General features: G+C 33.1%; 58 protein-coding genes, 1 long non-coding RNA gene and 6 other non-coding genes across 116 annotated transcripts; 28 read left to right on the top strand and 37 right to left on the bottom strand.

Moving 5' to 3' along the window:
- Nucleotides 1–7,122: 7,122 nt before the first annotated feature.
- Nucleotides 7,123–41,812, bottom strand: LOC110995589 (protein white). Its single transcript, XM_022262815.2, has 13 exons — nt 41,567–41,812; nt 30,865–31,096; nt 27,494–27,732; nt 26,418–26,489; nt 20,555–20,734; nt 18,790–18,947; nt 17,982–18,162; nt 17,428–17,604; nt 17,019–17,150; nt 15,780–16,008; nt 11,033–11,138; nt 9,598–9,769; nt 7,123–7,908 (listed from the first exon to the last, which is right to left on the bottom strand). The coding sequence occupies exons 1-13, from the start codon at nt 41,648–41,650 to the stop codon at nt 7,807–7,809; spliced, it is 2,064 nt and encodes a 687-aa protein (XP_022118507.1). The 5' UTR covers nt 41,651–41,812; the 3' UTR covers nt 7,123–7,806.
- A 4,151-nt stretch (nt 41,813–45,963) lies between these two features.
- Nucleotides 45,964–66,319, bottom strand: LOC110995586 (phosphatidylinositol 4,5-bisphosphate 3-kinase catalytic subunit delta isoform). Its single transcript, XM_022262810.2, has 19 exons — nt 66,170–66,319; nt 65,741–65,993; nt 65,058–65,289; nt 64,674–64,903; nt 60,430–60,676; nt 59,568–59,740; nt 58,998–59,213; nt 58,257–58,459; nt 57,028–57,213; nt 56,224–56,430; nt 55,178–55,321; nt 54,624–54,748; nt 53,653–53,797; nt 52,763–52,951; nt 51,800–51,942; nt 50,597–50,748; nt 49,714–49,890; nt 48,954–49,073; nt 45,964–46,172 (listed from the first exon to the last, which is right to left on the bottom strand). The coding sequence occupies exons 2-19, from the start codon at nt 65,885–65,887 to the stop codon at nt 46,050–46,052; spliced, it is 3,159 nt and encodes a 1,052-aa protein (XP_022118502.1). The 5' UTR covers nt 65,888–65,993; nt 66,170–66,319; the 3' UTR covers nt 45,964–46,049.
- A 2,852-nt stretch (nt 66,320–69,171) lies between these two features.
- LOC110995587 (28S rRNA (cytosine-C(5))-methyltransferase) lies at nt 69,172–74,028 on the top strand. The gene is made up of 6 exons (XM_022262811.2): nt 69,172–69,507; nt 69,607–69,859; nt 70,853–71,112; nt 71,673–71,786; nt 72,317–72,491; nt 72,981–74,028. Exons 1-6 carry the CDS (start codon nt 69,385–69,387, stop codon nt 73,982–73,984), a joined length of 1,929 nt encoding a protein of 642 aa, XP_022118503.2. The 5' UTR covers nt 69,172–69,384; the 3' UTR covers nt 73,985–74,028.
- An 8,106-nt stretch (nt 74,029–82,134) lies between these two features.
- Nucleotides 82,135–109,896, top strand: LOC110995588 (echinoderm microtubule-associated protein-like CG42247). 4 transcript variants are annotated; one of them, XM_022262813.2, is made up of 20 exons: nt 82,135–82,256; nt 82,855–83,295; nt 92,403–92,588; nt 97,551–97,667; nt 98,065–98,192; nt 98,398–98,522; nt 98,727–98,865; nt 99,017–99,166; nt 99,335–99,506; nt 99,848–99,943; nt 102,181–102,318; nt 102,549–102,680; nt 103,677–103,805; nt 104,064–104,192; nt 104,828–104,956; nt 105,764–105,926; nt 106,367–106,549; nt 107,524–107,619; nt 108,504–108,618; nt 108,990–109,896. In XM_022262813.2, the coding sequence occupies exons 1-20, from the start codon at nt 82,227–82,229 to the stop codon at nt 109,141–109,143; spliced, it is 2,952 nt and encodes a 983-aa protein (XP_022118505.2). In that variant the 5' UTR covers nt 82,135–82,226; the 3' UTR covers nt 109,144–109,896. The 4 variants fall into 4 exon arrangements, with proteins under 4 accessions (XP_022118505.2, XP_045485185.1, XP_022118506.2 ...); XM_045629229.1 differs by lacking the exon at nt 82,135–82,256 and having other exon boundaries at nt 82,801–83,295; XM_022262814.2 differs by lacking the exons at nt 82,135–82,256; nt 82,855–83,295 and adding an exon at nt 89,131–89,290.
- Nucleotides 109,897–111,728: 1,832 nt separating this feature from the next.
- On the bottom strand, nt 111,729–122,659 carry LOC110995585 (cubilin-like). Its single transcript, XM_045629287.1, has 2 exons — nt 121,592–122,659; nt 111,729–121,539 (listed from the first exon to the last, which is right to left on the bottom strand). Exons 1-2 carry the CDS (start codon nt 122,657–122,659, stop codon nt 111,970–111,972), a joined length of 10,638 nt encoding a protein of 3,545 aa, XP_045485243.1. The 3' UTR covers nt 111,729–111,969.
- A 6,953-nt stretch (nt 122,660–129,612) lies between these two features.
- LOC123689387 (cubilin-like) lies at nt 129,613–141,138 on the bottom strand. Its single transcript, XM_045629161.1, has one exon. The coding sequence runs from the start codon at nt 141,115–141,117 to the stop codon at nt 129,832–129,834; it is 11,286 nt and encodes a 3,761-aa protein (XP_045485117.1). The 5' UTR covers nt 141,118–141,138; the 3' UTR covers nt 129,613–129,831.
- Nucleotides 141,139–147,770: 6,632 nt separating this feature from the next.
- On the top strand, nt 147,771–149,359 carry LOC110998883 (alpha-ketoglutarate-dependent dioxygenase alkB homolog 4). The gene is made up of 2 exons (XM_022267687.2): nt 147,771–148,825; nt 149,123–149,359. The coding sequence occupies exons 1-2, from the start codon at nt 148,074–148,076 to the stop codon at nt 149,334–149,336; spliced, it is 966 nt and encodes a 321-aa protein (XP_022123379.2). The 5' UTR covers nt 147,771–148,073; the 3' UTR covers nt 149,337–149,359.
- A 56-nt stretch (nt 149,360–149,415) lies between these two features.
- LOC110998884 (CD63 antigen) lies at nt 149,416–154,902 on the bottom strand. Its single transcript, XM_022267689.2, has 5 exons — nt 154,638–154,902; nt 152,303–152,503; nt 150,837–150,998; nt 150,312–150,557; nt 149,416–149,676 (listed from the first exon to the last, which is right to left on the bottom strand). Exons 1-5 carry the CDS (start codon nt 154,740–154,742, stop codon nt 149,509–149,511), a joined length of 882 nt encoding a protein of 293 aa, XP_022123381.1. The 5' UTR covers nt 154,743–154,902; the 3' UTR covers nt 149,416–149,508.
- Nucleotides 154,903–156,913: 2,011 nt separating this feature from the next.
- Nucleotides 156,914–167,625, bottom strand: LOC110998882 (CD63 antigen). The gene is made up of 5 exons (XM_022267686.2): nt 167,459–167,625; nt 161,422–161,610; nt 159,725–159,895; nt 158,656–158,913; nt 156,914–157,793 (listed from the first exon to the last, which is right to left on the bottom strand). The coding sequence occupies exons 1-5, from the start codon at nt 167,531–167,533 to the stop codon at nt 157,614–157,616; spliced, it is 873 nt and encodes a 290-aa protein (XP_022123378.1). The 5' UTR covers nt 167,534–167,625; the 3' UTR covers nt 156,914–157,613.
- Nucleotides 167,626–173,668: 6,043 nt separating this feature from the next.
- On the bottom strand, nt 173,669–184,270 carry LOC110996639 (CD63 antigen). Its single transcript, XM_022264414.2, has 5 exons — nt 184,125–184,270; nt 183,871–184,059; nt 178,836–179,006; nt 176,970–177,200; nt 173,669–174,005 (listed from the first exon to the last, which is right to left on the bottom strand). The coding sequence occupies exons 1-5, from the start codon at nt 184,185–184,187 to the stop codon at nt 173,940–173,942; spliced, it is 720 nt and encodes a 239-aa protein (XP_022120106.2). The 5' UTR covers nt 184,188–184,270; the 3' UTR covers nt 173,669–173,939.
- Nucleotides 184,271–186,245: 1,975 nt separating this feature from the next.
- On the bottom strand, nt 186,246–189,344 carry LOC110996629 (leukocyte surface antigen CD53). Its single transcript, XM_022264389.2, has 5 exons — nt 189,191–189,344; nt 188,769–188,957; nt 188,428–188,598; nt 187,603–187,809; nt 186,246–186,751 (listed from the first exon to the last, which is right to left on the bottom strand). Exons 1-5 carry the CDS (start codon nt 189,278–189,280, stop codon nt 186,680–186,682), a joined length of 729 nt encoding a protein of 242 aa, XP_022120081.2. The 5' UTR covers nt 189,281–189,344; the 3' UTR covers nt 186,246–186,679.
- A 230-nt stretch (nt 189,345–189,574) lies between these two features.
- LOC110996630 (CD63 antigen) lies at nt 189,575–199,578 on the top strand. Its single transcript, XM_022264390.2, has 6 exons — nt 189,575–189,703; nt 189,941–190,035; nt 191,067–191,258; nt 196,593–196,763; nt 198,120–198,344; nt 198,819–199,578. The coding sequence occupies exons 2-6, from the start codon at nt 189,970–189,972 to the stop codon at nt 198,882–198,884; spliced, it is 720 nt and encodes a 239-aa protein (XP_022120082.1). The 5' UTR covers nt 189,575–189,703; nt 189,941–189,969; the 3' UTR covers nt 198,885–199,578.
- Nucleotides 199,579–199,790: 212 nt separating this feature from the next.
- LOC110996631 (ubiquitin-conjugating enzyme E2-24 kDa) lies at nt 199,791–204,262 on the bottom strand. Of its 7 annotated transcripts, none has more exons than XM_022264393.2 (6): nt 204,110–204,262; nt 203,916–204,029; nt 203,649–203,828; nt 202,864–203,184; nt 201,818–201,965; nt 199,791–201,523 (listed from the first exon to the last, which is right to left on the bottom strand). In XM_022264393.2, exons 4-6 carry the CDS (start codon nt 203,179–203,181, stop codon nt 201,426–201,428), a joined length of 564 nt encoding a protein of 187 aa, XP_022120085.1. In that variant the 5' UTR covers nt 203,182–203,184; nt 203,649–203,828; nt 203,916–204,029; nt 204,110–204,262; the 3' UTR covers nt 199,791–201,425. The 7 variants fall into 7 exon arrangements, with proteins under 7 accessions (XP_022120085.1, XP_022120087.1, XP_022120089.1 ...); XM_022264395.2 differs by having other exon boundaries at nt 202,864–203,156; XM_022264397.2 differs by having other exon boundaries at nt 202,864–203,144.
- A 693-nt stretch (nt 204,263–204,955) lies between these two features.
- LOC110996642 (RING-type E3 ubiquitin-protein ligase PPIL2) lies at nt 204,956–208,630 on the top strand. Its single transcript, XM_022264420.2, has 9 exons — nt 204,956–205,170; nt 205,234–205,453; nt 205,738–206,047; nt 206,364–206,488; nt 206,633–206,777; nt 206,897–207,045; nt 207,443–207,594; nt 207,947–208,136; nt 208,300–208,630. The coding sequence occupies exons 1-9, from the start codon at nt 205,139–205,141 to the stop codon at nt 208,531–208,533; spliced, it is 1,557 nt and encodes a 518-aa protein (XP_022120112.2). The 5' UTR covers nt 204,956–205,138; the 3' UTR covers nt 208,534–208,630.
- Nucleotides 208,631–208,973: 343 nt separating this feature from the next.
- Nucleotides 208,974–210,056, bottom strand: LOC110996643 (protein lin-7 homolog C). The gene has a single exon (XM_022264421.2). It carries the CDS (start codon nt 209,931–209,933, stop codon nt 209,337–209,339), a length of 597 nt encoding a protein of 198 aa, XP_022120113.1. The 5' UTR covers nt 209,934–210,056; the 3' UTR covers nt 208,974–209,336.
- A 171-nt stretch (nt 210,057–210,227) lies between these two features.
- LOC110996640 (paxillin) lies at nt 210,228–253,326 on the top strand. Of its 5 annotated transcripts, none has more exons than XM_022264418.2 (9): nt 210,228–210,388; nt 235,587–235,831; nt 240,569–240,770; nt 244,260–244,356; nt 246,096–246,309; nt 248,014–248,226; nt 248,291–248,464; nt 248,535–248,765; nt 250,621–253,326. In XM_022264418.2, exons 1-9 carry the CDS (start codon nt 210,376–210,378, stop codon nt 250,885–250,887), a joined length of 1,656 nt encoding a protein of 551 aa, XP_022120110.2. In that variant the 5' UTR covers nt 210,228–210,375; the 3' UTR covers nt 250,888–253,326. The 5 variants fall into 5 exon arrangements, with proteins under 5 accessions (XP_022120110.2, XP_022120109.2, XP_022120107.2 ...); XM_022264417.2 differs by lacking the exon at nt 210,228–210,388 and adding an exon at nt 215,842–216,173; XM_022264415.2 differs by lacking the exon at nt 210,228–210,388 and adding an exon at nt 230,182–230,418.
- A 3,372-nt stretch (nt 253,327–256,698) lies between these two features.
- Nucleotides 256,699–261,077, bottom strand: LOC110996634 (X-box-binding protein 1). The gene is made up of 4 exons (XM_022264407.2): nt 260,700–261,077; nt 260,090–260,207; nt 259,453–259,736; nt 256,699–257,328 (listed from the first exon to the last, which is right to left on the bottom strand). Exons 1-4 carry the CDS (start codon nt 260,840–260,842, stop codon nt 257,235–257,237), a joined length of 639 nt encoding a protein of 212 aa, XP_022120099.1. The 5' UTR covers nt 260,843–261,077; the 3' UTR covers nt 256,699–257,234.
- A 211-nt stretch (nt 261,078–261,288) lies between these two features.
- LOC110996638 (COP9 signalosome complex subunit 5) lies at nt 261,289–263,145 on the top strand. Its single transcript, XM_022264413.2, has 6 exons — nt 261,289–261,542; nt 261,611–261,714; nt 261,810–261,940; nt 262,045–262,239; nt 262,387–262,654; nt 262,787–263,145. The coding sequence occupies exons 1-6, from the start codon at nt 261,388–261,390 to the stop codon at nt 262,981–262,983; spliced, it is 1,050 nt and encodes a 349-aa protein (XP_022120105.1). The 5' UTR covers nt 261,289–261,387; the 3' UTR covers nt 262,984–263,145.
- A 104-nt stretch (nt 263,146–263,249) lies between these two features.
- Nucleotides 263,250–290,410, bottom strand: LOC110996632 (AP-1 complex subunit gamma-1). 7 transcript variants are annotated; one of them, XM_045629151.1, is made up of 19 exons: nt 290,221–290,410; nt 288,256–288,317; nt 287,222–287,378; nt 286,721–286,912; nt 281,034–281,272; nt 277,867–277,943; nt 275,180–275,275; nt 274,426–274,752; nt 273,401–273,619; nt 272,754–272,912; nt 271,872–271,959; nt 270,906–271,053; nt 270,156–270,242; nt 269,609–269,741; nt 269,299–269,391; nt 268,497–268,668; nt 267,680–267,828; nt 266,020–266,112; nt 263,250–265,907 (listed from the first exon to the last, which is right to left on the bottom strand). In XM_045629151.1, the coding sequence occupies exons 1-19, from the start codon at nt 290,277–290,279 to the stop codon at nt 265,806–265,808; spliced, it is 2,652 nt and encodes an 883-aa protein (XP_045485107.1). In that variant the 5' UTR covers nt 290,280–290,410; the 3' UTR covers nt 263,250–265,805. The 7 variants fall into 7 exon arrangements, with proteins under 7 accessions (XP_045485107.1, XP_045485108.1, XP_045485109.1 ...); XM_045629152.1 differs by having other exon boundaries at nt 286,721–286,909; XM_045629153.1 differs by having other exon boundaries at nt 287,222–287,363.
- A 59-nt stretch (nt 290,411–290,469) lies between these two features.
- LOC110996633 (ADP-ribosylation factor-related protein 1) lies at nt 290,470–294,317 on the bottom strand. Its single transcript, XM_022264406.2, has 5 exons — nt 294,113–294,317; nt 293,867–294,037; nt 293,589–293,670; nt 293,149–293,320; nt 290,470–290,682 (listed from the first exon to the last, which is right to left on the bottom strand). Exons 1-5 carry the CDS (start codon nt 294,203–294,205, stop codon nt 290,589–290,591), a joined length of 612 nt encoding a protein of 203 aa, XP_022120098.1. The 5' UTR covers nt 294,206–294,317; the 3' UTR covers nt 290,470–290,588.
- A 343-nt stretch (nt 294,318–294,660) lies between these two features.
- On the top strand, nt 294,661–297,417 carry LOC110996636. The gene has a single exon (XM_022264411.2). The coding sequence runs from the start codon at nt 294,661–294,663 to the stop codon at nt 297,415–297,417; it is 2,757 nt and encodes a 918-aa protein (XP_022120103.2).
- Nucleotides 297,418–299,882: 2,465 nt separating this feature from the next.
- On the top strand, nt 299,883–329,437 carry LOC110996637 (23 kDa integral membrane protein). The gene is made up of 5 exons (XM_022264412.2): nt 299,883–300,171; nt 300,557–300,745; nt 301,044–301,220; nt 310,646–310,864; nt 328,983–329,437. Exons 1-5 carry the CDS (start codon nt 300,112–300,114, stop codon nt 329,145–329,147), a joined length of 810 nt encoding a protein of 269 aa, XP_022120104.1. The 5' UTR covers nt 299,883–300,111; the 3' UTR covers nt 329,148–329,437.
- Nucleotides 329,438–333,201: 3,764 nt separating this feature from the next.
- LOC110996635 (CD63 antigen) lies at nt 333,202–358,623 on the top strand. Of its 2 annotated transcripts, none has more exons than XM_022264408.2 (6): nt 333,202–333,390; nt 352,546–352,734; nt 354,053–354,223; nt 354,626–354,838; nt 355,515–355,606; nt 357,523–358,623. In XM_022264408.2, exons 1-5 carry the CDS (start codon nt 333,331–333,333, stop codon nt 355,584–355,586), a joined length of 705 nt encoding a protein of 234 aa, XP_022120100.1. In that variant the 5' UTR covers nt 333,202–333,330; the 3' UTR covers nt 355,587–355,606; nt 357,523–358,623. The 2 variants fall into 2 exon arrangements, with proteins under 2 accessions (XP_022120100.1, XP_022120101.1); XM_022264409.2 differs by having other exon boundaries at nt 333,203–333,390; nt 355,515–355,573.
- Nucleotides 358,624–360,610: 1,987 nt separating this feature from the next.
- LOC110996644 (ero1-like protein) lies at nt 360,611–370,595 on the top strand. Of its 2 annotated transcripts, none has more exons than XM_022264424.2 (2): nt 360,611–362,424; nt 370,125–370,595. In XM_022264424.2, the coding sequence occupies exons 1-2, from the start codon at nt 361,001–361,003 to the stop codon at nt 370,168–370,170; spliced, it is 1,470 nt and encodes a 489-aa protein (XP_022120116.2). In that variant the 5' UTR covers nt 360,611–361,000; the 3' UTR covers nt 370,171–370,595. The 2 variants fall into 2 exon arrangements, with proteins under 2 accessions (XP_022120116.2, XP_022120115.2); XM_022264423.2 differs by lacking the exon at nt 370,125–370,595 and adding an exon at nt 365,972–368,628 and having other exon boundaries at nt 360,612–362,424.
- A 1,442-nt stretch (nt 370,596–372,037) lies between these two features.
- Nucleotides 372,038–670,107, bottom strand: LOC110996645. 5 transcript variants are annotated; one of them, XM_045629336.1, is made up of 13 exons: nt 669,861–670,107; nt 583,658–584,075; nt 563,346–563,456; nt 490,071–490,207; nt 391,172–391,262; nt 381,505–381,669; nt 378,225–378,381; nt 377,974–378,122; nt 377,717–377,846; nt 375,389–377,597; nt 375,171–375,315; nt 374,880–375,015; nt 372,038–373,746 (listed from the first exon to the last, which is right to left on the bottom strand). In XM_045629336.1, the coding sequence occupies exons 1-13, from the start codon at nt 669,896–669,898 to the stop codon at nt 373,559–373,561; spliced, it is 4,074 nt and encodes a 1,357-aa protein (XP_045485292.1). In that variant the 5' UTR covers nt 669,899–670,107; the 3' UTR covers nt 372,038–373,558. The 5 variants fall into 5 exon arrangements, with proteins under 5 accessions (XP_045485292.1, XP_045485291.1, XP_045485294.1 ...); XM_045629335.1 differs by lacking the exon at nt 669,861–670,107 and adding an exon at nt 646,824–647,043; XM_045629337.1 differs by lacking the exon at nt 669,861–670,107 and adding an exon at nt 646,824–647,043 and having other exon boundaries at nt 373,607–373,790.
- Nucleotides 534,555–536,572, bottom strand: LOC110998836 (sodium-independent sulfate anion transporter-like). The gene has a single exon (XM_045629340.1). The coding sequence runs from the start codon at nt 536,507–536,509 to the stop codon at nt 534,740–534,742; it is 1,770 nt and encodes a 589-aa protein (XP_045485296.1). The 5' UTR covers nt 536,510–536,572; the 3' UTR covers nt 534,555–534,739.
- Trnag-gcc lies at nt 655,385–655,455 on the top strand. Its single transcript has one exon. It is a non-coding gene; the product is annotated as a tRNA-Gly (tRNA).
- Trnae-cuc lies at nt 655,915–655,986 on the bottom strand. Its single transcript has one exon. It is a non-coding gene; the product is annotated as a tRNA-Glu (tRNA).
- A 506-nt stretch (nt 670,108–670,613) lies between the features above and the next one.
- Nucleotides 670,614–670,684, top strand: Trnag-gcc. Its single transcript has one exon. It is a non-coding gene; the product is annotated as a tRNA-Gly (tRNA).
- Nucleotides 670,685–673,999: 3,315 nt separating this feature from the next.
- On the bottom strand, nt 674,000–674,070 carry Trnag-gcc. Its single transcript has one exon. It is a non-coding gene; the product is annotated as a tRNA-Gly (tRNA).
- Nucleotides 674,071–674,475: 405 nt separating this feature from the next.
- On the bottom strand, nt 674,476–678,912 carry LOC110998835. The gene is made up of 6 exons (XM_045629286.1): nt 678,792–678,912; nt 678,068–678,222; nt 677,063–677,248; nt 675,683–675,856; nt 675,235–675,492; nt 674,476–675,015 (listed from the first exon to the last, which is right to left on the bottom strand). Exons 1-6 carry the CDS (start codon nt 678,910–678,912, stop codon nt 674,869–674,871), a joined length of 1,041 nt encoding a protein of 346 aa, XP_045485242.1. The 3' UTR covers nt 674,476–674,868.
- Nucleotides 678,913–685,082: 6,170 nt separating this feature from the next.
- LOC110998838 (23 kDa integral membrane protein) lies at nt 685,083–697,081 on the top strand. The gene is made up of 5 exons (XM_022267631.2): nt 685,083–685,207; nt 691,699–691,884; nt 693,654–693,836; nt 694,347–694,583; nt 695,034–697,081. The coding sequence occupies exons 1-5, from the start codon at nt 685,145–685,147 to the stop codon at nt 695,106–695,108; spliced, it is 744 nt and encodes a 247-aa protein (XP_022123323.1). The 5' UTR covers nt 685,083–685,144; the 3' UTR covers nt 695,109–697,081.
- Nucleotides 697,082–698,086: 1,005 nt separating this feature from the next.
- Nucleotides 698,087–703,161, bottom strand: LOC110998837 (23 kDa integral membrane protein). The gene is made up of 5 exons (XM_022267630.2): nt 703,054–703,161; nt 700,980–701,168; nt 700,377–700,553; nt 699,427–699,666; nt 698,087–698,651 (listed from the first exon to the last, which is right to left on the bottom strand). Exons 1-5 carry the CDS (start codon nt 703,114–703,116, stop codon nt 698,556–698,558), a joined length of 765 nt encoding a protein of 254 aa, XP_022123322.2. The 5' UTR covers nt 703,117–703,161; the 3' UTR covers nt 698,087–698,555.
- A 1,771-nt stretch (nt 703,162–704,932) lies between these two features.
- LOC110998839 lies at nt 704,933–708,474 on the bottom strand. Its single transcript, XM_045629131.1, has 5 exons — nt 708,294–708,474; nt 707,331–707,501; nt 706,704–706,837; nt 705,421–705,526; nt 704,933–705,029 (listed from the first exon to the last, which is right to left on the bottom strand). Exons 2-5 carry the CDS (start codon nt 707,484–707,486, stop codon nt 704,946–704,948), a joined length of 480 nt encoding a protein of 159 aa, XP_045485087.1. The 5' UTR covers nt 707,487–707,501; nt 708,294–708,474; the 3' UTR covers nt 704,933–704,945.
- Nucleotides 708,475–710,880: 2,406 nt separating this feature from the next.
- Nucleotides 710,881–717,127, bottom strand: LOC111001573 (superoxide dismutase [Cu-Zn] 5-like). The gene is made up of 5 exons (XM_045629132.1): nt 717,027–717,127; nt 715,950–716,012; nt 715,123–715,335; nt 713,600–713,850; nt 710,881–711,082 (listed from the first exon to the last, which is right to left on the bottom strand). Exons 2-5 carry the CDS (start codon nt 716,004–716,006, stop codon nt 710,995–710,997), a joined length of 609 nt encoding a protein of 202 aa, XP_045485088.1. The 5' UTR covers nt 716,007–716,012; nt 717,027–717,127; the 3' UTR covers nt 710,881–710,994.
- Nucleotides 717,128–722,257: 5,130 nt separating this feature from the next.
- LOC111001572 lies at nt 722,258–723,879 on the bottom strand. The gene is made up of 2 exons (XM_022271504.2): nt 723,699–723,879; nt 722,258–722,449 (listed from the first exon to the last, which is right to left on the bottom strand). The coding sequence occupies exons 1-2, from the start codon at nt 723,877–723,879 to the stop codon at nt 722,274–722,276; spliced, it is 357 nt and encodes a 118-aa protein (XP_022127196.2). The 3' UTR covers nt 722,258–722,273.
- Nucleotides 723,880–726,388: 2,509 nt separating this feature from the next.
- LOC111002158 (superoxide dismutase [Cu-Zn]) lies at nt 726,389–733,881 on the top strand. Of its 2 annotated transcripts, XM_045629129.1 has the most exons (4): nt 726,390–726,657; nt 729,352–729,411; nt 732,085–732,309; nt 732,923–733,881. In XM_045629129.1, exons 1-4 carry the CDS (start codon nt 726,481–726,483, stop codon nt 733,175–733,177), a joined length of 717 nt encoding a protein of 238 aa, XP_045485085.1. In that variant the 5' UTR covers nt 726,390–726,480; the 3' UTR covers nt 733,178–733,881. The 2 variants fall into 2 exon arrangements, with proteins under 2 accessions (XP_045485086.1, XP_045485085.1); XM_045629130.1 differs by lacking the exon at nt 729,352–729,411 and having other exon boundaries at nt 726,389–726,657.
- Nucleotides 733,882–734,544: 663 nt separating this feature from the next.
- On the bottom strand, nt 734,545–739,463 carry LOC111002156 (acyl-CoA-binding protein homolog). The gene is made up of 4 exons (XM_022272273.2): nt 739,303–739,463; nt 739,125–739,167; nt 738,297–738,414; nt 734,545–734,996 (listed from the first exon to the last, which is right to left on the bottom strand). The coding sequence occupies exons 2-4, from the start codon at nt 739,137–739,139 to the stop codon at nt 734,857–734,859; spliced, it is 273 nt and encodes a 90-aa protein (XP_022127965.1). The 5' UTR covers nt 739,140–739,167; nt 739,303–739,463; the 3' UTR covers nt 734,545–734,856.
- A 1,305-nt stretch (nt 739,464–740,768) lies between these two features.
- Nucleotides 740,769–743,051, bottom strand: LOC111002157 (acyl-CoA-binding protein-like). Its single transcript, XM_022272274.2, has 4 exons — nt 742,949–743,051; nt 742,052–742,087; nt 741,492–741,606; nt 740,769–740,993 (listed from the first exon to the last, which is right to left on the bottom strand). The coding sequence occupies exons 2-4, from the start codon at nt 742,061–742,063 to the stop codon at nt 740,860–740,862; spliced, it is 261 nt and encodes an 86-aa protein (XP_022127966.1). The 5' UTR covers nt 742,064–742,087; nt 742,949–743,051; the 3' UTR covers nt 740,769–740,859.
- A 6,103-nt stretch (nt 743,052–749,154) lies between these two features.
- LOC111002159 (Bardet-Biedl syndrome 1 protein) lies at nt 749,155–757,193 on the bottom strand. The gene is made up of 11 exons (XM_022272277.2): nt 756,915–757,193; nt 756,504–756,722; nt 755,828–756,118; nt 755,324–755,412; nt 754,324–754,477; nt 753,878–754,037; nt 753,438–753,506; nt 752,627–752,788; nt 752,166–752,299; nt 751,359–751,493; nt 749,155–749,416 (listed from the first exon to the last, which is right to left on the bottom strand). Exons 1-11 carry the CDS (start codon nt 757,077–757,079, stop codon nt 749,171–749,173), a joined length of 1,824 nt encoding a protein of 607 aa, XP_022127969.2. The 5' UTR covers nt 757,080–757,193; the 3' UTR covers nt 749,155–749,170.
- On the top strand, nt 756,080–760,627 carry LOC123689420. Of its 2 annotated transcripts, none has more exons than XR_006750391.1 (3): nt 756,080–756,220; nt 756,592–756,682; nt 760,454–760,627. It is a non-coding gene; the product is annotated as an uncharacterized LOC123689420 (long non-coding RNA). The 2 variants fall into 2 exon arrangements; XR_006750392.1 differs by lacking the exon at nt 756,080–756,220 and adding an exon at nt 756,252–756,349.
- A 9,476-nt stretch (nt 760,628–770,103) lies between these two features.
- Nucleotides 770,104–840,775, top strand: LOC111002141 (ephexin-1). 9 transcript variants are annotated; one of them, XM_045629086.1, is made up of 19 exons: nt 770,104–770,247; nt 783,324–783,339; nt 805,390–808,067; nt 808,502–808,593; nt 822,808–822,965; nt 823,459–823,606; nt 823,913–824,393; nt 824,771–824,820; nt 827,673–827,790; nt 831,014–831,158; nt 833,997–834,153; nt 835,152–835,334; nt 835,821–836,025; nt 836,698–836,866; nt 837,175–837,314; nt 837,941–838,090; nt 838,871–839,006; nt 839,333–839,534; nt 839,868–840,775. In XM_045629086.1, the coding sequence occupies exons 3-19, from the start codon at nt 805,426–805,428 to the stop codon at nt 840,032–840,034; spliced, it is 5,343 nt and encodes a 1,780-aa protein (XP_045485042.1). In that variant the 5' UTR covers nt 770,104–770,247; nt 783,324–783,339; nt 805,390–805,425; the 3' UTR covers nt 840,035–840,775. The 9 variants fall into 9 exon arrangements, with proteins under 9 accessions (XP_045485042.1, XP_045485040.1, XP_045485041.1 ...); XM_045629084.1 differs by having other exon boundaries at nt 824,771–824,931; XM_045629085.1 differs by having other exon boundaries at nt 824,768–824,820.
- On the bottom strand, nt 823,646–823,717 carry Trnae-cuc. The gene has a single exon. It is a non-coding gene; the product is annotated as a tRNA-Glu (tRNA).
- A 429-nt stretch (nt 840,776–841,204) lies between the features above and the next one.
- On the bottom strand, nt 841,205–842,925 carry LOC111002143 (transmembrane emp24 domain-containing protein 5). Its single transcript, XM_022272257.2, has 4 exons — nt 842,683–842,925; nt 842,325–842,588; nt 842,116–842,234; nt 841,205–841,774 (listed from the first exon to the last, which is right to left on the bottom strand). The coding sequence occupies exons 1-4, from the start codon at nt 842,893–842,895 to the stop codon at nt 841,666–841,668; spliced, it is 705 nt and encodes a 234-aa protein (XP_022127949.1). The 5' UTR covers nt 842,896–842,925; the 3' UTR covers nt 841,205–841,665.
- Nucleotides 842,926–844,344: 1,419 nt separating this feature from the next.
- Nucleotides 844,345–846,402, top strand: LOC111002150 (tRNA pseudouridine synthase-like 1). 4 transcript variants are annotated; one of them, XM_022272267.2, is made up of 6 exons: nt 844,345–844,434; nt 844,586–844,731; nt 844,883–845,095; nt 845,188–845,277; nt 845,533–845,773; nt 845,880–846,402. In XM_022272267.2, the coding sequence occupies exons 2-6, from the start codon at nt 844,622–844,624 to the stop codon at nt 846,093–846,095; spliced, it is 870 nt and encodes a 289-aa protein (XP_022127959.2). In that variant the 5' UTR covers nt 844,345–844,434; nt 844,586–844,621; the 3' UTR covers nt 846,096–846,402. The 4 variants fall into 4 exon arrangements, with proteins under 4 accessions (XP_022127959.2, XP_045485216.1, XP_022127960.2 ...); XM_045629260.1 differs by having other exon boundaries at nt 844,345–844,515; nt 844,603–844,731; XM_022272268.2 differs by having other exon boundaries at nt 844,345–844,515.
- On the top strand, nt 846,370–847,054 carry LOC111002151 (dual specificity protein phosphatase 19). The gene has a single exon (XM_022272270.2). It carries the CDS (start codon nt 846,370–846,372, stop codon nt 846,943–846,945), a length of 576 nt encoding a protein of 191 aa, XP_022127962.2. The 3' UTR covers nt 846,946–847,054.
- A 1,827-nt stretch (nt 847,055–848,881) lies between these two features.
- LOC111002149 (protein melted) lies at nt 848,882–857,985 on the bottom strand. 2 transcript variants are annotated; one of them, XM_022272263.2, is made up of 14 exons: nt 857,847–857,983; nt 857,570–857,753; nt 856,944–857,198; nt 856,355–856,559; nt 855,770–856,029; nt 854,733–854,879; nt 854,406–854,563; nt 853,883–854,163; nt 853,144–853,233; nt 852,609–852,661; nt 852,087–852,501; nt 851,530–851,798; nt 850,517–850,765; nt 848,882–849,791 (listed from the first exon to the last, which is right to left on the bottom strand). In XM_022272263.2, exons 2-14 carry the CDS (start codon nt 857,672–857,674, stop codon nt 849,543–849,545), a joined length of 2,736 nt encoding a protein of 911 aa, XP_022127955.1. In that variant the 5' UTR covers nt 857,675–857,753; nt 857,847–857,983; the 3' UTR covers nt 848,882–849,542. The 2 variants fall into 2 exon arrangements, with proteins under 2 accessions (XP_022127955.1, XP_045485006.1); XM_045629050.1 differs by lacking the exon at nt 853,144–853,233 and having other exon boundaries at nt 857,570–857,985.
- A 323-nt stretch (nt 857,986–858,308) lies between these two features.
- Nucleotides 858,309–863,074, top strand: LOC111002146 (cytoplasmic tRNA 2-thiolation protein 1). Its single transcript, XM_022272260.2, has 5 exons — nt 858,309–858,380; nt 860,572–860,986; nt 861,070–861,609; nt 861,900–862,104; nt 862,488–863,074. The coding sequence occupies exons 2-5, from the start codon at nt 860,936–860,938 to the stop codon at nt 863,000–863,002; spliced, it is 1,311 nt and encodes a 436-aa protein (XP_022127952.2). The 5' UTR covers nt 858,309–858,380; nt 860,572–860,935; the 3' UTR covers nt 863,003–863,074.
- On the bottom strand, nt 859,263–860,480 carry LOC111002144. Its single transcript, XM_022272258.2, has one exon. It carries the CDS (start codon nt 860,304–860,306, stop codon nt 859,554–859,556), a length of 753 nt encoding a protein of 250 aa, XP_022127950.2. The 5' UTR covers nt 860,307–860,480; the 3' UTR covers nt 859,263–859,553.
- A 137-nt stretch (nt 863,075–863,211) lies between the features above and the next one.
- On the bottom strand, nt 863,212–865,561 carry LOC111002147 (mitochondrial E3 ubiquitin protein ligase 1). Its single transcript, XM_022272261.2, has 6 exons — nt 865,313–865,561; nt 865,018–865,175; nt 864,695–864,852; nt 864,332–864,602; nt 863,917–864,124; nt 863,212–863,719 (listed from the first exon to the last, which is right to left on the bottom strand). Exons 1-6 carry the CDS (start codon nt 865,427–865,429, stop codon nt 863,600–863,602), a joined length of 1,032 nt encoding a protein of 343 aa, XP_022127953.2. The 5' UTR covers nt 865,430–865,561; the 3' UTR covers nt 863,212–863,599.
- A 664-nt stretch (nt 865,562–866,225) lies between these two features.
- LOC111002142 (ATP-dependent RNA helicase DHX8) lies at nt 866,226–877,331 on the bottom strand. The gene is made up of 14 exons (XM_022272256.2): nt 877,131–877,331; nt 876,081–877,045; nt 875,697–875,858; nt 875,384–875,488; nt 874,067–874,213; nt 873,712–873,977; nt 873,020–873,266; nt 871,710–871,957; nt 870,425–871,091; nt 869,972–870,112; nt 868,218–868,370; nt 867,233–867,558; nt 866,878–867,057; nt 866,226–866,480 (listed from the first exon to the last, which is right to left on the bottom strand). Exons 1-14 carry the CDS (start codon nt 877,222–877,224, stop codon nt 866,258–866,260), a joined length of 3,924 nt encoding a protein of 1,307 aa, XP_022127948.2. The 5' UTR covers nt 877,225–877,331; the 3' UTR covers nt 866,226–866,257.
- A 5,728-nt stretch (nt 877,332–883,059) lies between these two features.
- LOC111002145 lies at nt 883,060–883,760 on the top strand. The gene is made up of 3 exons (XR_006750365.1): nt 883,060–883,169; nt 883,508–883,613; nt 883,724–883,760. It is a non-coding gene; the product is annotated as an uncharacterized LOC111002145 (transcript).
- Nucleotides 883,761–884,164: 404 nt separating this feature from the next.
- Nucleotides 884,165–894,759, bottom strand: LOC111000204 (GTP-binding protein 1). Of its 2 annotated transcripts, none has more exons than XM_045629091.1 (14): nt 894,586–894,759; nt 894,244–894,414; nt 893,442–893,553; nt 892,401–892,572; nt 891,976–892,154; nt 891,490–891,653; nt 891,247–891,369; nt 891,020–891,135; nt 887,983–888,127; nt 887,484–887,666; nt 886,865–887,000; nt 886,184–886,317; nt 885,730–885,837; nt 884,165–885,528 (listed from the first exon to the last, which is right to left on the bottom strand). In XM_045629091.1, exons 2-14 carry the CDS (start codon nt 894,340–894,342, stop codon nt 885,397–885,399), a joined length of 1,803 nt encoding a protein of 600 aa, XP_045485047.1. In that variant the 5' UTR covers nt 894,343–894,414; nt 894,586–894,759; the 3' UTR covers nt 884,165–885,396. The 2 variants fall into 2 exon arrangements, with proteins under 2 accessions (XP_045485047.1, XP_045485048.1); XM_045629092.1 differs by having other exon boundaries at nt 894,244–894,410.
- Nucleotides 894,760–894,896: 137 nt separating this feature from the next.
- Nucleotides 894,897–900,637, top strand: LOC111000228 (fidgetin-like protein 1). The gene is made up of 10 exons (XM_022269605.2): nt 894,897–895,181; nt 895,260–895,412; nt 895,505–895,936; nt 896,106–896,221; nt 896,629–896,784; nt 897,420–897,553; nt 898,207–898,321; nt 898,976–899,088; nt 900,151–900,342; nt 900,480–900,637. The coding sequence occupies exons 1-10, from the start codon at nt 895,087–895,089 to the stop codon at nt 900,597–900,599; spliced, it is 1,626 nt and encodes a 541-aa protein (XP_022125297.2). The 5' UTR covers nt 894,897–895,086; the 3' UTR covers nt 900,600–900,637.
- Nucleotides 900,638–900,906: 269 nt separating this feature from the next.
- Nucleotides 900,907–904,568, top strand: LOC111000226 (DNApol-eta). Of its 2 annotated transcripts, none has more exons than XM_022269601.2 (8): nt 900,907–901,115; nt 901,200–901,334; nt 901,506–901,608; nt 901,864–902,080; nt 902,387–902,504; nt 902,716–902,856; nt 902,972–903,339; nt 903,416–904,568. In XM_022269601.2, exons 1-8 carry the CDS (start codon nt 900,982–900,984, stop codon nt 904,495–904,497), a joined length of 2,298 nt encoding a protein of 765 aa, XP_022125293.2. In that variant the 5' UTR covers nt 900,907–900,981; the 3' UTR covers nt 904,498–904,568. The 2 variants fall into 2 exon arrangements, with proteins under 2 accessions (XP_022125293.2, XP_022125294.2); XM_022269602.2 differs by having other exon boundaries at nt 901,045–901,115; nt 901,223–901,334.
- A 48-nt stretch (nt 904,569–904,616) lies between these two features.
- On the bottom strand, nt 904,617–906,632 carry LOC111000218 (60S ribosomal protein L10). The gene is made up of 5 exons (XM_022269593.2): nt 906,513–906,632; nt 906,363–906,391; nt 905,961–906,266; nt 905,026–905,188; nt 904,617–904,810 (listed from the first exon to the last, which is right to left on the bottom strand). Exons 2-5 carry the CDS (start codon nt 906,383–906,385, stop codon nt 904,643–904,645), a joined length of 660 nt encoding a protein of 219 aa, XP_022125285.1. The 5' UTR covers nt 906,386–906,391; nt 906,513–906,632; the 3' UTR covers nt 904,617–904,642.
- A 197-nt stretch (nt 906,633–906,829) lies between these two features.
- Nucleotides 906,830–920,727, top strand: LOC111000214 (E3 ubiquitin-protein ligase MGRN1). Of its 6 annotated transcripts, none has more exons than XM_022269589.2 (14): nt 906,830–907,033; nt 907,262–907,380; nt 907,522–907,793; nt 908,006–908,193; nt 908,691–908,845; nt 908,936–909,190; nt 909,561–909,698; nt 910,504–910,626; nt 915,145–915,261; nt 915,994–916,233; nt 917,151–917,250; nt 918,228–918,337; nt 919,231–919,300; nt 919,675–920,727. In XM_022269589.2, exons 1-14 carry the CDS (start codon nt 906,946–906,948, stop codon nt 919,785–919,787), a joined length of 2,088 nt encoding a protein of 695 aa, XP_022125281.2. In that variant the 5' UTR covers nt 906,830–906,945; the 3' UTR covers nt 919,788–920,727. The 6 variants fall into 6 exon arrangements, 4 of the variants coding, with proteins under 4 accessions (XP_022125281.2, XP_045485148.1, XP_022125280.2 ...); XM_045629192.1 differs by having other exon boundaries at nt 918,189–918,337; XM_022269588.2 differs by having other exon boundaries at nt 917,148–917,250.
- A 141-nt stretch (nt 920,728–920,868) lies between these two features.
- Nucleotides 920,869–921,946, bottom strand: LOC111000200. The gene has a single exon (XM_022269567.2). The coding sequence runs from the start codon at nt 921,784–921,786 to the stop codon at nt 921,133–921,135; it is 654 nt and encodes a 217-aa protein (XP_022125259.1). The 5' UTR covers nt 921,787–921,946; the 3' UTR covers nt 920,869–921,132.
- Nucleotides 921,947–922,390: 444 nt separating this feature from the next.
- Nucleotides 922,391–925,607, top strand: LOC111000224 (josephin-1). The gene is made up of 4 exons (XM_022269600.2): nt 922,391–922,730; nt 923,202–923,374; nt 923,540–923,720; nt 923,919–925,607. The coding sequence occupies exons 1-4, from the start codon at nt 922,635–922,637 to the stop codon at nt 924,183–924,185; spliced, it is 717 nt and encodes a 238-aa protein (XP_022125292.2). The 5' UTR covers nt 922,391–922,634; the 3' UTR covers nt 924,186–925,607.
- Nucleotides 925,608–925,755: 148 nt separating this feature from the next.
- On the bottom strand, nt 925,756–930,088 carry LOC111000219 (apolipoprotein D-like). The gene is made up of 4 exons (XM_022269594.2): nt 929,884–930,088; nt 926,829–926,959; nt 926,231–926,433; nt 925,756–925,950 (listed from the first exon to the last, which is right to left on the bottom strand). Exons 1-4 carry the CDS (start codon nt 930,016–930,018, stop codon nt 925,790–925,792), a joined length of 630 nt encoding a protein of 209 aa, XP_022125286.1. The 5' UTR covers nt 930,019–930,088; the 3' UTR covers nt 925,756–925,789.
- Nucleotides 930,089–931,648: 1,560 nt separating this feature from the next.
- Nucleotides 931,649–937,740, bottom strand: LOC111000216 (probable cytosolic Fe-S cluster assembly factor GL21135). The gene is made up of 8 exons (XM_022269590.2): nt 937,537–937,740; nt 937,179–937,393; nt 936,873–937,018; nt 936,603–936,761; nt 935,893–936,141; nt 935,293–935,503; nt 933,562–933,719; nt 931,649–932,927 (listed from the first exon to the last, which is right to left on the bottom strand). Exons 1-8 carry the CDS (start codon nt 937,600–937,602, stop codon nt 932,689–932,691), a joined length of 1,443 nt encoding a protein of 480 aa, XP_022125282.2. The 5' UTR covers nt 937,603–937,740; the 3' UTR covers nt 931,649–932,688.
- Nucleotides 937,741–938,778: 1,038 nt separating this feature from the next.
- On the top strand, nt 938,779–942,180 carry LOC111000217 (dynein axonemal light chain 4). The gene is made up of 2 exons (XM_022269591.2): nt 938,779–939,030; nt 941,079–942,180. Exons 1-2 carry the CDS (start codon nt 938,959–938,961, stop codon nt 941,325–941,327), a joined length of 321 nt encoding a protein of 106 aa, XP_022125283.1. The 5' UTR covers nt 938,779–938,958; the 3' UTR covers nt 941,328–942,180.
- A 1,314-nt stretch (nt 942,181–943,494) lies between these two features.
- LOC111000213 (ARF GTPase-activating protein Git) lies at nt 943,495–956,812 on the bottom strand. Of its 3 annotated transcripts, none has more exons than XM_022269585.2 (13): nt 956,588–956,812; nt 956,365–956,498; nt 956,183–956,295; nt 955,789–955,969; nt 954,376–954,506; nt 953,690–953,879; nt 951,986–952,058; nt 950,752–950,946; nt 949,801–949,937; nt 948,869–949,240; nt 947,417–947,524; nt 946,730–946,870; nt 943,495–946,227 (listed from the first exon to the last, which is right to left on the bottom strand). In XM_022269585.2, exons 1-13 carry the CDS (start codon nt 956,649–956,651, stop codon nt 946,060–946,062), a joined length of 2,007 nt encoding a protein of 668 aa, XP_022125277.2. In that variant the 5' UTR covers nt 956,652–956,812; the 3' UTR covers nt 943,495–946,059. The 3 variants fall into 3 exon arrangements, with proteins under 3 accessions (XP_022125277.2, XP_022125278.2, XP_022125279.2); XM_022269586.2 differs by having other exon boundaries at nt 948,884–949,240; XM_022269587.2 differs by having other exon boundaries at nt 948,929–949,240.
- Nucleotides 956,813–956,967: 155 nt separating this feature from the next.
- Nucleotides 956,968–959,610, top strand: LOC111000201 (dolichyl-diphosphooligosaccharide--protein glycosyltransferase 48 kDa subunit). Its single transcript, XM_022269569.2, has 7 exons — nt 956,968–957,155; nt 957,278–957,516; nt 957,704–957,946; nt 958,331–958,474; nt 958,657–958,818; nt 958,935–959,165; nt 959,391–959,610. Exons 1-7 carry the CDS (start codon nt 957,026–957,028, stop codon nt 959,547–959,549), a joined length of 1,308 nt encoding a protein of 435 aa, XP_022125261.2. The 5' UTR covers nt 956,968–957,025; the 3' UTR covers nt 959,550–959,610.
- Nucleotides 959,611–960,000: 390 nt separating this feature from the next.
- Nucleotides 960,001–995,226, top strand: LOC111000203 (leucine-rich repeat flightless-interacting protein 2). Of its 4 annotated transcripts, none has more exons than XM_045629136.1 (9): nt 960,001–960,330; nt 961,663–961,760; nt 987,675–987,801; nt 989,651–989,766; nt 990,151–990,297; nt 990,776–991,019; nt 992,150–992,290; nt 992,642–992,829; nt 993,835–995,226. In XM_045629136.1, exons 2-9 carry the CDS (start codon nt 961,683–961,685, stop codon nt 993,943–993,945), a joined length of 1,152 nt encoding a protein of 383 aa, XP_045485092.1. In that variant the 5' UTR covers nt 960,001–960,330; nt 961,663–961,682; the 3' UTR covers nt 993,946–995,226. The 4 variants fall into 4 exon arrangements, with proteins under 4 accessions (XP_045485092.1, XP_045485093.1, XP_045485091.1 ...); XM_045629137.1 differs by lacking the exon at nt 960,001–960,330 and adding an exon at nt 960,384–960,599; XM_045629135.1 differs by lacking the exons at nt 960,001–960,330; nt 961,663–961,760 and adding an exon at nt 970,560–971,115.
- Nucleotides 995,227–995,639: the final 413 nt, after the last annotated feature.

Below are 995,639 nucleotides of genomic sequence, written 5' to 3'. Positions count from 1 at the left end.
ATACCAGAGTGACTTTTCTAGTTGTGAGACAAGGATAGGTAATACGGGAAATAGAGGGAGGATCGGAACCCTCTGGTAACCAGTCTGAACATTAAAAACGCCGTACGCAACGGCGGAACGTGTGAGAAAGAGATAAAAAGTACCAACGAATTGTGCAACAAGGATAGAACACCAACTTCCTACCATTCCTACTTGAAAAGTTCGCGAAAATCGTACCCATCGTACCCATGTAAGCATCTCAGAACGCGGCCAATGAATTTCATATTCAAGTGCGATTCCAACATGAGGTTAACAATTAACATCAAAGAGATAAAAGTGCAAATAGAGAAGAAGTGATAGGGTTCTGTGTGCATTGTGCGTAATTAAAGTAATTAGTGACAGTATTTTGTACATTTATTAAATGTCTTTGGTGTCTTTTAGTGTAATTAAATTAATCGCTGATTATTGTTAAATAAACCATTAAAGATAGTTACGGTGTATTCTATTGTTTATATATTAAAAGATTATGTTAATTTCATAACAATAAGCATTACCAACCAATATTAGATAATTATTGGTTGACAACCCTAAATTGTATTGAAGAGTGGGACGGAAACTCTTGACAAAGATGGTATAGTACCATCAATGAATTGATAACATTGTGAACACGTTGATAAATGTTCCTTTGAGTTTTTATTTGTAATAGATGTATATTCTTCTCAGATATACTGCATTTTGCGAGTTTGTTTAGTTGTTAGGTGGTCATATAAGAACGGTGTTTTATTTGTGTCACACTTACACTTTCAATAAGAGCTGGTTAGCACACGGTCGGTTCGGTGTTAAATTTACAGCTAATCAGAATTGTATTGAATTAAACTGTCCCCTAAAACTTCGCACCAAAAATATGTCGGCTATTTGATTAAAAAAAATAGTTCAGTGGCGGTGGTGGTATTTCAAATAAAAATATTGTTTGAAGCTGGTAACAACTAAGTTTAATTATTTAAAACATGAGCTTATAACTAAGATAAGGAGGTAGATTAACCAAAAACGAAACAGACTTATTATAGTTCTTAAATCTAACTGATATTTATGTTAGAATACAATTCTTGGATAATTTAAAATTTTCGAGAATGTTAAATTACAATTATTGATTGGTCTGTGGGTAACGCTGAAATGTTTAGAACTGGCCAGTTAGAAACATTGCAAATGAAAACTTTTTTGAATTTAAATTTTAGAACTTTATGGTAACATAATGCAGTTAATTATTTTTGTGAATTGGCGGCAAATCTAAAACTCTTGTTACACGTGAAAATTAAATTAACGCGAGAAAGTTTTCGGTCAATGATTGATTATGACTTTCGTTGCGGGATTACTCAACAACATAGCTATGATTGACTGCGATTAGCATTTCTTAATGAAGCCCCATCTCATGCCACTATTCACAATTAGTTTAACGAGTTGATGATCCGCATGAGGGACGTGCTTTAACAGCGACTACTGAAAATAACATCAGTGCTGTGCAACGTATGATAGAGGAAGATAAGAGAGTGACCTATCAGCAGATGCGGGCATTGGTATAAGTCAAATTCAAAAAATATTTCTCAGTGGTTCCATCGAATGCGACGATGTGTAGAGGAACGGAGATTACGTCGAAAAACAATAAAAGTATTGGCAACTTTCTTTATTAAGCCGTTTTCATTTTCAAAACATTTTCAGTGTTACCTAGGTATACCTAAACGGCGTGTATTGGCTTCAATTGTGCGATGATTGTTTACATTTGGTTTACGCTTCTAATTATTTACTAAAATATATATGTATTTAACTAAAGCTAGGTCACATAACTCGCGTATAAAATTAAATAAATGGTTTATTAATACGCGCGACTGTATGTGGATTAATTTAATCGAATCGTAAAAATAAAGGTAATATATAAAATAGCATAAAGCTATACCGTTACGACGGGTTTTCGAATGTTTTTTTTTTTAATTCTTTCAACAAATCAATTTTGTATGTTTACTCCTTGAAAGCTTTCTATGTCGAGTAGAATCCCAAGCAAATGACACGTAGTTGCATAGTGTATGATTAGGTATTAAATTTCGGCCGCGTTTGTATTTGGTTTCAGCGATCAATAGTTTTAGGGAAAAGTTACAAAGTGTAAGAGCTAGTTGATCTAGTTTTGTAGTTTTGGCTAGTAGCTATTACTTTGTATCCATTGAGAGAATTTAACGTGTTAAATGTATGTTTTACCTAACATTTGTAACATCTTTGAGCCCACCTACTCTCTGAGATACAGGCTGTCTGGGGTTACCTACAATTTTTAATTTTATATTATTTCTTAATTTGAACAGAAACTGTATATAACTTCTAAGTTGTAAAGAAGAAATGGAAATACACGTGTAGTTTTATCTTATCGCATCAGTGTTGTCTAAATTTACATAACTGTCACTTTACTACATTGTAACCTAGGTGATTAATAGTGAAATCTACATAGTTACTTTAATTAAACAAAACATACTTTATTCCAAAACATTAGGCATATTTTAGTTGCATTTGTATTAGAGTCTTAAACCAGCCATCAACTTAAGCGGTCTTCTTTTTTTTTTAAATGGTTCAAAATCAAAATACGTTAATTCAGTTTAGATGCGTCTTAGGGCATGCTTATGAATGTCAAAAACGTTTACAAAATTCGCGAAAGAGCAAAACTACTAGGAGGCCTTGTTCTGAGAAGAACGGGCAAGAAACTCAACAAGTTTTACATTACAATTTTTCAAAGTAACATCTACATAAACAACTTCATTAAAATTACATAATTAATAAAATAAATAAAAATCTGTTCTGTCATTTACCACATTCACCATCACACACATATTCACAATACTTCAAAGATAACAAAACAAATTAAAACAATATAACTAGAACTATTTCCATGTGTTGTTGTCTTCTGTGTAGTCATTCATTGTGTTGTTTTTTTTAATATGTGTGTTTGAATCTGTTTAAAGTATTAAGAAAAGATTTCCCTTTTTCTTGTATTTTAATTGTGAATGTCTTTTCTTTAAAAGAGAACTAATATGATACGTACGATACAGATGTACAAATTTCTAAGTGAATGGCCTGGTTTCAAGCAATAAAATGACTGAAATAAATTGATTAATTTGAATTTGAGATATTTTTTTCTTATTATGATCGTGATACTGCACTCTGTATTTCGTATACTATACTAGATTCATGTCAAAAGGTTAAAAAGTGCTTTTTAGGCGTCTTTTTCTCATCGTAACGAGAATTTATTTATATTACGCCTTTTTCCCGAAGACTGTAGCACTGATCTCTTGCTACAGTCTTCACATACCTCTCCCGCTTCATCGACTTTCATACCATCCATGGGCCTCGGTTACGTGTCCTTTAAACTTGTCATTTCTATATATATGTCCTGTTTTGGTCCAAGTATTAACAAGGCCTACCTAACCCGATATCACCAAGATCTCACTCGCATCAAGAAGTTGGCATACGCGAAAATTCTTGTATATAAGTGTGTTTTCCTACAAGTACCACCAACTTGTAATGAGTATAAATGACAACGGTCTTGTTAAACTAAATTAACAAATTAGAAACGAATCCGTATATAATAAATAAACTATGAATTAACTTATCATCCTGACAGCTATTTAGTTTGTTTAAATTTTAAAGCGTTTGTTCAGACTGTATCTTAAAAGCCCTGTTAATTTCTTAACATCGAAAAGTGAGGCTTTATTGAGTCACGAACAAAGGACAATGACCTTAGCGTAGTATTACGTATTACTGTAGTTATAAATACATACCATATGTATTTTTAACTTCAACTCATTCTCACTCTCATTGCTAAAGGGCTCGCCAGTGTGTTGCCAGTCATTTAAGAAGCGGTACTCTCTTTTCTTGAAGGACCCTAGGTCTAATACGTTCGGACATAGTTCAGTGGGAAGCTTACACATAGTGATAGTTGTGGTACGACAGATGTCGAGGTGATACGGGTAGAATTGCGTATTTTGCCTACGTCCAATGACGAAACTCAGCGGCATGTATCTCTTTTTTAGAGATAAAATCATCAGCCTTCGGTGTCTTAGCCAGTGTGAACTGTGCTGTAGAATCCATTGGAGCACAGCCGTGTTTTGTACACTTGCTCAGGGTTGAGTGTTACAAGATTCCACTATGCCAGCACTTTCGATTTCTTAAGAAAATAGCACTATATATAATATATACCATCTGAAACAATACTGTCCACTAATCTTAACGTTATGTTGCGCTACAACCTTGTAGGGTCTCAGATTCTTTTATCAATTCCGAGATCATTTCTAATCAGATCAACCTTTTGTCTTTTACACACACTGTCGAGTTTTTGCGCCAAAGGGATACCGGTTTCATGTTGTCAATGTAACGCACATAGACAAAAAGTCAATTTAATCTGACGGGGATCGAACCTACCCCAGGGAGAAGTTACAAGTTGAAACCATTAGCTCTTACAGACAAGACAGATTTTAGAAAATTTTTAAACACTTTGACTTCAGCATTAAATTAAGAGGCATCTTTTTAGGATTTGCTGTAAAGGTCATACAAAAAGTATTTATTTATTTATTTCCAGTAAATAATAGTTGTAAGTAGTTAAAAGAAATAGGTAGTAGTGTTTTAACATCCGAGTTACCTACCATTTATGTAAGCTATTTAATACCTCCGACTATAAGATAGACTAATATCTAGAAAATATTAATAAAAAAAACTTTATGACCTCCCGACTCCCAGAACACCATTCTCAGATTCATCAGAACTCACCTCTTTACAGAATGTGTTTTACGTTGGATTATAGTCATGCACTCCTCTACTGTTTCATTTAAAAATAAGTTAAAGCAACTATTGACGTCCTGAGCCTTGTATCTTTTTTCTTTTTATTGCTATTATTTGGCGTTGTCCTGATTTATAAGTTTTATGTTGTCTACTTAGCTTAACGTTCTGCTGTCATGTTTTGCTTTATATCTTATTTTTATCAGTGAAATTTTTTGTGGATATATCCAATGTGTTAGTTTAATGTTTTATTTTTTTATTTTATTGAGATTATCTTTATATATATATATTTTATTTCCTAAAGAAATGAGTTAGGCATTAGATAACGTGTACAATCAAATTTAATGTTACATCTGAAACTATGTTACGATACACCGAATATTCTAGATTCATATTTGTATTATTTATTTTTATGCTTCGTAGTGTATTTGTTTCGTAATAAATGTATTTTAAGAAGAACTGAAGTTATTCGGGAGCTTCCTCATCCCTGACAAATCACTTGCATAAGCAAAAATCTAACACAATCGTAATGTGTGTAAGATCGATACAATACATTACAGCTTATTTAATGTACATAGAATAAATTTGTTCAATCTAGTTACTTCCGTAATTCTGGGACAAATAAATTAACCGTGGGAAACTAAAATAGTTATTGAGTTTGTAAACTTTTTATAAACTATTTCGTTAATTGCTAATTAAATCTGTTGTTGTATTAGATTTCAATAAATCGATTGATTTTTAATAATTTGTATGTTTGTCTAAGTTTTAACAAGACAAAAAAGCAAAAATGTTCTTAAACACCAAATAAGTTTAATATAGACACTTGTAGATTTAAAGCAGGAAACCTGAGGAATTAAGAATTGTTGAACATGAAATCTCTTTCTCGCGTGAGTAATTACATGTCAGACACATGGACGGGTGTCGAGTACGTAAGACATAATTACAAAAACATTTTTTAATTGACAACTTTGTACGTATAATAAAGTGCAAGAAACAGTTTATGAGTTGTTATAATAAATTTCGATCAGTCCTTGCTAGATGCAATCGCATCGACATATCGATCGAGTAGAGGACCTGCTAACTGGAGAAACCAAAAACCCGGTAAAATACACATGGTAAGTAACTATGGAAGATTATTATCGTTATTTATTTTGGATCGGTGCCTGTCTTCATCCCAGCCGACAGCGAATTGTATCGGCCATACATGTTGGAATACACATTGGAAATACTGATCGTGGCTGGTAAATCAACCAGATGCACCGAACAAGTCAAAAATTTATCGTCCTCAAAACTATACATTGTCATAAGAGATGTACTGAACAGGTGAGAACAGATAGTTCGCTGAAGCATCCTTCTCGACCACGACGCGCATACATGAGCTGCCGATTAAAGAGAGAGAGAGCCTGTGTGTGTAATTTTTGTTATGTTTTACTGTAGTATTGCCAATTTAAACCAATTAACCTTCAACAAAATTAATTCATTTAAATTCCATTCATTAGTGTCTTTAAAACTGTTTTATAAACCTAGCACTAAAGTTTTTTGTTAATTTTTTTAACTATTTAAAAATCTTTCGTCGATGCAAACCAATTTACCGTTACAAAAAAGTAATGTAAAAAATAATATTACTCGGCAAACTTTAGTTTCGAAACGGCAAAGTTGCTTTCATAATCTTTAATCTCAATTCACCTACAAAATATACCTTTAACAATCAATTATAATGTGATTTATCATAATTAACGTTCATTTTTATTGATTTCGCAGACCAAACATGGCAGAATTAAAAAAAATTGCATTGAATTAAAATTGTATATAATAAACTTACGTCAACAATGAGTAGGTATATAATATATTTTCGTTCAAGAAATTCCGGCCACGCGCCACATAAGACGACTATTTTTGTAAAACAAATGAACATAAAGGTTATGTAAATAAAAGATCGGTATTATTAAAATATTTTAATAAAATAGTAACAAATGAATACAGATTAATGTATCGTATTTTGTTTAATACAACGGCAAATTAAATTCTGTAAATACAAGACACAAGATACATGTACAAAACTGCAAAATTGTATTAATAATAGTCTTAATTAAACATTTATAATTATTGAACTTTTTTATCTTTATTTTCCTGGTAAATAATTTTATACATACGATACAAGTACGTTAATGATAAATTATTGATATGATTTAATAAGTTCCTGTTGCTTCGTCATACTAATGTCGGGTTTTATTACAATATGTTTCATAACATATGAAGACACAATCCTCACCCATATAATGCTAATAGGCTGTTACGAAATACCTTAAATAATCAATTGATCGAGAAGTTTTGTTCGCGATAATTTAATTCCAATAGAAAAGTTCCAGCTGTCAGAACACTCATAAATATTTTAAAATTGATTTAGTTTTTGTACGCACAAAATAGACGTAAATCAAAAACTTCAAAAGTCACAAGGCTTATTATATTCGCTTAATGCCCAATATACCCGTTTTGACTAAGTCCATGTAAAATAGTTTTAAGTAGACGAGAATAAAAAAGATATGATATATATAATGTACTTTTATTAATTATTTCTTACACATTCGTTATTTGCGGTATTAAAAAAACATTAATCATCTTACACTACTATTAAAACAAACACACTGTCCACATAAGAATCTGCTAATATGATGTTTACACACCATATACATATTCTAAACTAAATAATTAGAACATCATTTTAAAAACAATTTTTGTCTATTGAATTTATATTGATCAATTAGCTATTTTTTGTTCTCTTGAGCGTGAAGTGAATCGAAATACCAGAATCAATCCTCACCTATGCTGAAGAACTACACAATATTTCTAACTGGAGAATTAATTCTGAAGCATTTTCTCAATTGCAGGGCTACTCTGTAAAACCGACACATTTATTTCAAGCAACAAACTTGTAATTAGAGAAATGCAATGAAGTCGCGTAATGTTACGGAGTAAGCCTGCTGGTTTATGTATTGCTTAACGGCTAGATGTCGGTAGTTATTTCCCTCTGCGCGTCCGCCACAAAAGCGCTAAGTACGCAAGGAATCGGAACCCTATGAAGAGCAGCACCATATTCACTACATCCATGTTGAAGTCATCCTGAAAAAATAATGATGTTACATGTATATTTTTAATTTTTCTTGCTTCATGTATGCGTATACAATAAACCTTTATACATGATGTGTATAATAATAAACCTTTATACATCAAAATTAAAATATAACAGAGTGTCCTTTGCCTGTAAGTAGGGTCATTGGACACTTTCCTACGGTAAAAATCCTTTTTAGAAATAAAGTTAGACTTAAATTTCTCATTAGTCTTAAGTTAGGCTAGATCGTAATGTTCCAGGAAGGTTATTTACTTGTTACTAAACTAAGTAGTTTCTAGTTAGTTATACACATACGTTAAAAAGTTTAAACCCAAATTAAAATAACTTTATTATCTAACTTTTAAATTATCCTATTAAACAACTACACTATGAACGACAATAGAAAAAAGTCAAGGACATAAGTCAAACATAGAACTGGCAAGAAACCCTCCGCCACTCTTTTTAATCGCTAAGTTTAGAGTCATAGTAATTATTTGAACTTGAGCAAATCAATCCCAAATACCCCTAAAATATCAAATTAAACCATAGATATAGTCTCGAACAAAAACTATTAATGTCACAGATAATAATCGGATCAATAAAATGTCTACTATAATGTTTATGTTATTTAAAAAAAAACGCTAAAACTTTCCGTTAATAAATTTCCTAAAATCGGTAAATTCCTTGTTAATTTATCTAAGCTAGAACATTAAGTCAGGATATGAATTATTAAATTGATCTGCGTCAATCGATGAAATGTCAACGGAAACTAATTTATACCCCATACTATCAAAACCGCATGGATTTCCATATATTGTTAATTATAAAAAATTCACACAATTAGCCATATAAATAATATAGGCATGCAAATGTCATATTAAATTTCATAATGAATAATAAGTGAGTTAATTATAAGTGTTATCAAAATTATCGTCTAAATACATACGCTATAAAGGCCTTTAAAAATTGAATCACCGTTTCCTTGAAAGAAGGTGATTCAATAGTTTGATAGAAATGGGGTAATATTTTTCTAATACATCGTGGTGCAACATGCAGGCACCCACGCGTAAGATCCCTCGATATATACAGGAAAGTTTATTTGAATGTTTTGAACAATTTTTTATGTCAATTTTTACAGTCTGCTTCAAGGATATATAAACTTGGGACTTTCAAAATACCTAAATAAGTTCGTAAAAAAAATATCTACAGGTAACAAGAGGTTCAATGTTCATAATAGCCTATATAATATATATAATACTGAGTAATAAAACTATGCAAATCTACCGAATTTACCCATAAAAGTATATTATGACACAGAACTGAAGCAACATCACCGTAATGAGCAATAATTTCTGCGTGTTTTGCAGCCACTGTGTGAGTTTCGTCTCAAAGCAAACAAACATTTATTAATGCGCATGCAATGTGCATATCGATAAAACTTATTGCTACCTAAACCAAATGTTTATGTCGTCTTAGAAACGTCTAATTTACTCACGATGTAATTGACCACTAGTATGTACTCTTTCGTCTCTTTTTGTTAAATGTTGTTTACGTTGTGATTAAAGGAGACATATATAACTTGACTGTTTATTTTTAATGAACGTCCATAGATAGACTATTACAATATTGCATGGTTAATTTTATGCTTTTATTACTTTTTCGGGTAAGACTAGGATTTATCGCTAAATGTCGATACTCACCTCAGAGAAACTCAGAGTGTCCAGAACAACTTTTCCTGATGCCGGGCAGGTGAAGTTCTCCCGAGTGCAAGCGATGCTCTCGACACCAGACCATTGGTTGACAAGTAGCGCCTCGTTGCCGTACCGGAACCAAGATAGATAAGATATCCATCCGAGGTATGGTGGTACAGATCTAAGAATATATATATTTAATTTAATTATTTAATTTACTTAACATAAACATAGAACAGTTTTAACCTTAAAAATAATTAACAGTCACAGCAGATAAAGGAACTTATTTATTTCTGTTGCCCATGGGCCATAGACAGCTTCCAGAAAAGTACATAGACACTACTACGCCACACAGACACAATATAATCGAAATATTTAAATTACAAATAAAAAAATATTGTGGTTTCTGACATCGACAAGGTATTTGCTATAATTTTGTACAGACAAAAATTTATTTATTGCTTTTTGAAAGATAAAGTTATTAAATGCTTAACTCCTGAAACCGGTCAGGACAGGTACCCTAACGGTAGGTCTCCCATATGGGCTAAATAAGGCCAACGAACGCACCAAAATAGCCATCCAAAAATAACCTGAGGTATTTTTGGTTCGATGTTCCGAATATTTTTGTTATCATATCATAAAGCCCGCTTACGAAAGTACCGCTTAGCGGTTCGACGATTTGTTACTTTATAAATATGCTCCATACTGCTTGAACATAAATTCTTGACCTGAGCCAACACGAGTTTATTAAATAATGTACAAAAGTCGACCCTTGGAGTACTCACAAAATCGTGGTGTTCATTTTCTTATTCGTAGCGATTTACAAAGACAAAAATTAAGTTTGGTATGCAATTTTTACATAAAATAAGAGGGTTTACGATAACACGTCCCCGTGAACATTTAATATACACTTTACCCCATATCTTTAAAATCATACATACCATGGGCATAGATTTTCAGTTTCATGAAAATTCGCCTTAGTGTGTGACCTAAACCTATCAAATTGCGTTTATGCTGTGACGGTAACAATGATTCCCTAATTACCACAATTTTTAAATTTTTCCTTATTGTAATTTAAATGTTTTAATGTAAACAGCTAAGCTTGCCACACTGATATATTGCAACAAAATTAAAAGTTTTAAAGTGACAAACACCTTTTTTTTAAATATTTTCTTGATAATTAATTAAGTACGTAGTCAACGTAGTCGTCGGAGGAATTAAATAGCTTAAGACCTGTAAGCAAACAAAAATACGAAGAGAAAAAAACATCGATTCGTAAATTATAAAAGTAAGAGAAACATTATTTCTAACCGTGAGGGGGGCAACTATGGTTGAACCAAGCTTGTAATCAAACTCAATCTAAAACTCTTCTGAAATGGACAAATGAGAAGCCTTTGGTCTCTGGAGGAGAATAGTTGAATCTATACCTTTCTTATAAACTTACCCTGAGTTGAGGAAGAAACCTCCAAACAGCATGAATGGTATAATGATGGGAGGACCCACAGATGCGGCCATGCTTACACTACTGCTGGCACATGATATCAGATAACCTGCAAAAAAATCAAACATTAAAAACCTTGTAACCTTCCTTATTATAACGGAAAATGTATTTTAAAAAAAATAGTGCGTACGTATAAAGTATATAATGTCAAAAGTGAAACTTCTTTGTAAATTAATATTACTGAGGTAAAAGTCCCAATCGATGATCATGTACCAGTATCTGATCACTAAATGTGTTTGTATATCTATATTTATACTGTATACGAGTTAATGATAATATAAATAAATATAAAATTTGCGTTTATTACAGAAGACATGCGACAGAATTGCCATCTATAGTTCTAAAATGTATCTACTAAACGAATACATGAACCAATAGCGTATATTTTTACTTGATCACAGTCGGTCTCAATCGCTCTCTGCCTTTTCTTCGACAAAAACGCTGCACATATTCGTGACGCCTGACTCATGCGCCTAAAGAAGTTTCACTTCAAAAACATTTATCTTAATAAAAATATTGTGGTTGTATTTATTTTTAATGGAATAAACTGATATCAAACGGCAAATGGAAACTTTAATATAATTTAATTATTGTATTGTTTGATTTCATGTATTTTTTCTAGTCACTTTATAGCGTAATTTAAAGATGAGATTTCCGTTGTTGAAGAATTTCTCTTGCTTATTTAACAATTACACCCGACTTCTCTCTCTTTAATCGGCAGCTGGGGGTCGTGTGGTCGACGAAACATTTGGAGTGCACTATCTGTTTCTACCGGATTCTGACCAGCACCTCTTTTATAACATTGTATAGTTAATAGGACGATGAGTCATTCACTTGATCCGACGATCTGGTTAATGAAAAGCCACGCGATCTGCCTTCTGTTTTACCAACCACGATCAGTTTCTCCAAGTTCTCATCGCCTCTGCGCATTGTATGGCCGAAATGGTAGACAGGCGAGTTTGTATACCATGTTTCATCAGGATCGATTGGTGCGCTCAGAAGGTATCATATAATCTTTTTAATGAGATATCTGTTAAAGTTACTTATTATATACAGTATTAACAATAATCTAAACCTACATATTAATATTAGAACATTAAACAAATTTAAAGAGTTTGGTCTTTGGCAGTACTTAACGCTGGAATTATTAAATATACATAAAATTTTCGATTTACGATTATTTAAATAATTATAATAATTATTTAAATTTACGATTACGCAATTGTCGGGTTGTTTCCATAGTAGTGAGTTGTTTGTTCTCACGGGATAATAGCAAAAACAAGTTCCTATTTGAGTGATTGTCAAAGGTGGCGTCAATCGTTACTTAATTGTATAATTCAATTTTAATCACCGGATATTATATTAAAATAGGATTTGTATTGACGTCAGCCAGACCTAGTTTTTTTTTAACTCCACAGTGTTCCAATATTTCACAATGATTAGTATAATGATTTATTATAAATGGGTTATTTCCAATATACAATATTTGAAACCTACATAGTAGTAATAAAAAATGATAAATTGATAATTAAACTAATTTAAGAAATTCGTTCCTTGTGGCAAGCATTTCCTCGATGTATTGCGATTCTTATTCGTTGAGCGAGGAAAGCACTGTTACTATCTTAAATCGTAATAAGCGCATGCGCACTCGTAAAATTTGTTTTTGAATTAAAAAAATGTGTAAATAATAACACAAAAAGTCATTGTGATACATACCGAGAAACGTCTCAGAAGAAGTATATCTACTTAAAACTGTTTTATCTAATCGTGGTGGAATATCACGAGATCTGAAAAACACTTCGACAAAGAATGCCGGGGTATTGTTTTTAAAAAGTATGTTTTACGTAATTTCTGTTAATATAAAATGTGTAACGTTCTGGTTTTGATAAGATTTATATTGCATCTTTAGACTAGGTATTCGGTAGGTCAATTCAAGCATTTTTGTTTACTTTTTGTTTTAGTTAAATTATACGTATATGTGATATGGTAGACATAAGTCAGTTATTATTTGTTTCTTTTAAATTATAAGTAAGTTAAAAAGTGAAAATAGAAGGAATTAAATATGTTAACAACACCTATGTTTTGAATAAAAATGTGCTATGTCACTAAAAAAGCTATGTCAACTAAAAAAGAATAAAGAAGAATACTGCTGCGTTTATCTCCAAGTCTCAAAAACATGGATACCTTTATACCTACTTATGAAATATTAATTTTAAATAAAATATTTTTTTAAACGATCAAGCCGTCTACTCATTGCGATGTTTTGACTACATAGTTAACTCAGATGCAACTTGATTGCGTCTATAAAGTGTACTTGATTTTATCGTCAGACAGCTGAAATGTCTAAGTATCTCTCTATCTATCTATCTCTTGTATGGAGTAGTGGTATTAGAAGGGGCAGATGTGATGTGCTTCACGACGTTTCTCCGTTGCCTATTAGATGTCATCCTGATTGAGTGAACTTCCAACGGCAGACTTGATCTAGTCAAGTTCCAACTTCCCTTTTCACGAAAAGACGTTCTATGGCCTGATCACCATACGTAGAAACGTCTCAGAAGAAGTTTTGTATGTTGAGGCGGGTAATTAAGTAACACTTTAATTATATGGTAATGTAATCCATACTATAGGCAAAATCATATAATTGTATGACGTCAATGATTATTTCTCATAGAACTTGATTTTTGATGTTTTCATTAGACTATAAGTACCTACAGTGTTTTAATAGATAATTGCATAACGGGTTGCACTCGCAATTTTTGCGTAGGTTTATAAAAAGTTGGCTGTGGTATGTTATATGTCTTATGTGTATGATGAATTAGCATTCAATTAGACCTATTTAGTTTAATCCATTCATGATTTAAAAAATATTCTATGATATATATGCTCTGCTATTTAATTATATCTATAAGGAATAAATGCTCCGCTCGTAAGAATGTGCAAATATTATAATGCTGTGTGTGCTGAGGTTGATATTTTTCACAATAATATTTGTAAATTTAAAAAGATAGTTCATACTAAATACTTGCAACCTTAATTACTAATTTAATTGATTAATGTATATGTATATAAACATGTGTGTGTGTGTATGTATAGAAATATTTTTTTTTTCTTTTATTTTTTTGTCATTCGGTTTGATATGTGTATGTTGTTTAGTTGATATTTAGTGTAAATGCTGTGTACAGATATAACTGGAAGTCAGATTTTTAAATGTTGTTTAGTGTGTAATAATTTTATGTATGTAATTAATCTGTTTTCTGTTTTTGTACCTAAATGTGAAAAATAAAAATAAAAATAAAATAAATTATATTAAAAGGTTATGTTAGTAAAAAATGGTTTCTGGTAATAATTGTTAACATAAATTTACGTAAATCGTATTTACTTGCTAAAATAAAATGTCGTTAAGTCAATGATTAGAAAATGTATTATTCAAACATGTTCTTTTGAATGATAAATTCGAATTCGTATTTTTACCTGGTTATATACGGCGTCAATTTTTATACGCGACAAATGTTGTAAAAAGAGTCTTTACGTGATATATCTATTATGTACCTATCGGATTTTCATATAAATGCTACCTGTCATCTACTTTTGCCTGTCTAAACCTAGACTAAAAATAGTGATTATATATAAACTTTCCTCTTGAATCACTCTATCTATTAAAAAAAACCGCATCAAAATCCGTTGCGTAGTTTCAAAGATTTAAGCATACAAATGGACATAGGGACAGAGAAAGCGATTTTGTTTTATACTATGTAGTGATACTTTGCATGTGCGTTGACATATCAATTTGCACCTATGGCGTCTTGGGCAAACACTAGTCATTTTCCGTCAGTCCTTTTGTCATTTATTGGATAAGTGGTTATTCTTTGATCCCAATAAAGTACTTATAATATACCGTCCTGCATACATAATACGTACCTATAATGTACCGGCAAGCATACATACATAAAGATATCGGGATTCATAAGTTACTAACTAATTATTAGTTTAATTAAATTGGATATTGGATTTAATATGTAATACATAATTTATTAACTCTAATATCGGAGTTAGCCAAATAGTTCTCCCTCCTGCTGATAGAGCATCTTAGACAATCTGAGACAATTTTTTTTTAAATTTAAATTATTATTATATGTTACTTAAGATGTCATGTGGAACATGGTGTAATGGTAGCAGCTAATGACAAACGTTGTGTGAAACAAAAAAAACTTGACGATTTAAAAGAGTGGCGGGAGTTTATTGCCAGTTCTTCTCTTCCGTTCTACGCCCTTGATTTGAGATCTGGCAGTAAATATAAAATTAGAAGCTTTTAATGTATGTTTTTTTGACGTTCATAAGTGTACATTAAGTTACCTACATGAATAAATGATTTTGAATTGAATTGAATTGAACAATTATGTCCATCCGGACCTTGTTACAAATTAAATAATTTCACCTCAAAACGATTCCTACACGCCACACATGATAGCTTATGTGCCCTGAAGACATATTTTATATTTATTGCACATTTAATTTTCATCACAGGAAACCAAACTAAATGTTATAACAAAAAGACTAGCCAATACAAATTACACGTAACTAAGATCCCCTAAAAACTAGTTTACCGCCTTACGAATATTTTTATCAGGATTTGTACCGGGGTCATCTCTTTCCTTCAGGACTTAACATAGAACATAATATTATGACTTACCAAATGACGTTGCAACATTGGTGATGAGGGCAGCAAGACCAGATGCAATGAAGAATCTCGCCGGGGATGGGTTTAGTCCGATCATGTAATAAGCCACGGTGGTGAACACCAAAGGTATCGTGGCGAAGACCGGCGCCTCCGCGAGCGTCTTCGAGAGGAAGTACACGTCAGCTCTGTACATCCCTGAATGATGCTCGCGGATGAATATCGGCAGTTCGGAACAAAATACCTGCATACAATAATTTATATGTATTTGAATGTCATGTATTGTAAATCACTATACATACACCAGTATCTCAATCACAGATGGTTAATCACCTAAATGCCTATCAAGAAACTAAGGTTTTGCAGAAATCTGAGGCTGACTGAAGGTACATTTCATTTACTTTTCCAGAATAAAGAAGAGGGAAGGGCTTAGTTAACACTATTTTTATGAAAAAAAAATTGACGTAAAGTCAAAGAGGAGAATGATTGACTATCAAGTTACCGATGAGAAGAGATGAAGTGGAAAAAGATAACGAGGCATATTAATAGGAAGTCCCGACTGCCTCTAACATTAATACCGACTCAGGGTATAACCATATGTCAAATCCAATACGACTTTTGACATACCATATAGTACTTAGCACTAAGACTTGAATTTCAATCTGTATTTTATTCAAATAGAATGCTGGAATGAGAAATGGGAGGCTGAAAACAAAAGTCAACTAGTCATTTTGAAACTGGCATAAAGTTATATGGCTATTACCATTTATAAAAAAAAACATTTTTTTATTTTAGTGAGGCTTAAGACAGTGGAACTTATAACGTTTTCAGAGCTGGGCCTCAGATTTCTGCATCTGTTCCGAGATTATCATTTGCTCTGAGATTATCATTTGCTCTGAGATTATCATTTGCTCTGAGATTATCATTTGCTCTGAGATTATCATTTGCTCTGAGATTATCATTTGCTCTGAGATTATCATTTGCTCTGAGATTATCATTTGCTCTGAGATTATCATTTGCTCTGAGATTATCATTTGCTCTGAGATTATCATTTGCTCTGAGATTATCATTTCCTCTGAGATTATCATTTGCTCTTTCTAATAGGTATGTAAGCAATCCCGGTTCCAGCAATGCCCGATTCTAGATCTTTCCTTTACCGTTTCCCTCTATGTGCGAATGTTAAATGCATATATAGAAAGAAATGATTGACTTCAGCAAAATCACACGCTGAAGCGAAGTATTAAGTCTACTTACGTTAATAACAGCAAAAATGTTCTGGAAGGTCATGTTGGTAAGGAAGAGGAAGATGGCGCCATTGATGTTCATGACTCCATCTTGATCCAAATTCTGTCCGAAGTATATCAATCCGATAAGAATTGATACCATCTAAAACAATAACGATAAGTTTCGCTTAAACATGTAAAGTAAAGTAAAGTGTTTATTATGAGATTAATGTATACCTTTTTGGTGAGGTCTAACAGTTAAAAATATTTATGTAACTGTTGGATTACTCCAGTGTTTCGGAGCTATCGATAAATTAAGACTCTATGCCCCACTTGGGGGACATTGGACTTTGATTAAATCATTGTTTATATTCTATTAATTTGGAAAATGAGTCTTTTCTAAAATTTCAAGTTTTCAAAAATTTACTATAAACACTTACGACGGTCTGCAAGAAGCGCACTTTGATGAGCATAGGTTCCTTGGTGACTGAGAGCCAAGACCGCCATAGAACAGCCCTGAACTGGGCGCACCAGGACGCCTTGTATGGCGACCGACGAGCTCTGAAGGCAGCTGCGTTTGACCATGCAGAATCCGCCCAACCTTTTGTGATTTTGCGCTGTTGGTTAAACAATTTGATGATCAGATTGTAAATAGAGTTTAACGGCATTTTTATAAAAATACGTTTAATACAGTATTTAAACACATTTATTAATTGCAATTGGTATTCCGATATGGGAATAGTTGACATTTATATGGGAATAAAATTTTCAAAATTAATGTCGCAAACAGAAAATTTAAGTAGTTTATAGGTATTTTATCCGATATAACTATTTTTATTGATATTTTTTTTTTACATTCTCGTTGATGATATTTGCAGCACGCATGCTGTCAATGTTATGTCAAAAGCCATAAAGTTTTACAAAAATTTTCTTAATTTTAAAATAATAATTTCCTCACAAAAACAAAGTAAATTTAAATAAATAAATATCATACCTCATTAAACATAGCATTTTCAGCCTCGGCAGCGATCTTGCATCCGATCTCTGACTTGGCGAATGCTGTACACACTGTGTCGATGGTGTGGCGAGTGGTCTCCTCACGGCCTGGTACTCCAGCCAGGAGTTGGATGTAGTGGTCTGCTGGGTTGTAGTTAGTGGGACAGGCTGCGCCTAAGCTGTGGACCAGGAATGATATCATTATTTTTGAAGTAAAACTTCTTTAGGCGCGACTAGGGAGTAACTTAGATTTTTTTAATCTTTGGTCTACGTCAATATAGCCAGCTATCCCACCCAGTAAATATCGATCTTTAATAACCTGTCTAGAGATTCAATTAATTCTCTGATTTAACTACTTTACTGCGACATAGCCACTATATTAGCTAATTAATAACAGAAGACAAAAGGTCTCTTAGGTAGGGATTGTATAAGTTTTTAACGGTGGAAAAATTGTGTTGCTTACATAACTTCTGTTTTTGAAGAGAAAAATATACCGAATTAATTTACAGTGTTTGTTTTTTAAATATTTTTTTAATACTGATTAGGTAACATTCTAAAACGTCTTGGTAACGATCTAGGCGAATAACTCGGAAAAAATAAAAAGCCCACTGAAGTATTTTCGAACCAATTCAACTTTTAATTCTATTAGGGTCCTTCAAGAAAAGAGCGTACCAATTCTTAAAAGGCCGGCAACGCACTTGCATGCCTTCTGGCAATGTGAGTGTCGATGGGCGGCGGTATCACTTAACATCAGGTGAGCCTCCCGCCCATTTGCCTCCTATTACATAAAATAAAAGGATACGAACTCTTTAAAAAACTCAGTAGCTTGATCAGGAGAACCGAGGAAGGCGACTCTGCCATCTGCCATGATGAGGAGCTTATCAAACATCGCGTACAACTCAGATGACGGTTGATGTATCGTACAGATCACAGTTTTGCCCTTCTTTGCAAGGCCGCTCAACACCTGAAATAATGTACAAATTAATTAAAATTTCACGCCAATAATCAATGAAAAATCAGTGGCGCCACAACCTTTTTAGGAACAACGTACGTCGAGGTGATACGATGATGATGATGATGTTGCAACCTTGGAACGGCGGTATATCTCAACATTGAAGTAGGGATATTTCTTATATATGTATAAAATTCTCGTGTCGCGGTGTTTGTGGTTAAACTCCTCCGAAACGGCTTGACCGATTCTCATGAAATTTTGTGTGCATATTGGGTATGCCTGAGAATCGGACTCTATCTAACCGGGATCTATTTTTCATCCCCCTAAATGTTAAGGGTAGTCCACCCCTAAATATATTTTTTAATTTTTAGATAGTACACACCAACATGGAACATTTTGCTACCCTTAACTATCAAATAAAAAAAATAGGGGTTAATTGTAGAGAGGTGAAGATTAAGGGTTTTATGTATTTTTATATGTTGTATCATAAAAAAAAAACAAAAATTCATCAAAAAAATAAAAAAAATTCTTGAGGTGGACGCACCATATCGCTTAGGGGTATGCAAAATAGATAGTAGCCGATTCTCAGACCTACTGAATATGCATATAAAATTTGATAAAATCGATTAAGCCGTTTCGGACGAGTTTCGATTTTATATATAAGATTAATTTACTCAGTATCACTTACGCGTGTCTTGCGCACCATTAATATTATTGCTTGTAGGATATATTTAGTTGCACACTGGCTGAATTCACAGGAATTGCATTATTTATAATTAGTTATAAAGCAGTTAAGGTTTTAAGTTTTTACTTATTTTGTTTCTATTCTGTTTCGTTAATTTTTTAAATTATTTGTCTTCTAGTGTTTTAGTATTAAGTTACAGTAAAAATAGGAAATAAGGAAAATAAATAAATAATGTAACATTTAGGAACATTTGTAGTCTTCGTCTTCAACATGTGTGTTCTCTCTTTTACCAGAGAGGCCCAGAATATTCCACTTTTTTTTCGGCAGACCTTGATCAATTCCTTAGGTTACCTTCCGTTACGTTACCTTCGAGCGACCGTACGTACCTTACTTTTTGACGTTCGCAATTGTACAATTGTATGTTGTGTTACGTATATGAAAAAATATTTTTTGTCTTGACTTTTGACTAACATTCAAGTCTATTTAATACTATCTTCGAAACTACTGATATTTTTGTACTTTCTTAGAGCGATTTTGCAAAAACGATTAATATTCTAAATAATTCAGTTACACAACTATTGCACTCGCTATAGCTGTTTATTTTATGTTTATATATATTATTTTATTTTTTTACTGGTATAGAAATTTAAATCGGTGTGGGTACACCGAATAACCTACATAAAAATATAAAGAAATATATATTAATCTTATAACTAACAAATAAAAGCAAGCAACTCTTATAAACTCCGCCAGTGTACAAACAAATAGTTCTACCTTAATAGAAATTTTCTTAAGTATTTGATTACCCGACCCGTAAGTATCTTAAATAAATACACTGACACACACTCTCTTCTGAGGCGTAGCTGGTCCAGAACAAGCAAACAAAAAAAAATAAAAAAAAATATCCTCTTTAAGTACGTTCTAATAAAAATACCTGTATAACATTCTGTGCCATGAACGAGTCCAGGCCTGATGTAGGTTCATCGCAGAACATGAGAGGTGGATCCGTCAGCACCTCACTGGCGAATGACAGCCGCTTCATCTCCCCTCCGGAGATGCCCTTCAAACGACCGCTGATACCGATCACTGTGTTCTGGCATTTTGATAACGCCAACTGTAAAAGGTAAAACGCTTATGTGTTTTTCGAAGTTTTTCGAAAGTTTGGATTTCAAAAACTCTTTTGCCAGCAAAAACAATTCTATAACGAAAATAAAGACAAAACAACTCATGCATTTTTTAAAAGAGTACTTTATTAATAATGTTAAGTATAATTTTAAAATTTCCTTTATACTGATACATTAAAGTTAAAACATATAACTCTTAAATTAAAACAATACAATATACAATTCTAAATTATCTCAAAACGTATTATTTATCTTCCAAATAACACAAAAATGCTGAGGCACTGAGATTTCTAGTTTAATATTAGCAGCATTTCAATTAAAAGAATTATTATAAGTTTCGTTTACTACTTATAAGATGAAAATCTGTTTAAACAAATAAAAACTAATATCAGTACAAAATATTTAGTTTTATTATAAATCGTCGACCTCAGATACCAATACGCGGATACAGGAAACTCAACATCAACAATGTTTTCGTTTAAATAACAAAGCGATTAATCCTTAAATTTGTGTCTATAACACTTGTTACGAAATACGTTCTTTGCAATATTTCAACTCCTTGTCACATATAATTATTTTAAGAGGCTATTATATAAATAAAGCGGTTGCTTAAATATGAATAGATAATTTATATCCTATTAATTTAATAAGCACTCTAAGGCGCCTTGAAACTAATATGTCAGCCGAATGATATTTATTACTATAAATATACAAAGGAGAAAGAAAAGCTGTGATCGTGAAATAAATTCTGAGTAGAAAATCATTGTGTAATTTCATTTATGACATAACTTTATGAATCATCATCGATAAAAAGTCAATATAATCGCACCGGTTTTACTTAAGTTTTCTTTCTCTTTTAAACACAATTTGACAGAAAGAGACGAAGGAACACTTTAGTTTAGAGTGACATTACTTAATCATTTATATAAATCAAGGGGTTTATGTTTTTTTTTCATAGAGCCAAGAAAGCTCATCTAATGGTAAGTTATACAGCCGCCTATGTATACTCTCTCGGCTGGCGAGTGCGCTATCAGCCTTTTTAAGAATTGGTAAGCTCTTTCTTCCCTTTATTAATTAATACTCGCGTTTGAAGCGCGATAAGAAATACATTATTGACGTACGAAGGTTAGAATTAGCGTATCTGAATTCTCTTGTAATAAAAATACATTTCTTGTTCGATATTTTTCAGTCTTATAGGAAAGTAGTTAATCAGCAAATTGTGCCTGACACAGGCCGTCAACTTTTATACAATCGTATAATTTAAGTTAAAATAGACTTAACTCAGTAGTTCATAGTGAAGCGGATAAGGCTCTGCTGTTACCGGATCTCGCTGAAGGCGATTGTTGGTGGCGCCTTGGGGTTTTAGTGGGTATGCACAATAGCGAGTCCCACAAAACCCTAAAACACCCCAAGCACTCGCGCCGCGGAAGGGTATGCGCAATGCATTTCCCCAAGTAAAAAAAAAGAAAAAAAAGAAAGTAGTTCATAGTAAAGCAAAGTTTATAAGTTAAATCAGCTATAATACTCTAACTAGCAGACTCGGCCAAGCGTTGCTAAGGTTTTTGTTATATTACATAGTAGTATTCTACTACTATGACATAGACTGTTCAAGGGTAGGAGAACTTATGTGAAAGGTAGATAGCTTATGTAAAACGTTGGTACATTTAACACAGTGCCATCTGTTAGAATTGTATCAAATAATAAACGAATAATTTGCAATAAAATAAAATTGCGACTATAATTAAAGATCTAAGCTATCCTATCTATTAAGTTGGACCAGACTGCTCACGGTGTGCTAATTTAATTTAAAATCGGTTTAGTAATTTAGGAGTCCATCGCGGACAGATAAACTTTATCTATAAGTGTTCTAACTGCTTATAGGCTTTACGCAAAAATATTTAAATCAGAGATATCTAAACATTTTTATCACAATTAAGCGTGTTTTGAATACAATTTCAATAAGAAACTGGTCAAACCAGTAAGACCATTGCATCGCTTGTCCCCGTCCAAAGACATTGTAGATATCTAATGGAAAATAATTATAGCCTTAAGAATACCGGTGTATGAAGGTGGTACATATATTTTTATTTCCTTCGTTAATAGATAAGTATTTTTACTGCGTAAAGATTTATTAATGAAGCCATGAGATTACCTTTTTAGTTTATTCTATTTTTTTTGTTTTATATATACAGTTTTTATACATACAGTTATTTTGTACCTGACCACACAAAATAACAATCATTCAGAAAAAAATGAGATATCAAAAACAAAAAAATAATAATAAAATTTGTTTTCTCATTCGGCTCGTTTCAAATATGTAATGCGTGTGTGCTATGTCTGTGATTGGCCCTGGTTCAGCATTATGGTGAGGAACAGACATTTTTGATTACATTTCTAAGCGTCATTGAACTGTAAAATTTGGAATTACCTTTTTGAACGATGTACCTACCTGTATAATCACACTCCTAATAAGTTCTCAATGCATACAAAAATACTATATCTCCATCCTCTTAAATAGTACTTTAGACAGTGTAATTAGATTGAAAAAAAAACATGTTTGCTTAGGGTTTTTAACTCAAAGTCACTAATATTGGGCGAATATACTTAAATGGCTGGGGCAAATCTGAAGAATCCGGCCGGACAAGGAGCAATTGGCGAACCGTTGGACGACCTGCCATTAGATGGATAGATGACCTGAAGACGATAGATGTCTAGTAATCGTCAACAGGCCGAAACAAAGGAACAAACGAATCGAATAGGTACCTTTTCGATTTTGCATGTAAGTTTAACGGAATGCCTTATAAGTGCATGTCAGTCATGTCATGTCACCCAAATTTCCCAGATTATTTATTATAGTATTCAGTACATTGACCAGTCTAATGAATATTAATAATATCAACTCTCACTTCCTGATCAAAGACATTTCTTATTTGATTTCCTTAAATCATTCTTAATATATTTTGTTTATACCGTTTCAAAAGTTGAACGTATAAGCCAGTGGCGTACTAAACTAAGATTATTGTATCTAATTTGTGATGTACTGCAGAGTTACCCAAAACAAAAATGACTTCACAAAAACAGACCCAGATATATAATAATATATACGATTACAAACATTATACTACAAGTTATGGAGGGAACTTCTTCTTCTTCTTCTCATTCGTTTCGCTCTTGGCAGAGCGGTCGTGATCGCTATGTAGAAGTAGAAGGCGCAGATGTGATGCGCTTCACGACGCTCCGCCACCGCTGCCTATTGGAGGTCATCCTGCTGCACTGATTCAGTGTTTCTCCTACGGCAGACTTAATCTGATCAGTCCAGCGTGTAGGTGACCTGCCACCGGTCTAGCGCCTTCCACCTTCCCCTGGACGACAAGGCGTTCTAAGGACTGATCACCACGCCGAGATACGTGACCGAAGAATGTAAGGATGCGAGATTGTACTGTTGAAAATAGACGCTGCTTAACACCGACTTCTTGAAGTATCGAGACGTTTGTACCAAACTCGGTCCACGATACCCCAAGCATTCTTCTCCAGCACCACATTTCGAGAGCGTCTATTTTCATATGGAGGGAACATGCAATCTTAAACCTACAAATATTTTCAGGATTACGTCAGGGTGCCGTGGGTTTCTTCACCGCTGACACCCGATAGCACTGGGTTAACGACCTCAGCTAACAGGTAATGATATTGCTATGGGTGTAATGTTATCCACCACTAGACGCAGGTACGGCCTTGGCACAATTTGGGGCTATGCGGTTAATCGTTGAGACCTGTGGTTAGCCCCGTGGATCGAGTGTGCGAAAAAATTCAAATACACAAGTGTGTATTACACTGTGTGGTTAGATTTTTTATTGAGTATCAACCTAATCAACGCGGAAGTTAATCAATTAAAAAGGTTTCGTATTTTAGGTTTACTGTTTCGTGTTCAATTGCATTCAACAAAGAAAATCTTACTGCTGAATTTGCTCTTAGTGTTCCTGTAAAAATGCCCACAAATGTATTGATAAATAAGTCAATATTTACATTTGTATGAAAAGTATTGCGTCGTCAGCAAAAAAATGTCTTCAAAAATTAAGAACCTAAGATTTCAATAACTGATACTTACACAAGTTTGGAGAGACCTTATGAAACCTTTTACTTTGATCTGGTTGCTGACATTGGCATTATTTGGAACATAATAAAATCTTTAATATATGACCAAAGCCAGTGTTACTTAAGAGTTTTTATATATATATGCTGTTAATATTTTTACTTAAACTTCTTTAGGCGCATGAGGATACATTTTTTACGGATAAAACGTAATAAGAATAAAGTAAGCGTCACGAAGATGTGCAGCGTTTTTGTCGGAAAAAAGGGAGAGAGCTATTAAGATCGATTTAGAGAGAGTGAGAAAGGGCGAATATTGCAAAATACACGTATGATTGATGTATTCGTTTAGTTATTTAGTTTAGTATTTTTATTTATTCTGTCATCTGTACTTTGGACGCACGCGCGTTTTTGTGTCAGTTTTTTCTATCATGCAGCCAAATATTTATAAACCACAAAAATGTGGTTGTAAATATATATGTGTGAAGAACCTTTCACGTTGACCAAGTATCGAAATGGTTCAATGCTTTCTTCAATCAACGCTTTCGACAATAATCATGTTACAATCTTGTCAGGTCAGAAATTAATGCGTAAAAAAATCAATAATATTTGATGAATGTTGATGCCTTAGGCCGTATTTAAGGCAACATTAACGATACTACCTTTTGGTGACCACCACTTGACTAAAATAGGAGAATATTATAAAGTTAATATTCTAAATCTTATACGATACTTCAGAAGCTTAAATTAAATTAATGAATTAACAACAATAATTTTATTAACAGGGCTCCTGATGGACAACATCCGGCCCTGTGGAGGCCCCAGTACTGTTTCTGCGCAGGAACTAGCATCATTACAGTTAATAGGAAGCCTTACAACACGGCTAGATTATCATATAATACCTATATTTTCTATTCAAATGTCGGTACAATGTAACTTGTCTACGTCGGTCAAGCAGTTTCTCACGATCACTTATATGTAATACGGATTTTTTAATTTAACTTATTAATTATTAATTATTTTAAACCAGTTTGTTAATCCATTATTCTCTATGAATCTAATGAATTCACTAAGCGTGAAGGTTTGGGCTGAGATTATAAGCGAATGAAATTGTATTTGGTCCCAAAAACCCACTTTAAATTGAGGTTTTCATTGAATTTTCGATTATGATTTCAAATAGACTGAGAGAGAGAGAGAGGACTGTAGGATATGATTATTTTTATAAATATCAATAACAGTGGCAAATGGAATTTATAGTGCTCTGTGGAATTTACAACAATTCCATTTCTGTATTGTATTTCGATATTTCTTTAACCAGCACTGATATAACAACCTTGGGATCGTGCGATACAGAAACTTAAATATGGGTACAGCACATGCCTACTGGATTTTACAGAATACCCGTGCAGGCTGACACCCTGCAAGTAGAGTTTATTTTTTAAGTTGTTTATAAGTTTTTAAAATAAATTTGTATGTACTCTTTCTATGAAGGCTCATAATCTTCTTGTGAATGATTAAATTAAATACATATGTATAATAATAAATAATACGTATGAAATACTGCGAAACGGTTACTCGTAAACATACCTCTGTTATAACTTCCTGAACACGACGCATGCGTTGTGCGTACGGGATATGTCTGTCCATTCGTACCAAAGCCTGCAAAAATATAATTAATTTTAATCTTTATTAATTTTTTTTGCCTACTTGTCTGAAATTAAAAAAAAAGTTAAATACTAAACGATTATCGAACACACACAAAAAACACCGTCCAACACTTAAGTTTGCAAACATTCGCACAGACGATTTATATACATGTAAAGAAATAATTATTATTCTTAAATGAGATTTTATTATCTCTTTTGTTTTTAAAAATGAAATTTAGTTTTGTTTCTTAGTCTGTAGAAGACACTAGTTTTGTTTGTCTATCTGCCCAATCTCTAAATGTTGTTTCTGAAAATAAATATTTTTGAAACACATTTGAGTTTAACTCCCTTATTTATTTTACAAAAGCAATCATATTATTCTCTTCAGTAAACTTATAACTTATGCGGTTCCAGGGTCATCTGAAAGGGAAATAACTAAAGGATTTTAGTTTTACACTATATCAACAATGGAATACAAGCGAAATAATGAAATGTTATTGATATGTTACGATGGAATGCAATATCACATATGTGCCTATACTCTCGGGGCGCTAAAACTAAAAAACTCCAAGTGAACAAAATGTACGGCCGTGACTCGTACAGAACTAAATTAGTTTTTTATAACTTTTTTAAATTAGTGGACCGGACTTTCAACGTCTATTCCCGTTAGTTGTTAACGACAAATCTTTAAATGATTCCGTTACACATTTGTCACATTGACTTCTTAATAGATAATTTAACACAGCGAGATTTTTACTGCCATCTTCCGCCTCTACATGTAGTCTCATACAATCTTTTACTGACAACTGTGTTTTAGTTGTATATATTAAAATATAAAATCTTAGGATAACATTAACGACACTGAGCGCTAAGTACGATTGTCGTATGTCAAATAGGGGTTTTGACATATAATTTGGAAATTTAGTAATAGAAAATTGTATTCAGTGATTACGTCGCTTATGTAGGTATATGAAATTATTTAATTCATTGAGAGCATCACCTCCTTAGTACACATACCTGAAATATCAAATGTTCCTTAACAGTCAACGTGCCGATGAACAAGTCCTGTTGCTGCACATAAGCTGACAACGCTGTAAGTGCCTCAGGAGTAGCTGGCTGTCCATTCAATGCCCTGGTACCACTCGCAACAACTCCACTTGGTGTTCTGAAGGTTAACGTGTTGAGGAGTGTGGTCTTTCCGGCTCCCGAAGAACCCATAATCGCGAGAAGTTCGCCGGGGTACGCAGCACCATTAACTGTAAATTTAGGGTTAATCAGTCCTAGAAGATAAAGTAGATACTAATAGCTTATTCAAGTATTTTTTAATTAGGCGTTAATCTGTCGGATTTATAGGAGGCCTTTGGCCTTTTTAAAATGGCACACAGACACTGGAAGATCATTGAAATGGAAACAAGATATGTATACTCGTATCTGAATTAAAATCTATGATTATTATGAAACTATCGACTATTGTACAGTTTATATGATTGTTATTTGAGATTTTAAATTTTGAGAAATAATTGTCGACCTCAGAATCGATGTCAACAAATTGTGTAACTTTGTTTTTCTTACGTAATTCAAAGTGTTACGAAAAAACCTAATGATATCTTAATACATATAAATTACGCGTTACGTTGTTGTCCGCTTTGGATGTCTAAACTACTTAACCGATCTTATTTAAATTTGAACTCCGTGGATCAAACTTAAAAGTTAAGGTAACTTACGTAGCTATATATATATATGTATATATATATTAATTTTCTACTGTACGTGTGTATGTCACTGAACCTTTAAACGGCTGGACCATTTGAATGTCTTTTTTGTATGCGTTTGGGCGGAGCCCCGGATGGATGAATTCACAAATCAGGCCGGCAGATGGCGCTGCAGTTGGTACTTTCATACTTTGTTTAACATCCTAATCGCTTGAAAAATGATGCAACCTCAGTTCAATCCTAGCAGACAAGGAGTCCCGACCGTATCTGCTGGAGTTTATTGTATGATGGTGCAAAACGAAATTCTGGCAAATGAAACAATATTTCGCTCAATAAATTATTTAAAAACTGGAACAAAATTGGGTTAGTTGGTCTTAAAATATGACTTACGACTTATACTATGGTTTATAGACCTTCTCTCTCTCTCTCTCTCTCTGGTAAGTGATGTCTGAATATCGTGGTCAGCAATAGTAAGGCCTGGCGCGAATAACTTACCTCCACAAATTTCGGCTTTGAGCACATATTATTTATTATATCTAATGTCATAATAACAACAGTTAAGTTCATTAAAATTGTTGTCAAAACTTATTTACTGGGAAATCAAAAACGCAATTAACTAGAATGAACAACGAAGCAACGATGTATTTGCGACACAGTTATGAAGCTAACCTCATACATAGTATAGTGCATCGTAATCTTGAACGCATTCTTGAGACAATTCATGTTAAAGGAAAATACTAATTACAAAGCCTACTAGAACTAACGTTAGATTCTGAGATTCTTGCACTCAGTGTCTTGTAATAAAAACCCAGCTACGTTTTATCAAATATCTACGAATTTTTAAGAATTAAGTAACTGCAAAATAATAACGACAAATGAAGAAAAACACTTTTTTAACGGATTGAAATTATTGTATTTAAAGTTATAATTATTGGACTTCAATTTGAACTTAAGCTTTTCTAGCCGCCCTCCACGTAATATTCAAAATTTGGCTTTCTCGGTTCATTTTCTTTTCTAACCCGATTTTTCCGACATAATGACTGGACTAATAGCAGTGTTGCTGTTTCTATTTAACACAGTGTAAATACCATTTGACAGAAGGAGACGAAAGAGTGCTATTTTAGTTCTATAAAGGCTCAGTGTTCGAAATTCGAATGTTTTCGTTAATTTTTTTTCACTTGGTATATTACAAAACATTAAAGCATTCGCTAAAGTAAATGTTGTTGTTTCTTTTTAACACAGTGTAAATACCATTTGACAGAAGGAGACGAAAGAGTGCTATTTTAGTTCTATAAGGGCTTAGTGTTCAAAATTCGAATGTTTTCGTTAATTTTTGTTCACTTGGTATACTACATAACATTAAAGAATTCGCTAAAGTAAATAATCGTAAACAGCACCTGCATTTAGATTAAAAGATAAGAATTATTTCTAATTCGTTAACATTTAAAACAAAATTAAGATTACGATCAAGAAAATGACTACGTTAATCGTAAAAAAATCAAACTGCATGCGTCTAAAAACGTTTAATATAGGAAAGTGTTTGCTTTCACTGTGAAACATCAGTCAAACGCGCGCACGCAATATCGTTATTCTATTAATTACCATTTAGCGAACATATTTGCTGAGTTACCCCGATAATATTCTTTAATAGAGGACTTGCAAATAAAGTTGACTACTTCTAGTAGACTGTTACAACCCATCACAAAACCCATGAAACAATTCTACTTATTGTAATTCGTACCAAAAAGAAAGGCCGGCTATGTACTAGCGAACCCTCTAGCAATGTTAGTATGGGCGGTATCACTTAATATTAGCCTCCTGCTCGTTTGTTACATAACAAATTGTTATTTGTTTAATAATAAAGACCATTTTACTGTATTGAACTGTATCTATTTCTATTTTTAAATGTTATATGAGCATCTACTTTTGTAACCAATCGACGGATTGTAATAGCCATCTGTCAAACTATCCATGGTAGGTCGGATCGGTGTATGTGGATAGACCTTTGTATGAAAATGATAGTTCAACTGTGCCAATATCCTAGCTTAAGATTTTAACTTACACCAGTTTTAAAATAATTAAAAAGCTATTTGATATGTTTTAAACATAGACATGTATATTTTAATATTATTTGTACGGTTTTATTTACTTTTTTCTGGTTTATATTGATTATCAAATGTGAGTGTAAAGAGCGAAGAGATTGCATTCTATCCGTCGCCAAAAATGGATTGTCTTGGTATGGTTTCGTTATTGGGATGCAGATAGGAGATCGATCGAGTGTCACAGTCTGATTGAAAACAATCGCAGCTTGTGGAGTAGTTATTGGGTTCGGGCGATAAGAAACGTTATTTAACAGCTCAGACTGGTGTATGCTTCAGTAAAATTTGTCATTTTTATTAATTAAAAAGTAGAAAGTTTTTCTTTATATAATTTTAAATATACGACATTACAGTCTCTTAGTAATACTTAGGGGTCTGTAGAAAGAGTCTGAAGAAAAGAAAGACTTATTGCTACGGTCCTATCAAATCTCTGCAATTATCACATTATCCAACTATAATTATAGCAACTTTCATGACATGCAATATACATGCTCATAGGCTATGGGTATTTTGACTCATCTCTTCTCTAGTACGTCCTCAATTCAGGTTTGACAGAGCCTAGAGTTAATAAACTTACTATTTCTTAACAGCTGCTTCCGCTGTTGAAACATTCTGTCGGAGGAGGTCTTCCAACAGTTCCAGAACCTCTTATTTCTGGACCTTGTCTCCGTGGCGAAGGCGTTGACATCGGCCCAGGTGTAGGTGACCTTCTCCACGCCTCCGATTGCCCCATAGCTTCTGTTGTGTGGTATCGCAAGAGTAACTTCACCACCACTGGTACGAGGACTACCGCTTGGTGTGTTACCTCCCTGTAAACGGAATTTAACATAAAGTGTGAACATGTTGTGCTGAAAATATATATTTTCATAAATTTTTATTAATGTTAAAAGAAAGTTTCTTTAAAGCGACTACTAAAATCCGTAACAAAAATGTCATCGTATCATAGTAATTATTAGTTAATTACTACTTAAGTTTATATTTATTTTAAGAATAGTAGACAGAGGAATAATGTTTGCAACAATCAAGACTTAGTGTAAAACAAAGTCGCTTTCTCTGTCCCTAAGTATGCTTAAATCTTTAAAACTACTCAACTAATTTTGATGAGGTTTTATTAATAGATAGAGTGAAGAGGAAGATTTATATGTAAAATAACATCCAATAAATAGTAGTGAAGTACTGTCATTTTGGAAGTTTCTAATGTGATATCGTAAATAATTAATTTTTGTCCGCTTACATTGCAAACGCAGGCTGAACCCTACAAGATTTATGAAAAAAAATTGGACTTATTTTCCGCACTGCGGACTGTTGTGCGTGAAGTCCAGGGTAACTAAGCCAGCCAAGCTCTTTCCAGAAGCACAGATGTCTCCTGAACTCTCTACGTTTCCAGCATAGTTAAAGATTGTCTAATTTTGCGAGACCAACATTCAAATTCGTATAATTGACACACATGAGCTATTTAAAATCAAACAGTTCAAGATACAACTAATAAAAACAAGACGATATTTTATCGATTTATTGACATATTATACATTAATGTGTTATATGTTTATGGGGGAAAATAAATTTTCTGTCCACAGTATCGCCTTTAAAAGTCAACAGCTTCAGTGACTTTCATTTTATTTGATGGGGTTAATGGCATTTTAATTACAACATAAGAGTTCTCATCAAATATTTGGGCTCGTTAAGAAATAATAGTGATATACATGCGTTATCTTATCTTTTATTCATAAAAGACCTGCCTTTTGACGTTTCTTTATAATACCTTTTTGTTCTCATAAGAATTGACGATGTACGTTATGTACAGTTACTATTTATGACAAAAAATAAAGAAAACTGTACGGAGTAAAATTTAAAAAGCACCTTTTGTTTTTTTATAGAACAGGAGAAACGTGGTTAGGTTAGGAGGCTCGCTGATGCTAACCTCCATGGACACTCTCAATGCCAGAACTTGCGAGTGCGTTGCCGGCCTTTTAAGAATTGTTACTTTTTTTAAGGACCTTAAGTCGAATTGGTTTGGATATTATATGTTCATGTTATTCAGTAGGTAGCTGGTTCCACATAGTGTTGGTTAAAAAGCTCAGTTGTGGAGCGACGGACGTCGAGTTGATACGAGTGATATTTTGTATTCTGCCTCGACGTACGATGTTAAAATTGAGTAATTTGCTTAACGTTTGGTAATGCTGCCTTAAAATAAATTGGAAAATCTAATACACGATATACAGATTAGATATTTTGATCAAACTATGCAAAAAACTCAATTTGAATCGCCCAGGCATACAATGACTATTTTAGCCTTGACTTGGTTAAGCTATCGGGAAATATGCTTAAAAGGAGTATTCAAAATATTCATAGCGCTAATTCACCTGCATCATGAGCACACCCCAGATACATACCCTCACTTTCACATTATATAGTCGAATTAGATATAACTTAGTTAAATTCAATAATTCTCGTTTCACAAATGTTGACTTTTTCAATATATTATGTACACAATCTCTGGCTATATATAGTAGCTATAGGTTTACCAAATAAATAAATAAATTAGCTTTGAACAATGCGATATATCTTTCTGATTTTGTTGAGTATCTTCAATTACGATAATGTCAGCTATCAACAGCTCCTTTTCTTCGATTTTAAATATTGTTCCTGATAAGTTTTATTAATTAAAATTTGGTTTCTAAAAAGTTGTTTATTGGTGAGGGCACGAGAGACATTACAAGTGAAACAACTTTCTTTTTTAAAGGTCTAAATTAAGCTGTAATTTAAATATTACGACACTCGTATCAGATATTTTAGTTATACAAATATTGTAATTTTTAATCGTCAAGAAACTCGTTAGTCTTCACTCCGCATTTTTATTTTTTACATACGTAACTAATGAACACTTAAATAGAATGAAAGCTTCCATAAATTATTTATTTTAATAAAAAGCTACCGAATCTTAAGCCGGCAACGCACTCGACGAGCCTTCTCGCATTGTGATTAATTGTATCAACTAACATCAGGAATCCTGGCGTCAAAAAATGCCGTCTCTGCTTTGTAGGTTTGACTTACAATACATAAGACTCTTATCCTCACTGTGGCATGGCATAAGCCATTGATAATCGGGTAATATCGATTCCACACGGAAGATATCCAATTACCGACATCAACACCGAGTAAACTGACCTTAGGAGGCAATTACCGTGACGGTTGACTTACGTTTTGGACAAATTATATTAGGAAATTAGGATAGGATAAGTCGTTGACCGAAGGCTTATAAGGTGTTCGATTGTATCTATACGATATAACCTAATTTAACAATCTCCAAATCGAGTATGTAACACAAACTGCGCTGGCTTTGTCATGAACGTAGTCATCTGTGAGTATAAGTATTCTGTAAAGTTTCTTTGTACAGTGGACTCTCGATAATTTGACCATCGTTAATTTGAATTATTTTACCGGAATTACCTACTTACTATAGTTTAACGTGTTTATCAAGCACATACCTGTCGTGTTCATTGCAGGGCTGTAAATTTATACATAGGTACATGGGATATGGGTAAGATCGCATTCCAGTCTTATATCGAGCGTTGCGTTAAGTTGTTGTATGTTTCATGATATTATGACCATGATAGACTGAAGTCTATTACATAATAATAATATAGAAATATTAAATCTGTGGTTATTTGTGAATTTCAATTAATGTATGTGCTAAATAATTATTGCATGTGGTTCTAGTTGATCTAAAGCTTATAAAGAAAGTACAAACAATAAGACGTAATGCGATGTGCACATTTTTTTGTCATTACAGGCGATATTGATATACACTTAAACCCGTCAACAAATTTTGATAAATTCAAATCGCAGCTGCATTTTAAAATAGCTCCAATTTTTTTTAACGGTTTTTACGACTTGTATGTACCCCCAGTAATATTAATGAGGCCCATAGCTTTGGACCCCTTAAAATAATCCAAAAACTCTTAATATTACATGCATGATGTAAATGATATTGATCAGTTGGACCCAATGAAAAAACAAATGGGACCCAGTGAATTACATTAGAGCAGTTGAGGTTTTTTATTGAGGTTAGTTTTTTTTGTTTGTTTTGAGCGTCGTTTGGTTAGGTTAGGTTAAATATAAATAATGTTACCATCTTTCATTAATTTCACTAATCATTATGGTTGCATTAAATTCTATTGAGTTACAGAGCATGCGTCATCATATCATTGCATGGTACCACAGTATTGCCGACTGAGGATGTGTAGAAATAATTTTGGAGCCTTTTTAAGGTGGAGCTGTGATTTAACAAATTTACCGAAATTTTATAATATATTAAATTTATAAGTATAATAAAGACTTCAAAATTTAGATAAATAATATTCAATTTTATGCGTCAGATATATAAATACTAATAATATAAATGCAAACGAGTTAATTTGCATACAAGTACACGTGATGAAAACATGACTGCTGCAGACGTCTGAGAACTAATGACTAAAATTTTTTTATAGAAATATTAATAATAACTTTTGTAGCAAGCATGGCTATAATATCGTGAAACCCGGAAATTGAACACGTTCTATTCCTGGTATTGCTTCACACTGATTAGAAAGAAGATATAGCATAACATTCTCATTAAACTCTTTGATGTAATGTCACCTTATGTCAAAACCAACACATTTTTGACGTATGGAAGTCAGGATTAGAGCTGTCTCGTTTCTCGAATCTTGGAAATAATAATAACGAATCGTATATACACCCCACACAATTATACATGCATAGTTATATTCATTATCATAATAATAAAAACAGTTATTTAGAAATGTTGTCTAAATACTCTTCCACGCTCTAAAGGCACCTTGTCTACTGAGTCAAAACTTAGTTGATTCGGACATATTGCCCATGATTTAACATACGGCAATACTTAACTCTAAGTCCATTGAATATAACACATATAGTGTCCAATAGCTAATTACTATGAATACGTAGTAGACGTCGCGATTTAATCATTATGTCTATCGCCTATATCATCAGAATTTAATTGCATTCTTACTATTGATTATTCACATTCTAATCTATAATATTGAGTTTCAATGTTAAATTAAATTACCTTTAGTTGCCCGTATATTCCTTACTTGCATGCCCGCGCGGTCAATGACCAGCGTCAGTTCGAAAAGAATCCTTTTATAGAGCTTTTATTCGATATAAATATTTTAAAACAAAAGAGGAAAATAAATTTGTATTAAATTTATTATATTATAAGGTATATGTAATAAATTAATTAAAAACAGTGGAGCGACTAATACACTTGCGTTTATTTTTATTAAGAATTAGGTGCCGCTATTATTACTATTATTGAATAAGGTGCCGCATTCTTTATAATCAAATTCGAAATTATTATTGTTTCTTCAAGAAGCGAACAAGGATGAAAATAATACGGACTACTTTATTAACTAAGCTAAGAGGGTAGACTTATTCATACACATCATTTATAATATTTTATATGAATAAACCACGAAGCAGATTGAAAGCGGTGATCTCACGTAGAAAATTACGCACGAAATTGATACTTAAACTAGATCTAAGTACGGTTTCAGTTCAAGCCGTTAATCCAAAGATAATGTCATTAATTAATTAAAATAACAAAACCCTATATCATGGTAAACTAAAACCTAAATCTTAAACTAAACTAAACCCTATATCTTAATTTAGATATAATACATTTTTAACATTTACTTCGACAAGGAGGACGAGATATGTATGCACACTATGCACATTTATGCATGTATTTAGATGTAGGAGACCTCTCAGCAGCGCAAGGATTGTGAAAGAACATGGCGACGTCTTGGACAACAAAGCGGGAGCTAGCCGATAGACTTTAACTTCCGATAGAGACTTTTGCAATTCAGTTTTCATATAGTTCAGTATCGCTTGCAGACTGCGCGGTAAGAAAGATTGGAGTCAATGTATTGGGAGTTACTGAGTCACATGAATGCTTAGCAACTGTAGATCAAGCCCATGGATAATTGTAGACTAATTCTGCAGTGTTGGCCTCATCTTTGATTGTAGGGTCGATTCCTGGCTATGCAAAAAATGACATTTTTTTTAATAGGGGGCAAGCCTGCGGGACGCCCAAAAAGGGCAGCCATCGCAGCCCATAGACACCCAATTTTAGTGGCTGTGTTGCCGGCATTTAAGGGAGGAGTACGCTCAAATTTATATGAATAGTTGGAGGTCGTATCTCTCAGGGAAGACGCCCGCCGATAGTCGATTTCACAGTTCGCTAGTTCGCAAAAGAAAATGCCTTGTGAAACGGACTGTAGAATATATCCAGCCACCAAGGTTATGTGCTAAAATTTTTCTTTCTCCATAGAAAGAATATATATACGTTAACTAACGAACAAGTGACTACTAATGTCATTTTGCATATCCAGGGCATATCAGCTCAGAAACAATGTATTGGTAAACCTTTACCTACCAATACATTGTTTCTGATATGCCCTGGATATGCAAAATGATATTAGTAGTCACGCCACATATCTACCTACCTACCCCAAGGTAGAGAAAATTACTTAGTAGTAAAATTACTTACCTTTATATATATGTTATGTTGCTAGGTAGTTTAAAAAATATAAGAGAGCTATTGTGATGCGTACCATCATATAATCATTTAATAGATAAATGTAATAAAAATAAATGTAAGGAATGTTCTTTATTTTGTCTATAATAGAGGGCTCATATATAGGAGAACTTCGATTTTGTTCTCCTTAGACTAGAGGCTCTTGGGCCACGGGTTTCAAGTGCATAGGTACTAATTAAATATTTAAGCTTGCACCTGGCAGATTGTATCGGTGACCGCAGAGAGTTGAGAGGTTTGAGTTTTCACACTCAACGAATTAGTATCGCAATACAACTCAAAATATCTTTAGTCATATTGTAGATTTACTCTGCCATAGGGACCTAACTTTTTAAATTTCTTTTGATTATTTTTATTATTACTATAGTTAAGAAAATTGTAAATACCGTAAATTTGATTATGTTTCGGTGCGAAAAACGATATATAGAATAATAATACACATATAATATTATATTTTTTGTAAAATAGTGAAGTGATGTGTCTTTATATAGTTCACCTGATGTTCTGGGTTCGCTTACCGACTAGTATCTACATTCGTTTGAGGAGAAATAATGAAACACGTAGAAATGTGCTTGTCTCAGATCTTAAAGGGGTAAAAGAACCGAGACTATGTCACAGAGTAGCCGAAAATCTTACTAGCAAACAAATTATCGAGTTCGAAGAACAGGATATAAACGATTGTACTGAATTGGACACAATTAATTGAATCGTTCTTATCGATTCGTGTTTGGGAACTACTAGACGTAAGAAAAATATTGCAGATTGAAAATTTTTACTTCATAGTGAGATTTTAATTGTAGTTATTTATACCCGTAGCGGTAAAGTAAAATAATAGTGCAAACGATCCGGAATTCTTTTTTTTCTATTGCGGTAGTACCCCGAAAGTAAGGAGAAGCACAGTAAACCGATGCTTAGGAAGATGTGCAAATTTCAAAAATAATTAACGATATAATAGTTTAAAAATTACCAATTGTTATAAAGAAAAACATCAAATTAAATATACTATGACTAATAAAATTCTTTGTTCTTATTAAATAATACAATATATTATTAAATAATACGACAGTTATTTCGTATTATTCTTTTTAAGAGACATAATTTGGGAGAACCTCTCGCTATTCTGTTTTAAGAATGTATCCAACGTGGGACAACGTACCAAAACTAGTTTCCAAGTTTTTATAGCCCGACTGATGAAATTAGTTGACCTTGCTACAACTTATTACATAATTCGTCTTAAGGAATTGCCGTAAAAATAACCTCTAATAAACGAAATGTTAAAAATAATATAAGTTTAATAACATCGTAATCGTCAATCAAATTATAAAACTTTAAATATTTTGCGCCTTTCTCGTGTCTAATCACGTTTTATACTGGATGGCCTCTAGTCTGGGGGAAATAGGACTTTAAATGAGACCTCTGTTATTAATCAGAAATATGCTTCTTCACCTAAATATTTATTAAGATTATAAGCATAGCCAATAGAACAATATTATCATAACGAAAATTACAGTTAAGGGCTATGAATAAATCGTTCATAAAGTGAAATTTAATGGTTTAAGTTGAAAAATACGATTCATTCTAAATAATAACCACATCTTGCAAGTGCTCCGGTGCCTAATGTGTGGTAAACGTTATGCCACGTAGATTCTATGGAACTAAACGTTTTTCTTCCAACAAATACTATCAACTAAGCTAAAATAATTATGGTATGGCAAAAGAATATTAACTCACGTGTAAAACTATATTTTTTATAGTAAGTCAGTTTCATAAAGTAATTAGATAAACTTGATTTTGATTGCCTTTATCTTTACCAATTCAATATTTTTTATTTACTTATTAATAACTTGAACTATTACAAATTCAAATGCTACTTTATCGCGACATATACATATATGTATTAGCTATAGTTTTAAAGAATTAAGTTTGTTTTTGGAAGAGCTAGGAGCTGTCACAGGTTTTACTTAAACGGGTTTCCAAATCTTACACCAGGAATGAAAATGTACCTACTTAAAATGAATAAACACTTTATTATTATTATTAGTGCTAGTTAGTTTTAAGTATATAACTGCCCTGACGTGTTATAGATAATCAAACGCGTTTTATGATAAGTGAATTCCTCTAATATAATTTGACCCTCTTTTTTTTTATAAGTTCAACAATTTTGTTTACTTAGTACCACTTTATTGCATAAATATAATTAAATGAAAAGGATGGCAAATGGCGGCCTTTTCGCTTTTGAGGGAAAGATGTGCAAAAATACATTTGACATTATTTAGACAAAACTAATGCAAACTAGCAAAACAGAGCAATTGAAACATGTGATCAGGACAATATTATAAAAAGGACACATGAAAGAGAAAAAGTGCATATGAAAAACGATAATTTTAGATCAAAATTAACCTTTAAATCAATAATTTTTATTATATGACTGCGACCCGTGTGAGAATAGGTGTTCTCCAAACACATTCAATAATAAATAAATTTTTAATAATATGGGCCAAGACGTTGAATTCAAAACTATAAATTGCACACCTGAACAACGGCATATTTTCCATCAACTCAAACCCATTAATTACATAAAAGTTAATTCTTATGACACAACAAACTCCTCGTTGGGTTTATTTGATAAGTTCTGAATCTTCATCCAATAAGAAAATTCTATATGCAGTAATTTGGATCGAACAGTTTTAATGATCTGATTGTCCATAACCGGTTTATAACCAACGCTTTTTAGTAAAATTCCACTCTATAAAACAGAATGTCATATGGCGATTTCACTTCCTCGACTCGTATTATTATTTGATATAGCGTGTCTAAAAGTAAATTTTATTAAATTTTAATATACCAATGATTCGGCAGTATAACAATGCCTAAATAGTGTGCTTGTGAGTATATTAGGTGACATCGGCAGGGCTTCTTTCCTTCTCAAAAGCACAGATTATACAATATTGAAAGAGCTACATAGATTAATGGACATTCATTGTCCGTTTAGTAAACTGTCAAAAATTCCACTATTTGTGCCTAGATGCACTGTTATTAAGTTTTTTATACAGGTTCATTAGTCTAATACACTTCAGCTTGTTATTCGTAATTAGATTTTAATGTAAGTTTAAGATATTTTTTACATTTATATCCTTGATAATTTCGGTCTAAATAAAAGACAATATTATAATTTTGTAATTAATAAATACAGCGAGTTCAGCAAACGCAAGCTGCGTTTTGACAATTCGAGCGACCAGAGATAATACATCGAACAATAAATAGTGCTAGAGAATAATAATAAATATGCTTCAAGAATCTTACTAATCTTACAGAAAAATTACAAGACTCAACGAGATGTTATATATATCACCATTTGCCACTGGACACGGTGATAATGTGACCTGTTCTACCTGAATAGCCAAAAAAAGCCAATTACAGTAAACAGCAAAAGAAATATGCTTGTTAGTTCCCAAACAACCTCGTTGTTATTTGTGCTTAGTAAGACAATCATCGCACACGGGAGTTATAACGCACTATCTCATGGTGAAGGATCTATTAGATACTTAGTACTTTTAATGGTCTAATTGGGAATTCATAAATGAGAACAACCAAGAAATGGTAAACAAAAAGTTTTTGTTAAAGGGCAGATCTGTCATTTACCGTTACGATTTTAAAAACTTTGCCGCGAAGTCTCAAAATTCCGCAGCACCTTAAATTCTACTATGTACTAAAACTACTTTGCGACATACCTAGTTAGATATAACATCTTCAATATGAAATTAAAGAAAATTAATTTCATTCTATAATTTTGTCTAATCGACAGCTATACCTGTTCCGTTTGAAGCTTAATTTAATGCGAAGAACTCAAGGTTTATTCAGATATATAATATGTCATAATAATATGGCGGCTAACTACCTACATTGTTTTTTTTTAATAAGAAATCGGTTATTAAAGCACATACAGTGTAAAATGATTAAACTGTTGAATCAAACGAACGTTATTAATCCATTTAATTAAAAACCAGTAAAAAGGAAGTCTCATGAGTTCATTAACATAAAATGTTCTATGTAACTATTATATTTATATAAAAACATTAAAGGTCTGTTTCACAATGTCCACACAAGTTCCAAATAAGCTATTTATGACTTATTGGTAGGATAAACAGTATTTTTGCGTTTCACGACTGTCAGATCGCGCTATTCGTCATGAAACGCGAAGTATCTTATTTGGAACTTTTATATTTCGAATGATTTATGCGTTGCTATTTGGCACTTTATCCATACATTGTGAAACAGGCCCTACATATATTTTTGTGTCTGTTCTGGTTAGAACGTCACAGATTAAAAAAAAAATACATAGAAACTTATTACTAGTTAACTTTTTGCTGTGTTGATTTACACACAATAAAACATAATTAAGGCTTTATAAAGTTCACGTGGTCACGCGTTCCGTTCACATCTTTATATTTTAATGGTCCCTACATATCTAGTTTATATAAGTTTACGATGTTTATGTAAATTATTATTGAAGATATGAATATAATAACAATTAATAATTCTAAGAATCTTCATTAAAATTCAATTACTCAGTGTTACGAAATATTAAAATAATCTTGAAAGTTATTTTTATTACTACAGTAAATCTTTTATCACATAATCTAATAAACTAAGTATTTACCTGGGGAGAATTATTATATGTCACCCTCTGCTGATCCACTGAAGATGTAATTAGGGGCTCGTGTTCTTCCGATCCGGCAGTCATTTTGAATTTTTTAACTGTTTAAAAAAATAAAAAAAATCACACAGACATCACACACATCCAGTAAACAGGTTACACTTTTATTGATATTTTAATTGGCGGGAATTTGACAGCGCGCGCTAGTGATGCGGTTCGGTTGACGGTGGTCGCGTTACTGTGCGCCGCGAGCACGTAAATCATTCTTTAGATCATCATTCTTTGTCTTCTACTATAGACAATATACTATTTTCTCGGATAATATTGAGATAGTGATAAGCTGATGTGTCTATATATGTCGAGATTTGCGTTAATTTGTTTTACGTGTTTTTATACGGTCGGTGATATAATTTTATATTAAAAATATAAAACCCAAAATATTTTTGGTCTGATATTTGTGTTTTTTTTTTCAGAAAATTTATATTGCGACGATTTTTGCCAAGGCTTTTTTCATATTTATTCTGAATAACACATTTAATTTACAAACACAAGTACATAAAATGTAAATGTAAAAACAAAATTTAAAGAAACAAGTTGATTATAATATTTAATTGTTTATTCAAAAATCATATTTGAGATAGCAATAAAATTACAATTATTATATTTATACAATAAACGAATATGCTATACATTTGTGTAACTTGTAAGTATATGATAAATGACACAACAAAGGAACTATTGTATGCAGACTTGAGATGTATCGTGAAATCTAAATATATGGCTAAAGTATACTATAAACTAATTCACACGTGCTCTCATGCATATTTGGTGAATTCTATACAGATTCAACAGTACGAAACAATCAATATTTTGGCACTACTGTACGTTATAAATTATAGAACTAACTGTTCTGCTATTTCATTTAAAATTGAACGAACGTAAACAAACATTCCTGATTCTCGTTCGATAAGGCATATCTTTGGATTTTCGCCATAAAACAGTAGTACCATCACACATATTCAACTAAGCTCCCATGCTTATATAACATAAATAATATTTACATTGCACAAACGCAGTTCGTGTACTTAAACTTATTTGTATAAAATCGTATAAATTTATCAGTTATTTAGCACGATAGGGAAGCATACTAGTTTGTATTCGACGTCAATAAATAATAGAAACGTCATATTTAAGCGGTAAATTGTCACCGAAAAAGAATGTATACTCTTATGTTTTTTGTGACGTCTATGCTATTAAATATGACCGGATTCTATTGCTATGGCAGATAATTATTATATGAAACAATTTGTTCCTGAATTTCTATACGTATAATTTTATTACAAGTTAACAATTTGGCTATTAACAGTAATCGATGTAAAAAAATCTTAATTTCGTATTATTAAAAAATATGGTGAAATTATAATTTTACCGAAACAATTTAATAATAATTGATAATTAATTTATGATGTAATTATTTTCGTATTAACATTCAAACACTTTAATATAAAATCAATTAATGTTTTTTTTAGCTTAGATTGCATAAGAATACATTTTATACGGTTCATATGAATGGAGAACGTTTGTATGAAAATTAGAAACTTAGAAATCTCAAGCAAATTATGACAATGCTTAACTTAAACTTAAATTGGCAGTTGTTAATCTTAAATTGTTACTGTTGTATAATTCCCGGCACGTAAGTTATCATTTTACAACGTATACCAATTTTCGTGAAAACTAAGACTGTCATCTGTCAAAAGGATTTTGACAGAACAGCTAGTCAGCGCAACATGACTCCCGTATGTCAAATCCCAAACGCTTCTGACAAACGACACACTTACGAGACTTAGCACGAATTACGACTCCCGTCAAAATCAAATATGGAAGTATTGGTGATAAACCCATCTCTGAATCTCGGAAATCTCTTTTGCAAGCTTTCCCCCACGTGCCGAGATCTATATTATAATATGTAAATAACAAACTGATGTTATACACAAATCCCACAAGCTGACTCATACAGCTCACGCGCTTCATTTGATCGCTTGTGTTGGCTACAAATAAACCTAAGTTCAGTACACGACACCATGAGGTAGTCAGACGTTATACAAAAAACCCTAAATTATAATACTGCTACACTAACACTATGTTGCCGACTAATTTCTGCATTGAGGCCTGTGCCTGAAACTATGCCAGTTTCCTCACATTTCCCTTCCTCTTACATATAGTTTTCTTATAGAAGAGGGAGCTCAGCTGATGCTAAGTGATACCGCGGCCATATATTGGCGGCCTTTTACCTACCTAAAAGTTGGTACGATCCTTTCTTGACCCTAAGTCGAAATTGTTGGCTAAAGGAAACCTCTACTAACAGCTAACTAAAACTAGATATTAGAAAAGCTACTGAACAACTCATGCATTAAACAGAGTGTGATGGTGGCAGAAACACCTCCATTAAAAATTTAAATATATTGAGTATCCAAGCACCTAAAGCTACCAAGCGTTCGCTCAATTACATCTAAATACCTAAAAATATCGAAACACCGTCTTCAAACCGAGAATTATTTAAAACAGACGTGCATATCACAGCCAAAATGTCTGCCACGCACCACCTCCGCTCCAATACCAACCAACATATTTGTCTAACACTATATAAATACCAAGCGACGGCTCGTAGCAGTTACGAATGGTAAAACCTTAATAAACGAGTTAGTGTCGGCCAAAATAGTGTTCCGATTATATTAAATTCTTCAATTGAATTATCCTTTTTACGGTGTTCTGTCTGCCTGATTCCTCTTGTTGATAAATTATATTACAGAACTAAGTAAATCCCTACATATAAAAACCACAATAGAATGATTAATCTAACTTGTATAGTTTTGAGAGGAAAATTCCGTTCTACCCGATATCGGGTCGCTAGTATATCAAGTTTATCATTTCCAATCGATATGCTAGAACGACCAGACGATTCGAGCGTTAAAACTACTTTCTCTCTTCAGCTGTTCATCATTAAAATACACCTGTCATACACGTGTCCATGCGTTTCACGTTTAACGTGCATGGTCAAGTCTAAGTTATTTTTGTATAATGCTCATACCATTTTCTCTTCATATAAATTCTAACAAACCCTACGCGATTTCCTACTTTATCGATATTTTTAGTACATTTTCTTTTTTGTCTTGTAATTTGTACGATTTTATTATTGAAATTTCGCTTACACGGAACACTATTTTGTACTACTTAAATAACTTCCAATATCATTAATTCATCATCAATGTTTATTTTTAAATAAAACATTTTTAACGGAGAATTTTATAAGTTATTTACAATCGTTACGTTTTTATTATATTTATCGATGTTTTAAATTTACGTATCCGTCAAAAAAGTTTTATTTGGCACGCGTAAGCTAAGATATTAAACTGTAGGCAATATTAGTTTCCTACATTAATTTATTATCCAGTTTTAATTTCTTCTATATTAATTTCTGCAACCAGTTTTTGGTTTTCGTATCTACAAGTATTTTAAATGTCAACATGTGGTAAGGAACGAGATTAATTATACGAGATTATATGAAGATTATAAAATCTTTTCCCGTAATACAGTTGGAATATATAAAATACTTCATGGATATTATATAATACTAATTGTGGTCATTAATAGTATCGCGTGATGTTTATAAGCCTATTTTTATATATTAACAATTTGTTTTATATTTATATACGAATATTCTTGGGGTGAGTGAATATTAATTTGTTCGGAGACAAACGTAATTTAGTTTATATTATTTATTTCCGAATTTACTAAAACAATATATCAAGTGTGTAAAGCAGTGTTTCCGAATGATGAATGAAAAAATGTAAATTATTATTAGTCATTTCTTCCTTAAAACTATAATTTAAGTTTCTGAAGTGAGCAATTCAATTTTAGTTATTAAAAATGATGTATGATACGAATAGTCATACTAATTTTGGATGGCACAAAAAATAGGCAAATGGCAAAATTAAGATAGAAAAAATCACAAAGTATGAAATAAAAAAAAACGGACATTCCAAAAACTAAAAATTGGTTGCAGAAAACTAAACTCGATTAAATAATGCAAATATACGAGTAATATACCATTTACAAGACAATATTTTGGTTTACGTAATGAGACTAATAATCCATAGACAATTTTCTATGAAAAATTAAATTGTCTTTACTCAATTATTATGTAACATTCAAGCTATGTATGTCGGATTAAAACGCGTTTATCTATGCAAAATCAAATATATAATCGTTTACAACTAATTAATATTTACTTACTAATTAATTTAAATGCACGAAAAAAACATTTTCGCGTCCGGCTGAATTGAAATGTATGTTAAAAATACGCGTTTTAATACGACAAACTATGTCATTAAAGTATTTAATTTTTCAAGTTTCGATCACTGCACTCTTACAAAGTCTGCGGCGTATACTTGGACGGCTGCTTCTTCAGCCGTCGCACGGATCACTGTCAGTTGTTCTTGTCGAAGTTGTGGAATGCCCAGTTGAAGGATGTGGTCCAAGAGTTCTTCTGCGCCTCCACGAACTTCATACGAAAGTGCTCTATCGCCTTTTCTTCGGATAGATCCATCACCTGTTATTAACATAAACAACTAAATAAAAAAAATAATTAAAAAAAATCTGTCGCCAAGGGTCATATTTTTTGACGAGACAACGTCTTATAATTAGATGGAGCCGGCTGCACGCACGAAAAAACATGACGCATGCGGCGTTACCTCGCTCTGAGGCGTTCCATTGAAGGATTTAAGTGATAGGGCCATCTGATGTAAAGTGATACCGCCAGAGACATACAATGCCAGAGCGCTTGCACTCTTTTCATGAAGGAGCCAATGTGGAATTGGTTCGGAAATACTTCAGTAGGCAGATGGTTTTATATAGCAGTGGTACGCGGCAAAACCTGCTTTAAAAAAAAACTCAGTTGTGGGACGACCTATGTCGATGTGATACGTATGGAATTTCGTATTCTGCATCTACGTCCGATGGTGAAACTCAGCTGCAAGTATTAATGCGAACAACTTCTCTCAGCACGCTCCATGGTTAATGCGATGAAAGAAACAGAGTGACACTATATCTCTTCGCATACTGTCAAGTGGAATTTATCGATGATACAAATTTTTGAACTTAGCCACTGAGGCCTTCGAGGCAATCAGTGATAAGACTGGTCGAAAAAAATACAAAACTTGCTGATAGGATTTCGAAGTTCTCTTTATAGATAACAAACAAGTATTTGATCATTAATTAGCATACTTATCTATACCTAGTCTTGCCATAAATACTGAAACAAAGAAAAATATTTTTTTTTCTGTTGCAAATAACATTTATTACTTTTACAGTGTGTTAGTTTAATACATAAATAAACAACAATTTATAATATGAAAAGCTTATTCGAAGTGGTTTCCATTGGGTGCGATACAGTCTTTAAAACGTTGAGGCCAGTTATCGATAGAAGCACGCACTCTTTCCATGGAAAAAATCTTCACTGCCAATCGTACGGATTGTCTTAGGGCCTCTAAATTATTATGCCGTTTAGAGCAAGCCATACTCTCTAAAACTGACCATAAATCATAATCTAGCGGATTAAGATCGGGACTAGACGACGGCAAGTCTTCAGCGCTGATGAAGTCCGAAACGTTCATTTTCAACCAAGACTGCGTAGACCGAGCTTTATGACCCGTTGCCGAGTCTTGTTGGAAGGACCATTCTTTGTTATTGAAAATGGTGTTATTAAATGGCTTCACTACCTTCTCAAGGATGGTATCTTGATACACTTGTGTCGAAGTTTTGATACCTTTTTCACAAAAGTATGACTCAGTCACTCCTTCATAGCTAATACCCCACTAAACCATCACTGAAGTCGGATAGTTCCCACGTTGCACACTGGCGACTTATTGGGAAGCTTCCTTAGAGCTTTGAGCACAAATACAGTCATTTTGTTTGTTAAAATGTTGCTCGATTGTAAAATAATTCTCATCCGTAAACAAAATTTTTCTGTGACCACTCTTTGCGTACCGCTTCAGTAATTTTTTCGATTTATCACCCTATTCTTTTTTAAATTATCATTTAAGAAATGACCAGAACGTCTCTTATAGGCTACAAGTCCTAAGTCATCTTTTAAAAAACGCAACATGGTTCTAGGTGCTCTTCTTTGTCTTCCGAGATAAAATCTTTTGCTTTTGGACAGGATTTCTTCGAATTCTTTCCCTTACTGCTTTGACCACCTTTTTCTTAAGAAGACTACGTGGAAGGCCAGATATTTTTCTGTCACAAATAGAGGAGGTCTCATTGTACCTATTAATAGCTCAGTACTCAAATATTTTACAAATACCAAGCGTATGGAGAGTTTTAAAATGTGCATTTAGCTTTATACCTACTTTGGTAATGAAATCACAGCGATTCGGTTCTCTTCATCACCCCACTGCATTTTAATATAGCAAAATATTATACAAAGTATTGGCGCCAAAATGAGAAAACTTAATGGACAATCATATAAAAATAACAGATTCCAAATTAAAATGTAATATTTTGTTTATTTTTAATTGTATCAGTATTTATGGCCAGACTAAGTATATGCAAATCAATGGCTGAATACTATTCGAATTACAAATTTAAGAATACATTTAAATATAAGCAACTATGTATTAAAAATCGTAACAAAGTTAAATTAAGTTCGTTGTCGTAAATAAATATAAAATCTTCGCTTTAATTTTCTACCAATCAAAGTAAAAAAAAATTAAAGAAAAAACAAAATAATATTAAATTAAACTGGAGATAGCCGTTAGTGATTTGAATTGTAACGCAACTAAATACTACGAATGACCTTCGTTCATTTTAATTTGTAAAGCCTGTGCCGAATAAATATTAATTCAAATCCATTATATGAAGTAAATCGTAGATCATTTTTCGAAAAATAAGGTTATAAAGAAGTTTCACTGCGTACACTAGTACACATATTTTTTTCTATCCTACTGCCGAGCCTAGATTATATTATTTTATAATGTATATTTATTATATGGTTTTCGCCTCACGCGCACCAGACTTATAAGAAACGGACACAAAAATATATCTGCTTTATACGTCAGAGCGTATACTTAAGATAAGATTCAGACACAAGACTAGCGATAAGTCTTACTCCCGTACGTCAAAATGAATTGGACATATGGGAACATAGTTCGTGCAAACCTGTCTTAGTCAAAGGCTTTAATATCTATGATAATTTATAAGACGTTTCTTCTTATTGTTACAATAAATAATAAATAAACAATTCTCAACATCATGGCTTTGAATATAAGCTGTGCATTTTTTTGGATATATGAAAAATAGCTATTTTGGAATAAAGAAATTTGATAATTCTTACCAAAGTCTCTCTTAAATACTGAAGATCCTTTTCGGAGCTGAGTTCGGGAAGACCAGTGGATATCATCATTGAGAACAGAGACAGTATCAGATGACCGTGTTTCCTGAGTATTTTGAAGGCCTGCAACACATTCGTTTATTTTATAAACTATATATACACCAAGGTAGAAGAAGAAGCAGCAGGCAAGAAGCCTTTGAAAAGCCTCATAAAAAGTGAATAAAAATAGTAGGATAAAAACCATTGGGAAAGGAGGAGAATATTATAAAAATTTAAGGAATAATAATTTACGGGCGATCTGAGGTCGGGAAGGGGTTGGGTTTTTAAGGGTAGAACCGTTGATCTCGATTTTCGACAAAAAATAAAAGTCCTGTGGAAAGAGTCAAATGGCAGATTATAGATAATAAAATGATCTATAACTTTTGTTTTTACACTTTTTTCGAAATTGAAGGAAATTGAGATAAACCGTTTTCTACCCTTAAAACCTCACCCCCTTACCTTACCCTTCACCACCTCAGATCGCCGTAAAATATTTATTATTTCCTTTTTATAATCTTATCCTCCTTTTCCAATGGTTTTCATCCTACTACTTTTATTTTTGTTTTCAAAAAATTTCCAATTTTATATTTTACTACTAATAAAGATTAGTTAGTTAGTTAGCTTTTAGAGTATTAACTATACTAATATACGACTATTTTTTTATATATTTAAATTATCTACATAAGTAGACTTTTATAAATATTACAATTTATAAAATACTTACAGTTTCACAAAGCTCTTTAAATATCTTGAAATCCAATTGTTCTCCGACCCCGCCCCTCTGCCCTTTATTAATCACGTGAATGAAGTCGTGCGTTAATACGAACGGCACTCGTTCGCGTTTGAACCCATATTTTTGTTTAAAATGTCCTAGGAAGTGGCCGAAATCTATATGGAATAGCTGAAAGGATTTTTTTTGTGTTTATTGCTTGCAGCACACAAAAGTTACTTATAGGCCATACTTAGCAGAATATTGAAAACTTCAAACTTAAAAAAAGAGGTATGAAATATCGATTGCAAGTACTAAATTTAGTTTAAAAATGTACTATTCTATTAATCTCTATATATATAAAATTCTCGTGTCACAATGTTCGTTCCCATACTTCTCCAAAACGGATCTAACGATTCTTATGAAATAATTTATGCATATTCAGTAAGTCTGAGAATCGGCTACTATCTAACTTTAAAAGTGATAAGTTGTGATAACAAATACAAACCCTTAATATTCATCTACCCCCTAGAATCAACCCCTTATTTTTTAATAGTTGGTTAAGAACTGTAAGTTCTTAACCAACTAACAACTACAACTTACAGTTCTCGCGCACACCGTCACAAATAACCGACACCCTGAAGTTATTATAGTCAACGTTTTAAAATAAAATAAAGTCAATTTCTTTAGTTATAAATATTTTTTTTGTGATATAAAATAAACTTTATTTAACTAGATAATACGTTGTAATAAAACTTTCAATGTATTAAATTCCTTTTTTCTATTTTTAGTGTCGTTTTTTCTAGAAACGTGAAATTAAAGATTTAAATCTTGTAACGCCAAAGAAGTATAACTTCTAACGCGTGTACATAAGTACACACATGTTTCTTATACATACCTGTCCAGTCTTTTTAACCATAATGTTGTCTGGATGTCTGTCCGCAATACCCAGAACATAGGTTGCGACACAGTATCCCGCACAACTCATAGTAAATTCTTCAACCGCTTTATTCAACGCACTCTCACTTTGGTTTTGTTTCCGGAGCCATTCTGTAAAAAGAAAATTGTATATAAAGAATTCAATTTGGAATTAACCATTATGACGATGACCTAAGTTTACAATAATAAATTACATCTTCAAACTCCACTTTATAAATTCTGTATTAGACTAATATCAATCAAATTGTTTTCTTTTTTATTTTTTTTTTTAAATTTGGATATTCCAATTGAAGTGAAATCTGTCCATTTTTAAGTACATACACATCATATTACGCGTAATCAGTCCCCCGTATGACACGTGTTTTCCCTTATATAATGCGGTTATTTCACATATACTGTACTGAAATTAATAATTATTTCTACACATATATTTCAGGCATATACATTTTTTCATATTATCAAATCCCCTCCAGAAAATTTAAACGAATGATTACGCGTATACTCCTACAACACGTTTCCAATAACGCGGCGTCAATTGCCGTGTTATAGGAGGGATAACTGTATCCTTAACATACTGTAATGACATTATATTCACTCATACAATAATATTGTACATAATGTGTAGTAGTTGTACTTGTTTGTTTGTTTGTACGGTTTTCATGTTCGCTAGTCTAGATCCAACCAGTGTACTTATCGCTCGTAATAATAAAATATATTTATTCACTGAATGTTTGAAGTTATACTTCTTTAGGCGCATTATGAAATATTTATGAGAGTAATTTTACGATGCGCGCGCACCGTGACACAAAATTAACAGAATGAAGTTAGGTCTAGGTGGCATGGAAATGGATAACTATGTTCAAGTTGTATATTCTAGTAATTTTATATTTAGAACACGTGTTTCATAACAGTACAAATAAACAGTGTGAATAAATTAATATTATTTTGGTGTTTTTAAATCAATTTATAATAAAATGTTTTTGATTGATTTTATTTATCCTTAATCACTACTGTATTTTAGTTATTTTTTTACCATACGCCAAAGAAGTATAACTTCTAATGTAAGACAAAGGACATCACTAATACTGACTTCATACGTCCTACAAAGTTCTTACAACACAAAAAGGTTTTATATGAATAAGTACAGATAACACAAACTCACGAAACAGATTAGCCTTGGATATGGTGGAGGCTGCGTTGAATAGCGCACTCTGCTTCTGAATGTTGGCAACGGTTTCCGCTTCCTCAACGACTTCTATCATACCAACTGCGTACTCCATTGATATACAATTGTACGGGTTCAATCTGTTAGGAAAACATTAGAAGCAACTTTTAAAACTGCAAGCTTTATGCACGTGTCATTCTAATGGATGGAGTGATTTTTTTATATCAGTCATCTGTGACACGTCGAATCATACCTTCATTATAATTACCTTCGCGTTTTAATAATAATAATAATCTTTATTAGTCTAGCGAACTTCTTTTAATGCCTAACTTGCCTCTTTATTAAATACCAGAAACATTTTGCTATGCTACTCCATCGACTGTTCGATTTGCCGGAATGAAAACTTTTTAGGTTTTTCTGTGATTTTTCTCTATATGAACCTCAGATGGCAAGTTTTAAGTTCTTAAGTAACAAATGAAAAGTGTCCATGGGCAAATATTGTTATCGTTTGCCTCCTATTACATAAACATGAACCACCCATATGAACAATGTCAGATGGACAAATAGTGTTAGAAGGTGGAAAAGGCCACCAGGGAAAAGAAAGAGGTAGCCCTCTTCCACGGTAGGCTGATGAGATAAGTTGGTAGAAAGATTGGGAGAGTAATGCGTCAGATAGAGAGAGATGGAGCCAGTTGGCAAATACTCTATAGGAGGTCCTTGGAATAAAAAAATATTAATATTATAATTATTTCTATATAAAAAAATATAAATTTTAATTATATTTTAAGTGATCTTTTGTAAGATGGATGAATGTTTCAAGGAATAAATTAAGCTTAATAAAATATTGAACACCAATCAAATGTTTAGAATTTTTTAATATTAACAGTGACTATAAATTATTATTATTCTTATCCACTAAGGTAAAACTGAACTAAGCAAATAAACAACAGTTTTTCTTACCTAAAATCATAACCCGCGTTCTTCCAAATCCTATCCATAATCCTGAGCATTTGCAGAGTAAACATATCCTGGCGTAGGTCGTCCCCAATTTTTAGAATAATCCTAATATCTGTTCCCGTCGGATCCACGTTTTCAAACTCTAGTAACAGAGGTCGCATTTTACTGTCCTTTACTGTACATCTGTCGGGTCTGAAATACATAGTATACATAGGTTTTAATTATAATATCTATTTATTTTTCCAGTAAACTAAGTTGAACTAATACTAAACATTTACAATTTTATTGGACATTTTTATTAAATTTTTTCAGCCTCCAAAATCCCAGTTGTTTCATTTCGTAGAACAAATTATTATAGACTAGGGGCCAGTCTCGGCTTCGCATGGGTGGATTTTTTTTAAATTCATATAGATATTTATATGTTCTTTAATACTGTGGAACATTTTTTGTTCATCAATAGTTTTCGCAGAGCATACGATAAAATATATTTTATAGACATTTTTTTACACCTTGGGTAACATAATTGTAGTTTTAGTAGGGTACCTTATTTTTTGCAACTAAATTATAAATAGCTTATATTATAAATAGAATTATAGATAAATCAGTGATATTGTAGCATTCAAATGGTGAATTAATTTCAAATCGGTCCAGTACTTTTTGAGCCAATTCAAACAAACATACTTACATACAAATCTTTCCTCTTTATAATAGTATAGCAATATAGTAATAGTATAAGATTAAATATAATTATATAGCATAGACAACGTAATTTAACGCAAAACAGTTCATAATGCAGAAATTTAAGTGCAATAAACAAAATGTCAATATAGAAATTTAGTGAATATAAGATATTTTTTAAGCGAACAAGATTTTTATTAATATCAGAAACTTACTTGATCCGTTTACAAACAAGACTAGGAGTTAAAGGCGACGCAAAATCACACAACTGCTCCATACAATGTTCTTCTTGCAAATGTATGTGAAGAGCCGCACGCGCTTTTGATATTTCTTTCTTTTTGCGAATCGCTTGGCTAACCCCTGTTTAAAAAGATAATTCAAAAGTTGCAAAAAAAAAACATTTTCTATGACCAGATAATCAATACAATTTAATTGGTCTAACAAGCGTGACGTTTCGTCGGGTCGCGTGTCGGATTAATGTGTTTCCGCCTTAACAGTGTCAACATTATGAATTTGTCAAAAAGTGTTATTAAGACAAATAATTCAATATAAGTATTGGACTTCATTAAATAAATTTTTAAACAGTTTTAGAATGATGGAGTTTGTCAATTATTTATTTCTACGTTCGTTCTACGCCATTGATTTAAGAACTAGCTGTATGTATGTCGCAGTAAGGTACTTAAATCAAAAAGTTAATTGAATCTCTAGACAGTTAATTAAAGACCGATATTCAGTCAAGTCGCTAAAGTTCTGTCAGAGAAGTGATTGTGCTAAACGTTCCTAGGCAACAAGCCTAACCTAACCATTTACGATAAAATAAGATACGATCACACCGAATCATGGCGGAGTCGACAATATGTTTACAATTTCACCAACGACCACAATTTGTAACAAAAACTCAAATCAGCGGTTGTCGTGACCGCCATCGTGTTTTACAGTATTAATCAACACGCTGACACTTTTCGGTCAGACAGATAGTTAAACGTTTTCAACACTGCTTTATTTCAAACAGAATGCTAGCGACTTGATTGCATATCGATCTTTATTAAATATGATTAAAAAATGTCTAGAGACAAGTACATTTAGAACCATTAAATGTTTTAATTAATAATTTCTTTAAGCTAATATCTGCTAAGCTATAAGCTGCATATTATATCACACACGAAGAAATGGATTGTATACTTACATTTGAGCTTATCTAGGCATGTGATCTGTCTCGTCAAGGTGCTGATGTGATCTTGGCAGCCGCGACAGTACGCCTCCAATACGAGCCCAAAACGAACGCATACGGACGGAACGTGCATTTCTGATCTGTTATTATACGTAAATGTATTTTAGAGGTGTTTCAAAACGGCAGATCTAGTTTACCGGTCCAATTGTCACTAGGTTGTCTAGGTCATCACTGCTTAAAAATATACAAAATGTAATTTCAAAGTGAAATTATTTTTTTTAAAGAAGTGTTTTTTATAGACTTTTCACATCTTTTTTATCGATTAAATACCTTACCTTAAATGCCAAAAGAGATAGTGTCTGAAGGAGAAGTTTTATGTAAAATTATTATAAAATTTTAAAAAGAAGTATTTTTATAGATTTTCCACAACTTTTTATCGATTAATACCTTACCTTAAATGCCAAAAAGAGATAGTGTCCGCAGGAGAAGTTTTATGTCAAATTATTATAAAATTTTAAAAAGAAGTATTTTTATAGATTTTCCACATCTTTTTATCGATTAATACCTACCTTAGATGCCAAAAGAGATAGTGTCCAATAGTCCTATTCTTGAAGGCGCGTTCCAATAAAAATCTCGCGAGATCACACATCAGATACGATTCATGTTTCAATGCTTGCACTAGTTGTAATAAATATAATAATAAGTCTTCATCGCTGCAATGATAACGTAATTTCGTTAAGTAATGTTGATATGAATAATACGAATAATAAATCGTTTATTTTCAAATGCATGCAAATGTCATATTTATAATAAGTTATTTATAATAATTTGTCAAACTTATATATAAAGCGTTTAAAATGCTAATCAGTGGCGGAAATTTAAATAGAGTTGATATCGTCACACTGTTTTAGTCATGAGTACGTCCCTTTTGATATACAATCGTCCCAATTTGATAGACAGAGACAAAAGAGTTTATTGTTATTGTTATGAATATTTATTTAATATTAATATTAAATATTACTTATTATTATTATATTATTATATTAAATCTGTTTACTAATACGTAACGTACGTAAATGCAGTTCTTTTCCAAATGTAAGTGTCTCTTTGCCGAATTTCTATTAGTAATAGGATAATTAAGTAATTTGTTCTAGAAGTTTCTAAAACTGGATTATTTTAAAGATTATTGAAGCAAGGTTTTCAAAAGAATCAAATTAATATGCTTTTATAATTTGGAACTTAATATAAAAATTAATATTAATAAAGCCGTTAAACAGTTACTGTTATGACATTGAACATAGAAATAGTATTACAAAAGAAATATCAAAATGATACCAATTACTCAAAGTTTTACCTTTTAAACCTGTGACTTATTATAAACATTTGACGTTAAGACGCATGTAACTAAAATAGGTAGATTAAAAAAAATCTTTTTTTTATAATTTTGTTTTTGGCTTCTGCCCGTACTATAACAAAAAATCAATTGATTTTAAGTTAACACATAATCACTCACACTGCCACAAGATTCGCAAGTGCGTTGACGGTCTTTTAAGAAATTTGTTCGAAAATACTTCTAGGGGTTGGTTCCACATAGTGTATAGTGCATATTATTTACCTAATTTTTGCCAAACATTCGACTGCAAAACTCCTTACAGCCGCATCCGCGTAGGCATAGTCCAATAACTCCAAAGAAGACTCGACTCGCAACATTGGCCAACTGGAGAGCATTCTCGCGACACGAGCAGTCTCTGCCCGTTCAGTCCATTCGACGCACGAGAGCAGCTTGGGCAGTAATTCTGGGGCCGTCGTTTGGAAGTACTCTCTGGTCAAATAAGATGAAATAAAAATATTTATGAGAAAAATTGTTTGATTTTTTTCTTAACCTAAAAATATTCTTAATAGTGATTTGTTTTTAAATTTCCTATCAAGTAATACTTTTTTTCGTTAAATTATCACCATGAGAAGTAGAAATTACTGTTGGCAGAAAAGGTATTGCATAAAATCCTGGGGTCAACAATGGAGGATGAGATAGTCCGAAAGAATGCCGAAATAGACGAATTGGTAGCCCAACCCAACATTATAGGCAATGCAAAGCCTGCACGAAGGAATCATATCGGTACTGCTGGATCGACAGAGTGGAGGACGCGATGCTGAAAGCCAGCAATTGAAGGAAGTGACAGGACAGCAAACGGTGGAAGTTCCTGTTTCGGAGAACATGACACATTTGGGTAGCAGACCCAGCGAACTGAATATTAAATTATCAGGCTGCATTCAACTCTTGTTTAAAGTAACTAAATAATAGTTAGAAAACATTTTTTTCATTTCCTTATCGAAAAACGTAACGTAACGTACGTAAACGTATTACCACGTAAACGTCGTAATAACGTATTACCACGTTTACCATTTAAACATAACTCACCTAGCTGCCCAAATATCCTTCTTTTCTTGCTCGTGCATTTCATACATGGGATCCTTTTCGGCGGTGACTCGTAATTTCTCAAAGTCTTCATTAAGCCGCGCCATTTCCGCTCCGTTCTCAAGTTGGTCTGCATACGATTTTATGGCTTCTTGCTTCGGAAATAAAATTGGGTGTTGGCAGTCATAGCTGAAATAATATTTAGGTTCATTTAAATTGTTATGCTAAAAGAAATCCTGTTTATTTAAAATCAAATGATTACAAATAAAATTTATATTTTTGTTTAATTCCTTGTTGTGTTCCTCCTTCCTTGTAAAGGCTATCGTTCTGTGTATTATGCTATTCCTCTGTTATATATTTTTTGGTTTAGTGTTATGTAAAGATGTAAATGTAATAGAGAGTATGTGATTTTTACCGGTATTCTTTTAAACAGTTGATTAGTTGAGAGATATTTAAATAGCCATATGCACATTTTATTAGTGAGAGTTTTAGGTTTAGAGTTGATAAGTTGAGATTCTGAATAGTTAATACGTTAGTTACGCTTTTAGTTGAGAGGTTTTTGGATAAAAATAGTGGCGGAGAGTTTATTGCCAGTACTTCTCTTCCGTTCTACGCCCTTGATTTGAGAACTGGCACTAAATGTAAAACTAGAAGCATTTAATGTATATTTATAGCATCGAGAGTGTCCATGTTTGGCGGTATTACTTAACATCAGGAGGCTTACCTCCTGCCCGTATGCCTGTTCTATAAAAAAAAATCTTTTTTTGACGTTCACAAGTGCACATTATGTTACTTACATGAATAAATGATTTTTGAATTTGAATTTAAATAGCTAGTTAGGCTTTTCGTCCTTGAGACTTTTATATTGAGAGTTGATTAGTTGAGAGTTTTTTTAACAGTTACGCTTTTTATCCGTGAGTTTTAGTATTTACAAATAACGAAAAAACAATATAATGATGGTGTTTCTTTAACGTTGTTTGTCATTAGGGTTACCTGGAAGAAATCGCTTGTAAGCGATAAGGCCGCCCTTTGCCTTATATCTTTTGTAACTGTTTTTTTATTTTTGTTATGTGTGTTTTTGTATAAGGCAATAAAGAATAAATAAATAAATATAATAATAATAATTAACGAGATGCTAAGAACAGAACTTCATACTCCAAAGAAGAATGACAATTATTGTATATGTTTTTGTGAGAAATAAAATTAAATATATTAAGATTATTATTACTTACTTTGAGAATCTGACTTGTAGGGCAGCGCACGAATCAGTATTAGGATTAGAGAGTACAGTTCCGAGCGGATGTAAGAGTACGTCATCGCCCTGCGTCTCGTCCGCGACGTGCGTCCACATGAACAACGTAACGGCCTCCGTACGTAATTGCTCTTTGTAGTCGAATACCATTGTGTTTACCCACGCTAGTCTGTTTATTGCGTCCTGGAAAGGTTTTAATTTTATTTAATATGAATTAAGTTTAAATTAATAATTATAATACATTTTACATTATATAAAATATATCATGTAAAATGTATCTGAATAAAGGCTATTATTATTATTATTAAGTTTAAATTAATTAAATTTTTATCGAACTGAAAATACCATTTTCCTTGTGAATTACTAAAAAATAAAACAGGTGAAAAAAAAACGTTTAAAAATGTAAACGGGTTTAATTCTGAAGACGCAGTTTTTCAGACAAAAACATAGAAAATTCTTTATAAAAAAAGTTTAATCTGAAATTTTTAATGAAGGTACAATAAAAATACTACTCAACTTTTCATGAATTCAGAGTCACGTGAAAAAAATTTCAGTTCTATAAATACATAACTATAAAACTATATTATCCATGCATGAGTAATACTATAATAAAGTAATGTTACTTTTTCGGACAGTGTACAGTTATTAAACCATTAACCAATTTTCTGTCTGTATATGTATAAAATGTATACTACATAATTTTTTTTAAATTTCCACATACCTTTGTATCTTTTCCTTTCCGTTTATTTTTAGCCTTTGATATTTCGTATATAACGAAGCAAAGCCTAGCCATTCGTGGGACACTACACACTTTTATGGGGAACTGCAATTCTTCGTCCCACTGCGCCTCGCCTTCTTTTGAAACGACCGCCACTTTCGTCTTTTGGGGTTCACAGAGTGACTTGCCACCGTGATATATACCGGCTTGGCATACGACCTTAAAGAATTGAAAATAGTTAGAATTGTATGAAATAATAAACAAATAATTTGCAATAAAATAAAATTGCGACTATAATTAAAGATCTAAGCTATCCTATCTTTTAAGTTGGACCAGACTTCTCACGTTGTGCCAATTTAATTTAAAATCGGTTAAGTAGTTTAGGAGTCCATCGCGGACAATCACCGTGACAGGAGATATAAATATATAAAGATATATACAATAATTTATTTTTTGTGACAAAACAAAAAGATTTTACTTTTATTAGTGTTCCCGGGGACAAGCAGTGTACACAATTTAATTGGAAGAAGTTTTAGAAGCTGGCGTAAAAGTTCTGATTATTAAAATAACTACCTCAACAAGTCTCCCTGGATCCACGTTCAGACCACCAACAGTCTGTATCAAACAGGAGTAGTTCCGTTCAATCTTCCACGAGGACTCATGATTCTTTTTCTTTCGTATTGTGTTTGATTGCTCCGATGTGAGTCTTCTTCTCTCCGGCAGCGCGTAGTATTGCATATCACAATCTAAAAACGTCAATCTTTTAAGTTTTCTGTACAGTAAGTAAGGCCGGTTCATGGTCGATGCTCTAGCGATCCAATTAGGATTAAGGCAAGTGAGAGTCAAAAATAATTTACTCATATAAGTAACACAATGTACACTGAAATGTGCAGTGAAATGTATTTTGTTTGTTGAAAAAAAAATTGTGAGATAGATAAAGTCCCTGGACACGATGGCAGTAGAGTAAAATATTTATAAAAAAAACACAATGTACACTTATGAAGAAAAATAAATAAATATTCATTAAATGCTTCTAATTTTACATTTAATGCCAATTCTCAAATCAAGGCCGTATAATGGAAGAAAAAAACTGGCAATAAACTCTCCGCCACTGTTTTTAATCGCCATTTTTTAGACGACGTTTGTAAGGAGCTGCAACCATTACACCATGTTCCACATGATATCTGACATCTTAAATAATAATTCCACTCCAAAAATATAGGTATTTTTAAAAATTAAAATTAGTCCCTCCTTTGTTAATTTTATTGCTATATTTATTTTTATCTCTTGTGCGTATACTTGTAATTAAACAGCTGGACCGATTTTGATAAAACTTTTTATTTCAAGTGGATTCAAGAATTACTTTTTTGTATTGAAGACGTGTTTTCAGTCGTGTCAAAAATCCGCTAGTTTTCTATACATCAACAATACTTACAGGTTATTTTATCCATACTGACAGTCATGACCTGAGGTACGCCGTCCTTAGCGAGCATGTCTTGTATGTAAAGGAATTGTATGAGCGGGTAATCTCCTAAGAGATATTCCTCTCTCCCACACACTTTTAACACATAATTTCGCGGCTGTTCTCCTCGCATATTTAGCGAGTTCGCTTTCTTACGAAATATTGTATCCACGTGTTGTTGTGGTGTGAGGTTAACGGATACGTTAGATGTAAATGAGATCTAAAAACAAATGAACTACTTTATATTTATTTATATAATATTTATATACTAGGCATGTGAAACTATAATATTGCCTGCACTGCCGCGAGTGTACTCAGAAATTCACAACTTACGCGTTCGTACTATTGCGGACACGTATAAATGTTGCGATAGAGACAATACATATACAGTATAACCCTGATTATATTCATAATAATGGCATAGTCTATAACCTGTCATGGACAGGTTTAGGTTAAAAAGAGTTTGAAATAAATAATTTCTCCGTGCTCATTTTAAGATTCTCGTTTCAAAGCTCAAATAAAAGGGCCGTTCAAGTATTAAAGTAATATCTCCCCCCCACTTTCCAGCAGCAAAAATAAGCAAAGCTCTCAAAAATAATAGTACATTAATATTTTGTAGGAATCCTCAAAAATTTATTTCGTTTTCAAGCATAGACAATGTGTGGGTAATAATAAGTATAATAGTCGGAAAAAAATAAATAATTACTGTTGACGTAATCACCAAATAAGAAAATCAAAGACCCTCCTACTCCTAAAGTGCTGACGTAATACTTAAACTGCCCCGAAGTCTGAATTGTGACTTGTGACAGGGAAAAAGTAAACCGCCATTTTTGCGTTGATTTCACTACTATTTTTCTCGATTCTGTGTTTATTGAACGGACTTCTTCTTCTCTATTTACTACTACAATTAAAATTATAGTTTCCAAATATTTAATTTATTTGTACATATTTTGTTTATAGCATATCTAATACTGGCAGCTATCGAATATATTAGATCCCTACAGAAATTAAAAGAAATCTAAAAAAAGATTTCACAGATATTCAAAATTAACGCAAAAATCTCTGACTTGCTATTTCAAACTGACTATGTCTATCACCAATTTGATTACAAAGGAAACTTTTTCAACAAATTCATCCGAAACGAAACAGTTTTTGTCAACTTGACATAATTGTCATCTGAGGCAAACATGTTGAAATCGCATTTTAATTTGCAAAAAGACGAAGTTGAAGAGATTGAGGAGGAGCCAATATCGCCGGTATATCATGAAGAACAAGTAGGGGAAATAAGCAATGACGAGGAACTGGTACCGGTTTTCAAGTTCCCCGAAAGACGGCTGAATAAAGGCGAGATAAGCTCACGATTGGGTGTCTTAGGAAAGATAGCATCAGGTGATGGGTGAGTTTAATTTCAAGGTCTCTATTTCAGATATAAATTGAACTAAATCAAACAGCCGCATGTTCCCATTATCCGCTTCGATTTTTAATTAATAAGTAGGTGATAAGGTTTAATAATCCACGCTATTTTATAAACCACGCAATAGGTTAAGATAGAATAGCAATGAGGTTGAACCAAGCCAAGTGTACTGATACTCATAAAGCGAGATTAAAGTAACAAACTTGGTAGGTTTGCTTGGGTAAGAAATACAGTAGAGGTTTTACACAAGAACTAGTTAATCCTACAAGCTAACATAAAATATACATACCAAAAGTTAATTATACTATATAGCCAAAGATGGAATATTTAATATATACAAATAGGTTCAAATATTAACTACAGGAAAAAATCAATAAGAATTAATAAGTACATTTAATTAGGTATTGCCTAAATCGGCTGTGTTGGTGTGATGGTGTGAAAGTGAGTGAGCGGAATACAGCTTTAAGCATATTCCGCGATAGCTTAGTCTTAAATAGTGGTCGTTGTCATCATCAGTTTTGTCCAGGTCTAAGCTTGTTAATCGTGGTGTAAACCGGCATTAAGCATTATTATTTATCTTTTCATTCTGTTATACAATGGCTTCAAAACAAAATGCGGGATATGAGCGGTGCGCGGTGGTTGACACGTAATACTGAACTCAGGATATTTTAATATTACCACTAAGACATTAAAAGATCATCGTAAGTATCGGATGAGAAGGGCGAAACAGGTCATATTTTGATAGTTTAGTTACGGAGGGAAAACAAATCATTATATTTGCAATATCATCTAATCAAAGTCATAACATCTGAGCCAAGAGGCCGATTGCAGATGGGTGAAAAAAAAAACTGTTTTGTATAAACATTTTCAGATACACCTACTTAAAGGCATCGTGTACTGGAATGAATTTAACAGACTTATCAGCGTTCAAAACCTTCAAACATCTTCAATACATAGACATATCGAACAACAACATAAATTCAGAGAGTTTGCAGGTCTTGTCCGAATTACCATTCCTCTTATTAATACACGCAGACAAAAACCAACTAACGTCAGGCTATCTAAAACGTATGAAATACTTGCAAGTGATAATTTTTAATAACAATTTGATATCGTCAGTATATGACATATATCAACCAGAGATGAGTACAGTTGAAGTTGGATACAATAAAATTAAAACGATACAATTCGAAAATCGTATGCCAAACATAAAATGCCTCGATTTCAGATATAATTTTATTGAAGACATATCAGACATTGACTTTCCTAATTTAGATAGCTTGTATTTGGCTGGTAATAAAATAACGAGTTTAGTTGGAATAGAGAGGTTGAAGAATTTAAGAATTTTGCACGTGCGAAATAACCCCATAAAATTGCTTAATGGATTTGATTCGGAACACAAGAAACTGCAGTACGTCAATCTGCGTAATTGTAAAGTGTCTACGTTGAAGCAAGTTAAGAAATTACGGGTTAGTAATTTATATTATACATATTAAATATGTATAGTATTAAATGAAACATTACTATAATGTCAGAAATAAGGCTGACGAATTTTTTTAATGTTACAAGTAAGTTACCGTTAAGAACATAGGAATATAATCTGGGTTGAGCATAGAGAGCGGTTGCCTAATTTTAATTAAGAAAAAAATATTAGTAGAAAGTTCCTTTGAAAAAGGGCCTTTTGGATTTCGGTGTAACACATCTTGGCCAGGATTTGGTGTTTACATATGAACTGATAGCAAGACATTTAGGGACTTGTGTTTCTAATGACCCGGGATTCCCAGATTCACCTCTAATGCCAACCATACAACAGGAACAATAGTTTAAGTAACATAATTATTTTATATTGCCATACACATAATTTCGATATAATAGTTAATTTATTTAAATTTGTTATAAGATTTTAAAGAAAAATATAATTTTCTATTCAAACTTTTAGGTGCTAACGGCCCTTGAAATACTTATTCTAAAGGGATGCCCGTATATGGGTGGGACTGGTGAAGAAGATGCTGAAATTCCGGAAGAAGAAGACAATGCTGAACTGAGAGTTGAAGTCTTAGCAGCACTTCCTCGAGTAAAAAGACTAAATAAGGGTGCCATAACTCCAGAGGAACGGTACGGGTTTTTTTTTTTGGTATTCAAAATTAACAATGCCGAAATTATATTGGTTAATCATTAGGATACCTTTCATCTCACATTTATATAATTGGAGAAAGTATTATTTACCATAAATTAAATAATATTATTTAATTTCACTATACTTGGCACTTGCATATAGAAACTTTTTCCTTTAGAAAATTTATTAGGTTGATACAAACTTTATTTAACTTATAAATAAACTCCATCGGGTTCAGCAAGTATTGCCAGAGATTTCATTAGCTAAAAGTAATTTTAATACTGTGAATTTAATGATTTGTAGCTTTTTGCTATATATCACCAACATCAGTGAGACATTATATTAAGCCAGTTAGTGGTAACCAGGCAATGAGACAAACATGTAATTATGTTTCTCATTATAATAATATTTATTTTTAAGACAATTTAAGATGTATGTAAAATCGTCATAATTTAGAAATCTGTATCTTTTGTTTAGAACTGAAGCTAATGATTTAATGAAGCAGTGGATAGAAGAAGGAGAAAATGATGAGGAAGAATTGGAGGAAGAAAATCATGAACAAGAATCTATAGAGGAACCATAGAGAATTTATAATTACTAGGATATGTTATTAAACTATACAATATATATATGTATATTAAATGTTAACCAGTTCCTTTTAAAAACATATAAAAACTCAAAACTCACCTCTGTATTGGCAACTTTAGTGACAAGTATAAAACAATTATTATTTAAATGGCTATTAAGTGTAATAGGTACAGACGGGCTGTCAGCCAGTCTCGGTGGGCAGTGGTATTTTAATCTGTCTAAGGGTGTGCTCTGTGCACGCTTCATTAAACTCTCTTCAGCTAAACATCTCATTCGCATTCGAAAGTCATTTACTTCTGAACTTCTTAAACTATCAAATTCATTTAAACCTAGAAAACAAAATAAAGTTTTGTATAATAAAATTAATATGTGAATTAAAAGTTAATGTCTCATATTCATAATAAAGATTTTATGATAATTTAATTAATTATTAAATAACCCACCAAAATTCAGACAAAAGTAGTGCTTATAATTACAACATACCTTTTCCAATTAATCTGCTAATTTGAGTGTTAAGCAAGGTCTCTCCGGGCTTATCTATGGATCTCTCAATTATCATGAGTACTCCAAATACTGGTCGTATGTCCCGAACACGCTTATTCTCATCATCAACTTCTTCAGGAACAGCCAATGAGTTGATGAATTGAAATACATAACCAGACATTTCTCGAAGCATACCAAAGAGTGGCATCTTCCCCGCCAAGTCCCATATTTCCTAAGAAATTGTAACCAGTAATGGTATGTTGAATGGTGTTTAAGTAAAAGTGATATAAGTATTTTTAATATAAAAACAAAAGTCATGTGTATTAATTGACAATAATGTAAATTACAGTTCTACAAAATTTAAAAATAATGGCAAATATTAACTTTGTGTAATTTGCAAACAAACATTTTTTTTAAATAAATTATTTAAAATATATACAATATTTGCCATTATGAAATCATTCACATATTTTGTGTAGTCTCTTCAAATTAAAAAACTCACACTACTTCAGAAAAATATGTAAACAAGTTGTGTCATAATCACTCATGCTGCATGTGAGCAGTAAGTGATGTAAACAATGCTCCACTTTCTAAAAATCAAAGTCACTTATCATTGCTCACATTACACAATAGTTTGACCCACATCTAGTACCAAATGATTCATGTTTCAAATAGATACTAACCTCCTTAACATCTTGAAGAGTTGCATCCCAGCTAACTGATACTGGTAAATAAATTGAATTTGGCATCAAACACGTTAAGTCTACGTAATCCGAAGGCGTCGACGTCCAATAATCCCAACTTAAGGGACAACTCGGCGCAGGAACCATTGTTTTGATGATTTCTCAACTTATTACACAAACAACAACGCCCGACACATTTTAACACCTTTCACTGAAAAACATTCTCCAAGGCGACCGTAATCTACGGATGCATCTGTAAGCACACGAGCCACATGTTAATAGTTGTTATTAAAAATGCGATATTGAATCATAACATTTCCTGGTATTTTGATTAAGGGACAAATCGCCATTCGAAAACCTGTCATTGATGTTACACAAACAATATTTTTTCTGTAAAATCAAAACAATAGAATCAATATTTTTATTTACCTCCCAATCAACAATTGACATAGTTTTTTAATAAAACCAATCACTTAAATATTTCACTGTAATGATTTTTTTTACGAAGTAAACAGAAATAAAAACAGATTTTGTTACGTGCAAGAAGTAGGAGTTTCTTCACTGGCACAGATTAGTAATTGTTATAATATTGAATATTTACTAATTTCCAAAAAAACCATAGGAAACGAAAGATGACAGATTAAAGTCTATAGAGCCAAGTTTTATAGATTAACTTTGATTATTTACACAGTGGCAGTTGACAAGATAACAGACGTGACACCGATGACAGTAATAGGTATCGATTGATAAACATTAAACAAATTAATTTATCATTAGACTGCCTGAAGCAGAGACCGTGCAGGCCAGTGCTCCCAACTCTACCAACTTTTAAGATTTTTTTTTAAATCTACTACCTTATCTAACAATTTTTTGTTTATAAAAATTTTTAATTTTATTTTTATATTGTTTAATTTTCTTTTATGCACACAAATAGTTAAAAACAGCGCGCTTTTGCGTTCTTGACAATTGAAATATATCGATATATATCAGCCAATAAGAAACCTCGGCTTATTTATTGCGAGTTGCGACTAATGACTAACTTCAAGACTCTCATGATCATGAACTTACTATGTATTTCATCACTACATAGTATAAAAAGTCACTTTCTATGTCCTTAAGTCCCTTTGTATGCACAAATCTTTAAAACTACGATTTTGATGCGGTTTCTTTTAAATAGATAGAGTGATTCAAGAGGAAGGTTTATATACATATATATATATATATATATATAATAACATCCATTAAATAGTGGAGAATTACATTTTTTCCGCTTGCATTGCAAACGCAGGCTGAGTCCTACGAGTTTTATCAAAATAATGTCCTAAGTATTGTACACATTGAAAAGGTCTACAGAAAAGTCCGTGATGGTATATGTCTATCTCTTATGGATAACTCACATTTTTATATACAACGTAGGAGATTTTCTGTAGTGTATTTAGTATGAGCATTGCACCCGTGCGAAGCCGGGGCGGGTCGCTAGTTGATATATAAAGCGCAGCGTTAAATGTTATTAAAAAGTATTTTAGTACTATTACTCTATCTAAACATTAAAAAATAAAATGATTAGTAATGAAAGTGAAAATGATGAAAATTCTCCTCCACGAAAATTGAGAAAAATTCAATATGATCAAAAATATTCAAAATTCTGGGAAAAAGAACCAGAATATGCAGGTTGGATTAAACCTAAAGTACCTAAAGTAAAGGAAACAAATTCTTTCAATGCACAGCACGTAATTGTGATTTAAAGTGTGGTGGAGGAAAATATATTATTAATAAACATGCAAGAAGTGCAAAACATATAAATATGATCATTATAGATTATTTAATAAAAATATGTATTCTTTTAAATAATAGGGTATTATAAAACGTATAATTTATGTTTAAACATAAGATGAAAAAAAAATATTTCACTGTTATGTATAACAAAAATTAACCTACTTTTTTTTAATAAAAATTTTTTTTTATAGAATTTTAAGAACATTATGTTATATAGATCTCTTCAATCTATAATATGCTTTGATTTTTTTATGAATATTGTCCATTTTTTAATTAATATTCATTTTTTTTTCTAATATAGATAAAGTGATTACTTTTTTACGAAAAAAAATTAATTAAAAGTATCACGTCTTAGGGTAGGATTTTATATAAAACTGGAAATTATAGTTGGTAGATCTACCTACTTTTCGAATTGAAGATGGTTGGAAACTACCAACTTTTGAAATTGTATCTACCTACTCGATTAAATTCGAGTTGGTAACACTGGTGCAGGCCAAGAAAGGGAAAAAATCATTACACTTTGTTAATTAAAAACGATTAAGTAGATGATTTCATATAAAATTATATGACTCGAATCTGAATGGCGTCGAATGTGATTTGTGAACACACTTAATACTTTTTACAATTCACTACTATAATTTCTTTCGTGTATTTTTTTACAATACATTATATAAATAATATATAATACAGAAAAATGTGGATAAAAAATTGGAAATTAAGTTAATTTAAAATTATACCTTTAAAATGGCTTTGTTATATTAAATCTAGTAAGTATATGCACTTTTATTACTATGCATTAATAATTATATTTATATATTTAATAATTAATAGTAATTCATATCTTACTGTCTTACTTCCTAGTAATTCAGTTCTGGGGGCTTAGTTAAGACTCGAGATGCCTTAACACTTAACAGTAGTGTATTTAGAAAATTTGTATGGATATTTCTCGTCAAGAACTGTCGTTTACATACAAATTTAGTTTTCGACATTCTCATTATACTACTGATAAGGCATTTTGACTAAACTCCCTGGACTAGACTGCCCGGGATGGCACAGAATGGCCAAATTTACAGGCCTGGCGGATTTCAAAAGACAAACCGACCATAAAACTAGTAGCTGATCGGTTTTTATATGTTTTTCCAATTATTTATGAATAATTTTCTAAGTAACGATCAGTGAATAAAGCCTTCATTCATTTATTATATTTATACTATCTTTACTTAGTATATCCCAGGGAGGTACATATAGTACATGGAGAAAAAATGTGCCGAACCTAAATGGCGGATCCTCAACCTGTCTAACCACTAGCGGACTCAACCTGTAGACTAGCAGGCCAATTCAAACGACCGCAGAAGCTAAAGTATATAAAATTTAATGTAACCTAAGCAGCATAAGTATATAACTGGGGTATCAAGATTTAGAGTATGACGTCATCTAGTAATTGTATCGCTTCCGCCTTCAAGTATTTATCGTCATTCGATAAAAATAGTTTTTGTTATTTTTAAGCAAATTAGTAACGTAACACACACAGTAAATAAAAATACAAATAGATAGTTTCCGAAACATAACTTGCATCGTACAAAACGTAGCTGTTTCTAGACATAAAAAGTAGATAGCCGTCATTATCCAAATAGTTAGGCATTCTGTGGATGTCAATAAACTTTATTGATTGTAAAATTATAACCTGTCGTCTGTCGAGTATCGGGTCATGAATAGTTGGAAACTTTTAGGTTATTTTCAATGTTGACATTCGTCTCGTGATTACTATAGAAAATTACAAATCAAGAGTTTGGAAATAGTATTAACTACCAGAACTTTCAAATTTATTTTGAAATAGACAATAGAAATTTGTTTCTTAATAATGAACAATGTTTGAGCACTCGATAAAAGTACCAAGACATTTCAAAATATCTGCAAATATTGTAAAGAAAGTGGCCACTGAAGGTGGTAGCGTGAAAAACCTTCTATACGACAGTAAACTTCGATTTTTCGTAAGTATATTGCTGATTTTATTTATTTATATTGATTACACTTACGAATTACTGATGAAACACCTCAAACTTAAACAAAACAAATAAAAACTATTACAGAGAACTAATGTCATATATGCTCTCATAACGGAAACAATTAAACATTCTGGCGATGTAGATAAACTATTCGAAGCGACTGGTATTTTAACTAAAGAGCCACGCTTAGATCCATGGCTGGCTAAAGTAATTGCTACAGAATTAATTTTTGGCAAAAAGGAACTACCAGGCCGTAGTAAACCTGAGGAAACAATCCTTAGCTATAAAGAGCTATTTGAAAAAGTACCCCTACCAACTGTTGAAGTTAAACCTGAAGGTAATTTCCTATTTATTTATTTCAGATATAAAAACCTGCTTCCCGCTGCAACAATGGCAGAAAGCACTGAAAAGGGACCCCTTATACCAAGACATACTCAACAAGCTGCATATGCATTAGCTATATTATTTTTATACAGTATTGCAATGTTTACACTGCCTTTTGTCGCATTTTTTGGTGTTAGACATATTTTGTCAGAGTATTATCCTGTTGATACATTTATGAGGACTGTCTGGTCAGTTGTGTCTGCTGTTGTTGTAGTTAATGGTATTATATTTTTATATGCATATAAGGCATATCATGAAAAAGAATATGATGAGCATGGTAATGAAATTGATCAGCATTCTTACCCACCAGCCCAAAAAGAAGCTGAAAAAAGTTCTTTAAATTTTAAACAAGATTAACATTCCAAATTACTGTAGTATTTACAACATTAAAATAGTGCTTGAAGCTTAATAAAAAATTAAAAATATATTTGTTTCATTATCTACCAAGTTTATAACAAAATAATTTATAAGAGTATTTATTTAATAATTGAAATAAATTAGAATATTAAGTTCTTGTGTTTTTATTACATGCCATTGTTTGCGTATTGTTGTCAGGAATACTGTCCTAACTTATTATACTTATTTTCAACTGAATTTTTATTCCTTTTAATAAATTTGGTGTATTAAAATATTGACAGATCATTAAATACAAAACATATTACATGATACATTGATTACAAAAATTTCATGCACTTTTGTAGAAAAATCCTTGAAAACAACTATATCTTATGGCTGTTTTAGTTTGCTTTCTGTTTGGTCTATCAAATAAATAGAAATAATATTTTAACATTAAACTGTGTATCTTATCTTCTTCTATTATTTTTTATTAATATTTAGCATCCAATGAGTCTTTACATTTTAAGCTGTTGATGTTCGAAAATCACAATATAATATAGAATATTAATAATTTTATTTAAAAAATTTAAGTTTATGTTTCTATTTCTAGTTCGTCGGCCTAGGTATGTGAGAATCAACACTAACCTGCTCACAACATCCGATGCTATTGGGGCCTTTCAAGATGAGGGTTATAAATTCATACGATGTACATCTGGGTCTTATGATGACTACTTAAAACAAATACAGGGTTTAACAGAATATGACTTTACTCAGGACTATCATGTTAAAACAATGTTTGTATTTCATCCAAATACTAAGTTTCATGATTATGACTTGTATTTGGAAAACAAACTTATACTTCAGGATAAGGTATAGTACTATAAATATATACATACATTGTATTAATATTATAACTCCCAATTATAATTATTTGGGTCTGTTCAGTACAATCTATTTTTATTTCCAGTCAAAGAATTTGTTTTTCAATGCCAATCAATTGTTCCTTACCTTCCAATTTTGTCAAAATACCATTACTTTGAATGATTTTTAAGGAATTCAATATATTTATGTTTGTCTATTTAAATTAAAACAATTGAACTAATGTTGGTGGGTTTTAAACTCTAGGAGAAAAACAGGTGTTGCTATAGTTGCGATAGCTTATAAACAGGTCTTAATGAAGACTGAAAATTGCATAAATACTTATTAACATATTATAATTGTAGTCTAAGATTACCCTTTAAGCTGACTGTTATCAAATAACATGTTCTGGTTGTATCTGCTAGCAGTTAAAAGTTGTCAAAAGATGCTCGAAGGCTCCAAGAAAATGCTAGCCAATATCTTGGGTTATTTCAAAAACCGCTGTCTAACTCTAAATCATAAAAAAATAAACATAAATTGCTTGTCAATTGTAATTATCATTTATTTAATAGGCAACAGCACTCCCCGTACATTTACTAGCACCACCTCAAGGAAGTGTAATTCTTGACATGTGTGCTGCTCCAGGAATGAAGACAACTCAACTCGCTGCTTATATAAGGAATCAGGTAAATTTACAAAAAAATCAAATTTACAGATAAAATGAGGTATTCAAAATTTTGATATTTGTACTCGTAGATACAAATTTTTTGCTAGACTTCTATAGACATAGACACAATTATGGACTTGTTAAATTAACTTATGCGCTGTTTGGTAGCTTGATGAACATAGATATTTTCAAGAAGCTGGCATGTGCAGGTTGCACGTAGTGTTGCGCAACCAGCATAGGTATACATTGCCGTCATATAGAGACGTACTTCTAACGCGTGTACATAAGTACACAAACTCTTTTTTTTTGAGAGAGAATATCACAAATTGCAACTATTTCTCATACTAATTGTAGAACATCCCACGAGGTTATTAATACAAATTCCGGTTCATCAATGGCGTTCAGCTGCAAGTACTATCCGAACATCCTTAGAACACTGGGATATATACGATAAAACATTTACTAAAAGAAACGTAGTCTCTTTTATTTTCTTTTGGCTGTGGGTTTTAGTTTTATTTTCTTCAGGCTGTTATTTTCATATTTTTGTAGGGGAAGATATACGCAGTTGAGAGAAATGAGCAGAGATACGAAACACTCTGCGACTTTGTGAAAAAAACTGAGTCGAAATGTGTAACCACTATGCACAGGGATTCGTTGGATATTAAGAAAGGGGAATGTGATGACGTTGAGTATATTATATTGGACCCGAGCTGTTCTGGTTCTGGTGAGAACTAAAATCATTCTATAATAATTAAATTCCCATTTTAAGCCGTCAAAACCTGCTTTTGTATACCTGTTAAATTGTACCGTCAGCTATTCAACATTATATCTTTATACATTTTTATATGTGTAATTAGTATTATCAAAATGTTTGTAATTTTACTAATCTGAAAAAAGCAGTTTATCTAGGATATAATAAGGTTATATCTAGTTAAGTCTATACTGCATTCAATCTTAATTCGCTCACGTCTTTAGCAATGTTTGTGTATTTACCCACTAAAGATATCGGCTTTAGTTTTGTTACTTTTTTAAAATTTTATATCAATTTAATTTTTAGTGTATATTTATTTTAAATCTTACTACATAGTTAATGGTTCAAAATATATATTGCCGCAAAATAATCACTTTAGAAATTTACATATATTTTTTACCAGTCTTTAATAAGATAAAACAGTTTTGACAGATTTTTATAAGTTATATAAATTAATTTCAGGAATGCAACTTTCAATCCACAACTACGTCGAAGATGTAAGACTCGCGCGTCTAACCTCTTTACAGGAGAAATTCTTAAAGCACGCCATGAACTCGTTTCCTAATGCTAAAAAAATTGTCTACAGTACTTGTTCACTCTTCCCTCAAGAAAATGAAAGAGTAATTTCTAATGTTGTTAAATCATCCCGAGCGAAATGGAAGGTTTTAAATGTTAAAGAACTTCTTAAAGGAAATTGGAATAATTTTGGATCAGGAATGTACGGTGAGATGGGTACCAGATGCCTATATTCAAAACCAGATTCGGATCTAACTACTGGATTCTTTTTGGCAGTCTTAGAAAGAGATCCAAAACAGGAGAAACCTGATGATGGAACAGATAAAGAGCCTAGCAATGTGAAAAAGAAGAAAACGAAGCGTCTAGTTGAAGAGGACTCAGTGGCGGTTGAAGCTGCTTCTCCTGAATTAAATGATGGTGAATTTTCGAAAGATCGCAAAAAGAAGAAAAAGTCCAAAGAGGAATGTGAAGTACAAGGTTTACCAAGTGATAACTCAATAAAAAAGAAGAAGCACAAGGAAGCTGACTCTGAAAATAATTATAATGTAGAAGAAAATAAGCTTGACAATGAAGATAGTAAAAAGTCAAAGAAAAAAAATAAAAAGGATCGTGAAAATGACCTAGCAGAAGAAAGTAGTTTCGTTCCAGATAATAATGTAGAAGATTCCGTAGTAGAACAAAAGAAAAAGAAAAAACGTAAAAATAAAGAAAACGCAGTAGAAGAAAAAAATGAAAGCACAGATGTGAATACAAATCGAGAAAATGACTCAGCAGAAGAAATTTGTTTCGTTCCAGATAATAATGTAGAAGATTCAATAGAAGTACAAAAGAAAAAGAAAAAACGTAAAAATAAAGAAAACGCAATAGAAGAAAGAAATGTAAGCATAGACAATACAAATGGTGACAGTTGCGAACCGGTGAAAAAGAAAAAGAAGCGCAATAAAGAATGAAGTCTCTTTTATATGTTTTTAAAAATAAAATCGAATATTAAATATATTTTGTATTATTTAACAAATAAACCTTGAAGAGCTTGCGCTTTTCAAGGTAGTATATTTAGTTTCCCTCGAATAATTTAGGGAAAGCCAAGCTTTGTAAAGACGTAGTGTGTGATGTTGTGGGGGGCAATCTCTAGATCTACTGAATTGTTTTTCTATTTAAACTTTCTATTATGATAAAATTCGAGAAAAAGACCAATAGAAAGAGTTATTTAGTTTATATTAATTCGAAAACACTTTCTCGTGGTAGTCGTATTTATTTATAATTTCTAAAAAGACTGTATAAATGTATGCATACATGTTGATATGAAAAGTAATTTGGAGAAGAACAACGTTATTTACGAATGCTGCCATAACGATGAGAGATACGTTCTAGATAAATGTTGTAGTTTTTATATTATATTAAAACAACCTTAGGTTTAGGAAATTATATTTTGAATGAAGTAGGTAGGTTTTGCGTGATTCGCTTAGGTAATAGTAAATTAATTGCACTTGTTACAGAAAATACATGTAAAATGCATAATCAATCATATGGTTGATATAAACCATATTAGTTTTTAAAAACGTCTTTATTAACGCAATAATAAAACAAATAAATAAAATCGACTTCCTCTGGTAAATTAAAGGTATCGAGAACTTGGTCGTTTTCCGTTTTTGTGTTATCCTCCACCCGATGGGTCAGTTTCTACTAAAGTTGGTATAATTTGATTTGATTTCCCTTCTATAATTTACCGTGCAACTGTAATATTTTTTAGCAGGCAGATGCGATCTTACCCTTGACGAGGCCCTTTGTCCTTCGTGAAAAGTATAGGATGCGAAATTAGGTCAAATTTGTTTGGTCTAGTATTTTGTCTTATATGAGGAGAAATGCTAAAGTTAAAAATAAATCAAATTTCAGTTTTAAAATAGTTTAAATTGAAAGATTAACAGAATTAGTACAAAGATGGTACATTTTAAAATTAATGTTTGCGGTCAGCTAAGGCTAAAATATTTAATTGAAGCACAATAATCTAATGAATGGCCTTATCCTGGATTGAAAGAAAGGCAAGGGCTGAAAGCCGATCTGACTCATCGATTTCCTCAGATAGGTTTTAGTAACATTTGCAAGCCTGCAAGTGCGAGATCCCAGTCGATTGCCCTGTACGCTACCCAAAGGCTCTTAGTAGGTAATAAAAAACAAGATCCAAATATAATATGGTAGCAAATGCTTTGGTTTAATAATTGTTAGGTAATATTGCAAAACCTATAAAGTAAGTACGTTTGTAGAGTCGTTACCTTCAATTTCTTAGTCTTATTTACTTATTGGAAAGTTAACGGTAGCACGAACATGCATCGTTCGAATAAAATTCACAAATTTTAAGTAAAATCAATAAGCTGAAGTCATCAAAAACATTATTCACGAAATTTTTGTAATTTTGACCCCTCTGGTCTGAGCCCTTATGTAACGTCCTTAGTTCTACTATTAGTCCTACTATTGTTTTGCTACATGCATGTTCTATGTGGGTCTCTTGTTGCGACATCAGCGCTACGGATATTGAGGCATCGCTAGTGGGAGATTTACAAATTTTCATAGGCTGTGAGGTTGTGATTTCTACAATCCAACCAATCCATGCATCTAAAATAATTTTTGGGTTTTGATTTGAGCTCAAAATTATACACAATCTATTCATTTCACAGCCTCCTATCAGGTTTTACATGTACCTATAGGGGGAGAGGAATATATACTTTCTGCAATGTCGCTCGTTTTACTCATACAAAGTGTGAGCTGAGAGCGCAGAGGTCGATTACTGGGAAGCAAACTAGCTGTTTTACTCTAGAATATGGATCTTTGCTACACCGAATATACAATATATTCGGTGTAGCCAAGTGACAGGGGAATGCCATCGCCAAAATTTGTTGCTGACTTTTATCTGTAAAACATAAGGAATCGTCATGCCGAAACCTTTTTGAATTCTCATAGCCATGAGGTAGCAAAAATTATCGGTTCCCAAATTTGTCGCCCTAGGTTCCAGCCACATAGCTTGCTGGTAAATCCGCTACTGGGCACCGCGTCATAAAAATACTCATTATGGCTATTGTAAGTTATATACTCTGTCCCGTCAGTGACAATATTTATCAAATAAGCCTTTCGTTTCATTGGCCCATAATATATCGCAAGTTTAGGTTACGTTACACGCTATATAAACCAACACGAACAATGTCGTGTGTTCTTATTTTTAACACCCACTTCTGATATGAGCAATGTGCTTGTGTTTATAATTTTAAAATATCTTTCCCTATAAACTTTCTTAAGAAAAAAAAATGTTTTATGTTTAAAAAAAAACAACTATAATTTTTTAAAGGAATTTTTGATAAATTATGTTTTCAGTTAAATATTGTTACGAAGACGAGTTGACTGAAATGTTTCTCGATTTATTCACAGAGGCGGTTTCAGTAAGCTGAAATGTGATTTATGGCCATTTCAGGAGATTCTCTACCGCATATCAGCAAATTGTTATTGACATTAAGTTACTCTCGTTTTCAAAAATCTGATACATTTTTCAGGTAGTTTCAGGACTGGTTATACCCCTTCGATGAAGAAATATTGTAGAGTGTGAAATAAGGACGGAATGATTCACTACAGAAAAGGAAGTCTGAAAGCTTCTTGAAGCCAGACTGAACATTCTAGAACGCTGTACGACAATGTTCGAAAGTATATCGAGTACCTACGTACGTTTATTTGATTTGAATTATTTGAAAATTAACCTTTGAAAAGATCTACCTACTGCGTTTCCTATCCAATCCCCTAGCTCGTAATAATATAAACAGGCATTTATTTGCACATTACATTACCTAGCTTTCCTGTCGTTAATAATTTCACAATCAACTTTCCAGTGCCTACGACTTAACGCTTAGTAATTTGGGTCAACAAAATTATGTTTTAAACGCTTATAAATTAGAAATTCTTACATTAAACGCCATAGTCTGTAATCAGGTGTTATACATCAATACAATTTGCGCCCTTGAGCTAAATGAACGTTACTTAAGTATATTGTGAAAACTATTTTTTTTTTATAGAAAAGGGGGCAAACGGCCAGGAGGCTCACCTGATATTAAGTGATACCGCCGCCCATGGACACTCAATGCCAGAGGGCTCGCGAGTGCGTTGGCGGCCCTTTAAGAATTGGTACGCTCTTTTCTTGAAGGCCCCTTAGTCGAATTGGTTCGGAAATACTTCAGTGGGCAGCTGGTTCCACAAAGTAGTGGTGCGCGGCAAAAACTGCCTAGAAAAACGCGCAGTTATGGAACGGTGGACGCCGAGGTGATACGGGTGGAATTTCATATTCTGCCTCGATGTTCGATGATGAAACTCAGCTGCTAATTACCTGTACCTGAGTCCGAACAACTCCTCTGAACACTCTCCATGGTAAATGTGGTAGAAGATTTTACAATTTTTACAATGTTATGTTTGGGACGCGAAAATCTTGAGGACGATAACATAATTAAAGTTGTACATATTTTTTTAGAAATACATACGATGTTTTGACATGTATTAAGTATATATTTGTGTTAAATCCATATTTTCATCCGCAAATAATAATTTAAATCTGTTGCCTAGCAACGCTTCTCTTAAAACTGTGGGCGTATCCTACGGCATATCATTTAAAGTTTGAAGGGCGTGTATCTATGAGCTTTATCGTCAGCCAATCACAAACGGATGCGCAATTATTGTGACAGTTCTGTCACTTAATACCTCATATCGTTAAAAGAAGGTCAGAGAAAAATAAACGTTATTTTTATGGAGTAAGATATAGTATTGCTTAAATTTTTAAATAAGCTTCCATTATTGAACCGTCGGAGAATTAGAATTACATATTTATACACGTATAATGTAATTCCATTTCCATTTCCATGGAAATACATACCTACATATGGAAAAGCCTAGATAGACTAAGACCAGGATGAGATTGGTATACATTAAGAAAAACAATACCTATAATGTATATATTTTGTATTCTGATATAAGACTCTTAATCTATTTAAACATTTAGCTGTCGTAATTGCTAAAGAATCGTAATGTTTCTATAGAAAATTGATCTTTATTGCATAGAAAAAAGTAAAGTAATTCTAGCGTCATTCATATTACAAATTCAATTCAATACATGTATTCTATTATGTTTATAGATTTTTACTATAATATATTGTAGTATTATTTTAATATTTTACATTGTACATCTAGTGGGCCATGGTGCAGTCACATTTCTATGGTTTCATGAAGATGAATTCGTAATTAAGTACTGAACATTATCAAAATAAGCTATTACTAAAAGGTTTATGTTACCAGGTCATAAAATTAAAAAAAAAGAATTCGTAATTAGAGGTCTGCGTCATATTGCGTTCTATGTCCCCGAAACAATAAATGCAATCCAAGACTCGGAAGTAAAGTATGTAAAAGTAAGTGGGTAAATAGAATGGCCAATTATGTTTCGAAGGTTATATACTATATAGGTATTTGAGTTTTATAATTTATGGTAATTCGTTAAGTAATTTACGTTACACTGGCAAAAAGGTTACACGTCGACTATGAAATATTTTCCAAACTATTTAATGACTGAAAATAACGTAATTGTTGTTTTGTGTGCTTGTGGTAGTTAAATGTGTATTTGGAATTTCAAATTAGGTATTTCCTGTGTTTATGTTACAACAAAAGAATGAATTAGCAACGTTTCTATCGTTGGAAAGTTAGGAGTCTTTCTTTGGAACGAAACTGTTACCCATGGTTTTTAACAACAATAACTTTATTGTTGTAAACACACATACATATTATACTAGACATTAAAATAAAACTCCTTAAAATAGTTTTACTTAATCACGCATCTCCATTTGCTACGTATCTGACATATTTTCTTGGCTACACATAAAGGAATGCAACATTATTCTAAGAATATATACGCAAATAAATGGCATTATTTATATACCTACCTAGACCATGAAAATTACGAGTACCTATAATAATTTCATTTCAAATCCGAAAATCGTTTTTTTAATTTTTTTGTTTATTTTGTCATCGTAATTATATCTTAACAACTACTACTAATGCGATAGAATACCTGCACCGATTATCCTAAATAAAAAACCATAAAACATTTTTTGACATATGTCAGACTGATCACTTACTTGTCTATGAAATCAAAATTATCAAAGAGACGGATGCAATCTGAGCCCAAGACCAATTGAGGGTTGTAGCGCCACTATTTAATCATTATTAAGATACTGTTATTAAACGGATTAAAATATGGTCGCCATATCGTTCTTCGAAGAGCGACAGGGACCACTGTAGTTCTTAGATACTTAAAAGCGAGTTTTACTTATTTGGGTAAATTCAAAATGATGGTTATGTATCATTAGGTGTCTACGAAAATAGCGCGAGCGTGTGAACTTGTTAATTACACTTTGATATCTGCGTGTATCTAGGTAGTACTTTAAAGTTTAAAGTGGGTGATTCCTCTGCGTTGAAACAGCTTCTGCACTGGCTGTCGCGCGGATATTTATAAGGGAGACAGTGTATCCGATTTTGACATTAATTCTTCCAACAGATGTATACAAAAAAGAGGAAATTCGGTAAACTATATACATATAATATAATATAATATAATATAATATAATATAATATAATATAATATAATATAATATAATATAATATAATATAATATAATATAATATAATATAATATAATATAATATAATATAATATAATATAATATAATATAATATAATATAATATAATATAATATAATATAATATAATATAATATAATATAATAGCCTTTTTATCGGACATGACAGCGTATTCTTTTTTTTTATTTTTTTTTGAGGGTTTCGGTCTAATTCCCCACGGGGGCCATATTATGTATACGTTATCAAAACTCTTTAGAAATGTAACCCTTTTTTACTTTTTAAATTTGCATTGCGTCAATTCTACTAAGAAACAGCCAAGTCTTGCTAGTCACTCGCGTGCCTCCTATCACATTTATACAAGCCTATTGCGACACTGATTCCACAAATGTTCGTGGTTCATATTTAATCAATCATTTTAAGCACTAAAAGTCCCCAAATTATGTAGCTACCCCATTAGTATGCCCCATTAGTGAAAATTATTGTTTTGTTGACCCACGATAACGAGACCCACATACGGCACCGGTACTCTGCAACTTCCAACAGTGAAGTCAAAGTCGCCACATCAGCGCTACAGATATTGAGAGAAGTGCATACAAAAACACGCAATTGGCATAGCTAGTTAGTGACAGATTACCAACGCATGCTTATAACTAATTGTAATAAAATACGTGTTGACTTGAAATAGATTTGATCAAATAATTAGTTAATGTTGAATCGAATCGTTTATCTAAATAAATAAATTGTACCTAGCCCTTAGTTTAAAAGCACCATCTCAGGCTTGTGATGAAACTGTAACACCTATATCTATCTATATCTCGACGTATTTATATGTTTATATGGTATTTGATATTATTTAATTAAGTCAATATTTTGAGGGAGTTTTAGGTACCTAGGTTAGCGAGAGACTAATATAATTTTTAACATTCTCGTATTCATATTTTTACTGGCGTCGCAACCCCACCGTAATTTCATGTTAGTTATAAGCCTATATTTTAAACCATAAAAGTCAATAGTTACCCAGTTTCAAACAAAGTTTTTTATTTAAACATATCCATACAATAAACCGCCATCAAACTTAATTCCCGTATCTTAATAACTAATATAGTGTCCTTTAGTAAATTTCATTGAATACATGAAAATTACATTGTAGTCGTTTTTAAAATAATCACTATAAAAAGTACATGCAATAAACTTAAAAGTAAAAGTAACTAAAGAAATACGAATTAAAAGTAATTATAAGAAATCAAATTAAAAGTAATTGTGTCTCACATATCCTCTTAACTTCGATTTGAATGAATTGAAATAAGTAATATTCTTTATATTTGTGGGTAGTTTATTATACAGTTGTGCGCTTTTGTAGGTAAACATTTTTTTAGTAGGTAGTTTGAACGTATTTAAGGTAATGCAAGATAACTTATTCGACCCGTATTTCTATTTTTTTGTTATTTCAGTGACCTTTCTATATTTCTTTATTCCTTATTATTCCTATGAAATTCCATTAGGCAGAGTTTTAGGTATTGCCATAACCTAATTAGAATATTGATTATCGTGTCCTGTAGCCTACCGTTGAAGACCTTCTGAACTGGACACGAAAATAAATATCTCGGAAAATTCATTGGAAAAACTGAGTACATTGAACTTTCCTTGCATAAATTTACAACGTCTTTATTTATAGATACAGGTTTATTTATTTATGTATAAAAATATAGATCTGTCCCGGTGTTTAACATTATATTAAACTTAAAATGTTAAACACCAAAAATATTACAAATATCGAATGATAACTAAATTGTTTTTACCACTCGAATTCTGGTCATGTTAAAGAATAAATAATCTTTTATAGAATAAAATTTATTATGATTAAATGTCTAAATAATATATTGTATAACTTTTGAATAACTATTATCATTAATAATGACAGTTTTCTTATAGTCCAACAAATCCCCTTAAGATTAAAAAATAATTTGCAGGCCGTCTTGCGGGACCAACACCTTATTAAAAAAAAGAAACAGACACAGGAATGTACCATATAGTCTAGGTCCCTCACGCAAGCATCACGAGAAATAGTACCTAAATTACCTATTACTTGCAACGGCAGACATAGTTTAGTGAAATGTAGTGTTAGTATATTATTATATTATAACAAATAACTAAACAAACCTATGTTTCACATAAAGTTTAAATTATGACGTCGCAAGTAAAATCTCTACCTTTAATTAAATTTTACTTTGACTTAATGAGAAAATTGAAAACTTGAGGCGTTATATTTGAGTGAGGTAATTATATGAAAACGGTTACTAGAAACAATACACTAAAGGCATTTTATATCTTAAAATGTATGGAATTTCAATAGCTATAGGATTTCGTGTCAAATGTAGGTCCTGCCATAATCACGCACTCCTCCACCCCCCGTCCACAATGCCAGCGGTCACTCGATCCCCTTCACAAAACAAAGCCGGTCGACTCCTTCCATAAACACATTAAATTATTATTTATGGTGTGATTTTTAATCTGTAAAGTGTGACGTGAAGACAATTTACAATGGCCTCTGAAGAGCCTCCAGGTGGTGTGGTAAGTGTTGGAATCTGTTTAGTTTTGCTTTTAGATTTGTTCTTATTTTTGGTTATTGATTTAATATGTACTATTCAGTTTTTATTTTTGCTTATTAATTATTAAATAATCTCAACATATTTATAATGAAATCTGATATTAACATATAATTTAATTGTTTATATTATTGTATATATGAGCTATTAATAATATAAATAGATGCATAGAAAATTAGGTTACACGTGTATATTTAGTGAATCATTCCATTGCGGTATTTCTTAACTCATTTTACTTGTCATGTTTAAAGTTACTTAGTCACTCGGCAAGCTAGTTAAATTTATCAAAAGGATCTATCGATTATTACGTTGGGTTTACTCGAAAAATTGCAATAGTGACCTAATATTTACATCCAAGAAGCCGGTTTATGTTCAACGTTCAAACGGTTCTAATTTTCTACAGTGATTTACTTAAAAGCTCTATATCGTAGTATCATGAATGTCCATTTAATGCGTAGACAGGAACAGCCGCAAAGGCTGACCAGTCGACCGCGGGATATTCGCGCGTAATGTCGCGTCGTATGCAGAACAAGCCGCGTCCCAAACCACGCATTCGTTCCCAGGTCGCTGAACCAGCCCCACCCGAGCCAGCCCCTGCTGCAGAAGACCACCCACCCTCAGATGATGAAAAGAGTTCCGAATGGCATGCATCTCGCCCGCCATCCCCTCCACAGAGGGCAGATGACATCTCGGAAGGCTCAGAGGCGACGGTGCGTCCTCTCAGGCCAGAACCGGCCAGTCGATATGCCAACCTCAACTATTGGAAGGCGAGACGCGTGACGTTCTATCGAAATGGGGATCCTTTTCACCCCGGTGTTGAGTTCCGCTTCAAGCCCGGTAGAGATCTGGTTTCAATAGACGTATTGCTAGATAGATTATCTGAAAGATTGGAACTGCCTAGGGGGGCACGATTCATTTTCGGCATGGATGGTGATAGGAAGTACAGGCTTGAAGAACTCGAGGATGGTGCGTCCTACGTCGTCTCGTCTTACAAGACTTTCAAAGTAAGTAATAAGCAATTATAGTATGACCTCATTTCTTGAGTAATTAATAGTTGAAACAATTAGTCATAAGCACACGTGGTGTGCGTGACCCGAACGAAATACGCTAAGTTAACGTCCTGCGATACAATCGTACATTTTCTTTACTTTTTCCAGACATAAAATACAACTTCCCTTCTTTCACATAAATTTTAAATTAATTAGAATAATACTACGAACTTTTAAAACGAACTTCTAGTTCTACATATTACTTAAATATTAATTATTATACTTAGATGATGTATGCGGACGGTAAAGTTTGTTGGCTACATTAATGGCGCTATTAGTATTACTTTCAAAATAGTCGTGTTTAAATTTGACAACTGTCCTACTATTATTCTGATGAAGGAACTTTTGTTTGTTTAACACATTAAGTGCTCTTTTCTCGGATCGTAGCACTCGGATCCGTGCTTATTTTTTTAAATCATTGCAACCTCTAACTTTTGGCTCCGAGTAATCGGCACCCGACGTCCTGTATGGCGACCACTCGGATCCGATTAATGTTTTTTTTTAAATTAAAATACTAAAACATTCATACATATTTTCAAACATTTATATTCATTTAATCAAAATTCGCCATAAAAAATTTTGGTTTCCGGCTATTACTTTGTATCGATTATTTATGCAGTTTAAAATACTATTTTACGCAATTCATGAATCAGGTATATTCATATCAACCAGCACTATTAACAGTTAGTTACAGTCATATGTTCCAATTCTATGATTGAAAGTAAAGATATATATATATGTATTGTAATATACCGATTGTCATTACCCGTTTTAAGAGTAATTACGTCATAATAAAACAAAACAGGCTAAATTACTAATAATAATAATAATAATAATAGCCTTTATTCAGATACATTTTACATTATATATTTTATATACATTAAATTATTAAATTACTAATATAAGTATTTAAATTAATAGTACCGAGGCCACGTCCTTGCCCAGATGTGGGTCGCAGGATAACCAGCACGCACCGTCTACAGTCCTCTTATTTGCATTTTGATTACACAAACAATTTTACCTTAAATACTAGAAAGTAATTGCAAAGAAATACCAAATGTTATTTCGTAACGGAAATTTGTCATTACGCAGAAGTTAATGTTTGCTTTAGTCGGAAGGTTTTTGATTACTTTGATTGTCGTGCGTTTTACTTTTCCAAGGATTGTTTATAACGTTTAATTTATAAGTTAGTCATAACGACGTTGTACATATACTTATAATCTAAAGGCTTTGTATTTTATATGAACTCGGACACTAGAAAGAATAATAAGAATATTACCGAATAATTTACATTACTATTCGCGATAAAGAGTTCTCATTAGAGACTTAATCTTTACCAATAAAAAGTACGCACTAAAGACGAATGAAATTTACACTTTATACGTAATATCTCGTGTATTGGCAATGCTTGGATACATTGTCCAATAGAATCTTATATATTTTAATATCGGTTAAAAACTAAAGTTACTAAAACATTGCTGCAAATTGAATAGCAACACAACAAAGTAAGTTGGCAACGGGTGAGGGCAATGATCCACCTTGCACTTAGTATGCATCAAGACCGCACCATAACATTTAATCTTTTAACGCGTGCTGTAATAATGTAATGTATGAAAATGTTTTATACGTGTTTTTTATTATGAGAACGTTAATGAAATAAAATGCTAAAAGTACGGATTAACTTAGAATGAAAGGTCAGAATAAAGATTCGATATCGAATAAGATTTGTTTTATATGAAGAATATATTATAACCAGCATCAACTATACCTCTTTCTCGTTTTATTTTATCTGATAAGCAAATGCTGTTGCTTAAAAAACTTTTACTGCCACATATAAATATAGTCGTATATCTTTTCAACATTACATTATCACCATAGTACATAATATATACTACCATACTTATCATCGTATGCTTCTAAAATAAAAACAACACAGAAATAAAGAAAGATTAGATCAATTATTGTTTACTTGACAGGTCTAAAGATTTTTTGTGTTTACATTTGTAAGTCACAATTACTTAACGCTGTAGCATGTTCGTAGCACAGCGTAGCATAACCGAATAACGGCGTTACGTGGCGTAGCACATTGATAAGTATGATACAGAATTATTATAGTAAAGAAACTGAAATGTAGCATTTCTGCACTATTGTTTGCATTTTAGTTCCCTTTTAATAAAAGATAAATGACAGTAAAAGATTTGAATTCTTAGTTTTATACTACACTTTACCGTGTCAGTATTAAATTTTAATAATTAATAATAAGTATTCAATTAATAGTAACGATAAACAAACCATCTCTGTACCAAAAATCATCTTTATCGGTGTATTAACTTTTTAAGCGGAACGAACATATATAAATGTAGTAGTAAATTGTTTAGAGGAACACGGTTAATATTTCTTCTACAACACTCAAATCATATTACAGGGTCTTAACGATCAGGGCGAGGCTTTGTGAAGTCATGGTGCAGATAGCCTTAGTACGATAGCATATGAAATAATAAATTTCTTACACAACATTTCGATGCAAATACTATTTTCGAAGCCTTATATCAATTTAATTGTGACTGATAAACGATTCAACAAATATAATTACTCTCAAAATAATTACAATTTTTATTAAACAACAGAATTATAAAGCGAAAGAAGATACGACACGACAATGATTTCGGTATACAATTGTTATGTTTCTAAATTTCTATATTGATTTCCAATATCCAGTTTACACCTGTTTTTTTTAATATAATAAAGGAAATTAAACTTTCCGAAGAAAAACTTCATCGGCCCACAGATTAGATCGTCTCTAACGTTACACTGTGCACCCTGTATATCAATACATTGCATGGCGATGAAAATGCATAAGCTGCATTTTCCGGACGTCGAGGGCGATCAGACGGCATTGTATTGGCGGCGCGGGCCCTGTCCAAATTAGGGATTTAGGTCAAACGTCCAAACGGTCAGTAAATCGTCGATAAAGATATGGTCATAATGAAATATTGGATATTACAAATATTGTTAATTCTATTTTAAAAGAGTAAGTGTGCAATTTCTTGTCCATTCTTCTACACACAAAACTACCTTTGGAAGGGGCAACTAGAATCATCTTAATAATTTATTTAACGTTCAAAAGTGCAATTTTGGGTGGTCTAATTGGAATAAATGATTTGATTTTGATATAAAAATTAATCATATTTTATACTTATCTTGGGATAGTTATACATTTTTATATGTTAAGTTTCCCCTTAAATAAACATACAAGTGTTATTAAAAGATAATAGTAAGATTTTCCTAGACAACGGTTACACGTTATTAATTTAAATTTGGCCCCAATAACATAGTGTGATTATGAAAAATTTCTTACATTAAGTTAAATATAAAAAATACAGTCAGTTTGTGTCTGAGGTGCAAAGTAACTGATGTGATCTCTGGCAGAACGACCAGCGCTGTGAAACACATCTCCTTCACAGCATAATGCTGAACCAGGGCTAGTTACAACCACAACGCACAAACATTACACACTTAAAATGTGTATTACTCCTTTTTTTATTTCCATAATTAATTGTTATTTTTATTTTTTGATTATAATCATTATTATTTTGCGTATGTCTAAAATAAAATAAAATAATTTATTATGTGTAGTAATATTTAGGTTTGCCAGGAAGGTCCAAGAGTCTGTACACGCGATGTCATTATTCGTACCTCATAATAATTAACAAGTCGGGTGTTACCCAAATATTTAAATACAGTTTGAATATAGTTCAAGGTTTTACCTTCGCCTAATATTCTTAATTTTACGCGTAATCTTTGATATCGTGCCATTACCTTCGTGACATAATAAGCTGGGTGTACACGTGAGACCTCGATAAAGGGGTTCTAATTGTAACCGATGTGTATCAGCCCTTACTTATAACGGGCAGTATAACTTGCGTGAAATGTAGAGAGCGACCTTGGGCAAATTCAGCCCCTCCCGACTATGTATTCAAATCCAAATAGTCGCTCGCTACCCACCGTCTCATTCGCATTCCAAGCAATTATGATTTGAGACTTTATTCCGTAAACATAAAGTTTATATCTGCGCGTGATGCTCGGGCATTGAAGTCTTTCTGTGATCGAACATGTAGGCTTTGTTTTGTTAGTGCGGTTCTATCAGCTGTTGTGAGCCTAGTAGCTTATGTGGTCGCTTATTACTACGACGTTTCTTTTATAGTTAAAAAGCTTAGTGAAAGTGTATGTGGCCAGTGTCTTCGAACGTTAAATCGGGATATTAAGACAACATAATTCACAGCCTAAATAAACCTTCAATAAACGGTCTATATTATCCAATAAATAAACTTCACTAACAGTCACTGAAAATTAAATCCATTTACATATACATGAATTTAAAAAATATCCAAGCACTCATCAGTTAAAATTAAGAGCCGCTGTACGAAGGCAAATTATTTATGTAACTAATGATTTTAAGTAGCTTAATCTTAAGTTATATTTGAGTGGATTTTTGAGTATTCGGACAAGATATCCAATATCGCATGTTTCACGTAGCAGCTTATGTGCACGTGTCATGTTGGTCCTATGCAAATTTGTTATTTGCATTGGACCAGCGTCATCTCCGTTTTATGTAATAGTTATCACTTATACAACCTAAAGCTACTTAACGAGTAGCTTCATATAAATAAGTACTAAACTACATTCTCATTACACCGTAGCACACACATTGCAAATCTAAAGCTTAATAAATAGATAAAATAAAATTCAATTAAGACAAATATAAATTCAAAATTAATTAGGTTAGATTATAGTATACAGTTAATTTTTTAAAGCAATGTTAACCTGACCAAAAGTATATTAATTTCATTATACATATAAAGAGTTTAAGTACGAAAGAATAAATAGCATTTATAATTGTAGATAAACATAATTTAAGATAGTAGTATTGATATAAATACACTTTACCCAGAACTATGCTATTTAAATATTTAAAATATCTGGCATTGAACTATGATAATCGTAGCGTAACGATCACGTATATGAAATAAAAATATTTTGGAAATGCATCAATTCTATAAGGCATTTTAATGAATGTGTATCTATCAAAATTAATTTATTTTGTGAATGCTTACCCTTATTTTTTAATTATCATCTAATATAATCTAGAAGTTAGCAAGGGATGGTCCCTTAGATAGAAGATAACAAATTTCACGATTAAAGAACTTTAAGACTACAAATTATAATTCAATGCATCATTTTTATATACAATACATTCGTGAGAAATATAATGATACTGTCGAAATGTGCAACATTTCGAAGGAAAATTATTAAGGAATTACATTTGTTAATTCAAAGGAACATAGTCCTTATAATTGTTATTTATGATAATGATTTCAAATTATGCGTTTTATACTGCTAAAAATATGTGTTTAAATAATACTTGCCAGTTAAATAGGATTATTTAAATGTGAACACTATGAATTGTTAACATTTAAACATAACAATGATTACTCCACTTAGCATTTCACAGTTGCAAACAAAAACTAACTCATATTCATAACCATAGCTTATTGTATTTCATAATAGTAGTAAACACCACACAAGATACAGAATAAATAAATAAACTTTAATTTAAATAAAACAGAATCAAACTGCCGTAAAATTGTAACGTATCTTTTAACGAATCTTTCTTTTAATAAAACCGCTTAGACGACGGCTAAAAATTTGGTTTAAATCAATATTGTCAACGTTTCGTCCTTATTGCTTCGCAACAAAGATAATCCCATTGATAGGCAATTTCAAATACAAACATACAATAGTGAAAGGGCTATTTAACCTTACGTAAATCCCCGTTACGAAAGTGTGGCGTCCAAGCAGATACCGGTGGTTAGCTATATCGATGCCTGACAGCGAAGACGACTCTGCCTTCACCGTCATATCACTGCCGGTCTACACTCCTGAACCACCCGTAAGTTTCATACATTTATATCCTTATATAGATTCAGCCCTTTCATAATAACTCTTGACTGTAGAATTAGGATTACATGTAATCGTAAATCACGTAATTAAATAGCTGATTAGTTGACGATTGATTAAAATAAATATGGCAGTGAAGAGCTTTTTAGCTTCTATCGTGAAAATATGAATTATTTTACTAAAGGGTTGGTTTCAATCATGTAACGTAACGTAACGTAACGTTAATGAACTCTGAGTATCCTTGTAAGTCTCATTGGGTTAAATTAAGACTAATAGACTTTTGGCCTATTTTCTTTTATAACATATCCAGTCCATGCTGTAATAGTAATTCGAGTCTAAGAACTTAAAAATACTGTACTGATACGAAATATTTCAATTAATACAAAGAATTTGAAAAATATATTGTTGCCTATAACTGTATGGACCCTACGGGTAAAACTCAACTCTACTAACACTGCAGCGACATGAGAATTAATAAAACCATTACATCAAATAAATACCTTACACATTCTTTCAAGTACTTACCACTCGACACTTTTTAACTCAATTCCAATGTTACATACAATAAAAATACATAGTCAAAGCTGAAATATTAAGCAATCGTAGAAAACGCCGCAGTCTACGTCTATGCAGCAATTTCTGACGTGACCTCGAGCGCGACATCATCGCTTTACTACCATTTCTATGAACGAAATAAAAACCACATCGAAAGACCTCTGAAATCCATCCAAACTATATCATAATACGTGTTAGGGTCTGAAGCCACGGTTCATTCGTGCTGGTTGTACGCGTAACGATAAGAAGTGTCCTTGAGCTGCGGTCAGTACCATCGGCCAAGGACTCTTGTTTAACAAGAGTCCGTTTTGTTTACCAGCCAGTGGTCGCTCGCCCCTCGTACATTACACTAGTGCAAAATATCACGAATAAGGATTCGATATTACGCGAAAAGTGCAGAGAATTTGAAAATAACTGACAATCTTACGGTGAGTTTTTCGCCTCTTTTTTACTTTTTAATAACACTTTTATTGTATATACACAATATTTTGTACTTATATGTACTTTCAATCGACAACATCCTTTCAAAGATCTAAAGGTTTGTGTATGTTGAATATCCAAAACAGAAACAGTCTCTAACACTGTATCTAGATTTTTTTATCACGTATCTATCTGTTATTCAAACAAATTTTGCTTTTTTTATATTAAAATCACATAATCTAATTTGATAATTATTGAAACACCTCTAATATTGACCACTAAGAGAATTATCGGAAAAATCGCGTATTTCTAGAAAAAACAGCGCAAGCTATACATCCCACAATTTCTTACGAATCGTAATGTAACGAATACGAAGAAATCGTGAAACACGTTTAAGGTAAGAAAAATTCTTTGCGTATTAACTGTTACGGAATTGGGTCAACGATAAAAACTGGGCTATTCAAAAACATCCAAGCAAAATTCTTTTCAAGGTAATAAAATTTTACATAACGACTACAATCGCCTTTCTCGTATATCGAACTAATTAGCATAAAGTAACTAGTAAATGACTAATCACGAATACGTCATACTTCCACATTGCTAACGATTTAAACACTAATTAATTTAATACCTAAAATAAATGTTCTGCCCTAGATTTCTGCATCTATACACTAAGTGCTTTATAGACGTACAGTAATAAACCTGCTGGATTTGCTACAGAGGCTGTCAGTAGGGCTGTCACATATTCTTGTATTTCTTATAAGCATACAATCCACAGTTTAAACCGCACGCTAAACCAATCGAATACATGTGCGATTGTGTATAGAACAGTTACTTAGAATTTAAACTTATCTTTTATATTTAAAGAAACGAGCGTATCAATTCTTAAAAAGCCAGCAACACAATCGCGATCACTCTGGTATTTAGAGTGTCCATTGCTGTATCACACAGCATCAGAAGAGCATCCTGCCCGTTTGCTTCCCATTCTAAAAAAATACTTTTCAATTTTTATCCCATATAGATATGCTTATTAGGATCGTGGTATGCATATATAATTATTATCAAATTAATCTACCAAAAAATTGTAAAAACTACTTTAAAAGTGTATGGAGTTTCTATTTTTCTCAATATACAACTATGTTTGGTAACTAGTCATTTCTTTAAATATTTTTAACGTGATTTTGGCTAACAAAAGTGCCTTTTTAATTGGCCAAATTTAAATAAATGATTTGATTTTGATTACTTTATTGATTCATACAATATACATGCTGGTGGTCGCACATTAACCATAATCAACGAAGGTCTACGCTTGACGTAGACATGCGTAAGAAATAAGATTTCTACTGGTGAATATAAAAGAATGAATTTAGTAGTTTTAGACAATGGCCTCTATAAAGGCCCCTAATCTCTTTATAATACTAACGCGAATACCATTTTCTTATGTTAAACTATGGCATAGCTTAAACCTATAACAAAATATTTATAAATATATTTCATAACAAAGATCATAAGTATTAGATTGTTATCTTAGTTCTTTAATATCTAGAATTTTATAACAAATCTGTGTCTATACATATAAAAGCACCAAGCGACCGTGCAATATAAGTAGGTATAAGTCAAACTAGTTTTGTTTGGTTTTAAATTTTTATTTTAATTTTGAAGACAGTAAAACTAATATTTTTTTTATATTATACTTTCACTTTCCACTGACCAGATCAGTGGAGTTTTTAGAAATATCTATAGTAAATATAAAATAATTTGTTTTAAATAATTAGGTTCAAAGATAATCTTGCATGCATTTTTAAAAGCAAATATGGACATTTGTGTATTAAAAAAACTCTTCAATACATCCTTACACTTAGCCTAGGAGTATCCTACAATTTTTAGTTTCTACTGTACCTTGTTAATTCCCAGGGGACAGCGTGTCATGGTAGCCAGATCATTCCTACGTTTAAAATAAATTCATAGTATTTTTAATTAATAGCAAATAAATAATGTTCCGTTGCCAAGTAATAGTTGTAAAAACCACTAGTCTAAGGATGTTACTAAATCGAAGATTCACAATTCTTCGCGCAAGTTTTGTATATCCATTTAAATATGGAAAAATAAAAATTCTGTATATTTAATAGGCAGCAAGTTACGGAAAGAAGAACGGAATGTGGTATGGTGGTACGAGCACGGCCAACAGCGGTTGGTCTCGTGCTGGCACTCGCAAACAATCCGTAGCAGAGTCTGATGCCCCACCGCCAGGGGGCGGCAAGCCTTCCAGTGGCCGGGTCATCCGGATCATTAATAATATGGACCACTCTATACAGGTATATTTTATCGTCTTTTAAAACTCTTCTATATAAATATTTCCTAACCTTATCCTATCCTGATCAATCGTGACCTGTGTAATTCTTGTATCTCCTGTTTGTTTTGTAAATTCTCTATTTTCTTGAATTTGTAAGATTAGCTTTTTAGTTTTAGTTAGTTATTATAATATATATAGTTACTAATAGAATAAGGTTCTATATTTTAATATAAATTTATTTTGTTTTTTATATAACTTCTGCACTTCTTGCACCCATCATTTTTTTTTATTTATTTCTATTCTTACTAGGGTTGCCTGGAAGAGATCGCTTGTTAGCGATAAGGCCGCCCGTTGCATCCCTTGTAATTTATATATACTGTGTTATTTGTATTTCTTTAGCAACGAAGTGTAAATAAATAAATAAATAAAATATATTTTCACTTAAATTACATTGTAAAACGTCCCTCGATTTAACGACGAACTCCGTAAAGCGTCTTATCAATTGGCTTTGGGTTAGCTTGTCTTTCGTACCATGATACATAGCATTACACCCAATCCTAATAACGACAATAATTGAATAATAAAGTGCTTTTTGAGTAGCCAAAACTTTTAAAAACTCCGCAGGTGTGTACGTTGTTTTGTCGCTTTGCTATCGTAGCCTACAATAAACTTGACTGTTGGCATCATACACACTTACTTAACTTACCAAAAAATTTATTCTTTTCCTTACAAATTGGCACTGCTTGCTTGTGTAGACTGCTATTATACATAACTGACTAATAGGCAGGAATCATGGATTATCTATACGTTTTTGTCTCTCTTTAGTGATACATTTCTATAACGCCATAAAATACGCACAGTTTCGTTATATACAGAATAAGGAAAAGCATTATCAAATGTCGAACTCTTGGTCATATTTGAGATATTTAGAAAAAACAATAAACAATAGCTTAACCAACGTCACCCATTTGTGGATTGTGTAAACATTTTTATACAATTTTCTAAGACTGTTTTACATATAAATACCCTGATATTTGAATCAGTTCAAACTAATAATTAAAAGTAATAAACTGGCACGAGAACGATTTAAATTTTGATTAAACGTATACTTTCTTTAGCCTTATCGTTGTTAAATTGAAGGGTTGTACAAAACGCGATTTGTTACTATGAACTTTTTACTGTAGTGGGTACATAATAATCTTAATAGTCGAGGACAAATAAAGGTTTTAAGGACATATGCACTCTGTCTGTCTCTGTCAAAACAAAAAACTTGGTGATTAAAAATAGTGGTGGAGAGTTTATTGCTAGTTCTTCTCGTCCGTTCTACACCATGGATTTGAGAACTGGCAGTAAAATGTAAAATTAAAAGTATTTCATACTTCTTCTTCTTCAAGTGCCACTCCATTACTGGAGGTTGGCCGTCAGTTCTCTGAACCGCGTCTTATCCTGCGCCAGATGCAGCAACCCCTCCGCACTCGCAATTCCTGTCCACTCCCTGACGTTGCGAAGCCATGACTTCTTCCTTCGGCCAACACGCCGTTTTCCCTGGATTTTACCCATTATTATTAGCTGAAGGAGGTGGTAGCGGTCATGGCGCAACACGTGGCCCAGGTACGCAACTTTTCGCTGCTTAATGTTTCGCATGAGTTTTTTCCCCATTCCAACTCGTCTCAGAACCTCCTCGTTAGTGACCTTCTGGATCCAGCTGATACGAAGCATGCGACGATAGCACCACATCTCAAATGCTTCTAAGCGCCGGCGGGTATCTTCTTTAATTGTCCAAGCTTCACAGCCGTATAGAACAATTGGCCATATGTAACAAAGGAGAACTCTGACTCGGAGTTTAATGGTCAAGTGACGGCAGCACAAAACTTTCTTCATTTTCTTGAAAGATCCTCGGGCAATCTCAATTCGAGACCTTATTTCCTGATTAGAATTCCACTCGTTTGTAACCCAAGTTCCCAAATACTTGTATTGCCGCACCCGTTCCAACGTTCTTCCAGCAACAGATAAATTAGGACCCAAAGTGTCGTTTCGGGAAATCACCATCACCTTCGTCTTCACTGCATTAATAGTCAGACCGTCTCTTTCGCTAGTTTCCTGAACTTTATTAACGAGCATTTGTAAATCCTCCATCGACGAGGCTATTAAGACAGTGTCGTCTGCATAGCGAATATTATTGATGATCTTTCCGTTAACTTTCACACCAACCTCTAACCCCTCAATGGCCTCTGATATAGTTGCTTCGGAATATACATTAAATAGCAACGGAGACAATATACAACCCTGACGAACACCACGGTAAATACTAATCTCATCCGTTTCTTCGTGATGCACTTTCACGGTTGCTTTTTGGTCTTTGTACAGGTTCCTGATTACTCTTAGATCCTTTTCATCGAGACCGGTGTCAATTAAGCGATTTATGAGAACGTCATGCTTAACCTTGTCGAAAGCTTTCTCATAATCTATAAAGCATAGGAAGACGTCATTCTGCATATCTTGACACTTCTGTACGAGGACATTCAAAGCAAAAAGTGCCTCCCGTGTACCTACACCAGAACGAAAACCAAACTGGTTATCTCCCAACTGTTCGTCACACTTATTTTTAATTCTGTTATGTATGATGGTTAAAAATAACTTTAACACGTGACTCATAAGACTGATTGTACGATATTCCTCACATTTTCGAGCGTTTTTCTTTTTCGGGAGGGTAATAAACGTAGATCTCAGCCACTCAGTTGGGAGGTCACCTGTGTCATAAATGTGATTGAATAATCGTTTAAGCAAGTTTATATTATCCCCTTCCAAGAGTTTAACTACCTCTACTGGGATCTTATCTGGACCTGGGGTTCTACCCAATTTAGCCGATTCTAACGCATGTAAGATTTCTGCTTTTATTATGGGTGGGCCAGTATCATTACCAGTTAACGGCATGGCAAGCTGTCTTGTTGGGTCGTCAAACATTTTTGATATGTATTCTAACCACCTGTCCTTCTTGGCCTCAATACTGAAAAGTAGCTGCCCGTTTGTATCGGCTAAGCTGGTTAAGTTGTTGCACTTAAGTCCCAACATTTCTTTAATATTTTTGTGCACATTGAAGCTATCATGTTTGTTGTGTAGTTCTTCCATGACTTCACATTTATTTTTAAAATGCGTCTCCCGAGCTTTCTTAATTTCCTTTCGGATAAGATTATCGAGCTCCTTATAGCGCAGAGGATCTACATTCTTGCACAATCTTCGGTCTTCCATTAGCTGTATGATGAAATCAGTCATCCATTCCTGCTTCTTTACTGTTGCTGATGGTTGAAGGAACTTAGTGCAAGTACTATTTATAGCTTGCTTGAGGCACGTCCATATTTCCGGATTTGAGGCTGAAACTGATAATTTGCTTAATTTTTCATTCAAATCGTTCGACACTTCGAGTTTGGTGTTCGGATCTTTAAGCTTTCTTAGATCGAATTTCGATTGCTGACTCTTTGCTTTAACTTTTTTGGGTTTACAATGAATGCGAATAACCACTGGGTTGTGGTCAGACCCAATATCTGCCCCCGGATAGGTTTTTGCGCCCTTGATACAATTTCTAAATCTTTTGTTTACCATTACATAATCAATTTGATTTCGCACAATATGTTGAGATGTGTGCATTGGAGAAGTCCAAGTATACAGACGGCGTGGTGGCAACTGAAAAAATGTATTGGCGATGATCATGTCTTTTTCTTGACAGAATTGTATCAAGGTGTCCCCCCTGCCATTTCGGTTCCCCAAACCATAGGCACCAGTTACATCAGGAACTATCGTTGAGCCAACTTTGGCATTCATATCTCCCATAACGATGTTTATATCATGTTTATTTGTGTGGTTAATAAGCGTTTCTATGTCTGCATACAGATCTTCTATCTCACTCTCTGGTTTTTGCTCAGTTGGTGCATAAATTTGAATTATATTAATGTTAAATGGCCAGGCATTCATCTTTATCATCATAGCTCGATTAGATAATGGTATAAAATCTGTCACTGTCTTCGAAACTTCCTTTGTCACAAGAATTCCAACGCCATATCGTTCCGTTAGTTCTTCGTTTCCCGAATAATAGAGAACCATGTCGTCAAAAGTTGTACATTTGTTCTTACCAGGCCATTTTGTGTCACTGATTCCCAACAGGTCTATTCGTAAACGCTTTACTTCTTTTATTAAATTTGGTAGTTTACCGTTTTGCTTCAGACTTCTTACATTCCATGTTCCTATGCTTAGAGTTCTATTACACCTGGAGATTCTTCGCACCCCTGTCCCATCAAAGGGACGCCAGGGACTCGGGGCCGTGGTTTTATTAGACTTTTTCATGATTACTGACTACTAGGGAAAAGATGTTGAGCAGTGGTTTCCCGTTGCCTTCTGCTCCAGACTTTTGAGGGATTATTTCCTCCCAAGGCCGCTGTAGCCTCTTCTAATCCGTTGCCGGATTAGGTGTGTGGTTATACCGCCACTGTTCGGTCGCCAGAGCCTCGTCCGTTATCTAGCAGGGAGCACCACGATACAAGGTATCGCCGCGGTGTCGCGCGTGCAGGTGAGGTTGACAGTTGGGCCGGGCATGATGTTAATTCCGTTCTCCCCTTACTCCCCATTGTGTATTTCATACACATTTATTTTTTGACGTTCATAAGTGTACATTGCGTTACCTATATGAATAAAAAATTGAAATTTTAAATTTAGTCATGTGTTAATGATAACATAAGCCGCATATTATTAGTTGATATCTTTTCCTAATTGTAATGGCAAGAAGGTGGCTAAATGAGATGAATTTTCTGTGCGTCATTCATATCATCAAATTTTCCATCTAAGATTTGGAGTTCAATCAAATTCTTACTAGAGCCAAACCATCCATTTCTTTGTCATAAAATTCAAGTCTAGTGCCTAATAACACTAAAATAATGTCACCAGGAATTGAATTGATTTTTGTAACTTATTATAATTTAGTTAATAATTACAGTGTCGAGTACTTTTGAATCTGAGGACGACCCAACCCTTTGAAGAGGTCCTCGAAGATTTGGGGCAAGTGTTAAAAATGAGTGGGGCTAAAAGAATGTACACGGTGAATGGACAAGAGGTACATTATGATTTACTACTTTTAATATTAATGGAGATTGCGTTTCACTTTGCTATACGTAGCTAATGTTTTATTATGTATTTCTTCTTCCTCGTATGCTTAATTAGCGGCTAATAATTAAAATTTTTGAATGTACATTTCACACAGTCAAACGTAAGTCCTAATCAAAACAAACAAAATAAATTTAAACACAGACTAATACGACAGACGTGTGATTATTTGACATGAAAGCGGTACATTATATCCAATGGATAAGTAAAAACTGAGTCAGATTTGAACGTCAATTAATTTATGAATACAACTTACATTGTAATTTATATCAATTAATAATTGAAAATCCGAGAAAATTATATAAGTAATAATAGTCGAGTGTAATGTGAAAATTTCTATAAAACAGGTACGAAGTTTCTCGCAATTACGAAATGAATTTGCCGAAGTCGAGACGTTTTACTTAGGCACTGTTATTGTGCCGCCATCTTTGAGTCCAGGTGTTGCAGCTCTACCTATAGAATCACCCATCAGGAGGTTAGTAAGAATTTTATTCTTGACTAACAAATAGCTTTTAACAAATATTTCTACCTAACTAGTGTCCTAGTTAGATAGAAATATTTGTTGGCCATGTATATAGGGGCTTTGTTTCATTAATATGTCGAGAAACTATTATGGAAAACAAACTTTTTTATATTGAGTCCAAAGCAACAGGATAACTATAGCCATGTTATATTTATAGGTCACGTTCAAGAGCCAACGTAGCAGCACTGCCAATTACAGAAGATACTCGTGGAAGACGAGCTCGCAGTAAGAGTAGACCAAGAATACTATATGCCCCTGAAGGAGAAATTATACGCAATACCGGTAATAATAATATCTTGTCAGTAGTCTATTGTTTAGTTAAATAAAAAACTTTTAAGACGAACACTCGAAATTTATATATTTTATTTTCTGATGGGTGATACCTTAACGAATTAAATAACACTAAATTAAGAAAAACACCCGAAACTACCTATTTCTGTTTACGGCATTATGTCTTTTATTTAATATAAATAATATTTGTTGTAGATTACACTCTTTTGGAAGTTTTAAAGGAGGAGCCAATTCGGGTAACAATTCGTGGGCTTCGACGAACATTCTACCCGCCCATTCACCACCCACCGATTGACAACTCACCCCCGGACAAGAAATTACAACTCGATTGGGTGTACGTATTGAAAAGTCGCACGCTAAAGCCACTAGACCAACACTACTCTAAGTTTATTATATGAAATTCCAAAAATCATACTTATAAATGTTTTATTTCCGAAGAAATATGATAGTGCAATTAGAGATAATTTTCTTAAACATGAATACAGATACGGCTACCGAGGAGCCGATTCCAGAAAAAACCTTTGGGTTCTGCCCACTGGAGAACTGTTATACTATGTCGCAGCTATTGCAGTAATGTATGACAGGGACGAAGAATCTCAAAGGCATTATATGGGACACACAGAAGATATACAATGGTAAGTCCCGAAGCACAAGATTTCAAGAAGAAAATTAAATTGTAATCTCTCTGAGGCTATTTGCTGTAATTTAAAGCAATTATACAGAGATAATAATAATAATTTTGTTAATATTTTTTTTAATCTATCAATTTAACATTGATAAATAAATACTTATTTTAAAACCAGTATGGAATTACACCCGTCTCGAGAGCTCGTAGCTAGCGGCCAACGAGCAGGGCGTGGTCGTCGTGCACAAGCTCATGTGCGAATATGGAGTACTGACACTTTGCAAACTTTGCACGTCTTTGGGATGGCGGAGTTTGAAGCTGGCGTGTCTGCGGTGGCCTTTTCTCAGCTGGTATGACCTTTGTTTTTATTTAAAAAAAAAAGATGTTACCATCACCGTCATCTTTATATGAACAAACACAAAACTCAAATCAACTAAAAAATCTTTATAATAATAGCGTCGCAGCGTTTGAGCCAAGTGATAAATTTTCAAGTGTGGGCCTACATATATATATATATATATATATATATATATATATATATATATATATATATATAGCATACGAATGCATTTACTAAAAACCTAAATAATAATTCTATCGAATTTATTACAAGCCAGATATTGACTGGCATAAAACATACAAACGGTATACAACCTACGTGTCTTTAATTGTAAACCATTTTTTTTTCAAGAATGGAGGAAGCTACGTCATGGCTGTAGACAGTGGTCGCGAGAGTATTCTTTCCGTGTGGCAGTGGCAATGGGGACATCTTCTTGGGAAAGTTGCTGTAAGTACCTTGTTCCATTTTAATTATTAGTGAATAATACACAACCGTAATACACAATCGTAATGTTCATACATCAATAAGTGTTTTTGTATTATAGAACATATTTTTTTATTGATGGGCATAGATTTTTCATCTCTATGAGTAAATTACACGTTGATTTTATATCGATTTTGTGGCACTACATCCCTATTAGCCACAATTTTTTTCATTGTTTTAAAAAAGAAATTTCCCTATGAGTAGTAATTCAAGAGTGTGATTCGAACTCATGAGGTTTTCTTCATTCTGTGTATAAATGTTTTCACCGGTCGGATACTGATCATATAACCGAATGACCTTGGTAGTCTCAAGGACGGTTGTATAGATGGAATGTTCGATTGTCGCCACGAAATGCAATTCGTTCACGAATTTATTTCTTACGAAATTCACAAAAGTTCATTGTTCAAGGTGTTTATAATAAACTTAATAATACCTATTTTTATTCATGTTTCCACGACATGGAATCCTATATTTCTTTAAACACACTAAGTTTGTAGCTTGGTGTTAATTATTATTAATTGTTAGGGTCGTAAGGTGCTGTTAATTTTTATTGTATATTAATAAAATTAAAACAAATTACTATAAATGTAACTATACACTTTCATTTAAAAAAAATGTTAATACATAAACAAAAAATTATTTATCCGTTGGATTTGTTATTTTATTAAATAAAACCTTATAATTTATTTAAGTCTATGGTCCCAACACATATTATACTTACAGTATACTTAGAGTCTGTAGTTGCTACGGCTGGATTTTCTTTTGAAATATTATAATAATATGGAAATAATGCAAAGAATTAAAGAAAACATTACAGTAGTGTATATATTGTATTCATCATGCGATAATAAAAATATTTTTTCTTCAAGTATAGATAACAATACTCATTTGGAGGTCGTAGGTTCGAGCCCCAGTTGTGCACCATTGGACTTGAAGCAGATTCATACATCTGGGGCAACCAGCCAACAAATGGTTTTAAAGCCACCGATAACATTATCTATACTAAAATTATTGTAAAGGCCTGTTTCACAATGTATGGATAAAGTATCAAATAGCTATGCAACACATAATTTATTCGAAAGATAAAAGTTCCGAATAAGATACTTCGCATTTTATGACAAATAGCGCTATCTAACAGTTGTGAAACGCGACAATAATCTTTTTCCTACCAATAAGTAATAAATAGCTTATTTGGAACTTATCCGGACATTGTGAAAAATACCCTAAATCTATATTTATGTAATAATTTATTAACGTTTTATTATTCAACACGTTTATCAAGTTGCTAAGATGTATTATTACGTCATTGTTTAATTCAAATCATACATTTGATAATAATGTACGAATACTTTTTCTTGGCTCACTGATTTGTCACGCGATGTACACGGCTTGTGACCTGATTTTGTAACAACTATATTTGAATTATATGAAATGGAAATTGAACATCAGAATAATATTCATAACACGTATGTTTTACTAATTATTTATTTGCATGTCTTAATCAATTTTGTGATTTTATGATACATATTATTATTACTTAGTGGATTTAATTGAAGGATAATTAAAAATAAATTGTATTAGGGCCTCTTTCACAATGTCCGGATAAGTTCCAAATAAGCTATTTGTTACTTATTGGTATGATAAATAGTATTTTTGCGTTTCACGACTGTCAGATAGCGCTATACGTCATGAAATTCGAAGTATCTTATTTGGAACTTTTATCTTTCGAATAATGTATGTGTTGCATAGCTATTTGGCACTTTATCCATACATTGTGAAACAGGCCCTTTAAGTCGTAAAATTACATTTATTAAATAAACAAGACTCATTGTGATACGTAAATCCGAGGAATTTTAATAAAGCACTGCGTTACGTCTGTTGCGACGAGATGACTTATTTTTACTGATCGATTATTATTTATTGTCGGATCGGATATAGTGGAGAAGCGCAATCCGGCCTTCTGATATTTTTCTCATGATTCATTCCGGCTTCCGACGCCGGACCGGAGTAGTGGAGAAAGGGCCTGGGAGAATTTAAAACTTTATTATTTTAGCATTAGATTTTATCATATTTTATTATAAGGGAACATAATTGAAAAGGTTTTATTAATAAATTATGTTTATTATAACTGCCACTTGTATTATCAACATTCGGACCATTCTACAAAATTGATAGATATTTAAAAAAAATAACTTCCCTAGACGCTGCAAGAGGAACTCATGGGGGCAGCTTTTCATCCACTGGATGACAATTTGCTTATCACACACGGTAAAGGACATCTTGCATTTTGGAATCGACGTAAAGACGGATTCTTCGAACGGACAGACATTATTAAACCTGTAAGTAATTCAATCATACACTTTTTCATACAATACGTTGACCTCCTGATCACGAACGATAAAAAGCACTCAAAACGACGATTTATGTTAATAATTCGTGTTAAAATGAAGCAAGCATTTTTTACTTGAAGCTGGCGTAAAGTTAAAACTATTACCATACATAAAAGCAGACATTTGAACTAACTTGCCACTAAACTACACTAACTAAAAAATATTAAATTAATTATCAGCCCTCAAGAACTCATGTGACAGCTCTTCAATTCGAACAAGATGGCGACGTTGTGACTGCAGATAGCGATGGTTTTATTACAATTTATAGTGTCGATAGTGATGGCGCTTACTTCGTTCGAATGGAGTTTGAGGTAAATTGATATTTTTATTTGCAAATTCAAAGTTGTTAAAATTTTTTTAACCTACATAAAAAAAATTGAAAATAAAAACCAATTTAAAAACCAGTTTACTTTAGAGTTTAGTTACTTTTAACGCTGGCAGCATTTCCTCCTGTATTGTGATGCATATTCGTTAAGCGAGAAAAAGTACGAACTCTGGAGTTATCAGTATACTACCAGGCGTAAACTTTAGTCTTAAATTAGCTTCTTTGCCCTTGAACCCCACGGCAAAAGAGTCTCAACTTCAAAGTGAAAAAATTGTAGAAAAGATATGTGAGCCGTTTATCATTGATTGATATTATGTGAGAATAATTTACTCATTTATGGATACATAATATTTTACCTCCGCAAGAAGGGATCCCTCTATTTAAGTATAAGATGTATTAACAATAAACACACTCGAAACAAACACACAAAACATTAAGATACAACAATATTAAACACAACCAAACTTAAAAATAATGCAACAAACGATCTTATAATAAAAAAATAAATATAAGAATTTTAAGAAATAATTAAATTATCACAGACTTACAAATAATAGTTTGTTAGTTCACATAACGGACATAATAAAGTCCGATAATATATGAAGGTTATTATATTATTTATATGTATTATTTATTTATTAGTAATCTTACAAACTAAAATACACTAAATGTAATGTAAGCAATGAAAACACCTTTCTTTTTCTTTCCTTTTCTTAAAGATAAAGATTCTGCCTTAATAGAAATATTTGAATATGAATCTATTTGAACGACTTTGTACGCATTAAAATTTACGTTTTTACTTAAAAGAACCACCAAACTAAACTACACTACCTTAGACTAATAACGCTAATTGTACGGTATTAACTATGTACTTCTTCTGACAACTAAGTCTGTGATGAAAACAGAAATAAAAGTACTAGTAAAACAGAGTGTTAATTTATAAAAGTGATTAAACTGACGCCTATCTCACCAACCTTTCCAGGCTCATATAAAAGGCATCAGCTCGTTAGTAATGCTCTCTGAAGGTACTCTCATTTCGGGAGGTGAAAGAGATAGAAAGATAGCGGCCTGGGACTCCCTGCAGAATTACAAGAGGATAACAGAAACAAAGGTATCCGAATACATATGATATGACTTAAATAACGTTTAGTAGTTAATACTTCCAGAAGAATGTATGTTGAGAACTGGAATATAAACGTAAGAAGACTTTAGTACGCTACACGCACGAGGGTCACGCTACAGTCTTTTTAACCGTTCTTTCTTTTTGTCATACCATTAACTAATAAGTCAGTAAGAAAATCTTGATATAAATTATAATCCTGTACTGGGTATACATGGATACAAAATTAAAACTAAATTTTTGTCCTAGCTTCCTGAGACAGCAGGTGGGGTTCGAAGTATCTACCCACAGCGACCAGGCAGAAATGATGGCAACCTGTATGTAGGGACAACTAGAAACAATATTATGGAAGGGTCTTTACAACGGAGGTTTAATCAAGTTCGTATATTGTATATGCATTCTCTTGTATTATTTATATCTCATAGCAATGTCCGCGCTAGTACATACTGCTGGTTCAAGAATTACGTAAGCTGAAATTTATCCCCCCACCCCTCTCCTTTTGTCAGCAAAAGTAAGCGAACTTCTTCAGCATAGACGATGTGATGCGATGGTAACGTAATCACCACTTTAGTGTATGAGTGATGTACGCAATACTACAACGGCGTCAAATTAAACTTATCAGATCTTGAACTTCTGCAAACACACTCTCTTCAGGTAATTGCTACCTGCCACTTTTTGGGTCAATTCTTGCACGTAGGCATCCTCCCTCCTCCTACAGTCATAGTTTCTCAAAAGGTTTAGCATTGTGCTAGAGATACTAAGAGAAATTCATTCATTCAAAACATTCAAAATAGGAATTATAGCTGTTCTTTGATTTTGCAATACACAGCTATTTAAACAAATTACTATATATATATACAAAATACTATATAAACTATCTATAAGCAATACTATGGACAAACTTCGATTACTATTATTCAAACTATTATGTTAATATAGTTAGTAAAATGACCGAGCTTAGTTGTTGTTTTAAATATTTTCCCCAGTACTTAAAACAGCGTGAATAATTTCAGATAGTCTTTGGGCATCACAAGCAGTTAATGGGTCTAGCAGTTCACCCCGACGACGAAATGTTCGCTACAGCGGGGAATGACAAGAGCATAGCACTGTGGAAGGGGCACAAACTTGTATTTGCTACTCAGGTATTCGTACATTTGTTAAATAACCCAACTGCGATAAGACGGAAAATTATTATGATTCATTAGGCGGGTCCACACAGAGCGAGCGGCCTCGCGAGGCATTTGCCGCACAAAGAAGCTCGGTTAGCGTGGACGTGCCTCGGCCGAGGCAAGCGCGCGAGCGACCGAGCGCCCCAAGCACCGAGTGTAGGCTTTTTGATAATATGTTCTAAGGCGCTTTGTGCGGCAAATGCCTCGCGAGGCCGCTCGCTCTGTGTGGACCCGCCTATTGGGTGATCTGTGTTTTAAAGACTGATATTTCCGTATACTGATTTATAGTACTGATAACAATTGAAACGGTCAGTTATTTTGCAGAATAATGTAATAAAATCTTACATTGGAAACCCGCTGGTTTGTGTAAATATAACGATACTTTTTTATGTTGGTTATCTAATTAACAGCAGGTTGATCACCTAATTGCATACCAAGATTTTTTTACTGTAACATGAAAAATTCTCAAGATCCACTGGTTATAGTGCCAGTGTTTTTATAAGATTACCTATAGTGCTGCGGCGAGGAGAGAGTAGACCTTAAAAAAGCCCCTGGTCCTCTGTGGCAAAGACTTGTCAGGGATAGGAAGCACTGGAAACAGCTGGAGGAAGCCTTTGTGCCACAAAAGCAAGGTGTACTAGCGGACAGCTGGGTAACAAAACCTTCATAAAGAGCTTTTTTGTAAACTTTTTCTCGTGAATTTAGATTAATGAACATTGACCTATAGTTGAATATGAACCTATAGTGCTGGTAGCTAATAGTGAATTTATGATATTTCAGGTGGGTTACGAATGCGTATCCTTAACCTGGCACTCGGGAGGTGGAGCTCTAGCAGCTGGAAGCACCGAGGGTCACCTAATTGTATTGAATGCGGATGCAGGTGCACCAGTGTGTACTGTCAGAGTTTGTGGCTCCCCACTCAACTGTTTGCAGTATAATACAGGTAATTTGTTTTAACAGGTGATTATTGTGAAGATATTTATGTTAATTATAAAGACCTCAGTTATATTACCAGCCTCAGTAGAACAAATCCAGCTGCCCGCTAAAGTATTTCCGAAGCAGTTCTTGAAAGGCCGGCAACGCACTTTCGAGCCTTCTGGCAATGTTAATGTCGGTACCACATCAAGTGAGCCTCCTGCCCGTTTACCTTCCATTACTTAAAAGACGCATTACGGTGGTGTAAGACAATCAAGACTTTAAGTAAAGAGCCTACCATTTCTTAAAAGACGGCAACGCACTTGTGAGCCTGCTGGTAATGTGAGTGTACATTTGCGGCAGTCGTCAACGTCAGATCAGCCTCCTACACGTTTGCCTTATGATATATAGATAAAAGCAATGTCATATTATTACTAATTACTATTATTTCTGAACTTAATTTTCTAGCGGGCGACGTTTTAGCAATAGGATCTCAAAATGGCAGTATCTACTTGTTCCGCGTGTCCCGAGATGGCTTTTCTTATAAGAAGTGGAATAAAATTCGCGGAGCGCAACCTTTAGTTCATCTTGACTGGAGTCTTGATGGGAACTACTTACAAACTGTGACAGCTGATTACGATTTAGCTTTTTGTAAGTTATAATAAATAATTATTGAATCAAAGTCAAAAATCGTTTATTCATATAGGTAACGCAATGTACACGTATGAAGGTCATAAAAAGAAATATAAATTAAACACTTCTAATTTTACTTTTACTGCCACTTCCCAAATCAAGGGCGTAGATTGGAAGAGAAAAACTGGCAATAAACTCTCCGCCAATCTTTTTAATCGCCAAGTTTTTGTTTTACACAGCGTTTGTAAGGAGCTGCAACCATTACAACATGTTTCACATGACATCTTAAGTTATAAATAATAATATCAGGTGGAGACATGGTGAAATAGGAGCACGCACTTACATTCTCGTGTAAATACATAGTCGAAATAACTAACATCACCGCACACACGAATTCATGTCCGACCACTCACCACAAGTAGCATCTATTCACGAGTATGACGTTATAATTCTTTTAAAAATATCAAATACATAGGGTTAAGCATAATTTACAACTTTGCCATATTACATTTACGAGAAAGTTACACGCAGAGCCGCAGAAATAAATCCTGACTTCTCAGCATTGTCATGATTCGTTAGAAAATTAAGAACATATCTGTATGTTTGCTATTTCAGTGTGGTATTATTCTAACGTATTTCCTGTTGTATGCCTACTTGTATGAAACAAGCTTTTATGGCAATGATTATTTTTTCATAATTTCCCTTATTTATTTTCGTTTAAAACTGTTATTCGGACAGTTATCATACAAATATTTTCCATGTCTCAATTGAATCTAGATTCCTCTAGCCATAACAATTTCCTTATTCAACAAACGAATACGTAATAAACAATGTTTTGACAATTTTTTGTTATACTTTATACTTTTATTCATTTAAGTTGGTACATCTTTCTTTTCATAGTGTAAGATTAGTTGTTAGTAATGTATTTTATCCAATATTGGATTCCCGGATTTGAATTTCCCGGAATTGATTTTTATTAATTAACTTTTCAGGGGACATAAAAGCCTTATCACCGGAAAAGAGTCCCATGGCTATGAAAGACGTTAAGTGGTCGACTTATAACTCAACTGTTGGCTTCCTAGTATCAGGTTACCTAAATTATTTATTATCACCATAACATATAGGTATAGTATTGTATATAAAATAAATCAGACGCTACACCTCTTTAGTCTGACCTGACCTCAGATTTCTGAATCTGTTTCATGATTATTTAAATCTAATAGGCAAGAAGGTGATCAGCCTCCATTGCCTGTCACACGTCGTCGACTTTTTGGATCATGTCGGTTTGCTCACGATGTTTTCCTTCGCCGTTCGAGCATAGTTTTATATATACCGATTCAATATTTGATAAACTCGGCCCATATCCCAATCTGGTATACATAATTAGAAAAAGGATAGTCAGGGGATCAAAGGGATAGATAGATATGATATGTATGATTTTGCATTCCCGAAAAACTTTTAGACAAACATCCTACGTACATTTGTGCTTCGAAGTCTTATTAGGTGAACATACGGAAATAAAATATAAATATTACCGATTCCCAACAATATCATTCAGCATAAATTTCATAGTCGGGGGGAGGGGTAATATGCGTTAGTTTTTTTAGAAATCAACAATTGTATCACTGTTGACCCCGTTTCACTAATTAATAAGAATAAATTTATCTTCAAATGCTTCAGTTCCAATTAAAATGTTTGTTACTATTAAGCTAAATGTTAGTAGTAATATGTCAGTCACCTATGGATATGGACTCTTCTTGGGGCTCCTACAATCCTTTCCAGATGTATCTATACCAGTTTATTCCTACTGATAACTTGATAGATATCAGTTATCAACCCACATTCTTCGATTGTGTTGTCTCACTAATAATCATAAAAATTATAATTATAATAATATTTTTATTTCTCTTTTTTAGTCAAATGAATTTCTAGTTGCAATATATCTATTATATCATTCACCTTATATTTTTAGGAATGTGGAACAATCGTTTCTATCCGATGACGTCATTAATAACTGCCTCGAGCAGATCCTCTGCTCACGATCTTCTTATTAGCGGGGACTCTGATGGATATCTACGTTTGTTCAGGTATAATCTATTTATTTATTTAATGTAAAGAAATAAAAAAGTAACATACATTATTTTATTTATTTATACTTTGTTACCATAATATAAAAACATAACATAAAAACGCAAAAAGTAAGTAGGTTACATAAGTTATCAATCAACGGGAAAAATAACATAACTAACATTTCGCGATTTAATCGATGCATTATGAAGAAAAGAATGCAAAATACGGAAAAGAAAAATAAATACCTACTAACAAATATAAAATTACAATTTAAATATTTAAATTGTAATTTTATTTTTAATACTTTCGGGTTGATAAAATTAAACGCTTAATTATCAAATACAAATTACCTACATATCTACATTTCTTCTTCTCCTTCTGTTTTCAGATATCCGTGTGCTAGTGCAAAGGCGGAGTACAATGAAGTGAAAGTGTATTCAGGGCCTGTCCTATCCTCTCGCTTTATGTTCAACGACCGCTGTTTAGTATCCTCTGGTGGTACCGAGGCTGCTTTGATGTTGTGGGAGCTGGTGGAAGACTAGCGCCGACCCAGGGCACCTCCAGCCCTTATAGTGGATCCGCCCACACCCACGCCACAAGCATTTCACGTTCTAAACTTTGACGAACTTGACTGAGAGTTTTTGAATTTCGATTTGGAATATTGGAAAATCTTTCTTCCGTCTGGATCGTTGTGTGTGTATAAAGGCGACTTTGACACACATGTTACGATCATGGACGAAAAAATAGGCCTTTCAGGTCATATTGATGGCTAAAAGTCGTACTGCGTCTAAGGATCGAATGTCAAAACTTGAAGTTGAAAGAAAAGTACTCAAGTTAGGCGAATGTATTTCGGATTGACTTAATTTTACGAAGTTGATGCATTATGTAATGTGAGTTAGCAAGAGACTTCGAATCGATATTATAGAATATGGAGGTGTCTTGGATATTTAGAATTGAATTACAGTTAGTTCTGGATAGTTAAGGAATTTTATTTGAAATGTATTAATACTTGTATTCAGGATTTTTGTAAGTTTCTACGTAGCTTCTATGCAGTCAACTCCACACATAATAAAAGTAATTATTGTTCGCATAATTTTTATATTTTTAAAGAAGCAAAATGTGAAAGAAATATTTCAGAATATACATTTATATTTTTATTTACATAGAAAGAAACGGTATCACTTTATGTTTAGCTTAGCACGGCTTTGAGTTATTAGGATATAAGAGTTATATATTTAGATATAGGCACAGTATTCACTGCCATTCTTGTATAAATTAATCACTAACGTAGACTCAACACTTGGGATTTGCACTATATTTAATCATGTTTATTAATTACTAAGAGGCTCAAGACAAAAATTGATTAGTCTAATGGACCTAATATCTCTCAATGCGTAAACAGATTAGACGGTTAGTAATATAATAATGTTATATATGAATAATTGAATAAAAATATAACAATATAATATTACTAGTCGAAAGTCATATAATATAACTTATAAAGATCAATTGTTTTACATTCTCACTGCTTAGCCGTGTAAGTGGCCCATTTTCAAATTATTTCGAGTATTTTGCTAGAAGAGCGAGAAGTATCTAAAGTACGCAAAATATATATTAAGCTGGACTTTCATTATTCAAACAGCAACATTGAGTTGTTCGTAATATAAAGCTTCTTTCTTCATTTTGTAATCCTCAAATGTTAATCATAAGTGTGTTTGAATGCGGCAATCTTGGGAACTACTGGTTATAAATGATAATTTAATATTTATGCACAGTTTAAGGGCCTGTTTCACAATGTCCGGATAAGTTCCAAATAAGCTATTTGTTACTTATTGGTATGATAAATAGTATTTTTGCGTTTCACGACTGTCAGATAGCGCTATACGTCATGAAATTAGAATTATCTTATTCAGAACTTTTATCTTTCAAATAATATATGTGTTGCATAGCTATTTGGCACTTTATCCATACATTGTGAAACAGGCCCTAAATGTTGTAGACTATTTATCTGTAATATAGCAATGTGGATGTATGTATTATGTGGCAGGCCCACAAATTGTTACTTGTTATGTTTAAAAACAATTGTAAGTTTCACAAAAGTGTTAAATATCTTCAAGTAAATTTCAAAACGGTAATTGATTTAGATTTTCTTTATCAAGTTTTACAGATTGTGTAAGAAATATTCGTACAGTATAATATATTATTGTATTCACAAAAATTTAAATTTTAAAAATAAATCTTTACCACTTATAACGACCTTTTCCTTGCTGTTTTTAATTCAAGAATTAAAGAAAGAAGAAACACATTTGAATAAAACTGAACAAATACAAAACGAAAAATTATTTAAAAAACCCGACGTATTTATTGTAACCTATGTATTAATATATACATAATTGTATGTTCATGAAAAACTAATTGAAAAAAGGGTTAGTAAACAAAAACATAGTCAATTTAGGAAGAAATTTGTTCTACGAATATATTAACTCATTATAAAAAAATTTGGCTTGCAATGGCATTCAAAATGATTCCTCTACCAGCCCGAATTTGATGATAACGGATGCCATAGCACATGACAATCTCGCACGCAAAGGCTGTATTTTGATCCGGCAATTCAAGTTGTTATCAATAAAGTGGCGCCAGAAAAAGAAGGCTGTATTTTGATCAATCATCGGTAATAAATGAAATAAATCAAATCAAATCAAAATATCTTTATTCATATAGGTAAACATGTACACTTATGAACGTAAATTTTTTGTAAATTTACCTTTACAACCAGTTCGCAAGTCAAGGCCGTAGAGCGGGTAAGAAGAACTGGCAAGAAACTTTCCGCCACTCTTTTCAATCGCCAAGTTTTTAATACAAATTGTTTGAACTGGAGCAAATCAATCCCAAGGATTAGGATCATTAAAGTATTCGTCACATTTATAAAAGGCTATTAAATAATTTACTTTTAACAAGGGCTTTGAATTTATTTAGTGATAGTTCTCTAATTTTGCTTGGGAGTTTGTTCTAAAAACGAATACAATTTCCATATAAGGAGTGGTTTATCTTCTGGAGCCTGGTTGGTCGCACACTCAAATTAGTTCTATTACGCGTATTATACTGGTGAATGTCACCATTTGTTTTAAAATCTTTTAAGTTTTTTTGTACATACAACAAGGCCTCAAGAATATATTGATTGGATAATGTCATAATATTTAGTTCCTTAAATCTATTCCGTACCGTATCGGAGTACACACTTTAATTAATTATTTCTTGAAGTCTAATGCTAAATAATACATTTAACAGAGTAATAATTATACACAAAACAAAACAAATGTTTAAGTCTATTATTTATTTATACGCACATTTTTAAAAATATTATAATATTACAAATTATGAATACCTACAAAATCTGCTATCCAGCCAGTCCCACCATTGCTCATTGTAGTGGTATAAACAACTTTAACATAATTGTCTTCGCTAGTATAGTCAGCCGGCGTTTCAGAACAAAATGAAGAAACCAAGTTGCCATTCCTATCAACCAAACTAACGTAATTCTGATCGCATAGTACACCTAAATCAAATTCACTAAAGTGCAGTCGGAGCCGAGTGCCAATCGGCGTCTCAAGCTCCCATTCACAAGTCGACCTCTTCCTATAAACCTCTGGATACATAGGACTTGTTATTCTACCCAATTCATTTACGAGTTTCCCGCCACATCCCCGTCCTTTGTCTGTGATAACATAATTTATATTGTACATTATTTGCTCAGTACCTTTCATGACATTGTGCATCAGCAAGTATCTTCCTGTAGAAATAACTGATTGCATTATATAAGATGATTGAACTTTATACAAACATGGAGATGACAACTTATCACCGTCCAATATTTCCAAATATGCCTCACCACGGTAGTAACTAGGGTACATTTCAATTATATATATTGATATTGTGTAGTTTTCAGGAGCAGTTATTAAATTAGAACAACTTCGTATATTTTCATTGTAATCTTCGATATAGCTATTTTGTAGTAGCCCATAAGGCTCTGTATAATTTCTTCCACATTGGCCAAGGTAAGATACCTCCAACTCTACACCTATGTGAGTTGATGACGACTCAGCTGAAGTTATCAGATTTATATTAATATTGCCGTTTAAATAAAAATCTAGTGTCTTATTTGAGCCACACACAACAAACATTTCAGGTTTTAAGTTTATGATTGAATTGAAAAAGGGAGAAAGTGAAAAGAAATTGTCAGTATTGTGATTTAGAATAAAATCTTTTCCAATAGTCGTATTTGTTTGAGGAAAATTTGTTATAATCATCTTATCATTTAAACAGTGATTCGCTGTACCTGGTTCTAGGTCAAGAAAGTTAACTCGTAAATGTATTGGAATAAGAGACCTAGTATCCTTCAAAATATATTTACAATGTAAACCCCGCGGAATATCACTGCGTCCAAACCCAGGCGAATGTATTTTTTGAACGTTAAAATCGACCGTTATTTCAGTTCGAAAACATCTGGAACGCTGTAAACTCAAACTTATTTCAAAGCCAGAACTTACTATTTCACCATCAGTTGACAATCTGATACTTAGAACATTAGTTGATGATACTATCGCGGGTGGCAAAGTGTGCCCACAAAACTTGTCAATCAAAAGACTATCTGGATTGAGCCCATCCCGTATTTCAACGAAGTCACAGCTGCATTTTCTAATACCTATCGCAGTTTGATTCACATCAGCGCATGGTGATACATGAAAAGCTCTAAATTCAACTTTAATAACATGATCTTCTGGGGCTTTTACAAACCAATGACAATCTAAGTAGCTTTCGTACACAAATGAATTACCTATCCGTGGGGATTTTAAAGAGTATTGAGTTTGAGTTAATAAACTGATAACACCTCCACATCCAACGGCTTCGCTATAGCTAAAAGTAATTTGTGCCTGAAAGCCTTTTGCGTTAAAAAAGGAATCTGATACAAATTGTACAACTGCCCTACTACTATTACTCTTTATTACAGTAGAAGAATTAATTTTTCCGCATAACAAAGCTAATCGATGATCATTTTCGATTTGAGATCCATCAAATACAGCTATATAGTCATTGGAACAGGAATAATGTGGTTCTATGTCAATATATGCAAAGTTAACTATGACAACTTTATCTGAAGGGGCCTCAATTGTCCAAGTACAATTAAGCCCGTTAAAGTATTCTTTAGCAGATCCTGTACTAATTTGTGAAGTTTCAGTAATTTTTCCACCACACTTATACAACGAATAGGACAGTAGAAAGCCTTTATCTTGATCAATTCTATCCGTTTTGAAATTTATCATGAGTTTCTCATAGTTCTCTAAAATTGGTGGGATATGCTTACCACAAAATATATTTATTAGAAATCCGTTTTCACTCTCTCCAGTTATTGTAAGATTACCATTTTTGCATTCTGGGTAGATGCCTTCTAGGGAGAAGTCTTGAAACTTCACGATTAACTTATTATTTGTTGGAGCAAGAATTTCATATGAACAATCTAGTAACGGACCATAACCACTTCCATATCCAGGACTGTAAATAAATTGATCTGTATTCGTAGCTGTGAATATACCGCCACAAATTTCAGTCCACTCTGCTATAAAACCATCAAGATTAATATTAGAATCAGTACGAAATACGACTTTCATCCGAGTTGAAGTTGAATTATATATAGGTGGAATTTCTCTCCCGCACAGTTTAGCTAATTCCTGGTATGATCCATTTACCCAGTCATATATAATAACCGCATCTTTTGTGCAATTCACGGTATCTTCTACAACAAATCGTTGGAAAAATGAAAGTGAAACTCTATAACCTGTAGATGCTTCTATTACCCAAGTACATTCTGTATTTTCATCATAATGATTTGGGTAGTGAGGTGAGGAAAATATTCTATCATACTCATCTAAATAGCCGCCACATTGGCTGCTAGCAACTTTCATAACCAGTTTTAAATTAGTAGATTGTTGAGCTTTAGAATGATACTGAATGTATGTGTGCATAAAAGAGGTAACAATTGATTTTTCGGGTACTTTATTTTTACAATACTCTAAAATAGAGAGAGATTGTGTTAAACCATGATGAACGGATAAAAATTCATCTGAACAATCGCGGTTAAAGATTCCTTCAATACTTGTTTCTATTCTAACTCCAGGAGGAGCGATTACTATCCATCCACAATCTAAAGTATCATTGAATGATTTTGGTATATTCAAAATATTTCTGGGTTCTTGTGAGAGATGAACAACTCCTCCACATGGCTGAAGTTTCCATTCAACATTAAACAAAAAAGGTTGAAGATTAAGTTGAATAGCCCTTAGTGTCAATGATGTAAACGGGATTCTATAGGAAATATTGGTTTGATTTCCACATACAGTTCGAATGAAGTTTTGGCCTGTATTTTCAATTGGAACATCAATCACAAGCCTCGAATGGGAATAATAACATTTCGAGTCTCGGGAAAAAGTGTTAGTAATTCTTATAAAAATAGTATTGTAATCAAAGTAATTGTTAAGTTTGTAGGTATCCGCGAAATTATACGTCCACTTGCAGACGTAAGGGCGCTGTGAATCAGGAGCAGTAATTTTACCACTTGTACCCTGAAGACTAACACCGCATAAAGAAGGTTCATCCGAAGTAAACCTAGCTTTAAATCTTTGTGGGTACCTTTGGGAGGAATACATTTCCATACGTAGATACACTGAAATAGTATTACCTGAAGATTCATAAATCAAAGGTTTTCCGCTTATATTCTTTCCGCTATATATATCTATAACAGATTCGAATGTAGCGTCATTGTAAATACCTATTCTTTCATTCTCGTTATAATCAATTAATTCTAGTTTGACTCGTCTTGTCGCATCCGGTACCACTATAAACCACTGGCAATAACGCAATGAAGTACTGCGAGGATAACCGGGTGTTGTCAAATAGCCTTCAGACTGCGTTAATTTCCCACCACATGACGGTCTCGATGAATTAAATGTCATTTTGAAACCTTTATAATCAGATATTTGAGTATAGGAACTAGGATCTCCCATAAAAAATGTTATAGACGCTTCATTAGTACTCGTTTCTACCACAGTGTTTGATACTGGAGGAGTATCACTACAAAACTCCATTACAGTTAAAGCGGTTCTGTTCATCGGCAACGATTCCGTGACTGTTACATTTATTTGACAATCGTGCCCTGATTCTGGTATATTAAAATCTACCATGTAAAACTTAATTACATTTTTTAAAGGAGATATAATACGCCATTTACATAAAGATCCCGTAGGCATGACAAGCATATGAGGATATCCCGGCGATGTAATTTCTCCGGATTCAGCTATCATAGTACCACCGCACACATCAGTAGAAATATTCGCTTTGAAACCATTTCTTGGCTCAGACAACAACGTGGAATATTTTATGTAGAGGGCATTACTGCTTGTTCTGACTGTACCTGGCTTAGTTCCACAGTATACCCCGATAGTAGGAGCCAACGCTGAGGCGCCATCGTGTACTTCGATTGACTCATCTTTACAATCGTCTCTACCATCAATGTCAAATCTATCAATAAAGTCTATTCTCAATTTTTCTCCAGGTGGTCCTGTTAACACCCATACACATTCTGAATAGGGCATTGGTACTGATGGGTAATTAGGAGAAGATATCACTTCCCATTTATGGTCACTATCGATAGACGAAGTAGACCCGCATTCTATGTTTTCCTCTTCAAAACGCAACTTGAAAGTTTCGAATGTCGTTATTTCAGAACTGATGTGGTGATGATTGTTAACATAACTTACATAAATGGCATTGCCAGACGATAAAAGGCTTTCTCTAACCTCATGTGAATATCCACAAAATTTACCCGACCCTAATATAGGTGACTCGAAGCTTTCACCATTTCGAATCATTACATACTGATTACACTCGTTATCATTTGTTATATTGAAATGCTCAAAATTTATTTTAACTGTGCGGCCAGGTCGAACTTTTATCGTCCAATTGCAGCGGATGTTATTTCTAAAATCACGTTCGTCCCATGAGAATTCAATCGTACCAGACTCCTTAGAAATAACTCCACCGCATTTTGATTTTACACTAGCGGAAAATCCCTTTTCAGCAATTGAAGCATCTGTTTGAAATGTTACTTTAAGTAACTGTGACAGTTCAAATCCTTGCTTTACATTTTCCAATAAACAAAGATTTTCTTTTACTAATTTCCAATCTTCCTTCAAGTTTCGCGAATATATTGATACATGGTCAGCATAGCAAGCAGAAGTTTCTTCTAATTTAAAATCATTAAAGTTTAATTGCAAATGGCGACCTACAGTTGCTTCAAACACCCATTCACAGAGTAAATCTTCCCCATATTCTTCCGGATAGTTGGGTGAATGGAAATTAACCACTGCCCCTGCGGCTATAACTTTGCTTTCATTATAACCACATCTTCTCAACGTTCCACTTTCTGTTAAATATGATTGAGTTTGCGACCACTTTAAATTGAAAACGCTATAAATTTCTGGTTCAGTTACAATAAATCGAATATATACGAGGGAACTTCTAGTATTCAATATTTTCTCCTCATTTCTTATTATGCCACAAACCGTATCCAGTATTGGTGCTTCTTCGTCATAACCATCGTAAATAATTAGTTTACTATCACAAATTTCCCCTCGCTTTGGAATTACTAATTCATCTATATTTAAAGTAATACTACTGGTCAGTTTACCAATGATTCGCCATGAAAATTCTCCTTCTCTGTTGTAGGTGTGAGGATAAAGCGGAGACGATATTTCTCCTTGGGTTTTCTCAGTTATCTCATTTTGGTGCAGAATTCCAAAATGAGCTAAGAATCCTGTACCGGAATTTTGATAACCACTATGAAATTTTATGTAAATTACTGACCCAGTCGTGGTATTCACCGGTACAGTTTCACCACAATAAGCTCCCAACAACCGACCGCCACCATTATTTTCTCGTATTTCTAAGTAATCTTCATTGCAGCGATCAGAGTAAACAATATTGAAAGCTTCAAACGTTATATACATACTGTTTCCGGGAGATGCTCGTAATGTCCATTCACAATCGGTTCCGAGAGGATAAGAGAGCGGATAATTTGGCGAAGCGAATGAACCTTCTTCAGATGATATTGTGCCTCCACAGGCGCTTGATAATGTCGAATAGTGCGCTGTAAAAGAACCGCTCAAAGTGTCACCATATGTTCCATGCATAATTGTTAGTGCGCTGCCGTGACTGACAATTGTACTGGGTGCCTTATAACCACAATATTCCCCAATGACTGGAGAATTAATGTCGTTACCGTCAAAAATTTTAAAAAATGACGAAGGGCATTCTCTGTTAGAAACTAATTCAATACTACGCGGTATTGACATGTGTTCAACGGTAAGTTTTATTTTTTCTCCTAAATCGTGTGATAAGATGACCCAAGTACAATTATGGAGGTTTTGGCTAACAAATGGATCATTGGTTATAACTCCGTCGTATTTTGCTTCTATAACAGCGCCACAGGTGGCAGAAAAGTTCGCTTTAAAACCTTTCGCCGAGCCAAATGTGTCCGTAGTAAATTGTAGTACCATATAAGATGTGTTGGAAATTATTTGAGACACGTTTGATTTGGGGCATATAAGGTGAGTATAATTTGTATTAGCAATATACGAATTTTCATATATCTTAATGGAGTCACCACAACTTTCATCGTCGTCGTCGATCGAGTAAAGATCAAGATCCAGAAAATTCAATTCTATTCTATGATTATCCGGTACGGTTATGTACCATAAGCAATCCATATTATCATTGTAGTTTCTCGGATAGTTTTCGGACGTTATAACACCGGTGCGAGACGTTATGCGGCCTCCGCACCCAGACGTATCTGAATCATAATAAGCTGAAAAGTAGACGTCTCGTAACGAAGACTTTTTCACAAACTTTACAAACATATAGTTACTGCTTGATTGGATCGTGTGAGACCCCCGGTGACATATTTTACTTATCAAATGGGATGAACTGCTTTGTCCATTATAAAATTCGATGGAATCGACTGTACAGTTCTTAGTCTCCTCGACAAATACATTGTTTAATATAACAGTCACCCGGCTACCTGGTTGCGTTTCTATCACCCATTCACATTCGAGACCGTTGTTAGAATATTTTATATTCTTAGGTAGTTCAATATCACCACGCTGTTTTTTCAGATATGCGCCACATCCAACTTTTACCCATTCCAGCCTAAATCCATCAGCAGCGTTGAAATAGCCACTGACAAAACTAATTTGCATAGAATTACTTTTCGTTGAAATTGGAACTGGCAGAGAGGTACCGCAGTGCTTGACCGAAAAATTTGCTTCGGTTAACTCCTTAAATTGTAAATATGATTCGCATTGTGGACCTCCTTGGGGAAAGAAGGGAGAAAAATTAAAAGAACGATTACGTACGCCCCAAGGCGTCTGATATCTGGACCAAGGATGAATTCCTCTTGGTTGGGGTCTATATTGAAAAGAAAATATGTTAAAATGGGTGAAGGTTATATTTATTCTATTGCCTAATCCAACTGTGATGTTCCAAAGACAATTCAAATTAAGAGGATAATTGTTAGGATATCCAGGACTTTCTATAACGCCGTAGCTTCCGCTTATATTTGTATTACAAATTGTTTCATAATTAAGCAAAAATCCTTTACCATTCAAAAATATATCTGATCTGAACTTTATGAATGCATAGTTACTTTTAGTTTCAATATTGGTCTGATTATTATTATTATCACAAAACCTCCCTAAACTAGGGGCATAGACATCGCGTCCGTCATATATTTCTAGATAGTCGTCTCTACAGTTCAATGTATGTTCTAAGTCCAAGTCTGCAAATATAATTCGTATACGCGACCCGCTACTAGTAACAATTTTATAGAAACATTCCGCATCGTCGTTATAATTTTGCGGATAATTAGGCGAGGATATCGATCCGGCGACGCTTGTTAATGTACCGCCACAGCCCCTTAGTGCTCCATCCCATTCTATACTAAATCCTTTGCCCGATAAATAGAAATCGGAATGGAAGTGAATGTAAAGATTGTGAGCTGTAGAGACGATGCGTTTCGTTTTAAAAGACCCACATAATTTGGCAAGCAAAGGTGCGCTATCAGATAAGCCGTCTCTAATCAACAAATAATCACCTAAATCACATTTTTCTCTAATAGGCATTTCTAAATCGAAATCTTTAATCTTCAACGCAATTTGTTGGCCTTCAGGCACAGAAATTGTCCAAGTACAATCTTTGTTGGGTTCATATGTGTCCGGCCACCCCGGTGAATATATATAACCGCTCGTCTTAATATAAACGCCGCCACAGTGTGATTTTTCATCTAAAAAGGTATATGAAAGAGAAAATCCGAGACCATTAACGCTATTATCCGATTGAAACTTTATCATCAGTTTGTTTGATGTGGTAGTTAAAGCTGGTGGGAGTGATTTACCGCAATATTTACCTAAACTTGTCCCATTGATATAATCATCATCAATTTCAATCAGTTCTAGAAAGTCATTTTCACAAGTGAACTGTGCCTCAGTATCGAATCTATTCCATGTCAATTTAATGTGCATTGCTTCGGGCGCAATCAAAAGCCACGTACACGACTGATCTTGGTTATAATACACCTTATCGGAACCCGGATAGTTTATAAGTCCCGTTGTTTTGCTATAAATACCTCCGCACTCTATATCTAAAGTCGTGTAATTCGCAAAAAATCCTGTCCCCGATATACTCATGTCCGAATGGAACCCGATATACAAATAATTAAAAGAAGACGTTTGTATGGGTGGGACGTGATCTGAACCACCACAATATTTACCAAGCAGTGATGAATTAGATGATGGCCCATCACGGACCTCTACATAGTCATATTGACAATTATAATATCGATTATCTTCAATATCGAAATCTTGAAATGACAGCTGTATAACTTTTCCTGGAGATGTACCTATGACATATTCACAGACTGTATTTTTGGGATATTTAAAAGGATAGCCCGGTGATTTTATAACTCCACTATCACCCATTATTGTTTTATGGCAAATAGATTCGTATGCAACTGTAAACCCACCTGAAGATATGCTTTGGTCTGATTTAAATCTGATAAATAAATTATTGGAAGACGACGTGTACGTCTTCGGAATCGAATCGCCACAAAACTTGCCTACCTGTTTAGAATCCTCATTGGGTCCGTCATAAATTACGATATAATCAAATCTACATCTAAACGACCTCTCTAAATTGAAAGACCGAAATGTGAGCCGTACTTTTGTTTCGGGGCTAGTTTGTATTTTGTAATCGCATATAAGATTATTAAGATATTTATTATTGTAACTTGGGGAAGTTACTTCACCTTTGTCAGCAGTATAAAAGCCACCGCAACCAGGCACACCTTCCACTGGGGCATACGTGATTTGAAAGCCTTTTCCGGACCCATAGGCATCAGAATGGAAATGAATAAGAATTTCGGGACTCGACGATTGCACTGGTGCCGGTTGAGAGGAATTACAGTATCTATTCAGCAATGGATCGCTTTCGTGTAATCCATCGTATATGGCTAGATAATCAAAACTACAATTTGGGTGTGTTTCCAAATCCAACTGGAAGAAATGTAATTGTATTCTCTTACCTAAATTTGTACTTAAGCGCCAATAGCAATCACGATTAGGGGGATATGGACCAGGTGAACCTGGTGAATTAACCCGGCCATGCTGAGTAGCATCGATAACACCTCCACAAATGGGACTTATACTGTTCCAATGTAAAGAAAAACCCTCTCCCGATATTGTTTGATCGGAACGAAACCAAAAGTATAAATTATTGTGACTAGATATAATGTTTCCTCCTTTTGGCAAATCAGTACCACAGAACCTACCTACTAGCTGGCTGGCAGAACTTCTTCCGTCATGAATTTGAACAAAATCATAACATAACTCCGTCACCTTCAAATCCTGGTGGACAGGGCCCACAGAGTCGAGAACCTATCGTGTTGTGACAAGATACTCTCGGACTCAAACTGCATCCACCATTCGGCAAAGTGAGACATTCATCGACATCATGACAAACGTAACCATCTCCTTCATAGCCGACAGGACAAGAGCCACAAACAAATGAACCAGGTAGGTTAATACAATCGACGGGTGGGTTTACGGAACACCGAGGACCTTGAGATGATAAACATTCATTGACGTCAGTGAGACATGCGATACTTGTGTCATTTGTTGTCCATCCCTGATTACAGAGGCACTTAATTCCAACACCGGTGGTAACTTGTAAACAGGTGCCATGCCCGCAAATTTCAAAGTCATTGCCAGTACAATTTCTCTCTTTTCTGGTACAGTGTAGGCCAAACCATCCGGGCTTACAGATACACTCGTAGGAACCAGGCCTGTTAATACATGTAGCACCATTTTGGCATCCTAAATCTGTGCCAGCATAATTTCTACATTCATTGACATCTTCATCACAATTAACTCCTTTCCAATTGGGCGGGCATAAGCAATAATATCCATTGACAAGGTTTAAACACGTCCCGCCATTCTCACAGGGATGTGACTGACATTCATCCTTTCCTTTCCTATTAATTAAACTCTGAATATTGCGTATCCTGCTTCTTAATGTATTAATTTGTCGTGTGAGGTATGTGACATTTAAAGAAATAGTTAAAGGTAATGTTGTACTAAAGCTTTCCAAGCGTTCAATTCTTCCAATAATATCATTGAGATCTCCAATTTTATTAGCTCGGTCACTATCGCTGTTATCGAGGGATGGCTTCCAAATTTCTTCTTTCTTGGTAATATTAATGTCCATTAAATTAATGTTTCCGACAAAAATACTTGATTTTGGTCCATTTGGTTTTAAATATATATTTTTATTGTAGGAAGATTCAATTATTAAATCACCATCGGATGTTTTAATTTTAGGTCGATTTTTATAAATGTCACTCTTTGAACGCACAATACAAAGAATTAATAATAGTAACTTTAATAAAAAGTAAGTCATTTTCCATGAACACGGGCAACGGATACTGATTTTTTATTATAATTAGTTAAAATCTGAAATAAGGGGCGTTGCGATACGCCCATGAATGTATAATGTGACAAGGCCATATGGTTTTAATATTCTTAAATATCATAATAGTGATATCAGGCTTAAATTACATCGATTTCGAGGAAATAAGACGTAGAAGTACGAAACTGAGCTCCTAATTATGTTATGCCAGCCTTGCCATTCTTTAACTCTCGATAACTTTATAAAATATTAATAAATACGCCCTTTTAAAAATATATATAAGGACCGTTTCAAATTTAATCCTCAATTGAAGAATAAACGATGTTAACATTTAGGGCCAGTTTTTTGATCCGTAGTTAACTCAACTATTGGTTAAGTATCGTTACTAATAGTTAAAATTCAGCAAAATGCGTTTTTTGATCCGTGGTTAGAGTTACTAATGGTCAAATATCTAACCATTAGTCAAAAAAATTAACTACTCAGTATAGGAGGGTTAAACAAGATGGCCGCTGGTTATTCATAGAGTAACGGCTGATTGTCACAGAAATAAATAAATACATTTATTATAAGAAAAAGCAAAAAATTAAATAAAATGTGGTGGAAAGAGCATTTAGAGTGTGGAAAAGAAGGTTTCCCTGCATAGGGTCACAATTAAAAACCTTAAATGTACAGGCTATCATTGTTGTATATTGCATAATATATTTATATAAAAGAGGGAATATCTGCCGAAAGACGATGGAAATTCCACACTTTACCTTCCATAGCAGCGATTTAGCAGAGCATTAGAATCATTACTAGCTACAGAACCGCGGTGGTAAATAATGAAGTATATTAATAAATAATATTAAATTCATCATGTATTTAAAAGCCTATAATATTAACTCATATGTACCTACTACCTACATACTTGCAATGAACTACAGCTATACATTAGTTAGCGACCTAGGATATTCTTTAGGACTTTCTATGAGTTAGCATCAATCTACTTTATTACAAGACATTTTAAATGAAACATGTGACTAGATTAATAAAATATATAATTATAACATAAATACAAACAATATTTATTAAAAAAAACAATACCGTTATCAGTCATGCAGTTTGAAAAGGTAAACTGTTTATGGTTAAAAGTTGAAATAACTAGAATTTTAGCACAGCATTAGAATCGTATAGCGGAAGACTCACTATCTCGACATCTGCCATAACCAAATATTCAACAGTCCGTTTTGCGGAGTGCACGGAAGCATTGTTGTGGTGAAGGAAGATCCTGCTTCGAGGGCGCTGTCTCATTCTTAGTCAACACCGAATGAAGAAAGAGGCAATCATCTTTTTTCCTTGACTTCTTCCTTTCTTCTGGCTGATTGTCTTTTTATTTCGCGTCCGTAGCAATATATCCAGCTTTCATCACCTGTGACGATGTTAAATACAGCATTTCACCGCCGCTGAACTAATCTAGCGAAGGTGTTTCTAGTCATTGGTTAAAGCATACTTTAACCGATGAACCGATGGATATATATAGGAAATCCATCTGCTACAAAGCTTCCTGACGGCTAAATGTTTGTGTAATATTTTTTTCAACTTGACTCATACAAATGCCTAGGCTTGCCCTTATCTGCTGATAGGTCACTCTGTTATCTTCCTCTATCATGCGTCGTATAGCACTGATGTTATCTTCAGTAGTCGCTGTTAAAGGACGTCGCTCACGCGGATCATCATTTATATTGACTACGTCCACGCAGTGGCGTAGCAAAGGCGGAGCAACGGGGGCGGGCCGCCTCGGGTGTCACCTTCTTTGTGGTGACACCCACACGGTCTCTCAACTTTAAGAACAATGTAAAAAAAATCGAAATAGAAAAAAGTGTTTTTAGGGATTCTTCCAGTAGCACTAGCTCAGCTCTATGTAGAATTTGGGGATTCACACAAAAGAGCCTGACGCTGTCGTGGGGGATTCCCCGTCCCATACTCGCGGTCTTTGACGTTTCAGTTGCAACATCTCTCATTTGTTTCGTGAAGTGTGTAATGTTTGGGTGACGTGAATTGCTAAACGTGTTTTATTCTATAGTTATAGATAATACAAAGAAAAAATAGTAGTTTACGCAACTGTCATATAATAGAGGGTATTAAACATGAGTACAGTTTTTTAAAACGAGCCGCAGGCGCAGCTGTATTTGGTACCAACTGTCGACACTAGCTGTCATTTTCATACAAATTTAGTTTTCGACTTTCTACATACACTACTGTTAATCTGTCTTGACTAGACCCCCAGGTTATACTCGTGAAGTTAGTTTTGTCAAAGGCGCCTTCGATGTCAATGAATGCACAAAGGGTTGACTGCTTTAACTTTAGAGAGTTGCCAATGCGAGACACGACGTTGTGGAGCGATGAATCCGATGATTTGCCTGAGCTGTAGGCATGTCGATTCGGATGTAGGAATTTGGATAGCGATACCTCGCTACGTATCTCCAGGTCTCCCAGCCTCTCCATCGTTTTTAAGAAGAATGAAGTGAGACTTTTTTACGGATTATAGTTATGTATTATTGTATTTAAACTTATAATTATTTGGACAAATTTTAAATTTTTTTTTATTTGAAATTATGTCCAAATAATTATAAGTTTAAATACAATAATACATAACTATAATCCGTAAAAAAGTGTTTTATTAAATGTGTAAAAGTTATGTTAATAAAAGACAATACTAGAATGAAGTGAGGCTTATTGGCCTGAAAGATTTTGCTTGGGTATAGTCCTCCTTACTTTTGGGATGAATATGATTTTTACTTCCCTCCATTTCAATGGTATCGGTGTGCAATACAGGCTCGGAAGATAGAGACGATAGTTTACTATAAGGTTCCCACTCCATCTAAGTAGGTCTCGTAAAATTGCCTGGTTGTTGCTTTCAGTACTGGTGCAGTGTTTCTCTTGGTTTCTAGTACGTTAAAGTTTTTTAAGTCGCCTTCTTGCGACAGTGTACTTGTCCCAGTCGGTGGGTAACCGTGTGTTCCATGCTCTATTGAACAACTTCCTGACCTTCCTACGGTGTCTCTCCAGTTCGCGGCACCACCAGTTATATCTTCCCCCACCTTGGTGTGTGAAGGGGACACGACTGTTCATAGCTAGTCAGGAGTAGAGACGTTAATTTATTTACATCTTTGTCTATATCTAGTATGTCTATGGTGGCTGGTATCGTTAGTTTTTCTACCTCGAATCGGTTCCACGAGGTATACTTCTTGGTTGTGGTTCAGGTATATTCTGAAACGTAAATCACAAGATATTTTCAGCTGAACACTTAAATACATTTTTAAATGAAGCGCCCGATAAATTATGTCTTTCAACTAAGGTAAGAGGTATTGACTTATTAGATAAGTAAATAAATAGAATATATTAGTTACTAAACTTGTGATTTACGTTTCAGAAATGATACAAGATTTGAATGTTTGGTTAAATTAATTTTGTTCTAAATACTCGGTACTTTTAATCATGGAATATTTAGACCATAAGGTCGAACAGTTAAAGTTATCCGATATCTCCTGAAAGTAACAAAACGGTTCCGGAAAATGAGTTAACTATGGAGTTTTCATAAAGACAGGTATAAAATTGTATCCAGATACAAATCATTATACTTATAACATTTTAATTGAGTAGTGAAGTGTCTTTAATTGGGTTAAAATTTAACTATTTATTTATAAACGATCTTAAGGTCAGTACTCACATATGGTATTACTCGATAGTTTTATTCGAAGTCGAGTAAAAATCAACGTGTGGACCGCAAAAGTCGAAGGCTCGCACCGTGCCGGCTCGATGGAATTAAATGAAAGTAACTTCCTTCGAACCTTCTCGAAGCGAGCCGTCGATCTTCACTCGAACGTGTGTACGTCCGTCAGTAGGTACAAGCGTCAGTCTGATATTGTTTATAGTGATTTTTCTTTAAATATTTTCTAGACAATTCCCCGACTATGTAGTCGTCGGAGGCATTAAGTATCTTACATAAGTCATATTGGTAACTCCGATGTTAATACACTACTGCTTATTTCTTTTAACCACCCTTTGTATAACGACTATAGCAAATCCCAAAAATATGCCCCTCAATTTGACGTTGAACATTATTTCTCTTAAATTTGTCTCTGTTACTTTTAAGCCCATAGCTGGCTCAGTGTTAAACCTATCGTATCCATACATTGGACACTTGGACATGTAACACCGTCTCCGCATCGCCACAAAGACAGGCAGCACTTTGTTTAATTTTTTTTACTTTGTTTAATAATCTGTAACGGTACGACAGGAATCCACCGTTACCTGTCAACATCTGGGTAATCAATCCCGTTGGTTTCATTTGTTTAACTATCGAAAAAGCCGAAACAACATTTGGAAAGAATAACTTTGTTATTGCCGCTGTTTCACCGTTCCGATATCTGTGATTCCATTTTTCTATCGTATTTCCGCGTAAACAGTCTTTCAAATGCGATATGGGGAATCTATTGTACACGGTCGCCTCTTCTAGGTGCGCAGCTTCTTTTGCCAGTTGGTCTGCTCTTTCATTCCCCTCCACGCCCGCATGCGCTTTGACCCAAAAAGGATTAATTTTTTTGTTGTTGAAACGCGCTTTATTTATGTTCTCACGGATTTCAACTACAAGGGGATTGAAAGAGCGACCACCCGCAACACATTCGAGTGCATATCGGGAGTCACTATAAACGCCGTAGGTTGCTTCTGGGTGACAAAGGATCCTTTGAGTTGCTTTAAGAATAGCCCCGTTCAATTGGTACAGTTCAGTTGGTACACGGAACAGCATGTAGATAGTTTCAATTTGAAAGTCTCAAATTCGGCACCATTTTTCCATAAGGAAACACTAGCACCGACCAACTCGTCTGCTTTACTTCCATCCGTATATATATTTACTGCTGGTGCATCTATTCCAGGACCATCTTGTTCTCCATAGGCCATAAATGTGATATCATGTTCTTTGGAGGGATGAGGATTACGCATCCACGGTACTCTTTGCTCCAGGTTGTTTATCGTGATTGAAATACGTGTTTTTAAGAGAAATGGGTTTGCGAGTTTATTTCAAAAGTGCTATAGAAGATTATAAACGCCACAACAACTATATAGTTTTTATAATCTTCAGGGCATACTCTCAGCTCTGCAATCAAGTTCACGTGGTTGTATACAGAACGGCGATCTAACCAATGTTTGACCCAGTACCTCCTTTTACGTTTTTTCTTTTCATTTTCTTATAAAGCGCTGTGAGACTTGCTAAATACGGCCACCGTCTCCATTGTTGCACAGACATCCTTCGGCTCGAACGGTTCGGTGAATACTGAACGGTGCGCCTCACTCGATAGATCAATACATTTTCATGATCTTGACTGTATGAAAGTGCTATACTATACATACGTAAGAAGTATTATCGAATATGGCTGCTCGGTTTGGTCACCAAAAAAAAACTTTATTAAATTTATCTCCTATAAGACTTTTAATAACTTCAATACCTTTAAAGACGGGTGTGATTATTTTAAAATAATTACTTTAGAATCTCGACGAAAATAATATGATTTATTGCTATTACATGACATTCATACAAGTCCCTTTTAGAAAAGTTGCCTTTCCATGTTCCTCACGTCAATACTAATTATGCAAAAAACTCAGTTTTGTATCGCGCTGCCCGGACATAAAATGACCACTATTGAAGCCTTGACTTGTTTAGGTTATCGCGGAATGTGGTTAAAAAGTGTATTAAGAATATCCATAGCGCAAAATTACCTACATCATGAGCACACCCCACATACACACCATCACGTACATACCCACACTTTTACACCATCACACTGCACAACTAAATTAGGCTTAGTTAAATAAATGCAAATATTTTTGTAGAAAAATGTATTATGTATTCCATCTTTGACTATATTTTCAGTGTATTTGTTTGTACTTATATATAATTTATGTTAGCTGTAGGATTACGAAATAAATAATACTCAATCTGTGGACGAAAGCCCACGTCAATGTCATGGGGTTCACTCGACAGTTTAGCTCGATCGAGTAATACCGAATATATATATATATATATTCGGTATGTGTTCTACATTTAAAGAATAATCTATACTAATATTATAAATAGGATTTATTTGTGTTTTTGTATGTATGTTTGTAATGCTTTCACACAAAAACTACTGGACCGATTTCGCAATTCGCATTAATGCTGCATCTTCACTTACTGACATACGCTATAAGAGTATTAAATTAAATTTTTTCATCTTGGGTTGTATTAAAAATGCAACCCAAGATGAAAAAATTATCCATAAAAAATTGATATCGCGTGTGCTGTGAAACTTCTGATGATAGAACAAAAATATGATGTACAGTTTTAGAACGTACCAATATTAAAATAAAGTTTTATCCGTGGGTCACTTGGCCTGTTCTTTTGCTGCTATTTGTAGAACTACATCAAATGTTGTGTATAGAGTTCCGAGTCACTGAAGTTCTACAAATAAATAATTAAATATTTCTCGAATATGTATTATTAGAACTGTATAATTTTAAAATTCAATACGCCGGTAATTATGTTACGAAGTTAAAAATGTATACGTATATAGATATATTCGTTGTATTGTAAAATCTGTATATTAATTAGATTATGAATGAAAGTTTGAATCTAATAATTAATTATAAAAGGAAGTAATTATTAAAAACTAAGAAAACAAAGTAATATAAAACACTTATGTTAACAAAGTTATAACTAAAGTAATTAGTGGACTTTGCAAGAATAATAAACTTCAAATATCTTATAATTCATAAAAATTATCTCTCTCAATTTTTGACATGTCTCTTTGTACGTATAAACTGTCGATTTGTTGTTGTTGACCCATATTTTCCCAAGTGATAAATGAAACACTTCGACAAATAAAAAAGCAATTGATATATTTCATTCATAATTTTAGTTACATGTGATTACAATATATATATTATTTATTTTATGTTATACTATTTGTTGTTACAATACAATATTTAACCTTTGTATATATATTTCTGTAGGAAATTCCATAAACTTAATCGTTACAAATATTTACAACTACTGGTAACATGATCCAAATTACATTTTCGATATTTACTTATTAAACATTATATTTTAAGTACACATACATGGAGTGTACGCTCTACTCGTATACTCATTGTTGCAAATCAAGAATACCTACAAAATCTGCTATCCAGCCAGTCCCACCATTGCTCATTGTAGTGGTATAAACAACTTTAACGTAATTGTCGTCGCTAGTATAGTCAGCCGGCGTTTGATAACAAAATGAAGAAACGAAGTTGCCATTTCTATCAACCAAACTAACGTAATTCTGATCACATAGTACACCTAAATCAAATTCACTAAAGTGCAGTCGGAGCCGAGTGCCAATCGGCGTCTCAAGCTCCCATTCACAAGTCGACCTCTTCCTATAAACCTCTGGATACATAGGACTTGTTATTCTACCCAATTCATTTACGAGTTTCCCGCCACATCCCCGTCCTTTGTCTGTTGTAACATAATTGATATTATAATTTATTTGCTCGGTGCCTTTCATCATAGTATGCAACAGCAAATATCTTCCTGTCGAACTTATTGATTGCATATTAAACGTTGATTCGACCCTACATAAACTTGGTGATGACAATTTATCACCGTCAAGAATTTCAAAATAAGCTGTATCATGGAAATAGCTAGGATATAGTTCATTTATATATATCGATATTGTGTAATTTTCCGGAGCAGTTATTAATGAAGAGCAACTAACTAGATTGTCATTGTGATCTTCATAAAAACTGTTAACTATCTGTCCATAAGGCTCTGTATAATTTACTTTTCCTCCACAGTGTCCAACGTATGCCACCTCCAATTCTACACCTTTGTGAGTTAAAGAAGTCTCAGCAGAAGTTATCAGATTGATATTAATATTGCCGCGTAAATAAAAATCGAATGACTTATTTGATCCACACAAAACAAAGTGTTCGGGAAACATTAAAAGGGAATCATAAAATGATGAATATAAAAAGAAATTGTCGCTATTTTTATTCAATACAAAATTTTTTCCTATGGTGAGATTATGTGTTTGAGGAACACTTGCTATAACAAGCTTGTCGTTTATACAATGATTTCTTGTACCTGGTTCTAAGTCAAGATAATTTACTCGTAAATGTATTGTTTCAAAAAGCCTAGATTCCTTCAAAAAGTATTTACAATGTAATCCCCGCGGCACAGAACCACTTGCAAATCCAGGCGATTGAATTTTTTTAACATTAAAATCTATCGTTATTTCAGTTGGAAAACATCTGGAACGCTGTAAACTCAAACTTATTTCAAAGCCAGAACTTACTATTTCACCATCAGTTGACAATCTGATACTTAGAACATTAGTTGATGATACTATCGCGGGTGGCAAAGTGTGCCCACAAAACTTGTCAATCAAAAGACTATCTGGATTGAGCCCATCCCGTATTTCAACGAAGTCACAGCTGCATTTTCTAATACCTATCGCAGTTTGATTCACATCACCGCATGGTGATACATGAAAAGCTATAAATTCAACTTTAATAACATGATCTTCTGGGGCTTTTACAAACCAATGACAATCTAAGTAGTTTTCGTACACAAATGAATTACCTATCCGTGGGGATTTTAAAGAGTATTGAGTTTGAGTAAATAAACTGATAACACCTCCACATCCAACGGCTTCACCGAAGCTGAAACTAATTTGGGCCTGAAAACCTTTGTAGTTCAAAAAATCATCAGATACAAATTGTAGAACTGCCCTACTACTATTACTCTTTATTACAGTAGAAGAATTAATTTTTCCGCATAACAAAGCTAATCGATGATCATTTTCGATTTGAGATCCATCAAATACAGCTATATAGTCATTGGAACAGGAATAATGTGGTTCTATGTCAATATATGCAAAGTTAACTATGACAACTTTATCTGAAGGGGCCTCAATTGTCCAAGTACAATTAAGTCCGTTAAAGTATTCTTCAGCAGATCCAGTACTAATTTGTGAAGGTTCAGTGATTTTTCCACCACACTTATACAACGAATAGGACAGTTTAAAGCCTTTATCTTGACCAATTCTATCTGTTTTGAAATTTATCATGATTTTCTCATAGTTCTCTAAAATTGGTGGGATATGCTTACCACAAAATATATTTATTAGTAATTCGTATTCACGCTTTCCATTTATGGTAAGATTGTCAAATTTGCATTCTGGGTAGATGCCTTCTAGGGAGAAGTCTTGAAACTTCACGATTAACTTATTATTTGTTGGAGCAAGAATTTCATATGAACAATCTAGTAACGGACCATAACCACTTCCATATCCAGGACTGTAAATAAATTGATCTGTATTCGTAGCTGTGAATATACCGCCACAAATTTCAGTCCACTCTGCTATAAAACCATCAAGATTAATATTAGAATCAGTACGAAATACGACTTTCATCCGAGTTGAAGTTGAATTATATATAGGTGGAATTTCTCTCCCGCACAGTTTAGCTAATTCCTGGTATGATCCATTTACCCAGTCATATATAATAACCGCATCTTTTGTGCAATTCACGGTATCTTCTACAACAAATCGTTGGAAAAATGAAAGTGAAACTCTATAACCTGTAGATGCTTGTATTACCCAAGTACATTCGATATTTTCATCATAATGATTTGGGTAGTGAGGTGAGGAAAATATTCTTTCATACCCATCTAAATAGCCGCCACATTGGCTGCTAGCAACTTTCATAACCAGTCTTAAATTAGTAGATTGTTGAGCTTTAGAATGATACTGAATGTATGTGTGCATAAAAGAGGTAACAATAGATTTTTCGGGTACTTTATTTTTACAATACTCTAAAACAGAGAGAGATTGTGTTAAACCATGATGAACGGATAAAAATTCATCTGAACAATCGCGGTTAAAGATTCCTTCAATACTTGTTTCTATTCTAACTCCAGGAGGAGCGATTACTATCCATCCGCAATCTAAAGTATCCTTGAATGATTTTGGTATATTCAAAATATTTCTGGGTTCTTGTGAGAGATGAACAACTCCTCCACATGGCTGAAGTTTCCATTCAACATTAAACAAAATAGGTTGAAGATTAAGTTGAATAGCCCTTAGTGTCAATGATGTAAACGGGATTCTATAGGAAATATCGGTTTGATTTCCACATACAGTTCGAATGAAGTTCTGGCCTGTATTTTCAATTGGAACATCAATCACAAGCCTCGAATGGGAATAATAACATTTCGAGTCTCGGGAAAAAGTGTTAGTAATTCTTATAAACATAGTATTGTAATCAGAGTAATTGTTAAGTTTGTAGGTATCCGCGAAATTATACGTCCACTTGCAGACGTAAGAGCGCTGTAAATCAGGAGCAGTAATTTTACCACTTGTACCCTGAAGACTAACACCGCATAAAGAAGGTTCATCCGAAGTAAACCTAGCTTTAAATCTTTGTGGATACCTTTGGGAGGAAGACATTTTCATAAGTAGATATACTGCAATAGTATTACCTGAAGATTCATAAATCAAAGGTTTTCCGCTTATATTCTTTCCGCTATATATATCTATAACAGATTCGAATGTAGCGTCATTGTAAATACCTATTCTTTCATTCTCGTTATAATCAATTAATTCTAGTTTGACTCGTCTTGTCGCGTCCGGTACCACTATAAACCACTGGCAATAACGCAATGAAGTACTGCGAGGATAACCGGGTGTTGTCAAATAGCCTTCAGACTGCGTTAATTTCCCACCACATGACGGTCTCGATGAATTAAATGTCATTTTGAAACCTTTATAATCAGATATTTGAGTATATGAACTAGGATCTGCCAGAAAAAATGTTATAGACGCTTCATTAGTACTCGTTTCTGTCACAGTGTTTGATACTGGAGGAGTATCACTACAAAACTCCATTAGAGTTGAAGCGGTTCTGTTCATCGGTAGCGATTCCGTGACTGTTACATTTATTTGACAATCGTGCCTTGTTTCTGGTATATCAAAATCTACCATGTAAAACTTAATTACATTTTTTAAAGGAGATATAATACGCCATTTACATAAAGATCCTGTAGGCATGACAAGCATATGAGGATATCCCGGCGATGTAATTTCTCCGGATTCAGCTATAATAGTACCACCGCACACATCAGCAGAAATATTCGCTTTGAAACCATTTCTTGGCTCAGACAACATCGTGGAATATTTTATGTAGAGGGCATTACTGCTTGTTCTGACTGTACCTGGCTTAGTTCCACAGTATACCCCGATAGTAGGAGCCAACGCTGAGGCGCCATCGTGTACTTCGATTGACTCATCTTTACAATCGTCTCTACCATCAATGTCAAATCTATCAATAAAGTCTATTCTCAATTTTTCTCCAGGTGGTCCTGTAAACACCCATACACATTCTGAATAGGGCATTGGTACTGATGGATAATTAGGAGAAGATATCACTTCCCATTTATGGTCACTATCGATAGACGAAGTAGACCCGCATTCTATGTTTTTCTCTTCAAAACGCAACTTGAAAGTTTCGAATGTCGTTACATCAGAAGAGATGTGGTGATGATTGTTAACATAACTTACGTAAATGGCATTGCCTGACGATATAAGGCTCTCTCTAACTTCATGTGAATATCCACAAAATTTACCCGTCCCTAATATAGGTGACTCGAAGCCCTCACCATTTCGAATCATAACATACTGATTACACTCGTTATCATTTGTTATATTGAAATGCTCAAAATTTATTTTAACTGTGCGGCCAGGTCGAACTTTTATCGTCCAATTGCAACGGATGTTATTTCTAAAATCACGTTCGTCCCATGAGAATTCAATCGTACCAGACTCCTTAGAAATAACTCCACCGCATTTTGATTTTACACTAGCGGAAAATCCCTTCTCAGCATAGGAAGTATCTGTTTGTAATGTTACTTTAAGTAACTGTGATATTTCAAATCCTTGCTTTACATTTTCCAATAAACAAAGATTTTCTTTTACTAATTTCCAATCTTCCTTCAAGTTTCGCGAATATATTGATACATGGTCAGCATAGCAAGCAGAAGTTTCTTCTAATTTAAAATCATTAAAGTTTAATTGCAAATGGCGACCTACAGTTGCTTCAAACACCCATTCACAGAGTAAATTTTCACCGTATTCTTCCGGATAGTTGGGTGAATGGAAACTAACCACTGCCCCTGCGGCTATGACTTTGCTTTCATTATAACCACATCTTCTCAACGTTCCACTTTCTGTTAAATATGATTGAGTTTGCGACCACTTTAAATTAAATACGCTATCAATTCCTGGTTCAGTTACAACAAATCGAATATATACGAGGGAACTTCTAGCATTCAATATTTTCTCCTCATTTCTTATTATGCCACAAACCGTATCCAGTATTGGTGCTTCTTCGTCATAACCATCGTAAATAATTAGTTTACTATCACAAATTTCCCCTCGCTTTGGAATTACTAATTCATCTATATTTAAAGTAATACTACTGGTCAGTTTACCAATGATGCGCCATGAAAATTCTCCTTCTCTGTTGTAGGTGTGAGGATAAAGCGGAGACGATATTTCTCCTTGGGTTTTCTCAGTTATCTCATTTTGGTGCAGAATTCCAAAATGAGCTAAGAATCCTGTACCGGAATTTTGATAACCACTATGAAATTTTATGTAAATTACTGACCCAGTCGTCGTATTCACCGGTACAGTTTCACCACAATAAGCTCCCAACAACCGACCGCCACCATTATTTTCTCGTATTTCTAAGTAATCTTCATTGCAGCGATCAGAGTAAACAATATTGAAAGCTTCAAACGTTATATACATACTGTTTCCGGGAGATGCTCGTAATGTCCATTCACAATCGGTTCCGAGAGGATAAGAGAGCGGATAATTTGGCGAAGCGAATGAACCTTCTTCAGATGATATTGTGCCTCCACAGGCGCTTGATAATGTCGAATAGTGCGCTGTAAAAGAACCGCTCAAAGTGTCACCATATGTTCCATGCATAATTGTTAGTGCGCTGCCGTGACTGACAATTGTACTGGGTGCCTTATAACCACAATATTCCCCAATGACTGGAGAATTAATGTCGTTACCGTCAAAAATTTTAAAAAATGACGAAGGGCATTCTCTGTTAGAAACTAATTCAATACTACGCGGTATTGACATGTGTTCAACGGTAAGTTTTATTTTTTCTCCTAAATCGTGTGATAAGATGACCCAAGTACAATTATGGAGGTTTTGGCTAACAAATGGATCATTGGTTATAACTCCGTCGTATTTTGCTTCTATAACAGCGCCACAGGTGGCAGAAAAGTTCGCTTTAAAACCTTTCGCCGAGCCAAATGTGTCCGTAGTAAATTGTAGTACCATATAAGATGTGTTGGAAATTATTTGAGACACGTTTGATTTGGGGCATATAAGGTGAGTATAATTTGTATTAGCAATATACGAATTTTCATATATCTTAATGGAGTCACCACAACTTTCATCGTCGTCGTCGATCGAGTAAAGATCAAGATCCAGAAAATTCAATTCTATTCTATGATTATCCGGTACGGTTATGTACCATAAGCAATCCATATTATCATTGTAGTTTCTCGGATAGTTTTCGGACGTTATAACACCGGTGCGAGACGTTATGCGGCCTCCGCACCCAGACGTATCTGAATCATAATAAGCTGAAAAGTAGACGTCTCGTAACGAAGACTTTTTCACAAACTTTACAAACATATAGTTACTGCTTGATTGGATCGTGTGAGACCCCCGGTGACATATTTTACTTATCAAATGGGATGAACTGCTTTGTCCATTATAAAATTCGATGGAATCGACTGTACAGTTCTTAGTCTCCTCGACAAATACATTGTTTAATATAACAGTCACCCGGCTACCTGGTTGCGTTTCTATCACCCATTCACATTCGAGACCGTTGTTAGAATATTTTATATTCTTAGGTAGTTCAATATCACCACGCTGTTTTTTCAGATATGCGCCACATCCAACTTTTACCCATTCCAGCCTAAATCCATCAGCAGCGTTGAAATAGCCACTGACAAAACTAATTTGCATAGAATTACTTTTCGTTGAAATTGGAACTGGCAGAGAGGTACCGCAGTGCTTGACCGAAAAATTTGCTTCGGTTAACTCCTTAAATTGTAAATATGATTCGCATTGTGGACCTCCTTGGGGAAAGAAGGGAGAAAAATTAAAAGAACGATTACGTACGCCCCAAGGCGTCTGATATCTGGACCAAGGATGAATTCCTCTTGGTTGGGGTCTATATTGAAAAGAAAATATGTTAAAATGGGTGAAGGTTATATTTATTCTATTGCCTAATCCAACTGTGATGTTCCAAAGACAATTCAAATTAAGAGGATAATTGTTAGGATATCCAGGACTTTCTATAACGCCGTAGCTTCCGCTTATATTTGTATTACAAATTGTTTCATAATTAAGCAAAAATCCTTTACCATTCAAAAATATATCTGATCTGAACTTTATGAATGCATAGTTACTTTTAGTTTCAATATTGGTCTGATTATTATTATTATCACAAAACCTCCCTAAACTAGGGGCATAGACATCGCGTCCGTCATATATTTCTAGATAGTCGTCTCTACAGTTCAATGTATGTTCTAAGTCCAAGTCTGCAAATATAATTCGTATACGCGACCCGCTACTAGTAACAATTTTATAGAAACATTCCGCATCGTCGTTATAATTTTGCGGATAATTAGGCGAGGATATCGATCCGGCGACGCTTGTTAATGTACCGCCACAGCCCCTTAGTGCTCCATCCCATTCTATACTAAATCCTTTGCCCGATAAATAGAAATCGGAATGGAAGTGAATGTAAAGATTGTGAGCTGTGGAGACGATGCGTTTCGTTTTAAAAGACCCACATAATTTGGCAAGCAAAGGTGCGCTATCAGATGAGCCGTCTCTAATCAACAAATAATCACCTAAATCACATTTTTCTCTAATAGGCATTTCTAAATCGAAATCTTTAATCTTCAACGCAATTTGTTGGCCTTCAGGCACAGAAATTGTCCAAGTACAATCTTTGTTGGGTTCATATGTGTCCGGCCACCCCGGTGAATATATATAACCGCTCGTCTTAATATAAACGCCGCCACAGTGTGATTTTTCATCTAAAAAGGTATATGAAAGAGAAAATCCGAGACCATTGACGCTGTTATCCGATTGAAACTTTATCATCAGTTTGTTTGATGTGGTAGTTAAAGCTGGTGGGAGAGATTTACCGCAATATTTACCTAAACTTGTCCCATTGATATAATCATCATCAATTTCAATCAGTTCTAGAAAGTCATTTTCACAAGTGAACTGTGCCTCAGTATCGAATCTATTCCATGTCAATTTAATGTGCATTGCTTCGGGCGCAATCAAAAGCCACGTACACGACTGATCTTGGTTATAATACACCTTATCGGAACCCGGATAGTTTATAAGTCCCGTTGTTTCGCTATAAATACCTCCGCACTCTATATCTAAAGTCGTGTAATTCGCAAAAAATCCTGTCCCCGATATACTCATGTCAGAATGGAACCCGATAAACAAATAATTAAAAGAAGACGTTTGTATGGGTGGGACGTGATCTGAACCACCACAATATTTACCAAGTAGTGATGAATTAGATGATGGCCCATCACGGACCTCTACATAGTCATATTGACAATTATAATATCGATTATCTTCAATATCGAAATCTTGAAATGACAGCTGTATAACTTTTCCTGGAGATGTACCTATGACATATTCACAGACTGTATTTTTGGGATATTTGAAAGGATAGCCCGGTGATTTTATAATTCCACTATCACCCATTATTGTTTTATGGCAAATAGATTCGTATGCAACTGTAAACCCACCTGAAGATATGCTTTGGTCTGATTTAAATCTGATAAATAAATTATTGGAAGACGACGTGTACGTCTTTGGAATCGAATTGCCACAAAACTTGCCTACCTGTTTAGAATCCTCATTGGGTCCGTCATAAATTACGATATAATCAAATCTACATCTAAACGACCTCTCTAAATTGAAAGACCGAAATGTGAGCCGTACTTTTGTTTCGGGGCTAGTTTGTATTTTGTAATCGCATATAAGATTATTAAGATATTTATTATTGTAACTTGGGGAAGTTATTTCACCTTTGTCAGCAGTATAAAAGCCACCGCAACCAGGCACACCTTCCACTGGGGCATACGTGATTTGAAAGCCTTTTCCGGACCCATAGGCATCAGAATGAAAATGAATAAGAATTTCGGGACTCGACGATTGCACTGGTGCCGGTTGAGAGGAATTACAGTATCTATTCAGCAATGGATCGCTTTCGTGTAATCCATCGTATATTGCTAGATAATCAAAACTACAATTTGGGTGTGTTTCCAAATCCAACTGGAAGAAATGTAATTGTATTCTCTTACCTAAATTTGTACTTAAGCGCCAATAGCAATCACGATTAGGGGGATATGGACCAGGTGAACCTGGTGAATTAACCCGGCCATGCTGAGTAGCATCGATAACACCTCCACAAATGGGACTTATACTGTTCCAATGTAAAGAAAAACCCTCTCCCGATATTGTTTGATCGGAACGAAACCAAAAGTATAAATTATTGTGACTAGATATAATGTTTCCTCCTTTTGGCAAATCAGTACCACAAAACCTACCTACTAGCTGGCTGGCAGAACTTCTTCCGTCATGAATTTGAACAAAATCATAATAACATTCGGCATGATGTTCTAAATGGAATTTACTAAAGGTCACATTAATAACTTTATCTGGGGATGTGTGTATTACCCATGCGCACCGTACATTGGGTCTATATGTTGTGTTAGTTGGAGGATAAATTATACTACCTTCTTCCGCGTCGAGCACACCACCACATGTTTCTACTCGAAGTTGACACAATTCGCCCGTAAACATAGCTGTACATTCACATCGAAATCGCTGTGCTGATCGTCCATCGCTTCTACACGTTCCGCCATTTAAACAGGGGTTGTTTGAACATATACTAGCTTGAATTTCACAGTGAACACCGCCATATCCTTCATCACATATACAGGTGTATCCGAAACGGTGTTGATGACACACGCCGTATGCCCCACAAGGGTAGTTTTCGCATCCTGTACCGTTACTTAGTTTATTTGAAGCTACAAAGCATCCGTTACTACCAATTCCATCTCCTGACATGCCCCGTGGGCAAACACATTGCACTATTTGTCCTCCATAGCCAGGGGTTTCAATACATTGAGCGGAAGGATGGCAGCCACCACTGTTAATGCTACACGAACCTCTCCATGTGCAGGTAACTCCGTCACCTTCAAATCCTGGTGGACAGGGCCCACAGAGTCGAGAACCTATCGTGTTGTGACAAGATACTCTCGGACTCAAACTGCATCCACCATTCGGCAAAGTGAGACATTCATCGACATCATGACAAACGTAACCATCTCCTTCATAGCCGACAGGACAAGAGCCACAAACAAATGAACCAGGTAGGTTAATACAATCGACGGGTGGGTTTACGGAACACCGAGGACCTTGAGATGATAAACATTCATTGACGTCAGTGAGACATGCGATACTTGTGTCATTTGTTGTCCATCCCTGATTACAGAGGCACTTAATTCCAACACCGGTGGTAACTTGTAAACAGGTGCCATGCCCGCAAATTTCAAAGTCATTGCCAGTACAATTTCTCTCTTTTCTGGTACAGTGTAGGCCAAACCATCCGGGCTTACAGATACACTCGTAGGAACCAGGCCTGTTAATACATGTAGCACCATTTTGGCATCCTAAATCTGTGCCAGCATAATTTCTACATTCATTGACATCTTCATCACAATTAACTCCTTTCCAATTGGGCGGGCATAAGCAATAATATCCATTGACAAGGTTTAAACACGTCCCGCCATTCTCACAGGGATGTGACTGACATTCATCCTTTCCTTTCCTATTAATTAAACTCTGAATATTGCGTATCCTGCTTCTTAATGTATTAATTTGTCGTGTGAGGTATGTGACATTTAAAGAAATAGTTAAAGGCAATGTTGTACTAAAGCTTTCCAAGCGTTCAATTCTTCCAATAATGTCATTGAGATCTCCAATTTTATTACCTCGGTCACTATCGCTGTCATCGAGGGTTGGCTTCCAAATTTCTTCTTTCTTGGTAATATTAATGTCCATTAAATTAATGTTTCCGACAAAAATACTAGATTTTGGTCCATTTGGTTTTATATATATATTTTTATTGTAGGAAGATTCAATTATTAAATCACCATCGGATGTTTTAATTTTAGGTCGATTTTTATAAATGTCACTCTTTGAACGCACAATACAAATAATTAATAATAGTAACTTTAATAAAAAGTATGTCATTGTCCATGAATGCGGGCAATCCTTATGAACAATAAAAGAACACTGTTATTTGATTACTAGTTAAAATTATAATTTGAAAAGGGGGCGTTGTGATACGCCCACGCATGGAAAATCTAACAAGGGCCATATGGTTTAAACATTTTAGATTGCATTTAAAAACAACAACTGTGACTAACTTTGATAGAACTGATAATATTTTATATGTAGATAAGTTACTATTGAGTACAAATTTACAGCAGTTGAAGAAATTAACAGGCTTTACTTACCATGTATAAAATATTAGGTCCTTACATATGAAATTTGCGTTTTGTATGGGAGGAACAAGAAGTCGATTTTTTATATATAATATATTTAATTAATCAAAGTATAAACCATTGTTTTCTATGCTCTTTTGCCATCTCATAGGTAGTTCATTGATCCCTTTACTAAAAAAAACAGTCGAACGGGAATCAATAAAATCTGTAAAGGCGATTTGGACTGCCCCATCAGAGTTAAATTTTTTCCCTTGCAAGAAGTTGTCCAAATTCGAAAAAAATGGTATCTGTTGAAGCAAGGTCCGGAGAGTACGGAGGATGTCTTAGACATTCCAATTGAAGCTCTTCTAATTTGGTAGCCGTCTGTTGTGCAGTGTGTGGTCTAGCGTTGTCGTGAAGTAGCAGTGGCGTGGAGCGATTGACCAACGTAGGTTTTTTAGCCGCTAGCTTGTCCATCATGGTTTGCAATTGCTGACAATAGACAACAGCTGTAATAGTCTGGCCAGATTTGTTTAAACTGCAATAAACAATACCGGCACTAGTCCAACAAACGCTTACAAGTAACTTTTTTGGGGTTAATTTTCGCTTGGGGCAGGATTTGGCTGGCTGGCCAGGATCCAACCATTGCACTGAGCGCTTCCGATTATCGTAAAGAGTCCATTTTTCATCAGAGCTAATGATTCGGTTTAAAATACCTTCATTATTGTGCCAGTTCAGTATTGTAACGCAGCAGTCGACGCGGGTTTTGCCGGTTTGCTTCAGTCAATTTGTGAGGTAGGTACCCATCTTTCAAGAGAGAGAATTAAAACAGTTTTATCACCAGTTTTAACACCGCAGCCTGCAGCTAACTCGGACGTGGTTTGCGATGGATCCGCTTCCACAACAGCCTTCAATACTTCATTATCAACTTGGGTCTCAGGCCGTCCACGGGGCTTGTTCTGCAGGTTGGAAAACGTTGGAACCAAAAACGAACGGTGTTTTCTTTTGCAACATGACCGCCATACACATCATTCACCCTTCGAGTCATTTCCGCAGCACTAGTGCCACGGCGCAACTCGTACTTGTAAATAATGCGATACTTCAAGTTTTCCATTTTGTAAAATCAGTGACGCAAACAGAAAAAAATAGAAGAAATAAACAAATGAATGACGGTCATCGAAGCACAAATACATGAGTAAATAGCTGTACAAATTTGAATTTGGAATTCCTTACCAAAGAGGAGAACATCGTGATTAAAGTGGCCAGTACGAAATACGCCAATTTCATATGTAAGGATCTAATATAATATATAAGTTATTATTGTCATTTGACGACTTTAATAAAAACATGATATTATTTATTAAGAGTATATACAGTAAGAAATTAACAAATAAAATTACTACTTGACTTTTTTACAGCTTATTCGGCCTCTCCTGACGACGGTGCATCCTCGCCCGTGGGATGATAGGCAGGTTGGCATGTTGAAACTTGACCTGCTGATGACTCTTGAATCGCGTGCGGTGGTTGTGGTGAAGGACTATCGTCATCATCAGCGCCACCTAAAAATTACATCATTTTTGTTTTTATAACGTTAAATTAACATAACTTCATCGAAAGTAAGAGCGCATCCATTACTTTTCGACACAACATTAGTAAAATAACTAATTGTGTAGCACACAATATCAATTGAAATAAGAGAGCATCCATTAAATCATTTTTTTTTTACATAGTAAGAGCGACTCCATTACTGTACATCACACTAAGCAAGAGCGACTCCATTGCTTTAACAGTAAGAGCGACTCCATTACTGTACATCACACTAAGCAAGAGCGACTCCATTGCTTTAACAGTAAGAGCGACTCCATTACTGTACATCACACTAAGCAAGAGCGAATCCATTGCTATTGATAGTAAGAGCGACTCCATTACTATCACACAAGACTCCCGCAGGTCTTCACCAAAATAGGTACTACCTATATGATAAGCAGTTCTAATAAAATGACAGTTTTCACAAACATTTATGAACATACATAAGTTTTGAAAAGGCAAGTAAAAATTACTTACTCTCAAAGAATGCGGCACACACATCAAGGGTCCATTCCCCGCGCCAGGGCAACATGTATTCCGCGGCAGCTTTACCATAAGAACCAGCGACTAATTTTAGTTCATATCTGTCCTGCGACAACGTCGCTAAAACCACATATGGTCCGCGCATACAGGAGTCTAGCTTACCAACAGCTTGGCACAAATGCAAAATCGCCGCCATTGAAATGCACACCCTTGCGAGTCAACCTCGCAATGCACGATGTCTTCATATCTTGACCATTGCTAATGACTCGGCATAGATACTCGATCTCCGTAGTCTGAAAGTTACATTTTTTTTTTAAATTAATGGAAAAGCCTGTCTGGGTCCCTTACCCTTACCCCCATCTCTGACACATCATGTAATGTACCTAAACCCTCTTTTATTGTTTTACTAGGTAATAATACGTCATATACACAATTACAACACACAAGGGCTCTGCCTGAATCTTTGTAAAATCGTAACGTATTTGATATAATTCGTTGATATACAACCTGTGCATTGCCTAATTCTTATGGCATCTTTATGTACTCATAGTGACCCTCAGGTGTTACGAACCTCGGGAGTGGTGTCGATTTTTTTTATTTAATTTTATCTGGTGAAAGCCAGTAGCCATATCAAGGTAAATATAATAGGTAGCTTTACCTAGCCAAACAATATGGTCCTCAATTAACGGAAGCGGGTATTTTAACTGTCTTTGAGTTTTAGGGCTCTAGGGTCGACACAAAGCCTATCTGAATCGCCTTTTTTCTTTACAAATCTCTATCTCTAATTATTTATTGATTCAACACATCTTTTATGATATCTCTTACGCGTAATTTTTCATCATACGACATTTTATAAGGGCGGTAAACTACAGGAGTACTATCATGAAGTTTAATATTCATTGAACCGGTCTTAACCGTAGTATTAGCCGTCCCAACTACTAAGAAATTTGTGATTTTTTTTACTATGTTCATCAAACGTTCCCTATCAAACCCTAACAGCGGAGTGTTTATTTCTACGACGTCGGTAGATTCCATTTTCATGACTCTCTCAACGGAGTTCATAAAGCCTTTGGACACCGCGAGTTCGTGTATAGATAACGCCATCCGGATTTAATACGTCGGTCCCCACGATCACCGGGATATTCATACTTTTGTCGCTCACAACATAAAAATCTATTTCAAGCGATATTTCAGAAAATTCTACCGTCAACGTAGTACAAAATGATACTTCGATGTCTTGGCTTCCCAAATCGCGTAATACACGGAAAGGGCTTGGTATATAATGAGAGGAATTTAACTAAGCCTTCCGATGATAAATTAGCACAAGTCGCGGCGGCGCGAACTTGTGGGTCCTTAATACCCCGAATAACTACTGCGACAATTAACTTTTCACTCATTCCTCGTACAACACGCAATACATGAGATAACTATCAGAGTCTGTTGTCTCTCAACTATGATCATTACTAAGCCACTCATTTAGCCACACTTTAGCATCCCCTTTCAAACAATATCCAATCAGAGATAAGCACTCACGGTCATCCCAATAATTAGACAACCGCGCAGAGTCTTCCTCCTCACACCATATATCGAAATATTTGAAAGACGGATCAAAATTAGAAATATAAATGGAGTTAGATCTTACCAGAATTGTGCTCAACGCACTTACTAGTTTGTCGGTCACCTGATTAAGTGCCAGATCAGTGCTTGACTCGCATGCGCTGCTTGAACTTGGCACCGGAGCGTTCTCAGTACCATTGTGCGAACCGTCAGTACCAGGTGGTAACGAGTGTCGCTTAAGGAAGAAAGCAGCAAATCCGATGGTGTTGCGCATGTAGGTGCAAAGGGCCGATCCCCTCGCGGTGGTGTTGCTGAGCACTGTTGTGGTGACACCACTGGTGGACATAGCTCAGTCGCTTGCGTCGGTTGACGGTTTAATATCGACTGTAACGTTTCTTCAAGCCCAGAGACGGGCACACCGTCTTTTTTTACGTGTTCACCGCCTACCCTGCATTATTTGTGCGCCCGACCATACAGCGCGCCGTGCTTATATAGCCTGAAAACCAGTTTAGTCCAGTATTCCCCGCTGCTACACTCCACTTGACTTTTTTACAGCTTATTATACAATATTTATTTATTTATTTATTTATTAATTACAGACATGGCTAAACTCACAATAAAATAGACTATAATATATACAATACAAAATTAATTAAAATAACATAAAACACAGTTAATTCTAACCCCTAATACTCTCCACGTATACCCTTAAATCAGAGTACACTGCCGCCATACGCTCACCAAATAGGTCACTCTCCGGTGAAGAGTCGAGAAACCCATTTAGCATCGAGAGTAGTCGAGGAATGGGAGCTTGTTGACGCTGGACAGTGCGAGCCGAACGCACAGCAAAGAGGTTATGCCTCCGGCAGCGGTAATAATTGTCCGGAACGTACAGTCTGATGATTTCCCCCATCAAGTATGCGCTTTCCGTTTCGTTTTTAATAACGTTTAGACCAAACCTTACCACAGCCAAATCCCTACGAAGCTCTAACGAATTGTACCCCAATACCCCCATCAGGAACTTAGTAGGGTAGAGGTAAGGAAAAAAATTGTACCTTCGTTTGTACAGGTTTCTAAGGAACTTCTTTTGCACCCTTTCAACCATATCCCCATAATACTTTTCATAAGGGGACCATATGACGCAACTGGTTTCAAGAATTGGCCTTACCAAAGATGAATATAGTACCCTAGTGGCAGTGTCCGATAGACCAACTGAATTTCTCAGGACAAACCCCAACCTTCTAAATGCAGCATCCGTTATCATCCGAATATGCTCCGCAAATGAAAGGTCAGGAACAAACAAAACACCCAAATCGCGGACTCTGTCTACGCGCCTAATAACTTCAGATCCTATGCTATAGTCGCAGAGTATTTTATTCAGAGAGGCACTAAAGGTTATCACTTCACATTTGTCATAGTTGAGATGGAGGTTATTTAATTCACTCCAATGTAGCAGTTCATCCAAATCACGTTGCATACATAGACAGTCATTGTCAGTCTTAATCTTTTTAAAAATCTTAACGTCGTCGGCAAATAATATGTCGCAGTAAAGTAGTTAAATCAGAGAGTTAATTGAATCTCTAGACAGTTAATTAAAGATCGATATTTAATCAAGTCGCTAGCAGTTTGTTTTAAATACTGCGTTGCGTTGCGTTGAAAACGTTAACAATATCTCTGACCGAAAGTCAGCGTGTTGATAAATAATGTAAAACAAGATGGCGTTCATGACGATAACTGATTACTTTTAGTCTTATTTTATCGACTATTCATTAATCATCTTAAATAATGAAAAATATGTTATCTCTCCCCTTCAAAAGGAAAATTGTTACCAAGTATGCCACGCACAACGACGCCTAAGATGGACGTGACGTTATATCCATCTGATAAAGGCCAGTTCAGTAAGGTGTTTTTCAATTTCGGTTGGGTTATGCGAACATGCCTTGGAAATGTGGCATTTGTCAGATCGACTAACATTCACACCACCACAAGACAAGCAATATCTTTTAACTATAAGTACATTTTTTTCCAATAAAATTTCTTGGTCACCCTACCAAAGTTGAAATGCGTCTTGTTGCCCAGAAACGTTTAGGAAACTCGTTAAATGTTTCGTTCACTCACTTTTCTGACGGAACTTAAGCGACTTGATAGAATATCGATATTTAATTAACTGTGAAGCGATTCAATTAACTGTCTGATTTAACTACGTTAACGCGATATATTATACTATACTGTAAAACTAGGTACATATTACTAATTAAAGACGGGCATTGGCCTCTTAAGAGACTCATCACGCATTTAGTTACGGTGCAATAAATGTATATTTCCACGATTTGTAATTTTTTTATATAAAATGTTGTTTATTATATAAATTCATTAATCATGACTGATACAAGGATATTTTTACAAACTAATTTAATAAAAACTTTAATAAACTAAAACACAGTAAATGATATTTAAATCATTGTGACAATACAATTGTTGCAAAAAAATAATTTGTATAAAACATAAATTTTTTTTTATAGTATATAATTACATTTTTTGCGTGATGCTGGAATTGAAACAAATTAGGGATTCTATTGTAAATCGATACCTTTTCCTTATAAAAACTAATTAGTTTCTTAAACTTAAGTAAGTTTTCGTTAACTGAAATAGATTCACACGTTTGAAGTCCGTATCGATTCATTAGCTAAAACTGTCAGATGTCAAACGGAATGTTTTAACTTCTAGATTGTCCGTACTGAATAGAATTGTCTATGGTATTGACAAATAACTTATTGTAATTTGTACATGTGAATTAGTAAATAGTGACCGAAAATATGACTTGGCTTAAAGGTCTCGTTACCAGGCCATAAAATTATTTAAAAAAAAACTTATTGTAATAAAACCTTCAAAATTAAATAAAATTGTTAATTGTTTTACATAGGAATATTGCTTCACTTTGTGCTAAGTGCTTTTAAAACACCAAAAAGTGACATAATATTATAACATTCTTAAAATTGTTTGGTTGCGTTTTAGGATTTGTTCTATCAGTCATCCATATTTCGTTTTTAATCTAGAATAAAATTCTGTGTGATATACCAACTAATCTGTATAATAATGAAACCTCGGCCTTGTGGTTGTAAGGGTGCTAGAACGTGTTTAATTTGTGAAACACAGTATGGTGCCAATGACTTCAAGCCTTTGATAGAGCTGGATAAGAGTAAAGGCTATGTTTACTGCCCTTTTTGCAACCTAGCCTGGCCTGGTTGGGATGGAGAATTATATAAAGAACATCCGAACCACACAGGCCAGCCAATTAAATATGCAGGTATTTACATTAAACTAGATTTTATATCAGAAGATGAAGAAAATGAACTGATGAAAAATATTGATGAAATGCCTTGGGATATATCTCAGAGTGGACGTCGCAAGCAAAACTTTGGGCCAAAAACTAATTTTAAAAAAAGGAAAATAGTTGCTGGTAAATTTAATGGTTTTCCCCAGTTTTCTAAATATCTTCAGAAAAGATTTGATTCAATTGATTTATTAAAAGGTTATCATGTTATTGAGCAGTGTTCTTTAGAGTATGATCCTGTCAAAGGGGCATCTATTGATCCACATATTGATGATTGCTGGGTGTGGGGGGAGCGAATACTTACATTGAATTGCTTAACAGATACTGTCCTTACAATGATACCTTTTAAGGGAGATACAAAAAGGTACAATTTATCTTGTGCTGAAGAATATCCTCCAATAATCAAAGAAGATGGAAGTCTTAATTTACAATTGCAGAAATGTAGTCAAAGTATGTTGGAAGTTTGTAGACCTAAGAGCCAACTGGATGTCATAGTACGGATACCAATGATCAGGTATATAATCTATTACAATGCTTATAATATGCAGTGAGTAATCACTAATCGCTGAATTATTATATTGCAATCACCCAAAGCCATTAAACCAATTTATATTCACTTTTCTAACATCTTACTATCTTATCTTTATTTATATACATATACTATACCAATTACAAATTTCATCAATATTAGTTTATAGTAAAAAGTAACAGGCAAAACTAATATATTTTTATTTACTTAGATTCCCATAGTTGTGTATACAATTAAAGTGGTATTGATGATAAAATATAAATTAATATTTTACTATTTCAGACGCTCCTTAGCACTTATGTATGGAGAGCCACGGTACCATTGGGAGCACTGTATTCTCAGAGAAGACATTCTTGCTCGACGTGTATGTATAGCTTACCGTGAATTCACACCATTATACTTATCAAATGGTCAACACCAATGTATTGGAGATAAAATCCTATCAAAGGCAGAACAGTTTTGGGACCATAGGTGTATTAGTGAACAAGAATTATAGACAATAAAACAATATTTATTTATTTATCCAATAATGCAATTATTTTAAATCTAATTAATGGCATTTAATCTGTGGTGAAAATAATATTAGCAATTGTTAAATAATACACAAATTACATGTTTTTTTTACCAGACTTAAATTAAAATTTCATAAAAAATATATTCTATACATCTTAGGCATGGCTTGACTCTGTATGACCAATATAGACAGTTTTATCTGTGGATTCTGATTTTTGAGCCAGAATCATTTGTTCCCTTATTTTCCATTGCATTAGTGCCTTTTCACTTTTCATCTTACGAATGCACTTTGCCAGCAACAAGGCAAATATTATGCCAAGAATCTGAAACAAATACATTAGTTATATATCCTACCACTTTTGTTATTGGGTAAACAATCAATTCCCAGTTGTTTTAGGATAAATATGATGTTGCAAGAAGTTAGTAGCTTATCTTGATCTGAGCGAGTAAGTGAGTGTATAAACAACTTTATTTAATAATTTCTAAAATCAGAATTATATCCTTCTAAGTTTAAATTTACTGTCAGTTCCATAATCAATAGCGTAGAATTGACCAAAAATCTTCGTTAGCTTTCTATTTTTGAAAGTTTGAATTGCCAAGATCTTTGTTTTACAAAGTGTTTGTAAGGAGCACCTAAAGCATTTATAGAAGCAAATTATATAATTTGTCTTTTACTAACATAACTTTTACATATTTAAAGAAAACACTTTTTTAACGGATTGAAGTTATGTATTATTGTAAACTTATAATTATTTAAACGTAATTTTAAATTTGTCCGACGTTTTGCGTGCTTTACAGCCTGCGAGGTCACGGTGACTGAAGACAAAAGGACAAATTTAAAATTATGTTTAAATAATTATAAATTTACAATAATACATAACTTCAATCCGTTAAAAAAGTGTTTTCTTTAAATTAAATAATTACATACTTTTATTTTATCCCAATAAAATGTATATACCTGAATAAACGTGACGGAAACTCCGAGAATGCCGATCACACTGGAGTTTTGCACGAGCATATTGACCAACGCGTTTTGGCAACCAGTACTTCTTATTCTGGTGCAGTATACGTCACCTCTCTTTGCGCAACATGATGTTGGGACTACTACTGTATCCGTCTCGGTACTGATAACAACTGTGTCGTGGTAACTGGTGAAGTTCATCCCAGCATAATCTTTGTAAGACGTACTGCCACAACAGTTGAGCTGAAACAATATTGTAGCAGCTAATTATCGCCAGGAAACTTTTTAAAAGGAATAAAGATATTGAATTTGAAAATATTTTATGCAAACGCATTTTTAATATAAATGCATTTTTACATTTATATTAATAGAATACTTATAATACTTAAAATATCATTAAAACAAAGTCGAAAATATAAATGTTAAAGTTTTTGCACAAGTTATTTTGTTTAAAGGTAGTTGCATACCCAATATTAACTGTGAATAAGAATCTGACAATACAAATATTATCTTAGTACTTACCGATTTTTGTAAAGCGTCTAATTCGACACTTATTTCGGAGTCTTCCACGTATTGTTCTACGGGCACCCTGACGTAACCAAGCAGTTGATTTGTGCTGATGGTGAATGACAAAATGACAACCACGATCTTCAGTATCACCATAATTATGAGGAAAAATGCGTACTGAAAAATGGTAAAGTTTTAAAACTTAATACTTTCAGCGAATGCTGATAGAACGCGATCTTTGGGTTACGCGTTAAAATTTGATGTTGACATTGTTTTAAGATGATGGAGAATATAGTAAAACTCGCATGCCTGAGATCAGAACAACAGGCAATCAGACAGACAGATTTTTGCTGTTTCATTATTCTACAAATTCAATTAGATGAGCCAACTCAAAAGATTTATTGTATCATTGTATAATCTATATACATACTTATATCTAGTGGCGTATTTACGGGCTGAAGCCTAGGGCGGCAGACTTTTACCTTATAAAAAAAATTGACACGTGGTTCAGTCCTACTATAGTAAGGTACAATAAAAATAGGGGGAAGAGGGCATACTGTCTATATAACATCAGAAAACCGTAATATAGGAATCTTTTTGATTTTAATAAGGTAAAAATCTGCCGCCCGGCTTCAGCCTGTAAATACGCCACTGGTAGGTATATAAAAAATATTTCACGTGTAACGAAATTATTAGATTCTAAAACTATCATATAACAATTGTTAAAGGCAAGGGCGGCACCTGAATAATAAACCGCCACTGATTATATGTACCCAACTAACATACGGAATAACTATATATAATATTATACTACAGTTTAAGTTTATATGACGATTATTCGCTACAACAATAAATTATACTTTGAAATGTTCTCGCAGAAATCGTACTGAATAAATCAAAAAAGTCGTGTTCAAAAAATTTTGCACATTACAGCGGCTTCATTGAGTTAAATTGCCTCGTGGGTTCTGGATTATAATTCCCCAAAACAAATTTTAGTAGGGAGTCCTAGACAAACCTTTAATACGTAATTAAATCTCGCAAGTTGAGAGTAATTCTCTAATGTTTGTTCATTTACAAACAATGGAATGTAAATAACAGAACTTATGTTCATATCTTATACCTAAAATGTACTACACGTGTTAGAATGTTCTCTGTGTCTAATAAAGTTCTTTCTTTCTTTCTTTCTTTCTGTTGCCAAACATACTTAATCCTTAAAATATCACAATTTAGTATTTTACTTTATACTTTTCTTCAGAAATGCGACCATAACTTAACAATCTATGTGTAGAACATTGTGTGTGTAATGAATATTATTTAACAAAAAGAATCAGTTCAGTTTGAATTACGGATTACCATTCCATTTTGTCCGGGAGCGTAGTTTTTGGCTATAAATAGATACTTCATTTGGCTACAGAAATATATAGACCTTTATTCGTCCTACATGCTAGTCAATTAATTGAAGGCTATAATAACATACATACCATGTTTACCAAACACGTGCTCTGTTTAAGACTACCGAAGAATCCAAATAGCGTCACTATGAAAAGTCCCATGCCAAATAGGACGCACAGTAGGGAGGGAGTTATGAACCGGCCACTTTTTGCTGCCTCGTAAAAGAAGGAGAAGTTGTGGTAGTGCGTATATACAGATATTCCCAGCACAACCATAAGACCAGCAATAATCTGTAATATGAAATATTAATATGAACTTCTGTCATATATTTTATGTAATTCTATTAGACTACTGAATTTTATTGTTGTAACAAAATAAATCAATACAAATACATAAGGAAAAAATAAAACGCAAAGTATGAAACTGATATATTTTTTTATGTAATAGGAGGCAAACGGACAGAAGGCTCATCTCATGTTAAGTGATACAGCCGTCCATGGACTTTCACATTGCCAGATGGCTCGCAAGTGCGTTGCCGGTCTTACAAGAATTGATACGGTTTTTTCTTAAAGGACCCTAATTCGAATTGGTTCGGAATACTTCTCACTTTTGACATATTAATGACAATAATTTCTACATAACAATTTTTTTTTATTTTTACAATTTTTTTTAATTAAACCATTGTTGCATAAGTAAGTAAAAATTGTCAGTGAATGTGTAAAGTTATGAATCGTTCGTGATTTTTTAAGTAAATTAATGTTTATGCAGGTAAGTTAGTGTAACCCTGTACGTAATTAGTTTCAGTTGTTATCTTACTCATATATTCTAGCGATGTGTGTACTGTGTAATGAAAAGGTATGTTTGTTTCATGCAATTCATAACTTTTGTATAAGAAATTGGCTAAAGAACCCTTATTATTATTAATCTTTATTACTCAAGATGTCATACACAGGGAGTAAAGGTTGCAGGTGGAAAAATGGCGATTAAAAAGATTGGCGAAGAGTTTATTGCCGGTTCTTCTCTTCCGTTCTACGCCCTTGATTTGAGAACTGGCAGTAAATGTAAAATTGGAAGCATTTAATGTATATTTCTTTTCTTTACGTTCATAAGTGTACATTAGGGTACTCAATTGAATAAAATTTTATTTTATTTTTTGTGATTCTCGGCGTCTCGTCGTAAACCTTACAACGAAAACAAGTCTAAAAGTATGTCTTATAATATGTCGAAAGACCGCGATCGTTCTAAAAATTTAGTAAATTTTTCGGAGGTTTCAGTTGTGTCATAATCTTTGCTATCATTGTTACGTTAACTATATTCTAGTCATCGTTATAATTTCATGCAATGAGATAGACTTGAATATTATTAATAGTCGTTACAAGATTTTGAAAAAATAACACCATATCAGACTGCACTGTCAATTTCATAACGATGTTACACTTTAATGTACGAATCAGGTGCACAGATAGAGTTCCAACACACGGGCTTACGCCAAATCCCAATAACCTATCTCAATCCAATTTGACCATCTGAGATAGATATCCTAAATATTGATAAAAATGTGCCAATAGCCAATCGACAGATTGTAATAGCCATCTGTCGATACAAGCTAGCCATATTAGGTCGAAACAACATAGGTATACGGTTTTTTTTTATTTCATTTCATTCAAACCTTTGTATGAAAATGACAGTTCAACTGTGCCTATATATTATCTTACGATTTTAACTACCACCGATTTTTAAAATAATTAAAAAGCTATTTGTTTTAAACATAGACATATATATTTTAATAAAAATTTTAAGGTTTTATTTACTTTATTAGGTTTATATTGATTATCAAATATGAGTGTAAAGAGCGAAAAGATTGCATTCTATCCGTCGCCAACAATGGATTGTCTTCGTCGTGTTTGACGTGACTGTCACGGTCTGATATCAGATTGAAAACAATCCAAAATTCTGGATTAATTATTGAGTTCGGGCGTCAGGGATCAGACTATTACTAACGGCTTACTGCGGAAAACCTTTACTGAGTGGATTTTGTTATTTGCTTAATCACGTAATATCACTATTAAATCATATCTCAATAAAAGTTTCTTAAGAACAACGTTACATTTAATTCGTAATATAATTATTAATTTTAATAGTTTCGAAGTTTATGATGTCCGAACATTCCGTCCCTTGGATCAGCTCAGCTGTGTCAGCTCTCGTGGGGTCAGGTAAGACAACTGTCTCATCGGAGTATAAATTCATGGTCACAAAAATCACTTCTTTGTCTCTTAGACATTATAACGGTGCAGCAATAAATAAATATGCACTAGTGTTGTAAGTTGTGTTAGTCTCTTAGGCTATTTTCGATAAAGATAAACATCGAATTTGCTGATACGATATTACCAAACAAAGGTATTATATATAATAAATAATACTTACAATAAACATAGTTGTTATAGTTAAAAGCAGGAACCTTATAGACTTCATCGTGTATTCCGACTCAGTTTTGAAGTGAATCTTCTGCGAGTGTGTATTAAGCGTCATTTTCACGGTTTTTCTTCTAAGCACGTTCGACTTATATCCTCACTGAATCACGAATGATTTTATATCAAAGATAACATGATTGATAGATATGTTTCGGTGTAAATGCTAATTTTGTTTTTAGTAACGTAACACGTCGTCGTACGATTGAGCATAAAATACTAAGACGTAAATTAGTTGTGTACTCATTAACATAAATGACACAGGAAGCCATCTTGATTAAGTCAGTTTCCAATGACCAGTTGCGATTAGCCTTAGAACGTGAAAATGTGACGTCACACTGTCAATTAGTGACGTGAAGGCTATTGATAGTTTAAAGCCTTTTGAGTTGGTTGCGCAACAAATAAAATAAGATTTCATTTTGTATTTTATTTTCCAGAATACACACACTTACATACAGTGAGCTGATAGTCTACATTGACTTTCAATCCATTTTCATTTCAATATTCGAACCGTGGACCTGTTACCACTGCACACTGTAAAAATCCTCAATATCTGACGGGACCCACTAAACCGAAGTGGAATCATATTATAAAATCGAAATATAATTTAGGTAAAACATGTTATATGGGAGTCGTATAAAAAAATTATTTAGCTTTACTGCCAATTAATTTAAAAAACACTCTGTTACTATATTAAACCATCAAAGAAAACTACTAAAAAACTTGACGATTGAAAAGAGTGGCGGAAAGTTTCTTGCCAGTTCTTCTTACCCGCTCTACGCCCTTGACTTGCGAACTGGTTGTAAATGAAAATTTACAATTAATTTAATTTCTTTTTTTTTGACCTTCATAACAGTACATGTTTACCTATATGAATAAAGATATTTTTGAGTTTTGACCTCCATGAACATATGTATGGCGAAATAATAAAGACGTTAAATTCCATATAATTGCAAAGAATTGCTCCAAACATTAACTCTTAAATACTTATAATTAGTTTTATATTGAGACAATTTATTCAATAATTTTAAATTACTGTCAGTCTTTTGTATTTCTGTGACCCTAATTTTTTTAATATAGTTAATACAACACAAAATATTTTGTCTAGTGTGTCCTGGTATACGCAGGCCTCTTCAAATTCTCTCGATTTATTTGTATACCGTTAGAGTATGTGGTTTCCAGATCCACACTCCATCGCCTGACCTATCTCTTTATCCTTTCTCATCATCGGTCTCTTTCGGCATTTTGTCCATATCTCATGACTTTCTGTTTGAAGGCATGGCGAGAAATGTACTCTTTTTGTTGGTGAACATTTTTTTAACCTCAAATATAATCCAGAATAGTTGTTTTGGATTGGTTGAGTATTAATATTGGAAAATGAGTCACTTATATGTATTGTATACTTATATGCTATTAATTGATAATACTTATAATTTATATCCGAAAACAATTTTGTATCACGTACCAAAATTCTTTGATAATGCGACATGCCTTATCTCTGATACCTGCTTATCAGCTTTATCTAGAATTATGTTTAAATGGAGCGACATGCAAATAAGTCATGTTCGACTTGACACCAATTATTATGGATCCCTTTCATATTTTCTCCAAAAAAACTATTACTTATTGGTATGTCCGGATAGGTTCCAAATAAGCTTATTGGTAGGATAAACACTATTGTTTATCCATACATTGTGAAACAGACCCTAAGACTTGTAGATCAGAGAGATGTTGTTCTGTAGACACGTTTAACATACAAAATAAAATATCTAATAATGTAAATAATTCTCGAATCCACTTGAACACAAAAAATATTTCATTAAAATCTGTCCCGCTGTTTTGCAGTTTAATGACGAACTCATGCACGTAAGGTTATATGTACCATAATATATGTGTACCATCTGTATATGTATTACATATATATTGCTGTATCGATAAATAACCTAGCTACTAACTGTAGCCCCAGATGCCGGGCAGATTTGTGAATCTAATCGACCCATGGCGCCACCCAAACACATTCAAAAAAAATCATTCAAATCGGTCCAGCCGTTTCACAGGAGATCAGTCACGTACACACATACAGTAGAATTTAATATATAACGAGATATTACGCAAATAGGAAATGGGCTTAAAATGAAATGCGTGGATTACTTGGTATGTTCAATAAGAATTTTAACATTAAAACAATTGGAATATTTGAACGGTTGGTAAGACTTCAATAAAACTATTTTCTATAAAAGTTTATCGTCTTTAATAAAATATAATTCACATGTAGGTACGATTCGATTTATTATATACAATAGTTTAGGGATGTCACGAAATTTTACAAGCGAGTCGTGTTTACAATCGATTATGTATACAAAAATTCCTGTTCTGTTTTGATCTCTCCCTTTTAATATGGTAAAAAGAACCTTTAACTTAAAGAGATTGAATAATAGAAAAAGGTAAATTCATAAGGAAGGTCTATTGTTACTTTAATATTAACATATTTCGGACCATGCCATCTCTGAACACGATATAAAACTCACAAAACCATAACATCCCAATTAAAAACTATAGCTAATATGAAAATAATGTTACTCCGATCTTTGGGATTTCCTTTAACTATTATTTATCTTTGTGATATTGTCTATATACCTACCAAATCTATAGATTGTAATTCTATGTATTTCTTATAAAACTTTTGGCATTTAAATAATGTTATTTCTATGTATTTTTAGAAACACATAAAAATAACATTATCTATATGCCAAAAGTTGCGAATTTATAGACAATGATTGACCTTGGTAATATTAAGTTACTGTAATTATACATTGGTCTGGCCACACATTAAAGGTGAAAATGATACTTAAAACCACAATAGATTATAGAGGCATGTCATTATTTCCACACGTTTTTCATAGATAATGGTAGGTATGCATAAATCATAGAACTAAGCAACAGTTTGTCCATGGAATGGGACATAGACGACTGGCTTCTTTTCTGTGTCAGGACTCAGAGAAGTGTAAGCGTTAATCATACGTTCTTGAATCTCCCAGCGTCTGCGTTCACGTTCTGATTTTGCCTTACGAATGGAAGTGGCCAGGGAGAAGGAAAATACGATGCCAATAATCTGTAAAAAAACAATGCTTTTAATATATCTATGTTTATACAATGTACAAAAAAGTAGTGGCCTACAGTGACACGTTTCATAGATATTTGCAAAATAATTTTATTGTTCTTAGTCAGCTTCCTGACGTTTCCTTCTTCGAATGAGCATAGGAAAAAATCCATAAGTTTTCCACTACGTAACGTAAATTTAACGTAATATCATTAATTGTTTTCACGTTAACGTCACTGATACTTGATTTTTATAGAACAAGGAGCAAACGGGCAACACAGCTGATGTTAAGCTATGGCCACTCAATGCCAAAGGGCTTGTGCGTTGTCGGCCTTTTAAGAATTGATACTTGAAGGACACTGAGTTGAATTAGTTCGGAAATACTTCAGTGGGCAGAACTCGCCTGAAATAAATAGATAACGCTTTGTTGTTCCAAGGATTTATAGAACTTCTCGCTATAATTCTGCCGTTTCATAAATAGTAGCTATGACAGACACACCTACGGCAAAATTTTTTTAGGAAGAAACGCTTAGCAAGGTTGCGATTATTAAGGAAAAGTCATGGAAAAGCATGGTTTGACCTTGCACCGAGATAATGACCTAACCAATATCTTTATTTTTATTAGTAGTTTCCTTCACGAAAACGATACGACAGCTCTAAAAACGTATTAAATTTAATCGATAAAATTAATTTCACTTTTGTTTTTACTTTTGAATAATTAATTAGTTTGATAAATGAGCTACCGAGTGAGTGATATGGAACATTATTGACATCGTAATTTGGCACTGCTTATTCGCCTTTTACCAACAATGTGCGAACAACAAAAATTGGCATACGTCCTGACAGTTGCCAAGTTACATGCCGGAAACTGTACCTGTATGAACGCAATAGTCATGGCTCCGGCTCCTAGCAACCCAGCGCTCTGGTAGACCAAGTATGTTATTCTGGGGAGGCATCCGTTGGCGTACAATTTTTCGCATTCTTCAACTTGCATTTCATTGACGTACTGGGTACGCGTTTCGGCACAGCAACTGAATGGTACAGTGATGTTTGCTACGGCTATCCCTTCGTGGGATTGATCGCTTATTACATCGCCCCAGTCAAGGTATGAGTCGACACCGCAGCAGTTGAGCTGAAACATTCACAAGCACTATATAGAATCGAGTCGGTTTCTTTTGCTCGCAAACATCACACAAAATAAGGAGGATAATCTATTAGGTGTGCAATTATTTAATCAATTATCATCTGAAATTCGCAATATTGGAGTGTTTGACAAATTCAAAAAGGCAGTAAAGATGCATGTTACAGTGAACACTGTTGATTAAAAATAAGACGGCTAATGGCGACGTGTATCTCGCTCGTATATACATATGAATATTAAGTTTCTTATGTAAATAAAACATTTTTTTGTAATGAGAAATAAAGTCCTTTAAACATTAAACATTATACCGTTGGCATCCCTACTCATCGGCAAAGAAGATCGAGGGTGAAGGAAGAAAGAAAAAGCCGGCGTAAAAACCTCTCGGTACTCTTTTAAAAAAGCAAATCGTCAAGCTTATTTTAAAACAAATATAGCAAATTAATTAGAAGTAGCTCAGCACTACCACTAGTCCCATTACAACACAACTGGAGAACTGAACTTTCTCACAACAGATAGATTCCTGTTCATCCAAAAGATTGATTGATTTAAAAGTAGGGTCATATGTATGACACAAAATCCAATGACAAAAATACGTTTTCCTGGCGATCATACTAATGACACAGGAAATATCTAGTAAGTAAATAGCTAATAACAACTGGCTTATTGAAGTGTTGGTTGACTAACTGTAACAGATCTATCAATGGCTAGAATTTACTTATAGAACGGGATGTATTTAGAACAGTACTATTTAAAACATAGATCATAAATTACTGTGACAATTGACATTGTATGTCAAACTCACTCTGTTCTGAATAAAGTCGTAACTTTTGGTGACATCTGGATAAGTGTAGTAGTATGGCAGACTTTCTCTGAGGTTCTCATCCAGCATTCGCGCCACCTGACCACGAAGGGTGTAGGCGGCAATGGCCGCTGCGACCTCAAGCACCAGCACCAAACTTAATATCACTGCGAACTGAAAGTTTCATTTGAGTTAATTTGTTCAGACCTGATCTATACTTATATTATAAAGAGGAAAGAATTGTAAGTATGGTTAAAGAATTGGCTCAAAAAGCACTGGACCGATTCTAAAACTACAATGTTACCCAAGGTATACAAAAATGCCTATAAAATATCTTTCATAGTATGCGCTGCGAAAACTATTGATAATAGAACAAAATAATGTTGCACAATATGTATTAAAGAACATTTCAATATCTATAAAAATTATAAAATGTCAGCCCGTACAAAGCCGGGACGGGCCGCTAGTGTTTAATAATATGCTCTTGCTATTGGGTAAGGGCAGTGGAAGTAAGTTAAATTTTATAATCAATTTAACATCTTTTGTCTTGACGTTCATAAGTGTACTTGGCTACCTATATGAATAAATTTATTGTGACTTTAATGTCATAATTTGATTAATTTCACTTAGGATGGTGTTACTGTTGTGTTAACCTCAGAACGAGCCAAGCTTTAACCCTCCGAAGTGAGCCTCCACATGTTTTGGAATATAGTATGAAGTCTAATGATAAACAATTGTTTATTAATTGTATTTACTTAAATGTGCCTACAAGTAATTACCTCATACTCAAAACACTCAAAAGTTACTCCTTTATAAGGTTATTTCAAAACCTGGACGAGAAGATATGCACTTATGTTGGTGCGTAGACTGTAACTTTTTAAATAATAATTTTATGTACCGCTCAGATTAAGATTATCTATGTTATTTAAATTATTGTTATCATATAAATAAATTTTAAACACAATAATATGACGTACATCGAAAAGCAATTTTATAACAAAAGAATGTAAACACTGTATCTATAAATCAAACGTTACCTATGGCTTATCATTAACCGCTTATCAACTGTTTCGTAAAAGTCTGATACATTATTGATAACACGCTCGTTTTATGCATAAAATGGATGCAATACCTCAGTATTTTCACCATTTATCTTTAAAACGATTTTGATATAAAAATAAATAAGAAAGTTTTGCTGTTGTTATCATCAATGTATACAATGATTTGATTCAGCCATATCTTTAAAGTATTTAAATGAGCTATTTCCTCACCATATTTGCAAAGGCATTTGCTTTGGCTCACCTGATGTTGAGTGATACCGTCCAAAGTCACAAAGCCAGATGCCTCGCAAGTGCGTTACCGGCTTTTTAAGAATTGGTCCGAGAATTTCTCGAAGGAACCTAAATCGAATTGGTTCAGAAATACTTGCTTGTTCTACATAGTAGTAGTGCGCGGCAAAACTGCCTATAACAACGCGCAATTGTGAAACGACTCAGAATACGAATTTCCATACGTATCACCTCGACGTCCAATGATCATAGTCTAAGTAGCTAGTAAACTCTATCACTCGATTATACTTTAGAATAACGTCATCAATATTCGTTAATGCGTTTAAAAAGAAACATTGTATGGGATACGTCACGTTCATGATTATGACAATATCTTTTGGATTTGATCTATTAATTACAACAAATACTTACAATATTGACTAAGCAAGTGCTCTCTTTCATAGCACCTATGCATCCGAAGAGTGACACGAACAGCATGATGATTCCAATAACAACGATGAAGGTCGCTGGTGAAAACATCTGGTCGTAGAGGAAGAACGCGACATCGTAGTAAATTGCATAGATGGTCGTGCCCACTGAGATTATCAGCGCTGATGTCAGCTGAAAATAAAAACAGTTTCGATTAACTTCCGGTAGCCATATTTTGAACTTATTCATGTATTTTATAGAACGTGGCAAAAGGGGTTCAAGAATTACGTAAGCATTATAGGGTATACACATATTTTCAAACATTCTTATTTACTTCATCAAAATTCGCCATAAAACGTTTTGGTGTCCGGCTACTCCTTTGTATCCATCGTTTAACGCTTGGTTAATGAAGGACGATGAAATCCACCTGCGGCTATTAATTCAAATAACTCCCCGGAAATTCTCCGTGGTGAATTCGGTAGAAGCATCCAAGCAAGCATGCAGTGTTCAAGCCTCTCATAAAGGAATTGCTAAATAAAATGCAATTTCTATATAGTTAATATGTAGTGTTATATTGTTTGTGATTCCGCACTTTTTATGATTGGCATCAGAGTTACGTTTAAGTAAATTTTAAATCCGTGAAAACTGATTTCCTGTGCTTTAAGAAAACAGCAATTCTTAAAATGCACTTGCAAGTGTCCATGGGCGGCGGTATCAGGTGAGCCTCCTACAACTTAAAAGCAAAGGAGGTGTCTAGTAATTCTCAAGTTCTAGTCTTGTTACTTGGCAAAACGTAGACAGTTTGAAAATTACTTTCAATAAACGATAAACGTGTCATTGTGGAATTTGCAATTGTTTTACAAATCACAATGCGTGTCTTATTAGACTTATATTATGATTTCTACAACCTTCCATGTTACATAAACAAAGGTTATGTTAAACTAGCTCTAACTGTCATATGACTGAAATATTATAAAAGGATTTTATATCTATAAATACGTGGCGCTACCCGCTTGGCCCCAAATATCAGTTTTGTGCAGTAGATGACTTATAAAACACTTTTAACTCTACATTGTTTTACAATGGGACCAGTTAAAGCATATATAAATCACCGCAGTTCACTAATAGAATTTTCGTTCTATATGCGCAAATAGCACTTGATTCTACAGTAAAACATCGAGAGGAAACCAGCATGTTTTAATACCAAAAATTGAAGACATATGTCAGACACCAACTTGACCTATTTCGTGTTTTAAAACGAATCCTAGAATCTTATGCTGAATCAATGGTTAGATGAGTGTTGGGTAGAAATACTAGCCGGATTATAAAAGAATTAAAAGAACAGAAATAAATTAGCATATATATTGAAAGAAAAATTATATCATAAAAGATTGATATTACCTATAAATTAGTTATATTTTCTTTTAAAGCATTTGACGCGAACATAGTATAGTAGTAGTTAATCTAGACTATTATTAAAGCATATCGTGACAGGTGACATTTGACCTTGCAGTCAGTCGCAAGGACAGTGGTTACTGCGGTATTTATATATTGATTTTACACCACACAAGTAGAATTTTACTTTGTTCAGTCTCATACGAGGGGCGATCAACAAGTTCGCGGAATGACAGGGAAGGGTAATGAAATGGAACATTAAACTATTTTTTCCCTTTCAATGTATTCTCCCATAACCCTAATACATTTATCAGATCTGTCAGATAAACTATTAATACCTTCGAAAATTGTCTTGGTCGTCAAAATAGGCCGAAATTGCCGACTTCACTTCATCATAGTCCAAAAACTTTTTTCCACGCAGTTCTTTCTTAATTTTTGGAAAGTATTAATAGTCGATAGTGGCCAGGCCTAGTCTCTAGGGTGGGTGACTCAGTTGATCTAAACCGCATCAGTGAATAGCAGCCGTCACAATATGTCTTGTATGCAGGGGCGTATTTTCGTGCAAGACGAGCAACCCTTTTGTAAACTTTCCTCGCCATTTTTCTTTAACAACTTCTTTTACTTGATCTGGTAAAGATGCGTAGTTTTCGCCCATCAGAGAGACACGTCAACACACGTTCCTTATAATCGATCAAAAGGACCCCGAAATCCCAAACGATCCTCGCCATAATATTTCCGGGCTTCCGGCCGATTGAGACACCTTGTTCTTTTTGCGGGGTATGCCTTTTTTATGCCACTGCAACGACTCTTGCTTTGAACTCAGGTTCATAATGATAAACCAAATTTCATCACCAGTAACGATTCGGGCCATAAATTACAGCGATCCCTTTGCAGCGATCCTCCTCGGAGTTATGGGAACAAAGTACATACAGACATTTCAAGATATTCAAGTTTTTGTTGTTGTATAAGAAAATTTATTAATTCAACAATATTATTTCTTATATATCTTCTATTTATTCACTGGGTTCGTTCCGGTAAAACGGCTTTGATTCTAGGAGTAGTATAAATGGAAGACACTTTTGTGTGTTATGAGAATCATACAAGTATATGTGAATTGAAATATAGCTGGATTTTTCAATTTAAACTTAATGACGCTGAAATTAATTACGTATTAAGCTATAATTTTATTTTACAAAAAGAAATACATAATTATAACTAATTGGAAAAACCCACAATAGATTTACCCGGTTCACAAAATGATTTACCTTATTATTTTAATGATCATTTCTGTATAAACCTAATTAATAAATATTATAATTTCCGTATTTATATTTATTATTTTGACTAATTAAACGCTCTTATCACTTCACTTTTATTTGTTGAATTTAAAGTTACTAAGGGAGTAAATTTATATCCCTGTTAGTTACATTTTGATGTTATATTTCTATTTTTTCATGTTAAAAATAGGGTTGACCTATCGTGTGAGAGGGTGCATATTTTATTATTTAAGCCAATATTGATTGTTCAGTATATGGAATATTAAGGTTGGCACCTATTCGGTCCAAATCGTAGATCATCCGTCGCCATGTTACTTATGTCAAACATGATTACTTAAGTACGTATCTTATGTCAAATCATGACTTCAATCAAGAAGGGAACGACAAAACGATATTGATACCTGGTTCTTTGTCAAACAAGTGCATTAAACAAGGAAATTCTACGAAATTGAACTATCAGTTTTTCGTTTCTTTATACGCAATACAGTTTTATTTACATATCTTACTAATCTTTATGTATCGTACACAAAATCATTTTGAGCTTGACTATAGATCGCCAAATATCTATAGTCAAGCTCAAAAGGTAGGATAGGATGGGATGGCCCAGTCTGTAGAAAAATGAGAGGACGCCTACCTGATACCTGTGCCCAGATAAAATAAAGAGATAGCGGGAAAAGATTGGAGATAGCGAAGATGAGAGACAATCCCGAGTGGCCTTGAATCTGTCGGAGGATAATTATCTTAGAAATAATACGCTGTTTTTTTACTTTATAGATATTGTCAGCAGTAAACAAATTCAAAAAATCTCAATTTTTTATCGGAAACTATGTAGTAAATTAAAATTGTAATATATCTGCTCATTAAATAAACAATATCTATAACAAAAACAGAACAGAGGTCGAGCATTTTATACTTGATTTATCCTTATACTACGGGTTATAATTTATTCTACTTAATTAGGTTTTGTGGATGTTCAGTAGAAGGCATTTACCCAGCAAGTCTTTACAGCCGAAAATTAATGGAAAAAATACTTAACGTGGACCAAGTGTATAATAACAAAACTAACACGGATTTAATTTGTATTTTTATAGAATGGGTTTGAAGAGGCTTTAGTCGAGGCCTGAGTCGAATTGGTTCGAAAATACTTCAGTGGGCGCGGTAAATACTTCCAGAAGAAGAAACGAAAACTTAATATGTGGTTGATAATATAGTCGTATTATAAAGGTGTGAACTGTGTTCTAAGAAACCTAATAACTATGCCAAACTGGGTATGATATGTGATAAAAAAATCTGACGTCATTTCCTTATTTAATGTTTTTGAGTTATTTCTGCGATTCAGAACATATTGAAGAAAACGGCTTGCCTAAAATCCAAAATTCGACGGCGTTTTTACTACACAATTGCTTCCCTATTAAATCGAATCAAATCAAATCAAAAATCATTTATTCAAATAGGTAACATAATGTACACTTATGAACGTCAAAAAAGAAATATACATTGAATGCTTCTAATTTTACATTTACTGCCAGTTCTCAAATCAAGGGCGTAGAACGGAAGAGAAGAACTGGTAATAAACTCTCCGCCACTCTTTTTAATCGGCAAGTTTTTTTATACAATGTTTGTAAGGAGCTGCAACCATTTCAGCATATTCCATATGATATGTTGAGTAATAAATAATTATAAATTAAATTAAAAACAAAGATTTGTGAAATAGGAGCACGCACTTAAATACTATTTGATAAATGAGACAAATACTGAAAACTGAGGCCACACAATCTTTTTACTGCAGCGCCACCATTTTTATTAAAATTTGCTGAAAAGTTCTACTAACATATTATGACTTAAAATCTTTGAAATAATAAAAAACTAATTAGTTGTATAATGTTCATAAAGTATCGAGCCCTTGTGCGTATCATATCTAAGCCTAGCATTTGTAATAATGAACGCTAAGTATACCTGTAAGTACCTGGAAGTGTCAAATCCATTTCTTCTAGTTTTTACATTAGGGAGTAGTTTTAAATAGATTATTAAATAGATTTTCATATATGTAAAGAAATTACATTTCTTAGATTAGATTTTTCTTAGAATAAGAAATTATTCGATAAATATATAAGCAATATGAATTTATGCTTGTAGACTTAGTATATGAAGAAAATTAGCTGAATATTAATAAACTAGACGAACTAAGGATTGGACAATTAAAAATAATTATGAAGATTTCTGACTCCTATTTACAAGACTGATACTAGGCACAAGAAAAATGAATCAAACTTATTCCATATTACAAAACTGATCTCAGCACCTACAGTAAAGGATGAAGATAATAATTATAATTAGCATTATTGTGTAATGGTATTTTAAATTAATTTTGTGGTGATGTAAATTAATAATTATATTTTTAGACTGGATATAAGAAGATCAAATATAAATCATAATATAAAGAACATTATGTCTTATATTTTATTGTCTTATGTCTTATGTTACTCTGGGGAAATGACGTTAGTTTTAACTTGTCATTTAGATTTTATTTCGAAGAAATTAAATTTAAGAAGTCCAACATTTTAGATTATACAAGAAATAGTATAAAAGTACTGTTTTCAAGTAAAATTGCAAACTCTAAATGTTGTTTCTTAAAAAAGATAAGTACCTATATAAATATATTTTAGCAACATCTTTGAGTTTTCATGCTAAATATATAAATATCAATTGCTGTGTCGGTATTTTGATTGAATTCTTCGTATAATTTTGCTTGGTATGAAATTTATATAACAGATAACACTAAGAATCAATGAACGGGTATAAAACTATTAAGACTCGGTAAACATGATATATCGTCAAAATACATTAAAAATCAAATGTTATATTTATCTACCTTTTAATCAGTGACCCAAATGTTTAATTAGATTTATCATCAAAATAACATTAAACAAATTACGATTTGACGGTACGTGCAAATAAAACAGTCACTGATAAAACCAGTTCGCAAAATACCTACATTGTAGATATCATAAGTTTTAAACCATTAACATTAGTTATATGTATATTCAATAAATATTTATGATTAACTGTAATACGGGAATAAGGACATAATTTCCAAACACACTGAAGACGGAAAATTCGAAAGAAACCATATTGAATTATACTCCAAAATAATTTTTGTTCACGTAAAAGATTAATAACGACCAAAAGGTATCTAACTAATAGAAAAACTGTATTACAAAAAGAATATTTCTAAGTGATAATTAGCTTACGCATCAGTATCTAAATGTAACGAGAATTCTCATTTATTGTCTCACTTTTCACAAATTACTTCAAGGTTACTAAAGATAAAACTAAAACGCATATACTTTTATGTAATTAAACCTTACCACAAATATAGCTGTAACACACAGCAACATATATTTAATACACTTCATTCCAACTTCTAGATTATTCTGCGCCATTTTAAAACACTGAAATAAACAGATTTCAGACTCTAAACTGATAAGGTACGCGTTCGCACACTAACACGATCGTATACTCAATGCCGTGAAAACTGTGGCTTTTTGTTCAGTGTATCGTTAGGGTTGTCAGGTATAGTTTTTATTTACAATTTCTTTCATACTTTGAAGCTAAAGTCAATATAGGTTATAGTTGTGATTTGGAACAAATAATTTTATTAATATTATTAACGTACAGAAAGTAATCCTACAGGTTAGATAAATTAAGAGAAAACAAAAGCAATAACTAACTAAAAATTATTAGTAAAATAGAACATTAAAAGAGTCCCTTTAGGCAAGGTTCTGAAGATACTGGCAACGTTCACGTTACACTAATTCTTTGTCCGAGGTAGCCAGCTCTTCGGTCTCCTGTGATGTCGACTAACCTTTTTGCTATTGTTGATATAAAAGAGGTTGTTGTTAATTATATCTTACTTGTAATTTAATATATTAAGTGCCTGTTTCACAATGTATGGATAAAGTGCCAAATAGCTATGCAACACATAAATTATTCGAAAGATAAAAATTCCAAATAAGATACTTCGAATTTCATGACGTATAGCGCTATCTGACAGTCGTGAAACGCAAAAATACTATTTATCATACCAATAAGTAACAAATAGCTTATTTGGAACTTATCCGGACATTGTGAAACAGGCCCCTAATCATACTGGTGTATACACTTAAAGACCTCAGTAAAAAAAAAGAATCTAAATGTACATTCTTCTAACTTACAGTATTTATAACTGAAGTTCGTGCCTGTTTTGAAAAGCCGTCAACCGAAATGTAGACTTGCTGCCTCCATATCTTCAGCTTGTCTCGGTGCTGTAACTATGTTGAGACCTGTAGTTGTTTTAATTTGGTCAGTTCGCGGATAGGTACATTATCAGTTTCCAAATCAAATGAACGGCGGAAAAACGGGCAAGAAACTTTCTTCCAGTTATACTAGAGGGATATTTTTGCGGCTCTAATAGGGACATCGTGTTGGACCAACAAGATGTCTTTATCTTAGGCATATAAATAAAAAATATCTATTATTGTATTCAATATGTGGTTTCTGTTTTAATTCAGGTTTTAGGCACTGGTTCTTTCGAAGCATTGATAATAATAATAGATACATTTAAATAAATTTCTATTTTTATCATCACATTAATTCCTAGATTTTTTGGCCAAGGGATCCGCCAAATCCCGCCATTTCTGTCTGTGCACGGTGCCACTTTCTGTCATTGTAATTATCTTCCTCTCTTGCGTTTGTTGTACCAGTTTAATAGTTTTCTGTTCGTGTTGCCATGTGCCCCGCCTATTTCCACTTAAGTTTATTTACTGTAATTGTTTCATCTGCTACCTTAGCTATTCTTCTTTATGATGTATTCTTTTAATCGTTCCATCTTTCTTTGACACACAGTTTTGTATGTTGTGCTTTAGTGAGCTCCCATGTTTTAGATTCATAAGTACCATTGATCTTTTGCAAATAAATAAGTCTATGAGACAGTTTATGATTTTAATTATTTGATACATTTTTATTAACACACTCTTTTGTTTACGCGTACAAAATTATTAAAACATACATTTATTACATAACTGGCATCCCTAAATCAAGATTGCGTCATGCAAATTACAGAATATTATTGGTTTTATGTTTTTACTTCTCTAAATTGTCAAGTTTTAATTGGCTGACAGTGTGACCGACAGTTTTCCTCTGTTACAAATACTAATGAATCTTCGGTTATATTAACTTAATAATAATATCATTAAGTAAGTGTAATCAACAAATTTCGATTTACAAGCCATTTTTCATTTTATAAATATTTGTAGTTTCATATTAAGAGTATATAGAAAATATATTTCTCGGAATTTATTACCGCTTGGCGGTAAATAATATACATAATACAAAGCATTTGTATGTAGGTTTCCATCGACAAACAGAATGATTGAAGAAAAGTTTTGGATACTCTCAACGGCACACTCCTATTACTTAATATAAAGGAAACTTACTCCTTGCTGTATATGTAGGTATATGTAAACGGACAAGCATGGATTGTAAGAAACAATATTTCAAGTTATATGTTAATGTTTGGATAGAACCCACAAGTCACCCAGTAACTGCTATTGACGTGTACAGATGTTAAAAAAAAAATTTACCCTACCCTCCGAAGTTAGTAAGTATGTTAAGGTCAAGGTAAGTTGGGTCTTCGTGGCAAGATATTTCACATATCAGAGCTCGCATCATTTTAATAGTCTGTAAATCGCGTTCACGACTATCAATAAAAAATGAGTAACGATTTTAAATAAAGTACAAAATTTAAAAAAAAAACAAAAAAAAATTGATCATGAAACAGATTCAGAAGCCAGCCAAGACCTAAAAAGTAGTGTACTGCCATGTGGCACGTGTAGTGCCAATGATTTATTTTTATTTTTTATGATGCAGATAATTTACTAAAAGCTTATAAATAGGTAGGTCCTGCATACCAATCATAACAACACATTAATATAGGACATCGACGAGTTGAGGAAAAATGTATTTCATTCAAAATCATTTATTCATATAGGTAACATGTACACTTATAAACGTCTAAAAATAAATATAAATTAAACGCAAAAAGAACGGAAAGAAGTGGCTCGCCGCTCTTTTTTTTTATACAACAGGGGGCAAACGGCCAGAAGGCCCCTAAGTCGAATTGGTTCGGAAATACTTCAGTGGGCAGCTGGTTCCATAAAGTGGTGGTGCGCGGCAAAAACTGCCTAGAAAAACGCGCAGTTTTGGTGGAATTTCGTATTCTGCCTCGACGTCCGATGATGAAACTCAGCTGTTTTACACAAACTTTGTAAGAAGCTACAATTACACTATGTTCCATATGACATCTTAAGTATTTAATAATAATAAAATAAAGGAGGCATTGTCAAATAGGAGCACGCACTTACAATCTCGTGGGAACACGCAATTATTGTATTAGACAGCTAAGTATTTAACATATTTTAATTATACATAGATAGAGCTAAATTTATATAAAAAGACAATGTAGTACGTACAAATCTTTTGTAGTGATATCACTGTTAGCAATGGTTTTATCAGAGATATGATAACCTGATTAGAAACTAGCGCTCACGTATTAATAACTATATCACCTTTATAAAGTTTTCAACCGTATTTTATGATTTATTCACCAAATTCAAACGTTAAAGTTAATTGTTACTGCTTAAAACGTATTTTGATATAGGGGCAAAGACTATTTTTTACCATATTAGACAATCATGATATGGTAACAATAGAAGTCTTGTCAGAGACAAATGCATATAAATAATTCTTCAACTAATTTATTTCCCACTCACAACTATTTAGTTACTTGTTTATTCCACTACATTATAAAAATAAATAAGTATACTATTTATAATATTCTTCAACATAGTAATAATAATAATTAAAAACAATTGAAAAAGTTTGGTCCCTGTACCTTTGGCAGTGTACCTTTAACGCTGGCAGCATTTCTATTCTTCTTTTTATACTTACTCGTTGGGCAAGAATAGCACCAGCTCTGTGATCACCGGTATATACCCGGCACCAACTGAAATCTTTAATTAGCTTCTTCAAAATTAAGAAATACTTAAATTTGAGCCGTTTACTATTTTCCGTTATTACCTACTTACTTTGGTCACATTGCCGATCGCGAACAAGATAACCAGTCCAGTCGTCGCCCAGATGAAATGTCTAAGATCGCGGAGCAGATCACCAAGTCGCTGGTGTAACCTTCTCACTAGTCTCCCCATAACAACTGCGCTAAGGGTAGCTGACCGAAAAAAGTGAAGAGATATCACTAGTAGGGCAGCAGGTACCTAAAAATCTTGTAGAAACACTGATTTTTTTTTTAAGTTAAGGTAGTTAAAACTTCCGTCTCTCGCCAAAGACGTTGTTGGCTCTCCAACTTGCTCGGCTCTGTACGTCATGCTCACCTCGTTTTTTATAACACATTTCTGTTTTGTTTATTTTTTATGCAAAATTATTGTAAAATGTGTCCCTGAGACTGTCATGTCGATGTCATCTGTTTTAAATTGCAAAATTTGACCGATCTACGTCCCATACTGCAGTTGCTGTCAAAACAATATGTTGAAGCTTAGTACATATATAATAGTATATACAGGGCGTCCCAAAATTATGGGACATGAAGGAAAAGTACCTTTATTGTCGTAGAGAGAGAATGTATACTGCTACTTTCATTTCGTCACATAACTTTGGGACGCCGTGTATTGTATATTAAGAAAATACACTAGTTAGATTGCAATTTGACGATGTTGCGTCCGCTATATGCAGAGTATCAGCTTTGTTAATTATTCCTTGTAAACATATCTATAACTAATAATGTGATACAACCAAAACATCTTGTAATTCAATCTTAAATTTTTTACACCTGATGCCTGCGGTCTTAGGTTTGAACCTCGGCTGTGGACTAATAACTTTTCTCTCTGTCGTCACATTAACACTTGCTCGTACAGTAAACGAAAACATCGCAAGGAAACCCGCATGTCTTCCACCCAAAAAGTTGACGGGGTGTGTCACAGAAGACTGATCATCTACTTGCCTCTTGATCTCTATTACAAAAAACAAATGAACACGTAAATAAATAATTTTGGAAGTTTTAATATTCTGTGTTATTTCGGAAGTTTCAAATAATACATATATTTTTAGTTAACCTAATATTCTAGCTCGTTATGTTTTAACTATAGGAGGATAATTCATCAGTTATTGTTTATTATAAAAAAAACGTTGCAATAAAAACAACGTACACAATATTTATTTACAATGTAACTTGAAATGTGTGACATTCCATACAAAGAAGCTATTAACCAAGTATAACTTATTATTTAAAGAAAACACTTTTTTACCGGATTGAAGGTATGTATTATTGTAAACTTAGAATTACCCTAGTCACCATAACCACGCACGCTGTAAAGCACGCGAAACGTCGGGTAAATTTAAAATAATGTTAAATTAATAAGTTTACAATAAAGCATAGCTTCAATCCGGTAAAAAAGTATTTTCTTAATGTGCAAAAGCTATGTTAATAAAAGAAAATACTAAAACTTATGATTCTAAAGTTCCTTATGATTATAATAGATGTCTCAAAAGAATGTTTACATTAAGTTTCAGAGCGTTATGTTAGCCTTCTTGGTTGGTGAATTTCAAACCTCTCCTGGCTATAACCAAAGAACATGGTTCAGCAGGAACGTCACACACGGCCAGACACAAGTTCGTGACATTTTCTCAGGCAAATTGATCTTCATGAGAGGTGACATATATTGGCCTCCACGCAGATTAAACCCCTATGGATTTTTTCTTTTGGTTACCTTCAATCTAAAGTCTACGTCAATAACCCGACGTCTCTGGCGCAATTGAAAGAAAATATCCGTCACAAAATGGCAGCCATCACTGAGTCCACCTTCCGAGACTTCATAAGTAATAACCTCGATGTGTGCCATTACTTTTAAGAATTAAATTGCAAAAATGTGTACTTCAACACACGACTTACTTTTTTTTAATGTACCACCTTCGTTTGAGACACCATGTATATGTAAGTTATCGGATACTGCGCACTCCAGTTTTCCTATTTCCATTTTTTAAAAAACATGTATAATGTTTACTTCGCTCCACGAAAGTTTTACATTGACATAATATATTTAAAAACTTGCGATGCAGGATATGTCTGCCAAAATGAATAAATCGGGCGTTTGAAGGTCATCAGTTCTCATTCTGTCAGTAAATGGGTATTTACCTATTAAGCCAGAATTATTATTATTATTATTCTGGCTTAATACTCTAAGGACGAAAGGCGACTTCGGCGCCCAGGGGGGGGCGCTAGGGGTCATGACCCCCCCCCCCTGAGTTGGTTCCAGGACTTTGGTTGACCACAATTGAACATAATAATTTTATTTCAATATTTTGTCACCATCCAGATTTTATGTAACTACATATCTTCAACATTTAATTAATTTAATATAATATAATAAATTTGTATAATAACAAACGTATAAGTTCTTGACTTGACTATGTGGCGCCAAAACTGGATCCGTCCTTGAATTCGTGATGGGTTTAATAAAAAACAGTTATAATTTTAACTATGTATAATTAAAACAGTTGATTCTCCTACAGAATTTACAGTTTTGGTATGTCGCAGACTAAATAGTTCTGCTATTTTCATTTTACAACTAGCTTCTGGATTTTGAGTTAGGCATTACGGGTTGGAAAATTTCATCTCGTTTTAAATATTAGCACCAATACAATTCTTAAATATGGAAAGTAAAGATCTCTATAGATTTCTTGGTTTCTTTAATTTAAACATCTCTTGTACTATACATGTAATTAACTAATTAACACAACTCAAGGAAACTGCCTTTCTTGCCTCGTGATGTTCGCCAACCATAATGCTCCGACCACAGCTAAGGCCTGAAACAATCCAACGATCTTTAATTTTTACGTGGATTTAGGTTTAAAGACATCTATTCTCACCATAGACATTTGTCACTTACATGAGAACACTTATATGATAACGTTACAATTTGAAAAAAAAAGAAACTTTAAAAAAATTTTAGGATTTTCCTAAAAGAAATTCGATAAAATTTTACGTTTGAGGAGACTTTAAACATATACCTATATGAAATTTAAAATGGTTGTGCGTAAAAATATATATTTTTTTAATAATACTTTTAGTTGAATATGTCTATATAGGCATACTTGTGAATTATTTTGCCGCAATTCAGCCTTGCCTTCAATAACTGTCCGGTATCGTATCGCCTGTCGCTATTAACCCTAGAAAGATAGTCTGCGTAAAAATTACGCATGCGTTTTCGAAAAATTGCTCTCACTTTCTAATTATCGCGAATCCATAGCTGTGCGTTTAGGACATTTCATTCGTCGTTGGGAGCTGCCACGTGCCGTAAGTGTCAATGAGGTAAGTGCCACCGATTTTGAAATATAACGACCGCGTGAGTCAAAATTACGCATGATTATCTTTATCGTGACTTTTATGATTTTGGCTTATATGACAGTTTTATTGTGTTTCGTAACTTTTAATACTTTATATCATAACTAATATTGTTATTTCATTTTTAAAGATATTGAGGCAAATATATAACACAATGGGGAGTACCAATTTAAACGAACACGAAATCCTGGCCGCTCTTATGCAAAGTGATGATGCTTTCGTGTGAGGACACCGACAGTAAAGTAGCGGACCACGACAGTGAGTCAGATGTGTCAGTGATCAGAGTGAGATGAAGTGCAGAGTAACACAGAAGAAGGGTTTGTAGACGAGATACAAGAAGAACAGCCGACGCCAAGCGGAAGTAATATCTTAGAAGAGCAAAGCAGTACTGTGCAACCAGTCTCCACATCGGCCTTTCGTAGGATCGTAGCCTTTCAACAGAGGACAATTGGTTTACCTCAATCCCTTTGGCAACAAGATTGCTCCAAAAACCTTATAAAATAACCATTGTGGGAACCATACGATCAAACAAACGTGAGATACCGGAAGAGCTAAAAAACAGTCGCTCCATGCTAGTGGGGACATCTATGTTTTGTTTTGACGGAACCCTTACTCTCGTCTCCTACAAACCGAAACCGGCAAAAATGGTTTATTTGTGAGGAGAATGCTACTAAACGAAGCTACTGGCAAACCAGAAATGATAATATATTATAATCAAACAAAAGGTGGCGTTGACACGCTAGACCAAATGTGTTCTCTGATGTCCTGTAGTAGAAGACAAATAGATGGCCTATGGCTTTATTCTATGGAATTTGCCTGCCTTAACATTGCCTGCATTAATGCATAATATGTAATTTACAGCCATAATGTTAATCGTAAAGGAGAAAAGTCTCTGAGTCGCAAAAGATTTATGAAAAATCTTAGCTTGGGACTGTCTTCTTTGTTTATGCGTAGACGTTTAGAAGTACCTATTTTGAAGAGATATTTGTGAGATAAAATCTCTGATATGTTGCCAATTAAAGTGCCTGATACATCCGAAGACTAGTAGTAGCAAAAAAAAGGATTTATTGTTCTTTTTGCCTTTCTAAAAAAAAGGAGAAAGGCAAATGCGTCCTGCAAAAAATGTAAAAAAGTTATATGTCGTGAGCATAATACTGATATGTGCCAAAGCTTTTTGTAACTTACTTTTATGTAAATATATGTTTCTAAATTATAAGAAAAGCTTACTGTTGATTTTCTAGTTAAAATGAGTCTGATTATTAGAATAAAAAATAAGTTTTCATTAGGAAGAGTAAGTGTTATACTATTTTATTGATTTATAGAAGACGTTTAAAGTTTTGTTTATTTTTTAAATACAAATAGAGAAGTTTAACAAATTATCTGCATTATTAATTAATTTAATATATGAGTATATATAATAACATAGAATTTATTAAAATAAACTATTAAACCTAAACCTACAACTAATTCAAATTCATGCGTAAATTTTACGCATGATTATCTTTTCCGTATTACAAAATATGATTATCTTTCTAGGGTTAATATACAAAATATTGTCGACGCGACTCAACTATCACATATACTATGTTTCTCATCTTCATTAGATTTTTTTATAGAAGGGCGCAAGCGGACAAGAGGCTCACCCGATGTTAAGTGATACTGCCGCCGTAGTTACATTGCAAAGGAACAGTCTGCACCGTTATTCACACAAAAAGATCTTTATTCCTTGGCTTCATTAGGCTTAATTCCTTGAAACGTTCAACCTTTATAAAAGATACATACAAATTAAATTTTATACAAATCTGATATTAAGGACATCCTTTAGAGTATAGGTTTCCTCCAACTGGCTTCAAACTTTTTTTTAACTTAAAGGAGGCAAACGGGCAGGAGGCTCACCTGATGCTAAGTAACACCGCCGCCCATGGACACTCGCACTGCCAGAAGGCTCGCAAGCGCGCTGCCTGCCTTTTAAGGATCGGTACGCTCTTTTCTTGAAAGACCCTAAGTTGAATTTGTTCAGAAACACTTCATTGGGCACCTGGTTCCACATAGTTTTGGCAAAAATTGCCTTAAGAATCGCTTAGTTATGGAACAACGTCATGGTGATACGGATGGTATTTTGTATAGTAGCTCTAATTTACTAATCAAATCAATCAAATCAAAATTTATTTATTCAGTTTAGATGCGACTTAAGGCATGCTTATGAATGTCAAAAACGTTTACAAAATTCGCGAAAAAGCAAAACTACGCCATCCGTTTGCAAGACTACCAGGAGGTCTTGTTCTGAGAAGAACGGGCAAGAAACTCAGCAAGTTTTATCCTCCCTTTACATACAATAATTCAAAAGAAAATGTCATAAACCACAACGTAATTTAAGTTACTAACTTAACTAACTTAAGCATAATGATTGATAAAATACTATATACCTGCATAATTACAAGAACAATCCCTGCCACTCCAATAGAGGCAGCATGAGACTTGACCCAGTTCCCAAACGCATCAGAACACCCGGTGGTATAGGCCAAAGTGGTGTTGCAGTTGAATGTTTGAATGGTGCCGTAGACATGGTCGCAGCAACTGATGGGCAGACCGAAGGATTCTTCTGTATGAAGATGAGGTAACCAGTCGCTGGAGTTGAGGACGCCGCAACATGTGAACTAAAAAAGCAACATGTGTGTAGGAACTTATGTACACGCGTTAGACGTTATACTTCTTTGGCGTAATAAGATAAAAATGTTTTTATACATTTTTAGTTATTTTACAATAATTGTAGAAAAAACGACACTAACAATAGAAAAAAAGATATTTAATACATTGAAAGTTTTATTACCTAGTTAAATAAACTTTATCACAAAAAATATTTAAATTAAAGAAAAATACATTTTATTATTTTAAAATGTTGACTATGCTTACTTCAGGGTGTCGGTTTTTTGTGACGGTATGCGCGCGCATCGCAAATATTTACCAAAAACCTTAATCAAAGTGCCACTAAATACGTAAGCGTGGCTAACTCGCTAATGGTGTTTCACTAATATGACGCCCTTGCGCAATGCATCCTCCATATTTCCGCAGGGGCCATAAATTTAACGACGATGGACCCAGTACCCGCCGCAATTTTAGGTGATCACGAAGGTTTTTTTTATCTTTGCTTTAGAAATAACATTTCATGAAAGGTAATTGCGTCAGACCCTCAGTGTAACATCGTAATACGACCAAATTATGCGGGTGCATATATGTATGAAATAAAAACATAGCTATGCGCCATGCATTAATTTTATAGACTATACATAATACATAGTCTTGTCATGCTTGGATAAGAGGCAGCTGTAAAATATCTCTGATAACACTGATAAAGCAAGTTTTAAGTACCCCCTTTGTTGTGGTATTATACGTTATTATATTCTGCAAAGTATGTATGTAGTAATTTTATCCTAGTAACTACGTTTTCCATAAAATGTGTTAAAGTATCATGTTCAATTGTTTAGTAAGAACAGTGTTGGCCTAGTGGCTTCAGCGTGCGACTCTCATACCTGAGGTCGATCCCCGGCTGTGCACCAATGAACTTTCTTTCTATGTACACATTTAACAATTGCTCGAACCGACATGCCTTAGACCCAAAAAGTCGACGACGTGTGTCAGGCACAGGAGGCTGATCACCTACTTGCCTATTAGAATTAAAAATGATCATGAAACAGATTCAGAAATCTGACTTCAAGACCTAAAGAGGTTGTAGCGCCACTGATTTATTTATTTATTTAATTGTTTAGTAACTTACAGATTAGTAAAAAAAAATATTCAAAATTATTAATGTACTTAAGAAATCTGAGGCCAAGCAATATAGCGAATTTTATTGAACTATTTTATTTTTAAAAGGAGGCAAATAGGCAGGAAGATCACCTAATTTAAAGTAATGTTGCACACTTTTAATGCCATATAGATTTGGAAATATTTCAGTGGGCAACTGGTTCCACATATGGAACGTCGAGGATACAATTTCATATTCTGCCTCGACGTCCGATGATGAAACTCAACTGTGTATATTATTCCGAACACTCTCGTGGTAAATACGGTTTATGATACACACCGCATATCGCTATGCCTAACTATAATCAAAACCGAAGTTGTATAAAAATACTAATAAATATTGACACCAAATTCTGTGCCAATAATACCTCTGACGGAATATTCAATGTATTTTGCGATCGAGACAGTTTAAACTTATTATATATAACTTATATTTAAAATTTGTTTTTATTCTTGCTCTCTATAAAAAAAAAAAAGTTTAAACTTACGTCATTTTGCACTTCATCCCATAACTTGGTGACCTCCAGGTTTGAACCATACACATCCATGGTGTTCAACAGCTGTTGCTGCACGAGCGCCACTGTGCTGCCTTTCAGCACGTATCCAGCGATGCAGGCTGATAGTTGGAATATAAACATCAGCACCATAGCTCCGGCAAACTGAAATGGATCATCACATTCTATTACTTTTTACGTTAAAACACTTTTTACGCAGATTTGGTAAGAACTTCAGTTCTTTTCTCACAGTTGTTGCCTGGTAAAGGTCGCTCGAAATCGATGAGGCCGCCAGTTGCCTTCCTTTTCATTTAATAACTCGTATGTTCAATTTTTATAATGTTATAGAACGAAGTGTTACTTAATATAAATAAATAAAGAAATAAGTTTATTAATGCGTTTCGAGTGTCATGTGGCAGTCGTGGTTTGCAAAAGATCAGACGATATTGAAATATTTTATATCATTTTTAATATGTTCATAAATTGTATCATTACATGACAGATTTCATGGGATGGCATTTTTTTACTTTACGTCTGTGCCTGTTCCAAGGCAGAAGCCAATTTTTGGATCACCCATCCGATATTAGAATTCAATGTAGGCTTTTTGCTATATACTGTAATTTTTGTTATATTTATCATTGTAAACCTAAAATGCATTATGTTTGTGCACGCCGTGCCTATTAATCGAGGCCACAAATTGGTTGTAATTTGCATAACTTGTTTCTTTTCTCTTTCTTCTGTGTGGCCTTGTTGATGCGGCTATAAAAAAATACATCACTATTCTTTACAGGCAAGTAGTTTTATTCCAATTACATGCAGAGAAGAAAATACAGTCGACTAACGATAATTTGAAACTCAAGGTAGGTACCACAGATAATGAAAGAATCAGATATTTAAATTACAAAGAGTTTAAAATTTTAAATAACGTTTAAATTGCCACGAGGTGACTTACGTAAATAAGAGTTATTTCTATATTATTATTATGTATTAACATTAATATCTCCTATTATGTGATCTCCTATTATGTGAGCGACTTCCGTCTATCATTAACTAATTTAGAATATTTCAGATAAAAAATTTAAATAATCTTACTTATGGGAAAAATTTAAATTTATTCAATTTATGGAGTTTTTTTTACAATGAGTGTAAAATTATCGAAAGCCGACTGTACATGGATACACAATCTATATTTTAGCTACCTACACCACGTTGAAAATCTACACCTGATTATTATTTTTTTGGATGTAATATAAAAATGTTTATAGTCGTAAAGAAAACTCGCCGTTATATTAAAGTTAAAAATTGATAGGGGATTGTCTTAAGCCGAATTAAAGAACTTGACCGGTCTCGCCTAATCTGTCTGAATTGGAGGATTAAATTACTGTTTATATATTACATAAATGTGGCTTCAATTATAATACCTAGTCATTAGTGTTATGCAAATCAGCGTTAGACGTATGCGTGTAGGGAATATCCCTTTATTACTAAATTTGGTAAAAAAAAATCCAATATAAAACAAAAAAAAAATCGCTAAAACACCCGACTTTTTTTTTCAATAAATAGGATTAACGATATTTCAAGGGAAAGTTTCGTATTAATAAATATCTAACACGCATGTGGGAATGAGTAGGTATATATATTTTTACAGCACGTCTACGCCAAATTTCAATATAGACTTGTATGTATAATTTTACATTTAATTTACATTTTTCTTACAAAGAATTTAAACTGGGCCAAGGGGTTCTAGAAAACAGGTGCAGATTAAATATTGAAGTTGGTATTAGTACCGGTGACCTGGTACTTTCCTGGCTCAACGAATAAGTATCGCAATGCACCGAGGAAATGCAGATAGCGTTAAACGTACACTACTATAGGAACCTAACTTTTAATTTTTGAATTTATACTTCTTTAGGCGCGATGGAGAAAAATGATGAGAGTGAATTTTTACGATGCACGCGCACACCAACACCTAAATTCGACATCATTAAGTTAGGTCTAGGTGGCATGGAAATCGATAACTATGTTCAAGTTGTATATTCTATTATTTTTATATTTGGAACACATTTTTGATCATGATGATCATAAATATTATTCTGGTGTTTTGAAATCAATTTCATATACGACAGTGATAGTATTTAATAATAATTTATTAATTAAATAAAATCTTTTTGATGAATTCTAATATTTATCGTCAATCACTATTGCATTTTAGTTTTTTTTCCATACACAAAAGAAGAATAACTTCAAACGCGTGTACATAAGTACAAACACTCTTTTTTTTATATTTCTTAAATTTTAATTATTATTATTAGTTAGTACATAGGTTGAGAATATGATAAATACTAGTTGATGAGGACTACTCACATAGTACGACATATTCGGTCGTAAAAACCGGTAGTCGTAACAGCCGATAACGTTGTTATTAAGAACCTAATACAATAGAATTCAACCGGGACTTTCGACTTGTCAATATTACCGGTAAGTTGTTCTTAATTTAAACGATTTTGACTGAAATAAGCAAATCTATTTTTAACTTTCAAAACACAAAAAAATTTTTTGAAGCTTATCTTTCGCTATGGTAATTATTGTTTATTATTTTATCAAAAATAAGTGGCACTGTCTGTTAAATCGTTATCAACCTGATAACTGTACTTTATTTGAATAGTCTAAAAAACGTATAATGCCGAAAATTACACTGTTTCCATTCATTTCGTTAACTGTTTAAATTAACAAATTATAGCTGTCATCATTATTATAAAATAAAATAAAAATGTGTTTATTCATTTTAGGTACATATGCATTACAATGTGTAATTTTTGGAGACCCTTTTAAGTAAAAAATACCTGTGTCAGGTTTCACAACCCAAAACAAACTTAATTATAAATTACTTAAAATATATTTACATAATATAATTTAATTACATCTTTTATTTTAGTCAGCCAGTCCTTTAGTCGTATTATTAGATTGTAGATGGTGAGCGATTAAGCAGCCTATTTAATTAAATCAAATCAAGAAGTCTTGCATAAGATTTTGTTAATAATAGACCAATAAAAAAGGGCCGAAACGGTACAACCCTTGGCGATCGATTTTTATGTTTTTTTTATATGAACAGGAGCCAAACAGGCAGGAGGATCACCTGATGTTAAGTGATACCGCCGCCCATGGAAACTCTCAATGCCAATGCGTTGCCGGCCTTTTAAGAATTGGTACGCTCTTTTCTTGATTATTTCTTTTCATAGTTATAGACTATAGATAGAGCCTTCTGTGTCTGACACACGCTGTCGATTCTTTGGGTCTAAGACATGCCGGTTCCCTCACGATGTTTTTCTTCTACGTATGAGCGTTAAATGCATACGTGAGAGATCGATGGCGCACAGCCGTGATTCGAATACACTTGGCCAAGAATCGTAGACCTAATAAAATTAGGTATCTAATATGTAAGAAACGTAACCGAAACAAATAAATAATTTAAATTAATTATTTTTGTTTAAATGAATGAAGTGTTCAATTTATGTATTCATTATTGTATTGTATTTATGTATACGAGTATTCGTACGTACAAGTACATACTTATCTTTGAAATCCAGTAGATAGTGCCTTGGTAGGTATTCTATTCAAAAACACGTCATTGTGTTTGTAATATGTATTTATAAATGGTTTTAGTCATGGGCAGTGAGAAACAAAAAGTCATGCAATGTAACAGAAGAGAAAAGAAGTTAGACTTATACACTTGACTCTCACACAACACAGTATTAGCGGATTAAAAAGGATTTAACTATTGTTATAATTTAACCCTGGCGCGATACATGTGTTTAAACCACTATAAAATTGTATCGTTTCGTAATTACACAACACACAATTACACACCCCACATACACATTACACACCCTTACTTTCAAACCATCAACACTGCCGATTCAGGAATTAAGTTAGTAAGATATTAAAATGATTAGAAACTACTTAGATTTTTATACTTTTGTAAATGTTAGATTTTTTTGTAGGTATATATTATGAATTCCATCTTTAACTTTATCTTTAGTATTGGCTTATGTTATAATATATAATTTATGTTAACTGTAGTATTATAAAGAAAGAAAAGCAATTATTGCATTTCCAAAGCATATGTATGCATATATTGAGCATTTTTTAAATGAACTAGGAATATTTTTAGTGTTCCTGTAGGAACAGGCCATAAGTAGTTTGTTTCTGAACTAATATACTATATCTTTTCTGTATATAAATGGAAGTCTTTTTGATTAAATAATTAATTAATATATTGGAGCCTCAGCCAATTATTAGGTGTTGTATTCTCACCCTCCCTAATTCATACAAATAAATCAGTTTTATCGAACAGTTTTAACAATAATACTAACAGCATAAACATAATTTAAGAAAACGGTCGAAAAAACACTTTTGTGTGACTGATTTATTTTTTTATTTTATTTTTTATCTATTCCTAAATATAGATACGTATTTAAAAAAATAACTAAGCTGATGCAACTATACCAAGTATTCTAATATTTTCTTCGTTACAATTAAACGTCAGTGATACCATACAAATTCTCTAAATAGCTTGACATTTGGGATTTAGGACACGCTCCGCGTATGTAATAATCGTATTAATCTCTGTTCAGACTACCTATTGTGTTTTCTTTGACGTTCCAGTCAGAAGTAGTACAGTTCTACACCTGTTTTATAGATTTTAAAGCAAGTAAACTTTTTCTTGCTACCGAAACAATTATTATTACGTCGAAAATCGAAGACAGGAACTACTTATACGTTACTGTCGTGTACCAATTAACGATTTAAGATAAGGGTTTATAATAGCGTTTATGAGTTATCAAAGTAATTAAGAATACGCTGAAAAACGCTTAATGATAAAACAAATTGTTTCTGAAATTCAGTATTATTTATATACAAGTTATTGTTACGAGTTCATCTTTATTATTTTATTATAACCTATTTGTTAACGTCAAGAATTGTCATTAATCATAGAGCATAGAATGAAACATAGTCTGTAGCAACTTACCGCCATAATCATGTAATAGTTCTCCATGAAGGCGCCATAAAATCCAGCGAATGCAACGAGGAATATTATCACTCCAGTTGCAACACAAAATGCAGGGAGAGAGAAAAACCTTTCCGATAAGAATTGATGGTATCCATTGTATGCTGATTGCACCGAACTACCGACTGCCAATACAATAATACCCGTTATCTGAAAAACACTTTATTTTCACTTTCCATACACTAAATTTACACCAATTCACGAATCGCACTTACCAGGAATAAGAAATTCACTGATACTAAAGTGTATTTTACGGTGGTAAAGATTTTGCTCAACATTTTAATTTTACGTACGCCCTAGGCGTCCGCGTGATATGCAATAGACTAGAGTTGTGTTTCTCGGATATTTTTATCGCTAATATAATCTTTGATAAGGAAAACGAGCTGATTTATCTTACCAGACCCATTTATAATGGAGCATAATTTTAGCAATTTTCCGTTGTAGACTTATGAAGTGCGATTGTAGTATATACTACATATATAAAGCATACTTAAATTTACTTAAAAACAAATGAATATGACTCAATTGTTTTGTTTTACTTTATTGGTTAATAAATCCTTTTAGTAATGAATGTTTATTTTCCTGTTCATAAAATATTCTTACCAAGTCAGTAAGAGATAATAAAAATTATTGTTATTGGAAGGATATTGAAGTCCATTTAGTTTACCCTGATTACTACACATTAATCGTAGGAAATAGAAATCGTAATATTTGAACATCGATGCATTAATTAAAAATTGACGGTGAGACACACCGGTTATGTAGTTAATTTTGTGAAAATGAAACAGGAAAACAAAAGACTAATGCTATTTTAAAATTGTTGTCTCATAATGATTATGAGACAAGAATTGATGCGTAGTTTCTGTTCTCTTTCTGTTTGACAATTCACTTATAATCTTATTAATAAATCCAAACATTTTTAAATAGATAAAAATATTTTATTTTATTTCTCCACTAATGAAATTTACAACTATAAATTATTGAATGAATGTACGTTTTGTTTGTCAACATAAAAGAAAATCTTTGAGATGTACATTTTTAATTAAATTTAAAAATTACAGTTATATTAAATAAATTACGTGAAATTACCCTTCAAATCGTTTAAGAAATTAAGGCCTGTGATAAAATACTACAATGCCTAGCCTAGCTATTCTATGACTTTTTCTTCAGGCGCACAAAAACTTACTGATATTAAGGTGAACTACATAACAAAGTACTCTTATGACAATTAGATTAGAACACATTTTTACACAAAAATATCTCGCAATATATCTTCGGTAGTTGAATATACCTAAGAAATTTATATATATATATATATATATATATATCGTATCAAAGATACACACTACAAATGTACATAGTACTATATGGTGTATTTTCTATAAAATTTTTAATGTATGTGGCAACATAAATACACTAAGAATAAAAAGAAAACAGACGTCACTCAGAACAGACTTTTAAGACGAGTGAATATACATATTTTTTACTTGGGCGTTTCTATAAGAATATAAATTAATTACTGTTGCTTGTGAAGAATAAACTAATTAACAAAGATAAAAATGTCTTGTGATTTATAACAAGATAGAACATCCTATAATCTTCTTAAATTATGAGTTTGTTATTAGCGACAACAAGATCTAGTAGTACTATTACAGTAGTAGGATTGAGTTTCAGTTTCCGCACTTATAAGCACATTTGGTCCGTGATGATAAGTCGTTTCAGATTGATTCTACCACTCGCGGGTTTTTGCTACTTTGGACAGCTGAAATTTGCTTTTTTGTCTTCAGTGATTTTGGAGTTCTGTGGATCTTTGGCAAGGTTTACTTGCGAGAAAGGCAACCAAGGTAAGCAAGTAAGGGAAAGGGAAGGAGAAAGGAAAATTCTGTTTGTTCCAGAGCACTTTACTGTCTAGAATCACATCTAAATATTTTATATCATTCATGAGTTTTGTGTTGAAGGGTTTCAGAATAAGGGCCAAGCACTCATTGAATAGTGAACAAGATCAATTTAGTTTGTGGGATTAATAGACAGACCTATTCACAGCGGCACAATCCGTGCCATGACATCTTACATCGTGCTAACGAGTTGTTTTCGAACGATGAATGTATATTCAAGATCTCGATATCGGCTATTGTCTCTGGTTGTCGCCAGTAGGTTGCAGCCAGTCAGCGGTTAAAATGGTCGATAGTCTTCTCTTTAGAGTGGAGGATACTTTATATTCCTTTCTATTGTGTAGAAAGGAATATAAAGTATCCTACTACCGAAATATCACCCGGGTTGCGATGAAATAGGATTGACTTAAAATAAAAATGGGTGAAAAATTAAAATTATAATCATATTTTTGTAAAATCTTTATTAACTTTACTATACAGGTATTATAGACTGACGTATTTTAGATGTGACTAAACCTGACTATTATCTAAGATATACAATGACGTAAACATAGAGTAAGGTTACTCAGATAACATCTATGTATTTGATCTGTGATACTACAATCATAAAAGCACTCTTCAGTTTTCGTTTCATGTAATTCCAAGTTTGTGACATCAGTAATCGTTAACTAATTATTGCTAACATTAAACTCTTATGATGAATGTAATCTACATATTTGTGACAGGATTGGAGTGACGTCCGTTACGCGATTCAATTGCGAAAAACATAATTTAGTCTATGGTGTCTGGCATATGTAATTAAAGGTCTGTGGTCATTATTACAGTTTGAATTCGTCACCTATCTAAAGATTGTTGTCTTATATTGTATGGATTTAAATTTACGACTCCAACTCGACTTCTTCGTATTTGGATCTCCACGCTAGCCAGCCGGACATTGCTGTTAGCAAAGCCTGTAACACAAAAAAGTTCCTAACACAATTGCTATTATTTGCTAATGGCATTGATGTTCCATATGTATGGTTAGTATAAAGTAAATAAATACCCATTATGGGTGTAAGATTTCAGCTGCAGGTAACAAAATCTTATAACCTAAAACGCCTGAAAAGATCTTCATAAGTTATAGCTAACGGCCTTCTTGTTCACGTCAGCTTTCTAACGAAGAAGCGGTTATTTGTCATCGTATTAGGTCCCTTTAGGAGCTACGACGAACTTTGGGTTAAAGTTATTCTGTAGACTTAACTAATAGAATTATTTTTAAAACCGCCTTCGTGGCTGTGATATGGCGAAAGATTCGATTCTGAATAAAAATATGTGTCTTTTTTATACACTAATGTTAACCTTCAAGAGATAGTAAACCATTTCTGTCATAAACAACAAATTTATCTAGAAGAGTCATAAAATTAACGTTCATAGACAAAAAACAAAACAGGAAATGTTTCAAAAAAATTGACATACTTCAATGTCAAATTTCTGTGTACACAGAAATAGGGATTTCAGTGTCATACTACATAATATATACATTACATTTTTCATGCTTAACTATACACAAGTCTTAAGGGAAGAATGTCAGAACTTACTTGATTAATAGACTTTACTGTTGAAGACCTAGCACTAAGCTTCTGCTTATTCACGCCTTACGAACATTTATATAAGTCGTAAGCTATACATTATGAAAGTATAACTAAACGATTTCATCTTACATATATATATGTGTGCTGTACGAGTATATGGTTTTAAATATGTTCGATCTTATATTTTTATGCATGTTGGCTATAAGAGTAAGCTGTAAATAAATAAGCACCTGTATAGAAGTAAATACAGCAGCAAATGTGCCTATGACGTGCGCGTTTGTGCTGAACCAACCACCGAGGGCAGACGCGCAGCCCGTTGGGTAAGAGTTACTAAGAGTGCACTGAAACGGTGAGATGGTTCCGTAGTCGATGTGACAACAGCTGATTGGTATACGGTTGGACCAGTCGTGTCGACCAGACACACCGCAGCACTCAAACTGAAATTATTCAATGATAAAACCTTTAACCATATCCTTACCGAATAAAAAGCATGTATGCCAACAAGGTCAAAAGTCAAACTTAATTCATATATGCATAAATAATATGTAAAAGATTGTAATGACAAAGGTTGGACACCATAGACAAAAAGGTTACAAAATTGTGGTTTACATAAGTATATCGACGGATCGATCGAAATGGCGCCATTTTGTCGATGACAACCAGTTAAAAGTTTTTTCATAATACTCCGATTGTCACTATATATCTGTTACTTGGTTATAATAATAATAGCAAAGATTGTATTTTAAATAATGAAATTAATAGTAATGAAGGCCATATTTTATATTCAAAGATAGGTTCAAGTCATTTGGTATTTATATATCTAGCTTGTGGTTTCTTATTCATTCGAATTTGAACACTACGCATAATCTTATGTCGAATGACATTAACAATGGTTTAATACATAGACTTAGTATATACTAAGTCTATGGTTTAATACGTCGATGGTTTTTTACTTTTTCCGTCGCTTCTGAATTATTATGAGTACTAATAATTGCTATTGTACTACGTTACCCTAAGTCTTGCCAGATATACATTTGTAATTTATCAATACATACGCTCATTTGCAAATCGTCCCATAGCCTGGCAATATCCCTTCTAGCTTCATATAAATTCATACTTTCCACCATTGGTGTTCTTATTGCTGTCGCTGAACTATTGCGAAGGTCAAATGCGATTATTGTTATCGTCATCTCAAAAACAAATATTACTACCATGAGAGCTGCGTACTGAAAATGATAAAAAGCATAAATAAAGCAAAACACATTTTGATAAAAGGCGCTAATTTTGTCTCCGTAAAAACGGATGAAGTTCGTCATACTATCAATGACTTAATTTCTCAAAATACTTATTTTATATTATACTATTTATAAAATATTTTATAATAATAATGACTTACACCAGCAACGACGTAAAATTTTTCGGAAAAAGCTCCATAGTAGCCCAAAACGGCAATGGCTAAAATCAGAACTCCTGTTGCTATTGTAAAGGCAGGTAAGTTAATAAATTTATTTGTAATTAGTTGATCGTAAACATTATGTTTTACCAAAAACGTTACTCCAAGTATAGGCAGTATAATACCCTTTATCTGAAAATAAATATATAGATATATATAAGCAATAGATATTATTTTATTCTTGGCCAATATTGTTGAATATTAGCCAAGAATAAAATTATAAAATAACGAATTCAAAAATTATAGTTTATCTGCCATAACATTTTTATCATTATAACTTTACGAGATATTAAAATGATATCTTAAGTAAGTCCAATTTTTGTTTTTTATATCCATAAAGTAAGAAGTAATAGGAAAACCCTTACCAAAAATATAGAATTAACGGCGGCCAGAGAATATCTCACTGATTTAAACAATTTTGGTGTACTACCAATATTAATGTTCATAACTCTCATCTTAAGGGTTCAACGCCACAGTTTATCGTACTAGATACTAAAAAACTGAGATGAAACTTTATTATCAATCATAAAAAGAACCAATATCTTTCTTATCTTGACATGTTCATCTAATCTTGGTCAATATATTTTAAGACCAAAATAAACTGATTGAAAAGGTATTATTTTAGATGTATTTTTAAATTTCTTTTTTATAATAAAAACAAAAAATAAAATAGGAATGTTAGAAACTTAACGTTACTTTCATACAAGCGCGTAATTCATAATTAAAATATAAACAGTAGATGGCAACATTGGTCAAAAACCTACGATAAATCTTGCAAATTGTAAGGAGGAATCTTTTTTCAGTAACTGGCAACTCAGTTAATCGTTGTGTTTGTTTGACGCTGGACTGTTGTTGCTCTGCAAAACAATAATAATTTGGTAAGCCATTAAAACATTAATATATATTAAGAATTATACGTATTTCTCGTTACCCAAGAAAATAATTACCTAATTCAATAATCAAATTCAACAATAAATTATTTAAACCTGTTTATTAAAAGTTGTGAAATGTCCGCCTACCGTGAGTCAACAACGCAAATCGATGTTATTGTGGTAAAATGTGCTTTGAATGTGTAATCTACCATCAGGTGTTATAAATAATTTTCTTTGTTCCAGATTCAGATTATATTTATAACAAGTGCAAAATGGCTATCGGAGCTGGGATGTCGTGTGTAAAATACCTACTATTTTCTTTCAACCTGTTATTTGCGGTAAGTAAAACGCAATTTCTTCCTCGAAGACTTACATAGATTCCGAAATCCTGCAATGAATATAAATTAAAATTACCATAATGCGTATTAAAATAGTGAAATTTACTTATTTGTTAACCTGAGTCTGAAATATACCCTACCCTCTATGCTTGATAATTATTTATTGCACAACTTTTTGTGCCTCATTTTTATAGTTTCTACTATTTTTGATATTAAGAACCAATCAACATTGGTTCAAAATCATATGGTTTTTGGGTAGTGATTTTGCAAGTATATATGTAGTAATTTGCTCACAACATTAGGTACATATATATCCTTTCACTAGAGTAAGCTACTTTTTTATGAGTTTCTTAAAGGTCAAGGCAAAATTTAAATTATAAACTGGTTCTTATGACAGTACTTAACAAAAATATATGTCACTTTTTTACCATTTTGACTTGATATTAATTTTAATTCATTTTAGTACATGATAAAGATAAATTTTAAATAGAGCTTAGTTTCCATATATAAAAAAACTGTTAATTAAATTTAGATATCAGGATGCAGTATTTTACAGAAAATGCATTTCCAATCTTGATTAAATTAATTAGACTATCAGGTGACACACATTATAATAGTTCATAGTATGTGACCTGACCTCCTTTATAAAGCTGTGGTGGATTGTGAACATGATATAGTAATCCTGCTTGCATGTCCATTTTATTAAGTGCTAACTATGACACTTAAGATTCCAACTAATCGCATAATAAGGAATTTATGAAGTATTTTAAAAGTACTTAATAGAAATATTTTAAAGGCATGCTTCATTTTAAATGAAAATTATGTATTATGCAATTCTAGGAAAATAACATTTTACATAGATCAAAAAACATTAATATATATTAATAGCCATACAATCTCAATTTTGTTCATATTTATGTTACTTCTGTGTTTAAATTAAAAATTATTGTATTCCAAAATAAATAAATTAAGACAACCTTTACTGGACATTACAGAATAATTTTGCATCATCTGAATACATGTCTTTACAGATAACAGGTATGATAATCCTAATAGTTGGTGCCAAGGCAGAGATCAATGCTTATCCATATGTCAACCTGACAGATGAGACTTTCTATACTTCAGCTCCGGTTATGCTCATAATTGTTGGGCTCATTGTCTTCGTTGTTGCCTTCTTTGGTTGCTGCGGAGCTGTCAAGGAGAACCATTGTATGATTGTCACGGTAAGTTCATTTATGCATAATATTTAATGTGAATTGTTTATTAGTCATATAGATAATGTGTTAAAAGGTTTAAAAATAATATTTTTGCATACAAAATGGAAATTTTGTCTTTAATATTTTTAGTTTCCTTCAAATTAAATCACAAAATGATTCAGTAGTGTAATTGGTTTATTTTCCATGATATTTATACTAAGCTTGTATCATAGTAACTCTTTACTATTTTTTATTTCAAACATTTAAGTGAATGACCTTAACCCTCTAATTAATTATGATAACTATATTATGCTAATTTATTTAATTATAGCAAGTTTAAGCAGACGTTAAAAGTTATGAATCATTTTTATTTATCATCTTATATTATGTTATCTGTTGTTATTGAACCATCAATTGACATTGGAAGATGTTTTCATAATAATAAGTCATAAATATCTGTTGGGCAGGTCATGCAATTATTTATTTTATTCTGTGGAAATGGTTTAAATATTTGCACTGACTAATACAATAAATAGCGTATGACTATATAAACTGATGTTCCGCTTTATAAATTTTAATTAACTTCATTATTGTTTTTACCCATCCTAACCTTGTGACAATTGTTGCTTTATCTAAACGAAGGCATTTCGTATTCAATGAAAATGCTTTGTGTTAAAAATAGTTTTTTAACAAAATTTAGACCAAGGCATGATATAACGAACACATAGACGTTCATATAAAAATATAAAAACGGTACCGTCACTTTAATGGCAAGCGAAATTAAATTGCTTTTAACGCTTCTACGACCCCAGGTGGCGTATATATACACATAGTATATGCTCGAGCAAGCTGCAGTTGTCAAAAGTCAATAGTCATGCCGCGTGTATAATAATTTTAATACATTTTTTTCTCTTGGTAATAAAACAATACAAATAAGACTTTGTTATTTAATAGTTTAAATGTATTCGGAGACTTCAAAGTTAGAATTGAAACTGTTTAATTAAAATTGTTTCGAAAGCTTTTCAACTCAACGTATCGTTCTACGCCCTTTAGTCCGGGAATAACTTGGTATTGTAGTGATAATGTGTCAGTACCAACCTGGACGCGAGCACTCCATTTCACTGTTTTTATTATAACAAAGAATTAATTTACGTATATACAGATCAAAATCAAAATTCGTTTATTCAGTTTAGATGCGTCTTAGGGTATGCTTATGAATGTCAAAAACGTTTACAAAATTCGCGAAAGACCAAAACTACGCCATCCGTTCGCAAAACCACCAGGAGGCCTTGTTCTGTGAAGAACGGGCAAGAAACTCAGCAAGTTTTACCCTCTCTCTAAGATGAAAGGTTTCTATAGGGATAGACCTATGTTTTGTGTTAAAATTAACAAAAAATGTACCATTACGCGACTGTAATAATTTAAAAATGGCTACGTACCAATTCGCCAGTATATCTACAGCAGTTGGTAATTTGGGTTATTGTGGAAATCCGTAAAATTATAAACTTACGTTGTCAAAAAAAAACAAAAATAATAATAATAAATAATGTAAATAATGGTACGTGGTTTAATTAGTAAACTTGTAAAATGGTTCCTTTATTGTTGCAATTTAAACAAGTAAAATAAGCTGGATGAAATCCTTATGGATTTACACAGCAGTAAATAAACCGTTAAACTTGTTTTAATTTAATAAAATAAGTGAAAAGCGCAGTGTCGATAACCTTTGACATATAACCTACGCATATAACAAAATTCTCTGTGTTCGTGACATATAAGAAACTGACGTCAACATCTGCTATAGCGTCACGATTTTCATCAATACTGTTTATTGAACGAGACAGGTTTCAGTGGGTGGTTAATTGGATTGTCTACTCCATTGCTTTTTAGAAAATATAGTCTCTTAGTTAGCGTCTTAGCCATTATCACCATTACTTAATGGATAGAAGGAAAAAAGCTTATTTTACGTTTTAAGACCTTTTATCTGCAACAACAGAGATAAAATTTTACAAGTTTGGTATTAAATCGTTTTTTTTAAATTCTTGATTTCCAGGGAGGAAATTTGGGAACATATGCTAATAGCAGCAATTTTTTTTTACTAAATTACGGGTACGAAGAAATCAAAATTTGTCACTTTATTTATGAACACACACTTTTTCAAATTATTGCAGTTGCGTAGTGATTTTTTTTAATTTCAAGACCATAAAGCCTACTATATACCGTCTCGAAGGACCAAATGATCGGTCTCTTATGGTTCAATTGACACAAGAAAGAAATATCGCGATAAAATTGTTTCAACAATACAAATTTCGTCTCTGACTTCGTGTAACACCTAAAAATGTATGTGTACAACACGTAAGAAGTGAAACTTCTTTATGACGTTTTTTCGAATTATTACTATTTTTCGAAAAATTATCTACTATGTATGCCACTTTACACAAAGTGGCTAAATTAAATTAAATTAGATAAAGTTTAACAAAAGGCTTTTATTATCATAGACATGAATATTGAATACAAATAATGCAATTATTTTACTTAACCTTATTAATACTAAGATTATTATAGAATTTCATTAATTGCAATAGAATTATTACAATCATTGTTATCGTTGTTACATATTTTTGTTATTAATGGCTTCGAAACGGAAAAATGTGACGGTAAATTTTTTCCAACGCCGATAAAGGAGTTTCACTTCAAAAACTATATTTAAGTCTTCACACAAACCACAGATTCTGTTCATTGTTTCTTAAATTCTTATAACGTTAAGCAATGTCGTCAGTTTTGACTCGTACAAATCTAGTTATGAAGTAGTCAATTGCCTCACAAGCCACTCTGAACTCTGACACGGGTCTCCTTAACTAGTACTTCCTCTATTAATCGCTCTTAATGTCCGACGTTTGATCCTAATTAAATTGTCCTCAAAAAGTTTTTACATTTTTCGAATGTTTCATAAACCTATGAGCGATGTTTCATCCCGCTATTGTGTTTCCCTTGCCCAAGTCTGCGTTCTTGCTATTGTTAAGTCTATTTCATTTCGCGACACATGCGTAACAGTTTTGTTATGACTCAATTTGTTAGTCTGCACTTTTTTTCAGTATAGGATTTGTTTTATCTATGACATACTTTATTATTTTTTTCTCGTGTGTTCTTGGAGAATAACTTTTCGTGCAGTATTATTGAATTTTTGAATTTAATTTAGCAAAAAGGAACTATGGAAGTGTCCTTAAATTGTTTAACAGATATATCTTGTTTTAAAATTACAGTATGAGTAACACAACTGTAATAAAAAGAAACAATAATAGGCACGAAAATGTAAACAGCAATTAAGAAACAAAAGGGCTAGGCTTCAAAGCAGTTGAAAAACGAAAACATACCAATTTGTGAAAACCTAGAACAGTGTTACAAAAATTACGCATTCTAGGTATGGCGGCTCGATTTTAGTATGTGTAGTATAGTACATAGTGTATTGCATTGCACACTACCTCAGGTGTCCCAACCCCCAATACAACACAATTATTTTACCCATGTGTGCTATAGGTACGGATAAGAGTACAAATATGCCCAAAGTGACTAAGCATCATATTGCGTTGTATGTGCGAGTGCGAGAATCACGTGTTGAGTGCAAGATATTGTATTGTACTACAGTAAACACTTGTCTTGATAGAATTCTAATGCACCCCAAAGTTTCCCCAACAGTGGAAATACATTTCGCTCAATAAAATAAAGAAAAGTGTTCCAATACGATCTCTTGTCCTATCCCCTTCACAGTCGCTTCAGAGCACTTTCATGTCGCGATAGATGACCAATAATTCCAAACTACATTCACGATAAAGAGAATTTAAAAAAAGAGTCATTGTGTAACATTCAAGATTGTCGATAACCAGGCCAGTCGTATGTTATATCAGTTACATTGGCATGAAGCCTTTTCGCAGTACTCGCGTTACCCTCTAGTGTTTCTGCGCATTTTATTTGTAATGCTGATGACATATTTACATATAAGGAAAACATTCTGTAAGCCCCACTGCTGTCCAAGTATTGTTCTTTCGCTTTTTTGAATTTTTTATATAATTAAAATTATATAAGCTCATCTGCTGTTAAGTAACGCCCATTGATAGACGGCTCGCAAGTGTGTTGCCGGCCATCTAGGAATTTGTACGCTCTTGAAGGGCCCTACGTCAAATTTGTTTGTTCGCTTTATATATCCTATGACTAGTATATCTATTTTTGTAAAAGGTATGTCACTTAGATTTTTATATATAATGTATATAACACTAGCATATTAATAAGCTAATACGCGCGTATTTGGGGATTTGGAGAAATTATCCAACGTATTTTTAAAAAAGGGTGCACTAATTACACTTTCCGGCCTATTCCCGTCGGCCACTACTCGGTGAAAGTTCTTTAGGCAATTTTGTGTTATTTTGATTGGTCTTCAGTTTTAAAGAATAACCCTTCATGTGTTATTCTTAAAATCAAATCACTTAAAATAAAGAGTTTCTCAATTTCTGGAACATTATAGTGGCCAGTGATTTCCAAGGCGTTAATATGTAGATGAAAAAAGGCTTATTATTATTTATTGTGTAGATAGCGAACAGAATTATCTTTCAAAGTGTTTTAAATGATTCACGTGTGACGAAGCTGTCTATGCATGAAAACCCGCGGTTACTTACCTCGTTACTTAATTTCCTGTTTAAATTGCGTCATATACTTGTTCTTTATTTGCGTAATGTTCTAGGTTTAAGAAATTTAGGAATTCAATTCTCTTATATGCCTTTCTTTAAAAAAATTAAGTCTTGATTAGGCCGTTGAAACTTCTGCTATAGCTTCCTAATGTCTTATTGACAAAGTAACATATAAAATAGATAATGTGGTACCCTGGCTTAGAGGTTGACGCACATGGCATATTAGCGTGTTCAAAAGTCTTCTTGGTATTAATACCTGCCAGTTTCATCATCGGATGTCGCTAAGTTAGCCAGGACTACAACAGGTCGCTAACCTAACCTAACCTACAATGGACGGATGGATAATCAAGAAAAGAGCGTACCAATTCTTAAAAGTCCGGCAACGCACTCGCGAGCCCTCTGGCATTGAGAGTGTCCATGGGCTGATGTATCACTTAACATCAGGTGAGCCTCCTGCCCGTTTGCCTCCTGTTCTAAAAAAAAAACAATGGGCCTATTGAGCGTCTAAGTGCGGAAACAGAGTCCACAAACATACATACATACCCCCCCTCCCAGTGATACCTAAAAATCGCTTCTGCGCAGGCAGAGATAATTGTTCAATATGTTTGCCGGTTTCTGTAACTGCCTCGTTCTGTTTTGGGAATTACAAATACAATTACCCATTATTTAATTTTTTTTTCAGTTTTCCGTCTTCCTCTTAATGATCTTCATAGCTGAGTTGGCTGTTGGTACCGCTGCATACCTGAAGCATCAGGACTTGGAGACGTCGATCGTGAAGTCGCTGAATGAGTCTCTGAAGCAGTACCCGACCAACCCAGATATAAAAAAGAACTTTGACATCATACAGACAGACGTGAGTATATTTTTAAAATTAAACGGATATCAAATACCTGACACCATTATTTAACTATGATATTATATGTATGTCCAGAAATGTATGGATACATAACCACGGAACTGATTTTAATGATTCTTTATATCTTAAGAATCTTGATCAAACTCTTACCAGTAGTTTCGGAGGACTTGTATGATTGTCAACATATAATATATCATAACAATACTACAAACTTAAAGAAATTGTCAAACATATGTGCAGTTTCAACGTCCTAATTATTTTCACCAAAACATGTATATAAAGGAAGTTAGAACAAAATGATGTTTACTGATTGTTTGATAATACCGATGAGTGTTATCATAACAGCCTTTTCCATTTCCTTATTAAATCACAGGAAAGATTTCCGCGACAAATATGAACATATAAAAATATATATTTTAAAATGGAAGACCGAATTTGACAAATAGTTCGCAAATTAAAATCGGGCGAGATCTGGCACTAATCTGTCCGCCACACTTTTTATTAGAAATATTTTTATATGCAAATGTAACTGAACGATTTGTCAGAATAAAAAAGGAACCATAACCCATAATTGTTTTTTCTAAGTTCAAATAGATTATAAAGTGCTACACGCAGAAGTTAACTAGACACCTCGCTTTAATGACGTCATAGTGATGTACTAACTGCATAAAAAGTTCAAGTAATCTTTAAGCGTATACCTATTTAGCTATGATGATGAGATTATAGTTGGTATCTATTGATTATTTATAATATCAACCTTTGTCAATAAGGGGGTTTAATGTAAGGTATATTTTTTGGTAACAGTTCTGTATCCATATGTCAATAAAACAAATATATTTTTTGTTTATTTCTTAATAAAATGATAAAGTACTATTTAATTTACTGATCGTTTTGTCGCGCGAAGCACATTCCACGTAGGTGCCAAGTTGATATGTTCGTGAAATAAAATGAAAAATGTACTAACGGAAAACTATTGAAACAATTTCTTTAAATGGCAACAATTTAAATGTTATTATTAATAATTGTCCGTCAAAGTGTGGTGTCGATTCGAATGTGCGCGGTGTAATTCTTGTATATTGTGAGTTCTAGGTGCGTTAAAATGCCGAAAATTATTACAAGTTGAAAATAGTTATCTACAATATAACGAAGTAGTAATCAGAATCAATATACTGAAAGAAAGTCTTAAAAAAAACACTTTATGATTATACTCAGTGTTGCTATAATGACAGTTATTTTAGCTCCCACAGATTAAGTCATATTTCTATTGCGTGCATACTTGGAAGGGAAGTATGTAGGTATTCATGTTCTTCATTGTAATGTTTGTTAATGTACTGAATGAATAAATTATTTCAGCTAAACTGCTGCGGAATCAACAGCCCTGACGATTGGGCGCTTAACGGTCTGCCAATCCCGGCGACTTGTTGCGCTGCACAGGAGTTGCTCGACGACAAACCAGTCGCCTGTACCAAAGACAGTCCCAATTTCCATACCCAGGGCTGTCTCAACAACATTCTTGTGCACTTGAAGGATATCGCTTTGGTACTTGGAGGTGTTGGTCTGGGTATCGCTTTCGTACAGGTAATTTTGTATATCTTTTTATTTTATGTATATAACAAAATTAGGATAGACACATTGAGACAACAATATAGCGGACCCGACAGAATTATTATTTTTCGTCCAAAAGCATACAAAAAAATATCATTCAAATTTGTCCAGCGGTTTAAGAGGAGTTAGATGACATACACACGAACAGTAAAATTTTACATATAAAGATGTGTGGACACGACATACGAAACAATGATACAACAATGAGTTCATAAAAAAAATATGAAAATATTATTTTTTATATATTATGGATATTTTATCATATATTTTAACAACACTTGAACGACTTAACGCCTGATATAATCTGAAAGGTGTGGCTGAGTTGATCAAACTTAGGGGAATATGATTTACCATGTTATAAGATTTAAAAAAATATTGTAATTAATGTCCTTATATAAAATAAAATGTGTGAAGCTTTTAATTGAATCTTTGTTGTTTTTTTTTCAGCTCCTTGGAGTAATATTCGCGTGCAGCCTCGCTCGTTCCATCCGCAACCAATACGAGACCGTTTAAATCCATACAAAATATGTTCTAGATGTTCCCCATAATTGTAGTGTAAGCATAACATTTTGTGATAAGTAATTCATTCCGTAGATATTGTTTATTTTTTTATAATTTATTTCAATTTGAAAATCTTTTTTTCTGAAAAAGATCTGTTATTGTCGAATACAATTTTATTTTTATTTTTGGCGTTAAATGCACAATACTGATTAAATTGTGCTCAGTCAAGACTGATTTTTCGAATAGATGACGAATGCCAAATTTTGTCTCTTGTCTATGGATTTATGCCGATTTAAATGACTATAAAAAACTGTGGATCAGTTTTCTACGTATTTGATATTCAAGCTTAATTTTCCACTAAGACATACAAAATGGCGGCGTTACTTTAGCTGCGTAAAAAACCAGCTCTTTACACTATTACACTTAGTAAATATATAATAAATTATAAAAATCGACATAAATCTCGACTTTAATGTTTATAATCTCATAATATATAGAATTTTTAAAACTTTTCTAATTGTTGCTATGTTTAACATGACATTATCATGACTAGACAAAATGGCAGCCTTTTCTTAGATTGGTGCACTATTTTAGAGTTTTATGACGATGCAAGTGTATTTGAATGTTTAAAACCGAGATTAGCATCGCGTAAAATGTATTGGTGTTTAATATTTCCTATATTTAATAAACTTCATATTATAAATTATGATACGGGTTTTATTACATTCTTCTATATTATAAATTCCTAAAAAAATCGACATCGTTTACTATATAGTTTTTGATGGTATGAGTTACCATTAATAATGTTTCTCTGATATTTGAACCAAGAACCCCTGATCGAACAAAAGTATATTGTTTTCAAAATAATTTGCATATAAATATAGTAATATAACTACAGGACCATTAATAAAACATCACTTAAGTGTTCTAGTTACACACATTTTATTTTCCTATTTTATACCATGATATAAATTTTAACAAAAGATGATTATAAGTTTATGAACATCGAGTTTCAAGGAACATCAGTCGCGTCGATAGCTGTTTTGCAAGCAACACATTACGTCACAGTAAAAATAAAATCACATTGACAACAGTCCAGTCAAACACGGTAAAGCGCCATTTGCTCATCCGACCGGGTGAGGCCAGACGCGCGGCGTTTGTCACCTCGTATGTCGCCATTTTGATACTCACAGCACCAGTTTCTACCTTCGATGACCAAACACAGTATCACGTTCGCGACACACTAACACTAGGTTACTATTTAAACTAGGGTTAAGACATTATACATTACCTAAACAATAAAATAACTTACGTCTACAACTGTTTACATTCTAAACGGAATATTCAAAGTGATCAAGCGTGCGCGAATTTGGCACAAACAGACAATCCTGATATGTTTATTTTGACAACAATTTGTTTTATACAAAAATAAAAATTAACTCAAAGGTTAATATAAATAAATGTGATTCAAGAATGTTTGATGCAAAAATAATTGAACTATTTTCAGATTTGAAAAAATGTTTTCTACAAAAAATCTTATGTTTATATCATTACCTAATGAGTGATCCAGGTATAGACTAGACTTTGAGCCAAATTTAAAAAGACTGGACAGAATTACTCTAGGAAAGGTAAGAACAAATAGTGCTTTCACTTGGCAATACAGTAGATTTATTGTACTTTAAGTCTACCCAAAAGATAAAGGCCTTAATAAATCAAATGAAGCTACATTAAATGCATTATTGCATTGAAATGTAAAATTTATCAAAAAATTTCTAATGTAAGTCAGCTGTCTTTATTATTTTTACATTCTTTGAAAGCACTGAAAATATTCATTTTATGGCTCATCCCCATTAAATTAAAATTGTGCATTCAAAGCATAAAAACTATATTTCGGAAGCTGAATTCTTGGACATTGACTTTTAAAACTACCATTTATAATCACATACATATAATACTAATCACAAGAAATTAAACCCTTAATGTTATATAGGATAAAATACAATTAGTCACAATTATGAGCTTCAGTATGATTTTACAGTAAATTTTTTTTGCTACTTATGTACCTACCTTGAATAGTATGATAGCGTTACTCCCAAAACTTTTAGTAGAAGAAACAGAAATGTCTTTTGACCCAAATTTGTACGAGACTAATAATTGTTCCACTAACAATTGTCAAAATTTGAAACACTTACACCATACCTTCTTTTGTAATCAGTTTCATGGAAATAGCTTCAACATCAGGATTGTCGAACCAAGAGGTTGAGATCATCACTATTGCGGCAAAAATTAATTTAAACACAAACAGTTAATCACTTATGTTATACAAATGGACATTTCCCAAGCATTTTTACATCAATTGCAACTAAATAAGCCAAATTATTGTCTCGACACATGTGTTCAACATAAAACATGTAAAAAAATTAAATTATGACACAATTGATAATAATGAGAACAAATCTATCGAGACACTAATGTTTGCATTGGGGATGGACTGAAAATATTGAGTATGACATTGTTCAGTTGAATTAGCTTTTTGTAGAGGGGGCAGAGGAATCATGTTGCATAACGTTTGGTCCAGAGGCGGGCAATGCGATCATGTTCCTCTCTATTCTGCAGATATTGTGTAGCGATGCTGCCTACCAGTGGGTCCGCTAAAAATATATGTCATTAAAAAATCTTATACATTGTAAAGTATAAGTCGCGATAGTGAAGAGATGCACATTGTCTGGTGTGATTTAAAATAGAATCCTTTTACTTATTCAAGGAAACAATGTTTAATAAATATTAGTCAATTTATCAGTTGACCCCTGAGAATATAATATAGAACCTTACAATAAATAGCTGTATTCTGGCACATGTAACTAAATATTGTTTTTTACATTCTGTATACAAATTTGTTTAAATTAAGTAGTTTTACAGTAAATAATAAATTGAAAAAAACTAACCTGGATTACAATCAGTGAGTAATGAACAAATGGAGAGCAGTACTTTAGATATGGTGAGGGCTGGAGACCAATTGTCTTTCAGGATATCCAGACATATCACACCCTGGCTGTTTATATTACAGTGGTATATCCTTGTTCGGAATGTCACCTATAAGCAGATACATTTTTTATAAGACTGGAGGCAAACAAATGTGCAGGTCACTTTGATTGACCACCACCCATGGACACCTGCAACACCAGAAGGCTAGCAAGTGTGTTTTGTTAAAAAATTCAGTCAAACATTTAATTTAAATACATAAGAAAATATTTACTAACAGGATACACACACACACACACACACGGTCACATGAAGTAATATACTCATTACCAATCTTTTAAATTAATAAAGCTGAATATAAAAAAAAATAAATCAATAATAAATACTGTTTGAAAAATATCAAATTTTAATGACACAAGTTAAAAGAAGGTGCCAAAAACATGTAATTATCTTAAGATGTGTACTAATTAAAACTTAAAATAAATACATAGCAAGTAATTTTTTTTAATTACTTGCTTTATTAATACTATTATCATACAATTTAAAACCTGGTGTAGAACACAAACAGGTTAAATGCACAGGGTGTTAAAGGACAGAATAAATCAGCTAACTTCAAATAAACAGCTGCCATAGGCCATTAACCTCTGTTCTATTGATTTTGCCATGTGACTTCAGTTCAGACTGCAAAATCTTTAGAAAGGATATTATAATAATCTATATGATAGATCTATATAATATAATATATTATTATTTTAATCTTTATATTCTTTTACCAATGAAAAAGAAAATTTTGATTATTTAAAAATTGTTATTAATTTTATTAAATGTCTGAACTTTTTATGATGAAAAATTATAATTTTACTATCACAGATGAAATATTAAATAACCATCATCAAGTGGCATATATATGCACAATGCATTAGCAATAAAGATACAGCTTTATGGCTGTATTTTAAGTGCTAGGTATGAACAACAACATATTACTAAGATTGAGATATAAAAATTGTACCTTAGGTGGTTTGAAGGGATATTCCGGTGAGAAATGAATATCCAGGAAGAACACTCCACCCTCATATACTGATCCAGGTGGTCCCAGGATAGTAGATACCCATTCATATAAGTTGTCACCTTTTGGCCCCGCACTGCAATTTGGCGGAGGATCTAATGTAATTTCAGCCAGTTCCTTTTGAATCCTTTTTGCTGATGTACCTAGTGCCTTGGACATCTTTGGGTTGGGTTTATTTTCCTTTGATTCTGGTTTCTCTGACACTGCACTTCCTCTGCCACGACCTGTACCACTTCCTGATGAACCAGATGCACCAGACATTATCTAAAAGCAACACTATTCTAAACCACACAGCTACATGTTAATAAGCTAAGCATATGAAAGGAAACAATGAAGATAATGATTGTTATGTAACAATTACAAATGTTGGTGATATTTGTGATGATTATTTTAAGATGACAATGATAATCAAACTATTGAGTGAAAGTAACTGCAATTAATACCAGTTTAGTTTCAATGATCACAGACATTTTACAATTAAAAGATTATCACGATTTATATTTAATGGAAGATATGATAAAAAGGAATGTCATAAACAAAATACAATTTTGTAAATCATAAAATCTAAAGAACAAAGACATGTATTATTTGCTAGTTGAGGCATGAAGATCTTAAATACTTGCAAATAATAGAAAAAAGGCTTTAAATCAAATTTTACATGGAAATCACTACTGCAAATATATGATAACAAAATACTAGTATGTAATGGAAAAAGTTGATTTAGATACCTTACGAATAACAGTCGGCCATCTTGTGGGCTGGCGTTATCCGATATTTTACTATATTTTTTTCGCACCAATGACCCAATTCAAATAAATGTATCCCAAAACAGGTTAAAGAGGATTAAATCCCGAATTATAAGTTCCCTTTCAATGTTAATGTATAAACTCCGTGTTAGTTGTTCCACACTGCAAAGCGTAAAGCAGCCTTTTACTTTCCCAGAGACTTAACAATTAGACAACCTCGTTTGAATAACAAAGTAAAGAGTGTTATACCTTTAACTGCTTCAAAGTTGCTTTAATTCCTTTTTTATGAAATATAATCGAAGCTTCAAAAGTTCACACTATTACCACATTTCGTCCATTTGTATTTTAATACACTCACAAACACTGGAACAGACATTAATTATTTTAATGAAAGAAAAACAGTTATCAAATTGTACATTAATTGAAATATTTTGTATACTCACAAATATTGCTAGCTATAAAATAAAAGCGTAGATTTATGTTTAAATCAAATCTACAAAGCTAAAATGTTTTCACAAATTCACGCACAACCACTATCCGACATGTTTATAAAAAACCGGTGGGTGAATCAATGTTACCATAATTTGTGAAATCGCTCCTTAGTCTTTGGTTATGACCATACCTTAGACCGTAAAAGAAAGTAGACAAGGGACTAGGGAGTTGCGTCAGTTTATTGTCTATTCTATCGTGGTTATTTGTATTTTATAGTGACTATTTTCTTGACAACCCTGCGTCAATCATCATAGCTTTCCTATGCATTAAGAATTTATGAGACGGTGGTTTAGCGCTTTCTTGATGGAATCAGTCTACTATTAAGTGACCTACAGTGAAGTCTGAGAAAGCAATATTTAGACATTGGTTCGTAGTTCTACTCTACTGTGTTTGTGATCACAAGCTGAGAAACTTTAAGGTAAGGGGATTTTTAAAATCTCAAATTAATTTTGAGTTGTAAGTTGTGACAGAGCGTTTAAGACGTAAAAACAAAAGCAACCTACCAACAATTAAAATTTTAATGATTTTTTTCTACATTCTATTAATTTTTATGAATCTACTAATATAGTAAGAATATATATAATATATTCTTACTATATTAGTTGTTTTAAATAAAATTAAAAGCATACATTTGTTTTATTGGTCTACGGTCACACGTTAATATAGAGTATTATTTAGACTAAAGAGTATACGTTGTGAGCTGCAATGTGTCTAGCATTATGTCAAGTATAATAAATGTTGTTACTTGTTAGGCTGTGCAATTCTGCACTCTGCAGTGTCCACTTCACTTCGCTAGAAGTAGTAGTGTTCTGTGACTGTGCGTGTGCCGTACTGCGTAACTAATTACTATTAAGTATTAACTGTAGCTAAGATTGTGGCTTGTCCGACTAAATTATTTAATTATTTGCCGAAAAACACTTATAAATCAAGTTAACAAAAATAAGTTATATTACATTAAATATTATTTATTAATCATCAAAATGGGTAAACGTCAGCATCAGAAGGATAAAATGTGAGAAAAACGTTTGTTTATTTATTGTTTTTTGGTGGATAACAATACATGTACCCCTTTCAGGTATCTTACTTATACCGAATGGACAACACTGTACGGAGGAAAACGATCGGGCACTGCAGTTGAGGAAGATACCTCATTTAAGAGATTACCATATGATCACTGTTGCCTATGTTTACAACCATTTGACCAGCCATACTGTGATGCTGATGGGAATATTTTTGAGCTGCAAGCAATACTTGAGTTTGTCAAAAAGTTTAAAATAAATCCTGTTACTGGAAAGGTACATATTAAATAATTTTACTTACCTTCAATAGTATACAACTGTCTGTTGTTTTTTTTATAACAAGCATTTTAAAGAAACCAGAATAAGGCCTAGAAATTGAAACATTACGACTGTCTTTATATTCTGATATTCCAATTACATTTATGCAACATTAATATTGCATGACTGTGTAAAATAGTTTTTTGGTTACTTGATACAAAAGAAAAAATCATTTTCAACTCACATTTTCTTTAAGTGGAAAATTTTTTGTAAAGCATCATAATTATATGTACTATTTTCAGAAAGTTGATGTCAAGGGATTATTAAAACTAAACTTTTTCAAAAATGCGAAGGGTGAATATCATTGCCCTGTTCTATTCAAGCCATTTACGAAAAATTCCTACATTGTTGCAATTAGAACTAGTGGTAATGTGTATTGCTATGAAGCTGTGGAACAACTCAACATCAAAGGCAAAAACTGGAAGGACCTTATTAATGATACACCATTTGTTAGAAGCGACATTATTACAATTCAAGAACCAAATAATCTAGAGAAATTTAATATATCAAAGTTTCATCATATTAAAAATAACTTAAAAGTTGAAACTGAAGGTAAGATTAACTTTGAATTGTCATTGAGTAAACTAGCAAAAAGCATACTATTCTTTGTGAAGTTATTATTAGCTTTTATAGAATATATATTTAAATATTTTAAGGTTGTGGTTGTAATGTTGATTCCCATTCAATTGTAATAAATTGAAAGTACATTAAAAGATGGATCAAAAGAAAGTTGTAAATAAATGTACTGCGGAGTTAAAATGTGTGCAATGTGATGATTGGCCTTTTAATGAAATTCATATGACAACTGTGTGTGAATTTCAATAAAATAAATGAGGTGGATACATACTAAATAAACATATACTTTCAGAGGAAATTGCAATGAGGAAAGATCCGCATGCAAGATTAAAAACTGTGTCTGCTGAAACAAAAGATATCTTACAGGAGTTGGAGAAAGAATATAAGGCTCCAGAAGTGAAAGAGACCAAGAAAGAGGTATGTATTATTTTCATAAATACTAGCTTTAGCTTCTTGAAAATACAAAAGCCTTAATAACTCTGTAAATATTTTTTTGGTTTTGAACACTCACAATACATCAGAGCCCAGATAAAATATTAAATGAATATGAATAACTTTTAGACTGCAGATAAATTCAATGCTGCCCATTATTCAACTGGCATGGTGGCAGCCAGCTTTACATCCACTGCTATGGTGCCTGAAACCATACATGAAGCAGCTATTATTTGTGAGGATGATGTTAAATATGATAGGGTTAAAAAGAAAGGTAAACAAGAACACAAATTTTGAGTAAATTTTTTCTGCCTCACACTTGAGTAGTTTTTATTTTAATCCTTCTAATTATATGTACTTTACATTAATATTTATCTTTTTCACAATTTTCAGGTTATGTAAGGCTAGTGACAAATCTGGGCCAACTTAATTTAGAACTATACTGTGATGTGGTTCCTAAAGCATGTGATAATTTCATAAAACACTGTCACAATGGTTACTACAATGGTACAAAATTTCATAGATCTATAAGAAATTTTATGGTAAGTCTTTGTTAGTTTATCTTGTTATATGCATTGAATATGTATGCAAATTCTAACAATATTCAAAAACATTCCAAGTATAATATAAAGCAATAAGTGGAAGAATGCACCATTAGTGTGATTCAAATATTTTTTACAATGCACTGTATTATAGGGTATGCATTTGTTTAATAACAAACATTTAACTATCTGTACCATTTAAGCATAATTTCTACAAGACCCTTGTCGAACAACACAGTTTAGCTCAAGCTTAATATCTATGATAACTGTGTTACGATTCAACAAATTATTTATTTATGGGAAAACATACTAAAATAATTGAAAGTATAAGCAAGTTGAAAGTATATATAAGCTCCATTGACTGCTACTAATCTTATATATTCTTATCTGTAATAAGATTCAAGGTGGAGATCCAACTGGCACAGGATTAGGTGGTGAGTCAATATGGAAAAAACCATTTGAAGATGAAATAAAACCTAATCTACACCACTCAGGTCGAGGTGTTTTATCTATGGCAAACTCTGGGCCTAATACAAATGGATCTCAGTTGTAAGTGTGGAATATTATTTAATTCTAGTGCTACTCTTTTCAGATTTAGTTGTATCAGTGCACCAAATGGGTTTTCCTCATAATAGAATTCCGTAATATACATGCAGTAAAAACCTCAATTTAGAATTGAAGTGGTTTGAGGGTCAGGACATATCATACTTTAAGTGACTGGACACCCAAGTTTAATGATTTTTGAGATAAAATAAATATCAAAGATACATTAAAAATGTACAGTATTGATCAAAGGACTTATTTTTTAATAATACCTTTTTCGCCCAAGATTGAAAATAGAAATATTTGTGTAATTCTTCATAGAGTTTATAAGATTTTCTTCAAAGACATTATTTTTCAGCTTTATTACATTTCGTTCATGCAAACAACTAGATGGAAAGCACACAATATTTGGCAAACTAGTTGGTGGTATTGACACATTGAGTGCCATGGAACAAATAGAAGTTGACAATAAAGACAGACCCATACAAGATATTGTTATAGAAGTGGCCCAGGTGTTTGTTGATCCATTTACCGAAGCTGAAGAGCAGGTATACACTTAATGTATCCAATAACTACAATGAATTTTATTTATCCACCAATTTTTAACCTCAGTGTTCTCAGATATTAAATTGTAATAAGTATTAGGAAAAATAAAATATATAATATACAATAGATACAAGATACACACTTACTTCCACAATGTTTTTATAGCTTGCTGTTGAAAGAGAGGAGGATCTCAAGAGACAAGCTGAAGCAGAAAGCCAGGGAATCAAACCAAAAAAAGCTACCAAACAACCCTTAAAAGTTTTTCGTGAGGGTGTAGGCAAATACCTAAATCTACAAGAGGTGTCTCAAATTAATAAAAATCCTAAAACACAAGAAGTGCCAGCAAAGAAGACCAAGAAAGAGACTAAAGGTGGTTTTGGTAGCTTTGATTCTTGGTAGAAGAGACTGTAGTATGAACAATAAAATAGTCTTTTCTTTATTAACTGATATTGTATAATTAAATAAATATTCATATTATTTATAACAAGTTTTAACATGATAAAATTGTGTTTCTGGTCATTTAAACCCTAACCAGAAAATTTAATTAATTTTGATGGTTTATAGACAACTTGGAGAAAACATTTCCAGATACTTGAAATCTGTTTTTTTCATAGGATGAAATGCGAACAAAAAATGCAAATCTGCAGTCTATTATGAGTTAAGTCTTTTTTATTTAGAAAAAGTTAATATTCAAAGAGCAGGCTTAAGGTCTGCAGAAAGGGAACTGTAGTGAGATATGAGGTTACAGCATTTCTTCATTACATTTAGGGTTACCTTAACAACACCACTATGTTTCTGCATAAATAAGGGATAATATATTCCATTATAAAAATACATACTATATTTTTTATAGTTTATTTATTTTAATATAGATTTATTCTAAAACATGTACCTGTCATAATTATTCAATATATTACTGCAGGTCATAGAAACCTAAATATAGATAGATATTTACCTATAATATGAAGAAGTTTGGTGGAAACTACATCCTAATTTAAAATAATTTTGTTATCACTAGTTTTAACAATATATGTATATATTAACACAAGGTTCATTCCATCATATCTTTTTCATCTTACATAATCAATTAAATATCTGTGTCACTTAACAACCTACACAATAATTGTAAAATTATAATACTCAATATAAATTTTAGCATTTAAAAAATATTATGATAACTTGTTGAATGCAACTATAATAGTCTAGTTAAAATTTGTGCGCCGTCTAGCTGTTCTCTGTTTATCAAATCTCATCTCCATCTCTTCCAATACTTTTGGTGTATAGCGCACTACTAGTTTTACAGACCCCACAGCTTGTTTCAGTAATTCCACAGCTTTTTCATGGTTTTCACCTTCCACTGATACGCCATTGACAGAGAGCAATTGATCCCCTCTCTTCAGTCCGCCATGGCGATCGGCAACACCGCCTGGAATGATTCTAGAAATATAAATGGGTGAATTTTGCTCTTTTCCACCCATAACGTTAAACCCTAGACCTTCTTCGGTTTTAGGTAGTTCTACAACTCTTGGATGGGCATGGCCTTCAGCTGCGGCAAACGCAGCCACTGTTGCCTTTGCTGTTGCTGAAGCACGGATATCAGCTGAACCTTGAATATCCACTGTTTCATAAACATGCTCATACACTTCCCTCACAGCATTCAGAAAATCACTTTGAAGCACTTTTTGTAATGCAGCTAGTTTAGTTGCAGGCACCTCTCCACTTTGTTGTAGCTTTTCTAGCAATTCTATAGCTCTTTTAATGTCCCGAGCTAGCGTTAACTGTTCCCCTGCCGTCGACATTTTATGTGTAGCGATTAAGTTATTGTTAAATTAATATATGAATATGAAATCCACCCAAAAAATATTGACTTTTATCGAAACTGCGGCAGCAGCTGACAGTAAATCGTAGTCAATAATATACAATCTTTATGACTTTGACAGCTAAGTAACTAAGTTAGACAATTCACAAAGGAAGTAAATATTTATCATACATGAGTGTCAATAATTGTAGGTTGTTAGTGTCACTGGCGAATGTTTACTGATTTGTGGCGGCTTGTCAAGTAGTAAGTACTTTTAATAAAAAAAAGTTTAAAATTCTAGAGCCTGAAATTTAATTTTGGTGAAGATTACTTGAGTTTTCAAAATAAATTGTGATGGAAAGTGATATGGACTAGATAACGTGTAAACGTGGTTGTGAAGTGCGTCAATAAAGTTATATTATATTGTGATAACAGCAGTAGTCATGGATGACCTAGGTATGTAAATGTTTGTTATCACCATAACCTGCTGCAGAAATTCCTGTTATGAAGTACATATCTTACATTGCGTAAAAATTGGTTTCAAAATACTATTAAGCTAGCCTTAGGGCGCCAGCTTCTATAATTAATTATCTAAAGAATGAAGAATAAAATATTCCACTGATATTCAATATTTTACTGACATTAGAACATTTTTCTCAATACCAAACTTTAGTCCAATATGACAGTCTTTAAAAACTTTTTCCCAACATTTAATATTTAGTGTTTTATTAGTGAAGATATATTATTTTTTTGTGAAATAACTGAAGATATCCCACTTTCCCCAACACATTTTACTCAAGATAATATATAAATATATTCTCACATACCCCATATACTTAATTGTTATACAAGAACAGGAAAGCAAAATTTTCCCTAATTTATAAAATATAATCTTGTGTATTAGCTCTAACTTAAGAACTATTTGAACTCTTTCTGGCAAATTTTATTTATACTATATGTAATTAATTTTATGAATAGGGATCTTTTAAACTTAGATTAACAAACTAACACATACCTAGATCAAATTAAAAATATGTCAAGATTTTATATTGGCACGTAATATATTGTTTCCTTGTGCAACCTTAAAGAACTCTATACTAAATTGATGACAGTCTGATACTTAGTTAATGTTGTGTAGCAAATAGAGGACTTGACAGGTATTATAAAGATTAATGTGCCACTTTGCCACACCTAATAACTGTTATATTAGGATATTAAAGTTTGTGCAATGATTGTTTGTTGTCTGCTCAATACTTGAGAAAGCAATATTAAAATAGAATATAAGATTACTCATTTTAAATATTGGCATGGTGCTTTATGAGTTTGTAACAAAAATACATTTCTTTCCATATGAATATCTTTGATTTAATATTTTTTGGCATTTTAAAATTTAAGCAATTTTTTTATACTTGACAATGTTGTTCCATTATTTCTACACCTAACAGTATAATATTCAACCATCCACAATATACAGAATATCTTTATCACTATTAAGTCATACATATATCCAAAATGTTCTATATTTACCTTTGGAATTGTTTCCAAAAAAAAATTATTTCCATATCATTTAATTATATAGCATTTGACCATACAGTAATAAATAAACATAATTATCTTTAAACCATATAATGTTTGTAAATAATTTAAATTGTGTCACCATATGGCCAGTAAATAGCTGCATTCCTCTTTCATTCCACTCCTTATTAACCTCATTATTAATTGCTTAGCTTCATTGAACATATGGGACACACCTTTACATTTTAATAGATGATCCAATCTTAATTATCTTTGTTAAAAATTGTTCTTTACTAAATCCAATTAGACTGTGTTTTTATTGAAAAATTTGAAAAAAGAACAGTAATTCTTCCATATGAGATACTTATTATGTATAAAACTTTTAGTTTCAAAAGTTCAACTAAAAGTACTTGATGTATCTAGTTATAGAAGTATTGTAATAAATTTGCATTCATATTTAATGAGTTTGAGTAAACAACAATTTAAATTGCAGATCACATAATCATATTATACAAAATAATACAAGGGGAAATTCTTTAAAAATACTGATCAATTACCAAAAAGAATATACTACGAAACTTAAAACCTAAGTGTATATATATCTAATGCTTGTAGCATTAATTTGTAAAGTCTTCACCCTCGGCGATTACATCATAGTCGCTGTTAAGCTAATGTGGGGACGTCATGGTACGTCAAGGGTAATTTTCATGGCCTGGCCCCCGTCAGTTTAACGCGTGCAACCATCGCTAATGTACTATTCGGTATTTTTAACAAAATTATTTTTGTAGTTTTTTTTACGGCGTCATTAAATATTTGTAATGTGTGTATTTGTAAAGTAGATCGGGTTCAATTAATTGTATTTATTTTAGTCTAACTGTATATTTACAGAACAAATTTGTGATTAATATTCAACATAATATTTTTACATGAGTTCCGAAACGGTTCCAACATCCGTGCATAACAATAATATAATTAGCATACGTGTTTTGTTGGCGCAAATTCAATGTTTACTATCATAAAACGTAAAATCTATGACACGATTTGTGATGAGATCATCCACAAATGTTTTGAATAATAGGGGTAGCTCTAAGTAGTAATTATATATATAGGGGCCGACTTTCTTATTTGTTGATTACTTACTTTTTTTATATATACATATTTCATTTGTACCACACATTGTCTATGCTTGCATTTTCGAGGATTCCTACGAAACATGAATACGTTTATGTACCATTAATTTTGAGAGATTTACTTACTTTTGCTGACAAGGGGAGGTAGGAAGGAAATAAATTGCATTTAACATGCTTACGGCCCCAAACTATCGATTTAACATTATAGAAAGTGTGTTTAAATTAAATAACAAATCTTTAAATATATACGTATATCGTTCTACTGTAAGTGCGTGTCACTGAACTCCTCTTAAACGGCTGGACCGAATTGAATGAATTATTTTGTATGCGTTTTAGTGGAGCTCTGGGTGGTTTAGATTCACAAATCAGCCCGGCAGATGGCGCTGCAGTCGGTACATTCATACGGGTCCGCTACGATTATAAATTTCAATTAGTTGTATTTGTTTGACAATTTATGGTTTTTATATCTCAATGTCGTTAGCACGCTGCGTCCATTCACGTTGATAGAATTTAGAATTTCCATAGATTTTATCCCACGTGTTTATGTGTAAAAGATATTTAATTAATGGCGCTGTAAGGAAAATTCAGGTCAAGTGGACAGCCTTGTAAGATTGCTAGATTGTAATAAAGTGTCTTAAACGGCATATAAATTGCCATTGCAAGTTTAATCTAGGTTTGTAAAGGGATTTTCATTTTATCATCTCTCATTAATTGACAGTAACAGAATATAACTAGTAATGAACTTATTCGTAGAATATACCGAACACTTTAATTTCGGTTTTAATTAAACGAAGTTTTCACAGAACATAATTGGCAATTGCAGTAGTGTAGATTTTGATTTCGACTACCCTACTCTTAATTTGTATTTTTTTTATATAACCTATAAACGGGGAAACGGGATCTCTGATTCCCATATGTCTAAATCCGTTATACTTTTGATGTTTGGTAGTCAGGCTTAGTGCTGTCTTCTTTCTATGCAAAAACTACCAGAGATTTATTATTGTCGCTATTAGCGTGTCATTATCATACATTGAGGTCTCGTATCATCATTTCCAGATGATGAAAGCATAAAATTAATTTTCGGATGTCTACTACTCACGGTAGTACGCTGATGATGTGTATACATTCATTATTTTGTTTAAATTTAAAATTGTTAATATAATATTACATATTGTAATTTGAAATTTGGTCATACAATAAATATATAAAGATTAGATCATTTAAATTTAAAGTGTTCTAATAATAAAATACTTTGTTCGATACAAATTCGTAAGATATTTTTCTTGTTGTATTAATTTAATGTCTATTTCACGAGTAGACAAGTTGTATTATGTAAGTGGGATCTAGCGCCGAGACGGACGCCGGCGCAAATATTGACTTCCTTATTAGAACTCACGTCAACAGGAACAATGGTTTTGATGCGTAAAACGGATAGTTATCTTAAGTGTTAATTAACTTTATTTAGCACTTTAAAGTTGCCGGAAAGGTAATTAACGGAAAATACCTTTTCTCTGATTTATCCATAGTGTTGGTTAATAGATTTCGTTAGGGTAAAATATAGACTAATACTAGCTGCCCCACGAATTTCGTTCGTGCCTAGCCTACCTTTTTACCTACCAACATAGAATTTTATATATAAGATTATAAAGAAGAAATATTTGTATGTAGGTGTGTTTGTAACGAATTGGCTCAACAAATAATGGATCGAATTTAAAAATTCTTTCACCATTCGAATACTAATTATCATTGATTAATATAGGCTAATATGAAAGAAGATATCAATTATTTAAAATTAAATGTGCACCCGTCAAGCCGGGACGGGCCGCTAGTATTTAATATAGGGAAATATTTATTTATTTTATTATTATTAGAACTTCGAACTAAAAGAATCCAGGTAAAATAGACTTCCGCGTCACTCAAATATACAGTAGGTAATGCGTGGGCGTTCCAATATGGCACTTCCTATGGGACTTTGAGGATATTGTATGCACGCACTTGCCTATAACATTATATGTTGATTAACTTCCTTTTGAACGATATTTTGCGGGCATTTTTTGCAATCTTTCTCGTCAAGGTAATACTGATTAGAATAGTGAAATTGTTTGGAAGTTACCGGTGTTCTTGCGTGCGGAATTAATTCTTGCAGAATTTAAAAAAATCCAGCTGGTTACGTCACTTACATATCGTTTAGCAGGCCGTTATATAATACAGATATCCTTATCTGCATCATATCATTCCTATGCGAGATATTTAAAAATGGAATTGTTCATAGTAACATCAAAGCGTTTAAAAGCCCTTTATAAATTCATCTGAGATCGAAGATGGTTCGGCTATAAGGTTATTTATTTACGTTTCTTAGTAGGATATTTTAATCTGCCTCTTGTCACATCTAAGTCTTACCAGATTTAGGACACGTTAGGGCATGCATTTGTGTTTAATTAAGATTGAGTAGTGACGATAAACAGAGTTTTATTTTCTGTATGGTTTATTGATGCCAAAGAGATTTAAGTAGAAAAACAAAATTTATTTTACAAAAGTTTTTATCCCATACTACTTACATACTTAATAGTTTAAGTTTCTAGTAAATCTTTTTTTCGCAGTGCAGAATCATGGGTGCACTCCGAATTAAGGGTGGGGTCAGCAAGTGATTTTTTTTTTTTTTGCTAAAATTGACAAAAATTTATAGTACTAAAATGAGAATTGTTTTTTTTTTGTTTATATATTTTTGTGACATGTATGTATGCTATTATTGTCAAGTATTTGAGAAAACATAGCTTGTAACATATACCGTAGACATAGCGTTTATATTGCCCTATTCCCTATATATGTAAATCAATACGGTTAAATTAGCTATGTGAAAACTCAAGTCACGTAGTGAAATTGTTTACTGCCATAGAACGCGATTTACGGCCAGTTTCGTTTTTCACCGAATCTTATTACATCCGGCCTGATCGATGAGATATCCGCCTGTCACTCTCACATTTCTCCGCTCTGCGACGCTCATTAGTTAGAAATTAACTCTTTGATGTCAACCAACTGTTAAAGTAAAATTGAAAACAATTAAATATATACAAATAGACGTTTAAAATTTATGAATGAATGTTAGCTTCAAGTTTCTGCTCACTGGAGTTTAGACAAGTGGTTAGTGTAACTTATATCAGATCCAGCCGGCTAAAGTGGTGTGCGCTCGCGCCGGTAGCCTCGCTCAACGATATGTTGATGATGTTTTAGTTGTGACTGCGACGCGTTGACGAATACTCTGCTCGCCAGTGTTGAACGGCCTCGTCCTTTTGACATTGTGTTATCTTATCAACTGTTATCAGATATCAGCGATAACTACGATTCGGTGGTGACCATTCGGTATTGACACTGCATCAGCTGATTTGTATGTACGTTTGTGTGGTAGCTGAATTTAATTTACATGTGTAGGCTGTGATTATGGAGCGTTAGTGTAGTGTAGTACTAGTGGGTGTTAGAATTTTCGAAAAGCGTTCTCGATTGGCCCAACATGGATAGGACAATGTATGGCAAGGTGCTGCCAGGCACTTATTACCCGTTCCGCTGCGCGATGAAGGAGAACGGAATATCGCCGGGCTGTGAGTATTATTTAATTAATTAATTCGATATGTATCATTCGTATGTTTGTTTACTAACGTGATAGTACGTGTTTTTGTTAACAATGAAGGAACGGTATTTAAATGTACCGGATACAATTATTTTTATAAGGTGTACCAACGGATTCTATGTTGAATGATGGTGGCTACTATGTCGGAATAGTCTGTAATTTGTTACGTTTCCTATGGTTACCGTTGCCAACTATTAATTTTAGATGTTTTTATTCTTCTACGCTTGGGTCGTGAGTTTTTATTAATGAAACGGTTGTTATTTGCTTTTATTAGTGATGAATTCAATTCATATATAATATTATATCTACATTATACTTTACAAGCTTTGTTTTTTTTAAATACAAGACACTTATGGTAATAAGATTACTATTTAAAGAGTAATATTTTGCAAATTTTTAGGAAAATAGTTAAATCACGAGGTAATGGTTAAGCTAGCAAGTGGTTTTAATATAATAAATTGATAATAAAATCTTTAAATGTAATATGTCAATATTATATGGGGGAAACATTTGGATGCTTGTACGAATAAACATATTAAACTATTCAAACGATTTAAAAAATTCTTTCACTGTTAGGATTGCTTTATGTAAAAAATGCTATATGTATGTATTTATTTCCGAAATATTAAAAAGTGTTCAATGGCCGGTAGTTAGTAATAATTTGTTTAAATAAATACGTGGTGATATTAAAACTGAAATACTTAATCCAAATCAAGTTTTCTAAATCATTGTATCATATTCTTGCAAATAAATATTATTATTATTATTAAATATATTATGTTGAATATGCTGAAGCTTGCGAACATCGTTTCGCCCTAATATGATTTTTTACTTTTAGTAGGTAGGTGCCAATAAAGGGAACATAAAACATTCCTCAGAGTTCAAGGAATAAATAAAAAAAAGTTTTTCGCTTAGCAACATACTTGTTCGATTAATTTTAATTTATTAGCGATAATTACCAATGATAATGATACCAAAAGCATCATTGTCTGAAAGTGTTAAATCGTTTTAGGTCACGTTAATTTGGCTTCATAAACGCTAAATTTCTTTTTTATGACGACTATTCTGGTACTGTGAGACTTTACGAGTTTTATTTTTGTGGTGATTTAACGATTAAACATCGCGATCGTTTGTGACTGCGAAGAAGCTTATCAGTATTTTTTTTAATTGAATTGCGGTCGTATTACGATAAAAGTTTTTTTTTAATAAATTGTCATAATTCAATACTTACTAATTTAACTTGTTCACAAACTTTGTTTTCCTACCTGTAATAGGTCTGTAGAACTCTTATGGTACCAGTCTTCTCGTGCATAGAAAGTATTTAGCGTCATAGAGAAGATGTAACATTGTTAATTGTTACTATGGTTACAACGGTAACTATGGTAACTATAGGTATTTTTATCAACATATGCAATTATAATCATTTATTTATGCAATATTTTTTTCTTTGATAGTAATTCAATCGACCACTACCACCCCACCAGACTCAGACTAACACGTCTATATTATAGTCTGTCAAACTCTAACTGGTACCAGCGGCACCTTACGCTACGTCACGGGTCACGTCAGAGAGATGTGAATAAGCAGTATGCGTTCTGTCCCACTCTAACGCGTATTGGGCACACCAAACCTAATCGTGTGTAAGGTTTTTATTTTCGTTACGGAATTTTTGGATTCGGTCGCCACGCTCAAAGCTCGCTATTAAATCTATGCAATAGCTTCCACAAGGGCAGTGGCATATTTAATCGATGGCAGGTGGCAGATTCAGAAGGCTTATTAAGCCAAACCTAAAAGTTTGTTGCGCCACTGATGCTTTTAGAACTTTTTGATAATCTGTAAAGTAAAATTAGTCTTTTAATACAAAAGTTTACGCTGGATGTCCATGCAATTCATGGCATAGTAAGTTATTATAAAACATTAAAGTATCAAAAACTTAATTACCGTCTGAAGTTACATCTGTCGCTCACGAGGTTACAAATGTGACTCAATGTGTAATTCAAGGATTGTCACCATATGTTCCTTTTGTGCGGTTTTGTACTTCTACGAATACGTAATAATTTTGTTGTATTAAAGATTCATTAAGAATTTTTAGAGTATTGGGTATATTTAATTAATAAAGTTCACCACATCATATATAATGCTGTCGTAAAAAAATTATTATACGTTAAATAATAATAACGTTAAAAGCTATCAAAAATACTAGAAACACGTAGATTAGGTATCAGATAGGCACTACATGTTTTTTTATTTGATCTACTATCGAATATGTCAAGTTCATATTACGATATGTCGTATCCCAGCGTCATTTGTCGTACTCGGTTGAACTTTGACCTATCACAATAATCTGCCAAAAGGTTAATTGTCATAATATTTCCATTAAAATGCCTTAACTTTGCAAAATTCATAAAAAGTGTAGTATACTATTAGATTAAATATGTAGCATATTGGTCTTGTGTTCGCGTCATGTTAAATGGCTTTTTTCTTTTCTCTGAAAAGGGCATATATGATTCGTTGTATTACTTTAGTTAATACGTGTACTGAACTTTTTCGTCCGTTTTTAGTGAACTGACAAAAGTTCTATTACTTATGTATTTGTTAGTTCCTATAGTAGTTTTTTTTATTGTCATTTTGTTTTTCCTTACCTTTCCAAATTTTTGGAGTTTGTTTTTTTTTGTGTGAATTTCTTTTATTGTTTAGGGTCACCTGTAAGGACAGGTTTTGTCCTAAAAACATAAAAAATATCAATGACAAAATCGTACGTCCACGACGTTTACTATGATGATATATTAATTTAAGTTATTATCACCAGTTCAGATACGCGAACGCCAGAGGCCAAACCAATAAAGTTGACGTTATTTTTTTAAAGGAAACCAGTTTTCATTGAGCTGTGTCGAGAATAAACTTGACTCAATTTCATTAGCTGACCTTTGCGAGGTCACAGATGACATAATGTACATAATTGTGTGTATTGTAAACGTTTACATACAACATTATGCATGAGAGGGATTGCGACCCTCGGAGCTTGGACAGGGTCCTGCTTTAATGAATTTGAGGGCTTTTCACAATTTTTATTTTATTTTTTTGTAATTACAGTTAAACAGTTCATAATATTGTAGCATATTATATTCAAAATTATTATTATTATAAGATATAGGTACTAAGCTTAATGTAATTTTATTGTATAATCTTGTGTGACGGAGTCTTTTATGTGTTGGTAAACATAGAAACTAGATGATAAGAGCTAGAGCAGGTGTGACAGAAATTCTAAGACCAAATCAAATGGATCGACGGCTCTTATGCTATAGATCTCCCATGAAATATTAAGCAAAATATTGACGGAATTATACGCTAGAGACGGAAAACGAAGAGGCCAACAACGCAAAAGGTGTGAAGACGAATACAAATTAACAGCCAGGCCCTGCAGGAGAATCGCAAAGGATGGAGAACAGTGGAAAGGGTTAAAACAGGCCTCTGCCATGTGGCACACCAAACTCCGAGAAATACTGTAGTGAAAATATATAAAGGATCATAGATTGCAGAGTTTCTAAATATAATGGCAATATTATTATTATCTATTATAAACAGAGAAACTAATTTTGTGGCCATTTACTAAGAGTCACTTTTTAAGTCCTCATATCAGTTTCAAACGTGAATATCTTTGAAATATTTCCTAAATATTTTATTGTCCTTATTTAATATGTGTTATGTTTGAGAGCATACTTGTATAAAGTATAGTTGTATACACATACGTGTAAATTGACATTAATTTTATGCTATTTATTCGATATTGTACATGAGCTGACATCATTTTAAATTACTGTGTCGTGGGTAGGAATTAATTAAAATTGAATAATGATGCATTTTCTATGGTGCATTTGCGTCTGTCTCTGCGGGGCATATTAACATTTTGTATTCACACAATATACACTCAGATATAGGCTTGCCATAAGCGTACTTTTAATTGGGTAAGAAACGAGATTTACTATATTCTGGTATGTCAAAAATGTTTTGAATTTTGACATACAGTATGTACAGAGTATATATGTGAATAAAAAAATAAAGGTTACTAGCGCTAATTAGAGACGGTTGGACCAAGTCGATTTAAAAAAAAAATATTGACACCGAGTTTTCTGGATTTTTTTTTGTTTTATTTAGTGATAAGGTTTAATTACGGAAAAGCGAACAGTCTGTATGGGGTTAGGACTTATGGGTAGCATAACAAAATGTTCTATTTATTGATATGAACTAAATGGTAATGTACAAAAATCATAAAGGCGAAACGAAGTTCGCGACAGCTAGTGATTAAATAAATGTAGGTTAATTAAAAATTGTTTCTTTAGGACTTATAGTAACTACCTTCACTACAAGGGTAACTCGTTAAAATTTCGTTCATACATTTTAAGAAAGGTCGTAATTTGACATTCGCATACCCATTTCGTTTATTTGAAGGGACCGACCGTCAGGAAATGCAATATTTAAATGTCATACACCGTCCTTTTGCAAAGTTATGTCTTCGTTTATTATTTATTAAAGACGTTTGATCCTACTTGATTGGTTGGACGTGTACGCTTTAAAAAAGCAAAATTAAATAAATGACTTATAGAATTTCTAGGCTTCTGCTCTCCATGAAACAAAAAATATATTTAATCTGTTGAAAAAAAAATCGCATCTTTTAAACGGTTTAGCAGTCTGTTAAAAATTAACAAGAAAATAAATAGTTCTTCCAATAGTCTGTGTGATTTCATCATAAAATATGTATAGCTATTTTCTTTGGAAAACAAAGCTTACATACAATTACACATTATGTATATTTATATTAAGAATGACAGTCAGAGCACGCATCTTGGGATTTAAGTACAATTGACTGAGTCATTATTAGCGATCGAATTCAATTGTCCTTTTGAGGCCATAGACAAGATCAATATAACGAGAATAATTTAATAGATTACATCTACTATTTTTTAAGTCAATCAATATTTTATTAGCCTTCAAGTATATCATATGTATTTAATATATTTTCATATATCTATCTCAAAACTTCAAATCCAAGATACCCGCAAACTATAGAAGAAACTTGCCAGTATGTTATCTCCTTCCCTTTGAATCCTTGGTTGTGTTTGGTAACCTGAAGTACCATAGATTGAAAATAATATACCCATTAGAATTTTTTTTAGTGGCAACACTGAAATAACCTGTCAATGAAGAGCCAAGTTGTTGTGTTTGTGTCGTATTGAATTGTGTCACAAGACACCGAATATCACGCTTAGATGGTTTTAAGTAATTGAAACCTATGAAATATATATCGAATTTTATATGTGTAAAATAAAACCCATGAACTAAACGTACTATATTACAAGAGAAGTATTAGGTTTTACGGCTTACTATTGGATTTATAATGCGGAATAATCGTGAAAAAACATGTCTTAGATCTACATATAAACAAAAATAATTTATAAAGAAGAAGATTCCTGCAGCTGAGTTTGCCTCCTGTAACATAAAAAATGTAGAAAACTGCACTATACTTTATATTAGCACTACTGGATTATTATTATTACTAAAATAATTTAATATTTACCAGTGATAGAACAACGAATTGAGATGATAATACTTGGTAGGGTAACGCTAAGACCTACATTTTATTTTTGTGTAATTATTTTAATTACAGGAAGTGTCAACCCTAATAGAAGATTTAACTATAAATCTTGATTTTATTTTGCATACACATTACTCACGTACAGGTAGTCTTTGATCTTGCCTATTGTCGCTTGAAGTGGATATAAATTTACTGAATATAATGGCCTTTGACTCAGAAAGCCTGTGATAGGGCTGCCATTTTTTTTAAATTTATTAATCAATGATTTTATTATTACTATTATCTATATAACTATACTTAGAAATTTCCTTTCATATTAACGTTAATTAAACAACAATTAATGTTAATTTATTTACTACGATAAACAATAATTTAATAACTTTTATAAGATAAATTTTAATTACCGTGGCATATGCGTGAAGCATACTTCCATGCATATGCTTATACTTACCCGTAGTTCGGGTGGTTAGCACCGTGCTGATTGCGTATCCTATTCATAATAGTCTGTAGTCTATTCTATTAATGCCCTTGATGGGGGCCACTGTAACGCGCGAGAAGATAATGGCTCCATTCTATGCGTGCACCCGAAATTAGCTAAGATAAAAGCTAATCTTAAACACTATATTTCTATGACATCGTTTTGTTGTAAAGTTTTACATATGCACAACGACAACTGTTGATTAATAAGAATTGAAATGAAAGTGAAATGAAAAATTTAGACACCCCCTAAATATAGTGTATTAATATATTAAATTTTATTTATTTATTCCACATCATTTTTCTTTCTTTACAGTTATTACCAATACGATAGATCGACACATTTTTACCTACATAAAATCATAAAGAAAAATATATTATAAAACTAAAATTATATAACTAACTATATAGCAAACAACTCTTGTTAACTCAGTCAGCGTTTATATCGAGAACAGTGAATACACAGTATAGTGTATATTCATTGTTTAGATTTTTTTTCAGACATCTCTATAATTGCAAATAAAAACTTATTCGTTCTATAATTCTTAACGTGATTACATTATCAGTATATGAGTCTTATAAATCTAATTATTTCGCGCCAATTTGTTCACAGAAAACAATAAATCGTAGAAATCTCTACATATTTGTCAACAGTCAGTTGACTCCCGACACTAAATGTGTGAAAAGTTCTGAAAATACTCTATTTCTACTAGAAATCGGTAAATGACCTCATTAAGCCACTGTGCTTTGCCAACCACTGCCTCATCCCTTTATTTTTGTCTGTGGTATTATTAGTTTTAAAGTGCCCAATTTATCATATTTCATCACAGCGATTTTATTTTGTGTATTCTGTGCTATAAAACAGCGGATAGTTTTTTTATATATTTACTGTGTCGCGGAAATATTTTAGTTGTTTGAAGTGTATTTAGTAATATTTTTATAAAAGCCTAAGATTTTAACATTTAACACCAAATATTATAATATATTAATATAGAAAATAATTTCTTTTAGAAAAATAAAATTTTTCAGGCTTCCATGCGCTTAAATTCTCATCAATATAACATAAATTTCTGACAAAAAAACCCACCAACTCACTATTTCAATCTGTTCAGAAAAATAATATACGCATAAAAAATATTGCGCCATCTTTAAGATTTCGTATGAAACTGTTTAACGTCGCGCCTTTTTTTGATCTTGATATAGTTCAAGTGTACTTCTGCAGATGGCGTTAATATAACATGGAAGTAAATTATAATTTAAAGTGAAAAACGCTATTTATTTATTACAAATGATTATTAATGCACATATGAAATACTAAAGTTGTCTCTAGATTAGTTTTGTACTTTTTTTAATAGTAAAAATTAAGTTTTTAATTTAACAATTCCTTTTAAGCGTCAATTTATAAATATGTATATGTATGTATTTTACTGTAGAGTTCCTATATTTACACAGTACCAGTTCCATGTGTCGTTAATTAAAAAAACGTTAATTAATCTAGGAAATTACAGTAGTCGACAACAAGTCTGTAAACCCACCTCCTTAATTAGATCGATATGAAACGCATCCTGTGACGTCACGAGTGCATTGGCCAGTAAATTTCCTTGGAAACATCGGAAAACGCGGCAGACCTCTTGTTTACCTTGCGTCAAACGTATTGAACAGTGAAAAATAAACGTATAGTGTGCGAATTTAATTATATGAAGAACATGTCAGGTATCGATTTCCGTTTTCTATTATATATTATGTCAAAAATACTTTTTTTTTAAATATTTTATCAATACTTATGAAAAAATATTTTGATTTCGTTTTAATAAGGACAGGAGTCTTATCGGATGTTATGTGATGACGCCACTAGACACTCATATTGCCAGAGGGCTCGCAAGTGCGTTGTCAGCCTTTTAGTGTGTAAATTAAAAAACATTTTGTATCTAAGAAAAAATTAAAGTTTAACTAAGCGGAATTTTGCCTAAGCTGCTCGCGTATATTTAAATAAATAATTATAATAATACAAGTGTATTTCTTTTGGGGATATATGTCTATGAAAATAAATAATCAATTCATGGCGCTAAAACCATTTTATATCATTTCATGTCAATATAATAGGCAAGTAGGTAATCAGCCTCCTGTTTCTGACACACTGTTCTAAAATGGCCAGTGACGCACTCACGAGCGCTTTGGCATTGAGAGTCTATGGGCGGCTATAACATCAGATCAGCCTCCTGCACCCTAGCCCCCTGTTCTTTAAAAAAACAAACATTATTAGGAATAAAAACACAAGGGGTGTTTTTACTCGGAAATCAAAGCCAGATTTTGTATGCTATGTGCAGTAACTATGCGGTATTACTTCTAGCTAATAAGCTAATTGGTACTAATTTGCCTTGGTTATGATTAAATTCCAATTGGCGTATTACTCATCCGCAAAATCCATCTAAAAATAGACCACATCAATCTTTATACACAAAGTTAATCGTCGGTTCGACGTCGATATCGTAATTTTTTAATAGTCGTAAAATATGATTAATGTATAATATATATGTGGCAGCCAACTAGCTTCATTTTTGAGCCTTATAGCTAAACGGCGCTATCGGCCTGAAAGATATTCAACCGTAGCGTTTGTTACGACATTTAATCAACTGGCTTGTTAGGCCATCCGTACGATAGAGTCATTATTTGGCTATAAAAGATGAAACATATTCAATCAAATTAAATTGCTTGAGTCAAATTTACTTTATTATTGACAATGCATATTCAATCGTACTTGTTGTTTTTCATGTAAATATGGAAAACACCTTCAAAATTGTGGTTTGCCGACGCCATTTTGACAGTTTAAAGAGTTTCGTTTCGAGTTTGAGAGTGGCAGAAAGTGGAATTAAATTAAACAATCAACAAGCCAGGCAAGCAATGAAACGTCACCGATCCAAGTGATTTGCCTAGCTGTTTGATTAACTGGCTAAATATCTTTCAGGCTACTAGTTAAACGACGCTGTTTAATGAAATGGCTAGGTTGTTAATTGAATGGCTAATAAAGCTTGTTTGCTGCGACAGATATATATACAGCAGTGGAATAGTAGGTTTAACGTGCGACTCTCATCCCTGAAGTCGCAGATAGTATCCACGGCTGTGCAACTATGGACTTTCTTTCTATGTGCACATAACATTCAATGGAACGCTGTAGGAAAACATCGTGATGATACCGGCTTGCCTTAGACACAAAAATGACATATTGTGACAGAATCAGAAGGTTACCAACTTGCCTATTAGATTGACTAATGATCATGAAACAGATAAGGTACAGAAATCTGAGAAATCTAAAAAAATACACTTCCTTGTTTTAATGTTATTTATTGCGATCACGTGTTTATTGAGACTTATTCTCTAGAGATAAGTGTAAATGAAACAGTACTGACACATACTTTATAATGTTATTCTAGAAAAATAATTTTATATTAAGCCGACCAAAAAGTAATGCTAGTCCTTATGTAAACTTTCTGTGTCTTATTGTCGTCTCTTCATAATGTTTCAATAAATGTTTACTTTAAATAAATCCAAGAGTTGGTTTGGACTGCAAGGTTCCTATGTATCCAAAATAGCATTCGTCATTTTTATAGACAGCTGTCAAATGATTTATTTATTTTATTTATTTGTTTATTTATTTCACTACATTTTTGACTACACTACATGATAAATACCTATGACTGATATAACAGAATTTAGCAGAAACTTCGCTTATGTTTCATAGCCGATTGTGAGATTTAAATACCTATAATTGTTTTTAGCAGTAGGTTTATGCTTCGTTGGTCAGGGAGCGGCAATGACCATGATTCGTTACGCTTGTCATTGTCATTAGTGTCATTGTTTTATGTTTTGGTTGTTCTAAATTTAAATTCAAGTTACTTTAACATGGTTTTTAAACATGACGCAATATTTTTATAGAACGTTCGAATTTTAAAACTGATGATTGTTAAGAAATGCTTTTAATATTATTATTTTTTGCCGTAGACTAGTATGAAATAGATGCAAAAATACATAATATGTCAATTGCTATTAATGGTCAGTTGAGGATAATGTTTTTCATAATTTTACCATATGCTATTTTTTATTATTACATTGCATGTTTCCTTTAAACAACAATAACATATTAAATATGTATTTATATTATTTTACACGGTTAATATTTTTTCATTTATCTATTATGTTTCGTATTTATTACCTATTATATTTTTAAAAATAATAATGATTTTATATAGCGTGCTTTAAAGGTAAAGCAAGCAGTGTGCATCCATACAAGCAGTATTTAATTTTTTTATTCAAAATAACCTATATTCTTGTCCTACAAATCGCGAGTAGACGCGTTCCATAGAAATAGGAAGCGAAACGGTATCACCAGCCGCGTCCCGTATCACCATTCCAGGCTTTCCTAGAACCAAGTTCCGCTAGCTAACCTTCCCTGAAGGCACCGATTGCCCACATGCCCATTAAACATTGCGACCCACAGATTAAAGAAGTCAAAGTCAGTTGCTGCTGCGACATCCGATCGGTATGTCTCTTTGCGCGTTATGAGTCTACGAGTTTTAAGTGCGTCGTACATTTGAAAATTCAGAATTTAAAAACGGAATTGGCGACGACTATAATAATAGACTAGACCGCTTTTCGCTACGCGTAATATTATTTGTTACCTACACTTTCGCGCCAATATTTAGTGATTGTCTATGAATAAATTGATAAATTATTCAGTTCTCGGACCACAATGTGATTTTGAGTATGAAATTTATTTCTACTTAGACTTTGTTAAGTTGAAATTTAATTTTTCCTTATTTGTCACACTGAATAGATAGTTTGAAATGTTGCGGTCAAGTCAATTGGTAACGCCATACATGTGAAACTAATTGGACAATTTGTGTTCGTTAGCGTGAAAAATGTGAGTCCGATGATAGTGCCGTCCTATATTTTCACTTAGTGTAAGAGAACCTCCATTATCTTAAAGGGTGAACCATTTTATTTTATACTCGGATTCAGTTTATAAATAGTACTTAAAAATACATAATAAATATAGTTCTGCGTAGATAGTTAAATCTGTAATTAAACTTCGACATCTAATAAAAAGGGTATTGGTGTTTCGGCGCCACGAGATTGCGTATAAACAAATTTAGGGCGGCGTGAATAAACAAGGCAAGAGTAGGGCGGGTTGCGTATATTTCAAAGACAGTAGAGTGACTAGGTGTTATGTATGCCTTTGAATACTAATATTTAATTGGGGATTATAATTTCAATTGGAGCAGTGTAGATACGGGTTCATACCAGAGGTGGCAGGTTCGAACCCCGGCTGTGCACTAATGTGTATTCTGTATATGTGGGCATATATAGGTAACTCTCGCTCTTACGGTGAAATGAAGCAGCCGAAAAAGTAGACGTGTGCCCGGCACATAAGGCTGTAGATCATGAAACATATATATAAATGACTGACACCAAGGGTTGTAGCGCCGCTGTGTGTTTGAAATATCTAATAATAAAACATTTATTGAATCAAATTTAAACTACTTATATAGAATTTGTTACATGTAAAAATTTATACATATATATTTACTAAGTAACTTACTTAAAAAGAAACGATTTCAAATAGGAATTTAACTCTTTGCACGTTTTTTTTTATATTCAGCTGCTAAAATTTCGCGCGGTTTCGGCGGAGGCATGCATCGTTTCGCAATTGTTTAATTTTATTTAATGGAAATAGATTATAATATGGTTTTCCCGCTGTTTATTTATTTCCCTAACGTTCCGACTACTATGGTTCGAAAAATATGGATACATAAGACAGGTCGATGTTTTATTCATAATAAACTTAGTACCTTTACATGCCCTAATCAGCCGATTCAGTTGAATAAATTTCATACATTGCATCATGATAGATCAAAATGAATGTGTAACGACTACAAATTATACTTCAGATAATCTTGTATCACAACTATGTGTGTAAATAATTAGGAAGTATTGCTTGTATGGGTCAATTTAGCGTATAAATCTGGGCATCGGGTATACTAGGCATCTTGTACCCGTCTCCTTTCGAAGGTTATCGTGATGGATACTTTGATGTTCGATAACGCGCTTCTGAACAATGATTTGGAGCTTTGATTAACCATAGAAAATTATGAATAATTCAAATATACAATACAGACATAAGACAGAGAGTTAGTCTCGTAATAATCCGTCATAATTTCGTGTTTAAGCTTCTTGATACTTGCCATAGTTCATTCCTTCCACGTCTAATAAGACGACGTCTAAGAAGAGGGTGCCATGAAACGGTGGATAGATGACATAGTAAGTACATGGACTATTTTAGTTGGAAAAGCTTTATAAGGCCTTTACTTGTGAAGGGGTTCTGATCGACGGTTCTAAATGTAGCTATTCTTCGTATAAAAAGAAAATTTTAAATATTTTTTTTTTTTAATTATTGGAAAACTTGGCGATTAAAAAGAGTGGCGGAAAGTAATTTAATTTTTTTGACGTTCATAAGTGTTGTTTACCTATATGAATAAATATATTTTCATTGATTGATTGATTGAAATGAATGAAGGGAAGATTCTGGTATCGTAAATATCTTTTCATATGAAAGTTGTTACAAGATATATGTGATTAACGGTTCTACAATATTCTCACGCTGAACAAAGATATCATTAAGGCTATCCTAGATAAGAGTCATCGATGTGAAAGTGTAATTAGAAAATTGTTACATGGCCCACTTGCGAACTATGCGACTCTTAGGGGTATTATATACCCCTCGAAGTGTTTGACATAAATCAATTTAACGATATACTAAGACAAGTTAGGAAGATCAAAAGTCATAAATTACTTAAAAATAATGAAGTTGAAAATCATAGGTAAAGTAGACCTGCTTTATTTTGATATTATAAAATGGTATAATATATGTTATCTGTTATATAACTCTCATATGTATCGTGGTCAATTCGAACTACCACAGGTTATCTAACAGCATGTTATAGTCACGTATATTAGCCATGGTGGCCTTCATATCCGCCCACTTGGGCGGCGCCCACGCCCTTGCATGCCATAAAACAGATTTTAATATCGCCATTTAAAAATAGGTTGTTATTATATTTATTGACAAATACAAGAAATCGTTTAGCTAAATTAGATGCTACTAAACATTGGAAGTGGGGTAGAAATCGGCTCGAATCGGCAGTAGCATGCGCAAATTAGGGTACGATTTACACAATCGTGTGTAATTGCATCGGCAATCTAGGGAGCTATCTTGCTCCCCACAACATACCGAATATTGCCTCTGATTTAAGGGCCTCATTGATTTAGTGTGAAGTGAGTGTGTGAGTCATGTTGGTAGTACCAAAATAATATTGACATAATAATACCATTTATAAATTTAATACCCAATTTAAATATGTTGAATATATATCAATTAATACTCGAGTAACCATATATGGAAAGCAATCCATATAAAAGCCGATAAGCTATTCCAAGTTTTCTTAACATTTCCTATCTTAAAAACATGTATTGCTTATTTTCAATTCAAATTCAGGTAATTTAAGTCATCAGAACGTTTCTGTCATATATTTTATGGAGAAATAGATACATAATGTTATGTAATAATTACGAACAAGTACTTGACGGGTGGCATATATAAAACGTATTGAGAATGAAACAATGTTCCCGGCGTAGTTAAAATGAAGTGAGAATTATCTTTGGTTAATGAGTTACAAATCGTCTTATTTAGGTGACCCTATTCCCATTGATGAAACGTAGACAGGTTAATGGGACAGTTATGAAATAGAGTGACCCGTCCACCTGCCGGGAATAGATCGAACTGTCGTCAGCTCAGCAGTGTGACCGCACTATCATCCGGCATCACTCGCGCCTCTGATAACCCATAGACTCGACAAAAATAACCAGTCAATATTCAGTCGCAGTCGCAACACGACTGTCTGCGTTATAATTCCGCACGGTCTTTTATACCTGTGAAGCATGGCATCCGTGCGCACGCGCTCCGCGTCACCCAAAACTGTCTCCTTCTCCCCCGTTCTTGAGCGGAAGTACAGCGCCGACAGGCCTTCCTACCCCCCGGAACTGAACCCGTCTGATTGGAGGAAGTACTTCACAGATTTCAGTTCATACCTTGGTGAGTATTGACGCATGATTCTTTTATTGTACGGCCTTGTTCTATTTGCGTTTTAGGAGTTGTAAACACACTGGGCAAGTATATCGGCGTTCCAGTAATGATTCTTGCATCATTAGTGGTTATTCGATGAAAAATAGAGTTAATAATAATCTAATATTAGAACAGCTATGTAATAATTATATATAACTGAAGGCAGAGTCAATTTGCAGATAACCTTGCGGTTCCGTATCTGCGTAAGAGTTGTGAACTATCACAATGCATTTAAGAATACTTGCAATTAAATTGCAACAATAGATGCTGTTTTGTTTAGGAGTGAAATTTTAAAATACAAGATGTAGAGTATTAACTTAATCCAGTAGACACTGGAATTCGTTTTTATATAATTCTTATGCCTCCCTATGTAAAATACATCATCTTTAATTTAAAAAAAATTGTATTCTAAACCCGTATTGAAGAAAAAAGTTGTTAAATAAAAAAAAACACTTTCAAATTCTAAATACATAATTTTAATAACTTCGAATAGCCCCCTTAACAATAAAATTGCCCCCTTGTGGACGTGGCTCCACATGGGGAAAGTCTGACTTAAATAAACTGTAAATGAACATTTATTGCAAAATATGTTGCTAAGCTCAAAACTTAAAGAGGATTGGACCAATTGGAGTATTTTTTTTTTCCTTGAACTCTGAGAGAACATTTGGAAAATATAAAAGAAATCGTTTTATATAGTACGTCATATATTATTTCGAAAAAGTGTACAGTTTCTATCTTTCTTTTACTAATATCTATATAAAATCTTAATAACATCAGGTATATTTATTTCCAAAATATATTTGAAAATGTCTAGTACAGCTAAGACAGGCTGCTAAAATACTTCATTTAACATAAAAGTAATATTATCAATAAGAAAAAAGGGATATATATATTATATGTATTTTGTTGAATTTTCTCTTTGTCCAGTTTCTGTTTTCACCACACTGTAATGAGCTTTTTATTTATCTGTATACAATAAATAAATAAATATGATATGCGTAATTAATAATATTCACTATTCAACATTCCTTAAGCATATAAGAATAAATTTTGATGTAAAGAATCTTTGCGTGTAAATATTGCACAGGCGTTTCCTCTAACACTATGGTTATATGAAAAAGTTTATGGGTTCAGAAAAAATAATTTTCATACTAATTAAAGAATATATGAATTTCAAAATTTAGATATGATATTGATTTCCTTCTCTCAGTTTTATATTTTAACACTACTCATGTATTGACTTAATTTTCTTTCATGACACAATGATATCTCAGGACATGTATGTACATATATATAAGAATTGTTATCAAAGCAGAAATATTTCGCGTGCTCCATGCTATAGGTACAGTAATTGTACTCGTTTTACAAACGAATATAAAAGCTCTTGGTCAAGACAAATTCCGCACTGCACTCGTCATCATATGACGCCTCCGTGGACGCTTCATTATCCAAGCGGCGTCAGCGACCATTCAGATATTCGTACCTTTAATCGCTTTTAGCGCTTCTTCTATTATTAAAATCATTTAAGACATTTTGTCAGACTGAAAGATTATTTTTTACCGCGTACTTTTGATTGGTCTGTATGATAATAGATAAGATCATTATATATATAACTTTCGAATACGTTAACAAATCCAATCTAATAATAGGCTTTTAGTGCTGTTAAATACTTATCCTATTACATAAAAATGTAATGTATTGCAGAAACCAATAACTAATTGGTAAGCCGGTTACTATCTATTTTACAGCTTATCCTTGGACATAGTCCTCTCAGAGCTTCCACTCCTCTCGGTTTCTAGCTTAACGTAGCCACATAAAGTCAACTGCTCTACTTATATCATCTTCCCATCTTTTTATTTGTCTTTCTGATTTTCTTTTGTCATCCCGGTGCTTTTTTCGTCCATTTATATACCTTTGTCTTGTTTCATGTGTCCTATCCATTTCCATTGTCCTTTACTAGAAGTAACAGCATTTCTAAACTTTGTAATGTTTTTTTATTTCTTCTGGTTTTACTCTACTTTAAAAACAAACAAATATAATCTCTTAATTAAGTAGTATTCTTCACTAATTACCTAACCGGTTTAAAAATGATATCAAACTTCCGATTATAGCGCTCGGAATCGTAGCGTTAAATCGATGTTTATGTGAACAATGTCTATACGGATTTTTTGCGGTGTGCGCTGGAGGTGAATCAGTACCGCATTTGTCCATAAGAACGGCGCGCGCGCATTTTGCTAAGACTAAAATTTGTTTACGGCGTGTTAATAATGTCGAAAGCGCATTATTCGGTGAATGACGATGTGTACGGAAAAATATTGAAAACACAAACGGAAAGGGAACCGCAAACTGATTATGCTGAGGTTTTTGAGGCGTGCGAAGGATTAGGTAAATTTATATCTTATATGTAGATATATATAAATGTATATGTTGTTATATGTTTCAAGTAATATCTATACAACTTGCGTCTTATGTGTTTTAGCTTCTTTACGCATTTAGAAAGATGTCTACGCTAAACAGCATACAATTGTTGTACCCCATTAATTAAATAGTCATTTGTTTTTTAAGAATGTTTTTATAAGTAATTCGTCTGTGTGAAGTGTGGCTGTTACAAATGATGATACAAGCAAAGTACTGTTTATCTTCATGTCACAATTTAAGTGCCTCTTAAACGCAACAATGAAGGTATTGAAGGCTCTGACCGATAAGGTTTTATTAGACAAATTAAATTTAAAATAACACCGGAGGACGTTGAACTCCCGAAAACTAGTTTTTTAATGACGTCAAGGCTGGGAACTTTTGGCAAATTTGGACCCGTCAGACAGGAATATGTAAATTCGAGATATCGTTTGGTTTGTTCTTTTAAGCAAAGTTTTTTTAATTAAAACTAACAAATACTAAGTTTAATTAGCTGGTGCTACACCCTCCCTCGCGAGGGGGGTGTTTAGGCCCGTTCGGGGCATATGGCCCCTTCGGGTGTTGTCTATGTTCACGCCTTGCTAAAACAGAACGGTACGGGGGCGTTCTGTATATACCTTGATGGGATCTACAGCGCGCGAGGAGACGCCGTCTCTACTCGCAGCCGATGGGTTTAATTAGCAATATTTTAGTGTTGTATATACAATATATCTTTTTTGTAAGACGTCCGTGATTCTACCAATAAGCGCACTAACCCTATGTGGAACCAACCGTCCAAGAAGTGTTTTAGAGATTCCAAGAAGTCTTTCAAGAAATGAGGGAATTACAAATTATTTAAAGGCCGGTAACGCATTTGCGAGGGCATTGTATTGGGCAATGTATACTACATTGGCGGTGGTATTACTGAGCATTAGGTTACCTACAATTTCCCCCCTGTTATATTAAAAAAAAATGTGATAATTTCTATGTACCCATAATCAGGAATATATGTTTGTTTATACATGTGCGTTACTCAACATATGTATGCATAAATAATAAAGGTTAAACGTGTTATCTAACTGTTAAAGCGTTCTTATAATAATGAGATTTGTATGAGTCATAAGAAATGATTTGCGGTCAAAAAGAACAGTTAAATAGATTACTGTTGTTAACCAATCAAAACTACCCAAAGACAATTTACCAAGGTAATTTCCAAGGTAGTCCCCGGTGTTGCTTCTGCCCGTTTGCCCCCTGTTCTATAAAAAAAACCAGGGCTCACCTGAAGCCCACCGCCGCCCATGGACACTCTCGATGCCAGAGGGCTCGCGACGGCCCGCTCGTGCGTTGCCGGCCATTTAAGAATTTGTACGCTCTTTTCTTGAAGGACCCTAAGTCGATTTGGTTCGGAAATACTTCAGTGGGCAGCTTCGTTACTTTAATGATGTAGGTTACTTTAAAAAAGGATTATGTTACAAATTATGTGTTGATATGTAGCTACTAGCTTATACAGACATTTGAATGAAAACGTTGGCGTCGCGTGTTCATTTTCAATTATGGACCTCGTGATGACATCATGTTCCATATAAAATCTTAATCAATGTCTTTTTGTTTGAAACACTGTTAATATCCATTAGGAGTATTTGATTGTCACTATCTGAAGTGGTGACTTGCAGTGCCGGATTGTGCCAGCGTGGGGCCTGTAAAAAATCTATCAAGGGGCCCATCTCAAGTTTAGGGTATTAAATAAAACAAATAAATATTTTTGGATTTAATATCGGCACGTAAAGAAATAGTAACACTTTCAATTAGACTTATTTAAACAAATCATGATCTATATGTGGAGTAAGTGTAATTATCAAGACATTTTCATAAAAAAATTAAAATCTGTCCGCTTGAAAGGTGGATGCTAGTCTAAGGGCCTGTTTCACAATGTATGGATAAAGTGCCAAATAGCTATGCAACACATAAATTATTCGAAAGATAAAAATTCCGAATATGATACTTCGAATTTAATGACAAATAGCGCTATCTGACAGTCGTGAAACGCAAAAATACTGTTTATCCTACCAATAAGTAATAAATAGCTTTCGGGAACTTATCCGGACATTGTGAAACTGACCCTAAATATATCGATTATAATTAAACTTTAGAACAGTACGGTAAAAAGTTAAAGAAATACCTACTTATTTTAAGGATTTAACGTGACTGTTGGAGCGCGGGGCCCGTAGCATTCGGTACTCTTGCTCGTGGCTAATCCGGCACTGGTGACTTGCATTTGCTTGCAGTTTGTGTTGACGGGGTCTTTTTAGGAACGGAATATGATATGTATCTGATGTTATTAAGGTGTGGTATGTGAAGCGATTAAAAAGAAACATTTTACACACTGATGCGAAACATGAATCGTCTAGACATCTGATTAAAATTAAGTTTGAATATTTTTGTCTAGTTTGCGACTTTACATGAGCCTATACAATAATTATGGCTAATAAGTAAAATCATTTTCTTAATTTTCTACGATTCTAGTGAAAAGTTTAATACATAAACCATAACCATACCATACCATTTAAACCATAATTAAAAATTGAGTACTAGTAAAATAATAGCATATACTCTTTCATTACCATCATCGAATCTAGCAAAATTATTTATTTTTAAACCTCTAGTTTAAATCAAATTTCTCATATTAAGATTGTTTTTAAGGCATCTATTTTGACACCGTCTTATTAATCTCTTCTCAATTCCAGATGCCCTGTTGGCTGACCTACAAAACTCGATAAACCCTGGCCGGGTCAGTAGTCCCAGCGGGCGGACTACATCACCTAGTGCCAGGACCAGTTCTCCCGGTAGAACAGCGTCACCAATTGGAAGAGGGAGCTCCCCTGGTCGATTGAGCTCCCAGGGGGGTAGTTTGAGCTCCCCTACATCTACTGGATATGGCTCAATTAATGGCTCGAGGAATATAGGATCTGATTATGCTAAACCAGCGTCTGTGAGTACTTATAATACTTATATTGATTTTGTTCTTAGAAGTCACATGTGATCTCATTTCAAAGCAGAAACATTTTTTACTTTCATTAATTTTGTAAATATGTAACATTTGTAATTTATAAAATATCACCGTTTGTTATTAGAATCATGTCTGTTTGTCAATTGTTTGTTGTATTATGAAATAATTTTAAATATCTATCACTTAATTATCCAAATCTGTCTTATAGATTTGATTCTAATTTCTAACTAACTAATCGATTATATTGATAATAATTTTGTATTCCATACAAACAAAACAATTTTTCTTATTTATATATTAGATTACATTTTAATAATGCGAATGAGTGATTTAGGCTTTACAAAAATGTGCCCACACTAGCGAAGGCCTAATGTTAAATATTTGTAATATAATATATAATGTAATATAAGTTATCTTGGTGCATACTTGTTGATGTAGCAACATACAATGATAAAGGCTCTACACGTGACGATAGCGTTTTGGTTACCGTGTCATTGTAATACGTGATAGGATGTCAATTGTCAAACATGACGTCAGTCTTAGTCATTCGGGTTAGGGGCAAGTAAGGAAAGTATATGTATGTCGGATAAGTTGGATCGAAAATTATTCATGATTATTCAAATTTGTTTTGTGTTTAAGTTTCTGGAATTTTCTTGTTATGAGTGCAAATGAATTTACTCTTAAAGTTTGGTCAATGTAATTTTTCTATTGCTACATGAAATTTGTAAAAATGGGAAGATTCAATGTGAGTGTCCATGCGTGGAGGTATCACTTAACATCAGATGAGCCTCGTGCATGTTTGCGTCCATTAAAAAATATAGGTGAAAAAATATAAATACATTAAGTAACTATATATACTTTAACTTATTTATTCATTAAAATTAACCACATCATATATAATGCTATATTTACAGTATATGTTACAGCTGTCTTATCAAAAATACACGACAATGATGGTAAACATAAATGTTACGTACGTACAAAATTTAATAAGTAAAAATATAACACTTCCAATTTTACTAGTAATTTTTTGTTTGTTAATGAAAAAATGTTAATAAAAATATTATTCGATTAATAACCAATTAGATGCATGATGAATATATCAAACTCTATATAAGTAGTGCTTATTCGGTAATATTAACGTTCTAATAAATATTCGTAAGAATTTAAATTCTTCTAAATATCACAAATTCTTTATATTAACAACCTATTTTAAGGTATCCAATCGCCAAAATCCAAAAAATACATTCTTTCTTTACATTTTTTGGCATCGTTTATTAAAGTAGGGTAAATGAAAAGATATATGGAGAGTTGAGTGGTTTCTGTATTCATTTTGATAGATCGATACACGATTTAAATAACACTCGATAGAAAAAAATTCAAACATAGCCAATTTACGACACGAATATTATGACGAAAATGTATATAGAACATGATTTTGAAGTTTACACGATATATTTTATCGCAAGCCAATTAATCCATATCAGAAAAAAATTGGCCAAATTAAATAAATTTAATGTTTTACATAACTAATTGTTATTATACGGGCCGGCGCGCCCCTGTGCTTCAGCTCTCCATTGCCCACCGCAGTCAAACCCGAGAGACTGACTCAGCAATTCGTGCTGGAATAGGGCCTTAATGGCGATTAAAGTAGTTGTTCTTAAGTCTTAACGACAATGGCTTTAATAGGTTCAAGACAGTATCAGCTCCATTCAGAATTTCCTTGTGTTTTGCATTTAGAAGATAAACGGGCAGAAAGCTGAACCGGACGTGATAGGCAATAACAATGCGAGGTCTCGCGAGTGCGTTGCCGGTATTTCAAAAATTAGTACGCTTTTTTAAGTAGAAGAATATTTTAAGCTGTATTTTAATACGAACCCGTACATTTCACTGAATGGCCCTTTCATTGTATATTTCGAGTCGGCTATGACACAGTTTCTGGGAACGACTTTTCAACATTTGGAAAGTGAGTCAAGTTGCATTCGTATAGATTTGCACTTTCTTTAGCCAAACGTTGACCTTATTCCCTGTTGGTATAAATATTTACTTTGAATATATTCAGCAGTGTTGGCCTAGTGGCTTCAGCGTGCGACTCTCATACCTGTGGTCGTAGGTTCGATCCCCAGCTGTGGACCAATGGACTTTCTTTCTATGATCATGAAACAGATTCAGAAATCTGGGGTCAAGACCTAAAAAGGTTGTAGTGCCACTGATTTATTTATTTTATAAATATTGACTATTAAAAGTTAGGCTAGAAAGAGGTCATGGATTCAGTAGTGCTTATATACCCCGTATTTATAACACTTTATAGGTAACTCGATAGTTGTTAATTAGATAGAATTATTTCCAAAAACATTAACGAATGACTCATACAAAAAAAACCCTATTTATGTTTGGACCTGGGATTTTCGTATGGGTCATATTTTGTTCGGGCTAACCTGCAGCTGAGTTTCATTATCGGATGTCAAGGCAGAATATAATACCATCCGTCTCACCTTGACGTTCGTCGTTCTACAACTGAGCGTTTTCTTAATAAATTTCTGTCGCGCACCAACACTATGTGGAAAGATAAACGTGAGTTTTGAGTTGGCAACAATTTTGAAACGCCATCTAGTGGCATAATGAATGAACGTGTAGAATTTAAAGTCTATTTTCTAGTAGTTAACGACTTGGATGTGATCCAATAGGATTTCTCAATGAAAGCTAGATGTCGTTAAATATGTATTAAATACATCCTCTAAGAATATATACGGCCTCATTCATAAGCTAGATGCACGCGTAGTCAATTGTCAAAATCATGTCGTTTAATACTAAATTTAAGTGTTATGACATGTGCCAAGTATAGAGAGATCTGAGAACAAGGTGGGAGGATGTAGCTCGTAGATATTAGCATAAAGTTAGCAAAAAAAAAATCTATAAAAAAACAGTTTACGTAAGTAATTAGACAACGGCGGCCTTATCGCTAACAAGCGATGTCTTTCAGGCAACAACAACTTAATGGAATAGTAATAAAAAAACACCTGAAGAGGGCAAAATACAAAAGTGCATAATAACATATGACACTACTTATAACTGAAATAAAGTAAAATCTAAAGAAAATACAATAAATAAATAACCAATAATATGTATAAACAAAAACGTAAAAACTAATTCCATGAGTTAACTGAGTCACAATTAATATACTCTAAATAGCTAATAACGAGGCAGAAGAAAAATGATCTGCTCATGCTCGTCTGATATAAAATGGTAAGGACTTCCATAGCAGGTCTTTGCACAGTAAATAAATTTAATGCCAATTTTAAGCCAAAATTAAAGGTAAATTAATTAATACAGCCTTTTATAAATGTGACGTATACTTAAATGATCCTAATCCTTGGGATTGATTTGCTCCAGTTGAAACAATTTGTATTAAAAACTTGGCGATTGAAAAGAGTGACGGAAAGTTTCTTGCCAGTTCTTCTTACCTGCTCTACGCCCTTGACTTGCGAACTGGTTGTAAATGTAAATTGACAATTAATTTAATTTGTTTTATTTGACGTTCATAAGTGCACATGTTTACCTATATGAATAAAGATATTTTTGAGATTTGAGTTGGAGTAAAGGAGTGATAGAATTCAGTTATTTGAGTAGCAGTTTCAAGAATTAGTTGGTCTAGGAAACGCAAATCAACGCTTATTTAAATGTTATTGTTAACAAGAAGGATAAAAAGTTTATATATTTAAATTTAAACTTCTTCTTTCAACTTGACTTCAATTTAAACAATTATATGCTTAAAACAATATTTATAAATTTTATTTAAAGAAAATCTAAATTCTTTTCCAACAATTTTTTATTCAAATTTGAATTTGGAACTGAAAACAATATAATAAGTCTGGAAGTATTAAAAGTACTCAGAGAGAAATTAAGCTCTAAACTAAATAGTTATGCGGTACAGACGAATGGAGTTGAATGGGTAACATATTTCTCAAGGTTCCTAATCTATTTACATCATAATATATATAGAGTTATAAATGTCTGGGCACAATATCAACGTTGTATAAATACTGAATACATTTTTTATGATACTGGATGTCAACGTATAGTTGCCACTTTTATTATTGGGGGAGACAATTTAGCAACCAAATGGTAAACCAAACCAATAGCTGGTGGCACAGTGTAGACAGGAATGGCGGAATTTGGAAAAACCCTTTGCCGAAAAAGGGAACACACAAGAATGAGATAGATATATAAATATGTTTAAGTGTAAAAGTTTATGCATAGTTGAAGTAAACATAAGTGTCACAAAAAAATACAATTAAAACATATATTTAACATATAACCACACAATGGAATAAAATAACACAAACTCTGGAATTATAATCATATCTAAGAGAATTTATTTTTATTAGAGGCTGTAAGTAATATTGGACACTTTCTTATGTTTAATATCCATATTATTAAACAAAATGTCGACGGCGTGTGTCAGGCACGTGTGAGCCCGATTGACTTGCCTATTTGATTGACAAAAAATAATGATCATGAAACATACAGAAATCTGAGGCTTAATCGTTGTAGCGTCACTCATTTTTTAAAATTAATTTTAACATATTACATGTAGCAATTTTTTTTTTGCTATGAATTTTTTTATAAGATAAAAAAAAATAATGTCTCTAAAAGAACTGACAGTTCTAAAACAAACGAGAACTGACTGAAATTGAATAATTTCTCTTTTGCCCACAGCCAACCTACCAGAACACAAGCGTGGTACATGAAAAGGCAGCACCGAAGTACAATAACCAGAGCTTCACACCCAGTTATGGCGCAAACCCTGGGTATGGGAGAACGGGCAGAGGGAACCTGTCGGAACTGGACACATTATTGGATGACCTGAGTAACGCAAGATACGGAAACTATGCAGAGAAGAATTATACCGACAGATCGGGTAAGTCATCATTTGAAATTATTTCCGGACGGAAATATTAGAGATTTTCCGTCGTTTTAGGCATAATTCTGCTAAGTGCAGGCTTTTCTTTTGTGAACTAAAATCGTCAGTGTTAAGAGTTTTTTTTTTCTTCCGACGGTATTAATATAAATCATTCATAATCTTACAGCTAAAACAAGTTAAAAACCTTAAAAAATATATGCAATTGAAATAAGCCTGGATTTGTTAAAGCTAAATTACGTGTTTCATAATTTTTATTGATTATTTTCTTTTGTAAATGCTTGATGCATGCTACCTTTTTGTGTATATGTGTCAGGTAACAAAATCCGCAAGTTTATAAAATTCCTAGGAAATGTATAAACTGAGATGGTAGGTATACATATTATGTATTCCATCTTTGTCTATATTATGTTTAGTATAATGGTTAAATACACCTGCTCAAAGTTTCCGGCGAAGATAAATTAAATTGGAACATAGAGTAATGATAACTATATTTCGTAAGATAATAACATCGATCTATTTCAGTTCGGGAGGCTGCCAAAGAAAACATTTGCTTTCAAAAGATTTAAAATCTATATTTAACATACAGTGCTGATTATTACTACGAAAACATTTATAATTTGAACAAAATGAATCTTCGCCTGCTTCTTTTGTTTTTCAAATCTAAAAAAACTAGCTCAAATCAATTTTGCATTCAAATTATCACAAGAAACTTTTTGTTTCAAAAGATTTAAAATCCTTCCATTCTCTGTCAACGAAGTTCATGAGATCGTATTCTTTGCTGATGACACATCACTCCTATTTAAATAGCAAAAAGACTTGATAGGTGTCAAAAGACACCCGGATGGAACGAAAATCCTTCCGATTATTTAGTGAAGATATTGTAATGAAATTGTATTTTTTTTAAGGTTATAATAATTTTTTTTAAAGTTATAATAATTTTTTTTATTAACGAGTAAAATGTAATATAAACTTAATCAGTAGGCTCAATTTTGGTTATTAGAGTGCCTACAATTATTATTTTGTATTAATTTATTGCGTTTCATTTTGACAATAAATCTGAAGAGAGAGACATCTATTGACACCTATGTGCATTTTTTTTTACGAAAAAGTTCCGTTCCATCATAGAGATGTCGCTAGCTTCGTCGTCACAACTTTTCGTCTTAATTTTTTCTGTCTAGCCCCCTTTCGCAACGCGCGATAAGGAAATTCGTTCCAAAAACTATTGATTGTATTACTGTATGATATGAGTGTATTACTGTATTATACTTATTGTATTACATACATGAATTCGATGTAAACTATTATATCTTTCGTATAGTTTAAACTAGTTTAGGATAACTTAGTGCTTGATGAGAATAAAACAAAATGTATTAGATTTACAACTACTAGCGAAAAGAAAGATATTGGTAACCTGAAAGTTAAGGACAGTGACTTTGTTGACAAAACTGTATTCCTAGGCATAACAATAGATAGATAGAGAATTATCACTGAATAAATTTAAACGTAAATTTACCAATACAGGTTCTTATAAATTTGTCGAATATTTAATGGTCCTATTCCTTTGGATTGATTTTTTCAAGTTGAAACAATTTTTATGGCTCAAAATTTAGTCACTAAAAGGCTGGTGGAGAGTTTCTTGCCAGTTCTTCTTGTCCGCCCTTGACCTGCAAGTAAATGTAGATTTAGTCAATTTAACATCTTTTCTGTTGACGTTCATAAATGTTCTTGTTTACTATATGAATGACGTTATTTTGAGTTTGAAAGCCAGAAAGAATAACACTGATTCACATATATATTTATATATTATGTATAAAATAAAACACTTGAATAAATCATTCCCTACACATATTTAATTAAAGTTGGCTTTACAAAAGAAGTTGCAGAGTACCAGTGCTGATTTACAAAATCATATTGTCAATTTCAACACTTTTCTTAAAACAATCTAATTAGGTTATCATCATTTGATAACGTTTCATATATCTGTGTACATTAGTGATTTACTAGTCTTTTGTTATGTCAATAGGGTGGTAACATTTTCAAAATGTATTATTAAAAGTAATCTTTAAATCATATTTAACTCCAAAAAGCGCTATGAGAAATGATTAATAATAATTATTTTTTTTTAGGTGATAATGATTAAAAGTAGTAGAGTGCTTGTAATTAATATCTTCGTCTATCAAATAAGAATTCTATTTAAGAGTTGAAATTCGTTTCCATAAAGTATATCGGAGCATTTAAGGGAAAAAATCCGGCAACGCACTCGCGAGGCCTCTGGCATTTTGTCTATGGGCATTCATCATATCATATCATTAAGTGTTTTTTTGTTTTCATAAACTCACATTATATACGTTAATACTGCACCACAGTGCGTGATTTCTTTCGCATTTGTTAAGATTTCCGTTTTATAGTAACGAATATTTAGGGTTTTTTTTATTAAATGTTTTCTTTTCAGTTTTAACGAAGGTTTTCTTACGAAACCAACTTGTTTTTTCAAAAATAACGAAAATGCTTATGTATAAGCGAAATACGTAGTTATGGACCAGTTTTGCTGGGGAACATTACTTACATATATATATATTTATATATTTATAATACAATTTATAATAAGTTACCATCGGTTATAAAAGGAGAACAAAGTTATGCCCGGTTCAAAAAGCTGCTAAAAGCACACACAGTAAATACATACAAATAAGTGATTAAATATATGTATATATAAATAAAGAAATACACCCCATTTGGATTAGATTTACACCGCTAAAGTTTAAATATTAATTATTCATTACTTCTATTAGACAAAAACAAATAAAACCCAATAGGTACATAAAATATTTTATGAACCCATATAAATCATATAAATGTATTTACCTAAAATATCTAAATAGAACAATAAACTAAAAATAAAATAGTCTTATTAAATATATATATAATATAATATAGTATAGCATAATGTAATACATATAATATAATGTATAAATATGACATATAAATATATATAATATAATATAATAAATAATGTATAAATATAAAAAGTAATTAATATAAACCTGTTATATCAGGCTATGCCATCAATGCCACATCCAGTAATAAGTCCAATCCTAAACCTATGTATTTGCTTGGTTGACCGTTTCGAGTCTGTTGTGTCTACCTGCATTTTTGTTACTGTATTTGTTTTGTTAATTTTTGTATAGGTACCTTCTGTGCGTTCTAGTAATAATTATTTAGTCTTGTAATGTTTTTTTCTCAGTAAGCGAATTTTTTTTTAATTCATATGAGAAATAAAGTTATTCTAACCGTATATATACATATATATATTATGACAGGTGCTCATATGTGCGTGAAGCCGCCGCCCATAGACAATCACTTTGCCAGAGAGCTCGCGAGGCAATGCCTTTTATGAATTTGTACGCTCTTTTCTTGAAGGACCCTAAGTCGAAATGGTTTGTGAATGTGTTAGTTTCTGTGTTCAAAGATATATTTGCTTTGCAGACACCTACACCAGAACCAACGGCGCTGCCAGTCCTGCCTCAACAAGGCCGACAGTGGATTCACTTTTGGATCAACTTAGCACCGATGTTCATAATGGGTATGTTTATTTATTTTATTTTTTACATTTGGTACAGAATCAGAAAACAGATTGATTTGATGATCAGTTATTACACACTAAATATCAACCACACAATATACGCATATTAAACTTAATGACAAAAAAAAATTAATTAAAATAAGTAATTTAGGTTGCGAGTCTTCATGAATAATCGTTTTAAATTCACAAATACTATTGTAAATATCAACTTCAGAACACGGCGCCGTTTAGTTAAAAGCCTAGCCAGTTAATGAAACGCCTAAGCTAGTTGGCTGCGACATATATACATAATAACTATCGGCAAACGGTTATTTATGTATTTACAGCTTGTCTTTTCTCTAGCGGGTCGTATGCAAATATCAGACCCGCTACCTTTTTTATCCCCCAAATTGCTTGCCTTTTTTGAGAATCTGTTTCAGTTTTTCTTCTTTTCTCTCATCATATGACCCATATGATTTTATTTATAGCGGATTCTTTTTTAAATAAATCATGAACATTTAGGTTATATGTACAGGCTGGCAACATTGTCGCTTTTTGTTTACTGACATGACGTTTAACTCGAAACATTACAAAGACTCTTGATTCGTTTAAGCTGAAGAACTCTTAAACTCTTATAAATTAAAGAGAATACACTACGTTGAAAGAAGTTTCTCGTTACTATTGTATAGAGGATTTTCTTTAAAAAAATAAAACGTTTGATGTGTTGATTGCTTGTATTGTAAATTGGCGCCAAGCTCAGACGCGGGTCGTGTGGAAATGGAGTGACGTATTGACACACGTCATCTGTCACCATTTGTATTTGCAGAAGTTCATGGACAAACAGTACATTTGTTATACAAATTGACATCGGAACGACCATTTTGTTTTCGATTTTCATGTTCTCAAATCCATAATTCAATTAGGAGTATGTTTTTTATTAAAGCCAACGATTTAATAGAACAAATCAAATATAAACCACTCCTTATCCAACTTCCATAAGTTTTAATCATTTTTGCAAAAAACTCACACTTGTTTACCTATATGAATAAAGGATTTTTTCTTAAGTTTGAGTTGGTGTTCAAATTATATATTTTTTCGTAATATCGACCCGGTAAAACGGGCTAAATATAGAACGGGCTGTGATATGACTTCACATTCTTCTTTCCTTCTCCTTCCGGACCACTTTATTAGTAAAGACTGTTAACAACTTAAATTGCCGGGGATTTTGCTCTAGTCTGAACAGTTTCTCGGCGGATCTAAGCTGGTCTACTCAATTCAAGGCCCGTCTCTCACCTTGAATTTGCCCATAGTTTTAAGCCGCAAGGGCAAAATCCAGAAGTTGATCAAATTATTTGTTACCTCGATACTATCTTGGCAAGATGATATTTGGCATTTACACACATGAATTGTCCGTAGACAATCTGTCATAAATCTATGTCCAAGTTCCCTTTATTAATATGCTCCAGAAGATTTAGTCACAGGTGTACTAAATGCGTATTACCAGAGTTGCCAAGAACAATTAGTACTATTACTGTTCCCATAATTTTACTTTGTAATATTAATGAGTACAGGATATATTAATATTATATACGCTGTTAGATCGCGCACGCTTCAGTATTGAAAGCGAAGAAAATAAAACAAACGCAATGCGAAAAAGACAGCGTGCTTATAATCATCATGACAATTATGATATAGTATGATTTTGATATCGTATAAAGAAGATTCAAGAAAATCTTCAATCTATTTGCTAAAATCAACAGACGCGGTTCCACATCACCAGTTCCGCCATCGGGCAGTCTTCCAAGACCCGGAACGAAACAGGTGACGGTGACGGTCCAAGAAACAGTCGTGGAACCAGCTCAGCAGCAGATACCTGTTCAGCATGAGCCACCAGTACAGTCCCATCGGCACCAGCACGCCTCCAGCGCAACTAAAGAGCTGGACGATCTTATGGCTTCACTTTCGGACTTTAAGGTCAGTGATTAATCAGTATTCCTGACGTAGGATAGGCCTGGTGGACTCTCATCCCTGAGGTCGTTGGTTCGAACCCAACTGAGCGCCAATGGACGGTGCGGGATTGGATCGTGAGGAAACCGACATGCCTTAGACCCAAGAAGTCGACGGCGTGTTAGGCGCAGAAAGATTTTTTAAAATATAAGGCAAGGCAAACGAGACTGTGGGATGCCCAAAAAGGACAGTCATCGCAACCCATAGACACTCGTTTTTGGTGGGTGCGTTGCCGGCCTTTAAGGTAGGAGTTGGAGGTCGTATCTTTCAGGGAAGACCCCCACCGGTAGTCTATTCCACAGTAGGGATGTACTTGCCTATTATAAACACAAATGCATTTGATACAGATATTTAAGACATCGAAGTGACTTAAAAACGACAATTATAGTATTGTCTTTTATTAACATAACTTTTACACATTTAAAGAAAACACTTTTTTTTAGACATGATTTTAAATTTAAACCGACGTTAAACCGCGACGTTACCGCACAATTATGTCTAAATACATAACTATAATCCGTAAAAAATTGTTTTCTTTAAACGACAATTATGTTTAATTTGCATTCTATTGAGTGCTCTCAAAACAAGGGCGAAAGGGACTGATGCAGACGAGAACCTTGGTTTTCCTCCTACATTTAGTTGTCGAACCACTAGCGATGATGATTTTTTTTCTTTCTTCATCAAATATAAAGTTCAAGGCTCCGAATATAAAGATAGATTTGCAAGTTTCATCGTAGACTCATTGAACCTTAGAACTGAATATTTTAAAAATACTGATTAAGTTATTCCAACTGTTAAAATAATATCTATACTTTAAGCAACATTGTTATTATTTTTAAGCAGACTTAGTCGTTCAAAAATAAGTGGTTTGTATGGACTGAACATTTTTTTTCTCTTTGTCTCAATCAAGTTAATACTAATATTTTTGCCAATAAATTTTATTTGTTCTTGAACTTGAACCATTTTATAGTGTCACGCGGTGTTTGTTAACGCCCGTTCTGCTCTAGTAACCATGTAATGACGGTAATTAAGCAATTAGAGGCTGATCTCGCTTGGCACATCTCATAAAGGTTTAATTTACTGTAAATTGTTTCATAGAAATTTTATTATTTTCAAACCTAATTTTTTATATACACCTGTAGGAAGGATTTTTTTAGGATGTTATAAACACAAACTTTTGCATCGGTCTTCTAATCCATAAATTTTTTCTCGAGGAAGCGTTGTCTCTACAACTCATCGACTGTGCCAGATGCGTAAACTAGCTACGGACGTATAATATCGTTTATTTATGTATAATCAACTGTCATGGCCACCTCGGCACACTGCACTACACATTTTCCGTTTAATATAATATTTACTAGCCGCCTTTCTTGGCCCATATCTATTTCCAGCTTTAAGTCGCTCCAGCGATGCTGTCATCTCAGTCACTCCTTCCCAAAAGCTCACATCTAAAGATAGTACTGTTACATCACAGGCGTAGTGGGGCCGGATTATATTAGAGTACATAGTCAAACATTTCTCTCGGACCGCATTCGCTTCTGTCGCTCACGACTGATCGGATTCCCGTACGTTCTATACTTATCTTGATCTAAAACCGACGACTGTTTGGCAAAACAGTTTGAAGTTTTGACTACTCCGTTTAGGATTGTTGATAGTTTATCGGGATTTCAGGTTAGCGCAGGTGCTCCCCCAGTAGACGGCGGTGCTCACGTGTACAGAGAGAAGCGGGCCTGGCAGGAACAATACCGCACCAACCCGCGGCAACCTGAGTCAGCATCTCTGGAGCATATGCTCGGATCCCTTAGAGCGGACATGAGCCGTCAAGGAGTACAAACCCCCCAAAAGGGATGTTGCAACGCCTGTGAGAAACCCATCGTTGGACAGGTGACCTATCTACCTATGAGGATTGTCAGTGACGGGACTTGTATTAAATTTGGATTTTTCTCAGGTCATCACAGCGCTGGGCCGCACATGGCATCCGGAGCACTTCACCTGCGCACACTGCAACCAAGAGTTGGGTACGAGGAACTTCTTTGAACGCGATGGAAGGCCCTACTGCGAACCGGATTATCACAATCTTTTCTCGCCCAGATGCGCTTACTGCAATGGACCTATCTTGGATGTTAGTTGCACCTCAATTCGCCGTTCTAGATTTTATTTTGGATTGATATTGATGCGATTTTATCTTACAGAAATGCGTGACCGCTCTAGAAAAGACCTGGCACACGGAGCATTTCTTCTGCGCTCAGTGTGGCCAACAATTCGGTGAGGAAGGTTTCCATGAGAGGGACGGAAAGCCATACTGTCGCGCGGATTACTTTGACATGTTTGCCCCAAAGTGTGGGGGTTGCAACAAACCAATCATGGAGAACTACATCTCTGCTCTTAACACTCAATGGCATCCAGATTGCTTCGTATGCAAGGTTTGTATTAGCTGGGTCGGTAGAGCGTCTGCGCCAGGTTGAGTATACATTTTCTTCAGCGTCTAAATGTTGATTCTTATACAGGATTGCCAAACGGCAGTGAAGGGTAAGACGTTTTATGCAATGGAAGGAAAGCCGGTATGCCCCCAGTGCGTCGGAGTCGATGAAGAAGAATAATGTATGATCCCCAAAATGAATGATCCCCCCTTTTTTTCCAGCTAAAGCCTAAAGGCAAAACACAAACACACTGACACTATAGATAATATACTTAACGGAATTGTAATATATTTTTGTATTATTATTGTAAGGTTTATACAATAAAGAGAATTTAAAAAAAAAACAAACAAAAAAACACAAAATATTATTATGAAACAATTGACGTACGATGCGTACGCGTCAAGGTCGCGTGCGTATACGCATGTTGACGTTAATGAACGTAATCGTATCGGTTATATACTGTCCTAATATCGGTGAAATTTTGAATGGGGTCAAGTGCTAGGCGTATAGGGTTTCCCATTACGTGGGGTTAAAATTAGCCGTGACGTCACAGCAGCCAAACCGGCTGATGAAGACGTTTATAGGCCATTACGTTCTATTTTCGAATTGCAAGCGGTTGCCATGCGCGTAGTAAAAATGTGTCAAGATCAAACATAGAACTTAATTTATGGCGTATTAAAACCTCTTTTGTTGTCATTTAGGATGCATAGTGCAAACTTTTATTTACAATTGTTTGGATAATGTCCAATTTTAAGATATTCAAACTTTTTTGCATTATCGAATTGTGTACACAATAAACACATTAACACATTCTTTGCATTTTCAAACTACATTAGCCTACTCGCATTCCCATAGCCACACTTAAATCTTGTTGTTTATAACGTAAATTCATTGACAGTGATTTGTCTTTTTTATGACCTGGTATCAAAGACCTTTAAGTCATAACTTATTTGGAAAATGTTCAGTACTTTGGAGTCACAACTCACAACACTTCACTTCTCTAAATTTCGTCATTTAAATTTGTCATTTTTATAGACATAAGTCCATAGATAAAGAACTCAATATACTTTTTATTTTTTTAAGTCACGTGATCCTAACGGATACCAGTCAAACTTTGCCCCCTCAGGAAAACTTGACACAGTTCGTATACACCAAATCTTCATTGAAAACTAATACTAGTCCCTACAAGTACATGATGAGCGTTCTTTGCCTTTCGACAAATTAAAGGCATGCCGGTTTCCTTCCAAAGCTTCTCCTTCGTGTGTTGCCAATCTTAATAAGTTAACAGTTCAGTGGCGGATTTACTAGTAGGCAGAGTAGGATGGAGCCTAAGGCGGCAGATTTTTGGGGCGGAATATTTGGGAATGGTTGTTTTGCTATTTCATAGACAAAAAAAATATGCGTGACCATTTTCTGATGTTTTACAGATGAAAAAAAAATTGCCGATGACCTTGTCACTTTGTAAGAATAGCGAAATTGCAAAAAAATTATTTCCCTCTTTCCTCTTTCCCCTATCAACGCATACATGTCAGTACTACTGTCTACTTATGTTTGGAGACTGAGAACTGGCTGGTTTGTGTATAAACTCTAAAAATATTTTTTGTGCAATTTCAATGAAATTGTTGGATTGTAAAAATAATCTATGATAAAAGACTATTGTGGAGGCAAGAGCGGCAAAAACTTCAGCAAAATTGCAGCAACCTTGAATTTTTTTCAATCCGCCACTGGGACAAGTTATTGAAACGTTACAAACTAACACCATATGACAACAATTGAAATCTGAATTTAAGTAGCCACTGGGTGCCAGGTAAAATATATTATCGTATATATAGTTCTCATAAATTAACTTAAATTTCAGGAATGCCGCGAACCATTCCACGGAGGCTCCTTCTTCGAGCACGAAGGGCACCCGTATTGTGAAACGCATTACCATGGGAAGCGCGGTTCTCTATGCGCCGGGTGTCACAAACCCATAGCCGGGCGTTGTATCACGGCGATGTTCCGGAAATTCCACCCGGAGCATTTTGTTTGTGCGTTCTGCCTTCGACAATTGAACAAGGGCACATTTAAGGAACAAAACGATAAACCATATTGTCATACGTGCTTTGACAAGCTGTTTGGTTAGGAATTAGGATGGCGTTAGCTGGCCTCTGTGCTCTATGGATTTGACAGATGACATTATCAAATTAAAAAAAAATATGAGAGATTTTTATTAAAGCATTTACGTGATTGCTAAATTTTTTTATGATATGTTTAATTAATTTGACTTAATTTAAAATTACAAAAATGACACAAGTATTATGATAAATGGTTCTGGTGACAGAAAGAGATACTTAGTTCTATTGCGCACAATAATCAACTTTCAATCCTTAGAAATAGGGTCTAATTTTTGTTATTCAAAATCATATCTATAAGAAGCGTTTGTAGTAATAGAGATTTTGCTCAGTAATGTCAAAACGTACAACGAATACAATTATTGTCTCTTTCTAAAATTCAATGATAAGGAATATTCTATTCCGCTCTCTCCTTTGTTGTAACAGTTATAAAAAAACTGGCAAAAAATGCAAGGTTAATAGAAATTATTCCATCTCTTTTCCTCCTATAAGAGTCAAAAGAGGGAAGGAGAAGGAAATATATAGAGGTCAGTGTTCTTTAAAACCCACAAATGATTATGTCTTGTAAAGATAAACTGCCATATGTAAAATTAAGGAATCGTTCTAGATGAGACTAGAAATAATTTATATTAAAATATACACACACAAACAGTAATGAATTATTCACTCAGAAGCGATTATTAAAATGTAATTTGACACATTTTTACCTTTTGTCTATTTACCATAATCTACATCAAGATGAGTGAAAGGTATCTAAAAAAATAATAATAAATATTTACTGGCACAAACCATATAAATTGAATTTAGTCTCGTCTTGAATCTATAGAATTGTCTGTGGTATCGTTTATTGTTGTTCTAATATTAGTTATAACTTAAGATAAAGTGTATTTACCTAATTCTGTAGTCTAGAAAAAAAATAATGTGATGAATTAGCGTTCTTACTAAATTCTAAAATTAGATAGATTGTTCGAGAATAAAATAAAGAATTCTGACGTATTTGTAGATTTAACGACAGGTGGCAATGAAAATTGTTAAAGGGCGGGAAAAATATTACGGTCAGTTGTCATTTTGATCAAAACAATATAATATGACTTCTTGATTCTTTATAAATTAAAATAAAATTGTTTTTCTTATATATGAATAAATTAAAAAACCCTTATCTAATTATTATCTGTATTTTTTCAAATATGTATATTATATATGTCTGTTATGTTTCGTTACTGAATGATTAAAAAACGGACTGCAAAAAATTTTTTTTTATTATTTGACTGCTACAAATGACAAATATTTTAAACCGCCTGACAATTTTCGTTTTCACAGATAATCTGGAACCCCATAATGAAGCTCATTGTCAAAGTATGAATTGTAAACGTAAAATGATTGTGCCCCTGGTTACTGATGCTGACGTTACGTTAATATTTTAAACTTTGACAAAATTAGTTATGTACTGTCAGCAAAAACAACAAATTTACAATTTGTTTGTGTAAAATACAATATTTAAGGGTCTGTTTCACAATGTATGGATAAAGTACCAAATAGCTATGCAACACATAAACTATTCGGAAGATAAGTTCCGAATAAGATACTTCACTTTTCATGAAGAATAGCGCTATATGACAGTCGTGAAACGCAATATTACCGTTTATCCTACCAATAAGTAATAAATTGCTTATTTGGAACTTATCCGGACATTGTGAAACAGACCCTAAGTATTTGTTTAACCTAAAGGTACGGATTCAGATTCAATTGAGCGTTGAGTATGACTGCTAGATGTCTAATCGTTTTTGACATATGACAGTCATAAATACGGCTACGCATATTCAAAGCTTACGGTAAGTATGACTCCTGTATATCAAAAACCTTTTTGACGTAAGGAAGGCATTAGACACATTTGGGGTCCTATGTTTTAGGAGGAATATTACCGAATAATATCGTTGCATTTGCTGATAGTATTTGTAAATTTTTGGAAATATTTTTCAGAGAGTAGATTAAGGCTTTCATTTTTGACAACTTTATTGCATTAGTAACGCTTAAACTTCGCTATATCTATAATTTGATGTCATTGTATTGCTGTCAAGATTTCTCTTACATAAGGGGTAAGTTTAATAGAAGATGATGGACTCGCCAGGTTGATCTTCCAGAAGCTGCGTTCTATTCAACTTACGAATTGCGGATGGAATAGTTTTCTGACTGTTACAGAATTATAACGCGTTTAATATTTATTAAAACGTACCATTTTGGGACAGGCCTATTCAAAAGTGCTTTCTAGAATTTTGTGCTAAACAGGTGTTAGTAACTTACAACTTTAGTAGTTTTAAGGTATACTCTAAAATGGTTTAGAAATTTTTATACGTTATTCGTAAGTTGAATATTGGAACCGGCTTATGCAAATCGGTTGTATTATTGATGTAAGCATCAAAAGTGCCAAATACATTTGTTTTTACACTCACGGTGAAAGTTAATATCTTTTAAAACGCTGATTTTTTTTAATGATAAATGCGCCTCATACATACTCTGTGTTTATTTTAATTAATTTATAACAGTTTTACGTAAATGCAAAAAAAGTTAAAGATCGATTGAACACCAAAAACATTCATTCACTCATTCCTCTGTCTTCTCTATGAGATATAAAGCATGATACGATTTTCTAATTAGTAACCAATTATGGATCATTTAAAAATATGAGCCATATAAAAATATATTTAATTGTATGATTATAATTATTTATCACTTTATCGTGTGAGGCACGAATAAATGATAATCTATGATTGAGTGTCTAACTAACTATCCAACGAAATTTGTACTACTATTGTAAATTACTTTAATTGTATAATTTAACATTCGTATACAATTCTTTTTCTATACTAATATTATAAAGAGGAAAGGTTTGATTTTTTGTTTGTTTGTTTGTATGAATTGAATAGGCTCCGAAACTACTTGGCAGATTTGAAAAATTCTTTCACTGTTGGAAAGCTACATCATTCCTGAGTGACATAGGCTATATTTCATTTTCAAAAAAATAGGCATCCTTACTAAAATTACGATAACATTAACATTTGTTTATTATTTGATACAATTCTAACAGATGGCGCTGAGTTAAAGGTAGTAGTTTGGCAAGACGACGTTTGCCAGGTCAGCTAGTACTAAATAAAATGCTTCACAAATGTATGTATAAGTACCTAATCAATATGACACATTGACATTATTATCTATTATGTAGCGCGATTTCAAAATGTTATGATGTTATCATATCTTTTCCGGCTGATGTGAAAAAATGGTATCAAAAACTACAATAATTATCATAATTTTTCACTATTTGTGTTTCGTGTCATGGATATTTACGTATATTTAAACGAACTGTAAAACAATACGCTATCACAAACAATAGACTATCACAAAAAAAAAATGTTCTCAAATTAAAACAAAAATGGCAAAAAAATGGCCAGTGTGATGCGCATTCATGCAGATAATAATACTGAACACCCATTTCACGCTCGTAATTTAATTATTCATAACTATTTTTATGTACTAAGCCATACGCCCAAGCAAGGCTTTATATATTCTTCTAGAAAAACAAACTAAAAATTGGGCTTTCTGTGGGAAAATTACTCGTGTATATCTATTTAAATAACAATGTAACCTTCCGTTCAAGGCTGGTAAATAATACTTATATGTCCTTTAAATAATTCTAATTAATTTTTTCACCGTGAGTGGGCACCGATTTTTATTTCCATTTATGGAGTCGTAATAGCAATCTAATATTTTTATGATTTATGTAAATTGACATGATTTTATTGAATCTGTAATATTTTAACAAATATATTTAATGTTTTCTTAAACTGTCTTTTATTAATCATATTAAATCTACTGTCTATGTTATTTTCATTATTCGTCTTATGTCATAAAAATAATATATTTCTAAAGCAATGGATTACATATTATCTATTTATCTTACTAGAATAGAAATGGTATTTTAATACACATTCCCCAGTCTATAAACTACAATTAAAATAAATAATTCAGTGGCGCTACAACCTCTTTAGGTCTTGGCCTCTTAATCTAATAGGCATGAAGGTGATCAGCCTCCAGTGCCTGATACACATCGTCGACTTTTTTGGGTCTAAGACATGTCGGTTTCCTCACGATGTTTTCCTTCACCGTTCGAGCAAATGTTAAATGCGCACATAGAATATATATCACATATAATGTATCAACTACAATATTGAGTTATAAACATTTTTGACTCGACTACTAGAATGAGGCATTAAACAATGTAATTGTTAAAAAATACTTTGTCTTTTTTATTTTCTTTTTTAGGTACCTTGGCGACTTTTAATTACTTTTTTTTTAAGTTTCTAATTACTTTTAACTGATATCGCTTATTATTATTCGGTTGAATAATATAGTGTCTTAACGTAACAACGGAATAAATTATATTACATTTTCTGAATAACAAGTAAGGTTATCAGCCTTCTCTGGCTGACACCAAGGGCGGATCCAGCTATGTGTTCAAGTCAAGAACTTATACGTTTGCCATCATATAAATATTATACTAAATTAAGTAAATATTGAATATATTATATTAAATATTATGTATTTACATAAAATCTGGATGGTGTCAAAATATTGAAATAAAACCATTATGTTCAATTAGTAGTCCACCTAGTCTCCTAAGGAACCAGCTCAACAATGGATCCAGGATCCAGGGGAATCATGGGGTCATGACCCCCCCTGGATCCGCCTTTGGCTGACACACTTCGAATTTTGAGTCTAAGGCATGCTGGTTTCCTCCCCACGTTATGACTGACTATTAAATGCGCACATGGACAGAAAGTCCATTGTCACTTGCTGAAACCATTAGCCCAACTACCTATTGACAAAAACTTAAATAAAATTATTCAATGCATTAACCTTGTATTGATAAAACGGTCTCTCGGTGGGATTTTCTTTTTGATAATAATGTTATGCGTAAAACGCTCGTTTCGATAAGTTCTAGAGATAAAACACATAACGTGTAAAAGACGATAGATATATTTTCCTCATTCGTTCCTCGGTAAGGAAATCTAATATACCTATATATATTTCGACATTATTATTGAGGTTATGGTTACAATTATGAGGTACAAACAAACAATATAATAGGTAATTGTATTGATTATAAACCTAGGACACAGAATGATTACAAAATTAACGTCTTTATATCCCTTAGGATATATTAAATAGTATTGAACAGTCAACAAGTAATCTCCCAATTACGCGTTTCCCGCTTGCCTTTATCTCTTGTACGAACCGCCAACTCGGGAAGATTTTGGCCCGAATTCTGTAACGAACAAACAAAACCCAATATAAACACTTTGTGACTATAACCAATACCCCAATATCAAAATAATATGTCAATAGTTAGTACAAAAGCTCCAAAAATTATGTTTGAAAAGAAAATAAGCCGGGCACCGCATTAGCGCCGCTCGTACAGTTGGTATGACGATTATTTGGCCTTGGTCGTAGAAAGCCTCGCTAGAACATTCCGGCTCGATCGATAAAAGCCATCAATTATTCCTTATCGCTCGTTAATGCGTGTATTCAATTAACAGCCATAACTGATTTTGATTTGTTTGGTTTATTTCAAAACCTAGTTACAGCGTCATAATGACTAAAACCCAATTAAACGTTATCAGTCAAACTATGTAGAATGTATATTTGTTTAAACTATGTGACTGGAATTTATTTAAAGAATTCTGAGTATCGAACGGTTCTAGCCAACCCACTTATATCGTTTCCATCGGAAACTAAATCGAAAAAAATAGAAAAATAAAACGCATTTATACGACAGAAAATTATATTTACAGCACTTACAGTACATCCCTACGTATAAAATAACTTAATAAATATATTAAACTTAACCGTTAACTATTTAGTCAGTCTTTGGTGTTCAGAATTGGGGCCTACGCCAACGCAGGGAACAATTCTGAGAACGATTCGCACCAAAAGTCTGACAAGTCTGGTAAATCTAGGTCTGTCTCACTTAGGGGTGAGGCTAGGGACTCATACCCTAAGTCCGAGCTGAGAATAGTGTGCGAGGGAGATAGGCCTAGGTTTTCTTCAATGGGTTTAGGAGATGGACACATTGGTGAAAGTAATTTCATGTCACACTCCAGGGTTACGTCCGGACAGTTGGACAATTTCAAGTCCATTTCCTTTTCTTCCGCCTCATCTGACACTTCGACGGTCACACAGTCATTGGCTTCATAACTGGCGTAGAACAGGTCTCCTTTGTCACCATTCTCGTCATCAGTGTAGGGATGTGCATATGAGTGCTCTGATATTCTGTCGACATCATGCTTAATGTTGATCTCTGACTTTAGGATGACACCTTCACTGGATTCCATGTGCTTTGTTGTGGTCCCCACCACTTGAGCTCCTTCAGAACATGTTCTACTTTCTCCGTTCGATTCCTGGCAACAAAAGTTACGAGATAAGTCAAACGCGAATGATATATATTATATTAGTAAATAGATAAATTCAAATTCAAATTCAAATTCAAAATTTATTTATTCATGTAGGTAACAATGTACACTTATGAACGTCAAAAAAAGAAATATTATATGAATTTAATTTTACATTTACTGCCAGTTCTCAAATCAAGGGCGTAGAACGGAAGAGAAGAACTGGCAATAAACTCTCCGCCACTCTTTTTAATCGCCAAGTTTTTTTTTTACACAATGCTTGTAAGGAGCTGCAACCACTACACCATGTTCCATATGACATATTGAGTAATAAAGAATAAAAAATTAAAAAAAATTAAAAACAAAGATTTGACCTCTATCAGCAGGAGGCATGGTGAAATAGGAGCACGCACTTACGTACTCGTGAGAACAACACGCAAAGACGTAGTATAAACAACTAATATCACCGCAAACACGAATTCAAGTACGACCAGTCACCACAAGTAGCACCCGTTCACGAGTATGACGCATGGCCAGCCATTGGCCCCCTCGCCATATTTTAGGGAGAGAGACAACCCGACGCATGGACGCCGCCACAAGCAATGACATTTGAGTGAGCATGACGATCCTTGAAATGTGCACTTGGCTACACAAGAAAATAGTAATAATACTAATTATACTGAAATAATTTGATACCACATGAATCACGGTTTGTTCCCACTTTACATTTAAAAAAAGTCGTAGATGTCGACGATCGCCCCATAGTCTGAAAATGCAGCCGAGAGATTCTGTCGCGTTACCTATTTATACTGAAGCAATTTATATCCAAGCACTATGATCGTTTAAGTATTCATTTATATTATAATAGGCCTTAGCAAGCAGTTTTACTTTAGTGTACGATTTAAATTTATTTATTGACAATATTTGTATCTCACTAGGGATTTTGTTGAAAAAACGTATGCAATTGCCTTGGAAAGAATTACTCGTTTTATGCAGCCTTGTGGTTGGTGCACTAATTTTGTCTTTATTACGAGTACTATAATTATGGAAGCTACTATTCTTTTTAAAGATATCTATATTTTTCCGCACATACAAAATATTCTCATAAATGTATTGACTTGCCAAAGTTAAAATATTTAATTCCTTAAACTTATTTCGGACTGACTCCCGTGGGGACAACCCACAGATCGCTCTTATAGCCCGTTTTTGCACTACAAATATCGAACTAATGTCGGCGGCATTACCCCACAAAATAACACCATATGACATGATACTATGAAAATAGCTGAAATAAACGAGCTTTGCTGTGTTCTCATCCGTAAGATCGCGTATCTTTTTCACTGCGAACGCTGCAGAACTTAGCCTATTCGAAAGACCTTCTATGTGTTGGCCCCATTATATTTGAAATCTTAATTCGATACTTATATTTAGTTTTTGTTTTGACGGAAATCGAACCTTTGGTCATCATGTGATTTGCCTGTCAGTTACGGAGGCGGTAAAAAAATATACGGTAATTTAACCGATTCGTCCGTTCAGTAAATAAAGGTTTAATGATGCAATACTGTCGGATATTGCATCACCATTGCAAGGTCCTAATTCCAAAGTTATCACTTAAATATCTAATTTCAGAGTTAATTGACTCGTCTGTTTTCACAATAGAATACAAACGTTACATGAAAATCAGATTTGTTTTAATTTTTCGAGGTTTTCTTTACGAGTCCGTTTCGTTTAAAGCTACAGATTTAAAATAACAAATTAAATATGTAATATTTTTTACACTTACTAGAACTATAAATCATGATTGGCATGACATGCAATATACAAAAAGATATATTTAGTTTTATATACTACGACACCAAGTTTGGTATTAATTGAGGACAAAACATAACCTAGTAGATTGTCAATTTTCTGTTGACACCGCCATTATATAATACATGCGGTCACAAACATAAAACTGTTGACTTGCAACAATAGAAACCGGTTGTCAAAGCATGATGCAAGTATGATGATAGACTTGAAATCCCCACAGTTAAATATACAGTATAAAACAAAGTTGCTTTCCGCCATCCATCTATCTAATTTAAATAACTTTTAATAAACATAGATATTCTGTTACTATGTTGTATAACTTACATCTTGACTCGCTCTTGCAGCGCCTGCATCAATTTCTTTGAGAAGGGAGTCAGCGAGTTGATGCAAGGTGTCGAGGTATTCGTCTGACTCGAGGTGTGCGAGGATGTCTGCGAGATGAGACACATCGTCAGAAGCAGACGTGCCGCGCGGATCGCCGGCGAAGGCCCCTCCTTCTGCTGAGGTGACGCTGCTGGTCCTGGGGCCTTCGCGACGGTCCGCGCCGCCGTCTTCAGTGATGTGTTCTCGTTTAGCAGACGCTCGTTCATCGCCTTCAAATCTTCCACCTGGGTTTATAGTACTTTGTTAGCTGAATGTATGATTGCTTTGAATAAATGTTTTAAATGTGTTTTCTATAGATTTCTATATCTATAAATAAATATATTATGCAGAAGTTCTGGGGAAGACCTTTTAATTTTAGATCAATAAAGTTTTACTTTTGCAAGATTAAAAATAAGGAAAGTTGAACTTTGAATGATTATGACTCACAATCACCTCTCTCGAGACACTAATACCTAGAAAATCAATGATTCCTTTGTGATAAATTGTGAGTGAAATCTTGAATGGTTTAGAAATATGTAGGTGGTGTTAGTTATTGGTAAGACAGTGTAGAATCATTTAGATTTAAATAGTAACTTACCTCTTTCACGAGTCTCTCATTGATAGCCATGAAGTGATTGATTTTACTCTCCATCTCATCCATCTTTGCCTTTTTACGATCTCGAGATGTTTGTGCCGCGACGCGGTTTTTCAGTTTCCTGTTAACAAAAAAATACTCCTATTTGCATTTGAATTTAGGGAAACCATAACTTTATTGTATGATGTAATGTATAGACTAGGAGTTATAATAATAATAGCTAGCTGTAAGTAATCTATAGATTTATTCGTGCGATTTAATTGTATATACACCATATCGTAATATAGATAGAGTACAGAGATCCTGTATAGATACTGTGATACATATAATTTCCCAAGAGAGACAGGAAAATAGAATTTCATAAATGAATGTGCATTTCGTTAGGTAATGTGTTCAAGGTGTAGCCAATAATAATGGCTTTTCTGATAATAAATTTATTTCTAGAAACATGAAGAAAATTGTAAGACATAATACATAACGTAATAATATGCCGTTAGGGTCAACAACACCTAGACGACACTTAGCAGTAGTGTGTTACTAGCCAATTTAACAAGATCCCCGGTAAAACAAAATAAAAAATAAACAAACGCACAAAATTTTAAAAATATCTTACTTTCTTTGCATCTTCTCCTCCCATGTGAGATGGTCTAGTCTTCGTTTTCTGGACGGCGTGGCTGGAGCCACGTCCACAACATCAGAATCTTCGTCCTCCATCGTCACGTAGTTGGGCACAGTGATAATTATCGGTGCGCTCATGATTTTACGCAAACACCAAACTTCACTAACTTTAAAAACTATCACCACATTCAAAATCCTCGTTATTGCATGCTATTGCGAATTGCGAACTTATAGAATCGCTAGAAGATTTTAGATTTGCGATATTTCATCACCCTTTTACAATTATAGTCGGCGTCGTACATACTTGAGTTTACGTCAATAACTACAATACAGACTTCTATAAAACGGGTACGTGCATGCTTCTGATTGGTGGAAACTATACGTAGGCGGAACCTATCAGCTAGATGACAAAACCGCATCTATATAATCTTCATTCAATATTCATTCGATAGGTCATTGTTCGTACCTCACCAATCATTACTCAATCCTCTATACCATAGATTCATTGAGAATGTTATCTATCGTAAAAATTATAGATGAAAATGTCAGTCAAACTTTAAAGTTAATGAATGAATGAATTGTCATCATTGTCAACCGCTGAAGTCAAAATAGCCGTCAGCGAAATTGTTTATAATCTTTATATTCTTATAACATATTATTTCTTGTAAAACGTGCGCAAAACTATGGCATCAACTAGTGCCGATTCCCAATCTACAATAGCTCAGAAAACATGGGCATTGGCCAATAACATTGAAACTGTATCGAGCGTTGATGAAATATATCGTTATGATAAAAAACAACAACAAGATATTTTGGCAGCTAAACCATGGGAAAAAGAGTATGTTCTTTGTTCACAGTACTTATTGTTTTATTTTATACCAGGTTAATAAAGGTAATTGTTTACAGCCCACATTTCTTCAAAGACATAAAAATATCGGCTTTGGCATTGTTGAAGATGGTTATGCATGCTCGGTCTGGTGGTACATTAGAAGTCATGGGTTTATTACTTGGTAAGTTTAATCAGTGCATAGCTTTAGCTTCATTTACTGTAAGTTATTTCTTCACTCTCTCTCTTGTTTGCCTACAACTTACGTTTGTATTTTAGGTAAAGTAGATGCTAATACAATGTTAGTAATGGACTCCTTTGCACTGCCAGTAGAAGGTACTGAAACTAGAGTAAATGCTCAAGCTCAAGCCTATGAATATATGACTGCCTATATTGAAGCTGCAAAACAGGTATCAGAAATCTTGTGAAATAATAAACTAAAAAAAATGATATAATAATTTCACATAGCAAACATAATTATGGCATAGTTAAATAATTTAATATCTGCCTCTAGGTTGGAAGACATGAGAATGCTATTGGCTGGTATCATAGTCATCCTGGCTATGGCTGTTGGCTGTCTGGTATTGATGTTTCAACTCAAATGTTAAACCAGAACTTTCAAGAACCATTTGTTGCTATTGTGATTGACCCAGTTAGAACTATTTCAGCAGGAAAAGTATGTCTTGGTGCTTTTAGGACCTATCCTAAGGTTAGTGTTATAATGTATATGGTTATAACTGTGACATTATGTTGTTGTTTGTTAGTAAGCATATATTATTCCATTTATTTACTTTATAAGATTAATTGTAATAGAAATTAAGACTGCAGTTATAGTTAGTCTTTTGTTACCATATAGGGTTACAAACCAGCCAATGAAGAGCCATCAGAGTATCAAACTATTCCTTTGAACAAAATAGAAGATTTTGGTGTTCATTGCAAACAGTATTACTCTCTTGAAGTATCATACTTCAAGTCTTCATTAGACAGAAGACTCTTGGACTCTCTATGGAATAAGTACTGGGTGAATACTTTAAGTAGCTCGAGCTTAATCACAAATTCAGAATACACTACTGGTCAGATATTTGATTTGTCTGATAAGTTGGAACAGAGTGAAGTTAGTTTAGGTAAGTGCTAAATTTTGTTTACTTTTGTACTCCATTCAAAATTTATTGTTTATACTCGATGTGGGTACAATAAAATGTTAAGAAACTGTAACAATTATTGAAGACATCAGCTATGTTTTGCAATATTTACAGGTCGTGGTGGTTTTATAGTAGCAGGAGCAGATCCTCACGAGAAAAGAACTGAAGATAAACTAGGCAAAGCGACAAAGGATGCTTGTAAAACAACCATTGAAGTAATCCATGGCCTGATGGCACAGATGATCAAAGATAGGCTATTTAATAGTGTCAGTGGAAAGCCTTCGTCTTCTGCCACTCCTATGATAGAATAAGAATATCTGAGTTTTAAAATGATGATTTCAGCCGTCTCTCACTTATATCCCATGTTTGACATTATTGGTCCAATTCAGATCAAAAATGTAATTGCTGCCATCAATAAATCTGTAACGTAAACTAAAGTTATATCTTGTCTTTATTAAAGAAATCAAAACATTTGTTTTAATTTTTATTTCAGCTACTTTCATAATATAACTGAGCTCTATTTGGATGTAATCTGGATATATGTAAGGGCCCTAGATAATAAAAAAAACAACACAAATGATTATATAAACATTCTCACATATTTATTAACCAATTTACATAAAATCATTATGTACATCTTTCACATAGCTTTAAATCGTCTCACATGGAGGGCCTTCTAGACTTACATAAAATAAAGCACCAAATTGCGTACTGCGAAGCTCGTGCGAAAAAATAAACTGTAAAACACGTGCATTTAAAATTGATGGGATTTAATAAAACGTTTTAGTATTAACAAATACAGGACCTTGGGAATCAACTAGGACTTAACAGACTGAGTAGTGGAGATAGGTATTAAAAATTATTGAGAAATACACTGAAACATGCAGACATTAAGTTTGGATATCAAAATGGTACTGGGGCAAAAAAAATGAAATTGACTTGGTATGTTAGTTAAGCTAGAATAAAATAGGAAAAAGCCCACACAAACGGCACTCAAACATAGCAACTACTTTATTCAAAGTATAGATTCTACTAATAATGCTGATCAGCTTCTAAGTTTGAGGCTTATGTATTTGGGTCATAATATATATATGTCCCAAAAGGGTTGGGTTGGGTTAATAATGTCGGCACATTGTTCTTGTAATTTGATTGGATAGAATTTTAAATTAATATTGGAAGTGATTTTATAGAATAACCTGAATTTTATGAAATTTCATTTTATTATACTTTTCAAGGATTTGTAAGATATAGAATCTGCAATAGCTACAAAAGTAAATCTGTATAATTATTTACATTGCAACACAAACTTAGTAAGGAACAATATAATTGACGGCATAAACTAATTCACCTCCACGCTTTGCATTATACCGCTGATCTAGGGAGGCAGTATAATTTACTACAATCTAAAAGGTTAGTAGAAACTTAAATAACATGGTGTATGTTCTACAGTCAATTCTGTTAAAACTTAACATTACCAAAACAACGCTAGCAAAGTACTAATGGTAATATTTATAAATTGTAAATTTTTCTAGAAAAGACTGGAAAGCAAAAACATTTTCTATAGAAAATTTTACAATTTGCAATTACAGCTAGTATTTTGATTGTGAGAATTGTTTATTTTTCTTTCTTCATTTACAAAACAGGGAGGTTGGTAAATTAAGTTGAAATTGGTCAAGCGATAAAAGTAATTAAAAACATAAAATTGCAGAATAATCTTAATTAATAAATAAATCGTGATATTGACTACATTAGTGGGTATAGACGCTAAAGTAATAAAAATATGATATTAAGTACATTTCATCATTCTTACTATACATCTTATTATACAGATATATGCCACTATATACATTATATAGATGATTCAGCCCGATTCCTATAATCTAACTGAGAGTAACAGTCATCTCTATACGCGGCAGCAAATACCAAATAACAGCAAAAGTAAAGCCAATATCTAAATACTTAAAAACTATTCATTGAACCCAATATATGAATAAGATTTTATAACTTGAGAAATATTTTAGAGATTGTATATAATACTGAAAATAAAATATAATACAAAAACATTATTATTTTATAATGTAACAAAAACCCTGTACAATGCAATATAGTATAATATTTTACATTTTATTTAAAAAGTACAACTTCGGGTCATTCACCTTTAAAAGTTGACCTATCAGCTGTTCATATAAAATTACAATAAACAATATTTCATAGACAGTGAGTGTTTATGGCCCTAAATGATTGTCAAGATTTTTGGAAATGTAAATTTAGGATTTCTACATATATGTATAAATAATACTTGACAATAATGATAATTGGACAAGTTAAGTTAGTATATAGTAGAATTGTGATGATATAATATATGGATATTAGTTTCTAAGACTGCTACTACAAAGATATTTTAGATATGTTAGTCAAATACAGGGTTTTTGTTACAGTAAAATTTTTAAAATATTTTGAATATTGGAGTTCATGAGTAGTTTTTGAAATCAGTTATCAAAGACTCCCCCACATTGTTACGTTGGGACCTAGACACTAGTCACACGAAGGAATAAGTCTTTTAGTTGTTCTCTCATAAATATATGTACAAAAGGAATATTGAGTGGAAAATAATTTTGAAGTATAAGAAATATGTGCAATTTACATAACATTTATCCTTATGTACACATACTTATAAGCAATATAATCTAAAGTGGAATGTTAAAGAATCTCTAAAGTGAGGGATCTACCGATATCCATTCAAGCTGCTCAGACCATTTTCTAGAAGCCAATATGGCCAACTGAGACACTGTACCGCGAAATATTGATGATATTGCGGGTAGTTGGACTTTTATTTAACATTTATATTGTACCTTCAAATATTAATTGCGCATTTAGGAAAAAAAACTGTTTAGTATAAACTGTATAGTATTGAAAAGCTCAATCTCAATCAGAATCTGAGAATCAAGAGAAAGTCGCATATACTGGCTCCAAAAAAGTAAAATATTTTTCATAATTAAGCTGCCTTTGATTACAGTATGTAAATTGATTTATTGAGTCAATACTTTCTAGTTTTTACCATAGATCATCCAATACAATATCATCTAACATCCAGCGAGTAGTTCCAATGTCCACACTAGAAATAGACAGGTCGTCAGTTGAACAAATCCGTGGGAAAACTGTTGACTTCCGCCTGTTCCAATACTGGGTTGCCATCGATTGTGTATGATATCCTTATTCTGAGACGGAGCAGTGTCTAAAATATATGAATAAAGTTAAAATTGGTGAGAGAAATGAAAAGTTCCTTTATACCAATATATAATATATATATATTTAGGAAGTTCTTATGAAAGCTTTATAATACTGACCTTGGAAGGATTAGTAACTTTTAGAAGTTGGGTGATCTCTCCTTGTGGAGTGAGTACGCTCCCCGATGGAGACATCATGTCCAGGCGGAATGTCTAAAACAATTTTATTTTTTAATAATTGAACTGAAATGAATAATGCAGGAACAGATATCATGACATTATAAATTAAGAATAGTTCAAATTCAAATTCAAAATTTATTATTATAACAATGTACACTTATGAACGTCAAAAAAAGAAATATTAAATGAATTTAATTTTACATTTACTGCCAGTTCTCAAATCAAGGGCGTAGAACGGAAGAGAAGAACTGGCAATAAACTCTCCGCCACTCTTTTTAATCGCCAAGTTTTTTTTTTACACAATGCTTGTAAGGAGCTGCAACCACTACACCATGTTCCATATGACATATTGAGTAATAAAGAATAAAAAAATAAAAAAAGATTAAAAACAAAGATGTGTCCTCTATCAGCAGGAGGCATGGTGAAATAGGAGCACGCACTTACGTACTCGTGAGAACAACACGCAAAGACGTAGTATAAACAACTAATATCACCGCAAACACGAATTCAAGTACGACCAGTCACCACAAGTAGCACCCGTTCACGAGTATGACGCATGGCCAGCCATTGGCCCCCTCGCCATATTTTAGGGAGAGAGACAACCCGACGCATGGACGCCGCCACAAGCAATGACATTTGAGTGAGCATGACGATCCTTGAAATGTGCACTTGGCTACACAAGAAAATAGTAATAATACTAATTATACTGAAATAATTTGATACCACATGAATCACGGTTTGTTCCCACTTTACATTTAAAAAAAGTCGTAGATGTCGACGATCGCCCCATAGTCTGAAAATGCAGCCGAGAGATTCTGTCGCGTTACCTATTTATACTGAAGCAATTCATATCCAAGCACTATGATCGTTTAAGTATTCATTTGTAGTAAACCCCCTTATAACACGGTACTGTTACAACGCTTTTTTATACGTAAAACACGGGTATATTACGCGAGGACTTCGAAAATTATATTAACTGTTACATTTATATTTATTTGTACGCACATAATTCGTTCGTAGTATAGTTTTCTTTTAAATATTGAATTTCAATTCCCTTAAACGAGTAAATTTAAATGCGAATAATTTGTACATAACGCGTTATAGGGGGTCATACTAGGGCGTATTCCGAGAGTATGTACAAATACGCGCAATTCGGATTATTGGTCCCTCTATATTAACCAAGCGTTGCGAACAACAATAAATAATTAAATACTAATTGATGTAACGAATGAATACAATGTAGGGAGAGAGAGAGATAGAGAAAAGAAAGGGAGAGCGATAGATAAATGAAAGAGTGAGAGATATAAGAAAGTGAGGGCGAGATATAGAAGAGAGAGTGAGATAGAGATAAGAGAGAGTGCCTATGTCTGGATATATTCTTGGGGCATAACTCTGTCGGATTTAGAAATTCGCCAGGCTTATAAAACTAAGAAAGCCTGATTGAGCAAAATGTACAGTTTTGGTTCGCACTATATATATATATAATTATTATTATTATTCTTGGTGGAGTGATTATGTTTTCACCGAAGTATATACAAAGTTTAAAATTTATACCTCGGGATTAGAACCCGCGGCCGGCAAACATACAAGAGATACATACTCTGGGCACGGCTGCTTGAAAGAGGAACTCGCTCATAGCGGTGTCAGCAGTGGAATGCGCCTTCATAGTGATCGTAGCCGTCTCACCTCCGCGTTGAACGTGCAGTTCCACTTTGAGCCCATTACGCTCTAGCGCTGTTACTATGGTATCTGAAAAAAAAAAAATTATAAGCCGCCATAGAATATATAATCAATAATAAAGAAATAGCTGTGGAACACTATATGCTTGAGACGAACCAATGGGGAAAAGGAAAAAATAATATACCTCTCTTTATATCTTTTATTTAATTTTTTCTCTTTGATTACTGCTGTGTTGTGTATTTATGTGTGTGTGTTTTGTTTGTAATAAATAATATGTCTATGTCTAATCTGTATTTAAAGAGAAACGGTGCAACTGTAATACCTGAATAATTAAAAACTGATAAGGGAGCGTTCAAGATTTATGTAACGTTACGATTTTGCGGGGTGTGTGTGTTGATTGAAGTATGCGTTATTTTTTTCCCATACACCACATAAATGGCAAGTTTTAGGTTTGTGATTTTAAGTGCTTACAATTCAGATGTCATGAGTTCGACTCCTGGCCAAATGATATTTCAAAATAAATAGACTCATTTGCCTAATAAATGTACATATGTACATAATAAATATGTCCAACCCCGTATTGGGTTTATAAAAATTCAAATATTTCTTCTTGACTTGAATATTACGATTATGGCACATTTAACGATGGAACATAGACTATAAAAATATCAAGAAAATATGTAAGCATAGACATTTATAATTTTTTTTTATATAAAAAGAATTAAAAAAAAACATACCCGGCGCTTGCATTTGTGTAATTGGGGCTGGCGATGTGAATAGGCCGTCAAGTAGGGGCGATACATTGTTGTTTGCTACGCTCATGGGCGTGGTGATCGGCGCGCCCATTACGCCCATTGGCGCCTGAGCAGGTGCTGTCAGGTCCAGACCGCTTAGGAGATCGAGAATATCCTGAAAATTTACAAAATGTATTTGATAGATTTCTTTAGAACATGCGGAAATTATTCTAAAATACATTCTATGATGGTTTTGGCAAAAAAAAAAAATTATGCTGAATATTTGCGATGCCTTAATCACATTCCGTGGTTTTTACTGATTACAAAAAAGGAAAGATATACAAATCTTACTTTAAAATAAATAGCTTATAATATTTCATACTTTATTTTATAATATGAAATAATTATAAAATGTGCAATAATTATATTTATTAAATAAATAATTATCTATTATGTAATAAATGTTCGTTTTAATACCATTTAATTTCACTTTATACATAGTTGGTATTTTTAAAATTGTAATCTTGGCAGCCATTTCCCATAGACTTATACATACATACATAGACAATCTCCAAAACTTAGCCAAAAAATAAGCTTAACCAACTTGAAATACCTGTCAACATTAAATATTTTTTATAGACCAGGACAAAAACTCATCTGATGTTAAGCGATATCGCCGCCCGTAGACACTAAATGTCAGAGGACTGGTGAGTGCGTTGCCGGCCTTTTAAGAATTGGCACGCTCTTAAAGGACACTAAGTCGAATACTATTTGATTAATGTCGGTTAAAAGAAGAAATTCTTACATTGGTAGTATTGTTGTTAGCGGCAGGTGGTGCGTGTTCCACATCTCCATTGGACAATGGCTCCGAACCAATTATTAAATCCAATAGCGCGTCCTGAAAAAGGAAATATTTATATATAGACACCTACTTTACTAATAATAAACTATTCGTTAAGTTATTAAGTAAGCACTAGGGGGGGGGGATATTTAGTGGGTCCAACACATAATGAGGCAATTTGAGGGGGGATGAAACGTAAAATGGTGGGGAAATAAGATAACAAGCAACATGAGCGTTTAGGTGTAAAAATATAATTAATGAAAATAATGAATACCTGATCGGGTTGCGTTGTATGCGCAGGCGCAGCTGGTTCAATTTCTGTGTCGCTGTCGTCTCTCTCTCCCGTGCTGACCACTTCCATGGCCGGCATTCTCTCTAGGAGCGCTGGTCGAAGGTTAGCGTATTGTCTAAAACACACACATATATAAACAATCTACTTAATAACTACCATTGACTATATATTCGGTCAATCAATACTAGCTAGTAGAATTTTTATCCGATTTCAAAAAAGGTTTATATGTATTATATAGTTGGGAATGGGTAATAGTAAATTATCAATAGTAAAACATATTATTTATGGAAATCACAGATTAGCCGAATCGACAATGACGTAACATGCTTGTAAATAATTTCTTTGTCTGTCTAATCGTAATACTATTTTGACCATCGTGAAACCGGCTTGCCCAAAAATTTACGGCGTGTGTCGGGCAAAGGAGACTGACCTTGCCTCTTAAATTAACAAATGATCATGAAACAGATACAGAAATACTGAGGCCAAGACCTAAAAAGACTGTAGCACTGATTTAATAAAATATTCTTACCTAAACAGCTGCGACAGTTCAACACCACGTTGTTGCAGCTCTATGTGAATATGGGAGCCAAATGTATCAATGATGACGCGTATTTTACTGAAAAAAAAAATATTTTCGATATTGGGTTTCGTGTTGTGTTGGCTTTTTTATGTAATGGGGGACAAACGGGAGGCTCATCCGATTTTAGACGCTCGCAAGTGCGTTGCCGGCTTTTTAAGAATGGGTACGATCTTTGGTAGGTTAGAAATTTAAATAAACTGCAATGTTGTTAATAATAATGGAATATAGGAATTGTAGATAAAAAGATGGACGTTAAAGACAAAACTGCAAGGAAAGGATCAAGAGGATGAAGGGGCCACAAAAAAGGTGGATAGAAGAAATATAAACTTTAGCAGGAAGCGAATGGAGAAAGAAAGTTATGGATATTTGGTGGTCCTTAGTCGCAATGGGGAAGGAAGCTGGGATATTAGCATAACCAAAATTTTTCTTCAATTCTATAACAAATCACATGTTTAGATCATACTTTTTTATTAACTGGAAATTAAACCGGCTTTTATTATTATTAATAACGGAGTTGAAGGATAGATTTTATTATTATTATTTTCATTTCAAACCACATATGAAATCTTTAGGTCTGGTTTCTATATCTCCAACAAAATATGCAATAAAAAAATTAAACCATTAAAAATACAATATTCTCCCAGTATATTATATAAAACCGTTTTTATAAAGTGAAAACCATAGACAATTACAACTTACTCTTGGCTGGGTTGTGTGGTGAATCGAGTTGACAGCTTGGCCAGAGATAACAGAAGAAACTCCTTCGTGGTGATTGACAGTTGGGTGGACCACAACAGCTTCTGGTATATATCGATCACGTATTCTTCCGACGGACGGACAAATTCATCTAGAAATTTTTATAAAACATTAAATTAAAGAAAATAGACAATATTTATAGTGTGTTATTATTTTATTTTCTACAATACTTGTATACCTTAACTATGGATCGCACATGGGCGACTACTAAAGTGCATCATACAAAGCTACAGGTGTGTCAAGATCGATGGAACGATGAATGGAAGAAGAGAAGAGACGAAATAGAGAATACAGCGTTAAAAATAACTATGGCAACAGATGTTACAAGAATAATAAGTAAAGTAGAAATAGGCGGGGCACATGGCAAAAGAAACACAAAAGTGGAGCACCATAAGTATTAAACTGGTGGTAAACTCAAGGTAAAGCAAAGGATAAAGAAGAAACATAACTTAGGATAATGGATAGATCACATTAAAGAAACAGCAGGTGGTACATGGCAGAGAGTGGTTTACAGAGAGGAATGGATTTGGAGGAAGCCTTAACCAGAAAATATCACACAGATACATTAGAAGAAGATTAAATGATCTGCTAGTTACGTAAATCAATTTTTTACTGTTAAATAAATTCTTAAGAATTTCATGTAAATTGTAATTTAAATGTTAGTCTCAGAAATCAGGCGTTTCTTGAATAAAAATAAATAAATGTATGACCCAAAGCTATACATCTTTCTCACTCCGGTTTTCTTAGATTTAAGCGTGTCGATTTGATAAATCGTCGGAGTTACGCCGAGAGAGCCTGGCGTACTCTATCTCTTCTCTCTCTTCTTTGTATTCATTTGTTACATGGCAACTAGTATAGTAGTATAGTTTATAAAGTAATATAGATGGCTTTATCTGGGTAAATACATACCAATTCCATCATCATCGACCATGGATATGGCATTGCTGGCTTCAGACACCAACATGTCTCCGTACTCTCCTATCGTCCAAGCAGCCACCTGTTATTGGATAAATTAAGAATGATTTACTTTAGATATTTAGACAGACGTCGGTCGGATCAAATAGTATTATATTTATTTATTTAATTATAAGTAATCTAACAGCTACTTAATACATATTATTATACAAAATACAAATACAATACACAAAGCCAAAACAGATTACACAGATTAAACAAAAAACAGAAAACAAGCATTAAAGACAAAGTTACATTTAAAAGATAAACAAAAGAATAAAATTAAAAACTGCAAAATTAAAAAAAAATAATACTAAGAATTTATTAATATCTACTACTTAAAAAAAATCTTAATATATATATTTCTTGTGTGCGTGTGTATGTGACTGAACTCCTCCTAAACGACTGGACCGAATTAGACGAAATTTTTTGTGTGTGTTCAAGGGGATCTGGGAATGGTTTAGATTCACAATTTTGTCCGCTGGACAATGTTTTTTTAATTAATTTTCAATTTATTAGTTGTTGTTGATTTTGGAATGTTTTACATTGGATCCGACAGACGGCGCTACCATCGCAGTGGCAAATTTTAAATAATATTCGAATTTTAATTTTAGTCTGTCCCGAAATTTAAAAAAAGTTTTGTTATCATTGTGTTATATCGTGTGTGACCATTTGCTGGATCGTTAGATATTGTCATAACATTTGAATAATAATTTTCATCAAAATGGCTTATTAAAAATTGAAATTAAAGACGTGTAGACAGGACAACGTCTGTCGGATCCGCTAGTACTTATATAAAAATCATGAACATATATATGATCCCATCTCTCTATGTACCTGAATAATTGGCTGTTTCTCAGTGGAATCGCCACAAACAGCTGATCTTTCCAAAGAGATCCACAATCTCTGAGACGCGTACGCCTGCCTCTCGCCGGGCGCAGACGAAATTATCTGTATCGTGTTCGATACTGTATCATCGCGAAGGTAATTCCCGGCCTATAATGCAAATACTAAAGTTAATATAAACGAAAACATGAATCAATTTCATATAGTATTACATGTTTTGATAGGAATAAACTCAGCATATTTTTTTTCAATAGAACTCATAACGACCGTAATGTTTTCACTTTGAAATGGTAACCATGGCAACCAACCTGTCTTAGACTACACTTTGTCCATAATTGAATTATGAAGGAAAGTTTTCTAGTGCACTGAATTTTACCTATCCTTGTATTGTTTATAATAAAGTTTTTCTTTTATAAACCAATATCCTTTGATAAGCTGTGATTCGAACCCACAACTTCAGTGTTGGGACACACATCCTCAACCCACTCGGTCAACACTTATTGCAAAAAATAGCAGTTCATACAGATATTTTCTTATACAAAAAGATGATCATTATCATATTTACATTACCACTAATAAAATAATCGTATTAGGTATTAAAATAGCTAAATATTCACGAAGAATCTATTCTTTCTTACCTTCAATAGGACTTGGAACAACGTATCCAAATGCCACTTGGACGACGGGGCGTATCTCTCAGCGGCCAGAACCATGGCACTGGAGCAATGCGCTTTGAACTCCGCATCAGACCTCTCCAGAAAGAGAAGTAGCTCCTTCATCATTGCACGGATGTTCTGACTGTTGATTAGGGCGAAGGAGAGCTCCATCGCGCGACGACGTATGGACACGTCTGGGTCCTAATTTTGAACATTTTTGATAGAATCAGATTTTTGGATTTTCGTGATCATTTGTTTTAACTAATAGGCAAGTAGGTGATCAGCCTTCAGTACCTTAGCTATTTCAGAAAAATACAGGAATATCAAATAAAAAAAAATTACTTTTGAAGTTAAAATTAAACTAACGCTGTAAGTAGGTATATGTCTGTATTTTAATATTTTCAATTTAACATTAACAGATGAAAATAATAGGGATAACAATAAAAAAATCCACATCGAATTGATAATGATTCGATTTTTTTGTAGTCAGTTAAAGTGGGTTCGTAGTTTATTAAATAATTGTTTTGTTTCATATTTGATATGATCTCTTCGTGTATGTCATGTTTACATAAGTGCTTGTCACATAAAATTTTTATTTTGTGATTATTTTACCGATGTAACAGTGTGCCAAGCGTTGGCAACCTTTAATCAATAAAAAAAAATCATTCCTTTCAATTTCATCAAAATCTGTTTAGCAGTTTCATTGGAATATCTTACAAATACATCATCAATATTGAGGTTATTCACTACTAAACGAACCATTTCGTCTTAAGGTTCCGAGCGTACCAATTCCTAAAAGGCTGGCAACGCACTTCTGACAGCTTGTGTCTATGACTCACTTAACATCAGATAAGCCTCCTGCCGGTTTATTTATTTATTCACACTTCGTTGCAAAGAAACACAAATACAATACATAAAAATTACAAGGGATGCAACGGGCGGCCTTATCGCTAACAAGCGATCTCTTCCAGGCAACCCTAAACCCCCTACTCTAAAAAAAAACTTACCTTCAAACACTCCAATATAGTTGTTCTGTGCCGCTGAACCGCTGACGTATCGACATGGACAGTTCTCAGCAGCGTATTGAGCGCCACATATCGGATGTTCTTGTCATTATTAAGGAGGAAACGCCCCAAAATATTGATGGCCAGAACACGCAAGCTGCTTTCAGACTTGATGTCCATGATAGAGAGTACAGTTTCGTATAATATTGTGTTGCCAACGTTCTTGCTCGTTTCAGTATTTGTGGCGACTTGGGCAAGGATGTCGTTCATCGCTTCGGAAGCTTCCGCATCGTTTTTGCCTAGAATTCGGAGCAGGCGGAGAATTTTCACCTGGAAAATTCATAATTTCCTCAAGTTTGAAGTCAAAAGCAACATTTTCGCAATACTTATAAGAGCTATCCTTTATTTATCCACATCTTTTCGACGTACATTTAACAAAACTATATTTAAACTCTATTTTTTTTCCTTCAAGTTTTCCAAAATCAAATTGCGCCATCGTCATCAATTTTTTTCAGTACAGTACTTCTAAACAAAGCTATGTTTAATAATGTAAAAATGTTAATAATTTGATTCATAATACAGAATATAATTCAAATAAAGATAACTTCTAAAAAAATTATTTATTGAAATTATATATTTGATTCAAATTCATATCAAGGTCTGTGGCACGATAATGACAATGACGCTATCAAAATACGATACGTTTTCCGCACTCTAGTATCCTTCCTAAACCATAAACTCTAGAAGAAAGCCTTACCTGAAGGAATGGGTCGGAAACACCGCTAACATCATGCTCCGGTGAATAACCAGCAAGGATGAGGTTCTTCAATATTCGCACCAGGTTCGGCACAATCTAGAAATTTCTCTTATTAATATCTTATAAAACTCAAAATGTTGCTCACAAATACAGAAAGCCATTTACATCGACAAGCATACTAAATACTGTTTAATATAAGGATTTCAAAATACCATGTCTAAGTGAGTTCCAAGGGCTAAACAATAAAATAAAAACCCCGTTTTAATAAACTATGATTATAGCAACACTAATCATAGTCACAAAGTCAATTTCCACAGACTACCTTACCTACAAATATTTTGATATATTGTAAACTGACTTTTACATTTCTCGACGTTTTAATCCACTTACAACCGACAAGATTCATACATATCCAAGGATTACACCATGCACAATCGAATCGGCATTAAACTTTGACAGATGATAATGACAATTAATAATAAATATTGTTGCCATTGAAAAAAATTAGTTCCAATAGTTTTTCGCAACGGCAATGCATTTTATTTTATTTGCTTTTTATTTTATTGGCTAGGCTTTACTTATTTTTTATGATAGACGTATATGCTGCGTCAAGTTTATTTTATAACATAATAATTCCTATTGCCACTCGGTTTCTCACTAGTATAAATACTTAAAAATATATTTAAAAAAAAAAACATTTACCCCCACCACTTATTAGACACAATTGAGTGCTTCTCTCAAACGTGTATTTGTATGTTTTTTCAATTACATACGCTTTGTGTATGTGAATGTTAATATGTCAAATTTCAGTCTCCATATAGTATGTCGACTTACATATTATATTATTCTTCAATAATTTATATATTATATAAATTAATATAAATACTATGAGTTTATACCCAATAGACGCTTCACAATCCAAAGATTCACAATCATTACAAAAGCAGGACAACCCCAAACTAATGCACTATGGATTCAACATGACTATATAAAAGGTTAGAACAAATTTTCTTTGAAAGCATTTGTCCTTTGAAGAATGAAGCTCACATATAAAATACCCATACAATATATTTAAGAAACATCTTGTAAACATTATTAATTTCGTAGAGTATTTATTAAAAAAAAACCAAATACGTTAAACACCAGGGGTCATTCACCTTAAACTTTTAACCTCATCTGACAGCTGTTCGCTATAGAATGACGGTGATGCCACGAATTATTTCGGGGAAAATAAATCCATTTTATGATTATATATGAATCTATGTATACAATTAAATAGTTTACAAGTTGTTTGTTAATAATATACCAACATTAACATGCTTAATTACGTCACGAATAATTTATTGATCTTTGTCCTTACGTTGTTAACATAATCTCATGTAAATTGAATATTGTTGAAATTAGTGTATTAATCGTTTTCTGTATATAATCTTTAGAAATAAAACCTATTTACTTAGTCCGTCATCAGGTCTTAAATATATTATAATTGCCTGATGACTCTTCAACGATCATTGAAGACTTATTTGTATAGGAAATGTTCTATTTTTGAAATTCAATACTGTGCCCTAGATTTATCTAAATAAGATCAACAAATCATTCCCTTGTGCAAGGTACATCGTAAGGATTACCTCGCGCTGTCCGCTTTCCTAAGGACAACACAAACATACATTAGTATTGGAGATCAGGCATAAATCTAAATAAAGAAACTTTATATTCTTGTGAAACTTTCTTACTGCGTATACAACCTTGTTTTATAGACATTATTTGTATCAATGTGTATCGAGAGTGTTTATAATTTCAACCACAAATTAAAAACGAAAGTGTGCAATACACCAAAGTACGTTCGTATGTTTTTGACAGCTATATATACGCAAACTTCATATAATATATAGCCGGAAGCTTCAAGTTATTTTAAACAATTAAATATGTATAATGTAAGCATGTATTATCTTGACGCAAAATTGAATCTTAATAAATTGATTGTAAACAAATATAAAAAATACGTTTACTATATACAAAAAAAAAATATTTGCTAATATTTTAAGTATATACACTGTTTTAGAATTGTTAAATATGTATATCTATAGTCAAACAAATGGGTTCAGACCGCATGGTTTTACCAATGAATATTCCTTATATATCTGAAATTATAATCCACTACTCAGTTTCCTGCTGCATGATTTATATTTATTAACATGAATATTATTGTGTTGTACCAATATTAACTTTTACGAGAACATGTGACATAACCGTCTCATGAAAACACTTGGTTTTGGTCAAGGAAAAACAACGAGATATCTATATCTAGGTGGGGATCCTGCTATTGAAGGTAATCCCAAATAATTGCTCTATGCACCTAATACAGCAATTATAATAATAATGATAATTGTAATAAGTAATAATACGAATTTATAGTCTAAAATCCCTAATAACTTATAAGATGCGACCATTGAAATTAGCTGGGATGAAAAATTAAACTATTACAACATTTTCTTCCGTTCTTGCGATGTTCATACATAATTTCTAGGATATTCAATCATAATATAAGGCGGTATCATTGGAAACCGATAAACCTCTTTTAAAAAAACAATTTTAAAATTCGAACCAAAGCACAGTCCGTAAGTAACTTTAAACTAAGTTATGATTATTGGTTTATATTTTATTATATAAATATCTGTAACACATACCTTTTTGAAGTGATTCAGAGTGTCCGGACTATTTTCACACATTTCCGTGATAAGGGTCACGCCCGTGATAAGAACACCTGTTAACAATGAGTCTTAATCAGTTATTTATAAAAACCATCGGCGAATTAATAATAAAAGTACAGTATTAAAATAATTGTCGCAACAAATCTAAGTGTACAACCAACCAGGTTCTAGATGACTCTTTATGGAAACTGTAATCGTTTTTACAACTCCCAACTGGAATTAGAGAATTATCACTGTATAAATTCATAAACGTTAAACGTAAATTAATCAATAAACCTCTGTATAAATTTGGCGATTATTTGAATGATTCTAATCAAATCAATCAGTTCAAATATGGCTGCTGCTTTAAAAACAATATGTAAGACTAAAAACTTGGCGAAGAGCGGCGGAGAGTTTCTTGTCAGTTCTTCATAACTGCTCTTCACCCTTAACTTGAATCAATTTAACATCTTTTCTATTGACGTTCATAAGTGTTAGCTTTGTTGATGGTTATACAGCGTAGCATGTTCTAGAATATCGAGAGATCGAAACGGATCCATTTGGCAATTGTTATATAAATATAATTAATATTGTTATATAAATATAATTATTTTTTAATACAGTTGGTCAAAAAGTGGCATATCGCAGGGAGGTATAGCGTTCGGAAAGTGGGCTATTACACACTCGTGCTTTTTCTTTACCATTCCCGCACTCGTGCGTTTTCTTTGCCAACTGTCAAAACAATGTGTATTAAAAAGAAAAAACCAACCACGAAGGTTTTATTAAAAAGATTCATAGAAGTTTTTATGATATATGATTTCTAAATATTATAATAATTGGATTCAATAAGGTCGGTTAGGTTTCTTTTCATTTCATATCAATTAAAAAATATTAAAAAGAATCTTATAATATATGCAAATACGTATTTTTAAAAAGTTTACTAATAATTGGATTCAATAAGTTAGGTTAGGTTTATTTTATTTCATATCAATAAAAAAATATTAAAACGAAAAAACTAACCATGAAGTTTTTACTAAAAAAAATCACAGAAGTTTTTATGATTCATGCAAATATTTTAAAAAGAAGCTACTATTTGTTTCAATATCAGATTTAATGATTGGACTCAATGAGTTAGATTTGGTTTTCTTTCAATAAAAATAGTTTACTGAAGAATTGGCTGTATGGGCCAAGTTCCCTTTGCCTACCCAGAATGGGTGAAGAAAAGAAAAATCAAGCTTTGCTCATATTCTTTGCGGTTGGCGCCATTTTCCAAAAATGTTCTTTCGAGTTGAGTTATTTGTTGCACAAAATGAGTAATTTCGATGATATTTTATTTGAATGAATACCACCCGAACTCAGTATAATTGCACAAAATGCTTCGGAGAACAATTTACCGGAAATATATAACATATCTACGTGCAATGGATTTATGCCGTAGAGAGAAGAGAAAAAAAGTAAATTGTTTAATTTTTTCGCAACTGTATTAAAAATAGTCGTTCAGTACACGTGCGGAATAGTCATTGCAACTTGTTCCGGCTGTCAAAACGGCTTAGACATTCGTCGGAACTCGATGCAATGACAGGCTTTCCGCACTTGTAATGAAATATACTATTCCGATATTCTCTCTTATATATAATTTTATTTATTGTACATCGCTTTAATTCTCTTTAGTTATGCTTTACAGTTCAATATTACATTCATTTAAAGCAAGTTCCTAAATGATTATCTGTACAGATGTCGATTTTAGAATCCGGTTTCCTTCACCGTGAAAGTGTTAATTGCGCACATTAGCGCACAGCCACGATTCATACACAAGACCTTAGGCTCCAGAATTTCTTGCTCAGTAGCATTGTTATTAAAATAGAACAACAATATAGCTTTTAATAGACGATAAAATAAAAATTTTTTGAATAGTAAATTTTGTTCGAACTAAAAAAGTTGGGAAAACGAAACTATATGTGAACTACTGCGTAATGACAGAACTTTCAAATTGAAACACTGTTTCGATATTGATATATTCTTCACAATCAAATAATTATTTAACAGGTAATAATTTGATTGTGAAGGATATATCAATTGTTTCAAGTTCCTAATTGTGTTAATGAAAACTGATGTTAGAGTTTGGTACTTCGCGAAAAAGCATTAATAAATTGATTTAAAATTAATTTTATCGTCTTTTATTAACATAACTTTTCATAATTAAAGAAAACCCTTCATCTTTTAGTCGATATCAACTCCGGGGAATTAAATACAGACAATATAACTCTTTCTACAGCTGTGATACTTTTTGACATTTTGTCTTCAGTCACCGTGACCACGCACGCTGTAAAGCACGCGAAACTTCGGAAAAAATGTGTAAAATAATTATAAATTTATAATAATACACAGCTTCAATCCGTTAAAAGTGTTCTTTAAAAATAATTGTAGGAAACCAGTACTACTGTGTTACTCCTATTTTTATTATAACATAATCTTGCTTATTGAGCGAAATTCAACTGTTCCTACGATCACAAAAGGGTTCATATATGGGTATAATTCAATCACAGTGTCATGTTAATAGGCAATTGAGTTGATGATTATCAAATACGAGTAACTGTTGATTGAAATTGAACCAAACGGTCAAGTCATACGGTTTGAATTTCTTTGTAATCTCAATCAGTTTGTCGACAGGTATCGCCAATAGTACGTACGTTTTGCATGGCTTTGCGCATATCAAACTTCGGATACAAAAGATTGCTAAACCACAAGCGATTCTATTGTTTTAGCTTTTTATTAAATCTCAGTCAATAACGATACATGTAAGCTTTTAATATTTAACAGTTGAGCGTCCTGGTTGTTTTCATTTTTTGGTGATTACGTCAACAGTAATTATTTACTTTTTTTTTCAAAATATTTATACATATTACCCACTCCTTATCTATTCTTGAAAACGAAATGCATTTTCGCGGATTCCAACAAAAAACCTTAATAAACTATTATTCTTGAGACTGCCTACCTTCGCTGACAAGAGGAGGAGAAGGGATAAATCGCAGTAAATCTGCTTACGTAATACTTGAAATTCTTATCATAAATTTGGAGGTTGTTTAAATTTTGAATACGGTTTAATGGTTAATACATTAACGTTTTATGTCGGAGAGATGCATATGAGTAAAGGGGCTACTTACCATGATTTTTCTCAGTAAGCAGACTTCTCGTAGCCGGCAAGAACATCTCCATCAAATCTGGTACTCTTCTTATAATCCTGAAGGCACATAAGGCTGCCTTTTTTTTGATGTAGGCGTTCGGGGACTTTATCAGACGTTCCACCTCTGATGCGAGGTCTCTCGCCATTTCTGGTGACGCGATAGCCCCGAGTGTACAGAGCGCTAGCCCCACAACAAACTGTGTGTTGCTGTTCAGGTCACTGTGGATAAAATATAATACTTATTTATGATTTACTAAGACGAGCCCTACAACCCTAATCCTAACATCACTAGTGAAAAGAAACGTCCTCATGTCGTCATGATGAGCAATGTCTAGGGGAAAGGAGAAAGAGGAAGTCGTGGCTCCGCAATATCAGAGAATGGACAGGAGTGGCCAGCGTAGAACAACTGATGCGCTTGGAGAAATATAAGAAGACCAGTTGACCGCCAGTCTCCAACAGTGGAGAGGCACTACAAGAAGGCTTGAGACAAGATAATTTAGCATTAATGATTAATGTAATTCAGCATAACGTAAGATGTTCTAAAACAGAAGTGCTATGGGCAATATGCATCGATAAATGGTGGAAAAGATATAGAATACAAATGGTTGGAACTGGAGCAAAATAATCCAAAAGATTAGGATCATTAAAATATTCGTCTTATTTATAAAAAAAGCTTTATTGAGAGTTTTGAATTTAATCAGTGATCATTCTCCAATTTCGTTTAAATACAATTTCCATAAAAGGATTTATCTTCTGGAGCCTGGTTAGTCAGTCGTACGTAGATTAGGTCTCTTTCTTATTATACTGGTGCAAGTCACAATTTGTTTTATAATCGCTTATATTTTTTGTACATACAAGGCTTCAACAATATATTAGCTTAGCAGAAACCGTTAGTATGATTTAGGATATTAAACCATCGTACTGTGTATAAACGTAGCTTATGAACGTCGCTCCACATTTTATTTCGTAAGTATGCATTGCTAAGCGCCTACCCTGTCCCCAATCAGCATATTTGAGCAAAAAAATACTATTAAATACTAAAATTGCTAAAATAAAAAATTGTAAAAATTGTATTATTAATAAGTTTTGGTAAAATGTATGTTCACCATATTTGTCATGTATTTTTTAATTAGAATAGATAGCATGTAACATACTGTAGAAAATGCATTATACATGCTATACTTCAATAAATAGATAACATAAGATGGAAGTGCATACATTTAACATACATATTTATTATAACAAATAATTATAAGGACATAATTTGTATTACGAATTCATTATACATAGGCCGAATCCTAGACTGACATAAGTAATCGTTGCGCCAAAGAGGCTTTGCCGTCTTGCGTGCCAGTGATTAGGTCAATGCGGTATAGGGTTCATTGACCGCAATCAATATTATTTAATTTGATAATATCATAATTAAATTATATAGATATTGATAAGTTTCACCAAAGCGGATGTAAGAAAATATTTTAAGCAAGAAGGCTGACTTTATTTACCTTTATGTATTAACAATTTAGTTTTTTCTTTATGTTAATGTTTAAGTTTCTTTTTCAATTTATATATTTTGTTTATCATTATTATAATTTGGATGTTTTTATAAATAAATAAATTTAATTAAAGATTATAGCTGTATACTATAGGTAACATGTAGACATTATTTTGTTTGACAATACATATCTTATGTTCCGATATGATATGGATCTATTGTATTTTGTTTGCGCGATAATAATAAATATTAAGAAATTCTATATAAACCCGATTACATTATATACACAACTGAGTGCTTAGCAGTCGTGATTTGACAGATAGCAATTCGATGAACTGCAACTCTAGTCCAATGACGAACACGCGAAACGAACTGTCGACCAATCACAGTCAAGCGATAGGCGCTGTAGTTTCTTTTTTTTATCATTTTATACAACAAAACCTAGTAGCGCTACCACTTCTTAAGGTTTTTATAGGCGTTTATTGATATTTTAGAATGAGTGATCAACTATCTATGCCTATGTCTGCACGCATTTAATAACCCATTAAAGTTTTCAAGTACAATCAACAATATATTATGTGTGTAATAAGAGCTGGGGTCGAGTGCCGATTGTACTTAGAAGCCTTCTCATATTACCTTCTAAGCCACAAAGGTATTGCAATCATGCAAAGTTAAAGTTTAGATTATTTAACTTAAAATAAATTGAACAATTAATAGTTTAATAAAAAAAAATATCTGTTCATATCCTAATTAAATATCTTTATATACACATATTTCGTTTGTGTCAAGTGGATTCGTGAATGATGCATTCTTTAACGATTAGACGATTTTGCTTTTTTTTTTAAAAAAAACAAAAAAAATTTAGTTATTAAGTTCCTGGTCTTAAATATACATTTTAGTACATCCCTTTTAAGTTCTATAACCTGTGTTAGGGATGCACATGCTTTTAGTTTGTTAATTTTCATTTTAAGTCGGGTACAGGCTATCGGCTCGTGGTTAACTATATATTTTTACATAGACAACTATTCGTTCGACCTATGGACTCTATTTATAATATATGTTATCTAAAAGAAACAATAGTATGTTACTTACTACTCTTTTACACATATACGTATATGTATTGCTGAAATGTAATCAAAGAAAAATAAGTCCCACAAATAGTCATATTTTCATCGTTATAAAGTGAGTATGTGTAACAAAACTTCTATCTATCTAAATATGTTCATCAGTTTACGTATACGCATCCCACTTTAAGCAGATTAACATATTTTAATATGTGCATTTAACAATACAGCAATTAGTATGTAAAACAAACATAAAAAGGTTTCCCTGGAGAAACGGCATTCAAGGAGTCAATGAGTAACAATGCAAAGGTCAGAAAGCGATGCCAAAGTGGAAGCATTCCCTAGAGCCTTCAACGTGGCGTTTAATACTTGAGAGATTTAAAGTGAAAGAACAATACTTGGAATTAATTTAATTATTAAGTTTTGAAGTTAATATTATTTCACTTCACTAGTGAACTTTAAATCATCATTCAATTATGATATTTTTAATTTCTCTAACATCAAGTAATTTGCAATTAGATTTAGGCATTATAACCAAAATTTTAAATTGAGAACTGTAAAATAAAATATACGAAACTCGGGTCAGTTAGTTCATAAAACGACCCCGTTGTTTCCGGTATATTCCGGTAAAGCGTCATAAGTCTTAACACTAATAGACAAAAAACGAAAGACACCAGAAGGTATCTATCATTTTTTATGATCTGTGACTATAACATAAATTATAGAAATAGACGCAGAAATTTCTGTCTTATGGGGCATTTGACGTAAAGCGGATAGTGAAGTGAGTGAACAAATACTATAATTATTTCGGATTAATCATGCCTCTAGCAGCGTTTTGTGTGATGTTTATATTTCAAGTTATTTAAAATATAGTACTAATTGAAATCCCGATATTTTATGGAGTAGATTTTCTAATAGTATTTTTTTTATATCACGTTATGCTTCCTATAGATCTTACTTTTAAATTTTTTATTAGACAATAATAATAAATTTAAAAGAATTTATATACTAAAAATTATATATACCTATTTTAAAAACTTTATTGCAAAAAAATGGCAACTGTATTTCAAGTATACCAGAAGTTTCATAGTGGTATGGTATCGAGACAAAACTCTTAAGTCTCATTTCTGAAATTTACTCTAAGCGTCGACTCTGAGTTTCTGAACTCTAATCCCTTGGTATTGCGTAGAGATGAGGAGTCTCTCTGCATCTTCCTACTTTACCAAGGTTAGTGTTCAGCTGAGTTTCGCGGCAGAATACGAAATATCACTCGTATCACTTCATTTCCACTACTGAGCGTTATTTTGCCGCGCACCACCACTATGTGAACTCGCCCTTTTAAGTATTTCCTAGCCAATTCGAGGGTTCTTCAAGAAAAGAGCCAATTCTTAAGAGAGCAATGTGACTGTCTATGGGCGGCAGAACATTACATCAGTTGAGCCCGTTTGCCTCGTCATATTAGAAAAAAGTACCCCGTCTTCGTAAAATATATATTTTCAAGCATCTTACCTAATAATCAATATACAATTTACGTCGTAACTTCAATCCTACTTGAAAGCGAGGAAATATGAATATAAATTGATCTTCCGCGAATATTTTCCCAATTGAATTTCAAATAACCTGAGAGAGATTTAATAAAAACCTTTGGGACTCCAAAAGTATTACATCTTAAAGGGAAGGAAAACGTATAAACTCAAAAATTTAATTTCTTAGAATACTTCTCTTCAAGTACGAAGTTTTGTTACCTCCCAATAAGGAATGGCACATTGAAGCGTTTCATTTATTTATTTATTGGCATTTTAGACTCTACCATGTCTTCATTTAATTTATTAACATGAGCGAACAAATTATTTTAAGTTCTAATATAATTGATGTGTAAAATATGTGATGTCATATTTTCTTACAAATCTTATGCGTTCACGTTGTTTTAGAACTTATGAATAAAATAATAAAAAAGGTGGTGATAAATCGAGCAGGGCGGGATATTATTAATAAGCGATCTCTCCAGTCTTCTACTACCGGTTGGCTATAGTGCTAAGTAACAAGAAACGAATGAGTTATTCGTGTACTACAGACAGGGATTTTATTCTTATACCATATGAACGTAAAATAGCTATGTGTTTAACTTGGTTTGAGCCGCAAACTAAACTCATCAGATACCTGATAACTATTTTATACATGAGCGTAATATTTAAGCGTAAAGACGTAATAAAATCGTTGGAAACTGCAAAATTTTAATTTGAGCCTCAATTCACAATCGTTATTTCGTAGAAGTCGACACATATTAAAAAATGTAGTTTTATTAACGTCGTAAAACAAACTAAAATAATCAGCTACGTAATGTTTATCTACCTACTGATTAACCGCGCGATAAAATCATAGGAGACGGGGTCAGTAGTCAAGATTTTTTTCAATGTGAAATTCTCCGTAAAAATTATCTATATATATATAGATAGTATTCGCGATAGAAACGTGCGAGATTTAATGCTTTCACAGTTCCGATATTATTAATATCAGTAACCTTGGCGATTATTATATACATTTAAATACATAGAACGGTTTTTCGATGTAATGCATCGAAAAATGTGACATCGTTTTATCTTTATTGTAGAAAACAAAGTCATATGCCGCCAACTTCTAAGGTACATGTGTTTCATATAGGGTACTTTATATAATTTTTCTTAAAAAACGCAGGATTCCCTAATTTTATATTAAGCCTAAAACCCAACCAACAAATTAAACCAGATATAAACACCAAGCGTGGCTATAATTAAAATATCGAAAAGTAAAAAAATATACAATACTCCAACATAGAAATTGTATAATATGTACTTGAATGTATTTTTGATGATTATCTGAAATTACATCTCAAACCTGTGTACGACAAAAACTTGAGAGGTGTTTGAAGTTGGTTTTAGGGGGTTTAGCAGTGATGACACTTGTAGGAGTTGTCATCATTGCTTGTCGCTATCAAAATCCAATACATTTTTGAGATACGTCATACGCTTTCGTCTCCCATTTCCCACGCGATTAAAAGCGAAAAATAACTAATAATATGAATATAGAATAAACAATGCTAGTTAAATATTTATCTAATATTTTAATACTCACTTTTTCAAGCAATTAGTGATGAGCAAGTGTACATCTTGCCGTTCATCCAATAACAGCATCGCACCCAAATATCCAACCCTCTTGTCCGTGAAGCGAGGGCTGGCTATCAGTTTCAGGCACTCCAGTTGACCAAAATGCGCTGGATAACCCAGCATATGGATGTAAAGGAGCTTCGCTATGTTGCGACATCTGCTGGATATACAGGTCTCTATAGGGCTTTGGAACTCTCAGATTTTCTAGAATATTCTTTAATGAATTCATCTATCCTAACCAAGAAACTTTTGTGCCAACACCACGAAGGAACTTAAAAAATCATTTTAACAAAATTATATCTCCAATTCTTTCCTTCATTTTCGGAAAGAGAGAAAAAAGATTATGCCATACCTGTATTTATTTTTCAATTATTATTATGCAAAATATATCATATACATTAAGAATCCAGCTTGTTTCATCAATTTGTTTGTTCACCTAAAGGCAAAAATGTACACAAGTCTACAATACCTCCAGACACTGTCTTCTTCTCTAAACGTTGATCGTATATATGCACACTCCTTATTCACAACACTCCGTTCTTCCGCAGCCGTTCTGGCGGCACGAATTTGACGGATCAGATCCCTAAGACGGGTGGGAGTCTGCATCCGTACTGAAACCGGCGCGACTGTTAAACGACACACACACAAAAAGCAATCATCAGTGCAGTTGTTAAAGGATTATAAGTGTCGAAACTTAAAAGGCTTGTGCAATGTGCAAGACTGTGGTAACAAAGAAAAAGTTTAACTCATTCCATGATAGAAGTTGTATGTAGTCCAAAGGATATTATACATTAAAATTGTAAGTTGTTTTTTAAGTTAAGTTCTTTTTGTATAATACCAGTGAGATACCTGATTTAACATCATAAGGCATAAAAAAATTACTAAGCTTAAAATCAGTCCTAAATACCAAATCCTTTAAAGTATAAAGTCAAAAATACAGGTGTAATATAGTAAATAAATTAAAACTGTCAAAATAAATTAAATACAAAGCAATGCCTTTAAATTTCGACTTAGCATTAATATTAAAAGCTTTAGTGTCAGCTAAAGATTACCCCATTAGTTAGACAATAAAAAAGCATAGGATAGCTGTTACTAAAGTTAAGCATAAAACCTACAGCCAATTTCAGTAGAACTAAAGTGAAAGAAGTTCCAGAGATGTTGGTCTTGACCAGTTCATTTTAGCAGGATAATTGCAAGTTCAAACCACAGGGCGGTAAACAGTGGACTTTATACCGTATATATTGGAGAAGATTTATTGTATGGTTAGATTGCTTCGTCTCAGTCGGAGATAACGGGACTTGCTATGGTCAATTTGTTTGTAGTAATATAATATTAAATTACAAATTTTTGGTTATTGAATTTGGCTGTAAATATAGAAAATATAAAATAGCATAACTTAAATATGATACTAAATTTAATCTTCACCAAGAGTAGTTAAAAATTTATGAAAATTACCTTGTGATATTCAATACTAATTTATGGTAATTAATAAAGAATACTTACCTCTCTCTATTGCTTCATTTACAACTTGTTTAATTGTGGCTATGTTAAATGCCGGGTTGAACCTGAATAAAAGATAACTGCATTTGAAACAACATACATAAAACAATTGATACAATTTTATTATGGAAAAAATGTAAAAACTCTTTTTTTTACTTCAAATTCAACTTAACAATGTTTTATAAGTAGTTTATTTATTCACACAATAACTTTATCAACTTATTAAAAACTTTTCTTTATACAATTGAGTTTTAGGAACCCACAACAGCATATGGTATTTTGTTATGAAATATGAGGTTTATTGGTTTTGAGAAAATATGATATAAGAATACACTGCCGTCCCGAATATATTCAGTTTCAAGGTTAGTTCTTGTATTACTGTAAGCCTTGTACAGATTTCACCACAACATATCATTGAAAATAATATCTGATTTCATAAAATGACTAAGGAATATCCAGTGTAATATTAACTATAGTTTGGCAACTACATATTTTAAAGACAATTCAAAACAAAATGAGGAAGGATAATAATATGAGATTAACAGGTTTCCTAGACAAATAATATGTAATAAAATGATCTACATATATATATGTAACTGGTAGTAATTTGTCAACACAGTTTGGCTAAACTTGATAAGAACTTCCAAATAACAATAGATTATTCACTATGCAATGCTCACTATAGTTGGGTTAAAACCTTGGCCAAAGTTAAAACAAATACATCAGTTATAAAATTGTAGTTACCCGGATTCCGATCCGTTCATGATCGCTGTTTTGTTGAGTTTTTAGCTATATAATAACTAATCCTTTAAATGGTCTGATGGTACAAATGAACTTAAAATCCCCAGGTGACAGGTGCAATCAAGATATGGGGTCAACAATATAACACACTTGCGTTTATTATTTACACTTGATAACACTTAAACAATAACAACATGAAAATAAAGAATAATTAAGACAGTTCAGTCAGAGTTTTTATCATTTTATCTCGTCACAAACCATAAAAATGCAAGTGAAATCGCAGGCCACTTTTGAGAATATTTCATATTTTCACTTTATGTTAATTTTTCATTGTGGCCTTTTATATTGCTGATTTAAATAATATATCACAGAAAACTCTTCGAGTAAATCTTTTATCACAGATTTTACAATGAATAATTACGGCAACCGCCAGCTGACATTTCCTGCGTTGCAAGAAATTCAACATGGCCGATATGTCATGACATGACTCGTTTTTTCATTTATTCAGACAATAGATGACGTTAGTAGTATTATGAAAATACTTTAAAAAATATTCAATACGAGAGGAAATATACTAAATTTTAATCAAAGTATATTATTTTCAAAATTTCATTACAAGTGAAAGAAAGAAATTGTATATTTTCTATTTGCAAGAGATTTTTTGTAATGGTAATGTACATTCTACGTGTAACAAAATAAATTCACGTGTATTATTTAGGAACAGTGGCAACTCACTCCATTGCGTTACTCGTCTATACTAATATTATAAAGAGGAAAGGTTTGATTTTTTGTTTGTTTGTTTGTATGAATTGAATAGGCTCCGAAACTACTTGGCAGATTTGAAAAATTCTTTCACTGTTGGAAAGCTACATCATTCCTGAGTGACATAGGCTATATTTCATTTTCAAAAAAATAGGCATCCTTACTAAAATTACGATAACATTAACATTTGTTTATTATTTGATACAATTCTAACAGATGGCGCTGAGTTAAAGGTAGTAGTTTGGCAAGACGACGTTTGCCAGGTCAGCTAGTATTAAATATTTGAATGAAGCGCCTAACTTACGTGGACAAACAGTAAAAACGTTAAAAATCGCATTTTAAGGAATTAACACATAATAGTTTGAACATTATTTTTAAATAATGTTGCAATATTGAAAAAGGCTAAAATACAAAACCAACAGACAATTCCAAAAACGGCAAGAAAACAAACAGAATACTATGTACCTTCTATTTTGATCTGGTGGTAGCACACTCCAATCCACTTCGTACATGGGATAAGCCATATTGTCTTATTATCGCACAAATACACAATCACAAAAACATTTCACAAGAATGTTCACATTTACACGACAGTGCAAACTGTACTGTTATCAGAGGTGTTTTATCAGGTGCAGGTACTCCTCAAATATCCAGTAATTACGTATCTCTTATCAAAAACATTTATCACTGAAAAGGGATAGCAATAGACACTAACATGTTTAATGTTTTATTTTCGAATATCAATACTGTACAAAACAATGGGCGCGTCACATCATTATCTTAATAGGAAAGCTAATTATTATTCATTGCGATAGTATAATGTAACCGAATCACTATAGGTTGTCTTCGTGGTTTCGCGGCGGTCGATCTACGTTGTTCCTCTTTATACAATCGACGAGCCATCTAATGCCCTCGTCCACACCGTCACTAGAAATAATAAGTGCACATGTATGCGTAATGTTTACAATATGAATACTGACTTTTATATATGTTAAAGCAAGGTTGAACAATACTATAATAAATTAAATACATTTTAATGATACCGTGGTTAAGACTTCATGCAAATGAATATGAAGGTTGTTTAAACACCAAACTAGATAAGTGACGACTTAGCGATTAGCGTAGCTAATCAGTTTATTTTAGTCTTTATAAAATCACAAATTTAAAAAAAAAATTGCCATCGTTGCAGTTTTTTAGATGCACGGGGAAATCGGTGATTAGTCTGGTACCTATCCGAATCAATTCTATCGCTTTTATATAAGTATAAACCAATAAATTTTATATGATAGAGGATATGAACAATTTATTAAAAGATCGCGAGTATGGGACGGGGAATCCCCGACGACAGCGTCAGGAATTCTATATAGAGCTGAGCTAGTGCTAGTGGAGGAACTCCTGAAAACGAGATGTTTATGCTAACGATTAAGTTGTTATTTGTTTGTACATTGTTCTCAAAGTTGAGAGACCGGATGGGTGTCACCCCAAAAAAAGATGCAACTCTTTTTTATGTCATATAAACAAACAAACAGGGGGTAAAAAGAAGGGTCACCTGATGTTAAGTGATCGCCGCCGATGGATACTAACATTGCCCGAAGTGAAATGCCGGCCTTTTAAGAATCGGGACGCTGTTATCTTGATACATACATACTACGAGGGTACATTTAGTAAGCATAGTCAAATCTTTATATGTATATATTTAGAAGTTCTGAATTGGATAAATTTGGTTTATATATGCGGTATATTAAGTGGGTTTCGAAAATAGCAGTTTAGTTTAACTATTTATAATTATCATGCGTAGAAAATGTAGCGGTCTCAGGATATTAACACGGAGTTGAATTCAAAAAAAGAATACTAATACCTGTAGAGATTTTTTATACCCTTTATCAAAAAAGTATTATTGTTTTTGCATTGTATTAGAGTAAACGTATTTGAAACGTTCTAATGTTCAATAATACAAAAGCAATTCTCCCCGCTTTCGTCAATGAGCAACATTTTAGAACAAAAGTTATCCGTATTTTAACTGAATTTTTATTATCTGTCCATTTTAAATAATATTATTAGTTATGTTTATAAAATTATTGAATTGGCTGATAATTTATTTTTCGTTTGTTAAAACGGCCGAAGTCAAGGGCACTAATTTATACGTGAAAATAATTAGCAAATACATCGTTAAAAATTGAGTGCAATTATCTAACATAGTAACATTTTTTTATGAATTGCTACATTTAATATGGTTTAATCTTTTTAAATTATTTATTACTAAACGCCAAGGTCATTAACACAAATCAACAACAATGCAGTGCTTAGTCATTAATTAGTACATAACAAAATATATGTATGTGCAACATTATAAATAATTCATAGCCAGTAATCCTCGGAGACTTAATATAAATGAGCACGACAAGTCTCCACATACTCAAAAATAAAATAAGTATACATATGCAATTTATTCCAAAAGATAATTAATGTTTAAATAAAATACAACTATAAATATATTTCAAACAAATTTTTTAAACAAGAATGGAAGCGAGGGAATCCCTAGTGGCATGAGGCGTGCTGGGTAATAAAAAAATATATTCTAAAGAGTTTAAATATGTTGTATAAAGAGATACAAGCAGCGATACTTGTAGTAGAAAATTCAGAACAATAATTACTAGTCATTGATCTAGTCTTGACTTTTTAGTTTTAGCGCCATCTAGCGTTAGATATAACAATCAACACAAAATTATCGCGGTTGCAACTTTGTTTAAGTCATTAATATTAATTATCAAATAAAATATTAAGTATTTGAACCTTGATTAAAAATTTGCCTGTATCATAATTTAGGTAAAATTTATTTTAATTATCTTCTAGAATAAACACTAGAATATAATATACCATCTATTGATATGATGACAAAATGGATCGACGAAAGACTAGGCGGTATGGTCAAAAGCCTGCGCCATGGGCGAAAACAAAAGAAAAAAAGACTAATAAACAACTTTATATGTCATTTGACAGCGGTAAAAAACTTAAGGGATGGCTGAAACTATTAAACTCATTTTACAATTTATGTATTGTCATTAGCTATATAGCATATGGGCGAAGACAAGTCTTGTTTGATACATAATGCTAGATTGATCGATGCTTGAAGTTGATCAGTTCAAAATAGATCTAGCATTTTGTATTGGCATTCAAGACTGTGTTTTTTCATAATTGAAAATTTTGATAGTAAAAGAATATTTAATAAAAGGATATAACGAGATTACTTATGACTGTAACATGCACATGCTGTACTCAAGATTGAAGTAGTCAGTATACTAACCAAAATATATTAAAATTAAAAATAACAAGAAGGAATGAACAAACATTTACTGGTACCTTGATAATATGCAATTAAATAAAACTAATTACCCAGTCAATGCTGATGTAGCCATAAGCATAATGTCTCTTGCTCCAATGAGGTGAGCATTTTGATTAAATATAGGTTTCACTGTGTGAACACCCATACAGTCTGGAATATCTTGTTTATTAGCTAGCACCAACAGTGGCACACCCGTTAAATGTTCTGATGCTATCATTCTGTCTGTAAATATTTAAAAACAATTACACAAGAAATACATTGTAGCCTATGTGTTTCTTTTATAAAAGGATATTATAAAATATTGCTTTGCATACATTTGCCCATTGTTTTTACTAATATTATATGTTTGTAGTTTTTTTTAATTGAACACACTTTAGTTATGTTCACTGGGTATATACCAGTATAATTTTTTGTGTAACAAAATAAAGAATTTTTAAAGAAATTGAAAATTGAATACAAGTAAAATGGTGTGTTGCAGCTAGTCACTTACCAAAAGTTTCTTTTGACTCAGATACTCTCTCTCTATCAGACGAATCAACAATATATATGACAGCGTGACATTCAGCATAATACTGCAAAATATGAATATTTTAAATGTGTGTATGGTAAAAATGTTGCTATAATAGCAATTAGCATTGCAAAGGAAAGAAACACACTTGCTCTGCATGCATTAACTGAGATTTAATAACCCAGTAGTTGAAAACAATATGCAAAGAAGAATTACTTGAATAAAATTTTTCTCAAAAAAAATTTAAATATGTCACATACTTTGTCCCACAAGGATTGTAGTTCCTGTTGACCACCCAGATCCCAAAAGTTAAGTCTTATTCCATCCACATCTATCTTTCCTATGTTAAGGCCAACAGTTGTAGTAATTCTATTAGGGTTCATACCTATATATTTTTTAGTAAATTTCGTTTTAGCGGCCTCCAAATATGTCTGTAATAGAAATTGAAAATAACAGTGAAGAAAGTGGTAAAAAGTTCTGGACATAATAAAATGTGTTTAATTTACCGTTTTCCCTGCATTATCGAGACCTAATATTAACACACAATACTCGTCTTTTTGAACAACATATTTATAAAACCCATGTAGTAGTGTGTACATTTTGATTCATATTATTATTATATACACTATAAAAGAAAAATAAAAGTAGCTGAAATAAAATCAAAACAATTTGAATTTAGTATTTACTATTTACAACAGCTGACAGCAGTTCTCAGTTGTCAGACGTGTTGTACGTGTTAAATAAGGTAAATGAAACCAATAATCTGTGATCATCCAACACCATGCACCACTTTGTCTGTGCTTCAATAACGGACCGTTGCAATAATTAATAATGATTATATCTTAAATCAGGTATTCATATAAGAATAAACATATTCATAATGAAATAAGTGATCTTAAAGAATCGTTTTATAGTAAATAACAAAGTAGCCATTCAAAGAAATCCTTGTCAGTTATAAATTAAAATATTGGTCTAATTTGTCAAATTTTGATGTCAATAAAGTCAACATAACAAAATCCTTCTTATCAAATATAGGTACATATTGTAAATAATAATGCCGACTAAAAGTTTAAAATCTTCGACTGATAAATCTAGCGTTTTGGGTGAATATGAAAGTATTTATCTTACTCCAAGGGAAGCCAGTGTCTCATTAACACTACAGGGTGAGAAACCTGGTCCTGGAGACTGGATATTTCTCGTTTTATTTGACGGCCAGATTTTATTTGAAACGAAGTGGATCAATGAAGAAGTTCAATTTATGCAATCACTCCCCTTAGATTTGAAGAAGAATTCTGACCAAAGTATATTAATCGATAGGCCGCTTACGTTCCTATTGCGTCTTGCTGGTGGGAAGCCTACGAAAGATCCGGATCCTTTCCTTCACGTTGATAATCGTGTAGGCGGAAATGTTGATCTTTATCCATTATTGCTAGGAGAGGAGAAAATTGTTGTTAACGCACCGCTATATGTTTTAAACACCGGGGAAGTTACTACCAGTTCAGTCATTGTACATGCAGAGACCAATGGTGTTGTTGAAAACAGCAGAGTTCCAATTATAATTACTATGCTTTCTGCCCACTGTCTTCCGATTGCCAAAGAAGGAACGGTTTATATGAGCGCTGTTGGATTAAATGAAATACATAACCCTATGCCCATTAATTTTGGTATGTCCACGAGTACTGCATCAGCAACGAAAGTAGTTTGGTCATCAATAAGTAATGCTGCATATGGTGCCAACACGCTTTATAATATTCCAGAAGAAGATAAGTTTATATCTGATTGTGAACCAAAGGATACCGATTTATGCATTTCTGTTTATTGGAATGCAATGAAACGCGTTCTTGTAGATCCTATTGCTTTTCGAGAGCGATTAGAAGATGGTCCATTTTTGGTAGAACTGGCAGGTGTTCCAAAACAAGGCAAGATTGATGTCAGAGGACGTTACATGTCTTTTATTGATTTAGGAGTACTGTTGCAGCCGGGCCAATATGGAGTAACAACTTGTGCAAAGTTATTATATTTTAATGAATCAGAATTACCTGAACGAATGAGGCCATTGTTAGAGTTACCGCCTACTAGTGCTAAAATTAGTGTTCGAGAATCTGACGTCGTTACAGATGAACTTAACCACGTCGCTTATATAGCTATAAGGTTTGATTTATTTGAACCCCTTGTTCCTAAATCCAAAATAGCCGCTCTCTATGAAAAATTAGGCTATTCTTGTCCGGAGAGCCCAGCTGGCCCAGTAGACGAGATACGTGTCGAACCAACTCCAGAAGACCCATTTATAGATGTTCGGAAAATTAGAAAAGAAGGAGGCGCTTTAGCAGTGCATAAAGAACTATGCGGCTTGTCTTGTAAGGGAAATATGCCTATGAATCAAAGCATAAAACGCACGGCAGCTAACCGTCTCTTGTATCGCGTACGATCGATGCTTAAGCAATTTCCGCCTGGAGAATGTTCTCAAACTTATTTGCAAGATACTATTACTGCGCAACATGTGGCTTGCCGACGTGCCGTTACTGCGTCATTTGCTCCACAACCCCCTCTGCCTCGGCCAACTTCTCGTGTTGCAGCTGCTAGGAGCCGAATAGGTGGTGACGGAAGGATTATGAATCACCATATCGAACAAAATTTAAGGGCTCTTCCCAAACACCCGAGGCCTTTGCTGTGTAAAGCTCTGCGATATTTAGAAAATCAAAACGAAAGTGATGCTCGTGATTGTATCTTGAAAGCGTTGAGCTTTCAGCCAAGAAATAGATTCCTACTTTGGGCGTTGGGTGCAATTAATTACGACAAAACAGGTGATTCTTACGACAAAGCACACGCAGCGCTGCGTATCGCACTAAAAGGTGATATAACGGATGGTGTGACTAATGCTATCGCATGGGCAGCATTGCATTCATTCTATCATTTCCACGAAAATGCTTACGCAGCTTTTATTGCCGCAAAAAAAATGCGCAAAGCGTATGAGTTACCCCGTGAATGGAAACGATTCTTGCAGAGGTGGGTCGAGACTAGCGGCGAAGAAGAGTCATTTTGGATTCCTTCTCTGATTGATATAAGCAATCCTTTGCTAATAGCGTCAACTTTCTTTCTCTGTCTGAGATGTTTTCGCTTTAGTGAACTGTTGATGCAATGTAGTCTAAAAGGTTGTGCTACCAGAGGGTCACGTTTGAATCTTAAAACTGTAATCACCGAGGATTATTTTTATGTACAAGCGGCCTATTTACTCTTGCTAAGACAAGTTGATAAAGCTGTACAAGTAACAGAGACGGCGATAAAAAAATTTGGTCCATCTTGCATTTTATCGCAAATGCGGCTTACATGTTTGGTGTTTGCTCGTGGTTGGGATGGAGAGTGCGAGAAAGGTTTATCTGAAGCAGATAGAGCTGGCGCAAAACTACCTCCTTCTGTTCTGTTGCGGGCTGCATTAGGTGGTATTAAATCTAACCCACAAGGCGCACTGCAGCGAGCAGCGCGTGCGCATAAGATAGCTCCATCGGCATATTCTGCTTTAGTTTTAAGTCGCGTTTATATGAAAATTGGCATGGAAAGTCTGGCTGAACGTTGGGCCGCTGCAGCTGTCAAAACAGAGCCAATGCTAGCTGATGGATGGGCTGTTTTAGCATTATTGGCTATGGGGGAAAGAAACTTAGATAAGGCTAGAAATATGATACGCACTGCAAAGCAAGCTGGCCCAGTTAGTGCTGATGTTAAGGAAGATGTAAGGAAAGCCATGAAAGTCGTACATTTGGAGGGGTTACCAGAACTATTGGTGAAAGAGATATGCTTTTGTGACTATTATTAATTTCAATTGAATTAATCTCGCATAATATATTTTATATGTGTATATTGTAGGTTTACAATGGTGCATGGAATGTTATCGTTCTGTTTATGCTTTATTTATTTTAGGTAGAACAGTAATAAATTTCAGGCCAGCTTTTTAAAATTTAACTTACCTAACAATTACTTGATGTAAGATGTATGTTTTTGGACACTTAAACTTTTATTTTTAGAATTCCAATTAGAAAGAAAGAAAATTATTTTCATCAAACAAAACGATATTTAGTTTTGTTTATTGTAACATTTATGTCATGAAAAATATTATACGTATTATTGAGGACGTTATAAGAATACCGCATTTTTAATTAATCAATATTTATCACATATACGCCTGAGTTATTACGAACAAAACATACAACACCCATAATCATATTGGCGTTTTTACTTACATAAGTAGGTAATCCGCCTTCTGTATGACTTGTCGCTAATTTTTAGATTTGATATGACGATGATTCCCTTCACCTCTTCGGTGGGGATTGCGATATAGAAAGTCGATTAGTGCACAGCATTGAACCTACGACCTGAAGGATGAGAGTAGATAAAGCCACTAGGTCAGCTATACTTAAATTGTAGGAATAAACCTTAAATAAATATTCATAATGAATTAGGTTGCAAAGATTCCTAAGTACTAAAGTATCGTTTGGATTACATCAACATCATTTCCCGTGTTAAACGAGGCTAACCAGTGAATAGAAAATCTAGAACATTTTTTATCATAATTATAGTCTAGGTCTTGAAGGAACAACATTTTTTTAAGTCACATAGACAAGTGCTATGTAATACGTGTATAACTAACCTAACCCTGAGTTCAGTTTTCGGTGAAACAAAAGTTTTGGGTTTGTAAGACTGACATACGTAACATACAGCCATAACTGCAGAGGCTGTTAGTCCAGAAATCCTCGTGGCAGTCAGGTCGTTCCGTGAAGCCTACGCAGTGCCTGGCTAAGTTAGCCAGGATTCGAACAATGGACTTATTGAGAGTCCAGAAACCATTAATCAAGCCAGTACATTGAAACATTTTTCTAAGAAGCTGCTTCGATGTCACATTGCTCGAGCAAGTATTAATTGCGCAGACAATTAATTCATTAATTTAACCCAAGAATTGATAGTTGTATATAAATAAATAAAAATACATATGTAAATAAGCATACAGCGTCATCGATAAAATTTAGAAAACACAAAACAGGCAAATTTAAATTTCAAGTTTAAATTGTCGGATTCCTCGAATATTTCCTGAATGCAATACATGATTGGTACTAATTAAAAATGTATCTTATTATAGACTTCCTAACAGTCTGTATCATTACTCTTTCCTGTTGTATTGCTAAAAACGTACGATTTGAAACGGTGAACATAGCATCGAGGGACGCTCTCTTCAGTGTTTTCAGTTTGAAATTCTTACTGTTAATTTATTTATTTAATGTATACTTCTGTTTCATTTTGTAGCAATATGTTTTTATAAATTATCTCTGCATAAAGACATAGTTTAACAATACAATCAATTTTTATTATATACGAAAAAGGATATTTAGAATAGGAAATTGTCCAATTACAGTCTCTATTAAATGTCTTCGCACTCTATTCTTGTGTACTATTCTAATGGTTCTAATGGTTTTGTCCTATTCAATCTCCTCACTAGGCTCGTGGTGTCAATCAGTTGAATAGCCTCGACATTTACGTGTTGGTGGAGCCTTTGTCCGTGGGCAGCGATCCTTTTGATTATTATGGTGACATCCTCTTCATTAAGGTCCCGATGGAGGTCGACATAGCAATAACATATAAACTGTACTGTAACGTAATGTATAGTTATGAAAATCAAAAACATTTCGATAATAGAATGAACTCAAAGTATTAACCAAAAATATGTTAATTTTTTTTCATATTATTTCATTCCCTTTAATGTAGTTATTACTTATTGTCCAAGAAATACCGGGCATATTTTTCGTGCTACGAAAATCCATTGTCAAAAGTCAGTACTTGGCCCTCCACAATTAATCATTAGGACATATAGACTAATTCAGTGTCGTTCATTAAAATATATGTACATTAATTAATATAATTAGGTATGTATCAAAGTAATGGTACAAATGTACGAGTTAGTTAACGACTGGTCTTGTTGTACGACTTGATAGTTAATATTAAATAAATAAATACGAAATATCTAAAGTAATTGAGCTACTTATGAATTTTTAATTATGAATCTATAGTCCATCTATTTTTATCTGATCTACAAAGAGAATTAAACTCTACACTCAAAAATATGATCTCACTTTGACTATTTTTTAAAAGTACCACTGAATCATTGCAATAACTCCGGGATAAAAGCGTTAAAAATAGAAAATGTCTCTCGCTATTAATACTTCGACAGCGTACGAGAAAAGCCATAGCATTTAAAAGTAGGTTAGATTACGAAAACATTTATCTATGCGATAAGCTGATAAACAGCATCAAGCACATTCCGCTTTCCAAGAACATTTTCATTCACTTCAATATTTAATAGACTATAATTGTTTTATTTTATTGTGCGCGATGCACACTCAGTTGTAACTTGAGTTACGGGCGAAGCGACATACAAACAGTACTCCTTGAGGTGGAACGACCGTGCTTTTGTTTCGAGATTAAACACGTTATTAGATCTCGGACATGTGAACGATTCACAATGGCTCTATCCTCAAATTGTTGGAAATATCTTGTGCTAACATTCAACGTTTTATTCGCGGTGAGTATTTTGCTATAGAATTTTATTCCGGCCTTTTTGTTGAATCGTTCCCGTTATGCTGAATCAGCTTTGTTGTCATAACAACGCGGACAACTCGCTGCAACAAAAACATGTTTCAAATGTATTGTTGTAAAATAAAGGGCGATTTTTATTCAATATATAGGTTTAATGTTTAAAAACAGTCACCGATTCTTTTGTAATCAACTTTTTCCCACACAATATAGTTCACGATAATACGGCTGAATTCGATTGACCTCATTTTCTCAGATTTTCCTCTTGCGAAGCGCTAGTTTCTATGTATACTCTGTAGTTTTCAATGTATTTAGGATCACGCTCACTTGGGCGTATAATAACGAGTTTATGTATTTTTTTATGTTCCCAACAGATGTCAGCGATAGTACTTTTCGGCGCTAGTGGGTTTCTGTTATACCGTTTATTTGTATACCGGCATTTCATTGGTGTAAATGTGGAGTATCCAGCAATACTTCTGCTAATGATGGCTATCATTACATGCTCGATTGCATGGATTGGGTGGAGGACAGCAAAATCTATGCACCAAATACACGTAATAATGGTAAAGAATGTCAATTTTAGTAACTTTATTAAGTCAATCAATACTAATTTTAGTAACTTTATTAAGTCTCAAATCGAATTTTATTGTAACTTATAATTAGTTATTTAGTATGATTAAAGTGTAAGAAGATACAAGATATATTTTTGTAAGAATATAATATATATATACAAGAACTAATAAGGCAAACGTTTCTTGAAAATATATATTTTCGTAATAGCTAATTAGACTTGTTAACCTATGTTTTGCAAAATAGCGCCATCTAGTGTCAAAATGTTAACAATATTTTTTCTCATTTCAGGCTGGCATATTAATTTTGCTAGTGGTGGTTATAGAATTTGTTTGTTTTGTATGGGCAATGGTGGTATGGGACAACATTGAAATTGACATTAAAACTACGATGACTGCATATTTCCTAGAAACTAGTACAAAAGAAACAAATCCGGACTCAATACGATGGGATAGACTTCACGTAAAGGTAGTTTGATTTTCAATATTTTCAAAATTAAACTCAGAATTTGCATACTTAGTTCATCATCCTAGAATATCTAACGTTAGATATAGATTTGACAAGTAATTAAGGCGGAGAAGGTTTTGGGAATAAAAAACGCATTTAGCATTTTGTATAGAGAGTTTCAGGTCAAAACTTTTACAATTTAAAATATTTCAAACAATCTTGTTATTATGACATTATGATTAATAACATTTGCATAGCTACTTTTACGTGGTTGATTGTGAGATATATTTTTAATTAATGAATCTAAATGTACTTTCTTTGTAAATAAACGAATTTATTTATATTTAAATAATATGATGCTCATGTGAAACATATTTTTTAAACATTCCTTTCAATAGACATCGTATATATAGCAACATACGATGTCTCTTATTTATGTTTACAACATATATGGCCGCGAATCCGGCCCTCTGTAAGATATTATCTGGCCCGCGAAATATTTTGAAAAACCCAACTAAAAAAATACTATATTAGATACTCACGGGCGACACATCAAAATGTTTATTGCTTCTCAATTATTCCAAACTAGTTTATTCGTGGATATTTTAGTGTATTTTAGTTTATCTTTGTATATTTATGTGTATTTTCGTGTATTTTCGTGTTTTTCGTTTATCTTCTTTTATTTTCGTGTATTTTCTATTAAATAAATCTTAATTAATAAAAAATAAATCAACACATCGTTCAAGACTGTCGATAATTTGGAAAATTCTTAACGTCTTTGTATCAGTGGAATTAATCCAAATATCGATGAATTAGTTTCCCAAATTCAAGCTCAAGTGTCTTAATGATTTCGGTGTTCAAACTTTCGTAGTTTGTAACAATTGCAAATTTAATAATTCAATTATAATGTATTTTTTTTTAAATTTCATTTTGTTATTTATAATTACATTGTCATATTATTAAATGTTTTATATCTATCGCAAAAAAATATTATCAGTACTTTAAAATACACTATTTTATTTTCACTACATTTTCTATCTTAACAGTAATTACTAATACGATAGAATTCCAAAATAACTTCCACACCAACTATTCTAGATAAAAACATTAAAAAATTTAACTTATATTCCTAAATCTATCTATCTAATTAGTAATGACTTTTAAACGCGGCCTGCGAACATATTTGCTTATTTTGGCCCTCAACATGTAAAACGCCCACCCCTGATTTAAGACAACAAAATAAAGTTATTTTAAATTAATAGAATAAATATGTATTTACAAACCATCAAATGGCAATGAGTGTAAAAGATATTATATAATATTCAATCGTCACATAATGCCTGTTGTAACATAGCTACGACCTCTCTGCACTTTTGTAAAAAATATTGTACACATTGTATTGTCAAATAATTTCATAACACGATTAACATAACTAACCTACTGTAAATTTTCTGTATGAAATTTTAAAGAAATTAAGTATCTTTGAAATAAAGTCATTTAAACAGAAACATTTCAAAACGTACATTTGATCATAATTAAACAACCTTAACCCATATCGTGTTTAAAATACATTAATTAAAGGACAGCGCGTATAATATATAATATCTATGTTCAAGCCATTAATTAATTAGGTAACGCTCTAGGGAGCTATAATTCTATTGAGTACATTGAACGTGTCTATTGAAACAATAGTCAATAGTATACGTACATTTTAAAAAGGGTTGCTACAAGCTTCAGGCTTTAGTATGGATTTAGAATATCCATAGTACACTTAATCATGGTTTTGACCATACACACATATTGACAGAATTTTTCATGATATTCTATTACCCTTAGTAATTACTACGTTGGCATACCTAGTTACTATCCCTCCCACCGCGGAACACGTAGTTCCGCGGGGTCCAGCCTTGTCGTGGCGGGAGGGCTCAGTACCGGCAGCACGGGGCTTATACCTGAACGTGCTGCTGGAAAGCAAATGGGACCACCACGACGTAATTAGCCGCTCCCGACAGGTTCTCATTAGAAGAACCATGTGAGATGCGGCCGGATAGATGGCGCTTTAGGTGCCTGGGCACTTTAGCGATCTGTGGTTTGTCTTCGTGTCTCAACGTGCTTCCAGCACTTCAACAGACTGATTTGCGGAGTGTTGTGTGCGTGCTCACTTATTGTATCCCGCTTCCCTTATCCGGGAGCGGCGTTTACTTGTGTTGGTGTTATGTGTGTTTCCTACTCCCTTAAAGGGGATTGGGGAGAGTGGTGTTTCACGTCCGTCTGTATAAATGTTCTTGTGTTGCTTCGGTACATGCGAGGCCAAGGTGGAGGACAAGCGGTTATTCATTCCGTGCGTCCTATGCGCGGCTGTCTCTTTCTCGGCCTACATTGGTCCGCCGTACCCGCGCTATCTCTAATTCTTATTACTACAACGTGTACTATTCATGTATACTTTGTCCGTATACAGGTCACCTGAATCCCAAGTTTCGGTTCCCGGCGATGGGATGCATGACCGGGGGGGCTTAAACCCGGTCACTAGGGCACCAGGGAGGGGAGCTACCCCTCCTTAAATTAAAAGCACCACAAAGCATGGAAAGTAACGGAAAAGATAATAATACCCCAGGAGGGTCAAATCCCTCCCATGACCAAGAGGTCATGGCATCCGGTCCGCATCGTATTCTGGGGGCGGACCACGACCATGCGACAGAACCCAAAAACTCACGACCTGGCAATAATACGGAAATACTGATCAAGCTTACGGATCGTAGCGGGCCGTTGGAGGGGTGCTCAGGCGCCTCTAAAACGCCCTCTACACAAGGAGAGATCGCAAAAAGGGAGAACAATGAGACCGTCCAGCGCACTCGATGTCAATCACCGGTGCAAAGTGCAACCTGGTCCTACGCGATGGCTGACGATATGGGCTCAGACTCAACCGGCTCCATGTTGAGCATAAGCTCGACACACACTCAACAGCGTCCTCGAGGCTTAGGTGAGGCCCCTTGCACCCCAGGGGAGAAGTCGCGCTTTTGGCGTCCCCGAAAGAGAACGAGACAGGACGACGAGGAGAGTAGCTGCAGCGACACCCCTACTCTTTCGCGTGAACGCACGAAACCGGGGTACCAAAGAGCCCGAAGAGTGGAGAGAGAAAGTGAAGCCGAGGCGGAACTCGCGGTTCTTAACGAGAAACCCACCGAGACGGGTACGGTCGGAAACGCCAGAAAACGCATCGAAGAAAACCTGGCTGCCGTAGATAAAGTGGCCAGGTGTTCTATGAACCTAAAAGGTACCTTTGTCGCCGCTCTCAAAAAGGCAGTTGCAGCAATCAGAAAGGATGCTGACAGTCTGGCGGAGAAAACGCTTTCGGATGAAACTCGAGCTTTGCAGCTAGAAAATGAACGCCTCCGTGCACAACTTAATTTACTACAAGGCGAGATGCGCGAGTTGAGGCTGATCTTGAAGGGGGCCCCGAAGGACCACCCAACTGTCAATGTAGAAGAAATGGAGGCTCGTATCCTCCGCCAGGTAGGTGAGCATATTAATGCTCAACTAAAGGATCTCGGCTCAATACCTAACCTGGAGCCGCCACTCCTTCCCCTTCCAACTGTAGATAGTAAAAAAAGCAAAAAAGGGAAGCCCCCTCTCAAATCACCGAGGTCAAGGGATCCCCTCACTTCCTCAGCAGCACCGAAGACAAAGCGGAAGAAGGCAACCGTGCAGACGCAAGCTACTAGAAAGGAAGAGCAAAACAGCTTGGCAAAAGTGCCGAGAAAGGAAATGTTTGGAGGAAATACCCCTGCCTCCTCTCCTGCAAGTGCCATTGTATTACCACCCACTCGACCCTCTTTGGCTACCAACAATGAAGAAGGTTGGACGATGGTTACCAAAAAAAGGCGGAAACCGGCAACGGTAACACAAAAAAATGTGACAGCTTCAAAGTCTGAAAAGCCCCCGGCCAGGTCGCTGCCCAAGCTTAAAGTACCTCGCACCGCTGCAATTGTGCTGACTCTGCCTAAAGACGCCGAAGCTAAGGGTGTAACCTATGCCGCTGCCCTTAAAGAAGCGCGCGCTCAAATAGATCTGAAGGAGGCTGGCATTGAGGGTGTTAAGTTTCGCCGAGCGGCAACCGGAGCCACTATAATTCAGATCCCTGGAGCTGGTAGCGGGGAAAAGGCTGACATTCTTGCCAAGCGCCTCAAAACAGTACTGAGTGACAGTGGAGTCAAGATTAGTCGGCCCATCCGATGCGCCGATGTCCGAATCTCTGGCCTGGACGACTCTATCACAGCGGACGAACTGCGCGAAGCGATTTTGGCAAAAGGAGAGTGCCTGGCTGATCAAATTAGGATCAGCAACATACGGCAGGACAGATCGGGTCTTGGTGCAGCCTGGGTTAACTGCCCGATAACGGCCACTAAGAAACTCTTAGCGGGGAGATTCCTCGTCGGCTGGGTGGCGGAAAATATTAGTGTTGCAAAGCCAAGAGAGCTACGGTGCTATCGATGCCTACAAGTCGGGCACGTAGCTAGCCGCTGCATGTCCGACACTGATCGTAGCCAACTATGTTTTCGCTGCGGTCAAGCAGACCATAGAGCAGCCTCCTGCAGTGCAAAACCCAAGTGCCTACTCTGCGACGAGGCCGGTAGGAAAGCGGATCACAGGCTAGGGGGAAATAGTTGCACGGCTCCCAGTGTGAAATTTTCCAGACGCCACCCTTCACTTAAAAAGAAGTCGCCCGCAAAGTCTCCGCGTAACAATGCGCGCATGGAGGTTATTTAAACCGCAGTAAATTATCATGGCCTTACGGATTCTCCAGAGCAACTTAAACCATTGCGCTGCTGCGCAAGACCTACTGTACCAGAGTCTGGCGCAGTGGAACATCAACATTGGCATTATTTCCGAGCCTTACTCAATACCCGAAAAAACGAACTGCATTGGCGACCTCGACGGTCTGGCCGCAATTATCGTTACTCCGGCAGACAGCTCGCCCTACATTGGCCCAGTCCGAAAAGGCCACGGCTATGTGGCAGCAAAGTTGGGTAGCGACATGTGTATCGTGAGCACTTACTTCTCCCCCAATCGCTCCCTAGCTGAATTTGAGGCCTTCCTAAACGAACTGGAAACCCTGGTGCAATGGAGTCACCCGAGACATTTAGTCATCGCTGGGGATCTGAACGCGAAGTCCGCGGCCTGGGGTTCGCCGGTGACCAGGCCACGGGGAAATGCGTTGATGGATTGGGCAGCAGCGCACTGTATGGTAGTGGCTAACAAAGGCTCTGATGCTACGTGTGTTCGAGCAAATGGTGAGTCGATTGTGGATGTCACGTTCACGAGCACCCAACTCTCATGCTGTATCCAGGACTGGGAGGTCCTGACGGAGGTTGAGACGCTTTCGGACCACCGGTATATCCGTTTCTGCATCCTCCCTCCGTCGGCAAATCCTGTTCCGGTTTCGACAGAACTGGGCCCAAAATGGGCACTTAAGAGTCTGAACAAGGAGCAGGCGGAGTTGGCAACGATTGTGCAGGCCTGGTGCCCCAGCCCAGCCTCCGTAGAGCCTGAAAAAGAAGCAGAGTGGTTTCGTGGCGCACTGACGAACATCGCGGATGCTGCGATGCGAAGAAGCCGCCCTGGACCTCACCGGACCAGTGTATTCTGGTGGTCGGCAGAACTCGCCCAGTTGCGGTTTGCTTGTGTTGCAGCTCGCCGAGGCTACACGAGGACTCGCAGAAGGCGACCCATTCGCGCAGTAGAGGAACGGCAAGCATATAGCGCATACCGAGCTGCAAAACTGGCGCTGCGAACAGGTATCGCCGAAGCAAAAAAGAAAGCATGGCAAGAACTGCTGGACACTCTCGAGCGGGATCCATGGGGGCGCCCGTACCAAATAGTTACAAACAAGCTACGCTCGCGAGCCCCACCCCTCACGACATACATGGAGCCGGAACTGCTCAGTACAGTGGTGACAGAACTCTTTCCTAAACGTGACGCCTCGAGCACCCCACATGATACGACTTTGGACCACGGAGAAATAGTGTCTGAAGTGTCTCCTTCGGAGCTTAAGACGGCAATAGCACGCATGTCCTCTAAGAAGACCGCACCCGGCCCCGATGGCATGCACGGACGAGTGTTGGCTCTGGCCCTCGACGCTGGTCTTGGCATGCGCTTTCGAAACCTCCTCACGGAATGTCTTAAAAGGGGCCTTTTTCCGTCGACATGGAAGACAGGTCTGTTAGTTCTTCTAAAAAAGGGTGGAAAACCTCCGGAGTCACCATCAGCGTATCGTCCTATAGTTCTTCTAGATGAAGCCGGTAAGCTTTTCGAGCGTATCATTGCCGGCCGAATTTATAACCATTTGGAAACTATAGGACCGAACATACATGAGGCTCAATTCGGTTTCCGAAAAAACAGGTCAACGATCGATGCAATTGCGCAACTGCGAGGAGTGTGCGAGGAGCAGGTGTCACGGGGCAGAGTAGTTCTAGCGGTGTCGTTAGACATTGCGAACGCCTTCAATTCCTTGCCCTGGGACTGTATCCTGGATGGCCTGCGCCACCACGGCTTACCGGCCCATATAAGAAGATGTGTAGCATCGTACCTTAACGGCCGTCGTGTCATCTTCCCGAAACAAAATAGCATAGGGAGCCACCTCATCAAGTGCGGCGTTCCACAAGGTTCGGTTCTTGGCCCCCTCCTTTGGAACATAGGTTACGATAGAGTGCTGCGAGGGGAACTGGTTCCGGGAGTGTCAACGATATGCTATGCAGACGACACCCTCGTGGTCGCTATTGGACAAGATTTTAAGGAGGCGCGCCTTCGAGCGACAGCTGGAGTAGCTCGGGTGGTTTCTGAAATCAAAAAGATCGGCCTCGAGGTCGCCCTTCAGAAATCAGAAGCTATATGCTTCTACGGACACAGAAAAGCTCCACCCCAAGGCGCAGACATAATTGTCAGTGGAGTAGTCATCCGGGTTGGTACCACGCTTAAATACCTAGGGTTGATTCTCGACCCACGGTGGACTTTCAGACCACATTTCGCAGCACTTGCCCCTAAGCTCACCGCCACCGCAAACATGCTCTCGCGCATAATGCCGAACCTCGGCGGGCCGAATGGGGGGTGTCGCCACCTTTACGCAAATGCGATCCGGGCGAAAGCACTCTACGGGTGCCCAATATGGGCCGACAAACTTACCAGGCACAATCGCACGATTCTCAGGCAGTCGCAGCGAGTGATCGCAGCCAGGGTTGCGAGGGCGTACCGCACTGTGTCCTATGACGCAGTGTGTGTCATAGCCGGTACCGCACCCTGGCATCTCGACGCGGTTGCTTTTAGCGAAGTATATTGGCGGAGAGCCGAAACCAGGGAAAGAGGAAGCAACCCCACACTGGAAGAAATAAACGCTTGGCGAGCCCTGGAAGCCCAAGAAATACTAACAGAGTGGGAAAAGGAGCTGGCGGGAGCGACTGCCGGTAAATATACTATAGAAGCCCTCAGACCCCTGCTCCAACACTGGGTAAGGAGGCGCTGGGGCCAGCTCAGCTATCGTCTTGTGCAGATCCTGTCCGGACACGGATGTTTCGGTAGTTATCTGCACAGAGTAGTAGGGTGTGAAGAGGCACCAACCTGCCACCACTGTGTCGGAGACAGCCCGGATGACGCCCAGCATACGCTGAGAGACTGCCCAGCATGGGACGTGGAAAGGGGACCGTTGCTGGATGCACTCCAGGGCGAGGACGCAACACTTCCAAATGTATTGAAGGTTTTAGTGAGCGCGAGAAATGACGGCCCGTGGAAAATATTTTATAATTTCTGCGAGGCGGTCATGAAAATAAAAGAAGAGGCGGAAAGGACCAGGGAGCTTTGTCCCGATGCCCATCCGCGACGGCGAAGAAAACCGCAGGCCCGTCGCATAAACGCGCGACGCGCTCACCAAATTCTCGCCGCCTAAAAAGTGCCTAAGCGGGGAGCAGGGGTCCATGCGTCTAAAAGAAGGGATGATGACCCATCCCTGCAAGTACTGGACCCGATCTCCCCTAGCTATTTGTAAATGCGTATGGCCCGGTCTGTGAAAGATGCTTGCTGTGTCAAGCATCCTCACAAACCAACAATGGGCGGGAAGAGGCGGACGCAACCGCCGCATCGCGTGTTGGGAAGCGGATAAGGCTCTGCTGTTACCGCATCCCGCATAAGGCGATTGTTGGTGGCACCTTGGGGTTTTAGTGGGTATGCACAATGGCGAGTCCCACATAATCCTTCTGCACCAAGCAGTCGCGCCGCGGAAGGGTATGCGCAAAGCATTTCCCCAAGTAAAAAAAAAAAAAAAACCTAGTTACTATGAACCGAGGAGATGGTTTTCATATAAAAAATTTAGAAGGATTTATTGGTTAGGGGGGATAACGTAAGCTGATTTACTGCAATTTACCCCCACCCCTCCTCTTGTTAGTAAAAGTAAGCAAAGCTCTCAAAAATACGTAATAATTTTTTGTAGGTATCCTTGAAAATGCATTTCGTTCTAGTTCAAGCACAATATGTGGGAAGTATGTGTAAAAAAAGTAACTAATTACTGTTGCCTTAATCACCAAATAAGAAAATCAAAGAATCTCAATCTCCCCCATATAATGCTTACGTACACATCTACACATCTTGTAGGGGTTATTTCTATCCAATTGAAGTTTATGTGCTCCTATTTACATATGGTCTAAAAGTCCCATGCGTAGAGTAGATATAAAAAAATATGCAAAGAGAATACAAAATTGACTAACTATTTAGTCCAATTTTGGTATAGTTTGGCACTATTGTGCCTGATATTCTACTCTTATCTAATAAGCAACTAAAAAGTGGCCACTCATATCCCATTAGAAAGTTACATGAAAACACATGCACGCCGGTGTTTTATGCCTTCGTTGTTGACATCTCCAGGCACTGCACAATTTAGTTCGTTGTTTCTTTTAAAAACAGCAAAGGCGTAGACAGTATAATTAGGCATCTCTTGAATAGGTGTGCCTTCTAATAGGCCACATCTCACTTAATACTTTAGTACCTGGATGGCCGAGCTTTGCTCGGTATTTTTATTTTTTTATAAATTGTGTTTTTTGAAAATTATATTTAAGTACGACTTACATACTAATAAAATGATGAAATATGAACAATATAGAATATATATGCTGGAATAGCTTTAGTGTTGTTGTGTCGTTAAAGCAGTTTAAAAAAATAGTATTTTTAGATGTCAGGAAGATTCATTTTTCAGTTTAAATTGGGACTACTCAAACACCACCTTTTTGTTATTTTCTATCATTTATTCCTGGCTAGATCGACTTATCGCCCCCGAAACCCCCCGTATACTTAATTTCATGAAAATCGTTGGAACCGATCCCGAGATTCCAATTATGTCGCTCAAACGTCCAAAGTCTATCCATGTCTGTATAATTTTTTACATGTTTAATCTATGTTGATTCTAGTTCGAATGCTGTGGCGTCAGCGGTCCCGCAGACTACAGTTCTACGGGGCACGTGCCGTTCTCCTGCTGCGGCCAGGGTCCCCTGGACTCAATACAGAAGCCATACACTGCGGATTGTACCACGGTGTACCAGCGCGGCTGCGGCAACTTGCTTCACGTGTATGCAAAGGAGCAACTGCTTTTTGTCGCCATGGTTGCGCTTATTGCGTCTGTTATTCAGGTTAGTTTTGTTCTGAAATCATGTATAGGTATTTATAAACCTTTATTCATTTCACGTTCAACTAGCGATACTCATAGGGTAGCTTACTGGTATATCTGAAGTTATCTTTACGTCCCCGGCATTATCTTGTTCAAAAGTTGCTGAAACGTCCAGAGTTGCGATGGCTGCCACTCCAGAAGCCCGACTGACTAATAATATCGTTACTTTAGTTAAGTTTATTTTAGGTTTCATTGAGGTAATTATATTAATATGATACAATACAGAAATGTTTTATTGCTTACCATTGCGAAAGAAGAATGGCAGTTTTACAAATTAGGCCTCTTCGGTCTAGCGCCAATATTGCGATACTGCACTTTCTCATATACAACATTTTTTGATGAGGTGACAAATGTCTTCGATCAAGATCAAAGCCCGGTTATGCACCTCCTCGTTCACCTCAAGATCGGAATTTCTGGAACTGGCACGAATTCGATGTAAAATAATGCGTAGATTTGTCAACAGATGCTGTTTGCATTCGTAAAATTAATTGATTTATTCATTGTTATTCGATAACTATTAACTTATCCGATATTTTATTACTATGCTATTTGGAGCTGTGAACAAACCACCAAAAATATGCCAAGATATCGGACCAAGAAGATGGAGTATAAGTAGTGTAACTATTACGACTTTGTTTTATATATTTAGATTATTAGCTTTTATTGAACACTAGGAGTGTTCAATTAGTGTAGGAGTGTTCAGTAATTGGATTTGTCACAAAAGTATAATTCATGTACATATATGAAAAATGATTTTGTCATAGTTTGAGCTAATGTTACATTATTTTATTGGTTCGATTGCGTAAACCATGAGATAATTCTGCTGAAACTGAAACATTACCGGATTAAGAATACAGCTCTTGATTTACTAAGATCTTACTTGAAGGACAATGGTCGGAAATCACAATGGGCGTTCCTCAAGGTTCAATATTGGGTCTATTCCTCTTTTAACTATACATAAATGATTTACCCCAATTAATTCAGAATCAACCGAATATACTGTTATTTGCATATGACCAATCATTGATTTTTAAAGTAGATCGACGATCACATGATCGTGACGACGTGAATAACTCTATTATTCTTCCATAATTGGTTAATGGTAAACAATTTGACACTTGATAAAAAAACGAATAAAAAACTAAATGTATTAGATTTACTTTACCAATGTTAAAGGTAGGGAATGTGATATCATGTTGAATGGTAGAAAACTGGAATTTACTAATCAAACGGTTTTCCTAGGCATCACGCTAGACGAGAAGTTACGATAGGGGCTCTTACGGGGCGGAAAAGCGGGAAGTATGTTTTTTTCATAATGTCAGAAATAATGCTTAGGTATTTTATTAAATAGTAGTTTTTGTTATCGTCAAATAACAATGTAATCTTTCCAACATATGTAATCCTTTATTAAGCATGACCAAGTGCAGCTTGTTCTTATTAGATATAAATGCAAATATATTTTTAGATAAAACCCATTACAACTTTTATTATATTATAAAATAAAAATAATAATTATACTACTAAAATTGATACAATCTAAAGCCATGTTTATGTTAAAGTAGAAACATACTCGTAGATCACAAAAAGACAGAAATTATATAAATATGTACCTAGTATTGCACCTTGCAGGAACATTGTTATGTACTTGAGGTCACGATACTGGGGTGCTACTGTAATTATATCTGTATTGTTTGGTAATTAAATGCATTTTGCAATGATTGTCTATGCAATCACGGTGCCTCCCCGGCTGTTTCAGTTCATAGCGTGTGATGAACAAAGAAAACAATTAAATAATATTCAGAATATGAGTGAGTCATAAAATACTTAATTCATACTATTATTAGTGTCATCGCATGTTTATGATCACAGTTTTAATTGCCCTATCGATTCACGTCAGGCTGTTGTTGTTGTCTATACTGATATTAAAATTTATTTGTAGAATTTAATATTTTTTTAAAGGTTGTTATTTGTATTGGGAATACACGACACTCCTTTTTACCGTATCTTTTATGATTTGTGGTGCCACCAGCAGCCATCTCTTCTACCTATCGTTATATAAGTAAAGGCATAATCTCTGGTGGCTCCTGTCTCATCTTGTTCTATGTTTGTGCTTAAAGTATCATTCATCCCTTCTAGGAGGGCTCCTGACCTGTCAGACTGAGTACTTTTCGCAGTTATATAAAGTTTGTTCAGTTTCTGTATAAGGACAATCTAAATCAGTCATTTTAATTATAAACATGAACACCCATATTTATAATTATTGTTATTATTTCTTTAACTGCGACGCGTACGATTAAGATTGAAAATTTTCTCAATTTAGGAGTTGAAGACCTACCTATCCTAATCTCTTAATTGGTATTAATATAGGTAAAGGATACAAATACTAATAATAAACCTTCTTATTTCGTGTTTTTCAATAGTCGGTAGTTGGTACATTACAGAAACTAATTTTTTTTTTGGTTTTATTAGTCCGTTAGCTTAGATTATGTTAGTAATATCTATAAATTATAAATATTATTTTTATGAATTAATAGGAACCCCGGTTTGGGTAAAGCGCTCCTTCAAAGATGCCCATTTTTGTAGGTCCTGTGCTTGTGCTGTGCTTCTGCCATTATAATAATATAATTGATGTGTATGTACGTAAATTTTTTGTACCTATTTATGTACATATAGTTAACTGAAAATGCTTGCTCGTTGGTTATGAGTACTTCAATCTTGTCCCTTCTCTTGTAACTCCAGGATTCGGTATAACGAGAGTAGTAGGGATTCACGGGTTCTGCCTCACTCGCTGCCTCAGTCAACCTAACCCCCCGTGCCGGGGACTGCCTCACTCGCTGCCTCAGTCAACCTAACCCCCCGTGTGTTTCTGGCTCAGCGGCAGTCCCCGCCTAAAAAAAAAAAAAAAAAAAAAAAAGTTTGGTCTCTTTCCCCACTAAACAGACCGTGCTGAGTCGATAGCACTCACTCCCGAAGCGATATTTCTCTCTGTTTCGAAGTTAGGTTTTGCTATACGTTGCAAATTAATCGATTTACTAATCACCTCATAATAAGAATGTAACGTCTCGTCCAAATCCTCATTTACTAATCACCGAGTCAGTTTCGTATCCATAATTAGCAAATTACCATGCGCATTTACCTGCAAATGCACCAGGACAGATGGGAAAAGGATTTACTGAACATTAAAAATATGATTTCCGTGTTTTATGTGTTTATTTGCATTATGTTACAATACAACTTTACTAGTGCCATGTCATTTCTTGGCGAGTCATACGAAAAATTTCTGAGGTAATCTTCCAAGCTGAAACCCCAGAACTTGTAGTACAAATATACTACACAATACTCCCCACAAAAGGCAGAATAGATGTCCTGAACGCTAGCTGTATTATAGCTCCATACCCGACAATTTCTTCTTAAAAAATCCGCTATTACTCTAATAGGCTTACGTCCAAATGAATCAAAATATTCTCCAACTTTTTCGTGGTTGATATGAATAGCTACCCAATGAGATCCTGGTTGTGAGTCAGGGTCGAGATTGCATATAATAAATGTGGGTAAGTGTACGTGCATTGGTAGGCGATTCGAGGGGTACACGCTATACTGGATGCTGGGATGTATTTTATGGAGACTCATTTGCAGGTTTAATGTATTCATTTTTACTCCAACGCGTTTGACCTTCTACTCTTTGTATTTAACAAAAACGGAAAGGACCCTTGAGAATCACGTTGTGCTTACTTAGCAATTTAATACTGTCTTCGAAAACTATCGGAAGTTTATCAGAGCGAATTCGCAAAAGCGACATTAAATCCATAACTGTTAAGATACTTGTATATTTAGAAATAAATAGATCTGCTTACGTTCAATATTTATTCATGATTTGACAAACTTACAATATTTAAAAATTACACAAACACGGATAAAATCATTACATTACTTATTGTACATACGTTATATGACTGTTGCATTATTAACAAGTTTGGTATAAAAAAATAAAAACATTTTGATTACAATATACTATGATAAGAAATAACAATTATTTTAGTATTCAGAGAAACTTATTTTATATCAAAACATGACTTAAAATGAGTAGACATACTTTTATGATTGCATTAATTATGATAGATTCACATAATACTTTCTCTTTTCATAAAATACAAAAGTAGAAAAGTTGCAACGGAATGTAACAAAAATGAGATTCTGTAGTTGAAATATTATTATATTATCCCATACATTTTCAGATAATGAATCAGTCATACATAATAAAAACTTACAAAATGTGATGTATCCTAACTTTAGTGACAAAAAATAGCATTTTTTCTTTTAAACATTATGTTTGGCGGTTAAATAGAAGCAACATTTACTAATAAAATTTATTAAAATAGACAGAAATTATAATAACATAGGGCAGGAGAAAGTAAATTAGATATTTAATTATATACTATAAATTCTTGTTAAACAGTAAAAATATTAACAGGTTTAATGAAGATCTAAAACAATAACAATACTTGTCTTTTTAGTAATAAAAAATCAAAATTGTTATACAATTATAAGAAGAAACTAAAAAAAATTAAATACTATTACCTATTTTAACACCAACAATAAGATTTAAAATTTACATGTTGTCATTAATAAATATTTATCCTAACTATAATTTTTTCAGAACTTTACAATTACTTTTTTTACAATTTAAAGCTAGTCATTTGTCAGGTTATAATTTTTATGATACATTGAATTCCTAATTACCCTAAGACCATAACTTTGATTACACTACTTATTTATTAATATTATGATACATTTATATATGATACAATTATAAATCTTAAATAATCCATAATACTAGTATTGGAATCTGTAATTAATTATTAACCATAAATATATTTATGTTGTGTTGTATAGATCTCTCAAAATCCTATAAGTAATTAAAATGTCATAGAACATAGACAAATCGAAAAGTGTATGTAGGTAAAACTCATGTGCGTATTCTAAAATATTTTATCTGAATTTTTTGGAGTTTAAATTATGTAGGTACTGATTTCGAATAAGCCTCTTAGACCTTTAATGTGAATAGTAGAAAAATAATAGCAATAGGTGAACAAACAGTCTACTAGTAATAAATAAGACGCAAATGTTGACGATTTGTTAACACAAAAATAATCACATAATCTGGAGTTCCTCTTAGAGTGGAATAATATAGTTTTATACACTTAATTAGTTCTTATAGTGTTTTAATGCCATCCACCAAATTAAAACTTACACAAACTACAAGGTACATACGCGAATGTAAATACAGATATTAGTTTTATAAACTGTTCTATTAAACTGGCGTTATTACATGAGTTACGTTTAATTTTGACAAAACTTTTGCTGGAAGTATGTACGAAATTTGTTTAAGTAATTTACTTTTTGAGGGATTCGTTATTTACTGATAAAATTTCTTCCAAATATTTATAAGAAATCTTTGTATTGTAGGTAGTAAAAAAACTTAATGTTTTGAAGCATATAAAAATAATACTAATTCTTTTGTGAAATCCTTCAGTGTATATATTTCAAATTATTTTAACTTTATTGAAAGGTGTATGTATTATATGTATAACAATCTAAAAATAATCAAAGAAATACAAACAATTATTTCATTTAGGTTTGAAGTGCCACAAGTATTAATCATCATTTTTTAAATATATAGCAAACGAGCCTGCGGAACGTCCAGTAAGGGACGACTCGATTTATTTTTATATGTTATAGTAAAATTAAAAAAAGACAAATACCTTCCACAAAAACTGCATAATATACTTTAAAATCTTGTAATTGTCTAGAGGTAGCTTTTCGAGAATCAATATTTTCACCTTTCTTGCCTTCCTAGGTATTACCCAGGCTGAAAATATAAATTAAATACATTCCTTTAATTATGACCAACTTCATTAAAATTAGATTAACAATTCTACTCCTGTTTTGTACATATATTTTCTGTTAAGGAAAACTAATATTTTTATGCCAAGACAGAAATAGTTGTTACCTAGAACTTTAGGACGAAACACGAGAGTAGTTTATTATTTTATATGAGTAAATATATTTTAGGGATTAACCTTAGCTTTATAGTATATACAAGTAAATACACAAATATACTAAACATGTATTTAGTAAAATCTGTAGCACATTTTAATCACATATTATTGAATTTTCCATCTATGAGTTTTATTCACTAATTGATTTAAATAAACTCGGTTATCATGTTATAAAAATGTAACAGATTTTAATGTATTGAAAACTACAAATAAATTTACTTAAAATATGCATAGATAACCCGCAAATTCTTATACCCACTAAGTACAGTTATGATAGTATGTTCATAATACAAAAAACAAATTTTATTATTTCAGAAATAAATAACATAAAAAACCAATATTTATATTTACTAACCTTCATATTTGCTAACTACGTCATAAAAAAATTTGGTTTTTTATGTTATTTATTTCTGAAATAATAAAATTTGTTTTTTGTATTATGAACATACTATCATAACTGTACTTAGTGGGTATAAGAATTTGCGGGTTATCTATGCATATTTTAAGTAAATTTATTTGTAGTTTTCAATACATTAAAATCTGTTACATTTTTATAACATGATAACCGAGTTTATTTAAATCAATTAGTGAATAAAACTCATAGATGGAAAATTCAATAATATGTGATTAAAATGTGCTACAGATTTTACTAAATACATGTTTAGTATATTTGTGTATTTACTTGTATATACTATAAAGCTAAGGTTAATCCCTAAAATATATTTACTCATATAAAATAATAAACTACTCTCGTGTTTCGTCCTAAAGTTCTAGGTAACAACTATTTCTGTCTTGGCATAAAAATATTAGTTTTCCTTAACAGAAAATATATGTACAAAACAGGAGTAGAATTGTTAATCTAATTTTAATGAAGTTGGTCATAATTAAAGGAATGTATTTAATTTATATTTTCAGCCTGGGTAATACCTAGGAAGGCAAGAAAGGTGAAAATATTGATTCTCGAAAAGCTACCTCTAGACAATTACAAGATTTTAAAGTATATTATGCAGTTTTTGTGGAAGGTATTTGTCTTTTTTTAATTTTACTATAACATATAAAAATAAATCGAGTCGTCCCTTACTGGACGTTCCGCAGGCTCGTTTGCTATATATTTAAAAAATGATGATTAATACTTGTGGCACTTCAAACCTAAATGAAATAATTGTTTGTATTTCTTTGATTATTTTTAGATTGTTATACATATAATACATACACCTTTCAATAAAGTTAAAATAATTTGAAATATATACACTGAAGGATTTCACAAAAGAATTAGTATTATTTTTATATGCTTCAAAACATTAAGTTTTTTTACTACCTACAATACAAAGATTTCTTATAAATATTTGGAAGAAATTTTATCAGTAAATAACGAATCCCTCAAAAAGTAAATTACTTAAACAAATTTCGTACATACTTCCAGCAAAAGTTTTGTCAAAATTAAACGTAACTCATGTAATAACGCCAGTTTAATAGAACAGTTTATAAAACTAATATCTGTATTTACATTCGCGTATGTACCTTGTAGTTTGTGTAAGTTTTAATTTGGTGGATGGCATTAAAACACTATAAGAACTAATTAAGTGTATAAAACTATATTATTCCACTCTAAGAGGAACTCCAGATTATGTGATTATTTTTGTGTTAACAAATCGTCAACATTTGCGTCTTATTTATTACTAGTTGTTTGTTCACCTATTGCTATTATTTTTCTACTATTCACATTAAAGGTCTAAGAGGCTTATTCGAAATCAGTACCTACATAATTTAAACTCCAAAAAATTCAGATAAAATATTTTAGAATACGCACATGAGTTTTACCTACATACACTTTTCGATTTGTCTATGTTCTATGACATTTTAATTACTTATAGGATTTTGAGAGATCTATACAACACAACATAAATATATTTATGGTTAATAATTAATTACAGATTCCAATACTAGTATTATGGATTATTTAAGATTTATAATTGTATCATATATAAATGTATCATAATATTAATAAATAAGTAGTGTAATCAAAGTTATGGTCTTAGGGTAATTAGGAATTCAATGTATCATAAAAATTATAACCTGACAAATGACTAGCTTTAAATTGTAAAAAAAGTAATTGTAAAGTTCTGAAAAAATTATAGTTAGGATAAATATTTATTAATGACAACATGTAAATTTTAAATCTTATTGTTGGTGTTAAAATAGGTAATAGTATTTAATTTTTTTTAGTTTCTTCTTATAATTGTATAACAATTTTGATTTTTTATTACTAAAAAGACAAGTATTGTTATTGTTTTAGATCTTCATTAAACCTGTTAATATTTTTACTGTTTAACAAGAATTTATAGTATATAATTAAATATCTAATTTACTTTCTCCTGCCCTATGTTATTATAATTTCTGTCTATTTTAATAAATTTTATTAGTAAATGTTGCTTCTATTTAACCGCCAAACATAATGTTTAAAAGAAAAAATGCTATTTTTTGTCACTAAAGTTAGGATACATCACATTTTGTAAGTTTTTATTATGTATGACTGATTCATTATCTGAAAATGTATGGGATAATATAATAATATTTCAACTACAGAATCTCATTTTTGTTACATTCCGTTGCAACTTTTCTACTTTTGTATTTTATGAAAAGAGAAAGTATTATGTGAATCTATCATAATTAATGCAATCATAAAAGTATGTCTACTCATTTTAAGTCATGTTTTGATATAAAATAAGTTTCTCTGAATACTAAAATAATTGTTATTTCTTATCATAGTATATTGTAATCAAAATGTTTTTATTTTTTTATACCAAACTTGTTAATAATGCAACAGTCATATAACGTATGTACAATAAGTAATGTAATGATTTTATCCGTGTTTGTGTAATTTTTAAATATTGTAAGTTTGTCAAATCATGAATAAATATTGAACGTAAGCAGATCTATTTATTTCTAAATATACAAGTATCTTAACAGTTATGGATTTAATGTCGCTTTTGCGAATTCGCTCTGATAAACTTCCGATAGTTTTCGAAGACAGTATTAAATTGCTAAGTAAGCACAACGTGATTCTCAAGGGTCCTTTCCGTTTTTGTTAAATACAAAGAGTAGAAGGTCAAACGCGTTGGAGTAAAAATGAATACATTAAACCTGCAAATGAGTCTCCATAAAATACATCCCAGCATCCAGTATAGCGTGTACCCCTCGAATCGCCTACCAATGCACGTACACTTACCCACATTTATTATATGCAATCTCGACCCTGACTCACAACCAGGATCTCATTGGGTAGCTATTCATATCAACCACGAAAAAGTTGGAGAATATTTTGATTCATTTGGACGTAAGCCTATTAGAGTAATAGCGGATTTTTTAAGAAGAAATTGTCGGGTATGGAGCTATAATACAGCTAGCGTTCAGGACATCTATTCTGCCTTTTGTGGGGAGTATTGTGTAGTATATTTGTACTACAAGTTCTGGGGTTTCAGCTTGGAAGATTACCTCAGAAATTTTTCGTATGACTCGCCAAGAAATGACATGGCACTAGTAAAGTTGTATTGTAACATAATGCAAATAAACACATAAAACACGGAAATCATATTTTTAATGTTCAGTAAATCCTTTTCCCATCTGTCCTGGTGCATTTGCAGGTAAATGCGCATGGTAATTTGCTAATTATGGATACGAAACTGACTCGGTGATTAGTAAATGAGGATTTGGACGAGACGTTACATTCTTATTATGAGGTGATTAGTAAATCGATTAATTTGCAACGTATAGCAAAACCTAACTTCGAAACAGAGAGAAATATCGCTTCGGGAGTGAGTGCTATCGACTCAGCACGGTCTGTTTAGTGGGGAAAGAGACCAAACTTTTTTTTTTTTTTTTTTTTTTTTAGGCGGGGACTGCCGCTGAGCCAGAAACACACGGGGGGTTAGGTTGACTGAGGCAGCGAGTGAGGCAGTCCCCGGCACGGGGGGTTAGGTTGACTGAGGCAGCGAGTGAGGCAGAACCCGTGAATCCCTACTACTAACGAGGCCTACCCAACCCGACTTCACTATCCATGGTTGCCTTGTATATCCTTGTTAACCGTTTCTCATTCATCCACCTAAGCATTCCCTTTCGTATCCTTGTCATTGCGTCCTTGTTTTACTTTACTAAACTTTAAAATAGTAACCAAGTGTGAAGTGCCAACGTCCGCTCAATCATTGACCTCCATTGTTTTAAAAATAAATATTTACAAATTATCATGAGAAAGATTTTTAGCGCATCCGTTATTTATACGAACTATTAAGATAAGGAGGTATTGTTGTTTGTGATGAATATTTCTTTTAATATTATGTCTTATCAGTTATCACCTTACGAGAAAGATCAGGATTTCAGTGAGACAATAATAGTTTCCGCTTGTTTGGAGCACAGGGTTGGTGGCCATAGCCAGCATTCCAGGACTACGTGGGTGACTGATTCCTCTGCGCTGAAACCGCTTCTGCACATGTGGCATGGTCGCACCTAGGACAAAAAGATGTTTATTAAGGAGACAATGGCCCGTAATTGTCCCTATTATAGTTTTGAGATTGGTTCTATTTAAGCTTAGAAGTCGCTGTGTCAGTTGCAAGTTCCCTGCTAGCAGAGCGAACAGGGAGGGTTATTGGGCGATAGTTGAATCGATAAAAGTGAGCGCCTTTTTTAGGGTTGTATTGAAGTGGTATTCCAGCACTTCGGGAGTACAGGTACCGAAAATGGGCGCGTTAGGACTGAAACTAACTCAGGAGCGCAAGTACGTAAACCAATTGGGGATGCCATCAGGCCAATTTAAGTACAGAATGTTTAGATTTCTTTTGGTTTCCTTTCACTTTATTTACTTAACATACGTCTTGCCATACAAATTATCAATAAAGTCCCATCGGCCAATTTTTCACACTTTGAATTCATTCTATGACGAAGATTTATATAGAACATGATTTTTAGCGCAGGTTAAGTAATCCATTTCAGAAAAAAATTACATTAATTTAATGTTCTGTCAAAAGCTTGTGATACATGTCTCTGAATCTCAATCTTTCTAACGTCTGATTTGTTTCTAATACTAGTTACGAACTTGTAGTCGAAGAATGAAATCTTGACGGCCTTGAAAATTAAACGTCAAATTAAGCAAACGCCTAATTCCAACCACACTACGTAACCTTGGAATACGTTAGGCATAAAATTCGCGGTAATTTTCGCGGTGTGTTAACAACTAAAATTCTTAAGATTCTACTTCGGTGTTGCAAGGAAATAATTGATTTTTATACAATGTAAAATTGAGCATAAAAACATTTTAACAGTTACTTATAGTTTATTTTTATATTTATTTGTATGGAAGATTGTTTTTGTTTTATGCTCTTTCGGTGACAAGAAAAATCACGTTCAACCTTGTGTAACATTTTATACAAATATTTTACCCTGATATATTCTGTGGTTAGTATGACGAAATAAACTCTATATTATTCTTGGAATTTACTTCAGATATGTCTAACTATTCATGATGTGTACGTATTTCCCAATATGACGTGAGTCGTAAGGAAAGGCTAAAACAATGACATAATATTCACAGTGGGTTGTGACCTCACTCTACCATACATGCAATGGCCTCAACCATCTTGCGGTCTTGCGATAATTATTGTCTCAAGGTCTATACCTACTTTAAGACACTTTTTCCTCATTTTAAATAAAATTTCTTATACTGATTTAGAGCGAGATATTGCCGAACCAACTCCACATAGAGTCCTTCAAGGAAGAAGCGTAGGCACCAATTTTTGAAAATCCGGCAACGGACTTGCGAGCTCTGGTAATTGGTTATGTCAGTGTCTATGGCTTCTGCCCGTTACTCTTACAGCGATAGGGACCTCGATCGCACGGTACAAAACGCAACACTCTATTCGTGTTTGCAATCGTTATAAGTTATCGTATTAATGGCAAGAATGTGGCGTCGTAGTCTTTGGGAGTACTTTTATTATTTTAATTCTGCTGTTATTGTTATTAATAGGCTAGCTATTTAAGATTTTTTTTATATAACAGGAGTCTCTCCTGATGTTAAGAGATACCGCGCCCATGGACATTCACACTGCGAGAAGGCGCGCATGTGCATTACCGGCCTTATAGGAAATGGCATGCTCTTATATTAGCTAATAAATAGTTATAGTCTAAATTAAATATATCGTTACTAGTCTAGTGCAAACATTTTTGTGAAATCAAATCAAAATCATTTATTTAATAAGTAACACAAACTTATGAACGTCATAAAGAAATACATATTAGATGATTCTAATTTTACAATTACTGCCAGTTCCCGAATCAAGGGCGTAGAACGGAAGAGAACTGGCAATAAACTCTTCGCCACTCTTTTAATCGCCAAGTTTTTTGTTTTAAACATTATTTGTAAGGAGTTGCAACCATTACACCATGTCAACAGCAGTGTCCACGTTTTTTCAAAATTATATTTTAATTCCTTCACCATTAGTAGTGAATTTGGCTTCGAATTAATTCATAAACAAGTTTTGCAAAAAAAGGCAATACTTATGATTAAGAAACTTTTGAGCGTCATAGCATGAGTAAGCAAGAAAAGACATACTATAATAATATATTATATAAGTCTTTATAATGGGGCATAGGAAACTCCCGTCTCTCTTGTTTTGTGATTTGTCATTCTTCTCTGTGGACGGGAAACAATTATTTACTGGTTCGCATATGGTTTTTCTTAAATAACATTCAATTAATTCAAAAGCAAATTAAAAGTAAAAAATTATAATATTGATGATGTAAGATTTAATACAAATTAAGGCGCATGTAAATCTTACAAAGCAATACATTAACGTTACGTACATTGCTTAATTAATGTAGTATTTAATAATTATATATAAATTTTATAGTTGTAAATAATGTTTCCAACATATAATTATACTTAATATAAACCCATTAGTTTTGAAGTTAAAATATGAATAGCTAAAATTATTTACATCAAATATCATCAATACACAATATTAAAATAAGATACTATACACGAATGCAATTATTAATATTGGTAATATAAAATTAAAAAGTATGTGCGTGTACTTATGAACACGTAGAAGTTATACTTCTTTGGTGTTACAAGATAAAAATCTTTTCAAATATGTTATTCTACGTTTGTAGTAAAACGACACTATCAATAAAAAAACTAAAATGTTTACTATGTTTTACTTCAGGTGTGCGCGCGCATCGTACAAATTACTCTCATCATTTTTCCCTATATACTAATGCGCCAAAAGAAGTACAACTTCAATAAAAAAAAACGTTTATTTTGGAACATAAAATCATCATGGTATCACTTATTCCACGTCATTAAATTCGAGCCTGTTGGCATCCCTACTCATCGGCAAAGAAGACAGAGGGTGTTGGCCGAGAGAAAAAGCCGGCGTAAAAAAACTCTCGGTATAATATAATACTAGCCTTTACTACATTAACATAACAGATTACAGGAAGTCTCTGACATTTAGTTTAAATACTTATTACTGGAGGTCCGACGGAGTGAGGGTATCCTCCAAATTCTTTCACTTGCTCGCATTTTCGCCACAATTTTCCAATCCTTACCCGCGATCCCTTTTATTCCATATTCTTGTACTGGTGGCGCCCGCGGTAGTAGCGAAATACAGAATCATTCTTCTTTTGATGTGGAAAGAAGAATGATTTTAATACATTTTAGTAATACGAAATTTTAATAGTATTCCTATTTTAAAATTTCTTAAATTTCGTAAACAATAGAAGTTGTCTATGACAACGTGTATTTAAAAGTGCGGTTTTAGGAATTGCGTCGGCCATTTTAGAATGATATTTTAGAGGATTTTAAATAACTCGCCCCACAGTAGCTTTCAAATAAAATCTGACTATACGCGATATTCATCGAGGGAGTTTGCTGATTTTTCAAAGCCCTGTACAAATTATTTGAAGACGTCTATTAAGTATGAAGGTGTACAATTCTTTAACAAATTACCATCAAAATTCGTAATAGGTATTAGCGCGTATAACCAATTCAAAAGGGCATTAAAGATAATATGAGCCTCGTAAACTAAATAAGAACGGCTGATGGAGACATGTATCTCGTTCGTATGTATTAAGTTTCTCATGTAAATAAAAATACATTTTTGTAATGAAAAATATATAGTTTATTAAACATAAGTTTGGATATATTCCGATGCAACTTCAGAGAAATCCCAATTGTGTCGATAAGTTTTGGTCAAATGACCTTGCTTTAAATTTAAACATACGCAATGATCTCATCCGATATGAACTTCAAGAGCTACTTCGAGTCACACCATATTAAAATTAATTTCGTTTATTTAAGGGACTTCCCATTTGATTGATACATATTTATAATATCGCTATAGACAACAGCAACTCGCAGATAGCCAGCTATAAATATTACGCTCTTAGACTGTGAGTTTGGTAAAACGTTTGTGTAGCTTTAACACCTTGGCTAGCAACTCATTTTACAAAGTCAAGGTTACAAAATACGTTAAAATTAGAATCACGTGATCGCCTATAACAGGAGGAGGCTGTTATTAAAGTGTTTTGCGGCGAAATGTGCCTAAAACTTTTGGTTATTATTATTTTTATATGATCCTACAGTACGTGTATATGTCACTGAACTCCTATTCGGCTGGACCGATTAGCATCAATGTTATTGTATGCGTTTGGATGGTTTCGATTCACAAACCAGCCCGGTAGATGGCGCTGTAGCGCTACTTTGTTTATTATCCTAATCGCTTGAAATATCATACTGAACAGCGTGTCGGATCTGCTAGTATCTATATAAAAATGGTAGCGGCTCAAATGTGGACATAAACCGCCAGAGAAAGCCATGACAAAGGACGAGCTGTAGGTATAGAAATTAATAACAGTTTGTCGATAGATATTTAGTATAGATAGGGACTAAATACATACATAGTATATTACATTAGGCACATCATTTTTAACATGTAATCATAACGTTAAAGGCTTTTTATTTTATTATTTATTATATAATTATTGCATATATCTTCTGTATTTCACATACCATTAAAGGTCCTAGATGTATTAAAACAATAATCATATGATATGAGGATGTGCTTCAACGATCATTAGGTATTTGCTACATGCACCTGCGTGGGAGCAAATTAACCTCCGTGATTACACAAGCCATCTCTCTCACAAATGGTACATTAGGATGAGACGGCTAGATATCAGTTGTTTAAATTGGAGATCTCCACAGGGGAAACGAGGTCGAGCTGATACTACGAAGTGGTTATGTAATACGTATATAAAATATAAGTTTGCATATGGACATAGACCATAGACAGGTTTAATTTTTTTTTTAATAATAAAAGCTTACCGACGCGTTTGGTAAATTCAAACATAGAATTCTACAAGAGAATTTTCCTGGTGTGAACGAAAAAGTCTCAATATGTTTAACACACTAAACAACTTATGTATTTAATAATTTTTATTAATGATTTCCTTTTGTGAAGGTTTGAACCTTTTTGTAAACCTATAATCTATATATTAAGTACATAATAATATTATTTGTAATTTATAATTGATAATTGTTTTTTGTTATTTATAATTAATGTTAGCTGTAGGATTACGAAATATAATAAAACAATAATTACGGAGGTAAAACGCCAGCTAAAACAACTGCCAAGTTCCATATAAAATCACTTTTTAGATTTCCTCGGTAAGTTTCTCATTGTGTAAAGAGGAACTGGTTCCTTCTATTATAAAACTTGTAGTACTGGACCTCCATCCGGACCCCATAGCGTGAAATACATACGACAAAAATATTTCGTGAAAGTTTGAATGAAAATTTGATACTAACATCATTAGACGTGTTCCTGATTGGGTTGGAATCAGTACATGGATTGACGGAGAGGAAATCTTTTATAGTTTTGGTTTCAGAATAGGCATTCGCCGACAATTTGGAGCCTGGAATGAGCCTTGCTGTATGTTTTTTTATGTAATAGGAGGCAAACCTCACCTTGCCAGAAGGCTCACAAATGCGTTGCCAGGCTTTAAATAATTTGTACGCTCTTTCCTTAAAGGAGTCGAAGTCGAATTGGTTCGGAAATACTTTAGTGGGCAACTGGTTCCACATAAGCCAGTTGTGTAACGGCGGAGGTCGAGATAATACGGGTATTAATCAGACCACTCTCCTCTGAAAACTCTCCGTGTTGTTATGCGTTAGAAGATACAGAGTGACAGAACCATATTATTTATCAATCGAGATGTCATTGCATACCTTCCATACGAGAACATAATTAAATAACACATTCATACCCAGTTCTTTACCTCTTATTCTATTGTCTTTGATTTATAAATAAATATGATAACGTAACCTTTCCACAGATTATCAGTTCATCACGTAAACAAACCGATTACTGCAATGATTCATTTGAATAAAATCTCTTTGAATACCATTGTGTTAATAGTGTTACGCATTAGTTTATGTTTTTTAATTATTGTATAATGGTCATATGAAATTTTAATTAAGATTGCTTCCTTTATTATGTATATATGCTTAAATGAGTTAAGAATGATTATGTCAGCACTTTGATACATTGGTACGAGAACCATAAATAAAAATTTAATGTGACATGCACTTATAGGCAAACATAACAAAGAGATGCTAAAAATAAATTAAACAAAATAATTAAATCATAAAAACTAAACGAAATTCGATTTTAAACGTGATCGTGAAAGGGAATGCTTAGGATATATAATATATCTGGACCAAATCCAGGATGTAGGAACCGACGAGCACGCATGGAGAATGCCATGACGGTGGATGAAGCGAGAGTTATGTCAGCATAATAGCAATTGCAGGTAAATGATCCCTGTCTACCTCTTTGCGAAAGCGTGAAGAAATAAATAGATAGATAAATCATGTATTATACATTTAGTCAGCCATATTTGTTGTTCTTGGAATAGATAAAAAAAATTCTATAGTATCGGAGTATATAGACTCCGATTCTGTTTTTTTTAATGTAGTGAACCTTTTCTACAAAGTACAGAGATGTGTGACTCATAAGTCATAATTATTAGAACAATAGCCTCTTAGATTCATTACATTGTACTCAAGTTAAGAACAATCATCTTAATAGCGATTATTGTATACTAGCACATAGCAATCATTGTAAATTTATCGTTGTTTATAGTTTTAAACTATTTAGCTTCAACCGCATCAAGTTACTGTCGACATAAATCACCAATATATACAACTGTGTACTGTGTATTAGTGCTATATTGAAAAATAAAATAGGGTAGAAAAAAATGGAGGAGGCCGAATCTTAGAGTAGTAAAATTCTAAATACATTTTGCCTTTTTTTATTTATGCCAATAAGATGTGAATACATGCTTATTATTATCTTTATTGGTGCTGCATGAGGCATTTCTGGATCCTTGACATGTCTAAGCAGGCAGCCTTCTGTGACTCACTTGGTCGGTAGGCTCTAAGAGTGCGATTTAGAAATGAAACTTAGGCCTAAGTATAAACCCGTATCTAAAATACAGTACATTTTTTATGGACGAGACGTCAAGTTAAGAGTAAAAGTTCACTCATTCACAAGATTTAAAATAAAAATATTTTGTCGAATTTCACTTTGATTCCACCTCCATTTGGTTAAATGACCAATTTCTTGATGACACTGGAAGAAACTAGCGTTTAAGGTACAGGCTAGGCCTAGTTTAAACGCTAGTGCTCATAGATGTATATTATATATAAGGTTGACCACAATGAATGTTGTAATATATGTAATGTAGTATTTGTTTTTGGGTCAAATAAAGAAACTTTTTATTTTAATTTTTTTATTTTAATTCTGGTGTTAAAATCTAATACGATTCATGTTGGGTTCTGTAAACGTAGGAGCCATCGCGTGTTTATGGGAACAAACTTTGGTACACGTGTTTTGAGTAGAATAGCGTAGCAGTGCTTCAATTATTAATGTAACAGAATTGTTTGATCATAAAACGCTTTTGTTTCAGAGTACCGGAATTTTCTGCACGTTTTTCCTCGCTCATGCTATCAAGGAGAAACGCCGTGCGTCCATACGAACCTCTACTATAGCCCGAGAGTCTACTTTCGCTGCACCAGATGACTCCCTATTAGCATCTCCCACCGCGCCTGCACCGACCTTGCCAAAATATTAACGTGCATTCTATAATCTATGAATTGTTGAGAAAAATCGCTAAATGAGAGCGACGTGTATGGACCAAAAATCCCAAACGAGGCTGAAAATTAACCATATCTTTGTCCCAATGTCCCATGGATAAGTCTGAATTATTAAATATTGTCCTGTTTTAGTCAGACGCATTTTTCATGATTTCTACTTATAATTTTCTACTATCACATCTTTCGTCTTTTTCCTCGGGAATCCGTCAAGACTTTCAGACCTTCGAGCAAGTGTGGGAGTACCTACATCAAAATCTTTCAAAATTAAGTCTAGTTTCAGGAACACTACCGCAGTGTCCATGGGCGGCGGTATCACTTAATATCAGGTGAGCCACCTGCCCGTTTGCCCCTGTTTATAAAAAAAATTGCATAGATTTAACTTTACCATGTCACATTAGATGCGCAAAAGACTGTATTTTCCTATAAAACGAGCCAACGTTCTCCAATCCAGTTATGTGCTGAACTTTATTTCCAACGTTAGCCAAGTCGAAATATGCTAAATGTACTTTCAGACTAGTTCCTAATTAAAAACTTGGATATATAAAAGCTATACGTAAGTAGAATTCTCTAAAGCCAAATTTTTGTATTACCGTCCACGGTGAGCTATTTTGAATAATTTTAACGATCATTACGATACTTACCTACTTATATTTTTATATAGTATTTAAAATACGTTTACGTAAATAATTTTAAGTTAAATTAAGTTTTTATACTGTTTAGTATTATCTTTGTGGTTGTGTGCTGTGGTTTGATTTGTATGTTAAATATAATAACAATTATAAACTGGTATGTGCCTTATTAATAAATAGCCCGATTATTTATTATAACTGTTTAGGTTCTATCTGCATTCATTCGGTCGGACGACGATATTCTTATAGCACAAAATTCTACCTTGGTTAATACACTTTTAAATGCAAAAAGAATATTTTTTTGTTCAACATGGTATCGCGAATTTTATGTCGTTATTGTCTATAAAACTGTAGAACATCACTTTGCTCTATTGTCAATAGTTTTACGCGATTAGAACTATTCTTTCTTCTCTTCTTCTACGAAATCTTTCTCAAATTCAAATTCAAATTCAAAATTTATTTATTCATGTAGGTAACAATGTACACTTATGAACGTCAAAAAAAGAAATATTAAATGAATTTAATTTTACATTTACTGCCAGTTCTCAAATCAAGGGCGTAGAACGGAAGAGAAGAACTGGCAATAAACTCTCCGCCACTCTTTTTAATCGCCAAGTTTTTTTTTTACACAATGCTTGTAAGGAGCTGCAACCACTACACCATGTTCCATATGACATATTGAGTAATAAAGAATAAAAAATAAATAAATAAAAAATTAACAACAAAGATTTGTCCTCTATCAGCAGGAGGCATGGTGAAATAGGAGCACGCACTTACGTACTCGTGAGAACAACACGCAAAGACGTAGTATAAACAACTAATATCACCGCTCGGTATGTTTCACGCAATTTCATTCACAATCATACGCTTTTTAAAATTATTATGTATCCTATTTATTTGTTTGAAAATAAGTATTGTTTGATGTGTTAGGATAACACTTCTCTGGTGGTCATGGCTATGATCCTGTCGGAGGGTGTCCTATTTCTTTAGCTTTTAGTGAGGATTCTCGTCGTGAAACTAACTATGATATCCAAGCCCTTAGCCGAGATGTTGTATACATGTCACAAAAAAATATCCGCAAGTTTATAAAATTTCTAGGAATTTTATAAACTTGCGGATATTTTTCATTTCCTCAAATTTATCGCCGTAAATTGATAAACTAACGGTTAGATTAGGGACTTATTATAGGTTATTTCTTATTATTTTACGCGTAAGTTCGTTTAGTTTATCAATTTGCGAAAATAAAGGCGTAAAAAAATACAATTCATCTCTCGTTTAGAATCCTATGAAATTTCTAAAAAAATTGTAAAATTGCGGAATTTATTTTATCCCGGTGACATACATATATATATGCTATCGAAAATTCTTCGCTTCAGTACAGCGAAGGAAAACAACAGCATGTCTTGGCAACTGAAACAATGGCCAATAAAGAAATGGAATTTCTTAAATGAATTTGTGTAAAACATATTATGTTAACAAATTTATCAGTACATACATATAATATGGTGCGTACATATTTGACGTTAGGTCAGCTCAGCTACTGGTAGTCAAAAAATTACCAGTAATCTTGATTAGTCTTAAGCCTCGGTGCGAGTCAAATTTAGCAGGCACTAAATGAACATTAATTTTCTTAAAAGTGTTTATATATATTCATATCAATAATAATGAAATACAACAGGTAATACTTACCTCAACTTTCTACATCGAATCAAGTTATATGGTGTTGGTTACCGATCCAAGTTTAACTAGAAAGTGAATTGAAAGTTTGTAGTTTTAAAGAACCTATTTTGTTACGCTAATACTTGCTATGTTTAAAGATTTCGATAGTTATCTCTAAAATAATATTTATTCTGACACCATCTAAAATTAATTAAAATTCCTGTAATTTACCCATGAAAAAAAAATTACAACACGATTTTTTTATGGAATAGGAGGCAAACGGGCTGGAGGCCCATGGACACTCTCGATGCCAGGGGGCTCGCAAGCGCGTTGCCGGCCTTATAAGAATTTTTACGCTCTTTTATTGAATTAATTGTTACATAACTTTTCTCTGTTAAGGTGATTATCTATAATTCGTAGAGAAAGGTCGAATTGAGCAAGTAAAATACTATTGTCTATATATGGTTACGAACAATTTTTTGATTGTCTTTCATAGGTAAAAAAAGAAGAAAAAGCGACAAAAACCTTATTTTCTTTAAAAAGCATATTTTTTTTCGGAGTGGTTTTTTTTTGCTAAATGAGGGTGTTCGTCTACTAATGTAGCCACATCCGAATAAATTAAATTTTGCACATTAAATTTGACTGTTGAGACGGCGAATAATGTTTGTACAGAAAGTTGCGACTTCTCATTATTTCAATAATCATTCCCTAGTGAAAATATCCTTTCAACAGCAGCATTAGTGCCCGCACAACATCAGAATTTTCTATTAAGCTTTTGAATTTTCATGTGGGATATTATGTTCTACTCTAAAATTCCGAAAGATTTCTAACCATCTTTTCTTCTCATCAAATCAAAAATCATTTATTCACGTAGGTAACATAATGAACACTTATGAACGTCAAAAAAAGAAATATAAGTACATTAAATGCTTCTAATTTTACATTTACTGCCAGTTCTTAAATCATCGTTCCATTTCTTGAAGTTTTCTTCATTTAAATATAAAATTATACAAATTAGTATTTTCAGAGGGATACATTTCTTACTATATGGGTAAACCTTAGTTTATATTACATATTTGTTTAAATATTCTTACTTTTCTTTTATCTACATAAGACGTTGAAGAACACAGGCATTTGTTTTAATTATGCGGTAACAAACTCGGAGGAACCAGATAGATTATATTTTTGTCTCAGCAATTAAGAATAGTGCATTCCAAAGGATTCTTTGTCTAGATAAGAGACAAAAATAAGACAGAGATGTTCTTTTAACCATAAGTGTAAGCGAGATGTTAAATAGATTGAATGAGGGGTCACGATTCATGTCTCATGAGTGCGCGGGGCGAGGGGCGAGACCCCGGAGCCGTCGCCATCGCGATCGCAGACTCTCGCTTTTTTCAGTGCTGCCATTTGAGTATACTAATAAATCCGGTAATTTTTTTTAAGAGTGATCAGAAATCCTATGGTTTAATAATGTGTAAAATATTCCTTGAATATAACTAGTTCGATGAATGTTGACAGTAGAGTTGAATTATAGTTATCTAAAAATCTCTATAAATTATTATTGCTTTTAAATAAAACAAGTATACAAAAATAAATTCCATATTTGTATTAAAGTTAGACATAACTTATTAGGGAATCACCCATAATAATTTAACAATAATGAAGTACTTGAGGGTGTTTTGAGTAAAGATTGGAAAATTATATTTAAGAACGCGGCAACACTGGCTCATGGCTGCCGAGTCCCCTTTATTTTCATTTGTCTTTCGTTTAGTCGCGCTTGTTGCCTCGTGAAGTTTGTATACGTCCGTGCGTTCGTAAACAAAATTGTGTGTGACCTTAACTTGTGTAGTTTTGTGTTCGAAGTGTGTTCAAAATGGGGTGTGGAATAAGTTTTGTGAAATACGTGCTCTTCTTCTTCAATCTGATTGTCGCGGTGAGTTTTAATATAGTCACAAAGGGCGGTAGAACCGGTTTCATTTCGTTAAGATGGTTGTGGTCAGCGAACAGTGAAGCCCATGGGTACGTGGCCCTACGGTCTAGCCATTAGTATGTGATGGAATGCTTATATTTTTTCCTATTTTGTAACTGTTGGTGTAGGAAACCAGGCCATAAAATTTAACGTTAATACTTTGCTCATACTTCTGTCTTAACAATTTAAATAAAATCAAGAATGATGAGATAAATCATTACCTTATAAAACATTTTAAATTTGGTAATTTAGGCGTTAAATAAAGTAAGTTGTATTGGAAGTTTTGAGGCTGTTTCGCAGTTAGTATTTCATATAATGCGTTCAAATTAATGCGTTAGTCAAACGCTTAAGGGAACAGTGTGATTCTTTTACGAATGCCTGTAGGGTAATACTGCTTTTTTTTTCTTCGTATTTATGTTTTATTTAATATCCTTAAAGTCCAGTCATACCAATAAACTGATGTATCAAATTTTTCAGTTTCAACGGTTGAGAATTAATTACATATATTTTTGTGTCGGCTTTTCGCAATTCGACGTACCTATTTCCGTTAGGAGGTGGTGGCGGGTGACCCGTGACTGTTTTTGATAGTTTTAAATCCAATACGCTTGAAAAATCGAATTATTTTTAGTTTTATCATGTTTTTTGGCTTTGTGAAAAAAAGACAAAAAATCAAAATTAAAAAATAGTATCAATTTAAACTCAATGTTTCTTCTGAATTAAAAAAACGAAGCTGTTCCGTCTTGTATGCGAAAAAAATAAATTTAAAATAACGTATACATAGTTACAATCAGTCAAATGTCCATAAAACCCATTTAAATATTAGATAATACAAAAAGGTTTTAATGTTGCGTGCCCGATTTTAGTAAAATCCGTTGATTATTAAAAATCAAAATATCTTATAAGTTTAACTAGGTAAACTTTGCAATTTTTTCATAGCTGGTTTTAGCAACGACAATTACAGTATGATTAATTATGACGTCATAATCTCGCGTCATACAATAAAAAATATTAACAAGTGTACATTTGAAACATTATTAAACGTGACCTAATGCATCTAAAATACGTGATCTAAATGTATAACATCGATCTGTTAAGCCTGCATAATCAAAAAGTATATTTTAAATGCCTTTGTTTTTTCCTTTATATTAAATATATATTATCAATCAAATCAATCTTAGAACTTATAATTTAGAATATAGTATGAATTTGTGCTTTGTAAAACTGTGCTTTATGTTTGAATGTGTATTCCGTTTTGGCTTTTGTGTATAAAATTATTATTTGAATATTGTTTCATGAGTAGCTGTAGGAATACTTTAATAAAATAAATAAATAAATACTAAGGCTTTGACATACGAAATTCATACTCTGAATACTCTTGCATATTCCTAGAGTTTAGGTCATTTTCACTTTATGCTTGGACGTTCGGTCATTTTCACAGTTGGGATTAGGTATACATTAGATTTAAATTACCAATAATGAGAAGTCCATTATGATTTATTAATGATAAATTAACGTAATTATAATTTTACATTAATGACATTATCTTTGAAATAATGAATGTCTAATGTAATTATTAATATTACTTAGTTAAAATTGTCGATTATGAAAATTTCTTACTGGCTGTTTTTCTTCCGGCTTCGATCGCATTATATATTTCGTATTAGGGGAGTCAAATTTATTTTTACAAATAGAAAAAAAAGAACATAATCGATGATGCTTACACTTACTCGGCGATTAAAAAGAGTGGCGGAGAGTGTATTACCAGTTCTTTTCCGTTCTACGCCCTTGATTTGAGAACTGGCAGTAAATGTAAAATTAGAAGCATTTAAATACATTAAATTTCTTTTTTTGACGTTCATAAGTGTACATTATGTTACAACATGAATAAATGATTTTTGAATTTTAAGTAAGTACTTAAGTAAAAATTAATCTTAAAGTTTTATCAAATTAATCATTTAACATGAAATATTTGCAATTTTTTGAGAATTTATTTCTAGGTTCGCAAACTATTATTATACAGTGGCGATTTAATTTTCTATTATAGGTGATATGAACTTTGTATTCCATCATAAAAATTGGATTATCCGTGCGTGACTTATACCCTTCGTCCTCAACAGGTGCGTTTCGTGGAAATAATTAATGCGGCCTTTACGGTTTTCATTGGGGCTTTTAGTTTTTTTTTTGGATTTAAATATCGAACAATTGTTTAAATGTCATAGCTACTTAAACATATTTAGGTAAGATTAATCTCTGTTAAGACGATATATATACATAACGTGACCAAACGTCCCGAAATGAACCATGGACGCAAAATTGTCCCGTTTTCAGAAATTGCGAAAAAAATCTATTATTGAATGAAATCGTCACCAGCTATATTAAAACAATTTTTTCTTCTATTAAATATAACTAAATTTTTTGGGTACCTATATTTTATGATGCATAACTTTTAAGCCAACTAACTTTTTATAAATAAATAACTATAAAAAATGTTTTTTTTCACATGACACTTGAATATTAATGATGAATATTCATTGAAATTCCATCATTCATAAGTCAATTCTAATGGATCTCCGACGCCATCTGAGTATGTTAAGATGCCTATTTACGTGACTTGATAATAAATAATAGGTATGGTTCTATACAAGACGTATCTAGTAAATTAATATGGGTTATTTTAACAATGTTGATTTATTCAATACATATATTTATTATGTTGCCCCATATAGACACGTCCTTAAAGTAAGGAAAAATTCTACCGCCTTGAACTGAATCACGTATAAGCTGGTCTCCTTGAATTTTCCTTGACCCAATTGAAAATACACCCAACTTAGCTTACGAATGTGATTGTGTGTACTGGTACTCCTTAGTATGAAAGAAAAAATGGTTTTTAGTTGAGGTTTTGATTATGTGCTAATATAATATAATCTATTTTGAAGACATTTTTTACCGAGCTTATTAGTAACTTTGACCTGGATGTAATTTTAAAAGCATATTTTCGTCTCAGAAATATAACGGAATGTATTTTTGGCGGCTCTAGCGTTCACTGTATTGGGTATTTTACACGAAAGTTTGCCGCCATTTTGAATTTTTAACGGTATTTAAGTTCGAAAACAAAAGAGTACATTCCCATAGAATTTCTGACGCTTTATTTTACTTTCTACTTTCCGTTGTATTCTTTGCAAATGTCTATTGAGAATGGATATATACATATCCGTTTTCCATAGAAATGTATGATTTGTATTGTATACAATGTAACTTGTAATACTGTATGCTCCTACTAATGTGTGATCTTTTATATGATAGTTAAAAGATATTTTTCGTTTATTCCCGAAAATACGAAATTTTATTATTCTAAAGAATGGAAATCTCTACCTGTCTTCCATACGTTGTCAATTTTCCTCACAGAAGACATCAACTTGACAAAAAGCGGCGAAAGAGTACTTTTTTTAAATGTGTAATGAAATTTTTAAATATAATTATTCAATTAAATTAAATTCCAGTTCAATTTATTTGTCATTAATTTTTATAAAAGTTAAAATAAGTACCTTCCGGTTACGTATTAATGTTTCTAGTCGTGAAAAGCGTAACTTTATTTGCTATTGAGGTCAGTGTAAACGTAAAACTGTAACAAACTGCTTCTGAACATTATCTTGTCATAACTATAAATACAAACTGGTCATATAAGTGAGGTCGAATAGGCTCTTAAATGATTTATTAGTAAAATTAAGGCCACAGCTGAGTGTTTTTGACACTTTGTAAGGAAATATATATATGTCTTAATAATATAAGAGACAAGGTATTAAGAATTCGCCGGAATTAATAGTGCGGAATTACGAAAACAATTTTGCTATTTTTTTTTTTTTTTTTTTTTATTGATAAAGATTGCCAACGCTCGGCACACTGATACATTTGGTAAAAACAAACACAAAATACAATTTTGAATGTGATGAGCAATTAGAGGCAAACATGACATTCATTTAGAGCACATACAAAAATCAATCGTAACAATTTTTAAACAAAACAAACATTACAAAAAAGAAACAATTACAAAAAACTAAACCAAAATCGATTTTAAAGTGTGAGGGGAGCAACTCTGGATATCCATACCTAACTTGTTTATCAGAATGCTTAATCTGGACACCGGAGAGCTTTGACCAAAACGCGTCCTACGGAAAGGAGCAACAAATGAAATAACGGGATGCCTAGGGGATCGAGAGGGTACATGAATCTTAAATTTAGAAAGAAGGTTCGGACAATCAATCTTATTATTGAATATCTTTGCTGCAAACGATATATCAATAATTTTTCTGCGATTCTCCAATGACATCATATTAAAGTGTGCCAGCCTGGTTTCGTACGTTGGCAACTTTTTTTTCGAGATGCCACTGGAGAAAAGCAGATGCCACAGTAACCTCTTTTGTAATCTCTCGAGTCGTAGCATGTGCGTCGCATAATGCGGCCTCCAAACAACTGAACCATATTCTAGAATGCTCCGCACGAGGCTATTGTATAATAGTATTTTTGATTTGACGCTACGAAATCCTTTCGTATTTCTTATGACAAAACCAAGCATTCTAGAAGCTTTCTTAACTATAAAGTCTTGGTGTTCTGAGAACGTTAGCTTATTGTCATAAATTACCCCCAAGTCACGAATCACTCTTTCCTCTCGAAGTACTACGCTACCTATATGATAGTTGTGAATTAAAATATCCCTTTTTCTTGCAAAACGAATAAAGTGACACTTTCGGACATTTAGCTCCATACCATTAGAGACACACCATGAGGTCACTTCATTCAGATCAGATTGGAGCATCGAGCAATCATCGCTGCTATACAAGTGATATAGTCTAAATCTTGACTGATCTCTGAACCCTTAGTTATCTCATGTTTAAGTTATGCCTGCAAGTAGATAGTATAGTTAATTTATGATTAAAGAGTAACATTTTTAGAAACTCTCTTATTAAAGATTTTTTATACATATTATATAATCGGGAGTAAACGAGCCTAGTCTAGGTAGGCGACGCACATAATGGGCTGACTACCCATGGACTAGGTGTCCATGGTTGCAGTGCAACAGGGACCAAATGACGCTGGCATAATTTCCTAGCTGTTGCGATACTTATTCGTGCCAGCTTTGTTTATGGTTCTTTTTAAAAATATCCTTTACTCATTTGCTTTATTTCACATAATTACCCATAATATAGCCATTCGCAGAAGTAACGCTCGATCTTTTGAGACTAATATTTACTCTAAAACTCTAAAATCTAAATGATCTCTTTTGTTCCGTTCCTATGACACCAATTACATACCTGTTATCTGAATACAACAATAAATCAACGGAAGTTTGCTTCGGTTACTAATTTAAATTCACGTTGTTATAGTATGACATCATCCGCCATAAGTCGCCGAGTTGGCGCCGATATAGCGTCTACTTCATATTATGGAAGAACCGCTGGTTTTCTTTGCCGCTGCCTATTAATTCACTATTGCCTGGTTCTATTTGAGGTTCTGGAGGCGGCTTAGGTGGTTTGGTGTGCAAATGATCAGTTTAATAATACCAATGTGTATTACATCGTTGGTTAGCCATAGTTTTAAAGAATGTACGTGCAAAGTAAAGTACGCAAATAATAAAAACATTTAGTTGTTTGGTCATTTTTTATAGATCAGAAGGCTCATGTTAAAGCTTACTGCCGATCAGGGGCACACACTGCCGAAGCGACCGCGTTGCCGGCCTTTTTCGATGTCGATAACATTTCAATATGATTTCTATATTTAGATTGTGAAAGCGATCTTGGATCGTGTTGATAGTTGGTACCCTAAGTTTTTGTTGATGTACCATCCGTCTGTAGCAAAGCACTTGTATGGAATAGAGACTTTGTAATTTCACGGATACATACATATACACATAATATGCCAACTATGAGGCATATTACAAATTAAGTATTTTGTCAATCATGTTGGAATATAAATGATTTTTTTGCTTACAAGCGTCAGGTCACCCTATTACATAGTTAAAGCATGTGAGCTCATTCTTTATCAGTTCTAAGTAGGTCTTGACGAGTGACTACGTTATACATGACTTTAATCCAAATTCCTTATACTATCTTCATACCGCTAAGGTTCATCATTAAGGTAAATCGTAGAGTTAATACAATTTGACGGACACATTAGGTCTTTAATCCCTCAAACCGTTTCTGCAGCAATGGTACCACGGTGTATGTATGCTATATTTCCTGTTTTCCATTTTAAAAATAGAATTTTAGAACGCTTAAATGAAATGAATCATGGTTTACGAAAAAACAAATGCACGAGTAAGCTGTAAAAAAATGAATTTGGAATTCCTAAACAAAGAGGAGATATGTGATGATTTGTATTTTGTACAGAACAAAAAGCAAAAAAACGCGGACCCAACTTCTCGAAAATGCTCCGAAAACGAGGAAAACAAGCAAACACGCTAAGGTCTTGTTCTAAAGTGGGAAAAACTGTTAGACGCACACGACCCTAGCATACGGAGCCTAATGATTCCATCTCAAAGCAAGCTCGTTCGGCTGGTTAAGCTTAGGTGTGGTATACGTACGTACGTATGTAATGAATAGAGAGTACTCTAGTCACTTTTAAAATATAGAAGAGAGAATTAAAGAGAGATGTTAAAAAATAAACTTATTCTTATTTAGATAGGAATTAAGATAACCATGGAGGTATTCTTGTTCTCGCAACTTACACCACTGTTATCGCAACGACGAAGTACTCTGAAACAATCACGGCATTTAATATCGAGTTCGCTTACTCAATTGACCGATCGGTCACACATGGTACAGTTATGTAACGCTTAAACGTTATTAAACACCTGTGTGACGAAAACCAATGGCGTTTACCAAAAGTAATGTAATAATTCTAGATATTACGTACTTGGCTATCCCACAGACTGCATCTATTGCTCACATTGCATATAGATAGTGCAGTTCACGAAGACGCGCCCCACCAATTTCTGGTCGCGGATCGCGGGGTGCGGGGAATTTGCTCCGTCAGATGCGATGATACTCACTCCTGATTACTCTTTTCATTATCATTAACACACTTTGAAGGAAGCGTGCACACATACTATAAACGGTTAGGCGAAATAGTGGGGCGCGTCTTCGTGGATTGCACTATCTGTAGAGGGCGACGTTTGAGTGTCTGTTATTCGTAGATAAACAATTCTAATTTTGAGTTTATCATTACCAAATATTAAGATTCTTTTCAGCGAAAAGATTTTATATGTAATCACGTTAACCATCAAGATTATTTAATTTTACCCTGAAAAACTTAGCGGCGATTTTCTAACTAAAAGTAGGTATCAGCCCAATACCGCTGAATATTAATTCAGAAACGAGGCTGCAGTTTAAAAAACGTTTTGTAATTGACAGATGTCATGCATGTCAATGGATTTTGACATACCGAAACCATAACTCGCTTCTGAATCTCACCCCTACTCTCAGCATGACTCCCTACTTAGCAACACATCGCAAGAACTAATGATATCCTTTCTAACAGCACTTATCCATTATAATATTGTATTCTGAATAACCGAAGTATTTTTGTAATCGTTTTCGGATGTTGCATATCTTTCGTAACCTTGTATTCGCAATAGATTCTTGTAATGCAACACGTAATGCTAATGTAAACTCGTTTGCATTTTTAAACATGACAGCAATGTTTAATTGTTTTATCTTGATTTCGCCAGTGAATTAATAAATTGAGATCAAAAGTTTCTTGACACGAATTTTTAACAAACAATTATTATAAATCATTTATATAAGAATTAAACATTTTGTATTTGAGTTACCACTAATGTAAAATAATAATAAAACTAATTATTAAAAGTAATTATCCACTTGTTGATATTATTTTCAGTATTTAGGTTAAGACAATTGTATATATAGTATATATGTGTAATTAAATATATAATTAAATGATAAAAGTATATATTTCAATATTATTAAAATAATGTTTAGATTGCTTAATAATATTTAGGCTGTTGAAACAGCAAAACTTTTTTTTTAAATAAAATCAACTGTTACACTGAAGACGAAAATGAAATTGTACACCAATCATTAAATATCATAGGACTATTAAAGGACTGTTCGTTATTTTACGAATTATTATTCCGTTAATTCCATTAGGGCTTGGGGAATGTGGCCCGCCAGAGATGAAGTCACCAAGCCATAGGAAGCGACATACAGGCGCCATTTGCCTCATCTCTGGAAGGGTTTATTACATATTGACTGCATAATCAATAATTGTATACCCTATAGGTTTGTTATTTGTGTTGGACGGCTATTAACTGTAATCCTGTAATGACATATCTTGCATATTATAATATAACCATAGAAATATATTACATAATAATTATTTATTTCAGAAATACACACATTATCTTTACAGCCTATGCCAATACGACAATGTCGAGAAACATTTAATAAAATATAATAATATACACAATATAGCTACTGTGAATTCACTCTGCGAACAGCGTTGGAGACAGCATTTAGTATTAACAGTTTTAGTTATTATTATTTAAATAAAAATTAATAATAAATTAAATGTATTAAGTTATTATTAATTTAATACATTTAATTAAGTGTTATTATTAAGAATAAAATATTTGTATGTTACAATGTTCTGTTCGGGTGGATTCAAATCATTTTGGAGTAATTCATTTTGCACAAATATCAATCACGAATTTAAGTACTTGGAGGTGAAAAACACAAGCCGATCGTTCGAAATATTACCTCTGGTCGTGAAAAATACCCGCTATCTTCAACAAACGTCGTCTTGTTTACCATATGGATCAGTTTTATATGAAGACAAACCCTGACACCTGATAATATGAGATGACACTGCTTATAAAATATGATTGCATTCCAACAGTCAAATAACTGTTTTGTCTATAGGCAGTAAAGGTATTTACATATACAACGATATTTGCGTATCGCTTGAGCTTACTTCAAAAATTCCTTGCAAAAATTATCTAATATATGAAATTACTTCAAATTTTCTCAAGTTTCAGTAGAGTTTCATCGTCAGAGGCAGAATACGAATTCCACGCGTATCACCTCGACTTCGCAAAACTGTTATTGAAGGCAGTTTTTCCTACGCACCATTACTATGGACACTGGCTAAGAAGTATTTCCGAGCCAATTCGACTTAGGGTCCTTCGAGACAAGAGCGTACTATTTCTTGCGCACTTGCGAGCCTTCAGGCAATGTGAATGTCCATGGGCGGGCGGTATCACTTAAGATCAGGTGAGCCTCCTGCTCGTTTGCCTCCTATTACATAATAACAAAAACCTTAAAACACCGGCAACGCACTCTCGCCCTCGGGCATTGAGTGTCCATGGGCGGCGATATCACTATCAGATGAACTTTCTGCGCGTTTTTACTAGAAAAACGTGATTCGTTCTTCTGGAAGGGTCTATCATTCCAGTCTTGGTATCTCTTATTTTGATGTCACACTTTTGGTTCTCATCATAGTTACGAGTCGTAGATTTTACTATTGAATCCGCTTTTGCTGAATCGGTTATTATTTGTATCGATATTGAGTACTTGTTAAAAATTCTATATTATTATTATCTGCTTGGCAGATGTAAGTATAGTATATGATAATGTCACGTATGTGTGTAATTATAATGCCATACTAGCAACGCTATAAATAATGTGCATAACACAGACGTGACCATTGCATATAAGGCATAACTTCCTGAATCAAGGCAATACATACCAATATGTATGGAATGTACATTTTCAAATTTCTATGGAATCGAGTGCAGACTAAGACTCTTGAATATTTTTATTATGAGCTTTCCAAAGCTCTTACAACATAAAGAAAAAAATACAAGATTTTAAGTAACATAACAAACACGGATAAATAATATTACGATTTATACATTATAAAAACGAAAGGAAAATTTATTTTAAATCAGAGTAGCAATTAAATCAAGAAACGATTAAGATCTAAAGTGTCTTTGTAATTTATTAATAAATTAAAATAACGTAAATTGTCTTAATAATTTGAAAATATAGCTTAAAGCTTTTGCACAGTAATGACGATTTTCTTCTCTTTAGTCAGACGTTTCGTTTTCGCTGTACAAGTATGTTCATAGTTAAACAGATCCGATTGTTTTTATCAATACAATTAGCTAATACAATTACTGTAAGTCTTAAATGATACAGTTTTTGCACACCTGGTTCGGTGCATTAGTCGTGGCCCTACGTCTATTGTCAAACGGACAACGAACTTTGTGCGTCCATCAGCGTATAATGAGAATTCTTGCGTCGTATACGTTTCCACTTGAATTCACTTCGCTTTGAGCTAGATCTTAACAAGCCTTTCTGTACCGGAAGAACCTGCAAAATATTTTTGTGAAAGTCGGGCATTCTCTTCTAGGACTATTTGATATGAACGTTGAAAAACTGCTCTAAACAAAATCTTTGACCATGGCTCAGTGGTGGTAGCTAAAACACACTCGGAGGACTTGGGTACGGCTTTAAAAAAGCTGATTGTCAACGAAATAGAAGTGTGAGGTTTTCGGAACTGTCATAGCAAAAGCGTTCATTAAATTTAAAAGGCGTCATATAAAAAGGTACAAAAACAAATTAATATAAAACCGCACTTTAAGTCCTCATTAGAGCTTTAAACTCGGATCTCATTAAATCAAGGTGCGTTCTGGATCACATTTGTACGTCCACAAAACTAGGTCGGTGGGAGAGGTGAATGAACCCTGTCATAAAGGTTTTATCGTCGCTACCTGTGACTGACGCTCTATCCATGGATACAGAATTTCATTTACACTAAAAAATCCTGTAACATAATGATTGGTGTAATCAAGTCGTTTAAGAAATCAATACTATAGTCATAAATCAATTAAGTACATAAGGGATTTCAATCATTATTGATAATGATCTATCCATTTATACATACAAAGGTTGATTACAACAGGAAAGATTTTATAAAGCGGGATTTTTGTATTATGCAAAATTGTTTTTTTTTTAATTCTATTAAGATTTCTTATTTATGTTATATGTCTTGAGTAGCCGTTTCAGAATATAAGTATGTATGGAAAACATACTACACTCAAAACCGTTTACGACATAACAGTTATATTGACCAAAATCAAGCATCCCGGCTGAATTCTATTGTATATATAACAACGTCTATGGCAGTTACGATTAACAATTTTTATTACGGATAAATAGTCCCTTCGATGTTGTTACAACATATTTTGACTGTCTATATATTTTTTAATAATATAAAAACATTATTCATGATAAATAGATTGTGACGAATTTCATATATATCGCTAGTCCTCCCACTAGTCCCTGTGTTGTGGGTAACTAGATAAGAATGAGTCAATGGGACATGGTATAGTTTAAAATAAGTAGATTTAGTGTTACAACTATGAAACAAGACTTTTTAGACGTTAAGTAAGTCTTATTGGGTGTGTGCGCATGTATTTGAGTGTAGCTGTAAGTGTGCGCTGTGTCTGTGTTGGTTTTTGGCACCTAATACCGAGAAACGTAATGAAGCTAGATAGATTCGAAATTCAATTCTATAGCGTAATTTTAAGTGATTTGACTATCTTAGAATTCATAGATTGAGAGATTTTATTATAAGAAAGGGGCCTCTAAATGCATTGAAGTTATATATTATGATGTTATGAGACACTTAGTAAGTTTTAATTTAACTCTAATAAGTGCCTTTGATTGTTTTAGATAGTATAAACTATTAAAGTAATTAGGCTTAATTGTTGTATTTGTCAATGATAACATAACATAGATTCAAAATCATTATGATATTTCACTTATGAGTGATAAAATAGAACACAAAAACAGAGTGTCTCCCCTTTAAGTAGTGTTTGACGCAATCTTATTCTTATTTAAGTAAATTAGACTTAATTTACTTATTAGTCTTAAGTTAGGCTAGATCGACTTATTCCATGTCTTAGTGAAGACACATATGTAAAGTTTAGTTCCAACTAAGTATGAGCAGTGTTGGCCTAGTGGCTTCACCGTGCGACTCTCATCCCTGAGGCCGTAGGTTCGACACCTGGCTGTGCACCAATCGACTTTCTTTCTATGTGCCTTATCATCCTATTGAACGGTGTAGAAAAAAATCGTGAGAAAACCACCTTGTCTCAGAACGAAAACGTCGATGACGTGTCAGGCATAGGAGGCTGATCTTTTGCTTGCTTATTAGATTAACAAATGTTCATAAAACAGACACAGAAACACTCCAGACTTGAAGGTTTTATTTATTTCGATCCCTATACTTACGGAGACTATTTTGGTCGTAACATTTCTGGACTACGGCATCTGTTAAACTGCAATTATACTAATGAGGGTTAATTGATGACGTTCGAATTGACCTCGACTATCCTAAAGTTGATTATGCAACTCTATTAATGGACTAGGATAACCATACTAATGTTATTGTTCCATTTTTGGCTTCTGCGCATACCAGCCGGCTAACCCTGACCAAACATAACTATCGAGACGTAATACGAAATGTAACTTTTAAAGTATTTGATTTTTTTTTTCAGTTTAGGAATATCGTGTAATATACTCAAATAAAATTAGATACAGTTTTATAGGACTACATGTTAGGCTATCAGGTAGATCAGTGGCTGAAAAGCAAGGGAGTGTCAAACCTGCCCTTTCAAGAAAAAGAAACAGAAAATACGTTATTTTGGAACATAGGATCATCATGGTATCACTTATTCCACGTCATTAAATTCAAGCCTGTTGGCATCCCTACTCATCGACAAAGAAGACAGAGGGTGTTGGCCGAGAGAAAAAGCCGGCGTAAAAAACTCTCGGTACTCTTTTAAAATAAAAAGCAAATCATCAAACAACTTTACAATATTTAAAACAAATATAGCAAATTGATTAGAAGTAGCCTGCCCAGCACAAGTCCCAGGCCCTTTTATCAACTAGATAATCAATAACTTTATAGTAAGCCTTTTTACACAGCTTTTGTTTAATACATTTCTGAAATTTAATAAAAATAGAGATAAGAGAGCCTCTGGGATTCTATTAAAGAAGAGTATCCCTTTTCCCAAAAAAGGGTTATTACTCCAAAGGCTTGGCGTCTCCCGCCCAGGCGACAACCACACCGGAAGTATCCTCGTGATATTATCTCTTGAGCACAAGTGCTATCTTAGTATATTTGACAATTCAATGGCAGATTTTTTCCAGTTGCGATCTGTACTCAAGTAACACTTACGAACATCTAAAATGCAAGTAATGGGTTCATGACTTGAAGTCTTTAGCCCGTCTAGACGTCTAGTCTCTAGTCTAGTTACTTATAAGAGTTGTTTAAATAGAAACAAGACAGTACTGTACTGTAGTATTTACATTGTGCTGGCCGGTTGAGGATTTTGACCTGTCATTTGCTCTGATACCCCTCGCGAAGTTAAAAACGAGCCATTGAATATATGACAGTGGGAATCTGCCAGCATTAAAGGTCATTATAGGTGCCATGGGGACCTAACTTTTTAAATGGATTTTAATTTTGTATTACATTTTAAATAATTATTTAATAATGTACTATGTTATATTCAAAAGTCATAAATCATTTATTTATATAGGTAACACAATGTACACTTATGAACGTCAAAAAAGAAATATACATTGAATTTTACATTTCCTGCCAATTCTCAAATCAAGGACGTAAAACGGAAGAGAAGAACTGGCAATAAACTCTCCGCCACTTTTTTTAATCGCCAAGTTTTTTCTTTTACACAAGGTTTGTTAGGAGCTGCAACCATTACACCATGTTCCACATTACGTGTTAAGTAATAAATTAATAACAAAATTAGCGAAGAATATGTAATAAAAATGAATGCATAATCATTATTTCATTTTGGTGTGTGTAATTTCAGTGCTCTGTGGATGTATTTGGAATAATAAAACATACGAAAATGCATTTTGCCTTAAGCAAAACAAAATGTCGCGTATGCAAGTTTACGTAGTTTTTTGTTATAGAACAGGGGTCAAGCGGCTTACCTGATGTTAAGTGATACCGTGCACTCTCAATGCTAAAGGGTTAGCGATTGCGTTGCCGGCCCTTTAAGAAATTATAAGCTGTTTTCTTGAAGGACTTTAATTACAATTTTTTTAATTCCCCCAATTAAATGCAAGTATTCAACTTTTTAGTCTTTGTCTTCATTGAATTATTTTTGTGAGTCATAACTTTGTCATGGTTCGGTAAGCGTGTCGAGGCCATTTGATCTTTAGTTTTTACGCACTCTTTACGAATAACTTACGTTTACGATAATATGAAGCAACACGTATAAATAGAATATGCTTTGAGACTGAGTTTTGTACATTTGTTGTTATATTTGAAACGATGACATTAAAATCTCTGGAACTCTTACAGAATTACCTCTATCTCAATAATACTATGGCCATATACCGTTTCCCACTTCATACAGTACATCTATGGGCTTTATTTCTTCTTCTCATTCGTTTCGCTCTTGGCAGAGCGGTCGTGATCGCTATGTAGTAGAAGTAGAAGGCGCAGATGTAATGCGCTTCACGACGCTCCGCCACCGCTGCCTATTGGAGGTCATCCTGCTGCACTGATTCAGTGTTTCTCCTACGGCGGACTTAATCTGATCAGTCCAGCGTGTAGGCGACCTGCCGCCGGTCTAGCGCCTTCCACCTTCCCCTGGACGACAAGGCGTTCTAAGGACTGATCGCCACGCCGAGATACGTGACCGAAGAATGAAGAATGGGCTTTATTAAGCTAAGCTATTATCGAAATCTGTTGTTAAAACCTCTGGCGAACTTAGAACCTAATGTATGTATGGCAAACAAAATATCTTGCATCAGAGATAAAGAGCAGGCAAGAAGAGACCTGGAATCCATCGAAGCTGACTATGAACGAGGTAGTAAAAACAGAAGTACTCCATCAAAGTTTGGCTTTGTTAATCTCCGTTAAACGTTTTCTTTGGATCGTGAAATATAATCACAAAAATATTTATTCATACGGCCATTTCCAATGCCCAATTATGAGTATCAAATTTCCCAAACTAACTTTCTTTCAATAAATTGTATATTTTATTCTTAATTGTACGCTAATATTATTAAATTGAAGAGTTTCTTTGATACTACGAACCGGTTAAAATAAAAACTTGTGTTGAAAAGTACTGTACTGAGGCATTACAATATCTTAAAATGCTTTAAAACCGCGAACTGGTATATTAATAATTAAAACTTTACAAGAGAGATCATCCAAAACATTTAAATCTTAACTACAAGTCGATGCGCCGACGCAGGAACTATTTTAGATTCGGTAGATTTCGCAAACTCTATTTATACATTAGGTACCTGGCAACTTCGTGTTTACTACGACCGTTCACCCCGTATTGATTAGCACATGAGTTCTTTTGTGTTTTTTTTAATTATATGCTATTAAACAGTCCAATAGCTGGTCAAATTGCAAATTTAAAAATTGTACTTTAGAATAGAGTTGGCTTAGTGCCTGCAGCGTGCGACTCTCATCCCTGATGCCGTAGGTTCCTCCGGCTGTGTAGCAATAGACTTTCATTCTATGTCATTCATCATTCCTTCGAACGGTGATGGAAAACATTGTGAAGAAATCGGCACGCTGTCGACGTTTGGCTTTGTTTAAATTTTACAGATTATGAAGATAATCTGTGGTAAATTAGGTGGGTTGGAATAATTAAAAAGAAATAAGTACTTTAATTTAAAATAGTGCAATTAAATGATTTAGTTTAAATGAATAAGCTACGGGCTAGTAAAGATCTAATTCAATCTTTTAAACATTAAATTTTGAATAAAATGTTTACACGTATCCGTCACCGCCCACAGTTTGTTTTGATAATGTGTTACACATTGTACGCGATATCTTAAAATTAGCTGATAGTCATCATTCGTCACCTTTGTGACTGCATACAGTCATAAGTGATTAATCATGGAAGAAGTCTTAAATTATGAGCAAAAATTAAATATAGACATTTGGGGTCGTTTGATGTGTACCTATTTACTATTGTATTAACTATATACTAAGAATTTATTATTTATACATTTTTATTGCTTAACACCTTACCTCTCGTTGCGTAATGATGTGATAAATTCGCGGATACATTTGTAAAATGGCTTTTTTAACATTGAGTAGCAAACTATTTGCTTATAGATTCGAAAAGCGAAATCACCGAAATGTATTATGTGTTAATTGAATTTTGTTTGGTATATACTTTCAAAGTACACACCCACTAACCTACTTGAATGAACTCGTGACACTCTTATCGGAATTTGTCCATATTATCTATCTGCATACTAGTGAAGGATGCCTCATCTCAAATTTAAATTTTATGTTTAATTCTATTAACGTAAATATTTATTTCCAATACAAATTTACAATATTCTGAAATGTAAAAAGTTTGGCAGTGTACCTATAATTTACTACCATAGAAATATAAATACAATATTTTTTTATTTTGTGTATGTATTGTATTTTAAGGAATAAAATAAAGCTATATTATTATAATACCGGCCCGATTTTCCTAATTATTAAGTCACAGAAATTGTTTGATGGTTCTAATAAAACGGGCTGAGAGGTTCCGAGAATTAATGCAAGAAGCAAGAATGCGAATATTTTTTATCTGTAGATAATTATGACTATATTTATATAATAAAAGCATTACGTTGGAAGTGAAAGCTTAAATGAAATAAACCCGTTTGACCCCAATATCCCGCCATCTGTGCACTCTTGCGCAATGTGACGCATGGGTGAGACAATGTCAATATGTAAGCTCTACTGTGATTACATACACTGGTATAAATTATGTTTCTATTGGCCCATTGGTTTATTTAAAAAATTACTAAGAAATAACGAATTACCATTCGTAATAACGAGTTACCGGCTGAAATATCGCCTGTTTAATTCGATTTCGATTAAGGCTCAATTGGAAAAAGTATGAGGCTGGTGTAATATGAAAATATTATAAATAATAAACATGAAAATATTTCTTATTTTTAGTTAGCAATATTCAATTGTTTTGAAAGCCATATTGCGCATTTGTCCTATTCAGTTTGTGAAGTGACGAACCCAAACGAATAAAAGCCGATCGATGCCTACAAATTTTAATACTGTTCTAGCTTTTGCTACTTTGTTAAACTCATGCTTAAATGTATCCGTTTTCGAGCGATTTGATCCCTTGGCATTGCATAGACATGTGTGGTCTCTCTGCATCTTCTCCCGCAATTACTATGGACAGTGTTCAGAGTTTTTCGGATTTGTACATGCATCTGAATTTCATAATTGTACGTCGAGGCAGAATACGAAATTTCACTCGTATCACATCAACGGCAATAGTTTAACGCAGTTTTTGCTACGGACCACACTACGTGGAACCAGCTAACCAGCTAAGTTGATTTAGTCTTTCAAGAAAAGAGCGTACCAAATCTTAAAAAACTGACAACGATGGCGATGTGTGGGGCGGGGCTGCCCGCTGTTATATAAAAAAATCTTACCCGTTTCTACACAGAAATTGATTCTTGTTATAACTATACTATTGCGGTCGAGTTACGTTGTGATACAAAATACTGATTTCCTAGTTGTGGCTTTTAATCTATATCATTCTATTAATTCTGAAACAACTGTATTGATATAGGCAAACAAGAAAAGATGTTTAATTGATTCTTAATTAACATTTATTACCAGGTCGCAAGTTACGCCCTTAGCGTAGGCTGTGCAAGAAGAACTGGCAATAAACTCTCTCTTTTGAATCGTCAAATTTTGAGTCATACAAATTGTTTGTAAGGCAGAGAGCTACCTTTACCGAGCTATATTTGAGATGGAGCAAATTAATTCCAAGTATTAGGATTCTTTCTATATACACTCCTTTCATTGAGTTACTTTAGGATTGTATATTCTGCGTTATTTGTATTTTATTTTTTTACTGATTTATTAAATTCCTTTAATCTCTATTCTATTTATCTATACTCATTTAACTTTAATTATTGTTCTGTATGTTTAAGCAATGAAAGTGTAATCTGGAACCAATAAACAATTGTTCTTTATTTAATTTTTTTGAGTGTACTAATAAAGCCCGATAAAGTAGTTGGTAACCCTAGGTTAAAACACAGTTTATGTGCGGTTTGGAGTTGGCCAACGTAGGCCTTAGATCACTCGTATTTATAGATTTAAGTGACCTAATCTTCGTAACAAATGGGCGTACACTTTTGACTTTCGAGATTCAATAAGCCGTGTAACTATTATCTTAAAGCTTTACAAAATGTTTTGAGAGAAAATGTCCATGTCAAAACCGTTGTAATTAAAAAAAAGAAAAAGAGTTTATTATGGAAGGGTTGGCATCGGTGCATGATCGGTTGTTTTTAAAAGGGTTCTTAAATCTTACTATAAAAACAAGTTGGATTTTGATATAGGGAAGTCGATTCGTGCTGTTTTGAATTTTAATCACCTTATTCATAAATATAAGCTTCTTAAAGTTGTTAGATACTTACTTATTATCCATTAATTATATGAAGAGAGAATACAAAAGTTTTCATTCTAATTTTAAAATCAACACTTGCTTAGCTTACTTAGGGATGCCAATTGCCAAGAGGCTCGAATTTAATGACGTGGAATAAGTGATACCATGATGATCTTATGTTCCAAAATAAACGTATTTTTTTTTTTAAGATTTTAACGCCATTAATCCGGTATATAATAATTTATTGCTAATTATTTTAATGCTTTTCCACTACAATTGTCAAAGGACACTTGGAATTATCCTTCTGCATTCTTATCAAATGAATAAATTTAAAAAGCTTTTTATTTCATGCCGCCTATACTATATTAAATATTAACCGTATATTAGTAAACAACAAAATTTACAATTTTATATATTACATTTGAATCATGCAATTGTTTATTGTATTCGAAATTTTATTCAAATGCCCATGGATAAATTATAATCCCAGGATTTGTTACGAATAGCCTAAATCGATTTCTTTGTCATGACATATAACTCATAACTTCGATGGAGCTTCCCCCAGCCAGTTTTGTTTTTATTTTAATACTATATTTTAATTAGCAATTTCATTTTTCTAGCTCCTTGGACTCGCAGTAGTGGGCATCGGTGTAGCGGTGCTGCTGAACTGGACTGCCTTCAAGAGCGAGCTCGAAGGTCACATCACGGTCGCACCATGGGTGTTCATCGTGATCGGAGCGATCATGTTTGTGATTGCCTTCTTCGGCTGTTGTGGAGCAATTAGGGAGAGTCACTGTATGGTTGTAACGGTCAGTAATCTTCATATCTGTATTGACTATCTATGTATAATAGTTGTAAGCTGTTTTTAAAATAAGAGCTTTTTATATATTCCTGAATGACAAAGGAGGATAGGTGTCCATACTAAGAGATATTTAGACAAGTAACACGAAGAGATCCAGAAAGATTTCAAAAACTAATAGTGACTGACAGAGTGAAGCAGCAGATCTCGAGGGCGATCCCCTATTGGCAGGTCTGATGAAGTTAGACCTTAGCAGGCGCGGAAGTTTGCAGAAGACAAGGAAGAGTTGAGTGGCGCTCAGGAAGTTCAGAAATGAAGAACAAGAATGAAATAGACACTCAAATTGCATACAATAATGTCTGTCTCCGGTATACGGAACAGAGATTTTATTAAAAAGGGACGTTCTCGTTTTAGCGATAAATTTGTCTCACCGGGCTCAAGTTTGGACCCTATTGAAAAGTCAAGGAATTCTCAAACACCTCATAACAATAGTATAGAATCTGATTGTTAATCAAACAAAGCACATACAACGCCTCGAAAGCGACTTTCGTTCTACTTTTCTGTTTGTAAATTCCATTAGCAGTACTAAATCGTGCAATTCATTTGTCCTGTTTGCGCACAACATATTTATCACCTACTAATTTTTTACGGCTAGTTTTGGCTATTATTTCGAATTTCGTTTTGCGATACCTTCTTGATATTGTTGTATAGAAACACAAAATAAAATAAAAAATAAAAGCAAAGACATAGTCAGACCATTATTTTGTAAAGTTTAACCCCCTTTTTATATCTGAGGTAGAAATGTTCTTGCCCCGAAAGTTGCAGGTGTATGTGGGTCCACGACCCACACCAGAATCTCGGCTATTCAGAGACTGCATGAGGAATTCCTACTAAAACCACCTAGATAGAGTAGTTCCTACAAGGAACAGAGTTAAGAAGCTCTCTGTGGAACTTCCGGTGCAGTGTACCACATAGGTGGAGAATCTTCTCCTATTTACTCCGCGTCTTCGACCCTATGTACTAGGGTTCGTCCTAGAGTGCCCTCTCTCGTTAAAAACAACGACAAAATATACAAAAACCTACCTACAAAATTATATGACACTAATGTCTTTAAAAAATGGACGAAATATATAGTTGCTTATGAGCAAGATTCCGGTATTTTTTCGAAGAAAGAAAGCAAGAAAATAGAAACCATGACAAGAAACATACTATATTATGTATTTGCGTTCTAGACATAACTATCGTACGAGGACATATTTCATATAATATAGGTGTCAGATGTTAAATGGTCTATACATAAAAATTAATTAAAATATTTTTGATTACAGTACGCCGTCTTCCTCTTGGTCATCATCATCGTTCAAGTAGCTCTGGGCGTACTCTTGTTCGCCTACCAGCAGAACTTGAAGGATGCCCTTGTCAAGTCAGTGGACACACTTTTCGATAAGGCCAGAAGCGATGCTGCCTCAAAGACTGTCTTCAACAACCTCGAACAACAGGTAAAATTTCACCTATAATCCGTTTTTTTTAAGTTTTATTTAACTTTACATTACATAGTTTGATTATACTCCAGGGTAATTAATAAACAATTCAAAAATCAATAGAAGTACATTCTAACATAAATTCATTTCTTACTAACTTCTTTTATTGATATACGTAAATGAATTTGATTTCCTTGATTTAAAATCTAAATGCTTTGTGATCAGGATTTTGTCTTATGTCGATCAATAAAGCCTTCTCTTATGATGCGATGAGACCTTTTCATGTCTAGAGTAATATAGATAATACATGGACATTTCAACTGCGGATTCTTGAGTAGGATCCAATCCGTCATGCAGCAAGTTTATGGTAATGGAAGTTTTTATACTAAACAGAACTTAACAAAATATATACAATTTCAGTTGGAATGTTGCGGCAAATACAGTGCTGCTGATTACGCTTTCCTGGTCCCCAAGAGTTGTTGCTCCAAGCTGGGTGTGACTGGACAACTTCTGGGTGAAACCTGTACCATCGCTGATGCCAACTCCACAGGCTGCTCAACCAAAGTTGGAGAGATATATGAGAAGTGGAGTAAGGTCATCGCTGGCATTGCTATTGGTCTGGCCTGTGTTGAGGTATGATTAAAATATTAAATTAACAATCTTTGTATTTCAGTGTTTATAAACCAGATAATCATTTTGAAGTTTTATGAATATTTCGATTTATGTCTTTCATGTTTAGAAACATACTTTGATATACAGGTTTATAAAATTGCCTAGTAAATATAAACTATTGAAATTGATTTATTATGGTATATTCTTGTTGGAGGAAAGACTTGAATATTTGAGCCGTTTATTATTTTCTGTGGCTCAATAGCCGGCCCAGCGTTTTGCTTGTCCGAGGGTGGTGAGACTTGGTTAACGTACACACAAGTAGCATCCTTTAACAAAGCCAGTCCCATCTTCCATGAGATCAACAATAGTATTTATACATTATCTGTTAAAAATAAAATTTGCGTGTTCTATAGTCTGTGGATCGTTTATACTCTATACTTAGTTACTTCCTTTGTACCTAACATAACCTCTGTTATATTAGAACAATAAAACTTTTCAGTTAGTAAATGATTATTAAATTACTCTACTAACAATACCCTATGCCCAAATAACCAATTTGATTAGGACGTAATATTTGTTTTATTTTTCAAGTCTTTGCTTAATTATCTTTGGCCATTTTTAAATCGTTTTATATATCATGAGAGGCAAACACTTATTATTTATGCTCAGATTACATATTTCTCTATTTACTTTTCAGGTGGTCGGAGCCCTATTCTCGTTGTGCCTCGCGAACTCAATCAGGAACATGGACAGAAGGTCTCACTACTAATATTTTGTACATTAGAACTGGTACCTACACATTATTTGGTTTTTTAATTTTTTTTTCTAACCGGTCGCATGCTTCATAAAATCCAACGCTTTGTGGAATTGATGTTTGCTTGAAAATGGATTTTAAAACACGCATTTTATAAGCAATATTGTGGGGAGCTTTGGGTGTTTATTTGTACAACACTGGGAAATTTCTACGGGAATGGTATACTGATATTGGGGCCGTTCAAGTATTTCTGATTAATTTGATTTTCTACGTCAACAGTAATTATTTACTTTTTTTACACTACGTTAATGAAATTTTAATTTAGCGAGTTTTGCTTATTTTTGCTGGCAAGATGAAGAGGGGGGGAGGAATAAATTTTAGTAAATCTGCTTCGTAATACTTGAACGACCCCCAAAGACGTTAAAAGTTCTTTCACCATTCTCCGGGAATTTATTAAACGTTACCCTATTGTTTCATACAGTAAAGTACACCTTTGTTTCTTGTCATCACAGCGCAAACACAACAAACCAAAAGAGACAAAAAATTACTTTACTTAAAAGACTTAAATTAGACTGATTATGTTTTTATAATACATTTTAGGACCAATTCTTCATAACTGTTTTAAAGTTAAATGATTGTATCTAAAGCACTAACTAAAATAGATAATTTTTAGAAATATATTCAAAACAATAGCTTTTTCTATGTAAAATTGGAGCAGCGCTTCGTGGATGTATTTGGAACTAAACGGAAGTTATATACATCGCTCTAATAGTCGTTAAGTTTAAAAATCGTACAAGCTGTCAAACTGACATTGACATTATCATACGACTTGACATGTACAGTTTGTGGTGCACTGGTTTATGTATTCGCAATATGATGTAACCTGTCTTTTCTAGAACTAAAATAAATCAGTTCCTGTGTTATTTTAGTTCTTCAATTGTTATGTTGCTACTAGCTTTACTAATGCGCAAATTTTAGATTTAATATGCAACGTCCATTTATAGTTCCACCTCTTTTGCTTTTAAAAATCATTAATACCAAAAACAATGTCAATGGTCAAAACATTACCATTTAATTTTAAATTATATATTAAATCAATTCATAACTAAACATCTTGATCTACCTTATATGAACAGGAACATCATGTATTATGATTCCTATAACATTATGATGACTTATTAAACGATTATGCGTTCTTACTTCTTACGTCCTGTTCTAAATTTTATAAATGGACGTTGCATAATTGCTTTTGTAATCAATGTTTATGGTTGATGGTTTGTTAAGTGTTGCCAAATTTAGCAGCCCTTCTTGCTCACTTTCTTCATGAGCGATATAAATATTATATAAAACATCTCAAAATATTCAATAAGGTTTTTAATTCAGATTTTTCTATGGGGTTAAATTTAAATTTTGATTTATTTAAAAAAGTAAAACCTAAAATACCTAAAATAATTTTCAAAAGAGCAAAAAGAGGACTGTGCTAATATAACATTGTGAGCTTTTCTATGTGTTTACATGATTTGTACTAACTTTATGGTTTTCTGTAATTTTCTAAAAAAAAAATTTTTTAGGAAATAAGGAAAATAGGTTGGAAGGGTCAAATATGAAAAGTCAGTTTTGCCATTTAGTTCACTAAAATTCTTTGTTTGATTTAAATATTAACCTTATGCCTGTGTGCCTTCCAACCTTTTGAGAATTGTAAGTACAAATTAGATTTGTGCCGAATTGTAATCAAAGGATTTGTGAGACGATAATTTTCAATAAATATAATCATTAATATTTGTTTTAATTACATACAATATTGGATTACTGGTGAGTATTGTAAAAAATAAACTGCATGAATTTTGGTTAATTGTTATACGTTTCGTGATTAATTATCGCAACGGTACCAGTGACAATGGTTTTATTGTTTTATAAAATTCGGTATTTTTAATATTTCCCTATTTTGCAGGTACGCGTAAGCTGGCAACACCACAAAAGATTAACGATATTTTAACGTACAATTTTATAACGAATCGAAACCCACCTCTTCATTTTCGAAATTGTTACCAAGTTTTGAGTGTTCAAGTTTGAGGCCGATTATATTTTAACGAGTTAATTGTATTAAACCCTTCTTAAAATAAAAAACACTTTTCAAATGTTTAAAACGCGTTTAATAAAGAACGTTAGTTAACCGCGTTTTAAACAGGTTAAAGTTCGATTTTTAAGCAAAAATGAGTGTATGACTAGCTTTAATCGCTCAATCAGCAGTTCATTACCTATGGTAAAAAAACAAAAAATTATTTCTGACGTTTTATAGATATTTTAGTATATTTAAAAATACAAATTGTATGTTAGTATAGTATATTTTTATATTGACTACCTGACATATTTAAATTTATCATTCAAATTAAGCCCATGATTATTTTAGTTGACCGCTTAACGCGTTATATTTAATTAAGTAATGTTAAGTTAGTTTTTATCTCATGTTACATAAGGCCTCTCATTATCTGTAGTTAAAAAATATATGAAAAAACTAGTATAACAAATTCTGTTACACTTAGCATAAACCATCATGACATGTCGACATCAAATCAAGTGTCACAGTAGTTGTCAGTTGTCATGTTTTATGAACTTAAAGTTTTTTTTTTGAAACAATTGTTAGAAAACGACTAAAAATAAACGGCAAAATGTAAATCTATGGAAGTTATTTGATTATTGAATTTTTTATTGCAAATAAAGATCAACAGTCATAAGATTTAAAAAAATATGTTCGTTAGTAGTAAAAGTGTATTTATGATCTTAATTTCTAGATCTGTAACAGAGTCTCCAAATTAAAATACCATGAGGCCTTTAATGATTAAGTATTTTCTAATATATAACATATTAGTAAGTAAATTCTTCTACGTCCAATTTATATTTGTATGTAAAGTGTTTATTATTAAAGTTTGTATGCATTTCTGTTTCACAGATTGTAAATATGAAGGGAGCAAATCTATCGTTTGAATCTCTTGTGCATTTCTAAAGTAACAGCTTTTGTGAATTTATTGTATTTAATAAAACGATAAAGAAACCGTGTATTTTATTTACTACGGACGCCGACGTTTCTAAATACAGCATGTAACAAATTCTGGAATAAATACAATAATCTTTTTTACGTTGGTAATACTAATCTCATTACAATACAGTGACCTACGTCCTACACGGTATGAATAGTTCAATAGATTATTAATTCTTCAAAAGATTATTTTTTGCTTTTAATGGGAAAATAAAAAGCAGACGAAATTTAGGTTCTAAGATCGATTTATTTCTGTTAAGTAAATTTTCTGACGGAGTCCGTAAAGCCGGGTCCACATTTGTATAATTTCGGTGTATCGTATCTCGTGGCTTCGGCGCGTATCATGATCGCTAGGATCATGATACGCGCCGAAGCCACGCAAAATGATACTCATTAATGATACACGCCGTGTCTGATACGGCCCGATCCGCACTAACCGCGTATCTTGATACACCTCGTATCCGATACGCGTATCACGATCGGTGGTGTGGACGTATTTTGATACTGTATCGCGATACGATACTTCATACACGGCGAACCATCCATTGTCGGTTTTTTCGCGATCATTAAAGGGAATACATGTCGTATCGAACAAGTTTGAATGTGAATGCAATTTCATAAACATTGTTGAACGAAGTATAGTAGTTGTTAGTCGCAGTGAAAAAGGAACAAGTAGAGCTGGGAAAACGAAAGTTTTATAAAACTTATCAAGTTGTGAAAAACTATTAATGATAATATAACAGGCGAAATTCACCGCCAAATTGCCAGCAATTGCTGACATGGCTAAATCGTTTGAGAACGAAGACATGACTGAACCGTACGAGAAGGGAGTGGACACTGAAAGACACGCGTATCAGGAAAAGATACATCGGAAAAAAAGTGAGCGTCTATATTTGTAAATCCAAAGCCGATACACTGACATGATACAGCATTTGCTAAGTATGGACGTGTTTTTTACAAGATACGCCTTAAATATACGACATGGACAAAATGAGCGTCCATATTTATGATACAAATAGTAGATACGATACGACTGATACGTCAACATGCTACAAATGTGGACCCGGCTTAAGGCAATTTTTATAATCTTGGTAGGCAATAGAGACGAGAAGATTTTTTTACTTTTACCGGCGGCAATGTTCGTCCCCACGGTCCTGATGACTTGGAAGTTTAGTTGCAAAAAGTTGGGATCTGTCCGGAGTAGGAACGTATTCTTCAAAACGTTAATAAAAACCGTGGAACTCATGCTAAGAAGGATTCAAGAGAATTTAGATTAGCAGGAGAACATCACATTCGTTATTAGGTTTTACATATTTTGTAACTTTATTAAATTTAAAATATCTAGTTGTTTTTATTACCGACCAGACGAGGTTTTAAAGAATTCATCAATAATTTTGATAAATTTAGAAAAAAACTGTAATTTTTTAATTGTAGGGCAATAAATATTACACCAGTTTCAATAAAAAGGTAGGGAAACTAATTAACTAAACGCGAGGAAAAATAAAACATAAAATAAAAACATAATATTTACATAAAATTTAAATCTTAATATTATTAATGGTTATGAAAGAAGATAATACTAAGATAATTGTAAGGAATTCAGAAAGGAGGAGCGGTCATTTAGGGCCGGCGGCCGCGCCGGGTATGTGTGAATGCGCCATCACACTTACAAATATTACTGTCGACAATACGATACGAAGCCTTGCTATGATGAGGTGTAAACCTACTGTATTTGTATGTCAAAATTGCATTCTGGAAATGATAGAAGTGACAATTTTATAACATTCATTTTTGCAATTATTAATAGATTCTAGATTATATAGCTCACAAAGTGGTACCGTCGGAAATGTATTTTAATAAAGGCTATGTATATTTATACTGTACATTATCTGTTGTCAAAAAGTTGTGAACTCGCTGTGGTCACAATGACAATTACTGAATGTCATTAAAACTGACAATTACAGTGTGTCAAAAGTGACAATGTCTTTGTTTTGTTTTAGAAACTTTCAAGTTTTTTTACTAAATTATGAATGTTGAAAGTGAAAAGTCAATTAATTATTGTGTGTATCTTTTTGATTGGTGTATTAACTTACTAAATGATCACTGAATAAGGTATGGGCTTATTGTAATCATAGCTTAAACTCGTGGTCACTCACGGCTCTGGTGAGTACTGAGTACTCAGTAGTGACGAGCTGTGTTTTTAATTTGTGACAAAAGCGAAAGGAGCTCGGACGAACTGCGATTATGTACACACTAAACCAGTAGACGTTTCGAAAAGCACGTTCGCCAATGTATTTAAGATAATAATGTATTAAAAGTTTTGGTCGTCAAATCTTTACCAATAGTCAATGGCTTGAACAACTTTTTCTAGTTGGAATTTTATTATTTTACGATGGAGTGCAAAAATTATTGTGTGATATTTTTAATATTTGCTGTTGCTATAGTTCAAGCAGTGGGTTATGATACGGAACTATTCGAAAGTCCTCCGTGCGATAGTAATGCGTGTTTTGAAACTCTTCATGGGGCGCTTGGAGATTGTTCATGTAATGTAGACACAATCGACTATTTTAACAACGTAAAAATATTTCCCCGAATCCAGAGCTTGGTAAGCAAAGACTATTTTCGTTTTTATAAAGTAAACTTAAAAAAAGAATGTCCGTTTTGGGCAGATGATAGTAGATGTGCTATGAAATACTGTCATATTAAAACCTGCTCCAAAGAGAGTGTGCCTGGTTTTGATGGCTATGAACAGGAATATCTTGAAGAATCTCCAGCATTAAAATACTCAGTAGATGCAACTACACCCTGTGACAGAGATTCTGATCATGATCCTGATTTGGGTTACCTGAACATGACCATTAGTGCTGCAAGTCAATTTGAAATAGCTAAATGGAAAGCATATGATGATTCCTTAGAAAATTTCTGTCAGTGTGATGACAAAGATGCTGATGCAGAGTTTGTGGACCTTTCTCTAAATCCTGAACGTTATACAGGCTATAAAGGTCCCTCTGCCCACAGAATTTGGAGGAGCATATACCAAGAAAACTGCTTCCGTCCAAAGACAAATCCATATCAATCATTCCCATATGTATTGAGTTCCGATTTGAGTAATATGTGTTTAGAAGAGAGGGTTTTTTATAGAGCTATATCTGGTTTACATACAAGCATTAACATCCACCTTTGTTCAAAATATTTGTTGTCAGAGAAAAAGATAGGATTTGCTGCACCACCTGAAGGAGAATGGGGTCCTAATTTGGAAGAATTCCAGCGTCGATTTGATCCATCCCAAACACATGGTGAAGGACCCAATTGGTTAAAGAATTTGTACTTTTTGTATTTATTAGAAATGAGGGCTCTCGCCAAAGCTGGGCCATATTTAGAGAGAGAAGATTATTTCACAGACAGCCCTATTGAAGATGAAGAGACAAGGAATGCAATAAAGAATATGCTAGGAGTTATTTACTCATTCCCAGATCATTTCAATGAATCACTTATGTTTAATGGTGGGAGTCAAGCTGCCAGTTTAAAGTTTGAGTTTAGAGAGCACTTCTTAAATATATCAAGGATTATGGATTGTGTAGGTTGTGACAAATGTAAGGTGTGGGGTAAACTACAGACTCAAGGTCTGGGTACAGCTTTGAAGATTCTCTTTTCAGGTAGATGGGATAGGGAAGGTGACCCAGGTCAAGGCAGGTTACCTTTACGGCACAAATCACAAAAACGCCTTCAGAGGACAGAAATTGTCGCTTTATTCAATGCATTTGCAAGGCTGTCAAACAGTATCCGGGAGTTGGAAAATTTCAGGAGTATGTTAAGGTAAGTTCACTTTGTGTGGGTTTAAATTAAATATTGTAATATAAGAAGTTGATACAGTAATTTTAATTTCAGAATCACAATTTTTTCCCCAATTTAAAGTCTCAGGCTCTAAGTCATGATACTGTTGATATTAATCATACATTAAATAATAATTAAATTGGATATTATCGTTTTATAAGCAAATACATAGTAATATTACTGTTATCAATTTCTGCTGTTACAATCAAGCTCCTTGTGTGTTTACAGTAGTTAAGCTATTGTTCTTTGCTTTCCACAATATGTGCATGGATTGGTACTAACATAATTCTTCACAATTAAATTCTTGTTGTGCAAATTAGATTTCATAATGATATCACACATTCCGCATGAAGTATTTATTTGCACATTTTTATATTTTGTGAAGTTTCGGGAAATTCTCTTTATCTTACCTGCATTAAAAGATTAACTATTTTAGTATCTATTATCAGTTGATTATCACTTGGTATCAGTTGGGAATTACCATTACAACGGATAGATTTTATATGTATATATTACTACACAGAAATAGCGCAAACCAAAATATTTTAATCTCGCTCGTCTTCTGTGTGTTCTGTCGTGCCTTTGTTTATTTCTTAATTATGCATTATTGTAATATTCAATCATTAAAGTCTGACGTGACATCGGATTTCATGGTTCTAGAACATGGTTCGTTAAAAATACTGTGACGGTACCATTAAGTAGAAATTTCCATTTCATATGGTAAATACTCAATAATTTAAAAGATTTTTGTTTAATTAACTGTTTCTTTTTCGGATTCGGAAGTCGTCTCGAAATATTAGAGAATGAATGAATAAAATTCAATGAATATTTTAATGTTATGATTCCGAAAGTCTGCCTAGACTGTTGATTTTTGTAAAAGGTCAAACAGTTGAATCAGTTTGAGCAGTGTTGGCCTAGTGGCTTCAGCGTGGTACTCTCATACCTGAGGTCGTAGGTTCGATCCCGGGCTCTGCACCAATGGACTTTCTATGTGCGCATTTAACATTTGCTGGAACGGTGAAGGAAAACATCGTGAGGAAACCGACATGTCTTAGACCCAAAAAAGTAGATGGCGTGTGTCAGGCACTGGAGGCTGATCACCTACTTGCCTATTAGATTTAAAAATGATGATGAAACAGATTCAGAAATCTGAGGCTAGGACATAAAGAGGTTGTAGCGCCACTGATTTTTTTCAAATAGTTGAATCTTAAGGCTCAATACGGGCAATTCTATATTTCGGCACGTGTCGGAGAAAGTCGTTAAAACATCAGCTGTGTATAGTTTTACCTAAAGTGAGTTTTGTAGGTTTACTCAGCCCTAAATTTTATAAGATGTTTTTTGATATTTCAATGTTTTCATATGGAGACTTGAATATTATTAGAAAATTTGTAACGCTTGGACAGTATAATTTCTACGACCTTGACTATTACTTTCGAAATTCAGTACATTATTATTAATCTAAAAATATTATTTACTAGTACAATTTACATAAAACATTAATTTATTTTGTGGTCTTAGTATGGAAAATATATATGAATTGATTATAGTCATTTCTTATTTTAATTAAAATCTAAATTCTGTTAATTTACGAACTGAATTTCTTCAATATTAATCAATGTTGAATCAACAAATCATACATTTGAGAGCTGTCGCAACTCTTTCACACAAAAATTTTGTATTTTTCCACATTTTGGTACAGTCCAAGTTTTAACAAAATCGCGTAAGTAGTTTCTGAGATAACTATATTCTCGTATTTCTGATATGTATGTAAATTATTTTAGTGTAATTTATAATATTATCTTGAGGAGTATTTGAAGTCGGTTTAATTTTTAAATTAATTTTAATCAGCATTTAGGATGAGAAGTTTCAGAAGAAACGAGACTCCTATAATGTAATGTTTTATTTATTTACGAGTTGCTTCAGTAATTTTTATTGGCAGTGCACGTTGAAAACGCATACTTGAAAGGTCACATTTTTCTCCTTAATATATGGCTTGTAAATAATTTCGTAAACGTTGCGTATATTTCATCAATTTATTTTGACAAAGAAAAGAGTGTAGGTAGCTCACAAAGGCGGAATGAGTCAACACTTAATTTAGCTAAAAAGCGAACGTGCTTCAAGACGCGTTGTCATAAGTTGCATCATCCTACTCCTTGCTTGTACATAACTTGTATTTTTGTACAAGCTAGGATTGTGAGGATTTTAAACCGGAAATTCACGTTTAAACCGAATTTTAAGAATTCTACAGTTAAAGCGTAGATATATCATGTATGTCATATTGATTCCGGTTGAATGTGAAAGCGTACCTGGGCGTCTCTAGAACGACAGTGCATTAGGCAACCAAGGTTATTTTAGGACGTAGGGGTTACATACCAATAGTAAAGATTGATTATTTGTCTCAAATCAAGACATTGGTTAATTTACCTTAAATACTTAATAAGTAGTAAATGAAAAAAAAACACTTTTTTAAAGTTATTTATTTAGAAAAAGTTATAGATAATATTCCGTATCGCGCCACTAGCGATTTTGAGGCTGATTTTTTTTATGACTTCGTCATGCGTTCTCAGCACCATAACTAGTGTTGTTACGATGGCGCATGACCTTTTTGCAATGCAATGTTGATATTTAATTAACTTTCTAGAGATTCAATTAACTCTCTGATTAAACTACTTTACTGCGACATGTATATCTCCTAGCCCTCTGAGGGAAGGTTGACCAGGACTGTGTTTAATCCCACATACCTTTGTTCTGTTGTGGTGAGGATATATATAAAGAGAAATTAATTACAGTATACATTATATGTTCGCTTACGTACATGCTTTGTTAAAAATGTCATAAAAAATAATCGCAATTTAATTGGTACATGTCATTTGAAAATAATTGTTTCCAAATTGGTTTTTAACGCGCGGTGAAGCAATTAGCGGTACAAGAAACATGGAAAAGTGATTATTGTTATCGTAAAATTACTAGCTGATAATTGCTTCGACTTTGCGTTTATCTATCTCTTGGACAGGACTACTGAATATGCTTAAACATATAAGGCCTTTTATTCAAATTTTTACGTTACAAATATTTCATGCATGCAACATACCGGTGTTTTATGTTTCGGGTCGCTTTGAGAAAATTCACTGAACAAAATATTGCCTCAAGAAAAAAGCATTGGTCACTTAAACGCACTATGGGGATTTTATGTGTGATTGTCGTAAATTTTGCTAAACATTTATTATTCTTAGGTTACTTACCTTAGCTTGTAAAATGTTCAACAGTTGTTTTTTTATATATATTCCATAGCCATGGCTATTTTCTTCTTACTTGTAATGAAAAATGTCATAATAAGCAATTTTTGATATATTTTTCCGCTTTCATTAATTTAAAGTTACATAATGACGTAATGGTAGCCTAGAAAGTTCTTTGACTTATATTTAGCAGAAATTACGACTTTCGTCAAACTTAAATGGCTTCATCAAGTATCTCATTTGGGATGTGCATGACATGTGGGATGAAATTTCAAGAAATTCCTTCTCAACAGTGGTAATATGGAGCAAGAGAAGAAGAATATATTCGCCGCATCAGGGCCCAGCATGGAGATAACTGAGAAGTGCGCTTCGGGAGGTGGTAAACCCAGAATTTGGAGTTGATTCTCTCGTTAGTGCGGATTTCGTTTTACTTATACATGATTTCTAAAATGCATTTTTCGTTTAGATTTGATAAGGCTGGTTACACATGGCTTATGTCTGTGTCCAAATATTTTAAAAAATTTTTGTGTATGCAGGCTTATTAAAGATCAATAGGGTTTAAATTATTGTGTGGTAAGCATAATTTAATCTTCTCTATGATACACGAGTACTACACGTTTAAATAGAATAACCATAAAGCCTTGTGTGAACGTTGTAAGCGATGTAAGCGTTACCTATTAAATTAATAAATACGCTTTTACGAACGAAATTACTTGAACATATAATTAGGAGATTTTTAGTTCGTCTGTCGTTAATCTCAGCAATTACAAAGCGCTTGAGTTTTTTCGTTAAGTTCAGCTCAGGGCTATGGTTATTCAGAGAACTATCATAAAAGCGGCATATACAGGTTTGATAATTGTAATTTTAGTCAAATTCCGCATAATTGCTCATATAGTATCATCTAGAACTCTAGACAAATCAAATATATATAAAAAAATGATTCATAAACGTGCTGTAATCGAATAGCTAAGAAATGTTATTCATATAAATGAAACATTATCTGACAAATCACAAAACTGTAATTGCGTATAGTACGATTGTGAATAAGTGTTACTCTACAATCTACCAGCAGGGTTACTCTGTAAAATTTTGACTGGAATTCTAACAAAGTGCCTTTTCTAATTTTTGACGTCAAGTAAACACAAGATGTTGTTTCAATATCGTATTGGAATACGTGGTACCGAAACCTGAATATTGGCTTCAATAATAAAAGTTACGGAGTAATCCTGCTTGCAGCTTCAATTAAAATCATTTTTAGTTGTTCGAATTTGAGTTTCAAAATAATTTTGAAAGTTTTATACATTTGTTTTTAAATATATTTGTAAATAGCTATTTATTTCGTAATCTGTTTATTATTTTGCATCACATATATTTATTTATCACCCAGTGTATAGGCATTGATAGGTTTCATTTATTTTTAAGTTATGTATATAATTGTTAGGTAGTTTTAATAGGATTCGATTTATAAATAAGTACATTTTGTAATGCGACTTTGCTTTCACAATGTTTGTATCTGACCGAATTATGTTTTTTTTAATTAAAACGATTTATTGACCAACCCAAACCTTAAATAAAAAAAAATAGACAAAAATTACTGACTCTGGCGACCAGAGACACATTAAGGCGGTTGTCCACCGCCGCCAGGACGTCACTGAAAACGAGATGACGGCGCCGATTTAGCGATACATACATTTAATTTGGCCTTGTGTCCACTGCACACGCGTCATCCGAGCGCCGACTTCCCGGCCGCCGAGATTCGAGTAGATCGGCGTGGCATGACTGCTAGAACTCGGCTCGGTGGATACATGATCGCCGTCACGTCATTTTAAACTCGGCCCGAAATAATCTCGTTCTCGGTGACGTCACGGTGGCGGCGGCTAAACGTCCTAAGTTCAATTACCGATACGAGTTTCTTTTCCGCGCGATTCCATACTACGAGAGAGCGATATCGCAATTTCATACAAAAACGTCGACTTTTGTTTCGCTGTTGCTTTTGGAAATAATAGTGTAAGGGTGCAGGCGTGTCTATTAACCTATCGGAAACGTCTTTCTCAAAGTATTTTTAGTTTCGTTGTAGATGAGTATGCTAGAAAAGTCAATATGTATGAAAAATTTAAAAATAATCTTTTTTACTTAATTTATCATACTCTTTTGAGTGAAACGTACAAATAATGGATTTTTTTCGTATTACAATTTAAAAATGCTTATCAAACACGATAGCGTGAAAAGTACACGGGTTTTTAATTGAACATGTCACAAAATGGCTGGCGTTATTTTTATATAGAATTGAATTTACTTGGAATTAGTACCTTAGATATGTATAAATTTGTATCTAGATTCTGTAAAAGCCGTTTTTTTTATATGTATATAAATTATCTACGGAATAATCATTGTTTAATGAGTTTTTACTACACAAGAACTAATTAAATTAACTAATAAACATCCTAAATCTGTGATCCCGTACGAAATAGTGGATTGTAAAATGTATTGTACATACCTTTTAGATACAAATGTATATATGTAAGTACGTTATTATAGCAAACTAAATTTTTCGATAATCGTTGTGTGTCACAAATATTTTTCTTATTTTATTTTATGAAAATTGTCTCATTCTCTAGTCAGAGCCATGATAAAACTATTTGATACATACCTAAGCATATTATTTTTTAACAATATTTGTTTTTGACGAAATTGTAACGAACATTTTAATCAAATCAAGTTGTTTTATGGTTTTGATGTGGTTTTTTTGCGAACGTTCGCGTGCGTAAAGTTTATTAATATCATGGCGACGATACTTAAAATATGGAATTTATAACGACTTGTACAAATATTGAACTAATTTATTTCGTGTTTATTTAAGAATAAATGTATTTTCATGGTTAAGCATATGTCTGTGATTATTAAGGTCTGTTATTCATGACAGTTCGTTTTAATAAATGTTTTATTTTAATTTTGTTTTATTGTCCTACTAAATTCAAATTATTTAATATAATAAGGTAACCAACTATTTTTTTGTTTAAAAAAGTACACTTTAGGTGAAAAAAAAGAAAAAGCGATAAAAATTTTATTTTCTTGTAAAACATATTTTTTTTCGGAGTGGTTTGTTTCTGCTACAGAAGTTCGTCTATTAATGTAGCCACATCCGAACAACTTTCTTTTGCATATTAAATTTAACTGTTAGATAATGTTTTTACAGAATGTTGCGACTTCTTACTGCTCCAATAACCAGTCCCTAGTGAAAATACCATATCAACAGCAACATTAGTGCACAACATAAGGAAATTTCAATTAAAACTTAGAAATAAAAATGAGTATTAAATTTTACAAATGAGTACTTACAGAGGTCAGGATTTGAAAAGAGTACGGTTTGCGAAAAAAGAGTACAAAACTCAAATAATGAGTATAATGAGTATAATTGGTGACCTTAAAAATAAGCTCAGAATTTCGTAACAATTTAAAAATATAGTTTTTTTTGTTGAATACTTTGAATTTATTCAAATATGTATGTAGTCGATTATTAAGATAGCAGAAACTATATCCCGGTTCTCTTTCCATACAGAATAACGCTCTCTATTCATAATTTTTTGAGATTAGACTGAAGAAAGGAGTCATGCAGCCAGTCTCTAAACGCAGAACCTCTTTAATCTTGACTGTAGCCCGTGGATTCTTCTAATCAATTAATCATACATGTATCAAGAATATTAAATTCATTCTTTCCTTGAAAAACGCGATTTTGTACTGGATTTTAGATAAATAAAAGAAACATCTTCATTTGGTTTTTTTGGGGAAGGATTGTTAGTTTTAATTAAACTAACTTTGTGTTTTACTAATGCGTTTGCGTGTTGTCTGCCAATTAATCTGCTTGCGTGTTTGTCATAGTGAAATAGATATTATTTATTCAAATAGACCAGCGGATATTTTTATCGTGATATGGCCATCTGTTTAAATGTGAACATTAGAAATCAAAACAAAAATTATTCAAAATCGCTCCCGCCACATGGAAAACAAGAGTTTCTTGTGAAGATTGAATACTGGAGAAAATATGCCAGGATTGTTTTTTTTCTTTCTTTAATCTCTCTAAATCAAAATACCTCTAAGTAGCTTATCGAAGACAGGTCTAGGGCTTATATTGTTAAGTTCAAAACCCGCGATAACTCACCGATTTACCCGCAATCAGTAACTAAACCGCCGAGTTCCGAACAGTCATATGTGTGCTTATAGTACTTACATATTTCTTAAAAACATACTTAATAACATATCTCTATTTGTTACCTTCGGAACAGCCCTCTTACTGAAATTACAAATTTGATTAATAAAGGTTCTATTCTAGGAAATGTTATTAAAATTACACACAAAATGACTTCTTTCTGTGTCTTAGAGATTGCTATGACGCACTATTAGTGACTATAAATGAATAAAAATGTTGATAAATTAAATTTTTTGCAGATCTCATGCGGATAAAATGACGATTCAGTATATACGAAGACCTTAAGAAATTTGGGAAAATAATTTTAGATTTGTGTGTGAAAAAAAATGTTCACAAGCCACATGTTATTGTTTCAAATAAAATTTATCAGCAAAAGAGTTTGGCTAATTACCAAAATGTGTCTAGTGATAAACACGTAGATAGTAGATTCATTTATCAGCTGTTCCCTGCGACTTAATTAAAGGTTTGTTGCTGCAGATAACGTAATTATGATGTAATAATTTTTCAAAAGATTTACAAGTGTGTCATTTAAGTACTGTTTTCTCTCTTTCTGTCTACTGTGTACGCTATGATGGAAAGAGAAAGAAGCCTAAAGTGATTTATTTTAAGAATAAAAGTATTTATTTCTATATATACTAAGTATAGACAGTCAGTCATGTTTCCAGCTTAATCCAATACGTTTTTAATATAAATAAAAATATTATAATATAGCTTTATTTTATTCTGAAGTACAAACATGTATGACACAATAACTGAAGTATTTCCGAACCAATTCGACTTCAAGGAGAAAGCGTACCAATTCTTAAAAGGCCGGCAACGCACTCGCGACCCTCTGGCATTGAGAATGTCCATGGGTGGCGGTATCACTTAACATCAGGTGAGCCTCCTGCCCGTTTGCCTCATGTTCTATAAAAAAAACAAGACAAACACGTACGTCAAGTACGTCATAAACTTACAAATGTTGTTTTCTAGTTTTTGCAATTTCAGCCATCATTCCCCCGTTTTTGACAATGCGTCCGTTTTTGAGTCATGCTTAGCTCTCAGTCTTGACTTTAAAACCTTTTTACCTTCTTACCCTTACCCAGTGGACTCCACTCCCTCAAGAAGTTGAATGGTTGTACTCCGGCTGTGCAATAATAGATGCTGGCTGGCCAAGGCTGTTCACCTATTTGTTTATAAATCGAATCTATTTTATAGATGTCATATGTTTTCACTAATCTTACGTTGTGATGTACATAGATACTTTACGTAAAGTATTACTATTTATAGCATCGTCTGGTTCTCTTTGTATCAAACTTAGCCCATGTTGTAATCGGCAAGGTTATAGTCAAAAGGCCGCGAGGCTGATCGCCAACAAGTCATCATCAAGTCACAAATCTAAGGGGTCTTCTAATAAAAGCTGAGCCAAAGGAAGCTACAGATTGAACGAAGAGTGGAGACATCACCAGAACTAAATTTTTTTTCATACAAATTCAGTTTTCGACTTACATACACTACTGTTAAAGCTTCTTCACTTAAGAACTAGTTCCTGGGGGGCTATTACGATGTTACGTAGTTCAAACCCCTTACTTACCCCCTCCCCCCACAAATTGGTTACGTAATACTTGAACGCTACTAAGGTGGTAATGAAAATAAAACAATTTTTCATTTGGGAACGGAATCGTTTATTTAACCCAACTGCAATAGTATATAATTAAATTATATTGTTACTCTACACATTTTGTACTGTTCAAAGTACCTACCTATTTCTATCTTAGGTTAGAATGTACGAAAATGCACCCAATATTAAGGAATACGTCTTGTCCAATTGTGCTTCAAACTCGGTACAAATCACAGTACTGAATACTACTTTATACATAATACGATTACATGAATGAAATCTGCCGATGTCCACACAAACCTAATTTGACGGGAGTGAACTATCGCATAGGAACAGTGTACTATCTCTAAATTGTAAAAGGGTACCATAAGCTCTAAACATAAATCAGTGGCGCTACAACCTCTTTAGGTCTTGGCCTCAGAGTTATGAATTTGTTTCATGATCATTTTTAAATCTAATAGGCAAGTAGGTGATCAGCCTCCAGTGCCTGACACACGTCGACTTTTTGGGTCTAAGACATGTCGGTTTCCTCACGATGTTTACCTTCACCGTTCGAGCAAATGTTAAATGCGCACATAGAAAGAAAGTTCATTGGTGCACAGCCAGGGATCGAACCTACGACCTCAGGGATGAGTCGCTAGGCTAACACTGCTCTATACTGTGGATTTAATTGCAGTTTCGAAGCGGTTTTCAATGTATCATTTCTGCTTTAGCTTATGGTACCCACGGGACCCTAAAAGGTTTCTAAGTAAATGACAATTTTGTACAAGTTGGGAGACTTATCTAATAAATTGTCAAAAATATATGAACATGGTTGTTTATTGCTTCGTAAAATATTTCGATGACTTTCAACGTTCTAAGAATGTTCAAACATAGGATACCAATTTATATACTAATAATATTCGGTCGAGTCGACATTTCGTTTATAATATAGGTAAAAATCTTCCTTATTGTCATTCAATATTCGCCATTAAACAAAGCCGGGGTAACTAATATAGCGGACATTTGTGTCTGAGCGTAACAAGTGGTGGCAATGTGTTCTGTAAATAATAGCTTTGGTTTCGCCATAACTACGCAAATTATTGGAAAATCAGTTCATCCAAACAAACTATTCAAAATACTATTTGGCGTTGACACGAGTTGTGGAAATTAGTTTGATAATCCATCGGCTTTAATATTTAAAGGATTCATTAATAATTATAATTGAGCATAAATAATTGCATTATTAATAATATTATTTAATTGGTCAAATAGATGTTCGATAGCCGTTTCAGTGCTACTGAATCGCCCTCGTGCCATTGCTAAATATATTAATACAAGATTTAAACATAATACAATTTCATGATATGTTCCTAAGTATACACAAGACAATCGCAAATGATACAAATTAATAAATAGCATTCAATGACGTCATAACATATATACACTTAAACGTATTTAGTACCCTTTGATTTAATGGATTTTATAAGGTTTATCGATCATTATAGTATGACTTTATTAATTAAGTGTAGTCATAGTACTGGCTCGATAATAATTGTCAATATTTACATAAGTACCTAACGTTAAACCTAGTCACTCATCAGGCGTAAGCCAAAAGTGATCACGAAAAATAAGAGCACACTCGGGTACACTAAATACACATCCTAAACCCGACAAGTACGCTTCGTTCGAGTTTCAAAGGAATCCATTTAAATGTATACGAAAATAAGTGGAACTTACAGTATATACAAAAATATCACATTACTTCGAGGCCGCAGCTTTCATTACTTAGACATTACTTCTTACCTAAACGGTGTCACCGGTACGAAGCGTAAGCCAATCGCGGAAGTAACAAACAATTCTCGAGCCGATATTAACACGGACCCGAGACAAACCAAACAACGCTCACCCCTTACTCTAGGCGCTTCGATAATTAACTGTCAAACTAACGTCAACCGCACGCCGGTAGACGTCACCGAACACAACATAGACTATACTACCGGCCCACACGGGCGCACGCTAAGGGCGGAAAAAGCTGCAGCCACCCGGCTACACTAGAAAGCGGAGAATATCACAACATAGAAAAATATATTGCTAATCGTGACAGTCTTTGGCGTCCGGGGATGATCCACCGGACAGGTCGTCGAGGAAGTCGAAGGAGGCCACGGCGGCTCGCTCGGGCTCCGCGAACCGCACGTAGAAGTCCCCTCGGCCGAGGATGGTGGGCCTTCGCAGGCGCAGCTGCCGCACCACGCCCACGCCTCGGCTGCGCTGAGCCGCCGCTACGCACGACCAGGCAGTTAGCGAAGGGCGCTACAGCCGCCCGCTGGACGAGACAACGCGCGTGAGTACAAGCTCCGTCGCCCGCACTCGCGCGCACGCATCGCTCCTACTTATAACTCAAAAGCCACCCGCATACCGGGAATTACAATTATAACGAAACTGTACCAAAATCAAGGACTATCGAATTTTTTTATTATGATTTTCGGAGCGATGCGTTAAAGAAGACTAGAATGAGTGAGATGGTGCGATGAGCGGAATCGAGTGACGTGGCTTGTGACTTGACATGAATACCCGTGACACAGATACTAGAAGTTTCACACGAAAGATGACATGATTATATTAAAAACTATGTATTACCATAAGAAAGGCCTATAGGACTATAGTGTTTTTAATCTTCACATTTGACAGATAAGTAAAGATATCATCTTTCGTGAGAAGAGTTAAACTTGATACTTTTTATAAAATTTAATACAAGATTCTGTATGTCTTATTTTATGTATTATACAATACACATGTTATTAGTAAAAATATCAAATTCTCATGAAACATTTATCACAAAAGCATATATAGCAACTAAGACAGTTTACAGTGAAACACTTAAAGCATAAACAATAGAAAAGATCTATTATAATAAACTTTTGTATTATCATAAATAGTATTTTTTCATATTTTCTGGCGTCGTTTCAACTTTAATATAACACTTAAAACATGTAAATGTTTAAAGGTAAATAAATCCCATAGAAATTACTAATAAAAAGTTGTTCTATAAAAGTCTGTACACATTGACAACGGAAAAGCTCTAGGAGTAATTAATCTGCATACTTAATGATTTTACAATATAAAAAAATTCTAGCAATCAATGAGCCAAAAAATATTCTTCTAACATACACAAACACCAATACACCAATACAGTTATGAAACAATAGACAAGATGAAATTAAATCGTCAAAGTCGAAATAACAATTGACACTCACTAAATTTAATCGATTTATTAATCTGGGCGCAAATATAGATGTTGTACCTACAGAACCTTCACGAAGTTTTTATTTTATATAGACAATGATAAACTTTACGCAAGCTAACCTTAAATTTCGTCACTTTTTTGCGCTCAGGTTAACTAATAGATATTTACCAGTTTTCTGTCGCCTGGAGCGATGAAGCCGATGCAACCGCGAGTACGGGGGTGGAGGTTCAGCTGGAGAGGATCCGCATGAGGAAGGAGAAGAGTCACTCGACGCCAGCATGACATCCAACAGATTTGCACGAGCCTGGAATTTATATACAAACCTAAATTACTATTTGTAAATAAATGCACTAAAGCGATCAAAGTGCTAGGACAGAAACCCTTTATATTCCTATATGGAGCGTGAAAAATAATTAAGATAACTATTGAAATTCTGTCGGAAGGTATTAATAATATTACCTTAGGGTCGCTAAAATCAATGTCTTTTTCAACGTGCACCCATCCCGTAGGAGCCCACAATGCATTGTCTTTCTGCGAACAAGTCTTCTCTGTTCTCTCCTCATTCTTCGCTTCCGTCGTAACACCCTCGCTTTGACGAATCATTCTGAAATATCACGTGATAGTACAATCATTTATATTTCTAATACTAGTAATAAAATTGTCTGGGCAATACTTACCTATTTAATTCTTCGATGACTTCTTTAGACGTAGCCGCTTCGTGAAAACTTAGCTTATGCTCCTGTTTGACAATTATCGATTCAGGATTTTTTGCCGTTTCAGTAACCTTACTCTTTCCGGGCAGGGGTATTTTTGATCTCATTTTGTTAGGAGAGGACGGAGGCCTCTTCCCACCCATCAACATTGGAATTCGACTCTTCTCTCTTCGTCGTACTTCTCTTCCATCGCTCTTATTGCTTATTATCACAGTTTCAGCCGTCGAGGTGCTGGTTGTGTTAGATTCAGTCATTTGCGGAGAACCCGACTCGGGCGACGAGTTCTCCTCTTCTTCTGGGACGGTCACAAGAGCCGCTGTACTGCGTCTGCAGGCACTCAGCACTTCGTCCACTAAAGATATTTCAGTCTCCCCCGAAATTGTAAAGCTCGTTGACTTCGTAAGACAAGTCTCTATCTCTCTTTCGTTTACTTGTTTATTTAACATAATATTGACAGTGTTCTCTTTCAATGCTGAATTGTGTTCCGTGTTGCGGCTAGTTTCGTCTTTCTCGTCCTTTACAGAAGACGCGTGATCCTGATCAGTTTGACCAACGTCTATTAGTTTATTAATTTCGTTCTTTCTCTGAATTTTTATTAAATGGTTTTGATCTATTTCGTTCTCTGCGTTGTCTGCTTTGGTCATATCTACATAGAAGCCTTCCGACTCAGCGTAAGGCTCCTCTTTCTCTATAAATCGAAGCGTCGATTTCGGCTCGGATACTACATCACAGTATGGAAGTTTTGGTCTGTCGTTATGTAAATCACGGATATCACAGGAATCATTTTCGGAGAAGCTTCCGAAGGAATCTGGTCGTTGTCTGTCATCTGAAACTTCGCTTCGAGGATCCACAGATTCTTCATCAAAGTCGGCCGACGCATAGGGTGGGGGCAGTTCGCGTATCTCAGATATAGGCCGAGATGAAACTGAGTCCGATTCTTCTCTATCATGGCAGTATTTCTGTTGCTCCGCGATGAAGTTTAAAACATTCTGAAGCGCCTGTTCTCGGTCTTGTAAGGCCATCGATTGTACGTCGTGAAATCGCAAATGAGTGGTTTGGTCTTGATTTGGGACGCTCCTAGAAGAGTTAGAAGCTAAACTCTTGGTGCTTTCATATTTAACTAGACGATAAAAATCTCTGGTGAAGTCCAATCCGACATTTGCACAGTCACCATCTTCACTTAAAGCTGTGCTAGATCGTTTCTCTGGCGCATCTGAGGCGCTAGACCAAGATCCACCAGGGGAATGTGTCCCAGAATATTCCCATCGTTTCTCTGAAGTTTCATTTTCATCTGCCATCCTGCATTCATCGATTTCGATTGTTGCGAAACCGCAGTCGTTCCATAAACAATCAGCTACATCTTCTTCCAGTTCTAAAGCGTCATCTTCCCGTATACTAGGAAGAGTGGACAAGGATATCTGACCTGGCGTCGTTATCTCCGCGAAAGGTGACTGTCTGTCTCTGAGATCCTCGCAAGATAACGATAAGCTCCAGTCCTCTAGTTCGGCTCTATCGTATTCTAGGTCGGCTAAGTCTCTATGCCTCTGTTGAAGAGCAGATCTAGCGTCGTCCAACTCTAGCCAATGTTGAACGTAATCGGATTCGAATTGCGATCCATCAGGTCGTTCGTCGACTGTGCTTCCCCATGACACCCTTTCAGAACTGGTGGTGGATGCGATCGCCGGCCTTCGGAGGGGCCTTTCCGGGGCCGGTTTAAGATCTAAGACTAACACTCCTGAACTGGGCGTGGGTGAATCCAGGCTAGGTGAGCAAGTCGGGGCAGTTAACAATTTCAAACATAAATGAGAATCAGAGAAGCTTCGGACTACGTGTTGGAAGGGAAGGACGGGTCGAGAAGGGGGATAGCTGCCTCTGATGCCGGCGAAGGCAACTCCTATGGGAAAATATATGTAATCAGCTTCGGCGAGGAGTCGCGCATGTCGTCGAGATTCTCTTGGATTGATAGAGACGATGGTTTGATTGTCAGTCTCATCGGAGGCCTCGTTGAGGTCTGGCAGAATTCGCTCAGCTGCGTGGTCGCTCTGCCGCGAAGCATCTGCCTGCACGTCACTAGACATCGTGGAGTAACCTTCGTCTTTCGCGCCGCTCTCGGGAGATTCAGCTCCAGCTTCGCATTGTTCGCTGGTTTCTTCTTCCTTGTCGCCACTTGTGCCTGAAATAGTAACCCAATCATTTTATAAGATGGTAGTATTCATACAATTTAAAGAAATTAATAGTTATATATGGCAAATTTAAACTTTATGTTGACATTAGGTTTCACATAACACCGACCTTTATTAGAGTCGGCTTGAGGTTGTGGCACGTTAAGACTAAGAGTTGCAGGTCTTGTAGGAGTTGCCCACAAAGTGGGGTCTACAGCTGATAGCGCTCTCGCCAGGTTGGCCGGTGTTACCTCCAAACCCTGAAAACATCACAGTTGACAATTACTATATCACATAATTCAATATAGACCTGGTTAATTGGCTGAACGCGTCAATGCGGTACGGTACGTGAAACCTTATGACCTAAGGCAACTCATAATACAATACCTTTAATTCAGTCCATATGTCAGCTAATATTTGGTGACGTCTCTTGTCATCCGAGCTGAGGGGATGAGGGTGTTGGACGGGCGGCGCCGGAGGCGGAGAGTCCCGGAATGAGACTAGAGATCCGCAGGAACCCACGTCCAATAAATGAACTGGAAATTTTTATTAAAATTTAGGTAATTTCTTAAGTAAAAGTTTCGTATAACTGTTGAGAGCCAATTAAAGACCTGATGGAAGCAAGTATTCAAACATACCTTGTAAATCTCTATTGGAGTGTGGTGTCAGCGGTGTAGCGGGCGAAGGTCGGGGCTGCGGTCTTAGCTGCCGCACTAGGAGTGTACTCAGTGCGCGGTTTTGCGTTTCAAGCTCACGAATCCTTGCTCGTGCGCATCCCAACTCCTCTCGAACGCTCTGAAAGTCATAATTAAATTCCTGTAGCCATAATTTTTAAACTTATTTAATTAATTTGATTATTTTACTAGAAACCTCATGGATTATGTTACTTGTGTCATAATAAATTGAATTTCTAAGGGCCTGTTTCACAATGTATGGATAAAGTGCCAAATAGCTATGCAACACATAAATTATTCGAAAGATAAAAGTTCCAAATAAGATACTTCGAATTTCATGACGTATAGCGCTATCTGACAGTCGTGAAACGCAAAAATACTATTTATCCTACCAATAAGTAACAAATAGCTTATTTGGAACTTATCCGGACATTGTGAAACAGGCCCTAAATCAATCAAAGTTTTGATTAACTTGTTTATAAATTGTTAATTATTACGTATATCGTAAATAGGCTTTCCTGGAAAATTCACTCCCCATACTCATTATTAGGAAGCTTTCTCCTGTCAGTCTTCGAAATAAACGCCTATATTTTAATTATACTTCATTAGGCAAATTAAATTCGAGGAACGTAATTGACGGGAGGTAATTAAAGGGGAGATGGAGATAGACGCCATTGTTCTTAGTGTTACCAGATTTAAATTTATCATGATGCAACATTTATTTACCAAACCAAATGCTGTATTTCTATTCTATTTTTTAATTATGGTAAGCAATATGGCTGAGTAAAGTTTCACTTTACAGATAAGATGTCTCCTATGGATACGTAATAACATTTATTTTATTTATTTATTTATTAAGTCTACAACATCATACATATTACGAAATCTCTGGCTAAAAAGCCTCTTTATTTCTTGCAAAAGAACAAAGTAAACTTAAAACTATTTATTAAATATATATTTTAAGGACAATAAATTACACAATTTTTTTGGCGTCTTTTTTTTGTAATACATATATAATTTATGATAGCTGTAGGATTACGACATGTAAGTTCTGGGTATTATAAAGTCGTGGTATCGTTATTTTCTCAATAGCTGCGCGCCTTCCAATTCATTAAATCTGTTTTAATTAGCATTTTCATCAGGATCCTAGTAAGCTTGTTGGATGTTAATTAATGCAAACTCTTTTAGTTTAGACGGTCTCGCTGTTTTGAACACTACTAGCCGAACACCCGTTGTTTTCATACAAAAACGTCAATTTGCAAGTGCTCAAGAAAACTATTACTCTGTAGTTAGAATATCAGCAAAATGAGACTATACAAATTTGAAAAATAATTATCATCCGACTGATGAAAGAAATAATATGACAATTTAAAAATAGTATATACATGTACTCCGCCTTTGTTTCACAAATATATAAGAGCTTATAGTCTACGTTTCTTACTCGTGTGTAGAGGAAAATTTCTGAAGAAAATCTGCGTGTCTAGAAAAACGCAGAAATCAACAACATAGTACAAAAATGTACCTCATACACATAAGCTATTTATAAAGTAGCGCCATGGTAAGTATTTAAAATTAATTTTACGCTCACTTTAATTTACTCAAAATGTTATATGATGGATATATTCGGTAATTCGGGAGTGGGCTGAACGTTTCTAGAAAAAGCATTGTTGAGTGCCTTTCTCGAACCTAATTCGCTGTTTTGCTGATGAAAGAGTACATATGTTCAAAACATTACGAAAGGAAAAAAATCTTTTTTTAATTAAATTTCGAAATTATTAAATCGAAATTATTAAGTATCCACGTGATATCTTTGACTGTCTGATGTGATGTGATGTGATGGTGTGAAAGTGCAGGTGATTTAACGCTCCGGATATATCCAGGCTCAATATCTTTCAGAGGAGTGAGGTTGCGGAAAAAACATTTTTTTAATCGACGGAAATAATTTATGAAAACTACCGTGATAGATATGACGTCATAATCTTGACATTTGATAAATGTGATCTCAAAGGGATCTTGATTAAGTTGGATAATATTCACGTGAGCCTCGCAAGTTATATCAAGTAATTAGAGGCTACGAAAGCCTCGGATCAGTATTGAATTATGGAAAGCAATTTGGCTGAGTAAATTCTCACTTTACAGCTGATAAGACGTCTGCTATGGATACGCGATAACATTTGAAGTTAATTAAAGTGAGCGTAAAATTAATTTTAAATATATGTACTTTCCATGGCGCTACAGCCCTTTATACATAACTTCACAGTTATGTGTATTAGGTACACTTTTGTACTATGTTGTCGATTTCTGCTTTTCTGAGACATGCAGATTTTCTCCACAAATTTTCCTTTCCACCACCACACGAGTAATGAATTCTAAAATGTTTTCTCTTACCCCGGTTTTGATATCCCTCACAATGCTTCTCAAAAAAATAACTAAGTCGAATTGGCTGATCGTTAGGAAATTTACAAAATGACCTGCAAGTCAAGAGGATTTTATATACTCCTATAGTAATTAAATAACGAATAAACTAATATGGCATTTATTTGTAACAACAGCACGAATAACAAATACTAAATAATAGTTCTATATTTGTTGTTCATACTGTTATAACTTTATGATAGTTGACAGTTCGACTCAGATGCCGCCATGTTTATCCGAAAAGTTCGCGCGAAAACTAAATAACATGGCAGCCATTTACAGATTGAAACATTCACATTATCGGCCAGATTATGCCAAGATTATAGTGGCTGGAGCTTCAGTAAAATTATTACGGTGCTCGGTAAGGCCAAAGTGTCCCATTTCGAACAATTTATGTGCGAATGTAGCTGTTGGTAATCCGTGAGCCCGAGAGGTTGCCTATAATTATGAGAAAACAATTTTCAGAGGCGGAAATGCTTGGTCGGATTAAGTGACTACGTTCTGGCAGGTTTTTTGCGCGGGGAATTAATTCTGCGGCGATTTTAAGCGACTCTTCGGATATAAATTAAGACGGAATTATCTGTACTTAGCAGCCTACCTACTTTATAATTGTCTTTCGTAAACCTTTTTGTGGGAAGTAAGAATGTGTAAAAACTTTTCAAACGACAGAATTTTTATTTTATTTCTTTATCACACTTGACAATCAATTTTGGTCAAAAAGGTTTCATCTTATCTTTTATGATATCTTTATGACTTCTTTTAAATACGATGTTAAAGCCTAAAGTCTTGAGTTCGATATGAATATGGTTAATAAGTCTTTGCCCCATACCTTTTGAGAGAGAAGAGCCCGTACAACTTGTTGCGCGACATCGTCCAACTTCTTCTCGTGTTCGCCGACACCCAGGCTGACGGACAATGCTGACAGCTGACCACGGAGACGTTCGTTTTCAGTGGACAGTACTGACAGCTGACTTTGGTAATGCGCTGATGACGCCTGAAAAGATGCAGTGATGTGTCAAACGTCAGATTTCGAATAACTTAATCGAGCCATTTTTGTTTTTATTTAATTTTCAAAGAGATATTTATATATAACAATTTTAGAAGATAAAACCAATAACGGTTTAATATAAGGCTTCCTTTATTTGATTATTGTCAGGGCCATCGATATTGAGAACTATAGAAATGTCAAGATAGCTGTGGGTTTTGCTATTGGAAATGGGCTATTGGATTTACAGTTTTTGACAACAACGTACAGATCGACAATAGAGTTTTATTCATGAATCGCCAGCGATATACCTACTAGTCCTTGCTTGTTTTTAAATACGCTCGGAGCTTTTCAAGTTCTTCAACAAAATAAGTTCATACTTCAACAATTCAAATATTTAACTCGTTAAATTTAAATTATCTCTTTCAAGTCTCAATGGTTTGATCGTATTTTCTGTCAAAACACGAAAGTGTCGATTCATCAACATATCACCCACTGTCAAAACAGCTTTTCTATTTAAAAAGTCCCCTAAAAGAGCCTATCATTCGCACTCTTAATTAAGCGACCACCCACAGGGGTGAAAATAAACAACCACAAATGATTGATCCACCGTTTCCTGGCGCATTCTTCTAAATGTATACGGTACGAAGGTTTTAATAGGTCAACATTAATTGGACGATTCAATCTACGACATTAAAAGGAAAACTAGTTACTGTGTGAGTTTATTTTGTATTTACAATTTGTTTGTACGATTTTAAACGTTTAATTACAAATATCTACTTGGTTTTGTTATATATATTAATTGAGTTTACGACAGCATAGTATATTATTATTATATAAGCTATTTATTACTAATTAGGATAAACAGTATTTTTGCGTTTCACGACGAGATAGCGCTATTCGTCATGAAACGCGAAGTCTTATTCGGAACTTTTATCTTCCAAATAATTTATGTGTTGCATAGCTATTTGGTACTTTATCCAAACATTGTGAAACAGGCCCTAAGTCTACTGATTATTTTACAAAATCTTTTACAATGTATGACAAGAATGGTTAACATTATTTTTACAAAAAAAGAAATTAAAATATTACCATTAAAACATATATAAGAAAAGATAAGCACACAAAAAACACATAAAACACCTTATTAAACTGTAATCAATTTAAAAAGTTAAAATTATCATAAACATGAGTTATTAAAATAACATATCCTATACAACGATGAACGATTCGAATTGTTGACTATCAGTCACTTTCAGAGAAGCTTGCTCTGGTGTTGCGTAGAGATGCCTGCATCTTCTACCACATTTACCATGGAGAGTGTTCAGATAACTTATTCGTATTAATACCTGCAGCCAAGTTTTAACATTGGACGTGAAGGCGTCGTTCTACAACTGAGTTTTAAAGGTAGTTTTGGCCGCGCACTACCACAATGTGGAACAATTGTCCACTAAAGTAATCGACTTTCTTCAAGAAAAGGCCGCGCGCCTCATGGCACTTAATATTACGTCAGCCTCTTGCCTCTCAGCGTTTGCCCACTGCATCAAAGTAATTAAGAAAAAACTTTAGTGTATTATAATTAATATAATTTACGCACCTCGACATTTTTAAAATTGTGACAATAACGCTCGTTGTAATCCTAAAACCAATTATTGAATTCTAAGTAATTTCGGGAAATTCGTTAAAGTCTGTATGAAGGAACGCAGCTGCTCAAAAGATGGTAATTATACTGGCAATTGGCTCCAAGATTGCTTCTTTATCAAACAGTTGGCAGGATTCAATCTTAGCACGGCGACGAAAATTAATTATTGGAAATACTATTTACATTTTCTTTTACCGAAAAGGGTTTCTTTGAAGGTGTTTATTAATTTCATACTAAAATTTCGAATAATTAATAGATAATGAAGCAAAATTTTCATTTGTGAACTGTATCTTAATTAATACTATTCAGTAGCGACAATCAAATAGCTAAGCCGAAAATATTTTCTCAAGAAGTTCAGGAATTAATATGAAGATTTTTTACACATTCTGGTAATTAACAAAAAATATGATTTTAAATAGCTTTTTCATAATTGATAAAAAAGACAAGATGTGTACGAGCCAAGGCTGTACATTAGTCTTTCTTAGTTTAAAGTCGTTCCTAAATCGAAGTTACGACTCGAGAGTATAGCTAGACGTACCTAGTAGGCACTCTTTTTGACTGTTACATTGCATTCATTTACATAGCAATTATCATTTTAGTGATATAGATTTAAAATGAAGTTCTCTATTAATTAAAGCACCCCGTTGACTCAGGAAGCGTATAAGACATACATCTTTATTATTGCTTCGAAAAAATTTGTTATAGTAACATTAAATCGAGTTTCAAAGGAGTTTATCAGAAATGTATTGCTTACATTCAACAAAGTTGCCAAAGCAGGTTACATAAGCGCAATTAGAGTTTTAGTTTCTTTTACATATTTATACGAATCACCTGAATATACGGAGTATAATGTTTTACGCGAAATTTATTTTAATTACGTTAACTACAAACTTGCAAGTTCAGAAGATTAATGGCCGCCAGCGCATTACACAAACATGATTGTTTTCACCAAGGACAAAGGAGAGTGATTACATTTGGCAATACGATTAAAAGCCGAGCTATTAATCATGGTCTGTGTATGTTTATCCACGCTGTGCACAGATGAGCACAGAGGAAATGTTTTGGGCTGTACTTTGATTAATTTTATTACAGTCTGCGGTCCGCCATATACAACATATAGCAAAGAATGTAAAAAATTTAATATGCTTAAAAAACATCTAAATTAAACTTAGTCTTAAGATTGACAAACCATTCTTGAAGGCTAAAATTTGACATCTTTTTAAGATAATGGAGTTCCTAGTGTCTTTAGTACCAATTAGGAAAGCTTCTACCCTTATTCATAAACAAAATGTATTTTAATTGATAAACAAAGGTTTGTGTTTAAGAGTGTGTATCACGCTGAAAATTTAATGTATCCAAATATTACATTTTTTTATTACTTATATATATAAGTATCATACGAATGGAAGATCGAATCAAACCTTTAATTTAGAAATTAATTTATATTTTCAAAATTAAATAATATTGTGAATACCAATCTAATCTGTGATTTTCAAGTATGTTTTATGTCTGTGGACTTCATTTTTGCTAGCCGTTAAGAAAAAATATACATTCGGAAAATTAAATTGAAAGTTTTCTAATTAATAAAGTATGTCCTCCTTCTGATTTAAAATAAAATAATGTGATAATTAAAATAATGTGAATGTTAATTGGCGCGACTATATTTTACTCATAATAAGTATTGCTATCAATATGATAATATTATAATATTATTATATTGATAGCAATACTTTTTATGATATTATTATTACTATAATATTATAATATTATTTATAAATGCCGCATCAACAGCTCTTAGTTCTACGTTTGAATTTCGAACAATGAAAGATGCGTTTTTATTCAGAAGTTTTTTCTTCATTCAATTGAAAATGCTTCATTGGAAGTAAGCTATCCGAAATAATTGCTGATTCGCAGTTCGAGTGGATGCCAAATTAAAGCGTAACGAACCGACAATTATTAAAAAATTATTAATTTGTATGCACAATGACTGTTTATTCCCCAATAGTTGCATAATTCAGCTAGAGAAGCCTGAGTCACAGCTGCGTTTCCATTCACCAACGGGAATATATGTTTAATCGTTTTAGTTATTTAATATCTTTAGTTTACGTAACTACATAAAATGTTATGAAATTCAAAAGGCCGGCAACGCACTAGCCTTCTAGCAATGAGTCCACAGCCTTCTGCCCGTTTGCAAGGCAAGGCTCTTAATATTCGATAAATTTTGTTTTATAAAAAAAGGTTCTAGTTGGACCTAATTTTTAGCCTATTTCATTAATATCTTTATAGACAAGTACTTGAATAGGCGTCGGTGTCACACATAGAGATTTAGCTAGGAATCAAATCTTCAAATCTACGTTCTGGACGTTACTTCTGAGCCATTTGAAGCATTTATTTATGTTATATTTTATGAGCTGTTCTTTGCCGTAGCTGTGATGTGGCACATTTATTAATATATGGATTTAGTATATGTATAACAATTTTAATTCAATATATATTATTTCGTATATTCTGAGCAATTCAGTGCAGTTTTTTTTATTATACTATACAACCAATAATCTGTTAAAAATTTGTGTTAAAACTTAATACATACATTATTAAAACAGACCAAAGATATCGAATCATACTACAGTTAAAACAGCTGAAACAAAAATATTTCTCAGCCGGAAACAGTTTTTACTGGAAATTGAATTTTTCGTATTATTCTTTATGTTTGCCACGGTTAAAACCTTCCACAAATATTTCAATATTAGAATTTATATGATTGTCTATGGAGATAGATAGTGTAATAATTATTTTTTCAAAGGTGACACCGTGCGACAATGGAGTAAGTCTAATTGGTTTCGTTAGCGGGACAGTAGGGAACAGGAGAGTATGCGGTAACTCAATTATAAGGACGCCTAAGCTAACCATCTCAACGTCAGTTAGGGGATTTAATGGAAATTGATAAGAATGTTATAATTAGTTTTACAGGTTTAATGTGGTACACATAGTTCTTTACTAAGTTAAGAATTAACAGTTACTTAAGTCAGTTAATAAGTTCAGAGATGCGGGGGAACATTTCGTAACTGAATTTATCGATAATATTATATAGAGAATTACAACGCATTTGTGTTAATAATAATAATGGGCAACTCTGAATGAGCCTGCTAAAGTCTTTGAAAGTGTAGCAAAGGATTGGTAGAAATGATCAGATCATTTCTAATTGGCAAATCGGTGTTCTTCCGTGCATGACACACATCGTCTAAGTTTCTTCACGATTTCCTTATTTGTACTAGCGAGTGTTAATTGCGCCTATAAATCCATTGGTGCAGCCATCGAACCTACGACCTCAGCTACAAGTGTCTCACATTAAAACGTTGGCCAACACGTCTTATATTATGTTTCAAAAATAACAATACTGTGGTCCCAGAAACGACTTTGGAATGCCACGAGCCAAGCCGCAGTCTATAGCTAGTATAAGGCACGGCATTAAGCTGTGTAAATACAAATGGATAAAATTATAGAGTTTGTAAATAGCAAAACCGAACAGCAGTCAAACACAATTAGCGTGGGTGTATTTGAGATTTGAACGAAGCCGGGGGCCCAAATGATGCACCCTTGCTTTGACCAGTCGATAATAATGATGTACTTAATCTATCGATACTTAATGTATCGATAGTTAACGGCCTTAGAATACCGAAATTAATATATAACCTGGCATTATTTTTTTTTACTTTACGTTACAATTAGAGTAGTAGACAATTTTATACCTTTAAGCGATCAAGGATTATGTGAAGAGAAGTTAAGAATCGAGAGTCGACTCCGGCTTGGTGAACAAGTCTTTTATTAGTTTACGTATTCCAGAGTAAACGGCAAGATGGTAGGAGAAAGAAATCATGGTTTCGCAACGTTAAGGAGCGGACGGGTATTGCAGAGAGAGTTGCTGCATCTGGCACAGGATCAGACACGTTTCCAATGATGGAGAGGCACTAAAACAAGAACTTTACGTATCAGATAGCGGAAGATCGAAAAATTGGGAAATAATTCAAAATTATGTATATCTACAGCGAATGCAGAAAGTTTATTGTTTAAAGCTTTTCCTTTGGTACAGTATGTCCAATGCACTACCAAGAATAAATTATTTAGTTTGAAAAACTATATCGATAAAAGACTAGCTCATCCCTACCACCTGCCCCTGGTTACTGCGCCCTTGCACTTCGGAAGGGTGAAGTTGAATTATTGTTTAAAGGCGCTACAGGCGAGGGGGGCTTTTAAACCGGGAAACCCCAGCCATTGTGCATAGCCGATTTCCCGCTTTCCGCCATTTTAATGTCCTAACATTCCGGTTATGGCGCCACTGTCTATGTGTGAGTGCGGTTGCCATGTAAATTAACGAAGCGATTTTCAAAGCTGAAGTTATTATAGCTGATTTTGTCTCTTAGGATAATAATGGCTAAAATATTTAAACTATTTCATCTCCAGTTACAGATATTAAGGTAATTCTAGAAAAAAAATGTGTTTTGACTAATTCATAGGTTACTTGGGGCAACCCCAGAGATGGGGCAAAATCGAGCAGTGTAGGAAGTAAACCATCCCACCAGTACCACTAAACCATCGAAAGCACCATCATCGACGGAGTGGAGTAGGATCTGCTGCAGCTGAAAGCCATTGGTGGGAAGTGGCACAGAATTAGGGGACGCTGGAAGAATTTTTGCCGGCCATATTGGGTGGCAGTACCAGCTTAGTGAATGAGATATATTTATATTATGTACATATTTTTATTAAAGTTGATAGTGTAAGATTCATATAGGAAATTATGTAAAAAAATAATAATGTAACACTTGACAGTGTAGTGCACACTGCCCTGCACCTCACCCATCTGTATAGTCAAGACGTTTAACGATAAAATTAAATTTATTATAATACTCATGAAAATATTTTTAAAAGAGTTTTGGATATATTATTATAAAAAGTAACTAAAAATAGCCTATATTCGAGTACTCTAATAAGGATTTCAAGTTTATGTTATTATATAGAGGCCTCGTTCAAATTCTTACATTGTCTCGTTACCGCCACGAGGTGGGGTTTCCTTTCTTCCCACTGGGCTTTCCAAGTAAGAGCGTTTTAACTCACAAACACGGATATGTGATTGGCCTATTTCCGCTTTAAAGTTTTACATTAAAATTACGTTATAAATCGCGTGGTTTATTTTATGACACAGGCATACACTGGGAACAAACCAACAAATCTGGGAAAAAACAATAAGACACACAAAAATAAGTGTTCTATTTCAAATTTTTTTTTGTGAATAATATTTGCATAAATTAATTGAATTCGTACAAAAACAGTTTTTAATAACACCGTTGATAGCCAGTGAGTAAAATCAAACAAGAAGCGAAGTAATAAGGAAAAATGTTCACGAAAATTTTCATTTTAACGGTACTCGAAAATAATCTCGTGAAAATTTGAATTTTTTTTAGAATTCGAAATATTAACTCGCAAATTGTTCTGAAAACATTCTTTAATCAAAATTTACTGAAGATTTTACAATTTGTCACCACTATAACATGGTCCCTGGTTTTGTTTCCTGCTGTTTGTGTGTGCCGCGTTCGAGGGCTCATGTAAATTTGGATTTTACAGGGATCGAGAAAGTATATTCATGTACAAATATCCGAAATATTTCATTTAACTGGACTGTTTTGTCTGCTCCCCTTCAATATGCATGTTTGAATACGTTATTTGAAAACTTTGTATGCTGACTGCGTTTGCCTTTTGATGCGAGGGTCTTTAATGATGTCCAGAGAACAATATATCTCAATTACAATTGTACATTAATTATATTTAACTTTTTGATCTCACTTTAGAGACAGATAAAGAATGTTTGCGGTGTAGTACGGATTAATGATGTAAAAACTAGCTACTTTATTGAATAGTTTTAGGATGTGGGTAAAATTAATCGATTTTGAAGGATACAAAACTAATTGATTCCAAGTCTAAAGAATTTATGTTGTTCGTATCAAAATTACTGGCAAGTTATATTTTTATATAACTGGATTTACGAGTTTTACGATTTAAGACTCGATGTATTTTTCTTCTCATCATATTTGCTATCTTATATTTTCTACTTAATATACCAATTTTATAAATAAATAAAATACTACGTTAGTTTCATTCACAGAAAGGGTTTTTTTTATATTAAGCGTATCTGTTTTACATTGTATGGATAAAGTACCAAATAGCTATGCAACACATAAATTGTTTGAAAGATAAAAGTTCCGAAAAAGATAAGTCGCGTTAAATGACGAATTGCGCTATCTGACAGTCGTGAAAAGTAACAATAGTGTTTATCCTACCAATAAGTAATAAATAGCTTATTTAGAACTTATACGGATATTGTAAAACAGGCTCTTAGTATTATAAAACAAATAAGTGTTATAGAAACTATTAGAAACAATAGCCAACAATAGTATCTGTTAGCAGAGTGTAATATATATAAGAAATTACTTGTCGAAAAAAAATATTGTTTTAATATACTGTTGTATAAATCTCTGTATATTACAATAGGAACAAACAGTTCAAAAGTCATCAAAAGGAAGAAAGTAACTATAGAGTATAAACAAACCATAGACTATAGAACGCGCCAATTTTATTTTTAACAGTATCTAGTTCTGTGACTATCGTTATCTGTCCACTGTTCCATCACTCCTGTCAGTCTTATCAGTGATTTTTCCGTTTCCCCACCTGTCAGTCTGCGCCATTGTGTCCCTCCTTTAATATCCTAAACATTTTCGTCCCCAAATTCCTTTGAAAACGATATGAATATTGAAACTTGATTTAATAATGCTTTTCTTGAAAGATATCTCTGTGCGCAGGCATCGTCTTTGATAAAAGAGGTTTGCAATGAATTTTCATATTACTTTAAATATAAATTTCTTCTCTTTGCGACTATATTGCATGATTTGTATTAGTATTACGTAAATATACGTACGTACTGACTCTATCATCAGCCTTTCGAAAAAAGGTTTCGCTGTTTAAGGAACTTAAAAGCATAAATTACAGAGCTCTATCCATAAAGACAGTACAGAGCAGAGAATATAGGTTTATAACCTATATTATATATTCGGTCGCACGCACTTGGTTAATACAAACTAAGTTGTCGTTATTTGAACATCAGCCATAAAACAGCTTGGAGACATCAAAAGAACTGGAAATTCGGTATTATGTGCACATTCAATCAGCTTTGTCGCAAACCACTAAGAAAATCTTCGCCACTAATTACGCAAAAACATCTCGTCCCCTCAAATGCGTTCTATTAATAATCCCTCAAAGAACGTCCAGTTATCGTTAACAAAACTACCTTGAGCTCCCCACCCCTTCTAATGTCCTACTATATCGGAGGGTTATGGGGAGGGTGGTCTAGTTTTTAGAGTTCAATTTATAGTGGTAAGCTGGTACTTTTGCAAATTAATTCCTATCTGCAGGGGCAGATATAATCCAAAAATGATCGCCTGTCCCCTCCTAGTGCGATAAATGCTCTTTAATGTCGCTAAATGACCGGCCAAATTGGTCTTCCTTATATGTTATTAGGTTTTAAGCAATTTTTTTTTCATAAAAACAAATATTATTATTTTTTGTATATAATATTTCATATTCTATGTGATCGGAAATGTTTAGGTGTAAGTAAGAGGGTCAATAATTTTATTCAAGAACGTAAACTTAGTTTATTTAGATTCCTAATTATATATCTAAAAAAATCCTTAACTTATAAAAGTATAAAATTGAAGTCTTCAAAGAACTGGTTAAAAAAAGAATTAAGGTGTGTCGGAGAGTCCATTAATTAACAAAAATAATATATCCCTGTTATCCAGTACACCTGGTAAATAAACTCACCTCCAGCGCAGAGGACAGTGAAGCCTTCTCTTGCTTCAAAGTTTCCACTCGGCTTTTGTATTGCAGCAGCGAGCGCACCGTCTCCTCCATCCTGAAACAAAAAAACATTTTATTAGGAAATTAAAATTGAGCAAGGTATATTGTATCTACAAACTTGTCATTGCGACAACCCCCGTTCCAATTTCAAAAACGCTGAGAGAATAGAATACGATACTACTGCGCGATCCCTTTCTGCAGCCTATTTGCCACGAACCTTCAAGCTGGGTTTGCCCATTAAGGGTCTGTTTCACAATGTCCGGATAAGTTCCAAATAAGCTATTTATTACTTATTAGGATAAACAGTATTTTTGCGTTTCACGACTGTCAGATAGCTATTCGTCATGAAACGCGAAGTATCTTATTCGGAACTTTTATCTTCCGAATAATGTATGTGTTGCACAGCTATTTGGTATTTTATCCATACATTGTGCAACAGGCCCTAAATATAGTTTTAAGAATAAAAACCGTGACGACACAATCGTTTTAGACAGACTTCTGTATCTGTTTCATGATTGTCAATCAAAGGCAAGTAGGTGATCAACCTATGCCTGACACACGCCGTCGACTTTTTGGGTCTAAGACATGTCGGTTTTCTCACGATGTTTTCCTTCACCGTTCGAGCAAATTTTAAATGCGCACATAGAAAGAAACTCTATTGGTGCACGGCCGGGGATCGAACCTACGACCTCAGGTATGAGAGTCGCACGCTGTAGCCACTAGGCCAACACTGCTCTTTAAGATTGTGTTACGTTTTATTAATCCAAAATACTTTATCAATATGAGACATTTGCTAATTAAACATTTAATTCAAACACCGTAACAAAGAGAGTTAAGAAAGTCACTGAAACATTTTCCTTATAATAACTTCGTAATCCAGACAGATAGCTGTAATAAGCTACTTGGGAACAAAATGAAAGCGAGCAATCTTTTAAATCGTACTTCATTAGGCGTGGATCAAGTGATGTCATTTGCGTACTAGATATGTTTTTGTCCGTAGATTTATGGTTGTGTTTAATAATAATAATCCAGAGGGATTTTAGCCTTGAATGGAAGCTAGGTATCAGAGATTCAGTCACGACTTAGCACGAATTAAGATATGTTACAATTGACTACAGTTTTGACAGCAATGATTGATTATAAGGATCTTATTCCGTTATTTTTTGGGATTGTACATACAGTTTTGAATATTACAAGTGTGTCGTCTATAAAATGCGAGTTATATATGTATAAACTAAGTAAATACTAAGATAAAAAAGTGCCCGAGATTGAAATATAAAATCTTTTTTGGTTAAGCATAAAAACATGATACGTCAAAAATCAATCGAAATCACTGGATCAAATTTCTTTTCACAGATGCAAAATAATAATTCAACGGTCTTCGAGAATGGAATGAATTAACTTTTCCAATAACCCCGAATGGAATTCTTCAGCTGTAACATTCTGACGTCGTTTCGTTTTCTATAACTCGCTACGATCCTCATTGTTAAAAACCTTTTTCGAATTCCGTTTTTTTTATATTTGACAGATTATTTAGCGCGATCCTTTATAAACCGATTTCATAGATGATATGCGATCGAATCAAGTCGAATTCGAAATTTAAAATAATCCACAGATACAGAACAAATATACGAAAATAGTTTTAATAACGTTGCTGTTAAATAAGTAATATATCACAATTAAAAGAAGAATGTCTTAGATAATTTTCATTTTAGTCTTGTTTTTTAAGTCTTCATTTAGCCTTTTACACACCACGTTAAATGTATATAGCCTAGGTATATTTAGATAGTTCTTTTTTATATACAGATTTGGCAACCGGGCGTGATGCTCACCTGAAGTTAAATGATACCGCTGCTCATGGACATGGACATAGACAAAGGGTTCACGAATGCGTTGCCGGCCTTTTAAGAATTGTTACGCTTTTTTATTGAAGGATCCTGATGGGCAGATGGGTCAAATGCTCAGCTGTGAACTGCAGATATTAATCCGAACAACTGTTCTGAACATTCTCCATGGTAGTAGTAGAACATTCATAAAAATCTGAATAAACTACTTTATTTATGAAGTCGGTTGAGAATGAAATTCCATACGTTGCTTAATAAATTTTTAATCCAACGCAAAGCGTACAAATAACTCATTTTCTGTTGTGTATTTCCCTGGTGTCGAATCTAAAAAAATGTTACGCGCTCGATCACCGAAGTTTGGCGTCTGTGGGCTTATTATGAATAATTTAATTTTTTTTTGTAAACACTTTTCGTACGATGTTTTATTGCCGCAACTCACGATAGTTTATCGACCAGGGGAGTGAGGGTTGCAATATTTGCTGCGTTGGTAAGTCAGAATTATCAAAGACAAGCTACTCATTTGATATATTCGGCTGATTTAAAAAAAAAAGCGTTATTATCCGTTAATCGGATTAATCCGCGTTGTTAAGAGTATAAGTATTTTTAATAAGGTACTAGTAAAAACTAAAATTTGTAGTTGTAAATTGTGGTATTTTAATTAATAAATAAGCAAGTATATGCATTTAAATATATTAATCATAATCATTAAATGAAAAACACTTTTTTACGGATTATAGTTATGCATTATTGTATTTAAACTTATAATTATTTGGACATAATTTTAAATTTAAACCGACGTTTCGCGTGCTTTACAGCGTGCGTGGTCACGGTGACTGAAGACAAAGGTGTTAAATGTCAAAAAGTATCACAGCTGTAGAAAATGTTGTGTTATCTGTATTTATTTCCCCGGAGTTGGTATCGACTAAAAGATGTAGGGTTTTTGCAGAAATTGCTCACGGTGTCCTCCATTTTCGCGGATTGTTTATTTTGAGATTTTAATTTGGATATTATTTATTATTTATTTATATTTTAAATGTGTAAAAGTTATGTTAATAAAAGACAATACTATCATTTAATGATTTATTAATTTAGGTAACACAATGTACACTTATAAACATCAATAAAGAAGTAAATATTCTCTTCTATGCTTGCTTTTTTCCAGTTCTTCACAGGTATACGAGTTACGTAAATTAATATAATAAATGCAATATTGTATATTAAAAGAATATAATATATCTATATATTATGTAATATAAATAATATTTTTGCAGTTTATTCACTGTTTCGGTACTTGTATTATTTGTCGACTACTTCTGAGTTTCCTATTTATTTATAATAAACAAATATATATTTTTAATAGACAACCTCTATAAAACAGAAAATCTGTATTATGTTTCTTGTTATCTACATATATGTCCTCGCATAAAACCGAATTCGCAACCCCATTAGTATGGGGTTGCGAATTCGGTTTAATGCGAGCTAAACATTCGACGTCGAGAATGCTAGGCTAAACATTCGACGTCCCTCTGTCACAAATTACCATGTGGACCCCTGGCCAGATGAGCTTCCTCATAAATCTTGCCTATTAAAACCTGCGAGCCTCGAATTAATTATAATGGTACACCACGCATGCCCAGGAATTCATTACAAATATTAGAAATAGCTTTATTTAAAACAGGCATGTAAATAGTTATATTATAAAGAATTTTAAGATATGTTAAAAACAACAGAGTCTATTTCAGAGATAGAAAATCAGGTATTCAGGGCTAAAGTTATAGACTACAAAGACTTTCGTTTTTGGTCCCTATCAAAATTGTACCTTAAATATACTGAACTAAGCAACTAACTTAGGCCTCAAATTTCTGTTTTTTTTTTGTGACTGCTATTTCCTAACGGGCAAGTGAGTGATCCGGCTGTTGTAATGATATAGTCTGTATTATTAATGTTGAAGCAATGGTGTCAGTGTCAGCTGCCATTGTCATTATTATTTAATAACATCAGAGTCAAATAAGTTCAGAAACGTTAATACGAATGCTTTATTTAATTTGTCAGTGTTGCTAGATTAAATATTATTTAATGGTCGACAATAATAATGGATTTTAATAATAATAATGGTAATTACTATGGTGTCATTATTAACAAACAATACAAATAAATTCAATAAAAATGATAATGACAGCTAAATCCAACACCATCGCTCCGACATATATAACACATAGATAAAATGTCCATTGTGTGATGTCAACCGAGCTGACACTGGTACGTAAACTACGAATCTAAAATATTCTTGACTGGAGTGCCATTTCAAACTACTTTTCAAAGGCCTAGTGTTGTCAGCCATGTATACTGATATTTTTGATATAACTACTTTCTTACTCATAACGCATTGCGTGCACAGTATTGGCGATACACGCAAATTTAACCCTCAGTGACTAATGATTTAGTAATGACTGCCCTTTGACAGGAGAAAAATGTACCGAACACCCCAAGTATTAGCAGTGAGTCATGAATGATTTCAGATATCTTTGAATCACCGATCTTTTATTATCGTTCTATTTCTTCAGTAGTAACATTTATCTAGATGTATAACAAAGCAACAATTTTAATTATTATCTCCTCAATAAAGAACTCTTGATTGGTAATCTTTGGTAATCTCTTTTTCAAAAATTATTTTGTCTTCCAATAATAAACATAATTTTACAGAAACGGTTGATTTAAGTAAGTAAACTAAATTAAACTAATGATGTTTTTAATGTATTATTATCGTCTATACCAGCTGCATTGTTACTTATGTGTGGATTAAAATAAGGGAATCTTTAACGAATTCTTTAAGGAAATTATATTCTACACTATGGCATGTTCTATCTTTTTATAAATCACAACCCATTTTTATCTTTGTTAAATTGGTATATTTCTTCACAAACAACTGTAATTAATTTATATTCTATAAGAATATATTATTAAATAAGAATTGAAAAGAAACGCTCAAGGAAAAAAATATATGCTCACTCGTCTAGTCTGTTCTGAGAGACGTCTGTTTCCTTCTTTTCTTACTGTCCTGTATTTATGTTGCCACATACATCAAAATCTTATAGAAAATACTACACGATATAGTATGTACATTCTTACCTATAACACTAACGTTATTTTTTAAGAACTTTAATCAAACACAACTAATCGAGAAATAAACTGACCAATTTTTAAATGGATTCGAAAAGGCAAATCTATTTAAATATAGGTTAGCCAAATGCGTGTCAAAGTTTCGGTCCGTGACCTCTTGTTATCGTTCTTGTATCCTTCAACTGTAATTGTGTGATGTAGGCCAGCTGAAATGAAACCTTCATAGTTGTATAAAATGTCACAATAATAATGTAGTTAATGTTACACCAAATTACTTAATTACACTTCGTTACATACGATTATAGAAAACAAATAACATAATGTAACAAAATACAAAAAGTAATAAAATAAATTAAAAGTAAGTAATGTCGAAATAGTTTTAATATCCTTTAAAAAACCTGAACGAGGTTTGTGATGCGGCTGAAAAAGCTAAAGCCTGCAAATAATAATATGGGTCTAGCCATTGAATATGATTTTATCCCATTCGGTGTCAAGACCCTTGGTCCATGGGGTCCTAGCACTATAAGGCTTTTAGGGAAATATCAAAAAGTTAAGTCGATGTCACGAACGAAGAGCTGGCAACTACCACGCATAAAGAATTAGTCTAGCTATTCAAAGGGGGAACGCTGCCAGTATCTTCGGAACCCTGCCTAAAGGGACTCCTTTTAATAACATATTTTAATTATTAAATTTTAAGGTTATTTATTAGGTATATTAGAATTAACTAAAATTATATTTTTAACTTATTATAAAAATCAGAATTGTCAGTAAGTTAATAAATGTGTTCATAAGTGTACATTAAGTTACCTACATGGATATTATGATTGTGTCTATATTACTTGTTCACTCTGATTACACCTCTGTACGAGTAACGAGGATTAATTGACAGTTTTAAATATGAATAATTCCATCGTACTTATAAGCGACTCCATTAACTGAAACTCATACCAGTATATTGGTCAACCGCTCCAATTCGGGCCACACCACACTCGTAGCAGCTGTGAGTGGTCTCAGTAAAAGCGGAAAATGGCCCTACATTGTTCCATTGTGGAAACTCTCTAGCCTTTTTAATATTAGTTCCTCTAAAGCTCTTTTATGAACTCCTTCTGATATTTCAAGTAATGAAAACTTGTATGAACTGAATAGGTGAAGTTTCAAGATCGGTTCAAGAATTTCCTTTTAAATGGAAAGTGTTGAATGAAATGGATTTGGAACGCGTTTAGTGTTTTATAGAAATAGTCTATTTCTTGGTTTACTATTAAATTTATTGTATTACATAATTAAATATTATTTAAATTGTAAAGGTTGATACATAAAGATTCCAATTTTTACTATATTGCTCTTACATTAAGACTTTACTTACGTGGAAATCTGAAAACCTAGAACTTAAATAAAAAAAACTCGTGTGTGATGTTGTTACGATGATGTATGTGGGGTAATTTTATAATTACTTAATGTTTAATTTATGATTGAATATAAAACGGTGTGATAAAATTAAATCCTTACGTAGAGGAGAAGAAGGATAAATTTCTTATCTTTATTATTTATTTGTTAAAGTTCACCATATGTGTTCACCACAAGTTTATAGTCTAATCATAAAGTATAATCTTTTCTAAAATATATGACAATTTTTGTAATCGTAAAAAAAGTTTAAACAAAAAAATATTACACTTCCAGTTTTAATTTTTACTAGTAAAGTCTGGCCATAAATACTATTTCATAAAAACTTTTCTTTTTTTTTTCAACTTTTTAATTATTTTGAATTTGGAACACGTATAAAAACTTCCTTCGATTATGCGCGATTTTACGTTATACAGTCATTTTTTTATCGCTAAGCTTGAATAGGTTCAATGTATCAACTAGTTATGTAGGGTGTGAATATATTAACCCATGAGAACACATCTGAATTTTTAAAACTGAATTAGCAAAGTGGGTCAAACCGCACCTGTGCCTTATAAAGCCTTTTCGGTTATGACTTATGAAAAATTTAGAAGCTTCCAGAACTGGCAGTAAACGTTAGTTTATAAAAAAAATATAAGTGCCCAAAATATTTATCAGATAAATATAAGTAAGTCTGCAGACAGTTCATTCTGTATCACAATCATTGAAAATCTTAACAAAGGAGTTACTTTTCTTCATAAGCTTGGCTTATAACAGTTTATGCAGAATAGTATATTGTAAAGTGCTAAAGTAAAATTAATATTGCTTTGACGTTTCAAGAAAACCATTTTAACAAGACCCGTGACTTCCACGGTCATTAAAATTTTCTTCACACTTTCCTTTGATGCTCAACTGGGTGAGAGGTCTACGTCTCTGGTTTAAGACATTTTATAGATTATAGAAAACTTTCAAGACTTCGTTAACCGAAGATTTTCTAATTTGCTGTAATTTAAAAGATTTTTATGAAAGGAAAGGCCGAGTATCATTTAAATACTAGGTAAAATTTAAAATTCTAAAATAACCATTATATTAAAAAAACTGTTATAATTATAAAAATATTAATATTAAGATTTAATATTTATGTAAATATTATGCTTATAGCATTTCCGTTTGTTTTTTATGTGTTTCTTTATTTTTTCTCGCGTTTAGTTTCCCTAGCTTTTAATTGAAACTGGCATAAAGTTATAACTATTGCCATTAAAAAAAAACAACGCGAGTTCGAATTTTAAACTATTGTCGATTACGAAGTAACGCAAACCAAGCATATTCTAATTCTAACAATAATAAAACTGAGAGAAAGCATTAATTCAGTGCAAAATACCCAACAAAGAAGCTAATATAAACATGCAATTAACTGCACAGCCTTTGTTAGAAACAATACATTCCACTATGCTTTTGTTTTTCTTGACCATATACTTGCTGTGTTCAGATACGTTCTTAAGCAATTAGAGATATTTGAGCGAATACTACATGTAGGCAATGGTTTTCAAATGGGAATTTTGAAACGTATTACTGATCGGCTTGGTTCTCATTCTTTACGCAGAGGCATTGCATCTCTGCGTTTCCTATAAAGTGTACTATCGAGAGTGTTCTGAAGAATTGTTTGAGCTGATCCCTCCTTCCTCATATCAATGCCGTACGAGTCGTATCATGCAAAAGTAACGCGACTCCCGGTGGGGGTCGAAGATAGTATTCAACGTTAGGTGTACTGTCTCTAAGGCCAGCAACGCTTCCACAAAAAATTACGTATTTGGGCGCCCCGTTGCTAGGATATGTCTACCCCCCATATTTTAAAAAAGCAATACGATATTCTAAATTAATTTAAAAGCTTTTGAAATTTACAGTTTCAAGATGCATATACTAAGTTTTCTTTTGCGTACTGTATGTTAGAACCAGTAAAGAGAATTTAATAAGCGACACTGAGTACGGTAATTATATTTACGCTATGCCGTATTATCGCCAAAATTCTACGATACCTGGCCATTACGCACATCTGGGTCCTATCGGCCAATATCGGTGAGTAACGTCCACTTCGGATCGCCAAAATCGCCGCGATTAGAGCTAATAATGTGTAACGACTGAGGGTGAAAATAGCTGCTATAATGTTGCGGTTTATTTATGGCAAAACTTAACCTTTTATTTATAAATAATAATATATACATATACAGAAATATGGTTGTGATAAAATTCATCTACTAGATTACAATTATTCTGTGGTGCATGATGATATAAAATTAAAAAAAAAAGTAGTTTCAGTGTCTATTATAATACTTTCAATAACACTCCTAATAAATTACAAACGTCAATCTAATTTATACCAAGCAATCAACTGTCGTGACAGTGTCAAGTGTCAACGGTCTAATGTCAGTTAACAAATGACATAATATAACATTCGCTGTGCTTCTCTTAATTTAAGAAAGGTTTATTAAAAGATTTAAATTTGTAGGTAACAAGATTTTCTTTCATTAACTCAAGTCGGATGTATTTGCTAATAACATATTATTGCTGACGCAAACATTTGGCGGAAATTAAAATAAAGACGCCATATTGCGACGCTCTTGGAGAATGTGACGTAATCATTGTGATGTAGACGCAGTTTAAGAGGTAATTTACAACTTTTCGTTTATTTCAAATACTGTGAAGAATGGCAGACACCGTATGTTTAGTGTACGGCAAATAATCAAGTTCCTAAAATTAAAAGAAAATGATACGGTAAGGACTGCCATAATTACTTTGCTTTTCATTTAGTTTAAAAAATCATTACCATTACTTTACGCAGCGAGTTAATTTCATTAATAATAATTTATTGAATTTAAGATTTAAATAATCTATCAAAAACAAGAGAAAAGTATAATTGTTGATACTATGTTAAGACATTTGTAGAGCCACTAACTTGAATGCTATTTTCTTAAACAATACCTATAAACTGAATAAATAAGCGCGAAGTAAGTTAAATAAATCGCTGACTCTTAAGCTAAACGCATTTACTTTAAATTTTCGCCATTCGTCTCAACTTCAGGTGCTTTTCTTAAAGACTGTTCGACGAAATGTTTCATTAGTGAAACGCCTAGCGCCCTCTTAAGCGTAATGTTTGATATAACTTGTATGCGTAGAATAATTTAAATTTAGAATATAATATGTAGCTTATGATAAGCAGACGGTATTTATTTAATAATAATAATAATCACTTCTTAATAGACAATATTTTAAATTTCGAACTCGCATTGTCTATGTAACTTTACATAATATGGCGTTACCATCTTTTTAGGTCTGGGCAACAAACTTCTGGATCGCTTTCATGATAATATCAATGTAATAGACAAGTAGGTGGTCTAAGACAAGCCGGTTTCGGTTTGTCAAATGTGCACATAGAAAGAAAGTCTATTGGTGCATCGAACCGACGGTCTCTGGGTTGAGAGTCGCACGCTGAAGCCACTATGCTAACACAGCTTAAGTACAAATCTATCTTTTATTTTTTATAACGAAATTAACACAAATAATAAATATTACATAAATATAATAATAATTAAATGTTTTTATTTTCTATATACACTAATATATCTGTAATCTACCATATTCTATAGCCATACATCTAGTAGCACTACTCTCTACAAGCAAGTGGGTGAGCAGAATTCGGCTTTGTTTTATGGGGTTAATAAAATGTCATGTGTCAAGTTTGACATTTTACCATAGATTAACAATGGTTTTGCTTATTTGATACAAAAGTGCCTAGTCTTTGAATGTTTTCTATGGTGTTTGGATCAGTTCTCGTACTTAGTTGCCCATTCGATCCGTTGTGCGTAAAGTCCTGGCTAATTAAGTCTATCCAGACGCTCAGAAGTTTCCTGGGCACTTCGGAGGCTTCACCGAATAACCTCAATGCTCCGGAATCCACAGGCATTCAGGACTACGTGGGTGACTAATTACTCTGCGTTGAAACAGCCTCTGCACAAGGCACTGTCTGTCACACCGAGGACAAAGAGATGTTTCTTAAGGAGACAGTCACCCGTAATAGCAATCTGTCTATACATAATAATGATTACACAGCGATCAATAAACCTGAATTAAGATTAACGGATGCTCGACTGGGCACTAATAGTCGTTTAAGTAAACCCTTAGAGGCGCCATCTATCATTAGCTGTCTGTCAAGATGAAATTATGTAAATATTACTGCTTACATTAAGCCCCTGATTATAATGTTAGTCGGGTCGTAATGTTCTCAGATAAGCTTTAAATTATAGATTACTTGATTGCGTTATATTTTATATCTAACTAGTTTCCCACGTCTTAGTTTAATTCTGTGTTATTTACGCGCACTTCATTCGAATTCCTCTAAAAATTAGATAAACAAAAAATGCAAATCTACATAACACATATTATAGTTATTTAGACATAACTAATGAACATTGAACTTTCTGTGTCTGCGCCTTTAACACTGGCATGTTTAGAAAAACATCGTAAGGAAACCGGCATGCCTTAGACCCAAAAAGTGGACAGTGGAACAGATAGAGAATGATGAGGCCTCGTCCTAAAATCCTATGTAACGTAATTTTGATTGTTTTAGCGCTGAGAATACTACTTCTCAAAATAATTATGATAGGATTAAATAACTCCTAAACTTTTGTAATCCAAATATTCACGCTTCCCATTTTCATTTCCGTTAAAAAAGACGTTACTTTGTATTCAGGAATAAAGTCCACAGACAATAGAACCGGGTCAAAAAGCCTCACAAAGGCACTTCATCCATTGTTCGTTGTGCTTCCGCGTTTTTAACTCAAATAACAAGAAACCTCATGGTGTTAGGCAAACCGCAATTTCGTTTATCCAATTATATTAAAGACTTTTGTGATAGGTTATTAAGTTGCACTCAGAGTTGTAAATTAAGAGTTAATGAAGATTTAGACTCCAGTCCTAGACAACTGACAAATATGTAATTGAAAAAAAACTTTTCTCTCTTTTTTGGATTTCAACTAACTTCCGTGTTCTTGTATTTTAGAATTGTTTTACAAATATCTTTTAATACACGAACAGCGAATGGAATTGATGTATATATAAAGGACGGGGTCGCAAGTAATAGTCGTAATATATTGCTCAAGTGATGGAGGTTGTACCCCATCTCCATAGCAATATATCATACCGTCAATAACGGGAAAATGAGGTGAGAACTCACACGTTGATGTATGGTAAGGGATAAATTCAGAACAGGACAAAACACATACTAATATTTATAGCAAGGCAGGATTTGTATATACATATATATCATCTAAATCATAGAGCCTTGACAAATCAATTGGTTACTGAGCGAATTTTTACATATTTTTGTTATTTTTTGTTTATCTCATACAGTTATTCATACGTCTTATTGTTTTTTTTATTACTCTTTAATATATACATGTATTATTTTCTACGGCTTCGATATTTGTAAATATGTGAGGAACATGTAGGTATAAGAACAATACAAAAATAGTAGATAGACCTGTATAGTAGTTTTATTCTGGGAGTACATTGTATTCACATATAATTATTTAACATTTCACATTACTAAAAAATATTTACTTTGAAATGATATTACATTAATTTCAAATTCAAACTAATTAGAGAAACATTTGCTCCCTTATTGCCCGTGCGTGTTAATTTCTGTCTATGTAGAATGCATGTATATATATGTAAACAAATATAAAACACTCTCTCACAGTGTGTCTCTGTATCGAGAGAAATTAGTATAGAAATGCTTGTTTACGATCATGTAAAAAAGGGGTATACTTTGCTGAAATAAATCTTAACTTTCTTAACCAGGTTCTCTTCTTTAGGTTGCCTTAATAAATAATATACTCATATGTTTCATGCAACTCTTACGCATCGTTAAATAAAAAATACTTATTTTAACAAGCTCTTAAAATGTTGTACATTGCTGTAACGGTTACATCACAAAAAATCATTGAAAAGCACAGAAATGTATGTAACCAAAACTAAATACGTCAAATAAAATTCTACTCTAAGCCACGGTATTAAGAGCCATTATCAAACGTTTATTAAATTATCCTTTCGTATTTCAATTTCAAGAAATTTTCGAAGCGTCACAAGTTTAAGCGGTTTGATGACGTCATAAAATCCCTGTCATTATAAAACGTGTGTATTTTAGGAACCAATTTGTTAATCGAGAATGATCTTTATCGCTATTGAAATAAGAGTTTAGAGGGGATGTTAGTCGTAAAACTTAACCGTAATAAAATCTGTACCCAAATTACGCCACATAGGTGATATTAAAGTATAAATTTAATGGTAGCAGGTGGTCTAATATTACTCGAAAATAACTACAGAATAAAATTACTACAAAAAGGAGTTGATCGTCATGTTGCCGTGTACTGGACGACCTCAATATATTTTTTTAATTATAAGATTTTAACAGCCCCGTTGAGAATCAAAATAATTACTAAAATTTAAATTTGTTGGACAGAAAAACTATTTGTAATGAAAACCCTTTTATAAAATAAATATTCACAAAGTCAAAAACGTTTCACATTTGCATCCTTTAAAATAGAATTGCCTATTATTCTTGTTACGCAGTAAGTATGTATTGAAAGATTTTCCGTGATTTAAGCAAAATAAATCAAGTTTCAAAAGTCTTATAGTATAATATTACGTTTCGTTTTACGTTGATTTTATACGTCAGCAGTAAACTATTGGCGACGATCGACGCCATGTCGTAAAACGAAACGCATCGGGGGACTGTCATATTGAATTTTACGATGTTTAAGTTACTTACTCTGGTATTATTTGAGATTTCATAATAAGCTGATTTGAAATTTTACTATATTGATTGTGACAAAATATTTTTTGTTAAATTTTTAACATAAAGATAAAAATATTTAAGATTTTTGGCAAAATTCCAGCAAGCACAAGACAAAGTTGGTCTAGTGGTTTCTGAGGTTGTAGGTTCGAATCCCCGCTCGAACACCAATCGGCTGTCTACACATTTAACTGCCTCGTAAGGTACGAAAACAAATACTAAAAAACACGTGTATCAATCAATAAAGGCTGTTACTATTAAAATTATTATTTAATAAATCCCTATTAAATGTGTCATGAAATGATGTTTCAAAAGATATAAAAATTATACAGGAACATCTAACAAACACGATTAAAAAGTAAACGCAGTTTTTGTTTTATAACTAAACTACATTCATACCGACTTCAATATTGCAATCGTTTGGGTAATATTTTCAGCGTCTAAAACGATGTGCGTGTACGTACGAACTACGAATATTCATCAAAATAGCGCTCTCGCACGACCCAAAGACAATATGTATCGTGATGGAGACTATAAATTCACAATCCGTCAAAAGTTCAAAGCTACTGATTAGCTCATGAAACTCGTTTGGGATACCTTCACGGAATTACGGGCTATCGGCACGCCACCGAAAGTATAATTTATTGCCTTATCATGCTGGGTGTGTTGAGTTATGAAATTTTTTGTGTTTGGTAAATTGACGAATAGGGAAATTCGGAGGAAAATTTTTGTTTTCATTTTGTTGTGTTTGGTGGACAAATATTTATAATATTTTTTTACGTTATTGATATTTATTTCCAGCCCACAAATATATAGTACTTACTATTATTAACCTATACACCTGGACACAATATTATGGGAGAAGATAAAGATAAATGGACGAAGAAAGTGACGGAATGGCTTCCTCGAAAAAAGAAAACGAGGAAGACAAATTAAAAGATGGGAAGATGATTTGCGAAGAGTAGGCCCTCATTGGATGCGTAAAGCCCGAAACAGAGAAGAGTGGAAGCCCTTAGAGGAGGCCTATGTCTAAGGACAAGCTGTATAATAAAATCAACCGGCTTGCCGATTAATTATTAGTATTTATTTTTCGTGTTAACTTTTTTAGTATTGTATCAGCAATAAAGGCTATAGTTTTATTATTATATATTATTAACCTATATAGTAATGACAATAATAATAATAATTAAAATTGGTAAATAGTAAATTTAAAAACATCGTGAGGAGCCCGGTTCAGACCAAAAAGTGGAGAACATGTGTCAGGCACATGAGGCTGATCACGTACTTGCCGATAGATTATGTAACAGATACAGAAATCTGATGCCCAGCCTACTAATGATTGTATCTTATGTAGATTGTCACTCATTTATTTTTATGTATAAGTCGACTTCACAAAAAATATAACCTAAGTATATACTTATCAACAAACCAACCCCGTTAGGAGATGGAAAAATTAATAACTAAATCCGATTCATATTCAATTAGGAATTGAGTTTCCAATTAAAACTTTTATAAACTCCACAACGGAATGCTTAAAAAATAAATGGGGTCGATGTCCTAACGGGTCTTTCGACATTTGAGATTATATTTATTGATAAAAATATCTCCTTTTAGAGATATTTATACCCACTAGTCTTTGAGGCTGTGCCCCAAACCCAATAACCTATCTCAGTCCGAGAGAGACTCAGAGAATCTGAGATAGACTTCCTAATCCAAATAGTAATAAAAGTGTGCTAACCAATCTAGGGTACAAGAGCCATCTGTCGATACAAGTTATCCATGGTAGGTCGGATCGGTGGATGTGGATAGACCTTTGTGTGAAAAGGACAGTTCAACTGTTCCAATATCCTATCTTAAGAATTAAATTTTAACACTTTACCTTTTTTTTCGTTTAACTAATTGATTTTTTTATATTCAAACGACAGTATTGCTTTGAACTTAATCTTTGTTTACACTTGTGTGAAAGTTTTTGTGCATGGGTGTGTAAGTAACAAACCGACAGATTGCAGAGTAATTAAATATATTTATTAAAAGAGTGAAGTTAGGTTCTTGAGGATAATTTTTAATTGTAAGATTTTGTTCCAGGGGGAAAAAAGATTTAGTGGTGAAGGGTTAAAACCTTCGGGGTCGTAATAGCCCGTTATATTAATCGGATTATTTAAGGGGTATAGTAATAATTCTTGGGTTGAATGAATTATGTACCGAGTATACTATGGACGTGTAGGTATGGCCAGCAATAAAACGTCTTTGCAACGTACTTTTATATTTTATATTTCGTTATAAATAATATGTAAATATTATTTATAACGAAAACGTTATCGAGTGGTTTTCTTTTTAGAAAATAAAAAGTTATTTCCTATATAAAAAAATTGTACTAATTTTATATATGATAATATACGAACATAACAATACTATAGATATACGTAGAGATATGTTAATTTGTGTGTAACTTTTTCACGGAACTGAATAAGAGATCATAATTACTAGCAAAATATTTAAATAAAAACTTAAATATTCTGTAGTCCTGTTTTATGTTAATTTCCAGATTTATTAAAAGCACCAGACATTAACAACTACAAAAATCTAATTATCTACCAATGTGCAGAAACACTATATAATTTAGCAGTTCTATAGATTCTAAAGAAAAATATGTATTAATGGTAAAAATCTGTTCAAACTTGGCTATTTCAGAATGAGCATAAATGAGCAAAAACGCATTTTGCAAGGTTGCATTCAGTAAAAACAAAAGAAACACTGCAACGTAGGAAGAGTATTAACCTATATTTTAGTCTGTGGTAATCGCGAAAAATGTTTCGACTCTATGGTTAAGAGATTCTACTTTTCATATTCCATATTTAAAGGTATATAATATGTATTTTATATCAATATCATTAACCAAACTTTACTAAAATTTTCTGCTGCTAATAATAATTATTATTATAATGATAAAACTAATATATACAAAGAAACGATTCATGGTCAGTTCGGGTCGTTAGAACGTACTAAAATATGCATAATATGCATATGCGACGACCATGCATGGTAAATGTCATGAAAGTGGATGAAGTGAGAGAGGTATGTCAGAACCGTAGCACGCGGAGATCTGTGTTTCTGCCAACTTCGAGAAAAAACGTAAAATATATTAAACTAAATGTGTATTTAGTGATTAGTAAATATATTTTCATTAATTTATTTGGTAATCCTCCAGCCCTCGTAATTTTTATTACAACAACCAATTATACTTAACAACCATAGATGGATATATGCAAAGGTTCAAAAGGAAAAATCAATAAATAATAAATTATTACATACATTTAACTAAGTAATACCGAATTCGCCTTTGTTGTGTAATCGTGTGTATGTGAGATGTACTTTAATGGATTTTTTTTTTGAAAATAGTTTTAGGCATTTGAGAGTATTCTTCAATAAGTATTTTAGTTGCAATACTGGTTTGAAATTTTATTGTAACAAATTGCAAAATATATTGGTTTAAAATTATATTTTAATAATGAAAACCGTTTCAATCACAATGAGCTTCCATTTACGCAATGGAAACATCTCATCTTACTAATTATTATGGGAAAGATTGTTTATAGGTCAGCCTTATGATGATTCATATTATTCTACATAATATCATAAATGTAGGTACTTATATGATAGCTACTATTTGCAAGAAATAGTATAATAGAATTTTTAAAAGCAATACAAATGAATTACCATTTAATACATTTATTTTGGAACACGGTTAATCAATTGAATTAATTATTATTACTTAATTTTAGATAAGGTTATATTAATTTTAAGTAATTTTTATTCTATGAATGAGAATGTTTTTTTGGCCTTAGCACGGTTTCTGCATTAGCCAGCGTAAGACAAGTAATAATCAACGATTGAATAAATATTTTCCGTAGTCAAAAGAAACTTTCTTTCTTAATTTATTTTTTTAACTAAAAAGGTTGTATATGAAAACAAAATTGATTAAGCCCTTCATAAAGTCAAGGTGGGTACCAAATTAAGGAATTTACCTTATTCCCGACGACAAAGGTTCTACTACTAGAAATTATGGGACCAAGTTTAATTATAACACTTCTAGAGGATGAAGGGGATTCTTAAAGCCTATTTGGCTGACGAGGATTCTACTGGCACAGTTTAATTTAAACAGTAGATTAAAATCGCTCGGTATATAGTATTCTGTAACGTTACATACAACAAATATTGTTTTATTATGGTGTTAGTGCTGACATAATGGCTGACTCTAATGTGAGTGAGCTGGTTGGTAATGTTATAAGAAAATTATACTTTATAAAATGTAAGATAAAACAAAAAGTATTCAACATTCTATTAGTAGAGGTTACTACGGAGATTACTACTGAGAGCGCGTCAGAGATGGTAGTAGGTGTTGGAATCTGCTGCATCGGGATCAGAAGCATCTCGATGCTCAACAGTGAGCAAGCGATCGGATTAGGACTGTGGCTCGACACTACCATACTGTTCTAACTATACTGTGCCATCGTTGACGCCGTCTTGAAGTAATTTAATTTATTCCTAACCTGAGTTAAAAGTTTTATTTGCTTGAAAAGGTTTAACAAACTTTCAAGAGTTTAATAAAAGCTGAATGTTTTAATTAATGTAGGCGTAGGTTTTAGTTTTCTTTGAAAAGGCCATTTCCATTTCTCTTACCAAATTCATCGAATAATACCTGTAACAAAAATAGCGGTTTAAAATATTTATGAATTAAAACACAAAAAAATCACGAATTCAAAGCGGCCTTTGAAAGTATCACCAATAGGCCGCTTCGAGACACGTCAAGTTATTAGTATTATTTAGTAATGTCCTTGTGAATCGAAAACGTCTGTTGTAAATGATAAGTCAATGTAATAGCCAAGTAGGTGATCAGCCATGTGGCTGACTGATGTGCCTAACACACGTCGACTTTTGGGGTCTAAGGCAAGCCGATCCTCATGATGTTTTCCTTCACCGTTCGAGCGAATATTAAATAAGAAAAGAGTGCATTGGTGCACAGCCGGGGATAGAACCTATGTGATTGATGAGAGTCAAACGATGCCATTGGGCCAATACAGATAATCTTCAACTATGAGACCGATAAGAATCTATTAAAGAATTAAATAAAGTATATTTAAATGATTTTATTCAGTCTGCATGAAGGAAACTTCAATAAAATTGATATAACTTCAGGAAGCCGAATACACACAATTTAAAGCGTGGAGTTTGACTTTTCAATATCAATAAGGTCGCTATCAAAACTTATTCGGAACGAAATTAAATTTCCTCTGACGTGGAACGAATGTAGAAGTTTTACATTGAATTGAATAAAAAGCTTTCTGGTCTTTTTTTAAAAATAATAAGTGATTTAGTCAGGCAGTAAATTTTATAAATTGTTATAAAGTCCAAGCTCAAAGATTCCAAGAAATAAATTTAAATGTATTTACTCATTTAGGTAACACTTATAAACGTCAATAAAGATATACATATTTTTTCATTTACTGACAGTTCTCAAATCAAAGGCGTAGAACGGACGAGAAGAACTGGCAATAAACTCTCCACTATATAAATAAATAAAACCACTATTTTAAAATTTAAAAAAAAGAGTGGCCAATATACTAAGCCAGGCAAGACACGCACTATTAAACAATCACTTTAAAGGCCTCTATTCACTTTGAATCGTGATGAGTGCAAATGATAAGTGATTAGGAAATTACTTCAATTTATTATTTAAGTAGCTAAATTTAAATTTCGTGTCCTAGATATCATCCCATTTATCCCTCAGAAAAACACGTTTTGGCTAAAACTCACGATATCTAGATTATACAAAGAATGAAAATAGATAAAAACAAAAAAGTCAGGATTTTAAAGCAAAAATCGTATATAACAAAATTATAATTAATTTATATCCGGACTTCCATCTTCCATATTGACGTAATGAACCATTTTAACCTAATATAAAAGGAGAAAGTATGCTTATTAAATTGTACGAAGCCGTCTCAAAAATTATAGGCCCCCTTCTCGTGGGAATATAATTTGTAACTTGGATATTTATCTTAAATCCAGTTTATTTTGCCATTAAGTTATTTGACGAAAACACTCTGTGTTTAGCGTAAAATTAATATTAAAGAGCTTTTGATGATGTTTCTGCGGCTTAAGTAAAATGAAATAGCGTTCTTCAGAAGGAGGTTTCCCGTTTTGGAAGCCAAGACAAAGGTAAATTAAAAATATATTTCTATTGATACTAAAAATGTTGTGTGTGTGTTTATTGGTAGTGTTATACTTAAGAAAGAACTTCCTTCAATTAAATTCTTCAAAAATTATAAGCATTCAATAATACCAACGAATATACGATATTCAGAAGATATTTAAAACCAATAATGAAGTATATATAGTATTATATAGTAGTATAGTATATATAGGTAAAATAAAATTGATTAATAAAAATATTTATAAAAAATAGAGTATGTTATTTATAAAATGTTTTGTAATAATGTTTGTGTTAATTTTGATATAATTTAAAAAAAACTAATAATACAAATTTTTAAATACCATAAAATAAAATAAAAAACTGTATTGTTATTAACAATAATATAGTAGGTAAGTCTCTCGGTATTAAGAATATGTATTATGTATATGTATTTACAGTTTAAGTATATGTATTATGTGATAACTTCGTCTATAACCATTAAAGTTCTACTGTTTTCTAGTTTATACAAAACACAATTCCGCGGAAATTAAATCACCATATTACTAGCCATATGTCAAGATAAAGTTGATTGCTTGTATTAGAATTGTTGCCAAAAATATTTGGCACATAACAAGTTCCTTACTCTTTTAGCGGTATTGAATACGTAATAGGTTCACTGCCATGAAAACTAAAACAAATGACTGCGTATTAAAAAAACGCATAAAAAAATGTAAGACACAATGATTTTTATAAATATTCATCACCCACTATAGTTCGTAGACATATTCATACAACATATAATATAACAATCTCATCCTACGAATGTGAATTTTAGTCTCAATTATCTTCTGTGTATACGACATAGAATAGTACGACTAACCGTTGGGAAAGAGAAAAATGTGGAGAACCGGAAAAGATTAAGCTTTGGATAACGACAAAAATGGTTTTACTACTACCTTCCACTTCTCTATACAAAGCGAGCCATAATCATTTCTGTTAATACTATATAATAAAATATACTTCCAACTCCTTCTTCTACTTTCTTAATACTTTTTTACAACGCTAGACATATTCAATTCCCTGACAACTCTTTCATGAATATATACTGACAACACTATCAGACATTAATGTCACTAAATCAAGCCGATTACTACACAACACACATGAATACACAACCACACCGTACTCGCATCCGTAGAGCAGTTAACATATGAATGCATAATCTGTGACGATAATAAATAAATAACGCTTATCCTACACCTTGTACCACACATAAAGCGATTTCCTCCAAAAGATTAAGTTTAAAGAGATTTCAATATTAATGTTTTGATTAAAAGTTCTCCAATTACTTGTGGGAGTTTACTATTTCCTTACAAATAAGTTGTAATGAGTTTAGGGTCTTTTATTTTGAAAGTATATACAGATATTCAATAATATTTCTTCTTCGTCTTTAGTTCTAAGTATGTATTTTAGTCATTAATTATATATTATAAGTTCTAAAACAACGTATATGCATACAATTAACATAAAAGGAAATATAACTTTAAAAATTTTACACAGATACCCATCAATTATTTTAAAACAAAAGCAAGAAAAGCCACAGAAATTATAATAACTAACTTATAAGCGTGCATACTAACTCGAATTACCTGCATAATTAGTTAATATTTTGGTTTATCGAACTATGATAAGAGCTATTACTAGGATTATGTCCCACCTCACAGACTCGGATTTTATTTAAGTAGTAATTTGAAATATTAATTATTATTTGTTGTTTAAAATGTTTCATATCAGGTTCCGTAGTTTTTTTAACGTATCTTTATCTATTAATATACTTACTCGTTTTCTGTTTCATATATATTGGTTATCTATGTAATATGCTTTGACCTTCTGTATTGTCTTATAATATGTATTTAAACTGTAAGATTACTAATAAATTAATAAACTAAAACTTAATGGAAACTTAAACGTCATTAAGAGCATGATAAACAAAGTTACGGTGATTTGGATTATTGTTGTACAATACATCAATATTTTGATTAATGTTAATAGTTATAGGTAAATTATTGTAAGAGCAAGATAGCCTGCATGCAATGGTTAAATTTATACCATTAAAGTATATTTACGATTTGACTGTTATATTATATATTTTTATATCTGTCAATCCAAAATACGTGTAATGCTTTTTTTGTTTTTATAGAACAGGGGGCAAACGCCCATGGTCACTCTCGATGCTAGAAGGCTCGCGAGTGCCTTGCCGGCCTTTTAAGAATTAAAACACTGTTGATTTGTGTCACAAGAAATTTCATGATTTGAGGAACTTCATCAAATCTGTAGACTATAGAAGTGTAGAGCAGTTAACATATGAATGCATAATCTATGCAATTAAGGGTTATTATAATGAAGACAGACAGACGGAAAGGGTTGTGTTAATTACATTCTAAACGTCAGACGCCATAATTAATCAGGCAACACTCACTTGAGCGAACGCCATTTTTAAATTACCATTTCGAATGAAGAATTAATTTTATTACCCACTGAAGTTCTATTTAAAGCGACTCTATGACTCTTTATTGGTGAACATGACAGGAGTTGCAATATAAACATTGTAATAATTTTAGTCTTATTTAATCTTCTTAATTTTCTTGACTTCTTTTTTTAAACCATGAAGCATATTCGGAGCTCAACTTTTAAAAGCAATATATATCAAGAAAATAAAAGACGACATTTTCCACGCTTATAAAATATGCAATCAGCTTTCCATTGAGTTGACTCGTTGATTGCCTGCATTGATATTTCTAGAACATGTCGAGGGCATTCACTTAGGGCATTTCCTGCTCATAAAAACTTAATCAATTACCCTCTATTTGGCTCATTTCGTTAAATGGAAAGCTCAAGTTGTTAGAAAGAGATAAACGAACTTTTGTTAAAACAGGTCAAGAAAACTGATTTTCGAATTAATATAACACAATATCTCAATAGTCTGTATCTATGTATACATTGGTCTATCCTTTTACTACTAACTATGTATAGAGTTTCAGCAGTTAGAACAAAATTTATGTCCTAAAAAACCCCCACTCATCATAATAAATGTATAAATAAACGTAATTAGTATGTAAAACATAAGTTAATTATCCGCTAAAAAAATATTTTTTAGATACAACAAAACCCTTTGAATTTGTTATGATCACGGGTGAACGACTCGTAGCAATGTAGCTGTTACGTAGCAGTGGCCTACTTTTCGTAGACATGTGTTCATTTTCCATACAACATGTTCTTTTGGCTATACCTAATTGGCTAAGTTTTATATTGTATATCTGAATTTCGAAATATTTCAAAGGACATTCGTGACATAATATTTTTTAATGTCTATATTTATCATTGTCTGTATACTAAGGGCCTGTTTCACAATGTATGGATAAAGTGCCAAATAGCTATGCAATACATAAATTATTCGAAAGATAAAAGTTCCAAATAAGATACTTCGCATTTCATGACGTATAGGGCTATCTGACAGTCGTGAAACTATAATACTAACTAACTATAATATAAGTAAATACTAATAGATGAATATATAAATAATATATTCATCTATTAGTATTTACATTTATCGATACAAGATAAATAGCCAATTCACAAGGGTCGGGTAAACAGAGCGAATAATACTTCCGTAGTAACAGACGGACAAACAAACAGAAACCCAATTAAATGGCTCTTGACTAGTGTATTTAGGACTCCCTTGGATAGGAAACGAGTTCTAAGTTAAAGTTATAAGTTATAGTATAAAACAGATTTAAGTCCATAGTATGTCTATGACTTTTGTGTCAATTGGCCTCCAAACAACTTATACTTCTTAAATATTCAATTTTAATGTAATTTGTAATATATACTGATCAAAAACTAAGTATTTCATACTGTTGATTATTAAAATGTTTTTCAGTTGATGTACATTGTTCTAATTAAATTGCGTTATAAAGGACAATTTTTCCAACCATTTTTTTTTAACATTCACTATTATAAAACATCTTTATGTCACACAATTTGTTGAATTTGTTGAACATCTATTATTGTGTAAATTTGGAACTGGCTACGAGAAACTGCTTGACGTATGGAAACGTCTTTAGTTGACTGTACGAGATAAACCGTGGTTCATTTTACTATTTTTCAATAGATTCAAAATGTTTTGAAAATTGTTAATAAAGATTATTTGGACATACTCTAAACTATAACGGTTCGCAAACTAAACTGTATATGATAAACAAAGTCTTATCTAAAAAAAATGAGTCACCAACATAAAAAAATAAACACAAAGCACAAATAGATTTTCTTATCCGCGAAAACATTTCGCACACTTCAGTAACGAAGACGATATTCGAAAATCCTCGTATATTTCCGTAAGGAGTCGATACTTTACGATGGGCCCAAACATTTTATATAGAAAATAACCATTTCAAAGTTAGATAGCTGTTTATAGGATGATATATCGCTTTATATAAAACGTGTATAAAATTATATACTGATGTAAATAACGACTTATGTTGTGTCAACAGTGAACGCAATTGTTTATTTTAATAATACTTTTGTATAACTCAAAGTTCTATTGAATTTGTAATTTATAAAAATAAACTAGTGTCACTACATATCTCTTTCATAATCAAATAGACAAGTAGTTGATCAGCCTCTTGTGCAAACGCCGTCGACTTCTTGGGTCTAAGCAAAGCCGGTTTTCTTACATTTTCCACCATCGTTCTAGCACGTTCAATGCGCACATAGAAAATAGTACAAATTTTTAATCTAGATTTTATAAAAAAAAAAAAATGAATTTACTTATAGAAAGCTCGACCTTTTGTAAGTACCTTATAAGTTATAATCACTGATAAGATATTAAACACACATACCAAATCATAAAACGCAAATCACATCTTACAAGAAAAGCATCGTCACATCATATTATCTATGCTATTTCCAATGCTTGCATGGGAACATAAAATAAATTTAATAATCTAAGATTTACTTTGTAGGTTAAGAAAAATATAAATACTGTATTCTTTATTGCATAAATAATTTAAATATAAATAACTATTAACAATATAACCTATCGAGGGGTAATATACACGCAATACATATTAAAATTGTCTATCAATTACACTCTGTATCGTATTGAAATTAAATTATATGATTGTCTGATTAACAGAATAAAAAATACATCGACACCACCCCTTAGTATGAAACAAAACATTCAGAACCAATCAAGCTCATAATAGCTCAATCAAGCTGAAAACCAATAGGGCTGGCACAAAAACATTGTACGTCCAGAGGCCGCAGGCGGGCAATATCCGGAAAGGCTACACGCCTCAACGTCCGAGCCAAAACACCCGGAGGCATGGCAAGTGTTTATTGCCTATTCCATGAATGCTTTTTAACGTATGAGCTTTTGGATATCGGAAGCTGTCTAATGATGGATGTAAGTGGACATTACAAAAACTACTAACTAGTAATAATTATAAATAGATGATTAAAAAAAAATTAACAAGTCAACGCTAGCATTTCCTTTCAGAATTGCGATACTGATGCGTTGAGCGAGGAAAGCAAAGCTGTGGGATCACTACGTCCAAAAGCAATATTTTCCAAATTTATTTTGCCAAAACCAACCTAGGACCTCAGGCACCTCTCTTTCCAATTCTTCACGATTATAACGGATTGAACAGTGCTTATCCGGAGCATAATTTCGGTAGTGGGCTGATTGGTTTTAGAGCAAGTACATTTCTCGAACCTAATTCGGTGTTTTGCTGATGATTCTTTTCTCTGCTATACCAAAAATTTCTGGTAATTTATTTTACTGTGTGCTTATTTTATCTTATGTGTTTAATTGTATTTTTTAACACGTATGTTTACTTCAACTATCACATATATTATAACATTTAAGATGGAAGATTTTTTAAAATATGTCTTAGATTTAATACCATGTATATTATGGTAATCTTAATAAATAAATAAATATCAGCTAAGGTAAATCTGTAATTATAGCCTATTCCATATATTTCAGCTGTTTGTTCCGTTTGCATTTCCACATATATATAACTGCTGTTTTATTAATTACTAGCTGACCTGGCAAACGTCGTCTTGCCAAACTACTACCTTTAACTCAGCGCCATCTGTTAGAATTGTATCAAATAATAAACAAATGTTAATGTTATCGTAATTTTAGTAAGGATGCCTATTTTTTTGAAAATGAAATATAGCCTATGTCACTCAGGAATGATGTAGCTTTCCAACAGTGAAAGAATTTTTCAAATCTGCCAAGTAGTTTCGGAGCCTATTCAATTCATACAAACAAACAAACAAAAAATCAAACCTTTCCTCTTTATAATATTAGTATAGATGTATGTTTAGCGATTTTATATATATTTTATAGCGATAGCATGTTTTTCTTCTGTATGAGCAAGTGATTACTAAGTGTACATATCGATGGGTATGCAGTCATATTTAGAATATGCACACTCCTTCTATTACATTGCCAATAATAAAATAAAAGAAATATCTTTTTTGTTTCTACAGATGCAAATAAACACTGTTAGAACCAAAAACTAAAGGTTTACTGAAATTTTAAAGAAGAAACGCGGGTAAGCCGCTAAGAAAAATAATAAAAAAATTCACAAAGTTTGAAATTAATTTCAAATACCGTCTTGTGCTCATAATAAAGATTAGTGCTGAAATTCCTTTGACGACGGGCCTCCTACGGCGCGGCAGAACGCGGTGTTATTAAAATAAGCGATCGCAAAACAGTCGTTACAAATCGCAATGCCAAATTAGTGTTACGGTTGAAGAAAACAAATGAAGTTTGTTCTAGATAAGTTATTTATTTGCTTATTCATATCCTTTTGTCGCTTTAACGCTAAACATTTTATATCATTAATTATGTGTGAAATAATATAATAAGTATTCGCAATACAGCGAGAAAATGCTGCCAGTGTTAAGGGTACAATGCCACAGGGCTCAAACTTTTTAACTTTTTAAAATTCTTTTTAATAATTTTAACTATTAGTAATGGTTAATTATTAATTTAGTTTTTATTAATTTAGTTATTATTAATTTAGTTACATGACTAAAAGAAATTATATATGAATACAAAATTATTACAATACTTTAACGACATATTATAAAATTTTTGCGATCCTATCACAAAGATCAGAATAGGGGCACCATAAACTCAACAGCGATATTTTTTTAATTTTCTCGCTAGGATTCGATTATACAAACGTCTGCGTTATTAAATTTGTTTTGGTGATCGCAGCGGGATTTCCGATTCCCACATTTTGTTTGATGATTTAATTTAAACTTTGATGATTTGATTAGGGAACAGCGGTAGTAAAAATTGCTCCTTTTTGATTAGGATGGCATTGATCGTATAAAGGAAGGTTGTTTTATTAGGGGTAGAATAGTAAAATCAACATTTTTTTTTGTATGTAACATGTTGTTGAGATGACGAGTAATAACACCGATAGACATTCAATCAATCAATCAAAATATCTTTATTCATATAGGTAAACAAGTACACTTATGAACGTCAAAAAAAGTAATTGTAAATTTACATTTACTACCAGTTCGCAAGTCAAGGGCGTAGAGCATTGTATACATATATCGACGTTCCAGTTACATTAATAAGGGGTTCGCGTTGCGTTGCGTTTTTTACTAATTGCTCGTTTTCTCGAGGAATATAAGTCGAATTAGTTAAGAAATACTTAATTGGGCAGCTGGTTCCACATAACGGTGGAGGGCGCGAAAACTTACGTCTAACACAACGACGGATGTCGAGTTGGTCGAGGTACTAAGCTGCAGGTTGATACGAACCAATACTCCGAACACTTCATATAAATGCCCCAGATAAGACATTGACCCCATATTACTACATTACTACGCACGTAGTAAAATAATATCGAATGTTAATGAAATATAGTATATAAAATGAATTACTGTCATTTTATAAAATTAAAATTTAGCGATAGTCACAACTTTGCTTGTCCTTCATAAATTGAATAAATATAATATAGATACAATAATTTTATATTTTCTTTGTCGTATTCTCTTTGAGATATGACGAGACACTAAGGAGTAATGCTTCATGAGGCAGAAATTGAGAGATAACAATATTAGAAGTGCAATGGGGTTCGTTTGACGCCTTTTGTTGGATGATTTCATCAAAAATTTAATCGTAGCAACGTTTTGGTTGCTAGACCTAGACCAATTTTTAAAAGGCCGGCAACGCACTCGCGAGCGCTCTGGCATTGAGAGTGTCCATGGGCGGCGGTATCACTTAACATCAGGTGAGCCTCCTGCCCGTTTGCCCCCTGTTCTATATAAAAAAAGACTGTCTAGGGTATGTAAAACACTTAACTATGACGTCAGATGATTAGATATCAGTATCGTAATTATTAATTAAATTATCTCGCAGGTATTAAATTTTACAACTATTTAGACTTCTTGATAATAATGTTATCCATTCTTTCGTGTTGCCTGGTAGTAGAAATAGCTAGTGAGCGATAAATTTCACCTGGTTACTACATAATGTTTTATTAAAAATAATTGTGTTCTTTATTTTATATTTTATTATCGAAAAAGAGTGTGAATATAGATAAACATGGAGTGATCAGTTACTGGTACATGATCATCTAATGGGGCTTTTAATAATAATAATTAATTTACAAAATTTCACTTCTGTAATGTGTACTTTGTACTCACGCACTTTTTTTTAATAATATGTTACTATTCAAGATATTAATTACAGACACCTTAAAAACATTCTTCATAAAAAAAATTCAATTAATTTTTCCTTTATGGAAACCACTGTAGAATTTTCCACAACTCAAACTGTCCACCCCTCTCACTTTTTTTTAATTTCCACATTCTTTCCGCAGACGCTAAAAAGGTTGTAAAAAGTTGGGTCCAAAAGAATTGCCTCTATAAGTGAATATAGGACCTCATTTAGTCTTGTTTAATGAGAGGCGCGGAATTAGATGGAGTTTGTCCCCCATCATAAATTGTCGCCGTTTCCGCCAGACCCGGGTTCAGTTACGCTTAGTTCATACTATTGTTATTGTAATTTCTTTGTTTGAGAGCGTTCTACATCGTCGGAAAGGAAGCTAAGACGTATTAATAGCTTTATTCTTGTGTAAGCTTGAAATAAACGTGTTTTATTGTATGAATACATGAGTTAAATGAACCTATATTTCAAAGCATGAATAAGTATTGGCAACATTCCACTGTTATAATTATCGCTACAATATATGGCGTTAAATGGCAACGATCACAATACCACGATATATTTTTTTTTGAAGGAAATGCATAGACAATATTATGTGAGTAATATGTGTAGAAAGTAATCAAGAGTCCCCAAAGAAACCTTTCTTTGATTCTTGATTTTTTTTTTGTTTTATGTGATTACATAATACTTGAAAGGTGCCAAAGCAATTCTAAGATCTTTAGCGATTCCTTTTATCCAGTTTTTAACGAAACAATAGTTCCTTTATTCTTAATATAAACTAATACGACAGTTGTCAAATTACTAGTAGCGCCATCTATGTATCCTACGAACTTTTCAGTCCGATATAAATGACAAATTATTCGTAAACTTCAACTGGCAATCGTTCATTAACCAGCAGGCCTAGACAAATGGACATCTAATATCGTAAACGAAAGTAGAATAGAATTAAAATGTATGGGAATGACATTTGTCACGTCATCTACCTTATCGCAAATACAGCGATCGTTTTATTTCGCAGCCAAGTGGCATAGTTCTGTCATGATTCGATTATCGCATTGGATAAACGAAACGCGTCGTTCGCTACGCCATACAATTCTTAGCCAAATGGCACATTTTGACAGGTAATGTAAGCATCAATCGTATCGATTAAGCGATGACAAATCGTCCGCTAGGACCCTGTAGATAACCACAAAAATGGCGGTTGTTTAGTCAGCTGTATATATATTATTGGTAAACCAAACCATCTCTTTATATTTATTTCTAAGAATTTTTAGGTACCTTCGTGGTAGGTATATTCAAGAGTAAATAATAAATAAATAAAAATGTTTTTCCAAAACCAAATCATCTCTATATTATTTTAAAGAATTTGTACATAATACATAAGACTAAATAATAACTAAAATCGGTTCTTTTTCAAAATCAAACCATTCATATGTATTTTAACCTTCTCAGCGCCAAAGTCTGATGGGTTGCCATAACAATTACTGTAAAATCACCCGATTTAAAAAAAACTTATTTCGTTTGTTAAAATAAATACAACAAATACAATTTAAATAACAAATATAGAAACATAGACGGCTAAAATCATTACTCTTCCTTTTGGCTTTGCCGTAGTCGGGTAATAACAACAGAAACTAAACATTAGTCATTAGTAAAAAATTATCATATATGTAGCAATTGTCATGATAATAGCAACACCAAGATTGTGCTTGTCAACAGCTTATCAAAATGAACTGACAGCGCGCGAATATCGTGGTTTTTTCACATATCTATCGCATATCTAACGCAAATGGAAAACGATGCAACGTTAACCGAACTTAGGTCCGTTTGGCTAGGCATCGATTTGCGTTCACGACAGATCGTGCGTATTATTCGATTGCGAAACGTTTGATAACGAATGCCACTTGTCTAGGGGGGCTGGTCTACTGTAAAAGAATTGCACAAAGTGGTAATTATATAATGTCAAAAATCAGCGCAATTTAAAATAAGTTTGCATCAAAGGCTGGTAAAGAAAACGTACGATTTACGAGTAACCGCAAAAGCTGTTAAACTTTTCCATACTAATATACGGCATTGTTATATGTTAGCAAATTTTAGTCTAGACGAAACTTCTGTTTAAGAAACAACATACCAAATTGTATGAAAGACTTATAAAAGCATAAAATAGTGTAAATCGGGTCTAAGAAGTCCAGAAAAGTCCGCACTGTGTAAGCTCAAGGTGGCTTAACTGTCGAAGCTTCAGACAATTTCTTTGATTGCAAACCTTCGGAGATTTCCTATTTTCTTTATCTCTGAAAGCTTTGTTTATGGAGGCATTTGTTATTTCAGGAAGTTTTAAATTGAAATAAAAGTCCTTATATGTAGTATATTCCTACTATAAATATACTACATATTATAAGGACTTTTAATATATATTGAAGCATTTAAAGTAGTAATGTAATGAGTTATTTAAATTTGTATTGTAAATAAAATATTGTTAACAATTGTAGAGCTATATATGAGTTGTAAAATACATACATTATTTATTTATGTAATAGGCGGCAAACGTGAACGAGGCTCATCAGATGATAAGTTATACTGCCGTCCTTGGGCACTCACATTGCCCGAAGGCTCGCAAGTGCGTTGCCGTCCTTAAGAATTAGTACTTTACTTGATGGTATAAAGTCGAATTGTTTCGGAATATTTAGTTTAGTAAATTGTAATAAAAAAATATCCACAAAACGTTTTTTAATAATACATACATTAATTTGAGAGGAACTCGAATAAAAATATTCTCTTGATTTGATAACGTTGTCTTTAAACAACATATAACCGATTTCAAAAGTTATTAAATGCAAGAAATATAGTCGATATATATCAGATTATATAAGAAATTATGTACAAAAATCTAATGCAAAAACCCTTTTGAAACTCAAAATATAATTTATTCGCAAACAAAGAAGGTACTCGGCGCCCACAAACAAAAGCGAAACATTAAGATTCTCGTAAACCAACATTTCTAACGAATTTTGAATATTCATATAGAAATGAAAATGATTTATTGTGCGCCCGTTATTAATTGTAGCTATAATTAAATGTTTCGTTTATATAATATTTTTCCCCTTAGAAAAACGAAATTTTCATTGTAAAAAGACTTATTACTTATAAAATTGTATGTATTTGATCAGTTTTTTAACAATAATAATTTGTATTATATAGAACCAAGATTCGTATTGAACGGGTTGAGAAGTACTCAATACTTATACTTAGTGAATGTAAGATCTCTTATTTAGCTCCTATGTTTAAATTCAAAAGCATATATTGAATTGGGAATTATGGCATCGGTGGATAAAAAGGGATTCTATTCAATAACATAGTAGATTGTAGCGTTGGAAGCCATATAGTCACTTATAAGATCCCCTCTATTCGCGTTATATTTAAATCAGTCGGCAATAAGTGCGTCGCCAAATCCTCCTCTGACCCATTTCCAAGCAATCCTTATAACGCCATCACTCAATAAGGTTTGGCAACAGTGTTAGCGGGCTACGATAAGCGATAGCGATTTTTAAGTAAGCGCAACAAAATTATCATGTTTATTTTTAAACTTGTCAACTAATTTTCGTCATATTCAAGTGAAATAAGAAGCTGGACTTCAGTTTAGTTGAGGATTTGTAAATAAACGATATACTTTTATAATTTATACCTTAAGAAATAAAAAAAAATATTTTTACCTTTTTTTAAAGAAAAAAAAGGTTCCCAAACTTACAATATGTAAAATACTTACATTTTACTAGGACCCCTTATTATGACACTTTTAATATATATAACTCAGACAATACAACTCCTAGAGGCGATGAGGACTTGGAGAAACTAAACGTGATGGAACATAGGAGGCAAAAGATCACGTGGCCGTTCACCAACCAGATGGACAGATATAGTGAAAGACTCATCCTTCTCAAAATTTTATACTGTAATAAGAGAGACGCTGGAAGATGCTGGTGGAATCAGATTGTCCACTCCAGTTTTCCAGTACATGAACTACCGACTGAAGACGAAGATTTACACAATACAAACCAATATGTTAATTAACGTACTCTGTGTACTATTTATAGAATTGCTTGGTAGAGATTAACGCTCCCACTACGACCATACTCACTTACGTAACGCAGAGCTACGCTCAAAAAATATAACACTTTGCATAAGCATTTTTTTCGCGATCTCACAAACGAGATACTTTTTACATTTTTTTAAAGCTTTGAAGTAAACAAAAATAGGTCAAGATGGCGCCTGCTCTAGCCATGTTTGATTGTTTTATAGAATATAGTGGAAGTGGAAACTTAGACAACTTATAATATACATTTTAAAATAATTGGGGCCTGGTAGATAATTCCGGTGACGCCAGAGCTGGTGCTCATCGAAGCACCAGGCACCATCTTCACCCACTTTTGTTTGCTTCAAAGTTTTATAAAATCTAAAAAGTACATCAACTTAAATCTTTAATGAGCGCCTGTGCACTTGAAGCCAACGGCTCAAGAAAGATCTATCTAGGTTAATTATGATCGTAGGCTTGAGATAAAAGGCTTCGACAGACAAAGAGAAAATATTTTGTAATCTGTGAATTAAAGTAAGAAATTTTTTACGCAACGACAATTATGTTTTTTTATATTTGAAGTCCCCTTATAGTGTATGCGTAAGTGGTGTCCATGACTAGCGAAGTGAGAGAAATTTAAGCATTGTGGAACCAGCTGCCCTCTGAAATATTTCCGAAACAATTTATATATTATAAATTTGGACTTAGGGTCCTTCAAGAAAAGAGCGTTTAAATTCTTAAAAGCCCGGCAACGCACTCACGAGCCTTGTGACAATGAGTGTCCATGGGCGGCGGTATCACTTAACATCAGGTCAGTCTCCTGCCTGTTTGCCCCCGTTCTATAAAAATAGAAAATAATCAAGATTGTTTTTCCAATTATGGATACATGGCCTATGACACTCGAAGTCAAGACATTAAAGTCCTCAACACGAGATGTAAATTATGAATCAAATTTTATTAGTTTGTAATTCTTAGATTTGTTAATTTACTGTATCAGTTTGAAAATCGGATTGAACCCTTGCTATGGATTAAGTTAGTACACAAATATTTTACAACCTCTAATCTCTTAAGTTAGAATCTAAGTTATATTATAGCAATCTAAGACGTTGCTCTGCGGTATTCACCAACTTCCGAATAGACGCTCTGCGGTCGTTATAACTTGTGCAATCTTAGTTGCAATTTCACTGCAATTTCTCGTATACGGGAAGATTTAATTTTGCTTGTTCAAAACACAGGTTTTTAAGGTTTCGTTGTTTAAACTATCTAAGGTGTATTGCAGTATTCGTGATAATGGGAACGTAAGTTTTAACATCATATATAAAGATGGCTTAGGAGATTTAGTACTCAGCAGGTAACTGTCATCCCTAAGGTTTGAAATCAATTGGTATATGCGCAATTTCACTCGCTGGTATGGTAAAGGAAAACATTGTGAAGACACTAGCGTACTTGACGTGTCAGGCACAGAAGGCTGAACACTTACTTGCCTATTACAATTAAAAAAAAAATTAACACAAAGCAGATACAGATATCTAGGTCATATACTTACATGGACGCCATAGTGTTTTTTTAATATTGAAAAGCCAACATCTATATCAATCTATAAGTCGTAGCACGTAGCAGTTCGTAGCAGTAGTATTTTCTTGAAAGGAATATAATGCCTATGGAATGAAGTAGAAACATGAATTACACTTCAAAATAAATTATGACTATGCTTTAAAATTGATATAAAAAGTGTGCGAAATTACTTAATTTTTTTATAAAACACGGCAAATGAGGCAGGAGGCTCACTTTATGTTACCGCTCTTTTCTTAAAACTCTAAATCGCATTGGATTAATTTTACTAGCAGTTCAAAAAAAATTGAATCGATATCCTTCTTTGGCTTTTGAAGGTTACAAAACGATCGTTTGTTTTGTGTTTTGCGAGAGTGATATCAACTTCACTCAATTTTTACTTACACATAGAAATTTTTGCTTAACTAGCTCATGCAATATATATGAGGTAAAATCAGAGGATCAATACAGAAAGATAGCAACGGAGTTTTAGCAGAGAGCTGATTGAAATGCGCATAAATTGCCTAGTTAGAGTTATAGCTTTTTTATTTTCTATACGTTTTCTTCTACGCCTTAGTTCATAAAATCAAATAGTAATATTTTCATTGATAATTCGGGAAATAAAAGCAAAGAATGTTACAACTAGTAATCACAGAAGATAATTGTTGTTTCGTATTGTCAGAGATAGAGGTTCTGTTTCATATAAGTGTTTTCAAGACAATCGGTAGTAAGCCCGCTGTCAGGATAGCACTATGCAAAATATTTATTACTTTTTCAGGATTAAATTCAGGACCGGGATTTATTTATTTATTATGATTTGCTATACTAACGAGGATAAAACAAACGGTGTTTCCTGATAAAATTATCTTTTTAAAACATTATTTCACAGTTGGAATTTATTTTCAAAACCGTGCTGTTTCAGGTACCGGAAACGAGGCCTGATAGTGCACCGGAAATAGGCACGTACAACGCCACCTGGTGGGCCGGACCGCCGGATATTGCCAGGCGTTTCAGCCAATACTACAATGTATTTTACACTTTGATTCTACTATCGTTGACAGGTTAAATTGAGTACTGGAATTTTACAGTAAAATTTAAATTTATTCACATCAGATTTCAATAGCGAATTTAAAGTCATATGGAACATCAACAAACGCAGCCTTACTATTCAGAGTTTCATACAATTATATATTAGACGGAATAATATTGCAATACCACACCCTTATATTTTTATATATTTCTACTACTTAAATTATTGCTTGGAATTTTTAAAAATACCTTTAAAATTCAATTAGAAAAACGATACCAATTTCTAACATATAAACACTATTTTAGCGTAATTTTAAATAAATTCAGTATTATCTTTTTTAATCGACTTAAAATAACCTGTAAGTCGCAGTTATAAAACGACATATGTTTTGATGTCATGATGAACATGTTGGTAGAATTATTTAAAATTTTAATATTTTCTTAATATTAGGGCAATTGATTTATTTTTGATATATCTAAACAACTGCCCACATAGCTCCAATGTTGTTTGAAAACTTTACGCGTAGTTTTAGTAACAGCTGATTAACAAAACTTGCGTAAGGGAAAGTAAATCAATATCGTTTTATGTTCGTTTTATGATCGCATCGCGTTTTCACATCGGAAGTAATTAGTCCGCGTTGCGCAAGCGATAAACTGTTTCTTCATCAAGAAAATGGAGTAACGTCATTGTTTCAGGGAGATAGGGTGGTGCCAAATGTAATTGGAACTATACGAAATTATTATATGAGCAGTGTTGGCCTAGTGGCTTCAGCGAATATTAGAGTCGTAGGTTCGATCCCCGGCTGTGCACCAATGGAGTTTCTTTCTATGTGCGCCTTTAATATTTTCTCGAACGGACATGTCTTAGACCCAAAAAGTCGACGGCGTGTCAGGCACTGGAGGCTGATCACCTACTTGCCTATTTGACAAATGATTCTGAAAAAGATACAGAAACCTGCGGCTCAGACCTAAAAAGGTTGCCCATGGGCCCACTCAATGCCAGAGGGCTCGCGAGTGTGTTACTGGTCTTTAAGAATTGGAGTGTTTTTGTTTGTTAAGATCTTTTATCGTTGCAATATATAGCTTAGATGACTAGATAAAGAATCCGTTGTATTTCACTATAGTAATACACATTATTAAAACTATATAAGCGTGTGTTTATAATGGCCACAAATTAACACAATGCAGTGTATGTGCTTAATTGAATTTAAATATATATACAGTAATACCCCGACTTACGCTACCTCGACTTACGCGAATTCGGAGTTACGCGATTTAATTTTCTCGTCTATTCGTTTTTTGTTTGAATGCCGCGCAGTTAAAGTCAAGCGGCGGCGTTTGTTTCTGACTCCCCCCGGCCCCCGCCCGGATTATTATTCGTTCAGTTTACAACAGGCACAGACGTGTAGTGATGTAAACTTTGTAGGATAGTGATGATGTTCAAGAGCTTGTGGATTCACACAATGAGGAGGTCACAAATGATGAGCTCATATCAATGCATGAACAAATCACAATGATAAACAATGATGATTCTTTGGATCCAGTTCAATTGGAAGATCAGATGACAGTTGGAAACTTGACAGAAGCCCTCAGTTCGATTGAAAAAGGGTTAACAATTTTGGAAAGCATAGACTCCAATGAAGAGCGCATTTTTGTTACAAAACATGGAATTAAAAAATGACTAGGATTTTACGAGGAGATATACGGGAGAAGAAAACGACTTTGTAATTACAATTTATGAAACCTTCTACATCAAACTAACTTCGGATTGCGTTTATACTATACTCTATTAATATTGTTTGTCATATTATCTAGAATGAGATACTAATTATTTCCTAAATTATTGTTTTATTTAGTCTCCAGTCCCAATTAAACATACTTTGTATGTCTTTATATGCAAATTTGTACCCCGACTTACGCGAATTCTACTTACGCGGATAGCGCTCAGTCCCACCTATCGCGTAAGTCCGGGGTATTACTGTACATATATATATAAAGGTTATTTATGGAATATTATGTCAAATCGCAAAAAGAATGTTCAGTTATCAAGTACAAAAAACTTTTTACTCACTGCCAGTTAAGATTAAATGGCTTACCTGAAAACAAAATAGAAAAATTATAATTACACTTAATAAATCAGTACCCAATTGGTTCATTCAATGAATGGTGAAAGTTGTATTTACTTGCTTATAAACAAACTAATAAAAATAAATAAGTTGCGTTACAACCTTTTTAGGTCTAGGCCTCAGGTTTCTGTATCTGTTTCAGAATCATTTGTCTAATAGGCAAGTAGGTGATCAGCCTCCTGTGCCTGACACGTCGTCGACATTTTGATCTGAGACATCCGGTTTCCTCACGATGTTTTCTTTCACAGTTTGAGCGAATATTAAGTGCACACATAGAATATACATTGGTTGGGGATCCGTTAAGGCCTGTCTACACTTTCATTAGTGATTAGTGCAAGTGATTAGTGCAGGTGATTAGTGATTAGAAGAAAACAAGTGTGGAAGGAAACTGATTAGTGCAGGTGATTAGTTGACTGTGTAGTAAAGTGATTAGAAGCGTGTTCTATATTTTGCGAGTGAACTGCGCGTAGTGACGTCACGTGCGCCCTCCCCTCCCCCTCACTCGCAGCGTGCCTGCCAAACTATTGACAACTGAATTTACTTAACAGAGCCACTAAGCTATGATTGGACACTACTTCCACTACACACCTGCACTAATCAATGTCAATTACTAATCACTTGCACTCGCACTAATCAAAGTGGATACAGGCCTTTATAAACACAAGAATGGTAAGTGTAGTGAGTAATTGTTTTGTTGAATTTTATTCAATTTTAAACAACATACACAAGAAAATAACAAGCTCTTTTCAAAATAAACAACAAGTAAAATAAATAGAAATATGTATTACAAAAAAGGTTATACTTGTAATAAAATACATTTTAACGAGCAACCTTAGGCGCTTCCGTATTAAACTCAAACATCCTAAGGGATTTAAATAACATAAGAATTTCACATAATATGGGACACGTCAAACTTTTCCGATATGAGGTTATGGGCACATTTATCCGGGTGAAGGGAGTTTCAAAAAGAATTCTTCTTTGTCTATATACTACAAGCTTGCATTATGTACCAAAGATAGAAATATTTTAATTTGTCTACGCGTGATCTATTTATTTAAACCTAATGTAAAATATATGTATATTTTTTTATATCCAGGCCTAATTCTAACTAAATTATAGTGCCAGTTAAAGAAAGGGGGTAAACGACCCCAAAAAGAGCAGTCGTGGCAGCCCATTGGCACCCATTTTTGTGGGTGCATTACCATCCTTTGAAAAACTATGCTCTGTTTTAAATAGTTGTTTATATCTGCCAGGGAAACCCCACCGTGAAAAGATTCCACAGTTCACTAGTTGACAAAAGAAAATATCATATCAGAAGTTTAAGAGTTCCGGGTGGACATGGTGAAAGAATTTTTAGAATAGGTCCAGTACTTTTTAAGCCAACAAACATACCATACACATATAACACACAAATCTCGTTTTTATAATATTAGTATAGATAAGAAAAGTAATAGCAGAACTTTTAGCAAAATACAATAGAGTTTCATAATAACGCCGTAACGCCCTCAGCTAAAATAGCCTCTTAAATTTCCCTTTTTCCAAATGTAAAGTCATCGCTTTTCTTCTACCAGTTCCGAAAAATAGCTGCCGGCTATTTGATGCGAATCTTTTATTTTCGACAGATCCCCGAAATATTGTAAGGGTGTACAAAAAGGATTTCATGATTATTAAAATGTAAATTTACAGAGACATTTGGAGATTTAATTATGTTTACTTCTTGATTTAATTGATTTACTTCATTTAATTTAGAAACGAAGTAAACCCTTTCTTAATTCACATTATTAGTCATATAAAACTTTTATTTCATTTTCAAACATAAAACATGTTACAAAGAGGACAATTAAATACATATGAAAATATGTTTAAGAAAGGAGATCAAATATACATGTGTGCAAAAGATATGAGTACTTAAATAGGCGCTAACCAGATCCATGCCTCACAATCCAGTAGCCCACAATCACTTTTTGGTCTCGAAAGGATTCTTTATATTTAAGTCGCAAGGCCCCGCCAGGCAAAAATCTGACAAAAGAAAGAAAATATCGTGTGGTTTTATGAAACCACGGTAAAAGTGTAGTAAAAGAAACTTTTTTTCACATTATAGACATTTAACTAAAAATTTTGGGAATAATATTCCATTAAGGGTATAAAATCGCTTTATCAATCTTAATTTTATACTTGGAAAATTGGAATGATAATGGGACTAATAAAAGTAGACTAAATCTTCAACTAATATTTTTATTGAATTCTGTGTCTTAGAGAATACGACATACATAATACTTAACAATTATTTAGATTATTTAAACATATTAAAATAGCGTGGAGCACTGGCACAAACAAATAATAGTCTATACACTACACGGTCAGCTGCTGCGAACTATGTGCGCCGCCATATTGGCCTTGGCTGCTATGACGAGCGCCTTTCTTTTTATCCCTACTCCGCGGCCGACCGTCACGCGACATGCGCTACACAGACCAAAAAGCTAGAGACGATGTAATAAAAGTTTCACTTTAAAATATATAAATTTAGATTACATATCGGTAGTTATTAAATCAAGACCGTAAGACAGTCCCGAAGAACAGCAAACTCCCTAAAAGCGAGTTTCTTATATTAGGCAGTATTTTTTTTAATCAACAATAACGTTCATCAATCACAATCAAGTAAACGCATGACGTCATTTCATAATTCTCAGCCTGAGTATGAAATAGTATACTTTGAAACTTAGTGAGGTAAATATGCGTTCCTGTGTGAATACAGTATTACCAGACTTAGTACCCAAAATAAACACTAAGTAAAACTTATACACAAAGTGCATAATGCATTCACGCTCGGAAAGTTTTCACTGTTTAAGTATTAACGTTTTAATACCTAAGTTTTACTCAACTTACGAAGTTAATTGCATAATGGCTTAATCATTTGCATATATTGCTTTTGTTTGTTTACAAAAGAAACAAATATTATCTCTATCATCAAAATTACTATTAAAGAAAGAAATGCAAATATGGTTTAGATTTTTTTATTAGTATTGGGGCCATTCAAGTATTACCTACGTATGAGGGGGCAATTGGGTCTTTGATTTTCTTATTTCATGATTACGTCATCAGTAATTGTTTACTTTTTACACATATTACCGCCATATTATCTATGCTTGAAAACGGAATGCATTTTCGAGGATTCCTACATGAAATTAAGACTATTTGAGAACTATTTTGAGATGTACTATTATTTTTTAGAGCTTCGCTTACTTTTGCTGACAAGAGGAAGGGGGGTATTGTAGTAAATTGATGTTAAAAAACCAATGCTACCTTTGGTTTAGGCATCTGTATTTTTGCTGGATAATTATTTATGGGCAAATAGGGTCATCTATTTGTTGTCTTTCCGGTCAAAAACGTGGTAATTTCCTCGTGATATTTACTTCACTCTGTGTGCACTGTATTATATGAAACCCACATAACCCTTCACAAGAAAGTCGCACTGCGGGAAGGTATGCGTAAAGTATTTAAGCACGGAAAAGTAGAACACTTGATGTTAGTACTGCAATCTTCTGAGTTGTATATTTTTCAAATACATATAAAAATACGTAACATGAAACAATAATTTAATTTCGTAAAACAAATAACTTTAAAAAGAATTTTCCGTATAAAATTCTTGTTGCAGTTCGGAAGGCTTCAAAGGAAGAAGTTGGAACAATGTTAATACTTACAAATGTTGCAAGATTTAAAGGGAAACTAACTGTGGGTTGCTATTTCAAAGAAGCTTTGTTTTGAAGAAAATACGTTTCGTATGTATTCGTTTACTACTAATGTGTTTTTGTTTGGCGTATTTTTTATACAGAACTTGACAGACGTTTGACAGACCTAGACAATCCCACCTATTAAGAAGTTGCATGGAATTGGTATAACCGTCGCCATTTTGAAATGTCACACTGACATTGTCAGTTAGCTCTCAAATACAACTTATTATTTTACTACCTATCAACATCTAATAAAAATGCAACAAATTTTCAAACGGTTCTAATTGCTAAGTTACTTAAAAGATATTAGTTTAATTGTACAGGTGACAAAACTTACCATAAAGTTCCTAAGTTTTGTATTTTTTAGGTAGTATACATTTTTTTATTAAGACATAACAGTAAAGTATTAAGTTAGCCTGTATAAATTAAAATAATTCCCCTAATAATGGTTAATTTTATTTACTGGCAATACTAATATCTATGACATCGACGCTCTAACCAGCCAAATAAATCATCATGAATTTCATATGTATTTTATAAAAGCTAACTTCAAAATTATTACGCACGTAGCTACTAGAATTCGCTTCACAGAGTATGATTTTAAATATATTGCAAATATTTCTATGCTGAAAACAACCTACTTTCATGTTTCCGATATAACATTATACATTTATCAAAAACGATATAAAGGGAAAAATTTTATACAGTATTTCCGTAATTTTACGTATACCTAAAAATGTCAATAATTCACTAAATATAAGGAACAGTTTTGGCCTAAGGGATTGCACGAACCAAGGCTTTCTTAGTTTTATAAGCGTGGCGATTTACGAAATCGTCTGAGTTACGCCCCGAGAGTATTGCTAGACGCAGGCACTCTCTTCAACTATTACGTTGCATTCATTCGTTACAAGCAATTAACATTTCGCTTATATTCTATTCTTGTAAGTAATAATATGACTGCTTCAAATAAATAAATGCTCCGGTACTTCATCCCGGGCCATCGCTTGCAACTCTATAAAAATGTCTATAAAGCACAAATTCGGCCCCACATGGAGTACTATTCTCACCTCTGGGCAGGAGCTCTACCAGCATAAAAAATGTAATGAACCTTTTTAAATTACCTATTTATTTATGTGGAATAATTGTATCTCTCTTTCTTTAACAAATAATAATTAATATAATGAAAGGGAAGCGAATATAAAGACATCCGCAATTTATTGGTATATTTAGAGGAAACAAGAGGGTTTCTGGTAGATATTAAGTAACATTAAGTTTATGAGGCGCATCGAGTGGGCATCAAATGATGTGCGCTTAGATCTTAAGTGGCATGCTTTTAAACGATGCTCTTAAGATATAAAGTTACGCACACAGTGCAGAAGCTATGCTATATTATTATAAATTTTACAAATGTTAATATACCTACGGGTAACAGTTTTTTTGCATTATTTGGTTCTGATCAGATAATATAAAGTAGGGAGGCATCGGGCGGCCCAATACCTAACAATCGATCTATTTCATGTAAATTTCAAAAAGTGCATAACATAAATGTTATATATAATTATATTGCAACAATGCAGGTAATACACTCGAGCCCGCTGACATTAAGTAAGGTGTCCATGGGCGGAGGTATTACTTAACATAAGGTGAGCCGATTGTCCCTTGTATATAATATATTAATATAATTACAGGACGAAGAAGTTTAATATTGTTAGGTTAAAATATCGACAATAAACCGACTTTAGATACAACTTTTTTCTGTTACATTATTACATACCTAACGTTAGTTAAAGTTAAAACTATATTATAAGGAAGTTAATCATATATTTTCTGTATTCGGAATTAAGACTGTAGAAAACATATTATACATAGCTACATTAAGTATAGCTTCATACAGATTATGTCCTTATGGCACTAAAGTACCATTTTCAACAAGGGCAAAAAGCAAGGGATGTTTCCGGAAAAACTACTCGTACAGCCTTTGTAGGAATACTGCACTAATGATTATATACTTACGAAATAAGTACGACCATTACCTGATAATGTTAGACAAAGGTTCAGTAATATCTAGAACTCTGGTATAAAGTATAACAGATACCAAAATAAATGCATGTTGAATATGTCAAAGGTAATCAAAAGGTGACATTAATTACACGTATTATAAACTGTCTCAAATATTGACAAATGACAATTGTTCACCCCTAACGTTTCATAGGTACAGAATCTATCAAATAATCCATATTAAAACCATAGATGAATAAAAAAATAACGATTCTGTATTTAAGATACGTATGTAATTGTATTAGTGAACATAATCTATTCTGTGTTCATCATTTGTCAATTGTCAAAATTTACGACGTTTTTATTATTACGTTATTTATTTCATTAATGTTATCTTTTGATTATCTTTGACTAGCTATTTCAGTTTCTCTTATTCAATTCAATAAATATTCAACGAGTCAACTGTTTGTCTGAAAGAGATGTTGCCGAAATCATATTATAATATGCGTCAAAAGAGTTTTAACACTATACAGTTTTAAGCAAAAGGCGCTTGCATATAATTATATTCTACCGATCTTCATCCTAAATTTACCACAAAATTCCGCACTAGACCATAAACAATTTACACGGTCGTTATTAACTCGTTCCCAATATTCATCGGGCTCTGTAAACAATACTAATTAATAACGGATTTTAAACCAACATTACACTTATATATACCTTTATTAATTTAAAGTATATGTAAGAATATAATCGCGTCTATAGGCGGCGGTATCACTTTACGTGCATAAAAAAATAATTACATCAACGTACACTACAACGTACATAACAACGTAACATTACGTAACAATATTCTACTTCCCTTAATAAATAAATGCAGGTACTTTAAGTTGTATTTAACGGGGGTTATGGATTGTATCCCTTCTATGTGTATGTACGTTAAAATCTGTATATATATATACTTGAGACGGGCCAAGTATAATTGGACGGGTTATACTATAATCTCCTTAAGGATAAGAAGTACTCGACGTTCAAATAAGCTTGCTTGTAGTGGGTCTGTCAGCCAGTGATACTTGACCTGCGCTCAAGTGAGACGCTCGTTGTTTTCGGCGGAGATAAAAGACGTGGTTAGTTAGAGGGGGGTCAAGTTGTTGTGGTCGGTTCGTTTGACCGCACCGTCTTTTGGCTAACGCCGATGTAGATTGATGTATAGCTGATAAAGATTACCGCACGTTTTTTTTATCTTATATTCTACTACTACTATAAGGCAATCAGGCACTGCCGCGGTAAACCTGTTACATATAATTTTTTATCAACTTATGCAAGTAAAATTATATATTTATTTTTTATTTAGGTAGTATTTTTTCTTCTTTACGTCTACACAGTCTGTCTTACTTTTACACGTACCGGGTGCACGGGCCGCGCTTACGCTACGTCACCGATCGCGTCAGACAGAAAGTGAGACGCAATATGCATTCTGTCCCACTCTATCGGATATTGGCCGAACCTATATAACGACATCGTGTGTTAGGTTTTTATTTTCGTTGCGGAATTTCTCGTTTCGGTCGCCGCGCTCAAAGCCCGCTATAAAATCTATGCCATAGCTGATAAGTTGAAGAGGATGTTTGATTCGATATTTAGGAACTACCATTTGAATTGATGATGAAAAAAATTTACGTGATGCATAGTCCACTTAAATAATAAGAAAATGTTCTAATTGAGTCAATTGACCGTTGATTATTTTTGTTACTTTTATTAATGATTGAGATTACTTAACGAATAAAAGTACGAACATTGTTGCGACCAATCAGAGCGGAGCAATTGCCTCGAGTGGTTTCGCCATCTTAACTTTGGACATTGCGTTCGGGTTTCGCAGGGTATAGTATATCGGATTGAGTATTCCGTGGAACATTGTGGTGATGAGACGTTGGACAGAGTTGTCTATGTGATTTGTGGTTAAGATATTGATTAAAGTGGGATCGATTTGGTCTTTTGTGCTCGTACTTTACCCATATGACACCCTCAATACAGTCGTCCCTGTCAGAGATTACGTAATATCAACACGATGTCATTTGTTTTATTAAAATGGCAACACCACTCAATAGCAAACACATCTTAATTGTAAATTGTCAATGTGTCGAAGTTAGATTGTGTCAGTATTGCATTAAACAATCGTTGAGTTCAGTTGTTCTCTGATCGGCGACAGCACAATGACTCATCAAAAATATAATCCAAATATCAGACGACGATAGTGATGAAAAACTAACTGGCTTATTTAATTGCTAATAACAATGGAGTATACTTCTATATAAATAGGAATCTCTACCAAAAAAACCCGTTAACATAAAAAAACATTGTGTAGGATTGCACATAGTAATCAATTTCATTTACCGATAAATAGTAGTTCTATGCAAAGCTCGGTTCGAATAAATTGAAAGCGAAACAAAAATAAAACCGCAATGGATTTGAATGTCAAGTTTCCGAACGATTTGTCGCTAACCGAATGAATCACAATGAATGCTCAAATGCCTAGCTGTGTTCTTTTAATATCCTTATATTAACGCAAACCCATAAACTAATTTTTGATACTGGAATTTTAGCAATTATCTGTCGAATTATGACTGAATTTGCAACTTTTCTTTAGTCTAATTAATCTTTAGTTTAATATATACTACTGATTCGAAATATTTTACACGTAGGTGTTTAAAGTTCATATGCTATCAAATTAAATTTATTTAACTACAAAAACTTACACCTAGAAACAGAAAAAATACTTAATATGAGAGATATATCTGCGAACCTGTGTACTGTGTCAGTAAGGGAGTGAAGTTGAATGCTATATTAATAATAATATAAGGCTTTATTCAGACATAAATTTTACATAATTTTTTATCTTTAACTATTGTCTCTGGTAAGTCGTAGACACCGACAACCCATCTGTTTGTCCAACTTTGACAAAGGCCTCCTCCATTTCTTTCCACTCTGCTCTGTTCTGAGCTTTGCTAGTCCATATTTTCCCAGTCCGTAACTTTTTATTTCGTCTACCCACCTTCGAAACTATCTACCTGGTTTTCTTTTCTTATTTCTTGGGTACCAACATAATATGATCTTTTTGTTTCACTTTTCTATACCTTTTATTGTATTTTCATTTCAATCCTCGTGACGTCTTCAATTCCTTATGATTTTATTATTCATTCTATCAGACTTCCTGATACTAAGCATGCTACTTTCCAACGCCGTCTGGCATGTCTTCAGTTTCCTAGTTTGTACTTTAGTGAGTGCCCAGGTTTGGCAGCAGTATATAAGACTGGAAGTATTCATATGTTATACAGTTTTGTTTTGACGTTTATTTTGATTTCTGTGTTTTTAATTACTTCCGCCACTAGTAACATTTCCATGTTTTCCCAAATCTTATATCTATCTCTTTGAATGAATTAATGCTATATATATATTATATATGCATATTTTTATAGAACAGGGGGCAATCGGGCAGGAGGCTCACCTGATGTTAAGTGATACCGCCGCCCATGGACACTCTCGATGCTAGAGGGCTCGCGAGTGCGTTGCTGGCCTTTTAAGAATTTGTACTGTCTTTTCATAAAGGACTAAATATAAATAATATATTTAAAATTAATATATATTATTTATAGCCTCTCCCTCTAGCCTCTATATTATAAACTAACAAATATATATAGTGACCCAATTGAAAAAAATCCATACCATTAAATTGGCAAAGCGCCCGTCCGTCTGTGCCCGGATTTATGACGCCAACTTTGTTCTAACGAGAACAATAAAAACTTACCCCTCAAAAGGGGTCTCATTGATATAGCTGTTATTGCGAAAATAGGTCAAACGATGAACTAAGCTGAGCTATTTTTAGCAACTACCAAAATATGCTCTGTCAAGTCAACAACAAATTTACGTTAAATATTGGTCGTATACTCACTGTACCTATGTAGGTTTAGATTTAGGAATTATTTTGTTGTATTCTGTGGCACGTTCATTAAACGTTTAATGAACGTGCCAGTATTTTGTTTGCATTGCGAGCAGTGTTGGCCTGCTGCAGCGTGCTATTCTCATCCTTGAGATCGTAGGATCAATCCACAGCTTGCCCAGTATTAAACATTGCTCGTACGGTGACGGAGAAATCGTGAGAAAACCGGCTTGCCTCAGAGACAAAAATTCATCGGCGTGTGTCAGGCACAGGAGGCTGATGACCTACTTGTCTATTAGGCCTAGATCTAAAAAGATTGTGGCGCCCCTGATTTATTTTAATTTTGTTTGAATAATGCTTACTATGGACTCCGTAGAGGCATCCATAATGATTTATGATTTTGATTACTTTTTCCTTTAATTATTATTCAACAAAATACCTTGCAATGACTAAGGATGATAGGAATATAAATTTAAGAATAATAAAATAGTAATATCTTATTTTTAAGTAATAATTTATCATATGATATACTTATGATATACATTATGGAAATAAAGAGGCTATAATAATAATAATGCTTACTATATTTTTTACGCAACATACAGAGACAAAATTAGGCAATATGTATGACAACTAGGTATAAAAATATGTCTTAAATGTCACCTAAATAGGTTCAAAAGACAATATGTAAGAAATTCTGTACCATTCAATGTACCTATAACTGATTTCGTTAAAAAGCAATTTGTATATGTGCTACGTGTTCTATTGACCATAGAGAACTGAATTCATATAGAAGCCAAATCCTAGCTCAAAGCATCAAGGAATTAATATGCATTTTAGAGTATTTGTAGAGCGTAGAGTGAAGGAAGTTATTTTAGATAAGGAAGCAATCCTAGCCGTGAATGTGCAGGAAATAGACGTCTAGGTGTTTACGTACTGTCAGCAAACTAGGTTTATAAGAATTTGTTTTGTTATATACAGTTTTTTATTTGAGATACTGTTGAGAGTTATTAAATTTTTAAACAACTATGCTACCCATAGAAACATAAATTGTTTAAATATATATTTACGAATCAAACATTAAAGGGCCTTCAAAGTAGGTACCTATTCTTAAAAAGCCACCAATAAAAACACTAGTGCGCCTTTTGACAATGTGAGTATCAGCGGCGGTATTACTTAACATAAGGTGAGCCTCCTCCTCGTTTTCCTCCAATTGCAAAAAAGGCCGGCGACGCACTTGTGAGTGTCCATAAGCGGCGGTATAACTTAACATAAGATGAGCCTCCTGCCCATTTGTCTCACATTACATAAAAAAGTTAATAAAAGGCCGCTAACGCACTAGTGAGTCTTTTGGAATTGGGTGTTGTTATTACATTCTTATCTATACTCTGCTTTATAAAAAACAAATATTTTTTATAATGAATACACTCAAAAACTTCATATTTTTTTATATTCTCCGACACTATATTTATATATTCATAGTAGAGATATTGTGTATTTTATGAATTTAATATTACAAAACAAATATCCAAACGTACGAAACGAATCCCACACTCTCTTATAAAGAGTGTAATCTAAATTGATTGTAATATATCATAACTATATTTGCTATCTCTACATATGAATTTGAAATCTCGTTTCTATAACTCTGCGGCGCGTCGAGGCGAAAGCTTCTATTATTTTGAGGCATTGTACTCGCTCAGCGATTTGTAAACGTTCGCACTTTACCGTTATATTTCACCTACTGTTATCTCTACAATTTATTGAGACTTTTCTCATATTATTTTTAGTTTAGATGTAGATAATAAGAATAAAGTTTCAGATAATTTTACATTTAAACACGTTTCTATTACAATCCTTTTTTATTGACCTCTTTATCTTTTAAAGTCCTTCTCCAAACCCGCCATTCCTCTCTGCTCTGTGCCACTTCTGCCACGGATCACCTACTGTTTCTTTATATTGGTCTTTCTCTTTTTCGTTTGCTGTATTTTGGGCACCGGTTTAATACTCTTATGCTTCACCATTTCTATTTTATCTTTACCTAAGTATTTTTTTCTTAAAGCTATTTTCTTTATTTTCTTGTTTCATCGATCTTTGATACACTTGTAGTTTTGTATTATATGTTTAAGATCTTCAGATAAGTTAGTACAGGTAGTTTGCAAGTATCGAAGAGCTTTCTTTAAGTTACCATGCTCGTTTTATTATTTATAATAACTTCTTTGAGCGCCCAAAAGCTATACCATACTTTTGCTATTCTTGTGTCAATTTGTGGCGTAATTTAAACACAGAAATGCCGTCATGTTATTAAATGTGTCACCTATATCATTTGCTTCAAGTGTTCGAGTTAATCCGCCAATGGTGACGTAATGTAAGTCACTTCTCACTAAACTAGTACTAGACTATGACGTCTTTGACTTAATGCCTTTTAATCCGTAGATGGGATCTCTGGACGCTTTCACTAGTGGGTTTCAACCCAACACCTGCTCGGGGATATAATAGGTATCTCTTCGGAGTGTATGGCCTATCCAGAAATCCATTTGTGTCGCTTGATCTGCTGGACGGATGCTGCACTAGGTTACTTTATGAACCAGTAATCTTATTTGTAGCATAAACATTTAGCCGTACATAAATCAAATTAATTAGCTTTCGAGAAAATATATTCTGTGCAGCAGTTTTTAATTAAGAAAATGTAAACAGTTCAAAAGGTTTTAATTATAAAAGAAAATTCATAAACATTAAAGCACAATACATTTGAAACCTTATCCCGTAATGTTACGGGGTCATCTGGACCCGTAGTCCGCCGTAAATCGCACAAAAGGACATCTACCGAGATAACTCCCACATACTCGTAAAATTGTAAACCCAACGAATTCGTTACGCCTTTTCCCTGTTCGGTGATAAGATTTTGAGATTAGCTAACACTTTGTCACAGACTAAATACGAAAATATTTTAAAAAACTGACTTTAAAATTGGTTATAAGAGAACTGGATCACCCGGTTGCCTGGAAGAGATCGCTTGTTAGCGTTGAGGCTACCCGTTGCATCCTTTGTAATTTTGGATTTTAAGGAAGTGTGAATAAATAAATAAATAAATAACTATAATATGTTTCAAAAATAAAAATAATTGTAAAAGAGACCAAAGCGATCGGTCTTCATACTACTATGAAACACAAAAAGTCATAACACATAACATAAAACACAAAAACACATAAAGGCATGGCAAGGCACAATATATGACAACTAAGTGATATTTTTTTATTTCCAAAACAGAGAAAAGTTTAAAATAATTTCCAGCTATGAAATATTTTTATTGGAAAGTTAATATGTCGTTTTTAGTATTTTCCTTCACTTTTAATTAACGTGTATCATCGTTTAAACCTCCCCTGAACTTCCACAAATATTTCAAAATCATAATTAGCCATATCAATACAGCAATTAATTTTCATAGATTTCACAGATTGAATATGAAATCAAAGACAGTTCGTAATACTTAACGCATATAAATGTGAATTTGTTGCATTATTTGGCTGGCCGACTAGTGGATAGCAGCGGAAAGGTATAAAAATATTTTTTAATGAAACTTAAATATTATTTTTATGTACTAAAGAAAATTAAATTTTTGAATATGAACTTATATACAGTTTATTCATATTTGAAATATTACCAAAAAAATTGGTTTTTCCAATAATTCCACACAGACAAAGCAAAATCTGGCACCAGAAAATATTCAGTTTAAAAAAATATACAAACCTCGTAGTTCCTAGGCGTGTCAAATTGAAACCGTGCCTTTGTGCAGGATAAATAAAGCAGACTGAAAAACTTTATGGTGAAATGAAACTATTCTCGATTGACACTAGGCGTAGAACAAAGTTTTTCCGGAACTGCGGAAATTTGTTTTAGAATTGAAGATTAACGTTACTGGATTGGAAAGGATTAAATATCTTTAATTGCTATGTTATTTATTATCGTTGGAAACTGTGATAAGTTATATAATGTTAATTTACATTTAATAAAGGCCTACATTCACTTTGATTAGTGCAAGTGTAAGTGATTAGTTAATTAGCGTTAGGAGCTTAGGATTCTTTAAAATTTCTTTTGCCGTTTTGGACGTATCCAAATATCCAGAGATTTAAAAATGCTTTAATCTCTGGATATTTGGATACGTAATAATACTTGCTTCCGAGATTAATGCGTTGCTCGAGAGTGTTTTAATTCGGACACAAAAGGACTTTAATGAAAAGGATACAATTAGAATGAGTTTAAACTATATATAAATCGCGAAAGATAAATATGTACGTATATACATATACCCACACTAACGTGTGTTGTGAACAGTTTAAACAAATTTAAGTGGGCTATTAAGTTTTTTTTTTAAATAGAACAGGGGCAAACGGGCAGGAGGCTCACCTGTTTGTTATGCAAGAGATGGGACAGATATTTTTTACTTACGGTTCCCATTATTATAATAAATAAACTTTTTATTTATGTGTATTCGCTAGTTATCTGGCCCGAGTCTATCACAGCGCAGTGAAATGGAATTGCTGCTCACGGCTGACTGGAATCTAGTGGTAAGCTACGAGATTGTACAGAAATCGATTTTGTACACTTTCTAACCGTCTGGACGTCTATTGATGGCTTATTCGTGCTGAAATGATGTGCGAGTGTGAAAGATGTATGAAATGTAAACATTCTGAGTGTTTCTTTAAATATTTTATCTTTACATACAGACAGAGGCAGGTTACTTTTAATTAATTTGCTATATTTGTTTTAAAATAAGTGTTGTACCGAGAGTTTTTACGCCGTCTTTTTATCTCGTATTAATGTTAATTATTAAACATTCGTAATGAAACATATCAATAAGCTTTTTAATTATTTTAATAAAAGACAATACTAAAAATGGTCTTTATATTAAAAGCGTCCATACCGTTTGAGTATTGATATATGTGAACAAGTATTTTTATACAGATATCTGTCGTCGCATTTCGGTCACATCCATGATTAGTAAACGGCTGTCAGCCTTGCGTTAATGAGCGTACATTGTTTGACAGTTTGGCCGCAATCGCCGCAAGCTGACCTGTCAAATACACGAGTTTACACATAATCAGTTTCGATTCCCTAATTACAAAGCGTTGGGCTTAAAGCTCTACAAAACAAGAGAATGAGCCAACACAGATAAAATAGCTTGGAGACATTTTTCCTGCAGGCGTTAATAATAATTTCTTTTAAGATAACTAGTGTACTAAATATACTCCTGGTGGTTATTATAACAAAAATATTTGTATGAGTCCAGTACTGGGGATAAATGATGTATATAGCTTTTGTGCTTTATCGTAATTTTTCTTACAGAGAACATATAAGCTCACCGAGAAATGTTAGCATTCATGATTGTATTGAAAACTGATGTATTGCTGCTAGTTTAGATACAAGAACAAAGAACGTATATACAGTCTTCATTCTGGATGAATTTATTGCATAACACTCATATTTACTCAGCGTTTGACCGTCATAAATACCTACGTATGTTAATATACCAAAGCTTTTAGAAATAAATGCAATGTTTTTCTTTACATCTTCAATCTTAGAATAGCCACCGTCGTCTCAGATTAAATACAAAAGAAAACCCAATCTAGCGAAGTTGCTAAAGTAAGTTCTAACAAATTAACTTGTAAAATTATGTTCTTTCTTATCTTGCTTACTCATTTATTTTTATAATCTTTTCGTGGCTTTACGATTCTTTAATACATGTCTTTACTAAAAGATCCTGGAAAATTAGGATGTAACCTAACTTGATACTAATAAGAAATTTAAGTCTAAACTTATTCACTAATAGGATATTTAACAAATCGTTTCTAACATATGTCCAGAGAGCAAATTCCAGGAAATAAAAAAAATCCATTTCGTCAATGTTCGTTGAAATATTATATACGTTATATGGAATGGTAAAAAGGACTTATGTATTAATAACATAAATAAGTCCTTACTTGATAACTTCACCAGTATAAAAATATTAGAGTCTATGAATAAAAAATAAATGTTTTTTTGACATACGAGGTTACCTGTATACACAGCTGATTCCACATTTTAAACATGATTAAAAGTGGCTCTTTTTAACTATTTTAAAAGTAACAAAATAACACTGTGTGTTTAAAACTGTTGATATAAATAATGTAACAAATTCAAAATTATATTCGTTGATGGAATTTTATCTGGATGTGTAGTACTCGCGTGAACAAAATAAGAAAAAAATAAAACAGTATGAAATAGTACTAAAAGATATAAAAACATATATTGCAAATAAATTAAGCAGAAAAAATTTAGACGTGGATTGGATCATCCAATAAAATGCTGACGAAATAATTATGAAAAAATGGAAGCCGGTGGAAATTTGTACAATCCATGCAAAGTCACGTACAGCCTTTCTGCCTGCACAAATCCTGATAAAACTCAGTTTTGGGGGCAGATTTTTAATCTTCTATTTGAACAAAGTCAAAGGTGTGTATGACAAGAATTGTATAGATTCCAGTTACATCTAATTGCACTAAAGTATAATCTAATTTACTGTGTGTCTGTTCTACTAATAAACTAAATAAATAAAACATGAAAATACATTACAAATACATCTTATTTATTTAAAATGATTCATTCTTAATTAGGTAATTAATGAAGTTAGATATTTTTATACTAAATTAAAATATATAGGCAAGTTTTCTGATGACAAACTACGATCGAAACGTGTGACTTTTTGTAAAATTATTTCCTCTCACCAGACTTAAAGATATTATAGTTCTTAAATCAAATTTCGAATACTCATAACACAGATTACATTATCCCTCAAATATTATAAAGAGTTCGAAAATCAAATTTCGGATACTAATTACACAGATTACATTATCCCTCAAATATTATAAAGAGTTCGAAAATCAAATTTCGAATAATCATTACACAGATTACATTATCCACAGATTACGACGTTCACGCCATCATTAGAGTCCACTGGACCGGCGTTAAGACATGATGATAGCCTCCATACAGCCTATTTGAAGACTTGCGCTAAAGGACTGGATGGCATTTGTCTTAATGAATGCATACACGTACCGTCTGTTAGTCAGTAGACCGATTGATTGCACAATTGATTAAACAGTGTTTGTCTGGACCGCCCCTGGTCAGTAAGAGGGTGCGGACATACACACCTACGTATTATTACATAAATGCATGATTTAGCAGGTTTGGTAAAAGCCTGTCATTTAAACACATAGTGTATTAATACTTTTAGTCAGATTAAATGAAGTTGACAACTTAACGTTTTACTTGTCATTACCAAGTCTATAGAGTCTATTAATAACAACATCTTTATAGTATAAGTCAACATTTATTAATTTAAAAAAAATCGTAGTATAAAGTAACGAAATAGAGATAGTAATTTAGAACGTACTTTAATAACTATATTTTATTATTAACAAAAAATAAATATGAATGGACTTGGACTGTCATCATGAGGTCGCTAATATAAATATAGATGAAAGCCGTCAAAGGATTGTATCTCAGAGATGGGAGAAAGCGAAAAGGCCGTAGCAGCTGTATGCAAAAGAATGTATTTGGTTAGTGAATAAAAAAAAATAACAATTAATTATTTATTAGGAGAATTCTGTTCGTGATATCAATTTAACATCAAATATTTACAAAAAGAAATAAGCCATCTAAGCCTAAAAGCAAATATCGTAATATTTCCTGTAACATGAAAACTCAATCAAAATATGAATTAAAACTCAGAAACCGTGAACGTTCATTTCCAATCTTCGCATACAATTTCCTACGATCAAAAAATATCCGATCGCTTTTGACATTAAATGTCTTTGTAAAGCCGATTGAAATCGAAGAAATAACATAAAAAGCGTAATTATTTGCCGTCTGCCCGTGACGGAGGCCAAATCTGGTTGAAGGGGAACATTAAAAATAAATAAGGGGACGTAGCTGTGTTTGTCTTGCTTTTAAACTTGCTTGTTTTTGACAGTTACATCGGAAATCGCATTAGTCTATGGTTGAATGTCAACTAATATGATTATGAGTTTTAACATATAGTTGTCATTAAGAAAACAATTCAGTTTTGAAAATATAACTCTATATACATTATTTCTAAGTTCGTAGTAGAAAATATTTCATACACGTATTATCTGTGCGATGTAAATGATACAGCATTAGTTATCTGTGCCGCCTTTCATCAGGCCCGGCTCCATTTGCATGGAGATGGCGCCAAAACTCGACCCTTCCCGCCATAATCTAGAACTCGGCTAAAGTGATTTAAATTTCCACGAATTTACACAAACAAATGCAGGATTTTACGCTAAAACTTATCGTATTTCCAAGCTTTAAGAAATATAGTTGATGCAAAAATTATTCTTATATCCTGTTAATTTGAAATTTTCTTTTTGAATCCCAGTATTTACATAAGAGACCGCTGTTCTTTTGTTTTATTTTTAATGTTGAAAACTTGTGCAAACGAGATTCAAGCCTTATGATGATAACATTCTAGAAGAGTCCTTATTAGCATTTTAGCATTTAGCATAGGGAAATATTATAAAACGACAGAAAAACTCCTTTAATTCTTTAACAGAGCCCTAAGGGATGGCCTGTCAAATTCCAACGTCCATATTTTTGCAATATGTCAACACAGACATTCGGGTCGAATAAGGAGGTTTTATAACAAATATTTATTTTCCCCCAGTAATGGCACATTAATCTCCCGCCAAGTGCCTTTCGGCCATTTTGACATCCTGACTCTTCGCAGTTACTTGCAGACATGCTGGATTCTATTGCCATGAGAATTATGGCGCCAATTTAAAAATACGACTTTATTAGTTTTCGGCTAGAGTCAAATATATTTTAAAAAAATTTCATAGTTAAGAATTTATAGTCAAGCATGTAATACTGACGCGTTTTCCATTTCTGTAAAACACGAACTGTTCGTACCTGAAACAATAAAAACAAATATTTAATAATAGGAACATAATACATGCGACTTTTAATCCTTTGTTTTTTTAAGTCAGTTAAAATCTTAATAGCTATACGTATAGTTAACTTTGCGGCTTAGAATTATTATGCAGAATATTTTTTCTGTATGAAATGCAATTCATGAATCCGTGGATTTTACATACCTATTAGTTTTTTATTTTAGATTATGTGTAAAAATCATAAAAACCCGAAATAAAATTCCCTCTTATCTATCTACATATTAATATATATATTAAACATAAAATTTATCTACAAAAACAATATACGTATTTACGAATATCAAACTCAATAAATCGGGCATATCTCGCGACGCGGGCGTTTTATGTACGAATTTATGATGGTTCAGTGTCGATGTCACCATAAAAATGATTGCCCATTGATTTTATAGTACACGCACACACGCATACTATTGTTTTCCAGTTTTGACGTGTTATATTTACTGTTCAAAGATATTTATCCCGTTCAAAATCTCCGCCGAGTTCTTTCCCTCACTACAACGATCTGTAGCTGTAGTACCTCAATTGAATATAATTACTCAGGATATTATTATATGTTTCATATAATAAGTATAGAACAGAGTCATATGTACATATAGTATGGAAATATTCTTATGTAATTTAAGATCATTGAAGTAGTAAGTATTTGAAATTCCTTTGTTTTTTTTCTAACAGGAGGTAAACAGGCTCCAGGAGAACCTGATTTTAAGCGTTACCCTCGCCCATAGGCGCTCTATCTGCCAAAGACCTTGTAGGTACAGCGTCGGTGCTTTCAAGAATTAGTACGCTCTATTACAAAAGAACCTAAGTCGAATTATGCAGTTCGGAAATACTCTGAGGGTAGCTGGTGCGCAAACCGCCTTAAATAACGTTCAGTTGTTAACGATAGAGGTGATACAGGTAATATTCTGCCTCGACATCTGATGAAACACATCTGCAGGTATTAACTTCTTTGAACATTATCCATGGTAAATGCGGTGAAAGACGCAAAGACTCTGTTGTTTTAATAAGCGTTAATAGGTAAGTAGATATTAAGAAATGTGTATCGAATTGTGTGTGTGTAAACGCCTGAAATGAATTCTGGTTATGAGTAGAATAAATTTTTAAGCCGTCTATGATATGTAAAAAGACACGTTCGTTATAGAGTAGTCGGAAACTACAACAAAGCATAATCGATTATTGCCCGCAGTTATGAAGCCGATGGTTGCATCAATGTATCGAATAACAATCGAATACGGGCGCATGATACGGAATAATCGTTCGGACAAGCCGTGAATTAATTAATAATTTAAGCTCTGTGAGAATTGGGCACATGGTTTTGAATTTCCAATGCCAACATTTTTATATCTAGTTCATATTACAACTGAGATACATGGAATAAAAGAAAGTAAGTTAGATTGTGTGGTCTAGTGATTTAGCGTGCGATTCCTATCCCTGATATCATAGGTTCGAACCCCGGCTGGGCACCAATGGACTTTCTTTCTATGCGCATTTAATATTCGCTCGAACGGTAAAGCCGCCTGGAAAACCCGACGGCGTGTCTTTTAGATTGACAAATAAAACTTGAAACATATACATAAATCTGAGGCCAAGATCTAAAGAGGTTGTAGCGCCACTGATTTATTTTTATTTTTTATTAGTATTTATAAAAGATTTTATGTAACTATATAACTGGTGTTTATATAATACATACACAGTTAAAAAGTTTTGAGTGAATCTTCAAGCTTCAATAAAATTTTCAGCAAAACTTTACCGGTTATTATGGAACAAATAGAGTATGATAGGACGGTCACAAACGTTAGAAAACTATCAGCGACGATGGACAATGGTGTGACATCCTTGTACTAAACAAACAAATGACGTTTGAATTGCAGCTAGCAGGTAACAGTAGTCAAGAAGATCTAGACCATTCCAATGTCAACTGTTCATAGATTTTTCTATACACATACTACAAAGAAAAACCTTTATTTATTTTCTATTCTTACAGTACTTAATGCAATAGAAAGGTACACTTATACAATAATAAATCAAGATAAGAGAAAGCTTAAACTTCTTAGTAACAAATTCTAAGATCTGCTCATCTTAGAACTTGAACTTGTAAGCTTGTAATAATGTCATTACTGATGTCCATAGAAAAAGCTTTCACATACTTCACTACACTTCTAGCTCCATACAAAGTCGAGGGCATCAAATAATATAAATGTTATGATAAAGTCTGAACGTGCACTCGGCGATGCATATTCAAGCATTGCGTATTGAATATTCATACCATGTTTACTTGTGTTGATTTGTAGCCGGATTTCAATAATATTTTCATAATATTAAAGGCTTTTAACTCATAAATGTAAAAAAGTTATTTATGTATTGCTCTATTTTGTATGGAAATATTTTAGTGGTTGACGTCGAATGTGTTAACATAAATATGTTTTATGAGCAGTTATAACTGACACACCTTGAAAATACGCCTGTTATTTCACTATGTCTATCGTATGTATCCGGCACATGTGCAAGCGGCCTTTAAGCAAAGAATGGCTGAAATGAAAAAGATATGGTTTACCCTAGTCCAAGACACCACATAGCAGAGTTTTGACATCAGAAATGTTTTTTTTTATGTTACAGGAAGCAGACGGATACGAGTACATGATGCCATATGATACCGTCGCCTATGGATAATCAAAGAAAGCTGCAAATCTAGTTGGCAAATTTTTCTGGAAGCTTCGAAAGAAGATCTCTGCTTCTTGCTTCCGCAAAATTACGTATATGTATTTATTATAAGGTAATAAAAAATATTAAAAAGATACAGAAGTAATAAAAACTATGATACAGGTCTAGCCACAATCAAAAGCTTGGTTACTTTTTGCCCGCGAAATGTACTAGTGTAATCTGCATGTGTTTATGGCTGATCTATGTCTGTGGTAGCATATTTTTAAATATATCAACTATATAGCTTATACGATATAATATAGCTTAACAATGTTCTAATAAACTCTTAGTAAGGTTTAATTTCTAAAGCTATTACATAGCTTGCGAAAAATTCCACTTTCAAAATGTGAGTTTCAAATTTTTAACACGAAAATCCTTTGTCTTCGGAATGAAAGCGTAAAATTCGGGACTAGTTTAACTGGATCCATCCAGTTACATTCAGTTAGCTTTGACATAAGTTTGTCAAAGTAATTGTCTTGATTGTATGGAAATTGGATAGAGATCCCGAATAGATGAATTTTAATTAAATTTTTGAAAAAAGAAAAACTTATTTTTGGATTAAATTTCAGTTAATTCAATTACAAATATTTAATTTAACAAAAGAGACTATCGCAAAAGAGTTATTAAAATATTTGTAGAAAAACACTTCCATTTTCGCGTATTGTTTGTGTTGAGCACACAGGAGGTTGGAGGACACCGTGAGCAATTTCTGCAGAAACCCTACATCTTTTAGTCGATACCAACTCCGGTTAAATAAATACAGATAAAATAGAACATTTTCTACAGCTGTGATACTTTTTGACATTTAACTCCTTTGTCTTCATTCACCGTGACCACGCACGCTGTAAAGCACGCGAAACTTCGGTTAAATTTAAAATTAGGTTTAAATAATTATAAGTTTAAATACAATAATACATAAATTCAATCCGTTAAAAAAGTGTTTTTCTTTAAATGTGTAAAAGTTATGTTAATAAAAGACTATGTAAAATATTTGTTTCAATACCCAAAATAAATGTCGCTGTAATTTTTAAATTTATTTTGGATTTTTAAATATTACGTAGGTATCATTTTATATTTATGAGATAAGATTTAATAGACTTAAATCAATTATTTAACTTCGCAATAAATTATAATAATTAAATAAAAACTAATTTATTTAAACTATTAATAAAACTGATTATAATTCGAGTGCTATACACTATATATGGTTGCATATATTGTTAACCTATATTTTTTTATATAGAACAGGAGGTATTTCCGGACCAATTCGGAAAAGGAAACAGCCTACCAATTCTTAAAAGACCGGCAACGCACTCGCGAGCCTTCTGGCATTAAGAGTATCCACCTGATACTCTTGCCAGTTTGTTTGCCGGCCTTTTAGAATTTGTACTCATTTCTTGAAGGAATATAAATACTGTTGCCAAGAATCAAAGTCAAAGTCATTAAGAAGCGGCATTTCCTTGAAAAATAAGCAACTAGTAGACAACAAGATTTTTGTCCTCTTAATGACTATAATTACTTAACCGAAGCGTCTTCATCAATTCCAGGCTTTCAAAGACGAATGTTTCTTAATTTAATACGTACGACTAATTGAGTCTTATTTCGTAAATTAAGTATTTCGTATTGTATTTTTTTAAACGCTGATCAGTTATATATTCTTACACGGAATGGCTGTTTATTTGTTTTTATTTATATGTTAAATTTCACCACATGATATATATAATGCTTTAAAATATATGAATGTTATAATTAAACATCGTCTAACACAGTGTTTTGTTCGTAGATTGCGATTTACCTTGATTTTTAAAAACTTAAGCTAGAGGCAATTGATTGAATTGAAAAATACCTTTTATTCATTTTCTTTTAGAATTTGAAAAAAAAACAAGATCGATTGTAATGGATCTTGGTGAGATCGCCAGAATCGCTTAACTGACACTGTACTGTTGTTGAAGTGTCAACAGTCCTTAAGTTGTTAATAAAATAATAAATAAAGCGTTCACTTGAAGTATTGCAGAAAATCGTTTCCGTAATCCAAATCGGGGTCCCATTTCACACTAATTGGGTCCCTAAAAGCCTTACTGAAACTTGTTATAAACGACTTCTTTGTGCCTTTTAGTCGACAAAATCATTATATACTGACGGCAGATCTGTCTTCTGTCCTTTGAAACGTGTTCTTTTGTATCAGGAGTAACTGTATTTACCGTCATAAATAAAAAAAGTAAAATTTGTTCACTATAGAGTAACATAATTAGTTTCTTGCCAGTTCTTCTTACCCGCTCTACGCCCTTGACTTGCGAACTGGTGGTAAATGTAAATTTACGATTAATTTAATTTGTTTTCCTTGACGTTCATAAGTGTACATGTTTACCTAAATTAATAAAGATATTATTATAATATACATAGGTAACACTGAAAATGTTTAGAAAATGAAAAACGGCAAGTAGAAAATTGCCAATAGTTTAATTGTTGTTCGAAGTAATCTCCGTTCCTTTCTACACATCGTCGCATTCCATGGAACCACTGATAAAAGCAGTGGTCCCATTCTTCCTTAGGTTATCTCTCTCTCTCTTTCTCTGTCTGTCTCCACGGCAGTTTTGGAACGCTTTGACCACATTTACAGGGCTCGTACAGCGAATACCTCAAATTTTATCTTTAGTTCTTTACTTGGGAATAAATGAAAGTCACAGGGCGCCAGGTTAGTAGGTACTGTATGAATCATTATCTCGACACCTGCCATAGTCAAATATTCAACAGTCCGTTTTGCGGAGTGCATCGTAGCCTTGTCGTGGTGAAGGAGGATTTATTTAAAAACCTTCATATTGAAATTGTATTAAAATTACCTACTATATTTCAGATTAGTTTAAAATCTACAGCTACATAAAAACAAAGCATAATAAAAGAATGTTTATTTACTTTAAATGGTATTAATATTATAAAAATGTAATCAAAAATTTAAAAAGGTGGTGTCAATTTAACATGTCTACTCCATCTTGCAGAGCTTTGCATCTTGCTTGCTATCAGACGTTCTTCGTCTCAATAAATAGTCTATGATTACGTCTAGACGAACTAATGCTATGTCACCAGCGTTTCCTATCAACGTCCGCTTTATAACACGCTATTAGTGAAGAAAACTCCCCTGCATACGATCCTGATTTATCATTTAGCATGAGATTTTTATCTAGTAACAATACAGTTTTTGTCAATGTAATTTATTTTTTCATAAAAACTTTATCCTGACAATAACAATAACATCAAGAAAAGAATAATCGTGACCAAGAGAAATAGGGATTCAGTTTTATATATAAAAGACAATATTCAGGTCAAACTATCAACATTTTTTTTCGTAACTATCTTTCTCTACTTATCTTGAGTATATGTGACTTAATTTATTTTCCAGTCGATTACAGGATATATATAGCAGTGTTGGTGTAACAGCTCTTTGAACCCCAGCGCAAAACATCTGAGAATGGCATTTGTCAGGTATACGATTGATTTGCTTATTATACAAAACAATTGATAGCGGCATATATATAAAAATCTATAAATAATAATAATTTTAAAAAATAATTTTGTTCCGTGATACACAATTCCGCATACTTGTAACTTTCCGCACAAACATTCCATGTCTATGACCCTATTATTACGCAAATAGTAATTTGATACATCGCTCCAGAGAATCGAGTCTAGAATTACAGCCTATGACCATAATCCCTGTAATCTCTCTCGTGTCGGATAGACAGGTGCCTGTTACAAAATAACAGTGATCTATCGCTCAAAACAGAAAAGTATTGTCTATGAACTAGATTTCTCTAGTCTATTCATTTCGATACTACGTTCCTCCAAAAGTTTTCAAATTATTGCTACAAATGGCTGTGTACATAAAAAGTATGAGCAATTTATTTTTGAGTTTTAGTTACTTTCGAAAATGTAAATTAAAATTTTGGTTCTCTATCATTTGATTGGGTTTAGTCCCAGCTGTAATTAACACATAAAATTGTTCAGAGACTTGCTTTTGTTTAAGTATAATACTCTTCTGTATTAGAATAGAAGCATAGCAAGACTTCACATAGAAAGGCTGTCGGTAGAAACAATGTACACTGTATGCAGTGTAAAGCTAACTGTAAAAAATTTAGAATTATTACTCAAATAGATAGTGTTCTAGTGTTAGCATGAACAACTTAAGTCTCTTTTTAATACTTAACAATAATTGTATTTAGAATATGTGCATCGGAAAGCTGTATCCAGGGTGATTTCTTTCCTCGGTAAAATAAGCGCTGGTTTGGCTGTCATAAGTAAAATAAGGATTCTAAAAATCTAAGCACTAACTAAGCACTTGCCATTAACGGATTGTGATTCGTTAATGGTAAGAGCATTTGTTATAACAGTTTGTGCTTTATCGGACCAGCTGTACACTGAAGCTGCGAACCAATTCAACTTCGTGCCCATGGGCGGCAGTATCACTTAACATCAGATGACCTTCCTGCCTGTTTGTCCCCTATTACAACGGCGATATTCCAAGTACTGGATCCTTTGGATTCATGTTTCAAAGTCAAGAGAGACAATTGTCATTCCCTGACTGACACCAGACGCAAACAGAATGCATTTTTTTTTATTAAAGAGGTTTTATAATGAAACGTCAACGTAACGAACTTGCAGGTAATTTGCAGATGGAAACTCAATTTGGCCCTTTGACACAAATATTTTTCGTTCCAACTAGATTTCATTTAAAATTTGTGCCAGTGAAGTGATACGGTAATACAATTACTGTACACTGAAAAGATTCATCCTATCAGCAGTGCTGGCGTTGCGCAAAATGCACGCAACAATGTTCGTTTTTGGAGTATTCTGTCAAATGCAATTAGGTTGAAATTCGCTTAAACTTCGAGCCAATTTGCAGAGTACGCTCGTTATGCACTTTTCACGATAAATGCGCATTTTAAAGGAATATTTCTATTTAAATAGTATGTTAGTGGACATAAAACTACATTGTTATATACCTGAAAGTCTTGATGCTCTTAATAGAAAGATTTTATAGCATTCGTTACGCTACATTTTTGAGGTGATTTTTTTGAATTAAGCGCCATCTAGTGTAAATTAGACAACTACTTACATTGATTGCCTAGAAGATATCTCTTAAGCCCGTTAATATGTTCTGATTATTACAAATAAGTGTTAAATTATATATCGCTGTTTGCCATTTCAAATGATCGTAGTTGGTAACACAGAAGGCAAGGTATGACGTGGCTATTTACCGAACAACTGAAAACTATAATAAGAATCGCTGGACAGAAACTGGTGAGAGGCTACCGACTGAGAGAGAGAGAGCCCTTGGTTTAAAGTGATGTTAACGAATATACAATATTTATCTTGATTATACAGTGTTAACATAAAGGGTTAATTTTATAATAGACGCCACCTATGTGACTAATACAATAAGCCAATATTTGCCGCTCCCAGTCCTGGACCCTTGTTTGAGAGTAATTTAATATCCAAGGTATAAGGAATTCACGCAAGCTTCCGGGGATTAAAATGAAAAAAGATCTATAGAAATCTCAGAAGTTAAACTTCTTTGTAAATTAATTATTACTAAGGTAAAAGCCCAAATAGGTGATCATGTACTAGTTTATGATCACTCCATGTTTTTGTAGATTTATATTCACACTGTTTACACACTATATTCGTGCTACTGATAACATAAATAAATAAGCTTTTACTGCAAAAGACGTTATGCAACAGAATTGCCATAATATATAACATAATATTAACTACTAAACGAATACATCAACCAATAGCGTTTATTTTTTCTCAATCTCCCGTTCTCACTCTCTCTCTCAGTTGGTCTCAATCGCTCTCTCCCCTTTTTTCGACAGAAACGCTGCACATCTTCGTAACGTTCCGTAAAAAATTACCCTCATGCGCCTGAAGAAGTTTCACTTTCGCACATTGCAATTTTGAAATGTTTAAACCGTTAACAATCTATCTATCCTATCTTAATTTTGTTAACATCCAGCATCACGTGGGAGTGTGTGTACATGTGTGATAATAAGTAAGTGTAATCTGTACGAACGTGTTTTCAAACAAATGACAAACGCTTTCGCTGGATTGTAATTGGTCAACGTCTTTAGACAAATCACAGGCACGCGAATGCGTTTTGTTTGCGTAACATTCTACTTCAGGTAAATAAATCCAGACAATATGATAATGAATATCGATAATAATTGTGTACAAATGTATCCCTCACAGGATATACTCTATGTATTCAATTTAATCAGACCTCTCGATGATACCTGTTAATTGTTGTTTACAAGAGCGGGTCTTGTTAGCCGGGGACCAAGATACACTGGTCGGTACAGCTTGTTACTTGAGTACACAAAGATTAGTTGATGGGTTAGTTAGAGTTCATCATATTTAGGGAGCTTGATTTGTGCAAATATTATGAAATCCTATGTATTTTGTTGAATATGTATAGTATAACGTTTGAACATAGCAAAGACAATTTCACTGTTTCTTTACATAATAATTATATGTGTAGATATATAAATGATTATTTACTAGATTAAATTTAAAAAAAAGAGCAACTTGGAGCATCAAGGATAGTGATTTATCGAAAATCTAATGAAATAAACAAATTTTGAAATTTTATAAAACGAACGACCAGACGGCTCAATTGTTAAGTTATACCGCCCATGAACACTCACACTGCTAGAGAGCTCGCTAGTGAGTTGTCGGCCTTTTGATAATTGGTACGCTCTTTTCTAAGTCAAATGGGTTCGGAAATACTTTAGTGGGTATCTGGTTCCACATAGTTGTGGTGCGCGGCATCAAAAACCTTCTCGGAGCGACTGATGTGGAGCTGATACGGGTGAATTTCAAATTCTCCCTCAACGTCTCATTAGGAAACTCAGCTGCAGGTATCCAAACTCGATATCTAGGTATACACTCAATATTATAAATCATCTGTTCCTTTGTTTTCTTATTAAATTAAATTTGGATATCGTTTGTGTGATTTCGATTTGAGAATGGGTTTGAAAATAAGACCATTTATCTATTAAAGACAGGGGTCTGTTGGGGTAATCTAATATTTCATTTCCAGTATGTAGGCAAATCGACTTACAGATTTCTATGTATTTCTTATTAGAAAGCTGTAATTATACGATTACCTACATTCAACGCCTGTTTCAGTAAGTCTATAAAGGACTCAGCTAATGAAACCGTATATCTTTCTCTGTGTAATTCAATTATACGTGGCAATCACATCGCCGCTCTATAACAGGTGCATTTTATACCGACAGAGGATCCCCACTACCATAGTTTATTGGTTAGTTTAAGTTACACGCTGGAGCGATTTAACGAGCGAAATAAACGGTAGTTTAGTGACGGTACTTTAATTATGTATGTATGTATATATAGGCTTACAGAAATTTATAAATCAAAAGGGGCTGGAAAACTTTTCATGATTCACCGTTCGAACAAATGTTATATGCGCATTTAGAAAGAAAGTGGTGCACCGCCGGGGATCAAACCTATGACCTCAGGGAAGAGAGTCGAACGCTGAAGCAACTAGGCCAACACTGCTTAATAAAAAGAATATCATAAAAAAATATCAGTTCATTTGTTATAAATGGTATGACCAAACGCAAATTATTAAATTTTCTTTCATATATATCTGTTTTATACTTTATTTTATAATTTGCTTAACGACCTGTTTACACTCTTCACACATCCAAGATGTCTTAAGTATATGTTTCGGTGTATACGTTACTTAATTTAAGTAAAACCTAACATTATTTATATTTTGTAAGAAAACTTTGAAAATTTCATCGAAGCCTTAACTCGCTTCATCCTTTACCTTACACCATATCAATGACAAACCATAAATCCTAGAACCCTCGGGACTTCAGCACGCCCATTAACACGGCCCAAGTTAGATTTTATGCCAAGAATAGAGAACAAACATTCGCCGGCAACACCGCAACACTTTTATGCCTCTGACCGGATTATGAAAAGTAGAAAGTTGCTTTATGGCAACTTGACTTTGTAGCTTTGGCAATAAGTCTATGAAAAAGTTTTGTAGGCATTTTCAGAAAATTAAGTGATACTCTTTCGTTAATTCTGATGTTAGTTATTTCGACTATGTATTTGCGTGTTGTTCCCACGAGAATGTAAGTGCGTGTACTTATTTCACTATGCCTTCTGCTGGAGAATCTTTGACAATCTGTGACAAATCTTTGTTTGTAATTTATATTATTATTATTCCTATGTCATGTGGAACATGGTGTAATGGTTGCAGCTCCTTACAAACGTTGTGTTAAACAAAAAAAATAGCTTGGTGATTGAAAAGAATGGCGGAAAAATTGCCAGTTCTTCTCTTCCGGTCTACGCCCTTGATTTGAGAACTGGCAGTAAATGTAAAATTGGAAGCATTTAATGTATATTTCTTTTTTTATTTGACGTTCGTAAGTGTACATTGCGTTACCTATATGTATACTTTGACTTTGACTAAAGAGACATATTTAAGATGACCATACCTGATTGGATTTTAGTGTTATTTGTCATCATGAACTATGTTTGAGAAGAAATTACAATAATATAATTAAGTGTTATACATCCACATTTAATTATCACAAAATTACATCAATTGGTTAAGTAACTTCAGAGGAATCATCATTACTGCAACTCTTTTTGTGTTTTCTTTTATTCGTGGGGGATGTGTTACGCATATCCTCTCGCGGCAGGACTACCTTGTGATGAAGGGTTATGTGAGACTTGCTATTGTGCGCCACCAGCAATCGTCCGAAGCAGTATGCAATATCGTAGCCTTTTCCGCATTCCGCCACGCCATCAACCTTTGAAATCACGGTCTGAATTATGTTTAAACCTTGGCGCAGCAAGGGCCATACTCACATTAGTAAATTCGCTGGGGGAGGTCGGTAACTCGTTTTGTCTTAATCTACCTCTACCTAAATCTAAAAGAATTTTTAAACTTTACCACTGTATACGATAGCTTTCCACTGAAATAAATAAGTTTATTTATAGCAAATTAAAACAGCAGCTAAAAGCAGGTGTCACATCGTCCCTTGCGCCCTCTATCATGGACCGGGGTAATAAATCTAGCATCAGGTGTTGCAATGTTTTCTATTGACTGTGTTTGGAAAAAACGTAATGAATCGAATAGTTGTGTAGACTTTATATAACAAATCATTGTAGGTTAAAATATAAATGAGCTGAAAGTTTTACTTTATGATTGTTAGACTATTAAAATAACTTCGGCTGTCCGCGCATTTAATACCTCATTTGGAAATTAATTTGACCTATTATGTGTGTCAGGCATGGCTGATCATTACCATTAGAAATAAAAAAAAGATTGTGTGTACTTATATGCGTTAGAAGTTATACTTCTTTGGCGTATGGAAAAATAACTAAAATGCAGAAATGATTAACGATAAATAATAAAATAAATCAAAAAGATTTTATTAAAATAAATAAATTATCAGTAAATACTATCAACGATGTATATGAAATTGATTTATAAACACAAAATAATATTCATACTGCTTAATTATTGTACTGTTAAGAAACACAAGTTCTAAACACGTGTGTTTTTTGGACGATGTGGGCGCGCATCGTAAAAATTTGCCGACATCATTTTACCCTAACGCGCGAAAGAAAGTATAGCTACTAAAATAAATAATCAGGGAACAGATACAGAAATCAGAGGTCCAAAAGAAAAAAATACTTTTTTTTTTGGCTTTAATTTGTGCCAACTGGGCACAAAGTACTTCGCCAGTGTCGTGTAGATGGAGAAGGCACGAAGGAGATTGATCGGTAAAATTTTAGGAGGAGATTGATAGGTAATCATGAACCTAACAAAATAATAATTGTACTCTCAAGTTATATTTTATTTAATGTTTAGTTAGTTAGGTTAAAATGTTTTTCCCCGAATCCAAAACGTCACGAACATTAGCTAGTATCGCTAGCTTATATCGAGAGCTTTTAAAGTTCAAGGCATACTTCGTGGTGAATAAAAGATTAAAAAAGCGCCATTTCTTAGCCAGCGACGTCATTACAAATTCGATATATGGCTCTATTGTTTTCTAGCGTAGGCTAGAAGGCTATGGTATGAGATGAATGCTTTTTGCTTTAAATTATAATAAATAAATGTGTGCCTTAGTGCCTTGTATCAGTACGATGTTTCCAATAAACCAGAGGTCTCCTACAAAAATAATATATTAAGTAAAAGTAAAAAAGTTTCACATTTCATTATCTCACACACCACACACACACACACACACACACGCACATCAACTAACATACCAATATTTATAAGTTTAAACTATATTTTACTACGGTAGGGCGTTCATTTGAATTGTTCGTTTTTGTCATCAAACCTTTTGCCTAAAATAAAAAAAAATAAACAAATTGATATGGAAAAAACTTCTTAGTAATAAATTTTGGGCTTATATTTCTTATGATTTCATTATATCACGAATGATATAAAAAGGTGACAAGAATTTACCTTAAGAACCATAAATGTAACTGCTTTATTTACTTAAAATTATTAGTTTTTATCGCACATTATTTTAGAAGGCTTATAATAAGCTATATCTTTAAGACAACCCATGCCAAGATAACTTAACATAGTGAGGTAAAAAGTATAGAAAAAATTGGAGCGAATAGGAACGAAGCTTTCCAAGAAACAATTGACTACCATTTTATTCATTAGCCTTTAAATTAAGATCGATTTTCGGTTCCTGCCTCTACCGCAAACCGATTAAGGCCTACAAAAGGCGATAACCCGTAAATGCTAATAGGGTACTACAGACCCGCGTGAACAAAGCGTACAATACTTCGCGATACATAGTTATTTCAGGTGTGAGATTAAGATTATACAGAATTGTGTGAATTGAATTTAGATTATAGGTTTATAAAGGGATCTATTGTTCCTTAACGGTACGTCTATATACTGTGCCTCAACAGGACATATATCTTTAAACGAGCAATTCTAATATATGTTGGCGCATTGCTAGCGCAATCTATTGAGAAATACGTCAGAACGACATTTGACAACTGTCAGTCTAGCGGAGCGTCGTGTCGATGGTCAGCGCGGCCATGTTGAACGGAACTACATATAATCTAAATATATATATTTCTTGTGTGCGTGTGTATGTGACTGAACTCCTCCTAAACGACTGGACCGATTTAGACGAAATTTTTTGTGTGTGTTCAAGGGGATCTGGGAATGGTTTAGATTCACAATTTTGTCCGCTGGACAATGTTTTTTTAATTAATTTTCAATTTATTAGTTGTTGTTGATTTTGGAATGTTTTACATTGGATCCGACAGACGGCGCTACCATCGCAGTGTCAAATTTTAAATAATATTCGAATTTTAATTTTAGTCTGTCCCGAAATTTAAAAAAAGTTTTGTTATCATTGTGTTATATCGTGTGTGACCATGTGCTGGATCGTTAGATATTGTCATAACATTTGAATAATATTTTTCATCAAAATGGCTTATTAAAAATTGAAATTTTGAAATTAAAGACGTGTAGACAGGACAACGTCTGTCGGATCCGCTAGTATATATATATAATTGGAATCTCGGAATCGGCTCCAACGATTTTCATGAAATTTAGTAACCGGGGGGTATGGGGGGCGATAAATCGATCTAGCTCGGAATATATGATAGAAAATAACAAAAAGGTGGCGTTTGAGCAGTCCCAATTTAAAGTGAAAAATGACTCTTCCTGACATCTATCGGCGAATAATAAAACTATTTTTTTTTTAATTGCTTTAACGACACAACAACACTAAAGCTATTCCAGCATATATATTCTATGTTATTCACATTTCATCATTTTATTAGTATGTAATTCGTACTTAAATATAATTTCCACAAAATAAAATTTATAAAAAACAATATCATCCATTACTATATTTAGAACGTAATAGCATTTGTTTTATATGAGAGAAAATCCTTTGGGTCTTCTAATCGATAATTATTTAGTATTTTAAAATTATTAATATTATAGGCTCAATTGATAATTATTATTAAAACTTTTTCATACATCAGATGGCGGTATTCTGATATATAAAAAAAATTAAAACACTCACATTGCCAGAATGCTCGCATGGCGTACATGGCTTTTTTAAGAATTTTTACCCTCTTTTCTTGAACTTGACTTAGGGTCCCTAAGTCGGTACACGGTCACATAGAGGTACTATGAAAAAAATCCTCAGTTGTGGAACGATGGACGTCGAGGTGATACGGGTGGAATATCATATATTTCTGATGTCGTCGCACAATATAACCGTATTTTACTGTTTTCAAAGCTATATATTTATTTTCTGTGCTCAATAGCACCCAATATTTTGACGTGTGTAAAACAAAGGTAAATTATGTCCCATCGAGTGTGAAAGGGTTGAAAGCGATATTTGGAACTAACATGTAAAGTGTTTGGAGTGGCACGCAAATTCTATTGATATGGAAATTCTCGCTTTTTGTTCACGTTTCATTAACGTTTTAAAACGGTTGCTTGAAAGTAAATATATTATGTATAATGAACGCAGAAATGGTTACGTTATTTTTTATTATGGATTTTTTTCCATAGATATTATTAATCAAGTTAGAAATTTTATTAAAACTTAACACGTCGAATGTCAATTTGAGACTTTATTAGTGTTAACTTGTACTTTCCTGTCAAAAAGCGTTATAGACAACAAAGAAAATGTGTTTTAAAAGTAATTTAATGTAAATCGTTTTTGTGTTATGTAATGTGTGAATAGATAACTTTTACTACCAGCCAAAATCATTTTCTACGTTCTCTTTGGTATATTGTTTTTAATTTTGTCTATGTTAATAGCCATAAAAAGCATAGTTTAAAATTAAATTCATTCCACATAGCACTAAAAATTAATAAGAAAATAATTAGTGCAGTCATTAAACAGTGGTTAAACAAAATCACCGATGAAAACAAACATTTAATAAATGCCAATTCTAGTTAGTAAATATGTATCATATTTGAGCCCTTCAAAGGGAGAGCACCTTCAATATTTGAATAGCAGATTCCGCCTAAATAATAATTACCCAAATTAGGGGAGACTTTTACGCAAGCCTAAATAAATGATGAGTTGGCAATGTTACCTGAACCACAGTGTCAGCTTCTGGCGCAGTGAAACGAAAGATATACAAGATTCATTTTTTTAATTTGTTAGGCTAGGCTATGATAAAAGATTTATTATTGCAATAAGTGCTAACTTTAGTTAAGCAATCAGAAATAGTTAGGAACTGAAAACAATGATGAATCAAACACAAATTGTATGCTTGTTTGTAAATAAAACATATCAAAGCAAAAGAAACTTTCAATTGTTTGAATGCATTTTGTTAATTTTGCCTTTAAATCTCTATGAAACAAACATTACTAGTCCAAATCGTATTCCTAACTTTTGGACTAACGGATAAGAAAATGATTTAAAGTTATCGAGATCTTTCTTTTTCATCTGTCTTTTTTAATATTCTCCTGATCATAAGTTAACATACGTTTTAATCGTTTTGTTTTGTATCATGAGTAAACTAACTAACTGTCTTATGGATTCCTGTACTTCTTGCATATTTTATCTAAATTTTTTTTACAGAGGTTGCCTGGAAGAGATGGCTCGGAAGCTATAAAATGAGTGCATCCTTTTCATTTAAATATGTCAATTGTATTATGTTTCTGTACATGCAACGAAGTGTTAATAAATAAATAAATATCAATGGAACTTGTTTTATTCAATTTACAACCAATAAGAACAATAAATATATAATTATATTGTGTACAGACTTTAGTTGTTACAATTTAATTACTATCTGTAATACAAGCTGTATTACCCTAAATCAAAGCAAAACCGAACTTATCACGTCTGCGTATGATTTATATTACACTGTCATAAGCCCAATTGTCTCTTGATAGAAACTTGTGAGATGAAGTTTATGACTTCGTGTCAAATATTCATGCTTCCGGCGAAAGATAATTATGTTTGCTAATGGGTTAGAAATCATATTTTGGAGATATTCAATAAGTCAACAATTTCTTATAGAAACTTAAATTGTAGGTTATATTATATAAATTTATAACACACCTGTTCTAAAACTAGTTGAATTTTAAATCTATGTATGTGTTTATTATAGGCATGTCGATAACATAAAATGTATAATATTAAAAACATAAATTCATATCGATACTGTGAATTCACTCTACGAATAAATAAAGTTGTAGATAGTGTCGAAAAGCATTCAGTTAGTACAAAGTCTTTGTTAATTGATATCTGTTCACCAGACTGGTGCCGGCCCTTGGTCTTGCAAACAACCTTAGCCTTCGTCGTCGCACCTATCCTCTATGTATAAAGTTCTTGGAAAACATGGGTCTTAGATAGTTATGGAAAAGCATGAAAAAAATTAATATTAATTATTTATTTATTTAATTATATATTCAATAAATAAATAAGTCTGACAATTCATTGAAAAAAATAAATAAATGATATTCAATATCTGAATATGACATACAGATAATATGATATGAATATGCAATAACCTGGAAATGTATTGAACATACGGTTTTTACCAATTTAGTTTTTTTTTTTATAGAACAGGGGGCAAACGGGCAGGAGGCTCACCTGATGTTAAGTGATACCGCCGCCCATTGACACTCTCAATTCCAGAGGGCTCGCGTTGCCGGCCTTTTAAGAATTGGTACGCTCTTTTCTTGAAGGACCCTAAGTTTTTATTTATTTGACTAAAATATAAACCATATTACAATTACTATATATAATATATATACTTCAATTTTCGCAGAATATCTTGCCAAAATTGAAGATATGCGAGCAAATCTACAGGCGGAAGGTAGTCAATTATCAATATGTAACAGGTATCATTTTGTGGTATAATCGTCATATAAAATACAACATACGATAATGGAGGGGCGACATCTGTGTTGGATTTGCATAAGTTTAAATTTCGCACAATTTGAGTCGAACGTCCCTTTGAATTTAAAATTAATAAGGGATGTTACAAATAGTCAAGGGTTTCCAGGAAACAAGTTTTTCAAAGTTTCAAAGTGTTAAAACCAGAAAAGGTTTGTCGCCTCTGATTTTTAGGCCTGGACCTAGATTTCCGTGCCTGTTTCATGATCATTTGTCAAAATTTGCAAATCGGTGACCATCCTTCTGTGCGTAACACACAATTTTTGGGTCAATCAAGCTGGTTTCCTCACGATGTTTTATTTAACCGTTCGAGCGGATGTTAAATGCGCAGATAGAAAGAAAGTCCATTGGTGCACAGCCGGGGATCGAATCTACAACTTCAGGGATGAGAGTTCACGCTGAAGCCACTAATTAAACTATTCATTTTTATAAACCCTATACAATTATTGTTTCGTAGGTGATGCCTACGGACCGTGATATAGAAATACGTGTATCAACAACTCTTTACTTATAGAGTTTTAAAATAGTAAATATATACTACTCATATGGTATACCTTAAATATGAATTATATAGCATGACTTGGTTAAAATGTATATTGTTTTTAAAACAACTATCGTTAAAATTCACATTACACATTATTTTGCAATCCTTAGACAATTTTAAAAAATTGAATATGATCATTTTTATAAATATAAAAGTGAAAAATATCAAATTAAAAATTTACAACCTGTATAAACCGGTGCACCCCTATGATGAGTTTTCCCGAATTTTCCCTCAGGTTTTCATTAGTAGGGTGCGTTTTACGTTATATAAACAATGAGAGGGTGAAAATGGTAACAGGCTGCAAGCTGCATCTTACGTAATACAATTTATTTTACAGATATGATAAATATTAAAGGGAAGTAACTCAATTTTGACAAGTCAAGGAGTAACTTTTGTAATAACGTGAAAATTGTAATAATAACGTTAAATCACTATATGGAATCAGCTGGCCAGTGAAGTGTTTCAGAACCCATTCGGCTCAGGGTTCTTCTAGAAAAAAGCTTACCAATTCTTAATATACCGGCAACGTATATGCGAACCGTCTGGCAATGTCAGCGTCCATATCACTCTGCCATGCCCGTTTGTTGTATATAAAAAAAACACTTGCAAAGACTGCACGGATTATCCTGCGAATTTCCACCAAAAGAGAGATTACATTCATACTTTCTACCCTTAAAATAAAGTAATTCCTAACAAAACAGTACTTGAAGGATTTAACAACAGTTTAATATACATTTAACAAAAGAAAATGTTTAACGGGAGTTTTAAAAGGCGTAACAATTAACGAAACACGAGTTTAACAATTAAATCGTTTAAACGGGAACAATATGCAAATTTGATTCAGGCCTATGTAATTGCTTTGAAGATAGAAAATTTTGTATTATATACATTACGTAGGTAAATGTAGCAAAACAAAGGCTTTGATGGTGATCAAACTGGTCATATCTGTGGAAATTTAAATCTTATGATACGACCACACTGACTCATTTGAACCACTATGAATACTTTGAAATAAATGGCAATCGTCTTTGCAATGAATGTTTTTAGGGGTAGAACTGTGTGGCCCTGCTTCCAGTGCAGCTTAGGCAGTTTGTGGCTGGAAAGTATTGCAGATCCCTTCCCAACTGTATGAGTGGAGCATACGAACAGTTCCTAACCAATTTCGCCAAGACCGATCCCTTTCCGAAAGGCTTGATTCGTTGGCGTTGCGTAAAGATGTGAGGTCACTGTGCATCTTCTAGCACACTTATCGTGGCGAGTGTTCAGAGGAATTGATGAATACTTGGGGCTGAGTTTCATCATAAAATGTCTTAATAAACGGCAGAATACGAAATCCACCCGTATCACCTCGACGTCCGTCGCTCCACAACTGAGCGTTTTCCAAGGCAGTTTTTGTCACGCATCACCACTTTGCGGAACCAGCTGCCAACTGAAATATTTCCGAACCAATTCCACTAAGGGTCGTAAGAAAACAGCGTACCAATTATTAAAAGGCTGGCAACACAATTGTGAGCCCCCTGGATGTGAGAGTGTCCATAGGCGGCTATATCACTTAACATCAGGTAAGCCTTCTGCTCGTTTGCCTGTTAAAAAAAATCCATGATTCATTGATCCATCCGTATGATTTCCATGATTAAGCATTTCCTCAGTACCTCACTGGATTGCGACAGGTTTGCGAAGACTAAGATATATATATAATGGTACAGTAGTATATATAATAGAATTACATACTATTTTTTTATAAATAAATAAATGAAATAGCTGCGGGCTTAATACAGGCCTGGTCTATCAAAATTATTATTAAGAATTTCATAATAATATACCACTATTTAATGTATGGTCTGCTACTAAACGCGATTTTGTCAAAAACTTTTCTTAGGAAAATAAATATAATTGAAAATATGGGATGTGTTGGGTATATCACACAAATAACCATCTATCTTTCACACTTTTAAAGTAACCAACATATATTAACTGTAAGGACCAAATTGTTGACAGTAATTTGACGTTGTATATATTTGAAATTTTTGTCGAACTTATAAGGCCCATTACCACCACTACTATATTTATACATTAAAAAACAATTTTACCTCACGCTTTGTAAAGAAAGTCTTCCCCTTCAACCCAGATGTCTAGCCTCGCTTCGAGACAGTTGTGAACTTTTAAGTGCCTCTTATAAGTTGCCAATCGGAAAAAGTTGCTCAATTAAAATCACAAACCTTACGACACTTTGAAGTCTGGCATTACCTGCAAAGAAATATTTAAGTTAATATTTGTCAATTTTGTTATAATTAATAGTTTTTATTATTTGTATTTTGTTCTGTATTGGCAAACAGAATTAAATAAAAAGGAGAGGTGAAAATTAATTGAAGCGATCTCTTCCATGAAACCACTGTGAGACAATTTAAATATGGTTACCACAAGGAGCGTTCTAAGTATATAATATGAAGTTTATTTTTATGTTTGTTTCGTTAAATAATTGTTTGGTTTAATATAAAAAAAATAAACTAAGAAATTCGGGTATATTTCTAATTACTAATCACAGATTTTCAAGTCCTAGAACTGTGGTAACTGATCGTTAGATTTTTTTTTCTAAAATTTTGTTTTAAATACGATTTTATTTTGTTTTTCAAAAGATGTTGTTTAAAAAATACATATTTATTATTTCGATAGTATGATTCAAATTTATAATATATATATTTACACTTCCACGAGTCGTTCAAAAGTCTTTGAACTTGATTTACTTGGACAAAAAATATAACATTTATTTAATTCTGTGTGTATGGTTTAAATTTTTGAGGATAGCACTTGGGGAGTAAATTTAAGCTTAATTTTGATTAGTAATGTAAGAGTTTGTAATAAACAAATTTTTTATGTATTTTTATGTGTTTACTTATGTAAAGTTACCAAATAGTAGTTTTCATTTACAGGGAAACTGAACAAACACGGCTAAAACAAATAGAACACTTAATTACATTTCTAGAACAATATAGGCAAAATGGCGGTCTTTGATCAGACCCCTGTTTGTTCCACAGTTTTTGTGACGTGTTTATTAAAATAGTATTTGAACGGGACGCACGCACGTTTATGTTTTCAGTGCAATGTTTAAAACGAAATGTTTTTTAATGCTTAGAGGTTTATACGTCTGTTAATGTATACAAAAGTTTATCACAATAAAAAAGGCCTTATTACCATTAACTCTCTATTACATAAGACAATTAATTTTTTTTTTTGAATGGAATCTCGCTCTTGGCCTTAAGGGCCTTTACAGCTCAGCACGGGCTGTTTGGCGAGCTTGGCTCAGCCTGAATGGGTGGGGTTTCAAGGGCGTCTTCTGTGAGACTCGAACCTCGGCTTGGGCCGTAGACAATTAAAAAAAAAAAATTTCAACAATCAGCCGCGCCGACGCCGGGCGGATGACGTCACCGCCGTCGCCGGGGTTATCTGGCCGTGCCTGGCCCACGACAGACACAAGTGGAACCGGATGGAGGAGGCCTATGTCCAACGGTGGACAAACCAATACCTAAATGATTATACCTAAATGTTAAAGTATATTGTTTCTTAATTCCAAATCAATGAAACTTTTAATCTATTATAATTAAGTTTTGGAAATAAAGACTATTATATTAGATATATTATTATCTTTTACACATACCATAACCCGGAAACACACCAGTAAACCCATCGTTGCAGCCTTAGGAGTTGCACTTTATTATAAACGCTCTATACCACAAAAAAAAATACCCAAAAATTATTTGTGTTATTGTCTATTGAAAATTTTTAGCCCTTGAAATTAATTATCTACTGCTGCAATCTCTTTATTTCATCTGATTATTGGCACTATCGTTCACACAGGATATAAAGGGCAGGAAAGGGATCATTGTTATAAGTGGTCAATTGGTGACCGCGTGTGGCCTAATAAGGGCCAATTGGGACATTAATAATAATATTGTGACCAAAGCTTTGACACGTATGAAAATGCTTTGAAGTGGAATCTCTTTAGGCGCATGAGGGCAAAATTGTTAACGGAACGTCACTATGTGCAGCATTGTTGTAGAAGAAAAGGGAGAGAGGAATTAAGACTGATCGAGAGAGAGCGAGAAAGGGAGGTTGTGAAAAAAATACACGCTATTGGTTGATGTATTCGTTTAGTAGTTACATATTAGAACTTTACGTATAGATGGCAATTCTCGCGCATAAAGTCTTGTATAGTAAACGTAGATTTTTTTTGTTTATATAATCATTAGCACATTTACAGAGTGTAAACAGTGTGAATATAGATATACAAATACATGGAGTGATCATATATTGGTACAGGATCACTCCATCTCACCTTAGTAACAATTAATTTACAAAGAAGTTTCATTTCTGACATGTGTACTTTATAATAAATAATCAAGTAATTTTATCAGAATCTTCATATTTCAATTCACACACACATTCAAAAGAAAGATAAAGGCTCAGGATTATATTAAACAAAGTGTATTTCCGATAATACAACTCTTAGATCTATTAAAATATGCAACGGATGTTAATGCACTTTTCAATAAAATATAGAGTATTTTAAAAGGAATATACTTCCTCATAATTTAAAACAGGCTTCTCACAATATACTAGACCTTTAAAACTACGCGTCTCAGTTACAAAACGAGAATGAAGACGAGTTCATAACTCTAAACGACTTGTCTAACAGTTTATTGTAAAAAGCTTTTCAGATTTTAAAAGCCTTATTTAAGGAAAGAAAGGAAAGGTAATGTTGTAAAGTATGGCTATCATCGTGATACGAGTACATGAACTGAGCTTTTGTAAAGCTGCGAGTGTAAGTGTCGCGAAATTATAGGTTTAGTTTTCCTTAAATTATATACATAGGGCATATGTAGTGGGCAAACTTTCTTTTCTCTAAAATTTAAGCGAACTATTTTATCAAAAATGTATTAAAATTAAGGTAAACAAGAATTATACAAAAAATACAATTTTTGGTACTGGTTAAAATAAAAGTATGTACCAGAAATTTTTGTTAGCACAAAAATACATAAAATTAGAAACAAAAAACTTTTTAAAATATATATTTTAACAAAAGATAACATTTTAAAGTTCACTAAAAACAGAGGCGTAAATCTATGTGAGATTTACAGTACATTTAGTTATTATACATATAAACCTTCCTCTTGAATCACTGAAAGATTTCATAGTTTCAAAGATTTAAGCATACAAAGGGACATAGGGACAGAGAAAGCGACTTTGTTTTATACTATGTAGTGATGTCAATGATTCCTAATGAAAATGTCTATATTTTTAAATTTACAATCTTTAAATCGGACATTCGCAACTAACATCCCTTGAAACATGGACTAAAAATCGAAATTCCGTATAAACCAGGGTGGGGACTACCAAATAAAAAAAAAAATTAGCATTTCCTATGATTCGGGGGCGGTTTATAGCATTCGAGCGATTGTCAAATGCAAATCAAGGGCTCTTCCAGGGGTGATGAATTATGACTCCTATAAACCGTTGGGCACACCTGACGCAGCTATATTCACTGTAATGCATGAATTTTTACTGCAATTGCATTGTCACTTGAAGAATAAAGGTTATGATGGAATATGTTATTTGTATACAAATATATCATCAACATCATCAAATGTAAACACCAATCTGTATTTGTAATGTAAATATCAATACTGTATATATGTATGTATCTGTATGGTCATTGATGATTAGCTTTTCCTGTCTCTTTTGTTTTCAAATTAAATACTAGCGTATATATTCAGTAAAAATGGGTTAGAAAATGAAAATAGCATAGTCTCTTCCGGACTTGTGTCGCATCTTAGAATATATTTCTATCTATTTTTGTATAATCTATGTCAATAGGATTACATTTTGAGAAAAAATAGAAAAAAACCACGTCTGTAAATTCCATAGATCTAATCTCCAATACTTTTATCGCGCTTTCGTTCGTGTCATAGAGGCATATGACATTTGACAAAGCACGAATTTTGGAAGCTAATTGCGAGCGAGTGGCCGAAACGGCCCCCGGCGTTGTTATATGTTGATGAATTTCGCAATTACTCGAATACGCCCTCGGGTCGGGCTTTTATGAATTCTACTAATCGCTTTTCCTTTGAATGCCATTTTTCATTACATTAGTTAAGGCTGTAGGTGGGTCGCGCTATAAATATAAACATAAAAAACTTTGCTGAGAAATTTTTATATTCATTTGCATACGCGTAATATATCTATGAAATATTGGGCATACAAGGCGCTAATCAAAGATTTTAGTTGACACCTGGAGCGCAGCTATGACTCCAGAACTGGTGCTTTTGCATACGCATTGCAATACAAGGTACCACACGGACCAAGTTTATTTTAGTAATTAAATTTTATGATAAAATTATGTTCCTAAAAAACAAAAGGGCCGGCAACGCACTCGCGAGCCTTCTGAAATTGAGAGTGTCCATGGGCGGCGGTATCACTTAACATTAGGTGAGCCTCCTGCCCGTTTGCCCCCTTTCTATAAAAAAAAAACAAAATGTATCGCCAACTACTATAAAGTTGCCTACCACTAAAGTTTGAACTTAAATGAACTCAGAACCTTATTGTTGTACTTCGTATACAGGAGACGAGAAAGTTTCAAAGTAATTGTCTTGAAGAAAATTAAGTGAAGTGCTGGAAGCAAGATAGTCTTTTGAGGCAAGTGTTATGAAGAAAATACTTCTTATTTTGTGTATTTCCATTACTGGAGGTTGGCCGTCAGTCTCTTGAAGCCTGTCTTGTCCTGTGCCAGATGCAGCAACTCTTCTGCAATACCCTTCCACTTCCTAACGTTATAAAGCCATGATTTTTAATTCTACCAACACATAAGTATAAAATTTATAAGCAGAATATTATTATTGAAGTGAAACTTCTTTATCGGCGTTGGAAAAAAATTACCGGTTACTCGTCACATTTTTCGGTTACGCGCCATCATTTTCATGCCCGTGCCATTGTTGATTCAAAACAATTAATTACAAAAATATTTAAGTAATAAGGTAAAATGAAATATTTTTTTTTGTATTCATGTCCATGACAATAAAAGTCTATTATTAAACTTTCTCTAATTTAACTTTATTTAAACAATTTCTGTAAAGTTGCAAATAGTAGATAATTTTTCGAAACATAAGGTCATAGAGAAGTTTCACTTCTTAAGTGTGTACACATACGCACACGCGCACACACACACATTTTTTATTATTTAGTTTCTGACTTTATAAAAAATCCTCGAATAAAGTTTACTATTAGATTATTATTGGCGAAATCATTTTTGAATCACTCCAGTAGTTTCAAAAAAAGAATTTTATTTTCCTTTTTATGTTATTAATGTAGACACAAAATTTCCGGAAAATAGAACTTCCTTATCCTATTCTAGTCCCCAGACACTAAACTAATTTGCGTGTCTGTCTGTACCGCTAATTTCATAACACTGACATTAACATCATGGCTCGGTTTGCACTCGGAAACATAACCTTTGTTATGAGTCATATATCTATAATATATATATATACATATATTTAATCACTTACCCAGAAAATAAAGTTAACTACTATATAATGCTATCAAGGGTAAGGTGATTACATTTTTAAAGGCAAGGTGTCTTTAATGGGAGAGTATTTAGACCATAAGTTTTGACAACAATAATAAGTAATGATTGTAGAGTCAACTATAGAAAGATCGCAAGTGCGTCTGTATAAGAGAGTTATATATTTGCCTAAATTTACAATATTATCTCATATTGTTGATGTAAAAAACCATTAAGAACCATTAATAAACCAACCAAGAACCATTTTTAATTTAGTAACGTTTAAAAAAATAAATCAGTGGCTCTACAACCTTTTGAGGTCTGGGCCTCATATCTGTAATTATTTCCTGACCATTTGTCAATGTAGGTGATCCGGCCTCTCGGCCTGAGATACACGCCGTCTAGTTCAGTCGAGTGGTTCAAGGCAAGCCTCACGATGTTTCCTTACTTGTTAGAAAATATATTTGTGCACAGCCGGTGATCGAACCTACGACCTCAAGTAAGAGAATCGTACATTGAAGCCATTGAAAGCAACACTGCTCATTACGTAATAATTACGTTTCATAAATATTAAAATCCAAATTTTTGTATCACTATTCTGATAATCATTATAGTTTAATTCGCAGTTTTGTTTATTGAATAAAATATTAAATTTTAATATTAAAACCCCGACGTTCTACGATTCGATTTTACTAATATGTGTGCTACATGTCAGTAATATTGAAATATGCCGTCAATACATAAACAAATTAAATAAATATTTAACATTAAATATACAGCTAATATAAAAAAAAACATAAGTATCAAACAAATAAAATACATCTTGAAACAGAAAACGTAACCTAATCCATCTAAGCGCCCTGAAAAAGGTGCATGCTTCAAGATATATGATTTTAATAATAGTCAAGATTACGACAAGTCCCCTGTCCCTTAGGGCCAGTGATCGTCTCGCTATTTCATTTGAGAGGCCCCTTGATGCATGGCACTCGAGATTCGCTGAGGAATTTCTTTTATTTCATTGTTTGATCCTAATGCAAACGGTGATTTAACGACCTGTATATATATTATACACTTTTTTATATTATTAATCATTATAATTTTAACTAATTTATTTAATATTATCTATTAAAATGAATTTCAAATTACCTATATTCTAATATATGATAGCATTTATAACAGTGATTAATCACTTTAATATCTTCATCTAAGGCTCAACTGTCAACTTTCAAAATGGGCGGCAAACTGTCAAGATGGCGTCGTGCAAGGCAAAATGTGTTGCAGCGGTTTTGTAATAAACGGGCTGTTTTCATATTAATCTTGTATGAGAAATTAGCTAACATTGTTATTTATATATGCGGATGCTTATTATTTTACTTCTTGAAACAACGGGCTTAGTGTGAAGATTGAATTGCTGTATATTGTATAAGTAAATAAGTTTGACTTAAATTACTTATTAGTCTTACGTTAGATTAGATCTTAATGTTCCATGATGCCGCAGTGAAGACACATGTTTAAAGAAAGAAAAAAATAGTTTTGAAGTGAAACTTCTCTAAACGCATGAGGGAAAAATTTTATCGATCGTCACGAAGATGTGCAGCGTTTTTATCGAAGAAAAGGGAGAGAGCGAATGAGACCCATTGAGAGAGACAGAAAGGGAGAGAAAAATACACGATATTAGTTGTTGTAATATAAAAAAGCTTTTAGTAATAATACATTTTCAAATAAGTTTCACTTATGACATGTTTAATTTGTACGAACGCCCGTTTTCTTTTAATATTATAAATATACAAATGGCGGGAATATCAATATCAAAGTTATTGTCAACAGCGTGACTACGCTGTACAAATTTAATTTAATTTCGTGACTGAAGAAGAATCTTACACAAAGGCGAATGGGATTATTAACTCCAAACTTTGACACTCAGCTCTCTGTTCTCAGCTTTCTTTTTGCAATAACCAAGTTCTTATGAAACGGCATTTCAGTAGTTATTTACTAAGATTTCATTTGCGTGAATATTAAACTCGAGCCACTTACACTACAGGTGTAAGTTCTTCCTCTCCATCCTTTAAATATTTAAAAGCAAGGATTTTGTGCCGTAAATGTTAGGCGAATTTCAAAGCATTTTATTCACCAAAAGGAATATCTGTCTGGTGGTCGTGTTTCAAGAGAGTTCCAAGACTGTTATGCGACCCTTGTACTTTTACGCCCAAACCCAACAATCTATCTCAATCCATTTTCGACCATCTGAGACAGACATTTATCCAAATATTGATAAAAGTGTGCCTATAACCATCTACGGATTGTTATAGCCACAGATACAAGCTATCCATGGTCGGTCGGATGGGTGTATATATACCTTTGTATGAAAATGACAGTTCAACTGTGCCAATATCCTATCTTAAGATTTTAACTTACGCCAGTTTTTTAAATAATTAAAAAGCTATTTGATATCTTTTAAACATAGACATGTATCTTTTAATATTATTTGTACAGTTTTATTTACTTTATTTGGTTTAATGATTATAAAAATGAGTGTAAATAGCGAAGAGATTGCATTCTATCCGTCGCCAAAAATCGATTGTCTTCGAAGGGTTGGGTTATTGGGATGCAGATAGGAGATCGATCGACTGTCACGGTCTGATTCACAATCTCAGATTGGAAATAATCTGAGATTATGGATTAGTTATTGGGTTTGAGCGTTAAGATGATTCACTTAGCGCCTTCGTTCACATAAGCATAAAAATTGCATAAACGTAAACCAATTTACGTTAGAGTCATAATTGAGTTAGAGCTTACCTCTTCTAGTACAACGGCTTAGCTTAGTGAGATTTACCTATAGTTCCACCGTTAAACTGGGTCTTATTAACAATGTTAATTCTACTAAACAAAAGAGATATATATAATAATAATACTCTAAAACATTCTTAAACTAATCAAAATTCAATTAATTTCAACATTTTTTTTTTATTCAGATCATCCAAATTACATGTTTAAATTTTCAATTAAACAAATAGTTGTTGTTTTATTTATTTATTTCGTAACAAAATTGATATATAAATCGAACAGATACTCAAAGAAAATAGACATAGCCATATGCAACATAATATTTACAAAAAGGTATAAAAAAACAAAACAAATATTTTAATACATTTAGCTAAGTATAAACCTAATTTGACTGTGATGTGTAATGATAAATGAGAGTGAATGTGTGTATGTGGGGTGGATTCAGGAGATTTTACGCTATGGATATTCTTTATACTCAATTTTACTATACTCTGCGATAGCTTAAATATTTGTCGTCGTATGTCCGGGCTGCGCGATTTTAATCTGAGTTTTCAAATTGTAGAATATAGTAGTAAAGTAATCGAATAATAAAAAAAAATTATATCTTCGTTTATTTCATAAACAAAGCGGTTAATAAATGCATAAATGCAAATATAGTAGCAAACTAGCTCCCAACTCAATCCATTTGCAATCTCAGCCTCAAAAGCCTGCACCGCTTACAATATCCTAATACCCTCCAGAAGCGCAGACTGAAAAGGATTTCACTGAGGCTTAGAAAAGGCACCAATTTGTGAATGCTCTCATTATTTCTCGTAGAATAGCGAGTGTACAGAAATAATAATTCTAAATTTTCTTTCTTATTTTAGACATTATTTACTTAAATTTCAATTCCGCTATAAAGCATTATAGTATAACGCGATATCCGTCAATTTACGTGGTATTTTCACCCTACAACGCGACGATTTCTGTTGTGTTAAATTTATAATGATTTGTCAAGTTCATAAATTAGTTTTGCGTATCTTTGCACCTGTATTGTGTTGTTATAAAAATAAACTAAGTTACTTCATTAAATTCGTCTTCCTAGTTTTTGAATAGATACAGTTTTAAGAATACTCTACCGTCTTTTAAACACCCAGTGTGATTGCACTAATGTATTGAAATATATTTGAATCCATGACTCAAAATATAAACACAAAATTATGAACTAATATGAAATGTATAAATTCAATTCATAGATTTAACATATGAAGCCCCATCATATACCAGATATACCATCACATATCCAGATGATAATAAATGATTAATCTGCTTTAATATGAAATGGGAAGCAGTAATAAGATCCGACGACGCTTCAAGTTGACGCGTCATTTCTATTAGACACAATATAATTGCTATTTCTAGCATCAGGTTCACTTGACATAATAAGTTATGTATCATTATTATGTAATAAGACATGTATGTTTAGTTAGTGTATGGTACCCAAAGTAGTATAAGACAGACACTCTGTATTTAATTATTTAAAAAAAACATAACTAAGAAATCGGAAACGCAACGGTTTTAGACCTGTGTACGAATATTTATGTCTGTTTCATAAATTTTGTAAGCAAAGTTGAGTCGTTTAATTTCCCTAGGAAGCTATTAATTAATTAGACATGATAATGAATAGAAATCGAAATTCTATTCTACATAAATAGAAGACAAAATTCAATTCATATTTTTGACGTGAGGAAGTTCTCTTCAAGTTTACTACAAATGCATCAGTATGCAGAGCTCGTCTCGCGAACCGTATCGATCTGGAGTGACCTTTGTTCAACTTGGAAGGTTCAAGGTTCAATGAAAGTTATATTTAGTATCATATATAAATGTTTAGCTCTTACTATGTGTATTTTTATACTCATATATATTCTTGATTCTGAATTAGATTAGATAGAGAATTATATTTGCACTTTTTACTTTTTGTGTTTTTTATGTATCCTATATCAGTTTAGTTTCTTTTTATTTTTTTTAATTCTGTTATGTATGATTTTCCTTCTTCACAAAAGAATAAAAAATATTTGTATTTTTGCACTTCTTGCCTACCTTATGTAATTTTATCCATGATTTTTTTTCCTTTACTCAAAGTGGTTGTCAAAGATATTGCTCGAAAGCGATAAGGCCGCCAGTTGCTTTTCATTAAATTATGTTTATTTATATTTTCCTTTTATGTAATGCAACGAAATGTTAATAAATAAATAAAATAAATATATTGTAACAAAAAGCAATCATACTAATGATATAGCTAAAGCTGGACATACTATTTATGAAAAGGTTTAAAGATATACAAAAAGAAAAATAAATAAATATTATTCTATACACTTAACTAAGCACACGTTATATCTAATTCGGCTGTGTTGTGTGATATTATGATTATCATTGTATGTATGTACTAAACTATTTATGAAAATCGGTTGCATTTGGCACCTGCACTAACTGCACCCCCGATTTTTCAGACAAATAGCCTGAATTTAAATTTAAATAGGTCTTCGTGATTTATGTTATTTAGGGGTATATCGTAAAATTGCATGCAAATTTAACTCCCCTTCAATTTAAATTGGGCGTATTTGTTTGTACATAGTAAAACATAGACTATCTAGAAGATGGGAGATAACATATATGTTTTTATATTGGCTACAAAACTCGTGAAATGTCTACAATTTCATATATAATATTATAAACGAGAGACTTTTTTTTGTATATGTGATAAGCGGCATAATTCTAAAAAAGCCAGCTATCGCAGCCCATGGGACCATGATAGTGGCCATTTTTGTGCTGTTTTCAATAAATAAAATTAACTCTAGAGAATAATGTATATATTATTGTTTTGAATACTCTGGAAATAAATATAGCCTTGTGACTCTCTGTCTTTCAATTTCATTAGGATTTCAATGATGAACTAACTTATGCATTCAGTCCAGTGGTTATTACAAAATAAAATCGTTTTACATAATATTTATAATAATAATAACAATATCCTTTATTGTTGTGAAATACTTATCCTTTTACATAAATCATGTGGAGTATTTTGATTCCATTCTTCTCTGTGTCTAGCTTTACGTAGCTACATGCCAGATGCTCTACTCAAATGATCTTCCCATATTTTTTATTGATATCCATTATAATATAACAATATTATATTATAATATAACAATATTATATTATAATATATTATAGTATAGATTTAAAAAAAATATGAAGTGTACCAGAGTACACAGGTAAAAAGTGATACTTCTTTACGACATATCATTTTTCTACTATTTACAACATCACGAAAATGGGGTAGATAATTGAAAAAGAAAGATTAAGAAAAACAATTTTTTCAGTCATATTTATTAATACTTGCTAATTTTAACAGATTTTTATACATTCACTGATACTTACAATCAAAAAGTGAGGTTAACCTCAAATAAATGTTAAAATCATGATCAGACGTGTTGAATTTATAAAACAAAATGTATAATCACTTTTCTTGTAAATTCACTTAAATTTGAACAAGTCTTTTTATTTTATCACTTTTAAATTAATATATTGTTATTCTTATTTCAAACCAAACTTCAAAACTAATATATTGTTGTTATTATTATCATATATTTTATGTAAATATATTTACAACATCACCTAATAGATAAAAATATATCTAATAACTAACCTTAAAATTTAATTATTAAAAAATATTATTAAAAGGAATCTTTGGGCAAGGTTCCGAAGATACTGGCAGCGTTCCCTCTTTGAATAGCTAGACTAATTCTTTGTGCGAGGTAGCTGCCAGCTCTTCGTTCTCCAGTGATGTCGACTAACCTTTTTGATAATTCCCTAAAAAGCTTTTATTTTATATGATCATATATTACATTATATTCTTTACGTCACTATCCTAAACTCCGATAAAAAAGCAACATGGCGCGTAACCGAAAAACGTGACGTTTTCTTACAAAATTTCTCCCATACGTCGATAAAGAAATTTCACTTCAATAAAACGTTACTGTAAACTCGCTGAACTTACATAATACAGTGGAAACTGTTTCAATATATTTAAATGAATTTTTATTACAGTTTAAGGTTCCCAGGTAAGCATTGAGTGTTTATTTTACTGAGTGCTTCTTGAAAACGATTCCTTTGAGAGCGGAAATAAAAGACTATGATTTACTAAAGAAAATTGTTCAGGTGTATAAATGGAGAAAACTTAACGTGTTGAAAGATAATTTTCATAGTAAATTGATTATTAATTTTGTTAAGTCGCGTAACTTTCCAATGAGGATACATTTTTGCGTTTCATTGATTATGTTTATAGGTAAGAAGATTTAGTCTTTGGTTTAGGTTCTTAAAATATCGCCAGGAATCTTCGTGTCAGTTTCCTATCGATATTTTTCATCACTACCAAGTGTTATTTATATATAGAGAGAACATATGCCATATTTTCACATTTAAGACATTTTATTTTATTCATGTATATAGCAGTTTTAGTACATTATATTCTTTCGCTTATAAGTTTATAATTGAAAATATTAATACATATTATAAAGGATTTATTTGGTTAATTTGTTTATTATGCTCTTCTACATATAGTTTAGTTTTATTTTAATCGGAAAGCAAACGGGTAGGAAGCGCCACCCATAGACTGCCAGAAGGCATCACAAATACGATGCCGGCCTTTTAAGATTTGATACGCCTTTGATGACGGACCTCCAGTCGAAAATTTATGTTCATATTATTGATACCTGTGTGTAAAATTTGTCACATTTTTCTTGTATTTTTATGCATGTTTTGCGACATATAAATTGCTTTGAATAAGACGAATGTAAAAATTCGCAAATGCTACGCTACATTTGCTAATAGATAATGATCAAGGGATGTTGAACTTTAATCATCACAGCAAAAGCTTTGTTCTCAAGACATCAATAAGAGTCACTATGACAACGTGTCATTACCATCCTTTTATTTCTTGAAACAACAGCTAAGGGGACGTTCACTAGGACAGTGCCTAATAAATCTCTGACATCACTGGAACATCGTGAGACTTTTACACAAAGAGGATGACTATTCCAAACTCAGGGTGAGAATTAGAATAATTCTTGGTATAATGACAAAAGCCAAAAGACAAAAGACGAGAGTATCAATATGACTTTCTGTCCAAGACGCTTACAATATAACGATTTACATGTTTATATAAATATGTATATTTTTAAATAACTATGAAAATTTCAATTAATACGTATGTTTTGCCACACATTTATAATAAAAAGAAAATATTAGGTAATTTAAATTATTGCATCCACGTTGCAATAGTTTGTTGTCAGGTGATAAACAAACGTCTTTAGGATACTAAAACTCATAAAATTCAATAAATGTGGCTGTCCGCTGTATCGTAACTTTTGCTAGGCCACAACGTTTCAGTTACAATGAAGAGCATGCTCATATTATACTTGAAATTTTGTTTCGTTACCATGGTAACGATGTTTCAAATGGTAACCATGGTAACAGACATGGTATCTTCAGTCCACGTTTTTTGATGCACGTGAACAAAGCCTTACATCAGAGGTTACGTGTTCCCTGCCTCGTTACTGTCCGCATCCATTTCTCTAACAAAGACGTGTCGACAAAACGTCGCGTAATTACCCTGTGCATATAAAGGAAGAGCTTAGTAGCTTTTAGAGATTCCAAAATAGCATACTTATTTAAACTAGAAAACTGATATTTAAATGATTTACCAATATGCTTTATCAAAGGAAGTAAACACCAGTCAACCAATTGAATGTATTTATTAATTACCACCTAGTTGCATACAGGAATATAATATAGACATAATTAAATGAAAAGAAGGACGAATTTCGCTTTATAATATTATAATTTTCGAGGATAAAGAACACCATTGCTACAATATTTTTAGGTTTGAGGCTCCGATATCTGAATCTGTTTTATGATCATTTGTCAATCTAATAGGCAGGTAGGTGATAAGCCTCCTGTGACTGACACACGCCATCGACATTAAGGCAAGCCGGTTTAATCAAGATGTCTTTTTCACCTTTCGATCGAATGTTGAATGCGCATAATATATAAGTCCATTTCTGCATAGCCGGGAATCGAACCTGCGACTACAGGGATGAGAGTCGCACGCTAAAGCCACTAGGCTAACACAGCTCCTTTCGAGATTTAAACATCGGTTAATAAGTTCAATTAAAACGTACACTTAAAAGCTTTTAACTACTTAAGGGTGAACGAAAATAAAGCGATCGTTAAATTTGTACGCAGTTGTTAAAGATAAATTACTAAATAAAAATACTTAAACTAAGAACAGATTAGAAACAACTGTGTACAGATAATGGTGAAATTAGTTAAGTGTAATTAGTATTATATTTGTATTAGTTACATGTGGAAGACATTAATAACGAAGCTTACGACTTTGTTCATTTAAAATTAATAGTTATTATTATGATTTTTGACAGCTAGATTGTATTGAAATTTCCAAACAATTCTGTCTAGTTCCATATATGTTCAAGTCTTATATATAAAAGATTGGTAAAATTTTCTTGGATCGAATATCTAAGCACGCCCCCACGCTGCTACAAATGGTGGAATTAAGGTACACACTTGCGTCTTTCTAATTCACTGTGGACTAGAGTAATGTACGCTAAAAGTATGAAAAAGCGGGAAACAAATCTGCAAGGTTTAAGGAAGGAATGAAACGATGAGGCATTGCATTGTAGACAGGCAGTTGTCTGTTATAATGTAACTAATATTAGTTGTCTTTTATCACATAAGCAGATAGTATCTTCATATCCCATTATGTAACAACACTTGCGTACCTCTAGAAGCGAGACTGAACAAGCATTCCGGAAGACAAAATTATTTTTTTCCTAAACAAAAACAGGGGTTAAAATCGTCAGTGTCAGCTTTCAAATAAAACAGCTGAGGGTGAGACGTCATTATTGTGACGCATCGAATTGCAATAACAACTTAATTTTATCGTCTTAAGAGATTTGGTTACAAATGAGAGGCTTTTGACAATTATGTTTTAAAAAGTTTCTCCTAGCTTTGTGCTGGGACAATGCAAGGAGATGCCTGTTCAATATTTTTTACTTTTGAAGATTAAACTCATTTAATAATTATTAATATTATTTATTGTTTCGATAGCCAGTTAGTATATGAATTGGTACACGAACGATCCCTCAGCGGCCTATTTTAAAGTATTTAAATAGAATACCTACATTTGATCCTCATTATCAGTTTTTAATTATCGCAAAATCAGATTTTTTTCAAGTATTATATTGCAAAGGGTGTTCAAGTAGGAAGGTGTCGGTGGTCTGATTATTTTTACGCGAGTGCAAAGCGCGGGACGTGTCAGTCCTGTCAAGTTGACAGCTGACATTTTTATTACGCGGAGACTGTTTGGTTAACAGAGAGGACTGTGTAAAATTGTTTAGTATGTTTTAAGGCCAGTTCAAATCACAATCTCATGTGACAGTCAAATTTATCTAATTCATTCTAATGGGTTAAACATATTAATTGACAACACTGGCCTAATTTAAGCAAAGGCCTAATTTAAGAACTAAGTTTTGGTATGAATGAGAAATGATAAATAAATCAGTAACTAAGTAAGCTACAACCTTTTTCTGTATCTGTTTCATGATCATTAATTAATCAACCTAATAGGCAAGCAGGTGATCAGCCTGCTGTGCCTGACACACGCCTAATTTTTGGGCCTAAAGCAAGCCGGTTTCCGCACGATGTCTTCATTCACCGTTCGAGCGAATGTTATATGCGTTTATAGACAGAGATTCCATTGGCGCACAGCCGGGGATCGAACCTACAAAGTCAGGGTTCAGAGTCGCACGCTAAAGCCACTAAGCCAACACTGATTTTCAATTGCACATGCAATTCCTCACGAATTCTAAGGTTATATGCATGCTCAAGATTGCGCCTTGGTATCAGAAGAAAAACAACTGAATAAAAGCCTATTTGGACACGAATTATATTGGCGATACGTGGACTTTTCTTACCAGCTACACAAAAACTAATGCGTATTACTAGGAGACCCACAACATTTAAGTAAGGTAAATATTTATAATAACAGAAGGGAATTTATAAACAAAACATTTATCCTTGAACTACGCAGAGCCTTACGACCAACAAAAAAAAAAAATAATAATAATAAATTCTTACAAGTGAGGACTTCTTTGTAATATCTTCATCGAATTGATTCGGAAATACTCCTACTCCTGGTTCTACATAGCGGTGATATAGCTTTATATTTGTATGATACAGCTTTCATTTTAGAAACAGAACTTTAACATATTAAATCATCGAAACTGTAATCATAGAATAGTTTCAAGACAACAATTCGCCGATTTCGCGTAATCATAGGAAAACAGTCATTACATCGATCACAATAAGATCTATAATGAGATATTCTTTATTTACGATGTAATATTTATGTTTTACGATCGAGGGTGAGACGGGAATAGACAAGCCGGGATTACGTCGGATCCCAAGCTTTAGTTCATGGTTAATACTGAAAGGTATTTTTGGGAAATGGGAACGTTATGTAAGACTTAATTATGTCTTGATTGGAATCTGTGGATAATATATTGTATATTTATGTAAAATTATTTACTGGTCTTATATGACAATACGTCATGTTTATAATAGTATTCCGATATAATATATATCTATTATATGTATTTTAATTATACTCATTTATTCCACCACAGAAATATACAGTATTAAAGAATAGTTCATTATATAAAATTATTAAATTTCAGTATTATTGATTTTATGATGTTGATAAAAATATAGTTTATATATTTAAAATGATTCACAAGAAAGCTACACATTATTTATATTAAGGACTATGTATGTTACAAAATAATATGAAATAACTCTGCAACTTAGATAGGTATAATACAAATAAATAAAATAATAAAAATTTTGAAAAGAGAACCAATTTTTTTCGAATACCTCGCTTTCCATTGAAGGAATTTCCAAAAACCGTCCTATTTCTATTGCAAGGAATTTCCGAAATGGAAAATAAATTTACATAAACCCAATAGCAAGTAAAAAAATTCTATATTTAAAACGCTCGTAAGTGAAAGCAAGTGTTCACAAATAAAGTAGATGCTTTATCACCGCGTTTGTTTACGTCGGGATCGCCATACAAATGAGAGGCTGCCCCCTGGGAGTCGAACCCGGGCCTACCGCACGCTCTACGTGAGGGGATTACTGATTGCGCATTTTGTTTACGATTGTGGTGATTTTTCACTGGATTTTTATTATTCCGTGACGTCTTTTGTTATAAGCCGAGATATTGTCAGAAAAATTCTCAAATGGAAAACATAATAAAGACTTTTAATCTTTCTAATCGAGTATAATAACTTAACTGCATAATAAGTTCATATTTAAGTAATAAGAAATTTGTATTAAAATGCTCCATGTTATTTCTGTTTTGTGCGAACATTTTTGCGATTGATTTTTATTTATGCATAATTATTATAGTATTATATATAGTTAGTTCTCTTTAGGGGTTTTGTGTATAAAGTTGGATTGCCTTCACACGGCTATGTAACTTATCTTAATGAGCTAAGGTCGTTTCACCGTATTTAGTACTGTATCCAGAGTGATCCTTATTTTAATTTTTTTAATATACCATGGCGCATTGACAATGTCCCGAACCTTGTTCTCAAAACCTTTGTATTATCTCTAAATTCTTCTTCGCTGCATAGCTGCTGCCATGTGTCCACAGAAGCATTATCACTTGTTTATAAAAAAGCAATTTGTTATAGATTGATAGGGAATAATCTAAATTAAAAAAAAAACCTCTTTTGACTTTCTTTCAAACGAACTCTTTTTACACACACAAAACGTTTAGAATATATTAAAAGGCTCTATGCTACTTTTGAATTGCAAATACGTACCTATAATTTCTTTTATAAAAACATATTTAATTATAGAAAAATAAACACGGACTTTACTGTAAACAAAAACACTGTCAGACCTCAGTAATCGTTTTATCCCCGTGAAATATTTGACGAATTGAATTTATTTTCCAAGTTTCGCTTCAGGGCCGACAGATGGCGTTTCCCAAGGTCTTTGATGGACGTGTTTCAGATATATTTGGGGTTTTGCTACTTTAATTACTTCACTTTGATATTCGTAATTCGGTAGCTATACTAAACATATTTATAGTCACATGTGTTTTATAAATCAAATATAAGATTTTAATGTACAGTTCGCAGATAAGCTTAAAACAGAATAATGACTAACTTTTATCAGTAAAAGATTGCAACGACTGCTCAGGCATGTAATGCACCATTGGCAGTGGTAGAGGCAGTCTTTTTGTCTGTTTGATTGAGTATTATTAGGAAAAATGAGCCTTCAATAGCTACTGAATTAAATTATTGTTTCACCGAGAATCAAACTCACACACCGCGTTACATTCCATGTAACAATTAAACCAAAGAGACAGGTAATTAGCAAACTGCAAATTACATTTTTTGTCTTATGGCAATAGTTTCAGAATTATTTCAGTTCCAATTAAAACATATCGCACTTAAAAAAATCTATGCCCTGAATCGGGGTTTTTTACTGCTGTATTTTATGATAAATAAAAAATGTAACTGATAAATCGAAAGCGACATTTCATCACTCCTACAGGACTTCCTGGAATAACTGAAAAAAGTAGGTACTACTTTCAAACTTGACAGAACACTTAAACCTTCTCAATGACGTATCACCATAAATTGACGTGCCGAGAAAAATTCTATTTCCTTAAAACCCTTGAGAATTGGGTCAAATCTATAACGGTCCCTTAAATCCATGGAAGTTCGAAATTCGAACGACCCATCGGCCAATCGGAATCGGCTATCCAATGACATCGCCGATTGCACAGGAACCGTAAATTTGATAATGGAACTTCGTTAATTGTACGAAAGTGTTCCAAAATCAAATTCACTTTGAAAAGCCGCATTGCGATTTTCCCGAGCGATAACCGACCGCAAAACCGCTAACATACGCCACAAAAGCCGCGAAATATGACTTTTTCAATAGTGTAATAAAAGATTTTCAAATCAATCACATTTGCGGCTAAAATCTCGGTCTAACAAAAGCGTTTTTTCCGGAAATATAATTACAAATATCCCAATAAAAGCTTTATTGTACCCGTAATGAATAGTCAATGTCACGAAATACGTGTAGGAGCCAATTACGCGCCAATTAAGCCGATAGCAACCCTCGATTTTATTGGCGTATTAAAGTATCATAAACGTGCTATTTATGGATAGTTATTATATTCAGATGTTTCACTGACATATATCTCTATATGCATGAAAGAGCTTAATATTGACAAAGTTAAACTATTTATACATTTAAATATATTACATATATATGCAACGAAGGCAACCAACAAAATAAAATAGTGCGTTCGTACAATGTATCTACACATGTCAGTGAAACTTCTTTGTACATTAAGTAATTATTACTATAAATCATTACGATTAATGATCATGTACTGGTATATTATCACTCCATGTATTTGTATATCTATATTCACACTGTATTCGTGCAAATCATAATATAAATAAAAAATGCGTTTACTGCACAAGACGTTATGCGAAAGAATCGCTATCTAAAGTTCTAATATGTAACTTAACGAATACATCAACCTATAGCGTGTATTTTTTCACAATCTCCCGTTCTCACTCTCTCTCAATCGGTCTCAATCGTTCTGTCCCTTTTCTTCGTCAAAAACGCTGCTCATCTTCGTGACGTTTCATCCGTAAAAATCCGTAAAGAAGTTCAACAACTTCAAAAACTTGTGTAAATAATCAATTTTGGATTTACAACGGTTTCATCACGATGTTATCCTTCACCTCATGGATGAGAGTCGCACAAAGACAAAAAAGACCAACACTATTTTAAATTTTAAATATAGAACATTAAACACGTGACACGATATTTCCTCTGACCAATCACAATCAAACGAAATAAACTGTCAAACGTCGTCAAACGTGCTTGTTTACTGCAAATTAATCCTCGTCAAACGATTAACAATATACACTCGAGATTTAAAACTAATAATGAAGTCATTAAAATTCAAAAGTTAATTAGCATAACTTCAAAATGCAATATCGAAGGATAAAACTAGATTGATGGCCCTCAAGGGGTCAGTGACCGCAGAATGACACTTGTGACGTCACAAGCCTCTCTAAGGACAATGCTGAGTCCGACCGATCTCTGGATACCCTGTCCTAGATATTATATGAAATAATATTTTTCTTTCTTAATGATAATAATAGTAGAGATATTTATGGGAAATTCGTTTATACAGTAAATACTATGACGAATCAAGTGATATTTTTTTTAATTAGCAACTCCAGACCGGCCCTGTCATGGCGGTTATTCTCTGTTAGGACTGGACGTGTTCCCAGGCGATGGTACAACAATATGTGGTATTCATGACTTCATACTGCGATAAGACGAATCCAAGACGTCTTACGTACTCATCTAAAAATGGATGATTCAACACGAAACTTTTGTTAAACAATAGGAATTTATTTTAATATTACCGCTGTTATAAAGCGTTATTCAAAAGCAGGCTCTTACAAAATGTCTAACAAATTTATACATTTTATTGTTTATACTTAATTAACGGGTGAAGAAAATAGAATAAACGGGTTTCCTACACGGTGAACGAAGTATAGGCGTGAAAACTTTAATTAATTTTTTTTAACAGACCAAAGAGATACAAGAAGACTACAGCTAAAAAACCTGAAACAAAAATTTCTGAAGGCATCATAAGTGGCGAATTTATGTTTCTAGAAACAAAAGACATCAAATATTTGCTGTTTTGTTAAAAAAGTATTTATTAGAAAATTCAACTGTCTTTAGTATTTTCCTTTAATATTTCCCACCTGATCCCGAACTTCCACAAATATTTCTAGATCATAATTAGCCTCAGATAAATGAACAGTAATTGATTTTATATAGATAAAGAATGTCACCATTGCCAATGTTACTCAAGAATTTTGAGTGAAAATTGTTTCAGTACATCCAGTTACACCCTTATATAGTTTTCAACAAATAATTGCCATGTTTTGAAGTATTAAATTAGCTACTTAGCAAACATAGAATTACCTCTCACCGTGGATGAAATAAGGGCTATAGTAAAGACGCTATTTAAGAGTGCAATGACTTGTATTGTGTAGAAAAACCAGTGTTGTCTTGGCCAATATTAAAAAAGTGGATATTCAAGATATTTATTGTTTCACGTGCTATTCAACCATTGCCTGTGAAACTATCACAAATTGATAGATAATTTGGTATTATGATTGGAGTCTATCGAAATGTGTAAAAACAAAATAAAATAAGTTTAAACACTACCTTTTTTATGATACGGCACACAAAAATACATACCACCCTTAATTTTCCTCTAACCTCTCTACAATTAACCCCTATTTTTATTTGTTAATAAAAAGCTTTTGACATGAACTCTGAGGTTTCAAAAAATCACAGAACAACCTAAAAAGTTTTCATTTCGGAAAACCGAACAGTCTTTGGGGTAGCATAGCAAAATGTTCCATATTGGTATGTACTAAAAAAGTAGGCTAGACATAGGAGAAACGAAGTTCGCTGGGGTAGCTAATAGACTATAAAGTCTGATATACGTTTTCTAAACTAATCTAAACGTTTTCATATTAGTTAGTACATGGTTTGAGAACATACTTGTGAGTGACACTATATACGGAAGGTCAAAGTCAAAGTCAAAATTCATTTATTCATATAGGTAACATAATGTACACTTATGAACGTCAAAAAAAATATTAAATGAATCTAATTTTACATTTATTGCAGTTCTCAAATCAAGGGCGTAGAACGGAAGAGAAGAACTGGCAATAAACTCTCCGCCATTCTTTTTTGTAGGCCCATATTAACATTAATACCTTCGTATAGACAACAGATTACAATAACATAATTATAATAGGTCTTATGACGACGAAATCCTTTTTTAATTACAAATCTAAACCTTTCTGTGAACGAAAAAAGCCTCTACGAACACATTTTCCGTCGCATTGCGTAACCCATTTTCTGTGTAACTACTTTACACTTTTAATCTGTCATCGCTGTATGTCGTTGATGAGCCCTTTGATCATGAAGTCAGCCTCAAGCAAGTTAAGAGTACGTATTGTCTTTTCATACCTTTACTACGGGGACAATTCTAAGTAGTTCTAAACACACCTTAGACCAGAAAAAAATGTGTATTAAAATTAATTGATACTGAAAATACAACTAAATAATATAGAAATATTTCTATAGTAATATATATACATATATAAATTTATATCTATCTGGAATGGGATATAGGAACTCATTATATTATTTTTTGGAGATGATAATGTCGTTTTCCTTTTTTATTATTACTTTGTCAACAATGAAGAAATGAACTGGTATATATCATTTCTATTATGTATATGTACAGTTAATGAAAATTAATGCCATTAAATAGTTATATACATGTAGTAAAACACAGCAAGATTGGTAATCCTGCCTACAGCATGACGATCTGAATTTACACCTAACTATATGGGATCCTCGATGGAATATATATATATATAAATATATATATATTCCATCATCATCATCGTCTTTTGTTTTACGAACTCGACCTATTCTATCGGAAGTTGGAGTCTATAATGCTCATGTACCTGACAATCTCTCGCTGAGCTGCCTGCAGCTTGCCGGCGAGCCTCGCGACGTCCGCTTCGGCAACTCGGGCCCTAGCCTCCCAGTCGCCGCGCGCACGACGTTCTCGTTCCGCATCGTTGCGCGCAGCTCCCTCGCGCTGTAACAATATAAGAATACTGAATAAACACCTAGATAACAACACTCTCATATTTACACACACATAAGTGTGTGCGTATAAAGAGTAAGTATGTTTATGTATGGATAAAGTAACAATAGCTATGCAATACATAAATTGGAAGATAAAAGTCCCGAATAAGAATCTTCGCTTTCACATATTTACACACACATAAGTGTATGTTACACAATGTATGGATAAAGTACCAAATAGCTATGCAACACATAAATTGGAAGATATATAGATATGGTATAACGGTGATTTTAACAAGGAGGTGAAGAGTACACTTATTTTTTTAACAGGTTCTTGATTATTTCATGGCATTTAATTTAATAAAAAATATAGTCTAAACGTATATACGAAGAATATATTAACCAAGACAGTTTACTAATAATTTATTGGTTGTGTGTCGCACAATGCCAAACTTGAAAATGAATTAGATTTGATTTCATTCGAAAATAAGCCTACATTCCACTATCCTATCATAGTATTACTTATACCAAAATGCCGTAAAAAATAACGTAATAAATTAAACTTATATCATCATATAGTATCGGATGGCAATGTTTTGTCCAGATCCGATAAAAATCCAATTTCGCGTATGTCGCCCACTTGTCGCACACTACAGATCGACATCGCGGACACGTGTCGACGCGTTTGATCTCAAAATGTATTTTATAGTGTAATCGTTATATAGAATAGATCGTTATATAGATATACTAAATCGTTATAAGTAAGATGTAAAAACATTGCGAGTAATTTTTAAATAGATCAAACTAAGCGAGCTTTAACAGTTAAGAAAAGTCATTCATTCACACGTGTTTATTAAATTGTACCTAGTATTGTCTTTTATTAACATAGCTTTTACACATTGAAGAGCAGTGTTGGCCTAGTGGATTCAGCGTGCGACTCTCATACGTGAGGTCATAGGTTCGATCCCCGGCTGTGCACCAATGTCTTTCTAAGTGCGCATTTAACATTAGCTCGAATGGTGAAGGAAACCGACATGTCTTAGACCCGAAAAGTCGACGGCGCGTGTCAGGCACTGGAGGCTGATCACCTACTTGCATCTTATATTTAAAAATGATCATGAAACAGATTCAGAATCTGAGGCACCACTGTTTTTTTTTTTACATATTGACCACCACATTTGTCACTGTGACCACGCACGTTATAAAGCACGCGAAACGTCGGATAAATTTAAAATTATGTTAAATAATTATAAGTTTACAATAATACATAGCTTCAATCCGATACAAAAGTGTTTTCTTTAAATTGTACCTGCTGGTAAAGCTAATTTCTTGCCGTATTGAAAGTAATAAAAATAATTTTAGTGCGATATCCGCAAAACATAAAGCGCATGGCTGTTTCAAATGCAAAGCTATCATAATAAAGTCTGAAGTCAAATCTGAGCAGCAAGAATCGCAAATGTAATCCCGAATATTAAGTTAACAGACATTAAACGTGAGTATAATTATCATTCGGTTTAATGTTCTCAATTAATGGCTAAATAAACATTAATGGTGGTTTCGCTACCTGCGGCTCCTTCGCAAAGATTTTATCGAAGTGCTGGTCTAAGTTACAAACTTGTTATTTGAACATTAAAGCTTTTTCAAGCTTTGCTGATATGTATAATAACTTAATACTTAAGATCAACTCATGTTATTAGGAAAAATTATTACGATAGCAATTATTCTTTTAGGATTGTTTACCAAAATGATATTATATAAAATCTACACAAATATATATCTGCATCATTTAAAGAGACCCTAAATCATGGCTTGTTTAACATCATTATATGTGTATGGCATGGACTAATAGATAAAATAAAGTGAGCCGAAAGAAGCTGGAGGAGAAGATTGATAGAAAAGACTCAAGATTGAGAGAGATGGAACCAGTTAGAGGAGGTCCATACTCCTACACTCCGAAACTGAACTCCAAAATCTCGTTGTAACAATTTAGTTGTTTAATACAGTATAAAAAAATGTCTATATAATTATTTTAAGTGTGTGTATCTTTTATAAAGATGGATGAAAGTTTTGAAGGAATATATGAGGCATAATTATTATTATATATGTAAGCTTATAAATCAAAGAAAATATTTTGATTTCTGTGCTAGACACACCATCTATTTTTTAGCTTAAAACATGCGGTTTGTATGAAAACAAATTTTCTGTCAAGACTATATTTTCATTGAAAAATCCTGTATCGCTCAGTCATCGTTTCTTTCCGCGTTACTTCCTAACTTGCAGCTTAGTTTCGTTAAAGTTTGATGAAGTTTTAATTGAAAATTAGTCTTGGACGTATCTCGGTCTCAGTTCATTTGGCGCAGCCTGGACCAGCAAGATTTACTCCTCGCTTAATGAAACTGCTGACTAATGTCCGGGATAATTCTTAACTTTAGATAGAAGAGGATGCAACTTCGAAGCGTTTCTGATGAATGAAGATATACATTTTCTGTGCAGCGTTTTATATAATATGATCGGAAGTACCGATTGTCTTATGATAATTACCTATCTAAGGTCAATGACCTGTATTACGTCAATGAAACGTTTAAAGATTCTTTTTTAAGTCTTTAAGGAATTGAATATGTATTGTGTGGCTCAGCAGGCTCCAAGTGAATAGGGAAAGAAGATGATATGTAAATACAAATGTAAAAAAACAAAGTCTTGGAATTCATGGTAGAAGCGTAAAATGCGTACCTAAGGGATTTTCTGGTTGGAGTTATTACGTAATTAGCTAAACTAACAACATATCATAGGGAGGGCATCAGTATGGAAAAAGTTTTATATATTTATTAAATAAAATTAACCCTAGGGCTAACTACCCTGAGAGATACGACCTCCAAATTTTAAAAAATTCGAGCGTACTCCTCCTTCAAAGGCCGGCAACGCACACACAAAAATGGGTGTCTATGGGCTGCGATGACTGCCCGTTTTGGGCGTCCCGCAGGGTCGTTTGCCCTCCTATTATATAAAAAAACTGTTTCCAAAAAATAAGCTGCTTTTTTGCTCTACCTGACAGTTTAAAGTGTCTTCTACTATTTTAATGCAAATAAAATACAATAAGATACCTTCTTTGTTAATACAATTAGCTTCCGCTTATCCGCTAATAAATAGCAGATGTTACAACAGAAAGGTGTCTTTATGCTTTAGTTAATACTTTTATATATGACAGGGGAAAATGGGCAACAGGCTCATTTGATGTTAAATTATACGCCCATGGACACTCTCAATACCAGACGGGTCGCGATTGCGTTGATAAAATATTGCACATATGCGATATATTTCATATATACTTGAAACTACATATTTAAACCAATTAAACTACTGTGAAAGAAACACATCCTAAAAATATTGTCGATGTCATAAACTTCACAAATTAGCTCTGGAGTAGTTTGAAAAAAGAACTGTTGACACTTCAACCACAAATCCGCTAACACGCGGAAGTGTCTTAAATTAGGAAGTTTCACAACCTAAAGGGGAGTTGAATGTATTTCTAATATCATTATTGTGTTTTTTTTTATAGAACATGGGGCAAACGGGAAGGAGGCTCATCTGAAGTTTTTTTTATTGATAAAGCTTGCCAACGCTCGGCACACTGATACCTTGGCAAAAACAACAAAAATATGTTAAGTGATTCCGCCGCCCGCTCTCAATGCAATGACAGCAATGACACTATCGCATGTAATTTAACATCAGGTGAGGCTCCATTTGATATATATAAAATAAAAAAATATTAAATTTGTTTTATATGTTCATTAAATTTGGCTGCGAGTTGACACATTGTTGACTGTTTTCCCACGATGATCCCTAAACAAGTATTGATAGCAAACAGCAAGATAGCAAGGGAATGTAACGCATCCATGCAAAAGTCACAGAATAGGATATTTTTACACTCATATATACATTTTTCATAACATTCGACACATATCTTTATGATCAGGACAGTTATAAATCAACGTTTAAGCTTCTATCGTTTATTTAAAGCAAAACTGATTTGTATCTACAAAACGCGACACGCCCGGCTTCCTTCGTTAATTTACTTAAAAAGTATATGAAACTTGAGATGTAGACTTTCAGAGAGCGTAACATTTTAAATGGTGATAGTTTCTATTTATTTTCATTCGTTTTTAGCTGGAATTCTTAGACGTCCCGAGCTCCTGTATATCGGGTAGTACATTATTATAACAACTGCTTATATATCGTGTTTTGTTTAAGTGAGTACTACAAATATAAATAATAGTTCTGTAAGGGAGGACTGTCTCTTACTACGACTGCTGCCACGAAGAAATACGTCAAATTATGTAAAATTGAAATGTTGATAATGGAAAGGGTAAAGTATACCTAGTACTTTTTGCTTATATAAAATGGTATAGATATTTAATGATTGAGTTGTTTTATAGTAATAAACATTCGTCACTTTATTTAAATGAATAATATTAGTTAGTTTGATTGACGGCCAACTTTGATTTTGTTTCCTTTGGACTAGAGACTCTGAGGGTTCAAGTGCACGGGCGCTAGTTAAGGTATTAAGTTGGTGCCTGGTAGATAGTACAGGCATTATAGGACTTAAGTTTTTTCTCTCTAACTTTGGGAAAAGATAACCATATTCAGAGGATTCTTGAACCTGCCTCCATCCCCTTCAGTCTCGCCTTAAGACATTCCACATACGTCAAAATACATACATAACGCCTAATATTTCAGTTGTCAACCTGTCATGTTGACGTTAGTGTCGGGAGGGGTGCACCCGGCTTCATGCGGGAATACATTTTAAACACGTATGTTTGATTTTATAGACGACTTAGCACAGAAATTGAAATGTGACCAACAGTCAAAACGCAGGGAGGAAGTTTGCTTCCTTAGAAGTGTTAAAAATAATTAACGAAGTGAAACAGGTCGTGTGGAGCTAGTCTATTAAAATAATACTTAAATTATCGTTAAATTATATTTAAGATCTTTTAACCACCGGAAACATGTGTACAGATATTAATTAGCCTTTAATTGCTGAACATTAATCAACTCTGGTCGATACGCTTAAAATGTACGTGTTATTACCGCAGCTATGTAAAGAGAATACGAATTTCAAATTTACCATACAATTGATCAATCAACTTTTGTGTAATGGATAAAGATAAATAAATCAATTATACTTAAAAGGATTAAAAAAAGAGTGTGTGTACTTATGTACACGCGTTAGAAGTTATACTCCTTTGGCGTATGAAAAAAAATAACTAAAATGCAGTAGTGATTAACGATAAATATTAAAATTAATTATTAGTAAATACTATCACCGTCATATATGCATTTGATTTAATAAAAACACCAAAATAATATTTATTATATTTATATATAATATTTATTTATTCACACTGCTTAATTGTACTGTTACGAAATATGTGTTCTAAATATAAAAATACTGGAATATACAACTAGAACATAGTTATGGGTTTTCATGCCACCTAGAACTAACTTAACCATGCTGAATTCAGGTGTCGGTATGCGCGCGTATCGTAAAAATTCACTCTCATCATTTTTCTCCATCGCACCAAAAGAAGTATGACTTCAAAAATATAGATTTATATACTGTAAAATGAGTCATTTAGTTCAACTAGAATTCAAAAAAACAGAACGATGTAAAAGTATTTGAAACTAGTATCAGGGCTACGTTATTTTACACAGTTAATTTTTTAGCATAATATAATATTTATGCCTCGCTCCCTTAACAAAACTGTGTTATGCCTAGGCACACGACAAATGAATGTATGTATTAAAATAAGTATATATACCAATATTAAGGCAAGTAAGTAAAAATTAAATACGATACTTATTTCTGAATGAAATTATATTTTAGAGATTATTACAGGTGCATTTGCTTATTAACTACTATAACAAACTTAACTAATCTAGAACTACAAAATAAGGGAGTAATTGATGGGGTAATTCGGTGGAGTTCGTTGAATATCGTTTGAATCCCATCTATATATGTATCTATAGATTTCTTTCAGTGCGGAATTGCACATATAATATAAAACTGTGTATGCACAGAAGGCTTATGAAATGTATTTTCAAATTTATGTCAATATGTCATATTTAAATATTCTGAAATTCAGTGAAACAATGTTAACAAAGAAAAGAGAAAATTTAAGAAAACGTTAAAAATAACATGTTGAGTGATGCTGGCAGTGATTGATCATCTCGTGGAGCGAGCTTCTATTTTAATAACAGAAGCTTACACTCAAGAATACTTTGATAAATTTTATATAAAGGGAAATGTTTAATGTTTTTTTGATATCATTATACCGACGAGCACTTATTACATTCGTTTATTAGAATACTAAAGAGATGTATATTATTTTTGAAATTACATGCAAAAACGAAAACAGAAACTTAAAACTTTTAAATTAAGAAAAATATTATAGCGTTTATTTTGTAGAATAGGGGGCAAACGGGCAGGAGGCTCACCTAATGTTAAGTGATACCGCCGCCCATGGACACTCAATGACAGAGGGCTCGCGAGTGCGTTGCCAGCCTTTTAAGAATTGGTACGCTCTTTCCTTGAAGGACCGTAAGTCGAATTGTAAAATTGTGTTACCTACGAATTGCTTTAAATTTTTTAACTTAATGCTTCGAAAACGGATAAACATTTACCCCATTAGCACATCAAAGAGGCACCAAAACTTTTTCAAAGAATTAAACAACCCTTGTTATTCCTATACAAACATCCCTTGACATGTCTTACACCAACAGTTTACTTAGGAGTTAGGTGATGGGGTTCACGCCCTGTCAAATATTTGGTGAATTTCTAATCTGTGGAACGTAACCTTATAGTGTTCTCCATATTGTGATTATGTATCGCGTTCATCAGCGCTACGGATTTTTAGTAAGTATATATTATATTATTTATACTTATTTAAAATCCTTATAATTATAAGTTATAGTGCGATTAAGTTTCGTCTTCGCAGCACTTCACATTTTTTTTTCTCTTTATTTTACAAAATAATATAGTATATTACAATATGTTACATTAGAAAACCGCTGTGGTTTGTATTAACCATAGCAGTCTTGTTTAGGAGCGCGACAAATGCATGTTAAAGTAGTAGTACTATTTATTAGACTTACATAAACTTGTTTTTAATTTATTAATAAACTATTTGTCATGCATCGCTGTGTGGAGAAACAAAACAAAGAATACATTTTATATAAGTTTAATTTTGAAATACTAATGCAATTTTTTTTCCACTGTCTACGTGGATATAAAAACTGGTTTTCCGACTCGAGAACATGCAACAAACTTATTTTTTTGTAAATAAACAATGTAATTGGGACCGAATATTGTTTCTCGTGTGACTGGGAGTGTTTGCCTGATGGGGCGGTCACTGGTACACAACTGATCGTGATATGTGACTGATGCAAAAAAATAGATAAAAACAATCCTTGATGCAGATTATATATCATGTTAAAATTTCAGCTCGATCGGTGGAGAACTTTTTGAGTTTTTGAAGCGTACACAAACCAACATAACATTTTAATATATAGATATTTTTTTAGTACTTTAACACTTTATGTTGTTTTTTTAGATAAAAAATGCTAATAAACTAACTTTAAATTCAATGTTTACATAGGCAAGGGTGTACTACGCCATATTTTAATCTATAAAAACATCCTTTACCCTTATCAACGCCGCGATATTCACTTTGAGGTCCCCCTTTCTGTATGACGTCATAGGGTACTAGCACGAGGATTGGACGAAATGGTGCCACGTGACCGACACGTGACAGGTAACTGGCAAATTAGCAGAGGCGCTCTATTGAATTCTATATTTGAATATATTACTTCTATATAACGAAAATGTATGCAATTGACGTATATGCATGGCGGGAAACTATTTTGCACGATAAAAACATCGCAATGAATCCAAGGCAGACTCATTTTATATTACCCACTGAGGGTCCATCGAACAGTAACGTAGATATTAAAAATAATTATAATACAATTTCTGAAGCTTTCAATAAACTAATAATTTACTTTACAATAGTAACATTTGTAAAAACCCCCAATAATTATTGACAACAGAAAAATAATTCCCTATCAAATTAATAATTTACGAAAAACTATTTTCATTATCTTTTATCTATTTATCTATAGAGAACTTAATAGGCTGACAGCTGCGTACATCAACAAATCCAAATTAAATTCACCATGCTCTTATACTTATAGCCCCTGTTAACAAATGTGTACCCTTGTACCGGTTTTTGTCATAGATATGGCATATCTAACAGATAATTAAAATACTCCATACACACTTCAAATCAACTTGTAATTCGATTATCAAACAGATAATTTTAATTTAAGTTACTAAACCAAATAAGAGAAGTTTCAATGCATTTTGAAAATTTAAAAATTTGGAAATAATTACAATATTACTAATTACAATATTTTTTGTAGATTTTTTTTGTTATTATAAAATTGCTGGAATATTCACGAGGGCAAGACAGCGGCGTATAATGTCGCTGAGCGCGGTATGGCGAGAAAAACTGCCTGCACTGTTTTGGCAGTACACTGCCAAAGGAAAGTACTCTGAAGGGAAAGAAAGAAAGAAGAAAGTAGCCTTGAACACCATTAAGCAAAAGACGGACTTCCCTAGAGCGAATATTATTTCTCATACCAACCTTGCGCGGTTTTTTTATATTTTATAATTCAATTTATGTTAAAAGTATCTTAATAACCTTTGATAGTTGTCACAATGCAAGATAGGCTTTTAAAGCTGGCTATGTACTTTCAGAACACTGCCAGAACTAAGTCGAAATGGCTTAAGTACCTCGACAGGCAGTTCTGATCATCACCAGCATTTCAAGCATATAACCAGAAACACAAACAATGTTTGTTTTCAAAAATGGTCCACTATTTATTGATTATTTTTCCCCTTAAAAAATGACTCACCCTCACTCCCTCAGGATCAAGGATTAAACAGAGATTCCCTTCTCTATGAATAATTCAATAAGCAATTATGTATGTCTATTGTAATCGTCTTACTATAATCCAATGAAGTATTAATATCGAAGCCATACTTTCTTGGAATGTCTTCGAATTGGATTGGCCTTTAACTGAAATATTATATGACCTAGTTCTACTTTGTGTTTCTAGTTTTGATTTCAGACTGTTAATAGCTTTATTTTCGAGTACATTCGTAGAAAAAGAACAAAAATAATTTATTCATGTACACTACATTGAATGCTTATATTTTTGCATTTACTGCCAGTTCTCAAATCAAGGGCGTAGAACGGAAGACAAGAACTGGCAATAAACCCTCCGCCACTACACACAAGTAAAGAATAATAAAATAAAAAGCAAAGATTTGTTCTCGATCAGGAGGCCTAGTGTCAGAGGAGCACGCACTTAGACTTTCGTGGGAACAACACGCAAATATATAGTCTAAACAAAAAACATCACAGCATACACGAGTTCAACCTACCACCAGATATGACGATTTTTTTTAAATTTCTCTAATAAATTCTTAGACCCTAAAAATGCTACAACAGGTTTGCTATGCTATCATGCTACTCAGATTTCTGTATCTGTTTCATTATCATTTGTCAATCTTATACGCAAGTAATTGATCATACGCCGTCCACTTTTTGTCTCGGTCTAAGGCTAGCCGGTTTTGTTACAGTGTTTTCCATCAACATTCGAGGGAAAGTTAAATGCGCATATAGTAAGAAAGTCTATTAGGGCACAGGGGATCAAACCTAACACTTCAGGGATGACAGTCGCACGCTGAAGCTAACAGGCTGACACTTTTCCGTGTTACAAACAGACATGTAATAAATATGCGTTTATATTTACAAAGGAACAGTACTATATAATTATATGATAGTTAGAATGCGGGTTTCGATTAATTGGGTTCAATCAAGGGTCAAAGTGATCTGTCTGATGTAACAAGACCCGAGTAAGCACGGATGAGCAAAATTTCCGGTCTTGTAGGCATTACTTCGGTATCGTAGCGTTATTACCAGATGTGAACGCATTTTGTTTATTAAGAAAATAGAATGCCATCAAGATCAAATTGAAGGTGATTGGGTTCTTAAAGGCTTGCTTTGCGTGGGCGAGTACCTAGCTCATAAATTTGAAATTAACGCGGGGAACATCACTTCAGATGTTATTAAATACAAGAAAAAGAAGCCTAACGTTTAAATTGTTGTATTTTTTAGATAAGAACTATTACAAATATTGGTGTCTAACTAACTCTGCGCTGTCATTTTTCTAAATGTAAGATTTAATAACTAGTCTTGTTATTCAAAATATAAGATGACATTTGGATGCCTATTCATATGTGGCGGATTTTTGTAACTTATGTAACTAATTGTAAGATTATCCTAGCAAATATACGATTCGAATTTGACTTTGAAAAGCCACATGTCTCGCAACTCAGTTCTTCTACCGTAAAAAGTAAGATACTTTTACTACTTATGTTACTACTTGATACCAAGTAGGTTGACTCAATCCCTACTGAAGGAACCTTCTGTCTTAAGTTATTAAGTAATTGCTAACCTTGGGATTTGCTGTAGTGGTTATACAAAGGGTGGTTAAAAGAAATAGTAAATAGTAGTGTAATAACATCGGAGTTACCAGTATGACTTATGTAAGATACTTAATGCCTTCGACGACTACATCGGGGAATTGTCTAGAAAATATTTAAAAAAAAACCTTAAGTACTTGTATCATTGAAAGCTTAGCGATTAAAAAGAGTGGTGGTTAGCTTCTTGCCCGCTCTACGTTTTGCGAACTGGTAATAAATGTAACTTTAGAATTAATTTAACTTTTATTCTGATATTTATCAGTGTACTTATTTACCTCTATGAATAAAGTTATTTTGACTAAGATTTTAACATGATTACTAACCATATCAATTATTATAAATAAATATATTGATTTATCGGTAATATAATTTTATTCATTATAATTATATTTACAAGGATGCCGCTTCTTTGCTCGGGTTGACGTCCGCATTGCCAGATCTTGAAATTTGTACACAAATTGAATACAAACTCATGAACAATAAAAAAAATTAGTGGACAAATACAGTCTCAAATGTAGCCTCGTATTATTTTACTAGGCTTCTATTGCGCAATTACAATGTTATATAATGTAATAGTGACTGTATTCATGAATAATTTTTTTTTATCTGAACTAAATGAACTGAACTGAATTCAAGTAATTATGCACGAGAAAGGGTATATATAACCAAATTCAACTATTACCCTACGTTACAAAACGCAGTTAAAACACAAAATTAATTAGTTAAAATTACATTACTCTTTGGGTCCGCCGTAAATTAATTACCCGTCGGTATATCTCAAGGATAACCTCGGAGCAAATTTATCAAATAGTTTAATGTGATTTAGTTAATAAACTTCGGTAACTATTTCAACCTTAGGTTCAAATTTCTGTTTTCGTAGAGGTGAATCTAAATCTATATTGAAATTTATAATAATACTTGCTTATTTCGGTATGAATACCAGACTAACTAAATAAAAAAACAAAATTTTTAGTTTTCCCTTTTTAGGAAGAGATCGCTTGTTAGCGACTAGGCCACCCGTTGCATCCTTTATCACTTTTATGTATTAGGTTAATTGTTTTTCGAAAAATGTCACATATGTAACGAAGTATAATTAAATCTTAATATCCATATTTCTTGTGTGCGTGTGTATGTGACTGAACTCCTCCTAAACGACTGGACCGATTTAGACGAAATTTTTTGTGTGTGTTCAAGGGGATCTGGGAATGGTTTAGATTCACAATTTTGTCCGCTGGACAATGTTTTTTTAATTAATTTTCAATTTATTAGTTGTTGTTGATTTTGGAATGTTTTACATTGGATCCGACAGACGGTGCTACCATCGCAGTGTCAAATTTTAAATAATATTCGAATTTTAATTTTAGTCTGTCCCGAAATTTAAAAAAAGTTTTGTTATCATTGTGTTATATCGTGTGTGACCATGTGCTGGATCGTTAGATATTGTCATAACATTTGAATAATAATTTTCATCAAAATGGCTTATTAAAAATTGAAATTTTGAAATTAAAGACGTGTAGACAGGACAACGTCTGTCGGATCCGCTAGTATATAAATAAAAATTGTAGGCAAAGCTCATCGACGTCGTTGCCATGTTGTATGGCCCACCCATGGCCCAAGAGCAGGCGGTGAAGGAGCCATACTGCTGGATCGATAGACGGATCCTGCTGTAGCTGAAAGCCAGTAAGGAGGATCACACAGAACTGGGTGCGCTAGAAGATTCTCAATTCGGAGGCCAATACACTTTTTGGGTCACAACACCAGTAGAGTGAGTGAGTTAGAGTTATAGCAATATTATTATTTCTCTTTGACTTGATTATTTATGATTCAGAAATCAATGTAAGAAGTTTTTTTTACGTATAACCAATATACTTTTGAAACATATAAATATCAAATACCTCGTGGACATTTCAACGCTCTTACAAACTACACTTAAGCTTAGCGAAACCCTAAGTAGAATAGCAAAGGTCTTAAAACACTATTTACTAAGAAACAACCGCTATCCGGAGGGTTATAATCCCAAAGGAATCAGTACCGACAGAAAATAAAATGGTATGACTGTGACGATGATATTTTTTCTATGTTCATATATTTCTTCTTTATCGTTGCTTTATAGTATATACTGTGAATCATTACAAACTCATAACGACAGCCTTGACTGCCAAGCTGGCTGGTGGTCTATTAAAAGTCTCGAAACGGCCTCAGCCTTTAGGAAAGTAAGGAAAAGTAAGGCCTAAAGTACGCACTCGCGGCCCTCTGGCATCGAGTGTCCATGGGCGGTGGTATCACTTAACATCAGGTGAGCCTCCTGCCCGTTTGCCACCTGTACTATAAAAAAAGCTCCCTTGTTGTGTAGTCATGAAGTAAACACAAACATACAAATTATATAATAATTACTATAAACTAACCATAAAATATAAAACTAAAATATATTATTAAAAAGAGTCCCTTAAGATTTTGAATAGCTAGACTAGCTAATTTGTCTTAAGTAAAGTAAAAAGTCGTTAAGTAATAATTATTTTGTTTATTAAAAGCGTACATTAATAAAAATGAAATATATATTATTCTGAAAGTAAAATCTATTCTTGAATGATTGGGGTTTCCATTTTATGAGTGCAATGAAGCTGGCGCAACGATTTTACTGCATAATGCACTTCCGGAATAATCTCAGCAATTTCTTCGTGATATATGGGTCCTTAGGGGTCTTCAATTTATTATCCCATAATCTTGTAAGATATGCTATGATATCTCTTGAGTGCACCTGTATCTTGCAACTAATGGATATGCATCATTCGTTATGAAATTATTACTTGTAGCGAAGCTTTGTATGATTAAAATAAATAAGTTAGCTTTTATGAGCCCGCTTCTAAGCTTTTATATACATTATACGATAAAGATCAATTAAAAGTATAGTTTAAAACTTATGTTGTATACTCGGTATAACGATATAAGGAACTGCAAATTTTGAGGTTACAAAGAGTTGTCGTTAAATGGAAATAAGAAAAATCTGAATTGATTCCACGTAGGTTCCACATAGTGGTTGTGTGCAGCAAAAACTGCCTTAAAAACGTATATATGTTATAAGTTTTACATAATACTACCAACATTCACAATCAAGAACATATTTTATTTACACATGTATATTTATAGATACATAATGGCAATGCCAGCCTTAAAGAAAATTCCAATAATAAACTGGTGTTAGTATTACTTTATATACACCAATTGATTTGCTTACATAACAGTATTACAATCCGGTCCCGAGTTTCGCTGACGCTACTAAAGTTTGCTTAAACAAGGGAAGTTGGGAGCTCTCACGGTCCACTGCAGCTTTTTAACGAGACCCGATCAGAGACAACGCCTCGCTTTGGATTTTACTAATTGATTGTTTTTTTTTATTTAAACCGGAAATGTGTTTTTTTGGAAACGGATGCTTTAATAAACGGTTGTCTTCTTTAACATATTTGAATTAAATGTATTACGTATTGCCATAGCTAATTAAAAAAAAACTATTATACAGTTATTGTCAAAAAATAACATAACATATCCAAAACATTATTTTTAAATGATTATAAAAATTTAATAACTCATTATGATTAGTATCAAACCAATTATGTGGTTCAAGTTCATACGAAGACCAAAATTTCGACATCTGAATTGCTAGCAAGGATTTCAGCGCCAATGTATTGTTAACGTAGCCTTTCACGGACGACGCGATTCAAATTGCAATAAATCTTGGTTTTCGAAGGCTCATGTATCATGCAGCCTCATAAAACTGTCGACAATATATCCATTTTACTCGTGACGTAGACGTGAATGCATTTTTACGTTAGTCTCAAAGATACGAATCTATAAACACTAGGAAGCGTCGACTATAAAGTGCACTACAACAATTCTGACCCAACTCCAAATATAGATTTGCCTGTCAACCTTATATACACAGCGAATATCATATTTTAGTTATCAATGCGCAGAGGTGATAAAAACTTGGAGAAAGTGATAGTGATGGAACATAGAAGGCAAGGAATAAAAATATTACAGATGTAGTCGGGGCGTATTTCCAGACGCATAACACTTCTAATACACTATTTCACAAATAATAGCAGTAAAATGTTTTTTTTTTTGTTTGATGAAAAAAAAAATCATAGAAGGAAAAAGATCACGTGGCCTAACTAGATAAACCGATCAAGTTAAAGACATCGTTTTCAAAATTATACACTGTAAAGAGGGACACTATGACCAGTAGTTCCTAGTGTCTCTCTCATATTACTATATGTTACTGAGACCTTTTTTAACGTACTATAAACCTTTAATAGCGAATGATTATTGTGCCGTAACAAATACGTTATGAATTATATTTGATTATTTATAACTAAAAATTATTAATAATGGTCACTTAAATACTCGATATCCTACTGCAGGGACAAATAATATATTTTAAGTATAGGACGTCAAACATAAGCTATCTGTTAAAGTTAAAACGCAATTATTAATATGAAATACTGTGAACATTTCATGGACTCTTGAGACAGGTACTAGAAAATTTAACATTTGTCTTTTGGCACGGGTTCACCTTCATATATACAAAATAAATTGTAAGCCAAAACAAGCTTTTGTATGAATCTCAGTATGTTTTAAAAGTTTCGTTCGACAGGAAAGTTTTTACTTTTGTTAACACCAGAAGGCGCAGCCTAATTTTTTATTTTATTTAAAACGTATTTTAGTCTGCGATTATTTATATATATATTTGGTAATTTGGACTTATTTTATGTGGGTATCTTACACCCGCTCGTTAGGCGAAGGATAGCATCGTTAAAAGAACAGCAAACTTTAGCCCCGAAATCTACAGTGTGTCTAAGGCACAAAGGGCTGGGTCACCTATTTGCGTATTACAAAAATATAACGAAGCAGATACAGAATCATAGCCTAAGACTCTAAGTTCTAGCGCTGCTCTTTATATTTGATGGTATTTATACTGTTGAAAGATAGCAACAAATATGAAAAAAATTTTTACATATATTATGTCCATCTTTGGCTTTATGTTTATTATAATTTTTTTTTTTTATAATTTATTTCAGTCAAAAAATAGGATCTCGATAAAATACCGCATACAAATGAAAAATGTTCTTCGAAACTCTGAATAAATGCTCTGCTATACCAAATAAGGAATTTATTTTTAGGCTTTAAAAAATCGGCTCAAAGCGCAGAACACTTTCTTACAACAATGAGGAACTGTAGAAGAATTATGAGTGAGAACTCCAATTTTTTCGTACTCTTAAAAAAAATACGTTTATTTTGGAACATAAGATCATCCAGGTATCACCTAAATTCGAACCTGTAGGCATCCCTACTCATCGGCAAAGAAGACAGAGGGTATAGGTTACTGGAATACTTACTAGCTCTGCTAGTAAGCTTTTTATCTAATTAACCAGGCTTAAAACCAACATAGCCATCACATAACTTTATATATCATTATGTAATAACCGTTTAGCATATCAAAGGATATTGAAGTACCTCTCAAATATATCTCCCATGCGTTTATTTAATTAATTATTTGTACATTTATATTTCAAACGGCAGTTGTCAAGTATCGATTTCGAGTACCATGGAGCCAAGTAACAGAGTGGAGCGAACAACAATTTATTATTTTTTATAGAAGAGGGGGCAAACAGACAAGACGCTCATCTGCCAGACGGGTTGCCAGCCTATTGGCAATTGGAATTGGTAAAAGATTATCTATGATTTCATTTATATATATTTTTTTAAATAAAACAATCTCGTGTGACGTATCTGTCTTGTGTTGCCTTTTATACATTCTTTAACACTTAATAGCCACTAAATAAATTATCTAATAAGAATGTGAACTATTCTTACTATAAAACAAATTGGATTAATGAAATTTGTGATGCTTGTTTAATTAGATTGAAATATTCGCGAGTCATGACGATGACATGATTGTGTCTGTCTAATAGTTTCGATTTCAAATGTCTAATAAAAAATAAAATAAAAAAAGAGTGGCGGAGAGTTTATTGCCAGTTCTCTTCCGTTCTACGCCCTTGATTTGAGAACTGGCAGTCAACGTAAAATTAGAAGCATTTAGTGTATATTTCTTTTTTTTGACGTTCTTAAGTGTACATTAAGTTACCTCAATGAGTAAATGACTTTGAATGTATCTTTAATTAAATTTTGTTTAGTTCATTGTTGTCTTTGTTAGTAACATATGTGTATTTTTAACAAACTGTGTATGTTATTAGCAAAGCATATTTAATACATTCTATAACGTAATCCCATAACTTAGGCCACACATTAAAGCTCCCTACATACCAAGGGTGGATTTGCAGAATTAAATAAAAAAGCACCAAACTGGACACAGAAATGGCGTCAAGCGCGATTCGGTGTTTTCCCTTAGTTTCCTAATGGCATTATTGTTATTGACAAAGTATGTGACACTTGAGTGAGGGGATATCTTTATTGGATTTAATTTGACGTTGTATCTTTCGGTGCATCAAATAGGTACCATTTCACGTATCTATACTTATATTATAAAGAGGAAGGTTTTATTGTTTCTATAGGAAATTGGCAATATTTTCAATAAAAGTGGTAGATTTCTTATTAAACCAATGTTTAATCACTTTGCACTTCACTGTTACATATTAGTAAAAAGTATGTACAAGGTTAGCGCACAGTTGTCAGTTTGTAACAAAAGTGTCTACAGATACACATACGAAGTAGATCATAGATTTAGTACATGGACCGATGATGATGTTTTTATAAATTGTTTTTTGGAAATAATATTTAAGTACGAATTAAATACTAATAAAATCATGACATATGAATAATATTGTTTTTACCGACAGAATAATAAAAAATATGAACTATTTAAAATTTAGATATTAGAATTTAGAAAAAAGTCATGAGTGTGATACAACACTCTACAACACAAAATGTTTCCTAGATCGATTTATCGCCCCCGAAACCCATATACTAAATATCATGAAAAACGTTGGAGCCGATTCCGAGATTCCAATTATTATATATATTTATATATATACATATACAAGAATTGCACCACCACTATGTGGAACCAGCTGTTCATTGAAGCTCCATGGAGGACGGTATCACTTAACATCGGTTGAGTCGATAAAAAAATGCATAATGTTCTATAAAGTTCTACAATCTACCTAATCGATGGTGATATTTAAGAAGGATGTGGGCACAGAAGTAACAGCGGACGAAGTCGCTTACTGACGTACCCATCAGGCACATTGAACTTTGTTTATAATCTTAATATATACAAATCTCCTGTCACGATGTTTGTCCGCGATGGACTCCTAAACTACTTAACCGATTTTAAATTAAATTGGTACACCGTAAGCAGTCTGGTCCAACTAAAGAGATAGGATAGCTTAGACCTTAAATATAGTCGCAATTTTATTTTATTTCATATTATTTGTCTATAATAAATTGACAGTCACAATTATCTGTTAACTCCAAGAGATTCTATAGGATGTCGATACTTTTTAACTGGATTGAGTAAGTAATCAATAGATGGCACTGCTATAGTAAATCGAGAAACGTATCATATAAGCTACAATTCAATGTATGATTACCACGTGTTATTGAGGCTAAAGTATAAATTAAATTTATTTTGTGAAACGAAGGAGAAACGAAGTTCGCGGGGGCAGCTAGTATAATATATAATATACTGTAAAGTTAGGAAATAAGCAATAACTAATATACCTACTCTTTTAAATTTTATTTATGTATTTATTAACACTTCGTTGCATTACATTAAACATAATTTAATGAAAAGCAACTGGCGGCCTTATAGCTTTTTATATATTCATTGTAATATCAGCAAAACAAGCACACCATTAAAAATGCCTGATTACAGCTCTGTAAAGCGATGAATCAATATTTGGTATACGTTAAAAGCACCCTTCTGTTTGTACAAATGCAATTCATTCGACTTATACATGCTATAGTCAATAGAGACCAATTTTGATTAAGACTGCAGTAAATAGACATCGATATATTATTTATGAGCTAACTGTTCGAGTCTGGAAAACTTTTAGACACTTAAACGAATCGACTGGGAATGCAATTTTATTGATTTTACGAATGACAGACTGTTTTTAATAAAAACTGCTTTCGCATCCACCGTATGCTCCAGAATTTATATCTTGCCTTAGATCCAACAAGCCAACGTGGGTCAGGCGAAGGCTGATCACCTATTGATTGACAAAAAATCATGAAACACATACAGAAATCTGGGAACAGACTTAAAAAAGAGGTTGTATCTTTACTGATTTTTTATATGTTAATCTACAGTTTCAAAAGATTTGTAGTAAAATTTTCCGCAGGACGCATTAAATACTGGTCTCCATTCAAACGAGACTTCAGCCGTTATGCAAATACATTTTATAGATCTCATTACATTCCCATCAGAGCTTATAACAGTTTTAATTACGGTATGAATAGAGAATTAAAATAACTAATTACGTCGATGTTTTATTAATTGCAATGCACCAATTAACGTCAGGCGCACGATCACTTGATCATTAATTTATTAGCTGGCCGAAGCCATTCAGCGGAAAAGCCCTAAAGCAATTAAATGTGAGTGGCTAATCTGGTTGTGACATCCCTGATATCCCGTGACGTTTTATTGGATGCGGCGCGCTTTGATCTTAGCGTCTTGTATTGTTGTAACCAATTAGGTGAAGAGCTTATGATACAATGAACGTAGGGCTGTCAAACTTAATCTTTTCATAGCTACTGTGCTATGCAAAAATGAACATAAATATGTTTGCTATACTGTAATTAAAATTGTAATTATTCTTAAATTTTTAAACAGTAAATGTAACTAGAAAGTTAAGGTTCCTGATAGTTCTTAGTATATCATGTCATCCACACGTTTTTTATGCAATCAGTTTAGGGAATAAAAATATTATATCTATTACGGAGATATATGAGAAATTAGCATTCAAAATTCACTAGAATGCCCTAAGCATTGACATAAATCCGTTAAGAATTCAACGGGAGAATCGTAAAATGAACATCGCAATTACCAAGAACTCGCTACAAAGATCTGATGAAACTTTAAATCGATTCCAAAGCGGCTCCGCAATCCCTGAGCGAATAATCGAGTAATCGAATATCTCGGATTCGAACGGATATTGAATCTTCCCGCGCACCGGAAGTCGCCACGGCTCCTCCAATCGAATTGGTCGGAGCGGCGCCACACTTTTTATCCTGTTTACGTAACCCTTGATAAACACATGTTGTTTGGACGTATTACGTATACACTGCTAAAAGCTTCTTAGATACTTAGGACAGTAGTTTGATACTTTATCTAGCGGATGCGTAATAAGACATTTTGGTTACAACTGTATAGCTTATCTTTATTTAATATTGATATTTGCGAACTTAATCTGTATAGCTGGGCCCGCGAACTTCATTTCTCCTTAAATATGGAATATTTTGCTATGCTACACCAGAGACTGTACCTGTAGGACTGTGAAGGTGTGACCCTGAGACGGTTTTCAGATAAAACTTTTTAGGTTTTTCTATAATTTTTTCTCTATATAAACTAGAGAGATGGAAAGTAGCCAACTCTCTGAATTACTGAATATGCATTAAAAATTTCATAACAATCGGTCGACCCATTTCGGTGGAATATGGGAATGAACATTGTGACACGAGATTAACGTCAATTAGTTCTATGGCGGGAAATTTGCGGTCTGAATTTTTTACTCACTTCACAGGCTCTATCTTGAAAATTAAAAAAAAAATAGTTTTAATCCCAAAAATATTTTTTTTTATAAATTCCATTGTCAAAAATATCGTATGTACAGGACATCAATCTAAATAAATTAAGTTATCACCATCAGACGTCCACGCCGTCATTGATGACTGATTTCTGATGATGAATGATTGCATCGACAATTTTCGTGATAGGTTTTGCCTGGGGTAATACCAGAGGTAATACATTATGCACAGGACTAGTACAGGGACGTACTGAGACTTTAGGAGCCCCATATTTGTGCTATTACAGCTGTATAATTTAGCACCGATGAATAAAACGCTTAAGCAGACTTAAAGTTTCGAAACACCCACGACGCCAGGAGATTATCTCCTCTAATTTTCCTAAGAAACTAAGTATTTGTTAATTGAGACCTCATTATTAGGACCCCGTTATACTGAAGCCGAATGTATGGATAATTATAAAACAATGCAGTGGCTAACAAACAAACAAAGTTTTTAGGCCTAGGCCTCAGATTTTTGTATATGTCAATCTAATAGACAAGGGTTTTAAAGCAAGCCAAGTTGGTTTCCTCACGATGATCCTTCACCGATCAAGCGAATGTTAAATCCCATATAGACAGAAAGTTTAATTGGTGTACTGCCGGGGATGGAACCTACGACCTCAGGGATCAGAGTCGCACGTTGAAGTCAATATGCCAATTGCTCTTAAATTGATTATACTAAATTATTTTTAGTTCGGTAATAACTTATTGTAATTTCAGTATAAATATACTTTATTATTAAATATAAGGCCCTGTTGTTAGAGCCCCGTTTCACTGTAATTTTACAAAGTGTAGTGTGAACATTTATATCAGAAGTTCCGTAAATTGGATGCATATCAAAATTAATGATAGATCCGAACGTGTTATTAAAATTGATATATTTATTGTGCAAAATGGATTTAATGTGGTATTACGAATAATGGACGTTGTAATTATATGAATTTTATAAATTTGTACATAATATATTAGGAATTTAATATATGATGTATTGAACAATACCCTATTGCATTGTTATTACACACACAGGTGTAGTGTATATCAACATTGTTCTACACCAGTCGTTAATTTATATAATGAGTAAAAATGTAACAATTGCATATTTTAAATAATGTACATTTTAAGTATCACCAGAGACGTTGAATTAATAATGATTAATGTTTAATAATAATTATAAAAAATCAGTGACGCTACAACCTGTTTAGGTCTTGGCCTCAGACTTCTGAATCTGTTTCATGATCATTTTTAATTCTAATAGGCAAGTAGGTTATCAGCCTCCGGTGCCTGACAAACGTCGTTGACTTTTTGGGTCTAAAACATATCGGTTTCCTCACGATGTTTTCCTTCACCGTTCGAGCAAATGTTAAATACGTACATAGAAAGAAACTCTATTGGTGCACGGCGGGGGATCGAACCTACGACCTCAGGTATGAGAGTCGCACGCTGAAGCCACTAGGCCAACACTGCTCTGTATATAATTCTCTCAATTAAATAATAATGTTTATTCTGGAATAAAAATAAATACGTGCAAATTTAGTGTAACATTGGAAAAATTCAAACTACCGAACACTCCCCTAACAGATGTAACTTGTGAAATATTTTTTGCCATCCATCGCAATTTAATAACAGAATGGCAGGAATAGCATTGTTGCCAGATCTCGCTAACTGAGTTATGGCGTAATGGTTAGGGATAAAGCGGGATACATATATTTTGACATTGTTTTGAGGTTGGGGTGAGGTACTGCTTGTTATATTCTAACAATTTTTGTTTCTATATTGAAAGTCAAATGGGAGGCATATGGCAAGAGAAACAGAAAGATCAAGGTACATGGCAGAGAGTGGCACAGAGGAATGGCGGGATTTGGAGGAAGTCTTTGCCAAAAAAGGGGACACAGATACAAAGAAGATTAAAATGATGTTTTGTTACAAGTGATATAAAAAAGAAACTACTACTCAATAACATAATAAAATGCCGGCAACGTACTCGCGAGCCATCTAACACTGAAAGTGTAACTGGGCGGCAAAAAAATCCATATAAAAAAATAGTTTAATATTTAAATATCATGGCAATGTGTAAACGTCACTTATCAAAAGGTTTATAATTTTAAAATTAATTTAGCTTCTGTTAGTTTCCATTCTAACTTTTCAATCGCAAAGTTTTTAATACATATTGTTTGAACTGGAGCAAATCAATGCCAAGGATCATTTAAGAATTCGATACATTTATAAAAAGCTTTAATAATTAATTTACTTTTAACGAGGACTTTGAATTTATTTAGTGATAATACTCGAAGCAATTACGTTGTATGTTGTAACCGTGTATGAACCGCAAAGCGAGATGTTTTTCTTGACAAATAACTTTGATTTACAAGCTGCCTCGCACAAATACTGGTTTAATGGCATATATGGAGGAAACTCGCGCAATAAACAGAGATTTATAGCTAACAAGGTGATTTTGAATCAGCAAGGGCCATATAATCGAGCAATTATTAAAAATATTTAGAATATCAGCGAATTTATTTAAGCGGTGCATCAAACCATTAAATCTATTAATGGTTTGATGCACATAAACATGCACAGGAACAAAAAAAAGTTTAAAATATCGATGCCAAATAATTGCAAAATAAATGCAAGCTCGTAAGAAGCGAATCATTCAACTTTTTCAACTAATTTTCACAAAATAAAAGAATGTGTCGAAAACGTTCGATATAAACATATTTTTTGATTACAAGAGGAAAATGCCCTGTTTTAATTATTAAATACACAAAAGACAAATTGTACAAAAAAATAGCATTAATAAATTTATATAGCGCCTTGCATGTGGTAATTTCATTATTTTTTTAATAAGACTCGTAGTTTTCGGAGTGTAATACCTGTATGTCAAATCTAAATATACCAGACTATCAATCAATTAATAGGACATTCTCTTCTTGAAAAAAAAGTGCGTACGTACAAAGTACATATGTCAGAAGTGAAACTTCTTTGTAAATTAATTATTACTTAGATAAAATCCAGTATCCCTCCATGTATATATATAAAAACACAGTTTACACACTGTATATGTGCTAAGGATGATTATTATTATATATATATATATATATATATAAATAAATAATAAATCTGCGTTTACTGTACAAGACGTTACGCGACATAATTTCCATCTAAAGTTCTAATATGTAACTACTAAACGAATACATCAACCAATAGCGTGTATTCTCGATCTCCCTTTCTCACTCGCTCTCAATGGGTCTCAATAGCTATCTCCCTTTACTTCTACAAAAACGCTGCACATCTTTGTGACGTTCCGTAATAATTTTACCCTCATGCGCCCAAAGAAGTTTCTCTTCAAATATTGATAAATTCATGCCTCGTTCAATAACCTGAAAATCGAACGTCTTTAAACATATAGCAATACTAACATGATTGACACCGGAGACTCTGGTTTTGTTCAATTTAGATAGGTTGGTGCCCATCCGTAGCCATCAATGCCGAACCACCCTTAAGACAACTGAATAGAGTTCAAAATCACTTTGGCACAATGTTCTTACACTAGCACTAACTTAATTTACTGAACACGGGTTTAGTCTTTAATGTCACTTGATAGCTGAAAAAATATTAATAAATAAAATAAATAAATAATGACTAATAATTTTTATGGTAAGCCTGCTAATAATATATATGTGGGTATATTAATCTTGTGTGTTACTGTGTTGGCCGACGTCTATAACATTTCATTTAAAAAAAATAATGGTAAAAAAAAATATTGTACTTCTTTATGTAAAATGTACATTTCGATTGAAAGTTTGTAAGTATTTTTCAGACCGCTATCTGATTTGGTCTCATGTAGTATTTTTCATATTTTTGAGATTTATTTAATGTAACAAAAAATACATAAGGTTATCGATAACAAAATTTACTTCGGTACAAATACTGACTAAGCTACAATAGTTTATTTTATTGCATAATCAAAAACAGTACAATACCTAAACTTCAGATTAAAACTAATAAAAATGTTAAAGGTACTAGCCCAACGTGCAAAAGGGCGCGGCCTCAGATATAAATTGTTTTAATTTATTGTAGATAAGTGTTATTTATTATGGAATAGAAATTATGCGCCCCGAAGCAAATGATGGAATGAAAAACTTCGTAATCAATAAATTCTTCTATAGCGGTACAAGATTAAAGTTTAATATATGTATTATGTACTGAACTGGTTTAAGTATATAAATAACTAGCTGTTGTTATGTCATAAAAGCTGTTTTGTGTATATTTACACAATCATACCAAAAATGGCAGACGATGGTTCATTCATTCACCCACGTCTGCGCGTGGGCATACTTGTATGTGAATCAGTAACTGTATCAATGGCATCATTGAAGTTAAAATCTTTATTATGTTATTTACTGACATTTAAAAAATAATTTAAGTCTTTCTTTTCGAAGTTTTTCATTCTCAATTAAAGTTTTGCAAAGGTTTTTTTATATTATATTAATATTTATTTATAATTGGAAAATACCCTACACTTGTTAATGTCGAATTCAAATGGTGAAAGAATTTTGGAAATCAGGCATAGTTTTCGAGTTTTGTTACTAAAAATGTATCCACGAATAATATGAACGAAATACGTGTTAAAGAATTTACAATGTTTTTAAGTTTAATTAAAAATATTATACAGAAATAAAGCTTTTGTTAAAGAAGAAACTAATTTACAAATGTTGTTAATAATACTCGTAATCTAAATAGTAAATTTTTAAAATACATATATCATTCCAATAAAAAAATATCCAGTACATAACTTCTATGTATTATTCATTGTTTTTGTCTCTTTTTATTTTATCTTATCTTATCTATTTTCATGTTATCTGTCTGACCAGAAGATACTCTTCTGATTCTTGCCTGGTCTGTACTTTTTAAACTATTGTAATATACAATTAATTAATAAGCGTAATATTTTATATTTTCTCATATAAGTGAATGTTGTAAGATCTCAACAATATTATTATTATCTTAAACCGTTAAAGAACTGTCACCGCTAACAAATTAAACCCTGTTTTTGCCGCATTACGAGTCTTTAGAATAGAATCAAATCATATATCCTTTTAATCAGGCCTCGATAGTAAACTGATACATATAATAACGATTTACATGCGGCGTAGTTGTATAATAAATAAGAAACATTAATTAACATATCTCTCCACAATCAAGGGGTGTCTTGTGACTCACTATCACATTATCAGATACAGCCTAAATACTAATAAACTAAAGAGTGTGAGATTGTTTAGTAGGTAAAGTGGTTTTTAAAATCTTAGGTAAAAAAAATTTGGAATAGATTTTAAAATTCGATACAACTTTCCGAGTGATGATTTATTTACAGATTAAAGAAATGACATTTGAAAATACATGAGTAGAATAATGTAATCTACTTTATAATATATGTGATGTAAATAATGTATTTATATGTCTATAATATAGATAAATAAGTTTTTACCTTTCGAATCAAGATTGGTTTATAATATAGTGTCTAGTGTTATAAAACAACTGTTTATAAAAACCTAATCGATACATATTTATGTAGGTATATATATATATTTAATATTGCATTGTAATTAAAGTTTTGTATATTCTAGTCGAAAATTATAAATACTGAGATATTTAACTATAAAAAATTTGTTTGGCAATTTATCGACTGGTTCAATTTGATCTAAAGAAAATTACTATAATACAACGATTTTGAAATAAACGCCTACATTTCTATGTAAACATAAGATGAATTGTTTATTATTCTGTGTTTCATGACTAACTTGTGGCTATAAAAACAGTTACATTATTAATGTAGTATTGACTTCGAGAAGTTTTTTGAATAACAGAATTTAAAGGAAATGGCAAAGCGGGATTTTTATACGAATCAGCCAATGGTTTTAGTATGGTTGAGACGTGTATGTGAAATACTTATTTCACTACATATTGTACGTAAAAATCACAATATGAATTGTTATGCAGTGCAGCCGATCAATAGTTAAGTTTAAATGAGTAAAACGAAGGGTTGCAACCCTCCAAGGTATGTCACGATAAGCTTCGGTTAATATTGCGGGATTGTCTGCTATAAGCCTTTGCTTAATGAAAAAAAAAAGTTTAAGTTACCTGTCTAGAAATAATGTCTATATTATATTAATTTCATCAATAGTGTAATGTTTCATTTTTCCATTCAATAATATAAAAATGCCCGTAAATTTTTATTTATTACATTGTTTTCATATGTACTGTGATATTGAATATTTCTAAAAGATTATAATTAAATTTTTACTATGTATTTGAAACCAGTCTATTAAATTAAATTAAATTTTACTTTATTAGTTTAAAATTAGAACACATTTAATTGACGTTCCGGCCCACGCTTTTAATTACCGTAGATTAACAGCTAAATTAGCTATGCGACGTAAATTATAACTAAAAAAACAAACAAAAGAAAATCACCTTAAAAAACTGATACAAAATAATTTTTGCTCCTTTTAAGTCCGACTGTGAAAAACACGAGTACGTATAAAAATGCAACGTCACTAAAGGTCACTTGTTATCACTTATTGTAAATTGTTTTGTTTTCACACGCGATCCAGCCAGCACAGCTCCCGACAAGCGTCCGATCCCCGTGACGACAAACCTTGCACTGAGTCTCCCTATTGGAGGGCCCTCGCCCTCTTTGTTGAGGGCTAAATTATTACGGTTTTGCGATAACATTATAGAACTGCGCACTAAATTATCGAAAGGATAACTTTTTTCGTTTAACTATATTTAGCGTTATCAATGCTGGCTTTATCAATATGTCCAAGAGTTAGTGTCTATGTAAAAGCAGTGCTTTTCGCATGTAATCATTTGTATGTATACAAAAACACAAACATGAACTTCGGTTTTCCCACATTTACTAGCTTCGGCTCGCTCGTTATCTTTACTACCTATATATTTATGTATCTTTATAATAATAATAATAGCGTTTTAATTCAGATAATTTTATATTTAAACACGTTTCTCTTTCAATCTTGTAACATATACATATCATCATGTATTCAAAAAGAAGTATGTGCGCCCTTTTTTGGCAAAGGCCTCTTCCAAATCCCGCCATTCCATCTTCACTATGCTACTATCTGCCATGTACCCTGCTGTTTCTCTAATTTAGTCTATCTTCTATCTAAGTTGGCATTCTCTTTTGCGTTTGCAGCACCTTGTTCTTGTCCGCATTTCAGAAGGTCACTTTTAGTTTACAAACTTACTTAATTATATTAATGCAATTACAGATGAGGTGAACAATATATTTCATTAGATTTACTAGAATATAAAATATATTAAAGCACTACATCAAAGTAATCAAAGTTGATTAAAAACCAAACTCTTAATGAGCGAATGTAATAATTACTTCATGAATGAACACAAGATAATTAGAATGTAACAGCTGTGGACAAAATGCAGTGGACCAAAATAGATACGTCACTGGCGTAAACGTTTTCAATTAACGTAAATACATCACGCTGTTCTCGTCCTTATACTACAGAAATAGAGGCGATAGTCTTGTGAGTTTATGTATGTTTGAGCGAGGTGTACGTACCGTGAGACCACCGCGTTGCTCTTAAAACAAGAAGATCGGTTACATTTGTTCGTACTGTTTCGGATATAATTGGTTTTCAGCTAAATGGTTTAATTTCCAATTTAGTAGTCGTTATTGTACTAATAGGTTTAATAACTATTTGAAATAATGTTCTTCGTCGAATGATACTATGCGGTTCAGCGTACGTCTTACCAAATCAAATCAAATCAAAAATCAATTATTCAAGGGTAAAAAAGGTAAAGGGTAGGTAACATAATGTACACTTTTATGAACGTCAGAAAAAAAGAAATATACATTAAATGATTCTAATATTACATTTACTGCCAGTTCTCAAATCAAGGGCGTAGAACGGAAGAGAAGAACTGGCAATAAACTCTCCGCCTTTCTCCAAGCGTTGAAACCAATGGATTTTTATTAACATTAGAAGAAAGAAAGAAACTGGGTTCTTCTTTCTTTTCTTTTTGGTAAATTTAACTCAAGTATGTCAAAAGCATTTTTTTCTTGTTTACGTTCACTATATGTCTAAAGATCTAAAATGTTTACCAGGACTCGAACCCTACGTTTATCCGCTTGCCACGGGAAAACAATACCAATCATAAAGTTAATTCCTCAAAAGCTACTTATAAACCCAAATCTCGTAGGATTATAAAGTGCCTACATTATCCTAATTTATTTGAATTCGAGGGATGTCTAAAGATCTAATTTAAATTTATAATTAAAATTAAGTCGCTTAGACAATAGGCTTCCCCTGCCAAGTCTAGACCAGGTCGAACCAAGGTTATGCGAGCGTAAAGTGCAATGTCAGCGAATGCTCAAAAGCCTTAATTAAATTACTGGCTTTTTGAAGTATATTCTAACACGCGGTAGATAGTAGAAAATAATATAAAAAGTGGTTGGTATCGACGACCGGTGGCAATTACGATTCGTATGTTGGATATAGAAACCTACTACTCCAGATTTCTCAGAACGCAATAGAATGCTCACTGGACCGATATTTTGCGCTGATGAAGAAGTAATCGAATGGATTGAGATAGGCTTCAGACAAAACGTAAGTACTGCATAATTGTATGACCGCTATAATCGTTGTTTAGCTCTCAAAGGCAACTGACTATACTAAATGCAATCAAAATACAATCGTATTCTATAAAAAAAAAACAATTTTGTAAATGTTAGCCTACGAACTTTCAGCACATAACATATTTTAAAAACGTCACCACGTCATATCGTACTTCTAATTTCTACGCTATTTGAACTAGTCCATAAAAATTGCCATAAAGCTTAAAAATTGGGAAAACTATAAAACAGAGTTAATAATTATAGTGCTGTCTTTAACCCAGATTCTATGTATTGATCAAAAATGAATGAATAAAGCCTTATTTAATGTTTTTTTTTAATTAACATAACCGACTTTAAATTTACGACGCATCAAAAACCGCTATCTAATGAGACTTTAATCTTGAGTAAACTCAGGTATCAGAACCCGACATCCGTCAGCGTATAAGATAAAACCTCGATTACGGAGGCTCATTACTTAGAGATGCGAAAAACTGTGACAAGACAGTTGTGAAAAATCACTGATATAAATAATTGTAGCATATGAAATAATATTGTGAAATAGTTCAAATTCATTATCCTAAGAATCAAGTATCAAGTCCTCTGGCATTGAGAGTGTCCATGGGCGGCGGTATCACTTAACATTAGGTGAGCCTCCTGTCCGTTTGCCCCCTGTTCTATAAAAAAAAGGATTTTAATAAATTTAAAATACAGTGTAATAAAGTTCAAAAATTTGCTTTCAATAAATAAGAGGGAATAAAAAACACATGAAATTCGTTTTTTTTAATGTGGCGCTCTCAATCTAATAGACAAGTAGGTGATCAGCCTCCTGTCACACACGCCTTCGACTTTAAGGGTCTGAAACGAGCCGGTTTCCCCACAATATTTTCCTTCACCTTTCGATCGAATTTTAAATGCGTACCTAGATAGAAAGAAAGTCCATTGGTCCATTGGTCACAGCCTATGACCTCATGGATGAGAGTGAAACTCTGAAGTCATTAGGCCAACACTGTCCTCCGTATGATTTATAAAAATGAATTATCCGAGGTAACATAAAGATATCACAGTGACAAAAGATAACGTCATACATCACTAGAGTTTTCCGACATCCATCACTGGCTGACTTGGCTTAGGATAAATAGCCGGGGAATTTCGATGTCGAAATGATGGAAGAAAAATGATCTAGTTTCAGTAAGAGCTCTCGATAATCCTTACCTGTACACTATTTAAAATTATCAGCCTCATCAGTTATAGTTGATAAATAAAGAGAGCAGAGCTGGTGATTTCTTCGATTAACGAATAGGTATCGTAATACAGCGAGGAAATGCTACCAGCGTTAAAGGTATTAACGGGGCCCAAACTTTTTTTTTTAATTTTCCTTTTATCAATTTTTTTATTATTATTTATATTAAATATCTAACTACTGTTATACTTTTATTAGTCATTAGAAATTTGGATCAAATTATGAGGCCTTAAAAAACAAATAGAATTTAGAGATCGTTTTCAAATTATCATAATAATATTACTGTTGAAAACCTAAGGAACATTCCAGTAATTTTGTATATAATATACAGAGTTACATACAGTTACCGTTACCTGAAGTGTACATAAAGTGGTATCAATTTACGAGGCGCTTGAAGCATGTCGCAGCGTGTCACTTGTCTTCCAGAATTGTGACACGTCCCCTACCATTTGTTCTTCAGCTGTTTAGTACTGAGTGCTGATTTTAATTTAGGTTTTTTATTTGATATTAATTCAATCTTCCACTCAACCAGACTAACACGCCAAGTCTGTCTCACTATATACGGCTTATTGGCCGCACCTATATTTCATCGTGTGTTAGGTTTTTTTTATATTTTCGTTACGGAATTTCTTAATTCTGTCAAAGTCTGCGATAAAATCGATGCAATACCTTAAAGGAGATGTATGGTAAGCGAAAACGAACTATACTATTCTATAATAGTATTAAGCATTTCACTTTAGTTTTAAATTCACTTACTAAAATTAATTATCACCAAAAGACCAGTAGTAGGGTCGCAACAGTTTCAAATATCTGTCGTAAAGTGTACAGAAGTATTTCGGGGTAGGCAAATTCTCTTAACAATTATATATTTCATATACATAAATGTACGCTTATATTCTACAGAAAATAGGTGAATGTGAATAGAATGAGCGAAACAATGTACTGAAGTAAAAAACAAACCGCGCAGGAATTTTTGTTGTTTTTTGTTTCAATTTTAGCCAAGTTTTTTTTGTTATACACAAGGTTTGAAACGAGCTTTAAATCATGTTCCACGTGACATATTTAGTAATGAATTATAATAAAATAAATTAAAACAAAAGATTTGTCCTCTAGAGGTCTACAACTTAGAATAAGAAACCTTAAACGTTTTTTGAGTGGAGAGTTTAACGAAACGGCAGGATTAAGTGTAACCGTTTGTCAGTTGGCTCCTGAACTATTTATTTATCATATAAGCAAGCGAAAGAAACACAACAAGTATATATATGCAGTAAAGCAAAAAAATCATTACATAAAAATCAACGATATGAATATGCATTTTTTGCTAACAAAGAGATAAGGGAATAGAAAAATTTTATAATAAAAAGTGTTTTAGACGTCGAAAAGATCTTAAATGTGTATTTATTATACAAGGGATAATTAATATTTATATATATAGTTTTTTTTTAGTTAGTTAGTTTCACAGTGTTATATAATATATCACTATGAAACTGAATAAAAAGCGAGCTTCATATTATTAACAGTCGACACAAAGAGCGTTCTAGTTTGTAAACGTTCCCCAGACATAATTTATCACTTGTTATAATTTATAAAAGCCAATTAACAGACTTTAAATAATTCATATCTTGGTTCTTTGAGTTTCTATGTGATTGAACTAACTAGCGACTACCAGCGAGGGTCTTTCCTGAGAGATCGACTTCCAAATATTCAAAATTCGAGCGTACTCCTCCCGTAAAGGCCGGCATCGCACCTGCTAAAAATGGGTGTCTATGGCTGTGATGACTGCCCTTGCTGGGCGTCCCGAACAAAACAAAAAAATAAAAAGTTTATGCTTTTGAAAGTATAGTAAATTCTCAGAATTACTGAATATGCATTAAAAAATTCATAAGAATCGGTCGAGCCGTTTCGGGGGAGTATGGGAACGAACATTGTGACACGAAAGTTTTGTATACTTATATAGAAATGATACGTAATGATACAATAATAATGAATATTGCGAATGTTTACTGCATTTAAATGAAACATTTTCTTTGTCAACAAAGACAAAAAATGTACTTCAGAAGTGTTTGGAATACAGCTACAATACAACAAAACTATTTGAGTTTTAGAGTCTTCCCTTGCATTATGAGTAAAAAGTTCAGAGAAACCAGACCAAGAGCTGTTAGACAAAAACTTGACCAAGGGCGATGCGGGGGCGTCTGGAAGCGCCTAGACGTTTCGAAACGTGTCTTTAAACTTTGATCAATTGCATTCTTTTCGTGCCGCTATTTGCGTAGTACAGTTTTACTTTTAGTTTTATATAAGAATGATATTATTTTATTCTATATAAGCTACATTAAGTAAGAAACATGATTTAAAGAAAACACTTTTTTACCGGATTGAAGCTATGTATTATAATATGCTTTTCTGCATAAACCCTTCATATTTTAGTCGATACCAACTCCGGGGAAATAAATATAAATAATACAATTTTTTCTACAGCTGCAATACTTTTCTGACATTCAACACCTTTTGTCTTCAGTCACCGTGACCACGCACGCTGTAAATTTAAAATTATGTTAAATAATAATAAGTTTAAAATAATATATAGCTTCAATCCGGCTAAACAGTGTTTTTTATCAATGTGTAAAAGCTATGTTAATAAAAGACAATACTATAAACAAACATGATTTTTTCGTATCACTTTCACGTACGTCGTTCCATAACTGACAGTTTTTAAGGAAGTTTTAACCACCACTATGTGGAACCACCAACTGAAGCATTTCCAAACCAACTTGACTTAGGGTCCTTCAATAAAACAGTACAACAGTACTAATTCTTAAAAGGTCGGCAACGACCACGCGAACTGTGGCATTGTGAGTGTCCATGGGCGGCGGTATCACTCAACTCAACAACAGATGAGTTTTTTTACAAACCAATTTTAAATGATGCTTGGTTTTTATACAAAAAATATTCACGAATTAAGTTTTACTTAATACTGCATTAATCTTGTTCAAACTGTGATATACTAATCTCAATTATGTCTAGACAGGCTGGGAAGGGAATTCTAAACACAGACGGGCAACGCCCGGGTGCATTCTATATTTGAAAGGTTTTTAATAAAGTATCAATAGAATGTTTAATATAGGTACTAATACATGTCTAAACATTTAGCTGAATATCAAAGGCATGACGAGAATAAATACCTAATAAAAATACTAAGGTATATCGTTTCTTATTCAAATATATGAATAAAATAATTGAATAGTCATTTTTGTCAAACATTATTATTTATTTATTTACATTTATAGAAAAATAAATGACATACTTCAAGAGATGCAACTAGCCGCGGTTAGGAGAAATTAAAAATAGAAATATGCGTAAAGTGCAAGAAGTGCAAAGTCTTATAAAAACAAATTATAAAATCATTAACTTTATCTAAACTTATACAAAAGGATAAATTCTTCTTTTTAAAATAATCTCAAAGACAATAGGGCCGATTTTGAAATATTTTCAAATGTTAGAATGCTCCTTATAAATTCCTTATAATATTCCTTATAAACATAGGCTATCCAAAATATTAAAGCACGTATCCATCAACATGGATAGGACGATAGTTCTATATAAAATTTCTCAGGTCATTTATATAAATGAGTATCAGATATTTTTATTGGGCGTTCATTGCACTGAGGCAGACAATTTATGTTCCCGAGAGACCGCCAGTGGTTTCTTCTATAATCGACACCGTTTACATAATAAAATAATAGTGATTTCGGTACAAATTTTTCACGAATGTATTTATTTTAACTAATATTGGCTGAATAGACGCATAATTCATGAAATCTTATTATGTGTTTTCATATAAAAATTAATTTTGAAAAAAAAAAATTTTTTTTATTAATTCCAAATCATTATTCTATCGTAAGAGTTATTTCTCATTTGATAGAACGACACATTACCCACACAGATTATCCGACATAAAACGTATACCAATATACCTAAATCTTATAACTAATAATGTAGCAAGCAACTCTTGTGAACTCAGTCAGTGTACATGTCTACCTCAATAGAAATTTTGTTAATCATTTGTATTGCTCGCATGAGTTGCACTTCGTTTACCAAGTAAATATCAATTTTTATTTAAAAAATACTTTGAAGATAATTTGATTAATAGAAATCAGTGGCCCTACAGCCTTTTTAGGTCTGGCTCTCAGCTTTCTGTATCTGTTTTGTGATAATATGTCGATCTAATAGGCAAATAGGTGATCGGCTGTAGTCTGTTTGGGTATAAGGTAAGTTTTTCCTTCACCGTTCGAGCGAATGTTAAATGCGCACATAGAACGAGAGTCTATTCGTGCACAACAGGGTATTGAACCTAGGACCTCAAGGAAAGGAGTCACGTGTTAAAGCCAATACACTTCGCTATTTGATTAAAAGAAAAGTAAATACAAAGCCACGTTGTGTGATAAAACAGTAGATATTCGAATTGTAAAAAAATTACACCACAATTATTCACTATTAGAGCCCCTATCTATATCTACGAATTTGTAACAGACAATTTATGATATTTTTGATTGAGTACAGAACACGCTATTCACTCAAAATGGCGATGTATTGTAAGAAATTTCTGAAATACCTACCGCAGTGCAATATTAGACGTTAGACGACAAATAGGACGTCTCTCGAGTTACAAATATTAAAAAAATACCCCTCCCAAATGGTCCATACTTACTATTTTTAAAATAGTTTTTTACTATATTTTTGATAATTATATGTGAAGACCATGTACCTGGAACAAAAAAAAAATTGGTTATCAAAATAAAATAGGCTCATGGTGAAAAACAATGCAACAATTAAGAAATTATTATTATGCTTATATATTTACAAATATTCTATTCGCACACATATAGCAAACACACATAAACACTTTCGAAAAAGACTCTTTTCGGAATTGTCTGTATTAAAGTTAAATGATGATATAGAGAAACACGCTTTTAATTAATTTTATAGAAGAGTGGAAAAGAACATATATTTACTCTGGTTCAACACAGGCGAGCGCAAACCTGCATTAAGAGGTAAAAACGTTTTAGAAATGAACAATTCTTTTTTATTTCATACAGAAATAATTGCTAAGCAACATTTTTTAATAATTTACGCAATCTATTAAATGTAAATCACAGACATTTACTTCATTAAGAACGCAATCAATTTCTATTATTTATTCTATAACGATAAATGAACAATATTACTGCACACTTAAAGATCATTTTTTTAAACATGGAACAAGAAACTCAATACATGAGGAATGTTCATATTATAATGTTCTCTCAATCGACAACATCTCTCTTATTATCTTTTTGATGATGTATTTTCAGGTAAACTATAAACAAGTTATGGGAGCTGGTACATTCCTTGCTCGACAGAAAAGTATCCCAATACAGCGAAGAAAAGCAGCCAGTATTAAAGGAACTCTGCCACGGGGCTAAAGTTATGTATCCATTTACTATGTAGGTTAAGAATATTGTATGTTGAAGATAAATCGATTATTTATATTACAATACACTTGATAGTGATATGTGATCGCTCGGTGAATGAAAATTTACTTCTCTAGCGTGACCTGAGCAGGTCAAGGTATCGAACGATAATAATATTTGTCATTTAGGTTAAGTTTAATGACGAACTCTTACGATAAGAAACTCGTTGCAAAACAATCATAACCCTTAACACAGACAAGTACTGCAGCGGCAAAAAATCCAAACATAGCCAATTTATGACATTTTTAATTGACGAAAATGTTTATAGAACATGATTTTGAAATTGACACTAAATTGACATTGAATATGCTTCTTGTGAGATATATTCAATTGCACGCCGGCTGAATTCACAAGAATTGCATTAGTTATAAATAGGTTTTTTGCTACATTATTTAAGTTAAGTTTTCTATTCTAATAGTAAATTAGAAAAAAGGAAAATAAATAAATTATAAGTATTATGTATGAGCCGTCCGCATTTATAATCGAGGTCAAATTTTCGTAATTTGTATATCATGTCTCTTTCCTTTATTAAATAGTGGCCTTGGTATAAATAATAAGGTTGTTATCTACTTGTAAGCAGCTGAATGACAGGGTATTTACGTATCAAACTCAAATTCGGCAAAAAACTTACCGCTAATTATTTCTTGCGTAAGAGAATTTCTAACCATCAGCTGTGGAAGCTATGCTAATTCTTTAGACTAGCCAGGTAGTAGCGATAATATTAGTAGTGGTTATACTTTTTTTTTATTATTTACTCTACCATCGTATCCAGGGACTTTTTCAATCTGACCATTTAAAAAAAAACAAATTATACTTATATATATATCATTGCTTCCAATACACGAATGACGTGCTACGCGTCGGGAAATACGCCCCGGCTACATCGGTAATATTTTTATTTACAATATTCAATATTAATAGCGCATATTGAGATTTTACATCACATCTGCAGAAGATTAAAAAACAGTTTCAGAAAATCTTCGAATTATCTGTGACATGTAAGAAGAGTCATAGTGTAAACAAAGATATTATTGATGGCATATATTGAACGGCATAAACCCCTCATGCTTTGGCATGTGCATGATATATTACGACGATCTAGGTGAATTATGTGCCGAACCACGACTATTTATGAATGCAATACTCTGTGAAATGAAGAATCTCGCTTGTGAGATGCAAAATCGGTATTATAATATAACTAGTCTTGGGAAATTATGTTTCTAGCTTTTTTAATCTTAAAAAACTTAAAATTTCAAACTTGTCAATTTATTGTCTTTTTTGCCATGTAACAGGAGACTAAAAAAATAAATAAATAAAAAACCATTTATTTTGGAATCATCATCAAGGTATCAATTATTCCTCGTCAATAAATTTCAACTTGTAGGCCGGCTACGCACATGAGTAGGGTCATGTGCGTTGCCGGCCTTTTAACGTACCTACTACTAAACGTATGTTATAACATTATACACGTACTAGTTTGACTTTGATTCAAATAAAAAGATCTTTTCGCATTGACTTTTAGTTTGTGATAAATCTGTGGACGAACATACTTGACACGTACAATACACGTGCTTGGAAACTTGAATCATATTTGAAAATAATATTCTCCTTTTTTAAGTCGGTTGACTGATAGTTTATTTCAAAATCTTTGTATACTGCACTTTGAAAAAAAGTACTTAAAATGAATAAAGACTTTTTATTATTATATTATTATTATAAAGAATATGAGAGACGTTTTATTTTAACTTTACAGGAGGCAGATGGGCACCTCACCTGATGTTAAGTGACACCGCCGCCAATGGTCACTCGCACTGCCAGAAGGCTCGCTAGCACGCTGCCGGCCTTTTAAGAATCGGTACGCTCTTTTCTTGAAGGACCCTAAGTCGAAACGGTTCGGAAATACTTCAGTGGGCAGCTGGTTCCACATCGTGGTGGTGGGCGGCAGAAATTGCCTTAAGAATCGCTAGTTATGATAGCCGTTTCTTTGTCATATCTAATGGGAAAATTTATTCTCAAGAGTATGTAAAGAGTATTTCACCATGCCTCCTGATAGAGTACAAATCTTTGTTTTTAATTTATTTTATTATTCTTTATTACTCAAGATGTCATATAGAACATGTAATGGTTGCAGCTCCTTACAAACGTTGTGAAAAAGAAAAAAACTTGGCGATTAAAAAGAGTGGCGGAGAGTTTATTGCCAGCTCTTCTCTTCCGTTCTACGCTCTTGATTTGAGATTTGGCAGTAAATATGAAATTAGAAGCATTTAAATACATTAAATTTATTTTTTTGACGTTCATAAGTGTAGATTATGTTACCTATATGAATAAAGTATTACTGAATTTGATTTGAATAAACAAATAGATAAAGAACGTTTATTTCATGTTTTATCATTCCAGGTATATTTAATAGGATCAAGAAATTTTCTAGATCAATGCACTCACGCAATTCACAAAAATTCAATTACACACTAACTAATACCAGATATAAACACAACATACTACACAAAAAATAAAAATTCAATATCGTAATCCTGCATTCAAAAACGAGTTTACTGAAAAAGGAATTTAATATTCATAGTCAGTAGGCAAATTGAGTCGGGGCCAATGAAAAACCAATTTGAAGAGATCGATTCCTTGTACGATAGTAAACGCAAGTTAAACTCAGTTTAATGTTACTGTCGCGCCATTAAGCAGCCTCCATAAAACGCCACTTATTGTCCCATGAATATTTTACGGAGCTTTTTTCTTATTTACTCATCCCCAAACTCTATAAAGAAGTTACTGATGTATAAAAAGCAAGGTTTTTTAAATTAGACGTAAATTTTACAACGTGTATATGGCAACAATCTGCTGTAAAACGTGAACCATCAAAGGTATGAAAGAATAAAGTTCAGTAATCTACGAATTTGTCATTTCCTACAAATGCATACACAATCGGAATTGATTCCCGGTGAGGTGAAAGATACGATCTTCAACTATTGAAAGTAAGAATGTAGGTACTCCTCTCTCAAAGGCCGTCAACACACCCGCTAGAAATGGGTATCCATGGGCTACGATTAATGCTTTTTATGAGTTCGTTTCTACCCTATTATATAAAATATATAACAAGGTACACCGTGGATAACATACATGAAACGAAAAAAAAAATACTATATATAATAAAAAGGATATTTTTATTTGAAGCGTAGACTTTCTTACCAGCTTTTGTTTATGGTTACATAGTTATAAATACGACTAAATAAATTTAATTTTATAGTACTGGACTATATTTAACCCTTTTCTCTTGCCAATTATACAACACATTTCCTTTGACTGTAGCAAATATATAAACTATGTCCCAAACAGGCAAATGAGTGGAACGTTGCTATTGGCAACTGGTCGCCTCATTTAGCCGGTATTTCATTTCAGTCTGCAACTCTTGACGAGGGCTGAAGTGACCCCATACATAACCGTAATAAAATACCACCTAGCTAATCCAAATTCAATCCTATGTCTACAGCAATAAAGTTCAAATCGAATGAAAACCAAACTTTTCAGAACCACCTTCAAACAATTAACATGTATTAACTGTACTGTAATCCAAATTTTAATACAATCGGATTACGATTCATTCTCGATTTCGAATTGATATTGGATTAATAACAAATATATCTCTTATCTATGAATATGGTCATAAATTAAAGTTCCAATTGTTGTAACAAACATCATTTAATACAATTGTATGGCATTCACACTTCAAAGGCCGGCAACGCACTCGTGAGCCCTCTCGCATTGAGAGTGTCCATGGGCGGCGGTATCACTTCACATCAGGTGAGCCTCCTGCCCGTTTGCCCCCTGTTCTATAAAAAAAATGTAGGAAGTTTTCTAAAATCTTCCTTAGAGAGAATTAAATTTTTACAGGTGACGTATTTTTTTCAATAAATCAGTACATACTGTCAAAGTTAATCATCTGGAAACTGTTTCCCATTCAGAACGCTGAAATTTATAAAGACCCAAGGAGGTGGCTATTAAATAATGACCCGCTGGTCCCACTAAATATTGCCCCCTGTTCCTATTATTCACAAGACACGATGGGGAGTTGGGAGATCAACATAAATTGGTGAAGGGTGACAGCGTTGTGTTCATTCAACCTTTATTTCCGCGTGATTTGACGTGTCAATGCAAGCCTTGTATAGCAGATAAGGTATAATATAGTAGCTAAATAGAAACAGTAAGGAATGGAATTTGATGTGGGATTAATATTAAAAGAATACAGTACCGTTTGATATTTAATTTATCTTAGACTATATGATAAAGTATAATATATCACTACTGTGATTTCACTCTGCGAACATATACATATATATATATACGTCGGTACGGTATCGCAAATAACCTTCGCCTTCACCGCCAAACATTAATTAAAACTATTTTAATTATTTTTTAAACTTGAATATATTATTTTCCTTTCTTCCAATTGAATTTACACAGTTGGTATTGGCACAACATTCATATTTATAATATATATATACTTTATGTGTTACACAAAGTAAATATTTTGAAAGACGACATTTGAAAGATAAAAAGCCTTGGATAGCTTATAAATGTTTATTTAATTTAGTCTTTAAATGTCTGATGTGTTATTAAATATAAATCCCTTTTTCTTTGTATAAAAACTTTGATAAGACGAATATAGCTGTTGCAGACGGGAGGAAAGATTAACATGCTTGGATCTGGCAGTCCGGAACTAATGTAGACGCGTAATACAAAATCTATTTCATAAAACCGAGTCACGACTCGAGCTAATATTTTACGCTAAACCTTAAATATATGAGAACTCTTGATAGAATTTTAATATCTACAAAATATAAAAATCTTTTACTGGGATCTGAATTATGAAATGATGCTTTTTAATGGTCTGCATAAAGCAACTTCTTAATTAAGTATTAAGGGCTTTAGATATTTACTTATAGCATTTATTTTGAATAAACACATAACCTATTACTTAGGGAAAATGTAAGGGATGAAATAATTCTTTCACAATTTTTTTTTCCATCCAAGAGTTACTTATTCTCTACGATACAGATATTTTCTAAATAATATCAGTAGACATATGCCAATACATTTTTTTGACGTTTTTACTATAATATTAAAAGTAAATGTTAGGATATGTGAAAGAGAATATTTTTTATGATAATGTTATTTATAAAACAATTCCAATATTACTATGATTAAATGTAAATGTGAAAATGCATAAAATATAATTGCAGTCATTAGACTCTAGATATCATAACACAATATCTTTCAAAACAATACGATTTACAAACTATTTGACTACTTTGTTTTCTATAGTTTGTTTTTGAGATCCTTCATATTCACTAACTATATGGGCTAAAGATTTTACGCACATTTCAAATAAACATCCACTGTATCAGAAACGTTGGTTGTTCTCACAAATTTACTACGTAACTTCGGATTTATATCGACACACATATTTTTTATTGACTCATCAAAATTCAGGAATAAAACAGGACATGCTCGTTTGTCCACATCCCCCGCAACAGACATAAGATTTGATGCCACTGTTAGATCAATATTTTCAAGATTAGTTCCATCAATTACAATGTATGAATCTGTAGTAACAGTTCGAGCTGCACGTAATATTGTTTTTCTTATTTGTTCAGAAGCGCAGTACGACATAGTATAATTCAAAGGGACAACAACCAAATCAGCTGTTGCAATCTTCAAAACGTAATAATCAACAGTTGGGCGAGCTTTTCCGTACAACACTATGAGTGCGTCAAATAACACACCGGTCACTATCCCATACTCCAAACCCACTCCTAAACATACACCAAGAGTTGCAACCAAAACGCACAGCTCCCTCTTACTATGTCTCCAAAGCTTTCCAAATATTTTATAGTCAACCATTGCTAACATTGCAGATATAACAAGTCCAGCTAATGATGCTTTAGGTATGTAATAGAAGGTTGTTGTTAACGTTGTCAATGATAAAATAACAAGCAAACAGTTAAATATCCCTCCAGCGGTGGTTCGGACACCAGAAGCATTGTTCAAAGCAGTTTTTGTAAAGGAACCTGTGATTGGCATACTGTTTACACACGATGACGCGATATTGCACAAACCTAGAGCAATCATTTCTTGATTAGAATCGACTTGTAATCCGTTCGAAAAGGCTTTAGCGATGGCTACTGCTTCTAACGTTGACACTAACGGTATAATTAAGGATTTCGGTCCGAATACTGCGAGCATGTCTGTAAAGCTGTAAGTTTCATTACCGACAGTAGTGCTAAATGGAGGTAGTCCAGGAATAGGTAATCCTCTGTTTATCGCGCCAACTAATATGAGAGGCTCCTCACCTGTGATTTGTTTAATAACAAATGCTATAATAATTCCAATGACGACAATGACTGCGTTTCTACTCAGTGATAAATACCATCTAGTTTTTTGAAATATTCCACCTGTATTAGAACATCCTTGTCCGATACGTTTAAGTAACATAATACCAAAAATCGTCCCAAAGCCAAGGACAGGATCCCATAGCCTTGCAGTTTTTATATTTTCAATAAAAAATACAACAGATTGTGCGAAATAGTTACCAGCTGAACCTTGCAAACCGAATAAAGATTTAAATTGGGAAGCTGCTATTTGCAATGCCGCTGCTGTTGAGAATCCACTTATGACAGGCACCGATATAAATTCCACAAGAAATCCGAAATTAAAAGCTCCCATCAAAAATTCTACTAATCCTGCCAAAAAAGTCGCTAATACTGCAAAATCTGGAGAATATTCAACGTATTGGCTGATCATCGCTCCTATAATCGCGGTAGGTCCAACTGTAATATCTTTAACACTTCCAAATATCACGTACACAAAACCTCCCAGTAGCCCTGCATTGAGACCGTATTCCGGAGAAAGTCCTGCTATGAGGGCATTGGCGATGCCTTGAGGAATAGCCGTTAAACCCACAGTTATTCCTGCTATTATATCCTGTATAAGAGCGCCAATACTGTATTTTGGAAGCCATTGTATTATAGGTAATCTACGTTCAATCGCTTTTTTACTGCACACTTTTTTTATAGACGTTTTTAATCTTCTTCTGATGCGTGGCTCTTTGTTACTATGAATGTTATCGGGAGCAGTCATAGCTCCGGTTGAAGCGAGCTCTGATACAATACTAACTTCTTTAAACTACTTTGTAAAGAAATAATTTATACAATTTTTAACCAGTCAAGCGCGACTCGTAAAACGCTCTACAAATTCCGTACTTTCTCTATATATCGCACTTGTTTTAAAACAAATATTTAATAATTACGAGACCGACACAAATTTACTTGTAATTTTTTTTTATTCAAATATTAGAGAACTAGTACTAACTAGTACACATAGACTTTGTCAACATCGTGTTTATCGATAAAAATAGCATTTATAATATTTAAAAAATTTAAAGAATTGAAAAATATTATAAATCCGTTTGTAGGCAATAACGCACGTGCGTCTACGTTGAATAATTTTCAGTACAGAGATTTGATTAACAATTGACCAACAAAATCATCTTTGATATTTTTTATTTAGTGATAGTATTAAATATAATCCTTTTACTTAAAACGTAAGCACAAGTATTATTAAACAAAATTATAAAATGTTATTTAAAATAAGGAACTTCAAAACGAATTAATGAAAATAATTATATTGCAATTATAATTTTATTTCACCACAGTTTTAACATATATTTACAATGGTATAAATTCATCGATTCCTTTGCAGCAGAACCCTAATTAGTGACATTATCAAGAAGTATGTCAGACAGTTCAATCCCAAGTAGATTGTATGAAGATAATGTTATTTTCATAATGAAACAAATGACTTTATCAGTACACACAAGCACGTTGAAGTGAACACTAGTATAATATTATTGATAAACTAATAAAATTATGTAGCCTAGCTAATATTCTAAGAATTACATTTTTGCACGCATATTGGCTGTTACAATATATTAAACTAATAATTTTCATAATATTCAGATACACAATTATAATTTTCCAATATTCTCAATTTTTGATAAAAATTTGATACGTCTTTATTTGAAAAGTGGCATTGGAGCCTAAACGATATATGCACTTATTTGACGCGATAAGAACATAAATCTGCCACCTTCACAAGTGCTGAATCACGTTAATAAATTCCAGGAAACCGAATGACACCCCTCTTTGACGCGTTCATCGGAGCAATAGAAATATTGAGGGGATCAGAAATTTTGCGATAAACCTCCCCTTGCCCACAGCCTCTATTATTGAGAGCGTGTTACTATATACATTATATAAATATAGCCAGTGTTAAAATCAAACGTTGTTAAAAATAACCCAAAATTTTATATCTAAAGAAACTGTTCAGTTATGTTAAAACTGTATAAAATATTCTCTTGTGAAAGTTTTACCCGTTGCAAAAATTACATTGAAAAGTGTGAGGATAATATCAGAGTCCTACATTTATTAAAACTTTTAATCTTTTGTTAGGGACTTTATACAAAACAAAAACTTAACTTAATATTTGTTGGTTCCATTTATTACTAAATTAAATTAAATTTATAACAATATAAAAATAACTATAACGTTTAATGTAAGCTATATAATACAATAAAAACCTAGTTCTTGGCATTCATGAGCTATCGTATCTTCAATTTCCGTCTCACAGATCATTTAATTAAAACTTAAAATTACTATAAATAACTACTCACATATTTTTTAAATATACATCGACAACGTCAGATATTGTTACAGTAGATATAAACTTTTCTGCAAATAGCGGCTTTATTGCGATACACATTTTTTTAAGTCGATCGTCGAAGTTCAAGAACAGAACTGGGCATGCTCGCTTGTCTATATTTTGTGAAACAGACATAAGATTCGATGCCACTGTTGTATCAAGATTAATAAGATTTGTGCCGTCAATAACTATGAAGCAGTCTTGTGACGCGTTCAGAGCTGCCTTAAGAAGTATATTTCTAACATGTTCTGCAGCGCAATAAGAGAAATTATAGTTTAGTGGAACTACGATCAAATCAGCTTTTGATGCTTTCAGAGTGTAAAAGTCAAGGGTGGGTCGGGCTTTACCATATAAAATTATTGCGGCATCGAAACATACTCCTGTCATTATACCATATTCTAGTCCTACACCTAAACATATGATTACAGTTGCAATTAAAATGCATAACTCACGCTTACTGTGAGTCCATAATCTCCCGAACATTTTATAGTCTATCATAGACAACATTGCTGTTATAATGAGTCCCGCTAACGATGCTTTAGGTATATAATAGAAAGTAGAAGTTAATGTTGTTAATGACAAAATAATTAACAAACAGTTGAAAATGCCTCCTGCAGGAGTCTGCACACCTGATGCGTGGTTCAATGCGGTCTTTGTAAAAGAACCTGTAGTAGGCATGCTACTTACAAACGATGACGCAATATTACATAATCCAAGTGCGATCATTTCTTGATTAGCATCAACTTGTAATCCTCCAGAGAACGCTTTCGCTATGGCTACTGCCTCTAAAATAGCTACTAGTGGTAAAACTAATGATTGTGGTCCAAATGAGCTGAGCATATCATAGAAATTATAAGTTTCATTACCAACTACAGCACTGAAAGGTGGAAGTTTGGGCACAGGTAGTCCCCCAGTTATATCACCAATTAATATCACAGGTTCGTCATCTAGTATTTGCTTGATTAGAAATGCTGCTAACATTCCAATAATTACCACAACAGCGTTTCTACTAAGAGATATATACCATCTGATTTTTTGTGAAGTGCCACCAGACAAAGAACATCCATGACCAACACGTTCTAGAATCAACAATACAAGTATCGTTCCAAAGCCAAGAATGGGATCCCAAAGCGTTGCAGTCGTTATATTCTTGACAAAACTCACAGCGGATTCAGCAAAAAACGTCCCTGATGAGCCTTCAAGACCGAAAAGTGCTTTCAACTGTGATGATGCTATCTGCAGCGCAGCCGCCGTAGTAAAACCACTGATCACTGGTGCGGATATAAATTCGACCAGAAATCCAAAATTAAAAACTCCCATTAATAACTCCACTATGCCAGCCAGAAACGCCGCCAGTACAGCAAATTCGGCTGAGTAACCTCTTACGTATTTGCCAACCATTGCTGCCATAATCGCTGTTGGCCCTACTGTTACATCTTTACAGCTACCGAAGAACACATACACTAATCCACCCATAATTCCAGCATATAAACCATATTCGGGAGACAGACCGGCGATGATAGCGTACGCAATACCTTGAGGGATAGCCGTTAAGCCCACAGTTATTCCTGCTATAAAGTCTTGTATTAAGATAGCGAAGCTGTATGTTGGGAGCCATTGTATAATTGGCAACTTTCTTTTCAATGTTTTGGTACTGCACACATTTTTGATTGACTTTTTGAATCTTCTTTTGATTTTCGCTTCATCCTGATAATAAATTCCATCAAGCACAGTCATACTTTACAAGTAAACTCACGGAACGTTACTGCGAACTAGGTACTGCAAGGATTATATTTAAAGTGCGATTTTATCGAAGACAGTGTCAAAATACTTGTCGGAAACACTTTGCGAGAAGATAGCATTGTTTCCCTAAGAGAATATATCATCGTATCATTCTTAATTTGATGGCTATCGATAACTAGCAACATATCGCGGTTTTATCCGGATTAATCTGTACTCTTGACGTCAAGAAATACATGTCATATCTGCAATATGTTTGTTAAGATTTATTGGAAACAAGTACTTTCATATGCGGAAAATTTTTTTATTACGTGTGAAAATCGATACATCGGCTAGTAATGTTCACAAAGTGGAGTATAGGGCAAAGAAAATCTAGCAACTGATTTGACAGTGAAGTCGCTGGAGCAAAAGGCGAGAAATTTAAATACTAGAAAAAAATTGATTATTCCAACTATTATCACTCAATCTTGGTAATGTCCGTAATACACTTAAAATCATTATTAATATTGGTATCCTAATGTTTAAAAGTTGATGCGATCAAACTGACACAACGAGGAAGTTGTTTTATATTATACAGTGATAAACTATCAAATGTTAATAAATCAGTACTTATCTGTCAGATTGAACGATTCGAGTACTTTAAGATTTTTATTTAATGGTTTTAAACTTGCAAAATAAATAGTTAATTATTTTAATACTGATAAATAATTAACTGTTTAAATTGGTGATTTTTGACGTGACAACGTCTTATAATTGTCGGAGCCGGCTGTACGCACGAAAAAACATGACGCATGCAGCGTTACCTCGCTCTGAGTCGTTCCATTTAAGGCTTGAAGTGCAAGCGAGATCGCGGAACGAGCGACAAAGAAGCACAATCGGCCGCCGCGTTCTGCAGCGTTTGTTCGTTAATTGACATACTTGTATATATGCGTACAAATAAATGTAACTTGATCAATTCAATTGTCATTTCCATTAACCTCCTTCTCTATATCCATAGAAAATATCTATCAAACAGATAAAATTAAAATTTTCATTTTAAAAATGCAATCATAGCATCAGTATTTTCTAATTTCTAATGACGTCACGTTCACGTCAGTAAATCGACTTTAGAGACAACCGATTTTTTTAATCTGCTGTGGTTGTAATATCAATACTTCCCATATGCTGATGCAATGGGATAGTAGGTTCGACCCCGACATGGACAGATAAGGGTGTGATAGAGACGTGCGTGACCACGCATGCACCGCCGACATTATGAACCACAAACAAGCCGACGCACTTCAAACAGAAACCGCTCTTATTACTTTAAGTTTAGGTGCTTCCTTTACAAACATGTTTCATACAAGGGTTTTTCCAAAACTTATGTTTAGACCCGAATTTGTTTGTTGCGAATAAGTTTGGATATGCTTTGGTCTGAAACTTATTGTAACAAACACGGACCTTAGCTGATGTGGAATTTTAAAGTGGTCCCAAAATTTACATATCAGATAAGAATTGGCAAAAATAAACGAAATGTATTCAATATTCAAGCTTCAAAGGTTGTATAAAAAAATAATGGTAAATTTTTCCAATTCCATGTTATAACAGCTCCTAATTGTTATGATTAATAATGATTTGTGAAATTAATGAAGGTAAATATTTTTAGCTTTAACCTAAAAGCTTTTTTTTAAAAGGCCGGCAAGGCACTCGCGAACCCTCTGGCATTCAGTGTCCATGAGCGATATCACTTAACATGAGATAAAGCTCCTGCCCGATTGCTGATCTATAAAAAAACCTAACCTACTGTAACACTGGGAACTTATCACTTACATTATGTATGTAATATTATCAGTCCAAATTTTTCAAGAGGTCCAAAGCCATACGGGAGACATACATACCAGTGGTAAATAACGACGTAAAAAATACTAAAATCACAGTTAGTTGAGGGACATCCTCAAATATTTTAAAATCCCTGTAACACTTCAAAGACAAATACACGAATACTAAATAAGCTCATTTAAAACATAATAGACACTGTTCATAACTTAATGAGTACTAAATCATATTTTATGATCGTCATTAATACTGTTTAATAGTTTTAAATACTCTTGTAAGTCATTACAATAATAAGGATGGGGGAATGATCGTCAATCATAAATATATATTTAGCTGATGACAGGTCAAAGAAATTGATAGGGAAATAAATTACTTTATTTGAAATTAAATGGGCCTTTGATAATGAAGACAAATGAGTGGATGTTGTCGAATTCTGGTAATTTTTGTACACACAAATCAGATGTAGTATAAGCGAATATCCATACCATTATTATGTCACATGTTAATTTAGCATGCGTCAAAAAGCCAATGTTAATCAAAACAGTTTAAAGATTATTCGTAATTTGCAACGAAGTTCCTTATCGCGCGTTGCGAATGGGGGCTAGACGGAAAAAATAAGACGAAAATTTGTAACGACGAAGCTAGCGACATCTCTATAATATACTATAAATGTACATAGTTGTCACAATAAATTATTATAAAATAATAATTTTAGGTACTCTATTTACTAAAATTGAGCTTACTGATTGAGTTTATATTTTATTTTATTTGTTATTAATACATAAAATATTATTATAACTTAAAAAAAATTACAATTCCTTCACTAATCCATCAAAAGGAACTTCGTTCCATCCGGGTGTCCCTTGCCACCTCTCAAGTTTTTTTTTGCCAGACGTAGGCACTATCTTCAACTGTTACATTGCATTCATTCATTACAAAGCAATTAACATTTATTTCGATATTATTATATTGTTGGAGGCGAGTGGTTAAAAATATTATAAATAAAATCCTCTTATTTATGCACCTTTATGACCAAGCAAAAAATGAATCAAAAACATATTTGGCTAGTATGACCCTTGATATGCAAAGGTTGTCACTAAGACGCGGCATTAGTTTCGTAAGTGGCTTTATCTTATTTGACGTATGAAGGAATTACGACCCACTCAAAACTAAGTCTTATGTTAAATCTGTTCACGTGTAAATTGTTCAAGTTTGAGAATACTGTAGAACATACAAACCAATGTGGTTTTCTACTGTATGTAAAATATATCATGATTTTATATATATGTGTCAAACTATACACAAAGCCAGTTGTTAATTAAGTGTTGTTGAGTCCCAGAAACGGAAAGAGTATTGAGTCAAGCCACAATTTTACTGATTTTGAAACTTAAAATTTATGTTTTTTTGAAGTGAAACTTCCTTACGCACGCTTGACTCAGTAAGCTGGCGAACGCGTTTCGTAAGCGTTACGAAAAGTGTGATCGGGCAAGGCGAACGGATGTTGAGTGGGGGATATAAGCAAGAGACAGCAGTGCGCGCGCACATATTCTTTCTCTCTTTCTCTTATAAAGAGAGAAATATATATATATATATATATATATATATATATACAGATGGAGCGAAAGAAGTTTCACTTCAGTCGTGTGGTCATAAGCACACTCGTTTTTTTTTATAAATAATGTACCAATTTGATGAAAAATTGCATACTGTAGGTCTGTAGGTAATATATTTACAAGTAAATGTAATAAAACTAGACTTACGCTGTAATGAACCACAGAAGCATACCTGAAAACAGAAGCAAAGTTATTAATCCAAAACACAGTAAATAGCAGTAAAGCGAGTCCCATATCTCATATTCGATTCATTAATCCATCTACGGCCGGTTAATTCCTTGCCCAGTAATAACCGGGTATTAATACGGTGTTTGTTAACCATGGGTCGGAAACGCCTCTTAGTTACGTTAAGGGTTGGAATTCGTTACACAGATTTTGTGTTTGAAATTGGAATTGCGTTCACAGTATGTATTATTTTTATTAATATACAGCCACAGACATTACATATCTAACATACGCACAGAAACACATAAATTAAAAAGGTGCATTTTAAGTGTGTAATGTGTGAAGCTGTGGAACAGACGTGTTCCATAGCGCTGGGCATAAATAAGTGTAGTAGAAATGAAATATCTAATTACACGAATAAACGGTATATGGGTTGTGAAAGTCAGACACAAACAGTTCTGTAACATATTGTACATTTGCTATTTAATTAATTTTACATAGTAATAGTAGTCCCTTTTTTGAAGTATTCTCGATTATTACTCCTTAAAAATAGAATATTTCTTCACCAGTTTTTTTTAATTTAGTCACAAAACTTTAAAGGTTGTGCACCTTTTTGGGGGTTGGGACTGTAAATACATTGTAGATTCACATTTTGGGACGATCACTTCATAAAATCTGTATGGCGAGTCGTAAAATAAAAGCCATAAACTCGAACGAGTGGGACAGATTTCAGTGACTTAACAAACGATATACCTGATTTTATATGTTGCTTGCATCACTATCTATTTATCGTAAAAAATTTAGTAATAAACAACGTATTAAACAGGTTTTAATAATCCTTTTCATGTCCTTTTTAAACCCTTTAGAGATAACGGGCAGGAGAGAAGCCAATCTAATCTCTTAACATCTTTTAAAACTCTTAAACATTTCTTAACCATATCCTATCCTGGTCAATCATGACTTATTAGTATTTGTTATTCTTTCGTATTGCATCGCAATTCATGAATCAGTGAGATAAGCTTTGGGTATTAGTTTTTAGTTTATTTTATAAGTTTTGTTTTATTTTAGATTAGGTAAGGTTGGTGATTCTATTCTCTACGTTTTGCAATATACCATCTTTATTTCTTGATTTCGTAATCCTATAGCTAACGTTAATTATATTATAAAAAAAATACACTGAAAATATAGCCAGAGCTGGAATATATACATCTACAAAAAGGTCCAAACATTTACAAAAGGAAAGAAACCAATACAAATTATTACATTTAACTAAGTGATGCCTAATTTGTCTGTGTTAATTAATTTTATTTGAGATGATGTCTAGTCTAGACTTTACTTCTAGTGTATATGGGTAACACTAAGCATGCCTTAAGTCGCATCTAAACTGAATAAATAAATTTTGATTGATTGATTGAAATGTCAGACAAGCCTCCTGCTCATATCTTACCATACCATCTTCTTACCATAAAATGTATCCTTTCCAAACATCAACAAAACTTTTCTGTGATATAAGTATATATTCATGTACGTAGGCGTTTCTAATACGAAGATAACGAGTATTATATAAGAAATTGTGTACGTGATTTAAAATAAACATTAAACTTACGCTTTTGCGAAAAACTTCGTCTAGACAACTTCATGTTTAAATTATTTAAATATTTGTTAAATATGAGTCCATTCAACGTTTGCTCAATTCGTACATATCATTTTAGTAATAAGATCAGTCCCAGAATACGTTCTAGCTTAGGATTTGTGGGATAAATAGTAAATTGTAGAATTTCGAGAAAATTTATACGGCATTTTGAAATATATTTTTTAAATGTAAAATTTTTTGTATTTTTCCGACGAATTGCTTTCGTAGAGTGCGATGACGAATCACAATATTTTATATGATTTTCTTTTATGTAATAAATGTGACATTGCGCAATGATAACAGTTTTCATATCTTTCTTTTCAGTTTTCTTATCTTTTGACATTATTACAAGATTAAAATTATGCTTGAGGAAAATCTATTGCAACAATTTTAAACGAGATTTCTCTATAAGACTGTATTTAATAGAGAAATCTTGAATTGTCTCGTTATTATTATTACTACAGCTTTATTAATGAATCCATACAAAAATTGTGTTAGTTTAAGTTGTAAAAAATTGAGTTTTCACGATTTTTACCTTTACCGTTCAAGCTAATGTTAGTTGTGCACATAAAAAGAAAGTCAATTTGTGCACAGCCGGGGATCGAACTTACGATCTCAGGGATGAGAATCGCATGGTGGAGCCACTAGGCCATCACTGCTCTAACTAGCCCAATTTACTAATAAGAGTACTAAGCACGAATGAAAGCAAGAATACTACTATAAGCTCACAGTTATTTAGAAATCGGCGATTTTGTAATAATCTCTAAAAATTCTAATTAATATAATGTTACGAGATTCAATCATTTGTGTTATCAATCTCCATATTTATGTAACGTCAAGATACTATGATATCCTTAACAATTGATATGAAAGATTATCAAAGATTATCTTTGTTCTCTGTCATCAATCAGTCAGTGAAATATCAAATAAAAAAGTGACGCACTGCATCTCTCCATTCAAGGATTTGAACCTTGATTTTTATGCAAACATTAAAACTTTGAAAAACATTTCCCAATAAGATTAATAAATTATACTTTGCCTATATAACGGTGCGGCTAGGCTTCACGCGACACGTTATTGTTGCAATAGGCTTTGATATTGCGGGATGGCTGAAAGGCCTATTGATCGCAACGGACCAATCTTTGACGTGTCAAAAGGAACAAAGCGGCGCCGGGTGCGAAGCATATCACGCCGAGTCATTGTGTGCGTCAAAAACTTTGGATAAGGTAATCGAAACTATTGTATTGTCTGATATACACGTCAATGTTTGTTGAGCATTAAATAAAAGTTCTGATAACAACTATCGCCGACCACAATTGCTGAAAATCATTGGAAAGAGTTTCGTTATAAAATTAATTTATAGTCGTCTATCCGTATTAATTTTTTTTATTACGCAAGAAAGGTCCTAATTTTTTTCTCATATAAAATTTGGTTATGCACTTCTTGCACGTTACTCATCATATTTCTTTTTTTAGATTTTCCCTTACTAGGGTTGTGTGGAAGAGATCGCTTGATAGCGATAAGGCCGCCCGTTGCATCTCTTATAATTTGTATGTATTTTGTTTTTATTCTTGAATGTGACGAAGTTTGAATAAATGAAAAAATAGGTTTGATGTACCTAATAGTCATTAGCTAATAAACGAACTTGTATTTGAGTGTTAGAAAATAAATTTTAATGTTTTTAGAACTAACTTATATAGGCAGATGTGTGTTATAAAGAGAATTGACTAAATTAATACTTTTCAAGAGTTTTTGGCAGCTTTAAATGCAAATCAAAGAAAAACACTTTTTAACGGATTGAAGTTATGTATTATTGTATTTAAACTTATAATTATTTAAACATAATTTTAAATTTAACCGAATTGTTTACTTACTTTTAACCGATTTTCCGTTAAAAAAGTGTTTTTCTTTAAATGTGTAAAAGTTATGTTAATAGAAGACAATACTCAAATGCAAATTGTGAAAACAGATTCTACAACAAATACCAACATCTATGCACGTATTCCATCTTCAATAACACGATATAAAAAATACTTTCAAGAGAAGAATTTGATGTTATTAAAAAGCAATAACCCAAATATGTAAATCAATGTTTCTGCAAAACAAAATTTACATCCTACGTTCATGACGCCGTCGTTCCGGCGCCCGAACTGAACTAAACGTAAACCGATATCATAGATACATAGATTAAGGAATCTTTAAAATAATTGTTTTGTCTTTAATCGACGTTATTGGCGTAACCAACAATTTCTTAAAACTTGTGTTGCCGGCCTTTTAATACTCTGTTTGCTCTTTCGTTAAAACTTAAATTTGTATTATTAAACCCTTTTATTATAAATTTAAAACCGATAAACTGAAACATTTAAACTTTGTAAATCTTAAGTATTATTCACTACTGTAGCGGCAAAGGCAAAAATTACTTGCAAGGGGCAAGTGCAATGCAGCGTTATATGTGGAAACATCTCTCACTGATAGTCCTCCGTCTCTTCGCTTGTCTCCGTGGTAGAAGAAATAAAAGAGTTTGCACAAGCGTAAGTACAAGAAACGTGACCTCGCGTCGATGGTTGTAAGTCTTTTCTTCAAGGAGGATCAAGAATGGTCCACTCCTCCTACACATTGGTATGGCAAGAGAGACATAATTGTGTTAAAGGAATGGGTGCGGTAAGGACAGAAAATGGGATCAGACAGGACTATTGGTACTTTGATGGTGTAAACTACAATTGGTAATACAATTTGCGTAACTAACAAGGTTCATTAAAGAGTCCTATCTAGTTCTATAACTCTAGGGCTATTACCAATTATCTCCACTAACTGTTACTATGCTGTCGTCCAATTTAGACACAAACGGCTTTTAATTAAAACTTAAATCGGGCGCCGGCGTGGCAAAACAATATTGAACATTGATTGGAAAAACAACTACAAATCCACGTACAGGTGTTTTAGCAAGAAAATGTTTTCATCGATAATTATCTATATAATTTATCCAGTAAGACATTCTAGCTATACAGACTGATGTGAGACGCAGTATATCTTTTGTACCGCTCTAATGGGTATCGGCCGCACTAATATTTAGGTTATGTTATTTTCGTTACGGAATTTCGTGATTCGGTCGCTCGCTATTCAAAGCACACAATAGATTTAACATGGAGTTACCTTTTCAGATGGGTTATAGATTAAACATATAATATGTTTAAAAATAGATCAGTTTCAACTACTCGCTAAATTAACGTTACATGCGATTTATATTAAAGAAAAATTAAAAAGGGCACAACTATTTATCATGTTAAATACTAAATCGAAGTACATATTTTGTAAATACATATATATCGAAAGTAGAGTTCATAAAAAAGTCTTTATTTATTTCAATAGCTAGAATGCCTGAGTCATACTACGTTTTAAAATAAATTAAAACAGTACGTGTATCCATATCAATCCCCTGTCAAAAATCCCTCGTTTAGTTAGGGACCGTTTAAATTTTAACTTTATGATTGACAGCTGGGGTAACGTTACAAAATGTTTCATGATTTCTATGTATGGGTGTTTATTTCATTAAGTATTTAACATGTTATGGTCAGGACAATCAATGAAAGAATTGATTGACCAAGTGAACCTTGTTGTTAGGTAATTCTGCCGCCCATGGACACTTATTACCAAAGTTTCGCGAGTCAGCCTTTGAATACCAGTAAAACCCGGTTATTTATCTATTTATATACGGCATTTTATATAATTTTTAGGGCTCTTTAATCAATGTTGTGAGAGTGAATTCTCCTGTAAACTGAAAACGTACAAAAATGTAAACAGAGTAGCACTCCCTAGAATTAAATGACTACTCACATTCGTGTGAATAAATATTATAATACTGCAGTACATTTAAATATTCAAATAAAGAAAACCAATTATGTCGAATCTGCTACGAGCGTAGCTTTCGTAGCTCCTCGTAGTTCTACGTAGACGTTATATGATGAAGTGTAGATTGTATAATAAATAGTTTGAATTAATCTTTAGCCATTAATTATCGGTGATATGGGAAATATAGTCTAAGAGTTTTTAGTGTAGTAGTTTTCTCAATTGAGTTTGTTTTTTTAAATATATTATTAAGAAGAATGAATGACTGTAATATATGTAATATTAACAAGGATGTTCTTTGTTCTGGATATATAAATCTCTAAAAGTGATAAGATAAAACAATGAGTGCAAAAAGCTATAAAATGCAGTCCATTATCACGGCACGCGCTCCGGAAATGCGCCCGACGCCATTTTTCATTTCACCGGATGTAACGCTCTAACGTCATGCTTGGTCAATTTTTAACTGTCCACAGCAGGGAGCTTTTGAATGCACATTAGCGATATATCTTGTTTCATTATCTTTTTGTATGGAATGTTAGGTAACAACACACTTCTCCTCCATTGGGCAGATTCTGCGCCTTATATTAAATTTTTCGGTTGTAAAAGTGCATACCTATAATTATGTTTCGTCGGTAATAAAACCCCGTTCATCCTGGTTTTACGTAATTTCTAAATTTTATTTAAGGTTGAGATATTAAATTCAAGCCAAAATTATGTTTTTAATTATAAGCAATTTCAATTATACATATGTATATTTTTAGTACCTCTATAAGTTTTATTTAAATATTGAACTGAATGAAGAAAAATTTTATACTTTTGTTTGTTTGTTTTGACACAATCAAACTCGCAAGTACGGTGCCGACCTTTTTCAAAAAATTGGAACGTTCTTTTCTTAAACGACCCTTAGTCGAATTGGTCGAAGTTAATCGGTTATCTCAAGAATAATTAATTTTTCTAACACAAATATATCTAGAAAGAATTCGAACTCTATCCAAAACACGCAAATACCAAAATATACTTCTCTAGTATGAAATAGTAAACATTTTATATGAAACCAAGATTGATCAACTACCTATATTTGCTATCGGAAAGAATGTTTACACCAAAAGAGTCAATAACTCATACATCGACACTCCTTCAGATTGAATCAATGGCGCCGCGAGGGCGACCACTTTTGTTTACTAGCCAATTTCCAAGTAGACTTCACTTTAGACTTGTCAATCTGAATGAGACGTATGTTAAGTTGTTTATAAAAAATGTGAACAAAGTTTAGCCAATACCACCACGAACTTTTGGTTAAACTTGGAGAGGCTGTATACGTTTAAGACTTGTTATTATCTCTATCTATTCTGACCTACTTAGTTTACTTACTAGAAATAAGTGCTTTAACAGAATTAAGGACAAGACTATATAAGATGTGTATAAACGCTAAATTAAGACGTTCAGTGTACTGCAGCATAATTTTAATTATATCCATAATATAAGGTATGAAATGTACTACAAATATTTAAAAGATATAGTTATGACTATAAAAAACACCTAATGTACCGATATACTTGTAATAACGTCTATATATTTATGTTAGCAGTGTAATTGAATAATCATTTACTTGTTTAAAAATTGTATTGTTTTAATATAACAGAGATTATGACAGCAGTGTAACAAAGTCATCAAAAGCAAGTAAGTAAGTATAGAGTATAAACGAACCACAGACTATAGAACGCGCCATTTTTTTTATACAATGTATGTATAGACTCCAATCAGTAGACGGGTAGACGTGACAGTCTCTAGCTGACCATAACTAAGAGCACTCAAATTCAATTCGAAATTCAAAATTTAAATTACACATAGGATTTATCACCATAAAACCAAATCTTGTTATCATTCCGTACGAAGGAAATCCCGACAAATTGGCATGTCTGCATACTTCAAGCATGCATATTAGGCGTGCATGCAAATGTCCGGGAGTTCCGTACATTGCGGAAACGCTCCATTGTTGACTAAAAGCGACGAATGCTACGTCGTAAAATTTAATGGTCAAATTGAATGTAATTGGAATGGGGTATTCAGATGGTAATGATCTTTTAGACCTTGTTATCTAATGTATTAGTATTTCCTACAGAATTAATATATATTTAAAGACTTACCAAAATAATTTATTTTTATAAATTTTATAGTACCGGCATACATTGACCATAGATGGTAGATAAAAATTAATAGTTGTTTGTATTGTAATAGTAAGATTTTTTGGTGAACTGGACACCCCTCATCACTTATCACCGTATCCGATTCTCAGCTAATAGTAAATATTCATAAAAATATTAATAAGAATTGGTCGAGCCGTTTAGGAGGAGTATTGGAACATTGTGACACGAGAATTTTATATATAGAGACAATATACTTTAATTACATCATAATAAAACTCAAATCAGACTGTTAAAAACAAGCGATTTCTTCCATTTTCCATATGTAAAATTAGCAATTTCATTGCTATATAAACATATTTCTTATTTTATTTATTAAAAATATAGTACAATAAAAATAATTATGTAATAAAGAGGGCAACGGACGACTTTATTGCTTTAAACCCAAATTAAAAATGAATAACTAACATTAAGAAACATTAACAGATTAGTAGAGAAATTTCCAATGACGTCATCATTTTATTTACGAAACTCAAGTTGGGTAGTCAAGAAGTAGGTCAAAGAATACATAATTGATGCGCTCCCTGAGTAATGAAGTGAGATAGCTCTAGTGACGTTCCATCTCTTCAACGTTCATTGTGCCCTGGTACTTTAAAAGTATTCTATTAGAGATAAGCAGTAGATGAGGGATATTTCACACAGATCTTTTTGTATTAACGATTTTTTTTGGTATAGAATGTATTTAAATACTAGTTTGAAATAAACTGGTATTCATGGTAAGCTTTAAGAAGAGAAAATAAATATGAACAAGAACGGAAAGAAAGCATATAAATTCATTAATTATTTTTGTTTTTTTTTAGAACAGGGGGCAATTTTTTCTATTAATAATTATTTATTTTACTTTAGATTGAAATAGTTATTTTGAAATAAAGTGGTATTCCCAGTTGAGCCTCAAGAAGAAGAAAATAAATATGTACAAGAACGGAAAGAAAGCATAAATACATGAATTTGTATTTTTTTTTATAGAACAAGGGGCAAACGGGCAGGAGGCTCACCTGATGTTAAGTCACGCCCATGGAAAGCCTCAATGCCAGAGGGCCCGCGAGTGCGTTGCCGGCATTTTAAGAATTAATAAATAATTTTAAATCAGGTTTTATTAAGAAAACAGTTTTCATGTTATTTTATTCACATTAACCAAATCTGGAAGTTCACTTGACGTATTTGGAACAATGCGATGTAAGCTACCTGCCATACGGGTCAGAGACTTATTCTGTAACATACGAAGATAATTTGATTTCAGTCTTAGTTATGTAATATCTTATACCTTTTCATGATCAATGAGAGAGTTAGTGTAATTATATTGAATGTTATATTTTATATATAAGTATATATATTTCTGATAAAGCTTGAGGAGAATGTTGTAATGATTACAGCAGAGGTCCTATCCCAAAAAAGACCACCGGGAGGCAGTACTATGGTTCGCTTGTTAGCTAAAGAAAATTTCTAGTGAAGACTTCGGGAAATTTGGAGTTATTACGTAATTGAACAGGCGAGATCAACCAAAAAAACTCTTCGAAGCATATAATACACTTCGTATAAAGCGCATTTCGAGAATATGTTTTATAATGTCATCGATTTAGGGGAATAAGGCTGTCCAGGCGCCAGTCAGACTGACATTCGAGCACGTTCGGGCGGAAAACCAAACTACAATAATTTTGTTAGCGGTCCTTTTATCGCGAATTTCAGAATATACAGGCAAATTATAGCTATTATTTCCTGTTTCATCATATTATTCAACTCGTTTACGTTTTGTTTTTGTTTTTATAGAACACGGGCAAACGCCGCCATGGACGGGAGTGCGTTGCCGGCGTTTTAGGAATCGGTACACTACGTTTTTGAGATTCATAAGCATGCCCCAAGACGCATCTAAACTGAATAAACGTATTTTTATTTTTATTTTTTGATTAAGTTAGTTAAACTCTCAAATACACACATTCACACATTCTTAATGTCTAATAAGACTTGTTTGATTAGTTGTTGATGTGTTGGTTTATTGCTTTCTCACAACTTGTCATGAAAAAGGGTTTTTTTTTTTATTTTTTATAAATTTGTAATGATAATAATTTAAAATTGATATCTACAAAATTAAAACAAATTTTTATTGTTTGGTCCCTGTATGCCTATATACCTTTTTACCTGGCAGCATATCCTCGCTATATTGCAATACTTACTCGTTGAGTTCAGCTTCAAATCAATCAATTTGGCTTCCATCTTATATGGGAAAACATCTTACAGAAAAATCATAAACTCAAAACTTAAAACATTGTAATATTTTTTGTATATTGTATAATAACAGATTTAATATTTAGCACCGCAGTTAAAGAGTAATTAAAAATCTTAATTATAACTCTTTGTTACCTATAATTAAACTACGTATACAGATGTTGCCAGTATTTAATAAACAATGTCGGTAAACTCGTTAAACAAGGGGCAACACTAATTTGTTTTCACTTGAATTATTCATCTATTGGGGTACGTGTGAATTGACGGACGTATTTCGATGGAATTGAATATGTATGCTTCAATTCCTGTTAATTATAACACCGGATGTCATAAATACATGAGAAGATGCAATCAAAGACTAAAGAGCCTATCTTTTTTTTTATATAACACTGGCTGGAGTCTCACCTGCCATTAGGTAATACTTATGGACACTCCCAATGCCATGGGCTCGCAAATGCCTTTAAAGTTTAAAGAATTGGAATCGGAGGAATACAAGTCGAATTGTTTAGAAATATTTTAGTGGTCTGACAGTTCAGGAGTTTCCATACCAAATCTATGGTTCATTTGTAACGGAATTACATAAATTAGAAGCTGCAGGTTTATAATTTCAAGCGTATTTTTAAAGTAAAACTTCTTTAGGCGCATTAAATAGGCGCATAGTGTGAAGAAAAATATACAAATATATGGAGTAATCATATATTCGTACATGACTATCTATTGGGGCTTTTACTTCAGAAATATAATTAATTTACAAAGAAGTTTCACTTATGTTCAGATATAGTCTGTGACAGATCGGCTCTATACCAGCTAATAGGAGCAATCTCATCCTTATGAAGACATCTACAAAGTCGGAAAACTCTAGGAACCAAAACTCTTACATTTATACATTGTATTATGGAAAGACATATTTATGGAAGATTTTCTTTAAAAAATGTCTATCAATCATTTAATGATATGTATTGCAAGTTATCAGCATGATGCTTTAGTCAATTGTCATGTGTTATTTCTGTTTGACGTCCGCAACACGAGGTATGTGCGTCATCACCACAGCGTATCAATGACAGTCATAAACAATAATAAAGAAACGAGAGATAAGATAAAAAATCGGGTTTTACCTGTTACATAACCCCCTAGATCCATAAATCTCTCAATCAAAGTTAAAAATGAAATATATCAGTCGCGATACAACTTCTATACGTTTGGGCCTCAAATTTCTGTTGTTTCACGATCATTTGTTAATTTAATAGGTATATGTGATCAGCCTTCAGTGCCTGATATACGCCGTCGACTATTTGATTCCAATTGACCAATCTCCTAACTGTGTTTTTCTTCACCGTTTGAGGGATGTAAATGCGCACAAAAGAAATTCCATTGGTGCACAGCCGGTTATCGAACATGCGACCGGTTGAGAACCGCACTGAGGCCACTGTACCAACGCTACTGAATCTGAGCGTAATCACAGTTACTCTTTGTTTATTTCACTATTTGAAAACAATGGAGCTTAAATCTGACCAGAGGCGTTCCCATGGCAACGGATCAACAGCACTTTCAACTTGTACATTAGTTGTTAACTCTGTATAAGTAGTTTCAAACTCGGTTTAGCCATGGATTCACTCTTAGTATAAGTGAAAACTAATTATTTATTCCTCAGAGGCTTAGATTCCTGAAATTTAATAAAGTTTTATTTACTAAGCCGATTTAAAGTTTTTAAAAAATTAAGACTTATGTACTTAAATTTTTAAGCTACAATAAGTTGGTCTAAAGCTATCTTTCATTGTTTAAAAAAATATTAAGTATTATAATTCCGAATTCATAATTGTATTTTCTTTGTACTACGTGATATTAAAATTAAATTAAAGATCTTAATCCTTTTAAATTATAATGTATTATATACTTTTTGTTAAAGAATGCTGTGAATTCATGTATTTGCAATGTTTTAAAAGTTTTGCTACGAATTAAATTAATTAATTGGTGAAAAAGTCGCCATATACAATATCGTACAGAACCTATCCTACAGCGAGGAATTGCCAGGTTGATCCTGGGTCTGCCACAGGGACCAAACTTTTTAAAATGTATTCTAAGGTTTTGTTATTCTTATTTACAGCAGTAATATTATATTGTAATTTATTAAATTGCTATTTTTTTCTTTAGACTTTACTTTATTTTACAGTTCTTCTCTTCCGTTCTACGCCCTTGATTTGAGAACGGGCGGTAAATGTAAAATTAGATTAATTTAATATTTAATTTTTTGACGTTCATAAGTGTACATTATGTTACCTATATGAATAAATAAATTTTGACTTTTTTTTAGTTATAGTAACGTGTTATGTTGAGTTTCTTTTCTGTTAATTATTTTTGTATTTCATGTACTTTACCCTCTGCAGGTGTTTCTTTTTCATTGTTCCACATCAGCGTTGCCTGGAACAAATCTCTTGTTAACGATAAGGCCGCCCGTTGCCTTTAACTTTTGTATCCCGCTTTTTTATTTTTGTTATGTGTATGTGGCGTAGTTTTGCTCTTTTGCGAATTTTGTAAACGTTTTTGACATTAATAAGCATGCCCAGTTAGTATAGCCAAACCACCCAAACCAAACCATATTTTGGTTTGATTTGATTTGTATGTTTTCGAATAAGATAATAAATTATAAATAAATAAATTTACCTAATAGTTTAAGTATAAAGAATCTTTTTTTTATTATTTTTTTATTTATTTGTTTATTTAATTATAATCTTTACATAAATAAATAAATAATATCTCGGATTTGAAACCGTAATATATTCAAGACATACAAGTCAAAGTAACAAAAGTCGACAGCGGCTGACAAAGTTCGCGTCTAGGGACAGCTGATTTATCTATGTTTGTTTGTTTGGCACTTGTCATTCGAAATAGCCATTTGTAGCATTATTCGCACCTGACTCCGCCTGACCGCAGCTTAAGAGGTATCCGATGTAAATTAATTTTGGGATTACGAGACCTCTTTGTGGGACCTAAAATAGCGCTTTTGGATAAACACAAAAAAAAAATTTTTGGGCAGAAAATATTTTTTTTATTCTGAGCATTATCTTTTTAAACAATAGCGATAGTGCGAACGTGATACTGTCATGCTTGTGATACGATTCCCGTGTGCACCAATGGACTATCTGACTCTGTGCGCATTATATATTATATCGTACTAGTCCGTAAAAGTCGATGGCCCGTTTGAAAAAAACAAATGATTACGAAACAGAAAGTCCATGCCCATGTCAATGGATGTCATGGCAGAGTAAGAAATTCCACCCGTATCACCTCGACGTCCACCGTTCTACAACTGAGCGTTTTTCAAGGCGATTTTTGCCGCGCAACACCACTATGTGGAACCAGCTGCTCACTGAAGTATTTCCGAACCAATTCCGCTTCTAGAAGAGAGTTTACCAATTCTTAAAAAGCCGGCAACGTACTTGCGAGCCTCCCCATGTTCATGGGCGGTATCACTAACATCAAGTGATCCTTTGGCTCGTTGGAATCCTGTTACATATGATTTAAGGTATAAATCGATATTAAAGTTCGATAGAAAAAAAGTAAAACTCACAAAATGCAGTGTGATTTATGATTTTTTTATCAGTGACAGTTCATAAGTGTTTGAAGTCTTTTATTTCCTAATTCAGTTATAGAAGTAATCATTTCTCGACGCATGTGCTTGACATTTTAATCTAGATTTTCGATAATATCTGCGTCATTACAATAGAAATGTCGTAATTTTATGAATTCATGTGATGTGTGGAGTTTCTTATCATACTTTTTATCATTAATTGTTATCCGAAATCAAGACAAGGAAAAACACAATATGTTTATTATTTATCTATGTATGTTTTGTATATAACAGATATGTTAAGTTTTGAACACTTTCGTTGTGCACATTACTAGAAGAATCGCAAGTGCGTTGCGGTTTTTTTAGAATTGAAACTTTTTTTGAAGGAACTTTATTATACATACATATATTACATTATTATTGCATATTTTTAATTCCAGAGTATTTAAATACAACTCCATTCGTATTAGATGCCTTTCATAAATAAAATTCTATATATCTCGTTCTATATATGACTTAACACTATTACAATTTATATAATTAAATATTCACCAAATACTTTTTATATACTAAAAATTTGCACTCTGTTAAGTAGAACTTCCGTCCCTTTTCATCACAGCGAATACACGATTATACAGTAAGAGAAAAAGTACTTTGGTAACAATAGTTTATTATTTCTGAATAATAACCTAATAAACCTAATTAAACAACATTTTAGCGCTTCGCATTTCTATCCCTAATCGCGTGAACGGTCAATGACCGATCCTCAGGTGTCCCGTCATGCTTGGTCAAACCCAACAAATTTGATTTGCAAAATACCTTCCGGAATTTGGGATATCAAATAAAATCCGTCACTACAGATTTAAATATTACATTAGTACATGTTAATACGCTTACGTTACGTGTTACTAGTACACTTTAAAGAAACCTCTTTAGGTCCTGGCCTCAGATTTCTCAATCTGTTTCATGATCATTTTTCAATCTAATAGGCAAGTTGGTGATCAGCCTCCAGTGCCTGACACACGTCGTTAACTTTTTGGGTCTAGGACATGTCGGTTTCCTCACGATGTTTTCCTTCACCGTTCGAGCAAATGTTAAATGCGCATATAGAAAGAAAGTCCATTGGTGCACAGCCAGGGATCGAACCTACGACCTCAGGTATGAGAGTCACACGCTGAAGCCACTAGGCCAACACTGCTCCTTTAGAGATTGATAGTAAAATAAAGTCGCAAGTTTAATTAGGCGAATCAACGATTTAATTTGGCGTTTCACGTTATCGATGACCGCAGATCCGGTGCTATCCTTGCTCAAGGAATAAGTATCGCAATACAGCGAGTAAATTCTGTCAGTGTATAACGCAGTGTATACACTGCGTTATATAAGACAAAACTTTTTAAACTTACTAAAGTTTTCTATTTATCCATTTTTATACATCGTTGTTAATAAAATTGCCAATCAGAATTAAAAACTTTAAAAAAATCTAAATTGTTCAATTATTTGTGGACGTAAAAGAAAAGACACGATTGAGGTCCAAACAGACGTGGCGTTTTTTTCATTTGACTTAATTAAAAGTCATAATAACTTTTCACTAGGTACAGTTAGTTGCTTGAGTATAAAATTCTAAATTTCAGATCCCTTGTATGACTCGGTTGTTGAAGGAAAAGCACGAAGAAAACATTCTCTCTAAACTACACAATGTTTGGAGTAGAAAGAAGCTTGCCTTGAAGAATCCATCAAGGGTAATTGAGGGCTTTTATAAATAGGCTCTATATACACGAAGAATGCACACAATGACGTCATAGACCGTCAATTTGAAATAAATATTAAAGAGGGTTTAAATTCCAAAACCCCTGAGGGATTCCAAGTCATTTACTTTGTAATTGTTGCTTTGAAATATATAATTGAAGAACTAAGTGTTTTGAAATAGACGGCAACGTGGTATTTAAAACTATGACAAACAATTTTAGAAAATGTTTTTTTACAAATGTTTTCTTTTTCATGTCTCCTCTTTTCCGTTTCTTTTTTAGTATTGTCTCTTTCACTTATTTACACATTTATATACACTACGTTGCAGTTATGCTATAATAAAATTACTGAGAAAAGTACTAATAATCTTCCAGGCAACAGTGAGAAAAAAAAGGCCAGAAATAACATTCATCATGATCAAAACAATTTTAATATATGTGAACGTGAATATATAAATAATGTGTACAGAAAGAATCTGGCGAATTTCAATAGTTGTAGCACATTTTTATATCAATTTAAGTCGCTAAAACCTAAAATGAATTAACAATAGTACGAAGAATGTTTTTAGAAAGTACCTTTATTAGTTATTCACAAAATACGAGTGAGAAAATTACGTTGGAATTTTAATATTGAAGTAAGAACAAACGTTGGACGGCGAATCACATGCAAATCACTATTGTCTTGCATTAAAATATTCTCAAGTGCTAAAAGCTAGTTCAGACTTTTACGAAAAATCCTTGGATAAATATTCCATAAAATACATTTTTTACATCTGACATTATAAAAATATACTAAAATTAAAGTAGCCTGTATTCGAGTACTTCAAAATCAAGATTATATTATGCCACTGTGTAGAACATTAGTAGGTACACGAGGAAGTGTCTTTTTGACACTATAGTATATCAATAGTTAAAAGAACAAAAAGCACTGTAATATAGTAATGAATTGAATTGAATATTTAGTGACTTCGTAAGAGAGATAGATATCACTATATAAAAGAGGAGTTCTTAATATCCATTTTCTTTTTTCTATACAATATGGTGAATTTCTCCATACGTACTTAGGGTTTCATCGTCATAAATATTTACCTTATATAGAGTGTTTTCTAAAAATGATGGCCGCCATTTATCAAAGTGATTATTGGTACTGAACCGGACATACGTCAGCATTTATGAGGGATTTTATTTATTGCAGGGGAGGCTTGGACCTTGCTCTACCACATAGAAGTTATGATTGTTATGTTCTGTTATATATTATTTATTTTATATATGTTATAAGGTACAATAATTCACCACTTAATTGTTTGATAAAATTATTTCTTTGAAACGGTATTTATAGAGAATTTAAAAACAATCAAACATAAAAAATCTTTTTTATCGGGGCCTCAGATTTCCATATCACTGTCGCCATTTGGCAATCTAATAGGCAGTTAGGTGATCAGCCTCCTGTGCCTGACACACGCCGTCGACCTTTAAGATCTAAGGCAAGCCGGTTTCTTCAAGTTTTCCTTTAACGTTTGAGCGAATGTTGAATAAAATTACATACAGTACATATAAAGAAAATCCATTGGTGCACAGCCGGAGATCGAACCTACGACCTCAGGGATGAGCGTCGCTCGTCCATCCACAGATTTGGTACTTCTAAGAGCAGTAATGACGTCACTTTAGACCAAACTCAACGGAAACCGGCATGTTTTTCACGGCTGATGATACTCTATATAAAAATAGAACCAAAAAACTACATAGCTTGTATGTCTTTTGTTGATTTAAGATAACAATACACTTCGTTTACAAGTGTTAGCGCATCTACATAAAACCAAAGGATATAGCTAGCGACGAGATGATACCAAATACCACCCAAAATCTTTTTTAAATAAGTTCAAGTTCTTAGAAAGTCGGAACAGGTGCGTCCACACAGCATTTATTGTTTCTAGCGTCTTTGAAGAATCCGAAATAGTTTAATGAGTTGTGGTTAAACTTAAAAAGGACTTCGATAATGTAATAACAAACTATTTCGTTGTGAAGATTTACCAAAAAAAAATCTCGTTATATTATTTGTCAATTGACCGTTACTTGTTTTATTTAGTACACCGAGAACGGGCCAAAAAACGCAAATGAGTAAACTTTTTTTTCTGTTTTTACTTATCATATCTGGAGGGATATCTGCAACTCATTAGACGTTAATTTTAGACGTTAGTACCAAAGTTACCAAAGATAAACCCCCTTTTTTATTAAAACTACACAATCGCCTCTTTCCTTCAAATTTTGTTTGCGCTGTGTTGAAAGGGGCCAGATGAGCACGTTAGTACTGGTGAGATAAATTTTTACAATTTATACAATACATTTGCATGAAGATGCAAGATGCATACTGGCCCTATGCGGCTATGAAAAACTAGACACCGAGAAGATCTCTCTTATACCTATGTGCAAGGACAAGATATAAAATAGAAATAAGCCGGCAAAAATAGAAATTACTTCACATTTTTATGTACTTGTATAAGAATGCAATAAGTAATACATTAATACATGTAAACTGTAGTTTAAATACTATTACTACTAATAAAACAAGGGACAAATGTATATAATTGTTTTGTCTTATGTCATGAATGTCTTCCTACTGCGACTAAAAGCGCCGCGTTGGTTATTACCACATCTCCAATTTACCGGAGAGAAACACGTACCAGCGTTGCCAAACCATTTATGAAATACTCAGTGTGATTTTGGTATTAGTATATACATTTAAATATAAGTCAGTGTCAAGAATATATGTGAATATAATAAAATAAATGCTGTCACTTGCTTAAGTGCAATGTTGTGCTGGATGAATATATATGTTATTTTTTTCTTTATTTTACAAAATAATATAATATATCACTATATAAAATCGCTGTGGTTTGTATTAATGTAACCATAGAAGTCTTGTTTATATACGTACATGTGTACTATTTCAATAATACAAAAATATTATATATACGACAAGTGTTTCACGTTGCGCCTACTGAATGCGGTATCCGTCAGTATGGACATCTTTATATGTTCGTAGTGCGTTTACAGTAGGCGATATTGTGTATTTATGTCTTTATATATATTTTTTTGACATCATCGTATTTGCTTAAGACTGTGAAGATAAAGTATGTATTTTTATAAATTAATAATTTAAAATGTAGCCAATGAATACTTTCAAAACCGCTACGCTTTTCCACACAGTGTGTAGATCGAAGAAAAGTCGTAGGGTCGTCAACGAGTCACATGTAATTGAATCTCCGAAGTTTGATTAGTAAGGGACACGTTACGATTATTACCGCACTTAATGGCTGTTTTGTTAACCCTACTTGGTCAACTTCACTTGTGATAGCTTAGCTGTATAATGCATCGTTAAGTAATTTAATTATAATTGTATTAATTATTGAGTCCGTAGATTTATGAAATTAGTTTAAAGATTTTCCGACGCTGTATCTGGTCGCGATACATTCTAAAACTACTGCACAATTTTTTTTATAGAAGAGGAGGCTAACAGGCAGGAAGCCCGTCTCATGTTAGGTGATACCGTCGCCCATGGGCAGTGGACACTCTGGAGGAAGATTAAAAACTTCCTATTTTTTTAAGATTAACGGACAGTAACAGCCCGTACAAACAGAAAATTATTGCAATTTTAAAAAAGTAATAAATAATACCTTACATAATATATACCTACTTCTATCTATCTTTTTAAGAATCTTAAAAATGTTCTGATTAAAAAAAAAAACGAATTTGTTTGGTTCATACTCCAAATTTGTTACACAAAGTTAATAGGAAATTTAAGCAATATATTTTTCAATATACCTAGTCCTGGCATAAGTTCTGTTTCATATGAAAATCAAGTTTTAAAATAAAGTATTTTGATATTAACTAAAGATTGATTTAGGGCGATTTTTTATCTGTTAATAGAACGATATACGAAAATACGGCTGATATTAAGCGTTTGAGGTGTTTGGAATATGACCAACGGCAGTCACTCTTTGTGCAAGGCGATCACTGCAATCCTAGTTTATTTTACACCCTATTCTATATTTGAATTTAATGATTAACACGAAAAAACATGAAATGGCGCAAAATCGAAAAAAAGTTTTTAAAATATCGTGTTCGAAATTTAAAATAAATAAAAAGTTTTTATGTAATAATATTTATGGCTCTTTATATTGTGAAAAATGCATTTTCTCACTTATTGGGAATATATTTTAATACAATACATGACTGAAAACACGGAAACTTATACAAAATAAACAGAACACAGGCAAAGTCAGACACCTGGCAAATATCTAAAATAATACATTAGGAAATATTTAGACGAGATTCCTGCAAAATTCCCTGGACGAACGCCAATACGTCCTTTGTACAAAAAGGCTAACCTTTAGAAATATGTCTGTCATTTACAGAGCAAAGGATAAGCGAAGCTTAAAAACATGGAGTATTTCTCTATACCTATAATATAAATTGTATAAATACTCTGTAATAAACCAACTTAAACATCGCAGATTTCTTTACCTTGATTATTATTTTTCACACACATATTACAACGAGAACAATCACTAAGGAAAATGTTACAAAAAGGATATAATATTTGGTTGGTTATTGGTAAAAATAACATGATAACTTAAGAGACAGTGCGACAAACATTCATGCAGCTTCCTCACAATCGAGTAGCCCACAATATCGCATCACACAACTCCTGATGATGCATTGGCAGTTTTGTTGGTGATTGCAAATTAGTTTCCCGGCAAAGCTATCAAATCCTTAAAGATTATCAATCTTAAAACCAAATGTCTGCTCGTACTAGATGGAACCAAACACTCGTCAATAACCAGCCTTATCCATTACTAATTGAATCAGTCACGCACATTCCTGCGCACTCGCCGTCCTTTGAGCTTGCGCTCGCATAATTACGATCGAGATTGATTCATTGCTATATTTCCTTAACGATTTGTTATGGCCGTTTGTCGGTACTCTTGGCATGCCGCCGTAATAAGGATGCGATTGTAATTATCCCAGTTTAAATAGACATATTGCATGTATATGTTTTAGCTTTAAGTAAATTATTATTAAAATTGTTGAATACCTATGAACCTATGGACAAGACAACAATTAATTTGAATATCTTTTTATCGCTTTTATTAATGTTATACTTCTTTTGGCGCGATGGAGAAAAATATGAGACTGAATTTTTTACGATGCTCGCACACCAACACCTAAATTCGACATCGTAAAGTTAGGTTTAGGTGGCATGGAAATCGATAAGTTCAAGTTGTATATTCTATTATTTTTATATTTGGAACACGTCATGTTTCGTAATAGTACAATTAAAAAGTGTGAACAAATAAATATTATTTTGGTGTTTTTAAATATATTTGTGAAAGTATAAATGCCTTTATGAATATATAAATATATTTAGAGAGGCACTAATGAAATATTCTTACCAATAGTTATAATAATAACTTAAATTTCATTTAAAACAGTTAAATGGCATTTCCGAAACCCCGAAATTCATTTAAATCAATCTTCATGACAAGGCGATTGCATAGCCTGCATGGTCATAAGTGTCATATGCCTCTTAGGAGGTCCCAATAACAAAAGCACTTAAGTAAAGTTGGCAGATAAACATATATCAAACTTTGCAAGAGCGATTAAGATAAATACAGGTGCACAGAGCTACTTAATAACTTCGCACGTGAGTCCACCGACATTCAGGATCGTGACACACTGAGAATTTATATATATATATAGGACTATCTGAGATAGACATCTTATCCAAATATTCATAAATATGTGCCTATAACGGACAGATTGTAATAGCCATCCGTCGATACAAGCTATCCATGGTAGGTCGGATTGGTGGATAGATTTTGGCTGGTGAATGGATTGGCTTCGTAGGATTTTTTTTTTTGGTCTGATTGAAAACAATTTGAGATTATGAATTATTTATTGGGTTTCGGGTTAGCCTACTTCTCAATAGCATCCAAGGCACCCAGGTGACATTTAGCAGCACTTGCAATTTGTTGCATATAAATACAATAAAATCACGAATTAAAAAAAAAACAGAAGAATCCCAACCAGCGTATGTACAACCATCTTTATTATTCGCCGGTTATGTTAAGTTTCTTCATACATCTCCGCTCAATTTACACGTGTTTAAACTCACGATACAAGTCTTATGACTTCTGAGATTTATACACTACGTGTTACTTAACCAATTCCATACACGTAATACAGTGAGAGCTAGAACTCAGGAAAGCTTTAAGAATTCATTAGTTAAACCATTTTTGCTTTGAGAGTGGTTTTTCATTTTATATATTGGTTTATATAACGTAGACAAATGTAATGTAGGAGGCTAACCTTATGTAAAGTGATGCGGCCCATTGACACTTACATTATAAGAAGGCTCGCTGGCCTTTTTTTTATATTTGCAACAAAACAGCAATGAAATAGGGACCAAAATTATTTTAACGCCACTAAAATATATTCAGTAAAGTACATAATTTGATTGATAAAGTACATGATATCAACATTGATTTTATGTAGAATTATTAAGTATATAAGGAAGTCTGGGCATGTAATAGCGGTCAGAACTCAAATAGCGAGCTGGGACTATTTGCTAGGGGCTAAGACCAATGCGGCGCGACGCGTCACAGACAGAAACAAAGTTGTATTACAATTCACAGAATTTCTTGTGGTATATTTGTGTACTAGACCTCAACTTTTAGAAACATTTCAGAGTAATGAATTGATTTAGAATTGCATAAATTCTTGGGTTGCCTGGTCGATTGTTAATAAAGCCTCCAGTCGTAATAAAACGATATAATATTATATACATTTAGTTAAAAATAGTAAAAATCTGAATATATTAAAACTGATAATTTGGAAATGGAACATTTTTAATACAGATTACTGTTGGAAAGTTAAAGCTTGCCGAGTGGATTAGCTTCTTATGAAAATATGACATATATAGTAATAATACTTTTACAGCAAGTTAATCCTCATTTATTTGTTGGCATATAACAACGTATTTTGCATTTGTTTACTTTACAATTAGGCGTAAACGCCAAAACTGTTGGAAAATTATAAGTTGTCATTTAGAAACAGTTTCTGAATTATGACATGGATTATAAAAATGAAAACGTTTTTTGCACTGTTTTCAGGGCAGTTTATTTCTAAACGATTTAAACATTTATTCGATGGCTTATAACCTATATGTATATATTATATATATATAGGTTATAAGCCATCGAATAAATGTATAATTGAATATGAGTATAATTATAACGCATTATGCATTTGTTTACTTTTAAACGCGTAAACGCCGAAAGCTTTAGTACAATACTCGATGCAAATGTTTATTTTAAAGCTCGTCTTACTAACTGTTGCTAACGGCCGTATTTGTCCAGACATTCACTATTTACAGTCTACAATACTCGGCCTAAACAGAGCTTACGTAGGCTTACCAGCTAGAGTATTGTTGTATTATATATTGTACTGAGTTTCAAGAAAGTGTAATTTTAGATATTAATTATATTTGTTATTACCACAGTAAATAATATGTTTTTTAAACCATTTAACATTTTTTTATAGACCAGGAGAATAAAGGGCAGGAAGCTTATCCGATGTGAGGTGATACCGCCGCCCATGGACACTCTCAATGACAGAGAGCTCGCGAATACGTTGCCGCCCTTTTGAGAATTGTTCTCTTTTGTGGAAGATTGGTAAATATTATACTAACGTTTACGTACGTACGTTTAAAAACTTACTTATATACATGAGTCAAGTGCCTCATACCCTAATAATATTATACATATATAGTATAATAAATAAATAAATAAATATGCTTTGGTAATAAAGATACGTGTTCCATTGTCATATTTAGTTAAGTTCTTAATTATTGTAAAGATTTAATTAATGTTATTTAAATACTTTTGGTTTTTTTGGGATTCACCGCTAGCCCTCAATTTATTTCAAACAGTGTAAGAATACTGATAAGGACATTAACTTACCTTTATTATTTTATTCTGAAGCTTTGTCACAGCCATGCGTTCCCTCTGAGTTTTACGCTTTTCTTCTTCCAGCTGAAATTCTAGCTGCTTTATTCGTTTTTCAAGTAGTTCCTGAAATAATCAATTTATACAATTTATATTATGTTAATCCTTTGAATTAAATAATTAGCTAACATATGTTTTAAGTAAATACATTTTGTCAAATGCACATTTTGGGTGTTTTCAAAATATGTATGTTAAAAAATATATAAGATACACAAAACATATGTTACAGTATCCTTGGTATACTTAGGATCTGAATAAGATATTAATCTCTAAAATATTTAAAATCTACACTTGCAAATACTGGACAGGCAGATTTTTATAAACAAAAAATTATTCGTGTAAATTATTAAATAAATAAGCACAGTACACCAACGAAAACGTCTCTCATGTACTCTTACTATAAACTCGAATTATGTAACACTATTCTGTCACATTTAGTGTTTGCTGTTTACGTAAGAGTAACAGAAGCAGAAAATATGATGGTTAATTTTAGAATTTAATATTACTGTAAAAATCTGTTAAATAAAAATCAATATATTGTTATAAAATTAATATCTTACAAACAATAAAAAATACAGCACGCATACATTTATAAATTTTTTGAAGATATCCGATCCTTCCTCTTCAGAGTCACTTTCAGTCTCTTAAAAGGTTCTTGATACAAGCGAATTCGACGACAAATTAATAAAGGCTGTCAAGAGCCTACGCAGCAACTTAAGAAAGCCCCAACGCATGCGTCATTTTACAAAGGGAGTGAAATCTCGTGGAAAAATCGTGAAATTAATGGCCACGATTATTTGATATTGATACGAATGATATATTCTCACTTCCTTTTATCGTATTTTCACCGATTACCTTCCGACATGTAACTTTTGTTTGAAGTCAATATTTTATGTTATACTTGGTATTATAATCACAGTAATGGGAGGTGACTAAAATTATAATAACGAGATTATGATTTAATTTTAAAAGTTTATTAATATTAGTATGTTAACCTAAATATACAGGATGGTCAAAAAGTCGTGGACCAATCAAGCAACTAGGAGTTAGATGTCAGAGCTGCAAAAAAATTGTTCTATGGGAGGTTCAGCTCAACTCTTGCAGAGTTATAATTAATTTTTTAGATTCTTATTAAAATTCGAAAGGTTGGTGTATCCGTTTCATAATATCCACTAGATTGGTACTAATGAGTCGTTGCGTTAGGCAAAATATTGATGGTGGTTTATTAGGTGCATTTAGAATAATATAAAGTTATACAACATTTCTCTAATCATAACTTTTTAATCTCTCGCGAGTGTGTTACCGGTCTTTTAACTTTTCTTCTTGCTCGAAGAAGCTGATTGGAAGTATATGATTTCATAGGATAGCAAGGAATAACTTTATTGCTATGTTTTGGTGTTAGAAAAAACTATGTTTGAATATATTTTTAATATCTTACATTAAAAAAACTCGGACAATTTTACGAGTTAGAACTCCTGCATTACACTTAGAAATTCAAAATTGGAACATTGTTCAAAAATACAGCCCAGTAGCGAAGCTTCCGGCAATGACTGAGGATGTACGACATCACTTCCGCTACGCTTTGTGCTATAGAGCTATTTCCTCAATGTAAACTCTACACAGAATGCCATTATTTACATTGTGAAATGAGTTTTGTCTCTTTGTAAAATATATCTTATGTTATTTAAAATAGTATAATGAAAGGAAAACCACTCCATTGTTATTTAATAATAGAAGATATATTATATGTTTGATACAAGTTTTGTTCCCATGATCAAATCTAAACATGGTACAAATACCATATATACTATCATCTATATGTATAAAGTATCATGAAAAAAAAGTTACCCCCACAATCATTTTTCACGTAAACAATAAATTCTCTCTAAATGTCAACGCTGGCATTTGTGTTTGTACATACTTGGCGTATTTTTCAGTTTTAGTGAGGATAGATTTGATGGATTGAAATTAATCTAAGCAGAGTTACCCAAAACAAAAATGACTTCACAAAAAAAATCTATCTATCGCTTTTCGGGCTTTTGGCTAAGATCAAAATGTAATCTAGTTTCTTTCTAAGTGCGCATTTAACATTGGAGAACGGTAAAGGAAAACATCGTGACGAAACAGGCTTGCCTTAGACAGAAAAAGTCTTCAACGAATCACAGGAGGCTGATCACCTACTTGCCTGTTAGATTGACAAATGATCAAACAGATTCAGAAATCTTATGCCTAGACTGAACGAGGTTGTAGCGCCACTGAATTATTTATTTTATATAACAAGATTTAGGCTATGTTTAATCACCAGATATACAGTGATGATTGATGATGATGAGAAGGAAAACAAAATCGACACGTGTCAAACATATAAGACGATTAGCTTGTAAAGATAATTGATGGATGAAATAGATATATAAATGGCAGGATTTTTTGGAATTGGCCCATGGAAACTCTCAATGCCAGAAAGAATTTCTGGAGAAAATGTTGAGTTCTATGAGTTTGGAACGCTCTTTTCTTGTTCTATCTGTTTTATTTAATACGAACATTATTAAGTAATTTATGGTTATGATATAGGTATGACTTTTATGGTACATACAGTTATTAGTATGATAGTGAACAAAAATATAGAATATTCGTAATACGGTAAACATAAACTATGTAAACAAAAGATATCCTATTGTGCAATACTCCTTTGTCTTACATTCATTTGTCTCGGAGGCCCGATTGAATCCCACAATTTAGGGGACTTTGAAAACGTATCAATTAGTTACCTACTTCAGTTACAATAGAGCACTTTGGGGTGGCCGATTTGAAGGTTTTAGATTTTCAAGTACATAATGATAGATGAAGAGATACTTTGACTCTCACCTCAAACACCACGATATCAATAAAGTGGGTAGGTTTTTTATAAAACATGAGGCAAATTGAGGCTCATCTGATGTTAAGTGATACCGCCCATGGTCACTAATAACAGACGGCTTCTAAGTCAAATAACGCCCGAAACCTTAATCCACAATGATCCATCCTAAATCCCAATCTCAGAATGAAAAAAAAAACCTGAGATCAAATCGAGGCAGGCGATCGATCTCAGGTTTACAAGGCAATCCATTTTTGGTGACGAATAGAATGCAATCTCTTCGCTCTTTACAATCATATTTGTTAATAAATTTAAACCAAATAAAGTAAATAAAACCGTACAAATAATATTAAAATATACATATCTTTGTTTAAAACATATCAAATAGCTTTTTGATTATTTTAAAAACTGGTGAAAGTTAAAATCTTAAGATAGAATATTGGCACAGTTGAACAGTCATTTTCATACAAAGGTCTATCCACATATACCGATCCGACCTATCATGGATAGCTTGTATCGACAGATAGCAATTACAATCCAACGATTGGTTATTGGCACACTTTTATCAATATATCTTTTCAGATTTATATCTCTGATGGCCAAAAATGGATTGACATTTGCTGAATGTTCATTTGCGTCAGAATATGCAAATAATGTTTAGCCGGAAATCAAATCTTGCAATTATAGATTACGTGTTCTAATCAAATCAGTTATGGTATTAGCAAAAGAAACATCGAACCATTGTATAATATACCAGGAATAACATATAACTATATCTGTAATATCAGATTTTCCACACACAAGTGTACAAAGTCAACACTTAATTAGCTCAAGTCAATTTGTATGAAATGAATAATTAAAAACGTCACTTGCGTGAATTGTGGACAGCAAGGACCCGTGAGGGTCACACAATGGGATGAGATTAACCCGAATTATATGGACCCCGTGAAACCTTAGAGAATTGGTGTTTGGTACAATGCACACGATGTAGCAAACGTACTTTGGTTTAGCAAATTCTGCTTTTACCAACACTGACGTTTTTCGCGCGACGACGCTTTAATGAATAGTAAAGCTAATGTGTAGTGCTTACACAATAAATAAAATGAAAAACACACTTCCACTTGTTCAAAGTGGCAGCATATATGAATTCAAACAGTTAGTCATTTATTTAATTCAAGTAGTTTTAATTGATATTATAATATCAATTTATATTAACTTTACATTATTATGAAAGCTTTATTAATCCATACAGCGATTGGTTAAATTTTATTTTCGTGTATTTAATTAATAGATCAATGAAGAGAATACCTGTCGCCTCGCTAGCGTTTATACTATAGGCCAGCGACACAACCCCCTTGCGTCCGTCATTAGAGGACAATAGCTAATCTAAAGGGCACTTCATCACCGGCACAGCCAGACATGGACACTCATAATTAATGTAAGATAAGAACTCAATTTACATAATATTTACCAATTATACCAAAACGCCATGAATATATAAATTTCATGAATGCTTAAAAAATTACAAATCTACATATTATATAACAAACGCCAGTTTTTACCGCGCACCACCACTATCTGGAACCAGCTGCAAACTGAAGTATTTCCGAAGCAATTCGACTGCGGGTCTTTCAAGAAAAGAGCGTACCAATTCTTAATAGGCCGGTAACGCACCGGTAGGCCGGTTGCGCGATACATAACTGATTTTTGCATAGTTTGTATTGATATGAGGAACATGAAAAAAAGCATCTTCAGAGTAATTGCTCTCATAACTCAAGTACAATAGTTTCGTCCCTTTCGGTCAAATTGTGTTATGCTGCGATGGAAAGAGACCGAGACTTAATATGAAAGTGAAATCTGTTTCATTAACACTTTGACATAAAGTATACAACCCGATATACATTTATATTAATCTCAAAACCTTTCAACTGCTTTATTCTTTTGTCCCTTCCCTTTTCATTTGTCCATTGGGCGTGTCACAGCAAGATTGATGATAGCAACCCTTCTACGGGGATCGATGTATAGACAAAAAATATATTGCAGATTTTTTATAAAGAGACGTCGCCATAATTTGTGATAGATAAATCAGTATGTAACCCATGTATGAATAGCTTATTTTCATTACCGAACTTGTCCAAAAAGGGGACACACAGGGGACAAAAACCTGTTCATCATGAGAAGTATACTATACAAAAATATTGCTGTTCTAAAAATAAAACTACATTATTTCGTGTAAGGAGAAATTATTGTCTATTGCCGTTTCTTAGATATTTTGTTTAAATTTTGGAGTTTTGCTATTTGGTAACTAAACGCAGATATTTGGAAATGAAAATGGAAATTAAATTTGGAATAAAATGAATAAATAAAATACAAATTTTAACTTTCTGATGCATTGGTATTTATCTGCTTCCGGACAAGTTGATGAGAAAATAATCGGTGTCAATGTTACTTCAAAATCTCAAAGTTTCGGAAACTGTCAATTTAATAATCAATTGTTTATGTCAGAAGTGTGGAGTATGCAATATAAGCAGTAGAAAATATATAAAAAAGGTTGTGAAGTTTTAAACTATAACAGTATTTCGATAGATATGCAGATTCGTGCAAATATATTAATTTAGACTCATTGTAATGTCTACGGAGTTAGCAAGACTTATTTTAGCACGCTATTCTAAAGCGATAGATATCCTCTATTTTCTGTCGATAATTTCTCTAAGAATTCCTCCCTCTTTCCTTGTGCGAACACTATCTGAAAATTTGACAATGTTTCGGGTTTTAGCTAACTATGACACAAAATATGAAAATTTATCGCTAGTAACAATTTAGTTTTATCTTAAATTTGAAGATTGTTAAATGTTTGATTATGGTTTTATTTCACCTATAAAAACAGTTCATTGACTTATATTATCTGTTTCATATAGTTTATTTATCAATGTAATCTGTTTTGGCTTTGTCAAAGTGTTTTCTTTTAATATGGATATGGATTTCTTTTAAAAAAGCTTATTTGAGCAACATTCTTCAGTATATAGGTGGTGTTTCCAGAATACTAAGCTAAGCAAATTGTCAACAAAAAATCGTAAACAACATGCAGTACAGACAGAGTTGATGGAGGGACATTTGTTAAAGCCAACCACACACCTGCGACTGACAAATGACCTCAGTAGATGTTAGGTGCATGTGTAAACGGAATATATATTGTAAGGTGAATATTTCACTAGAATATTTTATTAGAATTTAGATTTTTATATTTTTCTACAGGACTTGCTTCGTTTTGGTATTTAATTTTTGACTCTAAATGACATACTTTTATATAGTTATATTAAAAAAATGATGGTATTATGTTTTAGTATATTCTTAATCTGAGCCAGTGTCAAATTCTTTCACACTTTGCTTTTTCGTCTCTGGCTAATAGGCTATTAATTTATGTTAATGAAAAATAAAAAAGCCTCTTAATTTTGTACTATATAGTAATAATAAACTATAGATTTTAACTATTATACGTAAATAGCTATATTAGATTACAAAATATTTTTAAAAATCCAACCCAAAGAGACAACATAATCAAAATTGTGAAGTTAATTAAAGTCATAATTTACTTCTTTATTTATTAGTTCTAAAAAGGTATAATTATACAAGAAAGTGTGACATCACCAATTCTACACACAATAAAGAAAACATTAAACAATGCTGCCACAAATTAAAAAATAATAATAACCAAAACTACGTATAAATTGAAACTTAAACCTCATAAAGAGCAGGATAAAAAATGTTACAGTAAGTTGAAATGATGTTATAAAATATTTTCGTTATTTTCCTTCGATATTCAGCATATATATATTCGTTCATCCGTTGTTTAGCAACTGGTTACAAATATTTATACATACGATAAACATATGCAAAACTATGATTGAATGAAGTGTTTTTTTAATTTAAACAAATCTGATGAAGGTTTTTATGGAGAGGAAAATGTATATAAATAATATAAAATAGTTTTGTTTAGTACTTAAATTTTTATTCTGAATAAGCGAACAGTTTCTATGGTAGCATAGCAAAATGTTCCATATGTCCATGTATGCTACCACAGGCAAATAAAAGATACGTAAAGAACTAGCAGGTCGCAAGTATATTGTATGGGGGACATCATTTAATATGTAAATATGTTTATATTACCTTAAAATAATTTCCACCTCGATCGTCATATCCAGATTTAGATCTAATAAACATTGTCACAAGATAAACACTAAACCATTTTCACTACACTGTGCACTTTTCTCTAACAATGTATGAAATGTCGCGATTGAAATCAAAACTGAGAATGGCAGTCTTTGAATGGAGTACAGAGTAGCTGGACAATAGAGGCTGATTGATTTTAATATTATCAAGTGACTAATCGATTGTGCGCAGCGTAATAAAGAACAGAAGTTTTTCTTAAGTGGCAGGGGGCAGGAGGCTCATCTGAAGATCAAGTGATACCGCCGTTCGTGGACACACACCTTGCCAGAGGGCTCACAAGTGCGTTGCTGGCTTTTTAAGAATTGTTACGGTTTTTTCTTCAAGGACCCTCAGTCGAATTGGTTCGGAAATACTTCAGTGCGCAGCTGGTTCACATAGTTAAAAAAATATATATTTCTGTATTTTCCAACAGTATTTTTGTTAATTATCCTGTACAGTGTTTGGATAATATATAAAAAGATTTGAAGACATTAAAAAAAAAAAAACATATGTGCAATTCACACATGGTAGAAGTGAAACCTTCAAAAACATTTTTTTTATTATTAATCATATATAAATTAATCATTTTCCATTATCTAAATGTGTGTGTTCTTTTAAAACAGTATATTTTAATGATAAATTTTAATTTATAAGTTTAATATAAATTTTTAATTTGGGAAAAACTAAAACGTCGAAAGTTTGAAATTCGATCAAATGAAAAAGCGGCAGTAAAGAGAGGCTGTATAATGCCTGCTATCTCATTTTCTCCCACGTTAAATCATATGATGAATTGATGTTTCTGTCTCTCTTTACCGCTGCATCCGGTTTGAAATCACGACGATTCGAAAGAAGTTTATCTATCTCATTTTCTCCCACGTTAAATCATATGAATAATGTTTCTGTCTCTTTTTACTGTCGCTTTTTCGTTGCATCCGGTTTGAAATCACAACGATTCTAAAGAAGTTTCACTTCAACAAAAATGAAACTTATTTCAGTCAACAGATAATATATCAACAGATAATAAGAAACTTCATTATTTCCCATACAATAATTAGGACTTAGTTTCTAAAATATTACTAGGTGACTAAATTAATATAAAATTCAATTAATTATAATAATTCTACAACGTTTTTACCCTAGAATGTATAATTTAAAACTCTTAAAAACTCAAAAATCAGTCAAAAATACATACTTTCCAAGTTCAATGAACACTGCACTATTAAGTAATAATATATAAAAAGTTAATTTGTATTTTGTTAATAAACAATAGTAAAACATATTGTTGCTGGTAGCTACCGACCGAATACCATTGTGTTGGTCTTTGCAAATAACTAGGAGCCTCTGTTATCATCCCATTACTCTGTAAACATACAAAGAGCGTCTCATTGTACTAACAGTTGAGTATTCATAGAGAGGTCAGTGCGCAGCCGACTGGATACGGGATCAAATAGCCACTTGTTTCTATTATCATTAAGTGAGCAGTACTGTACTGTATTGCTTCATGTTCATAAGAATTTCATCTACTAAAACATTGAATTGTAAACTTCGTCATTCGAGCTTTTTTGGGAGTGAAAATATTTCTTATAGTACATATAAATCATTAAAGTCAAAGTCAAAATTCATTTATTCATGTAGGTAACATAATGTATACTTATGAACGTCAAAAAAAAAACAAATATTAAATGAATCTAATTTTACATTTACTGCCAGATCTCAAATCAACGGCGTAGAATGGAAGAGAAGATTTGGCAATAAAAAATTAAAATCCCGGCAACGCTTGCGAGAATTCTGGCATGGGTTACCACTTTTTCGAAAGGCCGGCAACGCACTCGCGTGCTCTCTGGGATTGAGAATGTCCATGGTTGGCGGTATTACTTAATATATACATCAGGTCAGCCTCCTGCCCGTTTGTCCCCTGTTCTATAAAAAAATAAATTTAAAAAAAACTTTTCACTTAACTGCAAAATATATACTGTATATCTTTAAATAATCATTCATACATTAATCACCCTTTTAAATACAAAAAACGTAAAAATTTGTTAAGCGTACAATATACAGATACTCATAAACTTACGCAAATATTAAAAAAAAAAATAACTATTTCATTCAATGGCTAGTATATCGATTAGTTATGCCTAGGGTGGGTGCTGGTTATTTATCTCTCTTGTCTATAAAATCATCAAGGTATAGACAACTTCCAGTGGTCTTCCAGGGTACCTAAATTAAAAGTCTTTTAATTCAGATACATTTAAATACATTAATTCTCTTTAAATTTTCTTTTAGGTATCTGTGTGCTCTTGTGTGGCAAAAGCCTCCTTCAAATCCCGCCATTCCTCTCCTGAACGGTTACTGGTTGTTAATAAAATTTCAATTATAACCTTTTTCTTCAAGCGATTTTTAACAAAGGCAAGTAAAAAACATATTTAATATCTTAAATCTCAAACGGAAAACACAATGTATGTAAAGATGACAATGTTGTGTATCTTTCCCACACAAATACACATTAAACTATGATATTTTATTACAACGCCATAAAGTCTAGATAAAGTATTTCGCTTATTCTAATCCACCGTACGGGCGTAATAAATAGCCATGCTTTTGCGCATTTTAAGTTTCTTTATTGTAGGATTTCGAATGCTTTACAATCTTGTTCTGCGAGACCAAAGCTTAATATGTAAATAGTTTTATACTGCGGTTGTTTCATTTAGGTACTAGATAACAGAAAACAGGTATATTACTTTTTTCGTATTACATATATTTTGTGTTAATTATTTAATGGGTAGATATAGGATAAGTAAAAAAAACACTTTAGTTAGTATACAGTACACACATTAAAACTTGTTTAGTTTCATAAGTATATTTTTTTACTAGTGTTTTTTTTTGTTTTGTCAAATAATTGTTTTGTTTTGTTTAATATTAGATCTCTTCGCGTATGTCATGTCTGCCTATAAGTGCCTGTCACATTAAAAATTGTATTTAGTGATTTTTTAGCGATGTAACAGTGTGCCAAGCGTTGGCAATATTTTAATCAATAAAAAAACTTTCTTAAAACCCTTTATATTTCTATTGTATCTTTTTATTGAAAAATATAATATATATACAAGAACGCTACAAAACAGTGTAGTTGTATTATTACTAAGACTGTCTATGTGAATAGTGTCTTGTTTATAGTTCTATTATATAGTAGTTCTTATATAAAAACTTGACTTCTCACATGCCTTGACGAAAAAATGGACTGAAATGTAAATGAGCCTTTGATCTGAAAACTAATCTTCTAATGCCGTACCATAATACGCATTATCAAGGACTTCAAAAGAGTTTTTATCCATTTGCAGATTTCACTTTTCCATTTTCCAAATTGGGCCTAGGGATAACTTCGTATCATTGGAATCAAAGGTTCTTTACACTACAATATGTTGTTACTAACATGACACGTAAATATAGACAAGTATTTTTAACAATTTTTTTTCTTACGTGCCATTGCAACTTTAATTTTGTTCAGTTCTGTACAATGACTTGGGGATTTGATCCAACCTATTATGAGGATTCTTCAAATCTCCATGACAGTTTACTTTGTATGATTAGTTGGAGGAACTTGAAGTATTAGTTAATATTAGTTATATGTAGCATATAATGACTAGTATTAAACAATCTCTCCTTACGCAAACCTGTCTTTTTTATACTTTGTTAAAATATTTTCGTCATGGCTACTTTGTATGCCGCAGTTCTGAACAATGACTTGGTGATCAACCTAATATGAGGATTTTTATTTTCCCTGCCACCATGCTTGGTTTATTTAGTTTAAGGAATTTAGAGTATTAGTTTATAAAAACTATATAAACTGTAGTATGTATATAAAAACTATTAAACAATCTGTCTGTGCGCTAACATGTGCTATAACCGCATGGTTGATACATGTCAAACAAACAAAGAAAAGCCTTTTTTTATAGAACATAGGGGCATAAGTGTCGCTTGATGTTAAGTGATACATGAACAATATCAATGACAGAAGTCTCGCGAGTGCGTTGCTGGCCTTTTAATATGGTACGCTCTTTTCAGAAGTCAGCTCTTTTTCTTTTGGCGCATTAGGGAAAAATGATCAAAGTATATTTTTTTTTTTAATTAGCGCGCGCACACCGTTACAAAACCGACACCCTGAAGTTAACTATAGGCAGTAGTTATTATTTTATTATTATTAGTATTTTATTTTGTGATAATTAAAATATCACTTTATTTAATTAAATAATGCGTTATAAAAAAGTATAACTTCTAACATTTTTGTAATAATTATCTTGTTGTGATTAACGACTTAAAAATTACTATACTATGTTTAAATATTCATTTTTTTATTATAACTACCTAAGTTTGTCAACGTTGGCCCATCGCCAGGATGAGCGCAAGTGAATTAATTAGTTTGCCAACAGATGGCGTTAGCCGTCATGTGCATCGAGCGTACGATGTTACACTATTTTCATGAATTTTCGTGAAATATAACTAGTTTGGAATTTAAAAAATGAAGCGAATTTCCAATCCTCTGTCATACATTCGGAATTCCAACCCCGGTTGTACACCGATTAATTTTTGCATTTGAAAAATTAACACATTTCTAGCTCAAACCGATTTGACTTATAGGGACATATTTTACAGGAATTGTTTTATAATAAATATAATCTTCATATAAAGCAATAAAAACATCTCAGAAGAATGCAGATGATCGGATATTGAGTAGGCTTATGCTAAAAAAGAGAACACAGCTACCGAGGGATAGAGAAAAAGAAAGAGACATGTAAATGTTTGATACTTTTATTTTACATAAAAGTATCTGTAGTAAGTAGACTATTATTATAATTATTTCTATACATTTAACTGCCTTTTTTGCGTCATAGATGTCGCAATAACAAACAGAGCATACGTAACCAATAAAAAATAATTAAAATTCATTGAAAGCTAAAACCGATACCATTTCACAAAAACACAATCGCAATTTTTGCATACGCAATCAATCATACAGATAACTGTCATTTAATAGATGCCCATACTCTGAGGCCAGTGGATTACAATATCGATTGTATGAATAATTGCTTAGGGGAGGAATGTGGCAAATTTGAACAATTTAACTCAATATTGTTCACAACGAATATCTCTTTTTGTTTTTTATTTAACTTTGCATTAAGAGTACCAAACACTTAAACAAAGATTAATGCAGCTGTCTTATCACTACACTAGTAAGTAATACTATGAAGTGTGAAATTATGTTAACAACATTCGTAAAAACGTAAGTGTTATATTACATACAATTGCGAAGTATCTTATCGAATTCACAATCTTAATATAACACAAGTACTAACAACAAGTAACTAATCTTAAAAGGCCAATAACGCATCTCTGGCATTGAGAGTGTTCATGGGCGGATTAATACATACCTCAAGAACGGCTTGACCAATTTTCACAATTTGATTTGTTGTACAGTAAACCCTCACACTATACACGCAAGTTATAACACGGTACTCTTACAACACTTTTTCATATAACGCGATTTCAGTCTCTCGTATAACAAGTGTATTCCCCATATAACGCGGGCATTTTATAAGTTATATTTCTGTACTGTGACATTTATAATAATTTGTACACAAATATTTTATTCAACATTGTTCTTAATATTCGATTTAAGAAACTACCTTTTTGGACGGGTAACTAGAAATATCTTTATATTTTATTTAACTTTCAAAAGTGCCATTTTAGATGGTCTAATTGGATTAAATGATTTGACTAAGGTGAAGTATGGCAAAAATAAGCTTGGGAAACACTGGTTATGTCTTAAGTATGCCAACTGCAGGTCCAGTCCAAAATAAAATAATATGCTAATCTAAGAAATCATTTACGATTCAAGATGACCACGACGATTGTCGTCACCGCACCGCAGCTTCGAATGGAGAGCTTGCATCGCTCCCGGTCCTGTGCCATAATCTGGTAATCTTTACCATATATTTTTCAAAGAAGACATGAAAAGACGTTTCGTCAGGGTGGCCTCATGCCAACACTTGCCGCATTGAAGTAACTCGGACGTTCGGATGCCAACAATACTTCCTAAATGAATAATTTGGCAATGTATGGCATATAAGAATTGTGTTTCGTACGCTATTATTTTTATTGTTTAAATATAATAATAAAAATGTCTTACGTCATATTAATAAATAAATGTATTTGTAGTACAATGAATAGTAAATGTCTGGTGTCATATAAATAAATAAATGTGTTTATAGTTCATGTATTCAAGGCGGTATTAAATACTATACAACAATTTAAGTATAGGAGTGGTTCTGAACGTAATGCTAGATTTTCTCTGAATAATCCAAGGGTGGAAAATCAAGTTACAAAAAAAATTTTTTAGAGAACTGTGGGATAGGGGGATCGGGCTACTAGGAGTAGGCTCACCTGAGTTTAAGTGATACCGCCGCCCATGGACAATCTCAATGCCATAGGGTTGCTGGGAAATCACGAATGCGTTGCCGGCCTTTGGAATTGATGCGATTGTTTTTCTTGAAGGACCCCAAGTCGAATTGGTTCGGAAATAATAATATACTTACTACTTTGTAATATTTATTATTAATTTCCAACTTAACAGTATTACGTAATATATAATTATGTAATAAATGGTGACGATATTTATATTCAATGCCAATACTGTAGACAGTACAAAGTTCTAAGCCTATTAGTTAGAGGTCAAGAATTTAATGAACCATTAACTCAATTTCCACAACTAAAATCCTAATGTCTTATAAATGCGTTTTGAAAGTGCGAACTGATTTGCTCTTCCTAATAACATATACAAAGTATGGGTCTTCTTTACCCGTGAATGACGATATATACTACGTATCGTTATCGAATTGTCATACTTATGTTGGATGCTGGAAAATGGAAGAGAAATGAGCGTACCAGCGTGGCAATATCATTTAAAATCAGATGAACCTGCCCGTTTGCTCCCTGTTAAATTTAATATATGAAATAGTAGATATTTGTATAAATATTGTTGCATCATAAAGAATGAAATATGAATAAAAAAATAAGGAATGAATGAATTCTACAGAAAATGTGTTTAAACAAAATAAAACTACGCACTTTACATTATAATTTATTCAAGAACCAACGCTGACAAAACTAGGATTCACGTGAAACGATCTCGTTCTGATATTGCACTCGCTTCGTTTCGAATTTCCACAATTTTCACCATCCTTTTTCTCAAACACCACCATCGCCACAAACATAACGAAAATCACGAACCAAATTGTATAACAGTTCTCTTCAATTTTCCACACCAAAAACGATGCTGGATTCATTTTCACAAATTTTCATTGCCGAAATATTTTTTAAAATACCGCGCACTCACAACTGACAGCACACTGACAATGACACAGATCCGTGACTCAAGATGAGGCAATAGAAACTCTTTTGAGTGTGTTCGCTAATAAATTCTCAGGCGTGCCTCACATTGGCAATCTTGTACGAGTAGTTTTTCATATATTTAAATAAAAGTTGAACCGAACACTTTTTAGTTAGTGTTCGTCAAGTAACCAAATATATATCCTATACTATTATTATACTAATAATATTATACTAGCATACTAATAATTTAATAAAAATAACTAAATACCTCATTTGCCACTAAATATTAGTCTAGACTGTTGAATAATAAAATTGTGACTTTAGTATTGATTTTAAGGTTATAATGGAGGACATGTAATTTTTAGTCCTTCGAGGCCATGAAACAGAATAAGAAATGTATATTGGCTTATCAAAGGTGTTTTTAAGCATAAAATGGAAAAACCTTTCAGCCTTAGTCTAGAAACCACTCTGCCTAGACCTATCTAAAAATTAGTTAAGAACATATTCAATATTTTAGGGTTGCCTGGAAGAGATTGCTTGATAGCGATAAGGCCGCCCGTTGCATCACTTGTAATTTGTACATATGTATTGTATTAATTGTGTTTCTTTGCAACGAAGTGTGAATATATAAATAAAACAAAAATGATATTACAACACGAAATGGTGTCCAGTTACTTACAATTGACGTAATTATAGGAAAGGGGGGGTAACTGGCGGTGATATCGCAAGAGCTAGGTCTCCCAGCGTACATTCAGTTTATATATATTATATCAAGCGATAATAAAATATTTTAGTTAGTTCTCTACCAAGGCTTTATTTCCACAATTCTTCAAAACAGTGCAAAGTAACGAATTTATTATCGCGTTAACAATAATTAAGGAAATAAAATATGTGGTTAGTTTTTTAACCATCAGGTCACAAACATTTTAAATAATATAAGTATTACGTAAGCACTACAGAGGGGAGGGGGTCTTTTGTATTTGGTGATTACGTCAACTGTCATTATTTACTTGATTTTTGATTTGATGAAAAATTGTTACTTACGTTTATGTTCTGTTATTTTTGAGAGCTTTGTTTCCTTTTGCTGACAAGAGGGGAAGGGGAGGGGGTGTGGTGAATTGCAGCAAATCTGCTTACCTAATACGATTGAGGAACCTTTAATAAGACAAATAACCGTTTTGTTAGTATCGCAATCTCACTACCCCAAATTGTATGTTAGTTTTAAAAATATAAACTATCCAAAACGGCCTAAGCTGAGTAGATGATGAGTGTCATTTATTTAGACCTACCTCCAACGACAGCGGGGCGCCAAACATAACTCAGTAGTTTAATATACTAGAAATAATATATTGTTATATGTGGACGCATCCTTACGATTCTTCTTCTCATTCGTTTCGCTCTTGGCAGAGCGGTCGTGATCGCTATGTAGTAGAAGTAGAAGGCGCAGATGTGATGCGCTTCACGACGCTGCGCCACCGCTGCCTATTGGAGGTTATCCTGCTGCACTGATTCAGTGTTTCTCCTACGGCGGACTTAATCTGATCAGTCCAGCGTGTAGGTGACCTGCCGCGCGGTCTAGCGCCTTCCACCTTCCCCTGGACGACAAGGCGTTCTAAGGACTGATCGCCACGCCGAGATACGTGACCGAAGAATGTAAGGATGCGAGATTGTACTGTTGAAAATAGACGCTGCTTAACACCGAGTTCTTGAAGTATCGAGACGTTTGTACGAAACTCGGTCCACGATACCCCAAGCATCCTTCTCCAGCACCACATTTCGAGAGCGTCTATTTTCTGCCTTTCCACATCTCGCAAGGTCCACGTTTCGGCTGCGTACAGAAATATGGGGAATATGAGTGCCTTCACGAGCCTGGTCTTCGTGGCTTTTGTTATATCTCTATTTCCCCATATTTTCTGCATCTTGTCCATCGCCGTTCTCGTGATGCCCATCCGACGTTTGATCTCGTCGATGCAGCCGCCATTGCTCGAAATCTGAGCCCCAAGATAAATGTACGATTGGACCACGTTGCATTTCGCGACTTGAGCCACTTGAGGCGAATTATTTCCGGCACGGTCAACAATCATCACCTTGGTTTTGCTACGATTTATCCTGAGGCCAAATTCACGACTCACTCGCTCCATCTTTAACAAAAGCTCTTCCAAGTATTGCGAACTGGATGCAAACAAAGTCGTATCATCCGCGTAACGCAAGTTCGCAATCCTGTATCCACCAATTGTTACACCGTCTGTCCAGTCCTCCAAAGTGATCCGCATTATTAGCTCTGTGTACACATTGAATAAGAGCGGTGATATTATACACCCCTGGCGTACTCCGGCACTGGGATGGAAATCACCTGATAGAACATCATCTGTGCGAACTGAAGCTGTACCTTCTTCATAGAGCCGTCTTAAAAGGTGCACAAGATGTTTCGGTGTGCCCATATCTAGCAGGGTCTTCCACAACACCGGCCATTTCACTGAGTCGAATGCTTTTGAGAAATCAACAAAGCAAATGAATATGGGCTTGTTAAATTCTCTTGACTTCTCTATAATCTGGCGTAAAATGAGGATTTGTTCCCGAGTGCCTTTTCCCCTGACAAAACCTGCTTGTTCCGGAGCGATCTCCCCAGAGAGATAGGTTTTCAAGCGCTCGTTGAGGATATGCAGCAATATTTTGCTAGCGTGTGGTATTAGAGCAATGAGGCGGTAATTGTTACATTTCCTCGTTGAGCCCTTCTTATGCAGGGGTGTAAATATGGTGTGTGTCCATTCCGTAGGCCAAACTCCTGTCTGCCACACCTTATTGCAGATGAGATGAAACATCTGGTCGCCACGTTCTCCTAAGGCTTTAATTGTCTCTATAGGAATTGCATCTCTACCAGTTGCTTTTTTGCTTTTCAGGTGTTTTATGGCAGCTCTTACTTCGGACAGAAGGATGTCTGGTTCCAAATTATCTGGCTCTGGTTCTGTGCTTATAGACAGTCGCGACTGCGGATCCAGGAACAATGATTGACAATAGGTCCTCCACGTTTCAGAGATTTGTTCGAGTTCTGTTACCACTTCATTTTTGTCGTTTTCGATAGCCCAGGTTTTAGCAGGTAGAGTTTTAGTAATAAGACGAATTTTATGGTAAAGGTCTCTAGACTCGTGCTTCATAGCAGGTTCGGTCGCCATTGCCTCGTCCGTTATCTAGCAGGGGGACCACGGTATAGGAATACCGCCGCGGATGATATGTTGTCCGCGCGTGCAGGTGAGGTTGACAGTTGGGGCCGGAAAGATGTTGAGTCCGTTCTCCCCCATTACCCCCCATCCTTACGATATATACATTAATTTTCAATCAACGTTCATGGGTGTATATTCCATTAATTGGGAGCGTTTAAAAAATCTCACGTACTTTGACAACGGGAAAATGAGCAATTTTATTAAAGTCTGTCTCGGCTCGCGGTTGGACGTTTAGTGTTCTATATTTCCCTAATATATAATATACATTACGCGTCATGTTTGTCCGCTATGGACTCCAAAACTACTAAACCGATTTCAATCAAACTCGCACACCGTGTGAAGTTTCACCTAAGATAGAATAGCTTATATAATTCTACTGTACGTGTGTATGCCACTGAACTCCACTTAAACGGCTGGACTGATTTAAATGTTTTTTCTTAGATTTTTGTTTAGATTCACAAATCAGCCAGACAGATGGCGCGGCAGTCGAGACTTCCATACTTTCTTGAATATCCTAATCGCTTGAAATATCATTTTGTGGGGTCCGCTAGGTAAATATAGTTTTGAGTTTATTCGTTACAAACAAATTATTTAAAAATATTAGATTTTCTATGAGTTTTCCTCTTTAAATGGCTTCAGCGTGGAAATCAAGAGCGTGTGTCAGTAGCAGGAGCTTGATCACCTACCACGATTTTTATATTTATAAGTTTTCCTCAAATAGAATATATTTAAATAAATCACCTAGGTTATGTCTCAACTCTGTTAACCACTTATATTATCCTTTCTTTACTTTCGTTATCATTGAATGCGAGGATTAAAATTATCTGAAAACATCAAATAATAGCTGTCTGTCAATAGTCTTATCTAGAATGTGTGTTTAAAAATGTATCAAATTAGCTTTATAGGTTTATTAGTAAACACATTAGAAACATGCTCATTATATACTTTTAAGGCGATGACCCCCATGACTCCCCCCCTCCAGATGGTTCCAGGACTTAGATGAACATAATGATTTTATTTCAATATTTTGTCACCATCCAGATTTTATGTAACTACATATCTTCAATATTTAATTAATTTAATATAATATAATAACTTTGCATGATGACAAACGTATCAGTTCTTGACTTGACCACGCCTATGTGACCCCCTCGTGGCGCCAGAGCTAGATCCGCCCAAGAGCGCAGTAGACAAGATTTTTGTTTCTTAAGACGAATTTATTACTTACGGAAATTTGTCTCGAGCAGTGAGCAAATAGCAAGAGATTTTTACCCAATCGTGTATTCGTATCGCGACAGAACATCAATATTTTTATTCCGTTAAGCTTGAAGGAAAATACAAAGGAAACCAGAATAACTAAGTCCCGAAAATGAGTGCGATAAAGATTTATATGGACTCAAAAACGTGTATGTCCCATCAGTAAGTTGTGAGCTTTTTTTTTTTAAAGAGTACCGGGAGTTTTTTACGCCGGCTTTTTCTCTCGGCCAACACCTTCTGTCTTCTTTACCGATGAGTAGGGATGCCAACAGGCTCGAATTTGTGTCATATGTCATGTGAAATTGCTCGAATAACTTGGTATTAGGGATACCATTATGATCCTATATTCCAAAATAAACGTATTTTATTTTTTATTTTGACGATAGATTCATCGCCAGTAGGAAATATAATTTTATTCGAATTAAACATACAATAGAATTGTGTAAACACGTAAACATTTTTTAGGATTCAAATTAGTTACTGTAACGTTGACATTTATGCAAATTTCCAAAACTAGAGATGAATGCAAATGGGTTGGTGCATACAGAATTTAATCTGACACAAAATTGCAGATAAAACGTTGATGTAAAACGGAAATTTGGGTTTAACTATAAGTTATTTCTATTAGTTTAATTTTCATCCTTCACGTTACATGAATTATTTATTTTTACAGTAGTCAAAAGAAATATGATGTTGTAAAATTAATAATTTAATAATTTTATCAATTAATATGTAATTAATTGAGTACTCGGTTACAATATTAAAATTATACTTAATATTAAATCAATATTAAAATCTTTCAGAAGTACAGAATTTAATCTTGTGCTTGTAAATTTGTTTATTCGGGGCTCATATTCTGAAAAAACAAATAAATTAGGATAAAAATATTTACAATTCTATCTATCCATCAGTACATAATATTAGATACAATCCTATACTAGATACAATCTTTATTTGTGACATTTTCTCAACAAAATGTTTATTTCTTTATCCAAAGCGTGCATTATGTAATTGAATCAGAAATCCAAAATACATTCGACAAATCTCTCAGAAACTTATTTCAGAATCTTAACTCCCGGGTAAAGATAAATATGGCTTAGGAAATCAATTTAGGTGAGACTAAATGCGCATTAGTCGTAAGTATACAAGCAATTACCTGACCCTCTATACAGCTTTATCTTTAAGTTCCAGAGAAAATAGACAAGAATAACAACGTACTCGGAAGATGTATTTGATGTCACTGGCTTAATATATAAGTGCACTTAGGCAAAAAATATTTTTCAGGATTTTACGGACAAATTATGTGAATTTATATGTAAAGTATTGTTTACAGCGCCACCTACCTTATCACCGTCGAACTTCTCCGGTTCGTCGCTGCCTGCGCGGAAGTCACGTTTATCTTTAGAGCCGCGCCGCGTCGCTAGAGGCGTTTGCGGAGGAGAACCCAGAGCCAAACTGCTTCTGCCGCTAGGGGGCGACTTTATGAATTCTATTTTTCCACCTTCCACGCAAATATTTGGAGTCAAAGGGTATACGGGAGACATGGCCACGTTGGAATTCGCTAAATGATTATACATCTGATTATCTTCTAATGGCAGCGATTTTGGTTTATTTCTCTTTCTGTACGTGGAGTCATAGGCGAGAATTTGAGTTTTTTGCTCGGGATGCACTTGGCGGACCTTTCCCGGTAGTCGATCAGGAGGCTCTGGAGACACATTATCATCTGGCTCAGGGCTTTCACTTCTTTCATTATTCGAAGACCTGAAATAAAATAATACCCAAATTACTGATTAGAGTTTTTGTAGAATTTGTATATTAAACATTTAATAAATTTTCAATAGTAAAATAAAACTGAAACAATAACAAAAAAAAAACTGAAGACCAGTAAAATGTCTGACTTCATAATTTTACTTGTACACACGTATTACTTTATCACAAACTAGATGGCGCTTTCACACTTAATTATTTATATAAATATAATTATTTATACTTTTTACTAAAAAAAATATGAAAAACCAGTATAACAAAAATATAAAATAAGTTATAAAATATAAAATAACTATAAAATACATTTTCATTTTGTATGAAACTAAAATTTCTGAAACGCGCTAACAAAGTTTTCTCAACGGTTATGTATATATACATTCGGAATTGTATTCTCCATTGGAAGTGTATTCTTTAGTGTGATGCCACTGCCTGTCCAGAGGTCTCTAGCTCTTGTTGGTAGATCTTCAGAACGTGACGTCACGCGCTCGTTGTCAGGCTACGCTTCTTGTAACGTGCGCTGCGAACGCTCGCCCGCTAGACGGCTGCGACGTCACTGCGGCGCACTTTCCTTGGGCAGCCTTCTAAACCACGCGGTTTTAATCAAATCGTTAGCTTAGCTCCGGTTAAATCTTGAACACTTCCATAATGAGGCGGCGAGAACGAAACTCTCGGATGCCCGTTTTTTGACAAAATAAATATTTCAGCATTTATATTGCTTAGTATAAAACTTTTTTTAAACATCTAGGTGGTTTCGTTTGGGTAATAGCATAAATTAAGTAATTAATATAAAAAAAACACGAAATTTTATAACCTCCGGTGTGTTTGATAAACTGAAACAAGCTTTTATATGATCCATATCTATTTTTTACAAGGAGGCTGATGTGCAAGGCAGGATGCTCTCTGTCCCAATGGACGATTTAATCATACATTAATCAATCTTAACATAGAAATTTTACCATAGATAATTTTGACGTTCACAAAGCTTTTTACCACTCATGTTTACCTGGATTACTTCGTTGAGGAATGACATAATTAAACTCGTTAACCTTTAAGCGGCACTCAGGCTAAAATTATCCCTTTGATACTGTGCTCCGCAAAGTACATTTGCAAAAAGATAGTGAACGTCCGTTTTAAGTACTTCAAAATGGGTTCTAATAAATATTACTTCATTTAGATAATCATTGTTTTTACTTTAAACAATTAATCAAAACGCGAAGTAATTTTGGTGTCATATACGTAATATTATTATTAATATTAGATTTTTAAATTTATAAGCTTTCAACACTTATTACGACGGCGGATTCGTTTGCTCCTAACATTAAAATTTAACATAGAATATAACTGTTTTAATAGGCATTTTCTTGAATGAAATTATTATGACCCGAACACAGAACCTAATACATACTGTCAACTGAAGTATTTCCAAACAAATTCGACATAGGTTCCTTCAAAAAATGAGCGTACCAATTCTTAATAGGTCGGCAACACACTTGCGAGCCTTCTGGAAGTACGGTATCACATAACACCAGGTGATTTTTCCCCCAGTTATATTTATTAAAAAAACTCAAATTCTCTATTGGAAAATATAAGTTTTGTTTTGTGTTTAGTTATATCGCCGTCCAAAGACACTCAATGTCGAAGGGCTCGCGAGTGTGTCGTCGGCCTATTAGAAATTTGAAAAAAATGTATATAAGAAGTTTGCGAATAGTTTTAGAACAAAATTTCAACTTCCACTACTATTTTTATCGCATCTAAATATGTCCTCAGAATGTACGGGAAGGAAGCATCTTTGGCACTCAAAACTACAAATGCTTTACTGAAATATAAACTGTATTAGATGGTATTAAGGTATATTTTTATGTGACGGTATAATGAGTTATCTTCGGCAGTATTTTCGTCACTTCACGACACTTTTTGACATGTGTACTAAATATATGAACGTGGCACATTTTGAAGATCTTATTTCATATAAATAGTAAGTATTCATTCATGACAGAAAATTCAACACAATTCTTAAAAGGCCTACAACGCACTCGCGAGCCGTCTGACATTCAGTGTCTATGGGCGGCCGTATCACTTGAAAAGAGAAGCCCTGGTCTTGTGATAACTAGATTTCATTATTCTTATTACTACTTTTTAAATTATTTTTTTAGGAAAAAGTAGTCTTAGTGTTACATCCAATCAAACACAAGTCGTCTAAGAATGTATGCGTGACTGCATATGTGAATGCGCATGTGTGCGTATTTATAAGAGTGTGTGAGAGTTGTTATAAGCGTGCGCTGTGTCTGTTAGTTTTTAGGACCACAGAGAAAAGCTAAAGTACGTCATATATAATACTGAGTTAAAAAAATCTTGGCTCAAACTTATTATTCTTATGAGACATTAATGTTAAAAAAAATATTTTCGGAAGCCGGCTTCCTCACGATATTTTCCATTACCATACAATCTGATACATATTATAGAAAATACCGCCGAATGGGTTTTGAACGTACGACCTTAACCCTATAGTAACACAAATTTGCGAATCTAAGAGAATGCGAAAGCGAAATTGCACTTTCATTTTTAGAGTTAATTTGTCACTTGATTGTAAAACTAATGCCCAACTTTCACTACGATTTAACTTTTTAGGCAAATTTACACTAAAACATCAACAAAAATAAGTGATAAAAGGATTAAAAAGACTGAAATGTTTTAAATTAAGTTGAAAAGCATCGGTTGTCAAATTCGCTTTCGTCGTTTGGCTGGTGTTCGGTCTCTTTCTATAATAGGCTAAATACAATTTGACAGAAAGAGACAAATGAGCGAGTAATAGAATCATCAATATGGCATAAGACCGCCACGCCATAAATAAAAAAATATTTTGAATTTGGAATCTGTTAAACGTTGTGTTAATTTAGGCGCCAATCTACAGATAACTGACACACTATTACATTTTAAAACTGTCTGTGTCTGTGGTTTTACCAATACTTTGTGTACTACAATGACTTAAATGTCTAGGATACCAGGTCATAAAATTTATAAAAAAATAAATTGTGTACTACAGAAATGAAACATCTAATATCTAAGCTCACTTACTTACAGTCAAACCACCCCTCCATACATTTAGATCTCTTTTATGTAACTGTAGAGAAAATTGAAATTTAAGTTAAGGCGGGTATATATAAAAGCCCTTTTTTGTAATAACAATAATTACTTCAATCTTCATGTCAAACAATAATTCCAACAACCGAATAAGAAAGTGTCACAAGTCAATTAACTTCATTTAAATTAATTAAATATCCGTTATCATGTGTTTAATTCAAGAAACTGGTAAATCTGGTAAATAGTATTCTTCACGCAGAAGTGTTTGAACTTCCGTTTAAGTTTACCGGAATTAAACATGTTTTGTGGTATTTATAAATTGGCTGGAAAAGTTTGCGTGTTATGTATATGTCGCAGCCAACTAGCTTAATTAGCCGTTCAATTAACAACCTAGCCGTTTAACAAATCAGCGCCGTTTAACTAGCGGCCTGAAAGATGTTTCCTAAGACCCTAAGTCGATTCATAATATAATAGAATTTCACTTAGCAATATTGAGACTAAAGTCAAATGTTTATTCCTATTATGTAACTATTCCGTTGTAGCGTTGATAGGTTCGCCTTTAGGAAAGTCTATGCCGTTTACCACAAAACCCACTTATCGGCAGTTGCAAATTCACACCACAAACAACACTTATAAGCGGCTCTTAGATTTGATAGACTTTTGTTCTCGCCCAAGTATTCTGCACTACCATTTAGTGATTCAGTTGCGAAGTTGGCTCGCTATTTGTGTGTTCTGAGAACAATTGTTTAGTCAGGCGATCAAAATAACACCCCTCTGCTTGAATGCCTATATATTAAGGTAGCCATAGTTAAACCGTGGCTATATTCTCATTAGACTAAGTTCAAAACAAATTCTCACGAACTACAGTCGAGTTTTACAGCTGTTTCGCTCATTTATTAAGAATTTTAATGACAATTTGACGATTAAATTCGACAGGTACTGAGGTATTATAATTGTTTCTATGTGTTACAGAAGTCATTATCTATTTACCTTCAATATAATAAATTTAAAAAAATAAAATCATTTATTCATATAAGTAACACAATGTACACTTATGAATGTCTAAACAGAAGTATACTTATATTAAATGCTTCTAATTTTACATTTACTGCCAGTTCCTAAATTAAGGTCGTCGGAAGAGAAGAACTGGCAACAAATGTCTCCACTCTTTTTAATCGCCAAGTTCTTTGTGTTACACAATGTTTGTAAGGAGCTGCAATCATTACACCAGGTTCTATTTTGGTAATAAGTAATTAATAAAAAAAAACAAAGATTTATCTTCTATCAGCAGGAGACAAGGTGAATTTCCTAAAGGCAGCAGAAGGCATTGAAAGAATAAATTTACTAATTCCTCCGTACAAAGCTAAAACCATATGCAGTACTGGTGCGAAACTGATCGGTTCGCTAGTTAAATATAAAGCAATTACACAGCTCAGAGCAGTTAATCTAAATAAAACGATATCCGAACTCGTATCGGGAACTAATTTAGTCCATCCAAACACTTTCCAATCAACGCACCGCAAACACGAAATGTAACGTTTACGTAGCGAGGGATTCAGTTTTGCCACAGATTATGTATGATATGTGATTACTGATTATGTATTGCTTCTGTGAGGAACTAAAAAGTTCCAACTTTTTTTTTGTTCCCTTTGGACTTAGACTCTTGCGACTCTTGAGGTTCCATTACACAGGCGCTAATTCCAAATTTATGTTGGCAGTAGATAGAACCGCTGACCACAGAGTGCTCTCCTCGCTCAACGATTTAGTATTTTTACGCTGGTTTTTTCTCTCGACCTACACCCTGTTTCTTTTTTGCCGATGAGTAGGAATGCCTACAGGTTCAAATTTAACGTGGTGGAATAAGTGATACCTGTCTATCTTATGTTCCATAATAAACGTATTTTTATTTTTATCGCAATACAGCATGCAAACGCCAGCAGAGGTATCACAGGGACAAAATTTTAAACTTTGTTTTATTCAATTTTTAAGTATTATTATTAGGTGCTGTGTAAGTTAATAGATATAGAAAATACTGTATATTTGTGTGTTAGAAATATATCCCCGCCAATATACAAAATTGACATTATCTTTTTATTTAATTTCAGTGATGTATTCAGAATATTATAGTTAATTAATTTATAAAAATTAATACATAGATAGAAATTGACCTATTACAATAATTGTTTGGTATGAAATTCGTAATGACAAGAGGATATGAAATGTCAAACTCAATTTTTATTAAATATTTTTATATACGATAAAATGATGCATCTGAATAATCTATGGTCAAGGTCCGCGTGAGCCTTTTAAGGCTTACGGCCCGTGTAGGTCATGGCCCGGCGTCTTAATCGATTTTATTGTAGCGGGCTTTGTTCCGCGTTTTTTGCCGCCCGTGGGAAACCTATTTGTTATGACGTTTCTGCGTTGAATGATCTTTGCTTTTTGTCAGTTTTCAATACAAAGGGTATTGTGAACTATTGTTACAGAGAATTCTGAGATGGATTGCTGTTTTAGTTTAAGAATTTTTTTATTACAATTTAATTCATTAAAGAAACATTCATTCATAACTGATATCAATTTTGTATTTGCCATTTGGTATTCAAATACCTATCTTTCGATGTCAATTTAATTGATCATTCAATACAGCGTTCTTCGTCTTGGTTTCATATTTTATAAAACCCTTTCTTCCATTGAAACATGAACCCATTGTCATACTTATTTTTCTTCCTTTGGTTTTTTGATAGTTAAAAAGTATATATGTCTACTTAATAATTGAAACGTAAAAAAACTCTATTAAATTGTAAATAGGAGAATACTATGAAAGGTCGTCTCTTCTTCCTTGGAAAATCAAAAAATCTAGTGTCAACTTCAATTTTATTCCCTTTGTAGTTGGGCATACATTGGGCCGTGGGGTTCTAGTACACGGGGGCTCATTAAAGGTTTAGGCGTCTGGTAGACAGTTCCGGTGACCCTTGAGCTGGTGTTTTCCACACTCAACGAATAGGTATCACAAAACATCCAGGAAATGCTGCCAGCGTTAAACACACTCCTACTATTTAAATTTGTTTTAATTTAATTTTTATTGTATGAAGATTGGTTAATACTGTATACTTTGTTATGATTACTATTAAACATTGTTATATTTACTATGTAATTTTTGTTTACTTAATACCTTTGGGATTATTTATTTACAGCATTTTCTTTGTCACCTCCTAAACTTTTCCACCCGTGAGAAACTTTATTTAATTGTTGACATTCATTTCGTCGACCGAGCTTGCGGTGGCCTTTAAATAAATATAAACAACATTATTTTGACACGACACATAAATCAGTGTTTAACGTCAGGTTATATTACTGGTTAAGCACTTAAACTAAAATAGTCTAACCTAGATAGTGTGATTCATTCCTATGCTGACTTATATTTAGCGGAGAATTTATCTTTTCATTGCGATTAATCCTTTGGTACTTTACGACTTAGAAGTTGGAGCCAGGTTCACAAACGCGTAAGCCAACCGCGACCCCGTCTGCGCAGAAGTACTTCGTGGTTTCGTCGTCGTTTCAGCTGGACATCCTCTGCGCCAAACTTCCAGCACGACACAGCGTTGCATTCAACGCCTTCCTCCTTTACCAGGACATCTATCCACCTGTGGGAGGCCGTACAACGCTTTGCCGATTGGTCCTAGGTCTTCATTCCAGGACGTTCTGCCCCATCGGCCGTCTTATTTCATATTTGCATTTCGGAAATTAATTTTATGTGTCGATATTTTTTAACGATGGCTTCTGCGGTTCCGACCACTTTAATTCGGTCGTAGCACAATATTCTGTAACTGATAGCTTTTCTCGGTAAATACAAAATTTTAATTATTTTGTACATATTGGTTTCTTCTATAAAATGTATTAGTTTCCGCAGCGGACGCAATTCAGGAATTTCCATTTGCATTCCGTGGCACACTATCGTAATTACATTCTTACCCTTATTTTGTTAGAAAATATACTGACATGTATTCATAGGGGATAACATAGGGTTCTAATGTTGAAAGTATTGTTCAAATCAGTACTTGTTGTATCCCATTAAATGCAAACAATATGATAGAATATATGCGGTCGCAAACTTTTTTCAAAGTAGCCAACCGGGACGTCTAAAAAGGGAGTCATCACAGCCCATTGACACCAATTTAAGTTGGTTGCTGGCTTTTAACTCCCAGGAAGATTCTCACCAAGTTGATTATACAGTTGGCTAGTTCGTAAAAATTAAGATTTTTTGTTAAATTTTGATAAATATACAATATCAATAGACCATGTTGATTTGTGTTTAAATTGCGTTTATAATTAGTAGGGTTGAAGTGTACGTACGTTGATTTTACAGCGATCTTTAAAAATAATATTTCTGATACAATCACATTTGCAATTTCATATCTCACTATCAAATTTATAATACAGCTCTGATATTATGCATTGCTATTTTTACATATTAACAACACGTAAACAACCAACAGTTACTTCATATATGAGAATTTACTTCAAAAGCTTGACAGTACAATCAAGTGCATCACCGCTAATTTACTTTATTATTTAAAGTACAAAAGACAGTACAGTCGATAACAATAGGCTCATTTAGCTAAGGTCATGTAGGCTCTAACTGTACCTGTACTGTTAAGTATAGAATGATAAAGCAATATGTGTGTCTTTATATTCTCTTGTACCCAACACCTTATTTATTCATTTATATCAGAAGGCTTATCTGATGTTAGGTCATTGGCCCATGGACAATCTTAGTCGAATTGTTTCGGAAATACTTAAGCGGGTAGCTGGTTCCACATAGTGGTGTTTTGCGGTAAAATCTTAAAAAACGCTCAGTTCTAACGACAGACATCGAGGTGATACAGGTGGAATTTCGTATTGTGCCTCAATGTCCGATAATGAACCTGAACTACGGTTATTAATCCAAACAACTCCACTGAACACTCCAACATTGACAATGACAGTCTCAAATCAAAAATGGTTATTGCGACAGGGCATCGACTCTGTTGTTATCTATTTTTGTTCTCTTTGGAGTAGACTCTTAGGTTGTAGGAGTCAAGTGCACATATAAAAGATTTACCTAAAAGACTACCTGGTTAGATAGTACCTACTAGTGACCCCAGGGCAAAAAGGGATTTAAAGGCCGGCAACGCACTCGGCGGAGGTATCACTTAACATCAGGTGAGTCTCCTGCCCGTTTGCCCCCTGTTCTATAAAAAAAAAACCCCAGGGCTGGAATTTTCTATTGATCATTTCTTATTTATTATTCAAACTAAAGTTCACAATAGTTTAAGTACTTCTTACGTAATTTTAGATTCGGAAACAATATTGTATTATATTTTGAATATCACTTACAAGAACTCGTCTACAAACAAAATTTAACTGCTTGTAAGTATCCTTCATTTTGGAGTCTATAATAAGTGCGTATATATCTTATATATAATAAAATCTTATTATAAATAACAATGCATCAATAATTATAACAAATGTATAAACGTCTATCCACAAAGTAATAGAAACTGTCACAATTATTGTGATAATTCTTAATTTCGTGCATGCACAATATGTAAATGTAAGGGTCTGTTTTAAATGATAAAGTACCAAATAGCTATGCAACACATAAATTATTCGGCAGATAAAAGTTTCGAATAAGATACTTCGCGTTTCATAACGAATAGAGCTATCTGACAGTCGTGAAAAGCAACAATAGTGTTTAAAATAAGTAATAAATAGCTTATTTGGAACTTATCCGGGCATTGCGGAACAGACCCTAAAACTAATATACAAGACTTATACTTGAATCTATACCTAAACTGTAGATAAATAATATAACATATATTTTTTATAATCACCGGATTATGATTTGTTAATGTGCTTCCATACATAAGAAAAAAAAGTTTTGAATTAGAATAAAAACCTGTTAAAAGCCAAGAGCCTATATACATGAAGACATTATCTCGCTCTTTAAGCCAAGTCTCCGTAAAAGCCTTTTCCATAACTTTCAAGTTTTAAACGCATCCACCAGATAAAATCCATTACTAAATGTCGTGCTCGCTTTGCTATCGCATATGAATTTATCTGTTTAGCATATATGCTAACGTATGTGATAATATTTTAAGTCAGACTTAACAGCGATATTTATAAATATAATTCTTGGTAGTTTAAATTATTAAATATTTTAAAACCTTTTATTGTCTTTCTTTTTGTGGTGTTTGTTGTTTTCTTATAACACCTTAAACATTATAAATTTATATTTGGTTAATTAACCAAATATAAATTTTTATATAACTGATATTTATATAACCGATAGATTTAACATCAATCAAAGAACTAGCTAGCCTACAACAGATATTTACCAGCATTTTTAATAGATTTAGAACATCAAAAATAGATGTTTGCGTTTTCTACAAAGTGTTCAATTGCGAGTGTTTTGAAGAATTGTTTGGGTATCCCTCTTGCATCGTTTCCACATGATACAAGCCGTAACAATTCTAACACCTTGATGGTTGGAATCTCCAAGGTCCATTTCACAATGCACTTCCTTTTGGGAACTAGTGAACTGTGGAATCGACTGCTATATATTCACAGAGATATGAGATCCAATTATTCAAAGTTAGAGTGTACCCCTCCCTCAAAGGCCGGCAATGGGTCCATTGGCTAAGATGTCAGCCATTTTTGGGCGTCCTGTAGGTTTGTTTGGCCTGTATTATATAGTTAAAAAATAGATGTTTTGAACTGAAGTTGAAAAAAAATTAAAAACTTCCCTAATACGGATCATAAAAAATTTTCGCTGTACCGTATAACACAAAAACGTTAATGACAGCAAAATGCTGATAAACTAAAATAATTAAATTGTTTAATGATTACCGAGTATAATCATACAGAAATGTCTGTTTTACAGATATTCTTTTAGTTGCGTAAATTCGAATAAATAAACAGTGGGAGAGGCAAAAAGATGCAAGAACATGTTAATTAAGGAATTTTAAAGCAAAAGCTATTTCATTTATCAAAGTAAAGTTACAAAGCAGTACTAAATAATTAATTTGTTCGTATTGGAACGGATACTACTTGAACTTATAGTTAATTAAAACACTTAAGGTTATATATATAGGTTGTATTATATTTCAATAATAATTAAATAGTACTGAATTAAAATGAAAGAAAAATTATATACCTAAAGATTCATCGTGACTCTTTCATTATTAGTAGCAACTGCATTAAATTCAGTAGTTTTGACACACCGTTACTGTGTTGAGGAAAATTAGAGATATTCCGTCGGTCGCATTTTTGTGGCAACGGGAACGCAGTCATCATCTCTCATCATGCAGGCAGCGTTCGTCAGAATCGTTTTCGTCGGACCGTTTTTTCTCCGAATTACTTTTCCCACGAAAAAGACTTTTAATATTTGGGTTAATATACAGTCTGTGACACTCACAATTAACGTGGCCTTTTGATGGTCAAATAATGTTAAAAAACAGTTGAGTAAACTCCGAGATTATCCCGTAAAACCGAACAAACATGATTTCTACATAGTAAAAAAAATATGTTTACTATGGAACATTAGATACAGATATCACTCATTTCACGACAGTAAACTTGTATCGGTAGACATCCCTACTCATCGGCAAAGAAGACAGAGAGTGTCAGGCCGAGAGAAAAGCCCGCTTTAAAAACTCTCGGTACTGTTTTAAAATAGCAAATCATCATACAAATTAATTAGAAGTAGCCTGTCTAGCTCTGGTCCCAGTCCCTTTTATAAATTAGATAATCGTCAACGTATATAAATGTTTGGTGGATAATAATTTTTAATTCATTACGTAAGTGAAAATACAAAGACAAATAAAAGCTATACATCGGACATATATATATATATCCGATAATGGGCCCCAACTAGGTCAAAAGCATATCAAAGGTCACTGACCCCATGTAACACTATACCTGTCAGATTTGAATTGCATAATAATATCTGAGAGATGGTCTGATTTTATCTTACGAACCCGAAACCCGAACCGTTATTTACGCTGTATGTGTAATTTTGTTGTATTATGACTAGGTTCGCCCTGCGGTTTCTCACACACATTTTATTTGAATTTGTACATACCAAAATGTACTATGTTTAGTTGATATTAAAAATCAATTGAAATAAGCAATGTTATTTTGGCGTATTAAGAATTAATAAGAAGACATGGCTGGAGAGAGAAGCCGCTGTTCTGATTAAATAATAATAATTATGGGTCTCAATCTTTACGCACTGAGACAAGATAAGGATAGAGTCATCTCTCCCTCATCTCCTCACCAACTGCACATACACGTCTGTAAGCCCTGTTTCATAACAACCTGCTTATCCTGCATTTCCTACTGTCGCTGTCTTATGTCTTCATAGTGCGACAGCAGGAGTCAACCGGGAGTCAAACGAAGAGCGAGGCTAAAGAAGATGAAGGACTTTTGCTTAAATCTGGTCTTGTTACGTGCTGGGTTTCCCATTTGTAAAAAAAAAGGAATTTTATACATCATACATTTTTCTTTCATTGGTACCTATTAACATACTCGTACCATAAAGGAAAACGTGATGTCTTTGGGTGAGATTCAGTAATAAAACTGAACGTCAAAATGGATTTTAACTGAATTGTTTTTTCCATCTACAATCAGCCTCTTCGCGTTTATAAAATAATGGCTATTAGGGAACGGAAATTCAATTTTTATTTCCTTCAGTAACTTATAAACTATCAGACTGCAGCAAGTTTCGTCCTTTTCAGCCGATTAAATTTGACTTGAATCTTAGACCCAAATCATAATTGGGCATAAAAGACTGTTAACGTATTGCTGAAAATTATAAAAACAGATCAATGCCTTCATACAAAATTACTTTCAAAGTAATAAAAAAAGTATGAATCATAACAATATTTTTTAACGGCATTTAACGCATTAAACAAAATGGAATCCGACACCGCGATCCTATCTCTCATTTAGTTGAATGCCTTCGTGAATTCTCGAAACATCGATTGTATCAGTGGAATTGAACATAAATACTTATTAGTAGCATCCCGTCCGGAACTAATTAACACGATCTAAATTAACCTTTAATATTCTTAAAAGGCCGGCAACGCATTCGCGAGCCCTCTGGCATTGAGAGTGTCCATGGGCGGCGGTATCACTTACATCAGGCAAGCCTCTTGCCCGTTTGCCCCGTTCTATAAAAAAAACTTAGAAAAATATCCTAAAAATTAAACACGATCGATCTATTTTTTCTCTCTACTCGTAATATTATGTATCTTTGCATGTACTGGGGAATAAATAGTTCGCCGGTTAACGATAATCTCTGTTTCTATCTCTCGCATTCTCTCTGATTTATTTGTCGTATTATATCTGAGTTTTGTTTAGGTACTATTAAATCTAGAGCTTTTATAAAAGATTGTTGGTAGAAGCTTATTTAGCAGATGGTGAATTTTAAATAGCAACTCTTAATATACTTTAAATATCTATCTTATTATATTTCACCCAAATTTTAAACGAGTAAAGTATATAATTATTATATCCATCATTTTTTTCCAGTGATTTAATAATATTTTTAAATAATTGTTTACGTTATTATAAAGTTTTTACAATATTCTTAACCCACATAGCAATAATAATGATAATAATTATAAATTGATAGATAGATAATTAAACCAATCTAAAATTTTTGTACTTTTAATGTTGGCTTTTCTTTTATAATTTAAGCTAAATAAAATTTTGTAATTGACTTAGTTAAACTTAAGACATGCTTCGAAAGACATTTACTTCTTACAATATTTTGGTAATAAATATACCTTATTAATCAGTATGTATGATTCTACAAGTAAAAATTTTACAAAAATTAAATTGTGACCGAATCTCGATTTCCAATTTAGTGCCAAGTTACATCAATTACGCTGTAAAACTTTTATTTTCTTTGGAAAGTTTATCTCTAAGATTACTGAATGTAATAACCATAATTTAACAAACCATTAAAGATACAATCAAAATTTCCGGCGCAATTCGGATTCCAATATAATAGCCGTAAAGACGTAAACACGATATCAAAGCGCAGTTTCAACCGCTCTTTAATTTATAGCAATTAATAAAATGTTCCACCACACACCTGTCGACACAGATGCCATGGTCTATCGAGGATATGTCGACACAAAAAACTGACTAACCAATTGAAAAGCGGTAATCGACTATAATTTCCAAGTATTTGAAAAAACACCGTTAAGAATGCGTCAGTGCACGAGCCCCTAACACCTGCATTCTGATTGGCTAACTTTTTGTTCCACGTTCGAAATTATCAAACGTTTTCGCAGTCTGCGTGTAATTATGGGGTGAGACGGACGTGTTTGTCACCTGCAATGAAATTACGATGTCGCAAGTGAAGAAGTACTTACGATATGATTAATTGCATCCATTCCCGATTATTAAGAACATCTGCCAATTCAATGATACAATGTTCGGAATTACCTATAATTAATATTATAAAAAGGAAATATGTTTGAAAATGGTTCAAAGGTACCGGACCGATTTTAAAAAATCTTTCACCATTTGAATGCTACATTATGATTAAATAGGCTATTTTAATTGAAAGAAAAAATTAAGGATCCCAACTAAAACTTCCTCTTCTTTTGAATTGCATCGCTATTTGCTATTCATGATTCTTTAAGATTAGCTTTTTAGGTTTAGTTAGTTATTAATATTCTATTTTTTGTTTTTATCTTTAGTAAGGTTCTATAAATATATATTTTTATATAATTTCTGGTTATGCACTTCTTGCACTCACAATTTTTACTTATTTTTTTCTTTTCTTACTAGGGTTGCCTGGAAGAGATCTCTTATTAGCGATAAGGCCGCCCGTAGCACGCTTTGTAATTTTTATGTATTGTGTTATTTGTGTTTCTTTTAATAGAAAAAGAAAAATAAATACATAAAACTACGTGTTACTCAAAATACCTTTCATTGCATGCGCAGCGACAACTATTAATGATAGAAAAAAAAATCACAATATGAAACACCATAATATAAATTTACAAAAAATGTCCACTCGTGCGAAGCCGGGACGGGCGGCTAGTTACAAATAAATAGCAACATTGTAAGCATTGTACGATATTGCAATTTTTACCTTTCCCTCGGCGTCATTATCTTTTATGGCAACAGTGTTATGTGGAATTGTCTCGTAAAATATATTTTTCAATGCTTTTGTAAACCACAATTTCCTTACAACGCACGGCCTACTTAAGTGCTATCAAAAAGATAAAATTGATTGCGTAGAATTTGTCGTTGCCCTTTGATGTCTGATTTCGGAGTCGCGGATGAGCGGGCGGACAAGCCGCACCTGTCCGCGTTTCCTGCTCATTGTTTTTTTGCGTCTTACGACCGTTTCCTGGAGAGATCTGGATTTTCCGAGAAAGAATGATTGTTGTAAAAACGGTAGCTGGTGAATCCATACATAATTCATTGGTATCTGATCGTATGAATTTTAAATTGATATTTCTTGAAACATATTTCTTTTGATGTATTAATGGCAGTGTCTAGTGGTTTCAGCGATCGAACCTCAGCCCTGGTCGTAGGTTCGATCACTAGCTGTGTACCATTTGCTGTGTGGCGTGCATTTGAGAGAGAAAAATGATTGATCATGAAACTGATACATAAATCTGAGTTTTTTAAATTATTAATTATAATACAAATGGAAAAGTTAGTATTGTGTAAATTATGCCTAAATTTAGAGATGTTTTGTTAACGATTGTTACATGTAGTTTTTGCACACCCGGGTAAACGAAAGCATCAGTGGGTGGTTCCTAAAAGACCAGGTTAGAAAGACTTCATGGATGCACTCACGTTCTTCTGGGACCTTAGCGGCCTAACCAGTTGCTAGTCTAATGGGACATGGGACAAATGTCGCGTCAAATTTACTCAAAACAGCTGAAGCTTTCTATATATATATATATATATGAACTCGAAATTTGTTTAAATCGAACTCCGGATCTTCGTTATAAATAACAAAACACGGTTTTAAAATATTTTTTTATTTAATAGAATAATTTAAACAAATTTATTTTAGGCTGACAAGCCTACCGGATAAAGGGCAGTTATAGCAGCCCGTGGAAACCAATTTATAGTGGGTGCGTTGCCGGCTTTAGAATGGCAACGCACCCACATGGACATATCTAATATTAAATGTTAAAATGTTAAACATTTAATATTAGATATGTTTTTGTCAAAGTAATATATAAAATTGAATGTTAAAAAAAAATTGAGTTTTAATTTTCATATTATTTATTTCCATACATTTAAACATTCATCTTTACGAAAGATGCATATGACCTCTTATAGAGTATAAACCTCTTCTAATTGGCTCTCTATCTCTCTACCCTGATTTTTCTTCTTTCAGCCTTCTCCAACCACGGTAAACCCCGCGAATGGGACTAACACCCAGATTCTTAACTGTGTATATTTTAATCATACATTACCAATGTCAACATCAATTCGGTCATTACCATCACTCTCGTCAAACAAATGTCAGTTTTGACAGATAATTGTATGCAATACGTCATGTCATGGCGCCGCAATAAGCCAGACACGAGAGCTCATTTTCTGCCATTAACGATGAAAAAGACGCAAAATGAAAACACATTTACTTGTGAACAAGTTTGCGTGACAATTACCATAACATAGGGGACACCCCACGAACGGTAGCGATGAGGCGATTTATTAACAGCGATTTTAAATAATTTGCCATGTTAACTTTTCGCATAGCAAATTTTGTAACATTTAAAAATATGGCATAACAACAAAAAAACTTAAAGCAAAGTGGTGTAACCTACAATCATTGGAAGAAATTGCTACATATTTTTTATGGAATTTATCTATCTTGTAACACTATTGTCAATATCACGTTGATAATATGATCAAAAAATTCTATTTACGTTTGTTTGTTACTGTCTGTGTCAACTCTTCTTAAGCGGCTGGACCGATTTGAATGAATCTGTTTATGTATATGCATTTAGGTGGCGCCCTGGATGGTTAAGGCACTGCTTGTGTGCATGTGTTCGTAAATTAACTCCTAAGACCTGGCTGGTTAAATTTTGATGAATTTTTTTGTGGTTTCACTTGGAGTCGAGAGGTCTTATCATTTTTTGTATGTAAGACGTGTGAAAAACGTCAGTCGGAATCGTAAATATAATATAATTTTAAAAATTTATAACTTTTTTTAAATACTGTGACTCTTATATAGTCTTAATAAATTAAGATAATTGCATAGTTTTATTTTACTTTAAGTAAAGCATCTATGAGACAGGCTAATAAAATGACGCTTTAATTAAGGCATCGTAAATCGCTGTTGTCGTGTCATCAACCCAAACGTATTTGAGAACAATTACGAATGCGACGCGCGGCGCTTTCTAGGGCACAAAGGCAACAACTTCGCCTCACGTTGCGTGCATGGTTAATTAATTAGACATTGTCAACCGTTGACCCTTGGGACGTGTTAGTAAGGCGTGTTCTACATACATCATATTCCACTAATTACTGGCCATAGAGCAGTGTTACCCGTTTCTTTTGCATACAAATTTCAAAGCGATTAGACAATCATACGTTAATTGTGTGATTGGGTAACAAAATAGCGACAATAGGAAGTCATTTCGATGCATTATTTCGTACTCCTACAGCTAACATATATTATTCAATATATATATATAAATATCTCGTGTCACAATGTTCGTTCCCGTACTCCTTCGAAACAGCTCGACCGATTCTTATGAAATTTATGTTCAACCCCAAAAAAATATAGTTTTTTTTATATGTACAACGTACAATAATACATAGAACTCTTAATTGTCATCTATCCTCTACAATCAACCCGTATTTTTTATTTGATAGTTAAGGAATCTAAGATTAGTCACTAAGGTAGCAAAGCAAAATGTTCCTTGTTGGTGTGTAAAGAGCAGTAAGGAGAAACGAAGTTCGCGGCGACAGCCAGTATTTAATAAAAAAAAATACGAAACATATAATAAATCGAATAATAAAAATAAACGTAAAGATTCAAATATTATATTTCCTCTGTATAATATTAGCATAGTTAAGGAAAGTAATAGCAGAACTTTTAGCAAAATACAATAGAGTTTCATAATACACACGCCGTAATGCCCTCAGCTAAAATAGCCTCTTAAATTTCCCTTTTTCCTAATGTAAAATCATCGCTTTTCTTCTACCAGTTCCGAAGAATAGCTGCCGGCTATTTGATGCGAATGTTTTATTTTCGACAGATCCCCAAATATTGTAAGGGTGTACAAAAAGGATTTCATGATTATTAAAATGTAAATTTACGGACTTTTGGAGAGTTAATTATGTTTACAACTGTTCAATTTAGCCTACGTAACTTTTTGTAAATTTTCTCTCAAACATAACACATGTTACAAAGAGGACAATTAGATACATATGAAAATATGTTTTAGTATTTGTAGCCCGTAATAACGAAGTACATAAGGAGTCCCCTTTTTTTTATTCCTGCATCATAATGATGTAGGAATAAAAATAATAATAATAGCAAATAATTAACAGCGAGGTTTCTAGGACTCTTTGAAATGACTCCATGGACTTGCTGAATATCTACCGAAGTATTTTGCATTATTTACAATAAACCCGATAAAAATGCATTCTTCATTCATTATAATATATATTTTATATTACCTTAAGTCTTATGTAGTTTTTTTACCGCAAACCTAACTAACTTTTCTTATACAAACATTGCCTACTACTACTACTACATTGCATATAAAAGGACGACTATAAATACGACTCTGAAACGATCTGTAATTAAAAATTTAGCTATTTGAAATATTACAGGTATTTAATTGGGTGTGAAAAAGAAAACATATATTATACAGCTCATAAATAAAAATCTCATCAGTCCATTGATATTTCAACCACGGGTCCGCGAATGAGTCACATTAAAATAAGCCGAGAACCGAAACCGGATACGGTATATATTTTTTGCGTCACGAAATATTGAATTTTTTAATATTTGAATTCAAAGAAACCTCAATATAAAATTCATCAGCTAATTATTTATGTTGAATGTTTAATTTTGAAAATATTTTGTTATGTTGGTATTAAAGTCAGTTGAGTTATGGCGCCATCCTTCAAGATAAGAGCGATTACGAACGATACCAATTTTAAAAGGCCGACTATTACTCGTGAACTTTCTGCCTTCTGTCACAAGTGTCCATATCACTTAGTATCAGGTGATCCTGCCCGCTTGCGCCCTATTCTATAGAAAGGTTTAATAATAAATGGTACTATCGCCAATGGACACTCTCAATGGCTCGCGAGTGCGTTGCCGACCTTTTAAGAATTGCTAGACTCTTTTCTTGAAGAACCCTAAGTCGAATTGATTCGGCAATACTTCAGTGGGCAGCTGGTTCCACAGTTTCGACTTAACAAAACCTTGTAAACATTTTTAACGGGATATCGAAACCGGCTTCCAGCCCTTTACAGAATAATAAAAAATATTTATGAAACACGTACAATGCTTATCAGACGCCATCGTGCATTCGATTTCACTTTACGAGTTCATTCTGGTTTCCTGTGCACTTTTCATATTTTATTCATTTACATTTTGAAATAACGGTGAAGACACTTATGAAATGTCTTTTGTTAATCAATAATGCTTTTTACAATAACATTATATACAGATAAAGTACCAAATAGCTATGCAACACATAAATTATTCGAAGATAAAAGTTCCGAATAAGAAACTTCACTTTTCATGACGAAAAGCGCCATCTGACGGTCGTGAAACGCAACAAAAGTGTTTAACCTACTAATAAGTAATAAATAGCTTATTTGGAACTTATATAGAAGTTATCCGTACATTGTAAAACATACCCTTAATGTAATAATATAATACATTGCAGTCAAAAGCATAGTATATAAACCATTAAGTCTAAATTACTCACTCAAAGGGGAAGTTAATTATGAGTTATTATTAGATAGTATAAAGTAAACATAAGTATTGAATTTATTATTACATTAAGAAAGAATTCTCAAAGACCAGTCAGGCTCAGCAATTTAAGATTTCGAAACATTAAAAGTATGCGAAAAATTTACTTATTAATTCCACAGAACTATCCTAACAAATGTGTAGTTTTTACCAGCTTTGTAGTAGTCTATCAGGAAGTCCTGATATGCAATATTTTACCTGAAACAAACATAAACACATTATTAATAACGCTTGAATGAAGCTTTTGCTGAATCAAGATTAGATTGATACGCAGATCTGTCTAGGAACTAAAACTTAAGTAGTGGCGCTACAATCTATTAGGTCTAGGCCTCAGATTTCTTTACCTGTTCCAAATTCATACGTCATCTAATAGGGAAGTAGGTGGTCAGCCTCCTGTTTATTTCTAAGAAATTCCGGTTTCCTTACGATATTATACTTCACTGTTCGAACGAATGTTAAATGCGCACTTAGAAAGTCAATGCACAGCCGGGGATCGAACCTACGACCTCAGGGGTAAGTTAAAAGCCACTAGGCCAACAGTAAGTGTGGCCAGAAACAAATTCTACCACTCTGTTACAGATTTCATTTATTTCTGATTATGTTTACAGTCGATACAAAATGAATCTAAAGGATTGAAATATAAATTAAAGACGTAACAATAATATAATAGATGATATATAGATGATAATATTTATTGCTGTTTAAGTTACTAGTAAACTAAAAAATTAACAAAAAAAATAATAATAATCGGCAAGCCGGTCGATTCCAGTTGAATATAGACCTAGTAACCACATGTAACTTGAATATATATGTTATTAGATAATATTTAATACTTAACACCCTTGTTCAGCTTGCAAATCCTAACACACCTTACCTTCGAATTCGGCTTGCTCCATTGGCTTTTTGTTTTAATACATGCTTATATGTACGAAGAAAAATATCGTGCGATTACCGGAAACACGACATAGAGTTATGTTGCACAGATTACACATAATACGAAAATTAATGAAATTTCTTCTTACACAAATTATATAGCCGGTGTCGGAAGCAAACGGACAAAGATCAGGGATAGAGCCTTGAGACATGATCCATATGGCGACAGTTGGGGAAGCAAAAAGATGAATGATTACACGAAATATAATTTTATATGGGCGGCAAGGTCGACGGAAAATGGTTTTATCTTGGTCCAGAATAAGTTCAGTTTCGTAAGCGAAAGTATTGATTTTGTGTCAAGTCATATCAAGTGTTAACTGCGCTGATGGCTGCGCTAAAATTGATAAACGAGAAACAATTGCGTCGTTCTTCTTGTCAACTTCACGCATTGCAATGGCACAACCTTTGCACAACTTCGGCCTGTATGACAGTCACGGACGTTGACCATAGAATAAAGGTTAAAATATTCAGATCCAACGTCAAATCTGTGCCAGCTATGGGTGTGAAACGTGGAAGGTCACCAAAGACATCTCGCACCGACTCCAAGTCTTCGTCAACCGTCTTTGTCGTATTCTGAGCATCTATTGGCCTGAAAAGATCTCTAAAGAACAGCTTTGGGGACGCTGCCGAAAAAGCCCAATCGGCCAGCAGACCAAGCGACGCAATTGGATATGGCCTTTCACTACGAAGCATAATCCCAAGCCAGCGCTTGATTGGAGTCCGCAAGGAAAATGGAAGCGTGGTTCTTCCAAGCAAATTTGGCGCCTTACAGTTGCAGACGAGGCAAAGTGAGCCGGAAAGGCTTGGAGCGAGGTGAAACACAAGGATGAAGACCGAACCGATGGATAATCAAAGGCCGTCCCTTTGCCCCATCTAGGGGTTATAGGACATTAAGTCATTGTCATTCTCTCTATTCAATTCAATTCAAAATCATTTATTTATCTAGGTAATTTAATGTACACTTATGTACGTCAAAAAAAAAGAAATATACATTAAATGCTTTTAATTTTAAATTTACTGCCAGTTCTCAAATCAAGGGCGTAGAACGGAAGAGAAGAACTGGCAATAAACTGTCCGCCTCTCTTTTTAATCGCCATGTTTTTTATTTTACACAACGACTGTATTCTCAGTCATTCTTCGGTTTTGAGATGGTTTCCTCCTGTTTTCCTTCACAAAATGATACTTGCACATACTCGCGTACATACGACTTCACGAGTTATTACGCAAACTAAGATAAAGCTCACACGGTTCATATATCTAAAATCATCATAAAACATATATATATATTTATACGTATATATTTATCATAAAACTTCGTAAAACATTTAAAGCATTCAAAAACAAAAATGTATTTAATAACATAATATAGGTTAACCACATACCATAAAATAGCAGATAACTTGTCCAATCGACAGTCGCGTGCGCAGAGAATAAGAAAAAAAATTAAAGGCTTTGTTCGGTTGTCTTATAAATTGTGATATCGGCTGTGGTGCCATCGCAAGGTCATCTAGACCGCACGCGAGGGTAAGAAACATAATATTTATAGCACAAAGAAAAAGGTTCTCCATTCAAGCGATGATTGATTTAATTCGTGTCCCGAAGGATCAAAAGTTTATAAACGTTAAGAATATTTTGTTTTAATTACCCGTTTAAATTAAGAATTAATTTCTCATGACAATTTTAATAACTATTGTACAGATCAGTTAATATTGAGCAGTGTTGGCCTAGTGGCTTCAGAGTGCGACTCTCATCCCTGAGGTCGTAGGTTCGATCCCGGGCTGTGCACCGATGGAGTTTCTTTCTATGTGCGCATTTAACATTTGCTCGAAAGGTGAAGGAAACATCGTGAGGAAACCGACATGTCTTAGACACAAAAAGTCGACGGCTTGTGTCAGGCACTGGAGGCTGATCACCTACTTGCCTATTAGATTTAAAAATGATCATGAAACAGATTCAGAAATCTGAGGCCAAGACCTAAAGAGGTTGTAGCGCCACTGATTTATTTTATTGTACAGATCATTGCTAGCAAGACCTTAAAGACAATATCTATAAAGATAAAATGGCGAATGTAACCATATATTATAAACATTTAAAAGGCTGCCCGCATGCCAAAACCCTCCATTATCAAGTCAGGAAGACGTGTGTACTAATAAATATTGCGCTGCGGGTGGCACTCAATAATAAAGTAAATTAAACGACAATGTTATTTAGAACGAAATTTTTATGAGGACGTATGAATTATTTGAATAAAACCTACTGGCTTAAACGTTTGACCTTTTATGACTAAGAATTATGATGGATCTTAATTTATTTTATCTATTTATTTATCAGTATTTACGGCTAACAAAACCCAGAGACGATATACAGCCAAAACATTTAACATAGATAAACAATAGCTATATATGAAACAGAAAGCATAAGTGAAAATTGTTTAACAAAATGATAGAAAAATATTACAGATGAAAGATTTTTATTTTTTTAATTTAATAATTATTATATTTGTAATGATAGAACAATAAAATACAGTACATGTTTTACTCTTATACCTTTTTATTGCAAAACCAAATCTAATTTAATATTGCATTTCCCAGTAGTGTCAGGTAAATATCAAAATTTTATGCGAACTGTCGTCTGAGAGGCCCTGATGTTTAGAACTCAGGGTCGACAGGATCTCGTAACATAATACTTTTATAACTTTGCGGTTAAGTCTAAGAAAGCTCTAATGTGGATGGGTTAATATATTTTATTACATTTGTGGCAAATTGTGAGATTAATTTTATAATAATATCATTTTACTCGCAAGAATAGTGTACAAAAATACTTTGGTGGTACAATCTAAACTTCGCATATACTGCCACACATAATGGCGTGCATATTTGTCTTACATAATTAAAAGGTAGAATTTAACAAATTAGTTACATATAACATTACATTTTAATAATATCATCAAAGTCAATTCTTTTATTATTTTATCACTACTCTGTCAAATTAAAATTAATTATAATGTGTAAAACATTCATTCATGCAATAAATGTTAACATTGATACCTATGCGATTTTTAAAATCGTAGTAGAGAGATCTTTGAATGGTTTTGGTATATTTTTAGAAACCTTGATTGCCATACAAGAAGTGAATTTCCTATATAATAACAGATTATTTTTTGGCATAACCAATTTCTCCAATAAGGTTAAATAAGGCTGAGTTTAGATTTTAAAAAATCTAAGATAAAAAAAATAAGATACTTTAAAACGTTTATATGTTTTCACGGCCAAGTATATCGTTTGCGTCAGCAATTTTAACTAAAAAATAGAGATACATCGACCTCACTTTTTCGTATAAAACTTTAAACATAACTAATAACTAATAAGATACTTTCATAAAAGCTTCCACTGTTGGATATTTGGAAAGTGTTAATCTTACTTACGTAACAAATTTGGATATCAATAATCATTCCCAAGTACTTCATTCTGTGTAACTTTTATAAAAAATATAATGCTTTTTAATAACAAACAAATATAGTATTAAATTTAGGTACACATATAAACATAGATTATATTGCCTAAAAAGTTGCTCTGAATAAAAGGCTTTATTATTATTATTACTTCTCTACATTCACAGAGGACGACATAGACTGCAAATTGACTTATGGCAATCTTTTGAGCTGTAGTACAGGTTTAACGCGTGGTAAGCTTTTGTGAAACCAAAGAGCTGGCAGCTCGGACAAAGAATTAATCTAGCTATTCAAAGAGGGAACGCTGCCAGTATCCTTGGAACCTTTAAACTTACGTTATTGTTTTTAATTTTTAAGTGAATTATAATAAATGAAATATAAAATTCAGCGTGTTCTTTTATGATATTATAAAAATGTAGTATTTACAATGTTCTTAAACTACATAATAATAATAATAAAAATGGATGCTGGCAGGATTTCCTCGCTGTGACATCCGTTGGGCGTGGAAAGCACTCAGCGGACACAAGTACTCCCTAGCAGACGCCAAAATTAATATTTAAATAGCGCCTGTACAGGCCCAAGGGCCCAAGAGCTTTTAATCCAAAGGGAACATTTATATTTTAGTTATAACTTAATTATTTTTTAAATATAAAAAATGTCATGCTGGAAGAGATGAAAGCTTCAGGAAATTTATATATGTGCTGTACTTCCATACCCTTATCACGGGTCGGTGAATGCACAAGTTTAAAGATGTAGGAACCAGACAAAGATATTTGTCAGTTCTTGAAAGGCCGACATCGCTGTTGCGAGGCTTCTGTCAATGTGAGTGGCCATGGGTGGCGGTATTGCTTACTACCAGATGACCTCTTATCCGTTTGTCTTCTATAGCATAAAAAAAGATGTACGATTCCTGGGTCAATTACTATTAATTCCATCAGGCATATGATGGCAGAGGTTGTTTTTTATAAGTTCATGATATTGAAATCAGCTTATAAAAAATTATTTCATCTAAATAACAGATGAGGGTATATTTTTCTAATCCCGGATCTTAGACTATAAGAGCGTCTACATCTGGCTTACTCTCGGTGCTTAACTTCAACGATTTTGGAAATCGCCACGCTTATAGAACTAAGAAAGCCTAAGTGAACAAAATGTACAGCCATGGCTCGTAAACATGAGTAAATATTTCATGGAAGTCATTATTAATTCACAAGCGGACTCCCAAACAAGTATGTTTTAATATAACTTGTATACATAGTTCATTTTAATTGAAACTGAAAAGCCTTTATACAGGTAATGTTTTAGTACACAGTAAATCTTAGCTGCGTATAATTGATTAAATGTTAAACTGTATAATAAATCTAGGATGAAAAATTAGCAATTAAGCCCATAGTAAATCGACAGGCTAGCCTTCGTTGGAATTACTAACATTTATCAAGTCAAGTGCTGGTCATAAATTTTAGAAATTGGCTACAAGAATTCTGTCGTGATGGAGGCTACAAGGCATAGTTTGCGATTTTCCTCGGCTATGGAGCTCAATTGGCGCTGATACAATACAATCAAAATTTTAAAAGAGTAATGTAGGGTAGTAAATTTCCTTGAATTTGATTTTAAATCTTATGAACGCCAATTGTGACGATGGAGAATTAAGTACATGTAAGCAAGAAGGTCCTAGGTTCAATGTAACGATCAATTCAAATGTGATTTCCATTTATTCCATCTCCTATATATATCCATACAAAATATCTATCAAACAAATAAAATTAAAATTTTCTTTTGAATAATGCAACCAATCTATCAGTATTTTCAGTAAGTTGTCACGTTCAACTATCGTCAATAAACAAATTTTACAGGCAACCATTTTTTTTAGTTCAAATAGTAAAAATTGTTGAAATCATTCCTGTAATTTAGAGCCAATTCTAACAAACAAACAAATCTTTCTTTTATAATATTAGTGTCGATTCCATAAGTGTTCCTTTTTCTATTTGACATACGAGAGTCATAGTGCTAAGTTTCCGCTCTTAACTAAAAAGTTGACATCCGTGAGTTAGCGTTTAACACACGTGACATATTATTAGGAAGTTCTGTCTTCGAAAAGCATGCGCCTCCCAGACAAAGGAATTTTTTGAAATGAACGCAGAGATGTTCTATGACCTATTTGAACAACTTCAAACACTCTCATATAAAAATAACTAATTAGACAAAACTGTTTTGTCGTATAGTCATTTGGGACATGATGAGAATTGGGATATTAATAATATTAATTTACAATATTGTTACTATACAGTTACATATAATGGTATTTTATATGGAGTTTTACTACGCAGCATTTTCTATTAAAAGCGCCTTTCTATCCAATTACCACTTGCAAGCTCAATTTTGTTTTTCACACAGACAACCACAGTTTTCATAACAGGTCCAGTTATGCTATTTAATTTGAATTTAGATAATTTTGCTTTGGAGCAACTTCTCTACTACTACAAATAGAAAAGAAGAAGGTTAAATATAAATATAGTACGAAATCGTTTTTTTTATGAAATGTATTCATATACAGAATATTGTTTCAAAGTTTGAGACTGCCAAGATTCGTAAAATTCTGTGCTCGTCGTCGTTTAATAGAATATTTTTAGCATAACTAAAAATATTCTATAACACGCTTGCCGAAGAGAGGAAGAGGGAAGAGTCACTAACACAACCTTCAGAAATAAAGAACGCGCCGGAAAAGAAATAAAGCTTTCTTCCCTTCGTCACTTATTTTCCTATATACGATGTTTCCTAAGCAATCTACAAGGTATGTAGACTATACACCATCGCTTTGAATTACACGATTCGTCACAGACGCAAATCACAACCGGCTGCACTGCGAATGAAAACATAATGCAAATTTAATAGTACCCAGGCGAATGTTGGGTCAGGAAAACTTAGTTTTAAGTCAGTTATAGAATTTAAAGTAGAAATGGAAAACCATAAATTTCAGATATAAACGGTTATAATCGTAAATAAGTAGCATACAAAGACTAAAAAACGAACAAATAAGACAAAACACAAAAGTGATATATGCCTTACATTATCGCCTAAAACGGAAGTAACAATAAGGAGACTTTATAGACAAGTATAGGAAAAGGACCGAGGGGAAAGAAGGAGAAGAAGACGGTGACGTTAGCAGGAAGAGAATGGAGAAAGAAAGACATCTACGGAGATATTTGGAAACAACTGAAGGAGGCCTTTACCCGTAAAGGATTTCTGATCATCAGTACTGAAGATAGATAGGATATATAACAACAAAAATGTATGTACAACAAATCTAACTAGAAAATTCTATAGATAGAGTTGTTCGGATTAATACCTGCAACTGAGTTTCATTAAACGTCAAGGCAGAACACGAAATTTCCGTATCAATGTCCATCGTTCCACAACTGAGCGTGCAACCCGATACCTATACCTATATACTGATACCTACCACCATGTGCAACCCGATGTCCACTTTGATATTTCCGAACCAATTGAAAGCCCTCCAACGCAGTCGCGATGCTCTGGCATTCAGAGTGTTTATTAACATCAGACGAGCTATCGCCCGTTTGCACCCTGTTTTAAAGAAAATCGTCGAGTCTTTGATCTATGGCATGTCCAAAAGATCATATTCAGCGATAGTTATAGTAAATGACACTTGCCAGCTTTTGCATAATAGCGCGCATAAACATTTGCCGCCCAGAACTACAGGCTATGGTTGAGAAACCTAAGTGTTGCATCCCAGATAATACCATCTAATTTTCTATTCAACGTTTTGTACATCAATGTATACAGAACCCTCAGCGCTTTAAGGCTTCTCAATAGCTATTACCAAAGCAATTACTGAAGTACCGACGCACGATTCCAACATTACTGATGTCAAAGGCTATGAGGCATTCTGAACTGACAGCTTGATGCGGTATCATGTGAATTCTTAGAAAATTTGTAGGATTAGGGAAGATGTTATGTATGATTTATTTGAATTTAGTATTGGTCTAAGATTTAGCATTACAAACTCATTTTTCATGAAAGTACAATTTTACCGTCAGATAACGTGCTTTTCTGTCCCTCTTCACCATCTCCTTTTGACAAACTAATATAGTTTAAAGAGTGCATGGACTGATTTAGGTTATATGAAAAGAGAATAATTTGTAATTAATGGAATTTATAGACAAATAAATTAAACGATTTGAATAGTTTTTTATAAGGAATCTTTAACCACCCGCTACCAAAAGTTTTTTTTAATTAAAATTTTGTGATATAGCGGGACCCTGTTTTGAGTGTTTCGTATTCGCTCTTCATTTAGCCATTAGATATTTCTAAAACTGTTAATCAATATTCGATTCTTTAATATTTGAATTATTTTTAGCTATGAAATTAGATCAAAATTCTTGCAATCCCGTAAGATAATCTTGTTGAATATTAAAAAATATTTTTATTATATATATATAGTATATTATTATTATATATATATAGTATAGTATATATATATATACTATACTATAAATCCATTTTTGTATACTTGTTTTGAAAATAATTTTCAGTACATTATTATTTAGTGTGTTATACTAATAACAATATTCTTCACGTCAATTCATCTTGTGTTACCAAGAGCATGTGATAAAAAATTATAAAAATAAGGAAGTCAGTTAAAGAGACCAAAAAATGTACGTAGACAACCTACATAGACAATTAGATATAAGATTTAGGACAAATTAACAGCAACATAAACCAGTCTGTTGCACAGATCTTTGTTAACAAAGACGTAAAAATTGAATAAGAACAAATTGCATACAGCTGAACAGTTGAACTATGGCACTGATATAGAGTTACAAAATATAATTGTTTACATATCACTGTATCAGTGTAACAGTAAGCTTTAAAATGGATAAGTCATTGAATTAGATAATACGAGGCAATTAAAATCAAAACAAATCGCAACACTGACCTAAGCGTGCAAAGTGTTGTTGGCACTCACGCCCTAAAAGGAACTTGCTCAGCCATCGCTTCTCAAACTTTAGGAGATAATTTATTTATAGCTTTGACCATGAAAACGTTTAATAATATGAAACGATGACCTAAACAAGACATACTAGTATAATACATCATAAACGCAGCACTTACGCTATAACTAAATTTTGTGTCATTCCTATTATTTTTGAAGGACCATTGACAGGAAGTGAGGAAATTTAGCTGGTAAAAGGGTATTGAGTTTTTGACAGTTGAGAAGTGGTAATTCCAGCAAACAGTAATTTTGTTTAAATAATGCCGAAAAACTAAAGTAACATTAACATTTTTGGCCATAACATTGATTATGTCTTACACAATAATGACAAATATGAATTCATATAAGTAATTTTAGTCATGTATAATATAAAAGTACGTTTTACACGATTGCGTATGTAACGCACGCATAGATGGCAGATAAAAATAACGGCACAGCGCGTGGGAAAATCTAAACACTTTGAGCACCACTGATGTAACTTGTACGTTTATAGGAAGACAGGTTTCCGGGTTATTTAAAACGATGTAATCTATTACTAAATATTAGATTACCTGAATAATAATTATGGTCAAATAGATGCTGTGGTTGCCTGAAAGAGATCGCTTGAAAGCAATACGACCGATCGGTTTTTATTTATTTATTTTAATTGTAATGTATTTTCGTATTACTACGAAGTGAAAATAAACAAAAAACTGCTGGAATCGTACAGATTTTACATTGGAGGAAGGATGGTGTACCGTTCCTCCAATGTAGGGGGTTCTCTCCAGTCTACCTGTGATACTGTGGCCTTACCACTACTATGTGGAACCAGCTGCCCACTGAATTTCCGAACCAATTCGACATACGCTCAAACCCAATAACCTATTTTACGGTTTTATTTACTTGTTTGGTTTATATTGATTTTCAAACTAATAAGTCAGTTTCTTTTATTACTATTAACATGAACAGACAATAGCTTTATTGTATGTATTACTAAAAAACTGTTATTAGATAACAAAATATATGCGCACTTTTACCCCTAAATCTCTTGTTTGTCAGCGTCAGTCACTTGTCAGTAACACAACCTTGTCCTCGGAGTCCAATCGATAAAATTAACAAATCAATTCGCATTTTTCCGCATAACGAATTTTTTAATTAGCAATAAATACTTTATACCGGTTCTCTGGCGCCACTAGTAAAATAATGTTATTATTTATCGTGTATAAACCGGTGTATGGCGATATTGACTTACTTGAGATTGAATAGGGTGGCCAGAAGTTAGAATAAAAAACAGGTATTTTTTATTCCTAATTCGTTTTTTTAAATGTAATACAGTAGTATTAATGTAGATACAGTCCTAAATACGACGAAATAGTTTGTCTTAGCCCATTTACACAGGTTACATAGCCATGTATAAGACGCCTAAAAAACTAAACCTTTTGAGTTAGTTAACCTAGTGTAGTGAAAATAAGTGCAAGTGCGGTATCTCAGACACATGAACATATTGGCAAAATATTATAGAACACTGAGACTGTTTATGAACATTACGTTGAAAATAGAGTGGTGTGGAGGCAACATGTCGACGTATCGGTTAGACCTCTTCAAAACAGGCACAGAATAAGAATATTACTGTGATATTTATTCATGAAGTATTTCCAATCCGACTTAATTCCAAGAGTGTACCAAGGGCTAAAGAGCCGGTACCGCACCAGCGATCCCTCTGGTATTTAGTGTCCATGGCCGTCAACATCAGATGAGCCTCTGTTCTATAAAAAAATATTCACACAAAACCTTGTCTTCATTTTTCTATTAATGTAGTCACCCTAAGTGCATGACTCACGCTACCTCAGGGCTAATTTGTTGGCAGCGAGCACATCCTGTGATCGCGACATTGACACCTTATTTGCATTACATCGACAGCTACCAGCGACATCCGACAAGCGACACGCGAAAGACGAGCAATGTATTTTGTTAGATTTATAAGACTACTGTTTAATCAAAGACCCCTTGCTTTCTTCTGTTAGCCTGGTACTTGGCTATGCTATTTTAATGCAAGATATTAAAGGCCTTAAGGCCTTTTGTAATTGAGGTTGATATCAAATTAGCTTTAGAAATAGACTGCGTATATTAATTATAATGGGTGATCCAAAAAGGTTGAGCTTATTAATGTGAAAGATTTTTAATAAATCGAAATAGAGAAGAAATTTATTTATGGTATGAATTGATTATCATCCAAAACAACACTAATTTTGGGTTACAAAAGTAATAAAGAAAAGGTCTAAAAAATTGTTAAAATTACATGAAAAAAAGTCCGGCAACGCACTAGTGAACCTAGCATTTTTCGTGTCCATTACGGGAGATTCCATATCATAAACCGAGCTTCCTGCCCGTTTGTTGTTCTAAAATTTATTGCATTGTTTATTTTGTAATCCTTAAAAAAACTATATAACTTAAAACAATTATACAGTCAAATATGGAGTAGAAACTATTAGGTTACCTTATACAACATAGTTGTAAAGATATGTATATCATTTTAAATCATACTCATTCGTGTAACTCATCTCGCGATAGCCCCGGCCACATCGCTAATATTAATTACAAGCGACCCTCCCCGGCTTCGCACAGTGTCTATGGGCGACTGTATCACTTAACATCAGGTGAGCCTCCTGCCCGTTTGCCCCTGTTCTAAAAAAAATGTAATGGTCTCGCCGTGACTTGTACAACACAGTATTAAACCATATAATCATTACTTACGATTGAAGTAACAACCAATAAAATATCGATATTGTTGATTACGTCTGAATAGTAATTGACCTTTCAACAAGTACGAACCATAGACAACAATAAATTAAAATGTGGTCGACTATATGACGTTTCCTGATTTGGTTTTATTCGTTACTAGTACATTACAAGGAATATTAAAAAATACCATTTTTAATAACTATACTTAATTTATTATTAATATTTAGCCAAAAGCGTGGAAGACGAACGCGTTTTAATTGATTATTCTACCCGAGATATACCCGTTCCTCTTCCCTAGTTGCCTTTAAAGTTTTAAACTGAAACTGAAAAAACTGCGTAACAATTAAAATGGCAGAGAAACAAGATGGCGCAACGTTTGAATTTAGAACGAGCACATTAAAATCTATAAATTACAAATTTTGCGCGTATAATTACGAAATATTGATTGCACATATAGGCATAACCAATAAATCAACAATCAAAAACCGCTTTGTAACACTAATAACGTTTGAAAAGTAAAAGTCACGAAGTATTTCTCGAAGCATATTTTGTCACACTCACTACTTTAATAACACGGCTGACGGCAAACTATCCGTTTCATCAAACACTTGTTATATGATTACGTAAGTTTGTATGGCTGTCAAAATGCCGTGTATTTGCATACGTCTAATAGAAGTTTAAGACGGCTTTAAACTTAGCAATACCTCTTTATTATTACCTTATTTTAAAATTCAGTAATTTTTTTGTCTATTAACTTATGTTTTATGTTTCATATATTTGTTTATCAATGTGATCTGTTTTGACTTCGGATATTATCTCAGTGTTTTATTTTATAATATGGATATAGGTAGGTGTAAGATTATTTATAAATAAATAAATATTAGTTCTAGTCAAAACAAAAGATTCATTATCATATTTTTCTTCGGAATGGAAAAAAAACTATTTGAAATCAGCCTTTTTAATTGCACCTTTAACCACTACACTAATATATTAATTAACTATTATATATTTCTAAACAAAAATACTTCCGAAAAATAATTCCGAATCATACCGTTTGTTAATTGTCGTGAATTGAAATAAAAAGTGAATTTAAAAATCTAGTAAAGAAAATTCTCAAGTATCGAAAGGGCAAGTTAATCCATGTGTAAATAAAATAATAAATCATATTTTCCCACGATCCTTGGTGGTAGAACAAAGGGCCCAGAACATTAATCAAAGGAACTAAGAAAAAGTTGATGTACGAGCTTCGTGAATGGAATAGGAATGAACTTGAGGGGTTTAACGCACAATCATAGATGGTAGAGTTTTGAAAGATTTATAAAATGAGGTTTTATATCATGACTTTCTTTATCTGTGGATAACAAATACAGGTTGAATACAAAACCTTTTTAGGTCGAATTAAAAACGAAATGAAGTTGTCTATTTATATAAAAAGTAATGTTTTTTATATAAAAAGTAAGGTTCAGCAAATGCCAGGAACTAATTGTCCGAATGGAAAATTTCTTTTTGTGTTTGATAATCGATTTGGAGAAAGACTTCTACGAAGATAGCATCAATGACTATTGCTTCAAAATGAAGGAAAATAACCTTATTGAGAGCTTAATATAAAACAATTAAGTCATGATTTGAATTCACCTAAATAAATTTATTTACTTCTATAAATCTGTGAGTTCTCTCACTCCTTCATGAGCAGTGTTGGCCTAGTGGGTTCAGCGTGCGACGCTCATCCCAGACGTCGTAGGTTCGATCTCCGGCTGAGCACCAACTTTCTTTCTATGTGCGCATTTAACATCAGTCGAACGGTAAAGAAAAACATCCTGAGGAAACCGGTTTTCCTTATTAGATTGACAAATATACCTTAAAAGATTGTAAAGCCACTGAATATATAACTTATTCTAATTAAATATTACACCATTTAAATTACGAAGAAACTTAATGTAAAACTTATATATTTTAGTCTAGACTATTCAAAACAAATAACATAATACATAAAAATATATCTAATAACTAACCTTAGAATGTAATTATTAAAAAATATTATTAAAAGGAGTCTCTTTAGGCAAGGTTCCGAAGATACTGGCAGCGTTCCCCCTTTGAATTAAATTAATTAAATTGTTCACATAGTTGTAATTGACAATCTCTTCACATTTGTGTTTGAATACATCCGGAATAACCTACTTTTATTAAACCATAAAGCCCTTTCCAAAGAAATTCTAACGTATATTACCGATTCTATCTCCTTCTGTTTATAGCTGTGTGGTCACACAACTTGTTTAGATATGCATCAGAAGTGTACCACGATGTCATCATTGTTCTGTACTTGAATTTTAAATATCTTCTGTAGTTCAAATAAAGTTATTGATTGCCGCGTATTCTTGTTAACAGTTTACAAAATATGTCAGTAATTTTAAGCTTCAATTATTGTATAAAAGTTTTCATTAAAAATAGATTTTGTAAGTTAATTTTTTCAGTCTTTGTAAAAGGACAGGAAGTTTTTTGTTAAGTGTTATTTCAATTTAATTTTGCTAAAGCTTGTAAATGAAAAGTACTACTGAGTCACTACAAAAAGTGTGTACGTCGATCGTGAACCCGATGGGAATGATCCTGATTTATCCCTATTTGGTAAACAATCTAGGATTCTCGTCGTTGCAAAAACATGGCTTGGAATTAACTGTTTTTTCTTGTGTGACTCAGTAGCTTCCTAGACTTTGTATAACCCACGAAACATCTCTCAGACAGGATTTTATTTACCTTTGAAAAGATCTCACAAGAAATGAAACGCATTACTATTGACTACTTAATAAAAGCGGTGAATGGCTAGTTTAAGGAATTATTCATTTATAAAATTTGGTATAGTGCACAATATAAATAAAATTAAAAACTTAAATGGACACAAAATAATCACAAGACAAAGCAAAGAAGTATAACACGTGTTAAAGTTCTTTTAGAAAAGAGCGAACGAATGCATAAAAGGTTGGGAACGCACTCGCGAACCCTCTGGCATTGAGTGCCCATGGGCACTGGCACTGATCATCAGGTGATTCTCCTGTCCGTTTGCCTCCAGTTTTATTATATATATTTAAATATTTTAAATGCACTCAAAATCTTGTTTGTTTGCTACAGTTTGAGTTTCATATTTTTTAAATTCGATGGGAGGCAAACGAACAGGTCGGTCACTTTGAGTTAAGTGCTAATAGACACCTGCAACGCATAGATCTAGCGGATGTGTTGCCGACTTTTGAGGGAATGGTACGCTTTTTTTGTAGGCACCTAAGTAGAATCGAATAGCAAATACCTCTATAGGCAGCCACAAAGTGATGCCACAAAGTGTTGGTGCGCGGCAGAAACTGGCCAAAAAAGCCCTGAATAAGTGTGGTGAATTTAAAATTAAGTATGTTTTATTAATTTCACCATAGCTATGGAATTCCGTTTTTAACACTGCAATTGAGTTTTTACATTGTACCACACACACAAGTATTGATTTAATGATAAACATTTTATGGTTCCTGTAGGGATATTGGGAAAACCTACCATTAGGTTCGTGACTAGTTAAATATATTACAGTTTTGATACTAAGATATGGTTTTAATTAAATTAAATACGCTATTTACATTTAAACTAAACAAATAGAAAATTTAAAAAGTTTGGTCTCTATGTAGTGTCTCTTTAACGCTGGCAGCATTTTCTGTATTGCGATACTTATTCGTTGAGCCTGGAAAGCAACAGCTCTGGGGTCTTAGAGATTTTATATTACATATATACGTAACCTTATATGTATAGTCTGTATACAGTGTGAATATAGATATACAAATACATGAAAATGATCATATACTGTTTGTTGCATGATCATCTATTGGGGCTTTTACCTTGGTAAGAATTAATTTACAAAGAAGTTTTCCTTCAGAAATGTGTACTTCGTATGCACGCACTTTTTTACATATAATTGTTTGATAGTTGATTGCAATAATTTTAAAGTACAAGGTTTGGTATCTGTTAAAGACACTTTTACCAGTAAATTAACGGACAAAGTCGCGTGCTACTAATAAATACAAAATGAAAAAGCAATTATGGTGTATACAGACGTTTCGTACGTTAAACGATCGTCCAATTTAACGAGCGCGTGCGACGTAATCGTAAAAAGAAATTCTTTCAGTTTTACTAATACTTTTCACTTTAAATACATTTACAGCTTTCGTTCAACCCATTAAAGCTTGAAATAAATTTAGACACGTAAAATGTACTTTGAGGGGTTTAGAATCCGACATAAAGCACGCAAACTTTAAGAGGAAATTACGATTTAGGTTCCTTCGAAAAAGTATACCAAAGACAACTGGCACCGGACTCGCAAGGCATCCGAGATGGTGTCAATTAACATCACATGCATCCTGCTTGTTATAAAAAATGAAATAGAAAAAAACGTGGGAAAGAATAATATATTACATACAAATTACAATTACAAATTTAGAAATACTTTTAATTTAGATTATTTATTGCGGATACGCGATGAAAGGTTCAAAAAATATATTTCGAGTCATTCACTGGTCCATAATAATAATAGATAATTTTTAAAAACTTTTGAAAGGTTTTGTGTATAATTTAGGTAGGTATGTCGTTGAGCCCAGAGCTTTCCTCGCTCAACGAATAAGAATCGCAATAAGTTAAGGGTACACTGCCATTTTATCTTATATATTTTTAATATTTCCATCTAGGTAAAGAAAATTGTAAATAAAGTATATTTGATTCTTATATATATGTATATTCATTTACAATTTTCTTGTTGATTATTTATTTGATTTGATTTGAACTTCTGTTTTTTATTTGCCACTGAAGAATTTCGTACACCTTAATGGTTTAATTTCGAAGAACTGGACATTTAAACCTGTAAAGATGAATTTAATAAATTATATCTAAATACAAGTTAGGTGACATAAAATAAATAAGAAAGCAGTATTGATACAACCTTTTTACACATAGATTTCTGTATGTGTTGCATGATCATTTGTCAATCTAATAGGCAAGTAGTAGGCCAATGTGCCTGACACACGCCGTCAACTGTTTGAGTCTGAGACAAGCCGTTTCATAACGTATTCCTACTCTTTTCTGCAGCGAATGTTAAATGCGCACATAGAAAGAAAGTTCATAGGTATAGCCGGGAATCGAACCTACGACCTCAGAAATGAGAGTCGCTCGTTGAAGCTATTACGCCGCATTTACATTCAGCCGTAGTGAGCAGGGAATTGGGCAGGATGAGTGTTTAAACGCTATACTAACTGTAAGTATCGCAAACTAACTGTAAGTATTTCAGGCCGACACTGCTTTTAGGTAACTTAACCGCTCAATTAGTTATAGACTAATCCATAGATAGTAGACTTTGTAATTCAAAACTAAATTTTTAACCAAAATATCTGAGTGGGACAAATATTTATCTGTCATCTGGCATATTTGTGAAGTTCCATACATTTTTAATCTATTATAATCAATACTCCCTATACAAAGGCCGGCTACACAATAGATGATCATCGAGGGTGGCATCAAGAGGGGCCTTTGTCTGCTTTGTGCACGTGCTAAGTAATTACGTCCTGTACTTAAAACTGGCTTATTTCATAAAATACAATTTCCCTTGGGTTTTTGTGTCAATGGGAACATCACGAATTGTGCACAAAAAAGTGTGCGCATCCTTCTCTCTGATTCATATTTTTTTCCTTCTATAAATTATTAATTGTATGAAGTTTACATAAACGAAATAGATAAAATTCGTAAATATAGACAATGCTTTTGTGTGAGCAGTATTGGCCTAGTGGCTAAAGCGTGCGACTCTCATACCTGAGGTCGTAGGTTCAATTTCCGACTGTGCATCAATGGATTTTCTTTCTACGCATTTAACATTCGCTCGAACCTGTGACTGTGACTGGCACAGAAAGGTGATCAGCTATTTGCCTTTTATATGGTTAATCGACCATGAAATAGAGTAAAACCATAAAGGGTTTTAGCGTCATTGGTATATTATAATTTTTTAATGTTTCTGAAAATATTATAAAATACAAAAAGCTCGTTTTCTCAAGTGGCACATACAACCTGGTCGTGGATTCAATACACTACAAAATACGTCATGTTAAGTGCCTTAAATCTGCCCTTAAAAATATTAATGAAACAAATGCAATTTACTTATTTATAAAACTCTACCAACGTTCGGCACACTGATGTATTCGTACTGGTAAAATAAACTATAGTATTTAATATGACAAGCACTTATACAAATGTATATATAGAAACAAACACGACTGATAAAAAAATAACCAAAAATTAATAAAAAGAAAATTTAAGTTTGTTCCCTGTACTAGTTTACTTTTAACGCTGCCAGCATTTTTCACTCAGATCTCACTTTGAAATCTAAATGAAATTTTTAGCCTATGGATATCCAGACTCAAGGAACTTCACTTCCATTTAAATATTATATACCCTCGAAATCTCAAACTAATTTAATTTCAAAACCTATGTATCCGATTACAAAGCCCGGTTTTCTAGTAAAACATTAAACATTCCAGTCTGAAGCTAGATGCACCGGAACGAAATGATAATGTGTTCTGAATGATAGATGTCCTTCGAGACCTGTTTGTAATTTAAAAATACACTGCACGTTATCAAGTTATAAATAGGTAACTTGAAAGTGCGTATAGTGTTATTAAAAACTTTATAAACAACTTTGCATATGAAAGCTATATCGTTGACCTTGCAAATTTACCGACCAGTACAATCTTCGCCATACATGGACCAATTTAAATTGTCAAGAAGTTTGAGATTCAATTGTGTGAATAGTTTTCCGGATATTAACTAAAGTGTCCCGCAAAAGACAAACCTACATCAGTCATGACACGATACCTCGTCAACAGATGGATAAAGACGACTCAATAGAAGTGACCAACCGGCAAAATTAGATAGAGGAATTGCAGAAATTGACTGGTAGGGTATTAGAAGAGAGAGACATTTAAAAATCATCTCTCTTTCACCCAAGAGAGGAAATATTAAATAACAAACATATTAAATAAATACTAAAAAGGTTTTGGAAATAAAAAAGGCTTTATTATTAAGGCCTGTATTGAAGACGTTGAACATTTTACGTATATATGATAAACTTGAATAATTCTAATCAGATCGAATCTAGTAGTAATTTGGGCTTCGCACTGATGATATCAGATGTCCCCTGAGGCCGGATAACTTTGATATTAGCTACGCTAGCGACTAGAACACCTGAACATCGATCGTGGCGAGACCTGAAAGCTTATTGAGTGAACTCAATATAAGAAGTATTGAACACGTAAAGATTATACTTAATTATTATTAAATAAGATTTCTCGTTGCTGGAATAGTCTAGTTATCGACAAAGCATAGGACTTAATTAACGGGAGTGAAGCCTCGCAGAGCTGGTTAACTTTGTATGAAATCTGCTTATCCATTTGTTTTTGTCATATTTACCTTAATCTGGGTGCATCATTACCCAATAGTGATTAAGCAACGCCTAAGGACGACATACGGAAGATGGTAATGTTAAAAAGCCGAGGAAATCTCATAAAAGAGAATCGCAAGCGAATGGCTTAATATCAATAAAATTAATTAATATAATATAAAAAATAACAAAAAAAACACATAAAATTACATAATTTAGCTAAAATAGTAAAAACAGAATGTGTTATTTGATAGTATAATAATCAAATAATTTCACATATGTAATAACATTTCGGAAGGAGTTCGTAGAATTGTTACCGTAAATAAACATAAATTATGCAACAGTTTGAAAGGTAATCGCTGGTGTCGGGTTTAGGTCACAGTAGCTCTAGACTGTGAGAAGGTGTCGTTTGTCACCACGCCACACCGTTAAGAAATTCCTTTTATATGCGTCCTATTTGTTTGACATCCGCATTATTATATGTCACTCTATTAAGAAAGAATCTTTTAGAATCTTCACCATACTGAAACATATAATTCTTGGTCTATTAATGTATAAAGTCATCCCTTTGGGGTAGTCGTCCCTTCTTGCATTGTGGGATTCAAGTGCAAAGGCGCTATTTAAACATTTGAGTTGGTGCCTGGATAGTACCGGTGATAGAGAGCTGGTGCAATACAACGGAAAATGCTGACAGCGTTAAAGGTTTAAAACGATTGGCAGGACCTTACTTTTAAATTTTTTTAGTATTTTTTTTATTAGGTAGGAAACGTAATATTTTGTTTATTACATTAATTTGAATGGGAGATCGAAAAAAGCTTTATCAAAAGTATTTTTTAATGTTTCTCATTTCGGACGCAAAGTTACTTTTCGGGTCGCAAAGCCAGTGGAATAAGTTTTTAAAGATTAAACCATCTTCTAATAGCGGCAAAAAAGGAATAAAATATTTATACGCTGAACTGAGTAAAATGTTGGATATTTAAAAAAAAAAACACTTTTTAACGGATTATAGTTATGTATTGTTGTATTTAAACTTATAATTATTTGTACATAATTTTAAATTTAAACCGACAATACATAACTATAATCCGTTAAAAAGTGTTTTTCTTTAAATGTGTAAAAGTTATGTTAATAAAAGACAATACTAAAATGTTGGATATCTAATTTTATGTGAGTAAGATTTTTAGTTTTTCAGAAATCTGTTGAAATTTAGCACACGTGTTTTGTCATGATTGTGAGCGATTACTGATGATAATTCATAAACAAGACAGTGCTAAGTCCAGCTCCCATACGTCAAAAATGGTTTGGATTTTGAAACAAACAGTCACAGTTCACGTTAAACTCCCGTTTCTGAATCTCCTTCTAATTAATATGTTTTCATTGAGCCTAAAATAAATTAACAATATCATATTATTTTCATTTAGTTTCCTATATATCGCATTTTGTTTGAGTAATATGTTAGCAGTGTTAACAATTCATAACCCTGAGGTCACGTGTTCAAACCCGGTTGTGTAATATGTATATGTGTAGTATGTACGTGCCAAGACATAGTATATAAAAAAATACTGCCTGAGTTGAAAAGATTTTATATGATTTATTTATTTATTTATTTCACTACATTTTTCTATCTTAACAGTAATTACTTATACGATATAATAATGATTCTTTATCTGTCTAGAAATACTAAATCATTGCTGTTTTATCTTAACAAAAGTATTCTTTCGTCCTTTTCGGTATAATCCTAATTGCGCTGTGATAGAAAGAGATTATTTTTTTAGTGTGGTAAAAACATATAATAATTATCCTAAGAAACAAGCTAATTAATTAATGAATCCAGACAAAACAAGACACGCAAATCCAGAATCAAGTTGTGTGTAACAAGTAACAAAGTTATCTATGCCAATTAATCAAGCTCTAAACACTGCATCGCTTGACATTTAGTTTCCTAATCGGCTCACAGGGTTGCCAACCATAAAATTTAAATATGACATTCGAAATATTTTCACATCTAAAAGGAAATGGAAATTATCTACCAAACATAGTGGGTCAAAAGGAAAATACATATTTATAATAGTCACTTTCAAGGTAGGATTGAGTCAAGGTTGAGGTGATAGCCATGGACTCTCTCAGTGCCAGAAGGCTCGCGAGTGCGTACCCTCTTCGAAAATACTTAGGATCCACATTGTGGTGGTCCGCAACAGAAGCTGCCTTAAAAAAAGCCCTGGTGCGAAACGGACGTTGAAGTGATACGGGTGGATTTTCGTATTCTCCCTCGATGTCCGCTGATCAAACTCAGCCTCTGGTTTGAACCACTGCTCTGAACACTTTCCGTCGAAAATTCGGTAGAAGATGCAGAGGAACCTCACGTAAGCTTGTTAGTTACAAGGGATTTGTCTGTGATGTATACCTATCGGGTGTCGTAATAAGTATTTTTACAATTAAACATAACACATATACCAGGGCATATATAGGCTTTGAGTGTCCATGGGCCGCAGTATCACTTAACCTTAGGTAAGACTCCTGTCCGTTTGCCCAGTTTTGTAAAATGAAAAAATTGAACTAAAAGTAAGTCTCCTCGACTGATGTTTGAATTTTTTAATTTGATCCATTTCCAAAACAACAAGGTAGCAACCCTACGTCATCGCCTAGAACCCATCAGTTTCGCAATCAAAACTAGGGAATCAGATACAATTCGTGGGAGTATTCAATTTTTGTCACATTACGCGATTATACGCCATAGTGACGTTGAAATATAGTTACAATTCCCTTGACAGTTACATTTAAGTATATCACTCGAAAACTCTGAAACATGGAGTCCAATTAACAGTAAAGTTTACGATAACACTGTAAACTATAATCAATTGTATTATAGGTTACACGACCTATTTTACGTCAACCTGGAACATCTTTTAATGTGAAAAAAAAATCACTTAAGAATCAAAAGTCAAGTCAAAAATCAAAATTTATTTATTCATATGGGTAACACAATGTACACTTATGAACGTCAAAAAAAAGAAATATTAAATGAATCTAATTTTACATTTACTGCCAGTTCTCAAAGGCGTAGAACGGAAGAGAAGAACTGGCAAAAAACTCTCCGTCACTCTTTTTAATAACCAATCTTGGGTTATAAATGAATGAATGGGTTTTGAAAAATGATTTCGTAATAGCAGGGGCCGGAATCAAAATGTAACTAAAGAAAGAACTTTTTAATGCCAGTTCCTAAACTGGCGTTGAACAGACGAGAACTATACTGCCAGTTCTCGTCTGTTAAACTCGCTCGCACCACGCTCTTTAAAATAACTTAGCCTGGGAGTAGTCACGCTTAACCCCCTAAATTATTGATGCATCAGTGTTGGCCTAGTGATTTTATTATGCGATTCTCATCCCTAAGGTCGTAGGATCGATCCCCGGCTGTGCATCAATGGACGTGCGCATTTAATATTCGCTCGAACGGTGACGGAAACCGGCTTGGCTTGCCTTAAACCCATAAAGTCGACGAATGAGCGCCTATTTGTACATTGACAAATTATAATGAAACATATACAGAAATCTGATGCCTATGTTCGCACTTTTTTACTCGTCGTAAAAAACATCGTTATGAAAGCTACACGTCTTAGAACCAAACAATCTACAAAGTTCAAATGTTTATTTTTATTTCATTTACTTAATTAGTAGTAATGAGAAATGTTTTAATAAAATTCAGCAGAAATCGATGGTTTTAAAATAAAGGAATAATGTTACGAAATTAACATTGAATATCTGCCGTCTCATTTTGCTTGAGCAACGCAGAACCAAGAGTATAAATAGAAAGTCTTAATTGAAAAACAAACGCCCGCATACGCCATGCCATTGACCTAAACATCGGAATTATATGCCGATAAAGTACACCGTATCATAGATATGGTCATAATGAACCTGTTAAGTATGCATCGAATTATACAAGCTATGCCAGTAGTTATAATGGTCAAATTAGCGTTAAACGTTTCGTGTGTTTAATGTCAACGCAAACGATAAGGTGCATATAGAAATTTCTAATTGAAGGAACTATATCCAATATTTACTTAGCCTGTTATACAGATGATAGATTGTCTAAAACAGTAACCGAATGCCAGTCTAGTCCAAAAGGAACAAGGGTATACCCATATTGCGATGGGGCGACGGGATTGAAAGGCTGAAAAAAATTTGATGATGTTGGCACAAAATAAAATAGAATGGATGAAGTTGGAAGCGGCCTTCTTCCAGACAGGAACCGAATCTTAGAGTGGTTAAATTTTGAAATGTGTTTCAATTAATAAAAAATCGTCCACAGTAACAATCAGAGTACTTTAAATTTTGAATGTCATTCCTAAACTTTCGAAAAAATTCGGCCTATGTTATTTCTCCTAGGACTTATTAAGTTTAAAACTTATATCGTCTATGTATTTTCCTTTCGTAAATGTTTGAACTTTTTTCAATATTTAATATTTAATCTTTTTATATACCTGTAAGGGGATTAAGAAATATATAAAAGTATATATGCTGTTTTATTTATGTTATTCGAAGAATAACGGAAAAAATATCAAACTTCGTTTCACAAAAATTTGTAATACGATTCCTTGAATCGATAAAAATCGCAACATCCAAAATGAATCAATAATTGTTATCGCAAAATTGAATATGAAGAACTTCAACTTTCCAAGTATTTATTGGTCATTAATCTCACGCCTACTGTTAACTATTTCCTGGTCAGTAATTTATTAGTATTAAATTAGAGATAACTTACGTCTAATTAGACACAGGTGATTTATATCTAAAACAGATAAAGCCCGCCCGACTTTGTTGTGTGGACGGAAAAAAATCAATGTATTTTTCATATCTGAAACTAGTTCTTACTGTTATCCCGTTTTCTTTACATGACCGATGCCTTGTGACTGATATTTAGATTTTTTATATTTGTTTGCACTTCCTTCACCGTGTGAGAATGTACAACGCAAATACAAAATCAAGCAACGCACAGCCTGAAATCAAATTATCTTTTACGAATATCCTTACGTCTTTTTCGTCCCTAACCGATACGACTCGCTGCCTTCACACTCGAACCTCAGCTAAGCTCTGGGCATTAGGGATGTTAAGACCTACAATTATCTTAATTTGGACAGATTGTGTAGGCGATATAACTAAGTCCGAAATTTAAAACTTTCAACTATTGCACAAATGACATAAATTTTTGACTTGGCTTGCGAATTTCTTGCATAATTAAGCCATTCAGCCGCTAAAAAACTCTCTGGATTAACACACGAGATATCAGCCATTATTATAATCATTTATTGAAGTATAACATAAAACAATCTCGACGTTTATCGTATGCTTTCTTAATTTAATTAAAGAATGTAATAAACCAGACACATAATGTCGGATCGCCTTTCCATAATGAGCAATAAGTTAAATTGCAACAATTAGTATCCAATCGTGACGATAAAACAATTAAAAACGCGAATACAACTCTCGCTAAGCCCGGATATTGTTTATCGGATAATGACCCGTATTCGTGACAAAAGTAGGTTGCTTTTAGTATAAATTTGAATTACATTGACTATCAACGCGGCCCACGCGTGCTCTCAATGTCGCAATGTGATGCGTGAAATTGGATTGAAATGTCTTGATACTTAATGTACAAATTAAATATTTAAAAGAGTGTTACCAACACAAACCAACACAAAAGGGCGCGGCCCTTACGTTGGTGTGTTTGCCCCCCAGTGGAGCGCGGAAGAAGTTGAGAAGAAGCTAACCAAATTGGAACTTTATTTAAATCTCTGTGCGGCAAGAATCAAACGTAAGATTCATAAATTAAAATAATAAATTAATATAGAAAATTTAAACTCTTGTTAAAATTTTTCGTAATAATAAACGAATACTTGCTTGTAATACATCGGATCTTTCAAGGAAAATCACGGCAAGTTCTCGGCAGACAGAGACCATGGATCTCCCTCGCTACGAATCTGACATACCTCTCTCGCTTCATCCAATTTCATAACATTCTTCTCGCTTCATGGGTACTTTGAGTTTTCCGTTCTCTAGTTCGTCCTGGATTTGGTGCAGTTACTTACGACATGGCCTACCGAAGCAAAGAAGAAACCAAGCCGAAGATCAAAACGCATAGATCGTTGTACAAGGCCGCGCCAGCTAGTCTAGGCTGTAATCGGCAGCTAATGCAAGTGACTATGTAAACGGCTTGTTGATGTAACGTTTTACCCGTCGGATAACATGCGTAGGAGTCTTATAATTCAATTTACTTTTTGACCGACCACTTTCTAGTGTGTCAAATATACATAAGAGCATCGTCTTCGATTTAATTAATGTGAAAATGATTGTAAGGGATTGGGAGAGTACGATGCCAAAAACTGTCTGTATGTACACGAATATCGCTAAAACTACTAAACCGCAAATGGTTCCGAATTAAATACAGAGTAGCCTGTCTGGCCCTGGCCTTATAAACCACATTTTTTCGGCCGCTTTACGTCGAATATAACCAACGAAATGTCAATTTTAAAAATATTTGTTGGAAACAATTTGAAAAACAATGGCGTGCGGTCTGAATGCGAAACCGTATGTGGATTGTTTTGTAGATTTACGTAATAACTTTTTGTTTGCATATGTTTTTGTATGTTGTTCAATCAGGAGTTCGATGCCATGTAAATCGTTATGTATTTATTAATAGTCCATGTGTCCAGTATAATTTGTACAACTTTTTTTATAGAACAGAAAAGGGGCAGGAGGCTCACCTGATGTTAAGTGATACCGCCGCCCATGGACACTCTCGATGCTAGAGGGCTAGCGAGTGCGGTGCCGGCCTTTTAAGAATGTGTACGCTATTTTCTTGAAGGACCCTAAGTCGAATTGGTTCGGAAATACTTCAGTGGGCAGCTGGTTCCACAAAGTGGTGGTACGCGGCAAAAACTGCCTTGATGACTCAACACTTAGCGAATTAAAAGAGTGACGGAGAGTTTCTTACCTTCTTGCCTGCTCTACGCCCATCACTTTGAACAACGAACGAACTGGCAGTTAACAGAAATTTTGAATTTAACGTACGTAATAAGTGTACCCAAATGAACAAAGTTATTTTGAGTTTGAGATGATTTTTTACAAGGAAATATATTTTAAGGACTCCTACATCAGCCTAACAGGCACCCTATGAGGCAGATCTGTGTATGAGGATCTAGGTAACAGTGTATGATGTCCCCTTTCCTCAAAAGGGACTTTATTTGCTTAATAGGTTTCACTTGCCGACTTACAGTTTGTTTTATATTTAAATTTAATATAAAAAAGGTATATTTTTTAAAGAATTATTACAATTTATTATTATTTTAAATTAAAAAATTAAGTAATATTGTTACAATTAAATGCGTTTCAATTCACATTAGGGCGAAAACTAAGACCACCATACCACCACGGCTTACTGAAATGGAAAAGTTTTTTTTTTATAGAACAGGGGCAAACGGGCAGGAGGCTCACCTGCATAAGTGCTGGCCATATTGCAAGGTGTACAGAAACCGATGTGCTCACGACACGGGAGATTTCGATAATCTAAGACTAAGAGTAATAACAAACTTACACCCATTTGATATAGAATTTTTACAGTATGGAAATAAAGCTATTATTATTATTTAAGTATAAACAGACAAAATGATGACAATATTTGAACATGAATTATATGGAACTGGGTTAATTGATATCATATCTACACGTATATTTACGATTTTTGAATACAACATTTGTTTATAGTTATAATCATTTTGATGACAGAAAATGGTTATGTGAAAACTGACATAATTCAAATAAAACAATTAATGTATGTTTTATATTGTTGATGAAATATGATGATTTTCTTTATTTAATGGCTATTTAAAAAGTTTAACAATTCAAAGCAGTTTTGGACACCAGCAATGGAGACTGTTTCAATACCTCTTTCTTTAAATAGTATCACCCAGCTTCTCAATGTATTACCTGAAACAATAATATTAATTACTTACTTAAAATCATTACTATACATATATAATTATGAAAAAACTACGCTAGGATCTGCATAAAGTGCAATCCACGGTCATTCAAAAACCCTGAATAAATAACAAATATTTCAGATGAAATTATAGTAAACATTTTGTATGATTTGGGAGTATTGTCTACGATACTGCTCTTGAAAGTATGAATGAAATAATAAAATAAACTAGCCATTATATACGAAAATAATGTTATGTAACTTATACGATGAAAAACAAGAAACAAGAATAAAGCTTTTTGCTCTCGAAAAGCTCATCGCAATTTTCAAAATGTTCAATTCGTAGGTGTAACTAATAAAGGATTTTATTTAGAATATTTTTCAAAAACTCAATTGTTGTTTTTAGCTCGATATATTCTTTTTTAAGTCTTTCCTCACCCCTTTTATCTAACCTTCCCCACGACGAGTAACAAATCGTTATCCGTTAGTAAATGGAACAATGACCTTTATCAATCGCATGATAATGGCCTTGCATTTCCAATTGACGCATTTCTTATCAATGTTTGGATTCTCGAGTTATCTCTTCAATTATTTGTGCTAGAGGTTATCGTCTCTGTGTAATGTGCGTGTTGGTCTTTGAAGGTGGTTTTAATAGTTTCCATCTATAGGAAAAAACTTCATACTATTTCCAAGTACTACAAAAAAACGATATTAATACTCTTCTTTGATAGTTAGGTAATCACGATCCTAATAAAGGTTTTAAATTCAAACTCAAACTTCAAAATCATTTATTTATATAGGTACAATACACAATGTACACTTATTGATTGATTATATGAACAAAATCAGAAATGTATATGAAATGCTTTTAATTTTACATTTACTGCCAGTTCTCAATTCAAGGGCGGAAATTATATGTATAATATAAGAAGGGAAAAGAAGAATTGGCAATAAACTCTCCACCACTGTATTTAATCGCCACGTTTTTGTTTACACAACGTTTGCAAGGAGCATGTTTTGAAATGTTTTAAAATAACATTATCTTTCGCCATTTTAAATGCCGTCAAATACTGATAGACCGCACACTGGTTCTAAGTAACCAGGCGCCAGTAATGAATCCTTCAATGCACTCGTGTTGTATCGAATTGCGCAACGCGGACATACAGACACACGTACTGTTTGTGTTTATCGTGTGTAAATCAACGCTCAAACGATCGTCTTATTTTCGGATAAGTGTTTTCATTGCGCTTGCACCTTTAAAGGCAATACTTAATTTGCACAGATGTTATAAATGTTTATCTGTATACAGTATTTTTTATTACGAAGACTGTAAAATATTGTTGGAACACATTTTAGTGTATTAATACGGATTTAATTATAGGAACTACTATACTTAATGTGTTTAACGTTAAATTCTGTATTTCCGTTTCGAATTTTGACTTGCAATCCTATTAATTATGAGAACTATACTTATCTGATTTTGTTTAACGTTAAATTCTGTATTTTTGTGTCCAATTTTGGATTCCAATTATGATCACGAATTAATTAACGCAAGTAAGTGGATGTGCACTCCATAATATAATTAATATATTAATTATTGAACATCGTAATAAATTTGAAATGTCAAAGTCAGCCCATTTTCATATTCTACAGCTCGCAACATAACGAGAGTATTATAAATTTAAATTAAAAGTAATTTATTTATATTTTAGAGTCCCATGAAGTACTCTTCTTCCAGGTTCACGACATTCATGCCAGTACCTCAGTACTGGGTTTGGTCCAAGTGTGTACGACAAGACTTTTTAGTTAGTGATCTTCGTGCTTTCCTCGCTCAACCAATTAGTATTGCAAACAGCGAGGAACTACTGCCAGCATTAAAATTAGCACTGGGACGAAACTTTTCAATTGTTTATATTAGAATAAATTGTTTTCAGTTTTCGGTTAGGTTCCGAAGAAGTAAAGGTAGATCGTCGAAGGGATGATGATATTAAAAAGGTTAGTAGTAGGTTAGAAGCGAGATGGATGACGGAAGAAAGGGATAGAGGAGAACACTTGGGGAGGCCTAATCAGAAAAGCAGGACGATCAAGATACCGATGGCAAATACGAAATAATAAGATAGTAACTTAATAACAAAGTAGAAATAAGATAAATCACTTACAAAATTGTATAGGCTATATATATATTTATTACTATATAGGTTAATTATAAATACAGTAGAATTGTGTTGACTTAATCAGTACCATATAAAAATATCTTGACAATTGGCATCTCATAAGTATGTTCTCGAAATACTTTTGAGTTTCAATGCAAGCGAATCTAATCGAACGTGTCGTGACGTCACTATTGGCACAAATATTTGGCGCAACTTTGGTGCATAGTTCAAGTCCAATGCCAAGGCTATTGGGCTATCAGTGGAATCAATTACGTCATACGAAATTTCACTTTATATACAATCGTGGTATGAAAGTTGGAGTTGGTTGGAGAGCCCAAAAAGATACATATAATGCCCAGGTACTTATGGAATTTTATTCGTGGTAAGTTACGGTTTGAGGCTTTTTTGGACTGAAACTTCCAGCCCACCTAACTGCCACCAGTTCTAGACCCACCAAACCGGAAATCCGATCCCGCTTAGTGTGTGTTTAGGCGGGCCGTTGCAGTTTTTCACGCCGCGTCACTACTACAGAAAAAACCACCAATCGTGGGTCTTGTCAATAGAACTATACCACAACCACGTTAAACATCATTTTACGAGTAATTATTTTAAGTACCAATCATTTATATTATTAATAATACAATTCAATTACATATCTATTAAAATACCTGAATTATAACAAACTTGTATTTATTGTAAACCACTGGATATCGTTGCATATAGTATAAAGTATAACAGACAAGCATGATTGGCTAGCGTCTCCACAGGAAATATTGAGGACAATTATAAGGCATACAATAGAAGTGTCATTTATATTTTCGATACTAACCATACATAAAAATATTAATCATGGTATATATGTATATATACCATGTACGTATTCATTATCGATATCAGAAACACTAACGCTTATTAACTTTGATCCCTGCCAGTCTAAATAAATAATATTTAAATACAACCAGGGTTGCAACATCAAAATAACATAACACGATAACCGTGAACAGGCAGGCGTATGCAAATATCTAGTTTAATATCGGGACCCGATCATGTCCGTTCCTACACCGGTTCGTTAGGTAATCGCTTTGATGTTGATATCATTTGATTACATTATGGTGAACGTTTAATGGCAATACTGAAGGTCGATTTAAATTAGAAGACGCCTTTTCACAAAAAAGTTTTGTGTAATCTGTTTCGATGAAAATTCAGATAAATATACTGTTTATAATTATTAGTATGGTAACATAGGTACGGTATGGGGATTACAGATTGGTAAAAAAGACTTGGATTGGCCCAGTATGAATGAAAAGAAAAAACGAAGAAGAAGTAAAAAGATTCTGGGAAGATGAAGTAAAAGAGATAGATCTGCACGCCGTCTGAGAGCGTGTAGGTACTAATATGTATTAAATAAGATAAAAAGTAAAGTAAATTAAGTATATATAAATATAATATAAGAAAAAAAGATTTATCACATTCGTTTTTTTGAGTATGTAATAATATAAATGAAACCATATCATTACGTTTGTATATTTTATAAATAAGTACCATAACCATACAAGTTGTTAATAAATATCGACTACGAACCGACAGAACATACCAAAATCTAAACTATCTATTTGCATAAATTATGTTAATTTAGTATAATGTATTTTAACTTAATTCAAACCACATTAATAGCACCTTAAAATCCAAGAAATGTCAAAATGAATTAAACTTTCGAGGAATTGATAACATGTCAATAAAAAGGCAATAAACAATATAACAGTAAGTTTATTCTGAATCTATGGATTTAAGAGTTTGGCATTTATCCACTTTAAAAAGATCTCCCTCGCGTCCCGAAATGTATAACAAAGTGGGTCATACAGGGATTTCAGTAGCCATTTTACGGTTCTTAATATAATTGTCGGAGTCTTGGCGCGCTTCCAATATGGCGTCCGTCCATATTATTATTTTCTGAAAAAAATGCAATTCTATATTTGAATAAAAATATATTTATTCATTCTGAAATCCCATGATTTTAGATTCATTTCAGATATGTTTCTTAGCGTTAAGTATTTTTCTTAAGGGTTTATTAATAATAATAATCACAATCTGTACTTGAAAAAGGTTTACCGACGTATTAATTTGAATTATTTAGGACATTTTTGGTGATTCAGTACATACTTTACAGAAACCAACTGACGAACAGTCACATAACAACAATATTACCACATACAGTTATATATACAAAACAAATTATATTAAAATAAAATCGATTAAAAACTCGTAAATTGCCAAGAATTAAACATGACTCAATTTTATTACATAAATTCTAAACAAATTTGCATTTCGTTTGATCTCCTTGCCAAGTTACATAAAACGACTGATTCACTTCATTTTCAAACATTTTTTTCCCTAAAATTATTTAGTAAACAGTATTTATGCCTTCCGTCATGTCCACCACATGATATATTTTACCTATATGTAAAAGTTTTTAAATAATTTTTATACTATTATATATTATAATTTAAAATAAATATTTATATGATATTTTTGATCTCTCCATGTTCCGAACGAAATATTTTTTTTTACTCCACATAATTATTTATTAAGTCTACTTTGGTGCTAGTATTGGATCTCGCTATATAATATTTTTTTTAAGACATTTGTTTTATAATCTTTATGCTTGGATGCTGTTATTTGGTCTCTATAATATTTCTTTACTCTACGCAACTATTTCTTAAACCCACTTTGCTGCTGGTATTTGATCTCTCTATGTACCGAACAAAATATTAATTACACACAGTCGGCAAACACAAAGACACAAACAGTTAGGTATTGTTTGTCAATCTTATTATCTGTGGTTACGTTACAAGAGTTAAACAGGTCAGGCAGTGTCACCGAGCTAAACCACCAGCCGTTTTGTTGCAAAATAAAATAACAGTAACGAAAGACCGTTATCTTTACGCGTAATTAACTGGAGATTTGATGAGGATCGCCGCACACTGAACACTACAATTTACGCTCAGTATATTATTAAAGTAAAGTGCATTGTTAATGGGTATTCTTACAATCTACAATCAAAAGTTTCAGTAATTAACGTAGATTTTAAGTTACAATTTAATGACAGTGAATTGACATCAATCGACAAATGACAGCCAACCTTCGAAAGGAGATGGCACTATAATGAAATATAAAAAAATTGCAGTACATTGCAAAGGTACTAGGTAAGACACGTAGTACGACCGAGTTTTCATATTTTTCATTTTTGACCTACAATATTATAATTTATAGACACAAATATTCCGTTAATAAGTGACATATTTTTTTCAATTAAGTTTACCAATCCTTCCGTCTCTGATTGATTGTCAATCGAGAGTCTTCAGATTCAAAGCATAGAATAAACCTAACAGCATAGATTCCGATGATAATGTAATCTGTGCCATTAGACATCAATCATTATTGCGTTGTGTACCTATTTATTTTGCGGCTACAATTACAATGGCTCAATATTGCCTTAAATGCTGTAATATATAATGACAAAACTGATCTAATAATGGGATAATTTTAGCACAGATAGACTAAACAATATCTCATTGAAAGCCGCTCCTATTTCATTTCGCGCCATCTAGATAACCTCACTTAATAGGGGAATCGTAAAATTCCATTTTCAAAAGCGGCAATCCCACTCCGTATCTGTGGTTAAGCCACTAGGTCTATGACTTTTCACCTACATTATGATAATTCATAGACAAAAAATGCGCGCAAGGTTGTACATCAGTGATTTACGATCAAATAGCCTTTTATGAACCGTTGTAATTGTTTGATTGAAATGTAAAGAGGGCTTTCTTAGACTCCACCTTAAAACAGCTGCAATTTTTTTCTATCATTAACTTGGCCTTTTAATTAGGCCTGGGACCCATTTAATTAAAAAATAATAGTAATATTACCTACATAATGTAAATTAAATTGTCTCAGTACCCAGTGAATTTCAGAAGTGGCCTTTGAGATCGGGTGAGGTTTATGCTAAAAATTATTTAATTCATTTCACAATTGATGATATTTTAATTATACTCTATGGGTGACTTGACAAATTAAATAATAATTATATACATTTTCCTTTATTATCATGAATCCATTTCGAATTATTAGGTTTCATTAAAAAATAATTTTATATGATATACCAATATTTTTTATTTTATCTTCCAACATGAATGCATCACTATGTATTGTGGTCAAATACCTCTACGTACGATGTGTCAGCACTCAGAAGTAATTATATTCATCGATGCGATATGAATTTTAATACAATCAATTCCTTATTACTTTCTTTGTTCATTGTATTTTTCAAAAGTAAAAGCCTTTTATATGCCACGTCGTCGTATCATTAAAAATATTTTCTTGAGTATGTCTTATTTTGCGTTATAGGGAACTGTCATACTCAATGTATTAGTCTGATGATTGTACCACCTTACACATTTTTGTACCATATTCTTGCAATAAATTATTATTGTTCTTTGTACGCAATATATTTTCTTCGCCGTATTAAACAACCAATAATTGTGTACAGAAAAAACAGTGGAAATCAAACATATTACCTCGCTAGCCAGGTATATGTAAAGAGTATTTAAACTATACAGCCTTTTAGAAAAGGAATTACGTTCTAACAATATTAGTATAACATTGCAAGAAAGCCTACTTTTGCTTATTCTTTACAATAACTTCGATAAGACTAGGAACTGCCGTAATCCTATTTACTCGACATACATTTTTTAATTGTATAATGATATTACGGAATTTTACAGTCTACAAAGTGCTGATAGATGGAATTATAATCAGTATATATAGCATTTGCAAATTAACGTAATATTAGAAACAAGTTTGTGAAGAATTTATCTCTTTCTGTCTTATTTTATTTATACTGTGATGAAAAGAGAGCACAGCTTTAAATTCAACAGAGCATTGAACCTGATTTAGTTTTAATAAGTATATATTTTGAGGTCTATATCACCAGCTATGGAAACAAACGTGTCAATACTAAGACGACAACAGATAAAAATTCTTTCGACACTATGCTACCAAGGCATCTCACGTAGGTATGCAACGCAAGAGTTTTTGAGAAAGTCTATGACTTTTTAATGAACCACTTATCGTGACTAGCAGAATGGAGGGGTACAAGACCTGGAGGCCAATCTCCCTACTCGCCGGACCAATAGTAAAAGGCCCTTACAGGTCTTACTACCCAGGCGCTCAAGCTTGAAGACAGGTGGATTTGGAGCAAGTTGTGTGGCGCCAGTAACACGACTCTCAGAAATAACCGTTATGTAAAACATAAAATTAATGTACTTTTATAAATTTATTTTTCTGATATGGATTACTGGGTTTGCCATCGTGAAAGTTTCAAAATCATGTTCTATATATTATATCGTCATAAAATTAATTTAAAATCTCAAAAAATGGCTATTTGTGGATTTTTTCTATCAAGCGTTCTTTTTTCTATTTAAATCTTGTATCATTCGAAATGGATACATAAACTACTCAACTCCACCATATAATTTTTCCATCATCCCTATTTTATGAAAGATGACGAAAAATGGAAAAAAACAATGTACTCCTTAAAGTTTTGCGACCAGATGAAGACCTTAAGAAGAAGAATCAACTAAGATGAGCAAGGGAATCTATTAAACTATTGACCCAAGACTTCTGAATCAAAGTAATTATATTCATCGGGAAAAACGCGAGATTGAGATTGGGGAACCCAGATGCGTTACCCAAATAAACAAAACTCAATAAAAACATTATTTTTAAAAACGATACAAATCGAAAATTATAATTATAAGTGTCAAAACGAATTAAGTGATGCGATATATCGTTATTTAATCGCTAAATTTCATCTTTAACGGTTCACTGGCAATTATCTTTTATATGGCTTCAATAAACCAGTTATATTCGAGGTAAACATTTTGACAACGAAAAACTATTGGCAGATGGTCGGCAGACAATAAAAAAATTGTGGAGACTTTAGACTTCACGAATATTAGAATTATCATCGCTTCGAGCCTTTTAGTGAACTCTTACCCTTGTAAATTAAGACACATTTGTAATAATGTTTTACCGTGGAGTAATAATAAAAAATAGGCAGAGGCAGAATACGAAATTCCACCCGCATCACCTCGACGTCCGAACCAATTCTTAAAAGGCCGGCAACGCACTCGCGAGCCCTCTGGCATTGAGAGTGTCCATGGGCGGCGGTATCACTTAACATCAGGTGAGCCTCCTGCCCGTTTGCCCCCTGTTCTATAAAAAAATGAGCTATATTTGATTATTTTCTTTGAGCTTATGCCTACACCACACATGGGGCCGCCAGTGTTAACTTTTTAAGAGTTCCCAATCAATAAATACCAATTGCGTCGTCTACAATAATAAAAAAATTAAATAAAGACTTTCTCATATGTATAATATGTCTGTTTAGGGCCGAATAAAATGTCAGCGAATTCTGACTCCCCTATGTCAAATCTAAAACGTTTTGATAGGAGTTATACTTCCTCCTAAGGTGGTAATAAAATAATAAGTCTTTTATTTCAGATACTTTCAATTTCTAATGTCGTTCATTCCTAGATAGCTGTGTGCCCTTTTATGCTCTTCCAAATTTACTTTAATTACTACTACCCATTTTATTCTGGACTGTGCCACTCTCTGTCATACACCTGCTGTTTCCTTTATCCGGTCTATTCTTCTAAATTGTCCTCTTCTTTTTTGCATTTATTGAAATTATCAAAAGTTACCCAAGAGTCTTTTTTTATATAGAAAAGGGCTTAAACGGCTCACCTCATTAACATGGACATTCTAGATGCGCGAGTGCGTTGCCGGCCTTTTTAAATAGGTACGCTCTTTTCTTGAAGGAGTCTAACATTAGTCGAATACGTGAGTAATGTTGAAGATCTCAAAACACCTTGAGCGCCTCACGCGTGTTGAAATACTTGTAACGTGATAATTGAAACTGGAGCGTAACCTAAATCTAGGTCTAGCGATCATAATATTAATGATAATAAAATAAAATACGTTTATTTTGGAATATAGGATCATAATGGTATGGAGCCTGTTGGCATCCCTACTCATCGACAAAGAAGACAGAGGGTGTTGGCCGAGAGAAAAAGCTGGCGTAAAAAAACTCTCGGTACTCTTTTAAAAAAAAGCAAATCATCAAACAATTCTGCAATATTTAAAACAAATATAGCAAATTAATAATTAAAGTACAATCATGAATATTACATTGTTTATAGAATAAAGTAATAAACGGGTAGGATAATTGTGTACGGTTCCTGGGTGATCGAGGTGTTTTAATTAGTAGATTTTATTGTACAACAATTGAATATAAGCGAATAAATTAAATGTGACGCGATTGAATGCCATGTATAAATTGCAGAAAGTGCCTATGGCTGGCAATACTCGCGAGGCGTAACTCCGATTTAGGAAAACGCTAAGCTTATAAAACTAAGAAAATCTGAGTTAGCATAATTTACCTTCGATCGTATAATTTTATTAATTTTTGATAATTGTGTTACAGTGCAAATCTCCGTACGTATAGACAAATTTATGAAAATAAACAAAAGAGCGATTCAGGTAAAAAGTATCTATATTTCTTTGTTTCTGGGACATCCGAGGATGTATATTGAACTTTTCTTCTAAATATAAATAAATTACCATTAAGTAGACAGTACGAGTATTTATTTATTAGTCGCAATGCATGTAGAAATACAAACAACATATGATGTCACAAATTCTTTACACACACATACACAACATTGAAATTATTAGTACTAATGTTTATTTTAATCTATTTATTTAGAGTTTTATCGCTAAAAATAATGCCACTATCACAAGAATGAGACGTTTTAATAGCTCCACCGCCATAGATGATTTCTGGTATATAAGCACAAAAAATATTTGAATATGATTTTTTTATAGGCATGGGGTATATTGTTTATTTATGACCAGATATTGCTGTAAAGCGGCTTTTGTTGAGAAGCAGAGATATCATACATATATCAAAAAGGTATTTAATTTTGACGTATACGTCATAGTTCGTCGGAAAAGTCTAGTCGTCCCTGCATATAATATTGTCATTAATATACAGGCTCTATCATTCTGAGTACGTCCCTGAACGACTAGATTTGCTTATTCAATATAATGTAATAAGACACGTTCTAAAACAATATGGCTGACGTAATTAAATTGGTTTCTACTTAGCGCAGCAATAAAATATATTCAATGTACACTAACCGCTATTAATTCTAAGAAAAACAAGTAAACGTTTGCAAAATTAGTTATTACATCAACATTTCTACCATAGCAAAAAAGTTTAATACATAATATTTTATGATATACATATACTAGCAGACTCTGCACAGCGTTGCTGTGGCTAAGGTTTTTATTATATAACATAGTAGTAAATTATTGTAAAGGGAAACGGTAGAGGAATTTATGTGAAAGGTAGATAGCTTATGTGAAACGTTGGTACTTATAACACAGCGCCATCTGTTAGAATTGTATCAAATAATAAACAATTAATTTGCAATAAAATAATATTGCGGGCATAAATTGAGATGTAAGAATATCTTTTAAGTAAGATCAAATTGCACACGGGTGCAAATTTGATTGATATCTGTTTGATAGTCTAGGAGTCCATCGAGGACACGTGATTTTTATATTCTTACTAGCGGATCCGACAGACGTTGTCCTGTCTACACGTCTTTAATTTCAAAATTTTAATTTTTAATAAGCCATTTTGATGAAAATTATTATTCAAATGTTATGACAATATCTAACGATCCAGCACATGGTCACACACGATATAACACAATGATAACAAAACTTTTTTTAAATTTCGGGACAGACTAAAATTAAAAGTCGAATATTATTTAAAATTTGACACTGCGATGGTAGCGCCGTCTGTCGGATCCAATGTAAAACATTCCAAAATAAACAACAACTAATAAATTGAAAATTAATTAAAAAACATTGTCCAGCGGACAAAATTGTGAATCTAAACCATTCCCAGATCCCCTTGAACACACACAAAAAATTTCGTCTAAATCGGTCCAGTCGTTTAGGAGGAGTTCAGTCACATACACACGCACACAAGAAATATATATATTAAGATTATTAAGATACATATATTTAAGATATAATTATTACTATAGGTTTACTTAATGTCCTTAATACCTAGATTGCGATGAATATTGACGTTTAAATAAACTTTGCTTTGCTCTCGGCTCTTTCCGGACTAACATCGTCCAACAATAATAATGAAAAAAAAAACAAAAATAATTTATTCGTATAGGTAAGACAATCTACACTTTTGAATGTCAAATAAAATAAATATTCATTAAATGATTCTAATTGTACATTTACTGCCAGTTCTCAAATCAAGGACGTAGAACGGAAGAGAAGAACTGGCAATCAACTCTCCGCCACTCTTTTTAAACGCCATTTTTTTTACATAATGTTTGTAAGGAGCTGCAACCATTACACCATGTAATGTACTCCTATACGAAAAATATTTAGGTCTAACAGGAGTTGCAGCACTAAGTATCGACTCTGGTTTTCGGAATCAAACCCTTATAATAGACAAATACATAGAATCGGTTAGTCTATTGTTTCTCAGCTGTATTTGGTAATTTGTATACTGACTAAAAAAGATTTTATATCATATTTGGATTTTCTATTAAAACCTTACCATAACTTATATATTATTGATTATATAGTATTATATATATATGATCTGTAATATTTCTTTTAAAATAGATTTTATATCTTAGTTATTGAACTTAAAAAATATAAAAAACTCGTTTCATTCTCGTAATATTAAATTTTTATCATTCATAAGTAATAATTGTTAACTGTGTTTTATTTTATGTTTATGTTGGAATGTGTATTCTGTTTTTGGCTTACATTCATAATTCAGTATTTTTTTGATATTCTATAAGCAGCTGTAGGAATACAGATAAGCAAATAAATAAACTTAATCTATATTTCTATCGGATACATAATTAACTATGACATACTTAAAACAGACCATTTCATTAACATAATAAATAGTATGATTCTATATAACAGAAATAACGTATTTGATAACATGAAAGATCTATTACATACTTATGTATAATGTAACATAACTCTCGATGTCCCGGAAACATCCTGTGGGAATCACCATGCGACAAACCACAGCCTACTTGTATAGAAACAAAAGCTTGAAAGAGTCCCTAGACTTGTATGAATGACTGAGAAGCCATGTTTGTTTTGTAGAGGAAGTCTTTCAAATGTTTTCTTGAGTCTCGTCGTTATAATCTCACTTGTATGTAGGCTTTATATTAATCCTTAAGCAAAATACCCGCCTGAATAAGAGAAGATGAGAACCTGTTTATAGGCGCGGTAAATAGTACAGGAAACGGATTGGACTCTCGAAAGATGAATCCAGAGGAATAAGTATGTATGAAGTATGTATAGGTAAGTAAGCATTTCAACTTCACAAAAAAACTGAAACTAAAAAAAGGTTCAATATAAATCTGTTTTATTTATTTTAAACACGTTTATTAATAATACTGAATTTGGGGTCTGTTTCACAATGTATGTATAAAGTACCAAATAGCAACACAAAAATTATTCGTAAAATAAAAGTTCGGAATAAGAAACTTCGTGTTTTATGACGAATAGCGCTATCTGACAATCGTCAAACGCAACAATAATGTTTATCCTACCAATAAGTAATAAATAGCTTATTTGGAACTTACTCGGAATTGTAAAACAGATCCTTAATCTATATTTCTATGTTACAAAAAAAATAATTTAGGTACATCAAAAAAATTAGATCATTCCATTTACTTAAGTACTTAGTACATTTTTCATATGGGTATTATAGTAAGTAAGGCTTTCTAGAATATATGGTTTAAGATATAATAGATCTATGCTACATAATAAATACTAAACAAAATACAAATAAAATACCTCATCCGAACTTAAGTCTTGATAAAAAGGTTAAAACGAATTCCATAAGTTTATTGCAAAATATAAACTAGCAAACAAAGAAGACTGCGAGCCGTATAGCTTTTATAAAAACGTTTGTTAGGGCTGCCACTATCTAAGATTAAAAAGTCATATTATATACCTAATCTATTTAAAACAGGTATATTCCGAAATGGGTTCTTAGTTTCAGAAGTACAATATCAAGCATTTATTACCATAATTAATTTCATGTATGTGCACGCGATTTTACTCTATATAACATATAAGTGTTTGGATGTATTTAATCATATAACATATATATTAAAAAAAACAGGAGAAAGAAGAGCTGGCACTGCAGCTATCTCGCAGAAAGAATTAGTCTAGCTATTCAAAGGGAGAACGCTGCCAGTCTCTTCGGAACCTTGCCTAAAGGGACACCTTTTAATAATATTTTTTAATTATTAAATTTTAAGGTTAGTTTTTAGGTATATTTTTATGTATTACGTTATTTGTTTTGAATTAAAACAATTAAAGATAATATGTTTATCAGTATATAGCCATGTTGTGTTACACATAAACTTGAATAAATTAAATTATAATGCAGTTTAAAGTTGCAGCATTCGAGTTAATAGTTAGATGTATAGTTGCGTCTGTTAACAGAAGGCTTTGAGTTGAGAACGAGCCCACAAGCCCCGCGTCAAGCTCGACATCCATGGCACTGGTCAAGATGGCAACAATGGCGTAAACGAATTTTTTCTAAAAAAAAGCATCTCAAAATTTCGATACTTTATTAATTAGAAATTTCTCAATTGATCCTTTGAGAGGGCACAATTTTTCACAGCTAACTTTCTTAAATGCGTGAATTCTCGGATTAGAACAAGCAAAATCCTACAATACATTTAATCTTTATAAAAAGCATTGTTCAAAACGCACCAGCACACAGTGTCTAATTAATTAGATTGACTGTTATCTTTTGAGAAAAGAATGGACCTGAACATTTTATTTGCAATTTTCGACAACCCTATACACCACTCGTTAGAAACAAAGAATTCTTCTCAACTTTGCTTCGAAGCGAAGTATTTCCACAGTGCTGTAATAAAATGCACTTAATTACATCCAACCTCAATATTCTTACGTTTTTACGCTAATTACACTGCATAATAATTTAAATGTATGAGCTTAGTTTAAATGTATGAGTAATAAAACAAAAAGTTACCACTATTATATAGCGAATTAATAGTGAAGTTGAGGATCTTTTGATGTACCCTAGATAAAGCTGCACGCACCGCACTGTTACCTACACACACACACACACACACACAAATACACACACACACACACACTCACCACACATTTCTTTCATTTCATGAATCACAGAAATCACAACTACATGGTACGAAAATCTTTTTGCTATGGAAGAGCGTGGCCTTCTAACACAGGTGTTTTTACACTTAATTGAGGGTCACAACCATGGAATGTTTTTTTTTTTGTACCGTTTTTGAAGAAATAAAATATTTTTCATTTTTTCATTTTTTTTCATTAATTAAATTTTTGAAGTTATACTTCTTTTGGCACGTTCGGAAAGATTCTTACGACGCTGTCACGAAAAATAGACAGTGAAGTTAGCTATAATTTTTTTTGTTTTATCGTTACTTGGTGTTGTTTTATCTACATACGCAGAATTTATTTTAACAATTTTTGAAAATATTTTAACACGTTTTTTTTAAGATTTATTGTCTCTGACAAGTAATCAAGAACAAGAACTTGAAAATGTTTTACAAGAGAAAAGTCTTTGATGGCTGTATAGTCCTTATATACGCCATCGACTTTTTGTGTCTACAGCAAGTCGGTTTCCTCTCGAATTTTCTTCACCTATCGAGCGAATAAATGCACACATCCAAATCCATTGGTGCACAGCCGGGGATCGAACCTATGAAACCAAAACATCATCAACACCTTTTGAAAGAATACATTTGTATTATTTTCTTTAGCCTTGTATCTTGTATCTTTGTTATACCTATCTGTGATTTTCTAATTGTATTGTCTGGCTTTACCGTCTGTTGTCTTGTTCGTTTATCGGAGCCTGATCACTTACTTACCTATTAGATTGACAAATGATCATGATACAGAAATCTGAGGCCCACACCTAACAGACACACACTACAGTATCAATATAACAATTAAGTATCTTTTTTCGTATAATTAAAAATTTAATTAATCGACTTTAATATATAGTATTTACTCCATTTCACAAGCCAAGAAGCAAGCCATAGAACCATCTAGCCTAGTATATATTATTAAAGTATTGAAATAGGAGGCCAACTGAGTGAAATCCAATTTAAATAAAGAACGTGAGAGAAAGGATAGAGCAAAGTGAATCAACATAATTCCCACACTACATTTCTATTTCTGTATGAACTGAAATTTGATAACGAAAATGTTTTAGAAGGGGCATGTACTGTATTTATCATTATTTATTTGACATAGGTGATTAGCCTGAACTGACGCTATATATAGTAGCAGGTGGTGACTGTTTCGCCGCGATTTTTTATTTATATGGGGTTTGAAGGCCAGTTTACATGGTTAAGAGTCGTATACCTAATTACTAACATTTCTATACCGTACATAATATAACAAATTATTTATTACGTATTTTTAACTCTCAAATAAACAAGCTTTTGTTAAAGCTTCGATAAAGTAATCATAAATTCTTTATTTACTCAATCTAAGTCCCATTTTATAATCAAAATATAATTTATTATTCTATTTACAAATACTTGAGATACTTTCAAGAATATAGTTTTAAGAGTGACTCCAATTCAATCTAAACACACCCAGAACCTTGAATAAATTTTATAACATGGTCAAACTTTATTTACATATATACTATACACCCCGTTAGAAGCTGCGATAACTACATTTTAAAATGATTTTTTAACCCTTTAATGTGTATAACAAACCTTTTAGGCTTCCAGCGCCTAATGAATACTCCAAACATGATTGAATCCAATTCACATCACTAGCACAACCCACGAACGCAAAAATAGATTAAAATCTTTAACAAAACAAGCACATCACTGTTTACAAACACTGATTTGAAAATAGAATATGTGACGTAATATATAGTTATTTGTTGTGACGCGCGTGTATACACCACGAGAGGTGGAAGCCGACTGATCGACTGACTTGCTTGTTGCAGTATGCAGCTGCAGATCTGTGGTTGGTTCATATTAATAAGTTTTGATGTCTGGTGACGCTCGCTTGAATGGGGCATTGCTTTGATTTGCTAGGGATTTATTTTGATATGAATACTTGTCAAACATTATATTGTACTCGTAATGTGAAGGAGCATAATGTGTATTGAACTTTCAAAAATAATACTAATTAAATATAATTCAGACTCCATTTAACGAAGTTGATTTAGGTAAAAAAAATTGTAGAATGTAAATCCGAGCTATTTACAAGATATACTCCAAAGAAAATGGAGTTAATTTTCCAATGCGTAGTATTTTATATAACGAACTGTATTTTATGAATAACATATTATACAGTTATATATCCGTCTCTCATTTGAATAATAAATAGCGTCATTTCTGAGGAACGCAAAAGTGAACTATATGGTTTTAAGTAAATTGGCTTTACACCTAAAGATTATTGATGAAGAAATCGCAAATCGCCGAAAATAAATATTAATAAAAAATAATTAATTACCTTTATAAAAAAAATAATCAGTGGCGATACAACTTTGTTAGATCCGGGCCTCACATTTCAATGTTATTTCTTTTAATCGGGTATGCTATATTTACAATTTTCTTAAGCTACAAGCAAATAATTAAAAAGAAAATTAATAATTAATTAATTGAATTTTTTAGTTCCATTTTTCAGGTCTAAATTGTATAAATCATAATTTATACCTGAAATTATATGTAAACTAGCAAACTCGGCCAAGCGTTGCTATGGCTAAGTTTTTTGTTATATTACATAGTAGTAAACTATTCAATGGAAACGGTAGGAGAACTTATGTGAAATGTAGATAGCTAATGTGAAACGTTGGTACTTTTAATACAACGCCATCTGTTAGCATTGCATCAAATAATAAACAAATAATTTGCAATAAAATAAAATTGCGACTATAATTAAAGATCTAAGCTATCCTATCTTTTAAGTTGGACCAGACTTCTCACGGTGTGCCAATTTAATTTAAAATCGGTTAAGTAGTTTAGGAGTCCATCGCGGACAAACATCGTGACAGGAGATTTATATATATTAAGATACATATATTGTAATTTTTCACAGTGGTTACGTATAACAAGGCCGCCCCTTGCGCTGCTTATTATTAAATAATTATAATTATCTAACAACGATATATACGGCTACACCGGATATATACGACTATACCGGATTATTTATTAAACATTAATAAATAATACGGTAAGTAGTAATCTTTATGAAGAAAGAAATAACTTCCTAACTGTGTGCAAATCTGATACTGAGGGAAAATCAATACAATGTTGAACAAACTCGAATGACCTAATTTCGTGCAGTGTCGATTCTTGAGACCTAGGCTTTGTATAATAGAATGGCATTGAAACCTAGTGCTAGAATTACAAAGCTATTCAACAGCTTCACTCTAGGTGCTGAAAATCTAAAATTAATATCAAGGTTGTGTGGAGTATCTGCAGTGCAGCGGTATAATTAATTCGCTTCTGCAAGACGTAATATACATTTTATATTTACACTAATATATTATAATTTTGTTGTTGACTGTATATGCCCCCGCGAACTTGTTAAGTCTATTTTTTTAGTACATACAGTCAAAACCATTTACAGCGATAACGTTTAGGACAACATATCGGTTGTATTGACCAAAATCAAAGATCCCACTGAATTCTATTGTACGATTCTTAATAACAACGCCATTTTTATTGGTAATATCGGTTTTTCCGACAGTAGTCCCTTGGATGTCGTTATAACAGATTTTGTTTGTAACAAACATATGTAACATTTTATTATGCCCATAGCGACATACGCATTTTCGGAATACAAACGTAGGTGCTAAATATAACTATATTTTTCAATTATTTATCTCTGTGAAAATCTTCCTCAGAGTTCATGGAGAATTTTTGGTCCAGAATAAAAGACATATAACATAACGTTTTTATTTATGTTACAAGAGGCAAACGGGCAGGCCCTAAAGAGGAGTGCTACCCATAGACACTCACACAGCCAGAAGACACGCTGCCGGCCTTTTAAGAATTATTACGCCTTTTCTTCTAGCCGAATTGTTTCCGAAATACTTTAGTGAGCAGCTGGTTCTACATAGTGCTGGTGCGTGGAAAAAATTGCCTTAATAACACTCAGTTATGGAATGTCGGACGTCGAGGAGATACAGGTGGTACTTCTGCCTCGACGTCCGATGATGAAATTCAGCTGCAGGTATTAATCCTAACAACTCTGAACACTCTTCATGTTAAAGTAGAAGATGCTGTGTCGTCACCAACCAACCAATTATGCATTTCAAAATCAAGCCTCCCTAAATCTTAATACACAAGTAGGCTCTATATATAACAGGTATGTATTTATTCCATAATTGATTTTAAAACTAGTTTAATTTATCAAACTGATACGCCTTTCAGTTTCCATATTAATTACACGCATGTTAAACTATGAATTACACTGAATATCCAATCAACATTGTTGCCAGTCGCAAAGTTTTATTACTCACTATTAATATAACTCATTAAAATCGCAATGAATGTTCATTAATATCGCATTGAATTATTCCTCATTTTGAAATATACATCTAGTGTTTACGCTACTTTAAACGTTGAAACAAAGACAAATTGAAAGCAGGAAACTGCTTGTCTATGAATATTTCAGAGTGTCTCTTCTTACTGACTGTAAGTAGTGTTTAAACTCGTATTGTATCCTCGGTATAGTTAATCTAAACCGCACGGGTAAAAAGCCATGGCTTTCTTTCTCCATTTTCTTCCTGCTATTTCTTCTATTCCCCTTTTTTGGGGCACCCTCTACTCCCCCTTCCCCTTGGTTGCTTCCATAAAATTGTTAACCATATATGTACAGGCATCTTGCTTCCCCGCCCATTGACTTTACCACTTCATTTTAGTAAATTAGGTTATACTTAAATCACTTATTAGTTTTAAGTTTCTCACCAATTTTTACATCCATTATTTAGGATTATTAGTATTGAGATGTCCAAAGTTAAACTAAGCCTACGCTAAATGTCAATATTATTGCCAGTTCTTCTTAACTGTTCTGCGCTCACGATTTGGCAATAAATGTAAATTTAGAATATATTTTTACATGTTACTTAAAGCCTAACTAATAAAATTACAGACCTCGCCATATCGTGAAAAGCAATGTAAATGTAAATTTACGATTAATTTAATTAGTTTTTCTTGACGTTCATAAGTGTACATGTTTACCTAAATGAATAAAGATATTTTGATTGATTGATTGATTGATTGATCAATATTTAAGATATCATTATTGATTGTCATTGTCACCTGTCAAAGTGTGGCGTCAATTGAATTTTGCGAAGATTATTGAATTCTGTGATTTATAAGTTCGTTAAAATGCCGCCATGTATTTAAAGCCAGTTAAGAAAGTTATTCACGATATAAGTATTTGTTGGACCTAAAGTCTGAAGCAATGGACTCTAAATAATATGTTAAATGTCATGCCATTACATATATTATATATATAAGACTATTCTTAGTGTTGCTATAATCATAGTTCATTTATCGCCCCCTAGAGCAGAGGTTATTGGTCGATGATTCATTTCTTGACAGTTTTCTTCGACTTTTATTGACGACCCTTTCTTACGACTTACTAATTGCCCACACACAAAAATCCATAAGTGAATAGCCGGGTATCAAACGCACAACCTGTTGAGATCTAAATCTCTATCTTAACAACGCCACACATAATTATACACAACTGTGAAATTAAATTATAAACACGCAACTTGTACATCTCTTTAAGATAGCGGTAACGCCATTTATGGTGTGTTGTTTTTGGCTCAAACAAATAAAAAGTGCTACTGAACGGAGATAAACAGAAAAAAGTTATGTGTTAATTTCAGACAGAAATGACGAATGAAACATGTTCGTTTGTTTCGCAAATGTCGAGAATGACTATTGAAATATTTGTGAGATAAGAAAATATTTTCTACAAAGCACCATTAAATTTTCCAATAAAAACTGTGAGCTGGGAAATATTTGATGTTTATATAAAAATTGTCACTTGGCTGTAGAATATTTGTCTTCAGAAATTTGTTTGGCTCGCAAGTGCGTTGCCGGTCTTTTAAGAATTATTTGTAAGAATTATTCGCGAGCCCCCTGGCATTGAGCATTGGCATTGTCCATGGGCGGCGGTATCACTTAACATCAGGTGAGCCTCCTGCCCGTATGCTCCCTGTTATATAAAAAAAAATTTTATAAGTGTAGATAATGAACCTAATCCTAGAATAAAACAATAGATAAGGTGACATTTGCTTTATTGTTCAATGCTCTTCAGAGACCACAAAATTACTCAATGTTATGGAAATTACAGGTAAACCTTCAGTGCTATCCAACCAGAAAAAATAACATTTCTCCGGAAATCTAACCGAAACGAATTCGACCATGATTGACCAACCATGCGAAAACGCCATGACTGTTTGGAGTAATAAGTATTTACGATAATTCTAATCAGGTACAGAAATATACATTTATTTATTGCAAATATTTAGAAAAAAAATTGTTAGGTACGCAAATATAATACACAGCTTTAAAAATGAAACGAATTGTTCACAATTTCATGTGACCTAAAGGAAAAGTTCTGCCCTACTTCCTGAAACACGGCGAAGATTGCGAAACTGAAATCGCAAACCCCGTAACTAAGTACATTCCTTTGTTAAGTTTATAATTTTTGTAACCACTTCTACGGCTGCCTGCCGACCTGGTATCGATACCGACTAGAATATTAAATACTGATGCTTTCACGACCAGTAGATTTTCTTTTCACATTTGTAACAATTGGGATTTTTTGCGTTCACATTTGGGATCTATCAGTATCTTATACCGCATTCATCAGGGAGAGTGTTCAGAGGAGTTTGGATTAAAATCTGCAACTGAGTTGGATTGGACGTCGACGCAGAATTACGAGGCCCATTAAAGTATTTCCGAAACAGTTCAAGTTAGAGAACTGGAGACAAGACCATACCAATAAAGTCCGACAACGCATTCGCGAGCTCTGGCATTGAGTGTCTAAAAATATTCATGTGTATAAAAAAAAGTATTCATCGCATCGAACGAAGTGGTGAACCAGATCAATAAATTAATTAAAAATAAAAATGCCACCATTATTTGTTTCTGCTCTTGTAAAGCAATTTTAACATTCCCCTTTCACCTTATTGACAAAATAAATAAATATATTATACAACCCCTCGATTTCACCCTTGACAGATTAGAGGCCATTCAAGTATCCACCTGTCGTTAGCTTCGACATGCCCACAGGCTTGAGATCTACCCATGGATGATAATCCCACGCAGCCTTACAAAACATTTTGTTACTTGCATATTTTTTATTTACTCGGAATTTTTATTTACATTGCGGCAGTCAAGATTTTTGTAGGCAGTCTTTTGTTTCTTCGATAGGCTTCTAATGATCACAAGTAATTTCAGAATTTTCTATACTTTGTGTATCGCGAAGCTTGACATTTCAATTTGTGTAATAAACAAACTACAAAGGCTTATATGGCATTCAATACACGATAATTTTTTTTTTTTAAATCACGTTTGTAGGTTTTTTGCGAACTAGTAAATAGTGGTAGGGATCTGGGAGATAAGACCTCCCGTCCTCTTTTTCGGCGCTAGGCCTTTGCCCCTCTAATTATAAAAAAAATACGAAAAAGCGTTAAAGTTACTACATTTTTATATAGTTAAGTTATTACATTTAGTTGATACTCGTGTTTCGGCGAGCACTTTATATAATTACATGTTGACTATAACATCTAGTTAGCTAATTGTTATAATTAATTGCTGTATTTTCTCAACGAATATGTAAACACTCTATTTGGGACGACTGTAACCTTGACCCATATTACACACAATTTTGAAGCGAAACTTATTTAGGCGCATGAGGGAAAATATTGTATGAAAAGTCACGAAGACGTGCAGCGTTATTGTAGAAGAAAAGGGAGAGAGCGATTGACACCGATTGCGAGAGAATGAGAAAGGGAGATCGAGAAAAATACAGGCTATTAGTATTCGTTTAGAAGTTACATATTAGAACTGTAGATGGCATTTCTGTCGCATAGCGTCTTGTGCAGTAAACGCAGATTTATTTATTATATTATTATTAGCACGTATACAGTGTGTAAGCAGTGTGATTATAGCTTTTTTTATTTATTAGCACTTCGTTGTATACATAAATTCAGTACAATTAAAATAATTAAATAAAAATGAAAATGATTATCGCTTTCGCCTGATCTCTTCCAGACAACCACAAACTTAGACAAAGCTAATGGAACAAAACAAAGCAATTGAAACAGTTGTAAACAGTAAATTAAATCAAGGATATGGTCAGTCAACAATATCGGGGAATTATTTTAAATTTCAAGGCTTAGAATTTCCTATCATTTGCGTTCGTTCATGCATAACATGTCCTACAACTTTCATTCATTTATTTACAACGTGTGTGGTTACTTCAATAACTATTATAAAACAATTCATTTATTTTTATTTAACAGAAAACCTTTTGCTATCAATTATTATTCAGGTACTTATTAGTACTAGTGTTATTAGTACTTATTAGATTTGAGAACTGGCAGTAAATGTAAAATTAAATTCATTTAATATTTCTTTTTGTTGACGTTCATAAGTGTACATTGTTACCTACATGAATAAATAAATTTTGAATTATGAATTTTAAATTATTACGCTTCAACGAGTATCTCAAATCTCCATTCGAATCAGGTCTGAGATATCGGATATTTTAAAGTTCTAGAATGCTTACATCTGTAAGTTATTAAGCCAGGTCAAAATTCCGAAACAGTTATGTAGAAAGAGTACTTAATGATAGTTTTACAGTTTTGCCAATTTGTGCCAATTCTTCTGTAACGCTCTTCATCTGAAAGTCGAGTTTCCACGTCACCTGTCTGTCATCAAGACTCTCCTGAGAGTCTCCACCCTGTCACGATAAATTTTCCATAACATTCTGAATCTCTGCGTATAGTCCAAAAAAAAACAATAAGAAAGCGTTGGTAACAAAGTGTTTAACAACTATTTTACTAACAAAGTTGTTATCAGTAACCGTCTTAGTATGACCTATAATTGTGAATCAGGCCAATGAACCTGACATCCAAGGCTCCAGAATGAATGGTCAATCCTTTCAAACCTAGAACCCACAATCATATACATCGTATATTACAGCCCTCAAAGCGTTATAAAATATCCATATGAGGCTCTATTACCAACATAAAGCACTCGCTACATCAATATCAGAGATGAAACGAAAATGTTTTCAGTTCACCGAAACTAGGTCGGCCTCAATACCGTGTCAACAGGGAATTAGATAGGGTTGCCACTTGAGAAGAGTGTTAATTTATAACATGACCTGATTGCAGAGTCTATTAAAGGTATCATTCTTTAGAAAAAATATAAAGGTGCTATTGCATGGATTCAGATTTCTGATTCATCTTTCTGTTTAAAAGCTTAAGTTTAAAAGTTTAAGAAAAAACAGGATTTTTCGCTTTGACCTTTTATCGTGTAACTTCAAGCTCCATGAGCATCAAGAAACCGATCAACCTACTATTTAATACGTTCCTCGTCTATAGCGGAAGGGTTTTCTGCTTTCTTGTTAAATTCTACTTGCAGATACACTCACTGATTCAAAGACAAAGCACGTTTCAGTTTCACCCTTCGTTGTTGACCTTACATCTTCCCTAGACAGTAGTCTAGTCTGTTTTATATTGATTTAATTGGCAACCCTGAAGGAGTTTACTTTTCTGTGGCTTCCCATCTCTGGGATATTGCTAGTCAAAGGAAAACCTCTTGGAGTCGTCTTTAATTTCCTTCAAATGTTCCCACTAATTTGGCTAATTTCCGTATTACTTCCTCGCTTTCGATTTTTTTTTCAATTGACATATATAAATATATGTATATACATATAATGATTTTTTTCATACAATGCTTTATATTATATCACTTTGAGATATATTAATGTTTTATAAGATATATATCTTCCACGACAATCTAATCTAATTATTAATTTACATACACGTATTGTGACCTTAGCGTAGAATAAAAATAAGTTTGCCGTTAACGTAATCAAATAAATTTATATCCAGATTTTAAATGTCCTTAATATTTATTTTAAAGCGTCATGAAGACAACACGACTTAAATAATAGATTTTTATCATTTTTATCATTTCACTTATAAAACGATAAAATAATTCTGATATAGATTGTCTCTCTTAATTCAAACTCATGTTTAATTTCCCTGTAACTTATGTCAGCATCGGTGGTTCAGTGGTAGAATGCTCGCCTGCCACGCGGGCGGCCCGGGTTCGATTCCCGGCCGATGCAGTATTATTTTTTTTTCTTTAAGTTTCGTATATTTCTTATAATTCTCTTTACAATTTTTTATGTATATGTCATTGTGTGAATGTGTCGTTAAATACGTGTAAAAATAAATGTTCTAGTTGGATCGTAACTGGTGACACCTCATCTAGGTCAAACTATAGTTTAAAATTAACTGTTACAAAACGTACACATTGAAATATCGTTTTTAACATTTAGAAAATTAACCTACATAATAGTAGCGTAAACTATACAAATTAATATCATTACCATTATGGAAATAAGTAATTTGCATATACATTCATGTTTTTGTATGTAGTAGCGGACTGTCCTTTGAAAGGACATTTGTTTAAAATTTTGGAAATTTATATAGCCTATATAACTCAGTGATGATATAAAGTTTTACATATGAAATAATTTTAAATTTTATATATACAAGGTATTTAAATAAAAAGCAAAACTATATTCCGATACCGGGAATCGAACCCGAGCCTCCTGGGTGAGAGCCAGGTATCCTAGCCACTAGACCATATCGGATACACAGGTTAGCGCAAATAACTACTATATATTAATCTTAAGAATAAGAAAAATATCTTAGAATTTCCGGACCCGAATTTTAATCAAAATTAAATTTTTATTCAAGACTATTACTATAATTGTAATTTTAGCATGTACATTGAATCATCAACTAGTTATCAAGAATTAAATAGGAATTTTAATGTGACAGTTGTCTGTGGGCAGTAGACTCTAAATTATGTATCTGTGTCAACAATAAAACGAAAAACTCCATAAATCAAAGAACCATAGATTGTATTGTGTAAACGGGGCGTGGGTGATACAAGTTTAGGTATGACGTATTTTCTCATGGCAATAACTATTATGCGCTTATCAAAACTATTTTAATCTTATCATTGATTACGCATATTTAATGTAACCTGGTTAGGAAATTGTTTACCAATGTCTTAAGAGGAAAAATATTTCCATTTTACAAGCTTTTGACTGCCAAAATTTAGTAGCTACCCGTTTTCAACGACTTACTTTTAGAACTCAAAACGTCCCGTTATATAACCTTTTACTTTTTATTTTGGAATATCGCTGTTCACCTGAAGCCTTGACTCAGGTCGGGGTTTGCCAAGTATATCTCTGCTGGAATTGGGTTTTCTTTTTTTTTCTCCTGCGAGACTCGAGAGTTGGCTCGGGCCGCCGCGGGGTGGACAATCGCCTCCAGGACAGAACGGAAGCTCACTGGAGTAGAGAAGTGAAGGACCTCGCCTTCCCTGATGAAGAGGGATTTTACCCATATCTATCTATTTTGCGACGAGCCTTTTACTTTGTTGCTCGTTATTGGATCATCTGGATCTGTCAGAAGACGGGAGGAAATTATATTGTCGGGGTGGGATATCGTATAATATGTTATATAAATAATATAATTTGCGTATATATATGTTAAATAGGCTTCTAGTTTCAGACTACTTTTAACACCTGACAAACTCTTTTTCTTTTGAAGTTTTACGTAATTAACATAGACGTGCAGAGTCTATTGTCAAATTAAGACGTTAGTAATAGATGTGAATGAACTAAAGCTAACTTAATTGTAAACATAAGAAAACCTTGAAACTAGTGAGATTTCGTTGTTTACTCAATTCGTATTCAAATACACGGAACAAGTTAAACACAGAGATATGTATTACCTTGACTAGATTAGCTTTACAGCAATCTATTAAATAAATAATAGTGTATGGTGGACATCGATTTTTTCAGTGGCGATTTTAATATGTGAAGTTTTTAGCAATTTTGCTTTCACACTTTTTTGAGATTTCAGAGGCTATTACTAGCTATTTTACTCTAGAATATGGAAGTTTGCTACATAAAAATCTAGAAGTGAAAGGAGATAGTCATCTGCAAAATTTGTTGTAGAATTTAATCTGTAAAAAATAAAAAAACCGTCATGCCAAATTTTTTTTTCTCCTTCAAGTATCATCTATACATATATGTACATATATCTATCTATACATATATACTCTACTCAGCCCAGGTAAATCCTTTAAAATCAGAACATGTCAACAATTGAAGGTGAAAATGCCTTTTGAGTAAAAAAGTAAGTTGCAAAAAGTAAAAATGTTTAAAATAAAGTGGATCATGATTCAGTGTTTTTTTGTCGTAGCGTTAAATCGGTTTCGCACTGTTTTTGCATTTGTAATGAGGAAGTGAAACTTCCTTGCCTATCTGTCACCCGTGAGTGTTGCTAGTTGGAATAGATTATCTCTCTCTATAGTAAGCTCATGTCTGAGCGTCGTGTTCAGTAACGAAGCATCTAGAGCGGACTATCTGCTTCCACCGGTTTCTGTCCAGCGCTTCCCTTATGACACCGTATAGTTTTGAAGACGATGAGTCTTTCATTTGATTGGTTCATCTGGTTGGTGAACGGCAACGTGATCTTTTGCCTTCTGTGTTACCAACCACGATCAGTTTCTCCAAGTTCTCATCGCCTATGGCCGAAATACGATACATTTCGCTGTAGGCATACGAAGTTGGGTCAGGATTGATGTGTTGATTATTAAATTACTATATTTCTTTCTTAAGCAGCGAGAGGCTCAACTGTTGTTAAGTGAACTCAACGAAACGAAAAAATATTCACTGAAACATTTTGCGCCGTAATATTATTTTTTTGACCGTCTTAAATAATCTGTTAATGAAAGTAATCTCAATATAACATGATTTTAAAACACGCCGTTTCGTATTTAAATATCTTGTTTTTTTTTAAGAATTAAATTCACAAGGGACTTTACATGGATTCAAATCTGGCCGATATAATAAACAAAAGAACGTATTTATTTATGGTTTATAGTTTTCAAATTTAATGCTGTGTTTGTGTCTTGAAAAATAGGTTTTAATTTAATTATATATGTAAGATTTTATTGTTAGCAATCCTTATTTAATAAATACTTCGACATCGTACATATAAAGATAAAAGAAAACGTAGATCAAATATGGCGAAAAAGAAATTTGTAATTGCTCCGTTTCGAGCTCAGTAATTAACGGTTTTACGCTTTTCCTTTCTTTTCTCGCATTGATAATTAAATTTATACAATAGAAAATGACCAAATTATATCATTCACTGTTTATAACACGATAAATGAAAAATATGAGATTAACAACACTCAGAATCGTTCATTTAGAATTAAGAATTACTTATTTGAGTAATTTAGTAAATTATTTCAAAATAATTACAACTACAAATACCAAATACCTTTTTTTCGGGAAACAAACGAGGCTACATGACACTCAAAGGAGCCATCGCAGCCCATGGTCACACATTTTAGAGGTTGCGTTGCCGGCCTGGCAGTTGATTTAATACCTCTCAAACGGAGAGTACAACAAACAGTTTAAGGGGTTTTAATCGATATTTAGGTTTTCGAAGTTTACTATTCACAGATATTATCACTACCGTGTTTTGCGTATGTACATACATACATAAAAGGCAAGGAGAATGTGTGGTCCAACTACTGCGAAGGTCAATTATTCTTTCCTGTTTCTTTATGAACCGATGAACGCTATGAAAGGATTAATCATTTGTGATTAATGAATGCTATTTATAAGTTTTGTAACGGATGAAGATTTCGAGATAAAAACCACTTGTTTTACTGGGACGGTAATCCTTTAGATACAACGCTAAATATGTATGTAAAAAAAATGTTTTTTTTCGTAGGATTTTTTTTAATAGAACAGGGAGCAACAGGCAGACTCATCTGATATTAACTGATACTGTATTGGACACTCTCAATGCCAGAGGGCTAGCGAGTACGTTGCCGGCCTTTAAATAAATGTAAAACACGAATGTGTTTGAATATATTTTGGTTTAGCTTCAATGCAAATTATGCAAATGTTGATTTCTTTTTATTCATTCTTTTTCCACCTTACCAAAGAGGGTGTGAGGAAGTATTTTAGAAAGCGGAAGACTGACTTCATTTAGTAATAACAATTTCCTTTTTCTTTAACATATTAAGTTGTTTGTGGTTTAATGTTTAATTTTTAGTTTCCATTTTTTATCTATTAATGTACATATGTTTATGTTTCATATATTTTGTTTAAAAATGCAATCCGTTTTGGCTTTAATCTTGTCTTAGCGATACGTAATAATCATCACTATGATGACCGTGATGTCACAGATTTATGAAATGTTAAATTTTTATTGGTCATCTATTTGTTTCCGAACCAATTCGACTTAGGATTCTTTAAATACGGTACCAATTCTTAAAAGGCCGGCAACACACACGAGCTGTCTGAGATTGAGTGAGCGGCGGTGTTTCAAAATCAGCTAAGTATTATTTTACGGTGGTATTAAAAAAACTTTAAATATTACGCATGTTTCCTTTCAACGATTATGACTAATAATAATTATAAGATAAATTATTTAACTCGCACCTATTTTGTAACATGTCACCTTAAACCCCGCCTTTACCTAACAAATTAACAACGACTGGCCTTAGCATAATAATGCCAACTATATAAAAGCACTAGCGACCCGCCCCGGCTTCGCACGGGTGCAATGCTGATACTAAATACACTACAGAAAATTTGTGAACGTTGTATATAAAAATGTGGGTTATCCATAAGACATAGACATATACCATCACGGACTTTTCTGTATACCTTTTCAATGTGTACAATACTTAGCACATTATTTTGATAAAACTCGTAGGGTTCAGCCTGCGTTTGCAATGTAAGCGGAAAAAATGTAATTATTTACGACATCACATTAGAAACCTCAAAAATAACAGTACTTCTCCACTATTTAATGGATGTTATTATACATATAAACCTTCCTCTTGAATCACTCTATCTATTAAAAAACCGCATGAAAATCCGTTGCGTAGTTTCAAAGATTTAAGCATACAAAGGGACATAGGGACAGAGAAAGCGACTTTGTTTTATAATATTGTAGTGTTTCGTGTAGTGATGAAGACAATGTTCCGCAGCTCAGAAAGTTCGCAAGAAGATTGATTTGTGCGTTTGGAATTAATTATAAATGCGAACAGTTATCTTTATTGATGAGAGTCAATCAACGCATAACTTGGAAAATCATTTACGTATTTGTATCAGTGGAAAGGATATAAATTCCGATGGATTAGTTTCCCAAATTCCAGCTCAAATGTCTAATTGATTACGGTGTATTAAAATTTCGTAGTTTGTAACATTTTCAAATTTAACGATTTAACTATAGTGTACCATGTTTTTTTTCGAGTATCTTCGTTTATAGTCGTATATTTTCGTTTACTTTCGTTTGTTTTCGTGTATTTCCGTTTATCTTCGTTTATTTTCGTTTATCTTCGTGTATTTTCGTGTATTTTCGTTAATTTTCGTGCATTTTCGTGTATTTTCGTTTACCATCGTTAATTTTCGTTTATCTTCGTTTATTTTCGTTTATTTTCGTTTGTTTTCGTTTATTTTCGTGTATTTTCGATATTTTCGTTTACCTTCGTTAATCTTCGTGCATTTTCGTTTATCTTCGTTTACCTTCGTTAATTTTCGTTAATTTTCGTTTATTTTCGTGTATTTTCGTTTATTTTCGTGTATTTTCGTTTATTTTCGTTTATTTTCGTTTATCTTCGTTTATTTTTAAGTATAATTAATAATAATATTATTTCAGTCGCCAAGAAACATAAATATCATAATCAATATTATTATTTTTTTGTTATCACCGTCTCGATCTGAAACTGTTTAACACCAACAGATAAATTAATTTAACTATAGATAGAATATATATTTTAACGTCTTTCAAATCACATTTCATTAAAATTACAAAAACCTATTTTTTTTAATTTATATACCAGCTACCACAAATTTATAATACTAATAGTTTCAATTTTATAAAGTTTATAAAACACAACATTGCCAGTATAAAAGATAACTATTATCAGAAGACTACTAAATCAAAACACTTACAGAAATCTTCACTTCATTAGCCTATCTGATAGATTGAGTATTTATTAAATTGCACAAGTAAGCGATTGCAATTTACGTATGCAGTCGTGCCCACCGCGGGGCATGCGCAATCTTGTTGCACAGATTAATACAAAAATACCTAGAGAAAATACCATAGAGTATACAAATCATAGATTATTATCGGGGCTTGCTGAATAAAAGTATAGACTTTATAAATTTAAAAAAGGAAGAAAAATGTCACAACAAATTGCTTACTTGAATTCTTTTGAAAAAAGTAATACTGGGTAATAATAAAGAATTCAAAAACGTTCTTCATTCTCTTAATTATGACAACTATATAAGCAATTCAGATTTCTGGTTTTCGAGTGACATTAAAAACCCATTGTGAATAACATTAATTTAATTATCCACAGACGATTAATTTATTCTAACGTCAAACTACTGACCATAACATCCCTGATAAAAAAATCGAAAAGGGTGGCCACACAGCGTGAAACACTGCATACGAGAGGGCCAATTTTCAATTAAAATCACTGCAGGTGGTCCCGCCAGAGGGCAGCACTAGCAATCTCATAGGGCTGTCAAAAGTGATCTGTCTTTGAGAAATTCTTAGGTACTTTTACCATACATTTACGATAGTTAACACATACGTCAATATGTTAATTGCATATTATTTTGATTCTCAGACATATACTTTTTATAGATATTTATAATATAATATTTTTCTTAAAAAATTAATATGTGTATTGCAATGCTTTACTATAGCTTTCTTTGTCTTTCCATTACAGATTAAAAACGATTTGTCAGTAAGAACAAGTAAGTACAAAAGAGTATTTTCAGTCAGAATGTAATTATACTAAATTAGTTTTTATGAATAAAAGGGCCAGTTATGTGTGTAATTATATCGATGTATGCGTGAGATGAGGCTTCATTATTATAATTTCAAAAGTTGTTTTGTAAACTGTATTATTACGGTGACATCAATGGGGTACATCAGAAGAGAGATGTGTGACACGGTAATAGAAGAGTCAAGAAATTAAACCTAAACCAGCCGGTGAGCTGCAGCGTATTGCAGCTAAAAACCGGTGGCACAGGACAGGAAGTGGTGGAAGTTTCTCGTTTCGAAGGCCAAGACACAAGTTGCAATGCCAATATGAATGAATTATTTATTACTAACTTTTATTGAAACCTCCCACAACCTTCGTTCACTAAATAGGTGATATCATAGTTCTAAAATCTGTATAAATAAAAATGAATCGCAAAATATGTTGCAAAGCACTAAACTCGGAGATAGTTGGAATGGAATTTGAATATTTGTTTGTATTTAATATTTTTAACTCTGAAAAAGGTTTTTGTGGAGCGAAAAAAATTAAAAATAAAGAAATATTTAGTACTTGGGTTTTTATTCTGGAAAATCGAAGTCTTTATGGGGTAGCATAGCTAGTCTAAGAAAAAAAGATCTATTTATTTATAAACAAACCTAAACATAACAATCAAATGTACAATATTTTTTAAAATTTTCTTTACCTACTAGTATAGGTATATAAGTAATAATAAAAATTATAAAAAAAAATTAAACAAATTTAAAAACGTTGGTGTCTGTGACAGAATACCTTCAACGCTGCCAGCATTTCCTCACTGTAGTGCGATAGTTATTCGTTAAGCGTGGAAAGTATCAGCTCTGGGATGACCAGTACTATCTACCAGGTTAAATTTTTAATTAGCGCCTGAACTGGAACACCACGACCCAAGAGTCTTTAATCCAAAGGAACAAAATCGAAGTTGGAGGAAAGGAGTAAAAAACATATTACCAAAACGGTGTCAGCGTGGGCAGCTATTTTATAAAAATATCATAAAGAACATAACTGGTCATGTCGTAACAAGGTTATGTATTAAAAAATGTTTGTGTTTACAAATAAATTTGCATAAATTAAATTTAAAGTGGCAACCCTAGACAAGGGCGGCGTAATTACCTATTTGAACATAATAAAGTTATGTTATATTATTTGATATTTTAATCATAGTTTCAATAGTGTTTTTATCATCTGTAGGAAGTGTGTGGTAAATCTATTACCACACTGATTACGTACTATTATACTATATATTAACTAATATAGTTTTTGTCGTAATATATGTAGGCAATTTAGCTGTGACACGCCTTGATAGAAGATATTTTCATCAATTTTTTTTTTTTAATAAGTTTATAATAGCTGACTAGACACCATGATAACGTCGAACTTTCAAATTTCTTGCTTGTAAAATCTGAGAATAAAATTAAAATAATTAAATCAACACAAATAACGAATATTACAGCATGTTTGTACTATTTTGTTTGTAAAAGGAGGTAAAGAAGGCTTACCTGCTGTTAAGCGATACCGGTGCCCAAGGACACTCTCAATGCTGGAGGACTCGCGAGTGCGTTGCTGGCCTTTTAAAAATTAGGAACCGTCATATGCTTGATTTGTCTGGTTTTGGTTTCTCCAACGTTGGAGATAGCGTATACTTCTTCGTGTTTACAATGATATATATATTGTTTTATTCATAAACTATATGAATAATTGGAAATAATTTTGTAATATTGTTTTTACCTACTGTTTATTGAATTTAGTTTATTATTACCTTTTGAAAATAAAGGCTTTTGTTATATTTATAAGGTTATTGTTATTTACTAAACTGAAGATGTGTCACCCGTTAGCTCATCAGCCCTGGTGCGCAAGTGGCCAGAAATAGGCTGTATTTATAAAAAAATTGAATCTAAAAGCCCGGCAACGCATCTTAAAGCCTAAAGCCAAAAAATATAGTTAACTTGTTATAATCAAAGAATCCTTATCAAGTGAAGTGCAATGGCGCCTCGTTATCTTATCAGAGTTTCTGATTATCCATGTGAACGATTTACTTAAAGGTCAATGATTTAACTTTAATGTTCCTATTTTCTAAGTCCATAACACATTTGTTTAAATGAATTACATTTACTCTTTTACAGAACAAACGGGCAGAAGGCTCTCCTGGTGCCAAGTGATGCATCCCCGCCGCATATGGACACTCAATGCCAGAGGGCTCGCGAGTGCCTTGCCGGGCTTTAAAAACTTAGTACGCTCTTTACTTGAAGAATTAGGTCCTATTCCTAGGTCGAGTTGAATTTTCAATTGAATTAATATCTTGATGGTTCTTTATTATTTACTTTATTAATTATTAATTCAAGTATGAAGCTCCATTGAAATCGCAACGTTGTGGCGATGTGTAATCTTGAAGTCGCACTATTTATGGAAATCAATTGTTTATGAATTATTTTCCAATCAAGAATTATATTGTAGCCTTTTCATTGGCTGATAATAGATGTGGCTTAAATAAATAATACAATGAACGCGAAAATGCATTTCAAATACTGTTGATTCCATTTTTGATGTATTCTTGTTGTGGTGGTAGCTACAGGTCACAAAAGAAAAAAAAGAAAAAGAGGTCACACACGTTATTAGGTATTCAGATTTGTAATAAAGTAAAAAAAATCTTGACTTTATTATCGATCTTTTTTGGCCATAGGTACATAGGTTTTGAAGTAGTCATCAAAAATAACACTATTACGTCAGTTAATTAAATTAATTTTCCGAAATTGAACCTGAATTTCCTTTATATTATTGTTGTAGCAAGAAATCCTCTCACGAGGTCCTGATTAAGTTGTTGTATGTAATCACGAAGTACTGGTAGTTAATCTTAGCTGAGGAATTGTAACAACATAAGTGTGGTACAACAAATTGGACGATAGTTTGCGGAAGGCCGTAGTACTTTTATCGTTTTTAGTATCGGACCGTTTTCGCACTACTGCGATAACGAGCTCTACAAATTGTTCAGGTTAATATGAAGTTCTATTTACAATTTGAATTTGCCGCCTATTTGACAATTGTCAGAACTTGACATACATTTATGTAAAAGGTACATACAAAAATATGACGGCATGCCAAAAAAAGTTAAATAAAAGTTATTTTTTGGAACAAAAAAGAAACCTTTAAAACTAATTCAACGGAATAAGATACAATACAACTTGTGTACTTAGTCTACTCTGTTTGCAACATTATCTTGGGCATACTACGTTTTATTAAATTATTTTTGAGATTTAAAGTCATAGTTATTGAATAATTACAATATACTACAAATCAAAAGCTATAATAAACGAGAAAGAATCGAAGAATATCTAATTCTCAACAGCTGAAATATATTAATATTTTTTTATTTAGTTAGGATTTTATTCTGGAATGTGAACAATTTCTGTGTGGCCAACATTTCGATAAGTTGGTTTGTAACTACTAAAAAGTTTGTCCAAATTAAAATAATTTTGATCAAAACTGTTGTCAACGCGAACTCCTAAATCCGCTCAGCTTCTTAAATTTATATTTAAAATCGTTTAGTAAACTACATAATAATAAAGTACTGTAATTCAAGTTAAGCAATTAAAATAAAGCAATAAGTTTTTATTATAAGTGGGTGTTTATCGTGTTTTTATAAGATAAATTTGGACCTCAAGTGCGGTTATTCGAGTATCGGCCATAACAAAGATGTCAGACATAATTCATAGTGTTTTGTAATGCGTAGGTTTAACGAGTTTCATAATTATTAGATTATGTATTATAATGTTGAAACCTTCGGTGAAAGTATATATTTATCGAAACACTGATAGATCTGTGAAATATGTATTCATCAATAATTTAATCTAAGATACATAATACATAAACTTCGATATAATCCAAGTTGTATTTTTTTATTTAGTTACCCAGCAATAGATTTAAGTTGGCACTTGGCACCTGGTAGATGGTACTGCTGAACCCAGAGCTGGTGCATCCCTCGCGAGCAAACGCTAGCGTAAAAGGTACACTGCCAACAGGACCAAACCTCTTTTGTTAAAATTTGTTTTTGTTAATTTTTTAATGTTTTTATCATTACTATGTAAGTTATAAAAATATTAAATACTATATATTTTATTGAAATTAATACTAATAAACATAATATTAGTTATTAAAAAAAATATTTATATAGAACTACTTAATATTATTATTTTTGTTTTCAACTTCCTCACAATCGAGTAGCCTGCGATAGCAAAGTACACAAATCACAAGGGAATGCTTAGTAGAAGTCGCTTGAATCCTTCAAGCATCCGCTACTATGCATCTTATATAAAAAAAATATGTAAGAATAAAGATAATAATACGACTCGGCGTAAGGTCTCCCCGGAGCTTCTGAAAATGTCCACAGAGGCTTTTTTTTCATCACAGTTTTACTGTGAAAATCCGACATTATCTGTGTACCGGCAGATCGTCATACCATAAGAAATATTAGGATAAGATCTTGGGTTAAGCGTACGACCAACTAAGCTATAGAAGATAAGCCACTCCTTATACGGAAATTGTATTCGTTTTTACAAATCCCAAGCGGTTTAAGAGAATTATAACTAAATAAATTCAAAGCCATCGTTGAACGTAAATTAATCAATAAAGCTTTTTATACATTTGACGAATATTTAAATGATCCTTATCCTTGGGATTAATTTGCTCCAATTCAAACAATTTTTTATGACTCAAAACTTAGCGATTAAAAAAAATGGCGGAACGTTTCTTGCCCACTCTACGCCCTTGACTTGCGAAATGGTAATAAATGTAAATTTAGAATTAATTTAACTTCTTTTCTGACTTTCATAAGTGTACTAGTGTTTACTTATATGAGTAAAGTTATTTTGACTTTAACTTAGCGCTTAGTGTGACTTAAACGTCAAAAATGTATTGGTATTTGACATGTCATAAACAATGTATTGAATAAGGCTGTCTTACTTTAAAAGTAAAACCTCTTTTCACGCTTAACATTTTCTATTTTGCTTTTTATCGATTATTTCAGACATTGTCTTTTATCCATTGTTTCATTTTGTGTCGCAACCCATTGTCTATGTTACGAAATATTCACTATTTCTCACTACTCTCCATTATAGACAATATTCTAGAAAATATTCTATATTCAATTTCAAATTTAGAATATTTAACAGGATTTTAAATTGTATGCGTACAATGAGTAAGGGGTAATTGCAACCGTTTCAATAATTACAGATAGAGATCCAATAATCAAAAACATAAACTAAAAAAAACAAGTTTCCTTCCCATAAAATGGAGATTCATGTTTAGTTTCTTGTATACCATAGCTACTTTCACAGCGTTATGACGGTATTCTACTGTGGGTTGATGCTGCAGAGGTTCAATCCATATTTGTGCTGCAGAAGCGGGTAATTCGTGGGGAGTTGTTGTATTTTCCAAGGGAGTTGGTACGGAATAAGTTTAAGTTGACCTAATATATTTTTTAATCCTTGTTGTATTAAAACCATTGGTGACTTTTACCAGTACAATACTTGAAACAGAACAAATGTAAGCGTACAATCAACCACTCCTTATATGGAAATTGTATTTCTTTTTACAACAAACTCCCAAGCGAAATTAGAGAATTATCCCTGAATAAATTCAAAGCTCTCGTTAAACCTAAATTAATCAATTAAGCGTTTTATAAATTTGATGAATACTTAAATTATCTTAATCCTTGGGATTAAGATACCTACACAGGTAACATAATGTACACTTATGAACGTCAAAAAAAAGAAATATACATTAAATGCTTCTAATTTTACATTTACTACTACTACTACTAGTTTACAAATCAAGGGCGTAGAACGGAAGAACTGGCATTAAACTCTCCGCCACTCTTTTTAATCGCCATATTTTTTTCTTTTACACAACGTTTATACTATACGAAGATACACTGGTATTGTATTTTATTAACATAACTTTTATAAATTTAAAGAAAACACCTTTTAACGGATTGTAGCTATGTATAAACTTATAATTATTTAACATAATTTATTTTTTTCCGACGTTTCGCGTGCTTTTTTAGTAAATCCGTTAAAAAGGTGTTTTCTTTAAATTATACTGCTTAGTGAATTTAAAATCATTGAATAATAAAAATAACCTTTCATTCGTGATTTACATGAAAAACACTTGCTGACAACCAGCAATTTGATATGTTATGATTAGTTTTATAAACAATTTCACCAACTCTATATTGAGCTGGCATACTTAATATTCACTGACTAAGTACTTTATAAAGACGTTGCTAGGTATCTTGTACTTATTATAATTAAATGTAATTTGACGCCGGGACTTTTTCGCCGCCATTAAGCAAGAAAAGAGCGTACAAATTCCTAAAAGGCCGGCAACGTACTCGCGCCCTCTGGCATTGAGAGTGTCCATGGGCGGCGGTATTTCTTAATATCAGGTGAGCCTCCTGCCCGTTTTCCCCCTGTTCTATAAAAAAAAGCAAGCATCAAGCGTAATAACATTTTTTTACTTAAATGTTTCTGATTGGTAGCTTATTAGCGATTCGCTGGTAGCTGGTAACATACGGCGAAGACTTTATGAATTATTTAGTAACCATTTGTTAACGTAATTAAATCAGGCTACAGATTATGTTAGTGTGAGGCATTTGAATAAATTGAATATCAATAATATACCAATATACATGACGGCGTGGCCATTTTTGGAAATGTCAAAATACCTGTGTCAAGCAGATGTTTGTTCTTACACCTGCCACTGCTAGACAAACGAAAATAGAAGACAGGTGTTTGTTAGGTATAATAATAATTACAACTATACATACTAGTTAATGTATGCCTAATTAGTTGGTCAAACGACTAACCATACACGGAAATTTGAAAGATATATTTATGTACACATAGATCTTATAATAAACAGTTAACAATACTAGTGACTTGTTTTTATAGCTTGAAGTTGTATGTTACATAGCTGAACCGACAAACGTTTGTATTGCCATGTAAAAATAACTATATATTCTAAATAAAAAATAAGGGTTTATCTTAAAGTGGTGAAAAGTACGGGTTGTATATATTTTTGTTTGCTGTAACATTAAAGAATGAAAAAAAAAATATTGTCTTAGAAATAAAAAGATTTGTTTTTGGGGTGGATCACTGAGGAGTTTGAAAGATAGATAGTAGCCGATTCTCAGACTAACTGAATATGCATAAAACATTTCATAAGAATCGGTCGAGCCGTATCGAAGGAGTACGGGAACGAACATTGTGACACGAGAATTTTTTATAGTAAGTATTTCGCATCTCTAGTTACTATACCTAATTAGTTTTATACGTATAGGCGGGAATATTTTTAAGCTGATCATAGACAAGTTTAACAGTTGACTAATTTGATTGGTTCAAAGGAATAGTTATTCGTGTAATATATCATTACGGGATTTACGGGAAAACGATAAAAAAATAAATAAACAAGAATTAATTAAATATTTATTATCACTACTTCAGTACGCAAGCGGCTCGAACCGCAGTTTTTTTGGTAAGGTATAATATAATGTTAAACAAAGTACATAATATATATATCGCCATCAAAGTAAATAAATGAAATAAACATTACCTTTTCGGTTTCCATCTTTTCATTAATACTCCAAACATCTTATTCAGCTTGTAACTTGAATAAAAACACTTCACAACACTTACGATTGCTTTAATTTAACGCAAACTCACACTTAATCATCCAAATAACAGTTTACACCTATAATAACTATAATTTATTAATTATTAATAACGATAATTGACGTTTAAGACTCAAATACGCGTATCGCGCGATCGATTGGAAACGATAAATAAAACACATGCGATTCTCATCGCACACGCGAGAGAACTAAATTGTGGATTGTGATTTTGTATGAAGAACGTCGCTTCACGCCTGTCTAGTTGTGCAACGAGTTGGTCGATAGATTGATCAACAGCTGATTTTCCGATAATTTCGAATATAAAGTACATTGCTATACTGGCATATTTTATAAATGAAATATATTTACAATGTTATTTGTGTAATTATAAATTAACTTCCTTCTCTTGTTTCATACTAAGAGCAGTAATATACATGTATCATTGAATAATCCTTTATTCTTGGTTTTCCCCAAAAATAATACATACTACATATACATGAGCTTAGTACAGGTGAACGATCTATCTGTCAACAAATTTAATACACTTGTGTAAATAAGTATTTTGACACCAAAATGGAAATTGTTTTGTCACACTTGTTCTAACAGTATTAGATAATAATATGTATTTGTAAAACATTCCATTCGTATAGTGATAGACTTTGAAAATGATTGTAAATTTCCAACAGATGTAACAAGCATCGGTGGTTCAGTGGTAGAATGCTCGCCTGCCACGCGGGCGGCCCGGGTTCGATTCCCGGCCGATGCAGCTTTTTGTATTTTTTTATTGATTCAAAAAAATAGTAGTTACTTAAAAAACATATTTAAGAAAATTCATCGCCAAAAGTTGCTTAACAGTTTTAAAACATATTTTTTACAAGTCTCGTATAATTATCTCGCATATGAATTTATAATCTTTCATCATGCTTCCATAGTATGCATGCTACAGTGCTTCTCCATGAAAGCGTGACGTTCCTCATATCTGCACGGTCTGTTGGCTTAAGTGTACCATATTGCGGTTATACCACAACTATGACCAGAAGTATTTAGCACATAGCGATTTCATTAGCTTGGAACTTTGGATAAATACATAAATATCCTTTTTACAGTCGCTTTAATTACTTTTGTTTCTTATATACATAAGTCTTTTCTTCTGTCAGGGGGCAAACTGACAGGAATCTTAGACAAATTGTGTGGACTGATATAATTATATATGCACAGTTTCAGTCCTTACATACCAATAATTGTCTAATATCGAATTTATTGGACGACTAATCACGGGGAGTTATTTTATTTTTATTTTTTGGCAAATGTTTACTTAGGCCAGTTTCAAGTACATGGGAGTTAATCTTAATAGCTACCGTATTTGATTATTACTTAAATTGAAAGATAATAAATTGTTGCCGTTGAATTACCAGTATCGAAATCAATACAATACTGTTCTATTAAAATAAATCTTATCGTTGCATTATACTGTCAATTATAAAATATCAAAACTGGCGATTATCGTATTATAGATTTTATCATATTGACAGCTGTATGCCGTGGCTGCTCTAGATTCTTTAGGAATGCCATTTTATTTGCTTGGACTTTCTCCTCTGTGTTTAATCGCTTTTTTTTACAGCGGCAATGAAAATTCTTTAGATCCCGATAATTTTCGAAGTAAAAACCATAGGTGTTTTGCCTTGTTACATTTTTCTCTTTTTTATTACTGCTGATAGAGTTTTAATGCAGATTGCAAGGGTTAAATTTTGTAAGACAAAATCTTGGCGATCAAAATTAGTGAGTTCTACTTTTTATCCACGCCCATGGTTGTACTTTCTTGTACTCTCAATGCGAGATAATGGGAGCATAAATACTCATTGTAAAATTTGTTGTAGTTGGGAAATCCTCTGCAGTAGAAGAAAAGTGGCGTAAGAATCCCCTGGCAATTTTATTTTGGTTTCAAGGTTTATAAGTATACCATGTTAAATATACTAATGAATTTTATTTTTATTATTATAATTAACATACCGAAATAATTACGCCGCATGCAGTCTTCATATTGTATATAGCGGTGGTAATTAAATTTACTAACAGTATTTTAGGTGTAAAAACTTAAACTTATAGAACTTGTAGCGGTCATGAACCATAGAGGATAAATAAATAAAAATGCGATGTACGAAGAAAGCAATGCGCAAAGCGAATTGAGTTAAGATGTTTAGTTCTAGGGATTTTTATTTGACATAACCAAAGTATGGGAACCTATTTTCATTTAATCTGGTAACTGCACTTCACTCACATAATCTGTACCCCTCGTCCTAATTCTTCGTGTACTTTTTGGTACCGTCGTTGTAACTGTTGATTTTTCTGTAGTTACTTCACTTGTGATTTCTTCTGTTGTAGGTTTTTCTGTTTCTATTTCTGTGGTATGTTTTTCGGTAGTTGCCTGCGTAGTTGTAACTTCTTCAGTGGTTATAACTTTTTCTGTTGTGATTTCTTCTGTTGTGACTTCTTCTGTTATGACTTCTTCTGTTGTGACTTCTTCTGTTGTTGATTCTTTAGTTACTACTATTACTGTAGTCATTTCGAGAGTAGTTTCTTCCTTATTCGTTGACGGTGTCATTGGTAAAGTGGTATTAATTTCATCCAATAATTTTAATTTTTTGGCAGTTGTTGAGTTAGGTACCAAAAAGTTCGACAGAACTTCATCTATATCGTCGAATTCTTCTTCTGTCAGCTTAAGCACTTCATTTTTCCAATCACCCAGACATATGTCGATGCATTCGTCTTTTTCTTTGAATATATTAGGTGTTTTGCATTCTCCCCAGATCAGAGGTAGGCATTCTTGTTTCGCTTCGTTGAATGTGTATGCAATTTTCTGTGGACCGGACTTGCAACTCTGAGTAACGGTGTGCGAGCACTGTTCTGTAAAAAAAAATGTTTTTATACTTTCGTATGATAGAAATAACACAGTTGATTTAAAGGACAACTAGAAAACCGGCAGTGAGAAAATATATTGATATGATTTTGCTATTAGTTTTAAATAAACATTTTACTACAGCAGTGATTTCAACTTGATTTCAGATTTGTTAGTCTTAGGGGGAATATTCTGGAGTTGGCAGTTACAGCTACATTTCACTTCCCAAATAGAATACTAGATTTAAATGAGTTCATAGATTAAAGGACTATGAAGCCACAGAGATGATACAATAGATTGCAGACTCATAACAATCTCTAATGTTTACAATCCTATTGCTACTTCACCACCCAATTGTTTATCAAACTTCACTTTTATCTTTATTTTACCATACAATTACCACTTATTTTATTACCATATATTTCAAATTTACCTGCGCCATCATAGCTCACCATAGGAGTTGTGAGAGTAGGTTTTAAAAAGTTGTAAATGCAATAATGAGAGCACAAATACTCATTGTCAAATTTGTTGTAGGTGGGACATCCTCTCCATATATTAATTTCACATCTGGATCCTGGTTTGTAGTAGGAGAAAACTGGCGTAGGAGTTCCCTGACAGTCACTGGTGTTAAGATTATAGAGACAGTATTCTGGTGGCACTGAAAATACATTTTGTTGTAAAATATTACTAAAAATTATCGGACAGTGGACACGCTGACCACACAAACAAAAGATGTGCACCATATTTCAATTTCAAATCACACTCTATTTTTTATGTAATTAGAGATAAAGAATTACAATTAAATAACTTACTTATGTAAAAAATAATTTAACATTTATATTGTCATGTTCAAATTAGTGAATATGTATAATAATTTTGTGTAATTATATTTTATGTAACTGGTTTATATTTATAATACCAAAGTTAATACTTACCAGCTTTTACTGTAAATCTTAAAAACAATAAAGTTATTTTCATACCAAACTGAGTAATTTTTGAGGTCATGTTTTGATATTACTAGCTCATTTTCTGCTTGACTTTGCTGTAATTAAAAATCTTGCTTATCTTAATTACTTTTTACTGTTTTATTTATGTTCCGTAACTAATTGCCGCAAAAATGGCAATTTATACTTAATATCCCGCACGCAAGTATGAATCTTATTGTTAATGAAACAAAAACAGTCATGCATCGGCCGGGAATCGAACCCGGGCCGCCCGCGTGGCAGGCGAGCATTCTACCACTGAACCACCGATGCTACATGTACCGAGCTGAATTTATGCATAATAATTTGTAGTACTTTTTAATTATTTATTTAAAATTACTCATATTGTTAACATTTTTTTGTAAAATCTCTTGGTCATAAAAATCAGTTAAATTGCAACCTTATTAAAGTAATATTCTATCTCATTTCATCACCCCATAAGCACAATTTGATAGAAAGAGAAGAAATATCAATTTCTTTTAAGTGTGCAATTTTAATAATTTTACTTTTATTAGTTAGAGGGAAATGTTGATAAATGAGATAAATTTAATATGACCTAGTAATAAAAAAGAATTTGCTATAATTTTAATCATTTACATTGTCATTTTAAATTATAACACTTGTCAAAACAATACCAATAATTGTTAGTATAGAAAGAACGTTTAATAAAAGTTAAAATAATGTCTCAATGTCATTTATTCACAGCTTAGTATTAACGAATCCTACATATTATGCACAACAGTATAAAAATATTTAATATGTCTAAACTAAGTCATGAGTCCGTCCGTTATTTCTTTAGAGATCTTTGGATTTATCGTGTAATTTAAAAATATTACCTCTAAAACTTCTTTGTTTACAGCGCCACCTTTTTATGAAATAATGAACTAGCAAAGTTTTGGTTGATTTTCATTTACTTGTGTTTAGCGCCATCTAAGTAAACGCTTATGAACTAATGCATTTTTACATTTTCAGCGACACCTTTGTACGAATCTACAAAAATAATATTTGGCCCCATCTAGTGTGTTGTGTATTCTGAGGTAATACTTTTAAAATCCTTGAATTTTATTTGTTTCACGTTGAGCTTACAGATTTCGGTTTCCCTGAACTTAGTGAAGCTCGTGGCATCGGTATAGGAGCCACTGCTACTTGTTCCATGTTATCTGGTTTCACATTATGTTTAATCTTCAAATGTAATACTCCGGAGATGCCAACAAGAAGCTGGAACAAAATTGAATAAATGCGTTTTGTTTTATTTTAACTGGATTTCGATCAATTCAATCATTCAATTCAAATATTATATTTTGATTCCTTGCATTTTATGTAAGGACACAATATTTTTTATGAATTTCGGTACTCATAACCTTTAAGTATTGTCATAGTGCCGAAGATGGATTGATACAAAATATTAAACAGAAAAATACTAATAAACTTACTGACCTCTAAAACAATTAATACGATAACATTTATTATCACCAATGCACAGGTTAATTTGTGCATTTTAATCACTGGTGTCTTGCATCCGTTTTCATAGAATTCTCTTCTTGCTTTACATAACTCTCTTTCTCTCTCCTGTAAAAGGTCTGAGCGTCCAGGGTCATATGCGGGACAGCAGGATATTGGCACATCCGGGGGAATATAGGGCGGGATATTGGAACGCCGGTAGTCATCTGCGCTGTAAACTCCACAGCAGCTGAGCTGTAAGAACCATCATATTGAAAATAAGCTAATGTGTGTGTTTCTATTGTCTAGCTACCAGAATTCTTTGACATTGAAAAAAAGACTCAAAGATTGAGTAAAAAAGGCAGACAATATCTCGTTACATTTAGGATTATAACGCTACTCAATTATTTTTATTATGATCAGGGAAATTTTCGAAAATACTGACATCGTGCTGAGTTGTACTCCATATCAGCATATGTCTCTGGTTGTGGTCCTTGGCCAGCCGGAACGAGTCTACCAGGGAACGAGTAAGCTGAATCTCATCTTCCATTGTCACCCTCATGCACACCCCGAGAATTATCGCTTGTAATACCGCTAATATTATTATCGTTGCCGTGGTCTGCAAAAACCAATTAAAAATAAAACTCTTACTACTTAAAGTACGTTTTAGCGTAATTTTTTAGAAATACATTTAGGAGTTGTGCCCATAACGCATGAACAAAATAGATAGACAAAGATGATAACAAAGTGCAAAGGCGTACCAAGAAAAAGAAAGAGAGGTCTCTTAAACGAGAAAAGAAAAGATTATAGGCCAATTGGAGAAGGCCTATACTCTTTAAGAGGTAATTCAAAAAATATATTATAATGTTTTTTAAATAATCAATTAAAAGATATAATCAATCATTTCAAGTGCGTGTTCATTTTGAAAATGTTTCAAGTAATAAATGAGGCTTAATCATTATTATTATTACAGGATCTATGGAGAAATGATGCTGTACTGTACTATTCTAGGCTAAAGTGGAGAGGGACCCTCGACTAGTGAAACCTCTGACTGGCTGGCCTACCATTGCAGGAGCATGAGATGGCCCTCATTAAATTCTTAGTCCAGTGTTATAGATCCGAAGTTTACAATGAGCCATGAGAATTGGCAAACTTTGTGCTAAATCCATGTTGAAATAGCTATCGGATTTACAGTAGTTCGCTGTATAAATTCAGCCAAAGAAAGCCCTTTGTTATCCTTCTTAAAATCGATTTTACTTAGGTATATTGGGTTATATTAGTTTACAGGTCTAGTCGCGTGATATGGCAATCAAAGCTTTCGCCTTTCGTTTTTCACGACTTCAAGGACAATGTTAATGACCTTGCTTTATTCCAATCAGATGACGTGTCCAGTTAAATAACATTACTTTTAAAGTAATTTCAACATGTACTTATCAACTGCTTCGTGGAGTGAAATACTTCACTGCTTGATTTCCTTTAGTTTATTTATTTAATTATTACTTCCTAATGTTTCATCTTACTTATATTATAAAACAAAACACTGATACAATACACAAAGCCCAAACAGATTACATAAATAAACAATATATGTATATGAAAAAGAAAACTAAAAAAAAGCTTATCTGCTTTAAGAAAAGAGTATTCAAAAGGCCGACAACGCACTTGCGAGCACTCAACATAGAAGGATCGATTACTGGCGTGACGATTGTTCCTTAAGGGTGGCCGGAATTGAGTGGGAAATTTAATAGTTATGTCACTGGCTACATCATAACTTGAAAGGTTTATATTACCATGGCGATACAATGGCTAACTATCAAACGCTTACCACATGAAGAGGCTTCTTCTTCTTTCCTAATACTGCGACCAAGGCATAGATTACCAAGGACGTGGTGACTGCAGCCGAGGCTGCAAGTAATATTAATGCGACTAGACGGCTGGACTGATCTTGATTGAAGGCTTTTGAAGCTACTGCTGCGGTGACAGTCACTGCTATTACGGCAATTGATTGGATCTGAAAGAATCAGTGGCTTCACCAAGTTCAAGTATAGTCACCGTGACCACGCACGCTGTAAAGCACGCGAAACGTCGGTTTTTAATTTAAAATGATGTCTAAATAATTATAAGTTTAAATACAATAATACATAACTATAATCCGTAAAAAAGTGTTTTCTTTTAATCTTAAGTACATATAGGTTTTAACAGATGTGAGTAGTGTGGGACTTGTGGCTTCAACGTTCAACTCAAATCCATGTGGTCGTAGGTTCGATACCCGGCTGTGCACTAATGGACTTATCAACATTCGAGCGAACGTTGAAGGAAAATATGAGGAAGCTGGCTTGCTTTAATGAAAAATGCGTGTGTCATGCATTTGGTTGATCACCTACTTGCCAATTAGATTGATAAATGATGATCATGAAACAAATTCAAAACTAAACCAATAAGGTTGTTAAGGATCATCATCAGGATTTTTTTAAAGTTTTAACATAATGAACATTATCTCGTATACCGTTACTTCATGTGTACACAGCTAGGAATAAGATTTCATAATGGTACATATGATTATGTTGCTCTTTTGAAATTCTTTAGGTACATACTTTTTGAAGATTTACTGGTCCTGTTTAACCGTGCGAAGCCGGGTAGGATCGCTAGTTTATTATAATCATATTCCAGACCCACTCTGCCAGGGTGGTTTAAATTATTAATCTACGCTAGAAATAGTGAACATGCGTGTGCGCAGAGACACTTAGATCTAGTCCATGAAGATAGGCCCATGACTCATCTGACACAAGAAAGTGGTCAGACGCTAACAAGTAACAACTAAATGACTTACAATGGTTAGAATTGCAAGGATGATAAAGAGAATCTTGAGGAAGGTCCTGCAGCATGGTTTTTTACTGAAATGGTCTATTTCCGCTGCATATAGTTGGCCGAATCCCTGGCTGTGGGAGGACTTAGATTTGTCATCGTTCGCCTTCGGCTCATTTCCTGTGAACAAATTTTAACATAATCGTTACACTTTACAAAATAAAGTTTCCATATTGCCTAATGGTGATTTTAATGATACATCTTAATTAAGGATGTCTTAGATTTTTTTTTTTTTTTTTTTTTGTAAGGAATCTCGCTGTTGGCCTCAAGGGCCTTTACAGCTCAGCACGGGCTGTTTGGCGAGCTTAGCTTATTTATTTCTTTTATGCGGGACAGAACGCATACTGCGTCTGACATCGGTCTGGCGTGATCGGTGACGTAGCATAGGTGCGTTAGAGTGGGACAGAACGCGTACTGCGTATTCACATCTCTGTGACGTAGCGTAAGCATGGCCTGCGCAGCCGGTACGAGTTAGAGTGAGACTGACTATTTAGGCGTGTTAGTCTGAGTCTGTTAGAGTGGTAGAATTAATATCAAAGACAAAAGGATGCTGCATAAACAAAAAATTGGTAAAAAAATTATAATTTCATAAGTTGATGAAAATGCTATGCTTTACCGCGGCAGTCCGCGAGTGCCACCCGTTTTTTTTGGTTGAAAAACGTCCGAATCGCTTAAATAAATAATCTTACCTTGAGCCGACTTAGTGTTCCCCATCTCTCGGTTACCTGATATGTAACATATATCGACACAACCGGCATTTATAGCCAAAATACAATAGTCATACGCACCACTGGACCGCTGAATGAACATAATGGCACATCAAACTATTGAACTGCGGTCAGCTCAAGGATACTGATAACATTTTTCTACTTCGTAATTATTACCATGTATAATTTTTTTCACGTACAAGATATTGTTTGAAATCCTTATTAATAAAAACCAAATAAAATTAATTATAAGAGAAGTGCATACTAATTGTTTGACATAAGAGAAATTGTTTTAAATCCCTATTAATAAAAACTAAATAGCATTAATTATAAGAGAAATATAGTAATTATTTGACATACAAGAGATGGTTTTAAATCCGTATTAATAAAAACGAAATAACATTAATTATACGAGAAATATAGTAATCGTTTGACACACAAGAGATGGTTTTAAATCCATATTAATAAAAACTAAATTTAGCAATAATTATAAGAGAAATTGCATACTAATTGTTTCACATACAATAGACTTAATTATATGTGAAATGCTTACTTTTGTGACATAATTAAAACAGAACTTTGCGTTTGAGAGAATAAATCCCGGGGGAAAATTATGAAAGAGGCATAATATACTCCTTATAAATATTTTTTTCATACAATGCTAGCGCACCCGACAGACACTGCATGATATTTCAAGCGATTACAATGTATGAAAGTACCTGCTGCTAGCTGGCGCTACCGCTGTGAATCTAATTTGTAAATCTAATCTCTCTCATACAAAAAACTTCACTGAAAACGGTCTAGCCGTTTAAGAGTAATTTAGTGATATATACACGTACAGTTGAATTATATATATAAAGATTTAGTTAGGAAACGTAACTTAAATCACCACCTATTTAAAATCATGACTGCAGTGAATCATTGTGTATTTTTATTTCTGCTGTGCGTACGTTACGTTGAATAAAGAAACAGTTATAATTATTTCAGAGGTTTGCTTGTTTGTTTGTCAGAACAGTGAATGAATCTTGAGATTTTTAATTTTTTTTTTATTTCGACATTCATCCCTAGAAGTTCGAACGCCGTTAGACCAACGGGCTTTTCTTTCTATGAAGGAAAACGGTAATCCAAAACAAGTAAAAAAAATAAGGCAGAAAATTCTGACTGAAATCTGACACCTATTTTTTTTATGGAACGGGTGGCAAACGGGCATGCTCACCTGATGTTAAGTGATACCGCCGACCATGGACCCCCTCAATGCCAGAGGGCTTGCCGGCCTTTTAAGAATTGGTACGCTCTTTTCTTGAAGGACCCTAAGTTGAATTGGTTCGGAAATACTTCAGTGGGCAGCTGGTTCCACAAAATGGTGGTGCGCGGCAAAAAGCAAACAAAATATACATATTTTAATGTTATTTGAGATTGTGGATTAATTGTTGGATTCGGGCGTATGTTAGCTTTTTAAACTATAGCCACATTTAACTGAACGTTATATATCTTAAATTAGTTAAAATACAAATAATATATACATACTTATTTTGTATCCCATTGCACTTACACTTAAATTATTTCAAACATTTTACAAATGATAAAAATCATATCCGGAGCAATACATTTACAGATTGAAACATTTTATTTGGAATAACTAGTGAATCACTGCGACAAAATTTACGGTAACATTAGCACATCACCATACGTTATAAAGGCTATTCAGACAAAAATTTCAATAAAAACTTATAACTACCTTGAAATGAGTGGCGGAGAGTTTATTGCCAGTTCTTCTCTTCCGTTCTTCGCATAATTACTATCTAGTAATAGTAGTCATCCATGCGCATACAAAATAAAAATGTATTCAAATTGGTCCAGCTGTTTCACAGGAGTTCAGTGACATACACACGTACAGCAGAATTACATATAAAGATGTGCGCTGCGTCATACATTACATATATGTACAAAAATTAACAATAAAGCATTAGAAACGTCTTGTTTTAAATACTGCAATAAATTCGCATTCATTAAAATGTATTTTAATTTATGCGTAAACCAATATTAGGAATTAATGTTCTTATTTATGTGGAATACTTTGTTATAATCTATGATGTGTGATGTCGCCTTTACGTATGTGATAATTATATTGTACCACGTATTTTATTGTTTTGAATTTCCTTCTTTTTAGTTAGTTTAGTTCTGAAAATCCGCTAATAATATTCGTCAGCTATTACATCATGAACATAGAAAAAATACAATTTATGTATTAACAATAATAATAAAAATAATGTTTTTTTTATTTTTTTACAGAAGAAGTGTGAGACTGATGACTGTTAAAGCTAAGAATACCTGTGTTCCAAGACATCAGGCACTTCTTCAGCAGGTCTTTAAACCTAGTATAAATTTATGCTTAATAAACAACTACATATACTATACATGCGTTGCAACATTAACAAAATAATTGTGTATAAGGAAACCACATGAAGTATGTGTATGTATTTATGAATGTGCTTAATAGTTTTTTCTTTACTTGTTAATCTAATGAACTTTAACTTAATTAAATACTATAAATTCTTAAATAACATTTAACATCAAACTTAGGGTCAATTTTATACTATTTTATTATGGTTATCATCCTCATAGGATACAGAAAAAATTGTTGATGAGACACCGGTGGCTTCTGGCCAGACTGCAAGCCTGCAGCAATGGGAAAGATTACTGTCAAATAGTTTCTTGTAGAGGGCGCCAAATGTTTGTTATAGGGAAGCTGTCAAACTCCATACTAAATTATTAAACATTGCATTTTTACATTTAATTATTAAGACTTTCAACTGAATGGAACAAAAAATTAGCGACCTCTACTGGAAAAGTTTCTAGTGGTCCATGCCCATTGAAAAAATATGAAAATCACATTAAAGATGGCGTCAGGCCCTTTGCGGTTTTTTCGTGTTTCAATATATTTTTCTGATATAACTGAATCGTAAAATATGTCGTGAGGTCGACTGGTACTACCAAAAATACGTCGGGTAATGTAGGGTTTGTTTTTTACATATTACAGTATTTTAAATTTATATTAATTATAATTTAAAACATAACTAGTCTTTGTTCGTCCTATACAGTTGTTCAAACTTGTTGCCATGGTAACGGCTTTACAACACTACGCACAATAGTGGCTGCCCTTACACCAAGGCCGCGAAAATTTGCAATTAAAGGAACCTTTACTACCAATTCTCGGTACTTTGCCAATGAATTTTACGATGATGACGTCATGATATTAATATGACAATTTAATAGATGATTCTATTATTATAAAGGTGAAGACTTCTGTGTAAGTCGATATTGTTATTTTAAATAATTTTTATGTTCACGTTTGAATTTACTTTATTATTTATTGCTTATAAATTATGTGAGCAGTGTCGACTAGTGGCTTCAGCTAGCAACTGTCATCCCCGAGGTCGTAGGTTCGATTCCTGGCTATGCAGCAATGGACTTTTTGTCTTGAGCGCATTTAACATTCGCTCGACCAGTATAGGAAAACATGGTGAGGAAATCGACTTGTCTTACACCTTAAAGTCAACGGCATATGTCAGACACAGCAGGCTGATCACCTACTTGCCTATAAAATAGGCGCATACCTTAAAAAACGTTGTAGTACCACTGATTTATATTTTTTTTGAATGAATGAATGAATTCTGTAATATTAAGTTATTTGTGTTATAAATTAAATTCGTTTGCTCTTCTTTACCATTATTTTGACAATTTTTTTTAATTGGGTTGTTGGCTAACGCTGCGGGTTAGAGTGAGAGATGACGATCCTACCTACCACTGCCATATGCGTAAGAGAAAGGGAAGCTAGACAGATTGGCGCCATAACGCGTTACGTAAAGAAGCGGTTTACCCTCTCGAAGAGAAGTTGTTACTTCAAAAACTAACTAAACAATTATATCGGTTTCTGTATAGTGCCTAGCAGTCTAGAATTTTGGGGACATATAATCTCTACTTTAGCTGTGATTTTACTGATCACGACGCTATAGCATGATTTACAAAACTTGGGAAAGGATGTGCAAATCTTTGTCTTACGGATTAAAACTAGGTATTAAAGTTTTTTGTACAGCTTATGTGTACTATATTAACAACATACAATTCTCTATACTCCATACAGTATCCTACCCTGTACGTCGTTTTCTATTACTAATATTAGCTTCTCGCGCCTTGGGTCCGGCTGAATGTTTTTTTTTATTGGCTAGTGGGCCTAACTCCCCGGCGACTTACGTCCCGAGGCCGAGAAAGCTGTTATTAAGGTATTCAGAAAAAGGTTTTATAGTGTACAAAATATTTGCGTTGGACATATTTTGGATGGTTGAGGGTCGTTTTTGCTATTTGATACAATTTCCTTCCTTAAACCACCCGAACGCGGCCTAATGGTTAGACTGGTGGATCTGCCTTTAGGTTAGACTGGCATAAGGGTATCCGGGTAGGGCATTTTGTATTATTGATATGTTGCCTGAGCACAGATAGTAGCTGAAAATATTCTGTAAAATAGGGCCGATTTTACAGTCCCCTTCTGCCTAACTTCTCGACAGACATACCGGACAGACTAAAAGAAAAACTAACATTTGTTAATTTAACATTTTTATTGAATGAGCAAGAATTATGCTTTGCCAATGACGCAGTCACGACCCTGATTGATTATGAAAATAAAATAAGAAATGAATTAAAGTATTGTTCAATCGTCTTATAAAGTAATATTGTAATTAGTATTTTCTAATACCAAGGCTACCTAAGGTTTAGGTCTTAAACTTGAACTCCGCCCGGTGAATAAAGAATTTCCTTTTTATTATAGAAAATATGACATTACATATATCGGGTTCCTTAGCTGAAAAAATTTCGGATTGTCACTATGTAAAAAAATATATGAAAGGGATTAGTATTAGTATTTATTTAAGTATTGTCTATTATTTCTTTAGTGTGTGTGTGTGTGTCTGTGTTATTGAAAAGACTAAAATAATATATAAATGAATGATCTCTTTTATTTTTGACACTTAACAAATATACGTTATAGTATTTGAGGAGAAGAAAAAACTGTTTTACAGCGTTCCCCTAGGGCCAACGTTAAAATGATAACAAATAAAAAAAGACTGAAGTCTACAGTCTATTTATACTAGAGAACAAGGACAGAGTGTCTTCCACTTAATAGAGATCTTGTATTAAAAATCCAATTTAAAGTAAATGTGGTTAGTTTTAAATTACTTACGACTCTTAAGTTAGTGTAAATCGTAATAAATAAAATAAAAAAAAACATTTATTTCCGACCAATTAATAAGTACATATAAAACTTATAATTAATAAGTTTAACTATCTTAGTAAAATTATTAAAAATATTTGAATATTTAATTCATTAGTCTACGTTGATTGTTAATGTTACATGTCTTTGTGCAGAGACAGTTAAAAAAAGTCTACTAGCTAAATAAAATAATTCATGATTTAAATGCAACCAAAGCTACAGTTATAAATGCACTTATTGATTGCAAATCAAATCAATCATCAATGGTGAAATAAGTTCTTCCAGCATTTATATAAATATAATGTACATGGATTTAATCTGGATATTATATAAGACTTTTTAATTTTGAAATTACATCGTAAGTGCTTTTTGGATATCAGCCAAATATCAGGAGAACCCTAAAATGTCAGTGACCCTAGATGAGTGATAAGAAAATTATTTCTTGCTTATTTTTGACCTCAGAGTCAACGACTCCGTTTGGATGTTTGATTCTGGTTGCTATAGAGATTCGCCGTATCCTTTGTGAAGAATCTAGAAAAATTATATTCCGCTCATACTAAGGAGCAGTGAAAGCTTAGTTTAAGCATGAGGCTCTTCCCCGAGGTTTCAAAATTCTTTATCAATTTTCACTTCCTTCGGTGAAGGCAAAAGACAACGGGGTTTGTCAGACACAGAAGGCTGATCACGAAGAATAAGAACCAACAAATCTGAGCAAAACCTCATGGGCACCTCGGAATTATTTACATAATGAAACCATGTGTTATACCTTTTATACCCCATAAATACGGTATAAAACTTCTTCTTTTAAAATTAAACTAACAGTTAATATGTATCTTTAAATATTAACTAAACGTAATAATAATTAGTAAGATTTCTATCAGACTTTATTTAACATCTAGAGGTCGTTATGTTTAAGGGGACTTGCGTGTTCACCCTAACACCACGCAACCACAGATTGTAATTAAACCATAGACCGCCATAGACCACTTCCATAAGTTTGGTGGACGCTAGAGCGCACGAACGCGTCCGACATTGGCGCGCTTTTTAAGTGACATTAAAAAGTATCAAAATGGAGAGCTGCGGGATGAATTGTATAAAATATTTATTAGTTGTTTTCAACGCAATATTTATGGTAAGTTTTTCTATTTTATTATTTACTCTCTAGTTTATTGTCAAACTTATTGAAAAAGTTTTTTTACGTTCTTCTATTGATTCATTTTTATTAAAACATGTCGAATATCGTTGACAAATCTCACAATCGGAGTGAGGATTCAGGCAGTTTATTTTCGTAAATGTATATTGGATTTGTAGTGCGTTTATTTTTGACCTAGTGCGTTATCGCGTATTGTGTCAAACACAAACACAAATTCAAAGAGTAAACTAAAAATATATTAAAACTGATTCTGTTTATTTGTGAAAAAAAATACTTTTGATAATTTCGGTGATTACAAATCTTTGATTATATTAACATAAACAAATTAAGATTTTAATTTAGAAATAATTCCCCGTCGACCACTCTCAATACAGTATGAATCATGGTTTCTTAGTAATAACGTCATTGATATGACATAATAATAATTACATTGCTATGTTCACAAGTGTTTACAAAGTTGCTTTATGGGTTTTGCAAATCTGTAATATAGTCAATCTTTCTGAAACGAATACGTGTAAAACTATTTAATATTGTATTATATCAAAGCAAAATCTTCTTGACTTGCTTCTACTGTAATTCACATGTTACTTTACAGTCTAAACTGTCTTTTAACTCAAAATCAAGTTAGCTAAGGTAGAAATTTCAGATATATTTTTATTATTAATATAATAAAAATAAAATAGAATACTTTTATTTTAGAACATAAGATCATCATGGTATCACTAAATCCACGTCATTAAATTCGAACCTGTAGGCATCCCTACTCATCGGCAATGAAGACAGAGGGTGTAGGCCGAGAGAAAACGACGGCGTAAAACCTCTCGGTACTCTTAAAAAAAAGCAAATCATCAAACAATACTACAATAATTAAAAAAATACAGCCTGACTGCATACATGAACTCTTTTTAAATATTTTTTATAACTGCCTGAGTTCCCCTAAGGGCCTCGAGCCTAAGAAATGCTTTTAGAATAATAATGTATCAGGTTTGATGCTATTGGTATTATGTAACATCCGGATATTGTATTAAAAATACCATTATCAATGAGAATAATTATTAATTATGTGCAGAGGATACAAAAGAGTATTAAACCCTACTTATTGTCATACGATTTTATTACGATGTTTTTTTCGTCATAACATTTTAAAAGCAAACAAAAAGGAACGTTTCGCTTACATTTTGATTATTAAAACAATCATTGGCGCCACAGTCTACTTTTTATTTCTGTATCAGTTTCATGATCATTTCTAAATCTAGGCAGGTTGATCAGCCTCCTGTGCCTGACACACGCCGTTGACTTTTTGACTAAGGCAAGTCGTATTACTCGCGATGTTTTTCTTAACCGATCGAGCGAATGTTAAATGCGCTCATAGAAATCTATTTGTGCACAGCCGGGGATCGATCCCACGACCACAAGGATGAGAGTCGCACGCTCAAGCCAACACTGCTCTTTTGTTTATTTACCGAAAGAGTTTGAGCGCGTTAATCTTAAGAACTACTGGTTCAATTGTTCAATTGTTCAAACATTATTTTCGTCCATGTACCGAAAGCTTTTCGACCTATGAGGGTAAAATCAAAATGTATACTTCCTTTGTCTTGAAATCCAAGTTCCAATTTATAAACGTCAAAATGATTGTCGATACAATACTATTCTGTTTTTCTATTTCCTCAAAAGGTCATTAGTTAATGGAAAATCGATGACCCGATTGCCACTTTCATTTAAATATGGTACTGCCTTCCGGTATTCGAGCATATTTATGGCATTTGTATGAAAATATATTTTTACAGTAATATATGGGAAATTTGTCTTTCGCGTTTTACGTAAATGAGAACTTCTTTTTATAAATCAAACAATTCTAAAGGCTAAAACTTCGTTCGTTTGTTAGTTAATTGAAATCGTCTATAAACAAGTTTACGACTAATTCCTTAATCACTAATACAAGCAAAAGATGATGTCACATGTCATCACCACTTTGCACAAATTGTGCCAATTAAGCAATTTACTCAGGCCCTGGTTTCATACTGATCTTGATAATTTGTAGCTACACGGCCACTGTCAAGGAAATACTTATTTTTTATAGTTTCAATACAACTCACGTTATCATAGAAACAACAATACTTTAATATCGTATATTAATTTCGTTAAAGAGTAATATTCATAAACGTCAAAGTTTTGTATGAATATTAAAGACATTTTTATTTATGTCTAAGTACATTCAAGTAGTGGTTTTACTTAGGATTCACAACTCTAAGAGAGTGCGTTTGATTCTCAATGGATACCAACTGAAGAATCAATAAAATAAATGCAAAAATGAAAAATTCCACAATTGGTTGCAGCTATAGTAAGTACCTCAATTCAAAGAGAGTTTTTTTAATATAACAAGAGGCAAACAGGTTTGAAGCTCACGTGATAGTTACTTTTTTTATTCTTTATTTTACAAAATAATATACTTAATATATTCACTGTATGTTACATTTATAATTCATTGTGGTTTGTATTTATGTAACCTGTGTTAACTGTGTCCAGTTTGTGTTTCCACCACACAAATTTCTTTCATTACTAACATTAAGTATCACTTAACATCAGAAAAAAAAATTCAATACATTTAATCAAGCCACGTACCTAATTTGGCTGTGTTGTGTGATGGTGTAAAATTGAGGGTATGTATGTGGGGTTTGCTCATGATGCAGGTGATTTTGCGCTATGGATATTCTTAATACACTTTTTAACCATATTCAATAGCCTAAACAAATCAAGGCTTAAATAGTGGTCGTTGTATGTCCAGGCTGCGCGATAAAAAATTTAGAGTATGTATATTAGTTGTCAAATATGCGTGTAGGAGATATGTGTCATATATGAAGCTCCTTATTTATACAAATCACTCATTGAGAGTGCCCATCTCCTGCCCGTTTGCCCCTTGTAAAAAAAAAACACTTTTTAACTTTGAGTATTTTAATTATGTGTTAGAGAACTTAATTTTTGTATTGTATTCATGGGATCTATTACATTCATAAAATTAAGTAGCTATTAGATGAAGTTTGGTATTAAATAATAGTAGTATTATAATGTGTGAAAAGCATATCCTTAGTTGAAATAGCCTACCGGAAGCGCATTGCTCATAGCGATGAATAAAGCCTTCACAAGGTCGAGCTAGACTAGCATAAATGGCGATAACAATCTTTATTCGTGTTGTACCTAGGTTACCTAGACATTTATGTATAACGAATTAAAGTTTAGGGCTATTTGAGGCGCTGGTAATGAAAAATTATCTACTAGCGTTAATACAAATAATTGTTCATTTATTTTTGTAAATCTGAAACCAGATTATTTAAATGATCCTAATCCATGCAATTGATTTGCTTCAGTTCAAACAATTTCTATGACTCAAAACTTGGCGATTAAAAAGAGTGGCGGAGAGTTTCTTGCCCGCTGTACGCCCTTGACTTGCGAACTGGTAGTAAATGTAAATTTAGAAACACTTTAACATCTTTCCTATTGACGTTCATAAGTGTACTACGTTACCTATATGAATAAATTGAGTTTGGGTCAGTACGATCTTTTCCAATATAAAACTTAATATTAACCAAAAACACTTGGCGACATTACAATAAATTATAGATTTGTGTGTGTGTCTATTTATCACTATAGGTATAGAAAATTGTGTGATTTTTAAGCTGTAAAAGAAATAATATATATACGCCTATTTCTTTATCACACTAATGACTTTTTTTCACGTGGATTTAAGTGATACATTTGTTGCTATGGTAACCGTGTCTAAATAAAACTAATGGTATCCATGGCAACAGTTAACCAAGTTTATAAGGCCGTTGGCATTCAATGTACAAAGAAACTGAACGTAGGTGGATTAGCTAATAAAAACAAGTCTTACAAAAGTGACAAAGCGTTTAATTTACACGCCTATGTGCTAAAAAGGAAATGAGAGACAGTGTTTAATATTCATCAGGCTTTTAACCTCGAGCTTTCTTATTTGATTTTTTTTATAGAACAGGGGCCAAACGGGCAGGAGGCTCACTTGATGTTAAGTGATACTGCCGCCCATGGACACTCTCGATGCTAGAGGGCTCGTTAGTGCGTTGCCGGCCTTTTAAGAATTTGTACGTTTGAATGTTTTTAGTTTTATTTATTTACTTCGTTACATTAATAAAAATCAAATAACAAAAGCGTCGAGCGGCCTCATCGCTAACAAGCAACTCTAGTCAGAAAAAACGAAAAAATAAATATGATAAAGTGTAGTTATAACCAAATCTTATAAAAAATAAAAATTATAGAATCACCAATCTTAATGAAATGAATACAAAATAAAACTGTTTCGTTTAACTAAACTTGGCTTTAATTTTTCATTAAAAAAATGAATGAATGAGTGGCACTTCAATATTTTAGGTCAAAGACTCAAATGATCATTTATCAATCTAATAGGCAGGTAGGTGAACAGACTCCTATGCCTTTCTGGGATTTAGGCAAGCCGATTTCTTCACGATGTTTTCCTTTACCGTTCGCGAACATAGAAAGAAAGTGCATTCGTGCCGGAATCGAACCTACGACCTCAATGAGAATCGCTCGCCGAAGACCTATCAGCGAAGATGAGACTTGTCTCACATATTTAACACAAACCAAATAATATTTATCCAGTAAACAATCCAAACTATTTAATAATAGAAAAACAAAGAAATACAACTTACGCAAGCCTTACTAGTAAAATAATATACAAACATAATTGTAGAAATAACCAGTACGCATAAACACGAAATGACCAAAATGGCGTCATCATGACCCAATTTGTACACCATCGCGCGTCGTTTGGACTGGCCTATATCACACATCTGTGGACTAATGCTTTTTTAATTATCTGTCAAACATAAAACTGATTTAAACCACAGTTTTAATTACCAAATTCGTAGTGAATAAACAAAAATAGATGCCTATGTCAAAAGGAAACATAATTACTATTATTATATTAAAATAGTATACTATTTTTCCGTTTTTGCGTCTGAGGCTCAAACTAACTGTTGTGGTCTCTGGCAGAATAAAGCTGGCCCTGTCTCAGCACACACACTCACATAACACACTTAAAATGTACCTGGTGGCTGCAGCGTGTGACTCTTTTCCCTAAGGTTATAGGTTTGATCCCCGGCTGTGCATGGCCATTGTTTCTATGGGCGCATTTAACATTTGCTCGACGTCGACGGCGTGTCAGACACATGAGGCTGATCACCAACTTGCCTATTAGATTAACAAATGATCATGAAACAGATACAGAAATCTGAGACCCAGACCTAATAAGTTTGTGGCGCCACTGACTAATGTAACGCTCGCTAAAAATACTGTAAATAAATAGCAAAACATCTTTATATGCGATTTTTGGTTCATCCATCAGAAATCCAAGAAAAAAGTTCGTCGTATATCAAAAATTATTTTATGATATCGTGGTTGTGAGTTCAATGCTCTGTTGTGGGGTTGATTTCCAAAACAACAGTCGTATTTTTAGGAATAGAAGAATTAATTCAAAAATATTGCTTGTATTATTTCATGTTAAGTCACACATATGGCCCGGTCTGTGAAAGATGCTTGCTGTGTCAAGCATCCTCACAAACCAACAATGGGCGTGAAGAGACGGACGCAAAAGCCGCATCGCACAGATCACAAATACATATGATTATTACAAGCATCTAGATACCTGCAAAAATCTCTATCTGCGTCGTTTTAGGTATCAGTAGCTATTGAAACAAAACATAATGTATCAGATCATAAAGGTTGTATATTTATGATTGGACAGAATATATTATTAACGACTAACGAAATGCACCATCATTTAATTCGTTTTACATTCTCACCCCCCGTTTGTTATTCATACAAATATTTTGATGATGGTGCCATAATAATGACTGTCTATCACAACGACGTGTGGTGTTTGTTTATATATCTATTGTTCTGTTGACATATAACCGGTGCGGGTTATTGATTTTTGGTTTCTTTAAACCCAGTTCTAAATCAAAACCTCGTCGTAAATCGAATATCTTTAATACTGTGTACTTTAGTATCATGTAAGAGGGTTTGATTTCTGAAACAACAATTGTATTTGTGGAAAGTAGAGAAGTGTTTTTAAAAGGTATTCTGTTTATATAACAGGATGCAAATGGGGAGAAAACTCACCTCAAACTTAGGCCTTAGACTTAGAGTCCTTCAAGAAAGTTCGTACCAATTCTTAAAAGGTCGGAAACGCACTCGCGACATCAGATGAGCCTCCTGCCTTTTTCGAAAAAGAAATATCTCCTAAATTAGCTATTTAAATTTGAATTTTTGTCACACATCGAGACTGATTTGATTGATTCCCTGGATCCTGTTAAAATTGCAGGGTATAAATATTATATTATATTTATATATTATTTTATATACATGATGTCATTCATAGTTTTTTTTTGTCAATAAAATCCTGCCAATCTCTGTTCCAGATACTTGGTGTCATCATAATAGCGGTAGCATGTGTGGACATGGGAATGCTGAAGGGGTTTGCTGGCATGGAGACAACGGGCCACGAGACTGATGCTGTTCTCATTGCTGTAGGGGTTCTCATCATTATCGTTGCCGCTTTTGGCTGCTTCGGTGCATGGAAGGAGAGCCCGAAATTGCTATACATTGTAAGTATTTATTTTAAGGTTTCCGTGTGGTTCTTATAACTATTTATATAAGATAATTGTTGGTCGTATTTCTCCACCAGGAGCCGATACCACATTTCGCTAATCCTGTCGCAGTCTATGTTTTAAATCTTATTCATTTAAATTATTTTAACCAGTTTGCTTATCTTGCCGAAGCCGCGTACAAATTATTTAAAGAAATCTATTAGGTATGAGGGTGGTCAAATATTTAATCAATTACCATCTCAAATATTATTGGAGTGTTTGACAAATTCAAAAAGGCAGTAAAGATGCATGTTATAATGAACACAGTTGATTAAAATTAAGACGACTTTTGGCGACGTGTATCTCGCTCGTATATTAAGTTTCTCATAAGAATATTTTTTTTGTAATGAGAAATAAAGTTCTTTAAACATATCATATACTTCTTTACGAAAAGGGAAGAACGAAAGAAGAAATCTTGTCTAATCTATATTGTCTATTATATATTATCTATATTGACAAATATGTTGTGTTATTTCGTTATTAGGAGCCGTTCAAGTATTGCGTAAACACTATAGGGGCTAGGGGGACATTTGATTTTCTTGTTTGGTGATTACGTCGATGACTTTGCTTACTTTTGCTGACATGAGGAAGAAAGGGGGGCACTAAATCTGCTTCCGAAATACTTGAACGGCCCCTTAACAAAGCATTTGGAGCCGTTAATTTTCAAACTTTTTTGGAATAGCTTACGTTAAATTTCAATTCCCAGTGATCCATGCCGATTTGTTTACAATGAAGCTTAAACCATGCTATCTTATATAATTTACGGCTGATATCGTAAATAAAAATGATATATTCTTCATGTTGTAGGACTCGCCCACAATGCCGTGTCATTGCTCTATAAATCCCATGACCTAGATATATATGGGTGTAATTTTGTTACAATGACCTGGTCAACGTGTTGCAGATCCATAAATAAAAGTAGGCGTTTTTAGGAATCTCAAGTGTATAAAGTTATTTCATAATGAAATGTATATAGTGAAAAATAAAAATATGTTAATCATTCTTGAAAGCTGATAAGAACTATCGAGTCAATTTTATTTATTTTATGAAAACACTCCTTCCCTGATTGGGCACCCTAAATTTTAAAACGATTTTAGAATCGTTTAATTAAATCGTATTGTAAAAGAAACAATAATAAAATACCTGAAAAACATCTGGAATTGTTTGCCTAATATCATTTACCACACAAATCAAGTTAACTTAGGCTCCTAAAGTCTGATCATCAAAGTTAAATAGCACATTTAGAGGTAATGTATTATAAACACTAACCACATACCTATTGTTTTTTTAAATATAATTGTTGGTAAAGGCTTATCTGATGTTAAGTGAAATCGCCGACCAAAGACAAATTGCGAGAGGGCTGACAGATTGTCTATGGTTGCAGGCCGGCATCGCACTTGACGTTTTTAGAATTAGTACGCTTCTTTCATGATGTACCCTTTATTTCGGAAATACTGGTACAGCTGGTTCCACATAATGGTGGTACCTATATATTTGTTATATATATGTTCTGTCCGAAATAGGTATTTTTCTTCTAGAGGATTTTATTATACAGACCATTTATTGTCATACATGAAATGATGAAGATTTAAAAAATATGCCGTAGATTTAGTTCTGTGTGATCTGGTAAACTTTAATATATAAATGTCATATACTAGTTACATAATAAATTAGTAAAGATTCTATAACTACTCCATCAATATTAAATGTATACAATTATCTTTCAGTTCGTGGGCTTTTTAATACTGATCATCCTACTGGAACTGTCTGTGGGTATAGCAGCGGCGGCATTACGACCACAAATCGAAGGTACCATGAAGACGCAACTGCGAGCCTCGTTCATCAAAAACAAGTCCACGCGAGAGGAAGACTCTGTTTACAGGGAATTTTGGGACAAAATTCAGAACAATGTAATTATAAATATTTCCACTTGATATTACTTTTAAAATAGCATTCATATACGTTGTCTGATAGAACTTAGAAAAGAAGAAGTTAGAGGAGAACCAATAAGAGAAGAAATATTTTAAATTCTTTACCGTCGAGATAGAATACTCTTGGATCATTTTTTGGTTTAATTTATTATAATTATTGACCCTAGGGTAAAATAAATTAAGCACTTTAATAGTTTAAGAGTTTAACGAACATAAAACTAACAAAAGCTAATACCTTAGATCTATAAGTATGTTGCCAAATTTTACATATCAAGAATCTCTGATTTTCAAGTATGCCTTTTGAAAGCTAAAATTACAAATGAAAAAAAAAACATACTTTTTAAAAATAGTTTTTTCATTATTTTGTTCACAACTAAAATATAATTCATCTAAGGCACATAACTCGCTATATACTTTTCATTTCAAATACTTTAGTAATAATCAATTCCAAAATAGCAGGTGTTCAATTTCACTCTATTACTCTGACAGCTGGAATGCTGTGGTGTGACTGGGCCCGATAACTATGTAGCCTCCGAACCTCGGCTGAACCCCTCTTACAGCTGTTGCCCTACCGATGACTCCGACCGAGCTGTTGAGATCAAGCGATCCGACTGCATCTCACTCTCTAAATATTATCAAGAGGGGTGTGAGGATAAAGTACTGAGCACTGTGCATAGCGCGGGATTATCCGTCATTGTCTGTGGGATACTGTTTTGTTTCTTGGAGGTAAGGGAGATATAATAATCAGCTGAACAATATTATTTTTAAATTAATATCTGCACTATTAAGCAAGTAATTATTTTTTTTATTCCACGTTATATCACTAACTACTAATTGACGTGAGACCGATCTTGAATTAGATTATCTATTTCTCTTAATTATATATTTTTATTTTTTTTACCTTTTATGTAATGCAACGAAGTGTTAATAAATAATAAAATAAATAATTATAGAAATAAAAAATCAATGGTGATACAGCTTTGTTTAGGTAATAATTTAGAGAAAACACTAATTTGATACTTTAATAAAAGACTTATAGGTGATAATTTGTTAATCTAATAGCCCATTACCTAGGTGATCTGAGTTTCCACGGTGCAGGCCACTATAGGACATTTGTTTTGATTTCATTGCAGAAAATCTAATAATTCCCAATTTTAATATATTTAATATTTTCAGATGGTTGGCATAGTGTTGGCATTATGGCTCGCACACTCGATCAAGAATGACGGAAAAAGTCAGGAAACGGCTTAATCACTAAACAAGACAGCTTTTTATTGCACTATATATTAATTATATCGTATTGTAAAGGGAAAATGGCCTCAAAATTGTTGATCCGGCCTTTTCATAACGTCTTGATAAGCGTTTTGCAATACGGGACGTTTGAAATTGTCGCGCGATAAAGAACTTATTTCCAATTTATTCGCTTTATCAAAAAATGTTTAATTAACATATAATTTGGTACAAAATTTTCGTCAAAAATACTGAATCCTACAAGAAGCGTGTCATAATTTCTCTTTTCCAATAAAAATTCCATATTAAATTTTTATACAGGACAATCTCAAGGTTAAAATCTGCGCTACGGGTATAGAAATACTTGTACATACTTTTCTTGGCCGGTTAGAGCGTCGATGTCATAGATATTTAGTATTGCCAGTAAATAAAAATTACCCATTATAAGGGGGAAAATTAGAAATCATGTATCTAGAAAATACAGTTCTAGGCTTAAATAAATATGACACAAAAGGAACAACTCATATGATAGGATTGTTACCTGTACTACTTATATAATATATTTTAAAATAGCAAACAGAACTGTTGTAATTAATGCAAGGAATAAAATAAATACATTTGAGTTGTATTTTTTTAGATGTTGGTAGATAGTAAAATTAGAGTTGTATTTGTCAGACTGACAATGTCAAACTTACATTTCAAAATGGCGACGATTGTACCAATTTCAACCGCCGCGGCCGGCCAAGAATGTAGCAATGTAATCTAGAAACATCAACAATGATAACTATCTCTATTGGAGTACTGAGGCTGAAATAAATCAATTAGTTGAATTTTTTTAATTAAAAAAATCATTACTCTTTTGTCTCTTTCTGACAAATTGTGTTTCCCCTACGATGAAAAGAGGCAGATGAGTAATTTCGTTATATTAATGTTTTCCGTCTTTTAACTCGCGAAATCGTAGTATTTTCAGCTTTACGAGACGCTCTCTAGTGTTATTTATATTTTTATATTAAAATACTGTAACCACCTTTTAGATTTAAGAACTAGCGTAAGTATTTATTTAATTAAAATTTAGAAAATGTGGGAGCAGAGCTTATATAATCGGTAATTAATTATTTTATATGAAAGAAATAAAGTGCATTTTAAACTTTTCAAAACTTTTTCGGTACTTAAAATTTTTCTTAAACCACACAACGTGTGTTTTTTGTCGTAATTTAAAAAAAATTGCTGAAAAAATATAGGTTTTGTGCACATAGGAGCTGCCTAGTCAAACTGTAAATGTTAAATTAGATTGTTTCTTAAAATAATAGATATCTAAGTATCACACGCACACAAGCTGCAAATAGTGATTGAGAAATGTGTCGTATAGCACTTTCTGCCGCGCACCACGTGTAGTCAACCACAACCTTTACGACTCAGGGGCCTTCCAGAGTCTACCTCTCAAAAGCCGACAACACATCCGTAAACCTGCAGGCGTCGGTTGCTAGTTTGTCTTTCGCAAGAAATGGACATTGATTCTATAAACGTCTTCCCATAAAAAAATCACCCACTTTCTGTATAGATTTTTATGAATTTCACAATTTGTTTATTTATTATAAGACATGATTAAGTTATATGAACGAAATACCAAATTTTTTTTTTTTCATATCAGGCATGTGAAGTAGTCACATCAATCGTTTTCCCAATCTTTGGTTGGGATGTCGGTTATGAAACCACAATTTTATTACCTTCTTTTTTCCACTTTATTAATACGTCTAGTACTGTAAAGACGGCAAATAGAAGAGACTAGCTGCCCATGACAGAGAATCCTGTGGGAGTGTTAATCTCTTTTTTATAAGTATTTTCTTTCTTTACTTCTAGATTTAATTTCGGTTTTGTATGTCCGCTCTAGTTCCTGTATTTGCGATTTGTAATATTTAAAATAATTAAAGCATAAAGTTTTATTAGTGTTAAATGGATGTTACATAGAGTTTAATAAATAAACTATCAGTGTTTTGATTAACAACGTGTTTTATTGTGATTTTGTGAATATTTATTGAACACATTTACCTTACATTTTTAAATATTAACGTGATTATATAATTTGCTACCGTCTAATTAATTATTGAAATCGACATTGGTGTTATTATCTATTGAAAGTTACAAAGCCCAGGTCTGACATAGACAACATTTCTTACATAGGCCCAGGTCTGACTCAAAACATACATATTGAGCAAAGTAAACTTCCTCACATATACACATATATGTAGACTTACTGTTTATAGAATTCGGGCTATAGTTTCAAATAATACCATGAAAAACATTGTAAACAACAACACAACACAATGTCGGTTAATTTATTTATTAGTCCTAAGAGATTAGGACTGAATAAAGTAACTGACTTTTGTCTAAAGTTATTAATTAATTATCTACCCTAACAACATATTATATAGTTTATATTATTTTATGTTTTAGACTTAAATCCAACACATGGTATAAAATAAGATTTTTAGTGCAAAATTCAAGTTTCTACACAAGAGGTGTTTCGAGAGAAAGTTTAGATTTTCTATTACACTAATCTTCTATCACTAATATAGCATAGAAGCGTGCAAACGATACAAATTACAAATAAATCTTAAATTAGAAACATTATATAGGAGAAAATTGGCTGGCAAAAAATACTTACAGATATTGGTCCCTTGCAGCTTTCCGAACTTTTATAACTACACAAAAACTACAAAATTTAAACTAATTAACAAGACAAAATTTACGATATTATATTTTATATTTTTACTAGCAGACTCGGCCAAGCGTTACTGAGGCTAAAGTTATTGTTATATTACATAGTAGTAAACCATTCAAGGGAAACGGTAGGAGAACTTATGTGAAGGGTAGATAGCTTATGTGAAACGTTGTTACTTTTAACACAGCGCCATCTGTTAGAATTTTATCAAATATTTGCAATAAAATAATATTGCGGGGAATAAATTAAGATGTTAGCTATCCTATCTTTTTAGACCAAACTGCACACGGTGTGCAAGTTTGATTGATATTGGTTCGTAGTTAAGGAGTCCACAGTGGACATACAACTTGACACGTAATTTATATATATTTAGAAGAAGATATATTGATCGCCGTCACATAGCAGATGTCCGCAACGCGGCCACTAAAATGATTTAGGCTGTGATTTCTTATTGGGCGTCCCGTAGGCATGTTTGTACTATTCTCTACATAAATACACCAGTTTTCTCGAACATTCGAGAACTAAAACCTATATGTTTTTGGTGAAAACAATTATGAAGGCATACAATAAAGACTTACTAATTAAATAAATCCTCTACTTGTTTATCACAGAATACAGCTAGTTCTCATTTTATCATTATATTTGTGTTCTTAATATGTAAAGTATAGACTTAAATCGGAAACATGTGAACTAAGTGTGTAGGTGATGAATTAAAATGATTTAGTTCGATTATGTGAGGGTCAAAATTAATTTTCGAAATGGGCCTGCAGTGTTTGTTGAAGCTTCCGACGCTCGGTCGCTACACCTCTTGCCGTGAAAATTGCCAGTATTATACAGACGACCTGAAATCAATAAAAACTTATACAGATTATTATCATTAAGATATGTGAAAGCGATCATAACCCTACCACTATCCTATTTCTTTCCATTTTTGTTAACGTTTCTTATGGAAATATATGGTGGAGTCGAGTAGTTATATCCATTTGGAAAGATCGATACATGATTTAAATAACTTCGCTCGATAGAAAAAATTCCAAACATAGCAAATTTTTGAAACATGGAATTGATTTTATGACAAAAATTTATATAGAACATGATTTTGAAATTTACACGATATATTTTATCGCAAACCAAACTAATGTAAATCAAATTTAATATGTTACATAAATCCTATTACGGGCCGTGGGCCTCAGCTCTTCACTGCGCACCGCAGTCAACTCAGAGACACTAGCAGTAATTTTAGAGAGTTTAAAATCGTTTTTAAATCGTTCATTAAATGCTAGGACATTTAAGTTGGTAACTTTCATGAACCTTAGTAAATGTATGTAATAAATACAATAAGTTTGATAACAGAAAATAAAGAAATCAGTAACGTAAACCGAACATTTTAATAACAGAAATGTTGTTATGAAATTACATAAAAAATATATAACTTAGTTGGCAGCTACCTTGGACAAAGAGTTAGTCTAGCTATTCAAAGGGGGAACGCTGCCAGTATTTTTGAACCTTGTCTAAAGGGACTTCTTTTAATAATATATTTTAGTTTTATTGATTTTTTGTGTTGTTCCCTCCATTAATATTATTCGTTAGTTATATATTACATTAAAATATACAAACCTCAAACAAGGTGAATATTATACCAGTGCTTATAAAAATATTCCCTTTAAGAGCCTTCTTTTCCCTCAACGCTTCCTCACACCCCGTCTTGTAATAGGACCTCTCAGCAAGGCAAGTGGAATGCAGTTGGCGTCTTGCTCCACCCTGTCTTAGTGGATGCGCTCGGGAGCAGCAAGAATCTGGTATTTCAAGATGTATAATAGCATAGTCTTGGGGCCCATCGACGCCACAGCATTGGTTCTGAAAAAAAAAATGTTAAGCTCTTAAAGAGAGAGAGAACTTGAACAGTTGGTGTTCCGTAGAGATGTGAGGTAACTCTGCATCTTTTACCGCATTTACTATGGATAGTGTTCAGATGAGTTGTTCGTTCATTTCAGCTGAGTAACTAATAGGGCCTAAAACATAATACTTCGTGTACAACAGTAGTAATAATAATAATCGTCATTACTTTTACTCGTTGTTCACAAATTATAATCCTTACAAACATTGTGTAAAAAAAACTTCGCGATTAAAAAGAGTGGCGTGAGTTTATTGCCAGTTCTTTCATCCGTTCTACGTCCTTGATTTGAGGACTGGCAGTAAATGTTAAATTATAATCATTTAATATATATTTATTGACGTTCATAAGTGTACATTATGTTATCTATGTAAATAAATGATTTTTGATTTTGATTTGATTTAAGTTATGTAACCTAACAATACATATATAAATATATATTTTATCGCACATCATTTAAGAACCGTTACATGAGCAAAGTTATTTTTTTGTTGACGTCGCAACCCTAATTTTATATTTATTGTTATAATATCATTTAAACAATAAAAAAGTGTTCACCCAGCTTGAAAGAAATTGGTACATTTAACATATATTTCAACATATCAAAAACAATCATCATGAACAGGCACCGAACTTCACTGGCGTCTACTGAAAAAAATATTTAAGTACCTACCTCAGACTGTAAATGATCCCAAAGAGCTTGCTGATCACCACCCTGATCATCAGCAGTAGAGTTCCTATAGAACTGAACCCTTAACTCGTTTCCACCTCCCATCCAGGCGCTCAAGACGGCGCCTCCGACACCCACCAATACTTCCACAGATAAGAGGAATATCAAGAAACAGGCGTGCTGAAATGGTATGACAAAAATATTGAATTATCTATATTTAAAGTACACTGTAAAGATCAAGTAAGTGTATGTATTCTCTTTCTATATTTTAGTTCAGCTCAATGCCACCAGAGGCGCTATTTATAAATAAAACAATTCTACTACTTTAGATATTGTGGAAAATAAAGTTTAAGGGCCTGTTTCACAATGTATGGATAAAGTGTCAAATAGCTATGCAACACATAAATTATTCGAAAGATAAAAGTTCCAAATAAGATGCTTCACATTTCATGACGTATAGCGCTATCTGACAGTCGTGAAACGCAAAAAGACTATTTATCCTACCAATAAGTAACAAATAGCTTATTTGGAACTTATCCGGACATTGTGAAACAGGCTCTTAATATTGTGGAAATTAAAGTTTAAATGAACTATAATGTCAAATACCACATAAAGAATCTTGATGTTCTCCCTCAAAGCACCAATACATCCAAGAATAGCTGTGACCAGTAGACCGAGACCCAAAGTGAGAAGGAAGGACAAAACGGCACGAGACAGAGCCGACTGATTCTCTTGACGAGACTTCTTCTCTCGCATGTTGATGACGCATATCGCCATCAGCACAAGACCGAAGAACTAGAAACATAAAAATAGTGTTATTCTAGAATATACATCACAATGCACAAGTTGATTTTCTTTTCATCTAAAAGCCGACAAGGCTCAAAAATCGTCGTGTGTTTGACCATACCTACAAGCAGTGGCGGATTTACCAGCAGGCTGAGTAGGCTGAAGCAAAATCGGTTTTAGAAAAGGAAAAAAAATCGGTCAGAAAGATATTTAAACGTAATAGTTTCAAGGCTGCTTTGTTTAAATCAAAATACTAGTGACTTGATTTAATACTGATCTTTAATTAAGTGTCTGGAGATTCAATGAACTCTCTGATTTTATTACTATAATTGAAGATATATACACCAATCTTACCCAATGTGGGGCGTGGCCCCCACATACCACAGGGGGGCAATTTGATTGTCATTTGTCTTTTTTATAAAACAATTGTTAACTAGACTGGAATTATAAAACACTTAGTAATGAACAAAGCCTCGGAGCGCGGAACAATAAATAATTGATTGCAATCGATATACGCCATTATTAATTCAAGCAGCCGTATCACTGTACGAAGTAGTTTCTTGATATGTCTATATGTTTATAGTATCTATTTATTTATACATATATATACATTCTAAAACAATGTGTATGCCTAAACAATACAAGAAAATATGACATCACAAATTTAACACACATACACATCAATTAAATTAGAACTTTAGCAATATATCAAAGGAAAAAACTAAAGAAACGACCACAGAATTAATACAATCATGTAACAAAACAAAAGTAATAGAAAACAAAAGATAAGTCGGCAATCAAGTGCCTCTTTAGACACATACCTAAATAAGATGAAAACTTTTTGTTTCACATAAGAATTTTAACAGATCCAATTTTATGTAAACCTCAATTTTTCATATTTATAATAATACGAAAGAAATATTAATGAATTTTATATAAAGTTGCTCTCACTAAAAACACTAATTTGCCAATACTGTGTCAGACTGACATACACATTAATAAAATAACTTAAGAACAGAATATCAATTTATTAACACAAACAAACATAAGACAGCGAAATCAACGTTTGCATTTAAACTTATATAAATCGTATCGGTATCGTGGGTACATATACATAACTATGAGTATACATAGCTATGATAGTGGTACAATTTATACATTAATTATAAAAATTCGCACATTCCGCCATATATAAAAAGGCATCCAAATGTCATATTAATTTTATAAAGACATAAGTAACATTTATTACTAACAAAACACACACAAATTAAAAATAATCAAAGAAAATTTAAAAAAGAATGACAATTTTTTATTCATGATGTTTGTTCTATGAACAATAATCCGCGTATTTAACCGTCGTGTGTCACATATCTTGATTTTGCTATACCCCAAAAATAATCAAGAAATCTAATGGAAATCGCAGCTTATGCTAAATATTCATTTTCATATCATTACAGCTCTTTATAAAGACTTTATTATAAAGTACGCGTACCTAGTGCTTAATTCTGTTAAGTTTTTATTGTTACTTAAAGAACTGTTTTAGATAAAATACGATGTTTTAGACTTAATTAATTAATTTGAGGTTTGCTTAAAGCAATTATAATAATAATTAATCACTAGTAAATATTGAAATAAGCAATTCTATACATGTATGTTATATACGTGTTTTAGTTTGCAGCGGGCAATTAAATTCGTGCCATAAAGGACCAATGATTTGTCGTAGGTACACATATTTATAACCATTTAAATTTAATAATCAATTTTTCCATACTATTTTTAATTATAATCTATTTTTTTATACAAATAACTCCTGCTTCACCTATGCTCATAAGAGAGTGATTAATATATTAATCGCTTCAAATATATTTAAAAATATAAATAGAAAGGTACTCACAATAAAAATGATATTAAACAGAGTCAGAAAGAATTTCATACAACGAATGCTACGTGGTTTCATTTTAAATTTTGTTTGATTAAAATTTTTAAAGTATGTGTAGTTTAACTGGCGTGACTCGACAAAATGAGGGTGGTATCGATCATTGCAATGAGTACCATTGTTGGTCAGTTAGCGTACTGTGACGAGCGACGCGAATAGCGATTGTTGGAATTATTTTACTTTTTTGTGGCTCTTCCTTTCGACAAATGACACCCTTACAGAATCATTGTCAAGAGGTACACAATTCCAGGTTTTATTTGTCTTTTTACTATTAAAATAATTTTAAGCTGCATTTAATTTTAAATCATTAGACTGTCAGACGAAACTTAAAGGATAGTTATGTGGTCGAGACCATTTATATAGACAATGATTGTAGAAGAACAATCCAAAAGAAGGCCGGCAGCGTGCATGCGAGCCTCCTGGCAGTGCGAGTGTCCATGGACGGCGATGTCATTTGGCATCAGGTGAGTATCCTGCCCGTCTGCCTCCTGTATCATCCTGTCTTTGCGCTTAAGTCTTGTATGTGGTCGAAATTTTTCTTTGTATCATAGTATGCTTGCTTAAGAAACGCTAATCGCTCCGCTCAACACAATGCTTTCATTATCGAGGACATGGGAATACAGGTGGTTGTTTCCCCACAACTTACCTTGTGATTTGCAAATTATATAATACTAGCTTTTTGTGTATAATTATTTATAAACTGGCATCAAGCACGTCTCAACGCACTAAAGATTGAACCAATACCGCATATACCGTGATATGATCAAATATTTGATATGATGAGGTCAGTTCTACTTCATCGCTCGACTTAAAGATCACGTATTATTTTTATTTGTAATGGTCGTCGAATAGGGATAATGAGTATATAAGTTACTCTGATCGCATTTTTTTTATATAAACGGGAGGCAAACGATCCTGCGGGACGCCCAAAAAAGCAATCATAGACACCCATTTTTAGTGGGTGCGTTGCCGGCTTTTAAGGGAGGAGTACGCTCGAATTTTGAATTGTTGGAAGTCGTATCCCTCAGGGAAGACTCCCGCCGGTAGATTCCACAGTTCGCTAGTTCGCAAAAGAAAATGCCTTGTGAAACGGACTCTGGAAGATTTTCAGCCATCAAGGTGCATTTCTTATCATTTATCGACGTCTTTTATTTATATAATAGAATACAATATGTAAAATGAAAGACGAATGTACGATCCAGTCAAATCAAATTGGTCAAAAGTATCTCTAGAGTATTATATTATAGGCGGTGACACGCGAAGTTATGAGTCATAATATTGCTTTCGTTACCATAAATCACAGACCTTCGCAACGTTTAGTCTTGCGGCTTTTGTTTAAATTTTTTCATTCGGACTAAAGCCTGCAGCTGAGTTTTATCATCGGACGTGAAGGCAGAATATGAAATACCATCCGTATCACCTCGACAGACTTCCCGCCCACCACCATGTGGAATGTGGAATGTGGAACCTACCCACTGAAGTATTTCCGAACCAACTTAGGATCCTTCAAGAAAAGAGCGTACCAATTCTTAAAATGCTGGCAACGCACTCGCGAGAATTCTGGAAATGTGAGTATATGAGCTCCATAGGCGGTATCATTTAACACTTCATTATTATTATTTTAGTAAAAAAACAAATCCTTCAGGTAATCGAAGATAGGTGTTGTTTATGGTTCCTTAGATTAAGATTAAACTTAAAAATAGGCTTCACTGAAATAAAGCCTTTCTTGTAGTTTCTATGAATTAGAGGAAATCAAAGTCCAATCAGGATTTTTTTTCATTACTTAGCTTTAGTATGTATTGTATTAAATTGTACAAAATAAATAAACACAAAACCTGAGATTAAATAGTTTAATACATGACAGTTTGTTTATAAACGTGTACTTTATTTTTTACATTATTTGCCACCCACATCGCTAACAGCATCCCGATTGCCTGAAAATAATGTTTGTATAAGAAAAATATTTTTTAAGTCGTATTAAGTACATCAAACACATCTATAACAAAAAAAATGTATGTAAAAGTTATTAGAGAACTCCCAATACTTTCTGTCTTTGTAAGAAATGTTTAAAAACTTCGTTAATAGTTCTATTATAACAGTTGAGGGGCGTGTATTCGTAGGGAGTGACAGTTTTTTCCACCGTTTCACCATTAAACATGGATACAAAAAAGTCAACATCTAACACAAAACTTCGCGCATGACATATTTTAAAAGCAATTCTTGTTTATAACATATCTTGTTAAGCATATCCTGTTATACGACATAAATTAGCAGTTTAGCGTTGTAAAAAACTTTATTATTTAAAATATAAAAGTTATAAAGAACCTCAAACCAGAAGCTAGTCATAGCAACATCCTGAAGCCGTTCAGCGTCAGAACGAAGTACAGCAAGAATCTCGGCTTCACATCCATCAGGAAAATAGCTAGAAGATCTGAAAGAATATGTTACCTCTTATTTTTCAAAGACTCTTAGTGGGTCTAACCACAAAAATTTATAAAAATCATTCCAGCAGTAAATGTAAAACGTACAAAATAGATCTAAATATATCAAGTCTATAATTTAAAAAGTTGTTTATTTCGGAAAATAGGTTCCATAACTTTGTTAGCAATAACAACTTAATAACTAAATCTAAGGATTAGTAGGGTTACATATTAAAACAAACAAAAACATATGAATTGGGGAAATGAAGTATTTCCGAACCAATTCGACTTAGGGTCCTTCAAGAAAAGAGCGTACCAATTCTTAAAAGGCCGGCAACGCACTCGCGAGCCCTCTGGCATTGAGAGTGTCCATGGGCGGCGGTATCACTTAACATCAGGTGAGCCTCCTGCCCGTTTGCCCCCCGGTTCTATTAAAAATAAAAAACATTTATACCGCTTCAATTGTTCATAGCCAAATCATTCCGCATGAAATGGCGGAACAGCGATTGAGGCATGGGCTAGCGAGACTGTCCGCGATAATGCTAACTTCGATCTTCGTTTTTCAAAAATTGTAATTTTAGTCCTTTAAAAGATAAAAGCTAACAAGACACTCCATTGTTAATCTTCTCAGCTAGAAAATGTTGGCCTTTCTCTGATTTATTTGTCGTTTAGTCTATGTTACGAATCCAGGGTGCAAAATACGATAATGATATTAAGATGAGCTTATAAAGTCAGGCAGGCTTGCGCCTTAACTGGATGACTTTAATAGTTTAGTAGTTGGTACCTGATAACTGCTGATGGCTTTTATGATATGGCTGTTAACAGGATAGGCAAATAATTCATCATTGATTCATGTCATCTGCCTAGCCGTTTGATCAACTGGCTGAATATCGTTTAGGCCGTTACTAAACGGCGCCGTTTAGTTAAAAGGCTAGGCTGTTAATTAAACGGCTAATTAAGCTAGTTGGCTGCAACATATATACAACAAATAGAATCTAATTCACATTTTCTCATTTGAAATTTAAAAAAAATCGAGTCTCAATTTCATCCTAAAATATAATAAATGAATTGTAACATTTAGTTATGATACTTCTTATACTGTCCTATCTAGATTGGACACGTTTTCTTCTCCTACTTCTCTCATCCATTGCTTTGCATCCAAAGTTTGTCAAATGGTTTTATACTTACTCTAAGCAAGCATTGTACAGCATCATCTGAGTGTACTCCGTTTTAGTTTTATACGCACTTGGGCAACAGGAGATGGCCACATGTTGGCCCATAGCATGATAATCCTCTGGTCCATTTAAGCCGCAACATTTGTACTAAAAACATCAATTTTTGAAATACATATTATTATTTTCTATATTAATGTTATTGAGATACCGATGCAAGGCACCAGATGTATCACGCACCGAATAAAATCCGATAAAGACTGGCGATTTCAGCAAAGCGAACTGTTTCTTTTATTGTAATTTTATAAAATATAAAAAAAAATCAGTGACGCTAGAAACTCTCTTGGCCTCAGATTTCTGAATCTGTTTCATGATCATTTTTAAATCTAACAGGCAAGTAGGTGATCAGCCTCCAGTGCCTGATACACATCGTCGAGTTTTTCTGTCTAAGACATGTCGGTTTCCGCACGATGGTTTCTGTCACCGTTCTAGCAAATGTCAAATGCGCATATAGAAAGAAAGTCCATTGGTGTACAGCCGGGGATCGAACCTACGACCTCTGGTATGAGAGTCGCACGCTGAAGCCACTAGGCCAACACTGCTATAATTTATAAAATATTAAAATTTTTAATACACTACTTACAGCAATTTGCAACTGGTCCCATAGTTTCCTGTGCGTTTTATCAGTAATATTCTTGAAGAAATCCTCTTGAAGCCACTCTAAGACCCTAAACTCAAGACTGTATCGTTGAACACCCACGAAGATCACAACAAGAAGCTCCAAAACCATCGTTATCATTAGGAATCCGATATACTGAAAACAATGTTAACTTTTATTCAAAAACTAAATAACTAAATCTAAATCCAACGGTTTAGCTGTAGCATTCTTCTGTCTCTTTTCATAACATCGTAACCACAGTTTGACAGAAGAAGACGAAAGAGAGTTAAAGAAATTTGACTTATTTAGTTTTTAATAAGTATTTAAATGTTTTGTTTTAATTTTTGTAGTTATTGTTTGCTTTTCACTTACACGTAAATTAATCAATAAAGCCTTTTATAAATTTGACAATTATTTTAATGATACTAATCCTTGGGATTGTTTTGCTTCAGTTCAAATATTTATGACTTGTGTCATACAAATTGATTCCTGCCAGTTCTTCTTGCCCGCTCTACGCCCTTGACTTTCGAACAGGTAGTAAACTTAAATTTAGAATCAATTTGACATCTTTTTCTGTTGAACGTAGTTACCCATGTGAATATAGTTATTATAAAGAAAAATAAAGAAAAGAACGCTGACTCAGAAAAGACTGCAAAACTATATATATGTATGTATGTTTTAAAGTTTTGTATAGTAAACATGTTACTACATACATTACAAATTCACTATATATAATTAACAAAAATATTATCCAAGCCAACTGCGCCATGACAGCTTATCTTATCTTAATTGTTATACTGTTTTTGTTGTACTACAAGGCTACAAAACTCTCTCAACGAATCTACCAGGCGTTACCAAAGTTACTTTATAAATCAGTACAAATGTATCTTACAGGTTCCAAGAAGATTATTTCAAAACCTAAACAAAAATTCAATCATAAAATCATACCAAGTATAGTATCTTCACGTTATTTCTTGTCGTCCCAACAAGGCCAAAGGTGGCAACTGACAGAACAAGCCAGCAGATGAAAATCACAACGATGTCTCCTATATAGGTACCAGCTGCATATTCCTCACCATTCTCGTTCAGCACTCGGGTGTCAGCCACCGCGAAAACGAATGTACATAGGGCTATGAGCTGGAGAACATTTAATTATGTCATGCTTAAAATTGATTTTTTTTTTTATAGAACAGGGGCAAACGGGCAGGAGGCTCACCTGATGCCCATGGACACTCACGATGCTAGAGGGCTCGCGAGTGCGTTGCCGGCCTTTTAAGAATTTGTGCGCTCTTTTCTTGAAGGTCTCGAAATCGCGTTCAAGAATCAAAGTGTAAAAATCTTCTTTACCTTTAGAGTATTTTTTAATATTAATTTTACAGTGTCTTCTTTATTTTTGAAAGTAATTGTTACAATTCTCTTAAAGGAAAATTACGTGTAACTGCTATCCAGGTGGTTGTATCCACGGTCGTGTATTAAAAATCTGTTTGTAAATCGATTGGTAAAACGGTGAAAGTAAAGATCGTGAGGAAAGAGTCAGTATCTAGCTTATAAGATATTTTTAATATCAAAGAAATAAATCGTGTGTGTACTTATGTACACGCGTTAGAAGTTACACGTCATTGACGTGACAATGTAAAAAAAAATAAAAAAAATTATCTTTCGCCTTATCCTACATTTGTAGAGAAAGCGACACTAACAATTGAAAAAACTAAAATGTTCACTAAAGCTAACTTCAGGGCGTCGCGTCGGGCTTAAGTGACGGTGTGCGCGCGCATCGTAAGAATATACTCTTATCATTTCTCCACAATGCGCCAAAAGCAGTAGATATAAATTCAAAAAACAAAAGCAAGTAAAAACCTAAGACTAAATAGAAACTTAAACCTCGTTAAAAGCGAGACAAAATTAAAATAAGATACTAAAATATATCGATATTTTTACTCATGTTAATAATTCAATTGTACACTGGACCATTAAAGTAATAGATAATCGAACAGTAGGTAAAATAATGTTTAACTCTTATTCTTTAAAATTAGATTATTAGAATTAGGTTGAATATTCTTTGGCAAATAAGTTAGATGGAGTCATTTAGATGTGCATAATGTGCAAACCTTTCCCTACTGATCCATAAAGAAAAGAATGATCCAAAGAGGTTTTAATACTAGATTTAAAATAACGTTAAAAGATTAATATAGCTTGCAGGTTACAGATACGCTATTTTATAATCGTTTGATAATCTATGTAACTTACAATGTAGCACACGTTTATAATTATTAATACTCCTTTAGCGCACATAACGCCGAAAGCCTTAATTTTTTTCATTTTTACGACCGCTTTCTTTCCGACCATATTGAATACTGAAAGAAAATCTTTGTTCTAATACCAATGAGCAAGCAAATTTAAGCCTTATCATATTAAGTTAGGGTTAATTTTAAAAGATATCACTGTTTTTGTACTATTTCCCATAGGAAATAACAGGTGTACAGAATATATAATTGTACTTGGAATGATTGTCCTAGATTCAGAAATGTAAGCCAATCAATGAATCACTGTATATTTTAAGATTACTACAATTTTACCTGAAGCAGTATGTATATCCAATTCAATAAGTTGTTATTTTTGTATTAAAAAAGTGCGTGCGTACACATGTGAGAAGTGACCTTCTTTGTAAATTTATTACTAAGGTAATAGCCCCAATAGATGATCATGAACCAGTATATGATTTGTACGTATTTGTATATCTATATTCACACGTTTTTTTTATATAGAACAGGGGGCAAACGGGCAGGAGGTTTACAAACTATACGTGCTAATGATAATATAAATAAAACAGCGTTTACTGCACTAATGAATTGCCATCTAAAGCTCTAATATATAACGACTAAACGAATACCAATTGCGTGTATTTTTACTCGATCTCCCTTTCTCACTCTCTCTCAATCGGTCTCAATCACTCTCTCCCTTTTCTTCGACAAAATCGCTGCACATATTCGTGACGTTCCATCAGTATAAAAATTACCCATAAGGGTAATAAAAAAAAAATAAGGTCCTTTTCATTATTTAAGCTCTATAAAATACATCAATGGCCCTGTTAACAGATTGTGTCATATTTACAAAAAAATGTAACTAAAAATGATTCGGTGGACATTTCCAGCAATTCCATGGACTCATTTTGTGATGTTGTTTTGTAAACCTTGCTGTATTAATTATTTTCTGTATGCCTACGTTATTATGTATCTACAGTGTATTTTCGTGATGCTTGGCAGTCCCTTGCGACTTCTTCAATACAAAGAGTTGTATGCTCGATATAGCAGGCAACTCAATTGTGACGAAGTAGCACGGGTCTGGTTAGCCTTCTTAAGTTCGCATATTCATGTCAAACAAAGTTCACAATTCTCTAAATCCTCTGTCGATAGGTAAGTGTGAGAGCAAAAGTAAAAATCAAAGTTTTAATAATTATGTATTGTCATACTACTTACATTACATTTATGTTAATATATTAATAATAAATACTAATATTCTCAAAGCTTAATACAAATACTACTAATCTTTTATTAATGCACTTAATGTTTTCATATGAATTGTATAATATAATTTTCATTACTTTTCTGATGTAGACTCTACAAAGATTGTAAAAACTATGAATACTAATTTAATACATAATTAATGTAAGTATGGATGCTATCAACAAAATAGAAGCACTGATCGTTCCACTGGAGTTCCAAGGGGTGACGGGATCACTGAAAGAAAAAATACAGTATTTATTTATTTATTTCAGAAACATTATCTTTACAGCCTATGCCAATACGATAATGTCGAGAAACATTTAATAAAATAAATACATAAAAATTAAACACATAATATACACAATATCGCTACTGCGAATTCACTCTGCGAATATACAAATATGTCGATAGTGTCGGAGACAGCATTCAGTAGGCGCAACAAAAAACTCATAAATGAAAAGCTGTGATTTGATTGCCTGCATGTTGCATCACGATATTATATTAGATGTCTAGTAAAAGACTGTGTTTACACGCGTTAGAAATTATACTTCCTTGGCGTATGAAAAAAAATAACTAAAATGCAGTAGTGGTAAACGATAAATATTAAAATTAATCAAAAAGATTTTATTTAAATAAGTAATTTATTAGTAAATACTATCACCGTCGTTTATGAAATAGATTTAAAAGCACCAAAACAATATTTATTTATTCACACTGTTTGCCTATGCCTATTTTAATATGGCTAATTTTTCGGATTTTTATTATTATTTGATGTACCTAATGTGGCACATTTTCAAATAAACGATTTATATATTTAAGTCCGGCTCGCAATCTCTATTGGTAGTTACTAGTCGTAGCTAATTTAATTAATGCTCAAACACACACTCAAGCCTCATTAATTAGCTAATGAATAAGAGGTTGTAGTAATCAGACGTATAACTAACATGGGGTTCACAGATTAGTAAACACTATAGGTATATAATACATTTTAATATTTTACCACCTATGTTTATCATAATTTTCATGTATAGGTAAAGGTAGCTTGTAACATATACTGTATAGCATGTGGTGAACTTTACTTAATAATCATGTTTGACTATATAAATTATCTGCTGACAAAACAAATGAAAACTTTTTGGTCATACAAACTAAGAATTGAAATCTGACTTGGGGGTGAGAATGAAAAAATTAAGACGAAACGATGAGTTTGATTGTGATTGGACAACATGGGCACGGTGCCGTGGACGAGTCTCCGGCACTCATTATCGGCATCGGCAAGAAAAGGGATCCTTCGGCATTCCTACATGCAAGCACGTCACTATCGGAAACTATCTCTTGGCATGCTGCAACGTTCTTAGGGCTGATGAGGCGTCCTTAAGCATGCCGCACCGTCCTAGCTACCCCCGAGTGCTGCCTCGGTACTGGCTGCGCGGCGGGCGACGGCGTACTAAGAAACTATTGCGTACACGTAAACTACTGCGTATTAAGAAGCAGCCTCAAAGCTGCCGATGTAGTAGACTCAATCTTTCCGAAGCGGTTTTTTGTCACTACGATCATATATCATGGAAATTTCTACTTTATTGCCATGAAGTTAATGTATAATGTTTTTATATCCTCAGCCGTGTCGATGCCGATAATTAGCGCCGGGCCTTATAGATGATTAAGGTATTGTGATTAATTTCTATTGCCGCCCTTTTTGGGTATAAACCATTCTTTTCTGTTCTGTAAAGCCACTTTAATTCCGTACTATAAAAAAACAAATCAGTTGCGTGTTAGTTTTGTTATAATACACTTAGTCTTCATATGTTATTGTTATTTATTTCGTGATTTGCAGTACAAAATTAAAAAAGTTACTTTACTTAGTTTCATTACAGGATGGCTTGTGAACGGAACGTAAAAAACTGTATACCCATTTCAGGAAGGTTTGTAATAAATTACAAACACTTTAATACCTTTATTATCTCTATGAGTCTATGGTTTATTTACTGTTGTTGTCAGCTGATTGATGTTGACATGACCCCAATGAAATTGCGACAATTCTTAAGTAAATTTCGAAATAAATGACTCCCATGAAACATTTCTGCATTTCTACCTTAGTCTCCATTGTACTTACCTTACCCATAGAACCTTCTGTCATACTTGTATACATGATTCGTAATTCATATATTTGTTTCTTTACCAATATTTCACTAATTTTAAAATAAGGGTTGTCAGAATAACGGTCCAATTATTTATTTAGTTTATTATATATACTTAATTCATAGATAAGATCGTATAGTGGTACAAGTAAAAAACGTAGAAATGCATTTTATTATGAGGAAAAACTATTGAATATTAATTATCGTATTTTTCCTTAACATTATGCTTATTCGTGGAATCCTCCATACATTAGTTTTTTTATAAAGATCATCTTTTACTACTTACTTATTATTTAAAAATAGATATTATAAGTTTGTGTATGATGCACGCAATTATTGAGACTTACGAACAAAAAATTTATTTATATCTTCAATATAACTATAATTTAACGAAATGAATTAACATTTCAGCATTACTCAGAGTCAATTAGTAACAGTTAAATTAAGCCTTTAAATCCTAATTTGAATAACATAACAAATATTGTTCATTGTAGTTGACGCAAAACCAAAAGAAGGTTTTCTTTGAATTTTATTTTCTTACTAATCAGACACAACGTTCTTTAGACTTAAATTATACAATGTAGTATTACAGAAGTAAAATTTTGGAACCTACACAATCCCAACTACACCACAGGCGGCTCTTCCACCAGCGTTTCCAGTCGTCTTCGAATCGGGATGATCAGTTCTTCCATAGTCATCATCACTCTCATGTAGCACAATAGACCTTCCCAGAATGCAGTGAGGGCCATACAGAGCGATCATGGTGTCCATAAAATCGATTGTTGCCACGGAGTCTTCATTGAAGACTACGTTGCCTAAGTCACCCACATGACGGTTCTGGTCATTAGGATGGCCATGTTGTTTCTGGTGAGATGGATTAAAATTTATTATAAGATATAAATATACTTTTTCCTATTACTATAAGGAGTATTAATACACTGGTTTATTTTAATTAATCATATTTCTTGTTGTTTTTTTGGTAAATGTTTGAACATTTTTGTGTATATTGTTATATTTTTGCTTATTGCTGTAGGAATACGAAATCAATGAATAATCTTTGATAAACTTGATTGTTAACAACTATGTAATTATAATATCAACGTACATAACGCATTTCTAACCGCCACCGCCACCAGTCTGGACGCTAACGCCCAAACCCAATAATGTATCCACAATCTCAGATTGTTATCAGACTGTAACAGGCGATCGATTGGTTATTGGCAGACTTTTTTCAATAGATGTCTATCTCAAATGGTGAAAAATGGATTGAGATAGGTTATTGGGTTTTGGCGTAAGTCCGTCTTCAGTTCGCCAATATGTATTATATATTGACATATGACAATATGAGTCATATTTCGCGATCTTGTTTGTGAATAGCACTCTTTTATGTAACTACTACTACATTATTTTGTATGAATATAAAAAAGTATAGGCACTTATATTATACAATATTTTATACGTAGATAAATAAAGAATTTCTTATCGGGGAAACAGAAAAGTCTTTTGTCTTATCTCACTTGCGTAATGTAAATAAAAAAATAACTGTTTAGTTTCAATTGTCGATACAGGTAAATATCAATGCATTGTAATTACGAAAATTTAAATACTAACAATATTTCGTTGAAATAAAAGTGTTTTCGTTTTTACCACAGATTATAAATTTATTTATTTTGTTGCCATGGTATGAGGCCATATTCAAAATTATTTCGTTGTTTTGTATCGCGGCTAGAGGGCCAAAGGAAATAAGGCTCATTAAACTTAATATTATCGTTTTTCTGATTCCGTAATGCGTTCCAAAATAGATTGGAATCTTTTGGCTTCACTGTAAGGTACTCGGGTCGGTCCCAGCAAGAAATGACTAAATGACTAAATTAAATAAACACATTGGATGTATCCACAATAGGTTTCACTAATATAACTATATGATACAAACAAAACAACACAACGACACATATACATGGAAGAGACATTAACAGTTGTTTTTTTTTTAATAAAGCAGTAGAGGAATGCGAAAAATATTTTTGACAGAATCTAAAGAAGAACACATCCTGTGAAGAGGCTCGCGGAACCCAATGTTGGATAATTCAGATATACTACTTTCTTGAAGTCGGTTCAGCCATGAAACTTTGTCATTACCTTTTCAGGGTTAAAATGGGGACCAGCAGATGCACAGCCACCTGACAGATCCCCCTTCTCGTGAACGTGGAAGCCATAGCGACCAGCTGGCAGACCAATTACGACACCTTCCACATGAACTTTCTGGTCATCGACTTGTGTAAATGTAATGTTGCCTTGGATGTTATTTTTCCGGAGTGGTTCTGTGAGGAACACTTTGGCGACTAGTTTTTGCTGGAATTTTAAATATTTATTAACCAATATAATAAGAAATTTAAATCTTGTCTTTAATTCTGTCGCTTGTCTGATACCTGTCGATCAATTAAACGCAAATGAAAGTCGTTATCGTTTCGTATCGTAGTTCTCTCTCTATGTTTGTCCCAAAAAAGAGAACTGTAGCTCTACCAAGGCATAGTCTAAAATGTTGTATTAAATATGCGCAACATAAGAGAGACATCTGGCATTGAGTGTCCATGGGTGGCGGTATCACTTAATCAGTTGAGTCTCCTGCCCGTTTGCCCCATGTTCTATAAAAAAAAATCTTAAAATTTGTTAACATACGACTGTTAGCGCCGTCTCTAAATATCCCTGTAGTACTACTATATATGTTTAATTATAATTATTGCAAACGGTAGCCAATAATTATGTACATTTTAATTATTTATTTGAGTTTGATTTGCCACTGATTTCTTTATTTGAGTAATAAAAAGTAATTGCTATTTTTAAAGGTTTTTCTTGTTTCGCGTCGTTCTCTCAGAATGCTGACCACCGCAAAAGGCAATTGATTTGGAAGTGCCAGTGAAATTACCCAAAACACCCAAACCGTATATACCTTCATTCTTACTTACATTTTCAGCTGTCACAGCGGACACCAACGCAAACACGAATAACAGATACGCCACCATATTGATCTGAAATTATAATTTGTATACTTAATGGTACAAAGTTGTGTTTGGTTTGAATGTTTGAATTATATCACACTAAATAGCGCTAAATCCTAGTTAATACGGAAAATCGATGTTCTGGAAATATGGTGTAGGTGGATACTGAGAATTCAATGAACAGCTAAGGTCACAAACGTAGACACTTTGTTGCCATCGCATGTAGCACGCAGAAATCCAGAAAAACATCGTGACAGGCAGAGTGTACATCAGACCTGGAGACCGATCCCCTAGCGGGGTTGGTCAAGTAAAGGCCCTTACGGGTGTTATCATCACCCAAGCGCAGGGGTTAGTCGAAAATAGGGAAGAGTGGAGGAAGATTTGCAGCGCCTCTAAAACGACCTTCAGAAATGAGGATTGCGCCTTACGAAGAATATATTAGGCATATGAGCGATATGACTGACTGATAACAGTCTGTTTTCATCAGAAAGCATTTGAAAATGTCATTCTGATCCTCTCTTCGGATTTTTCTTATCAAAATGGTTTCACTCCTCTGATATTTCGATATGGTGAAAATTTCATATAATATTTAAAAATAATGCAAAATGTATATGATATTTAAAAGGGGTTTAAAGACAAAATCTTCTAATGCATATAGACTTTCCAACCTTGGAAATTTAGAATTTTCTTCAATCCAACCGTAGATATAAATTGATTTCAAACATATAATACGATAAAAAGATATTACACGCATTTTTTTCATTGGAAATCTTTGAAAATTTTAAAATCATTGAAATTATAAATCATAGTTATTAACAAATTATAACTATATTCTGGTGGTAAATTAAATGCACGAACAATTTACAAACAAAGAAAAAAAATAATCATTAATTATCCAGTAAATAAGACGAATTACCTTTACTTAAATAAATATTACAGGCATTAACAGTAATAAATAATATAATATAGCTTTTTATGACCATTTTAGAGATTATTAATAATGTTTCTCTAAAATAACCTTCAATAACAAGAAACACGACTTACCTCGCTCAGGTCTTGAATAGTCAATGAGGCAAAAGTGCAATTTAACACATACACAAACAACACCAGAATACATTGATCCCTGAATACCGGTATAATATAAAACTATCGTCGAAATACTTTAAGAAAACAAGGGTCATCTTAAAATGGGGTTACTGATTGGTAATCTAGAATGTACTTAAAATCTGTCCGTCATTGTTATGTTTTGGTAATCCGTGAAGGTGAACACCACTTGAAATAATTTCTTATCATATTAAATAGATTTTATTTTTAAAAAAATTCGGCGGACTTCGGTCCGTTCATAGAAATATTATATATGAATTTGGGGAAGGAAAACATAAGTAATATACAGTGCCTCATGTCTTAGAGTGTGTGGGGTTCAAACTACCACTATAGTAAACAAAATATCTCATTTAGTTTTTTCATAATAACGACTTTTAATTTATTTTTGTGCTTAAACATTTCTGGTACATTTTAGATGAAACAACTTGTAACATATTCCGTAGATTTAGTATTGTGTATGATGTGGTAAACTTAGATAAATACACGTATAGTTTTAAAGAAAGTTAGAAATATCATCTGCAATTCTAAAGCGAACGAACTTAAGTCACACAGAACCCGAAGCTTATTTAACTATTTTGGAGCAGTCCATAAATGCCAAAGGATTTGTTAATGTAAATTAAAATCAGCTCGACTCAAACTGGTTACATTCAGGGCCGAATTAAGCCATCGCGGGGCCTGTAGCAAATTATATCAAGGGGCCTTCTCAAGTTTAGGGTAATTAATAAAACAAAACCGTTACAAATAGCCGTTTTTGGATAAGTTATCGGCTAAATTAGATATAGTAACACATTCAATAAGGACTTATTTAAGCTGGTGATTTGCTTTGTTTAAATAAGTATTTATTGAAAGTGTTAATATAATCAACAAAGTTTGTAAAATACCTACTTATTTTTACGATTAAACTTGACGAAATCGAGTTTTAGATTTTTTAAGTGGAATTAAAGCAAGATATATTACGCTGCTATGTCTATTAATATATTTTAATACTTTAACGGTTTTCATTATATTCTGATAAGTTAGAACGCGGGGCCCCCAAATTCGCGGGGCCCGTGGCATTTGCTATTCTTGCTACGAGGCTAATCCGGCACTGGTTACATTGCACAATGTATTGCAACTGTGAAAGTATACACTACATACAGAAACACAATATTTACATATAAATAAATACTGTGGTTTCGGAGACACATAGTAGAGATTTATAAGAAAGCAGACAAAAGAAAGAGAGTGCTTCGAAGGGCTGCGACGTTTACTAACATTACAGCCTTATTTTCGTATGCGTTACGCATACCCTCCATCGACACGGTTGCTTCGAAGTGAAGGGTTATTAGGGACTCGCTGATACTATACGATATCCTCAGGATACTCAATAAAACCCCAACGCGCCACCAGCAATCCCCCAAAGCAGGAGACGGTAACAGACAACCCTTGACGCATCCCACAACGTGATCAGCCGTTGACATCAGGCAATTCACCCTGATTTGTAAAGCCTGGGGAAAGTCGGGTGCAATATTTCTTTTGGAAGGATGAACCCCTGTTCACCCGCTCAAACGTCTGCGGCGCCCAAACGGCGACTAACATGGCCATCTCCAGCTTGCACAACGCCTTGGTTAGAAGTATGTTAGAGTTTAACCCGTCTGTCGGCTGCGCGTGAAACTAATTTCTGTCTTTTGCGCATCACTACATATTATAAATCAAAGTCGCTTTCTCTGTCCCTATATCCCTTTGTATGCTTAAATCTTTGAAACTACGCAACGGATTTTCATGCGGTTTTTTTTAGTAGATAGAGTGCTTTCTATGTATAATAACATCCATTAAATAGTGTAATAGTTTATATACAACGTTCACAGATTTTCTGTAGTGTATTTAGTATCAGCATTGCACCAGTGCGAAGCCGGGGCGGGTCGCTAGTACAGAATAAATTACTAGTTTTCTGTCCCTATAGTATGGAACTATAGTAGGGATAGAAACATTGTATTCAACATTTCTTGTCTTGAGGATGTATAGAATAAATCAGAACCAAGACGGGACTTATCTGCTTTTGTTTGCCTTCTATCTACTTAAAGTCTTGCGGATGTGAGCAACCCAAGTATTTTCCAAGAACTTATGTTCTTTGAAACTAGTTCTTCTGGCCCGCTCTACGCCCTTGACTTGCGAACTGGTAGTAAATGTAAATTTACAATTGCTTTAATTTGTCTGTTTTTGACGTTCATAAGTGAACTTGTTTACCGATATGAATAAAGATAATTTTGATTTTGAGTTTTAAGTATGGATGAATGTTAAAAGACCCCTCTCGCCTAAGAAAGTACCCTGAAAAACTCGAAGTTTATTCAAATTAAACCGAGAACGTGACGATTTTTATTTATAGGGCCTGAAAAGATTTTGCCAGATGATATAGTTATGCCACTGAGATTACACTTGAGTATATAATTAATTTCGATATGTGTTGTATAATTGAAGCTTATGCTTAAGATTTATATGTCTACTTGTGCACCTTGATCTAGTTATAAAAGTTCAATATCACTTTGGTAATTTATCACATTCTACAACCTTCCATTGATGTTGTACCTTCTTCAAAGTACATGTATATTAGAAAAACAACATTTGTGTACTCGTATGTACACGCTTGCATTCCTTTTGCTATGAAAGTACATTTCTTATACCGCCGTATATCTCTTTTCTTTGCGTTCCTGTTTACTTTGCGCAGAGGTCTCTCTGCATCTACCGCAGATGGAGTGTTCAGAGATATTCCGGCTAATACCTGCAGCTGAGTTTCATCCGACGTCAAGGCAGAATACAAATTACTTTCAGTATCACCTCGACATTCGACGTTCCATAAAAGCGGTTTTAAGGCAGGTTTTTGCCGCGCACAACCACTATGTGGAACCAACTGACAACTGAAGTATTTTTTTTTTAGAACCGGGGCCAAACTGGCAGGAGGCTCACCTGATGGTAAGTGATACCGCCGCCCATGGACACTCTCAATGCCAGAGGGCTCGCGAGTGCGTTGCCGGTATTTTCGAACCAATTCTAATTTGGGTCCTTTAAGAAAAGTACCAATTCCTAAAAGGCCCGCAACGCACTTGCGAGCTTTCTGTCAATGTGAGTGTCCACGGCGGTATCACTTAAGATCTGGTAAGCCTCCTTGCCCGTTTTCCTCTTGTAAAATAAAAAAAATAGATACTTAGTAACAAATTAAAATTTTTGCATATTTTCATTGTTCAAGTTTGTATTAAAATAGTATCTCTACTCTAAACAACGTCACAGCCTTACAAACCATATTTAAATCGATTCAGCGCCAATCGGAAAAATATTAATGACTTAAGAAATAACAGGCTAAGTAAAAACAACATAAGTACAATTAGCTGAAAAAGACATACAATACTTTATTACGTTTTAAAGTTAGTTTTCATTAAAAAGGTTTTATTATAACGACTTTCTACTATTGTACTATTAATTTATTGAGTTTCACTAGGGGCGCTGTTAAATTTTCAAAGTAAGTTAAAATTTAGAGAACACATTCTAGCCTTTTGGTACTTTTTGGCTGGCCGAACCTTGATCATAGGAAAACCTATCGCTTAGAAATTTGGCAAACTCATGATTCACATAAGTACATATTATCAAAACATTTTCTAATCCAACTATGATAACACAATTATAAATTAATTTAAACATACATATGTATTTAAATTGATAATATTTATCTATTAAATCGCCTTACTTTTAAAACCTAGATATTTGTTCCGTAACCATGAGTATTTCGGTTTTGCGTATGTTGTTCAGTGGTGCGTGGCAAATGTTTTAAAATTCAACATTGGGAAGTATTGCAATATTTATATAGTATTTTATTATAAACGTCTACTAACAATTAATACAAAATTATAATTATTATTTATTGAAAAAAATGTAATAGGAACTTCATTCCTTATGTTGTATATATGTCGTCGGTCGTTAATACCGCCTGTGCACCAATTGACTTTTCTTTATAATTGGGCATTTAATAATTGTTCACACGGTGAAGGAAAACATAGTGAGGAAACCGGCATGCTTTAGCCCCATACATGTTACGGTGTACCGTGTAAGGCAGAGAAGGCTACACTATTTGTTATAAGGTAGGGCGGCAAACGAGCTTACGGAAAAACAATAAACTCAACTCAAGCAACTGCAACACTCATTAAGTGTCCATGGGATATGAAAACTACTTGCCTTTTAGAAAAATAATATAACGAAGCAGATACAGAAATCTTAGGCAAAGATTAAGGGTTGTTCTGGTTTTTTAATGTCAAAAATATGATCATATAAAAAGAGTATTAAAAAATGAATCTGTCATTCGCGTAAAGGAAGGCAAACAATGATAATGGAACTCAACCTAAAACTTAAAAATAAATTAATGATTCTCTTCCCGGGACCCAACGTTTTTTATTGTAAATTATAGTGAGTATTCGATATTGGTAGTTTTTTTAGATAATATTTTATTTTAAAAGATTTTAAATGATATATACCACTGTGCGAAATTATGATGAATTCAGTCAAAACTAAAAAAATATTATAAGGTTGACGCTGATTAGAAGACATTCTTTCATCTATGTCAATTAAACGACCATAGAAATTATATATATTATAATTAGAATTCAGAATTATATGCTAAATTTAACTTAACGCTAAATATGTGTTTATTCAACCTTCTACATAAACAAACATACAATAATTCGCACAAAAATAACGACAAAAATGTAATTAGAAATTACACTTACCAAATTGTAACACTGTTAATTACGAGAACTAGTAAAAACACAACACAAAACCACCATTCAATACCACTGATAGTATATGTACTATCAAATCATTACGCGACAGACTTGTAAGCCTTGTTGATAAGATGTAGAAAGTAGAGTGAGTGATTAATGTTATGGAACTAAAGAGCAGTATTGGGCATGTGACATCAGCCTAATTCTGTAGTCATGCGATCAAATCCCATGCAAAGGTGGATTTTTCTTTATCGTCCACATATAACACTGTTACACTGACAAACTTTTGTTTATATATTTAGATTTATCATCTATATTATATCATCTTAGACATAATAACACAAAATATATTTTTAATAAGCGCCTGATGTATAATGTCAGCAATAATACATTAATAAGTAATGAAAAAACTGTCAGGCGTAAAATTTTATTTTAATTTAATTCACCCTGGTTCCGGTGCGTGTTTAGACTTTCTGGACGGTAAAGGTGGAGCCGGTTCACCTTGAAGCTGTGAAAGGGCACATCGGACTGCTGACAACATTTCTGGGGTGGATTTTCGACTTCTGGGTGCGTGGGGACGGTGTGGACGGGACATTCGTTCGGCTGTTGCAGTTCCTTCTAAAATATATAAGTAGATATATATTGTGAGCCTGGACAAATTTAAGATATTACAGGGAGGTATATTAAAAAATAATGGATTTTTAAATCTTATTTAGTATCTCTATTTTACGGTCAAAACTTGCTGAATTTCTTGCCCGTTCTCCTCAGAAAAGGATCTCCTGATAGTTGCGATCGGATGGCGTAGTCTTGCTCTTGCGAGAATTTTGTAAGCAATCTTGTCATTTTTTATCATCCCCTAAGACGCATCTAAATTCTATTTATTATTATAAATAGAATCATATTTATTATTATAAATAGAATTTAGTAAATTTAGAATTTACTAAATTTTTTTCTCATCTCTGAATTTTAATTTGTTTTGGTCGTTCTAAGTACGTAAAAATTATAGAATTTTGTTAAAAACCTATTTAAAAAAATATGTGCGTGTACACACGTAAGTGAAACTTCTTTATGACTTTCTTATTCCAAAAATGATCTACTATATGCAACTTTGCAACAAAAGAAATTGGTTGAATAAAGTCAAATTAGAAAATTTCTAAATAAAATAAAAAAATTAAAATTTAATTGTAATACAATGATTACTCTCATTGTTATCGTGATTTTATATTCTTGTTATTAATGGCTTCGAATCTCTTCGAATGAACCGTGGTAGTGACAAGAAAATGATGGCGCGTAACCGAAAGATGTGACGGTAATTTTTTTTCTCCAACGCCGATAAATATCTTACACTTGAAAAAATCTGCTACTTTTATAATTGAAACTTTTCAGACCAGGGCGCGTATTTCAAAAATCCCCATTAGTTCAATATTATTAAATTATATATATAGGTAAATATAATAAAATATTTATAAAATGTCTGTAAAATATTTATAAATAATAAATATATACAAAAAAAAATTAATGCCTGTGATTCTAAATAATTTTAGAATATTGTAAATTCCATATTGCTTTATAATCGAGGTGGCTATGTCCACATCTGACTGACAAAGACATAATGATTTATATGTAGAAGCTCATAGCTTATCATAATAGTTATTTAAGTTCAAAAGTAGTAAAGTTCTTTAAGTTTCAAAATATATTATTTAACGTAATCTATTTTGCAAATAAAATTTCTGGCTTTATAATAAATTGCAATGGTTTTATGGCATGCCCTCTGTATTTCAATTAATATCTCTGGTTAATGTTAATATCATCACACACGGGTGGGCTAAATATTCTAAATAATTTAAACATATAATTTGGTACTAACGATTAACTCTGGGTCGCTCTCTATCATCATCATTCTTCTCACAGCAGGAGCAGAAGTAGCATGGTACACCTGGAACACCACAGCACAGAGCACCCCAAAGCCACTTATTCAAAGTACTCCCAGCTCTAATCCAGGCTGATGATCGGTCACTCTGATTGTCGTAGACAAAATCTCGGTTCATTTTAGGTCACCATTGCAATGTTTTTATTTACGTTTGTTGATACAATTGACATTATTGATAATTGACATTGAACGCCGTGGTTTTTATTGAGAAAAAAGGTTTTATTGCAGTTTTAATGTTGTTGAAAAACTCTTTATTTTTAGGGCTTGTTTCACAACGTATAAAGTACCAAAACACATAAATTATTCGGAAGATAAAAGTTCCGAATAAGATACTTCGCGTTTCATGACGCGAAGTATCTTACTTACTTCACTATTTGACAGTCGTGAAACGCAACAATAGGCCTTTAGTATGATAAAAGAAAAAACTTGGCGATTAAAACGAGTGACGGAGAGTTTATTGCCAGTTCTTTTCTTCCATTCTACGCCCTTGATTTGAGAACTGGCAGTTTATGTAAAAATAGGCGCATTCAATGTATATTTCTTTTTCGACGTTCATAAGTGTGCATTGTGTTACTTTGAGTTATTTTGAGTATATAATAGGAGATATGCGTAAATGATATAAATAAGAATAAATGCGAAATAAATTACACTGTTTTGTCTTGTTTTTTGTGTGTGCATGTTTATTAAAAGTTGCCTATACCTAAAGAACTTAAAAAAAATTACCATAAGCGTAACTCCTTTTAGAAAGATCACGCCTTAGAAATAACCATGAAATTGAATTTAACAAAAACAATTATCATAACAACATAATGATGCATTTATCATGATTCGTACCGTTAAAGGTCGAACACAAGTTAACATTATCCACACGTAATAACTCAGAGACGCTAATTAAGTGTAAATGGTTGCTTAAATCGGCTAATTCACTGTCCTTTAGATATAATTATAACAAATAATAATGTTTCTACTTCGTCGTTATATTAATGTAATGCATAGTAAGAGCGGCTATGAAACATCTGTTTAAATAAGTTAATTTACATAATTGTCAAAACTAGGTCATTACCGGACCGTGATACTGAAATTCAGATGTTATATTAAGGACCTGTTTCACAATGTATGGATAAAGTACCAAATAGCTATACAACACATAAATTATTCGAAAGATAAAAAATCCGAATAAGATACTTCGCATTTCATGACGGACATTGTGAAACAGACCCTAAATGTCATATTATGAAAATGTTCAGCCGTATGTTATTTATATGATGTTGTCCGGCATAATATTTCAAGTATGAAAGTACGAATCAGCAGGATTTGCAAATTTAATTTAACACAGACGCATACAAAAAAAACCATTCAAATCGTTCCAGCCGTTTTAGAGTTCAGCGACATACACACATACAATAGAATTTAAAAAAAAAATATGTTTATTATGAAACATAAGATAGACAGGTATCACTTATTCCACGTCATTAAATTTGAACCTGTAGGCATCCCTCATCGGCAAAGAAGACAGAGGGTGTAGGCCGAGAGAAAAAGCCCGCATAAAAAAACTCTCTGTACCGTTTTAAAAAAGCAAAAAATCAAACAACACTTTTTTTTAAATAAATATAGCATATTTGAAGTAATAAGTAATTAATATAAAACATAAATTAATTAGAAGTAAACTGTCTAGCACTAGTCCCAGGCATACAGCCTAGAAAATATTGTCTATTAAAAATCTTATTAATATATATTCACTGAGTACCTATTGTAGTTTTTATTCGTCAGCCTCAACCTCAATTAATTTCTTTACAAAATCACTAATAAATATAAAACATTCTTTACAATTTATAATTCATATAAATATTGTCACTTCTCAAAAAAGCATTAAAAGATACATGTCGGAATGAATCTAGTAGACTAAACTTGGGACGGCTGATGGCGACCTGTCTTGTTCGTATATACATATTAAGTTTCTCATACAGTTCATTAAACAGTAAAACATTACCAACGCGTAGTGACTTTAAAATTGCTGTATCGCCAACTACAACTCTTCCTAACTTTGCGAGAAATCTAGAATCTTTTCATTGCTTATTTCCTCATAAGCAAGTGGGTAACCTACCATCCTTTACGACATTCTGGTTTCCTCCCCGTCAACAAACGCAGAGAGAGATTTTTTTTAATTTCCCAATATCCCCGACTCTTGTAGTGCGGGACCTTATTTTATACACATGCCTTGTACAAACATATATATACATACATTAAGAAATTTCTCAATATATCCATCCATACATACAATTACATATATTACTACATATTTTGTTTTATATTCATGGGCTACGCAAAGTGAGATTCAAATCCCGTATGTCTAAATCCAGAACACCTACCGTTCGAGAATCAGGCTAAGTTTTTTTTTATAGAACAACGGTAAAAAACAAAAGTACAAAGTTTCGTTTCTGAATCTTGTCTCTTTCGAGGGGTTGTTTGTTAAAATATTTAATCAAATATACTCGACAGATGCCGTGCCGAAACGTTTATTATACCGTCACGCTTCTCAATTACAGAGCCTTGGCTCCTCACGAAGACTTAATGACAACCGTCCTCACGTACTCATCAAACGAAAAAAAAACACTGTTTATACACTATTCCGTATGTTGAATCATTGCTTGACAGCCATTAGCAAAGTCGGCACGTCTTAAAAGCTTCCAAATTTGAATTACGCGGGATTTTTTTTATAATGAATTTAAGGTTCCATGTGTTTTTCGGCCAGTTACTGTGGATAATTTCGGTTTTAAATGGCAAGACAGTTGAAGGTATTCCTGGCTATGGCAGAAATTTAATTATTAAGGCTCTACCGGCAATAGAAGACTACCAGAGCAATGTTTACGAAGTTATCATGGAACCCTATCTTTACGTAAGTTATATATTTTTGCTCTTAAGGTCCGGGTGGTATAGATTTATATATGATAAGAAAAGTGCCATTTCTACGCTTATCTTCACATGAGTATCAATACTGGCTTGCAATTATCTGGTTTATGGCCACCCATGACGGCTTAAATTTACATCATTTTCCCACAAATCACGTATTTCTGACATTTCACAGTTAAAGTAAATAATAGTCTTGGTCATCTATAATGCTCTAGTAAAGGCGAAAATAATTTAGTAAATACGGCGATTATATCCTTGAATTTCAATATTTAAATCTGAAAGCTTTAAGATCACCTTTTTATTTTTCAAGCAATTAACATCACAGAATTTTCTAGAACTTTTCGCACTATTCATTATTGACATTTTATCTCAGGTACAGTAATATAATATAATTAAGAGCAAATACGTACACACGACAGGTTATTATTTATCGAATAAATATTTTCCACTTTGGTAGCCATCTTTAGCTGATCATATTCAATTCTCAATTCCTCATAAAAGGATTATTTTAAACTGGTGTCTGTGTGTTTTTCTGGTTCTGGGTGTTTTTTTAAATTCATTTTCATTTTCAACATTATCATATTGGCTTACATAAAGGACAGTGGATGTATTTTTGTAAATACTTACCTAATTGTTTTAATAACACTCATTCAAAATACATATTTTTATGCGAGACCACGCTTGCATAAAAAACACATCTTAAAATTAATGTATCTAAATAAACGCGTCCATTTTAGACTTATTTAAAAAAAAACGTCTAATAGACTCTATTCGACACGTTTTTTTAAATATAGATTCAATAGAGAATCAATTTAAGTATTTTGAAGTCTGTTAAAAAGCGATTGTCACTGGCAAATTGCCCGGACGCCAGACTTTTTGCGATGTTTTTTTAATGCATTAGTGTTCAAATGATATAAATATGTAGGTCATTGAACTTTTCTTAGAATAATCTATTAGTAACGTGCAGTATAACGGTCTAAGTTTGCCGAATTAATAATAACAATAATTTATAACAATCAAATGTACAGTACATATTTCCAATTTTCTAAACCTTCCTAGTTAAATAATTAAACATAAATTATAATAAAAACTTTGGTCACTGGCACCATCCTGCATTTCCTCGCGCTGGTCCTGGCGGCATTTCCTCGCTGCATTGCGATACTTTTTCGTTGAGCGAGGAAAACACCAGATCAAGGGTCACCGGGACCAGGCGCCAACTTTAATCTTTAATTTAGAATCAATTTAACTTCTTTTCTGATATTCTTAAGTGTAGTTCTTCCCATTTCTTTATCCCTTTCATCAATAAAGTTATTTTGACTCGTTTAAGTTAAACCCAGACAGTAGGTCACCATTATTTTTATACTCCCAATGCCTCCTATTTTTTTTATGTTTCGCCAATTAAATACATACACATAGATAACCATTAATTTTAACCCTTCAGTTATGTGAGGATTTTTACATATAGACACCCATACTATCAGCGACTTAAGAAATTTATTATGATTTGTTATGAATAAATTGTCATACATTTTAGATAAAAGAGTTTGTAACATATTCCTTAGATTAAGACCTATATGTATGATATGTTAAACTTTAATAAATAAATAACTTTAATAAATTAAAACCCCAGTTTCTGCGATATCATATTAGTACTGTAATATAAGGCAAATCAACTATTGCCGCTCAGCTAGTGTAAAAAAATGTTTTCGAATTATCATTGCAGTATTTTATTACTTATGTTTAAATTATTTTATTGCTATTACGCAATTGTCAACAACTCAACATTACGTAAAAATATTGTAAAGGTATATAAATAATTATTGTTGAGTGGAAGAAATCAATAAAATAATAATATAAAATACTATAAAAAGACATCATTGACAGTTTCACATTCTTTTCAGCATTCACGATAAACATTTATATATATTGTATAATAATATAATTTACTAACTACTAAGGGAAATTATTTATTAGTTAGTTGTAGTATACATAATAATTATAATATACATTGCATATTACGTAAATAATAATTACGTAGTAATCTAATATGGTAATGCGTCGGGTTGTCTCTCTGTCCCTAAAATATGGCGAGGTAGCCGATGGCTGGCCATGCATCATACTCGTGAACGGGTGCTACTTATGGTGACTGGTCGTACTTGAATTCGTGTATGCGGTGATGTTATTTATTTCGACCATGTATTTGCGTGTTGCTCCCACGAGAATGTGCGTGCTCCTATTCCACCATGCCTACGGATAGAAGAGGACAAATCTGTGTCGACGTTTTAACGACGAAATTTAAGAAAGAAAATATTTGTTATATTCATATGTTTAGTATATTAGGTTAGCTAATTACGTCATAACTTAAGACAAAAGGTCTTAAAAAAGTAGGGACTAAATTATTTGACTCGGTGTTACATGAATCTCACAACTTTTTACGTTAAGAACTGCGTTGCGAAATTTTTTGTAGTTCTAGAAGGAATTTTCATATGGGTTTATGGGTTTTGCAAGTTTAGATTATCGAATTTATTTGAGATTCTGCATGTTGGTTGGTTGATAAAGTATTTCAGTTGAACAAATGTGTGAATTAAGTTCATTATAACATCATAACATCGCTCTATATATATGAATTAATCCAAATTACTTCTATAAAGATTAAAGACAATCCAAGATTTATTTGCAGGGCCTCGGTGGACCGATATCACCCAGCGATCGCGCAGAAAAACAAATTGATTTGACACGCGTGAGTATTATTAAACTATAATGAGTCATTATTATTATCGACCATTAATCTAGCAACAGTGACAAATTAAATGAACCATTCGTCTTAACTGTTTTGAACTAATTTTGATGTTATTAAAAATGACAAAGACATCTGACACTAACACCATTGCTCCTACATTAATAATAAGGATTATTATAAGAATATCAATATATTATAAGAATATCAACATTAGCAAATCAAATAAACCAAAGAAGAGAAGAGTTTTGCAGTAATAGCAGTAAAGCCTTTGATGTTATTCTCTATAGAATCTAAGTGTAAATAATTAATAACTTTGAAAACATGTCATGATATTGTCAAGACACCTTTGCGACTATTTACGGCTCCGTATACTTAATAACGAAACACACATCACACATAATGAAAAAAAAAAGAAAAATAACAAAAAATATGGAAAGATATTTTTTCTTACTCTTACTTTTCAAGTGTGCAATGTGTGTGTATTGTGGTTGTATGCAGTTGGTTCCACAGCGCTGGTCATTCAGACCACAACAGTTAGATTGCGCTTCAGACGCAAAAAAAAGGATGTAATAATAAAAATAGTGGAGGAAATAATAATAGTAAAAACTGTAAGTATCTTTACTTACAGATTTACTATTATTATTTCCTTTTTCCTTGAAAGACTTGTGTCAAAGTAAATTTAAAAAAAAAGAATTATTGTTTCTAAAACTATAAGAAATAGATAAATAAATATATTTGGGCGGATTAAAAACTAGATTACCACAAATACATATAATTTACACCTGAAGAAACAGTGATCTAGAAAGAATAGAAATTCTCTATTCTTTATTACATATTTATTATTCTAGTCTCTATTAGGAGTTCTGTTACACCCGTTATGTATCGACGAATTAAATTTACAATAAAAAAACAGTTTCGCACTGATTGAATCACGAGCTCTACGAATTCGTGATGAGATTTCATTTCCTCATTCTGCTTTTAATAAAAACTTTATGGGTATCTCAAGGTTCATGAAACGTGGCACTCTCTGAACTTAAATTCACATATATTTTTTATATCCTGCAAACGGGCAGTTTAGACACCTGATGTTAAGTGATATGCCCATGGGCACTATTCATGCCAGGAAGCTAGCGAGCGTTACTAGCCCTTTTAAGAATCCTCTTTCTTCTAAAAAGGTACCCTCTTTTCTTGAGGGGAGGGACGAATTGGTATAGTCGAACATCTTCTATGATTTTGTTATTTAGTAACATTTTTTTTTGAAGATTTCGCATTAGGCACTTAAATATTGATTCACCACAATCGAAACTTTGTTTTTTTATAGTGTAGACTTAAAACCAAGCCTCTCGAGGTAATAATAAATAAAAACCCCTAAATAATTTTTTTACAACTATGACAATAAAATAATAGTATACAGCGTAGATTTTTTACATTTATTATTATTTTTACTTTGTTATGCTATATATCCTGCAACCTATCTACTAGCTACTGTATATATCTATTAATATAGGCAAATCAAATAAACCACATAACAGTTGTTAACTAATTTGACTGTGATGTTATTAAATTATAATGACAAATATGTATGTGTTTATCCTCTATTTGATTAACGTACGTGTCATGGATAGGACGTGTCCGGTGTCATATTCCAATCGACTTCTTCTTCTCAAATCTTTCAAAAAAAAAAGAGCCGATTCATAAAAGGCCCACGCGAGCCTTCAGGTATTGAAAGGTATAACATCAAATGAGCCTGCCTCTGTTTTATTAAAAAAAGCAACTATGGTATTCAGGAAGTTTATATAAGTTAAGTAATTACGAGAATAAAATATAATTATGAAGTCACATTTCCGACATTGTAATTAATTTCAAAGATTGTTGAAGAATAATTAAACATTAATTTATTGTATTCTCATGTTCACTTGTTTTATAGTCCTTGAAGATGTTTGCTGTATAATTACTAACACGCAAACGGCAATACTTTGTGTCTTGTAGTGTATGTTGAACTTGTGTGTATTGGTCGTGGATTTGAATCCCGCACCAATTTATTACTGAGTCTTATGCGAAATGTTCAAGTAGAAAAAAAAGCCCCCCCACAATAGGTACAAAATTTAAAAAATGTTTTAAATTTCGACTAGTAAACAACTTTTCTTTTCATATTTATAATCGCTATTTTACCGTTACCTTTGTACAAACATGATTATATTGTTCTTAACTTAAATATTAACAGAAATCATAAAACTTTATTTATATTATATGTTTATTATACTAAAAGAATCTATTGGGTATCACAACAAATTATTTATTAAAATCTCGACTGAGAAAAAATCTTATTTGGAAAATAATTTAAGGGCATGGCTACCCCTTTGTTGCCCCGAAGCCTCCAGACCTCCCCTCCCCTCCCTTAATCCCACGCTGGTTAGATACCATAGGCTCTCGTAAATATTCCTGTACTGCACAGCTCGGCCCGAACACTCTTTAGAATCTCCTGCTTCAATGCGCTGCTTCTCTCCCTGTGCACTCACCAACTGTAATCGCTATTTATAATGTTTAGTTTTTCCCCTTGTAGAACCTATTATCGATTTCGACATTAATGAGAATCAAACTTATTTTAAACTTGAATCAATCCAATTTATTTTATAAGTAAAGTTTATTTTAATCATGTATTTTGTTTTCTAGGACCCTAGGTCTTATGGTCTCCAGGCAATTGCTTACCTCAAAGCCGACCAGGATTCCGGAGTCACAGGGGAATTGGTTTTCAGACAAGTGGTTCCCAATGGTCCTGTGGTTATCGAGGGTAACGTGACCGGCCTATCTGCTGGTCTACATGGATTGCACATCCACCAATCTGGTGCTGTGAATGAGAACTGTCAGGATATTGGACCGCATTTTATTGCATACTATGTAAGTTATTACAATCTCCAAATAGTAGCTTGTAATACGACTTAATGTTCTTCGGGATAAAAATTTGATAATAATTTTAAGACTGGTCCTTGAGAGCCTTGCAGCATTGCCCATGCCTAATAAATAACACCCAACAAATTTCATAAAAAAACTTACGTATTCTTTAGTAAAATTATTAAAATATTCAGTATAAAATTCAACACGCAGTGTTAATTCTGCCAGCGTTTAAGGTTCCAGTGTCTCATGGACCAAACTTTTTTAAATTTGATTTGTTTTTCTATTTAATAATTCTTATAATTACTTTGTGGGTTAATGACATTGTAAATACTTTCTGAAAATTTAAATCTCGTTGTTAAATAAAAATCTCCTACAGATAATAGATACGCAAATACGTTTGAGCGACGACAATATGTGCTTTATGATCAAATATCTTATGAATCAGTCCAAAGGGTCGTGTCTTAATACATAAAGTAAGGCTCAAATAAAAAACAACAAAAGAAAGTTACACACTAAGAAAATTTAATAACACTCCTTCGAAAACAAATTTGGAAAGTATTTAATTGAATCGCAAATTTCACCAGATTTATGGAAACTTATTTAAAATCTTCACCAGGGTCGTCACGGCGGACCCCGTGACAACATACGGCACGTCGGAGACCTTGGCAACATAAAGGCGGAAGAGGAGACATTGAACGTGAAGATAATTGACCATCTGATATCATTAGCCGGTCCCAGGTCTGTAGTGGGTCGGTCCATAGCCATAAGTAAGAGCGAGGATGACTATGGCAGATCCAGCACTGAAGATAGCGCGCTTACTGGTACATCTGGACCCTCCATTGCATGCGGCGTGATCGGATACTTGAACTAAGCTTTTTGTTGCAAAATAGGTTTTAAGTATTGTAAGATTTTGTAAACATCTCTTATGTAGACAGTTGAAATTATCCACTTAAAACAACTAAGAGTATGGGACTCAGTCATGAGTAGAGAACTTATAACTCTCGTATGTCAAAAAAACAATTTGACATAATGTTTAAAGAACTTTATTTCTCATTAAATATGATATTTTTTTCACGAGAAAATACGAACGAGATGCACGTCGCCATCAGACAACCGTCTCATATTTAATTTTCAAGGTCGTTAGATGTGTATCTTTAATGCCCTTTTAAATTGATTTAACACGCTAATATTTCTAATTTTAGACCGTAATTTACATACTAAGTCTCGACTCTAAAACATAGTCAAAGTTTTGGCGCTAAATGTGACTTTTGAATGTTAAAGACGTATTGTAATTAACATACGTCAACCTTTACCGGAAACGTCATAACTGTTAAATTTTTACCTTGTCTTTAAATAATGTCACCTGTTTTTTAGATATACTTTTCAGTGCACAAAAACTTGGTGATACAACATCACCATGCCTTTTTCGCAATTTATATTTTAGCAACGTATGTTATTTTATAGAGCCTCTATCGTCAATTATTATGAATGATAAATTAAGATAAGATTTAACTTGTATATAATTTATAATGAATGTATAAAATGTACCCACAAAAAAATAAAAAGTATAATTTATCTGATTATTTTTTATAATGGTGAACTTTTTGACTGAAATGATTTTAAAAATAATTTCATTAAAAGGACGAAAAAATTATTTCCCTCTGAGTTTTTGTAGACCAAACCGCAAGGAAGGCACGAGGACCCAATAAGACAGCGTGTATCAGGAAGGCTGACCAATTCCTTTTCTGAGAAAAACAAATGATCGCGAAACAGATAACGATATCCGAGTCTCCTCAATTTACTTAAGTGCGTAAACAAACTTTTTCTATTTCTTGGATCATTTTGTACAATAAACTTTAATCTTCCTTTTATATTTACACAATTTAAAATAGCTGTTTCTAAATTTCTCAAGAGCCTTGAAAACAGAAAATTCGTAAGAGGCATTGGAGATAGAAAAGAGACTTCAATTGAGAATTTATTTTGCTTTGGGTGGAAGGCTGGGAGCCTGTTACCACAGGACTTCTAAAGTTCTATTATTGGCAACAGCCTCTCGCAAAGAATGTCAATACCTGTAGGATGAGGATAAAATTCAATATTGTGAAGAGGACAATTAAGTATAATAATAGTAGGGTTGATTTAGGTTTGACTAAAATGCGCTCATATGGAGGAACAATTTACAGTACGACCAAATTAACACAGATAAAAATGCAGGATAAAGTTATAAATAAAAAAAACAAATTATCACCAGTTTATATTTACCGGAAGTAAACAATATAACAAACTAGAGCAAAGTATCTTTACTCAACTAAAAAAACTGAAAAAAAAAGCGTACATTGGAAGATTATGTCAAACATAATGTGCGTTGCAAAAGTATAAAACGTCTTCGACTTAAAAACCTTTCAATAACCTAATATAAATATTCTTAAACATATCACTGATACATGCAATCTTCTGGATTCAACAACATCTGACATATGTCAGATGACATGGCATATTCTGACAGTTATCCTATCTGTAAACGATTGCAAGCAGCAAGAAAGAAAAACTGGATTATTGCAGGCCAATAGCGGCAATGATGCTCTGTGCTTTCGCGACGTATGCCTTTTGAGCGTCCTCTTTTGACATTCCGCTCTTGGAACTCCATGACTCGAACTTTGCTTTGCCCTTCAAGTCGAATAGACCGGGTTTATCTGAAATAACCATGAATTAATAAATTAATTATAAAAAAAAATTGCTTATTAACATAGGGGAGATGAACTTGAGGATTCGTTCCCTATCTCACGCTCTGCGACTTTCAGTTATACGCCATGTACATTAAATATATAGCTATGGAGGTGGGTGATATAATAAATAGGTTATAACGGAGATAACAAATTTTTCTTGTGTTGGGTTCAAAACCCAAGCGGAGAGAACAAGTTTCTTAGGTTGCCTATCGTGTTATTCCAGACATCAATTCGATGGAGTACGCTAGCTAAAGAAAGGGAGTTGCAATTATATATTTGCGCTCATATTGTCTACGTAATACATTGCCAGTCTTCAGTCAGAATCGGCCTCACATTATAAGCCAATTTAAAGCAAAAAGTTAAAAACGATAACAAGCTATATCTTAAAAACGTGACATTAATACCATACGACAATTGTAGATTATGTTTTTATTATGTGTAGATAAGTGCGGAAAATTTTGTGCTTATAAATGGCCAATTAAAAAATACTCTTTATTTTGGGTCGGTTATTATTATTTATAATATTGTGTGTATTATAAACAATTTATTTATATATTGCATTTCGATTGCCTGAAAGAGATCGCTTCTAAACGAAAAGTTACATTACACTTTTTATTTTAATTATATGTTAATTATTTATATATTGTTGAACTGTAAAATAAAGACATTTTCAGTTTCAAACGTTTATTAATATTATGAACTATTTTATTTTAATCAAATAGGTTAACGATAAGTACTAAATACGATAAAGCCGCACCGGTATTTTCAGTTCAGGGCCAAAATAGCAGTCGAGTAAAATTCCAAAACAATTAAAATCCATGCAATTAACATAATTAAGTGAGGTTAATAACCCTATATTTCTTGGGTCACATTGGCCATGGCTATTGTAAACCTTTAATTAAATATAAATAATAAGAATAAACAAAATTCTTAATAAAAACATTCTTCAAGTGCACTGGACCATAAGAAGTCGTTCTTACGCCATACATTGTTATAGTGTTAAGTTAATAATGAAATTTTTTGGTATAGATTTAATTACGAGTTTAACATGACCATAGCTTATAAGCAGTCTAATAGAGAGCCGGCTAGAGGATTACACAGTTTAGTTCCAAAAACACCCGCGCCGCAAACTTCTTAAATGTTTCATTTCCATTTAAGTTCTTGCTTAGGGATTATTTATCAGCATGTTAACATAATATAATAGTAACAATGCAATTATTTATGGATATTATTAATAATTATTATTTACTAATTGGGCAGCGCGTAATTTGAAATGAAGGAATTCGTTTATTAAAAAACAAATGAAAATCGCCGCGTTTAAGCTGCCAGATATATTTTTATTTTTTTCTCAGAATTTACGTGTTATGTGTGTGACGAATACTTAATGAAATGAACCTTATACAATTGTAATCGTTGCCCTGGAATGGGCATTTCTCAGCCCTTAAAAGATACAATAGTTTTGTTTCTAGGATTGTCATTATGAACTACAAACATTTAATATATTTTCAGAATTTATACAAAACATTAAGTCTTTAAATTTAATAAAACCGGTTTGGTTAATCACGACTTGAACGTAACGACCCTTTTTATACGTTACATAATGTAGATAATTACTACTATTAATATCAAAGTATTATAAACTTCAATAACACGGTAGGTACTACCATAAGTTAGTTTATAAAAAGGTACGGTTCGATAAATTAAGAACTTAATTTTAGTAATTATATTTACGTTTCTTATATTACAAAACCTCTGACGCCACGAAGTTTTATGAGTAAATAATTCAGCTTAATTGTGATAATTAAAAGCGATAAAATTTTTCCCTTTTCTTGATTAAGATTAAATAAAAACTAATTATTATCCAAAGGACACGGCTGATTATGGCGTGACTGGCGTCAGCATTATCTGGTATTATAAAAACTAAATGATTCTCGCTTAACATTTATTTTTTGTATTCCGGATTATTTAAATAAATCATCAATGTCTACATTTATACTTGAATTTTAAGGTCGTATAATCAGATGACAGAAAAAATACAGCTTAATCGCTTTACGTCTTGCATCATAATTCCATTAGTCTTACTATTTAAATTACTTACTATTATCTACTAAAAAAGCCTTTTTTCTTATGACCTGAAAATGCACTTAGGCAGGGCCGCATCAAGAATATCGCGGGGACTGTGGGGCTGGGTCTACACTCAAATCCCTCTGCTATTCAGAGGGGTAGCGAGAGCCTACCCACTAAAAACACCTCAGTCCTTCACACGCCCTTAATATGGGCCCTCGGGGTTCGCTAGGCATTCTAGGCCCAGAAAGGCCTTTCGAAGCTTTGACTCATTCTCTTTATTTAGCACCCATAAGACATTGACAGTAGAAATTGGCTTAAATAGCTTCAAACACTCAGCTGAATCTAATATAATATTATATTTTACAATAGACTCCAAAATCGGTGAAGTTAAGGTCAGCACAACAAGAATTTCAAATTGAAATAAAAATTATTCATGTTGATCCAAGTTGACTTAGTAGATACAGGCAACTCGCTAGATCGAATTTATATTGTTCAAAGTCTAATGAGCATTGTTTCATTGTATAAATAGGCTGATGATTCATTCCATATTCAAAATGTCTTAGTAAAGACGGTTAACATACAGTGACTCTGGAAACTAATATAGCATTTTCTTTCCTTGTAACCAACAGGAAGGAAGTGGTCATGTATGTAACATTCATGTTATTTAGATTTCTAACTGGACTATGACTAAATAATTGAATTTGTCTACTCATTAAACTACAACCCAAGTATGGTAAAGTCGTTTAACAGGTATGTATGGTAAGTCTTCTGAACTTAATGCTTAACCAGGTATCATAGATAACATATACATATTCAAAGTATTTAAATCTACACATCAGATTTTAACATATTAATTATTCAATAAATAACAATGTTGATGACTAACACTTATTTTACTTGTATATAAATTTATATACTTTTCCAGTACAAAGGAGGAAATTCTAAGCAAACTCTCACTAAGAATCAAGTTCCTAATTCCTCCTATTAGTATTACTCTTACTATACAGATGTCAAGAAAATGTGGCATTAATTTTTGTAAAGATGTGTTCATTCTTCTGACATGTTAATTAACAGCATCATGATATCAATAGTAACATAGTATCTTTAAAACGCACACAATGCAAATTTGATATAATGACAATAACTATGAATAATGAGATGTTGACTGAATTCTTATTGATAAAAGGGTAAGAGATATACCTGCAGGGTTGGCGTCTCCAACTGTGGCTTGCTTGAAGTACCCATAGATCTCCAGAAGGTCGGCATCACTGGGACGCCCCTTCAGCTTCTTGATGTCTTCAGCAGCTTTGTCAAATTGCTACAAAAGAATTCACTTAAAATTAAACTTTAAAGGTCAATTGAAAATAATTGTATAAACAATTAAGGACTGCAGTTTCAATTCAATGCATTTTATTTTAATATATCATATTTATATAATATAAGACTTTATTCTAAAAAAAATCACTTAGCAAAGTATACATAGTTGTGTAAATATTATTTATAATGCATACATTAATTTGCCTATCCATTTTAGCGATATATTTGAAAAATCATTGCACATATTACATTCAAGCATCTTAATATAACAACCTTGAATCTAGAGAAAAACCAGTATTATAAATCTTTGGTTTTGTGAGAAATCTTAAAATAGTTTTTTTGTTATTTTTTTGCTTTGCTATTAATATAGACTTTTTATTTCATAAAAAAACATACAATTAGTAGATTGTTAATATAAAATGTCTCTGAATAAATATCTGAATATTTATCATACTAGAATTAAATATTGATAAACTATAATAAAATGGTAGGTATAAGATCCATTTTCAGATTATTTAATCATGTTGATAGCAAGTGATTTAACAGAAGGAAGTATTACATTTAAATTTAATTAATAAATGTTGTGGTAACTTTCTAGATACAGTGGAAACCTCACATTTCTGATGCATAATAAATGATATTATTATTCAACCATTATCATTTATATGACCTCTATGACCATTAAGACTTCTACAGAATATTTAAACTTACCTCTTGTAGAGACATGGTGCTTTGCTTCAGTTAATACAATGACCTGAAAGTGAAAATATGTATTGTAAGTAAGTACAAAATGTTTATCAGTTATAGCGTGACCGGTGCTTACTAATCGCATACTAATACCTAGATATGATACACAACGGAATTATTGATAAGATATTTTTCAACTTACTTCGAACACAGGAACGGAGCACGTCTGCACAGTATGAACAACTGTCCACAACTAAAATATAATTCAATAATGAGGTAAAAGGAGAAACTTATATTACGTTCGAGGATTCATTGACGCGGTGAGTGGACGTGTTTGTGTCCGATACGGCAGAAATAACTTTAATTGCCGATATTATCTGTTTCACTTGCACGTAAAACTTACAAATCTTTATTTAAATCAGATATAAAAAAGGGTTTATATTAAAAGTATATATACAAATAATTTATAAATCATGAAATTTTTTATTATTGAAAGTTCTGAGTTGAAAATTGTTATTATTGTGTTATGTGATTATTGAGTATAGACTGTCAGTGTCAAAAGTCAACAGGTTTAGATTTTAGAAAAATGACATTTTGCTAACAAAAATGAAAACAATCTCGTATCTATGAGGTAAGATTCTTGTCTCTTGACTCACTGAAGAAGTCTCAAGTCATGAAAGATAGGATATTGAAATACGCTATCGTTTTTGTTTCTTAGTCTAAGGGCCTGTTTCACAATGTCCGGATAAGTTCCAAATAAGCTATTTGTTACTTATTGGTATGATAAATAGTATTTTTGCGTTTCACGACTGTCAGATAGCGCTATACGTCATGAAATTCGAAGTATCTTATTTGGAACTTTTATCTTTGGAATAATTTATGTGTTGCATAGCTATTTGGCACTTTATCCATACATTGTGAAACAGGCCCTAAATGTATAACATAATGAATTCGATAAGCTCTATAAATAAAACAATTATTGTATAGACATTGAATAATAAATTTAACTTATATCCAAAACATACTACCTACAAGTTGTAGTGGTTAAAATAACAACTTTTAGGAAAGCAATCAGTAAATATATAATATTTAATAATGTCATCTCTATAATATAAATGTGGATCCGTCCTTACTAGTTTGCTATTAAATGTTTATAGGCACTTCTTTATGAGATATTAATATTTATGTTTTAGCTTTATGTATGAAACTTAACATATGTATTTAATTACAGCTACAGAAAATTCCGTGTTTCTAGTCTATAATATACATTTACTAAGGCCAAACCCTAGAACTCAAGAGAGTTTTAATAATATAGGTACATTAGTCGGGATAAGTATGGGCTTAATAGAATAGAGACTGAATACCAGATGGCGAAAAGAAGCTCGACCTTCTACTGTGACCTGGTAGTGAAGGTAAATGACGCCTATAAAAAAGGTAACATAACTATGTATATGAGCATTCGACCACAGGACACCAAGCGCACTGACTCACGTACCACCAGTGTTGCTGGTTTTAGCAACATTGATCAGGTCAAAGACTCGTCCTCAAAATCATACAATTATAGTAAAAGCCCAGGACCAAAATTGATGGAGGAAAATTAATTGCACCAGATCTTACATGAGTTACCAGCCTACAAAGAGATATACGCATACATAATAAAACACAAAATACAAAAAACGACAAAATTTTATTCACAATCCATTCATATGCCAAAAGAGAACACACATAAAATAAAAATAATTTATAACTAAAGTTAAATTTAAGCGTATTTTGGTGACAGTTGAGCAGCCAAGTCGATGTATTGTTTCTTAGCGTCGTCCTTGGAAATTCCCTTGCGGTCAGACCACGCCTTGAATTTAGCGCTGGCTACGACGTCTGTTACACCGGGTGCAGCTAGGGAAAACAAAATAGCTTTATTAATACTGTTTAAGTGATATTATGAAAGTATTATCAATATTGTTTGTTTCCGTAAAACTATTGATTGGACTACAATTCCGAATACTAGATATCAATGAGACGCAGAAATCTGCTTGCCCATTAGGGCGTACTCAAACCTAAGTTTTTAGATGAATATACCAGAATGACCATAAATATAATATCATCTAGGTATATTTGTTTTATTTCTGTAGTTTCTATTATATCTGTGTTTAATATTTAGCCTGTTAAAGGATGTTTCCGTTTTTAAGACTTCAAAAACCGGTGTTCGGCAAGTTAATATTTTTTGACAATCAAGTAGCAATATGAAATATAATTAACGATGATGTTATAGAAAAATTAAACAATATTTTCGAACTTCATCTTTGCCTTAATGATAACAATTTTTTGTTTGAGTATTAATCATTTCTCGTCAGTAAAGATGACGTCACGTATGACGCATGATCTCATACTCACAGATGTTGACGTCACCGACGGTAGCCTGCTTGTAAAGCGAGTACATGGCCAAGTTCTCGTTGTCCGAGGGCCTGGTCTTCCAGTTCCTTACGGCTTCAGCTACCTTTTGGAATTCCTAAGATAAAACATCGGGTTAAAACAAGTTACTAAAATTCATGGGAACTAAACATGTTGATATACCCTTGATCTATCCGAGTATCTTCATTTTTTGAACCAGAATTATTATTAACATGAAACCGAACCTAAGACGCTACGAATGCATTACATTCGTTAGTTTTGGACCCTTACTAACCAGTTACTATGACAATAAAGCATTAATAGTAACAACATTTTAAAATTAGGACAACTTAAATCACTTTTGTATAGTCGAAAATAAAGATCTTCGTAACACTAATGAGGCGAATCCAGTTACATGTATGAGTTGAAATTATTTGCGTAAACATTTGCTAATTAAATATTTTTAATAATTATCGTGTTTGTATATTAGTTATCAACCTATGTAATATATTCTTAACAAATATATTTCTTATCAATTATGGTAAACTATGTCGTGTACTTACTGCGTCAGACATTCTGTTTGGTGTTTGAGTAGAGATCTGTAAAATAAAAGTCTTAATCAGCATACAATGTTGTGGGGATTTTCGGAACCCTACAAAAGAGGAGCGGAGACGAGATATTTATTTCCAGGAATGCATCATCAAGAAAACAAACAACCACAGACAAGACGAGGTGAGAAAGAGTAAAAAGTCATTAGGTTAGGTTACGTACTAGAAACAGTGCACAGTTCAAACACGATTCTTTAGTTTGTTTAATCAGGCTTCATATTTGCGGCACGTTTGCGGTGCCTACATTATCGTTGCATATTATTATTCTGTGTCCCAACACGAACTACTTTTAAGTTTACGCTACGAGGTCTCTAGCCAAATTAATCTCTTATTTAACTACTGCATTACTATCTAGGGAAATTAAAATATAACTTATAATCTATGTGTAAGATTACACACATAGATAATCTTATCGTTGGTAAAAACAATTTAAATCGATGACAATGCAAATCTACGTAAATACAATTCCCATAATTTTAGGTTCGGTGATGACAAAAACTTGTTTAACAAGTTTTCTTTATGAAAGAAACTATACTGTAAAAATCGTAATGCAAGACGCTTAAACTGCATTTGAATTCACGTAAATTTAATGCAAAAACCATGTCCGTCTATTGGCTTCTGAAAGATTTGCGAAGGAATTTAAAGGATAAAGAAAAGACTATAATATTTAGAAGTTAAAAAAAGAATTTGATATAACTCGCAGTTTCCAGTAATCCCAAGTACTTCAATAGAGATAATTGGAAGTCGGTAACTTAAGGGGTCCTTCATGTCTACGTGATTTTCTAAAATTACACTTGGTTAAGTGTAATCAAAGAGTTATAAGTAAAATATTAAAAAATTATACGGACTCACCAAAAGGTTAAAACTAAGTGAAGATCAGGTCAAGACTGAAGAAAATTTCGCGTTGACGGCCATAATAAATCTTCGGGGACCTGCGCTTATCAGATAAATTTTATCTACTTTTAGCGATATTTTGTAAATAATGAATTCGTACAAATATTAAAGGCTTTCATAGTTAATGCAGGTTTGTCAATGTGTGTGTCGGGCTATTAATATTGGAAAACCAGAAGGCACCTTTCCGCATCTAGTGCCTTACCTCATATTGCTACTGCTACTGAAATAATTAATCGCTTTTACAAATATACATTTAGAATTCGTTACATAGAACCTAATATCATTTTACTTTAACCCTTTTTTAATGGCTATAATTTGTGCCAACTACACACGGTACTTCGCCTGTGTCGGGTAGATGGAGAAGGCACGAAGGAGATTGATCGGTGAAAATAATAATTTTGCACCTAAAAAGTGGTTGAAATTCGATTGTTAGTTTAAAGACTGCACAAATAACATGATTAAATATGTATTTATGAATAATTTATATATATATATATTACACTTTAATTTTATTACTGGCTATATATTTACATAAAAATCTGCAATATGGACTAAACACAAACATTTCACACTTAAGAGTACTTTAAAGGACGGGGGACTTTAGGGGGAAGAACGTCATATAGAGGATAGGTTAGTTTAGGATAGTTAAATAGTATGTGACATAGAGTGCCTACTTACCCCTAAAGTAAAGTTAAGAAGGAACCCATTCATCTAAGGACCTATTGTAATTTGTATCTCAATCTTGTCATGAGCACTGTCAAACTTCAAACAAAAATGGTTTGACAACTTTAAAAACTAGATGTCCGACGTTCTAGAAATAAGAAAACTAGGGGCTTACGCCTAAACCTATCTCAATTCATTTTTGTACATCTGAGATAATTAATGAATCCTTAATCCAAATTTGATAAAAGTGTACCAATAACTAATCGATGGATTGTAATAGCCATCTGTTGATACAAGCAATACATGGTAGGTCGGAACGATGTATGTGGATTGACCTTTGTATGAAAATGACAGTTCAACTGTGCCAATATCCATATTATATTAATATTACACCAGTTTTTAAAATAATTAAAAAGCTATTTGATATGTTTTCAACATGTTTACTTTAATATTATTTGTACGGTTTTATTCACTTTATTCACTCATTATTCGGTTTACGTTAATTGTCAAATATGAGTGTAAAGAGCGAAAATTGCATTCTATCCGTCAACAAATTGACTTCTTCGTAGGGATTGGTTATTGGGAAGCAGATAGGAGATCGATCGACTGTCACGATCTGATCTCATATTGTTTTCAATCTGAGATTGTGGATTGACTATTGAGTTCAGGCGTCATTTAGAAATCAGGTTTAATTAATTAACTCTCAACGCCGAGTCATAACTTTTTATAAGGTTCTAATATAGTATGGACTTTGATATGTATGTAAAAACTTATCAAAATTATTTAAGTTTCTGAGATTGTAATTATTACTACATAGTAATGATAATAATAATTAAAAATTGATAAATAGAAAATTAAAAGAAATGTTTAAAGTTAGGCAGTGGCAGTGTATTTATAACGCTGGCAGCACTTCTTAACTGTATTGCCATACTAATATATTCTTAGATTTAAAATATTTATGTTTTGGGAATATCTTATAGCAAGTTATAGTTAGGCAGGACAGGTGTGTTACAATGGGTTTTACAAATTAGTATATTTAATATCCTAAATGACTAACGAAACTATAATGGTTATGTGGTTAGTTTGTTGGTGTCAATTCAAAGGATATCTTTGTCAGATATGACTAGCAGTCTAAACGTTTTCATATTTCTTAAACTATACTATAATTAACATTCGAAATCACATTTATAGGGGGAAAATCTCTGGACTATTTAGGTTTGGTTATTGTAAGTACCACAGATAATAACGATTTAGTCGTATTTTGAATATAGAACCCGAACGCAAACAGATTAAAAGTGGCTTACGAGTTTTATCAAAACAATATAATTTTATAGTGAATATAAATTGAAAGTTGTAAATTCATTCAATATTGTTCTAGATATTGTAAAATTCATATAATTTATAACATAGGTATGCAATATTATCTCCTTCCATTCGATTATATAAGACATAGCTAGTGATACGTTGCCCTTATATTTAAAATCAAGTGACACGATCGCAAAAACGACCTTTTTGAGTTTTAATATTATAATTATGATAAAAAACATAATTAATTTTACATGATTGTAAATTTTTTCGATAATAGGGATTAATGATAATTTATTTATTCTCTCTGATTTCAAATTATTAGTCATAATAAGTTCTACATCGGCTAGATAAATTATGCTTCAAATAGATTATACTTTAATTACAATAGTATATGTTTTATCTGCCAACGTCGAAATATTTCATTATTTAGGTATTTTTGTTGTACGCCTACTAATGTCAAATTGCACAAAAATCTCGGTACATTCTTTTCTTGGCCGGTTAGAACTAAGAGTCGCTGTCGTCGTATTGCCAGTAAATAAAAATTAACCATTATAAGGGAAATAACTTGAAGTCATGCAGTCTAACTAAATAATTTATTGTAAAGTCCTTAATAAAACATATAAATGTTCAAATTTAATGAATAAGTGATACCTGTCTATCTTTAATTTCATTATAAACGTATTTTATTTTTATACTAAGATCTATTTAGGCTGAAATAAATATGACAGCAACTTAGGAACAACTGATATGAAAGGTATTGTTTGTTAGGTTGTTGTTTGTGGTATTAATATATTATCTTTTAAGATGCACAGAGCAATCAAAACCGTTCGAAAATTAAAACTTTGCCCTTGTAATTAATAATGTGAGGGATAAAAATAAATGCATTTTAGTTGGATTTTTATTATGTGTTGGTAGATAGTAAAGAGTACCGAAAGTTTTTTACTGTTAATGAAATTTACAATGTCATAGGCTATATTACATACTACATGCGTAGGAAGGAGGATGGTACGGGATGATAAGGGTCCATAATGACAAGAAATAAATATAGTTAAAAAAGTGGAATCAGATCGATATATTTTTGTATGACCACCATATAATCAAAAAAACATACATTTTGCACATACAGAAGTTAGAAATCGCTGTTTGCGACACCAGACCAAGAATGAGCATCTATGTTCTTCTTTCTGTTGAAAAGCGCATATATATAGCGTTTCATTCATATTTTCGCTGAGTTGTACAAATAAATATTGTTACAAGGTCAAAAATACTACATATTACCGTAAACTTCACAAATACTGAACGATAAGCAAGATCAATGTTCACCATTTCATTCATCTATGATAAAATATTAGCTTAAACAAAATATTAAAGTTCAAGTGGAATTATTTATCACAAAATTATAAAAATATAACTTTTGGACACTTTCGCAGAGGTCGTATCAATAACGTGTTATCAGGCAAAAGATTACGGTTAACGATGCCAATTACTGATTATTCATTAATCTTTGATAAACCAACCATTAGCAACAGATGCGTTAAATTTATTTATATTGTATTTCTATAAGTTTTTTGAAGCTATACTTCTTTTAGCCCGATGAAGTAAAATGATGAGAGTGAATTTTTATAATGCGTGTGCACACCAACACCTAAATTCGACATCGTAAAGTTAGGTCTAGGTGGCATGGAAATCGATAACTAGGTTCAAGTTGTATATTCTATTATTTTTATCTTTGGAACACGTCATGTTTCGTAACAGTACAATTAAACAGTGTGAACAAATAAATATTATTTTGGTGTTTCTAAATCAATTACGACGGTGATAGTATTTACTAATCATTTATTTATTTAAATAAAAAGTTTTGATTTATTTTAATATTTATCGGTAATTACTACTGCATTTTGTTTATTTTTTTCCTTACGGCAAAGTAGCATAACTTCTAACGCGTGTACCTACTGTGTACATAAGTACACACACTCTTTTTATTTTCTGGTCTTTGTGGCCAACGATTAGTGTATTTCAATGACGCAAAAATCCTTCAAGTTTCTGCTTTTTGATCATGATTCTTTTCAACCATCGGTCCGAAGACATAATAAAGCCAATCGTAAGTTCGAGAGCCGTGGAAATAAAATAAATAATACATCAGTGTTACAACCGTATATGGGTATGACATGCCGATTTCCACACAGCTTTCTTAGTTTAAACAATTGTTAATTACGCACAGAAAGAAATTCATTGATACATCTGTGATTTAAATCCTTTGTGGAATGAAATTACGTGATACGAATTCTATATATTATGTGACCGCTATTGGATAGACTAGGAAGTAATAGAGTATATATTTATCATCGGTTTATGAGATAATTAGTTAACCATACCTTCATTTATTTGCATAGAGTGACATTATTTATTTATCCATTTGATAAAAGAAGATATAGCGGAGAAGATAAAGCGATACCCCTTTTTTTAATACAGAGAGATTACACTTATTAGTGTGTAGCGACACTAACTTTAATTAAAATTAACTATTACCAACGAAAATTATTAGTGAAAATATTTTATCAGCATTACAAATTATGTATAATATTTTATCAATTATCAACGACTACAAAGCCATTAAACAAAACTTTATAGTATTTGTGGAATTTGGTCCTAACTAAATTTTAGCGGGAACATTTTACAGAATTATCTGTATCGATTCTTGTCACACCTCTTCGATATCAACAAAATATCTAGTGGAAAAGTTTATATCTTATTTGCAGTACTTGATTATAGTTTAATCCATGACCCAAATATAAAGGGCTCGGCAAGCTGTCATAAACTACAGAAACACCATGATAAAGAAGCCGCCATATTTTGATATAAAATTATAAGTATAATAATTCCGTAAACCTATACAACCACAATTGAAGAATCTTTAATAAAAAATAATTTTCTAACCAAATAAACTATTCTTTATTAACATTTTAAGCCTTGATTGATTTTCTGATACTTTTTCATCTAATTATCAATGTGTTAAAATTTATTTTTCAGTTCAGGAAACCTCTCAGGTATTGGCTTCCTCCAAGGCTTGTCATCTCTGCTATGCATGCCGACGACGCATGTATTTGTAGCCAGTGGCATTGTACCTTGAGTGGCACCCGGCGGAAGTTGGTGGTGTCACCCCATTGATAGTAAAAAGCAATTAATTTTATATGATAAAGAACAATGATCATTTATTAAAATCGAGACTATATAATCCGAATTCTACATAGTGCTAGTGGAGGAATACAAAAAGACTTTTAGCAACACGTCAGCTCTCTTGAAAGAAAAAAAAATCATATAAATACATTATATGATTTTTTTTTTTGAAAATATGTATGTATTCAAAAACAGTGATAAGTATACTAGAATAGAACATACGCACAATGTCAATACTAGGAACAAACGCAGGCTGCAATTTCCCCGTACTAGACTGTCCAAAGTTAGTAATTCTTTTTTTTGGAAAAGGGATAGTGTTCTTTAATAAAATCCCAGAGGGTCTTTTATTAAATTTAATAAATGTATTAAAGGAAAGCTGTGTAAAAAGGCTTACTATAAAGTTTGTGATCTAGTTGATAAAAGGGCCTGGGACTAGTGCTGGGCAGACTACTTCTAATTAATTTGCTATATTTGTTTTAAAGATTGAAGAATTGTTTGATGATTTGCTTTTTTTAAAAAAGACTATTGAGAGTTTTTTACGCCGGCATTTTCTCTCGGCCACCTCTGTCTTCTTTGCCGATGAGTAGGGATGCCAACAGGCTCGAATTTAATGACGTGGAATAAGTGATACCATTATGATCCTATGTTCCAAAAATAACGTATTTTTTTTCTAAAGCGGGGAACTGCGAGTTCGGATGAGCAGGACGTAACTTGCTACAGTTTGATATCCGTGAAAATATCCGTAAAGTTAGGCAGAGAGCTATAACCCCAGATTTATAGAAAATCTGCGTTCGCGTTTGAGGAGTGCCGTCTTCGAGAGGGCCATTAAATATAACTAATTTTTATTTTTGTTACTTAATTATTATTATTAATCTGTTTGGCAATGTTTAATAACGTATACAATACATTAAATCAAAAATTAAACTAAATTTAAATAAAAAATACTTTATTTAAAGTGTTTATTTATTAAAATAAAACTCAAACCTTAACTAAAAAAACATTTTTAATTTTAATTAATTTATTATATAAATTTTATTCAACAAATCCCGTAGCTTGTATCTTATCATAAGGAACCATCATCGGATCAGTGGGTGGCATTTGGACAACGGCAGAGAGTACTGGATTCGGTTTTCCTTCCTTCAAAAGCAACACCTTTATCATTGCGCCATCGGTTTGACCTGTGACCGTTCGGAAGAAAATATCCGGATTTACATTCGTGAAAATTTCCTCCACTTTTGTTGGGAATTTCAACTTACTACCAGGTGATAGTAGTGGAATCTGAAATGATAAATCTATTATAACGACATCCAAAGACTCATTCAGGTCGTAAAAACCAATAGTCGTAATAGCCGATGACGTTGTTATTAAGAACCTAGTAATTATTTTTACCTTTGATTTTGGTCAATATAACCGGTATGTTGATGTGTTTTGACTGTTTTAATATTAGAAGATAAATGTTCCTATGAAAAACCTATTTCGTCTAGGCTTTTCATTGAAAAGCAGTCCCGAATAATTCTTCTTTAGATTTAATTCAGATATATCGATTGTTTTTAATTAAGATTTGTTTTTTGTATATAAACTCGATAACTACAGAATCGATTTCAAATATACTATCCATATATATTATCCATAATTATTTAACATAGTAAATATATATTTAAAGATGTTAGCCGCGCAGGACATTTAGTGCGATAATTTTTGTCATATTCTTATCTTATAAATGTAATATAAATAATTCATATGTTGCAAGCTAAAATAATACCGGTACATTGATAACATATCGACAATATATTTCGCGTGCTGTTCTGCACTCTTACCAAAACGTACGAACCCAATGAAAATACATAAAATACGTCTTTCTTTGAGCAGTACCTAGCCTATTGATGAAGCGATCTAATTTACTTTTTTCTTCTCACATTTACCACTTGGTTAGGATGCGTCGTGAGGAACCCGCAAGGCGCAGAAGGTTCCACCCACAATAAATTATGTTAAAAAAACATAAATAAATTTTAGACTTAGCAGTTATAGCACTGTACTATTAAATTTGGGTTATAGGTTTTTGAACTTTCTATGATTGAATTAAATCTTTGTATAAGATTTATAGATTAGAGAATACTCAGCCTGAATATTATTCAGTCACATGTCTTCCACACAGATCAGTTGTATTTTCGATTGCATATTTAATATCTTATCAAATCCCCAGGTGGTAATCCGATAAGCTACTTTTCCGCTAAGCGAAATAGGAATGTCATCGATATATATATATATATATACATATATGTTTATATATATATATATATATATATATATATATATATATATATATATATATATATATATATATATATGTTTGTTTTAGTTTTACAATCTGGTGTGCGTGATTAATAGGACAGAAGTAGTACTATATATTATGAAAACTAAATGAACGACATTTTTTTTACTAAGAGGACACTTTGAAAACAAGCATATTAAAAATTAGAGGATTATATTTAAGATAAAAATGCTGGCTGGCTTATGCACACATCCCATGCAGTGTTCGAGCTGCTTCAGAGACCTAGTATGTAATACACACACACACACACACACTTTATTCAATCACCCACTTACACATTTGCACCCACACACACATTCATGCACTCATGCGTGTTGATAACAGTTGAAAAAACAAAAATAAATACAATAAAAGATGTAATGAAATTACATATAAATATATTTTAGGTAATTTATAATTAAGCTAGTTATGGAAGATGTGGAAACACTGACATAGGTATTTTTTACTTAAAAGGGTTCCCAAATCTAAATCTAAAATGAATAAACACATTTTTATATTTTTTACCCATCTCTAAAAATAAGCTTAAAGTGAATATCTGCGGTGGAGTCCAGTCGGAGATTATTCAAAATAATTTATACAAGATTTTAAAAAGACTAAGGTGTGGCTTGGTGCAAAAAACGTTGGGATGTTTCCCACTCTGGTTACTACTCTGGTTTAAACGACACTACCTAACCTATCCGTCAAACTAAGACTAGTGACGTAGGATCAACGAAGACTCGCTCACGTCTAGTCTATGATTTTAACATATGTGAGTCAATGTTGCTCAGTCGGCCCTTATCCTGAATTCCAACGCGCCAGTAACTCTTAACACTAATGCTTAAGGAAAAGAAGATTAGAGATTTTTGCTAAAAAATCTTAAATATTAGCAAGGATTGTGATATCACTTACTTTTATATAAGGATTGGTGACTTTATAGCTTGAACCGTATGTATGAAAGAGGACAGACAGACCGATCACTGCTCTATCTTTAGATGTGTTTTCAATGGATAATGTCATACGAAACATTGGTCCAAGGCCTTGTACCTGTAACAATTTAAATATGACAAACTATAATATATCTTATATCTCGTGTCGCGGTATTTGTGGTTAAACTCCTCCGAAACGGCTTTCCCGATTCTCATGAAATTTTGTGTGCATATTGGATAGGTCTGAGAATCGGACATCTATTTTTAATCCCCCTAAATGTTAAGGGTAATCCATCCCAAAAATGTTTTTAAAATTTTAGATTTAAAAAAAAAAATATGATACAGCATTAGTAAATACATAATATAACCCCTAATTTTCACTCCTCTACGATCAAGCCCTATTTTTTAATTATAAATGATATACATGGCAAAACGACGTTTGCCAGGTCAGCTAGTTATAATAAAATATATAGTACTATATGTACAACACTGCGTTCTATATAGAACCAAATTACAATAATTTTCCAACACCATTCAGGTGTTTTGTTGATATGTACAGATTTTAGTTAGAAAAAACTAATTTGTTTTAATTTAACAAGATTAAAAATTAATTACTTTCATAATTATGCAATTTAATGAAAGACAAATTTTATATTTACTATTATATATAGCATAACATTTGACTATATTTTTAAGTACCCGCATAATTGCGCAGACACTAATTAAATGTACCTCCAAAAAATTAAAACATAATTTCTCAATTTTTATTAAACTGTATTTTACAACTCACCTCGGCAGCTAAACGCACTGGCTCTAAAGCCCCAAGCCCCAAAGCGTTGTCGCTCTTCGTATAAGCTTCTAAAAGAGTTTTACCCGCAACCAGACGAAGTCTATTCAATTCATGACGAAATGTTACATGCATCGCTGGAAATATTAAAAAAAACTTATTTTCCAGAACTTGCAAGTAAACTCTGGATTTTCTGGTGCAGTCAAACTCAGATTTTTTTTTTCAAATTGACTTCTCGTAAGTAAAGTAGAAAGAAAATATTGCGAAAAGACATGTTTAGGACTAAAATAAGGGAGTTTAAGAGTTTTGCTATATTATTTCCGTTTTCATTACGATTTTCAATATTTACTAAAATCTATGGATTGGATTAAAATGATTTTGATGTTACCAATATTACTTATATATATTGTATATAATAAATATATAAATAGAGACTAAATTTAATTTATTTCTATAATACCCACCCTTGGCATTCTCCCTTTCCCTCATAGATTGTTCCAGAAAAAGTTTGGACTTTTTTGGAATAAGCCATGGCTTTCCTATTGGTGTAGATGAGGTCTCAATTCCCGCCGCGTGTGCAGTAAAGTTCGCTGTTCGTCTTAGGATTTTTAGCATTAGGTTTCCAGCTATAAATGTTCAATAAATTCTTTTGAACCTTAATAATAAAAATAATAATACAGCAGTATGGTTAGTTTTATAATTTATGTCCTATGCTATTTCAGGTACTTAGGTTACCTTTTCAATAGTTTTTTGGGCTGCCTATATTGTGTATCAGTTAGTATTAAAATACCAATATTTTATGCCACGTAAACTCCGGCCCGAAGGACTAGTTTATTCAATTATAGTCATAAGTACATTGCCTTAGTTATAATATATGTATAGTGAATATATTTTATCCGGTTTCCGTGGTATAACAAAACGCAACATACAGAATAAATATAACCTCAGGTTAAAACATCAGTCTAGCCGTTCATTTGTTAAAAATGTTGTAACAAAACTTGTTATGCTATCTATGATTAATTAAATAATAATAATAAATTATTGAAAATTTGACAATTAGAAGTTTAGAAGTTGATTTTTTTCCATTAGCTTATCGTACTTATATTATTATTAAAAATGCGACAACCAAGATGATCGAATCTTTCTAGTCAAAGGTGTAATGCAAAAAATGGGTGGACGGGTTTTGATCTTAAATACACATGTTAAATTTAAAGTTGACGACGTTGTCCTGATCGGGTTCTATAGTATTTATAATAGAGTGTAAATATGTCTTACTTGATGTTATTATTGTAAAGACGTGTTCCTCTTGACCAAGCTGCCCGAATTTTATAACTGATGCGATATCTAAAAATATATTTCAGTTATTTAACGTAGCTCATACTGGATTAACAATTTGGTTTTATATAAAACATTCATGAAAATTCATTAGTCATCATTCGAATTAGTGAATTACTATGAGTGCACGTTAAAAATAAATAAATAAATATAATAATAAAAAATTAAAAAATTTGACAGGTTAATTAGTGATTAGCACTTAAAAAGATTAGATCACAGATCTTAATTTTGTTTGGTTTCTTGAGTTTTATTGTATTATCAAACGAATTTGTGTGGTAAGTCAGATTAGTAATTTAATACAGCGTCTTCATCGGTGAAGGATATTTTAAAGGTATTCCAACAAAAGCAATCATCATATTTGTAGTTGTTTCCTTTAATACCTCTAATAAACATAGAGTCCCGTTTCGCCTTTCCATCATATAGATTCAAGTGGCCAGAAACTAGTGAAACGGCAACCAGGGTTACCCCAAGGTGCGTGATTGGGACCTGTGTTATTGCTACCGGACGGCAATCAAGTTGTAGCCACCATTGCTTGTTGCCCTGATAAGTTAAAATCTAATATTGCAGTATTCTTTGATTATTTCTATTAGCCCCCAATAAAATAATTTTATTAAAATCTATTGAAAATAAATTGTGTAAAGACACTTTTTTAGGCTTGAGAAAAATCAAGGGGGATGGTTTTTCTCAAGTCCCAGGACATGTTATATAATATCCTGAATTGAAAAAGTATTTCAAATCGATTCGACTTATGCTAACTTAAAAGATGTTAAATCTATGTCATTGTAAAATATATACTTAATCAAGACAAAATAACTTAATAAAATACCTTTTTACTATAGCAGGAGAATGTTTTGTCACAGCAAATAACCATAATGCTGTCATCAAACTCCATAACTTCAATTGCAATTATATGTTCCTGTGTCCTGAACAACTGGCGTCCCTCTTTCCAATCTCTTTTGAGGATACATACACATTTATTCCTGGGGTGGTATAAAATAATTAAATTAAATTAAAAAAAACAACCGTTCAAGTATTACAAAAGCAATTTAGGGGGAGGGTTGTCTTTGATTTTCCATTACCCACACATTGTCTATGCTTAAAAACAAAATGCATTTTCGAGGATTCCTACAATGAATTGATACGTTTATGTATTCACACATTACAAGAATGGGGGGGAGATAAATTGTAATAAATCTGCTTACGTAATACTTGAACGACCACATATTTATATATATATATATATCTTTATATTAATGTGCATATTTATGTTCATGTTTCAATAATAGCAGTGTTGGACTAGTGCCTTAAGCGTGCAACTCAACCCTGAGATCATGCGTTCAAATTACAACTGTGAACCATTGGTGTTTTCTTTACGTGTGCAATTAACACTTGCTCATACGACAAAGGCAACATGAAAATACCATGTTTAAACTTAAATAAAAGAGACAAGTAGTAGAAACAATCCCAGACAACATTTATGTCTCGTTTCTAATAGAACTATATTTTAAAAGGCGTTATAAATCAAGTGAGTGATTTTTTGACACTAATTTAAAGTCTCTCTATTATTCACTAAATTTGCAAATAATACAACATGCCTTACCTAGTAAACATTATCAAAACGAAAAGCTTAAATCACTTATATACTCCAATGATTTATAATTATAACATAATCTATGGTAAAAAGTCAAAATAAAGTGTTTAAATTATAACTTCGTTTTAAAAATAAAAGTATATGTGACATCCTTAATTTAAAAAAAGAAACATAAGCATAAAACAATTTGCGCCTTTATTATTAAGTGTAGCAAATATGTATAAAACAAATATACCTCGTAGCCACAGTAATTCGGTAGTCAATATTAAATAAACCTGTCGCTACTATTTGGTGTGGCTCTGCCTTCACTGTGTTTATTTTTGCCTGCCATTTAAAATAATTCACACTAATACAAGATATGATTTGAGTATTTGTATACACATGAAATCTATTCAATACAGATCAAACAAGATAATAAGGAAACAATATATACATACTATATACTTATTAAATTAGTGAAAAAAAATAGTAAGAGGAACTCTAGATGGCGCTGTAAGCACTTAATTACGATTTTAACTTAAAGACAACTACTGTCCCGTATATCAAATTTTATTACGTTTTTGACATATAAAAGTAATACTTAAAATTAAGTTTTACCTCTGTTACCCTTACAAGGAACTGAACTTTGTTATAGACTAAATAAATATTATTGCTTAACTCTTAGATTCATTGATAACTTTGAAAAAACATTTTAATTTTTGGCTAGGTTTACACATACATACAATCAAAACAAACATACCTTAGTAATTTCTGTAAATGTATGAGGATCTAGCACAACAATCTCTCCGTTCTCTGTTCCAACGAGAAGACAGCTTACAGCCATTTTCTCTGTAGACCTCATTTTCATTGTGGTCACACATGCTATCTCTGTAAGTTCTTTCCGAGGTACTTCTACACTATCTAAGTATTCAAGTTTTTGATCTGTTGACATTTGTAGAAAATTTTTTGACTGGAAACACAGGTTGTGTGATAGGCCTTGTAAGTCCTTTGATAGTTTTATTACAGTCTCTTCATTTGCAGAATCTTTTAACTAAAATATAATATTGTAGTTATAAAATCTTCATTAATTATGATATAATAGGAAGTGTTTGCTAGTGCACTGTACAATCCTAATTACAACATCACAGTTAATGTGTGTCCATATAATAAATAAGATACACCAACACCAACTTCAAAAAAACAAAAAGATTATATTAATTATCAGACATTAAAATGACATTGAGTTTCACCTAAGTACATGATATTTTTTTATGTAACAGAGGTAAAATGGGCTGGAATAATGTAATTGTTTATGAGTTTCTCTCCCTTTGTATCTACTATAAAATATTGAAGTTAATCAATTGTAGACCAAAGGATCCAATATTTAAAATATAAAAGAATATACCTGTTATATATATATATATATATAACATTACCTTTTCCCAAATCTCTGTTTCACTTTCTTCAATCTTATTTGAAGGCAAATGATACTTGTAAAATAATTTAAGATTCCTATAAATATAGATACAGGAGCTAAATGCCACAGCTACTAAAGGTGCAGGTCTTGGCATTGTCTCACTCGCATAGAAGCTCACAACACCAAGAGGGATATCAGGTAATACAATATCAGATATTTGCATGGTTCCTCTAAATATCTGAAAATGATAATTTACTTATTAGTACCAAGTATTCTAAAAAGCTTTGACATAGCTTGGCACCATTAGTTTATTCTGTCTACATCTGGAACTAAAATTAAAATAATAACATAATCATGATAACTATAAATCTTAACAGTTAACAAGTTGGAAATTAAAGTTATAGGTGTAGAACATCTTTGTTTATACTACCTTTAATTTCGGAGATTCGTTGCTGATTCCCATATCACCCACTATAAGTTTGAATTCATTGTCGTTAATAACATCCACTAAAGCAATATTACAGGGCAAAGTATTCATCTGTATTTCGCTTGTGCCCACTTCAACGTCTAACCATCTACTTATTCTAGCCATCATTCTAATCTATTCTGCAAAATTTCGCAATCGCAATTTAATTATGTCTTAATATAATTAAGTTAATCGATACCGCCAAACAGACAAAAATAATTTGATTATTATTTAGTGTTGTGTTTCGCGGTCAAAACCGTGTTACCATGACAACGGCGCGCAATTCAAAATGTCATCCGTCATAAAATTAAAATATATTTTATTGGTTATAATTTAAAGTGCAGATAATCGCCGTAACCAATGATTTATAATTTACATCAATGAAACGAACTATTCGCATTTATAAGTTTTGTCAAACGCACAAATCAATCTTGCGAATTTAGCCTCGGAAATCGGCCGGATCCGTCTTTATCATAGATGATGATGTTGTCTTCTACTAGCTACATCTACTTTGCTCTATTGTAAATAGTTTCCGCACATACGACATTTAGAAATTTTCATTAGTGGAATTATTCACCCCTTGAAAATCCTCTAAAGCCTAAATGGTTAACGTGGGTTCAAATCGTAAAATATTTTTTTACTTCAGTCATATTGTTATAGCATAAAAACATTCAATTATTTCCGGTTATAAAATAATTTTTTTAACATAAACAATTTAAATGTAACAAAAAAGGTTTTTTTTTATTTACTATTTGTGTACTTATGTATACGCGTTAGAAGTTATACTATTTTTTATATTTTATCTTATTACGTCAAAGAAGTAAAAATAGACACAATATAAAAAAAACTAAAATGTTGTCTACAGCTAATTTCAGGGTGTCCTTTTTTATGACGATGTGCGCGCAATGGAAAAAGTTACTCTCTTCGTTTTCCCTAATGCGCCATGCGCCATAAGAAGTTTGACTTCAAAAAAATTTAATAATATGTTATGTACATTTATAATCAACAAAATTTAATTAACAACTACTTCAGTTTTTACAACCGTTATGTAAAGATAAATAATAAAGATAATTAAAGTGTCTTTGTCATATATTATAACCAAATGAACGAGATGGGTAGATTTTATTTTTAAATAAAAAAAAACAATTAAGGCGATTTTTTAAAATATTGCTGAGTTTTTTATGTTTTGCTACTAATACTATGCATTTAGTAGAGCATTTTTGCAGACACAATATTGCTTATATTGGAATTTCATAATCACTTTCCTGATGACTCACGTTTGTTACTAGTTATTCTACCGGTTCTCTTATATCTAGGAACACGTCTGAATCAGTAACCTGTTTTGAAGTTTTCTCAAGAGCTACATTATTAAAAAAGAGGAAAGATTTGAATTTTGGTTTGTTTTATCTCTCTATAATAAAGTACGTACATAAAATTTTGTTTCGTGAAAACTACGAGATATTCAACTGTGTTGAATAATTATAATATTGCAGAGTAATTTCAAATGGGTAACACAATGTACACTTATGAAAGTATGTATTGACAATAAACGGATTTTTAAGAGTTAATTTACTAATAAATAAAATGTGTTTGTTTATTTTTTATATCAATGTAATACAATGTGTAAGATTTGGCAACCCTAAAAAATGTAATAATTCCATAACAAAGTTAATTTATTTTTAAATACAATTTTGAAATTTTAATCTGTTTATAACAATTTCTTATCTTTTTACATACCGTAACATGCGTGAGTGTAATGTGTATGTATGTGAAATTATATGTTTGGTCTCAGTAGCATCTCCAACTCTGCGTAGGGTGTGTATGAAATTTTTTTTATGTGGACGGTAGATATAGTCTATCTGCCTATACAAGTTATTGCAAAAATGTTAATAGACACGTTTTAACCTTTTTGCTCGAATTTATTCCTAAAATAAATTTAGCAAATAGTTAGTTAATAGTTATTTTTTTCTAAATAAATACCCTACTAATCGTCAATATATAATCAAAAACTACATGTTGTGTTTTAAATCAATTATGCGCAAACCTTGGCCTGCTTCGCTGTCTGATTATCAACACATCACGAACAACAAAAACTTTCTGCAATCAATAAATCGGATACGCTATAGTATTTTCAAACCAAACTTGGGTGTCCATGGGCGACGGTATGACTTAACATCAGAGGAGACTCCTTTCCGGTTTACCCTTTTATATTTAGTATATAATAGAAAAGGGTAGATATTGACTTTATTGAGTCAATATCGACCCTTTCTTAGAATTTTACAAATTATTACCAGCCATGACTAGAAGAAAAATTTATTGAAACTAAAACGTATTCACACTGTCGGTACTTGTCCGATCTCGCTCCAGTCCAATATTCTTTTCGACCAACCGGTACGTTGGTGTTTTTCAATAAATGTGTATAAGTTATGTTAATAAAAGACAATACTATGTGCAAGAAAAATGGTAACTATATATTTGAACATTTGTAAACATTGCAAATAAACGGGCTTTATTTTGATTATTATCTAACTAATTGATAGCTCTATCAGCAGGATGTAAATTGCGGATGTTGATAAAAGCTCTGATGTTGGAAAAATCAAAGTTTATTTACAAAATAGGTTTATTAGGCAAGATGTCCATTCTTAGTTATTATTATTTGATTTACTATATACTATATACTGCAGTATGGATCCCTTTTGGTGAAAGGAACTCCTGAACTTTATATTTGGATCTGAGGCACTTCATCCATTTCTCCCAAGAAACCATAACTACGTCGTCAGCCCATCGCTTTAATGGCCTCCCATGTTTCATTTTCCTGGTGGGCCCCTCCAGCCTTATTTGGTTTTAGTCTGGACTCTGAATCTAACTCAAAAATAGATATATTAGGCACCTATATACGTGCCTAAAAAGGTCGATATATATAAAACAATACTATAAATTAAGTTCACGAGCCAGAGGTGTGATGTAGTGCTTAACAATGAATTAACATCGCTTACCGTTCCGTACCGCTAATCGTATATCATGTCGACTCTTAGTTACAGATTTATAATTTTACAATTTTTAAAGTAGGTAACCATTTTCAGTAAGAGTTTCAATAGATAGAAGAGATCGAAATTGCGGAAAGTGTATGTCCCTCTTCCATCATAGCCCTAACAACCTACACATGTCAGTCCTACGACAGAGAGGAGGCTGAATTTTGTGCTCAAAAATTAAGCCCAAAACTAATTTTACGTTACATGATACTGACTGTAGAGGCAAGGGCGGCTAAACTTTGTACTGCCACTGACTATTTTGTTTACAAAGAATGTTATTTATAGAAAGTAATTACTAGTCGCGTCAACTTAACGAGCTGAATGAGTGTTTATCATTGGGTTAATGACCAACTAATATCACTGAGCAAGACGATTAAAGTAAATTGCCTTTTCACAAGACTGTATTACGTACATTGGTAACTTTTTTTTTCTATTTGGCTTTTATAACATTCCTTCTCTTTCTTTCCTTAGCGACTGGGGCGCAAACTAACTGCTGTGGTCTCTGGCGTGTGTGGCAGAATGACCAGTGCTGTGGAACACTCTGCTCCTCAGCATAATGCTGAGCCAGGGCCAATTACAGCCACAGCACACGCGCATTACACATTTGAAACGAGCCGAATGAGAAAATAAATTGTATTATTATTATTTTTTTCTTTTTATTGTACCTATTTGATATCTCATTTTAATTTTTCTTCCCTGATTATTGTTATTTTGTGTGTGTGTTTTGTTTGTTATAAATGTTATGCCTGTCTATCTTTGTTGGACTTTCTTGGAGTCCATACAAAATAGATGAACAAAAGGACTGAGCTAATTACCAAAAAAGTGGATATTTGAAAGAACTTGAATTTGAATAGTCTTGAATAAAATAAATAAAATAAAAATAAAAAAATAAAATACGTTTATTTTGGAACATAAGATCATCTAGGTATCACTTATTCCACGTCAATCAATTCGAACTTGTAGGCATCCCTACTCATCGGCAAAGAAGACAGAGGGTGTAGGCCGAGAGAAAAAGCCGGCGTAAAAAACTCTCGGTAGGTACACTTTTAAAAAAGCAAATCATCAAACAATATTTAAAACAATATCTCAACACTAATGATGCAAAAGTCCAATCTCACTTGTGAATTTTTTACTGCGTATGTCTCTGAAGATGTCACTACTAGGTAAATGTTTGAGAGCCTTTTTTTAAATAATAAGGGGCAAATGGGCAGGAGGCTTATATGAAGTAACGTGATACCGCCCATGGACACTCACATTACCAGGAGGCTCGCAAGGTCCTTGCCGGCCTTTTAAGAACGCTTACGCTTCTTTAAGGATCCTAATTCGAATTGATTCGGAAATACTTCAGTGGGCAGCTCGTTCCACAAAGTAGTGGTTCTCAACCAAAAAATAGATGAAATACCAACACTGTTTCAAAAATTTTCCACATCGCTCGATGAATTAGGACACTATTTCATTCAGAAACAATAAATAAACATGTTAAAGAAACCAATTAGATAACTTAATTTGTTCAAATTGACGGGATAAAAGCCTATCAAATTAAATTAAAATCAGTTCTGCAAAACGCGAAAGCGTTACCTACAAGTTTCGAATTTTTGTTCGAAGAGGTGCAACTTTGCAGCGGTGAAGATCAAGTGAAACGGCCATTTGCAACAAGTAGTTAGGTATTCCTTAACTGATCATAGACAAACTGGAAAAAAACTTTAGGAGAACTAATCTAAATATCATAATATAATATACATATATGAGCCACTGTCTCTCTAATAAACATCCCCTTGTTCGAGGCGTGGCAGAACCTTGGGCATCATTCACACACGTAGTCCAGGAATGCGTGGCTGTGGCAGACACTACACACAAAAATGTGTGCGTGTACTAGTGTACACACGTACGAAGTGAAACCTTTCTATTATTCGAAATATTTATTTATTTATTTTTTTTTATTTTTTATTTTTTTATTTTCCATTAAATATGATCTACTATATGCAACTTTTCAGAAATGGTTAAATGTGTTAAAGTTTAACAAAATACTTTTACTATCATAGACATGAATACAAATAATACAATCATTTAATTTTACCTTATTACTACTAAGATAATTACAGAATTTCATTAATTATAATAGAATGATTACTATCATCGTTATCGTTATTATATTTTTTCCAATCAACCGTGATAGGGATAAGAAAAATCTGGCGCGTAACCGAAAAATGTGACGGTAATTTTTTTTTCAACGCCGATAAAGGTGTTACACTTCAAAAATTATCGAAGTAGTGAGGTCACTTCGTGAAGCCTGCCAAGTGCCCAGGACAGAGAACTTCTGACTGGATTAGTTAGCCTAAGTTAGTCTAAGTGCGGAAATTAGTCCACACTACTCTTAGTTTGCTCCATGAGAGATTTCGGGAACTCAAAAATTATATTTGTACAGAAAACGGTTCGTGGAATAAAAGCTCATGTCAACGTTACACCAAAGTTTGTTGACATCAAAACATTGCCAATAACGGTTATGTTGTACGCCATTTATGGCAATCCGTTTGCATGACTGACTTTGATTTCATGGAAAATCGTAACAGTTAAGAAGAATCCTGTTAATACTTTAATTAAAATGTTCAAATCACACTTCAAATGCCAAATAAGTAGGGCATTTTTGTACATTATTGCACTAGTACCTAATATTTTTTTTAAAACCACAGTTTATCTCAAAATAGAGGAACACTCCTATGTTGAGGAAATTTCCATAAACACATAATAAATAATCTAATTATATACAATAATTAATAAAAATATTTGTATTTTTTTAAGTTAAACTATTATTCTACAAAATTGAGTGATTTGCATAGAAATAAAATGAAGAACAACGCAGAATTTTTTTACGTCCACAGAATAATATGTAAGCAGAACCACAGGTTTCCCGCCATGTCATACTCAAGTTATAACTTATATCTTGTTCTTTTCCATCGCTGAACACGACTGAAAGCACTTGAATGTAGTTGAAATTTAATAATTATTGGATAAAAGTAGAAACGAAATCTTACACTTTCGTAAAAATTAATCACTAATGGCACATTGTTACTAAAATAACTCATCCATAAAATATATACATATATATCATAATAGTGTCTCAATTTCGTGGAGACTCGAGACAAATTATGAATATATAGGTCCATTTTATATGTATCTAAAGTCTCATAAGAAGATAGAATGAAAGAATGAAATATTGAAGGTCATGTTTATTTGAAAACTAGGTGAATGGCATAGTTTTCTCAAATGTGCAATGTCAGCTATTAAATTTAATGAGCTTTCGCTTTTAGCATAATTTCAAATGTTTTAAATGAAACTTTTAAATTTGGTGATGTTGTATGTCACTAAATTATTGTAATATACTCGCGAATCACATTATTTTATAAAATATCCCGACTTTGAACGTGTTGACGTTTGCTGCCTGTTGTACTTTATTTCGGAATCCTACAGCTAACATAAATGTTAGTACCTGGATGACCGAGTTTTGCTCGGTATTTTTTTCTTTTTATAAATTGTGTTTTTTGGAAATTATATTTAAGTACGAATAACATACTAATAAAATTATGAAATATGAATATAATTATCGAATAAAGATAATTAATTATATTCAAATTTAAGTTTTTATTTGACTGACATCTTTAAACAAGCAATTCTATGTTTAAGTTAATAAAACAGGAATAAAATTACATTTTCTAGAAATGATTCCTAGCTAGGTCGATTTATCGCCCCCGAAACACCCCGTATACTAAATTTCATGAAAATCGTTGGAGCCGATTCCGAGATTCCAATTATATATATATATATATATATATATATATACAAGAATTGCTCGTTTAAAGATATAAGATATAATAAAAAAGAGTTAGGTGTGGCCTGCTCAAATATATTTCGCCATTGCAATTGTAGCTTCGGTGGCATCATCGTAAATTAAAGACAGACAAACGAAATCAAATTAAACCACAAATTAAATATTATCTTAGAAGTAGTGTACAATAAGGGAAATATATTATGTTAGTTAAATTGCGCCTATTGTACCAACTTACTTATCGTTACTCCATTAAAAAGAATACGTTGTTGTTCCATCAGCACTAATTTTTTTCACTGATTTCTGCTCATACGATACTCATACAAACACCAGGATTCTGTAAGAGGCAATAATTAACATTAGAACACCTGGCTAATTTATACGAGAACGTGTTCTGCATTTGGAGGAAGAAAGCGCTTAGGATTATTTTGCAATTGCCTCGCAACGCGATGTTGGGCGAATAAGAAATGGTCGTAACATAACTGTTGACTGCGCTTCGCATTTTAAGTATTGTTTACATATAAAATACGATGCTTAAAACATAATAAAATATTTAATGTCAATAAAGAAAACCTAATTATAACTTACCTAAGTCTTGACTCCGAATTCCAAATACAAGATCATGATGAAAGCATTGTTAAAATGCCTCTCAAGTTCTGGTATTTTTAATCTATTTTATATATGTTTTGTTTTTTGATAAAAAAAATTTTTTGTAACATTTTTGGCATGTTTAATTTTCATATGAGTGAATAAATAAAATTATTAAACTGAACAACTGTTGCTTTATTTTGTGCACTGTGTATGAACGATTTTGTGTTTATTATTATTAATTTTTTAGTAAGTTTTATTTTCATTTTAATAATCATATTTTGCTGTACATTTGTAAGAGAAGGCTCTTTTCGTTCACCTTTCATCACTAATTAACTATTTTACCAATTAAAATATCTACTATTACCAATACTTATCGAATTAATTATACTCGCGTGCATTTCATTAATTTTCAGCATTTAAATGATGTCAGAGAAAGTGTTAATTTGCTTTTTTATAGTTGCGTAAGCTTTGACTAAGATAATTGAAGTCTGCATTGGAATATTGATTGTGTAACTGTATAGGATATTTAATTAAAATCATTCAAATAATATTCTCGGAGAACAACCAGTATTTTCATTATTATTATATATAATTAATATTATTTTTATAATTAATAATTATCATTAATATTAATTAATATCTCTTTATATATAAAATTCTCTCGTCACAATGTGAGTTCCCATACTCCTCCGAAACGGCTCGACCGATTCTTATGAAATTTATTATGCATATTCATTAGGTCTAAATATGCATAATATCTATCTATCGAACTCCTAAGCGATAAGGGGTGTCCACTGTCCAGCGCAATAATTTATTTTTATTTTTAGGCAGTGTTTCTTTATTATATTTATGATACAGCATACAAAAATACAACAATCCTTAATTTTCACCCCTAAACCTAACCCGTATTTTTCATTTGTTCATTAAAAGCTTATCACATGAACTCTTGAGGTTCACATAGAGAAAAATTCATAGATCGACCCAAAACAGTTTTCATCCCGGAAAACTCTCTCTGGGGTAGAATAGAAAAATGTTCCATGTTGATAAGTACCTACTAAAAAGGTAGTATGGCCACTAATGTAATTAATAGGAGAAACGATGTTCGACTGGCAGCAAATGGCAATATTTATGTCTTGAATAAAATTTTATTTATGTCTAAATTTATTTATGGATGGATTTTGTTTATTCCATTGTGCATGGCGCACGTTGAAAACATTTTTTTAAGAAAAAGTATAGTTATATAGTCATTTTTTCCATGCCACAGGCCATTTTTTCACGAAAATCTATAACTGCAAGTATGTGGTTGAAAAGTTGTTTATGCGTGCAATTTCTACAATTCTCTCCATAAGGGAATAAATAATACATAGTATGTGTAAAATCTTATAGAATTGCATTGTTGATCCGTAACAATTCGAATAATAATAATTATAAAATGATATCTCAAAAAACATACTACATTTATATATACATACATTAAATTAGGACAATTTATTTTCATTAAAATGAAGATATTTAATCTTTCAATCTGTATATGGTAGGTACAAAAAAACATACTAATTAATAGGAAAACAAAAAATAATCTTAATATGCAACTAATGGAATCACGTTAGCAAATAATTATACAAACAGTGAAGTCACTGCAAAATCCTAGTAACCTTGCATATTGTTTGAACTACCAGTTAGTAAACATTTGTAGGTCAAAGACAGTTTAGTTTTTTAATAGGTATATGTTCAGCGTCGTTCATTTCAGCGGCTGATAAACAGAACAGGCGTATGTAGCTTATATAGGCCACATTTCACATAACATCAGGTGGGATTTTAACCAAACAACGGACCAGTTCTGTATTAAAAAAGCGAACATTCAAACGCATTTCTGTGTGTATCTTGAGGACATAAACTTTTGCTGAATTTATTTCAGGCCTTATTCTTTAATCATATTATTTTCATTAAATCGTATAAAGAGAATTAATTATCAAAACACTAAGTAGATTATGAATTCAGTTTGAGCTAGACCTATGCACCATAAAAAAATCATGGCAAATTTGTTAAAACACATTAATTGTGAAATTATTAAAATAAGGTACAAATTTTTGACATTAACCTAACCTAGACGTGATTCGAGAAATTCTATTCGATTTTGTGACCTCTTTGTTAGATCTAAGCCAGCTTCGAATTGAATATATTCCACGACTAAAACACGAAGAAAAGACCCAAAATGTTATAAACCTAAAAAGTTGTTTACTTAAACATCACGATAATTGTATCTTAGAAATCTTCACACGTTTTGCGAGAGCGCTTTACTCTCAAATTGATGGTCGAAGTTCGAACCGTTACAAATGAATCACCATCTTAACTTGTTTACATTTCTACTATTCTTAAAGGTCAGTTTAAATAGCTAAATTATCGAGCCGGTAATAAATGATAGACTAAAATTATTTCGATAAAAGAATTTTTCGGTAGATGTAGTGGAATTAGTACAATATATTTTGAAATACTTGTGTGTAATATTTATAGTATAGTAAAAATAAATGTAATTAATACATTACTTTTCTCAGATCCGAGTGGAGTGGGGTCATAGTAGCGGTGCCGCCAACTCGAATCCGAGCTAGCATCGCGTTCATTTCTTTAAACCATTGCCATAGCTAGCTCTCGGATCCGAGATTTCGGCATCCATTGTGCTATATGCCGACCACTCGGATCTGAAAAATGTTTTTTGATAAAAATGATAATATACATATTAGCAAACATTCATATTTACTTAATCAAATTTCGCCATAAAATGTTATGGTTTCCGGCTATTACTATGTATCCATAGTTTAAGCATTAACTTTTAACATTTGAAGGAATGATACAGGAAGATATTAAATTCATGATCAATAAAGACTTTACAATCTCTTGTTTCTTTTTTCTACTTCTCGACACATTGTGCTATCGGCTCCCAATGGAAGTCCAGTATATCACTTCAACTTTGCCAATTCCCCATAATACTGGCAACGCTTCATACAATAAAAGATGTTATTAAAAAAATGAAATATAAAAAAGTATTTTACTACAGATATATTATACATGTGTAGAAATGTGTGAATGCCTGCCTATCTGTTTCTAAATTAGTATATAGCTGATTTAAATCACAAAGGATCTAAATATAAATTTCAGTTTCCGAGTTTATGGACAAACACCACAGAAAATATCTTCCTTGCTAAATAAATACGTATCGCAATTCAGCGATTTCTCCCAGCATTAAAGGTACACTACCACAGGAACCAAACTGTATTTATTTATTTATTAACACTCCGTTGCATTACATAAAAGAAAAAAAATAAACATAATTTAATGAAAAGCAACTGGCGGCGTTATCGCTTTATATTTTTTTTCACTATTTAATTATTCTAATGTAGGTTAATATTGTAAATAACAGATCATAAGCTAATCTTATGCCTCTTAACTATTAGCATTGTTCCGTTTCCCGTTGATCTCAGGTGTTACATATATATTACATCATTCATTGTTACACCCAAAATTAGATAACATTTACCATGTCAACGATGGGAATAAACTTTCAGTTTCTACGTAATCTATTGTGATGTCTTTTTAATATTTAACGCCATTTGTCGGAGAAATTTGATTGTCAATAGTAGGCGATAATGTCGATAATTTTATAAACTCCATTATGTAATCTGTGCTTTCTCTCTTTTTCTGATAAGTTTACTTTTCAGAAGTCGAAACTTTAGTAACTACAGATTTACTGGAAGCCTTTGTTGAGAATTTGACGTCGGGGTCTTTTTTTAGTGTTAGAGGTACACAAATGAAAACCGAAAATAGTAATCACTGTGTTTATTATCGGCACTGTCTTACAAGGTTTTAGAGCAACTGACCTGATCCACGTGCCAAATGGAATTAAGAAATTACAATATAGACATAATTACACCTCTACACTTTATTTATATGAATTTGAATTTGTGAGAATGTTGTTTCTGTATCTAACTCTGTACTCGGGAATTGTAGCAGCAGCAAGATTTCTGGAAGTGTCTATGGGTGGCAACTGGCAAGCAATCGATCACTTCATTCCTACACCAATTGAATAAAGTGCTAGCCACCGCCCGTGTAACGATGGGTGCTTAGGTGTATCCAAGCACGCAGCGTCGTTTACTTGAAAAAGTCATATCCATTCGCAAATTCATCTGGCAGCTGGTTCTAAAAAGAGATGGTGCTGGCAGAAAATCAAATCACGCATCAATAAGCCGTATGTTGTCAGACGTCAAGAGTATTGAGATGGCAACACTTCATGCAATAAAACACTTAGTTGCATTGCATAAAATATTTTCCTCACAGTCCGATGATTGAATGACAGCGGACGTCTGAACATAACTCCAGAACACTCCTCATGATATATTCGTTAGCAGACGGAACCAAAGCCAACCAAAACCGATAAGAACGAGCGGGGTCGTCGTCGAACTGAAAAAAATAACTACTTGTTATTAAACATGATCCAATAGATGCTGATGATAGCTCATGCCATAAATGGCTGTCACTATCTTACGTTGGCTTAATATTAGTGAAAACCAATCGAAAGGTGTTAATTGTAAGTCTGTAGTGTTCAATGTGTACTTCAAATGACCTCAGAATTTTAAACCATGTCACGCCCAGTTACGTCCCCATAAGCTGATAAACGTTTCAAATCTCATTATTATTCAACCTTACATCTATTTATGCGGTGTGTCAATTGTTTAACATGTACTTTCTCTTTTAGCAATGTCCATAGCCCCTACATGCAATACGTCCTCTCGTATCGATCTTTTTCCACTAACACATATAAAACCTTTTTTTAATGACATCTCGCTGTTGGCCTTAAGGGCCTTTACACTTCAGCACGGGCTGTTTTTGCGAGCTTAGCTCAGCCTAAAAGGGTGGGGTTCCCGCGACTCGCGCAAGGGAGTCTCCTGTGAGAATCGAACCTCGGCTTGAGCCGTCGCGGGGGGCTCAATCGCCTGAAGGGCAGGACGGAAGCTCACTGGAGTAAGCGAAGTACTAAGTAAAGGTCCTTGCCTTCCCCGGCGAAGGCGGTTTTTTACCCTAGTCTGATGTTTATTGCTACTGTTTTAAATTTGTCATTTGCTATTGTGATTGGATCATCCGGATCCGTTAATATGTGTCGGGGCCTCCTGCGAGCCTTTTTAGTCGGGAAGGACTTATAAAAGACCTTCAACGAATATTATATAATTGCTTTCTTTGAGAACTATTTTGTGAAGTAAAATATATTGATCAATCACGCTCATGATGGCCTTCTGTATTCACCACCGTACCAATAGAACACACCTTTAGGTATCGAAACGTGCTAATGTTGTTATCCTTCACCATACGAGCATGTTTTTTATTGCAAGCATCTAGTTCCAATGGTGCCTGGTTCGACACTTCAAGGTAGTCGCGCGCTTGTAATAAAAAAATGCAAGATAATATTAATTTTTTTTATATATTTAAGTGTATGTTAATGTATATAGCGATAAAGTTTACAATGGTTTACAGTAGTTGTGGTAATAGAAAATGATAATTAAGTCGAGATATAATTTGTTGTGAATTAACAACAAAAACAAAACAATATTAAACTACTGTATATTGTAGTCTAACGCTAAAGCTGTTTTATGTCAAGTGTCACCCACATCGGGCGCCGATTGCCGCCCGCTGCGCCTGCGCACCTCAGTACCTAACAATCAGTGCGCAGACACGTACGCGTTTTATTGACAGTGTTCTATAAAAATGTGATCGTGACTATCTTCCCTTTATATATAATAAAGAGATAGATAGTGTGTGTATTGTTGGATGTTTCTTATGGTTTTCTTCTTGGATTTCCAAGGTATGTACTAAGGTGCGCCATTACGTCAAAGCGGTGGCATTTTTTTAATGTTTTATGTGAATTCAATGTCATTGGCATGTAATGAGGCAATAGATTGCGTAAAATTACTTATCTTGACATTTTTTAAGTACTAGAAACTAAATTTTTATCGGTTAAGGCTCTGTCAAGGTCCCAAACGCAAGCGGTTAAAACGAAACAACATCCTACTCAAATTCAATAGCAAACAAAATCACCAATTTGTCAAATTTCAACATCACTTAGCTAATATACAGGGTGCGTTTAAAAGTCATGCATTAGTCTACATAGATATTCTTCATAGGTTGTTCTTAAAAAACAATGTTTACTTTAAAGTTTGAAGACCCGAGACCGCAATATGAAAAGCTAAATTCTGGCCTTTTTTTAAATAAAGTTCGTCTACATTATGTAGGCGAATTCTTCCTACATTACTACATGAATCCTTTGAATATAGTAGAAATTTCACCGAGTACTTTCAGAATATTTTGTGTATATATTGTTAGTTATAAGATGTAGGAATATAAGTTTAATTTTTTAATGTTTGTATGTAGGATAGTTGGTGTGGGAAATATTTTGTAATACTATCGCATTAGTAGTAAAAAAAATTACTGGAATCAATAAATTTTCTATCTACATTTAAATTGGTAAATTAACTATGCAATACTTATGCTTTACAATAATAATAATGTAATAATTGTACATTATCGGACGTATTCATAAACCTTAATTGAATTTTTTGTCACGTTTACTCAAAATTAGTGATAAGGAGCAATATTCAATAGCTGTTTTACGTTCTTCATACTGATGTAGCCCCGGCGGCTAATCGTTAAGACTGGCCATTAATGTTTTCAGGTCCTCGTTCCTTTTTTTTTTATACACCATCTTCCTACACCCTTCATCGTTTGTGTATTTTTTATTTCACCAGGTTTTAGTTTATGCCTATATGTACGTTTAAGCGTATACAAGATCTCACAATGTAATTATGCTAAATGGTTTAAATGGAGACAAACAAACTGTTTATATCTTAAAATAAACATCGGAACGGGTTTCAGTAACTGTGCTGCGTTTCTTGTGACCGTTTTAATCAGGTAAAAGTGATGTGTGACTATTAAATTCATACAAAAAATTATGTAAATTCCTCATAATTTCACACGTATTCTAGTCACCAACGCCTCGAAAAAAGTATGATACTAATATTTCATTTCGGAACTAGTCGTCGTTATTAAAAAGCCTCGATAAATGAACTAGGTAGGTATCTACAATACAATCAACTCGTTCTTGAAATTGTATGAACTATTCAGGTATCTAATAGCCAAAAGTATTTATAAAAATTATACACCGAATGAACCTTCGTATCCAAATGTAAAAAAATACTTTTATTTTGGAACATAAGATCATCAGGGTATCACTTATTCCACGTAACTAAACTCGAACCTGTAGGCATCCCTACTCATCGGCAAAGAAGACAGAAGATGTAGGCCGAGAGAAAAAGCCGGCGAAAAAACTCTCGGTACTCTTTTAAAAAAGCAAATCATCAAACAATACTACAATATTTAAAACAAATATAGCAAATTAATTAGAAGAGTATGTGGGCATGACGCTTCGTTTATAACGCCGGACTCATAGTATATTAAGTACAAAGTCTAGAAAATGACATATGTATAAAAATATGTGTGGTTTACACAGCTGAATTATTCAGGTCGATACTTGTGATAACTTTTATATTAATATAATTACGTGGCTGTCTTACAATTGAAATTATATAAAATGGAAATGTAAGCGAATACATGTTCTCAAACTACATATTTTCGATCTAAACCTCTAATTCAACCACCTTTTTTGTCCCATGCCCCAGCTTCGTATTTCTAAAATTCTTATAGTCACTTGAACATAGAAATGTGTAAAAAAATCAAATAGAGCAGAGTTCCCGTGGGGCGTTGCCCACGTTGGGAAACATCTAGTTGGTAAGACCCAGAAAGGAACTCAAACAAGTTCAAACTTAGGTATAATTACTTTTACGAAAACCACGATTGAAGACACCGCTAGGTATACAAAATCAAATCTTAATACCGAAAAATAGTACAAACAATATTAGCTACAAACAGGCAAGACTACATTGATATTCTGTAGACGTACGCACATTTTGGATTGGGTTTTTCATTTCATTGTACCGATGTTCCGTTCTTTTGTCTTTGAAATATGTTTTATTATATTTTATACTGAGTTTATTTGTTGTTTTATTAGACCAAAATAGTACAATGTAACCCTTGTTTCATAATACGTTTTACAGTCTTACCTATAGTAGAAATATCTTCACAAAGTAATACTTAAAAAAAATAGAAACAACTCCAAAATGCACAAAAAGTATTACATAATGTTTCTTATTTTTATTGGTGTAGCGTGCGGCTCTCGTCTCTGAGGTCGTAGGTTCGATCACTGGCTATGCCACAACAGAATTTTCTATGTATTTTAGCGGGAACGGTGAAGGAAAACATCGTAAGTCAAAAAGTAGCCGGCGTCAGGCACAGGAGGCTGATCACACGCTTATTAAATTGACAAAATATCAAAAAACATGCAGAGATATAAGGCTTACACCTAATAAAGGTTGTAGCGGCATTGATTTATTTTCTTGATTCATCTTGCAAGAGAATTAAAGTCTTAATTAATTTATACGTAAAGATCCTATTAAATAAAAATATGTTTAAATTTATTGTTTTGGGAGAACGGGCTTGTTTTTACTTAATTAGTACATAATTTCCGGATTATAGACAACTAGTGACCCGCCCCAGCTTCCCACGGGTGCAATGCTGATGAAAAGCAGGTTTTTATTATGTATTGTTATTTCCGTCGCTGGAAAGCTCCGATAATATACGCGACATATACCATATAGATATATACCGTCAGGGACTTTTCTGTAGACCTTTTCAATGTGTGCAATACTTAGTACATTATTTTGATAAAACTCGTAGGGTTCAGCCTGCGTTTGCAATGCAAGCGGACAAAAATGTAATTATTTACGACATCACATTAGAAACCTCAAAAATAACAGTACTTCTCCACTATTTAATGGATGTTATTATACATACATATAAAACTTCCTCTTGAATCACTCTATCTATTAAAAAAATCCGCATCAAAATCCGTTGCGTAGTTTCAAAGATTTAAGCATACAAAGGGACATAGGGAAGAGAAAGCGACTTTGTTTTATACTATGTAGTGATGATGTAAAGATCCTATTTAATAAAAATATGTTTAAATTTATTGTTTATGGGAGAATGGACTTGTATTTACTTAATTAGTACATAATTTCCGTATTTTCATTATAGACACTATTAGAAATTTCGTCACAGATTATGATACCTATAAATACCGCATACTAAAATTTACATACGCTGGTGGAAGTAACAGTCTCTTCCCTTCTGATTTGCGTTGTCTGCCGGATTTCCATCTTTTTTTGCACAATTTGTGAATTCTGTTACGTGCAATGATATAACAGTTTAAAGAAGTGTCGGTTACATAATTCGGCCATTTCTTTAAAGAACTTTTTCTCGACGCTCGCTTTTCATATTACTTTGACGTTTAAATGTTTTTGTAAAGCCCCGAGTTATCGAACCTAACATTAGTTATGTAACATGTAATTAATTTAGTAAATAAATATAATGTTTAAAGATCTTTATTTCTCATTAAAAAAAAAAATTACATGAGAAACTTAAGTAATATTAATATGTATATATATGAGCGAGATACACGTCGCCATTAGCCGTCTCAAATTTAGTCTACTATGTTCACACTAACATGCATCTTTAATGCCTTTTTGAAATAAATACAACCATAAACAAAATGAAAACTATCTTCACTTGAAGCCAAAATTAGCCCTTTAATCACTAACACACTCATAAATTGAATTTAACTTTCTCGTTTCCAATTTGTCCAATAATAATTCAAAATTCAATATCAATATATTAACAATAAACCAATATATCCAATATTCCTATTGCTTGTAAAAAAAACTTTCACTTTTGTGGGTAGAAAATATGCATAGACCAACATTGTTTGTACATAAGGAGGTACTTGCCCTAAGATTTGAGCCCCGCCCTTACATGTATAATTTATTCGATCATAACTTTTCTTTTACTTACAACAATGCAAAAATGCAATAAGCAAGTAACCATCTGAAGGCGATATTAAAGTTCTGCAGAACAATTAAAAACATTTTTAAGGTTATATATATGATCGCTAAAAAAATTTAATTAATCAACGTACTATAAGCCACAATTAGTTAAATAATGTTTTGTCCACTTTATTCAATTGTAAAGTGACACAAGAGTGATAAGGACAAAACATTCATTTGTTGAAACATGTGGAGTTTATTACCGGTGCACTATAGTCAGGTACAATGTAAATATATGATTAACGACGTGTTATGAACGGATATGGAAATTCGCGAAGCTCATTCACATCCGGTGAAATGTTTGAGTACAAACAATATATTTTACGCCGCTATATAACGTTAAATCTTTGTGTACACAGTATAACTTTCTTTTTAAGTAAAATACGCATCTTTCGTATTAAACCCGTTCCATAATCCTCCACAGGAACCGGAAAAATATAATAATAACCCTCTTGAATAAATAATCTTTAAATAACGTAGCTTTTTCCAATTATACCGATAATTACAGAATGTGGGTTATTATTATTATTTATTTAAACACACTAGCAGTTTAATAAACTGATGCGCGCGTATTTTGAGATTTGGAGTAAATATCCAATCCATTTTTAAAAGAGATCAATGATGGTGCACTGACTAACTCAAACTCAAAAATATCTTTATTCATTTAGGTATACATGTAAACTTATGAACGTCAAAAAAAAAACAAATGAAATTAATTGTAAATTTACATTTACTACCAGTTCGCAAGTCAAGGGCGTAGAGCTGGTAAGATTACACTTTCCGGAAGAACTAAGGGATCTTAGCGATTATAGTTAGACTTTTAAAGCATTGGCTTATTTCTTTTGCAACCCAAAAGCCTTGTTTTAGGACTTTTGCGACCACTTACTGGTCTCTCGGGAGGTCCGACTCAAGCCTGCAGCCTACTGGAAACTTTCACAAATATACAAATAATATTAATATTCAACTACGTACTAATCTAAATTTTTATAACAAACAAATGTGTTAATAAGAATTAGCTATGGAGTGAAACCATCTAGCGTTATTCGGAACGTATAAAAACTTTACGAAAATAGCTAATGTGGTCTCTGGCATGATGACCAGCGCTGTGGAACATTCTGCTCCTCAACATAATGCTGAGCCAAGACCTATTACAGCCACAGCACACACGCATTACATACTTGAGACCGACCGAATGGGAAAAGGAAAAAATATATATATATCTGTCATTATAATTGATTATTATCATATTTAATTTTTTATATTTGATAATTGTTATTTTGTGTGTTTATGTGTGTGTTTTTGTTTGTAATAAATGTCTATGTCTATACTTGTGTGTCGCGAGCTTGACTAAAATATGCACCGCGATTTCCAGCAATTATCCCATCTGTCGAAACATACAAACACTCATAACGAAACGTAAAATATGACGACAAACCCGAATAACCACATATTTAAATATTTTAAAACTGGAATCACAAGAACAAGTGTTTAGCTATTTCCGTTGATATTAAATGCAGTTTATGCGTGCCCGGATGTGCTTTATCTTTTACCCCAGATACACTATTTAAAAGAGGCTTAGGAATTGTTTAATTTGCAATATAATTCTACTTGTGTGGACACGTCAGCCCCGTCTCACCGGCAAAGTAGACGCGTCAACTTTAGTTTTTAAATAGGTTTTAATTTTCTATTTATCAATTTTGATTTATTTTATTATTACTATGTAAGTTATGAATATTCTAAATATGGTTTATTTGTGTGATGGAAATAAATAAGACTTTTTTTTCGAATTATCGAGGCCACACATTAGTTACCATTTGTATAAGTTGTTTTTATTCCATTTTTTTGGTTTTTTGTTATGTCTAGCTATATATGATTGTAAAAAAAAAGAAAGTTCGAACGCGGGATTGGGTTGAGGATCGTACTTTTAATCGTTTAAAATATATTACTTTATTTATGAGAATCAAACATTTGGATAAATAGAGTTATCACTTTAGTCTAGATCTATCTATCTATCAGATCTAGAACTTAGCTAACGCTGTCCCCATAACTATCAAAACCGTTAGTTCTGTGATGAGCTTGTTAAGTATTTCGTTCGCATTACATGATCGGTATATGTCCTAGTACATAAAACATGGTTGATATATTTTCACCAATATACTATGGGCTTCAAGGAGGCTAGGAAGGACTTTGCTAGATTAATTTGCTCTATTAAGATTCAAATAAGATTAACATAAACTAACAAAACAATTTTATTGATAATTTTGATATTTCTTCCATATTCTGGTGTATAAAACGTAATATAAAATTATTCTTTAGTCTCTTCATTTCTGTAGGTCGTGTTCAGCCGCATATTTTACTTAGGGTCCTTCAAGAAAAGAGCGTACGAATTCTTAAAAAGCCGACAACGCACTAGCGAGCCCTCTGGTCCTAAAAAATCTCCACTCTCCCCTGTTCTGTGTAAGCCTCTACGGCACCTGGGTGATGGTAAGTCCTGTAAGGGTTTTTACTTGATTAACCCAGAAGGTAGGGGATTGGCCTCGAGATATCCCTCTAATCCGCCAGTATCTATATGATAAACTTTTTGGAACCTCTGCATGTAGCCCAAAAAAAACTCGAAAGACGATTTTTACCTGGTACCGTATTAGACATCGCTTAAAGTTAAGGAATAAGCAACAAAACAAAATGAATAATTAGAATTCTTTACATTTCCATGTGAAGGTTTTGTCCTTTGCGAATTTTCCTTTAGCAATGCTATTTTATGTGTCATGCAAATCAAGGAATCGCAAATCAATTACGTACGCTTTTAGAATATTGCCTAAGCAGCCTAAAGAAATAATACTATTATTTATTACGAGTCTTTCCTTACTACTTGTTTGTCTCTGTTTAAATCTGTCCATAGAGTTTCGCGCGCGGAAATATGAAGAGGCTTTTCCGACTTTTATTGGTCCCTAATTTGATTAAAAAAATATACTAATGATAGGCCGACTAGTGAAGTAGTAGTCAGTTAAACAGTTTAACCATAAAAAAAAACTAACATAATATATGTTTACCAACATTAATAACAAAAAAATATAAAATATAATAATAAATTAAATTCTGTAATAATCTTAGTAGTATAAGGTAAAATAAAATAATTGTATTATTTGTATATGAATTAGAGGCTTCCATTATCATACACATGCGTCTATGATTATAAAAGTCTTTTGTTCATCTAATATATCTTTATATAACCAATTTCTGTTAAGATGCATGTAGAAGTTCAATTTTCGAAAAATAAGGTCATAAAAATGTTTCACTTCTTATGTGTGTATACTAGTACACGCACACATTTATTTTTGTTATGACATTTTCTTTGGCTTATGTAAATAACATCTTGTTTGTTTTTTGTTTCATGCGTGAATTTAGTGGTTATGCATACTTGTCGATATAGGATTAGGACAGGATTGTTGTTTTTATAAATAACTATGCACAGATATAATTTAATCTATCTGTTGCCTATACGCGACATTGCGGCGAGATTGAAATATAGCTAGGGGAATCTTGCGCTCTCTATGTAAAAACACAATGTGTTATAGGTCTGTATAAGTAAACGACCAGAGATGTAGGAATGTGGTGCATTTCAATACCTATTGCAAGTCACTTGATATGCTGGTCACGATTTACCGGTGTAGGGTGGATGAACCTGGAAACAATTATTTTGAAATAAAACCTTTTACTAGGGTTTTAGTGAGCCTCTATTTTAAAATCTTTTCATTCAATCTGACACTTTTCAATACAATTTATTAATGAACTATTGTTGGGAGTTCTGAGAAATTGCTCGGATACCTCTAGGCGAGAGCTCCCTAGTACCAGCTTCTTCCTTCCACTTGACCGTATTTAAAGAAGAGAGTTCAACGAAGCTCTGCATCTTACTGTTGTTGTAGTTTGGATTACTGTTCTCATCTCTGGGCAAGAGCTCCTTAGTACCAGCTACTTCCACTTGCCGTATTCGACTAATCTCTTTCCGAAGGGATTAAACCCTTGGAGTTGCCTAGAGATGCCTATTCCTGCAACTTCTACCACATTTACATTAGAGTTCAGAGTCGAGGCAGAATGCAATGCGTTCCACAACAGAGGCTCATTTGAGGCAGTCGTTGCGCACCAGCACTTTGTGGAACCAGCTGTCTACTGTAGTATTTCCAAACCACTTTGACTTAGATTCCAGAAAAAAGCCAGGCTCTTAAACTCTAATTATTACTTTGCGCACACAAAGCTGATCATCTATACCTTATGTATAATGCAGATATATTATTATCTGATAGCGTATTATGAGGTTACAAAAAATCCTCTACTAAACTCAGTTATTAAAGATAATGTGGTAACATTGTAAGTAGTTGCGTTTGTTATTTATCTCGGTCAAGACAAAGAGAGTTTTCAATTAAAGGTGTGGCACGCAGTTGCTCCAGTTTTAAATAATCACGTTTTGAAACCACAGTCAATACGAGTTACATTGGTTTTGAAGCAAATCACATCAAGAGAGATACTGGGTTGTAGATACAATGAATGATGGTAGCGTCTTCATTGTAATGAACATCAACTTTGAACAAATAAATAAAACATATCAGTTCTATATTATATATATGATATGATAATAAGTGATACTGCCGCCCATGGTCACTCAAAATGGGCTCGCGAGTGCGTTGCCGGCCTTTCAAGAATTGGTACGCTCTTTTCTTGACGGACCCTAAGTCGAATTGGTGCAGCGGCGTTCGTCACACTAATAAATAGCATGAGGATATTTTCCGGAGTAGTCATCGTCCGATCAGAACTAAGTCCCTTTTGTAAGGGAAGATTTGCCACTCCCCTGCTGCCAAGATTTTCGACAGATTTGCCTGAATGCGCGCCTGATAAGCAGGGTATGTAAAGAAAAACTTGTCACTCATAAAACTGTCAATCGCATACAGTTAGTAACATAAACTATGTAATCAATACTTTCAATAGTCGATAATTCATCCATTCATTTCTTTAACTTTTTCGAACATTCACTTTCTAGTATTATGAAATCGATTTGATTGATAACATGCGCGCGCTGATAACATCGACGTGTGTTATCTGTCATAATTATTAATTGATTTTAAAGATTTAAGTGAACAAAGATGTAATATTTTAAGAAGAAATGCAATCAGTCTTATTGAAGGTGGACAATAGAAGCAAGCTCTTCGAATTGTTTGGAGTCTATTTAAAAGTTACTGGCTAGCGGTATCTGTAGCTATAATTAGATTTTAAAATAGCATTTGTTTGGTAACTTTGTCGGGTGAGGACCGAACTGTAAATCTTCTCACATTGAATATTTTAGTACTAGATCAAAACAAACAAAAGTCATAGTCAAATCATTTCAATTAAACCACCGTATGACCATAGTTAAATAAAATATAAAAATGTTTCTAGTTGCCCCTTCCAAAAGGTAGTTTCGTGTGGAGAAGAATGGGCAAGAAACTCCACACTTTTAAAATAGGTTTTACAATATCTGTAATCTGTATACATTAGTTAAATAATTATATGTGAAGACAATGTATTCCTAGAATAAAACTACTATGCAGGTCTATTATTGTATTGTTAGTATACATGTTCCTCACATATTTACAAATATTGAAACCGATATTAAAGAGTAATTAAAAAAATCAAGATTGAATAAAACAGTGTGTGAGATAAGTAATTACGTTTACGTTAAATCATTTAACATAAAGCTTTCTTCCCGTTTGCCCCTGTTCTATAAAAAAATATCAGCTCAATTCCGTAGTCGTAAGATTGTTTAACGTTATTAACAACAGCAAGTGTGCCATGGTAATACGATCCAGAGGCCGGCCCTATGTCAGATGGTCAAAATTCGATGACGGCAGGCGAAAGTATTGTTGAATATCTTGGAGAGGGCTTTTAGACGTGGGGGGTCCATGTAAATAAAACTTTTATTACATACTGATAATGTCTGGTATTAGGTTGCATTTCTAATGAGATTATTAATATCGGAATTTATATATATACTGAATATTTGAATGCGGATTTCATTATGACCTAGAAATGTAACTTGAGCAATTTACGTGATTCATTTTGCTGACTGTATATATGTTATATAACCGAAAATTATGTTTAATATTAAAAACATAAGGTTTTGAATCGCTTGAGAAATGTTATCTCATTGACAAGAGAAATGAATGAATCATTAAGCTTCCCAATGAGTTATTAAACATTTTACGCACGATATCATTACGCAAAATACGATTTGTAACTGATTTATAGAAAGCGTTTTAAAATCCTAAAATCTACGCTTGGTAACGTACCCAAAAGAACGAAACAGGAGAATTAAAAATAGACGTCAACAATTTTCATAATTTATATTCCTACTCAATTGAAGTGACGTATTACTAACACAAGAACAGAGACCCGTTAATAAGAAACTGTAGTAGTGTTATTGGAAACTTTTTTTGTATGGCAATTGTTTTATTTACACTTACCTATGATAAATATTCTTTTTAATAAATTAGCTTAAACTTTAATTACTTATTAATAAGACTTTTTACAGTACAGCATTTCCTTGCGTTATTAAGAATTTTCCTAATACTTACATATATATATTAAAAATAGATTCTTGACATATCTGATTAACAGATATCTTTTTAATGGTTATTGAGGTGTGTTATTGTGGACTTTGGACCGACAATTTATCCAGCTACCATGATTGCATCTGTATGCAACATGTATGATTAATGGCATTTTGACATTAATTGCACCAGTTTATAGTGATTACTTTTTGTGTGACAAGCAAAACGTATTTACTCTTTAACGTAGTAATTTGATTTATAGTAAAGAAAAGTGCATCTATGGGTTGTACTTGTGACTCAAATAATTAAAAAGCTATTTGATATGTTTTTGACATATAAATGTATACTGTTTTATTTACTTTATTCGGTTTATATTGATTATCAAATATGAGTGTAAAGAGCGAAGAGATTGCATTCCATCCGTCGCCAAAAATGGTTTGTCTTCGTAGGGTTTGGGATCTCAGATTGTTTTCAATGTGAGATTGTGGATTCATTATTGGGTTCGGGCGTTAGAGACTAAATTATATCGCAGACACAGGAAGGTTGATCACCAAAACAGAGAAGAAAAGAGCGTAGCAATAAGATGAAATATTTGTTAATGAATAGTTATTTAAAATTCTGTCAAAATACTCAATCATTATTAATATTATTGATATGCAGAGAGAAGCAAGAAAAGCGAAAGTGTAGCCGTCCCAAGCAAACCTGGTGCCGTACAGATGAGGCAAAGTGAGCCGGAAAGACTTGTAGCAAGCTGAAACATAAGCCTTAAGACGGAACGGATAGAGACTCATTTTGAACGCTTCTGCCCCAAGGGGTCATATTATATTAAGTCAACATATTAGCTGGATTGTTTAGTTATAACTTTTAACTGTCGTAAATTAGCACATCATTACCCAATCCCTTAAAAGTACAAATACATATATATAAATTATTTCACAGAATCGTACACACGCATAACCATAGACAGCTTCTCACATAAATATTATAATTAGTTTCACACAATCGGTGCGCAATCATTTGTCTTAGTCAATTGCAATAATTATCTCAAAGAGGAACATCGAACAATGGTGACTTCCTTCAAAGGCAAAACATTGCTTTCTTTATTTGCATCGCTTCCTTATTAGAAGCTTTTAAAACTTTTATTGTTTTATGCCAGTTGGGTTTAAAATAATTTACAAAATATTTGATAAGTGACTTGGTCTGTCAAACTTTTTCCTTTTTTAAAAACAAATACACTAATGTTGATCTTAATTATCTGTACTAGTACGAAAGACTAGGCGGTATGGTCGAAAGACTACAGCCTGCGCCATGGGCGAAAAAAAAATCTGTACTGGCCGGTGTTTTATAAAGATCGGAGACTATGATTTCAAACATTTACTTTTCTGTGAACATGCATGTGTTTTGAATTTACTCTAAATTATTATAATTATGATAAATACTTAGTAACCGTCGAAATGACACCGCAAAATATTAACCTATATATTTATTACTTGTATAAATACTGGGCTCATTAATAGTATAGCACTCTGAAAAGTCATCAGTAAAATCCGGAAAACATATATTACATACATATATTACCACAATTAATTTAATTTCAGAATGGTTTAATTTTAAGAATGGAATTTTTTTTAGAATTTATGTATTATTTAAAAAACAATAAAAAATCCGATTATAATCAAAAATCTTTAATTAACATATACATATCTAAATCTTAATATATATATTTCTTGTGAGCGTGTGTATGTGACTGAACTCCTCCTAAACGACTGGACCGATTTAGACGAAATTTTTTGTGTGTGTTCAAGGGGATCTGGGAATGTTTTAGATTCACAATTTTGTCCGCTGGACGTTTTTTTAATTAATTTTCAATTTATTAGTTGTTGTTGATTTTGGAATGTTTTACATTGGATCCGACAGACGGCGCTACCATCGCAGTGTCAAATTTTAAATAATATTCGAATTTTAATTTTAGTCTGTCCCGAAATTTAAAAAAAGTTTTGTTATCATTGTGTTATATCGTGTGTGACCATGTGCTGGATCGTTAGATATTGTCATAACATTTGAATAATAATTTTCATCAAAATGGCTTATTAAAAATTGAAATTTTGAAATTAAAGACGTGTAGACAGGACAACGTCTGTCGGATCCGCTAGTTTGTTCTATATAACACTTAGTATATCTTAGGTAAACACATCATCAATCGTTTGTCTTTAAATTTTAATTAAAGTTTAATCTCCAAGTGTTACGATGTGCGAATTGCATTACATAACGCAATTGTTACCAGAATAATAATAAAACCTTTTTTGTTTCAGGTTCTTCCCACATCAGGTCAGTTCAGTTTTACTTCTCAGATCATAAGATTAGCATCTCTGCATGTATTCCATCCATGACCATTTTCCTTTCAATATGCTCAACCAACATTTGCTCGTATGTGGAAAAAACGTAATTAGGAACTGCGGCGTGCTAGCTGCCGTATGACAAATACGTAGGTAAATTCTCGGTAAGTCTTAACACCAAATCTGAGGCTTAGACCTAAAAACCGACAAAAGCATAGATATACAGCTGTATAGGGCTTGACCCTATAACCTAATTTTATTTAGTGTTTATTATAATTTGGAGAGTCAAATTTCTGAATTCAGGGCCTTTAGTGTGACCCACTTTGCCTTTGCTTTTATGGTTTGGGTCACGTTACCGATCATAAGCGTTATTTTCATTCTATATGATGATAGTCTTTGAAATCTGAATCATAATCGAAAGTTAAGGTTTTTTGTGACAAAATCTTGAATGTGGACGTATTTGAAACAAGTTCATTGAAGAGTATTCGTGTAACTGTACGAATCGTATGAAAAGATAAAAGCAAAAACTGAAGCATACTAAAGACAAATCGTACTATAAAAATAGTATCTAATTTGTATGACCGTTATAATCGTTTTATCACACTGGAAGGCTGAGTTGAGTAATCAAATCAAATTTTACACAAAAAAAGATTTTTTCTTTGTTAAGTCTACGACCTTTACAGCCCAACTTATTATTTGCTGTAATTAACTTGCGTTCCCTTGTCGACTTACGCCCAAACCCAATATAATGTATCCACAATCTCAGATTGAAAACAATCAGAGATCAGACAGGTTACAGTCGATCAATCTCCTATCTGCATCTGCATTGGTTATTGGCACACGTTTATCAAAATTTGGATTAAGATGTCTATCTCAGATGTTCAAAAATGGATTGAGATAGGTTCTTGGGTTTGGGCGTTAACGAAATAAGTTGAGACTTACAAGAAACACCCGAAAAACTTACTAAACTTACTTGCCAAAACTTCATTTTCCTGAGCTGTCATTATAATTTGGCAGGCAATTTTTAATCAAGTTTATAACACTTGTAACATTATTACAACCATTCACTTCTCGTAAGGTAAAATTTGTATTTTCACTTGGTGATAACATCTCTTCATGAACTTTCTGAAACATATAACTTAATGTCAGATATAATGATAGGCTGTTATGCAACTTATGACATCATATATTATAGGGCATTAAAGCCGCATTTAAAGATAAATACAGATGTAAACATAATATATGTTACGATTACGTCACGTAGCCCGCTATACAGATGTCATATGGTCAAAAACGGTAACCGAATGGTCTAAAAGGACAAAAAACATGGTCAGTCAAAAAGAGCGATGCGCCGACAAGATTGAAGCGAAAATTTGACGATGACGGAAAAAAATAGAATAATATGGAGGAAAAAGATGGAAAGGTTTTCTCCGGGAAAAGGGCTGCATCTTGACTTGTTAAAATTGTATATATATTTCTATTTATAGGTATATTCTATATATAGGAAAAAAGGTTAATGATTATTATTATTATATTTGCTAAACCATTTTTTAATAATTATCAATGTATATGCGTGCCAAAATGTGGCAAGATGTCGCTACCTGTTCAACAAAAATCGTTAAATTTAAGTTAATATACATAAAGCTAGTACTTATGATAACCGTACAAAATTTAATAATCACGTGTACCGTGACTCTAGCTCTTATTCTCCAATGGTCTGTTCGTCTTTCTCATTTTCCAGTATACTTTCTCATTTTATTACCAGTGCCATAAGGGATAAAGATTAGTTATTTCTCTTATTTTCCTCTTATGCTCCCTTCCCATTAAAATGCGAAAGCATTACATATTTTAATTGTGAATATTTAGCAGAATTTTTGGGAGAAAGATTAGAAGATCATTTAAATCTTTAATACGATTGTATTTATAATTATAGTCACCTCTAATGCACTATTATTTAAATGTTAGACGCATTCGAAACAAAAAAAAAGATAAAAATAAAACAAAACAAGGATCAAAACTATTCCAAAATTCTTATCAATTTTTTGGAGTTATCATAATATCTTAATACTATTTGATAAAACACAAAATGCCTTTATCTTGCACTTAAACATAATACCCATTGTTATGTATTCTTTTGTGATAATATTATGTAAATACCATACTTGTACTTTAAATACAGTTCAATATTTAATTTTTACAATAACATTAAAACAATAATTTAAAAAGTAATGCGACCTTATTATAATGGAGCGGTCACGCTTTCGTTGCCATAGTTACCATTTTTTTAATTGTTACCGAGGTTAATGTTTTATAATAAGTACTGCATTTAGGCTGTCATAAGGACTCAAAAGCGTCGCACAGTCGGCAACCGCTGTCCTTGTCTGACAAATGACGTTACGCGCTAACTCTCTTTCACTCTACCTCAAATATTTATCATCTTTAACCGCCAGCAACCCTTATTTGCGGCCAGATATAATTAGGCAACCTTATATGAAAATTAATAGAAAAAAAATAGCTTCAATTTGACATATAATTAATAGATATCCGTTATAAACGTATAAATATATCGAAATCATGCCTGTTTACACTTGGCTGCAAAGAGGTGCGGCCATGTGCGCAACGGCAACCGTGATTTTTTAGAATCTTCATAATAATTACCGTGATGTAGACGTTATTTTATTTAAAAATTAAATGAACGTAATTTTTTCCCAAAAATCAATTCAAAATAATTTAATTAAAAATAATGGCAGCCAAATTTTGATAGGCAACCTAGTAAATATATATTCTCCTAATTATAAATAATCATAAAAATTTGGTTTTAAACAAAAACTCGATGAACGCACCAATCCTGCAGTGGGATCTCGGACTATTATGAAGGTTTCTGAGGGATCCGTTTCTGCTAATAAATCTGTAAGAGAGGTTCTGTTTGTTGTCAAAAACTTATACTGTACGCATACTTCTAAGAAGGAGATACAGAAATCAGTGTAATGAATATTTTAAAAACCATTTCAGGTAAATCAATCAGTATATATCGACTTAAAAAATCCAAAAATAACAGTCATAATTTTATCTATGATGCCGTCGCACTAGCTTTTAAAACCATGTTATACATCAATAAATGTTTTTTTATACTTAATAGACATAGCTTAGTAACAAGATTAAAGAAACAAAAAGATTCAGTTTGTAGGTACGAAGAAGGTTGTAGGCTAGGTTAGCTAATGGAGGGTCAAGCTATCAATTGTGGGACCTTGCAGTAAAACCTGAAGACTTAAATGGTTAATACCAATATTGATATTGCTTTCTAACGAGTTTCCTGACCCACGTTTCCGCTTGAGTAAGAGCCTTAAAATTATTAACATAGTCCTCATCGTCCGATGTACAAAATCATTTTGGGGCGCTGGAAAATATTGAGGAACCCAAACATACCAGCACGTAGAGTAAAATACAGTCTGGATTGGAGTCATAGCAGCGATACGTGTCGACTCTGTAGAGAAGCTAAAACTCACAAAGGCACGTCGTGACAGAAAAACATACAGGAATCAGAGATCGAAACCAAGGCTTGGCAAAAATCTTACAACACTTTATTACACAAAATGAAACATGATGTTTACCCAAAAGAAAAAGTGCACTAGGATTACCTGTGTCGTGGGCAGGCAGCCTGTTCCTATTGACATGATAACGGTACTTTTTTTCACCTTCTGCAGTCAGCCTTGGCTTTTATCAGATTTTATGACTTGGAGGCAAGTAGGGAATGCAAAACCAATCCTTCTCACCCGATACACGCTGACTGCCGCTTCCCAGAAGCCCAGATCTAGGGGACTGACATGTGGCTGAAGTCCCCTTCTTGAGATTTGGTTGATCTTTTAATGTCCTCCGCGACAGTGGTATTTCAGCATTTCATGTCAACAACAACGCATTGCCCTTATATCGACGTGTTTTGTTTTCTAGCTGTAGTATTTTCAGCGGAGGACAGGTTGAGATTGTTGTTTAAGATTGTAATACTTAGGATTAACAAACTGTGATTAATTTTAATGTTATTAAAATAATTATAAACTTTCAACTTTCGCTAATTTATCAATAAACTTAATCTCCAACTAGCTTCTTAGATTTTTTCAGGGCATCGAGTTATTTGAGTGCTTTATAAACATTTTTGTATATGACAGAAGGCAAACGGATAAGAGGCTCACTTGATATGGGGTATCCGTTGCCGGAAGGCTCGCGTGCGTTGCCTGCCTTTTAAGAATTGCTAAGCTCTTTTCTTAAACGATATTTGATATGATAATTTATTAATGTACCACTAGGTATTTAACATTTTCTTAAGTAATTCGTTATTTGTGTATATAATATTAAAAAATATGTTAATCTACTAAAATAAAAGATTCAGATGTCCATGATGGATGAACACGTTTTTATTTTAAATACTAATTGCCCACCGCTTGTGCAAAAACGGCAAACATTTCAAAGAAAGTGAAAACACATTCACAAAACAAGTCACGGCATTCAGAGGCTGGGTTGATTTACGAAACTGTCTGGAGACTACAGGTGCGGTCAGTGCAACGAACCTTCACTTTCCCCTTTTCCTGGCTAACCTTAAACTTTACCTAGTCTTGCCATGATGTTAACTGGTTAACTCGCTCACAATCAATTATAGTTTCGTTCACTTTTTTCCAAATGCCAAACAATTAAGAACATATATAGAAAGCGTATTTGACAGTTTACGCGCTTTTAAATTTTTACTAATTGGGGTGTTTTGAAGTGAAACTTCTTTAGGCGCATGTGGGTATTTTTTTTACGGATGAAACGTCACGAATATGTGCAGCGTTTCAAAGAAAAGGGAGAGACCGATTAAAAGAGAGTGAGAAAGAGAGGTCGAGAAAAAATACACGCTATTGGTTGATCTATTCGCTTAGTAGTTACATATTAGCACTTAAGGTGGCTATTCTGTCGCATAAAGTTTTGGGCAGTAAACGCAGATGATTTTTAATGTACACACGTATACAGTTTGTAAATAGTGCGATAGATATACAAATACATATACTGGTACATGATCATCTATTGGGGCTTTTACCTTATTAATAATAAATATACAAAACATTTCACTTCTGACATGTGTACTCACACTTTTTTTACTTGCAACTGAACTTAGATATTTCCCAATCTCTAAAGTTCATCAACATTTATTACTTGTTCAAAACTTACCTTTTTTTTAATTATGAATTTCTTAATATGGGGATATTAATAAGGCTGTTGTGCTAAAAGACGATATTTTGTTAAGAAATTTCCTAATAATTCTATTACTACTCCAAAAGTTACCTTTATTTTTTTTAATTTACAATAGGGCTGCAACATCCAGCAGTGTGCATGGTCACGAGGTTAAGACGAGTAAAACATGCATTTATCCTCAAGTCCGAAGCGTAAATTCCACCGCAGTCATGACCGAGGTCACCCACTCACATTCCTATCACGTTGATGACAGGGAAATATAATTATTTTTGTTCGGTTGCTCATGGGCCAGTTGCGTTACAGCCTTTATAGTTTGGACCTCAGATTTATCAATTGTCAATCTTTAATAGAACACAACAACAGAGTGTCTTCCCTTTAATAGAGACTAAAAGTAGTGTAGAAATAAATTATTTTTTAATCAAATAGGGGGGCAAAAGTGCCTGCGCGACGCCCAAAAAGGCAGTCGTCGCAGGCCATAGACACCCATTTTTAGTGGGTGCGTTGCCGGCCTATATCCCTTATATCCGGATTAAACAAAATATTTTAGTAAATTTGGTTAAACTTATATTAATTATTAGTCTTAAGTTAGGCTAAATCATAATGTTCCATGATGTCTTCTTAATCATAATTCATCATTATTGTCAATCTCATTAGCAAATAGTCTATCAGCCCCTTGTGTGATGTGTTACACGACTTTTTTGGGTCTAAGGCTCACGATGTTTTCATCACTGTTTGAGCGAATTTTAAATGCGCAAAGAAAGACAGTCCGTTAGTGCACAGCTGGGACTCGAACCTCCGACCTCATGAATGAGAATAGCACGCTCAAGCCAATAGGCCAACACTGATTTATATGATATAGTTACATTTATAAATGAAGTCATGCAGCTAATCTGACTTTATACTTCTTTATAATCGTGGCGTAAACACAAGGAAACAGGATTTACTAAAACTTTTTTTTTATAGAACAGGGGTCAAACGGGAAGGAGGCTCACCTGATGTTAAGTGATACCGCCGCCCATTGACACTCTCGATGCTAGAAGGCTCGCATATATATTTATACTGAGATAAATCTATCGAATAATATGTGCTAAGAAATTGTGAGCTCAGAGCTCTATTGATAATAATTCAAGACCCCTAAATATTGAATTGTCTTACAATTTTCAAAGACTTTTTATTTGTGTGTATTTAGGCATAAAGCCTTCACTCTGTAATTATTAGTGGCTTGACCACAAGACTGTCCTATATTAATTTAAATTAATACCAAATTATTTCTCAAATTTTACTTATAATTTATCGTGTAAGAAACATATAAAAGTTTTATGTAAGTAAATTTAATCTCTGCTGCATGTTGATTACATAACAACTTTCGTAAACAAGATGATATTTCATTGGCTAAATGCATTTAAGCATAGACATTCATTTACTTCCTTATATACATAAAATGATACAGATATATGTAATATAATATATGTATGGCATCATTTATACAACCTTTCTAGTCACGGAATGAAATACGGGATGCCCTGCAATGTTGCAATAGTGTAATCAATTAATTATTAAGTAATTACGTCCATAGTATGTGGAGTATCTAATAATAGCTTTCTTTTTTTATATTCGTATAGTGCATCTGTGCTTCTGCTGCCACAGAGCACGGAAAAAAAATTCTATTCAAAAAATATAGTTCTATATTCAAGAAATCGTTCAAAAGGAATCAACTTCTAGTTTTAAAGTGCAAGTGCGATAACCTGGCTTTAAGATCTTTCATATTCAGTTAACCACGTGATATGAGAAGTAGTATTTACTGGCTTATTAGCTATTTCGTATAAAAAGAGTTAAACGGAAAGAATCTTACTTGATGGTACGTTTATGATTTTAAATAATTTTGATTTTAATTAACAATAATTATTATTTATTTGTATACATTATCTAATGAAGGCTTAAAATTTGCTAAGCCTTAATTGCATTACTATTCTTTGTTCGATTTGCTAAGAAGTTTATAGTAGGCACGGACAGTTATGATATTTTCTAATTAGTATTCTAGTTAGTAGTAAAATGATTATTATTATTTTTTTATATGTAATAGGGGGGCAAATAGACACCCATTTTTAGTGGCCTTTGATGGAGGAGTACGATCGAATTTTGAATAGCTTTAGGTCGTATCTCCCCCGTGAATAGTCGATTCCACATTTCACTAATTCCCAAAAGAAAATGCTTTGTGATAATAATGTGTAGATTCAACAGTCGCAGACTTACCAGACTATAAATTCTGTCATCTATGTTTATTCACAGTTGGGATCATAGAACATAAAAAATACGACTTATTTATGGATAATACAATAGACATATAAATATATCGTATTGAAACCGTTTGAAAACTTTAGTTGAAGATGAAGTGAAGCCTTCGGAGTTCCTAAATGGGAACTTGATACATATAAGTTACACTTGCACTCTCCTACTATTACAGTACTAATTACGTCATCAGAACAAGTTAATGCGTAATTAAGTTTCCTGTGATGTTGACGTCAATATGCTACGATAATCTTTTGTATATTCTGTATCTGTGGTAACGTTGGGTCTGAGTCAAATATAATAATATGTTCTTCAGCAATTCCTTAAACAGAATAAGTATTGGATGTTGGAGTTCTGACCTGCAGCTGAGTTTCATCGGACGAAACGAAACGGACCAATACGAAATTCCAGCCGTATCACCTAGACGTCCGTCGTTCCGTAAATGAGCGATTTTCAGGCAATTGCAGCCATTGGTAAAATCAGGCCACTGAAGTATTTTTTTTTTTAAGAAATTTCAAGAAAGGCCGGAAGGCTTTTGGCAGTGTGTTTCCATAGGCGGGCGATATGACTTAACATCAGAACATGTATAATATTAGTTATGGTATTAAATATATTTTTTACAGTTCTGTGCATAATGATCAATTGTTTGGGGAAAGCTTTTTCATTTCCGGTCTGAAATAAAAGCTAATAAAATCAGTTTTCTATATTTTTATAAAAATAACTATTAATTATTTGTTTCCACATAATTATTTTCTAATATATAAAATTCTTGTGTCACGGGGTTAGTAACCGAACTCCTCCGAAACGGCTCGACCGATTCTCATGAAATTTTGTGTGCGTATTGGGTAGGTCTGAGAATCGTACAACATCTATCTAAACTAAAACTAACTAAAACTAAACCTTTCATCCCTTAAATGTTAATTTTTCTATTTATTTTTTAGACAAAAAGTTTCGTATTTATTTTTTTACGATACACCATACAAAAATACATGCAACCCTAAATTTTCACCCCTCTACAATCATCCCTTATGTTTTTTTTGTTAATTATAAACTTTAATTTTTTGGCACAAAAACATGGCAAAACAACGGCCAAACAATTGCCGGGTCAGCTAGTATTACAGTAAAGATTTAGCTTTTCTCGTGTGCGTAATTAAAAAAAAAACGAAATACGTGTTGTGACTAATGTTCCCATTGACGTCATCTGGATACACTCCCGTCGCACACTGCCTTTATTTATTCCTACTATTACTAATTAAATTTACTTGCTTAATTACGAGACTGATATATATTTTCAAATTATGAAATTTAGTAAAAATATAGTTTCGACTTTAGTTAATTATATATTAGGAGGGACACGTAGTTTACATTCGTTGTATAGCTTCGTGATTTGTTTGTCGCACATAATAAACGATTTTCCTCGTACATACGTACACAGTACAAGAGTAAGTCATAAAAATAAAAATTAAATTAAGAATTTCCGAAAATTAATCTCTTCAAAACTCTTCTCTTTGAAAGATGGCGTCGCACCAATCCCATGGTGTGGTACAATGCTCGTAAACAAATGTTTAGATTTTTACGTTTAAATTTTCATATTTTACCAATATATTCAATCGAAACGATTTCAACGAAATTAAACTCCAAGTAGTAGAATTTAGACAACCATGCTTTGTCATCGTCGATTCGACTAATCTGATCTGTGCCGCTTATATATAACTGATTAAAAACAATATAATGTTTTGCAACTGTCAAATAACGTATTGTATTATTTACTTTGTACTAAGTTTTATCTAGTGAAACAGATTCCCATTCCTGTATTGTGAACTTATCTTCGTACCTGTCTTATCAGTATTAACGGTTCTTTACATAAAGTCATGGCAGAAATGCAGTAAAGATGGAGTCATCGTGTACGCTTCACTGAATTTATCGGAATGCGAATTATTTATCCGCATATCGAACGTTTTTATACATTTGTATACAGCAATCAAGACAGGGAGGAATATCTATAGTACTGTAAACAGTATATTGTAAAGACTTAATCCAAAGCAACGTGTTGGAGGCGGATTCAGGTCAGTGAAAAGAACGAATTTGTCAATTCCAGACTACTACAACGACCCGTATTTCATCACAGTACCAAAGTGTACGTTCAAGTATTAAGGAGATTTACTGTAATGTACGTAAATCTGTGTGTGTAATTACGTAATCACGAAATGATAAAATCAAAGAATCTCATCAGTTCCATGTTCTATAATAATTTGGACACTACTGCGCTGTTTTTATATTAAATCTGGAAGTTTAGCTTATATCGGAACGTTTAATTGCATCAAGAAACATTGCTTTATTAAACCTAAAACGTCTTCTAGCCGATTTGCTTCAATACAGAACGTCATTAACACAATTTTAATATAACTTATTTATGGACTAAAAACTCATTAAAGTGTGCCAACATTTTCTAAATGTCAACCGTAATGTAAAAAACGCTTTAGAAGGGATATAGATCGATGACCTACCACTGACCTGCATTCCGATGGTAATTGCTATGTTCGCATGTATACGATAATCCACGTACTACACGATCTAGAAGGCTTCATAGCAAGGTAAAGCCGCTCTTTATTTTCTTCATTTTAGGACAATCAAATACTTAGGCAAACGGTCAAAGGCTCATCATCTGATGTTAAGGGACACCGCCACTGAACACTCTCAATGCCAGAGGGCTCGCAAGTGCGTTGCCGGCCTTTTAAGAAATGGTACGCACTTTTCTTGAAGGACCCTAAGTCGAATTGGTTCGGAAATACTTCAGTGGGCAGTTCCACAAAGTGGTGCCAAGCGGCAGAAACTGCTTTAAGAGACGCTCAATTGAGGAACGATGGACGTCAAGGTGATACTGATGAATTTTGTATGTGGCTTAAATAAATATTAAAGATATTGACAGCGCTAAATTCTGCATCACGAGCAAACCCCACACTTATAATTTTTATTGATTTTTTCCTTTCTGAAATATTTGAACCTTGTTTATATTATATATACCACCTTTCGCATGTTTCGTATAATGTTTTTTGTATGTATGTTAACTGTAGGATTACGAAATAAAGAAAACTTGTGAAATATGTAATATTTTTTAACTTCCCCGCAAAAAAGTAGTAGATAGCACACAAATCCCAAGGCGACTTTCTGTATTGAAGATGTCGCAAGGTCTGGCCCCGCGTCCGCAAGAATACTAGACTTGCATTTGTTTGTTTGTGTGTGTAACGTCCTCGATTTTAAGTCTTCGACCGGATTCCTAGTAAAGTTTACCTTCGTGAGTAAGTGTTATTGGGAAGAACAGTGGTATATTAGAATGTATGAGCCAAATCAATAGGTCCACACTGTATCAGTCCAAAAAGATCGCTGCTTTGAATTACTATCAATAAATACAAGATAACTCTAATACTAATGTGTAGTCTATGTGAATGTTTAGTTTTAAATAAATAATTTCTGAGAAGCCACTAAAGTAGCGTCATAAATCATTTATATCGGAACGAAACAATTAAAGGAATTCCTACAATTTAATATATATATTGTTACCTGCTTGGAGCGTTATCACTGTTTTAAATACCTCATTAGCTAATTACTCAAAGAACCAGTTCCCAGAAGGCTTTCACTAAACCTTTTGTCCTTGAAAAGCAGTTTAGGATTTGTTCAGGTTTCTCACCGTTCAGTAGGTCACAAAAGAAGATATTTATTTTTAAAAATGTTTCCAGATACTGCAATTACAGTAGATATTAATTTTTTGTGACCGAACACAGACTGTGAACACCCATTCTAGCTCTCCACTTATGTAAATCCCGGGCTACTCTAGTGCACACAACCCCGCCATGGTTGGCTGATAATCTTCTCAATAGCCTGATCTGTCTCTTTCTTTTCTCAATTTCTCACGATTACACTTGTCATGACAGGTGTAATCTCTTAACTAAACATAAAGACCATTATTTAAACAGTAAACGTATTATTTTTTCATCTCGTTCTGTCAAATTATGTTTACGCTATATTGAAAAGAGACAGGTAAATCGGTTAAAGAGTACATAATCTAGGTACTAATAGACGTAAATATATAAGCTACTACTTCTATAATTTCATATAATCCGCAAATATTTTAATAATGCGCTTACAATAATGCTTTTTTTATAGAAATCTACTGTTATTTAAAACCGCGCAGTAGATCCGCGAGCTGGAACTTGGAACTTGGAAGCACTGTTTCATAAGTATGTCGACCTCCGCGCGGAATGCACGTGATGTCTCCCGCATAGAAGTTATAAGTGTATTATTATTAGTGAATGTGCAAATTTTGGATTGTTTTGGATTTCACTCAGGTACAGTTATATATTTACTGTATTATAAGCTGTGCTTAGCGCGTAGTACGAAAATTCTTTTTGTATTCGATACGTAATTTATTGAAATCTAAAGACTATACGCTACATCTGAATTAAGAAAGGTGGAACTGTGCTCAAATAGCTATAGACTTTGAATGCTTAAGTAAACATTTGTAGGCTGAGTTATTGCACCTTATGAAAATACAATTATTGATCCAATTAATACCGATAATTATAATCAATACGTTGTGCAAGGTCATGTACGTTTCTCATTTTTAAATACCATTGCGATTGGTATATTACAATAATTAAGCCTCATTTATTTCAGAAAAATTCATCTTTACTATACACACAAAAATTTAATACAGATGTAAAATTGTTTTTCCAAGGACCTCGTATAAAGTATAGTCCCCTTCCAACTGGCTTTTTCTCTCTCTATCTTGAGTATTTTCGTCTAAATCAACTTTTTCAAGATATCTATATACTTAAGATTAATATAAGATTATCTTTTTCAAGTCAGCCCACCCTGCAATGGGCGGCCTCTCTTTCTTTTTTCTGGTGGCCCTTTCCACCTTATTACACTCTTTGTTTCTGGTAATGTAATGTAAATTATGTCAAAAGTAAATAAAATATCGGTGATACTTTAATTTTAATGTCCTATGTAATTGTAAAATTTAGTTCGTAATCATTTCATACATTTATCCGAATAAATGGAATAATTTCTAATCAAAGTAATAAGTAAACTTGGAAAATTATAATTAACTTAATCTAGACTTAGTGACGGATATATAATACAGACGATATTCAATATCTAAGGTCGTCATTTTAGACAGGAAACCTTACATGGTTTTCCTGTTACGTCGCCATCCTTTGTTTACAATAGATTAAAATTAGCTTAATACGATTTTCCACATTATACGCTGTCTAATAGTATCGAAATTTTTCGAGTCCCTTCGAAATCATAATATTATATCATGATTGAACATTTCAATCGGATTTAATTTTTCTAAATTAATGTCTAACTGATACCTAATACTGTCGAACTATCGCTCGTACAACGAAGGAAAATATCGCGAAAAATCGGCATGTATCAGGCAGAAAACACGAATCACATACTTATTCAGAGGAGACCAAAGAGCTGGTTGGTCGAACAAAGAATTAGTCTAGCTATTCAAAGGGGGAACGCTGCCAGTATCTTCGGAACCTTGCCTAAAGGGACTCCTTTTAATAATAAATTTTTGTATTAATTTTTTTTGTGGTATTATTATAATATTATTATTACGTTTTTCTTAGTCGAACATATAAATTTTGTAAATCTAAAATTACCCTGTAATGTAAAATAAAATTAATTTATATCACAACAGCTTATTAAAAAAAGAGTTTATCACGAATCAGAGAAAGAAATCTGAGGATTACCAAGACCAGAGAAAATAGCGTTTGTACAGTATATTCAATTGAAGACTCTTCTTGCGGGATTATTTCACTATTAATAAACCAATTTTACACCATAAAGATAGTATTATCACATTTTGAACTATGTAATTATCTGGAACATTAACAAATACATATTAGTTAATGATACTAGGAAATTAATTAATTTACTTAATTGCTAACAAGTCAGCCTGTGTTCCATAGATTAAAAACAAAGTTTTATAGAACCGCTCAACTTCGCTTACCATAAACGTATTGGATTTGACATACTTTGCGCGTATAGTAAGATTTTGACTCTTGTATATCAAAAATTTATTCTCAAAGACTACAGACAGCGAGAACCAATGTTTATAATATGTATTGTATTCTTTAAACCTAGCATTTTTACTTAATCGGCCGTTCAATAACCGGTTTTACGCCCATGTGAGATACTATAACTTAAAAACCGTTACTAATGTAGTTGTTGTTGAGAGCCTTAACTGTCCTCGTCTATAGAATTTTAAAAAAATTGTTTGTTCTGAAAAATCTGTTTCATAATCAATCAATTTAATAGGCAAGTAGGTGATCAGCGCCCTGTGCCTGATACACGCCGTCGAACTGAAAGACAAGCCAAGCCGGTTTTCTCACGATGCTTTTCATCACCGTTTGACTGGAAATCGAACCTACGACCTAAGAATGTCGTACGCTGAAACCACTGGGCTAACAATGCCCTTTTTCTCTTTTAAATAAAATTGTCGAAAAAGAATTAAAGTCATATCCAGCATAGTAAGCAAATCTCTCAAAAATAAGTAGGTATAATATAAACGTATTAATTTGTTGTAGGAATCTTCGAAAATGTATTTCGGTTTCAAGCGTAGACGATTTTTGGGTAATATGTATAAAAAAGTAAATACTTACATAATTACTGTTGACGTATTCGCCAAATAAGAAAATCAAAGATTCCCCTCCTCCCCAATGGTACTTACGTAATACAGCCCCTAAGACCTAACGCAAAAAGGACAACAACTATGAATTGTTTGAACGAATTGTACGAGCAACTTGGGCAGTATATTAAAATTGTATTAACAATTCACAACTTAGTTTTCACCTAAAATTTTAAATATTTCACATGACTATCATGTATCGTTTATAATTCATCTTAACATGTGCAGCGGAAATACCGCATAGTCTGACTAAATTTTAAATCCAAATTTATTTATAGTTACAAATGCATAGGTTTTGTTCTGTGAGATATTCTCCTTTCAGGAATTTTTTAGTATTTCACATTCACATATATATCATAAATTTCTTGTTGTAAATGCTCTTTTATCTCATTTGACTAAATAAAGCCGGCAACGCACTCGCGAGCCCTCCGGCATTGAGAGTGTCCATGGGCGGCCATATTATTTAAGATCTTTCACATGACACTTTTATATCCCGCGAATATTATTATTTACAATATCAGGAGCACTGCAATCTGCTGTCATAAACCACTGAGACACTACATTTATCATTTGATCATTCACCAAATAACTAACTTCTGAATAAGGTTCTACTAAAATAGGTACTGAAGGTAAGGTGCTCCAAGGCTAAACCAGTCAGACAATCGCGTATAATACGCATTGTACAAGCAAACAATACGAAGGATGTTACGACAGACAAACACTTCGTTATTGATATAACATCATTCAATTCCAATTATATTACAACATATACGTCTTATTATAATACGCTACTTGTTAATTGAGAAATATGATATGTCACCATAAGGGCAGTGATGCCCACTCCTACGCAAAGTTCCCCCTTCATAAAAAAAACAGTTATTCCACGTCATAAATTTGAATGGGCATCCCTACTCATCGGCAAAGAAGACAGAGGGCAAAAAAATCCGGCGTAAAAAACTCTCGGTACTCTTTTTAAATAGCAAATCATCAAACAACACTTATTTGAAAACAAATATCGCAAATAATATTCTCTCAATCAATCTCCTTGATATCCGAGGTGGAAATCTTTTTGAATTGATTTGAATGTACAGAATGTCCTTCAGACCAACTTTAAATATAAATATCCATTAAAAACCTCCTAAGGTTTTTATTAGCATCTTGGTTTGAGTGTAATTTCAAGTATACATCAAAAATACATTGAAATAGTATAGATAGAAATCTATATACTATTTCAATGTATTTTTGTCATTATCTATAATCAAGTAAGTATTATACTTTTGTGACACTTCAGGTGTCACGCTTGAATAGAAGCTTATATTTGGTTTAGATATTAAAATGTAAAATCGTGCATTTAAAAATCTTGAATAAATCAGGATGGGTTTTAGGAGGCGCATTTATTGAATAAATTTTTGACAAAATATTATTAAAAAAATTCGCGTAAAACCTTTTTTATTCAATATGACCGACTTTTGTTATGCGGCCATAAAGCGGTTTTCATCCATTCGAAATTTAAGCATCATCGAAAAATACAGCAAGCTATAGAGTAGTAAAAAATATTTTAAAGCTAAATTCTTTATATAATTTATGTTAAAAATGTATTCGTATTTTTGATATCATATTTAAACTTAGAATGTATATTATTATATAAATATATTTTAGTATGAATTATTATAATCGGATATATCCTTCAAACTTATCTGTGATCAAACATTTCTAAACCGGATAATTACAGTAACATTCTAGCTATTGCATCAATTATTTTACGAAAAATCTCAATAAAACGCCGTTTGCACCTCATGACCTTAATATTTTTCTTACACGCAATACCCAATTCGATTCGTAACATGATTCAGAATATTAATTCCAAACAAATTCACTATTTAGAACTGATATTGTGAGATAATACCATTGTTATTCCGATATATATCTATTGGATTGAGTGGAACTACTGAGGCAGACGATATTTTTTTATTTATTTATTCACACTTCGTTGCTAGAAAGAAACACAAATAACACAATATATATAAATTATAAGGGATGCAACGGGCGGCCTTATCGCTAACAAGCGATCTCTTCCAGGCAACCCTAGTAAGAAAAGAAAACAATAAATAAAAAATGATGAGTGCAAGAAGTGCATAACCAGAAGTTATATAAAAAACAACATTAATAACTATCTAAAACTAAAAATAATATATGATATGTCCTGTTCCATTAATTATCTGTGTTTTTTTTTTCATATAACTAAAGCAAATGGAAACAAAACTGTGAACCGCCACCAATAGACACACACATTGCCAAAGGGCTCGCAAGTGCGTTGCCGGATTAGTTTTCGTTTATGAGAGTGATACAAAGTGACGTTAAAAAATGCTGAATAAGAAATGAGCATACATTTTTCTCATTCGTATGTGTTACCAATTAAAAAAATATAGTTCCATATCACGAAGAATAGACAAATTTTGCAAAACTCATAGACTGTTATGGGCAGAATGCCGGAAACCAGCGCCACCAACCAGGACGCCATTCTGTGGTGTAACTAGACTGGCAGGAGATGGAAAGAGAAAGGAATTGGACTTGGAACCAAGAATCGAGTGGAAGAGGCCAAGACCCACAAAGAGTTGTAACGCCACTGGATGTTGGTGATATCTCATTAAGAGTATACGTATAAAACTTATGCACTCCGCTGGCGTCCCATAGCACCGATATATAGATATAGAAATTATACTATATGTGTGTGTCACATGTGGAGAACCAAGTAGAGAACAATGCGCACATTGTTTGTGAGGACGATAGCATCTGCGTCATTACGCCTGTTTTATTTTAATAAAGCCACTTGTTTTGTGTTATCAGCCAGCTATTTACCCATATAAATACTTTTTTTGTAAACCTTTTCGGAATCTGCTGAGTTGGTAGATTCCTCCTACCGGTCTGCCTGCGTTTTTGTATAACCAAGAAAAACATTAATCATTGGTACGACTCGTTTTTTAATAAACAAAAGAAAACCAAAAATTAAAAACAAATTACATTTCGATTTTGATGAAACACAATTGACTTAATAATTATATTTAATAACATTAATATTTATTAAATTCGTACGTAATGATTTAGAAGCTAATTTTGTTATGGCCTAATTTCAGTCCAGATGCACTCCGGTCGTTGACTCGAAATGCAATGTTCCGATCATTGTGCAGTAATCCGTTCATAATTGCTTCATCTTCAGCTAAACCGTGATATAATATACATACTTATGATTTATTGGTATGTAATACGAAATCATTTTGCGTATGAAAAATACATAAAACACCGGAATTTAGGAATACAGATAGAATCTTTTATTTTAAACCTGTTATAATGTACCTAATTGTTATATATAATACTTAAGGAACTAGCATACGTCCAAAAAGCACGGATGGCATTTGACATTTCCCACGTCAACAAAATATAGACATCATCGCGCGGTTTACCGGGAAAACTTTTATTTTATATCGATATGATTGAGTCAAAAAACATACATGTGATGTTGTCTGTGGTAAACAATCTGTTACATATCTCTAATCTAACTAAATCTATGGAGTTCATTATTTAAAACGTGGTGTTTTTAATATCCTATTTATCTATCTTAGACTAAAAAGCAAAGGATGAAGCTTTAAAAAAAGTATCCAGTAGTAAATATATGTTTTTATTTCAGTGTATGACACTTTTTCATTTTGTTGGGCTTAGTACTGACCAGCATCTGCTTAGATCAGTAATAACTCACTTCTACAATCATTGTTTATATTTCTTGTGTATTAATTACTTTTTACTAATTACTACATGTGTACTTTCGAATCGTCTATTTGTCTACTTATTTAATAATTACATGTAATATATTGTTCTCAAGGTAATGGAATGTGCATAGCGACTCAGTTGCTTTATTTATCAGAGCGTGGGGTTATTTACATTGAATTACACAAATAACACTTATTACATACATACATTGACGCCACAACCCTTCATGCCTATAAAGATGTGTAACCTATAGACAAGTGTCTATGTAGGTTAGTATTCCGAACGTTATACGTTCATTTTTGGTTTTAAGATTTAATAACTCATAAACTTTACCATTATCAAACGAAATGTAAAAAGTAAGGGTTTGAACGCGTTACGTTTAACTCTTGCCTTTTATGAAACAAATGTTTAAATTACATTTAACTAAACATTCATTTTACAATTTTATTATTTAAATATTTACTGGAATACATTTATTTTCTACAATGGCAATAGCCATTGAGACACTTTTATGAGGTCAAAAATGAATTGAGATAGGTTATTGGGTTTGGGCGTTATCCAATAAAATTATAATGATAGGTTTACACTGATTTATTTATACAATCAAGAATACAGTATTTACAATTTTCTTAACCTACAAATAATAATAAAAAATTTAAAAGAAAATCAAAACCAATTTAAAAAGATTGGTCCCTGTGGCAGAGTGGCTAACGCTGGCAGCATTTCCTTGCTGTATACACTTAACGAATACAAAATATATCCAACTACCAAAGTCAGCTAAAGGTAAATCCTTCCGAGATTTGGTCAATCAGTCAGCCAGAGATGGTGTACAACTAGGGTCAATTCTCAGCGTAATATTGTTTCATGTTATAAGTTTTTCTGTATAATGATAAAATACTTATTTTTAAATCGCACGATACTGGTCAAGAATGCGTTAGAAATGAGACGTTCCGTTATAATGATACAAGGTCAGGAAAACACGCGAACAAAGTTGAATAGATTTTGAATGGAATCTAAAAATAAAGGTTGTCACACATCATAAGAAAAACTGAATATAATTTATATAAATAATATTTTTTTAGTTCTGTTAGTTATTAGATATATTTTTATGTATTATGGTATTTGTTTTGAATTGTATGTAAATAAAGGTAAATAATAAAGACAGGATACAACATTAAACAAATAATCATTTTGTTTAAAGGACTATAACCCCCGGCGCCTGCACAATAGAGTCTTCGAATAAAAAAAGTTTTAAATGCCGACTATATAGGTAGTAAACAACTTTTCTTTTGATATTTTTTTTTCTTTACCTTTATAGAAACATGATTATATTCTTAAATATTAACAGAAATTTGATCTGTATTTATATTTTTATACGTTCTTTAAATACCAAAACAATTTACTTGGTTTTACAATAAATTATTGATTAAAAACCATGACTGATTTCTTTTTAATTTTAATTGGAAAATAATTTGGGGCCAGAGGTCTCCACTCGTTATGCCCCAATGCTTCTAGATATCTGAATCCGCCCCTCGCTAAAGTATTACTAAATCAATTCACACCAGTCTTCAAAAACAGCCAAGTGCTTAAAGCGTGATGCTTGAATTTCTGCAAAGTTTTTTGAATCAAACGATAGCCTTTGTATAGAATTTATGTACCTGAGGTGGAAATATAGTTGTCTTACTCTACCTATATACCCTACATATATGTGGGTATGTCTCGACCAACAACGAAATGATTTTCTTGATCACGTGACACAAAATAGTCACAGATAAGATTAGTGAAACAAGTGTGTACAATGTCTTTTGCTGTAAGTCTAATTCTTATACTGAATTTGAATTAAATTAAACGGAATTAAAAATAAAACTTTATTTAGCTTCTATAGTCACTAATTAATAATCTGAAATGCTTTTTTAATTCTTGTCAAATATATGGAAAATATCCAAGCAAGTTGTTGCTTTCCAGTTGGCAGACATCGTATTTTGGTATTTGTATTTAAACCTCAAATTATAATGTTGGTAAAAGCAATTAAACATGAAAGTTAAGTGATTTAACATTTGAACCTTTTTAAAATAATAGGTAAATTTGAAAAAATATTTACCATATTTGATTAACGAGACGAATGCATGAATATGGCGTTAATAAAATGCATGACCGCACGAGTATAATTGTTCTTAAATATTATATTGTACTTTCTTTTTAACCGACTCCAAGAAGGTTATTAATTTGTCGTATATGTTTCAAAAAAGTTCAGTGATTTAAATTTGTGCGATGGCAGTCCCATTTATCGTCTTTAAGATAATATCTAAAAAGCCCCATGAAGATCTATATTTTAGTAAAAAAATAATTTAATTTATTCTCTTTAGATGATAAATATATAATATACAGGTTTTGTAGATTTGTTTAACCTAATAGCAACTTTTCCACGCATTAATTAAGTGCTCACAGCCGTATATATTTATTTCGTTATCCAATAGCTATCCAAATATATATAGAAACAAACAATTACACTACACACTGATGGGATATTTAGATAATATTTACAAAACAATTCAAACAGGTACAAAAGGGAAGAAAACAATAAAAAATATTGAATACATCTAAGTAATACCAAATTTGGCTATGCTGTGTGATGGTATATTCCCCGTATGTGGGGCGTTCTCATGGTGCAAGTAATTTTGCGCTATAAGCAGCGTTGTAGTATTAGGTCCGTAACGCAATTTTTGGAAACTCTTGACTGTTTTAAACATACATATTCCGCGATAGCTTAAAGAAGTCAAGGCTTGAATAGCGGTCCAATCTCTGGGCTTCGCGATACAAAATACTTTTTTTGCTTAGTCGGTGTTGATGTGAGGAACTTGAAACAAAGCACAACTACTACAATAGGCAGAAAGAAATAAAGAAAAGTATATAAAGACTTTAAATTGAAATTAAATTCGCTTTGTATTTTTATTTAAAATGTGTTTTCCGAATACGATACTCTGCATAGAATACTGGCTCTTTGACATGAAAAAACATATTGTCTATGCGGATTTTACACAGGTGTTCGATTAGACATGCATCTCTAAAAGACGGTCTAGAATTGTACTTACAGACATTTTCCTTTACCTACTTAATACAGTCGAATCGAAGACAACATAAGTTTTGTAGCTGAGTAATATCGTTGTTTTTTTTTCAAATGAGTAGTTAGTTTATCACATAGTATCCAACAAGTAAAGTGTTAGATAAAACGATTCGAATTGAAGTATTATTTATTACCTACTAGGCACGAGTGCGAAATTGAGACGAGTCAATATTGTATGAATAGCGTTAGCAAAAAGTTATCTGTCAAGGTCATAGACAACCGGCTGTTACCTGACAAATAAGACTCGTGTCAACAACCTCTAAATTTCTTTAAAACCTTAAGAGGCCTTATGTCACGTGGGTGCTTAAATCACGTTAAACTAAATAAAACCTTATGCTTTTGTTGAGATATGTAATCAATACAGACTATCAACTAGATCGTGTATAGTTTAGTGATTACTTCGTAAAATTCATGGCCACGGTAACATTCCATGTCCAGGCAGAACGTAAATCATTTTTTTATAGAACAGGGGGCAAACCGGCAGCAGGCTCACCTGATGTTAAGTGATACCGCCGCCCATGTACACTCAATGCCAGAGGGGTCGCGAGTCGTAATTCGTCGTAATTTCTGTAATTAAGTAAAATAACAAAAATCTTATATTTATTATAAAAAATACGATGTAATGCAACACAAATTCTATTGTATATATTTCACGTATCCTCTTTAATTATTCTTTGGTCCAATAGAAGGAAACAATTTCTTTGATATCTTACAGCACTCTCCTGTTTAATGCAATAACGTGAGAGTACACCAAACAATACGCTCTTTATAAAAAAATATTACACGCGTTCATTATACTAAGTTTCACTATCTACCGAGAAATTAGCTCATATTCAAGTGACATAATCACTAAACGAATGAACCAAAATCGTACCACATTCAATTACGAATGCAAAATACTTCTTCCCACTCAAATACTCACTTCTCATAAATTGTTTCAGATGGCGTAGAAAACCGGTCGGAGAGATTCAACACAAATGCTTTTTAACAACCTAATGGAAGGTGAAGCAATTGCAACAAATACAATCATTTCATCCATCAAAAACTTTAACACAGATGGAAAAGATCGTGGCACTATTAAAGCGCTTTTAAAGAATTTTATTTTACCAGAAACAGATATGGCTATCAAACATAAACATAGCCTTAGCGAAAAATGTGTTTACACAGTGCCGATGAAACCGCCAATGTCACCTTCATATCAACGAAAAACTGTGAATGAAGCGAAGCAAGCGTTTTTAAATTCCACTCTAAAACAATCAAAAGAATACAGGCAGGCCAGACAAGAACCAACACTGCATTATGCACAAATAGCAATTACTACTAGTGATGACACTCGAAGTACAGGAGGAGGAAAAGATGTTAATATAAAGCCTAATCTGAAAGATAAATCTAATCCAATAGACATTCCTACTTCGATGAAGAAAAGAATTGAACAGCAACACAGAAAAGTTAGTTTTAAAATAAAAAATGCGTCTACCTTACACCGTCGTCCACCCATTGTAACAACAATGACTATAACAAGTAACAAAGTTTCAGAATTAACTAAGAAGTTCAATGATTTAGTAAACAATAGTTCAACCGGAATAGTCAAACAATCAAAATTAGTTAAAACATTTGAAGACTTACAGTCAGCATATTCCGCTAGTAACAGCTCAACTCCATCATCAACACTAAGTTCCAGTCCAAACATTAAAATTGTTGTACAAAGACACAGGAGAGGTTCAAGAAAACGTAACAGTAGAAAAAGATGCTCTAGTATGGATTCTATCGATAAATTAGTGCTATCTGACAATTCTAATAGCAAAATTCGCGTGATACGCTCGAAATCTGATGGGAATAGAATTCCAAAATCTCCTAAAAAACGTTTAAAATATCCTGATTCTAATGGTCCGAGTGGATCAGACTCTGTTGATGGCAGTCCAAGTAAAATTATAAGTAAGACAGACAGCCAAAAACAAAATAATGTTGTCAAAAGCGCTATTAAAAAGTTTGAATGTGAAATTAATGCTCAATCAAATCAAACGAATACGTTGCAACGAAATCGAGGGGTTGACAATGTAATAACAAATAAAGAAAAACCGAAAGTACCTGAAAAGAAATCATCACTTGTAGTAACAAAAAATCTTGTACTTAAAGATGGTATACCTAAAATAAAAACAATTAAACCGGTTCTAGTCGACTCATCAACTAAACAAGTAGTTAAAATCACGCAATCTGAATCTTTTAAAAAGAAAGAACCAATATATGATAAGAAAAAATTTAAAACTAATTATATTCATTCGGAGAAGTTACCATTACATGTAGTTGAAATTATACAGGAAGAAGGCAGTGAACCTTCTCCTGCTACTTCAAATAATGATAATGTATGTGAATCTCTTACAAACAAAGAAAAAAAACTAATTCCACAAGACATTGAAAATTCAATAACGCCTAATGAGTCTTTTCTCTGGAGGCGAAAAAGTATCCAAATGTACGCAGATTGTGATAAACCAAATTCTGAAAATTCTTATGGATTTGTAAGTATTATAATGAATGATTCGTCTGGATCATGTAACAATGAACAACCAAATAACACTTTCCAAAATGATGAATCTCAACCGAGTGATAATTCTGAATCTCAAACAATTGAAATTGAAAGTAATCAGTCTCAGAATGCTTCTGATTTCGAAAGTAATTTAATAGAGGCGTATAACAGAGAAGTGTTAGTCGCTTTTACTACAAAACCTCCAAAAGACGAAGTTGAAGACGACTATGAAATTTTAGAACCTCGAGACGATAACGTTGTAGTTGTCGCAGTCAAAAGCGATAGAGTTTCAAAAATAAATTGTCCCCTTCCAGAAATTCCAAAGGTTGAGGAAAGCCCGCCCGTTGAGAATATATATCAATGCCTTTTAGAAATGAGGTCACATCCAGAAGGTGACGAAAGCAGTCTTCATAATTATGAAACATGTGGTAGTCAACTTGAGGAAAGAACTAGGGGAGATGGTGACAGCGATGATGGATACGAGTATTGTAAGTCTCCGGTTAAACCATATTGCCATGCGTCTAGTTCTGGAATTCAAATTGCTGAAAATTATAACCCATATTCAGCTAACAATAAGAACTATTCCATAACAAAATCTGTCAGTGGCACTTCAACAGTTAGTTACGAGAAAATAGGTTCAGATAGAATCTATGAGCGGATACCGCCTCGTCCTCCAAAATCAAAGGAAAACAGTCCAAAAACTAAAAGAGATTCAATAATATCAGATTACAATGAAACTGAAAATATTTACGACTCGATCAAGCATCCAGATGGTGTTTCTTTATCTCATTGCTATGAGAGCATACCCAATAGTCCAAGCATGATTAAACTGAATACTATGAAAAAACAATTGCCGTCAGCTGTTCAGAAACGTCTTTCTTTTGATAACGTATCCAACATAAGCCAATCAACTGTATCAAGTGAGCAAAAGACAAACAGTATTTATGGCCAAAGATCTGTCTTAAGTTATAATGGACAAGAGGTGCTCTTCCAAGTACCCAGTAGCGAGACCAGCGTCAGTGATCGAAGCGACAGGAGTGATGACTGGGTAGACATATCTGATGAAGAAAAGACTGAAGAAAAGAAGATTATCATGTACGTATTTTTTTAAATTCACAATTATTTTTACATTGGCCTTTTTACATCTTTGAATTTAAAAATTGATCAAACATATTATACTATTTCAAAGTGTGTGTTGTATAGTAATTGTTTTTAATCGCTCCTCAATAACTTCCAAACTAATTGGAAGATCTAACAGGTATTTTTAAAGTAGGTATTGATTTCGGTACAGGTTTCTTCTATTTTAAATAAGCGAAGTATATATACAATTTTTTTATAAAACCGGTAGTTTAATACAGTATCAATGGCTGTAATCTCATGACCCAATAAAAATCCTGTATATCACGTTAATAAAGAGTATAGCAAACATTCTTATCTTGATAAAAGCTTTCATAACATTCAGTCAGTTAAATGCAGGGATATGGATAATACATATTCGTTCCTAGTACAATTAGCGTTATGTCTTGCAGTGTCCAAGAAAGAAGCCGCAGAAAAGGCCTCGCATGGTCTCAGAAAGTGCGACACCAGTGGCAAAATTCTCCTAAACAAAGCGAAAACAAAGGTTCGTGGAATTTTATATTACTTTTATATGTTCGGATTAGAAAGCTACAAATAATATTTACTTAAACTGAAGAGTTGCAGACCGAATTATGCACTAGAAATAAATAAATCTGAGCCTTCGCGCGGACTCCGACGTGTTTCACTTTGTTTTATAACGCCATCTATGGAGCGTTCAAAGTACTGTATTTCGATTACGCCTACTTTACAAAGACTATAAATAGAGGGCGCTGAACTAAGTGAAATTCTTTTTAATTACATATATTAAATCGAATGAATAAATATTATATATTTCCTGGCAAATTGCAAGCCACTTACCTAACAACTATAATTGTGGTAATTGCATATTCAAAATAACTTTCAATTGTCTGTGTTATTAATGAATATTCATAACAATAATGCAAAATAATTATTGGGAGAATTGTGTTGGTGGGTTGATTTTTTTTGTTATATCGGGTTATTTAAATAAAATTAGAAGCGAAATATATTTAAAAGATACGCCATTTGCTTAGCATTATTCTATATAAAGTTTGTCAAATTTGACTTCAAAACGAGAATTCATTTAGATATGAATTTCCATAAGAACCATTAAAAACTTTTTAGTTTATTCGAATGTAACTTTCCCGTTTGGGAAACTTGGATTTGACAAGTATGTCGAATATGTGTAAATTGTAAACGCGTAGGCGCTGGAATTTGTGTATTTGCTTCAACACCTACTTGTAACCGCATATCAATTATTATTATTCACCTCGAAAATTATTAAAACTGAAAAATATATTCCGGATTATCTGTGTATCTGAAATGTATGTAATATTTTTCTCTATACACTGGGAGACAAAAAATCTCACTTATCAATAGGATTTTTTTTAAACTAATTTCAGCCTACTTGGAGTCCTTATATGTACATGGTTTATAAAAATTATAGTGTCTATAGTGTATACTGTATATATCTATAATCCTATGAATATTTATAGTGTCATAGATAATTTATCATTAAATTCATTCAAACACCATATTCTTTTTATGGAATTCGGATTTTGCCTTACAAAATATATATTTATTATCTGTGTAATTACACCCAACATGCCATGAGCTCTGTGATATTGATTTCGATTAACAGGTCACATTACTTGGCCTACAAAAATATTGTTACCTAGCAACACACGATTTAAACCTTCAGCAAACATTCTTTTATATATGGAGATATATAAAAACTTCAATATATGTGTGTATAAAAACACCCCACATATACCCAAGTACATATCCTGACCATACCATAAGCCCAATTAGGTATTGCTTAGTTAAATATTTAATAATTTTTATTCTTAATTCCTAACGAACCTTTTTTAAGCCCCCGCGAACTTCGTTTAGTACAAACCAACATGGAACTTTTTGCTATGCTACGCCACCGACTGTTCGGTTTAGGTTGTTCTGTGAATTTTTCGAATTTTTGGGGTTAATCGTAGAGGGATGAAAATTAAGGGTTGTATGTATTTTTTTAAGGCTGTATCATAAAAAAATAAAAGCAAAAAAATGTCTGAAAAATAAAGTTGAGGGGTGGACTGAATATTCACATATGAATATTACATTTTTCATAAGTGCCGGTAGAGCCGTTTCGGAGGAGTATGGGAACTAACATTGTGACACGAGAATTTTAGATATTAGATGTATTTCATCTTTGGCTATATTTTTAGCACGCTGTTTCTTGTTATATAGTTTAAGTTAGCTGTAGGAGTATCAAATAAATATAGCTAACTTTAACTATAATATTTAAACGTGCCGTTGATTTTTATTCAATGTTTGTCATGAGAAGTATTTTCACACAAAAACGGTTTCTCACGTATCATAAGTAACATCCTTGAGATATACTATTTGCGTAAATTCTAGTAAACATAGGCTTACTTAGCCTCGTAGTTGTATTATGTGATATATATACTTATATATATATATATACTTATATTAGATATATGATACTTCATAAGCTGAAGTTGCTAGATGCAAAAAACGTTCGAATGACAATACAATAGTGGTTAGTGGCTCAGACGTGTGACTCTCTGAGGTCGCAGGTTCGATCCCCGGCTACACCAACGGACTTTCTATGTGCGCGTTTAACATTCGCTCAAACTGTGAAGGAAAACGTCGTGAGGCCTTTCTTAAACCCAAAGATTTATGGCGTGTGTCAGGCGCAGGATGATCACAAACTTTCCTAGACTGATCATGAAACGATATAGAATTTCAGATTTAGTAATTTCTTATAATCTTAAAAATCAATAGCTCTTAGAACGTATAATTTAGAATTTAGTATGAATTTGTGCTTTGTAAAACTGTGCTTTATGTTTATATTTGAATGTGTATTCCGTTTTGGCTTTTGTGTATAAAATAATTATTTAAATATTGTTTAATGAGTAGCCGTAGGAATACTTTAATAAAATAAATAAATATCATTCAATAGATCATCTGACAACACAACTTGTACGCAACGATTGCAAATAATGTACCATTTCGTTAAGTGGAGTTTCATAATACTGCTATTTGGTGCTTGACCAGCTTTACCAATTTTTGTATTTTTGTTCTATATACGTTGTTTATTTATGAACGCAAGGAAACAGAGGTATCCAACACGGGTATGGGTGCCTGCATGTTGAACCACGATGTACCAAATTAGTCACCTTCACAGAAGTTACAAGTGAAATTCGAAAAAATAAAAGCAATAATTATGACTCAACTACCTTAACTATTCTTATTATTATGGCAATAGGATAATAAATAAGTCATTTGAATGGCTTTTTTATGTGGTTGATTGTGCATTGAAGTTATATGTACTTCTTTTGGCGCGATGGAGAAAAATGATGAGAGTGAATTTTTAGGATGCGCGCACCAACACCTAAATTCGACATTGTAAAGTTATGTCTAGGTGGCATGAATCGATAACTATGTTCAAGTTGTATATTCTAGTTTTTTATATTTAGAACACGTGTTTCGTAACAGTACAATTAAACAGTGTGAATAAATAAATATTCCTTTGGTGTTTTTAAATCAATTTCATATACGACGGTGATAGTATTTACTAATAATTTATTTATTTAGATAAAATCTTTTTGATAAATTTTAATATTTATCGTTAATCACTACTGCATTTTAGTTATTTTTTTCCATACGCCAAGGAAGTATAACTTCTAGTGTGTGTACATAAGTACACACAGTCTTTTTTTTATTTGATATGTATAACTTTTAATCTGAAAGAATTACTATTTCGTCGGAAATAACCGGACGTCCGAATAAAACTGGATTAAAAATCGGGTCACAGAGAGTATGAAACTATCATACTTTTATCCTATAGAGATTATATCACGTTGAAGTTTTATATTAAGGTTTGTAAAAAGGTTGTATCGCCACTGATTAAATAAATCAGTGGCGATACAACCTTTTTAGGTTTCGGCCTCAGATTTCAATAATTTCAATATTTGTTTCATCAGGTGATCAGCTTGTTCTTTAAACACGCTGTCTACTTTTTTGGGTCTTACCGGTTTCCTCACGATGTTTTCAATCACTATCTAAGCGAATATTAAATGCGTACATAGAATGTTCATTGCTACACTGTCGGACATCGAACCTACGACCCTAAGATGGAGAAGCACGCTGATGCCAACATTGCTCTGAACTTTTAAATACTTCAGAATATCAAGTTCGTTAACGGAAAGTTTTAGAAATAAAACGGACAAAAAATACTAGCAAGAAACACTCCGCCATTCGTTTTTAACGCTGATTTTTTTTTTAATTTTGTTGCCAGGTTAAAAAAATACTATGTATATAAATTTATTAAGAAGTCTGATGGATTTGAGCATTCTCTTCGCGCGATTCTCACATTCACTTATTTTTTGCTTCAACGCAGTTTCTAATATCGTATGCGTTGTGGGAAAACAATCTATTGATAGATTTACTAATTCTAAATGCCAACCATTATAAACCGTAGATTCGCCGTCATATATATAAAACCTTATCAAAGTTATAATTTTGTAAAGGAAAATTGATACCAAAGATATTTTCTATAATTAATTACAACTTGATTAGTCTAATTGCACTGTTTTGTGTGTTGAGAATTTTGGGACACAGATCGTTTTTCGTAACACACAAGGTTAAGAAGGGTTGAGTGGCTGTTCTCCAACCAGATGGACCGATTAAGTAATCCATCACCCTCACACTATAATAAGAGTTGATCACCACAAAGTTCGAACATGAGAATGAGGAAATAACTAACAAAAATATTATTTGGTCTCTCTCCATCAAATTGTGTTTACGCTGCGATGAAAAGAGACAGGTACTTTATGAAATAGGCATACAAATAATAGGAAATATCGCTCCAGCTATATATACCATTTCCATTTCATACTAATTGCACCTTTATTACGAAAATTAAATTTATTATCTCTCGCTTGTCAATGAACTTTTTATACAATAATAAACATTATCGTATGGATTTGTCTAGAGACAATTTAATTTGAGCAAGCCGCTATATTATTCACATTCCAAGCATTCTTTAACATTATGTAACAAACGCTATTGATTTCATGTTAGTGATCAGTTTTCGTAATCGAAATGACAGGAAATGGAAACGTAATAATAGCTTTTTACGTATTAATATACATATTGTTTCATTTTTATTATTTATACTTGCATAGTATGAAGTTATACTTGTTTTGGCGCGAAAAATGATACGCGTAAATTTACGATTCGCGCGCCTAAACCTGTTACAAAATAACCGGCCACCCTGAAGTTAGCTACTTTTTAGTGTTTTTATGGTATTTAAATAAACTTTGTTTAACTAAATAATGCGTTCTAATAAAACTTTCAATGTGTTAAATGTCTTTTTTCTACTGTTTGTGTCGTTTTTTCTATAACTTCTAACGCGTGTACATAATACACACACGTTTTTTCATAAATGCATTGTAGATATTTTAAACCAATTTGCGGAGAATCATATAATATATGCTGGCTATTTGCTTTTAATTAATTTAACTATGTTTATCCAATAGTTCGCCCCAATCCACTCCAATATATAGTAGGTATTAATAGTAAATTTTAATTTTAGTTAAAATAATTAAATCTTTGAGCAACGTTAACTAATGCCCAATTAGTTAACGAGTCTATAAGGAAGTAATTAGAACAGTAAAAGAATTCTGAATTAAATGCAAGCAACACAATCTCATGTTAAATATCATGTAGGAAGGACAATTTGCAACAGTGCAATCGATCTATTAACATGGTCGCTTATTGCAAAATCTTGATACACGGAGCCGGAAATTGCTTGATGCACGATGCAATCTGCATGCCCTGAATTTTAATATTGTTATATTCATTGTACAACAGATTTCAGGAAAGCGAAAGATTTTAGTATCGCGAGCTTAGATTCTACTATGCCATAGACAATAAATTCTTTTTTAGATGACGAATAATCCCTGCAAACAAAACTTATTACATATTTATGAAAAGTGTTACACACACACAAACATAGATATGTAACATTCGCCTTTAGCTTTGTGTATATTGAAGATAGTTTATCAGTTGTCTTTTATTAACATAACTTTTACACATTTAAACAAAAATACTTTTTTAACGGATTGAAGTTATGCATTATTGTATTTAAACTCATAATTATTTAAACATAATTTTATTTTTTTAAACATTATTTAAACATAATTTTAAATTTAACCGACGTTTCGCGTGCTTTACAGCGTGCGTGGTCAAGGTGACTGAAGACAAAAGGTGTTAAATGTTAAAAAAGTATCACAGCTATAGAAAATGTATTATCTGTATTTATTTCCCCGGAGTTGGTATCCTCCATTGTGGAGGACACCGTGAGCAATTTCTGCAGAAACCCTACATCTTTTAGTCGATACCAACTCCGGGGAAATAAATACAGATAATACAGCATTTGAACCTATCCTGATGCTTCAATGGATAACTCTACTATCACAAAAAAAAACAGATACAGATGAAATTATAACAAATTTAAAATGTTTGGCCCATGCTCTGGAGTCACCGGTACTAATCAGACTCCAAATGACATCTTAAATTAGCGCCTGTGCACTTGAAGCCCATTGCCAAAGAGTCTCTACTCCAAACGGAACGAAATAGAGTTGAAAAATATATTTTATCTATTCATTACGCCACAGATGTAATGTATTTCTGTAATTATTCATGTTCCAATAACTCAGTCAGTATTAGTTTACTTGTTACGTAAGCCCTAACATTTACATCTCAATAGGTACTAAGAATAGTATTAAACCTGTTTTCTGAAATGCGACTCCGATGCCGGTCGCCGGCTGCAGACAATCAGACCAATTGGCTAATGTTAATTCATTTTACAATGCTAGAAGCTGGTTATTAAATTATTTTCTTACTTTGACTTTGGTTCGACTTAGGGTCCTACAAGAAAAGAGCGTACAATGTTTTATTTTATACCATTATTCCATTTGTTTTGGTCTGGATATCCATAGTTGCTCACTTCACACATTAAAATCGATATATGTTTTTTTTTTACTAGTAATTTTTTGTTTTGATAAGTAATTGTTTTGTTTTGTTTTTATATTTGATCTCTTCGTGTATGTCATGTTTGCTTATATGTGCTTGTCACATTAAAAATAGTATTTTGTGATTTATTTAACGATGTAACAGTGTGCCGAGCGTTGGCAAGCTTTTTATCAATAAAAAGGCTGGCTACGCACTTGCGAGGCCTCCAGCACTGTGAGTGATGATGATACCGCCAGTTATCATCATATGAGTCTCCTATCCGTTTACCTCCTGGTACATAAACAAATAGAATCTCATAAGGACTTACGTGTGAATGAGCTTTTAGGAGCCAGACATGCTTTAAGCTTATCGTGCGACTTTTTGTTGTAAAATTAAATGAATGTAGAAATCAGTAGTAAAGTCGAAGATGATGTTTTGATTCAATGGTTGCCTGGAAGACATCGCTAAGTTACAACAATAAATTGTTGTTACTTTTCCTATTCTAATATGTAAGATGTCGTAATAAAGTAAGTTAGTCTTTCAGTTACACAAAACACATTTCTTCAATATCTATTAAAGTGGAAAATCTATTTCAATCACTTGAAAATCATTAATATTTAATTATATTTTTTTATAAATAATGTAGAATTTATTATATTCCACAACATACACCATGTATGGATGTTTAGCTTGCCATTTCAGTTGTATATTTATTTCAATGACCATATAACGAAACGAAACTCTCACAAGGTAAACAATAGTTTTTTACCAGTAAAATTACTACATCGAAAATAAAGTCATTATCTAGAAACTAAGCGTGCGTGCATGCCATGATTTAAGATTACAAACATGGCGATTCTAACAACGCACGAGTTTGTTTCCTTGCAAGACAAGTTAGGGGTGATACCTAAATGGACAATTCAGGTGCGCCCACGCAACCGCATACGGAGGGAGAGAACGTCAACGCTAGTAGGGCCAGCGCTGCGCTAGCGAACGGACGCGTCGTCGGTGCTCCAAGAGTGAAAGTGATACAAAAATTCCTCAAACACGAAATCCGTTTTCAGAAAGTCGTCTGTGTCTCGAAAACCTGATGTGTTAACTGTGATGCAGTGCGTTTAACCCTATTTACTTTCACACGTATAAGATCATTTCGTCACGGCTCAGTTCGGTCCATTAAAGTTACGATGTGTTGCCTCATCCTTTATCTACCGGCGTTTTGAAAATGTACTTGACTTACAAACATAATATTTGCAACATGGCTCTTGCGAAAGATCAACATTGAACCTTTAATAATGGCTTTGAAACCGGCTCAAATTTAATAATCATGAGGCAATTAGAATATATTTCTTATTGGTTAAATGATGGATACCATTATTTAAAAAAATACATAAGTATATTATAAATTTAAAATAGACTTGTTATTTACGTGATAAAAACGCTGTAAATATATTTAAATTAAACGAGTTAATAGTCAAAATGCCACCTAAAACACTCAATCGAATCCACTAAAAAGTGGACCTTTTAATGTGATAATTGATATCAACTAGACACATAAGATTTCTTATCTAATAAGTAAATCTAATAGGATAGCGTGTACCATCCCACAGTTTCAACCCACTAGCCCTTGACCAACCGGAACTATTGATACGAAATCATTGCCCACGACTTTTGCATGCAAGATTTGCATACATAATTTCCTACATCATTTCTATTCTGTCAAGTTTAAATAATTGCAAATTTAAAGGTTTAATATTCAGCTTTTGTTATATAAAAATGGATACAGTATGTATAGAAATTCCCGGAACAACTGCACCTATTGTGTTGCAACGCGAAATGCTCTGATTGCAATGCCATCACCATTCATAGCTTCCATTTCGCAATGTTACGGTTTGTTGTTTAGCCATACGTTATAGAGGCAAATTTTTACAAATCGAAAATAATATCGGATATCTAAAATAGCATTGAGACCGAGAAAAAATGAGAACTCAATACCACAATTACCTGTTGACCCTGAGTCGAACCGACCCGTTTTCCTCCGCCTTACTTTGATATATAAAATGTAAATAAATTTGTTTGTCAAAGATATTTATGATACTGAATACATATACTTATAATAAATCTAATTCGTTCAAAGACATTGGTAAAGAGTCGAAGATAGGTTCGATAGACATGACGATTTTCTGATTACAGTAATGTGATATGTGAAGTGAAAATGGTGCAAAATGGTAGAAGAGAGGCTTCCAGTGAATGGTGGAATCAGTCCACCGAGGCCGCGGACTTTTCGAAGGAATTGTGGCGATCAAGGTGCTTTAGACTTATCTTATTTGGCCAGTGACGTGATATTTCTGACTCAACAGTTGAGAAACGAATTGCTTAATTTTTGACCATTCATAACTACTGTGAATAAATTTGCACATGAGAATTACAATTTTTATAAAAATTAATAAAAAAATCTAAGATAAGTTTAATTTAAAGCATTTAACATATTATTATAAAAGAGATCTGGAAATTAATTTTAAAAAAGTGCGTGCGTACAAAGTACACATGTCAGTAGTAGTAGAAACTTCTTTGTAAATTAATTATTACTTGGTAAAAGCCCCAATAGATGATCATGTTCCAGTATATGATCGCTCCATGTTTTTCTATATACACACTGTATACGTGCTAATGATGTAATTAAATACAAAATCTTCTGAATCTGAATTTACATCTAAAGTTCTAATATGTAACTACTAAACGAATACATCGACCAATAGCGTGTATTTTTTATACATATATATTTTTCGATCTCTTTTTCTCACTCTCTCTCAAGCGATCTCAATCGCTTTCTTCCTTTTCTTCGTCAAAAACGCTGCTCATCTTCATCATGACATTTCGTAAAAATTTTACCCTAATGCGCCTAAAGAAGTTTCACTTCAAAAATATTAACTAGCTTTACTTATACTATACAGAAATATTTAAGCCAAATAAAGTCTAAAGCACCTTAATTTTCAGTATCTGTATCGTCACCAACAAAAGTGTATATTAAAACAAACGAAAAGTGCCCGTTCTATAGTGTTAATGACCAAGAGATAGTGAAGCCGATAGATAAAGTGAACGTGTTAGAACAAAGCCATTGGCTAGATGTGAGGACCATTTTAAAAAATGGCGAGATCGAGGTACAGGACCTCGTGGCGTTTATTGGTACGTTTTATTAATACATAATATACTAAAAAGTGGTTGGTATAATAATAATGTTTTCTTCTTTCAATAAGAGCCGGACTCTTGTCTGAGGATTAATCGCCACTCACTGCGGTTCTGCGTCAATGTCTTGACCGTCTTGACTGTCTTCCTGTTACCGGTTCTATAACTTCTATCCTCCTATTTTGTGGCGTCCTGTTCTCCTATGTCCTCGGTACACAATGTTACCGGTGGTAGTGGTATACAATTGTTTGTATTTTATCTACTATATAATATAAATAGGACATCATATTTGTATTGTTATAATGTTTGAAAATTTTATTTTTTCATGAATTGGTACGTTTTTTCTTGAAGGAATTTAAGTCGAATTAGTTCGGAAATACTTCAGTAGGCGCCTGGTTCCACATAGTGGCTAAAACTAGCTTAACAAATTAGAAACACTCAGTTGTGGAACGACGGACGTATTTTGTATTCTGCCTTAACATCTGATGATGACAATTCACTTTATTTCACTTCTTAGACAACAATTGCAATAAAATACATTCAAGATGAGTAGGGATGCCAACAGGTTCGAACTTAATGACGTGGAATAAGTGATACCTTAATAATCTTATTTTCCAAAATAAAGTTTTTTAAGACTTTTTAAATCCGATCACCAAGAATTACCTTAATCTGAAACTCGAATTCTGGTCTAAGTAAAAAAGCATTAGATACAAAGAAAGAAGTTACTAATTTTGTAAAATCATAAAACCCGAAGCGAAGAGTCTGATTGTAGATGACTAAAAAAATTGTGAATTCAAAACCTTGCCTCATAAAAATTATCTATTCTTTGATATTTCATTGTTTTGAAAACTCCATAATAAAATGATAATTTTTGTTTTAATCGTAAAAAGCAATTCTCACGGAAACTGTGCTGCTTAATGTCTATACTATACGATAAGGCATTTCTCAAGCTCCTAATAAGGTCAACTCTTGGTTTTAAGGAAATCACTTGTAAATATAACATTTACTTACCAAATTTAATTTATAAATCGTGATAATTAATCAAATTTTAAATTAAAATTATGGTCAAAAAACTTTTTTTTTCCACATTGTATTACATATTTTCCAACGGTGTATATTCTTACAAGAATATGGAGAAGCATGAACTTTAACCCCATAGAATTTAATTAAAACTGAAATTTTTAACTCAAATTTAAAAAAACTGGGAACTGTGATAATATAATTTATCTCATTCATGTAATATTATCCGATTTTTTTAAATTTTGTAGCTTTGAGACACGTACTCGACGTACAAGTCGTAAAAAACGCCAAGAAACATGGAGCTATTTAAGGTTGAGCCGTGATTCGACGAATTTATCAAAATTATTGCATACAGTTATAAAAAGATAAAGATATAAATTTTTGCTTCATGCATACACTGTTGCTCTAATGTTCTCTCCATGTGTGAAAAAAAATATTTGCCTATACAGTAAAATAAAAACGCAGAAACTGACTTGTCTGGTACCAAAAAAATACACAAAAAAATAATTTTTAATTAAAACTAGCCAGTGTTTAATACAAATTTAATCATATAAGCCTTATTACTCATAAAATACACCAGATTCTACAAATTTTTAATAATTTTATATGTACTTACTGATTATGTCTTCGCCACAGATATCGCATGACATATTGTGTAGGAAAATAATAAAAGTCGAAAACAACCGCTGCCAGTAATGAAAACCCATTTGATGAAGTCATGCTCAGATAGTTGTGGTTAAATCAATGCCCAAAACAAGCCAAACAATGCAAACATATAAGCCGCACATTTGGTATGCTAAAACTATCCCAAATGACTCAATACTGTCACGCGTGCCAAGACCTCTAACAAGTGGTAACAGTTTTACATCAATCTCATTAACAGTAACGTGATGTATTCAAAGTAAAATCTCAAAATAATAATTGCCTCTTTCATATTGTATGTTTTTATAAGCTTCCTATCGAGTTTAGGACTCCTCAAACTGGCTGCTATTCCATGGTCTCTTTCTATTCCATGGTGGTCGTTTCCACATTGTTATTTTGTTTGTTCACCTTTCATTGTTCATTGAAACCTGGGGTGTGATTCTAAGTGAAGAAATATGTCCTGTGGTTTGGTGTGTGGTGTTTTTGTACTTTTAGTAAATTTATTATATTTATGCGATTATAATTATAATAAAAAAATATTATAAATTGTTGAAAATTGATTTTGAGTCTGTAGGTATATCTGTCATAGCAAGGTGCTCGTGACAGAAGAGACGGCTGACATTTAGTATTTTCCTATACGTTGTGTTTAATTTTGACAGAATAACAGAATGACGTAAAATTAATTTTATCTTATTACCTTCAAAACATACGCTTTATAAAACATTTAATTCCAACTACGGAAATAATTAAAACAAGTCTTCATTGCTTTTGCATGCCAAGCAAGCGTGTTCAATTGATCGATTAAAAGATTTGACATTTGACTTAAAAGTAATCTTTAACTTATTTAAACAGTTACTTTCTTCGAACGATTCTTGAACTTTCAGAAAAGATGATTCAAGCGATGAATGGCTATTGTTAGTCAATTAGAAATGGAGAATTTAGCTTATACCGAATATTTACAAACAAGCCATGTCATTGTGAACATTAATATTAGAAGTTGTTTTCTATTAGTTACTTACCAATATCATTTGTACCAAAATTTGGATCTTATAAACAGTTATATGTCTTATACATTTGAGATGTATTTAAGAGACTTAGGGCCTGTTTCACAATGTATGGATAAAGTACCATATTGCTATGCAACACATAAATTATTCGAAAGATAAAAGTTTCGAATAAGATACTTCGCGTCTCATGACGAATAGCGCTATAAGCATGGCTCCCTTATGTCAAAATCAAATTTTTGACATAGAGGGGTTTCCTTGGCGGCTTCACTCACAAGCAACTAACATACACTACTAAAAAATAAGTATTGTTATTGCTAAAAAAAAATCTTAAGAGGCTGGCAACGCACTCGCGAGCCTCCTTCCCGTTTGCATCCTGTTCTAATAAAATATATTAAAATACTAAAAACATTGGAAATGGAAATAAAAATGGCTTTATTATTTCTTACATAGGACAGCCGTACTTGGCAAGTCTCGACTCTAAACGTCACCTAAGAGATTCATATTCACAGCTTTATTGCTCTTACTAATAAATTAAACCTATCGGCTCCATCCGGTCCTGTTTTGTGGTGTCTAGAAGTTTTGCGCGTAAATATTTTTGTTAATTATATTCTAGCTCATCATTTTAACAAATCAAACACAAATTACACGCAAAACTAGTCGAGCGAGTTGGCTATCTCGCCGAAGCCGTGTACAAATTATTTGAAGAGTCTAAAATTCGAAATATTAGCGTGTTTAATCAATTTTAAAGATACGCATCAGAAGAGCTAGATGACTGAATTGGGACGGCTGTCTAATGGCGACATGCATCGCGTTTGTATAATATAATTAAGTAACTCATGTAAAATATTCTTTAAACGTTGTATTGTTGTATTTGTTCTATGGTTCAATCTCTCAACTTATTTTTGTAAGTAAAACTTTACGAACAAGAGGCTTTTTAATAAATATTTAAGTAACAAAAAACACCAAACTGTGTATATAACAGGTGGCGAATATAAAATTACGTCACCACATGCAAAGCCTTGACATTTTTTACGCGCCACTAACTAGGGGTTCGAGAAAGCGCATACAAGTACAAACAGAATTGTATCTTACTCCTATGTATTACAAACTAACATCGATTAAAGGGAAACTGTTAAATAATTAATGATTGCCATCTTGCAATTGCACGAAAGTGATTGCGATTAACAGTTCGTTGGCTTGCTCAAGTTTGTTCTTAGAAAAAGTCACTTTAACCAATACTTATTTATTTAATTCGTAATACGGCTCACGTAAATTGTATACAACATAAAACATTAAACGGATAGCAAAAGGATAAAATACATAAAATATACAAAAAGGTTAAAACTAAAGGAAAAATCAATCAGAATTATTAAATACATAATATGTAATTTGGATGTTTGCTGTGAATGTGAGGTGAGGTGATTTGGCTATGGACATTCTTAATACTCCTTAAGAGCATATTCCGCGATGTCAAAAGTCAAGGCTTAAAATATAGTAGTCATATGCACAAAACATGTGAAACAAAGCAAGAGTCTGGTAATTTATATAATTGTATTATAATCTTATATAGTTTTAAGTTTGTCTACTTATGTTATTGATATCCTTTTTTAATAGTTGGCTCGTTGGTGATTTAGTTGGTACATTTTAATTGAGTTTATCTATGGCCATTCTCAAAATATATCCATTAATTCTGGAATTTATATCCTTGATACACACTGTGCAAGTTATTGTAAGTTCGAGATATTGTCTTATAAAGATTTCATTTAGAAGTCCCCACAGCACACAAATTAAATAAGCTACTAAAACCTTTATCAGAAAATAAAACAACAAAATGATGTAAATAATTCTTTCTGCAGAATGCGACAGCAGTGATTCCGGTCATCTTTACGAGTCGTTGGAACCTGCACCTGCGCCGGTTCCAGTCCGCCCCGCGCGCCTTCCACCCGCGGTGCCTCAACCCATAGACGACGACTTTGATTCATTTGACAGTGACACCGACGATGATAATGACAAGGTAACTATTTTGCACCATAGATTATGATATTTTATTTAAACTGCAAAGATACTGTAAAGAGGTTTTTTATTTAGTATATGTTTACAGTGTTATCGGACACTTATATTACACCTAGGGCTTCCGTGGGAGATAGTATAGCTCAAATATTTTTTTTTTAAATTCCAAGTCGCAATTTTTTTATCTATCAAGTAAAATAAAATGTGTATAATCGAAGTGCATATATAAAAATTATATAACGTTCACATTGTTTTAACTAAATATTTTAAATAATGCTCGTATTTTTGCTTATCTTCATATTGAAACAAATTATTATTACGAATGAAGATACGAATAATAATAAAAAAATGATTAAGAAGCAAAAAATATAGTTTTGGGGAAAATGTTAAGAAGGAACTTTGATAGTATTTTTACTTTGCTATCTAGTGATAATTATTATAAAAATTTGTTAAATACTATTTCTACTTGGAGGTAATTGTATCATTTATGTTTATAGACACTTGGACCGGATTTGCCGCCAGAATTACCGGCTGCAAGGTTACCGACGCCCCCACACGGCGGACAGTATACGTTAACGAAAATTGCCAGCGCAGCCCAGAAGAAAATGAGACAAATAAAGCGGAATTTAACTAAGAGATATTCCGGTATGTAAAATTATTTTTAAAGAAAAATGTAAAAAGTTATTCCGATACCGGGAATCGAACCCGAGCCTCCTGGGTGAGAGCCAGGTATCCTAGCCACTAGACCATATCGGATGTTAACTAATGTGGTAAAACTGTCGATGATTTTCTACAATGTAATCTATTTTTAATTATTTTTTTACAAATAATTATAATTATTCACCAAGAAATTTGTAACTAACTTCTCTGTTACGTAATTGATCTTATTTGACAACACTCAACCGTGTTACAATAATTGATTATTATTTTATAAAAACATTTATTTCACAGTCGCGATGGACGGGAAGACCTTTATTAAGTCCAATCAAACATATGACACGCCGAAGAACCAACAGAACCCAAAATCACCAATTTACGCAAACTACCAGAAGCCAGAGATCCAGCATCTATACAGTAATATAAACTTTGAAAAGAAGACTGAGAAGCCTCTAGCCAAAATCACCGGCACATTCAAAGACGAATTAAAAACAATTATAGATAAAAAAGAGAAAAACACAGAAAAACGGCTGAGTGGTGACCCTTTACCCTTGCCCGAAAAGGCTTCGGCGGAAAATCCAACATCTCCAACAGAAAGTAAGAAAGACAGTGGAACTTTGTCCAGGAAAGCGTATTTCTCTTTTAAATCTCGGTTTAGAAGAGCCACTTCAATGGCAGTAGATATTAACTCGGAAATCCCCAGTGCGCTGAAGATCACAAATTCTACGTTTTACCTCACCGATTCCATGGATGGTGACTCTGGATTTAGCAATTGGTAAGATATTAAATATGTTGAATTAAAGACGATTCTATATCGTTTTAGGGAAATCTTGAAAAGCGCCATCTATTGCTATTTACACAAACTAGCTAGCCTTAACATGTTTCACGGTTTGTAAGTTTCGTGATAAATAAACTTTTTATTAATGAAAATGCATGGTGTATTCCATTACAATGCATACAAGGTGTATTACTGAAAAAAGTAAATATGTATTATTGTGTTATAGTTACTGCAGTTTTAAAAACAGCTATCTTATCAGTACAAGAGTAGTGAAGTGGAGTTCAAATAAAAAGTACTAGATTTTATTTGTAATTGTATGTAATTTATATTATGCCATTTTGATGTCGTGTTCTTATTTTCTTTTTGTTCAGCAGTGACAACGGCGCCAACCCCGAAGCGCTCTCACCAAGCAACCGGAGTCGTGGTACGAGACTTCGCCCCGGATGGGCGGAATCCTCCCCTTGCCTGGCGCTTGAGAGGCCCTCACTGCCCCCGCCGCCGCCTCCCACCACTGACCTTAGCGCTGTCAACGAAGGTCAGATAGACGTCAACTGTCAACATGACATTTTCATTGAATTTTGAAGAATTGGTAGCTTTATAGTAGAATATTTAATGGGATTCCGTAGAACTTTGGTAACGATTAATGTAGTTGAGTTATAAAATTAGTTGGTTTGGTAAAATAATACAATCATTAATTATATTTGGCTAATTACAGTTTTTAGTAATTAAAGCTAACGTAAAATTATAAACCTTCCTAAGAATAGTGTATATCATTACTTTTAAAGGTTGTTAAATAATTAACATAATCTTTATTCTACTCTAAGCAACAATGATTCCAGTTGACGTCTTCTCGTATACCTAGATTAATTGGTTTTGAAAATTAAAAACAGATAATGACGAAGACAGCGCTAAACGAAGGTCAGAACCTGGCTCACGGCAGTGAACTTATGTCAAATTGGGATTAATTTTGAGATAAAAATTATGCAGAGCCATCTAGTGCGTTATTATGAAATTACATCATTAATCAGAGAAGCATTTAAAACGATATTTTTCTTTTAAAGACTAAAAATAATAAAGTGAATCTAAATATCCCTAATCTATTTATTAACATTTGTTCAATTTTTAAATTATAAATAAACCTAACCTTAACATAGTTTTTATGTTCACCAGGACGTTGAACAAATTTACATTTATCATGTAAGTGAAATAGTGAATATAAACTGTTTGACGTATGTTCACAGCCAGTGTGTAAGGTATGGTTGCGGTACATATCACAGCTTTGTGAATGTCTCTTTGTTTTTCACTGTCTTTGTTTCTTTTACGTTTCACCACAAGTTTCTTAAAAAAATTAACACAAAAGCACCTTACTTGTTACTTTCTTGTAATTCTATATTTGGTTATGGACACACATCATTCTAGACACAGTTTTGTAAGTTTATCCACTACGGATTAATACAATATATAAAGCTTTTTCCTTCTCAAAAACGCCAGACAAAATCGTATTTTTCTCTTTGCAAGTCTGCATTTTTAATTGGTATGTATTTGAACTCAAACAGATTTGAACAGAGACGTGTGTGTGCGGAGAGAACCGTTGTTATATTTGAGGTCGCAGGAGTATCAAATTACCTTTTCTATATTGAAAACAAACTTATTAATACTTATATAAAACAATCAATTTTTGTGTAAATGAAATAACACGTTGAAATAATTATATTAGTTTCCCGCCACCCGGTTCACATTCAGCACAGACTACTATTACACGAGACTTTTAGCTTTTTTTAAGGTAAACAAAGTAGTCTTAAACTGTTCAAAACCTATTATCGTAGTGTGTAACAAAGAGGACAACTATTAAAGTAATTTTCCTCAGAACTGTTATGCGCAGTGTTTCTCAAATAGCGTAATAAAATATACTTAATTAGATTATAACGCACTTATAGATTTGACTTGAAATAATTGTTTTAAATTAAAATATGAATAGTGACTTAAAATTATAAACAAAACAGTCACAAAATTATGTTAAGTACATTTTTTAATGGCTTTTAATCATATTGTTTTCGAGTTATTATTATTTGACTGTAAATTGAAGAAATGCACCCGATAGTTGATATTGATACAGGGCACACAGTATTAAGATTAAATTTATATTACATCTGGTTTGAATCAGCTAGCACAATTATAACATAATCTATAAATAAATAATAATATAAATAAATAATTTCCCACGTTGAGAATCACTGCGCATTGCATTGAATAGCGTAGGCGACAAGGTTTACTACAATATTACATCAGTCTTCCCTCCACTTGCATAGTCTGTGCACGTTTGTGTTATGTGATCTATGGTGCTTGTGTTATGAGACGTGAGTGATGTTTTCTAGAGCGTGCAATTATTTTGTAATCTATGCACAATTATGTGACAAATTGTCGTTCTTTGTAAGCGCAATGACTAACACCCGTTTTCACCTTCAATTGTTATTATTTACCTTTGTAGGTATTTCGCTATGTTTATTATTTATATCATCTATTCTAAGATATTTTATCATTCAACAGAGTATTGAGGTAACAATTCGTTTATTCCAGTACCCGAAAAAATTATGCCCCCATTTCTCAGTATATTTTATAATCAAAAAAAGTCTCAGTTACCTCTGCGGTTTTCTCGATTGTGAAGAATTTGCATGGCAGATCCATGTTAGCACTGCGCTTTCCAAAGTTCTCATGACATTTTTACATGTATATCCTTTTTAACGTATAACATATTTTTATAAGTATCTGATTACCCCATTTTAACGCGTGTGCTGTTTGAGAGTAAAAAGATAAAATAAAAGTATTTGACCTCCTTATATGGATACTAATGTCCGTTACTTTTGAATTCATTCTAAGTCCGCTGCATTAAGTAAGAATGTCTTTTCATCCATTGCGAGAATTCACTTTATTTCTAATGACAAATTATTACCGCATCACTTATAAATGATGACCTCATTGCATTGTTTAAACAATAATCTTTGGTATTATTTACATTTATTATCTTACTGATTAACAAGATTCATCAGTCTGTTATCCATTGTCTTGCAAATTTTGTACCCTGTGTAATTATTGTTCTGTTCTATTGGTAGCAATATTTCAAAGACTTGCTTTAATTACATAATTTACATAGCTTAAATTTTCCTAACATAGTTGATTTGTGTTATGAATAAATAGCTACTTTCTTAAAACCATATTTGCCTGAAATAAAAATAATTCAAGCATTTTTGATTAGCTTATTTATTCTTATGTGAACAGAATTGAAGCGACTCCTGCCGACTTTGTCGCGCAAGGAAAAGGGCCCTCGTACGCGCACTTCGTGGTATGCCGAATGCGGTGCCGACCCTGCGCCCGCGCACACCTCAAACTCTTCTTGGTAAGTCCTTTTACATGATATAATTAAAATTATAGTATATGCCTAAGAAACTAAACACCATCATACAGGCTTGTCTACGATCTATTGATACTAAATAATGATAATAGCCTTATAATTCAGATAGTTGTACATTTAAACACATTTCAATTTCTCTCTTCTAATCTTTTATGTATGTGTGTGCTCTTTTTTGACCTCCTCCAAATCCCGTAGTTCCTATCTGCACTCGCTTTCTGCCGTGAAGCTGTTTCTTTAATTTGGTCTATCCTTATAAGTTGTCTTCCTCCTTTTAGGTTTGGTGTATCTTGGGCACCTACTACTAGTTACTACATTTACTACATTTTTTGCTCCTAAATTTGAGAATTGAAACTAAATAACGCCACGTCAAAACCAATAATATTTCAGCTAAATTAAATTATAGATAGTTAAACAAACACATTTATTTATTAATTTAAAAAATCTTCTAAAAATCTGTACGAGACGATTTCATTGAAGCCGATAAAATCCATTACTTAAATAAACTATGAAGTATGTTTGGTCTAACAAAATACATTGAATCGTACAACAGAGTGAGTATAACAGCTAATATCGCGAATCGCTATTCGAGACCCACGAATGACGCTGCTGAGTGAGTCACAAGCCTGTTTGTACCACCGTTATTGACGCAAGTTAAAAGAGATTAGCTCGTAAGCACAGTTAACCACAGAGTAACTCCTACCAAAAAATAAACTTAAATAAAATTTCCACCCGCATATGAACACAGTTGAACCAATGTTCAACAAATATCAATTCTGCTGCGGAAAGACATCTCGCTCAATCTTTTGCAACTTACATTTTGCATCGCTTTTAGCCAGCCGATTTTTTGAATTTCGCATTTTATCTTATTTTAGTTGTATGAGCGCCACAAAATACTTTTCCATAATTTAAATTTTTTCATTTCAAAGTACACCACATTTTATATCATATTTTTTAACAGTATAAGTTACAATCTATATATTCTATACATGACAATTAAGGTGAACGTAAATATAAAATAATAATAATAATCTCAATAGTACTCTTGCTTGCCATTGGCGTCTGCTTAATATAATCTGATATTTCCATTAAAATCCATAATTATTTCCATAAATAAAAAGACCAAAGCTAAGTTGCAAGACGTGGGTGATTTTATTGGTAAGTGTTTTTGTAAGTAAAGTTGACAACCCAGTCAACAAATAATCAGACAGTTTATAATATTAATAACGATATATAAAGTAAGAGTATTTAAGTTTTGTAAAAATACGTAATTGTAATTAATCCTAATTCTTTGCGAGTCATTTATGATCAAACAATTATTTCCACTTTTGACGTTTAATCTCCCGCCATTTCTCTTTTCGTTCGTGCCTTATGCCACATTTCCAATACCCAGGTATATTGTATAGAAGCATCAGTCAGTGTTTCGAATCCTCGGTAAAGTGGTGGTTGGTTAATTGTGGTTAAATCACGAGAAATCCTTGAAAGTTATCGGTGTCCTATTTAAAATAACCGGTTAAAAATTAATTACTGTTATCTGTGAAACTTTGAAATGGAGTTACGATAATATTCGTAAGTAATTTTGTAATTATGAAAACTTACATGAATTTTAAGTAATGTTGTGTCAATTGTCATGCATCGATACTGAAATTAGTCCCTAAGATAAATTAATTTTCTAAGTACAAATACTAATCTGTAGATTAATTTATGAAATCAATTTTTTTATACCTCTAGAATATAGTTAAAATGCTGTTTTAGTGGCGCGAGTGGTGGAGATGTGTCAAATTATTGTTTAAAAAACAATTGTTGTTAGCCCCCCTAATATCTCGTATTTTTCTAATATAATGAGATAAGAATTATAATTTTATTGATTACAATCAAGTTTAGGTATTTAGAATTTGAAAAAAAGAAAATCAAAACAAATTTAAAAAGTTTGGTTTCTTTGGCAGTGTACCTTTAACGCTGGCAGCATTGTTGTCCTCGCTGTATTGCTGTATTCTTAAATTTTATCTTTAAAATACACATGTATTCTACACAAGTTAACATATCTGCGTCGTTTGCTGTAAATCACAAGAAACGTTTGTGGAATTGTAATTTATATTATTCATTTATTATATATAAATGTAAATGTATCAAAAAACCAGATATGTAACATATTTAAAATTAATTATAAACTTGCATACAAGATTTCACTTGAGATGTCGCGACATATTGGTTATAAAAACGAGATATCTGGTACCGTGAAATTATTCAGCAAAAAGGTTTACTTTATACTTATTACCGTTAATTTAAAATTTAACGCATGAAACCCGTTTCAGGCTGCATTCCTTACAAAACTTCCGAATCGAAACTTAAAACGAATATATTATCCGGTCATTTATAATCTGTGAATTTCATAATTTAGAAAATCGCATCTATTCATAAGCATAATCTTCACACTATTTTTTGGTCTATTTCTGGACGTAGGCCTCCTCCATTTTCCACCAGTATGCTCTGCAATGGCCTCTGTATCCACTTGGAGGCAAATTTCATAACGATCTCGATAAGTAGAATTAGTATTAGGTGGAATCGGTGGGCAGTCGCGGTCTTTTGTTCTGTCGAAGGTTCCATTCAAGAGAATTCTGCGGGTCCATCGTGTTATGTGCTATGTGGAGTGTCGATCAGCATCAACCTATTGTGCAATACATCTGCATTAAATATCTTTTTTTATTATTGCGAATTTATTATAGTATAAATCGTTGCATTTAATCAGCGATTTATTTTAATTATATTGTTATATAGACGAAAGTTTTGGTAGAATTCAATTCATTAATACCCAATTAGTGAATTTGTTAGAATTAATTTATTACGTCATCTTTAGGTAAAAATTAATTCACTCGAAAAGTGAAACTTTTTATATGAACAAAGACAACAGAGCAGTATTGTCCTAGTGGCATGCGAATCACATCTCTGAGGTCGTAGGTTCAATCCTCGGCTGTGCGCCAATGGACTTTCTTTCTATGTGTGTATTTAACATTCGCTCGAACGGTGAAGGAAAACATCGTGAGAGCGTTCGAAACAACTGCATTATGCGTGTTAAATAAATCTTAATAGTCTTTCCTGAAAAAACATTACAAAATAAGTTTATATTTGAAACATTAAAATGCTTCAAATAATATATATTCTTTCTCTCTAGGAAGAATTAAAACATAGATAAAAAAATCTCTATTTTCAGGTACGCGGAGGCAGGACTGTACCCAGCTGGGCACATCTCGTCATCATCAGGCGCATCATCAGGCTCTCATCCGGCCTCACCGCGTCTCCACTCACTCTTCACCCACGAACCACTCTACCAGTTCTATAACGCCGCTAAAGTTGAGGTGAGATTTTTGTAGTTTTAATGTGATATTTAATTATGTAATTAAATCACTGAATAGTTTTTTATTTGTTTAGAAAGTCTATTTATTAATTTGAAAGTTTATAAAAAACAATACACATTATAATAAGCCTGATCGCCTTGGAACAGGCAACATTTTTTTAGAAGAAAAAATTTAATAATTACATAAAATATTGCTGAGAGCTGGTGCATTCCTCGCTAAAAGAAAAAGTATACGGAATACAATGTCCAAACTTTTTAAATTTCTTTAAATTTTTTAATTATTATTACTATCATAAGATATTAAATAGATCGAAACAAATATTGTTAAGTAGAATCAGCCTCTTGTGCCCCGACTTTTTGTTATACTTCACCGTTCGAGCGAAAATTAAACGCGCATATAGAAAGTCCATTGGTTGGTCAACCAAGAGATGACAGTCGCACACTGCGGCCACTAAGCCAACAATGCTCTTACCTAATATATATAAACAATAAGAAACTAGATTTCCAGTTAATATCCTACAAATTACCTAAAACAAAATACGTCATTACCAATTCATATTGTCTGACAGCTAACCGCAAGATTTCCTTGACTCATCTGTCCTTAGGAATAATTTATGTATAGTTTTTGAATACATTAACGAAACGCAACATTCAAAGACCATTTATCCATTTCAAAACCTTTTAAAACTATCTTATACAATTTGTTCAGTAATTAGCAGAAATTAAATATGTTATTCCAAATTCAAAATTAGTTATTCATTAAGTTCATTAAGTTATATTAACACCATGTACACTTATGAACGTCACCAAAGAAATATATATATATATATAAAATGTTTCTAATTTTAAATTTACTGATCACATCAATCATCTTGATTATAAAATATAACATAAGCAGGATTATGTAAATAGGAAATTGGTACTGCACTTTTTCCTAACCAATTCATCCCTTCTGGCATTCATGGCCGTAAAACTTATAATATCAACTATCTTGCTATTTCGCGATGTGACGTAAATATATTATTCAAAAAACGATTTTCATACATGGAAGCAATGTACAGGCAATTAATGGTGGAACACAATTTTCCTTTTGCGCCACAAAGAAGTTAACAAAACAGGCTTTATAACCGGTTTCTTTGAGATCTTATTAAATGTCTATACGACAATAATTACAGTTTATATTAAATGACACTAGAAGTAAAAACCGATGAAAAAGCAAAGTCACTATTATCTGTGGGAATTTGGCGCCTAATTGTTTTATAAAATAATCGCTAAATGTAATGTGAATTGTGGGTGTAATTGGTCTGACCTTCCAGTATGTTGCCTCGTAGTCTTGACCTCCACAATGTTTTGCTCAAACGTTTAACTATAATTGACTTAAATCTATCGACTTCCGATATGACGATGTTTCTGCCTACTAGAGTCATAATCGTGCTTTGTTTCACGTTCCTAACTATGCAAAAACCTTAGTTTTGTATCGCGCAGCGCAGACATACACCGACCACTAAGCTTTATGTAAATTCTTGAGTTCTTTAAGATATCGTTGAATACGTTTAAAAGGACTATTAATAATATAGCGCTAAATTACCAGCGTCATGAGCACACCTTCACATACACACCCTTATGTACATACCCACACCATCTCACAATTGCCGAATTAGGTACTATACTACTACGGTAAAAAAGTATTTAATATTTTTCATTTTGTAAATGTTCGAAATTTTGTAGATATTATGTATTCCACCTTTGGCTATGTTTAGTATAGTTGTATTTTGTTGTGTTTAAATTATGTTAACTCTAGGACTACGTAGTAAATAAATAAATGACATAGTAAACGTGAATAAAAATCTTGTGCGTACGCGACAAGCATCAACAGAATTTTTCATGTGATAGATGTCAAAGTATTGTAAAATAGTCTTTAAAAGTGACAGCTGTCAAAAAACGGTGACGCCGAATTACGTTTCTTATATTCTAACGCCCGAACCCAATAATGAATCCACAAACTCAGATTGAAAACGCTCTGAGATCAGACCGTAACAGTTGATCGATCTCCTATCTGTATCCCAATAACCAAACCCTACGAAGACAATCCATTTTTGGTGTCCGTCACCAAAATATAAACAAAATAGAATGCATTTCATTTTCATACAAAGGTCTATCCCACATACACCGATCCGACCTACTATGCATAGCTTATATTTATCCGTCGATTGGTTATTGGCACACTTTTATCAATGTTTGGATTCAGATTTCGATCTCAAATGGCCAAAAATGGATTGAGATAGGTTATTGGGTTTGGTCGTAAAGCATTTATCGTCCATAATCAATTTATCCCAAGGATAAAGTCGTTAGCGATGTTCTATCTGATTTAAAGAATCTGGTTGTAAAGGGCGTAATATCTAATCTTATTTAGTTGCACATTTGCACTTTTAAGGCTTGTTTATAAACGCGAGATCACAGAGTAATGTAATCTTGTGAACAACGAACCTTATAAAAAATCGTACGCATAGACAATTTTGTGACTGCGAAATCGTCTAACTAGGATGGCCTTATAACCAGATAGGCTGAAAAGTTCGTAGGCTAACATAGAAAACCCGTTTTCTTTATAGAATTTGGGATTATTCAATATACTTAGAAAAGATACTAAGAAATACTTCAGTCAAATTTGTAAACACAAAGCTATTTTGTTGGAATGCCAGTCATATTCTGGATGACATTTTCAGATAAACAAATGCTGAGAAATCATTTCTCCTTCATAAATCATCTTTATGACCAGCATAAAAACAGTGTCACTACAAATATCCTTGCTGATTAAATTTATATAAATTTGATGTTTCAGTCGGCTTGTGGTGGTGAATCAGACTCGGATACGTACGAAGCTGGTGGGTCTACCTGCAGCGCATCCCGGCCTACAGCCATGGCGTTAGTGGCGCCGCGTGGCCCAGCCCGAACGCTTTGGTGCGAAGTGCCAGAAGTTCTGAACTCCGCTGTACTGAGTAAGTAATAAAATGACTATTCCCCAAAACGAATTTAATAATGTTTAAAGAACTTTATTTCTCATTACAAAACAGAAATATTTTATTTACATGAGAAACTTAATATTAATATGTATATAATATTATATACGAGCGAGATACACGTCGCCATTAGCCGTAACAATTTTAGTCAGCTATGTTCATTCTAACATGCATCTTTAATGCCTTTTTGAATTTGTCAAACACTCCAATATTACGAATTTGAGATGGTAATTGGTTAAATAATTGCACACCTTCATACCTAATAGATTTCTTCAAATAATTTGTACGCGGCTTCGGTAAGATAAGCAAACTCGCTCGACGAGTATTGCGTGTCGTTGTGTGTTTGATTTTTTTAAACGACAAGCAACTATGGATTGAGTTATTTAAAATTTTTTTTATCAAGATACAGGTGCTATATACATACAGTTGTTTAATTGTCATAATTTTGGTTTCTTGGTAGATTTTATTAGTCGGTGTTAAAAAATTGTATCTAAATAATGATTTTATTAATTTATTTTGTAGTGTTTGTAAGTTAGAAATTATGTTTTTACATGCCGTACCCCATATTTCAATTAGATATATGAAATGTGGCTTGACTAAACAATTATAAATTAAATGACGTACGGATTGAGGAATACATTTTGATATTGACCAAAATCTGCCTATAAGTGATTTTAGTTTGGTAATTATGTGTGATATATGAAAGTTCCACTTTAAATATGTATCTATTCTAAGACCCAGATATTTTTCCCATTTTTTGTTAGTGATTTCAACGTCTTGAACTTTTAACGGTTGAAACATAGGAATGATTTTATTTTTTGCTCTGAATATTACATAAGATATTTTTGAGATATTTATGGTTAGCAGATTTTGTTGAAACCAAGAATATAGAGAATTTAGGTCTAATACTTTAAACTACTAAATTATTTATATCAACGTTTCATCACAGTCTATAGTTTGTTCTTCTTTTTCTACAGGTTCCCTCGCACCAGCGCAAAAGAAACTCCAAGAGGCGAAGTTCGAAGTGCTGACTTCAGAAGCGTCTTACCTGAACTCATTGAACGTGCTAGAAGAGCATTTCATATCACATCCAGCATTTAGAGAAGCCCACGTTCTGCCCAGAGAAGACTGGGAGACGTTGTTTTCCACAATTTTGCCTGGTAGGTAAATCTCCTTATTTTAGGATTGTAATATTGGCTTATGCCAAAGGAGTCGAGCCATTCTCGTTTTAGCGGAACAAAGGACAACTTTATTTACATACTCGTATACATAGATTATTATAGAAACCGATTAATGTCTTAAACTTTAATCGATACTATAGATCAGTGTTTCCCAATACGGGGCCCAATTACAATTTGATTGCTAAGGGGCGTTATTCGAAAATTTAATTAAAATTATTTGTAATTTGAATTTCAGTTTTTCTTTTTATTTTGAAAATTTTCTTAGTGTGTTTCGTTAACAATTAATAATTTCTTCATCAAACCTTTCTTAAATAAAAAATTAAATTGTTTACTTCATTTATTTTGTATGTTACATTTTAAGACTTATAGAAAGGCTAATGTGGGGTATGGCACCAAAAAGCTTACAAAACACTACTCTAGAAAGACTATAATCTATTTCACGACGGCATGTTTAATATTTTCCAGTTCGTAAATGCTCCCAAATGCTGCTAGCGGAGATGGAGCGGTGCTGGCAAGAGAATATCCTCCTGACTGGCATCTGTGACATCGTGAGGAGTCACGCAGAGCAAAGGTTCCACGCCTACGTCAAGTACTGCGAGAATCAGGCCGTCATGGTGCGGACCCTGCAACGACTGCGGGAAACGCCCAATTTCACGGCAGCGCTTAAACAGTAAGTGATATTCATAAACGTACATACGAACGCGCACGTATACGTTCTAATTTACGTAAATTTTGTTTATAGTATAATCATTAACGGTAGTACAGGATAATTTGTATAGATTTATTATATTTGGTAGCCGTAAATAATTTTTATTTTTAATAATATAGGCAGTGTTTGGTGCAGTCAATCTACCAATACTACAATTGTTTTAAATAACGAAGCAAGTAAGACGGTTTGGTACGTGCGAGTGTATATAAAACGATGTCAATGTAAAGTGTCCATAAAGTTTCAGTCAAAATAATTTAAAATATATATATGTATCTGAGAATTTAGAATGATAAGAGCGTACACATTCTTAAAAGGCCGGCAACGCACGAGTCCTCTAGCATCGAGAGTGTCCATGGGCGGCGGTATCACTTGAAATCAGGTGAGCCTGCTGCCCGTTTGCCCCCTGTTCTATAAAAAAAAATTAAAATATTATGTTGAATTATATAATAGGTATATGCTTCGTACATAAAAATGAAATCAATTTCTGCTCCCTTTTACCTAAATTACTATATGTCTATTATCATCATAGGGTAAACTTTTTAACGATTTTTGACTTATTCATAAAAAAAGTCTTAATTATAATAATAAAAATTTGGCACCATAAATAACTTTTATTTTATGCATTTTTCCCAGGATGGAAAGTCATCCGGCATGTCAAAGTCTCTCCCTTCACTCCTTCCTGATGCTGCCCATGCAACGCATCACGAGGCTGCCCTTACTCCTTGATGCTGTTCTGAGAAACCTCAGCTCTGGTGATGAAGAATACGATGGATGCATGCACGCACTTGCTACACTTAATAATGTGAGTTAAATTACTATTAGTATATATTTATTTAAGTTATCCCATTATTTAATTATGTATTTATTTATTTAATCTTCGTTACATTTATAGAAAAATAAATTATATATACATAAAAATTATTAGGGATGCAACGGGTGGTTTTAGTGCTAAGAAATATGATGGTTAAGTGCAATAAATTCTTTTTTTATTAGAATGGCAACACTACGCAATCATAGACATCTCGTTTCTGAATCTTACCCTAAGAACCTATTTAGTCAATTATATCGGTAATAGATTTTATTTTTGTTCTAAATTCTGTTTTATTTCAGTATGTATCCCAATGCAATGAAGGTGCCCGTAACACAGAACGTTTGGAAGAAATGTTCCGTCTGAGTGCAGTCCTTCACTTCCCGCCCTCACTCAAACACGCGCCGAATGTTGCGCCTGCTTGCGACCGACGAGACCGCAAGTAATTTATTCATATCTCTATAGTTTATGGTTAACTGTACGCAAAAGTTTAAAAAGAAATTTGTCTAGTCTATGAAAAATTTTTTGAAGTGAAACTTATTTACGCACGCTTGACTTGAGGAGTAAGCTGGCGAACGTGTGACGTAAGCGTTACGAAAAGTGTGATCGGGCAAGGCAAACGGATGTTGAGTGGGGGATATAAGCAAGAGACAGCAGTGCGCGGGCATCATCAGCCACAGTAATTACTATGTATCCAATAATGAAAATAATGAAAAAAAAAAGATCTATGATTATAATAATTTACCAATGAAAACATGAAATAAATTTAAATATTTGTAGAAAATTAATATATGTATATGTACATACATTTTATTGCAATATATCGTTTTATTTATTGTACAATCAAGACCGCCTTGAAGTTTTTTTTTTAATAACTCATACTTTTTTCATCCTTTCTTCTACTACTAGACAATCCAACCTAACCTGTCGTTTTGTCGTGTGTAGTCCTGAGACAAAAATACTTTACGACAGGCAGACTTATCAACGACAAACAATTCAATACGGTCCATAGAGTCGTACTACTATAAAAAGGTTATTCCAATTTTAAAAAAAATTATTGCATTTCAGACCAATCCGGTGGTTAGTTCGTTCTGGAGAGATGACCCAACTGGTGTGGAAGACTGATGAGCTGAAACTGACATTCGGGAAGAAATTCCACAAGCTTCCCTTACATCTCTTCCTTTTTAACGATCACTTGGTCATCACTAAGAAGAAGAGGTAACTGAGTTTATTTCGTATAAGTTTAATATTAATTGAATACCAGTTATTTTATTGAAGTGAAACTTCTGTATCGGCGTTGGAAAAAAATTACCGTCACATTTTTCGGTTACGCGCCATCTTTTTCTTGTCCCTACCACGATTGATTCGAAGAGAATCGAGGCCATTAATAACATAAATATATAAATACGGTAACAGTGATAGTAATAATTTTATTACTATTAATGACATTCTGTAATAATCTTAGTAGTAATAAGGTAATATGAAATAATTGTATTTTTTTATATGTCTATGATAATAAAAGCCTTTAAAGTTTAAATTTTATCTAAGTTAACTTTATTTAACGAATTTCTGTAAAGTTGCATATAGAAGATCGTTTTTCGAAAAAAAGGTAAAGGTTACACGTCTTACGCCCGTATCACACATTTTTCTATATAAATTTTTCTAATATTTTCGATAACTTTAAATCACCTATATTTTGTAAGTTTGGTATAATAAACTTAACCTTGGCCGAACTTCGTTGACAGTTCTTGTTTATTTTTAAAACTTCTCCGAAAAGTCATACGAAAACTATTTCCATTATAAATAAAAAAAAATCAAACGAAGATGATGGCTTAGTCAAAACGTTTATCAAAACCATTCAGTAGTGTTTAAGAAACGTCAATAATTATTTTTCATTCGAAGTCGGTTTCTTTTTTTCTTCTTAATTTTATGGCAATAGTTATAACTTTATGCCGGATTCAAGTAAGTCGGTTTCTTTAATTGCTTTTATTATTCCAGTGATGAATGCTACGTGGCAATTGACCACTGCCCACGGTCGCTGGTGGACGTGTGTTCGAGTGATGCGGCAGCAAATGCGAAACACGCCCTATTGCTTACATTATTAGAGAATCACGAAGGGAGGACCGTTGAAATGGTAAGGATAGTTGAGTGTAATAATGAGTCTATATTACGAGTACTATAATTGTGAAAGCTACTATTCTTTTTAAATATATCTATATTTTCCGCACATACAAAATATTCTCATAAACGTAATGACTTGCCAAAGTCAAAATATGTAATTCCTTAAACTTCCTTCGTAATATTTAGAATATTTTAATAGTAATGACCTAAAATAATTTGACACTAACCAGATGGATTTATTATCGTGTATAGTTAGTAATCTTGAAAATTTATTGAAAAATAATATATTTGTCGATTATCTGCGATTACTTTTCTCAAAATATAACTCCTAACTCACAGCTGATGTCGTGTGCAAGTGAAACAGACGCGCGTCGGTGGACAGAAGCGTTGGCACCGCCCACTTGTCATGACGGCGAGGCCGTATACGCAGGTTGGGATTGTCCGCAAGTGGCCGCTTTGTACGCGTACACTGCCGCGCAACCAGACGAACTAGGATTAAATGAAGGCGATATTGTTAATGTCACTAGAAAGACTAGCGAGGGTAAGATTTTGTATTAATTTTATTTGTTTTGTACTTTTGGGATACATTTTTTTATGTTGTTCTAGGTAAGGTTTTTATTTTGGTTACTACAAAATAAAAACCAATCCGTGGCCTCACATATTGTTATCTGTTCTGTGATCATGTTTTTGTAATAGCCGTAGGTTGTGCAGACTTTTTGGGTCTAACACATACATCTTTCGTATAAATATTTTCCCTCGGTGTAAGAGCGAGTGTTAAATGCACACAACTGCAGCAACAAAAGTTTTCTGTACCACCTTCTAAATTGTTTCCTATACCTACTAGATTTTATATCTTTAAATATATTTTTTATAGGTTGGTACTATGGAGAACGCACACGTGATGGCGAGTCTGGTTGGTTTCCCGGTTCATACACAGTTGAAATTGCCTCTCCCCACGTTCGCGCTCGAAACTTGAGACAGCGATACCGCTTGCTCGCTCTATCCGGTACTTACCTCGGACAGAAGAAACGGCCCACTTGAATATACTCTGTAGCTCCTTAACTATGCCTGTGGGGTTACCATGTTTGCTACATTATGCACAATAACCGTGACTGCAAAATTAAATCCGAATGTATCATTTTATCTTATGTATGTTTTTCATGTCCACCCTATATACATATATAATGCATACAATTTGTAACTTATGTATTTTTAACTGTGAATAGTATGTTTAAGTTGTTTTAAGGTGCTTTGATAGTGTTGACTGACTTATTTGAATGTTTAAATAGAGCCGTCCAAACACTGCCTTTACTTTGAGCACTTTAGTATAAGTTTTAAGCACCTCCATTTAAGTGGTTTTTAGCAAAATACTGTAAGTAGCTCTATAAGACTAGTTACTGAATGTACAGTTACGTATGAGATTTAAAAATTGTACAGAATTATCTTTTCCAAGAGTGGCAACGCCATAGACATAATCTATGGTGCCCTAGTAGTCTGCGGTCTTCATCTATTCCTATTAGTTCATTTACTTTTAGCACTAACTTGCTTATAAAACTACTAGTCAATAGGCGGTTTGTAATTATGGTTCATATGAACAAAATGTATTATTGATATATTTATTTTATGACATTCCTTTTAAATCTATTTTGTAAGTTTCTCTGACGTCACTGTTGTGTACGGGACCATAACATTAGTTTTCTTAACGTTATTTTATAGACACTTATACCATGTAATTAACTCGTTATTAGTTTTAATTTACCAAGAAATATAATTTTACATCTATTTTTGTTTTAATTTAAATATCACATTTACCAAAAACCTACCTTCCTGTGTTATTAAATTAAAAACTGAAAGATTATTAAGATTACCTATTTTTCTTAATACTTAACTTTAGTTAATAAAGCTTTTTATAAGCTTGACAATTATTTTTAGTCCTTGGGATTGATTAGCTCCAGTTCAAGCAATTTTTTGTATGACTTAAAACTTCGCGATGAAAAATAATTTAAATTAAAGAAAGTTTTTGGCCAGTTTAAGAATACTTAACATGTTTAAGGTTGACATTCAAAATTTGTTTGTATGTATATGAATAAAGGTTTTTTCTAGTTTTAGTTTGAGTAGATAAATGAAACCTATGCAAATATATATGTATATTTTCGTAGAGTTGTAGTAACTTTAAACATTTAATGGTAATAATAATAACAACAAACAAAATCAGTCCTTAGTTAAAAATTTAATTTGTAACATTAAGTACACAACATTATTTAAATTCTAATTCTCATAATTGCTGTGCTGATTGTCATCTTATAAGTAAAAAATGTAAAAAAATATAAAAATTGTTGTCACATATTTTATAAAAATATATATTTTGTCTTTATTTGCAATCAATGGCATAAAATATATACATTGAATTGCTTATAAATATTTATAAAATACTAAATAATTAGCATAATTTAAAGTTACAATCAATTAAAAATTTATTATTTGTAACAATTGTATTGATTTTATTTAATGCTACAATTAATTAAAATGGTATTTTACCTTTCAGAAGTCTCAAAAAATAGACAACTAAAAGAATAAAAAAATTACCAGTATCTCAATAAACACAATTAAATAAAAAAATGAAGAGATCAGAAACAACAGATTAACAAGGAATGTCAAAGGATTACTTAGATCTAAATTCGTGTCTTTGATGAATTGTCTTTCACCTCAAATAGTTTTCTTAAAAAGTATACTTGAAGGGTGCCCGTGGCTGCAACAGCAATAATTTGTAACAGAGACCATCTGAAAAATAAAATTTATAATATAAATTTTATTTTGATTTCATTAATAAATTAGGATTAAAAAACTATTGAATATTTTATAATGATCATTTAGTTTTAGACATATTTCTTTGTATGCTTTTAAGATACAAACATTTATTAACATATATTAACATAAACAATAACATCTTCACTACCACTTCAGATTTTTAGCAAAAATAATTATCTAAGAATTTATATTCTCTATTTTAGTTAAATATTTCTTGATTTGTTGTTTGTCAGCAATACTGTATGTTTGTATATGTGGATGATAGCCCCAAATAGGTCCTGTATATGTTGATTAATTAAAATAATGTAGCATACCGTAAAACATAGGTATTGTTATCGACTAGAAGGTTATAATCACGTGATTCCTTTGCTCTAGAATGATACTGGAACTGCAGGATATCATTTATATTTCTTTCCACAAACTGTATTGAGTTCTGAAATCACAATATAAATTTAATGATAGATGCATGAATTTACTTCATATATCTAAGGACTGCAAAATGTTAGTTCCTAAAATTACTTACTGTAAAGTTATTGATGTTCATGTCCAATTCTTCTACTTCCTTCGCGTATTTCTCCCACATATCATATCTAATCACCGACAAGTATAAATTGACTAGTTTTCCGGCAAATCTAGAGAACTGGTTATCAAGACACACGGCATAGTATCCGCCGGAACTAGTTTGATCTGCGTATTCCGCGCTCTGTCGCCATTCGTAAGGATGCACGATCTGGCCATTCGGATGCCGCACAGCAAATCCGCACATTCCATCACCTCCTTTCAGCACCTACGAACCAATTATCTATGAAACATCTACCAAAAATAAAAAACAAACTGGTACACAGGTGAAAAATTACTTATTCACAAGATAAAGTAACTACCTGATAGCTTGCGTAGAATGTGGCACCGGGTTGAACAAACTGATAGTAACAATCTTCTTTCCCAGCATCTATGTGAACTTTGTAATCCATTGTAACAGCAGGTAGGTTTTCGTACCATGGTGCTGCAGTCGACGAGAAAACATCGCCAGCGAGAGATAAAATCGTAAATATTATCGTTATCAATGTAAACATATGCCACGTCCGTCGAGCCATTTTTCGTATATTATAAAGACAACAGATTAACTATCATAGAAACCTAAGTGTCAATTGGTTTTGACACCACGATTGACAGCTCACAACGACAACTCACAACTTAAATGTACATAATATGTTCATATGACGTTAGGAGTCGGGGGTTGACATTGTATTAAAAATAAAACCACAATGTAATAAATATGCGTAAACTCTAATACATTTGCAAATAGACTGGAAGAGGTATGTTTTTGCCGTGATGCAGCGTACCTTTGAAGATAGGCGGAATTTATAAGGATAAATGAGATCACATGCATTAAAGAAATAATTTACAACAACGCAAACAATATTTCTTATGGGCTTTCGTAGTGACAATATAAAAAGCAAATAACAAAGGTATAAAATACCGAAGAGGTAACAACTTATTTTTAATTTAACACCTCTCGTCGTGGACCTATCTTCAATAATAAACATTGACTCTTGGGCTAGGTAATACTGTAGTAAAAAAATTTGCCACATACATTTCACTCGATAGAAGTGCTTTGAATTGCCGCATTGTCTACAAACCGAAGATTAGATGTTACTATAACACATTCCGTCCTATTTTTTTTTAAGTGACAATATAGTTCCGGAATTATCTCTTTCATCTTTTATCTCTGACTTTTGGGGAGTCTCGCTTAAGCTTCATTGCAAAAGTGGCATTTGTTACTCGTAGTCTCAACTTACTTTGTCTCACTAGACGTCACCTTAAGTCCCTCTTTTCCTTTGACTATTCTTATCCATCTGTCAAAGATTGCAAAATTTCATTTTTTAGGCTTCCATGGGCGTTCTTTAGCGCTTTCTTAAGAGCATCACAACACGTCTGGCTAGTGAAATTCTCAACGGTTCTTTGTTTATTAGAAAATCACCTGGATCTAACTTATTTTACTAATGAGAATATTTTGTATGCGAGGAAAAATATAAGTTATCTTTTAGGATATCTTTAAAAATAATAGTAGCTTCCATAATACTCGTAATGAAGACAAAATTAGGGCACCAACTACAAGGCTGCATAAAACGAGTAATTCTTTCCAAGCATACCTTTTTTAAACAAAATCCCTAGTGAGATACAAGTGTTGTCAATAAATAATTTAAATCGTACATTAAAGTAAAGCTGGTGGCTAAGGCCTATTATAATATAAATGAATGTTTAAACGATCATAGTGCTTGGATATGAATGCCGATGGCTGGGTGCTCCTCGTGGTGACTGGTCGTACTTGAATTCGTGTATGAGGTGATATTAGTCGTTTCTTCTATGTATTTGGTTGTTGTTCTCGAGAGAATGTAAGTGCGTACTCCTATTGTACCATGCCTTCTGCTGATAGAGGACAAATTTTTGTTTTTCAATTTATTTTTCTGACCAATGACAATTGACATACCGAAATTCACACACAACACAGAACAGCAAGATCTCATACAGCTGATCACTGATGGATCGTAAATGTCATAAAACTACAAACCTGTTGTTTGTAGGATTTTATTATTGTTATTAAGTCTTAAGAAAATAAGTACAATAAGAAGGTAAAATACTACTACATTCAGCTTTGAACTGGAAAGCTGAAATTATGAAAGCTCGTTACTTGTTATATTTTTCCTATATAGGTACTACCTTTAGGTTTGTATTTAAACCTTACAACAATTTTATAACCTTCAATTCAAACAAACTTTTCAGTTAATAAAATATTCTAGATCATCTGAAAAACTATGGATGAAAATGGGTCGTAACTACCCTGACCCAGAAAGTGTTCAAGGTATTATGGAAATCGCGTTATTAAAGTTTAAGTCTGAAAATTACCCTGCAGTTAATCTTTCAAGCCGGTAAGATAATATAATCAAATATTTTACGAATCTTTCCTTCCTAACATACCCTTATTTCATCGTATTAATTATATACTATATTAGGTCACATATAAGTGGCCTTTATTTTAAATCAGAATACTGTATCCTTTTTCAAAACCCTTATTTTCAGTACAGATGGTGGAGTTCATGCCCTCAACACATCTGCCCATATTGATCTTGTTCTTAGATCTGGTACTAAGCTGTATCACCAAGACTCGATTCCTTATGAACTTAATAAGTTTTTTCTTAAAAGGGATATAAGCATATTTGTAAAAAAAGCAATAAGAGTAAATGATCACTTTAGTGCTAGAAGAAATGCAATCAGCAGGACATACTTATATAGGTAACTATTTTGTTGTATGAATTGTAATAATCATGTTAACACCATAATTAAAGTTTTAGTAAAATTTTGATTAATATATTATGTTGATGCAGGTTTGCAGTTCTCCGAGAAGGTTTATCAGAAAAAGAAAGTATTGGTCAGTACATACCAATTGAAGAATGGAAACGATGTTTATTTATTAGGTAAGAACTACACTAAAAACTAATATTCGGTATGCACCCATTGAACAATTTTTATAAGATTTATTTGGTAACATTCTTTAAAGCTAACATATTTTTGTGGTGAGTGGGTTGTTTGGTAAATTAAAGAAAATTTTGACTTATATATAATCATATACTATTCAAGAACCTATTAAAGCCTTTCTAAAAAAATATATTTAATCATGTTAGAAAACATTATTGAAGCAACCAATTATTTCTTGGATTACCTTTTTACAGGCCAAAACAATTTGACATAGAGAAATTTAAAGAGGCTGCAAAATATTTTGAAGGGTACCATGACTTTACAACATTTAAGAAGTTTGACAAACTGAAACAGCACAAGCATAATAGAAGATATATTTATTCTATTAATGTGCGACCAGGACAACCAATTGTAACAAGCTACACCAATACCCAAACTCGTTATTTTGACTATTGGGATGTTGAAATAAAAGGACATTCATTTGTGCATAACCAGGTGATGTAATTGTTTATAAAACTGTTTTATACTATATTGTTATATTATTTTTTTATCCACTTTACTAAGTAATAATTTCTTATAATGCTTTAATAATATTTTGTAGATACGGCGTATGGTTGGATCTCTTATTACAGTGGCAAGTGGTAAAATAGAACCAAAGGACATAAAGTTAATGCTTCAAATACCCTCGAAACATTCATGGATTAGTCAAATTGCATCTATTCCAGCCAATGGACTTTATCTTTGCAATGTTGAGTATAAACCTGAGGATTTAATATATAATGCTGTGAATGACAATAAAATAGTAACTGAAAACTAAAGACACTTAAACTGTAATTTGGATAAATAATGCTATCATGGATCTGATTCCCGGTCAATAAAACCCAATAACCAAAAATGATGTAACAGATGAGATGTATACTTAAATTAAAATCAATAGGAATTTCTTTCAATATTCTATACTTGTCCTGCTTGGAACATTATTAGGTTCACAACAAGACAGAACTTTTTTAATTCATGAGGTGATGTCGCAATTATACAATTAGATAGGACAGGTCATATTAAACTGTCAAATAATTTTGACGATATATAAAATGAGCTTTCTAAGCGAATTAAAGAGACAAAAAGAAAAACTGAAAGAGACATCAACATTGGTGACAAATGTTGATGGGAAACAGTACTTAGAGACTGGAAAAGATATTAAGGAGATAAATAAAAATGCGTATGGCTTTGTTGTTGATACTAAACCAGATGATATACCAGTTTTGGTACTTGATTATTTATATATAGGATCACAAGATTGTGCTATAGATAGTGTTTTAGAGAAATACAATATTGTACATGTGTTAAGTTTAGGTGTAGATGTGAATATAAAAGTGAAAAATAAATTTATTTATATACTAGATTTGCCTGAATCTGATGTTAGATTAGTTTTAAAAGAAAGTTTGTTGTTTATAAAAGAAGCTATAGAGAAGAAAGAAAATGTGTTAGTACATTGTAATGCAGGTGTTTCTAGGACATCTTTGGTAGTAATTGCTTATTTAATGCACTATGAGAATATGGCATTTGAAGAATCATATAATTTGGTAAAAAGCAAAAGACCTTGTATAAGACCTAATGATGGATTTGTAAAACAATTACGAATGATGGTACCTGGAGGATTCTTGTAGTGTTTTGAACTCAAGTATCTATGTAGATGGCAATTAACTTATATCCTTTGATTTTATTATTAGAACTAAACTTTTAGAACTCTGTGGCATGAATAAATAAGTTAAGAACTATTTGGCTTTGATTTATTATATGTTTGTTAGAAGAGATTTAAAAAATAGTAAATTCTGCTAATGTTATTAGATTTTTCATAACAAATTTATGCATCAGACACATCTATATGTTAGTCGCATTCCTCGTTTTTGTTTTAATAAAAAGGAAATAGTTGTTACAAAATATGTATATAGTAGCAACAGTTAAAAGGAAACTGAATAAAAATGCAATTTGAAACAAAACTGTATATTCTAATAAATAAGGGAATAAGTACATACGCCGTGCTGTACAATGTCAAACAATGAGGTTCCATTACAAACTTAGCGCTCACCTTCAATACTCTTCCAATAGGAAACTGAAATATCAATTCAAAATCTGTTACATAATCTGAATAAAAAAATCAAACCCCGTTGAATTGGTTCGTTTTAACGTTACGTTTTTCATAGGTAATTTAATAAATTAAATTGAAATTGTATTGACGGTTAACCCTAAAAAACTGTATAATATATTGTTCCACCCTGTATATATGGTGAAACATATTGTCATTAAGTACTCTAATAATCTTATAGCTAAAATCTTACTGGAAGCGCTATGTTAGTAAGATTTTTCAATAGCACCGATTTCATAAGTTCATTATAATTAATTTATACTTGGCAACTGGGCAGTGGGGCGACTATAATAAATAACTATTTGTCTAGGTTCTTCCGTTATTTTCCGGTGGGTAATTAATATTTATTAACACATAGTGTATTTGACAGTGGATCAGGTAATGTATCTGAAGTAAGTTAAATCTTTCGTTAATTACCTAGACAATTAATTTTGGGAACGCTCGCAATAAGTATATTATTAATATTTAAAACCAATTTTTTGTCATTTAAGTACAAAATATATACAGATAACGCCGTATATTAAATTTCATAACGCAAAAACAATTTTTATGTTTTGGTATATAAATGATTCAAATAAGCAAACAATTTGTGCAAAAAATCAAACTTAAGAGTATTTTCATGTTTTACACTAAAAAACATGACCAGATTTCATTTCAGTCTTCGATCTAAAAATCTCAATCTGAAATAATCTTATATACAAATAAAATCCAATTTAATAATAATCAACATTTCAATCGTCACACGCATTTAAACTTAACCTAAAAACAACAATTATATAATTCAATATTTATAAAGAAATTGTACTTATTAAGTAGTTTGTCTTTTTATGAAAAATTTCTCAAAAAATTACAACCGAAAATTATTATTGGACGTCTGATTTATCACAACACATGTTTATAACACTAATTTCTGAGCTTAAACTGGCTTCGTATTATGTATTATGACTTAGTTAAGGAATGTAAACACACAAACACAATCCGTAGACATTTTTCTAGTCTATTAAACCATTAGGTCATAAGCAAACACTAAAGGAAAGATTTTAAATTAAGAACGTATGCAGTCCTTTTCAGCAATCGTAGTTAACGAGAGACTGTCACATATCAAGTTGACAGTTAAATTTTCAAATGTGTAGAACTTGCGTAAACCAAAGACAATATTATTTTGAACATTCCTAATTTAAAAATATCTAGCAAAAGACTAGAAACAATCCTAGGGTCAACATTGATTCCGATATAACGGCGTTAAATTAACGTTAAATATTGTGGTTTATAGACGTTTCATTAATATATTTAAAACTAGATCGACCAAAAGGATGATGGTGAATTATTATAGAGTCTATCCGGAAAGAGAACCCTCGTGGTGGTATAGGCCAAACATTCAGATTTGTATAGACGTCATTATAGTCCAAATAATAATATAAAGTACTGTTAATAGATTAAATAATGTATAGCAAATAAGAATTACACTATTTCGAAACACCCGCCGCTGGTTCTCTTTCAAAACAGACTCGTCAAATTGTAAAACTCTCATATTCACGTCTGAGCATTAAAATAAATATATTTAACATTTGAAAGGAAAAAGCTAACGCTTGATTGCCTGAACGTTTCAACTTAAATTCGATTGTCAGTGAATCACGGCAGTGCTAATTTTGATGACAACAGAACAAAACCCGTCTTTCACATCAATTAAAACTAAAATAAACTATATTTTGAACGGTTCTTAAATCATTTGATTCCTGAACGTAGCAAATTTTGTATTTACATTTTTTTAATAAACCCATTTTGCTACATGATTACAATTATTCCTTTTATCTACATTATTTAATATGGAAAAGTATTTTGAATTACCACCAGAATTAGCACCATCAACCTGGTTATAAAGATATCTAATTTTCTTCACAATTAACCAAAATGTCGAACAAAATGTCCAGCAGGCTTACTCCGTAATTACTAGCGATTTCAATTCCAATACTACACTCCGCTATTCAAAGTTACATTAGCGAAACTTCAGTGCTCACATAATTATTGATGATCCATTCAATGATTACACAATAGAGTAGGCCTGCTGATTCTCTATAAACTACATAAATTAATCAATATTGATTCAGGCTTGATGAATTAGAAGCTCTTAAGAGTGAGACCTCTAGCAGGCAAGCTGTTGGCCTTAGCGGGCGCATCTCTCGCTTGCGAGTGAGCGACAGCTATACTGAGGCACTGCACCCATTCCTCGGCATTCTTACCATCTTTGGGCTTGAGGATCAGAGTTTGATCTCCGGTAAAAATCTCAAACGCTTTCGGGATATTTCTGGCACCGCGAGACACTTTTACTGACCGGATCTGGTTGATGTCTATGCTTTCTCCCCCGCTCTATAGAAAATTCGTAATATTTAATCAGTTAGTTAATTGTATTGAATATGTACTTTGTTTGTTTGTTCCCTTTTGTAAATCTTTTTATTATAATGTATCATGTATTCCATCTGTGGCTATGTTCTCGGTGTATTTGTTTGCTATTATATGTATTTTGTGTTAGCTGTAGGAGTACAAAATAAATAAATATAGCCAGAAGCTCACAAAAGTGTATTTTATGCGATCTTAGATTTTTACTTTAACACAGAACACACCAAACTTGTTAAAAAATCAGTTAACCAAAACAGACACAATTTATATAAATGACAGACATTTGGCCACAATACCACCTGATGTGAAGATGAGATGCGGCCTATTGGAGAGCGCGCCTATTAAGCCGCCGCTTGAAAGAATTCATGCATACTGTGTAGGGAATATTGAAGGATGCAAGTCTCTTTATGTGGACTGTTGTAAACCGTGGAGATTCATTAATGTTAGACTTTCCACTAAGAGCAGTGTGACGACTCACATCCATGTGGTCGTAAGTTCGAAGCCTTGCTGTGCACCAATGGGTTTGAGTGCACATTTGACATTCGCTCGAAAGGTGAAAGAAAACATTGTTAGATAGCCGGCTTGTCTTAGTCCCAAATAGTCAACAGCGTATGTCAGGCACAGGAGGCTGATCATGAAACAGATAGAAAAACCCAAAACCTTCATTTATGGGAATCAAATAACATATCACTTACCGATCCTTTACAAGAGAGATGCGCTCCTGATAATGTGAAGTACCGAGTTCGCCACCGTCTAAACAGCCTCCATCTCCCCTTTTTCTCTTTCAACTGTCCCTCTATAACTGGTTGGCCATCTGCTGCCAGAAAGCCAACAGCCCTGTCTGGGTGGGTACAAAGGAAACAGCCCCATGCCCCCCCGGCACTCACTTCGAATACATCAAAAAAACCCGCCGCGCGTAACTCGTTCACCAGCATTTCTTGTTCCTACAGAAACCGTTTCGGCATAATTAATCATGGCATATTCAGTCTTAACTAACGTACCCGCAGCAACGGTGGGCGCGGGTTAAAACCTCTTCGTGAGTCCTTAGCCTAACACTCTTGACTGACTTCAAAAAAAGGAAGAAAATATTTTATCTGCGCAGCCCATATGGACATTCATTTTAATGGGTGCAGTTCTAAATACATATATTCAGTTGAAGCACACGGTCACTTTGAGTAGTCAACTCTACGGCACGTTCGGAATCGCGACCAGCACAAATCAAATTAAATCAAAATATCTTACACTTATGAACGTCAAGAAAAACAAATTAAATTAATTGTCAATTTACATGTACAACAAGTTCGCAAGTCAAGGACGTAGAGATGGTAAGACACACACAAGGTGAAAGGCAAGGACCTCTAGTTTTTTTTTTTGATTTAGTTATTTCCAATTCTTATATTAGTTACAGTTAAATTAAACAGCTGGAGTTATAAGCTTCCTTATCTTCTAGGTAATCCGATATTTTATAAAAAGCTTTCCTAGAGAGCTTCTGTTTTATAACTTTCTTAAATTTATTATTTCACAAATTTACCACATCTTTTAGTAGTTTACTGAGAGCAGATGCGATAAAAATACACGTAAAAACTATACTTACAATAAATTGAAATTAATTATTTATAATAAATTTCTTGAATTTTTATTGATAAAAACAATATTATAATTGAATTAATTGTCGTGAAGTATGCATTTTGTAGAATCTAAAACTAACCTTTAACCCAGGAAAAGCGCTCGTGACGAGTGTGAGAAACGTCTTGTTCTCACACTTGAGTATATCCCAGCAATGTTTGAGACTGGCCACTGTTGGGTCTCTCGAGGACAAGGCAGCCGTGTGCCTTGCCTGTAACGCCAGGAACATGAGATGTATCCATACGCGGGGCGCGCGCGTACGTAGCGAGAACGCACCGCGTGCGTACAAACAATGAGGGCCGCGACGCCCGCAAGCGAATTGTAGGCGTGCTTGCTTTTTGGAACGACGCTCTGTGGATTTGTCAACCATTTTACAATATACACCGACATAAACAAAACTTTAAAAATTCACATATTTAAAAAATCAAATAACCGTATCTACATTTAAAATCGTTTTAGCATCCTCAAGGATTAATTGTAATCCCTACAAATGACTGTTTCTGTTCTAAATATTGTTAAAATAAAATCCAAAAAAATTGATTTTCAAACAATATAAAAAAAAACAAAAAACTGTCAACAAACTTGACATTCTAATTCGTATTTTTTTAAATTAAATCACACAATAATTACTATATTTACCTTCTATAGTGCACTTGGCAGGTGGTGGTATCCTCATGGACACATTATCCATATAAGCCTTAATCTTATCCAAATGCTTCTCGCAGAAGTGTTGTACAGTATCCCGCATCGGGTAAGGCTCAAAAACCGATATTCGATGATTCCCATCACTATTATTTGTATTTATCATAGTCACACTCGTATTATTCGCTCTACGGGACGTCACTGTCACCGGGCCGGATATGGAGACCGGGTTTGACCCTATTTGGGTCAAAATTGGTCCCGTGTGCGAGCTGATGACTGATACTTGGCCGAGAGCTGTATTGGAATGTTGGATGGAGACCGAGGAGGTTATGGGAGTGATGTCTGATGATTTGCCAATAAGTGGGTTTACCGATATTGATTGAGACGAAAAGGGGGGCGAAGTTGTTGATGTCTGTAAGTAAATTATTTTAATTTTACCTTAATGACTCGATTAGGTTATAGATAATATTGTCTTTGGATTTAAATAACGTTTAATGTTCAAATATAGTAATGTCTTACCGAGCCCTGAGTTGCACCGCTTATAGCTTTGCTCACGATGTTTTTGTTTGGAACTGAAAGAATGGTTATGATTTAAGAATTATTCTTTTAATAGTTTTTTTTTTTTGCACAATTGTTATAATGATAATTCAATATTGATACATCTACGTCTTATACAATTATAAGGACAACTTTTTTGTATTTCTTATATGGAACAGAGGGTAAACAGTTGGTTCGTCAATGCCAGAGATCCTGCGAGTGCATTTCCTTCCTTTTAAGATATGGCTCAGGCCCGGATTTAGAGATCTGGAGGCCTTGGGGCAACAAAGGAGTGGAAGCCCCGAATTAGTTTTCAAAAATAAACAATTTTTCACAGTCGATGTTTTAAATCAATTATTTATTGTGAAACCAAGTAGATTATTTTAGTATTTAACTAAGAAAGAAATATAAATCAAAAGAAGTTATTTAATAGTCGGAAATTACTAATTTAATTTACACTAGAATCTAAATTGTCTTAAATACCTTAATGTATTTATGGAAATGAAAAGAATGATACCTGGTGCTGGAAGGTTGGCGTTTTGTGCATTAATCTGTTGTGAGGAGGAAAGTCGCGTCATGCTCTTGTGTAGCCCGCCCACTGAACCACCTATTTGCAAAAACGTATCTTATGACTTCCACATAAGATATATTCACATACATGCCTATTATAGTACAAGGAGTTTGCAATTGTAATGTGTCATTACAGTGATTGTGACGTATGACGTAAATATCAAATCCATTCACGTTGAACAGAAGGTGCAAAATAACCATAAACAAAAAACACCACAGATGAAACATTGATTTAGAGTAAAATGACATTTGTTTGTCATGAAAGGTGCAGTATGATATGAAAGTGATTTCATTTTAGTAATTCGAGTCTTTTGATTTAATTTTCATATGCATTGTAACAAAATAATTAATAAGCTTTCGGAAGCTTTTTAATTATTTTGTTTTAGTTTGTATTTTTCGCCTCTAGTGTCAACAAGATATTGTGTCCTTTCGGATGAAGAAACAATGATCTTTTTTAAAATTATTTTGAATAATTTACTGATAAGGCCTTTACTCAAAATCAATAAAATAATAATATTCTATTTTTACTTTAGTATACCAATGAACCGTATTTATATATAATTATCACTTTTAATCATTTGTAACGTCTATCTCGGCTTCCCATGACTGGATCTTTTTTAATGATACAAATCAGTATGGTTTTTGTGAGATAAATTATTCATATTTTTTTCCTATTTATAACTTACCAGCAACATTCAATCTTGTCATGCTCCTATGAGAATTAGGCCCCGGGTGTAATCTACCCGTACTTCGGGAATCGCCTAACTTAGCCCTTCTCGTGTATCCTACTGGGGCCCCAGTATTTACCGCCGGAGTGCCAGTATTGCCCGAGGGTCCCAGGGCAACGGGACCTGGGGGCCCGGTTATTGGCCTTGTTATTATGTCGTTGGAATTCTGGTTAAGTTTAACGATGGTTACACCACCCGAGGTTCGGTTTATCTCGCCATGTGTTGATTTTGGGCGATTACTGTAACGGAATATTGGTTGGTTGTCACTTTAACCGTTAACTTTTAGCCAAGTTCGAAGACCAACGTCAGATCAATTTTGTCCCAACAATATTTTGTTATGGTTAAAACTTTATTAATACTTAAAATTATACATATATAATACACTGTTTTTAGCAAAACAATATTTTTTTACTATACGACAGTTTTTTTTGTTTTTCTTATCAAAGACAAATGACTAAGGAGATCGTGATATAAAACCTACCCATGGTTAGCTCGTAAAGCGGCAAGAAGTCTATCAGTAAATAAGGCAGGGTAAGCAGTGCAAAGCGCGGTCGCTTCTCGGATTAGGCCCGCTTGCTCCGACCATTCCGCTCCATGAAGCCGTTCAACTACAAAGTTTAAGGCTTCTTGAGCTCGTTCCTGTACAAATAAATTTCCATATATTATTGTTTTGATAACCTCAAACCATTGATAAGCATTTCATATAAACCGAAATTTGATTGATTAATTTTACTAAAGAATTATTGCACAGATACGAACAGGGTTGTCAAAACTTATCACAATATTAATAAAAGTAGGAATGCCTCACCCGACTAGTGGTTCCAAGACGAGCCAGTATAGTGGCGATAAGGGCAGCGCTTTGAGGGCTGGCGTGGGGCGGGCGGGCGGCGCGCTTTATCACTCCCGTCTGCTCCACCACTAGGGAAGGGCGGCTGGCGCTCACGCTGGCTATCACCTTGAAATAAATTATTGTACATTTATCAAAGTAAGAACATTTATTGTCAGTTCAAAAATCAAGGTCGTTCAACTGGCAATAAAGTCGCCGCCTCTTTAATACTCTATTTCACAAGATACTTGAGAAGCCGTATTATTGAACTTCGTTCATCGTTCGTTCTTCGTTCATATGTGCGAATGTCCGTGTCTGTTGAACCACGATTGAAATTTATATACACGAACTAAATTCCGACCAATTTGAAAATTATCAACTAATTTAAATTTAATTAAGTCTATTATTAAGATGATTCTCCAAAGATAGATCTATAGATAGATGTGCAGACGATAAAAAAAATAGACAGAAATGTCAAAAACAAACACGATTAAGCATGCAATGCAGGACAGTATCATAAATGATGTATTCAAATAGTGAAATTATACACAAACCATTTTAGTTACACTTGGATTTTTTTTAGCATTAAAGACTAGAATCGATATCTAATACATGCCTTACTCACGTTTGTGCAAAATTGTAAAATTTACTCAATTGCAAGGAAGTTGCATGGGTCTGGTGCCTAGTAAAGCGACCTGATTCGTAAGTTCTTATCATTTTGACATAATATGTATGTCTTTTATTTCTTTTTTTTTTTGGTTGTCGCCAATTAAAATGATATCATAAATCAAAAAAAAAAATAGCGGCTTCTAAAATCTTTAAAATCATATTTAAATTAATTAATTAAATGAAATAATTAGTGTTCCCTGTGGATATAATACAAGACATTATGTCTTGTATTATATGGATATATAGATGGTTGAACCTTAAAAACCAAAAGACTGGAAGATTTGCTATAAAGTATCAAATAAAAATAAATATACTATAAAGTATCAAGTAAATAAAGTAGCAAAACTGACCTGAAGAAGATCAATGCACATGCAACCTGGGTCATTTTGCGGTGCAGTGTTCGGGCATAAATATGACAACAACTGCGGTACTGCAGTCTTTAAACCTTCTGGCCTTCTTGATGCAATTTGCTCAAATAAACCAAAAAGCGAACTTTTCTCCACTGGTTCCGCATGAGGAAGCAATGCTACTAAAGCAGTTACATGCCCCTCAAGCGGCTCAGGACACACTTCATATAGATTTGTTAGAATGCGACATAGAGGGTAGTTGCCTGAAAATAATATTGAAGGTAGACTACTACTAGGTCTTTAAGTCATAGTTTATATGTATTCAAGGCAAGGTGTTTTAGACAAGGTCTAAATTATTAAATGAAGTCGAAAATTGAGTATTTTAAGTAAGAGTGGGGGTTACTTTATTTTTAACTAGCAAACTCGGCAGACGTTGTCCTGCATGATATTTCAGGCAATTAGGATATCAAACAAAGTATGAAAATACCGACTGCAGCACCATCTGCCGTCTGATTTGTAAAACTAAACTGTCCAGGCATGAACATAACATATCAATATTATCAGTTAATACGAAAGTATCTCTATTACCAGACATAATAGAGTCCATAATTGTTTGTACATGTGGTTTCAAAAGTACTGCATGATGGACAGCCGCTAATGACAAATATCTAGCCATATGTCTAGATATCTCACGGTTTCCCTTATGCAAGAACTGCACAGCTACAGGAAGAAATAACTCCATAACTTCAGCAGTACTGCTTGTCTCCTTGTCAGATTGTAAAGGGAATGATACCTAAAATATCACTCAATTTATAAATATAATCATCTAGATGGTAGCTTAATCATTGTTTATTTAAGTATACGTAAACACATATGTAATATTTTCAACATTATTTGTTTTGAATTACATGTAATTCTAGTAAGGGCCCCTGCCCTATTATACAATTCAATATAACATTATACTCTTCCTCATTATAATAATAATTAACAATATTCTTGTTTTAATAAGGGATATAGTATATTATTAATATATTTGTCAGGACACAGTATATTTTCCTTTTCAAATAGAACTTGATAATTTTACCTTTATCCTATTAAAATTTAATGATTAAGGAAATGTATGTTTTATAAAGGCTATGTTAGAATTAATATTTTATTTATAATATCATTTACTTACAAGGACAATACAAGATATTACATCTGAGGCAATTTTGGCATGTGGTGGATCATCATCTCTTAGATGTCCAACAGGCATAAGATTATGATGAAGACAGGACTCTAGCAAAGCAACAAGTGCACTACAGTATTTTGCCAAAGTTCCTGTCTCTTTGATGCAGGATGTTACTCTTGTAACACATATTTCAATCAAAGCCTGGTCTCTATCATTACGAATGTAATCAGGTCTGGAGGAAATTTCTGTAATTTGTTTTAACTGAAAAAAAATTAACGTTGTAAAGAAAGGTCCTATATTCATATCCAATTGGTAAATTAAATTACATCAGTTTTATTATTATAAATTCTAAAGTTGATCTTATTCATTATTTGTATCAGAACTACATTCTATGCAATACAACTAAATTTAGTAAAAATATCAGAATAACAAAGTAAAGTAAGAACTTTAGCTATATTAAAATTGTGTCACATGAATTGATCTATTTGTACACACATATAAATCACATTCTTTTGTTAGATACTTTTACAAATATATTCTTTGAGAATATCACATAGGGTAAAATATAATTATTAATATAACATTTCATTTACATGAGTGACCTAAGTAGTTTAATTTTAAGTTGTACTTACGACTTCGTTGATATCGTTGACGATGTCAGAATCAGGAATTGCAAATATGTCCCCTGCACGAGTGAGATCGCGCTCAGTAAGCACGTGCTTCAGCAATTCGTGCATATTGCTGGATCAACAACTTAACGGATCATCTAATCCACACAATCCACAACATTCCACTGTTTGGACACATCAACACCGCCTACATAAAACTTGTTTAACGCTTCGTTACAGTGATCTAATAATGTTAATAAAACATAAAATCGAATATGTTTGAATTATATAAGAAACCTACTATGTTCCCTTGACAATCTCCTCTCATTTCCCGTTCATAATTTACAACTGAATTAAATAAGAATAAAATTAGGAAGTGCGCTTGAAAGTTGATATGCAAAATGCAACCAATACAAAATATTATTGACAGATGACAATTAACATATTCAATTTATAACAAACGTCAAACGGTCAATGATCGTCAAATCTGACACCTAGATAAAGAATAAATTTTAACTATATCCTAAACCTATAATATGTACTTCTATAGCAATATTAAAAAGAGGAACGATTTGTATTTAAGTATGTTTGGAACGAAATGGCTGACAAAGTACTGGATCGATTTTAATATTCTTTCAACATTTTAATGCAAAATAATAACTGAATAATATAGGCTATTTAAATTGCCCAAAAAATCTACAGACATAGATTCTAAACTTCAGTGAAATGTTTTTTAAAATTACCCGTAGATGTAATTTATTCTGTTTTGTTCATCAAGTGACAAGTCCCATGACCCATACACGAAGGAAGCAAGGAATACACTATTGTTATTAAGGTATATCCGCATTTACTATGTCTATGCCAAAATGTTTAAAAAATAAATATCCACCTGTGTGAAGCTGGGATGGGCTGCGGAATGCCAGTTATTTGCAAAAACAACTATTGAAATATTCAACAAGAACTTATCTCCTCAAATCAGTATACATGGAAATAATTATAATAAGCATTGAGAAATAATTGCTTATATAATGGTTAAGGTTTACAATTCAATACCTCGATTTTGAGGTCGGGGGAGGGTATACTTATCACCCCCAACCAATTTCAAGTACTAGAAACAGTTATATCAGTAGAAAAATAAAAATAAACCAAAACATACATATAATACCTAACATTAACTGGGCCCATCGTCCTCAAAGTCATCCACATAAGCCGGTCGTTTACCAAGCAAAATTCACCAAGTTTAAAAAAAAACAAATAAAAGCACGCACATTGACGAGAAAACAACAGAAATGTAAAAAGTAACGGCTTTTTAACGAATAATCTGCACTGTAACACTAACACACTGTTCTGGCGGATTGTTTACAAATTTCTAATATTGCACAAAACATCGAAAAAAAAAAATTAATTAGCTTAAATTACAACTCAAGCAGCATAAATTACTCCAAATCTCACAGAGGTTTTCGAATCAAGGTCCCCCGAGACTCCTACATACTCAGTATAATCAAATTCAAGGTATTGAATATAAAATCCAACCCTACTTGTTTCCTTTACAAACAAGGTAAAGTCAGTTGATTAAAGTAGATTGTCAAATTAAAATAAAATCCAGTCGTAATTTATTTAATTTATATATAAAATACATATCAATGATAATACAAAATTTATATTATAAATTTCATTTTTTTTATTAATAAAGACATAACTAATTAAATAATAAAAAAAAACAAGTTATTCAAACCTAATAACTAAATAAAAATTGTTGTTGTTCAGTAGTGTATAGAGGTATATATTTAGTCCTAAAGACTGATGTTGGTCTGATAATTAATTCTAGTAAACCTCAGTCCTAAAACTATGATTTTGTAACAAGTCTCTTAATTTTGGTGAATACACAACATGTGTGTGTAGAAGAAAAAACTTTTAGATTTTAAACCTAAAAACATCTAGATCTAGAGAAAAATACACCTAAATGGGTAATATATGAAAGAGAATGATAAGTTTAATGTTTGAATATCTATAATTCAATGATAGATGTGTAGGTACTAGACATAGTAGGCTTTCGTAATCTTTGTTTATGTATGTCACAAGGTGAAGCAGTTGAGAAATCAAATACCTTAATACTGCTATTAGTATGTTCATGTAAGTATGGAGCTGCTACAGGCCTTAATCGTGATGTCAAAACTTTTCCGAATGTTGAAGGTTTGCCTTCAGAAACTTTTTTACTTAATATATATGAAATATCAGATAAACAAGGCAAAGGGACCTCAGATATGTCTGACATTTTTGAAACTTCAACAGTATCAGTCAATTTCAGCTCAAAAAGTGATTCAAAGGAACTACTACTACTAAGCACTTCCTCGTCTCTTACTTCTTGCCTTTCAAACTTATAAGGAGTTTTCACTGCTTTCATTAAATCAATAACATAATCACTATTATCTATGAGGTTAAATTGTTGCATGTCTTTAACTAGTTTTTGATCTCTATCTTCTTGTTGTTTTCGCTCTTTAGTTTTCAGCATATTTGCTACCTGTTGAGCTAAAATATTTTTTATGGGACTTTCACTTACTCCAACAGTAAAAGGTGATGCAGGAAATCTTGGTGCTAAGGGAGTCTTAATCTGTCCTTCTGATGTACTACAGTTTGGAACATTTCCAAGTGATGGAAGAATAAATGTATTTTTAGGGGATTTATCAGAACTAATGCTCGTTTTGGATAAATGGCTGTCCACGAGTGCAAATAACGATGAATATTCTGTAGAATCTGCCATGTTTACTATTGACGAAGAAAATGGAAATCCCAAATTAAACGCCGATTATTTATTCACTTAACGTACATTAAATACTCTTTTAATAGATTAATTAACTCCATCCATTGTTTAAAAAATAATGTTTTGTATTTATTGTTTTGGTTTGGAGTGGACACAGTATAAATAGTTAACACATAACAGTAAACAGACAACACAAAAACCATACTCACCACAGAATATGTGACTGTCATAATATAATATTAATCCTCATAATTATTATTAATAGATTTCAGAACACAAATGTCGCTTTCCAAAGTCCAACAAGAATGAAGAACCAGGAATCCTTAAACCTGCTGCAGCGACCTAACTGGGTTCCGGAACTAGAGAAGTCCAACTTTTCCGTAATGCACTACACTTGAATTATGCATTTGTCTACAAAAACAAGGTTTTCTGTGATTGAACCACAGATATCTAATATACTAGTTATTGCTTTGAACTGTGGATTAAACTGTCAATTGTTAAAATGTGAATAAATACATGTGTATTGACATTCCCATAGGGATAAATTAATATCATTTGTAATAAAAAGAAATTACATGAAATAAATTATTTATTTTTAAAATAATATTAATTTTCATAACCTGTTAACAATGCCGGCGGTGCCTTGTAAAACAGGATGTGGGAAAAATGCTATGTTAAAGGTAACCTAATCTCAATTCATCCAAAGTTTTTAGACATTGAAAGATATTATGTACATTTGATTTAATTTTGTTTTATACTATAGCGGCCTAAAACTGGAGATGCGCTATGCAAGGAGTGTTTCTTCTGGGCCTTTGAAACAGAAATACATTTCACAATCACAAAAGGGGAATTATTTAAACCATGTGACTCAGTGGCAGTTGCGGCCTCTGGTGGAAAAGATTCTACAGTGCTTGCTCATGTCTTAAAGACTTTAAATAATAGATACAATTATGGCCTTGACCTCATGTTACTGTCTATAGATGAAGGTATAACTGGATACAGAGATGATAGTCTTGAAACTGTTAAAAGAAATAGAGATGACTATGAAATGAATTTAAAAATATTATCATACAAGGATTTGTATGGATGGACTATGGATGAGATAGTCGCCCAAATTGGTAGAAAGAACAATTGTACATTTTGTGGAGTATTTCGAAGGCAGGCTTTAGATAGGGGAGCAGCATTGCTTAATGTAAAGTGTATAGCCACTGGTCATAATGCTGATGACATAGCTGAGACAGTACTTATGAATGTATTGAGAGGAGATATAGCTAGGCTGAAAAGATGCACTGCTATTACAACTGTAAGCATAAATTCTTTTTTTATTATTTTTTGTCTTTGTTTTTAAATTATTTTATTATTAAATCAAATATTGTACTATTGCATTCCACTTTTCTATTAACAAAATTTGTATGAGTTCTACAAATTTTGTTAATACATAGTTCTATCTTTAATGGTGTGTGCAGGTAGACATGTGCAATCTTAACCCTATAACTTTCATAGTCTGTTGGGAAGGATGTGGCTAATACAATCAAAAATGGAAATAAAAAAATTACTAGATAGAACATACTGGTTATATTTCTCAATTTTCAGGGCAGCGAGGGCACAATACCAAGAGTGAAACCTTTAAAATACACATATGAAAAGGAAATTGTTATGTATGCACATTACAAGAAGCTAGTATACTTCTCAACAGAATGTGTTTTTGCACCAAATGCCTATAGAGGTCATGCAAGAGCACTGCTTAAGGATTTAGAAAAGATCAGACCTTCATGTATTATGGATATCATATATTCAGGTAATTTTGGAAAGAGCATTCCCATGTAAGAAGAATTGAGTTTTTGATTGTTTAAAAGAATAATAAATATAAACAAATTTAGTTCTAAAGTTCTAAACTTTCTAAAACTCTTTAATGAAAATAATGACAAGTTTTTAATGTTTATTACAAATCTCCATGTGTCAAGCGGCCATTCAAATATTATTAAGTACTGCTATAGTCATAAGACCTTAACTTATATAAGGTACTATGATGATGAAAGAAAATGTCATAAATTCATGTGAATAGTTAATGTAACTAATATGGTTTGTATTTATTGAGGAATAACACTAAGATATACAATGTATTTTTAAATTAATTATTATTAAAATTCTTTAAATATAAATATTTTTTTGTTATTCCAGGTGAAACACTATCTGTAAAAGAAGAAGTATCTCTGCCAACTTTACGAGTGTGTTCAAGATGTAAGTTTGTATCTTCACAAGAGGTTTGTAAGGCATGTGTACTTCTAGAAGGCTTAAATAAAGGCTTACCAAAACTTGGTATTGGCAAAAGTTCAAAGGCAAAGAAAATGTTAGAGGAATATAATGCAAACCAAAAAGCTGAAATAGACAAATTAAACTATATGTTTAAGAAAAATAACTGTGTATCTAAGGGTAAAGTATGCAAGTCCAAGTGTAATAATAAATCTAATGGTAATATAATTGATGAATGTAATGATAATTGTAAATGCACACCCGAATTAAATTTACCTGAAAATCCAAAAATTAACAAATTATTAGAGGAATATGGCTTAATTGATGACAATCAAGGACAATGTTTAAATCAAGATATAACTAAAAGTGGGAATTGTGAAATAGAAGAAAATACCTGTGCAGGAGCCTGCGGTGGAATTGATGGATTTAGCATAGCTTTTTGATATCAGAATTGTGTATATATGAAAACAAGAGTATATATTGTGTACATATAAATTAAACTTTATTTTATAAAATATATTTTATTTATTTCAAATATTTCATGCCTGTTAAACATAATTCTAAGGAATATCAAATTTGTTTTGATAAGCTAATAATAATTGCACTATAGATAGCTATCAGATCACCTTTTTCAATGAATATAAAATAAATTATTTAAGATAATATTCACTTGGATGAAATATAATTTTACTGAATCTATTTAGTTTATTAGCCACCCTAACATTGTAGTAACATTTTGTAGAAAAAAGTCATTATACAATGTTGATCATATTTCTATAACCAAAATAAATATTAAGTTTTGACTTTAAGGTTTTGACAATTTTCTATACATATTTACAGTAGTGGTTAAAAATATAGGATTTATGATCACCATAACATTTCTTTGCCACAAAGTTTTATTATCAACTAACTATTTGTTAAAACAATAATTTTGATAAAAATCTGTGTTATGTTTTGATTACTTATCAATTTTCCAAAATTAATTTGGTCCATATGACCCAAAACAACACTTCAGTATGTATTAACCTACCATTAAGCATTTATGTTATGAATGCGGGTGCGCGGGAGTGGATTCTCTCACGACAAATTGGACAATTGTCGCGAATATTCTCGGAACAGTCTTCGCATAGGCAGACGTGACCACATGGCAAAAGTATTATCTGTAATGTAATGTAATGTGATTAAAAAACGTAAAAGTAAATCTTAAAAATGTAAAAATTTATTACTTTTTTTATTATAATATTTTATTATTATAAAAAAACGTTAGATTTATTTTACTTATCCACACAGTTTTACAATTTTTATATAAGCTTGTTTGCTACCCACATTAAGAAATAAAATTATCTATTTTTATTACCTCTTTAGGATTATCACTGCAGACAACACAAAGCTGCACTTCACTAAGATCCTTATCTCTATTTTGTGCACGTCGTTCTCTTCGGCCAGCCGCCAGTTGTTTCTTTAAATTTTCGTCAGCTTGGCGTCGTCGTCTTCTCTTAATATACTTGTATGCAATGCGTCCGGAGGCAATGGCTGCTACAGAGCCAAATAACACCAGTAAGACCCTGTGTGAATGCGATATACAGATTATAGTGTTAAATATTAATTTCTAAATAAATAAATACAATAATATGCATTTAATTTACAAAAATAGGACAAAGTTCTTAAAGAACTTGTTTAAAGATGTGAGTAAAGTGGAACATTTATCTAATATCTATTATTGAATTATCAATAGCAATCATTTAGCTAGATTCATATAAAAAGTTAACTACCTTAAGAAGTCTCTAGAACTTGCTAATCTGTTTAAAAGACTAGATTTTGTTGATGTTGTCAAATACAGAGGTAATCCATCTTTTGGTGGTTGAATTTTTAGGCCTGAACTGGTTCTACTAAGTTCACCAACAGCTGTGATGTATGATCCATCTCGTAACATCTCTTCCATAGTCTGTAAGCCTCTTTGCCTGACACCAGAGAAAAAGCCCCAAACATGATCAATTACTCCAGGAGACATAGGCTCAAATTTGTCAGAAATAACATCCAAATCTGAAACAAAATACCTAAGTTAATTGGTCCTTCAATTCTAAGCATTACATACACAATAAAGGTCCAACTTATATCGGTGAATAAATACCCACCCAAAAGTTCAGCAGACAAAGCATCTACAACTTCAATGCTGTACTTTCCATTAGTAAGAACAAATGGTGTTGAATTGCAAAACTCATGAATTGTGCGAGTCTGGTCAGACCAGAAACCGGCAGATGTTCTAGCAATGACATGTTCTTTTATTATTAACCTGTAAATATAAAAAAAATTATAAAATATCATGTGACAATTGTATGATTGTAAATTGGATTTAGAGGTAAAAGAACAGCTTATGCATATATTATGATTATTTTTATTATACATATATAGATAACTACATTTCCAAATAAATTGATAGTATTGTGTATCATTTTACCTTTGAATAACTCCAGTAACTGACTGATTGTAATTACTTGTGATAGGATTTCCAAGAGGCTTAACTAGACCTCGTACTACAACATATGGTATAACATAATTGGGGTACTTGTTTATCTCTTTATTAAGACTATTATCAATATCGAGAACTGGGGCTGTCTGAAAGGAAGTTTTTATTTTATTAAAAACATTTTATTTATAAATGCTAGTGCATTACTGAATGAAAATATAACTGGGTCATTTTATTACTTTGTTGTGTAGTTTGAATAAAGTTAGTAATTATAATATGTGCTTACCTGAAGGGCATTTAGTATGTGTTTACATTTGCTCAGCTGTTTAACACAAAACCCCAATATTAAAGAGTCAACACTTAAGATTACAGCTTCGCCTATTACTTCCGAAAGAAAATCCATGACAATTTATTTACAGTAGGTCTTTGACAGGAATTTCGTTTGTTTCGCCTATCTTAATTACATATTAAACTCTCAACCTTGTTCAATAACTCAGTCTTTTTGAAAATATTGAATAACAATAACCTCAAACTTGTAAATAATTAAATGTCACTGACATTTCATTTCTCCGTCAAATTATAGTACCTTAATATTAAACAGATAATACAGGCTGTTGCATAAAATGCTACTACCACACACAGCTGCTACATACTATATATATATATGTACGAGACAAATTTTGGTATATATATTATAATATATTTGGTATATATTTATAGCAAACAAGAATGTAGTAAGAGTTGAATTAAGCTTTTCATCTCCGTGGTTGGAACAAAAATTATTCAGTCAGTATCATTCTGAAACCACGTTAAATTTCAAAGTGTGAACGTTTCCAATTAAAAGACCCAGGACTATACTAATTTTAGTTGCAGAAAATATGTGTCAAAGTACTTAGTAGTGTATCAGAAAATAGTATTACACTAATTATAAAACTGATAATGAACATTTACTTTGTACTCGCCATGAGACCATTTATAACTTTATGAGGCCACTCCAAATAACTCCTGACTAAAGCATTGTATTCGCGTGATTTCACTAATAAACTTCAATCTCTCTACTGTAATTCACAATTCATTGAATCTTTAGCTGCAGCCGTAATTAAACATCTGTATTAAGGTCTTGCATACACATTATGAATTAATTAATAATGGAAATTAAATCTTTCAGATATCACTATAAACATGGAATAAAACGAATATTACAATTGCATATTTATTTGTTTTAAAAGATTTAATTTCTTCGCCTCCGCACCCTGGATATTCTCCAAGCGTTTGGTTCTTCGTACTTATTGTACAACGGCTCCAATCTCTGGTTTTTCTTAAATTTAGACAGCTTCGTCGGGTCTGAGAATTTGAAGAATGCTGGAGCAAACTCAACCAGCCATTTGGGGTCAATAGTGGTGACTTCTCGCATGTACTCCTTGGTTGTCTGCACTAGTTCATGGTAGATAACCCTGAAAAATAAGTGATAATTACAATGAAATAAATTTTTATTTCATAATAAATTATATACAAAAAAAAATTAATTACACTAAACATATAGCTAAAGATGAAATACATAATACCTGCCTAATACAAAATAACAACAAATAAAGAAAAGAAAAAGAATGACACATATGTTGTGTTCTGGTGTGAAAGTGAGGGTATGTACTTGTGAGTACATGTGAGTGGGCCCATTACTATTATTACATAAAATTATAGATTTGCAATAAACTAAAAGAAAACCCCGTCCATATGTATTGATAAGAGATGACTTCTTAAACAACCAAAATAGTCACAAAACTGATTTATTCATTTTGTTCTAAATCATAATTTACACACACAATACATAAATAAATCCGTATTGCTTACCACTCAGGTTGCCTATTAAATAGGGCACTAGAAGGGTGAATGTAGACCACCTGACTATCCACCAGGGTCCTGTAGCCTTCCTGAGGGTCCTTTTTAGCGGCATTCCGGAAGAAACCAGAACATATTGTCTTCTGCACACGGACTGTGTTCTTTCCAGCCGATACCACATCTAACTTGTGTCTGGAAAGGGTATAAGTTGTTTGTTTAATTATATTTGGTAAGTAAGCATAGAAAAGATTTATATTTAAATAAAATTAAAACAAGGGAAATAATTTAAAAAAAAAAGCAAAATAAGGGCAATAAAAAATTTAAAAAAAAACAGCAAATTAAAATGAACAAGATAAATAAAATGTACCTGTCCATAATTCCCAAAAGCTGTTTCCTTACATCTTGGGCTCGCTTCAAAGTCCTTATTTGGACGAAATTCTCATAACACCATGCATTTGAGAATTTATTATTTTTCCAACTATTGTACACCGCTAACAGGGTTAAGTGATCTCCCTCGGCTTGGTTAAATTTCGCTTTTTTCTGGTCAGCGAGAGCTTGCTTATCTTTGGGTCGATAGAAGACATTTTGAACGCTCAACATTGAGACAATTGTAAGAATTTCATCGGAGCATTGTAGTGCTACTGACATAATCAAGATCTTTGATAAATTTGGCTCTAGAGGAAATTCAGCCATCTGGAATCAACATTTATCAGATTATACATGTGCTTCTGTATGCCTAGTGGATAAGCAACCGTTTTTTGGAATTTTGTATCAATGTGTGTATGTAATTAAGAAGATTATAAGAATCAAATATCGATGGAGTGTATCGGTCACAAACGGCTGATCACTTGCTCATACAAAAAATAGACAGAACAATGTATGTAGTAGTGTTTCTTTTATAAATGGATAAGAAATAAAGGCTTCATCAAAACATTCCAAAAAATTCTGACCAATACAATAAACTTTAAACAAAATTCAGTGAACTTGACAAACAAAGTACCTATAAACAAAATTTAAATGCTTGTTTCAATTTAAATATATATTTAAAAAAATACCTTTATAAAAATATCGCTACAACAATTGTAAGACCTCAGTGTAAGGGGGCAATGTGATTGTTAAGGGGGTTATTCCAAAACTTATTAAAATTTTTGGAATTCGTATTTCGGCTTTACAACATATATTTTAAAACTGCCTTCGTATTATTCAAGTTCCTTAAGTGAAAATTATTTTTTTATATTAAAAATTATGTATGTTACATAGGGGGGCGAAGTTAGACGTTTTTTACTTTCATAAGTTTACATTAAGTTACCTAAATTAATAATTTAAAAAAAAAGGGGGGGGGGGAAACATACCCGTCTTCCCAATCTCGTCAAAAGTCCTTCCGAGTCGAGTGCAGACAGCGAATGCAATTGTTCCAAGGCCATAATGAGAGACTCAACTGGGGGTGCGTCCATGAAGTCGAAATGTAGGAGGTCGTTTATACCCATAGTTTTCAATTGCAGCACCTGTAAAAAATATTATATTAAAATGAATAACTACTAAAAACAGACCAGTGTGATGATCTAGGGGCTTCAGCGTGCGAGTTTCATCTTTGAGGTCGTAGGTTCGATCCCCGGCTGTGCACCAACGGATTTTTTTTTGCTAGCCTGAGACACAAAAGTCGACGGTATGTGTCACGGCAAGCACAGGTGACTGATTACCTACTTGCCTATTAGATTGGCAAATGCTCATATAACAGATACATAAATCTGACGCCTAAATCTAAAAAGGTTGTAGTGCATAGTATTGTCTTTTATTAACATAACTTTTACACATTTAAAGAAAAACACTTTTTTACGGATTATAGTTATGTATTATTGTATTTAAACTTATAATTATTTAGACATAATTTTAAATTTAAACCGACGTTTCGCGTGCTTTACAGCGTGCGTGGTCACGGTGACTGAAGACAAAGGTGTTAAATGTCAAAAAGTATTACAGCTGCAGAAAATGTTGTGTTATCTGTATTTATTTCCCCGGAGTTGGTATCGACTAAAAGATGTAGGGTTGTTGCAGAAATTGCTCACGGTGTCCTCCATTTTCAATACAATAATACATAACTATAATCCGTAAAAAAGCGTTTTTCTTTAAGGTTGTAGTGCTATCGGTGTCTCTTTTATTTATTTAAACGTCCGACATTATATTAAAAACTATAAAATGAATAATGACTAAATAAATTTGCTCTAGAACCACTAGTACAAAAAAGTGTAATTATAGCTAATTACAGATACCGGCAAACTTCTTGAGCATTAAACAAGAGAGTGGGGGAAAGTTTGCGCATCACATCGCAGCGCGGGACACAAACGTCAACTGATTTACCAATCAGGCCCCCCTCGCCCCTCCCAGTGATACCTACAAATCGCTTTTAAGGCAAGGACACTTGTACAAGATGTTTGCCGGTATCTGTAATTAGCTATATTAGGTATCTGTAACCACCACAAATAAAATACAGTGTAAACTCTTTATAACGAAACTCGAGGGACTGAGCATTTTTTGTGGTTATAGAGAGTAATCGTTATATGGAGTTAACAAAAAAAAAACCAAATTAATAAGAATTTTTAATTGTATGTATGTCTTAGATAATAAATGCTTATACATATAAATTATTGTTTACACATATAGTTCAAAACGCCTTCCAACGTCACTTTTCTTTTCTCCCTCTTCAATCGACTGATAATACGATAGGTACCCAGTATGCTTGGTCAAAGACATCACTTCCGAGAAAACAATGCGTCATACTGCACGTGTACAAGGCAATTAAGGATAACAAAAGCTAGACCGACCTCGGATGTTTCGGAGCTTCAAAGTCTTTTGTTACCTGATAACACACCTGATGAAATAAACAATAATACCGATAATAAATATTTACTGTCTACAAATATGAACACATTTCTTCGTAATAGAGAATGGCGTATCGCTATAAAGAGTGTTTCAAAAGGTGAGTTTTAACGCAAACCAACCAACTTGGGCTCACTCCAACGTTATAGTGTGTTTATTGTTATAAAGGATAACGCTATAAAGAGTTTACACTGTAAATACAATCTTTAAAAATATAGTTCCTACTTACTGTGGTTGCAAGATTCGTCCTCTGTATCTCCGGCACGGGCGTCGGCAGCATCTCATCTCTGTAAGCCCTCTCAGTGTAGAGCCGGTAACATTTCCCGGGACCTGTTCTTCCAGCGCGACCGGCCCTTTGTTTTGCTGCTGCCTAAATTATTAAAAAAGATTATTTTATCAGATAAGGAGGCAGACAATCCTACAGTATAAGGGCTACCACCGTTTATATGTTAAACAGAATTTATTTGGCGCTGATTTGATGTATAAATTAAAAAATGTAACGATGTGCAATTCTTTAGTCGAGATACTAATTTAGTTCAAGTATTACGTAAGCTTATTTGGTTCTCAACATTAATTATTTAATTTTTTACATATATGATACTATGATACCTTGATACAAAAGTGCCAACCCTAGTGGTATCCCCTTGGGGAGACGATAATAATAACACAAAAATAAACAAACCTGTGAAATCGGGGTAACGACAAGCGAGTCCATACCGGTCTTCGAATTATACACCTTCTGCTTCACAAACCCTGGATCCACCACATAATATATCCCATCAATGGTCAGCGAGGTTTCCGCTATGTTCGTAGCTATCACCACTTTCCTTGACCCCGGTGGTGCAGGCTCAAAGATCCTTGTCTGCATTTCCGAGGGTAGGGCAGAATAAACTGGCAAAATTATCAATTCGGGCACATCCGGTCCCAAAGACTTCATCCTTTCGTAGAGGATCTCGCAGGCCGTGTCGATCTCTTCCTGACCCGTTAAGAAGAGAAGGATATCCCCTGGAGGTTCCCTCAAATGTATCTGCATCACTGTGATTAGAGATGCATCCAGGTAATCCGTCTCCGGCTCCTTCGTATACAGAACTTCTACGGGAAAGGTCCTTCCAGGAATTGTGAAGATGGGGGCGGCAAAGAAATATTGTGAAAACTTGACAGCATCCAATGTGGCCGAAGTGACAATGAGTTTCAGTTCTGGTCTCTTTTGGACAGCTTGTTTCAATAGACCGAAAAGGACGTCCGTATGAATCGTGCGCTCGTGGGCTTCGTCCAACATGATAACGGAGTAGGTTTTGAGATCCAAATCCATGAGACATTCTCGGAGTAACATACCGTCTGTCATGTATCTGAAAGTTTACATTTAATATTTCCACAATACCATGTATTTTCGTTATCGAGAGCGCCATAAGGGGATGTTGCCCCAATAGAATTGATTTTTTTATACTTCTTTTGGCGCGTTGGGGAAAAATGATGAGCGACACCTTGGAGTTAGCTATAGTCAAAATTTTAGTTTTTTTGAAGTTATACTTCTTTTGGTCTGTTAGAGAAAAAATATGAGCGTAAATTGTTTCTATTGTTAGTGTCGTTTTTGTCTACAAATGTAGAATAGGCGAAAGATTTTTATCTTGTTACGCGAAAGAAGTATAACTTCTAAAGCTTATATATTTTTTATAATTGATATCTGAACCTAAATCTATCTCATTGGAGCACAGCCGGAGATCGAACTTTAGACTTCAAATATGAGTCGCACTAAGCCATCAGCTCAGGCGATCCGAACTAGTAAATTCTGTTGACAGTCGTTATAAATACTCAAGTTTTAAAATTCAAATTTCATACTCTGAAAACTAAAAGCGACCCAAACAAAATCTCAAAGAACCTGTCAGTTGTCACACAAAATAATTTTTTTATATTGTTTCAACTATATTTTTAGGTTAGGTAATAGACAATTATAAACCATCACTTACTTAATAACAGTTTCCGGCGACGTACAGTCTTCGAAACGAATAGTGTAACCCACTTCCTGTCCAAGCCGGCATCCGAACTCCTCAGCGACTCTCTTGGCCACAGACATCGCGGCCACACGTCTGGGTTGGGTGCAGGCCACCCGCCCACGGGCGGTTAACCCACACTCAGCAACGTACTGGGTTATTTGGGTCGTTTTACCCGATCCAGTCTCCCCAATAACTATGAGGATCTGATTATCTGATATTGCCTGTTACGAAGAAATACAATTTTTTAAGAGTTATGTATCATTACGCTTCTGTTGTGAACTCATTTATGATGTAGAAATAGCCCGTATGGTGCATACAATCTCGATTTTAAAGTCGAGTGGGTAGACAGAGAATGCCCACTTTATTGGCCTCGGGAAAGACAAGAAAGAGACAGAGCTATTACATCCAATACCAGCCGTTGTTCTCGATCTATCTAAAACCAGACTGACACGGAAGTTTTTATTACCGATACGGATTGCGATTGTTTAAAATATAACCTATTTTATTGAGTGTATATAATAGTATTCTAATGGGATTTTTTTTTAATTTTGGAAATTGGAAAACCGGCATGCCTTACTACTAAAAATCGTCGAAACGTCTCTGGAACTGAACTGATCATCGTACTTGCCTATTGAGAAACATAAATGACCGAATCACGAATCATACAAAAATCTGAGATCTAGTCCACCCAAAAAAATGCAGCGCTACTGTTTTTTTTATCAATATTACTATGAAATAAATAATATAAAATGTAAATTATACTGGTAAAATATACAGATTTTTTAATGCTTAAAATTCTGACATTTCATAAGTGTTGCTACTAAAAAAGTTATTCAACGACAATGGGAAAAGTTACCCCGTTTAAGGGTAATAAAAAATTAAATGCTACGTATTTTTTGTTTTACTTATAGTATTAATACATATATCGAATAAACTTTGATTACTTTTTTTTGTTTAGCTGGCATCACTGCCTACTAATTCCGGGTTTAGTAAAAGTTTTTTACTGTTTGTCATGAAAAGGGACGTAATTATCACTCGCCGTTAAATTACTTTTGGATAATGTATGGATGAATGAAATGGATACATTGACTAACAAATAAAATGTATGTATCGACTCAGATGTTCAGTCTCGTATTGGAATAAAAAAATCTTCCCGACCGAAAAGGTTTGCCATGCCAAAATATGATAGCTGGCAGAATTCCACAGAATTAAAAATCAGTGTATAAGTTAGATTATAATATATCATGAGGCAACTCACAAAAAATAAATAACCCAAATCTTACTTTTATCAACTCATCCCTGAGCTTATAAATAGGTAACGACTGCCTCTGTTCCAAAAGTGAGAGGTTCGTCTTCTTTCCAAATGAAGATTTCTTCCCTCCGATCACATGTTTCTTCCATTCGGGAAGATCCTGAGTGGTAATGCCCGTTCCTCTCATGTTTGCTGCGAGAGCCCAACCATCAGTCTCTGGAAGTGGATCTATCCAGTTCTTGTTCAGACCCGTTGGTACACTCTCCATTTCTTGCTCCCTGAATTATTGTTAAAAGGAGTTATTTAATGTCCCATTACCCCGCAATTAGATATGGGGTAGCCCCATCTGTGATATTGATCTTTGAATAAGTTAATTTCGCGGAAATCGAACTTTACATATGTAATGTGCGTAACCTTATGACACAAAAGAAATAGTATCAATAAACATTAAATAGAAACATCTATAATAATTAAACTGCTACTAATATATTTTTTTTACTTAGCCTACATTAAACCTTTTTAGTACAAGCCAACATACGGAACATTTTGCTATGCTACCATAGACTGTTTGCTTTTCCAGGATAACTTTATTTTTAACTTTAGTACTAAATAAAAATAAACTGTCTTCAAGATTTTCGCTTAGCGACATAACTATAGAAAAAATGATCAAAAACAAATCCAATTTTAAGCATTGAAAAAACATATTTAAAAAAAACTTCATACCTTTGCAGCATTTTCTGTTCTCTTCTCTCTTTAGCTAGAGCTGACTGCATCATGGCAGCTTGTGCCAAAGAGCCATCGGGGTTCTTCACTATTCTGACCGGAGACAAATCATGTAATGCCCTTCCATGACCTTGAAGAAACGGTGGTTCATCCTCAACAAGCTCAATTTCAATATCAGCTTCTCCGTCTTCATCTTTTGGAAGTAGACCAGTCTCTTCGTCAAAGTCAGGTAGCTCACTCTTGTCAATTACGCCCGACGATATCATCTGTGGAAAAATTTATGTGATTAATACAGAGAATATAGATTGATTAAATCTATTAGACTATAGTGTTGACTGAAACTATAAGTTTTCACCTGTTTTATCTCCCACCTCTCGGGACTGGAGATTCTGGTGACCCGTTTCCTGCTGGAGTCTTCTTCAGGATCGAGCCCACCTTGGAGGCCTGCCAGTACCGTTGCTGCAGGTGGAGGTCTATCTGGATTACGTCCAGCTCGTTCCGCCTATTACAAGAATCAAAATCTGTGGTAAAATGTTATTGAGGCCAGCCTTATCCTGCAATAATTATTGTGTTGGATATAATGTGCGAAATAAAATATATTATATAAAAAAACAATATTTAATTTGTTATTATTCTAAATCTCGGACACACGAACTAAACATTATAGAACACTAAGACTTTTAATGAACATTAAACTAAGCTATTACTTTATATTATTAGTCATAATTATTGAAAGGCTAGATTGTAACTTATATAGTCTCTCTTTTTATGTGAACTCTGTTCTACGACAAAAGAAAAATTTCTAGAAAAAATTGTGTTGTTTTGCAACTAGTTCATACTTGGGTAAGCTCTTAAAAGGTAATATTTTTGTTATTTAAACAATACTTATAAAATTATATAAAAGAGTGTTGAGTTCAATAGTTTTAGGATTCATCCAATACCATCAAATTCATTCAACATACATAGTGCAGACTAGAATATCACTAAATTTGGTATAAAAGATGAAACCATATATACTACAGGAAAGGCCTTGTTTGTACTATTTACATATAAAAATTCCCTACTCTTGAACTCCAGACACTAAAAAAATATTACCAATATAGCTGGGGCAACGTCATTTGTTAATTAATTTATTGTAATTAATATATTGTATCTTATTAGTCAAAATTTTAGTGAAAAATTCCCTGGACACAATGGCAGGGGTGTAGAGAGTATTTTTATATATATGTATTAGTATTTAACTAATATATTACATTACATTATTACAATATTTAATACTTAAAGATATCAAAGTAACATCAGTTTTTTAATTTTATCCTTTTGTTTTTTTTTTAAATGTAAAATTGCCTTTTAATGCGTTTGCTTGTTTTCTGCTTTATACATAATTTGTTAATCTATGCAATCTGTTTTGGCTTTCTGTATTGTATTAGTATTTTGTATAATAATATGTATTAAGTAAGCTGTTAGATTACTTATAATTAAATAAATAAATAAATAACATGGAAAAATCCTAGATGATTTGTATTATCACTCTTGTGTAACTTCCAATGCAAATCGGACAAATATTCTTTATTTAGGCTTAGTATGTGACAATTATCAATAGCAAAGAAAGTAGTAACATCTGAAATTTTTGCCAAACATAATTATATAATCAATATATAGTAAGTTATACCTCCAAGTGAGCATGTGATGTTGGATTCAAATCTTTTCCAGTATCTTGACAGACATCCTTCATTGTTAGTGATACCTTTTGTCCAGTTACTGATAATACTTTAACCTGTAAACACATACAAACTAACAATATTCGGCTATAATTAAAATCACAGCAGTATTAGTGTATAAACTTTACCAGTTAAGTAATCTTTAAATAATGGCAAAATACTAGTTTACACAGGTAAGGTCCAACCAAACCAAAAAAATTAATTACATATTATTAGGCAATTATTTTTTTATTAGGGGTATTTAATGTTGCCTATGTGTTTTACCTTGACTTTGTCTCCTCTTGAAACAATATCAGACACATTTGTCACTCTCCCCTCGGCTCTCAACTGGGATATATGCACCAGACCTTCCCACCGCTTCCGTAAGCCCTCCATTTGCACAAAGCAACCAAAGGGGACTATGTTTGCTACTCGACCACTATAAATCTGTGATAATGAGTTAAAGCATTAATGTATCTAAAATAAGTATTATTCTTATCAAAAAAATCATTATTATCCTACTTTAATGCAATTATTTCATTTCAGATCCTGATAAATTATGAAAAATAAACAAGTGAAATATTCTCACTAGTTCAAACTGTAACTAAGCCTCAAAAAAATGGATGGAACAACTTGTTGCATAGAAAAGTCTTGTAATATAATTCTTACCTTACCAGGCTCAGGATCATCACTTATTTCAGGTTCTGGACTCTTCTTCCTAAACCTTTTCCCATGATCTTTGTCTCTTTTAAAATCCCTTTCTTTTTCTTTTGACTGAGATCTTTTCACTCTTGATCGAGACCGCCTATACCTATCTCTGGATCTGTCTCGATGACGGCTTCTTGATCTGTCCTGATGACGACTTCTTGATCTGTCCCGATGACGACCCCCTGATCTATCTCGATGACGACTTCTTGATCTGTCCCGATGACGACTCCTAGATCTGTCTCGATGATAGCTTCTTGATCTTCTTCTCCTATCTCCAGCCTTACTAAATGTCTTCATATCTCCACTTCTACTTCTCTTATCTCTACTTGTACTTCTCCGACCTCTACTCCTACTTCTCCGACCTCTACTCCTACTTCTCCGACCTCTACTCCTACTTCTCCGGCCTCTACTTGTACTTCTTTGTCCTTTACTTATATCTCTACTTCTACTTCGACGACTTCGTCCTTCTTTCACTTTAGGTATATCAATTTTATCATCCTTATAATCTTTACATGATGAGACTTTTATTTCACTATTCTTAATATTAGAGGGTGCTAAAGCTTCCAATTCAGCCATAGCTTGGTCAACTATTTCATCTTTTCCCACCTGGTTTTTACTTTCATCTTTAAATATATCTTTTGTTGTGATTCTTTTCTTTGACTTTTCATTAATATCACTATCATCATCAGAAGAGAAATGTGGTTTTTCATTAGCAATGGCTAATCCTGGAAATTTCTCAGCTAACGGGTTAGAAGGCTTAGTAGTGTCTTTTTTTTCACTTTGTGTAGCTGCTGGTTTCATATGCTGAATAATTCGCAACAAGTTCGTCATAAAAGAATCTGAAAACTCTGCTCCATTTTCTATTAAAGATTTTTTAAAATCATCAAAGTTAGTGTTTTTATCCGCTAAATCAATAATAAATTCAGCTGAAACACACAAGATAATAAAATGTTAATACATATCGGAAAAAAAGATTAAAAATACACGCAAAGCAACTACAGGCCAACTTACCTAAATCTTTATCATTAATACCCAGATGATTGTCCAGTTCTGTACAAACTTTGGAGACGAGAGACAAATGTTCTAACTTGGCAAGTTCATCCATCTTCTTAGAATTATAATTAATAAAAAATATTAACAAATATGCATAAACATTTTTCGTATATTTTCCAACCACAATTACTTTTATTTTTACCACTGCTTTTTTTTTTTTTTTTTCCCCCTTTCTTGGCCTGCACGGTTTGTGCGTCAGCCATGTACAAAAGTTAGGAAGTGCATTATTAGGTTTATTGGATAGGAAATTAGTACGGAATTTGGAAAAGGATCAGATAAATTTTTTTATAAGTACGTATATACATAAAACATAGGTTATAATTTTATATTGTTATGAAAAATGAAACTAGCTAAAATTTTATATACATCAATATTTATATTAGATAAAAGGACAGAAATAGAAGTAGGAAAAGGAATATTTATGGATAAAAGCGAGGATATAAAAGCGGAACGGTCATGTCTATTACAGGCAAAAAATATATGGTTAAAATCCCCAACGTCATTGCCACACTCACATGTGTCGTCAGGCAAAAGGTTAAGCCTTGCCAAATGCAAGGGTATGCATGCATGGCCCAGCCTCATACGTATAAGGGTCGAAGTAATATCTTTACCAAGCGTCAAAGTAGAAAACCATGGTTTAGGAGGTATATCCCCCTGAATCATGTTGTAATACCGTCCTTTCGTCTGACTTGAAGAACGCCAAATGTTTATCCAAGATTTTATTAACTGGGATTTAGGAAGGAGAGTTAAATCACAAGAAAAATTTTTGTATGGAACCAGGTCTCCGTCATTGACCGCAGCTTTGGCAAGCCTATCAGCCTTGGTATTGCCAAAGATACCTGAGTGACCCGGAATCCAAGCAAAAGATACAGTGTACTTTTTGATGAAGCATTGATATAATAAATCGCGACATGCAATAATTACTGGGTGATTATTTATATTACGGCTAAAAGGAAATCTTTTCAACGCTTGGAGGACACTTTTAGCGTCAGTTAAAATTATTGACTTTTTAAGCTTCATTATTAAAATGTACTCCAGAGACCTCAGCAGACCAAAGCATTCTCCAGTAAATACTGAAGTCTCTGGAGGTAATTTTATTTTCTGTACAATGTCAAACTGTTGATGGAAAACGCCAATTCCCACACACTCCTCGGGACCGGGTTTGGAAGCATCACAAAAAATTAAATGGTAATGTTTCCATTGGCTGTCACTGTCAATAATATCAGTAAATTTGGCATTTGCAGAAAGATCTTGTTTACTTATACCGAAGTCAAACAAAATAGTAGGATCTAATGTTAATGCATCATAGTTAACACAAAATATAGGAAGGAATTGTGATCTGTGTATTGGAGCTTGAAGAGCTAAGTATTTTTGGAGACTAATAATAAGGCATGGCGGCGATTTATGAGCCCAGTACGGGTAATTCATACATTCCAACAGAGACCGTAACTTAGAATAAAGAGGATGATTATAGACTTGTAATGCCCTAAACAGGAACCTGTCACAAAGAAATTGTCGTCTGAGGTGCAGGGGAGCTTCAGAACATTCGACCTGCAAAGCGTTAATAGGGCTCGATCTCATAGCCCCAGTAATTATTCTCAGAGCCTTAGATTGGATAATGTTTAACTTATGGAGAGCTACTGCACTACAGGGTTCAAGTATAAATGTTCCATAGTCTAAAATACTCCTTATTAGTGCATTATATAGAAGCTTTAAAGAGAAAGGGTGGGCTCCCCACCAAACTCCAGAGAGACAACGCAGTATATTTAGGATCTTCTCACATTTGGCACTTATATATTTGCAATGAGAGCTTCCTGTAAGTTTCGAGTCTAAAATTACCCCAAGAAATGTTGCTTCACTTTTAACAGGAACTCTAATATTATTATAAAATACAGTTACTGATGGAGGAAGTCTCATACGTGAAAATAAGACTATTATACTTTTATGAACTGAAAGGCTTAGAGAGTTATTGTCCAGCCAGACTTTTAGCAACTGAAGGGAATATGTCATAGTATCAGATATGTTGTCAATAGAATTACCTGAGATATATAAGAGTAAATCATCTGCATATTGGAGTGAGTTAACTTTACCCTTAAGGGAGGCTTCCAGATCATGAGAATATATATTGTAAAGTAAGGGACTCAAAACTGATCCCTGTGGTAAACCTTTCCAGGCAATACGGGATTGGTAGGAATCTTCTGACATTACTTTAAGCATTCTACCAGAGAGAAGATTTATTATGAAACTTATAAAAATTTGTGGGATATTCAAATTAATCATTTTTTGTTTCAGAATTATAAGGTTGACATTATCATAGGCTGCAGACACATCTAAGAATGCTGCTATCACAGGCTTGTTGTATGAAAATGCCAATCTTAAGTCTGTCATAAATATACTGAGACTATCCATAGTACCCCTGCCTTTCCTAAATCCAAACTGGTTTGGAGATAATAACCCGTTACTCTCAATAAACCATTCTAACCTATTTTTAACTAAATGTTCAGAAATTTTGGATATTACTGAAGCTAATGCAATTGGTCTGTATGATGATGGATCATTAATCGGTTTGTTAGGCTTATGTATTAGGATAACTTCGTGGATTTTCCATGATGGAGGAATATTACCTGATGTTAAAATTGAATTAATTAAACTGAGAAAATAAGAAAGGCTGGAGTCATTTAGGTTTTGAAGAAAAGAATATGGAATTCCATCACAACCTGGGGCTGAGTCCCTAAGTTTTGAAAGAACCCCTTTGAGTTCTGAAAGGCTAAACGAAATGAGTGAATCACTACTTCTGTGCTGGGAGAGGAAAGAAGGCTGTGAGTGAAAAGAAATATTATCTATAAATGGCACATATGGTGGAGCTAATTTGTCTAGAAACAAATCAACTGTACTGCTATCCATAAAATGAGATCTAGGAGGTTTAAAGGCAGATCTGAATCTCCGAATATTTTGCCAAACTTCCGATGGAGAAATGTCTGGTGAAATTGAGGCACAAAAAGATTTCCAGCCTTTGAATTTTTTTTGCTTTAATAATTTACGTGTTTTAGTTATAAGATTACTAAGAATATTAAAATTTTGTGTTGTAGAATTTTCTCTGTAATTCCTTTCAGATTTCTTTCTCTCCGCTACAGCCGCAGAACACTCACTGTCCCACCAAGGTGGTGATGGAATATACCCATTGCCACTTTTATTTTTAATTGGAAAAACTTCCTCAGCAGCCTGTAATAGGGCTTGTGTTAAAGCTTCAGCACAAAAATGATTATTGCTGTCATTTACTGGAGGTATGGTTGTTAAATTTTGTTGAACTTTATCTCTAAATAATGACCAGTTGGCTTCCTTAAGTTTATATTTAAGACGGGGAGGAGCCTTTGTCTGTTCTCTAATTTTTTGAGGAAATGATACAATTACTGGAAAGTGATCGCTTCCGTATGAAGACGATAGAGTCCACCAGTTTAATGTAGGAGCAAGGGAAGGGCTGCACAGGGTAAGATCTGGTGCACTAATACCCTCATGGGGCTGTGTCCTTCTAGTAGGACAACCGGTGTTTAGAAGGCATAAATTATAATCATCTAAGATGTCCAATATTCTAGCCCCATAATGATCAGACTTAAAACTTCCCCACATAGTATGTTGTGCATTGAAATCTCCCGTGACCAAAATAGGGCGCGGGAGGGAAGATAGAATGCTACAAATATTGTCAAAGACTTCAGTGGAAGGGTGAGGTATATATATATTTACAATACAAATATTATTTACACTAGCAGCAATAATAGAAAATTTATCACTGTGATTAGGGATGGGTATGTGAACAAATGGCACACCTCCTCTAAGAATAAGTGCAACTCCACCATACCCATCTGTTCTGTCTTCTCTAAGACAGATATGTCCTTGAATTCTAAAATTGAATCCGGGACGAAGCCAAGTCTCTTGAAGAGAGACGGCAAATGGTTTGTAATTATTTAATAAAAAAATTAGGTCACTTTTTTTACTATTAATGCTCCGGCAATTCCATTGAATCACCAGAGACTGGTTTTGAGGATGGTCTTGACTGTCCATTAGTTAAAAAACTTTTTGTAGAAGGGGCATCGTTGGACGGTATTTTAATTATGTCAGATTGTGAAAGGTACTGTATTATAGAAATGATGAGATCCTTTGTTATTATTTCTGACAAATCATTATAGTTGTTGAGACAACCTTTAGAAAAGGAAGGAATGTTGCTGTAATCTTGGATAAGCTCTGCATGCGTTTTTTGATCATATCCCTTACTTACATTTTTAGGACGAGCTTTGGGTTTCATGAATACTGTTTTCCTAAATGACTGTGTGGAAGTCTTAGTAGGGCTTGTTAAATTATAGGGACTGGAATAAGAAATATTCGGACCAGAATGGGCCGATGACGCAGAAGCAACAACGTCTGCATAAGATTTAGAAATTGGTGGATGGACTTTACTGGCTTCTGAATATGATATTGACTTTTTAGCCATTGTTTCTTTAATAGCTTTTTGCCTAGCATACTCTGGGCACTTTTTATCCGTTGCAAAATGAGAACCAGAGCATAAGATACACACAGCATCATCCCTTTCAGTCTTGCAACTAATACTTGAATGGTTGTCACCACATTTGTAACACCTTGGAGTGCCTCTGCATTGCATTTTGGTGTGACCAAAACGGCAGCAATTGAAACATTGCAGTGTGGGGTAAATATAAAGGTCTACAGGTAGGGAGTTGTAGCATATAAAGACCTTGGGAGGTAAGATCTTCCCATCAAAGGTTAAGACTACAGTCTCAGTTGGAATGAACTTGGAATTCTCTCCTTCAAAGATTTTCCTGTTTAACCTCCGAACTTTCAAAAGACTTCCACAATTCTGCGGAAGCTCAATGTTTTCTAAAATTTCTTTTTCATCCCATTCACACGGAACACCTCTCACAATTCCCATGCGGGTGATTGTGAAAGCCGGAATAAAGGCTTTGTATTTATTTGTGTTGAGAGATTTATGATTTAAAAATAAGTTAGCATCTTTAAATGTCTCAAATTGCAATGACAACATATTCCTCCCTATTTTTTTTATACTTCCCTCTACAATGCTTTTTACATAATTTTTTTTAAGGAAAAATCCAAATTGTATGGGGTGAACAGATCCGGTTTGATTTGTTTCCATGATTTTTTGAACATGGACAACATAAGGCGCAGGGTCTGACGCCTGGTAAAGCGACCTAGCAACGCGAGGATTAATTGAAATATTGTTAGAGTGGGCAGCCTCATTTGGGGGTATTTCTGTTGTTTTAACATCAGACTCGATGACTTTAGGAGTTATATTGTCTTTTAAATCATTAGGGAAATTTTGGGAACTTTTTCTCTTTTTTTCATTTCTCACAGATACTCTTTTTCTTTTAACAGACTTCGTGCTATCCGAACAGTCTGTATCGATAATGGAACCTTCCGTTTCCATTCCAGACGCATCGATTGTAACTACATGAGACACCTGGAGGGATGTCCCTCCAGGGTCTTCGGGCTCCATCATGGACGACAAGAGAAAAATTCTTATCTACATATAATAAAATAAAATAACTTACCAGGCTATTAAGACAAACTAAAAATATAAATAATCAACAATAACTACTACTATATACACCTTATAACTTAACTGATCCTGTATTTTTTATTTTAATTTAATTTTCAAAAGTTAAGCCAAAAAAAAGACGCCCGCCTATTTTTACACTTCCCGCGCTTTTCTACCACTGCTTTTATAAGCACAGAATAAGACTTAACACTGAAGTAATGACTTGAGTCATTAAAAGACTTCATAAATTGTAACTAGGCAAAATTGTAAGTTATCTGTGAGTAATGAAATTTTTGGAATACTACTTACACTGAGGTCACTATACTGAGGTCTACGGTCTGGTCTGACACTTTTATGTATTGATGTCAGCAGTCAATTCATATTAATTACTTTTTATCAGTTATCACTATTTTGTCTGTGGTCGTTGGAGAATGGTAATATTTTTCCAAGTTTTTTAAAGAAAAGTCATATTAATACTATCTTATATATCTATAATAATTAGAAATCATTAGAAAACTGTCCAGTCTGAATATGGTATTTATATTGTTAGAAATAATTAAAGTATCTGTCTAAAATAGGGGTTTTAAAAAGTTTTTTACGATGGAAAATAATGAACATTCAGAGCGTTTAAGCCCTATCACTGTCCAAGAAGTAGATGTAGATTTTTTACCGATTGTTTACGAAATAATACGAAGGTACAGTTCTTGAATATTTATTTTTAGATTCGGAATGCTTGTATTATACGATGATAGACTGTTGCGTATTTTTACAGTGTAGAAAGGGAATTTATCGATAATTCGATTAAGGTTCAAGAATCGCAGGGTTGCAGTCTTAAAGTAATAGATTTACAAAAGAAATTGGATTTTGCACGTTCTCAGGTATACTATATTTTATGAAAGAACTGTATGTTTTTAGACTACAATTAGTACTAACAAAAATCCCCTTAGACCATACATAATCCTATCACTTTTCATTTAATCATTTCCAGATCAAACGATTACCAGGTATTGAATTCAATAAACAGGATCAGTTGAAGCAATTTGAAATACTTCAGACTCAACTACGGCTGAAGAGAGAATTACTTCAAAAATATCGTAATATGTGCTCATTTGAAACCTCATTCAAGTGAATCAATATGCCTCTTCGAGCAATACTTAGATATTTAGCTAATAATGAAAGACTAGTTCAGAAAATTGCTGAATCTTATCCAGTGAGACGAGCTGCACAACTAGCAGTCTCAGCATTTTTCAGAAGTAAAGAGAAGCTTTCTGATGCTGATCCAGCTAGAGTTAACAGGTTGATTACCTTCTTCAGAAAGTTTAGTCAAAATATACGAGATGGAATTGAGGATGCTAAAAAGCAATTAAAGAAATGACTTACTTTTAGCTTCTAACTTAGCTCAATTTTTAGAGTAAAAATAAAACAAACATTTTATTTGAGCTAGTTTTATTTTCAAATTCTGAACAAATCAATAAAAATACCTCATCACTTATGCTAAGAAATCACAATACAATGGTACCAAAACAAATACTGAATACATCTATGATATGGATTGCAGCTAGCATTACTAATATTGACACAACTTACTAGGCATGGAACTTTTCAAATAAAATGTTAATACAAAAATCAATTTTTTTAATTATCTTTTCTGTTAGCCTAAAACAGCTATCATACTCAAAATTTCGAAATGTTTTAATACCTAATGTAAATATAATTTTAAAAGGCCAATCTCCACACAAAATAGTACTCTAATTTTAAAACATAAATTGCACCAAGAAAACTCAAATTTTCCATAAAAGTCTAAATCTCTGTAGATTGAGGAATATAAAAAATTTTGATAAGTATCTATGAATAAAATAGATGGTTCCCTATAATATGTATTAGCTACATACTATATAAAGTCAATAGTACACAGCTGTACCTTGTACTTCTTAGTTTTAGGCGGTTTGGCAATGGTTGCCAACTTTATTGTATTCTTGAACCTAGTAACATTGAATATATCATTCAATTCGAAATTACAACTGTTACAAACATTTTGATTATTCATAAAAAGAGTAATCTAAATTCTAATATGAAAATATGTGATAGATATTTATAAAATAGTGGTACTAGAGAAAAATGTATACTTGTGCTTAGTTATGTAATGAATATGTCAGATAAATTTGAATAAAAATATAAGTATTAAGTTATGCTTAGCTTACAGACCTGACATTTGTATAATTTTCTGTACACTGTAAGATTGTACAGAAATTTGGGCGTAATTATTTAAATAAAATAATGTTTAAAGATTAAACTAACCTAGTACACCAATGTACAATTTTAATGGATAAATTTAATTATTGAGTTTAATGAGTTTTCTTTTAACATTATCTGGCCGTTAAAAGGACAGCTATTGCATTAAGTATTTAATAGAATAATATAAAATGTTTCTTTCATTTATATTGCCATTTTCATAACTAATTTGGAGAAAATATTTCAACTTAATATAGTTCAAACATTAATATATCAATGCAATATCTCTGATTTTAAGTAGATAGTAGAACCTATGTAGTAACTAGCCAATTTAAAATGTATTCGACATTGAAAATATTAAGAAACAGTTACATTTCAGTTTTCAGGTTTGTTCCAGAGTGGCTTGAGATTAGGTTTCAAATTTTTGTATTAATTAGCAACAACGGCAGATGCCGATGGCGTCTGTGGTCCATGTTTGTCATGCCTTTTGCGCCCACGTCGCCTCTTGTCACCTGTCAGTTGTAAAGGAGAATTTGCACCAGATTCATCTGATTCTTGTACCTAAAATTGCATAATATAACATAAACAACTTTACAAATATCTAACTATAAATAAAAAAAAACCTATAGATACACAAATAAACAACCCAATGTTTCCACATTACTATGTCACTTAAAAAATAGATTATACAACATGTGTGCTTCTGTGATCAACAAAAACAAAATTTCATCTATGGTTGGTGTTCTATACTAAAGAACTTACCGTGTTGAGATGCCTATGCTCATGTCTATGATGTCTGGCAGTCGCCTGAGCATGGGGTTCAGGACGTAAAACATTGCCCACAGCTTTGGTACGCCCTTCACGGAATACCTACGGAAACAAATTTTTAAGCCAAAAATAATAGAATCTTTTGAAATTCTTCATTAAAATAATAATCAATAAAAAGTTCATCTAATCCAATTTATAATATTTTTATAGTAACTCAAGTAGAACAACAGTAATAAAATTACGTTCCTTCGTCACATGAATTTATATTATATTTTTTTAAGTATTTTTTTTTATATAGTAGCCCGGAGGCTCATCTGAAGTTAAATAATACCGCCCTATGCTATCTATGGACACTCAATGGTAGAGGGCTCGCGAGTGCGTTGTAGTCCTTTTAAAAATTGCTTCGGAAATACCTAGACATAATTATCAAAGCAAAAAAAAAACATACCATTCTCTGTCCCCGTCGCAAATACTCTGGGTGCTTGATGAATCTGAAGCTAACACGTGCCTTATCTCCCGTACGAAGGCAATCGCGAGACATGGACAGAATCGACGCCGTCTGACGAATACTGCCGCAGTGTACTGTATAAGATATTTTCTTATTTCACTTTAGCGTAATAAAAATTAAATTTTTAATTTGAAAATAGAAACATATTTTGTTTACGGCATACAGGGGGCATTGATCGCAAGACCCATGGACGCCCATTATTTGTTTTGCCGGCTTTTGAGTGAGGACTATGCTTTTTAAATAGTTGGGGATCGTATCTCCCAAACCCCAACGGGAGTCGATTTTACAGCTCGCTAGTCCGTAAAAGATAATGTATTGTAAAGCCATCAAGGATGAAATTTTGAGTTCAAACGGCTCGTACGGTGATGAGAGTTAGGAGGACTCAGGCTAAATAACTCTTCAGAACACTCCATAGTATACTTTTATTTTTATTTTTTTATGAGCTAAGCTAAATACTTATCTGTTTTTTTTTCTATAAATTGATATTTTTTTTATATAATATATGTTTACCTTAATTTTCATACATTTTAGAGAAAATAATTTGTAAAATATGTCGTAAATTTAATTCAATGAAATATGGAACATTTTATGTCCAATCCAAATTATAATACAAAAACATACCCATGGCTTGGTATCTGGATGATATGGTGGTGGGATGATGCAGAACAAGAATCTCTCCTTCGAACTGCCAGCAAGCCTGAGGGTTTAGCGCTGGTGATACCATCACCATACCTTTGCGAATCGCAGATCGTTTTATCTGAAAGAGATGTACAAATAAATCAAGTTATACTTAATTTGGATAAAAATCAATGGTTAACAAAATAAATAAACTCTCTTTAAAATTATCATATAAGTCTGAGAATCGGCTTCTATCTATCTTTAAAACCCCTGAGTGACAAGGGTGTTCCCAAAATTTATTTTTATTTTTTAGAGATTTTTTTTTTGTTGATACAGCATACAACCATTTTCATTTACACTCTATGATCAACAACTATTTTTAATTTGTTAGTTAATAACTCTTAACCTGAACTCTGAGGTTTATATAGATAGAAAAAGTCACAGAAAAAGTTTTCATTCTGGAATAGCATAGGAAAATTTTGGTATATACTAAAATCTTAGGCTAGGCATTTAGGAGAAACGAAGTTTGCGGGGGCAGCTAGTTGTTATATACAATTTAGTTGTACAATTACGAAATAAATCAATTAATAACAACCCGGTAATATTACGATAAAAATAATACCTTTTTAAGTGCAAAGCTAGCAGTCTGTCCCCCTCGCACTTCGTGCACACTCATTCGTTTGCGATGAATACTTTTAACAGTGATTGGCACGAAACGGCCGAGCGGGTCAGGGCCCAGAAGTAACGTGTCGTTCAAACGAATAACGCCCGCCAGAGTTGTTCCTGATACAACTGTTCCTACACCCTGTAAATAATAGTATTAGAAAAAATCTGTGTGCACAGGTATTGAACCTACGACCTCGGAGAGTCGCAGGCCTCTAGACCAAAATAATAGTGTATTTGCGGCCCTGGACGACGAATGGACTATCTTCGCTTATATATATATTTTTTAATTTAAATAGTTAACAATTAAAAACAGTGATAAAGAGTAAGTATTGCCAGTATTTAATATATTTTTGAAGTGTACAAAAGTTGCATACATAAATAAAATATATTATTGATATTTGAAAAAATAAAAATGATGATCTAAAAACTATAATAGTATGAGATTTTTCGAGTACCGGAACAGAGTATGTATCGTCAATCTGGAACTCAGCCGGTTTGTCATCTTGCGAAGGCATCCTGGTCTTCAGCAGATTAAGGAACATCGTCAGTAGCTCCAAGTTTTCACCCGTCACGTTAGACACTTGGAATATTGGACATAGACTGCAAAATTGTTAAATATTACAAAATTGAAGACAATCAACAATAAACAGTTTCTTCTTTCCAGAAAAGAAAGTTTTTTCAAATTACGCGATTTCAGTCTACACACGCCACGCCATACAACGCGGTTATTTAACAGGTTATATTTCTGTACTGTGAAATGTATCATGACCTGTACGCACTTATTTCGATAATAACTATTTTATTTATTTAATTATTTATTTATTTCATAACTAGCTGACCCGGCAGACTTCGTACTGCCTCATCGATAAATAAAAGACCTAATCTTTTGTATAAAATGATTTTAAAACAAACAAAATAATTATTAATGAAAAAGCATTTATTGAATAAAGCATGAAGTTTTATTATTATTTTCGATACATCATGTTGCTTACTTAGAAATCAGAGTTTTCCTGAAATACTGGCTATTTATAAGGTTTAAATTTGATATTCACAGACACACACTGTGAAAATACAGTCTGTTAATTAATTTAAAGCTTTCTCATAAACTATATTTTTTGTTTCGTTTTGTGGTGCGTAAATAAACAAAGAAGACGGTTTTCCGACGCGCGAACACGCGACGTATAATTGTCCATGCGCGAAACAGGGAAACTCCAAGTTGATTCCACAAACTTCTAAAGACTGTCCTTGCAATTTATTTATGGTCATCGCAAAGGCCAGACGTACTGGAAATTGTAAGCGTTTAAAATCGAATGGTAAGTCCGTTGGAATCATCGGTATCCGCGGGATCAAGACATCCTCTCCTTTGTATTTTCCTTTTATGATTGTCGCCTCAATGACGTTATTCATCAGTCTTTTCACAGCCAGTCTTGTTCCATTGCATAGTCGAGGTTGATTAATGTTACGCAGCATGATGACTGATCCTACTTTTAACTGCAAATTGTGAGGTGGTAATCCAGGCAATTCCAGTGAATTTAAAAACTCAGTGGGATAGTTGATTACGTCATCCTGGTTCATTACGGTGTCGACTGATTTGAAGGAAACCAACTGTCCTGGAAGAAAATTCTGAATGGTCGCATTAAGATCCTCTACATCATTATTTTTCGCTGCTAATATTGCTCGTTCACCCAGCCAATTATGGTTATTGAACTTTTGCGCTATATCTGGGAAAACTCGCTGAATAAGCTCCACTTTTGAGTCTGTGATGTGACAGAAATCTGTAGGTAATGTGATGAATCCGGTCGAGGTGTCCACTGCAACTTTATTATTTCCAATGTCTAACAACTGCTTCGCAAACACATTAGCAGTTTCATCTTGTTGCAAAAATACTCGCATGTTAGTTGTTAAGTGGGGTGTCTTTACGTACTGCCACAAATTTGATGATTTTAGGCATGCATTTAGTTCATCAGCAACAGTTGATCGGGGAATAACTGGAAGAGTCTGACGAAAATCACCTGACAACAGAATCATGGCCCCACCGAAAATAATTTGGTTGTCACGAAGATCTTTCAACGTTCTGTCCAGTGCCTCCAGTGACCTCTTATGGGCCATTGTGCATTCATCCCAAACAATTAATTTGCATACCTGTAGGATCTTGGCCATTGCGCTACTTTTGGCGATGTTGCAAATTGGTGTTTCGTCTTCTCCTCGGCATCGTAAATTGTAATTAATCAAAGTGAGAAAATTTCCCGCTCATTTAGCAGTAAAGTGTCACTATCACAAAAAAGAACACATTACTTGGAATGTCACTATCACAAAGGATCACCAAAGTAAAGAAAGTTCTCGCGCACGTAGCCACAAAGATAGATATATCGATAATATAATTTTTTCCGTGCTCTGAAATGCGACAGGATGGAATGACATATCAGTTGGTTGTCAAATCTAATGTCAAATACATATTGAGATTGCGTTCAGAATTTAACTTAAGATTTATAATTTAATTTGTCTTTATTATTATTGATTTATCTTTCGATTTCTATATAGTCTTATTAAAAAAATAATCGGACAGAGTAACAACTTAAGTTAGCTAAAATAAAAAAAATAATCGGACAGAGTAACAACTGAAGTTAGCTAAAATTGTGTTTATTTATGTACTATGTATTTTGAGACTATGCAATTTTGTCGCGTTCGCGATTCACTTTCACTTTTGTTGAGTTTCAGAACGCGATATTAGGTCCTCCAACGCGCACGCGAATTTGAACTTTATGCCGCGGTAATAAATTACAAATTGACTCTCCATTTTATTTAGAAAACGTTTGTATGGGAAATAGAAAAATGCTGTTTTGAGGATTTTCCCGGCAATTATTCGAATTTTTCTCACCTTTTAAACCTTCCCTAGACCTCCACGAATAATTCAAGACCAAGATAAGATAAATCCGTTCAGCCGTTCTCGAGTTTTAGCGAGACTAACGAACAGCAATTGATTTTTATATATATAGATAAGTAATCCAACAGCTATTTAACACATATTATTATACAAAACGCAAATACAATACACAAAGCCAAAACAGATTACACAGATTAAATAAAAAACAGAAAACAAGCATTAAAAGACAAAGTGACATTTAAAAGAAAAATAAAAGAATAAAATTAAAAACTGCAAATTTAAAAAAAAGCAACAAATAATACTAAGAATTTATTAATATCTACTACTAATAATTAATATATAAATGTTTTGTTGAAATTCCTTTAGCGAGAAAAGTTAAACGTGAATCATTTGTACATAACGCGTGTATACGGGTATATGTATTGTATTGTAAATTGTAGGCAGTAAATCTTTATGAAATTTAAAAAAATATAATTTAATAATTGCAGTAACAATTTCAACTTTTATCAATTAATTGATAAAGGTTGAAATTCCGCAACATAAATATTTAAAAAATAATCTACATTATGAATTTATTCTGGCTCGAAGGACCAATAAATTGAGTTTACCGTTGGGACACAAAATTAGTTGCACTAACGATGACGTCATCTTTCGTCTTAACCATAACTGGTACTTTGCGGCAGCCCGAAGACTTCAGTATCCTAATTAATAGCTTCAGATTGTCCTGAAAGAAATTACTTCGTTTACATATCCAATTACATACTATGTACTTTCATCGTGTGTCAAATAATTTAAGGATTTTGTACTGTCATGTATTAGATAATTAAATGTATACCTGTAGTACATTCGGCGGACACATATCAATCTTGGTGACGACAACAAATACTGGTACGGACAGAGCAAGGGCAAGTCCCAAATGCTCCTTTGTCATTCCCACAATACCTGCGTTTGCCCCGATCTGCAGACATTTAGGCCTTATTTATTATACATATTATTGATATATAAAAATATTAATAAATATAACTGTCTAGTAAGTATAGAAAATTCAATATAAAGATGCATAAAAACAAATTCTTACCATCAACATGCCAAAATCTGGTGCATGTCCGGTCATACCGAATACAGTTGTCTTCAGATATCTCTCATGTCCGGCCAAGTCAATGAATGTGATCACTTTAGATGATTTCTCACAGATCTTCACCCAGTCAAGAGTACCATGGTCAGGTTTGTTGACAACATTCCCTGGTCAAGTAGTAAAGTAAAAAAAAGACGTTTTTCTAATACAAAAATTTTGATTGTAACAATATTAAAGTTACAAAAAACTTTATGATTTATAACTAACCTTTTTTTTAATTATACTAATAAATATAAAAAGTAAATTTGTATATTAAACTCTCACATATTATAAAAAGAGTCAATCAATATTCAAAGAGTAGAAATATTTTAAAATAATACTTTATATTAAAACTCTTTTTTTACGTAAACTCAAAAGTCATTTTAATTTTCATAAAATCTCTAATTTAGACTATGAAATGCTAGGTATAACCAGGGTCGAGATACTCACCCATACTGTCAAAGCCAAGAATATCATTCCCCACAGAACTGGTCCTGCCAGTTTCAGCTTCATGCTTATGTCTGAAGAGCCGTTGCCTTGCATGTCCTCTTCCATTGTCTAGTTCCCCATGCGTCAGGACACCTAGTAATGTAGACTTGCCCGCATCTACATTCCCAACTACTGCAACCCTGGTTAGAAATAGATATTAATGTATCTTACATTAAACAATAACACAATAAAGAATAAAAATTAATACTTACTGATAAACTACTATAAGTAAACTCTATCTAAAGTCAGGTATATAGAGTGAGAAAGTTAGAAATTATTTTCTTTACATATGCAGCAATGCATAGTAATATATAAGTTTTTATATAAATACTTAAAGTAAACCCAGGTTTTATTATGAGAAGATAACATTCACAGTTCAATGTTACCTTATCTCCATAAAGTCATTATGATCCAATTCAGTTCTGAGAAGATACTGCCCAACAATGCCGGTGCCACAGTCCCACTTTCGTAGTTCTACACAAGAAATCCTCTCACTTACAAGAGACTGTAGAGTTGCAACTGATGCATTGTATTCATCTTCTGTAAGACCTTTACCATCTGCAATTTGATTTCATTACTTTATTAGATTATTACACCTAAATTTGCTTCACCAGATTAGGGATTCATAGGTTTCATATGTGGGTAACAATGAAAATGTTTAGAACTGGCCAGTTAGGAACATTGCTAATAAAAACTCTTTTTGAATTTCAATTTTAGAACATTTTAGTAACCTAATGTACTTAGTATATTGCAATTTGCAATCATTTGTTTTTGTGAATGGTGGCAAATCGAAAACTCTTGTTACACGTGAAAATTAAACTATCACGAGAAAATTCACTTATTTATTATGACTGTTGTAGGCTTACTCAACAACAAAACTATGATAGGCTGCGATTAGCAGTTCTTATTGAATCCCCATCTCGTGCAACTATTAGCAATTGATTTAACGAGTTAAAGCGTGGACGTAGAAATCTCAATAATGATACGCGTGAGGGACTGAAGTAAATGATATGATGGATAATAATATAATATAATAAAAGATGATTGACTTATTATTTGGACGAAAAGGTCATTTTACTGCAGACTAGTATGTCAATCGCTGTTTGCCTGTTGTCTCGGAAAAATTCGACAGCAGCGCCCAGCGCGCATAAATTTTGAGTTATTTACAAGCCCTGAAGATGCGGTGAAAGCATATAATGCCATAAAAGAGACCCCTAAGGAAGAATGGGCCTACTGCTTTCTCAGTGGTTCCATCAAATGTGACGATATGTAGAGAGGAATGGAGATCACTTTAAAAAACAATAAAAGTATTGGCAATTTTTTACATTAGCGTTACTCATTTTCTAAACATTATCAGTGTTACCTCGGTATCATTCAAAACTTATTTCTATATTTGAAAACCTTTTAGTTAGTTAGTAAAAGTTTACCTTCTCCATGTCCTATATCATAAATAATTTCACCATTTCCTGACTCTAGTCTTTCAGTAAGTTGTTTCTTCAATAGTTCATATTCTTCTGTACTTGGACTGACCAGAATCATCTAAAATGATTGATAAATAATGTAGAAAATGACTAGACATCCTAGTCCATAGAAGTCATTTTCAATTCAATTAAATGAATTGAATTGAAAATGACTTACATAGACTGCATTAAGTCTATGCAACCTATTTATTTTTCACATAAATATATAATGCCATTTGATATGAATTAAAAATGAACACTATACTTATATTCTCTGTATAACATTAAGAGGATAATACAATCAATTATACTAGATTTTATTAAAATATTAATAATAATCAATATGTGGTTATTATTGTAATTAGAAGATGTTTACAATTTTCATCAAAGTAAATAAAAAAATATTGTTGTGAACAATTTTATTCTGAATGTGATGTAAGTTTTTGCATAATTGAGGTAATACCTACATCATTATAGAATGAAATGAAGCTTTTGAATATACAAAATTGGCTGATTTAATATGTAACTATTTTTTCTTATTAAATATAAACATGTAAGTTCTAGTGTTATTTTACTTATAAGTCAATAATATATTTTGAAAATATTAGGTATAATTTATGGTTGTCAATGAAATAGACAGATAAGAAATCTTATTTATATATTTTTAGATTAAAAACAAATAAAGATAAAGTAAGATAATGGAAAGGAACCATACCTAGCAATATGATTACAAAAAGATACTGTTATGTAAACAAAGAGATTTACTTACTTTCCCCCTAATACTAGAATAATCAGTCTCAGATTCCATTGGCATCTCTGGCTCAGGCAGAGGGCTGGCCACAGTTTCTGGTTCTTCTACTTTGTCCATATTGATTCAAATTGTATCTTTCGACGGGATATTACGACATTATTTCCTCACTGGGCATATAGTAGAAGCTGTCTGAGACAATAAATACATGAAAGCATTCGTGAAGACAAAGATTAATTACACAATATTTAATATAACTCTTTGATTTTAATAATAGAGTTTAATAAATATCAGAATACACTTTCGGAAGTATCTTTAAATAATTGTAAATGTAACTTTCAAAAAAAAATAACTAATACTCACGGTTATGCAATTTCTGCAAAAACACAATATTTCACACACAAACAAGCAACAAAATAACCCGCTTTTCATATATCAAAATAGATTTTACGAAAACAGATGGTTTTTTTTAAGTACTCCGATTTTCTGCCAACAATTTGATTGAATTTGACAACTCATCGTCCGAACTCGACATCAATGTCAGCAGTATGACTGATGATGTCACCCCCACTTAATATAACACATATTATAAATTGAAAAAAAAAAAATATAACACATAATAATAAAATGCACAGAAACTTCAACCTGTAGAATCTGTATTTAAAAAGTTTCATTTGTAGGAAATTAGGAGAGCTGACTAATGACTTTGCCTGGAATAAACTGAAAAGCGATTGGCCGTTTGGCGCCAGTTGAATTAAAGTTTTAAATCTTAAAACTTTAATTTATTAAATTTGAATTTCAATCTTTATATAACTATTTGTTAAATATAACGTTTTCAATAACGATTAGATAGTTACTCTTAAAATGCAGGATAAACTAAATTCAGAAGATGAAAAGGAGAACTGTTTGACTCTTTTGAATAGTTCTTTATTGCAGCAATACAAATCGTCTTTAAAAAGGTGACTTTAAAATGTTTTAATTTAATTATCTGCTCCAAAATAGAAGTAATTCATAGTCATAGTACTATTAACTTTCAGCTCTTCAAACTTTATCTCAATTGCTGTTCTCAATGAGGTGATGGATGATAATATAGATCAACTGAACAAACATGCTGATTCTATTCTAGAGACCGCCAATAGTTTATTCAAAAGTCACGATTATAAAAGCTCCACATGGAGAAGTTCACTAAGGTATTGTGGCTAAGGCTTGTGATTGGTATTGTGTGTAGTACTTTCTATTTCCAAACATTTGTATTTTAATGAAGTTCATGGATTATTTGCAGCACATTTCCTGACCCAGTCTCACTTTTTGAAAAAACTGTAAGTTGTAAGAAATGTAATAAAAAAAATACTGACTTAAAACATTTTCATAAAAGTAGTGAGAAATCAAAAGCCAATTTGCAAGATTTGCTTACTAACAGTTCAAATCAAGAACAGGAAGCAAAATGTGATGTTAAATTCAAACCTAAATTTAATAGTTTTAAACAAAGTAAAAGAGAGGCTCCAAGTATTGCTGAGATGGGTAATGGTCGGGAAGAAAACCTAGATTTTACAGTAATAGATGAGAGTGAAAAGGCTCACAAACAACAAGTGGCTAAGATTTTATTTAAAACAGCCAAAGAAACATTCTTAGCTTCCAATCCAGCAGCTAAACGATCATTGGGAGCTTCAAGAAAAGCCCAGGCAAAGTTCATCTCTCCAATGCTAGGAGCTCAGTAAGGATTTTTTTTAAATTCTGGAACTAATATGATGAAATTAATTTATAGAGCTGTTATATATTATTTTATTTGAAAATTTTAGCAAAGTTATGTTATATTTTATAATTTACTGTATGTTACAATATTTCATATATATTATTATAATACATTAACTTCTTCTTATTAGGGAAAAACAAGATCAAGTTAAAGAACCAGAAGTGACGGATGAGAGACTAAAACATATTGATCCCAAAATGATTGAGATGATTGAGAGCGAAATTATTGATAAAGGAACACCTATAGGTAAACTTTTATTGTGGGTTATGAAATACACTTAAAAAATGCTAAACTGAAATCTGTTTTATCTTTTGTTTTACAATCTCACTTACGTTCACAGATTTGGTAACATACTAAGTTTGGCTTATTTTATTTATTATCTTTGGCAATCTAAACAATGGAACAATACTATTTTAAACTAAAGTGACCAAAATTTTAATTTAAAATATTACTGCTATTGATTAGTGGTAACATACATACAATGCATGTAAAGGAATTTTTAGTTCATAGGCTAGTAAAACCTGGTATACCTGTATCATTTTAACCCATATAAAATACAATACCAATAGGAAGTAGAATTTGATATGTAAATTAGGACAACACTGTGAGATACATATTGAGTATATATTTTATTGTCATTATTTGCTCTTTAGGATGGGATGACATAGCAGGCTTACAAATGGCAAAATCTGTCATACAAGAGGCAGTAGTGTGGCCAATGTTAAGACCTGATATATTCACTGGCCTACGGAGACCACCTAAAGGAATACTGCTTTTTGGTCCACCTGGGACTGGAAAGACCTTAATTGGTGAGTTAAATTAGGGTTTCTTTGCATTTATTTTTATTGGACCTGTATAGGCAAGTGTGGAGCTCTAGCACAAATGAATAATATATAATAATAATAGTCTATACACTACACGGTCAGCTGCTGCGAACTAAGTGCGCCGCTATATTGGCCTTGGCTGCTATGACGTGCGCCTTTCACTTTATCCCTACTCCGCGGCCGACCGTCACGCGACATGCGCCACACAGACCAAAAAGTTTGAGACGATGTAATTAAAGTTTCACATTAATATATACCTACATATATATTTTTCTAAAATAGGTGTGAATTATCTGAATATTGTCAATAAACCTTAAAGTCACAAATTTATTTTTGCAAATTTACGCTTTCCCCATAATTATTTTCTCTCTAGAGTTGCCTGGACGTGATCGCTTGCGGCAAAATAATTTATGTAAGGGCGCGTACAGATATCGCGAGGTGTGCGTCGCGAATTGTTCGTGTCGCATGCCTCATAAGACATACGACGGACCATTTATGCATTGATGCATGCATGCATCCTGAACGACATGCATGCATGCATGCTTAAGCTGAGCACATCGAACGCATCATTAAAATCAACGCTTAGTTGTAAGATGATTATTAAGTTTTATATTTTCAAGGTAAATGCGTAGCAGCTCAATGTAACGCGACATTCTTTAGCATATCGGCATCGTCGTTGACGTCAAAATGGATTGGGGACGGAGAGAAGATGGTTAGAGCGCTATTCGCAGTCGCACGATGTCATCAACCCGCTGTAAGTACACCAAAACTAACAATGCGATACAAAATTAACTTTTCTAGGAGGATTTTTATTTATTTACACTTCGTCAGATTTTTAAGAAAAACAAACAATAAAAATATAAAGGTTTAACCTTATCGCTAACAAGCGATATCTTCCAGGCAAACCTGGTAAAGAAAAAAACTTAAAAAAAAAGAAATATGGGGTGCGCAACCAAATGTTAGAAAAACACACCTTAATGTAAAGTAATACAACTTAAAAAAATACTAAAAACCTAATCCCATAATACAACTTAAAAAAATACTAAGAACCTAATCCCATGCAATACAAAGAAATAATAAATACAACAATTGCAAAAGGCAAGATTGAGCAGGATATGATATCGTTAAGAAATTGCTATGTAGAAGAGTTTTAAAAGATGAGGGTAGCAGCAAGTTTTACTGACTAGAATTGTGGAGTACAGTGGTCAAAATTCTAGGTTTGCGTTAAGATAGTTCTTAACGCAAACAAGAACTATCTTAACGCAAACCTAGAATTTTTATCCGTCTTCTGCATTTGTAGCGTGCTACTTGATCCTTAGAATAAAAAATTCTATCTGTAATATCATCGCTTGTTTTCCGGCATCAAACTCAACAAATGTGTTTTATTGTAATTTATAAAATTTTTAGGTGATATTCATAGATGAAATAGATTCTTTGTTAACTCAGAGAAATGACACTGAACATGAAGCAACGCGAAGAATTAAAACTGAATTTCTTGTTCAGTTCGATGGTGCTGCTACAGGTACTAGATATTTCTAATTTATTTTAATTATTAACTAGATATTAGGAAGCGTTCATGAATAACGTCACGCAATTTTTGGAGATCTTGACCCCCACACCCACTGTTTTTCTGTACCCAACACTAAAACGTTTCGTGACTGTCCATTGTCTATACCTAAAATTTATCATTATGTGGTGAAAAGTACCGGAAAGACGAAAATTTATTTATTTATTTGAAATTAATTTACAATAACGCGTAATTCAATCCCGTCCGGCACCGTAACGTTTACAAGAGGTAACGCCCTCCTTCCCCCACTCCACCAAAGTCTTTAAATACTTGAACCGTCTCTAATATAAATATTACATTAATTACGCAATGTTTAAATAACCTTCTATGAATCTAAAATCCTTAATAATATCATATCTAATACTATTCTGTTAATTTTAATTAAGTTCTAATAGTTTGATATGTTGTTTTCAAATGTTCGATTACGAAACCAATTTTCAAACATTTTATTGAACGCTTTAACCAGCGAAGATTATTTTTTAATTTTCTCTCGTTAATTTACAATAACATTTTGGTTAATTATATGATAAACATGCGGAAAGATTCGACAAGATAAGAAGACAGTTATATAAGGCATAAACATGTATTATGTTGAATTTTTTTTACTAGGAGAAGAAGACCGATTACTTATCGTAGGCGCCACTAATCGTCCACAGGAGTTAGACGAAGCGGCGAGACGAAGGCTAGTCAAAAGACTGTATATCCCTTTACCCGATGCACAAGTAAGAAAATACTATACTTATGATTTCTGATATTTTCAGGTTCAAATTTAATGACGTGGAATAAGTGATAACCTGTCTATCTTATGTTCCATAATTTTTTTAATGTCAGTAGAATTACATAACATTTCATAATGTGCATTTTTCACGTGAATTAAATTACGAAACACATACTTAAATGAAAATTTTTGGCTATCGTCTGTTCAAAGTTTGAAAAATTTTTGCCGCCTTTGCTTCTACAATTGTTTTTACAATCCAAAAATTTCGGTGATCGCACGGAAAATATTGGTCTGATTTTTGAGCACAAAATTATACAAAAACCATCCAGTTCGCAGCCTCCAAACAGTAGAGATGTGAAAAAATAATCGATTATGGAAAAAATCGATTCTTTTTATAATTGAAAATTAATCATAGACTTTTCATCTGCTACCTCTCGACATTACGTCTGGTCTTTTATAACACGGACCTCAAACTAATAGGGATACATCGATGTTTACAATGCGAAGCATTCAATAGATCCGATGATGAAAACAATCGATTAATAACAAATCGGTTTTTTATGCAAAATGTCATCTTAACAACCGGTAGTGGGAATGATAGGTATGGGTTAATAGGGGGAAGAGAGAAATACATTTTTAGCAATTTCGCTCTTTTAAAGTGTAAGCTGAGGGCGCAGAGGTAGATTGCTAGTTGGGGGGCGGCGTACTACCTGTTTTACTCTAGAATATTGAAAATTGCTACACCGAATGGACATTGACAAGTTAGAGGGGAAACTCATCGGCATCTAAATTTGTTGCAGATCTGTAAAACATGATAAAACCGTCGTGCACAATTCTTTTTTGATTTCTTGATTTAATTTAATTTGATTGATTAAGCTCAAATATTAAATAACATTATAATCATTAGGCGTTCGCTTAATACTACGGGGCCAAGAGGTCGTAAGAATCAGCTCGTGATAAATATATGCACTTAGTTTCATACTAATGAATAGACTAATAAATTTGTTAAATGTTTGTCTTGTCTGTTATTAATCTTATGTCTGTGCAAAACTAACTTATATTTCAGGCTCGCAAGCAAATTGTGTTCAACCTGCTCAAAAATGAAAACCACGAGCTCACATCACAAGACATGAGTGACGTAGCTGATTTGACGGACGGTTATTCAGGTGCTGACATGAAATCATTGTGTTCTGAAGCAGCGATGGGACCTATTCGAGCTGTGCCACTATCACAAATTACTACTATTGATAGAGATATGGTATGATATATGGTACCTTTAATATAGACTATATGTTTATATTTTGGCTAAGTTATAATAATACTTTATGAGTTTATTAGTACGTAAAGAAACGATCGAATGAGGAGTAAATTATTTAGTTAAATTATATATTATAGGTGCGACCGGTAAATGCGCAAGATTTCAAGGCTGCGCTGAAAAGAGTGCGTCCCAGTGTATCTCAAGACGATCTCAGCCAATACATTACGTGGGACAGAACTTATGGCCAGGGTTTCTAGTTTTTTATACATTTCAAATTAAATGTTTAAAAATTAAATTACTGTTTTATTAACTTCTTTATTACCACAGATATTTTATTTTTATTACATTATTTATTACCATAAAACTCAGTAATTCACTTGTAATCTTTGTGTATTATTACAAGTTGAACTATAATATACAAACTAGGTAGAAAACTTGACATTTTCGATGCTGTCAAAATAAAGTTAACAATTTGTCGGCTGTCTAGCGACTAGCGAGGTTTTTTTGAATAATGAAGTCAAAACATGATTTTCTGGCGCGATTTAATGCAGTCATTCATATAATGAAAAAGATATAATTTTAAAAATTAATATTTAATTCATATATGTAATAATTATTATATTGTACAAATCTTTAAAAATGGATTTTCATAACAGAGTGGTGGTATTAATTGATATGGACTGTTTTTATTGTCAAGTTGAAGAAAAGCTAAATCCAGAACTAAAAGGAAAACCGATTGCAGTTGTGCAATACAATCCATGGAAAGGCGGAGGGTATATATTAAACTTACGTTGCTTATAGTAAAATGTATATATTTACGTAGATAGCTACAGTAAAAATGCTATTTATATTGTTAGAATAATAGCTGTGAACTATGTAGCAAGAGCCATGGGTGTTACTAGACACATGAGAGGAGATGAAGCCAAGGAGAAATGTCCTGAAATACAGCTGCCTTCTGTGCCATGTTTAAGGGGGAAAGCTGATATATCCAAGTAAGAAACTTTCACAATTTTTTGTAAACTTATGGAGTTGTATAGAGGAGTAAATGTGCAATGACTGAATTTTCATGGTCTTACTAATGTGACCCAGATTATACCTTTATTAATTTTTGTGTAATCAAGAATAAAATATATTTTACAGTAAACTAATCTTTACCTTGACAGATATCGTGATGCTGGCAAAGAAGTTGCTAAAGTTCTACAGAGGTTTACAACACTATTGGAAAGAGCTTCTATTGATGAAGCATACTTAGACATAACAACACCTGTAAGTCCAAAGCATAATAACAAAGTAGACATAACTTATATGTAGGTTAATAACAACCAATGATATGTTGTTGTTACATTAAAATCTGTTTAATATCTTATGTTGTACTTTTTGTTGGGCAAGTGTTTTGACTCCCTCTGTGCTTTAGTAATTGAAAACATATAATCAACTTTTTTAAACCAAACCTACATCCTGCAAAAACAAACATTAGAAGACACAGAGATATTAGTTATAAGTTAAATATTTGTCTTTTAGGTTCAAGAACGTCTAAAAATCATCAACATAAATACAATAAGTACAGACATGATGCCTAACACATTTGCTCTTGGATATGAAAGCATAGATGAGTTGGTTTCTGATGTGCGTAATTATGGAGGAGATTGCATGGAATTTGATATAGAACATGCATCACGGTTGCTTGTTGGGGCTGTGATTGTTAGTGAAATAAGAGCTGCTGTATATGAAGAAACTGGTATGTAGTGTTAGGTTTATGTTTTTTGTAAGTGAAAACACTACAGTGCACAGTTGTAAGCTCACTACTTTTAAAGTGAATTGAAGACTATTTTATTAATGTCATACTTCTTAATTATTATCATTACACTACTACTTACGTCAGTTGCTTTATATGATATCTAGTTTGACACCAAGATAACAAATACAAAAATAGTGATATGACAGTTTGTTACATTACATTAGTGTTAGTGCATTTTACATAAAAAGAAAGTTATTTGTCTTAAACAGCAAAATGCATTACTCTTTGATTGAATTGAAATTTCAGGGTATCACTGCTCAGCTGGCATTGCACACAATAAAATTTTAGCCAAGCTTGTATGTGGAATGAACAAACCTAATAAACAAACAATACTACCAAAACATAGTGTTAATATACTGTATCAGTAAGTATCTTTTAACCTTTTTTCAAGTAGAATAAATTGTATATAAGTATTTGTAAAGTGCTTAATACAGTTAAACTTAGCTAGTAATTTTATATCTCTGTTAAAAATAGGTCAAGATGTCGTAATTACCTGTGCATAGCTTTGAGACTAATTATTAAAACCTTTTGGTTTTTTTCCTTTTAACATTGATTCAGATTACCATTTGTTGTAGAACATTACCACTAAAAAAAGTAAAGCACTTGGGTGGAAAATTTGGAGATGCAGTATGTGAAACTTTAAAAATTAAACTGATGGGAGAACTACAAAAATTTTCTGAAAAGGAGTTACAAGTGAGATTTGATGAGAAAAATGGGTATGTTGTGGCAAATAGTTAAATTAAAAAAAAAGTAAATAGCTATTTCTATTATATAGCCAAAAATTAAGTGTTCAGTCAAGTCTTGGGATGTGTATCTTATTTTTTTTTTCAGAACATGGCTTTATAATATAGCTCGTGGAATTGATTTAGAGCCAGTCCAAGCTAGATTTAATCCAAAGAGTATTGGATGCTGCAAACAACTCCGTGGGAAATCTGCATTAACAACATTAGATAGTTTAAAGAAATGGCTTAGAGACCTTGGGTATGAAATTGAAGATAGATTGGAAAAGGATGCCTTAGAAAGTAATAGAACCCCTAAACAAATGGTGGTAAGTTTTTCTACTGAAACCCAAGATGGTAGGGATATTAGCAGTAGTAGGTCTTACAATTTTAGCCCTGATGATGAACTATGTGGGGATTTATTTTCAACCAAAGGTCTGGAAATGATTTTAGACAGTGCTGAAGGATGTAAATTAAAAGGTAAAAGAATTTGTTTAGTAAACATATCTCTTAACATCTTAAATAGATTATTATTAAAGGCTTATTTCCTTTTCAGATGATGAAACCGATCGAAGATTAAAAGCACCAATAAAATTTCTGGGTATAAGTGTGGGCAAGTTTGAAGATAATGATACCAAGAAAACAAAGAAAATTAAAGATTACTTTATGGCTGGTTCCTCTACAGTACAAAAAACTAAAGAAGACTTAAAATCTGATAGTGTAAACACAAATACCTTTAGCAAAACTGCTGACAAAGAACATGTACTTAGAAAATTCTTTCAAATTGCAGAGAAAGGAGCAGAACCACTATGTGGTAATGCAAGTTCATCAAAAACTAATGTTGACAATTGTAAATCAATAGACCATAAAACTGATGTTCAAGGAATGGAATCAAGCCTAGAAAGACAAGAATCGTTTTTTGCTAAGTTTTTAAATAGTAACAGACATTCAAATGAAAAATCAACTACACCAGTATGTAAGGTAGAAACTTGTGGTGATGAAAGCAATGATACAAATTACTCTGGATCTACCATTGATGAAGAAATAAATAAAAGTATTGCCATGTTTGAAGATGATCCCTTGGAAGTAGACAGAGTCAGTAGTATGAGGCAACTACTTAACACATCTAAAGGAGGAAAGGATACCCCAGATTTGGAAGAAAATGGGATATCAGATATTGGAATATCTAAACCTAATATAGAAGTAATACAATGCTCAGAATGTGGAAAAAAGATATCATTAGACATGTTTGATATTCATGCTGATTACCACTTTGCTCTAAAAATAAGAAGTGAAGATAGAGAGCAGATACGAAATAAAGTTGAAAACAAAAAGAAAGATGTGGCAAAGAATACTCAATCATTCAAAGAACATGAGGAAAATACAAATAAATCAATAGCTAACTTTTTGGTTAAAATTGATGAAACTATTCCATGTAAAATGTGTTCTGAATGTGGAAACAGGGTTCCATTGGAGAAATTTCAAGAGCATTTAGATTTTCATGAAGCTCAGCGACTAAGCAGAGAAATAAATAAGCCATCTCTACCTGTAAATAGTGCTAAGAGGAAAAGAAAATCTGCATCACCTCTTAAGAAACCCAAAATGCAATGTAAATCTATAGATTTGTTTTTTAGATGACTCTTACATTCTACCTCTATATATGTATTATTTATCATGTATATTATTAAAGTAATTTACTTGTTTTAAAATATTCATTCCTTTTATTCAAGAGGACCCCCTACTAGAAATAAAACAACTTTTAGACAAATTAATTATATTTCATCTAAACGCTGTAAATTTCGTTTTGGACCTTCCGCCAAGCGTCTAGAGGACCGTGTTCAGGCCGGTACTTGACGTTGCATCCATCGTTGGCGAAACGTCCTTCATCACGAAGACGCTCGTATTCTTCACGTTCGTATACGGTGAAGCCCCACTTCTTGGAGATGTAGATCTAGAAAGAAATTTATTTTTAGAACAATAGATATAGAATTACACTTATCATGGTTAGACTTCAATCAGATAACGAAAATTTCTTATCTCACACATTAAAAATATAATGGTTGATAACATTTACAATATTCATGCTTATACATATAAAACCAATGTTTTTTTTACAAAACAGAAATGAAGAAATAAAAAGAATTTTATAAATAAATTTTTGTCTACCTTCTGACGACCTGGGAACTTGAACTTCGCACGACGCAGAGCCTCAATGACTTGCGCCTTCCAACGGTCACTTGAGCGCACAGACATAATGGGCTGTCCAATTCGCACACGTGCCACTGTACCTTGGGGTTTGCCAAAAGCACCTCTCATCCCAGTCTGGAGCCTAAAAACCCAATTTAATATATAAAAGCAATCCTTAGTTATGTAAATATTAGGAACAAGTTATAAATATTTATTTACTATCAAAATACATATAATCTTTCTAATACACATTAAACCTCGGCTGCCTCTATTTACCCATCAATCATATAAATAAATTTAAGTGATTTTTCCAGTAACTTTGTAGATTTTATTGACAGCTCTGGCGCTACAAAAAATGCAGCCCTTCCACCCTTGCATACCAATGCTCAGGCATTTTATTCTTGCCTTATATAAATGCTTATATATTTTAATGTCTGTGCTTTGTTACAGCGGGTGGGAGTTGCTCTTCAAAATTTTGGGAGCCCTATAATCTATCAACACATAATCAACTTTCCGGATGAATAACGCAGTTACTAATTATAATGTCTATGAATAATCACAGATATCCATATGAATAGTCAATGCATTAAACCTTATAATCAAATATAGTTTAGTATAGTCAATTATTATCCAGATTATTATTGTATATATTAAGACTAAAAAGTTAATGGAACTGGACCAGATTATACAATAAAGGGATTTTCATGTATTTCCTGCATAATATTCTTACATTTATTATATATATTATGCAATAAATGTTACTACACAATATTAGAATTTGTACCTATAACTGATGAAAGCTATGCTTTATACTATGATGTGAAATTTCAAGACCAGAAATATCACAGAAATTATAAAGAACTCTATTTAAATAGATCTTTAAGTTCATTACAAGACACAATAACAGCACATACCTGTCAGCTCCAGCACACGATAACATTTTGTTGATGCGGATAACGTGGAATGGATGGAGCCGAATGCGGATGTGAAACTGATCTTTTCCACAATTTTTGACGAGGTACTTGTTGCAGCAGATACGGCCTGCCTCCAAAGCCTCAGAACTTAGCTGTTCGTACTCATCCGACACCAAGTGCACACATAGTGGAAAGTCATCTACGGCAGCCTTCTTTTTACCCAAGTCGAATATACGAATTTTTGGGTCAGGCACACCACGACAGAATCGTGACTTTGGATAGGGTTTGTTTTTACAATACCGATAACTGAAAAGTCAAAACATATTAAAATGATCAGCTATTTAAACCTACATTAAATATAACTACGTAAAAGAAAATCACAACAACATAACCAATATTTACCATCTCGCTGGCCGGCGCCCCATGATGCCCTGAAATATACAAAAAAACACGCTTAGTAACACACAATTAAGTTTTAGACACCACCTTTAAGTATATTTATTTAATATTATAAATGATTTTATTCGATTTTAAAATAGTAACCATTCGCACCTTCAATGAGACACACAAGACGTCGTAAAAGAGAGCTGTCAAAATTATTGCAACTCTTTTTTATATTCAAAAAATTCAAATGTCAAATGTGTCACAGTTTATATCAATACCAAGTATGACACAAAATTACATAACTTGTAAATATAATTTAAATTTTCACACTTTTGCATGATAAAAAATACGAACAACAACAAAAAAGATAAACGAATAAATAAAAAAAGCCACTGCAGTAAATCCGGAAGTAGTTTTCATCATACATTTCAGAGTATTTCATAGTGCTGTGCTATAGTCTGTGGCAATTTGCTTTCTCAAATCTATATTATGTATACCTAGTTGAAAATCAAAATATTTGGTTTTTGTATATTTTACTTCTACCTTAAACTCCATTATTTAGTTTGTATTTTTTATTGCTCTAGGATTTGAAATTATATAAATGGGTGCACTCACTAGCAGACAAAATGCTGGTGTGGAGGAAGCTGATGTTGTATCAAATCATGCATACAAGTATCCACCTAGATCAGGTGAATTTTATTGACCTTACTCTTGTTGGCTTTGCATTATTTACATTAGTACTATTTAATATGTATTTTAGTAATGATGCCAAAATACTTTAAGACTTATTACGACATAAATTGTTTTAAATATATGTATATACAATATGACACGACTGCTAAAGTTATTGCTTAATTAGTTTAATAATTATTATTGTATTTCATGTATAAAGGTTTTCCGTGTTATTTTATTATTAGGAAATTATTTTGGAAGCCACTTCATAATGGGAGGTGAAAGATTTGATACTCCACAACCAGAAGCTTATTTATTTGGTGAGAATGCTGACCTCAACTTCCTTGGTAGCAGACCTACACCTGTGAGTATTACATTGGAATCAATTAATAGTTATAAAAACAGCATTATTTTAGGATGTTTAAATTAATTTTGTTTTATGTTTAAATAAAACATGTAATTGAAGATAGAACTCATAATATAAAAATAAATTCCATATTTTTAGTTTCCATACCCACCACCTCAATCTAATGAGCCAACCAAAACCCTAAGGAGCTTAATCAATATCCGTAAGGAGTCATTACGCTTTGTTCGCTGCCCTGAACCATTGGGAAAATTGAGTGAGACCAATAAAATTGGAGATGGCCCTGTCAAAACTGTTGATAATAATGGCAAGGGCACTTATTACAATATTGAATTTACATTTGACTGTGATGTCAGATGTGCTATTACAGTGTTCTACTTTTGCACTGAAGAAGTTACACCAACTGGTATTGTGTATGTAATAATTAATATAATTCTTGGAGTCAGGCTTTTTAAGCTTCGTGCCCACCTAAACAACTATTTAATTTTTTTACTCCATTAAGAATAAACTATTAATTGAATGTAATTATGTTAAAAACCTAATACAGAAAATTAATAACTTCTTGGCGTTTATACATTATTATATTTTATTATTATTTTATACCATGCTACTTTGTACTTTATAGACACTACCCTCGGGATTCATCAATGTCTTCCCAGACTTACCATTACAAGAAGGGAGCCAATCAGCAGTTTTGTCAAATCTCTCATGTGTTTGATCCATCAAAATATCCAGAAGAAGATCTTGTATACAATGCTGACCGTGAAATTATTCCCATTGCAATTTATTGTGTTGTAGATGAGGGGCAAGATGGTGAGTTATAGTTACTCCAAAGTGCTGGCATACTTTAATTGTCTATATTTTTGCTCACATTTAATTGTAAAACTGACATAGGTCAGAAGCACAACATGGCTGTACCCTTGGGACTAAATATTTATATTTCTTTCACAAAGTATTCTCTCAGCCTACACCCTCTGTCTTCTTTGCTGATGAGCACGGATGCCTACAGGTTCAAATTTAATGACGTGGAATAAGTGATACCTTGATGATCTTATGTTACAAAATATGTAAACATTATATTTTATTAAAGACCTATAGAAGAGTGATGAAATATTGGGAGATGATTTATAAACTATTAAGTCCCCTCAAAATGTAAACAAAATTTGACAAAGAGATTAAACTATATCATAATTAAAAGAGAATGAATGAATGGTTTAGTGTTTCTGAGTTTCTTTTACATATTTCCATGATGTTTAAATTTTCTTATTATGCTATAATTTCTTAATAATCTTAATGTTGACATTTTTCAGAAATTAGACAATCTCACACAACTATTGCTATAGTAGAGAAGCACTTAGATGGAACGTATGTTTTGAAAGCTTTAAAGCAAAAATTGTTCGTTGACGGATTGTGTTATCTGTTACAAGAGATATATGGTATAGAGAATAAAAATCTTGATTCAAAGGTATGCTATGGAATGCTTCCTGATCTGAAGGAAAATACTGTACCTATTTTGATGAAATTCGAATGTTACAAATAATATTTTATCTTTCAGCCCACCTCAGATGAGGAAACCGAAGATGGTGGGTCTGAATGTGTTATCTGTATGTGCGATGTCCGTGACACACTGATACTGCCCTGTCGGCATCTTTGTTTATGCAACTCATGTGCGGATTCCCTCCGTTACCAGGCCAATAACTGTCCAATATGCAGAGCTCCGTTTAGGGCTCTGTTGCAAATAAGAGCCCTTCAGAAGATTTCAGCTTCGCCGACGTCACCTGCCTTGTTGCCCGCTGCCAGTCCACCAGATGTAAGATGACTTATTTAAAAAAAAAAATTGTTAGCAAAAAAATTATTTACGGTGAACATTTTGAAATTTGGCATTTTTTTAAAGGTTATTTTAGATCATACCAGTTAATAAATTAATGTTAGCGTCGTTACTCTATAACTTTCAATAGCGACATATACCTAGACATGTTAGTATGCATATCCAATTTGCATAGTATGCATTATCTCAATATCTGTAGCGCAACCGTGGGAACGCGCGGTAGGAATCTTATTTTTGTGATCGGGATAACTAGAGTGTCCATGGGCGGCGGTATCACTTAACATCAGGTGAGCCTCCTGCCCGTTTGCCCCCAGTTCTATAAAAAAAAAACTAATGTTGTGTAAAAAAATAGGGCAGCATGGAGAATATCCCAGCAGGTTATGAGCCGGTCTCCCTCATTGAGGCCTTGAACGGACCTCGAGCCCGTGTGGCCCCCCTCGCCCCGCCCGCCCCGGCCATCGCCAGCCCCGACACGGACACCGCGTCGCAGGTACGTTGACTTTGACCCCCTACAGGGCGGACAGATTTTTATGCCTGTGGTTTAATTATAACGACTTTATATTGAATCATAATACTGTAATTATTTTTAATATTACAGCGGTGAATAGAAAGTTTTAAAATTTTATCTAATTTATAAAATTCTCATGTCACAATGTTTGTTCCTATACTCCTCCGAAACGGCTCGACCGTCTGTTAGGACATTTTTTATCCATATTTAGTAAGACAGAATCGGCAACTATCTTTCAAACCTCTAAGTGATAACAGGTGTCCACTCAAATTTTTATTTTATTTTTAGACAAAAAAATGATGCAGCATACAAAAATACATATATAACCCTTAATTTGCATCTACCCCTTACGATCAACCCCTATATTTTATTTGTTAGCTAAGAACTTATAACTTGAATTCTGACAGAGAAAAATCACAGAAAACCCTAAAAAGTTTTCATTCCGGAAAACCGAACAGATGGGGTAGCATAGCAAAATGTTCCTTGTTGGTATACGCGGGGGTAGTTAGTGTACTATTAAGTTCTGTCTACCATCTGATATAATATCTGGTCTTACCTAGTCTATAGGTACATATTTCAAGTAGTTAGTTCCCTCTGTTTTGGTTAGAAGACATTTTTTTTATTCCAAACCAGCTGCCGTCGCGAACTTCGTTTCGCCCTAATAATATTATTTTCCAATTTCGCTCCATAAAAACCTTCCACAGAGCAAAGAATAAATTTTAAAAAAATACTGGAATTTGTCAAAGCGCTGATTTTTGTCCCAATTTTCCGAAATGAAATATTTCAGGCCGCGGAGGTGTTAAACCGTTGCGTAGTTGAACGTAGCTCTTCAACTAGTTTGGGAAGTCGACGCAGTAGCTGTCGAGATGAAAAGAGAGATAGGCTCGCCCAACATCCACTTACACCTGAGGTAAGATTTTATACACAAAACATTTTTTTTTGTACATAAATTACAATTACCATTAATCTAGGTATCACCTAATGTTATCATCAATTACAATTAACATATGCTTTGAAATTTCGGCACAAATTTCTTAACCAAGATTTTTATTCGTGATTACCGTTTTCCTAGTGGCTTTAAGTTGCGAATCTCAGTCCTGGGGTGTAGGTTCGATCCCCGACTGTGCACCAATGGACTGTCTATGTTCGCATTTAAGACTCGCTCCTACAATGAAGGTGTCTTCACATATAATTATTTAACTAATGTATGCAAATATTGTAAATCCTTTTTTAATAGAGTAAGTGTGGCCCTTGCCTATTATTATCGAAACCTTTTGGAAGAGGCAACTAGAATCATCTTTATATTTTATTTTTTATTTGACGTTCAAAGGTGGTCTAATGGGAATACCTAAAGGATTTGATTTGTAGGAAAACATTGGAACTCAAATAGTCGACCGAGTGTGCGATATTTGAGTCCCAGATCTATAAGGTTGTTAACCGTTTTTTTAAAGTAATGTAAAAAATATATTTTCTTTACTTAAATGCTGCATTTGTCTATTTATATATTTTATATAAAATAGATGAAATATTCAGTTGCAAAAAAATATCTCGAAACAGGTTGAAATTATCCTTTACAATACTCCAAAACATATATTTAATACAAAATATTCTAAAAAAGTATTGTACAATTTTATTTTTGTTTCTTTACTTTAGCGAATATAATTGCAGAGAAATTAATATTTATATGAAAATAGTGTATTAAAAAAAATGCGAGAGTGTTTTGTGTACACTTACCTAACGTCAATTTATCATTTATATTGTTACGAAGACGGGTCAACTGCAATGTTTTTAGATTTTTCCACTTCTTAGAGAACTTTTCAGCAGGCTGAAATATGATTTATGACCGTTTCAGGAGAGATAGAGACATATTAGAAAATCAAAATTTACATAATGTTGCCGTAGTTTTCAGGAGGCTGAAACATTTTTTCAGTCGGTTTCAGAACACGTATAGACGAATGGTACACTTTTCAGCAGACCCGTTTTCAGGCGTTTTCAGGCCTGGTTATACCCCTTTGATGATGGAATATTCTAGAACGAATTTTCTAGGACAAGCACTGTTTGATACGCGAAAGAGAGAAAAGTTAAGAACCTTCTCGAACCTAGACCGAGAATTCTAGAACGCCGTACGACAAGCACGTAGCAGTGTGCGAAAGAGATAGCAAGTACGCGCGTTCTAGAATTAGGCGATCGCTACTCAGTAGCGCTCCCGCCTAGAAAGTTCTCGTAAACATCGGAAACATCGTTCGAGATTCTTCCCAGGGATATATAAGCGAGCCAAAACGCAACCACTCAGTTCAGTTTTGAATGCGATTCCAAGCGATAAACACCGAAGAGAAAAAGTGCGAATAAGTGCGAACCAGTGATAAAGTACTGAGTGTTTTAAGTGATTAGTGACACTGTTTCATTGTGTGTGTTATTAGTGCTTTTCTGTGCGTAATTTCCAGATATTAGTGTAAACGAATTCCTCGTAGATTTTATTTAAATAAACCCTTGAAGAAATCGACGGCAGTTTCTATCCGATCCCCTAGCTCGTAACATTTTGGTGTCAGAATTGGGGATAGAAAAATGCCAATTACTCCAAGGGAGAGTCAAGAGGAGTTTGTAGCAGAGTCTTCAGCTGCGGAGGGAGTGCAGACCAGGGCACAAGCAGCACGCGACGCAGCCCGGAGACAGAGTTTCGATGCGAACCGCGGGATAGGCGAAAGCAACGATGCTAACATCCTCCTTGCTCTGCGACAAAATATTGAAGAACAGGCACGACGACAAGAGGAACAGGCACGACGACAAGAAGAACAGGCACGACGTCAAGAAGAACAGGCACGACAAATGATGGAAGAACAGGCACGACGACAAGAGGAACAGGCACGACGACAAGAGGAACAGACACGACGTCAAGAAGAACAGGCACGACAAATGATGGAAGAACAGGCACAGGCACGCCGATTGATAGAGGAACAGGCCCGTCACCAGGAAGAACAAGTTCGGCGATTGATGGAGGAACAGGCTCGCCGTCAAGAGGAACAGGCACGCCAAATGGTTGAAGAACAGGCTCAGACACGTCGTATGATGGAGGAACAGGCTCGTCGTATAGGAGTAAAATTAGGAGATCTGAAACAAGAAGTTGATAAAAAAAATTGGAATCTGACGTGGATAGCAAGCTATCGAAACAGGACAAACAGATTCGTGGATTGGAACATGAAATGCAGTGCCTGAAGACCACGGGAGTCGTAACGTCTGTACCACCATCTGGAAATCTAAAAGTGCCTCCCTTTGATCTTCTTGGGGCGCGTACAAGGTACAGTTTGAGACCGTAGTGGAGTCAAACGGGTGGAATGACGATCAAGCTGTCACGGCCCTTATTATGGGACTGCGAGATGAAGCCCTCACCATACTAGACACGAAGACAGGTAAAGTGACGTTGAAGCAACTGCTGGATGCCCTGGAATCACGGTACGGAGATGCACATTTAGAGCACGTCTATAGGGCTCAATTAAAGGATAGGATATAGCAATCAAATGAAAGCTTGCAAAAATGGGGACAAGACGTAGAGAAGCTGGTTAGGAAAGCCTACGCGTCCTCACCAGACGTTGCAGACAAGATGCTGGTTCAAGCTTTCGTCGACGGTATTCGTGACCGTGAAATTCCAGGGCATCCAGCAGTTGCTTCAACGTCACTTTACCTGTCTTCGTATCTAGTATGGTGAGGGCTTCATCTCGCAGTCCCATAATAAGGGCCGTGACAGCTTGATCGTCATTCCACCCGTTTGACTCCACTACGGTCTCAAACTGTACCTTGTACGCGCCCCAAGAAGATCAAAGGGAGGCACTTTTAGATTTCCAGATGGTGGTACAGACGTTACGACTCCCGTGGTCTTCAGGCACTGCATTTCATGTTCCAATCCAAGAATCTGTTTGTCCTGTTTCGATAGCTTGCTATCCACGTCAGATTCCAATTTTTTTTATCAACTTCTTGTTTCAGATCTCCTAATTTTACTCCTATACGACGAGCCTGTTCCTCCATCATACGACGTGTCTGAGCCTGTTCTTCAACCATTTGGCGTGCCTGTTCCTCTTGACGGCGAGCCTGTTCCTCCATCAATCGCCGAACTTGTTCTTCCTGGTGACGGGCCTGTTCCTCTATCAATCGGCGTGCCTGTTCTTCTTGACGTCGTGTCTGTTCCTCTTGTCGTCGTGCCTGTTCCTCTTGTCGTCGTGCCTGTTCTTCCATCATTTGTCGTGCCTGTTCTTCTTGACGTCGTGCCTGTTCTTCTTGTCGTCGTGCCTGTTCCTCTTGTCGTCGTGCCTGTTCTTCAATATTTTGTCGCAGAGCAAGGAGGATGTTAGCATCGTTGCTTTCGCCTATCCCGCGGTTCGCATCGAAACTCTGTCTCCGGGCTGCGTCGCGTGCTGCTTGTGCCCTGGTCTGCACTCCCTCCGCAGCTGAAGACTCTGCTACAAACTCCTCTTGACTCTCCCTTGGAGTAATTGGCATTTTTCTATCCCCAATTCTGACACCAAAATGTTACGAGCTAGGGGATCGGATAGAAACTGCCGTCGATTTCTTCAAGGGTTTATTTAAATAAAATCTACGAGGAATTCGTTTACACTAATATCTGGAAATTACGCACAGAAAAGCACTAATAACACACACAATGAAACAGTGTCACTAATCACTTAAAACACTCAGTACTTTATCACTGGTTCGCACTTATTCGCACTTTTTCTCTTCGGTGTTTATCGCTTGGAATCGCATTCAAAACTGAACTGAGTGGTTGCGTTTTGGCTCGCTTATATATCCCTGGGAAGAATCTCGAACGATGTTTCCGATGTTTACGAGAACTTTCTAGGCGGGAGCGCTACTGAGTAGCGATCGCCTAATTCTAGAACGCGCGTACTTGCTATCTCTTTCGCACACTGCTACGTGCTTGTCGTACGGCGTTCTAGAATTCTCGGTCTAGGTTCGAGAAGGTTCTTAACTTTTCTCTCTTTCGCGTATCAAACAGTGCTTGTCCTAGAAAATTCGTTCTAGAATATTCCTTCATCAAAGGGGTATAACCAGGCCTGAAAACGCCTGAAAACGGGTCTGCTGAAAAGTGTACCATTCGTCTATACGTGTTCTGAAACCGACTGAAAAAATGTTTCAGCCTCCTGAAAACTACGGCAACATTATGTAAATTTTGATTTTCTAATATGTGATTGACCCTCTCCTGAAACGGTCATAAATCATATTAGAAAATATGAATAAATATCATAAAATCACATTATGTTACATCAGAAAACAGCTGTGTTGTATTAATGTAACCACAGCAGTATTAGTATTAGTAATAGCGAATTTTAAGTTTTAGTATAAGTGAATTCTTTGAGAAATATGGTATTTTTCATTGTTATGTATGTGTGTATAAAAAAATACTTTTATATTCCGATCCTAGTTCCGTATGTCAGTGCTACTCGCCCGTGAGCAATCCAAACGCGACGAGAAAGCTGCCAGTCCCCTTCTTCAGAAACACAACAGCACCAGTGTGCCTGACAAACTCTCCAAGAGCAAGGTAAACATACACTTTTAATAACATAAGTGTGTGGGTAGGATAAAATTTTAATCAAATTTCATATAAATCTGATTCAACATTTGGAATCAAAATATCACTTATCACAATTAAATAATAGGGTGATTAAAAAAACTCACCTGATGTTCAGTGGTGCCGCGTTACACAGAGAGATTGCAAATGCGTTGCCGGCCTTTTAAAAATTGGTACGCTCTTTTATTGAAACAACCTAAGTCAAATTGGTTCGTACATACGGACGTCGAGGTGATACGGGTGGAATTTCGTATTCTGCCTCGTCGTCCGATGTACAAATACTATGTAAACCGAATAGATACCGCTACATACTAGTAAATATATTTGTTGATATATTGTTAATAAATGTTAAATTTTTATTGTTCTAATCTAAATTTTGTACAATAACCTTTTAAACGATCAAATTCGCAGCTTAAGTGAGGCTAAATTTCACGTAAAAATATTTTAAAACAATGAATTTTTTTTTAATTACCCGAAAATATTTTGCTGTCTATTAATCTTTTCTCTTCTAAATATATTTATAACAGTATATTACACACGTACGTCTCACAAAAAGTTATTTATAAATGTACATTTAAACAAATATTCCTTTTATATTATAACCAAGGTTTTTGTATTAGTGCTTAAAGAAATAAATAATTATAGAAAACGCCATTTTAAATAGTCTCCTAGTGATCTACTTAATATCAGAATAAATTTCAGACCTCTCTAAACTCCATTCCAACGTCGATCCATCGTTCTGAAGAAGAGAGTTGCTCCTGCTCCGTGGAGGGGCGAAGTGAAATCGGTTCCGGTGATTGTGGGGCAAATTATGGTGAATGTGGAGCCGATTGCGGGGTGGATTGCGGGGAATGTGGGGCGGAAAACGGGGCTGAAGATGGAGGACCAGATAGTGATGCGGAGAGACGGTCGCCGCTTCTTACTCATCTTACGCATAACGGGGTATGTCTTCGTAGTTTTGTTTGCTAGTTGCCTATAAAATATTGTTTTTTAATATGTTAAGTTTGTATAGACCTTAAATAATAGTTAAGTGCATGTGTACAAGGTACATGTCGAAAGTGAAACTTCTTTGTAAATTAATTATTACTAAGGTAAAAGCCCTAATAGAAGCTCTTGTACCAGTATATGATCACTCCATGTTTTTGTATATCTATTATACACTATTTACACACTGTAATGATAATATAAATAAATATAAAATCTTCGTTTACTTCGCAAGACATTATGCGACAGAGTTTCGATCTAAAGTTCTAATAAATGTATGTAAACTACTAAACGAATACATCAACCAATAGCGTGTCTTGTTTCTCGATCTCCCTTTCTCACTCACGCTTAATCGGTCTCAATCGCTCTCTCCCTTTTCTTCGACAAAAACGCTGCACATCTTCGTAACGTTTCATCCGTAAAAAAATCTCATGTGCCTAAAAACAAATTTGTTTATTAAAAAAGTTTTTAACATGATAATTGAAACTAAATTCGATCGCATTGAGAGCCATCTGGCATCGTGATTTTCTATGGTTCATGGTCTATGGAGGCCAAAAATTAAAATTTGTACAATTATTATAAACGAGTTATTTTTAAATAGGAAATATTGTGATTTGTCAAACGAATTGACGGATCTTTCCGCGTTTTTACTAGGACTAGATGACTAGCTGCGTTTTGTCTTTCGTTACATTATAACCGCCGCCCATAGACACTCAATGCCAGGCTTGCGATGTATTTTTCATAATTCTGAAATGCATTTTCACCCTTTTCGGAATATGCTTGCGATTTCTGCTGTGACATACCTTGGTTCACATATTTTGATTGTTATATGTTGAAGAGATAACGCAATTAAACTTAATTAATTTGTATAGCAGATTAAGGCGAACGGCTCTTTGCGTACTCCAAGCTTGGAAGCCATTCGACCTGCTCTCGCGCACATCGACGACACTGATAATGAAGAAAACGAACAACACTGTAAGTACGTTTTATTATATATTGAAGTTTACCACATCATACATAATATCTATATACAAGTTTTCTTATCTAAAATGAAATTGAATACCAGTAATTTTGTTTTTTGTTTAGCATAAAAAAATACAGCAAAACAGTGGATTAGGCATATTTTTCTTGAAAAGCCGGCAACGCACTCGCGAACCCTCTGGTATTGAGATTGTCCATGGGCTGTGGTATCACTTATTATCAGATGGGCCTCTGGTCGATTTGCCCCCTGTTCTATAATATCTTAAAAATTGATCAGCTCACTACCGAATATATTTAGGTCAGGATAATTACTGCATTACAATTGAAGCGGTTTATTCAATAGTAAATACTAAGTAATTGAAGTGTATTTCGCATATTCATTACTCTATGCAAATTGTGTTTTGTTATTATCTGTGGGAATTCAGATGGGACTACTAAAGTCAGGAAAGAATCAGCCTATTGGCTTCAGTGTGCGACCCTCACCCCTTAGGTCGTAGGTTCGATCCCCAGCATCAATGGTTTTCCTTTTTTAATCCTTTTTTGAACGGTTAAGGAAAACATCGCGAGGAAATCAGCGTGCCTTAGACCCAAAAACTGCCAAAAAAATGTAATAAATCAGTATTGATTTCATATTACAAGATACACAACGAAGATATTTGTGTATCCTTTGCGTAGTTTTTGTCTGAGACTATATGAATTTAATGCATTCAATATGGTAAAACTATGTACTGATAAAAATTAAACTCGTCTTTCTTGATGTAAAATCATTACAAATTTAAAAAACTACTACACAAATAGAGTAACTTTGTGAATAAACGTAATTATTTTAGATATAGATTAGTTAATAAGAAATTAACCAGCCGATTAGACCGAGTAAAATAGATGTTAAGTACACAAGACACAGATCTGTAAGATGGTTTGACATGATATAGTTGATCAAAAGCCTCTAACAAGTTGTTATGGGCACACAGCGGACCCTCTCCATAGAGACGTGGAGTCGCCGGGTGTGGCCGAAGACTCGGACTATTTCACGCCGGAAGATACTAACACCACGATACTGACTGTCCCCAAGCCTAACGCAGTAAGTCGGCGCGGGGTTGTTTCGAAGGGTAGCGATCTGTGCACACATTTTTTCAAACGGCAGTCGTCGCATTGTCAATGACAAGACTATACAATGAAAATAGTTTTTATATATTTGTGACATTATAGACATGTTATTTCAACACGTTTTAGATATGTTCTGTAATAAGCATAGGTAATAGATCGTATTCTGTTGTTTTTGAAATAATGTAATTTCCATTATCAATACTGAACCCGAATCTGTATTTAAATTTATTAATATTTATTCGATAGACGTTATATCACAATAGTAGACAGTCAGTAACATGAACGCTCTCGATTGTTTGGAGAGTTGCCCGATCATAGTGGCGATGATGGATGATGCCATCATGGCCCATTGTGAAGAGTAATATGTATTGAAACAAATAATTTTCTACTTTACTCAGTTGACTTCATCTAAATTTAACCAAAAAGTGATAGTATATAAATCTAGTTTTGATCGATGCATTCTTGTCGATATGCGAAGACGTTTATTTTGATCTCTACACCGGTGTTATTTCATAAGCAAATACAATTTTTCTTTCCAAGGTTTCTAGAGCTTTTTCTTGCGTGCAATGATTGTTACACTTCAAAAATCACAAACAACCACGCGCTCAAACGATGCAGTGTTGCCAGTGTGTACGGCATTTCTTGTTATCTTGTAAAATTTTAACAGAATTCTGGCAACACTGCAGCGTTAGTAGAGTCGTAGCTGTGACGTCAGTCAATTGCTTCATCGCCGTTCCATTCTTTTTGTTTGGGTTTTGTGTGTGTTTATTTTTTAGCTTTATGTAACTAGTCTCGCATCATTTCGTTTTTTAATATCTGTGCGATGTATTGTTAATTATCTGTGGTGTAAAGTTCGTTTTGTTTCAGGATGTAGGTAATAAGATCGAATGCGCGCCGCAACGTTGGGCTTTGCCGCATCATGTTACGTCGTTGCCTGGTATGTATAAAATGTCACCATGTTTTGTAAACGAATTGAGGACGTTAGTTTCTTAAAAAACTTCACTTTACAATTTTAAGAAGGGTTCAATGTGTATAGTCTATGGTATATTGATTCTTTTTCGCGCGTTTAGCGCCGTTGATGGGCTTTACTAGTGACTATATATCTTTTTGGTTTCACACTAAAAACTAAATATATCATATCAAGTAAAGTACAATATAAAATCGAGCTTGGTAAAACTCAAGTGCAACACTTTCACAGATTATTAAAGCATCTGGCTGAAGGACTAGTATCTTTATTGTCATTATATAAAAAAAACTGCTCAAGTATTAGTAAAGGTTATTTCTAAATGTAATTCACCTATGTTTGTATAGGTACGCCGTTATCGCAGTCTAGCGTGCGTTCGTCGGGCGATTCTTACAGTTCCACGTCTTCCACTCGTCAACTTCTCGCAACTGCTCCACTCACAGCTGATACTCCTTGTTAAATTTATGTCACTTCATTAGTGTGGTAACATAAATATTTTTATTGTCTATTTTTGCTAATGTGCGAAAGATTTTCATAATCGATTTTGTAATTCCTCAAATTCCTACAAACAAATTTACACGTATTTGTCTCTTTATCTGTGGTGTAAAAAGCTGTTAAACATACAACAGATATTTGTATTAAGTTGTTTATTTATATTACTTGCAAATAGATTTTATTTCTATTGCCGAGAACCAAGGATATAGAAACGTAGCGAAATTCTACGCGAAATAGGAAACTCTAGATAACGGAGTAATTAAATAAGTATTCAAGAAAATAAAATGTGGTAATTGGCCACAAAATAATTAAATATTAGAAATGATTAGGTATATGTTATATTTGTTAAGCAAATAACTTGTGATCTAAAATCAACTCAATCCCTTGTCGATATATTTTACTAGAATAATTATAAATAATAAGAATATCTTATACTATAACATTATTAACTTTACTATAACTATGAACATATGTTTTAATTATTCAAATATAAAATTTTATATTTATAAGTGATCAGGCTGCTATAGATAATATGATAATATTGATGCCTTTTGTGTTATAAAAACAGGTTTATGCTTTTTAAAAGTAGTATAGCGGGTAGGTGCCAAATATTTTTTGTCAGTCAATCATGTAAAGAATTAGTATATCCTCTGACTAATCCTAATTTAAATAGCTAATAAGTTTGATTTGACTGTATGTCTGTATTTTCTGGAATTGTTAATAAAATAATTTCAATAGCATGCAACCTGAGTGTAGCTTATTAATTATTATTTCAGTGCATATTTAGTAATATTATATTCAACTGGTTGAAACTAATATTACTAAATGTAATATGTAGTAAGTTGACTAAATAACATTCCTGGAATCTCTATATTTTTCCTGTGTATTAAAAATAAATACTATGTATGCATACCATGTGTTTTTTTTTACATATTCATTTTGCATTTAGGTTAATAGTTGGGGTGTACAGGAAAATAATGAAAAAAGTAATTCAGTTTTGAATATTTATTAATATTCTTATAGTAAGGCATTAAATTTAATTATTTATATATATTTTATGTACAATTCTGTTTTATATAATATTTTTCTATGTAAAGCCCAGCTGAAACTGTTATTAATATTAGTCAAACATCAAAAGATGACCAAATCTGAGACAAAATTTGTGAGTGTGTACTCTACATAAATGCATAAGGTTTATATATTTTAACCTGAGGTTATTATTATATTCTTAAAAAATATATATAATATAGTGTACAATGTATAAAATAGGATAAAAGCCATAAACACAAAATTAAAATAGGATTGTATAACTAACTCTGGTTAGAATCTGTGTATCTCTCTATACATGTGTTATTTATGTTTACGGAGCTAGCTTTTTTCATAGCTTGTCTACGAGCAGCATACGCAGACATTCTTGCTAGTCTTGCTTCTCTCTGTTCTGTAGTTTCATTGGCAAGTCTTTTTGCTGCATAAGCTGACATCCTTGCAAGCCTTCTTGCTCTTTGCTCACTTGACTCAGTAGCAAGTCGTTTAGCAGCATAATCTGACATACGTTTAAGTCGAGCCGCACGTTGCTCAGGCGTTTCGTTAGCTAATCGTCGTGCTGCGTATGCTGACATCTTAGCCAGACGAGCGGCTCGTTCTTCAGCTGTCTCGTTTTTAGGACCAGACAATCGTCTACTGACGTGACCTGCTCGTGAGTGTTGCACTTCTAACATTTCTAATGGGTCCGTCACATCTGCACTATCATCTGTGTCGTAGTTTTGCATTTCATTTTCATCTTCTACTTCCTTTTTAATATGAGTTAAATTATTTGTATCGTCACCTAATGAAAAATTATTCGTGCTCATCGTCTTTACAATACTTAATTGATCAGATTTTAACTTAGAAACCCATTTATTTTCAGACTTCGATAAAACCATTTTCTTCCAAGCACAATCGGAACCGCTGTGGTCTTCACCCATACTGATTGTTCACCGATAGCGGTATCCAAAGAATCATTGTTTAAAAACACAAAACTTGGGATTGAAATAAAAGTTTTTTTGAAGAAAATATTCAAAAAACGTAAAAACAAAACGAACACTCCATTCTCCAATATCAAACTACAGAGTACAGACTCGGAATAAAAAGACTATACTTGGTTTTGTAATTTGACATTGGCATTGGTTAGTTGAGTAAAGCGCTACGGATGTTGATAATGGGATACTTTCTTCTGTGGTTTGGTCGATGATGTGAATCAGTTATTTGAACCTGTAGTTATTGCTACACCCTCCCTCGCGAGGGGGATGTTTATACCCGTACGGGGTATGTGCCCCCTTCGGGTGGTGTTTTTGTTCGCACACGGTGGTACGGGGGCGGTCTGTATAGCCCTTGGTGGGGGCTGCTTCGCGCGAGGAGGCATAGGCTCGACTCGCTGAGTTGTTTGAACGTTGAACTATTAGCCATAATATAAAAAAATCGTTTTCTGAAACTTACCCGATCTATATCATTTAGTCAACTTCTATTTATAAGTTTATACTTTGTATTAATAAAGTGGTCTACTTACAAAGGTGTAACCTTAATCTTCAATAAGTCTGTGGAGCTTTTTGAACATATTGTTCTGTGCACTATCGCCTTCAAATGTGAAAAGAAAATAGTTCATATTTTTACACAAAAATCAAAATTTCAGTTTGTTTAGTCAAGTCGGTGATAATACTCTATTATTGGATGGATAAAGCAATTTTTTAGTAATTCAAAAAGGCAGCTCTTGAACACACACAAGTAAACATCATCATGAACTCTGTTAAGACTCTATTCTAATAAGAAACATTAAATGGTGATAAACGAAATGAATTCAAAACCACAAATATACCATGAAAAACAAGTAAAAGAGCTTTGTGCATTGCATGCTCTAAACAATTTGTTTCAGGTGAGTGTATCTTAATTATTCTAAGGGTTTGGGTAATATTTTTTTAAGATCTTTTGAAAACAGGTGTTTGTATTGCATTTAATATAAACGAGATTTCACTGTGACTATAGATAATTAATTGCTCGTTATTGTTAATTAATTTGACATTAAAGAATATATATACATATATATTTTTCTATAATACATATATATATATATATTCTATACATTCTATATATATATATATATCTATAAATACAGGTACATATATTATATATTCTTACACATATATTATACGCTTGCTTTTGAAGGAAGCACTGGCAACCTTATATTTAAAATTGTTCTCAAATTTACCCTTTCTGCCCCTCTTTATATTTAAAAAAATATTATATTTACCTTATCTATTCAATATATAATCAAACTTATTTTAGTTAATGGAGTTTTTGGAGTATTTGGAGTTTTTCATTAATCTCCTTCTAAAATTGATTACAGACACCGAACACATTTTCAAAATCTGATTTAGATACAATATGTAGAAGTTTATCACCAAATGTATGGATTAATCCACACAGATCAATGCTTGGTTTTGGAAATTATGATATAAATGTCATAATGGCAGCACTCCAGAAGCAAGGATGTGAAGCGATATGGTTTGATAAAAGAAAGTATGTATATTTCAAATATTACACAATATTCTCTGAATACTTAATATGATTGGTTGTATTTTTTTTTCATCTTTACCTATTAAAAAAAATATTCTTGTGAATTATAAAATATTTCTTTTTCATTACTGTAATGGAATGGTTATGGATGAAATTAAATGATTTCAGGGATCCAGGTTGTTTAGATCTTTCAAATATCTGTGGCTTCATTTTAAATGTTCCATCAGACTATAAGTTAGGATTTGTTATGTTACCAATTAGGAGAAGACATTGGATTACAATACGGCAGATTCAGGGAAACTTTTATAACCTGGATTCCAAGTTAGATTCACCTCAGCTTATTGGTAGGGTAAGTCCCTTTCACATAATATAAGTACATATTAAATAACTATACTACAAATATAAATTTCTGTATTAGTGTAGTGCAAAAGTATGATAAAATACCCTACGTATTCTTATCCCTTCCATGATTGATGTTCATAATCTTCCGTACCTCCTATAGAGGAACAAAAAGAGATCAAAAATAATTTCGTAATTTTTTTAACAGGGCAGTGACCTAATATCTTACCTGAAAGAGCAACTTGATTGTAAAGAGAAAGAACTGTTTGTGGTTGTGAGTCAAGAAGTAGAAGAAAAACAGCTCTGGATGCACCAATGCACAATTAATAATGTTCAAGAGTCGCTCATAAAGGAGCCACTAATAAACTGCCACAGTATTGACAGTATTAACTCTGAAAATGATTATAGAAATAGAGACGTTGAAGTTCTCAGATTAAATGAAGTAAGAAACTGTATTACCGAGAATAGTTTTTAATATGTAAATTTGTGATGTGTCATAATATTTCTACATTCTGTTCTTCTTTGTATGCTGAACTCAGTCTATTAGTTTTAAAATTGCTCAATTTTTCTAGTTTTTAAACCAGTTCCCAATAGTATTTATTTAAAAACAAATCGGATATCAGGAACTGGTGGTTGGAGCATTAGTTTTTTTATTATATTTAATTCTTTGGGTATGTTTTATCACAATTTTTATTATTAACCATTATTTATTGATAACTTATTATTTTACTGATTGTTAACTTTGTTCTATTTATTGTTTTATTTCAATTTTGTTATGTATGGAAGGTCTTATGTTAAGCAATATACGGCCTAATCATAATAATTAAGGTTTATAATAAACATTTAAGCTCAATGACCAAATTCTCGTATTTATAATACTAGGTAATAATGGGAGTGTAAATTTGTATGTATAATATTAAATTGCTCGTTTTTCTCTCATATATAGACATTTGTTTAAACAAAATTTATCACACCTTTAATATAAATAATAATAATTTTCTTAAATAAAAATATCTGACTAAATCATTTTACACTCCATAGTATTTATGCTATCACGTAGATTTTTTATAAATTGTTAGTTCTAAGTGAATTCTCGTGAGTGTTCTTATTTATATGAATTTTTCGGGTGCATTAATAATAAATGGTCATTAAGTGTTTTAAAATGTAAAAGAAATTCTTTAACAAAAGCATCATTGTACAGTTTCAATGTTTTTTTAAATACATATTAATCTGTAATATGCAGATTGACAAAAATAATTTGAATATTTATTTTTGAAGGTTTTGATCTCTATAGTCGTAAAGTAGAAGGTCTGTGCTATGAACTTTAAATTAAACATTTGTGAAAACAGTTGTTTCAAGATATTCAATTTATTTACTTTTGTAGTTAGAGCATGAACATTGTCTTCCATTCCTTGTAAAGAAATTAACACATAGAATGTATGACAAACTTATATTTTTAATATATAGAGTTTTTATTTTTTGCTATTCTTATATCATTTTAAATAGTACACAAAACTTTCTGTTTCATATATTGCAGATTTAATAAAGCAAGTAACATTATTTTCAAAGTTTTAATGTTCATGGTATATAATTTACTTAGGTGAATTAATATTATTATGTATTTAATAATTATTTATAATATATTTTTTATTTCATAACAAGTTACTAGAAGAATAATTATTGTTTTTAAACTACGCGAACGTTATTCATTTTTATTTATTTTATATTCTTAACCAAATTATTAGTACCTAACAATACAGCATGTAAGCTACACATCTTGTATTAGTTTCAAATTGAAAGTGAAACATCATAGTTCATGTTACCTGAAGTTTATTGCATTTTTATACAATGCTTTTAACTTGCTATATTTGTTGTAAATAAATATTTTTACAGAATACATTTTCGTTTCCTTTAAACAAAATAATTAATTAAATATATAGAAACCAAAGCCGAAGCAATATTGTTGCGTCATTTGTTTATGTTAAAAACTTATCTGTGAATCTGTTGTCTGAAATTAAGTGATGTTTTTAAATTTAAAAAAAAAGTTATGGTAAAAAAGAAAAATAATTTATGTAAGGTTTACGTATATTGTGTGTCACTGTAAGGTACACTGGTACAATTGTTATTCTTAGAGATAATAAGTCGATCGGGGTCTAGGTTCAGTTCTTGCATGATAGCGTAAATCTGGGCACGAAGAGTAGCGTCGATTTCGCGTTCCCGGCCTAACACCCATATGCGATCTGTAAAAAACAAACAATTAAAACATGACTGTGATTAAAATTAATACTGCATTCTTCATAGTTGCTGTGTTCATTTGTCTTTTAATACTCAAGTTTACGCAGAGTTCTCGAGTTTCTTTTAGTTTTATAGGCACAAAAGACTGATCTGACTGATAGTTTAGGTGTTACGGGACAATCACGTGCGTACAAAATCCAACATGGCGACGTAAATTGTAAAAAAACGCCTGATAAAAATTTATTGTAAATCAAATTTCTACAGATGTAATAAATTACTCCTTACCTGAATGTGCAATGCTATAATTGGTGCAGGACCAAATGAGTGCGAAATTATCGTAATCTGTAAATAATACATTGTATTGTCCGGCGCCTGGTAACATACGTCCAATTACGTATGGCATCCGATTATTGAGTTTATAACGGAAGGCAGAGGAACCAGTGTGACTTGGAATTCCAAGTCCATAAGATGTTGATGGGTTTCCAGTCCTGTAATTATACGCAGTGACATTAATTATAATAATTTGAAAGATTTGATATAAAGATACTTTAACTGACATCAATAATGAGCTATGCAAGAAGCTAGCTATGAAAAGCAAGAAGTCTATAAAATGCCGAAAGTAGAGATGCACACATTGCAAAGCAAAGACTGACTGAAAAGGAACCATGGCCGGCCAAAACAGACCTGGTAACAAAGAATCATTGCAGAGGCGAAAGAAGCTGGAATGACGTGGAGTGAAATTAAGAGATCTGCCCAGAAGGAATAATGCTGGTTTTCTACGCTGGATGTCGTCTTCTCCACTTGGGGGTCTTTAAGTAAAGCAAGTCAGTTGCTTTTGTAGGATGGGTGGCTTAAAAACAATTATCTTAATAACTTTACCTACCATCTGTTAGTGGTGTGTACATTGATGACGAAGTACCCCCTCTCGTTGATACTGGTGTGTATTTCTGTGCAACTTGCCGCGATCTCTATTAAATGAAAAGATCTCTCCACCTCGTACCACGTTCCTGACATCTGGAAAAAGAGTCGCACTATTGTAGTGAACTATCTCCCTAGACCAAATTGTGGAGAATAATTAATTGATGTGTTAATTAAGCATCAAACCGTAATAAATCAATATAATAAATGATATTTAAAAATAGGTGCAAAGTTCAGCGGCATTTTGATTTGCCTTATTTTTTTTATGACCTCTTTGGTTGTTAATCTACTCTCTTCTATTTCTCTCTCTCTATTGCGATGTCTCAGTCATGCACCATGCTGCTTTCCATTGCTCTTTGGCATTTTCTTAACTTTAAAATATCCTTCTGAGATAATGGCGTATGTGAATATTGAATATTGAACAATATTGAAGTAAAATTGAGGTACTTAATATTTCTTGGTCTTGCGCTGGTGATAATAAATAAACATATTGTATTTAATCCTCTTAGTGTTAAATACAGTTCAGTGAGGTTTATATAAGATGAATTAAACATGAATTATGAATGGAGGTGTGTCCGGTCGACAAACAACTACTACGTCTGCCCTTTGCCCTCAAAACAGGTGAGCGCTTACAACAAAACAACACCTTCACAAAACGTACTAATTTAACCAATGTCTATTATAATATATTGTATTGAAATAAAATGGGCTGTTTCTCTCTATAGATTTTAATTACGTAGCGTCTTCAAGTGACTTAGACTTAAGTGCAGTTGCAGCTCCTTACAACCATTGTGTAAAAGAACTTGGCAATTAAAAAAAAAGAGTGGCGAAGACTTTATAGAGAACTGGCCGCTATATGAGTTTTACTTATTTATGAAACTATATTACTATTTTTACGGTAAAACTTAATCGTGCTAAATGGATAGAGATACTTTACATAAGTACCTACATTTTAGATTATTCAAAATGTATAAAATTAAGATGATACTATGTATCTGATTTTTAATACGTATGTATAATTGCCTAATCAAATACTTATAGTTAATATTAAGTAAACTGTGTTACTTCCAGAACAAAGGAGTATGTATTTTGTTAGCAGTAGCATTTTTATAGTTCTGTTATCTGTACTATATTTACACTAAAACAATCGTTGTGGTCAATATTAGGTAATTAAAAAACGAAGTTCATTGACCAAATTCAAGCAACGACCAAATTCTACATACTGTAACAATTGAATTTAAAAACAAAATAAATTAATATTCGTCACTCACGGGGCAAAATGCACTACAACAATTTAACATTTTTGCAAACAATTTAAAAATACGTCAAAGAGAGAGTTTATTTAAAATGATATTATTTAACATTATTATTATATAATTAAGATGTAACATTATAAAACCGGGTTTATTAGAATTTTACATTGGAATTATTAAATTTAAGTACCGGAAAAAAATTGTTTCCGGGTAAAAGACACAATATTATCTACAGGAACAATCATACCGAAATTTGTTGTATATTTATGTATTGTATACATAAACTTAAATAAAAAACAAGTTGGTGTGGTTGAACCACAAACTGTAACACAGTTTTTCTGTCCACCAGGACTTTGAACATATATTAATAATTAAATTTTATACTCAGGACAGTGACATAATATACACTATATCATTGTAACCATTATTGTTGAGCACATACTGCAATAGTTTATTTATCTTGCTTATAAGACATTCATTTCATTGGCGATGGCGAGGTTTTTTTAAAATTCGGTTTAGAATTTGGAATTCGCCACCGACACTAGACTCAATTTTTCAATTTCAAAAATTCTTTAATATGTTCAACAACAATTAAAACTGCTACATGTCCAGTGTACATTAATTTCTTGGAATGTAACAAACTTATAACTAAAGACGTTTTTTAAAAGCCGTATTGCTCTTTTTAAAAACTTATAAAAAAACAGATAAAAACTAAAGTTATAATTTTTCATTAATAATGAGTTAAACTGGGAACTATGCAATCTTTAGATGAGATTTGCATTTTTGACACTTTGAACTGGGAACAAAGATATATACTCTATAGACGTGTAATGTATATTAATATAGGTACATTACACGTCTATATATGCCAGGGAATAAGAACTGAGGGCTCATTTGATCAGCATGCCTTTTATATTAGAATATTATGAATAATTACGAATTCATTTGAACTCTGATACTGCAGTTGATTACGAAGATATAATTAAAACCACGTTCTACGTATTTTTTATTCAGGTAGTTGGTTGTGTATGTATGTTTTAAATATATTTTTATTATTATATGACTCATGATATAAACTATACGTGAATTGATTTTAGTGTAACACGTTTTACTCCACTTAGGCGCTTAGTTAATATTAATTGGATGTAAATACACCGTTGACTGCACGACGAAGGGTTAAGGTTAATAACAAATGTTTATAATTATTTTTTAATGGCGTGCAATTTAATATTTTCCTCATACAAATGCATTTCTTTTAAATTATTGCTACTAATGAGTGAATATTTTTCTTTTCCGGGAAATTAACACATGCATTCCCTTATACTACGAAAATCAACGTCGTAACATATTTGTAATGGCGACATTTCTTGCCAGTCCTTCTTGCCCGCTCTACGCCGCTCTCTATGGTAAACGTAAATTTACAATCAATTTAATATATTTTATATTGAGGTTCATACATATACTTGTTTACCTAAATAAATAAAGAACAAGCTTTAGACTAGTCTTGTAGAAAATTAACTACAAGACTAACTTTCCTATAGAAGTTTTTAAACTACTGAATGGATTTAAAACTTTATTTGATAATCTAGAACTACTAATCTGAAAGAACGCGTCAAAAACGGTATTTGAATCAATATTTACAATGTCTACCTATAAACGTAAACAGTATTCGATTGTTATGAAACTTTTAAAAATTCCATAAATATTTTTCTTTAAAAACGTAGAAAAGGTTGCCTTTGAAGTATGCTGATATAAAACTTTACTTACCCTTGTCATATCGAAATTCGGGAACTGTGGGTATATCGGACATTTTCCCATGCCCGTACTAATAACAGCTTTAATAATTGTACAGAACAAGATAAAATACAGTCGAGTCGCACCGGTCACTCGGAAGTCCCCCATTTCACTGCACTACGTATGTGTTTAAACGATTGCCGCCGTAGTCAGCTTCATACTGACGTTTCAGTCGAAACGTTCAATGCTTCACATACGGAAAAACTTCGGTAACAAATGCTAATTTGAATTTAGTAATAATTAAACATTCATATTTGTGCCGTAAAAGTTGTCTGTAATGACTATTTATTTTATTTTTTACAGAATATTTCAGGTTTATAAAAAAAAAGTATTGGGTTACAATATACTGATTGTCTTTCTCTGTCAAATTGGGTTAACGCTTACATGAATAGAGACAGCAAAAAATATCGACTGATTTGATTTTTCATGAACAAAGGTGACTTTGACCGTCACGACAGCTGTGAGCGAATGAGTTGCCGGCCTTTTACAAATATGTACCTACGGCATTTTCTCAAAGGACCGTAAATTGGATTATTTGTGATATAAATATAGGCAGCTGATACCTCTAACGGGGGCCTTTAGAAATCTCAGCAACAGGTTTTTCCGTAAGTTTTATTTATTTACAAAAAACTCCTGCCTTATCAGGTATAATGTAGGGTACATTGGAAAGAGTGAACAATAAGGCAATAAAATTAACAGACGAATTAAAAAACCAAAAAACTTAAATAACATAATAAATAATACAAGAAATTAACTAACTACTATAAAGTAGTTAAGTTATAATATATTTATAGTAGGTAAGTTATATATAAACTAAAAAGACTCGAGAGTAGCACCAGAAACATTCCGCTTGATCCTTTGACGTCGCGTAGAGAAACGGGCTCTGCATCTTCTACCACATTTACCATGTAGAGTGCACAGAGGAGTTGCTAGGATTAATACCTCAAGCAGAGGTTTCATCAGAAGGCAGAATAAAAATAATCAATCAAATCAAATATCATTTATTCATATAGGAAACATAATGTACACTTATGAACGTCAAAAAATACATTGAATGCTTCTAATTGTATAATTTCTCAAATCAAGGGCGTAGAACGGAAGAGAAGAACTGGTAATAAACTCTCCGCCAATCCTTTTAATCGCCAAGTTTTTTTTACACAATGTTTGTAAGGAGCTGCAACCATTACACCATGTTCCATATGACATCTTGAGTAATAAAAAATAATAAAATAAATTAAAAACAAAGATTTGTCGTCTATCAGCAGGAGGCATGGTGAAATAGGAGCACGCACTTACATACTCGTGAGAACAACACGCAAATACGTAGTAATATCATCCGTATCACCTTGACGTTCATCATTCCACAACTGAGAGTTTCTTAGGTACTTTTTGCCGAGTACTACCACTATGGGTGCTGCTATAAACTAAAGTATATCCAAACCAATACGATTTCAAGAAAAGAGCGTACCAAGACTTAAAAGGCAACCACTTCTGGCAATTTAAGTGTCCATGGGCGGCGGTATCGCTGAACATCAGATGAGCTTCCCGCTCGGTTGCTTCCTATTACAATTCGACTAAGGGTTCTTCAAGAAAAGAGCGTACCAATTTTTAAAAGGCCAGCCTTTTAAACCCTTCTGGCATTAAGAGTGTCCATGTGCGGCGGTACAACTTAACATCAGGTGAGCCTCCTGCCCCCTGTTCTATATAAAAAGGGACCTATTTAATATTATTACCGCTTGAAAGAGAATAATTTTAATTACCCTTCCCTTTCTTGCGTCTGATGAATCAAGTCACTCTTTGAATTACGCAAATGATAGTGCATAGCGACCTTGTCTATGTATATTTAAATAATGACAATTTGCAAGTAATATTACTTTTATTTACATCATAACACTTATACTATATTACTAACATTACAATAAAATTTAAACTAAATATAACTAGGTAACTGTGCAAATATTTCTTTATACATTGTTCGTCATTAAATGACAGTACTGATTTTATCCTCCCTCTGAACTAAATAATAAACAAAACTATTTTCATGTTTTTATATAATCATAATTATTATAATATTATACGTGCATTCATTCACTGGTGTAACCAGCCATTTCAAAGTATGAACTGTTTTGTTTACTATAAAAGGTACCTTAATTTAAAACAATACAGACTTTTTTATTTTAAAATGTCGTAAACGCTTTTGACTGTATTGCATCGGTCCTGGATTTATCTTCAAGCCGACTAAAGTCAAATTGGCGCCAATCCAAATTCGTCATGTATAATATGTATAGAAATATTTTTTATGTAAGGTTAAATAATTTTTATGCTTACAAGCTGTGCCATAAATATCAACAGACAATCAAAAGACAAACACGAAAGAAAATTAAAGATGAAATGTCATGATTGACAGTTTAACCACAGACAATCATCGATAACATAAAGTTTTAACTATTGCCATAAAGAAACATTGATAGCGTAAATACTGGAATAGGTACAGTGTTAGAATTTATTACACAGTTTTTGTTTTTTTATATGTAGTCCGTTTAACATTTATTTTATATATTTTATGTAATATTGTTACACAGAAATTTAAAATAAAAGTTTCTTATTATGAATAATATCTCGTACAAAAGTTTGTGCGTTGTAAAATACACAATTAATACAAATTATTATTAAAACAAATTTGCTGTTGACCAGCTTTGGATATTGGAAAAAATTAATCTTAGTAAAGTACGTTAAAAAATAACGGAAATATCTGGCCCATACCCCATAAAATGATATTTACCACTTAATATTTAAAGCTACATCACTCTTTTCCAAAGCATGGTATTGCGTATGCAACATGGCGCGTGCTTTATCCGAATGTTTGCCTGACAGCCATTCGTTGTACAATCGAGAAACTGTTTGATTCTCGTCCTCACTTTGTGGTAATTCACGGTACATTATGTATAATTGCCCAACCAATTCCCGCGTACTTTCCCCTTGATAAGGACGGATTTGGGCACCGCCATTTAGACAACCTAAAAGTTATAATAATATCTTTAATTACAGTAAATGACTGAATCAAGTTATTTGTCAATCGCATCATGTGCTTTTGTACACGTTATTTTAGTATTATTATTATACGGGCCGCCCATAAAGGGCAGTAATCGCAGCCCATGGACATTCATTTTAGTCAGTAAAGGCCATTGAGTGGGCTTTTTTTTAAACAATTTGAGGTCGGAGTTCTCAGATAAGATCACCGGGAGTCCACAGTTTGCTATTTCGCTTTAGAAAATTGTTAGTAAATGGGACAGTGGAAGACTACAAACCATCAAGGTGATGGGGATGAAATCTAGAGAATAAGGTGTATACGGCGATGAAACGTGGCAGGAGGTACCAACCGTTTATTTATGATTAATTTTGCCATTGGTCGTTGTGTGTTAGACGAAACGATTAACCAATCAGAATCAAGCAAATGTCCTGTTATTTAAACTGCCTTGTAAATTTTTACGCCAACTTACGTTAGGAATACATTTTAGAATAATTCCGAGTTTTTATTGCAATTCATTTTACCTAAATAAGGTTTAGCTCAATAACACAGATTTTCCTACTTTATATATTTTCTAGAATACAAATATTATTTTTAATGTGTTAAAGTGATTATTATGTTACCTGATGGACAAGCCATAACTTCGACATAGTGATACGGTGACTTTCCTCGCTTCAGCTTTTGCACCAAGTTCTGAATGTTACGGAAGCCATTTGCGATCGCAAACTTTAGCACTTCTTGACCGTCCTTTTCTAATGATACTTCTCGGAAGTCCGGGTTCCTGTACAATTAATATTTATATTATAAATTGAAACGTCATTCGTAACCCTATGAAGCCAATAATTACAAACATATATTGATCAAAATAATTGTTCACATCATCATGGATGCCTTTTCATTTCGGAAATAAAATGGTAGAGCCTACAATCACTGCGAAACGCTCCCTGAAACGCGCTAACGAAGTCATTCTGGCCTCTAAGGATATAATATACAAGTTCTATACTTTAGCCACTGGAGCCTGACAAAAAGGGCCCGTAGGAGGCGCACACATGAGGGCAGACAACGGCAAAGAAAATTAAAGTCAGACCAGAAGCTAGGCTTGGTTAGTCGCGGGAACAGCCCGACGCTCTCCAAAACAGCCCGATCTGAGCTGTCAAGGTCCTTCAGGACAACAGCTAGATTCCAATACAAAAAAAAACCGCTAATAAGGGGTTCGGGTAAGTGGTTAGACGGACAGAGAACCTAACTTTAGGTAGGAGGAACTATTCGCAACTATATGACCAAGCTTAGTTCAATTAACTTTTTTTTTGTCATCTACTAGGCTTAGGCCACATATGCTATTAGTTTTAAAGATAGTTAATACATATTTGATTAAAAAGATATGGATTAAGTTAAGGGGATTCTGAATCGCAATAGATATATCTCAACAATGTAAAATTCATGAGGTAAAGAGCAACAGTTCAACAAAATGCGTATTGTTTTATTTATTTCACAATCGCATCACAATTGAACTCCTACATTTTTCCAATCATGTACCGTGGATTGCGTATCACTGTTTTACTGTGGAATTATTGAGTGGTTTGAATCTAATATTTTTGGAAATTCTTTATGAAAACTGCAGTCAAGAAGTCACACAAGAAGATTAATATAGATTTAAATATTCTAACTCGTCTATAGTCAAAAGAAGAAGAAAAAATATATCTGTATTATCAGTATTCAAAGGGAAAAAGCATCTTAAAGTTGAAGAGAAAGACAAGAAATGTCGACGATCTTAACCAAACAAAACTTATAGAAACACTCTAAGGTTTAAATGGAAATGAGCAAGTGATATTTCTAGAATGCTGGATAAGAGACGGACACACGAAACAATAAAATGAACTAGACCTACTGTAATCTATGACAAAATAAAAGATGGACAGATGACTAGAGTGAAAAACTGGATGAATTCTCAAGACAAGAAAGAGAAATGGAAAAAAATTAAGTAGACTTTCACCCTATAGGAGCCATACAAATAAAAACACAAACAAAAACTTATCTTGATTTTTAAAACTCTTACCTAATACTTTTATTAAGATATGTAAATTAAATTTAAAAAAAAAACAAAGTTTGTATAAATTGTAAAGTTTGTATAAATAACTTTAAAAAACGAAAGATGATACAAATTGATTTTTTGTATTCTGCCTTGACTTCAGATGATGAAACTCAGACGCAGGTAGTCAAAACAACAACTCTAAACTGATTGTTAGAATTGAGTTAATTATAAACAAATGCACTTAAAATTTAATGATTCCAGGTAAATACTGCAAGTATTGGAGTTACCTACTTAGTTAATAAGAAATTTTCCTGTCAAATACCTTAAGTTTTTATACTCCAATGGTGGGTCGGTGGCACCAAAAAGCTGATCGGCCGCATGTAAGAACACAGCATCACTGTAGCCCCCAGAACCAGACCCTATATGTCCCTTGACCCCTTTGACGTCACTTTCGTCCCATGGCCAGTCGAGTTCTCCATCCATTATGTCGCATAGTGATTTGTCTTCGCTGGACAGCATTTGTTCAAGTTCAACTGTAAGAAAAAGTGTCCTATTTAGACTATATTTACTTCGTTTTATCAACTGAGATTGAAGAAGTGTTAAACTGTTACGTAAAATACGAAACTATATGAAAAAAAGCAATAATCAAGTTTTATATACCATAGGTAAATGACAAAAAATAAATAAATATGGATTCATCAAAATTACATGTATTTTGCTAAATAATAATATTTATGATATGTGTTATAGCAAAGTTGGCCAACAACCTGTAGTTAGAACCCACCCATTTTTATGGGTGGCTTTGGCCCGGTCTTTCTCTCTCATTTCATCATATTTATCACTTATTATTTAATATTTTTTATCATTATTTTAATAATCTAAATTTAAATATAAATTATAAGACTTTATTATACAAACTCACTCGCAGTAATAACACAGTCGACATCCTGACAGTTGTATATTTCACTATAGAAGTCTTCTCGAGACGCTTCAAGTTTCTTGTCATAACAGGGCATAAGGGTCACATGGTAAATGGATGATGGCTGCAATTCCCGTCTTCCTGCTAGGTGCTGCTTTACTAGGGAACCCTGTATCTGCTGTGGGGACTTAGTACTGGATATGTATGGTAGGATGAAGCTACCATGTGTTTTCTCTGCATAGCACACCCATCCTATGAAAATAATTATGAAGATACAATCTTGGGTGAATTGTGGGGCAAAAAATATGAATACTTGATTGAAATTTTTATCGATGGGAGTTTTCTAATAAATATACATATTGAAGATCCATGTATTGCAAACTGAAAAACTTCACCAAGACATTGTGGAATGTTCATTGCCATATATATACAAAAAAATGTAAAAGTTTTTTTTTTTTTTTTTTTAAATTTAGAAAAATTAAGCCAAAACTATTATGTGTATAGTATATGAATGGAAATCCATATCACAAAAACTACTCAACAGATCACAATGAAACTGCTATATTCCATCATTTTAGTATGACATTTAATTTATAAGATATTTGTAGACAAACACATGCTTTTGAAATTTTACACTTGTACTTGAAAATCGAAAAATACCATCATATGTGTTCCAATTTCAGCAATGTAACAATAATAAAATCACCAATCACCTGGACAAGAGCTTGCAAGCATAGGCAGATATTTCCCAGATGGATCATTCTGTTGATTTCTATACCTTTCGAGAAACTCTTGTTGTGCTTCTAATAATGAGAAGTCTTCTGCTAATGTCATATCCAAAACTAAATCAGCACCAAGCTTCTTGAAATATCCTGAAATAAACTAATATATTTAAAAAAATATGTTTCAATTATTTATACCTTAAAACCTGTTTATTGTCTTTCACATGCCATTTTTAGGTTAAATAATGTCTATGACACTACCTGACACTTTTCTAGTTGCTTCCTGTGCAGTCAGTTTATATCTCAAAGCAAGAGACAACAGCGGCTGCGGTGATATTGACACAACAACTAAACTTACATCCATTGTTACTCCCTTTGAGTCAGTATACTTTCGTTCTGATAATACTCTGGAAGTTATAATATACATTACAATGTATATATTACTTACAAAAAATTTATATATTGTAATTGTAAAGGTAATTTATGACTAGAATTAAATTGAAAATACTTCAAAAGATAGGACTTTGTTAAATCAAGTCAATTTTCAGAACTTTTAGTGCACTTTACCTCAGTAATTCTTCTTGGCTTTGTTTTGTGACTAGCACACTTTCAGCTGATGTTATACAGCCACTGCATGCCAAGCAGTCAGCCAGTGTAATTTCAACTTTTTGTAACTTTTGCTCTCTTCCACTTGATAGATCAAAGTATCCATCTTCACCAATTTTAATTTTGGCACCAGTCTTACTCTTAGTTTTTTCGATCTTTACTGGTTTTATACATTCCTATAATATTTATATAATAGAAAATTTATAGAACTTAATAAACTTATGTTGTCTAGAGGGGCCTTATAACTTAAATACCTAAGCAATAAAAATGCGCTTATTAAGTGGAGTAAAATAGGTTATGTAGATAATAACATGGATACCTGTGAGGGAGTTATAAAGTCGTCTAAGTCCGTCAATTGTAGTGCCCCACTGAATCTAGAAGCCATTGTCGATTTTTAATTAAGACCATGAATCTTATTAAATAGTTTTGATAAATTAATCACATAAATTATTGGTAAGCAAAATTATCAAAACATAAATGTTTCCAAATAATCCAATCAGCTGTTTTTCATAGTCATATATTTGATAACTGACAACTGCCAGTTGCCACTGCTGAATGCTGCTGCCAAAGTAAACCACAGAACACTGATTATTACTGTTACTCGCATGTACACGTAGTTGGTTAAGATTGGATTCATATAAATTTACTGCATCCTAAGGGAGTTAAATAAATAGAAAAAAGCAATTACACACTACTATTACATATTTATTTAATTATTATTATAGCGTCAGCGCTATATTCCGATTGACATATTTAACTGTGAATGAATATTCAAATGTGGCGAGCGCCTGCAAGATTTTACAGGTTTTGCAGTCGTATTATAAAAATTTCGTTATTTGATGGATCTTTAAATGTGCTAGAACTTAATATTTTCCAGGGCCATTCTACCGCGGATACCTCTTCATTGAGACTAGCCTATATACACGATATATATTTGTTTGTCTATTTAGTATCGTTATCTAGAGTTTTTTTTCACAAATTCGCACAATCTCTTTGTTTTCATTCATTAGGCATCCCTTATTCCACAAATCTCATTTTCCGATAACTATATACATATACTAATAGGAGGTGCAGGCCCGATAGCTTTACGTTATCATCCACTGCACGGGATATTCAAATACTGCCAAGTTTATTACCAAATCTTACACATTATATTAAATTGTCAACTTAATAAATACATTTTTATTTTTTTATAGTTAGGGGTTGCCGCTATTGTTTTTAGTTAAATCAGACATGCTTACCAGATACACAATAAGGCCAGATAGATATGTACCAGGTATATACAAAATAACATAATTCCTTTTAATTATTTAAAATACACTATTAATCAAGCAGTTATCATTGAAAATATCTTTGTTACCTACTAAATCCTAGGCATATTTCTTAACTAAAACCAGCATGTATTTAATGTAATATAATGTTTCTAGACAATGTTTATATGCCGCTTACGTAAAACTTATTTATGTTAATGGCTTGCGTAGGTTTTTGCTATACAACAGTTAAGTGTTTTAGCCAAGACCTTGATTGCCCATAGTTTGCAAGTGCCAACCCACCCACAGGTCATCACTAACAAATCAACTCGAAATTCAAACGGAGAACTCGAAAAATCAATCAAATCTCCCCACATCTCAACGTTACCTAGGCAACTAGTAAACAGGCGAGAGGCGTGGAAATCGGCACACGTCTGTTGCTCGCTGTGTGGATATCAACGAGAATAATTGGAATAAAGTGAAGTGGTATAATGGCTGAAGAAGGTGCCGCAGCTGGTGGAGTTGCTGCGGAAAAAGTTATCCATACTTACCCATTGATAAGGGTGAGTAATCAAAGAATTGAATCTTCGCAATAAAATGATATTTAACTAGTTTGCATTTTGTCATCTTCAATATTTTGTGTGTTAGTTGAACGTAAAATAATTATTGTACAAAAAGTTATAAGTAAAATAATTTTAAAATTAAAGGAAAGGAATATTGCATAAATGTTGGGTAGGTACATTTTAAAATGTTATCACATAATTTATTACTTTGAATGAATTTTCTAGTTTTTTAAATATATATAAGTACGAAGTAGGTAACATATCCAGTTTTATTATTTGGGTAAATTATCGTATTGAAATACTCCTTGCATATTATCAACCTTTGTCGTTACTTCCCAGACCGATACGGGTACCTAATAATCGTTTTTTCCTATTTAACTCGATCTTAAAACAAATTAAATAAAATGTGTGCGAGTAGGTACATGAAGCTTCAATGGCAGTAACTTAGCAAAACATAAATTTTATTTACCGCATGTAAGTTGTAAAAGGCCTCTTCCGAAATCGATGTTACAGAAACAAATAAAAAAAATACATTCAGCTTGAAATAATTAAAAACAAAATTATGTTTTCCTACGTATAAATTTGTCGCTTTTGAAAGCTTATTTACATGACTTACTGAGGACAGTACCGATCTTTGCTAAAGAAGGAAAAAGTTGATGTCAACACTTTTCCTCTCGTGTACGCGAAGTATTAGATGGAAACCCTAGAAGTTGGTAAGATGATCGCGGTCATGGTTTATGACGCTGTGATGGACGCCGGTCGACGCTATCCGCATTGGTATCGAGTTACCCTAGAGAAAATACGTACAACACATCATCTGGAACGGTTTTTTTATATAGTATTTAAGGTTTTATAAATTAGTTAATTAAATGATGTTTAAGAGTTTGGACCCGTAAAAATTCACACTACATGACTTAGCTTTAATTAGTTTTAAATTGAGATGTATTGAATTGGTGTTGCAGGAAAATTGTGATAACTAAAGGTTTGCGATTATCATGAATACTGCAATTTTGGATGCCGTGCAAGAGCATCAGACAATTCTGAACACTAAATTTGTGCTTTGACAAAACCATTGTCTAAGATTCTTCAACCAAGACGTTTATCTGCGGTCAGGTCTATAGGGAAATTATATACAATGAAAATAAACGGTGTCAAGTGTCCTATATAATAAGCAGCATTTTTACTGAGGGTATTTCGTGATGAACACGAGAGTTTTAAAAAATTACGTTCAATAAGTTTACGAGCAAATTGCGTTCTACATTACTACTCTAAACTTGGCTTAAAAGCTTCCTCATTCAATCCTATTTTGTTTGGCTGATATTTGTAAGTGGTTAAGTAATCGGCACTGTTTATTTTATCAGCCGGGAACCGACAGGTGGATCAGTTAGCCATTCATTCAACACTCATGAACAAATATTCTTTTAAAGTGAAATTGCATTACATAATTTACATAGCTTATTTTTCATTTGCAAACACCGATATAAAGCTATTTAAATGTGTAATTTAATATACTTTTAACATTACATACATTTTATAGGATATAAACGAATTTACATATTAAAATAATTTTTCAAATTGCGATCATAATAAATAAATAAATGTTAAAAGTTCACGTGGGTCTGATCTTTTAAACACAGTCAAAGCACAATTCAAAGATGAAAGAATACTTTAAAACTATTTATTTAGTTCTAGGGTCAGATAAAACTCCATAATCATACGTTGCATGTGCGCATGTTGGAGAAGCACTATTAAATTATTTTAAGTTTTTTTTATAGAAGCCTAAGATAAGTGAGTTCCCATTGACACTATAAAGGCCAGAGTGCTCGCTAGTGCGTTGACGGCCTTTAAAGAATTGCTAGGTACGCTCTTTTCTTGAAGGATCTTAGTCAAATGGGTTCGAAACTACTTCAGTGGGCAGCTGGTTCCACAAAGCGGTAGAGCGCGGCAAAAATTTTCAAAAGTTATTCTTAGGAACATTTATTCTATATAAAGATATCTATGGTATGTATATAGGTATATAGAAATAAATATTCTTATTTTTTTCACAGCATTGTGACATGTCAGAAGAGATGCGCATAGAGGCCATGGAGCTGTCAGTGACGGCGTGTGAAAAGTTTGCTCAAAACAATGAACTGGCTGCAAGAATGGTTAAGGAGACAATGGATAAAAAATTTGGTCCTGCCTTCCATGTGGTGGTTGGCGAGAGCTACGGCTTCGAGATCACGTATGAGTGTACAACTATATGCTATATGTACTTTGGTGGGAACCAGGCAGTATGTATTTGGAAGTGTTCGTGAGAATGTCCTATTTGTATTGGAAGTGGTTCATGAACTTAAACAGTGTTCGCATCTGATAAATACTGTTGTCTATGAGTTGTAAATATAGACTAGATCCATGAAATTTCTTGAAGGTCACATTTATACGCATTCTAGGCATAGAGCTCAAAATGCATCGTTTATCTTACGCATCGACCCTTGCCGAGGGTGATGTAGACAGACAATATAGAAATATCTATAAAATCAGGATCTCCCTTCCCCTAAGCTAAAGGGTAGACTTTTAAATTGCCTATGGACTAGAGCTTCACATTAAATATTTTAAAAATTGTGCCTTTAATTGTGAGAGAATAAATGTTAATATTTACTAGTTTAGGGAATTACTTTGGCAATGAAAAATTATGCAATATACACGTAATTTAGCTTAGAATTAGTTAAAACGATAGGACGATTGTATTTTAAAGTGTTATTCGTTCTGTCCTTGTATTCATGAACATAATACACCGTAATTTGTGCGCAATTATTGTAATGTTAATATTAGTATATTCTTGAAACAAGGTAAACTTTGGTAATGTTTTTTGCTGTTTAGTGAACAATTTAGTTGATTTAACCTATGAACATATTATGAAATTTACATTTAACAAATTCAGTTCTGTTAAATAACGCAAATGCTTTTCACCGTTTTATCATTTATCTCTTTCTGTGAAATTGTGTTACTATGTAATGAAAAGAGACAGATATTCATATCTCTCTTTTTGAATAAAAGAAAACGTTCGTTTAAACTTTAAACTGTCTAACTAGAATTTTTATTTTTTTATAAGGGAGTAAATATTTAAACTACCTAACGTATATATGTTCCAAAGATAACTAACTTAGTTTGATAAAATATTTTTTAACATATTAAAACATTGTTTTATAAAATTCTATTTTTCTTTTAATGACATTAAATATTTTTACTAATAAATATTTTAAAACACATTTCTGCGCTTTTAATGGTACGAGAAAAAGCAGGTGGGTCACATAGAACTAAGTGCTTACCGCCGCCCATGGGCACCTGCAACACCAGGCGACTGCAAATGTGTAAATTTAAGAAATATCTACAGTGGTGATGCGTGGGATGTCCTTAGCCCTCTGTTGTGACGTCAAAGTGGAATTTCGATGACATTCCGTTTTGATTACCATTTAAAAAAGGGCGTGCGTACAAAGTACACATGTCAGAAGTGAAAATTCTTTGTAAATTAATTATTACTAACGTATACGCCCCAATAGATGACTATGATCCCTCCATGTATTTGTATATCTATATACACATTGTTTACACACTGTATAAGTGCTTATGATATAAAGAAATACAAAATCTGCGTTTACTGCACAAGAAGTTATGCGACAGAATTTCCATCTAAAGTTCTAATCTGTAACTACAAAACGAATACATCGACCAATAGCATGTCTTTTTCTAGATCTCCCTTTCTCACTCTCTCTCAATTGGTCTCAATGGCTCTCTCCCTTTTACTTCGATAAAAACGCTGCACATCTCCGTGACGTTTTATCCGTAAAAAATTATTATGCATCAGTCAAATTCTGGTTAATCTGGGCCTCTTTCTGTATTTGTAATCATTTATTTCTTCTTATAGGCAAGTAGGTGATCAGCCTTGTATGCCTGACACGCCGTTTACTTCGGTTCTAAGGCCGGTTTAGACACGAATAGTTCGAACGTTCCTCCTCGAACGTTCGAGGGACGCTAGAGGCTAACAAAAAGTCTGATCATTGTTTATTTACTTAAATAAAAAGATGCCAGCGTAAAAAAAAAATTTCAGTGATTTCTCCATTAGCACTAGATCAGCTCTATGTAGAATTCGGGGATTCCCGCAAAAGAGCCTGTCCCAGGCTCGCGATCTTTTAATAAATGATCCAAATTTATTGCTTTTTACTTTCGATGGGGTGCCACCCAAGGTAGCTACGTCATTGGCACTAAGCAGTGAGTGAAAAAATAGAAGACAAGAACAGATTCTTGCCTTTAATAGAAACTGTTAGTAAGGGCATCCTTATGATAAATATTCTAATAAGTAAATTAGGTAAGACTTAAATTACTTATTAGTCTTAAGTCGAGCTAGATCGTAATTTTTCATGATGTAAAAAAATGTTTATATTAAAGAAGTAGTATAGTTTAGGGAAAATGATAAAACACTCGTTATATCCGACCACATTTATTTGAACACTTAATAACTGGATAATCTCATTAACAAATATATTTTTATATAGTTATACAGATTACGAAAACTTTAAAGCTGAAAAATTATAATAAATTATATCTAAAATTATTTTGTTTGCACGATATATACGCAATAGTTACATACATACTCTTAGTCGCATTTTCTACTCTTGACGTTTCGTCTACATATTCATAAACATTTTGTATAACTCGCATTTGGACAAAAAATCATACGGTCGTCTCTTTCTTTCAAATGTTGTTTATGGTGTGTTGAAAAGAGACCAATGTAATGTAGTGGATTTTTTAAGAGCTCATGCCAAAATTGTCGTAAAGTTGGAATTTATTGCTATCTAATGGATACTTTAGTTACAAATTCTATATTTTTAGACAAATATAGGAATCTAATAAATTATATATAAACTACATCCAAAAATCCCCTAATTACATCAAAACCACACTACATTTGTTTAACTCGTCGATGACTTTACTTATTTAAAATCATTGTTGAGGTCGTAAACTATGACATTTGAAGGACCTTCAGTTTGGCTGTGGTATAATTAGTGGATTGTCATTACAAAAAACTAACTACTTTATTGAGGCACGATTGTGTAACACTACGCACTGGGTCACATAATACTTCAAGCACCTTTAGCATTAGTATACATTTTGAAGAAACACGATTACAATCAAAGAAAATAGTATCAAAATTTTTGATCGCTCTAGAAATTTTAACTACAAATTAAATTAAATTGCCTATAGTAAAATAAATAGAACGGATATTAAAAAAATCTTAAATCCATTTGTGGCGTTATATATTCCACGGAAAAGGAATTATTTTTGTACAAAATCAACCTTTTTTAATACAGATAATATCAACCATTTCCTGTAAACATGACAATCCGTTTAGCCTCTTATGCGTAAAAAAAACTTCTTAACGATCATAAACTTTGCGAGACAATTTTCTCTAATTTAGCATAATAATTAGCTACATTCTACATATATAATAAAATATGTAGCAAAAATAACAATTACAACCATTCACGATGCTACAATTTGTCTTTATATTTTAGGTCTTATAAAATCGCATTTAAATCATACCGACCTATTTATTACACACTTAATACGTTTAAGATTATACCTGTGATAATCAACAATTGGTTTAATCATGTTCCATAAAAGAAAAACTCAAATCCATAGAAATCTAATATTTCATAATCGCTCTTTACATTTCTGCCAGCATTCTTTACTGCGTACATTTTAGCTATAATATGAACAATAGTAAAAATACTAAAAATCCTTAATAGTAATGATTTTTTGGTCTTAATATTCAGCTTAATCAAGTGTAAATAACAGAATCAGCAATTATGCATCATGCACGTCGTTGTTAATTTAAATATTTGATTACGGCAACATTCAAATTGACTGTTCTGAAGTATAGCCACAATAGATCACTAATTAGCTTGTCTTGGCCACAGATTAGTTAAACCTTTGAGCTAGATGGGGCCTTAAGTTATCTGTGGCTAGTTTACAGTACTTTAAATAGACTTATGTTTGATGCACAATACGGGCCAAAGAGTTTTAAATTATTCTTATCTATCGAATGAACTGAGAAGTTTTGAGAGACCGCGTTAATGTCACTGTCAAGTGACAAGACGAATTAAATGACTTTAGTATTAATACGTGACTACAGAAAAATGTTGATGATTATAATGAAGGAACATATAGATGATGAATGAAGGAACTATAAGTATGAATCTATTTTAGAATACAACTTTAGAATTTGATATACATTATCTAAATCACAACTCACAATAGCAAACTCAGACAAATCTGTAACACTAACATACAGCACACAAAAATTCAAAACATTCCCAAAATGTTCAATTAAATACTGTTTTTAATATTATTGTATATTTTATATCACGTCATTATTAGAATAATTGTGTTTTTTATTTAACTACATATCGATGGATACAAGTCCTTTAGTCGCATAACAAGCGGTAACGATAGATTGATTTCACGCGTTTGAACTTTAAATAGATCGAGGCAAATTAATAAATATATTTTCAGTTTTTAATTCGTGTACATAACAGTATTTGGTTCACAATTATACAGTAAGAGATAACAAGACAAACATTTTTTTATATTTGCTCTATTGTCTTATAATTAAAACATCATTTCTCACTGCGTTTTAACTCAGCTAAAAAACAGTATTTTATTAAAACTAAGTGTTACTCGCAAGTAAATTGGCTATGTTATGCGTACTATGGGTGGGGCATGTATCTAAAACCCACGTGGGGTACATAACTAACCCAATTTATTTGCCAAACTTGCATTCACTTCATGCGACTCCTACAAATCACAAAAAACTGATTACCACCAAAAAGCCCTTGCAACACTTTCTCATTTGCCGCTAAACTGGCAATACAAGACCTGTCACACTAATACAACCTACAATTGTGACACTTATCACTTAAACATCCCAAAAGTGCAACACCAGGGTACACTTTTACACTACACGGTTGTGTAGTGTAGTGTTCTTCGCTAGGAGGGCTGGAAATGTGTTACTAAAAGCTTTGTCGCCTTGGCCAAGTCGTACGCGGCTGTTCGCACTTGGTCGATTGGAGCTTGGGCGGTACAAGCAATGCTCAATTCCTCACTTGCTGAACGAAGATCACTTACTACCTGGTCCAACGATGCGTCTGAGCAGGTCTGTAATTTATTACCCAATGATATAATCTGCTTTTGACAAACATAAGTAGGCTTTGTGTAGGTTAAGTTTTTTTAATAATTAGTCAGAAATAAAAATAACAATTTGTTGAGGTTGTTATAGTAAAAAATAAATAATCTTTTAAGCTATTGCAATGATTTTATCGCGAACTTTGAGCGCTTAACTTCGAATCATGAAATTCCGTAACGAAAATAAGCCTAACACGATGACGTAATATAGATGCAGCCGGTAAGCGGTAGTCTGAGCCTGGTAGGATGGTAGATAGAAATAATATAAATGCTGCATAAAAAAATTATAATTGCGTAAATTGATAAAAAATGCTATGCAATAGCTATACCGCGGCAGTCCTCAGGTTCCACACGTTTTTTTAATCACTTTAATAAGTAATAAGCATTAGGCCAAGCTAATTTGTGGACTTTTGTTTCTTAAAGCGATTTAAATAAAGTAATCTAATCCAAAAGCTAGGTACCAAACCACACAAACCTGTGGAAACAGTGCCAACAGAGACGACGTAGCTCGTCGAATAGAGTCAGCCCTGTCTGGCAACCGACTCCGCTGGAGTCTCGCAGCCGACCACAATTCCTGGATTGCACGGGTCACAGCTTCCGCGCGCATTTGGACTACCTGCGAGAAACATACATATGAGACCTTTAAAATTTATTTTTAATGTGTATTGCCTGCTCAGGGAATGTTTTAGTATTTCTGTACGGCTAGGTTCCACAAAAATTGGTCTTGTATAGCGTCATCTATCGAACAGAAATTGAATCGGGTACAACATTACTTTTAACTAAACACTACCATAGTTTTCATAGACTGAAGCCTCTTATAGTTTTGGAACTCAAACTTTTTTTTAATGTAACAGGGGCAAACGGGTAAGAGGCTCACCTGATGTAAGTGATACCGCCTATACACTCACATTACCAGAAGGAATACAAGTGTACCTGACAATTTCCTTGTAAGCGGAAAACTTGGTAATTTAAAGTGCGTCTGACACTTCTTGCCAATTTTTCTCGTCTTAGTTTTTAATTTATTACATTTCAATCAAGGTCCCCAAAGACTCCTGCATTCTCAGTATAATCAAATTCGTGCGACCGATTTAAAAATCCAATGCATATGTGTGCTTTGCATAATGCTTTGAAAAAAATTTATCAGTAATTTTATCGTTCTTACCTCTGCATTCAATGGCTCCCGGGGCGAATCAATATCCATCATACTCGACACGCCAACTTCCAACGCACCCTGTGTTAGAGATCTCTCCAAAACCGGAATACTTGTCAACTACATACAAAACATGAATTTACTTCTAAAAAAAACACTAGACACAAACGAAACGCACACTACTAAAATTTGTGTAAACATGCGATAATGTGCTGTAATGTACACAAGCACGCACACACGCACACACTCATGCTCATATTTATTTATAGTCGTCGCATTTGAAACTGAGTCGTCGGGCAATAATTAATGTCACTGACAGTAGGAAATGTCGAAAACCCGTTATTATTATTATATTATATTATTTCGATACTTTCGCACGCACTCTGACTCCTGATTGGTCGTTATAAGTTTTTTCTTTACCTTTCCGAACTCGTGAGTTCTCTTTCCCTACTGTCAAAATAAAATAAAACATTATTTTCCGGTAACGAAAAATTATTCATACTTAACATAATTTAGCATACCGACTGCACTATGACTTGTAAGTGCGAACGATATTGATAAATATGATTTATGATCCGAAGCCTTAGCTTATAATGCGTCGACTAGTATTTAGTATATCACTACACTACGTCAAAGGTCGTAAGCTGCTAACTAAATATTTTTTTATTTAGTGGATAATTAAATATAATTATTACAAAACTTCACACTACCAGAGTAGGTACCTACAGATCAAATAAACTAACTAATATTAAAAAAGTCCAGCACGACGTGTTTAAAGTAAATACCTTATACGCTATATTAAAACCTTACAAGTGCATTGGTTTTGTCAGTCACGTGACCATTTTTAAACAAATTCTAATGACATTTGTGTCAGGACTCTCCAAAACGTATCTACTACACGTCGAAATCAAGCATTGGCACCTGCTTCCCCTCCCACCATACCCCACCCCCACTCTCGCCCTTGACGCGACACTCGACAGTACAATCAGTAATTTATATACTAACGTTACGCGCGCGCGTCCTGTGTCGATGTCTGTACTTTTTATTTTGTCATTTCATTTTATTAAAAAATAAACTAAAATTATATTTGTTTTATTAACCTGTAAACCTGCAAATATAACTTTTACCAAAATATATACCTACATTTAACCCCCTGATTGATAAACGTTGGTATTATAAATAATTACCTACCTACTATCGCGAGTCTCGAGGGGCCTTAAAGATTACATGAGTTATTTATGCAGTCAGTACATCACTATGACGTCATTACAGCGGGGTGCCTAGTTAATTTCTGCGTGTAGTAGGATTTGTTAGGGGTAGAAGTGACCTCAAAGAACCCCCAATTATAGAAACACTAGCCAGGCGCATTAGCAATTTGCGAAATTCTAAAAACATTAGTATAAGGGGCTGTATAACCAATACCGTTAATGATTAATATCCTAAATACTAATCTACGATTAGTACCTGATGTTTAGTAACCTGCCAGTTATTCCTTGGTCCCTCTCTAGTCTCATACATACTGACCGGGCGGGTCTTCACTCTTACATCTTCTTCTCTTCCTTTCTCTTTGTCCTCATTCGTGGACACGCTGTCCTCGTCGATACTACTCGTTTTTAGTACGCTGTTCTCTTTTGTCAGCTGTTCCACAATAGTTTGAAGGTTTTTCAGCTGATTTTTCAGCTCTGTGATGGTTGAGTCCCGATTGTCGAGTTCCTTTTTAAGAGATTCTATCTCGTTTCTGTCTATTGGTGTGTTTGTACGTTCGTTTGATTCGGGTAGTGAAGGGTTGTATGTGGATGATACTGTTTCGCCCGCTTTCGGGTCTAGATTTGACATCTGAAGAGAGTCATTAGTTTAATATATTTGAAGGCAGGTAAATCTTTTTTTTACTTTTCTTTCTTTTCACGAAAGATTATTTAAATTACCTAAAATACATGTGTATTTCTTCTTAATATTATAAAGTACAAGTAAACTTGTTCTAAAGTGCACAGAGCGGGCAATTAAGTAGACTATCTAATGGAATGACAGAACCACAGAACAACTACGCTCATAGATGTTGGGCTAAACGCAAATAACCACAGAAGATAAAAAAACCGCGAACTTATATTTCATTTTTATGTTGTATAGTTTTGTTATTACAAACGCTATGACTGAATAAATGCGGCAGAACCCACACCTATTATATCAGACATTAATTTTCATTTAAGTTAGAAACATCTAATGTATTGTTTTAAGTCCTACAATGCGAAAAATGAAAGTAAAACTTTTTACATCGTAAAATAAACCCTAACACAAAGCGACAGGGTTCAAAGATTTCATGCGTATGGAGAATGAATTATAAGTTTTTTTTATGGCAACACATAACTGTATCATAAGTTTAAAGAGGTTATACTCACATCCAAGTCGATGGGTGCCAAAGCCGCGTAGTCCTCATCCGAAGCGACCGAATCGTACAAAGGCTCATCGTCAGACATTTGAGAAATGTGTTTCAAGTGACTCGCCGATAATAACGGATTTAGTGGACCCGATATACCTGAACAAATTATATATTTACACAATAAATAAACAATTATTTCTTTTCCTAAAATATAATTGTGAAGTTGAGCTTTTACGAAACTAAAAAATAATAAAAATAACTAAATCTCAATAATAAGTCTAACAAATAACATATAAACGTACCGAAACAGAGAAAAAAGTAAAGTTGACTATTAAAAAATACACTTATAGATAATGCGACTAAAAAAGAAATACATATTAAATGCTTATAATTTCACATTTTACTGTCAGTTCTCAAATCGCAGAACGGAAGAGAAGAACTGGCAATAAACTCTGGGCCATTCTTTTTAATCGCCATGTTTTTTGTTTTTTTTAGAGGATTGTGAGTATTTAGACAAGGTATCGATAATAATTATAAATATCTTAACTGTTATTAGAATTATCATATTTGGCTATTTTTAAATGACCGAATGTGCACTTTTTTACATATATAATCAATTTGAATGTACCAAAATCTTTGAAAATAAAAAAAATATTATTATTATTCATGAATTGTCGATAAATTAAAAACATATTTTTTTTTATAGAGCGGGGGGCAAACAGGCAGGGTCACCTGATGTTAAGTGATACCGCCGCCCATGGACACTCTCAACGCCAGAGGGCTTGCGAGTGCGTTGCCGGCATTTCGAATTGGTTCGCTCTAATCTTTAAGGACCTTAAGTCGAATTGGTTCGGAAATGCTTCAGTGGGCAGCTGGTAAAGTAGTTAAATACCAATGCTAGTAGCTTATATCAGAAACCACCTGGGAGTCTTTGCTACCTTTCCGTACGTACGTAGGTATAAAAGATTACCTCTTGGCTGTAGACTGGCAATCCTCTGTCTTCTAGTAGCATCTAGAAGAACATCCCGGAGTAATGTCGCGAATTCCGGTGAAGACAGTCTGGCTAGTTTCTGCCTGCCCTGGTTCCTTGGGGCCGATAGAGCCGGGTTCACGGGCAAAAATGCCACACCACATCGTTCTAAGCCCGTCGCGCTGGTTTGCCATACTAAAATTATATGTAGATTTTATGTATTTTTTAAATAATGATTTTGGTTAACGATTAAAACATATAACATAGGGAATAGCCTTGCGCTTTTATTATGTATATACACAGGCCTTAGAAAAGTAATTAAAAAATATTATATAATTAGCGGTAAGAATTTCGGTTCACATCAAGAGATTTAGGGCCTGTTTCACAATGTATGGATAAAGTGCCAAATAGCTATGCAACACATAAATTATTCGAAAGATTAAAGTTACAAATAAGATACTTCGAATTTCATGACGTATAGCGCTATCTGACAATCGTGAAACGCAAAAATACTATTTATCCTACGAATAAGTAACAAATAGCTTATTTGGAACTTATCCGGACATTGTGAAACAGTCCCTTAATCATTCATTAAAACTAAATCATTCTAATTGGAACCTTTTAAGTGAAATATTTGCAGTATATATATGGTACTGATTTATTTTTATCGTCACACAAAACCGGTTTTGCATGTTTGCACGTAATCGTGCGTGCACGCTTCTAAGTGGTGCGTGAGTCAGTGCGCTGGGTGGCTTATTATTAAACAATGAAGCGAGGAGATCGGCTTCAGACATTTTTTTAAGACCTCTAATAATTTCAAAGAGGAATAAGAACGCTAATATGTCTAATAAAAATTCTGGTTTTCTTTATTATACTTAATGGCTTTGTTTTTTTAGAGCCCAAGAGGCAAACGGGCAAATTCTGATGTTAAGTGATACCGTCACCATGGACACTAATGCCAAACTTGGGAGTGCGTTGTTGGCCTTTTACTTAGTTAAGGTAAAAAAGAGTAATAACATACTCTTTTATATTAAATATACAATTATCAAGGCTAAAACTGTGTTTTATGTTCATGTTTAAATGTGTATTTCGTTGGCTATTGGTGTATGTACGTATAGATATTGTATAATGAGCAGCTATAGGAATACTGATAAACAAATAGTAATAATCAATAAACTAACAATGCTTTCGTAATGAGTATATTTGTATATGAGACGTATGTGTATGTACTCACTGGCTTCCGTCTCGCGTCGATCAATTTCATCGTAAATATCCATAACAAGCTCTTCAAAGAGGTGATTCGGTAACTGTAAATGATATTAAAAACATATTTATAGGTTTATAATACGAAAATAAAACTAATATAAAAAACGTGCCAACATTATTAATCTAGTTCCACATGCAATCTTCCTCGCAATACACTAGTGAACACATATTCATAAAACTTTTCCTTTAGACATATATTAGGTAAGTACATATGAAATTGGCGTATTTCGTACTGGCCACTTTAATCACGATGTTCTCCTCTTTGGTGAGGAATTCCAAATTCAAATTTGTACAGCTATTAACTCATGTATTTGTGCTACGACGACCGTCATTCATTTGTTTTTCCTTCTGTTTTTTTCTGTTTGCGTCACACATTTTACAAAATGGAAAACTTAAAGTATCGCATTATTTACGAGTACGAGTTCCGCCGTGGCACTAGTGCTGCGGAAACAATTCGAAGGGTGAATGATGTGTATGGCGGTCATGTTGCAAAAGAAAACACAGTTCGTTTTTGGTTTCAACGTTTTCGTTCTGGAAATTTCGACCTGCAGAACAAGCCCCGTGGACGGCCTGAGATCCAAGTTGATAATGAAGTATTGAAGGCTATTGTGGAAGCGGATCCATCGCAAACCACGTCCGAGTTAGCTGCAGGCTGCGGTGTTAGTAATTTAATTCACTTGAAGCAAATTGGGAAGATTAAAAGTCTTGAAAGATGGGTACCTCACGAATTGACTGAAGCAAACCGGAAAACGCGCGACTTTTATAATATTTTTAATTATTTTGTTGATAACAATAAAATAAATATATTTGCAGATAAAAAATATTATTAGGAACCTGGTTTTTTTTTTAATAAACATTTTGAAATAAATATATATAAGTACCAGTGGCGAAGAGTCCATACAAGCCGATTCCCACCGGGTTACCTTTCAAAAATCAGTTCCATATTCATACAAAAGTATTTACATTCTATTTCATTAACAAAGTATTATTAATTAAATGCCTGCGCGATTTACAATAGCAATAGTAATTCTTAGCAATACCCTAAGTATCACATTTCATTTTATAGTCGTAAATTAATCAGCGCGTCAATTTTTCGTACCTAAATTACATTAAAGGTAACTCGACGAATTACAGCTTATCTCGGCCAACGTTTTACTATGAGGCGAAAAGAGACAGAGCGTGTCAAACCATCTCTTTCTAATGCTCGCTAACTGTACGTAATATTTAAAGAAAGATAAGGCTGATCGCGACCGGCTTGCAGTTCTCTCCTCTCCTCTATTAGAAAGAGACAAAGAAATTATTGTTATTGAACCACGGCACGGGAGAAAGAAAACACGACAAAATTAAAAAGAATTAGCGTTATAATGAAATCCTTCGCAAGTCATATTCTTTTTATTTTGGCTTTTTTAGTTTGGTTGAAAATAGATTATTTTTAGTATGTGACATGTGTTCCTATACCACTGGTGCGTGATAATTTCGTTTGTTATATTTTAATATTTGTGTTATTTAAACTGTGACTGATTCTGTAAGGTAATTTAATCGCAGATTTGGTTAAATACTGTGGATTTTGTTTGTTATTATGGCTTTAATTCATATAGAGTGCTGTTCAACATTTTTTTGGACCGGCTTCCCTTTGCCAAAATTTCACCCTTCGCCACTGATAAGTACATACCAATTGTAACTTTCCCCTAGCAGCCTTAGCGACGTCGGTCATTTCGTGTGTGTCATGCGCTCGAGGCACTATGTAGTGCCTACCAGATGCATGATCCGGTCTTTCACCAGTCAGAAAGTAGATCATTCGGTCAGTGGCTTCATATACTAACTCTGTCATACGGTCTGCAAGTTCTGTATGGCCACCTAGTCTGAAATAAATTCAATTATTTGACTCACTTTCCTAGTGTTCATTTAGAATCATTGTCATCAATAAAAGAACCCAGAAAAGACGCACTTGTACTGCTATATAAAACTTAATTCATTATTTTTAAAGAAAAAGTAACTTTGACAAATATTTTTTTATTTCTAGGCGATTTCCGAAAGGCAATAGAGTAAAACCGGATAGTAGTCAGGCATATCGTCTCTATTTGTGTTTTTTTTGTGTCTAAGGCTCCCATAAACTCAGTATTTCATCGCATGAGTGTTCAAACCCCCCGGCTACCAATTCTTTTGAATTGATAGCCGGGGTTCGAAACCCGGGGTTTGAACGGAGATCAAAATCGCGGAGCTCTTAGGTTCGAACTAACACTGCTTATACTAAGAGTAACGGGTAATTAATTATAATAGTGTTTAGAAATAAATGTTGCGTCTCTATTCAAATGATGCCGTAAGCAAATTGAACCAGACTACCGAACTCGCACATACCTAGCACATTCACTGGGGGTGTTTCCTGCACTATCCTTGGCTGTCGGGTCAGCTCCCCAGGCTACCAACAACTCAGCCTGCGCTGGCTGACCGGCACGGCAAGCTACGTGTAAGCACATGTTGCCTTTCTCCTATAAGACGATTAAAACTTTTCTACTTATGATTTATTAGCCAGGTGTAATTTCTACAAATAAAATATAAATTGATAAATGTACGCCTAATGCTTGGCTAAATATAATAATAAAGTAGCCAACTGGTATACATAAAATAACATAAGTTTTTTGGCATGTCCAAACGTTTTTTTTATAATTTTTTTTAAATACTTAATATGGTCAACTTTTGATAAAACTAAAGATATTAGCAATTTAAATTCAGTGCAATACTTTTTTCTCATTTGCATTTTGTAGATTGTTTGTAAAGTCTTACTATAAAACGTGGTATAAAGAGGTGTTTGTTGCTTTAATTCAAAGTAGGGAAATGTTCAATGCTGATAATTAAGCCTTACCAACATGCAATTATTAAGATATCCTATTGGAAAACTTTTCGCTACTCAACTTCAAAATTGTTTAATAAAACAACTTTTAACTGTTAAAAAATTATACTTCATAGCAATATGCAGATTTTTTTTTTGAAAAAAGCACCAACCACACCATATCATACACAACACAAACCTAAATATAAACCAACACAAAAAACTTTCTATGCCCCATTTTCCTAGAAACTAAATTTTCACAAACATTCACTAAAAATCTTATCAACCTGCTCTGTGCTGATACAGAAAATACTCTTATTGTACAAAAATAATTAATATTTAAATTGTGTTATGTAGACATTATTGTTTATAATACGGGGAACTCTAGTGTTAAAGCTAGTGAACTTTTTTTAAATCTAAATATCCTATTATTGTGAACAATAAATTTGTTCTTTCTCTATATATTATACACCATACCTGTTGGATATTATGGTTCTTCTAGTTTAATGTTTAAAATGGGTTATAATCAGTGTGTACAACACCAAGATAACATAGTAAGTTGTTATAAGTTTAAGTATACAGGAAATCTACTAAATACACAATGCTATCACTTAACACCTCATTGCATAAATAAACATTAGACACTGGTTTCATGTAACTTTTTGGTTGTTAGTAACTAGTTGGCATAACAAAACTATGTACATATGTAAAATTTTAATGTTTTTATTTATTTTATTATTCATAAAATCACTGCATTTGTATTTGTGGAATAAAGCCCAAATATAAAAAGCTGTAAACAAAATTTACACTTTGTTTTAATTTCTCATTACTTAGTGGTCTGAAATTTTGTTACAAAAGTTGAGTTGTCTAAAATTGTTCCTTTATCAAATTAATGCTGAACATTATATATATATTGCTTTTCATGACATATTTAGACAAACCTGATTATAGTAATTAGGATCAGCCCCCTGCGCTAATAGTCTCATGCCTGTGTCCAGAGAGGAGCTTCGTACAGCACTATGCAACTGTCTTCCTAATTCACTTGGTGGTTCATCACGACGAGCACGCAATACATAAGCAAGCCGCAAATGTTTTGCCAAAATGAACTCTGATTTAACTGGACTGTAAAAAATAGTTTTTCGGATGGTTCAAATATGAAACTAAGAATAATCAGTAAGTTAAAGAGTAACTGAAGCGTTAGGCTTGCCTTCGAGATAAAGCAAAAGCATCTCACGTCTCAGCTAAATACTATTGGCACAAGGGTATAAATAAAAAACATAATTGCTTAATTAAAAAAAAAATTTCAATAGTCAGTCTGTTAACTGAAAGTCTTACTGTAATGGGTCTTTTGGAGTTGGCTTTTTCCGCAGATGCTTCGGAGCTGATGTGTCCAATAAAGAGTGCTCCCAAATACTATTTACATTCTGTGCTGTCAGTGCTTGCACCATCTAAAAAATAATCATTTATTAATGAATAAGAAGTAGGAAATCGGTAGCAAATCAATGAAGAATACCTACAGCTAATAGCGACGGCGGCCAAGAACCTTGCCGTAGTGACTTAACGTGCGATATATGCCGACCCATACTGCGATGAACACTACAGCACTCAGCACATAACAACAGTCCACGGTTTATTGACGCCCACGATGGATCTACAATAATAATAATTCAGAAACACCGGTTCTAGTCACTTGTATTGATTGACACCAATTAATCTTTAGAGCAATTATTTGCTGCTTACCCGATGCCCCGCAATCGGAACAAACATCGATAGAGGACCGATGTTTAGATCTTGAAATCATCATTTTACTTAATACTGATTGTTCTATCACATTAAAGCTACCTCCATTTGTACGTATGCCATATACTGATTTAAATTTTAATTATTGGTTGTAATTGGGTGCAAACACTATAAACGTTAAGTCTAAACAGTAAAGACTCTGAACACCAAAATAAACCAAGAAATCTTCTCAATTTAAATGACTACTGTCAGGTGTCAACTATACGACAACTACCAATCGAAACTAAACAGATTAATAATTATCTATACGTGCAATACACAGATGCTATTTAAAAACAAAACAAATTTTGGCAAATGGCAACACTGAGTATGTGGATCGACATTCGACAATCAACATTCGACACGTCAGATTGTTAGAAATTAGCTAGTAACTTAAAAATGAAATTATACATATTATTAGGACTTTTATCATGTGTTTCTTTAGCCCATTCGCATCAAGAAACTTTAGTGCTTGTAGATAATCTTAATATCAAAGAAACACATTCACAGTTTTTCAAGTCTTTACAAGGTAAGATAGCGGCGTCTCAGCCACCGGCACTCATTGTATACTTGCTCTTTTTATTTGTATTGGTCTTTTAAACGTTAGCTGGATTGAAAGAAAGCCAATTAATCTATGCTGGTTTGTTTTAGAACGTGGTTACACTCTCACATACAAGTTGGCCGACGATGCTAACCTTTTTCTGTCAAAGTATGGTGAATACTTGTACAAGAATCTGATAATATTTTCACCAACGGTAGTAGAGTTTGGCGGTCAGATTGATACAGAGGCCATTACAAAGTTTATTGATGATGGTGGTAATCTTCTTGTTGCTGGAAATTCAGCTGCCAGTGATGTATACAGAGAGATTGCTACTGAATGTGGTTTTGAGGTATAATTTTTATTAAATTATTCCATACCATTAATACTTATTGATTATAAGCATTGCATGATAACCTCAGTCAGAAATTTGTGAAATTCTGATTTATTATGTGAAAAACATTTTTGCTTTACTAATTTATATAATGATTATGTTCATTATCACTAATATAGGTATTAAGCATAAAATATAATTTCAGATGGATGAAGAGTCCGCATCTGTGATTGACCACTTTAATTTTGATTCATTGGATGATGGGGACCACACTAGGATTGTTGTATCTCCAAAGAATTTGATAAATGCACCTACTATTGTTGGAGCTCAGAATACCAAACCTCTCTTATTTGAGGGTACTGGTCTGATATTAGATAAGGAGAACACATTGGTTTTACCTCTTTTAACAGCTGATAGCACAGCCTACAGTTATAACCCAAAGAGTCAGGTAAATATTCGTTTATTGACTATAGCGGGCTGTTTAAGTAACCTTTTAAGGGGGGACAAAGGACCTTTGATTTTCTTTCATGGTGATTACGTAAACAGTAATTATTTATTTTGAAACACATTATCTATGCTGGAAAATGAAATGCATTTTCGAGGATTCCTATAAAAGTTTATATGTTTATGTACAATTACTTTAGCTTTGCTTACTTTTGCTGACAAGAGGCAGGACAGTGGTAAATTGTAGTAAATCTGCTTACGTAGTACTTGAATGGCTTGTAGGTACATTGCCTCTCTAGTCTTTCTCTCAAATTACTGTGGGAAATATTGTAACTATTCAAATGTTTCTGTAATTCTGTTTATTCATTATTGTATATTTTTATTACAGGTGAAAGAATATCCCCATGCTGTTGGACGCAAGACAGTACTAATTGCTGCTTTGCAAGCTAGAAATAATGCTCGTATTGTATTCAGTGGCTCATTATTCTTTTTCTCAGATGAAGCTTTTAATGCACCAGTAACTAAAGTACATGTATGTATAATGCTTAAGTTTTGTTTTAATCATGAAGTAAGTTATGACAACATTTATTTTGAAGAGCTATTCTACAGAAAACAACTGTCTTAAAGAAAATAATATATACAAGTTTTGAAAATAAAATCACTTTTTTATTCAAATGCTTAAAAAAATAATGAAATTGTTAAAATATTTTTCAGGGAGACAAGGTCAAGTCTGACCAATCTGGTAACAAAGACCTTGCTACAAACTTAAGTGAATGGGCATTTGGTGAGCGTGGTCAAATCCGCGTGAGACGCGTGCATCATCATCGCCAGGGCGACAAAGAGTCCTCTAATACTTACACTATCACTGACACAGTGGTAAGTTACTTTTCAGCTTTTGTTACATCCTTCATATAAATCTGTACAATGTATTTTGTAGTAATACTAAATATATCCTGCGTGTCTCTTAAATAATTTATTACTAAATATTACAGGTCTACAGAATTGAGATTGAAGAATTAAAGAACGGCAAATGGCAATCATTTGAAGCAAATGATGTACAACTTGAATTTGTCTGTATTGATCCATTTATTCGAACCACTCTGCTGAAGAAACCCAATGGAGTATATGAGGCTATCTTCAAGGTTCCTGATGTTTGGGGTGTATACCAGTTTAAGGTTGATTATGATAGAATTGGATACACTAGACTGTATCATTCTACTCAGGTCAGTTGGCTTCTCAAATATTAGTTTAGTTTAACAATATGACCGTGCTATAAAGTTTCTAAAATTAACTGAAATACATATATATTTAAACCTTTTTTCTAATTGTATTGTACCATGAGAACGAATTTACTAATATATATATTCATTTAGACAATAAACAACTCTCTTAGTTGATGTTTCATAAACTTGTTCTTATATTAAAACAAGTTTTGCTTGCTTTTTCAGGTATCTGTCCGGCCTCTGCAGCACACACAATATGAACGCTTCATACCAAGTGCATACCCATACTATGTTAGCGCATTCTCGATGATGGGTGGAGTGTTCCTCTTCTCTATAGTCTTTCTTTATTATAAGGAAGACACTCCTAAGTCTAAGAGTGAATAATTATTTTAGTGATGTATAATATGTGTTCACTGTAAAATAATAAAATTGATTATTTATAGAATTAGCATTATGTTATTTAATTGTAATCGTCCTGCGTCTTATAAGCTTCGCATGCGAGTTTATAATAAAAAATCATAATATCTCACAATAGTAGACATAGCTTAAAAATTAAATTTTGCCGCCAGAAATTAGTTACTTGATTCTGTGCCACTGATAGTTTTACCACAGATATAACCCGCTCAGTCAAAAACATATCCGCAATTGTTAATACCATTTAAAAATTTTGCTTATATAAATTAGATTAAAAGCTTATTGCTATCAATCTTTAGAACTAAATAAAAGTATAAAGTGTAATTTCATAATTTGTAAGTTTGAAGATAATGCTCAATAGTAAATTATAAATAAAAGAAAATGGCAATTGGCATGCTTGTCAGAATTTGATAAACGTCTTTTTATAATTTTATACCCGTAAAATTTCTAAATTAATCTAAAAAACCGAATTTATTAATAAAAAAAGATATTTTCACAGGAGTCTCCTATGATGTGCCAAAATTGTTACTTAATAAAGTAGTAAAACCTGCACTTAGAATTGGATGAAGTGAATCGTGTAGGCCGTGATTTTGGTGTGCCGTATTTTTATAATTTAGCGTATTGCCAAATGTTTTTCGTTTGTTTACATTAAAACTAACACACGAGTGAATGTGTGGCTATTACTGTGATAAATTTCTTCGTTAAGTTGTTTGCAGTGATGTGTTTACATCTGTAATTTGTCCAGTAACTAGTAAGTATGATGTCATTGTATTTTGTGACTGCCATTAAAAAAATATTGGCTATGTGCCCACCCATTTTCCTGCTTGAAATGTGATTCTGATATAGTTTCGTAAAACATCCACGCGGAATATAATCAGTGAACCCATTAGGTTATGGTGACTTGTACCAGAAAAATATGTTAATGAGACTCTGTGTAATCTTAGAATTGAAAGTTTGTAAAGCGCACATCTTCATCTAAGTAGCTAAAGTTAACTAGGATATACTTAGCCTAATTTATCAGTAAGTTTTTAAACTCTGACATTATAATATGTGATTCTTAGTCACCTAATTACAAATTTCATTGTCCGGAGGTTCCACTAGTTATTTGTATCATGAATGTATTACAAATATATTTAAAACAGTTGCATTGTTTTGAATATAGCCTAAGAATAAAGCAAAATGTTTTAAAATAGCTTTTAAGGTTTTAACATTTTGTTATTGTACAAGAAATAAATAATTGTTTTACCAATTAGTAAACAATCATTTTGTTTTTAGTCCTTGACCCATATATATGATAATAACTTTATTAACAATGAATATTACAATATACAATATATTATCTAAAACAGACATTGCAGCTATTTACCTAAGGGCTGCACTAATGAACTGTCATTCTTAATTTTGTAATATATTAAATGTTTGATAATTATAATTAAATTTATGATGAACAAATGATATGATTATGGTTATACTTGTAAACCCAACCCGTGATATGTTTTTTTATGATAGAAATATCATATCATATGATAGAAATATGAAATAGAATAAATAAACAATCTTTGCTATATTGTACTTAATTTAAATGTAATCTCATAAATGAGTAGCTCTGTCTAATATACTTTAAATCAAGTATAGGGGTATATTAGACAGACTTTGATATACTTAAGTGTCAAATGCATTAGACTACATTAGTTACCTAGTTTGCCTTGTGACAAACATATGGCAGAGAATCAAATGACTTTTCCCATTAAAGACTGTTTATCTAAGAAATGTTGCCGATGTGTCTCTATCCATTTAAAGAGGAATGTTGTTTACTGGTACTGTTGAAGTCAAAGATTTAATAATTTTATCAAATTGTTAATAAATTTAATGAGATGTTTTTTGAAATTACCTTAATTTGAATATTTATTAGCGTCTAAAAAGTAAAAGTATAATTTTGCTTCCAAATTATCACACCATTATCCTTAAAGAATTTTAGGAAATATTTACACTAATGAACTATAATGAATATTCAACTAGCGAATAAATAATTATTAATGTCAAATTTATGTTAAACTTATAATAATAGTTATTCTCTTTGCAGAAAGTGTAGTGGTAGACAACATGGATCCGTCGCGGCGTCAGAGGACGCAGACCAAGGCAACGGCGGAGGAACAAGCCCTTGATCAAATTGCAAGAGAGGTTTGTAACTCAAACTATCTTGAAACTACTTTTACATGCATTTTTTGCAAGAAGACTGCTAAGGTTACATTTATACATACCAAATGTAATGTAACATATCATGATTTTATTAAATTATTCTGTAAATTATATAAATAAAAAAAAAGCTTGGGTAGACAATTATGCTTAATATTAGTAACAATTTAATTATTGACATTAAATAGATAAAGTTTAACTACAATTGAAAAATAATACTGTTTTTGGAGATTTTTTTCTTTGTGTTTATCTTCAATAGCACATACTCACAAGGAATTAACTCAACAACATATTCTAGACTGACGCATCATATATTTAGTTATCACTGATAAGATTGTATATTTCTATCACAAATAATATGCGATAAACATGGTTGTTTTGCACAAATAGGTGTATAAATATATTCATAAACAAATCATAGAAAGTAGGCAGATATTTCTGCAATACTATAACAAGATAATAGCTAATCATGAAATAGACTTGAAATATTTTGTGGATAGTCCAAGACTTCAGCCAGAATCTGTGCTGACGTCACCTATGCATGACGAGGCGTAAGATTGCCATCTATGAACATGTAGGAAGAGTATAACTTAGAAAGTGTGGCTAAACAATAGTGTTGTATATGAATGCATCTATGATTTCTATCGTATTGTTATTATGAATGTTTAAGCGTCATACTTTTTGTTTCTCATTACTATGAAGTTGTAGTTTTAAATTACTTTAGAACTATTTTCCATCTGCCGTATTTTAGCATTGGCAACTTTTTATTGAATAAAAACCACAGATGCTTTTGAAAGATTTGCCAACGATTGCAATGAAATCTTACATCTAAATAAATATGTAAACTACTTGTCTGCCTTAATAATTTTTTTTAAAAACTCAATGGATCTTCAACTAATGGCGTTTAATGATAATTAGTCAATGTAATACGCAAGTAGGAAATCAACCTCTGGACGGCGTCGGGCGCTCGACCGGATAGGACGTGTTGCCGGTTCAGTGCTGCGAGTGAGCGTGAAAATATTGCGTTGAGTACGCGTATTAATTACTGAGTGTTCTAAAATGTCGGTAGGCGTTAGCTACCGTCATTTATTATTGAAGGTGAATTAGTTAGAAAACTATTGTTGTTTTCTTTGTGTTATACGACACAATTGTTTAAAATGGAAGACTTTCAAATGAGTGACGGATCCCGGGAGATGACGGGTTCAGACACGGAAACAGAGGAGACACAATGGAGAAAAACTACCCAAGTTGCTACTGTAGGCTTGAGTAAGGCACGTGAAGCATTAAAAGCGATACAGGAATCAAAGGTACAGGAAGAATCTTCGGTGGAGGAAATAAAGGAATGGGTTTTTCAACTATCCGAAAGAATTGGCGTGCTTGCATTAAAATCGGGAAACACAAAACCAAAGTATGCAAAGGAAATGAAAGCAGCAGCGAGGGATATCAAAGAATTAGCTGAATATCTTCCTCTACAAAATCAAACGGAGGAAATTATTCGCCTTAAAGCGAAGTGTACTCGTGTAAGGATGCGCTTGGAGGAATCAAAGAAAGAGATGGAGGTACTTAAGAGGAAGCTTCTAGCCCAGTCTGATAATGGTGCTGAAGGGCTAACGGAGGTTTTAAAATCATTTGGGAAAGATCTGAAAAGCGAAATTATGCATTCAACTGAGGAACTTTTGAAGAAAAAATTGGCGAATATAGAAAATAGGCTTTTACCTAAACAGTTAAAGTCGAAGTCGGACCAAACAGTAGTTGACCAATCGATAATGACGTTGGATCTACAGACCTCACCGGAGGGAACTACACGCCCAGATTGTTGGGCTAGTGTTGTTTCGAGGAAAGGAAATAAAAAGATAGTGCAACATGAGGTGGTCCCACCCAAAGGAGGGGCATTGCTCACTGTACCCCGATCAGCAGCAGTACTAGTGACATTAGAAAAGGAAGCTGAGGAAAATGGTGTTACATATGCTGAGGTTATTAAGAAAGCAAGGAAGAGTGTAGCTTTACCTGAGTTAGGCATAAGTCACATAAACATCAGGCGGGCAGCTGCAGGTGGGCGTCTTATTGAAATAGAAGGCGAGCCATATAAAGAAAAGGCAGATTTACTCGCCAGTAAATTAAAAGCTGCGCTTCTTACAATGGCGAGAGTTAGTAGGCCAGAAAAAATGGTGTGTCTCAGGGTTAAAGGACTTGACGATGCAGTTACTGCCGAGGACGTAATTGCTGCCCTGTCGAAAAAAGCAAACTGCGCAGCAGATTTAATAAGGTGTAAAGACATTGAAAGGCGATACAGAATAAGAAGTGTGCTTGTTCATTGCCCAGTTGCAATAGCAAAAATAATTCTGGAAGGAGAGTGCATAATAGGATGGAGTTTGGTGGAGGTAGTTCTTCTAAAATTACCCCCATTGCGCTGTTATAAATGTTTGGAATTAGGACACACACGGGCGTCATGCACATCCACGGAGGACCGTAGCAATGTGTGCTATAGGTGCGGAAAAGCGGGACACAAATCTGTCAGATGTGACGAAGCACCACATTGTGTTATATGTGCAAGCGAGAACATGGCGGCGAATCACGTGTTAGGTGCAAGAAATTGCAACCCTACTGTAAGATGGTTGCTGCAGCAGCCAGTCACGGGGTCTCTTGGTAGAATGCTAACGCGAGCCCAAGTTACCCCAACAGTGACGTGATTGGTGGGAGGGGTTTAGTGGGTAGGGCTTTAAGAGCAAGTCCCACACTCTGTGCAGAACTGCATTCCCCTCAATTTAAAAAAAAAAAAAAAAAAAAAAAGGAAATCAACCTCTGCCCGTCACACGCCGCTTTTTGGATCTAAGGCAAGCCGGTTTCCTCACGATGTTTTCCTTCACAGTTCGAGCTAATGTTAAAACTTACATAGAAAGAAAGTCCATTGGTGCACAGCCGGGGATCGAACCAACGACCTCAGGGATGAGAGTCGCATACTTAAGCTACTAGGCCAACACTGTTGTCTTACGCCCGAACCTAATAATTTATCCACAATATCAGATTGAAAACCCTAGTGGGAGTGCCATGCTGTCCTAGTGGGAGTGCCATGCTGTTGCTTTCGGGCTTCAGCCAAATGGGCAGGCACGACCGGGGCAGTACCACTGTCTCACAGAAAACCGGCGTGAAGTGATGCAATAGGTTTATCTTATTGTACTCGCGTTTCGTTCGGTGAGTGAGACTCCCGGAGCCCATCCCCCCCCCCCTTACCCAGAGTATGACGGTGCAGTTTAAAGAAAGATAACCCCAGGGGGGTACCACACGTGGAGAATCCCCCTCTGGGCGTCCATCATCGGAACAATCAGTATCCGGTGGTGGATGCACAGGCTGCCCTTCGTATTCTGGGGTGGGCAAAAACTGCGCTCTAAACAAAACATCCAGTTCTAGTTTTAGGTTTCGATCTCGGGGCAAACGGAAGAATTCGCCGAAGGCAACCCCTTCCACGCTCACAGTGGACTTTACCAATGTTAGGGGGCTCAACTCAAACCTAAGCGCGGTTCACTTTCACCTTGAATCTGCGAAGCCGGCCTTATTCTTCCTCACTGAGACTCAGATATCCTCCCCGGCTGATACTTCTTACCTCTCCTACCCGGGGTACAAATTGGAACATTCATTTGTGCCGCGGGCGGGAGTTTGCGTGTACGTCAGAGAGGATATTTGTTCTCATCGCCTTGGGACGCTTGAAGGAAGGGACCTATCTAACCTCTGGCTCCGCATAGACTGCGATGACCATCCGCGATTCTTTGCATGCCTGTATAGGTCCCATAGCGGAAATGACGAAACTGACCGACTCATCGAGCACATCCAAATGGCTACAGATTCCCTGCTTGAAAGGGTTCCTACCGCCGAAATCGTGATACTTGGCGATTTTAACGCCCACCATGCCGATTGGCTCGGCTCTGAAACCACCGATCACGCGGGAAGATCCTTTCACGACTTTGCTTTAGCCTACGACCTGACACAAATGATCCCTGCGATTACGCGAATACCAGATGTGGACGGTCATAAACCCTCTTTTTTGGACCTTCTGCTGACTTCGCATCCGGAGAACTATCAAGTCTCCGTTGACCCGCCATTGGGTTCATCGGATCATTGTGTGGTCCGGAGTACTGTGCCATCTACGCGCCCTTCGCGGTCGCGCTTTTTGGGTTTTCGCCGTATTTGGCACTACAAGTCAGCAGATTGGGACGGGATGCGGTCTTTCTTTGCGTCCTACCCTTGGGGGCCTATTTGCTTTTCGTCTGAAGCTCCAGATTCCGTCGCTGCCTCTGTCGCCAAAGTGGTTCTGCAGGGAATGGAACTCTTTATTCCTTTTTCTGCGGTGCCGATCGGTGGCAAGTCTCAGCCCTGGTTTAAGCGTTCTTGCAAGGCAGCCTCGCGTCGAAAGCGAGAATGCTTAAAGGCATGGGCAGAAGCGGCGAAATCTCGTGATGCTAATACCAGCGAACTCAAAAAAGCATATAACTCAGCCTCCAGGTCCTTCAAACGGGAAATCACTAAAGCAAAGTCAGAGCACATTGCCAGATTTGGCGAGAGATTGGCCCAACTCCCTTCGGGGACTCGAGGAGTTGTTCGGATTAATACCTGCAGCTGAGTTTCATCATCGGACGTCGAGGCAGAATACGAAATTCCACCCGTATCACCTCGACGTCCGCCGTTCCACAACTGCGCGTTTTTCCAGGCAGTTTTTGCCGCGCACCACCACTCTGTGTAACCAGCTGCCAACTGAAGTATTTCCGAACCAATTCGACTTAGGGTCCTTCAAGAAAAGAGCGTACCAATTCTTAAAAGGCCGGCAACGCACTCGCGAGCCCTCTGGCATTGAGAGTGTCCATGGGCGGCGGTATCACTTAACATCAGGTGAGCCTCCTGCCCGTTTGCCCCCTGTTCTATAAAAAAAAAAAAACAATCTGAGATCAGACCGTGACAGTCGATCGATCTGCATCCCAATAACCAAGCCCTACGAAGAAAATCTGTTTTTTGGCGATGGATAGAATGCTATCTCTTCGCTCTTTACACATATTTTATAATCAATATAAACCAAATAACGTAAATAAAACGGTACAAATAATATGAAAATACCTCACCTAAAATACCCCATTAATAGTCTATGACATATCAAATAGCTTTTTAATTATTTTAATAACTGGTGAAAGTTAAAATCTTAAGATAGGATATTGGCACAGTTGAACTGTCATTTTCATACAAAGGTCCACATACCATGGATAGCTTGTATCGACAGATGGCTATTACAATCCGTCGATTTTGGATTAAGATATCAGATGGTCAAATGGGTTGAGATAGGTTATTGGGTTTGGTCGCTAATAAATTAAATTCTTACTAAAATAAATACTTTTAATTAATGTACGTAGAATTGTAAAAACGTAATAATATTTTTCATTAATACAGTATACTGACCCATCAGCAACTATTTTGTTAGGGCTTCAACGGCAATTACAAAAAGGTTTCAATCAATCAACAAGTGGGTACAAGAAAAGATCGAGATTCTCTCAATCACTCATCTCGTGTCTGTAATTATCTTTCGAGTGGTATTCAAGTATTTGGTAATAAAGGATTTGCTTGTTAGCACCTTGCTTTTATTATTTAATGCGCTCGATGGGTTAACAACTGATGGTTGCTATTTTCGGATTCGATTATTAAATATAACAAAATATTTTATTTTAAATGTATTATTATTATAATTTTAATTGTAGTTTCCAAGTAATGTCATAGCATATTTCTTTAAACTTTTGGCTAGTGTGTCGGTCCAAAGGCATTTATACTCGTACGTTTTTGTAGTTAAGGAAAATGTGGTCATATTAATATTGTCCTGCCTTGATGAAAAGAATTGCCTGTGACGATTCTTTTGGTTATTTCAGTCGGCTACAAGCGGCTTATTATACGCACAGGGACTATTTGAAAAATATTAGAAATTGTGGACGTAATAATTTCAATACAAAATTGAGGCATTTTCATATTTATATATCTGTTTCAAAATCTCCAGCTCACATATAATCCCTATATTAGGTTTTTTCAATGATTTACTGTTGCTTATTCTAACAATGTTAAACTTATAGTCGTTTTATAAATAGCGGAACGTAAGTGTTCATGTTTTAATATTTAAAAAAATATATATCAATTAATTTTTGAACAATTAAAGCATTTTCCTTGCACATTTTTTATCAATTGCTGTCGATAGCGATAAATCTAGATCTATTTTTGTATGCTCCTCTGAACCATCGTCACACCGAACAAAAAGACAAGGGTAAACGATATAAAAAGATTACAGGCGCACCGAGCTAATAAAATATGATTTTTGTTCTACATTTTGCTTAGATTTTCTTGGTGCTTTAAATAAATCTCTATTTTTTTCTAAATTCTAAAACCATTTTGTGTCCTAGTCTTTCTTTCCGGAAGTCAATGCCCTCAGATCGTCTGATTCAATAAATCTTACTTTTTTTAACACACAGGATCGATCCAGGCGCGACAGCCTGGATCGATCTTGTGTCCTAGTTTTGCTTTCCGGAAGTCAATGCCCTCAGATCGTCTGATTCAATATTTCAAGAAAAAGTTAAATTCCATTACTTGACATTTTAACCGTTTTTATTGTTTTACTCAGTTGAATGTCAATAATGTAACTCAAGGGACCAGATATAAATTTCAAATTATCAAGAGATCGAAATAACAAGCTTTTAAGGGAGGACTGAAGTAAAAAAGGTTTCATCAATTTGATTTATTATTATTAACAATTTAATACAATTATTCACAATTTGTTTTTCGATAAAGTCGGTAATTTGCCGCTAACGAGAACTTTCAAAAAGACTTCAGTCTATCATAGACCAAAAAAAAAACAAGCAATTGACAGGTCTGTACGCGATGACACAAATTATAGAGTATAGGCCGGACTTCAAATTATCGCTTTTTGGAGGCATGTGAATTACCGAGGGTACCAATTAACATTGATTTAATTTTATATAGAGTACATAGTATAGATAATTTTTGTTTTTATAAATTTGACGAATAATTAAATGATCCTAATCCTCGGGATTGATTTGCTTACAATGTAAATTTGTAATCAAAAATAACTTCTTTTTTTACCTTTATAAGTGTACTTGTTTACCTATAAGAATAAAGATATTTTGAGTTTGAGTATAGTATTTTGAAGGGACCGGGAAATATTTAATCTATCGATAGTTCATATATACGTATCTAAACCTATTAAGTTTCTAGTAGGCGCCGTTATATAACCTATATTTTGTATTAGACTAATCAAACACATAATTTTGCTGAAACCTTAGATACACACTAAATAGATGAAAGTTTTTATGTCTGAAGCTATAAGAATAATATAGCTATAATGAATAGATAATTCAATATACACATGTGAATACAGAGACCCAGGCAGGCTGGTGACGTAAGTACTAACTCGGCATCGATCCGTCTGCCTCCCACTCCTGGACCACCCGGCACCCCCACAGGCTGATGCAACTATACAGAGTAATGTGAAATGCTGCATTTTGCTCTTGTACCAACTTAAGAAGGGTTAGGCTGTGAACTATAGTAGACTTTGAATCTACTTGCCTCTTGAACCCTATCTTTTTTGAAGAGATATATATTTATACATTATTACCTTATTCAAAAACATACACATAACAAAAATAAAAAAAAAACAGGTTACAAAAATTATAAGGAAACGGGCGGCCTTATCGCTTACAAGCGATTTCTTCTAGGCAACCCTATTGTGGAGATTCCAAGCTATCTAATTTAATTAACTTCATTTAATATATTACATAATTAGATTTGTGATGTAATATTTTCTTGTTTTTAGGCATACACATTGTTTTAGGATCTATATAAATAAATAAATAAAAAATTAAATTTTTAATGTGACAATACACTTATAGGCCCAGATGACTTACACGACGAAATTATACAAAAAATAAACAAAACATTAAAATTACAAAAACTAAAACTAACTACAAAACATTTGAATTGGTTTTTTCAGTAATATAAGAAACTCATTTTGAGATTTTTTTCTACATCCTTTGATTTTCTAAGCGGAGTTTATTTATTATTATTATTAATATTACCTAATAGAAAATAACTCAGAAAGTTGTTTAGGTTGATATCTCTATTATTTTCTTAATGAATCGTATAATCGTTATTGGAACCGGACGGTTGCGGTAGCATTTTCGCAAATGCGAAAGAGAAATCTTAACCGGCTCGGCAAGATCCATTTATTGTGGTCAACGTTCCAAATATGCAATCGGCGATACTTTTAAAAAGAAATTAAAGAAGAAAAACATTTCGAAACGGGATTTCAAGTCTAAAAGCGTACACATATTCATTTTAATTAAATATTTAATTACAAAGGATTAGTTCATTAAATCACTAAGGTTTTGATAGTGAATTGGCAAGATTGATTATTATTTGCAGAATCATATTAGTAGTTTCTTGTATGTAATTGATTATTTATTTATTCGTATTGTACGGAGATTAATACGCTCCGTTTACATTGTACACATTGACCTAGATTGCGACATCTCTCATCTAGAGTCAAAAATAATCGCCCAATTACACTTGCATGTGCATTCGGCCAGGTCAGTTAGGGGTGGCCAGGGCGGGCGGCTGGAGGGGCCTCCAGTGTCGGGGGGCAGCGTCAACGACCGCCATTCGCTCGTCTGCAATCGTGAGAGAACGTCCCATACGCTTTCCCCAATAATTGTGTTATTACGCGAGTGAACTTCCTTAGTTTCGCAGAGAAGTGTTTAACGTTAGCATAAACGCCGTTTAATCGGATTACATATGTACTTGACTGGACCTCCCCAGTTTGTCGCATTCTCTCAGAATTTCTCTGGATTCCTCGCATAATATCGACTCGTAAATCCACTTAAGCACGTGTCTCTGTCACGTTAACCCTAAGTGTTGTGACGGTTTAAAATAGTATTTTTTATATTTATGGACGCGCTTGACGTGTCACGCAGATTGAATTTAGTTGTGAAGTGTCCATGTGTTGCTTATGCGTTTGGAAAGACATTGGCGGAGTGAAGATTGAAAAGGTTTATTGAATTATGTGATAAAACCCTTGGTTATGATGGTTAAGCTTGGTCTGGCGATGGTCGTGGGCGTAGCCCCTGTGCTGGTGTCCTGGTGGAGGGGTCAGGGCCCTTGGTTGCAACCTCTGTTGACCACATCACCATGTTTAGAGAAGCAACCTAAACCGTGGCCATCAAGACGGTCCCCGTCTTTGTCAGATTGTCTGGAGAGCAGCGATGAAGATTCCGCTCGGTCTGTGGTCTGCCATGTTAGACCTAAATTGGTGAGTTTAAAATCTACTATCTCCAATTGCGTAATTGTAATGGTATGCGACCATTGTGATGTCTTGAGTCATCCAAGTTTTTTATTAGCGATACCAATTGTGTACAAGGCTCTCTTAAATGTGTATATGTATTTATGTATAAAATTTTTGAAATAATTACCATGAGTTGTTTTAAACTTGAATAGTGAAAAATAGTTTTACTATTATTTACGAAATCACTGGGAAAGTAGCATCATAGAATCATACCAGGTAGTGGCGCCCATCATACATTGAACATCTTTTGACTGTATCATACATATTTTGTGTTAGTTTAGAACATTTATATTAAGCTCGGCATTTTATTTGTTAAACGCTATATCTTCAATATTTACGTAATTACCGCATAATATTTACGTTTTAAAACGTTAGCCGTTGTGTAATGATACCAAAATTGCATCAAGTTACGGCCGCGTGTCCATAATGATCATGACGTCATAGTGAGCGGTAAACGCGGAAGGAAGTCTTTGCAAATAATCTCTTGATTATAAGGCTAGGTTCCACCAGAATAGGTATTGTATAGCGCCATCTATCGAACAGAAGTTAAATCAGCTCCAACATTACTTTTAACTATACATTACCATATAATAAAAATAATAAAATACGTTTATTTTGGAACATAACATCATTAAGGTATCACTTATTCCACGTCATTAAATTTGAACCTGTAGGCATCCCTACTCATCGGCATAGAAGACAGAGGCCGTAGGTCGAGAGATATAGCTGCATGAAAAATAATTTCAACAAAAAATCGCGCAGGGCACGAAACTCATTTGCATTCATGAAATTAATGCATGCATTACGAAATAATTAAATTGCACGTGAAACCTGGTAAAACTAATGACACGAAATTAATTTCACGCTATTAATTTCGTAATATAATTCCCCTTTTAGTGTCTTAATGACTTAAAATTAATTATTGAAATACTTGAAACTTATATTAGTAGTGTAGTAGTTCAAATAGAGCCGGTGCTCCCGACTACCAGCTTCTTTCTTTCGACCAAATTCAGCGTTGGCGCTGTCGAATTCAATCTCCAATGTATTGGCATGATTCTCTTTCTGTACGCAGACACTGCGTCTCTAGGGGTGTGCAAAATGTACTATGGAGAGTGTTCTGGAGAGTTGTTTGGGTTGATCCCTCATGCCTCGTTATACACGAGCTTTATTGACTCAATATATCACCCACATCACCTTTATAGCTGGAAGTCTTCTACGGTCTACTTCAAAAGACATTTACTTTTGCGAGCTAGCGAACTGTTCAGTCGGTGGGGGTTTTTCAAGTGGGAAACGACCTCCAATTGTTAGAAAAAAAAGTACATAGTACTTCCTCAAAGGCCGGCAACACACCCACTAAAATGAATAACAATGGGCTGCGATGCCCCCTTTTTAGGCGTTCTGTAAGCTCTTTTGCCCCTATCCTAAGAATACAAATCTAAATGTCCATGGGCGGCGGTATCACGTACATCAGATGAGCCCCCTGACGGTTTGCCCGCGGGTTTATAAAAAAAACTATCGTAGACAAGCGTTGACCGAAGCCGTGTGAAATTTTGGTGAACAATATTGTAACGATTAAGTCCTGACTTTAACTTAACCTTTTGAGGATTAATGAAGACGATAGGGCTTCAGAAGTCAATATTCATACTTACGTTGATATGTATGTAATATGTATATAGCAGACAGGCATTATTACTGGCTTCCGTAGCTACACTCGAGTGACTATATATTTTTTATTAATTTATTTATTAGCACTGTTACAGCTAACATACATATTAGAAGACACAACTAAGACATATACAAAGCCAGAACGTATAGATATATTAAACAGAAAACATAAGTACAAATATATATGAACATCAATATACAAAACTAAAACCGAATTTTTTAATTACTATTTTTATAAAAATTTTAGTACACTAATAAAATCTAGCAGGAAACCGAAATTATGACGATAAAGCTACAATGTCTATACCAGCTGTTTCTTAATTTAAAAAAAAAATAGTAGTAGCTTATTTTGTATTTAAAAAACATCAAATACACGCAAAACTCGTCGAGCGAGATCTTGATGAAGCTGGGTACAAATTATTTGAAGAAGTCTATTACGCATGAGTGTGTGAAATTATTTAATCAATTACCGTCTAAAATTCGTAATATTAGCGCATTTTTCTTTTTATTTTTTTATTGATAAAAAGTTTACCAACGGTCGGCTGTTCATCGCTAAAAAACACAAAATACTATTTTTAATGTGACAAGCACTTATAGGCAAACATGACATACACAAAGAGATCAAACAAAATAAATAATTACTAGTAAAAAAGAACTTACAAGAAACTAAAAAAAAATCACGAAATTTGAATTTAACGGATTGTTAAAGGCATTAAAGATACATATCAGAATGAGCCTAGAAGACTAAAATTAAGACGCCTGATGGTGACTTGTATATCGTTCGTATATATTAAGGTTCCCATGAAAAAATTTTTTTTTTTTAATTTTTAAACATAATATTCTTAAGAAATTGAACTTGTATATGTTAAGGGTAATAAGTACGTTATGACTGTTAATTATTTATTAAATTGCATACTTAATGTAACATCCGGCTGCGTTTCACCATTACGTATAATAAAATAATAGGAGGAATTACGCCCACGCGTCGCAGCTAAGAAAGCGTATCCCACGTGCGCATTGCGTTGCGCGCACGCACAAAATGTCACGGTATTTACGTACGCGTTCTCGATCCCGTTGGCTGTACCCGGACAGTTAATCGGCCGATTTAGCCTTTTTGTTCGCTTGTTATCTCGTTTCTTCTGTCCACTGCAGATTTGTGTTTTTGTTCGGTTTCTCGACAGTTGTGCTTTGTGTGTACAAGTTGTTAGTTGGACTACCGTTTGTAAAAGGTAACGTATAATTTATTAAAGCCTTATTGTATTGTGCTCGCCTAGTGGTATAAGGGTGCGTCTCTCAACGATTAGGTCGTGCGTTCGAATCACGGTTGGACACAAATGGAATTTTCTTTCTATATTAGATATTATTATTAACACTCGCTCGTATGAAACAACATGTGGCAACCGGCACGACTAAGACACGAAAATCGACGGCGTGTGTCAGGCTCAAAAATATATTTTATTTATTACACGCAACCCTAGTAAGAGAAAAACTAAAAAAAAACAAAAATATTTTGCGAAAAACGAAACGAAACAAATACACAAATCTGAGCCCTAGACTTAAAATGTAGCGCTTACGACTAAGCTACTTAGAAAAATTAAACAAACAACCAACTAATCAAAGTAAGAGAGTATTCTCCTCAAATGCCGGCAATGCACTAAAAATGGGTGCCATGACCTGTGATCACTGATTAGTGGGCGACAGGTCGCCCACTATATATTATATTTATTTATTTATTCACACTTCGTTGCTAGTGAGAAACACAAATAACACAATACATATAAATAACAAGGGATGTAACGGGCGACCTAACAAACGATCTCTTCCAGGCAGCCCTATATTTAAAAAAAAAGTTTGAAAATAATGTAAATAAAATTATTTTATTTGCGTTATATAGAAGTTTAAAAAGTCTAAATTTTCAAGTTTTTTCCGGTAGTGTTTCTTAAATTAATATACGTACCTACATGCAACTGCAATGTGATTTAAAACATTATAATTTCGACCTTGAACTTGGCGTGCATGACTGTAATTGTATATAAATGTACTAAACCAATTTACTCCACTTTATAAGTGTGTATTGCGTAACAGTTAGGCCCTAACTGTTTCTAATAGTATATTGTTAATTGACTAAAACGAACGAAGTGTTTTTTGAAGAGCTAGTTGTATACCAATTATGGTACCTTCGAATGTGTTTTTTCATATGGGAAAAACATATGAAAACAGTCGCTCAATAAGACTAAGAATCACTATCTTGACTTCAACTGGAGTAGAGTCGCTATTCATAAGAGGATAGAAACCAGTGGAGAGGGTTATTTCTTTTGCCAAGAGGCACACCGAACTCCGACATATACCGAGATAACAGAGTTTCGGAATATTAAAGCTTTATTATTATTATCTATGGGAAGAATCGGGGATATGAGAGCGCGAAATCGTTTGTCAAAAAACGATACATTTTTAAGTACGGAAGTGAGAATCTCATCCTTTTACTCAAAGGCTTTATATTTAAAAATAAAGCATTAGTTAGTAGCAGTTAAAACGTAGTTCACGTGCATTTGCGAGTTCAGAGGAGTGGTTCGGATTCCGGACACAGCGAAGCGTTTTTCAAGCAGTTTTTGTCACGCACCACTATGTGAAACTAACTGCCCACTGAAGAATTTAAGAATTAGCGTACCTATTCTGAAAAGGCTGGCAACACACTCGCGATTCCTCTAACGTTGAGTGTCCATGTAGCACTTAACTTAATATCAAATGAGCCTACTGGCCGTCTTGAATAAAGAGTTCAATACTTTCAAAATTTAACCAAATAGTTATCAATAATGTAACTTTGATATCCTTGTTTGCGGACAACGTGATAGAGGCAGCCTTGGCTTGTTATTTCCTCTAAAATTAATAATATAATCTTGTTTGTATAGTTTCTGTTTACAGTCACAATTTTATGTATAGTCAACATGACTATAGTTCCTTCAAGTATTATCAATCTTATTCATTATATACTTGCTAATTAATTATTGAAAAATTCAGTGGCGCCATTTTTCATAGTCACACAAACCTTCCTAGGGACCCAAAAAGTTTCCTGTGCCTTCCGCCAATTGCCTTAGCAATCCTAGTGGCTAGACCACTAGTGTCGGTGGACCAGTAGGTCGGCCTAGGTAGTGGTTGCCTGGAAGAGACCTTACTAAAGCGATTAAGCCACCAATTGCTCTTTCCTTTTTTATTTAATTAATTTAATACTGTATTTCTAACAACGAAACTGTCAATAAATAATATTATAAAATGGTTATTATGAATTGTCTCTGGAATTATAGAACCGATTTTGAAAACATTAACATTGAAAATGTCATATTTGATTGTGGTTTCCCATCTTCATGAATTGTATTGTGGATTTGATTCAGTCACTGTATTTTTAGACGCTCATGAGGTCCATTGCTCATACTGTCCTGACCGACTAAAAGCCTAGCTTCTTCCAAGAAGCACAGAAGTCACCTGGGCACTTCGCATCTTCACAGAGCGACCTCACTGTTTCGAGGATTTCTGTTCGTTGTGAACATGCAGCCGCGCAATCCAGAAACGTGGGTGACTGATTCTTCTGAGCTGAAACAGATACGGGAATGTTTGTCGCGACTAAGACATAAAGATGTTTATAGGTGACAGTGGCCCGTAATTGTCCCGCCCATTGTTTTCAGATTAGTTCTGATGAATGACGTATTCAACATAGATAAAGTAAGTTACAGATGCATTAACCTGATTTTGATTAGTCAACCTCTCAGGAGTATTGCGAAGCTATCTTCATATTAGACCGCGTTGTTTTGCAATTCCGGAATTGTGGCTACACTCATGGCGCGTAGCATTAGTCTATTATAATATATAATACATATTATATTAGTAGAGTAATAAAGATTTTTTTAATTAAATTTAATTTAGTTAATATTTGCCTACAAGAGCAATACAACGAATGTAGCGGTCATACAATTTTTCGTTACATATTGGTATTTAGCCTCAAAATAGGATTCAGTTTCGGCGAATTTTTTAAGCAACAAAAATTCCTTCACTCAAAATACTGTCTCACAAAAAAAATTATACACATCTCTATTTATTTATTTATTTATTTATTGGGAAACCAAACAGAGACATCCTTAAAAAAAAAAACAAAGTCAAAAATAAAACAAATACAAACACACTGGATGCATCCACAACAGGTTACACTTATATAATATGATACAAAAAATAATACATGACAACAACACACATAATAGTAATATAAAGTTAAGACATTAAGAGTTGCTTTATTTTATTCTTAAACAAAGCCGTAGTGGAGTGCGAAAAAGGGTCAATGTTTTTGATTGAATCTAAGGAGGAACACATCCTGTGAAGAGGCTCGCGGAATCCAATGTTGGTTCTGGGAGTCTGAAAATTAAAAGTTCTATGTAAGCGTAGAGACCTGGCAGGAACATTAAATGGTATGAGTTCAAGAAGATCTGAACAACTTATTTCACACACAATGTGACACAATCTATTAGATTACGCCTAGTACTCAGAGAAGGTAATTTATATCTTTTTAAAAGTTCCTTGTAATTAGCCCTACCACTATTCATCCGATAATTTAAAATGCGTAAAAATTTCTTTTGTACAGCCTCCAGTTGTGCGACATATATAGCGTAATGCGGATTCCAGATTGGACAGGCGTACTCCAACTGGGATTGCACGAGCGTCCTATAAAGGTGGATGTATGTGGTTTTGTCTTTGAAGGGTCTGGTGACTCGTGTTATGAAACCTAACATGCGGTAGGCTTTATTAATAATTAAGCCTATGTGCTTATCTAGGGTTAATTTGGAGTCAAAAAGGACACCAAGATCCCTTACAGACCGCACACGTTCGAGGGCATGGTATCCAAGGGTGAAGTTGGCGGTGATTGTGTTATGTGTTTTTCTTGTAAACACGATATGCTGACACTTACTATATTTCAAGAATAATTTGTTTATTTGGCAGTAGTCATCAAGCCTATCGAGATCCTCCTGGATAAGTTTCACGTCAGAAAGTGTAACTACCTTTCTGTATAACTTTAAATCGTCTGCGTAGAGCAAGTAATTGCAGTGTAAGAAACATTTGGATATGTCATTAATATATAAGGAAAAGAGCAACGGCCCAAGAATGGAGCCCTGGGGGACGCCGGATGTCACTACTATTTGAGAAGAAGTAAACCCATTTATAACCACCGATTGAACACGATTATGTAGGTATGCTGTAAACCATCTTAAAAGATTGCCCTTAATACCATTAAAAGACAGCTTTTGTAAAAGCATCATATGGTCAACTTTATCAAATGCCTTCTGAAAGTCTGTGTAGATTGTGTCTATCTGATGGTTATTATCTAAACCGTTAAAAATATAATTACTGAAAACAAGGAGGTTTGAGAGAGTAGATTTACCAGCTGCAAATCCGTGCTGTTGGTCTATAATAACATGCCTTAGACTGGAATAAATGCGTTGGTGAACTAATCTTTCCAGAACTTTAGGGATTGCAGAGAGTATTGAAATCGGTCGGTAATTTTCGACATCGCTCCTTTCACCACCCTTAAAGATAGGCGTTATGTAAGATAATTTCCAGCAGTCAGGGAATGTGCCACTGGACATACACTTATTGAAAATAATCTGTAAGGGGGCACATAATGACCGATATGTACGCTTAAGAAAAACTGGTCTAATTTGATCTGGACCAGGACCTTTATTTGGATCAAGCAAAAATAATTCTTTGCTGATTTCATCATATTAAAGGTAGGGCTAACTTAAAATCATATTAATATAATGCTAGTAGCGCCATCTATGTGTTAGCGTATGAACTTTCAGCACACCTGTTGGTTCATTTATTTTAATGGGGAATTTTGTGCATACTTAGTACAAAGTATATAAAAAAAGAATGAATGAAGCAAATTTGCGGTTATAATTCGATTGATGTCAATATCAATTGTAATACATTTTAATGTTATTTACTAACGATTGAATATTTACTAGTACTTGGTAGTTTCAATTTAAATTAGATTTACAATATTACTAAAATAATTCCATTTATTTATTGATAAAACAAGTGAGTCTCCCCGAATTAAGGAAAGAAGAACAGAAGGCTCGCAAGCACGTTGCCAGCAGAACATTTACGCTCTTTTCTTGAAGGACCCTCAGTCGAATTGAGTTGGTTCGGAAATACTTCAGTGGGAAGCTGGTTCTACATGTAGAGGTGTGCAGGTCACGTCAAGGTGATACGGGTGGAATTTCGTATTCTTCCTTGACTGCTGAAACTCAGCTGCAGGTATATATCCGACCAACTTCTATATTAAAAGTTGAGACAGCGTAAAGTAGTATACCATGTCGAATGTCAGAAACGTATGTCCCTGGACATTTTGATTTCCCCTATATGTGGGTTAAACTTCCAAGTTGGCATCGCTTCTCGTAACCTCTGTCCCTGGGGTGCAAATGAATCACCTATGGGTCAAATGGACGTCTGCGTTATGCGTGGACTGTGAAAAACCTTGTCAATATGACGTCATGCCGAATGAAATCCTGTTTCGTTCCACGGCATGATTGAGTTACTAATGTTATTCGGTATTTAAATAAATGATAATGTACAGTTTTAAACGTGATCTACTTGGTTTAGTTTTGAATACTTTAACTATAGTTAAATATTTAAATTGCCTAATATTTCAAGTTAAGATTTGTAAAATTGATTAAAGGGGCCTTCTATTTTTACTACGATTGTGAACAACTCAATTCTGATATCTTGTTAACCTGTTTGTATATTTGGAAATTAAATTTTACAAGAATGAAGTGCGAAATAAAAATATTATAGGGGAAATTTTGGTTATCTGTAACAGTGACGTCATAACGCGATAAATTATATATAAATATGTGACAAAAAGACGAGTTATATTGTTATTGTCTTAGTGTTGAAGCCCCGTTTATTATGTTTTTGTAATAGTAGTCAATGCAAACCTCGATATATTTTTCTATAACAGAGCAAATTTCCCTGTGGAAAAGGCTCACCAACTGGTAGGGGTAACGAATGGTAATTTTTATTATGGACCGAGCCTTAATCTACAGTAAATAATTGTAACGGTGTGATTACGAAAGTGACAGTCGCGGTTTAACGACATGACGCGTATTCAGACAGTAGACGAACTCCGTAGACGCAACACGTGTGAACCTTTAAAATAAAAATATTTTTTACGTCGTTAAAGTGGTTTTTTAAATTGTTTGTGACGTTGAGAAAATCCAGGAAACCTGCGTTTATTTACTCGTTTAATTAATGGACACAATAACATACACGGTTTCTGTGTCGGGTTTATCGCTGAAAACCGCAAACAATGGCTATATCGAGAATCGATATAGTAATAAAAGTGGAATGTTGATTAGATAACAAATAAACTTATGTTTTATCGTGGCCTCGGCGCAGCGCAAAAGAAAATCGTCTGCAAATTGCGCCCATCCTTTCCAAGTCGCATGCGGGATTGCAGCGTAATTGTTTGTACGGGGGAATGTGAAAACAAAGTGTAAATATTGCCTTAACGGAATGTGTGACAGTGTGTGCTCTTATCATGGGTAACAGAACAGAGATGGCTACTCCTGAAAATACAGACGATGAAAGCGGCGAAGCCTTTACTGACGGTGACTTTGAGGACTCCGAAGATGAACCAGTTGAACGTGAAGTTGATGCTAAAATTGCAACAATTCCTGTTAATGACACTGTTAATACAGCTATAAACAACGATGCGAATGAACTCGATGGAGATATTAAAAGTGAGAATGGTACTGATTGCGCTGTGCAAAGTGATGGAATGATGGATGCCCGGGATTCTGATGAAGAAAATAATAATAGCCCATCTTTAATTGGCATTCTCGGAGATCAGCAAACTCATGTACGTACTCTTTTCGTATTCAACCTTCGAAGTTTCTATTGCAACAGTCGTAAAATCGTGCAGTGACATTGAATCACCATATGCGTCGCTTTTTTTGAATCATGGCTTAGTCATCTTTAATATTACTATTGGAATTTATTTAATCTTTGAACATTACTTTTCTTATTCGAAGGACAGGTAGTGAATAGTTTGACCTCCTCCTTTTCTTTTTCCGTTCCTCTGGGGAACTGAAATGGAACTGAACTGGAAATATCTATATATAATATAGAATGGGGTCTAACAAAGTATCTCCATATGTAGGGTCCAGTTCCATGTAAGTTTTCGTATTGGGGGAGGCCTACGTCGACAGAGCTGACCAAAGTGGTTGCTAATAAATTTATTATTTTGCTACGTGATTTAGATTTAGAATACAACCATTTCATAAGAATAGCATGTAAGTTAAAAAGGTCAGCGAATACAGGGTTTTTATTATTATTATTAGTAAATAGTTTCGAATGTTTGCAGTAATCATAAGCGGTCATTTACGTAATACGATAAAAAGCCAAATGTTCTTTAGTTATTGAGGTTAGGCGTGTTTAAATGTCACAACGCTAAGTTTATACGTAACAAACGGCAGTAGAATACAGGTGCGAGACGATGGTAACAATTTATTCGGACTGAAATGCGTGAAGTGAATATTTGAATTAGGAAGCAAATTTGCTGAAATAGGTTCTATATCGTGTGACGCCAGTATTAAAAAAAAGAAAATTTGACATAACCTAAGCGTAGACGAAGTATTTATAAATGCCAAGTTCATTACCAAATGTTTAATGTGTTGGTGCACATGTGTTTAAAACATTTGTGTTAATTTATATGTGTGACCTTGGTTATTCGATATGTCATCGGCGGAGATAATCATTCGACTTATAGGTAGAGTTATACTATTGTATGTGAGTATTGTTAACTTATATCTTCATAATGATACATCTAGATTTACCTCTTGACCATTGTTAATTCAGCAATAATTCTAGAATATTTCAATGTGTTTTTATCACATTGTTAGACTTGTCAAGTGTCGGAAGTGTACTTGAAATGGTTATTGTTTGATTAAATAATGAGTAATTGTTAACTAAAACATATTGACGTAACATAGTTAGCTGTTTAATCTAGTTGCGAGTCCCTCTCAGTTGACGTTGATGTTCACGTCAATGCTGGTATCCAGCTTGGGGCAAGAAAATAAATATAAATAAAGTACACTTATGAACGTCAAAAAATTTACATTTACTGCCAGTGCTCAAATCTAAGGCGTAGAACGGAAAAGAAGAACTGGCAATAAACTCTCCGCCACTCTTTTTAATCGCCAAGTTTTCTTTAATGGCGTATGACTTTTGACTTTTGGTTAATTTTATTTGGATGCGTGATGCGTCCCATCCATGATTTTTTCTTTGCCGGATATTAATACTTCTTTCTCTATATGAGACCTTAAAATTGAGAGGCTGTCCGAGTAATTAATATCCAGCGCCATATTAAAAGGTTTTCATCAAGATTGGTTGTTCCATGTGACTAACGACAATTTCATGTGATTTCTTGCTATTTGGACTGTACGGGTATAATAATAAAATACACAGTAATATCAAAAGTCTATAAAAACAAAGGTATTGAGAATAATATAAGTGCGGTGTTGGCCTTATCTCTGTGGTCGTAGGTTCATTCCCCGTGCATCAATGGACTTTCTGTCTATGTGCGCAATTTAGCTCGAACGGTGAAAGAACCATGCTGGCCTTATACCCAATAAGACAGCGTATGTCAGGCACAGAAGGTTGATCACCTATTTGATTGACAAATGATCATGAATCACATACAGAAATCTGTGGCTAAGACCTAAAAAAGTTGAAGCACCACTGATTTATGTTTATTTTATTGAGAACAATTTATAGATTTGATTCTCAAGACGTACTTATTATCAATAAATAAAGACTTGTCAAAGCCATAGGTGCGATATTTTATTTGACCCACATACTACATGAAAACAAAATAATCCGTATAAGATTCAATTTATTAAGACGTTTGCGACTTCTTTTGAACTAACAAGTTACCTAAAAGGCGCTTATTACTCCTATTTGTAGTTTTTAAAAGTGAATGGTAATTTGGTTTTTAAGTATTGAATCCTTTGCTCAACAAGTATAGTGTCTGTTTAGTAATGGTAAGGAAAGAGTAGACAATAGAGTTGGAAATGTCGTATAGGGGCCGTTCAAGTATTACGTAAGCAGATTCAATGTCATGTATTCCCCCCCCCCCCCTTCTTGTCAACAAGTAAGCAAAACTCACAATTTGTGGATGTGTAAAAAAGTAAATAATAACTGTTCACGCAATCACTAAATAAGAAAATCAAAGGATATCAAAGAAGACAGAGGGTGTATGTACACCGAGAGAAAAAGCCAGAGTTAAAAACAACAGTTATTTTAAAATAAATATCGCAAATAATTTAAAAGTTTCAGGCACTTTTATGAAATATAATAACAATATAATCGTACTGATACTAGACGTTATTAGAGTTGTCTATGACCGTATGTCAGACTCCAATACATTCGACATACAGAAGTTTTTGACGTACGTCTCGTTTTTAAGTCCTATCCTTAGAGTACTGTTACATAGAATTTTTCTTGAGTGTAATAGCCGGAAACTTGGCTATCATTAAACGTGTCATGTACGGCGCTGACCACTTAAGGATCTGACTGGTGACTTATTAATCCAAGAAGTAACGGTGTGTTACGACATCTAAGTAAAATAAAGGTAATTTTATATGTCGAAGGGATTGTGGAAAATTGGCTGTGCCAAAAATTAATTGAATTTTCTACAATTCCTATAGGAAAAATAATATTCCTATAGGAAAGACACCTTTTGTATGGCAATTAACTTTATAATAATTCACCGAAAGCTTAAAAGATACTTACTTCCTACTATAGTTTTTAGAAATCGACTTAATGTAGTACTTTAAAAAAAATCTATTGATGATTATTATTTGCGTAAAAATATATTTTATCACTACAAATAATATGAGAATTGACTATATGTCTAACTTCTGTGTGATATTTCTTTTTATAATGTGCACGGAATTATTTGTGGTAGATTTAGACTGTACCACCATAACATTTTTGTACTATATTCTTGCAAATAAATAATAATTATTATTAAGCTATTGCATAGATTTAATCGCGGGCGCGGCGACTGAATCAAGAAATTCCGTAACGAAAAAAACCTAACACGATGACGTAATACAGGTGCAGCCGGTACGCGTGAGACAGACTATATAGGCGTGTTAGTCTGGTAGAGTGGTACATTGAATTAATATCAAAGAAAAATACTGCATAAATAAAAAGTAAATAAATGATTATAATTGCATAAGTTAATTGAAAATGCTATGCAATAGCTTTCCGCGGCCGTCCCCGAGTGCCACACGTGTTTTATTTTATTTGAGAGCAGTTGTTAACCTCGTCATATAATGTCACCATTTGTTTTAAAATCAACCAAAATACGGTTTTAACGAGTGCCCCTGTTGTTATTATCGACGAAATGTTAAAATACACTTAGCGTCGTCATTACCGCGTTATTGTTCCAAACATTAGATAACAATATTCAAAATTGAATACAAGTTATTACCCGTAATACGAGTAATCGATAATTATAGTAAATAAGTTTTTTAATTGTACGAATAAAAAAGCCTTTTTACGCATAGGCAGAGACGGATTTCCGCAGTACGGTCCTAACAAACCTCTCTTGCTTCATTCACTTTTATGTTATTCACCTTGTATGCTCGTTAGTTATGGGTACTTTTGATCAATCCCTTCTCTAGTACGACCTGGACGTAGACCACAACGGACAAGGCCTACCCACCCCAACTTCACGGTTGCCTTTTACCCTAAGGCTGTTAAAGTATTACGTAAGCAGATTTACTGTAATTTATACCCCCCCCTTTTTTTCTTGTCAGCAAAACTCAAAAACAGTGGTACATAAACGTATTTTGTTGGAATCTTCGAAAGTGCATTTCCTTTTCAAGCAATGTGTGGATAATATACAATAGTAAATTACAAAAGTAAATATTTATTTATTTATTTCAGAAATACACACATTATCTTCACAGCCTATGCCAATGTGGAGAAACATTTAACAAAATATAATAATGTACATAAAAAATAGACACATAATATACACAATATCGCTACTGTGAATATATAAATTGACGTAACCTTGCCAAATGAACCGAATAAGAAAATCAAAGAAAACACTGCTTTCAGTACTCTTTTATACCACATTTATGTTCGTTCCTGTATAACTTACAGGAATTTAGTAGTCCATTCAATCAGGCTAAATATAAAACGGTCTAGACTGGGTGGCTCCCCTAGTTTTAATGACAATGACTCAGAACTTCCCACTTATATGTGGAACTATGATATGGTATTTTTGTGCTATATTTATATTCTATTTGTACGATTTATTTATTCTAAATACCTTAATACACGCCTTTTTAACTTTTTTTTATTTGGTAATCTTGTATCTGTATTAATAAAATTCTGAGAGACGTGATTGTTCAGATTGGTCCAAGTCATAAAGGTCTATATAAAATATAGACCATAGAATATGTACTCCCTAAAATATGGTGGGCCGATGGCTTGCCATGCGTCATACTCGTGAACGGGTGCTACTTGTGGTGACTGGTCGTACTTGAATTCGTGTATGAGGTGATGTTATTTATTTCGACCATGTATTAGCGTGTTGTTCCTATGAGATTGTAAGTGCGTGCTCCTATTCCACCATGCCTCCTGCTGATTGAGAATCTTTGACAAGTCAGACACTTCTTTGTTTTTAATTTATATCATTGTTTTTATCATGATGATAAAATTGCCATATTTAATTAAGTTCAATTATTGAATACTTTGATTAAAGTAATTTAAATATTATGTGTTTTGGGATTTACCGCTGGCCCTTAATTAGTTAGTAAAAACTGCTTACAAACTGGCGTGTATGTAAACAAATCGTAATATGAAAAATCTTTCAGCGCCTCTAGTGGAAGTTAGCGTTCATTACTTTTGTCGTAGAGCTGGTTCCTTCCCATTATTACCTTTAAAAGTCTGAATTAGCTCCAAGTTTATATAAACATAATAGGTATAGTTAATGTTTATAAATATCAATATATAAACAGCTCATTGGTGTAGGTCGTTGTTGATTCATCGAAGCATTTGTATGGAAAGCAATAATGGCTGGTCAGTCAATCAGTTCACTCATACCGTAGAGGATTGGCAAAAGTATGTGTTATGTGGGTACGTTGCATTAATAATTTAATAAGAGTTTTCTTTAAACTTCCTCTTCTAATTTCTTATAATTAAAATTCTAATTTTAAGCAAATTTTCAAAAATATTTACATATTTGATAATTTTTATTTGTTTCAATCAAGTATACAGTAAATACATTAAATCTTATTATATCAACGTGTATCCTGTCGCTTAAATACGTTTTTGATAAGGGGTAACATAATTTGGCAATCAGAAAAGTAACCTCTTGTAGGATAATAACATTGCCATCTCTTACTCAAAGGTTCTATATAAATAAAATCAACAAAATCTTCCAAATTCTGTTCGTGATACAAGTAAATGAATGCTATTATTAAGAGCTTGATATATTTCGCAATGGGGTGAGTAAAAGACGTTTTTAAGCACCAATAAATCAATAGACAAATAAGTATTAAATAATGTGTTGTTTTTGTAATTTTTTTATTTACTTTGTCTTCGATCAGTCGAAACCGCATAGATTTTATTGATTCCCGTCCGAATGCTTCTTTTAGTAAAGAGATGAATGGCACATACTTTGGTTAATTAAATATATCGTATATAATATCTACTTTTTTATTCCTTCCAAACAAAACGCCAATTTCTTGTTCAATATAAAGATACACCAATCTTATTAAACAAATAGACATATAGGAGTCATACTTAACACTAAGGAAAAATTCAGAAACGACGCTTAGCCCGAACAATTTCATGGGAGACAGTCTGCAGTAGGTCTCGGCTCTCTTAAAGTAGAACGTAGACAGTACTGAGTTCTAAAAATAAAAGTATTACTCAAAAGTCAACGCAATGTTTTATGTTATGTAAGAGTGGTTTTTAATTTTATTGGAGCCATACAAATTTACGATAACAATAATTTGTCTCGAAGACATAAAACTCTTATTTGGTAACAGAACACTTCAGTTAAAATGTTTATCATTTAATTTATCGCAATACAGCGAGGAAATGTCTGTACTAAAGGTACAGAAACCAAACTGTATACATTTGTATTAATTTTCTATTTATACATTTTTAATTATTATTATTACTATGAAGTTTAAGAATATTGTATATTTGTGTGTTGGGAATAAATAGCAGATTATAAGTGATCTGTGTAGTTTCTTAATCGTAATTGTCAATGCTTTGATATAAATAACAATTTTTTCTCATAATACTAAGTCAAGGCAAAGGCAAGTTAAAAATGTTTAAAAAATTACTTTTGTTGCGCCTTTCAAAATGTATCGTATGGAGAAGAATGGACAAGAAACTTACTCTTTTAAAATAGAATGTACAATATTTAGTCTTTTTATACTATATAATATTACAACAACAGTCTACAATTTATAGTTATGTGGCATATATTTGTGTTGTCAATTCCAAGTTTAGGAGATTCCAAGTGAAAATTTCCGCCGAAAAAATACTGTTGTGAAATCATTCGCCCAAAAAAAATCGCTTGTGTATCTTGACAACACATTGGCTGATATCAGTACATTTATTCAGGACGTTCTGGATTTTATCTTTGATTTTGATTTAATCTTGTTTCGATAAAGACGTAATATCAAAACGTCTTTTGGTCACATACAGAGCTCCATGACGTGATTCCAACTGATGCCTCCAAACTACTAGCGATGATTTTATTTCTCTTAATTATGATATTCCAGGCTGAGCAGCGACTGGCGGCGCGACGGGCTGCGAGGGCAGAGGCACGAGAGATACGCATGAGGGAATTGGAGAGACAGCAGAGGGAACAGGAGGACCATGCTGATAAAGCTTACGATATGTATGCAGGTAAAAATATTTTTATATTTCTTCAACTAGGTACATTACCAACATACATTATAATAAGTTTTAGAAAATCATTAATATGTATTTTTTTTCTTTTTTTTTTTTGTCAAAATGATACCGCCGCCCATGGATACTCCATGGAACATGGTCCTTTTGTGAATTGTTGCGCTCTTTTCTTGAAGGAGTCGTCTAGTCTAAGTCGAATTGGTTCGGAAATACTTCAGTGGGCAGCTGGTTCCACATAATGGTGGTGCGCGGCAAAAACTGCCTTAATCTGTGGTACCCACGATTTAATAGAAATAAGGGTTTTGAATTCTGATAGTATAATAAATTAATCAAAAGACTGCCTCGGAATGAATGCATGAAATAAATAAAAACTAAAAATTAGGCTAGATTTGTAAATGACAGCAATGTAAGAACTTGTTTTCTAAAGACGTATAATTGAAATAATTTCAATTTAATTACTAAGTAAACCGTTTCAACTATTGCAGATATGCCTCATTTTAAATGGCAATTAAAAGGCGGCGGTACAATTTGATAGCTATTACAATCTGATGAATAATTATAGTACGTAATTAATGTCTTATCTGGTCGTATTACCGTCTTATGGGGCAGAATATTTCTAATTATCATAATCGTAATTCGATATTTAATGATATTTTAAGTAATTTATTATTTCACCATAAAACTTAAGTATTTACTACAAAGTTTACTATCATTTGTGATTTCCTCCAGTAGTCGATCCATGTGGTTAATTACTGATTTAGGGATTAGGGGGTTGGGAAGTTCTTTAAATTGAAAAAAATCATCCAATGACATCCCGCAACACACAGTCGTACATACAGTTTGACTTCTGTAAAAACATAGTGGATTGAAACCGGGTATTTGACAGTATGTACTAAAAATTAGTTTTATTACGGTTATTCTGTACAAAACTAGGCTTGTCAGTCATATAACTCAAAACCGTGACAGATTAGCGAATCAAGGATGACGTAAATAATACATCTTCGCCTGCCGTTTTTCATAAAATATTATAGTAAATATATGCGTGTGTTTAGAATGACAATTACCTACCAAGTTAAAATTTGACGTTTGTGTGCATTTTGAAAGGCAAATGGTACGTCATAGAGACTTGTGCGACGCCATCTTGGCTAGAGTTTTGGCGGGATCTTGAAATTATAAATATTTAATATGAAGTCTAATACTTAACAGAGTAAAGTTAGGTTCTATAGTCAGTTATAATCTGCAATGGTTTTTAAATTATATGCACAGTCTAGACTACTTCAGTCAGTCTAGATTTCTTCAAGTGGGATGTTCCCAATTGGCTCAGCAGAATCATAATCGCAGAGATATCGGTCATTCAACGCGAGTTTTATGATCCGTTACGACGCTTCTTAAACATTAATTTTGATTGCCTCTAGTTTACGAAATAAAAAAATTTAATTGCATTGCCGAAATGTATACGTAATTTTTGTATATTATTTATCAAAATTGTGGAGGAAGGACGTTTCCTTCAACTTAAAGGTAATTCCTTGATCAGATAAACTACTGGCCAGCCTGAAGGCTCCAGTGGCTAAAGGAACTTCGTTTCTGGGTATCGCAGTGATTTGTATGTGCAGATTGTAGATAAATTCGGGGATTCCCGCAAAAAAGTCTGACGCTGCCGTGGGGGATTCCCCGTTCCATGCTCGCGATCGCTTAATAAATGATCCATGTCCGTTATCATATAAAATTTATTGCTTTTTACTTTCGGATGACACCACCAACTTCCGCACCGGGTGCCATCCAAGGTAGCCACTGGTTTGAATCACACTATACATTTTAATTATGCATAATACTTTGTATGTAATAGAAACTGTGGGACGTCGTGGTGCAACCAGACTAGCGTCCCTAAGTCCGGCGGGATTGCACTCGCCAAGGCGGAGTTCGGAGGATTCTGACGAAGTACTCAGTATTAAGGATCTGAGGGTATGTAAGACTTATCAGTCAGTGGTCTTACAGTCTATCAAATGAGTTTCATCTCACACATTTCCGCTTTGTAGTTCGCTTTACTAGGTACTAGGTAAACGCAGAAGTTAAATAGGCACCTCGCCAAATCAGGTGCCGATTTGATTTGTGGTTGTAGTACTTTCATATGCGGACTGTAATCGGCTTAAACAAAACAAATTAGGGCTATTTAAGACTGGTAGCGCCATCTATGTGTTAGCCAATGAACTTAAAATTTAATTTCCTCTTTTTCGTGTGTATGACATCTCCACGTTGGGTTCTGGCAAAATGATTATTGTCATAGAATGCTCATTGCCTTTAAACTGTTATGTTTGAGTGGTTATTTTATTTAAATATTGATTTCAGTACGAATTAAAAGAGGTGGAGGAGAAATTTCGCAAAGCGATGATATTGAACGCTCAGTTGGACAATGACAAAGCGGCGCTTGGATATCAGTTGGAGCTGCTCAAAGATAGAATAGAAGAATTGCAAGAAGAGTACGCGCAGTTACAGGTAATATATTAAAAATAAAAATTTTATGCGCAGAACTAATTGTTTTTTTAGGGGCCGTTCATAAAATACGTCACACTGAAATCAGCTTTTTTTGACCCCCTCCCCCGCCATTGTCACGCTGTGTCACACTTTTTGTGACCCCCCCTAGAAATATTTCGTCACAAAAACTAAGACCCCCCCCCCTACTGAGTATGATAAATTCTAGAGAAATAGTATTTTCATTTGTTACTGAATCGAGAGCGCAGGGTACGTGGAAACGTTACTCTCTCAAGTATTGGAAAAACAAAGAAACCCGTTGTGAGCGCTAATGACATGTAATAAACGGTGAACGTCACGCTGCCCTATACCCCCCCTCCCCCCTTGTCACATCTTGTCACACTCGGCCAGACCCCTCCCCCCCCCCCCCTGTATGCGAACGTAGTTTATGAACGGCCCCTTACAGTCATTGCATATATTTAAAAAATCAATGCAATTCCAGCGGGAACACAAAGAGAAATGCTCCGCCCATGAGCGTCTAAAGCGCGACCACGCCACCGTCGAAGGCGAGTTGACGTGCGCCCGTGACGCGGTACGTGCACGGGACGCGGCCGTGGAGGGCGCGGGCTTCACGTTCGTGGAGTCGGGGGATGCGCAGGCGCAGGGCTTTGGCGCTGTGCCCCCTTTGGCCCTGGTCTCGCATCACTCGCACGCCTTGCTCGAGGACGGAGGAGAGGGCACGCTCGGTGAGTCTTCATAGCTTTTGTCAATGACTATAAACCTACTAAGGGCGCGCCCACACGATGCGGTAACAGTGAGGTCCGGCGTCATCCTACATACAAATTACTATACTATGTCAATTGTCACATGATGTCCTGCGAGACGAGGCGGGGAGGGGTAAAGTATATTGCCACACCGAAACGCCCGTATGTCACCCTATAGCTTGAAATAATCAAATCGTTTAATTGCTAGAATAGTCTTACAATTAGTTATTACAAAAATCCGCCACATATGAATAGGCATGCAAATATCATCTTATAATAATTATAATATAAAAGAAATAATTGCAGTGCGGTGCCGCATCGGATCGTTACTGCATCGTGTGGCCGCACTCTTAAAAAAAGAAGTTTATAAAAATAATTTCAGATTATGTATTAAAGACTTCATTTTTGGCTTGAAAATTCAGATAACATATTCATTATTCAAAGAACGGCCCCTAATTCTTCTATAAGAAAGATGGCAACTGGGTCGCGTCGATAAATATCAAGCTTTTTGGGTGTTCATTATCATTTAATTACACAAATGTATTAATTATATGTTGATTAAAATCAGTTTCCAACGAAATTAAACTATTAAGTATTAAGATACAGGCAAAGTCACATTGTTTTTTACTTGAAACTGGCATAATGTTATAACTATTGCCATAAAATTAAAAAAAAAATGTGAGCCGTCTCGGAACGCCTGGCAGATGTGAAACATCGATTTTATTTTTAAAAGTAATATGCAGAAAAGAATAGACTGTGATTGGAAATAAATATGTCATAATGATAAAATAAAATATTACGATTTTTTTCCAGATAACGATAACTATTTGTTGAATAAACATTATATTCATTAAATATTTTTAATGTGAAATTTACTACTGCATTTAGACTGTATATCACGGCATATGCATATGCCGTGGCGACGTGTCGCCACGCCAGAAATCGGTTTTACGTGCGGCTATAGATGTTTCACATCAAAAGTCACATTGTTTACAAGCATGCCACGTCATCGTTGGTTCGTCTAGTCAGTGACCGTTTTGTGTCACGTGTCTCCTGGCGTATAGATATTTTTGTATTTTGTAATAAATATAATTAATAATTGTAATTTTCAGACGTCCGGTTGCAAAACCTCGTGAGCTCCAAGCAGGGTTTGGAGTCGGAAGTGCGGAAACTAAAATTACAACTGAACGAAGAACGAGCGGCTAGACAAAATGGCGTCGCATCACACCACGACTTGGATTATGAGAATGAATGTGAGAATATTTATTTAAACTAACAAAAGTAAACACTAGTATCAATTATTACAGATAACACCGATGGCTGGTAATAAGCGATCTCTTACAGGCAACACCAGTAAGGAACGAAGATATACTCTTAATTAGTCTATATAAAATAAACTAAAAATTATGAGCTATTCTTACGGCTCATGAAATACAATTCAAATGCAATACGAAAATATTAATTTATTTTAAAAAAAAAACAATGTGTGGGTAGTGAAAAAAAGTTGACGTGATCGATCACCAAATAAGAAAGTCACACTTACCCAAGTTACTCTTAAAAATCTAAAAGCATATTTAAATGTAGGTATTTTCTGATTTTTTCAGTGGAAACCCTAAGAAAATCAGTATCGGAAGCGAAAGGGCGGGCGGCACGAGCGGAAGCGGAAGCGGCGTTACAAGCGGGCGCTGTTGCGAGACTCGAGGCCCAGGTACAGAGGCTGAGAGCTCGGCAGGACCATCAGGACGAGCACGAGGAGATGCTTAAACAGGAGAGGAGGAAGCTGCAGAGAGAGGTAACGATGGGATCTCTATTGACCAAACCGTAGAAATAAAAAAGTCTATATTCAGATAACATTAAGTTAGTAAAGATCGTGCTCATGTGGTTTCAGCGTGACATCCTGAAGACGTAAATTCGGATCTTTTTGCCTATTAGAAAAAAAAAAGTTCTCCAAGGGGATACAGAAAATATAAGTAAAGACTATATTAAATGACTACACTAGAGCAAGGTTTTGAAAAATATTTTATTTTGTTTTAAAATTAGTTGAAAATCGTCTAAAAATAAATTAATAAAATTGAAGCAAAGAATTGTAAAAAGATATAACTGGCAACATTGGTGTGGACTGAATAAGTTGCTAATTATTTTATCTTATTTTACCATAGGCAATAGAACTTTCAAGATGGCGGATCTAGGAAACAAATAATGACATATTTATTTTACAGGATGTGGTTGATTTCTGGGCAGTTATCAATAATGGTGACTGTTAACGGTACTTAGTTATTTAAACCCGGTTTGGTCCAGTTTGAACTTTTAACTCCTTAACGCATGGTTAACGTTGCGCGTTTTTTTTTAAATTTAGGTATTTGATAATATCATTGTACATTACAGCATTCAATTTAGTAGTTTATAATATCTAATTGTATTTAGTAAATTAATATTAATTCTAATGTATAATAGCGAAGGTAATTTATATCCAAATGTACATAATTTATACCAGCGAATTAATATTTGCGTCAACAAAATGTCAAAAAATGAACATTAAAAATTATATATTTTTTATTTACCAAAATGGTATTCTATAACTAACTTCAACTCATAAAATTTATAACAACGAGTGTAAAAATAATATTGTAAATAATAATTTTAAAATTATAGTCCCACCTGATAATCTGCTTGTACAATATAATACAATTCTAATCTAACATATGTTAAAATAAAAAAAACCGAACAATATATTAGGGATTGCATAAAAAAATTTTTTTTGGCCAATTCTTTTTTTAAATTCTTTTTTCCTTTATAGGCACGTGAAGCCCTCAACCGAGTTGAAGAATTGGAGACGGAGAACAATCATCTAACAAAACGGCTAGACAAACTGAAGAATGCTAAGTCAGCACTACTCAAGGAGCTGTGATGATGGCTACACCCACCATATATGTAGTAACTATACCATCATTATAGAGTAACTACCGAACAATTTTAATGGAGCCTAATTTTCACTTTTCTTTATTCAATTTACCTGAAACTATTAAACAATTTAAGATATAAGTTTATACACACAGATGTGAGATATTTGTAAAGCATTTTATTAATTAAGTGTCATTGTAAACTTTATTTTCTTTCAGTTGATTTTTCATACTATGTTTCAAATTTCAAACAATATACATACTTGATTACCAATTAAATTATATATATAAATAGCATTTGTATAGAAAAAGTTTAATTTTTCATAAAAACCAATGAGTTGACGACGATGATCTGTCTCATTTCATCACAGCGTAGATACAATTTGACGGAAAGAGACAAGACTATTTCAGTCAAAATATTGAAAATATATTGAGTTTTACAAAGAGAGCGATCTCCTGGTTATTGGGCGCTTAAAAAGGAAATAATTTGACAAATTTTAATTGTCAATGATTGGCCCTGAAGCCTTGTTTGATTTAACAATAAAAACTTAAAAATTATTACATTGAAATATTATGAGAGTGGGATTTCTAGGAACGCTTAGCAGCAAAAATTGTAACACATGATTTTGACATTCAGGATTCCAAGTTTCGGTTTGTCTATAGACCATCTAAATTTTTTTAGTCTTAACCTTTAGACCGTTTCTCAATCGGGGGTCGCGACCCTTGAGGGGTTGAGTTTGTTTTAAAAGGGTCATAGTATGTGGAAAAATAATAAACTCAAACAAAAATTCGTGAAAAATAGCGCGCTATGTATATATTATTATAATTTTACGGTAAAAAAACTTTTTGCCGTTTCCGTGGGTCGTGATAAACGATGCTATAGACTATACGAAGCGCCAACACTAAGAAATTGACAGTGTGTACTTTCTTGGGTAGAAATTTTATTGCATTTATAACATTTTTAATTTCTATAATCTGTTAAAAAAAATTGTTTTCCAATGTTAATAAAATGTCACAATTGTATCAAGCATTATTTAAAACTGTATTTTTATTTGTAAGAGCAATCAATAGGTAAGTTGACGTTTGGTGCATTTTTGTATTTTTATTAAAATTAATTACAGAATCAGATAACAATAAAAAAAATATTTATCCATTTTTTCTACGTATCAAATAAATTTAAGTACTGCAACTACTCCTCCGCTGTGATAAAATGTCGATTTTTAATGTCAACTGACCTAGTATTGACTGGACTATCAAATAAATATACAGAGATGATTTGTTGGACGACTTTATAAAGTAGTTATTACCCAATAATTTGTGTAATGTAAGCCCTGTTATTTTCAGGTGTGTATATTTCATTTTGTAAATATTTTAAAGCTTTATTCATGTTACATTAGATGAAATATATAATTGCCGTTTTTTATTCTTCCTATCAAAAACAAAATTATTCGATTGGTATTCCAAAATACATCCAGTCAAAACCTAGACTTGACTTGTAATTTGAGGCTTATTTATTTTAGAGAATTTTGTCCTACCAATATGGAAAAATGTCAACTAATGTAACATATTAAAGCGAAAGCCATATTTTTTTAAAGTCGACCATAGATGTAGATATTTTAACAGACTGTATGTAACACATTTAGTTTTTAAAATTTATTGTAAATTTGAATGATTTGTAACATAATAAATGTGTATAACTTTA

This window comes from Pieris rapae, chromosome 8 (genome assembly GCF_905147795.1).
Source record: "Pieris rapae chromosome 8, ilPieRapa1.1, whole genome shotgun sequence".
NCBI lineage: Eukaryota > Metazoa > Arthropoda > Insecta > Lepidoptera > Pieridae > Pieris > Pieris rapae.
The sequence above is the reverse complement of the archived record's forward strand: the minus strand, read 5'-3'. Positions and strand labels throughout refer to the sequence as shown.

What these genes read in the sequence shown, in the direction of transcription:
- LOC110995589 (XM_022262815.2), bottom strand. Translation starts at nt 41,650, where the DNA reads ATGACTGCCGGATCGGAAGAACACGAGCCCCTAATTACATCTTCAGTG. An exon ending in CATATAATAATTCTCCCCAG is followed by an intron (nt 31,097 to 41,566) that starts GTAAATACTTAG and finishes TTCCGTTTACAG; the next exon opens with GGAGGTAACACACCAAGCGG. An exon ending in TGGCACAGAATGTTATACAG is followed by an intron (nt 18,948 to 20,554) that starts GTATTTTTATTA and finishes ACATTATTTCAG; the next exon opens with GTGTTGAGCGGCCTTGCAAA.
- LOC110995586 (XM_022262810.2), bottom strand. Translation starts at nt 65,887, where the DNA reads ATGGTTCCTGCGCCGAGTTGTCCCTTAAGTTGGGATTATTGGACGTCG. An exon ending in CTACAAGTCAGATTCTCAAA is followed by an intron (nt 57,214 to 58,256) that starts GTAAGTAATAAT and finishes ATATTATTTCAG; the next exon opens with CTATGACTGCCAACACCCAA. An exon ending in GAATGTTTGGCAAAAATTAG is followed by an intron (nt 55,322 to 56,223) that starts GTAAATAATATG and finishes TTATCATTGCAG; the next exon opens with CGATGAAGACTTATTATTAT.
- LOC110995587 (XM_022262811.2), top strand. Translation starts at nt 69,385, where the DNA reads ATGTTTGAGCACTCGATAAAAGTACCAAGACATTTCAAAATATCTGCA. An exon ending in AACTTATACTTCAGGATAAG is followed by an intron (nt 71,113 to 71,672) that starts GTATAGTACTAT and finishes TTTATTTAATAG; the next exon opens with GCAACAGCACTCCCCGTACA. An exon ending in CTGCTTATATAAGGAATCAG is followed by an intron (nt 71,787 to 72,316) that starts GTAAATTTACAA and finishes ATATTTTTGTAG; the next exon opens with GGGAAGATATACGCAGTTGA.
- LOC110995588 (XM_045629229.1), top strand. Translation starts at nt 82,801, where the DNA reads ATGTCGCGTCGTATGCAGAACAAGCCGCGTCCCAAACCACGCATTCGT. An exon ending in ATAGAATCACCCATCAGGAG is followed by an intron (nt 98,193 to 98,397) that starts GTTAGTAAGAAT and finishes TTATATTTATAG; the next exon opens with GTCACGTTCAAGAGCCAACG. An exon ending in AAATTACAACTCGATTGGGT is followed by an intron (nt 98,866 to 99,016) that starts GTACGTATTGAA and finishes ACATGAATACAG; the next exon opens with ATACGGCTACCGAGGAGCCG.
- LOC110995585 (XM_045629287.1), bottom strand. Translation starts at nt 122,659, where the DNA reads ATGACTTACTTTTTATTAAAGTTACTATTATTAATTCTTTGTATTGTG. An exon ending in CAGGATTTGAAGGTGACGGA is followed by an intron (nt 121,540 to 121,591) that starts GTTATGTTATGA and finishes TCTGCCAGCCAG; the next exon opens with CTAGTAGGTAGGTTCTGTGG.
- LOC123689387 (XM_045629161.1), bottom strand. Translation starts at nt 141,117, where the DNA reads ATGACATACTTTTTATTAAAGTTACTATTATTAATTATTTGTATTGTG.
- LOC110998883 (XM_022267687.2), top strand. Translation starts at nt 148,074, where the DNA reads ATGAAACCTCGGCCTTGTGGTTGTAAGGGTGCTAGAACGTGTTTAATT. An exon ending in GTACGGATACCAATGATCAG is followed by an intron (nt 148,826 to 149,122) that starts GTATATAATCTA and finishes TTACTATTTCAG; the next exon opens with ACGCTCCTTAGCACTTATGT.
- LOC110998884 (XM_022267689.2), bottom strand. Translation starts at nt 154,742, where the DNA reads ATGACGCTTAATACACACTCGCAGAAGATTCACTTCAAAACTGAGTCG. An exon ending in TAGACGCTTTACAAAAATCG is followed by an intron (nt 150,558 to 150,836) that starts GTAAGTACTAAG and finishes ATATTGTTTCAG; the next exon opens with CTCAACTGTTGTGGCAGTAC. An exon ending in TTTCCGTCACGTTTATTCAG is followed by an intron (nt 149,677 to 150,311) that starts GTATATACATTT and finishes TATTTGTTTCAG; the next exon opens with ATTCTTGGCATAATATTTGC.
- LOC110998882 (XM_022267686.2), bottom strand. Translation starts at nt 167,533, where the DNA reads ATGGCGCAGAATAATCTAGAAGTTGGAATGAAGTGTATTAAATATATG. An exon ending in GCACTTGCTTAGTCAATATT is followed by an intron (nt 159,896 to 161,421) that starts GTAAGTATTTGT and finishes TGAAACTTTCAG; the next exon opens with TTCGCAGTGATATTAAGTTT. An exon ending in ACGACTTTATTCAGAACAGA is followed by an intron (nt 158,914 to 159,724) that starts GTGAGTTTGACA and finishes TGAATGTTTCAG; the next exon opens with CTCAACTGCTGCGGTGTCGA.
- LOC110996639 (XM_022264414.2), bottom strand. Translation starts at nt 184,187, where the DNA reads ATGTTGAGCAAAATCTTTACCACCGTAAAATACACTTTAGTATCAGTG. An exon ending in GGGATGAAGTGCAAAATGAC is followed by an intron (nt 177,201 to 178,835) that starts GTAAGTTTAAAC and finishes TTGCTTTTTTAG; the next exon opens with TTCACATGTTGCGGCGTCCT. An exon ending in TTGTTCTTGTAATTATGCAG is followed by an intron (nt 174,006 to 176,969) that starts GTATATAGTATT and finishes GGATTGTTTCAG; the next exon opens with GCCTTAGCTGTGGTCGGAGC.
- LOC110996629 (XM_022264389.2), bottom strand. Translation starts at nt 189,280, where the DNA reads ATGAGAGTTATGAACATTAATATTGGTAGTACACCAAAATTGTTTAAA. An exon ending in CCGTTAATTCTATATTTTTG is followed by an intron (nt 188,958 to 189,190) that starts GTAAGGGTTTTC and finishes ATTTATTTTCAG; the next exon opens with ATAAAGGGTATTATACTGCC. An exon ending in CTGTATTTACTTCTATACAG is followed by an intron (nt 186,752 to 187,602) that starts GTGCTTATTTAT and finishes TTTGTGTTACAG; the next exon opens with GCTTTGCTAACAGCAATGTC.
- LOC110996630 (XM_022264390.2), top strand. Translation starts at nt 189,970, where the DNA reads ATGGCTATCGGAGCTGGGATGTCGTGTGTAAAATACCTACTATTTTCT. An exon ending in CTTTCAACCTGTTATTTGCG is followed by an intron (nt 190,036 to 191,066) that starts GTAAGTAAAACG and finishes ATGTCTTTACAG; the next exon opens with ATAACAGGTATGATAATCCT. An exon ending in ACCATTGTATGATTGTCACG is followed by an intron (nt 191,259 to 196,592) that starts GTAAGTTCATTT and finishes TTTTTTTTTCAG; the next exon opens with TTTTCCGTCTTCCTCTTAAT.
- LOC110996631 (XM_022264392.2), bottom strand. Translation starts at nt 203,390, where the DNA reads ATGTCTGTGATCATTGAAACTAAACTG. An exon ending in ATCCCTTCAAACCACCTAAG is followed by an intron (nt 201,966 to 202,863) that starts GTACAATTTTTA and finishes ATCTGCTTATAG; the next exon opens with GTGACATTCCGAACAAGGAT. An exon ending in ACTCACTGATTGTAATCCAG is followed by an intron (nt 201,524 to 201,817) that starts GTTAGTTTTTTT and finishes ATATATTTTTAG; the next exon opens with CGGACCCACTGGTAGGCAGC.
- LOC110996642 (XM_022264420.2), top strand. Translation starts at nt 205,139, where the DNA reads ATGGGTAAACGTCAGCATCAGAAGGATAAAAT. An exon ending in TGAAAGAGACCAAGAAAGAG is followed by an intron (nt 206,489 to 206,632) that starts GTATGTATTATT and finishes AATAACTTTTAG; the next exon opens with ACTGCAGATAAATTCAATGC. An exon ending in GATCTATAAGAAATTTTATG is followed by an intron (nt 207,046 to 207,442) that starts GTAAGTCTTTGT and finishes ATCTGTAATAAG; the next exon opens with ATTCAAGGTGGAGATCCAAC.
- LOC110996643 (XM_022264421.2), bottom strand. Translation starts at nt 209,933, where the DNA reads ATGTCGACGGCAGGGGAACAGTTAACGCTAGCTCGGGACATTAAAAGA.
- LOC110996640 (XM_022264415.2), top strand. Translation starts at nt 230,265, where the DNA reads ATGGCATCCGTGCGCACGCGCTCCGCGTCACCCAAAACTGTCTCCTTC. An exon ending in GCAATGGACCTATCTTGGAT is followed by an intron (nt 248,465 to 248,534) that starts GTTAGTTGCACC and finishes TTTATCTTACAG; the next exon opens with AAATGCGTGACCGCTCTAGA. An exon ending in CAGATTGCTTCGTATGCAAG is followed by an intron (nt 248,766 to 250,620) that starts GTTTGTATTAGC and finishes CTTAAATTTCAG; the next exon opens with GAATGCCGCGAACCATTCCA.
- LOC110996634 (XM_022264407.2), bottom strand. Translation starts at nt 260,842, where the DNA reads ATGAGCGCACCGATAATTATCACTGTGCCCAACTACGTGACGATGGAG. An exon ending in GAGGAGAAGATGCAAAGAAA is followed by an intron (nt 260,208 to 260,699) that starts GTAAGATATTTT and finishes TTTTGTTAACAG; the next exon opens with GAAACTGAAAAACCGCGTCG. An exon ending in ATGAGAGACTCGTGAAAGAG is followed by an intron (nt 259,737 to 260,089) that starts GTAAGTTACTAT and finishes CTATAAACCCAG; the next exon opens with GTGGAAGATTTGAAGGCGAT.
- LOC110996638 (XM_022264413.2), top strand. Translation starts at nt 261,388, where the DNA reads ATGGCATCAACTAGTGCCGATTCCCAATCTACAATAGCTCAGAAAACA. An exon ending in AGTCATGGGTTTATTACTTG is followed by an intron (nt 261,715 to 261,809) that starts GTAAGTTTAATC and finishes TTTGTATTTTAG; the next exon opens with GTAAAGTAGATGCTAATACA. An exon ending in CTTTTAGGACCTATCCTAAG is followed by an intron (nt 262,240 to 262,386) that starts GTTAGTGTTATA and finishes GTTACCATATAG; the next exon opens with GGTTACAAACCAGCCAATGA.
- LOC110996632 (XM_045629151.1), bottom strand. Translation starts at nt 290,279, where the DNA reads ATGGCTTATCCCATGTACGAAGTGGATTGGAGTGTGCTACCACCAGAT. An exon ending in CTCTGAATCACTTCAAAAAG is followed by an intron (nt 275,276 to 277,866) that starts GTATGTGTTACA and finishes AGAAATTTCTAG; the next exon opens with ATTGTGCCGAACCTGGTGCG. An exon ending in AGAAACAGCCAATTATTCAG is followed by an intron (nt 271,960 to 272,753) that starts GTACATAGAGAG and finishes ATCCAATAACAG; the next exon opens with GTGGCTGCTTGGACGATAGG.
- LOC110996633 (XM_022264406.2), bottom strand. Translation starts at nt 294,205, where the DNA reads ATGTACACACTACTACATGGGTTTTATAAATATGTTGTTCAAAAAGAC. An exon ending in TACAATCCTTGTGGGACAAA is followed by an intron (nt 293,671 to 293,866) that starts GTATGTGACATA and finishes CATATTTTGCAG; the next exon opens with TATTATGCTGAATGTCACGC. An exon ending in GCTACATCAGCATTGACTGG is followed by an intron (nt 290,683 to 293,148) that starts GTAATTAGTTTT and finishes TATTATTTCTAG; the next exon opens with TGACGGTGTGGACGAGGGCA.
- LOC110996636 (XM_022264411.2), top strand. Translation starts at nt 294,661, where the DNA reads ATGCCGACTAAAAGTTTAAAATCTTCGACTGATAAATCTAGCGTTTTG.
- LOC110996637 (XM_022264412.2), top strand. Translation starts at nt 300,112, where the DNA reads ATGGCTCTATCCTCAAATTGTTGGAAATATCTTGTGCTAACATTCAAC. An exon ending in ACCAAATACACGTAATAATG is followed by an intron (nt 300,746 to 301,043) that starts GTAAAGAATGTC and finishes TTCTCATTTCAG; the next exon opens with GCTGGCATATTAATTTTGCT. An exon ending in GGGATAGACTTCACGTAAAG is followed by an intron (nt 301,221 to 310,645) that starts GTAGTTTGATTT and finishes TGTTGATTCTAG; the next exon opens with TTCGAATGCTGTGGCGTCAG.
- LOC110996635 (XM_022264408.2), top strand. Translation starts at nt 333,331, where the DNA reads ATGGGGTGTGGAATAAGTTTTGTGAAATACGTGCTCTTCTTCTTCAAT. An exon ending in GTCACTGTATGGTTGTAACG is followed by an intron (nt 352,735 to 354,052) that starts GTCAGTAATCTT and finishes TTTTGATTACAG; the next exon opens with TACGCCGTCTTCCTCTTGGT. An exon ending in TTGGTCTGGCCTGTGTTGAG is followed by an intron (nt 354,839 to 355,514) that starts GTATGATTAAAA and finishes TTTACTTTTCAG; the next exon opens with GTGGTCGGAGCCCTATTCTC.
- LOC110996644 (XM_022264423.2), top strand. Translation starts at nt 361,001, where the DNA reads ATGGAGTGCAAAAATTATTGTGTGATATTTTTAATATTTGCTGTTGCT. An exon ending in AATTTCAGGAGTATGTTAAG is followed by an intron (nt 362,425 to 365,971) that starts GTAAGTTCACTT and finishes CCTTCTCAACAG; the next exon opens with TGGTAATATGGAGCAAGAGA.
- LOC110998836 (XM_045629340.1), bottom strand. Translation starts at nt 536,509, where the DNA reads ATGACTGTGCTTGATGGAATTTATTATCAGGATGAAGCGAAAATCAAA.
- LOC110996645 (XM_045629336.1), bottom strand. Translation starts at nt 669,898, where the DNA reads ATGTTTGGAGTATTAATGAAAAGATGGAAACCGAAAAG. An exon ending in TTGATTTTAGCGACCCTAAG is followed by an intron (nt 375,016 to 375,170) that starts GTAATATTATTA and finishes TATAAATTCCAG; the next exon opens with GCTCGTGCAAATCTGTTGGA. An exon ending in CTCCAGGCGACAGAAAACTG is followed by an intron (nt 373,747 to 374,879) that starts GTAAATATCTAT and finishes GGTCGTGCGTAG; the next exon opens with CGGCGGCTCAGCGCAGCCGA.
- LOC110998835 (XM_045629286.1), bottom strand. Translation starts at nt 678,912, where the DNA reads ATGTTCATTCAGCGGTCCAGTGGTGCGTATGACTATTGTATTTTGGCT. An exon ending in TCCTTGCAATTCTAACCATT is followed by an intron (nt 677,249 to 678,067) that starts GTAAGTCATTTA and finishes TGATTCTTTCAG; the next exon opens with ATCCAATCAATTGCCGTAAT. An exon ending in GGAGTACAACTCAGCACGAT is followed by an intron (nt 675,493 to 675,682) that starts GTCAGTATTTTC and finishes TGGTTCTTACAG; the next exon opens with CTCAGCTGCTGTGGAGTTTA.
- LOC110998838 (XM_022267631.2), top strand. Translation starts at nt 685,145, where the DNA reads ATGGAGAGCTGCGGGATGAATTGTATAAAATATTTATTAGTTGTTTTC. An exon ending in TTTTCAACGCAATATTTATG is followed by an intron (nt 685,208 to 691,698) that starts GTAAGTTTTTCT and finishes TCTCTGTTCCAG; the next exon opens with ATACTTGGTGTCATCATAAT. An exon ending in GCCCGAAATTGCTATACATT is followed by an intron (nt 691,885 to 693,653) that starts GTAAGTATTTAT and finishes ATTATCTTTCAG; the next exon opens with TTCGTGGGCTTTTTAATACT.
- LOC110998837 (XM_022267630.2), bottom strand. Translation starts at nt 703,116, where the DNA reads ATGAAACCACGTAGCATTCGTTGTATGAAATTCTTTCTGACTCTGTTT. An exon ending in ACATCAAGATTCTTTATGTG is followed by an intron (nt 700,554 to 700,979) that starts GTATTTGACATT and finishes ATACCATTTCAG; the next exon opens with CACGCCTGTTTCTTGATATT. An exon ending in GGGATCATTTACAGTCTGAG is followed by an intron (nt 699,667 to 700,376) that starts GTAGGTACTTAA and finishes TTTTTTTTTCAG; the next exon opens with AACCAATGCTGTGGCGTCGA.
- LOC110998839 (XM_045629131.1), bottom strand. Translation starts at nt 707,486, where the DNA reads ATGATAACGATGGTTTTGGAGCTTCTTGTTGTGATCTTCGTGGGTGTT. An exon ending in GGGACCAGTTGCAAATTGCT is followed by an intron (nt 706,838 to 707,330) that starts GTAAGTAGTGTA and finishes TGATGTTTTTAG; the next exon opens with TACAAATGTTGCGGCTTAAA. An exon ending in TGACTAGCTTCTGGTTTGAG is followed by an intron (nt 705,030 to 705,420) that starts GTTCTTTATAAC and finishes CATTATTTTCAG; the next exon opens with GCAATCGGGATGCTGTTAGC.
- LOC111001573 (XM_045629132.1), bottom strand. Translation starts at nt 716,006, where the DNA reads ATGGTGGCGTATCTGTTATTCGTGTTTGCGTTGGTGTCCGCTGTGACA. An exon ending in CCGCTGTGACAGCTGAAAAT is followed by an intron (nt 715,336 to 715,949) that starts GTAAGTAAGAAT and finishes TTAAAATTCCAG; the next exon opens with CAAAAACTAGTCGCCAAAGT. An exon ending in TGTGGTGTAGTTGGGATTGT is followed by an intron (nt 711,083 to 713,599) that starts GTAGGTTCCAAA and finishes TTTTTCTTTCAG; the next exon opens with TGATCCCGTCACCCCTTGGA.
- LOC111001572 (XM_022271504.2), bottom strand. Translation starts at nt 723,879, where the DNA reads ATGAACCGAGATTTTGTCTACGACAATCAGAGTGACCGATCATCAGCC. An exon ending in AGAGCGACCCAGAGTTAATC is followed by an intron (nt 722,450 to 723,698) that starts GTTAGTACCAAA and finishes TATATATTTTAG; the next exon opens with AAGGAACTGCAACAGCCGAA.
- LOC111002158 (XM_045629129.1), top strand. Translation starts at nt 726,481, where the DNA reads ATGAATTTAAGGTTCCATGTGTTTTTCGGCCAGTTACTGTGGATAATT. An exon ending in TCATGGAACCCTATCTTTAC is followed by an intron (nt 726,658 to 729,351) that starts GTAAGTTATATA and finishes ATTTATTTGCAG; the next exon opens with GGCCTCGGTGGACCGATATC. An exon ending in CGCATTTTATTGCATACTAT is followed by an intron (nt 732,310 to 732,922) that starts GTAAGTTATTAC and finishes AATCTTCACCAG; the next exon opens with GGTCGTCACGGCGGACCCCG.
- LOC111002156 (XM_022272273.2), bottom strand. An exon ending in TGGAGACGCCAACCCTGCAG is followed by an intron (nt 734,997 to 738,296) that starts GTATATCTCTTA and finishes TGGTTATTTCAG; the next exon opens with ATAAACCCGGTCTATTCGAC.
- LOC111002157 (XM_022272274.2), bottom strand. An exon ending in CGTCGGTGACGTCAACATCT is followed by an intron (nt 740,994 to 741,491) that starts GTGAGTATGAGA and finishes TGTTTTCCCTAG; the next exon opens with CTGCACCCGGTGTAACAGAC.
- LOC111002159 (XM_022272277.2), bottom strand. Translation starts at nt 757,079, where the DNA reads ATGATGGCTAGAATAAGTAGATGGTTAGACGTTGAAGTGGGCACAAGC. An exon ending in CATTTACAGAAATTACTAAG is followed by an intron (nt 755,413 to 755,827) that starts GTATGTTTGTTT and finishes TTTAAATGGCAG; the next exon opens with GCAAAAATAAACACAGTGAA. An exon ending in GGACTCTATGTTTATTAGAG is followed by an intron (nt 753,507 to 753,877) that starts GTATTAAAGGAA and finishes ATATATTTTTAG; the next exon opens with ATATCGCATCAGTTATAAAA.
- LOC111002141 (XM_045629082.1), top strand. Translation starts at nt 805,426, where the DNA reads ATGCTTTTTAACAACCTAATGGAAGGTGAAGCAATTGCAACAAATACA. An exon ending in TTTAACTAAGAGATATTCCG is followed by an intron (nt 823,607 to 823,912) that starts GTATGTAAAATT and finishes TTTATTTCACAG; the next exon opens with TCGCGATGGACGGGAAGACC. An exon ending in CCTTAGCGCTGTCAACGAAG is followed by an intron (nt 824,932 to 827,672) that starts GTCAGATAGACG and finishes TTATGTGAACAG; the next exon opens with AATTGAAGCGACTCCTGCCG.
- LOC111002143 (XM_022272257.2), bottom strand. Translation starts at nt 842,895, where the DNA reads ATGGCTCGACGGACGTGGCATATGTTTACATTGATAACGATAATATTT. An exon ending in CATTCTACGCAAGCTATCAG is followed by an intron (nt 842,589 to 842,682) that starts GTAGTTACTTTA and finishes ATTGGTTCGTAG; the next exon opens with GTGCTGAAAGGAGGTGATGG. An exon ending in TGAACATCAATAACTTTACA is followed by an intron (nt 842,235 to 842,324) that starts GTAAGTAATTTT and finishes TTGTGATTTCAG; the next exon opens with AACTCAATACAGTTTGTGGA.
- LOC111002150 (XM_022272266.2), top strand. Translation starts at nt 844,479, where the DNA reads ATGAAAGCTCGTTACTTGTTATATTTTTCCTATATAGGTACTACCTTT. An exon ending in TATATAGGTACTACCTTTAG is followed by an intron (nt 844,529 to 844,602) that starts GTTTGTATTTAA and finishes AAAATATTCTAG; the next exon opens with ATCATCTGAAAAACTATGGA. An exon ending in AAACGATGTTTATTTATTAG is followed by an intron (nt 845,278 to 845,532) that starts GTAAGAACTACA and finishes ACCTTTTTACAG; the next exon opens with GCCAAAACAATTTGACATAG.
- LOC111002151 (XM_022272270.2), top strand. Translation starts at nt 846,370, where the DNA reads ATGAGCTTTCTAAGCGAATTAAAGAGACAAAAAGAAAAACTGAAAGAG.
- LOC111002149 (XM_022272263.2), bottom strand. Translation starts at nt 857,674, where the DNA reads ATGCACGAATTGCTGAAGCACGTGCTTACTGAGCGCGATCTCACTCGT. An exon ending in TGTGCATTGATCTTCTTCAG is followed by an intron (nt 854,880 to 855,769) that starts GTCAGTTTTGCT and finishes ATTTATTTCAAG; the next exon opens with GTGATAGCCAGCGTGAGCGC. An exon ending in ATCTCTCTTGTAAAGGATCG is followed by an intron (nt 849,792 to 850,516) that starts GTAAGTGATATG and finishes AATTTTCTATAG; the next exon opens with AGCGGGGGAGAAAGCATAGA.
- LOC111002144 (XM_022272258.2), bottom strand. Translation starts at nt 860,306, where the DNA reads ATGGCAGATTCTACAGAATATTCATCGTTATTTGCACTCGTGGACAGC.
- LOC111002146 (XM_022272260.2), top strand. Translation starts at nt 860,936, where the DNA reads ATGCCGGCGGTGCCTTGTAAAACAGGATGTGGGAAAAATGCTATGTTA. An exon ending in GATGCACTGCTATTACAACT is followed by an intron (nt 861,610 to 861,899) that starts GTAAGCATAAAT and finishes CTCAATTTTCAG; the next exon opens with GGCAGCGAGGGCACAATACC. An exon ending in TATGGATATCATATATTCAG is followed by an intron (nt 862,105 to 862,487) that starts GTAATTTTGGAA and finishes TTGTTATTCCAG; the next exon opens with GTGAAACACTATCTGTAAAA.
- LOC111002147 (XM_022272261.2), bottom strand. Translation starts at nt 865,429, where the DNA reads ATGGATTTTCTTTCGGAAGTAATAGGCGAAGCTGTAATCTTAAGTGTT. An exon ending in AGTTCTAGAGACTTCTTAAG is followed by an intron (nt 864,125 to 864,331) that starts GTAGTTAACTTT and finishes GCATTCACACAG; the next exon opens with GGTCTTACTGGTGTTATTTG. An exon ending in GCAGTGATAATCCTAAAGAG is followed by an intron (nt 863,720 to 863,916) that starts GTAATAAAAATA and finishes ATTACATTACAG; the next exon opens with ATAATACTTTTGCCATGTGG.
- LOC111002142 (XM_022272256.2), bottom strand. Translation starts at nt 877,224, where the DNA reads ATGGATGAACTTGCCAAGTTAGAACATTTGTCTCTCGTCTCCAAAGTT. An exon ending in CAAGAGGAGACAAAGTCAAG is followed by an intron (nt 875,489 to 875,696) that starts GTAAAACACATA and finishes ATGTGTTTACAG; the next exon opens with GTTAAAGTATTATCAGTAAC. An exon ending in TTTAATAGGCAACCTGAGTG is followed by an intron (nt 866,481 to 866,877) that starts GTAAGCAATACG and finishes CTTATTTTTCAG; the next exon opens with GGTTATCTACCATGAACTAG.
- LOC111000204 (XM_045629091.1), bottom strand. Translation starts at nt 894,342, where the DNA reads ATGGACAAAGTAGAAGAACCAGAAACTGTGGCCAGCCCTCTGCCTGAG. An exon ending in CAGATTTTGGCATGTTGATG is followed by an intron (nt 891,370 to 891,489) that starts GTAAGAATTTGT and finishes AAATGTCTGCAG; the next exon opens with ATCGGGGCAAACGCAGGTAT. An exon ending in ACGATACATACTCTGTTCCG is followed by an intron (nt 887,667 to 887,982) that starts GTACTCGAAAAA and finishes TATTATTTACAG; the next exon opens with GGTGTAGGAACAGTTGTATC.
- LOC111000228 (XM_022269605.2), top strand. Translation starts at nt 895,087, where the DNA reads ATGCAGGATAAACTAAATTCAGAAGATGAAAAGGAGAACTGTTTGACT. An exon ending in TGATAAAGGAACACCTATAG is followed by an intron (nt 896,222 to 896,628) that starts GTAAACTTTTAT and finishes TTTGCTCTTTAG; the next exon opens with GATGGGATGACATAGCAGGC. An exon ending in TCCCTTTACCCGATGCACAA is followed by an intron (nt 899,089 to 900,150) that starts GTAAGAAAATAC and finishes CTTATATTTCAG; the next exon opens with GCTCGCAAGCAAATTGTGTT.
- LOC111000226 (XM_022269601.2), top strand. Translation starts at nt 900,982, where the DNA reads ATGGATTTTCATAACAGAGTGGTGGTATTAATTGATATGGACTGTTTT. An exon ending in AATCCATGGAAAGGCGGAGG is followed by an intron (nt 901,116 to 901,199) that starts GTATATATTAAA and finishes TTATATTGTTAG; the next exon opens with AATAATAGCTGTGAACTATG. An exon ending in GGGAAAGCTGATATATCCAA is followed by an intron (nt 901,335 to 901,505) that starts GTAAGAAACTTT and finishes TTACCTTGACAG; the next exon opens with ATATCGTGATGCTGGCAAAG.
- LOC111000218 (XM_022269593.2), bottom strand. Translation starts at nt 906,385, where the DNA reads ATGGGGCGCCGGCCAGCGAGATG. An exon ending in GGGCGCCGGCCAGCGAGATG is followed by an intron (nt 906,267 to 906,362) that starts GTAAATATTGGT and finishes TTGACTTTTCAG; the next exon opens with TTATCGGTATTGTAAAAACA. An exon ending in AGTTCCCAGGTCGTCAGAAG is followed by an intron (nt 904,811 to 905,025) that starts GTAGACAAAAAT and finishes ATTTCTTTCTAG; the next exon opens with ATCTACATCTCCAAGAAGTG.
- LOC111000214 (XM_045629191.1), top strand. Translation starts at nt 906,946, where the DNA reads ATGGGTGCACTCACTAGCAGACAAAATGCTGGTGTGGAGGAAGCTGAT. An exon ending in TGTAGATGAGGGGCAAGATG is followed by an intron (nt 908,194 to 908,690) that starts GTGAGTTATAGT and finishes GACATTTTTCAG; the next exon opens with AAATTAGACAATCTCACACA. An exon ending in ACAAACTCTCCAAGAGCAAG is followed by an intron (nt 915,262 to 915,993) that starts GTAAACATACAC and finishes AATAAATTTCAG; the next exon opens with ACCTCTCTAAACTCCATTCC.
- LOC111000200 (XM_022269567.2), bottom strand. Translation starts at nt 921,786, where the DNA reads ATGGGTGAAGACCACAGCGGTTCCGATTGTGCTTGGAAGAAAATGGTT.
- LOC111000224 (XM_022269600.2), top strand. Translation starts at nt 922,635, where the DNA reads ATGGTGATAAACGAAATGAATTCAAAACCACAAATATACCATGAAAAA. An exon ending in CTCTAAACAATTTGTTTCAG is followed by an intron (nt 922,731 to 923,201) that starts GTGAGTGTATCT and finishes AATTGATTACAG; the next exon opens with ACACCGAACACATTTTCAAA. An exon ending in ATATGGTTTGATAAAAGAAA is followed by an intron (nt 923,375 to 923,539) that starts GTATGTATATTT and finishes AAATGATTTCAG; the next exon opens with GGATCCAGGTTGTTTAGATC.
- LOC111000219 (XM_022269594.2), bottom strand. Translation starts at nt 930,018, where the DNA reads ATGGGGGACTTCCGAGTGACCGGTGCGACTCGACTGTATTTTATCTTG. An exon ending in CGAATTTCGATATGACAAGG is followed by an intron (nt 926,960 to 929,883) that starts GTAAGTAAAGTT and finishes CTCTTTTTCCAG; the next exon opens with ATGTCAGGAACGTGGTACGA. An exon ending in TTATAGCATTGCACATTCAG is followed by an intron (nt 925,951 to 926,230) that starts GTAAGGAGTAAT and finishes TGTTTTTTACAG; the next exon opens with ATCGCATATGGGTGTTAGGC.
- LOC111000216 (XM_022269590.2), bottom strand. Translation starts at nt 937,602, where the DNA reads ATGGCTTCTAGATTCAGTGGGGCACTACAATTGACGGACTTAGACGAC. An exon ending in GCTTGCAAGCTCTTGTCCAG is followed by an intron (nt 936,142 to 936,602) that starts GTGATTGGTGAT and finishes TTATTTTCATAG; the next exon opens with GATGGGTGTGCTATGCAGAG. An exon ending in TTGGAGTATAAAAACTTAAG is followed by an intron (nt 933,720 to 935,292) that starts GTATTTGACAGG and finishes TTAATTGTACAG; the next exon opens with GAACCCGGACTTCCGAGAAG.
- LOC111000217 (XM_022269591.2), top strand. Translation starts at nt 938,959, where the DNA reads ATGGCTGAAGAAGGTGCCGCAGCTGGTGGAGTTGCTGCGGAAAAAGTT. An exon ending in ATACTTACCCATTGATAAGG is followed by an intron (nt 939,031 to 941,078) that starts GTGAGTAATCAA and finishes TTTTTTTCACAG; the next exon opens with CATTGTGACATGTCAGAAGA.
- LOC111000213 (XM_022269585.2), bottom strand. Translation starts at nt 956,651, where the DNA reads ATGATGATTTCAAGATCTAAACATCGGTCCTCTATCGATGTTTGTTCC. An exon ending in TGGCACCCATCGACTTGGAT is followed by an intron (nt 949,241 to 949,800) that starts GTGAGTATAACC and finishes GACTCTCTTCAG; the next exon opens with ATGTCAAATCTAGACCCGAA. An exon ending in GGCAGGTTACTAAACATCAG is followed by an intron (nt 947,525 to 948,868) that starts GTACTAATCGTA and finishes TTTTGTATGTAG; the next exon opens with TTGACAAGTATTCCGGTTTT.
- LOC111000201 (XM_022269569.2), top strand. Translation starts at nt 957,026, where the DNA reads ATGAAATTATACATATTATTAGGACTTTTATCATGTGTTTCTTTAGCC. An exon ending in GTTTTTCAAGTCTTTACAAG is followed by an intron (nt 957,156 to 957,277) that starts GTAAGATAGCGG and finishes GGTTTGTTTTAG; the next exon opens with AACGTGGTTACACTCTCACA. An exon ending in ACACTATCACTGACACAGTG is followed by an intron (nt 958,819 to 958,934) that starts GTAAGTTACTTT and finishes TAAATATTACAG; the next exon opens with GTCTACAGAATTGAGATTGA.
- LOC111000203 (XM_045629133.1), top strand. Translation starts at nt 980,393, where the DNA reads ATGGGTAACAGAACAGAGATGGCTACTCCTGAAAATACAGACGATGAA. An exon ending in TCAGTATTAAGGATCTGAGG is followed by an intron (nt 989,767 to 990,150) that starts GTATGTAAGACT and finishes TATTGATTTCAG; the next exon opens with TACGAATTAAAAGAGGTGGA. An exon ending in AAGAGTACGCGCAGTTACAG is followed by an intron (nt 990,298 to 990,775) that starts GTAATATATTAA and finishes ATGCAATTCCAG; the next exon opens with CGGGAACACAAAGAGAAATG.